This window comes from Eretmochelys imbricata, chromosome 8, assembly GCF_965152235.1.
Source record: "Eretmochelys imbricata isolate rEreImb1 chromosome 8, rEreImb1.hap1, whole genome shotgun sequence".
NCBI lineage: Eukaryota > Metazoa > Chordata > Testudines > Cheloniidae > Eretmochelys > Eretmochelys imbricata.
Window position 1 is genome coordinate 30,569,414 of NC_135579.1, and position 1,153,433 is coordinate 31,722,846.

The following is a 1,153,433-nucleotide window of genomic DNA, read 5'->3' on the forward strand; positions in this document are numbered from 1 at the left end:
TCAGTTATGGGCTTCGCACATGCGCAATGGGAAAACGTCGGCCGCTTGCTGTCTTCTGCGCCTGCGTACTGCGATCCAAAACTCACGCACCTACATGGTGGTGAGCGCACGTATTCGGGGGGAGTAGGGGTTATGTGGACGCGTGCGCGTTGACGCGCTAAGAGGAATGAGGGGTGGGGTGGAGTGAGTTATCGCGAGGTTTGTGGGGTAAGGCTAGAAGTGGAGCCGAATTTGAACGCGGCGAGAGGAGCCAGATCTGAAAGCCTCCTTGCGGGCCGGGCCGAGCCGGGCCGAGTAAGCGGGAGAGGCCTGGGGGCTGCCCGGTGTCGTCACCGCCGCCGTTGCTGCTCTCCCCTGAGGGCTGGCGCTGGCGGCTGCCGTTAGCTGTCCCGGACTGGGGGCGGTTTTGGGTTGGCCCCTTCCCCGGGCAGGCGGGGGCCGGAGCTGGGCGCGCGGAGTCCCCCCTTCTCCGGGTGGAGGTCGCTGGCGGTGCCTGGTGGGGGTCGGAGCTGGGTGGGCGAGGTCGGAGCTGACTGTCCTTTCTTTCGTTCTCCGCTCTCCCCTCTGCGGCGGCTGGTGTGGGGTAGTGGTTGAGCTTGCCAGACTCCGCAGTAGACTGAGTTTTGTGTGTAGAATCATAGAACAGCAGGGGTGGAAGGGCCCTCAGGAGCTCTCATTAGGCCTCTTTGTGCTAGATTACTTATAGAATCATAGAATAACAGGGGTGGAAGGGACCTCAGTAAATCATCTATTCCAACCCCCTGCTCAAAGCAGGACCAGCCCCAACTAAATCATCCCAGCCAGGGCCTTGTCAAGCCGCGCCTTAAAAACCTCTAAGGATGGAGAGTCTACCACCTCCCTTGGTAACCCATTCCAGTGCTTCACCACCCTCCTAGTGAAAAAGTTTTTCCTAATATCCAACCTAGACCTCCCCCACTGCAACTTGAAACCATTGCTCCTTGTTCTGTCATCTGCCACCACTGAGAACAGCCAGTGTAACCAGTGACCAACCTAGAAGAACATTCAGGTTGCAAAGTGGAGCCCTCAGAAGTCAGGGAATGACACGATTCACATGTTAGTTGCAACTGTAATTTAGCCCTCTTGTGCATATTTATTTATCAGTGTTATGTGCCCACATAAATTTTGTAAGAGAGACCCTGGTCTTATTTAGCGCATGGAATGGGAGGTGTTCCCTGAATGAGTTCTTTTGGTTGTTTGATGTGTGACCTTATTTACTGCATATTTGCTATTGCTACTATGCCTGCTCAGTGCTAGTGCAAGTAAGACCTTAGGGCAGTGGTCGGCAACCTTTCACAAGCGGTGTGCCGAGTCTTCATTTATTCACTTTAATTTAAGGTTTCACGTGCCAGTAATACATTTTAACATTTTTTTAGAAGGTTTCTCTCTGTCTGTATATTATATAACTAAACTATTGTCATATATAAAGTAAACAAGGTTTTCAAAATGTTTAAGAAGCTTCGTTTAAAATTAAATTAAAATGCTGATCTTACGCCACTGGTCTGCTCAGCCCGCTGCCAGCCTGGGGTTCGGTTCACCTAGGCTGGCAGCAGGCTGAGCAGGGCCTGCGGCCAGGACCCTGGCTGGCAAAGGATTGGCAGCCAGAACCCCAGCTGGGCAGCGGGCTGAGCGGGGCCAGTGGCTGGGACCCCAGATCGGCAGTGGGCTGAGCAGCTTAGCCCTCTGCCACTCAGTCTGCTGCCGATCTGGGGTTCTGTCAGCCGGCTCCTGCCAGCTAGGGCCTCGCTCAGCCCGTTGCTGGTCTGGGATCCTGGCCCTGCCCACATAGAGTGGGTACCTATCTTCTTTCTGGCTCTAGCCCATTCTTTTCCGCTCTCTGCACTGAGCTGAGGATGGGAGTGCACTGAGCACAGGGCTGGGGGTGAAGGAATAGGCTGGGGGTTTGGGTGTAAGGTCTGGCCAGGAGCTAGAATGAGGGAGGGAGCTCAGGGTTGTGGCAGGAGGTTTGGGTGTGGAGTGCTTACCTGGGTAGCTCCTGTTTGGTGCCAGGGGTGCAGGTGGGAATGTGTGTGGGAGATGCAGGAGCTCCCGTTTGGTGCTCAGGGTGGGGGTGGGAATGTGGGGGGTGCAGGAGTCAGGGGGCTGGGTATGTGTGGGAGGTGCAGGAGTCAGGGCAGGGGCCTGGGTATGTGTGAGAGGGGTGCAGGGGTCAGGGCAGAGGGCTGGGGGTGTGGGCTAGGGTTGTGGGGGTGATCCCAGCCCCCTGCCCAGAGTGGCTCACGGCAGGGGGCTGGAGGGGATATGCCCTGATTCCACCCCCGCAGTCCCCAAGGCCCTGTCCCCACCTCTTCTGCGGCTCTGCTTCTCCCCCTCCTCGCAAGGGCCATCAGCTAATCTGGGGCAGGGAGGGAGAGGAGGAGGGGCAGGAACCCAGCATGCTGGGGGAAGAGGCAGGGGAGGGGGGACCTTGCCTGCCCTGCAGCAGCAGCCGGCAGGGCCAAGTTTCTTCACCCTGACCCTGCGGGGGGGGGGAGAGAGCGCGGAGAAGAGCGGGCTGGGGCGGGCAGGATTTTTAATGGCACACTGCTGCCTGCCGGGGTCCCGGCCGCTGGCCCCGCTCAGCCTGCTGCCAGCCTGGGTTCGGCAGCAGGCTGAGTGGGGCCGCCGCCTGGGACCTGGCAGGCAGCAGCATGCCATTAAAAATCGGCTCACGTGCCATCTTTGGCACATGTGCCATAGGTTGCTGACCCCTGCCTTAGGGTCTTAAGTTGGTTACCCAAAAAATGAACACACAATTAGTAACCATCTATGAAAAGTTTGGTTTAAGTGATTGCCTAGCAACACGGACGGTTTCAGAGTAGCAGCCGTGTTAGTCTGTAATTCGCAAAAAGAAAAGGAGTACTAGTGACACCTTAGAGACTAACCAATTTATCTGAGCATAAGCTTTCGTGAGCTACATGCATCCGATGAAGTGAGCTGTAGCTCACGAAAGCTTATGCTCAAATAAATTGGTTAGTCTCTAAGGTGCCACTAGTACTCCTTTTCTTTTAGCAACATGGAGGAACTTAGTGGCAAAAGGGAGGGATAGAAGCCAATTCTGTGCACAGCATTCAACTACTTTAACCATATGATCATCCTTTCTCTTTTAGTCCCATGCTTCATTCCCTCTGTCTTCTAGCTGTTGCAAGAAACAAAACAGACAACAGCCAGCTGTGAAGTTGAGGACTTTGCAAAGTTAATAATGTTCTTTTAATGTAATTGTTGTGTACTTTCCTAAGATATTAAAAAAGCAAACTTGAGGGGGGACAGATGCCTTCTTGCGGCATCATACTGATATCCACATTGTTAATTAGCCTCTTTGTGGACCTGCACTAGAGAGGAATGGGACACTTTGACTGTAGTTTTTACAGATGTTTGCTGACAGCAGAGGTGTAGTAAAGACTTGGAAATCTTGAGTTCTATTCCAAACTCTGGAAGGGAGCGTGCACTAGTACACATTTTTCTGTCCATTTCCCCTAAGCTTGACCACCTCTGCCCCATCCTAGTCTTATCTCTTTCGCACTACTGGCTCCTTGTCCTAGTCTCAGCTCCTTAGCCTTCTGTTCCCAGTTCCAGTCTCCTTGCTTAAAAGTCCTAGGTTCACCTCTCCATATTCCCTGTCTCATTCTTCTTCTCCAGCCATTCCCAGTTCACTCCTCTGCTTCCTAATGTTTCTTGCCTGCCCGCAGCCCTTGTCCCCACTAGCTTCCAATCTCCCTTTCCAGGCTTCTCATCTTATCTGTGTTCTTGCATGCCCCAGCTCCTTGTCCCAGTCTCTTTACCCAGCCAGTCGTAGTTCACTCCCTGCACCCTGGCTCATTGTCAGGTCTGTATCCCCTTTTCTCTTCCTCATCCTCTGCATCTATTCTCAGTTCTCTCCACCCACCAGCTCCCTGTGTTGCATCACCTTCCTTCCCTGGCTCCCAGACCTAGTTTACTGTCAGCTCCTTGTCTAACATACTCCTGCCCTGCAACCCCATACGCTTGAATCAAATGGCTTTCTCCTCCACACTGCCTGGGTGGGAGCGGTCATAGAGAGCATAGGAGAAACAGACTCTGCTGTCAGCTCTGGTGCCCAGCCAAGAGCAGCTATTGAGTAAAAATTGCTGGGCTGGAGGGAGCACAATCAGTCAGTCTGTGGGCATGCCGTCTATGCAGTTTTGTCATTTGCTGGAGCTATGAGGGAATGGAGTATGCTCAGTGGGTTTGGTGTATGTGCCATCCCGTCATGTGTAGATATTCTTGTGGGGATGGTGCATGCTCATGGAGGATGCAGTCTTCAGAAATCTTAGCTGTTAAATTCTAGCAAATGTCCATTGAGCATGTGTGAACTGCAGTTTTTTTCAAAGGCTTCCAACTTGATGAAATTTGGCTGGATTTTCATGGTAAAAGGTGCATCCCTAATACATCGGTTACCCCCTTCCTAATTTCAAGTCCCTATTCCAAAGCATGGTGAGAGAACTTTCCAAAGAAAAGATCCAAAGACATTTTTTTAACATGGGAGAAAAATTTGTTTTCATTAGCATTGTTCTCAGAAATGCTTGAATTATTTTGGCTGAAGTGTTGAAAAGAAAAAAACAAACAGCCTGAGGTAGATACATGAAGTGGAAAACTTCCGCCTAAAGAGTTAAAGTTTGTAAAGTTTAAAAGCAATTGAAAACAGGATCTTATTGTGGGGAGTGTTAAGCAAATATAGTAATAGATGGTGCTACCAGCTCTGTGTAGAATATCCCCTTCCTTAGCCTTGCGTGCTCTTCCTCCCCTCCCCCCGTGCAAATGTAGACTGGTGCAGGTGTTTCTCCATGTGGTTGACCCTTGCTTTGAGAGAGGTTAGTTACTGGGTAACTTCTGCAGTGGTTCTCAACCATGGATATGTGTACCCCTGGGGATATGCAGAGGTCTTCCAGGAAAGGGGTTCTCAACCTTTTTCTTTCTGAGGCCTCCCCAGAATGCTATAGAAACTCCTTGGTCCACCTGTGCCTATAAAAGCCAGGGCTGTCATTAGGGGTTAGCAAGCAGGGCAATTGCCTGGGGCCCCACGAAGCTAAGTTACTCAGGCTTCGGCTTCAGCCCCAGGTGGCGGGGCTTGGGGCCCCGGGCTTCAGCTTTCTGCCCTGGGCCCCAGTGAGTCTAATGCCAGCCTTGCTTAAAATCCTACTCGCAGCCCCGCAGGGGGCCCCAGACCTCTGTCTGAGAACTGCTGTTCTAGGGGGTACATCAACTCATCTAGATATTTGCCTGGTTTTACAACAGGCTACATAAATAGCACTAGCAACATCAGTACAAACTAAAATTTCATACAGACAGTGACTTGTTTATGCTGCTCTGTATACTACTATACGCTGAAATGTCAGTACAATATTTCTATTCCAGTTGATTTATTTTCTAATTACATGTACAAACGAGACAGTAAGCACTCTTTCCGTAATAGTGTGCTGTGACACCTTTGCATTTTGTCTAATTTTGTAAGCAAGTAGTTTTTAAGGGAGGTGAAACTTGGGGTATGCAAGACAAATCCTATTCCTGAAAGGAGTACAGTAGTTTTGAAAGGTTCAGAGCCATTGTTCTAAAGCAGCAATGTCCAGTGACTTTCTGTAGGGTTTTTGGCTTCCAAATCAATAAGGCATTTTTGAAAATTTTACTGGCCTTGAGAGGCTGGCAAATGATTGACGACAGCAGATTTTGTGGGAGGTAAAGCCATCCTGTGTGACTCTTCTGGAGGGAGTTTTGCCTCTTGTCAAATTGAAGGAACTGGCTGGAATATCTGGAGAGCATTGCTTATATTGTGAGTAGAGGGGATATGCAACAATTAGAAGGAAGTTCGGCTTTGCACTCTGTGCTGTTGTTGCTGTTGCCAAGAATGAAAAAAATAAGTATGTGGATCCTATCAGTCTTGCATTAACATTTTAAGATTTAGGTGTAAGAATCTTTCATTGTGTTTTCAAAGAAGCGTTACTTCAGGTAAGTAAGTTTACCAAACTTTGTGTAGCTTCTAAGAGCCTGGGAATGGGCTTGGGCTGCAGATTTCTTTCCACAGAGCTTGAAAAAGCCAGTGAAGCATTGGGGAGGTGAAGAGGTGGTGGGAGAGACCACAATGTGATGTTATACAGAAACAAAGCTTTTTTGTTTAAAAATGAGTTCAGCCCTTGTGGTTGTGAAAACAGATGCACTGCTCTCCTCCAGAAATTGCAGATAGAACTCCTGCAACTCAGCTGCTGCTCAGAGCTCTGCCAAGTAGCTGCTAAATTAAATTAATAAGAACCTGGTTGTTTTTGTTACTCTGAACCTTGGGCTTGTATTTATTAGCTAACTATAAAAGTATTTTAACATGACCTTGAGTAGTTTAGTTAACCTGAGGGGTTAAATATGAGTTAGTTTAGACAGTGATTTTTATGTGTAACATTTTGTCAGCAGATCATGGGTAAAAGCTCCTGGAACCATCGATGCTAGCTTAAGTGATAAACATGCAGGTCACTGCCCATGCTGTTCTAACCCCCCAAGTAGCAGCAAAATGTCACAATTCTCCCTCTTCCCAGCAGTGGATGTTATGGCAACTGAGCTTTTCATGACGATGTTGCCCCTGAAATATTTTACAATCTTTTCTTCCCACCCTCTTAATTTTCTTTGAGGTCTACTAGGTTTTGTTCGCTGGTCATCCTTTGAGATCCTTAGAGGTAGGGAGTTAAAGAAGGGGAAGTGTATAGTAGTCAGGTTGAAATTTGCAGATTGTTTGTGTTGGGAGTAGAGCAGAGCAAGGATGTAGCTTCTTGTTTTCTACTGACTGGTGCTAGTTACAGAGAATCTGTCCCTTGGCAGCCTAGTGTGGTTTTGCTGTTCCTGTACTAGCTGACAGCTGCCTCAAATGGGATTTGAATGGGATTTGCATTTCCATAGGGTCTCACTCTGATTTGCATTCTCAAAAGGCAGCAACAGACCTGAAAGAAGTGCGGAGAATAGTCTGATATGCCCAGCTTCAGCTATGGGCAGAAACTTTGTTCGTATAAATTAAAGTTGTACATTGAGGATAAAATCTGAATAATTTAATGGACTCGTAAAGGTGAGTTAGAAATGTTTTCTCAGCGATTTCTAAAAAACCAGACTTTTTGATTAAAGCAGGGTAAGAATGTATTTCTGGGGTAATTTCAAATTGACTTTGTATTGTCTTTGTTTCCTTTATAAATCCACACTACAAGCTGTTAGTCATAGTTCATTTACTAACATTGAACAAGGAAGTAGGAAAAATGATCCTGTGCATGAGTATAAATCTGGTCTGCTATTATTGGCACAATATCAAGGCTGTTTAATATCACTAAAGACCACCTATGTTCCTAGTTAGTCCTAGTAGCCTCCTTTTATGAGCCATGAAGAATCTAGAGTTTTAACTACCAGGGTGATATGATCTTAAAAATCTTACATTTTAGAGTTCTTCTTGTTTGTGGCCAGATGTAGAGGTTATAAATGCCAAATTTGGTGACAAACACACGTTAAGATGATATGCTGATCATAAAGGAAAAGATAAGGAGTCCTAGATTCTGTTTCCAAATCTGCTCAAACTCGCTGTGGTGATCTAATTTCTCTACCTCAATTTTTGTGCTGTAAAATGGTATTTATTTCAGAGGGGGATCTGTGGCTTAAATAGGTACTTGTATGAAGAAAATAATGCAAGAAGAAGAGGATGTAATAAAATGGAAAGGCAGCTAATTTCAACCTAATACAAGGAAACCATTTTTTAATACAAAACTTGTAGAACTTGCTGCCACCAGATTGAGACCAGCATCTTGGTAGAATGCAAAAGAAGAACGATGTGTTTATCAACAGCAATGCCATCAGTTAAATTAGGTGTTTAAAAATAATTGTTAAGAGCAGTGGTTCTGAACCAGGGGTATATGTACCCCGGAGTATGCAGAGGTCCTCTAGGGGGTAAATCAACTCATATAGATATTTGTCTAGTTTTACAACAAGCTGCATAAAAAGCACTAGTGAAGTCAGTACAAACTAAAATTTCATACAATGACTGACTTATTCTGCTCTACATACGATAACACTGAAATGTAAATACAATATTTTTATACCATTGAATTATTTTATAATTATATGGTAAAAATGAGACAGTAAGCAATTTTTCCGTAATAATGTGCTGTGACACTTGTGTTTTTATGTCTGATTTTTGTAAGCAAGTAGTTTTTTAAATGAGTTGATGGTATGCAAGACTAAACAGACTCCTGAAAGGGATACAGTAGTCTAGAAAGGTTGAGAGGCACTGGTTTAGAGGAACAAAAATCTCAGCCGAGTCTGGTTTATGGTCTGAGTACTGACATAGGGATTAGGAAGAAACTTGGGTTATGGATAGGTTATTCCATAACAGTGAACTAAAATTTTTTCACACTGCCTATACAAAGCATTTGGTACTGACCACTCTAAAGGACAGGATACTGGACTAGATGAACCCAGTGATCTGTGTTTGCAGTTGCTGTATTTCCAGGTGTTTGTGGAAAGGGCCTGACAGTGGCTGGTGTGTACTTCGGGAAGGTGGTGAGGGTTTGCTTGGGAGGAAGATTTTGATATGGTTGGGTTTTTTTGGTGTAGTGGTGAGGAGCAGCTGTAAGTCTCAGTTAGAATTTTAATGTTTTATTACAAAAGGGACTGAAGGCCAGGATACTTGTTTTTTATGATACAAGATGTATAAAAACAAATGGATTTTCATTTGTAAACTTGAGTCAACTGTTAGTAGTTAATTCTTGTTATGTCAACTTGTGATGCTCTTCCAAATGATTATGCTGTACTTAACCTGTTAACCATTTAGCCATATGTTTCTCTTATCAGGCTAGCCTATGTTTTCAAAAGCAATTAAGAATAAGCCTCAGACTCAGTAGATAAGCAGACTAAATACATTAACCCTTTTAGAAATAATTCCAATTTGTTCTCATTCACTGTACTCCAACTGTTCATATCACTCAACCATATAACTCAGTAGCTGATAACACATATGCACGTAAATAACTTCAACAGAAACAGTGGGACTATTTGCATGCATGTATTGGCAGAATTAGGGTTTAGGATTAAGGTTTTGTCTCAGATTGTTAGTTTAATGTTCAAGACTGACAAGTCTGTAGTTTTAAGTGGGATCATGCAACAGTATAAAGAATTGACAGTCTTGAATAACCACGCTGAAACATTTAGTTACAAAATTAACTGTGCCCAAAAGGCATTAATTTGGACAGTTTCTTCAAGAATGAAACGTTAGTGGTGGTCTCTCCATTATAAACATACTGGGCTAGATCCAACAACAAATATATGAGAGCTGAAGTATATATAGTCTGAACTATTTTATGTTACATCTCCTGTATGTTGAACTTAAGTTTTGACTCTCCCATGATGTACTAAATTCATAATCAGATCTCAGCTTGGAATTTCCCAAGCTTTTCTAGTTCTCTACCTGGAGAACACAATGTTTTCTTTTTGGTAGTAGAGAGGTATGAATAAGAACCTCCATAGGGTAAATAAATGCCATATGATTTGAATAAATATGAATAGAATGCCAAAATAGTAAATAAGCTAAAAATGAGTGTGTGGAAGAGCAAAGGTATACTGAAATATCTGCGACACATATCTTCATATGTAGTTGTACTCTGTCTCTTGGGGGGACTCCAGATTGCTGTGAAGGAACCAACCGCTAGATCCCATGTGCTTTAAGCTTCTAGAGTCTGAACAGAGTCCAGGCACAGACATTATTTTGGAGTCCCTGGCCGTACTTTCAGGACGCAGGTCTTCTGTCTAGCACCCATTTTTGATAGTTAAGACCCCAAGATCTAACTGCCTAGTCCCTGGTAGTAGTGCTGACCCTCCCCTCCCTGATATCTTAAACACACACTTTCAGAACTCTAGGCATGTGGGCATTCTGAGTCCACAAATAAACTCTTCGAGGACAAGTGATAGGTGTAACACAACTTATACGCAGACTTTGCACAGGATTCCTAGCCATTTTTGGCCTTTACTTAAGGGCACGAGAACTATGGCAGTCTATACAAAAATAAACTCTACACGCATTTCCCTGCCTCAGTTTCCTCCTCATTCTAAGCTTTCTTTGGGCTAGGGTCAGTTTTCTAACGTTGTCCAGGGTCTTTCTGCAGTACATTACTTGTCTTCCTAACCGTGGAGCCTCTCCTCTGCTTCCTCCTCAGCTAGCTTGCTTTGACCTTTATTGATTCTGAAGCTAAATTCAGTCCCCTGTTTTTAATAATTAAAAAAAAAAAACAACCAGAAAAAACAAGCCAAATCTCTTCTTTCCCAGAACTCCCTATGGTTATGAGTCTTCTCCGGCAATGTTTCCAGCAGGAATGGGTTCCTGGGCCGATGTTATTGAACATTTGTATCAATGACCTGGAAGAAAAAAATAATCACAGATAGATAGTTTCCAGGTGACACAGAAATTAGGGGTGTGGTAAATTGTGCTGTATCGGAGACCAGTCTCCTTTGCTGTTAGGATCTCTTGGTAAGCTTGGTGCAAGCCAACAATATGCTAAGTGCTTAATATAGCTAAATAAAAATGTTCACATCCAAGAATAAAGACGATAAGCCATAATCACAGAATGGGGGGACTATCCTGGGAAGCTGTGACTGCAAAAGATTTGCAGGTTATGATCAGCTGAATGTGAGCTCCCAGTACAATGCTGTGGCAAAAAGGGCTAATGTGATCCTTGAATGTATAAAGAGGGGAATCGCAAATTAGGAGTGGGGAGATGATTTTACCTTTGTATTTGGCACTGGTGATACCACTGCTAGAATAAAGTATCCAATTCTGGCATCCACAGTTCAAGGAGGATGTTGATAAATTGGACAGGGAGAAGAGCCATGCGAATAATGAACTAATTGGAAAACATGCCTTTAAATATAGTGACACTCAGAGAACTCAATCTATTTAGCTTAACAAAGAGAAAGTTAAAGGGGAGACTTGATCAATCTGTAAATACCTAGGTGGGGGGCTGGTATTTATAATGACCTCCCCAGTCTAGCAGACAAGGTATAGAAGAGGAAGCTTGAGAAATTCAAACTGGAAATAGGCATAAAATTTTAAGTAATCAACAGTAGGAGCAACTTACCCAAGGTTCTGGTGTACTCTCCATCTCTGGTAATTTTTTAAAATAAAGATTGGACCTTTTTCTAAAAGATTCTCTGTTACAAACAGGAATTATTTCAGGGAAGTTCTCGGGCCTGTGTTATAACAGAGATTATACTAGATGGTCATGGTGGTTGGTCCCTTCTAGTCTTGGAATCTATGAAAACCCACCTAGTGGTTTTATTTATTTATTCTTCCCCCCCCCACCACCCCACCCTCCTAAAGGCTAGCATCAGCACTTGGGGTCTTTGTTCTGCATTTGAATATCATCTCAACTCCAGACACCAGCACCATATTGAGGGGTTGGGGAAAACTTGTTCTCCCAATTTCTCTAGTAATATCTTCAATCCCTGTGTGTGTCTAATTCAGAAGTTGCTTGACTCTCTGGTATATGGAAAGTGGAAGAGGGCCAAGACTATAACAGGGTTCAAAAAAGAACTAATTAATTCATGGAGGATAGGGCCATCAGTGGTTATTAGACACGATGGGCAGGGATGGTGTCCCTAGCCTCTGTTTGCCAGAAGCTAGGAATGGGTGATAGGATGGATCACTTGATGATTACCTGTTCTGCTTATTCCCTCTGGGGACCTGGCATTGGCCACTGTCAGAAGACAGGATACTGGGCTAAATGGACTTTTGGTCTGCCTCTCTCTAGAAAACTTCTGCCTATAGCATCTGATCTGCTAAATGCAGAAATTTTTGGTTGAAGTTCTATGGCCTGTATTAGGCAGGTCAGGTGACATTATCATAATGGTCCCTTCTGGCCTTAAAATATGATTGTGGGATTTAATATTCCAGTATCATCTAAAGTTAGAACAGTTCGATCCCAGGCTGAGTTTATGTGACTGAGTTAATATTAATTTATAGAAATTGTAATTGAGAGATAATTATGGAACCTTATTGTGCCATTTTAGTTAGCTTTCAGAGGTGAAACACTTTTAACATAAAATGCCCTGAAATTAGCAGTTAATCTGGCAGCAATGCCATCCTCAATACTGTTTCTTGCCCTTTCTGTTATGACTTTGGTTTCTACACTAAATGGGTGGTATGCACAGTAGGCAACATTGTAGGTAGACTAAATGTGAAATTCGGCATGATATACAGTATCTCATTAACAGCATTTCTTGGCTCTTAGTTTGTATGCCTTTCTCTTCTATCTTACAAAACAAAGCCACTGAATAATAGACATAAGCATTAACCCAGATACTCTTCTCTGGCCTTCACAGACAGTATTTGCTTTGAGTTATGAGGTGTTCAAACCAATCTACTTGTGAAAAAAATTAAATGAACTCAAAGATTGAGTTTCTTTAGTTGGTCTTAAACAAATTACAGTATGGATGTATGAAACAGAATATTAGAAATGGTTCATACTTCAATGCTTAACTAATAACTATAATATTCAAAATGTAAACTTGCCACTTGGCACACGTTTGTCATTAACGTCAGAAAAATTAAATGTAATAAAAGCATGACAAAATTTGATGCTAGAAAACTGATTTAAGGACTCATGGAATAGAAACTGAATATATTTAGAGTAATTTTTTTTAGTTAGAAATTTTTTGTTGTAGCTAAGTCAATCAAACTTCTTATGTAGATAAAAGTTCAACACCCCCAAAGGTTAGGGGAGTTGTGTTTCTACCATACCTGTACAAGATGAAACATGGATATAACTAGGGCTGTCAAACAATTATAAAAATAATTATGATTAATCATGAGATTAAAATAATTGCAAGATTAAAAATAGAATATCATTTATGTACATATTTTTGGATGCTTTTCAAATATATTCATTTCAGTGACAACACAGAATACAAAGTGTACAGTGCTCGCTTTATTATGTAAATATGTGCACTGTAAAAAATAGTATTTTTCAATTCACCTCATACGAGTACTGTAGTGTAATCTCTTTATTGTGAAAGTACAATTTACAAATAGAATTTTTTTTTACATAACTGCACTCAAAAACAAAACGAAAGTAAAACTTTAGAGCCTACAAGTCTCTTTATCTTGGTTTTTACTTTTTTAAATGAGCAGTGTCAGTTCTTAATTTTATTTTTCAAAAATCCACTATACCAAGACCATACATCATACTGGAATGTTGAAAAGGAATTTTAGAGAGAAACTAGGTTTTTACATTGAGCTTTGTTTTTATGTTGACTCTAAATTTGTTTGCTCATCTTGTATGTGCAGACTTCCAAAAGAAGCTGGAGGGCGAAAAGAAAATGGAGACAGAGGCAGTTTCTAATCTTCGTCGCCAACTGAAGGAAGCAGAAGATGAGCGGAGAAAAGCAGCACAATATGGCTTGCATATACTGGAGCAACAAAATGAGATGCAGAATCAGTTAGATCAGCTACGGAGTGAATTGAGCACCAAAACTGAGGTGAACTTTTATGTTAGATTTGACAGAATATTTTTATTTTTTGTAACTTCAATATCATTTTTAACTTTTGTGATTTTTAAAGTACTTTAATTTTTACAGTTCTGGGAAATTAAGCAGGGGATGGTTAGGGCAGCTCTGAAAGCGGGATGAGGCTCCCAGTGTGGCAGACCCTTGGCACAAGGTGTTTTTGGGGGGGACACTGCGGCCCTGGCCTGGCAGAGCAGAGACCTATGGCCAGGGTTGTGAGGAGGAGGACAAGACCCTGGATGTGTGGGGAGGCCACCTTGCTGCTGAACACTTTGTGCCTGGGGTCAGTGCTGCACTTCTGGCTGGTGAGTGAGTCAGCGAGCTGGGCTGCGGACAACTCCCTCTGCGGCTGCTGAGCTAATGGCACTGAATCCCTGCAGGCACAAGGTGTGGGGAAGGCTGCAATCCTGGTAGAGAGGAGCAGAGGACCCCGGCTCTCCCAGCTGGTGAGAGAGTTGGGCTGTGACAGCAGGGCTGCAAAGGGCTCCTTGCACTGCTGGTGACACCTAATCTCTGCAGGTGCAGAGAAGGCTTTAGACTGTGGGGAAGAGGATGATCTTCCCCCCCCCCTCCCGCGGGGCCACAGGGGAGGTCACCCTGCTATCCATAGGCAGGCACCACGTAGCAGTGGGGTGGACTCCCCAGCTGCCAAGGGCTGCTGTTCTTTCTTGTGGCCCTGGCTGGGGTCTGGCAGGGCAGAGCAGGACTGCAGTGTTTCCTGCACCTTGTGCCTGCAAGAAACCAGCATCAACAACACTGGAGCTGTGTAGGGAGCCCTTTGTTCCCTCACTCATGTGACAGCAGGGATGCAGAGAGTTCTCTACTGGCACAGGGCAGGTGACTCATGATCACTGTAGGTGGAAGGATGGGGGAGAGGCTGTGCTTGTACCAGCTGTTACAGATGGATAATTTTGTGTTGATTTTTAGTCAGTTGAAATTGACCTTTTCCGATATCTCTAGATTTCAATCAAATTGTGCCAACCCTAATTATACTCCTCTATTCTAGAGAGGTGTTTTTGCCATTCTGTCTGTCTCATTAGATTCCATTGGTTTAGGCTTTTATACTATCCTCTCCTTGGAATAGCATCTTTTTCCAAATTTCCAGCTGAATGAAAGCATAAAATGTAGGAAACCCAAGCTCTTCTTTATAGTTAGCTAGCACACTATTTTGGAAGTCTTGTAATAAACCACTGAGATGATTCTTTGAACTGGAAGCTGGAATGATAAATGGGACTTGCATCTATGTTGTCATATGTCTGCCTGACATTCAGATCAAGTTTAACAGTGAGTAAACATTTGAATAATTCTTTTCCTTCTTAATAGCCAAAACATGTCATGTAAGCTAACATTTTAAAATGATTGTTAAATGCTAATAACACATTGAAGTATTTCATGTTGTATTCATGTTCCTCATGTCAGTTGGACACTGGTGGTGATGTCACAAGATGGTTCATGACTGACATGCCCAAACACTAACACACTGGGGACCACGCGGTGGGGGACTCTCTGCAGTCTGCCTGGAGAATTAGAGGAATATAGGAACTACTAAATAAATTACAGAAATTCTGGATGGATGGCTCTTTTCTGTAAGACAGATATGAAAATCTTCATGAAGCAATTGATGACTTTTGAAAAAGACAGATCAGCTGGAGTTAGAAGTCCTAGTAATTAGTTGGTCTTGGATCTCGAGTCTAAATGCATTAAAATAAACCAATGCCTGAGGAGCCAGTTAAAAAGAAACAAAGACTTATCAATATCACATTTCTTTTTCAGAAATTTGAACAAGACAAGTATTCACTTCAGAGAGAAGTTGAGCTCAAGAATAGAATGTTGGAAAGCTTGAGCTTTGAATGTGATGCTCTTAAGCAGCAACAAAATATGCAACTGGACAAACAGCGAGAACAATTTGAAAGAATCCATGGACAAGAAATCAGACAACTTAAAAACAAGGTTTGGGATGTAATGAACTGCTAAAATGTTGCTGACATATTAAGGAATATTTGCAAGAATACTTAACTTATTTCTTGAAGTAATAACTGCAACTATCACCCCAACAAATCAAATGAATGGTTCAGACATACAGCTATTTTTTTCCCCTTCTACTTGGTACCTACATTGAAAATTCCAGAATTCAGTTAGCCATCAATCCTTTTGATCATTTACTTATTTTTATCAAACGTTCCAGCACAGTAGCGCTTAGTAACTAATAAAATATTGTTGGAGACAAAAGGCTGCTTATGGTAGAATTTCAGAGGGAGGAAAATATCAGCAATATTTAAATGAATATTGCTGATTCTATACAAGATAATTATGTTTGTTCTGCAGTTTACTCAAGCCAGCTATTCGTTGGCAATGTGGAATTTAGGTAGAACGTAAGGAAGAATGTTGTCACAAAACAATGTGGTTGGCTTCATGGTAGCCTGTTACAAAAGCAGTATGTTCTGCCCTAGCAGAGAGTGCAGCGTGTCGATTCAGCAAACCTCAGTGTTTCTCATAAAGACCATGTGCTTAGTTCGGTGGTGAGGGCCAGGTTTATTGTTGACAAAGTGCAGTCCTAGTGCCCTGGCTTAATGGTTATAGGTACACTAAGATGTATGCCTGAGGCAGCATAGCAGCTTAATCAACATAATGTAATACTGTCCCCTAGGCCTGTACAAGATGTCCTTCCTATGCCTTCTCTCTTGATACATTGATACAAATAAGTTAGGTATTACACTCCAGATGTTGTTAGTTACCACCTTTATTCTTGTACCTGGTAGCTGGAACAAAATATCCTTCTCCAATATTCTGTCATTCCCTTTATCTTTACAAGAGGTCAGTGCGTTCCTGTACCGTTTCTTAGTAATGTGTTTATGTAGTTCCTTAAGAATGCTGTGTATCTCTGTACCATTCTCTTAGGTCAGGAATGTGCTTGCTTGGCTAGCTGATACCCAGTATTACTATTTTAGTAAGGCCTACCCTAATTCACAGCCTTCGGTTCATTCTGTTAATTGTGCCTGGGGCTCCGGCAATATTTACAATATCAGTTGCTTCACTAATGTGTTTTTAAGTTGGAGAAGCTGAAAGCAGACCTAGATGAAACCCGACTAAGTGAGAAACAACTAAAGCACAAAGTGGAACATCAAAAGGCAGTCATTAATGCCAAATCAGAAGAATTGCACATGATGTCTGAACGTGTACATGAAACGATGTCTTCAGAAGTGTTAAATCTCCAGATTGAACTAACTGAACTTGAAAGTGTGAAGGTATGTGACTAATACTTTATCAGTGTAAGTTCATGGTATGAACATTCTATTTGAAGACAAATGTCTACCTCTAGTCTCCTCCTGTACTAACACAGTTTTAGAAGGTTATGTACAGTATTCTGCATCTTGTGAATAAACTGGCATACTAATATGGTTCTTCCAAAAGCTAGTAATGATGGCTGGGGCAAAACTTTTTACGTTTGTATGATTGGCACTGGAGGGTGAGAGCCGCCTTTTTTGAGTAGGCGACACTGGAAAAAGTTGGACTGATGCCAGAGTACCTAACTGCTACGTAGAAAATACAAGTAAAATCATTTTGCTGCTACTTGTTTTTGGGACAGGCCAGCGTTGAAGAGAAGATGAATGAATTGCAATACAGCAAAGAGCAACTAGAACTTGCAAACAGCAACCTACACAACCAGTTGGAACACCTTCAGGGAGAAAAAGAAGAGAGAGAAAAAGAAATAGTTTCTTACTGCAATGCATTAGAGGTACTGTGCCTATAGTTTTAAGTGCCATAATCTCAAATATCAAAATACTACTTTTCATACATAGCTGGTAATGAGAATCAAAATGTGAGGGGTTTATTCACAATTGCTAGATTGTTAATGATGCAGCACTTCCCACAAGTACCTTTTTTGTTTATCTAGATTTAAAGACTTGAGTCTAAGGGATCTTCTGAGCAAAGCAGATATTTCCACGTATGATTGTTCTGTATAGTGTCAATCTAGGATACCAAATATTTTCAATGAAAATTAATGGCAGAGATGTCTACATCTCCTATTTACCTTTTAAAAACTTCAATCATATATTGATACTGGCTTTTTCCATAGATTATGCAATCATCTGAGGGGTTATTGAGTAGTGTCCATAAACTTTTGAGACAACAGCTGCCGGGAGGTGGCTTTTCGCTTCGTCTTTGAGCTCCAAGAGTTTGAAATTGACTTCCTATCCAAGGACACATGAGTGGCATTTCCGTTGTATTCATTTGTGGGGCTTCTGGGAGGGTATGCTGATTCCTTCTTTCACTGAGGACCATGGCCCATTGAGATGACAAAGGTAGGGGCTGGGGAAAAACAGTTAAAAGATATAGTGCAAATTGTCAGTCCTTTTGGCCATTTGTTGTTCACTTGAGTGCAAAGTTTCATAGTTTTAGGTGACCAGCCACTCCTAGATCATCTTACAACGATGTCCTTGACGATGGTTTTTTATCACTTGCATCTTGCCAGAAAGATACCTACCACTTTGTTTTAGGATATGGACCTTAAGACTGAAATCTGTGCCTTTATCATGAGGAGAAATCACTGTGCCCCTTCACCCTATTATCTACATTTTTATTTTCTCCCTACAATTACCAGGCCATATCAGTCACTTGATTTCTTTCTATATTGTCTCAGGATGTCTGTGCACAAACTCACAGCAGTTCAAAGGTGGTGTTTTAAACTGATGAAACAGCCTGTGTGGACATTTGTTTGTTTTGAGTTGCGTATATGCAAGTTGCTTAGATTCCCAATACTTTAAACAGTTACAATGGCTAATCAGCTATTGTTTAAGAGCTGCTCAGAGATTTGACAGCGGACATTGTGCTGGTAACTTGCTGAGATTGGATCTGTACTAAAACATGCAGTCAGTGAGAATAGAGGGTGTAACTACAGTATTGTGACCAGCTGAATTTGGGGACTTTTTTCAAGAAATTTTCTGTCCTTAATTGTGTAAAATAAGAATCTTTTTATCCTTTGTTCTGAATATCAAGCTACAGAGTAGAGCTATATCATCTTGTTCTAAATACCGTAGATCTAGGTCAATAACTAAGTTATACAGTGCCTGCTGAGATACCCAATTCATTGGGAAGCATGCAACTACTGCTCAATATTTTGCTTGGAACAAAAAAGATGTTTCAGCTGTAGCAATTAGAAATTTTGAATGAGTGTACTTTGCAATAAATACTTAACAGCCGTCCCTTCCCAAAAGCTTCCCTCCCAGCCCATAGAGCTAGGACTTTGGCAGTGGCTCGCCATTGGCTGGGGATGCAGGGGCTTCAGTCCCTTATCTCCTGCATGGTCCCCTGGCATGGGCAGGTTTCCAGAGCTGCAGTCCTAAAGGACAGGTTTCAGAGTAACAGCCGTGTTAGTCTGTATTCGCAAAAAGAAAAGGAGTACTTGTGGCACCTTAGAGACTAACCAATTTATTTGAGCATGAGCTTTCGTGTAGCTCACGAAAGCTCATGCTCAAATAAATTGGTTAGTCTCTAAGGTGCCACAAGTACTCCTTTTCTTTTTAGTCCTAAAGGAGGTGCTAAGATGTGCTCAGCAGCAGCCTCAGGCAGGTTTGTAAAGTTACAGGTAGAGAAGGCACATCCTAGTGCTTCCATTCCTAGCTGCAGCGTCACAAACCTTTCTGCAGCTGAGGCATGGGTGTATGGGTTACTTCCCCATTCTGTTTCCTGGAGGAAGGGAGTTAATTATTCAACCTGGCTTGGGGACCGCTCAAGTGAGGAGGGGTATTGGTGCAAACACCTTGATTGTGGGAGTAGCTTACTAGAGGTCTCCAGGAGCCTGAAAGGTTGCCTGCCTTCCTGTCTCCGGCTGGCTACTACACAAGTACTGTAGGAGTAATCTAGTACCACTTGGGGCTTCAGTCAGTCATGAGTCATTTTGAACATGGGAAGCTACTACTCACTTTTTCCCTCTGTAATCGCATGTAAGTATAGCTTAGTGGGGAGTGGAATCCCTGTGTGTTTCATATCTGGTCAGAGACAATCTGAAGTGCTCCTTGCACTTTAATATGGAGCTAACCTATGGAACAACAGAGGGGTGGAGAGACACCCCTTCCTGCCCTTCTGACTAAGCCCCATTCCCTGGAAGAGTGAAAATTCTTGGGCTGAAAGCCAGACAGGAACAGTTCCCACAACACTGCAGCCTGAAGAAGGGCTTCACATGATTATCATGCTTCTCTGCATGTTCCGATAGACTCACTGCCCTGCTTCATGTGGAAGCTTGATAGAGAGCACTGAAAGTTTGTTTCCTCTCACCCAAGCATAAGATTTTTTCAGGTCAGAGACCACCTTGGTTGTATAGTCTCCAGCAGAATGGAGCCCTGGTTTCTTGATGTTACCTTCCGGATGGTTGGTTGGAACTCTATGACTAGCTATCATAGAAAATTGGTACCAGCCCTAGCAATGTTGTTTTGGCAGGCACAGTGGACTCCTCCTGGTGTCAAGATTAACTGGAATGATGCTAAACAAGCCTGTGGCTGAATCTATATTTCCCATTATTTCAGAAAGAGGGAGGCGTTGAAATTAATTCCACTATATGAGGATCACATTGCTCTTGCAGTGAGGAAGAGGTTATAATAGCTCTAGAAACCTATAGAAAGCCAGTTTTTTTTTCTACAGTTCCAGGGAAATAACTTTCTCATCACTTTTACATTATTGTGGCCCCTTTGGAAGGTGGTAATGAATGAGCATTCCTAGAAGTCTGAAGATATAACTCAAACAGATGGAGTACGCACTCAGATTGTATCCTGCTCAACATTCCATCCAAAATGCCAGGTCTTTAGGGCTTCCAGTTGCTGTAGGGAAGGTGTTTAAAATCCTTCAGTTTGCACGCTTGGCAATTGGGCGACTATTTACAGAGAAGGAAAAGATCCCTAGTGATGTGAGGAAGGTGTATGTGGTAGATTTAGTGAGTAGGTTTCCATTCCAATGCAGAAGCATCCTCTAGTGGGAAGGTACCACACTGGTTCTTAATTTTTTAAATTACAAAGCTCAGACTTTATAGGGGGCATACCCATTTCTAGTTTTTTTCTACTATACTTTCAATTCTGCTGCTTCTTCCTGCCCCATTGCTTGTGTTTCTTACTGTATGTGCTTACTACCTCCCAGTAGTGTTTGAATGAGGAGAGAAACTGATGTAGAAGGCAAAATTAATCACCTGATACCTTTTTGCTGGCCTCTTCTCTCATCATATACACCTTGGTAGCCTGAAAAACTGGAGTACAGTTTATAACAAACTGATTGTTTGTTTTCCTCTAAAGGGAGAATTAGACATACGTGCCTTAATGACAGTTATATCAAATTAGTTGTCTTATTGCTAGTAATCAATTGCTGGAGTATTTTTACAGTTTTGGAAGAACTCTTCCAATGGTTTGAGCTGAATGGTAAAGCTCCAGCAAAAACAGTGAGGCACTTAGCTCATGTCTTGGAAACATTTCTCTATAGTTCTGACCTGTAATTTAAACAGACACTGTACTGACTGTTTTTCTGGCTTTAATCTAGAAAGCTCGTGAAGCTAACCAGGCACTCCAAGGTCAGCTGGATCATGCACTGCTTCAGGCTTTGGACCCTACCAGTAAAGGCAATTCTCTGTTTGCAGAGGTATGTTATGCCACAATTATTGCAGAATGTGTTCATTGGAAAGAGCTATAAATACTTCAATCACTATAAACTTGTACCTTCAGTTACACACTAAATGCTGATGTATTTGTGTTTCCAGAGGCATCAAATGTGACACTCTACAAAGACTAACGTAGATGTTGAGCTGTTTGTGGGGACTGAGTAGTAGACATTTGTTACTCGTCTCTAAAGTGGTGTGGGAGTTAAGTGTGGTAGCAACATTTAATAAAACTGAATTGGACCACTTTGGAAAAACTTGAGGGTTGGTGGTGTAATTTTGGCTACTATACTAAGCTAAATGAAAACCATAAGTTGGGAAGGAATATTCAGCTGGATGCTCTTATCTAATGTATTTGGGGAGTTAACCGATGGGGCTGTGTCTGACCTCCTGTAGGAGCCTGCCTGTGTTTGGCTTAGTAGTTGAGACATACAAGTACCAGATAATCCAATCGTATGAAGGGGATCATATCGTCTTACTTGGCATTTAAGGGAGTACCATGTTGTAGTTCTGTTCCAACTTCTCTCTGTAAATTAGTGTAACTGTCATGAGACCTTTTTTTAGGTATATAAAAATTTCATGACAACTTGGACTAATGTCAGTAGGCAAATCTATGTGTACAGTACTACTAAGGGATCTTAGGAGTTACTTTACTTGTGTAGCTATAGCACAAGGGGCTAAAATCTCTATTTTAATCCATTGACCTTGCTCCTGGTAGTAAGGCAATATCTGTTCATTCTGGATGCCTTAGAAGTACATGAAATGTGTTGTTGGAGAAGACACACTTCCAGAAGTGTCACTGGTGATGACTGTAACCTCATGTTCTTACCCTAACATCTTAAAAATTAGCATCCAATTGACCATCATTATGATTTCCATAGTAATAATGTGTTAACAATGTTCTATAGGTGGAGGACCGTAGGGCAGAAATGGAACGTCAGCTGATCAGTGTGAAAGTAAAATATCAATCACTACAAAAACAGCATGCATTCACTAGAGAACAATTGCAAAGAATGAAGGTATGACCATTATTGTAATACTCCAGGGTTTCCTTGGGGTCTGACAAGACACTGCTTGAGAAAACGGTTTAGGAATTTGATTCTACAGACTATAGGTAAAAAACGTACAAGTAGTCTTCATACAAAAATAACAAACAGAATATGTCTGAGGATTTTGTCCATGTTCAGTTTAGTATCACATGAAGACTTAATTTATTGTTATTATTTTATTGATAACTTAAGAAATATTATCAGTCATCCCAAGAAATCAAACGTTAGACTAAAGCTACTTCATTGTGGTAGCTATTTTGTTCTGTTGTCAGTCGTTCAATACAGATTTTGAAAGCATGCAAAATAATTATTCTATTTTTGTCCTTGTTTCACCCCCAATACTCATTTGTTGTCCTTTTGCATTAATGTTGGAATCTATTGGTACTCTAATAAGCATTTACTTCTGTGCCTTATTAGAGATTGGCAATAACGTTGGCTGCCTATGCATTGCAGGTCAGGCCAAGAACTAAGCATGTTTTTGCTTTGTTTTTCCTCTGATCCTGCTGCTTTTACTGTCTATTGCTTTCTTGTTCTGATGATCTGTGATCCCTGTCCCAATACTCAACTCAGTCATACAATTCACAAGACCTTTTCTCAAACGTTGAGTACTTTATTAATTTTAACTGACAAGCAAATTAGGATACTATCACATCTAAACATCAAATATTGTGCACCCTCCTGAGTTAGAGCATAGTTGTCCCATCTTGCAGGAAAAACTCTAGGGGAAAGTTGTCCACAAGAAACTCTGAAGACTGCCTGGAAGCCAGCATTTGTGCATTATCTTAAGGTGAAGAGGCCAATTTTGATTTGGGAAAGGGTGGGACTGGACGCACAGAAAGTACTCAACTACCATGTAGGGGGGATGATGATTATGGGTGGGATAGGGACTTCCAACCTTACACTCCCTCCACAGTATTACCTGGATGCAGAAATAAGCTTAAAACAATCCTCTTCCAAAAGATAAAAGACTAGGAAAAGAATTATTGCAGAACTTCTGCATACTTAAGATAAGCATCTGGTGCATATATGCACCCAGTTGAACAGCTGAGATGAAATTTCTTGCTCTGCATTCCCAGCAAATGTTTGAGCAACTAAAATGGCTAGCCAGCCTTCAGAAAGACTTTCTGATACTTTACCATAATAAATATTAGTTTTGATTTTTGACTGATTTTGCATTTTGGACACCTAATGTCTGAATTTTTCATTTCCCACCAAAGATGAGTAAAAAGCAAAAAATGAAATTCTAAATGTAAATATGAAAGGTAAGAATAGTGACTGTCTCAGTTCCCGTGTTTTAAAATGTGATCATTTTCCCCCAGTTGTTGTGCTACTTACCAATATTTGAAATGACTTTTCTGGCAAGCATTGCTTCTGCCAAGGTGGTTTTCTTTATTTCCTTGTCCCTTAGCCATGCTCGTTCTTCTTCCTTATCAGTTTCCTTTCTACGCCACTCTGCATTGTAATGTTCTCCAGTTCTTGCCTAACACTACTATGTCTAACAGTCCTCAGTTGGATTTTCATCGGCTAGCCCTGGAAGAGGAAATCCATATTGCCACTACATGCTTTGGGAGCATCCTTCACTGTGTGGATACCCACTGTTGCCACCCTCTTTCCCTTCCCCACATGAATTCCAAATGTATTAAGGACTAGCCTGTTCCTGTGTGTCCAGTCTCTGAGTGTAGTGGAAAGTGTTGGTTTCCATAACTTTATCACATCTGAAATATTGCTTTCCACAGCTAATTCCTTCCCTTCCTCAGACTGGCAACCAGCATGGGGAGCAGTAGTGGGGGCAATAGAATCTGACAGTGCAGACTGGCTCCACTTTAAAATGAGTGGAGTAAATGTAAAATGAGCTTTCTGCTTGCTGGGAAGAGTAAGGGTGGCATCTCTCAGGAAAGAGGAGTTGGGAGAGATGGTATTGGGTGGATTAGGAGGAGGGTGAAGGAGTAGGAAGAAGCAGAAACTTACCAGCTCCTGTCTGTTACAAATCTTAAGGATGAATATACTTGACCTCAGGGACTTCAAGGGTTAATGCACTTCATTTATCCATCTGTATTTTACTTCTGGTAATGTACATGCTTTGGATATAGTCTTCATTCCTATCACTTCTATACAGTCTCGTTCAATATTAACTGTGTATTAGGTTGTTAAAGCTGTTTTTACTTCACCAGTGAAATGCAATTCATAATGCCTTTGCCATAGCATTACTTTCAGCCTGTGCTCTTACATAGAGGATATTCACTGCTATTCTATGTTGCTTAATTGCATGTTGCTTCTCTTTTACTTCATGTACACACATTAGACATATAAATTAAACTGGAGTCTTTGGGATGTGGAGGACAGACCTTCTGACTTTATAGGTCATGTCGTCAAGATATTTTTGGATGGTGCAGATGTTAATTTAATAAAATAACACAACAAAAGACTTCAGATGAAAGCTTTGCTTGCTTTTTTTTGTGTATGATACTTTGAAAATCACTTCAAAAGCAAGTCAGTTGAATCGATGGTCTTGAATCCACATTTAAGTGTTCTCTCTGTTTGGCTACAGCTGAAATCAATCTTTTAATTATTCATGTGCTTTATAATAGAAATGGGTTTGGTGGATATTAATATTTGTTTGAACATGTGGCATGTAAATGGAATTTTATTTGACGGTTGACTGCTCTGGCTAAATGACTACAAAAAGGCATCTTCTTGGAATCATTCTAGTACACACAGATCCTTTCTTTAGAATCAAACACTTTTTTTACTGCTTTGTTTTTGTTTAGCCATACAAAACAAGCATCTTGTAGCTTTCTTGTGTATAACCAACACAGTTGTACATGAAATTTTAGCTGGGCTTACAGAGGAGTTTGTAACTAAGCTTGGAGAACGTCACTAGGTAATGCCCAATAAGGACAGCTATGACTTGAAAACCAGCCCAGGTTGAGTTGGATAGACCAGCAAGTATTAAAAATCCATCTTTATTGTATAAGAGCATATTTAATATGACAATTGAGATAACTTAATGCCATTTATGTACTTGTAGGAGTAGAAAAGTATTTAAAGTATTGCAGTGAATGTCAGCTGCTGAGTTAGGACTGCAGTCCCCTAAGTTTCCTGGGTAAGGATATGGGTTCCGAAAGGTTTTTCTTTGAGTCTTAACATTGGTATGGTTTTTGCTTGATGTTTAGCTACAAATGGCTACGCTGCTGCAGATGAAAGGTTCTCAGGCAGAACTTGAGCAGCTAGAACGCTTGCAGTCAATGTTAGAACAAAAGAATGGTGAAATAGAAGATCTTCTAATGAAAGTGAGGCAACTGGAGAAATTTAAGGTACGTATTTTACAAACTAAATCTGTAAAGTTGAACTCTTGTAATGTGGGACAAATAAGTTCTTCAGAATATGAGAGGAGACTTTTAGCATAAACTCTTTATTTGTAATTCCATATAATCTCAACAGTGCTCACAACTCTTATTTAGGTTGGTAACAGTCTCCGTTTTACAACTATTGTGTGCATCTTTTAAGTCCTAAAGAGTGCCACAACTCTAATCTTTATTCGTGTATTTTAAGGCCAGAGGGACCATTCTATCACTTAGTCTGACCACTTACATATCACAGACTACCATTAAATTTCACCCGGTTTCTTATGTATTGAGCACAATAATATGTATGGCTAAAGGATATCTTCCAGAAAGGCTTCTAGTCTTGACTTGAAGAAATAGAGTATCTGCTACTACTTATTAGCTTTTTCAAATAGCTAATTACTCTCGTTGTTTAAAAATGTCTGTCTTCTAATTTGAATATGTCTGATTTTAGCTTCCAATTATTTGGTTCTTGTTATCCCTTTTTCACTAAATTGGAGCCTTTTGGTACCCTATATCTTTCTCCCCATGAAGGTATTTGTACACTGTAATCAAGTCATTCTCAATCTTTTTTGATAAGCTAAACAGAGCTTTATAAGTCATTGACTGTGAAGCATTTTCTCTGGCCCTCAAGTAACTTTTGTAGTTCTTCTCAGCACCCTCTCTAATTTAAAAAAATAAAAAATTTGGATACCAGAACTGGATGCAATATTCCATTGTCTCAGCAGTGCTGTATACAGAGGTAAAATCTCCTCTTCTCCCCTTCACTTGCCACTTTAAAATAAATGTATTTTGCTTTGTAAAGGCTAGCTGGTCACTGGTATTCAGTGGTGCATGTGCATGTGAGAGAGAGAACTTCAAGGGCTAGACCAGGGGTAGGCAACCTATGGCACGCGTGTCAAAGGCGGCACATGAGCTCATATTCAGTGGCATTCACACTGCCCAGGTCCTGGCCACCGGTCTGGGCAGCTCTGCATTTTAATTTAATTTTAAATAAAGCTTCTTAAACATTTTAAAAACCTTGTTTACTTTACATACAACAATAGTTTAGTTATATATTACAGAATTATAAAAAGAGACCTTCTAAAACTTTAAAATGTATTACTGGCATGCAAAACCTTAAATTAGAGTGAATAAATGAAGACACTGCACACCACTCCTGAAAGGCTGACCCCTGGGCTAGACTAAGGTCAGACCTGCTGGGATAAATGCACTGGTTTACAGGACAGCTGGAAGCCTAAATACCCAATCTGGAGGGGCAGGGATGCAGGTCCCTGCTTTGAGAAAGGTGAGGCCTAAGAAGCTTGAGACATTGCAAGCCCTCACAGAGTTCAAGAAGGAGATCCAAGGGACAATTGATACCATGACTGTCTCAGTTCTGGTATCAACAAGGAGACTTTTTAATTCTGTTTTTTACTAATAATCTACAGAATGTTTGGGTAGCTTATGCTATGCTGGAAAAGGAGGGGTAACTTTTTAATCAAGGCTTTTTGTGTACCTTTGAGACAGGAGGATCTTTTTCAGTTCTGGCTGCTTCTCTAAGACAAAATTTTGGATGAAAACACTCAAATGAAATGAGGCTCTTTCTACCTCAAGTTTAAATCCCTTTATAAAGACTACCTAGCAAGTAGCTTTTTCTGTAACAGTTGTATTAAAATTTTGATGGAATAGTGAAAACTGTAAGAATAGAACTAATGCACTTCTGAAAAAGCCACTAGTTGACAATTTTTTAAACTCTTTCCTTGCATCAGAATTTATATGAGAACATGGAAGAATCAAAACCTTCTAGTAGCAGTTCAAGAGGTGGAGAATTTGGAGATGGCTATTATACAGATCTGCTTCAAATGAAACTTGAGAACTCCAAGTAAGAGTGTGGGGGTTTAGAGCCTAGAAATAGAATTTAGGAATTGTTTTAATGTTTAAAAAAATACTTGTAATCTACATCAACTTAGAGCTGTCTTGCACTCTGCCATTTCTTGGTTTGTCCACATATATTCTGTTCTCGGTGCACATGGACCCTAGGTGCTCAAGACTGGAATCTTTAGGTCATCAGTATCCTGCGTGTACCAGTAGCACAAAAGACAGAGTGGCCCCAGCTGCCCCTCAGTTATTTCTCACCACCTGTGACTGAGATGGAGCTCCTTGGTGCCCATGATTTTTACACATGCTTTTTTTAAATTACAGTTAGCTGTGTGCATATTAGTTTTGAGTACAGTCAGTTCGGGTACCAGCCTGTTTGGTAAATTCTGATAATTTTATTATTTGGAAGTTTTAACTTGCTTATTTTGTTTTGATTTGTTAATTCTCCTCCCCAGTACCAGGACTTGGGAATGATCTATCTTAAGTCTTCTGGCTTTAAGTATTGCCCCTTTTGCCAGGCAGCAGTTCCAAAAAATGATGGATACATGAGATGTCTGTTCTGTCTGGGGCATCCCATATCCCCGACAAATGTGCTCTGGTGCAGTCTTGAGATTTGGAGTTAACTGCTGCTAGTACAAGGCCAGAGCATTGGATCAACTCAGCATAGTGCTTCAACATTGGTCATTATGGAACTAGTCCCATTGGTACCACTCCCTTTAATGCTACCTAGTCTGTATTAAATGCACCAGTGCCAGGCATGCTGGCACCGTCAACCCACCCAGATGCTTTACTGTCTGACACAGAGGCTTATGTCCCTGTCCCTTGGTATTGAGAGAGGATATAATAATGAGTTATCTTAAAGTCTGCTCTGCTCTCCACAGGGCTACAGATCCCTTCCATGTTACTGAAGAGCTTTTGTCTCATTGGCATAGAGTGCCTCCGCAAGACGATGCCCTCTAGGATCCCTTTGAAGCCTAACACCCTGGCTTCAGCATGCCCCTTCTTTAACACCTAGAATGCTCATTTTCATCTTTTCATCATTTGTTTTTTTAACCTTTTATGTTAGTCTCTCTGTCCAGGAAACTGAAATCTACATTATTGATGTGATTGTGAAAGACATCATGTGGCTTTTACTACTACTGTCAAGGTTCCTTCCCCGCTCTGAACTTTAGGGTACAGATCTGGGGACCTGCATGAAAGACCCCCTAAGCTTATTCTTACCAGCTTAGGTTAAAACTTCCCCGAGGTACAAACTTTTTAACTTTTGTCCTTGAACCTTTATGCTGCCACCACCAAAGTGTCTAACAAAAATAAGGGGGAAGTGCCCACTTGGAAACGTCTCCCTCCTCCCTCAAAATATCCCCCCAAGCACTACACCCCATTTCCTGGGGAAGGCTTGATTAAAAATCCTCACCAATTTGCATAGGTGACCCAAACCCTTGGATCTTAAGAACAATGAAAAAACAATCAGGTTCTTAGAAGAAGAATTTTAATGAAAGAAAAAGTAAAAGAATCACCTCTGTAAAATCAGGATGGTAAATACCTTACAGGGTAATCAGACTCAAAACATATGGAATCCCTCTAGGCAAAACCTTAAGTTACAAAAAGACACAAAAACAGGAATATACATTCCATTCAGCACAACTTATTTTATCAGTCATTTAAAGAAAACAGAATCTAACGCATATCTAACTAGATTGCTTACTAACTCTTTACAGGAGTTCTGACCTGCATTCTTGCTCTGGTCCCGGCAAAAACATCACACAGACAGAGAGATCCCTTTGTTTCTCCCCCGCCCTTCTCCCTCCAGCTTTGAAAGTATTTTGTTTCACTGGTCATTTTGGTCAGGTGCCAGCGAGGTTATCTTAGTATCTTAACCCTTTACAGGTGAAAGGGTTTTTCCTCTGGCCAGGAGGGACTTAAAGGTGTTTACCCTTCCCTTTATATTTATGACAACTACTCTAGGGTTTCTTAGTTTTTATTGTCTTGGATTTTAGTTCTAGAGGTCCTTGGATTTACTTTCATCCTTAGCTGTATATAAATTAATGCCATTGCCACCCCCAGGCTAAGGTTACATGTTACTCTTATTTCAAATTGAAGAGAAAATTGTGTATCTAAAATATTATTGGGAACTTCCTTCTGGTTTGAAGTCCAGGTTTCATCATACAGAATAACAGTAGTGTGCTCTTCTCCTAAAATGACCCAATTTGGTACTGTATGCAGAGGAGCAAAGCCTCGGCTTCAGTGGAGCCATGATAATTTAGATCAGCAAGAGATCTGTCCCCCGGTCTTCAGCATTTAGCTCAAATGGACTACTCCCCCTCCAAACACTGAAAGTACAGGCTGTGAAGTTGAAAACAAAACCAAATCTTATTTGTCCATGCACAGGTTGTGATTTGGGAGGGAGGGTTCTCTGATTAAATTTGTATTGTATAATTTTCACTGCGGTGTTAGATAACTGCTTGTTTAAGTAGCTTGTGTTCTCCATTAATTAAACTATTACTCCTATTCTAGAAATGAAGAGACTTCAAAATTTCAACTTTGGGTTGGGATTTTTCAAAGCTCCCTAGAGGAGCTTCCAATTGCAGTTAATTGTTCTAAGAGGATCTGAGCAACCAAATACTTTAGCTTTGAAAGCTCACTGTAAATTGTTACCTAATTTGACTCATGTGAATTTTAAACTGGTCAATTCCTTTTCCTTCCCAGTAAGGAGACCGAAACTTTGAGAAACGAACTATCCTTACAGAGGATGAAAGCTTTGTATGAGAGCCAGAGGGTTCTGGAGGTAGAAAGGAAGCTTTTTGCCAATGAGAGGCACCTGCAGGTTTGCCAAAGTGAGAACATGAACTTGCGAGTTATGCTGGATGAGCTGAAAATGAAGTATGAACCTGAAGGTAACTTTTTCTGATCACTAATACAGTTGAACAAAATAAATACTTGAGCCTCTTTTGCTATAACTAGGTTTTTGTTGAGGCACTAGTTTTCAACCAACTAAAAAGATGTCTTCAACCTGACCATAAACACTCTACTTAAACAAGTGACTGTAAAACATCCTGCTGTCTTGTAAGTTGCTGAACAGCAGTGATTTTTAAAACATTGCTTTATTGAAATGAATATACTGAACTAGTATACTGACTTTTAATTTCACAAGTCTGAAATCCGTGTGCGTGTATATATAGTTATACATGTGCTATAGAATTCTGAAACTAAAACATGGAAATTCACAGCAAATCGTGAATGGAACTTTTGAAGCAGGATGGAAACTCTGGATGCTAACGTTTTTTTACCAAAGACACTTGGCCTGCACATTACTTTGTGGAGATCTCTGAAGAAGTTCAGAGTTGAGAAAGTGAGAGTTGACCATGTAACTTTCTCCTTCGTTAGAGAGAATCTGCCACAGCCATGGGTGCAAAGCAGTGACTTAGCACTCTAACCTTGCCCATTATTGTCCTAGCTTTTAAAGGCAAATTTTGTGTTGGAGTCCACCCCTTCCTACCCTTTAGAGCCCAAGCTCCAGCCTGAGCCACAGTTTCAAAGGGCTGTCTATGCAGCTATTTTTAGAGTGCTAGCCTGAGCCAGAGTCTGCTGACCCAGAATGGGAGGCTCACTGCCATGGACTGTATAGACATCCACTGAGTACGAAATCTTTTGTGGTGCTGTTTACTGAATGGGTTTACCTGTTGAACTCCTTCCTTTCTATATGTCCCTCCTCTTCTACTCAATATGGCATAGTTGGCAAACAAAACATTTCTCCTCCACTAGAAAATGGTGGTCAGGTTGAATCTCTCTTGAATTCACAAAATCTTGCCAGAAAGGAGCACATGCTGGTTCAGTCTGACAAGGCTGCCATGTCAGTGCTTGTTCATACTCTAAGCCTTGACTTTTTTCCCATCATAGCTCAAACTGGGGAGAAGTCAGAATGCCACAGTAGTTCCTTTATTATGAGTGAATTCTTCCAGAGTCTGCCTCCCTGAGAAACCTGTTGGGTGCTACTGTGTGGCCACTACAAAGCTTGTGGATGCAGCTAATTGTTTAGCTGACATTTAATCCTACAATGGAGATTTGAAGGAGTCCCGGAGTCCACGAAGAGGTCAGCTATCTCAGGTACTGGCAGAAAGAGAAGTGCAAGCTCAGATCTCTGCCAGTCCGAGACATTATCTCTAAAAAGGAAGCATTGGTAACATTTTTTAGTTTCTGTTGCCTGCAAGAATGTTTTACAGCCAAAATGGCTTTTTAGATGTAACTGTTGTCTTGTTTCAGCAGTGGAGCAAAGCCTAGTTTGGTGTCAATGAAAACTGTTGTGATTATTTCTAAATTTTCCATTAGCTTCGAGCTGCCGGGTATGCTGATCACTGTATAATCCTCATTTTTTTTCTTTTAGTTGTCTTGGGACAATTGCAATCTTCCTTTGAATTTCTTGGAGCAGATGAGATGTGTACACTGAAAGATTAGATTAGAGGGCAGGGTGGGAGTGCTGCACCATTGTGACCATGTGGGGAGGATCAAAAATTGTTTTGAAAAGAACAGAACAATTTTTCTGCTGAAGCATTTCAACGGTGTGAATCCTGAGATTGCATCTCCAGAAAGTTTACTAGAATCTGAGTTGCGATTAAAAATATTTGAAGCATTTTTCATACCAGCTGTAACCAAGTGCCTTGTAAAATTACAGCTCACTGACTGAAAACAGATATAATGCAAGTTCTTTCCTTATATGGCTAATGTATTAAAGCTTTCAATCAGTCTTTCAGGCAGTGAGAAACTGAGGCATATGCAAGAAAGATGCTTTCAGGTGACACAGTAGTTCAGTAAATGTGGAAAACACAACAAGTCTGGGAACTACTGAGAATCTTCACACCAATAGTGGTAAAAGGATGCAAGGGGGCATAAGAACAAATTGCTAGATGAGTTAAGCAGGTGGCAGCGAATCCTTGACCATCTTAAAAATTCCCTGGCTTCCAGGTCCCTTCAAAGTAGAAAAGTTTTTAAGATAGAGTGATGTGGTCACGCTTCTTCATACCGATTGGAAAAAAAAAAATAAAAATCAGCATTTTTGGAAGTTAAGTGTCGGAAAACCCTAGGGTAGGGGAGGTTATACTTGCCCTCCTAGAGATGAAACTATGGCCCACATGAAGAGTACTGCAAAAATAATAGGCAGATATGTAGTGAAACAAATGTGGAAGAAGTCCATGGTCGTGAAGAAAGGAAACTAAAGTTAGGAAATGGAGTACTGTGTGAGGTAGCTCCTTCTGCCTAAAAGAAGCACTTGCCTTTCATTTGAGCAATATGTCATCAGTAAGTTTTAGCTACCAGGATAGCAGCCCAAAATGTCAGAAAAATCAGAACACACAAAAGGAGGTGTGTGCAGTTAGGTATATCTGCTTAAAAGGGGTTGGTGAAAATTTTAAAATAGAGGTGAGAGAAGGAAATCGGAGCTCCCAGTTAAGTTTTTGAATTTAAGTCTTTTGGGACACTTAAATGTATGTTACTAAAAAGTCACTGTCTGATAGCTCCATCAGCATGGAGGCAGTTAAACATCTTGGGATGGTCTGTATTAAACAAATTGTCACCTAAATAGGTTCAATGCTATCTTGCTGGTTTCAGTAATTGTATGAACACGTACGTTTATTTCAATTACCAACATGTATGTTTGTATACAAACATAACTATCATTCTTCTCTAGAATTAATTAAAATCCCTAAAAGCATAAAAAGGAGGGAGAAGATTCCAGTGCACATGACTGCTGAACCTGTAGATAGCAAAAATGCTACAGTAGAGGAAACGACTCACTTTTCATCTCAAAATAAGGAAGAAAGAAAGATATGTTCCAAGAACTTGGAGCCAAGTGATGCCCTTCAAAGAAAATATGTACTTGTGCCAGCGCCAACGAACTTCACGCCTCTTCCAGCAACACAGCTAAAGGCTGAACCTGAGAAGGACAGGAAAAGAGTTAAAATCAAAGAAGATAACACCAAAGGTTCAAGTGAAAGAAATGGAAATAACTCTCTATCTCCAGTTGCCTCCAGGTCAGTGTCATCTTGTGTGTATGCTTATGGCAATCAGCGCAGACCTGCATCTGTTTTTTTTCGCTGCATGAACTATGCTATCCACTTCTTTATCTATTTTCTCAGTGTTGCATGCAGTGTAATTCCTCAGTTCCGGTTGCCTACACTCAACTTTTCAAAATCCTTTAAAAAGGCTAAAATGATTGCTAATGAAAGTGACTCTTAGAATCATGAACCTGGATCTTGGGAAAAACTGATATTTAAGATTTACTGTTGTTCAAAATATCAGTGTTTTGATTTGTATATCTTTAACTTAACCATGATAAATCAAACTTCATTTGCAGAGGCTTCAATATGAGGCTTCTTTTCGTGGTCTGTTTGAGGCTGCCATACAAAACTGACCTTGGCAGGGTTTAGGGATTGCATTCCAGGAGTCGTTTGAAAACTCAAGACTTAAAATAATACATAACCTAAAATTTGCACTTCACTAAAAAATGATTACCAGTAGCTTTCAAATGACTTTTTATTATTCAAGATCATGTTTTAATGGATTATGTAATAACTTTTTGTTTTGAAAACTAATATTTGTCAAAGTTACTAAAACTTTCACCGTTTTATTCAAAATTTAAGTAATAATTGATAGAGACCTAGCACTGTGTACAGAGGTCCAACGATTTTGTCTTTGTAAAAGGAATGCTACTTTCTGTTTTCTGTTCAAGTTAATATTCTCATGTGGGAGCATATGTGGGTACACAGAAATCATGTGAAAGCTAATATTACTCCTTTGAGCTCTAATGACAGGACAGAAAGTTTATGTAAGTAAAACTAGAGAGAGCCAGCATTTTCTGATATTTCAGGTCAGGCTCTGCACACAATAGAGTGTAGCTATGTTGAGAAGATTGCTGAGTGAAACCATTCTGGAAGGAGGGTGGAATAGAATGTTGAGTGGGGGAAAAAAGCTAAATTTCCTTTAAAAAGTGTTCATTTTCCATGAGGTGTCCAGCTGCCTTACTGCTTTTCTCTTTACCATGTTCTTGCCTCAGTCTTTCAACTTAGTATTGCATATAGCTCCTCGTGGGGCAAGCTAGTTTGCCAGAAAATAATTGCTGCAGGAATGTGAGCCACTCCCTTTAATGCTGACTCTGTCTCCTTTATAGTCCCCCTCAGAAACTTCCCTTTTTTCCCCTCCTCTCTTGTTTCTGAAATATTTTTTTCTTAGGCTTCTATTTAGCATTGTTCATGGTATAGCATAATGCTTTATATTGGAACCATATATACTACAATCAAACATAATACAGACTGTTTCCAAAGCATATGGAAATTAGATACAGAACTATGCTGAATGAATGTTAACGGTTGTGAGGTCAAAGTTAGGAAATGCTAGAAGTAAACATTCCTGTGCAACCTCTTTATTGCTTCCTTGTATGGATATAATTAGAGACAATTAAAATGGTGCGATCACAATATTTTTTTGCAAAACTCAAGTCTCATTCACTGCACTTCATAACTACCCTGTTTTATATTTACACTATTTAGAGAAGCTTTAAAATATAAATTCAGAGAAGATCTGATGAATAATAGGAGGATACACTGAGAAAGCACAATGGGTTGTAAGACTGCAACATCACTGGGTTGGAAGAACTTGCTGGTTCCATTTTAATTAGTAGGTTACATGGACTGGGGGTAGTAAGGCTTTGCATGATGAAGAGGCTGTAGCTTGGGAAGTGGGATTACTGGAGGTATTACATATATGCAGAAGCATGGAAAAGGGCTTGGGTGAGAAGAAAATCAAGGCAGCCTCAAGTCTGTCATGAGAAAAACAGAGGGGAATATGGCAAGACAAAATCAGATATTGGTCAGGGAAGAGAAGAGGGACTTAAATGCTAGAAGATGATGCTTAGTATTGGCATTAGTTACTAGAGTACCTTTTTAATGGGTGACAGTGGGCTTATTAACAAACTAAATTATGACAAGTGTCTGTTTCAACGCATGTGGAAAAGGTCGCAAAGGTTCAGTTAAGTGCACGTACAACTTGTAAGAAATATAAGGAACGCAAAGGTAATTATTGGATTCTCCTTCTGGCGTGTGTCGTATAATTCAGATATTGAATGTTTTGGTTTGGGGGGCACAATTTGTGAGCTTCCAATGTAGTTAGAGTAGAATCTCTCCCCTCCCAAACAGTCTTATGAGCTTATTGTCCAACTGATTTTAAGTAATTTAGTCACAAATACTGACTCCCACATCCCTTATCTAGGAGAAAGGTGAGGAGGAATGAGCAGGAATCTCAAAAATTGGGAAGGCCTGAGAGGGCCAAATTGGTTATAATGGTTTTTGGAGTTTCGGGCCTCCGTTGGGGCCATCTTGCCTTATCTAGAAGGGAAGGAAGCACTTAAAGCTGGATGTGAAAGAGGTGCCCAGGTATGACTAACTGATGAAGCAACATCAGCAGGCTTTGGAGAAAGTAACATTAATAGTTCATGGGTTAATGGAAGGCTGTTAAAATGTGTAGCATTTCTGAGAGTGAAAAGGTGGATTAGAGAAGTCAGCTGTGGGTTTGAAGGGAGGAGGAAGCCAAGGAGGAAACTGTGTCTGACAAATGGAGGGTTTGGGGAGTAAAGGAGGGTGGTGGGTGAATGAAGACTAAATAAAATCAAGCAAAATTTTTAATTTATGGGAATAATTTTTATTTCTCCTGCACCACTTTATGTTGGCCTAGATAGCACATAGATATAGAAAAGAAAAATCAAAACTCTAAGGGCTTTTGGTCTCTATAGAAATGTTGGTTTGTTCTCCTTGGTTTTCTTTTCCCAGGAAGAGGAAAGTATTCTGACTCAACTATTCTAATTTCATTTAACTCTTCCTTTTGGATTATCCTGATTGTGCCCCCTGCACTCCTAGTGCAGACTCATTAGAGAACAGCAAGGCTTTCATTCCTGTTTGGCAAAGTTCTATAAGCCTGTTTAGCTCCATTGAAGCCTGTTTAGATCATGATCCCCAGAGGGAAGAGCAACTGCTTTACTCAGTGTCCATTCTTTGAAATTTGTGATGTTCCATCTTGAAGTTTAAATTAACTCTTTTCCTGAAATATCTTTCTGTGTAGGAACCAGATTGCATGCTATTTGGCAATACACAGTCCTTCATTCTCTGATTAGTTATCACTCCTCAGCTCTCTTCCATAAACTTGTTGTTTGTTTCACGATATACTATAATGGAGATTGGCAGAAGAAATAATGTGAAGGAGAAAGGAAGTTTACTTAGCAATAACCAGAGTTGAGTTCACTTAATGTACCCAATAGATACTTGCTGTACCATCCTCCTTTTACTTCATTAGGGTGGAGAAGCACAGATGATGGTTAGGTAGAGAGGGTTTGTATATCTGACTTGACAGTTGCCCTTCTGTCAGTTGGCTTAATATATTTTGGTTTAGGTGAAAAGCTTAATTACCTGATAAGGTAGGTAGGGGTGTGTGTGTGTGTGTGTGTGTGTAAGTAATACCTCAGTCAGACAAAATGCAAGATGATGTTTGCTTCAAGGTAGAAATAGTCTTAACAGAACTCTTGATTTGGGTAATTGGTACAGTAACATATTGCAGCTTGAAACTTGCAGACATACGTGGTGATTTATTATTAGGGCTCTACCAAATTCACAGCCATGAAAAAGTGTCAAGGACCGTGAAATCTGGTCTTCCCCTACCATAAAGTCTGGTCTCTTTTTTGTGCTTTTACTCTGTGCAGATTTCACAGGGGAGACCAGTGTTTCTCAAATTGGGGGTCCTGACCCATAAGGGAGTTGCATGAGGGTCACAAGGTTATTTTAGGGGGGTCGCAGTATTGCCACCCTTACTTCTGTGCTACATTCAGATCTGGGCAACTGGAGAGCAGCAGCTGTTAGCCAGGCACCCAGCTCTGAAGTACCAGGCCATCCTTACTTCTGCACTGCTGCCTTCAGAGCTGGGCAACCAAGAGGGTGGCGGCTGCTGAGTGAGGGCCCAGCTCTGCAGGCAGCAGTGCAGAAGTAGGGGTAGCAATGCCATACCATGCCATGCTTACTTCTTCGCCGCTACTGGTGGCGGCTCTGCCTTCAGGGCTGGGCTCCTGGCCAGCAGCTGCTGCTCTCCAGCTGCCCGGCTCTGAAGCCAGCGCCACCAGCTGCAGCAGCACAGAAGTAAGAGTAGCAGTACTACAACCTCCCCTACAATAACCTTGTGACACCCTTCCCCGGCCCCCATTCTTTATGGCTCAGGACCCCTAAAATTACAACACTGTGAAATTTCAGATTTCAATAGCTAAAATCACAAAATTTACAATTTTTAAAATCCTATGACTGTGAAATTGATAGGGCCCTATTTATTATTTGTGAACGCAGTTATCCAATACTGGGCCTATCTTGTAAAAGTTTCTGGTAATGTTTCACCAGAATTTGTAATGTAAGCGTACTGGATTTTAATTGGCTTTCTGTGTGTTTTAGCCTTCAACCAATTTTTTGTCAGAAAACTCAGCCATTTTGTGTGTGTGTGTGTGTGTGTGTGTAAAAAAGCTTGGATTATGTGTGGAGTCAAACAAAAGCTCAGGCATAGGTTAACTGCTTATTTTTAATCAATTACTGTTCATCTGTTTGTTTACACTGTAGAAACCACTGGCTAAATATCATTATCAAGAGATAATGAGCAGAGTAGCACACTTTCAAATCTCTGTCAGAGGGGCTCTTTTCTTGTACACTTTAAACTGCCTAAGGGACTTACAGGTAGTGGTCCAGAGGGCATCAAGGGAAGGACAGGTGGGGGAGCCATCAAGCAGAGGGAGCACTAGCAAGAAGATACTTGGCAAACAAAGCTCCAAGTGCTACAGGAACATAATTGCTTTTTTAGAGGAAGCTCATCAATCTCGCTGGACAACAGACTCCTTACCAAACATGAAGTTTGCAAGATGGTTCTTAGAGTATATGTTGCTATGAGTGCATCCACCTCGGTACCATAGTACGTGCATACGCCTGTGCGCTCTTGATTGGAGACTGGAAAGTAGTGTTTATGGGCCTGTGCCTGCACAGAACAACATCTTGTGGTCCAAATAAGAAGATATCGGCAGGCACAAGCCAGCCACCACTCAGTTCCTGCTCAGCCGCCTACAGTTTGAGAGAAAGTCTTTGCTGTTAGCTGTTTCAGCTTCTTGCCTTTTTCACCTTTTGGAAGTCTTTATTCATTATTGTTTGTTTCCCAGTTATTTACTTAGTTCTTTTTTTGTGTGCTTCTGAAGAGGGATTTTTCCTCTCATACTTCTGGACCTTTGTGCCAGAGCATAATTTATGCCTAACACACCTGTGTTTAAGTCCTACCACAGGTCTTTCCCCTGCAGTGATGGACATTTAAAGTAGCCTGTGGTGTTTGAGGGACTCCCATATCCCCTCAAAATTCCAGGTCTGTCTGGGATGTAAGGGTAGGTCCAAAAAAGACGGGGAGGCTAGACTAAAAGTCCTCCTAATGGAATGTTCCCCAGATCCAGAGAGAATCCTCTCCTTCCCCGTTACATTGACCTAAAAATTGCAGGCTGCTTTTGTCACTGGTCCAGCTTTGTCTGTGACCATGGACCTGAAGACCTCATAGAAGAAGCAGCACATATCTCTAATCTTGGTGCTGCAGGTCAGCCCACAAATAACTGTGAACACTTGCCTTCAGCTCTTTGTCACGTCTGCCTCTAAGTTCATGACTCCCTACGTGAGATTACACCTCAGATGTCCCTAGACATGGTTAAGAACAGTATATACCCCAAACAGATACAACTGCTCCAGATCGGTCACAGTGCCTCTAAAATGTGTTGGATTACTTTACATGGAGGAAGAACCCACAAAGGGTCTGTGGGAATCCCATTCTCGCATCCTAAGCTACCAAATTTTCTCACAACAGACACCTGTCTGTTAGGATAGGGAGCTCAGTTGCAGGGAAATACAGTTCAGGGCAAATGATCTCTGCAAGAATTGACACTTGACATCAACAGTTCGATATGCTTGCCAAAACTTTCTCCACAACCTACAAGGCCACTTGGTCAGAGTAGTGCTTGACAACAGGGAAGTGATGTATTACATCGTCCACCAAGGCAGAGCAAGATCCCAGTCCTTATGTGCAGAGTTGCTATGATTCTAGAACTGGTGTATTTCTTGTCGAGTAGACTTATAAGTGGTCTATCTATCTGTCCTTCAGATTACGATCACTGACTCCCTGAGCAGACACTACTGGCAAGACCACAAATGACAGCTCAAAGATGGTCATTTGCAGCATCTGCCAGACCTGAGGTCTACCACAAATAGATCTCTTTGCCACCCTGAATGACTCCAAAAGTCACCTGTTTTGCTCTGGGGGAGATGCGCTGATAACTCCATAGCCTCATGCCCTGCTTTTATACTTAACTGCCGAGACAGTCCTCAAGACTGTTCTCAAACTATGCATGGAAAGAGAGAGCTATTCTCATAGCACCAGCCTGGCCAAGATAGATGTGGCACTTAAACCTCATCCATTTTTAGGAGGTGGCACCCTTATGACTTCCTACCACAAAGGACCTATTGACACAGAACTCGGGGTCCTTTATCCACTCCAGCCCTTTCTCTCTGATTCTCAATGCATGGCTCATGAATGACTCTTGACCATGGAATTGACCTGTTTGGAGGCAGTTCAGTCAGTTCTTTTGGCCAGTAGAAAACTTTGCACCTGCAAGAAGTGGAAAGGCTTTCATTCTTGGTACTGTTCCATTTTTCCAAGACTTAGAAGTTCTGCTTACCAAGATACTGGAATTAAATGTGAGAGGTCTGTCAATAAGCTCTATATCTCTATATTAGGCTTCTGCACAGCTTCCCACTCCTCTGTCTAGGGGTTCTTTGTTTTTGCCCACCTTGCCACAGCTAAATTTTTGAAAAGTCTATACAATTGTATCCTCCTATCTGTGACCCAGCCCCCAGTAGGACCACAACCTGGTTCTTAATGCTTTAAGGAGAGTCTTCTTCGAGCTGATTGACCGTGCTCTCCTCCACTTCTCCTTTTAAAACTTCACTTCTGGTCACCAGTACTTGAGCAAGAAGAATGGGAGAGCTGAGGGAACTTATGGCCAAACCACCATATACCACCTTTTATAAGGGCATGGCTGTATTAGGCCCCCATCCCCCCCAAAGATCTCATTAGCATATCACATTAACCAAGGGATTACCTTCCTGTATTCAAGCCAAAATCTGATACCTCAGAGAGGAATCGAGCCTTCGTTCACCGGATGTTAGACAGTCCCTTGTCTTCTATTTAGACAGGACTACATTTTAAGCTATTTGTATCTTCTTCTTCTTTGAGGAGTGTCCCTGTGGGTGCTCCACTTTGGGAGTCTTGATGCTTGTAATCAGAGATTTGTGGTACGAGTGCCCGGTTGGGCCGTGCACGTGCCATTGCCGTCTTGCGCTGCTCCGAGTGGGTACATAGCGGTGTGCAGCCCCAACCATCGCTCAGTTCCTTCTCTACCACCTTTGGCTTGAGTTGGAGCAATCAGCAGCGCCTTCTCTTTCTTGTAGATAAGATTAGCATTAGATAGTTTTATAGTTTTAGTGGTAGGATAAGTAATAGTTAGATATCCCTTACCTCATTTATTTTACCAAAAAAATTTTTCCCTTCTTTTCTCTGTATTTAGCCTCAGCAGGAAGATAGGTTTAGGCTCCCATACACTGTCTGTCCCTTACTGCATTTTGGAGACAGACTTATCTGGCATGCCTGGATCACTAGCTTTCAAACTGTCTGACTTGCAGACTTTCTATCCCGGTATCTGACGAACATGCACAGTGCATCCAGTGTCTTGGCAAAACCCAAATTTCTCAAAAGCATCCACATTGCTGAAACCTCACAGCCAGAACCAGGAAGGCAAGGGATCTCCAACTGAAATTGCTCATGATGGAGACCTCGGACCTTGAGTCTCAGACACCTCTGGGCCAACAGTCTCCATCAGCAGCATCTGACAGAGGACCTGCTCCTACCTTCCCTCACCAGGAGCATTTACCTAAAAAGGCCACAAAAAGAGGGCTCAGACTTCTACTCAGAGGGAATCTGCTAAGAAGCAGCGATCCCCACCTGCCAAGTCCATCTCGAACCAATTGCATCAAGTGCATCGGACTCAGAGACCCTGGGTCCTTCCGGCAGTTGGAGTTCTCATAGATCAAAGGACCCAAAGTGGGCAAGCTCTAACAGCGCCTCAGAGGGCACAACAAAGCCCTCCATGTCACCACTCACGGAACCTGTGGTGCCTGCACAGCTCAGCCTAAAACCTTCAGCACCGGTGCCTGTAATGCGTATGGCTGCACTGCCAGCAACGCTGACATCAACACTGATGCTGTTGGTACCGCACCAGTTCTTATGACATGCGGATCTGCGGGAATCCTCAACCCCTGAATTGCCGCTCCTCAGTACTGACAGCACTCCAGCCTGGTCGGTACCAAGTCCACTGACGACTTCACCTTGCTTAGCTCCGCCTCTTTAAAGCGACGAGGATGAGGAAGACAGAAAAGTGTTTACACGCCTCATCACTCCTCACACAAACTGGGGCCATCCCACCAATCAAATTACCCTTAAGCTGCATGCTCTTGGTCTGGGCACACATGGACTCTGCCTCCCAACATCGCAGACGTCCTATCCCATCAAGACCCACAGCTCCGCAGTCGTCACCACCATCTCTCCCACCACCTTCGGACACACATGAGAGAAGGGCAGAGGAAACAGAGGAATTCTCAGATCAGGAAGTCCTACCACTGGCTAACCTGTCATCTTTGTCACCTGATGAAACAATAATGCTCCTACCACAGGGACAACTTCAAGCTGTTCCAGGACCTTTTTAAGAGGGTAGCAGAATCCCTGGACATATCTCAGGAGGAGCTACCAGAGTCACAGTACAATCTGTTGGATATATTCCAGATATCCACTTCCAAGATTGTATTGCCAATCAATGATGCTATTATGTAGCTTGCCAAACTATCTGGCAGATGCCCAAAATAGCACCACCTTCTTGCAAAAGATCTGATAAGAAATACTATGTTCCATCCAAAGATGTTGAATTCATTTTTACACACCCCACACCAAATTCCTTGGTAGTGAAATCTGTTTATGTAAGGCAGAAACAGCACCAAGCCAGAACAACTCCTTACGACAAGAACTGAAAGAGGCTAGACCTCTTCGGTCGCAAAGCATATTCGTCTGGCATACAACAGTTCTGCATAGCGAACTATGCATCTTTACTACCCAAGTACACTCTCTGTCTTTTCAAAGATATCTGAACCTATTGACCATTTGCCAGATGAAAGAACAGTTCAAAGTCAACATTGCAGAAGGCCACCTCATCGCCAGGCCTCCCTGGACTCGGCAGACATGGCTGCACAATCCATAGCAACGTGTGTGGTCATGCGCCATGCATCTTGGTTACATCTTTCCAGCTTTCCAAGGGAATTCCATTCGACAGTGGAGGATCTGTCCTTTTAAGGCCCAAAGTTGTTTGCGACCAAAACAGATGAGTCCCTTCACACTCTCAAGGCTCAAGGGCAACCTTAAAATCTCTGGGCATCTATACAACTGCAAAAAAAAAAAAAGAAATAGGGCAGGTATTATACACAGAGATTCTGCTTAACGCTGTATTAGCAATGCCACAGGCAGTATGACTAACTGCATAGACAAAGATGTCAGCAAAACCAAGATCAACCCTCGACGTCTCAGCAGTCCACTCCAGACAGCAGTTTTCAAGGTGTGATCCAGGGCATGAGACCACCATGCTCTCTAACTCTGGAAACAGAAACGGTCTCCTATCAGTTCGGAGATTGCTTGTCACCATTTTACCAAGTGTGAAAACTGTCACAACAGACAGATGGGTTTTAGAAATTTATCCAAAAGGGTTACTCCATCTCCTTTACTTCTATTCCACCTACCTCTCCCCCCACCCACCTTCCCTATCCCTCTTCAGAAACTCATCTCACGAGCACCTGCTGCAACAGGAAATAAATCCCCTCATACAACTCGGTGTCGAGGAACCGTACCAATGCAACACAGGGTGGGAGAGGGGGGTGGTTGCGTTTATTTTCTAACACAGAAAAAAATCTGGTGGGTGGAGACCCATCCTGGATCTACAGAAACTCAACAAATTTGTAAGAACACAATGTTTCAAAATAGTGTCATTATCTACAATAATTCCAGTATTAGAGAAGGGAGATTGGCTCTCAACCTGCAGGACTCATATTACCATCAACCCGTCACACAGAAGATTCCTGAGGTTCACCCTAGGGAAACATTTCCAATACAAAGTACAACCCTTCGGCCTGTCCACCACTCCGAGGGTTTTCTCCAAAGTTCTAGCTGTCGTGGCGGCATACCTCCTCAGATACTGAGTAATGATATTTTCATATTTGGACGACTGCCTCATAAGGGCACCAACGCAGCAAGAAGTAATAAACGCCATGCACAGTACGATAACCCTTTTCACGAGCCTAGGATTACAAATAAACGCACAAAAGTCCACACTCATTCCTGTCCAGAATCTGGAATTTGTAGGAGCCTGTCTCGACTGTTTAACAGCAACACTACCTCAACAATGCTTCCTCACAGCAGTCAGTTTAATTTTGGTGGTGATGGACAACCCACAAACATCCGCCAGAATGTCTTTACAGCTCTTGGGGCATATGTCAGCAACGACATCTGTTGTCAAACACGCCAGACTTCACATGAGATGCCTGCAGGCCTGGCTTCGAACAATGGACATACTGCAGAGGCACTCTCTAAACAGACGCCACACTGGGTAAGAGACTCCCCAAAATGGTGAACATAACCAAAGAACGTCTGTACGGGAGATCCATCTGAAATCTATGCAATCACTTTCTACCTCTAAATACACAGCCATCAGGATCCTCACGGACAATATAGCATGCATGTTTTACATAAACCGCCAAGGGGGAGCACAGAGACAATACAACTTCGGAATTGATGCATCAGCAACCACATCAATATATCAGCATCCTACCATCCGGGATTTCAGAACACAACAGCGGATGCCCTAAGCAGAGTTCTCACAAACCCATGAATGGGAGATGGATCCTGGAATTCTATGTGCCATATTCAAACTATGGGGATTTCCCACCATAGAGCTCTTTGCAACAGCACAGAATACCACACACTATTGCTCCAGAGCAGGATTGGGACACCACTCCCTAGCTGATTCTCTCCTTATCTAATGGGATGCGCCGCTGATGTATGCATTCCCTCCGACCCCACTCCTAAACCGGGTCACTCACAAGACCAAGAAGGACAAATCCAGAGTCATTCTGATAGCTCCTACATGACCCAGACAAATGTGGTTTCCATATCTCCTTCAGATGGCAGTTTGACCCCACCTCAAACCCTTCCCCTAGTACCTCATCTTCTATCACAATATGCAGGACATGTCCGCCACTACACCTCACGGCCTGGTTACTCCATAGCTGACTGTGGTCGAGGAGGCCTGTTCAGATTAAGTAAAAGATATACTACTGAACAGTTGGAGAGCAAGTACAAGAAAGACCAATATCCATAAGTGGAAATGATTCAGCGTTTGGTGTCAAGATAAACAGATCTTACCAACATCTTCCCCTTTACCAAGGGTCCTGGACTACATATTATAATTAAAAAAATCAGGGCTTTCCACAAGCTTCATCAAGGTACATTTGGCAGCTATTTCCTCTTTCTGTGACAAAGTGGATGGAGCCATGATATTTGCCCACCCGATGACTAAATGCTTTCTTAAGGACATTGAAAGTGCCTATCCCACAATAAGGAACCCTTTGCCCATGTGGGACCTCAAACTGGTCCTACATGGGCTTATGGAAAAACTATTTTTGAGCCACTTGCCACATACTCACTCCTCCACTTATCCATGAAGGTGGCCTTACTTATCGTCATTTCATCTGCCAGAAGGCTGGGAGAACTGGGGCATTAATGGCACACATCCCGTACACAACTTTCTTTAGAGACAAAGTTGCCTTAAGACCACACCCCAAATTCCTACCCAACATCGCCTCCCCCTTTCTTCTGAATCAGCCTATCTACCTACCTGAGTTTTTTCCAAAACCACATGCAGATGGAAAGGAGGCATCACTCCCACACACTGGTCGTTCATCGAGCTCTAGCTTTCTACATTGAAAGAACAAAACCATTTAGAAAATCTCAAGACTATTCGTTGCTATATCTGCTTCTCCTATTGATCGTTCTATCTCGAAATAGATACTATCTAAGTAGATATCAGGATGCATCCACCTCTGTTATCAAAACTCTCATCTACCAGTTCCAATGAACTCTACCAGAGTACTTTGGACATCAGTAGCCATCGTCAATAATGTCCCTATTGTTAACATTTGCGGAGCAGCAACTTAGGCATCAGCCCATACATTCACAAAACACTATGCCTTAGAGCAACAGTCTGCTTTGGACACTTGCTTTGGACTCAAGGTGTTATCCGCCATGCATACTGCAACTCTGAAGCCACCCCTCCCCCCCTTAAGGGGCACTGCTCAACAGTCACCTAAAGTGGAGCACCCACAGGGACACTCCTCAAAGAAGAAAAGGTTACTCACCTTGTGCAATAACTGAAGTTCTTAAAGATGGCTATTCCTGTGGGTGCTGCCCAAGCCCTCCCTCCTCCCCTCTCCTTTGGAGTTTCATGCAGTTTCCCCTGGGTAGGGCAGGAACAGAGGGACAGTTGGCTGTGCACCACTATGTAACCACTCGGAGCAGCACAAGATGGCAATGGTGCATGCACGGCCCAATCCGGGCGCTGCAACCACAAATATCCGATTACAAGTGCAGGGCCTGAAGATACCTAAAGTAGAGCACCCGCAGGGACAACCATCTCAGAAAACCTCAATTACTGCACAAGGTGAGTAATCTTCTCTTTACAGAAAGAATGAAGGGCCAATCTGTTTCTCTGCAGTAGCTGTCAAAATGATTTTCAGGTTGTATTTTGACCTGTTAGGAAATAACTGGGATGTAGTCCCCCATATGACAGTACATTCCACTTGAGCTCAGTCCATGTCTACTAAAAGATGTTCCCATAGCAGAACTGCAACTTGTTCTTCTCTTCAGACCTTTGCCAAGCCTGATGCCACCTTACCTGCTTCCAGAGAGGACCCTGCCTTTGGTGATGCAGTTCTCTGAACAGTTCTTGACTTACCTTCCCAGTACCCACCACCTCTTTGAATTACTTCTTGGGAGTCTCCTATGGGGGAGTGCCCATAGAGACATGTACTCTAAGAAGGAGAGGTTACTTACCTTACAGTAGCTTGTCCTTGTGGAAGCTCCACCTCCCTCCCTCCTTCTCCTCTGCTGTGGAGTCTCTGGCTTTGTTGCTGTGAAGGAACTGAGTGGTGGTGGGCTTGCCCCTGCTTATTATCCCCTTGTTTGCATCACAAAGTGTTCAGTGCAGGTGTGGCCTGCAAGCACTACTTTGCATTCTCCTTTCAAGAGCGCGTGGGCACTCGCATCCTATGGGGGGACGAAAACCATCTAAAAGAATTCAAATTGCTGTAAGGTAAGAAACTTCTCCTTTCTTAACTTGTAAAGATTACATAGGGAGTCTAGCTCTTGGCCTGCAGTTTTGAGGCTTATTGAAGTGAGAAATGAGTGCTTTCAGGGACTTCTGTGCAACATACCACAACTGGTGAGAATTTTATGCCATTATATTTGGTGTAAAAACTAAGTGGGATGTTTTGCAGATAGATGGGGTCAGGTGAGGACTCTAGAAGTCAGGTTCATGTTCCAACAAAGCTTTTCAAGTCCCCAGAATTAGATTTCCTTACCCAGATGTGTGGATCTTATGCTGTTCCTCTCTTTCTATGGCAGATGATCTCTGACAACTGCAGCACTTGTTTGCATGGAAAAATAATAGGAAAACCATTTGCATTGAAAATGGTTATATAGCAGCAGTAAATAAGGGGCCAGCGCCATATGATGGGCAAGACCTATTAGAAAATAACTGAATAATTCCTTATATATGTTGGAAATAGATTACAAGGAGTATGACTCAACATGACATGTCTGATGTACTGAAAGTTGACAGACTTGTAAAAATCACTTATAATCATTAGCTTAATTAGTTAATATTATGCAATTTGAAAACTTGTGTAGTTGTAGCTTGAAGTCTGAGAACCTGTGTCTTAACGGAGGTCTTACACCACAGTGTGGAAGCCAACATTCCCCCTCCCCCCCACACACCTGTTTAGACTACAGGCAGATTAAAATCATAGCTTTGGCAAATTATGATAACCTTTGAGCCCAAGTAAGTCAATAAAAACTGATTGAGCTTCTAAGGTGTTCATGACCATCAGGACAGAGGCTACTGTAGCAGAGAGCCTGGATGGAAATTGTTTGCACTGAATTTGGCCCTATATTTTTGTCTGTTACAATACAAAAGTTGAATTATGACTTTGCCACTTCATGGTCATATGTAATGTGTTAATCAGGAACTGATAGGTAGCTTTCTTCTGGAACTTGTGCTTTTGTATGTGACTTCTGTTCATCTTTTGTTCCACGCATGGGATGATATTGTTTCAAGGAGGATAACAACTAATTACCATCTTTGATCATCAGTTTCAAACTGGTTCAGTAGATCAAACAAATTGGAAACCAAAAGCTCTTTAAAGTGGTGAAGTAAAGAAGGGGAGCATTGCTATGTGAATTCAAAACAGTTTTGATGTTTTTATATTTTCAAATCTTGTAGTAAAAATACTAGCTGACTCTACTTTCTCTTGTGGATAGAGCAATTGGTATTCCATTTTGGTGCTTGATCTAAGTTAAAATGAGACCCGCAGCCTTGATTTTTCTTTAATAAAATATGTATTTAGAATGGATGCTTTGCCTGTAGGTTAACAGCTGGATCCAGACTTGAAACTGTGGAAAATGAAGACCTGCGTGAAAAAACAATCAAGCCTGAGAAGAAAACACGAAAGAAAACATACAATACATTGTATGTGTCTTCTAAGCCAACTCCTGAAATACAATGTCCTCAGCAATAAAACTCAGTTTTTCCAGAGCAAATCTGGAAACTTAGTCTTGCCTTAAAGATTCTGTTGTGCAGCAATGAATACGTAGTGTACCATTTAAAGTTCAGAATGACTAGAGTTGACTATGGACGTACTGTGAAGCTATATAATAAATACAGATATAAACTGAGTAGGACTGCATGTTTATCTAGTGAATAAAATATTGTGACACTGGACTGATGGAAGGGAAGATAGAGAGAGAACAATAAATACCAATGTGGTTAAATATCCTAAAGGTTGTTTTATTTGTTTTAAATAGGCATCTTTCAAAGCTACATTTTCCCGAATGTGTAGCAATTTCTGATTTTCAGTGCTCCCTGTATACTTAAATCCCATATTTAACACCTTCTTTAAAAGTTATATGAAGGTTCTGTGCATTTGAAATGCTAGGAAGTATCTTGTAAATGTACCAGCAGTTAAAATAAATCTTGCTTTACTCCTTTCTAAGGTGCCGATAAACATTGCATTGTATGACAAAGTGCTTAGTTTTCTAAATGTAAAATTCTAAAAAAAAAAAAAATTCAGGAAATCTTTTTGTAATATTCTGTGTGTAAAAACTGTTACTGCTCTTAATGTAATTACTTTATTAATTTTGTTTGTAGAATACAAAACATGTAAGCTTTCTGTAACAATAAATAGCTTATTGCAACTTGCACACTGTACTTCGAATAAATATGCAGCTAATGTGCAGGTTAATTCTAATGGATGTTTGTTCCCAATTAAGACTTCTAAACTACTTAATTAAATTTGAAATATGATAATTGCTACAGTTGCTCTGGTTTCCCTTAGCGGCTAATTCAGCCCTTTCAAGTGCTTGCCAATAGACTTCGTAGCTAAGTTTTCTGAAAGTCTTAGTTGGAAAATTTATTCCAGTAGTTTTTACCCAGTGATAACCTGGTTGAGTAAGTCTTTATGCACTTGTGCCCTGATCTCTTCCCACCACTCCACCCCCCAAGGCATTAATCCCCTAAAACTTCCATTGAAAACTCTGTGCACCAAACAGGAAATGTAAACACTCCCAAATGTGGGTGGCTGAAGATAGGCTCCTAAATGTATTCAGCACTTAAACCAAAGTGGATCCAAGTTTTTGTTAGTTGCAGGTAATCAACTCTTTAGAAAACTGAGGTGACTAAAATCAAAGTTAAATTTATTACAAAGCATGAGTCTTAGCTGGCAGTAGAACATGACCATTGTACAATCCTGTTGTACTTTCAGCAGTTCAATTAACTTTTTTCTTAGCTTGTGTTGTACTGATGCCCTTACACACAAGGCAAGTGATTTTAAAAACAAAAAACCCCCTCAGCCCTGGTAGAGCTGCCCCTGCCTGGACACTGACCAGGTTATTTGTGTCCCTCCACACTGGGCCTTGTTGAGTTCTTAACCTTCCTTTGAACTGAGGAGGCTGCATCCCTGTCTTTTTCCTTGGTCTCCTGGTGCACTTCTTGGGCACAGACTGTTACCCTTTCACAGAAATGGGATCACATTGCCCAGCTGCCCAAGGACCAGTGCTGATTCCCTATTGGCTTCACTATATGTTCTCCCAGACTTCCAAAATGGTGGGTGCTCTGGGTTTACAGTTCACCTCTTTGGTGATTTGTAATAGGTATAGCACATAAAACACAGGTTTGGCAATGATTTAAATACAATTACATTAGATTGAGACAAAAATAAAATCTTACATTCATTTCCCTGCCTCAGTTTCCTCATCCTTTGGGAGTTTGCTCTGGTGATAAGTCCAAGTCCTTTTCAGTGTCCAGGATCCTTCTGTGGCTCGTAACTTTTTTGAATAATGGAGTCTGTCTTCTACAGGTCAGCATGCTTTTCCCTTGGCTGGTTCCACAGTTAAAAACACTTCCCTATGTCAGAACTATATGCCCCTTTTGTTTCTCTCACCTGCCCTATGAATTTCTTAAGTTTATAAATCCTAACACAAATGTCTGGTTCCGATGTTCTGCCTCTGAGAGAAAATTCCAGGCCCCAAACCCAATCACCCTACAGAAAAGTTAGAGAAATTTTCTTCCCCAAGGCTACAACCTTCCTATTGTTCCCAGGTGGTCAAATTCAAATGGAATTTCTTCAGGTTCACTCCATTATCATACTTGAATTTCAGTCCAAAATGGAGGTAAAACAGCAGAAGGCGGCAAGCCCCACGTTTAGAATGGACTTCACTACCTTGCACAAACAGTCTAATATCAAACAGAATTCATAAGCTATATATAAATTCCTCAAACTATCATTATGGGCACTTGAACAGTGGCTCAGAGTAGCTTCTTAAAAATAAACTCTTACCATGGGCTAGATCATCTTTCCATGGGAGATGAGGATGAAAACCTATGGAAGAGGAGACCTGCCTTTCAGATATAGAACTGCAGAGTATATTGCACATAAGGACTGAGATGTATTGTCAAAGCTGTGCTGGTAAGTTTGCATTCACATCTCTTGTATGAATACTAAATCCACAGAATCATGAGTTTTCTTTTTAAATCTTAAATTGACTTAAAGTTTATAATTAACTTGAAGTGGCTCTAAGTACTTAGTCACTACAGCCCCTTCCCACCCTTGTATCCTACTTTAGTGCTGCTATTCTATTTTTAAATTCTTGAGCCACTGTCATTTGAGGACCCTTAAAACTTAGCAGGTAAGTGATAGCAAAGAAGCAGAGTGTATCTCTGTTTTTTGATAGCAGTAAATCAGGGACTTTAGCTCATATCAGCCTGCTTTTCTTGGTCTTGTACATGAAAACTGTGTCCATGATTTTCACCAAAGGAAATATTGATGACTTTTGGTTTTATTTGACTCTCAAAAGTTCATCCATGTAAAAGATTAGATGTTTTTTCCTAAGGCTTTTCTTTCTAAAAGAATCCAAAATTCAGTTCAGGAATGTTAAAATATTGTGTTAAATAAGCAAGTATAAAATCAAAAATAGATGTGCTAAAGAGCCAGCTTCCCTTTGCTTTCCTGTAGGGTGGCCGGGTACATGGGCCAAGATCCTTAGCCGGGACCCCAGCTGCAGGCTCTACCGAGGGCAGGCTCATTGTAATCTGCTGAGCCAAGAGGAACCAGTTGGGTTGCTGACTGGGAAGAAATATAAACCCAGGGAAGAGCTCAAGGGGTGAGGCTAGCCAGGCAGGAGGACAGGAGGGTTGTGGCTCTGTCTCTGCTGGCTGATACAAGCCTCAAAGGCCAGGGGACTCAGTGAAGGGTCAGAGCGGGGACCGGTGTTGGGGGAATTGGGACTGTACAGCCACTGTAAATAAAAGAACACGGGTGAAGCACCTGTAAGAGGCATCTGAGACCCTTTCTTTTGCCAGCCTAAGCACAGGGACAAAGGGAAGGAAACTTGTGCCACCCTGCGACACTTGGGGGCTTGTCCGGTGTGCCCACAAGGGCTGGGGGGGAAGATACCAGCGAAAGGAGGACACTCAGGCCTAAGAATAGTAAGCTATGCTTTATTGAAGGAAGGAAGAACTTATGCTCCAATCTGCGCGGGGAGCCCCTAGGACGCTTGGAGGACTCTGGCCATTTGGGACAGCTGACCAGGCAGGACTCCGCCGGGGGGGAGTCCTCTGCAGCACTATATTCTCCACGCTTATCTCGGGGTTACATGGGATCAACAGCTGGCTACATTCTTATATGTACAATTTATGCTTATTGCATAAACTGACTAGTTTACAGGCAAAAATATGCTGAGCTATGCTACAATGTCTTTTGGCAGGGTCTGTCGAACAAAGTTAATTGAAACTGCCTGCATCCTCCGCTTACATCCAGTCACATACTCAGTCCACCGCTTAGCTCCTCGCCAATCTTCCGCAACCTTACCCCTACACTCCCGCCCTTGGCGGACTGAGGTGTTTTAGTTACTGCCACCAGCGCACTTTGAGCGTGCGCACTGGTTTGGGCGTTTCCAGTCGGGCCAGGAGGGCAGAGGAGCAATTCACGCAGCATTGAAGAATGACAAACACACATACAAAACCCAGTAATCCAATCAAGAGCAGGAGCCCAATGCGTCTCCCCCAGGTGCCAAGATCCGGAAGCCAGGAGGTTAGCCACTGCCAAGGGTCATCCCATACAGAAGCCTCAGAGCCCACGTCATGTAACACCTTCAAGTGGTCCATCCTATTATGAATGTCAGTCTTGATGCGCTTATCCTGATTTGAGTAAAAACAACAACTTTCATTAATCAAGGCACAAATTCCACCTTGAGCGGCTAATAAGTAGTCCAACGCCATACGATTCTGTAATTCAACTTGCGACAAAGAAACTACTTCTAATTGCAGGGCTTGGATTGCATCTATGATATTATTCTCTATAATCTCTAATGTGGCTGAAATATTTACAATAGCCCGCTCCAGTTTGGCCACCCCTAGCCAGGGGAAGAAAGTGCGGACAAAGTGATGGAAGCCTGTGGGTCTCTGCACAATGGGATGTGGGCGCAGTCGTGGACGTGCCGCCAATATGTAATTATGCACTGCATGAGCATGCATGGTTTGCATTCCATACGTATAGGGGAGGAGCTGTCCCAGTGTGCACCATCCACAGCATTGGTTGGGTAGGGTTTTATATGCCCAACGGCCACATAGCCAGTACAGTCCTGCCACATAGCCAGTACAATCCTGCCATGGGGAGACGTGCTATCTGAGGCACTGCGACCCCAACTATCGGAGCTTTGGCCACACCGAGACCAGTAATGTGCACGCGGGGTTTGCCCGTGCCTAATTGTGCTGAGGGGCGTTCTCCATACGGGGGGCACTGGCATTGTAGGAATACAGAAAACCATGGGTATGTAGTCCCCACTCGCCCCAACACCACCACCGGTGGCAGGGGCTGGTGCCGTTGGTATTAGTCAAATTGGTTTCGGAGGAACTGGAGCAATTGTCACTCGAGACCCACGTCTCTCTGGCCATCCACTCACTGGGCATTTCCTGTGGGCCACCAGTAACTTTAAACTGCCCGGTGTCTGGCAGGTATTCTGCTATCACTGTGCACGAGGAACGGGGAAGTTTTCCGATGGGTCAAGCGGCATCTGTTGCCGAAGGCCGCTGAACACACCAATACGCGTCCCCCAGTATCACTACTGGTGTCCCTTGGCGCCGGAAAGGGGGTGTTTCATTGTACTTATTGAGAAAAGTGGTGGTGTTAAGGGCTCAGGATTCATTCCACAGCACTGCGGCCCATGGAATGCCAGCACTTGCCAATTAGGGGGCATGTGCGCAGTACCAACAGTCTGACTTGTTACCTGCTAGTGCCACCGATTGCATCGACTGGACGGCCGAGTTGTGGTGCCATGTGGCTTGGGCACCTATTGCAGCTAAAATTAGGTAGTGTTTCCACTTTCATAGGGTCTGAGTCTGGGCTACCCCAGTCCGTGTGAGCGGGCTTTTGGCCTGGAAGCGGGGTACGCACCTTTACAGGCTCCGCGCCCGTTATGGGCTCAGTTTGCTGAGGGCCCACATTACTGCAAGCAGCTGCTGTTCAAGGGGTGTATAACGCTCAGCCGAGCCTCACAGGGATCACGACCAATACCCTATGGGCTCTTTTCGAGACGAAGCTTGCTGCCACAGCCCCCACGAGGCCACGTGGTCAACTACCGTTACCTCGAGTTCGAAGGGGGTGCCTTGTCTGCCTGGGCTCAGCACTGCGTGTTGGCTGAGCGCCTCTTTAGCCTGCTGGAATGCAGCATGCTGCTTGGGCCCCCAACTAAATGTGGCTTTCTTCCAGACTCCTGCTTGTATGGGCTGCAAGATGTACCCTAGATGGGGAATAAATGTGTGCCAATACCCAAGGAGGCCCAGGAAAGTTTGGGCTTGGCTTTCGCTAGTGGGTTCTGGGAAGTGGGTAATTGTTTCGATGGCTTTTTGTGGGATCTTACTTTGAGGCCCCGACCAAAGTATTCCCGAGAAGATCACTTCCTGGCTGGGCCCCTGGATTTTACTAGGGTTGACAGCCCATCCCCTGGCTGCCAGAGCCTGCAACACATTGTTCTTGGCCTCGGAGAGTGCCGTCTCATGGGGCCCGCTCAGCAGGACATCATCAATATAATGCTCTAGTACCACTCCCTCCGGAAGAGTCACCTGCTCCAGGTCTCAACTAACCAACTGGTGGCAGATGGTAGAGCTATGCTTGTAGCCCTGAGGCAGCACAGTGAACGTGTACTGCCGATCCTCCCATGTAAAGGCAAATTGATCCTGGCTCTGTGGGGCAATGGCAATGGAGAAGAAGGCATTTGCCAAGTCTACCACGACATGCCACTGTCCTACCTGCGTCATGAGGCGCTCCATGATGGAGATCATGTCGGGAACTGCTGCTGTCAGGATTGGGGTGATCCTATTCAGGTAGCGGTAGTCGACTGTCATGTGCCAGGTTCCGTCCTTTTTACGGACTGGCCAGATTGGGCTGTTAAATGTGCTCATGGCGGGGTGAATGATGTCCACCTGGAGCAGACCTTTAACGGTAGTGGTTATTTCCTCGTGCCCACCAGGTATCCGATACTGTTTGGTGTTGACCACTGTGGTGGGAGTTGGAAGCACCATGGAGTCCCATGCGGATGCCCCCGCAGCATGGTTACAACCGCTCGGACATAGAGCGGGCGCCCAAAGGAAAAGGATCCCCATTGGGTATCTATGGTCTTCCCTTGAAGGAGGTCTATACCCAATATATATTTATGAATGGGGGTGATTAAAATGGTGACTCGTATGGGGGGGTCCTTCCCAATGGCCAGCTGTAACTGCATCAGCACAGCCCGAATGTCCGCCTCTCCGAGGCCGCTCACCCTTACCGACCGGCCCCAACAGGGCGGGGTGCCATGCAATATAGTCACCTCCACTCCTGTGTCCACAAGGGCCATTACTCATTGTCACCCCCCCGCTAGGCCAGTAGATCTCTACTGGGACATAAGGGCGGTGGTCCCCCACTACATAACGCCTTACCTCCAGGGGGAGGGGTGGGGGGGACCCACCACCCCGTCAATACTGGGCAGGCAGCTTCCATCCAACATAGTCTCCTGGCAAGGCTGACAGTTGGGGCCACTGGGGGGGTGCCATCAAGCTTGTTTTGGGGCCCCCCTGTTATCGAGGCCCCTACCCTCTCCTTGGTATGCTGTTCCGGCTTAAGCTGCAACCAGCGTTTTAACAGCTCAGCATTGGTTTTCCCATCCACTTCCCCCAGGGGAATCCCTGCTTTCAGTAGGTCTTTAAACATAGTATTGCAGCTAACCCTCTCCTTTTCCTTCACATTCACCTGCCGCGGCTTTGTGGTTTTCGTCATACTGTCAATTTCCGTTAATTGCATCATGAGCTGCGCCACATCCCCCACTGACCCTACGGCCCCCCCAACCATCGGCAGGATCATCGCCTTGAGGTTGGGGGGAGGGCGTTCCGCAGAAGCCAGGCACGGATGGTATGGGTCAGCTCCACGATATCAGGCCCTTCAAAATGCTCAGCAAAGATGCCGGTGAGCATGCCCAGCTGCCGGAGCTGGCTAACCCCCTCTGGGATGGAGATCCACTGTTCCAACCCATCATCCGTGTCTGCTGAGGAGCTCCAGATGGTTTTGACAGCCATGGTCAAACATGCCATGAGGGAGGGATATGGATAATTTGCCTCTGAGTTGGCCCCTATCTTGAGACTCCTACAAGGAGGGGATCTGTGGTGAGCAAGCCCATCCTGTTTATCTCAGCGGGGATAAGGGTAATCGCATCCGCTCTATCGTCTTCCTATCCTCTGGCACTGAACCAGCAGCGCTTTGTCCACCGCGCGGAGCACGGTGAGGAAGACCCATCCCAGGTCCCCTGCTGCTTTTCGCTCCGTGGGTCCTACTTTGTCCAGCCGAAGCTTGAATATTAGTTCCTCCAGCCTAACTTGAGTAATCCCCGGCTCCTGCTCTAGCTCCGGCCATGCAGCGGGGGCAACCAACCCCACCAGCTTGCGAGCCAGAAGTGCCCACCGTCCCGTGCAGGGCCACCCGGGGATGCGGCTCTCTCCCTCCCCCTTATCCTTCCTTCCCCAAAGAGGCATCCCTCCGCTGGTATCCTGTGCATGACGCCAATTGTGCAAGGGCTGGGGGGGGGGGGAAGATACCAGTGAAAGGAGGACACTCAGGCCTAAGAATAGTAAACTATGCTTTATTGAAGGAAGGAAGAACTTACGCTCCAATCTGCGCGGGGAGCCCCTAGGACGCGCGGAGGGGCTGCAGGGGACTGTGGCCATTTGGGACAGCTGATCAGACAGGATTCCACTGCGGGGGAGTCCTCTGCAGCGCTATATTCTCCGCACTTACCTCGGGGTTACATGGGGTCAACAGCTGGCTACATTCTTATATGTACGATTTATGCTTATTACATAAACTGACTAGTTTACAGGCAAAAATATGCTGAGCTATGCTACAATGTCTTTTGGCAGGATCTGTCGGACAAAGTTCATTGAAACTGCCTGCATCCTCCGCTTACATCCAGTCACACCGCTTAGCTCCTCGCCAATCTTCCGCAACCTTGCCCCCTACATCCGGGATTCCTCCTAGCCACCAATACCAGTGGCTGCCCATATGGAGGAGACCCTGAAATGGCTGGTTACTACAATGCAGGAGCTGCAGCAGTCCCAGCAGATGGAAAGGCAGGCCCTGATGACGTGGCAGGGGGACCAACAATGGGCTCTCCAAGAGTTCATCAAGGAGCAGTCGGTGGCCCAACAGCAGATCCTCCAGCAGGTGATGAGTCCATTGAGCGGGGACGGAACCAAGACAGCAGGGTGGGGGCTCTGTAAGATGGGCCCCACAGATGACCCAGACGTCTTTCTGGGGACCTTTGAATGGGTGGCTACAGCAGCAGGCTGGGAGAGTTCGACATGGGCCTCGCGGCTAGCCCCGTACCTGGGAGGTGAGGCCCAAGTGGTGTTTATGGCTTTGGGAGAGACCCAAGCCAGAGATTATGAGACTGTAAAGGCCGCTATCTTGGACTGGGTCGGGGTCTCAACTGAGAGTTACTGTCAGTGGTTTTGGGCAGCCCGCTGGACGGAGAGCCTGAGGCCCAGGGCATTTGCTCAGAAGTTGACTGACTGGGCCACTAGGTGGCTGAGGCCCACAGCCCAGACAGTAGAGATAATGGACCAGGTGATCCTGGAGCAATTTCTCCAGGGGCTTCCAGACCCATTATGCGTTTGGGTCCAACTACATCAGCCGGCCCACGTAGTGGATGCAGTCCAGCTGACAGAGGAGTACATTGACGCGGAGGCACCCAGAAGGCAGTTAAACTCGTTCGGGGAGCAGGACCTGGAAGGAGTCCACTGGAACCTGCACCCAAGAGGGGGGTGGACCCCTGGCCCGCCCGCAGCCGCGAACTGACCTGTTGGTAGTGCAGACGCCCTGGCCATAAAAAACAGGACTGCCCTCAAATGGAGTGTGGGCTGGCGGACTTTTGCAGGTGAACCAGGGGGTGGGAGGGACCAGGAAAATGGCCCTTAAACACCATACCCGTGTTGGTGGGGATGAAGCCCCGAAAGGGTTTGGCGGACTCCATCTCCACCCGCTCCCTGGTCCGTAAAGGTCTGGTGAAGACATGCTGGATGGTTCTGGAGAAAAAGGTAGCCCATCGGACACCCGGAGCTACTGGATAGCCCAAGTTCCCCTGGAGGTCCAGGGGTGTTTCCGGTGGCAGCAGGTAGGGGTAGTGGAGAGGTTACCCTACCCAGTCCTACTGGGAAGCGATAGGGGACCCCCTTCTTGTGAGACAGGAAGTCGGCAGGGAGATCCTGAGGAAGGGGGTGGGAAGAATCCAATTAGGGAGGTGAAGGGAGATGGGGGAGCTGGTAGAACCCCCAAAAGTAGCAAGAACTCCTGGATAGCAGTGGGAAGAAACCAACAAATGTTGGTTTTGTGGTTACAAAGGACCCTCCGGCCAGAAGTGCAGTCCTCATGAGCCCAAGGAAGGCAAGGGACTTGGGGCCTTGGAGCCAACCCCGGAGTCGGGGTATCTAGGCACCCAGCCATGTCAGAGAGAGGGCCGGGGAAGGCAAGGGAACAGTCAGCCATGGCCTGAACAGGAGTGTGGACTCTGTCGGGCCGAGGGACACATGTGGGAGACTTGCCTCTACTGGGGAGGCACGGGGGGTGGGGCTAAAAACCCCAGGGAGGACCCACAGGAACTCACAGCAGGGGTAAACGAACCCCCGCTGAAGGGCCAATATGTCTGGCTGAGAAGAGGCTGGGGCTGGTTGAGCCTGGTGGCTCATTAAAGGGGGGAGGTGTGTCGCAGTGCAGAGGTATAAAACCTTTGAATGCCCTGCTAAAGACCCAGCTTCCCTCTGCTTCCCTGTAGGGTGGCTAGGTACACGGGCCAAGACCCTTAGCTGGGAGCCCAGCTGCAGGCCCTAACGAGGGCAGGCTCAGTGTAATCTGCTGAGCCAAGTGGAACCAGCTGGGTTGCTGACTGGGAAGAAATATAAACCCAGGGAAGAGCTCAAGGGGTGAGGCTAGTGGTTTTGTCTCTGCTGGCTGACACAAGCCTCAAAGGCCAGGGGACCCAGTGAAGGGTCAGAGTGGGGACCGGTGTTGGGGGAATTGGGACTGCACAGCCACTGTAAATAAAAGAACACGGGTGAAGCACCTGCAAGAGGCATCTGAGACTCTTTCTTTGGCTAGCCCAAGGGCAGGGACAAGGGGAAGGAAACTTGTGCCGCCCTATGACAGGTGGCTTCTTTAACAAGTAGAGGATAGATACAGTATCTTTCATTGGGTACTTTCTTAACCGTTCCTCCCCCGGAAGACTGAGTTTTGCCAGCAAAAAAAAAAAAAAAAGACTTAACGGAAGATACTTCAGGAGGAAACGTAATTACCATCCACTCATCATTTTCTCCTATCTTTCTTACTACTTGTTCATTTATTGGTGATGGGAGCTGTACAATGAGTAGCCAAAGAGAACAGAAAGAAGGGTTTGTATTAAAAGTACTACATCTAAAAAGAGACTACCTTAGTCTCATTGTGGACTTGAGGAAATTGAACAGTTATGTCAGAAAAAGCAAGATGCATGTGTTGGTTCTGGCTCCTACCGACCTTATCCTTCACCAGAGAGTGGTTCAGCGCTGTAAGTATTATACTGTGTTATAGCAAGGTTGCACTTTCCAAACATTCTTCATAAGTTGAAGCTGCCTTCCCTGTAAATAATAATATATTTTTTTAAAATAGAGACGTATCCAAATTGTTACTGACTTTAAACTTAGTGCCTAAGAAGACCAATCCTCTCCAGAGTCTCCTGTAACACCGTAGAAAGCCTTAAGAATACCTGGGCATACAGGTCCAACAAAATAGGGTAGGGGGTGGCTGAATAACAACAAATCCAGTGAGACACATCAAGAAAACGTTTATCGCTGGTGTAATTTGAGCTAATGTGAGTTAGCTAATGGATTAATTTGCTCCATTAGTCTAAATTGGGGATGGTGAGTTGCACACTAGAAATGCCTACATTTAAAAGGAGGGCTAAAGATTTCACTACAGAGGTGGGAATAACAGACTGGCAGTTGTGAGGGGAGAATTTCAGTGGTTCAGAATCCCCTTTAGTGTAAATTCCCATTTCTGTACATCAAATGCTATCTTTACTGCTAAAATGTAAGGTACCTTTCTCAAGTCGACTTAAAATAATCAAATGGTTGCTTGGGAACTTCCATCACCCTTCTGAAAATACCCTTTTTCATAAGCCTGCAACACACAGGGCTTGAATTAACAACAAAACAAACAGAACTGAAACACTCAAGTTTGCAGACAGGACTGACGTTCGCAAGCTAACACTCAAGATTTGTTGTTGCTCCACACTGTCTTCAGTAAACTGAAGCTTGGATTGGCAGTGTCTGTGCTTGCGTATGTGGTCTGTGGATGAAATGAAGATTGAAATCGCAGGATTGTCAGTGCAGAACATCATACCAGCATCAGAGCTACTGAATTTTTCAGAAATGTTTAAAGGTAAAAAGCAGGTGCAAAGAAATCTTGTACCAAGTGAATTTATCCCACTGAAAAAACTTGGGAACATAACTCCATCTAAAGGATTTTTTTAAGCCTCTGTCCTTGTAAGACAAGCTGAGAGAGAGAGAAGTGAAGGTGAGGCTTCATGTCATTGGTCATCTGTATCTTGCTCTCCAACTCAACTTTGAACACCTAGATTATGTGATCTTTACATGCACAAAACTTAGTTTGTGACATTACGATGGAATATTAAAGTTCTTCACTGTTTTGAACTAGAGCACTTTAAGCAACTAGCATTACTGTTTACTACTTATTGCTCTAAATCTTCCATGAAAGATTTTAAACCTCATCCATCCTTGTTTGCAGCCACATTTTTGCCCTTGCTATGTTTATGCTATGAAACTATTCTGCAGGACAGGGCTAAAACATGGCAGTTCCTACACAGTTAAGTCACATCTTGGGGAACCAATTGGAAAAATCCAAGGTTGTAGCACAGTATGGGAATGGAGACTTGAACTACACGATTCAAGTGTTCGGTGTTGAGAACTGCAATATTATAATCAGGTTATACAGCACAGTAGCCTTCTACTGTAGACGGGACCACGTCCAGAGCCGAAAGATGTGTGGTAGAAGGCAGTGTTTGGCATGACTCCCTTTCCATCTTGTCTGTTCACATATTACTGTCATTGTCCTGTTGCTAAGACACCCACTTCAGGTCACCCTTCCCCCACAATAGGCGTGACTTTTTGGCAATGACTGATTCAGTTAGGAGAGAGTTAGAAAAGAGGAAGGAAGCAGGAGCCTCTGCGAACAGCAGCAGAGCGCACATAGCAGTAGCAGCCACGTTAGTCAGCCCCAGTTTCCTCCCAGGTCATCAGTGACTAAAACTGGGTAACAGATTTGACTTCCAAGAGCCTCACTCACACCATTGCTGCAGTACCCTGCTCACATTCAGTGGCTTTTCTGGGGGCTGGCATCCTCTGGGACCTGGAGGAGACTCATGCAATGGCACCCTGGCGCAAGACTGGCAAGGAGAGGAGCGGCGTGGGTATGTAACGTACACAGACTGCCATTTGGGTTTTGCCCCCTCTCAGTTTTCAAGCAGGATGTGGGCAGGTATTTGGTGCAGTGCAATGAACTCCCTTCCCTATCATTTTCCTGCAGTGTCTTGTGAAAAAAACAGAAATTCTGTCTTAACACAAACCCAAAGGGGAGCTTGCAGGGAAAACTTTGTGTTGCCTACTTGAGATTTTTCATCTCATTCTTTGACACTGCTGGGAGAATCAGGCTACCACTCTAGAAATAGGAGGGAAATGCAACATCTTCAAAATGACTAAGGCCAGGGTTTTCAGGGTGTCAGCATGCAGTAAGATGAACTATTTAGGGTGCTGCTTGAGGAATGACAGGGAGTTGAAAGGGGAAAACAGATTTGCATGTCAGGAAAAGTAATGCATGTGTTTATTGGGGAAGGACGTGAACCCCTCACTTGTTCTGAGAGTGGTACTAGAAAAGGGGCTAATAAATAAGAATGTAAGTTCTTATATTAGCTGGAGGGATGACCTCTTCCATCTGTGGTTTCTCTGATTAAATAGAGACTGGCGTGCTTCCTGGAGTTAACAGAATTTTGTAATTGTGCTAAATTACTCTCAAGAAAGCCACAATAATCAAAGTTGGAACAGAAGCACTCAAAATTTGCCCCTTGAGCACCTTCCACTAATTGGTAACAAAATATTTCTCTCGCTCCCTTGGGAAGACCTCTATTGATAACAGTGACGTAAGGTTCCTTGCTAAAATACACACTGATGCATACGTATATACCCAGCACCATAAGGAATTTTTAAAATAAAAAAAGACAAACCCAGGAGAGAATAGAGTACTTCACAGTACACATCATAGGAGCTGATAGTTACATGGAGTAAAATTTCCTGGAGGAAATAATAAAAGCAAAATAATTTCTCCATGTTTAATTTCCATGCACAGAAGTGGTAAAATTGTGAAATCTAAGTATTCTGTACTGGTGGTAATTTCCATTGCAAAACCGAGGGGCTAAGATACTTGATTTTCTGTTTCAGTGGTAAGGGGGTGGGGACAGAAAGCAGAAACATGTAACTTTAATTTTGAACTTCTGTGTTCTGGCAAGCTGAACATCTGCTCTGTAACAGCTGGATTTGTGTAGGATATTGTCTGAATGTCCATATGTTTGGTAATCAGAGTGTACTGCTTGGGTTAGCTAGAATATAGAATTTAAATCACTTGTGTATGAGAAAACAATTTAAGTGCTCAGTCTTTGTTGAGCTTTTTTTGTAGACAACACTCTGATTCTGGGCATGCTCAGTTTTTTTCTGTGTAATGCTAGTCAGAGTAAATAAAGGCTAATAATTAATAGATTCTTATAAGGATGGAAGAGACCACTAGATCATCTAGTTTAACTGCCTGTGGCCATTGCATTTCACACACATACCCTTACATTGACACCAACAACTTGTGTTTGACTGAAGCATATCTTTCAGAAAGGCACCCAGTCTTGATCTAAAGAAATCAAGAGATGGAAAATCCACTACTTACCTTGGTGGCTTGTTCCAAAGGTTAATCACACTCACTAAAAATGATGACAGGTTTCAGAGTGGTAGCTGTGTTAGTCTGTATCAGCAAAAACAATGAGGAGTCCTTGTGGCACCTTAGAGACTAACAAATGTATTTGGGCATAAGCTTTCCTGGGCTAGAACCCACTTAAAAGTGGCAATTCTTCAACAAAAAAACTTCAGAAACAGGCTCCAACGTGAAACTGCAGAACTGGAATTAATTTGCAAACTGGACACCATCACATTAGGCCTGAATAAAGATTGGGAGGGGTTGGGTCATTACAAAACCTAAACCTAATTTCCCCCTACTGTTACTCACACCTTCTTGTCAACTGTCTGGAATGGGCCACTCTCATTACCACTTGAAAAGTTATTTTTCCTCCCTTGGTATCCTGCTGTCAATTGAATTGTCTCGTTAGACTGACCTCACACTTGGTAAGGCAATTCACATCTTTTCATGTATTTATACCTGTTCCTGTATTTTCCACTCCATGCATCTGATGATGTGGGTTCTAGCCCACGAAAGCGTATGCCCAAATAAATTTGTTAGTCTCTAAGGTGCCACAAAGACTCCTCATTGTTTTGACAATTAAAAATGTGTCCCTTGTTTCTAATTTGAATTTGTCTGGCTTCAGCTTCCAATCATGTGGTCACTGAACACGCATTATGGTTTTAAGTGTTGCATGTGACTGCAAGAGTATTTATAATATTGGTTAGTTGTACCATAGCAGCGATTTGAATGCCACAAGCACTGTTCACTATCTGAAATAACACATCCTTTTTAGTACATAAAATGAACAACACTTTCTTCAGCAAAGGTTTCTGGTTCAATTAATATATTAGTCTGTGTATAAAAGCTGTATCTTTACTGAACTGATTTATCCACAAATATAACTGCACAGAAAAATCAAATTTTATTTAGGTATTATCAGTAGGAAGGGTTTCTAAAGTTAGTCAGTCTACAGTTGCTCCAAGACGGTTGCTCGGGTTTGTGGCTATCATCACATTTCTCTGTTAGGCTTGCCAACAAAGGCTTCCGAATATTTAGCTGTGTAACTTTTTGCATAATGAATTAGAATCCCTAGCAACTTACCATCATGAACACTTTATATTGTTTTAGCACCCTAAATGCATTAGCTGAAGTTTCCTTTAGAAAATAAACAAGGCAAGTGACATTTTAAAGAAAAGTACTTTGATAAGGCTAAAAAATATGTAGTTAGTTATTATAGTTGAAAATGTTCAGTTGAAATTTTTCTACTTTTAGTACAAGAATAAAATTTTAAGTGTCAGTTTGACAAAATGAATGTCTAGGCAATTAAATTACAGGTGATACAACAATAGTGTGTTAGCTTTCCTTTAGTTCTGTCTTATATCAACCCAAATAACTAGGGTTGTCTCTGAAAATGACAGAAAATCCTTCATTGCCTAAAATGAAACTTAACACCTGTTAAGTATCACCTTTTCCAGATAAAGTTGTTGGCTCTCCTTAAATCTGTTATCTGGGTTCATGACAGGGCTTGGAATTGAAGAAGCACATGAGAGAGGTGAATGATGGAGTTATGGCTGCTTATACTGCTAATCATGTTTGCAATACTCGTGAGTCACCTAATTAAAGTCAATAGGATTATTTGCATTGCATGCAAGGTATTCCACAACTTGGCCTACTATAGGAACCAAATGAGTAAACTGCACTCTTCAGAGTTGGGTGGTGGAGGATGAGTGAGGGGCAACACATCAGTACAGCTGAGAGAAAATTAGTTGATTACTGTTACATACAGTGCACATCAGGGCAGTAACACACAACTTCAGTAGAGTAGGGTGAAGATAATGGAAAATTTTTTTGAGAAGATGTAGCTATTTCATACTTGAAAGTTTATCTCCAATTCATTTCCTGCTGCAAATTAAGGATACAGTGAGCTAGTTATCATTCGACCTACACCCCAGATTAGTTCAAAGAAACAAATTGTTGCAGTTTGACTAAGACAACTTGCGAGTGAGTGTGAATAACGGAAAGGAAATACTAGCAACATAAGGTATGGGAAGGTGAGAATGGCACAGATCACTACCTGCTTATTTAAAGTATGTGAAGGTACTTCACTGGCATTTGGGAGCAGAGGATAAGTGTACTGTACATATATTTGTTTAAATAAGGCAGACAAGTGCTTTATACAGTAGTGAAACAGCTGTTGTATTGTTGCTTTTCCCTAATGACAATTTGCAAAGACTTGGTTTGTTTATTTATGCACCCGTAGGCATAAATAACCTTATCAGGAATAGCATAATAGATCATTGCATAAACACTATGCAACATTGGCTATGCATGATTTCCTGTGGGTCAAACTGCATTAAACCCATTGTTATAGAAATGCTTCATCAAGCTTTATGGCCCTGGTTTTAATCCAATTTGACCTACCAGGCAATCAACTAGCAGAATGCGATAGAGCAGTATTATGTCCAACTTTAAAAAAAAGATGAAAATGTCTGCTCTGAAACATGGTGTGTGTATATTTGGTATGACTAAGGGGAGGTAGTGTAATACTTGCTAACTAACTTATTCAGTAATTGGGTATAATGTTGGAATACTGGAATGTCATGCAATTGCATTAATTGTATTCTGGTTACCATCTTAATAAGTGACCATTGCACTACCATGATAATGAGTTGGACTTAGGCTTCTCATCTGTACATCTCAGAGTACCCTGCAAAGCATGGCAAGTGTGAATAACCTAGTTTTACAGATGGGTAAATTGAGGCACAGAAATGAAGTGACTAGTCTTAACACAACAGGTGAATGGGAGATCTGGGAATGTAATCCAGGTGGTCTCACAGTCTAGAGCCCCCTGCCACTTTGTGCTCTTGAGAAGACAGTATGTTTTTTTCATCAAAATGCTTTATCAATGAAAGAGTTTTTTATAATGTTGATGGAAAGTAACCTGCTATAATAAGATATAATCCAAATACACAGTTTTATTTCATAAGCTGGACAGGGAAAGAGAGGATCAACATTCAGATAAGATGTCCCAAGAATACTAAAATACCATCAGTATAAGCACTCAAAAGTATGCCCCTTCTTTTTGGATAAGATGTCTATCATCTATGTGAAGCAGGTAGAATTCACTTCCCTCTAAAGATGCTACTAGGTGGTGGGTTTCCATAAATGCTTTCCTGGTTAATGGACAACTGAAGGCCCATAGAAGTTCTGCAAAGCTAGACTTTATGGTAGCTTTAGTGAAAGTAGCAGCACCTTTTACCCTCCTCCATAGCTAAGACTTATGAAGGCTTTTAAGAATTCTCTGCATCCATCTCTTTTAGCTCACAACTTGCCTAAGCTCACATGGTTCATCCCTGCTGCTAACCTGCTTTCTTCCCCTTCCCTCCTCCTTGATCTGTCACATGCTGTTAAACCAAAGAGACATGATAGAAACCAAAGTAGCAGGGTCTTTCAAACGACTACTACTCCTCACAAGTGGAGAACCAGTGCTGACAGGGCCAATTTGATCGGGGTGGATGTAGTCCACTCCCAATAATTGAACACATTGTTCTCATTGAACCTACTGAACACTGGTTCTCCACTTGTGAGGTAACTCCCTTCTCTTCATGTGTCAGTATATAATGCCTGCATCTGTAATTTTCACTCCATGCATTTGAAGAAGTGGGTTTTTTACCCACGAAAGCTTATGCCCAAATAAATCTGTTAGTCTTCAGGTGCCACCAGACTCCTTGTTTTTGTGGCTACAGACTAACACAGCTACGCCTTGATATTAGATAAGACTGTTAGATAAGACTAGGATAGCAAAGAAAATGTGGCAGACTGTTCCTTTTTTTCTTGGTGGCAGTTGGCTAGAAGTGCACCAGATGACCAGGGAGCTGCATGTCTGCTCAGGTTTCCAGGGAACCAAGTTGCTGCTGTGATATCAGAAGTGGGAAAACAGGCAAAATTGTATTCCAGAGCACTGTAAAGTGAGGAGGCATAAATCCATACTCAGGTTGCTGAATCTGTCACATTGGCTAATGTAGGATATAAGATGATCCACTCCAGATATGTAACATGAATTTGTGGAAACTGAGATAAAGGCAAACATTCTTCAAGTCTGGACCCAAAGGGTTAGGATTGGTAATTGTGCCTCTGTTTCTAGAGTCCTCACCTGCTGACATACCAATTTTTTTCCCCTCATCTGTATGCAACTGAAGGGTTGGTTTTTGAAGTGAGAGGGAGATGGACATCAGCCATGTGTGAATGAAGCTTAACCCTCAGTTAAATACAAACAGAGCATCCTCCCAGCAGTCCTAGTGCATGTGGGGTATTCACCCCACACTTGCCCTGAGAGGGTTAATGCAGACTGAGAAGAGAGCTCATTAACCCAACAGCCCACAGCTGAGGGGAATCAGATGGCTGAGCAATCCCCTGATTGAGTGAGGAAGCCCAGCTGAGAAGGAAGGAGCTGGTTTGAGACTATAAAGGTAGGGAATTCCCAACACAAGGGGCTGGTGGGGAAAGTCTGCAGTGACACCCTGGAAGAAGGGAGGAGTGTTTGGAGCCTACAGGGATAGCTAGCCCACAGGCCCCTTCTAGGAGTGGGGAGTTAGGAGGCTGGTAAATCCCTGAGAGTGGGCAGTAGCAGATGGCAGGAAAGGGCTTAGGTGAAGTCAGTAAGGTCTAGAAGGGAACAGACCTTGACTGCTGACTACAGGGTCCCTGAGCTGGAACCTGAGGGCAGGTCTGGGTTCCCCTGCCAGTCACTGAGTGGCACTCTGAGGCAGTAAATGGGAAGATTGGCTAGGACTGCTAGTAAGGAAAGGCTTTCCAATCCCAGAAGGGGAAAATGTGTAGAGTGACCTGGACAAAAGTCTGAGTCACAAAGAGGCAGTAGTAGCTTGTGGAGTGAGAGAGGGGCTGCAGACACAGAAAGAGGAAGGTAGAAGACAAGGTGCAACCCTGGGAAGGGGGGTTGATCTTGTGAGCTATTCCCCAGAATGATCGGGAGAAGGTGCCACCTTTACGGTGAGTGGAGTACCCTGTCTCACAGTGCTTGAGAGACATCAGCACCTAGGTGAAGAGTAGCTGGCTGAAGGTATAAATTCAGGTAAGATGAAGATAACGGTACGAAGGGAAGTGCTTTATTGCCATATGATTGGCTTCCAGTTAGTGCATTTGCCTTGAGTCAATGTGGTTGGCAGCTTTGGAGTCATTCTGGACTGGGGTGATACCAAAGAAGCTAGGAAACTGCACCCCCATCATGCTAAATTTGGACATGAGCACAGTGAGTCATGACTGTCCTCTCCAGGGATCGTTACTGCAAATTCAAATGAAAATGCCACCTGTGTGCTCCTTTGAAAAGTGACAACATAAAAACTTCACTTTCTTACTCAGCAGAGCTGATCCTGATGAGCAGTCAGTCACATCAGCTGATATCCATGACGATTGCAAAGTTGCTGCAAACCACAGTCAGTCCTTGGTGAGAACTATACATTAATTTGGTTTGTGCATCATCAGCAGAATTGCTAAGTAAATCCATCCTGCAGGACCCACTATGATACCTTCATATTCTGCCCCTCACTGCACCGAGTAAGATTGCCCAAGGGACAGTGAAAACACGATTGCGAACCATAGGATTGTGTGAGCATAGCTGTCAGCAGCTGGCCTGCACAACTTTTGGTGTGTGGTCCTGCATGAGCTGAAATGACTCTTGAAATCCTGTTCTGAGATGGCACACGATATACACGTGGGAAAGGCATATTGTTTTTACTTATGTTTCTATATCTAAGGTACTTGTATGGCCCCCATCACCATAGCAACTGAATGCCTCACAATCTTTAATGTATTTATCCTCCAAGCATTCCTGCGAGGCAAGGAAGTACTATTTCCATGTTACCAGGAGGGAACTGAGAGATTTAAGGGAATTGCCCAACATCAACCAGGAAACCTGTAGCACAGCAGAGAATGGTATCCATGTCCCCTCAGTCCTATGCTGGCAACAACTGCACCATCCTATCTCAATGAGGTACAATAGGAAAAACTATGATGCCGCTTCTACCAAATCACAGTAGAATCCTGCTTGTGAGGAGCTCCAGTTGATTCAGCGTGAAGCAGCTGTTACATGAGCAATAGAACTTAAAACCTCAGTAGATGGGACAGACATGGGGCGGGAGGAGGATTAGAACACGCAAGTGGAGTGAACAATGGGATGGTAGGAGAGGTCATTTTGGATTCTCATTTTTTTTATATGGTTTTGGTAGGTTTAGTTAGAGGGGATAAGCTAAAGGGAGAGGGGTGTCTATGGGGTGAGGTTATGTGGGCCAGGAAAGGGGTGAAGAAGGTAAAAGGAGTAATGCTGAGGTGAAGAGATGGAGGAAGAGGGAGGGGAGAACTGGAGCAAACAGCCAATCAGCACAGGGCAGAGACAGTCCAGTGAAAACTGGAAAGGTCTCCAAAGGACCAGAGGTGGCTGCTTTGGCTGTTTCTCCCCTAGCTGCCGGAGTCCCTGGCTGGCTCATCTGCTAATTTCTCCCAAGGCCATGCAGTGGGGGAAGAGGGGATGCTATCTGGGTCCTAGTGCCCCCAGAGTGTGTGTGTGTGTGTGGGGGGGGGGATCCTTCCTTCTACAATTCTGGGTCCAGATAGTGCTGTGGGGAGGGGTGGGCCTATCTGAGACCCATTCCCTTTGTCCCACCCCCACACAACATTCTGTGCTGTTGTTGCTTCTGCCCCTTCCCCCCTGGAATCTCCACCTGGCTCCTCTCTATAGAGTTGCACCCTCTGCAGCTGGGAAAGGGGAGAAGAGACACCACCTAGTCCTAGTGCCCCTACAGTGCATGCGCCTTCCCTGCACAGTTGTGGGTATGTGACTGACAGTTTGTACACATGGATCAGTGCAACAAGAACAAAACTTGTGGGTGCAGGAGATGGAGCTGTACTGATGTCAGGACCATGCCTGTGAAAGTAGCCTCTCTAAAATGAGAACAACAATGACTCTGACCGTCTTTAAGTGAAAATTAAAACTCATGACTTCTAACATATCCTTTCCATGATAGTGGCTAGTAATAAAATTTAACAAACCACCAGCATAGGGGTACAGAAAGAGGGATCTTTTTGACATTTTATAGTATGTTGGTTTCTTTAAAATGACTCATGTAGTCACCAGAGGGAGTCCCAGAATGAGGCGGTTTCCAGCATGATGCAGGCACTCAGGGTCTGCATGCTCAATCTGCAAGAATCATGTAACTGATAGAGTTGTGATTTAAATCTTAATCTCTGGTCTCACTCTGGGTTCTTGAAGTACAGAGGCTGCAGTGTACTCACAGGGAAGGTCCTCTCAGCTGCCTGACTGGATTAGACAGCATGACACTTGTACAATTGCTAAAAGGCAAAGGCCATGCTGTGGGATAAGTAGCAGCTGTAGGAAGTGATCTTGGAACACTAATTAACTATATTGGAATGTCACAGGATAGCTAGGCCTGATGAGTAGAACTGGGCCCATGGTCCCTGTGTCAGAGCTGGTGAGCCCAATCCAGCGAATTAAAAGTATGGGACACAGCTGGGTCTACAAAGGTCTGCTAGGGGCCATGCACAGGAAGAGAGTGTTTGGGAGAGGTTGTGCTAGGAGAAGGAAAGCTACAATGAAGTGTATTAATGGGCTAGGTGCTCAGGGAGGCAGCCCTGACATCACTGCCCCAAGAGAGAAGCCAAACTAGCTAGAACTGGGACACTGACTGGAGCAGGGTGCCAGAGACTCCTGGAAGGGTGGATCCTGAGAGCAAAGAGTAAGTGTGAAAAATAACTGCATTCTTTCTACTTGACCTTCTGTAGCATGTTAACCTTATTATAGTATGACTATGCTCAGCTGTTGTGTACCGTTGCTCTGTATTATTTAACAGAAGTTGTATTGTGTCCCAGATAGAAGTGCCTTTATAGCTTTAGTTTCTAATTTATGAAATTTTAGAATGAAAGAAGGTACAGAATGATTAGAAGGTGTATAATATGTACTCCATTATGATGAGAGTAATGATACAAGTCACATGAGAATTTTCCAGACTATATTTGGGTTAAGCCAATAATCATAGGGGAATCATTTGTTATAGAAACTAATTTTTTCTTTTTTTGGAAGTTGAGTATCTAGACCAGAGAGATAGAAAAAGCATTCATATGTCAAAGCAATTCTGTGCCTTTTATCATATGTCTTATTGACTGCTACGGTTCTTTGCTACAATTCCTTAGATGGAACATTTCTGGAGAAATTTGATTAACTTCACTGTGTATCTTCAAGTATAATGCAGCACAGCTCTGGGAATAGGGATTAATTGTTCCCTGAGATGGCTTGGTGGCTGCTATTTCAAACAAAAAAACATTGTAGCATCATTACACAAGGCACATATAAAGTCTTTCTCATTTTTGAGAGTGTGGTGATAAATAATTTAAACTTAAAAATAGGCAGTTTTCTAAAGGGAGCTATAGATGTATTTTCCTCGTTCGTCAAATGAAAAGTTCTATTCCAGAAATCAAGAGGCAAAATATGCCACTAAAATACAATTGATATTTTTCCATCCAAGTATTATTTCATGGTAGATCAATTTTTCAGTTTAGCCTTACAATTTCACTTCATATCCTTTTAATAAAGGGACTGATGTTCTTTTAAACTATATAGTGGCATTGCACAGCTGTTGAACTTGTACACCAAAAAGTTGTCAACGCTTGTATGGAATTAAAGCATTTTGAGATACTAAGTGCTGTATATAACATTTGTTTTATTGTACTGAGGCTTGTTCTATGATCAGTTGATTGCTCAGTTCCATGCAGTGTCTGGAATCGAGACTGTCATGACAAGACAGGATTGAAGATTTTTGTAGGAAATAACGTTTTTATAGGGAACCTACTTCATTCTGATTGCCAATATGCAGCCATGGAAAACCTTACCGTTGTAATCTAGTTAGAGAAAAAGCAAGCTTTTCACTGTTGAGGTGTTGGGAAGAGGCTCATTGACCTTGGGAAAGGTGGAATTTTTTCCTTAACTTCTGTTGCTCCCTCTTTCCTCCCACTGCTTTCCCTGAGCCTTTCTCAGCCACCACTCCTGCTTTAAAGAGTCTAATACTGAAGCCCTTGGATAGTAGTGAGCAATCAAGTAAGGGTCTAGGCATAGTAACCCCAAGGAAAACTTGGCTTAAGAACTTCCATTCTGTTTCCACTCTGGACTTCAAGCTCTTAATGTATTGTGGATAGGAAAATAATTAGAGTAATAATTATTAGGAACTTTACAGTCACTTTTATCAAGAAGCCCAAAATATTAGTTTTTGTTTAAGAATGAGAGAAAATCAGTGTGAGTCTGTTCAGCTGAACGCCCAAGAGTTGTTTATGGTTCTAGGACCCAATGTTGTACATAGGGTGTCTTGCAAGAAAGACACCTTGACACCGAGCCTGGTTCTTGAGGAAAGGACAGACTTGATAGATCCTAGATTTCTTAAATAATATTAAAGCCACCTCCTTTTACTCCAAATAACTCCTTCTCTGCAATGATGCCTACAAAATATTCAACACTGGTTAAGCAGCTGGTTTGCTATAACTATGGTATTTCATGCCAACCAATGTCATTTCATTGTTTATTTGTACTTCCACCATCTGCGCCTCCTGCTGACTATAATCTTGCACTGAGGTAGTAAGCTCTTGTAGCGAGGGCCACTGTCTATTTGCTTTTATACACAATGGGTCCTTGGCCTCTAGCTACTACTAGGGTTTCCGGTTTTGTGCGAGTAGATAGTTGAACACCCTTCCCCTGCCTCTTCTATGAGGCCTTGCCCCAGCTCACCCTCCCCCAGTTGCTCGCTCTCCCCACCCTCACTCACTTGTTAATATTCACTGGGTTGGCTTCAGGGGGCTGAGGTGAGGGAGGGGGTGAGGCTCTGGCTGGGGGGTGGGTGGCCTCCAGGTGAGGGCTCCAGGGTGGGGCCAGAAATGAGGAGTTCAGAGTGCGGGAGGGGGCTCTAGGCTGAGGCAGTGGGTTGGGATGTGAAAGGGGGTGAGGGCTCCGGCTGGGGGTGCAGGCTTTAGGGTGGGGCCAGGGATGAGAAGTTCAGGGTACAGGAGGGGGCTCTAGGCTGAGGCAGGGGGTTAAAGTGTGGGAGGAGATACGGGTTCTGAGGTGAGGCCAGGGATGAGAGATTTGGGGTACAGGAGGGGGGCTCCAGGCTAGGGCAGGAGGGTGGGGTGCAGAGGGGGGCTCTGGGCTGGGGCATGGGGTTCGGCTGCAGGGGTTTCGGCTGCAGGAGGGTGTGCAGACTCTGGGGTGGGGCTGGGGATGAGGGGTTTGGGATACAGAAGGGAGCTCCGGGCTGGGACTGAGGGTTTCGGAGGGCGGGAGAGGGGTTGGGGTATGACGGGGAAGGTGAGGGCTCCGGTGGGGGTTGCAGGCTCTGGGGTGGGGCTGGGGATGAGGGGTTTGGGTGCAGGAGGGGGATCAGGGTTGGGGCCAGGGAGAGGGTCAGGGGTGCAGGCTCCGGGCAGCGCTTACATCAAGCAGCTCCTGGAAGCAGCTGGCATGTGCCTCCTCTGGATCCTACGTGGAGGCACAGCCAGGTGGCTCTGCAGGCTGCCCCTACCACAGGCACCGCCCCTACAACTCCCAGCTAATGGGAGCTGCGGGGGTGGTGCTTGGGATGGGGGCAGTCTGGGGAGCCTGGGGGGGGACATGCCAGCTGCTTCCTGGGAGGCATGTGACAGAGGCTAGGAGGGAGCCTGCCAGCCCCACTGCGCAGCACCACCAACCAGACAGTCAACGGCCCAGTCAGCAGTGCTGACCAACGCCACCAGGATCCCTTTTCAACTGGGTGTTCTGGTCGAAAATCGCACACCTTGTCACCCTAGACGCTACTGCAATCAAAATATAATTGATTCAATGCACTGAAGCAATCTTTGTTTTAATGTAAGCGTCTTTAACTTTTGGAAGCTGTCAGCCTGTTAGTAAAAAAAACTGTAGCTCCTTGGAGGGAGTGTTGGGGGTGGGGAGGAAATCCATTCATCAATGACAAGAAGGTCAAGCCTGAAGATTTTACTGGTGTGGGGAGAAAAATGTGCCCTTCATTAATTATTTCCAGGGACTGTGCAGTTTAAAGGAGCCTCCTACCCATCTGACTGTAGATCAGACTTCATTAGTGAACGACATCTGTCTTTTAGCTTAGAGTTGATTAACTGGTTTTGTGTTTTTTGTTTTTAGCATTAATATTCAGTCAAAATAAAAAGTAGGAAAACCCCCACAAACTATGATGTTCCTTGTGGGGATGGAGAGCTAGGTCTTTGAAAACTATGCTGAAATATGTGTATTATCACAACCAGCTCTTAGAGCTTGAGTAACATGAAAAGGTCATGTCGTTCTAACGAAATCAATGTTTGTTCCTTTAGAGAGGTTCCTGAACTGAAAACTCTAAAGAATCCCTATTAACCTCCACTGGAGGGCCAACAATCCAGCTTCCAATTTGGGTAGGGCAAATATATACAAGCATAAATCAGAATTTGAAATACAGTTAAATAACCTCTATTAAACCAACTATGTCCATCTTAAAGAAATGCACACTAGTCTTTGGCCTTCTTGTAATAAATCTGTTGTTTACCCAAAAATGAAGTTCTGGAAGAATAAACCAGCTTTGCCCAGCTCTTAAAAGTTATTATGGTAAAAATCAATATATAAAAAGGAGATACTGACTCCTCCGTACATTTGCATATTGCAACTCTAGTTAAAATGTAGAACTGCTCTGGGACAATTTCAGTTCAGGCGGCTAGGTCACCTGAGAACCAACCTACTTTGAACAAGATTTGATCATTTCATGTTCCAGAAGATAGTGTTTCCTTGATACAGAATGCACAGTGTGGCAGGAAATGAATTCTCTCTGCAGGAACTTCTGCTTAAAAGTAGTTAACTCCTTTCTGAGTACTTACCTGTTCTTTTCTGACTTAAACATAACTTGACTTCATACTATGCAGCATCTTTACTATTAGGGCCGGGCTTGTGTTGCATGTACAAATTAGTGTCATAAGCATAAACACAATCTCTGTTTCACGCTTAAATTTCATGCGTGGTTGCACATACACTTATGTAAATCTGAGGTTATCTTTTCATTTGGACTTTGTAAATTGATCTTGGAGATATGCAGATGAAAAGCACAAAAGAGTAGTAGAACCATATTTTGAAAGAGGCTGTAAAATGCATTTACAATATTTGCTCACACAACCTAAATTAATTTGTCAAAAAACAGTCCACCATTAAATTACATTGTGCATACAAATGTTTGATGTGATTTGTAGAAATTTGCTTGAAAATATTGCAAGTTGATTTGTGGAAGCACCCTGAAAAATTAGCCCAAAGAGTGCCTGAAGAAATGTTTAACAGCCAGTTATCAGCACAGATAAAAAAATATTTTAAACTTGAATTTTTGTTCTATTCCTAAAACATCTGCTGTGTTCACTAGAATAAATGTAATAGAATTTAAGTGGTACTGGTTTCCATAGTTATGTCATAAAAGCAGTACTAGTTTAACTAGTGGGTCAGTCTGATAAGAACTAAAATTGAAGAATGCAGTAGATGGAAAATTCAATAAAGTGTGAGGTTGATTTGGCTGACTTGCTTTCTTCTGATTATTTCTGTAGAAAAAAATTGGAAGTAGGTAACAGATTGCTGGATCCATAAAGGATTACATTTTCCAAATGCTTTATCATTGCTTTTGCTAAACTGAGCCCAAGCATATACCCAGGTTGTGTTTAGTGAAATTATTTTTGGTAATTTAAGTCAAAGTTCATGAACAACTATTTTGTATTGCATGTTGGACTTGAGAGTCTGTTTCTGTACAGCTGCATCACAAAACCTCAAAGTTTTAAGGTCTATCAAACAAAAGGAGAAAAGATACTTAAGGCTTTTAGTTGACAAAAGAACCTCCTTAGTGAGTAATAGCTTTAAACAAACCGTGAACAGAATTGTGAAGTTTTTGGACTGTGGAAATGTGCATGTAAGGAAGCTGAGTTCAATAATATTAACTACTGCACCCAGGGAGGATCTCAAAGCAATTTATGAACAGTAGTTAATTAAGCTTCACTACGCCTATATGGTAGACTCATTAATAGACTCATTTTACAGATGCGTAAATCAAGACTCAACTGAGTTAAGTGCTCAAAGTTGCCTACTGTGTGGGTCCTGGCTTTTAAAAACGAACCACTACTCCTTCCTCTCAGACGAGGCTACGGTTTAATTTGTGTTGCTTGTATTAGGTTTCTAGGTCTGGGCCATGTGATTGGGCGAGGGCGCTAACAAGTCTATATTAGTAGAGATGTTAATCTAGAAGGCACTGGTAAATTTGGAGTACAGCATAATGTTTGTAATCTCTAAATACCCAATTAGAGATCTGCATGGGTAGGTGACACTGTAGTCCCATGGCTAAAGATGTTGCTTAGTAGTTAGCCACCACAGCTTATTTCTGTAATTGTTCACTTTTGTGGAGTTAGCAAATATAACTCAGTTCTACTGATCAAATGGCAGCAAGGGGTAATAACTGTTTGTTTAAAGTTTTGTTTTTACTGACTGCCTTTTTATTCTTTTGACCCCATTTTCAGTTAACTTTTATTTTTGTTCATAAGAAAAGAAGCAGGGGAAAGGGAGAAGTAGCCCCACTTTTTCTCTGACTCTGGGAATGAGGAGACAGCATATGCAGGGAGATTATAGACAAATGGCATTGCAGATTGTACAGAATCGGTGTTTGAGGAGTATTCTATCTGTGTATATGTAATTCCTGAATAAGGCAGCAGTGGATTATGCTCAAGAATATGTAGACTAGTTGTTCTGCAGAACCAGTAAAACGGGGGTTGGAGTGTAAATGGACTCTTGTGTCCAGCTCTGAATGATGAGCTCTTCACTTTCATGTCATGGTCATCCTGGCATTGACTTAATATGTGCTGACACAAACTTTGCAATGCATTATCAGCTTGTTCCCTTGCAATCATACTGATGATCTCTGTAGCTCCATTTGGCAGATGGCTTTCTAGTTCTTAGTGTGAGAGCCACTATAATAAAAATTGCCTAAACACTGAAGTGGCTTTACGTCTAAAAATGACTCAGCAATGGGATTGTGTATTAACATGCATCTCCAAAAGGTTCTCGGTTAACTGTGAAAACTTTCCTTAATGGCAAGCCCTCAAACTCAGCCTGAGATACAAAAATCAAGCTGGATTCATTCCTTGCTACACATCACTAACAGAGTCTGCGGGCCAAATTGGTCTCTGACGTGTAGAACGTCAGCAGTTTTGCTGGAGCTACACAAGTGTAACTGAGGATGAGCTAATAAATGTAACATCCGTTCTTATAGCCGTGACTCAGAAGGGATTCTTAATTCAGGGTACTGGCATGCACTCTCTAGCTCAAGAAACCCTGTTTGTGCAGCACCGAGTGTTTTCCTGTGTCTAGGTCCTTATTAACTAATTATGGAATAAATTGTTAAATAGACCTAGTAAACAAGGGAAATAGAATGCAGCTCTTGCTCTTCATGTGCTGGCTTTACATGACCACTGAGAATAAAAAACAATCCAAACTTATTTTGGCCATAAGTGATGATTGGACTCATGTAGCTTTGCATGGAGCAGTTCTGTTGAGTTAGAGGGTAGAATTTTTACGTTCTTTCTCTTAAGAGTAAAACTGCATTTTAAGGAACTTGGATTGGGAGTATAGAAAAAGGCAAAATGTACAGTTAATAATTTGTCAGGATCAGATTAGACTTCCTAATGGTAGCCTATTGGGCCACTGAGAACCCTTTTAAATGCCAAACTATTGAGATGATTTCTAAATGCAGCTTATTTTTCCAACACTACAATTGAGTTTTGCAAGACAGAACCAATATTTGTAGACCAATCAGTGTTTGAAGTTCTTCATTCAACGTGTTGGCAAATACAACGGACTTAAGATGAGGTACTGAGCCAGAATCATTCCTGTTAATTCACTTTATTGCAATGAAACAAAATGGAAACCTGGTTTAACACAACTGTGCTTCTGAAGAAAAGTTTGAAAGAAACATTAGTACAGCTTCTCTGTGGGGGGAAGGGCACAGGGAAGAGAGACAGCAAAGTGGAAGACTGATGATTGATCTAAGTAACTAGACAGAGGGACAAGGCACTAGTAGGGACAAGGCCTTTTAAATGCTATAAAAGGCTGGGGTAGGCACTTGGAATGAAGGAAAAAAACATGCAGAAGGAAAGATTCAGGTAGTGAGAAAAAGTTAGTAAATTAACTTTGTGCTTGAGGATTGTGACTGCAGCCTTTCCATAGGTCAGCATTCCTGTCAAGATGCATTATTGGTTTGCAGCCTGATTCTAGCTTGCCTTTAGTTCCCTTTAAAATGAATGAAACTTTAGGGCAATCAACACCCTGTAGGATTGTGCCCTTAAGTTTTTCCTTAGAATTGGTTTCTATGGAGATCCTAGAGCTTGAGCCTCACATTTGTCCTTCTCTGCTTAGGGACAGGACCTTATAACCAAATTTAGCCAAGTCTTTGACCTTTAGATTCTGTTGCTTCAAACCTTTCTTAATCCAGTGGGTTTCAAATCTTAAAACATTGGTTTCCTGTCTGAATCCCCAAATGACCTTCATTCAAATTTTAGCAGGAGTAAATTATGACTACATTTTCTGCACCCAGTGTCAGTGAGAACCAAGACAATGGCTGTTGACCGGTATAGTAGTATTGCCACAGCGTGCAAAAGAATATAGACAGAGCCTAGAGGAGTAGTCGAGTGGGGTTTTTTTTGTTTTGTTTGTTTATCCATGAATTTACCCAGCTGTAACAGTTTCCCAAATAAGACTGAAAATATAATTGACAGTTCAGCGGGTTATTTAGTCTCCAAACCCAATGCAGTCTTTGGTTATTTGGTTAAGATAGCCAAGAATGCCCACACCATATCGCTGGAGTTGGATTTAGGAGGCGCTGGACAGCAACAGAGAACCTGCAGATCCTCCTTGTCGTTAATGTATGGCCATTGGTTGGGTAAAAAGTCACTCTTGTCTCAGGGCATCTCCCATTGGTCACTTCAGATGCCACCTGAGGAGGTTTTCATAGGTCTCATCTCCATCTACTTGAAGAGGAATTCCCAACAGCACTGGGGCTTGAAAAGAGAATGTTCCTGTCATTTCACCTGTCAGATCTGGTGGTGTGCTCTAGGCTTGACTAGAAGCTAATATCGAGTTTATGGTAAATGGGATGTAGCACTTTAGCTCTCAGTTGATGGTCTCTTGAGTGAGAAAGGAATTTCCCAGATGGTGGATTGGCATGGCAATTGGAAGTTGCTAATCTTCTTCAAAAAGTCTGGGAGGGGCTGTAACAAGGTTATGTTAATCAAGTTAGTCTTGACCTTCCATAGGTGTTCATGGCAGGAGTCATTGGCTAACAGGTGCCTTTTGTTGTTCCTAAACTCTCTCACAGGGTCAATTGAGTAGACTCTCTGGGATTGGAAAGGGCTTCACTTCTATATTTCTTACAGATTAAAGCACCCCTTTCCTTGATTGCTCTCACAAAGAAAGAGTGGTAGGCTGCAGGGGGCTTTTCTACTGAGCCAAATCTGAGAAGCAGCTGAGATGAGAGGTAAACTAAGGATTTGGGGAGGGGCTTAGAAGACTAACTTTTGCATATGCCACTGCATTGGGAAATGGGTGGTAGCTGTACTCCCAGGTCAAAGAAGGACTTGTTGGTTAAGGTGTGGCCTATGGTTAGACTATACTGACTGTCGATGTCTCATTCACCTAGAGCAGTGGTTCTCAACCCATGACGCAATCAGTACGTAGGTGTGGCCCATGTGACCTCATCAGGGCCATAAAGATGGCATAAATATAGTGTGTATGTGGCCCACATAGCACACAGAGAGTTGCATATGGGCCCACAGTGGCAAATAGGTTAAGAACCACTGACCTAGAATGTCCATGCCAATAATGCTAATACTAGTGCCTGGTTAGGCCAATACTGGCCATTAGGAAGCGGACTCAAAATGACATCTAACTTCTGAGAGGACCTGAACACAACACATTGTTTTTAAAATTTAATCTATTCTTTGGGTTCAGCAACTGTATAATACCTACCATAACAGAGTCCCTGATTTGGGTGCTTACATGCCACCACGATACAATTCATTAATATACCTTTGATATTTTTAGTTAATTTGAAAAGTGGGAGCAGGGTGCATTAACAACTGTCATGATGTCCTTCCACACTAAGGATACCTCTCGGGGGGTTGGGGAATCCCAGTTATTAGGAGGAGACAGGTAATGGTAATGGAGGATTCACTCATTAGAAATATAGATAGCTGGGTTTGTGATGACTGGGAGAACTGCCTGGTGAATTGCCTGACTGGGGCAAAGGTTGCAGATCTTATGTGCAGTGTAGGGAGTAGTTAGTGGTTGTGGTACACGTAGATACCAGTGACATAGGGAAAGGTAGGAAAGAAGTCCCGGGGACAAATTTAGGCTGCTAGGTGAGAGATTGAAGTCCCGGACCTCTATGGCAGCATTCTCTAAACTCTTCCAATTCCATGAGCAGGGTCAGACAGACAGGCAGAACTGCAGGGTCTCAATGGATGAGACATGTAGGCAGGAGGGGTTTAGGTTTTATTAGGAACTAGTGCAACTTTTGGGGAAGGATGGGTTCCACCTAACTCAAAATGCAGCCAGATTGCTGGCGTGTAAAATGAAAAAGTTTGTAAAGGAATTTTTAAACTAAGGGCTGTGGGGAAAGTTGACAACTGACATTCCTCAGGGGAGGATCTATTGATCAGGATTCTCCATGTCCTAGTAAGGCGGAGAGGATAAAAGTTGATAAAGTTCAGGTAGGAACTGAAGACAATCAAATGAAAAAGTCCTATTCAGTTACATCACATAATGGTAGACAGCTAATCAGTGACAAATTTTTAGAAGAGGTTGTATATGAATGTAAGAAGTTGAAATACTAAGATGGATGAACTTGAGTGCCTGGTATTAAATGAGGATACACAGAAACTTGGTGGAATGACGATAATCAATGGACATGGTAATAGGGTACAATATGACAGAGTAGGTCGTGCTGGTGGGGGAATGGGATTATATGTGCAAGAAACCAGTTCATTACAGTAAAAATCTTAAATGAATTGAACTGTACCATAGGCTCTCTATGGATAGAAATTCTTATTATTAAAGCAGTAGAATATATTACCGACCACCTGATCAGGATGTTGATACTGATTGTGAAATGCTCTGGGAGACTAGAGAGGCTATAAAAATAGTTGAAATTCCCCATTATTGAGTTTTCTATCCCCATATTGAGTGGATACATATCATCTCAGGACAGGATGCAGAGAGAGAGAGTTTCTAGACATAAACGACTGCTTGTTGGAGCAGCTAATTGTGGAAATCACAAGGGGAGAGGTAATTTTTGATTTAGTCCAGAGGATCTGCTCCAAGAGGTGCCTATAGCTGAACTGCTTGGCAATAGTGATCATAATAGAATTAAATCTAACATTCATGTGTATGTGGTGGTCATGGTGGTGAAGATACACCAATGGAGACCATCACAGTAGCATTTAACTTCAGAAAAGGGAACTACGCAAAAATGAGAGAGCTAGCTAAACGGAAATTAAAAGCAAAAATAGTCACAAAAATGAAATGCCTGCAAGCTGCATGGAAAGTTAAAAAAACACCATAATAGAAGCTCAGATGTATTCCCCAAATTAAAAAACAGAGAGAACCCAAAAAAAGCCACCATGGCTAAACAAGGTAAAAGACAGTTAGTGGCAAAAAGGCACCCCTTAAAAATGGGACGTTAAATACTATTGAGGAAAATAGGAGCATAAACTCTGGCAAATCAAGTATAATTAGGGAGGCCAAAAAAAAAAGGGGATTTGAAGAGCACCTAGCAAAAGACTCTATATTTTTGCTGTTAGTTTTTAAGTAGAGCGGAAGCAGGAAGCCTGCCAATCCATCAGTGGGACCACTGGATGATGGAGGTGTTAAAGGAGCATTCAAGGAAGATGAGACCATCACGGCGCAGCTAAATGCGTTCTTTGTGTTGGTCTTCGCTGCAGAGGATGTGAGGGAGATTCCTACCCTTGCGCCATTCTTTTTAGGTGACACATCTGAGGAACTGCCCCAGAATTGAGGTATCAATAGAGGAGGTTTTGGAACAAATTGATAAATTAAACAGTAATAAGTCACTAGGAGCATATGATAGTCATCTGAGTTCCTTCAGAACTCTTAGGTGAAATTGCAGAACTACTAACTCTGGTATGTAACCTGTAATTTAAATCAGCCTTAGTACCATATGACTGGAGGATAGCTAATGTGATACCAATTTTTAAAAAAGGCTCCAGAGGGGATCCTGGCAATTATAGGCCGGTGAACCTAACTTCAGTACCAGGGAAATTGGTTGAAACTATAGTAAAGAGCAGAATTATCAGACACATAGATGAATATAATTTGTTGGGGAAGAATCAACATGGCTTCTGTGAAGGGAAATCTAGCCTTACCAATCAGAGTTTTTTGAGCGGGTCAACAAACATGTGGACAAGGGTGATTGCTTTTCACAAGGCTCTTAAGCAAAGTAAGCAGTCATGGAATAAGAGGAAAGGTCCTCTCATGGATCAGAGACTCGTTAAAGGACAGGAAACAAAGGGTAGGAATAAATGGTCAGTTTCCACAGTGGGGAGAGGTGAATAGCAGGGTTTCCCAGGAATCTGTATTGGTTCCAGTGCTGTTCAACATATTCATAATTGATCTGGAAAAAGGGGTAAACAGTGAGGTGGCAAAATTTGCTGATGTTGCAAAATTAGTCAAGATAGTTAAGTCTAAAGCAGACTATGAAGAGTTACAAAGGGATCTCACAAATGTGGGTGAATGGGTAAGAAAATATCAGATGAAATTCAATGTTGTTAAATGCAAATTTAATGCACATTGGAAAACATAAAATCCCAACTATACATACAAAATGATGGAGTCTAAATTAGATGTTTATCACTCAAGAAAAATCTTGGCGTAATCATGGGTTGTTCTCTGAAAGAATCTGTTCAATGTGCTATGGCAGTCAAAAAAGCTAATGGAATGTTAGGAAAGGAATAGATGATAAGACAGATAATATCACAATGCCACTGTGTAAATTCATGGTATGCCCACACCTTGAATACTGCATGCAGATCTGGCCATCCCATCTCAAAAAATGATTCCTTAGAATTGGAAAAGGTACAGAGAAGAGCAACAAAAATTATTAGAGGAATGGAACTGCTTCCATATGAGGTGAGATTACAGACTGGGACTACCCAGCTTGGAAAAGAGACTAAGAGGGATGTGATAGATGTCTATAAAATCATGAATGGTGTGGAGAAATTGGATAAGGAAGTGTTATTCTTTCACATAACACAAGAACCATTTTCACTCAATTAAATTAATAGGCAGCAAGTTTAAAACAAACGTAAGAAAGTACTACTTCACAGAACACACGGTCAATCTGTGGAACTCATTGGCAGAGGATGTTGTGAAGGTCAAAACTTTAATGGCACTGGAAAAAGAACTAGATAAGTTCATGAAGGATAGGTCCCTCAATGGTTATAAGTCATGATGATCAGGGATGCAGTCAGTGGTTTTGCTGGTATTTTTTTCAAATATATGTGGTCTGCAGATAATTTATGCTATGTAATAGATTATATATTTATGTGTATTTGGGCTTTAAACAGCCCTATATTAAGAATACAAAGTCTTTATAAACTCATCCAACTAAGCAATCAAAATTCAACCAAGAATTCTGTTTTGTCTGTAAGTTTCCACTTACTCATTTAGAAAATGTTTAGCCTGCAAACTAAGCCACTTCCTCTGTCAGTTATTGTGCTTTTTCAACATAACTGGTGTTAAAGGAAGCAATTAACAGAAGGCAACACTAGTTCACAACATGAATTGATGATTGTTGGTATCTATAATGTTTTGGCTTTCTTTTAATACAAGGCAACCAGTAGTGGAGGAATGCATATTTCAAGTGAAAGGTGAAAGCTAAATTAATCTTGGCTAGGGCTCTGTGTTTGTCATGCAGGTAGTGGAAGTCACGGATTCTGTGACTTTCCGGGACCTCGGTGACTTCTGCGCGGGGAGGCGGAGAGACAGTATGGCTGACCCCAGGGCTGCCCAAGCAGCTGGCTCTGGGGCAAGCTGCTCAGGTGGCCCCAGGGACAGCCACACCGGCAGCTGCTGGAGCAGCTCTGCAGATGGCCGCTCCAGCAGCCCCGCAGCGAGCCACGCTGACTGCTGCTGGAGTGGCCCAAGGGCCAGCTGCACTGGCCACTGCTCGGCCGATTCCCGGGGGCTGGTGTGACTGCTGGCCCTGCTGCCCCATCAGCAGCCCTTTAGGGCGACTGCCCCCACCCCCGAAGTGGCCCCTCCAGATCCGCCCCAGCAGCAACCCCGTTAAGATTTAGTCATGGGTGTTTATAGCATAAGTCTTGGACAGGTGACGGGCCCCTGAATTTTTGTGTGTGTTGCCCGTCACCTGTCCAAGACTTATGCTATAAATACCCATGACTAAATCATATCTTTAATCTTGGCCCATAGGGACACTGTGGGGGTGGGAAAAATCCTCAAATTTGATCAAGTGTGTGATTATTTTAAGTGTTATGATGTTTTTGTCATAATATAGTATTTTCTAAAAACTGGTTTGAAGTTTCTATAGAAAATCACTCCTAATAGGAACATAACTTTAGTAACCCATTATTTAAAATTAAACCTTGGTTAGAGTGAGACCAGTTTCCTGCCCTGAAGAGTTTATAGGCATTTGTGCCCAGTATTAAAAATTGTTTTCAGGGGTCCATTTGGAAGTGCACAGCTTCTGTCGTCATGTGAGTTTCCTTCCACTTTTGGACTGGGTGGGTTTTAAGCATATAATTTGATTTTTTTTCTTATTTTTTTAATCCGCTCTAGGCAGTGGAATACATTGTCAGCTCAGGGGCCTTCCATCAACATGATAGTAGTTACAGAAAGTTTTCATCTGGTTTACTATCAAGTTGTACTCCTAGTTCTTTCATCTACACCTTAACTCTGCTCCTGCTGTCTGCCTTCTATCTTCACTTCTCATGGCTTTATATGGTATACAGTGGATGTGATGGATGAACAACACATCCCATATCAGAGCAGGATCACGATCCTAGATATATATAATCAACTTTCTGGGGCACTTACAGCAAGCAAAGTTCTATAGGCTTTTGAATTGCTACATAATGGAGCTGACATGATAAATGGAACTGAATGTTGACAAGCAAAAGAAATTTCCCTTTGATCAGAAGAAATAACAAAGGGAGAGAATAATGACAATTGAGACACAAGATTTATAAGGAAGGTGGAAGTGATTGAATGACAATTTCTAAGTATTTAGATAGAAGCAATTAATCTGAACAGTCAGTGATGTTTTTCACTTGATGTAATATGGTTTAATTTTCTTGTTTGACCCATACAATATGAAATTGTTTGTTCTTTATGTTGATATTTTAATACCTGAAAGACACAGGGAAGTGGATGAGATTTATATCCGAGTAACAGTGAGTTATGAGGGTAACAAAAGGACCCTGATCCATGCAAATCCATGAAATGTGTGTGACTGAAGTGTATGAAGTCTTAAATTTCAAGTTAAAGTTATTTCAGGTTCAACATGTACAATTTGTATTCTGATGGAAACAGGGCAATCATAAGAGACATGACATGTCTTTAGCAGCAGCTATATAAAAGCCTAATAAAAGGAAGGCAGCTTGGGTGAAAGTGATCATGAAATAGAGTTCATGATTCTAAGGAATGGTAGGAGGGAGAACAGCAAAATAAAGACAATAGATTTCAAGAAGGCAGACGTTAGCAAACTCAGGGAGTTGATAGGTAAGATCCCATTGGAAGCAGGTCTAAGGGGACAAACAATTGAAGACAATTGGCAGTTTTTCAAAGAGACATTATTAAGGAAACAAGAGCAAACTATCCCACTGCATAAGAGAAATAGGAAGTAGGGCAAGAGACCACCCTGGCTTAACCAGGAGATCTTCAATGATCTAAAAATGGGAAAAAAAGTCCTACAAGAAGTGGAAAATAGACCAAATTACAAACTGTGAATATAAACAAATAACACAAGTATGTAGGGACAAAATTAGAAAGGCCAAGGCACAAAACACGATCAAAATAGCTGGATATATAAAGGGTAACAAGAAAACATTCTACAAATACATTAGGAGCAAGAGGAAGACCAAGGACAGGGTAGGCCTGTTACTTAATGAGGGGAGGGAAAAAATAACAGAAAATGTGGAAATGGCAGAGATGCTTAATGACTTCTTTGTTTCGGTTTTCACCAAGAAGGTTGGTGGTGATTGGACGTCTAACATGGTGAATGCCAGTGAAAATGAGCTAGGATCAGAGGCTAAACTAGAGAAAAAACAAGTTAAAAATTACTTAGACAAGTTAGATGTCTTCAGGTCACCAGGGCCTGATGAAATGTATCCTAGAATACTCAAGGAGCTGACTGAGGAGATATCTGAGCCATTAGCGATTATTTTCGAAAAGTCATGGAAGATGGGAGAGATTCCAGAAGACTGGACCATCTATATAAAGGGAAATAAGGACAACCTGGGGAATTACAGACCAGTCAGCTTAACTTCTGTACCTGGAGAGACAATGGAGCAAATAATTAAGCAATCAGTTTGCAAACATCTAGAAGATAATAAGGTGATAAGTAACAGTCAGCATGGATTTGTCAAGAACAAATCTTGTCAAACCAACCTGATAACTTTCTTTGACAGGGTAACAAGCCTTGTGGATAGGGGGAAGTGGTAGATGTGGTATACATTGACTTTGGTAAAGCTTTTGATACTATCTTTCATGACCTTCTCATAAACAAATTAGGGAGATACAACCTAGATGGAGCTACTATAAGGTGGGTGCAAAACTGGTCGGAAAACCATTCCGAGAGAGTTATCAGTGGTTCAGCCTTGCTGGAAGGGCATAATGAGTGGGGTCCCGCAGGGATCAGTTCTGGGTCCAGTTCTGTTCAATATCTTCATCAATGATTTAGATAATGGTATAGAGAGTAAACTTATAAAGTTTGCAGATGATACCAAGCTGGGAGGGGTTGCAAGTGCTTTGGAGGATAGGATTATAATTCATAATGATCTGGACAAACTGGAGAAACGGTCTGAAGTAAATAGGATGAAATTTAATAAGGACAAATGCAAAGTATTCCATTTAGGAAGGAACACTCAGTTGCACACAGACAAAATGGGAAATGGATGCCTAGGAAGGAGCACTGCAGAAAGGGGTCATAGTGGACCACAAGCTAAACATGAGTCAACAGTGTAACACTATTGCAAAAAAAAGCGAACATCCCTTCTGGGATGTATTAGCAGGTGTGTTGTAAGCAAGACACGAGAAGTAACTCTTCCGCTCTACTCTGTGCTGATTAGGCCTCAACTGGAGTATTGTCTCCAGTTCTGAGTGCCACATTTCAGGAAAGATGTGGACAAATTAGAGGAAGTCCAGAGAAGAGCAACAAAAATGATTAAAGGTCTAGAAAATATGACCTATGAAGGAAGATTGAAAAAATTCGGTTTGTTTTTTCTGGAAAAGAGAAGACTGAGAGGAGACACAAGAGTTTTCAAGTAAGTAAAAGGTTGTTACGAGGAGGAGGGAGGATAGGACAAGCAGCAATGGGCTTAAATTGCAGCAAGTGAGGTTTAGGTTGGATATTGGGAAAAACTTCCTAACTGTCGGGGTGGTTAAGCATTAGAAAAAAATTGCCTAGAGAGATTGTGGAATCTCCATCACTGGAGATTTTTAAGAGCAGGTTAGACAAACACTTGCCAGGGATGGTTTAGATAATACTTGATCCTGCCATGAGTGCAGGGGACTGGACTAGATGACCTCTCGAGGTCCCTTCCAGTCCTGATTCTAATTGCTTTCTAGTTTTATGTTTAATTACAGACATGCAGAAAATCCATGTGAGAGACAGTAGTTCTCCTTGAACGACAAATTGCCTCATCACCACCATAAAATGGTTACAGTAAAGTAAAACATAAGACAAAATGACATGCATCGTCACAGGCCACCTCAGTGCACATTGAATTATGTTGCTTTGCGCAGATACTCCTCACGAAAACTTGCATGGTGGCGGTAGTGGGACTCTAACAGTCGTAACACATTTTTGAGTAGCTCTTAGTTTTGGAGTTGTTACTAAGCTGTGACAGCTTGGTATAGTCACTTAAGTTGTATTGCTTGTGTAAGGTGTGCATGATCCAGGTGAAAGCCTTGCACAGATAGATTTTTATCCTCCTGTACTATTTTTTTTTCTTGGCATGATATAATTAGTGTGTTTACAGAATGGCTAGTGAAAATGGCTTATAAACTTCCCACCACCGCCCCCCAAAATGTATGTGCAACACTTACAGGTAGTAAGGTCTAGTGGTCAGGTGGCACCTGTTCCATGGTGTGTCCCTTTAACCCCTGGGACTTTTTAGGGTGGGTGAAGACCTAGAAGAAGGGAGAGCTAGGAGTTGGGAGAAGGAAGATGGCTCTGGGGAGCAATGAAAACTGAGTGAAAACCCAGCCTATTTCTTTAGGGCCTGGGGCCAGGGGCCTTGTAGGGCTGATGAGGCAAGGCTGCCCCCTCTCCCAGCCAACTGGAAAAAGCACTGGGAAGAAGGCGAGATATATTCTGTGCCTTCCATCAGGATGGAGGGAGAAGGGCAGGGGAAAGGATTATCTGTGGACCTCTCTCAGCCTAGGAAAGTGAGGGAAAGAACTACATGGAGAGCTGCAGGAAGGGTTCCTGAGGGAAGCTGCTGGAACTACTGAGAGCCCAGAAGGAGGTCGGTAAAAGCCCTGAACCTGACAGGAGAGACTACAGGCCAGGGAGACTTTATATCAAGTTCATTTGGATTTAATAGAGTACAACACCAACAGGAGAATTGTATCTTTACCTTTGCAGTGTATGGAGTTCTTAAGGGGCCCTGAGAGAAGGAAACTCTGGCAGGACGTTGCAGTTGGCCAGGAGGGGGTGCTACCGGACAAGTACACCCTTTTATAGTATGATGAACTCTGTCTACTTAAAGCTTAGAAGTATAACGAACACACGTTTTGCTTACACAATATTGTATCACTTCAAACGTTAAATAACAGTATTAAATACACAGTACTATAAATCATTCTAAGAGAAAGTAGTCGGTCTTAAGCCATTTGGGGAAGGAAATTCAGTTTCATTTTTAGGCTGGAAATATAGGGGAATACCATCTACAAATCAATGACACTAGATAAATCAAAAGTCAGTAAAAATGCCTTTAACTTTAAGAGTAAGTTAATGTGGCAAGTCACAGATCTTGAAAGAATACGGGTAGGACTATGGGATAAGCTTTTAGGGAGAGAAGTGTTTCAGGTGATGGAAGGGGACACTGAGGGGAATGGAAAGTTTTCAAAGAGTAATTATTCGGTGCACCATACTGAAAGCAACACATTAGCACTATCCCAGGGGTTATCACACTTCATTGCACTGCAACCCCCTTCTGACAACAAAAATTACTACATGACCCCGGGCGGGCGAGGGGGGGAGTGGGGACTAAAGCCTGAGTTCCATTGGCCTGGGCAGGGGGGCTGAAGTCCTAGCCCAAGGGCTTCAGTCCCGGGGGGGGACCTGCAACCTGAGCCCTGCCACCCAGGGCTGGAACCCTCAGGCTTTGGGTTCATCCCCAAGTGGTGGGCTTGGGCTTTGGCCCTGGGCCAAAGCAAGTCTAATGCCAGCCCTGGCAACCCCATTAAAACAGGGTCATGACCCACTTTGGGGTCCTGACCCACAGTTTGAGGACTGCTGCACTAGGCGATGAAGACATGAGCAAGGAAGTCAAGAAAATATTAGAACAGAAGGCCAAATGAAAGGAAGAATTTGGACTACAGGAAATAAGAACTTTAAAAGAATAAAATGGACTTTCTTTTTCAAAGGAATATGATAGACTGTATTCTGCTGTGAGCTACACCATTGAAACTTGATAACCTTATCAGAGGCAAAGTTGATCTCAGCAATATATATTAAAGATGCAGCTTATTTGAACTGATGATTCCGTAACAGTAGGCCACAGGTGCCTTTCTGCTGCATGAGTGCAAAGGGGAGCAAAATGGGACAGAAAGGCAGTTACATGTGCTGAAGAAAAGCTGTGCCTCTGGACCATGCTCATTTCAACCAAAGACACTGCAAATTTGTGGGTTTGATGCACTCTGTGGGTTTTTTGGGGGAGAGGGAGGAGGAGAATAGGGATGTTCTGGGAGGAGAAGAGAATGGAACTAAAAAAAATGACCACTGAGTAATGTGTACTTCAGTGTAGATCAGAGAGACTGCAATAGATATCTGCATTGAAGTTACTTTTGATACAACAAAGATTTCAGCCCTATAAACATTTAACATAGGATCTCTGTGGGATGTTTATTAATTAGCCACATTCTCGGTATCTAGCATGTGCCTCTATCGTCCAGCCCCAGGAGTCTGCACACACAAAAAGCCAAACACTTACCCTGCCAGCCCACATCCTGTAGGCCTCACAGATAATGAACAACTGTTTGAAAAAGCCTATTACAATGTTCTTGAAACCTGTTCCACTTCTCATCTTCTTTTCTGTGCTTTGAAACCACATTTGAATTACTTGCTTTTGGTTAGCAAGATTGTTAGTATCTAGTATTTTTGTGGCAATTTGAATGTCCTAAAAACAGTACAACTAGACTTTTTCTGCTTTCTCTGTATTAACAATGATTTTGCTTTAAGATTAAACTCTTTACCTTAGGAACATTTTTAGTTGGCAGAGTTAATAAAATCAAAGTCTGCGGGCAGTTTTTTCCATTATTGGACATGAACTTCTATTGTGCATATATGTGTTCAATGTGCGCATATATTTAGAGTGAATGTTTGGATCATAGTAGGAACCCTAATGCATGTGCAAAGTAAACTCTGGATAAAATCCTGACCTAAACCTCTCAATACATTGCATGTTTTGCTTTGACAGCTACATGTAAGGGAAAAATACAAGCCCTGATTCAGGAAACACTAAAGCACGTAATTAAAGTTAAGCATGTTCTTAAATGCTTGGCTGAATTTGGGCAGTAACCACCAAAGTATTACTCACAACATTATCTTTAAATTCCTATTGATGATGATCTTTTGAAAATGTATGCACAATCCTCTTTTGACTACTAGCAATGCATGGCTTCTTTTTGCCTTTTTTTCAGGTAGTGTTTACATTAGATAAGAAAAGAAGAAACTTGTTTGCTGAAATCATAGCCCATCATAAAATTTATAATTTGTTGTGTTCTCCCTAATCTGTTCATCGTGGAGTCAAAACCTTAACATCACACATAGCTTACTTTTCTATTTAATTTGAAAGTATGATTTGCTCTATTTGAATAATTGAATACTTTGTCCTTTAACTTTGCAGCCATATACAACTTTAAAGGTGCAGGAGAATCTCAGTTACCCCTGCAGATTGGTGATGTGGTCCATATATTGGAGTCCTGTGAGGGTAAGTCACTTGCATTCAAAATATAGAAATTGCCTTACATCTGGATCTACCTGTTCTACCAAGAAGCACATAATGTACTACAACTATAAAAACACAGTTTAATATTGTAAGAGTTTCAAAACCAGGATAGGCCATGCTGCACTTGGTTAGTCTAAATTTGCCTTCTTTGAGTCAGAGTATATTCATCCTTGGACATCTGTAGTCAGAAATGTTAAAGTGCATGTGGTTTCCATGCAAAACATTAAGGATGAAGGAATCCAGGTGGATAAAGACTTGAGGTTGTTGTCAGCCCCTCTTATGTGCACTATGCTTATCTGATGGAAGAATGAAGTCTTGAAGATAATACATGGGTTGTATGTGTTTGAGGTTAGTCTTACTAGGTAAATATATGCAATATTTAAGATGCTGAATCTTTTAAAACTCCCACTTAACACAAAGAACTTCTTTAATATGTAATATTTCACTCTTCTTGTATGTCAGAGCTGCCTCACAAGAAACACTGTAGAAATCAATACATGTCACTCCATTTACCTCAAGTGCCAAACACTGATTATTAGCATGTGTTAAATAATGCTGGCCAAAATCTAAAACTAATGGCACATCATTAACATTGAATATGCTGCTCCAAATTATTGGTGATTGTGGAGCCTACCTGATAAAGGGGTGGAAGTAAGACAGAACTAAGATGGGAAAATGCAAAAAGGGAATAAAATAAGACTGGAACTTGCAGCAAACTTGTGATAAATCCATTGCTTATGCTAGAGCTGTCTAAGGTTCCTGTTCAGGCTATGCTGGAGTCAAACCAAATATTTTTGTTTTGACCCACACATTCACAGCCTTCCTGAGTTCTGCTCCATGAAACTGTCAAAGCCATTTAAATGTCCTATTTTCACTATGCAAAACTGAGAGTTACTTGGTTTGGCCCTGAAGCTAAGCAAATCCACCTCACTTTAGCTTAAAGCTAAGTTCAGACTTGCCTGAAAGGTGTATTTATCTTATGTGATACAGGAGGGCCAGGGAGCAGTTTGAGAGTGCTAGATATATAAGCTCAAGGCTAATTAAGGCATGGTTCCCTGTAAACTAGGGAAGGTGGCTGCAGGGTAATTGGAGCACCTGCAGTCAATTAAGGCCCTGTTAGGAACCTAATAAAACCCCCTGCATCAGGCAGGCAGACAGGAGGAGGAGGAAGGATTGGAGCTTGGAGGTGTGTTGAGAGATTTGGAAGACCTGAGAATTGGAGAAAGGGAGACCTTTCCCAGCAGGCCAGGGAGACTCCCCTCCCCCCAGTATCTGAGGACTGAGGGTAACCCCACCTAAGGGGGATGAGGGTAAGAAACCCACAGGGGTTGAGAGGGGCTGGGACTCAGAGCGAGGAGCAAACCCAGATCCCGTCTACCACCTTCCCGGGCTAGTAGTGGGGGATAAAGAGCAGGGGTAAAGGATGGCATCTTAGCTCCCCGCCAAGAAAAGCGCAGGAAACACCAGACAAAAATCGGCCATCTTGTCACACTTAGTAAAACATTTTGATGAATGTGGTCTGAGTGGAATTTTGGTGACGATCCCAAAGACTGCAAGGTTGTTTAAGATGAATATTTCATGACTGTACCCTATTAGATATTTAAAACCTTTTAATGCCTTTGGCTTCTATTGGGTAAAGTAAGTGTTAACTCTAAAACATTTCTTGATACTTTAGACTGGATATGCTCTGTCCTAGAGTCCACTGAGAGAAGGGGCTCTATCTGCTTACTTTGTGCCACTTAGGCTACATCTACACTGAACGCTTCTTTCAGTGGCATGTTGAGTATGCACTCAGGGTAGCTCCCCTAGTACTGGTTTAAAGTAGCAGGGCAGATGGTGAGGCATGAGCTAAGCAAGTAGAGTTGAGAGATGCTACAAGGGTGTGGGTATGTAACTGAGTCAATACCCCACACAGCTCTCTGCTTTCCCAAGCTGCGACTTCCATCTACACTGCTATTTTTAGCTGTGCAATGTCCTGGGACTGGAGCCCTTCCCTGCCTGCCATGAGGGTGGAGGGGAGAGTTTAGCTGTACGAGTGGAGAAGATCAGGTGGTAGTCTGTAAGAAGTCTCCTGAAACTCTCAGAAGAGGAGTGAGTGGCCATTTGCTGTGGTTCTCCTTTTGAGTGTATGCATACATTCCATTGCAGGTGTGTGTGTGCCCAATGCACTTGAGTTGAAGACTTTTGTGGTAATACCACTAGGTGGCGTATGTACCCCAGCTCTCCTTGTCTGCCATCTCCTCTCAGTGAAAGTTGGAGTTCTCTGTGGCTGTTTGCTTTGGTTAGCCAGCGTATTCTGAAAATCTTTGCATGTATAGAACAAAAATGCAGAGGGACTTCTGTCTAGAAGTTCACCTGATGAAAGAGGAATGTGTCCTTCATTGAAACCAGATCCCAAACATGAGGTGACGAATTCTAAATCCATGAGGAATGTTCCTCCAGCCACCAGCAACTCAAAGCACAAGTCAGGTGAAAAACAATGCTTTTCATCTTCACCACTGGCCTCCTTGAAGCTTTCTGATGCTGACAAGTGCTCAAAATCTCAGTCTTCACAGAAGAAGCCTTCCAGTAAGTCCTCTAATACTGGTTTGAGGTATCATAAACGTAAGTACTCACCAGCTCTGTCAGAGAATGCACCATGGACTCTGGCTCCTTCAGGCCCATCAAGTCTGGTGCCTTTAGTTAGTCAGTCTGTAAACCTGAAGTCCAACCCAGTGACGACGGTGCTTTCCTGTCCACAACCACTGGATCACATGGCCTCATGCACATATGTGACTCAGCATACCAGGCTTCACCTTCACCATTAACAGGCTTGGTTCCATTTTGTTTTTTCATTTGACCAGGCATCCTTTGGTCATTTGTGTACCTGAACGAGAATTTCAGTCTCTGAACTGGTGGCTGGACACTTGTAATATGTGCAAAGGGGTCCCATTTCTATCTCCAGAACCAACTAGAACTCTGGTTACAGATGTATCTACCAAAGGCTGGGGTTCTGCCTCAGGTGACTTCATGCACAGGCTCTGGTCACCCAGGAGGTCTCTCTGCATATAGACATGTGATGTTCCATGCTATCTGTTGGGCTTGTGAAACATTCATGTCCTTCATCAGGAACTAGTTGGTGCAAGTCCTTATAGACAACACCACTGCCATGTTTGATCTCCGCAGCTGTGCGGGAGGGTGTGGATATGTGCAAGAATGACTCCTCTATATCAGGAGGCTGTCCACTTTAGGAACCTCTGCATAAGAACCAAAGTTTCCTTGAGATAGTTCCATCTTCTGGGAGTGAGGAATGCCACTGCAGATTCCCTTGGCTGGGATTTTGTGGACCACCACAAGCAGTCAATCAGAAAGGACATCCTCCTCCAGATCTTCCGTCAGCGAGGATACCTGAATTTGTTGTTCAAGTTGGTAGTGAACAAGTCTATTTTCAAGAACTTTTGCTCCAGCCTGATTTTCAGTCTGTGTTCCTTAACCAATGTCTTTCTTCTCACATTGACCAATCATCTGCTATATGCATTTCCTCCAGTCCCTCTCATCCTAAGGGTACTCAGGAAGCTGAAAACAGACAAAGCAACATTAATCTTAGTGGCACCGGTCTGGCCAAGATAGTACTGGTTCACAGGCCTACACCAGCTTTCAATCAGGCCAGCTAACTTCACTTGGAGTCAGAGATCTGCTATCTCAGAACCAGGGCTGGTCTCCACACTGCAACCTCCAATCTCTCCATCTCACTGCATGGATAAGCTCTGGTTAAATGCTTGTGAAAAACTGCTCTAGAGATGTCCAAGATGTCTTTGTGAGCAAGAGGAAGGATTCTGCAAGAGCCATATCCACTATTAAATGGAAGTGTGTCCCCATCTGGACAATCTCAGCATTTATCACTCCCTGTGACAGGACACTAGTCATTTTCTGGGTTACTTATTGCATTTGAAGGCATCTGGCCTTTCGGTTCTGAGAGTTCACCTGGCTTACATATCTGCAGTCCATCCGCCAGTTAGAGGGGTTTTCTGTTCTCTCTCACCCTCTGGTATCTAGATTTCTGAAAAAAACAGTCCATGTCTATTGTCCAGTATCTGATCAGCTACCATCATGGGATCTTAATCTAGTCTTTAAAGGCAAATGGAGGGCCCTCTTTGAACCCCTAGTGACATCACCATTGTATCTCTGGAGGCAATAACTTCTGCAAGAAGAGTGTATCAGCTACGAGTTCTGCTAACTGACAGTTCTTAAATTCCCCCCCCTATGAATGAGGACAAGGTTCTTTTCAGATGACACCCCAAGTTAATTGAAAATGGGGTGTCATCTTTTCATCAGAACCAATCTATTCATCATCCAGTGTTTTTCCCCAAAACCTCATGCTTCCAAATGAAGAAAAGACTTCACACCTTGGATGTTCACAGAACTTTGCTGTTGCATCTTGATCGCATGGTGGTTTAGTGTGTATCCCAGGCTCTTTATAGCCCATGCAGAGAGAGTCGAAGGACCAATTATAGAATCATAGAATATCAGGATTGGAAGGGACCTCAGGAGGTGATCTAGTCCAACCCCTGCTCAAAGCAGGACCAGTCCACAACTAAATCATCCCAGCCAGGGCTTTGTCAAGCCTTAAAAACCTCAAAGGAAGAAGATTCCACCACCTCCCTAGGTAATGCATTCCAGTGCTTCACCACCCTCCTAGTGGAAAAAGTTTCTCCTAATATCCAACCTAAACCTCTCCCACTGCAACTTGAGACCATTACTCCTTCTTCTGTTATCTGGTACCACTGAGAACAGTTTAGATCCATCCTCTTTGGAACCCCCTTTCAGGTAGTTGAAAGCAGCTATCAAACCCCCCGCCCCCCATTCTTCTCTTCCGCAGACTAAACAATGCCAGTTCCCGCAGCCTCTCCTCATAAGTCATGTGCTCCAGCCCCCTAATCATTTTTGTTGCTCTCCACTGGATGCTTTCCAATTTTTTCACATCCTTCTTGTAGTGTGGAGCCCAAAACTAGACACAGTACTCCAGATGAGGCCTCACCAATGTCGAATAGAGGGGAACGATTACGTCCATCGATCTGCGGGCAATTCCCCTATGTATACAGCCCAAAATGCTGTTTGCCGCCTTGGCAATAAGGGCACACTGTTGACTTATCCAGCTTCTCGTCCACTGTAACCCCAGGTCCTTTTCTGCAGAACTGCTGCCTAGCTGCTCAGTCCCTGATCTGTAGCAGTGCATGGGATTCTTCTGTCCTAAGTGCAGGACTCTGCACTTGTCCTTGCTGAACCTCCTCAGGTTTCTTTTGGCCCAATCCTCTAATTTGTCTAGGTCCCTCTGTATCCTATCCCTATCCTCCAGCATATCTACCACTCCTCCCAGTTTAGTGTCATCTGCAAACTTGCTGAGGGTGCAGTCCACGCCATCTTCCAGATCACTAATGAAAATATTGAACAAAAATATCGGCCCCAGGACCGACCCTTGGGGCACTCCGCTTGATACCGGCTGCCAACTAGACATGGAGCCTTTGATCACTACCCGTTGAGTCCGACGATCCAGCCAGCTTTCTATCCACCTTATAGTCCATTCATCCAGCCCATACTACTTCAACTTACTGGCAAGAATACTTCAGGAGACCATGTCAAAAGCTTTGCTAAAGTCAAGGAATAGCATGTCCACTGCTTTCCCCTCATCCACAGAACCAGTTATCTCATCATAGAAGGCAATTAGATTAGTCAGGCACGACTAGCCCTTGGTGAATCCATGCTGACTGTTCCTGATCACTTTCCTCTCCTCTAAGGGCTTCAGAATTGATTCCTTGAGGACCTGCTCCATGATTTTTCCAGGGACTGAGGCGAGGCTGACTGGCCTGTAGTTCCCCAGATCTTCCTCCTCCCCTTTTGTAAAGATGGGCACTATCGCTACTCAGTATTAGCTCAGCATATCTCACTGGATCTCTGACAGTATCAAATTTTATTATAATCTTGCAAAAATCTCTCCACCACCAAAAAAAACCCAACTCTCACCCCCCAGAGCTCAGTCCCACTTCCTCTGTGTTTAGAAATGTTCTGATAACAGATATCTGTAAAGCAGCAATATGGTCATTTGTACATAACCATAGACTTCTCGAACAGCCGAGCTTCGGCAAGTCAGCATTGCAGTCTCGGTTCAGATAATTAAAAATCCTACGATCTGTAATGGAACTGTTACAGAGTCACCAGCCGCAGAATGTATATGTGCACAATCACTTGAAGGAGAGAAATGGGTTACTTACTTACAGTAACTGTTCTCAGATATGTTGTGTACTCATACATTCCACAACCCTCCCACCTGCCCCAGTACTTTTGGATAATAACTTCACTGGAAGAAGATGAAACTGAAGTGGGGGACATGCCCATTTAATGGCTTAAACTCAGTGTATGAGAAGAGTAAGGGTGCACACGTCACCTAATGATACTGCTGGCAAGAATCTGACTTAAGTGCTTTGGGGGCACGCAACTGCAGTGAAATTATACATGTGCACAGCACACCATTAAGAACAACAGTTACTGTAGATGTTTTTTTCTCCCCTCATTTTTTTATCATGCAGCTGGTAAGAGACCGGCTCCCACCCAAAACCACAGCTGTGATGGTTACACTTGCATACAGACCGTTAAGGAAGAGAAGTATTAGGCATTTTATAGTGCAAAGATTTAATAAACAAAACTGCTCCAGAGCATGAATTACAACATGGCTTGTGCAAAAGTGAACTCTTTATGGTTCTAGGACTCAGAATTCCCAGTCTATCCTGATTATAGCAGGTAGCATTGGGCCTAGTTCTGCTCTCATTGAAACTAGTGGAAGCTGTAAATACACAAGGTCCACAGGACCAAGCTACTAATGCATCCATAGTGACAGGTTTCTGCCCCTTTTCCTAAAGCTGGCCTTAAATAGGAACTAGAAAGCATTGCTATTATAGTTCAGTGGTTTTTAATTTTTTTTCTTTTCTTTGTTTAGAATGCCATCTTAGGACACAGAAAATACAATTGAGGGGGAAGGCTTTGTTTGGCTGCTGTTCAGTTATGTAAGGAGTGTGCCTTATTACCAGAAGCCATAAATGCGAACACTGCTTCACAAACCCATGAAGCACACGGTTGCAGCCTCTACAGCTGGAGTATAATGCAGACAAAACACAAATGAAATATGTTGAGGAATGAAAATGACATCAGACAGTGCTGGGGAGAAGATCAATCTTGGAAAGCTAAAATAAACAGGTGGATTTTAATGAGGAATTTGAAGGAAATTGGTGGGGCCATGGAGGAAGATTTAAGGTCATCTTGAAGTATGGCATGAAAACAAGGGGGAGGCAAAAGGAGTGCATGATGAGCAGCTGAGGCACAAATATTTTCACTAGCAGAATGGAGGGTGGCTCTTTTAAAAAAGCACAGAAGTACTGACCCACAACCCCCCTAGAACCTGCAAAGTTTAAGTATAGAGCTGGTTGGAAATTGGAGAATGTGTGAACCTGATGGTTATTGTACTAACCTGGGATGTGTGAGACCCAGGTTCAAGTCTGGCAGGGTAGGAACTACAGCCTGCATCTCCCACATCCTAAGTGAGTGCCCTAAACTCTGGTCTATTGGCAGTCCTGGGGCTGGAGGTCTCTATTTTGCACACAAAAATTCCAAGGTCTCAGTTTTCTCTCAGTGCAGAATAGGAAGCTTCTTGCAACGAAACATTTTCTCAGGATGGGAAAACCATTTTCAGCACAGCTCTACTTGATTGTCCTTTTCCTGCCTGCTTAATTTGAACCAGGCACTGTAACTGTGGATTGTTGGGGCGGGGGGGTGAGGCATTTGTGATGGATAAAGCTGAGTGAATAATGTTGTTGTTTTTTAAAATATAGTGAAACAAACAAAACCCCAATAGCCTTGGTTTATTTTGAACTGAAAGTGATTTCTTTGGTTTTTCTCATTTGAAATAAAAAACCAAACACGTTCCAAAAATGTGTAAACAAACCAATTTGACATCGCCTTCCCTGACCCCAAAACACTTTTTTTCAGATGAAACTAGTGACTGTATTAGGCCCAAATTAACATACAGTTTTGGTGCACCAAAAAAATATATTTTGCAGCAAATTTACTAATTGACCCAAAAAACCAAACCCCCAAAACCACTAGCTCTAATGGTAGATCCACAAGCCTGCTCCAGTCTATGCCTCCTTACATGCCTCCTTGGAATGGATGTTTGATGCTATCCAAGCCCATCTAATTCTAATGGGCAGCTGAACTCTGTTCTGGTTGTACAGGACAACAGGGTCTTGGGGAAGGATGTTGGTGTATGCACTACTGGTGCTCGGTATGGGCCCCATGTCTTGATTTGAGGGCAGGAACGTCATTCCTTCCCATCTTAAAAAGAGATCTCATGGCTCTAAAATGGAGTTGAGCAAGGGTTAGTCATGGGCCCATTGGGCAAGAAATGCATTCCTCAGAAGTGACTGGGTACATGACAGGTTTGCCAGAGCCAGTGGAGCATTTCCCCCAAAGCAAGATCCTTTTAACTTTACAACAGTCAGTTGATGTCCTACACAAGATGGCCACTTTGGGCTTTAAATTCTACCATGTAAAACAAAATTTTCAAAAAATGCAGTCAGAATTAGGGCCCTGACCTGGCTGAACTTCTGGATTAAGATGGGACGGGAGATTTTTCCTTTTGTTGCTGCTTCACCCAGAATTACTGCTGGAGGAAGTAGCCAGCCCTTCTTACCTTGCCTTCCTTGCCAAGATTTGCTTCTGCCCACTCCCAGGCCTTCTAGCTGCTGAAGAACAGCTTTGCATTGTTTCCACTAGCCACTGATCCTGGATGGCCTCTCTAGGCAGACTTTTTGGAGGTCTAAACATGCTTCTCTTTTTCCCCAAAAGGGCATCAAAGCACTAGGGCATCAGACGTCTGATAGGCCTTGTCTCAGGGGAAGTTGGGGTAGCCTCCTAAACATCCGTGAGAATCGGGCCTCCTGCAAGAGATGCTTCCCTCAGCCTCCTCTCATTAGTTAAGACTAGAATGGACCCTTTCAAAAAATTGTGTGGGGGGGTGTTTCTGAAAAATCTTCAGACACATCTGTTTTCTCACCCCCCCCCCCCACCCCATTTCCTTTCAATTAACCCTCTGCAGAGAGGTAGAAGGTTTCTTTGGGCTGTGCCAACCTCTTTTAGTATTGTGGTGACTGAGATATGATAAGGAATTAGTTTACTTGAGGTTTCTCCTCCCTCTTTCCTGGCTTCTATTTATGAGTGTACAGCAAGGCTTTTTTTTTTTTTTTTTTAAAAAACAAAACAACACACCCCAAACACATCTTTTTTTACAGTGACTTGCCTCCTGAATACTTTAGTCTAGGGTATGTTAATATTTGGGTCTTGTTCTGTCTCCTATACAAGGCCCTTTAGCAGAACCCGGGAAGCAGTGCAGTGCTATTATGCTGAACAACAAAATAAAACAAAATTTCACAAAGGGTGGTTATCTGTCTGAATAAATTTTAAAACACTCAGCCCTCGAGTTGCTGTGAAATTTGTGGTCTTCTCAAAACAGTTGCTCAATGAGGGAAGTGGAGTCTTCCGTATTGTGTAAGTGAGGAAGTTAGTCTTATTCCAGAGATTTTTGAAAGGTATATCCTACTGCAAATTGTAGTTGATAAGCAATAAATAGTGTATGTGTATGGAGAAACAGATTTGTTTACTCTTATATACATGCATTTGTAATGCAGACTTTGCCTAAATCGCATATACAAAAAAGCTCATGTAGAACCTGCATAGGATGGTGTGCAGTCATGGCGACTGTGCACAACAGTGATGAATAATGCATGAAATGGTGTTTTCTTGCGTACTGTTGTAAACGGGCATGTAGATTATGTACAATTACTTTACTCAGTTTTAGATTTAGGGTGGGATATTCAGAACTGCTCAGTGTTGGTCTAATTCTGTTGCACTCAGTGGTAAAATGGTCATTGTGTACTATCAGAGCAGAGTTACATCGGCACTAAGCGCTTACAAAAATCCCTCTCTTGAACCTTTGTTTTAAAGATGGCAACTAAATTGAGCACTAGAATATTGCTGCTTCTAATTTTTTTTTATTTAGTAGCTTAGTTACAAGAGTAGGAGTGTTGCTGTTGACAACAGGAGCGCTTTGTATGGAGATCTGCAAACCTTTCCGTAGTGGAGCATGTGAACTAGCAGCTAATAGGGCCAGCGCATGACGTCTTCTGTGCTAGAAGCCAATAGCACCCCTTTGTGACCCCTACTTTTATGTTCACAGGGTTGTAGGTTAATACGTCTTAATGCAATTCAAAACAAGAAATGAAGTATTTGTGGGGAATTTTTCATAGTGAGACCAATTTCTTCTACATCTACTAAGAAAAGAGGGCCAGGGAAATCATTTTGGCTTCATATCCTGGCTATTCACAGCTCTATGAAATAGTTAAGACAGACAATTAGTAACCAGCTGTGGCCTGCTGTCTGATGTGCATCATAACCAGACAGAATCCCATGCATATTAGAGGGGCTCCATATGAGGGTATGGGCCTGTTTGTGCCAATGAGACAGCAGAATTGGGGCATATTTGGACAAAGCCACTTTCAAAGCTCAGAGGGCCCAGTTTATCTCTGCCAGATATACCATGACTTGTAATATGCTTTTCGTTGAGGGTGGTGGCATAGATCTCTTTTTGTTGTATACATTTCAAATTGTATTACAGCATAACATTTAAGTTTCAAATGACTTGCAAAGTCCCATCCCAACTTTATTTTGGTGGAAATGGGACACGCCCTTTTTTATTACAAGTGCAAGATGAAATTCTGCTTTTATTTATTTTGATGAAAAGAGAATGAGTCTCATGTTGACGAATTGAGTAAAACCTCCATGATAGTCCTGCATTTCTCAAAGTCCTCACTCTAGCTCTGTGTATTTGATGCTTCCTGTCAAATATCAGGCCTCAGAAGACTTTTTTTTTTTAAGCAATGAGTGCACAGAAGACTTGCTTTTTGTACTTTGTTGGGAGTGATTGAATGTTTGAGAGCTGTGTGATTAATAGTCGGTTTAGAATGTGAAGATGTTACTATGCCTTGTATTGCCTCAGTACCTGTTTCTATTGATTTCTGCTATATTGCTCTTGTAGTATGTTTGGCCATCCTGTTTTGCTTATTTCATTCAGCTGCATATCGGAAGTCTTCACGGTTAGTTCTTCTTATAATAGCTACACAATTTTGATGTTTAGCAGTGGGTGGGGCATACTTGTCAGTATCCAGTAACCAGTACCTGTCAGTATCCAGTAACCAGAAATTCATAGGTCACATCTTCATCTGAGTAATGACAGAGGTGAAGTAAATCAAATCTTGGGAACTGTGGTGACCTAGATTACCTGGTTCACTGGGAACATACTAGACTAGACCCAAAAGTCTGAAGACTTAATGGGTTGCTTTAAAAATAATTTGTTAGATGAGAGCAGAACGTCTCTCTGTACATAATACAAGCTGCTTTGAGTAAATGCAGATTAAAATAGTTATAAATAGCATTGCTATATGCATCAATACATGTAAAAGTTTAATAGATCAGAAATGAGTGAAGAAGGGATTTACAAGAAGGAAGATAGCAGAGAAGAACAGAACAGAAACTACCAATCAAGAGAAACGATGCCAGTAGGAAGTAAGCTTAAGGTCAAGTAGGGAGAAGGCATTAAAACCATGGTATGAGGGGAAAAATCTGACTAGTGTTACAGACCAAATAAATCCAGCTAGAGAAGCAGACTTGGAATGGAGGTAGAAGTAAATGCATGTTGTTTTGACTCCTTTTGGTTTAATTTTACTGGCTTGCATTAGATATATTTAGCACTTCATAGCTTTGTGTTGAGCTCAGAGTTGTGGTTTTTCTATTATATATGCCTACATGTAAAGCCACTCTTGAAAAAAGAACAGCTTTTATTCTTCTTGCTCAAAAGAAACTAAAACTCACTACAACTTTTTTTGTGTGTCTTTTGCAGATATTTTTCTTAGGTCATAATTTTCAGTGCTTACATGAAGGGATCATGGGTGGAAATGGTATCATTAATGAAAGATTAAGATCCACAAAGGGATCAGATTTGCAAGTTTTACGTTTAATTCCTGCATACGGCGTAAATGGGCCTTGATATGCTACACTTGGATATTTACACTCATAGAAAGGAATAAATGGGTTGGGAGTACAGGATATGTCCTATCCTGTAAACACAGGGTGAACAAATATTGATTCAAATTCATACAAAGGGAGTTACTCTAATAGGTGCTTTCTGCCCCACGCTTTTGGTTTTGTCTAAACACAAGAAATGGAGAGACTTACATTTTTAGTTGTACTATATTTAATCTTTGAACATGCTTTGCTGTTACTTTCCAGTATTTATTATCATTGCATGTAAAATAATAAACACATCATATGAATTTATTTTTGTGCAATTTATGCAAGTATTCTATTGTACTGAGTTCTGTTCTCTTCTTGATTTTTCAGATTGGTACAAGGGATACCTAGTAAGACACAAAGGGTTCGAGGTAAGGTTGTACTTTACATGCTTTGTAAGATTTTATGCTAAAAAGAAACAATTTTGCTTCTTGGTGTTAGTTTATTTCAGAGCTCTCAAAGAATCAAATCCTGATCAGTTAGCTCAACCATCTCATTCTGTTTTAGTTCAGTGGGACTCTACAAGGTTGGTAAGGTGAAAAGGATTTGACCTGAAACTTGTTCTTAAATATGAAGAGAAGAGAGGATTGTGCAAAACAGATCAAAGAGAAAAGAACTGCTGTGCTTCCAGGTCAAAAGCGCTGATGAAAATATGACCTGAAATACTTGATTAAAGTAAATTTATTGCAAAATTATAAAATATTGTAAGTGCTTTATCATTTGTTCCAAACATTCCAAAACCCAGATTCAATATAAACTCCTATCAAGCTTCAAGTTATTGGTTAGGTATGACAGTGCAAGCCTTAAACTGTGATTGTTTTGGTGGCTTGCACATGTTTCTCAATGTGGATGCTTCAGAGTTAATCTGAGCTCCTCTGGGAGGTACTGTATTATAAACAGTTGGCTTGTAGTTACTGTGTTAACTTCAACTTTCATTGTGTTGTGAATTCAAACATAACCTTGCAGGAAGTCATAACTGAAACGTGTTAACTTGTCATTTGACCTACTCAAGAACCTGAGTTCAGTAAAAGATACCTAGAGGTTTACTTGATTGTATTGAATTTGTCAAAGAGATGGACAAGTTTATTTGGGGGTTTGAGTGGAGGATAACACAGATTTTTTTTTTAATAAGTCCTCTATTCAGATAAAACACCGTGCAGACTACTAGGGAGCAGTAGTCAATATTGCAAGAGAGATACAATATTTGTAAATGTGATCAGCACTGCCTGCAGATGTACAAAAGTTTTAGAACAGAGCTATCACAGAAAATGAATATATCCAAGAAGGACATTCCTAGTGTCAGTAAAGAGATGTTTGGGTCATTTAATATAAATGCCTAACCAAAATCCATGGAGGACCTTCTTAACAGGGTCTAATTCTTGTCCTATTTTCACTGCTCTGAATAGCCTGATCATCATGTTCTTAACAAGTTTCAAAACTACAGTCCCTAGGAGGGGCATGTTTCAGACACTGAAAACTAATTATGCTGTTAATACTTTCTGTGGATCCAAGTGCACACTAAAATGGCAAAAGCTATTATAAAGGAAATGCATAATCTTGTTAGTCTGGGGAAAGGGGATAAAAATCCTGTATAGCCACTTGCAGGAGGATGCTTGAGGATCAGGGGATACTTTTAAAAAGTATGGAAGACACCTTAGCCCACCTCCCCTGAACAGATTGATCCATGGATATAAGATTCAGCATTGAGCCTGCAGTTTCAGTCAATAGGCCATCTTGATTGGGTGTTACTATGAAGTAAGTGTTTAGTTTATCATCTGTTACTCTCCTTCATCTACTAGTTAAGTTTTTTAGTATTTGTCTTTGCTTCCCAATGCACCCACTTTTGGTCTAAATCTCACTTCATGTATCCTGAGTATGCAGCTGGTTTAGCACACTTCCTTGTGACTTCTGGTCAAGGTAGTCTGTGGGCAATAATTTTAGCTATTCTCAGGCAGGGGGATCCATCACCTACAATGAAATCAAACTTGAGCAGCATATATCTCTACCCTTGTTTCTTCAAATTTGCTGAGAACATTTTGCCCTGTGTGCAGATTAGTATATGTGAATGACTTAAACATGTCTGCTGCTTGGCTCCACCAGAACTGGAACAGATTTGCATCTTTACCATCTATTTACTTACGGCTCTGTGATCTGTTTACATGGACATAATTACAACTTTAATGTTCTTAGATTAAGCATCTTTTAAATTGTTTTACAAATACCTAAAGAAAGAATCTTAAGCTGAGAAATGAATTACTCAGTTGGCGGGTGAGATCCAAGTTAAAGGTATTATATAAAACTTACCAGAGTCCTATAGGTTTGATTTTCTTTTATTAAAGTTCTTGTGGTGTCATGTTTTAAGCAAGTGAGTTTCATAGACTCTAAGGTCAGCAGGGACCATTGTGATCATCTCGTCTGACCTCCTGCACATCGCAGGCCACAGAACCTCACCCACTCACTCCTGTAATAGACTCCCTACCCTCTGGCTGAGTCACTGAAGTTCTGTGTCAGTTATGGTATCAGTGCAAATGCTGTTTTTCTTTATAAATATGTAGGATCTATTTATTCACATTCCTCGTGGTACTAAGCACTAAAAATAATGATGCTAATAGATGTGTAGGGCACCTGACTCCCCTGGTTCCATTACTAGCTGTTGCAGGTACCATGGCAGGCCCTCCAATGCTCAGGTATTGTATCAAGAGCAGGAGGTGATGCCTGCTGGGGCAATAGCAGCACCTCAGCAGAATCTTCATGAAGAGAATAGGCTGCTATCTGCATCTGTGTTGTCTGGATCAAGGTGAGGAAGCAGAGTTACTCTTCTTTCTTCCCATCCCCACACCCCCCTGACGTTTGAGCTGCTCCCTTTTTGAAGCTTCCCCTGCCCCAGGAGTTGCTGTTGCCATTAGTCCTTCACTCTGATAATGATTTAACAGATTAAAGTGAACCTGAAAATCCTGCTTTTAAAACATAGACCAGAACTAGCCACTTACTCATCCTTACCCTTTTTGAAATTCGGGTCAGTGAAAATTTTCATCCAGCCGCACTTGGACTATTTGCCTAAAATATTCTGAATTCAGCAAGGAATGTTTCTTAAACAGTTTGCGAGGTTTGTTTGCTCTCTCCATTCTTTGTACCCAAACAGACTCTCTTGTGTTGAGCATTAAACCCCAAAGGAATTGTATATGGCTGTCTTTTTCTTCCAAATGTTGTATAACTAATTCACCAAAATGTGCATATTAAAATGAATATACATTAAGTTGGGGGGATATTGAACAGTATATTACACACTGCCACAGACTTGCTATCTGACGTGGGGGCAGTTTGTCATAAGATATGTGTAGAGGTGCCTAACTGAGCTTGCATGAGCAAACTTAATGCTAGCACTTCCTTATATTTGAAACTGAGACCTCAACTTTCTTTAATGTAGATTTTTGTATGTAACCTGCTTTGTAAATTCAGAAACCTGCACAGTTAAGTGCGCTGGAGACTCCTCTATGTAGTATCATGAGAGCTTCCCAATGAAACAAAAGGACCAAGAAACACTGATGAATGTATTCATCCTCCACCACCTTCAAAAAAGAGGTTAACTATCAGGACATATCCTGCAGAAAAGGCACCAGATGAGGTTCCATTACTTGATGTGTGTAGTACGAAAATCAGGCAGGTAACAACTTCAATTTCCAGCTTGAGCCAATCACTGGGCAAGAGAGCTGTGATATAGAAAGCCAGCACATCGTCTGTGACTGACACCTCAAATATAGCCAAATATGTTCCAGAGGTTTAAAACATTTTTAGTACATCTCCAAGATGAAATCTAGAGTGAGAGCCATTTGAAATTAAAGGGTGTTCCCAGGAAAGTCTGAAAGGCTTAACCTCTGGAATATATTAGGCTACATTTGATGTCAGTCACAGATGTTGTGCTGGTTGTAATCCCTTAAAGTCCAAAGAAATCCTAGCTCTGTTACCATATCTGGGCATATCAGCAGCTTTGCTTCCTCAAAAGACCAAACTGAGAGAGTCAAAGGTTCCTTGAGGATATGTATCACATGAACTAACCTTGCCTGCTCAGCAGTTGTCTGCAGAGGTCAATTAGCGATAAGAAAATCAAATCTGTTATTTGAGGAAAAATCCCTTGCTACAGCATGTGCCTGGCATCTTGCTAGGCATTGCTGATATCTCGGTTGTTTGTGGGCACATCTGGTTGTGGGTGTAGAAGACATATGGTCAGATTAAATGGCTTCCTTTATCCACAAAGTGTAAGGAAGGGAAGCTCTTTCGGTTTCGTTCAAGAAACCCTTCACACCCCTCACAGCCTTAGCCCCACGCTGTGAGCTCGACATTTTGTAGGGTGGTAGGATGGGCTACTTGTCACAAAAGCCATTTATTGGGCAGAGGTGATTGGGTCCACTAGGTCATTGTCTTCCCTTCAGACTGTTGCTCCTTCACTTAAATGGAAGTGCCAATTATATACTCTACCAGTTCTTTCGGCTGTTTTCCTCAGCCCACTAACATTATTGATCTTGTCCAGATTATGTTTATAGATGAATTTTAAATACTGAAGGGATCATTGTGGTGGTCTAGTTTGACTGCTTGTATAACGTGAGCTACAGGACTTGACTGAACTAGAGCATATTTTATAGAATAAATCCAATCCTGATGTTCATAGGAATGGAGAACCCTCTCCTATTTATCAACATCCTTCCAGAATTGTGGACTCTAGATCTGAACATGTGATTCCAGTAGCAGTTGCACCAGTGCCAAATACAGAGATAATATAGCCTTCCTACTCAAGATGTCTGTGTTCATACATCCAAGGATCACATTAGCTCTTCTGTGGCCACAGCATTGCTCCGGGAGCTTGTGTTGAGCTGATTATCCACCATGACAGCCAAGACTTTTTCAAAATCCAGTGTGTCCCAGGATAAAGAGTCTTGTGAGGATGGCCTATTTTCTTTGTTCCTAGGGTATGACTTTTTACATCTGTCGGTCTTAAAATGCATGTTGCTGGACCCTTGCTTACCAAGCAATTCAGATTACTCTGTGTCAGTGACTGGTCATTATTTACCACTCTGTCAATCTTTGTCACCTGCAACCTTTATCAATAATTTGCTTTTTCTTCCAGATCACTGATGAAAAGGTTAAATAGTATAGGACCAAAAGCAACCCCTTCAGGATCCCTCCCCAAAACACACCAGCTTGATAATGATTCCCCTTTTAAGAAAGGCTATGCTGGGTAAGACCAATGGTCCATCTAGCCCAGTATCCAGTCTCTCATAGTGGCCGGTACCAGATCCTCCAGAGGGAATGAACAGAAGAGTGGAATTCTGAGTGATCCATCTCTTGTCATCTAGTCCCAACTTCCAGTAGCTGGAAGTTTAGGTACACCCGGAGTATGGTATTGTGTCCCTGACCACCTTGGTTTACAATTAGAAAAATGAACATAACACACAGAGTGGATTGAACACTGGCTAACTGACCGGTCTCAAAATGTATCATTCTAGTTGAATCAAAATTTTGTACAGTACCAAGTCAATTGACTTCTGTAAATCTAAGTGTTCACTTCAGCACTATTACCTTATCAACCAAACTTGTAATCTCTTAAAAATATCTGGTTGTAACCAAACAATATTTATCAAAGTTCACAGTTCACATAAATAATTACTTGTTTACTTCCCGAAAGCCTTGTGAGCCTCTTGGGCAGGAGGGGTGACTACAGATACTTACTTAGTGTCTTGCAGTAGGAAGTCTTTGTGGCACAGTACGAATTGCACACAACTGCCTTAAGGAGAAGCAGTATTGATGTGTAAAGGGAAAATGTCCATTTATAGTACATCACCATAGTTGGAGGACTTCAAGACACATTTATGGTCTGATTTCTATGGTTAATAAACAAGGGAAATCACTATGTTAATAGCATGGTTTAGTGTTTTGGAATAACTTGAATTTATTATTTTAAGAAACATTGGAGTAGAATGACAAATGTGTGTTGTTTTTGGTTTTGTTTCCAATAGGGAATATTTCCTAAGTCTTTTATCCACATCAAAGAAGTTACTGTTGAAAAGAAAAGGTATTTCATTGTCATTGTTGCGTATGGTTAACTGACGTTAATGAATTTTAGACTGCACCTATTTAAAATTAAAGTAGATATCTACTTGTAACATGACTCTTCAGTTTATACTGGGCTTTTATTAGTTGGGAAGTGGGAATGGAATAACTGAATTGTGAACACACTTGCAATCCCATTAAAAAGGAATAAAAATGTCTGGTTTGTTTTAACTATACAAGCTAAGGAGACCGAGAACGTAGGTATTAATAGTCACTTTGTCTTCCTAATGGAAGGATCATCACTGTCTAAGAAATAAGTTCTAGGACATTAAGTGACAAATACTTCACAGTTGGTTTGTTAGGTTTTAGTCATGTTAATTTGTCACTTTTCCCCTTCTGCTTAGAAATACAGAGAACATCGTACCTGCTGAAATTCCATTGGTGCAAGAAGTTACCACTACACTATGGGAATGGGGCAGCATTTGGAAACAACTCTATGTGGTGAGGGGAAGTTTTTGCCTGACTAAAATTAGATGGCAGATTGGCAAGAAAAATGCTTGGGATCCAGGGATGCTACATTTGCATGTTAAATAGGTTTATTTATATGTATCAAGCTGTCATTGTAATTCCCTTTGTTTTATTTCTGGAGTACAAGGCGGGATTTGAGAGAAGATTTAATTAAGAAGTGATTTCTTCATCTGAGAATTTGGATCAATACAGTGTTCTCCAGTAGTATTAAAATAAAAGATATGGCTTATAATTGTTTAGAAGTAGTCAAACTTCATACTATTAGCTAATTAGTCTCCTGTGTCTGGCTCATTTTGCATAACATATTTGGCCTATGCAGTATTTGGCCTGCGCTTCAAGGAGGAGGAAGCAAGGAGAACTGATCAGGAAACTTGCAATAGACTTTTTTTGTCTGAAAATGGTAAATTCTCAAAACTGACGTTTGTTTGTTTGTTGGGAAGGTTTCTCTGAGCCAGGATAGAGCTTTTTGCAGACATGGGGGGGATCAGATGGGTAAAGACCAGAATAGGCAATTTGTTAGGACACTCACTTTCGATGTGTGAGACCTTGATTCAAGACCCTCTTCTGAATATCATCCAGATATTGGTCTGACCAGTGCAGGATACAGATGTAATATCACCTTCCTTATTCCAGTTCTCTAGCTGGGGCTTTCTTCTCCTGCACAATGAGTACCCTTTAAATAACACTGTAAAATGCACAAAACAAAACTACTCCTAACGGCCACCAAATCATACAATTACCATCCCTGGGCTTTGAACCCTTAGCAATGTAGAGGTTAAACTATTTTGAATTGAATGCCTAGTACACAAAATGAAGGACGATGTAGGAAGCTGAAATGAAACCAAGCTCTCAACGGTGAACATTTTGTGTTTCAGACAAACAAAAAAGAGCGGTTCCAGCAGATGCAATCTATGATGTATGACCTAATGGAGTGGAGGTCACAGCTTCTATCAGGAACACTGCCTAAAGATGAACTGAAAGAACTCAAACAGAAAGTCACGTCCAAAATTGACTATGGCAACAAGTAAGTGTTTTCCTTGCGCTAAACTAGTACTGGGAACGACGACTTTATTTGCAGACATGTCACTGCTATAGAGTTGGGGGCAAATTTTCCCCGCTTCTATGTTCCTACCTGGTGAATATTGGGTGCCTACCCATCCTTTTTATCAGACCACTCCCCAACGATCCCTGCTGCAGCAGCAGACTCCATGGTCCCTTGCAGTCATGGTCATCCTTTCTTGAACAGGGCCATCCAGAATTTTCAGCTGCTCCCCTGTTTGGAATCAAACTTTTCAGGATGCATGATCTCTGTTGCTTACGCAGACACATAGGCATATTGGAAGGATCAGTTCTAGGTTGGGCAGTTGTCACTCATATTCATATCCACTTAATATATTCAATCTGAACATCTTCACACATACCTCACAAACAAAGGCAAGCTCCAGTCCCATACAAGATACCTGGTGGTTGTAATACCATGCTGCCCCCTGAACAAGGTTGCTGAAATATGATGGTCATGGGTAAAGTATAAGAACCTGAAGTGAACAAAATCCTGACGAAGGTGATGAGAGGGAAAAAATGAATTTTGAAGTTTCCAGGCCAAGCACGTTGAGATTGAGTCCGTTTGGGAACCTGGTAACACAAATGAAACACCTGTGGGTTTGATGGTAGCTTCACTAATACTTTGCTTCTCATTGATTCAGAGTCACCACAGCATAGCTCAATTGGCAAGCCCAGAGCAATACAGGGCAGAGCTGAGTGGTGTTGCCTTGCCTGAGATGCGAGTGAGCTTTGCAAACCAGTTTCCACTATTGGGTGACAGACTTTTTTTGCCTCTGCCGATTACTTGTACCTTTGAACTGTTGCAAATGGCTCTGGTAGTGGCAGTTCCAGGGTCTGTGTGTGACTGAACATTATGGGCTCTCTGTGGCCTGCATTTACTGTAACTTATGCAGCTGACATTAGGTGCCAGGGAAATGTGTACCTAGCCTACAGTGATTGTACCCACAGAATCAGGGATTAAATTGCCCTCTGGTTCAGATGGGGGAAAGCTATTTTTTGTAGGGAAAGAGGTGGTTTTGCTCAAGGTAGCTTGTTTTCATTTACGGAGTGAGACCCCGTTCTGATTCAGACACTGCTGGTTACCACTGGACCATGTTTCTCCTGAGTCTACCCAGGAGCTTACACAGGTGTCGCTTTTAATATAAACATATTCAGCCGTTTTCCACTAAGGTCTGAACATGTTAGTTTGGGGATAGTACATGGAGCTGGATCATCTGAGATACAATGTAGCATAACAAAGGTTTCAAATTGATGAATAATGGACTTAATGATCCCTTAAGACAAATTGTGCATTCACAAGGCTTGAGTAAACAACACAAAAGTACAAAGCATGAGTAATTAATGTCTGAATCAGACATTTTCACAAATGTATCTCACGAGCTCTGATTTAATTCAGAGGAAATGTTTTTTTTCAATTGACATTTCAGTTGCTTTTGTCAAAGTAGATGGTGGTGTTTTATGTTGACATTAACAGAATTATTAACTGGAGCTCTTAAAACCCTGCCCCCACTCCAGCTTCAAATCCTCTACTATCTGTAGACTCAACGGAAACATGATGCAGGTGCAGAGAGAATATTTTCTTCTTTTCATTCTGTTTAGCTGGTTCAATTCAATGACTTGTTGATTCAAAGTTAAGAAACCAACTGGAAGTTGAAAAAGCAGGAAAGCTTGTTTTCTTCTTACAATATATGAATAAATACTAGGTGTGAGAGGATGACATCTAACACTTCTAAAATATTGAAGGACATGGTGACCAGACACTGAGTTCAATTCATTAACTAAAGATAATAATTCCTTTGTATAATCATTTTTAAATGAGAAACATGTTTAAGAAAAAAAATACTAATCTATCTAGCACTCTTATGATAGTTTTACTTAACATTTTAAAATGTTTTTTACATTTTAATTGAATTTGCATTTCCATCCAAATAAGCTTAACATAAATCACAGGGAAGAAATTAAATCATGTAGTAAATAAGAAATACACCATTCACCATTGTTTAACATAATCAAAACGTAAAAAAAAAGCATCTGAATAAAATAAGGTAAGCTATACAATTGCCTAAATAAATGTGTATCGATATAGTGCGTTGTCCTGGTTAGCAAAAAGAAGCATCAAATGTAGTGTAAAGACTGTCATTGGTCACAAATAATGTTTCAATGATTCCCAACTAATGAGAATCAACGTTTCCTTTGGAAAATAACTAAAAAGTACAAGTGCAGAAGCTGATTAAAATCAATAATTTAAATCAAGGTTCCCTGCTTGCTGATTGAAATCAGAATGACAATTGTAGGTTTCAGAGTAACAGCTGTGTTAGTCTGTATTCGCAAAAAGAAAAGGAGTACTTGTGGCACCTTAGAGACTAACCAATTTGTTTGAGCATAAGCTTTCATCTCACAAAAGCTTATGCTCAAACAAATTGGTTAGTCTCTAAGGTGCCACAAGTACTCCTTTTCTTTTTGCGAATGACAATTGGTAATTAACATTTTGAATTTAAATCTGTCAGCCCTGGGGGAGGCTCAGGTGTTGGGGGTTGAGGGTGCCCGTCTGAGAGGGGGGAGTGATGAATTGCTGTGGGCACAAAAGAGGAGTGAGGAGGTGCTAGGGGCAGAATGGGTCACTGGGGGTTGCTGGGGTGCGAGAAAAATAGTGCTGGGGCACAGACTGTGTTTGTTCCAAAGAAAGCAGGGCTCTAAGAACAAGATAGAACCTGGAAGGGGGCAGATTTCTATATATGGAAGACACACCCTATGGTGAGAGTGTGGAGTCTTGAGGAGTGCCTCCCCTTTTCTCTACTCAGGGTCTCAATTTTGGTGGAGGGGAGAATCAGTGGGTAAGGGATCTGGAGAGGAGGAGAGTTCCAAGACAATGGTGAAAGAACCAAGGAGAATGGAGAGGGTGGGAAATGTTTGGCAGAGGAATCGAATTTGGCAGAAAGGGTTGAAGCCAAATGGAGCACACTGAGAGGGTAGAACAGACTGACATGAAATAGGAGGGGACAGACAGAGATACTTCATCACTCTACTGGGGAAGGCTTATACCCTAATAAGGAAGAAGAGGCAAAGTCTTCATGAAGTCAACTCGTGGTCTGGCTATTGCTCAATTTTATTTTACACGATAGGCATTTGGATACTGTAAGCATAGGTGGCAGTATAAAACCCTAATATGGGTATGTAAAGGGAAAACCAAAGCTTGAAAAAAACTGTGAGGAAAGATGTTTCGGTTTTTTTTCCTTACTTTTGTTGAAGATACTGAGCATCATCAGATGTATTACTTAAATTATGTATGTTCTCCTTGTTTTATTAAACTGAACTGACTGCTTCAACATTCCAAGCAGCTTATTATGAATCCCATTTCAAAAACTGTCAGTTGAATGTAATTTGTTCGAGAAGAGAATAATCCCATTTTATGGAGTGATTTTTTTTTCAATCTCCACAGGATACTTGAGCTAGATTTAATAGTTAGAGATGAAGATGGAAATATCTTGGATCCAGATAAAACCAGCGTCATTAGCCTATTTCATGCACATGAAGAAGCTACTAATAAAATTACAGAGCGAATTAAAGAAGAAATGGTATGAACAATTTGCCAAAATTGGCCTTTCCTTTCAGAAAATGTTAATTCAGTTTACAGGGTGTTACCTGTTTGTTTAAACTTGATTTTTCTCCCAGTAAAACCAATGGAAGTTTTGCCACCAATTTAAAGGAGCAGTTTCTGATCCCTAGTTGATAAATTATGGAACATGTCATCTCAGCTGTAAATATTTACTTTGTTTTACCAGACTTTGTCAAAATTTGCCTAACAGTGACTTCAGCAAGTTTCTCTGTGCATTGAATAAGATGAAAAAGGGCAACTGTTGATCTAACCCAACAACTGAAGAATAGACATGAGTGTTAATGACTGGCACTGGATTAAATACCTGGGCAAAGATGTCAAATCTCAATGTCTAAAATAAGATTCTTAAATGAATGGCTAGCCTCTGATGTGGTTTGAGTTCCACAACTGCTAGTTTGTAGAATTAGAGCAGAAGAACATAAGAATGGCCTACTGGGTCAGACCAAAGGTCCATCTAGCCCTGTATCCCACCTTCTGACAGTGGCCAGTGCCAGCTGCCCCAGAGGGAATGAACAGAACAGGTAATCATCAAGTAATCCATCCCCTGTCACCCATTCCCAGCTTCTGGCAAACAGAGGCTAGGGACACCATCCCTGCCCATCCTGGCTAATAGCCATTGATCGACCTATCCTCTATGAATTTATCTCATTCTTTTTTGAAGCCTGTTATAGTCTTGGCCTTCACAACATCCTCTGGCAAGGAGTTCTACAGGTTGACTGTGTGTTGTGTGGAAAAAATATTTCCTTCTGTTTGTTTTAAACCTGCTGCCTATTAATTTCATTTGGTGGGCCCGAGTTCTTGTGTTAGGAGGAGGAGTAAATAACACTTCCTTATTTACTTTCTCCACACCAGTCATGATTTTATAGACCTCTATCATATTCCTCCTTTGTCCCTTTTCCAAGGTGAAAAGTTCCACTCGTCTTCATACGGCAGTCATTCCAAACCCCTAATACTTTGTTGCCCTTTTCTGAACCTTTTCCAATTCAAATATATCTTTTTTGAGATGGGGTGATCACATCTGCTTACAGTATTCAAGATGTGGGCATACCATGGATTTATATAGAGGCAATATGATATTTTCTGTCTTATTATCTATCCCTTTTTAAATTATTTTCAACATTCTGTTCGCTTTTTTGACTGCCATGCACGTTGAGTGGATGTTTTCAGAGAACTATCCACAATGACTCTAAGATATCTTTCTTGAGTGGTAACTGCTAATTTAGACTTCGTCATTTTATATGTATAGTTTGGAATGTGTTTTCCAGTTGCTGCTCCTATTGAATTTTGGCCACTTACCTGGGACTTAGGAGCTTTATTTAGATACCAAGTCTTGAAAATACTGGCCATGGGATATAAGCTGCTGCCAGTTAGTTGGTCTGACTCTGCCAAAAGGTTGAATGCGTATGAGAGAGGAAGTGGGTAAACTTAACAACTCTTGGCATGCTTGCTGATGATGTCAAGGTCTACATGATCAGAGCACACACATAATCTGCAGTCACATTTTAAAACATGGCTCACATGATTACACTTCATTGTCTTTATAAATATTAAATTTATCCCAAGAACTATCAAGTGACATAAGATTTGGTCTTTTTTTTTCTTATTGATCACAATGTAAATCAAATGAGGCATATGTTAAAGAACAAAATGTTTGAGTGAATTATGAAATCTCCAAATCATGACTACCATGAATAATGCATCGTAAATCAATATTTAACACCACATTCCTTGTTGTCAGTCAGAAGCTCAGTTGAATAAACAGTGCTTCCCAAATGTGGAAAGGTCATCACTAAGCAATACAAGACAGATTAAAGCCCTGCTAACCTGAGTCACTTCTAGAGAATTGTATTGTATTCTTTCTTTAAACATGTAGTGCAAGGTGCAATCACTGATTAAAACATCAGAGGGTCTCATATATACTTTCTTTAAGGACAGTCCAGGAACAGATTCACCGCTCATCACCTTGTTCATACAGGCTGTGTATGTGAGTGAACATCTTATGCACTGTCCAGCATTTTAGGAATGTATGGAGCAGTGGTTAGGTGCTAGGAAAGACTGTAAAGTGTGATACATGTTTTAGGCTAAATTCTACCCCACTATGTTCCTTAAATTGAGAGCAGAACTGGGCCATTTTCAGACAAACCTTGAGTATAGAGCAGTAAGTGCAGGTCTTGCTGGCATTCAAATTAGTTTGGTCGAATTAATAATTTTCCTCTTTCTGTGTGTAGTCAAAGGATCAACCGGACTATGGAACATACTCCCGAATCTCCTCATCCCCCACGTACAGCCTTTACGTCTTTGTAAGAAATTTTGTATGCCGAATAGGAGAAGATGCAGAACTCTTCATGTCATTATATGATCCCCAGAAACACACAGTTATAAGGTAGGCTATATTATTTTCCCCGGGAGAATGAATAGTAAAGTGAGTTGCTCAAACTGGAGAGGGAGTGTAATGTCCAATGTATACACAAAGGGGAAAACTGTAAAAGAAAGTTTTAGAAGGAAAAACCACATGCACTGCTGGAATCTAGTGATGCTAGGCTGGAGTATTGTGTAATAGCAAACAACTAAACTATATTGAGAGCAAATGGACCAGATGGTCTTGGCTTGAGTGTGCTCTGAAATCTTAAGTGACTGCTGATATTGCTTCAGAGCTGACTGATTTCCACATTGTGTAGGATTTCTTGAGCAAAGATTAATGAAATGTTAAGTCAGTTTTAGAGTTTGTTCAGTCTTCGTTTGGAATAACTACTTGCAGTCGATGTAGCAAGTGAGGCATCAAATGTTGTGAGTTCAGTATGATTGGTCTAAGTCCAGCCTTAACCACTCAATCAAAACAGTAACGCATTTGGGCAGAAGCTGAGCTGTTTGTTCAAATGTGTACAAAAATAAAAGTCAAGGTCACTGTTATCGCTGGTAGGCAGACAACCTTGAGGCAGCTACAGACATTCAGTAGATGGACAGTTTGCTGCTGTGAAAAATGTTTCTTTGCCTCATTGCCAAAACAGAAGCTTTTGCAACAGGCAATGGAGAATACAAACATCTGACCATCAACAGCTAAAATGTGTTTAATTATGAGAGTTTCCATCACCTTGACTACCAATGCCTAGGTGATTAGTATGGAAGAAATTCTATTGATGGGAAAAGCAGGGGATTATGTTTATATGTAGGACCATATAGGAGAATCAAATAATACTGGATTTTAGGATCAGGACTGGAGCGACAGAACACTTACATAAGACATACACACATGCTCCCTTTCTATTGAGCAATTCTTATATTTGGGTTATAAATTAATCTGACAAGTTCTCAGATTTGAAGATTGCTGTACTGGATTCATTCTTTGACGAATTGTGTGTTTTTTGGGAAGAAGTTTGACAAAACTAGCAATGTGCTGTAAACTTGCATAAGGAGACTTTTTTGTTCTCTTTTCCAAATGGGAAGACAGCAAACAATGGGTAAAATTTAAAAGGGGCAAATCCCTAAATGCTGGGTGCAGGGCAACCCAGTAGAGTTCCAGCTCTTTGCCCTTGAGATCTTGGCCTTTTGTGGCTTTGTAGCTGTGCATATCCTACTACCCTCTTCAATCAGTTACTCTGGGCAAGGCCTTCTGCTGCTACAAAGAAGGTGGGAGAGTGGTGGTTGTTGGTAATGGGATAGCACCTATAGGCCCTACTGTGCTAGGTGCTGTACACACATGTAATAAAGAAGACAGCCTCTAATGCCAAGGAGCTCACTGACCAGGCACGTGAAGGCAACAGGAGGTGAAAAACAAACAAATGGGGCCCAAGAGGAGAAAAAAGAAGTACTGAAACTATTATTTTAAGTATAATAAACTGCGCTAATAGGGGACACACTCTCTAGTCACTGTTCAGAAATTAGTAGGTATTGAAACCAGGTAAATTCAAGGATGTACAGAAGGAGAACAATGTAGTAGCATTGCCATTTTTTCATTTGGGAGTTGTTCACATGCATAGGGATGGGGGTTCCACGACCGCCACTCCCAAAAGGAGGAGGAAGGTGGTGGTGGTTGGACTCCCTCCAAAGGGGGACTTAGTCATGTGTCTGCTGTCCTGACTGGGAAAGCCAAGAAGTGTGCTGCTTGCCAGGAGCTAGGATTCACGATGTGACAGAGAGAGTACCAAGACTCATCCAGCCCTCGGATCGCTACCCCTTCCTGCCTGTCCATGTGGGCACCAATGATATTGCCAAGAATGACTTTGAGCGGATCACTGCAGACTACGTAGCTCTGGAAAGAAGGATAAAGGAGCTTGAGGTGCAAGTGGTGGTCTTGTCTATCCTCTCTGTAGAAGGAAAAGGCCTGGGTAGAGACTGTCGAATCATGGAAGTCAATGATAGTTACGCAGGTGGTGGTGAAGAGAAGGCTTTGGATTCTTTGATCATGGACTGGTTTCCAAGAAGGAGGATTGCTAGGCATAGACGGGCTCCACCTAACAAAGGCAGTGAAGAGCAACTTCGCAAGTAGGCTGGCTAAACTAGTGAGGAGGGCTTTAAACTAGATTCACTGGGGAAAGGAGACCAAAGCCCTGAGGTAAGTGGGGAAGGTGGGATACCAGGAGGAAGCATGAGCAGGAGAGCACAAGAGGGGAGGACTCCTGCCTCATACTAAGAAAACTCGCTGATCATCCTGCAAAAAGCCTGGGAAACCAGCAGGGAGAACTGGAAGTCCTGACACAGTCAAGGAATTACGATGTGGTTGGAATAACAGAGACTTGGTGGGATAACTCGCATGACTGGAGTACTGTCATGAATGGATATGAACTGTTCAGGAAGGACAGGCAGGGCAGAAAAGGTGGGGGAGTTGCATTGTATGTAAGAGAGTAGTGTGACTGCTCAGAGCTCCGGTATGAAACTGCAGAAAAACCTGAGTCTCTGGATTAAGTTTAGAAGCATGAGCAACAAGGGTGATGTCGTGGTGGGAATCTGCTATAGACCACCAGACCAGGGTGATGAGGTGGACGAGGCTTTCTTCCGGCAACTCGCAGGAGTTACTAGATCACAGGCCGTGGTTCTTGCAGCCTCCCAATATCTGCTGGGAGAGCAATACAGCAGTGCATAGACAATCCAGGAAGTTTTTGGAAAGTGTAGGGGACATTTTCATGGTGCAAGTGCTGGAAGAACCAACTAGAGGCAGAGCTCTTAACCTGCTGCTCACAAACTGGGAAGAATTAGTAGGGGAAGCAAAAGTGGATAAGAACCTGGGAGGCAGTGACCATGAGATGGTTGAGTTCAGGATCCTGACACAAGGAAGAAAGGAGAGCAGCAGAATATGGACCCTGGACATCAGAAAAGCAGCTTTTGACTCCCTCATGGAACTGATGGGCAGGATCCCCTGGGAGAATAACATGAAGGGGAAAGAAGTCCAGGAGAGCTGGCTGTATTTTAAAGAATCCTTATTGAGGTTGCAGGAACAAACCTTCCTGATGTGTAGAAAGAATAGTAAATATGGCAGGTGACTAGCTTGGCTTAACAGTGAAATCCTTGCTGATCTTAAACACAAAAAAGAAGCTTACAAGAAGTGGAAGATTGGACAAATGACCAAATCACATACAAGGTCAGCTCCCAGACTATGGCAGTGGGCAGCACAGTATGAGGAGGAGGTGACCAGCTCTCTGTGGAGAAAGAAGTGGTTTAGGACTAAAGTAACTCACTTAGTCATCCTGGTTAATGTTGTTTCGTCGTTGCTGATCAATTAGGGAACATGCTCATTTAAAGTTGTGCAACGCTCCCTTATAATGGTTGCTTGACGGCTGCCTGCTTTGTCCACTACTTGCAGGAAGAGCAGCTAGTTGGTGGGGGCTAGGAACCAGGGTGGACTGGCAGCCCCTAATCAGTTCCACGCTCCCCTAAGTTCCCTGTGCAGCAGCCACCCAGCAGGCTACCAATTACCAGCAGTTCAGCTGTCCCTCCCCGCACTGCCATGTGCTGCTCCTGCCCTCTGCCTTAGAGCTGCTCCTGGGAGCCTCCTGCTTGCTGTATGGGGGTGGGAAGGGGGCTAATGTCAGGGTGTCCCCCTCCCCACTGCCCCTGCCCCAGCTTACCCCTTCTCCATACAGAGCAGGGTGGGGACAGGGCAGGGCTCAGGATGGAGCCCACAGCTGCTGTTTCAACTTCCTGATCTTTTTAAAGACAATGTACTTAGTTGGGTCAGCATACTTAAAGGGGCAATGCACATCTCTCTCTCCTCCCCCCCACCCCCGAACACACACATGGTGTGTGTCTCTGTCTGCCATGCTGTCTCCCCTCCCTCCATTCGTGCTGCCTTGTCATGTGTGAGGCTACATTAACAACAATGTGTTAACCCTTGAGGCTCAGCCGAGTGCTAGTTCATCATTTAGCAGTAAGGCATTCCCTGGGAAATATCCCACCCTCTTCCACACACTAACTTCAACACCTCAACTTCACAATCATCATTGCTGTGTATAGTATTCAACTGTATGTTTAAAACTTCTACTGTGTGTGTATATATGTGTGTGTATGTATATAATTTTTTGTGTGGTGACCTTTTTTTTCCCTGGAACCTATTCCCCCTTATTTACATTAATTCTTATGGGAAAGTAACATCGTTTTGCTTAAAGTTGCATTTTTCAGGAATATAACTACAACATTAATCGAGAAGTTACTGTATTTAGAAAAGCTGGATAAGGACAAGTCCATGGGGCTGGATGCACTGCATCTGAGGGTGCTAAAGGAGTTGGCTGATGTGATTGCAGAGCCATTGGCCATTATCTTTGAAAACCTATGGCGATCAGGGGAGGTCCCGGACAACTGGAAAAAGGCTAATGTAGTGCCCATCTTTAAAAAAGGGAAGAAGGAGGATCAGGGGAACTACAGGCCAGTCAGCCTCACCTCAGTCCCTGGAAAAATCATGGAGCAGGTCCTCAAGGAATCAATTCTGAAGCCCTTAGAGGAGAAGAAAGTGATCAGGAACAGTCAGCATGGATTCACCAAGGGCAAGTCATGCCTGACTAATCCAATTGCCTTCTATGATGAGATAACTAGTTCTGTGGATGAGGGGAAATCAGTGGACATGTTATTCCTTGACTTTAGCAAAGCTTTTGACACTGTCTCCCACAGTATTCTTGCCAGCAAGTTAAAGAAGTATGGGCTGGATGAATGGACTATAAGGTGGATAGAAAGCTGGCTAGATTGTCGGGCTCAACGGGTAGTGATCAATGGCTCCATGTCTAGTTGGCAGCCGGTATCAAGCGGAGTGTTCCAAGGGTCAGTCATGCGGCCGATTTTGTTGAATATCTTCTTTAATGATCTGGAGGATGGTGTGGATTGCACCCTCAGCAAGTTTGCAGATGACACTAAACTGGGAGGAGTGGTAGATACACTGGATGATAGGGATAGGATACAGAGGGACCTAGACAAATTAGAGGATTGGGCCAAAAGAAACCTGATAAGGTTCAACAAGGATAAGTGCAGAGTCCTGCACTTAGGATGGAAGAATCCCATGCACTGCTACAGACTAGGGACCGAGCGGCTAGGCAGCAGTTCTGCAGAAAAGGACCTGGGGATTACAGTGGATGAGAAGCTGGATACGAGTCAACCTTGTGCTCTTGTTGCCAAGAAGGCTACCCACATTTTGGGCTGTATAAGTAGGGGATTGCCAGCAGGGACATGATCATTCTCCTCTATTCGGCATTGGTGAGGCCTCATCTGGAGTACTGTGTCCAGTTTTGGGCCCCACACTACAAGAAGGATGTGGATAAATTGGAAAGCATCCAGCGGAGGGCAACAAAAAGGATTAGGGGGCTGGAGCACATGACTTATGAGGAGAAGCTGATGGAACTGAGATTATTTAGTCTGCGGAAGAGAAGAATGGGGGGGGGGGGTTTAATAACTGCTTTCAACTACCTGAAAGGGGGTTCAAAAGAGGATAGATCTAGTCTGTTCTCAGTGGTACCAGATGACAGAATGAGGAGTAATAGTCTCAAGTTGCAGAGGGGGAGGTTTAGGTTGGATATTAGGAAAAACTTTTTCACTAGGAGGGTGGTGAAGCACTGGAATGGGTTACCTAGGGAGGTGGTGGAATCTCCTCCTTTAGAGGTTTTTACAGTCAGGCTTGACCACTTCTCTTGGTAGTTCATTCCGAGGGGTAATTTGAGGTGGTTAAAAAAAAAAAAGTAATCATAATTACATAAATACTTTGTTGAGGTGGACTTACTCCATGGAAGATGAAGTTCATTTCTTTGTTTTGGCTTTCAAATGAGAGGTGCTTTCCCTTGGATATTTCCATCTGCGCTTATGCAATCTTGTGACGTTGGTGGATGTACTGTGATGGATTGGGCTTCTAATTGTTTTTCATTCATGCATTGTTGCAAGAAGTGAGAGATACTGGTTACTTTTCGGCACATGTGCAGGAGCCGGACTTGTAAACATAAAACTACAACATATTTTGACAAATGATTAAGTCGTCTGTGTTTTAAGCCTATACATTCAAATAGTCAAAAACAAAATATTAAAAATTGATGATAATGGGGCTGATGATGTTTCATATTTACTCAGATACAATAGAAATGGAATTTTTTTTGCTTAGTGTTTTAAAATGACTTTGGATCCCTGTTTTTGGGCACAAAAATGGCAACACAATATTTTCTTTGGGATGTGTACTTAGGAAAAAACGTTCAGTGACTGGAACAATGCGAAGAGTGAGGGAAATGGTCAAATCATGCATAATGAATCTAAAGATGTGGTACTGTATGGTATTCTCTTATGTGTTTTGTATTAAGCAGTACTACAGTACTTAATGACACATGGTGAAGAATTTTGTTAAATGACATTAACAAATTATTTCTTTCTCTCTTTAAACAGTGAGAATTACTTGGTGAGATGGGGGAGTAAAGGTTTTCCAAAGGAGATTGATATGCTCAACAATCTGAAAGTGGTGTTCACTGTGAGTAAACATTTTTCATATTTGACTAGATTTTGAATTTGCAAATAGGATTCTCATTTCTGATGATCACTCCCAGAATTTTTTGTGTTTTGGGGGAAGGCTTGAATGACCTCAGAAAGGAAGTTAGTCTGAGTAATTAAATGGAGAGGAGCATTGGCAAACTAACTCTGTTTGGATCTGAGTTTGCCTCCTACTATGTCATGTTTGATTAACCGGTCTTACTACTTAAATGATTTTCACTTCAAGTCCAATTAAGTTGGCTCATTACAAGTAATAATTTTAAGATGGAGGATGTTTGTGCACTCTGCTTATGGTTATATGAGCAAAAGGGTATATTAATGACCTAGTAGGACAGACAGAAATTATTTAGATGAAGCTGTTCGACATTTATTCATGTCTCTGATTTGTCAAATTATTTGGCAAAAGTTAATGTTCATACCATTACTGATGCAAATATCAAAATCTAGTAGAATTTCAGTACTAAACCTGTAGACAGATGTTGTATAATAAGCAGGGGGATGTAGATATCAATCAGGCATTCATATTGCAGAACAGTAACCAGTGATTCATGACATAAATATATAGAGATGAAGACATCACTAAATCAGTGTCACTGAATATTAATGAAAAAATTATCTAACCAACATAGTGACTTAGTTTCCCCAATCAAATGAACCTGAGGAACCTTGGAAGAGCCTTCATATTTGGAAATTCTCCTTACACGGTTAATGGGAACTTACTAAAAATGATAAACAACCATGCATATATTCGTAAATTATTTTCAGTGTAATGTTAAGGGTGTAAACTACATAATGTCCATAAATACTCAGAAGTGAAAAAAAGTGGTGGATGATATAGTTGTGGTAGGAGAGAATTTCTGAAAATTTTTTTCTTTTAGAACCAGATAATTTTGAGGCTCTATGATGTCTCTTCCAAGTGTGTCTCTAGTCTACTGAAAGAGCTGCTACTCAAACCCTAATTCTCAGCATCATAACTTGAAGCTGGACTTAAATGTTTTGCTGAGTTAAACTGGGGTTAAGTACACATGATTAACTTTAGTGGGGCTTAATGTGCTTAAAGTGATGTTGAAAGTCATATTGAAGCCACAAGCGGAGAATATTATCGCTGAAGAACAAGCTGGCTTTCATGCTGAAGAAGCACCACAGAACAGATTTTCAACTTTCATGTTCTATGTGAGAAGTACTTACAACACCAGCAAGACATCTACCATGTCTTTATTAACTTCAAGATGGCGTTTGACAGAGTATGGCATGAAGCTCTCTGGGCAGCCATGAAGTACAGTGTTGGTTGTAAGCTTATTCCAACCATTAAACAACTGTATTCCAAGGCCAGCAGTGCAGTTCTCATCAATGGCACAACAGGAAAGTGGTTTTGCATCTGATTAACTGGGTTTTAGCCCACGAAATCTTATGCCCAAATAAATTTCTTCGTCTCTAAGGTGCCACAAGGACTCCTCGTTGTTTTTGCTGATACAGACTAACATGGCTACCACTCTGAAACATATCACTGTCAGTCGACAAGAGCTGGAGACAGTGAAACAGTTCAAGTATTTCACTGATGAAAGATCAAAGGCAGAAATTCTGGCAAGAACTGCGCAAACAGCAGCAGCAGTGGCAAAGCTAAAGCCATTTTGGAGAAATAAGAACTTCCAAACTGAAACTTCTGTATGCACGCAAGATGTGGACCCTTAAGGCAAAACTTGAATGGAAAATACAGATAGGAGAGAAGATACTTCCGTAAAATCCTGGGCATCTCCTACTTAAACCACATCACTAATGAAGAGGTCCGCAACATCATCACCCAATGTACTGGGTCATATGAAGACCTCCTGATGACAGTGAACAAGCGCAAGCTGAAGTGGTATAGTCATGTAACAAGATTATCTGGCCTATCCAAGATCATCCTCCAAGGGACAGTACAGGAAAAAAGAGGTGGACAGAAGAAGAGATGGATTGACAACATAAAAGAATGGACACGAATGGACGTTGCAGAGACTCAAGCACTGACACACAATTGTCAGGGGTGGAGACAATTGGTTGCTCATCAATGATGGTACCCCAACAACCAATGCGGTTATGGGAGTGATGATGAATGTGCTTAAAAGCTCAGTTGAACCAGAGCAAAATCTTCCTTCTCATATACATTTAAATCTTTGTACTACACCCCTACTTAATCTATGATAGCCTCTCTGACTGATGCCTTTAGCCCTGTCTACAATAAAGAGTATCTTTTAGATTCAGGAGCTTTTGCAGCACTAGCTCTTGGGTGAGTAGATTGCCAATGCCCTCACCATTTTATTTAGAATCACTGGTGTTAGCAATGCTGGACATTGCTGAAAAAATATATGGATATCTTTTGTCTCGTCTCATTCTCAGGTCTGTGCATTATTTGGAAAAGTCTCCAATTTCATGTATAACAGGGGCCTGATCCAAAGCTCACTGAAGTTGAGGGAAACCTGAATACCCTTTTTGTCCTTTCTTTGAAACTCATTTTAACATACCGTTTCCCACAGAATGTGAAATATCTCCTCCTCTTTCCTCACATGCACTGTTGCCCTGTGCAGCGTTTTCCTGAGAATGAGATGGTATCACCATGTATAAGAGCTTTGTGTTGGAAGTGTGTTGGGCACAGTGATGGTGCGATATAAATAAATGCCTGAATGCCCTATTTGTGAGATGAAGTTGCATAAGCAAATCAAGTACAAGTATTGAGATAGTTAAGCTAAATTAAGCAGAAATATTTATCTTGAGTTAATTTGAAAGTGTACCATGAAATATAAATAAATAAATATGGTGCACAACATGGATGAGTATATGTTGCTGTACTTCAGCATTTTGTGACTTACTTTAATTACACAGCCTTAACATTACATACATTGGTGTTTTTTAATTTCAAGAAGAAGAGGGAAGGGGAAGAAAAGAAATTTGCCCTTTTCTGATATTTTAAATGTTCCCTGTTAGATTTCGAATTTGGCTTCTCATGAAGGTTAGTTGACTGGGAGAAGGGTCAGAGTTCAGACTTAATTAACTGATCACAGATGGGGGCATGGTGAGTTCTGACTTGAGCTTCTGCTAATGTAAGCTAGAGGGCAGCCTTCTGCAGGCTGGGTTAAAAAGGCAGCAGCACATCAGTTTACTTGAAGGCTGATGTATTATTTCCACTGAATACATCCGATGAAGTGAGCTGTAGCTCACGAAAGCTTATGCTCAACTAAATTTGTTAGTCTCTAAGGTGCCACAAGTACTCCTTTTCTTTTTGCGAATACAGACTAACACGGCTGCTACTCTGAAACCTATTGCTAAGGCTGCGAGTTTGTCACAGAAGTCACGGATGCCGTGACTTTCTGGGACTTCCGCAGCTGGCTCTGAGCAGTCAGCCTCAGCCGCTGGAGCAGGGGCCAGCTATTGGCACCCTGGGGTCCCCCAGAGCAGCAGCACCTCAGGACCCCAGGAGCAGCTAAGTTTTAGTAGGGGTATTTATAATAAAAGCCATTGATGGGTCACAGGATGTGAATTTTTGTTTACTAAAAATACCCTGCTAAAACTTAGCCTTACTAGTTGACAACAGAAAAAGTTAGACACAGAATTAAACTATTTCAATACAAGAAATTTCTAGGGAGCAGAAAGAATGGCCAAGATCTCCTAAAATTATGGGACCTGTAGCTTTTCCATTCTTGTAGTGTTCTCCTTGTTTCTGATGCTAAGGCCATGATTTGACTGCATTAAAATGACATATTATTGCTCATGCAAATAATCCCTGATTTATGGAAGCCCAGTCCACCCCTGAGCTTTCTAGACTAGAAAGTTCTGACGATTAGTGTGATGTCATAAAGGGAGCTGGCCTTTTTGGGAAGGCGGAAAACTTTGCAGACAACACTGACTGTGCTTAATGATTTTATTTTCAGTTGGGCATACATTTCCCAACTCCCGTCCCAATTTTTTTCTCCAAACTTGCCTTGGATGTACTTCTAAATTGAAACTGGTTACGTGTGGAGTTTCCATCCAGTGATTGGTAAATTGGGGTGTCACATTTGGAGAAGGAAAAAGAAAGTGGATATTTTTTTCCACTTTTTTGAACTGAAAAATGGCTGAAGAGATTTTGCTTCAAAATGTTAGCTATGGACCAAAAACATGAGACTTTCAAACTAAAAATGACTTCATGAAAACTTGCTGTGTGTGAGAGACAGGGGAACAAGGATATAAATTCAAGTCTTGTGCAATCCTAATGATATTAGTTGCTACCAGGCAACCACTAAACAATAACTGTATCCTCTCCTTTCCTGTTGTAAGTGGAAGTGAAAGAAATCTTATGACTGAGTCTGTCCTCACAATCTATCCCCAGTCTTGAAGATTCAGGATATTTGTATGAGCTTTCAAGCTCTTAGATGCTTATCCTACACAGATTCTGAAACTTTTCTGACTTGCAGTTCTTTGTTGTGCTGTGAGGATAATTTTTTAGTTTTCAGTAACATTAGAATAAATTACAAAGATTGCGAATCTCATCAGAAGCAATGAAACTCTACGTTCCATTTCTGACTGAACTCCCAAATTGCAGTCAGGCTGTTTCTCTGGATGTGGGCCAAAATACCATGATAAATACTTCTTTACAACATTGTGAGTTGACTACTTAAATGCATGTAGTAAATTAAGCCATACATTAGCTTTATCATAATCGTAAATTAAATCTACTCAAACTGATGATGGTGCAACTATTTGACTGGTGGTTACGCATTGTGAGCATATAACACCAATGCTCCAGGAATAGTGTGGTTTGCCTGCTGTTTCTGGCAGAGTTTGAGTTGCTATTGACCTATAAAACCTTAAATGTTTTGGGGACTGTCTGCTGGGGACTGCCTCTCCCCCATGTAATATTGCCACAACTGGGATCAGTGGAGATGCTCAGTCCTGAGTCTTGTTAGATGAAAGGAGAGAGACTTGAGATCACTCTCCCCGTGCTTCTGGGTCTGAAATTAGCCCATATTCACTCACCTTCAGGGAATGCTGCAGAGACCATCTATTTGCTCAGACATTTGAGGAGGCTTGAGTTGTCTGGGCTTTTGGGGTGGAGGTCTTGAGGAAGACAGTTATTAGCTTAACTTTAGGCTGGCAGGGATGTTATATTATTCAGGGTGCTGGGTTAGCAGCTGCATTTGATGGGTTGTACAACTGCCAGCCTCTTTGAATTAATGGAGGCGCTTAGTGGTTTTCAAACTGGGATGCGTGAGAGAAATCCTGTAATGGCAAACAAAGCAATTTATTTCGTAAGACTTGGCAATCTAATCATAGGTATATTATGACCCTATTTCAGACGGGTGTATACGGTAGACCACATTATTTGGAGAGGAGTATACAGCCTAGAAAGTTTGAAAACCACTGCAGTAGCAATTAGGATGGGTGATTTCCTGTTTGTACTAATGATAATGAACACTTCTAGATGGTTCTCTCCTTTATCCTTCCTCTATCTCCTTCCAGTTCTCTAGCACTGGCCTCTTCTGTTTCCCCATACTCACAACTTTTTTATAATATCAGGATACTCTGTCCTGTAGCTCTTGCTGTGTGGAAATGCTTTTCTCCCTCTTTCCTTACCTTTTTGTATCATTTAAAATGTCAACTTTGTTTGGACAATGTTAAATCATAGCTTTCCTTCCCTGAGTATATCTTAGTTTCTTTTTCTGTTTCTTGTCAATTGGTATTGTAACTAGGGGCCCTGTTGAAATTTCATTTGCTGTAGAATGTCAGTGGTCCACATTTTAATAATCCTCTTGTCATCTATTTTTAGGATCTTGGAAACAAAGATCTTAACCGAGACAAAGTTTATTTGATTTGTCAAATAGTCCGGGTTGGAAGAATGGATCTAAAAGATAGCAATATGAAAAAATGCACTCAAGGATTGCGACGGCCGTTTGGTGTGGCAGGTAACAATCATTTCATTTAAAATTATTTGCAGAATTTCCTTCTAATCACAGCCCACTTACATTTATTGTTTTTTTTTGTAATGAAAAATTTAAAAACTTGATTATTTAAAGGCAGAGACAAAAAGCATTAAGATGAACCTTAAAATGGAAGAATGCCTTTGATTAAACACATGAATAAAATATGTAGTAAATGAAAGCATGTTTAAATATTTGTAGTAATTACTGATGGAAAAAAATTCTCCAGGAATCTAGTGTGTGTGGTTTATTGAGCTGTGCAGCTTCAGCATCTCACGCAATATAGGAGCCTGATCCTGTCTACACTTAATAGGAGCAGAGTACTATATCCTCTAAGAACATAAGAATGGCCATACTGGGTCAGATTAATGGTCCATCTAGCCTAGTATCCTCCTTCCAACAGTGGCTGGTGTCAGATGCTTCAGAGGGAATGAACAGAACAGGGCAATTTATCGAGTGATCTATCCCATGTCATCCACGTTAACAGATAGCAGGTTTTTAAAACAAACAAAAGGAAGTATTTCACACAATGCACAGTCAATCTGTGAAACTCCTTGCCAGGGGATTCCGTGAAGGCCAAAAGTATCACTGGGTTAAAAAAAGAATTAGATAAATTCATGGAGCAGAAGTCCATCAATGGCTATTAACCAAGGTGACCTGGAACACAACCCCGTGCTCTGCAGCAACTATGGTTCTTTAAGGATGTTGTCAGTATGGATCCTGCAACTCGCTCTCCATCCCTGCTTTTTGGAACATGGACTTTGAGTCACAAGGGGACTGAGGAAGTATTGCCCTTTATGCCTTCATATGGGAGCACAAGGAGGTAGAGAGCGCATACTGATGCTCTGTCATAAATATAAAGGGAAGGGTAACAACCTTCCTGTATACAGTACTTAAAATCCCTCCTGGCCAGAGGCACAATATCCTCTTACCAGTAAAGGGTTAAGAAGCTCAGGTAACCTGGCTGGCACCTGACCAAAAGGACCAATAAGGGGACAAGATACTTTCAAATCTAGGTGGGGTGGCGGGGAAGGCTTTTGTCTGTCTGTCCTGTGTGCCTGCCGGAGAGAGATCAAGAAAGCAAGCAATCCAACTCCATTAGAATTAGTAAGTACTAGCAAGGAAATGCATCCGTTTACTTTTGTTTTGGCTTGTGATTTTCTCTGTGCTGAGAGGAAGATGTATTCCTGGTTTTCTTTTTGTAACTTTAAAGTTTTTGCCCAGAGGGAAATCCTCTGTGTTTTAAATCTGATTGCCCTGTGAGATAAGCTTCCCTTCTAATTTTACAGAGGTGCTTCTTTTACCTTTTTTCTTTCTAATAAAGTTCTGTTTCTTTTAAGAGCCTGACTGATTTCTCTATTGTCCTAAGACACAGGGGCTTGAGTCTGTGATCACTTTGTAAGCAATTGGTTAGGATATTATTCTCAAGCCTCCCCAGGAAAGGGGGTGTAAGGGCTTGGGGGGATATTTAGGGGGAATAGGAACTCCAAGTGGTCCTTTCCCTGAATCTTTGTTAAATCACTTGGTGGTGGCAGCGTACCCTCCAAGGGCAAAGAGTTTGTGCTTTGAGGAAGTTTTACCCTACACTGGTAAAAATAAGCTTAGGGGGTCTTTCATGTGGGTCCCCACATCTGTACCCTACAGATCAGAGTGGGGAGGGAACCCTGACAGCTCATTGATTTTTTTTTTTTTTAAATGAAGTCTTTTGGCCTTGTGTAAATGAGGCTCGTGCACAAGTACAGTGGTATCAACGCTGACTAAAACAACTCAAAGAACAGCAAATATTATAGGGTAAGTGTCCATTCTTTCTGGGTGCTACTGCATCAGGTTTCAAAACTACAATTAGAAATTTTTGTTGGCCCCCCAATATTACAATGAAGAATGAAATAGAAAACTGTACATCTGACAACTTACATATTGGAAAACTAAGCTTCAGTGCCATTGGGTATTTGGAAACAGTTAATGGGAGGATAGGAATTAAAATAAACCATTTCTACATGGAAATTATATCATAGCACCTGGAAAAGGTTTTTTTTCTTTTTCTTTCTCTCTCTCTAAACTTGTACACACACAGAGTTCAGCTTATTAGGTTTTAACAAAGGCTTTAGCCTCAAGTCTATTCATGTTGAATTTCATCTCCTTGGGGAAGGTACAACGTATGGCACCCCAATTGAGTGTAAATAACTTTTTTGGTAAAGATTAACCATATATTGTACTTTACATTGCTAGCAATAACTGATGAAATACCATTGTATAATATCTTTCCATCTAATAACCTTGAAAATCATATCTTAAAATGCATACCTGTCCTGAAGCATAATGTTAGTGAGAGAGAGGAATAATTTTTCATGTTCTTATATATTAATGAATTTTATTTCTACTTTTCTAGTTATGGATATTACAGATACCATAAAAGGTAAAGCGGAAAGTGATGAAGAGAAGCAGCATTTCATTCCTTTTCACCCGTAAGAGTCAAATTTATTTTTTACAATACAACAATTCATTTTACATGCAAAAATTTCTGGCTATGTGAATGTGCTTGTCATGGATCTTTTCTTTATTACAGATAAAGTGATTTTAATTGCATTATATGAATATCAATGTTAGTACAGTCTGAAGTACTAAAAAGAAAACAAGTAATTTTATGGGAATATGAGTGAAAAATATTAATAAGATTAACGTGAAATGTGACAAAGACATGGAAGTTTTTCATAGGGCATCAGCTAAGTATAAATGAATTCAAACTGATGTCTTCACTCCACACTACTGAACAAGTTGAAAGGTGACTGAATTTTGAAAAAGGAAGTTCAAATTTCAATTGCAATGCAAAGCAATCTTTGACTCTCAAATTGGTACTCACACATAAATGGAGATATAGGCTGAAGTATAGGCACACATTGGAAACCGTTATTGAATGGCATTCTGCATAATACTGCAAGTGTTTGTATGTTCTGTGGAGAATATACCAGTTTGCCAACCACTTCCCTTTTTTACAATTCCATCTGAGTCATTTGAGCTGGGTGTCAAGAAGCATTCCTGAACTGGATAGTAGAGGAAAGGGGAAGGGGGTTCTAATGCACCTCTGGCTTCTGATGAGGAAAACTGTATTGGAAAAAAGAAAAGGAGTACTTGTGGCACCTTAGAGACTAACGTGCCACAAGTACTCCTTTTCTTTTTGCGAATACAGACTAACACGGCTGTTACTCTGAAACCTGTATTGGAAAAGGCACTAATTGAACCCATTAGGATTACCACACATATAGGGCCTAATCACATCAGCCACACTATCAGAGGCTCGTTCACCTGCACATCTACCTATGTGATATATGACATCATGTGACAGCAATGCCCCTCTGCCGTGTACATTGGGCAAACTGGACAGTCTCTACGTAAAAGAATAAATTGACACAAATCAGATGTCAAGAATTATAACATTCATAAACCAGTCGGAGAACACTTCAATCTCTCTGGTCACTTGATTTCTGATCTCAAAGTGACTATCCTTCAACAAAAAACTTGGAAAACAGACTCCAAGGAGAGACTGCTGAATTGGAATTAATTTGCAAATTGGATACAATTAACTTAGGCTTGAATAGAGACTGGGAGTGGTTGAGTCATTATACTAAGTAAAACTATTTTCCCTTGTTTATTCCCCTCTCCCCCCCACTGTTCCTCAGATGTTCTTGTTAACTCCTGGAAATGTGCTGGAAATGGCCCACCTTGATTATCACTTCAAAAGGTTTTCTCTCCCGCCACCCCACTCTCCTGCTGATAATAGCTCATCTTAAATGATCACTCTCCTTACAATGTGTATTTTGTCATGGTTTGTGTGTATATAAATCTCCTCACTGTATTTTCCACTTCATGCATCCGATGAAGTGAGCTGTAGCTCACGAAAGCTTATGCTCAAATAAATGGGTTAGTCTCTAAGATGCCACAAGTACTCCTTTTCTTTTTGCGAATACAGACTAAGACGGCTGCTACTCTGAAACCACACATATCAAAAACCTTTGATTTTGCAAGAAGGCATGATCTGTTGTTGACCTGAATTTGATGGGTTAGTTGTTATGGCTCACCACTGATTGCATCCTACCAGAAGATTTATAGGTTCTTATCCAATTCAGACTACAGAGTTCAAGAACTCAGAGAGTTCTATATTGGGAGAGGATTCTTGGAGTGCTTGGCAAGAACATGTACACTTAGGACAATACCAAATTGATAAAACCTTTATTGAAATTAACATTAAAAATAAGAAATGCAATGAAACTTAAAACTGCAAAAAAGTAAAAGAATTCCAAAACTCCTGGTTGTACAATTTCTATTATAAGTACTTAACCTAACATACTCACACCTTTCCTTGAGGACCCGGTAATACGAGGTGAAGGACCAGCCTCACTCCTGGCATGCCCAATTACGCAATGGTGCTGGCTTCCCCAATGGTTAGGAATGTTGAGTAGTTATACTATACTGCACAAGCTGAGCTGATAGAATGATAAAATAGATAGATAGAGCTTAGAACTTAGAAGAGCTGAACTTCAAAGAACCGAACTGAACTCTCCTACAAGGTATTTTATAGGATCCTGACCTATGTAATTCAGGCCCAACCTACTATACCCAAATTTTATTTCCATACTCTAAGAAATTTATAGGTACCCTTCTCCTATAGGCAGTGATGAGTTGTAGCCGGTTCGCGTGAACCGGTTGTTACATTTTGAAGCCGGTTTAGAACTGGTTGCTAAAGGGGTGGTACAAAGACACTGAGTGTGGTATAATTGCCTGGATAGGGTCACTGGGCTTTAACATCCAGAAAGGACATGGATCCAACACTATCTTAGGCCTGGTCTACTCTTGGGGGGGGGGGAGGGGGAGAAGGGGAGGGAGGGGAAGATCACTAAGTGCGTAGTGGTGGGGATTGGTAAATAATTAAGTTGTAAAGAACAATGACTGAGGGCATTGGCTTTATTGCTTCCTTAATTATTTGGTATGTTCAGTGCTTACTAGGGAATTTTTTCTATTTTCCTTTAGAGTGGTTGCAGAGAATGATTCTTTGCACAGTCTCTTAGGAAAAGTCACAGCATCAAAAGGAGACAGTGGCGGGCAAGGTAAAGTAGTCTTTGTATGTAAGCAAAACAATACATTGTATTTATAAATCTTGGTTTCATATTTTTTTAGTCTGGATTTCAAATCAGTCCCTGTACTTCAGTCATTGGGCTAGATATACTGTGACGCTGACAATGATGAATGTAAATCTTTGTGGGGGAGTTAGAGGCTATTTAGATAATAAGCACCTGTCTCACTGAGCAAAGTGGCTTTAGTTACGGTTTAAGTGGTAGCTGTTTTTTGGCTGAGGAGGTGGGAAAGGTGACATTTGTAAGCAGTTCTCTAGAGGAGAGAAAAATGGTAACTTAATTCAAACTCCAAAGTTTGTTAATTACATAATCTCTCGCTTTTTCTATAGGTCTGTGGGTAACTATGAAAATGCTTGTTGGAGACATGACTCAGATTAGGAAGGACTACCCCCATCTCGTTGACAGGACAACAGTTGTTGCAAGGAAGCTGGGATTCCCTGAAATAATCATGCCAGGTAGGAGGTGATTTGTTCTTCACTGAAAATAGACTTTCACCTTTTCACTGTAAAGCCTAGTATAAATACCTGTAATATTTAGCTTGGAGCTTGCTTCAATGTACACTTCAGGGTGATTTCTAATTTAAATATTAGAAGCTTACATCAATCAGTGAAATATAATTACTTAGAAAAAATGTAAGGATAAATCATTTAAAACAAAAATGCTTAAATGAAGACAAAGATCAGGGATGGTGTTGGCCCACTGCTCAGTGGAGAAGGTGAGCTGGTGATAGATGATGATAGGAAGGCAGAGCTGTTCAATGCATACTTTGCTTCAGTCTTCTCACAAAAAATAACACGTGACTGGACGACTTGTGAAATTACCATAGACGACAAAGAGGAAGGGATGCAGATCGGAATAAGTAAAGAACATTTCAGATCTTCTGACTAATTTGAATGAATTCAAGTTAGTGGGGCCTGATGCTATTCATCCCAGAGTGCTAAAGGAATTAGTTGAAGAAATCTTTGAGCCACTGGCAATAAGATTTGTAAATTCATGGATGATAGGGGAAGTCCTAGAAGACAGGAGGAGGGCTAATGTAGTGCCCATATTCAAAAAGGGGGGAAAAGGAGGAGCCAGGAAACTATAGACTAGTCAGCCTGACCTCGATACCTGGGAAGCTATTACAGAAATGTATAAAACGTTCAATTGGTGAATACCTGAAGGATGAAGGGGTGATCATTAGCAGCCAGCATGGATATACGAAGAACAAATCCATGCCAAACCAGCTTGATTTGCTGCTTTGATAGGGTGACTGGTTTGGTGGATAGGGGGAAATGTGGACATCATATACCTGGACTTGAGCAAAGCTTTTGAGACAGCTCCACATGACATTCTGATAAGAAAGCTGGAGTAATGCAGCTCGGTGGAACTATAGTTAAGTAGATACATAACTGGTTAAACAACCACAAACAACAAGTAACTGTTAATGGAATGATGTCTGACTGGAAGGAGATCTTGAGTGGGGCTCCACAGGGATCTGTTCTGGGTCCAGTATTATTTTACATTTATATTAATGACCTGGATGTAGGAATAGAGAGCATACTGACCAAATTTTCACAGAAGGCTAGAGGGGTTGCCAACACTGTGGAGAATAGTGCTAAAATCCAAAGGGATATGGATCGATTGGAGAACTGGGCTATAGATGACTAAATGAAATTCAAAAAAGGCTACACTTAAGGAAGAAAAACCAAATGCACCAATACAGAATGGGTGATAACTGGCTTGGCAGCAGCACTGCTGAGAAGGATCTGGGAGTTGTCATGGATCACAACTTCAACATGAGTCAACATTGTGATGCTGTTGCAAAAAAGCAATGCGATTTTAGGTTGCATTAACTGGGGTATAGCAAGCAAGTCATGGGAGGTGATAGTACCACTCTATTCGACTCTGGTTAGGCCTGAGCTAGAGTACTGTGTCCAACTTTGGTCACCAAAGGAAAGGATCCCAAGGCGAACAACAAACATGATCAAAGGGATCGAATGTAAGCCACAGGAGCAAAGGCTGAAGGGAAAGAGGAGATTAAGGGGGGATATGATCACAGTCTTCAAATACTTGAAAGGCTGCCCTGAAAAGATGGAGAAAAGTTGTTCTCTCTTGCCACAGAGGGCAGGTCAAGAGGCAATGGGTTCAAACTATACAATGTAAAGATTTAGATTAGATCTCAGGAAAAATTTCATAATTGTAAGAACAACAGGACAACAGAACAGACTGCCTAGGAACGTTGTGGAAGCTCCTTCACTGGAGGCTTTCAAAAGGAGCTAGATGGCCATCTATGTTGGATGGTTTAGACACAACAAATCCTGTATCTTGGCAGGGGAGCCGACTAGATGACTCTTGCGGTCCCTTCTAACCCTATGATTCTGATTCTAAAAGTACCATGTTTCTCATAAATTGCTTTCATGATCACTGCGTAGATAAGGAATTATTTACAGCTTTTATTAGTTGTTTGACTTTCATACTATGCTTTTGTTCCAGTTAAAATACCAATATGTATGAAGTCAGGCTACTAAATGTTTGTTTAAAGCCAATTTCTTGGTTCAGATTATCCAGACTGGCATGTATGTGGCATTATGGTTTTGATGACATCTCAATTTGTTCACAGGAGGAAAACAAATAAAGCTGTTTTATAAAGCTCCCATTTGGGGGGGAAAACAGAATTTCATATCTTATTAGTCAAATTGAGCAACAGCATCTTAACTTCACCTCACCAGAAGGTGTCACTGCAGTCTGAGAGTTAGATGAGTTCCCTTTTAGGAAACGCATTTTCTCGTTTCAGACCATACTATAAAATTTGATCAAATGAAAATATCAAAGCAGAACACTTTAAACTTTTCTTTAGAATGAACTTAACTTCATTTAATATAGTTCAGCATAGTGAGATCAGTATGTAAGTAATCATTATTACTTATAAAAACCCTCTTGGGTTTCCCTTTGATTTTGTAATATATTTTTATTCTTTTGCATTTCTGTCATAGGGGATATAAGAAATGATATTTATGTTACACTGACTATGGGTGATTTTGATAAGTACAATAAAACAACCCAAAGAAATGTGGAAGTGATCATGTGTGTCTGTGACGAAGAAGGAAAAGTGATACCAGTAAGTTTTTGTCTCTTGCCATTAGCATTAAACATGAAAATGTAAAACACATCTTAGAAGTAAGCCTTGCACTTCACATGAATTTTGAATAACATTGTAATGTAATATCCTGCAGTACATTTGTGTTCTATTTCTAGTGAGTTGTTTTGTCATGCTGGAATTGTTATATTTAATAAAAGCCTTACGTAGTGTGCATAAACCTGGAAAAGACACTTGCTGACCTGTTATCTCTGACTAGAGAGCAAACAGATGATCTGCTCTTATTGACTGTGACTCTGGAGATTTCCTCCATGGGGATTCCTGGAAGAGTAATGTAATTACTATGTTAAACTAAATGTTCCATCTCCATTATACAACTAGCCAATGCAGGAATGGGACACACAGACTGTATTCCTGTCTCTTGGGTGGGGGTAGCCTGCTTGAGTTAGGTAAGGTAGCAATGTGGATCAGTGTCTGTCTGTACGTATGCAATGTAAATATTTACTAGTTTTTTCATGGTGTCTCTTTTCCTTTTTTGTATAACTTTTTATTTGTCTCAAGACCTTAATAGCTGTCCAGTGTTTAGGAAGATTTTCTTCCACTTTGTTTTGAGCTTCATGCTATTCTTTTTGGAACTGTGCTGTATTCAGAAGAGTGAAAGCAGTGACATTTCTTAAGACCATGTAAATCTGGAGCAACTCACTGTGGTAAAAAGTCTTACGCTGTCAGAATTGAGAATTCTCGTTAATGCATGTATGATGCAACAAATCTTCATTATGGGGCCAAACATCGAAATGTGGCCTCCAGCAGTGTGTGTGCACATCTGTCATGTGAAAATGAAGGAGAAAGACACTGCAAAGAGCTTTGGATCTCTAAGTTCTGTTGCCCGCATCTGCAAGTAATGATTTTAACCCATAAGTGCAAGTTTGGGGATGTTCAAGTGGAAGCTCAGTAAAAGTCCTTTTGGAAACCTGGCACTATTTTATGTCTTCACTTAATTTTCTTTAACGGTGCTTATCCCAAAGTTTAGGCACCTCTTAATTAATTCAGTACTTAATAAAATGACCATATTTAAATGTCCAGAAATAAAATAACTTCATAACTTACATTTTCTATCTTACTCTATTCATGCACCTTCTCCCTAACTGAATGAGAAACAAAGCACATCACTGTCTATATTTATAGCTTAAGTCAATCAGTTCAAGCTCTTTTTTAGACAGCACTCTTTTTAAACCTCTTTCATTACACAAAAATGCTCATCTGTTCATTTAAGATAATCTTGAGAGCACATAAATATTGGGAAGATAACTGGACTTCTGCTTTATCTAGATATAACAAAAGCAAAGCTGAATTAGAAATAGTACACAATAGAGAACACTAATGTGTTTTAAATTGAAAAACTGGCACTCAATTTATTTCTGCAAACAAGAGAGAAGGCCACTTTCTATAAGTAAATGTCACAGAATAAATTTAAACAACTCATGTGAGAATGGTGCATTATAAAACACCCTTTGGGGATATGTATTTCTACGAATTTAGATGACTATATTTCCTCAGTAGAACCCAGAAATAAAGCCTCATTACTCCTCTTGATGTATCAATATTACTACCTTCTTGTCTCATGTTTAAAAGAATGACTTCATAAGGTAGGAAGTGGTTAAGATAGAGGGTTCACTTCTATCTGATATTTATAAATGTCTGGCGGCCAATACAATGTACAAACTTAGTTTTAGTTGCACCTACAGTCGAGAACAAGTACTATGCATGTGTAATTTAGTGTGTATCTAGTGTGCATGTGTGAGGGATGCTCCATGAGTGAGGGATGCTACATTTTTGATGGGTGATGAAACCCATCCCAAGTAGAAATAGAGGCAGAAGTGAGAGCTTGGCCTATTTTCCCCTCAGCACAGGGAACTAGCTACCCTGTGTGTGGGATCCCTGGCTGTACTGTGAGAGTCTTTTCAGTCCATTAAATGGCCTTAGCCTAGAATTTACAAACCCTTGTGATAAAATGAGTGGAGATGAGCGCTGATCAAACTTGGGGTGATTTAAAAAAAAAAAGGCAGATTGGGGTCTGAACTCTTCAGCTTGTGCCAGTCTGTAGAAATAGCATATAGTGTGAGTGTTTTGGAGGGGAGGAAATGAGGGACAAAATCAATGAGAAATTTTGGAAAAGGTAAGGTTTAGAAAAATTGGAGAATGCGAATTAAAATGTTGAAAGGGGAGGTTTTATAATGTTAAATAAGTAGAACTAGAAGAAGCAATTGTTAGACATGGGGTGGGAAAGGAAGGTGAGACTAAAAATAGAAATGGAGACTTAGAGAGAAATAGAGAAACTGGGAAGAAAATGTTAAAATAGGGTTAAATATTGATATATTAAAAATAGCATCAAAACAACAAAACACAGTAGAGTAATTAATAAAAATGAACCAGGAAAAAAAAACAAGGCAGCAAGAGCTTGATGTATAGCAGGTGGCAAAAAATTGGACATAGAATTGGATCTTTTTTTGGGGTGTCACATTTTCTTCCCCTCTCTAAATCATAAATGGGGTATGAATTCAAGGAGAACAGTGACTGCCTTTCTGTGGTTGCTGTGTACTAGGGTGGCAGATACTGCTTGAAAACTACACCCAATTAGCTGGAGCTGAACCTGTTGGAAAGGGGTAAAGCAGACTTGCTGGTGCAAGTGGCATAATGACACCCTCAGGCAGACAGTGCTAAAGTTTGGAGCAGACAGATCCTGAGAGAAGGAGCCCAAACTACAGCCAACCAAGTGTAGAAGACTTAAATTGGGGCAAAGTTACTGTAGAGGCAGTAAAGCGTGCTGAGGCTTAATCCTGGGGTTTTATATAGGTTTATTTGGGAACACCTTTTTGTTAATAAAGCAAATGCCAAGAGAAGTGGCTCTATTTTTGGACCGAATGAACACTCCCCTTTGGAGTGGGGTTGGGATGCTATTGGTGTGGGGTAGGGCCTATCCAGACCACAATGCACTGTGGGGCATAACTTTGAGTGTAGAAATGAAACACGACAAATGTAAAAATATGCCCTGAAATGAGATGTACTGGGGGTAGAAGGGAGTCCCCAGGAGGGGGCCTTATTGCCAGCATGCCCCCTGCTCCTAGTACTGCCCCTAGAGGGAAGTCTCACTGAGCAAGACAATGGCCTGGGAATTCTGAGTTAATTCATAGGAGAGATTTTGGAATCTAAATTGGGAGTGCCTTCCTGAACTGAAGTAATCGTGTCCAGTTGAGCCTACTTTAGGTTCAGAACCTTAAAAGGGGATGGACTACTTTTAGGAAAGAGAGGAGTGTTACTTTCTAAAAGCCAAGGAAGCGAGTTCTAGAGACAGAAATCCTCCCTAGTTGTATTTGTAGTTTTCTGGCCATTTAGAGATTAAATAAAATAAGCTGCCTAAAGGAAGCGTTCCCAGGCATTTCTCTAGGATTTTGTTGCTTGTTTTCTTGGAAAAGAGCCCTGTGAAATTTGAAACCCCAGAAAAGAGAGGGCTTTGGTATCTTTGCTTTGCTTGGTCCTCCTGGGAAGTTTTTCTCTAGCTGCATAGATGTCCAGCTAAACCTCCCAGAAAACTGAAAAAAGCAAACACAACTTATAAACTTCCCTTTCCGATACACAAACACCTACATCTTAGACCCTTTATGGAGCAAGTTATTTGCTGGGCACTGGCTGCATGCTAAAGGAATTAAAATCTCCTGAGGTTGCCCAAGCCTTCTCTATTCTGGCACTTCCCACTGTTGGAAGTTTTTTGTGATTCAGGGTTGTTCAAGCGATTGTGTTTATGTGGATATGTCATAAATATAAAGGGAAGGGTAACAACCTTTATGTATGCAGTAATATAAAATCCCTCTTGGCCAGAGGTACAGAATCCCCTTATCTGTAAGGGATTAATCAGTTCAATTAACCTAGTTAGTACCTGACCAGAAGGACCAATGTGGAAAGAAGATACTTTCAAATCTGGGGAGGGAGAAGCTTTTGTTTTTGTGCTTTGTGTGTGTTCTCTCGGGAGATAGAGACCAAGCAAATAATCCAGCTTCTACTGAATGATACATCTAAAATTACAGGAATAGTAAGTAATAGCAAGGAAATGCGTTAGAGTATCTTTTGTTTTAGCTTGTGAATTTTCCCTATGCTTAGGAGATTTATCCCTGGTTTTTGTAACCTTAAAGTTTTGCCTACAGGGGAATCCTCTGTGTTTTGAATCTGATTACCCTGTAAAAATTATCTTCCATCCTGATTTTACAGAGGTGGTACTTTTACTTCTTTTTCTTTATTATAAAGTTCTGTTTGTTTTTTTTTAAGAATCTGATTGGTTTTAGTGTCCTAAAAACCCAGGGATTTCGCTGTGCTCACCTGTACCAATTGGTGAGGATATTATTCTCAAGCCTCCCCAGGAAAGGGGGTGAAGGGATTGGGAGAAATATTTTGGGGAGCAGAAACTCCAAGTGGTTCTTTTTCTTGAATCTTTGTCTAACTCACTTGGTGGTAGCAGTGAATACTGTCCAAGGACAAAAAGGATTTGTGCCTTGGGAAAGTTTTTTAACCTAAGATGGTAGAAATAAGCTTAGGGGGTCTTTCATGTGGGTCCCCACATCTATACCCCAGAGTTCAGAGTGAGGAGGGAACCCTGACAGGATGTGTGACCCTGACCTACTTTCTCCTGTGAAACTTTTAAAATAAATGCCCTCCTGAGGCACAACACGACTGTGTAGTGGTACTACACACTATTTGTACTCCAGTTTGTCAATATATAGTCTTCTCTTGCAGTCTTTGCGTGTACAAAACTTGCATGGATTTCAATGGGAGCCACGTAAGGGGTGATAGAGCTGCATGCACTAGGCTGAAGGCTACTTTTATTGTTCAACTTGGTTGCAGTACAAAAAACAAAACAAAGAAGAAACACGCTGGAAAGCATTAAAATACCTCTTGGTGGGAATAGAAGACATTTGATCATATTTTACACGTAGGATGGTTGACGTTTCTATACTTGAAGTAGATTATAATCTCCTTGAGCCAGAGACTTCCTTATGTATTTCTATCACAGTGGGTTGCTGGTCTGACTGAGGTCTCTAGGTGCTATCGCAGTACAAATAATACAACCTTTTTTTTATTATTTGTGCAATAAACAGAATATCCTGTACTCCTTTTTATATGTGTCTTTAAATGTAGCACTGTAGCCTCTAGCTGTAAACAATTCTTGTGTTGCATTTAAATTGGATGATGCTTTTCCATTTAAATTTGGTTGATGGTGTTCTTGGTTCTGTACAATGGGCCAAATTCACCTCTGGAATAAACAAGGTGAATTGCATTGATTGAGTATAGTGAACCCATACTCATGCCAATAATCAAGTTGGCCTCTGAATACTGTTGTCAGTGTTGCACCCTCTTAAGATTTGTAGAAAGATTGGCACTAGCATGTATTTAGAGCTAAAAACCCCACAAAATGCATTGTGGATGTCTGAAGGTTTAGAAATAATTCAAGTAAAATACAGCCTGATCAATGCAAGCCCATCAGGGAACTTATTTTGTATGGGATTTTTTTAAAAAAAATCCGATAAATACATCAGTGTTACAAACAAGTGACCAGACTGGTTACCATTAGGGTCAGAAATTTTCAGAATGTTTTATATTGATGGAGTGCTGCTAATATTAGATAATTGTATTCATTTCCTTGTAGTGTTTTGACTTCTTTAGCAATCAGAATGTGAGGTGTGAGAGACAGGATGGGAAATGTGATCTGATGATCTGGTCATGACTTCCTGCTTCTCCTCATGGCTCTGATTTCTAGAATGCTAGTATTTATTATAGTTAAACAGCTTTTACTTCTAGTTCTTTGGATGAATTTTGTAAATCTGTTATGCAGAAAATATGTACCTTGTTGGAGTGTTCTTAAGTAGGAGAGTTTTGCCTTTTACCCACATCCCATGAATTATTTACACAAAATAACTAAGTTTGTATTTTTTTTTCTCTTTTTGTGTAAGAATGCAATTTGTTTGGGAGCAGGGGACAAACCTGTAAGTGAATACAGATCAGTTCTCTACTATCAGGTCAAACAGCCACGCTGGATGGAAACATTAAAGGTATGACACAAACATTTTTCATTTATATTTTCCCCTTCAGTTGTCAGGTCCTATCTTTTCTCCTAAAAAACAAACAAACAAACCAAAACAACAACAACCTATTACAGTACAACTCACATTTTTTGTAACAAATACCTTGAGGTCTTGAAATATAGTTGCATGTATGTCTTACATCAACTATCAGTTTGGGATACATGATAAGTGATGCTTAAAGTTTCAGTCCAGAAAGCTGTGTTAGGATTTCTTGTTGTTGTAGCAGCAAAACCCATGAGATCATCTTAGTTTACCTTATGTCCTGAATATGCCATATTGAAAATGAAGTACACCATTAGCTGTATTGGTGTAAAATAGAGAAAGTGAGAAGCTTGAGTGATTAAACGAGTATGGTAAATAACCTCCTGTAAATTTTAGATTGTTATGGTCTTGGATGTCTGTTGGAGAAGAACTAATAGACACCTATGTAATGAGTGTTTAATTGTAATAGTCTGGAAGGTTCTGAAGGCAATAATTACAAAACATGGCTCAAGGTTACTTGACAAGTCTACAGTCAATGCTTTTTTGGAAAAGTGCTATGGAAGATGGGCTGAATTATGTTAGTAATCTGTGTAATAAGTCTGCGACTGCACCAATGTATGTAGTGACAGTGGATAGAGGAAGGTAAGTCATCTGCAGCTGTAAAACATGTTTAGTTTTGAAAGCACTGACAAATGCATTTTGACATCTTGTTGCCATTTTAAATTTTGGCAGTAACTTGAATAGATTTTGTATTGAAAGCCATTAGAAATAGTTGTGCTTTCAATTATTTGAAAATTGGGGTTTGAAGTCAGATTAAGGTAGTGTAAAATGCTGTGTTGTAGCTAGTGATGTTCAAGATAGTCTCATGTGACTTCAGGAGCTACCACTGTCTAAGCAATAAAGAGAGACAAGGTAGGTAAAGTAATACTTTTTACTGGATCAACTTCTGTGGGTGAGATAAGATTGCCTGTCTGTCTTTCATCCACAGAAGTTGGTCCAATGAAAGATATTACCTCACCCACCTTGTCCTGCTAATATCCTGGGACCAACACAGCTACTACTATACTGAAAATAGGAATAACCACAAGATGGACATCAGAATTATATAATTTAAAAATCTGATATGTGACCCGTCAGATCATGAGCATGTTTTATACTAATGGAGTGCTGCTAATATTGGATAAATTATTCATTTCCTTGTAGCATCTGTGACTTTTAGCAATCAGAATGAGAGGTGTGAGAGTGGGTGGGAATGTGATCTGATGATCTGGTCATGACTCCCTTGTTGTCTTCATGGCTTTGATACTGACTTGCTCTGCAGCTTTGGGAAAGTCATTTAATATTTCTCTACTCCAGCTCATCCATTACTGAAGAGGTATAATTACCTCCATGGGGCTTTATGATTGATGTTAAAGGGTTTTGAGAGGTATTCTATAAATCCATATAATTAACAGTACAATTTCACTTTCCTTTTTAGTTTTTGTTTTCTAGTACATGAAATTTTGTCCGCCCTATAACTGATGGCTTTATCCATACTCGCACGCAAATTGGAATTGGTCCTGATGAACATTTTCATTCTGGACTGTATAATAGAAACCCAGGCACCCAGAGCTCAGTCTACTTCCTCCTGCTGCAGTCCTTTCTTACACCCTCCTCTATTCTGCTTCACTGTGGTGCCTAATGACTGTGGAATTCATTAGGAATTCCAAGCAGATGATTTCAGGACTAGGATCTCTTCTGCTTCCCGAGGCCAGGCCTAGGCAAATGTGTTTTGTGTATGCAAGGCTTTATAGGGCCAGCATACAGGTGGGAAACAGTAGCACTGATTTTTGCATGTGGTTATATTTGTCTCAAGTTTCGTCAGGTGCCCCCTCTTGCCCACTCACCAGATGGCTGTGAGTAGGGTTGCCAACTTCCTAACAGCACAAAACCGAGCACCCTGGCCCCACCCCTTCCCCCCCAAAGGCCCCCACCCCCACTACATTCCCACTCCCTCGGAGGCTCTCTCCCCCCCACCCTTACTCGCTTTCACTGGGTTGGGGCAGGGGGTTGTGGTGTGGGAGGCGTGGTGCCAGAAATGAGGGGTTCAGGGTATGTGTGTGGGGGTCCAGCCTGGGGCAGGGAGTTGGGGTGAGGAAGGGGATGTGGGCTCTGGGGTGGGGCTGGGGATGAGGGGTTCAGGGTGTGGGAGGGGGCTCTGAGTTTCGGGGTGGGGGGGTTGGGTTTGGGTGCAGCTTACCTCGGGCGGCTCCCAGTCAGTGGCACAGCAGGGCTAAGGTGTCCTGGCAGTGTGCTGTGCTCCGGAAGGGACCAGCAGGTCCAGCTCCTAAGCAGGGGGGCCATGGTCCTCTGAGCGCTGCTCTCGCCCACCGGCCCTGCTCCCCAACTCCCATTAGACGTGGTTCCTGGCCGATGGGAGTGTGGAGCTGGTGCTCGAGTTGGGGACAGCACGCAGAGCTCTGTGGCCCCTCTGCCTAGGAGCTGGACCTGCTGGCTGCTTCCGGGATGCAGCACATTGCCAGGACAGGTAAGAACTAGCCTGCCTTAGACCCACAGCACTGCTGACCAGACTTTTGATGGCTTGGTCGGCAGTGCTGACTGGAGCCGCCAGGGTCCTTTTTTGACTGAGTGTTCCGGTTGAAAACAGGACACCTGGCAACTCTAGCTGTGAGGAGCCCACTGGACCCCATGTGTTTTAAGCCTCCAGAGTTGAACAGAATCCAGGCACTGCCTCTGGTTGGGATCCCTCAACATACTCACAGGGCGATGATCCTCCATTTAGCACACTCTTCTGAAAGCTGAAATTTTATGATCCAGCTGCCTACCCCCTGTTACCAGTGCCAACTGCTCTCTCTCTCCTAAAGCTTAAACACTCTCTCTTCGAGAACTTCCACCATCTGGTTGCTCTGTGTCCGCAGGTTAACTCTTGAAGGGCATGTGTGTAAGACATAATGCACAGACTGACTTTCAGAGGATTCTAAACCACTATTGCTCTTAATCACAAGAAATACACAGGTCTAGACAAAAATAAGTCTCTATACATTTCTCTGCCTTCGTTTCCTCACCAGTCCAGAGCATATGTTTCAAACTCCCTCAAGTTGATACTTCCCATCATCAACACCTGGCTCCTTTGTCCTGCTTCTAGTAATTTTCCGCTCTTCAAACCCGAGCCTACTTACACGCAGGCTGGAGGAAGTGGCTTCTCCCAGCTCTAGACACCCTCCTCCTTAGCATATATACTGAGCAATCAGAGTACAGTCATTAAAGGTAACTCTTCTTCATTGTCCCTCATCTGGAAGAGATGTGCTTACAAGCTTGTCAGCAATAATTGATATACAGAGGCATTCCTTGATGCAGCACTTTTCAGTAAGAACAACTTCACAATGTCAACCAGAATTTGTAAATTGCCCAGATTGCATGAGTGGCTAAACCCAGCCATTCAAGGAATGGTGGATATTCATTTCAAAGTAGACAAGTTTCATTATGTGCTATAACTTCTGATTTATAAAAGGTGGCAGTCCCCATTGAAGACATGCAAAGAATACATCTGCGTTTCATGTTCAGACATAGGTCATCTCAAGAGTGTAAGTACAGAATTTTTATTCTTTTTGTTTGCAATCAAGGTTGCCAGTCCTTCGAAAAAAAATAACACATGATTTTGTACTTTGTAGCTAAAGACAAGGGAGAAAAGAATTTTGCAATGGCTTATGTAAAGCTCATGAAAGAAGATGGTACAACTCTGCAAGATGGCTCCCATGAGTTGGTAGTCTTAAAGGTATAGTAATGAAGGTTGTTGCATAGAAGCAATTATTTTTTTCACTGACTTTTTTACTATTCAGTCTTCTATGATATTCCCAATTTTCCATGGTCTTCCTCTCATTATCCTACTAAAGACTTAAATTATGTGGTCCTTCCTCTGAATGGACAAGACTGGATTCATCTTTTTCTAGAGTTGGTCAAGATGACCCCAAACATCCGCTATAGGTAGGAATCATTGTAGAATGACACAGGACAGTTGCTGTTCCCACATTTTAACCTTTGTTGCCCTGCTTAAAGTCTACTTTGTCCCTACTTCTAGAAGCTTGGGACAAAACTCAAGACCTGGACTGAAACCATCATTAGAGCTTGGAATATGATTCAGTTAATTTTACCATGATCTCTCCTGCCTTGTGAATAATCTGTGAACAGCTTGTGACTTTCTAGTATTTGTGAGGGGTTGGTTGCTTTATAATTACAATGAATACTAAGATGTGGATTGTATATGGTCAGTTGCAGGGATTTGGATACTGGACATTTGAACAGTGCTGGTTTGTTCTGATTGGCCACAAATAACATTGTTGACTTTCCCCCCGCCCCGTCCGCAGTTGGATGCATGATATTAAACTTGGGTTTCTCAGGCAGATACTGAAGACTGGGAATTGGAAATGAATTTCCTGAAAATATAATCAATCCTGTACTTAATTAGTTGTTTCCAAATGTGTTCTGTCCAGTAAACTAGTTTTTCTGTAATATTCATGGAAAGTTATAACAGAGGCCTGCACACAACTAAAGCAAATTGTTTATAAATTCCAGTGGAGATTAATGTGTTTTTTTTAGATATTTGCCCACCTCTTGTTGGTGTTAAAACTGATAAATATTGAGGCCAGAAGGGACCATTATGATCATCCAGTCTTGACTGATTGTATAATGCAACCCATAAAATTTCAGCAAGTGATTCCTGCATCAAGCCCATAACTTCTGGTTAAGCGAGAGCATATATATTAGAAATGCTAAACTGAGTTCGCACATTATATTTGTGGTAGAAAATAGATCATTTCTGACAGAGAAATGCTACTTCTAGAATTCAAATACAGAAACACCAGTGCTAAGCATTTAAAAACATGAGTCAGGATCCCAGAAATGGAAGGGCTTTAAACTCAAGAGGTTTTAAATACCTTTTAAAGTTTTTAGGGGTGGTGGCTTTTTTCCCTTTTTTTTTTTTTTTTGCCTTCTGATGTTCAGTCCTTTGGTGTGCACTTGAATCATGTTTTCAAGCTTTTCTCTGAAAGTTAGAAACTTTCTATTCAAAATGAAAGCTGTGACTCTCATGTATCTTTTTCTTTTAAAAAAATCCTAATTGTGAGACTGATAAAATTGAGGAAGCAGGCAACACTTGCCAATGTTCTAGTACATCTTCAACTTCAAAAGTGACCTTTGTGTCCTCAATATATCTCTTGATAATTTTCAGGGTTTTCCTGTGCTTTGCTTGGCTGCAGCTAGAGAATGGACATCTCCTCATGGGACGGAAACCTTTTTTTTTTTTTTTTTTTTTTTTTTTTTAATGCTTTTGAGTGAGAACCTGATCTGAGTTAGGCACCAAGCCCTTTTTTACATCTTGTCAGTCTGGGAAGCATCTCTGACTTCTCTTAGGGATGCATTAGCATGAATTATCTCAAGCACTATTTAAACCATAAAAACTGACACCATAGGTCTGTTGGCACACAGCCCTTCTTTCACAGGCCAAACCTTTTGGAGCTATGGTAAATATCAAAGAATAAGTCTCCTGAATCTAGAAATCCTGTGCCGAGTAAATTTCAGGTCAGCGCACTCTCCTCCACATCTGCTACACTTGGTCTGCAGGCTGGCAGTTGCACCTTCTGATATGGTCTGGAAATTCAGCTTCAAACCTGAACAGTCATGATATTTGAATAGTTGCAACAATATTGGGTACAAACTGTGAACTGACGGATGTACTATATGGTGCAAGTAGCTATTCCAAGAGCTGTAGTTAGGTATATTCTATTTTCCTTCCCTAGTACCTACCATTTCATAATCTGACTAAAGTGGTTGTTTGTTTGTTTTTTTCATTTTAATAGGCTTCTTTTGCTAGAAGCTTGTGTTGGGGAGACTGTTTTCAGTTGTAGTCTTAATTGTCAACTGAGTATAGTTTTCCCTAATTTCTCATTTCTGAATCGTTCCAATGTAATCAAGTTGGATTTTATGACAAACTGAATGCAGTCTGTTGTAGTATCTGTCCTCCCTAATCAATATCCAAGTGCATAAAATTATTGAGAGGACCTCTAAAATAATTTTACAGAATACAGATTAACTTCGCCTGATACAAAATTATGCTGTCATTTTCTTTGGCTCATCACTATTCACAGCCTCTCTTAGAAGGCCAAACACCACAATTCTGTTTTGATTGACTCTCTATGGAATGTCTTCAAATCAGAAGAAATAATCTCCTGTTTTACAACTTGCCGATTATTCCTGAATAACATCTCTAAGATATCACCTTCCCCTCCATCCAGACAGTCCAGGTCACCCTCCTGTTAGATCTCAATTACTGCAAGATCATCTTCTGTGACCTTGAATTATGCAGTCTCGACCCCCTCCCCCCCACCCTTGTAGCCATTCAAAATGGTGCTTCAAAGAAAAATTTCCAGGATTCTTGCTTTGATCACATCATCCTCTTTGCATCCCTTCACTGTCCTCTTCTCTCCTCCATTTCATCAAACACAAACTACTTTGCCACTTTCAAGGCCCTTCATGTCCCATCCCCACTTTACTTGTCTGTCATGTGCTATTGAGAGGTCAACTCCAGCCTGCATTCTGCCACTGGTACCAGCCAGCATTGTCCACTTATTACATTTTCAAACAATCACCTTTCCAATTTCTTCTGGGCTTCCCTTTGCATATGGGAAGGAGCACCCTTAAAGTCACCCCTCCTTAAACTTTTCCTGTGGTGCCTAGAAAAAAAATCTTGACGGTGGTGAGGTTGCTGGTGTGTCGCGACTGCAACTTTCTTGCTGACCAGCATTGTTTGTATTTACTTGTGCTCCCCCGTCTGTGTGCAGTCACCTGTTTTCTCTTACCTATGCTTACTTTGTAAACTATTTTGGGGGCAGGGACCCTCTTTTTGTTATGTTTGAGCAGTGCCCAATGCTTGTCCAGGACTGTGATTCCTATGCATTCCTGCAATACAAATAATACATAACTAATATCTTTTCAGGGTGATAGTAAGAAAATGGAGGATGCCAGTGCTTATTTGACTCTACCTTCCTCTCGTCAACATGTGGAGAATAAAGGATTGACCTTAAGCCGAAGTGCTAGCAGTGTGGGAGGACTCTCAGTAAGCACACGGGATGCCTTTTCTATTTCAACTCTGGTTTGTTCAACAAAGCTAACTCAAAATGGTATGCAGTTCATATTCTTGTGTAAGCATTTGAAAAAGGCTATTACACATTCTTAAAACTCACACGGACATTAAAAAGCTATCTTCTCTGCCATTTATTTCAGTGGGTTTACTGGGTCTTTTGAAGTGGCGCATGAAACCAGAACTGCTACAGGAAAATTTAGAAAAATTGAAGATTGTGGATGGCGAGGAAGTTGTGAAGGTACCTCCTTTCCAATGTTACATTCAGTTACACAACTGCTGTTCTGTTGTTGTTGGCGCTCTGTAAATAGCAGACTGCTGGGTTCCTCTCCCCTTTACAGATGATTTTGTGAGCCTTCTGCTTCTCTTTTGACAGAGGATAGAACATTTAGGCTTCTATCAGGCTGTTGTTCATGGCATTCAACAATCATCTGATAGAGGGGATTAGATCGTGATATGGTTGGTTATTCATGACCTCTATTATTTTTTTCCATTTAGTAGAGTACGTATGCCATTGTTATTCCAGAACCTAGTCTTCCTCCACACAATGGAAAGAATACACCATTCCAGTCATTTAGGAAGAGGTGATGCTGCAGAGTGCAGCTGCACATCACTCTTCCCTGAGATCAGAGATAATTTTCTCTGATCACATAAAATCATTACAGTGACAAAGTTTTGTCATTAATGGTACAAGATGCTCAGAGGAAACAATTTTCAATATATCTTAGTACCAATTTTGGTGAAAGCAAAATACAGTTTGCACACTTATAAGGATTCATCTGGTGGGACAGTAAGAATAATTTTAAAATAGATATTAGGTACAATATGGATGGAGAAAATCATGTAGCCACTATAGGATGGTAATTTAGGATTTCATTAGTATTATGAGGAAGTGTCCTCATATTAGACAGTTTAATGTCAGAAATTCCTATGCTGACATCACACATTGTTGCTTGCTGGGCCATGTTTGAACAAGTGTGCAAGAGTACAATAAAATTTTGATGTTAGGTTAATTTCATTTGACTCACTAGCAGATATGAACATATAGCCCATGGTATTTGACTTCTTTCAGCTATACATATAAAATTTATTTGACCATATATCCCTTTGCAAATTTGAAATGCATGTGCAGAAGAAAATCTAAGTGACAACATAACAAATGTTTAGCCTAGATGAGAGTAGATTAGAGGTTGTAATACTGAAAGAGCTATTGGATAAATCTGAATCCCTCTACGTTAACAAATGCAAGTGATGTGCATTTACTTTAAATATCGGTTGTTTATTGCTCCATGTAAAGACTATTTGCAAGGTTGCAGAAGTAGCTAAAACTGGCAGATACAAATCCTCAAGGGAAATAACTTCTGTAACTTCCCATTCATAAAGGCGCGTGCCTCCAATTTTTATTAGTGTTTTTCCAGAAGGTAGAAAGATGGCTTAATCTTGGTCTTTCTCCTTGTCAAATTGTATTCCCCATATGTGTGTCTACATCTATCTAGCTATATATCACTAGCACAGGCAGTAATACTGTCCTGTATCCAACAAGTATAGCTTATTTTCTGTGTACTTGAAGCTTCACATAGTTGTCTTCTGGGACACCCACCTTGATTAAGGGAATATTGCTCAGCTAACTCATAGTCCCATGAATATTCCAGACATAGTATTAATCCAACACTTAGAGATCCTTAATTCAACATCTGACTGCTTCCACATGCCTTAGCCAATGTGAACATGTTATTGTTGTTAGTTTGTGGTGCCGTGTCTCTTCCCGCTGCACTTTGTATGTGTTCAAATCATTGGGAAAATAGCTAAAACAACCATTTTCCCCCCTGGCATCGGAACTTTACTTTGCATCTGTAGTTTACTCTTCAGGAAACTAGAAAACTGACTTACTATGCAAAACAGGTGACGAAGGCTAGCACACCTTATACCTGGGTCCCATAAATATATCTCTGGCTGTGTGATCCAGGCAACTGCAGACTCATTAGTCTGATCAATATATGCAAGGCTTTAGAACAAATTGTGAAGGAAAGAATAATTAGACAGACATAAATAGGAGATAATGCAACATGGTTTTACCAAAGGTAGGCTGTGTCAGACTAACCTGACATCTTTCTTTGATAACTGATTCTATAGACAAGAGAAATGTGGTAGATCTAATTTATATGGACTTCAGTAAAGCACTTGATAAATGACAATGAAAGCCCATTTAACAGATTCCGGACTGCATCTTCAACACAACACAGAATTCTTGAATCTTACAGTAACTGTTGAATATACATGTAGTTTTTATCCAAGAAATAACAAACATTTGCTTTCAGCTAAGCTTTTTTTAAAAACTTTTTTCTTTCTGCCCTCTCTAAAATGACACTAATGAAAACCTTCCCTGATCCTTAAAGTTTTGAAAGAAAGATAATCTTAAGTGCATAAACCAGCCTCTAATTAGGGTTAATAAGGTACTTCCTGGTGGGCAAGAAACTCCATAATTGTCTACTAAAGAGTTTCTGCCCCTTCCTCCAAAGCATCTAGTGTCAGCCACTGTTGGAGATGATGATGAATACAGATGGGTTCCTGGCCTGATCCGTTATGCTTTCTTATTCTCAAGTGGGGTTAAAGATTTATCTATCTGGGGACTAATTTTGCTACCTACCCCCTTTTTTTTGGCGCTTCACCTTCGTGGGTATTTTCTTTGTGCAGAGAAGACAGGATTGGGACATTACTTGTGAAAAGCACCACTTTGTTGCTATTCTGACACTCTCAACTATACATCAGAGCTAAATTTTAATTTTGGACTTGTCATAGACAGGTGATTAAAAAAAAATTAGGGAAGAGGATAATAGTAAACATTGCCCACAAACCTAGTTGGTAAAGGAATATTTGCCTTCTGCTGCTGTCAACAGATATACAATAAGCATTGTTTTTATTGCTGGGTTATGTATGCTGCATTTTTTAAAAATAGGAATATATTATTAATGCCCTGCCGCCTTATAACAAATGCAAGATGGGTAAGAATTTGTGGAAAACTGAGCAATGTTAATCTGTATAATAGTTAATTAAGACATAAAGGGAAGGCACCCAAATTAGGAGTCATGTAATTTAAATCAACCTTACCCTTTAAGTCTAAAATCAACTAATGTTATAATAGCTACCTCTGTTCTATGGGGCTGGGGAGAAAAGTGCGGTACCCACTAGGGACTGGGGGTGGTGCCAAAGTCGATTCAAATCAACAGGGGTCTTATTATTGACTATAATGGGTTTTGGCTCAGGCTCTGGAGGGATAAACATCTTTTGTGCTGTTACTTTTTCAGGATAAAAAGAGCAAATATTGATCTATATCACTCAAAAAGACAGGAATTGTTTTAATTATGTACAAACTACAGATAGTGATAGTTTTTTTTATCAATGCTGTGACTCTGTGAACTAAGTGTATGATATGGACTAACCAATCGGAACCTTCAGGGGCATGGGCAGATTTCAGGAACTAAAAGCTATATTTTCTGAGGTGCATCATAAAAACACAATTTTCCCAGGGGCCTCCAAAAATCCATCCAGAGGAAACCAAGTTCTATTACCTGCAAAATGAATTCTCATCATGTGATTTTCCAAGTTATTTTAATTATTTTGTCTTGTTTCATTTTCCATCATATAGTTTCTCCAAGACACTTTGGATGCCCTGTTTAACATCATGATGGAACATTCCCATAGTGATGAGTATGACATTCTAGTCTTTGATGCACTGGTAAGAATCATCATAGGAAAAAAAAGACTACACTGCAAATAGAAAAAATGAGCAAATGGACTCAAAATGCACTGAAGACACTGCACTACTAAAATGTCATAAGAGACTCCATAGTGTGTATATATACCGCAGGGAATTAGTGTTAAAATAACATAAAATGAGTTGATGAAATGTTGCCTTTGAGTGTGTCACACTGTGTGGAGTGGCTTATGACCATAAGTGCTCGCTTCAGAGCAGACACCCCAAACTGGTGATATGTTCTAGAACCCTGTAACAAATCTGATCTCCAAAAGCACTATAACAGTCTTACCATGAAGGCACAGGCAGTCCCCTTGAGCATTCTAGCCTATCTTGCCACTTAGGCAAACTAGACTAAGTGATAAATGGTCACTTACACCAAAAGTCACAAAATATTCAGGTTGTTCCTAGTCTTAATAGACCAGTCACTTACCCCAGATGAATTTGTACCTCAGATCTCTCACCAAAGACCACACTGGTAGTCAGACCTATAGTAAACTAAGAATTTATTGACTAGGAAAAAGAAATCAGAGTTATTTACAGGTTAAAGCAGGCAGTCTGTGGTTCCAAAAGGTGACAGATGTAGACATCTGTCGATTCAAAATGTCTTTCAGGGCAAACCCAGAGTAACTATGGGGATCTCTGCTTCAGTTTAGTGTGTTTGGCCCTGTCTGAGTCCAAACATCAAAAAAGAGATGAAAATTTTTCTTTGTTCTCCTATTTTATTTCCTACCACCAGCATTCAAACTGATGATATGGGCTTTCTTGCATGTAAACACTTTTGTGGGTCTGAGAGAGCCATTAACTAAGTCTTTGTATTGTGATGTTCCACAATGGCCTATTTAGTTCTGATAGTCCTCCTTGATAGGCAGTGGACCATTTTCTTCTGATTGGGTTCACAGGGTCATAGCAAGCACTTGTACAGTTACAAAATAAAACTTACATATCACGTTATAGCTTGGGATACAGACATGAAGAGTGAAATTAATACATGAAGCAACTTAAAAGCATTTAATAAAATCTAAAAATATTGTTATAAATCTGGTGCCCATCTTAACAACGCTAACACAGGTGAGCTGTACTGGTTTCCAGCAATGAATGTCAGTGCTCAGCTGAAGCCTAAAGTCTTGGCAAAAGCTGGCACCTGGTCTGCCAGCATCAGAGTGAATAGCTAAATTTGCTGAAACTGTTCATCAAAGTGTGCACAAATGTTTCAGAATGATAAATACTTCAGGAACCTGATATTTCCATTTTAATGTTGTGTGTATTTCAAACACTGATTAATCTCTCTTTAGATTTATATAATAGGACTTATTGCAGACAGGAAATTTCAACATTTCAATACTGTTCTGGAGGCTTATATCCAACAGCACTTCAGTGCAACTTTGGCTTACAAGTAAGTTTTATTCTTTTATTTTTTTCTCTCTTTAAAAATCCGCCAGTCATTTTTTTGAAAGGTAACAAGTAACTTTAATCTCATTAGATGTCTTTACTTGATAAAGTACTACAGTCGGTTGGCCAAATTGAGATCCTTTTCAGTTTTAGTCCTCCTGCAGGTCAAACTCCTATGGATTTCAAAGAGGACTAAACCTGCGTAAGGACTGAAGGACTTAAGGGATTCAGGGTTTTGTCCAATATGAAACAGACTGATTACACCAGTTTTGTGCAAACTCTGGCAGAAAGCCTCTAGCTGTAGAAAGCCTCAAAAGGAAGTGGTTAGCACACAGCAATGCATAAACCTCCCCTGGGCTGCGGAGTCTGCAGCCAGATAATGACTGCTTCAAAATTCAGCAGAGCTTGCTTGGGAAGGTTGAGGTTATGACAGTAATGAATTCAGGACATTCCTTTGGTAGCCTCCATTTGCAGGGATCCCATACAGTCCCAATAAACATTTCCTCCCTATGTGGAATCCCAGGTACCACTACGTCAACTCACTAGTATGTAATCGATTGGAGTAGGATAGGCAGGTGCAGTTGACCAACAAGGGTCAATTCAGTTGTGATGCAGGAAGATAAAACTATGTGTTTCATAAACTGGCTCATAGGAAGTTCCCAGCATTTTGATACTGTAAGGAAAGAACCTATTATAACTGGAGTTGTCACAAATTTTGTCACTCAATGTTTTTTGCCAAAAAACGCCAATTTGTCAAAACCAAAACTGTTTGCAAAACGGGAGTGAGTTTACAACTTGAAAAAATGTAGAGAAAATTTCAAAATAGTCTGTTTTGGTTTGGCATTCTTGAAATGGAAAAACTCCGGCTTTTCAATGTGAAACAACTTTACATTTTGAAAGGTAAGCTTAATTGGACTGAGAATGGTTAAAAAGAAAAGCTGGGGGGAGAGAGAAAAAGGTCAAGATCAAAACAAAATGTTTCAATTTCCCCAAAATGTGGGGAGGAGGCTAACGGGAGAGTTTTTTTGGTTTAGGAATATTTTTGAGATTTTGACTTTGTCCCAGTTTAAGATGGGGGTGAGGTCAAACTAACATTTCTGGAAATGGGAAACTGTTTCCCACCCATCTCTAATAATGAGTCAGTGGGGGTGCCATCAAGGTTGACATGACATGCTTCTGAAACTGTAATGACCAAAACTGAGAAACTCAGGGTATGTCTATAGCTGGGAGACTGTTGGCATAATCCCATAGTGTAAACATAGCCTACACTGACAGAAGGGGTTTCTCTGGCATAGGAGCCACCTCCCTGAATGATGTTACTGATGTCAATGGAAGCTCTGTTCTGTTGATATAGCTGTGTCTATACTGGGGGTTATATAAGCATATCTGTCTATTGAGGATCTTTTCCCCCCACACCTGTGACAGACGTAACTCTACCAATAAACTTTCTGGCATAGACCAGGCCTCAATCTTAAGGGCCTGATTTTGCTCCCATTTAAATAAATAGCAAGAATCAATGTGACTGCAGAGATAACAGGAGAAAATTGCACTTGCCTGACATTTTTGTTAGCATGTAATGTGCCAGTGCAGCAGAGATTCCCCTCAGGGCATGCAATGAGGAAACAGGTAAATACTGTACATACCTTATATGAGATATCTTATTTGAGCAGTCATGCCACTAGTGTTTAATAGTGTTAGAGCACATGCATACGTTTAGTGCTTCCTAATTTATTATGTACATGGCAGGCAAAGTCACCTAGAGTTTAATCCTTTATATGTATTGTACTTCCTTGTACAAGGAGCACTGGCACTAAAATGAATGCCACTGAATCATAGTTTCCAGAATTGTCAGCTCGGGTGCAGACAGTTTCTATACTCAAAGAAATTTATACCATTTCAGAATCAGTTATTTGCTATTCATTCTCATCACATTTACAGGGATTCTTACAATTGGCATGTATGGTAGTAAAAATTTGAATCTGGTTTATTTTTATATCTGCCATTTAAGTCTTGATGTACTATACAACTGCAGATTCAGAAGGTTGAATAATTTATTGAGACAACGCTAGTTACTGAAGTGCATTTTTTTAAAAAGTGTGTTTTTGAAATTATCCCTAATTCAGGAAACTAATGACTGTTCTGAAGACATATTTGGATACCTCCAGTAGAGGGGAACAATGCGAGCCTATACTAAGAACTTTGAAAGCACTGGAATATGTGTTCAAATTCATTGTTCGGTCAAGAACATTATTTGCACAGTAAGTACTTGTTCTGCAAGCACTTGATTGATTTTGTGCTGCAATGATACAAACGTGTAATATTTGTGTTGGTGGGGGAGAGGAAGAATTGGGCACACGCCTGTAGGAATTTTCTGATCATCTTTTTATTTCAAATTGAGCACAAGAGTTATCAGATACTGGATGGTGTGCTTGGCCTAAAGTTTTATGGATTAATACTTTATTCAGGTGGTAAATTTTTTCATAATCAAAATTGTCACAAAAAGTAAACATCCACTTTTCATTTCATTCAGCGCACAAATTCCCAGTTCCTACTAAGATAATGACCTCTCTTGAAAGGTGATTACCAATGACATCAGATTGTTTTGCCAGCTGTTTGGCTTGGGCCAAAGAGCATGACAGATGGCCTAAAGTTTTAGATGCTTGTGTTTAGCAGATCAAAGATTGTGCATAGCACAATGTAATAATTTTGGACTAACATAATTGAATTGAGTGTAGAGCTCCAGTTATCCAATTAAGAAGCTGGAGAATTAATTTTAGAGGGAAAGACTAAAAGGAACTAGGTATGCATAGCTCAGTAATGTGACAACTAACAGATGGGGCAAGTCTACAAGCTTTCATAAAGTATAGCAAGGAGGGAGGAATTTTTAGAGCGGTAGAAGAGGTTATAAATGTGAGCAATGGAATAAAATGAGAGAAAATTTAGGCTTAATATTGTGAAACACTTCACAGTACTAAAATCTATTAAAGTAAAGAATACTCTTCCAAGGGACGAAAGCCCTGTTGCTTGAGACATTAAGAATGTAATGTGTGTGGGGGGGAGGGAATCTTTAAACCTTTGTAGGAAGGAATTCTGCACTCCCAAGGGAGGAGGGAGGTCTGACTGGGTGAGTTAATGAAACTTTTCCATCCCTAACCTCTTTGACATGATTCTATGACTTTTATCTTTGTTGGTTTTATAAAGGAGCATATTTTTACTCAGGAAAGATGAACTATTGATTTATATTCCAAACATAAGGAAAGTGTCTCACATGGAGGTAGAATCACCAGGAGAAAAATGCACATTTCACACCTGAAATTAAGACCATTGTCCATCCCTTTGGTGTTTAGCCCTTTAATGTTTAAAGAACAACAAAGCTCTCTTTCCTGAGCACAAGTATATGCAAAAACAGTTCTCTTAAGTTAGGTGGTCCTTAAAGAAAAATACTAGTAATTTTTCGATGTTCAAAGGCTCTTTCACTTGATGAATCCACTACTACATCATATCAAAGAGAGAAAGAATGAAGCAATGAAAAAACTTGACTTGGAAAGCCAAATTTTGCCCTTAGGTTTGTACATGGGATTGACTGAAGTCCAATGAAAGCTCTGTTATGTGTCCTGAGGGAAAACATTTCCCTCAGTACGAATACCTTTCCATAATAACCTGATGAAAGAGGGGTTGCGTATAACTGTCATATAAGGCTCTTCATTTCCAGAGACTCCCATTTCTAATCAACTTAGTCCATAAAGTAGGAATTCAAGGTTACTCATTAACCTATCATTTCTGTCCATTACTGTAGCATCTAGGAGCCACAGTACAAAATACTGGTCTCTGCCCCAAAGAGCTTACAGTCTAAGTAGATGACAAGAGACAGATGAAATAGATGTGGGGTAGATAGAATCATAGAATATCAGGGTTGGAAGGGACCCCTGAAGGTCATCTAGTCCAACCCCCTGCTCGAAGCAGGACCAATTCCCAGTTAAATCATCCCAGCCAGGGCTTTGTCAAGCCTGACCTTAAAAACTTCCAAGGAAGGAGATTCCACCACCTCCCTAGGCAACGCATTCCAGTGTTTCACCACCCTCTTAGTGAAAAAGTTTTTCCTAATATCCAATCTAAACCTCCCCCACTGCAACTTGAGGCCATTACTCCTCGTTCTGTCATCTGCTACCATTGAGAACAGTCTAGAGCCATCCTCTTTGGAACCCCCTTTCAGGTAGTTGAAAGCAGCTATCAAATCCCCCCTCATTCTTCTCTTCTGCAGGCTAAACAATCCCAGCTCCCTCAGCCTCTCCTCATAAGTCATGTGTTCTAGACCCCTAATCATTTTTGTTGCCCTTCGCTGGACTCTCTCCAATTTATCCACATCCTTCTTGTAGTGTGGGGCCCAAAACTGGACACAGTACTCCAGATGAGGCCTCACCAATGTCGAATAGAGGGGGACGATCACGTCCCTCGATCTGCTCGCTATGCCCCTACTTATACATCCCAAAATGCCATTGGCCTTCTTGGCAACAAGGGCACACTGCTGACTCATATCCAGCTTCTCGTCCACTGTCACCCCTAGGTCCTTTTCCGCAGAACTGCTGCCTAGCCATTCGGTCCCTAGTCTGTAGCGGTGCATTGGATTCTTCCGTCCTAAGTGCAGGACCCTGCACTTATCCTTATTGAACCTCATCAGATTTCTTTTGGCCCAATCCTCCAATTTGTCTAGGTCCTTCTGTATCCTATCCCTCCCCTCCAGCGTATCTACCACTCCTCCCAGTTTAGTGTCGTCCGCAAATTTGCTGAGAGTGCAATCCACACCATCCTCCAGATCATTTATGAAGATATTGAACAAAACCGGCCCCAGGACTGACCCCTAGATAGATGCATTGGCAGTTGTTATAGGTAATGAGTAAGTTTTGCCATCAGTGAAAACAACAAATTGATAGCATTATTTGGTAAGATCATAAATTGTTGCAAAGGCATTTGTGATTGTGAATTACATTTCTAGGAGCAAATTAGCTAATGTTTGAGAGATTATCATTTTATTTGGGTTTTTATGCTGCTGCTTTTTTTTTTTTACACACACAAACTTTTACTCTTGGGAATCTGTTTAGTTTTTTATATCTTTAATCACTCACTCTGTCAGATTATAGCTAATTATTTCACAATAGCATTAGCTTAATGGGGACCAATGCAGAATATAATATAATATCCTTACTAAAATGTTCTTGACAATATCACTTTAGGACTCAAAATATTACCTCCTTAATTGTTGCTATTCTGATGATGAAAATCACCACTATATTGCCAAGAAAATTTAACAGTGCCCCCTCTCCCTGCAAAACTTATATCCTTAAAGCCACATTTTTCACACATCACTTCTGCTATTGACTCACTAATTGTGTGAGTTTGGTCTCACCACTAAATCTGTTTCCCCCCTCCCCATTAATATTGCAATAGCTGTTGGCATTTATATAGTGCTTCTCATCTCAGGATCCCAAAGCTTTCTACTAAACATTGCTATGCTCTTTCTACAAAGAGACAATAGACGTTAACGCTGCCAGTTTGGGATTGATTGTACATAGCCATCATTCAGGCACAATCCAGGAACCTTGTATTACTAGCACACAAATACACTTGTACTGAGAGTGCCATTAAACTCAACCAAAGAGGGAGAGGGTGAGGAGAACGGGGCTATGTCTGCCCACTCTCCCATCTCCTGGGCAATGGACTGGCACAGTGAGAGCACATGATGCATCCTGGAAAACGGCACAGCAGTGAAAACTGCTGTGTATGATTTCCCAGTGTTGCTGGCGCAATGGTTCTGGGAACTGCTCCTCTTCACCCATTCTAGTGTGACCATTGGCTGAATTCACTGTTTTGTCTATTTAAGATAGAATGAAGGGACAAGATACATCACCCATAAACACAAATAGGATCAGCATAATATTATTTACATACAGTTACATATTGTGCAGCATCTTTAAGTTTGACATCCGTTTTTATTTCTGTCCCATATCACTTCTTACCACCTACATACAGATGTCACCCTCCCGTAGCTTTCCAGTAGCAGCTACAAAATCTAGAATAGACACTGAAATTGTACACACTGACCTACACACTTTGAAAGAAAGATACACAAGATGCTGATGTAAAGCTATCTCAGTTCAACATACTTTAAAAGGCGTGTACTATTCACTTTACGTTTCATAACGTTCCTGACTTGCACCATCAGTGTAGACCAAATACCTAACTGCACCCTTGTACCATTTTCCTTGCCGCTGTAGGATTGTAATGAGATGGCACTCATCTCTCTCAAGCGCCCCCCTTGGCAGAGTGTGCATGCCTACACTCGCGCTCTCTGCCTTGTGGTGTGTCTTCAGGAACTCACCCTCTGGCTGAGTCCCACAGTCTGTATGTGAAATAAAAGCAAACCCCTTCTGGGGGTTCAAGTCCAATGCGGGGGGTCGGGTCTACATATCTAGGCACCCTCTGTAAGGTCCCTTTATCTGCAGCTCTATCTCTGGGCTCGCTCCTCAATCCGTCCAGCAGGGCCTATTGCATTACACTGGTTTGAACGGTCTCCCTGTCCCTTCTGGAATCTCTTAAATTGTCCCTGCTCTGATATAGAGCAGTGCCCCCAGAGCTCCCTCCCTGGTGGCAATGTCTTTGCCTTCTTTGGGCTTGTCAGGGCCCAGCTTTCTGGGGTGCATCAAAAGTCCAGGCCACTTCCCCAATGACTAATGGGGGAGGGAGGCACCAGGCCCATCCACTGCTCTGGATCCTAGCCCCAGGACCCTGTAGATAGTATCATCCACATTGTCTCTTAAATAAACTGTCTCCCTTCTACAATTTCCTGGGCCACTTCCCTAGTACATTCTTCACCCTTATTTCAAGGCCTTTTCTTGGTTGAGTCCCAGCAGCCAGCGCAGAGCTCCTTGCTCCCCACAGTCTCTGCCAGTTCTGCTCGATCTGATGTCCTGTAGCTCCCTCAGCCACCTGGCTCCTCCAGCATGGAACTGAACTCACTTTGGCTCTTCAGCTCGTTTTATACCAGCCTGCTAGGCCCTGACTGGCTGCTGCTTGCAGCCCCTTCTGATTGGCTGCATCCCACGCAGCCACTCTCGGCAGCTTGGAGGACCCTCTCTACTGCCCTTTTCTGGGGTGGAGTGCGGCAGGGCTGTGAGGCCTCCAGCAGGGGCCTCAGGACCTAGTCCATCCCATCACAAGGATAACCAGCCACTTTCTGTTTACCCAAGCAATACAGCTGAGACACCTTCTGCATATCGAACATATATTCTCTTCTGCTTAGCTACTACAAAAACGGAGCCTCAGAAAACAGCACCATATGTAATGTCCCACAAACTTTATAGTACATTTGTTCACATTGAATGCCCTGTAAGATTTATTTTGGACACCCACAGAAAATGCTCTTCTGGCATCAAATAGGAATTGTGTATATGTAAACAGCCCTACAATGGAAATACTTTCTGACCTTGACTATGAAGTTGATTCCATGGCTCCAAAAGTTTGGTCAGAGAGTAGCTGACAACAGTACATTTACAAGGCTGTCTTGCACTACTTTTGTTAACAGTGAAATTTTAATAATAGAGAAAGGGACATTAGTTTAAGTTTTTAAATACCGGTACATTATTTAAAATGAAGGATAAAGTCAAAATAAAAAAACTGATAGGTCTCCTAAACACTTGCAAGATTTTAAGTGTTCTAGGGACAAACTCAGTTGTGGTGATATTTCATCAATAAAGAACTGAGGATGAAATGATCTATTCATTACTCTATGCTGATAGGGGAGGAGAGGAAACTTCCTCCCATTTGAAACTAAATATTTCTAGAGGTCTGTACTCTTACATTAAAATGGCTTTTTTTGTATAGCAGTTACAGCACTGTGTGCTTCTAACTAATGCTGCCACTGACAAGACCACAGAAGATGACATTGTTGGGGGTGAACTTTGAAGATCAAATTATAGAATACATATGTAGGTTATGGAAATGCATATTTTTAAAATTCAGATAACTGAATCAGAGCAAATAAAGGTATAGACTTGGGAGGGGATATATAACTCCTGCAGCTTATGTAATAGTTATGAATAAACCACAAAGCTGTTTGACATGATTACTATACTTTGTGATACACGTCAAATGTACCTGAAGTAAGCACTGACTTCTAAGTATGCTAGTTCTAAAAGAACTGAATTTTTTCAGGTATGTTACCTTTTCCTTTTATCCTTAAGAAAACACAGGTTAACTTGTATATCAGAAAGAACTGTTGGTATCTGTTAGGTTAATTTATAAGTTGTAACTGCTTCCATATCTGACCTCTTTAGAACAGGTATTTCTCATTGTGCTGAAAGGTTTGACTAGAATTTCAGTGTACATGCCATTGTATTGTGATGATGGAGCCATAACCAACAACTTAATGGTGCAGTCGGTGTTCACAAAAACAATTTTCACTCATCAGTATTTCCATTGGAAGGTAGTCCCAGTAAAATTAATGATGGAATCCATAAAACCCTTCCCCCACAACCTTTAATATCAGCATTCAAGAGTTACAGTACTGCTACTGCAGTACTGAACAGTTTTACCCTGTTCCTGTCATTGATCTATTAGCTATGCGATTAGAGCTGGGTGAAAATTTCTGGTGGAACCTTTTTTGTCAAATGCAGATTTGGGTTGACCTAAACAAATTTTAAATTCGTGTCGATCACACTGAATTGTTTCAGTCAAAAATAAATTTCTGAAAAAATCTGTTGCATTTTGGCATTTTTAAAACGAAATTTAGATTTGTTATTTTTTACTCGAAATTACTTCAGTTTAGGAATTTACTTGTGTCAAGGTTCCTCCCCCACTCTGAACTCTAGGGTACAGATGTGGGGACCTGCATGAAAAACCTCCTAAGCTTATCTTTATCAGCTTAGGTCAAAAACTTCCCCAAGGTACAAAATATTCCCCCCGTTGTCCTTGGACTGGCTGCTACCACCACCAAACTAATACTGGTTACTGGGGAAGAGCTGTTTGGACGCGTCCTTCCCCCCAAAATACTTCCCAAAACCTTGCACTCCACTTCCTGGACAAGGTTTGGTAAAAGGCCTCACCAATTTGCCTAGGTGACTACAGACCCAGACCCTTGGATCTTAAGAACAATGAACAATCCTCCCAACACTTGCACCCCCCCTTTCCTGGGAAATGTTGGATAAAAAGCCTCACCAATTTGCATAGGTGACCACAGACCCAAACCCTTGGATCTGAGAACAATGAAAAAGCATTCAGTTTTTTACAAGAAGACTTTTAATAAAAATAGAAGTAAATAGAAATAAAGAAATCCCCCCTGTAAAATCAGGATGGTAGATATCTTACAGGGTAATTAGATTCAAAAACATAGAGAACCCCTCTAGGCAAAACCTTAAGTTACAAAAAAGATACACAGACAGAAATAGTTATTCTATTCAGCACAATTCTTTTCTCAGCCATTTAAGAAATCATAATCTAACACATACCTAGCTAGATTACTTACTAAAAGTTCTAAGACTCCATTCCTGGTCTATCCCTGGCCAAGACGACTACAGACAGACACAGACCCTTTGTTTCTCTCCCTCCTCCCAGCTTTTGAAAGTATCTTGTCTCCTCATTGGTCATTTTGGTCAGGTGCCAGCGAGGTTACCTTTAGCTTCTTAACCCTTTACAGGTGAGAGGAGCTTTCCCCTGGCCAGGAGGGATTTCAAAGGGGTTTACCCTTCCCTTTATATTTATGACAACTTGACTATAAAAAAAAATATGTAATTCCCCCCCATCCCCTGATTTAAATGAAATGTTTCATTTCAGTTCAAAGAATATATTATGTTCAGCCCAAAACAGACACACCCATTGGGTTGATCTGAAATAAGTTACTCAATTTTTGGGGGTGGAGGGTACTGCAAGCAAACTGACAACAATTATTTGCAGAGCTCTATGATTGAATAGAGGTGGGCAAAAAAAAATTGCTGAATAGTAAATTCACTGAAAAATGCGTTTTTTTTATGCTGAAACTATTCATAAATTTGGGTCAATTGCTGAAAAATACTCATAAACAACTTGAAATGAAAAACGGGATAATTTTTGTTTGGGTCAAGTGAAACATTTTGTTACACCAAAAAACTAAACAAAAAGTGGTGGTGGTGGGGGGGGGGTGGCAGGAAGAGGAAGCGCTTTTGTTTGAGGTGGAACAAACCATTTTTTTCATGGGGGGGGGAGGGGAGTAAAAATAGTTTCCTATTGAACTGAACTGAGTTTTTATTTTTCAGTTTAGCCCCCAAACTGAAAAATAGATGGTCCATTCAGCTCCATACCTGATACTTGTTCTGCTCCCTGGATCAGATGTTAGAATTTAATGATGCTGAATACAGCATGGTATGTTTTTCATTGAGCAAGATTTTTTCCTGCAAAAATGAATGAGTTACATCTCCAGACTCTCAAATAGGTCCTGGTAATATTACTGTCATATATATTAGCATGCAGTGAAAGGAGTGAGTGAGTGATGTATCAGTAACAGTCAACATGACTGATGTTAGACTAAAACATGGTCACCTCTTGAAGTGAGACCTTGCATTAAAGCATTCAACTGACTGCAGAAACAAGTACATTTAGTTGATAGTTACTCTCCACAGCCTAGCCTGCTAATTGTACTGGAAACACCAAATCTTTTAGAATAATGGAGAAAATATTAACATTTTCTCCCACGCAGCCCATCTTACATTGCTCCCATATATTGTTTGTGTGTGGTGGGTGGAGCGGGGTTGGTTGTATATTTTGGAAATCTATTTTTCCTGGATAAATATAGATTGACCTAAAGCTGTTGGAGGAGGAAGTGGTAGGAGCGTTTTTATTGTGGATACACTTATCTCCCCAAGCAATCATACAATAAAAATACATTTAAAAGGAATGCATATAAGAGAACACTCAGAGACTTATCACAAATCTAGTAAAATTACCTTCCCAGTGACAAAAGCCTCAACCTTGAACTCCTGGCAGTCTAGAAGAGTCAACTGTTGATATATAATAATATATGGCTTTGAATTAGAATTTCAGTATTTTATTTTGAAACTTCTGTTTTGCCCAGCTCTAGTGTTAATGAATGCGTCTGTGCCTCATCAACACAGGATTTAAGTCTGTTACAGCTATCAGTTATAGGTATTTAGTTTGGGTTGTGGAGACTCCAGCATTAAGCTTTGGAGGTTTCTGGTTCAATCCCCAGTGCTGGCCCAAAAAGACACGGAGTATTTTGCCATTAATGCTAATGTAAGGGGACTGTTGCCCCCTTACTAACATTCACTGGGGGTTTTTGGTTGCTAGCTCCCAGTACTAAAAGGGGAAGGATCTATGGGAAATCAGGACCCTGAGACTGTTAGTCCCCAGGAACAATGGGGAGAGGCCAATGCTCCAGGTCAGCCTGAATGACAGGGCGAGCAGGCTAATCAGGGGGTCAGGAGGCCGGAGAAGTCCCGTCCTTGGTTTGAGCTGGAATTGCCTGGGTCAGACAGAGTGGGGTCAAGCCAAGGAGAAAGCAGGGTCCTGAGCTGAGCTGGGGAGCAGAGCTGTGCCAGATCCAGAGGGACCAGAAAAGCAGCCCAGAGAGAGCAGACCCTGTCCTGGGAGCAGAGCTGCAGCCCCAAAACCAGAGGCACAGCCCAGAGAGAGCAGACTTGCCCTGGGAAGAAAGCTGCAGCAACCAGAGCCAGAGGGGCCAGAAAAGCAGCCCAGGGAGCTGGAGGCAGAGCAGCAGTGCTGAGACAGTGGTGGAGCTGGGGCTGGAGCAGTCCGGAGCTGGGTGTGGTGAGCAGCTGGGAAGAGCGAGGGGGACCCTGGGCAGCAGGCCCAGCACAGGGAGACGCCTCAGCCAAGAGGCTCTGCAGTGCAGGCTTGGATTGTAACCCCGACAGGGCGTGGGCGACACTGGGAAGAAGGGTCCTACAACTTAGAGCCTGAGAGCATGTGGCCACCACCAGAGCAAGTGTCCAACCCACAGCATCCCTGCAGCAAAGCCAGGGCCTGAGAAGGCGGCCTGGGACTTACAAGGAACAGACTGTGAACTGCCCTGACGTTCCAGAGACACTGTTTGTGATGTTCCCTGCCACAGAGCGGGTTGATATTTCCTTTAACCTTTCCCATTTTTCCTTATTCTTTTTAAAATTAATTGTTGATTAAATAACTTGCATTTGCTTTAACTTGTATGTAATGGCCAGAGAAGTGCCCAGTGCAGAGAGAGTACCCCGGAGTGGGGACACCCTAGCCCCTGTCCTAGGTGACCACAGTAGGGTTGGGGGTCGAGCCCCCAAAGAATCCTGGGCCCAGCCTTGTTGGGATTACGAGGACTCTGCCAGACAGGAGAGTGGAAGGGGAGCCCTCAAGGGCAGGGAGGCCACTGGGTAAAGGAAGTGAGAGCGAGGACTCAGATCCTTTCGCTAGCCCACTTCACCGGGGTAGTGCAGAAGCCAGGAAAGTTCCCTATGAGAGCGGGACTATTCCCCCGCTTACACTAACCCAAGATGGTGCAATGTGTTGTGCACCAAAGTGAGTTTTGCTTATATGGCCAATAAGCATAAATTGTTTGGTTTTTTTTGTTTAATAGGCTGCAGTTTTACAAGAGCAAACTGCACAAACACCCTTTAGCAGTCATCTGCTGCTGGTTTAATTGCCAAACTGACCCATGAAGGAGAAGGAAGTGTGTTGGGGATGTGAGGGAGGTGTTTCTTTTCAGGAAGAGCATGATTATTTGGGCTTAAAAGGATCACATCTCCCTTAAGTAAAGTAATCTACTTTATCGTGTTAAAATAATTTTTTTCTGAGCTGATGTTGAAGTTGAGACCAATTTATTTACCCCCCCCCCATTTATTCTTATCACTATAATAATTTATTGCCTCTCCTCGGAGACTACAGATGTTTGATTGCAAATTAAAATGTTAATATATAGTGAAAATGGTGTGGGAAAGAGACAGATGTAAACATGATTTCTAGAGTTGGCTGCTTAGTCATCCTGGGGGAGAGCTTTATCCCTTTGGCAGGCAAACGACTCACAGAGAGAGGGCCAAGTTTTGATTTCAGTTACATTGGTGCCACCTTATTGAAATCTCAGAGGGTTAGCAGAAAACCCAATCAGCTGTTTGCTAAATTTACAGGAAGGGCATCCATATCGATTTGCTTAAAGCACTGAGTTTTTGCATAGCAGCCAGTGCTGAAAATCTTGAGTCCTTAGTTGACCTTGTTGTGTGGGCACAAAACAAATGTCGGTGTTTTTAATTTGTACCTTTTGGTGGCTGTTCCATTCACTCTCAGACCCAGTACTTCCTATGGTTGGGGAGTAGGATCCAAAACAAACCAATTCTATCTGATTCGTTAAATTTGCTCTGTTAACCATGTGGGTGAGGTAATAACTTTTATTGGACCAACTTCTGTAGCTTGTCTCTTCCACCAACAGAAGTTGGTCCAATAAAAGATATTACCTCACCCGCCTTCTCTCTCTCAGCTTGGGACCAGCACAGCTACAACAACCTTGCTAACAAATCACCTTCTTCTTTGATCTTTTAAAATTTAAACTTTAGGTAGTGCTTCAACATTGAATTATGACTTCCCTGTGGTTTGAACTTAGACACTGGAAATGCCAAATAACAAAACAAGGTATACTAGGTATCCTAGTAACCACTCAGCTTTTTCTTTCATTAAGATTTTGGGAGCCCCTTTCCTTTAGTTGGCTTAAACCTCACAGTCAAACACTGCTCTGACTGTTCAAAGGCTGCTGCCCTTAACAGTTTATGTTTCAGTGCTTCACTTCTATCACACTTCTCAGCTAGACTAACATTTTTGCATATTTCTCTGCCAATCAGTGTTTGCTTAGCTTTGATGTCCCTTGAAGTATCTAAAAGCTTTTTGCCTGCCTCTAGCTTTGCAAAAGCCTTTAGTTTAATATTGAAAAGCATATGACATTGTCAGTATATAAGCCTGGGTTCTGTGTCTTCTGACAGAAAAGGGCAGCACATCTGAGATGTAATATTTATTTCACTAGAACATTCTGTTTTTTGACTTCTGTGGTGGTGGTTGGTTTCCTTGTAGATTATTTTTCCTCCACTTGATTTTTGACAGCTGCTGCATATCACAAATGCAGTGAGTGCGGCTAATAGTTTGTACTGCTAGCACTATTCTAAACCATTCTGGTAAACATGAATCTAACCTCCACCTACAAGTTCAACTAATCACAGACCTAAAAACTACTGATAGCTAGGTGCAAGTGATCATGACTAGATAATATTTGTGTGCAAGCAGAATGAACTCCAAACACAAATATGTATTGTGCTTTAAAAGCAGTTGAGATAAATTAGCTGGGAGAAATAATCTGAATAAAAAAATGTAAAAAATTGGAAATTAAGAATATTTACTAGATACCCAAAAAGCCAGAGGCCCCCAAATGAGAGAGAAGACTACACTGGGTAAAAACAAACAAACAAAAAACCCCCAACATGGTTTAGACAGGAAATGAAAGCTGCTGTAAAGAAATGGAAGAAAGGGAAGGTAATTGTAATGAATATAGTTTGGTTCAATGGCTCTCAGCACCACCACTATACAAATTATTCCAGCACCCGTACTTGTACTTGTACATGGTTCTCATCCAAGGACAAGCAAGACCCAACATGAACATCTTACTACTTTGTGGCGGTTCAGTGATGAGACAGAGCACAGCTTTATGCAAGCAAGCAGGCTGGTCAGCGGAGATGGGCTGTTCTGCCCCCCGCCTTCCACCTTCTCCTTTTATTATATTTCTCCCCCTAAGCATTACACACTGCTACACAAAGGAATGTATGACGTTGATTCATATACTTAGTTACCATCCTTTAACTACTACAATCCTGGTTCTCAGGCCTTGAGCCCAGGCTAAGAAAGCCTCCCACAGTTGCTGTCCAAACAATCAAGTTCTCATGGTTCATATCTAGCCCTTGTCCTTGGATAGAGCAATGTGTGCATTGCTTCTACAAAACAGTCAGGGTGTGCCCCGCCTGCTTCCAGGTGGAATAGCTAGACATTAACCCTTCACTACTTCTCCTGCACCCAGAGCAGGAACTGCTCTGTGTGACCTGTAACTCCATTTAATAGGGAGGGCATTTGAATGTTGGTCAAGTTGGTACCAAGTTGCTGTCATTAGTTGGAGACTTCAGGTTTATGTAGATCTAATTGCTAGGGCTTTGCAAAATTTTCCTGTTGAAACCTGAATCAAGATGAAATGAAGGTCGTGCTGTACAAAGTTTGCAAATACTTTGGCAAATCTGAGCAAAGTTCCAGGAAGCCTGTGCTTGCCTTATATTTTTGGTAGAGTATTACCATGTTTTGAAGCCTAAACTTAAAGAAGAAGAAATGTGAGCCCATTGAGGAAGCCAGGTCTTGGGAGCTGAAATAAGTTATATACAGAAATATTAGTACAGCTATCATATTAACAGTGTTATCCATTAGGCTCAGCACCAGGGTCTTGTCTCTTAATCATTCATCCAGCCAACCCTCCTCTGAATCCATGCTATTGGAGTACAATTTCTGGCTGTGTGGTTTAGTTGAAACCCTTGTGAAGGCATCTTTTTTTTTAAAGCACATTTGGCATCTTACCGTCTTCTACCAAATTGTTCCTAGCATTTTGTCAGATACAATACCAGAGTCTTGGTCCTGAATTCTACAATCTCTGTGCAATCAGAGCAATTTTTGCCACTTTGCCTGTATTACTGGAGTGATGCTAGAGAAGAGGGAAAGTCTTTGTTCTGTGTTAAGATGTTCTTTGTCCTTGAAAGGTCAATAATAACTCCAGTCTCTGATATTTGAGATTTAAAAATGATCTCCACAACTTGGGCATTTTTAGAGCTTGGCTTTCTTCAAGGAATTCAGAAACTATTGTGTAAAATGAATGACTAATTATGAAGTTTAATTGCAAGGGTTTATGGATGCTCTGTTTAGTGAATTCAATTAGGTTAGGATCTTCGGCACTATCAGGGTTTTTTTGTTTTTTTTTAAGCATAACTTTCTGGAGTGATGGGATTGTGCCACCCAATCAGCGTGATACATTTTTGCAGCAACGTCACCACTTGATGCTCCATATTTAGAGATGTTGTGCCTGCAAAATTTGCAGTCACAGAAAAAGTACCTTGATCATGATCACAGACCTCTGCCCCCTTTCTCCAAAGGCTGATTCTGTCTTGCTCCTCTTCAGAGACTAGACTTTAACCCCTGGGAAGCAGATTCTGATGCACTTGTGATTCTGCTGGCCCTCTTTCATTCACTGAGTGCAGACTTCAGACACTCAGTAGTCAGTTAAATCTAAAGAGTATGAAATGATCATCACAGTAACAGGAAGACTTAATTAAGTGCAGAATTATGCAATTTGATCATCTTGGTAAAATTGCATAAATCGTTTTTCCTGGAGGGAGTAAATGTTAGAATCAGATGTATTATAATAGATTGATAAATTAGGGTTCCACTTGAGTTTTTTGCCTGTTTCTTGTCACCTAATTTATATTCATATATTATCTAAACTTGGATATTTTTAAAAAGTACATGGAATGTTTTCGATGTGTCTTCTTCATATTTTGTGTACTGTCATCTTTTATTTTATGCACACACCACTGAATAGCTTTGTTTTCAGATTCTACTGTAGAACTCTTATTTTCAGTGTATTTATGAGCCTGTTTCACAACTACATTCCTTTTCTTTTGGTTTTTCCTTTCTTGGGTAACATACAGGAAATAGAATAATTACTGAAACATATGAGCAGATTGTCCTAATAGCTATCCCCTTCCTAAGGGTTCATGCTTTCAAAAAGGTAGATCCCAGTTTGTTAAATGCCTTGAAAGCCTACAACTGAATTGCAGTCATAAATCTGAGGAGTTGATAGTACCTGTTCGTTCGTTGAAAAAGTTGTGGTGGCGTGTTCTTAGGCACAAATTGCATCCATAAAGGTCAGACTGGGCTTGGCTGCAAATATACCTCTAAATGTCAGGTCTTTGGGAAGTAACGCCTTGACTTTGAGTAGACTTACTGACAAATTTATTGGCATTCTGGGTTTAGCAGAGAGCTATTGGCCTCAAATATGATACTTTTCCATTAACTAAAGATACTTTTGGTTTTCTCTTCAGTCATGATTACTGCTTGATAACTCATCGCAGAAATAGCTATCATAATTTCTAATTCCATTTTCTGTAGTTTGACTTTCAATGAGTGCACTTTTCCTATCTGTTTGAGATTTGATCATCCCTCTATATTCCAGGGCTTGGAAGGTCTACTCACTTGTTATATTTCGGTTTTCAGAGGTTCAGCACCTGTACACCTAAATATTTCCTCCTATCAGACTACAAAGTAAACTGTGATCTTACATGCAGAAATTGTATGGCAGTTTTCACCCTACTGTTAGGTTTGTTTGAGATACTTAGATATCTAAGTTATTATATTATCAGGGGGTAGCCTTGTTAGTCTGTATCCACGAAAACACCAAGGAGTCTGGTGAAGAAGTGGTTTTTACCCACGAAAGCTTGTGCCCAAATAAATGTTAGTCTTTAAGGTGCTACCGGACTCCTTGTTGTTTCCTTGGATATATAAGTAACATTCTCCTACTCTCATTTTTCAGCTCATGTCCCTAATTCAGGTGTCTGTGACAGTCACTTCGTAGTTCAGTAGAGATTAAATAAAGAACTCCTCCACATAAAGCAAACAAAAACTTCGATTTATTTTTGTGGGGCCTGAAATAGCTGGCTGCCCTGGATCTCTCCACACAGTGCAGTATAGAACTTCACATAGTCTGTACAGTCTGTCTTGTGCTACTTTCTAGCTGTCTACCTTGGCTTCTTTCTTTGCTGCCAGCATCAGTTCTGGTGCAGGGAAATTCCACAGCCTCACTCTACTTAAAGTCACAGTATTTTATTCACCCTTCATAAAATGACTTGAACCATTTTGCTTAACTGTTGAATAGTAACTGCAATAATTTTTATGTCTAGCACCTGGGAATCTTAAAATGTTTTCCAAAAACTAAACGTTGCAAGAAGCCTGTGGAGTAGGTGAGGGATGGATGTATATGGATCACTTCACCTGTCGCTGAATTACAGCCCCTGGGGGAAAAGAGGGGAGCAGATGTGCTCTTCACATTAATTTGTTATAAAAACTGAAAACATTCACTGGTAGCCACCTGAAACTGAAAAATGTTCGTTAGACTGCAATTGAGTGAGTGTGAATCTAGCAGCAATATCAGGTTTAATATCCTTTATTTCTACAGAGAATTTCACAAGATCTTCAATAGCCATCAGTGCTCAGTCTTGCATTCAGATCTGCATTAATTTTTCAGATGTGACAAAACCCAAGTTTTTGGTCTGGTTGAGTGCATCATTTACTAGTACTACTTCAGCACCAAATTATCTTTTAAAAACTAGCATTAGTGCAGGGATGGAAACTGGTTTGCTGTCCTTTATATTGATTTCTCAGTTGGTACAGACTTTTTTTTTCCCATTGGGATTTCCCAGTAAAGAACAAAGATTAAAATACTAGTGTGTATGTGTATATATATTGCAATACATATGTATTCCTCCTCATGAGAAACTTCCATTATCCTTAACTCTGTTATCTGAAGGAGTTTAATATCTCAGCTAATGCTGGACATGGGTGTTTTGAGAAGAGAGATGTTTGGATAATAGGGAGAGTAGGAAGCTGGGGGACATGGTTAGGAATTACATTTGGGAGTATCCAATGAAAGTGAGAGGGGTTTGGAGCAGTGCAGGTAAACTCACCTAGCTAAAGCTATTAAATGCAGAGGCTCAGTGCTGGAGCATTTCAACTAGATTGGTTAATTCCTTTCACGCTTCCAAGCTTGCCTTTCCACAGCTCTGCCATTCTCCTTTGTAAAAACAGAACATGCTTTGAGGTATGGAGGGCTGCATCCTACCTGAACCATCAGTTATTGATGGCTTTGGATATTGACCAAGACATCTGGATAATTTGCATTGTACAGGGTTTTTTTGTTGTTGTTTTTTTAGTAGAAAATATAAATACCTAAAATTTGGGGATGTGATGTGTTGGGCTAGGTAACAGACATATAGTTATAATAAAATATTTTCAATCATACACTCAAAGTTAAGAATATTTAAGCTGCAAAGTCAAGCATTCAAAAAGTCAGAAAATGCCAGAATTAAGGTAGTCTGCGCAAACCTCTGCCATTAGAGCTAATAGCAATCATAGATCAGCACCAGAGGGGGATGGGACTCCTTGCCACTGGGTTTCACAATATTTGCTCACAATAGGGGAATGGTGGGACTCTGGTATCTTGGGTTCTATTCCAGCTCCCGGGGATGGAGGGCGGGGGGAGAGTATGAGTTGGTGGGCACAGAATCTGCCTGCTCCCTGTCCCCTCTTGCTTTGGCTCCTGATCTGACCTATCTTCACGCCTTCCTCCACCCTCACTGCAAATGCAGTTTACCTATTCAGCAGACTTTGAAGTTATTCATAAAGACCATAGGCTCAGTTCAGAGGTAAGGCACTCCGCCAGGTTTATTGTTGACAAGCACAGTACTAGCACCCTGGCTTAGTGGTTATGGGTACACTAACATATGTATGCCTACAACAATGGTATCAGCTCACTCGTACACCAGTATGTTGTCCCCTCTGCGAGTGCAAAGATGCCCCTCAAGGAATTCTCCTTCTATACATTGATACAAACATGTTATGTATTACACTCCAGATGTTGTTAGTGACCATCCTCATCCTTGTGCCTGCTGGTTAGAACAAAACATCCTCATCCATTATCCCATCCTTATTTTATGAGGGGTTGATGTGCTCTTGTACCATCTCTCAACAATGTATTTACATAGTTAGTGACTTGACAGATCTGTGTGTTTTGGTACTGTCCTCTCCAGTCAGGAACATGCTTACTTGGTTAGCTATTCTGCCAAAGCCAGGTCTACTCTGGTTCACAAACTTTGGTTCCTACTATTACTTATGCTTAGGGCTCCAGCAACCAGTTCTGAGTGTGTCTGTCTAACTGGTGCCCCTTACTTAGGCTTTATCTACAATACAGGGGTAAGTCGACCTAAGTTACTCAACTCCAGCTACATGAGTAATGTAGCTGGAGTCAGTGTAGCTTAGATTGTCTTACTGCAGTGTCTACACCACGCTGGGTCGATGGGAGACACTCTCCTGTTGACTTACCTTATGCTTCTTGTTCTGGTGGAGTACCGGAGTCGACGGGAGAGCGAACTGCAGTCAATTTAGCGGGTCTTCCCTACACTCGCTAAATTGACCCCTGGTGCATCGATTGCTGCAGTGTTGATCCCTGGTAAGTGTAAACATATGTTTAGTATTTGACAGCTGTCAGCCTGCAGTGTAACATCACCATTGGCATGCTGGACATGACCTCAGACTTCAGTTTAGGCATCAAAGCAGTTACATTTTATATTTGTTATAACATATTTGGTTCAGTGAAGTTTTAAGTTCTCTATGAACATAAATCATATGCGACATGAAAGCACTCACTTTCACGGGTGCTGGTTTCTGATCAAAAATTCCATCACCGTTCAACCTTAAATCAAACTACTTTTCACAGAAAAACTCAAGTGCCAAATGTGAATGTTAGAGGGCTTATTCCTTCACCCACTTACTTCCCTGGTCCTTCTCGCATGAACAAAGAGCAACAATACCCGAAGTCCAAAGGTGCAAACAATTCGATGTTTATTGGGGTGAACTTCCAGCAAGCATGATTACAGTTTCCTTCCTTAGTATCCTCCTTCCCAGCTCTGACACCACAGAGCCTTACACCTGTGTCCCTGTTCCCATTCCTACCCTTAGCCAAACATGATTCCAACTTCCTTACTCCCATTCCCTGTTCCCATTTCCCCCTTCAGCAAAACATGATTCCAATTTTCTTACCCCCATTCCCTGCTCCCATTTCCCACACCCACATGCCCATGCCCACCCCCACCCACACCCCATCACTTCCTCATTGACTACAGATTATATAGTAAAACTTGAGTTCTGCTTAGCTATACCTTAACCAATCATTTTCCTGAAATTTAACTAACCAATCCTAACATATTGTAACATGATTATGTAACCAATTATATCCCACCACCTTAATTAGTTTACACCCAGCAAAATTAATTATACAGCAGACAGGAACAATCACAGAACCAGACAGAGATTATACAGACAAACAGCAAAGTGGGAACTATAATGACAAGACAATACAGAAGTGAGGATTTCATATCCCAGCTATTAATAAGTGAGTTCTTGCCAGACAGGATGCTACCAAACTAAGTTTCCTTTTACATTTTCTAGGCACTTCCCTTTTTCTGGAGGTGATAGGAACTATCAGGACAGGATTGTATTCCTAACAGCCGAATAGCACCTTATTTCAGTGTGACTAGTTTGGAATGTGAGGATGTGACTGTTTGCTTCCCAGCTTATGGCTGCCTCTGCTGCTTAGCCAAAGGCCTTAGCCTAAGAACAGGGCCTCAGACTGTCACAGTAAGAGAAGGCCCTTACACCAGCAGACAGTGATTTTGATTCTTTCTTTTATACCTCTATCACTAGCCAAGTGATAAGAATATACCTAAATTCTTAGAGTATAGGCCTTTACAGACAGGCCTGAATATCTATATCCTAACAGTGAACATAAGCAACTGCCAAATTTAAGACAACAGGTTCTCAGTAATATTTCCAAAAGGCAAAAAAAAAGTTTAGTAATTTAACAAAGTGTTAGGAAATTTTTATAATTAAGGATCATTTAGCATCTGACTTCCATGTACAGATTCTATCTGCTACCCAAGATCCATAAACCTGGAAATCCTGGATGCCCCATCATCCCACGCATTGGCACCCTGACAGCAGGATTGTCTGGCTATGTAGACTCCCTCCTCAGGCCCTACGCTACCAGCACTCCTAGCTATCTTCAAGACACCATTATGCTACTCAGCCCTTCTCTTTGAGGGCTGGGAAGGAATTTTCCCCTCACAGCCAGATTGGCTAAGCAGGATGGGGTGTTTTTTGCCTTTTGCATAGCAGATCTGGGAGCCAGTGGGGTGAGGGCAGGAGGGCAGGTTATAATGTTTCAATTTAGTGTGAAAAAAATCTTGACAATTGTCCAATGCAAATGGGTCCAGTCTCAGTGGAGAATCTGGCACTCAGACTCCCAATTTATTGTCTGAGGATTGTGATGCCAAAACATCTCTTAGCTTTATCTTGTCTTTAAGTACTATTTCTCCCCCTTCAAAGGTTTTTCTGCTTTATTTATGGCTCACATTTACTAGTCACAATTAGGTTTTCGCCAAGTTGTTTTAAGAAGGCACATGGCCGTAAATCTGTTCTTCCTCCATTAGGCTCATCCCTTTTTTTCCCCTCATCTAGTTAACCATGGGCCATGGTGTACTCTTGCAATCTAGCCCACAAAGGAAAAGAACAACTTCCAAGAGTTGAAATAAATTCAGTCAATTTAGTTTAAAAATATTTGTAATTGTGGCTTTATCTAAATATAGGAGAGGCAGGCATCATTTTAAGTTCCTTAAATAATTTCTCCAATTCATGCACCTCCAGTTCTGCTCTGCTATTCAAGTTCTAATCCTAGAACATGGCTGCCAGTCACAGCAAACTGCGTTGACTTTATGATGTGCCCATTTTACCTTCACTCTAAGAATCCAGCATTGGTGTAGTCAAATGTTTTGATCCGTAGGCAGAGCAGTGGTCTATTTAGTACTTCTGTCAAAAAAAAAGTTTTCAGAAAGGTTCCCAGGCCATTCTTGTATCTAGAGTTAGTAATACATGGGGTGGATGTTATGTAGATGTCTACATTTGCCAAGCTTATGTTCCATTTGCAGATGAATGATTGAAACTGAAAGGGAAGCACAATATTTTTGGATTCTGTGTAATTAAAATAGGGAATCCTGGAAGGGCTGTGATTAGGACCGGCTCTAGGCACCAGCAAAGCAAGCACGTGCTTGGGGTGGCACAATTCCAGCCATTCTTTCCGGGTTTTTTTTTGTTTTTTTTGCTTGGACAGTTGTACTCTCGGAGCTTGGGCGGCAAATTTTTTGCTTGGGGCAGCAAAAAACCTAGAGCCGGCCCTGGCTGTGATGATGTCTCCTTTGGATGGTAAATATTAAGATTTTAATCGCATTTCCTGCATTTGCTTTTTTAATCAATTGTGCTCTGAACCTTACTTCACGTATATTTGTAAAGTGCCTTGAGAGAGCTTAACTGGCTTAGTGACCTCTCTGAATACAGGACTATTCAGAAAGCTAGCTGATGGGCAGTTTATTTAGTAGCATTATAGATAATTTTACAGTGATTGAAATTTGAGACTTAACCTTGGCTCATCATTGCCAGGATGACTGCATTAGGGCAAATCATGGGGGTGATGGTCAAACCTCCTGGGTTAAAGAGAGAACAAGGTAGAATAAACTATCTTGAATGCACGAATAAAAATGTTCTGAACAGCCTAAAAAACAGCAGCTGTTAAGTGGTCTAGCTTAGCTTATTGGTCATTCTTGTGATTTCATTGAATGTTGTTCAATGAAGACAGCTGCATAGAGAGAAGCTTGTTTCCAGAAACAAATGGGTTAAACTAGTCTGGTGCCAATAACTAAATCAAACTATTCTCTTGTTTTCTAGCAAAATCTCTCCCTTTGCTATACAATATGGCTAACACTTAAATGAACATAAGTGGAAGTTGCTGCAGGCTTTCCTAGCAATTAATTTTCTGCACATAGATGTTCATATTGCTGCTCAGTCTCTGTTGATATGGCTATGCTGCCCATGCTGTGATTATTGCAAATATTTGTTACCTTGAAGAATCCATTTTTGCTACCAGTGTGAATTGTTGTAAGACTGAACTTCTTTCCATTAGATTTCCTGCAGATAGCTTAGCAGAATTCTCTTTCGATCTTGAACTCTATACTTTAATTTTAAATATTTGTTGCTCATACATAAAAGGCTGCAGTATGTTATTAAATAAACCATATGGGGGCTATTAAAACTGTGTGCTGTTTTACTACCAGTGCTTTTAATATAATACATGTAAGCAACATCATTATTTGCATGGATAGCAGAATGTTAACTGCAAAAATAAAAGCGTCACAATTATGATCTGCTGATTATTTCACCTTCCTAAAGATGTAATGCTTTAAATCATGAGGCACTTCAAGACTGCTAGTAGCAACCTCAATTATGTTTTGGGACTTGTTCATATACACACAGCTTTGGTAATGTTGTCTGGATTTCCTGATTGACTCCACTGTGTCTGAAGGAAAGTCATGTAGGCTAGCATTTTTAAAGAACTCTAATGGTTAAACACCTAAAACTCAAAGAACTTCATTGGGGGTTGGGTGCCTAGTTTCTTCCTATGTCCTTGAAAATCCTGGCCTAACTATCCCTCAATTTTTCTCAATGTATGGCATATAGATACTTCAATAACTACCTCATAAGACCTCATACATACGGCCAAATTAGTGCATTAGGGCTGAATGGGCAGTAGTCTAGTCCAGAAGAATAAACCGTTGTGAAGATGGGATTAGAGTTGAATGAATAACAGATTCTTAAAAGCAAAATAATAATGAACATCCTTTTGGGCTAAACTGAATGATTAGATTTTTGGTTGATCGAAAAGGTAAAAAATAACTTGTCCAGTGAAATGGTCTGTTAGCCATTAAACTAAATGTTTCATTTAGATGAAAATTTTTTAATGTTTTTAATTTTTTTAAAAATAAAAAAAACTTCAAAACAGTCCATTTTGAATCAAAAATAGAAACTTTTGAAAATATCAAAATGAAACATTTTGATTTTTTTCAAATTGTTTTTTACTGAAAACTTGGTGACATTAACAAGACGTGAAATGTTTTGGTGTCACTGTATTTTTTTATTTTTATTATTTTTTTTGCTGAAGAAAAGTTTTATTATAAAATGTTTATCCAGTTCTAGATGAGCTGTTGTCTTCTACTTGCTAGCCCACAGAGTAAGTGACCCAGAACTACTGTCAACTATGTGAGAATTCTTGTAGAAAAAGTAATAGAAGTCTGTGGGTTTGGATCAGAGTAACATGGTTCCAATCCAGTTTCCCTAGACATGAGATTTAATATAATTGTTGGTTTCAGAGTAACAGCCGTGTTAGTCTGTATTCGCAAAAAGAAAAGGAGTACTTGTGGCACCTTAGAGACTAACCAATTTATTTGAGCATGAGCTTTCGTGAGCTACAGCTCACTTCATCGGATGCATACCGTGGAAACTGCAGCAGACTTTATATATACACAGAGAATATGAAACAATACCTCCTCCGACCCCACTGTCCTGCTGGTAATAGCTTATCTAAAGTGATCATCAGGTTAGGCCATTTCCAGCACAAATCCAGGTTTTCTCACCCTCCACCCCCCCCCACAAATTCACTCTCCTGCTGGTGATAGCCCATCCAAAGTGACAACTCTTTACACAATTGTCACTAGAACATGGATTTGTGAAAAGTGGAAGTACACTTCATATGCATGTTGTCTTATGACATGGTTGAACAAATATATTTAGATTTATTACAGCATAATTTGATTAAACATTATTTAAAAATGGAAGATTTCTATGGATATGAAAGTTAGTGGGAGTTGGGCTGTTGATTTGAATGGCATCAGCACTAGTGAAACATGATTTCTTCCACTGATGATGGGCAGCAGCTAAATCCTGATTATCTTCTTATAAATGTAAGGGAAAGTAAGCTATTCAGCACACAGCTGTTTTTACGGGAGGGGTATTGGCTAGATTTTTTTTATACTCACGTTTCTTCCATAAAATTTAAATGACCAAATACCTCTCAAGAAATTTCATTTAAAAAAAGATACTGCTTGCACTGCTATCTGTTGATTTCATTTCCTGATGATCTTATTTGTGTAAATTTGCTTGTTTTATCTTTTTGAGGCTGTGTGCTGTTTAGGCTAGGGACTTAATCCCTTAATTTGTTGTTTTTCAATTAATCTATTTGTGAAGAGAAAGTTTAGCTTTTATACAAAATAGTTGCTGATTGGCTTTTGACCAAATTTCACAAAAAAGCCAGTTTTGGACAGAACTCAAACCTGGAAAATTTCAGTTCCCCAGTTGAATTTTTTTGGATGGTAGTTATGAGTGACTGAAAACAGTCGTATGCCGCTTTACCTAGTGGTTGCTGTATTGTCCCAATACTACTGCTAGTTCGGTTTTTTTTAGATAGCGAGTTGGGTTACTGTGAAGATTGGATTTACTGGTTTTATTAGAAATTTAGCTGAAACTACAGTACCTTCTAGACAGGCCTTTCAGTCATGTTTAATCCCCATGATTTAGATTTGGTTGGGACAAAAGAGGTTCTAAAATGCCCTTGTAGGCCAGCATGGACATGACCAAACTATGTTACATCCATGTTCTAAATCTGTGTTCTAGTGTTATATCTATCTTGAGTGAGAACATCATATCGCTAACGCATTTTTGGCCCTGTGTCCCAGTTTACTGGGTAAAATGTCAGAAATAGATTGAAAAACCTGCTTGACCATTTGTGGAGGCTCAAAGAGTTCAGTTGCCTTTTTTAAATGATTTTGTACATCATCATGTTCCCTGGGTTTGAGCGGAGCTGAAAACAGAAGCATCATTATGCATGGGAAAGAACATTTTGGGCAGAATTTTCAGCCCATGCCAAAATTAGTATTTATTGATCATCAAAGTGGATTCAAGATTGCTATCTGTAAGAAGTCTGAATAAATATAATTAGCTCTGGGAAAATATCTGGGCATTTGGACAATTTAAAACTCACATCTTTGGTTATTACTACCAAACAGGCTGTACTGAGGCCTTTGTGGAATGAAGCTGTCATGCTGTTTGGTCAGAGAGAAACTTAGCCTAGAAAAACAACTTCAAAAGAAAAGCACACTACACTTTCACACACATTTTCTAGCAAGTTGTGGTCTTCAAAATGTATGACAATGGCTAACAAATAATGGTCTTGAATTCTGATTAGTGGGCACTGTTTGATTACATTTCTATTTGGTGGTATAGGTGGGTCTTATAAGGTACCAAATTATGTATTTTAATTTTCAATTAACATTGGACTGGGAACAGTTATGGGTATGGCAGTTTCTGCTGCTAAAGCTATAACATGGATTTATCTTTATACAGGTTATATGAAGGAAAAGAACAGACAGAATTTGAGGAATCTATGAGGAGACTCTTTGAATCCATCAACAACCTTATGAAAAGCCAGTATAAAACTACCATTTTGTTGCAGGTTGGTACTTCAGAAACAACAATATGTTTTGTTTATTGACAGTGTAGTAGTGGTGATACATTTAGATTATTTATTCTTTACCCATTACATATCTATTCCTTAACTGGCAGAGCATAGATGGACAGTTTGTTTAATTACTTTGAAGCCCAAGGTTGACAAGTTTAGAGGAAGATGCATGGTTTGTACACCTTTTAAAAAGGTAGCTGGTTAAATAGCTAAAACCCAGATGCTGCAATTTTCCAAGGAGCCTATAGGAGGTAGGCCCATAGGTGCTGACTTTTTGGTTTTGCTGGTGGGTGCCCCATCCTGGTTCCACCCCCCTTCCCCAAGGCCCCACCCCCACTCTGCCCCACTCCACCTCTTCCTGCCCCTGCTCTGCCCGCTCCCCTTAGGTCTACTCCCCTGAGCATCTCCTGCCCACTGCTCACTCCTTTCTTCCCCCCCCACCTTGAAGGTGAGGTGTGTGTGTTGGGGGGGGCTCAGTCTCCCCCCAAAACTGGCAATTTTCAGCATATTTACACACTTCTTTCTTATTCTGTTATCGAATATGTGTCTATCATTGGCATCTAAACAATGTAATCATTATTAAAATAGTAATGAAATATATCATTACATTTTCATGAATTACAGTATATTAAAATTGTTACACTCAGCTACAAGCTGTCTTCACTAACATCCAAGTTTAAAGACATTATGTTCGCTCTGGGCTTCACACCTGCTTAGGGCCTGTTTGGGAGCTGAGGCCACTGATGGCTGTGGGAAGAAGGTCAATGAGAGGGACAAGCAGTGTAGAGTCTTTCCCCTTTCCCTGTTCCTTTCTCCTCTCCCTGCCCCTTTCCCTTTCTCTTGTTTATTCTCTAAGTCCTTGCTCCCTTTCCTGATGTTTTTCCCCCTTCTTGTTTCCCACTCATGTCCCTTTTTCCATCTCTCTCTATTCTCCATCTCCTGGTGGCTCTGTCTAGTGCCTGCTCCCACCCACCCGCTCAAAGTGGCAGAGGAGGTTCCCCCTCCTTGAGTGGGAAGGTTGCCTAGTGGTTAATGCACAGGCCTCGGGCTCAGGTGTTCTGGGTTTGATTCTCTGCTCTGCCACAGGCTCCCTGCTTAGCCTTGGGAAAGTCACTTCACCTCTGTGTGCCCTAGATCCCACCTGTCAAATGGGGCTAATGCTGACCCTGTCTCCTAGGCTAAATCCATTCATGGCTGTGTGATGATGGGGGAAATGGAGATACCAATGCGGGTAGATTTGGGCTGAATTTCTCCACAGCCAGAGAATGAGAGCCAGCTCTGCAGGGTGGATGGGAGAGAGAGGGGCTCAGGCCAGCTCCACACAGAGTGGGGTTGGGGCTTCAGCCCTCCAGCTTCTGCCACTAGGGGTGGCTGGGGCTCCGAGCCGGGGACTTCAGCCCCACATGTTCTGCCAGAGTCCAGGGCTTCTTCCCGCCCTCCACCCCCAGTGCGGCTCCTGCCGGGGCTTCTCCTCCCTCCCCCCACAGTGCAACTCCTGATGGGGTCCAAGGCTTTTCCTCCCCCTAATCCACCACTGCACCCAGCCCTAGCCTAGCTGGGCTCCCTTGAGTCATCTGATGCCTTCTGTGGCCAGAGTGGAGCCTGGCTGGCAGGGAGCAACCATACTCTTGGAGGACATGGCCATCAGCCCAAGAGGTGTGGGGCGGCCCTTGGTGGCTGTGCTGCCGCTAATAGCCCAGCACTCCTGCCCACGCCTAACTCTAAGGCTTTTTTTTTTTTTTTGTGAGACTCACTCAGCCCCTGCTGGAGTGGGGAGGTGGGAAACAGCTGATCGCAGCCTGCCCGCCAAACAGCTCATCACAGCTGCACACAGGCTACCCATAGGAAACAGCGCAGCTACTGAGGCACCTGCAAAACAGTTGATCCCTGGCTGCCAACAGCGGGTCAGCCCAGTGGGTGCTGAGCACCCCCTATTTTTTTTCTGTGGGTGCTCCAGCCCCGGAGCACCCACCAAGCCAGCGCCTATGGATAGGCCCTCAATTCCTCTTGAATTTCAATGGGAATAGAATACCTAACACTTAAGAAAATGCAACCCAGAGATCCTTGAGGTGGTGACTCTAGCATATTAATTAAACAATCTGTCCCAACTCATAGTTGGCTCAGACACTCTGATTTCCTTCCCCAGACCTGAGAAAGGGCTCTCTAACACAAAAGCTTGTACCATCCAACAGACATTGGTCCAATAAGATACTGCCTTACCTACCTTGTGTATCTCAATTGAAAAATAGACGTTTTGGTGTCTGAGCTTTTACAGTGAGTTATCTAGACAGCAGAAACTACTGACTATAGGTTGAAGGCTTTGCAGTCATGTAAATGTCAGTCACTTTTATCATCCACAGAGACTCACATCTGTGAATAAACATAAGATACTTGCACAAAAATCAGGAAGAGAAGGGTTTACTAAGATATATCCAACTCTGCATAAATTATAAATTAATATGCCCCTAATAGCAATAAAAATCTGAAGTTTGCGTGTGGCCTTATAGCAGGATATAGTTTGTTTTCAGGCAGGATGGTAACATTAGCATTTTATGAACCCTTTAATGCCCCATTTTTCATACTGTTGGATATGATTTTTTGTTTTGCTTAGTTCTCTGTTTTGGTATCTTTGATTTAAAATGCAGTGGAAATGGAAGACTAAGCAGAGCAAATTTGCGGCTGTATTTGATTCATTTCAACAATCCTTTTTGGAGTTACATTTCCCGTGACGCTTTCCTTAGAATGATGCACAGAGCTGTAAAGGAACTAAAAACATAAATCTATTTTCACCTGAATAATAACATGCTTCCAATAATGTTCCCAATGTGTTGAAAAGGAATTCAGGATGTTCTGTACCCTATATGACAAATGTATAGATGATTTGCCAGGAGCAGGCTAAGTATTTGGAACAAATTGCATCAGGAGCAGGATACTTTTTGGATTTTAAAAATATTTTGCAACTGTCATAACTATAAAGGGACGGGTAACCAACTTTCTGTATACAGTGCTGTAAAATCCCTCCTGGCCAGAGGCAAAACCCTTTCACCTGTAAAGGGTTAAGAAGCTGAGGTAACCTCGCTGGCACCTGACCCAAAAGGACCAAGGAGGGGACAAAATACTTTCAGATCTGGAAGGGGTGGGGGACAAAGGGTTCTGTCTGTCTGTGTGATGCTTTTGCCGGGAACAGATCAGATATGCAAGCCTTACAACTCCTGTAAAGTGAGTAAGTAATCTAGCTAGAAAATGCGTTAGATTTTCTTTTGTTTAATGGCTGGTAAAATAAGCTGTGCTGGAGGAAATGTGTATTCCTGTTTTTGTCTTTTTTTTTGTAACTTAAGGTTTTGCCTAGAGGGATTCTCTCTGTTTTCAATCTGATTACCCTGTAAGGTATTTACCATCCTGATTTTCTTTAATTTAAAATTCTTCCTTTAAGAACCTAATTGATTTTTCACTGTTCTTAAGATCCAAGGGTTTGGGTTTGTGTTCACCTGTACCAATTGGTGAGGATTATTATCAAGCCTTCTCCAGGAAAGGGGATGTAGGGCTTGGGGGGATATTTTGGGGGAAGACGTCTCCATGTGGTCTCTTTCCCTGTTCTTTGTTTAAAACGCTTGGTGGTGGCAGCATACTGTTCAAGGACAGGGCAAAGTTTGTGCCTTGGGGAAGTTTTTAACCTAAGCTGGTAAGAATAAGCTTAGGGGGTCTTTCATGCAGGTCCCCAAATCTGTACCCTAGAGTTCAGAGTGGGAAAGGATCCTTGACAGCAACAAAGCAGTATCCAGAAGTATTCAGTAGAATCGTACTTCAGCACTACATAGTGTAATGGGTTGTACTCTACATTGCTTATAACACACTGTTAATGTTAGAATATCTTAATACCTGTATTGCATAGGAGGCACGTGCAAAAATTTCAATGTCTCCTGCATTAGTTTCCGAGTATTCAAGCTTGTTAGTGAGATCTCTGGAGTAACGTAATTAAATATGTTCGAGGCATTCATATGGCACAGTGGCTGTGTCTTGTAAGTACTTAAACCCATTGCTTGCTTAGTGAAAATGATCAAAATATATATGCAGGATTTCCCATAGGATGAATGGAAGGAAATCTTCAACAAAAGGTGTACTCCTGTTAATTAATCTGGTTCTTTTACTTTGAGATGTTGTTAATCACATCTTTTAAATCTTTTGATACCTTCTAACACCACTTAGCCTGTTTCAATGAAGTTTCTAATAGAAACAAAATTTTACAGATGTAATGACTGACAATGTTTGGGGGTATTTTTAGTTCCGCTTGATTGCAAACATTTTGCTTAAAATGTTCTTTGTTTTTCATTCTTGTGAAAGCAGTCTTTATGATCAGAAAGAACAACTCAAATGAACTTCACTAGCCATGGGAAACTTGTCTAGTTAGCAATTTGTGTCATCCCCGAGATAAGCAGAATATCTGTTCTTCCATATGAAAAATGGATTACCAATGGGAATAAGGGACTGCTATCCCACATTGGATTAATGTTGGGTTATGTGGGATGGGAGTGGAAGTTAAGACAGAATTTGGTTCTGCAGCCAACAGAGTTACTCATAAAAAAAAAATAAATTAGCCACACTGCAACAGTCATTTAAAAGATGTACATACTAGCAGTAAGATTGCCATACGTATTTATGGCTACATTGCTCATGTTTAGGGTGGTGGTTTCTATATACTGTACTGGAATTTTAAAATTGCACCTGTCTGGCAGAAGAGTTCCTGTCATGCAGGGTGAACACCATTGAGTATGTTTTTGAAAATATAAAAATATTTAAAAGCTCCTTTCCTTCAGGGCATGAGGAATTTTAAGGCTGTACAGGTGTGCATGTACTGGAATAAGTAGGTAGTGATATGGTAAACTGATGGAATGGCTATATCTGTGTTTTTATGCTTTTGTTAATTATAACTATTTTAAACATGCATTTTGTCTTTTCTAATGAGCTATATAAAATATGAAAAAGGTATTGTTTTGTGATAACAAAACAATTTCCACAAATAAACATGTTTTGTTATGTTTAATTATCCTCTTCAACTACTGTATGATTCAGAATAAAAATAAATGCTTTTGTTTTAAGCCCAGACAGAGAAGGCAGATCTGGTTTGGCTGAGCCCCTGATTTTATCAGAAAATCATAGTTTCAGCACAAAATGGATACTTCATGCACAGATTATTTTAAAAGATATAGCTGTCTGGAAGGTAGGAGTGCCTTAAACATGCCCAAATCCAATAAATAATGATCAATGAATGAATATTTAAAGAACTCAGTGGGAGAGGTTGAGACCTCAAGGAAGAGAAATGCCTTTTAACTCAGGTTTCTGCAGCAAGAAATTAAGTACTAACTGTATATTAGAAAAGCTAGATTCTAGAATGGAAATCCACAGCAAATGCATACGTGAACTGACTCAAAATTAGATCAGCTGACCACTTGAATGGTAAAACTAGAATGTATAATAGAGGGTGTGGGAATACTACTTTAAATCTCAGGGATCAAGGTTGTTAACTTCTGCTTAGATTTTCCCTGCTTTTGAGAGAGGTAGAAGTGTCAGATTTAGCACTGGAAAAGCCAGTGTCTAGGAGAAAATCTATTTTGAGAATACGGTGAAAAAGAATCATTGGCCTTAAGATCACTCTGGTTGGTGGATCAGCTCCAAGAGGAACATTGCTCAGGAATCCTTGTAGATCCTGACTTGCAAACACTTCCTGTGAAGCAGCAAAAAATAATCTAGTTTTCCCATAATTAAAACCAGCTGCTCACAGTGGGATGATTCCTACCAAGGGAGAGTAACAAATAGGTGGCAGAGGAGTAGATAATGGAACAAGACTTCCAAATACCTGCTGCAGTGTTAGCCAAAGCCCTGGAAACAACGATCCCAAGAATGGCCATTTTTCCCCAGGGCATCTGCTGTCCACAAAAGATAGGCAGTACTCTCAGAAATTATGCTAAGCTGGTTCCTGCAAGACTCCACGTTGTCTATATGCTTGGCAAGAGCTTCTGTGGCCTGATGCATGTAACTCAAGGGCTGTCTTTCTCAAAATCAGGTGGTTGCAAGTGCTTCTAAATCTCTGTAGACTTGTCAGTCATGGCAGTCATCACAATGGAGAACATGTGCTTCTCTGCCAGTGTAAAGGAGACTCGTAGCTCCACTCATGAAAGCTTTGGCACCTTTCTGCGGCAAGTGTCTGTTTGGAGTGATTGTAAAATGGTTGACCAAAATGCAAGGATGGTCACGCACTCGCTTCCATTACTGACAAAATGCATCAGGAAGGAGTGCAAGTCAAACAACAAGTCAGCTTTATTTATTCCCCTATAGCCAAAACAGATTTACCTGTAGAGAGGTGGGAAGGTGAAAGTTCTGGAACAGGCTTTGGGAGAACAATGATGGAACCTTGAGCATGCCAGTTTTAGGACACAAGTATTCTGCCAAACTGTCTCCGAATGCAAAAGGACCACTGTGGGATAGAGGTATATCTCATTACATACCCACATAGAAAAATCAACAAAGTCCACTCGTTCATGAAACAAGGATTATGCCATCAAACCAGAGGGGGAGTGAGGTAACCTCAAATATGGCTAAAAATCTTTTAAAGTAATTATCAATGGACATAAACAGCTGTAGAACACCAATTTCTGATGTCCAGGGTAACTGGGGGAATGTTTTAGATCTCAGAGCATGCAACTGGTTTGTCAGTCAAAGACTCAAGATGCACACTCAAATCGGTCCTATCCAGCATGCACTATCCAAAGCAATCCTTGGGTCTTTCCCAGTTTGTTGAGATAAACGTTTCTTAGAAATGTCAAGGATCCACTGATCTGTTGTAGCATTGCCCAGAGAAGAAATCAAGGACTTAATTGAGCTGGAATTCCTTATGCAACTTTACATACACCACATATGCACACAGTACATACAATCCTCAACTTGGTCTGGATTTTAATACTTCTAAGAAAAGATGGTATTCTTTGTGATCCTTCCTGTGCCATGTATAAGTGGAATGGCCTGTTCCCACAAGCTCTCCACAGCTCACATGGCAATGGCCTCTACATCATAGCGTCATCTGTAGATGTTAAATCTACTGTAGTGTGTAGGGTATCCATTGCCTCACCAAAAATATTTACAAACCGGTAAACAGAATAGTTCTAATTTAAAGAAAGATACTTGTGATGTATAAAAAGATCCAACTTTTAAACGTCTGTTTTCTCTGTCTGATGTATATCACCTATTTCACGAGCACTGAAGAGGGCAAAATAATATGCTCTTACAGTTGTGTTAAGTTCTCTTTGAATAGCTGAAGACTGAGAACTGTCATTTTCATTACTCACCTGGGCCATCCATGCAAATCCAAAACAAGGTTGTCTCATTTCTCCTCGAAGCAAGTTCTTGGCTTCCTCTGAAGACTTGAAGATATAAGATTTTCCTCTCAACCCCAAGAGTGTCCAATAGGATTATGGCCATCACTACAATATCCTGGTTTCTTTGCTGACATAAGACCTTTCCTACATTATGAAAGCAAGCATGTGGGCTGGACTTGATCCATCTTCGGAATCTGGGAAACCACTACATCAGATACTCAGGAACTTTAAATACAATGCTCTGGAATGAGGCAGATTCACTAAGATAGTATGTAGTGAAGATACAGCTGAGGGATGACTTTTAGGGAGTCTCTCTCATTTCTGTAGTACTCTTCTAGATGAATCATTTAGAAACTGTGCTAAATTGGTGCTTGTTGCACTTGTCAAAGTTATAGCTTTTTAAAGCAAACTGAAACTCAGCATCTGTGATCAAGACCCAGATAATGTTACAGTATTGACTTCTCTGTACCACTTTATCAATTTCCCCTGTCAGTTTCATTGTCTCCATTGTGCCATGTCATCCATCTAAATGCTTGTGCATAAAATCCAGATTCTTGGAGGTGGATTTATTTTTTCAGATATACAGTAATGGTCCTAACTCAATGGTAGGAGTGCTCTTGTTTGTGTTTGGGAATGCATAGCTGTCAAATTTCCTTTCTATTTGGTTGCCAGTACAAAAAATGACCTTCAGGAGATGGATTTATGCCTTTCTGACAAGTAGTAAATATTCAATGATTTGCCCAGGCTTCTTGGAGCTGGTTTATTGGTATCTATTTTATACTATGTGCATGTTTTCCCTCCATTATTTACCCCCACCCTACTAACCTCTAATTAAAATTAAGGACTCTGTTCTTTCCCAAAAGCTGTGGATTACTCCATGGTACATCCACATCTTGAATACTGTGTACAGATGTGGTCCCCTCATCTCAAAAAAGATATACTGGCATTAGAAAAGGTTCAGAAAAGGGCAACTAAAATTATTAGGGGTTTGGAACAGGTCTCATCTGAGGAGCAATAAACGAGGGTAGGACTTTTCAGCTTGGAAAAGAGGAGAGACTGAGGGGGGGATATGATAGAGGTATATAAAATCATGAGTGGTGTGAAGAAAGTGAATAAGGAAAAGTTATTGTTCCCATAATATAAGAACTGGGCACCACTAAATGAAATTAATGGGTAGCAGGTTTAAAACAAATAAAAGGAAGTTCTTCTTTACTCAGCACACAGTCAACCTGTGGAACTCCTTGCCTGAGGAGGTTGTGAAGGCTAGGACTATAACAGGGTTTAAAAGACAACTGGATAAATTCATGGAGGTTAAGTCCATTAATGGCTATTAGCCAGGATGGGTAAGGAATGGTGTCCCTATCCTCTGTCAGAGGGTGGAGATTGATGGCAGGAGAGAGATCACTAGATCATTACCTGTTAGGTTCACTCCCTCTGGGGAACCTGGTATTGGCCACTGTCAGTAGACAGGATACTGGGCTGGATGGACCTTTGGTCTGACCCAGTATGGCCATTCTTATGTTCTTATATACTCCTTTGACCAGCAGATCCCAAGTGACCTGCACAGGTCTCAAGGGATCTGTGGAAAACAAGTGACATCCAAGTGGATGCCTCTTTTTGGTTTTTTTCCTGCTGCTGAGCCCTGCCTGCTGCAGCTGGCTTCTAGATATCATGATTCTTCCAGCATCTAAGAGCCAGGTGCAGCATTGGAAAGTGTCACTTGATGCAGGCTTCCCACCAGTAGAGCAGCTGGCTATAGTGGGAGGAGAGGTTTCCATGGGTTTGAGGGGGAAGAGAGGAGCGTACACACAATGAGGTGGCTCTCCATTTTTGTCAGGATGTGGAGTGGCGCATTGGAGCCAAACAATTTAAAAGTGTCCGGAGGCAGCTTGATTATTTGTTTAGGTGCAAATAAGGTTGGAAAAGTGCCGACAGTGATGCCTGATTTGTGACGTACAACAGATGATTGCATGGTAATTTTGTTAAACTTGCCTTGACAACAAATAAAATCAGCCTAATAAACAGGGCCCTGGTGACTCTTTACAGTGGTCTTTTAATCTTCTGGGTACTTAGGTTTCGTGAATACGTATAAAGAATTGTTGGAGATGAGGGTTACTATGAAGCTAAGCTTGTTAGGGAATAAAGATTGTAAGATAAATGTACCGGTAAGATGGAGGAGTATAACATACATTTCTGTAATACTGTGAGGTTTTTATAGCCTGCTGAAAAATTAACCTCTTAGTTCTAAAAGGGCCAAGTCTGTCTTTCGTACTCAGCAGAAGATGTCAGTGACTTGACTGAGGACTTGAGGGTTCCATTGTGTGTACACCACATCATTTTGAAGCCACACTACTGCAACAGAAACATGGAGGTGCCAGAGATAGTCAGGTGCTCACTTCTGCACACTGTCTGATTTTCTGTACTCAGAGTTAATGACAGCTATATCCTCCCCACTAGCAAATTGTGCAGATGCTGAAGGAAAGAACGTGGAAGCAGGTCTTCTGGAGAGTCACAAGAGGCCAATATCTGTAGCAAGGCAGAGCTGCACACTCTATGTAATGTATAGGAATTGGTTAGTATAATTTTAAATAGTATGTGAGCCTTCTAGTGGCCTCACTATCTCCTGTGTTTTAGGAAACACCCAATTCTTGCCATAGTAGCAGTGTAGATATGTAGGTAGATGTTGCATGTTCTAGACACTTACTTGGATCCATGCGTTACCATGTGGTTCCTTCATATTGTTGTGTAAAGAGCAAAAAGGACAACAGCCTGCTGGGCTGAAACCCAGTCTGGGGCTTGTTTTTTGGTTGCATATGCTCATGGCTATTTTTGTGGGATAGATTTGACCTGATGATGGCTGCCAGTGCATTTGTGCAGAGTCATGCTGTTAATTTAGATGGCATATATGGCCCAAAGAGTCAAAGGTGTTAACATAACCCAGTGACTTACTAACACTAAAGAGTTTTAAACAAGGTTCAGGGTTTGGTATACAGAGACCAAGGCAAACACCCATTAAAAAACTTGTAAATCTTGAATTAAAGATACAAAAAAGAAAGGCAGAAATCATTTGAAATGTAAATAAAATAAAAGGCTACATACTTTAAAGTGAATTTAGTAATGTTGTATTACACCACAGTGGGTTCGGCCCTGGTGGTTACAGTTTGAAGCTCAACAGAGTGAAAGTCACCTCTGCTACTTGCTTCAAATTTAGACCAAGGATAGTGACCGCACACCCATTTACAAGTACAAGGTCAAGTCTGTTTTAAAACTTTAATGAAAGGTTATGATTACCCAAGCATGTAGAAATCCTATGAAGACCTATGCAGGGTTCCCTCTCCACCCTGAACTCTAGGGTACAGATGTGGGGACCCAAATGAAAGACCCTCTAAGCTTATATTCCACCAGCTTAGGTTAAAAACTTCCCCAAGGCACACATTCCTTTCCTTGTGCTTGGATGGTATTGCTGCCACCACCAAGTGATTTAAACAAAAATTCAGGGAGGGGGCACTTGGACCCCTACCCCTCCCAAAATATACCCTTAGCCCCTTCACCCGCTTTCCTGGGGTGGCTTGAGAATAATATACCAACCAATTGCCTTTAATGTAAGTACAAACCAGACCCTTTATCTTTAGGACACTAAAATCAATCAGGTTCTTAAAAGAAGAGCTTTATTATAAAGAAAAAAGTAAGAGAATCATAGCTGCAAAATCAGGATGGAAGGTAACTTTACAGGGTAATAAGATTTAAAACACAGAGGATTCCCCTCTGACTCTGTTTCCCAGTTACAAAACAGGAATGAAATGACCTCTTAGCATAGGGAAAATTCACAAGCTAAAACAAAAGATAAACTAACGCATTTCCTTGCTTTACTTACAATTTTTGTAATTTTAGATTAATCATTTCAGGTATGTTTTCAGGAGATGTTTTACCTGCCTGGTCCCTCTCTCTCTCTGTCCAGAGAGGGAACAAACAAAGAGAGCACAAACCACTTCCCCCCACTGCAGATTTGAAAGTATCTTCTTTCCTTAATGGTCCTTTTGGTCAGGTGCCGAGCAGGTTATTTGAGCTTCTTAACCCTTTACAGGTAAAGATTCAGTACAGCTGCTCAGGAGGGATTTTATGCTACCCTTAGCTGTATGTTTATGACAACAAGTTACAAATACAGCCATAGTCATATGCTTAGTGATATCTGTAGAGTCTGATGGATGCTTTGCCAATTGATCATCAGTAGAGGGACGGTTCCTGCTATGGTTTTTCAAAAGAGAACTCATTGTACCCAATCTGGGAGCCTTCTTTTATCTTGTGATTCTGACTCCACCTAACACTCTGCGCTGGTACATGAAGGTGTCCACCTTCTTTTTTCCTTATTTGTATTGTGTCCCCCAATAATATGGGGGTACCGAGTTTTTCATAGGTGGTTTGTAGTTCCTTTTATTCTCATTAGCATTTATCCACATATGTGCCTTAACCACAGGGTGCACTGTTAGAAAAAAATGCACCTCTAAGGCATTTTGTGATCCAAAATTAATCTCGTAGCTAATTTGGCCAGGGTGTGTCTCAGGATTAGGACAAAGAAGACCCAGGAGACTGTGGGACTGGAAGCCATGATGGTGAAGCTCACTCTAATAGCCAGTTTATCTCCGAAAGTCTGTTTCTTTAAGAACCCTAAAAGAAGTGATGGGCTATTCCACTCCCATTATTTTGTCCACCAATTAGGCCTGATATCTGACACGCCAATTTTAGTTGTCTGATTTCTGGTTCCACGCTTCTTGTTGATCAGTTCAAAAACTGTATTAAGATTATGCTTATGTCACCAGGCTTTTTGGGCCATTTCAGTCTTTGTCTCATATTTGCATCTTTTCCTGTCAACATTTGTTTTTGTAGGTTACTGTGAAATGTTTTTAACCTAAACTCAGTTTTTACTGAGCTCCCAATTAGGGTAAATTTGTAGACCCAATGATCACAACAGTTATCCCACCATTTTATAGCCCTGTAAGGAAGTGTGTGTTCCGCTCCCAACCCCATTTGGAGGTTGCTAGCATTGCTAGTGTCACTATCAGGAAGAATCTTCATGTGAGGGTCTAAAATGTAGTTGATCCCTGCTTGGCAGACAAGGCTCCTTTTACCCTGCCAAGTCTTGTGTGCATAGTTGAGAGCTGCAATTTGGTACAGCCATGAGTGAACAATTTATCTTTAGGTGTACTGTGATGGCTTGATGTACTGTGCAGTCTTAGCTGTGGAAGAAGTATTTCCTGTTGAATCAATACCATCCTTATTCTTCCAGTTGGCTTTTTTAAAAAGAAGGTTGGTCACCATATTAAACTCACATCTCAAATGTAAATGAAATCTTTGTCTTTGTGACTTTTAAAAATCTAGATGAGAGCTCAAAGGAATTTCTGCTCTTAGTTCCTAAAATTAAATTTTTAACAAGCAAGTTGGTGTTGGGTATTGGCATACTCTGAACTTAGAAGGGTTGTGTTGGGTCTTGCACTTGAGTGGCAATATCTCTGCAAAACTGGGAAAGTATTTGACATAAATATTTCAGCTTTGAAGCTCAGTGATGCTGGTAGTTACCCAGGGGATAGTAATCTACCACAGAGTCCTAACAAACTATGAATGCTTGTCAAATGACGAGCACAAAGAAACTTCAAAAGCCCCTGTGCTCCAGGACATTTCTTCTTCTTGGGTCTTTGTAGAGGACGGAATTCATAGATTCATAGATATTTAGGTCAGAAGGGACCATTATGATCATCTAGTCTGACCTCCTGCACAACGCAGGCCACAGAATTTCACCCACCACTCCTGCAAAAAACCTCACACCTATATCTGTGCTATTGAAGTCTTCAAATCGTAGTTTAAAGACTTCAAGGAGCAGAGAATACTCCAGCAAGTGACCCGTGCCCCATGCTACAGAGGAAGGCGAAAAACCTCCAGGGCCTCTTCCAATCTGCTCTGGAGGACAATGCCTTCCCGACCCCAAATATGGCGATCAGCTAAACCCTGAGCATATGGGCAAGATTCATCAGCCAGATACTACAGAAAATTCTTTCTTGGGTAACTCAGATCCCACCCCATCTAATATCCCATCACAGGCCATTGGGCCTATTTACCATGAATATTTAATTACCAAAACCATATTATCCCATCATACCATCTCCTCCATAAACTTATCGAGTTTAATCTTAAAGCCAGATAGATCTTTTGCCCCAACTGCTTCCCTTGGAAGGCTATTCCAAAACTTCACTCCTCTGATGGTTAGAAACCTTCGTCTAATTTCTAGTCTAAATTTCCTAGTGGCCAGTTTATATCCATTGTTCTTGTGTCCACATTGGTACTGAGCTTAAATAATTCCTCTCCGTCTCTGGTATTTATCCCTCTGATATATTTACAGAGAGCAATCATATCTCCCCTCAACCTTCTTTTAGTTAGGCTAAACAAGCCAAGCTCCTTGAGTCTCCTTTCATAAGACAAGTTTTCCATTCCTCGGATCATCCTAGTAGCCCTTCTCTGTACCTGTTCCAGTTTGAATTCATCCTTCTTAAACATGGGAGACCAGAACTGCACACAGTATTCCAGGTGAGGTCTCACCAGTGCCTTGTATAACGGTACTAAAACCTCCTTATCCCTACTGGAAATACCTCTCCTGATGCATCCCAAGACCGCATTAGCTTTTTTCACGGCCACATCACATTGGTGGCTCATAGTCATCCTATGATCAACCAATACCCCAAGGTCCTTTTCCTCCTCCATTACTTCTAATTGATGCGTCCCTAGCTTATAACTAAAATTCTTGTTATTAATCTCTAAATGCATGACCTTACACTTCTCACTATTAAATTTCATCCTATTACTATTACTCCAGTTTACAAGGTCATCCAGATCCTCCTGTAGGATATCCCTGTCCTTCTCTAAATTGGCAATACCTCCCAGCTTTGTATCATCCGCAAACTTTATTAGCACACTCCCACTTTTTGTGCTGAGGTAATAAAAAGATTAAATAAGATTGGTCCCAAAACCGATCCTTGAGGAACTCCACTAGTAACCTCCCTCCAGCCTGACAGTTCACCTTTCAGTAGGACCCGTTGTAGTCTCCCCTTTAACCAGTTCCTTATTCACCTTTCAATTTTCCTATTGATCCCCATCTTATCCAATTTAACTAATAATTCCCCATGTGGCACGGTATCAAATGCCTTACTGAAATCTAGGTAAATTAGATCCACTGCGTTTCCTTTGTCTAAAAAATCTGTTACTTTCTCAAAGAAGGAGATCAGGTTGGTTTGGCACGATCTACCTTTTGTAAAACCATGTTGTATTTTGTCCCATTTACCACTGACTTCAATGTCCTTAACTACCTTCCCCTTCAAATTTTTTTCCAAGACCTTGCATACTACAGATGTCAAACTAACAGGCCTATAATTACCCGGATCACCTTTTTTCCCTTTCTTAAAAATAGGAACTATGTTAGCAATTCTCCAATCATACGGTACAACCCCTGAGTTTGCAGATTCGTTAAAAATTTTTGCTAATGGGCTTGCAATTTCATGTGCCAATTTCTTTAATATTCTTGGATGAAGATTATCTGGACCCCCCGATTTAGTCCCATTAAGCTGTTTGAGTTTCGCTTCTACCTCAAATACGGTAATATCTACCTCCATATCCTCATTCCCATTTGTCATGCTACCATTATCCCTAAGATCCTCTTTAGTCTTATTAAAGACTGAGGCAAAGTATTTGTTTAGATATTGGGCCATGCCTAGATTATCCTTGACTTCCACTCCATCCTCAGTGTTTAGCGGTCCCACTTCTTCTTTCTTTATTTTCTTCTTATTTATATGGCTTTAGAACCTTTTACTATTGGTTTTAATTCCCTTTGCAAGGTCCAACTCTACTTGACTTTTAGCCTGTCTCACTTTATCCCTACATGTTCTGACCTCAATAAGGTAGCTTTCATTGCTGATCCCTCCCTTCTTCCACTCCCTGTATGCTTTCTGCTTTTTCTTAATCACCTCTCTGAGATGCTTGCTCATCTAGCTTGGTCTACAACTCCTGCCTATGAATTTTTTCCCCTTTCTTGGGATGCAGGCTTCCGATAGCTGCTGCAGCTTTGATTTAAAATAATCCCAGGCCTCCTCTACCTTTAGATCCATAAATTCTTCAGTCCAATCCACTTCCCTAACTAATTTCCTTAATTTTTGAAAGTCAGCCCTTTTGAAATCAAAAACCCTAGTTGCAGATTTATTTTTGTTAATCCTTCCGTTCAGTTTGAACTGAATTAGCTCATGATCACTTGAGCCAAGATTATCCCCTACAACCATTTCTTCTATGAGATCCTCACTACTCACCAAAACCAAATCTAAAATGGCATCCCCTCTAGTCGGTTCAGCAACTACTTGATGAAGGAATCTATCAGCTATCACATCTAGGAAAATCTGAGCCCTATTATTATTACTAACACTCATCTTCCAGTCTATATCTGGGAAGTTAAAGTCTCCCATGATCACACAGTTTCCATTAGTATTTACTTTATTAAAACATTAAAAAGAGCTCTATCCATATCCAAATTAGATCCCGGTGGTCTATAGCACACCCCAAGCACTATCCCAGGGGAGACTCTAATAGTTTTCTTCCCCAATGTGATTTTTGCCCAGACGGACTCAGTCTTATCCATTTCATCGCTTCTTATTTCTTTACATTCTACCTCATTATTGATATACAATGCTACTCCACCACCTTTACCTTTATTTCTGTCTTTCCTAAACAGCACATACCCTTCAGTACCTGTAGTCCAGTCATGACTACTATTCCACCGTGTTTCTGTTATCCCTAGAATATCTGGTTTCACTTCCTGCACCTGTAGCTCTAGTTCCTCCATTTTGTTACCTAGGCTCCTCGCATTGGTGTACAAACATCTTAATTTTTGCTGTTTGGCCTCACTCACATTCTGTACCCTATTAGGCATGGTCATTCTACAGCCAGTATAACCTATTAGACTGGTATCTACACTGCCCTTCCTCCTACCCACTGCTGTATCCTCTCTTACTTCGTTTTCTTTCCTCTCAATGCTAAAATCCGGCGTGGAGATTACCTGGACATCTCCCAACCATCTCCCCCAAATTCCTAGTTTAAAGCTCTCTTAATCAGTTGTGCCAGCCTCCATCCTAGAAGTCTATTTCCTTCCCTACTCAGATGAAGTCCATCCCGAGAGAACTGTCCTCTGTCCATGAATGCCTCCCAGTGGCCATACATCCCAAAGCCCTCCCAACGAATTCCTATTAGTGACCATAACTTCATTGTGCTTTTTAGTCCATGATGGTCTTGCCTATATCTTTTTTTCTACAGTGAAAATATTCGAGGGTTGGCTCCCCTCTTACATTGTACATCCATCTTAGTATACATAGTGAATCCATCTTAACTGTCTCCCAGCATCATTCTCATACCTACATTTGTTGTGAAAAAGCTGAAATATTGATGCTGTGGTGGGAATAGTGTATATTTCACATGCTAATCTCATACATTTTGCAATGTCCATGCATAAGGATATTGTGTCTAGACTCTAATTATGTGTGGGGTAGTTAGAATGACTTTTTTCCTCAGTTTGAAATCAGGTTATAGAAGTCCAACAAATGCAAATTCCAATAGCTGATGTTAGTAGATGCTTTATCATGTTTGTTTACTAAGGTTCATTGATTTGTTGACTGCAGGCTTTCTGTTTGTTTTAAGGAAATGCATTATGGATGCTTATCTGAATAAAAAGCTGTAGCCCAAAATTCTCTGAACAGTGTTCTAAAATTACACATAATGTTGATAATTTCTTACCCAATATCAACTGTGAGATGCTCTTTAAAAAGTTCTCTCTCGCTTCTTTTTAGGCATTAAGGGACCGAAATTAGCATGACCACTTGATGTGTTTAAACCCATGGAACCTCTGGGAATTGTAGTTGGAGTCAATGCTGACAGTTTCAGCATTATTTTCCACTCTATGCCTTGGAGGTGCATTGGAGTCCAAATGTAGGTAGTCAGCCCATGGCAGAATTACACTTACAACAGATCTCTCATGAACATGTTCCTAAATTCATAGGATTTACTGTGGATTACTGGGTATCTAGAGGCCTGTTTTAATCTCCCCGCTCCTCCCCACAAACGTGTAAACGTCTCCAGTTTCCATCTTAGAAATGATGAGTAGGGAATTCTGTGGGGAGTTTATTTATGAAACTTGCATCCAAGTGCTCTCGTGTTAGAGAGAATCATTTATTTTGGAGCATTTAATTAAAATTAGAGTTCAAGGTACACATCCTGGGTCTTATTCAAATGACATGTGGGTCTATGGTGGGAGATTGTCAGTGGTGGACCGCCTGCTGAGGAAGACCATGTGAGCCCAATCCTGCATCAGATAAAGTAACTGAGTTTTACTGCTGAGCTCAAGGAATGAATAATTGGACCTATGTAACATGACAGAAAATTTATTGGCACCCAATGTTAGAAATTGCAATTCAGTTGTCATATTGTTCACATCGAGATATATCAGAACAACTTCACCAAAATCTCAAATGTTTTGTTTAAATATAAAAAGGTTCTGATTTGTGTTAAAGCAGCGTGCAAATTGGATTGTGCTCTTGTACCTTTGGGTTAAATAGTGTTTGTTACAAACTGTCACTATTTAGCAAGAGGACTGCAGGCAGCAAAAAAGACAGAGAAGCTAATTTTAATGAAAAAGTTCCTTACTAAACACTTTGACAGTAGGTTCTCCCCCTCCCCCCCCATTCAAATGCTTAGTTTTCTGGGTTTACCAAAGTCATTCCAGCTTTCCTTTAAGCTTTTAAATATGAAGTGCATGTTTTATAAGAAAACAGCACCTTAAAACTTTTGTTGTGGCATGCTCATGGATTAAGAATTATTTTGGATTTGATGTTTGTTAAAATGCAATCTATATATAACTGTACATTCCACTACTTGGGGAGCAGTGGCAAGGACACTGGACTGGGAGTTGAGACACATGGCTCTCTTCCTGGCTCTGCAGGTTGACTCCCTGCATGACCTTGAGGAAGTTAAGCTCTGTGGCCTTGTCAATGCACAAACTTGCATAGGTTAACCAATCCAGTGCAAAACCCTTTGTGGATAATTTTATTTATTTAGTGGCTTATTTCAGTTTAGTTTAAACCTGTTCCTAATCAATTTAAATTAAACCAGAACAAGACTGGCTTAAGATGAAATGAGTGTCCACACAACCTTTTTCCACTGGTTTAACTAATCATTTTAAAATCACACTTTTAAGTTTGACTGATACAACTCTAGATGTAGAGTTAACACTGATATCCCATTGGTTCCCTACCTATAAAATGAGGCAATGTTTCTTGCCTTTTTAAAGGTAAGATAAAAAGTTCTACATGAGTTCAAAATTCTCATTATAAAAAAACATTTGCTTTTAATTAGGTTTTTTTATTTGAGTTTAAATATCCACAGGCTGTATGGCTTTCCTAAAAAAGTTATGCTTTTCAGTTTATTTCAGATTCTGTGCTTTGTCAGTGTGGAAAGTAAGAGTCAGGATGATGTATGGTCAGTCACTGCTTTTATCAAGGTCTGTGCAGACAATGGAAGTCAGACAGGAATGATTGCTGTTGGCAATGTAAAGAGCAGATTCCGCATGCTTGTGTGTGAAGGCAATAGCAAATGTTCAGTAGTACCCTGTTGAGCTGATGATACACTCCATGTGCAGGTTAGGCCTTGTTTAGTATGTGTCTCGCTACACAGCAGAGTTGACAATATGTACCTATGAAATCCATGGCTTTAAGCATCTGTTCTGACTCCCTTTCCTATAGCCCAGGGTCTACCTACAGCTGGAGCAATTTAGTATGTAAAATAGATCTGCATGAGGTGTTAAGACTGCCTTTTGCTGAAACTTACTTCTCACCTAAATGATACTAGTAATAGCAACACTTCGGCTATGTCTACGCTGGCAATTGAATGACACAACTTTGGTCTTTCAGAGTTGTTAACGCACCACCCCACCCCACCAAAGACACAACTTTTACCACAGGAAGTGTCAGTGTGAACAGTGTGTTGTTGGCAGAAGCGCTCTCCTGCTGACAACACAAATGCCACTCGTTGGGGGTGGAAGATTTTTGTCGGCAGGAGAGCTGACAAACAGCAGCGACACAGCTCAAGTTTTAGCAGCATGGCTGTAGCAACACAGCCATGTTGCTAAAAGCTGTGTAGTATAGACAAGCTTTTAGTGTTTCAAAATGAAATAATGCCAGTATTGCCTTTGTAGTTCTAATGTTTTGTTCAGGAAGCAATTAGCCAAAGTACCACTTAATATACACTAAATCCAAAGTAAGGGAACTAAGTGTATTACACAACACAAATTACAGTTTGCAGAATTATTACACAAAACACTGCCCTAAATTTATGATGGTGGCAGAGTTTGTGAATAACCAGTGTCCATAACTAGTGAACATAGTAAAATTAACGAGATTTTAAGTAGGTATGAATGCACTTAAGAAATGAAATGCAGCAGCATTCATACCATGTTCTTTGCTAGAGATAGTGTATGTCAGAGATAGCTATCTTTTGGATTATTCTTTTTTTAATGGAGGTAGCTATCTTTGGATGCATTCCCTCAATAATAAATGGTGTCACAAACACAAAAGCAGAATTTAACCTCTCATAAACCTTTATAGTATATGATAGCTGACAACTTTGGTGGGGTGAAGAGGAGGAGATGAGAGACCAGAGTGGATGTGCTGGTGCATTGTACTGTACCTGCAGCAATTTGGTCGAGTTCTCCTTTTTTGACTATTTTAAAGCGCATTTTAAAATACTCTCTTTTCTTAAACTTAAAACCGTGCTTTTATTTTGAATTTGTTAAAACTACAAAAGGATCTCTCCACCTTCCCTCCAGCAAGAGGGCTAGTGCATCCTTTGGGTATGTACGATAAGTGAGAAATGTATCTCTATCACTAGAAACTACAGATTGCAGAATAGGATAGTTTCCATATCTGAAAGATGCACTAATCCTAGGAGGCAGTTCTTAGTATCTATTAGGTTAAGAGGATGAAAAGTAAAGATTAATGTCTTTATGAAGCTTTCACTTTTGAATTGTCATGCATGGTTGTCTGTTTGAATGTTTCTGCACTTTATCATGGGCTTATGAACTATGTGTAGCTTTAAAAATATTTTATTCGAGAGGCTGAGTATATCAAATCCCTCTTGCAGGATTCTTAGGAGAGCTGAATGATGTAGTGTTGATGTTAGATGCTGGTGATGACATCAGACATAGACTATTGCCCACCAATGTGTGCTATTGCCCACTCAGTAGGGTAGTGTAGCAAGTGTAATTTGGCTCATGACTAACCTTTACCAAGTAATTGCTTGACAGACAGAATAGAATAGAAATCATACAAGATGAAATTCACCTCTTAAATAAAAAGTCTGAGTCCTTGAGCTCCATGTCAGTAAAGTCTTGAAAGGTCAGTAGGGAGGAGACACAAAAGATCATCCCTTCTGCAGGGCCTGGTGCTTTCATGCAACATCACAATGACTATTACTACAGCTTGTGGCCTGGCCAAACAACTGCAGCCCATCTGTGCAACCTGTCTGGTACACTTGTGGGGGCTGGATTGGTGTAACTGAGGATCCTGTGGCCTCTGGCTTGTGCCTGCTTACACACTTGCATTGCTGTAAAGCCACCTTCTGCTGTGGCAGCATTAGAAACACTGTCAGTGGTGTGCATAGTGTGTGCAATCTACCTCATGGCTATTGTGCTTCCAGCCCCCTTGCATTATATCACCATAAGGCATATGTGTTACAGAAGGCTTTACTCTGGCCCTCTGCATCATGGAGAAATTCAGAGTATAAAGCATTGACATTTCAGAGCAAGGTAGAAGAAAAGTCCTAGTTCACTTCAGTTCATTGAAACATGCGCACTTCTTTAGTTCTAATAGTGAGCCATTCCTGGGGAGAGGGTGGAATGACTTCATTATTGGCCAAAACCTTTGTGTCTCTGAGAGCTATGTATTGCTATTGTATTGTATTAAGTGGACATTGAGGGTATTAGATGGAATTGAGCTGTATACAAGGACATATACGTACATGTACTTAAACAATTAACACGGTATGTTTGTCAATTCAGGTTGCTGCCTTGAAGTATATACCATCGGTCCTCCAAGATGTTGAAACAGTCTTTGACGCCAAGTTACTTAGGTGAGCTGCTATTCAACAGCATTTTGTTAGATCTGCCCGATGTCGTCTGCATGCAACGGTGTCAGTTCTGTCCAATACAGATACCAAGCCAGATTCTTAGCCTCTATAAAATGGCATAGCGCCGTTTAAATCAATATAGCTATGTCAGTATACACCGGTTAAGGATCTAGCTCATTTTGTTCAATTTGAAGCATCTGTCATGGGTTGTTTACAATGAATATGGAATTAACATAGTCTCGGCATGACAACCAAGTTCAGGATTTATTCAGGCTGTATCCTCTCTGTACTGTTGTACAGTTGCAAAACATGGACATCGTGCCACTCACTGGGCAAAACTGGAGGCTTTCCACACACAATGTCAATATCCTATATTGGGCATAAAATGGAATCACTTAATTTGTAAAACAGGTGTTTATGATCGCTCCAGTCCACAGAGTACTGGGACTGTTGTCTGAAAAGCGTAAGATGCTATCTGCATACATGTAGCAAGAATGCCACAAGATGTTCGGGTGAATGTCATTCTCTGGGTGGCTAGTAACATCCAGGAAAATTCCACCAACTGAGGGGTGGAAGTGGCCCAAAGGCAGAGCCCCTATTACATGGGTTCATCAAGTCTGTTCTGATGTTGGACTGTCGGGCCATCAAGCCCTTGCTGTCATGCAGGAACGGACCAGATGGCAAGCCATCACTATGGCCGACTGTTTGGCAAAGCATTGAAGAAGAAGAATATTCTAGATAGTGAGTTGTATTTTTCCTTAAGAGTGTATTATAATACAGTTTAACATCTAGGCCTACTTTTCAAAAATTTGTTCAGTGAATGGAATTAGCAAGTAAAGCAATGCACTTCTGGAGAATAAGTGGCACTACCAAAAAGGCCACAACTCTGGCTGGCTGACAATAGATGTCTTCCTGATAGATGACAGAAGATTTGTTGGCCAAACACTGCATTGTATTGTACGTGCGCAATGGGAAAAAATGGCAACTGTTAATCTTTGGGCAAAACTGCCCCAACACTTAGTTTTTCTCTCTTAACAGTTGGTCTTTCTCCCCTGATAGTCTTAATACACAACAAAATACAAGGAAATGTATTGAATACATTTGTTAAGCATTAGAGGTATTTTAGTAATTACTGCTCTTGCTATCTATTAGCATAAGGAATTAATCTAAATTGTATTTCTGATTTCCCACTTATCTGCAGCCAACTACTGTATGAGTTTTACACTTGCATCCCACCAGTAAAACTACAGAAGCAAAAAGTGCAGTCCATGAATGAAATAGTACGCAGCAACCTCTTTAAAAAACAAGGTAAATCCAAATTGTCTTCAGGTTTTAAACTAAATGTGTATAAGATTGACAGAGTGGCTTTAATCTCTCCATAATTTTATTTGATATACGGTAGATAGAAGATTTACATAATTCTTATAATTCAATCTGTAAAAGCAGATTGAGGTGGCTTCTGGTTGATCCTTTTGGCCAAGACAATTAGTTTGCAAAGGCACGATCATTAGAACAGAACAAAGACTAGACAGGCCTGGGAAGGGTTATTTGTGAGTGCTTATTTTAGTGGTAAAATGTGAAGATTGAGAAACCTGTTGTGGCCACCTTCAAATCCATTTTTTTAAGATGTACAGAAATATAAGAACATTTAGAAGTAACATTTAAAAAATTCTGAAATCATTTCTGCATATGGGACTTAAGTTCCGAAGTCAGTTAGATGCTTTTGAAAAACTTGCCACAAATGTTTGTCCAATACTGGGATATATAGGTCTATTTTGGGAGTGGGAGGCCAAGGGCAGGTGAGGGAAGAGGAAATGAGAGCAAAACCTAGGGTTGCCTGGTGTCGGATTTTTAACCAGTCAGCTTTGCTGACCGGGCCATTAAAAGTCCAATTGGTGGCGCAGCGGGGCTACGGCAGGCTCCTTGCCTGCCCTGGGTCTGCGTGGCTTCTGGAACCGGCTGGCATGTCTGGCTCCTAGGAAGAGGGCTGGCTGGGGGCTCCATATGCTCCCTCGTCCCATGTGCCAGCTCTTCAGTTCCCATTTGATGGGGCCGGCATGCACCACGGGGAGCCGCCTGGCTGCGTCTCGACCTAGGAGCCAGAGGGACATGCTGGCCACTTGTAGGAGGCACCTGAGGTAAGCGCCACCCGCATCCCTCACTCCAACTCCCTTCTCCAGCCCTGAGCCCCTCCTGCACCCCAACTCCCTCCCAGAGCCTGCATCCCTCCCATACTCCGAACCCTTTGGCCCCAGACCAGAGCCCTCTCCTGAACACCAAACCTCTCATCCCCAGCCCCATATCACAGCCCTCACCCCCAGCTGGAGCCCTCCCTCCTGTGCCCTGAACCCTACCCCAGCCTGGAGATGACCCCCCCCATACCCTGAATCCCCTCACTTGTGGCCCCACCCCAGAGCCCACACTCACAGCCCAGAGCCCTCATCTCCTTCCAACCCCCTGCCCATCCCAGTGAAAATGAGTGAGTGATCAAGAGTGGGGGAAGTGAACAACAGAGGAAGGGGGGGATGGAGTGAGGGAGGCTGAGCCTTGGAGAAGGGGCAAGGTGGGGGGGGCAGGGCAAGGGTGTTCAGTTTTCTGCAATTGGAAAGTTGGCAACCCTAGCAAGACCAATAATCACATGAATGGAGAAACCAGGTCATGTCCCTTTTAAAAGGATAACAGTGTTATGACAGCATTGATAACACTGTGGGGTTGGGAAAAAGGTGGGGAGGACACTTCTAATAGACTGTGCTTCTAACATGTGGGCCTGCCACATGTGAGGGGAGAGGGGAAAAATAACCAGAAATGTAAAATATCACTTTCATTACCTGCAGCAACTCAGCTGAATTTTTTCCTGAGTATAAAATTATTGATGGGTTGTCCCAGGTGTTTTTATTTGGGTTTTTCTCTCTCTCTCTCTCTCTCTCTCTCTCTCTCTCATGAATAAATCTTTTAATTAGTCTATTTGAGTCTTCGGAGAAATTGAGGTTAAGTCACTGCTGTACGTTCTTTTTGCCTTCGTTAAAGGGGAAGATATTTTTTGACTTTGCTATACTAGCAAATTTAATCTCTTTAGTTCACCCGCCGTGTAGCTCCTCCACAAGAAGCTATAATGGAAGCTACCGAGCAGGAAGGGCTCAGTGGCTTTTAACACTGTCACTTACCTCTGTGTTAAAAATGCCAGTGCTCACAACAGCCTTGTCAGTGCTAGTACTCCCACTGTTGCTACCACAGGTGGGAACTTTTTGCCAAAGGAAGTATTGTACATCAGGCCTAATTGACTGATTGGCTTCATTAACCTCAGTTCCAAGAACTTTGCCTCTCTGTACAAGTAACAAATAAGGTTCTATTCCATACTTTGTAGGAATAGCTAAGCTTGTTGCTCTCTCGGCTTCATATTGGAGCTGAACAAGCCTCAGTAACTTGGAAAGGGCACCTAGTCTGCTCCAATGAGCTGCTAGTTGCTCAGTGTTCCCACTTCTGACAATTTATAAAACAAATCTGTCATGCTCCTGGGAACTTGACAACAACAACAGTGACTCTGTATGGCGTTGTAGAGGAATATGCCAAGAGTGGAATGCTTTTGCTCATCACATTGTACAAGGTTCCCAGAATAGTCATAGGCACAGATTTAAGCACTATGGACAGATGGAAATGCAGCACTGTCATAGAGCTTCTATAGGGTGCATGCTGTTGAGGGCAAGACTTGGATTGTTAGCTAAAATAGTAACAAGATACTTCATCTAAAGTCCATTGTGTTTTCAGGACATTGGGGACTGTTTAACCAATTTAGCAATCATGAAGTGTTGCATAACATGAAAAATTTTCAAGTTTTCTATGCAATATTATGCAGTCTTTAATCAGTACTCTTGTTATTGTTTTCATGCACTTAGCCTTTGATTTTTGACTACTAGCTTATCATTAAAACCTTGCAGATTAACCAAATCAGCACCTTGTTCCAGGCTATTAAATCTAAGTGAAACAGCATCTAATCTACAATCAAAGGTTTGTGTACATAATTGAACTGCAGTAAATATATCCAGAGTGATTTAAGAAGTAGCAGTAGTTGCAGACAATTTGCCAGAAACAAAAACTCTTTTGGCTAGAGATGTTGTACAGAGGAGTGCTTGTAGGAGGCTGCAATGAATATGAAAGTCTCTTTATCATATTTCTAGTTGGTTGTATTATAGCTGGTAAGTCACAAGTTACAAAGCCAAAAGGAAAGTGTTAGGATAAAAATGCTTGTATGGGAAGGAACAGGTAATGTTACTGACGAGCAGTATAGGGAATATGCTGGGTTAACTCCAAGAAATTACTCAGTGTAAGTATATTCAGTATCTGTGTGCAACTGAACTGAGCATATAGGTGTGGGGTCTACAGAGATACCAGCAAGTGGTACACAGCACATCAGGCTGTGAAGATTTGAACTCCTCCTCATCTCCAGGCAACACCAGGTGTTGCCAACTGTAACAACATCCAGAGATTTCAAGCAGCAGCACCCTAAATCTAATTCTGATCTTACTGAGGGTATTACTTGGTTCAATCTGTTTTCTGCCTAATGCTTTTAGCTAAGATCTATTAGAGTCTCCAGCCAAATATTTCCTTTGCTGATAAACAGAGCTCTCCATCATTCTATTCCAGCATATTCAGAGCCAGAGAATCAATCCAAGTATTTCGAACCTACCGTGGAAGGAGAGTAGCTAACTGACTCTTAAAATAATCTTTTAAAGGGATATGAGACCTTTAACTCCTCTGTATTGGGAGGATTCCTCTGGGGCTAGGCATGTCAACCTTCTTTTGGGTCTGTTATAGCAACCCCTCATACTGATTCAAAGAAGGGCACTTGATTGAGTATGCTCCAGGAGTAAAAGGGTTAAGGGAGCATCCAGCATTGTACATCATTCTAGACAGGATGTGACCTAGGTGTAGCCAGGGCCTTAATCTCTATACTCCTGTTCTGTGGGTTTTGGGATGGGAGAGTGGACTGCTGCTTTTAAGCACATGAGGTAAGGGCTGCCAATCAGTGCATCTTCGCTCCCTGGTGTGTTACTGGCAATTTGCTTGGGGCACAGGAACCTCAGAGAACCTCCTTTCCTTACCCTGCCAACACAGTTATCCCTGTAGTAACATTAATGTGTCTCTTGGTAGTTTTGTGTAGGATCTACATGTTGTTAAAAACAAACTAACTGTGTCATCTGCAATGCTTAATTTAAAAAGACGACGACAACAACAAAAAAACAAAAAAACTTTTAAACTCAATGTGAGCTTCACCCAGAATGGTGAAATCAAAGTCAGCCATTATAACCACCCATCAAGTGTATTTAGTCAATTCACTCAGTTATCTTGAGCACAGAGTCCTCTTCCTCAGTGCTATTTGAGGTGCTGTTTATATGAGAGACAGTGTTTTGACAATGCTAAAATGAGCTCTGACGCAGCGTTCAAGCAGAAGCTTCGATGCTTGAGGCTGGTGAAATGAGTAAATAAAGTTTAACCATGGAGAGGATGTTTGTTGTTTATAACCTCAGTTGCCATCTCTTTCCTAAATTAATATCGTTGGCATCTCTCAAACAGCTTTCATATAATAATGCTATGGCAAAAGTAGTAATGAACTACTAGTTACAAATTATTTATCCGAACACTTTTATATAAAATTCTATATAAAAAGCATTAAACATAAAGATTCTTGTCTGAATAATTCCATATGGGCTGGTGTGGTGGTGATGCATCTGGATGGTCATTAAGGGCATATCTACGCAGGAACACTCAGGAAAGTTAAGGTGAGTGAAACAAAGCTGGGAATTAAAAGTGCACTAGTGGATAGGTAACAAGGGCTCTTTAATTCTTCAAAAGGCCTTCTGAAAACTGCTGTCAGTGAACAAACTTCTATGCAAGGCATAGGTTTTTGCCTTTTGATTGTCAAAACAGATTTTCTAGATAGAACTCTTTTTTAACTCTTTATTTACTCTCTCTTACATGCTTTCTAATAGTTTGGAGAGATGCTCATTATGTATAACGAAAATCCCTTATCTGGCATATGTTTGAACTGCATTAAGTGTTTTGGGCCCTTTGCATGTCACATCAGGTTATAATCACTTTTTTTACAAGACCTGTACAACTACTAACGAAAACGGCTTTTAGGCTTCAGTTCATTTGTTTCTTCAACCTTGGGGAATAATTTTCTTTTTTGTCAGGGAAAAACTACTGTGACTACTTTTACCACCATTCTTCATTTTGGTGTCCTTGCAGTGCATTGGTAGCTTTCCGTTATTTTATTTTTGTGAGTCCTATAATCCCAATCAGTGCAGTCCTTGAAAAATCACTTAGGATATCTTGATCCTTGGAATTCTCCAGGTCATGCAAATCTTCAAACAGTTACCTTTCCCACACCATAATCTGCACTACACCCGTACCTAAAATTACATTTTCCTCACGGACAAGACAGCTCCTCTGAGCGCATTAAAATGAAGACTCTTCTTAAAGCAGTAGTACTGCTTTTGTTGCACAGCTGACGCAAACACATTTTCCAGCGTATTATTTTTGTCCATGCTGGACAGCATGATGCAGAAGCGATAGTGGTGCTTTTGGGAACATCAGTGTTGGAGGTAATCTAGTTTCCCATCTGATACTGTATTAAAGTGGCTACCCGTAGATTTTTATTTTTTTTTAAAATGGAGGGAATAATTTACATAACTATTCACTTTCTGTGCAGGAAAATTGCTATGAACTAAAAGCACAGATTAACTTGAGTTTTATAAATGAAAATGCGTTTGTAATTATGGTAATAAATTATATTACTTAAATAGTTATATCCTCAAAGCAAAGCACAGGTTCTTTGAGTGGAGCACCCCACAAATGTAGCAAACTTTAGTGCTCAAAATATTCTTTCCCTAGGTAAGAAGAAAATAGATTTCACCTTACAAAGAAAATAAAAGAAAAATCTTACTGTGGGGAAGTACTTGTGCTGTTTTTTGGCTAAAAGATTGTGTGTACAGTTGCCACAATATAAACATTAGCTGAGCTTTTGTGGTGGTTAGAGGTTGCTTGTAATTATTAGAATTGGGAGCACTGGCTGTTGGGAATCTGAAAGGACAGGAAACAGGAAGGAGGGGGGAGGAGTTGAAGAGGCTGAGGGAGAGCTACTGAGAGTGCAGCAGCAGCTTGGAAAAGAGGTTTCCACTTTAAAAAATAAAGTCCTGTTGAAATTTGTTAGTACCTTGCCTGGCTACTACAACAGCTCTCTCCCGTGCTGGTCCAAACAGATAGTCCCGCTGAAGGTGAGCAGTGAGCCTGTGCTGTCAGAGCCCATGCTAAGTATAACACAGGCAAGAGAATTCTGCAGCTCGGCAAGGCAAGTCAGTACTTTGTTTGGAAAAATCTAAACTTCACTGTTTCCCCATTTTCCGGTGTTACTGATAAAGGTGTTTTTGTTGACCACACACTGGTATTTCTATTTACCATTTTAACTGTTTGAATACATTTTTTGCTGGTTAATATCTAATTTTGTTTGTAAAATAGCAAAGGATTCTTTTGATTCACCTGATAAGATGTATGGCTTTTTGGGGTCTTAACCCAAGAAGCTGACTTGATTTTGTTTCTTCCTTGTGGCTCAAAAAAGCCTTCTAAATCTTTTTTACTGATGGAAAATCTTTAGTAAGTAAGGCTGCAGACAAGGAAACTGAACTATGGAAACAGGCAACACAGCAGAAGTTGCACAATTATTGGCTGTTGATCCCTTTTAAAAAAGACAAATAACTGCCCCTCTTGGGTGGGGGGGGGGGGGCAGACAATCTCCATCTTTTCAGAGTGCTAGATAAAATCACCAGCTTTATATTTGTATTAAAATTTATAGGCCACAAAAACTCTTTATATTTGCCCTTCAGACAAGTATTGAGTGGCTCACAGTCTTGTTAGCATTTGATTCCTGCTAACACTGTTTGTCTAACAGAAAAAATACACATTCATAAACATTTCCTCTTGCTTCAACTTGTCAGTGGTGTTGTGCGTGATAAACTAGACAAAAAGATATCAATAACAGGTCCATTGTATCACAGCTGTGAGAAGAACAAAAAGCTTCTACCTATTTTTAAAAGAAAAGTTGAGTTGAAAAACTAATAACTTATGTAGGGGCGGCTTACTTCATGTTGCACCCTGCCATCCTGAATTGTTGGAGAGGTTGGGCAGTCTGTGGTGGGTTGAGGTTGCATCCCTGATCCTCTTTGGTAATAGCCATTGATGCACCTCTCCTCTGTGAACTTCTCTCATTCTTTTTTGAGCCTAGTTATACTTCTGGACTTCATAACAGCCCCGGCAACAAGTTCCACAAGTTGAATGCCTCGTGTGAAGCACTTCCTCATGTTTGTTTTAAACCTATTGCTTATTAATTTCATTGGGTGATCCCTGGTTCTTACGTTATGTGAAGGGGGAAATAACATTTCCCTATTTGCTTTCTCCATATCATTGATTTTTATAGACCTCTATCACATTCCCCCTTAGTCATGCCTTTTCCAAGCTGAACAATCCCAGTCTTTTTAATCTTTCCATATATGGAAGTTGTTCCATACCCCTGATCATTTTGCTTGCCTTTCTATATACTTTTTACAACACTGTCTTTTTTTTTAGATCAGAACTGCACTCAGTATTCATGATGTGAGTGTACCATGGATTTATATAGTGGCATCGTATTCTCTATCTTATCTATCCCTTTCCTAATGGTTCCTAATATTGTTAGCTTTTTTGATGACTGCTGCATATGGAGCAGATGTTTTCAGAGAACTATCCACAATGGCTCTTACATTTTAGACCACCTTCCACACGTAGAATTAGGAAAAGCTGACAGAGCATCATTCCTTTGTTTCCCAAAGCCCCCTTGAGCCAATATTGCAGGCCAAATCCTTTCTGTAGGCATGTCCCTCTTGATATTTGAATGGACAATTACTTTTAGAAGTATATACAGGAGGCATGATATACCGATAAGATAGTTATAAGAGTCATATTAACTATATACTTATGCCTGAACTGTAACTCCGTGTTTTAACTGTCTAATGGTAGTTTTTGGACTTGATTCTCCTGGGTTTTGGATACCATCTTATATGGAAAACTTTTACACAGCAGTCTTGTTACCTGAGTATCTTGCATTACTTTCACACAGTACCATATTATGCCACAGACTCTTGGAGAAAATTGTTCAGAACTGCAGTTAAAAAAACAACCTAGTGCCTGGAGTGAACAGCTGTGTGTTTTGAGGAACAGCACACAGCAAAGATACTGATAAAATGGGCAATATAGAGAGGAGACCTGGGAGAGAGGTTGTGGTGAAGTTTTCTTTCCCTGGGAAGGGAACTACAGAGGAGCCAGCTGGAAGGAGCTTGCACCCTGGGACAGTTCCTGAAAGGAGCAGGCAGCTGGTGATAGGGAGACCCCCTAAAGCAGATCTGGGAGAAGGGACCCCAGGGAAGAAGTCCTGAGGGTCAGAAGCTCGGGAGGAGCCAGACCTCCAGGGAGAAAGCTCTTTAACAGAGTGAGAGAGAATTCTGCAGAGTCTGGAAGAGGAGTGAAGAGTCTGCAGAGGATTGATCCCAGGAAAGAGGGAAGAGTTTTTGTTCCTTTTGAGCTTTGAATGTGGCCATTGTTATTCCAGAACGTACAGGACTCTTCCTGTACCAGAGGGGCATGTCACTGCACAGATCTCTGAAGTCTGTAGGCGGTAAAGGAGGCAGAGGGGATGTGTCTTAGCATAAGGAGGTTCTCCAGGATGGTGAGTTAGTCCTACTTCAGATTCAGCTAAGCCTGTTGGCTCCAAATGTGCATTGTTCATCTGTTCTGTGGGCAGTGCCTTTGTATGTCCTAGGGAAGGCTACAGGGTTTTTTAGATTTATTTTGCTATGTATCTTTGATTTTTGTCTGCTGAAATGTTCTGGTAGAAAGACTTTGACAGGTCCTCAGGAGCAGAGCTGAGTTTGACTAGGTAAGCAAGTGGACAGTAGCATTGCACTCATTTTGTTAAGTTTTCAAATGGGTTAAACTGAACTGCCCAGTGTCTCTCTTATTTCTGTCCTTCCTTCCTTCTGGTCTTACACCTAAGCTTATTCTGCTGCTCTAAAATATGTATTGCAACAGGCACACGTAGCTCTGAAGAAATGCTAGAGCGATTTGTAATGAGGGGAGATTAGAAATAGAACTAAACCATCACACTGGATCTCAATCCTCTTGACTGTAGGACTCTTCATGGAGATTGTCAAGTGTGGTTAAAATGTAAAACAAATTTCGAAGTCTATGAATGCTTTCAGGTTCCACAAATCCATCTTAACCGAGACCACGTATCAGTGTCCACCCTTTGATTTTCCACTAACAATCCCTTTATACAGTGCCACCTTGTGGTTATGCCATAATGCCTTTCATTGTCAATACGCATTTGCTACCATTCTTTTCACTGACCTCTTGAAGAGTTCATTCTTTTCTTTACCACAATGTACAGTTGGAATTTTCTTTACATAAAGAAGTAGTGATGGACTTAAAAAAAAAACTGGACTATTCTGATACACCAGGGTTAGGTGCTTCGCACCATCCACCATGCCTGATGATGGATTCTGATCTTTCAGGATTTAAATCCTGTCTGTCCTGCAATGACCTCATCCCCCTAAGCAGAAGCCATGGCCCCTGCCCATTTGGCTTAGCAGAAAGCTACATACTAGACCTATATTCAATTTGCTTTTCCTTCTCCTCCTTCTGAACCTGTAAGTCCTGAGTCGCTCATATTAAACTCCATCTAATTATTGTTTGTAGTGTTGTAGCCATCCTGGTCCCAGGGTATTAGACAAGGTAGGTGAGTTCATATCTTTTATTGGACCAAAATCTGTTGTAGAAAGACACAAGCTTTTGAGCTTACACAGAAGAAGAGCTCTGTGTAAGTGCAGAAGCTTCTCTCTTTCAACAACATAAGTTTCGTCCAATAAAAAAAATTTACCTCACTCATATTGCCCATGAGTTTACCACAAATCTTGAGAACACAGTGGCTGCCAAACCAGATTTACTGCTGAACTCAATCTTGACTAGCATTACCCCCTCAAGCAGGAACCTCACACCTAAATCTGGCAGTGGGGAAAAAGGCAGCATTGAAAAGGAAATTGGTGCCAAAGACCCCAGCACTGAAGACTGGTGTGGAGAGGGAGGGCTGCATGAAATATGAACAGAAGCACAGCTCCAGACACAACTCACCTCACAAGGAGGATCTAAAATACCCATCCTCTAACGACAAACCTTGCAACCCCTTGATTACCTGAGGGGCTCAGAACCAAGGCTGGCTGCTAGTGCAGTGCAGGAATGCTGTGGTGCAGTAATGACCTAGATGCTGGCCCTGGCCCCACAGACTTGAGCATCATGGTCTCAAGGTCCATTCTGGCAGAGGTGTCTATATCTCTTCCTTGAGACGTCCTCAGTCCTGAGACTGTTTGTTTCAGCACCCCCATGCTAAGGTCATGCCATTCAAGGAAATACTATCACCTTCACCAAGCCATTCATTATCACCAGTGTTGAGCAGAGATTAATCTCCCCTGTGAGGGTGAATTCGGAGGAGGTCCCACAGAAAGCCTGTCTGTTTAGAGTACCGACACAGCCTAAATACATATGCACTGGCAGACCAACCTCAACCAAGCTCATACCTGTACAATGTTCCACCTTGGCCATCCCGGGGACCACCTTCACACACCTGAAAGCTGATCCCTTTCCCACCTGTTGAAGGAGATCTCCTTCCCCCTCGACATCACTAGCCAGACCTCCCATGCAAGAGCCAAATAATGGTCACCACAAACTGAGTGAGGTGGCACTAGAAGAAAACTAACAGCCTCATTCAACACCTGAGGAATAATCATTGTCACTAGATGAAGCAGTAACACCGCACCAGATGATTTTGAAATATTCCAGGACCTATTGGCTTGAATCACAGAAACCATAGATATCAAGACCTGGATAATCCAGGAAAACTCCCACAAGCTCTTTGACATCCTGACCCCTTTAAGTCCAGCCAAGACTGGACTCCCCATTAATGAGCCAGTGAGGGGACTCTGTGAGACTCCAGATACTCTTCTTCCAATATCTAAGAGGACTGAGAACAGCTACGAAGTACCAGACAGAGGTTTTGAACAATTTTATGTCCATTCTAACCTATGACCTCTGGTGGTATCTGTGATACAAGAAAAATCCAAATCCATAAAGGAAGATCCTAAAACCACAATCAAGCTCTGTTGGTGAAATATAAATTTCTTATGAGATAGTGGCCCTGTCTTATCCAAGGTCCCAAAGGATACAGGGTTGAACAGCCTTACAAGTGGCAATGGATGAGTCGGACATGGTTGCCAGGTCAATGGCCACCATGCTTGTGACACTGTGAAGAGTCTTCTGGCTGCAAGCATCAGGTGTTCCTAAGGAGGTGCTAGGTATCATAGAAGACTTGTCATTTGATGGGATGGAGCTTTTCAGTTTCTGAGTGGATGGAGCACTCCACTCAAGGATTCTAGGGCCACGCTGCAATCCCAAGTAACCCAAGTTAAGGTAGCTAGCTCTTTGAGATGTTGTCAATGTGGATCCCACAACCCCCACTCCATCCCTGCATTTTGGGGTCCTTGGTAAACACTGGTTTTGGACTGTGAAGGTATTGAGGGAAGGTTGCTGCTTTTCACCCTTAGTGCTCTCTCTCAGAATTGTGAGGAATCACAAAGTATATGTGGCCCCAAAAGGTAGTGCTATTGAAAAGACTACAGTTTTGCATGCATGAGGTGCATGTGTCCTCCTGTGGGATCAACATCTTGAAGCCCATCAGTTTACCCTAAGATAAGTAACCACTTCTTCTCAACAAAGGTCACCCAGAATCTGCTCAAGGCCATAATTCACAGGGACTATTGTAATTTCAAAACTGTTTTAGACTAACATGAAAAGTTGTAAAATTAGATATTGGACACTTGGGATTATGATGTAGTCGCTCTTAAGTTTTAAAATCAGCAGCTTGTTAAAAAGAAAGTAAAAAATCTTGCCACTCTATCTTCAGAGTGTGTTAAGAGCACATTGTACTAGTTGACTTTGGTAGTTCTGCAGCCAGAAAGGATAATTGGATTTGTAAACTAAAGACCTGAGTCTAGAGCATCTTGTGGAGAAACCTTCACCAATTTTCAGATATTCTGTACCAGAGGAGTCCTACTGCCCCTATCACCTTTTAATAATGAATTAAACATAGTTTATTCCCTTTACTTGGTTTTGAACTCAATCTCCGAGAAGCACTAGATAAGTTTCAGTGACTTCAAGGGGACTGAATGTATGGCTTTCAGCTTAATGGGAAAAGAGACTGGAAAGTCAATTTTGCTTTGTCCTAAGCAAGATAAATTTATTTTTCTTGCATTTGTTCATTTCTATACTTATTTGTAGATTGCACTTTTGTAATTTCATTCTAAGCATTGCTTCAAAATAATATGAAGTCTTCAGAAAATGTTGCTACTTGATACCTGACCACAGTGTGAGTTTATTGCTTAAGGCCTTTCTAAGCTACTTGATTTTCAAGCATTACAGACTACAATGAAACTGCTAAAGTGTCTATTAATACATAACATACTGCAAAGCTTTTACTGTTGACAAGTAAATAGAAGTTCAGAATGGGTTGCAGTTAGTTTGTAAATGCAATTGGAACACTGCTTCTTCTGAAGTCTTCAAATACAGGTTTCTGTAAAATTTACCAAGAAAAGTATCAGGAGTTCCAAAAGGAATATTCATGCTTTGTTTGAAAGTTCTTAGGGTATTAATGATGGGAAAAAATTACTGAAAGAATGTCCACATATGAGAGGCTATTTCAACACAGTGTGGGCTCTTTGAACGCTGCTAAGATAGGCAATCCTCCTGGGCAATCTAAATGTGCCCAGACGTATAGGGAATGGGCTCATGCTTTTATGAATTTACGCATAAACAAATAAATATATAAAAACTCCTTAGTGTGGGCTTTTCTTTTCTCTAATCTCAAAACCAAATAGCTAAAAAAGAAAACATAAACACAGCTTAAATCCAATTTTCCCCTTTGTTATATAAAGAGTATTTTTTTAATGTGGAGTTTGTTCCAAATGACCACACAGCTTCTTGACAGATTTGTCCAATGGACGTTGTCAGAGGGCAAAACATGGTTTTCTTACCTGCTGAAAGTTCTATAAATTTCAACTTACTAGGTCATAAATAAGTTTCTAGTGATGGTGAACCCAAAAAGAATCCAATTATATGTCCAATTGTAACAAAATATCAAGAATGTCTTCCAGCGTTATTCAACTGGGTAAGTTTTTTGCAGAAAATCCTCATTTTATCTTAATATTGTACAAAAATAAATATGATTAGGATAGGCTGTTTTAAAATACTAGTTTTTTTGACATATGCATATTCTGATGAGACTTTCTTAGCTTGTATAGAATGCTTGATTTTATTCCATGAAATGCAAAATGTTTGCTGTAGGGAAAATATTTTTAGTTGAAGTGCACCATTTTATTTCTATTGGACCAAAATACAGTATAAAAATCAGATGGCACTGCGCCAAAAACCGTGATCCAAGCATGGCCAAACCTTGGGGAATCTCCGATCTGGGTCCAAACGTCACATCTGACTGTTTTGTAATGTCCAAAATGCTAATGCAAAAAGGAGCATTTAATTGGTTTTTAGGAAAGCAAAGCATTTTTTTGGTTTCAAACCACATGAAAATGAAAAGGAGTACTTGTGACACCTTAGAGACTAACCAATTTATTTGATCATAAGCTTTCGTGAGCTACAGCTCACTTCATCGGATGCATAAAGTGGAAAATACAGTGAGGAGATTTATATCTATCAACTTCATGAAAAAAACTTGTACAGATACAGACAGACATCTTCCTTTCCAAATGCAAACAGATGGACATCATACCAAAAGGACTGAAGGTAAAAAATCAATTACAATCTACATACCACACAGACTATGCTGACAGCTTGTGCCACACGCTCTCAAAGAAACTGCGGAACCACCTGATCAACATCCTCTACAGCAAATAGGGAAAGATTAAGAATGAGCTCTCAAAACTGGATACTCTCATAAAAAAACAACCTTTGACACAAACTTCCTCGTGGCTGGACTTTACAAAAACTAGACAAGCCATTTACAACACACACTTTGCTTCTCTACAAAAGAAAAAGGACACTAAATTATCTAAACTACTACATGCCACAAGGGGCCACAGCAATGGTTCCCTTAACCCACCCAGCAATATTGTTAATCTATCCAACTATACTCTTAACCCAGCAGAAGAATCTGTCCCATCTCGGGGCCTCTCCTTCTGCCCTTCCACCCCCACAAACTTGATACAGTTCTGTGGTGACCTAGAATCCTATTTTCGACGTCTCCGACTCAAGGAATATTTCCAACACACCTCTGAACAACATACTAATCCACAGAGACCTTCCTACCAACACTACAAAAAGAAGGATTCTAGGTGGACTCCTCCTGAAGGTCGAAACAGCAGACTGGACTTCTACATAGAGTGCTTCCGCCGACGTGCACGGGCTGAAATTGTGGAAAAGCAGCATCACTTGCCCCATAACCTAGCTGTGCAGAACACAATGCCATCCACAGCCTCAGAAACAACTCTGACATCATAATCAAAAAGGCTGACAAAGGAGGTGCTGTTGTCATCATGAATAGGTCGGAATATGAACAAGAGGCTGCTAGGCAGCTCTCCAACACCACTTTCTACAAGCCATTACCCTCTGATCCCACTGAGGGTTACCAAAAGAAACTACAGCATTTGCTCACAGACACACCCCTGGAACCCCGACCTGGGGTATTCTATCTGCTACCCAAGACCCATAAACCTGGAAATCCTGGGCACCCCATCATCTCAGGCATTGGCACCCTGACAGCAGGATTGTCTGGCTATGTAGACTCCCTCCTCAGGTCCTACGCTACCAGCACTCTTAGCTATCTTTGAGACACCACTGACTTCCTGAGGAAACTACAGTCCATCGGTGATCTTCCTGAAAACACCATCCTGGCCACTATGGATGTAGAAACCCTCTACACCAACATTCCACACAAAGATGGACTACAAGCTGTCAGGAACACTATCCTCGATAATGTCATGGCAAACCTGGTGGCTGAACTTTGTGACTTTGTCCTTACCCATAACTATTTTACATTTGGGGACAATGTATACCTTCAAATCAGTGGCACTGCTATGGATACCCGCATGGCTCCACAGTATGCCAACATTTCTTATGGCTGACTTAGAACAACGCTTCCTCAGCTCTCGTCTCCTAATGCCCCTACTCTACTTGCGCTATATAGATGCCATCTTCATCATCTGGACCCATGGATAAGAAGCCCTTGAGGAATTCTACCATGATTTCAACAATTTCCATCCCATCATCAACCTCAGCCTGGTCCAGTCCGCAAAAGAGAGACACTTCCTGGACACTACAGTGCTAATAAGCGATGGTCACATAAACACCACCTTATACAAGAAACCTACTGACTGCTATTCCTACCTACATGCCTCCAGCTTTCACCCTGACCATACCACACGATCCATTGTCTACAGCCAAGCTCTACAATACAACTGCATTTGCTCCAACCCCTCAGACAGAGACAAACACCTACAAGATCTCTATCAAGCATTCTTACAACTACAATACCCACCTGCCGAAGTGAAGAAACAGACTGACAGAGACAGAAGAGTACCCAGAAGTCACCTACTACAGGACAGGTCCAACAAAGAAAATAATAGAACGCCACTAGCCGTCACCTTCAGCCCCCAACTAAATCCTCTCCAACGCATTATCAAGGATCTACAACCTATCCTGATGGACGACAAACCTTGGGAGACAGGCAAGTCCTTGCCTATGGACAGCCCCCCAACCTGAAGCAAATACTCACCAGCAACCACACAAGAGAACCACTAACCCAGGAACCTATCCTTGCAACAAAGCCCGTTGCCAACTGTGCCCACATATCTATTCAGGGGACACCATCATAGGGCCTAATCACATCAGCCACACTATCAGAGGCTCATTCACCTGCACATCTACCAATGTGATATATGCCATCATGTGCCAGCAATGCCCCTCTGCCATGTACATTGGTCAAACTGGACAGTCTCTACGTAAAAGAATAAATGGACACAAATCAGATGTCAAGAATTATAACATTCATAAACCAGTCTGAGAACACTTCAATCTCTCTGGTCACTCGATTTCTGATCTAAAAGTGACTATTCTTCCACAAAAAAACTTCGAAAACAGACTCCAACGAGAGACTGCTGAATTGGAATTAATTTGCAAATTGGATACAATGAATTTAGGCTTGAATAGAGACTAGGAGTGGTTGAGTCATTATACAAAGTAAAACTATTTCCCCTTGTTTATCCCCCCTCCCTCCGTTCCTCAGACGTTCTTGTTAACTCCTGGAAATGTGCTGGAAATGGCCTACATTGATTATCACTTCAAAAGGTTTTCTCTCCCCCCACCCCCGCTCTCCTGCTGGTAATAGCTCATCTTAAGTGGTCACTCTCCTTACAATGTGTATGGTAAACATCCATTTTTGCATGGTCTGTGTGTATATAAATCTCCTCACTGTATTTTCCGCTTTATGCATTCGATGAAGTGAGCTGTAGCTCATGAAAGCTTATGCTCAAATAAATTGGTTAGTCTCTAAGCTGCCACAAGTACTCCTTTTCTTTTTGCAAATACAGACTAAGACGGCTGCTACTCTGAAACATGAAAATTTAAAGCTGATTTTTCAAGACAGCCACCCCCCACCCTGCATTTGGGGGAGGGGAACTATTTATGGAAAGGGTGTATTGTCATGGGTGAATAGTGTGAAGATTTTGCAATTGGTTACAAATGTATACTACCAAAGGAAGTAAATTATTTTCTCATGGAAGAGATCACAGTTTACCCATCTCATTAAAAATTCCTGGCAACACTGAAGTGAGAATTTCATTTGAGTGCTTTGCCCTTGATGGTAACTGATTCTGGCCCCATCCTGCAATGAACTCCATGTATAAGCAGTCTCCTTTGCCAGCACAGACTTCTGTTGACTCTAGTAGAACTCCACCTGGGCATAAGAGGCTGCCTGAATGGAGCTCATTGAAGTATTGGGACATTTGGAGGTAACAAGCACAATCCAACCTCTTCTGAGGTCAGTGGAGAGATTTCATTTGTTTTCAGTGGGCGCTAGATGGAGCACAAAAAGAGGCTTAGGTTCTGAGAACAATAGAGAGGTTTTTTAAAAGGACATTTGATGGATTTCTACCTTCCTTTTTTCTGTTTTTGGTATCTATGCCTATAGTCAAATAGACAGGACTGACCCAGATAGACCAGGGACTGTGAGGTGTAGGTGTTGAGTTGCTCTCTTTTCTTGTATCAAATCTTAGATTACTTCCAAAAATAGAGCTTGTATTTTCTGGGAAATGACTGTGATTTCTCTGAAAGCTGGATAAGTCTGTAGGAGATTCAGACGTGATTGAATTCAAACTGGAACCAGTACAGAGAAGGGCTACTAGGATGATCAGAGAAACAGAGACTCTACCTTAGGAGAGGAGACTTAAGGAACTTGGCTTGTTTAGCCTAACAAAATGAAAGATGAGGGGAGATATGATTGCTCTCTGTCAATACATCAGAGGAATAAATGTCAGGCAGCGAGAGGAATTATTTAAGTTAAGTGGCAGTGTTGCCACAAGAAGAAATGGATATAAACTGGCCTCTGATGGTTAGACCAAGGTTTCTAACCATCAGAGAAGTGAAGTTCTGGAACAGCCTTTCAAGGGAAGTAGTGGAGGCAAAAAAACCTAGCTTGTTTTAAGACTCTGCTTGATAAGTTTATGGAAGGGATGGAATGATGCAACTGTCTCTGGTGGCATGTGATCCACCCATGCCTGCTATTAGCAAATATTTCCAGTGCTTGGATATGAGACACTAGATGGCAAGGGCTCTGAATTACTACAGAGAATTCTTTCCCAAGTGTCTATTTAGTGGGTCTTTCCCACATCCTCATGGTCTAATGGTTGGTAGTCATTGAAAGTTACCTTATGAGGTTCTAAGAGGCTCTGTCCTTGGTGGTACACAGGGGAACCGAAAAATGATAGGGAAAGCTATAAAATCAGGCAGGTATGTTGTGTGAGAACAAAGCAAAGATAGCTTCCACATCCTCCTGAGACTGAGTACCCTATATTTGAAAGTCAGCGGGGTCCGGGGCAGAACCAGTGACCAACTGGTGTATGCAGCATATTTCCTCTGAAATCTCTTGGATTTCCAAGACAAAATTGTTCCTAGCAGCTTCAGTAATAGTTCCCTGTTTGTTGTCTTTGCCACTAGTGTTAGTATGCAGCTGTGAATGGAGCCCATGGCATCCTGTCTCCTGTGTAAGCCGTCCTGTCAGGTAAGAAAGCTTCAATAGGGCAGCGTGGAGGAGCTCGAGCTACATGTAGAGGCTCTGAGTTTATGGTAATACATAGAGCTGGTTGAAAATTTCAAACAGTTTTAAAAAGAAGTTTGACATGATATGTTTTAAACGCTTTTTTCTATTATTTTTTTAAGTTAGTGACTTTCAACAATTTTTAAAAGAATATTTGCCCTTTTGGTGGTCTTGTGAAATGTTACTTTAGTTATGGTTTTTCATTTATTGTAAGTGCTAGTGTTGATTGCCCAGCCTACTCATGTGTGGGATGTTTTTATTTTTGTTTGTTTTAAATAAACCCCCTTTGTGATGATAAAGTTCTGATTTCAGAGAAAAAATGGTTGAGGGAATACATCTCAGTGGAAAATTCAGAAAATGAAGTACTTGAAAACTGATAGATTGCCTGTATTCCATCTAGCTTGAAGTCTGTACCATTCTTCTCTATATGGAGTACTGAGGGAAGACAGCTTCTGAAACATCTTGAGTTATATATAACTTGAGCATTTTTCTTTTTCACTCTATTTTTTCCCACATTAGCATAAAGTTTGTGCATGAACATGATGTCTAGAATATATATATTATATATATAATATAAAAAAAAATATTCATTCAACAAGCAGGTCAGCAACAACAAAAAATACAGATGAAAAATAATTAGCTGTCATAAATCATAGTCCCTAACAGTAGTGTTAAAATGCACAGGAAAGCTGTACCATGACTAAGGCATGCTCCCTTTGATGAATAATATATGTCCTTTCACAACAACCAGCAGATTTGCACCAATCAGATAACCCAAACTTGTTTCCCTCCATCTGTAATCATGAATAATCAGTCACCAGAACTCCATTGTGCTGCATGCCATGCAGTAAATGCTGAGGGTTGTTGCCACAGTGAATTTAAATTTTTGTGCTTAGAGCTAATAATAAATATATAAATGTAATAAATGTTATGCAATATTACAATTACAGAGCTGCTTTAGTAACCTCCATAGGTCACACAAACTTGCTTATGCAAAGTTTGTGCAATTTATCCAGACATCACTAACACAAGTTTTTTTAACATTTTGCCACAGTAGCTGTTTTACACATTGATCATAAACCAATGGGATTTTTGAGACAAGTCAGGGACACAACTAAGCACCTAATTACTGGCTGTGTTTGTGTGCAATTGCATAATAGCATAAGTAAATGGTCAAAAATGCAGGCAGCTGTCCAATTTGAGTACGATTTCATGGCAATTGCGTGGGCAGACATGCTGCAGAATCTGGTCCTTAATCCTTTCATTGCCTATATTCCATTTTACTGATCTGTATTTTTTAATGGACTCATTACTTTTATATTGAGGCACTACATGCTATTTAGAAATGGCAGTGGAGATTTTTTTTAAAGCAGCCTATGGGATTTAGATTAATCTTTTGTTAATTTAAACACAAGACTTATATTTAAGTCCCTTCCTCTCTTCTGAAAATCTCAGCCAGTATTTCTGTGATTAATATGATAGAAGAGGTGGAGTATTAAAGAAGCAGCCAGACAACAAACTGTCCTAAGCATACAGGCTTCAAGGACATATGCTCCCTGTCTATCATTTTTTTCTGTTTATTGATGTCAAGAGTTTTAATATTAGAAATATTCATGTAGATAATGATTATAACAGAAGTAGTTTTGTTTATGCCAAAACCAAAAGAGATTTCTAATTGTGTAATTTTATATTCAGATTGGAAATACTGCTACATAATCATGACACGTGCTTAAACCTGCAACCTTGCAAAAATATTGTCGCTGTCAGTTTTTTTTTAAAGGCAGATTTTCTTAAGTGGGCTGAAGAATTGAAGCTTATTTGCCTTTATATGGCATGGGCAAGTGACCTTATAACTGGGTTTTCATTATACATCTTTCATAAGTCGGGTTTCTTTTTAGTAGATTCCTATGCACCAAAATATATACATACAATGAAATATGTAATTCAAGGTATTTGTGTAAATTTTCAGTGCAAGTATTATTTTGTCCTGATCTGGTGTGTATTGCCTGTTGATGCTTGTGATGCTGAAAGCATCTGTCTGTTACCTTTGACTTAACAAGGGTAAAAAAAAGATTCAGTGCGCAAAGTATTTTAAAAGCCTGAATTAGTACCCCTGTACCTTACCCACAAAGGAGACATGCTTTTACACTAATAATATTAGGTCTAATCATCTTTATTTTGTTGGATGAATGGGGAGCTTTTGGGATTCTGAATGGTACCTAGAAGTGAATGATACCCTAACTCATCAGGAAAGTAGTAATTAGTTAATCTATACTTTTTGTTCTAATTTTACCGCCCTTACTTTGTCATACTGTGCTCCGAGTAGACCAATTGACTCTGATGGATCAACTTATAGTAAGGTATTAATCAGTGAAAAGGTGTTAGAATTGGTCAGTATCTTTTTAAAAACTTAGAAAAACACACACAAGACAAACACCGAGCAGAAAAGTTGATATTGTGTAAGATGCAACCATCTTTGTCCTTTCCATTGCTAGTTGAAACAGCTCCCACTTAATTTCTCAAATACTCCGAGAAGTATCTTGGTAGAAACAAGGAAGACCAAGGTTCAGTATGGTTGATGCTTTGTAGAAAGTCAAGCAGAAATATTCCCTCCATCTTTGCTCTCTAAAAGAGACACATCTATGAAGGGAAGCTGTAGTCTGGCTCTGATTCCTGTCCATGTTGGTACAGCATCTAGATGGCTCCTAAGCACTACAGTTTTACAAATAATAATAAATAATAATAATATGCACTTAGAGAATGGAGTGAGCTAGAAAATAGGCTCTTTGAATGAACTATGCTACTTCATAGAAAAGTACAATTGTTTTCTTTGATCACTCCAATATATTCTACTACAGAAATAGGACTTCAACAGTACTTTTTGGTTTGGATTATTTGAATTTTTTGTTTTATAAACAAGAAGTGGTAGCTATTTAAAAGTGTAAAAAAGGTCAAATTAAAAAAGAAATGTCCATTAGATAAGTTTCAAGTAACAGAAAATCCGCCTTGAAATAGATACATGAATCAAAATGCTATTAGTGCAACTTTGCTCCTGTCTTTAAATTCCCTAATTGGGGCAAACGGACAAACTGCAGGGAGGGAACTGAGCTCATCGTGTTTAACTTGGCATTGGGTATGTTTAACACTTCTGTCTTTTATTTAAAAACCATCTTAGCAAACCTCTTTTTTAAAATTAGAACAAAGAAAACCCAATATTCTAAATGATTAATTTATTTTTATTTTAAGAAAAAAGGTGTCAGTCTGGAAAAAAAATTAATTGGACCCTTGTGAAGCAACCAGTTCATGTAATTGAAAGAGTTACTAGGGACCAAATACAGTGCAATGCATTTGTTAGTCAATACCACGAATTAATGGCACTTTTGGTGCTACCTCAAAGGCTGTTCACAGTAAATGGGTCTGAAGTGGTGTTTGATAATATAGATTTTCTGCTGTAGAGTCCAGACTCTTATCCCCATGATTTCCCCTGCTTTTAAAGAACTAGCACTACTCTTTGGGATGTTCCTTTAGGCTTTGTCTTCACTACAGACTTTGATCATCATAGAAGAGGACTGTGACCATATGAGTTGGCTAACATGGGGGTAACCAAGACTTCATTGTAATTAAGCCATGTGTTAGCTAGTCATGGCTAAACCCCGATGCAGAAGGAAAGTCTCTAACCATTTCCAGTGCTCAGTTAAAGAAATTCACTTTAAGTGAAGGTCACCTGTATTTGTGATGGGGGGAGGGGAAGGAAGCATGGTAGATGGCAATCCCTGATTAACTATACTAAACAATGGTAATGGGAATTATTCTCAAGGCACAAACCTGTGATACATACAACATTCATCCTTTTATGTATAATATAATAAAGGTCTTTGTTGGATAGCATCAGATGAAGTTGAAGTTTATCTAAAACAAGTAAGCATTGGCATGAACTAGGAATACGTAATGAAGTTAGACAAATTTGGTCAATTAGAATATATTAATGTGCATTTAAGAATTTATTTTTGCCTTCAAGCATTAGTCTTGCACTGTATTGTCACTGAGTTCATCAAAGCTGAGGTTCAATTCATTGACTTCCATTTCTGACTGTATTATTTGTCATTTATAATTTAATTAGACTTCATATATTGGAACTTTCAGTGTTACCAATGATCTTGTACTTCCCTTTTTTAAAATTTATGGACTTCAGTGACATTTTCAAAGAAAATAATTCTGCAGGGGAGGGAAGGAAGCATCTGAAAATGCTGAGAAAGTCGATGAAAATCTACACTGTAAACAGTTGTTAAATATTAATCTGAAGCACACACAACTGGGAATGTGATGTAAAGCTCTGGGCTCAGGTTTCTGATGGCTAGCTTGTGGTCCAACAAGCTTCACTGCAGACTGGAATAGAAAGTTTCCTTTAAATAGGATGCACAGTGCTGTCCATGGTGCTAAAGGCAGAGAAAATGGGATCCATTGACACAACAGTCAGTCTTCAAAATCCAAATGGTACTACAGTAGTTCCACAAGCTTATAGACCCCATTGACAGATTTCTTGTGGAGGCATCATTCTGCTGTACCCATAATATGACTACTAAACCTGTTTTTGTGATTCCAGTATTTCATAGGTTGAGTCCAGCATCACTTTGAACATATGTGCCCTAATGGAGATCAAAGCTTTAAAATGTACTTTGTATTGTTTATGCAGATTTTACATCCTAATGTCTGAGAATGTTTGTTCTTAATTTTTATCTCTCATACACATATGCCCTCCTCTCTATGTGGGCATGAGTTAAGGAAAACTTAGTCTTTCTTTGCCATTTATCATGACAGATCACCAAATTCAGACGCAACATCAAACATGGTTTCCATATTGTACAAAAAGTTGAGCTGAGGTCAGAGTATTTCTGATCTGTCAGCGGTTGGCACTTTGATTTGTTTTTCTAACTCTCTGTGGAGTCTTGATTTGGGATGACTTAGTTGGGATCTATAAGCATTCTAGATAGAGGTTAATCTCTCAAGGCTTTCTTGCCAGTGGTGAGTAGAAAGTACTCAGATTCTACAGTCTAGTGTGGTATAAGTATGCATCATTATTTTGTAATATAGTACAGCTGACAGGCCCCAATTAATTTGGGGCCACAGTGTGTTAAAAACATTGTGTAAAGCATACAGGGAGAGGTAGTCTCTACCCCAGAAAGCTTAATCGGTCACATATATGGTCAGTGGAAAGGCTAGGGAAGATCCCAGGTCCTCTTTGCCCTATTCACTGTAGATACAGATGCTGTGAGCATGTGCATATAGCTTTGGCTCATTTTTGGAAGGGCATTTTCCCTTTGCTATGGGTCTGCTGCCAAAGCGCCAAGATACTTTTCTGTAGGGAAAAATACCTGCATGTTCTGTGAAAAATGGTGATTTTACCGTTAATTGTTAATGGTAAAATTCCTTCTATTATCATAATGCTTTTTATATATATAGATTAGTTAGAGATAGCTAAGTCTGTTAATATTCATATATGTGAAAATAAGACACGTGTATGCTGAAGGGGAGAGTAATAGTCTTAAAATTGAAAACCTTCAAAATTACTCAGAATCCTGGCCAAAATTACAGTTTGGGTTATTACATTTGGTTTATATGAATTTCCCTGGCAGTGTCATTTAGATACCTCAGTAGTCTTCTCTTCTTTTCTTTCTCTCTGTTGATTCTTTGGTGGTGAAATACATTTATTAAGTACAGCTTCAATAAATGTGTAAACAAGTAGCTAATTCTTTCAATGTCTGTAAACTAGGACATTTCCCTGACATCAAAAAGGAAGTTGGAGGATAGTAGCAAGTAATGCTTACTCTCTACTGCCTTGTCTCTGCTGTATGTCCTTATCTTATATATTTGATATCCTCCTTTACTGTATTGATGATAGATTATCTGCTTATTGTGCACATTAGTGATATTGTTAAAAGCTCCCACATTCTGTTCCATTGCTAAGTGAATTGATTCCTTTTTATGTAAAGCTCAAGTCTGTGATCCTTAACTAGGAAAAACTCCCAGTAACTTCAGTGGGAGTTTTCTAGGGGAAAAATGCTGTATCTGGTCCATTTAAAAAAGTGCTTAATTAATGAATAATGAAAGCGACCGTATAGTGGTAAAAATAGATGATATTTGCTCAACAGGAGAAGTGGTAAGTGGGGAATCTGCATTATATTTCTAATTGGCTGTCCTTTCAACAGTCAGATTTATTGGTGTTGGTGCCTACAGCGTGATTACATAGGCTTAGCAAAATCATCATTTGATGTCATTTAGTTGTTACTGCAACCAACGGCAGCCTGTAGGGGGTAAAGTGAAGCTTTTGTCTTAAACATCAACCCTTACTCCTAAATAGGTATATTTTCAACCTCCTACTAAGACAGCAATTTTTTGAGTAGTGAAATGGAATTAAGTAATTCCACCATAATTTAATACAGGAAAATTTTATACAGGTAGGTTATCTTGATAGTCAAAGAGAGCATGGTTACCTTATTCCTTTTAATAAGTTGGACAGTCCTAGATTGGTTGTCTATACTGTGCCACAGTGTGAATGCTGGAGGTGTGAATTGCAAAGCACAACAAAGTGTCGCAATATAACTGTCCTGTGTTGACACTGCTGACATGAACTAAAAAAATTAGTTTGAATTAAAAACACCTTGTTCCAACATAAAAGCAGCCAGAACAAGTGTACAGTCTTAGACATCAGTATGGAATACTGAAAGAAATTTCTTTAATCACCTAATCAGATCTATTTATGGACACTTGTTTGGCTAAAATCCAGTAAATAGAACTGTAGACCTCAGATTATTTTAACCTTCTGCAAACTACAGACCTCATACACAACATGACCAGGTAATCAAGGAAATTTAATATAATTTAAATAAATGGTTAATCATTAATACCTAAGGAGTATTGGTCAAGTAGCATTGAAGTAGTCTAAACAAAATGGTGAAAGTTGATACTTTGGAGTTCTCAGAAAGGAAAGGTAAAATTTAAAGTCTGGGATTTGTTCTGTACTCAGTACCCATTAAATAGTGTCCTAAATTTTCAAGATGTAGCTAAATGGGAATCTAGAAATTGTCAGTTACATAGATTCTCTGCTTATTATGTCCTGGTGCCTTGTAAATATCTACATTGTATTGTTTTATATGTAGTAACATTTATTCTAGTAAGGTGGATATTTCAATGCTGTTAATGCACATTATTGAGGCTGCTCAGGGGTAAAACAGCCAAACCGTGAGATTTGTAGCAGGTATATAATTCTTCTGGTTTCCTAATTTTATTCTACAACTTGCACTGTAAATTATGCATTTATACAGCATAAAGATGTACATTTTGATGCCATCTCCAAGAAAAAACAGAAAAGTGAAATCTGTTTCAAGAGTTTTTAGTTAAAAATTTTGAAAAATAGCTATCTTTGTATTTCAGTTGAGATTAAAAAACTGAAGTGTGGGACTGAATACAGATAGCCAGAGCTGAGAGAGATCTGAATAATATGGCTTCTGTTACTGCTAATAAAAAGCCTGCATAGCTAAATTAAGGGCTAGGAAGGTTAATTATATATTCTTTTTAGTACAAAAGATTATCAGAAATTGTGCATTAGCTAATTCACACACAGTACTAATGGAAGAGGCATACAAAATTAATTTCTACAGTATCATGTAGATTATAGGCACTTAATCTTTTATAGCTAACAACCATTCTCTCCCTTATGGTCCACATAGTGTGTGTTTTTGTGTGTGTATATATATGTGTATGCTGGAATTGGAAATCACAGAACCATGGAAATATGGGGCTGGAAGGGATCTCAAGGGGTTGTCTACTCTAGCCACCTGCCCTGAGGCAGGACTAAGCATACTTAGACCATCTCGGAAAGTTGTTTGTCTAACCTATTCACAAAAAGATCCTCTGATGTGAATTCCACAACCTCCCTTGGAAGCCTATTCCAGAATTTAACTACCCTTATGGTTAGCTTAGATATTAGGAAAACTTTCTATGTTTCCTTTACTGTAGATTAAGCCCCATTACTACTTGTCCTACCTTCAGTGGACACTGAGAACAATTGATCTCTGTCCTCTTTGTAACAGCCTGCAGCATATTGGAAGACTGTTATTAGTCCCCCCAGTCCTCAGTTTCCTTTTCGCAAAACTACATATACCTCATTTTTAAACATTTGCTCATAGGTCCAGTTTTCTAAACCATTCCTAATTTGCTTGCTCTTCTCTGGAGTTTCTCCAATTTGTCAACATCTTTCCTAAAAGTGTGATACTTCAAAGTGGACACTGTACTCCAGCTGAGGTCTCACCAGTGCCGAATAGAGTGGGACTATTAACTCAGTGTCTTACATACAACACTCCTGTTCATACACCCAAGAATATTAGTCTTTTTTGCCACTGCAATGTGCATCAAATTGTTGTCATGTTCAATTTATGGTCCACTATAACCCCCAGATCCTTTTCTGCATTACTACCACCTAGCCAGTTATTCCCCTTTTTGTAGCGGTATATTTGATATTTTCTTCCTAAGTGTAGGACTCTGCACTTGTGTTTATTGAATTGAATTTTGTTCACTTCAGACCAATTCTCCAATTTTTCAAGGTTATTTTGAATTCTAATCTTGTATTCCAAAGTGCTTGCAACCTGTCCCAGCTTGGTGTCCTACACAAACTTTATAAGCATACTCTCCACTCGATTATCCAAGTTATTAATCATAGAATCATAGAAAAAGAGAAGATTAGGGTTGAAAGAGACCTCAGGAGGTCATCTAGTCCAACCCTCTGCTCAAAGCAGGACCAACCTCAATTAAATCAACCCAGCCAGGGCTTTGTCAAGATGGGCCTTAAAAACCTCTAAGGATGGAGATTCCACCACCTCCCTAGGTAATCCATTCCAGTGCTTCACCACCCTTCTAGTGAAATAGTTTTTTTTTCTAATATCCAACCTAAACCTCCACCGCTGCAACTTGAGACCATTGCTCCTTGTTAATGAAAACATTGAATAGTATGAGACCCCAAAAGATACATTTGAAAATGTGAAAGCAAACCATTGAACACTACTCTTTGAGTATGGTTTTTCAACCATTTGTGTACCACCTTATAGTAATTTCATCTAGACCACATTTCCCCAGTTGCCTTGTGAAAATGTTGTGTGATTGCCAAAAGCCTTACTAAAGTCAAGATATATCATGTCTACTGCTTCCCTCCTATCCAATAGGATGGTAACCCTGTCAAAGAAATAGACATAGTTTGTCCCTATGTAGTGCGGGTTATATTAAGGTTACCAGCGTAATCAACAGTTTATAATATACCATAAATAGCAACAGGTAAAGGAAATTGATTCTTTGCCACATATATGTATTCCACTACTTCATAATTATAACAAAGGTTTTTCAGCTATAATAAAGTAGAAGAATGTACTTGTTGCAAAGATGAACTATTTATTTCTGAATAATGAACAAATTTTGCATGTAATTTTAACAAACAAACTGGTTAACAGAAAGATGCTTGAGTGATAGAAAACCTAGAGGGAGGAAGCATGGGATTATGCAGTACCACATAAATGACAGAAGCAAATGCAGCCCAGGTTCTGGTAATTTAATTAGTGTGTTTTTCAACAGAGGCAGAATGGTCTCATTGTATGTCCGTCTTTCCAGGGCCCTAAAGCAGGGGGTTCTGCTCTGAAAAGTGAAGGAATAAGTGGCAGTTATCTTTATGTATTCACTTCTCTGGAGTCTTCTATCTTCAGCTTGGAATATATTATTCATTACAAACGTGATATAATACACAAGGAGAGGCAGGTCTTCCTTCCATACATTTAAAAAAAAATCAGGAGTACTTGTGGCACCTTAGAGACTATTTATTTGGGCATAAGCTTTCGTGGGCTAAAACCCACTTCATCGGATGCATGCAGAGGAAAATACAGTTGGATAAATATACGTGTGTGTGTGTGTATATATATATATATATATATATGTATATATATCTTCCTACTGTATTTTCCACTTAATGCATCTGATGAAGTGGGTTTTAGCCCACGAAAGCTTATACCCAAATAAATAGTCTCTAAGGTGCCCCAAGTACTCCTCGGTTTTTTTGCTGATGCAGACTAACACGGCTGCCACTCTGAAACCTGCCTCCATAAATAGTACATTACTAGTGTGTCACAAGAGATATGAGTGGCTTTTGATACTTTGATTTTTGCAATGCATACTTACTGGGTGGATCCTGGTCTCAGATGAGTGCAAGCTGGGATCAACTTGGTTGAAAACAGTGGAGTTACTGTGGTGTAAATGTGATTTCAATCAGGCCTGTATTCTTTTTTCTCATCTGTAGACGGCTATTAACGGTCTTGATAATGATATAATTTTGCTGCCTCTTCTTAACCATTTGTACATGCAACTTTTAAAATGAGATCAGATGTTTCTGGTTTACCCTCCTGGAGTGCAATATGATATTGATATGCCTGCTGTTTTATTTCCTCTCTGTCCACATAGCACACCAAGTCTCAGTTCAACTAAATTTTTTACTTATCCATATTTTATATGTGCCTTTTAGCAATGGATGGGACATACCTTACAGGACCTGAAAGGGGCTGTCATGATTATGGTTTCCCCTTCTCAGGTTCTCTAACAAAATAAGGCTGTGTCTGCTCTGAGGTGGGAAGCTATGACCTAGAGGAGTTGCCTGAGAAGCTCAAAGGAATAAGCCAGTTTTCTTCTGCTGTAGGGTGGAAACTCCTCACTCCTTGGAAGGGTAGTTAAAAGCATCTACTTTTTGTTTTGTGAATCGTTCTTAGAAATAACCAGCTCAAGATGCTGAGGGCCTTTTGCACTGGCTCCCGAAAATAATCGGGCATATTTTCCAAAAGAGGCTTTTCCTTCTAAAGCATCTCCTGTTGCTTATAAAAGTTACCTAACTGGTCTCTGCTACACTAAAATTCAGGTATGTCAGCAACTTTGTTTACTACTAAGTCACTTCAGATGTTCTTTATCCCTTTGTCTTGGCCTTTTTGGATAAACAGCTAACACATCCACAGTCAGGGACTAATCCCTGCATTTGCAGGATGTTAGATTATTTGAGTTGTAGGTCATCTTCATCACTAACTTCTGTAATATTAAGCAATTTTTATTTTACTACTTTGAGGTGGCATTCAAACTTTCAACTTGATTCCCTCCTAATTCATGCTTGCATAAAAATAAAAATATTCTTGGAAACTTTATTTTCCTGTACTGTAGAAATTGTTTGAGTTGACCCAGCAATAAAAGTTGCAAATGACCATCTTTGTTCTTAACCCCTAGTTGCAGAGAGATACCACATTGGATATGGTACTTCTGCATTGCTCACCTGGTCAAACTGATTCACTGATTATATCCAAAGACTTTCATGAACATACTCATAGCTAGCTACATTTTAACTTTCCTTGATCTTGGCTCCATCTTCCATTCTGGAACCAGCATTCTGTTAATGCTGGTAAATAACTAGGCAAAACTATGTATTTTATTGACTCCTCCAGACATATGCAGACTAAACGAAATAACTAAAATGTGTTTGTTATACCCAGTTTGAATTTGGCCCAACATACACTAGCAAATCTAGTCAAAATGGAATAGGGGGTGGTGGCAGTGCCAAATTTTAGCCACTTTTTTTCCTTCAGGATTCGGTTGCAATAGTTTTGTAGGAAACAAAACTTGGAAATTTCCAACCACCTCTTCAGCTGTGGAAAAACCAGTTGTCATTTTGCTCTGTTTAGAAATTATGGCAAAACTGAGCTTTAAATGTTCATTTTAAAATGTCGTCTTTTACTTTTCCATTGAGTCCCATGCTTGTTTCTGTATTAGGGATAACATTGCTATGACTATATATTTTGTCCGCCACAGTAATCAATAAAACTGCCTCCAGCATTTTTTAAAGCTACAGTTTTTGGATTTAGGAGTTTCCTTCTCCATTCCACTTGCTCTGCTTTTAGCTATTGGGAGACTAAATGTGTGTATTGTTCATAAAGTTACTAAAAGGCGGAAGCTTGAAATCATCTCTATTGAAATACAAGTTGATTTCTCTTTCCTGTTGGGAGCAACCCAGAGTGGATGAATTCTCCCCTTTTTTATTTTGCTTTTTTAAAGTATTTAAAAGATGTAACTTGCTGTGACCTGACTTTTTTTTCCTTTTTGGAATTTGCATAAGAATTAAGGCTACATTATATTCAAGGTAGCCAGTTTCAAATTATGTAGTTGTATGGCTTTTTCTGTAATAGCTTGGTACAGATATAGACTGTATGCACATGTACATAGATATTTGTATAATTTTGTGGTGACAAATGATAAAGGTATCTTATTCTGCTTATTGGGGAAGAATACAATTAGGTGAACAATGAAATCCTTAAATTTTGGGGGGAAAATCAGGACAAAGTACTATCCAAATTACTTGATAACCACATTTCTTTCCTAGTTTATATGAAGATCAGACAATATTAATTTGCAGTTACTATAAATAGAAAACAGATCATAAGCAAAAACTATAGAACTTACAATGAATCAGATACTTAGGGCATAAAATTTGGTTTTGCACATGAATTCAAGGGAAACTGAGAACATACGGAGCTATATTCTTCCTCACTGCATTGTCTGTGTTCTTACATAAGGGAGTTCTTTTGGTCTGTTTTGAGAACTTGCAAGACTGACACAGAAGCTATCCATTCGATCAGGCTCACAAAGACCACCAAGATTGCAGAACTATAAGTCATCTAAAGAGAGACTACAGCACTGAAATCTCATGGTGGCACCTTGGCTGCAACAGTTTCACAGAACATTGGATTTTGATGTGACTAGCTTTGTCCCAAGGTGTGTGTTTAGTTCCAGTGAGGAGTGGGGAGACCCAATGGCTTCCATGCAGGCATTTCTGGTGATGCATTCCACTGTATGTGACCCAGGGTGCCTGAGGTAGCCCTCACTGAAAATGCCAAGGGCAGGGCAGGCTGCAAAAGGGAGAGCAGATACTCCCAAAGCTGTTGGTTAACACTGAAGTTACTCTCACCAGCCAGTCACAAACTCTGCTTCTGATCCCCCACATTGGTTATCAAGAAGCTGAAAAAAGAAATCACACAACTTCCTTTACTGCATTCCAGTTCTCTGGCTCCCAATCAGCGCATAGGTGCAGTACAGTGAAAAGTTATTTAAAAACTCTGCTCACTATACAAAGTGTTCTTTTGACACCAAAGGGTCAGCCACGTTACCAAGTCAATATCAGTTTGGAGCTTACCCAAAATACCACGCTGCCAGCCAATCCTTTAGTGCTAAAACTAAAGGCTTATTATAAAGAAAAAAGAACAGGAGGAGAGTTGTTAAATGGTAAAGCAGTCAGATACATACAAAGACTTCAAAGTCCATATATCAGATTCTTAGTAATATTGGTAAGCTTGCTGGCTTGAAAGTCCCTCTGGAACACGTTCACAGCTTGGATGCATCTTTCAGTCCCTTGTTCAGAGCTTTGTTTGTAGAAAAGTTACTCCAGAGATAAGCAAGAAACAAAATGGAGAATGATGCAGCTGCCCTTCATATTCCTTTTGCCATGTGGCTTGTACAGTAAAAGCTGTGTTATCCAGCCCTGTACCAACCGGAAAGCTCTATAAACTGGCATTTTCTAATCTCCCTAAAAAGTTAAGTTTATAGTTCCAGTTGGTGCGGAGCTGGCAGGCTCCCTACCTGGCTCTGCGTGGCTCCCCGGAAGCAGCGTCATGTCCCTGTTGCTCCTAGGTGGAGGAATGGCCATGAGGGGCTCGGAGTGTGGGAGGGGGTTGGGGCACAGGAGGAGGTGTGGGGCATGGGCTCTGGGAGGAGTTCGGGGGTGGGGGGGGGCTTGGGGTGCCGGATCCCGGGGTGGGGGGGGGCGGGCGCTCACCCCGGCAGTTACTAGGCAGAGGCATGGCAGATGGCTATGTGCACTGCACCTGCCCCGAGGGCTAGCTTGGCAGCTCCCATTGGCCAGGAACTGCGGTCAATGGGAGATGGAGGGGTGGCGTCTGTAAGCATAGGCTTCCTGCAGAGTCGGCTGCCGCACCTCCGCCTAGGAGCAGGAAGGAATACAATTGATGGTTTAAGTTGTAATGGCCACAGTTGTGAACATGTCTCCTTTTGTCAAGAAACATGGGTTGTCTCAGAAGTCTCTCACTGCCTGTCATAAATATAAAGGGAAGGGTAAACCCCTTTGAAATCCCTCCTGGCCAGGGGAAAGCTCCTCTCACCTGTAAAGGGTTAAGAAGCTAAAGGTAACCTCGCTGGCACCTGACCAAAATGACCAATGAGGAGACAAGATACTTTCAAAAGCTGGGAGGAGGGAGAGAAACAAAGGGTCTGTGTCTGTCTGTATGCTGGTCTTTGCCAGGGATAGACCAGGAATGGAGTCTTAGAACTTCTAGTAAGTAATCTAGCTAGGTATGTGTTAGATTATGATTTCTTTAAATGGCTGAGAAAAGAATTGTGCTGAATAGAATAACTATTTCTGTCTGTGTATCTTTTTTGTAACTTAAGGGGTTCTCTATGTTTTTGAATCTAATTACCCTGTAAGATATCTACCATCCTGATTTTACAGGGGGGATTTATTTATTTCTATTTACTTCTATTTTTTATTAAAAGTCTTCTTGTAAAAAACTGAATGCTTTTTCATTGTTCTCAGATCCAAGGGTTTGGGTCTGTGGTCACCTATGCAAATTGGTGAGGCTTTTTATCCAACATTTCCCAGGAAAGGGGGGTGTAAGTGTTGGGAGGATTGTTCATTGTTCTTAAGATCCAAGGGTCTGGGTCTGTAGTCACCTAGGCAAATTGGTGAGGCTTTTTACCAAACCTTGTCCAGGAAGTGGGGTGCAGGGTTTTGGGAAGTATTTTGGGGGGAAGGACGCGTCCAAACAGCTCTTCCCCAGTAACCAGTATTAGTTTGGTGGTGGTAGCGGCCAGTCCAAGGACAACGGGGGGGAATATTTTGTACCTTGGGGAAGTTTTTGACCTAAGCTGGTAAAGATAAGCTTAGGAGGTTTTTTCATGCAGGTCCCCACATCTGTACTCTAGAGTTCAGAGTGGGGGAGGAACCTTGACACTGCCAAAAGGATTTTATTTACTGATTTTATTTTCAAAGTTGTGCTTTAAATCTATATTCAGGTGACACCTATGTCCCGATTTGTGAGTGGGCATGAAGCCATCCTAACAGATGGGTATGAGTACAGGCCTGCCAAGGATTCAGGATTAGTGTTCCATGGAGGGACAAAGTGGCTTCAAATTTTTATCATCAGTTTGGTTCTATGTATAAAGCATTCTGAAGTGAAGCCTGAAGTGTGATTTCTGCTGAAGGAGGCCCAAATGCTAATGATGATGATATTTAAATAACTTTTAACATCCAAACTTCAGTTACTGGACATATCTGAAATCATTGGATAATTGTTAAAAATCTAAGTCATCTGGAGAAGGGATGAGGTGGAGGGAATAAATAAAAGAGAAGAAAATGATTTGCAGTGGCTGTGCTAGGTCATGTATTAGTGGAATGTAGAATTTCTGTTCTACTGGACCTCAGCTAGGAAGATGACATCAAGGAACTTCTCTTTAGGAAGCGAGTTACTTGCAGTCTGGTTAAATGTAAGGGAATATGCCTTTCCTGTGGTGGAGCTTTCTGAATAATTAGGTGTAAGCTGCTGCAGTGATATGATTTAAGTCTTGTGTATTTGAATACAATTTGGCCCAAGGCGGGGTTTAGAACAGTAGACTTCCAGCTATCTTTTTTTAAAGAGCCATGCTTGAAATATTGTTACTTTTTCATGGAGTTTAATTGAGGCTTGGAAAGAATATACATCTGTACTGCAAATATTCCACAGTCGTTGCATTGTATATCCAGCATAAAAGTAGTTCAGTGGTGCATGTTTTCTTTCCATCTGTAAATTTTCTTTGAGGGGTTGGGGGGATTGGTGAATGCGTTCTAGATAAATGAGTCTGAGTCAAAAAAAAAATTGAACTACCTATGCACTGTCTACAGTGAGAGGGTTATTTTTTTAAACTTCATTTATTCTGAAGTTGTCTGGCTTAACTTTTGGATCTGAGGAGTTTCTGCCTAGCTTGGCATTGTTTTTACTCACAACTGAATCCTTATGATGCTGATAACTGAAAATGTGGCAGAAATAGACAATCAGTTGCATATTTCGTTTTCATTAAGTCTGTTTGATCGGGATTTGTATAACAAATTATGTAACCTTAGTAGAGAATGGGAGGCATGACCTAGTGATTAAAGCACAGGGCTGGGCATTGGGAGGTTGGCAGTTTGCCACTGCCATAGACTTGCTGTGTGATCTTAACCAAAATTAATCAGCTTCTCTGCTTCAGTTACCTTATGAGTAAAATAGGAAATCATGCTTGTTTACATCAGAGCCTTGTTTCACTAATGTTTGTAAAACACCTGGAGTGGCTTTATAATAGGAAAGTAAAACAAAACCAAGTTGTAAGGGTTTATTTTTTTTACCACAAGGGGGTGAGGGGGGAAGTAATTAATAAGAGATAATGATCGGGATTTGCTCCTCTGTGATTGTGGGAGGGCAACAAAGTAACAGTTATCAACTTTCATATACATTGGGCACATGGATAAATAATTACTATATAATCTATATGAGTGTATCATGCTAACTAAAATCTCACTATTTGCATGCACAATTTAGGAGATACCTTGAAGGTTTTTAAGGTCAGGCTTGACAAAGCCCTGGCTGGGATGATTTAGTTGCGGACTGGTCCCGCTTTGATCAGGGGGTTGGACTAGATGACCTTCTGAGGTCCCTTCCAACCCTGTGATTCTATGATTCTATGAAGTCCTGAATTTTCTTTGACTCATAATTTAAAGTACACTTTAGCTCAATTATAAAATATCCTGAGCATAAAGCCTTTGTTTTGATGTCTCAATATAGTTTTGAGACAAGGTTCTGTAGGTATATAATTTTGGGGGATTTACTACTCAATTGCATCCTCTCTCTTGCAAGATACTAGAAGGAAATTTTAATAGTTGCTAAGTTTCAGGCACCTCTGGGGAGACTGTATTTGTTGAAGTGGTGAAGCTGAATTTAATTTTTTTGGGCCAATCAATGTAGATGTTTTTCCTGGAAGGTATGAAATTTGTTCCTGCGTGTAATGTTCAGGACTCATTTCCTGGAAGTTAAGGGAAGTTGAGATGGGTGAGGTAACTGAAGAAAAGAATTTGTAAACTTCTGTAATTGTATGGACTGAGCTGTCATAGCAGCTGCATAGCAATCACCATTGATTTTGTAACCGACAAAAGTGGTTTAACTCACTGATGTGATATTTTTGAAAGCTACGATCATATATTTTTCAGAACTAATGAATAACTGCCCGTTCAGTTCCTTATACAAGCAAACATCAATAAAAATGTTGACAAGTGTCTTGCATATGCAATTGGCTCAATATTTAAAAACAATGTGTGTAATCCCTGAAATATTTATGAATGCACGTTAGTTAAAAGTTAGCATTTTGAAGTGCTTAAATATGTAAACTTGAGTAGATTTACAATAAGCTTTAAAGAGTAGTTACTGGTGCATCTACTGCAAAAAGATAGGTAACATATAAGACTGACCTAAAAGGTGAGAACTGAGTTAAGGTACAGCTTGTTTGCTTGAAAGTGTATTTATGGTTACAAACGGTACTATGTAAAAATGGCACTTTCTTACCTGCTGCCAGCAATCATATTGTGTATACAGTGATGATTGCATCCTGAGTACAGTACTTTTTAGTCTCAGTCATTCATGTTTGCATATTGGCTCTGCAGTGCTATAAGCAGGTGATCTGGATTCTTCTCTAGCTGGTGCATTATAAAAGAAAAGCATTGCCATTACTTAGCTAGGGTTCTTTAGAAGGACTTGCAAGGGGGCAAATCTAAATAATTTCATGGTACCGATTGCTTGGTGGAGTAGCGATGGAGACCAGTGTCCTATTAGCCAGCAAATGGGCTTTTGCCTGTCCCTCTTTATAGGGGGTATGTGAGGGCTGCCAGATGCAGGGTGGGGCATTGGCTTCCACCTACCCATCCTTGGGGTTGGGATTTTGGTCTGGGTTACTGATGGTATCAGTGGGGGTTGTTTCTGGATTAGCAAATATATCTAACAGCGGTGATGTTTCCCAGTGTGGTCTGCACTTTGCTGATTGCCTGTCAGGGTCAGGTAGGAATTTTTCTCTGGATCGCTTTTCTTCCATGTTGTTGAGGCCTCTCACGGTCACTGAGTTCTGAAATAACCCATTTGGACTATCAGGTATAACTGTCTGGGTAACAGGTGGAAATCGCCTGTGTTCTATTCCCAAATAAACTTGCAACCAGTTCACTGAAGGTGAAATTCATACTTTTTTTTTTTTTTTGCAGAGGGCCAGCATAAGGGCTGTTAACTACCAAAGGGCTGAGCAATTAATGGTCAGTGCTTTGCATTCATATATTTCGATTTTCCCCACATATGCTGGGTTTAGGAAAGCTAAGAAAAAGCAAAACTTACCTAAAAGTATATCATACAGATATTGTTGTGAAGTGGTTGAGAATTCAAACTTCATAATGCTGGAGGAAGAGTACTGTTTTTTGAGAAACCCGGCCCAGAAGTTGTTCTGTATTATGGAGGTCCCGCTGCAAACATCTTTTGAAAAGGAAACTATTTCCCAGCAATTTAAAAAGGGAGACAAATATTTTTGTTTCGTTTGAAGTAGCTATACAGTATTCTTAATCACAATTTGGATTTGTCATTTGACTGAACTTTTCTTTAATGTTTTGTCTGTAACCAAGTGCATTAGTCAAAGGATTACAACTGGGTTTAAAGATGCTTCTGGCTATTGTTTACCTTGCCACACACGTTACCCTGCTTAGTTTTATGGTCAAAAAACCAAGCTAAAACACCACTTCCTGAAGCAATATTAATATATTATTGGGACTTTGCTATCTTGTTGAATTTAACATCTGTTGATCTCAAGGCACCTTACAAAGGGGCATGTGAGTGGTAAGAATCGGTATCACCAGTTTACAGATGGGGGAATGGAGGCAAAGGCGGTTAAGTGACTTACATAAGGTCCCATTGTGAGTTGGTGGCAGAGCCGGGAATAGAAGCTGGATCTTCTGTCTCCTAGTCCCATGACCTGTCCAAAGGCCCATGCTGTCTCTGCTTACAAGATTTGAAAGTTAAATTGTTTGTCAGGATTTTCCCCTATTAGGCAGACCATCTATACATTTTCTTAGACTTGTTATGAAATATTGAGGCTTCCCGGGGGGCACCATGGTTATGAGGCACCTTGCTATCACCCGCCCATAGCATGAGGATGTCTTGTCTGTGCCTGCTTGGGGGTCAGCTCCCCAACCCCATGTGCCATGAGCAACACAAGCACTCCGCTCTGGGCCTCGTTGGCCCTGCAGTCACTCTACAGGTTAGCGATAGGCACAGTCCAACCCTTGAGCCCTCTGAGCGTCGTCCTGGAGTGTCCTGCCCCTGTTCCACTGGACATGCTCAGATTTACAGACTCACTGCTCCCAAAGGAACACCACCCCCCAGCTTACCAGATAGCCACAGCACTTAAATAAGTTAAAAGTGAAAACAAGTAAAAACTTATTTAACACAGTGATACCAAGTAGATATGTTCATGTCTTACAGAGAAAAGCTCACCCAAAGTCCTGCCAGCATTTTACAGCCTGGCTTGGCTGTGTCTTCTGTTCCTGAGACAAGTCATGCTGTCAGCTTGCCTACTAGGTGAAAGATGCTGGGTATCTCTTGGTACTTTTAGAGGTATCAGGACAGTTCTTTATTCTTTTTCAAGAACAGGATGACTCCTGTTCTTTTACTTGTTTTCACTATCAACTTATTTTAAGTGCTGTTGTGATCTGGTAAGCTCATGTTCCTTTGAGAGCAGCGAGTCTGTAAATCTGAGAATGTGTATTCCCTCTCATTGATTTTGTAAGCTTTTAATCGGCATCTGGCTCTGTATGCAAATAGGCTTATGTTGTGAGAGACAAAATGCAGAATGCTCAGACAGGTTGATAAATGTCTATCTCCTCTTAGAAAGGAACTAGTTTGACATGTCACCTCTTTGAGAAGATAATTTCCAGTATAGGTACATAACTTGCTAAATATTATCCGTACATTTTGCATGAGTATGACCACCATTGGGTTACTGGCTCTTAATAAAGACTTTTCATACCACCTTTTGGTGAAGTTAATATGCTTTTATCTGACCCAGGGGATCCATGTCAAATCCTGTGTTTCCTCTGGGCCCTCTGCCAGTTGGCACCAAGAGGATTTTGCATCACAAACACATTGTTCAGTTTAATATAAAAAGTTATGTATGTTAATGACACACTCAGCTGAGTAGATGATGACTAAACTGTGTAAAACTGCTCTATTCAACTTGGATAGTAACAGCTACATGGCACGGATCTGTCTTTTTGTTTTGTTGGAGTACCATGTACTCTAACTGCACTATGATGCTGACCCAGCAAAACACTTAAGTAGGTGCTTAATTTTAAGCACATGACCAGTCCCCATTGACATCAGTGAGACTACTCATGCTTAATTCTCTTGCTGGATCAAGGTGCATAGTAAAAGTAATAATCCATGATGAAAATGTCAACTGATTTGATGTATGCAGTGTAGCTGTAGCCGTGTTGGTCCCTGGACATTAGAGAGGCCAGGTGGGTGAGGTAATACCTTTTAATGGACCGACTTCTGTTAGTGAGAGAGACAAGTTTTCAAGCCACACAGAGCTTGTCTCTCACCAACAGAAGTTGGTCCAATAAAAGATATTACCTTGCCCACCTGGTCTCACTGCTTTGACGTGTACTGTCTTTACTGAATATTAATTTTCAGCAATTTAAAGTATACGGGGGGTCATGAATATAATGAAGTTATATTGTTACATTGAAGTTACTTGGTGTTGAGTTAAAAAACCCCAGCGAAAAGCAAAGCTTTTAAAAATGAGGTTTTTTTTATGCACATTTGTGTGGAAAAAAAAAATAGAGGCTTCATGGTTTGTTTTGTTTGCTCATTCAAAAGTTCTCACTTTCTGGAGAAAATAAACTCATTTGCAAGTAGAAATTAGACCTATTCTGAGTGAAAAGTGAAAGCGTGATGAAGAGTTTTTGATGTGGGAAAAAAAAATCTGTGTTTACAAAAACAATTTTAAGGTACAAGGTGTCACCAGAAACAAATTGGTCAAAATTTCAGCTCAGTGCCTCACTGAAAAGTTTTCAACAGGTCTGCACATTTATTGTAATTCTTTTGTTCTAAGGTTTGTTGAAACCTCTAAAGCTACATTCAGCTTTGATCTCTTGCTGGATGGTTTTTATAGACATGAGAGGAAAGTGCAGTTAAAGTGACGTCTCCTCAGCCTCATTCACTGTTTTACTATATTCTGTTTGCTCACTTTAGACTCAACTTTGTAATGAAAATAATACTCAGCGTTCTTGATTAATAATTATTTGGTAGTATGTAACATCAAGTCTTTCGGAAATATCCTTGTTCTTTACCTGTAGCCACTCAGCTTTTCTTAAAGTTGTTTATTTCTAGTTCATGTAGTGCTTTCTCCCAAACTTTCCCAGAAACAGTACTCATAAATAAAATATCAATTTGTTTGAGCTGGAGATACAGCAGACTTTTCATTTCATTGGGGTTGTTCAGTTGAAAATGAGGACAGAAATTGGCTCAGCTCTTAATATCTGGAACTTCTGTTGCAGATAGGAGTCTTCTCGTTAGATCCATTCTTAAAAGTTTTTCCATGTCTGTTGAGTGGGTCTCTCTGAAGGGTTCACATTTACTTAACTTTTGCTATCAAATAATAAATGTTTCTTACCCGTATTTTACTTTCTGGACATGTGTGAATCCTTTCATGTCTCAAACAATTATGAGATAATTATGGTAGAAAAGCAGAACAATTATGGTAGAAAAGCAATCTTACTCCTGTCAAACAAACAAAAATGAAACACACCACAAAAACAAAAGCAACCCAACATCTCAACAGAAAATAAACCTAGCTTGATTTAATACAGCATTTCACTTTGTAAAGAAATATAGGAGTTCTTTGCAGTCTTTCATACATGGAGTCAACAAGTATTCACAGACCAGTGTCCCTGGCATTGAACAACACTCCAAACTTAGCTGAAGGCAGGTTAGCATTTTATCTAAACTGGTTTGTCATTTATGTGTGAAGTATATTGGTAAGCAGAGAAGGCATCAAAGACGTTGAGGAGTCCTTGGGGCATGAGAGAGAAATCAAGAATACTAAGGTGATGGAGACTTCTGCTATTAAATCTGAGAAAGGAAGAGCTTATTGTGCTTCACTGTTTCAAAGAGGATTTATTTCAAAATAACATTGACTTATTTTTTCCCTTTCATAAGAGAATATTTTATCTTTCAGAATGCAGGGACATTCTGCTTCCAGTGATTACAAAAGAACTGAAAGAACTACTAGAACAAAGGGAAGAGCAACAACTTCAGCTTCAAGAGAAGAAATACTGTGTAGAATTACTCAATAGCATCCTGGAGGTCCTCAGCTATCAAGACACAGTAAGTATTGATGAAGATGTAGATGGCTCAAGCCTACAGAGGCTGAGCTGATTAAGTTGTAAAATATTGATGCTGAAGAATCTCATTTAAATGCTAAATATAAGTTGATGGCAAGTTAAACTCATCAATATTTCAGGGGTAAAATTCTATAGCAGTGAGGGTATGAAAGGTGAGATACTAAAATCTAGGGCTTTTTTTCTTCTCAACTTCTGTTTAATATTCCTTGAGTAGTCAGATGTTGTAAATCAGTAAATCAATCTCCATTTATTCCAGCTGAGGCTTGGGCCTGTCTAAATTAATTTGTTGGAGTTAATTTTAGACTAAGGTGGTGAAGTATACTAGAATGTTACCTAAATATTTATTCTAAAGTTCATTTTACCCATTTATAAAACATCTTCCTCTTTTCTAAAATTATTTTTTAAAATATTTACTAAATATAGAAAAAGTGGTACTTACATTACATATATTGAACAAAGCTTTCAAAGAAAGGTTCAACTTCATTTACTGTCAGTCAGCTTCCTTGTATACTTGGGTGTTACTGGAGACGATGGTTCTGCTTGGTGTATAATGGGACGTTGCTTTGGCATAGGATCTATTTTTTGAAGTTGCTGCTTTTCTGTAATCATTGAACTCTTGTTCTCTAGCTGACTATTAACTCTGCAAAGTGTTGTTTTCTGATTCACTGTGTGAAGAATGTACAACAGCGAGTCCAGGTCAGAAAGTAAGTGGAGGACTGTACCTTACTTTAGCTGTACGTGTATTCCTTAATTAAGAGCACACTTTGATGGGCTCCTTTGTGTTCTGCAGTGGCTGGCTGGATATACAGAGAGGATTTGCTGTTGCTTTGGATGCTTCTTATGGAATGAGCACATAAGTACCTGAGTTGGGAGCGCTGGAGCCTCCCTCAGGCATAGATGCTTTATCTTGAAGAGATGTGATTTCTGTTAGATTAATCTCTGTAAGGCTACATCTTACACTACATACCACTGGCAGCGGTGTGTGGGATATGCGTAGCTACACATTGCAGTAGAAAGCGGGCTGTATCCACGCTGTGGTGGGTAACTACATGTGTCTGTGAAAGGTTCTGGCAGAGGGGATGCAGCAGGGAAAGGCTTCAGCAGCTCCCAGATGCCTACCCCCTGTCAGAGCCTTCCCCCACTTTCGGAGCCTTGCTCCCTGGTGGGGAAGGGCTTTAGCAGCGTAAAGCTGCTGGAGTCTTTCCGAGATGCCACAGCCTTTCCCTGTATCAGGGAAGGGTTCCAGCAGTGGGAAGGCAGCCAGATGCTCCTCTGCTAAAGGTACCAGTGTGGACGTGGTGCCTTGGGCGAGTAGAGAACTGTGTAGGATAGTTCCCAAGTTCTTACCTACAGCTTTCAGCCATGCTTTAGCTCTACTTATCTAAGCTGTGCCTGGCTCTCCACACTGATATTTATACCCAGGCTAGGGGGCCTTCGTGAGGATGTACGCTACATGTCACTGAAAGAAGCGTGCACTGTAGACATGCCCTCAATGGTACAGGGATGTTTCCTGGGGGCATTCAGGGTCATTAGGTACCTTGCTATCACCTTTCCATAGTGTGAGGAAGCCTTGTCTGTGCCTACGGTGGGTCAGTTCACCAACTCCACCAGCCTCTGGCAACACAAGCACTACCTTCTAGGCTTACACAGGCCCTGCACGTTCCCTTTACAGGTTAACGATATATGCACACGCCCACTCGTAAGTTCTCCAAGAGTCCCCCTGGAGTGCCCAGCCCCCTATTCACTGGACACTTCCAGAATTCCCAGATCCTCTGCTTCCAGAGGAACCATACACCCAGCTCACCAGTTACACATTAGATCACAATTACACAGCACTTTGTTACGTTTACAGTAACAAGAAGTTTATTTAACAAAGAACATAGATTTGAAAAGAAGCAAGTAGAATGAATGGAATCAAAAGGTTACATATAAAATAAAATCATAAAACACTGTCTAGAGGGTGAGCGTAACTAACATGATATTCCCCCGTCGCATAAAGCTCTCTCAAAGTTTCTCTCCCAGCGTCTAAGAGCCAGACTGATGTGATGCTCTGTTCATAAGACAAGACAGCTGCCAGCTTTTCCCCTTGGTGAAGGATAACTGGGTGCAAATTTGCACCCCCACATATAGTGCCAACGATCCATTGTCTTCCATTTGTAAAATGGGTTAATCTCCAGCTGCTTCCCCACCCCACCCACAGCCTCCCATGGAGACTTGATTTGCATTTTGCTTAGGCTGTAAGTAGGTGTTCATTGCGAAGTATACACTACTTTATCTACCTGTCTCTGTACGTTAGCATGTCTTGCCTGAAAGAAACTTGTTCATCACCTTCTGATGACCAGCCCCAAGTCACAAACCTTGAGAACATAATTGTCTGTATATATTCACAACTCCATACATGTTGTCTGTACAAACGTTTCATAATGATTATGAGGACCAGCATGACACATGCTTACAGATGAGACCTAACATGATATTCTTTAGTGGACTTGTATTGTACATATCAAACCCAGGGCATCCCTGTAACCCTTATGAACTCCTGTACTCTCTGCCAGTTGGCACCGAGAGATCCCTGGGTCTCAGACTCTGGGGATAAAGACAAATTTATTTTACTCTGATTTTACCTTATCTCATTTAAGTGGGGCCATATCCCAATGACACAGTCACCACTGTACATTGGTTGTATAGTTCTGTAGTTCTCAAAGTATGATAGGCACTTTAGGCCTATTTGTAAGGGTGAAAAGTTTCAGGTATTTTCAGGGGTTTCTTATTCTCTCATTCTCGTTTATTTCATGGAGGAGCTAAATGATAGTTAATTGGGCTTGTGGAAAAACATGAAATGTAAAGAGGGAGTTATCAAAGGAGATGGTGAAACTTAATCTACCAAAGTTTCTCCAAAGCAGGGGATTACAGGTTTATGAAACTCTATGGTGAGCAGAACACGAGAATGAAAAAGGATGGGTACGTGTTCTGCACAAACTTATTACATACCTCAAGTAATATATTTTAAATAGGTTCATTTTTTTTCAAATTAAATCACTCCATTTCAGTTCTAGGATGCTGCCATGTTAAAGGTGAAAAGTATTACTTTCATAATTTCTAACATTTACTAATATACCCGTTGTCAAAGAGTTTAGGAATGAGAAGTCTAGGGTCACTGGTTAATCCTTTTGAAGTATATGTAGATAATGAAAAAGCAATTTTCCTCTCTAAGCCTTTTATTTCCTTTTGAAGTAGAGAGGTGTTGAAGTATTAACAAAGAAAGGTGAAGCTTTAGAACATCTGACTTGTTAACATTTCATTCTGATTCTGATAATAGAGCTAAAATTTTAAAATGGTTTTCAGATTCCTTTCTTGAAACAGAGTTCATTTCAGTATACTTTGCCAGAAGCTGGGAATGGGCGACAGGATGGATCACTTGATGATTACCTGTTCTGTTCATTCCCTCTGGGACATCTGGCATTGGCCACTGTCAGAAGACAGGATATTGCGCTAGATGGACCTTTGGTCTGACCCAGTGTGGCTATTCTTATATTGTTATGTTCACGTGCTGAGTAAAAAGTGGCTTTGAAAATTTGCATCTTGAAAAGATCTTGTTTTTGATGTGAAATGAATGTTTTTAACTTCATGAAAATGCAAAATTTGAAAACACTCAAATTTAAACTGATATCTCTGCAGCTGTCCCTAAAACTCAGCAGGTAGATAAACTGCAAAACTGATTAAACAAACATGTTCTTGTTTCAGTGGAATGTAATATTTTATTCTCTTCGGTTTTCCATGTTTACTGAAACTCTGGCAACTGCGGGCTCAGCAATTTTGAAAACCCTTGAAAACTGCTTATTTTAGATTTTACTTCAGAATACTTCAGTTCTAAAACCATTTGAATACTAGTGTGCTGCTGAAAGTTTAAAGAGCAGCTAGACTTTTAAATCTTGCCTTATAGAAAATTGATGATAATGGCAAATTGGTGGCTACTCTTGGCCAGTTTTAACAAGTAAAATATCCTAGGATTGATCACCTTGCATAAGTAGTACCTTGTACAATGTGCACAGTGTTCTGCTCCTTAGATGGGTGGATTTGACCTGTTCAGATCCTGGCCTTGTCTACACTGGCAATGGTGCTTAGGGTATGTATATCTACAGTGAAATGCAGGTTGTGTCCACACTGAAATATGTAGCTAAGTATGGTAATGAAAGGCTCTGGCAGGGGGAAGTAGTGAGGAAAGTCTCCAGCAGAAGGATGCTGCCATAACATTTCACTGCTGTCTCCTCCCTGCCAGGGCCTTTTCCTGCTTCGGGGGCCTTTCCCTGTGGCAAGGAAAGACAGGGGCAGTGGGATGCTCTACTGCTAAAAATAGTGTAGACGGGGAAGCATTGTTTGGGCGAGTATAGAGCGTCATGTAGGGTACATGATGTTATGGTTCTGGCATGTCTTTACTCACCTAAACTGTGCCTGACTGTCTGCACAGCTATTCACACCTGTGCTAGAAGGTGTACAGTGTATGTACTCTACACACCACTGTAAGTGTGTTAGAGAACCCCGAGACACAAGTGGGAGCAAAGGTTTTTGAAGGCTGGTTCTGTTCATTGGTTCTTGACTTCTCTGGCTCTTGAGAAGCCTCCCAGTTAGCTGTTGCCTTTTAATTTTTCTTGGGAGATAAGTGGGATGCCTTTAGCAATAAGATTATGTTGATCCAGTTCTCGTTTTGACTGTGAATCCCTGCAGAGTTGAGGTTAGGACCATATAATTTGGAGCAGATATACCCCAAGCTCTACCTTCTGCAGACATGTGGAATGTTGTTTCCCACTGTATAGCCACTGAGTGTCTTCTCCGTGAATTATTCTGCAATGCTGAGAGGTGGGTGGGTTAAATACACTGTGTAATCCTGGGATAATCTTTAAAGAAAAATGAAATGAATGCCTGTACTCAGCAAAAAAAGTCTCTACTCACCCATTTTTTAGTCATTGAAATATGACCTTGAAATAGAAACACCCTTTATAAAGATCAACAATCGATATGTCCTGGAGGCAAACTTAGATATTTGAGAATTTGAGTAGCTATTCCATTTCAGACTTCTGATAGGAACAAAGATTAGGTAACAGCGATGTTCTGTTTCTCAAAATTGAAAAGTGAAAACATTGATTCTGTATTTTTGAAAATATTAATGATAGTTTTAGCAATAGGTTTTAAAACTTATTTTAATCTTTAGATACTATTCTAAGGGGTTTTTGCTATTTAAGCACTGTCAGTGTGCTTCGACCAAAACAAATTAGATGTCCAATGACATAACAGTCCAGACAAAAGAGAAGATGTGTCTGCACAGTGTAGGAGACAATACACTCAGTGCTCACGACAATACACTCAGTGTATATTTTAATAGTAGATTTGTGATAGAAAATATTTTTTCTTTTCAAACATGGTTAAAATAATAAAGTATGATTTTAATATTACTTAACTGTAATTTATCACCTCTGAGAACTGGCTTAGCCTTCAGATGAGATCATGCCAGTGGGAGACATTTAATTCTCTAAAAATGGAAACAAAAACCACCAAAAGTGCCATTCTTTACATGGATGAGCAGGATCCATGTAATAATTATCCAAAATAAAATATTATTGAGGAAATACCTGAAAGCGAGCAAAGGGAGGACAGCCTTTCTTTTAAACACTGCACACAAGATTTACAGATCAGGAATATCTATTTTTTTAAAAATATGCTTGATATCAATAAAAATTTCAAATTTACCTTACAAAGGATCAGATCCTGAAGCCATTGCTCCTCTCTCTCTTTTTACTCAAACAAGTAGTCCCGTTGATTTAGATGGGACAGTGTCAGTTTCAGGGATGCAATACAGACCAGTGAGGGGTTGTCACCTCCTACCCTGCTACTTTGGGTGCCTCACAATGCTTTGCTTTTGTGGCTCCGAAGCTGGGCTGCTCATAAACAGCCTACCAGCAGGCAGGTCACACCCTGAGTGTCTGTGTATAGCTACAGCCCTGGTCCAGCAACCCTGACCCTAGCAGCCTGTCAGCAACACAACAGCCACATTCTGGCTTCCAGCAGCCTTGGTTACTACATACTCCCAGCCCTGGATTTTCCCAAAAATGTGTTCTGCACTGTCCAGCCCTCTCTGGAGCAGTTTGGATATTAGACGTCCAATCCCCCTGTAAGGGGTCAATATTCAACAGTTGCCTACTTCAGCTGGAGTTACCAAACAATTCAGTTTAAACACAGCACTGGATTAGTTTGGATTTTAAAAAAATCAAACAAGCTTATTTAACTACAAAGAGACATTATGTGAGTACAAGTATAAGGTATTAAAGTCAGAAATAAATAAAGATGAAAACACGATCTAGTCGCTAAAATTTAACAACCCCGGCTTGATTCAAGATAAAGTCCTTACAACATGTTTCCAGCAGCATTGCTAATCAATTTTTCTTGTCAGGATCCCTCCCAAAAGTCAAAAGGCTGGTTCCTTTGTCATCTTAGTTGAGAAAGAGAGAGTGGAAGATAGGGAAAGATAACCTGGGGTATTTTTGCCGCTCATTTTTATGGTCCAGTCACCTTTTAAAATGCCTTTTCCTGAGCGTCCTAGATAAAGTTCCTTCCGTCTATGACGATGGAGACATGGAGTCTTGTGGTGATAGAGGTTCCATGTTGTTGTTTGCTAAAATGCAGATCAATCTGTTCTTACACCCACTTCCTTGCCGAAGAATGGCTCCTTGACCAGTAATTGCCAGTCAACTGTGACACCTGGCTAGAGGCATCAGCTTGTCCTTTGCGTTTAGGAAATGAGTTTACTCCTCTTGCTGTCCCAAGGACCCTGTTTACTACTTGAGGTAAACCCACATATCTTTGTTTAGCTTAGTCAGGGCTACATGAGTTTGAATGTATGCTAACCTCGCCATACAGGGGAAATTAATAGCTTTACATATAATGTTGCTGCATATGTTTCACCATGATGCTATTGACCAGTGAGGAGTTAGTTTTCAAATGATTTCCCACAAGGCATATTGTGTTCAAAGAATATTACAATAGTATGTAGGGTGTGTGTATATATGGGTGCGTTCTGTTACGGACAGTTGACGTGGGGAAGATCAATCACATAAGTAAGAAAATTTTCATTTTAATCCAAAAGCCATTTTTGTCAAAAGTTTAGATGGGAAAAAATTGACCAGCTCTAAAACTAGGCATGAATTTGGCTTGATCATTGAAGTGTGAGGTTCTGCCAGAATCAAAACACTGCCACTGCTGTCCATCTAAACTTTCACATAGTAATAGGTGAGGTATCCTGTCCTGTTAGTTTGGTGCTTTGATGTCTGGGGCCCAATTTAAGGTGGTTAGGTATGAATTTCCTTTCTTAGATGTTTGTTTTTACATAGCTACAGTGTCCTATTGTTCTTTTAAATTAATGGATGCTTATGTATGACCTGAACATCTATACTCCTATTTTTAGTCCCACAACATGAGCCCAAATCAGTTGATCCAGGCTCTGAGACTTAGTGCCATGGATCTTTTTTTTTCGCTGTGTTAAATGTACCCCAAGTGACACAAGAGCAGCAGTTCCGTTTACTTGGAAAATGGTTTTCAATTGAACTTCTGCTCTTAAGTCACTTAGGCATTGCTGAATCAGTAACACAGTCACTTAGGCTGAGAACAGCCACTGTTCCACTGAGAACAGCTCCATTCATTAAGAAAATTTTGCAGCTGGCTTCAGTTTCTCTGTTTAAAAATTGATCCACTAAAATAGGATTACGCCTAAAAATCTAAACTTTATTTGAATTGCGTGGATATTTAGAGAATGAAAAATAATTCCCTTGACATCTAAAGTGAAGTTGTTTCAGATACTTAAAGAGTAAACAAGGTATTGATATTATAATCTGGTCGCATGTTTCAGCTGCTCTTCCTTTATTACAGCCTCTGCAGCATATGGCTCATAGAGATGCTTTTCCTTACTCTGTTTGACAATACTTTTCATATAACGCCAAATTCAAGTTACATTTTGCCTATGAAAGACGCATTGAATCTGAAAGATGAAATAAATTGATTGTATTCCCTGACTGCCCTTAAAGGAGCAAGCTTTGTTGTTTTCCTCGGCTGTCTTGAAAAGTTGTTGTCTTTTTCCTGCTCAACTGCTTGCAATTGTATATAATTTATAACATTTAATTTGTTCAGTCACTAGGGGTTTTATAACTGGGCTTCATTTTGTTTTCTTTCTTTCTTTCCTCCTTTCTTCATACATTTATTCCATTTAAACACACACACACACACACTCTCAAAACTGGACTTTGCAGACTTTTAAAAAAAAAAGCCAGTGTTGATTGTACTAACAGAGTTATAATTCCCTCCCAGCACACACACACCGATACATATGTATAATCTCTTTCACACACTCACATGCAGGTTATCTCATGATCATTTCCCCCATTGTGCTATTTTAGCAAATCCATGCACACACTTAAGTAAAAGTGTGTGTGTGTGTGTGTGTGTATGCATTCTTGCTATGGGGTGGGAAGGGTAAGTACCCTAGAAATATACACTAGCCTTGAAAAATTCTAGGTACTCAGATGGAGTATGATTTTCACTATTACTTGGGTGTGTCAGGGGCACTAGTATCTGTAGCATATCTGCAAATATATGTCCTATATGCTGGCATCTCAGCGACACCATGGGGGGAGGGGGAGAACTCTAGCAAAGAATGTAGATATAGGAAGGAGTCACAGAAGAGGTTAATACCTAAAATGCTCCTTATCAGTCTATTGTGAAGTCTCTACTCTAAGAAAACTAACAGCAGTTTTGATGGGGGCCTGAGGAAAGAGTGCAGATGCAGGCCCAAAATAAACTGAACTTATAAAAAAAATAAAGGAAGAATTGCATGTTCACTTGTCCTGTGTCATTTAACTTTGGGACGTTGAGTTGAAACAGAATTCAGGAAGGCTAGTCTTCCTCTTAGGATCCAATGACCAAACAAGAAGTGGCAAATGAAGACATCTGTTCTGGTGGTTGAACAATTTTTTTTCAATGAAAAATTAAATTGAAAAATGAGTTTTCCAAAACAATTCTTATGGGAAAAAATCATTGTCAAATTAGTAATTTTTCAGAGAAATTTCAAATGCAATTGTTAAGAGGAAAAACATGAAATAATTCAAAATTTTAGGAATTTTCTTTCCAAATAATGGGGAAAACACATTTTCTCTCACTTTAACTCTTCCTCCCACCTTTTCCCCGTGGAAAAAAAGGAAGGGGGAAAAGTGAGAAAAAAACCCAAAACATGAAAAGCAAAATTTTCATTTAAGAGTTGAAAAAAAAAAAAGTGTTTTAACAAAATGAAAACTGGTAATTTTTTTTTACACTTTAAATGGGGAAGAAAAGATTCAGTCTAGTCTTTAACCTGGAAACCATTTGAGGTCACTTAAGATTAGTCACTTCATACTATAAATTGTAAAGCCTGAAAGTAATGGGTGTTGCGCACTTCCCTAAAATAACTAGCCATGAGTAATACTATCACGTTTTCCCATATTTCATTTTTAGAGATGTCCATGTTTATTTGGACTGTGCTGGGAGGGTAAATGTATTTCTTGGGAAAGACTGGATCAATGGCACATCTGCCTTGAGGGGGGTGGGAGGGACTTCGAAGATCACTTCAGGTTAACTTTTTTTTTAAAAAAAAAATCTCTCCTTTGGTTCAGTTTATCATGCGTAAAACACATCTGGCATTCAGGCTACAAATCCTCACCTCTCTCTAATTCTGTCTTCCCCATTCAGCCGTGATAGACCTGCTTCCCCTAGACCCCAGTGAACAATTGCTGTACTCCAGCAGCAATTTCAAAGCTCCTACCCTGGGAGCAATGTCCTCTTATCTTCATGATAGAAGTGGGCATATAATAAAATCGGATGCACTATTGTACATAAGTAATTGTATGTATCTGTACTGTATTGCATCTGGGAGACCTATATCCTATATTTAGCTTTTCCCCCCAATTCAGGTGAACTGTGGCAGCTTACAGTCAGCTCAGCTTCCCCCTTTACACAGATTACTAAAAAATAATTTAAATGATAAAATGTAGGTCCAGAAAGACTTAATAGATGAAATCCCTCAACTTCTAGGTGCAGGGTTTAATCCCCAGAAAAAGGATGTCCCATATAATATAAAATATTAATCTTCTACTACCCTAGAATTTAGATAAAAGGCAAATAAATTCAAATTTAAGCCATTAAGTCTAAATTTAAATAAAATATTGACTTACATTAAATAAAAAATTTTAAAAAGCTGAAACTTGAAAAAAAAATCAATTCAACCCATTCAGTTTAGAAATTGAAAATAGTTGAGTGTTCTATTCCATCCTCCTGGCAGTCAGAATTGTTGCCTTTTGCATGCTGTTCTTATGCTCTGTTCAGTCTAGTTTTAAATGTCTCAAACAATGGCCCTTTCTACAACATGGAAACAACGATAACCTAATTAACATAGATATATAGGTAGGTGTGTGTTAATTTTCTGTTAAGAGTAAAGTGTCTAATTAGATATTTCCTATGAGGCATTTGGGAAGGACGTATCCGCAGATAGATCTAACTCCGCACACACTTAGTGGCTATGGAAAAAGGCTCTTTGGAAGACTCTGAAGGAATTCAGTAGCAACATTAGCATATGACGTGCCCTCTGGAAACTTCATATGTGCCAGCCTAACTGGGAAGTCTGCCAAACAACCAGATGCTAGTGTTGGAAAGATACCTACCCCAGCATGGAATCTGGCACTTTAATTGCTCATCATAGAGACTGGATGAGTGTTGCAATGTGTTTAGGTAAGTGACATTAAGTACAAAGATATTGTTTGTAATTTAATAAAATGTGAATATATTAAATAGTTTTAACTTCTTTAAGCCCTAAGTGGGTTATGATATTGTTTTAGTGTTGGTTTGTTGTTTTATTACTAAACATCACATTTGAGATAAAAAGAAAAGGAGTACTTGTGGCACCTTAGAGACTAACCAATTTATTTGCATAACACCATCCTGGCCACTATGGATGTAGAAGCCCTCTACACCAACATTCCACACAAAGATGGACTACAAGCTGTCAAGAACACTATCCCCGATAATGTCACGGCTAACCTGGTGGCTGAACTTTGTGACTTTGTCCTTACCCATAACTATTTTACATTTGGGGACAATGTATACCTTCAAATCAGCAGCACTGCTATGCGTACCCGCATGGCCCCACAGTATGCCAACGTTTTTATGGCTGATTTAGAACAACGCTTCCTCAGCTCTCGTCCCCTAACACCCCTACTCTACTTGCGCTATATTGATGACATTTTCATCATCTGGACCCATGGAAAAGAAGCTCTTGAGGAATTCCACCATGATTTCAACAATTTCCATCCCACCATCAATCTCAGCCTGGTCCAGTCCACACAAAAGATCCACTTCCTGGACACTACAGTGCTAATAAACGATGGTCACATAAACACCACCCTGTACCGGAAACTCACTGATCGCTATTCCTACCTACATGCCTCCAGCTTTCACCCTGACCACACCACACGATCCATTGTCTACAGCCATGCTCTACGATACAACCGCATTCGCTCCAACCCCTCAAACAGAGACAAACACCTACAAGATCTTTATCAAGCATTCTTACAACTACAGTACCCACTTTGCGGAAGTGAAGAAACAGATTGATAGAGCAGAAGAGTTCCCAGAAGTCACCTACTACAGGACAGGCCTAACAAAGAAAATAACAGAACGCCACTAGCCATCTCCTTCAGCCCCTAACTAAAACCCCTCCAACGCATTATCAAGGATCTACAACCTATCCTGAAGGATGACCCAACACAAATCTTGGGAGACAGGCCAGTCCTTGCCTACAGACAGCCCCCCAACCTGAAGCAAATACTCACCAGCAACCACATACCACACAAGAGAACCACTAACCCAGAAACCTATCCTTGCAACAAAGCCCGTTGCCAACTGTGCCTACATCTATTCAGGGGACACCATCACAGAGCCTAATCACATCAGCCACACTATCAGAGGCTCATTCACCTGCACATCTACCAATGTGATATATGCCATCATGTGCCAGCAATGCCCCTCTGCCATGTACATTGGTCAAACTGGACAGTCTCTACGTAAAAGAATAAATGGACACAAATCAGATGTCAAGAATTATAACATTCATAAACCAGTCGGAGAACACTTCAGTCTCTCTGGTCATGCGATTACAGACGTGAAAGTTGCGATATTACAACAGAAAAACTTCAAATCCAGACTCCAGTGAGAGACTGCTGAATTGGAATTAATTTGCAAATTGGATACAATTAATTTAGGCTTGAATAGAGACTGGGAGTGGCTAAGTCATTATGCAAGGTAACCAATTTCCCCTTGTTTTTTCCTACCCCCCCCCCCCGACGTTATTGTTAAACCCTAGATTTGTGCTGGAAATGTCCCACCTTGATTATCATACACATTGTAAGGAGAGTGATCACTTTAGATAAGCTATTACCAACAGGAGAATGGGTTTGTTCGGGGGAGAAAACCTGGATTTGTGCTGGAAATGGCCCACCTTGATTATCATACACATTGTAAGGAGAGTGATCACTTTACATAAGCTACTACCAGCAGGAGAGTGGGGTGGGCGGAGAGAAAACCTTTTGTAGTGATAAACACCCATTTTTTCATGATTTGTGTGTATAAAAACAAACATCTTCTGTATTTTCCACAGTATGCATCCGATGAAGTGAGCTGTAGCTCACGAAAGCTTATGCTCAAATAAATTGGTTAGTCTCTAAGGTGCCACAAGTACTCCTTTTCTTTTTGCGAATACAGACTAACACGGCTGTTACTCTGAAACCTGACATTTGAGATAAGTAATTTAAAGAAAAATAGCAAAGTGCAACAAAGGAAAAATGTAAGGATCGAAGGAAAGGAATGTGCATGAACGTACATCATCCATGAGGCAGCAGCTATAGAATGTTTTAGCAAGATGAGAACTGTTTGGTTACATTGTTAACCTCTAATAATATGTACATAAATACACAAAAACACAATCATTAACTACTAATATGTCTCTAAATTTTGAATGTGGGTCAATTAGCCTGAAAGTTCTTAACCCTTTTTGGCCTCGTATCACACCTTGAAACCCTAAGTATAGAATATTCAGATATCCTTTGCATTGGCTTAACTCTGCTCTCTATTGAGGTTGGTGTTCTAAAAGTTCTATTGACTTAACTGGGAGCAGTTAGGCCAAGGTGTCATGCTTTTGGAAATCCTAGCCCTGGATTCCTGAAACGACAGAATCAGGATTGCGCAAATAATTTTTAGAATCTTCTCTTTAATTTAAAAATGGTACTTCATGTGTATTGTAAGTGAAAATAGCAAAAAGACAGGAATGGCACTATTTTAATTAAATCTCACATTGAATGAGTTTTGTGGTATGAGGCCTTTGATAATCTGTGAACTTCAGTTGTAGGACAAAGTCGTACGCCATGTGTTCATGGCTATGATAAAGATTCACAGAATTGTGTTATACAATTATTTTAAAAATCACTGACAAGTTGTATGACACTCTTTCAAAAGATGACTTGCTTCTACTCTAGTCTGTAGTGTTCCATTATTCAATATAATCTATAAGAAGTCTGTTGACCCAAGACTCTGTGGCCTATTTAAACAACAATTAGATGTAACAATCATAATTTATTATGAACGATCATCTTCAACTATAATCTATGCATAAGATTTCCAGGCATTTTAACTCCATGTTAATTTTGAAGCATTTGCATTGTTCCTCTAAGATCATTAGAGATGAAAGAAATTGTCAAGGCTGATTCCTCACTCTGGCACTTTGAGTGCAGAAGGTGGGAGTCTGCAAGGATTCTAAAAATTATTACTGGCTACTCCAGGCTGGTATTAAATTCCAAAGGTTACAGCTTTTCTCTGACCTTGGATGGATAGATGCTGCCACAACCCAAGTGCGAAAAAACCCCAACCTCTTTGAGAACCCAGGAAGAAGCAGTTGGGAATTCCTTCCTGTGGGGTACCTTCAAGCCCCTTCACCCCCTCCCCACCCCCCCCACCCCGCCCGGGAAGAGCTGAGGAAGAAAACAAAGGAAATCAGCTGCTGCCACCAGCTAATTAAACAACGCGCACAAACCTCTTAGGACACAAAAAACCCCAATCCTGTTATTAAAAAAGGTAAATTTTATTAAAACAAAAATAAAGAAGATGCATCTGGAACATAGGCTATTGCTAGATTTAAAAAGAGCAACTATAAGAATTAAGCGTCAAGAATGGTTTTCTTGAGGTCCAGCTTAATGGTTGCAAGCAAAACAAAAGCATTTGGGGGTTAGTCCAGAGTTGTCCACAAGCTTTACAGAAATAAGAGGTAAACCTAATCGCGTCTTTCTAGACCATTTCTGACCAACTTACATATCTGGTGTTTCAAATTGAGTAGTTTTAGGTATGATCTGGTGATTTTCATACCTGGTTCACAGCTTTTTACAGCATAGCTTCAGCCCTGTTTTGCTCTGTCCCCTCTCTCCGGAGAACAGACAGACAGGGAAAGATTTTTTTCCCAATTTTGAAAAGTTATAGCCCTCCCATTGTCTTTTTTGATCAGGTGCCCACTCTGTTCCCTTTACTTATGCATACGTCAGACTTTTCAATTTATAGAAAAAGCAAGTAAAGAACAGCTACCAAGAGGGATTCTTTAGCTGACTGGGTGCCCACAAAAGGGAGCTACTCCCCCTCTCATTTATCACAGAAATAGTTAAGTAATCCTACATTTTTTTACAAAACCCAGTTGTTCAACTCAAACACTAATAGATTTGTTTGCAAACACTCAGAAAATTCATTCAGTACTCAGAATAAGTATTGCAAATTCATGAAGGATATGCTGTATTTTCATAGACAACAAACATGGTTTAAGTGCAAAATGGAACTCCTTAACTATGGAGTCATAACCAGCCCCTCCTTAATAAGCAATCTCTTATTGTGTGTTATAGATCGTATCAATGATGCTGCAGACCATACTGAAATGTAATAATGGGAGGAGACTGGATTGTGAGGACATTTTGTTCAGCTCCCTTCTTTAGGAAAGGAAGCATGAGGGAGAAACAAGGAACGCATTGATAGTGTCAATTAGTGGCTAGCTCTTTTGGCCAGTGATTGATTTTTTTTCAAGGAGTAGAATATACTCCAAGTCTTCTCTTATAGTTTTTATAAAATCATTAAGTGTCAGTTCACTATTAGTATATCTACAACTATGATAAAATGTCTCACTATTTCTTCTTTCTGGGTCTCAGCTCTACTTAATTCAGTTTAAAATGTCCTTTTTCAATACATGCCTTGTTGTGGCTGGCCAATTCCTCTGTTTTCAAGTGCTTCCAAACACATTGTTTGAAAATAAACAAAATCAAACCACATTCCCAAAACTAATTGTAAATCCTACTAGTTAGAGAGAAACAAAATCCTTTGATGAAGTATTTGCCTCACATGGTTCTAAGGAAAGAGAGCTAGTAATTGTAAAGTCCTGTAATTTAATGGACTGAAGGTAAGAGTCTTTCAAGGAAAGCATTTCCAAGTGCAGTAAAATAAAGTATGCCTTTCCACAAAAAAAAAAAAAAGCAGCTGCCCTAAGGTTTCAGCATGCAAAGATCTAGAGAAAGTTTAGGTTTTTTTCAAAGATATTATAGGAAGTTTCTATGCATATCACATCGTGATCATCAGTTTTATAGTATTTCAGTTTTTTCAGACTTCCACCAGAAAGTAAATTTATGAAGCATTATAAAAATTCACCCAAGAAGAAATGAAGATGTAAAAACGTGGATGGCACAGTAAATACAATAGCAAGCTAAAAATAAAATATTTCATAGATAGAAAATCCTTTTGAGAACTGACAAAATAATTCCTTACATTTTTCTGGAATAAGCACGAGACAAATTACTACAAAGCAATTTCAGCCTATAAATATGGATGAACAGGGAGGCATGTTACTGACACGTAAGTCAATAATACTGCTGCTTTTGGAACAACTGTGGTTTTGTTAAAGAGAAGTGTGATGGTGGCATTTTTCGATTAGGATTAGTGCCCCATGATAGATAAATAATTAAAATAATGCAATAGATGAAATCAGATTATTAAAATGTAGAGTTAGGAGGTGTCTGAAAAAGTGTGGTATAACATCCTCACCTACGAAGGAGACCTACGCCTAGAAAGACTATCAAAGGAATACAAAAAGTGTAAGACATTAAAGAAGAAACTGCAGTAGAAATGTTGGTAATACTATTATTAAAAAAAAAAAAAAGTCTGCTACTGAGTATCAGAGGCAATGACAGCAGTGAAATTGATTACAGGAGGGGGGAGCTCATGCACCGTAGACCTAAATGTTCCCATATTTCCTTGGCCATTTGAAGCAGTGTGAATACATCAGTATTCTAGAGCTCTCAATATTTAATGCTGCAATTTTTCCACATAAAAGTAGTGAAGTTCAAGAGTGAAGTTTTTCAAGCCTAAAAAAGCCTGCCTTTTTTTTTCAAAATTATAGTGGTAATCAATACATTGGAGAGAACTATGATTAATATAAACATCTTGAATTCTAACAGGGGACAAAGCATAAAACACCTCGTACAGCACGGCACATAAAAATTCCATTTGAATTGTCAGTTTTGAACTCCACACTCTGTAATTTCATGACAAGAATTCTAACCAGGAGACTACTTAGAAGTGCTGCAATTCCAGCAGCAACACAGGGTGTGTCTTCTCTGGGTGAAAACAAAACAGTCTCTGCATATTGTATGAAGTAACATTGAACACTCTAAGAAATTAACAGATATTATCCAGGTCTGATATGGGTGCTTATGCGGCCAATGCTCTTAAAAGGTAGTAATTTTGCACACCTTCACTGGAATGTAAAAAAAGCTGCTCAGCAATCAAAGATCTCGGAGATGACCTTTCCAGCTGCTGGGTGTGAGGTGTTGTTCCATAATCAAGTAATAACACACACTGGTGGATAGGCAAAGAGTGTTGATGAAAACTAGAGTTTGGAAGATCCTTAAGATTCTGTATTGTGAGTTATTTATTTTATTTAATTTAACTTATGCTCTGGGTGAATGTTAGATGCCTTAGTTCTATGGTCATTTTACTTTTCAGCTGATATAAATGAGAATTGCAAGGAATAGGGGATTTTTCAGTTTACTTCCATTTTTTTTAACTCCAAGTTGCCTCCACGATCCTTTACTAATGCACACTTTAGAATCTTGACATAGCAGTACATCTTACCATGGAAAATTATATGTCACAGTGTACTAAGTCACAGTGTACAAGGATAACTACTTTTTTTCTTCGAGTAGATACACACTACTATTAAAACAAAAAACAGTGCTAAATCTTCACACTCTCCCCTTGTACAGCAATATCAAATGTTGTGTGCTTCAAAGCAAGACCTATGCGGCTAAGGGTGAATAATTGAATTTGGGCATCAATGAGCAGGCAGAAGATGTTGGAGTACATTCAGAGAAGGAAAATACCTACAGCAGGGGTATTCTCAAACTTCATTGCACCGTGATCCCCTTCTGACAACAAAAATTACAATACGACCCCAGGAAGGGGGACCGGAGTCTGAGCCTGCTGGAGCCCTGTTGCCCCAGGTGGGGAGGCCAAAGCTGAAGCCTGAGCCCCACCACCCTAGGCAGGGGCCAAAGCCCACGGGCTTCAGCCCCCTGCCCAGGACTGATGCCCTCGGGCTTTGGCCCTGGGTGGTGGGGTTTGGGCTTTGGTCTCGGGCCCCAGCAAGTTTAATGCCAGCCCTGGCGACCCCATTAAAACGGGTTGCGACCCAGATTTTGAGAACCGCTGATCTACAGAAAGGATTGAAAAAGATGATCACACTTGGCTATAAATACAACAGTGTACATCAGGAGCATGATCTGGAGGTATATGAAAAATTTGCCATGAAGATAGATTATCAAAAGCTAATGATCTCCTGGAATGTAGATATGACATTAAAATAGTGCTAGTAATTATGAAAAGTGTTGAAGTAAAAGAAATAAATAGGATTCTTTCCATTGAAACAAAGGAGCGGCTGAAAACAGTAGCATCTGTAGCTGGCAGATGTTTTCATTACAATGCTGAAAAACAGATCTCTGCATATATTCTCAGTACTATTGTAATCTCCATGTATGTTGCTTAGAGCTAGCCACATTTATCAAGAGCAGAACAGCACCGGCTACATTCTGTGTGTGACAATAAGAGCAACTCTTTTAAATTTTCTAATAAATGTATGTATTGAGTTTTTGATTTATAATATAAAAAGCTTATAACAATTATTTAAATAATTGTACTTCAGGTCTGGAGCAAAACCATTATTCTCACTTTAGTACAATTTACTTTTGTCATTTAGACATATTTAGCACAATTTCAATATTATGTAATAAGTTTTCTTTCAGATATGCATACAGTGTATACATTTTCTGCTGTACTTCCATATCACAGGAAGTGTCATGCTATGAAGTCGTCATCAGTCATTGTAGAACATGTGATGCACTTAAATAGTAGTTCCACATCAAAAAAACCCACATTAAGAGAACATTATTAAAGTTTCAGAGGCAAGCCCCAAAAGTTAGTAAATGCCAAAATTAAGGTTGCCTGTACAACCTTAATTTAGCCCCCTTGTGCATATCTATTATGATAGTATTTAGTAGGATTGCCAATGGTACCTTATTTCTTCATCTCTGTACAACGAGATTGGGAGTTGCTGAGTGCTGCAAAAAAGCAGCAAGAAATATCCTGGCGAATGTAGGCTTAGTATTATTTTATTATTTTTATTTTATTGTATTTATTATTGATGATATCAGGAGGAGTAGTGGAGTGGGGTGCTAAGAAAACTGTCCCTTATTTTTGGCACCCCTAGTCTTTGTTTCCAGGATTGCATACTGTTTTTCCAACAGGACCTCTGCCTCCTTTAGTGTACAGGATAGAGCTGCTCTGGGATGAATCCGGGTCTGTAGTGAAGGAAGCTGTTGTCTCTATTACCCCTGACTCATTTGTTGCTGAAATTGGATGGTGTGTATTTGGCAGGGGATTGCAGGATGAAAAAGAATGGTCTCATGATTAAGGCAGTTGAATGCTGGCCTGGAGTACTGGATTCTATTCCTGCTTCTGCCACAGAGTTTGTATGTGATGCTAGGTTAGTTAGTGAAACCAGACTTAACAGGAGTCGCCAGTTGTATGTTCCACAGTTTCTGGGTGCCTGTGTTGAGACCCTGGGGTCTGGTTTTCAGAAGTGCTAAGCACAGTTGAAGCTGAAGTCCATGTGTGCTGTGCTTTGACCATATAAAGTGCTATATATTGCTAAATATCTGAAAAATCGGTACCAGGCATCTCAAATTGGGCACTTAATCTTAGTGGCTACCTATGAACTTATTCTCTCTGTGCATCAGTTCCTCACCTATAAAATGGGGATAATAATACCATCTCATCTCACAGGGGTGTTATGAAAATATATTCATTCATGTTTGGAAGCGCTCACTATTGTATCTGATGAGAGCCATAGAACAGCCCATGAGGAAGTTGTTTGTTCCTTCTGCAGAGCAGGGTTTGAATACTGTGGCCACACAGGGAACAATGAGAATAAAACAATATTGAATAGCTGCTCATTTGGTGAGCACCATCTGGAGGCCGGGGGCCCTGTGGAAGAAATAGTATGTAGCCAAGCAATTACAGACTGTATCATACTGCATATGCATAAGGGGGGAGGGGTGATTAAGGTTCCACAGGCAACCTAAGTTCTGACATTTCCTAACTTGTAAGGGTTTGACTTTGCAAACTTTTCCACCATATATGAGTGTATGCTGACTGAATACAGGCCATTGCAAAATTCTACACTCCACTCTGCTGCTGTGTTTCAAATTTGATTTCCAGCATTTCTGGTTTTGGATGTTATTGAAGTGGAGATACATAACCATACTGTAACAAATGGATGGATAGTGGGTCGTGGTAGTGGATAATGGTAGGTGAAATTTGTCAGATGAATAGTTGATTCACCCAAAAATGCCGTTTTGGTCGACCTGAATCTGTTCATGGATTTGTCATGAATTTGTTGAATAGTTTTGGGAGTTAGAGGAGGACTCCCATATAATTTTTAGCCCAGTGATTGAGAGGGACTTGTGCCAGACTATCCCATAGCCTCCCACCTCCAGGATCAGTGCTCTACCTGACATTTTAAAAGTTAGAAGAGAGTCTGCCACCGCCCAGAAAAGACCATTTTGAGTCTGTTTGTTAAAACCAAAATGGATGTCTTTTTGTTCACTGAAATTTTTTGCAATTTTCAGATTCACTTTGGGTTGAACTGATTCTCTCTCCCTGTTCCCCAAACTGCCAGAGGACTGAAAAATCAGTCGTTTGTCCAGCTCATGTAGTGGATAAACATCTACCACTACTAAATTGAGACCACTAATCCCATTGTATTCATCATGAGGATTGACACATACTCAAACTAGAAGAGAGCTTGTCTTCCAAAGTGCAAAATCCCATGGTAGTCAAAGCAAATACTTCTTGAATAGCTCACTTACTCAGAAATGGTTGTCCACGCTGTTCAGCAACTACTTACAACAATTATATTTATAGATGTCAAGATCAATTTGTGAACAGACGGGTAAATTTGCATTAATTTTATACCCAATGAATAACTTATCCAGGCCTAATAAAATAAGTGGGAATATAAGTAATTAATTATATTCTAATAGTAACTCGATAATGGGGGAACTGTGTGCATGGATGTTGGAGGCCTAGCAGCATGTTCGATAATTTGAACTCTTAGAGGGATAGACTGAGTCCATAAATCATGTTTAGTTGCATATAGAAACTAGAGGTATTGATTTAATAAATATAATGAAATATTTGGGAGGATAACTTCCATTCTAGCAATATGCCTCAGGTGCTGAAAGAATGGGCAAATTCAGTAACTGGAAGGGCATGACCATCAGACGATAGTTAAGAATCTGTGATGCATCCTAAGGTTCTGAAATTTATTAACATAGGGAAGAAGAGTACTTGGTGTATTAATCTTGGGGTAGTAAAAACAACTCAGTGCATCCTATTAATCCAATAAAAAAAAACTATTCCATTTTATTAGAGTTGTGTTTCAAACAGTTCATTACTTTTTAGGCTTCTAAAACAAGCCAAAATGGTAACAGTAGAAAAAAACAAAGACAGCTATTTATAGTTTGTGTTTTGTGATGGGGGCAAGGGCAGATGGCTATAGTAAAGTAGTGAGGAACAGGTATGTTAGCCCCAGGCTAAACAAATCCCTGGTACCATGGTAACCAAATGGCAGTTGCTCCAGGTTAATCAAGACAGCTGGGGCCAATTAAGATCCTTCTAGAAAGCAGTGGAGATAGGTTGATTGGGACACCTGAAGCCAATCGAGGGCTGGCTGGAACTAGTTAAAAGCCTCCCAGTTAGTCAGTGAGGCACGTGTGTCAGGAGCTGTAGGAGGAAGCTGTGCTGTTGGCTTTTTATAAATGAAGAGCATTATAAATATTGGAGTTGATAAGCCAACAATTGGAGTACACGTCCGGGAACTCTGCTTTTGTAGAGGTGGCGGGGATATTGAACAAGGGACATGTAGTTAAGAACATAAGAATGTCCGTTCTGGATCAGACCAATGGTCCAGCTAGTCCAGTATCCTCTCTTCAGACAGTGGCCAATGCCAGATGCTTCAGAGGGAATGAACAGAACAGGGCAATTTCTTGACTGATTTATCCCTTGCAATCCACTCCCAGCTTCTGGCAGTCAGAGGCTAGGGGCAGTCAGAGCATGGGGTTGCATCCATGACCATCTTAGCTAATACCCATTGATGGACCTATCCCACATGAATTCATCTAATTCTTTTTTGAACCCTGTTATAGTTTTGGCCTTCACAACATCCCCTGGCCACAAAATGCACAGTTGATCTATGAAATTTGTTAAGAATTTCTTCTTTATGTTTATGTTAAACCTGCAGCCCATTAATGTCATTGGGTAACCTCTGGTTCCTGTGTTATGTGATGGGATAAATAACACTTCCTTATTCACTTTCTCTACACCATTCATGATTTTATAGACTTTTATCATATCTTCCATCAGTGGTCTTTTTCCAAGTTGAAAAGTCCCAATCATTTTAGTCTCTCCTTGTATGGAAGCTGTTCCATACCCCTAATCATTTTTATTGCCCTCCTCTGTACCTTTTCCATTTCTAATATAACTTTATTGAGATGGGCAACCAGAACTGCACGCAGCATTCAAGATGTGGGCATGCCATGGATTTATATACTGGCAGTCGGATATTTTCTCTTATTTTTATCCCTTCCCTAGTAGTTCCTAACATTCTGTTCCATTTTTGACTGCTGCTGCACACTGAGCAGATGTTTTCAGAGAACTATCTATGATGACTCCAAGATCTCAAATGGTGACACCTAATTTGGATCCCATCATTTTGTATGTATAGTTAATTTAGTATCATCTGCAAATTTTCCACTTCACTGTTTACCCCATTTTCCAGGTAACTTTTGAATTTGTTGAACAGTACTGGTCCCAGTACAGATCCCTGTGGAGAGGGGAGCAGAGCTGCTATTTACCTCTCTTCACTGTGAAAACTGACCCTTTATTCCTACCCCTTTTTTCCTGTCTTTTAACCAGTTAGTGGTCCATGAGAGGATCTTCCCTCTTATCTCATTATTGCTTACTTTGCTTAAGAGTCTTTGGTAATGGATCTTGTCAAAGGCTTTCTGAAAGTCCAAGTAAACTATATCCACTGGATCACCCTTGTCCACATGTTTCAGAGTAGCAGCCATGTTAGTTTGTATTCACAAAAAGAAAAGGAGTACTTGTGGCACCTTAGAGACTAACAAATCCACATGTTTGTTGACCTTCTCAAAGAATTCTAATAGACTGGTGAGGCATGATTTCCCTTTACAAAAGCCATATTGACTCTTTTCCAGCATATCCTGTTAATCTATAAAAAGAAAAGGAGTACTTGTGGCACCTTAGAGACTAACCAATTTATTTGAGCATGAGCTTTCGTGAGCTACAGCTCACTTCATCAGATGCATACCGTGGAAACTGCAGCAGACTTTATATATACACAGAGAATATGAAACAATACCTCCTCCCACCCCACTGTCCTGCTGGTAATAGCTTATCTAAAGTAATCTTCAGGTTAGGCCATTTCCAGAATGGCCTAACCTGAAGATTACTTTAGATAAGCTTTTTTACTTTAAATTAAGCTATTACTTTTTTACTTTAGATTAAGCTATTACCAGCAGGACAGTGGGGTGGGAGGAGGTATTGTTTTATATTCTCTGTGTATATATAAAGTCTGCTGCAGTTTCCACGGTATGCATCTGATGAAGTGAGCTGTAGCTCACGAAAGCTCATGCTCAAATAAATTGGTTAGTCTCTAAGGTGCCACAAGTACTCCTTTTCTTTTTGCGAATACAGACTAACACGGCTGTTACTCTGAAACCTGTTAATCTATGTGTCTGATAATTCTGTTCTTTACTATAGTTTCAACCAATTTTCATGATACTCAAGTTAGGATTACTGGCCTGTAGTTGCCAGGATTGCCTCTGGCAGCTTTTAAAGAATAGTTGTCACATTAGCTATCCTCCAGTCATCTGGTACAGAATCTAATGTATGTGATAGGTTACATACCACAGTCAGTAGTTCTGCAATTTCATATTTGAGTTCTTTTGGAATTCTTGGGTGAATAAGCATCTGGTCCTGGTGACTTATTACTGTTTAATATATCAATTTGTTCCAAAACCTCCTCTATTGACCCCTCAATCTGGGGCAGTCCTTCAGATGTATCAGCTATAAAGAATGGATCAGGGGTGGGAATCTTTCTCATCCTCTGCAGTGAGTATCAATGCAAATAATTCATTTAGATTCTCTGCACTGGCCTTATCTTCCTTGAATGCTCCTTTGGCACTTTGATCGTCTAATGACCCCGCTGATGGTTTGGCAGGCTTCCTGCTTCTGAGATAGCAAAAAAAAATTAATTTAAGTCTTAGTTTGAGTCTTTTACTAGTTACTCTTCAAATTATTTTTTGGCCCGACTAATTATACTTTTACACTTGACTTGCCAGATTTGATGCTCCTTTCTATTTTCTTCAATAGGATTTGACTTCCAGTTTTGAAAGGATGCCCCTTGCCTCTAACCACTTCTTTTACTTTGTTGTTTAGCCGTCATGACACTTTTTTGGTCATTATACCCCAAATGAAAAAAAAATAGTCAACTTTTAATTTGAGCCTCTATCATGGTGTTCCTAAAAAGTTGCTGTGCAGCTTGCAGACATTTCTCTTTTGTGACTGTTTCTTTTAATTTTCATTTAGCTAGCTTCCTCATTTTTGTGTACTCAGCAATATTCACCTCTTGGACCAGATCCTGTGCTCCACTCAGGACTAAATGAAGAATTGCCTCTTCTCTTGGCTGTGTTCCAGGACAAGCTGTTCCAAGAAGCAGTCATTAATAGTGTCTAGAAACTTTATCTTTGCATCCCGTTCTGAGGTGACATGTACCAAGTTTGTATGGGGATAGTTGAAATCCCCCATTATTTGAGTTTTCTATTTTTCTAGCTTCTCTAATCTCCCAGAGCATTTCATAGTCACCATCATCATCCTGGTCAGGCAGTGTAATTCCTATTGTTATATCCTTATTATTCAAGCATGAAATTTATATCCATAACAATTCTATGGTACAGTTTGATTCATTTCAAATTTTTACTCTGTTTGACTCTGATTTCTTTCACATATCTTTCCCCTGCCAGCATGACCTACTTTATCATTCCAATATATTTAGTACCCTGAAATTACTATGTCCCATTGATTGTTATTATTCGACCAAGTTTCTGTGATGCTTATTATATTAATATCTTCATTTAATACCAGGCACTCAAGTTCACCCATCTTAGTGTTTAGACTTCTGGCATTAGTATACACTTCAAAAATTTTTTTAGCTGTCTGCCTTGTGCGATGTAATTGAATAGGACTCTTTTTCATTGGACTGTTTCTCTTCAGTTCCTACCTGTACTTTATTAACTTCTATCCTGTCCTATTTACTAGGATATAGAGAATCCCCTTTAATAGATTCTCCACTAAGGGAAGTCCAAGCCATATGCTCCTCTGTACCTGTTGGCTTTCCTCTAGCCCTTAGTTTAAAAACTCCTCTGACATTTTTAATTTTACATGCCAGCAGTCTTGTTCCATTTTGATTTAGATGGAGCCCATCCTTCCCGGATAGGCTCCTCCTTTCCCAAGAAATTCCCCACTTCTTAATAAATCTAAACCCCTTCTGCCTACAGCATTGTCTAATGCACTCAGTGAGACCCTGCAGTTCTGCCGGTCTAACTGACCCTGCTTGTGGAACTGGAAGTATTTCAGAGAATGCTACCATCGAGGTACTGGACTTCAATTTCTTACTAGCAGCCTAAATTTGGCCTCTAGGACCTTTCTCCTAACTTTCTATAGTTCATTGGTACCTATATGTATCACGAACACCGGCTCTTCCACAGCACTGTATATAAGCTTGTCTAGATGTCTCGAGATCCGCAACCTTCGCACCCAGTAGGCAATTCACCATGTCGTTCTTCTGGTCATCACAAACCCAATTATCTATATTTCTAATGATCGAATCTCACAGGGATTCCCTCCCCTGGAGAGAGAGCCTCAGCATGAGGTGATACCATTACGTCATCTAGAAGGAGGGTCCTAATTATGGCATTGTTTCCCTCCACTCCACTTGGTTGTTCTCCTTCCCCAAGATTTTCATCCTCCTCGATAGCACAGAGACTGTCAGACTGGGGGTGGACCACTCTACTGTGTGTGGGAAAGTCTCATCTATGTACCCCTCCATCTCCCTTATCTCCTCTAGTTCAGCCATTCTGGTCTCCAGAGCGCATATTCTCTCTGAGGGCCATGAACTCCTTGCTGTGAATGCACACACATGCCACCTGCCCACAAGGCAGGTAATCCTCATGTTGCATCCAGTGCAATAAACTGGATAGCCCCCACTCTGCTGCTGGACTTCTGCCTGCATTCTTTTTATTCCTGCAGCTTTTTTTCTTGGGTGTTCTTTGTTCTGGGGGTTTTTTTGGGGGCGGGGGGCGGGGGAGGTTGTTTATTGGCCTATCTGGCTCTCAGATTCCCCCTCTAAAGTCCTGTGCAAAACAGCACTGTTAGCTGCTCCTGTTCATGAGCTCCTCTGGTAGCTTAGGAGTTAGCTGTTTAAACCCTTGTTTTCCCTGAATAGCCTCATTAAGAAGCTCTCAGCCTTGCCTAAAAGGCTGCTAGGCTCAGCATATTTCGTTCCCTGCCCCCCCAGACAAACAGACCCCACTATATACTTTAGTAAAGCAGCAAGCACACAACCAACCAACCAACTCACCCCAAGGTCACATAGTCATTCCTCCTTCACCTGGAGAAATTATCTTGCAAAACTCCCGTTATCTGCTCCTGTGCACAGTCATTCAATAGTTTGGTGACTGGCTTAAAAATACTTAAGGTTTGTTTTTCCTGTAGTAAATATTGCCACAGAGTCACAGGGTCTAGTTTATTCCCCAGCCTGTAACTGATCTCCTGGGAGTGACCCTTTTAGTATGCTGCATCCCAAGGACCCACACAGTTCTAAAGGGGCAGGCCCGTGGCCTCTACAACTCTGAGACTGGGCCTTCGGCACCAGCAATCCTTGTCTGTCTGAGTGACTCCTTGCAGTGAATTCTGCCAAGCCAGAGTCCTGTAGGAGGCTTGTATTGTGCCCTGTCAGGGTGCAATATTCTGAGTGAATATTTACAGAAACACAAGCAGGCTTTTCAAAACAATATAGCCATTTATTAGTCACCTGGAGTACCGAGGTTAGGTTCGCATAGAGAGGCAGAAGTTAAGACATGGGCCACCCTGGTGAAATCAGTGCCATGATGAGCCAGCCCAGCTTTGATGGTGGACTCCACCTTTGGCTCCCTCTCTTGTCCCTTTATTCATCCAGTCAGAGTTCCTGAGTCCCTCCAAAAGGGCTTCCTTTCTTTTCAATCACCTTTACACCTGGTTCTCCAGCTCAAGTCACAAGTCCCATCTACTGGGGTTTCCTGCTGTTAGGTATGGATTGTTCAGTCAGTGGGGCATCTTTGTCATGCTGTTGATTCAGACTGTTTTTTTAACAACTCTTCATTTCACAAGACTGCAAGGTGACTCAAAGGCAAACACCTCCTGTCTCCTGTACTGTTCCAGTAACAGTGTTAATCCTTTTGCACCCACTGGGTGGCAATGCAATGTACGGCAGGAAACTGAGGCATGCTAGGTTCCATAAAATATATTAAAAAAAATTCCCATTGTGTCAAAAAATGAACTGAGGAATAACACTGTAGCAGCAAAATAATTATAGTACAGCAGGATATTATGAGTTTGTAAAGTATAAAATGGCACAACATATATATTCAGTTAGTATTCAGGGACTAATAACTCATAAAAATCAGTGAAATTAACATCAGAATCATATTGCCCTAAACTTTGTGATGAAAAGATGTTGAATTGTTTGGAAAGGAAAATGTTTTAAAGTTTTGGAAAACGTTTGTTTGAGAACTTGCTCAATTGTATTACATGCTGACTTATTTTATTACAGGGTTATAAATCCTATACAAATAGGTTTTGTGATAACAATTCAGACAAACTTATTAGCTGTTGCTTTGATTTGACATGCATTTCAGAAACAAAAACTTGTAAATGTCACTTGAGACTACTGCCAACCATCTTCAGTTTGTAAAATTCCAATGATTATCATAACAGATGTGAAGCTATGGAACACCGTATACAGTATGACCGAAGAACTGCAGACTGACAACTCTGTTAAATGAAAAATAGGTCTGGATAATGTACTTGGGAACTTCTTTACAAAAATCTGAAAAATCTGCTTATGTGGTCTGCTGGCAGGTGAAGCCAGTTGTACTGTGTTGAGTGAAACACTTTAAGATTTCATCCCTGATTTATGAGAGAGTTATGTTAAAACTCAAAGCTTTGCTAGAGACATGACAAAAAGTCTCTTGGTTAACTAGCAGAGTAGGCTTAGTGAGGGATACGTGCAATAGCTTCCATATTATAGTTTTTATAAAACTGTGTTTGTCAGCATAATGCCTAAGTGTCTTATGAAGAAGGATTACCACCACAGCGTGTGGTGGTCAGGTTGTGAGATGCAAATCTGGAAACAAAGGTATTTTCCTTCACTGTACAATTATTCCTTAATCCTAAAACTTTTTTTAAAAAGTTTTTGAGCTGCAGGCAAACTTGGTGGCTATTAGCATTTGTAGCTTCTTGTGCCACAGTTCAGTTTTCTCCTGTATGGTCTCTGTCGCTTGGACATTATGATTGTCTGATAACCAACCACGTTGACTGGAACTAATGTGAGAATAGGGATAGGTGATGGCAAGAGAAGGATCATACTCTGCTTGCCTTACTGAAATGAGCATTCCTATTGAAATGAGTGGGATTGCTGACTAGGGCAAGCAAGACTGGTCCATTACTTCACTCAAGGATGTCATTCAACTATTGAAAGTATTAGTAGTTTACTAACCTAATTCTTTCTTCTGCTTTAAAAATATTGAGTTCATGTCAATATTGGCTTCATATTATTTTACAGGAGTCCACTTATCATCACATTCAAGAACTAATGGTACAACTACTACGCACCGTGAACAGGACTGTTATTTCAATGGGGCGAGATGACACCTTGATAGTGAGTAGTATTTTTAAAAGATTTGTTTTAAAATGTCTTCAGCATGCCTTAAAGATGGATTTTCATGCCAACCCATTTTATTCCATTTTTTCTACTAATGCTGTATCTGCAATATTCTTTCTTGGTGGTCTTTTGGCAAACTGGTTTTCAGGTTTCAAATACAGTGGCTAAATCATGTTCACCCTCTTAACACAAATGGGCCTGTTAAAGATGGGGTGAGCACAACCCTGAATATTGCTAGCAGGATTTGGGCCTTAGCCACTCTCCTGTTTATATGTTAATCCCTTCTGTGTTGAAGTGAGTTATTGAATACTTGTGTTTTAAGGGGAGAGTCTACCTCACAGAAAGCAGTGTTTCTGTTGATTTAAAATGAAAGTACCTGCTTAAAGTTGGTTGTCTGAATAGCTTATAAAATGATTTTACCTGCAGCCCCTTCAACGTTTCTTCTGATGAGTTTCAGAGATCTCTTGCTTTGCAGAGCATTAGAACATTATCCTTCTTATCAGAAAGGAGACTGAGAGGTGACTTGGCTACAAAGTATAAATACCTTCACAGGAAGGAAACACTGGGTACTAAAGGGCTCTTTAGTCTAGTGGAGAAGGGCGAAGAAAAACCAGTGGTTGGAAACTGAACCCAGGCAAATTCAAATTAGTAACTAGGCACAATTCTTTAACAGTGAGGGTGATTAATCATAGAACCTAGGAAGGGAAGTGATGGATTCTTTGACTCTTGATGTCTTCAAATCAAGACTGGGTGCTTTCTGGAAAATACACTTCAGTCAAACACAAGTTATTAGGCTTAATACAGGGTTAACTGAGTACAATGTAATGGTCTGTGATATACAGAAAGTCAGACTTGATGATCTAAAAGTTTCTTTTGATCTTAAACTCTGTGAATCTATGGAACTAGCTGCTTTTTCTGGCTCCGTGTCTGGAAGGAAGATGAAAAATCCATCTTTCGTCAATGGCTCTTTACAGTGGGGGAACATCAATCTCTTGTCCCAGTCTTGTGAACGCTGCATGCAAGAGGCCATAGTCACTGGGGATGCTAACCCCAAAGCAGGAGATGGACAGCTCCATGGCCTGGGAATGCTGTGGGGGCAGAGCCAATGGTTTTAGGGTTACTTCTGCTGATCTATGATTTAATTTAGGGGCAGATTCGGCGGTGCTTTCTGCGTTTACTCTTGTGAATAGTCCCATTGAGTTGAAGTACTACTTGAAGGGACTAAAAGTTGCAGAATCTGGCCCTGCATTTGTATGTTTTTTGTTAGGCTGGGAAAGTGGCTGGATGGGTCACAAACTTTGTTGAGACTGATGGGTGTGAATGCACCCTTCATTAATTTAGCTGTAAAGATGAATTAATCACAAGCCTCCACCTAAGACAAAAGGGGTATTAGACTAGGTTTAGACTAGGGTTGCCAGTGTAAGTGGGGGGATGGTCGTGCTATTGTGGGGAACTTTCCTGGCTTATACGCTACCCTGGTGAAATGGGCTACCAAAAGGATCTGAGTCCTTGCTCCCACTTCCTTTACCCAGAGGCCTGCCTGACCTCAAGGGCTCCCCTTTCATATCCTGTGTGGCAGAGTCCTCGTAACCATGACAAGGCTGGGGGTCGAGCCCCCAGAAATCCTGCGTCCAGCTCTGTGGCTCCCATTGGCCGGGAACTGTTGCCAGTGTGCGGAGCCCCCTGGTCCCTCCACCTAGGAGTCAGAGGGACAAGTCGCCACTTCCTGGGAGCTGCCTGAGGTAAGTGCTGCCTGGAGCCTGCACTTCTCACCCCCTTCTGCACCCCAATCCTCTGCCCCAGCCCAGAACCCCTCCCGCACCCTGAACCCCTCATTTCTGGCCCCATCCCGGAGCCCGCACTCCCAGCCCAGAGCTTGTACCTTCTCTCACACCCCAACCCCCTGCCTCAACCTGGAGCCCCCCTCCCACATGCTGAACCCTTTGGCCCCACCCTCCAGCCCAGAGCCTCCTCCTGCACCCCAAATCCCTTATCCCCAGCTGGAGCCCTTCGCCCTCCCAAACCCCTGCCCTAGCTAGGGTTGCCAAACCCTCCAGGATTGGCCTGGAGTCTCCAGGAATTAAAGATTGTCATGTGATGAAATCTCCAGGAATACAAAATTGGCAACCCTAGCCCCAGCCTGGTGAAAATGAGTGAATGAGATGGGGGAGAGCAAGTGACTGAGGGGGGTGGGGATGGAGTGAACAGGGAGTGGGGCCTCAGGACAGGGGTGGGGAAGAGGGTGGGGCAAGGGTGTTCAATTTTTTTTTTTTTGTGATTAGAAAGTTGGCAACCCTGTTTTGGAGGCGGTGCTTTTGCTGAGTATTGTATGGGTAAGAGTGTGTGTGAGGGAAGGCAGAACACACAGAACCAGAGAGCAAGACAGCTTGAAGGAACAACTGAACGCATGGTGTATGGCTCTGGAAGAAGCCTGGGGAGAGGTTTTTGGGTGGGATGCAGGCTGAAATAGTGTTCTTGGTGTTGTAAGCAAATGAAGCTACTTTGAGACACAGGACATTGTGTGTTCTTTGTTGATAAACAAAACTGCATCAAAGAAATACCTGATTACCACCTGTTTCTCCCCCTAACTAGAACAACCTGCTAACCCTGAAGTTTTGGGTAGCTGCTAGGGTCAAAAGGGGTAACACTATATCATGTATCTTAGATTAATCGCCAGCATTATAAATTCTTACGCTCTTCTGTAAAGTATCTGCATACCACTTACGTAAAGGTGTCCCAAACATAAAAACATATGACGCTTGTCCTCCCAAGGCAGCAGTGGGTCCTTTTTGTTTCCAGGTGAAATTCAAGGTGTTGCTTTTGATTTGTAAAGCTGAATGGTTTGGATCCAAGCTTTAAGAGAGAGTTATTAGCACTACAGGCAGTGTAGGTACAGTGGGAGTCCCTTAGTCCCAGAAATCATTTCTCCATTTATCCATCAGAGTCCAAATCTTTTACTTTTCAGCACACTATGTAAGTCAAATCTGTGCAGTCAGTTCTTTGTGTGTATGAGAGTGAGAGAGAGATACAGTAAGGAAGAAGTCAGAAGTGGTTTTAGATGGAGATCTAATGAATCTGAAAGTCAATTTCGGTTGCACATTGTTGGAAGGTTACTTGTACATGCATGCAGAGGCCCTGGTTTTGAGCACGGTATATATATGTGTGTGTGTATATATATATTTATGTATATAATCTGTAGATGAATATTGCTGAATTGGTTTTGAGTGTGGTGAATAATCAAAAACTAAATCTAAATCACAAAGACAAGCTAAATTGCAGCAGACCTATTAGGATGAGTACTACATCATGAATACAGGGTTTGTTGCAGTCAGTTGAAAAGGCATGTGGATAAGCAAATACTTTTATTGTGATTTATGAGTAAGCCTAGCATCCCATTGTATTCAGCAGGTACATGCCTTTCAGATGCACATGAATATTTTGCTTTAATATAGCCTCTATCGAAACAACATCCCACATATGAAATGTGGAGCCTCTTAACAGAACTGACCTCTGTGACCACTAAAGAAGAATCTCTGTTTTCATTTAAACCAAAATAAAAACACCTTCCTCCCACCAAATCCCCAAAGTAAAAACAAACAAACCACCTAGACTTTGTCCTTGAAAAGATAGCATAGAAAATGTGAAGTGGTGCAAACTGCTCACTAGAGTCGACAGGGATGGAACCACACTGCTTCCGCAATCCATCTAACTGCTATTAACCTAAATTAACTTGAAAGATTAGAACTGGCAAAAGAAACCAGGGCTTACAATGTAGAGATCACAGCTACTGTTTCTCTGGGCCGATGCATCAGAATTGTTTCAACGATTCTTGATGGAGCTAAACAATTTCTGAAACTTCTGGCTACTATAACTTTTAGAAGTGATCTGCATAAGTATACAGTGTGACTTTCTACAGAATGCGTAGATAATCTGAGGTCTACTGTAAACACTATGGTGCTTGGGACTCTAGAAATGTAGGATGCTGTGGGATGGCTGAAGCCATTTTTAGTTAGTGTTTTCTGTAAAAAAAAAAAAAAAAAAAATTAGCTTTGATGTTGCATTGCAGCTGTCATTTGGATAGTTGTAAGTTTCTGATTTATTTAAAGCTTCCTTCCTTTTGGGGAAAGCAGAAAAAAAGTAACCTCAAATAACTTACGAAATTCTTTAACAAGGGATAAAATCCACCATCTCATCTAAATTACTGCTGTTCTATGTAATGTGCTACAACTATGGTACTTGAAATGATGCCTGATACGAACTGCTATGACAGTTACTATAACAATGTCAATTTAGCCTAAATCTAGTAAACCTAAACTAAAAAAATAATTAGAAGTACATTTGACTCAGTTTCCCTCTGCTGCTTTTTGGATTTAATATAGTTAACTTTTTTTAAAGAGTTTGTTTACAGTGTGAAAGAATGTTACAAATAAGAGAAATTGACTATACAGGGGAAACATGCAGTGATTCTAGCGAGGAACGCCATTGCACAGAGGGAGCAAATGGGAAAAGCCATTTTCTTTTTCACTAATCTCTTTCAATTACACTAATTAAGCACTACTTGTAAACACAGCAAGTTAAAACATTTCAGACAGAAGCCTGAGTAAGCCAAAGGTATCCCTTTAGATTTTGATCTCAACTGAAACTTTGGAGGGAAAAAAAGACGAGTAGACAAGTTTACACATTTTATTTAAAAATTTAATGAATGCAATAAAAAATCTGATGAAAGTAAATGCTTCCCTGCAGTGTTTGAAACAGCTACATTGCAGCACAAAGAAACCAACTGTGAAACAAACTATAAATGAACTGAAAGTGACTTTATTCTCTTATGTGCATTTTTCTCAGCTTGGTCACTGAAAATCAAAGGGTGTGGGGAAAGGGTGATGAGAAAATTAGATCTGAATTTTGTTTTGGTATAACAAAGCTGTCACTAGTATCATTACTAAGAACATTAGTTTACTTGCATGATATAATTTTAGGTGAACAGCGTCTCTTTAATTTTGTTGTCATGGAGGGCCGCTCCAATGCCCTAATACCAAATGTAGTGTGGATACTTCCACCTGGGGAGGCCCTGTGTAACAAGTGTTGTGCCTAAGTGTGTGCTGAGTTATTGTGACACTAATATTGCTAGTATTATGGAACTAGGAAGACACCATTTTAATTGACTAATTTTACCCAGATAATCCTAGTGTCGTGATGAACCAAATGAAAGTTAGTCATCACAGCAATAATTGATGAGAATATAAAAAGTTTAAATGCCTCCCTTGTCCTTGTGTTCAGAGAATGTAAATTCTTAAAAAAAGTCAGAACAAGTAAAAAGCTTGTCAGAAACTACTTGACAAGAAATTGTCACATGAAATTCAATGGGAGATTTTAAAAGGGAACATATTTTTTTAAAAGAAAATATTCAATGCTGTTAATTAAAAGAAGAGATTTAGTTATATCACATGTTGGGGGATGCTGTCAGTTATGTCCAAATGTCTTTGTTCTGTGAAAGAGAGACAATTACTAAAGTCTAACGCTAAAGAAGATGAGTAAATCTTTAACACCCAGAGTTTAAAAAGTATTTAGGCATCACTGCATGAAGCATTGCAATACTTCACTGTGTTGGGGTCTAAATTCCATCCACTGTCAATGGGATTAAGAGCCTAAATCTTTTTTGAATATGAGGTTTTTGACTCCTAAATCAGTGTGAGTGCAACAATTCCTAAATACCTTTTAAAAATCAGGGCCTACATCCTTCTTCTTTTTAAGGCAAAATTGTCAATGAGAGTGAGGGCCTCAGTCAGGAGTGTAGGATTTTGCCTAGAAATGTTTTGATGTAATTTAAATGAAAAAAAGTTTGATTTAAACATTGTCTACCTCTATGTGAACCGAAGTGTGGCAGCATCAGGCTGGTGTCCCTCCAACAATAAAACATGGACCTAGAAATGGATCCAGGCTACTTTCACTATCCATGTTCAGATAAATTGAAAAAGTAAACCCCACAAATGTGGAAAATACAGATTTTTTAAAATGCCCTTTGGGTCAGTTCTATCCTAGGTTCAACTTGATTGGATGTAAATGGAGTTACAGCTAGGACTAATGTGTCCCTTTTGCTTTTAATGTAATGAGGGTGATAACTCGCTTCTAAGTGATTTTTTTCCTTGCAAAAATGAAATCTGCTTTCAAAGCATCTTCAGAGATCAAATAGCCTGCAGTATAAATGCATGGAGTATGAATAAAAAGGGTCACTATTTAGATCAGGCATAGACTTCTTAAAATGATGTCTGGTTGCTTTTGTAGTCTGGCAGCTAGAATAAGGTGAGTCAGACATCACTTGCTGCAGATTTTGTCTTTTTTATTCCCGGTTGGTTGCTAGTCAATCTGTGTGACACTTCCATCCCTGCTGCCACCTGTAGTATTAGATATACATAGAGCCACATACCATGAACAGTATCTGTGGGGGGACATGCAGGTGAGAAGCTCCTTCTATCAGGTTGTCTGCTGCCCTCCAACAGGTTCAGACCATGAACAGAGAATGCTTGCTCCTTGGCGCACATCATTCGTTGTACTGTTCCTGAGAACACACAATGGAATAATTTTAGAAAGCATCTTTTAATTTCATGTCTGAGCCTTAAATAAGGTTAGCTGGAAAATTGGAGAGAGACAAAAGAGAAATTGGAATATACTTAAAACCTTAAGATGAAAACCTATCCAGAGATCTGACACCTTCCATTCAATAAGTCTTTTCATGAAAAAGTTCACAGATGATGTTAATAATACACCTTGTGCGCTCCATGAAATCTAATACTCAGTGAAAAGCTGGCATTAACTCAGTTTGACTCATCAAACTGACATCATTATGGTACCAGCAAACAAAAGCAGTAGGCTGGTAGCCATGGACACAATGGATAGACAAAAATAAACCCATGAAATCTGTAAATGTTATTGTGCTAGGAGCAAACTTGAAAACAAACAACTACTAATGTGAAAAAACAATGCTCTGGATTTCTCATTGTTATTGTAACATACCAATGTTTTTTTAAAAAGTTTTTATTGGAAGTGGGAGATAGAAAACTAAGCTACTCTATAGTTTAAATAAAGAGTGAGATTGATCAGTTTCTATGTGTTTTTGACATTAGACCAGTGGTTCTCAAACTTTCAGGAGTCTAATTTGTCTTGCATACCCCAAGGTTCACCTTACTTTAAAGTATAGAATATCAAGGGACCGCAGGAGCTCATGTAGTCCAACCCCCTGCTCAAAGTAGGACCAATCCCCAGTTTTTGCCCCAGATCCCTAAATGGCCCCCTCAAGGATTGAACTCACAACCCTGGATTTAGCAGGTCAATGCTCAGACCCCCAGCGGTATAATGCTTATAAAAGCTTTTTTCCTTTTAAGCTGGCAAGTCTGGTACTCAAAGCTTTCTTTGAAAAAAAATTCTGCTGCCCGCATGCATAGGGTGTTTTAGTGTTATTGATAAATGTGTACATCAGACAAGAATTGAAAATGTATTGAAACAAGACCTTTTAACCTCCCTAATCTTAACATGAAACAATAAAGTAGTTAGCGAAGTTCATAGAGCAGTTCACTATGCACATCTGATTTACTTGAGAAATACTTAAACTACAATCAGGGATGTTAATGCAGACTCCGAAGAGTATACAGGACGAGATGAACTTCAGTCACCTTTTAGCCACTTTTGCTTGGCAAGAGTTTTTAAATGCTTCAAATTCTGAAATCGGAAAGGTTTTAACCAACTCCAATTTTGAAGCAGTACCAAGTTGATTGCTTCTTATATAATCTCTGCTCTTCTAATATTTCCTTGATTAGAAGTACTCCATTTCCTTGATGTCATCACTGTTCTTCTTACTTCTGAACAATTATGATCACATGATAAAAATTACTACCATCAGACAGAAACATTTACTAAACTATTTCATTTTTAGAGAAAATTTTGGGCATGAATTACAATACATAACATTACAGAGCTCAAACACTTCACAGGATGTGTGGATATGGTTTAGTTACTCCCTGACTGACTGTATTCTCTTCATGGCCTGGGGCTGGGGCTATTCACTCCTGCATTTGAATCCTGACTCTGACCCTGACCCACTTTGTTGCCCTGGACATTTCTCCTAACCAGCCTGTTTTATTTTTCCCATATTGAAAATGGGAATAATACTTATGTCACTAGGGCCTGTTTGCAAAACATGTTAAAACGTTATAAAAATCAGCAATTTTATTTCCAGCATTTGACCTAAAATTGTCGGAATTTGACAGATTATATTCCTCAAATGAATACCGAGAAATAAAAACACAGCGCAATTACTACCATTTTTATTTAGTTACTATAAGAAATGGAAATAACTGCTGTAAGTAATCAGCGGTGGTCTTCCAGATATGGCCATATTTTTGTTTGTGATGCTGGCCCACTGGAAAAAGTCAGTCATAGTGATTAGGGTTCATTTGACGCTGAACGAAACACTAAGCAACACACTTCTCTTACTGACCACACACAAGACAATGCCTTGTATTACACATGTTAATAGTTCACAAAGAAAGCCAGAGACGTTTTCGAAATAGAGAACAAAAACGAAAAATATATTTTACTTACAATCAAAAAACAGTTTGCAAACCTTTGCCTTGATCCTATAACTCTAGTGCACAGAATTCTCTTTGACTCTAATGCAGAATTAGGCGGTGTTTTTAACTGACTCTGTGGATCCAGGACTAAACAGTTAAAACAATAACTATGATTTATATAAGTGGAAAGCAACTAAAAATTATACCTTAGTCAATTTACTGGCTCTCAGTGCATCTGAGAGTCGCATCTGTTTACTGACAGACAAATTCTTGCTTCTGCAGAGTTAATAGTCATATGAAAGCCTAAGCTAGAATTTTATTCTATGTCATCCACAAAATTGTCACCTAAATTCTGGTATAGATGCAAAGGACAGAAAACACACCTTGGTTTTCATATTCCTGGTTAGATTTGGAGACCAAGCAGTTAAAAATCTTCTGACCTATTCTGTAAACTGAAAGAATTTCACGTGAACACAATTAATAAGGAACAAAAATAATTTGGCAAGGGAGGATTAATAGGGAACCCTACTGTGTCAGTTTTTCTGAGTCACTTTTTCTTCGAATAATTGCACCTTAAATGTAGCAGTTAAACTCTATGCTGAACTCTGTGCTGATTCTAAGGTCATTCTGTATATTTATTTGCCATGAAAAAGAGAGACTTTTTCAAAGTTGCAGAGTACTTGAAAAATATAGGAAAATGCTTTGCCCTCTGCTTCTGTTTATTTGGATATAAGTGATTTTTGGATTTTAATATTACCCTTTCTACTTCATAATGTACTGTATATAGTTAAAATATATCATTCATGATATGATAAACATAATGCAAACAATAAAACATTCAAAGCCAAGCATAACCCTGTAAAATACATGGTGGCTAGAATTCTGCAGGGGTATGGAATTCCTACATCCCACAAACATTTTTGGCAGGGATGAAAGGGTTAATGTTCTGATGGTGTGGCCCTTTTGCGGGGAGGAGCATGACAGCTTTAGGCTGATGTTTTTCTTCTTGTTCCTTGCCAGACTGTTATACAAAGAATAGGGGAAGACATTGCCTTGAGCATAAGACTAGCTAATCGCATTCTGTGAGGTCCACTCAAGCGATTGCGAGAAAAGGTCGGTTTAGATGGAGGCAAACACTCTACTCAAGGGAAGATGATGATGAGGGAAATTTGGTTTGGCACTCCGCAGCTGCTGCAGAGAATTATTATTTAAATATACAAGACAGCTTCATTGTGAAGTTATGGTGGTGGTGATCCTTGTCAACTGCTTGATAATGCCACCTGTAAACACTGAAACATGCATGAAAAGTGGTTCGAAACTTTTCATGATAGGGAAACACGATGTGTGATTTACTCTCTATGCTCTAAGTCTCTACATAAAATGCAGACTGCTTTCTGCTTGGAGGTATATAATGGTGCATTGAAAGTTCACGAGGGAAATATTGAAAGACCACACATTGCTGTCTGCATTGACCTTGTTCAAGAGAACCCCAGAAGGGTAGCTTTGAATACCCCCATGTAAATTTTAAATATTTCATGTAGTAGTTCTACAGAACTACTTTTTTTTCTTCACATTAAGTAATAAAGGCCAGGTTAAAGTGGGTATGTTTTGTAGCAGGGTCCACAAACTTCCGCTCTGCCCCAAACAGAACATTGGCAGTAATATTAATTAAAATGCCATCTTTACATATCATGCTACTGCTAGCACAGTCCCCGATCTTTCTCATTTTATATTAATTCGGTATTACGTCTGTACTAAACTGCTGAAAACCACTACTTTGACATACAATTCCGAGCACTACAAACATTAGCATTGCAACGAATAATGTGACAGACTTCAATATTGCTTTCTATGGCAAATTTCACTGAGTTAACATTCTTCACAGACCCAGTGAGAGTGTACCAAGTAGTCCTGCTTGCATGTAACAGAGGAAATGACTTAATCAAGGCAGAGATCCAACATCAGTTGAGGAGTTGCAGGTGTTCCAGCCCTGGTTTGGAAGAAGAGTTACTACCTCTACAGTCCAGTCCTCACTTACAGACAGCCCCCCAACCTGAAGCAAATACTCACCAGCAACTACACACCACACCACAGAAACACTAACCCAGGAACCAATCCCTGCAACAAACCCCATTGCCAACTCTGTCAGTGTATCTATTCAAGGGATACCATCATAGGATGCAACTACATCAACCACACCATCAAGGTCTCGTTCGCTTGCATATCTGCCATCAAGTGCCAGCAATGCCCTTCTGCCATGTACATTGGCCAAACCGGACAGTCTCTACACAAAAGAATAAATGGACACAAATCAGACATCAAGAATTGTAACATTCAAAAACCAGTAGGAGAGCACTTCAGTCTCCCTGAATGCTCAATAACAGACTTAAGTCACCATTCTTCGACAAAAAAAAGTCAAAACCAGACTTCAACGAGAAACTGCAGAACTGGAATTAATTTGCAAACTTGAGACCATCAAATTAGTCCTGAATAAAGACTGGGAGTGGCTGGGTCACTACAAAAAATAATTTTCCCTCTGTTGATACTCACACCTTCTTGTCAACTGTTGGAAATGGGCCACTTCCACTCTAATTAAATAGGCCTCGTTAGCACTGACCCCCACCCCCCACTTGGTAAGGCAACTTCCATCTTTTCACGTGCTGTATATTCATACCTGCTTAGTGTATTTTCCACTCCGTGCGTCTGATGAAGTGGGTTATATCCCACAAAGTCTTATGCCCAAATAAATTTGTTAGTCTCTAAGGTGCCACAGGGACTCTTTGTTGTTTTTACCTCTGTTATGTTTTCTATCCAGGAACTTGTGATGTGCTTATCATTTAAGCATCTAGGTATGTTTGCAGTCTATCCAGGTTTAAAACCCCAGTTCTGAATGTGAAGTGGTTATTATTGTTTCTTTTCCAAATAACACTTCATCTGAAGTGCATAAGACCAGGGAAAACATTCATTATGGGTTAACTGTTGATGGGTCCCAACCACCAAATGATCAGCAAGTCTTTATTGGACATGTCTCTATCCACATAATAGCTGTTGCCAGTCCAGCAATCAAGGTTTTGATTTTTATTACTAATTTCAGGTTAGTGAAAAGTTATTTCAAACACTTCAGTTTCATAAATCATTCATTTTCATATCTCTGGTGGTAACCTCCCTGAAAACCTCATGAAGTTAGTCAGTGAGCATCTGAAGAGGTGGGGTTTTTTACCCATGAAAGCTTATACCCAAATAAATCCGTTAGTCTTTAAGGTGCCACTGGACTCCTCGTTGTTTTTGAGGATATAGACTAACATGGCTACTCCTCTGATACTCAGTGAGCATATTTCTCTTATGGTCTTCCCAGATCTTACTGAATAGTGGAACTCCAGAGGAGGAAAAAAAGAGTAAGAAAATAGTTATCCAAATAAAACAGGTTATCTGACTATTATACATTACCTATCACCTCTGAGTTACCTGAAGACATGAATTTCTACAACAAACAGCTCTTTATGAAGATGCTCAGCTGCCTTTGGTTAGTGACATTACAGAGAACACACCTATGTAAGAATCTGATGCTAACTGTCCAAGTTGCATTTGGAGAGAAGACAACTTTTTATGGGTAATAACCTACCTGGACAGTCCCCTTTCTATGTGGGTTTCAGCCATTAACATGTCTGGAAGTAAGTATCCTGAACAAAGTGAGGCATTGGCATGTTGTTTGTTAAGGAGTTCTCCCTTTTTTCTTGGGTGGAGCGGGAAGGAGAGGACATGAGAGAGGATCATGGTCCATTAAGCAAAACTTTCCAGATCTTTTATTCTGAACTCTGTTGACCCATACTTCCTTCTAAAATTTGGTGGCCTTTTGCACTTCACCTAGTTCTTCTGGTGCAGCTGTAACCCACACACCTTCTTGGTATGGTGTTCTGTTCCCACTCTTGGCATTGAGACCACATAGAGATTAGCTAGGGGCCTATGTGGCTTTTAGCTCATGCAGTAGAGGCTCATACGCTAAGCTCCAAAGGTTCCAGGTTCGATCCTGTCTTCCGACAACTGGGCAGTGTTACACAGTCTCTATGATCCCATTATTTTACATCTTTGCTTCCTACTGGGAGATCAAAAAGGTGCATGCTTTAGAACCATAATGTGGTTGGCATAGTACACATAGTACACAGGTTATAACCAGAGCAACAATTTGCAAAGCTAAAATGGTTGATAATACAGTGTGATATATTTTGAAGTGTGAAAGTCCAGTCCAATAAACCACTGATAGCTGAAATTCTCCTTCTCTACCTAGAGCAGCGGTTCTCAACCTTTCCAGACTATACACCTTTCAGGAGTCTGATTTGTCTTGTGTACCCCAAGTTTCACCTCACTTAAAAACTACTTGCTTACAAAATCAGACCTAAAAATACAAATGTGTCACAGCACACTATTACTGAAAAAATGCTGACTTGCTCAGTTTTACATTATAATTATAAAATAAATCAGTTGGAATATAAATATTGTACTTACATTTCAGTGTATAGTAGATAGAGCAGTATAAACAAGTCATTGTCTATGTGAAATTTTAGTTCGTACTGACTCCGCTGGTGCTTTTTATGTAGCCTGTTGTAAAACTAGGCAAATATCTAGATGAGTTGATGTACCCCCAGAAGACCACTGTGCACTTCCAGGGGTACAGATACCCCTGGTTGAGAACCACTGACCTAGAGAATCTAATGAATATGAATCCATAAATATACTGTGCATGACCCCATCCTTCCTCTTTTCCCAAGAGCAATCTTTCATTTCCTCTATATTTCCCCTAAATGTTTATTAATTGAATCTTGAAACCAAAGAAAAATAAGTCAGTTTATTGCAAAAGATAATATCCCATTAAAACAGTCTAGAAATTTACAAAACATTACATTTGATTATTACATTTTATTAGGAAGGTGCTCTGTATTTGCAGTAGCATAATTCCCAAGTCTTGTGACTGTTGATAGGACAATTATATTTGTTATAGAACTACAGGAAAAAAATAGCTTTGTAACCTTTGTAACCTATGTCATACCAGATTCAGGACTCTATTCATTTTGTTTTGTTCTTTTAAAAAAGAAATTGAAAGAGTAACTTCAAGTACAGTAATTTTGGTATATATAATGCCATATGCTGTACAGTATTTTACAAAGAGCTTGGTGTATTTCTCACATAAATGTCAAATTTTTCATAACAGCCTACTTTATTTTTGTATACCAATGTTATCAAATGGGATCATTCTCTGTGTGTGTGTGTGTATTTTACTCCTCTTATTGGAGCTACTTTGGAACACTACACAGTAGACTGTTATGGTATAGAATCTTTTCTGTCCAACATTAATAGTTTTGTTATCTACAAATCTATAGATTTGTAGTCTAATGCTGATGTTACACAACTGAGCAGTGTGTCTCTGGAGCCATCTGTTCTCCCTTTTCCTATTTGATGCATTGTAATGGAATGTCACGCACCACTTTTTGTTGTGGTTGTGTCACGTATGCCCACTGCAGGATCTAAATATAATAGATCCTCTATTTATACCTGGTGATATGTTTGCTTTATGTTGTCAATTTCTACGTTCAGGCTAAATAAAACAGAGAAAATAGCAAAGGAGCAATTTGAGTGACTTTATATCTCATTAGCTTTCTCTGTAACATCAGACGTCGCTGATATATCTCTGTCTGACATACGTTTCCAGCGTGTTCTCTTTAATAGAAATCACCCTTTTGAGTGTAATGCTATGTAATACTATTGCAATGTAGGAGCTGAATAAATAATTTTCCAAAGAAATTGCATGAAGCATGGACTATGTAGAAGTTTGTGAACAGTAGCTGTACACATGCAGTATTGTGCAATTTCATGCACAAGTAGGATGCCTGCTAAATTCTTGAGTGCAAGAGAAGCTTAGTTCTGCAGCTATAATTTTTTCTGTGTGATATGTACAATTACATGATTTCTTCCTTCTTTTACTGTGAATTGTAGTCAAGCTGTGCTTGAGACAGGTGTGGAATTAAAGGGGTTAACTTCATATACTTAACCTTAACTACTTCTGTACACCCAGAGTGAGTGCAGAAAACACTAATCAAGTCTAGAAGGATGACAGAGAGAACCCCACCACAGGCTGGCAGTGCTAGCAACCCCTGTAAACGGGTTTTGATACTGCTAGGAAAGGGTGAAGTGGCTGCTGTTCACTCACCGAGGCAATTGGTGCTTTATCCCATCCTCATATAATGGAGATGGGAGTGATTGTTTAGAAAGAGAGTATCTATGGGATGAGAGATCATTAGGTAGGGAACCCTAGGAGCAACCAAGCCTGAGGAGAAGGTGTGAGCTGAACTTCGTCGCTTTTATGTTAAGTTCTGTGATGATCACACCATACCTCTTAAATGGGCAAGTGTGGACTGTGCTTGAATGAAACTGGGAAGGAAATTGGTGCATTCTCTCCCTCAGCAGCAGGCTGCAATAGGAACTGCTGCAGGTGCAAAGAGCCCCCTGGCCAAGGTAAGAAGCAGATCATTCACCATGGTACTGTGTGTTTATTTTTTAAAAATGCACATTTTAAAGAAAAAATTAACGAAGATTGAAACACATCCTGAAGGGATGACAAGTGAATAGTTAATTCCCTAGTAGAAGGGCTGCTTTCTCATTTTATGCTGGTAAAGAAAAAAAAGAAACTTTGGGAGTGGAATATAGGACTGGTGATAGCTAAAAGCTAATGACCTTCCACCAAAGGTGCTAAGAGCCATGAAAACGGTAGAGTGGGAGAGCAATTTTTAGCCTGCAGAGTTGTTATAGCTTTTGATACAGCTCATGGATGTCCCTTTACCATGAGACACTCATCGTTCAAAACTAGTTGGATAGAAGGAATGCTATTGTACATAAATAGACCCTTCTGTATCTCTGTTATAGAGACACACTGATACACAGTCAGTATGGAAGAATACTGTAGGCATGCCAGTATATAAAATGTGTATTGATATGGGTGCCATAGTGGTGTGCTCTAACAAGGGCTAAATTCTGACCCTACTTATTGAAGGGGGCTTATGGGTATAACTAGGTCACAGTTTTGCTACAAGTATTTAAAGGGAGGTTTTCCTCTGAAAAAGGTTACCATGAATGGCATTGTAGGTTCACTGGCCCTCAGTGACTTTCATATCTAATGTGTTTAATTCTTTCTAATTCCCAGTCCTGAAAACTCTCACTCAGATGAGTCATGCTAATTTCTTTACTTTCCATGCCTCCTCATGTCTAAACAAAGACCAGTTACGCCTAAGCAAGCCCTGTTGTGCTATGGTTCTGCCTTAATGACTTCTGTGCAATTTTATTACCTTCAGTGGGTTTGTACAGTTATAATTGATTGTCCTTAATACCTGGAACTTATTAAACGGTTTTGCTGATGTACAACAATGAACAAAAGCTAACTTGTCCTCTTTCTTAGCATTACACACTAATGTAAAAGTAGTGACAAAAGTGCTCATGTTTGTTTTACTCAAATAATAAGACTATATCCCCCGGGAATAAATCTGATGAATAAGAATGTTAGTATATTAAAGTCTCTTTCAGAGTGGGACTGCCTTATGCTTTGTCACCTATAGTACTGTCAAGGCTTTAATGCTTGGCTATTAAATTTACTCTGCTGAAACTTTCCCCCTTTTTCTAAACATTTTTGCATGGAAAACAGTGCAGAATTCTATTTTTCTTGGGGGAAAAAGAGGTTTAATTTTTATATCTCATTTTGACCAAATGTGACCGCTATTTTTCTGAATTTTCAAAAATAGCTAAGTTGAAATCTGCTCTACATTAATTTCTCTTAACATTTAATGCACTAATCTGTATTGACATCAGAACATCAAAATGTATTACTGGTTTGACACCCTCTGAGTTGCTGTGAGTATGTTCTGTTGGATCAAAGAGGCATGTGTTGGGGCATTTTGATGTAGTGTGAAGGATCTTAGATGCACAATGATACAAACAGAGATAGAGATGTTTTTTAAAGCTATTGCTTTTTAGGAAAGGGTGTTAATAAATATGACTCTCCCCACCCCCAGCTACAGCAAAATAATAGGTTTCAGAGTAACAGCCGTGTTAGTCTGTATTCGCAAAAAGAAAAGGAGTACTTGTCGCACCTTAGAGACTAACTAATTTATTTGAGCATAAGCTTTCGTGAGCTACAGCTCAATTCATGAAGTGAGCTGTAGCTCATGAAAGCTTATGCTCAAATAAATTGGTTAGTCTCTAAGGTGCCACAAGTACTCCTTTTCTGTTAGCAAAATAATAGTTTCTGAATAACACCAACAAAAAAAAGGAATAGTTTCCAGTCTTGGGTCCTATAATTTTTTAACTCTAACTTTAATGGATTGTCTCTCTTGGAGAGGAAGTTTTCTGAAAATCTGTGTTCCACCCCACAGTTTTTGGTTGCACCATTGGGGACAAGATCAGGGAATGACTTTTAGGCCATTTTGTTTGAAACTAAGCATGATGTGGGAAAGCATATGGGAGCAGCTTCCTTTACTTTGAGTACCCTTGTTTTTATCAATTTAAATCACAACCTCCATATTATTTGAAAGTAAAAATTTTGCCTTTACAAAGCATATGAGACGTCTTTTTGAAACAAAAAGATAGATTGCATCCCGTTTCAAAATACTCGTGTCTTTATTCACTGAGCTTGTTAAATGAGCAAATTCCATTCCAAGCTTCTGAGTTTTCAAATAACTTCTTTTTTTAATTTTTTAATTTCCTGTTGATTTCATAGTTGTACATATTAAAGCCTCTGGATATATGTTTCAGTGTCTTCTGAAATATTGCCCTTCAATTCTGTAGTCAGCTAAAAGACATTCACATCCACCAGAAGCATTTCTTTTTCACCTTTTTTGTTTTTCGTCTTAATTCCTGTTTCTCAGGAATTGGATGGTCAGGTGGTAATTTGGGGGCTGGAGCCATGGCAGGAGTTTTCTCCACTTGATCCAGTGTTTTCAAAACCTGATGAAATCTGCCTTCTTGTTGTCTGAAGTCATATTCCACACTATAGAATACATGAGAAAAATAAGTTAGTAAGTTGTTAGTTACCAATTACAAGGAGAGAAATATGGAAAATATTTTTAGACTTTGCTGCAAATAATGTTTCCTCTTTCAGAGTTGACATAATAGAGGCTGACTCAAATGCAAACAGTTGTAGGCTGTGCTGTTATGAGGAGGTCCTGTGTGACAATTATTACTACAGGGAGTCATCTTTACTCACAGGAGGTGAAGGTTGTGGGATTGTGCCCAAAGTCATTCATTCAGAAATTAAGTAAATGCACAAATAGGAATGTCTCTAAAAACCAAACCAGGATCAAGCAATCACAGCTGGGAGGTCTAATGCAATACGATTAGGCAACATTTTACTTAATTCCAATAACCGTTCATGCATACGCTGCTTCATTCACCCATTTTTGTTTTCCTTCTCAGATTATATGAACAAAAAAGAAAGCAAATTTGCCTACCATAGGTAGATACATTTATCTATGTGTTTGTGAATCCGTGTGTATGTGTGTGTGTGTGTGTGTGTGTGTGTGTATATATATATATATATATATATATATATATATATGTGTGTATATATATATATATATATATATATATATATATATAAACATTTTCCTAGAACAATTTAAAAATGACCATAATAATGAAATTGACCCATACAATTAATTTTAAGTATGCTATTTGTGGTAGCCCACATGTTCCATAGTATGGAAAGGTTGCTAATGCTGATTACTTTTTTATTACCGTGTAAAATGAATTGTCACATAAAAGCCTGTTTAAACTGTCAGCGAGTTAAGTTTTCTAATGATGTTTTTTTCTTTAATAGAAAATGTGTTCTTGCTCCTGTGAGTGGTGTCACTTGTCTTCAGTGATTCTGCCTCATTGGGCTGCATTATTATTGATGAAGATGTCAAGGGTCACCTACGTGCATTAATAGTAAACAGCTTAACCATAATACAGAATTGCTTCAAGTTTACTATACTTTTCTAAATAAGTCATTTCCTGACTGACGTTTTTTCTTCCCCTATTCATTGGTAAATAAGAGTAACCATTAGTGCTGGTTGTCTTGAACACAAATGCCATACGTTAAAATTAATGAGCAGCATACTAAATATTCATGAAAAGACTCAAAATAACCTGTTTTATCCTCAGTTGGTTGAGTTAATACAACAGTACCTCCAAAAGGCCTCAGTCATGATCAAGGTTCTATCATGCTAAGTGTTATTAAAAAATAAATAAATTACATGACGTGGTTTCTGCCATGAAGTGTTTACATTAAAATCTAAAGACCAAACACAACAAATGAATGTTCCTAAAATCAGAGGGGAAGGAGAATGAGGATGAGGTTTCTGTAGTCAGTGTGAGTTAGTTTGTGGTTCAAAACCAGTTAAAATCTATTTGTGGGTGTATGTCTCGGCTATTCCTGACTGGGAATTACCTGTAAATGTCAAGTTAGCAGAGGGTCTTGAGGAAGAATTTGAATGAGTACAGTGTAGTGGCCTTGCAGACTAGTTCAGGAAAGATGTTTGTTTCACATAGGGAGTACAAAAGAAAACACAGGCATCCTGGTAGGGAGTACTAGATGTAGAGTCAATGCTGGTATCATTGGTAGCGTTGAGGGAGTGGGGCATGAGGATATGCAAAAAGGCACAAGAGTGAGTAAGAGAGTGGCATAGCAGTGGATGCATTAAAACTGAGGACAAGAAGACTGCACTTGCTGCAGGAGAAGAGGAGGAGCTAGTGGAAGGATTAAAATGGGCATTTTGGAAAATCTAATGGTCCAAACCACAAGAGACAGATTATGTCATTAGTTCCTCTTTGAATGGTCAGGAGTGGGAACAATATGGATGTTGGGGAAGTCAGAGAAGATGACTTACAATCTTTTGCGAAATTGCCCTGTAATCATGGGTGCCTTACAATGCCTTGCTACTGAAGCTCCCGGGGATGTTCACAATCAGCCCACAAGCATGCAGGTCACATTCTCAAGTGTCTGTGTGCTAGACAGCCCTGGTTCAGCAGCTCTGACCCCAGCAGCTTGTCTACAGCCCCACCCTGGCTTCCATCAGCCTTGGTTACAACCAGCAAGGAGATCCCAACATATTCCCATTCCCAAATTTTCCAAGAACCACGTGCTTTGCAATGTCCAGCCCTCTCCTGGAGAGTTCAGGGAAATAATAAGGTTCTTTTGTTCCTCTAAAGACACACAAAGAACACCACATCTTATTAACTGGGGTAAATACATCCTTATATTTACGTGAGTTGGTTTAAAATAAAAAAACAAAAACAAATTAATTGATAATAGGACACAGGTTAAGTGATGTCAAGTAAAAGGAATAAAGTTAGGGTTACAAGCAATTAAAAGTGAAAACATCAAAAAGTCTAAAACTTAATCTAGCAAGGTGTACAGGCTTTGTTCAAGATGGTTTCTCACCTATACTCAGTTTCCAAAGACTTCAAACCCCCCTGCTTGGTTGAAGGACCCATCTTTCTCGGTTTGCAAGAGCTGTCTTCACTTTTGACTGTGTAGTGATGAGTGCCAAAGATAGCTTCTGTCTTTGCTTATATTTTTCCACCATTAATGGCTGTTTAAAGAGGCAGGATTATCTCTTGCTGTTTTTCCCTTCCTATGGGCTTGCCATTCACCTGCTGATTTCTTTGTAAATAGAGCTTCCATTGTTACTGGTCACACTTGGCTTAATTTCTTTGTAGACAGGCAGATAGCTGCCTTCCCTCCTGTTTGGGGGAAAGCCTGTTTCTCCCTTGTTTGGTCACAGACTGGAAGCATAATGCCATTAAGTATCATATTTCCTCATATAGCAGGGGTAGGCAGCCTATGGCATGCAAGATGATTTTCAGTGGCACTCATACTGCCTGGCCACTGGTCCAGGGGGCTCTGCATTTTAATTTAATTTTAAATGAAGCTTCTTAAATATTTTAAAAACCTTATTTACTTTACATACAACAATAGTTTAGTTATATATTATAGACTTTTAGAAAGAGACCTTCTAAAAATGTTAAAATGTATCACTGGCACGTGAAACCTTAAATTAGAGTGAATAAATGAAGGCTCGGCACACCACTTCTGAAAGGTTGCCGACCCGTCATATAGTGTTAATACTACATTTCAAAATACTAGTGAAAAGACCTCACTCTATACACCTTTATAATACAGTAATATTGATTCAATTGCCTATTGCTTAAGGTTCAAGCCCCTTATCTATCTTGACCAGTAAACCTTTAAAATGGATTCTTTTGAGGGTTAGCCGTCAAAGGAAAGTTTATTCAAGCTGTGAGGAAGGTGACATGGAGCCTAGTGATGAAGGAAGCTCCATGATCTTTCTTTCCCTGAGTGTTAGATTAATTTGTTCCCCCTCCCCTCCTAATAAGTAAAAATGGACCTTCATTGTCTTTGCCTGGAGATAGGGCTGGTCAGAGAATCAAATACACATTCCTTTGTCTAAGGCAGACCTGTTTACCAACTTCCAAGATTTACCAACTTTATAAGGTCGATAGACAGCTGGCTAGATCATTGGGCTCAATAGGTAGTGATCAATGGCTCCATGTCTAGTTGGCAGCTGGTATCAAGTGGAGTGCCCCGAGGGTCGGTCCTCGAGCTGGTTTTGATCAATATCTTCATTAAGCTGGAGGATGGAGTGGATTGTACCCTCAACAAGTTTGCAGATGACACTAAACTGGGAGATACACTGGAGAGTAGAGATAGGATACAGAGGGACCTAGACAAATTAGAGGATTGGGCCAAAAGAAATCTGATGAGGTTCAACAAGGACAAGTGCAGAGTCCTGCACTTAGGATGGAAGAATCCCATGCACCGCTACAGACTAGGGACCGAATGGCTCGGCAGCAGTTCTGCAGAAAAGGACCTAGGGGTTACAGTGGACGAGAAGCTGGATATGAGTCAACAGTGTGCCCTTGTTGCCAAGAAGGCTAACAGCATTTTGGCTGTATAATTAGGAGCATTGCCAGCAGATCGAGGGACGTGATCATTCCCCTCTATTCGACACGGGTGAGGCCTCATCTGGAGTACTGTGTCCAGTTTTGGGCCCCACACTACAAGAAGGATGTGGAAAAATTGGAAAGAGTCCAGCAGAGGGCAACAAAAATGATTAGAGGGCTGGAGCACATGACTTATGAGGAGAGGCTGAGGGAACTGGGATTATTTAGTCTGCAGAAGAGAAGAATGAGGGGGGATTTGATAGCTGCTTTCAACTACCTGAAAGGGAGTTCCAAAGAGGATGGCTCTAGACTGTTCTCAGTGGTACTAGATGACAGAACAAGGAGTAATGGTCTCAATTTGCAGTGCGGGAGGGTTAGGTTGGATATTAGGAAAAACTTTTTCACTTGGAGGGTGGTGAAGCAGTGGAATGGGTTACCTAGGAAGGTGGTGAAATTTCCTTCCTCAGAGGTTTTTAAGGTCAGGCTTGACAAAGCCCTGGCTAGGATGATTTAGTTGGGGATTGGTCCTGCTTTGAGCAGGGGATTGGACTAGATGACCCTTCTGAGCTCCCTTCCAACCCTGATATTCTATTATTCTGATTCCCCTGATATGCCTGGTTTAAACACACTTTAGTTAAAATTCCAGCATATATTATAACTTTTTATACACAGCCTGTGCATACATCATACACAAATATTAATGATCAGTGAGTGGTTTTTAAATGATACCTCACAAGGCATATTTTGTACCAAGAGTATTACTATAGTGTGCATGATGTGAATACAGGGGTGCTTAGTGTCTCAGTGGTTGGCTATAGTGAAGACAGAGTCTCTGTTTAGTCCTCCTATGATGAAATCTTTGTAGTTAGTCCTGGAGGATTCCTGTAACTATATATATAGAGAGAGACAACTTTGAGTGAATGTCTAGCAGCTGCTTCGGAGCCCTGCAGAGGGGTGCCCAAAACTGTAGTCCACCCGGCTAATATAAGAAATGTACCAGATCTGGAGAAGGAAGAGTTTAACATAGTTTCCAGATTTTGGGTCTAGGCGCTGGAGAAGATGGTTGTGATGTCAGCAGTGACAGAGAGAGTGCGGCGTGGAGGTTTCATGAAGAAGGTGTGGGTGGTGGAAGTAGTAGCAACGAGTCAGAAATGGTGAATAGATGAATGAGATTGTGGTCACATGGGTCACTGAGGTGGGAAAAATAGAGCTGCTTGATTAGGAATATGGTAGAAATGTTGGAGGAGAGAATAAATTTGTGGTGGAGGAAGCCAGTGTTCTCATGGGACTTGATCCCTCTAGGGCCACTCTGTATCATGGGCACAGACATGGATATTGGTGGTGGGCCAAGGATAGGGTTTTGATGGGATGGTCCTGGAAGATGTAGAAAAGAGTGAAAGTCAAAGGTGATGGATAGTGCAGAGTTGAAACACTCAGTGGCTGATTCAGTAGAGGAGGTGAGTGGGAAGAACAGCACTGTGGGAACTAAATATTTCATAATGTACATTTTGACATGTACTGGAGAGATCTGTGGTGGGGGGGGAAATGTTGCATAGTATGACACAAGCAAACCTACTGAAGAACATCTAGTGCCTGACCCCTTCCCCCCACGAAAAAAACAACACTTGATATAAAATATGCTCTGTAGCTAAGTCTAATTCTGCAACCTTTATTCACATGAATAACCTTTATTTATGCTAGTAGGCCAATTGACTTCAACATGTCTGTTTATATGGGTTCAGGCTACATTAATGGGATTATTCATGTGTGTACAGTGTGTAGGAGCAGGCCCTCAGTTATCTTTCACAGGAAAAAAATGAAAGAAAAAGCTATCTTAATTAGAAAGGACCACAGAAGTTCCAGAGGAGTTGTTAGTCATGCTTTTGTAAGCCACACTATCACTGTTGATGTAATTTGGTACACTTCTCCTGGAAGAACATGAAATCATCAAACCACTTACATATATTGTTTTTAGAGCAATCATTAACAAATTTCCTTCTGTGACCAATCTGGACTGTAATTTGAAAACCAAGAAGATTAGTAGGTGTACCTTAAATTCTTGAGTTAATCTCAAGGCATTGTGTACCACAGGCTATCGTGTAATGATATGGTGAATTTCACAATAATCTCAACTTGTTTGGAGTTACCACAGAACTTATCACAAAATCAGATCAATCTCTAGGAGGGAACATACCAAGCCAAGAGGAATGAGCAAGAGGTAAATTCTGCCATCTTATCAGAGTTTGCATAAAATAGAGTTTCCGTAGGAGCAACTGTCTCACTGATGTCATTTCTGTTGCCCAGCACCACAGCATCTCCCGGCATTCAGGCTGACCAATTGCAGGTCAAGTCTTGATCAGCCCCTTGCAACTCTGGGCTGTTACATGCTCAGTGCAGAGGGAATCTCTGAAGAATTTAGTTGCCTAATTCTAAGAATTCTATTGAGCATGTGTGAATTAAGAATTTTCCAGACTTGTAATTTAGGTGAATTTTCAGAAAACAGCAAAAGGCCCATTTGCGCAAGCCGGGTTGACCCCCCCTGGCAAATTTCAATTCCCTAATCTAAAGCAGGGAGGTGCTAGAGTTCCTTGATGAAATAGTTGTAAGAATTGTTTTAACATGGGCAAAACAACATTTCCCCCTAATCTAGTTCTTGAAAATGGCTGAACCATTTTAGCTGAACCTTTCCACAAACACCTGAGGCAGATATCTGGCATGGAAAATTTCCACCCAAACAATTAAACTTTGCCAGAATTTTATAAGCAGTCTTCTCATGGAATTGTCGGGCAACCTTAACCATAGACAGAACTACCAGCTCCTCTCATAATAATAAATACTAAGTCTGCAGAGTATGTAGATTATAAAGATTTGCATTCCCTCTTTCCTGAACAGACAGAAACAAGTTGCAAGTGCAATCTGGCTACATCTTAACTAGAAATTTTACACTGTATTGCAGGTCTCAGAAAGGATGCACATTTCTTAATAAGATATTATGATCCACTGGTCACTTGGGAATTAAGCATAAACATAAGCAAAATACCTAGACTTCTTCCCACTGTCATGCATGATTAATAACCATAAAAATGAGTCCTCAAACAGCTTGTTTGTCACATAAAGTATTCTCATTCTGAGTATATCCAGTATAAAGAGACAAAAATGACAATTTCTATATTGGAATTTAAATGGATCCCTTAAACAAATACTTTTATATATAAATTGATACATAAACTACGTGAAGTCTTCTGCATGTTCTTTATTCATAGTCATCCACCATCCTTCATTTCTGGTCATTCTATCTCACCTGCTGCTGATACTTTTCCCTATTTTAACTTCCCGCTCTACGTGATCAAACACAGGATCATAAACACTTCATTTTCTAAGAATGTCTGAGAGTGTCGCTGGCAACAATAGCATGCTTTGGCAGCAGTGGTCCATAGTGCCAAATGTCCATGGCCACACTGTACAGCTTTATTTCAGGCATCTAAAAGCTCCACAGGACTATTACTGATCTGGGGCAGCCAGATTAATTGCAGACGACCGCATGGCTGCCGCCAGTCCATGGGTGGGCAATGTCCCTTCCAGACCTCAAGTCTAATCTCCAGGGCTCGATGGGTAGGGACATTATCTTCAAAGTAGGCTATACGTGCCAGGAAATGGTGACTGATGATGACTTAAAGCCTCTCAAGGTTAGTTCTCAATAATACATCCGTATTACTGATAAATCAAACTATCTTATGTCCAGTAGTCACTGCTGGCAATGCCTATAAAATGCCTCCTGGAGTCTTGCTCAAGCAATATCCATGTGATCACCGATCGTGCAGTGGCTTTTCTCTGTAAACATGCTTCAGAATTTGTTGGTTGTCCATTCTAATAATGCAAGTAAGCTACCGAAACTACTATTGCTGATGGAGGCAATTGCTGGGGGTCACCTATGAATATCCAGAGTTCTGATTTCAAGTGTCCTTCAAGTATCATAAAATGCAGGGTGTCTCAGCCACTTTCTGTGGGTGAAATTTAATCTAGAAAAAGAAAATCCTGATTCCTTTTCAGTTTAGATATTTGGCAGTGAAGCTGAAAACTAAAAGGCCTCACAGTGAGGAACTGTAGATTCTGTAAGATTCTGCAGTGGAAAACTTTCTTTGAAAACATTTGTACCTGGAGTACCTATAAACTGTATCCAAATGTCATATATGTTCAGCTGGGTCTAAAACGTACAAAATGTATAGCTTTCTGTGTGAGAGAATAAACCAAAACCAACCTGTCAGCTTTTTTCAGACCTTCAGTTTGCGCATCTTGATCAATCCACTATCAATATCCTTCTTTAATTTGGAAACTTAGTATAGACGGGAGAATTTGCTATTTAAGTGTTGTTACAAGTTTTAAGGTGTAGTCTCCCTTCTCACTAATAGAACCAAGAGAAAAATAGACGTTGTTTTTGTTTCTATGGAAACTTTTGACCCTTGCAATTTTCGAATGCTATGCAGCAAATTCAGCTGGATGAATCATATTAAAGTCCACAGGAGTTATACAATTTAGAATATGTAATGTGACTTGACTTAGCTTTGGATGCCAAGTGAATAGCCTATTACAGAAGAACATAAATATGACAAAAAGAAAAGGAGTAATTGTGGCACCTTAGAGACTAAATAAATTTGTTAGTCTCTAAGGTGCCTTTTCTTTTTGCGAATACAGACTAACACGGCAGCTACTCTGAAACCCATAAATATGACAATGAAACAGATTATTTTTTAGTTCAAAGTAATGTATTAATCCAAATAAAACATGTCAGTCAATTCTGACACATTTGACAAAGTACTGTATTTAGTTGAGCATAGGTGTAAAGAAACTGTATTCCCTTCAGCTATTGTCACTCTGCAAATGTGAGTTAGTGTATTATTCTGTTTCAGTGATTTCCACACAACTCCTATAAATGCTGACAGGAGTTCTGTACCTTGGAATACCTTTCCCAGACCTGAAGAAGAGTTCACAGACTTGAGGATCGTGATGGTCCCTTCTGATCTTATAGTCTGACCACCTGCACATTGCAAGACACAGAACCTCACCCACCCACTCCTGTAATAGACCCCTAACCTCTGACTGAGTTACTGGAGTCCTCAAATAATGATTTAAAGACTTCAAATTACTGAAAATCCACCATTTACACTAGTTTAAACCTGCAAGAGGAAGGTGAAAAACACCCAGGGTCTTTGCCAATCTGACCCAGGGGACAATTCTTTCCTGACCCTGAGCATGTGGGCAAGACCCACCAGACAGATACCTGGGAGAGAATTCTCTGTAGTAACTCTTGGCTCTCCCCATCTAGTGTCCCATCACCAGCCATTGGAGACATTTGTTGCTAGCAGTTGCAGATCAGCTACATGCAGTAAGGAAGGAGTAGGCAGTCTCATCATACTATCACCTCCATAAACTTATCAAACTCAGTCTTGAAGCCAGTTAGGTTTTTTTGCCCCAATGCTCTTCTTGGAAGGCTGTTCCAGAACTTCACTTCTCCGATGGTTAGAAACCTTCATCTAATTTGAAGCCTAAACTTGTTGATGGCCAGTTTGTATCTATTTGTTCTTGTGTCCACATTGGTGCTTAACTTAAGTAACTCCTCTCCCTCCCTGGTATTTATCCCTCTGATGTATTTATAGAGAGCAATCATATCTCCAAGCTCTTTGAATCTCCTCTCATAAGGTAGGTTTTCCCTTCCTAGTAGCTCTTCTCTGCACCAGTTCTAGTTTAAATTCATCTGCACACAGTATTTCAGATGAGATCTCACCAGTGCTTTGTCTAATAGTACTAACGCTTCCCTATCTCTATTAGAAATACCTTGTCTGATGCATGCTAGGACTCAGTTAGCCTTTCTCATGGCCGAATCACATTGGCAGCTCTTAGTTATCCTGTGATCAAGCAATGCACCCAGGTCTTTCTCTTCCTCTGTCACTTCCAACTGATACGTCCCCAGCTTACAGCAAAAAGTCTTGTTATTAGCCCTAAATGCATAACCTTGCACACTGCACTATTAAATTTCATCCTATTTCTATTACTCTAGCTTACAAGGTTATCCAGATCATCTTGTATTATATTCTGGTCCTCCTCTGTATTGGCAATACCTCCTAGCTTTGTGTCATCCGCAAATGTTATTAGCGCACTCCCACTGTTTGTGCCAAGATCAGTAATAAAAATGTTAAATAAGATTGGTCCCAAGACTGATCTCTGAGGAACTCCACTAGTAACCTCCCTCCAGCCTGACAGTTCACCTTTCAGTATGACCTATTGTAGTTTCCTGTTTAACCATTTCCTTATCTACCTTTCAATTCTCATATTAATCCCCATCCTTCTCCGATTTAACTAATAATTCCCCATGTGGAACTGTATCAAATGCCTTACTGAAATCTCTGTATCAGCTCGAAATCTTGTCTCTTTCACCCACAAAAGTTGGTCCAATTCATTTTCTCTCTCTAATATCCTGGAACCAATGCAACCACATGGCAATTACCAGTGCATTACCAGTGGTATATACTGACTGTTTTTGTAATGCATAATCTGCTGAGTTAGTGCTTTAATAATTGAAAGGATGCTGGTGTCTGTTAGTTCATGATCATATCTCTGAGACAATTCAAACTATCATTAAGTACAAGGATTTTACAATGTAAGTCAACACTGTATGAGTTGCTCTTTAATTAAAAAGACTGGGATTCCTATACTTAATCTGGCCATTAGTCAGTCTAGCCTGATGAATGTGCAAATCCTGAAATGTGAAGAACTCGGGTGTGATGGAGCAGAAATGACATGAAACCCTTGAATAAACAGTGTGTGACTGATATCGAGCTGCTCTGTAAAATAACTTTATGAATACTCTGTGTTCAGCAGGCTATTGGGATGTTTACTGCATGTTGATGTAGTTTAATAGTGAGCTATTAGGAAACAAATGTAGGAAGATTATAATGGCTCAAGATAAGACGCCTCTCGGCAAATGCTTGAAGATTGTGAGACAATGGGAGGGCCACTGGCTTTGGGGAGTGGGGCTTGACCCACTGCACAGGCCACTGAACAGGTTTTTAACAAGCACAGCCAAAGCCTGAGAACTAAAAAGACAGAGAACCTCTGGCTGGATAAGAAGTGACCCTTTCCCTTTCTAGAGGCATGTTCAGACCCATATAGACCTCTGCCCGGGTATCTGAAGAAGCTAGGCCTCCCCAGGCTATCATTGGGCGATGATAAGCCTATAGATAAGATAAAAGAAAAGGAGTACTTGTGGCACCTTAGAGACTAACCAATTTATTTGTGCACCTTAGATACTAACCAATTTATTTGTGCTACAGCTCACTTCATCGGATGCATCAAAAAAATTGGTTAGTCTCTAAGGTGCCACAAGTACTCCTTTTCTTTTTGCGAATACAGACTAACACGGCTGTTACTCTGAAACCTGTCATAGATAAGATAGATATGCAGGTAGACTGTTGTTTGAAATCCTCCCTCTCCCCCTCACCCCCCATGCTACTGTAAAAAGCCTATCAGCTGCTAGGTGGTAAACATCTTAATCCGCTCGTTTCTTATTCACTCCTGAGCAGGAGGTGGTTATCATGAGCACAACCTGTTCCACGGTGCTGGCTGGCTGTGGGGAAGCTAGTAAACTTGTCTTTGCCCACTCCAGGTTTGGAGAGCCCAGAGAGTGCTGAACACGGCAGTACAACCTCTGGCGAGCATTGATTAAACAGGATTTTACTGTAGTCACCCAACACTCCCAAAGTATCTTTTTATTATTAACAACGAAAGCGGGGAAAGGTGGCTGTGTAGGTGGCTGGTTGGCTGAGTTCCTGTTGAAATGATTACTTAGTGTTGCTGGGATTTTACTGTGGTGTCAATTATGTTAAAGTGCCTCGAGCTTTGAATAGGCATCGTTTTATTATTTTATATCTCAATAAACAAAATGAATATTGTATTAGAGATTTTATTAACTTTCTCTGGAATTAGTGAAACATATAATTAATGTGCGTCCTAGAAGATCTAGAGTCTCATATCTGATAGTGTCATTCTCAAGCTGCTTTGGTGACCTGTAAGCTAATGAGGGGAAACAGCTGGTGTAAGTATAAATAGTTAAGTGTGATAGGGAAAATAATTAAATCTCTCACAAGGAGTCTCATGTGGGAAGGAGCCAGTCTAATGAGAAGCAGTTTGTGTCCTGGAAATGTTGCATGCAATGCTGGAACGTAAATTCAACCTAGAAAGCTGAATAGTTAACTTCAAAAAAAAAAAAAAAAAATGATATTAAGTTAGAGTTCCAGGAAGCTTGGAGATGCTGGGAGGAAAAAGCTGTCACAATTTGCAGTCCATAGAGTGTTAATTTATCATCTATTTAAAAACATAACAAATGTACAATATTTTGTTTTACTTTGGAAGACAGAAGCAAAGACTCTAAAGTATGAATGTATAATTTTGGGGGTACTGCAAGAAACCAAACTAGTCTCACTGTGGCATTTTGGTATGTCTCTGAACCATTTAAAGCAACCTTATAAAGGGCTTACGGTCAATGTCATGTATATGCTGATCTTCTGAGTTTGTTGCTTACCTTACATGAAGGAGATATGTTCAGTTACAGAATCAGTTATTCTCCCATTTGTAAAATCTGGACTGTCAAGCTGCATTGAGGACAAGTTGGGGAAGAAGTTGCATAAGGTTTAATTTAAGTTGAATTGGTAAAATAGATGTAACTTTCCCTGTTTAAAACGCTTCTCCTGTACAAAAAAAATCTTTTTTTTTTTTAAACTTACTGGTAAACTCAGTGGTATTTCATCATGTAAGCAGAAATGACAATATATCAGCACCAAAGATGGTGGTTATTAAAATGCAAGAGTTAAAATCCAGAGGGTTAGGGTTAAATGTAATAAATAGAATGCCAGGGTTAATTAAAGGAAATGCTAGTGTTAATTATCAGCAGAAACAGAAGAAGGTTCTGGTTTTGAAAGATGCTGAGTCTCTTAACTCTCACTTGAGGTTAGATAGGAGCCTGATTGCTTAATCGCTTTGGAAAATCAGGTGAAAAATATACATAGAAATAGACATAGGGTTCAAATGAATCATGATGAAAATATGGTTAGGTAGGGGTTAAACATAAATAAAAAAAAAAAAACTAGAGAAAAATTTGGAACTAACCATGTGGCCTATCCTCGCCCTGACTACTTTGCGTGGCTACTTGCACCCCTTTCATATTTCTGTCTGTTTTTTGTCTTTTCAGGAATGATCTTAAATTAAAAACATAGAGTAGGTGAGAAGAAACAGCATTGGGCTATCTAAAACCATAGAGGACACAGGGAAGGTTCTCAGGGAAAGGTGGTGATATGCAGTTAGTTAAATGAGGATAGGAAGGTAAAATGATGTAAAAGGGACAAGGAACTAGTCAACAGAGCAGTTAATTTTAAAAAACTGAGCTTAGTGCTGTTCGTAGGTGACATTGATTGTCCTGAGACTGAAGATTTCTATTTACAGAACAGTTACAGTAAGGGCAGCAGCTGTTCATGTTCCTGCCCTCTGCTCACTGCCAAAGTGTCTGAGTGTCTTCCTGAAGAAACTCTCTCTGGGAGTAAGAGGGTGATTCAGTCTCTATCTAATACTTGACCTCAGTACTCTGAGAGTGCCCACTGGTGTCAGTTGTGAAGTTATTTGTAACGTTGACACCTGTCCCCTGGGATCTAGATTGAAAGCCTCGGATCATTTAACATGGGCTGTTTAGTATTTATCACAGGTTAACAACTGCTGGTCACTGTGGAGATGGGCTGACATTGAACTGGCAATGTAGGGGTGAAAGGTTCTTTATCCCAGTACCAGTCAACATAATCACCGACATAATCATGACTTGGATGGACTTGAGAAGAGCTACACAGATGGATTCAGGGGACCACTCAAACATATGTAATGGAAGCCATTCCACTGGCAGTAACTCATTGTATTGCTTTGGGAAGACCCAGGATAGGTGAGGTTCACCAAGGGAAAAGTAGACTAATATGTGAAGCAAGTTTTACTGAGCAGAGGCTCAATATGTCAGCAACTGAAAAGGGTAAAACATGCATATTGTACCTACAGATTGCATATAGTGTGCATAGTTTGTACTGCAGAAAGAGATAGGGGTGTTGGTCTTTCAGATTTTCGAAAAGGCAAGTTATCCCAGGAGAGTATAATAGTTTTGGACTGCTTTGATTGCTTTTCTCTAACGCCCCCCTCTCCTCCCCTTCCCCCCCCCCATGAGATATCTCCTTGAGAAGGATATTGGACAGAGATGCCCACCTTCCATCTGTTTTGTCTCTCTATATTGGAAGCTGTTCAGGGCAGGAACTCTCTCTTACTGTATGTATAGTTGGGGTACGTAGTCACTACTCTAATACAAAGAAGGAAAAACAAGATCCGGCATTCTGCTACTGCCCTCCCTTCCTCACTGCAAGCATCTGTAACATAATTACTAAGAGCTGCTTTGTTGCGTAAGATGATCAGGTGGGGATGAGCCTCATAGTTGGCCCTTAGGAAGGAGCTGTACTGCATAATGCCCAATTTTGCATTCTCATGGCTACAGGTGAAGGATTACTCTTATTTCAGCATAGGGAACAGCCTCCAGTGCTATAGAGCCCAGGAGCCCTGCATAAATTCTTGGAGCTCAGCAACGTCTGAGACTTTTTTCCCTTTGCTATAAGAGAGGCATGATAATAGGATTGGGAACCAAATAGACTCTTCTTAGTGTGACAAGGTGGGTGAGATAATATCTTAGTGTGACGGAAATGGCAATTTTCTGCAATATCTTTGGGAGATCTTACTATATTCAGTTTATGTATCATTGTGGGCCAGGGATTGTATGGAATTCTGTGGGGGCAGGGTGATCAGGCAAATTCACTCAAGACCAGTACCACCACGTGGAGACTCTCACATATACTGGATTCTCCAGAAACCATCAGACAAAGAAAAGACTTTTGAATAAATAGCCTGAGTTTAAACTGACTCAGGACCTTCTTTCTGATCCAGCAAACAGATAGGATCTTCTGCCCAAGAGGGGGTGGGACCCAGTCCTTTCTGGGAAGGTTTGGAAGGACTTTGGCTTACTGAGGCACCATGAGACTGATGGGTTATATATATGGTAAGCTTTTTAGTGTGCATGTAGGTTCTTGTATTATTTTTAATTTGTAGGTTCTTGTATCGTTTTTAATATGTTTTCTTTGTTATGCTTGTTGTACTTGCTTGGAATGGATGTGTAGTAAATTATGCCTGCAGGCGATCGTGCTTTTTACAGCTTCTGAAGAGAAAGCAAAGCACATACACTTGCCTTCTAGGTAGTCTGGCTTGCTGGGAATATCACTGTGTAAGCAGGGAACTGTGCAACCTGGAGAAACCCCAGTTGGGAGGAGGAGAGATGCAGGTCTCCACCCAAGGGAGGTGACAGTTGAGAAGCCAGGAGCTTGGCGTGGGTACACTTGGGGGACCACGGAGGGGGAAAACAAGTGCAGTTGCCCTGAACTATGGTGCTTAGACTTCCTCTGTGGCCTTGGGCAAGTTGCATGACTTCTCTGTGCAACTCTTTCCCATGTGCACAGGGGGATAATGTGTTCCTGCCTTGCAGGAGAGTTGTTGAAGATTAATGAGTTGTCTGTAAAGCATTTTGAAGCTGATAAATATCAATTTGGTAATCAGGAGTCCTAGTACTTTGCAATTGAATAAGCAATGAATTTAGCAGTGTGCTTGGTACACTAAAGAATGAGTTACTCGCTGCATACAATACTGAATTTGTGTGTGGAATTTATAAACTGTTGTGTAATAGAAATGCTTTTCAGAAAACATTATCAAGAGAATTTGGGGAGTTTATGGATATGCAGTACACTTAAATTATAAACAATTCTAGAAAGTGAAAGATGTTAAAAGGGCATGAAATTAGTGTTCTATCAGATTTCTTGAACTAAAGGCAACCTTTTTACAATTCCGTGAAGATACTGGTTGAGCCTGCTGCAATGTGTTAATCAATAGGCCTCATGTATCAACGTGCATAGATGGCGCAAAACAGTGGAATTTTTTAGATCCAATTCATAACCAATAAATCAAAGGTATTATTGAAAGGATTGTTTTAAATAGCTAATGTAAATGTTTCTGGAGCAGTTACAGCCCCTGAAATATGCTAGATTTTTTTGAACTGATGGGAAAGGTTTCCCTGAAATATGCTTCTAATTAAGTTTTGTTCATTATTTATGCAGTGTAATTTCCATCGGCACCACTCTTCACATATCTGACTGGCAAGTTCATCACTTTCCAGAGCGCATCTGCATTTTGATTAGCCCTTAGAGAATTGCAGATTTGCTATGGCTATAAATAAACATGACATAACTTCAAAACCATCATGCCTGTCTTTGCAATACAGCAAGGTTTAAATTCTGCTACAGTGGACTGGAGAAGCTTACATGATGATCAGTCCTGAAAACAATGAATAGTTTAAAAATACATCCAATGACAAAAGACGTATTGAAAGGAATGTAGTCCGAGAAGCTAATGTTCAATGCAATATTTTTTGTTGGGTGTCCTACGTGTTTGGAGAGGGATGAAGCTATAGCAGGAATATACCATAGGTAGAATGGGGGGTTCATTCATTGAGCTGCTCTGATGGTATGGTTGCATTTAGTTCAGGAGCTGAGCTCATTGGACTGGGTTTGTTTTTCTATATAATGTTTTAATTCATGTATGAGCACCTAATGGCTATTGGATTAGCCCTTTGGGTCTTGGTGGCAATGGAAATAAATGAATTAAAGAAAAAAGACAGAACTTTCATTTTCCTTGTAGTACAATTTGGCATAGAAAACATTAGTATTCTTGAAGACATGCTGATTATGTAAGCTGACCATCACGATAATGCTGATATTTTAATATGCTAATAACTGTAATTAACTGTACTACTTTCAGCCCTCAGCAGGCAAATATTTTGTGCTGTAATGAGTTTTTAACTTCAGGGAAGAGTTGGCTCTTACAAAAAAAAAACCAAACAGACAAACAAAAAGCAAAACTAAAACCCTGCACTTTGTGCTGGTTTTAACAAATTTGCTTTCCTTAAATTTATGGATTAGTAGTCATGCAAAATTTTTAAACTTTGGAATATTTGTAAGTACTTAATTTAATTGATTTGCTCTTTTTCTATATTGTATCTATAGCTGTTTCCAAATATTTATTCCTTTCAAACTTAATTCTCTGATTAATGACTAGATCCTCTAGTGGTCTAATCAATGAGCAGCAAGCTAAACAAAAATAACTCTACAATATATTTCTTAGCTTTAAGGGATGCTTACTCCTGTGAATCAAGAGTTTTGCACAGAAGAAACATGTGAAAGTTAATTTTTTCCTACTAGGATAGGCATTTCATTTGGAGAATTGTTAATCTGCTGTTAACTCAGTTCCTAGATAAAAATAGATTTTGAAAAATGCTACAATAAAACATGGAGGATTGATATAAAAATTGCCTGACTTATGAATGTTAGAGCCAGGCTGCTACTACATATGGTTGAACTGAGCAAAAATAACTGGCTTATTCTGTGCTGCTTGATATGTGATAGTAGTAGACACATAAAACAAACAAAAAGCCAAAGCTCACGTGCACATTTTCAGGAAAATTCATTTTACATTTTCATATCTTACTTTGAAATCCTATGGCAGCCCAGCCTATTTGTTTGTTTTCATTTCATATTTAAAATAATAGACAGAATACAAATTGTGTTCGGTAAGGGAGAGCGATATTAAATCTCTTATTTGAAGGTTGTGTCTATATCTTTTAGATAATTGAAGTTATTTTATGTTTATAGGTTATATTTATCTATACATATGGAGTAAGTTCTACACATCGCAGACAAAATACTTAGTGAAGATTCTTGCAGTAAGCAACATTCACATTAGAAAAAATACATGGCAATAATTTTATTTTTAATGCTTAGATTTTACTAATCAGTGTAATAATTTAAAGTACTGTAGATAATCTTACAGGATACACATTCTCTTCATAACTACCTTTTTAAAGAAATTCACATTCTGTAATAACTTTGAGCCATCAGACAGTTTTGAAGCATAACACTGTACTTCACTGGTATGTATAGACAGTTTTGTTGTTGTTGTTTGTTTTTAAGTCTTAAAGTATTTTCAAAATACATCAGAAATGTATTTTCAGAGGGTCAAATTCACAGCTCAGGTTTTGCCTCATTTTGAGCAGAGAAAAGAGAGTAAATTGGTAGGTGGATGGAGTAAATTAGTGTTATCCTTGCTAGCCACAAAGTCCCTGTAGTGAAGGTTTCATGTCCTTTCAAAAAAGAGCAGTGCAAAAGGCAAGCATGAAAACACCAATCTTAAAAGCCAGGTCTCCACTGGGCGGGGAGGATCAATCTAAGATATGCAACTTCAGCTACGTGAATAACGTAACGTAGCTGAAGTCGACATACTTAGATTTACTCACTGCGGTGTCTTCACTGCTGACGCTCCCCCGTCGACTCCTCCTGCACCTCTTGCCAAGGTGGAGTACCGGAGTTGATGGGAGAGTATTCGGGGGTCGATTTATTGTGTCTAGACTAGACACGATACATCGACCCTCGCTGGATCGATAGCTGCCTGCCGATCCGGCAGGTAGTATAGACATACCCATAGTCTCCTTAGTCTAAATTTACCCTGTACTCACTTCTCTAATTAATGCCCATATCAATACCTTATTTTTCAGATGTTTAAAACTAAATCTTCCACCCATAATTTCTTACATTTTGTGTACATTGCAATTAGATACCCACAGCTGGCCCGTGCCAGCTGACTCAGGCCAGTGGGACTCATACTGGGGGACAGTTGGCTGTAGATGTTTCAGAGCTCAGGCTGCAGGCCAAGCTGGGACTCTCCCACCGTGCTGGATCCTAGAGCCCAGGCACCAGCCTGAGCCCAGAAATCTACACTGCAATTAAACAGCGCTGCAGTTCGATTCCAGTGTGGACATACCCACAGTACACATCAGCATTGCTGAAGATGAACCAACATGGGCCAAGTCAAAATTATTATAGTGAGGGGGTGTGCAAGAGTTACGTATTACTGATTTATTTAATATTCTGAAGCTGGAATTTAATAAGACACATTATCCATTAGAGAGATTTCAAAAAGCGTGTGTTGTCATGTTTTAATTTGTTGTTCAGTGGCTTAATTAGTTGCAACTAATAATGGAAACTGCGATATAAAATATAAACTAGCGAAATGAAGTTTTTGTTTTTAAGGCTTTTCTGGCATCTCCAAGACCTACTCTAAATTGCCAGCTGTCAGATAGCTTTTTCTATTTTTGCTTAGTGTGGGTTCTGTTATTACCCGGTAATTTAATTCTGCTTAGCACTTAGTTTGACTACATTAATCAATTGATCCTGGGAATGCCCTTGCAAAATAACTAAGTATGATCATTCCCATTTTGCAGATGGGAAAACTGAGGCATAGATAATTTAAATGATTTTGCCTGAGGTCACAGAGTAAGGCAGTAGAACAACTAAAATTTAGGAGCCACCCACTAGGACATGTTATAGCTGGCACATGGATAAGAAGGGGCTGTTTCATTTGTCCTCTGCAGTACAAATGGCATTGGGTGTACAAATAGTTCTTATCCACGTGGAAATGGAAGGCTGCTGCCAAGATACACTTGTTTCCTTTCATTTTTATATTTGACGTTTGGTAAGAAGATCGCTGGTGGCCCGATGGTCTCAAACTTCTTTATAATCTTTTCAAGTTGTTAGTTGGACTAGTTATGCTACGTTTTCTCTTTGCTTCTTTAATTTCAGATTTCTGTGTCTCCCTTTTGTGGACACCCATCTAGCCTGTTGGCTGTGGAATCCCTCTTGGTGGTGGTTCTCTACTTGTTTTACCTATAAAGGGTTAACAAGCCCACAGGTAAAAAGAAAGGAGTGGGCACCTGACCAAAAGAGCCATTGGTAGGGTTAGAAATTTTTAAAATTGGGGGAAAACTTCCCTTTGTCTGTGTTGTGGTGTTCTCTGGAAAAGAGGAGAACCGGGAATAGTTATGCTGTGAGAAAGCTTTAAGCCAGGTATGAAAAATCATCAGATCATACCTAAAAATTGCTTATCTGAAACCCCAGAAATGTAAGTAAATTAGGGATTGTCTAAAAAGACGCAATTAGGGTTATTTCTTTTATTTTTTATTGGCTTGTGGACTCCTCTGTGCTAACCCAAGATGCTTTTGTTTTGTTTGTAACCTTTAAGGTGAACCTCAAGAGAGCTATCTTGATGCTTAATTTTTGTAATTGTTTCTTTAAGATCTAGCAAAAAGCCTAAGTTCCAAATGTATTTCCTTTCCTTTTGGGTTTATTAAAGTTTACCTTTTTAAAGAACAGGATTGAATTTTTGTGTCCTTAAGAGGTTTGTGCATATGTTGTTTAATTAGCTGGTGGCAATAGCTAATGTCCTTTGTTTTTTTCTCAGCTCTTCCCAGAAAGGGGGGTGAAAGGGCTTGAGGGTACCCCACAGGAAGGAATTCCCAAGTGTTCCTTCCTGGGTTCACAAAAGGGGAGCGGGGGGTGGGTTGCACTTCGGTGGTGGCAGCATCTACCCATCCAAGGTCAGAGAGAAGATGTGACCTTCCGAGTTTAATACCAGCCTGGAGTGGCCAGTATTAATTTTTAAAATCTTTGCGGGCCCCCACATTCTGCACTCAAAGTGCCAGAGTGGGGAATCAACCTTGACAGGGTCTCTGTGAACTTGCATGTTTCCCTGAATCTGCAAGATCCAGGGATTTGAGAGTGCTTGACACCTTGCAGAATTAGACCATCGGGGGAGGGAGTGTGAGCAAGGTCAGAGAATGCGCTGCAATTTCAGTAGGAGTTGAGGCTCTGAGTACCTCTCAAGAGTGGCTCTGTATGAGCTATTTTCTCTTTAAAACCAAAGATTTATTATGATGGCCTTTCAACATATGTCACCTCTAGAAGGGTTGATTGTGATGGTACAAATGAAGGCAATCATACTGAGTGGTGGAGATACCTAAGACATCTTACTGCCTGAAGGTAATGCAGTCCTAAGGTATCTCTTGTAGAAAACAATTTTGCTGGCGGAAGTTGGTAAGGTGCTTTTTTCATTCAGTATGTTAATTTCTCAGTGGAATACAATGGGACTTTAGCAAGAAGGTGATTGAACAAGATAAGTTTGATCTTGGCTGTTTCATGTCAGAGAACACTTTCTGTTAAGATTTGATAAGCAAATTATAAAACTTTCTATCTATTTTGGATTAATGAAAGGCATTTATTTGTTCAGGTAGTTTGTTGGCTTCCTTATTAGCATTTGATGTCACTGAAGTCATAATTTAATTAAAAATACGGTGATTAAGGAAGGCTTAGCTATGTAAGAACTATGGGAGGAAAACAGCAGGTTTCAAATATGCATATTTTCCTAGTCGTTTGTTTAATTTCAGATTATAAAGTGCACCCAATGCAACAGTCACTGAGTGTACCTACAAAATGAGAAAATGCTTCATAGCATGTTAACAAATATGGGGGGAGAGAACCCTGTCCACAAAATAAATGCTCATCCCCTCACCTCGCTTACTTAGGGAGAGGACTGGGGAAAGAGAGAGAGCTGGTATCTGAAATAGACTTGTATAGGGCTTTGATTTTGGTTATTAGACTGTTGGGTCCAGTGTCTTAAACATGTGCACATCATCCTGCTTTGACTAAGTGCGGGTGAACCTCTCTAATACTTGGGGTAAACAGGACCCTCTCCCTTTTCGTCAAGTTATTTCCCTGTAATTATTCACATCACTTTGTTCTTGCCTGATTTCAGCTATAGCCACCCCAGACTGTTCCAGTATCTTGACCAGGACCTGGAAAAGTAGAGTCTGCGCCATTGGGTCCAGCAAAAGTCATAGATGTGATAGTCACCTGCATATTGAGATTTTAACTTTATCCCCCAGTGGCCTTACCTCCTTTTTAAGCAAAAGTGACAGAATAGAGCCCCTTTCCCAAGGTACCACCCATGAGAGAGCCCTTGGGAAAATGAGCAAGAGCTCAACATCATCCACGGACATCTCTCAGAAAAGGAAGAAAAAAGCCACTCAGGCAGCTTACCCTAGGCAGGATGTGCAGGCAAGGTGTGGTCTGTGGTATCAAGCTTGTACTCCGATAAGAATAAAGGACATTTACCAGACATATTGAAAGGTCAATAGAAGATCTACATGGGGGAGGAACGGAGCTGAGGGTCTTACTGGAAGTGGGTACTTACCTGTAGCCTAGCCTGTGTGTGTAATATATCTACTCTTAAAGATATTTTTGATACTTTCTAGGACATGGAATTCTTACAAAAATATTATGTTTACCTTACCTTGTATAGCCTCCTGAGAATAACTGAGTAATAAGCTTGTAATGTTGGTTTAGTGATTGCAACACATGAATACAGAGACATATATTCAGTCATATTTCTGCACACTATGTTCAGTGTGAAATTCACCATAGCGATTTATCACAGTGCAGCTGATTGCTTAACTAAAAGCGCAAGGAAGTGTCTTCTCTTGTTCATTAGCTTATTAGACATGCTTACAAGTATATCATATAAGCCTTATTATAATTTGAAATGTAAAATGACAGTTCTCATCAGTACCATTGCTGTTATGTAATGTTTTTTAATCTTTATTTTCTTTCATCAAATTAATTGTCTTCCTCTCCTAATTATTTGAGCATTGGAATGTAGGTAGCAGGCAGTAGTGTAGTTTTGAATAATAATGAGGAAAAATATGAATAAAACCTCAGTTTCACATGGAGGATTTCAAAGACCAATGTTAATAAATAATCAGCACGTCAAGGTTATAGATCACTGAAAGTTTTGTTAATTATTCTCAAAATATGAGAAGAAATGTGTATAGTGACATTGTATTTTATGCTGAAAGAAGACAAAAAAATGAACAGGATGAATAAGTTTTCTTGTTTAGAACCAGAAAGCATGGAGTTTGGTGGGAAATGTATGTGTCAGCTTTCTTTTTTAAAAGGTATATTGTAGATAATGTGGCAAACACATCCCACATGGAACTCTAACGTAGGTTTTGTCTACGCTGTGAAGCCTGTGCTGGCATAGGTATGTTGGCATAGACCTCCTAATTTATACGCAGCCTACTATGATAGAAGGAGTTTTTCTGTCAGAGTATGAACACGACCTCTCCGAACAACATGAGCTACATCGACAGAAGCCTACTTCAGTCAATGTAGCTGCATCTATGCTGGCTGGCTGTTTTTTTCACACCCCTGACACAACTATGTTGACATGACTTAAGTGTAGACAAAAGGAAACCAGGATAAATTGAAACAAGGAGATGAAATGCTTATAACTGACTTTAGGTAGGCTGGCTCACTGATTTTACAGAGTATCATCTTCTCAAAGTTTTGTTTCCCTAGAGACCTTTAGATAATTCAGGTTTTATACTGTGTACCATGTGACTAATAATTCTTTTGCCTATTGGTGCACAGAGGGATCACATATGTAGCTCCACGTGTATGCCAGTGAGAGAACTTACTCCATGCCTTAGAGTTACCACCTCAGAGCACAGAACTGTATGAACACATGACTAACCAGGGAGCCAGATAACCTTTTTGAGTTGGGAGGTAAGGTGTGTGAACAAGTCCCATGAGCTCTACATTTCACACAACTGGGGTATAAATACCTTGTTCCCTCAGTTTCTTTCTGTCTGAGTGCTTATGGGCGCAACCTGCCTTTTTCTCCAATAAGTTACTTTTACATGAAGAGTTATGAATAGCTCAAAAGTAGCTTTCAATAGTTAGACAGTAGAGACGCAAATCTTAGTTTGCTTTCTTTTGCGGTGTTTGGCTGATTTGTTGACATTTTACAGTTTTGGGAATCTATTTGAGCTTTATACAAGATGAGAGATCTGTCTAGAAAAACATTATTGAATCCCATTGATGGGTTGCTCATTGAATGGGCATGACAGGTATTTTTTGTGACTTAGCAAATGGGAGAGTGTGCTTTGGGCCCATTGCTCTATGAGGATTATGAGATATGAGTGAAGCTTAGAGTAAGGCCACTGTGGTCTGTAAAGAAATGGAGATAATAAAAACATCCCAAAATTTTGGGGAGACAGGAAAAATATCATCCATTATTGACAAATTATTTGAATCTTTCCTGACATCTTCCAACACCCAGTCCTCAGTTGGTGAACCCTTTTTCTGTCATCTCAAATGCTGAAACCCATTGCCAAAATTCCACTTCACAACAAACCCACACCCCAGGAGCAGCCTGCCCTTGTGAATGACAAAAGTCTCTATCTTTAGAACTGCCAGATAATTCCAGGACTAAATCTTGCAGCATTACGTTTCTGAAACAGTAGAAAATAACTGGAAAAACAAACAAAACCAAAATTTTATTCAATTAAATATACAAATAGTAACACAAACTATACCAGACTGACTTTCATTTCAATTCCTATTGAAGTTAAAAACAAACAAACAAACAAAAACCAAACAACACCCTCCCCACACATCCCAAACCTCTGATTTTGAACAAACATGCTCTCTCCAATTCCACCCTCACCAGCAATTTCACACAATCCCTTGTCAGATTCTTTACTGATATACCATAGAGATCACAACATCTGGTGCATTATTTAAGTTCCACCTATCACTTTAGAACTAGGAGCCTAGTTATTGGCTATATATTGTAATAACACTATCAGAGTTTAAAGTAGGCATGTTTAATGCTAATCTTGCTGTACTAAGGGAGTTAATTTTGCATTCCACCCTGGCAGTTCTAGCTGCTTTTTTGCAATCGTTGACTTGCTCCTCCAATCCTCCCCTTCTCCTGGCTCAACTCCTCTCTCTGCACAGAATCTCACCAATTTCTTCCAAGAGAAAATAAACAAAATATATCGTGACCTTCCCCCCACTTCCTAGCCAGAGGTCAGAACCAATACTATATTCTCATCTTTCTTGACCTGTCAACTGCGTTCAACACCATAGATTGTTCCTTTGCTTGAAAACTTGTCTTCCCTTTGCTTCTGTGACTGACCTCTCCTGGTTCTCCTTTTATCTCTCTAATTGCTCCTTCAGCCTGTCCCTTAGAAGATCCTCCTCATCCCCCACAACTTTTTTTTGTCTCTGTCCTCCTTCCCCTTTCTCCCTCTACACCTTCTCTGTGGATAATCTCATCTGTAAATGCAAATTCAACCACCATCTTTGTGCTGAGTGACAGATCTACTTCTCTGTTCCAGACCGACCTTTCTGATCGAACTAAAAACTTGGTCTGCCTCCTTGCCATCTCCTCATGGATTTCTAGCTGTCAGCTCAAGCTTAACAGAGCTAAAACAAAGCTCTTCTGCCCCCCACCCCGCTCCACTTCCTTTCTCAGTCACTGTGGACACCACCATCCTGCCTGTCACTCAAGCCCATAATCTGGGTGTCATCTTTGATTTGGACCTCTCTGTAGGTCCTCACATCCAAGCTATGTCTAAATCTTGTCAACTCTTTCTGCATAACATCTCTAAGACCACGCCTTTCCTATCCATCCGCACCGCTAAAACGGTCATGCAGGCTCTCATCTCTATTATTGCAATACCTTTTTGTATGGCCTAGACAAATGCAATCTTTCCCCAGTCATATCCACTAATGATGGTGCTGAAAAGATAATTCTCTTAAATTGTCATTTTGACCATGTCACCCCTTTCTTTGAATCCCTCTGTTGGTTCCCCCTTCTCTATTGCATCAAACGTAAGCTGCTTGCCTTTTGTTTCAAGGGGCTTCATGACCTGTCTTCTCTCATTCACTGTTGAGATGACTACTCCCATCTCGATCAGCCAATGATGGCAGCCTCCATATTCCGCTTGCTAATTTTTCAAACAAGTGACTTTTTGATTTCTCCCAAGCTGCACCTGATGTTTGGGAGGAGCTCCTCATATACATCTGAAAAAGTACCCAGTTATTTTCCTTTGGATTCCTTCTTAAAACTCTTCTTTGCTGTGATGCCTACAAAAAAACCAACTTGACAGTGGTTAGGCAGCTGCTGTGCTAATCGCACTGTCTATCGTGATGATCAATATTGTCTCATTGTTTCTCTGTACTCTGCCACCATCTGTCTGTATTCATCCGCTGTTTCTTGTCGTAGTCTTAGATTACAAGCTCTTTGGGTCAGGAGGTATCTTTTTTTCCTGTGTTCATACAATACCTTACGCAATGGGGTCCTGGCCCATGACCCTGTCTCCTAAGTGCTGTGGTAATGCACACAAATAAATAACGTGTCTTCAGTTCCCAGGCACCCAGAGAGAGGTTCCCACTCTGCTGGTGGGATACTCTTTATGACCCTGCACATTTTAATGATGCACATGTACAGCTTCCAGAACACACTGAAAAGTTACTTGGCTATACCAATTTTAGCTAAATAAAATGGCTGTCTCACTAAGAAAATTGTTCCTTGAATTGAAATGTGAGCTCACTTGTGTTCTGTACTTGTCTACTTTTTACGTGAATTGCAGCTATAACTAACTTGAGTCTGGAGGAGGATTGATTCTTCACCTTTTCTGAGGTTTAACTTAATTACAGGAATACCCAAAGGAAATACCAATCAGCAGAGACTGCTTCAAAGAATTGCAAAGCATACTAGTGAAAATGAGGCAATATGTCCATGGCTGCTTCTAATTTAATTTTCTTAAAAGCACCAAACCTTTCGAAATACTGCCAGCCTTGAGAACTTTCTTTCTGTGCCTTAAAACAACACACAATAACTTTCCGCTCTTTTATTAATGATTAACAATAGTAGAATTATAGGTGCAAGGGAAATATTGTATTGTACCCTGATGACATCTATGCATACTATACCAAGTAGCAGGAGGTACCTGTAAATGATACATGCGGTGTTCTGGCAAGTGCTGCAGTTGTTGAGGTCTTGGCCAGTGCGATAGAAGTTGCGCCTGCAATAGACAATAGCTGCTGTAATTTATATAAAAAAGCTGTGAACTGAAAAGCTAGAACTCTTATAATAGACCTAACCCCTCTTTACAGGCATTTTAAGTATCCTAATCACAAATGTAACACTAAAATTTGTTGCTAAGAATCTGGTTTAAAACCAACCAAAGCACATAAATTTATCATCTTGAACCTCTGCCCTTAAACTCATTTAAACTGTGGTGCTGATATTGTGTTCAGGGGATTCGCTGGAAAGCAGGTGATTTTGTACAACTGTTATCTCTTATATGAATACCTTTACAAGAACACTTCAATTATAAGAACACTTTTTGACTGGAACACATTTGAACTGTTTGCTATGCTTTCTGTACATCAAAATATCCTTTTTTTTTTTGCTTTCTACTTTTCCATTCCTTTTCTTTTTTCTTTTGTCCCCTTCCTTTGAACAGAAAAGCAAGGCAGCTAAACATTCTCATTGAATAGTGCCACAAAAGCAAATTGACATAAATGGCTGTATCAAAAAACAAGTTCTTTTCTGGTTTGTCCTTTTTCAGCCTGTACCGGTTGGACAATTCTTTGTGTATTTGAAAAATAATTTAAGAAAACAAACAGTTCTCTTTGTAGCTACTAAGAAAGTTGATAAAACGAACAAGCTGGCAGGTTGCAGAATTGTTGTCACTGGAGATATTCAAGGCTAGGCTTGAAAGTCATCTGTCAAGAATGAGTTGGGGACAACTGCAGTAATTTAGTCATGCTGTAGAGGTACGTCCTGGGTGGTTCCTTCCATCCCAGGTGTACAATCCATTGAAGTCAATGGCAGCTTTATCTGCATAAAAAGGCTGTGATTATAGGATTCCCAAAATGATTCTCTAATGGCTTTTCTGAGAACTAATCTCAATCTGTTCTTTTCAACAGCAGTAGTGGTGCTACTCACAAAAGCAATGGGAATAATTATGACACAGCTTTACTACCATAGTCAACACAGTCACCAAATGATTCTAGAAAGACAGATTGAAGCCTGTCACTGATGCTGAAACAGAGGCAGCTGAGGAGCTTTGCAGTAATTCAGTTTCCAACAATGTGGTAACAGAATAAAAAGGAAGAACAAATGTTGTAGAATGGTCTGCATTTCACTTTACAAGGTTGCACCCTTCTGGAATACTCAGATACATAATCATCAACAAGGCTTTTGTCAAATGAGGGCAGACTCTATTTTTGTTGTGTGTGTAGGGGAAGATATCTTCCTCCTCAGAGGTTCTGGAAAATTAGCAGAACTACTTGATGGAGGTTTCACCACTACATGCCCTGAGCTATCTCCACAGCCCTAGAAGGATCTCTTTGGTAGTAGGTCATCCAGCTACAATGTACGCCTCTCTTGTTCACTCCCTGCATCTTTCTGTAAAGACTCAGGCCCCAAATCATGAACCCAGGTCCTGCCCATCTTCTTTTGCACTAGAGCCATGCTGTTCCTGCTGCCTGGGGGCCTTCTGCAAATGTGGAAGGAAGTGCAGGGATTCCTCTGTAGTGTAACTAGTGATAAGGATTAAATACTGCTAATGTACATGGCATGAGTTTAAAAATGTGCAATTATCTTATTTGCCTTTTGTTATTGGTAATTATGAAAGCAAATTAGGTGTGCAGTTAAATATGTTTTGCAAGTGCTAACGCATGTAGCTTTTTTTAAAAAAGAGATCCTTAATCATCTTTGTGCATTTAAAAGGGTTGACTAATTATGTGCAACATATTTTTAAAAGCTAGAAACGATCTCTAACTGTTGTTAGTTTCATAAAGAGTTCTGAAATGTATTCTCAGCAAACATGCTCTAAGTCTGAGCCGGTGGTTTAAACTTGGTGACATTCTGAACCCTGTAAAATGGTATATAAATGTCTCGCAACATGTTAGTTTGACATTTTTAATAGTAAGGTGCCTGATCCTGTCACTGTTACTGATGTGTTGCAGACTTGTCCCATTGAAGTCTGAAATCTAATGCACAATTTGCATTCCTAAATCAGATGAGTAATGGTTGCAAGACAGAGCCAGTGATTGCACTGATAAAAGTCCATGATCCACATTTACGCTTTATATGTTACTTTCTATATTGGTAATAACAGAAGGGAAAGCAATAATTCAAAAACTTCTGCTGCCATTTCTTCAAACATGTTCTAGTTAATGATTTTAATGTGGTGTGTATATAGTATGTACGTGGGTTGGAATTTGTAGCCAGAGAGAATGAAGGTCTCAGCGAACCTGCAGAATGTTTATGGCACAAGTGGTGCCCTTATTTCTGTTCTTAAGACACCACCTTAAGGAGTGAGAGGGGCTTTCAGGTTCCGCGTTCTTTCATAGGTCCTGTCAATTAGCGCTATCTGTAACCATGCTTTTTTTTGTCACAGTGTCTTGCCCCCTTTTAATCAAAATATGATGGATGGACAACATAGATAAGCCCTAACTGATCTGATGTTTTGTAAGTTTAGTGCTAATTAATGCCAAAATGTAAAGACATTTGCTTTCTCTGGAGTGGCTCAAATCTATAAAACAGTAGAGAGAATATGATTTTGCAAACATTTTTTTAAATATTTCAAAGGAAGATTTTCAGTAGCAAAGATTAAAAGAAAGCAAACAGCCACTTCTGACTTTTTGATAAATTACTTAACAAAATAGTTTTTTAATATTAAAGTAAACCATACCCTTCACTGAGGGCTCTGGCTTTTTCCAGGTCTTGAATTACATTCAAAAGGACTTTAATCTTCTCCTGGTTTGAGTGTAAAGATTCCTCTATGGACTGCAGCTTGCCTTGTAGGGCACATAGTTCACTATGTGCCAAGTGAATTTGATTAATGTCTCTAATCTCCTTGTTGGTTTCTGGTTTAATTTCATTCCCTGGAAGATGGGACTTTATGTGAAAGTCTTCTAAATAATTGCAATACTCTGGAACATATGACCATGTAGAAGTTTTATCCATTTCAGTGTGACACAAGGGAATAGATTTTGACTCATTACTGCTGGTCAATGATGTTATTCCATGATTATCATTAGTCAGCACCATGCAATCAGAGTCTGTTTCAGGCTCTGTTGGCTGTTGATGATCTCTGAGAAAGCAGTGGGATGAACTCTGGTTCGACAGAGGTGATAATGGAGTGATTTCATTAGTGCTAGTGTCTTTAGTGGATACAGGTAACTCCAAAACACTTTTTTCTTCACAAGAGTCATAATGTGGATTAATTTCATTACAGTTCCTGGTATTGTTTAAGTAGGAGGGAGATTTTCCTGATTCGGATGGCAGTGTACAGTTTTCATTGGATTGGCTCATAGGAGAACGTACTGAATCATTTAAATCCATGGACATGTCTGAAGCATAAACGGAAGTGCTATTGTCCTGTGGAGAAGTCAGATGTATGTATTCAGGCACCTGTGTATAAACAGTTGCCTTTTCCAGTATTGTGGAAGTATCTGACGCTGAGTGGATAGGCCCATTGCTTTGTGCTTTACACTCTCTTTGAAATAACTGATTGGATGTCTTGGCTCTTCTAGATCCATCTTCCGAATGTTTAGTTATTCTTAAGTAAGAGAGGTCCAAAGACATGTCTTGCTCAGAAAGATTGCCGTTGACTTGGATAGAGCATTCCGGCTCAGTTGGCATTTCCATTAAAGACTTACTTGTTGTCAGTTTTTTCTTTTTAAAAACTGGAAAATGCTTCCTGAGGCTGGGAGAAGTTTGAATAGCAATATTCCGATGCCCCTTCTGAGCCCTTGGGAAAGAGAGAGAATAGTTTGGCAGGTTATGGTGCCTAGATATTTGTGCCTTTCCAATCATGAGCGTTGTGTCTTTGGCAGGTTTAGCGTCCATTTCAGTGACACCAATTGGCTTCTTGTTTGTACTATCCTCTTTGAATCGGACTTGCTGAGATTTGCTCCTGCGGTGGTGTGGCTGCCTCATAAAATCAACTGAATCCAGGCTATTCCGTTTGAGTAATACAGGGCGCATTTTCTTGTTTTGTTGGGCCATTGAATCACGGTTTGACGCCTGCAAGTAATAAGTTTCTCTGCGACCCATTTCATTAGGCCATTCGAACAGCATCTGGCGGTTATGCCCCAGATGCAAATGAAGACTTTAACTAATGATTAGGAAACTAATTCTTTTCATTCTGTTGGTTTTTATTTATATTTCTAGGTAATCTATTCTATTTTGAGATATTCATTCAATTTCTCCCCACATTTACCAATATTTTGTTAGAGAAAATTATTAGTTAGACCAATCACCAAGATAAACTAAATTTAAAAGCGGCAAAGAGTCCTGTGGCATCTTATAGACTAACAGACATATTGGAGCATAAGCTTTCGTGGGTGAATACCCACTTCGCCAGATGCATGTAGTGGAAATTTTCAGAGGCAGGTATAAATATGCAAGCAAGAATCAGGCTAGGGATAATGAGGTTAGTTCAATCAGGGAGGCTGAGGCCCTCTTCTAACCCTAAATAATTTAAATATCCAATCAAAGGAGAGCATTAATGGAGAGAGAATTTGGAATTCTTAACGTTTACATTCTGAAACTAATCTTGGTTTCCCTTACAACAAAAGTATAAATTACAGTAGTCAAGGTATGTTAACTGTTAACTACTGCAAAGATAAATTAGTCAACCACCTTTTCTAATGCCTACTTAGCTAACAGTTAACCTTTCGCAAGAGATTCAAGTTTTGAACTGTGGACCACTTAAATATTTCTTATTTTCATAGAATGTAAATAACATGCATAATAACTGTTTTGGGCAATTGCTTTCCTGATGCATAGCTTTGCTGTAGAAATATACCCATTAATATCAAACAGAAATTCGTCTTGCAGTGTTGTTGTTGTTTTTTTCTTCTTGTCCCATCTTTTTACTTTAGCAGCTGAAACTAATCTTCTCAAATAGCCAAACAAAGCCAGTGGCTTGTGACCAAGCAAATATATAGCATCAAACAGGATTCAATAATTGATGTATAGTCCTTGCTCTAATTCATGCAAGTACAAGACTGAGCATGTCTGAGGGACTGTATCATTCAGATGAGATCTGTAAACACTTTGGCCCCAGGAGAGTGGTCCAGACCAGATAGTCAGCATTTGCAGAATAGCAGACAAGTGTTTTCTGAAAATAAAAAGACAATAGTTGCAATTGAACACTGTTGAATACCATTGAAAAGTCTGTTGAATACTATTATTTCTTCCTGCTGTCTCTAAATATTTTTCATCTGCAGTACTCATGTGAACTTTGTAGTGGGATGTCTTAAATGGGAAACTGAAAGATGATGATTCAACATTGTGAAGCACATAGATATTTATCTACTGTGAAATATCGGAACACAACCAAATATATTTTCAGAATATATATTCAATAAAACAGTTTTATTTCCTTTGGCAGTGTGATCAGGATTGCACATTTATGCTAGTTATGGAACTGAACCTGAAATCGCAGATATGGACCTCCAAAGACTTTGGAGAAATCTAGTTCCAGATCTGAAATTGGCTGCTTGAGCTCATTATGTTTGCAGTGGTCAGAAAGCTGGAAAATGCACATGAAAGCTCTTCAACTTAGAGCAAGTTAGGGTTCAAATCTAATTCTGAATCTCTATTTTGCAGCTCAGGTGCATCTAAAATATAGTTGTGTGAATATGTGTGTAGCCTGGGATCCACCAGAGAAAGTGATGGTGGATCAAGTTAAATGTTGCAAGGGAAACCTTTTGTAGGCTTGTGAAATTTATCTCCTGTGAAGTATAAAATGATTGGTATTTATGAATAAAGTCTCTCTTGCAAGAAATTTGCCTACATCTGTCTGTTCTATTAAGCTACATTTTATCACTTCTCTTTTCAATCTCATAAAATATCTATAAACATTTTGGTTATACGGTAAGCCTTACCTTGCTGAAAAATTGTTAGGACAATAGTGTAATCATAAGCAGAAAACAATGTTTCTGTTATAAATAGAGATCAGTTTAGTATGCACAAAAGTGTTATAACCTTGGGAAAAACCCTTTTTCTGCAGCCATAAAATAAATTGCCAGCTATAATCAAAAATGTTTACTTCATACCATTAACTCTTTCTTAACTACACTATGTCCACTGAGCTATGGTATCTACCTGAAATCCACAACATTCCAAGCTTGGCAGAAAATTTACCACAGCCACTATATTAGTAGTGACAAAAATTTATCACAAAAATAACATTTTCCTTTTCTTTCCCCCACAGTATTCAGATTCAGATGAAACAAGTAATGAACGTTACAAAACTGAAGTCCAGACTTGGCTTTTGTCAGTTCTAGACCAATGACTGTTTTAAAATTTGCTTTCACTCAAGCTGCCAGGGCTGAAATTGTATGTTGTGATATACCAGGTTCACGTCAAGAACATCATACTTTACTTTGGCAGCATGTGTACACGCATACTGTACACTCTATTTACCCACATATTGAGCAGATTTCAAACATCAGGAAGGCTGAAGTGAGATCATTTTATTGTACCTCCTGCTTTTAGATAATAGTTTCTTTCCTCATCTCTCCACGTCAGGACACAAATATCAGGAATCCTTTGCTTTGCAGATTGTTCATGATAAAGCTACTGGAAAAAACACGTTAAGGGAGAACTGTTCTGAAACTTTATTTTGGTATTTAATATCTTAAACCACATTGGGATAGTACTTTCTGTTCAAATTGTCAAAATACCCATGTTTGTTGTAGAAAAGCCATTTGAAAACCATTAAAATAGAATGCTACTGTTAATGTTTTGGTAACGGAAATTTAAACTCTGTTAAAATGGATTCCATTTTAAAACTTCACCTTTATAACCCCTTACTAGGCTAAACTTATTTCAATGTGAGCCATGATTCCTTGGTTCTGTTAGCAAGCCAGTAGAAGATCTAATAAATTAATTCCTCAGGATCTCTCAAGGGCTAATTTTTAAAAGGGCTGGAGCTCAGTCTCCCTTTTGTGGACACAGTCTTCACTCTCAGACTGAGGGCAAAGATCAGAATACTTTAGCTATCTGATTTATGCCTGTAATCATGTGGTTTGACAAGAAAATGTCTGGAATCCAGGTACAAATTCTGCCACTGTGAATTATTCTTGAAAACAGGAGAGCTCTCCATCTTCACCCTTTATATTCTGTGTCTGAGCTTCCCCATCTATTCAATGGGGATAATATTTATATAGAATTGTGAGGTCAAGTGTTTGTGAAATAAGAAAAGAACATAAGACCGGCCAGATGGGGTCAGACCAATCGTCCATTTAGCCCAGGGTCCTGTCTTCCAAGAGAGGCCAGTGCCAGATGCTTCAGAGGGAGTGAACAGAACAGGGCAATTTATCTAGTGATATATCCCCTGTCATCCAGTCCCTGCTTTCAGCAGTCAAATATTTAGGGACACCCAGAGCGTGTGGCTGTGTCCCTGATTATTGGCTAATAGCAATTGATGGGCCTATTCTCCATTCACTTAACTAATTCTTTTTTGAACCCAGTTTACTCCTGGAGGAATTCTGCACTATTACATGCAAAATTAATGAGTCTTGCATATTTTTAATTTTTTGTGCAGAAAAAAGCTTCTGCTGAAAAGTTGCTGCAGTTCCGCCTTTTGCTCTCTAGAGGGTGCTGTGCCGATAGAACACAGCAGCTGCTGCCAGCCAGCTAGGGAAGAGAAAGAGCCTGGCTTCTTCACAGCACCTGTAGGGCCAGGTCAGGAGACAGGGGCTATGGGGAGATAGATAGCGTGGGGCTGTTGGGAGGTCACAGGCTCATAAGGGCTAGTAGGGGGGACAGACTGGGGCAGGAGCTGAATGGGAGTGGAGGTACAGGACCACAGGGGGAGGGAGGTGCAGGCCACATGGTGATGAGGGAGGGGGTGCAGGGCCATATAGGTATAGGGGTGTGGCTGAGTCGGGGCACAGAGACACATGGGGATTGGGAGGAGGTGAAGGGCAACATAGGGACGGGATGGCTGAGTGGGAGCACAAAGACATGGGGATGGAGGAGGGGGTGCAGGGCCACATGGGGATGGGGAGAGTGGATGTCTGAGTGGAGGTGGAGGAACACATATGCCCGACTGAATGGGAGAAGCTGGGGGTCAGCCAGGGTCTGCATGGGGGAAGCTCCCTAACAGTCCCTTCCCACCCCGCAAAAAAATCCTGTTCTGTACTTTTCCCACCCATACCCAAGAACCCTCAGTTCACACGCAGGCTCCTTCCCAGCAATTATTTCCCTCTTCCCCAGCCTTTGCACTGCTTCTGGGGGTGTGTGGGAAATATGGTTCTGTATTGTAGTTTAAATGAATTATTACTCAGAGTTCTGTATTATTATGCCTAGTAAAGAATCTGTTTGTCAAAAAACATTTTCTGAATCTGATTTATCTGTATTGATACAGACATACTTGCTGAGCGGTATTTTGAAATGACCAAAAATAATTGAAACTGGTATGATTATATTGTGTTATTTTGACAAATTAAAAATGCAGAATTTTGCAGAATATGAAAGTATTGTGAGCAGAATTTTTAATTTTTTGTTGCAGAATTTTTATTTTTTTGGCACAGAATTCCCCTAGGAGTGCCAGTTATACTGTTGTTTCCATAAGATGTTGTGAAGACTAAGTTCCTCAGGCTGACTGTGCGTTGTATTTTTTTCTGTTGGTTTTAAACCTGCTGCCTATTAATTTTATTGGGTGACCCCTGGTTCAAATTCTTTGAGATCAGTAGAGAAAAGTACTATAGAAAGGAAGGATATTCTTAGTCAGTTGCTGTTTTAAAATGGTGTTCCTTCTATTTGAGCTATGTGTGTGTTCATCTTGTAGAATAATATCCCAGATTACAGAAATAGAATACGATACATTTGCTAGTTTTATGACACTATGACAGAAGATAATGTATGATCTAATATTAAAAGGGAGATGTGGCAACCTTACTCCAATTATCTTGCAGCTGTAGAGATTGTCTCAACCTTAACTATTTTGACATTATATTTAACAGTTATTATGATGTGCTTGCATAAATATAATGGCTTCTTGACATCTGGGTCAGTTCTCTCTCTCTCAAAAGTAAGCTTGTATAGAGAACGTGTGTGAATACTCATGTCATGTGATAAAATAATTTTATCACACACCTTTGGTCACATCTTTACCTCCACCCTCTCTCTCCTGAATTTTCCAATCTTTGTGGCTTTTGATAGCTACCCCCACCCTCCAAAAATGACCTTCCAGAGCAATATTTCCTTCTTGCTCCTAAATGTAAATCCCTACCAAAAAAACCCAACCAAATGAAGAAAAATACATTAGCCCAAGGTCTGAGATGTGCAGTATACAATCCTGAACCAGTGACCAGTTTAAAATCCAAAACAACCTAAACTTTAAACTGAGCTTAAAATTTTTATTCTGTTAAAATATGGCATATGCAGACTACATGATGGTGCGTTGTGATAGAGTCTGCAAAAGCCAGAAGTAATCTATTACTTCAGGGTAAGGAATAAAGACTTACACAATGTAAACTATAGAACCAAGGGCTAGACAGCCTTACTCATGTGAAAAATTTAAATGAGATATTTAATGATCCTTAATGTTAAAGGGCTTGTTCTTACGTTTCATGTGAGATGAGACCTTTAGCTGTGTCTCCTAAGAACATGATGGAGGTAGTGTTAACTTGGGTTGGAGTTGGGTTGGATTTCTGCTGACTCAGCATGACTTCCTGTGTCACCTAAGTACTGCCTATGCTTAATGTTTAGCTTATGAGAACTGATGAGAGAGTGCAATAAGGTGTGTCACAGGATGCAAGGGGCGCTATTTGGTCCTGGTGATCAAAAGGTTAACCTGAGTGCAACTTGTCTCTCCTAGGAGAGAGGCTATAACAGTAGCTGCTCAAGAGACGGGGGAAGGAATACATTTGGGAAAGTCATTCCCCCCATAGCTCATAAAGGTAGGTTTAACCTTTGAGAGCAAAATACCTTGCTGACTGTCCTTTTTATTCCCTGCTGACTCTCTACACCAATTCAGTATATTTCTCGGCTATTGTGTGTTGTCGTATGATAGATACACGAAAGCCTGCTGCCTGATGTGCCCCGGTAGTGCAGAGATGTACACTCTGGTGTTAATTTTTGCTAATATAATTTTAGTTTTTCATTCTGTATAGATCATTACAAAAATGAAAACATATTTTTAGGACGAGTTCTATATAATATTACTTCACTGCAGGGAAAAAAAGAAAAACTTTGTTCCATAGGGCCAATATCAGAGGGGGAAAAATGTTGCATTAGTTCTAAATTTCTTTCTGTTATGGTAGCAGCTAGAAGCTTGCATCATGGCCCATTTGTGCACTACAGCCACACTCTCTCAGCATGCATACACACTCTTGTGTACATGTGCACATGTATGTACACACACCCACCAAATCTCTGCTGCAATAAAGGTAAAACTATAATGTCCAGCTTTGAAATCTCCCATCTTCCACCATTTAATGATTTTATTTATTTCAGTTCTTGTGCATAAATAATCTTTAGTTGCACATACACACCAAATCTTGCAGTAGCATTACTCACTTCCTGTACCCAGCTGCTATGCTTGTAGGCAGTTGGGCTAGTTTAAAGTTATTCTTTTACAAAGAAATTGAAATGGGAGCAGTAAAGGTAAGTTGTCAGCACAGCACTTGTGCTAGAGGAGAAAGCTGTGTCAGATGGCAGTTATTCACACTGATTAGTGCCTGAATCTATGAGAAGCCACATGACATGGGTACTGTTTAATCTAGCTCTGAATGATCTACTGCAGGGGTGGCCAACCTGTGGCTCCGGAGCCACATGCAGCTCTTCAGAAGTTAATATGCGGCTCCTTGCATAGGCACCGACTCTGGGGCTGGAGCTACAGGTGCCAACTTTCCAATGTGCTGGGGGGTGCCACTGCTCAACCCCTGGCTCTGCCACAGGCCCTGCCCCCACTCCACCCCTTCCCGCACTCTCCCCTGAACCTGCTATGCCCTTGCTCATTCCTCTCCCCCTCCAAGCTTCCTGCACACCACGAAACAGCTGACCAGGAGGTGTGGGGACGGAGGGGGAGGCGCTGAGTGGGGGGGGAGCTGGTGTGTGTGTGGGGGGGGGGGGGGCTGCTGAAGTATTACTAAAAAAGGAGTACTTGTGGCACCTTAGAGACTAACCAATTTATTTGAACATAAGCTTTCGTGAGCTACAGCTCACTTCATCGGATGTTCGTCTCTAAGGTGCCACAAGTACTCCTTTTCTTTCTGTGGATACAGACTAACACGGCTGCTACTCTGAAACCTGAAGTATTACTGTGGCTCTTTGACAATGTACATTGGTAAATTCTGGCTCCTTCTCAGGTTCAGGTTGGCCACCCCGGATCTACTGACTTTGTAATATTTGGGCTTTGTTACATTGTTTATAATAATCAGAGTTATGAAGGCAATGAGAGTGTTGCTTATGTAAAGATCACAGATTTGGGTCCTAACCTGTAGTAGAAAACCATTTATTTTAAAAATCTTTTTCTCAGTGTTTTATTTTCTCTGTACTGTCTTTCCTTTTCTCCCACCTCCATAATGGATGGAGTTGCCATCTATTATGTACAGGAATGGTATGGTGATAAAGCTGTGGCAATGTCATACATTCCTTATTCTGGCTTTATATACAGAGAGGCTCAAGACACGCATGAGATCCTTTTCTGGATTTTGACCTCCCTAAATTCGGGAGGTGTTTGAATCTAAATCTAAAAACTAGTTTAACACTGCCAGAAGTGGTCCATCAAAACATGTTCTGGACAAGCAAGGTCCAAACCGAAGTGTATAATATCTCCTCTTCTTCCCAGTAATAAAGCAATATTTTGATGGTTTTGCACTATATATCATGTGCTGAATGGAACATAAATCATTCTGATTGGCTATTGGTGCTCTTTGTACCAAATTAAACCAGATCATGCATAACAAAATCCATACAGCCACTTTTAAATTTTAATCTTTTAATAACAATAATGACTTTGGTGTAAGGCATTTTCTGGGGATTAATGACTGCCAAGGGTTTAATGACCTTCTAACTTGCCTCAGGCCATCAGCTCTCCTCTTCTCCCTCATTTCCTGGCCAGCCATTCATTAATCCTCAGGAAGTGCCTTGTGCTTCAATCGTAATTACTTAATTAGCACAGTGGCTCTGTTCCAGTGTCTTCATGCAGTAGCCACTGAAGCAAATGGCTAGTTTGGTGGCTAATGGTTATTATTAATCCCTGTATTAATAACAGCTGTTTATTTCAGACTCTCCTTGTCACTGAATATAGAAATCTCATTTCCATATTTTATTTTTAATCAGCGTATTTTACAGTTGTTTGTGTTCATAACCTACGTTCTATCTTGTTGGAGTGCTGGAGCAAGTTAAATGCTCAGTAATTCACAAGAATTCCCTATTTGCTATGTGCAGAGATTTGTCTTGTGTTTGATTCTGTTTTAAAGGAACATGTACTGGTTATTGGATGCAGTTATAGGGAATAGGAGTCCTTTTTGTTTCTATACTTATCAGTATTGAACTTTGTGTCCTGTATATTTATGTGAAACTGAGTTTGTAGGTAGTGCAGTTTATTTTTGTTTAATTCACCAATGCACATAGTTTTTGTGTATCTAAGATCACATTTTATAATGCATGTTGTCATGACTAAAGGGCTTGTTGTATCTCTGATCCTTCCTCTGGTCTCTGAGGTCTTTCTGAGGGTGGAATCACAACATTCACCCACTCTTAGACTGGGTCACAGCCAATATTCCCTCTAATTTTTGACAGGCCGTGTGCGCAAAAAATTGCTTCTGTGCAAATTTTTGACAGGCTGTGTTCACAAAAAAATTCTTCTGTGCAAATTGTGCTTCTGTGCAAATTTTTGTGCATGCGGTGTTACGTCATGTGCACGGGGTTTAGTATCTGTGCGCACGCGCACATCTGAGAGGGAACAGTGGTCACAGCCTATATAGCGCCTTGCACTGTGATTTCTCTGCAGTTAGGCTGAATTTGGCCCTGGAAGTTCTTGGCTTGGAGAGTCTGTGATGAACAGTATATACAGTGATCAGACAGCCTCCTCCAAGCAAAGCATTGTTTTAATACCACAGGAGGAGCAGAGCAGAACATGTGAGAGAGGGGAAAAATAAAAAAAAAAAGATTTTTAAAACCACAGTAGGTCTACATATATGCCTCTTACTTTGAGACTTGCCATGCCCTGGCATAGACCCTAGACAGGTCCCTCTTTAGTCCAGAGCAGAAGTTCCCAAACTGTGGTATGTGAGCTTCTTGGAAGTGGTTTGTTCTGTCCCTTTAAGGGCAGTGTGGCCTGAGACCAGTGAACTTCTGTTCAAGTACATGGCCTTTTAAGGCAGTGGTTCTCAACCTTTCCAGACTCCAGTACCCCTAATGCTCTGCTTGCCACCCCCTAATGCCAGCCCGGCACTTGCAAGCCCCTTAAACCTGTCCTGTAACCCCCAGGTTGGGAGGCATTGATCTAAATCAGTTGACATAAAAGTAAATGGCTCGAGCATCAGTCCCTTAAGTGGTGGTGGATGAGCCTCAATCTGAAGCCATTGTTCTCTTTTGTACCTGGCTCTAGATAGACAAGGTGGGGGAGGTATTATCTTTTAATGGACAAACTTCTGTTGGTGAGAGAGACAAGCTTTTGCGTTTACACAGAGCTGTTCTTCAGGTTTGGGAAGGAGAGTCCGAGCTAAATACAAGACCGAACAGATAGTTTAGCACAAGTAGTTAGCACACATTCTAAGAGACAACTCAAGATGAACTGACTATAGGAAGATAGTTGATTTACCCCAGAGGCAACATGGGTGAGGTAATATCTTTTATTGGACCAACTTCGGTTGATGAAAGAGACAAGCTTTTGATCTTACACAGAGCTCTTTGGTAGTTCTGTGTAAGCTCAAAACTTGTCTTTGTTGGTGAAAGTTGCTCCAATACAAGATATTACCTCAACCAACTTATCTCTCTAGTATCCTGGGGCCAACATGGCTACAGCAATGGAAGATATTAATTTACTCCATACAGACACTCAGCAACCACATAATTAATCAATAATAAAAATATATTGGCAAAGCGTTTCCTTTTCTTTGTATAATGTGTGTTTTTGTGATGTTATAGTAGACATTAATCTAAGTAATGTGCACAGGTGCTGACTTTCCAATGTGCTGGGGGGGGAAGAAGTACTCAACCTTATCTCTGCCCTAAGCCCTGCCACCACTCCACCCCTTCCTCGAAGACCCCACCTTGCCCCGCCTCTTCCTGCTCCCTCCCCCGAATGCACCACATCCTGCTCCCCCCCCCCCCGAGCATCCTGCATGCCTCAAAAGAATTGATTGCGGTGGGTGGGAGGCACAGGGAAGGAGGGGGAGGCCCTGATTGCTGGGGCCTGCTGGCAGGTAGGAGACACTGGCGGGAGTGGGAGGTTCTGGTAGAGGAGCTGCCAGTGGGTGCTCAGAACCCACTGATTTTCCCTGTGGGTGCTCCAGCCCCTGAGCACCCATGGAGTCTGTGCCTATGCTAATCTGTCTTTTGGTTATTATGTGGAAACACCAAAACTTAGAATTGTTACTATAGTACATATTCAATGATTCCAAGTGCGGCTCTTGATTAAAGTTGTAACTTCCTTTGGTTCGAGAGGTATTATACAGATGTAACTTTGAGTGATTTTGGCCTCTAGACACTCTTTGATACGCAAATGTAATTTCTAGTTGTGTTAATATCAGTGACGTTCAAAGCAGAGTGGAGAAGATACCTATCTATACATAATTAAAAAAAGAATTTTAGAAAGTAGAGCATATTTATTTAGACAATCATGTTGTAATACATAGTGTATATATTACGTCTATTTAAATTATTATGAAAAAGGACATGATTTTAAATGTGGACTCAAAGATCATGATAGCTATTTGATGCACTTTTTTTTTGCATACCTTACCTTCACTCAAGTTTTCTGTACATGCATGTTTTGATTACACTGAGGGCATTTATACTTATAATTCTGATATTCTCAAAACTGGGTTGAGATGTATGTTTGGCCATTTATTCATATTTCTGAAAGAGCAATAGATTTCTATATAAATCAAAACCTTGGTTTTATTTATGCTCATTAAAATATATTCTTTTAAAATGGGTATTTTTGTCCTTACTATGCTACAACTTTAATTGGCCTCTGTTAGATTTTCTCTAGTCATTCAGCATCACATGACCCTCTCAGCCAACAATACTGGTCACGCTAATAGTGGCAGTTATCAAAGATAAATACAAGGAGATGTTTTGCACTGTTTTTGTAATTCCTTCCCTCTCCATCGTTTGTTTGCTTAGTATATTACTGGGCCTTCCTCTTGGTGCAATTGAGAATGCATTTTTATTTACTGTTAGCATGAAATGTATTTTTGAATAAGAAAGAGTTACTGCTACTTTTCTCAACAGTGTTATATGAGCCAGGAAGTGTGGCCCAAATACGGCAATATAGAAAAAATTTAATTGTCTTACGTAATCCTGCTCCCCCACTTGCCCCAGCAAGAATAAACAAATTAATTAAATACATTCCTCCATTTCTAAACAGAGTATTTTGTGCTACGGCTAATAGGGTCATCATGTCTTGGGATAGTTTTGTATTTTTTGATGTCACAAACTATAGCTAGTTGGACAATGATGTAAAAGTATGTTCGCTAACATGGCTCTTGAGCTAACTGAACAGGATAAAACGGTACCATAAAGCACGGTAGATACCTATCAATCCTTAAATATTTATGTAGATATCAGCAATTGCTTAAAATGCCAGTCATTTACCTGTGTTTCACTGAATTTGTAAGGTAGTGAAGTGCAGCCTCTTAAGAGGTATGTTATTCCTAGTTTAGAATTTATCAAAATACTCCTATCCCTTTACTGAATTATCATTTCAGAGAAGCACTGCCCATTGACTACACACTGACTATTGATTAATCCCCTGTGTAAATGGGGATAGTGATAGAATCATAGAATATCAGGGTTGGAAGGGACCTCAGGAGGTCATGTAGTCCAACCCCCTCCTCAAAGCAGGACCGATCCCCAATTAAATCATCCCAGTCAGGCTTTGTCAAGCCTGACCTTAAAAACTTCTAAGGAAGGAGATTCCACCACCTCCCTAGGTAACGCATTTCAGTGTTTCACCACCCTCCGAGTGAAAAAGTTTTTCCTAATATCCAACCTAAATCTCCCCCACTGCAACTTGAGACCATTACTCCTTGTTCTGTCATCTGCTACTACTGAGAACAGTCTAGAGCCATCCTCTTGGGAACCCCCTTTCAGGTAGCTGAAAGCAGCTATCAAATCCCCCCTCAGTCTTCTCTTCCATAGACTAAACATCCCCAGTTCCCTCAGCCTCTCTTCATAACTCATGTGTTCCAGTCCCCTAATCATTTTTGTTGCCCTCTGCTGGACTCTTTCCAATTTTTCCACATCCTTCTCATAGTGTGGGGCCCAAAACTGGACACAGTACTCCAGATGAGGCCTCACCAGTGTCGAATAGAGGGGAATGATCACGTCCCTCGATCTGCTGGCAATGCCCCTACTTATACATCCCAAAATGCCATTGGCCTTCTTGGCAACAAGGGCACACTGTTGACTCATATCCAGCTTCTCGTCCACTGTAACCCCTAGGTCCTTTTCTGCAGAACTGCTGGCGAGCCATTCGGTCCCTAGTCTGTAACGGTGCATTGGATTCTTCCGTCCTAAGTGCTGGACTCTGCACTTGTCCTTGTTGAACCTCATCAGATTTCTTTTGGCCCAATCCTCCAATTTGTCTAGGTCCCTCTGTATCCTATCCCTACCCTCCAGCATATCTACCTATCCTCCCAGTTTAGTGTCATCTGCAAACTTGCTGAGGGTGCAATCCACACCATCCTCCAGATCATTTATGAAGATATTGAACAAAACCGGCCCCAGGACCGACCCTTGGGGCACTCCACTTGATACTGGCTGCCAACTAGACATGGAGCCATTGATCACTACCCGTTGAGCCCGACAATCTAGCCAGCTTTCTATCCACCTTATAGTCCATTCATCCAGCCCATACTTCTTTAACTTGCTGGCAAGAATACTGTGGGAGACAGTGTCAAAAGCTTTGCTAAAGTCAAGGAACAACACGTCCACTGCTTTCCCTTCATCCACAGAACCAGTTATCTCGTCATAGAAGGCAATTAGATTAGTCAGGCACGACTTGCCCTTGGTGAATCCATGCTGACTGTTCCTGATCACTTTCCTCTCCTCTAAGGGCTTCAGAATTGATTCCTTGAGGACCTGCTCCATGATTTTTCCAGGGACTGAGGTGGGGCTGACTGGCCTGTAGTTCCCAGGATCCTCCTCCTTCCTTTTTTTAAAGATGGGCACTAAATTAGCCTTTTTCCAGTCGTCCGGGACTTCCCCCGATCGCCATGAGTTTTCAAAGATAATGGCCAATGGTTCTGCAATCACATCCGCCAACTCCTTTAGCACTCTCGGATGCAATGCATCCGGCCCCATGGACTTGTGCACGTCCAGCTTTTCTAAATAGTCCCAAACCACTTCTTTCTCCACAGAGGGCTGGTCACCTCCTCCCCATGCTGTGCTGCCCACTGCCATAGTCTGGGAGCTGACCTTGTATGTGAAGACAGAGGCAAAAAAAGCATTGAGTACATTAGCTTTTTCCACATCCTCTGTCACTAGGTTGCCTCCCTCATTCAGTAAGGGGCCCACACTTTCCTTGACTTTCTTCTTGTTGCTAACATACCTGAAGAAACCCTTCTTGTTGCTCTTAACATCTCTTGCTAGCTGCAACTCCAGGTGTGATTCGGCCTTCCTGATTTCACTCCTGCATGCCCGAGCAATATTTTTATACTCATCCCTGGTCATCTGTCCAATCTTCCACTTCTTGTAAGCTTCTTTTTTATATTTAAGATCAGCAAGGATTCCACTGTTAAGCCAAGCTGGTCGCCTGCCATATTTACTATTCTTTCTTCACATCGGGATGGTTTGTCCCTGTAACCTCAATAAGGATTCTTTTAAAATACAGCCAGCTGTCCCGGACTCCTTTCCCGCTCATGTTATTCTTCCAGGGGATCTTGCCCATCAGTTCCCTGAGGGCGTCAAAGTCTGCTTTTCTGAAGTCCAGGGTCTGTATTCTGCTGCTTTCCTTTCTTCCTTGTGTCAGGATCCTGAACTCGACCATCTCATGGTCACTGCCTCCCAGGTTCCCATCCACTTTAGCTTCCCCTACTAATTCTTCCCGGTTTGTGAACAGCAGGTCAAGAAGAGCTCTGCCCCTAGTCGGTTCCTCCAGCACTTGCACCAAGAAATTGTCCCATACGTTTTCCAAAAACTTCCTGGATTGCCTGTGCACCGCTGTATTGCTCTCCCAGCGGATATCAGGGTGATTGAAGTCTCCCATGAGAACCAGGGTGTGCGATCTAGTAACTCCTGCGAGTTGCCGGAAGAAAGCCTTGTCCACCTCATCCCCCTGGTCCGGTGGTCTATAGTAGACTCCCATCACGACATCACGCTTGTTGCTCACACTTCTAAACTTAATCCAGAGACTCTCAGGTTTTTCTGCAGTTTCATACTTGAGCTCTGAGCAGTCATACTGATCTCTTACATATAGTGCAACTCTCCCACCTTTTCTGCCCTGCCTGTCCTTCCTGAACAGCTTATATCCATCCATGACAGTATTCCAGTCATCTGACTTATCCCACCAAGTCTCTGTTATTCCAATCACATCAAAATTCCTTGACTGTGCCAGGACTTCCAGTTCTCTCTGCTTGTTTCCCAGGCTTCGTGCATTTGTGTATAGGCACTTGAGATAATGCGCTGATCGCCCCTCTTTCTTAGTATGAGGCAGGAGCCCTCCCCTCTCACGCGCTCCTGCTCGTGCTTCCTCTTGGTATCCCATTTCCCCACTTACCTCAGGGTTTTGGTCTCCTTCCCCCGGTGAACCTAGTTTAAAGCCCTCCTCACTAGGTTAGCCAGCCTGCTTGCGAAGATGCTCTTCACATACTGACTGTGTAACTTTGTAAAGCACTTTGAAATCTATGGATGAAAAGTGCTATATAGAAGCTAGGTATTGCTATTAATAGTAGTATGATGCTTCAGCCAATATTTCTTATAAATAAGTTCTTGGCTGACAGTAGCATTTTGACTCATGTAAAATGGCATCTCTGGTAATAACTTTTGTAGTTTAATATCATCATCCCCATAAGGACCTCAGAGTTCATTTAAAAGCATTGATGAAATGCATGTTTACTATTTATATCTTTAGGAAGTATTAATAGGTTTACAAATCCTTGTCATGTAAATGTCAGAAACAAAACAATAATCATTACAACAGGGAGCTTTTGTTTAGGGAGATATTATACAGTAATACAATCACAGATCTTTATGCCCATTTTACAGCTGAAGAAATTTATACATGGCTGGCCAGATTTTAAAAGATATTTAAGTGCCCTAAAGATGCAGATAAGCACTTAGTGTGGTTTTCAAAAGCTAGGCACTTGGGCAATTTTGGAAATCCTAGTACAGCCCTAGCTGCACCTTTAGGAACCTAAATACCTTTTAAAATCTGGCCTAGAGAGATTAGGTGAGTTAGCAAAGGTTGATGGCAGGGCTGTGAATAGAACACATTTCCTGGATTGCATTGCTGTGCGTCAGTCATCAAACTATCCTTTTAGGTATGGTTCCTTGTTGACAGTCTAAGAGAGGACAACATGTGAAGTCTGAACTATCCTCTCGCTCTTTGACATTATCTTCCAGGACAGGGTTGAGGCATTTTGATAGGAGGATGTAGGAAGCTTATGTATTCAGTAATACAGTCTCCAAGGCTAGTCATTTAGAAATCCTTCATGTGCGATTAATTCACTTGGGGGGGAAAAATCAAACAGTATAATATTGGCTGTTTCCTGACAGTGCAGGGAGCTTAATATGTCTGCAAACTCCTTTGATTTAGTGCCTGATGTTAGCTGGCAACACCCAAAGCACTAAAGGTGTTTTTAACAGACAGCATTAATTACAAATTGGTTGGTATCCTTAAAATGTCTTTATGGAAATGATAATAGTAGTTACTAATAGCACATTAAATAGTTAGTGTGTTTGCAATAGGAAATTACTAACAGATACTAATGCACCCATTATAAAAATAGTAAGAGAACAATGTCTCCTAAACCCAGACAAATATGATATGATTAATGTTTGGTTGTAGCCATATAATCCATTCCTTGCATCATAGTAGGACTGCTCCCTGGGATTTGCTGTTGCTGGTAACTGGATATGGCAGTTGTTTCTATTTCAGATATGTCACCTTGCTTCCCCTTGTTAAAAAGACTCATGGGTATGCCAGATATTTAGTCAGTCTGTATAATAACATGCAAAGGAAAGCTTTTACAGCTCTGTTTTGAATCTGTTCAGACAGCTTATTTAGGAGGTCGATATACTGGAATTCAGAAATGTAATCATCTCTATCCATGTGAATTAGGAGAAGTGGAAGACCTACCTTAATGCTGGTATTTGTGTATATTTTAATTATCAAAAGTAAAATTTTATATTGGTGTTGAGATATAAATGAACTATGTGGCAAACAAAATTTCAGATGTTTTTACAGTTTATTTTCACATTCACTAGGAAGTTGAAGTAAAAGTATTATACTGAAAAATTCTGTCCTCTATTGAATGCAGTGTCACCTCTGCAAATGTCTATTTGATTGTCTTAAACACTAAGATGACTAAAGCTGACTGAGGTTCTACTTTAGCTGAAATGGTTGAATGCTTAACATTTTGGTATCGAGGTCCGGTTAGAATTTTCTGCCTCATGAATCATAAAGTTGGTGGCCTTTTGCTGTGGAAATGATGACCCTGAATTTAGAGTTGTAATAATATGTGCATTACAGTTTACATGTTGATGGCACCTCTTCAAATAAAAGAAGTTTTACTGTTTGTTTTACAACTTCTTGCAGACTTTTCAGCCTAGAATAACATAAAAACCGTAGAGCCATAATTACTCCCCACCTAACGGTCATCGGCCTCTAGCAACTATGTTGTACTATATCTCCAGAGCAAAACGCAATTGTTCATGTCAAGTTTGATGCACATTAGCTACAATCACAGAACAGTTCAATATAGGAGACTGGAAAGAGCATGGGTGGGGGAGCATGAACTGTTGAGAGAAACTCTTTTAACACATGCTGATAGTATATTGTATGCCCTCATGGACTGATCCTCAAGAGGTCTGTCAGCAAACTTCCATTAAAGTCAGTGGAACTACGCCAACTTTGGGTGGGGGCCAGGTGCTACGTGTGGGGCAGCTGAGAATCTAGTCGATAGTCTTCAACTGCCCACACCCAAAGTTGCATTTCTGTCTCTTTCTAGACAATGCAAAAATGTGAATCTTATTACTCTTCACAAAGACCAGTTGGTGTTTGCCCCTTACTTACTCAAAGCAAGCATAATAACTCTGTGTATATATGCATTGGATGAAGTGTTCACGTTTGACTGATTATCTAATTCCAGTAACATTACTTCCCTGCCTTCATTGCTGCCTGAAATTTCATTTAATCATTTAACTTGTTTCCTTTACAATGTGTGTGTTAGGGCTAAGCGATTAAATAACTGATCATTTATTATTTCATTTTAATCTGTGTGCTTGTTACGCTGAAATATCGTCATAACTAAAATTATGCTTGGTGCTGTACAAAACATAAAACAGATGTTCTCTGCCCCAATGGAGTTACCTTCCAGAGGATAGCTGCAGAAGAATAGGACACATGCGGAAACGCAGCGGTTTTGTTGTTTTGTTTGTTTGTCTTGTTAATTTATTTGAAAAAAACTTGTTCAGTGAGCTTCTGGTAACAGTTTTAAGGAGTACAAACTTGGGGTCTGATTCTGAGAGATGCTGAGCACCTGTAGCTGTAATCTTTGGCCTTTTAAAACGTATTCATTTAAATTTCTCAAATTTAGTACTATATATATAATATAGATCCTTTTTTGCTAGTAAGCTTAACTATCAAACATAAAATAGTTATTTAAGAATAATTATGTTCCAGATATCTGGGCATTTAACAATTTCACATTAGTAGGGTATTTTGTATGCTTCATTCTGCCAGACTTCTACCACTGAAGGCAGAATGCAGCCCCAAGGTTACTATTTGTGGACATTTGAATTTTTATTGTTTTTTATATATATTTTTCTGTATTATTTTAATTTAAGAATAAATGTGGTTGCTTAGAAAGAGCTGTGCAGTAACTTGTAATTACTGGCAATATCCTCTTCATAGCCCTTGAAGTGAAAGTAAACTACAGGCAGGGGCTTCCAGGAAGACTGGCTTGTTGAGGGTATACTAGTGTAAGGCAGGGAGCCCTGCAGCACTAAAACCCAGGAGGGAGCGGGGGAGAGAGAAGTGAGTCTTTGACCAAGAGAGGTGAAGCTGGGAGCTGGAAGACTTCAGTGGATGCCCTTGAAAGACCACAGAGTGGGAATACAGGTGCAGTTAGGCTGAGACTCTGGCCCCTGTTTCACCCTATAACCCTATGTGATGGAAAGTGGAGTTACTCTGCAATGAGTCCTGTATGTTGGCCTGATTATTGAGATATTTACTGTATGAATACATTGGTGTAGTTTAGTAGAGGGCAGCAAAAAAATAAACAAAGCAAAGAAGAAAGAAGAATGGTTCAAGATGAGCCATTTCTCAGGAAGCTCTTGAGGGATAAGAGATAATGCCAAGACAGGAAAAGGACTGGAAAGCAGAAAATAAAAAAAAACAAAACTCAATGCACTTTAAAAGGGTGGGGAGGGAGTTGTTTCAGTGGCTGTTCAGGGAGTTGTTCAAGGGGAGCCAGACTGACACAGACACCCACTAGGGATGTCTAAAGAAGTTAGGCCTGCCCAGCTTACCATCAGGGGAGGTAAGACTTTGGGTAAGATAGACGTGTATTTATACTGGGGGTTTTCAAATGTTTTTTTCCTCCTATGCTTTATCATTAAACTAAAGACTACTTTGGTTGCAAGAGGGCTGTTGGGTCACTATATATTCTGGTCATAGACTCCTGAAGGGAAGAACCACAGGTGGCTGCTCTCTGTCAGACCTTCAGGGTAAGCCCAGGGCCCTGGACTACAGTACACTACAGTGTAAGAGTGGGAGAATCACCTGATTCTACATGAGGAGACGTAATGGTATGAAGCCTGACATGTGGGTGCACTTGGCGAGACCATGAAGGGCACGGAGATGCAGCTAGCTCTGTAATCCTGACACTCTGTAGTTGCATGTTCAAAACTGCAGACACAATTAATGTGGCCAGTCTTGAAAAAATTAGACCTAGCATTCATGCCTGCCTTTGATATCAGTTTGGGGAGATAGTTGCTTAAATACTGTAAGTTAGGTTATTTATCTTGGAAATTACTGTCTTTTGAAATTCTGGGTTTTGTGTTTGGACCACGGTAGAATATTCTATCTGAAGCAGCTTTAAAATGTCTTACTACTTTTATTAACAAAAATGCAAGCTTTTCAACTATTAAACAGTTCAAAAATAAAACCATTATGAAACATAATCTCTGTCTGTGTGTGTATTTTTCTTTATGGAGGAAGTGATTTTTAAAATAAAGGATACTAAGCCACAGACATAATGGTGTGGTGACATATGGCAAAAAATGACATTTGTATGTGCTAATCTGTATGAAATAAGGAAAGAGGGACAGGAGTGGAGTGTAGCGAACAGAGCATAGCGCTGAGTGATACCTCACTATCACAGCACAATTGAGGCTTATATAATGTAAGATCCTTAGATGAGAGAAGCCATTGAGGTACAATGTATTTCTGTTACTATATATGAAACCATAATTTAATATTTGTGCAATTATACCATCTGATTGACAGTTACATCTATTGCTTCCTTTTCTGAATTAAAATCAAATCTAATTCTCTGGTTTACTAATTTGTAGATAGGTAATGAATCCCGTTTGCTTATGCTGCTTTATGAACAGAGTGATGCATATTTATAGGTATTTTATGCTATTCGTATAAACATAGAAGCCAGTAGTTCTTGGATGAAGCATTTAAATTGACTCTCTAAATGACCACACCACACCTGAAGCAGGGGCGACATTGTCTGGGCTTTCCAGAGGAAAGTAGAAATGCTTTATGGCTGGGCGGGGGGAGGTAGGGGCAAGAAGGAGGCTGGAAACTGCTGCAAAAAGGTGGTGGCGGTGAGCTTTGTGGCACTGACTCACCCCCTGGGAATCTAAGGGTTGAAGGCTTTAAAAGAGTGACCCTGGGTGTTGGAAGCCCTTTCTCCATGCGGCAGGCAAGGCAGCACCCACTCTCCTTCCTGTTGAGGTGCAAATATCAGGTTGGGTTAGGACCTGCTGTGGGCACTGCACTAATCACTCCTTTGTAGGGGGCTGGGAAGGAATTTTTCCTTCACCACCGGTGGAGTGGGGTTTTTTCGCCTTCTCCGCAGTGGGGGTCAGAGAGGACCTATTGTGGTGAGGAGAAAAGTAGTTAGGCTATATGTCACAACTTATTTTGTAAGTGTCAGGCAGATGTCCGGCGGAGGCACTCCAGAGGGAAGGCATCCAATGACCAGATAAATGGCCTGGTAAGGGACTTGAAAAGGAGATGATGGTTAATGGAATGGGGCGGGGGGGTTTAGGGCTCCTATGATTGGTATGGTAGGGAGCCAATTCCTCCTTTCTTATAGCCCACCTAAACCCACCTATGGGGGCGGGGGAGGAAGGGGCTCTTATGATTGGTACAGCAGGAAGCAAGGGCCCCCCATCCTTCTGATGGCACACCTTAACTTTCTTATGAGGGAGTGTGGATGATAAGGTCCAAGCTGCGGGCTGGCTGGGGGACCTGGATGGAAAATGAATACCTGGATAGTTATTTGAATGAACATGTACCGTGCACTTTATCTGCCAGGTAGTCCCTGACATCTAATAATAAAGTTGCAGCCTGATTAAATCCATATCAAGTGTCTTCTGCCCTTCGTTTCGTATAACTGGACAATAGGATTAGGCAGCTGGACACTGAACATATTTTGAGGTGTTTTGCAGCATGTTGGTGAAATGTGTAAGCCATGTTCCTATGCTTATATAACAGATTACAACCTGTAGTACTTTTGAGCAACAGCATTCTTTTAACTTTGGGATTCATTCCAAACAGTTGGTGGATTTCTAGATCACATTTCACATATCCACAAAAGATAAATGATCGGATGAATGCATAAGTGAGAACAGCAGAAGATAGACAGAGATTTACTGGAAAGTTTTAGTATGCCTTTTTATGATTTGTAGTCTCTTCCATATCATATAGATGTCCTAATAATCGGCATTTATATTGGCACAAGAAAAAAAATGTAGGCTTCACAGTTGGTGAAGGTCTTTAATATTGAAATATTAAAATCCAGGAATGGCTGGTGCTCATGAAAGCGAACATATCAAGTAGCTTGATTAATAAAGAAAAGCAGACTTTTGAAATGGAAGTGTTGCCACTGGAAGAAAAAGGTTCAAGTTAATAAATAGAAAGGAAGGATGGGCATGTAGTTAGTGCACTATATGGGGTCTCAATTGACTTGGGGTTCAGTTCCCCTCTCTGTTATGGACTCCCTTTGTGACCTTGGACAAGTCAATTAATCTGTCTATGCCTCGTTCCCTATGTATAAAATTGGGATAATATTTCCTAAATTTTCAGCATAAATTTGCATTTGTGGATAAATTTGATAAAACTTTTCAGGCGCTCAGATACTACAGTGATGGGCACCATATAAATACCTAGATAAATTAAGGAGACAAAATAGGATTTTACATCGGTAGGCCAATGATACTAAAACTGTCTGTCTTTCCCCTTTTTGATAGTATGTTCCAAATAACAACTGAACTGTTATTTTTTCCTTAAGCGTAAATGTAAGCAGTTGTTTGAAGTTGACTGCTTACTGTCTTCCCAAAGAATTGTCTGGCACTTGTTCAATGTGCTCTTTTTTTTTGTAATGTACCTTTTTTCCCCATGCAATGCAAGTTTTAAAACATTCATGCCTGCAAAATGCTAATGCAACATAGAATGCCACACATTACGCCAGTGAGACAAAAAGCTTTTATAAATGGGGTGAAAACTGCTGTATCCCAAGTGGGAGTAATTTTTTAAAATATAAAAAGCATTATATAGTAATTTAACAATTTCATGGTTATGTAACATAGCCAAAAGTCTTAATTTCAATATGCTGTACCATGCAACTAGCACAAGAATAAAATGTCATTATAAAACAGTTCTTTTGTTCAGCATTCTCTTGAAGGTAACCTACAAAGAGACAATCTCAGTAAGTCATTCTAGGGTGGATTTTAATGAACAACTTAAACTTTCGTAACATAAGAAACCCTGAAGGAGTTCAGTCCTATTTTCTGCAAAGGTTTAAGTTCAGTAAGGCCAGAAATGAACTCATTACAGTTTGGTGGGCTGCAGAACAAGAGTTAATAACTTCAACTTTAATTTGTCAGCCTTTATTTTTATAGCAGTCCCCCTTTTTTTTTGCAGGTTCAATGTATTAGACAATGTACTAGGACTGCGGGGAGTCCTCTCTCCCCTCTGCAGCCCTGGGACAGCCTGCATTCCAAACACTGCAACCCTGGCCCCACCCCAGAGCCCATACCCCCAGCCAGAGCCCTCACCCCCCCACCACCCGAACCTTCTGCTCCAGCCCTGAGCCCCCTCCCTCACTCTGAAACCCACAACTCCACCCCCTCCACACATCCCCTCCGCTGCACATGGATCTAAACTATTAGAGGAAACATTGGTGGCACTGTGGCCATATGAGCCAAGTTGCAATGCCTGGAGTGGGGAACTGAGACCAGCCCCATGGGACAGGAGCCACCACTGTGGGACACAGACTTTTTATTCAAATTCACGATTACCATGAATACCCTGACCTCCATGCCAAAATTGTAGCTTTTCTTATGAGGCTCGAGATTGGTCTCTGTGGCCCCATTCCTGTGGTGTTTTTCTGTTCTGCTCATTCAACATTTTTTTTATTCAAAAGATACCATGTGACGACTACTGCTGTGTCAGAACCCATTGCCCACAGGCCTGGCTCCTCCCACTGCATGTAATAATGCTCTGCCTCATTAAAGTTACTTCTGAGTACCTGTGTTCAGGGAAATTACTCACAGTAGGAAATATTTTCATCCTGGAAGGAATGCTTTACATTTGTAGGGTGAGGTACATGAAGGCTGTATTACATTTATTATGACGATTAAACGTAAATGTTTGATCTCTTCAGTGTAAGAAGGATCTCTTCAGGGTGTTACTAATTGTTTGTACTGCACATAGTACGCTGGGGTCCAAACTCACTGGGATATCCAGGCATTGTTGAATTAGAAACAACACAATCATAATTTAATTATAACAATTTACATTAAACTTGTTGGTATTTGTTTTGAAAATGGGGAAGATCTGTGCTCAAAGGCCAGATATATTTGTGTACTGGAATGCACAAAACTGCCCCAATACTCCTATTAAAATACAATCAAATGTTAACATTGTATATAAATACTGTATGTATTGAGGATTGTAATAGATTGAGGAAGAAGGAAAAGAAAACAATGTTTGAATTTTTGTTTCTATAATTTATTTTCCACATTTCCTTCCACTCAACCTACCACAACTAGTTCTAGATTGTTATGCTCTTGAAATCAAATATCATCAAACAGCCTAACAGAATTTTGAACATATTCACACTGGCAATATGACTAGAATGGGATTCTCATCCACTGCCTCTTATATATATGCTGTATTTATTTGGGACCAACCACCTCTGGAACCATTAATATTTTTGTAAAAGTCACATTTGTCGCACTGTGTTCAGATCCTAATACAGGGGCATAAATACACAGTTACCAACTTTCACATGGTAAATAAGCACCCCAACTTTCACATTAAGCCAAAAATCAAGCTAATCCCATTTCAAAAAAAGGCCCAAACAAGCCAATCCCTAAAAACCCCAACACTCTGTGACTAGATCCCCCCGGTGTACAGTATGGGACTGTGGTGGGCCCGCTGTGCACCCCTGACTCTCTCCCGGCCCTTGCCCCTGCTTGCCAGGAGCCAATCAAAAAAAAAAAAGAAGCAACAAGCTACAAGTCAAAAACTAGCCAACACGCAACTCACAAGCCAATTAAGCCAAAAACAAGCCTAATTTCTGTATTTTTTCATGGGTTTGGCATGTCTGCATAAATATCTAGTATAGACAGGCTGGGGGTTTTTGTTTGTTTTTAACTATTTTGTTTGGATGATTTACTTTCTTTTATAAAGTAAGTTCCTCAGTTTTCATTTTTTGTTGAAAGTATAATAGGAAGAAATGAGAGATACTGGTGGTAAGTGATGTAAAAATATTGATCAGAGAATTGAAGAGAGAAGAAGAAAAATTTTGGCTTACAAATGCATGGACAAGGTCAGCACAAAGTCATTTAAGAATCAGGATCAAGACATGTTCATAGGACAGCAAATTTTTTTTTTTGCCATTGATTTATTGCCTGTTCTTTTAACTTTTTTAGAAGATCAGCAGATTGGCTGTGCAACTTGCAGTTGGAGACATGATTACTTGTTCAGAGATTTGCTTTAGAAAACATCTATGACCTATTTTTGTCTTTATTTCTTTTCTATGTAAAGTAATCTTTGCTGAAGTTCATAAAACCACTTTCTTAGCATGTTTTAATGCATTCTTCTTAGGCAGATACTGAAATAGGGCCTGAAGCTACTACAGACAAAACATTCTGAGCTTCAGGATAGAGATAGAGAAGCCACACAATCCACCTCTTTTTATGGAACTGGGATTTTTTAAAGTCCTTATATAGGTCCTTGGAAGCTGAAATTTGATGGCAAATTACATTGTTTCATTGTATATCAAGGATCTCAAAGCACTTTGCCAAAAGGAATGAATGAAACTCACAAGACGCGCATAAGGTAGGTGTTGCAGCTGGGCAAGAAATAATAAAAATTTTCCGTAAATATTCTCTTGAAATTTTTAAGAAGTTTTTACTGGTTCTAGTAAGTCCTATATACCCTCTATTTACACCTGGGGAAACTGTGACAGAGAATGTGTGTCTTTCTGAAGGTCACAGAAGAACTCTGGCCAACATGGATAAACGTCTGAATCCAAAACTCCAGACTCCTCAGTCCTATGCCTTAAATACATGACCATTTTTTCCTCTGAGGATAATATAACCAGAATAGTACTTCGCAAGTGGGAAGTGCATTCTATCCAAGAATCTCAAAGCAACTTACCTAATCAAGCCTTTCTACTTCCCTGTGCAGTTGATAGGGAATACATATGAAACACTTCACTTTACACTGAAATATAGCTACTTCAGGGTTTAAAAAGGACATGGCAACTGTTTCAGGGCTAACAACAACACTATAAAATACTTGGAAATATGAAGCCAAGGATTTTATATCCTATTGTAACTGAGGGGATAATTTTAGGAGGTGGAAGATATTTACTCAGGTTGGAATTAGGCCAGGACATCAGGGTTAACATCCCCCTGAAAAGTGGCACTGGATTGTTAATGGTGGTCCAGCGATCAAGGTCTCTGTTTTATGTCTCATTCAGAAGATGATATCTCCAGCAGCTAAAACACCTACTATTGCCTTGCTATAATTTTGACTCAATACTGATTCAGAAAGAACAGTGATACTTACTGAATCACAGCTTACTGAATAGTGGGTAGTGTCTTGTGGGCTTGTGCACCGCAATAATAAATTCCCAAAGTATGTTAGTGGTGATTCATGTGTACATTTATTACTTTGGATCCTGTGAATTTTTGAACAAAGAAACACAGCTGCCCCTCTGCACTAATAAAGAACTATACCTATGCAAGGTTGAAGCCTCACTGAATCAGTCTCAAAATATATCTGAGATACAATGGTCCTGCTCATTCGAGAGAAAATTAAGTTTATTCACATTCTCTCAAGATACTGCCTGGGCTTTTTCTTTCTCTCTCCCCTACTCTAAAATTAATCCTAGGAAGACAGGAGCATTAGATTAATTAAAAAGTAGCACTTTTGGGTTCAGGTGGAAGAAAGATTCTTTTGGATAAGGGGACTCTGTGTGGGAATAACGTTGAGGTTTCCAGTACAGAAACTTATCGTGCATCTGGTTCTCAGTAATTCTTAATTAGAGTTGGGGAATTTTTTCAGATGTAACTTTTTTTTTTAACAAAAAAATATAGATTTGGGACAACTGAAACATTTTATGAATTTGTATCAAATTTTCCAATGATTCTGGTTCAGAACTAAAACAACCAAAAATTCCAAAAAACTCAATGATTTGTTTCAACATTTTTGAAACAAAACATTTTGACTTTTTGATTCAAACTGACTTTTTGTTTAGAATTTTATTTGTTTTGTTTTGTAAAGGTAGGAGAACACTAATAAAATGAAACATTTAGTTCCCAGTTGAACAGAATATTTACTTTTGCCAAAAAACAAATATTTTTCAACTTGGATTTAAAATTTGGAAATTTTTCAATTTGGATTGACTGAAATTAATCCCTCAGATTAATTTTTGGTTGGCCACTGTACAAAAATCCCCAAACAATTATTTGCACAGTTCTACTCCAATATGCTTCTGCTCTTAGGGTGCAGTTCTTTATACACTTAAAATTCCATGAGCTTTAGCAGGAATTGGGGGGTTGTGCAAAAACAGTAGGTTTGGGCCTGTTATTTTAGAATAATTTTCTGTCGTTTCTTTAGAATTAAATATTATTTGCATATTTGAAGCGTGTTTACAGGCTTTACTCAATGGTTTTAATGGGAGCCTGGTACATACTTGAGCACTTTACTGCACAAGGGCTTGAATGTTCAAAGGTGCCCAAGGGAGTTAGATGTCTAAATTACAATGAAACTCAATAGGACTTGCGTGCGTAGCTCATTTAGGCTTTTTTAAAAGTCTATACTTTTTTTGTACTTTACGTAGAGCAGGTCTATTGGGACTCCAAAAGTTTTAAAACCCCTCATTGTTTTAAACAGTTGGGACAATTTAATTGATAGCTGTTCATTCAGAAACCTGACAAGGCTGAGATACAATTATTCCACTTCGAGTTGCTTGACCTCTTTAAACGTTCTGTCTGTGAGGTACAGATTTAATTAATCCACATGTGAGATATTCAGTCTCTGAGGGTGGGCGAAGTTGTTGTGAACTAAAATGAGTCAGTCTAAAATGATAGTGTTATGTAAATGGGGCATAGAAAACCATTTAATACTTTTATCAAAACAAAAATGGAGAGCATTGGGGTATAGTGAATACATGTTAAATGAATATATTTGAACAGCAATTTCATTCTTTCAGTAGGTTAATGCCTTCATTAGATTTTCATTTGGATTTAGTGTTGCAATAATTTATTGCATAGTCAATTCATTAACTGAACAGGTCAGATATTTAACTATCTGGAATACATTTTTTTAATATTAGTGTAATAGTTTTTATTTCTTTATCAAGTATTCATTTTAATTGACTTTATATTATTTACAGACACTGTCATAATAGAAATTGCCGCTCCTAAAATGTGCTCTCTAACCAGCCTTTTTCTAATGACAGATGTTTGTTTTAAAGCATAATTTGGTCCCATTAATTTCTTGAATTGTATTATACAGTGTGTAAAAAAAAAAAGTATAGTACATGGTCTCTTGCAAATACCTATCGTTTGCCAAAGAATTTTTCTTTTTATTGCTTAGCAATAAGATGTCCTGTGAGACAAATTAAGGTGAAACTTCAGGAATAATTAGATTTCATCAGCATTTTAAAAAAATGCCCTATAGGACTAATTTCATGAGAAGTTAAATAAATGCTAATATTAAACCGTTTTAGTTGAGCTTTAAATATTCAAAGGGTTCTGAAAATGGGAGAAACTGTAACACCAAATTAATTAGTTTGTATAGTGTATTCTCTACATACCTTGTGCAATACTGCTTCAGAGTATACAGAATAATTAGCATAACTGAATATTATAATCAACATTGTGGAGCGTATTAGTTTTGTACTAATAATTCCTGGTTCAAACTATACTTATTAGCAGGTAGAAATGTATCTATCAGTAATAGTGTTAAGAAAATGTATTTGAATAGTAAAATCTCTCTCCCTTTAGTTACAGTGATTGCCATTATCAAAGAGCCTGCATTTATCAACAGCTACCTCACTATAGTCAATGAAAGGCTGTAGTATTTCCATATGTTTAGATAAGGCTGTACTTATGGTATCTCATGTACTATGGTGTGGTGCATGTATGTAAATGTTGACTTTTTAAATGACAGCCCCTTTATGTGTGAGGAGACTATTAAAATCTTTAATGTAACTGAGACCTAATCACATAAAATGAGAAATCCAATTCACTGCAAGACAAAAATAAAATAAAATAATATACGTAAATATAATTGTGTGAATAAAAGAATGCACTGTGATAGACCCTAATTAAGCATATACTTAAATGCTTACTAACTTGGGACATTAGTGAATATGCGTTTTCATTCTACTCCTGGCTGTAATAGACATATGTACTGTTTGCACATGGTGTATACTGTTTGTATACTGTTTGTGGAAAAGATCTATATGAAATATTACCTTCGATTGGCTTTGGTGTTTTGAATAATGGGTATATATAGATTATCAAAAATATTTGACTAGATTACATAATTGAAATGTATTTTCAAAAGTTGTTTTTTAAACTTGACAATTTAATTAGTGACACGTTGGTATAGAAGTTGTTTAAGATTTTTGGTGATATTTAGCTAATATGCTAATAAATTGTCCTTTAATCCTAAGGCTTTTCCTGGTATTACTACTGGCAAAATCTATTCCTTCAACCTATTTGGAATTGTTGCTGAAATCTGTATTTCTGGACTAAACATTGGTATAATTAAAGATAACAGAGTTGCACAAGTGTAAATAAGGGTCATGGCCATTTGGATCAAAATGGAGGCCTCTCTGTCAGTTCAAGCTGGCCCTTTAACCTCATCTCTTTCTTTGTCTCTTGATGCTTCTGAACCTGATGCAATACACCCGAGGGTCTGGTGCTGCTGATGGTCCCAGGGACTGCAATAATTATCTCCATTGATTCTAGTTCCTGGATGGAGTTTGGTAATCCTCCCCAACCAGCCAGCATACAGCTTCTGGCTCACGAGATATAAATAAACATTTACAGACAGCATTCATAAAGTTAATACCATATTCACCAAAGATACTCTGTGATTTCAATATTTGGCACATACACAACCATTCTACAAGGGCTGAAGCCCAAAATCTTGGCCCAGTAATGCACTATTGGCAAATGCCAAACACTTTAATTGCCAAATTACGAAGGAAAGATCCTTATTCGGCTGGCAGGGAAAAACTGGTTAATAGTCCTTTGAAGACAGGCCTGTTTTTATCATCTTACCATGCATTTGCTTTGCCAATCTTCCTGACTGGCTTTTAAGCTAGAACAATTGTGGTCTGGCCCAATCACACATCAGTGTGTACTAATGAAGGTTTTATTTGAAGCTGCCACAAGATAGAGAATATAGAATAGAATAATCTTATTTTCAGAGTGACTCATTCTCAGGCTATAATCAATAAAGTTCCTTGAAGATTGCTAATGATTAGCGTTACAATATAATATAGAGTGTTAAAGGTATTTGTTATTTTGCCTTAGGAACACAATGATGGATATTGAACTGTACGGTACATCAGTGACATGTTGACATCAGAATGCAATGAACACTTTGTGACTTTTTCCATTCTGAGTAAGACTCATTACTGCAGTATAGTCAAATCAAACTTCATCTGAAAGGGAACACTTGCAGATTTTCAGTTAGATTTAACATATTGTTTCCTATGCAATAAAATGCAAATCTGATCTACGTTTCTGTTGTTCGGATGAAACTCAAAGAAATAGATTGGAAGAGTCTTTTCAAATGTAGATGTGTTTCCTAACGTTTTCATCAGTAGTAGTCTCATAAAGATGAATTTAAATCTTTAGTTTTTTATAATACAGTCTCTCTCTCTCACACACACAAAATGTGTGAGGGGGCTAACATAGATAAGAAGGCTCTGAGGCATATTTCTCTCTAGTTTTTCATAGAGTAAGACAGTTTTATATTGTGAATCTGCATTTTCCTTACCCTTAGATGCATCTGTGCCTGTTACAGCAACGAATTGACCTCAAAACAGAGAATTACAAACATGGCTACCAAATCTTTCAAATATTGTCTTTTGTTCTGAGAGACTTCTTCTTGCCTTGTCCTCACATCTACCAAACTGGTCAATTACGATTGATTAAATATTTTTGTTTAATGGAAAATTGTTTATTTTTTTTAATTAGAGAGAATATCTTGTTTAGGTTTTCTTTACTACTAGCCTCTTTGTAATAGGAAGCTGACTAATACCCCATTAATTAAATTATCACCAGAATTCCTGACTGTTAAAATAAATGCGAAGTAAATTAAGTGAATATGACTAGCTGACCGGTCAATTAGCCAACCTGCCACCCTTAATTATACTGCCGATTAGTGTTCTGGATTTAATTTGGTATGTAGAGGAATATCCACTTTTCAGAAGCATCTTTGTGGAGTGTCACGGTATTTTAAGGCTCTTAATCAAAACACATTGTACCCACCTTTTGCTGATGTTAACATTACTTAATTTTTGCATTTTTTCTGCATAGCACCAATAACTTAGTTGCAAAATAGAAAATCATTTTTCTTCACAACATTTTAGAAAACACTGGCAAGTACCAGCAGTTGGAAAGGATTTTTCTTCCTCTGTGAGCACTGAAGGAGGAATAAATCTCTTTCACTCATAAATAAGAAAGTGGTGGTCTCAACATTCAATCACATGGAATTCTAAATATACACAGAAAAATACTTTTTAATATCTAGGAACAAACTCCTGTTTACGTGGAAACAGACTGATTTCCCAGTGAGAAACAGCAGAATTGCTTCAAAGTCCAGATGTTCATGCAACTGTAGATGTACAAAAAGAAATTCTTGACACTAGTGAAACTGGTGAAAAATTGTGGCTTTGCAGTTTAGCCAACATACTAATTATAAGTACTACAGCACTTGAACTGGCAGGCCTTTTGGAGGTATGGCCTAATATGTGTTCCACATTTGTTACGGAGTGCAGATGATTGACTGTGGAATGTGTTCATGCAATAACTGATCCTCTTGTGTTAGAAATCTAAGGTCTTGTCTTCACTACCAAAAAAGGTGTGTTCTTAAGTCAAGATCTGAGGTGATTTGAGTTAACTAACTTGAGGTAAAATCCTCATGGAGACAAGACAGCTTGCAGTTTTCACATGAGTTAGCAGGTCAGGATAAAGCCTGTGGGAGAGCCTAGTCTTCAGCTGAGCCTGCTAACTCAGGTGAAAACTACAAACTGTCTTCACTAGGATTTTAACTGGAGTAGCTAATTCAATCCAACACACAAGATAATACCCAAAAGGGCACGATTGGATGGGCTTGCAGAATGAGCTGCCCTTTTGCCTTTAGAATATTCCCTCAAGGTTGAAGTGCATTGACTGGACATTTTGGGGAAGCTTGCTTTGATACTGTCTGTGCTAGGACCGCTCTATGGCTCAGTAGAGGTCCTGAGTCTCCAAGACCGTCACAAATGTTTTTTCACAAACTTTAAATTATCTATTAAATGACTGAACATTTTTTGCATGCTCTTGGAGTTCCAGGACTCAGCTATGGCTTTTAAGAGCCTGAGCAACCCTGGTGGGGGGGGTGGGGGAGTTACAAATTTCTAGAGAAAGTACAGTAGACCTTAGTGTTACACAGTCTCTCATGCCAGTATAGCTTTTCTGGTGGGTTGGGGGGAGAGGAGCAGAGGGAGGCCCTGGCCAAATATACCTTTTGGGCTGCTAGTGCCAGGATCGTTAGCCAGTCAACTCTTCCCAGGCCTCCCACCCCTTCTCCCCCAGTGTTAGGAACCAGGGTATGCTTGACTGTTATATAGGAGGAAGCGGGGAGAAGTGTCTGTGTCAACCCTACCCTCATTCAGGGTCAGTGCATAATTTAACCTGTATAATATGATTCAGACACATCCTGACTGCTCCTAATAGATTCTGGGTGCCATCTGTGCTTTTGTGACACAATTTGAAGAGTTTTTGCATAGATAGAGAGGTATTTGAATGACTATATGTAGATGAAGTAAAAATGATGACTATTTATATAATGAATGCAATATAGGTTATCTCTTATACATCCTACAGTAAATACAGTTGCTATTTTTGTATGAACAGAAAGTAATGTACAGGCATAAAAGGAAATCAGTTACACACCATTCAAGCTCTGCTGTTTATAAGAAAACAATATTCTATGATGACATAAGTGAGCAAGTAGAAAATTACAAAATAATTTCATTTAGATAGATCAGCATTATAAACAACTTAAGGAACATATTTAATTCTTTCTTGCATAAATGGTTTTCTTGGTAACTCACAAGCAGCTACCCTAATATTCCTTACAGAATACTATTGGCAGATACTTTCTTGTAATGGAGGGCAGTGTTTCTGTACATCAATAAATGTACCATAGCCTCTATGTGTGGATCTGAATGTTTTCTGCAGCTATGAATTGGAAGTTATTGAAGAGTTCTTTATGGCTCTGTGCATTACAGCAGTATCAAACATCATAGAATACTAAACCTGAGTCCTACAGGACATGTACACTGCATTCCAAGGGGATTTTTTTTCACTTCAGGAGTAAGTCTGCATTCTACCTAGACCCAAAGCTCCAACTGGAGGCAAGTTAGGAATGCAATCAGGCTCTCTGTCTTTTCCAAACATAATCTCATTTTATATTCTTTTTTTGCCTATGACTGCAGGGGTGTTAATGGGCCACTTTACCCTGAATGAATATGTGTTAACTACTTATGATAAACTATCTGTTTCACCTTGTATTTAGTTGTGACACTAAGTACCTTTCTCAGACCTTAAGAAGTGCTCTGTGTAGCTTGTCTGTTTTGCCAACAGAAGTTGGTCCAATAAAAGATATTGCCTCACCCACTTTGTCTCTCTAATATCCTGGGACCAACATGACTACAACAACATGGCAAATAATCTTATATCCAAATTATATCCAAACCACTGTTAAGATTGCCAAGTCAAGCACTCAGTTAGGAAGTGCAAGAATTAAAGGTCCCTTGTGCAACCTTAATTCAACCCACTTGTGTATAAATTATGATACAGTCTTTAATTAAATGATCCCATACTTCTTTCCACAGGACCCCGACCTCATTCAGTGCACAGAATGGATAGCACTCACTCAACTGACAACTATTCAATCTTTCTCTAACTCCACTGTTCAAAGTGTGGCCCCATATCTTATTCGCTGCACACTATTCAAGTCATGTTCTGAATACAGAATTATTAATTTCCTTATGTGCATTTCTGTGGTGCTTCTCATACAGAGTCTGAGTGCTTCACAAGCATTATTGAATTGATTTTCACAACCTCTAGGTGAAGTGAGGTGACATTATTATCCCCATTTTACATTTTCCACTTACAGAAAAAGTTTTAGTTTATTAATAGTCTTCTTTCTTGCAGATGCAAGTTTCATTTCTTTGTCAGTGCCCCAGTCATATGACCATTCTAAAACTCAGTTAAAAACAACACTCATTATATCCAGTATCCCAGATTTTTATACTCCGCCGAGCAGCAGAAGATTTTTAGGGCCTCATAGGTCAGTTTCCCTTTTGGAGTAGAAATTGGTGACTCGGTCAGTGCATTTTTTCTGTGTAATTAGTTTATTTACAAAATGTACAGGAGCCCTGTTCCATGAAGCCAGAATGGTCACAGATGGCGTTCAGGCTATGCCTGTGACTTCTGGCCCTACCTCTCTGCCTTGTCAGGAAATAGCTCTGTTCCTGTGTCTCTCCAAAGGGACCCGCAAGCTCAAACTGACTGCTTCGACTTCTCTCAAGCTTCTGTTGACTCATTTCCACTGTTTAAACACACATAGAAATAGCCCAGGCTCTCTTGAACAATCCTTGTGGCCAAAGCAGTGAATGAGGCTATTAGCTTCACAAATCCCCTTATGAACCCTTTGATCAGTTACCTGTTGTTTCTCCGCTTTCTACAGCCTTTCTCCTATCTCCATAGCAGATTGTTAAAGTACAGTTACTTTATATAGCGTGTGTTGAAGTCAGCATATTGCTTATTTGAGCAGCACATGTTTTTCCCCTCTAGAAGGCTCCATCTGTACAACTTGAGGCAAATTGAAAAATATGCTACTTCGCCATGAGTAATCAAGATAATTTTTTATGAAAATGCACTATTTTATTATTTCTGATGCATTACCACTATTCCCCCAAGTTCATTGGAAAAACTGTTACAAATTATCATGTCTCATTATTGACTGGTGCCTTAAGATTGCTTAGTTTGCTTTCTTCTAAAATGATGTTGGATGTATTTAAAGATTTGCTTTCTCCATCATGCACAAAACCTTGACTAGGGCTTTCCACTTTGACAGTGTGATGGATATTGCAATCATATGCAATTTCTTTGGGGGAACACACTGTATAACATTTGTGTCTCATTATGGGCCCGGGATTGTATGTATGATTGTTTTCTATTTCATGGGGGACGGTTATCACAGCTACTCCAGGAACCAAAAACAGTGTGCAGGGGGGTAGGGTGGGGTGGGGTGGAAGTGGTGATTAAAGTGAATCAGTTAAAGTTTTAAACACCTCCAGAGAGGTATGTCCTTCTGGGGAGGCTTGCGTATATTGATTCAAACTGTTTTTTTCCAGAAACCAATAGACAAAGAAAGAGCTTTTGATATTAAAAGGTGAGGTTTAAACTCACTCAGGACCTTCTTTCTGATCTATGACATGAACTTTTGTCCAAGGGGGCCGCAATCTTGCTGACATGTTGGAAACACTTGGCCTAGTAGGGCCCCATAAGACTGATGGGTAACCATGCATGCATATAGGAACTTCTGTTGTGTTTGTTAATGTTTTCTCTGTAACGTCTTTACCCTAAGAATAAATGTATTTGGCTTTTTGAAGTGCAGTTGGTAACTGGTATATGCTGTTGTAGCCCCTGGAGAAAGGTTAACCACAGGTGCTGGATCCCGGTCAGACTGGCTGGGGAAATCACAGTGAAGTGCAGAGGAACTGCAAGCCCGAAACCCTGGTAGGGAGGAGGCCTCCACCTGAGAGAGGTGACAGCTAAGAACCTAAAATCTTAAGTGGAGTGCCCTTGAAGAAGACCAGGAGAGCAGTGTTAGAGGTGCAGTTAACCCTGAAACTGTGGCAAGCAGATCACATGCACATTGGAAAGTATATTTTAAGGATTGAGTCGGAAAAGATGATTCTCTGAAGTATAGTCTCCAACACTTGATTTGTTTTAAAATATTTGCTTTGTTGCATACTTTCATTCAATTTTTCTGTAATTTCTCTGTCTGAACTTAAGGAACATAGTTTAAAAAAATCTTTTATAGCCTTTCAGTAAAATAGGTGTAACGTAGTGGATGAATAAGTGGAAACAAACCAGAGATACAATCTGAAATTTTTTTTAAAGTATAATTGTGGACAGAAGTCCAAAACATCTAACATTAGCAAATAAGTAAATAAAATCATCCTAGCCTGGAGTTAAACACTGTGTTTGAAGCCCTGTCTTCTTCTTGATAGTCTTTTTGTCCTTTGTCTCCTAAGTAGCAAAATCAAAGAGAGGGAAAAGCTGAGTTACATTAATCATTAGTGACATGATAGTACCCTTGCACCCCATCTGATGATTACATCACAATTAATTCTTTCTACTGATGGGTGGCCAAATGTTGAAAAATTTGGGTCCTTCTATTGAATATAAAAGTCAGCAGACCGGAATATGAACTAGGATAAATTCCTGATATTCTGTGTTTACGTCCAGATACTTCCCCATATGGCTTCTCTTCCTGATACTGTTTCCTGGAGCACAGGCCTTTTCTGGGCTTTTATGATGGATAGCATCATGACAAAAAGATCTAAAATAGGTAATCTGAACTCAAACTTGAAATGCTGAGATTAGGTTCAGCACATGTAAATGCTGCTGAGTTGGATGGACCGGGATTTCTGATTAAAGCTTTTGCTAGGCCTATTTATTTTACTTTGTGCTTTCATAATATATGTATTACTTTTTGTTGATGCATCTTTACATTTTAGAAGTACTATTCAGTAATATAGTCACCTGACTTCATTAGATTCCCCGCAATAGTTATTGTTAGGTTGCTTATTCATCTGATGTATTTATAGAGAGCAGTCATATCTTTTCTCATTAGAATGGCCATAATAGGTCACACTTAACCAGTATCCTGTCTTCTGAATAAAACAGGGCACTTTATCAAGTAACCCATCCCCTGTCATCCAGTCCCAGCTACGGGTAGTCAGAGGTTTAGGGACATCCAGAGCATTGGGTTGCATCCCTGACCATCTTGGCTAATAGTAATCGATGGACCTACCCTTCATGAATCTATCCAATTATTTTTTTAATCTAGTTATACTTTTGGCCTTAACAACATCCATGAGTTTCACAGGTTGACTGTGCACTGTGTGAAGTACTACTTTTTGTTTGTGTTAAACCTGCTACCTATTAATTTCATTGGGTGACCCCTGGTTCTTGTGTTACGTGAAGGAGTAAATAACACTTCACTTTCTCCACACCATTCATGATTGTATAGACCGCTATCATATCCCCCATTAACTGACTCTTTTCTAAATTGAACAGTCCCTGTCTTTTTAATCTGTCCTCCTATGGAAGCTCTTCCATACACCTAATCATTTTTGATACCCTTCTATGCACCTTTTCCAGTCCTAATATATCTTTTTGAGATGGTTGACGAGAACTGCACAAACTATTCCAGGTATGGGCATCCCGTGGATTTATATAGAGGTATCATCATATTTATTTTATTATCTATTCCTACAATTCTGTTAGCTTGTTTAGACTGCTGCTACGCATGGAGTGGATGGTTTCAGAGAACTATCGACATTGACTACAAGATCTATCTTGAGTAGTAACAGCTAATTTAGACCCTATCATCTTGTATGTATAGTTGGGATTATGATTTCCAATATGCACTACTTTGCACCTATAAACATTGAATTTCATCTGCCATGTTGTTGCCCAGTCAACCAGTTTTGTGACTTCTTTGTAACCCTTAACTGTCAGCTTTGGACTTAATTTAGTAATTACTAATTTAGTATCATTTGCAGACTTTGCCGCCTCACTGTTTACTGCCTTTTCCAGATCATTTATGAATATTTTGAATAGCAGAAGTCTCAGTACAGATCCTTGGGGGACCCCGCTATTTACCTCTCTCCACGGTGAAAACTGATCATGTATTCCTATCCTTTGTTTCCTATCTTTTAACTAGTTACTGATCCACGAGAGGACCTTCCCTCTTATCCCATGACTGCTAACTTTGCTTAAGAGGGACCTTGTCGAAGGCTTTCTGAAAATCCAAGTACACTACATCCTGTGTGTCCCCCTTGTCCACAGGTTTGTTGACAGCCTCAGAGAATTCTTCTAAATTGGCGAGGCATGATTTCCCTTTAAAAAAGCCACGTTGACTCTTCCCCAACATACTGTGTTTATCTTATCTATTGTGTCTGATAATTCTGTTCTTTACTATAGTTTCCATCAGTTTGCTTGGTAATGAATTTAGGCTTACTGGCCTGTAATTGTGAGGTTTGCCTCTGGAGTCTTTCTAAAAAAAATTGGAAGATAACTAATGTGACACCAATACTCTAGTACAGAGGCTGATTTAAGCAATAGGTTATATACCAGACATGTTAGTTCTGCAATTTCATATCTAAGTTCCTTCAGAACTCTTGGGTGAATACCATCTGGTCCTGGTGATATTACTCTTTAACTTATCCTATTGACACCTCAATCTTGGACAGTTCCTCATATTTGTCACTGAAAAAGAATGGCTCAGGCAATATGTCTCATATCCTTTGCAGTGAAGACCAATGCAAAAAATTCATTCAGCTTCCCCACAACGGCCTTTCCTTCCTCCAGTGCTCCTTCAGAACCTTGATCATTCAGGAGCCCCTCTGTGTTTGCCAGACTTCCTGCTTCTGAGATAATTAATTTTTATTGCTGTTAGTTTTTTGTCTTTTGCTAGTTGCTCTTCAAATTTTCTTTTTTTGGCCTGACTAATTATGCTTTAAACTTTAAACTCTTTAAAGTTTAAAGAGACGAGATCAGTGAGGTAATATCTTTTATTAGACCATCTTCTGTCGTTGAGAAAGACGAGCATTCAAGCTAACTCAGAGCTCTTCTTCAGGTCTGAGAACCTTACTCAGATTCTCACAGCTAAATACAAGGTGGAACAAATTGTTTAGAATAAGTAATTAACTTAGATTTCAAGGGATCATTCAAGGTGAAGTGGCCCATTAACACCCCTCCAGTCATAGGGAAGAAAGGAAGTGGGAGAAGAAGCAGCTGGAGTGGGGGGATTGTTAGTGGGTTATAGATTGTCATAATAAACGATAAATCCAGTGTCTCTATTCAGTCCATGATTTTTAGTACTAGCAAAGTTATGAATTTAAGCTCCCAGGCTTGTCTTTTGAAAGTATTGTGCAGATTTCCTTTGAGGATGAGGATTGATAGATCATGTATGGAGTGATCACTTTGTGCATACAATTATACTTCTACATTTGACTGCCAGAGTGTGTATGTGCTTCTGTTTTCCTCCGTCGGATTTTACTTCCAATTTTTAAAGGATGTGTTTTTGTCTCTAAATGCCTCTTTTGTGGACCATAGTCCTCATTCCGGAGCTTTAGGCAATCTTTAGATAGTCTGGACCCGGATCACTAAGTGCCTGAAGTCTCCACATCTGCAAATTTAGTATTGTCCACTGCTAATGACAGTTTACTGGAATAAACACACCATTGATCTGATCCACTACAGCAATTCCTATGTGGATCTCCACTCATAAATCTGCTGGTAGCAGAGGGGATATATATTATTGTCCAGTAGAATTAAGTTTGCACTCATCCTGCAGGAGGGAATGGTCTTTTTTACAGAAACACTGCTAGTTACTAGAATTTACCCTGTATAGTGGTGGTTTCCCTTAAATTCCCTTAAAATCCATAGTAAGGAGGCATCTGTTGGTGCACCGAGGAAGGAAAATATCCTGAAGCCACTGCTTCCAGTCTCCGTACTTCCTGACTCAAAGATTCATAGATATCAAGGTCAGAAGGGACCATCATGATCATCTAGTCCGACCTCCTGCGCAACACAGGCCACAGAATCTCACCCACCAACTCCTACGATAAACCTCTCTCATATGTCTGAGCTATTGAAGTCCTCAAATCATGGTTTAAAGACTTCAAGGTGCAGAGAATCCTCCAGCAAGTGACCCATGCTACAGAGGAAGGCAAAAAACCCGCAGGGCCTCTTTCAATCTGCCTTGGAGGAAAATTCCTTCCCGACCCCAAATATGGCGATCAGCTGAACCTTGAGCATGTGGGCAAGACTCACCAGCCAGATACCCAGGAAAGAATTCTCTGTAGTAACTCAGATCCCACCCCATCTAACATCCTATCACGGGCCATTGGGCCTATTTACCATGAATATTTAAAGATCAATTAATTGTCATTTCCTCATGGTTCTTTCTCCTCTACCTACATAAGGGGAGCGGAACATTGGCCCTTAATTTGTTTAGAACAGTATTTGGAGTAAGAGTATTTAAAATAGCTTTTTTTGCAAGGTTCAGGTTAATGTTTTCGGTTTACTCGTATTATAGAAAAAAACACTAATCTCTCATAATCAGTTTCTTCCTCTCCCGTTACTGTAGCTGTCAGCACCTTCTTTCCAGTTAGAAAGGAATGTGAGTAGCTGCTTTCAAACAGATGCTAATGCCATTCTTGGTTGATTGGCAGGTTCTGCTGATGCGGTATATTATTACATACTATACTTTCCTTTCTTTTGAAATAAATTGAGTACTGTAGATGATCTCCATAATATAGCCTTCCCAGACAACTCAGAACTATTAATGAACTTTGCTCTGTGGTGCAACCTCATGTCTTTTTCACATGGGTAATATACTGTGTTTTCCAGATTTTAGATAAATACATTTTTCCTCAAATAAGTTTGATTTTAAATTGAATCACCATTTCCTTTTTATTTTCCCTCTGTCAAAACATAGGATTTCCTCTGGAAGGAAGCTAAATTAAATTGGCAGATAATATTATTTTATGCTGTCTCCAAATATTTGTGGGTTGTGAAAATGTTGTTTCCTGTCTGACTCACTAGGAATACACACCTGGAGGCAAAGGGAGTAGTGTGAGCCATATGCATGCAGTGGGCATTGCGTAGAGGAAACCACTGTGCAAAGGGCATGTGGAGGTTTCAGTTCCTACTGGCCACCCCTGGATAAACTAGAACCTTTCCTAATGGAACTACATATGGTCTATAGTGTTCAGGCAGAGCCGGCGCTAGGCATAAGCAGTCTAAGCAATTGCTTAGGGCCCAAAGCAGATCAAAGGGGCCCCCTATTCACTTTTTACGTGTTGGGGGAAATATTCCAGGTTAGGGCCTCAATGGCCTAGCACTTCCTCTTTTTTGGTACTGGGTGTGCTTTTCTGAGTGAGCTTTTCTCCATGGCATTCTCCCTTCTTCAGGTGGTGGACAACTGCTTGGATAAACTGACATTTCCTGAAGCAGAATTAAATGAGGCTTTGTGCCTGCAACTCCCTCCCATGTCAGGAAGGTTGAGCGGGGTTTTGCTCAGTGTGTTTAATCAATGGCAGAATGAAGCTATGATGCCAAGTATTGGGCACAGACATACAGCACAGAGGATTTGCTTTTCCACAGGATTGTCTCTTTTTCCAGAAAACTCAGCTGCCCTCTGCTTTTCCCAGGAGAGAAGATTTACAGAAACTTAGGAAGGTTAATGGTGTGGAGTGCACTAGGTCTGGTATGTTTCTCCAACAGGAGAGTGAGACTTGATTTATATCTTTAACTGAGAATTATTATTGTACTTTTTAGTAGCCACACTTGTGTTTTTATAAGTTTTTCAGATATGCAGACTTTACTTCACACAGACCCTTCTTGTGACAAAATGGGTCTAATTAATTCTTATGTCTCTTGGCTCTTTTCATTCTCATCCTCATCTAGAATTACAGCAGGAGGACAGAAATCGGTCTTCTGGTGAACAACAGCAACACAGTTTCTTATGCTTAGGGCCTTCTCTTGTTTATTTCAAAATATCAGCTTTGTTTATGGGACTAGAAGCCAAGAAATTTACTTATTCAACTACATTTGAATTTGTCTAGCTCTGCCAGAGCTACTCAGTGTACTGAATAAAAAGGTCAGTCTGAAAAGCCCAACCTTTTTGATAAGAAGCAATATGATGAAGCTATGTAAGTAGCAAACATTTGTAACATGGTGGTCATCTTCCCTGTATCATCTGCACTTGTGTCCATATAGATCTCGAGAGGTCTTTGCAAAAAAAACCAAACAAACAAATCTACAAAAGGGTTTGGTAAGCCCTGGCAGGGATGAATAGAAAGCACATTTCTGGAGGAACTACTTCCTAAATTTAATCTTGGCATATCAAAAGTCTCCATAAAGCTAGTCATTTATCTTAAACCTTTCTTTTCAGACTCTTCTTACTAAGGCAGCTTCTCTCTAGGTATACATGAATCTGCTATAGGTCTATATAAAGTTACTGTCTTGTAATGTTGTCCCTCACTGGAGTTTCAATAAAGTTAAATATAAACTGTGGAGTTCATATTCAGAACTGGATCAGAAAATTAGATTTGTGTAAGTTTGGAGGAAGTGTTGGTCATATCCTGGTTTCTGGTTTGGACCTCTACCCAAATTTCCTCAGAGAATGGCAACACCATGCAAAGTTCATTGTTCGCTTACAATTACCCATCAGAACGGTCTTGGACTATGTCTTAATCAAGGTTGATCTCTAAGGCTATGTCTATACTATGGACCTTGCAGCAGCACAGCTGTGCGCTATAAGATCTCCTGTGTAGCCGCTCTTTGCCAGTGGAAGAGAGCTCTCCTGCTGGCATAATTAAACCACCCCCAATGAGAGGCATTAGCTGTGTCAGCAGGAGAGCACCTCCTGTCAACATAGTGCGGTCCACACCAGCACTTTTGTCGGGTGAAACTTAGTTGATCAGGGTGGAGGTGATCTTCTGTCCTTTTCACCCCCACCCCCCACGAACAACAAAAGTGCTAGTGTAGACAAAGCCTAAACAAGCCTTTAAAAGTAAGTGGAATGTTTTAGGAAAGTATTGGTAAGAGTCAACAAGGTGAAGTGGTCCATTAGCACCCTAGTAGTCAGAGGGGAAAGTGTGGGGGTGTTAGACATTAAAAATCATGCTCTTAATAAAAACAACCGATTTATGGCTTATTACAACAATCTGTAACCCTCTAATACCCCCATCCCCTTTTCCTATGACTACAGGAGTGTTAATGGTCCACTTCACCTTGAATGGTGCCTTAGAATATGAGCTAACTAGTTTCTGCTAAACTATCTGTCTTGTATTTAGCTGCGATGCTCTTAGGCCAGTTCTGTGTTAGAAAATTAGGTTCACACCCCTGAGTAACGCAGTTAAACCAGCCTAACCCCTGTATAGACAGTGCTATTTCAATGAGAGGACATAGCTACCAGCTCTTGTGGAGGTGGAGTACCTATGCGGGCAGTAGAAGTCCTTCTGTTGGCATAGGTAATGTCTTCACTGAAGCGCTATAGCGGTGCAGCTTTTTAAGCATAAGCCTACCCTTGGTACCTTGCCCAGACCTGAAGAGCAGCTCTTTGTCGCTCGAAAGCTCTCTTTCAGCAATAGAAGTTGTTCCAATAAAAGAATACTACCTTGTTTGAAATGTACCTTGTTTCCCTAATATCCTGGGCCTGACATGGCTACAACAACACTGCGTGCTACTAAAGTATATAATACGCTACAGAAAATAAGCAACACACGGTTCAGAAAAAGAATTCGTAAGAAGGTGACATTTGTTTTCAAACTTAATGACTATTAGTTTGGTGGTTTAAGATTTTTGTCACAAATTTACCAAAAAGAGGATTTAGGCTCAGATTTTAAAGAGTTTGTGCTCTTTTACATCCACTTCAGTTTTCTGTGAAAAAGGCCTTAGGCATGCAAAGGTGTAGTCTGTGTGCATATGCATATCTCCAACATACAGACACTTCAAGGCACTTCAGGTGAGATTTTCAAAGCAGTTTAGGGGTTTTGGAAGCCTAACACAGCCTTGCACAAACATGCATTCATGTTGTGCATATGCTTTTACAAGTTTGGACCTCCCAGTCCATTCCAGATCAGTAATCATACTGATTCAAGGAATTGCACAGCAACTTTCATTCAGTATTTTCAGTTCGTTGTAGGTAAGCAGTGTTCTTTTAGAGTTCTCTGTCAGAAAAGTGAATCTCTAAACAGTTTATTTAACAGATATAATTATTAAATGAGTCATTTCTTACTATGCATTCTGTTTTTAAAAACTTATGTCATCCATGCAGAATCAACACTGCTATGGAGAGAAGGATTATTTTCTGACTCGTGCAATAGCCACAAAATTACGTTTATTTTGCAGATTTTTTACTACTGGTGGCGATATGAGTCATAAAAACAGATCTTGACTTTCAGATGCCAGGGTCAATTTGCAGGGTTGGTAACTACTTAAAAAACCCCACAAAAATACAAAAAAACCCCCTCAACCAACCAATCCCCCACCTTCTTTAAATTTAACAGAATATATTTGATCCGGAAAAAACTGAGGTAGTAAACATACCATTTTTAAGAGTCCCTTTTCATAGCATAACAGAACTACCTCCTTTTAAATAAGAGGAGCACTGTTTCTTTTGGTTAGGCCCTCCATCTTAGTAACACATACTGTGTTGGATAGATTTTTTTTTCCCCCCAGGAAGTAATGCACCTCTTTTGATAAAACATTCTACTAGCAATTCAGGTCTCTCCTATGAGCAATCCAGTGGGGATTTTACCTTTATTTTCTTCTACTGTGGCTTGTCTTTTCTAGAGAAAACAAGGAGGTGCTGGTATGTTTGATATATATCAGAAACATGTAAAGAGATATATGAATATGTCATAAGAGGGTGCCAGAGCTTTTCTGTTGACCGTCTGTTATCAGGTGTTGAAACTCCAAATAAAGCTGCTGAAGTCTGCTGACTCATTGTGGCATGTCTGACTTGTTTTAATACATCTGGGTTATGAGGGAGATTGTAGTGGCTCTCTAGGGTGAGTGAGCTGGGGTCTGGGATATAGAGATTTCTGAGGCGATTTGAGAAAGCTGAGGTTCATGTTGTACTATTGTTTTCACTGGCAAGTTTGGACACTGACTCAAGACATGAATTTTCTGTTGAGCATAGCGTAAGGATTCAGCCTGTTCACAATATGGTCCCCAAAAAAGATTATAATGAGGGGGAAACAAACTCTGGATGCTTAGTGTGAGGAAAATATTATATACTAAATAAAACTGTCCTGAGACAATGTTATGACTGACAAGAACAGAGAACATCTGCTTTAGAAACATTGATGGCTTTTATGCAGCCATAAATGCTAGGCCTAAAAATATCCGCTTCAGACAATTTCACCTTCCTTACAGTAATTAGATTGTGCCACCAAAGTGTCCTGTTTCCCATCACAAATTGATGCTAACTCCTGCTGGTTTTTCCCCTATAACACCTCCAGAATGAATCATTTCCTCTCAATCCTTACTGTTGCCAAAGCTTTGGTCCATGCCTTGATCATCTCTCGCATAGCTTGCTGCAGCCTCCTTGTTCTAAACCTCTTGATTCTCCCCTTGTATTTCTCTCAGCTGCTGCTGAAATCCTATTCCTCATCCCTATGTGATTTGGCCATGCCACTGCTGTTCTTGAGAACATGCATTAACTTGTATGTCCATCTGTATTACATTAGAAAAGTAGTACTTGTGGCACCTTAGAGACTAACAAATTTACTTGAGCATAAGCTTTCGTGAGCTACAGCTCACTCTACGTGAAAGAATATTACATTGAAACTCCTCCTCCTTCCTCGCCTCTCCACTGATTTCCTATTCCCTCCCTCCTGACATAAACTGTAAACCCAGCTCATTCTTTTCTTGCTTTTCTCCCTCAAGTGGCTCTACATCTTCTCTCCTGCTTCCTTTGTGCCTGGAACATCCTCCCATTGTGCACCCTTTCCCCTTTCAAAACATTTCCTAGGACTCTTAATTTCAGTCAGCCTTTCATAGCTAAATTCCATCCAGGACAGTACACAGAAACCCTAATTATTATATTGCTATAAATAAATTATAATTGCACATACAAAAACTACATTAAAAGAACATTACAAAGGTTGCAAAGTCAAACCCTCAGAATTTCAGAAATTAAAGTTGTCCATGCAGTTACCTTTTTGTTTTTGTAACCTTTGTCACCTTCACCTCTTCTACCCTCTTCACCTCCCCTTGCCATGACCCCTTGCAATGATTTGTGACTAATAGACTGTAATAGCCTCAAGGCAGGGCCCTGTCAGTTTTATTCATTTGCAAGGAGCTATGCAAACCTTTGACACTGTATAAAGAAAATAATCTAATCCTAGCCCTCTGCCTTGAACAAAGTCTTCCAGCCTCATAAGTCCTGTCACACCTAGCAGATTTTCCCAGCCCTGCCCCACTGCTGCTGCCTCTAGGGCCCTCTCTCACACTCCCTACTTTGCAAAAAGAAAAGGAGTACTTGTGGCACCTTAGAGACTAACCAATTTATTTGAGCATAAGCTTTCGTGAGGTACAGCCTACTTTGTTGCCTTGAGCAACATCTTCCTTTGTGCTATTCCGATTAGATTTTGTCTGACTTATTTTTGAACACTTTAAATGATGGGAACTTGGCTACCTCACTCCATCTCTTATTCTGTTGCCTAATTTCCATAACTGTTAAGAAATGTCTGCTTAGATATAACCCAATTTTATCTAATTTTTAATGTTAGACCATTAATTCTTGCTCTCAGCTGCATAAAACTGCCCCTCTCCCTCTCCCTTCTATTAAAACCTCTCTGGTATTTTTTTTTCATATATCCTGTAATCACTTACCTAGACTGCATTTTTAAAAAGATTCCATCAGTCTCCATAACATCATGTTTTCTGGGTCCTGCTGCTGTTTTAACTGTATCTAATTTTTCATTCCATCAGTGCTTTCAGATGAAGTTCACTGTACATTAATATTGCTCTATTTGATAACAACCCAGTTGCTTGTCCTAATTTGTGGAATATGGTAATGAAAAGCCCTTGGTTTACTTACACCTTGATATTTCAGGCTGCAGAAGTGAATATTCTGAATAATTTTAATTGCAAATTGAATGCAGTACACATTTATTTGTTATGAGAGTATTTGTCAAACCCAGGTTTATGGCAAAATTCTGACCGGCCCTGGTCAGGTGCACAGAGAGAGAGAAGAGAGAGCAGAATGCCCCTTCCCCATTTTCAGTTCAGCATTTGCTCATGAGCAGAGCAGGGTATGGATTTAGGACTGCCTTATTTTGAGCATCAGGTAGGAGAGCCCACCTAATGCACATATGAATGTTCCATGAGTCAGACATGGCATTGATGGCATGGTAAGGTTCCCAGCATCTGTCAGTATTTTGCCTACAGCAGCAAATGCTAAAATGGAGTGCATACCTCTCTTTTTTTGGAGGAAGACTAAGAAATGTGACTGAGTGTATTGTACCCTGTCATAAATATAAAGGGAAGGATAAACACCTTTAAAATCCCTCCTGGCCAGAAGAAAAATCCTTTCACCTGTAAAGGGTTAAGAAGCTAGGATAACCTCGCTGGCACCTGACCAAAATGACCAGTGAGGAGACCAGATACTTTCAAAAGCTGGGAGGAGGGAGAAAAACAAAGGGTCTGTGTCTGTCTGGGTGATGCTTTTGCAGGGGACAGAAAAGGAATGGAGTCTTAGAATTTAGTAAGAAATCTAGCTAGATACGCGTTAGATTATGATTTCTTTAAATGGCTGAGAAATTAAGTTGTGCTGAATAGAATGAATATTCCTGTCTGTGTGTCTTTTTATAACTTAAGGTTTTGCCTAGAGGGATTCTCTATGTTTTGAATCTAATTACCCTGTAAGGTATTTACTATCCTGATTTTACAGAGGTGATTCTTTTTACTGTTTCTTCTATTAAAATGTTTCTTTTCAAGAACTGAATGCTTTTTTCATTGTTCTAAGATCCAAGGGTTTGGGTCTGTGGTCATCGATGCAAATTGGTGAGGATTTTTACCAAACCTTCCCCAGGAAGTGGGGTGCAAGGGTTGGGAGGATTTTGGGGGGAAAGACTTTTCCAAACAACGTTTTCCCAATAAACCCAGATAAATGTTTGGTGGTGGCAGTGGAAGTCCAAGGGCAAAGGGTAAAATAGTTTGTACCTTGCGGAAGTTTTAACCTAAGCTGGTAAAAGTAAGCTTAGGAAGTTTTCATGCAGGTCCCCACATCTGTACCCTAGAGTTCAGAGTGGGGAAGGAACCTTGACATACCCCAAGACTCATTAAGCTCTTCTGGCTGAAGCAGGCAGGATGACTTCAATGATTCTCTACTTTTCTGCTACCCATCTTACTTCTTCCTGCAGGTCCCTGCTGCTCAAGTTGAGGATGCCTACTAATTTTTATTCCCTAGTGATCATGCCCTTATCATGGTGGTACACTTACAAAAATATGTCGTCCTGTCCTCTGTTCAGATGAAAATCACAACAGATATGTTCACTCTACTTTTCCACATCCGAGCATTTGTAACTGGTTCCACAGATCTGGTGGTGTGAACTGGGACCACTCTATTTATTTGGCACTTGTAAATGTGTTTTTGCAGTCTCATGTTTCTTTAATTGGGCTCCCTGTCTCTGGAAGTCTCTTTAGGAGACATTGAGGGTGCAGTTATTCTGTCTGAGATCTCAGCAGGATATTTTTTATCTGTCAGGCCAAATAATTGCTATTTTTGCTGTAGCATAATATATAATTTACCTCCTTACTTTAATCCCCCCTCCCTCAATCTGCATGTCTGTAAATTTAATTCCTTTTGTACTGAAATTTAGGCATGACACTTTAATGTGTTTTCAGTCTTTCCCCTTCATTTTCCTTCTTGTTCTCTGAAGAATTGCTGTTCATTCAAAGGACAAGGAGTAAGCCTAGACATATTGACAGGTTTCAGAGTAGCAGCCATGTTAGCCTGTAGTCGCGAAAAGGAAAGGAGTACTTGTGGCATCTTAGAGACTAACCAATTTATTTGAGCGTAAGCTTTCGTGAGCTACAGCTCACTTCATCATAAGTAGCACATGAAAGTTTATGCTCAGATAAATTGGTTAGTCTATAAGGTGCCACAAGTACTCCTAGGCATATTGGCATTCTTGTGCCATCATCTCCTCTCCTTGTGAGAGGATTACATTGTCTGTCAGGCAGGTGGAATTAATCAAGCCTTTGATTTCATGTCACAACATCCAGTTTAGGTAATTAGCAGGGTTTGAATCTGGGACTTTAGCTCACATAGTAGAGGTCTGTGATCTGATGCTAAAGGAATAACTCTAATGTGCTCTCTTTATCTTGGTATTTAGACTGCATCCATCACTAAGGTGCCTAAGAGCCTTAAGAAAGTGCTAGTGACTATACAATGGTGAATACACAAAGATCTCCAGCTCAGTGGAGCTGAGTGAATAATATGATTTTTTGGTTTTCTGCCAAAATGAAAGAAAAATCTTTAAAAAAATCTTTAAAAAAAAAAAAAAAGTTTTGTTTGTTGCCAAAATGGAAAATCGAAAACATTCCATTTGGGTTGAAGAGAACAGCATTTCAAAATTAAATGTTGATTCAAATCAACATTTGCAAAACAAAACATTCATTTGAATCAAAGCAAAATGTTAAAATGGTTCTTTCTGACTTTTTCCAAAAAAGCCTTTATTTTTATTTGCCCTAAGCTATTTGCCATATTCAACTCAAATTCATTAATAGTTTTATGTGCACCCTGAAACTGCATTCTTTGGTGAATTTACTATCTGTCCAGGAAGGAAAAAAGTTCACCAGCTCTATCACTCAGTAGAAGGTTGGGTGTTTTTTTTTAAAGGTCAGGAACCTAGTTTGAAGTGATTTCTGAACAATTTTACTCTTTTTCATCAGTTTAATTGGAAATATGTTTTAATGGTATTAGTGTTAACTTTATAAATCCTTCTTTAGGCTTAAGGTTCTATTGCATGTTCAAACGTCTTATTTATTATTCTTGCTTAACATTTTTCCTTTTGTAAGAAAGCACAACTTGCTTATTATTAGCACTTCAGGAACACCACTCATACAGCCCATTTTGCTCTGCAAGCAAACTCTAAGCTAGTCTGTTGGGGGCCTAATATGTTGCAGAACTGGTGAGTTAAGCACATGGGATTTCTCATCTTTACATTAGAGGAGAGTATTTCGATTTTTAGACTAAGAGACTGTAAAGATGGAACCGTGTCATTTAAAATGCAAAATATTAGCAAGTGTCAGACAATGTGAGAGTTCTTTAAAAATTAATGTGGTTTTCTGTTAAAAGCTAGTGAATCCATTTGTGCTAAATAACTGCAGCTATGGATGAGTTATTTCTGACAGACAGCAACTTTGTTTTGGCATTATGCCCTGATTATTTACTACAAGTCGTTTTTCCCCCCATTGTCTGTTAAATACTACCCTTAACCTTTTTGGTTGTGCCATACTAAAGGCTGGACATTTGCTAAATTACAATGTTTCCTCCTACTATAACATATATTGACAACATATGTATTCTTGCGTTCCTCATGCTCCATAAACATTGAGCACTAATGCAACATTATAGTTGTGAAATTAAGCACTTTAAAGTAAGGAAATACAAATATTATGGTTGCTTTGGCAGTGTTCTGTATCCCTTGTGGTGTATGATCTACATCAGTAACAAAGAGTGGAATGTTAAGGTTTACATTCAACAAGGGAAAGAACGGAATACTTCCTTTGAGTAATGTGGCTGTTAATGTTGCCAGAGCAACATTTTGAATATCTGACTTTCCTGAATGATCGATATCAAAGCCATTATATTGCATTAAAATATTTTCAGGTAGTTAATTTCCTAATTTCTTTTAAAAGGAAAACATGGATGGAAAAAGGACTACCATGTCAGCTGCTGTATATACCTAAAATAGCTCTCGGAGTCCCTAGCTCAACTACTTAAGAGCTTCTTTATAATAAACCATCCATTTTCTTGTTTATTGTACTGTAATCAATATTATGGGTGTAACACACAATACTTTAGCATTCAGAATTTGGCTAAATAGTGAACGTAATCCTCCTATCATATTAATTTTGTGAGTAAGCCAGCCCAAGGTGAAGTGTTTTCTAAAATTGTGTTCGTTCTTTTTATATTTAGTCTATGAAAAGACTAATTTCTGATTAAACTAAAGAGATTGGATGGTGTGGTAAACTTATCACTGGGAAATTCTTCATATATTTTCATATATTTTCTTATGTGAAATCTCATTGCTTTGGAATAAATAGCAATGAGATTTCCTGTTTTCCTGATGCCCCCTGATTGATTGATTTATTTATTTTTGAGGGTTCAAGTCAGTAAGAGTTTTCACCGGGGTAAGGGCTGCAAGCTGTCTTATGAAACTTGTCTGTTTCACAGAGCACTACATTTTTCATTTGAAAATGAAGCTTGTTTTTTCCCTAAGTTTCATTGGGTTTGCTCCTATTAAAGTCAATTAAAAGTTTGCACAAAAATCAAATCAAGGGTACTCTATATACCCTTAGTCTACATGGGGCAAAGAATCTATTGTGTCACAGGAGGAATAAAGTTTGCATAGAAAATACACGTACATGTGTAGATCAAAGTTCTTCCACCTTATTTGAATACGTTCTGCAGACTAACCATAGAAACCATGTGTGCAAAGATTTTGAATCATGACTCAGATCCTGTCTCCAGTGCGAAGATGTCAGTGAATGGAAAATACTCAATAATTGATTATTATGAAGGAATTCTAAGTTAATACTGCTTCCAGTTTGGTTGCTACGCCTGGCATACTGTCTTCCTGTTTGGAAGGTACCATTTTAATTAGGTGCTCATTAGGTAATATAAAACTGCTCCTTTGATTAAAGAATTACTATTAAAATAGTGATTAGAACACTGGAACACACATGACTAATGGCGTGTTGCTGCAAGTTGTGTCTATTCTACTTAGTTTCTACCCATTCCATTCCACTTTTTGTGAAGTAATTTTTTAAATGTTACTGCCTTTTCAACTCACGAACACTTCCTATGTGCATGCTAAGTAGTAATATGTTACTTTTTTTCTGTGACTAGCTTTGCACAGTGGATCTACATTGAGAACTAAAATATAGGACTTAAGCAGTGGATGGAAACTGGAGAATAGCATATTAATTTTAACTTTAGAACTTCACCACAGGGCATGTTCCCATTTACATCTCTATTTTTCCATTCCTTAGTTTATTTTTCTAAGATTTAAAAAAGCATCTTGCAGTGCCACACAGAATTTGCTTTTCCTGGAAAATTATCCTCTCCCATCAGGATTGCTGTTTCTGGAAGTACTAATGAAACCAAGAAAGATGTTTAATGGCTAAGGTACTGTAGATCTTTCAGAATGTGAAGTTAAGCAGCATGACTATGAGTTTATCCTGGCAGACCTCACCTGACAGTCCAGAATCTGGGTAGTTTGACAGTACTGCTTTCTGTCCACAATTTCAGGGATACAGCTGCACTCTGTCTAGATGCTTAGGGATGCATAAATATGGGGGGGAGAACGGTGTTCAAGGGTTGAATCCGTACCCTGTCCTCAGAGCATACAGACCCTGAGTTAATGTCCAAACTAGTTCACTTCCTTGTGTTTGGTTTAATTGGTTACAGAACATGCACAAGCTTTTGCCTTGAGTTTGGCTGTCCATGGAACTCTGCTCCGGGGCATCTTCTGCCATCTTAGAAGTAAAAATTAAAGTCTTCAAAATATGTGTAATAATGAAAATTAAAACTACTGGTTAAAATGATTTTTCATTTCATTTTTTATTTGCATGAGTTCCTAGCCCGAATATTAGAGCTTCTTAGAGCTTCTCAAATCATGCAAAAAGCACTGATTTCACAGGAGAAATATGGGTTTTCTAAAAAGTCAGATATGTTCACTTAAAACTGTTCATTATAATTCAAAAGAGGGGTAGACAAATAGTAATTAGGCATGCCATTTACTCAACTAAAAAACTGCAAATTGTCTGCCATTTATCCCTTTCATGGAGTCAGTTCTCTGATTCTAAACATGACTAATGAGTGGTCAAAAGGTGACAAGATACTGCTACCTCAGAATATTAACAGGTGTGCGGCACAATGTAATAAAGCCCCTTTTCTGTCAGAACTTGCTGCCAAGTATTTTGATGGATATAGGTTTACCCACACTTGGGGTACTTTAAAGTTTTTCACAGCACCATCTTTCGTGGTGTGTGTGTGTGTGTGTGTGTTTTCTTTCTTTTTTCTTATTTGTCGTTACTAGGTACTGTTGACTCAACAGTGGATATTTATCTATTGTAGGTGGGCACTTACAATAGCAGGCTAGCTTTGGGTAGCAAAAGTGAGCTCACTATGTAATTCTGCTACACTGATTTTGGTGGGCCCAATTCTGGAATGGTGATGCACTCAAACCATCTACTCAAGTCAGTGAGAGGGGTTTGGGTACTCAAGGAGTTCCGGAATCAGACTTAAAGGGTATGTCTACCTGGGCTGGGAAGCACACTCCCAGCTGTAGTGTAGTCTGGCTCATGCTAGCATGCTAAAAGTAGAAGTGTAGACATTGTGGCATGGACAGTGGCTCAGGCTTTAATGTTTTAAGTAGAATGAGATTCTAGGAGCTATGATTTCTTTTATGCTATACATATGATACTTATCGGTGGAGTTGATCTTCTACTGAGTAAGTGGATTATACATCAAACCTGATGTTATCGGTGAATTTCAGTTTTGGGTGCAACAAAATGGCACCCTTTTTGATATCTGTTTTCAACTTCATAAATTCCAAGTGTAGCAAATTGCTGGCACTACTTTGACGGGTCTTGCGCTTTCTCTTCTTGGGGAGGGTTCAGGGCACCATTTCTCGCCCCTGAACTGGGGTATTAACTGCCCCACTAGTGTCCTAGAGGAGGGGCGTGGAGAGGGAGGGACCTGGGCCCGCCCTCTATACCGGGTCCTAGCCCAGGGGCCCTAGGGATAGCGGTAAACCGCTTGAACTAGCGGTTCCTTCCCATGGGCTACTTCCCTCTCCTGCCCTTCAGCTTGTGGGGCTTCTACCCTCTCTCTGCGCAAACCAGGTGTCCCTTTATCTAGGGTCTTGGTCTTCGTAGCCCACCACAGCACTTCTCCAAACTCTAGTCTGCTTCCCTCCAAACTGCTCCCTGCTCCAACACCAATCCACTCTGCTTCAACTTCTCCAAACTGCTCTTTGCTTCAACTCCTTCCCTTCTCTGATTGAAGCAGGGGCATTTTATCAGGTGACTGGCTTCAGGTGCTCTCATTGGCTTCAGGTGCTTTAATTAATTTATAGCAAACTTTCTTCCCTCTACAGGGAATAAGGCTCCCTTCTAACACTCTCCAGCTGCCCTCTGGCCATGCTGTATCACACAAGTCATAAAGTACTTCATGATTCTAATTTTATGATTTACAAGATTGAAAATAGAAGTTTATAATATTTTTGTGTCACACCTCTTCCTAACTGTGAAATAAAAATTAAGTTACTAATTTTCAATTTAGAGGAAAATAGATCAGTAGTTTGTGTATCCCTACATTTTATTGACATTTTCTTTGATGTCAAAAGAGTACAATTTATTAGCAAAATGTCCACAACTGAAAAAGTCATTTGTCTAGTAAATTTACTTTAGAGCTGAGTGGTACAAAATAAAATGTCATTCTATTAAAAAAAATCTTTGTCTTCACTCTGTTTTTATGACTTATTGAAGTAAATAGAGTTTTAAATAAAGCACCAAACAACCTACCAAATTAAAAAAAAACAAAAAAAAAGCCAAATATTCATGACCTTTCAATTAAGATAATTAATTTACAAGAAGTTCATAAATATTAGCCAAGTCTAAAGATGAATGATAATGTGGATGCTTGGATTTTAGGATGATTTATTACCTGTTCATAGCAGTTCATGCACACAGTTATGAACTGCACAGATGTTGAAGTGGAATGATTTTAGGTATTTGGAAAATTACTATCAATATGAACTAGTTTGCAAGAATATATTTACATATTTTAGCAAAGCCAATCATTTCTGTGTTTTCTTTGTAGAAGTATAGGAGTTCCCCAGTGATTCTCAGATTTTAAAAAAAGGAGTACTTGTGGCACCTTAGAGACTAACAAAATGTATTTATTTGGGAGTCTCTAACGTGCCACAAGGACTCCTCATTGTTTTTGCTGATACAGACTAACATGGCTACCATTCTGAAACTTTGAGAATAGTTACAGACAGGGTAAATTTCATAGACCTCCTTGAAAACTTGGGGCCCAAAACTAAAAGTAGTATGAAAAGGAATATCAACTGCTGACAGAACTTCTTTTGGCATCTTTTTATGTTGCTCTGCATGAATGCCTCACTTCATCTTTTGAAATCATGCATAATAAATAGAATCTCAGCTTTTTCAGAGAAAAACAATTCATGGTAAATGAAAAATTCCAACCAACAAAAGTCTTCTTTTTCTTGAAGTGGATCCTTTGTAGTATGCGCAGAGCTCTAAATTTAATATCTTCATGTTGTTGTAGTGTCTTCATTCACAATTAATTCGTTAGTCTAATCTTTTAAAAAGGTTTGCATGTTTATTCAGTTAAGGGCTTCCAGCTTAATTAGAAAATAGCAAATTTCAAAAGTGACAAGATTTTAATATTTAGTAGTCATGCACTGCCTTTCTGACAGTAGGGGGTAGACAGTGGCCTCCAAACCACAGTGCTTTATTTCTAACTTTTTTTCCAAGGTACAGTATAAATCCCACTTATTAAAAAGTTGCTTTGTCAGCAGTTTAAGCTGAGCGAGACACCGACTGTACACACAGGCAGAGGCATGAAATACCCTATTTCCATATTTCTCTATCTGCATTGTTGCTTTATTTTTTGTGTGCCCAGAAATTGTCTTGGAGCATCACGGAACAAGTAGAGACAGAGTCCTATTACTCCCCTCCCCCCCCCCCCGCCCCAAAAAGTTAACATTCTAAGGTCTGATGCAACAACAGATGAGTGAGCACAGGCAAAGTGACCGGGGAGAGGTAGGGCAAGGGCTGTATGTTCATTGTGCTGTTAATCAAGGCACAGACAAATGCTGATGCTTCAACTAAATTATTTTTTTCTCACTTCTCATAGAAAGCATAGCAGAAATGAGCTTTTTAAGGACGACTTGCATGAACACAAGGGAAGCTGTTTGGAAAACAGCTTTTGGGAGGGTGTTCGTTGACTGGGGGCAGCATATATAAACAGCAAGGCAATTGTGTTGAAAGGAAACTTCAGTGCGGCTGAGGGGTGGTATTGTTGGCAGACTAAGAAGAAGGAATGCAAGGATGATGATTGAGATGCAGGTGTGGTTGATGGTTATAGTACCTTAAAATCTAGGACAAGAGGATCCAATTAATATGTAGTACAGTGGGGAGCTAGGAAAGGGATTTGAAGAGGGGAGTGGGGACATAGTCAGGACAACAGTTGAGGGGACTGGAGGTGTGGAGCAGCTATCACCAGCCACAGCTCTAAGTCATATTGACCGGAGCCTCACCAAAGATTTGAGATACAGCTGTTTCTTTAAAAAATAGTATGTTTATTACAACAACAGACACAATAACGTACAGGTAGGCCAGTTCCCCAAAATGCTTAGAGATGACGCTGACCAAAGTTTTCACCAATATATTGGCTGGGCCCTACCTGTATATCCCCCACAGGTTCTCTCTGAAAGTCCTTTACACAGCAATTCCACAACATTGACTGAGAAGTAGAAGAGTCTGCATTATAAAGGAGCCCACACTCTTCTCAATCCTTACTTGCTTTGCAAAAAAAAGATTGATAGGCAGGTCTCCCTTCCCCATTTCTTTGAATAGCGCAAATATATTCTGCACTGTGGTCTGAAACCATTCTGAAGGGAAAGGCAAACTTCCCAAACCCTGCTTCTTGGTTGTTCTCCCTCACCCCGGCTAAAATCTGTCCGATGACACTGGAGGAGCTCTGATCCACCCTTCCCTTAGGGCCTGAACAAAGAAAAACAGGGACAGCATGATCTTCTCTTTTCTAATTCTTGGTGACAGCTTGCTCCTTGCTTGCTTGTTGGAATATGTAAGCCAGAGAGAAGAATGTGGCTTTGGTACTGTAGGAGATGATTCATGCTTAGAAAAGGGATGAACCCATCAAGGTGGAAAGGAAGGGTAGATTTATGTCATGTATGGAAGAAGAGCTGATAGGATTTTGTTACCACCTGGATGTGAGAGGTAGGATTAGAAGATGACATGTAGGTTGTGGGCCAAGGGCACAGAGAAGATGTTGGCATTATTAACAATAATGGAGAGCTGACCTGATAAGAGTGTGTTTGGGAAGGAAATATAATAAATACAGTTTGGCCATGATAAGCAATCCAGGATGAAACGCTGAAGATACAGTGAAAGATGTTGAATGTAATAAAGAAACGAGGATCTAGTATTTATTTCTGACGATATTTTTTTATATGTTTTGTCAATGTATACATCCAACTGTAATAAAAGAGACAATTCCAAATATCTTACTCAATATTAATGATATATTTCATTACTGGCCATTTCAAAGTAGAAGGAATTAAGGATTATGCAAAAGTTTACTTCTGGAGATTCCTTAAGAGCATATATAAAGAGTAGTTAATAGGGGGTTCACTGGCAGGAGGTAAGACATTATCACACACACTCACTCTCACATACACACACTTTGCAGATCAATAATAAGCAAATACATTCAGTATATTCTTTATCCATAGTGTGCATGTATATTTTGCAATGTCAGTTTGTTTTTTCAAAGATAAATATACTTAACACCAAGAAATTTTAATGATCAAGTGCCTGAAGGGAAATTGAAAGTTATCCAATGTGACAGGCTGGTGAGTTGGAAAGTGTTCAAATAGCAGGTTTATAACATAGAATTTCAACACACTGGTTTTTTAGTAGTTTCCACACCATTGATCAAATAACAGGATGTATGTGATGGAATTTATATGAATCTCTATGTATAAGTATATAAAATATAAATGATGTATACTAAATAAGTAAACACCCCCCATATGTTAATATATATGTACATGTACCCATGGACATATATGTGCGTATACCCTGTTTTTTAGAAATACTGAACACCTGTATCTCCCAATGATACCAACAAGCATTTGAGGGTGCTTAAAGGATGTGAACTAAAGGCTGAGGGAAAGCTGACATGTGTGGAGCAGTACATAGTTTGGACAGAGGCATTCCAAAGGAGAGGATCAATTAACAGAGATTCTCTATGTCCTAGTAAGGAGGAGAGGATGGAAGGTAATAAAATACAGGTAGGATTTGATGAGAGAGATTCAAATGAAAAAAAGTTCCATTCAATTACAAAATGTAATGGCAGGCAGCTAAAAAGTGACAAGTTTTTGAAGTGTTTATATAGCAACACTAGAAGTCTAAATAATAAAATGGGTGAACCAGAATGCCTTGTATTAAATGAGGATATTGATATAACAGGCATCACATAAACTTGGTGGAATGAGGATAATCAATGGGACACAGTAATACCAGGGTTCAAAATACATTGGAAGGACAGAACAGGTCATACTGGTGGGGGAGTGGCACTATGTGAAAGAAAACGTAGAATCAAATGAAGTAAAAATCTTAAATGAACCAAACTACCATAGAATCTCTATGGTTAGTAGTTCATGCTCTAATAATAAGAATATAGCAGTAGGGATATATTACCAACCACCTGATGAGGATGGTGTTAGTGACTATATAATGCTTAGGAAGATTAGAGAGGCTATTAAAATAAATTAAAAAAACCCTCAATAATAATAATAATGGGGAATTTCAACTATTCCTGTATTGACTGGGTACATAACACCTCAGGACGGGATGCAGAGATAAAGTTTCTTGACACCTTAAGTGACTGCTTCTTGGAGCAGCTAGACCTGGAACCCACAAGAGGAGAGGCAATTCTTGATTTAGTCCTAAGTGGAGCACAGGGTCTGATCCAAGAGGTGAATATAGCTGGACCCCTTGGTAATAGTGACCATAATATAATTAAATTTAACATTCCTGTGGTGGGAAAACACCACACCTGCCCAACACTGTAGCATTTAATTTCAGAAAGGGGAACTACACAAAAATGAAGAGGTTAGTGAAACAGAAATTAAAAGGTACAGTGCCAAAAGTGAAATCCCTGCAAACTGCATGGAAACTTTTTAAAGACACCATAATAGAGGCTCAAATTAAATGTGTACCCCAAATTAAAAAAAATAGTAAGAGAACCAAAGAAGTGCCACTGTGGCTAAACAACAAAGTAAAAGAAGCAGTGAGAGACAAAAAGGCATCCTTTAAAAAGTGGAAGTTAAATCCTAGTGAGGAGAATAGAAAGGAGCATAAACTCTAGCAAATGAAGTGTAAAAATATAATTAGGAAGGCCAAAAAAGAATTTGAAGAACAGCTAGCCAAAGACTCAAGAAGTAATAGCAAAAAAAATATTTAAGTATATCAGAAGCAGGAAGCCTGCTGAACAACCAGTGCGGCCACGGGTTGATCGAGATGCTAAAGGAGCACTCAAGGATGATAAGGCCATTGCAGAGAAACTAAATGAATTCTTTGCATTGGTCTTCATGGCTGAGGATATGAGGGAGATTCCCAATCCCGAGCCATTCTTTTTAGGTGACAAATCTGAGAAACTCCCCCAGATTTAGGTGTCATTAGAAGTAGTTTTGGAATAAATTGATAAACTAAGTAGTAATAAGTCATCAGGATCAGATGGTATTCACCCAAGAGTCCTGAAGAAACTCAAATGTGAAATTGCAGAATTAGTAGGTGTGGTCTGTAAACTATCATTTTAAATCAGTTTCCGTACCAAATGATTGGAGGATAGCTAATGATGCCAATTTTTAAAACAGACTCCAGAGGTGATAACGACGATTACAGGCTGGTAAGCCTGACTTCAGTACTGGGCAAACTGGTTGAAACTATAGTCAGGAATAAAACTGTCATACACATTAACATAATTTGTTGGGGAAGAATCAACATGGTTTTTGTAAATGGAAATCATGCCTCACCAATCTGCTAGAATTGCTAGAATTCTTTGAGGGGGTCAACAAGCATGTAGACAAGGGGGATCCAGTGGATACAGTGTACTTAGATTTTCAGAAAGCCTTTGACAAGGCCCGTCACCAAAGGCTCTTAAGCAAAGTTAGCTGTCATGGGATAAGAGGGAAGGTCCTCTCATGGATTGGTAACTGGTTAAAAGATGGGAAATGAAGAGTAGAAATAAATGGTCAGTTTTCAGAATGGAGAGAGGTAAATAGTGGTGTCCCCCAGGGGTCTGTACTGGGACCAGTCCTATTCAACATATTCCTGAATGATCTGGAAAAAGGGGTAAACAGTGAGGTGGCAAAATTTGCAGATGATACAAAACTATTCAGGGTAGTTAAGTCCCAGATAGACTGCAAAGAGCTACAAAAGGATCTCTCAAAACTGGGTGACTGGGCAACAAAATGGCAGATGAAATTCAGTGTTGATAAATGCAAAGTAATGCACATTGGAAAACATAATCCCAACTATACCTATAAAATGATGGGGACTAATTTAGCTGTTACCACTCAAGAAAGAGATCTTGGAGTCATTTTGGATAGTTCTCTGAAAACATCCACTCAATGTGCAGCGGCAGTCAAAAAAGCAAACCAAATGTTGGGACTCATTAAGAAAGGGATAGATAATAAGACAGAAATATCATATTGTCTCTCTATAAATCCGTGGTATGCCCGCATTTTGAATACTGCATGCAGATGTGATCACCTCATCTCAAAAAAGATATATTGGAATTGGAAAAGATTCAGAAAAGGACAACAAAAATTATTAGGGATATAAAATGGCTGTCATATGAGGAGAGATTAATAAGACTGGGACTTTGCAGCTTGGAAAAGAGATGACTGTGGGGGCATATGATAAAGGTCTATAAAATCATGATTGGTGTGGAGAAATCAAACAAGGAAGTGTTATTTAGTCCTCATAAGACAAGATCTAGGGGTCACCAAATGAAATTAATAGGCAGCAGGTTTAAAACAAACAAAATGAAGTATTTCTTCACACAATGCAGTCAACCTGTGGAATTGTTTGCCAGAGGATGTTGTGAAGGCCAAGATTATATCACGTTTCAAAAAAGAACTAGATAAATTCATGGAGGATAGGTCGATCAATGGCTACTAGCCAGGATGGGCAGAGATGGTGTCCCTAGCCTCTTTTTGCCAGAAGCTGGGAATGAGCGACAGGGAATGGATCACTTGATTACCTGTTCATTCCCTCTGGGGCACCTGGCATTGGCCACTGTCCGAAGACAGAATACTGGGGTAGATGGACCTTTGGTCTGACCCAGTATGGCCATTCTTATGTTCCTGTGTGATTAATAAAAATGAAAGAGGGGTAATATAATTAATGCCAGTCAACATCAGATTATGGACAATAGAGCCAGTCAAACTAACTTAATATCTTTTTTTTTAGTAAGATTCAGATTCGTCTGATAATGTAAATGTAGTATACTTAAACTTCTGTAAGGTGTTTGACATGGTATCACACAACATTTTGATTAAAAATAGAATATAAAATTAACATTACACATTAAAAGAATTAAAAACTAGCTAACCGATCTCAAAATCTAATTGTAAATGGGGGATCATAATCGAGCCAGCGTGTTTCTAGTGGGGACCCTCACGGATTGGTTCTTGGCCCTATGGTGTTTAACATTTTTATCAATGACCTGGAAGAGAAGATAAAATTATCACTAATAAAGTTTGCAGAAGACACAAAAATTGGTTGGAGTGGTAAATAATGAAGAGGACCGTTCACTAATATGGAATAATCTGGATCTCTTGGTTGGCTGGACATGTTTTATATGATTTATATGTATATGTTTTAATAGGGTTAACTATAAATGTTTACATCCAGGAACAAAAAAATTGTCAGCCATACTTACAGGATGGGGGACTCTAAACTGGGAAGAAGTAACTCTTAAAGAGACTTTGGTGTCATAGTGGATAATCAGCTAAACATGAACTCTCAGTATGATGGTGTGGCCAAAAGGGCTAATGCAATCTTTGTATGAATAAAGAGGGGAATCTTGACCAGAAGTAGACCGATTGTTTTACTTCTGTATTTGGTACTGATGAGAGTGCTGCTGGAGTACTGCGTCCAGTTCTGATGTCCACAATTGAATAAAGATGTTGATAAATTGGAGAGAGTCTGAGAAGATCCATGAGAATAATTAAAGGATTAGAAAACCTGCCTTATAGTGATAGATTCAAGGAACTCCATTTGTTTAGCTGAACAAAGAGAAGGTTAAGGGGTGACAACCACAGTGGGCTCTTCAGTCTAGCAGAGAAAGATGTAACATGATCTAATGGCTGGAAGTTAAAACTAGACCAATTCAGACTGGCATTAAGGTGTATACAAGTGAGAGGAGTTTACCACTGGAAGAACTTAGCAAGGGTCATGGTGGTTTCTCCATCACTGGCAATTTTGAAATCAAGATTGGATGTTTTTTTTTCTAAACTATATGCTATACGAATTAGTTTGAGGAAGCTATATGACCTGTGTTGTACAGCAGCGCTCCTCAACCTTTCCAAACTACTGTACCCCTTTCAGGAGTAAGATTTGTCTTGCATACCCTAAGTTTCACCTCACTTAAAATCTACTTGCTTACAAAATCAGACCTAAATATACAAAAAAGTGTCACAGCACACTATTACTGATAAATTGTGGAATATCTCCATTTTACAATATAATTATAAAATAAATCAATGGAATATAAATATTGTACTTACATTTCAGGGTATGGTGTGTAGAGCAGTATAAACAAGTCATTGTGTGCAATTTTAGTTTGTAACTTCACTAGTGCTTTTTATGTAGCCTGCTGCAAAACTAGGCAAATATCTAGATGAGTTAAGTACCCGCGGAAGACCTCTACATACCCCCAGGGGTACATCTACCCCTGGTTGAGAAACACTGTTATACAGGAAGTCAGACAGCATGATCACAGTGGTCCCGTCTGACTTCAGAATATCTGAAAAACACCACTGAAAAACAGGCTTGTACTATGTAATTTGAGAGAATAAACAATGTGTTTTTCTGACTTCGGTAGACAAGACATTAAAAGTGAAGGCTGAGCCTGTTTTTCAGTTGCCTGACCATTTAAGAAATGCTGGTGCTAAGGCTGGGTATTCAGCCGTTATTTACACATCTTGGTTTTTGTAGGTTTCAGTGTGAATATTAAAAGGACCCTGCCCAGAAATATTAGATATTTAAAAATGTTTTTTTTCCTCCTGCTGTTGAGACACGTTACAGCTTGAAATGCCTTATCAGAAGTGTGGTTTCCATTCAGTGCCCATATGTGCTGGTTTGCTAATGTAAGGTTGTTCATTTTTATTGCATTTGAATTTTTTAAATGTGCTTTTTTTAAACCTGAAGGGACATTTTTACAATATTTGTATGAAAAATGAAGTTATCAATAACTTAAAAAAAATACTCAAAACAAATTAAATACTGTCCCATCAGTTTCCCCACTCAAGAAAACGCTTCACCTGGTCTTTTGCCCAGCCGCATGCAATTAGCTGTTTTCCTCATGTGACCCAGCAAATGATCCTAGTTCTACTTCTTTGGTTTATTGCCGAGCCCCTTAACATTTCCAACACTGCTGTTTAAATAGCAGAAAATGTAAATTCATAATCAAATTATAGGGATGTTTATATGGTGAATTCCTGGTTTCTATGGGAATCTTAGCTGTTCACAAAAGCAAATTAAACCCTGGAGGGGGAGTGAACACCCACTGTATGATGTACTGGATTTTACAGTGAAACTTCTTAATGAGTCAGTGGTCTCTTGTGATATCACTAACTTCATTATTCTTAGACTCTGGTTTTTGTGGTGAATATTTTCCCTTTCCGCAGGTCTCTCTACTGGGAAAAGGACTAAAGAAAATGTAATGTATAATATTGAATACATATTTTCTAATGCCCCTTCCTATGCAGCCACAGTATGTCCTAGATTATACCTCCGTCCCATATCCCCTCCTGATCTAACAATCTTCTGCACCTCCTAATTCTCTTCATTTCTTAGTAACTCCTGCTCTCTTTATTTTGCCTCCCCAATTACTTCCTGACACCCCACCTGCCACTCTTGAGCTGCAGCCATTCCTCCTTTCATTTACAAATTTCAGCCCGTCATATATATCCAGACTCTTCCCACACCTCCTAGCCCTGTTCTCTCCTGAAAGCCTCTTCCCCCCTCCCCCCGCCCAATATTTCTATCCTGTTCGCTCACAGAAGATCCACTGCTTCCTCCACTTGGATATGGGTCTGAACCAAAACCCCAGATATCACCAATCCTAAATGTTGGGAGTTTAGATCTTTCTTCAGATATGAACTTCAAGGTGAGCCCTTATCATTGTGAGGGGCTGAGGCAAATTCCTGAATTGGTGTGGAGGCAAAGAAACCTGAATTTTGGGGAACTCTGGACTAAGATCTAAACTCTGTACCTTTAGTCCATTTCTATTTCTCATGGTCTCTGGTAACACAGGATCTCTCTTCGTAACTTTTATCCTGGGCTCTTACCCCAATTCCAACCTTACTTGAAAGCCCTCTGTGTAGCAGTCTTTGAGGGAGGAGATGTACATCTTTCACAAACAGGAAGTGAAGAGACCAGGGCTAAATCAGGATGTCTCTTGCCATCTAATTCCATCTCACCATTGTGCAAGACCTCTCCTGCTGATGAAAAAATCAGTAATCCCCACTGTCTGTGGTTTTACAGCATGGTAGCAATTTTATTCCAGAATTTCATATTTATTTAAATGTTTGGCCTATACCACCATTTTTGTGGGCTGTTATGTGTGTATACACATGCTGAATAGCAATGCTATGTTGTGTAGAGATTTACAGTCTTTTCACTGATTTGCAACTTCAGCCACAAAGGTGACAAATGGATAGACTATAACAGAATGTCAGCACCAGTTTACTGAACAGACAAACAACAAAGGGAACCTAGGCTGGGTCTGTTTCATTCACTTTCCCCTAACCAATGCACAATACTAATTTAACTTATGTTTCATAGGCTAATGAGGAAAATTTATTTTTGATTTCATTTAAACCAACGTAAGCAATTAGAAACTATTATTTCTTATTTGGAATTATAGTATGTTCCTGTAAAGGACTCTTTCCTTGTAAAGGAAATGTAATCTCTGTTTACATTTATGTAGGGATGGTTATGCCTGATGCTGCAGAAATCTGCTACATTTCAATTTGTAATACAATTAAATGGCTTTTTTAAAACTGAAGATTCAGATGACACCAAAAGAGTTTTACATGCGTTGTTAAGTTTCAACATGGATCATTAATGATATGTTATGATGATGGGACAAATGCCCTTGAAGAGGGCATTCAAGCAGTGTGCTGGAGGGTTTCCAGTGTATTATGTAGCTTGCTGCTATAAATATTTCTATTGACTGGAGAATTTTGTTTTGTTTTCATTTGCTGTATTTTTGGTTCGGTTTTGTGAATACCATATCATGCTCGGTGATATTTTTTAGAGATCTTTCATAGTGCTTATTTATTTGTAATGTAGTTTTCTGTAACATATTGCTTGATATGTAAGTTTATAATTTGGGCTCCATGTAAATAGGCTGTGTAACAGAGGGGTGCTTTCTAGGATTCTATATAGAAACGCAGGGATCTTCTGCTGAGTTCCCCTAATGTCAGGTGCTAAGACCTTGAAAAAAAATGCAGTCAAAGATGGAGGTTCTGCAGTGGAAACCCTAGGGACAGTCAAGTTTGGGAGAAGCTGTAGGCTAAGGTTTCTTTTGTTGCTGTTCTGCATTAATAACAAAGAAAATGACAGGGAAGTGGAAGTTGGGACTATTACCAGCATCAGTGTATGTGGTTCAGGGCAGGAAGAAACTCCACCTGCTTGCAGGTGGAGACTTGTTTTTCCAGACTGGTTGATGTGCATTTAGAACACATGAACAGCTTTTAAAAACGTAACTACATTTAGCATCCAAGCATTAGCATTGGTGTTAGCTCTCTGGAGAAACTTTTCTTCATCTCTCTTGCCTTTTGGATTGTGTACAGCCCTTTCACATACTAAAACAATGGCTTGATAAACTAACAAAGCCTGTCTTTTGGGGAAAGTATTAGTTTTGTAAAATGTAAGAGAATCATTTTACACTGCATTTGTTTAAACCACTCGTAAGTTGGAATGATGTGAGAAATTTTGAATTCTAGAAAAATCAGGCCCTTGCTTTTTTATATTTACTAAAAAAGGAATCTGTCACTGGAGAGTGCAATAACTTTCAGACTTATTTAGAGATGTCTTCACAATGACTGTACGAGAATTGTTTAAAAATAATAGTCTCTATGTTCTACACTATATTGTACAGCATATTGGCTTTCAGTTACAGTGTTCTGAATTATTGTAGTCTGTGTTCCCTTGAATTCTTTGGCCCTGCAGAGCAAAGAGAGTGATGAATCAAAGTTCAGTAAATTCCCAGACACTGATAATATACAGGCATTTGCTATTCTGCACCAATGGCTATCACAGTGTAAGCTGCAGATTTGCAGTTCTGATTCTTCATGGTCTCCATGACAATAGAAGTTACTTGGCAATTTTGGTACAAGTAGGTGAGCAGTGTATGTGGGAGGAAATAGACAGATACTCTTGTTTATATTCCTAACACTGCCAGAGATATTGGGGCAGGGGAGTGGGGGAGAGAGCACGGCTAGTTGCTGCTGAAGTACATTGTGCCACAACTTGTATTTTGCCCACTGAAATGCTAAAGGTTATGTGGAAAAATAGTGCTAGCCAGATGCACTGTAAATGGAGCCAGTTTTTTAAAAAATCGGGATCCTTGATTCTCTCGGCTGTGCTTATTCAGATGAGTGCATGACAACAGTAGTAGAGGTGATAATATATGCTGCCGTTGGGAGTATTTTAATATATATATTCAGTGACTTGAGTTTACCATTGCTATGCTGACTAAGCCCAGATCTATCTCCTCCGATCTGCTGACTCTGAAAGACATGTAGAGTAGGAGAAATTGTGTTGTGCTGGTTTTGGGATTGGATTACAAGAAAATGGCTGAGACAAACTTCTGGAAAATCTGAAATTATACTAAGTGGCTAGGCACAGATATGTAGATAATGACATTTCCTATGGCTCCCTATTTTTGCTGAGGAGATGATACAGCAGGTAGAGAACGTGAGCTGGCTGGGCTCTGATGATTATCAGTAAGGCTATGATTTTGGTGAAGACATTTTGAGTAAATTTTATGGTGGAGGGGAAAAACAATAAGACATGAATAGGTCAGCAAATGATGTAGTTTTCTGTACATCAGCATATACAAAATATAGTGGTGGTTCTAAAAGGTGAGGCTGGGGGAGAATGGGTTTGGAGAGCAAGCCCAACCCACAAGGGCAGCTCCTGTCCCATGGGGTTTGGTCATCCTCCTCACTCCAAGCTTGTGATTTGGCACATGGGGTTGCAATGCCAGGTTTGGCACTGGTGCCCTTCCTTAGATGGAAACAGAGGGAGGATGGGCTAAACCTCATGTGCCCACTCGCATCCCCACTCTGGATTTGGGGCTTAAACAAATATGTTTCTACAACCATTTCAAAGATTTCATAGAATATATTCAGAATTAATTATTTTTGTAACCTCCATGGCAAAAACATCGCCCTACTCATCAGCAGAAATTAGGTACCAGTAGAGAGGAAGTTTTTCAGTGGAAATGTTTTCCAGTGAGTAATGCAGATTCAGCAGCACTGAAATGTTTAGTAAATTCATGTCAGTTTCACAAATTTGTTTCATTAAAAAAAAACCTAAAAAAATTCAGAAAAAATTGATATTTCATTTTGATATTTTTAAATTAAACATTTTGATTTTTTGTCTCAAAATGAGTTTTTATGGAAAATCATCTTTAAATTTACTTTTAAAATATTTTTAAAAGTCTTGATACTGAGCCAAAAATTGTTTCATTTCGGTTGAGTGGAGTGTTACTCTTGACCTGAAATGAATATTTTTAAACTCTTTGAGTTGCTGAAAATATCTAAAAGAATTTGGTTTTGATTCAAACCAAAATGTTTTGGGTTTTTTTGGAATTGCCATTGAATTGAAAAATCTATTATTCTCACAGCTCTAGGTATCACTCATTATCACAGCTGCTTTTCATTATATCAGGAATATTATCAGGCTCTGCCCTTGCAGCTTGAGCGCTGGTCTGTTAATATATAGTACCATAATAAGATAAAATGTAATCTGTAGCTGTTTCAGAATGTGGTAGCAATGTGCCCATTGAGGGTGGGCAGTAAGGATTCTTCCTACTCAGTGTTTCATGTTGTCCATGGGCTGGCAAGAATCACTTTTTTGGGGGTGGGAGGGAGGACTGGTTCTGCAGACTTGGGGGCAGGATCAGCAAGATGAGTCTTTGGGATACAATCAAACACAACATAAAAACAGCCATAGTGGGTCAGACCAATGGTCCATCTAGCCCAGTATCCTGTCTTCTGAGAGTAGCCAGGGCCAGATGCTTGAGAGGGAATGAACAGAACATGCAATCATAGAGTATACATCCCCTGTTGTCCATTCCCAGCTTCTGACAAACAGGTTAGGGACACAGAGTATGGCGTTGCATTCCTGCCCATCCTGGTTTCTAATAGCCACTGATGGACCTATCCTCCAAGAATTTATCTAGCTCTTTTTTGAACACTCTGATAGTTTTAGCCCTTACAACATCCCCTGGCAATGAGTTCCACAGCTTGACCATGCATTCTGTGAAGAAGTACTTCCTTCAGTTTGTTTTAAACGTGCTGCCTATTAAGAAGAAATATGATAAATAATGTGTTTGAGGCAGAAATCTTTGGGTCCTCTGCCTCCTACTGCAGAAGCTTGTTCTCTTGAATCTTAGCAATCAGTTTGTGTTGGTTTACATTTCTGAATCTATCTTCCTCTTTGTTTAAAAGAGTAGCTCAGCTTCTCATTTACATTTCTAGCTGTCCCATATCACAGGACCTGTAACTGCAGGCTTTGTGAGACCCAAATGCAGGCTTGCAGGATGGGGTATCTTTTGGCATGTAAATTGTATTTAAACTATTAGGGTTTTTTTTTTAATTTAGGGTTCTTAACAGACTGGCATTAAGTATTTTGCCAGGCATTTGACACCTCAAGGGCTTGCCTGCCCTCAGCAGTCCTCTGGCCTGTCCAATGGCTTCCCCTCCATAGCTGAGAAGTACCATGCATTTAGTTTGTTTCATGTAAATTCTGAAGACATTTTTATTCGCAAATATTTTCAATCTGGTGCACTGATTTATTTTTAACTTTTAGTGATTTTATCTTGTCATGTTTTAGCTCTTTTATCTGCTGTACATTTTAATATTTTATGGTTCTGGTGTTTGTGAGGTGTCTAGATTGCTACGGCAGACAGGTATCTTAAAAATAAATTGTAGTGTCATTATTGCCTGGCCTAGCTTAAGTCATCATACAACTTCTGAAGCTAAAGAGGAGCTTGTTTTTCAAAAAGACTGTTGCTTTGCTAAGAGCGGATTTTTCAAAAATGTTTCAATCAATTATTATAGAAAAGTGCTATACCTGGAAGTTGGTACCCACCTGCCCTTAGCGATGGTTTCTGCATGTAAGGATTGACACATGTTAACAGGCTGGTATAGGAGGAGCTTGCACTGCTGCTGTCTATAGTGTACCTGCTCTTGTGAATAAACAGAGGATATCAGTATCTTGGACTGTTGATCTGACACTTTTCTCCAGCTCTTAAATTCAGTTTTAAAATATTCATACAAATAAAATGAAATCCTAAAGATCTGACAAGCTATCATTCAAGAGTCAGTTCTAAAGGCAAGGGGCAAAGTAAGTACAAGGTCTTGTAGCTAACTCTACATGTCAGGACTATCAGGCCAGCAGCATCTGAACAGAGGATGTAGTGAGGAATGTGTGATACCTTAAGCTTAGTTGAGTAAGGCACAGTGAGTTCAGGGAGTGCTTTAAATATATGCAACAAGATTATAAAATCAATGTGATATTTAAGTGGAAGCCAACGTAATGTCAGTGAAATATGAGAAGGCCTTTTAGTCTGTGTAAAAATTCTGGCAAAGGCATTTAGAATCAATTGTAGCCTGTTCTTAAGTCCCTGCTGGATGATTTCCAAGGGGGAGAGCCGCAATAATCCTGTCAAGATATCAGAAAAGCATAGATAAGCATTTCAGTGTCCTCTTGGGAAAGGCAGCACCATAACCTTTGCAGTGTTTCTAAGATGACAGAACACTAGTCTTATGATGTGATTATTAAAGGAAAGATTAAAACCCATGCTCTGTACCAGCTGAAGGAATTAACAATGTCTTGCAATAGAAGGCAAAGGCATGTCCCAGTGACGTTGAGAGTGAACCAAAAGCTAGTCTTTTTTCCTGGTTCTGAGACTCAAACAATCCCAAGGCAATTTTTGTAGGTGCTATTATGATTTATAGGACAGTTAGGCTTAGCTGTAAAGTTACTAGATAATCATACCAATTGATAGAGCAAAATATGTGTGTAACATGTCTGCATTATGTAGCTGTTGATTTTCATTAAGTGTATTTTGTTGTCTTTCAGTATCTACTTAGGCTGGTATTTTTGAAGGAGCCCAAGGAAGTTAGTTGCCCAAATCCCATTGAAGTGGGGAGTCTATGGCCCTCAGGTCCTTTGAAAATCCCACGCTGTCTTATGTGTTGGATCCTGGCTCCTGTGGGTAAGGGTAGTAAACCTCAAGGACAAAAGAACACAGTATATATCTGTCAGGCTGTACATGTGAAAAGAAAGTCCTGATTATCAGGTGTCCCTAGCACAGTGATGTAATTAAAGTGAGAATGTTTGTTAGTTGGATACATAGTAATATAATTTTTCACTGTGCTTTTTAGCATCCCTTTGTAAGTGCAAAATGGACGTATTGTTTATGGACTTGCTCATGGAGTAATTGTGCATACACAGGTTTCAGAGTAACAGCCGTGTTAGTCTGTATTCGCAAAAAGAAAAGGAGTACTTGTGGCACCTTAGAGTCTAACCAATTTATTTGAGCATAAGCTTTCGTGAGCTACAGCTCACTTACTCCTTTTCTTTTTGTGCATACACAGTTATTTAATACAATTTTTTAATTGTGCATACACAGTTATTTGCTGTTGAATAGCTTCTCATGAGTGCAACAATCTGGTATTGATATTTTAATTCTTGATTAAAACATTCTACAGGGTATACAAAACAGATTGGGAGGTCAAATTTTGGTCCTTTTATTGTATTAAAGCTAAATTAAATGCATATTTCACAGACACATATTACAGTTTGGGGTTGGTTTCTTGTGTAACTTTAAGCTGTAATGTGGCATCTGGCACCATTTGTAATGAAAGCACTGGGTACTTGCTTTGTACAGGTGTAAACTAGTATTCTAGTGGAAATTGCTACCTTAATTTTGCAAGTAGTGAACAGTATATATAATTCACCTTTTTGGTTTGGTTTTGCTTGTATGGTCAGCCAAACCGAAGATGTATTTCTAAAGGATATGCTCAGTCAACCAAAAACTGTTGCACCTGATGTAGGAGTTACTGGGTGAATTGCAATAGCTGCTTTATGCAGATCAGAATGATCACAGTAGTTCCTTCTTGCCTTAAAATCTATTAATTTTTTAAATTCCCCAGCAACCAAGTGATTCTTCTGTTTTTCATAGCTTAGATTAGTAGGAAGCCTGGGATGCAGACTGTTCAATACAGCAAATTAAATGTACCACACTCTATTGCTTAAACCAAAATCTGGCCTCTTCCATGCATGAGCAAACCCACTGCAGGCAATTTTCATACCTATTACACGTCACCAAAAAAGACAAATATTGTGACCTTATGTGGTTTTCCTACTGGGGGCTTTGTGAGATCATGAGTTCATATTTGCACATTTTCTTACTGCTTTTAAAGAGGGTGAGAGAATTTGTCTTTTCTACACACTAAATCCGTGGATTTCAATAGGAATAGATCTTCCACTTCAGAGCTCTGCACAGCTTTCTAAATTGTCCCCATATCTGAGAGGCAGCACAGCTTTCACAGGATGCTTGTTTTGTGTGACCCTACCAGTGACACCACCCCCCCCCCCCTCCCAGCACACACACAGATGCTTGGAGCGTGCAGACAGTCATGGGATTATTGAAGATTAAACATACAATAACTCTGGGGCAGGTTTTTGCTTGGGAATCTCCCCTCACCCTGATTTGACTGGAGCATAGAGTAGAGAACAGCTGCTCCTTGTCTCCTTGCTCGGGTTGCCAACTTCATAATTGCGCAAAACTTGAATACCCCTGTCCTGCCCCATCATGCCCCTTCCCAGAGTCCCTTCCCCTTCTTTGAGATCCCGCCCCCACTCGCCCCATGCCCCCTCCTTCCAATGCTTGCTCTCTCCCACCCTCACTCACTTTCAACGGGATGGGGCAGGGGGTTGGGGTGCAGGTTCTGGGTGGGGCCAAGGATGAGGGGTTTGGGGTGTGGAGAGGACTCCAGGCTGGGGAAAGGGGTTGGGGTGCAGGGGGAGGGTATGGGCTCTGGGCTGGGGATGCGGGCTCTGGGTGGGGCCAGAAATGCAGGGTTAAGGGTGCAGGAGAGAGCTCCGGGTTGGGGCAGGGGGTTGGGGTGCTAGAGAGGGTGTGGGCTCTGGCTGTGGAGTGTGGGGTCTGGGGTGGGGCTGGGGTTAAGGGGTTTGGGGTGTAGGAAGGGGCACCATGCTGGGGCAGGGGATTGGGGGTGAGGGCTTTGGCTGGGGGTGTGGGCTCTGGGGTGGGACCTGGGATGAGGGGTTTGGGGTACAGGAGAGGGCTCAGGGCTGGGGCAGTGTGTTGGGAGAGTGTGGGGTGCAGGCTCCGGGTGGGAGTTTGGGTGCAGGAGGGGACTCTGGGCTGGGGCAGGGGGTTGGGGTGTGAGAGGGGGTTTGGGGTGTGGGTTCACGACTGCTTTTTCTGCGATTCACAGGAAGCAACCGCCAGGTTCCTGCATCCCCTAGATGCATGGGCAGCCAGGGAGGCTCTGCGCACTGCCCTTGCACCTGCAGGTGTCAGCCCCGCAGCTCCCATTGGTCGCTGTTCCCAGCCAATGGGAGCTGCGAAGCAGGCCCATGGGGTTGGGGCGGCACGCACAGCCTCCCTGGCCTCCCGTGCATCTAGGGGCTGCAGGGACCTGGCGGCTGCTTCCTGGAGCCACGCGGAGCTGGGGCAGGCAGGGAGCCTGCCTTAGCCCTGAGCCCCTGCTGCACCGCGGACCTGACTTTTAATGGCCCAGGTGGCCCTTTTAATGGCCCGTAGCTGCCAGGGTCCTTTTTCGACCAGGTATTCTGGTCCAAAACCAGATGCCTGGCAACATACTTCTTGCTCACCTCCTCAGAACCTCCTGGTTTGGCGTGTTACTCTGACCTCACTAATCTCCTACAGCTTGCTCCCTTCTGCACTCTGAAATAGGAAGTTTCATGTTGCTTCGTTACTTCTCAAAGGGGTTTTCTTCTCAAAATTTTGCTGATGTTTGTTATTCATGTGTTCATTGGCGATAACTTAAGGGAGAACTTGTGTTCAGACATACCGGATCAGTAACAACTTAGGTAAGCGAAAACCTGAAATTTCTCTCTACACAATGACCATGCAAATAAAATACGTAATTATAGACTTTTGTCAGGATACTCCATAAAACTTCAGATCCTTAACCAGGCAATTACCTTTTCACCTATTCTGCTAATAAGGTACAAGCAAAAAAACATTCCCCTGTAAATTGTAGCAAAATTGGGAAAGACAAGCTTACCTTAGAACTTCTTAAGGTAAGTTTAGGACAGGGATTGGCAACCTTTGGACCACGGGCCCACCAGGGTAAGCCCCCTGGCAGGCTAGGCCGGTTTGTTTACCTGCCGTGTCCACAGGTTCAGCCGATCGCAGTTCCCACTGGCCATAGTTTGCCGCTCCAGGCCAATGGGTGCTGTGGGAAGCAATGGCCAGAACATCGCTCAGCCCGCACTGCTTCCCGCAGCCCTCATTGGCCTGGAGCGGCAAACCGTGGCCAGTGGGAGCCGCGATCGGCCGAACCTGCGGATGTGGCAGGTAAACAAACCGGCCCGGCCCACCAGAGGGCTTACCCTGGGGGGCCATGTGCCAAAGGTTGCCGATCCCTGGTTTAGGACATACTGTATTGTATCAGTCATGATTGATTGGGGGAGTTGTTCCCCATTTTGTTTGGTTTTATATAAACTATGAATATAATTTATGAAATTTAAGAAAAAATATCTTTTAAATGTGCTTATGGCCAAATTTGCAGAGTATTACAGATCATAACATTAAGCGTGTTATTGTTTTATTGTTCCTGTTGTCAATATAGACTATGTCAGACTACCTAGTTCATGTTAACATGGTCCTCTTTCAAACAGGACTATGTTGATGCAAACTTTTAGGAGCTTTTCGTTTGAGCCAGCAGTTAGAGCACATACTTTGGTGTGCTCTAAATCACACCCTTGTAGTCCATACTGTGGCACAGTATAGACAAGCCTAAAAAAAAAGCCAGCTTATGAGTAAAGATATAGGAAACTTGTACTGCAGTATAACATCCTTAATATCTACTCAGTGTTGACAGTACTTTGTTCTTCTGGGGCTGTATCCAAAAGATTCCAAATGATATAGGACTCAGTTTATCTACTCAGAACCAAATCTGGCTACCATTAAACCTATTGGCAAGATTGGCCACCCTTACAAAGGGTGAAAAGCTGAGGAAAGCCTTACTGGGATTCAAAGATCTAGTTCCAGGAAAACTACACTTTTCAAATCATGTGCATACACCAACATTGCACTCCCCACAGTGATCTCTATCCCTCTTTTTAAAGATCTTTTTGCAGTTTGTTTTTTCAACATATATTCTCACTTGTCAGCTCATCTCCGTTACAAGGTACTGTGCATCAGTCATTTCAGAGTCAAATTTATCTCTGATCATCACATTTGAGTAGGTCTTCCATTCAGTGTAAATTACTAACATCAGAAATTAGATGATCAAATGGCACAGACAGAAGAACCTGAATAAAACAGAATAGCAAAACTTGAAAAATAAAATGGCAGGAAGTTGCTTTTTCCACTGTGTTGTCTATCTGAGTCTTGGCCCATGGTGTAAACTTGCCCTACCAAGCTGACTGTGCCGTCAGGGGAAAATATGTACGAGATACATGTGGATGATACAAAGTGCTGGGGCAATCTCTGTTTTCATAATATGCCACTGTAAATCAGTCCTCCGCTCACTCACATTTTCGCTGTCCCATGTGCAGATGATGTGTTGGGCTTTCCTTGGAGTCAAGCATTCGAACATGTTGTAACAACTTTCCCTTACCGCATGCCCTTTCACAGAAAAGCCATCTTTTCATATGTACTGTGTGTGTCTGTGATACCCTTCTGGGACTGTACATTGTGATATTTCCCAATTGCTGGTAATGAGATCTGCTGTTGCCCTGCCTTGTTCACACTAGGAACAAATAATCTCATTCCTTTGAACAATCTCATCTAGTTTTCAAGGGACTGTCCATGTTTTTTTCATTACATCTCTCTTGACAGACAGGCTAGCAGGGTCTGTCATCAAATACTATCTATTGAAAAACTGATGGGCCGTACACTGCCTCGGGAGTGACAGTTAAAATAGCAGGGGATGCAGCAGCAGAGAAATCCACTTGAAAAAAGGCTCCTTGCCAGGGCCCTCACTTTATTTCCATTATAAACAAAAGAGGTCATAAAGTACATGTGGTTTGACATTTTTGCATTGCTTCTAGTCAAGGAGGTTTTGCTCTAAAACATGTAAAAAAAATACAGGCAGAAAACTTAGTTTTGTAGGCAGATGTACCTGGAGAGATTGCCTGCCAAAATTATTGTTCAGTAATAGAATAAAGGAACATGAAAATTGCCGTTCTAAATCAGACCCCTGGTCTAGCTCATCCACTATGACAGTGGCCAGTGCCAGATGTTAGAGTGAGTTGTAAGAAACTTTGAAATACGATAATGTGCTCTCCATTAATGTTTCATCCAAATCCATAACAGAGATTTGTTTAAAACTTGAAGCATAAGACTTTTATAACTCTTCCAAAACCCTTTTAAAAGCATTAGTTAATATCACTCTGGATATGCTTAGAAACAACGAGGAGTCCAGTAAACCTTAAAAACTAAGATTTATTTGGGCATAAGCTTTTGTGGGTAAAAAACCCACTTCTTCAGATGCATCACTTCTGGATATGCTTGTTATACATATAAATGCCTAATTCCTATTTGAATCTTGCTAAATTCTTGGGCCCAGCAACATCTATGGCAGTGAGCTCCACAGTCCAATTGCACATTGTGTGGGAGAAAAACATTCTCTTTTATCAGTCTGGAATTTGCCACTTTTCAATTTCATTGAAGGTGCTCGTGTTCTCTTGTTATGAAACAGAGAGAACAGGAGCTCACAATCTACCTCTAGACCATTCATTATTTTGTATAATTTTACCATATCCCCTCTTATTCATAAGATAAACAATACAAATCTTTCAATCTCTCTTCGTATGAATGTTTCCATGCCCTTGTCTATTCTCCTCCTCATTCACTGAACACACTCCATTTCTCCAGTGTCTTTTTATTGAGATGGGGTGACCAATACTGTATGTAATATTCCAGATAAGGGTGAACCATTGATTTATATAATGCCGTTATAGTATTTTCCATTTTATTTTCCATCCCATTCCTTGTGCATCTTAACTATGAACACACTGTTACTAAGGATATAATGCTCTGAAATTGATGTTATAATGGCTGAGTGTATCATCATTTATCCTCAAATTTTCATTTTAACTTGTATGCTCTCTACAAAGACATGATGTATACCATTTCTTCCAATGCACTCAAATAAAACATGCTTTGGTAAAACACAATTATTCTGGTTAATAAATGGGTAGCTGGGTGAGTTCTATGGCCGGTGTAAAACAGGAGGTCAGGCTAGATGATCGAATGGTCCCTCTGACTTTAAAATCTATCAGTCTCACATATGACTTGAGTTTGAGCTTACTTGCAACATGTAACCCCAACTCATGCCTGTCATTCCGGAGCACGGTGCCTAAGTTAAGTGCTCACAAAGTATATAATTGCCGTCTGAGACAAAATGTCCTAATTCTTGGCATAGTGAGTACAGAAATATCTAATATGAAGATGCAGTCGTTCACATAGCATATCTGGATGATATTGGTACAAACCTCCCTACTTGTTTGTTTGGGGCAGGTCAGAGGTTGTTTGGTTTTTTATGTGTTTGAATAGCAGAAGACGACACTGATTAATTAGATGACTAGAGCTAATTTGGTTTCAGTTTTTCTTTAGGTGTAACAAGCTGTGCAGTTGTAGTAAATAGTTGTGCTAGGGTAATAACGTCATTATACATTTGTACTGATATGTGCAATAGGATATTAAAGGCCTAATCTATCAAGTGCCCCAGAGCCTTAACTTCTACTCCTCTTCCCCACTGGATATGAGTAACTCCCATTGACTTGAGTGGAAGTTACTTGCATCTTGAGTGGGAGTCCAGTGGGTTCTTTGGCAATTCTTGGTGCATAGCATGTGCTGGAACCATGTGCCTACCGCTTAGCATCATAAATGAAGTCAAAAACCTTTTATTTGGTATTAAAATTGAATTCTGGCCCTTCCACAAAATTATTAATATGGTAAGAGCATTCTGCTACATCAGAGTAGTGCTGTAAAGCATCCCAGCTCATTGCTTTTAATTGAAACGCCTGCATAATGCTCTTGCAAAATCCAGACAGTTTTCAGAAGGATAAGAGCAAAGTGTGTCCTGCCAAATGTTGTGTTTAATACATATTGTTAAATAGAATCTAGTTCTTTATTTCAAACAATAATATTTATTTCTGTTAATTTTCTTGGATAAAATATTGATTTTCTGCAGTCAAATGCAGTTGTATTACTTAAAATCAATTTCCTTGCCCCAAAAAGATAGTGATAATTCGTTTATTCTCTCTGGAGGCTATCAAATTAGAGCTGGGAATCATCTGTAAAATACATTAGTAGCTAAGGAGAGCTGGTGGCATTGTAGGTTATAAATGTGATAGACCTAAGAAAAAGGTAAGTTGTTGCTCAGTGACATATACAAGACAAGAGGCAAGACTTGGTCTTAAAACCCATCAGTCAGCACTGAAAAGGAAGGACAGCACTGGCTTAGCAACTAATTAAAATAAAACAATTTTAATTTAATCAAGCCTGTATATTTGCTGTTACTGATATGTATAAGGAAAATTACCTTTCATGGTTAGAGACAAATGCAAGGATAATTCTTTTTAAGGGACATTGAGAGATTAAGGTTAAATATTATTCCATTGATACTTTAGTCCCTGGCACTGTTAAATCTTAATGTGAACACTAGTCCAATAGGGGTTATACTAGTTTAACTCAAAAGAGACTCAGAATGTGTCTGTAAAGCATATGATAAAAGTATGGTGATTTGTATGCATTGAAGTTAAGCTGGTTATAATTTTGTAATAAGAGGTTGCTAATTTTTCAGAATATGTGATGAAACCGCATCTATCCAATGTACATCTTAGTCTTCATAGTTCTATAGAGCAGATTGTATTGCATATGTTACTAAAATAAAATAACATAAAAATTACTTGACATAAATATTTCATGTTTCCTTCGAGGCTGAGTTAATAATTGTTTTGCAGAATAGAGTGAATCGTGTAGTTTTAAAAGTTTCTGCAATTAAAAATCTAATCACATTACTGCATAAATGAAATTAGTGGTTTTATCCTCTACAAAAAGTATATTTACTGTCTTAATCATAAACTAATGTCTCAGCTGAATGATGTGAAATAGAAATATATTGATATGCTCATATACAGTGCAGTATTACTTGGTATAATAAAGATAAATAAAAGAACCCTATAAAGCTGTATTAGCAGATACTTACACAAAATACCAGTGAAATAACATTTTTACTGTAGTTTTTTACCATGCCATCTCTGGCCATTCTAGCTCATTCCTCAATAGCTCCTATAAAATCGGAGAGCGACATCTTTGTTTCTTTCTTTCTTCTGGGAGTACAGTTTCCCCCAGTTCCATCAGCAAACATTATGCAAAAGGTATCTGTCCTCGCTCATTCGTTATTGGCCTGTTCCAGGAGAAGATTATAGTGACCAGTAGTGGAAAGTCACAACTACTGGCTTCTCAGCAAGGCAGTCTAGTCAGGCAAAATCCTAGCCCAGTGACAAGGACAAAAACAAACAACCCTGCATATTCTGACATTATGAAACACCACAGAAGGAGGACAGCTTTCTACTCTTATGCATGGATCTTTCCCTTCCTGGCAGGGTTTCCTACAGTCTGATGGCTTGAGCAACCCCACAGTTTTATGTAGCTCCAAGACCTCAAGAAGGATGAATGGCTGGTTTTACCCGTCCTATTAGAAACTAAAAATAAAATGTCATAGTGTGAGGTTTCTGGGGCATCCTTCACCTTTCATTTGGGTGCTAAGAAGATTTGAGGGACACCAGTCACAGTTGTGGGAGGTGTATGTTACCCTGTTTGAAGTGGTGTGTAATCACCATTTAGTGTTTGGGGGAATTGTGTGTAGATTTTTGGCCCCTGTGACATTTTTTTTTCTTGATAAGTCCCAGAATTGGAAGTTCTAAGGCATAACAGGCGCTCACTCTCAGAAGGAATTATTTCCAACACCGCAAAAGCATCTGCTTTGAGTGGACTGGTTAGCATTGTAAAAAGAGCATTTGTAAAGACAGCGTATATGACCGTGTTTAAATAGGCTATGTTTTTTCTGGGAGGAAATTAACACTGCTAATTAGTCCAACTGGAACAGGGAATGTGCTATAGGATTGGAGCTAGTGTGTGGCAGAGGTCACGGAGGCTCCCCTAATTCAGGCTAGTACAGAGGTAGAGCAAATGGCCAAAGCACATCATGATAAAGTTCCTAATATGGAAGGGGAATATAATGACTCTTGCACTAATAATTTTACATCCTTTGTCACATGGAAAGAGAAGAGAGGAACTCAGTATAGAGAACATTCAATACTCAGTTTGGGTTTATCAGATCATCCCAGACATTAAAGGAAATGGGAATTTTTCATGAAGTGCATTGCACGTTCAGCATTTTCCTGAATAACTTTAAATTTCTTATTGTTCAGGTTGGTTCAGTGAACTTAGATGAACTAAAATGAAAACTTTATAGTACCTTAAAAATATTGTATGGTCTGTGCCTTAATTGGATAGATTTGTGTCCCTTCCTCTTAGAAAACAACCCCCCACCTCCACACACACACACACCTGTCACAAAGAACCCAAATTAAACCAAGCAACCAAATCCCAATACAGGACCCAAAACAGGACCCAAACTGAAAAAGGCTTTGTAAATAATAATATTAAATAATAGCAAGTTCTTACCATAGTGCTTATCCATAGATCTCAAAGCACTTTACAAAGGAGTTCAATATCAATATTGTAAAGCATTGTCAGGTTTTTTCCCTGTGAAATAAATGCCCCACACTACCCCAGGGTGGCACATCAGTGTCTGAACATCTGTTCAGTTCTGAACTGTTACAATGCATCTGCACTGGGAAAATTGGTACACGTTCTTCAGCAACAATGCAGCTGTGCTAGTGCTCTCGTAAATGAGGCTTAGGCATTTTGTCAGGAAAACCTACAGGCTGAGTGAGTTACGCAGGTTTTCATGGCAGGTCGGTAAAAAAAAAAATTCTGGGCCCTTGGTATTATAAGTGCAGTTGAACCTTTGCTGCCAAATTTTGTCTATTGCTCTTAGTGTAGAGAAGGTCTTGGTGGAATTCTTTGAGGTCACCATAGAACTAATTCAAAAATTTTGCTAAATGTGGTTGAAGTTTTGTGCTATTGATTCCAGAATTTTCAGAAATATAATGTATATTGATTCACATTTTCTTTGCAAAAAAATTAAAGGTGGGGGAAAAATTTTCAGAGTTGTTCAATTTCCACTGAGTGTATTGGGAGATATTTTGATGAAGCCCTATGTACTGCTTTGAGAATTCAGGGGTAGATTTATATTAAGCCTATCTATGTGTGTGCACTTCAGTTTTTAATTTGATTTTTCCTGCTGTTGTGTGCAGTCAGTTTAGCTGAAAGAGAATAAAACTGATTAAAGGGTGATTGACTTCTTGGAATGCAGAAGTTAGTTTTGTTTTAAATAAATGAAGCTGCTGTTTAAGACATTCACAATATCTGGAAAGCTACTGTAGAGGACTACACAAAGATAAAAGATGCCACCTCAAGCTTGTTTATGTAATCACATCTTTGTTCCTGTGTATTTCAGAAGGAAAACAAAAACTAAATTGCTGCTCTATAGATGATTACACTTGGCTTTGCTGCAGACTTCTCTTATCTCTACTGGTGTTTCTTTCTGTAGCAAATTTTCAGTGTGCTGTTTCCTTTCAGCTCTTTTTACTGTTGTATATTACCCTTCATTCCAGATCACTCCCACTGCTACTTCCCTCCCTTTCTAATTCCCAGACCAGCTTCCAACCCCTTTTTCTGCAAAAAAGTGGCTGTACTTCACTACAGGAAAATGACTTAATTTGCACTAAAATAAACTCGAATTAGGAGCATTTAAAATAGTTTCTTTGTATAGTTGTATTTTGTGCTTTTATAGTTTCCGCAGAATATTAACCTGCTAGTTATCTTTAATTTGGAGGTGAGTGTAGTAGAATGGCAGCCCTGGATAAAAGAGTAAGGAACTTATAATGTGTTTATTATTAAGTTAGCCATGTCCCTGCTAGCCCACTGGTCCTTAACTGGTCAGGCCTGGCCCAAGGTGGAATGAGTACAAAGAATCACAGCTCCAAAGATGAAGCTAATGGACATAAGCTCCCTGCCTCCTCAGGTAAACTTGGAGATTTTGAAAGGATGGTTGCCTGTTGCACTAGATAGGAAGTTCATGTCAGATATCTAAAGCAGCCTGGAAGAAGGCATGAAAGCAGGTATGGGAGAAGAAGGTGATTGTAGTAGAGTGATTAGGGAGGTGTGGTAAGAAATGAGAGCAGCTATGTAAGGAAGAGTAGAATTGCACAGATACTTGAAGGTGAGGAGGAAAGCTTTAATTTGATATAGCAGATGAGAGGAAGCCAATGGAGGGTTTTGTGTACAAGGCAGATGTGGTGCAGGCAGTAGGTTACAGGTGATTTTAGCTGCTGTGCTTTGGACAGAATAAAGCGGAAACCATGCAGTGAATCTTCCGGTGCAATGACTGTTCATTGTAGATGATTGCTCTGCCATTAGAAAGTAGATAAAGAATATATACTATACTTTATGTGCATGCAGATGTATCACCTAAGGAGGTCACTATGTAAATCTGTTCTGTACAATGTAATGGGACAGATTCTATCCACTGGTTCTTCACTGTTTTGCACTAGTGTAAATGAGGACAAAATCTGGCCCAATAAATATACTTACGCGATAAATCATTTACAATGCAGTCATGCTCCTTGTTAGATTTTACCCTGGAAAATGCTGGGCAGGGAGAATGGAGGGTGATTCTAGTGCTGAACATGCGCACAAAAAATTAGACTGTAGAGAAAAAATACCACTTTTGTGGGATGGGAGGTGCTTGAAATGTTGTTTAGACCCCCCACAGATAATTGTAAGATCAAGGCTTGTAGCACTGCATAATACTTCTGTATTCTGGAGAAATACTATGCTATCATTATATCTGCATTAGCCTTAAAGGAACAATTTTGAGAGAGCCTTAATTGTATAACCTTTAATAGACTTTTAAATCTGAGAGGCTGCTTTTATTCCCATATAATTTCTGTTGTAAAATTACTCACATTTTTCCGTTAATTAATCCAGTATTTAGGTAATTGTCCTCTTATGTTCAACTAAACTCTAGGCTGTACTAAATTTTAGCTACTATGGAATGTAAACAGTGAAACAAGAATACAGCAGACTGGGATGTTTTTAATCAGAAACGAAAAGCTGTCAGTAAGATGTGCAAATAGAGTACCAAGGCTTTGGTTTAGTCATCTATAAAATACAAGAAGACAGGTCCAATGAACTATAAGACATCAAACATAAATGTAAAAATAGAACCTCAAACTTAGTACAGCAGAGGATGGATCTACTTTATTGTAAACAAAAAATAACTACCCCTTCACCCCCCAAATATTCAATGACAAGCTGTGAGAAATGTAAGTTTCCAAATTTCAGACACTGGGTACACATTTGATCAGCACAATAGGCTCAGCCTATTACAATTTTTATATTTTTGGTCTAGGCCTTTATACCTGGGCACATGGCTTGGAGGAGTACAGGAGAGCATGTGGCTTGGAGGTGAATTATATTCCTTTGAGAAGACACAAAACTACTACCTAAGGAATATCTGATTCACCACTTGAAATTCAGTTTATACCTTTTTGAGCACAAAATGCTGCTGTTCAAGGTTTTTCATAATATGATAAAGTGTTGTGTTACCATCTGTATCAATATAGACATGCACTAGAGGTCTGAGGGTACATTTTTTTCCTGAAGCACTGTAAGTGTTACTATGTGTGCAAAAAAGCTTTGAACTACTGTCACTCTAAAGGGCATCACAGTGCATTCCTTAGCTTTTATTTACAGTAATTGTCATGTTGTGCATATGCTCATGACCCTACGCAGGTGAGATTATTCACTCGTTTCATGAATGTCCAGAAGGTCTTTCTGTATTACATTTTTACAAAACAGGAATTGCTAATATGGTGGTGATTTTTAATATTGTGAGCCATATTCAGATTACAAGAAATGCTCTTATGTATATTAATGATCTGACTTATGTTTGTATAATACCTGTTACCCAGAAAGTTCCCAAAGCACTTTCCAGACTTCACAAACTATGGGTCATACTTATACCAGTTTTGCACTCCACTCCATTGATTTCAGCTGAGTTAATGTATGTCTGATTTGCACTGTGAAAATTAGCTCAGACTCAATATATGTAGTGTGAGCACATCACCCACTACTGAGAAGTAAATTGTTTATATATTATTTATATATATTATAAACACATAAATATTATTCCAATTATGCCTTTTGAGACATCAGGTAGACCCGTTGACTTACTGTTAACTGTTTGTACTCTTTTTAGATAAAAGTAATAGTTTAAAGCTTTAAATATTCTGCTCATGGTATGTCTTTAACTACTGCCTTTCAAAAGCGTTAGAGCATTAGTATTTAAATTTTATTTTCGTTGCTTTTTGTTGACATGTATGTGGGTTTCACACATTTAAACTATGGACATATATTGTGACACATGAGGATAACTGTTTAATTGGCCACATGAACCTTCCACCCTCACTCCATGTGCACACATCCCAGCATGTAAAAAATACCCACAAAATAATTAAGTAAATGTTTAACTTACACTAGATTAATATTGAAGGATAGTTTCATTCTACACTATTTGCTATTTTTTCTCTAGTGTTTTTGTTTTATTATTGCTTGGGGTTCTTGTACATTATTTGAAGTTACTACAGCAATCTGTCACCATTTGGTATGATAAAGTATGCTGGGATTAGGGTTGCTAGGGCTGAAGTTTGTCATCTTTCTCCTATGATCCTAACACTTAATGCTGCTTTTTCTATCAGTGCTACACATGCAGCCCATGGGCATTGACTTTAGTGGAAATGGGGCAAATAGACACCTCCCCTCTCCAAGGCTTACAAAGCCACATTTGATTTCTTGATTGAATATCTTATCATTGATGATGTGGTTTGTTTATACTAAATCTGTAAATAGGGTAGTTTCTTTTTAGCTTACACTTTGCAGTATTTGTACTAAGGCTGCAAGACACACTCTACAGTTCTTTAAAGTTTGATGGATCATGGTGTTTACTGTTCAGGAGTTTTGCGTGTTTACTGGAAGAGTGGGTTTCCTCATCTGTATCTCATTGCCCTTTGACAACCTAGTGATGCTTTTGTTCCTGCTAATGATATAATATTGTTAATTATTTGGTTAATGGACACTGCTTTGTTAAGAAGTTATATTGTCAGTCTGGTGTGAAGATGTTTCTGTGCATGAAGGTGGTAAATTAATATATGTGATTTATTGCATCTCTTCATAATAATGTATTCTAAGCAAAAAATCTTCCTGTTAACATCATTTTAAGTATTCCTTCATCAGTCAAGTGTTCACTGTGATTACACTTATTTTTACACATGTTTGACCTAGTTTCAATCATACATCTCTGCTGGGATTCATTAGATATATCTTAACAAGGCTAAGCACAGCTGAAATGGCTTGTCAACTTTATTTGAATAACTTCATCTTCTCTGAAACTTTTGTATTTGTATTTAAATATTCAGTTCCCTACATACAGTGCTGCTTTAAAAAAGAAACTTATCATCACAGTCAACTAGCATGTTTGCAGGAGGTTCCTGATTCCAAAGGTCTTATGCCCAAGTTATAAACATACTAAGTGAATTTAAAAACTGATTGGTTGACTTGTGGAGTTTACTTTATTATGAAGCAGTTAATGGCTCTTAAATATTATAAGATTCTTAGACAATGTAGGATAATTTAGATGAATACACATAGAGTTGTTGACAGAATTGTGAAGTATACTTAAGTTCTAACAGTGTGAGAATGGTGATGTTGAGAATGCCTGAGCACTTGTGAAATGAGAGGCTATACCTGTTTCCTGCTGGCTTTTGGAGCGGGGTGAGAGCAAGTTTTCAACATAAGAAATCAAGTGGTTAATTATAATACTCAAGGTTGCTACATGTAAATGATTAAAGGTCATACACAAAGTTAGTATCCAGTACCAATATACATTTAATATACCGTTCAGTCTTAACATGATATTGGGAAGTGAAGGGGGGGTCGGATTTTTGACAGCAAACCTGCTGTGCTGGCACCTTCCATTTTGTATATCAGTCAGTCACACTGCCATGAAAGTTGACAGGTTTGCTGCCAGAAACTGTCTAACAAAACTGTGATATTTATTGGTAGCAGAACTGCTTTCATTAACCAACATATGTCCTCTGTTAATTTCCACAATTCCCATTTACAAGTTACTAAGCTCATGCACTCATGCTAGACTGTAATACTAGATACTGCTAGACAGATTTTAAAAGTTGCCACAAATAAATTAACATTCTTAAAGTCATTTTGGCTGAACAGCAAGATAGTACATCGACTAGAGTCTAGTACAGAGAGTGCTTATCTCAGCAAATGGTTACTTCAAATTCGTGGGAGAAAACACATCCTGTAGCATCTCTTGAAGCTTCTTAAAGAGAAAAATACAACACATGCTTTTGTGTGTGTAATTATTCTGTAATTTGTGTTGGCAGTTATTTCTTTCAAAATTAAAATCAAGACAGTGGAAAAAATTAACAGTCTCACCACTGCACCCACTGCAGCTTGCTATTCCTGGCAGTTGTGGATTTTAGTTCACAAAAGAGTCTAATTTGAGCAATACCTGTAAAAGTAAACTACTGTAGGACATAAAATCAGCATTTTCTTTTTGAAGAGCATCAGTAACCAAAACCATACAAATCCTTACCTGAAAGCTTTGGGATTACCCGCAGAAAATGTATCTTCTTAGTCTTACATAGTAGGCAAGGTTCTGGCTAGCACTAACGTTACTCCAAAATAAGATATAATAACTCCTTTATATTGAAATTTTCACTGTTTATATGCAAGAACTGTACTGGATCTGCTCACGTAGGAATAAATAAAAAAGCAGTACAAACTGAGCAGCAGCTATCATATGAAAGTAAAAGACCTCTAGTGGCCATAACCTGAAGTTAAGAAAGGCTTCCTTTTTTTGCAATAAGTAGTAGCCAAAATGGTTGGGTGGGATAAACTGCAGCTGATACTTTACAGTAATGTGTGATCTTGTTGAATTTATGATGGTAACAAAATATAAAGTCAATCAGAATTAAGAGAGGAATCTGATTTCCCAAAATCAGTACAAATTAGAAATGAACTTCTGGTTGGAAACATCAGGGACTCACTTGTAAACTTATCAAATACAAAGTTTTGAGTAAATCTGTCAGAAAACAGTTATTTTCTAAGCTTGCCTCTGCTTCATATTGTTTTTCTTTTAGAGAAATCCAGAGATTATTTTGAGTTGGCTCATTATCAAAATAATTGTTGTAATTTTTTCAAGATAAAAAGCATCAATAGGAAGAGATACTTTGTTCCTCAAAGGGAAACTTTAGTCATTTAGCCTTACCCCTGTATCCTGAAGATTTGCCAAATAAGAAGCACTTCTGTAAACGGAAATGGAAACCTAAGATTATAAGTCACTTTCCATTTTATTTCAATTCTGTTTTAAAATTCAGAAGAATATAGTTTTACAGAATTTAATAGGGATGAAAACAGTTGGATCCTATATACATTTTACAGGGTTCAACAGAAGGTACTTGAAAAGTCTAAAAAATTTAAGCAAATATCCTCTCTTTTTTTAGATTTTCATATCCTTCCTGAAGAATTCTGTAGCAGGGATATAATTATTTTTTATGAATATTCAAAAGGATCTTATACAAAGTTTTCATTTTCTATTAATCTGTTATGCACAAGTCCTATGGAATATAACATTATTTTTAGGAATTTTAAACCACATACGAAGTCATGTCCTGTAGGAGTTCTCTTAAGAGTGATACCACTTTTTCAACGAAGAAAGTTGCTTAGAGTAGTATTCTCAGTATTGCCAGTTGTAAGTTATTGTTAAGCATATTTCACAATGTATACACAGTGAGAAGCACTTCTTACCTTTTGAAAATTCACATTTTGGCTGGCACAGGTTTTGTTCGTTTTTAGTGATCTAGTGATTTGGCATTGCAGGATATAATCCATTATTTTAATTTCCTTCTAAATCTACAGTTTAGAAGTGCAGTTCCTTACAGTTTTTTTCTTTTTCTATTTTAGAGTCATTTTGTGGCATGCATGACAGCAATCTTAAACCAAATGGACAACCAACATTACTCCTTTTACATTGAAACCTTTCAGACAAGTTCAGAGCTAGTGGTAAGTACAAAGTATCCACATTTAAAGCTGGCAAATAGACAAATGGCTCTCAAATACTTCATATTCTGCACTGAACTACTCATACACTTGATTCTAGTAGCCACAATTGTTTAAGAAGAACAGATGGTTTTACCAAATACTAGACATTATTTCTAAATATGGAGTATCATCAAAAGGCTGATACACATTTGTTGTATATATCTCTTGCCCCATAGTCCCTGCAAGTTTACTTCTGACCTGAAGAGTGCTTGAATGATACCAGGAGTTGGATACTACCTCAGTCAGAAGCGTGAAAGATATAGGTGTTGCTGGTGTAGGTAGATGATTGTTTTGCCTTTTTTGTCTTCCCTACGTGTTGGGGAGGTTTGTTAGATAGTTTGCTAAGAGATGACTCTGCTAAATGGTAAACAGCTCTTCAACAATTTTTCTCCAAAGTGTCTAAATTAATATGCTTTTGACTGTGACTTTTTTCTATCCGTTCATCTATGACTTATTTTTTGCTCAACAGCTCAGTGTAATGGGCCTTTAACTTTTATTTCCAGCTTACAACTGTTATTTTATAGGACTTTGGTCCCAATTCTCTCTCCTCTTTATCTCCATTAAAAACTCCATTGTTGATCCAGATTGTGTTTTTGTGCTGAGTAGCTACAATTGTCTGATTCTCATGGTGCACCTGGGTTTGCTCCAGTTTAGGTTAGAAGTGCCTAGGAGCTGCTCTAACATGCACCAGCTGATACCATTCCATAAATGATTACAGCAGTTCTGTGACCACACCCCTTTCCTTTTCCTCCCTGCTGTTGAAACACTCCTTGCACCCATGGACAGATGTAGGCAGTGGTGCAGGTGCTGGATAAGACCAGTTTTTTGCCAGCTGAAAACTCCTCTTGGAAAATTCTCAGATTGCCAGATCCAGCTGCTTTTCAGACCCATGTATTGTCAGAGAGTTCAAATGGTGCAGATCATGGCAGATCCAAGCCCAGCTAGTCTTACTTTTTGCAATGTTCCAAATGAGTCAGACTGCCTAGTAACATGGGGATATTTTGGTGTATTGTCATCTTCCAGGCACTTCGGGTGCTCAGAAGCAGCCTACATTTAGCAATTTTACCAAAGTCTATGTAGTGCGGTAATCCCTAATCTACTTGAGCAAGTCAACAGGAAAGAATTGTAAAAAATTATGTCATTATGCTTATTTTTTCTGCTTTTTAAATATATTGATTTGTTAACACTTCATTTTTCCTCAATAGCATAAAAGTAATGTCCTGACAATCATGGTGATAAAAAAATTGTTTCCGTATTATGCTGTTCAGAGACATTGTTCATTTGGTTACCCTTAACCAATTTGACTGTTAAGAAAGAGCCAAATCTTCTGCTGAGTGCCACTTATGTGGTACCAGTGGGAGTTGTTGGCACTTTGAGTGATCGGCCTCAGAATTCAGTAGCTGCCTCTTAAAGCTCATTACAGAAACCTTGGGGGTAAACCTCCATATATGCAAACACTTAATGATCGAATAATTGTGTTAATGATTATATTGCAATAACCTCTGTCTCTTTGGTAAGTGTTCTTTAGAAAAGAGAAGTGGTTTGGTTTTGTTGTTTTTTGTATGAATGGTTGTGTGTATTTATAAGTGTATATGAATAATTTCTGAATATAACTTGCACTCTATCTTTAGAAATGTGTATTTTGAAAAATTGCTAAATTAAAAAACAAGTTTTCTAAGCGATGACTCTTCTAAATGGTGAACAACTCTTCAACAATTCTACTCCCAAGTGCCTAAATTTAATGCTGTTTACTGTGAATTGTTTTTCTGTCCATTCATCTATGGCTTATCATTGCTCAAGAGCTCAGTGTAATATGCCTTTAACTTTTATTTCTAGCCCACAGCTGCTATTTTTACAGGATTTTGGTCCCAATTCCACTGCCATTGATGTCATTGATAGCTTTGCGATTGACTTCAGTGGGAACAGGATGGAGCCCTCTCCTTTGATGCTTTCCACAGAGCAGAGAGTCGGCTTTGGAATATGAAGTCTGCAGGATATAAAATCATAGTTGTATTGTGTTTTGTTGTTCTAGGACTTTTTGATGGAAACATTCATCATGTTTAAAGATCTCATAGGAAAGAATGTTTACCCTTCGGACTGGATGGCAATGAGCATGGTGCAGAACAGGTAAATAGAGCCCTCCGAACAATTTCAAGGTTTCAGCAGTCTGAAAGGGAGCCTGGTGCTAGTGAAGTGAACGTCTTATTCCATGTTTTAACACAAAAAATAGGCAGGGTTCCCTGTTCCAGATGCCTTTTCAGTTTTACTTCGTATCAAAAATGTTTACACTATCTGAGATAATCGACTTACATAATGCATGGAAAAAACTGCCTGTGCCTTTGGTCCACTTTTCAAAGACTGACAAGCAAGAGGAAATGGGTTTCTAATAGATTGGTGTCAACGTCACAAAGAAGAGTCAGAGTTGGTCTCCATGTCGACAAACTCAGTAAAGAGGCCAAGGAGTGAATAGAGACCGTCTAGGCCCCATCTATAGAGTGCCTTCCAAAACTGTGTCTGTCATGTGTGGTTTGTTCTCTCTCTCGTTATCTCTCTAGAGGGAGAATAGTGTGTACTTGCCCCCCAAGAAAGCTCTGTCTCCTATATAATTGAACTTTACCCTCATGGTGGAAAGTTCCTTTGTTCTAGAGGAGCAGAATTGTCAGCCATGGCCTCCATCCTAGACCTTTAGGCAATATTTTAGACATGTTGGACCCAGGCCATTGTGGGCCCTGAAGATAAGGACTCAGACTTTGAACTTGACTTCATGTTCTATGAGACGCCAGTGTAGAGAGAAGAGGACAGATCTGATGTGCTCACTGTAGCCCATGTCACTGAAGAGATGTGCTGCAGCTTTCTGTATGAGTTGGTGATTCTTAACGGTTGATGGCTTCATGCCCATATATATTACAGGTATAATCCAGGTGGGAGGTAATAAAGGCTCATATAACTAAGGCCTACTGCGGATCCATAAGACTGCTGGCTGACCGCTGGTAACCTTCTGTTTTTTATGTTTTCTCTGCAATGCTTGCACCTTAAGAGTAAATGTGCTTGCTCAGAGAGAGCTGTGTGGTAACTCTACTGATAATTATAGTTGTTCATAGCCTTTGAAGAGAGAGCAAAGAGCAGACATTGGCCTGTTGAGACATTCTGGCTTGCTTGCAGTATCACAGTATAGGCAGAGAACTGTGCAGCCTGGAAAAATCCCAGTCAGGAGGGAGGGAAATGTAGGTCTCTCCCTAGGTGAGGGGACAGCTGGGAGCAGAGGCCTAAAAGTGAGTGCCCTTGGTGAACCACAGAGGGGCAATGCAGGTGCAGTTGCCCTGAATTTTGACAAAAGGGAAGATTCCTTCTGTGAATGAGGCATTAGCTATTTTGGTTATAGGTGGGTATCGTGACACTTTTTATCAGGCAGGAAAGGACTGAGGCTCAGGAGACTTGGCGGGGGGGGTCCTATCCCCAGCTCTGTCACTGACTGACTTTGTGACCTTGGGTAAGTCACTTAACCCTTCTGTGCCTCTTTTTCCCTCTCAGCCTTTCTCTGTCTTGTCTATTTAGATTGTAAGCTCTGCAGGGCAAGCAGTTTTTCATACTACATGTATATACAGCACTTAACATGATAGGATCTAATTTGGGGTCTCCAGGAACTACTGTAGGACAAACAGCAATGGTAGTGAATAGGTGAGTAAACTGAAGTGCCTCCTCACAGTTATACTAAATCATGGTGCTCCAGGATTGAGTTACATTGGGAGGGCAATATGGGAAGACTCAAGGTAGGTGTATCATTGTTTCTAGACACTTTGGGATATTCAGACTGATGTGTGGAGGGAGGGAGAGGGGGGTTAGTATTTGTAGTCCATGACTGAGAGACTAGGGGAAGGGATGAGGTAAAGGGAAATACAGCACTGCTCTGAGCAGCTGTTAATTAATCCCTTTCACTTGTCCAGTTGTTTGATCCATATAGGAATTGGAAGATTCTTCTTTGTCTTATGTGGCAGACATTATCATTAATTTTTGGCATCATCACATTGAGGTCACCCCCTTATGGGACTATATCATTAATAATGTAAGATGTAAACTTTACAATGTGGGTTTTAAGTAGCTGTATGTTGTCGGAACCATATCTCTTGTTTATAAGTGTCTCTAAACTTAGCCAGCTGGGCACCCACTAACTGCCAAATCCTTACATCATCTGAATAGATTTGCCTCCGACAAAGTGTTTGGGGCAGATCCTTGAGTGCTGATGTGCTTAGTAGAATATTTACAGAATTCATACTCCAAAGCAGTGGTGCTCCAAGACATGACAAACCTAATTCCTATTTTAACTTCTAAAACCTTCTTTACTGAATTCAGTTGCAGGAAGGTACCCATTCCCTCATCAAAGATCAATAGTCACTAGGGAGATGGCTGGAAACCTGAATTTTAAAGATCTCACTGGTTATAGACAGGTTCCTTTCAAACTTCCTCATTCAAGAACATCAGGACATCTGTTCCTTAAGTGTAATATCAACATATTGGCATTTGGCACAGCTGTAATCCTGCTTATTTGTGCTTCATGTTATTTAAGGGATTGACACATTTTCTTGAGATGAGTACTCAGGATTTTACCTGATGTCTGTCATCATTCTTAGAATGTCTCCAGGTGCTTTTAGTGTGGTTTAAAAAAAGAAGGCAAGAAAATACAATATCTCCATTCTTTAGACATGTAATGTGGTGATCCTGATTCCACTTGCCATTCAAATCAATGGAAACAGGACTGAACATTCACAGTGACTGAAATTTCTGTAAATGACTACGCCAGTTGTGTTAGAACAGTACACTCTTAAATGTCAAATTAATCACATTGTTAATTTTTTTCAGACTTATGTCCAGTATAGAAATATTTTAGTTGTGGGGTCATTTTCATGAACAAATCAGAGTTTAATAAGCTACTTTTAAAACTTATTGTAGTTATCTGAAATATTTCATATTGCTGGAATGGAAATAGTATGTTTGTGTATCATACATCCAAAGATACACACATTGTATACTCATATCTTCACAATTGTTGTATTACAATTTGTGTGCACAATTGCCATTCATGCTCGACCATGACCAATACTGACTATTTTTTAATACAAATTGCTGTTAAGTGTGGGTGAGTCAGCACTGCAGAATTAGCCAGGGTGATCAGCACCCAAGGACGCCTAGTCCAGGTATAAGTATCCCGCCAGCAAACCTCTACCTGTGTCACTGTGTCCTCACTGTTTCTGCACTCACCTGTGTGTCTGAGGGCAAAGCCCATGGTTATTTGTGCTGGGACATACTGATTCTTTCCCAGTCAATTTTGGGACAATTTGTCTGTCTTTCAGGGGGCAATATGAAAAGGCACTGGATAACTATCAGTACTCCAATGATTTAGTCTGAATCACTCACTGCAACACGTGGATTACAGTCCAAGTTAAAGCAGAGACTGGGCTCTATATATCTTCCCCTTCTCCTTCCCACAACAACTGAATAAGGTAGCCCAGGCTTAAAGCACCTCCAAAACCGGGAAAATGTTTGTATGTAGATGGGGCGGGACAGGGGGTTGGGCTAAAACTTGGGTAAGAGTCTGGCATTACCTCTGCAGTGACAATGCACCCAAAAAAGTGTTTTGAGAAAGTCTAGAATGAACCAGGCAATACAAATTATTTATTATTTATTTTTTACCTGCTTCAGTTGTTTGTCACAAATTGGCAGTCTTGGCCTTTCCCAAGCCCACTCTGTTAACCTAGCTAATCACTTGAGTACTCCTCCTTGTCAGGCATGAGCTCCTTCAACTGAGCCTGAGGACCAGCTAGCTCAGCCTCCAGCCAGATTAAAGAAGTCAGCTGGGTTAGGGTATTATCACCTGATTGACCAGACTGCCTGACTGGTTGAAGGAAGCTCCTAGGCCTGCTTTTAAGGTCATTGAGCAACAGCAGGTCGTTGGCTGTTCAGTGTGTGTGCCTGCAGCAGCAATCACTCTTGTGCTTTCCTGGTTCCCAGCTAGGGTGACCAGACAGCAAGTATGAAAAATCAGAACAAGGGGTGGGGGGTAATAGGCACCTATATAAGACAAAGTCCTGAATATCAGGACTGTCCCTATAAAATGGGGACATCTGGTCACCCTATTCCCAGCCATGACACTGCCTTGTTCCTGTCCAACTCCAGTCTGCTCCAGTCTTGCTTTCCTGCTTGCTTCTGACTCTGGCTCCAACCCATCGCTCTGGTTCCTGACTCCCAACTCCTGCTCTAACCACTAAGCCTGATTCTTGCTCCAGCCATTAGGCCTGACCACCCACACCCCAGTCATGACACTACTGCACTCCTGCTATATGTAGACTTCTCAGAACTGCACAGATCCAGGAAATGAAAATGGAAATCACTTACTGTAATGTGTTTGAGAGGAGAGGCTTGTATAAACAATGTATCTGATATTTCAAAAGTATATCTTAAGGCAAGAAAAAATAATTGACAATGTACAAGATGACAATGGGTACCTTAGGAAAGCCTTGCTAGGTAGAAAACATGACTAGAAAGCATGCTAATTTTTTTCTTAGTTGTTCTAGATATCAGACACATTAATACTTCCAGGTCTGTCTACTCTACTGACCACACACACACACAACATTCAAAACATCATTTGAAAGATACAATGTTAGAAAATAGAAAAGGAGTACTTGTGGCACCTTAGAGACTAACCAATTTATTTGAGCATGAGCTTTCGTGAGCTACAGCTCACTTCATCAGATGCATACCGTGGAAACTGCAGCAGACTTTATATATACACAGAGAATATGAAACAATACCTCCTCCCACCCCACTGTCCTGCTGGTAATAGCTTATCTAAAGTAATCTTCAGGTTAGGCCATTTCCAGCACAAATCCAGGTTTTCTCACCCTCCACCCCCCCACACAAATTCACTCTCCTGCTGGTGATAGCCCATCCAAAGTGACAACTCTTTACACAATGTGCATGATAATGAAGTTAGGCCATTTCCTGCACAAATCCAGGTTCTCTCACTCCCTCACCCCCCTCCAAAAACCCACCCCCATACACACACAAACTCACTGTCCTGCTGGTAATAGCTTATCCAAAACTGACCACTCTCCAAGTTTAAATCCAAGTTAAACCAGAACATCGGGGGGGGGGGTAGGAAAAAACAAGAGGAAATAGGCTACCTTGCATAATGACTTAGCCACTCCCAGTCTCTATTTAAGCCTAAATTAATAGTATCCAATTTGTAAATGAATTCCAATTCAGCAGTTTCTCGCTGGAGTCTGGATTTGAAGTTTTTTTGTTTTAAGATAGCGACCTTCATGTCTGTGATTGCGTGACCAGAGAGATTGAAGTGTTCTCCGACTGGTTTATGAATGTTATAATTCTTGACATCTGATTTGTGTCCATTTATTCTTTTACGTAGAGACTGTCCAGTTTGACCAATGTACATGGCAGAGGGGCATTGCTGGCACATGATGGCATAAATCACATTGGTGGATGTGCAGGTGAACGAGCCTCTGATAGTGTGGCTGATGTTATTAGGCCCTGTGATGGTGTCCCCTGAATAGATATGTGGGCACAATTGGCAACGGGCTTTGTTGCAAGGATAAGTTCCTGGGTTAGTGGTTCTGTTGTGTGGTATGTGGTTGTTGGTGAGTATTTGCTTCAGGTTGCGGGGCTGTCTGTAGGCAAGGACTGGCCTGTCTCCCAAGATTTGTGAGAGTGTTGGGTCATCCTTTAGGATAGGTTGTAGATCCTTAATAATGCGTTGGAGGGGTTTTAGTTGGGGGCTGAAGGTGGCGGCTAGTGGCGTTCTGTTATTTTCTTTGTTAGGCCTGTCCTGTAGTAGGTAACTTCTGGGAACTCTTCTGGCTCTATCAATCTGTTTCTTCACTTCTGCAGGTGGGTATTGTAGTTGTAAGAAAGCTTGACAGAGATCTTGTAGGTGTTTGTCTCTGTCTGAGGGGTTGGAGCAAATGCGGGTGTATCGCAGAGCTTGGCTGTAGACGATGGATCGTGTGGTGTGGTCAGGGTGAAAGCTGGAGGCATGCGGGTAGGAATAGCGGTCAGTAGGTTTCCGGTATAGGGTGGTGTTTATGTGACCATTGTTTATTAGCACTGTAGTGTCCAGGAAGTGGATCTCTTGTGTGGACTGGACCAGGCTGAGGTTGGTGGTGGGATGGAAATTGTTGAAATCATGGTGGAATTCCTCAAGGGCTTCTTTTCCATGGGTCCAGATGATGAAGATGTCATCAATATAGCGCAAGTAGAGTAGGGGCTTTAGGGGACGAGAGCTGAGGAAGCGTTGTTCTAAATCAGCCATAAAAATGTTGGCATACTGTGGGGCCATGCGGGTACCCATAGCAGTGCCGCTGATCTGAAGGTATACATTGTCCCCAAAATGTTAGAAAATGTGTTTACGATAAAGCAAAAAAGGAAAGAAGGGGGAGAATGTATGAGAAACAGATGGCATTTGTGTTGTAATGTGTGGTTTGCCTAATATCATCTTGTTTTTCTCAGGTTTGAAACTCCTCTTGTCCCATTGGGAGAGTTTCATTTTGGGTTGCCAACCCTCCAGGATTGCCCTGGGGTCTCCAGGAATTAAAGATTAATCTTTAATTAAAGATTATGTCATGTGATGAAATCTCCAGGAATCCATCCAACCAAAATTGGAAACCCTAGTTTCATACCTTCCATTGATAGGAGGTTGGTTAGCTCTTCCATCTGGTATTGGATAATAAAATGTCCTTCTGCCATTATTTAGCAGTAATTTGTTTGACTAGGGTAAGGATAATCAGAGCATGTTTCCAGAGCCAGGAGGGGATTAGATTGCCTTTGTTTAACCCAATGGTTCTCAACCTATTTACCGTTGTGAGCTCTGGGGGAGGAGGGTGTGAGTGTGTCCCCTTCCCATACCCCAGCTGTCCTCAGGGGCAGAGAAACAGGAACTGGGTTGCCACAAGCGTTTCTTTAACTCTCTATTCCTGGGGGAATTGGTGTGTGTTGGGGGGGGTGTTAGAGGCATACTTGCTGACAGGTATTTTGAAATAAATTACCAAAATAATTGAAACTGTTATTTTGACAAATAAAATTTGCAGAATTTTAAAATATTGTATGCACAATTTTTATTTTTTTTGGTGCAGAATCCCTCCCAGGAGTAATTATTGTGAAATGGAGAGAGGAGAGGGTAACTGATATAGTTGGTATTTGTCGGCCTCCTGGAAGAAGTGAGTGTTTAGGAAAAGACTTGGTTAAGCTGAATTGAACTATTAAGCTACCAAATTCAGTTTTGATTATGTTGATTGGGCTTTTACCTAGAATTTCAATGGAATCATCTTTCCAGAAGAGATCTGCTGTTTTTGTGTTTTGTGACTCAGATGTGTCTTGGTTTATGCTGACAGCAATTAGGAGTCAGAGATGTCTGGACCTTGTTTAACATGTTCTTTGAATCATGGCTATATAGTTACCCCTGGCTGTCCTTTTACTCCTTTTCCTGGCAGGACTGGGGGAGGAGTTGTCTAGGCACATTCTTGCTGATCATTCATAGTTGCTCTCCAAGTAAGATTCTATGGACAGCAATTACTACCAGGTTGTTTCACTGTCTGAGGCAGGTTTAGGTTCATAATGAGCAAATTTAATTGAGTAAAAATTTCTTCTACCCTCTTGTGCTTCTCCTATTAGCAATTACTTTATATGTACAGGAGATTAATCTGAAAAAGCAGCATTTTAGTACTTTGGTAAATAACCAATCCCTTGTTTATTTGCAGGCATATAAAACTTTTCTTGTCTAAATTGTTCTGTACATCTAGGAAAAAAAATATCAGCTTCTGCATCATTCACGAATACAGTATTTTTAATTCTACAGAGCAATAACATGTCTATCATTGCTCAGATCGTATTCCTTTGGGGATCATCCAATATCTACATTGCATCAATTGACATTAGAAATTCACTTGTGATATTACACTTTGTCTGTAATGCCCCCTTATGACTAATAATTCTGTGGGACAATTTGATCCAGGCAGGCTTAGGGTTTATATTTATATTGCTATAAAGCTTCCATGTTCCAGCCAAATGAAAATGTTTAAAGTGACGGTCAGATTAAAAATCATAGATTGTAAAGAAATGTATTCATCAGTGCTGCTAACAACACCTTACATTATTTAATTATGTACATTTTGCAGCTCTCTGCGCGTGGCTGGTGGAAATTATTTAAGTCTGTTTTACTTTCAGGCTCTTAATGCTGTAATGTTGGGGCATCCACTGCTGCAAGGAAAGGTTGTTGTCATTGGTGGTGGTTTTGTTTTGTTTTTATTGTAAAACCATTTCTGTTGTTCTTATATCTTAAAAAAGTTAAAATTGAAGCTAAATTTGATTTCTCAGAGTGCCTTTTTAAACAGTTAAATTACTCCAGACCAAAGTGGTGATAGGAAAACCTTGGGGAGTGCCGGTTGTTTTTTTAAGATAAGTATGGGTTGATGGGCCCAACATTGCCTTCATAAGCATTCAGCACACTTAGAACCCATATTTACTGTGCAGTGGATTATTTAGAGGGCTTTTTAAACCTGTTAGGGTACATTTTACCAAGAAAGCCTCCCATTTCTGAATTTGGAAAAATGAAAATGACAGATTGTAAGGCAGCTCTATTGAGAAATCTAGCCAATGGCAGAGTGTAGTTGGTGCTGGCTCTCTATAGGCATTCACAAAGCCCGACAGCCCTCCCAAATGCTCCTATTCATTTTTCTGTTGTTTTGCATCCAGCAGGACAAGTGCTGGCTGTAAAAGTGGACTGATTTTGCTAGTGCAGTATGATATACTGCAATATGCAGACCTAAAAACAGAATGCATGTAGTTGGAGGCAAAAGGAAGCAAAGTGTAGATAAGTTTGCACACGCTAAAAGTGGTTCATTATACTGCACGTGGTGTGTGGGACTCCTTCACCAGTCTCTCTCTCGTATCCTAGACAGGTACAGAAAGATAAGGGGAGTGTGAGTGGTATCACAGCTATTTAAACTAATTAGGGATGACCTCATAAGTGAAGACTGGACTGGAGCCATGAGTGGGTTGCATAATGTTCCACTTAGCAAACTGAATTTTGTTTGCGTTATATATTGGCTTAAATTTTACCTCTGAATTTGCTGTGCTATCTGTATAGAGTTCAGCTTTGCCTAACTTGGATTTGTTTTGAACTGCCCATGAATAGAGCTTTACTGACTATCCAACAGTTAATGCAATAAAGGGGAAAAGTTCCCTAGTCTAATTGAAGGGTCTGGTTGTCACCCTGCATCTCTAGTGACACTCCCTTTATTTCCTTCTCATGTCAGTTTTTCCTGCCTTACCCACCATCCTACTTCTGAGAGTTGCTACTGGTCTGTGACAATGAACAACTCCTCTTACTGATCTAATAGGGAGCTATACTCCCCACTGTAACTTTCCTTTCATATACAACACTCCATTTAACAATTTTTAAACTGACTTCTCATATGATTACCATTGTACTCTCCATGAACAAAAACCAATACCAAAAATACGGCTTCATTCTTCTGTGGCCTTAAGCATGCTTTTAAGTTGAATAGTACTAATGGCTTCTTGGGTCTCCCCTGCCACTTAAAAATGCTACAGGGAAATGTTGTATGCAGTGTTGTTGTAGCCATTGGTCCCAGGATATTAGAGAGAGAAGATGGGTCAGGAAATATTTTTATTGAACTAAACACGGTTGGCTAGAGAGATGACCTTACACAGAGCTCTTCTTTAGGTCTGGGAAAGTAACCCAGAGACTCACTGCTAAATACAGTGTAGAACAGATTGTTTCGCAGAAGTAGTTAACACATATATCAAGGGACTGTTCAAGGTGAAATGTTGTCAAACATGCATATATCCTAATACATATATTAGATCTAGTGAATAAAAGGCAACAAATGATAAAGTGGGTTACAGATAATAACTTTAGTTTTAGTGTCTTCGTCACTGTATCCCCAAATGCTTTACAGAGATAAATAATCCAAAGCAATCCAGTGGTATACATTACACAATGCACTGGCGTAAAAGATTTTTGCAAACTTGTCATGAAAATGTGCTATCTGGGGCACAAAATCTGCTTTCCCATTTCTATGATGATGGCATGAAAAAAAATATTTTATTGTTCTATCCAAAAGGATTATTTGCTACAAGTAGAATATCTTAAGTCTGTGGTAATGAAATTGTACAGATATTTGAATACATAAAAGCATTTGGCCACGGGGATAATAATAGAAGAAAAGAATGTATTTTAAGGTAAAGTTTGAGAAGAGACGTTAACTTTGAGACTGAGACACACTTGGCAATGCTGTTCCAAGTGGCAAGAGTTGAAGAGAAGACTAATATACAACAGTAGGTGACCTTCTGAAAAGGGAGGGGGGAGAAAGAAGATGAATATTAGATAAGGAAAGGGGAGAGAATCAGAGAGCAACATGCAAGATCGTGGAGAGTTTTAACCATAAGGAAGGGATTTTAGAACCGTCATTCAATATTTGGGAGGCCAGTAGATTCATTTGAAGATGGGAGTGAAAGTGTTACCCAGGAGTTTCAGAACCCAACGCAGTGGTAACTTAACTGTTTCTCTTCAGGTAGTGTCAGGAATAAATCCATGGGGATACAGCTCATCATCTGATAAATGATTGATACAAGCAAGAGTGCTTTTACCTAAAACTACTTTCTTATTAAATCTCAAGCATGCACACACAAATATGGTGTTGCAGTAAGGTTAGAGCATTTCAAAATATGTATATTTACCTAAAAAGTCTGAAATGACTTCAAGGAATCAACAGCCAGGCTTCCAGGGGGCTGCTGGGGAACTTAGCTATGAAATCCTTGCCCAAAGGAAAGCTTCCTCAGACTTCTCCAAAGCACACTTTATAACTAAACTTTTTATAAATTTTCTCTGGACAAAGCATATAACTCATAAATAGCCTCTGTTAGGCTAACAAATTTCCCTTTTTAACAGCCAATAACAATTCATTATTCTCCTTACCAGCAAAGCGTTTCTAGTCATAACAACAATGACAACATGTAAGTTAGAGGCACCTAAAACCAAGGCTGTCCAAACATTCCTTCTATTTTCATGGAACCTTAACTCTCTGTTCCAACCTCCCATTCTGATAGCAAAACTGTAAATATGCAGATATATGGCCGTGTCTCTCAGGTTCCTAAAAGCATCTCTAGCTATGTGATGTTTGGGTTTCAGGGGTTGAACATACAAAATTGCTGGCTGCAGTACTGTCAAGTTCTGGTTATTCGTATGTGAGAGTTGGGGTGGAATTGGGGAAAAAACCATAGTGGTCCTGTCTCAAGTTCTGCCCTCAGACAAAGTGCTATCTGCTTGAAAGCAGAAGCAGCAATGTGTGGGGGCAATGTTGCAGAGATAGTGGGGGGGCAGGTTAACGGTCACTGGAGAATTGTAAGATTGAGCAAGACAGATGATAAAGAAGAGGAAAATGGGAGGTGTAAAATGAAGAAGGAGAAAATGGCTTTGAAGTACCATTTCAAGATGTTCCTTTTCTGGTTTGAAAACAAATTAGTTAAAATACGCTGAGTCAAAGCCATACGCTTATTTGGTAAAGACAGTATGTGAAAATGGAGGAGTCCTTTGTTTCTGAGTGAAAATAAACCCTGCATTCAAATTTCACCCATTTGTGGGGTTTTTTTCCTCCTTTAACGGAGATGGAAGGGGGCATCAAAATGTACCAGGAGGATAGGAAAACAGCATTATGAAGAGCTAAACATACTAAAACTAGCAAGGAGCTTGGCTGGCAATGTAGAAATCATCAGGATAAATAGTCCATGTCACAGAGAGTGGTCCATCCTCCAAAGAGTTTTGGTTGTTTACATGATGTTGACTCTCCTCTTTATTTCCAGTTGCTGAAGTGCATTAAAAGAAGCTAAAAGTAAATTACTTTACACTACATTTGATGGGAAGGGAGGCGTCTCCCATCAATTTCTCCATTTAATTGTGGTTCATTCTTTGAAAACTTTGAGAACTTCATTTTAGGCTGAAATTCCAATCAGTTATGTCTTTATGTCTATGGTCTTGGTCCTTTCATGTCATGAACTTATCTGACATGAATGAAATATTTATCAGGTTGCTCAAAGGAAGTTTAACAACACTGATATTATATGTTATGGACTGTGTGTGTGTGTGTGTATGTATATATATATATATATATATTTATACACACACAAACATTAAAAACCTAATTATCTTGGACATTTATTATTTTTAGTATTTGCTGTTCTTTATATAATAAATATAAGAAATAATGGTCACCTCATGTTAGGGTGACCAGATGTCCCAATTTTATAGGGACAGTCCCGATTTTTGGGTCTTTTTCTTATACAGGCTCCTATTACCCCCACTCCCTACCCATCCCGATTTTTCACATTTGCTGTCTGGTCCCCCTACCTCATGTCTAGTTAGCTTAGGTGAAACATTGTAAGGGTGCCACGTGCACATGTGCATTCACACACACTTCTTTAAAACAATACTGTTATAATGCATAACTAGGGATGTCATTTACGTTCTACGCTATTGCCTGTCATACAATGTACTCCATCCCACACCAATCAGAATTCCTCATTCAGTGATGTCCCCCAGCACTTTTATTGCTATCATTTGTGGAAGGTCTTGATTATTCTTGTACTGTACAAAAGCTCTGGTGATTTATTTACATAGTTCATCTGAAAATGAAAGTTGTGTCATCTGCAAGATAGCTGATTTTTTTGATATATATATTTTTTAATTCAGAGAAAAATTCACAATGAAAAACTAATATTTACAGCACAGGTTAGTTTCTATGTCAAGCTGTTATGCAAAATATTTGGTCTTATGGGCAAAGGGAATGCTTGGGTAAAATTAAAATTGCTAATGAACAAGACTAGTTGTTGACAATATTCATAAAGTATCAGAGTATAATATTTATGGGTTTCTTTAATTTAGTAATACCAACATGGTTTTAACAGCCAAGGGAAAATTGTATTTTGTTGCCTTAAAGCTTATATTAGAATTTATGTCCCAATTAGAAGTGTTCTAGTGTGTTTTTATTTATTGATTCATTTAAAATACCCCAAGAACATAAACCTCCATACTTTTATATTCAGTTGGTTTAATTTCCCAAATCTGTTTTGCATTGGGTAACTGAGGGATGAGCAGCCCAGGTATAAAATGTTAAAACAATGCTAGTTCTTAAAAATCCTAAACATTATTTTTCCAAAAATCCCGGTGTGCAGGTTAGACCTGCTGAGAAAATGGAAGGGTAACAATGAGCAACCACTTGACAAATAGGCTATTTCTCATGTAAGTAAATGAGCCATTTTAAATTGTTTGGGCCTGGTTTTCCACTGCTTTATAATTTGTGCAGTCGTTTTTGTGTACTTTGTAAGTTTATAGCAGACTACAAAATGTTCAAGGTGTGGAGAATAGGATCATAGAATCACAGGCCATGTCTTCACTACGGAGACTATCGAGGCATAGCAACGGTTCTGTAGCCCTGCCGGCATAACCCTGTTGTGAAGACACAGCCTATAGTGTGATGGGGAAGGGGTTTTTCCATCCCTGTAGGAACTCCACCTTCCTGAGTGGCGGTAGCGACCTAGCTGTGTCTGTACTGGGAATTAGGTTAGCATAGCTATGTTGCTCAGAGGTATAGATTTTTCACACCCCTGAAAGCCATACCTATGTCAGCCTAAATTTTAAGTATAGACCAGGCCATAGAGTTCAAATCTAGTCTGGCCTCCTGTATATCAAAGGACACCAACAGAAACCTGCACTTGCACGCTAAATCCAACAACTGAAATTAGATCAAGTATTACAGTCCACAAGACATTAGATTATTATGTTGCATAGGCTCTTGATCTTCAGATAATTTTTCTGCAACAGATTATATTTTATAATTTTGGTAAGACATTTAGTTCTGTGAATCAATCACATTTCCTTTCTAGCATTTTAAACATAGCCATTGACCATGTGCATTGTATTAGAGGTGGGCAAAATATTTGTAGGATGTACTGTTCAAAATGGGCCTGAGTTCAAGAAACATTCTCAGAACTAGAGCGGTTTCATAAATTATTGCAGTAGTAATGTTTCACACATGCTTTTGCTATTAGGCTGACAAGCAAACTCTTCTGTTACTCTTAGAACTTTGAGTTGAGTCGGTTGGCTGCGATAGGTCACATAAGATGCAAAGTATTCATACACATTTCATAACTGGCAGGAATACTTGATATGGTCAACAAGCTTGTAGAAACTATTCTGACTCCATTTTCTCAGAATGGCTGCACTTTACGTGCTGTCTGATCCAGTTCAGAAGAAAGAAAGCTGTCAGCAGTAATCTTTAGTTCGATTGTAAGTCTGGCACAGGAACTGTCTTTTTGTTCTGTTTGTACAGCGCCTAGCACAGCAGGGTACTGGTTTGTGATTAGGGCTCATAGGCACTAGTACAATACAAATAATAATATTTGTGCTGCTCACTGCTGTAATGTGCTCCCACTTCCAAGACATCTCAGGATTTGAGAGGGGCAGTGGCCTGGGCTGGTGTCTCCACTAAAGACACCAGTAGGGTTGCCAAATTTCTAATCGCACAAAACTGAACACCCTTGCCCTGCCCCATCCTCCCTCCCTCACCCTCATTCATTTTCACTGGGCTGGGGCAGGGGGTTGGGGTATGGGAGAGGGTAAGGGCTCCAGCTGGGAGTGCAGGCTCTGGGGTGGGGCTGGGGGCTTGGGGTGCAGGTGGGGGCTTAGGACTGCAGCAGGGTGCAGGAAGGTGTGAGGGCTGCAGGCTCCAGGTGACTCAGGTGGCTGGCACGTCCCTTTGTCTCCTATGGGTGTGTTTGGGGGGTGCTCTATATACTGCCCATGCCCGCAGGTACCACCCCTGCAGTTCCCATTGGCCATGGTTCTTGGCCAATGGAAACTGTGGGGGCAGTGCTCAGGGCAGGGGCAACACACGGAGAGCCTCTGGCTACCCCTCTGCCTAGGAGCCAGACATGCCAGCAGCTTCCGGGAGCCGCGCGGAGCCAGGCAGGCACGAAGCCTGCCTTATCCCCACTGCACTGCTGACGGGACTTTTAATGGCCCAGTCAGTGGTGCTGACCAGAGCTTCCAGGGTCCCTTTTCAACCAGGTGTTCCGGTCAAAAAACGGATGTCTGGCAAGGCTAGACACCAAGGTCACAAATGTTCCATCTGCCATTCAGAATGGAAAAGAGAATCAGGTCACTGGTTTTCTTCTCAAGAAGATGACACAGGAGTGCCCTGCTGCAGGGTCTGCTGGGTGGTGGACAAATTTGTGGAATTAGATTGTGGAGTTCTCAGCAGAACTGAATAAGCATCTAAACTGAATTTTTGGGAGTTTTTCTTCCATGCTAGATTTAATTAGTTAATTAGTTTTTGTTTTAGCGAAGCTGGTTTAATGCATGATTTTTACAAGTCATTAGAGTTTGCATGAGCATTTTATTCCCCTTGATTGGCACACAGCGGTGAAATGAGGACAAAGCATGTGGATGGATTTTAAGCGGCAGGCTGCAACTTTCATTAAACTTAACCACAGGGGAGGGGTGCTACCTACCAATGACCCATACTCTCCAATACCAGGCATTTAAATGGTTTCAGTGCAGGGGTTACAGGCCTCTTACCTATAACCCGTAACTCAGAGTAGGCTCTTCTCAGCCTGTCCCTTAGGACTCAGCTTGCTTTGAGTCCCACCACCCTCTTGAGGGGGACAGAGGGCACAGAAGGGTGGGGACTTCAGCCCCTGAGGGCCCCAATGTCTCACCCTATACTATGATCCCAAGGCTTATCGCCAAAATCCCAGCTCTTTTAGTTCTGGTGTCTGTTCATTTCCTGCTCTAAATCTTACTGGGAACTGGCTGCAAATGGTAACAACTCACCCAAGTACCTCAGTTAGGTACTAAGTACATTCCTGCTTAGCCCACTATGGCTTGAAGGTGCTCCAAGGAAAGTGAAAAATCTCTCCTGTCCTCTGCCAATTGGCGAATGGGAGAAAACTTCCCTCCTGGCCTCCAAATGGGTAATCAGTTAGACATGCAGCATCTGTCAGGCCGGATTCCCATTACTAGCACGGAGGGAGCTGCTGGAATGGAGCTGAAAGAGCCTCCACATGGCCTCTACTCCAGCTTAAATCCTGGGAGCTGGGAAATGCTGGCTAACAAGAACCCCACTCCCGCATCAACTGGCCTATGGGTGCCAGAGAGTTGAGGTGGAGGAGGAGCTACCTGGTGTTCTTCACTGAGTGTCTCCCTCCCTCATTGCTGGGGCTTTCCTCTTTCACTCCCAGCCCCTTCAAGTTCCCCAATCCATTGAGATGGGAGAATGGCATTTGTAGTAATAGGATATAAGTTATTAGAAACAGTAATTTTTAGGTACATGGTATGAGTATAGAGAGAAATAGGCTGGCTTAAGTACAGCCACCTCATACTGATATCATCTTATATTGTACCTCTCAGTCATATACCTCTCAGCTGCTCAGAAGGCCACTTTAAAGGTACACATGTCCTCTTGGCAGCCTCCCAAATCCATACAGATAGTCTGGAGTAGAGAGGAACAGGAGGTGGAGGACTGGGGGTGCAGCAGAAGAGGTGCTTGTGTTTCCTCTTTCTGCTCACAAGGGCTTGAAATGGAAACTGTCAGAGAGATGGACTTTAATTGACTTTATCCACAACAGTACAGAAATCAGCCTTGGTTCAAGTCCTTGCCGTGATTAATCAGTATGTTTTTTTTGTGTTCATGAACTATCAATTGAACCTTATTTGAACTTTCTTGGCACTACCTAGAGATCTAAAAATACTGTGGAGCTGAAATTCAAGTTAAATTTCAAGCTGGGTCCACATTTGCTGAAAAAAACTCATGATGTGAGACAAATCATAAGGTATTTTCTAAAATAGCCAGCTATCCTTACTTCCAGTTAAACACCATGCATGCATGCATGAATCATCAAGCTCGTTCAGTTTGCAGTTAGATTTAGCCATTGAATAAAACAGGTTATCCATAACCGTACAATTTCAAGGTTTGCAAAGAGGTCTTGAGTAAAATGTTCCCCAGCGTTTTTACAGATCAAACTTGGAAGGCTTGGCTCAGTTCTAACTACAAGTGTTTTCAAAAAACAGATTGGGAAGTTGCTGAGTTTATTCATTATAGCTTCTGTATATAGCTGCTTCTCTACTAAGATGCAGTTTTGTAATGGTTTGAAGACCTCCAGCTCCCACATCTCACATGCATTGCAGCTTTATTACAAAAGCTGAGACAAATAAAACTTCAGATTAGTATAATCCATCACCATCCTAGGAGTGCAATATCAAGCTGGTTAAAAGAATGTCATAGACATGGGTGCTCTATCAGTATCGCTACTGCATTGGTCGGTCAACTAAACAAGTGTAAATGACTTTCTCTCATCAGCTAACAATAGAAGAGTAGTCTTTTTTTAATTTTAAGGAAGCAAATATTGAGACTCAAAATAGGCAAAACCTCCCTCGTTGGTCCAAAGAAGAGTTACCCCTCCTAGCTCCTGTCAATGGCTGAGCCTCCATGGGGCCTGGGTACCCAGGTACAGGCAATATAGCAAGAGGGATTTACACATGCTTGCCATAGAGGTTGCAACAATGGAGCTACTCCATCAGTTGGCTGTAACTTAGAACTGGTTGAAAAACAGAATAGATTTTTCATCAAAATTGTGATGAATATTTTTAACCAGCTCAGGTGTTGGATAGAAAATATATCCTCTCTACGGTAACTGTCTTCTTCCACTATTACACCTTGAATCACAACAGTAATTGTTATAGGTGCTATAACAAGGGTGGATTAAGCAGTTATGGGCGGATCCTTTAGCAACACTCCACATGGCAATGCCACTGAGTGCTGGGACCTATTTTTATCCTTCTCCAGCATTGTTGCAGCTCAGTAAGTGAGAGCACTAACCCTTTCTACACCGACGCCAATAAGTCATGCTTAAAGTATGTGCCCCAGGCTGCCTTGGGGAAATATTAGTTTGGGAAGAAAGGGTTATATTTTGAAGAAAGGAGTATTGGACAAAGTGGCCAGGGAAAGTGGGAAAAAATTGTTCTCTCAAACACAAAGTTAAACCCCAATTGTAGTGGGAGAAGTGAAACGAAAGGGATGTATTTTTAAAAGGGTACTGTCAACTTGAAAGCTAGGAAGTTTTTTAAAAGTGTTGAGTAGTTTCATGTACCCCACTTGCCCCTAAGCCCTCCTGTCTCTCTCTGAGGTTTTTTTAAGGTGGTCTTACTACCTTTTCTATTCTTTTAAAAATAATATCTTCTCTTCTGTGTGAAGGATGCACAGGAATACTGTGAAGTGAGTATACAGAGGAAATAGTGAATCTGACTGCATAAAGTGCATGAAGAGAACACAATGGGGAACGAGTATACTTTGTTTTCTAAATTTAGCAGTACTGAAATCTTAGGTTTCACCTGTAACAGGAGAGGGATTTTTAAAGTGACATTATCCCTTTATTTACAATAATTGTGACAGGGTCGGGCCAGATGGCTACAGGAGAGTGATAGAAGGCAGGTATATTAGCCCCACGTTAAGTAGGTACCTTTTCCCTGGATAAGGTAACAGGGAAGGTTCCAGAACAATCAGGAACTTTCTGGAAACAAGACAGGCTGATTAGAACACCTGCAGCCAGTCAAGAAGCTGCTAGAATCAGTTAAGGCAGGCTAATCAGGGCACATGGGTTTAAAAAGCAGCTCACTTCAGTGGGTGTGTGCATGCGAGGAGCTGGGAGCAAGAGGCACAAGAAGCGGAGAGTGAGAAGGCGTACTGCTGGAAGACTGAGAAGTACAAGCATTATCAGACACCAGGAGGCAGGTCCTGTGGTGAGAATAAAGAAGGTGTTGGGAGGAGGCCATAGGGAAGTAGCCTAGGGAGTTGTAGCTGTCGCACAGCTGTTCCAGGAGCCACTGTAGACAGCTGCAATCCACAGGGCCCTGGGCTGGAACCTGGAGTAGAGGGCAGGCCCGGGTTCCCTCCATCCCCCCCAGCTCCCTACTTGATACCGGAGGAGTTGAACTGGACTGTGGGTTCTCGCAGAGGGGAAGGTCTCTGGCCTGTTCCCCGATCCACTAGGTGGATCAGCAGAGACTGCGGGGATTGCTCTTCTTCCTTTCCCCATGCTGGCCAGCGATGAGGCTAACTGAGTGAATGGCAGATTTCAGCCACAAAAGTGGCCAAACTGAGGGCTGCCATGAACCTCTGAGGTGAGAAAATCCGCCAATAAGCGCAGGACCCACCAAGGCAGAGGAGGAACTTTGTCACATAATATAAAAAGATCTCCGAAAAGATAGATATTCAGGTCAATTACATGCAACAATTCCTCTTCTGTACTAAAGTATGGAAGTAACTTTGATTTATTCAAACAAGCTTGTGTGTCAATACTTGGCTGAATTACACTCTGTTTTACTTACTTTCCGCAGTAAATGATTTTATATGTCCCTTTATTAATCCTAAAGTGTGGGTTAAAATGAAAAAAAAAAAGTTGCTGTAAGTTGTAAATATTTCCTTTTTTATTGCTTTAAAAGAAAAGTTAAAGAGCTTAAGATGTATTGAGTTGATAGAAAATTGTGGAAATATGGTTTGGTGATAAAGATGTAGGTGAAGGAGTTTTCTTAGCTGTGGACAGAATTTAGAAGACCGACCCTTCCCATAGAATAATGTCAAGCTAATGTTCAATATTTTTTCATTCCATTGATCTGATTTTCCTCCAAAAGCTTTTGACTGCCCTAATGAGAGATGACAGAAAGAAATGCAATTGTTTTTCTGTAAGTGTTTGAACTTTCTAAAGAGTGAAAAGGTCATCTTCATATAATGGCTTATGGCATATTGCAGAACTTTGCATATTTAAAATATAAGAATTATCTTAAACAACAGGTACAGATGATCATAAAAACACAAAGCTCCAGAAATAAGGAATTGGAGATGTTCTATTAAGTTCAGTCACTTTCCACTGGATTTATGTAGTTCTAATGTCGCTATTATGTGACAAAAAACACAGCAAAACAAAAACAACTTTCTTGATTAAATGCCATTATTTCCCTATTATTGCAAATGCTCTTTCAATGCCAAAGAATATATATTCCACAATGGCTCTTCCTTGTCATTTTCCTGAAGGAAGTCTCATAGGCAACAGTGTGTCTGGCAGTGGTTGTGTTGAAAGCTTTGATTGTAGTGCTCAAGCACTTCCATGTGGGCAGAATTTGCACTTGAGCATCTGCTTTGTGAAAATGGTGAGATTCTTTAATTCAGGCCTTATCAGACACCTTAGAACTGGAGAACTAAACTGCTTAGCTCAGAAGCAGTCAAAGGTGGGTAGGACCTTGGTGAAAAGCCCAGACCCACTGTGTCTCCAGCAGTTGGGAAGTGGGAGCGTGCTGGCATTTCTATAATGGTGCTACCCCTGGACCATGCTTGAGGACTCCATGTATCATATAACTGTCTGGTTACTCTTCTCCTTCCACCCACTCCAACTCTTTTCCAGTTGTTGCAAGGGAGGAAAGAGGTGGTGTCTGACACTTGACCCGTTTCCTAAGCCCTTCTAGTTGACAAAAGGAGGGGATGGTCTACAGAGCCATACTCTTACCGCCTCTTCCCCTTTTTTTGCAGTGCCTGCTTTTCAGATCCTTCCCTGGTAGGAAGATCAGGAAACTAATTAATATGCTGCTTGACAGTATGCCAGAAAGCACTAAAGGCCAGGAAACTGACCTGAACTTTGTCTCTCTGCTGCAGAGGCAGTCAGCTTTCAGACTCAGGAAGACAGCTCTGCATCAATTTATATGTGGAAATTTCTTTTTAACCATCTTTATCAGTGAAAGCTACTGCCCCCTTCCCCCCGCCCCCCCACACCCTTATCATAAGCCTCAGTTTTTACTGGAAAAAGCTTCCAGTGTGTTATGGATGAATAGATTTTATATATCCTGATTTCGTTTATTAATGAAATATGCTTTAACTTTCATGTTACATAAAGCAATTAGCCTATAAACTGGGACCTAATAGAAAACACTCATGCTGGCAGGATGCCCACAGATATATTGAGATTAATGAGCATACTGTTATGCACAAACACAGTGAGTCTTCCAGTCTGTTATGTTCCAAGAAATGCAATCCTGGAAGCATGGTGCTGCTAGGTATGATATCACACATGCACTACCAGTCAAGTTTGAGTGTAATGTATTTTGAGAAGTAACAATATTCATGGTGGCAGTACTCATCATTTTGGAAGAGGGACAAAGAAGCTAAACATTCAGCCAGATCCGTCTCTTTTCTGGTTTGCACCTCCATGCAAATATGCTTTAAACTGTTAAATAGACTTGTTGAAATATCCATTTTCAAATGCGTAAAGACAGTTTCATTATCCCCTTTGAATTTTGCATGAAGCCCCAGTTAACAGGTTTCTAGCTGCTAGATTTTTGCATTTCTGTTTTTATTTTTTTTAAAGAAGGTGAGTCGCATGTTAAAAAATGCTTTCATTGCTGTGACCTTGGTAAGCGAGGTTACACGCACGCACACGTGTGCACGCGCACACACAAACACACACTCTGCATAACCCAAGGAGGCTTTATGATGACTGTCATAAATATAAAGGGAAGGGTAAACCCCTTTGAAATTCCTCCTGGCCAGGGGAAAGCTCCTCTCACCTGTAAAGGGTTAAGAAGCTAAAGGTAACCTCGCTGGCACCTGACCAAAATGACCAATGAGGAGACAAGATACTTTCAAAAGCTGGGAGGAGGGAGAGAAACAAAGGGTCTGTGTCTGTCTGTATGCTGCTTTTGCCAGGGACTGAACAGGAATGGAGTCTTAGAACTTTTAGTAAGTAATCTAGCTAGGTATGTGTTAGATTATGATTTCTTTAAATGGCTGGGAAAAGAATTGTGCTGAATAGAATAACTATTTCTGTCTGTGTATCTTTTTTGTAACTTAAGGTTTTGCCTAGAGGGGTTCTCTATGTTTTTGAATCTAATTACCCTGTAAGATATCTACCATCCTGATTTTACAGGGCGGATTTCTTTATTTCTGTTTACTTCTATTTTTTATTAAAAGTCTTCTTGTAAAAAACTGAATGCTTTTTCATTGTTCTCAGATCCAAGGGTTTGGGTCTGTGGTCACCTATGCAAATTGGTGAGGCTTTTTATCCAACATTTCCCAGGAAAGGGGGGGTGCAAGTGTTGGGAGGATTATTCATTGTTCTTAAGATCCAAGGGTCTGGGTCTGTAGTCACCTAGGCAAATTGGTGAGGCTTTTTACCAAACCTTGTCCAGGAAGTGGGGTGCAAGGTTTTGGGAAGTATTTTGGGGGGAAGGACGCGTCCAAACAGCTCTTCCCCAGTAACCAGTATTAGTTTGGTGGTGGTAGCGGCCAGTCCAAGGACAACGGGGGGAATATTTTGTACCTTGGGGAAGTTTTGACCTAAGCTGGTAAAGATAAGCTTAGGAGGTTTTTCATGCAGGTCCCCACATCTGTACCCTAGAGTTCAGAGTGGGGGAGGAACCTTGACATGGTGGCATAGTGGTGGGATTAACCTGAAATCATTTTGAGATCCAGTTGAGATTTTTTGAACTAGAAATACAGATTTTAAAAAGAAATTATTTTTTCCTTTGGAAAGGAAGTCCAGAAAGCAGTTGAAACTGAAAGCAGATTGTTTTTTCTCTGCTTTGTGGCCAAGCAGAGACAAAAGGGGATTATCTTGTGAATTGCAGGTTTTCTTTGCCTGGAGGCAGGGTACTTAACTCCTGCAGGAAATTCACAGTCTTTCAACCCAGAGTTTTTTTTTCTTTTCTTCCTAAAAGTAAATAGGGGGGGTGTGCTCTACCCATTTGCCTGGAGACAAAAGTGGCAGGGTTTTTTTTTTAGGATTTTGATTTTTTTGTTTTACAAGGAGCACAGGTTTGAAAAGGAATTTTTTTTTCTTTGGGCTGGGTAAGCAGGTTTCCAAGTAGTTGGAGGTTTTTGCTTTAATTTGGGCCCAGAGCAGAGACAAGGGAATTGTCTTCTTCTGTAGGCTGACAATCACTATCAGAGCATAGGTATTCTATTGCAGCACAGCAAAATTTTACAGCCAAGTTTTGTTTGTTTATTTCTAAACCTCGGGTGTAAAGTTAGTTAAAAACAGAGAGGTTAGAATGAACAAATCCGCAGCTCGACTACAGCTGGAATTAGCCAAATTTCAGGCTGAGGAAAGACAAAGGGAACATGAAAGACAGATAGAACTCATGCGGCTGAAGCAGGAACAAGAAAGGGAGGCAGAACAACACCAAGCGGCTGCTCACAGGAGAGCTATGGAAGCGAGGGACAAAGAACTGGAGGAGAAGGAAAAGAGGAAGTATGTGGAGGAGATGGAGAAGATAAAGGCTCAGCAGAATATCCCAACAAACCCTAGTAATCCTTCTCCAAGTACCACTTCCCATCCCAGAAAGTTCCCCACCTACAAGGCAGGCGATGATACTGAGGCCTTCCTAGAAAACTTCGAAAGGGCCTGCCTTGGGTACAACATCTCTACTGACCAATACATGGTAGAGCTGAGGCCGCAGCTCAGTGGACCCTTAGCTGAGGTGGCAGCTGAAATGCCTAAAGAACACATGAACAAGTATGAACTGTTTAAATCCAAGGCGAGAGTCAGAATGGGGATAACACCCGAGCAGTCTCGTCGGAGGTTCAGAGCCCTAAGGTGGAAACCAGACATGTCATTTACCCGACATGCCTACCACATTGTGAAACATTGGGATGCCTGGATATCAGGAGCAAGTGTTGAATCTCCAGTAAATTTGCCCTTCCTAATGCAAATGGAACAATTCTTAGAGGGTGTTCCTGAGGAAATAGAAAGATACATCCTAGATGGGAAACCCAAAACTGTAATTGAGGCAGGAGAGATTGGAGCCAGATGGGTGGAGGTGGCAGAGAAGAAAACTGGTCGCAGTTGGAGCGGAGACCAGAAGGGACCACCCCAGACCACACCCTATTACCGGGGGCCGCCCAAAGCCCCACCTACCTCCCAAAGAACCCTCCAGACCCCTTATCGTCCCACCACCCCGTTCTCCAGCAACCCTCCTCGCCCCAGTGACCCGTCAGCTGGACGATGTTTTAAATGTAACGAGCTGGGGCAAGTAAAGGCCAACTGCCCCAAGAACCCCAACAGATTACAGTTCATTGCACCGGAATCACACCAGAGGTCCACAGGCCCAGATACCTCCCAGATACCCTTGGAGCGGAGGGAAACTGTGAGTCTGGGCGGGAAGAAGGTCACTGCGTGGAGGGACACCGGAGCACAAGTGTCAGCTATCCATGCTTCCTTAGTGGACCCCAATTTAATCAACCCAGAGATCCAAGTGACGATTCAACCCTTCAAGTCCAACTCTTTCAATTTGCCTACAGCCAAGTTGCCTGTCCAGTACAAGGGCTGGTCAGGAACATGGACTTTTGCAGTCTATGATGATTATCCCATCCCCATGCTGTTGGGGGAAGACTTGGCCAATCATGTGAAGCAGGCCAAGAGGGTGGGAACGGTCACCCGCAGCCAGGCTAAACAAGCCGTGAGGCCTAGCTCTGTTCCGGAAACTTCTATCAGGACCCGGTCAGAGGTGATGGACCCGGACCCCAGGCCAATGTCTGCAACAGCAGTAGTGGATCCAGTCCCAGAGACCCAGACGGAACCAGTCCCAGAACCGGAACCAGCCGAACAACCAACACCAGACCCCGTGTCAGCACTGAATCCAGTACTTGCAACCTCAACACCAGAGGGCCCCACCGACCCTGAACTGGCAGCAGCCGATAACCCAACACAAGAGGCTCAGCCGGAGCCTGAATCCCAACATAGCGCACCAGCGGAGAGCGGTGCACAGTCAACAGAAACAGCTCCATCCCCTATATCGCTTCCAGAGGGACCAAGCCTAGGTCCACAATCCAATGAGGGACTGATGTCTCCCGCATCAAGGGAACAGTTCCAGACCGAACAGGAAGCAGATGAAAGCCTCCAGAGAGCTTGGACGGTGGCACGGAGCAACCCACCGCCTCTCAGCTCTTCTAATCGATCCAGGTTTGTTGTAGAAAGAGGACTTTTATACAAGGAAACTCTTTCTGGTGGACACCAGGAAGACTGGCATCCTCAGAGACAGTTGGTAGTTCCAACTAAATACCGGGCCAAGCTCTTGAGCTTAGCCCACGATCACCCTAGTGGCCATGCTGGGGTGAACAGGACCAAAGACCGTTTGGGGGGATCATTCCACTGGGAGGGAATGGGCAAGGATGTTTCTACCTATGTCCAGTCTTGTGAGGTGTGCCAAAGAGTGGGAAAACCCCAAGACCAGGTCAAAGCCCCTCTCCAGCCACTCCCCATCATTGAAGTTTCATTTCAGCGAGTAGCTGTGGATATTCTGGGTCCTTTTCTGAAAAAGACACCCAGAGGAAAGCAGTACATACTGACTTTCATGGATTTTGCCACCCGATGGCCGGAAGCAGTAGCTCTAAGCAACACCAGGGCTAAAAGTGTGTGCCAGGCACTAGCAGACATTTTTGCCAGGGTAGGTTGGCCCTCCGACATCCTCACAGATGCAGGGACTAATTTCCTGGCAGGAACTATGAAAAACCTTTGGGAAGCTCATGGGGTAAATCACTTGGTTGCCACTCCTTACCACCATCAAACAAATGGCATGGTGGAGAAGTTTAATGGGACTTTGGGGGCCATGATACGTAAATTCGTAAATGAGCACTCCAATGATTGGGACCTAGTGTTGCAGCAGTTGCTCTTTGCCTACAGAGCTGTACCACATCCCAGTTTAGGGTTTTCCCCATTTGAACTTATATATGGCCGTGAGGTTAAGGGGCCATTGCAGTTGGTGAAGCAGCAATGGGAGGGATTTACACCTTCTCCAGGAACTAACATTCTGGACTTTGTAACCAACCTACAAAACACCCTCCGAACCTCTTTAGCCCTTGCTAGAGAAAACTTACAGGATGCTCAAAAAGAGCAAAAAGCCTGGTATGATAAACATGCCAGAGAGCATTCCTTCAAAGTAGGAGACCAGGTCATGGTCTTAAGGGCGCTCCAGGCCCATAAAATGGAAGCATCGTGGGAAGGGCCATTCACGGTCCAGGAGCGCCTGGGAGCTGTTAATTATCTCATAGCATTCCCCACCTCCAACCGAAAGCCTAAGGTGTACCATATTAATTCTCTAAAGCCCTTTTATTCCAGAGAATTAAAGGTTTGTCAGTTTACAGCCCAGGGAGGAGATGACACTGAGTGGCCTGAAGGTGTCTACTACGAAGGGAAATGTGCTGGTGGTGTGGAAGAGGTGAACCTCTCCATGACCCTTGGGCGTATGCAGCGACAGCAGATCCAGGAGCTGTGCACTAGCTACGCGCCAATGTTCTCAGCCACCCCAGGACTGACTGAATGGGCATACCACTCCATTGACACAGGTAATGCACACCCAATTAGGGTCCACCCTTACCGGGTGTCTCCTCAAGCTAAAACTGCTATAGAACGGGAGATCCAGGATATGTTACAGATGGGTGTAATCCGCCCCTCTGAAAGTGCATGGGCATCTCCAGTGGTTCTAGTTCCCAAACCAGATGGGGAAATACGTTTTTGCGTGGACTACCATAAGCTAAATGCTGTAACTCGCCCAGACAACTATCCAATGCCCCGCACAGATGAACTATTAGAGAAACTGGGACGGGCCCAGTTCATCTCTACCTTGGACTTAACCAAGGGGTACTGGCAGGTACCGCTAGATGAATCTGCCAAGGAAAAGTCAGCCTTCATCACACATCTCGGGCTGTATGAATTTAATGTACTCCCTTTCGGGCTGCGAAATGCACCCGCCACTTTCCAAAGACTTGTAGATGGTCTCCTAGCGGGATTAGGAGAATATGCAGTCGCCTACCTTGACGATGTGGCCATATTTTCGGATTCCTGGGCAGACCACCTGGAACATCTACACAAAGTCCTTGAGCGCATAAGGGAGGCAGGACTAACTGTTAAGGCTAAGAAGTGTCAAATAGGCCTAAACAGAGTGACTTACCTTGGACACCAGGTGGGTCAAGGAACTATCAGCCCCCTACAGGCCAAAGTGGATGCTATCCAAAAGTGGCCTGTCCCAAAGTCAAAGAAACAGGTTCAATCCTTCTTAGGCTTGGCCGGTTATTACAGACGATTTGTACCGCACTACAGCCAGATCGCTGCCCCACTGACAGACCTAACCAAAAAGAAACAGCCAAATGCTGTTCAGTGGACCGAAAAGTGTCAGAAGGCCTTTAACAAGCTTAAAGCGACACTCATGTCTGACCCTGTACTAAGGGCCCCAGACTTTGACAAACCGTTCCTAGTAACCACAGATGCATCCGAGCGTGGTGTGGGAGCAGTTTTAATGCAGAAAGGACCTGATCAAGAATTCCACCCTGTAGTGTTTCTCAGCAAAAAACTGTCTGAGAGGGAAAGCAACTGGTCAGTCACTGAAAAAGAATGTTACGCCATTGTCTATGCTCTGGAAAAGCTACGCCCATATGTTTGGGGACGGCGTTTCCACCTGCAAACCGACCATGCTGTACTGAAGTGGCTTCACACCGTCAAGGAAACTAACAAAAAACTTCTTCGGTGGAGTTCAGCTCTCCAAGATTTTGATTTCGACATCCAACACATCTCAGGAGCTTCTAACAAAGTGGCTGATGCACTCTCCCGTGAAAGTTTCCCAGAATCAACTGGTTAAAATCGTCCTTGAGATGTGGAAAATATTGTTAGTCTTTATGTACTTGGTAGTATATTTAGAGATGCATGTGTCTTATTAACTCTGTTTTTCCTAGAGCTCCAGGAAGAAATCCCAGCCAGTGTTTCACCCTAGCTGAGATTTGGGGGGCGTGTCATAAATATAAAGGGAAGGGTAAACCCCTTTGAAATTCCTCCGGGCCAGGGGAAAGCTCCTCTCACCTGTAAAGGGTTAAGAAGCTAAAGGTAACCTCGCTGGCACCTGACCAAAATGATCAATGTGGAGACAAGATACTTTCAAAAGCTGGGAGGAGGGAGAGAAACAAAGGGTCTGTGTCTGTCTGTATGCTGCTTTTGCCAGGGACAGAACAGGAATGGAGTCTTAGAACTTTTAGTAAGTAATCTAGCTAGGTATGTGTTAGATTATGATTTCTTTAAATGGCTGGGAAAAGAATTGTGCTGAATAGAATAACTATTTCTGTCTGTGTATCTTTTTTGTAACTTAAGGTTTTGCCTAGAGGGGTTCTCTATGTTTTTGAATCTAATTACCCTGTAAGATATCTACCATCCTGATTTTACAGGGGGGATTTCTTTATTTCTGTTTACTTCTATTTTTTATTAAAAGTCTTCTTGTAAAAAACTGAATGCTTTTTCATTGTTCTCAGATCCAAGGGTTTGGGTCTGTGGTCACCTATGCAAATTGGTGAGGCTTTTTATCCAACATTTCCCAGGAAAGGGGGGTGCAAGTGTTGGGAGGATTATTCATTGTTCTTAAGATCCAAGGGTCTGGGTCTGTAGTCACCTAGGCAAATTGGTGAGGCTTTTTACCAAACCTTGTCCAGGAAGTGGGGTGCAAGGTTTTGGGAAGTATTTTGGGGGGAAGGACGCGTCCAAACAGCTCTTCCCCAGTAACCAGTATTAGTTTGGTGGTGGTAGCGGCCAGTCCAAGGACAACAGGGGGAATATTTTGTACCTTGGGGAAGTTTTGACCTAAGCTGGTAAAGATAAGCTTAGGAGGTTTTTCATGCAGGTCCCTACATCTGTACCCTAGAGTTCAGAGTGGGGGAGGAACCTTGACAATGACATTCATAACCTGGGATTCTGGTTGAATACCAGACTGGGACTTTCCTTATGTTAAAATGCAGGAAAAGGAAATAGGCGTTGATTGGGATGTAGAATGTTTGGCTTGATTTTGTTCTTGCACCATTTTTACATCAGTGTACATTCATCGACTTTTCAGAGACCCCTCTCATCACTGTTATTCAAGGTGTGGACGTACAACACTTGGGGAGATACTTTGGTCCATGGTGTCACCAATAGTAGATAACTCAGTTCTGTATCCCTTTTTCATCAAACCCGGATGAAAGGTTTCATCAAAGGGAAGTGTTGCATTAATGTAGATGAAAGAAATGCCCCCAGAGGGTCAAAGGTGTTGACATGATCCTGTCCATGTCCAACATTAAACAGTGTTCAACAAGTTTGAGGTTTGGTATATGGAGACTGTGGTTTTCTTAGTTCCATGGCAAACATACTATTAAACATCCTTTTAGCTCTTTATTTAACGTACAAAAACAGAAGGCAAAATAGCTAAAGAATTTGAAATAGAAAGTAAGGTTTTCATTTCAACAATTTCTCTTATTCCCTTTTCCTTTAGCTGTGGAGAATTTTTAAAAGGAAACCCTCTCCCCATAAGACATTCTTTTATGTGGTATTGAAGATGGTAATAACTGTCCTTTTGGGAAAGAAAGGAGTGAGTGAGTGAGTTAGAGCTGTTATGATTGTTGTTCAAGTCCAGTTCCATTTCCTAGAAGACAAGACAAGACAGACACAAATGGGGAAAGAAGAGACAAGCAAAGACTGTCTTTGGCATTGACTTTTATTTGATACCTCATGGCTGGAAATCACAAACAATGCACATGGATTTGTCAGCCATTTTGAGACCTGGCAAATGTGTAGTACATTGGGCTGTGTGGGACATTGCTTTTTATCTACGTCTTTGATCACAGGCTGACACAGTGATGCCAAATATGCAGTCTTTGCTGGCTGAGCCAGACTCTTTCACTGGTCTGTCTCAAGCTGAGCAGTGCGGGATGGGCCCTCTGTCCCATTGTGCTGGCACAGTTGACCACAGGATCAAATGGAATGCTGAGATAGAAAGACAGGACAGGAAGAATAGTGGAGGCAGAAAGGAACACACAAGGAAAGAGGAGCCAGAAGTCTCTGGCTGAAGTTTCCATTGGCGCAGCGTCAATGGCTGGGTCTGGGCTTCATGATGATACAATGATTTTCAAAATCCACAAGTGAAAGATGAAGTTCCTGGAGTGGAACAGAGACCTCCCCACTCTTCCAGAAAGTCCTAAATTGGAGGGCCCCACTTAAAGTCTTTATTTAGAGGTCTTCTTTATTTTAAGACCTCTAAATAACTCATCCTCTCATTATTTTATCCACAAATCAGGCTAATTTGTGATGCATCAATTTTGGTTCATTTATTTCCAGTCCCACATTTTTCTTGTGTTACCAGACAAAAGCTTCACACAGTCCTTGAGTTATATCAGTAGGCCTTTTTATTTGGACTAATTCAGTCTTTTTCCCTTGTGCAACTATTCCCGTCAGCATTTATTTTTATATGTTATTGTGACACCTTTTATAAATTTGTATCCACTTTCCTACAGTTAGGATCACATGTGGGGTAGGCCTACTAGGCTCCAATTATCATTACAGGAGGTACTTGGAAAAGACAAAATTGGCTAAATTTTAGCCTGGAAAAGAGTATGCTGATGAATAGGAGGAAGCAACTAGAGGAATAAGTGTGGTCTGTAAGTCCATCTTAATGCTTTGCTGCTCTTGAGTCACAGGTGAGAGCTGTGGCATATGATGGTTCTTTCATCTATTGGTGGTGTAAGTCTCCAATTATTTCTCCATGATATGAGCCTGGCTACAATAATTTGCCTCTTTGTAGCATCAAATACTGCAGGGTTCTTTATCTCAGCTTCTTTCCTATCATATACAGCACTCATCCCCTGCCATGTTATCTGAGCACCTGCTTACAAAGAACCCAAATCCATCACCTTGCAGCAGTTCACCTCTTGAATGGGGTGAGCTGTTATATATTACATAGCCAGTGCAGAACATTAACAGTATTAACATTAGCAGTATTAACTTCTGGCTGCAATCCAAGATATTGGGTTTTATCTAAAGCTCTCAGAGCAATTTCCCAGAGACATCACCTTTTCCCTGACAAACATCCTGTCTTTGTAGATGACATTTGTACCTGTGCCTGCAAAATGTCTCACCACAATAAATGACTCAAAAGCTAAGTGATTAGCAACTTCGCTATCCATAACTTTTCATATAAATCTTGTAGAGCAAGCCTTATGTAATTTAAACTAATTAATTACTAACCAGATCATTCCTCCCTGAAGTTTTGGTGCAATGTTTTGGATCAATGCTGCAAACACAGCATCTTAAAGTCTCCAAGAAATGAAATGATCTATAAATAGCTTCTTTAGACCCATATAGTGTTCACAGTCCTTTGGAAGCTAAAGGATGCTGGTCATATTTCCATATAGGATTCTCATTTACAAAGAAAGCAGCATCCTGAGGACAGTTGTTACACCTATTATGCATTTGACACTTGTATTTTAGTGAGCCATAATCTGCTGATTCACTATAACCTCTTTTGTGCTACCACAATATCTGCTGTGAAGGAGTAAGCTTGTAGCTTCCCTAAGCACAGTTCTCTCTGTGCCTCAAGGTGAAAAATGAAAGCTAACTGTTTGCAAGCTCAACACTCTCTTTTTATCTCTTCCTCTTTTTTTTTGTTTGTTTTGTTTTGACTAGCAAAGTCAAGTAGATCAAGCACCTTCTTGCATGAACCATATGTGAACAAACATACAAATGGGGAGAAGAGAGAAACATATCTGTATGTGCTTTGTAATCATTTATATTCATATCAGAGAGGATACCTTCCTGAAGGGAAACAAATATGTGACACTCTGATATATTTCAGGATAAAATTAAATAAAAATAATAGAATAGTACAAAAAAGTATTTCCCTTATGCTTTTTGTATTTAATCTATATTTTAAAAAAAAGCTCTAGCAGTGAGATATTGAATTACCAGGACTGAGTCAAACTGATTTAAAAATACATTCTCAGATATGTGCAATTTTCTGACCAACTGGTTTCACATGTTTTCAGTCTCCCTGAAATTTCAATGCCAGTGAAATTTCAAGTGACATTAAAATGACTTCTAGGAAAGCCACTGACTGGCTTTTTGCTTATATTTACAGTGTGTTTACAAACGTTAAGTCAATACCTCTACTTTGCACTGGGAACACTGAGACTCAGTGATGCTGAGTGACTCAGCCCAGTCATGCATCAGGGGAGCATCAGAATCAGAACTCCGATCTCTTGGCCCACAGGCTGATGCCTAGTCCCCTGGAATACAGTGACCCCATTAATGTGGGAGCAAGGGCTGCAGCAGGTGCTGAAACCAGTGGCACAAAGCTCTGCGTGGATGGCTGTGGGTGAATCCACAGGGTATAGGGGCATAGTATGCTGCTTTTTCCCAAAAGGCTAGCCCTGCTCCTTCCCATTCAAGAGTTCAGAGGAAACACCACAAGGGGAGCTCCATAGAGTGTCTTACTCCCCCTCCCCGGCTCCATTTCTCTGGGTATTTCTATCAGAAGGAGCAGTCCAAGCCTTTGTCAGGGTTGAAAAGTATGGGCCAGGTCTCTGGCTGGCATATATTGGCCTAACTCAATTGAATTAAATGAATCTACATACATTTATACTATCTCAGGTTCCGGCCCTATGTCCCTTATTTTCTAATTTTATCTGGCAACAGCAAAAGGCACTGTTTGATTTCTAGGAAGGTATTCACGCGAGATATCCCTAAAACATAAACGGTTACTAGGAGCATAGAAAAGAGAGGAGCACAGGGTGTGGGAAGGGACACAGTATAATCAAACCACATGAGTTGCTCCACAGCTCATTATGATAGCTTCCTTAGGCATTTATATTTTTAAGTAATCAAGTTTCTTAATGCACAGATTTTCAAAAGAGTTCAGCACCTGTGTAAGGAGCAGTTTTGCCACCTTATTTTGGTGTCTATAAGGGAGATAAGCTGTCTTGAAAATATCACTCTCTTGGTAAATATTAAAGGAGATTCCACAACCTGAGGTGATGATGGTAAAGCAAATACATAGTTAATAGAAGCCTCCACCTTTTGGTTTTTTCAGTTTTGCGTCAAAGCAGTCACTCATCTTGTCTTTCTTTAGGCACACTTTGTTGTACTGCTGTCAGATTACCTCTGGTTCATTGTAGAGTATATATTAGTTTTGTTGTTCAAAGGTGAATTTGCAAATAATAAGTGCTCTAGTAATAATCTAAAATGAATTGTACATAACAAGCAATTTATAGCAGAAACAAATCACAGAAGTAAGGTAGATCATATTCTGAAGCTATTCTTTTCAGACTAAGCTATTCAGACAGAATGTCTTAGGCCAGGTAGAGCAGATGTGAATTTAGGAAACTGATAGTTTGCAGTATTTAGAAAATTACTACACTTCTGTCTATTGAAATACTGAAGTGAGACAAAGGGATCAATACTATTAAGTGATAACATTTTCTTTTCATCAAAAGATGTGTCTTTAGCAGATAGCAGAGGAGTGGTTTACCACACCAGGAAAACAGACCATTCAAATCCTGTAACTTTATTCCTAAGACAAGTGTTGCCAAAGTTGATAAGTCAGTCATCTGTGTCTATGGTAGGTTTCACATTTGTAGCAATGTGCCCATCTTGTTTTGCTATTTCTGATTCGATGGCAGGCTGTTGTCAGGTGGTTGCTGCCATTATCTCCCAAAGTTTCACCGTTTGGGGGGCGGGGGGTTGTTATCTCGCCTTTCTCTGAGTTTCTCAGGCTCTTTCGTACTGCTTTGTATTTTGTCCACTGAGGTAATAAATGTCTGTTTTAATCTCCCCTCTGTCACACTGACTGCTTATTCATTCTGTATCCACTGTACCTTCTATGTTCCCGATTCAATTTGCTTGATGTTTGTGATTACTGTTTCAATCACTGACCATGATAAGCAGCTGGGATTGGGGCTGGGTCAAGTTTTTTTTTTAAGCTCCTGGAAATGCCACACATACTTTACTCTGGCTTTGTAAAAGAACACACAAGAAGGCAGTGGAGGTATGAAACCGGCAAGTGAGACGAGAGTATAAATTAATCTTGTAAGATGTTTTCTCTTTCACTGACCATGGGTGGAGAATATAAACCACTTATGCACATGTGATGTGTGATAGGAAGAGGAGTTGCTAGCCTCAGTGCAACAGTTTCTAACTGGCTTTAAGACCTAACTTGATATGTTTATGGAGGGGATGGTATGATGAGACGTATATATATAGGCATACAATGGCATGTAGCCAATCTATGACTGCTAGCAGTAAATATCCCCAATGACTGGTGATGGGACATTAGATAGGGAGGGCTCAGAGAATTCTTTCCCAGGTGTCTGGCTAGTGGGTCTTGCCCACATGCTCAGGGTCCATCTGATCATCAAATTTGGGGTCGGGAAGGAATTTTCCCCCAGGTGAGACTGGCGGAGACCCTGGGGGTTTTCATCTTCCTCTGCAGCATGGAGCATGGGTCACTTGTAGGTTTAAACTAGTGTAAATGGTGGATTCCCTGTAACCTGAAGTCTTTAAATCATAGTTTGAGGGCTTCAGTAACGCAGCCAGAGGTTAGGGATCTATTACAGGGGTGGGTGGGTGGGTGAGGTTCTGTGGCCTGCAATGTGCAGGAGGCCAGAGTAGATCATGATGGTCCCTTCTAATCTAAAAGTCTGAGTCTGAGATTACTTTTTTGAACCCTGCTTGTCTCTGACCTATGTGCATAGTCATAATGGTAAGGCCTCACCAGCCAAAGCTCAAAAGAGATCCTAAAAATAGCAACCTCGTTGAACTGAGTGAGCTTGAGCATGACAACTCTCTCCGTAGCCGCTTTGGCTGCTAGAGCTGAGATTTGTTTGTTTGATGAAAGTGCTGATTGGACAACTTTCTGCATTTGCTGTCAGACAAATTAAAGCTACCAAGACTCCTTTAAAAAAAAATATATATATATATATATATATTTTTTAAGCTTGATGTATACTCAGACTTAACATAACAAAACTGATCTTGATTTGCTAGGCCACACGAGTCATCGGGATGAAAACATCATGGTGTATGCCATGCACAAAGCCAATAGCGCTTTATGATGTTAGTTTAAGCAGACCTGTCTGGAGCTAATATGGGTCTCTTGCAGAGGAACATGATTAAGGTCTTCAGAAATGAGCCCTGTGTTTTCAAAGTCGGTTGTTTTTTTTTTTAAAGTCTTCAGTGTGTTTTCAAACTCAGTGATAACAAAAGTCTTTCAGCTTCTTTATATGTCTTTTTAGTGAACAGTACAAAAGAACATTGTTTCCCCTAGCTCTGATTATCCAGTATGTATTGCACCCAATTAGTTCTTTGCCACGGCCAATACATCTACAAATATCTTTGTATCATTATCGATTACACAGTTTGGCAAGATATAGCAAAGTTTTGATACTAATAAATACTGAACTGAATGAATTCAGCCTATGTCTGGGCATTGAGGTTGCTTATGCCAGAATACAAACAATGACCTGAAGAAGAGCTCTGTGTAAGCTCTAAAGCTTGTCTCTCTCACCAACACAAGTTGGTCCAATAAGAGATATTACCTCACCCACCATGTCTCTCTAATATCCTGGGACTGACACTGCATAGAACAATAAACCCTCCAGTTCTGATATAGGCCTGCTAACTTAAAAACACTTGAAATATTAACTGTAGCATGGAAGCGGACCCCACTAGGAATGGAATAATGTTTGCAAAGGCTTGATGAGTGACAGGCAGAAATCCCTTCCCAGTCTTTAGTAAAAGTATAAAATCATGTCTCAAGTTTGGGGATGTTCTTAAAGGAAATATTTAGATGTGGGCCAAGTACTTAAAAGTACTGTGCCCTAACTTTCAGCTTTTAAATCCATATATAAGCATATAAATAAGTGACTTGATTTTAAGTAGTGTTAACCATGGGAGCTGGTGGGTGCTCAGAAGTTTGAAAAACCAGTCCCTTATCTAGTTGCCTATATATGGCCTTCAAGCTGAACTTTAGGACCTCATTTTTTTAAAATCTTGGCCATGGTTTTGTATCCCAGAAGCAAGTTCCAGAAGTGGAAGTTAAGAGGCTGACCCTGCCAAGCTGCCTAGAGGTGAATGATAACCATTGGAATAATTGGATTCTCGTATGCAAGATGTTTTTCAGGATCAGTCTTAAAACTAGTTACTAATTCTTATAGGCTTATTTGCCTATGAAAAATATATGAGTATTTACTTTAACCAGTGTCAATCCTACTGTAATCACCCTTTCAGTTTAAGTCACAGCCAAGTACAGAGTATCAGTGGATTAGTTTAACTTTTTCTTTGCTAATAACAGTCCAGAATTAGAGAGCTATAGTTTGTTTATATTCATATATTTCCACTTCTAAAGATGGGGTTATATTCAGATTTTCAGAGTAAATGGACATTCTTCATTTTCTAGTAATAGCTTTAGAGTATGTTGCATTTTTTATTTAGTTGATAAAAAAAAGTGGTACCTATAAGTAGGGAAATATTCCTTTGTTCCTCTCAGCTCCTGTGTTCCAGTTTCTGTCAAAGACAGTCTGAAATCAACCTTTCACCATAGGAGAATTATAGTGTTTCAGGCTAGTCCCTGGTGTTGCACGCAGTTATTTGCAGATCCAGTTTTGGCCATTTAGGATAGACATCTCAGTATCTGATGTGAAGACTCAATCATGTGCTTAAATATCTATACATTATTCTTTATAATAAAGAAACCACTTGTTAACTTCACAGGTCAAATGTTGGAAGGAAGGAGCAAAAGGTGCATTGTTACAGAGGTCTCAACATATGACTATCATTTGATTATGTGGTTGAGAATATTTATGTCTTGCTTAGAGAGGGCTACTAACATTTAGAGCCTAAATCTTGCAGTTGGAGAGGTCCCCAGACACAGTTCCATTTCTGCAGTGGGAAGAAAAGGGCCATTGTGTGGTAGATGTGAATCCCCTTCCTGTTCTACAATATTTTGCCACTCAGAGTTCAGGAGGAACATAGATGAGACCAATAGATACAATGATGTGTGTATCTATCAGACATAGCCATTACAAATTGGGGATGCAGGAGCAGCTCGAGCTACTGAAGCTTCAGAGTTGCAGAAGTAGCTGAGGAATGACTTCATTGTCACTTTACAAACTGAGGGGCATGTATGATGCTCTGTACCTCAGGGGAACACACAGCACCACTGTGTTCGTCCTTGTAAAATGATTATGTGGTATCCAATACAAAGTTTGTCATGTCAGGTGTCTTCGGAAGACTCATGATGCACTGAGCATTGTTGTTATAGTAATGTTATAGGTTATAATTTCATGTATATAGTTATGAGGCTGAAAATGTGTCTTAATGGCTTGAAATAAGGCCAGGCAAAAACTCTCCAAGAGCAGAGAGGCAGTTCACACCTCATCATGTATGGGACAAACCCAGCCCAGCTTCACAGGAACAAAGGATGCTGGCCTAGGCAGCAACAAAAGGATCTCTCGAGTGAGTTACCCCCCTTCCTTTGGTCAGTTTGGGACTGCAATGAGGTAATGCTCACCTGACTCTGAAGGTGCGGGGGAAGCCAAGAGGGAAGAAAGGACATGATAAAAGGGAGAGACTTTGCCATGCTCTTCCTTTCTCTTCCACCTACATCTACAGACACCACACAAGGCAACTCAAGGGCAACCAGCCAGCCACTGGTGAGAAGCATCTAAGTTTCTAAGGGCACTGAAAGTGTTAAAATCAGCTTAGAATGTGTTTTGCTTTTATTTCATTTGACCAAATCCAACTTGTTGTGCTTTGATTTATAATCAATTAAAATTTATCTTTGTAGTTAATAAATCTGATTGTTTATTCTACCGGAAGCAGTGCATTTGATTTGAAGTGTGTCAGAGACTCACCTTGGGATAACAAGCCTGGTACATATCCATTTCTTTTGTTAAATTGACAGACTCATATAAGCTTGCAGTGTCCAGTGGGCATAACTGGGCACTGCAAGACGAAGGTTCCTAGGGTTGTGTCTGGGACCGGAGATATTGGCTGGTGTCATTTGGTTGCACAATCCAAGGAGCAGCTTACATGCCAGAGGCTGTGCGTGAACAGCCTAGGAGTGGGGGTTCTCACAGCAGAGCAGGGTAAGTCTGGCTCCCGGAGTTGAGGATTGGAGTGACCTAGCAGATCACCGGTCCAGATAACACCAGATGGGAATGTCAGAGGATGATTCATCCCTTCTTATCCCCTGAGTTAAACACAGCTATTTGGCTTGGTGCACAGGGAAAATCTGGGCCTTGATGAAGGTCACCCACAGGCCTGTAGACCTACGTTTTTGATATGAATGGCAATGTAGAAGTTGTGTCTTCCAGGGCATGGGAGAAACATTCTGGAAATATACGTTGTCAGGGAGTAGAGTCTTAATTAGCCATCTTACACCAAAATCATTGAATACAGTCAGGATCATGTTTTGTAGCTCTCAGATATTTATGGAGAAGTTATTGTACATAAACACCTCAGAGAACAATTTTTTGTGGATCTGAGTGATGAAAATCAGTAGAATCGCCAAAGAATTTAAGAGTCTTAGGGGGAAGTTAATAAGGAAAAGTTATTTCAATTAAATGAGAATCCTGCTTTGGAAGTTGAGATGCTACCCTTTGAGCATTCTCAATCTTGAAAGCAGACTTGGCTACTACTGATCCAGATTCTGAGAAGAGAAGAGGTGCAGGGAGCTGTCAGGGAGGGAGAGTAACATGAGTTATGATAGGGTATGTCTTTCTTTTGCAATTATTTCTGAATTCAGCTAGTATGAAGTCCCTCAGCCCACACTGCTTCCAGCAGCTCCCATTGGCCTGGAGCAGTGAACTGCAGCCACTGGGAGCCGCGATCAGCCGAACCTGCAGATGCGGCAGGTAAACAAACCGGCCCGCCAGGGGTTTTCCCTGCACAAGCGGCGGAACAAGTTTGGGAACCATTGCTCTAATTCTCTGTATCTTCTCTTTGCTGTCAGTTAAAATAATGCTATTTTTTTTCTTCTGTCTGGATTGAATTTGACTTTCTCTTCACTTAGACTTAAGGGCAGTCCATTAGTCCACACTACACTGTAATGCAATATACTTATAACAATAATTAAAATGATACTTGCCTCTACTATCAGATTTGAGGACTTCCAAAGCACTCTACAAGCATCACTGTAGCTTCAAATGAACCCCATTGGGGTAGTTAAGTAATATCTTTTCTACAAAAGGAGAAACTGAGGCATTAGACATTTTTAGTTGCCAAAATTCACACAACACCACAGTGACAGAGCCAGACATAGAAGTCAAGTCTCCTCACTGAATGCCAATAACAGATGAAGTGAGCTGTAGCTCACGAAAGCTTATGCTCAAATAAATTTGTTAGTCTCTACGGTGCCACAAGTACTCCTTTTCTTTTTAATAACAGAGAGAGATACCCTCAAGGCAAAATACAAATGTATGAGAAGTATTTCAAACTTGACAGCATGAAGATATTGCATATTTCCTGAAAATGTGTTACTCCAATGTACCAGATGAAAATGGCCTGAGTGTGAAAGGGGTGCCCTTTCAAAAGGAGACTGATAAAGAATACTCAGAATATACAGTATAAGGCATTGTAACCATGTTAATATAATCAGGTAGTCTTAATTGGTTAATAAGTACACTAGGAATGGTTTGTGAGGTAACTTTCAGACACTTTCCTTGCATTTTCCTTTACATCCCTAGCCCTTCTTAGGCATTGTTAAACATGATTGATAAAAAGAAAACTAGCATCAGCCAACAGTCTTGTCAAGCATTTTTAACTAGGTTAGTTTGATGGCTGTCTTCGTTAGTTAATTAAGTTAGACAGCATGACAATTTTAGCAATCTGCCTATATGCAATTTATTAATTTTGAGATTATGAACTCTCTGAATGTTTCATCCCTTATTTTCTTTACTGCATTCTTGCCTCCTACTCCTTATGCTCAGGAGACAGGGCGGGGCTCTTGAGCACTGTCTCTGAATAGGATGGTCCTTAAAGACCATCAACATCTGAATAGATCTTGCCCAAACTGAACAATGTGTCGGCTACAACCTAGGTGAAACAAGATTTCTTCAATTTGGCAGCAGAAAACTAGGGTTTTTAAGGAGTGAAAAAATACCCCTGTCAAGGTTCCTCCCCCACTCTGAACTCTAGGGTACAGATGTGGGGACCTGCATGAAAAACCTCCTAAGCTTATCTTTACCAGCTTAGGTCAAAACTTCCCCAAGGTACAAAGTATTCCACCCGTGGTCCTTGGAATGGCCGCTACCACCACCAAACTAATACTGGTTACTGGGGAAGAGCTGTTTGGACGCGTCTTTCCCCCCAAAATACTTCCCAAAACCCTGCACCCCACTTCCTGGACAAGGTTTGGTAAAAAGCCTCACCAATTTGCCTCGGTGACTACAGACCCAGACCCTTGGATCTTAAGAACAATGAACAATCCTCCCAACACTTGCACCCCCCCCTTTCCTGGGAAATGTTGGATAAAAAGCCTCACCAATTTGCATAGGTGACCACAGACCCAAACCCTTGGATCTGAGAACAATGAAAAAACATTCAGTTTTTTACAAGAAGACTTTTAATAGAAAATAGAAGTAAATAGAAATGAAGAAATCCCCCCTGTAAAATCAGGATGGTAGATATCTTACAGGGTAATTAGATTCAAAAACATAGAGAACCCCTCTAGGCAAAACCTTAAGTTACAAAAAGATACACAGACAGAAATAGTTATTCTATTCAGCACAATTCTTTTCTCAGCCATTTAAAGAAATCATAATCTAACACATACCTAGCTAGATTACTTACTAAAAGTTCTAAGACTCCATTCCTGGTCTATCCCTGGCCAAGCACAGCATACAGACAGACACAGACCCTTTGTTTCTCTCCCTCCTCCCAGCTTTTGAAAGTATCTTGTCCCCTCATTGGTCATTTTGGTCAGGTGCCAGCGAGGTTACCTTTAGCTTCTTAACCCTTTACAGGTGAGAGGAGCTTTCCCCTGGCCAGGAGGGATTTCAAAGGGGTTTACCCTTCCCTTTATATTTATGACAACCCCAAAGGGAACAAAGATTTGGAGGTATCAGAGCAGTTGTTTAAAAACACGAAAGTTAAGAAGTTGGGGAGGGACTCAAAAGGGCAAATTTTCTGACTGGAAGGAAACCTTTTTGACTGCTGGAGTTGAAGGGTACTGACCGCAGGGACACTCTTTATTCCAAGAAGCCCTGAGCTGGAAGAGAGGGGACGCAAAACCCTGAAAGAACACTGATCCATATCTCAAAGAATGCTCCACAGTGGTGAGGAAACTGGGGCAGGGAATGATGTAGCTGGTATTCATTGTTTTACCTAGATCTGTATATCTCTGTTTAAAATAAACAGTGGTGTTTCAGAAATCCTTGTGCAAAGGCTGTTTGATTGCTTCACAAGTCATGTTGAGGTAAACTATAAACTAGAGTGCCCCACAAAGTTGGCAGTCTGGGGCAGGTGTGCTTGAGCTACTGTGAAGGCATGAAGGGGTTCAGCACTGGTGTTGAGTCCTAAGGCAGCTGAGTGCAGAGTCCCACTTCCAGAAAAGGTACTAAACAGAGAATCTGTGCCCAGAAAGTGTACCAGACAGGCTGCCAATGGAAGCTTAAAGGCACATGGGCCCAGCATGCAGATCCACACACTGTTGAGTGTTCTGAAGGAAGTTCTTGACCAGGATGCCTTTGACAACTAGGTTAGCTGAGCTGATGTGAAAGGGACAGTGTCAAGTAAAATTTGGCCAACTGGATTCATTTTGAGTTGAAGAAACTCAGCCTTTCTCAGGACCAGACCCTTAACTGGGTTACCAAGATTAGCTTCAACTGGCATTGAAGGGACACGGACAGATCAAATTGTACCCCAGAGTTTTCTGTATAAATGTGCTTTGCTGATTCTGCTAGGAATGATATAGAAAAGAAACAAAGCAACTGTAAATGGATTAAATTGCAAGGCACAACTGCTATAGTAATAATTCAACCTGCAAATCCTAAAGAATCATAATGCATTGGACTCCAGTAGGATGCCCAGAATGCCACCTGCAAATTGCATGTACAAACCCCCACCAATATTAGGGATGGGAGAGTGAGAGGGCTATATTTGTGCATGACAGTAAGGGTCCACCTACGCCCTATATTCCTCCCCAAGAGGTCTGTAGCATTCCTACTCTCAAGCCCTTTGCCTCGGGAAATGATGCAATGGCCATCAACTCCTAGAGAGAGGGATTCTGGCCAGTCAAGTTCAACCCTAATAACAAAGACCAGTCTTTGCACAATAAATGCACCTTGAAAATGCATTTCTGTTGTTCTGAGCAAATTGTCTGCCTACAACTCTAAGCTAGGGCTGCCAACAGCCCATCTTGGAGTGATCTGGTGCCTATCCCGAGTCTTGGGCACCTGCCCTTCAGCCCTATATCCTGCAAGATGTTTTCTGCAGGTTGCTCCACAGCAAAACCATCAGAATAGCTTGGGCGGTGGTCTGGGGAGTGGGAAATCTTTTCTGACCTCAAACATAGTGATTATAATTCCATTTCTGTGTGCAAGAGAAATCTGGTTTGTGTCATCACGAGGTCCTGAAACAATAGCTACATAAAACTGGAAGAACAACACTGCTTTTAACACAAATGACTAGCTATCTCTTCCCCCATCAAGCCCCAATGTCAGGCAGTGAACCCTGTAGACTGTCAGCAAACGAGTAAGAATCACCCCTGCTCCCACTGGGAGCCCTTGGAATCCATCCCAGTGCAGGAGACTGTGCAAGTCCTTGCCTGGATGGGCCTGTCTGTGCCCTTTTGTGATTCCTATTGGCAAACTGCAAGGTTTGTCAGGTCATCAAGAGATCAGTATCCTCACCCTTATAGAGAAACAAAGTAAAGTGAGAAGAAGAGAGGTTTAAGGTGAGACCCCTAAGTCTGTCCTTGCGTCATACTGAGGGGCATATTAAATTCATTCCTTGATGAGGAGGGATTCATGTCTACCAGAACTAAGTAGTAAATGTTACCTGCAACCCAAATATTGCTGTATAACATTACTAAACTGACCAAACTAGGTGTAAACTAAAGTCAAATACATGACTTTATTTTCAAATTCCAAGCTAAATGAAGTGCATAAAATTAACAAACATCATAAATAATGAGAGGTACAGTTGACTGACTTTTTAATTTGAAGGTTTTATTAGTACAGAGATAGGCAGGGAAGTTTGTTTTCCAAATATGACTTTTAACCTGGCATTTCCTTTTAAGAAAGCACTGTACTAGGAAAAGATGCTACATTCCTAGCTCTTAGAGTTATGACCTGGTGTGCAATAATAGATTCTGACCTTTGTGTTGCTTGCAAAAAATAAAATGTATTAAGTCAATTTAGAGTGTGTATTACAATCTACCTGCAGAAGAAACTGTGAGAAAACATGAGATTCTGTTTGAAAATCAACAAGCTATACACTGTATCTTTTAATTAGGAAAATATACCTTACATTCCTAATGAGCAAACAACCTTTATAATCACAAAAGGATTGAGTATTTCTGGCTGACAGATCAGTGAAAGGAAAGCAATAACATTTCTGTAAACAAAGCATAGCTGTCACATAGAAGGTAAATTGTGTATGAAAGATTTATTATACTGTGTGTTTCCTACAGTTCACTGTAATGTTCAGCGGAACAAAGAAATAACATTGTCCAATTTTTTATATTGAAAACATAATTGAAGAACCTTCCGACAGTCAAATAATGAATGAAATACTTTCACAAAGTATAATGTATTTTAAATGACGTGCTGTTCCAAGGAATGAAGTTTGTGGTATTTTGTGGATGTGTGACTTTCGCTACTTCTAGTTTTGTCAGCCCTGGTCTACACTAGGACTTTAGGTCGAATTTAGCAGCATTAAATCGATGTAAACCTGCACCCGTCCACACGATGAAGCCCTTTATTTCGACTTAAAGGGCTCTTAAAATCGATTTCCTTACTCCACCCCTGACAAGTGGATTAGCGCTTAAATCAGCCTTGCCGGCTCGAATTTGGGGTACTGTGGACACAATTCGACGGTATTGGCCTCTGGGAGCTATCCCAGAGTGCTCCATTGTGACCGCTCTTGACAGCACTCTCAACTCCGATGCACTGGCCAGGTAGACAGGAAAAGAACTGCAAACTTTTGAATCTCATTTCCTGTTTGGCCAGCGTGGCAAGCTGCAGGTGACCATGCAGAGCTCATCAGCAGAGGTGACCATGATGGAGTCCCAGAATTGCAAAAGAGCTCCAGCATGGACCGAACGGGAGGTACGGGATCTGATTGCTGTATGGGGAGAGGAATCCGTGCTATCAGAACTCCGTTCCAGTTTTTGAAATGCCAAAACCTTTGTCAAAATCTCCCAGGGCATGAAGGACAGAGGCCATAACAGGGACCTGAAGCAGTGCCGCGTGAAACTGAAGGAGCTGAGGCAAGCCTACCAGAAAAGCAGAGAGGCGAACGGCCGCTCCGGGTCAGAGCCCCAAACATGCCGCTTCTGTGATGGGCTGCATGCCATTTTAGGGGGTTCAGCCACCACTACCCCAGCCGTGTTGTTTGACTCCTTCAATGGAGATGGAGGCAATACGGAAGCAGGTTTTGGGGACGAAGAAGATGATGATGAGGTTGTAGATAGCTCACAGCAAGCAAGCGGAGAAACCGGTTTTCCCGACAGCCAGGAACTGTTTCTCACCCTGGACCTGGAGCCAGCACCCCCCGAACCCACCCAAGGCTGCCTCCTGGACCCAGCAGGCGGAGAAGGGACCTCCGGTGAGTGTACCTTTTAAAATACTATACATGGTTTAAAAGCAACCATGTGAAAGGATTACTTTGCCCTGGCATTCGCGGCTCTCCTGGATGTACTCCCAAAGCCTTTGCAAAAGGTTTCTGGGGAGGGCAGCCTTATTGCGTCCTTCATGGTAGGACACTTTACCACTCCAGGCCAGTAACACGTACTCGGGAATCATTGTACAACAAAGCATTGCAGTGTATGTTTGCTGGCGTTCAAACAACATCCGTTCTTTATCTCTCTGTGTTATCCTCAGGAGAGTGAGATATCATTCATGGTCACCTGGTTGAAATAGAGTGCTTTTCTTCAGGGGACACTCAGAGGAGCCCATTCCTGCTGGGCTGTTTGCCTGTGGCTAAACAGAAATGTTCCCCGCTGTTAGCCACAGGGAGGGGGTAGCCACGCGGTGGGGGGAGGCAAAATGCGACCTTGTAATGAAAGCACATGTGCTATGTATGTAATGTTAACAGCAAGGTTTACCCTGAAAGAGTGTAGCCACTGTTTTATAAAATGTGTCTTTTTAAATACCGCTGTCCCTTTTTTTTTTCTCCACCAGCTGCATGTGTTTCAATGATCACAGGATCTTTTCCTTCCCAGAGGCTAGTGAAGCTTAGAAAGAAAAAAAAACGCACTCGAGATGAAATGCTCTCCGAGCTCATGCTGTCCTCCCACACTGACAGAGCACAGACGAATGCATGGAGACAAATAATGTCAGAGTGCAGGAAAGCACAAAATGACCGGGAGGAGAGGTGGCGGGCTGAAGAGAGTAAGTGGCGGGCTGAAGAGAGTAAGTAGTGCGCTGATGACAGGGCTGAAGCTCAAATGTGGCGGCAGCGTGATGAGAGGAGGCAGGATTCAATGCTGAGGCTGCTGGAGGACCAAACCAGTATGCTCCAGTGTATGGTTGAGCTGCAGCAAAGGCAGCTGAAGCACAGACTGCCACTACAGCCCCTGTGTAACCAACCGTCCTCCTCCCCAAGTTCCATAGCCTCCACACCCAGACGCCCAAGAACGCGGTGGAGGGGGGCACCGGCCAACCAGCCACTCCGCCACAGAGGATTGCCCCCCCAAAAAAGGCTGGCATTCAATAAATTTTAAAGTTGTAAACTTTTAAAGTGCTGTGTGGCATTTTCCTACCCTCCTCCACCACCCCTCCTGGGCTACCTTGGTAGTCATCCCCCTATTTGTGTGATGAATGAATAAAGAATGCATGAATGTGAAGCAACAATGACTTTATTGCCTCTGCAAGCGGTGATTGAAGGGAGGAGGGGAGGGTGGTTATCTTACAGGGAAGTAGAGTGAACCAAGGGGCGGGGGGTTTCATCAAGGAGAAACAAAGAGAACTTTCACACCGTAGCCTGGCCAGTCATGAAACTGGTTTTCAAAGCTTCTCTGATGCGTACCGCGCCCTCCTGTGCTCTTCTAACCACCCTGGTGTCTGGCTGCGCATAACCAGCAGCCAGGCGATTTGCCTCAACCTCCCACCCCGCCATAAACGTCTCAACCTCCCACCCTGCCATAAACGTCTCCCCCTTACTCTCTCAGATATTGTGGAGCACAGAGCAAGCAGTAATAACAGTGGGAATATTGGTTTCACTGAGGTCTAAGCGAGTCAGTAAACTGCACCAGCATGCCTTTAAACGTCCAAATGCACATTCTACCACCATTCTGCACTTGCTCAGCCTGTAGTTGAACAGCTCCTGACTACTGTCCAGGCTGCCTGTGTATGGCTTCATGAGCCATGGCATTAAGGGGTAGGCTGGGTCCCCAAGGATACATATAGGCATTTCAACATCCCCAACAGTTATTTTCTGGTCTGGGAATAAAGTCCCTTCCTGCAGCTTTTGAAACAGACCAGAGTTCCTGAAGATGCGAGCATCATGTACCTTTCCCGGCCATCCCACATTGATGTTGGTGAAACGTCCCTTGTGAACCACCAGAGCTTGCAGCACTATTGAAAAGTACCCCTTGCGGTTTATGTACTCGCCGGCTTGGTGCTCCAGTGCCAAGATAGGGATTGGGTTCCGTCTATGGCCCCATCACAGTTAGGGAATCCCATTGCAGCAAAGCCATCCACTATGACCTGCACATTTCCCAGGGTCACTACCCTTGATATCAGCAGATCTTTGATTGCGTGGGCTACTTGCATCACAGCAGCCCCAACAGTAGATTTGCCCATTCCAAATTGATTCCCAACTGACTGGTAGCTGTCTGGCGTTGCAAGCTTCAACAGGGCTATTGCCACTTGCTTCTCAACTGTGAGGGCTGCTCTCATCTTGGTATTCATGCACCTCAGGGCAGGGGAAAGCAAGTCACAAAGTTCCATGAAAGTGCCCTTACGCATGCGAAAGTTTTGCAGCCACTGGGAATCGTCCCAGACCCGCAACACTATGCGGTCCCACCAGTCTGTGCTTGTTTCCCGAGCCCAGAATCGGCGTTCCACAGCATGAACCTGCCCCATTAGCACCATGATGCATGCATTGGCAGGGCCCATGCTTTCAGAGAAATCTGTGTCCATGTCCTGATCACTCACGTGACCGCGCTGACGTCGCCTCCTCGCCCGGTATTGCTTTGCCAGGTTCTGGTGCTGCATATACTGCTGGATAATGCGTGTGGTGTTTAATGTGCTCCTAATTGCCAAAGTGAGCTGAGCGGCCTCCATGCTTGCCTTGGCATGGCGTCCGCACAGAAAAAAGGCGCGGAACGATTGTCTGCCGTTGCTCTGATGGAGGGAGGGGCGACTGACGACACGGCTTACAGGGTTGGCTTCAGGGAGCTAAAATCAACAAAGGGGGTGTCTTTACATCAAGGAGTATTTCAGGCAGGACTTCACAGAGGGTTCCAATAAGAAATGGTGCACCTAAGTTATTGTTCTTATTGGAACAAGGAGGTTAGCCTGGCCTCTGATTGATACATGACTAGATTTACCTCGCTGCACCTTCTCTGTGAGTGACTGCAGTGTGACCTAGAGGAATGAGTCCCCTAGACGGGGGAGGAGGCAAATGAGTACAAAACAGATCTGGTCTATTTCTTGTTTTGATCCACTCCATCTACCTTTTACATCTTTGGCTGGCAGCAGACGGTGCAGAAGGACTGCATGCCATCCACATCTCATGGCTGCTCAGCAGAAAATGGTGCAGTAGGACTGCTAGCCATCCTCATCTCTTGCCTGCCCGGCAGAAGATGATGCAATAGGACTGCTAGCAATCCGTATTGCCTGCCTGCTCACCATAAGACGGTTCAATAGGACTGACTGCAGGACTAAAGAGAATGACCTGGTCAAGTCACTCCAAATTTAGTCCCTGTGCCCATGTCTGCCCAGGCGCTCCCCGCCGATGTGGCCAGGAGCACCTTGGACACGACGAGGACAGCTACCAGTCGTACTGTACCATCTGCTGCCAGAAGGCAATGGGTTGCTGCTACTGTGTAGCAATGCCGTACCACGTCTGCCAGCACCTAGGAGACATACGGTGACGGTTACCTGAGCGGGCTCCATGCTTGCTGTGGTACGGTGTCTGCACAGGTAACTCAGGAAAAAAGGCGTGAAACGATTGTCTGCCCTTGCTTTCACGGAGGGAGGGAGGGAAGGGGGGCCTGACGATATGTACCCAGAACCACCCGCGACAATGTTTTAGCCCCATCAGACATTGGGATCTCAACCCAGAATTCCAATGGGCAGCGGAGACTGTGGGAACTGTGGGATAGCTATCTTCAGTGCAACGCTCCGGAAGTTGACTCTAGCCTCGGTACCGTGGAAGCACTCCGCCGAGTTAATGCACTTAATGCACTTAGAGCATTTTCTGTGGGGACACACACACTGGAATATATAAAACCGATTTCTAAAAAAACGACTTCTATAATTTCGACCTTATTCCGTAGTGTAGACATACCCTTAGTCTTTAAATAAATGAGCTTTTAATTGCTATCAGACCTGATTAAGATATCATTCCAAAGATCACATCCATAAACTTATTCCATTGTTTTTTCTTTTTTTAGAGTGTTTTTGCGAGCTATCAACAAATTTGCTGAAACCATGAACCAAAAATTTCTGGAGAATATGGATTTTGAAGTACAGGTATGTACTTAACTACCCTTTTGTGGAGCAAGATTTCCTTAAATGGTAGTTTTCCTGTGAGGAGTGATTATGTACAAATAGCACCTTCTTACCCAACAGATGTGCTCTCTGTATGTAGTCATTGTCACATATGTTTGATTTAGTAACTAAATACCCATTCGTTATATTTTACTTGTGTTACCTGTGCTGAACTGTCACAGTTATGAAAGAGCTGACTGGATTCTGTTCCTTCTTGTGCAATGTCAATGGAATTGGTTAATACATTGTGGAAACCTGTAAAAGGAAAGAGGACTTCACATGTGCGTACTTAGGGACATAGTTCTTAAGGAGATGCAATTACACAGAGGTAACTAAGGGCATAATTTGAAGTGATGCTGCACAGGTATAAGGGCTGGATCCTGCGCTCATTCATATCAACAGCAAAATACCTATTGACTACAATGGTGCAGGCTCAGTCCTCCAGTGAGGAAGTAACTTAACCTGAAAATTGTATTCATGATGATGCATGGGAAGTAAATATAATTCCCAGCATGACTCTCAGATCCCAAACTGAATTTTCAAGAGTGTTAGTTAGAACATATTTGTCCATGAGCACTGAACACAACAGGTTTATGGGGTTCAAAACTAACATTATTAAAGTATAATTAAGTCAGCACCATATGCAAATGAATGCTGGATAATAAAATTTGATTCTTTACATAGACAGAAAATCCCTTAAATGTGGAATTGACTACAGCTTTTAAAATGTATTACACTTGCACCTTCTTTGTATTAACTGGAGTAGTAAGTAAATGCCTAGGTACCGAAGTTGAACATAGTTATAATGCTGCAGCATGCTCACTGACTGATTGTCAGCATAATATGGTTTCAGAGAAACCTCTATGCTCTTTCCTCACTGTTTACAGAGACGTGCATTTGAAACTTGCTATTAATGTTGCAAGGTTATGCTTCTTGGTGATCCTGATTTCTAATACTATATATATATGTGCCAGTTCATGTTTGCCAATTTTAGGATTTCAGAGGAGTGTTCTTCCCTGCTGGAGGAGAAGCCCTCTCAATCACAATTAAGTACTAAGAGGAGGGCTATAAGGGTATAAAAGTGCATGAGAGGGATATAAAAGAGCAAGGGTGAAGGAACCTGATTCAGGGTCAGTGTCTTGGCATGAAGGTTCCATGTCTGGATACAATAGACAAGGGCCAGCCCTAGGGCAACTCAAAACAAAGTAAATAGAGCACCAAAGTGGAAGGGACACATCACAGGTTCAGGTCTGGTAAGCCCCTTTGAAATGTCCTAGATAATATAATAAAGAATCAATTATAATAAAATGTTTAAAATAACTCATACAAATATTTGCTTATTACAGTAATGGCTTCTATGAGCAACTTTAGAGAGATGGAATTCTATAGCAGGATTACAATTCTCTCTTAAATTCTATCACCCTGGTTGTTTTATTCCTATTAAATTTAATAGGTCTTTTTCAGGTGGGAATATCTTTCTCTCATTACTTATTGTGTATCTTTGAAAAGCTCTAGCTTACTTCATGTACACATCTGTGACATTAATACAGTTCCTGACCACCGATATAACAAGAAAAGTGTGTTCTTTCCACTACCCTAAATGTTTCATTTGTTAGTGAAAATTCCTCTCATTTTGACCCAATATGAAACCTATGATCTAATCTTCCTTGTGGCACATCAAGCTACTACAGTAATTTCAGTTTGCAATTGATCATTGCCACGTCATCTGATTAATCTGAGACATATATTTGTTGCTTACTTTGTCAGTTCTTCCTAAAAGCAAATTAAATATTTGTGACAGACTGCAGAATGAATCGGGGGTAGGAGAATTCCCAAAATAAACAGTATATGAAAACTAGAGTACAGATCATCCATCAACATTCTGCTTAACTACACAGCTGCATCTGTCAAATGTGAGAGCACTAAAGTCAAGCCAGTAAAAACCTAGTAATCTCATTTCAGATAAATCCCTTGTGGTAATATTGTACATTCCTGGATGCTTTGAATAGCATTCTGACTACATACTTCAGGGACCATATTACTCCTGGGGGAATTCTGTGCCACTGCACAATGCAGAATTTCATAGAACTCCCTGTTCCCTCCCTCAGAATTGGGGCTGCAGATCTGCTGGCCGCCACTAAGGGCCGCTGGACTCTGCAGAGCCCAGCTCTCAATGAGCAGAGCGCACTGCCTGGCTAGGCTAGGGGCTGCATGCTCTGCCTGATCCTCATTCTCCCAGGGACAGGAGAGGGCCCAAGAGACCCAGCTCTGGCAAAGGGTGAGGAAGGGCTGCACTACACCATGTCCTCTGGCAGGACAGTAAAGAAGCTGGGGGGAGTCTTGTGGCTGGGACCTGTGGGGAGGGGAGTGGTGGTGTCTGGGCCAGGGGGTGCCCTGTGGCTGTGCTCTGGGAGCCCCACACAGCCGCCTCCAACATCCCCCAACTGGAACTGGGTTGTCCTAGAGGTTTCTTTAGCTCTGTACTCCTGGAGGATATTTTTTGCTCTTGTCTGTATTGTTGTTGAAGAAAATACTTGTTGAAATGTATTTTGAAATAAATGACCCAAATAATTGAAACTGGAGTGATTATATTGTGTTACTTTGACCAATAAAATATGCAGAATTTTTTAAAAATTATGCACAGAATTTTTAATTTTTTGGCTCAGAATCCCCCCAGGAGTACCATATTAGGGCTTGTTTCTTCTCTGATTACTTATCAGATACCTGGAGGCTTTGTATAGATTGAACAGAATTATGGTAAATGTGCAGGATATTCAAAAGAGCCGAAGTACTATCAGTGCTGGCACAAGTGGCTTAGAAGTGGAAACCTGAAAATTACACAATTGATTTCTGATGACAAAGAATATAAGTCTTACAGCAGATTTAATAGCACTCCACTATATACTGTGTGTAAAAACTGTTTTTACTGGAGCTGACTGAATAATGGGGGGGGGAGGGGGAATCTCTAATATATTCATAATTCACTGCTATTCATGGGATCTTCTGTTAATTATGTCTGAATATTGAAATGATTTCTTAGCATCCATGAAAATGTTCAGGGGTCCTGGAAGTTTCACTACTTTCTCCAGTTTTCATCATTCGTCGTTCAGATCTGAAATTTTAACATTTTGTTATGCAATCAGGGATCATAATCAATATTTTGTGACCAATCACATGCCAAAAATAATTAATTGTAAATACCTGAAGTGAACAATTCTTGACCAACAACTAGCGTGAACTGTTCCCTGAATTACTGCAAATGCTGTTTATATTTTCATCATTGGGACTGGTTTATATACAATGTACAAACCTTTAAAAAAGGTAACATTGTTGAGTATTTTGTGAATGGCATTTTTTAGCATTTCCATTCTATTATTTTTCCAGAATAAGTCATTAAAGTGGGGAAAATATTTTATCCAATTATTAATTAAACTATTGGAGTTTTTTTCTTTGCTTTCTTCCCATTTTGAGAGTTATCAAGATACCTGTAAACAGAAGAACTTTCTACTTAAGTTTTTCTGAAATGAATTTAAAGCTTATGCAAATGTGCCAATATGACATTTGAGCTCCAGAAGTTCACTGCTTACACACACACAGCAGGCATAATACGGGTACTCAAACTCTCCTGCTCTGCCTCGCCCAATGTGCCTAAGCTCTGATCTAGAGAAGCCATCTTAAATGGGGGTTAGAGGTTATGTCTGTTTCCGTTCAATCTTTGATCTCTCTAATGAAACAACTACTAAGGAGATTAATTGTGGTGGTGCTTTTGTGGGGGGAGGGTTTTTTGAGCCCATTCTACCTACTTGAATTGTCCATGAACAGAACTGGTGTGATAGTTTGGATATGGTTTGTTAAAGTAGGTCTGAGCATCACTAGAGGAATCTGACAACACACATGAAAAAGAAGCAAGCTTCTCTATTTTGACCATCAGCACAGATGGGGAATGGTGTACTCACAAAACTGTGACACTTTCATATCTTGGTATAACATATTGTAGAAGATCCCTCTGCAGCTGTCATTGAAAATTGTTTTTAGATTTAATCTTTGGGTTATTTCCTAGATTTTTTTTTTTGTTTATTCAGCTAATAGTTTGTTCATTGTGCTCTGGTTTCAGTGCTGCATGTTTTTGTTTTAGCATTTAATTAATCAAGTAACATCAGCAGGCCAATTAATCATAACACAGCATCTGTTTTACAATGAAAAAACTCTGATTTTTACTTTAAAACCTTCCTGTCAGTAGTCATTCATTACTTGTGCTTTGTACTGTTTTAAAACACAACACTGACAAAAAAACCCCTAAAGATAGAAATTATTCCCTCCCCACCGTCTAGCATCTTTTATCTGAACGTAGCAGTGTTTTACAACTGTAACAGTGTTTTTTTTGTAACAGTGTTTTACAAAAAGTTAAGCCATTGTTGTTGTAATTTAGGTAAATATTGTATTAATTTTACTGATGAATAAACTGATGCAAAAAGGTATTAGGTGACTTGAGCAAAATCACACAGTAAGATCAGTTGTGAAACTGGGAATAGAACAGCTGGATTCCTGGTTCACAATCCTCAGCTATAACGATATGCTATCACCACCTTAATGCAATAGATACACCAAATTAGTGTAAAATCAGATAGAGAGTTGGGCAGTTGACCGAAGCCTGACATCAATCGGGTTGGTTTTCCCCAAGATTTCAAACAAGCTTTAGCCATATAGCTTTCATTAGCATCAATGGGAATTGTTATTACTCCTGGGGGAACTCTGCACCAAAAAAATTAAAATTCTGCGCACAGTATTTTCAAATGCTGCAAAATTCTGCATATTTTCTGTCAAAATAACACAATATAATCACACCAGCTTCAATTATTTTGGTAATTTATTTAAAAATACCTGTCAGCAAGTATGTCTGTAATAATACAGACAAAAATAGATTCAGAAAATGAATTTTGACAAATAGATTCCTTACTAAGCATATTAATACAGAACTCTGAGTAATAATTCATTTAAACTACAATACAGAACCATAATATTATGATATTATAATAAACTACAATACAGAACCAATCCTGCACCCCACAGAAGCAGTGCAAAGGCTGGGGGAGATTCAGGGGTAATGGAGGAGCTGAGGGAGAGGGAAATAGTTACTGGGAAGGATCCTGGGTGTGAACTTGGAGGGTTGTTGGGTATGGGTGGGAAAAATATGGAACAGAGTTTTTTGGGGGGTAGGAAGGGACTGTTAGGGAGCTTCCCCCATGCAGACCCTGGCTGACCCTTGGCCTCTCCCATTCAGTCTGGTACATGTGTTCCTCCATCCCACTCAGATACCCACTCCCCCCATCTCCATGTGTCTCTGTGCCCCCACTCAAACGCCTCTGTCCCTGTGTAGCTCTGCACTCCCCCCGCCACCATCGCCAGGTGGTCCTGCACCTCCCTCCCCCCGTCGACCTGTGCCTCCACTCCCATTCAGACCCTGCCCCAGTCTGTCCTCCCCCACTAGCCCTTAAGAGCCCCTGTGTGACACTCCCCAACCCAGCAGCCCATGCTGTCTGTCTCTTCACAGCCTCTGTCTCCTGACCTGGCCTGCTCCAAAGAAGATTCTGCAGACTCTTTCTCTTCCCTAGGTGGCTGGGAGCTGCTGCAGTGTTCTATCTCCACAGCACCCGCTGGTGGGTAAAAGGCAGAACTGCAGCAACTTTTCAGCAGAAGCTATTTCTGTGCAAAAAAATTAAAACTATACACTGCTCATTAATTATTCATGCATGTAGTGGCGCAGAATTCCCTTAGGAGTATGTCATTTAGACTCCCCAGTTTCTCTATGAAACACAAGCAGGAGGGGAATGTTTTGCAGTAAATAGGGAATTAAAACTCAAAACGGGAAATACATAGATATTACTTTGAAAACGTACTTGTCCATTTTTCTGGCTTTTTAAACAAAGGGAGTTTAAGTAAAACAAAGTTTGGGTGTTACTAAATTAGGGGTGGGTGATACTATACTATAGCCTATATACACTAAATGTGAATGCATTTAATGTATATATAAAAGGAAGTCGTAAGGTCCGCTAAAAATGTTGCTGATAGATAAAGTTCCTTGTGTGGTATTTTGGGATGGGAATGAATAGGTGGAAGAGGTTTGTAAATAGCATAACTTTTGGTATTTATAAGCCAGTTAACCACACATTGGTGGCATTATGAGTAATTTTGGATAGTACTGTCATAGTTTCAGGGTTAACTGCACCTTTGACCCCACCCCCAACACCACCCAGCTCTTTAGGCACCCACTTAAAGTTTCAGGCTTCATAGCCATCACCTCTCTCAGGTGGAGACCTGTGTCTCCCTCCCTCCAGACCAGGAGTTTAGGCTTTCAGTCATTCTGCTCCTCAGTCTGATTTTTCTAGCAGGTCTGACCAAGGTCCAGCACCTGTGGTTAACCTTCTGCCAGGAGCTGCAATAGTGTATACCAGTTTCCAACCAGCCTTCATAAAGCCAAATCTATTTATTCTTAGGGCAAAAGCATCAGAGGGAAAACATATATTTAATAAAGTTCCGACATATTTACTAAATAGCTTACCAGGGATCACTGCCAACTGCAGCATAGGAGGTAGATGTCAATCTTTCAAACCTCTCAACTGGGTTTAATCTCCTGGTTACCAGTTCATATTGGGTTTCAGATCAAGAACCAGAGCCACCTTGGGACAGTTCAGCCATTTTCTTTACACGGGTTAGGGCCTTTGACCTCTGCCTTCCTGTAACAGATAGATGGCTGTCATAAATATAAAGGGAAAGGTAAACACCTTTAAATCCCTCTTGGCCAGAGGAAAAACCCTTTCACCTGTAAAGGGTTAAGAAGCTAAGACAACCTTGCTGGCACCTGACCAAAATGACCAATGAGGAGACAAGATACTTTCAAAGCTGGAATGGGGGGAACAAAGGGTTCTCTCCGTCTGTGTGTTGCTTTTGCCGGGACCAAAGCAGGAATGCAGGTCAGAACTCCTGTAAAAAGTCAGTAAGCAATCTAGTTAGATATGCGTTAGATTCTGTTTTGTTTAAATGGCTGATAAAATAAGTTGTGCTGAATGGAATGTATATTCCTGTTTTTGTGTCTTTTTGTAACTTAAGGTTTGGCCTAGAGGGATTCTCTGTGTTTTGAATCTGATTACCCTGTAAGGTATTTACCATCCTGATTTTACAGAGGTGATTCTTTCACTTTTTCTTTAATTAAAATTCTTCTTTTAAGAACCTGATTGCTTTTTCATTGTCCTTAAGATCCAAGGGTTTGCATCTGTGTTCACCTATGCAAATTGGTGAGGATTTTTATCAAGCATTCCCCAGGAAAGGGGGTGTAGGGCTTTGGAGAATTTTGCGGGGGAAAGACGTCTCCAAGTGGACTCTTTCCCTGTTATATTTGTTAGATGCTTGGTGGTGGCAGCAAAAAAGTCCAGGGACAAAAGATAAAATAGTTTGTACCTTAGGGAAGTTTTAACCTAAGCTGGTAAAAATAAGCTTAGGGGGGTTTTCATGCAGGTCCCCACATCTGTACCTTGAAGTTCAGAGTGGGGAAGGAACCTTGACAATGGCCCTCTCAGAAAGGCGTGTGAGTGTATAACCAGTGTTATGGGATTTGCATTAATTACACAGGAAACCCATCCCTAGTGAGCCAGGAACACACAAATACACATCACCTGTATTGATACAAAAGGCCATTCTATAACTCATACTGTCTGGCCCATCTCAACATAATGTCTTTCAGAGGTTTTCATGCTTTGAGCATAATATAGAATATGGTCCCGAAAGATGCTGCATGTTATTGCAATATGTCACAAGTACATTTTAGTTAGCAGTTCAAATTATGGCATGATCTTCAGAGATACAGAAAATATTCTGATCTTTAAACTCTGTTGTTGACATAACATGTTTGATACAATTTTTTTAGCGAGTTGTATTGTGGTGTATTTTATAAATGAAGCCCAGCTGTTGCAATGAGTTATGAATCAGTAATAGGATTTGTGCTTCAAGCTCTGTCTAAGCGACTCCCTTTGAGAGTTTCAGAGTTGAGTTGAGTTACACAATGGAAAATAAAAGTTAAACTTTTGTGTTTTTGAGAAACAAAATGTATTCCTATTCTGAAAAAAAACCTATCCCTGTTTGTTCAAGGGTCAGAGATTTAGTACTCAGTAGCTCCCCTGCAAAGCAGTCTCTTGTATCAGATGTGTGTGTTTTGGCAATTTCTGGTTTCAAAGAGAAAGGGATGAATGAAGTTCCAGTTGAAGTATACAGGATTGAACATGTGCAGTGTGAACGATCTCCAAATTAGATTCAGGAATACTGGGAGCCAGTGTAACAGCAGCTAATGTAATATCCTTAACAGAGCATTATTAAAATTACCCAGATGGAATAAGTTCAGTAGAGAAACTAGAAGATTGCATGTGTGTGTGTGAAGACAAAAATATGGTACTCTATTATTTATAGATGCATCTACAAGCTATTTGCAAATAACATAAGGAGTATCTTACTAAATGCAGTGGCCTGTTCAGAAGGCAGTGAAGGAAGAAGATATCTCTGTATGGAGAAAATAGGATTTGTTAGTCCTTCTAAAAAAAGAAGAAAATTGGGAGAAAGTCCTTGTCGTTTAAAAGCACTGTGCAGTTGAGAATTTTTCATAGACATGACTGTGGTAGACCATCTAACCAAACAGAACAACTGGACTGTGAAATGATTGAGAAAACAAAAAAAGGCTGTTAAGTCAAGAGTAAAAGCATCGGGGAAAATTCCACTACTGAGATATAGTCCATTAAATGGAGGAAATAAGGTTGCTGGTCTTTTTGTGAGATTCAAAGACAGGATTGCATTTTAACTGAAAGTATGCATCCACCTGCAAGACAGGAAATGATACCAAAATTGATAACAATGTATATAATGAAAGATACAAAGGGAGTGATGTATCTAGGGAACAATGAATAGACTTTTTAAAGTTTAAGATTAAAATGAAAAGCCATGCAGTCAAAACCAAAAATATTACAGTCTGCAAAGATAAACTACAATAGGATGCACAATACAGCAGTGATGTGCTGCTTTATATTCTATCAAGGGGTTCCCAATTAAATTTCCTTCCTTGGGCTGTAATAAGCTCAGTGCCACGGGTACATATTCTTACAGAGTAGAAGGATGAGGGATTATGAATCAATTGTTTTTCCATTTAAATAAACACTCATTTGTAACCAAGGAGGGAGGCAGCACCACCTCACAAACTTATAACATGTAGTACTTTTCTGGATATATTATCCTTGTGATCTTTAAACAACAACAACGTTGGAACACAATCAGCATTGAGTGTAAGAATGGGCAACCCTACTGAGTTTTAGGAACTTTGGCCTCTAATTTCAATGCTGTTGCAATCACATCATGCCTGAATTTTGTCCACTGAGTATATTTATGATAGGCCATATCAATGAAATCTTGTGAATTGAAAGGGATTGGTAGAGATTGAGGGCCCCTTCTCTGCAACTTCTATGCAAATACCTTCAACTTAATACCATTTTTCTATTCCAGACAGAAAAATAAATTAATACAAATAAATAAATGTTCTGAAGACGCATTTATGTTTGAGTCCTAGGGATAAATCATCTGTTACATCAGAGGATCTGTTTAGATTGTCTGCCCTTAAAGGCTTTTAAAACTTGTTGAGTTACAGATGGTTTGGAGGAATAAGATATTGTGGACAGACCACTTTATCACTTGTCTATTGGATCTTTACAATCTATTGTCCTCGACTCTGAATACAGTGGCCCCTAAACAGTCAGATGACCTGAAATTGATGAACAGGAGTGAACCTGACCAGATCCCTGTTCTGAATGTAACCAGTTATGACTGAGGTTTTGAAATCTTACACCATAGCTGTGCAGGAGGCACCTATCTTGTTGGTTGATCCATATGATGTGTTAAAAAGGAATCCTGCCTTGGAACTGCACAATTCTGTGTGTGTGATGAGCTATCTTCTTGCTTATCACAGGTTGTTTATGTTTGGTATTTTCCAATTATTTTGTGAATAAGGTAAGCAAGAATTAGATAATTGTCGGTATAGAAGAGATCAATAGACACCTCTGCTTTAGGTTCTAGCATTGTTGGGGAATGGTGTAGTCCATGGCTTATAAGTTATATTCAAGAGTATCTTGTCTGGTGAAAGTCAGTGAGAAGGTGTTGGCTCCATTATTTGAGTTGAGGGGCAAGATGACAGCATTTTGGAAAGACACAAATATTGAGCCCTGGTCCTTCATATAACACCAATCAAAGTTCTTGGAGTTTTGCATGAACAAGCACTGCAGAATTGAGCCTGGAACCAAATTTGATTTACACGCTATGTATTTGGGATCACTCAGTTGCCATGGAAATATAGGACAGATTTCAATGGGGAGGCATGCAATGTGCATTCCGCAAGAGAAGTAACAACACAACAGAGTTAGAAGAGGAGGGAAAGAATAATTGCAAATGGAAAGATGGAGTATATATCTTTATAGTGGCCAAGTTTGCTGATAACACAACATTGTCAGCCCCACAGCAAGCACACTATAGAGAAAACAAATTCAGTGTGATTAGGATTGATTAGGTGTATGAGAGGATCGCAAAGTGCAGAGTGGGAGAGAGTGGGTACCAAAAATATTCATCAGACCTTAAGTCTAGAAACCAAACCTAGACAACATGACAAAGATTGTGAATATACATTAATTCTCTTTGTTCAGTATTGCAGTTAAAAGTAGAAAGCAATGTCTTTATGCACAGAAATATGAGTTTCTGATAGAAGTCGTGGCATTATATAAATCACTACCCCTCTGAGTTTAGGAAAATGTATTCATTTTTGGCCTGTGTATTATTTGAGGTACACTAATGAGATGGGGGGGGGGAGAATCAACAAAGAACAAATCAAATGATTTGTTTTGAACATGGGGGAGGTATAACAGTTGAGGAAAGGTTACGTGGAATTGGCACTTACAAAGGGAGGCTAAAAGCAGAATCTTAGAGAATGGTATGGTATGATATGAAAGTAACTTGTCGGTTAGATGCAGAGATTGATAAACATATGACAATATGTTTCATAACAGTGTTTTAATATTTTAACTTCTTGCTTGACTCTCCTGCATTTTGAATGTATGCATGAAATTCGTAGTAGAGCAGCTGTAAGCTGCACTGTATTCAGTGTCTATAATTTCTTCTTTTACATTGTTTTTTTTTGGCCTTGGCATTCAGTTCTCCTTTTCTGTGATATGTAACTCCTGTGAATGAACTATTAAATCATTTTTAAATGCCTGAAAAGGTACTTTAGTATCTTAAAAGAAAAGATGGATTTCATCTAACCAGTCTGAAAACAAAGTCATGGGCCAGATGGATATTAAAGAAACACATTTCAGGAAGAAATACAAATCATCAAAGAAATTAGAGCTGGAAAACAGCCATTAGCTCAACCAGCTTGTTCTCATTTTCTTCACAAACAGTTGTTGAAATATAGAAGTAGACTGGGTCTTGGGAGATGTGAATTCAATTCAGAGCTCTGCCACAGACTTTCCTTGTGACCTTGGGCAGATCATTTTGATTCTTCCATTCATCCAGTTCACGAGTGTTTGTTTTTATAGTGGGCGGATACAATCCACCTTTTCTTAAGATCTTAAATGCTATGTGGTCCACACTGTATGTTTGTTTGAACATGTCGTGTCCACAAAAAAGCGACAGCGTTACTTTCTTCAGGGTGACTTGCAGTTTAGCCTGAACCAGTTTAGTGCCAATGTATATGGCACTAACAGATCAGGGGTTAATATCTTTTTCCTCAGCTCCATTTGTTCCATTTCCTCAGTTCCAAATTTGGATAGCAGTATTTCCCTACCATTGATGGCTTGGTCTGGACAGGACATCTTTCAGGATCAGAATGAAAACCCAGTGGTGGTACGGTAGATCCTGAGATCCCAGGAGATAGTTGGGGTGGCAGCCACCATGGTAAAGCTTGCTGCAGCAGTGGTTGACAGACAACACCTTTGTCTCTTTGATTTCCCCCCCCAAAGTCTTTTTAAGGACCCCAAAAGGTAGTGATGGATAGATTAGTGTATCCCTCATTATTTTTTTCACCAGTTAGATCTAATTTCTGGCACACCAATTTTGATTTCCATTTTCACACGTCTCCTGTTTACCAGGCATGATCTTAACACAGCCCTTGAGTTATACCAGGGGGCCTTTTTGTTTGGACTAATTCCGTTTTTCTTTCTCCCTTTTGCACCTTTTCTCATCAACATTTATTGTTATAGATTATTGTGACATTTTATAAACTGTCACTCGCTTCTCACAGTCGAGCTCACAATTAGGGTAAATACGTAGACCCAATTAATACAACTGTCCCCAAATTCAAGAGGCAGCTGCTCAGGTCTAAGAATGTAATGGGTTTGCTGCCTGGGTTCAGAGAGATCATTATAAACTTCCTGCTTCTGGTGTTTGGGTATGATGTAATGTGCTAATGTCATTCCCAGAGCAACACCATTAACTGTGGAGTTCTTTGGACATAGTTGGGAAAAATACAAGGAGGTATCTGACTCCATATTCAAAACTAGTAACAGAAGAGTCCAAAACTGGATTGGAGATTAAATAATGTCTTGCAGAGCACAGTATTTGCTATTCATTTTCTTGATACACACAGCCTACAATACTCTGTGCACTGCTTCCCTTTTAAAGCCTGAATTTCGCATCATATTTTGGTTGGAAGAGACAGAGGCTATGCACATCTTAGAAACTTCAGTAAAGACAAATGACTGACAGGCAGGACTGAGTGGAAGCTGAAATATATAAAGCCTTGTGTTTCCATTTCCCAACTGATTCCACAGGTAGATCTTCCAGTATTTTCAGAGGTTGCAGGTCTAGCTCTTCTCGCAGTGTAATTCTCAAATATTTTCTTTGAATCTTCCCTATTGTCTCTTTCAAATACATGTTATAACTCTTTTATCATATCCCTTCATCTTCAAACTGAATATCAGCTAAACAAAAAAATATAATGCAAAGTTATGTTTGCAAATGTATTCCCTCTCTAGATATGTCACTACTACAAAGTTTAACTGCCTCCATCCCCTTTTATCCTTTCACTGGCTTCCTCTTGCCTTCCACATCAGAATTAAGCTCCTTGTCTTCAAGGTCCATTGTACCTGCTCATTCCTCTACTCTCATCTTTTCACTTACCCATTGACCCACTCCAGCCACATGATCTTAACTTTTCTCTGGCTTTCATGCCTTTCCCCTTATTCCTCTTTTTACATGCAACCTCCTTTTTTTGGCTGGTTTGCAATGGCCCAACTTTCTCTTTCAAATTCATCCTTACTAAACTTCCACAAGGCCTATTAAACCTTGCCCTTCCCACCTCCCATTGAAGACTTTTTTTCAAACAGCCTCTGAAATATAATTCATAAAACATTAAAGCAAAGCATCAAGGTTGCACAGTTAGTCAAAGTCAAGGGATATAAATATAAGGTCCAGCATTAATAATCATGCATCCATGTTGCATAGACTGATTTGTATTCCTGCTTTTGTGGTTAAATGTGAAGCTTACTGTATTGCCCTCTATGTTGTAAAATGTTAACCCTGAAATACACAAAGTAGCTGAGTTGATGCTTGTATATGAAGGTTAACTGTTGTTTTACCTGAGCTGGTGAATGTGCAATTGTAAAACTTCAGCTACACTGTTCTCCAAAAACGATTGGAGAAGAACCCCTGTGGTGGGGTAGCGGGTTGAGAGTGAGGTAGAACTGACCCTCCACATGCAGAAGTTTTGTATTTTTAAAAATATTTATTATAAGAAACCTCCTGGCAGAGGCAATAGAAATAAAGGATGAAGCTACACATACAGAACCATCACAGGCACTTACAGGCCAGCTGTGACTGTTAATGAAATGTCTAATCTGGGCTAATTTTCAGATTTGAAATCTCCTTAGCCTTTTACCTCTCAGTCTAGATTGCATAGCCAGGACAGGTTTACTGCATCTGGATCTTTTGCTTTTCAGTTTAATCTTTTCTTGCCACAGTGGCCCACTAGCAGCATTAGTTCTAGCCGAGGAGGGTAGAGTTTAGAACCCCCTGCCTTTCTTCACATTTCCAAGTTTATTTTTAAAATTCACATTTGTGTCATACCTTGGTACTATATGGTAATGAGAGGACTTTTGTCATTTAATATACACATTACCACAATGCACTAAACTCTTTCTACATATGATAACCCCGACAATATTTTCTTTTTCTGATCTTCAATTGTTAAGCATGGGATGAGAAGCCATTTATTAACCTGTGGAATCCACCTAACTTGGCAATAACTGCAAACTGTCTTCGAAACGTAAACTTGTAGGTATGTTCTTGTTCTGTTTCTCCTGACAAAGAGTTTCCTAAAGTTGTAGCTCAGAGATGAGATTGTTATTTACTAGGTTTACACCAAACATAAAACCCATGGCCAAATATGGTACATGTGGTAGCCTTTGCTCAGCAGTAATACAGAATAGCAGTTTAACTGCAAGTCAAGATGACAGTCTTATTGGCAGTTCTACGTAGGGGGATTCATACATTTGCCCTCATTTTGCTATAATCAATGCTGTCTTTCTTTCACTTCTTAAAGTAAATGGCAGTGAAACTTTATTTTGGTTTGCTGTCCTGATATAGTTGTATTTAAAAATATTTTGATTATTCTAAAATCTTTTCCTCTTCTGAACTGGTAAAGGTAAAAATGGGTTGAATCGGTATCTTGGGTTTAAAATAGTGTCTTTCGTACTGGAGGATCTCAAAAGTGGTTCACAGCACCACAACAGCACAGTACCACTGACATGAAGACAGCTCTAGGAGGGGAGAGTGGCACACAGCTGGCACAACGGCACTGCACAACAGTGGAGGGGAGGAGAAATGACTAAAGACACCGGGACAAATTTGTACCCTTGAGATAAGTGCCATGGAAACTGTCATTTCCCTGCAGGTCTAAGAGGATACAGCTTAAGAACTCCTTCACGTTCATAAGGGTTTCATTAATAGAAAACAGACTCAGAACTATCTCATCAACTAGGTATTTCTAATGTAGCCATCACTGTGATATATGAACACCAGCTGAGCTGCCAAACACCACTTTATTAAGGGAAGATTTTCCCTCTTTCTTGATGCTTTTAAAATGATCTCCCTTTCCTGAGGTAAAATTGTACAGTTTGTTTCAATTAGAAGCTTAAATCTCATTTTTAAAACAAATTCTTCTTCATTCTGACTATTAAGGCTTGAGGGTCCTGCAAACTCATTTATTTAATAAAGAATAATAATTTGCCATGGCAAGTGATCTCAGATGTGTTCAACACACCATATTTTGCTGCTGGGTATCAAGAGTTAATTTTGTAAGATTTTGTCCATTTGAGATTTAGTGGATGGAAACTCATTGCTTAGTGTGTTCAGAAAGGGGCAAATCCCATCCATAGCAGCAGAGATTCCTAAATGCAGCAGAACCAATACGGTTCCTCTCCATGGTGGTAGAGGGATTTGGGAGTTAGGGCAGTTGCTGTTCACTCCAGCTCTGTAGAGGATCCTTGTGCATTTACATGCAACATGACTGTAGAAGAGGGGTAAGTAGTAAATGAGGTGAGCGCTTGACAGTGTCTTGAGTTCCACCAGCCTTAAATCTGAAATAGCAACTTCAGAGCACATAATCTGCAGTTGCACACCCAACCTAGTGTTTTAGGTTCTCAACCTATTTACCATTGTGGGCTGCATATGCAGCTCTTTATGTATTATGTGGGCTGCATCCACACATTATATATACTACCTGTATGACCCTAAGAATGTCACATGTGCTGCCAGCTGTGTGCTGATTGGGCTGCAGGTTGAGAACCACTAGCCGAGAACAGGATTTGATACATTGTTCTGTATTTCTGCAATATAAGTATCTATGGATATCTCTAAAATATTTTGCTATATTTACAGTAAATCTGACAGTCCCAAACTGCCTAATTTTGGACAGTTCAGGGACTGTTTGTTTAGTATTTCAGGTTTAGCTTCCAAACAATTCCAAAGGCAGTTGTAAAGTTGTATCGTAACTGTACAATCTTCTTTGATCAAACTCAAAATTGATTGAATTTTCTCCAATGGAATGGTCACTTATGTTGCTGTATCCACCAACAGGCAGTCTAAATATATTTAGCACAGCAAATATTTGTGTGTTCAAATATTTTACTGCCTTTATTTTACTCTAAAGAATGTTACAGCTAATTTATAACTGCTCAGCTGTTAGTGCTATGAGTGAAGATTTCTAAGACAAGCAAATGTTTGATGGTAATAGAATTCTAGGAATGAGAAACATACACCCATGATAACATACATGAAAAGATATGGTAAAATGTTTTTTGTAGAAAAGAAGCAGAAACATGTTAAATACATTTAAATGTAAATCACCATTTCAATAATTCATGACAAAATGTTTTTACAGGACTACACAGTTAACAAAATATGTCTTAATAATAATCCTCAGTTTTACTATCTCATCTTTCTATATGTCTCAAGATCTAGGAGAGAGAGTTATTTTATTTTATTTAGGACCTGCTTCTTTCAGTCTCAGAAGTCATTTACTTTTTTTCTTTCTTCGTTTTTTAGAAGAACACAGTGTTTGGTTTTCCAGCTAAGTATTAATATGAAGAGAAAAATGAATACAGGAGTTTTAACTTCTATCATCTTCCCTTTTATTTCTATTTATTTTTATGTATCCCCTGCTAATGCACTGTTACATTTTACTTTTATAAACAATGGGCATTTAGAAATTGACATTTGCTTTTTTCTCCTGCTAGTCACTTATGTCAGCAGTCAGACATTATCTTGGGATAGGAGCACTGTCTCTGTCTGGATTTGATGTCACTGTCAATGCATGGCTCCATCACCTCAAGGTCTGGAAGGAGCCCTGTTATATGTAGTCATTACTTCTATTCAGTGACTGAACTCATCAACATTATAATGCAGTCAACTTCCACACCACCCCAATGCCACTTCATTTCTTGAAATGACTTTATATTTGCAGCATTCTTTCTGTAGTCTTTCTGACTGAGGGTGACAGCTTCTGACATTTTAGGGACAGGAGAGATGGTGCTAATAGAAACCGTTTTGTTGTGTTATTTGTAGTGAAATATAAAGAAAAGCATCACCTACAAAACTGTCATGCAGGGTTCATCCCTGTTGACTCCTGTTTTGCCACTTAACAGCCCTTCTTATAGGACTTTGGGAAGGAAGTGACATGTATACTATTAGTAATTCTGTGCTCACTAGCTATAACCCTACTACAGGATTTTGTTAGAAAATATGCACCCAACCCCCACCCCTTAATGCCAGAATAGGTTCTCACTTCAAGGGAGATAAATACTGCATGTTTTTATATCTTTCTCTCATTTACTATTCACAGGTTTCAGAGTAGCAGCCGTGTTAGTCTGTATCCGCAAAAAGAAAAGGAGTACTTGTGGCACCTTAGAGACTAATAAATTTATTTGAGCATAAGCTTTTGTGAGCTACAGCTCACTTCATCGGATGCATTCAGTGGCTTAGTTATTAATTCTTGGAAGCTGAGTATTACTAACTCTTGGAACTAACTCGCTGAACCTCATGTTTTAGCATCAGCATAGCACAATGGCACAGCTTAAGATAAATGTCTATCTTAAAGATTCTGCTAAAATAACCCTCAACATATTATAGATATACTTAGTAACCAGGGTGTTTATGTACTGTAGTGAGTCTCTCTAACTGCATGTGGTATGCTGTTATCATTTAGTAGTATTTGTATTTCTGTAGGATCTGGTCATAGACCAGGATCGCTGCATTGCCAGTCCTCCTTTGTGAGTCTTCTGTGGCCAGAGTGGAAGGAAGTAGTCTCAGTTTGTTGTTCTACATTACTCTGGAACTCACATGTCCCTTATCATTCCTAAGGCCTTTGTCACATATGGATGGACATATATTTGTGTACCACTTTCACCTCATGTGGAAAAGTCTTATAAAGCTATATATGTAGGACACCAATGGCATTATATAGAAATGTAATAAAGTTCTAAGAAATTGCAATACCCTTTTAAAGGAAAGAACATTGCGTAGCTTTTATTTAATTATATTGCACATCTACAACTATTAAAACTTTGGGATGGTTAAAAAAAATCTATAGAAACAGTATTATATTATGATTTTTCATGAGGGAATCATAACATTACCAGTCCTGTGCTTGCTGCTTCTTATGTGCCCTTCAGCCTGCTGTTGTAGTATTTTTGCATTTGCATTGCAATTTTGCAAATTGTGTAGATGTTAATGGCATCATTAGACATGAAGCAGACAGCAATGCAAAGGACTGGAAGAAGTCTACTTCATTGAATCTTTGAAGGCTTAAAAATTAACCAAACTGTTGTTGACCTACAATATGTGCTATGCTTCTTTAATAACCTTCTGTTTTCATTAACCATGAAACATTTCGGCTTAAGTACTATCTGCACAGATTCAGAAAAGCAAAGAAAATAACTTGGTCGAAATCCTGCAAGGTTTTGCTAATTGTTTCCTTTGAAAAGATGCTGAGTTCTGTCTACTATCAGTGACTTCAGTGAAACTTGGAAGTACTCAACAAGTCATAGGATTGAGCCCCAAAAGATTAACTTCTAACCTCTAGACTTTCTGAATGAGTTATGACTGGAAGGCAAAGTGAGTTTCTTTATCTCTGCCTATTTAAACTTTGCTTAACTAATAACAGAAGGCATATTATTTATAAAGCTAGAATTTCTATTACATGAAATGAAGTACTCAGGGTCGTATGATAAAATGCTGACTGGATGCATGTTATAACCAAAATGAATCAGGATGGCTAATTAGGTGTATATGTATGCATGTCCTACGGCTGATTTGTATTGCAATTTGGTTACCCTTCCGCACTATCTATCCCCTTTCTAGCCAGACTCTGGTGTCTTAGCCTATGTATGCATAATCAACAATTTAAGAATGCAGAGAATATTGTCATCATTAAAACTCCTCCTATATGTTTTTGCTGTTCTAGGACAGGTAATAACGTTAGTGTAATGTAGGTTGGTGACATTACTTTAGAGATTATAAAAATCTGCTCAAAGATATCAGAAAAATATTTTGAGACGCAACTGAAACTACATCTTTACAAGCCAACATTAATTACATTGTTAGCTTGTTTGCGAACAGATATTACTGTTTATAATATTGTACACAATGACTTTATCAACAATATTACCATATTTTAAATATATTATGGCCATCAAATATTGTTTGTATTAATTCATTGCTGTGGCTCAGGTATTAACTTGAAATGAATGTCATGGAGTTTTACACAGTCTAATTTAATGGAATTAAATTAATTATATCCATATCTTTTGTCAAGCAAGGCATAGAGGATAACCAGTGAATGGCAATGATATTGGCCTGTGGATATAAACAAAGTATCAAGATTCATTGTTTACATGATTGATCATGGCCTTATGTGAACTACTTACATAAAAGAAAAGGAGTACTTGTGACACTTTAGAGACTAACAAATCTATTTGAGCATAAGCTTTTGTGAGCTACAGCTTATGCTCAAATAAATTGGTTAGTCTCTAAGGTGCCACAGGTACTCCTTTTCTTTTTGTGAATACAGACAAACACGGCTGCTACTCTGATACTTACATAAAGTAGGTATGGCATTTGTATGACTTACGCAGTCAGTAGAGACATCAAAACAAAACCAACATGACTTTCCTCCGTCTGTAGCTTTGGCAGGGGCGGCGGGCACCAAGGATGAAAACCCACTCAGGTATCACAAGAGAAATGAGTCTCTAGATAGTATTTTAAGAAATTAAATTAATCAAGACAAACAGTTGTAGGTTATTTTTATGAGGTACTAAGTACAATATTCAATTTAATGATATTTATACAGTCACTTTGTAAGTGACAAATCTGTGAGGATTGGCAATGGAGCATAATCTTTCACTTCATGTTATGGCCTATCTGTTCCATGAAATATTTAAGCTAGCATGAGCTCAAGAATGGCATTCCTGGCAGAGTGGAGGGGCAGCCAAGTAATGTAATAGGAGACAAGTGGATAAACTGAGAGAACAGAACTGTGAAGGGCCTGGAAGAAGAGGACAACAATCTTGAATGTGATATGGTAGAAAGCAGGAGCCAGTGGAGGAATTCAAAAATGGAGGAGGATACCAGGCTGGAAAGATTACTTTAGCATCTGCTGTTGAATGGATGTAGGGGGTGCTGTGTATGTCAAGGACATTGGAGAGGAGGAAGTTGCAGTATTGAGGATGGCAGGTGGTAAGAGCTCAACAACAACAAAAGCTGTGTGAATAATAACAAAAGGTTTGATTTTGAACATGTTCTAGAGGAAGAAGAATTTGGATACTGGCTGAATGGGTGAGGCAAAGGAGAGGAAGGGGTCAAACATGAAGCTCAGATGTTGTGCCTGCATGAAGAAATGGATGGTAGTGGTGTCAACAGTGTCCAGGATAGGAGGGGGGATGTCTGAGAGGACATCGAAGGTGTTCATTTTTGGCATTGCTACATTTAAATTGAAGATGAGACTTTACGGATGAGGATTCAGAGATTGAGCTGAGACACGACAAGCGTGGAAATAACGATTTGTGACTCATTGGCATAAAGATGGTAGCAGCATCCTAGTGAGCAGATGAAGTAATAGTGCCTATTGCAGCTAACTCGGTTTGGTCTCTTTCCCAGCGGACAAGTGTGCTTATCACCAAATCACCACTCTACTTGGCCCAAACAAGCAGCTGTAGTTTAGAGAACTTGATGTGAAACCAAAAATAAAAATACCTGGGTTCTCTTTCCAAGCCAACTCTTACCATTTACCACCTGTGAGACCCTGAGCAAGTCATGAGCTCCATTACCTCATGTTCAAAAATAAATAAATAAATAAAGGTTATCAAGTTTACTAGCCTTTTGTAACACACTTTGGGATGTCTGGGTGAAAAACAGCTGCTTTAAGTGCACAGAGGTTGAAAGTCTCAGGGGAGAGACTAAGGATTGAACGTGCCAAAGAGTCAGGCCCCCTAACTCAGGATTGAGGCCTTTTGGCAAGGCAGCAAGTGGGAAGCTATTGCTGCTACTGTCCATCCTCTACCTGTTCAGTGAAAATATAGTGGACGTGAGTTTCAAGAGTGCAACCTGGAACTTCTTATGAGCACTGTGTTCACACACAATTAATTAAAGCTGTCTGCAATTTGTGCTTTCCTGCTTTTCAGTTCAAAATCAGAAATCCCATTAGATCATTTTGTCCCTTTCACTTGTCACTTCTAACCTGTTGCATTGTCTGTAGGTTTGAACTTTTCGCTCATATTTATTAAGTCCCATTTCTATGCTTATACCTCTGTTAGCCACTTGTATTTTTCTAGTGCAACATGTACAAGAGGTGGTGAAAAATGTAAATTATTTCTGTGAATATTGATTCAACTCTTTACATTAAGTTATTGGGGCCATGTTTTTGCACTCCTTTTGCATTTGGTTTCTATCAGGAGTCTGACAATTGATTGGCATATTCTTTGTATGAATATTTGTCCCAGTAATCTCCAAGTTAGAGGTTCAGTCTTTGCATAAACTGAATTTTAAATTTGCTCTCACTGACATTCACAATGAAAGTTCTTGCATGCTCATCCAATCAGAAAATGGAAATACTATATAATATATCTTACCAAAAACAGCTAAGCAATGCTGCTTGAACATCAATATTTGTGATAAATCCATAGAGTAAAAAAAATTGAAAAAATATTTAAAAAAAAATCCTGGCATTCACAATATTGCTTATTGCTAAAATCAAAGAATAAAATATTAATTGTAAATTATTCAGCTGTAACGGGTAAAAAGACAAATATATGTGAACATGGACAAAATTATTAGGAGCTAAAAATATATTGTGAATTAAACCAAAACCACTCCCTAAAATCGATCATAATCATAGAATGATTATTTAATGTGATCCTTTTCAGTTTTCTGTGACATCTAGACCTCTTTTGTTGTTATGGCTCATGATTACATGAAACATTTTATTTAAAAGATATGGCCCATTTCTCTACAAAATGTGTTCAAGAGTCCAATACACATTTGAAATTTGTTACATATTGATTCAGGTGCCACTGTCCTATGCTCAATCCATAATGCACGAAGGAGCAAAGACAACTAAAAATGTCCATGTGAAATGGTGTAGTAGATTGAACACCTATAATTATTTCTGTTCTAAACTTTGATGTTCAGAGTTAATGTTTATTTTTGACTATATTAGTCAGAAACTTGGTAATCAAGTTTTCAATCCAAATGCTATTTTTCATGCAGAAAAAAAGCTAACCAGACCCTTTTCTATCCAATTTAAAATACGCTGGACATCTGCCATCATATTTAACCTTTCTTTCACTTATAAGTGAAAATCATAAATCAGTCAACATAAATCAATTTGCCATTCCCAATGTAATGTCAAAAAGAATCGGACTATTGGTCAGTGAGTCTAAGCAAGTAATTATGTAGCTACAAGGGAAAATGTGTGAACGGTGCAGGTAGGCATTAGAGAATGTGTAAGGCATTCATCAGTTTCAAAAGTTTGCGGGGAAAAAGAGGAGCACCGTAACACCTTGCTGCTGTGTTTTCTCTTGCTGGCTAGCCTGATAGAATCAGAGAAGTCAAAACCAGCCAGATTTTCTACTCCTCATGAGATTGTTGGAAGCCTGTTGTGGTACCCTCTAGTTTCCAACTTGGCAATTGATGTGTGTATATATATATATTCATTCAAGTGTGGGTATAAATTCTGTGAATGCCTCTGTGTTCTACATAAATATGCTATGTGAACTTGCTCTCCAGTAAGTCCATTTAGTTTTTTTTACCCATGCAGTTGTATTTCTAGGTTAGAGAAGTTCTGAGGAAGCATGGAACATAGCACTGGAAGTCATGCAGTGTGGGTTCTCTTCTTACCAGTGGGGTGTTTGACTTTTCCTTGCCTGCATTTCCCCATCTATAATATGGGGCCAATGCTATACCTTGCACAGTGTTGTGGGGCTTAATTCAGTGATTAAGAGCTTAAAGGTCCTTGACTAGCATATACTTTAGAAATGCAAAATACTGTGTTTCCTACACAGTGAATCACTTCAGGGGAGGATGGGATTGCATTTTACAAGTAGAGAAATTGAGGGAGAGACATTAGGAACTTATCCTAGGGGCTCAGTGTCAATCCTGGCATTAGAGATCATGCATCTCCAGACCTATTGGTGGGCAGGATTTCGTATGAGCAATTTCCACTTTCACCAATGTAATGTACCTGTTTATGGTATGTTTCACATTCATCAATAGATATAGAACCCCAAAGTCTTCAAAAGCAACAAAATGGTTCAAATTAATCAGTCAAATATTTTTAATAAGGCAAAAACTGGAGTTATTGAACCTGAATAATATTTATCTTGGGGGGAAATGTCGTCAAGTATTCTGCATTGCTATATACTGTCAGAAATTAGATTAAGGTGTGATTTAAATACTGGTAACAGACAAGATGCTGTCCTGTGTTGTGTTCATATCCAAATGTAGGTTCCAATAAGATTCTGATTTGTCAGGATCAGTTTAGGACATCATTGAATTGTATAATGTGATCCAGGCCAAATGAAACCCTGGTGTAATTTGACTGAATTCTGTGGAGTTACACCAAGGATGAATATGATTTATGGATTGTAGATAGTTAAAACAGGACAGGAACAAAACCATTACTGTAGAGTCCTTCCATAAGGTTTTTTTAATAAGCAAAATCTGGAAAGGAAAACTGTAGAGAAGCTGTGGGGCACTAAGAAAGGAATATATTAATCTTAATGCAGCAGCTTTTTGACGCTGTAGAAAGGATTTGAAGATTTTGTTTACTACAGGAAATGTTCCCATTTTACTCTCTCTATATATATATTTTGCTGGATGTTCCCATTTTACTCTCTCTCTATATATATTTTGCTGGATGTTGGTATCTGTTCCAAATAATTTTAGGTTGTGCACAAAGAGCTCTTCAGATCTCAAAGGGTGAAACCCACTATGCTTTTAATGCTTACACGGTATGTAGGGTTTTTTTTCAAGCCCTTTGCACCGCGGTGAGTTTTTCTCTATCTAACTGGTGGGGAATAGTTTGTAACAGTCACGTGCATTTTGTTTAATACTTCTAAATAAGTGCTGAATGCATTTACTATAGCATATACTAATCATCATCTTAAGCCATTTAGATATATTTAAACAACTTTTTTTTAAAAAAGAAACCAATTAGAAGCATTTCTTACTATTTACAAGCCTTTTAAATTAGCATTTGCTTTAGCTTCTCCTGGGCTGGCCAGCCATTCTTCCAGTAGGAAAACTCTCATACCGCTGCAATATATAATTCTTTATCATTAAAGCACGTGGCAGAATTTCCCAGTATTTCATTTTGGTTAGCAAGAGAACAAACCAATCTGCTATTAGCAATAAGGAAGGATTTCACACTTAAAATATAGGGGTTATTCTCCTCTCAGTGCGTGTTAATGACTCATCATTAATGGGAGGTACACAGGACCGTATTTTGCCCTTGTTTCATGTGCAGAATTCCCTTCAGAATAAATGGGAGTTTTGCACAAAAACTGCAGTTGGAGTTATGGCACAAAGAGGCCAGGCCTTTGTTAAGGAGACAATCAAATATGGCATAAATGCATTGGATGCCTTAGGATCTGGTGAGTAGTGGGATGTACTGTATTTTAACCAGCCCTGCTGTGGTTTGTGTTTTATTGTTATTACCTAATGATCCCCACATGAATCTCCATTAGCACTATTTATTCAAATTCTGTTAAGAGCAAATGCAGACCAGTAGTTATAAAACCCCATCTCTCTTGCCTTTATGCTAATTGTGTAGTAGTAATGACAGACAACTCTGCATAATATTAAAACCTCATGCTGCTTTCATCATTTTCCTTCATCAATCAAGGTTTATTTCATCAAGGTTTACACATGTTTTTCATATTACTTCTCATGTTAGTTCAAAACCATTATAACTTCCTAATATTCAATTTACAGCTGTGGAACAACTATTTTCATCTGGCAGTGGCTTTTATTACCCAGGATTCTCTGCAACTAGAACATTTCTCCCATGCAAAGTACAATAAGATCCTGAATAAGTAAGTATAATTTCAATATCTTAGATGATATTTTCTTTACTTTCATAATAAAATGTCAGTAAAACCAGTGGTTTTTCCCTTTTCTCTTCTAGATATGGGGATATGAGATGTTTAATTGGCTTTGCTATCCGTGACATGTGGTACAAACTTGGTGAGTAACTATACAGTCTCAAGCACATCTGTACCTATAGTGCTCCTCCCCTCCCCCCCTCCCCCCCCCGCCCTTCTTCTTGGAAAGGGTCTGTGACATGATTCAGGAATTTTAAATAGATCTGATTTTCAGACTGTCAGATGTTCTTCCTTTGGCAGCCCAAGGAATTATCCAAAAGCTTATCCAGTGATTTTAATATTTTAGAGGACATTGACACATGAGTAAGATTTCTCTGCTAGTTGAACTTTGTTCACAAATCCCTAGACAGATCTGATAATTTTTTACTTTTTTAAGGTTGATAAAACCAAACCACGTCTGTTCAATTTAGCATTTTCCTCTATTAGAGTTTCACTGTAATACAATGTCACTGAATTATGACTAAGTGCCAGTGGAAAAAATGCATTTCATTTCAGCAAAATAAACATATGTTCAGAATGGAAATAACCTGGGATTAAGGCAGTAGCGTAATTAAAGTGGAGGTAACAGACACCAGACACACCACTAAATTTAAACTAGCTATTACAAACATATACCAACGCTCACAAATCTAGCCAGTGGAGGATAAATATAATATTTATATTTTAAACATACCCATCTCTTACAGAGCTCCACAAAATATTTCCATGAAATAAACCTAAAAAATGTGCTTATTTTTGAGTCCATGGAATTTCTCCTCCCTTGGATAGCTGTGAAAATTTCAAGATACCTCTTAATTGTATATTTCTGGCTAAAAGTTTCAAGATGTGGTTGGACAAATTATATAAGACTCATTGCATTCCTGCCAGGCCCCTAGTTTATTCAGCCTAGCCCCAGATATTCAGGTGAATCAGCAGAAGTCATATTTGTTGGTTTTCCTTGGTGAAGTGACTGCCTTTTTAAGATCACAATTATCCTGCTGTATTTGCCCTTCAGTTGAGGATAGGCGTTCTCTTTGGCAAGTGTCAGATAACTTCAGCAGTTAACAGGGAATGGCTACCTGCTTCGTAGGTCTAGATGAGAGAGGTTGTTTATCCCTCCCCTGAAGACAATCCAGGATTTTGGAATGAGGTGGGAGTGGACCAAAATGTGTTTCAATGACTAGAAAAAAGCCTTACAGTGAGAGACTTGAAGAACTTAGTCTGTTTAACTTATCAAAAAGAAGATAATGAGGTGATTTGATTATGGTGTACAAGTATAACGGAAGAAAATATGGGATATTTAAAGTCTCTCTAATCTAGTGGAGAAAGGCATAAGAAAAATCAATGGCTGAAAGTAAAACCAAATTAGAAATAAGGCACACATTTTTAACAATGCGCATGATTAGCCATTGGAACAAACTATCGAGAGATGTAATGGATTCTCCATCGCTTGATGCCTTCAAACCAAGATGCCTTTCTGGAAGATATGCTTTAGTGAAATGCAGATGACTGGACTCAATACAGGGTTAACTGGATGGAACATGTTATGCAGGAGGCTAGACTAGATGATCTAACGATCCCTTCTGACCTTAAAATCTATGATGGAGTTTGTAAGAGGACAGAGGGTTTGACCTTTACAGGTTCAGATAGCAGGACCGACATCTAGTCTTCTGGGTGATTAGCGGAAATAAATCCTAGACTTTTCCAGGTCTCTGTATCACCATATAGTCACAGGTATTGATCGCATATATAGTCTTCTACTCACATCCCTAAAAGCAGGGTGAGAATAATTTAAGGAGGATAAGATCATCATCATCATCGTCATTTCAGTTTGGGACTCACAAAAGAGCAGTGGCAGAAGTAACATTAAGTGGCTGTATGCAGGGTGTAATAATAGTGATGGGCCCAAAACTAACATGTGGTTCCGAACAGCCCCTAACCTTCAGACTTTCTGGAATCCTAGATCCAGTTTGAATACAAAACCACAGCAGGGGAAAAGGTAACTAATTCTGGTGTGGATTTTAGACAATATTGCTGAAATCTTCTGAGAATCCTTGCTTAAATTTTAAGAGAGAAGCTTGTGAGTTTTCAGAGGTATAACAGACACCATGCAGATGAAGTTATTTTGCTGGTGGCAGTGATAATGGAATGTGCTTACACTTCATTTATATGTACACCAGTCATAGAGACTAAGGCTGATTAAAAGGCACTAGTGGATTTGGACGCTGATTTCCCATTAAAATTAATATGATTTGGATGGCCAAATACATCAGGCAGCTTTGAAAATCTCAGCCTAAGAGTCTTGCTTCTGTTGAAGTTATCCTATTGTCCGATCCAATTGTTCTAATTACTTGAATGTGAGCAGACCCTAAATATTTTGTACTGTACGTATAGCTACCTTTTTCATACTCCTCTAAATGATTACATGAAAGAGAAAAGCATTGTGATGTAGAACCCAATCTTAAATCACGTTCCTTTGTTTCCCAAATGGTACCCCTTCCTTTTCTGTGTACTAACCAGTGAAAATTGAATGTAGGGTCCCATATTAAGGAAATGGAGAGGAAAATATGTCTGGTTACTTTAAAATCATGGTGGCCTCTGAAAAGAGAGCATAAAGCTACACTATGAAAGATGTCAGCTCACATTATGTTTGTGCATCTTAGAGGTAGAGTTCAGAAATGACAAATGTCCTTTTTGGTTGCTGAACATGTAGCAACTCCAACCTATCAAACAATCATAGCTTCTGTTACAGCCCCAGGAGTCACTTTCTTTTATGTAAGGGGAGATCTAAAAGTCTAAATGGATTGGGGAGGAAGATAATTTGTTCCAAACAAAAAATCAACAAGTCATCAACAAGTAGAAAATATAGGGTATCATTAAAGGCTGCTGCATAATAAGCTTTCCTGCCATTTTGTTGGTCTAAGGGTATTCTAGGCAAATTTAATTATCTACAAATGAGCCATTTTCAGCTGTTTGCTCTACGCTAAGCAATGACGGACTTCTGTTGAGTATCAAACATGAGTACTGCCTATCCCATCACTTTTTCCCCCCTTTAACATGTAGGATTACTGTGGAAAATGCAGTGTCTGTTTCCTTCGCACATGTAGGATCCCATTGTATTGATAGGTACAAGATTCTGTAATATATTCACCTTTCTACCCAAGACTTCATTGTGACAAGGATTCCTTACATCAAAACATTGTTGTAGTGTGTCTTTTTCCCTGAATTTGTGCACCAATACATCTTATTTGAGGGGCATGAAATTTTCCCCTTACAGTGTGTCCAGATCTTCTTAGGTCTGTATCTCCATCACCAAAGTTAGGCTAGACACCAGAAGGGAGAGAGTATGTAGAAGCAGGAGCTATCTGAGCATTAGAAAGCAAAAACTAAAGCAGACAGTTGCTGAGGCTGTTATAACACCCTGTACTATGAAATCAATTAGACTTTTCAAATATGTACTGAAAGGGGCTGTGTTAGTTGCATAAAGACATGGAAAATATTCTTTTCGGCTAAAAGGCTTGTTTGAGTCTCCTTCATGAAGAGCAATGAGATTTCTTTGATATCTATATTTAACTGTGCAGTTGCCCAACTGGATGCAGATGTCCGTGCTTGCCTGTGCATTTTGAATGTTTGTTCTCAATACCTTGCATCAAACACACTCGTCCTAATGATCAGGTACTCTGTGGTAATGTTTTTTTAAACGCTGCAAATTCTTAATTGAAGACTAGAGCATTTCTTTGCTTTTAGACAGAGATTTTAATACAACAAATATTATTCAGGCAGGTCTGGTTAAGTCTTACTATTTTAGCATATTGATTGTTTAGCTTTCAAAGCAATCATTTAAAAAAAAAAAGAAGAATCTGCCCAAGTGAGAGCAAAAGAAAAAGAAAGCCTTTGAAACCACTGTTGTCATTCTCATTCTTTAGAGTCTGGTAGCAGTAGGTGTGCCTTTTAAGTTAATCTCTTTTCCCAAATCAACCCTTGCTTTGTGAACCAAAAACATCTCCGCTGCTATTTTTCTAAAATCCAGTAACATTGCAGAACATCTCTGGAGTCATTCCATTCACTCTGTATTAAACTGCCTGTATGAGGATCATTCTCTGCTTCTACTGCCCCTCCCCAAATCTAACAATCTATGCCATTGCAGCAGCCAGACAACAGGGCATCTTAGAAAATTCACACCACAAAACCATGCTGTGTTATCTGTGTCATAACCATCATTTGATATTAATTCTCCTTGGATTTATTTGATCTAATTTCCAAACTGCTACTGTCTATTTAAAGACAAGAAACTTCATAACAAATGTAAATACCGTAAATCATACACAGACCAAATTGTTTATTTAGACTGTGCTGCCTGGAGTAGGGAACAAAAAGGTAACATAGGCAGGGTGGATTGAATTTGAGACTAGAAGGAAGGAACATTTTAATCCTGGCTCTGAACTAACTATCCTGTGTCCTTTGGCAAGTTCCTTAACTTCTTTGTGTCTCAGTTTCCTATCTTTAAAGTAAAGAAACATAGCAGACCTACTGCAAAAAGGTGAGAGACTTAAGGGACTTGCTTCTGCAAAAGTTAACGACCAAATGTAGTGCTTACTATCATCAACATTTCAATTGATTGCAATGGGACTATTCATGATGGTAAGCCATACATCTGATAGAACCTTATGTGTTTTCAGGATCAGTCTTTTAAAGACTTTGAAGTGATAAAACCCTATAAGTGGTAAGTATTGCTCCAATGAAAGGGTGACCATTGTTTAGTAACAGTAAAATTTATTTTCTTTAGTTTCCAGTAATTGTTTTTAAAAAGTATATTTCTTTATCAGGTATATGCAATCTATACCTCAGAGTCAGGGAGTCAGAATCTCTGTAGCCTGTTGCAACTTCCCCTTTGGAGAAGTTCTCCTTGTGTTCATCTTCATTGTACTATGGACGGGGAAGCTCTTTTCCTAGATTCTCTCCATCTCCTAGAGTGATTCCTGAAAGAGACTTCTGCACCACATCTCATCACACCAGTAAGAAACTGATGTGAGAGGCAAATCAGACTAGTGTGGTACTGATGCCCAGATGCTACAGTGATGGGCACCTTATATAATTTTTTAATAAATAAAATAAGGCAAAGGAATTGTAAAGTTGGTCACATTTGTTGATGGGGATTCTTCTCTTTGCATGGAAGCACCAGATATTACACACTGCCAGAGGCAGGACACTGGATTTCATGGACAAGTGTGGTCAGATTCATATAGAAAATCCTTTTTTCTATGAAACGATCAGCTTTTGGAGAATATTTAGTACCTGGTTTCTTTTCAGATACGACAATTGCTACAACACTTCTATCATCTGTCATAATTGCAGATGTCTCCTAAAGCACAATCTGGGGGTTCTCTGACAACTGATGTAACTGCTGTGCTACAGGATTATTTCAGGTGGCTTTTCAGTAGTTGTGCACATGATCTAGAATACCTACCAGGATACAATTTCCGTTCTGGATTTTTAATGGTTGATATTATTCATTAAGAATAAAGGCTGATTTTTCTCCCCTTTATAACTTAGATAAGAGAATATGTCATATAGCTATTGTAATATTCTCTCCAATTGATTGGTTTTTTTTGGGGGGGGGAGCGGGGTGTCTTAGAGCCTGATTACTTTCTACAGCAAGCATGTACAGTACAGTATTCAGTAAGATGTGAAAAGCTGAAAAATTGAAAGGATGCCAAAGTGTGAATTCATTCAGCTGGCATGAATGCTCATTTCAAGCAGGAAATGACCCAGTACCTTGAAATGAGAATATATCCCTCAATATGCCTTCTGCTTCTGAAAAAGAATTGAGAAGGATGTGTAACTAACTGTGAGACCATTACTGAAACAGATAGTTATAACGGTATTTTAATGGCTAAAAATCTGAGATTGTTTCTTACCAAAGTGGTAGTTTTCTTCTCTTTTCCAATACTCCTTTCACCATTGTTTTTCTAGGCCAGAATAAAATCTGCTTTATTCCGGGGATGGTTGGACCGATCTTGGAAATGACTCTGATTCCAGAAATTGAGCTACGAAAAGCCACAATCCCAATCTTCTTTGATATGATGCTGTGTGAATATCATAAGACAGGAGAATTCAAAAAGGTAATAGAAAGATGCACAGGATTTGTTTTAATAGCTACATTATTCTTAAAGATTTTGAATAGAGCTGGACATCTGCTGCAAAAAGGTATTAAGCATTTCTTAAAATTTAACTGTGAACTCTGTGCAGTGAGTTTTCTGTTTGCAGAAAGTGAAAAAAACAGGAAATATTGTGTGACTATGTTGATGTGCAAGTGCAAAAGAAGTGACTTAATGTAGCCCTATTTCTGCTTGTAAACAAACCAGTCATTCAAACATGAAATAGACACACTATCACGAGATGTAAGAGATGAATGATCATACTGCAGAAATAATAAGTGTTGAATGCAGAATACCTGAAGTAATAGTTCTAGTGAATAGTTTGCAAGACGTGAAATATTATTACAGTTGGTTATAAAACCCAAACTTTTCCCACAGAAAACGTCAAAGGAAAAATCCCATTTCTAAACTTTTCAACCAAAACGTTAAGGTTTTCTATGACAATTTTGTAAATGAAACAAAAATGTTCATTTAATCTTAAAATGTCCATTCAATTTTGTTTTTCAGAAACTGATTTTTTTTTATTTGTTCTTTTATTCCCCCTTTCTCTCCCTTCTAAAATCCCTTCCCCCTTTCTTTCACTGGAAAAGGCGGTGGGGGGAGTGGAGAGGTAAAAAAGGTAAAAGTGATTAAGCACCCACTTTTCAAAGATCTCTACTGTTTTCTAACTGGAAAAACTTTGAAAATAAAGTTTGTGAAAGTCAGGTTTTATTAAGGAAAATGCTTTTCCTCCCCATGAAATTTTTCATCTGGAATATAGAAAAATTTTGTCAACATACATTTGATAAAAACAGGAAAAAAATAGTAAAAAATGTTGACCAGCTCTAATGTTCATGCAATATTTGTCAAAAAAATTCACATAACAAACAAGTATGGTCCAGTGAGTAGGGTCCTGTACTAAGACTCAGGAGACCTGGATTCTAGTGCCAACTCTGTGACTGACCTACTGTGTGTCCTTAGACAAATTGCTTTACCTCTTTGTCCTTTTGTTTCCCTTCCTGTTTATCAGATGGTAAGCTCTTTGTGGTATGGATTGTCTTAAGCTGTGTTTGTACAGCACCTAGCACAATGGCACCTCTAGGCACTGCTGCATGCAAATTATAAATGATATCGATCAGCCTGCCTACATATTGATAAATGACAAACAAGACATTAAATTAGTACAAAAAATCGGTTACATTTCACTATCTACAATGTTAGTTGAAAAAACTGAGTACATTACTGGTGTGTGCACATGTATATCTGTGCTTTAGTTTATATGGGACAAGATTTTTCTATTAGCTGAACCCGGAACAAAGTGGCAGATGAAATTTCCAGTTTGTTTAGTATTTTAGCACAAGTCTTTTGGTTTAAGGCCAAGATTAAAAACCACTTTGCTTCTGTGCATCTGTTCTTTCCATGTCCTAATAGTCCTATATTTTGCCTTCTTAAAAATGTTTTCCTCTTCTTGGCATATACTTCATCTGTTAGGATAGATGCATAGACCTACATACAGCAAAAAACCCTGGAAACACATCAGTCAAACTGACTGATTTTCAAGGACAAAAGCTTAAGGACCTAGAAGATGCCAGACACTCACATGGCCCTTACATTATGCAGATATAAATATGTTTCAGGTGATATTTTTCTTCAGTGTGGAGGAACAAAGATGTTCACTTTAGTACACTTTAAGAATAATTGCCTAATAGTTTTCATTGGGTAGTCACTCATGCTGCATTATTATTTTATGCTGTTTGTTATACTTCATTGGACTCCATAGTGTTACTTCTGAAATAAAAATCACTTTTATGAGTTGAAAAGCATGTCTCCTTTTTGCCTGCTATTGCATTGGCATGATTAAGATAAACTTTTTTAAAATTCACAGTTGAAGTTTGGACTTCGAGAAAAATACACATTGGAAAGGAATTGGGTTGTAGTAATTTAGCAATTTTCATTGATTAGTATGAAACTTATGGATTAGTAAAGTTAAAGAAGAGACACTAATGGAAAATAAAGTATATTTATGCATAATATGCAAGCATTGAAGCTCTAGTATTTGTTAATGGATAGTTTCAAAGTGGACAGTAATATTGTTTCTGAAGTAAGATTTTTTCTTTAAAAAGATCAAGTGTAAAATTTTCAAAAATGAGTTGGGCACTTAGGAACCATTCAATTAAACTTTAGTCTTCTGTGTGCCTAAGTCACTTTTGAAAATGGGATGTGCTCTTCTACATCTCCCAGGTGATTTTGAAATTTCCACCCAATTCAGTTAAGGATATGAGGATTAGCTAAATTTATCAAATACTACTGTACTTCAGCCATTCTTAGAAAATATCTTTATAATTATTTGGTGCTGTATTTTAGGAAACAACCTGGGGTGGGGAGGAGAGACGCCACCATAGCACCCTATTACCACCATAGGAGTGCTTGTTGATGTATTGTAGGTCTAAGTCCACAACATACAAATATATTTCTTTTGGGAACTATTGCCTCCAGTATACACATGTAACTCCCATTGACACAAAATAGAAATTATACCCAGGCATGGAGGTGATTTGAATTGTAACAAAAAAGTATAGTGATTAAGAGTATGTGTAAACCATCCTTGCTGGAATGTCCCAACAAGACCTCCAAATGAAAGAACATGATCAGAGTGGTAAGCCACTAGTATTTGCTATAATTGAGCTGATAAAACATCAACCAAAAAGAGAGATGCAACAAAACTTGCTTTTGAAAACCTTTTTTCTAAGAACAGTAAACAGTGTACCTCTTTGCAGAGTAAATGAAAACATTATTAAAATAAACATGGATTTAAATTAATCTTTACAAAGATTTAACTTTCGCTTATGAAAGATTAATTCATATGTAATAATATTTCCATTCAAGTAAGCCATGTCTATTCATGTTTCCGTGTCGTCATTTAAATCCTTCACTTATTGCAGCCATCTGTGGACATATTCTAAAACTACTTTTCTTTCCTGACAGTTATCAAAAAAGAAAAACTAACAGTGCTACTAATGACAACACAATAATGTTATACCAATAAAATAAAAACCAGCAGGATCTTATTAAAGGGGAAAAGGCAAAATGCCACATTTATTGTGAATACAGAAAGAATCATAGTAAGCAGTTATAGCCATAACATTCCATTCAATTTCATATTTATTCACACATTCATTCATACACACACACACACACACACACACACACACACACACAAACACAGGTTCTGCAAGGTTGTTATCATAGTTACCAGCCTCAGAGTTGCTCATGCCAAGCCACTGGCTAGGTGGCGTGGACAAGAGGAGGGAGCAGAGCCTTGTCAGATGCTCATCTGATGCTCCTGGAAGTTGGTTTGCAGAATCAGACCCCAAAGTTCTCACTTTCTAGAGTCCATTTTTATAGGAATTTCTTCCTATGCCAGTCTATGAGAATTGCTTCATCATGCTGTTGCTGAATCAATCAGCAGATGGCACATTCCTGACGGCTCCGTGCTGCCAGATGTTATCTTGTTCTTTGGTTCTCCCATTCTTGAGACGGTTGGGTGGATTCCAGTTTGCCATCCGGGGGTCCTCTGGTTATTTCCACTTTACGCCTTCTTCAGTCGATGGACACTGGATTCTTAGGCTGGCAGTTCCCTGATCAGTTATTATCCACACCAAGCATCCATCCACATACATCCTCTCTCTCTGTTTTAATCACAATTGTTAACAAAGCGAGATGAATACAACAAAAGGGCGGGGAGTCTCTGGGTGCTGTTTCTGTTGTTACAGAGTATTGCTTTGGGTCTCTCTCTGTGTGAGGAGTTGTTGTTACAAAGAATTGCTTTGAGAACAGTCTCTGTCTTAGAATGTACTAACAAATAGCAGCTTGCAAGTTTCACGCATAAAGGGAGAGAAACAGTACCAAAAACCAAGAGACCTCTTAATTAGTAATACCCTGGAATTTAAACTATGGGGAATCAAACTCATTTGTGATTTTAATACAGAACTTCTTTAATATGATCCAACATAATAGCTCTCACTAATGAAGTGTACTTGCAAGACTAGAAGGTGGATATTTACTCATAGCCAGGCTATAGAAGTCATGTATCTTTCCTAGCGAATAGCTGTAGAAGGTCACTAAGTAAACGAATGGAAGTGGTTTCAGCAAGCTCCACATGCTCAGGACTCAGTTCCTGAAATCTTAATAGGCCCAAGGATTTAAAGGAAATAGAACTGCCTCATTATCAATACTAAAGAGCATTTCAATTTATAACCCATCCAAAAGTAGCATGACACTTCATACTCAAATCCACCTAACCAAAGCACAGACTGCAGACTCTGTGTGGCTGGTATTAAAGTCTGCTCAAGTCTTTGAGGCTTTTTATTTCACTAGAAAAATACAGCAAGAAGTTTTAAAGCCAAATTGGATCCTGTTACAAGAAGGCATCACTCCACTGAAGTCGGTGGAGATACGTCATGATGTACTAGGGCTGAATTTGGCACTTAAACTTTAGGATTCAAAGGCTTCTCCTATGAATGTTGGCCAGCATCTTTTATTTATTTCAGTTCAAGCAACCAACTGCTTTTGCAGCTGGTGACAAGCTGCCAGTGCATGCAGTTAGTGTTGTTACAGAGGAAAGAAAAAGACTAAGACTCATGAGGGCTGAAGAAATCATTTTTAGTAGTTTCTTTTTCCCAATTCTTGGTTTTCTTTCTGGATCAAGCAACTGTGGAATTATCACCTCCTCTTTAGAAAAGAAATCCATTTCTTATCAACTGCTCGGTACATACAAGGGAGGATTTTATTGGTTGATGATTTGTCCTAGATAGTGGCTGAGCTTATGCTGCCCTCACACTTCTGCACATTACTGCGGCAAACAGTCAAAAGGGGAAATTTTGATAGTCTACAGGTCACAGCTCTACCTAGTGGCTCAGAATGCCACCCACCCACCTCAAGAGGTGGGAAACTTGATGGGGCTGACAGTGATTGGGACAGATACAGCTGAACGAAAGAGGAGAACGCTCTGAGAGAATGAAGGGGTGCCCCTCCCCTGCTGAGTTTCTCGCCACTCATTGGCTAGCTTGCGGAGGATAGGAGCTGATTGGTCCATCACACACCCTAGCCCAAACCATGTGGAGCCGCTCTTTGCTCCATTCCAGCAGCCCCACCCTCCCCAACCTGTACTGGTAGCTTTGGAGCTGTGTTTTGTGGAGGCTGCGAGTCTGACCAATCACCTGTTCTGGGGTTAACTAGGAATTATTTCTTCCCATTGAGGCTAAATTAACAGAGGCCTGGGCAGTTTTTTGCCTTCCCTGCAGCATCCTGGAGGCATTAAGTTAAATAGGAATAGGATTTAATAATTAACAATAGTCAGCAGGTTAGTTTGTCACAGTTTGCTGCCAGTCTCCAGTGCAGTTAAAGGGAACAATCCCTGGAAGAAAAAGACCCAGAATTTTACTGAAGGGACTTTTATTCCTGGGATAGGTGAAGACTATATGGCCTTCAAAGGCTAAGGTCCCCTCTTTTAGTACCTCCATCCCTCTTGTGGGAGGGTGGGTGCTTTGACTCAGATGAGCGAGTGGAGTCTGCAGGGTAAGCTGAGGAGAGTCTGTCCTGAGTTATATGGTAGAAGCCCTGTAACCCCCTTCCCCTGGAATCACTTACTGTCCTGAAAGGTGAGAGTATGGGTATCAGGGTGGGTATCCCCCTGCCTCTATGTTAAGTAAAGTTGTGGCCTGCCACTTCAAACCCAGTGATGGATTTCTCCTCATTCGATGCTGTTTTCACATCAGATGCAACCCACATCTATTTAACCTTGTCTCGTGTTCTGTGCATCTCTTGCACACACAGCAATCCTGTACTTTGGTTATCCTCCAATTTGCCTGTGCCTGAAACGATGGAACTTTGCTACTTCCCACTTCTCAATATCTCTGTCATATACAATGCAGAAGGAAGTTCTTTTTATCAGAATGAATTATTTAAAATTGCCTTATGCTCTGACATAAGGTGAATATTTATTACTCCACTGACCCAGTTTGGAGCTGCTGGTACTCTGATTACAATAAATGGTGAATGGAAACAGGAGCACCAAAATGTATGGCGGTTCTAGCATTAGGTACTAAACTATTACTGGGGCGCACAGCACACAGTTCATCACCTCCAACCTGCCAAAACTGTTTATGGTCTCTTCAGCAAGAAATGCTCCTATTTCAGTTAGGACTGATGCACAAGAAATTAAAAAAGAAAGCAGAGGTAAGGATCCTCCTTTTCCTTCAGCCCAAAACAGGAAATAGATTTTCAGTCCATTTTGTCCGACATTGACCTAATTCTTACAGTTGCCTTAACTCATAAGAATGCTTTATGTGTGAGCCCCTTCTGAAATTTTCATTATAGCTCTGTCACATATATTAGCTGCATCAGTTTAGAAGCCTTTCACAATCCTCTAAGTATGCCACAGTGTTAAAAATAATAACAACAAAATACGTACTGCAAAGTTGAGTTGGAATGATGGGTTGTTATAATGAAGTCTTATGTACAATTCTGCAGCAGTTGCTAAATGCTATGTTACGGTTTTCCATAAATGTAGATGTACACATGCTGGCAAAGTGGCATTCAGAAAAGAGACCTTGAGGGCTGTTAACCCTGCAGACATATCCCATAGTTATCTCATTGAGCACCTAGTCAAAAATAGAAAAACACCTTTCCCTTTCCCCCTCCTTCCCCTGCTCTTTTTTATGTAGTTTGAACAGTTCTAATTTCTCATTCCCTCATCTTTAGAGCTCCATAATATTTTCTAACACCATGGCATACTTAGATGATTCTGAAGTGTTTCCCGAAATGATCAATACCGTATTGAGCTGATGGAAATGTTAGTAATTTTCTCCTTAATGAGTGCATCTTTATCAACATAGATCCATTCTTTACTTCTTAAACTCAGACCCGAAGTAGAAAACTTGAATCACAAAATTTCCTTTTTATATGCCTCGGAAAGGGATGTAGTAGCCCACACCTATTGTTCTAGATCAGTGGTTCTCAAACTTCATTGCACCACAACCCCCTTCTGACAACAAAAATTATTACACAACACCAGGAGCGGGGACTGAAGCCTGAGCCTGCCTGAGTCCCAGTGCCACAAGTGTGGCGGGGACAAAGCCCACTGGTTTCAGCCGCAGGCACGGGCCTCTCCCCAGAACCCTGCCACCCAGGGCTGAAGCCTTCAGGCTTCAGCTTCAGCCCCGGGTGGGGGCGGGGACTTGGGCTTTGGCCCCAGGCCCCAGCAAGTTTAAGCCAGCCCTGGTGACCCCATTAAAATGGGATCACAACCCACTTTGGGGTCCCAACCCACAGCTTGAGAACAATTGTTCTAGATCAAAATTATTATTCCAGTACTACTTAGGAGTCACATATGGGTATTGAGCGAGTTCTGCTCAGGAAAGGAAATCTGAGAAACTCTACAGTAAGTAGCTCAACCCTAAAAGCAGCCAGTTCAACATTTGTCTGTTAAATTAAAGCTGTGAATCTCAATACCACATGGATTTTTCTCCCACAGCTTTGAAGGACACATCTCAGTATGTTATATGGGGACTTCCTACAAATTATATAGCTTATAAGTGTGTTCCTCTTCTGAGGAACACCTAATTGGAACTATTGTACTAATTGCGGTATTTTGGCTATAGGTGGCAAAGCAGTTTGATTGGCATAATTATCATTTCATACTCTGAAAGAATTCTGTTGGTCTTTGACGTCAGTTGGCCCTATTTAGCCGAGTCCCAAGAGAGAAGCAACGGCTGTCTTGTTTTCAGGAGGAGCATGATGAATGTGTGAACCTTAATTGTTAATTAAATAGCAGACTGATATCAGAATCTTCTGACTGGAGAATTTTTAACCTGACACACTGAAAGACAAAATGTACAATGAAATGTCTCCATATAGGATGTGGATTTGCCTGGAACTGAAGGAATTGTCATATATATAAAATCTCTCTCCGAAGTAGCAACATGGGATTCCCGATCCTTCCCAGTGCTGTAATGGCTGAATCTGTGGTAGATCTCAGGCTAGCTCCATCACCCAAGACTGGCAGTGTTGGAGAGGATTACACTTAGTACCTAGGGAGCAGGGATACATTGTGTTGCAATTTACTGACCACCTCAGATCAACATGGTATGGATTGTCTCTAGACTGGGCAGCCTCAAGTTTTCTTCGGCTAAAGGGAGAGCCCTAGACCCAGATCCAGCAAAGCACTTAAGCACATGCTTAACTCTGAAGTAAGTAGGACTATTCATGTGCTTAAATTGTTTGCTGCATTGTGGCCAGTGTGTATAAAGCAGCACTATATAGTTGGAGCATATCATATGCATATCTATACAGAATACCACATATTTATTTCCATTATTTTTGTCTCAGCTGTCTAATATTTCTTTTTTAGACCCAAGCAACCTAATACAAAGAACTTGATGGCTCACCAAGCTAAATGCTTTTTAATACAATGAATAACTAATCTGTGGAACTCATTGCCACAAGGTATTATTGAGGCAAAAATGTTGATCTGCATAATGAGAACATCCACAGTTAAATTAGATAGGATTAAAAATTTACCATAAACCTCTAATCTTCTGACAAAGCAAAGAGACTTCTTATACAACGATACCACCTTCAAAGTTTGTTTGTTTGTTTTCTGGTTAGATTTTATAATTACTTGGATGAAAAATAACAAACAAAACCAAGGAGTTGCAAGATGAATTTGAGATTCAACCAGTGACGCTTCCCCTCCAAAGTCTGTATGAATATGGAGGCATAGTGAAAGGAGACACAGAAACAAGTTTTGGATGATATATAAAACTGCGGCCCTCAGTACTTATCTTTAAAGAGGCCCCATTATGTGTTGCACACAAGTATATCTGGGGCCTCCATTATCTGGCTGAATGTAGCAGTATAGTATAGTATATGTATAATGTATAGTATGTTCTTCTGTCTTAATTCTCCCTTATAGTTTCAACTGGATACGTATTTTCTATATACTCTGGGGAAAACAAATAGTGCTCTGTTTGGTTTCAGAGTAACAGCCCTGTTAGTCTCTATTCGCAAAAAGAAAAGGAGGACTTGTGGCACCTTAGAGACTAACCAATTTATTTGAGCATAAGCTTTCGTGAGCTACAGCTCACTTCATTGGATGCTGTAGCTCACAGAAGCTTATGCTCAAATAAATTGGTTAGTCTCTAAGGTGCCACAAGTACTCCTTTCCTTAGTGCTCTGTTTGTGTGTGTATTGCAGAAAGACTGCTGCTTTTATACGCCTCAGAGATCTTTTGTATATGTTGAGTGAGGTGATCCTTGTACAGAGCAGGCACCTTTTAAACAGTTGCCATTTACCTTTTTACCATTTTAAGGAAAGGGCATGCCAGGCATACCATAAACACCTTGCGTAATGGTAGGAGAAAATGTCAGCCCATTAAACATCCAGACAGTAATGGGACTTTGGGGTCCTTTGAGACAAAAGGAGTGATACTCATGTATTTAATATTTCCAAATAGTCCACTTTGCAAAAGAGATTTGAACTCTTTATAAGTAAGGGCCCGATCCTGCAAAGTGCTGAGCTCAAATATCATGGAAGAAAATACTTCCATTTCCTTAGTGGGTAATTGCCAAAGATATTCCTGACCTTGAAATATTCCAGAGATTTAGAGAAAAGCAAATAGCAGGTAGGTGGTGTTCAGTTTTGGGATCACTGGGCTTGATGAATGTTTCCAGCCTGACAGTTTTATGTATAGCATGCATTATATTTCACCGGTAACTGCTTAGGTTACTTAATTAAATCTTTTGGCTGATTCCTTTCTAAGATTGCAAAGAGAGAAAATGTGTCTAACTACAACAAATTTTAATTCCATTGCGCGCGCGCTCTCTCTCTCTCTCTCTCTCTCTCTATATATATATTGATTATTTTTGCTATTTTATATTTTACTCATTCCTAGTAAAAATGTACAGTGGCCTGAGAGTAACCAATTGTATGAAGGCATTATATTCTATAAATTTGTTCATTCAGAGTAATCTGGAATAAAATAGCTCTGTTTCACTTTGAAGTCCTGTATCTCAAGCTAGGAAGCGGTTTGGAAACCTATAATGCAAATACTTCAAAGGTATCCTTCAGGCACTATAATAATTTGTGCTAGGGAAAAGTTATTTAAAGAGTGTTATTTCAAGAGTGTTATTTAACTGGAAATGATTCTTCCATTTAAGCCTGAAAAATGTGATGTGTTTGTCATGTCAGTTTAGGCTTTATTTGACCTGTGGATATCTTGATTTCTCTTACATGAATTTTCTCTTTACACATGTATTGTGCATTATTCCATGTTTTGTCTTTTTCCCTCCCTCAAGTTTGAAAATGAAATAATTTTAAATTTGGACCATGAAGTGGAAGGAGGACGTGGAGATGAGCAGTACATGCAGCTGTTTGAGTCAATGTAAGTTCATGAGAAAAATACCTAATGACCCATTTCCTTATCTCTTTCTACCCCCAAAACAAGTAATTTCATTGAGAAATAAATCCATTACACAGAATCCAAGTAACGGCTATATAAGATGAGACTACGAATAAAGCACAGAGTGCATCTGTTTTAGTAAAACTTAAATGGTTTTGCCCATTGAAATGTCAGTGGGTTAATTTTTGGTGTATTTTCCAACAGCTTAATTTCTAAGAAAATATAGGTAGTTGATCACTAAAAGAGATAATTGTTCCTGTTTAACTCAAACGGATCAGCATACCCTGGATCAAGGATATTCAGGAATCTCATGGGTGGTGTTTTTTTTTTCTTTTTTAGTTCTTTTGCATTCCCTTTCCTGTATTTATTTCACATTGTATATTTTATCTTTGACAAGGCATTCATGCCCGGTAAGAATATGGCATCTCAGGCTATCTTCTTACAGTTCTCAGTACTCATAAGGGCACTGAAGGAGAGTATGCTTAGTATTTCCAACATTATGCTGTGATTGAGAATGGCAGTGACCATAATTTCCTGCAATTTAATAGGTATAGTTCCAGTAACTCTTTATGCTTGGAAGTACCTGGCCTTTTTCTTTTGGCCATCCATATAGAAATACTATCTCAAGCTTGGGACATTTGCGGTTTCTCATTTGAGCTGTTCAAATTCTGTTTCAAACTTGCATAGAATTTGAGTCATAATTACTTTGAACTGCTCTTCCTGCAGTGCCTTGCTTTCACTACTTGAAAGATGTTCTTGAAAGTACGTCTACTGCAAGAAGCTTCTTCCATGCATGTATTTTATATTTAATATGTGATTGTGGACTTTGTGAACTTTTTCTGAAGTCTATGTTTTGTACAATGGTTTCCTTAGAAGCAGGAGCTCATTTCGCAAGTCAGCTTCCAATCCATGTGAGTTTATACCATCTGAGAACTTGGCCTCTGTTAATCTCAAAATGTTCCAGTACTGGTTCTCCATTGACAACCTTTTTCCCCCAAACACTTCTCATTTAGTGATCAACCCAGTACATCCTATATTATCTCCAAGCAGCATTCTGAATAAAACACTTAATTCTGATGAATTTGCTAGGATATTGTAACGTGCCCCTAGATCTCTGTGAGGCTTTCTTGTCTGGGGATTTTTCCATTACTATGCAGGGGTCCCACAGAACTCCATTGTATCTTCTATGTAACTAAGCACGTTCATCATTTGTTTATGTTCAATTTAAGGCTCTCATTTTGCATAGCTTTTCTCGTGGTGTTGATTTTTTCTCTATATATCCGATCATCAACAGTTACTGCCACCACATGCAGATTAACAAAGATCTGAGGCAATATTAAAATGAAGTAGTTTAAACTTGTATATATCACAGCAGGCTTTGAGAAAGAAGAGGTTTTGCTTTTTCTCTATAGAGCTGGACTTCCCAACATTAAAAATACTTATGCATTTTGAAGTGTGCTGAAACTGACAACTTCAGTATGTAGGTCTGTTACCTAATGGTCAATAGTCTCACCTGGAAGGTGAGGTTTGTTGTAAAGAAAAGAAGCATTTCCCAAGTGACTTTCTTGTGAACGCCCCAGAGTTTTCTTGACATGTGGAATGACTTTGTCTAGCAGGTTGCAATCCCCTTTGTGACACCACTGTAGAACTATGCCCCTGGATTCACTGCAAGACTGATTTTCCTCCATTATTACTTTTTCCAGAAAAATTTGTAAGGGTTTCAATGACCTCACTGTTATGGACCCTTCCAGTCTGAGCAATTCACGTGGCTTCCTTTGTGCTGTTTAGACAAAGGTTTGGCTTTATTCTGACAGCAGGTGTGATATGTAATACTGTTAGCAAGAGACTGATTTTTATTTCCTGGCCCCAATGTCATGAGATGGGTCAGAGTTACAAAAAGGTTTTATTCTTACATATGGTAGGGGTCAGTATCCACAGCTGGTATGTCGGTGTGACTTGGCTGTCCATCATGATTCCTTATATCCAAAAAAGACAAGAGGAGAGAATTAGTAATGGAGGTTTGATGTCCACTCTGACGCCACATTCCAAACTCAGCAATGTAATGTGCTTAATAATTAGAGATGAATTGTTCATAGGGCAGCATCAGGTGAGGAAGGGAAAAGATGGCTATGAAAAACTCACAAATTAAAAAAAAGAAAAGGAGTATTTGTGGCACCTTAGAGACTAACCAATTTATTTGAGCATAAGCTTTCGTGAGCTACAGCTCACTTCATCAGATGCATTCCTGTGCATCCGATGAAGACTAACACGGCTGCTACTCTGAAACCTGTCACAAATTAAAGATAGTAAAATCTGTGTGTTTACATAGAATTTTTAATCTGGGGATTTCAACACAGTTTACCCATCTGAAAAAGAGGAAGGAGAACAATGTGATATCCACGGTAAGTGACTTGCCCAAGTAAGATGAGTTCATAGTAGCAAAGGATAGTATTGGAGAATCCTGACTTTTAGTTGCCTCATTCAATCACTAGCTGACACTCTCTCCCATATTTTGGAAAACTCCAGGAAAGGAACTCGTTATTGAAATAACTAATTTCAATGATTAAGAGCAATCATTTTTCTTTTAAATTAAAAGAATTACTTTACTTTTTTTTTGTTTAAGTACACCTATAAAATACTTCTGAAAAGCTTTTGAAAGTCCTCTTTAGAAAGAATTCCATATTCTACAAAGGTTGTTAAATAATAACACTTGGAAAAATATTTAATAAAAATATAAATTTCAAAGGAGCTTTCTTAGTTCCAGTATATAACTCATACATTTATGCTTTATACCACATTCAGAGCTTGGAAACCCTCACTGTAATTACTACAGTAGACTACAGAGTAGCAGCCGTGTTAATCTGTATTCGCAAAAAGAAAAGGAGGACTTGTGGCACCTTAGAGACTAACACATTTATTTGAGCATAAGATTTCGTGAGCTACAGCTCACTTCATCGGATGCATTCAGTGGAAAATACAGTGGGGAAATTTATATACATAGAGAACATGAAAAAATGGGTGTTACCATACACACTGTAATGAGATTGATCACTTAAGATGAGCTATTACCAGCGGGGGGGGGGGAACCTTTTGTAGTGATAATCAAGGTGAGCCATTTCCAGCAGTTGACAAGAATGTCTGAGGAACAGTGGGGGGTGGGGGGGGAAATAAACATGGGGAAATAGTTTTACTTTGTGTCATGACCCATTAGGTGCCACAAGTACTCCTTTTCTTTTTGCGAATACAGACTAACATGGCTGCTACTCTGAGACCTAAAAGTTGCAATTCTTCAACAAAAAAACTTCAAAAACAGACTCCAACGAGAGACTGCTGAATTGGAATTAATTTGCAAACTGGATACAATTAACTTAGGCTTGAATAAAGACGGGGAGTGGATGGGTCATTACACAAAGTAAAATTATTTCCCCATGTTTATTCCCCCCGCACCCTCCACTGTTCCTGAGACGTTCTTGTCAACTGCTCGAAATGACCCACCTTGATTATCACTACAAAAGGTCCCCCCCGTCTTCCCGCTCTCCTGCTGGTAATAGCTCACCTTAAGTGATCACTCTCCTTACAGTGTGTATGGTAATACCCATTGTTTCATGTTCTCTATGTATATAAATCTCCCCACTGTATTTTCCACTGAATGCATCCGATGAAGTGAGCTGTAGCTCACGAAAGCTTATGCTCAAATAAATTTGTTAGTCTCTAAGGTGCCACAAGTACTCCTTTTCTTTTTACAATAGACTAGTTATTCTCAAGGGCAAAAATTTTTAGAAAGAGATGAATGTTTCTGTGGAGATATAATAGATAGAAGTGACTAGATTAACTGATATTTTGGGCTTTGATAATATATAGATTCTTAGAAAATGATAGAGCATTAAAATATTTCAGCAGGACATTTTTCAAAGTGCTGCAAGTATTCTATGATCTGGCTGAATTTCAGGATTAAACTCACCAGGTTACAGAGTTTTGTCCAAGTCTCTTGCTTGAGATTTGGGATAGGCCAAGATAATTTGGAGGAGAGGAAAGTGATCAGGAACAGTCAACACGGATTCACCAAAGGCAAGTGATGCCTGACCAATCTGATTGCCTTCTATGATGAGATAACTGGCTCTGTGAATATGAGGGAAGCGGTAGATGTGGTATATCTTGACTTTAGCAAAGTTTTTGATATGGTCTCTCAAAGTATTCTTGCCAGCAAGTTAAAAAGTATGGACTATATGGTGGATAGAAAGCTGGCTAGATTGTCAGGCTCAACGGTGATCAACAGCTTGATGTCTAGTTGGCAGCCTTATCAAGCGGAGTGCCCCAGGGGTCGGACCTGGGGCCGGTTTTGTTCAACATCTTATTTAATGATCTGGATGATGGGATGGATTGCACCCCCAGCAAGTCCGTGAATGACACTAAGCTGCCGGGAGAGGTAGTTATGCTGGAGGGTAGGGATAGGGTCCAGAGTGACCTAGACAGATTGGAGGATTGGGCCAGAAGAAATTTGATGAGGTTCAACAAGGACAAGTGTAGAGTCCTGCACTTAGAATGGAAGAATCTCATGCACTGCTACAGGCTGAGGACCGACTAGCTAAGCAGCAGTTCTGCAGAAAAGGACCTGGGGATTACAGTGAATTAGAAGCTGGATATGAGTTAGCAGTGTGCCCTTGTTGACAAGAAGGCTAATGGCATATTGGGCTGTATTAGTAGGAGCATTGCCAGCAGATCTAGGGAAGTGATTATACCCCTCTATTCGGCACTGGTGAGGCCACATCTGGAGTATTGCGTCCAGTTTTGGGACCCCCACTACAGAAGGGATGTGGACAAATAGGAGAGCGGAGGGCATTGAAAATGATCAGGGGGCTGGGGCACATGACTTACGAGGAGAGGCTGAGGGAACTGGCTTGTTTAGTCTGTAAAAGAGAAGCGTGAGGGGGACTTTGATAGCAGCCTTCAACTACCTGAAGGGGGGTTCCAAAGAGGATGGAGCTCAGCTATTCTCAGTGGTGGCAGATGACAGAACAAGAAGCAATGGTTTCAAGTTGCAGTGCGGGAGGTCTAGGTTGGATATTAGGAAACACTATTTACTAGGAGGGTGGTGAAGCACTGGAATGGGTTACCTAGGGAGGTGGTGGAATCTCCTTCCTTAGAGGTTTTTAAGGCCTGGCTTGACAAAGCCCTGACTGGGATGATTTAGTTGGGGATTGGTCCTGCTTTGAGCAGGGGGTTGGACTAGATGACCTTCTGAGGTCTCTTCCAACCCTAATCTTCTATGATTCTATGAATTTGGGAATGTGAACCAAAGTTTGCCATAAAGATTCCTTGGAACTTTGTGCAATCTAAAGGCAGAGGGTTTCACACGGATCTAGTGGTATTAGTTTTCCCAGAACTCAATGCAGCCAGCCAGGTGCATTTATTACCTAACCAATAAGACAATGACGTTCCAATAAGACCATGTTGTTTCAAACTTCAGTATTTTTTTGCCTCTGGGATGGCAAACAGTAGAAACATACTGATTCATCACATGATTTTTCCAGCATTTATCATCTAGGAGTAACATCCATAACCCATATTTATTACACTGTGGATTATGTGATAAAATCAGTTCATGCTTTGAGAGTAAGATTTAGTGAGCATAATTTTGCTTTCTGTTTCATGAGTGTAAATCCAGGGTCACTTGAAGGAGTAAATGCTGGCTAAGTGCAGAATTTGGACAATTATCAAAATCCTCTATTTAGGAAGCTTCCGAGCATATTTTTATCAAATCTAGAATTTAAAAGCTGAACTATACTCATCCCTTCATCTGAGTAAGAGCCCACTTCTTCCATCACTCACACAGCATGCAATTTACTTTTTCTTAGACGTGAAAAAATTGAGCTGAGTTTTGATCTTGAAATGGCAATCAGTTGTGAGATGCACACTTTAGATGGAAAGTACCATTCTGTTGTTCAAACAGTGGTGCCCTGTAGTGTTTGCTTTCCATTGACATAAAGCATTGTAGAAGAGAGAATGCAGGGCATGCTGTGTTCTGTCCATTTTTGAACTTAAGAAAATATCAGAAATAAACATTTTAAAACAAAATAGCTGAAAATCCCTACTCTCTCACCTATCAGGAAGTGACTTCAGGATTGTCTTTTTTTAGTGATGACCACTGTACATAGTGTCCTTTGGTAATGAAATAAAGTGCATAAACCCCACAGCCTTCTGACAGTGAAGTAAGTATTTAGATTGGAGAAAAAAAGACTTGAGCTCTTCGGCCCTCTCTTAAAACACATTTTTTAAAATTTGAACTGCAAAATGAACCCCCAACTTGCCAAAGACAAAACTAAAATCAGAACACAGTGTGAATTATCCAACTTGTATTTCTCTCTTTCTTATATACAGACATATCCTCATGAGAGCATTAAGCAGGAACTGTCTCAGGTTACGTCTACACTGCAATAAAAACTTGTGGCACGGAGGCTCTCACGATTCCGGGCTAAAAATTGTGGTATACATGTTCAGACATGGGCTGGCGCCTGGCCTTGGATGCCTTCCACCCTAGTAGGGTTTCAGATTCCAGGCTCCAGCCTGAGTCCAAACAGGTACACTGCAATTTTTAGTCCCCTAGCCTGAACCACACGAGACAGAGCATGCTGTGGCCATACTGCAGGTCTTTTATTGCAGTGTAGAAGTACCCTCAGAATGCAGTATATAAACATTTTGTGTGTGTGCACCTGTGCACCACTCCTTTATAAGGGTTTGGTCTCATGTTACCTCCTATCACGTATGCTTGTTGAAAAGAAATGTTTTGTTTTACTTCATCCCAAAAAGTTTGTGTATTTCTGAAATCCAAAATGAGGTGTACTTCTATAGTCCTCATGGATTATGTTACATGCCTGTAAAATGTCCTCGTGGAGTACAGGATAGAGCTGGAATTCTGTTTTGGTGTCTAAACTCACCCAACCAGCTGGTGGTGGTGTGGGTGACACTATTCTCGACTGCCACAACATCCCACAGCAATCCTCTCTGGCTGATGTCAGGACTCACGTAGAGGGAGGGTTTCTGTAATGCATTGACTTTGCAAATAGTAAAGGGGAATGGAAATAATCGGACCCTGGCAAAGAACATATGTACACACCCTCGAAATTGTATTTGTAGACAAGTGAATATTCCATACTTTGTTTGTTTGGACTTGCTCCCCAGCCAACTTTTAGATGTGTAGATTATCAAATCACAAAGGAAATCTCAAATACACTCTATGCCTGTTTTATGATCAATACTGTAATATAGTTATCATCATTGTAATATAGTGTTTGCCCCAAAGCATCTCAGCTCAGGGTGCACCTGTTATAACATCACCATAAAGCAGTTTTCTCTCTTTGTTTGCAGACTCGTGGAATGTTCTTCAGAGTATCGGGACATTTCCAAGACAGTTGAAAATTTTGTAAACCTAGTAAAAGGCCTTTTGGAAAAGCTGCTGGATTACCGAACAGTGATGAATGATGAGAGCAAGGACAACCGCATGAGCTGCACTGTCAACTTATTGGTATGTGCCTCCTTTCAAAATAAATTATAAAAATGGAGAAGGGGTTCAAAAATCTCCTCACCACTGGTGAGTGTAAAGCTTGCCCAGGGAAATGAGTGACTTAAGACATCAATTTATGCAAAGTGGAAGATTTCAATTTTAAAAATATGTTCTACCTTTATGTTGTGGGAAGAGCCTTCCAAATCTGAACTGATGCAGTGTTGTTTTTCTGAGTCTGCAGACAGCTCAGTGCCACTGCTGCTGCTCATAACTTTGCCAGGCAGCAGCAGAATGAAATTCATGCTACTCTGGCCTGTCTAGAAATATTAGTGAAACTCATACAATGCTACTCTTGCTGCTGCATGGCAAAACTCTGAGCAGCAGCAAGAGGAGGCACTGGAATTATTCACATGAAGGAAAAATCCATATACACACTCAACCCTCCCACTCTCTCCCATCCCAGCTAGGGAACAGATCAAATATCAGAGAACACTTTCTTCTGACCTCCTCAAAGCAGCCAAGGACTGGTGGGATAGAGCTGTGAAGACCCACCCCTATTTGTAGCCAGCCAAGAGGCTCTCCTTTCTCAGCATCTAACATTAACTGGCTCAAGGAGAGGAGCAGGCTTGAAAGTACAGTGGCCTGTCAATTGGAGCTAATAGCTGTGCTACAGAGGAATTTTCTCCATATGCAATCCTCTTGTAAGTCTGTGGCTACACTGTGAGGCTTTTAGTGACACAGCCGTGCTGCTACAGCCATGCCGCTGAAAGGTACACAAGGTAGCTGCTGTTTCTCGGCAGGAGTGAGTTCTCCTGCTGACAAAAAACTTCTATCCCCCAGGAGCAGCAGTGGCTTTGTTGCAGGAGAGCATTCCTGCCAACAAAGTGCTCTTCACACTGGCACTTCTTGTCGGTAAAACTTTTGTTCATGTGTGCATTTTATTAACGCCCCTGAACGACAAAAGTTTTGCTGACAAAGTGCCAGTGTAGACATAGCTTAAGCCACCAAATGAGTTCTCTCAGTCCTATTTCTCTGACCACACCCCTCCTGCTGGCCTCCCTGGCACACTCTCCTCTACAGCACACAACACATTGCCCTACTTTCTTAAAAAACAAAGAAATCACTCTACAAAATACGATCAACCTTAACTGAGTTAAACAAGTAAGAAATGCTGCGTTTAAATCATCAAGAGAGGAGAGAAGCCAGTAAATTGCACTGGTAGCAAGGGGCCAAGTGTCTGAGCTTGATGAAGCTTACTCGTGAAAACAGTCCCACTGAAGCCTGTGACCTTGGTTCTAGGCTACATTCACCACTCAGTCTTTTCTTTGGTATAAAGGGGTTGGATAGTAGCTGGATTCCAGGGAATTTCTCCAAAAGCCATAGGGCTGATATAATGACCTATGCCGTCCCCGCTCACCCTCCCCCCCTTTCCATTGGCAGTCCCCAGTGAAGGGCATAGGCAGCGAGGAAGATGCTGTGGTTGGAGTGTACAATATTCCAGCTATTCTCTAACTAGTCCCTTGGGAATCATTTCTAACATGGGCATATGTTAGAATAGTCCTAAAGGCTGCTTTAACTTACACAGGAAACCAAAGTGGCCCGCAACAGTCTGCCCCCATTCCTGAACTCTGCCTCCTTAGAGACATAGTTCAGAAGTATTTGTTAGATCTATCATTATCAGAAATCCCAAACCCTTTTTAGTAGCTAACTGGTGGAGCATGTAACATCAATGTTTGCCTTTGGATAACCCTTTTTTCCCTTTACAAAGAAAAGGGCCATCACTAATAATTGTGATAGTGAACTGGAAGATGCTATGTATGGTTGTGCTATAAAGGAACTAAAATGTTGATTGAAGCAGCCATATTATCAGGTTTTAATTGAGAATGTTTTGTAAATAATGCATACCACAAACTGTGATATTCATAATTTAAGTTTTAAAATGATAATGATAAAATGTGCCAAAATACAGAATTATGGTCTTCTTTCTGCAGTGTTTATACTATTAAAAAGAAAAGAATACTTAGCATGAGGAATTTTGTCCTGAAAAGTATTTTAATAACAGATATTGGAAACTAACACTGTAATCATTTCCCTCCTCTAGAATTTCTACAAAGATATTAACCGTGAAGGGATGTATATAAGGTATGGTAATTGCTCTATTGATTTTTATTTAAAGAGTGCAGTAATATTCCTTTTATGCACACTGTCTTCAGCATACTACATGGATTTGTGTTATGCCCTTGGTAGCTCATCATGCACAATGAGTCCATAATATTCTTAGGCTCATTTATACTTTTTAATCTATTTTTTACTTAGCTTTCAGAAAGTTGGAATCTATTGTAAATATTCATCAACAGCACTTTATTTTCCAGAATAAAGTTTATTTGAATGAATGATTGCATTCTCTTTAATAAAGAAAATATAGTTGGATGTGAAGTTGGAGGGAAATCATCATACATTTACAGAGAGACAGAGAAACCCTTTCCAGTTTTGTAGTATGTGCTCAGACTACAGCGTGTGCTAAATAAGCAGCACTACATACAATTACAAGTTGAATAATTTTCTGCTGGAGATATACACACACCAGCAAAACTTTTCTAGCATTACCTGACTTTATGTTGTCTCTAAGCTTACTTAGGTCCTTAATTTGTCCCCCTGTGCAGGGAAAATCACTACCTAGGCCACACTTCCCCTCCCTGTAGGTGGAGGAGATGTGGCTGGGCCATGGTTATACCCACCTATTGTAACAATAGACCCTTGGGGCCACTGGCAGTTGGTATATAATTTAGAGCAGCCTGAAGGCTGCTCTGACTTATGCTAGGGACCCGTCTTGGTGATAGCCAGGTTAGGATTGGAGCAAGCCACCTGCACACCATCTCTATGCTCTTCTGTGTTGTACTGTGTTGTGTACTCCTTAACCATAGCGGAGGAACTGGATCAAATTTTTTTTGCTTACTTTAGTCTTACCTGTGGCATTTACATGTGTAAAATGAAACAGCCACATAAAATTAGGGCAAAATAGCACAGCAGAAAACAATTAACAATTTACATAACAATGGCAGGTAGTTGGCAGCAGTCAAAAGGCAAACTATTTTTGATAATACTCCAGAGTGCACCCGGGTTTGGAAATGCTGGAAAATGTGGATCAAATGTGTTTGTTACACATCTCAGTTTTACCCGCACAGGTGCAGGCATGGCAGTTACTCTGGTAAAGGTGGCCTGATCGTTAGCCCTACGTTTTTGCAGATGCTCCACAGCACAAAGGAAGCTCAGACAAATCTAATGGCCCAGACAAATGTTAGTTAATTAATAGCTTCCCCCCAAATAACCTTGAGATCTCAAAGGGTGGTTACTCCATAGCATCTTTCATTCTTTCTCTGGAGAGTTTCACTGTGGGTGCAAGCCATTCATGCATTTTGCCAGAACACTACGTATATTTTTAAACTCTGATTTTCTTCCCCTTTGTAACAGATACTTGTATAAATTGCGAGATCTTCATTTAGATTGTGAGAATTACACAGAAGCTGCATACGCCCTTCTGCTCCACACCTCTCTTTTGAAGGTTAGACTACTGAATTCACATTTGAATGTATACAACGAGCTGTCACAATTTTCAGATTTAGAAATGTGTGTATGTGTGTATAATCTGTTTTAAACAATAAATCAAAGACTTGTATTAATTATTTCATTAGTAGCAGTCTAATTTCCTGGTAGTTGCAAATACTGAGACATTTAATGACAATTAGAGCATACTTCCTGAGAAGAAATACTAGATGTTCTCAGCTGATGATTTAAAATTATGTATCGGTAATTAAAAATTGTGACAAAAATAGTTTCACCAAATAATATAAAGACAGGATGTGTGACTTTTGGAGCAATTTAAGCCTCCATAATTACTGCATTTTTTTCTGACCTTACTGTACTCACAATTTCCGAATTAGGGCTCGATTGGAAACCTACATATAATATTGGGCCATAATTAAATTTGCCCCTGGCAGCTACTGCAATATGGACATATTAAAATGTTCATTTTAAATGACAGGGGTCATCTTTTCAAATTTTTCCCTCTGCCTGTTTTCTTAACTAATGCTTAGTTTCACTACAATCCAGTTAAGAACCTGATGTGACCAATAGAGCTGGTTGGAAACTGTAATTCTGTTCTATGGGATATTCTTTTTTTTTTTTTTTTAAGTTCTAAATTGGCACAAAACCCTCAAATTTCCAGAGAAATGAAAATTCTGAAAAATTTAAATTCAGGACCATCAAAACGTTTTGTTTAAATAGTGACATTTCAATTCATTTTGTTTTACTTTTATATTATATTAATCTATATTACATATACATACTACATTAATATTTTAATATGATAGAAAATCCGAAAAAAGAATTGAAATACTCTCAGAACAAAATATTTTGACTTTTCCGCAGAGCATTTCATCAGAATAGACATGAATCTGTATTACCTGCATTTTTCAACAGAAAACTATTCCATCCAAAAAATATTGACCTACCCTAGTTACCAACATGAAATAGTTATTCAGATGCATGTTGAAAAATTTGCATCCTTGCTGTGGCATTTCCCTGCTCTCTGGATGTTAGGGAACTACAGAAGAAACTTAACATTTTTTTACTTTGCCTCCAAAAGTATGTTTTCTCTAATGTTTTTCTCACAGTGGTCAGATGAACAGTGTGCACCTCAAGTTATGCAGACAGAATTCCAGTATTCACAGACCCATCGACAGTTGAAAGAAAACTTGTATGAAAAAATTATAGAATACTTTGACAAGGGAAAGGTAACTGCTTTAACATTCTGACTGTGTTACTTCATGCAACAGTGGCCTTAAGCAATCATTTTATTATACCAAAAAACATCTCTTTGGCTACTGGGTAAAATCATTTTGGAAATGTGGTTCATAAGTAAAAATTTCATCTAAAAGGAGATTCAGTATAGACAGCTTCTTTTTAATAAATATGTCTTATAAATAAATATAGAAAGGAAGAAGGCTAATGTTTGTAACTGACATCCAGTCTAGAAAGTCTATTTCTTTCTTAGCTCAGGCAAAACAATGGAATAGTGTATGTTGCCCAACATAAATAAAATAATTACAGACATGCAATGCATTTTCCATTAACAAGAAACTGATATGGTTCTTATTTTTCCAACACACTGTCCTCTTCCTAAAAAAACACAGGATCTCAGAAAGACAGATGTGGTTTTAGACAAGTGGTCAACACACAAGTCATATATAGGCCACTAAATACCTTTTTAAGGTCCTGATCCTGCACCTTTTGATGTCCAATAGTAAAGGTCCTTTTGACTCCATGATTGAACCTGTCCTGGGTGCTCCACTCACTGCTAGTCTGGCACCTCCTCTTGGTCACTCTGGGGATTAGCTCTTGGGGCAGATGCCCCCTTCCCCAGTTTACACACCATCCCTCTCTCTGTCTCGCTCCAGGACCCATAGCGACCTCTTTGTGACTTAGCCCTCCAGCTAGGTCACTCAGCCTTCGCCCTTCCCAGTTACCAAAGTCTTTCAACATCTCTCTCTGCACTAGCAGTCTCCCCATTCACTGCCATGCCCTCAGTGGCTCTTAAGGGAACCCAGGACTGTCCTCTACTCTGGGTACTAGTCCAAGGGCCTTCAGCTGAGCAGTTCTGGGCTTTCCTCTCTCAGCCCTCTCTACTCCTTCCCTGGACTGCTTCCTACACTACTGGGTTCCTATCCTTCCTCTGGGTGAACAAGCTCCAAACCCTCTTCCCAGGGAGTGACTGCCCTTACCCAGAAGCAGCTATCTTGCTTATAGGCCCCACCTGTTCCTGACCAGCTGTGCCTGCTTACAGTTAGTTCCCTGCTCCCTGCCTCCTTCTCCAGGTTCACCCTGTGGAGATAATAGGTCTACCTGGCCAACTCAACCCCTGTCAATCCTGGGTGGGGTCGACACCCCATCACAGAACCTTTGAAAACGAGAATGAGCAAAGCACTGGACAACATAAAGTAGGGAATAATTCTGCAGTGGAAAACACTGAACACGGTGACCCTGTAAGTCCTTTCTTACTCTGTCTGGTTGAAGGTCAGCTGATATATAGCAAATACCATTTCTGACCTTCAAAAGAATGGCTTCAATCCCACTTGTTGAATGATGCAGTTCACCTACAATGACCAACCGTTGCTCCTTTACTTTTTCTTGTTCCACTGTTTGTCCTGAGCTGATACCAACTTGTTTCCCCAATGTTAGCCTTTCAGACAGGAAACTTCTAGTGTTTCTGCACTATCCAACTACTATACTGTGGCACAGACTGTGCAGTGCTATTTAACCGTTACTAGCAGTCTGTCTATATGCATTTGAAATAGTGGCTGTGTAACAATACCTCTCCATGCACCATAACCCTAGATACACAATAGCTTTAATTTTCCACTTCAGCCAAGCTATGCTTGGACAGATTGCTGCAGGCAACTGGTTGTACCTCTCTGATTCAGGGCTGCCCAATCCAAGTGTAGGTTACAGATGTGCAGGACTGGCCCCAATTCATGAGACTGGCAGTGACTTTATATCAGTGGAGGATCAAATAGAGCAGCGCTCTCCCTGCCATCCCATCCTGAGCATGTTCCCTCCTTTCCCTTATCTGGGCTGGGGTGAGGGGTGTATGGCGCAGAAAGTAGTGGAAAATCTTTCTGCAGAGCGGGAGTTATCCACCTGCTGTCTCCAGCTGCTTTAAAATCACTTTGTGAGGCTTACAGCAAAATGCCCTTAGCAGACTAGAAAATCTGGCTCTCTATGTCCATTGAAGCATGCCTGCCTTCCTTCCAGTGTTTCTTCTTGAGACAGAAATTATGTTGTGAGGAATGAAATAAATGGCTGTCTCATAGGCAGGCAGTGGTTTGGTCTCAAGATCATTTAGTGGAATAGGACATTTCAACTGAGCAAGGACTACTTTGGAAGCATAGATTACAGGATTGAGCCCCTACGAAGCACAGTATAATAAGCATGGAGTTTGTGTCTGAGCCCTTGGAGATGCTGTACCTATGTTTGGAGGATACTGAAAGGTCAGGTGATTTTTGGCGGTGTTCTCGTAACTGTACCGGAGACTCACTTGTTCCTATCTATAATGAACCATAAAATATTTTTACTCTGCACATTAAGCTGCTGTCCTGGAATTATGGGTGCCTTGAATCTTCCATTCCATACTTGCGGTTAATAAATATCTGCAGCTTAGAGATAGCCTAATCAATAAGGATACATAGTTAAACAGTGGTTCCTTAAAACCTTATTTGTTGGTGTTCAATTTTACCTGTGTAATTTTACTTTAGAATATGTGGTTACTTTGCAGATGTGGGAAGAATCAATATCCTTATGCAAAGAGCTAGCAGAACAGTACGAAATGGAAGTTTTTGACTATGAACTTCTAAGCCAGAACCTGGTAAGAACATACATGGCCCTCCAAAACATTTCAGGAACATAAATGAATATTTTTGAACTCTCAAATGGTAGATAGGTAGACAAGTTTTTGAAGAGTCCATAGGAATTTGTTATCCATATTGATTTTTAGATCATTTCACGTACTTTACTTTGTCACCGATCATACCTTGATACCAAATTAAATAATAAAATTTCTGTGCTAAAGAGCCTTACAAAAGTGGTTAATTATTATATATGTATGTATGCATATTTAATAATTTGACACTATTCTAGAGATAAGATGAGATGAGACCAAGCAAATCCCAGGAGTCATTACCCTGCATTAATTGACTTGCAAGGTTTAAAAATTACCTAAAGGATACAGAATAGCCTTGTGCCCTTTTTTTGTTCTTCTTTATGATGTAGAAAGAAAGGTTTAAAGTATTCCCTCTCCCCGCATATGCTTTTGACATTAGAATTTCAGATCCTGTCAAGCCTGGAAGAGTCTGTGGTGAATGGAGAACTAGTGAAGTAGTGCAATCACAAGAGCCAATAGAATGAAAGCTGAGAAAATGAAAGAAGACAGGATTTTTAGGCCGGCTGTTTAAACACTGAGTGTTTTGTTTTTTACTCACACATATAAAGAAGCCTTTTTTGAAGATTTGACACTATTGCCATTTCAGTGAAGGTGTTAGACACCTTCCTGAAGCTTCCAGGGGAGTAAAAACTTGATATTCCTGAAATGTTTAAGGTGAAAAACAAATCTGGAGGAACCCCGACCACTCTTCAGACATGCACTTTTTCAAACTTCCTCCATATGTGATAAATCAAAAGATTACAACCCTTATTTTAAAAAAATCTCTTGCAGACCACATTTACATAGCCTAGACTCAATGCAATGTTATACTTGAGGACACAGTAAATAAAATGAAGCACTGTTCTCAACTCAGAATAGCATACACATGTCTGCCCCTTATGCATGACTTCTAGCATTATGCTGAACAGCTGGCCCAGTCCTCACCAAGCTACAGTAAGGACATGAAACATTTTCAAGTTCATTATCTCATTAACCTTATCAGTGAAGTTCAGCTAGCTATGATGGATCCTACCTAGTATAATTCTGAGGTGTCTGACAGCTTGTTTCCACGCTTGCTCATTAGGGATATATGTGACTTTGCATACAGTTCATTTTAAATTGTTTAACCCCATTTAATTTAGCTGTGTATTATACTTACATAAACAATTTATAAAACAATTAATGTGGCACAAGAAAACTGTGTAAAGAGTGACTGAATGCTAATTTTTTTAAAAGATATCCCAGTAATGAGTTAAAATAGAAACCATTTTCCTTGAAGTATTATGATTCTGAAACAATAAGACTGAGATATCATTTTTGATTTCAGATTCAACAAGCTAAATTTTATGAAAACATCATGAAAATTCTGAGGCCTAAACCAGACTACTTTGCCGTCGGATATTATGGCCAAGGATTTCCCACATTCCTCAGGGTAAGTCTCTCTATGTATATTTCTCCTTCAACTTTTTTTTATATACTCATATAAACACCACTGCACTGTACTAGTAAAAATGTAGTTGGTCTCTGGGGAAAACTGATCTTCATTTAATCCTGCATTGACACTAGATTTCACAATTATCTGAAGTATTATTTGTTATAATAGCACATTAAAGCCTTCCCAGATGGAAATGCTTCTAAATTGATTTATTCTGATTTCCCTTGTAGACTAGAATACCCTCGTAGTAGTAGTGATGGAGTAAAAAGGCAGCATGCTGTATCCTTACAAGATATTATAAGTAGGCAGAGGCTGCCCAAATTTTACATATTTCACAGACAGACTAATGAAGGCACGGGTACCAGGAAGTAATGGAATGATGTTTGGAGTTCATATCAAAACTTAAAATCTAGTTCATTTTCACACATACTTGTAATTTTTTGTAGCTCTCATTATGAGTGAACAAAAGATGACACCTGAACTGCTCCTTAGCTATACCTGAAGCGTGCATGTCCACACTTCTGGGGGCTTGTCAGAGAAATAAGAGATAGTGCATGGATGATATAGTTGGTGGTGGTCCTGCTTTGAGTAGGGGATTGGACTAGATGACCTCCAGAGGTCTCTTCCAACCCTAATATTCTATGGCACGCTTAAGTTAAGTCTACAGTGCTCTAGCTTGCTGCACCTAACTGGTCGTGTCGACCCTGAAGTTGCGCACTAAGGGTATATCTACACTGCAGTTGCTAACAAGCCTCCCAGCCCACACAGACAGACTGGTGCTAGCTCCACTCAGGCTAGTGCGCTAATAGTACCACGGATATTGTAGCTCCAGCAAAGACTTGGGCTAGCCCCCCGAGCTCAGAGGCAGGAGGTTGGGTGAGCCTGAGAATAGGAGTTGCCTGTTCTGTCTGTACCTGGTGAACCTCACTGCCTGACTAGTTCAGATAGGTTTACAGCCGCATATCCTGGGCTGTTTGTCTTAGACCATTTATTTCCCTCTTACATGGTAATACTGTGCAATACAGGCTTACAGCAAAGATAGACTCCCCTGCCCAGGCTCACCCTCTGAGCTTCCTTCTGAGTTCCTCCTGAGCTGCCCCTTGTATTCTCCCCAATTACTTTGTTAGCCCTGTGATTGTCACCTGGGTACTCACAATCCCCCACCAGAAAATGTGTAACTGCCCTCACCTGGGCCTGCAGCCTTCCCCAGGTAGCACCCTGTCACACTGCCATATGGCCTGTAACATCCACACTTCTATTTTTAGTGTGCTAACTTGAATCTGTCAACCTGCGCTGGATGTATTGCTCCCAGCTGCAGTGTAGACATACCCTAAAAGTTCCACAGTACACTTTGATGTATTGCCTATAGCTTTGGTACTGCCCACAGCAATAGGTCAAAGCGTATTATGGAGCTTTTGGTGTGAGGTAGCAGGATCTGCATGGCAAGCTAGAATGCTGTAGATTTACACCTCAACTTGCCACACACTAACTCTCTGTATAGATGGGCACTGAATCAGCACTACTGCCTATCTAAATGCACATACACTCATTGACCCACCCCATGCTTGTTCACCTATTGTTTGCCTTTTTTCATTTTACAACCACCATCTTAGAACCTCAGTCGAGAACCCAAATAAAAATAGGGATGTCAAAAGAGCTCAAGATACTTAGGCTCCTAAGTCCAATTGAACTTCACTGGCATTTGGCAGCCTAATTCTCTTAGGTTTCTTTGAAAATCCCAACCAACATTTCTAAATTTTCAGTATCACGGGACTTGTCTTGACTCTGAGATGCTACCAGGACAGGTCTTTCTGCCCATGTTCAGTATTATTGTGTTTGTCAAAGCATTAGTGCATTGAAATATTCACCACTGTCCAGAGTCCCTGTCTCAGTAAGTATACCCCTCACATAGGTACATTTGGTGTACTTTAAGGTACTATGGTAGTTCCAACATAGCTTGAAATACACCCTCATGCTTGAGTAGCAAATGGAATGCCTCCCTTCACCAGTTCAGCCTTACAGACTGGTTTTTTGTGGAGGACATTCAGTGGAACCCCTGCAGAGGAGAGAATTTCACCTTATTTTTAGGTTTTAGGTGTTGGGTATTTAGGCTAAAGATTTGACTACTCGCCTTTATTTAATTTAATATTAATGACATTTCCCCCTGCTTCAAAAATTAACACTGAATGGGTGTGTTTCATATAACTGTAAGGACACCTGCCTCTTTCCTTCCCGATCTCGTCACACCAAGTACACTGAACAACAGATGAGAACTCCTTGGAATTCACTGTGCTGTAAATTAGAAGTTTATAATACTGGGGAGAGGAACAGGGAGAAGAGAGGTTATATGTATATTATAAAGCAAGTTTCTTTCATAAAGGGGAAAGAAGAAAAGGAATTTTAACAGTTTACCCACCTCCCCATTTCCTGTTTAGTTACTACTGTAAAGGCACATTCTGAATTCAGTCTTTTTTTCCTCTTTCTGTCTCGCAGCATGAAGTATTTTCTTTGGGGGAATCAGTGACAATTTCCTGGAGCTAGTGGTAGTGGGTTAGAATCAATTATTTATATTTCTGAAACAATTAGAGGCCCCTATCAGGTTCAGAGACCCCACAGTGCTAGGCCCTGTACAAACACACACACAGCCCCTGCCCCAAAGACCTTCCAGTCTAAGAAATCTAGTATTCGTCTCTTGCAGAACAAAGTGTTCATCTACCGTGGGAAGGAGTATGAGCGGAGAGAAGATTTCCAAGCACAGTTGATGAGCCAGTTCCCAAATGCAGAGAAGATGAATACCACCTCAGCCCCTGGAGAGGACATGAAGAACTCTCCTGGTCAATGTATCCTTAAATATAGGAATTTACAGAATAAGGAAAAACTTGTTTTGTCAAGGGAGTCTGATAGCAACACTGTTGAAGTTCATGGTTCCTGTGGATCATGGTATGCAGCGATGGCAGTCACTGTTACTGAGGTTGGCTCTAGGGGACTTGATCATTCAAAGTTGTGAGTGTCTCTTGAGGTGCTGAGCATCCTCAAATCCTCTTAACAATGAAAAAACAGAATCAAGCTGCTTTGCTTGCCTGTAGATGTACTTGGTTCAGAGAAAAGGGATTTTGCCAGTATTAGTAAGCTGATGTGGCTTCAAGACATACAAGGCTGGATGGAGAAAAGTTGTTCACCCTTGCCACAGAGGGCAGGACAAAAGACAATGGATTCAAACTGCAGCATAGCAGATTTAGATTGAATCTCAGGAAAAACTTCCTAACTGCAAGACCAGTAGGACCACAGAACAGACTGCCTTGGGAGGTCGTGGTAGCTCCTTTACTGAAGGTTTATGAAAGGAAGCTGGATAGTGTTGGGTATTTTAGACACAACAAATCCTGTGTCTTGGCAGGGGGTTAGACTAGATGAATCTTGCAGTCCCTTCTAACCGTGTGATTCTAAGGTGGAGCTATGTTAAGAAGGAAGGTGCCTACAGGCAAGGGGCTCCTGTACAGTAGTACGGTGTAAATCTGTTGACTGAGGCAGTGCAGCACTGTGAACTAAATCACTATAAAATGATTTTATGGAAAGGCATGTGTTCAGCATGCGTGTGCAGTAGCATGTACACAACTCCCATTAATGCGAACAGCAATTGTATGTCTAATTCCCTTCACACCACACTCAAAACAGATTATGTACACTTTTTGTGGGTAGGACTATCTCTTAGTCTGTGTTTCTACAACACCTAGTACAATGGGTGTCTTGTGCTGTTGTGGAACGTCACACGGCAATCAATGGTAAAACTCCCATTGGTTTCAATAGGAGTGGAGTTATGCCAACATTGGTGGGTCTTAAAAATCCCACCCTAGAACTTCAAAAGTTTTGGTCCGCAAATATTTGCGGGTACATATGACCAGTTGGTTTGGTTTTGTTTAAACTGGCTAACTTGCCTAAGTACACTGGTCTGAACTGGAAAAGGGAAAGGAAGAACAGTGAGGGATTAACTAGAGGATGCAAATGGAAGAAAAATATATTATGTTCTGAACTGGTAATAGATAGAAACTGCACTGAACTTGAAAAGAGGGTGAGGCTAGCAGACGTAACCTGTGTGGAACAGACAAAATAAGATAAGCATGATGTTCCACTGACCATTAGTTCAGTCAAAATCTGTAACCTGCATTGCTCAAATATTCCTATATTCTTCATGGGACTGAACACCAGCAAACGTTTTTTTTTTTTCCTGGATGTGCAACAGATGCACTGTATGACCTTGAGCAAGTTGCTTCTCCACTTTGTCCCTCAGTTGTAAAAAAGGACAGTAAGGATTTTTACCTCACAGGAAAACTGTGAGGATGGATTCCTATTGTTTGGCAAGCACTTTGAGAGGCTCAGTTGGAGGGCTGTCGGTGCAAAGTGGTGCTGTTAAATACAATTCATGCATTTGTTCTGTCTGTAACATCAAATGTTATGAACAGCTAAATTTAGCTAATTCATGTGCTTTCACACCATATCAGTATTATTTACATCTTTCCAGTATTTCTTGGTTCCTTTCATTTCCATGATATTTCTGAATTATAGGAAAAGACAATATTTTGTTGAAATATCATAAATATAAGTGTTTATTTTGTACTATGCTTTTTAATGACCTGACTCAGTGTACTTAGGCAAGTTACTGAACAGGATCCTAAAGTCTTGTAACCATTATGCATATCTTTTAAGAATACTTCATAACTGCTTGTCGAGATATCATCTGTTCCTTTCTCAGTCCCCAACACTCAAGGGGGGGGAGCACTTAAAGAGAAGCTCTTATTGTACTTAATGTACCCTCCACCCTCCCTTCAAAAAACATACTTTAGCATACAGACATGTGATAGCTTTTGAAATCCACCCCGCCTGTGGCTACCTGCTGGGCATCGTTTCAGTAGTCTATTGTAATAACCAAACACACTTCATTTTTATTTGAACAGTATATTGCAATTGTCCTCCAAAGCTGCACGGAACATCGGCTGGCTTCCTAGAACTGCTTGTAAATAAATCATGCACATGCTTTTCTAACATTTGAAATCTAAGTTTAAATCTACTTAGTCACTGACATGTCTTGTCTCACCAGCTTGGGTCTTTCCTCTCCTTCTCAAGAATCCTTTGCTTATGTTAGAAACACCCTGGTGGCACAGTGACATAATTCTGAACAATACTCCCCCTTCATCCCCAAAATGCACCTGTACTACTGCACTTAGGGTTTGTCTACATAATTAGTTGTGCACTAACTAGCCTAAGTGGATTCTGGTGCATACTAAAAGTTTCCTAGCTTGTGCTGATGTTGTCCTGTGGTACTACGTTAACACACGCTAGGAAACTTGTGCTGCACACCAGCAGGGTCCACACAGGCCAGTTAATGCACAACATGCTGGTGTGCAGTGCACTAGAATTTCTACCCTAGCTGGTGCTGCACTAACACAACTTGTACACAAGCCCTTAATGTTTGAAATGCCTTTGTTGGACTTGAGGGGGGGGGGTTGTTTTGTTTTGTTTTTTGTTTGTTTGTTTGTTTTTTGATGAAAAGTGAAACTAATGAGCAAACATGAGTACATTTGAAAACTCTGGAGGAGGCTGTTCACCGGAGTTCAGCTCTCCAGAGCTGACGGGGAGCTGCGGCACCAGCCATACCTAAAGGAATTTGGCTTCAGAGAGTGATCATTTCATAAAAGTGACAAGCACCTATTCACGTGACACCTCAGTTTCCAGTTTCACATATATAGGCTGTTTCTCTTCTAAGGCTTGTGTGCCCATCCTCTCTCTCCCCCAGTTCTGGGGCACTCTGTTTTAGTCTTCTTTCGAGTTCACACACAGTTTACCTTTACCAACTTGGCGTGTAACAACTGTAGTGAGCAATAGCATTGGCTACCTTTAAAGTGGCAGGTCGTGTATCAGGTGGCATTCCTGTCTTTTACAGGCTTTTCATTCAAGACCTTCAATAAAGGCCACATGCATGACCTCCCTGAACAAGGCCTTCATTAAAGGCCACGTGCATGACCTCCATGTTCTGATTGAAACTGCCCTTGTACACCACCTGCCCTTTACAGATCCCACTGTCATTCCTTATGTCACCAGGCAGTGGCGCCATGGCTGTGGGCGTTCCTAGCCTTTGGAATGTGCTACATCATCAAATCCATCTCAAATAATCATTCTCCGCTTTATTTTAAAAAGAGTTTAAAGGTATTTTCTTGTTTGGAATGTTCCTGGTAGATTGCTCACTTCTTGTCTCCTTTTCCTCGTGTTCTGATCTGGACCATTAGAGAGCCACTGGTTTGGATCTGGATTCAAATGTCCCCAGCATTTGGGTGAGCAAAGGGTAACCAAAGGATCAGATATTACAGTTTAAACCCAGGATTATTTTTATCTCCTTTTACAACTGTGTGTTTATTATTTGTAGGCTTCCCTATGGCACTGATCATTATAGTATCTGAGCACCTCACATGGAAGGAATATGGGAGTAATAAATGGAGCGAACATTGGAGAATAAATGGAGGAAAGTAATATTACCTCCATTTTACAAATGGGGAACTGAAGCCCAAAGAGACAGACAGACTTGCCCAAGATAACACTGGAACCCAGATCTCATGAGTTCCAGTCCAGTGCCTTAATCACTAGACTATATTTCCTCTCTAAAGGTCAGAGTCTGACATCCTTGCTCAGAATAAAGAGCAATTTACACCTAGGTAGTCCCACTGAAGTGAATGGGACTAGTCATAGAGCAAGGCACTTCCACACGTAAGGAAAGATGGCAGAATCTGACTGTAAGTGCTTGAGTGAAATGTGTAAGAATATGATTTATGCCCACACAATATTCTATTGAGACTAAGCACCCACTTATAAAATGGAAATCTAAGACACAAGTGACACTGTGGCAGGGTGGACTAGGTCTGGAGGCCTCTTGGCCTTGCATCACCTTGCCCCAGAATAGAGTGGCGAGAAGTCCTCCTAGAGGGGGGCAGCCTAGAGGGGGCTGCTGGAGCGACTAAGAAGGGGCCAGAAGGGCCCGATAAAAGGCAAGCAGCAGAGCAGAGCCTTCAATTGCTGTGTGGAGCTTGATGAGAGAGAACCAGGTGCCTGGCTGGCTAGACGAACATCAGAACTGTGGATAGCTGACTGCAGAGAGTTCACCAGACAGAACTGGGCCCAGCAGAGGCTGCCAAAGACCGGGTGCCTGGCTGGATGGATAGAGTAGCAGCAGGACCATGAAAAGGTCACTGCAGGCAGGCTGAGCCCAGGGGACTGATCCCAGGACCTGGCCAGACCAGGTGAGAGTACTGAGATGGGCCCTGCTGGTCTGGTTGCAGACTGAACCCTGAGAGGGCTGCTGAAAGAGACACCAGTTGAGGGTACCGAAATGGGCTCTGGCTGGGTGGTTGAAGAAGTCAGTACCTCAGGGAAGAACCCTAAGAACTATGGCACCGTACCAGGGCCATGATAAAAACGCAGAACTGTATACCCCGGAAAGGGGGGACAGCGTGTGCAGCTCAGCCAGAGGTCTGAGCTGCCAAAGACCAGCTGAGAGAACCAGCAGCTGGGGTGGGGTGCTTCCAAGAGGCAGGCGCCACCCTGATGTAAGACCAAAAAAGAAAAGCAGGCTCACACCTAACCAAGAGAAAGGAGGCCATCCACGAGAGGTAGGGGCTGCCCCCCATGAAAGAACTGCGTTTGCAGGCACTATCAGCCAGAGAATAGGGGGCATGCACAAGAGGTGGGTGCCGACCCTGTTACAGACACACAGTAATTTGGACAAAGATCTAAATCTTTAAACATCATGACATTTTGCCAATCGATGCCATACGCTATGCCTATGTCAAAGTTAAGTAATGAAAATATTTGTATCAAATAGGCTTTGTTTTGTAGTACAATAAACTATTCAGTGTGATAAATTAACTCACAGGCCTACTAACCTAACAGTAAACCTACTCAGATAACTGATACTGTATTGTATCTATCTCAAAATTAGTCTGTTTTTTCAGTGTTTACGCCAAATATTTCCTCTCTAGAATAAAAATCTTAGGAAGATTGCTCTTGGACAATATGTTGTTTGTTTTCCAGGCTACATACTATCTTTCATATGTCCTTAACCTGTGTGATTTTAGACATTCAGTGTTTTACTGTGCAACCAGTTTTGGAGGAGCATACCAGATTCAAAAATAAGCCAGTACCCGATCAAATCATAAAGTAAGTTTATTTTTGTTGGATAAATGATACCATAAAAGGTGTGAGAGTCTGGGTTAATAGTCTATGGAGAAAGAATTTTTTTATAAACACAGCCAATTTATTGGTGAGCCAGGGTGCATGCACTTATCTCAGTTACTAAATGTATTTTTCCTGACATTTCAGAGAATCTCATCAGCCATTTAAACACTACCATATGCTTACAGAAAAAAGCCCAAATTACTCTGAATATGCGGCCAGAATCTGTTCTAATATATACCCACTGCAGCTTCATTGATATCAGTGGGACTGAACGGTTGTGTGCGTGGGTAGTGTTTTGCCACAGTCTGCTTTTCTTCTCCCAAAAACACAGTTCCCAGCCTCTTATTCCAGTTCCCTGGGGAAATTGCAAGGGGATGGAGGATGTGGGTTTTTTTTTCTAGAACACAACATGAGTTTGTATACTTGTCTGACCTCCAAACCAATGCCACTGTTTGTTGCTAATACACTTCCTCACAGCCTACGGAGTAAGGTCAATGGGAATCAGAAGGAAGCAAATGTTAGTTCCTTCAAATTCCCTCCTGAAACTACTCATTTAAAGCATGGGCTAAGAGCAGCAGCAATAGGTAACTGGGGATAGGTTTAGATTAAAAGAAGATCTACCTGGCTAGTAGCAAGAACCACCTAAACAAACGCACACAGGTGAGCGCTGGGGGCAGCAGAACCAATATTAGTAGAGGACCAGAGACAGGTCCAGTTTAAAAACTACTCTATATGCTGTTGTAGCCTCAGGGGCAATGCTCGGCTCCTCTCCCTCTCTTCCCAGTGATGTCGCCTCTGGTGGTTTCAGCAACACCAAGACAGCATCTCTACAACTGCTGCTTTTCTGTTCTTCCACCATGCCGAATTCAGAGAGCCCTGACGCTCCAGGAACAGTGACACCACTCATCCTGCTTGCCCTCCCTGCCTGAGACAGCTGCTGTCACCTCTGAACATTAAAACTCACGAGTGTTTGCATGGCACTCTCTTGCTTTCTCTAATTTTCCCAACATATCTACTCATAATTATTTTTTTGCTCCTTCCTGGAACCTTCCTTCCCTGCTTATCCTCTCCTGAGCTCTACTCTCATCTCGCTCTGCCCTCAGAAGACTGCTCCCTGAGTTCATAAGCTGGGGAGGGAGAATCCTGGTGCCCTAGGGTGGGTGGATCTTCCTCCTAAGTCCAAGTCTGGATTGGATTCACACACCTCACCTCCCTCCCTACCCAGTTGCCGGGGGCTCACCATGCTCCTGGGAAGTCTTTTGTTCCTGGGGACTGGCTCTATCCCCCAAAAACCCTTCCCAGAAACTAGGATGACCAGATGTCCCTATTCTATAGGGACAGTGCCAATTTGGGGGGCTTTGTCTTATATAGGCTCCTATTACCCTCCATCCCCTGTACCGATTTTTTCACAGTTGCTAGCTGGTCACTTTACCAGAAACATACCTGGGTCCTGATGTCCCACATATTAATAATAATCTAGCTGATCCAGTTTCAGATCTTATTGCTACTAGTAGTCCTAGGAAAAAGTGGTCAAAACTGAATTCCCTTTTCAGTGTGCCCTTACTATTGAAGTAAGGCAGACATTGCAGAGGTGAATTGCTGGCGTTCCATGTATTGGTTTAGAAGGCTTTAATTCAATGGGAAGAAAAATGTACATCTTTAATGGAGTGGAAATGTGCTAGCTTAGTTCAAATCTGCTCTGTCACCACTTGCACCCAACCTATTCAGCTGTCATATATGTCAAGGATATTAGCACTATACATGCTGTCCTTGGAACTGATCACTGCTAGGTAATATCTTTCTTTTCAGGAACACACAGATAACAGCAAATTATCCTTATCTTTTTAGTCTAATCCTGTTCAGGCAGCTTTGCAGAAATAGAAGACTCAGTGATATCTTCTTAGCTGAATAAAAGGGTCTTGATTCTTAGCGAAGAGAATTTTCTGAAAGCAATGTGAGGCAGCTGAATTTTGCTTGGGAAGGATGGTGTCATGTAGTTCCACATTTGAAGGAATCTCAGGGTTACCTTTAACAATATTGGCATTAAGTCTCTTCAAAAAGAAGGCTGAAAGTTCAACAGCTTTTTATTGCCTTATTAAATACAGTTAGAATCCACTGCGCTGGCTCCTTCTGATTTATAAGCTGTTCCACAGGCTTTTGTTACATTCAGAATGGATTTCTGCAATTCTTTGTCTGCAGGTTTGTCAGTAGCATCTTTACAGATATTGCAACTAATCCAGAATGCAAAAGCATGAATGATCCACCTAAAACTAAAAGGATGGGAACAAGCACATTTCTCTTATTTTGAAATGAAATGTAATTTGGTGCTCCCAGTTTCAACTTGAATGTATTTTATAATTGGTGACTGACAAGCACCTCAGTGAAACTGGCCTCTTTGACTGGACTTTAAAGTCACTGCAACGCCAGTGACAGTTTGAACTTGGTGCTGTAAGACTCTTGAAATCCCCTGCATAAAGGAAAATCTTTTGCCTTATGTAAGATTTTGTAATCACATCTCAGACGCAGAACTCAGCCAGACTGCACTAAATTTCTTCCACCAAAAATAGGGAGGATTTATTTTTGAGAAGAGTACTTGTTTGTAAGTATAATTCTTATTTGTAAGAGGTGATTTTAGTGTATTCATTCTAGTAAAGTGGTTGAAAATTTCTGTCGTAAAAGTGGTTATATAAAATTATTTGAATTGATATGCCTCTTTAATCAGTGTGATTTACCAAAGAGGTAATTTCAGTGGTTGTCACCTAGTTCAGGAATCATACGCTTACAATAATGAGCAAAATGAGAGTGCTCTTTGGCCAGACTCGGCCCTATGTTTTCTAAGCCTACTCAGCCAAAATACCAGGTCATTTCTGAAATTCTTTCTGGAAATATTTATGTAAGTTGCACCTAGTCCTAAAACATTGTTTTTGCCCTGCAAAGTCCATCTCTGCTTGGCTTTGCTTTAAATTGAATTCCTATAAATAAATAAAGTCTCCTGGGCAGTAAAATATTTAAAGTATGTTTTGTGTTATTTTCAAGTTACCTCTCAATCCTCCCTAATTGTATGATAAAGTGGGCCGGGGGGGGGGCGAGGACGGGGACGGGGCGAGGGCGAGGTGGATGTTCCTCTTGCTGTGCAACAGTAGTTGAAGATTATTTTTTAGCTAAGGAGATCATAGTATGAAAATTCATTGGATGCTACTGGTGTATTCGACCTTGATATTCCATTTCTATTAGATTTTTTTTCAAAATCCACCGAGATGTGATAAGAAATAGTTGTTTATGGCTTCATATGTTTAATAAACAGCTATTTTGCTGTGTTGTAGGCAGAATTATCCAGAGATCTGATCAACTGATTTGGCATCGGAAGTGTTTGAACAAGCACACATTTAAGTCCAAAACAAAATATCATCTACTCCACTTGGTCACTTACTGTTCTTAACAATATACAGTGCTTTTTGGGTCAATCCATAAAACATAATTCAGAGGTGCATGTCAATAAAAGCAAAACCCTCCACTACAGCTTCCCCTAAGTATTTCAGCCATATTTTGAAAGGCTCACATCCTCCAGGTCACAGTCACATCTGTGATGAAACTTAGTGCTACTGTCCCTGTTCGGTGAATAAATGATTTCAGTCTTCCTTGCTGTTGTTGCTGCACTTTTCACAAACACTAAATCACACTTAATTTAAAAAATAAAATCAGACAAAAAGGAAGCCATTTACTTTGATGGTGGGATCCAGCTGTACTTGAATTATGCTTTTTACATCTTCTTTAAATCTTTCAGCTTTTATAAATCCAACTACGTTCAACGATTCCACTACTCAAGACCAGTCAGGAAAGGATCTGTTGACCCTGAAAATGAATTTGCTGTAAGTAATTTTTTGACATGGCAGCATCTTTGTAAAATATGTTGGCGTTGCTGTGCTTGTGAATTCAGAGATTAATCCTTTAATAGTCACGCCCAGCTGCCCCACTATGGAAGGCCTACTTTCAAGATCTGAAACAAGACCTATTTTCATTTCAACTACAGTACAATTTAAATCTAGGGCTTCTCTATTTTTACATTACTCTAAGTACTTTTCAACATAGTCTCGTTTTACATTTCCTGATTTGTACCCTAATTTCCCATTTTCTGATCTTAATACTTCGTTGTTTGAATTTTAGGTAAAACCTCTCTGTTAAGTAAGTGAAATACAATTTGGTTGTGCAGGAAAGTTGTCTAGTAAAATTTTCTATTGTTAAGCAAGACAAAATATAAATACATATCAATAAAATGCATCGCCACTAGTACTTAACAACTGCTCCACTCATAAGCTACCGGTATGGGCTAAGGAGTGTAAATTGTCTGTTTTCATCACTCATGTGAAGTGATGACTACTGTATATACCATACTGACTCACATCAGCTGTTCAGTAATGCAATAGCTACAAATAATGTTCATGGTTTTAATATACTTTGAGATCTACAAGTGCTGTAAATTATATGATTTTTATAATGTCATGTACAACAGTGTGGTAAGTTTTCTTACTTTAGAGGAATAAATATATAAAGTTCCATTATATCATAAAATTGTGTAGTTGAATATATTTTTCTAGTCACGTTTTATGGTAAACCAGTGCTGTCAGGATATTGGTGGGGAAAACAACTTAAGTTTTCAGATTTGTAAGAGCACCTTATTTCAGAATGGTACGAAGCACTTAAATTATGTGTATTTTTCTGATCAGTGACTAATAGCACTAACTAGTGATTCCACTAGTTGTGTGGTCTTGTGTGGGCAGGGACTGTACACACTGTCCCACACCCAGAGCAAGTGACACTAGCTGTATCCTGTGCTTCCAGTTCTAGAACTTTAACATCCTGGCATGGTGATGTGTAATGCGTCTGTCTAAGAATCAGACACTGTAGTAACACATTGTACCTTTTGAGGAAGTTAAATATTAGTATTTCTGTTTTACATATGGGACACTTGACAGTGAGGCTGTGTCTGCATTAGACCTGTTGTTAAAATTTCCCACTGTTGCTACCACCAACTCGGCTCCCCATGGTAACAATAATAGGAGGAGCATTAGGGAAGGCAGAATGCTAGCAGTTTAATCTGCCATGTTGTCTAACCTGCTTACAGCAACAAAGTGGTTACAATTCTGGCACTGTAATATAGAACTCCTCCTGCTGCTAGGACCAGTTGTTTTCCTTAAAGTTTCTTAATTCAGAGTAAAGAAGGCCAGAGTAAGTGTTTTACCAGAGATCACACAGTCAATAGTGGCAGAGTTGGGAATAGAAATTTGGGGGTTCCTTACCTGGTAGAGACTGAGAGCATAATGATGACCTAGTTTTGAAACAATAAACCACAAATTGCTGTGCTGGATTCCCTTTGCTGCATCTTTCTATGCACAAATTATCCTATGTCATTTTTCTACCTTATCTTTTATTTTGCAATGTAATGTCTATCAACTTCTATCCTGAAAAGACTAAAGTTTCAATCCTGTCTCTTTTTTTAAAAAAACAACAACAGTCTATGTGGATTGAGAGAACATCATTTGTTACAGCTTACAAACTTCCTGGAATTCTGCGTTGGTTTGAGGTTGTCTCCATGTCACAGGTGGGTATTTACATGCTAAGTATCCTGATATACAAATTAATGTATATAAATGCAGTGTAGCGGTTCTAACACAGACTTATTTTGAGATTAAATGGTTCAAATTTTTGTTTGTTTATTTATTTATTTATTTTCTACATCTACTCACAAGACTGCTACTCTGTACATTTTAGGTTTTTTTGTGAAATCCCTGAAAGCTACATGGAAACTATTTTAAAACATCATAATAGAAGCTCAAACTAATGTATATCCGAAATAAAAAAAATGACATCATGGCTAAGCAGCAGAGTGAAAGAGGCAGTTAGAGGCAAAAAGGCAATCTTTAAAAACCGGCAGTCAAACCCTACAGAGGAAAAACAGAAAGGAGCATAAACTCTGGCAAGTCAAATGCAAAAGTATAATTAGGCAGGCCAAAAAAGAATTTGCAGAGCAACTAGCAAAAGACACAAAAACTAAGAGCCAAAAAAAATTAAGTACATCAGAAGTAGGAAGCCTGCCAACAACCAGGGAGGCCACTGGGGGTACATCTACATGGGATTAAAAGACCTGCAGCATGGCTGTGGCTGGCCTGGGCAGCTGGCTCAAGCTGCTGGGACTCGAGCTTCAGGGCTCATTTGGGCTCAGGCTGGAGACTGAGTTCTCACAGCATCCCAGAGCTCTGGCTCCAGCCCAAGTATGAGCATATACATAGCAATTTTTGAGCACTGGAGCTCAAGCCCCACTGGCTTGAGACAGCTGACCTGGGCCAGCCGCAGGTTTTGTATCCCTGTGTAGACAAACCCTGGATGATCAAGGTGCTAAAGGATCACACAAGGAAGACGGACCTGTTGCACAGAAGCTAAATGAATTATTTGCATTGGTCTCCTCTGCAGAGAATGTGAGGAAGATTCCCAGACCTGAGCCATTCTTTTAAGGTGACAAATCTAGGGTGACAGTTTGAGATGTCAATAAAGGTAGTTTTTGAATAAATAGGTAAATTAAACATTAAGAAGTTACTAGGACCAGATGGTATTCACCCAAGGAATCTGAAGCAACTCAATTATGAAACTGTAGAATTAACAACTCTGGTATGTAACTTATCATTTAAATCAGTGTCTGGCCCAGATGACTTCAGAGTAGCTAATATAGTGCCAATTTTTTAAAAAAGGCTCTAGAGGAAATTCTGGCAATTACAATGTGATTAAACCTAATTTCAGTACCAGGCAAACTGGTTGAAACTGTAGTAAAAAACAGAATTATCAGACACATAGTTGAACATGATATGTTGGGGAAGAGTCAACACAACATGCTTCCCCAATCTTTTAGAACTCTTTGACTGGAGTCAACAAATGTGTGGACAAGGGTGATCCAGTAGATATAGTGTACATGGATTTTCAGAAAGCCTTTCACAAGGTCCCTCACCAACAGCTCTTCAGCAAAGTAAGCAGTCCTGGGATAAGAGGGAAGGTCCTCTTGAGGAGCAGTAACTGGTTAAAAGATAGGAAACAAATGGTAGGAATAAATGGTCACTGTCATTAGATAGGATACTGGGCTACATGGACTCTTCCCATTATTATGTTCTTATATTGCTAGGGTAGGTGGTTGGTAGTTTTTTACCAGTGGCTGGTAAAGTATTGACCAATATTTGTGGAGTACAAAAGTTGTCTCTTTCACCAACAGAAGATGGTCTAATAAAAAAATATTACCTCAACCATCTTGTATGTGTCATGGAAAACATAGCATTTTGACATTTTATTGCAAATGAGTAAAACATCTATGTAAAAGGTAGAAGATAACCATATATCTTGCCTTACAATTTTTCTGCTAGATTTTGACAGAATCTCTACTTTAGTGCAATACATTGAAATGACTGACACCTCAGCCCTGCTGTGGTTAAAGATTACAACTCATATATCCTTTGTAAGGTACTGTCCTGAGAATCCCTGACAAAAGGGATAGTCAGTCTTAAAAAAAATACATACAAGTGGTCATGGGCAAGCCTCTTGGCTTTTGGAGTGAGGGCTTATCGACACAGACACTTTATGTGCAGCAAGCCAGAGTGTAAATCTACAGCACACTAGCTTTCTGTTTGGACCCTGTTACCAAACGCTAATAGTTCTGTAGTGTTAGCACAAGGTAGCAGGCTCCTCCGGGCCAGCTAGTGCATAGCAAGCTAATGCACTGCAGATTTACACCCGGGCTTGTTGCACATGAAGTGTCTGTATAGACAAGTTCTGAGGTATTGTTGGTACATGGTGGGCCAAAGAGGTGTTGGCAATTACTAGTACAAAAATAATTTAAGATTCCTTCAGTTTTACTCATTCTGACCTTCCTTGTTTTGAGGAATTTGTCAACATTATTTATACTTGGGGAAAAAAAGCTTCTCTTTACATTATTTCAGTTTTTATCTGCTGTAATTGCACAAAAGTAGTTCTCAGCATCATATTTATTACAGTTCCCTTGAATTGACACTGGCGATCTGAAATCATCTGAAGGAAATCCCTTTGGTGATGACTTATCATAAAACATGATAATAGTATCCCCTTTGGTAATGTGAACATTATAAGTTCTCAGAGGTATCACTCTGATTTCCTCATAAAATGCACATAAAACTTACAATTTATGGCCACTAAAAGAATTTGGACAATTTTTAAAATTATTGGTTTTGCCTTTACTCTACATGTGATCACTTCCTTTCTTCAGGAGCCACTTCTATCAAAAAAATTAAAAAGGATAGAAGGAACAATAGGCACCTCTTACTCAATAGACTCCTTGTCTTCTCGTTGCTTGCAGTAAATCAGTATGGGAAATTGGGAATTAGTTCAGTGTAGCAAAGGGAACTCCGCCAATCCCCACAAAATGAATACACCAGTGATAGTCAGGCTGAGGCTTGGGAGCCACAAGTGGCTCTTTAATGTGTCTCCTGTGGCTCCTTGCAGCACGTGGTATTAAACCACTGTGTACTTTAATTATTAACCAGTCTAAGTCATTAACCATTCAGGATGCTTTGAATAATATATATAAAATAGTAAATGAAATAATGAATTCACACAATTGTGGCTCTTTTAGGTGACACTGATCGTTACTTTGGCTCCTGAGCATCACTTGAAATACACACATGTAGATGCACTAAAAGAGACAGGACCGTTAGGAAATATCTGACATGAAGCCCAAAAAAGCAATTGGAGGGGAAGAGGGTTGCCCCTCTTCCTAACCTGCTGCCTTAACAGGGTTTTTTTGGGGGGGGGTTGTTTGTTTGTTTGTTTGTTTGTTTGTTTTTAATTTGATCCACTAAAAATCCCATTGACCATAAAACTGGACATCACTTCAGATCCAGGATCTCAAATGTCCTGCTAAAAGAAACCTGGCTTATGAAGGATATAAGAGCTTGATTCAGGGGAAAAGAACATGAGTCCCTTCCACAGAAGGCCTGCTCAAAGCCAAATGGAAGCCCTGATTAATACAGCTAGTAGCACAGAAATGGAATATGAGATTTTTATTTCTGCTTCAGACCCATATTAGAACTATCACAGCAAGTTAAAATCTTTACATCTTCAGTGTTCTATAAATTTTATAAAGTACAACTCAGGTGGTTAACAACAATCAGGAATTGGAATTCCATTGTTTAGCCACGCATAGCTTTTATAGCCTAAAAGAACACAGGAGATTTAATACTTACAAAACCTGTGGACCCCAAAGTCTGGGCAGCTTCATTGAAAAGTTTTAACTGTGGCTCAACTCTAGACAAACTCCCTCATTTTTCAGTAGTGCAAAGGAATGGTTATTTATTTTGAGATGGAAACATGCAGAAAACTTAATGATTTTGTTTGAGTTGAAGCCCTGTGAACTGTAAATAATTTGACTAAAACAATTTGAATTTAAATGGCTAAATTTCACATAACTCTGAATGTACATTCCAGAATATTATATTTAAATACTATATACTGTATATAGGCCAATTATAAATATTACCTGATTTCCTTCTTATGTGTCACATTCATCAACATATTAGGATCATATTGTAAAATCCACACAAAGGTTTTGCCTTCAGGAAAAACTGCATTTTAAAAATATTTCCTTGGCAACTTAAATTTATAACCAAGTATAGAAATGTAAGTATGAGACTGTCAAATTAAAGTTCAGTCTTAAAAGAAAAACGTGCTTATGTATGTTACTAGCAGCATCCTAAATTATTACAAAAGAAAATAAAATCAAATTTCCTTTACCATTTATAGAGGGCTTTTTAAAAAAAAATTTGTCATTCATTTTTGAGAAAGAGAAACTCGTAAGCTTGTTTTTATTCATTAACTGCAGTATTAACATACCTCCCAGTATTTAATGTGGCTAAAGCAGGACACAGCACCACTCAGGTTTGGCCTGTCTGCCCCTCTGTAGATGGAGATGGAGAAGCTGATGGGCCAGACATGAGTGGCACTGTGACCCCGTGCTCCAGGTGGCAATGCCACTCAATTTGAGGGCCCTCTCAAATGGAGGGCCTGGGGCAAACAAATGGCTTCTTCCCCTGGTCAGACTTGAATGTGGGAAATGTTCACTTCAACGGGCACAGGGGGTTCTGAGGCTGAAAATGGGACAATGCCATGAAAACTAGGACTGTTGGGAGATCTGATGTTAGGGGTTCAAACCTGTATCTAATTAATTTTTCCCTAAAATTATTTCTATTCAGAGATTTTATTAAAAAAAAAAAAAAGGAAATATATTTTGGCACATATTTCCTGATTCTAATCTCCATTTTCCTGCTGTTCCAGACCCAGATAGCTCAGGCTCTGTGTGCTACCTCCACCCAAGTCCATCTTTTTTCACAATCCCTCCTGTCCCCTGGCACAGCCTCCCTTTCTTCCTCAGATCCTTTATCAAAACTCCCTTGTTAGCTTTCCATCAGTATCATCTATTCAGGTGCCACGTGGTCTTGAACCCCATCATTGTTTAACAACCTAAAGAGCACTGAACAAAGCCATAGAAATGACCTGAGTTCTGTGAATACTGATGCTCTCCCCAAGAGCAATTTTGCTTTTCTCTTTCTTTTCTGTGGTCTCTTCTCCTTCCCCTTCCTCTTGTCATCTCCCATGACATCATTTGTCTACTGGAGACTGCAAGCTCCTTGGGGAAGGGACCTTCTCTTTTATCTGCCTGTGAAGTGTCACACATGCCTATGTCATTATATATGCAACATGACCCTCTTGAAATTTTAAGGCTTATGTCAAGGTTCCTCCCCCACTCTGAACTCTAGGGTACAGATGTGGGGACCTGCATGAAAACCTCCCAAGCTTACTTTCACCAGCTTAAGTTAAAACTTCCCCAAGGTACAAATTAATTTTATTCTTTGCCCCTGAATTTCCACTGCCACCACCAAACTTTAACTGGGTTTACTGAGAAACGTAGTTTGGACACGTCTTTTCCCCTCCAAATCCTCCTAACGCTTGCACCCCACTTCCTGGACAAGGTTTGGTAAAAAGCCTCACCAAGTTGCCTAGGTGACTACAGACCCAGACCCTTGGATCTTAAGAACAATGAACAATCCTCCCAACACTTGCACCCCCCCTTTCCTGGGAAATGTTGGATAAAAAGCCTCACCAGTTTGCATAGGTGACCACAGACCCAAACCCTTGGATCTGAGAACAATGAAAAAGCATTCAGTTTTCTTACAAGAAGACTTTTAATAGAAATAGAAGTAAAGAAATCACCTCTGTAAAATCAGGATGGTAGCTACCTTACAGGGTAATTAGATTCAAAACATAGAGAATCCCTCTAGGCAAAAACTTAAGTTACAAAAAAGATACACAGACAGAAATAGTTATTCTATTCAGCACAATTCTTTTCTCAGCCATTTAAAGAAATCATAATCTAACACGTACGTAGCTAGATTACTTACTAAAAGTTCTAAGACTCCACTCCTGGTCTATCCCCGGCAGAAACAGCATATAGACAGACAGAGACCCTTTGTTTCTCTCCCTCCTCCCAGCTTTTGAAAGTATCTTGTCTCCTCATTGGTCATTTTGGTCAGGTGCCAGCGTGGTTACCTTTAGCTTCTTAACCCTTTTCCTCCGGCCAGGAGGGATTTTAAAGGGGTTTACCCTTCCCTTTATATTTATGACAGCTTAAATCAGCATTAAGTTAACTAAGGGCTTGTCTACACGATAAAGCAATGAGCACTAGAGGGGTGTGAATTCTAAAGCACACTGCTGTGTTGCATATTAATTAGCTCTTGTAGACCCTTCTGGCATGCACTAAAAATTACCTAATGCACATTAACTTAGTACTGTTGAACAATTTGGCATTTATCTAACAATCTGATCTCAGTGAGATAGTACACTAATGCACACTGGGGAGCTTTTAGTCTATGCCAACATGGTCTACACAGACCAGCAAGCATGCCAAAATGTTTGGTACACTTGAGAATTTACATCCCTCTAGTGAGCTTAGCCACACCATGTAGACAAGCCCTAAGAAGCAACTATTTAATTTGCAACTCTTACAGTACATCTGAATCATCAGCAGGAGAATACTGTGGGAGCCGGACAGAGACCCAAGAAGTTCCTAAACAGGGATTTGTCTTAAGCATTAGCCTTTTGTCTCCCATATACTCAAGGTTAGATAGTTATTTATACCTTCTATATAACCACCAAGTGGCTAAAGGAGCAAAGCATATCTTGGTGGATTTTTACTGTCATGATAACAGATAACCCCATCTACATTCTGGTCTTACATTGGCGCACAATGCTGTACCATATTTAGAAGGGGAACATGGTTCTGTGTGATCACCTATTTCCCTCCTTTCTTCTCAGGCAACGTGACTGTGGGTGCATCTCTCCACCTCCTGTCCCACTTTGAGCATTGGCACAATGTCCATCTTTTTCTGATGGTAGCCAGCTCTCCCTGCAACAAGAGAGAGAACAGACATGCTGCTGGCTATAAATAAGATATAGGAAAATATCAGCTTTTCCCTTAATTGTCCCTGTTTTGACAGAACCCAATTCATTGCCACATGAATGCAGACAAGGAAAGATCTTGTTCTGAGAGACGTGATGCTGTTACATTAGTTCTAGCTCAGACATCAAACCCGTTATGTTTTTATCTAAGAAATGAAAATGACCAAGGAGGGGGAATGTCAACAGCTGTTAGAGAAATTCATCATCTATGATACAATATGATGTTTGTGTTACTCCTTTGAATATTTCATTCCTTAGTGGTGGGAGCGTGCATTTCAAAAAATATGTCCTCCTAGAGCAAGAAATCACTAACGAGTTCTACTTTATTTTTTCCTTTTCTTATATTTTCTTGTCCCTTGTTCTTGATTACAAAGGACAACTGCATGGAAGCAACATCTTGGTTTCCTAGGAGTTCATCTGCTCCTGCTGCTATTCTTCACCTGAAGTCATAATCTTCTATTTGTGAGATTTCAGTGGGTTACTTTGCTATTGATTATAATTTCAGAGGCATATACAAGGGGATTATGAATTCAGAGGTGGAATATGCAACAGTAGTGTCCTGAGAAGAGAGGATTGCATAAAAATACACAAAAGATATAGAAGGTTTGTTTTTTCAATGATTTTTTTCTCAGCGCTCTGCTGTGATAGGTCCGTTCTTCACTCCACTCCACACACATACATATTATTAAAACTGTTCACTTTGAAAAATATTTGCACTTCCTCAGTGCTCTCAGAACAAGAAAAGAAAGCACAGGATATATTCTACAATGGATCTATTTCTGTGCAGCATACTTGAGAGCTGGCTGAAAAGCACATCTGAGCTCTATATTGAGTTATCTAATCCAGTTGGACACTGGTTTAGCAGGAGGCCAGGAAGGTTTTAGGGGTCAGCATGAGTGGTTATGATTTTTATTTGGCTTTTTACACTTCATTAGACAAAGACAATGCCTGTGCCATAGGGATGGATTAATTTATTGTATCCACCTGGCATGAAAGTCCCAGTGTACAATGATTGTGGAAAATCCAGTCCTGTAGAGGCCAACTTACTCTCTTCCAGACTTTCTACCCAGATTTACCAAATCACAGAGACTCCGTGATCCAGGTCATTTTCATGACTGGGCAGAGTATTTCTCAGGCAACATGGGTACTTAAACCGTAGGTACACTCTGAAGCTTTTCATAATAGGTATTAAAAATGCACCATCAATGTGGGCAAGCTATCCTCTCCTTTGCTCCAAGATTAGGGCCTTTCCTTCTATTAATCAGGGTTGTGGGACTGTTCATATGGATTGTCCTCCGATACTGCTTGAACCTCTGAGGTTCCAGAATGGTCAGGGTGACTTAGTGTTCATGCCCAGTAACATAATGGTACCTGCCCTCCACCTCTACAAATCACCTTAGACATCGCAAAGTATATGGATTAATCAGCTCTTTATGACACAGACCATATCTTCCTTTATGTCTACAATGGAGCCCTGACCCTCAGAGAGTCAAAATCCCCTTTCCCTTTCCCTTTTTAAAATGCAGTAGTGCTTATACCATAGGAAAGAGAAACAACATCACATGACTAAGATGACCAATCACACAGCAACAATCATGAATAGCAAACGCAGTTGGTGAGCAATCCACAAACCAACGTTTGTTCATTCCTCAACAATGGAAACTTTGTAGGGGGTCTAGAGAGAGCCTCCTCTCTATTTTTTAAGATAACTGCCATTTTTGTGAGGTTTGATCCATTCCAAATTGAATACATTTCCTGCTGCAGAGTACTTTTTTATTTTGAGATGTCACTGCAGGGACTGGTTAGCAGTGTCCGGAGAGGGGTGGGTGAAACACCACCAGACTCTGAGAAATCACCTGACAACCTCCATACAGTCTGAGGGCAGAGCTTTAACAGTAGGCCACAGAGATATCCCATTCAACAAACAGGTAAAAATCAAACTCTGCCTGTGAACCAGTAGTGAACAGAAACTAGGGTTTAATTTGTTGAATGAATTGTTGCCCGTGAGTAGTTTCCCAAATGCACATATGAATATTCACCAAAAATGGGGGGAAATGCTTTTGCTGAGCAGATGGTTTTCTTTGGGCTTGCTATTGTATCAATGAAAACCAAGAAAAAATGGAATCAAATAGACACATTAAACATTCCTCCTCTTATTTCATAGGCAACTATCAGTCCACTGGAGAATGCCATTGAGACAATGTCCATGACAAATGAGAAAATTTTGATGATGATTAACCAGTACCAGAGTGATGAAAACCTTCCCATTAACCCTCTCTCCATGCTTCTGAATGGAATTGTTGATCCAGCAGTCATGGGAGGCTTTGCTAAATATGAAAAGGTAATGATTTTAATAGCTTTAAGATCATCTTCACAGATTTTCTATTCTAAATAATGATGATAGCTCTGTTTCTGCTTGCTTAGTGATTGTCAAAAATGGCGGTGGGAGATAGTGGGATGGGGACAAAGAAAGGCTGAACCTCATTAATTTGAAGATCCTCAGACTCTGGTCACGTCTGACTTAGTCTCCTTTAAAAGTTGACTCTAACATGGATGTAGGACTGATGCTCAAAATGAATTGCAAGCTTGGGGGTTTCCGTGTAAGTGTGATATGGCAGGATATGATTACACATGTTCTAATGAAATAGCCTTCCATGCCTCAACTGGTTTGGTCTGGAGTAAATCACTGCAAATTCTCCTTCTAGCAGTCTAGCAGACTCAGAGTTAGTAAATCTCTTACCTTGTTAACTGCTTTTTCCAGTAACTGCAGCCTTTTGAAAGGCAGTTTTTGTTGTGAAGAAATGTATTTTGTTAGAACAACAGAGTACATGGAGATGCAGCCCCTTAAGGAACTCAGTTATTGAAGACAATAATTCCAAGACAGCCTCATAACAAAAATTTTGGAAGGGATATTAAGTATCACGCATCAAGGCTTAAGACAATCTCTGTTAGAGATAATGATGAGACTTAATTATCACACATCTGTGGAGCTCTTGCACCTTCATGTGAACATCAAGTGCTGGCTTCTATCAGGCCATCTAGTCCGGTATCCGGTCTTTATCTTCATATGTTCCCAAGCAATCCAAATCTTTCTGTCCAAACCTATAAATGTCCTGGAAGGTGTCTAAATCATTTAAAAAAAGACATTCATCTGCATGATATTCACCAGACGTGCAGTGAGGCAATCTGTCGTAATACAGTTGCTTGTTGACTTACTACCTTTACTTTGGGCTGAGAAAGAGGTGCTGTGATACATAAAGGGTGTGTGTGTGGTCGGGGGGGAGTAGCTCCCTTTGAACAGACCAAGAGGGATTTTACAGCTAGCTGGCTGCCTGGCTGTCCATCAAAGGGAATTTTCCCCCTCCCCCATGTATCACAGGTGCTGTGAGTAATGGCTCAAGTTATGAATTGCATTGGTATTGGTTTGTGTCCTATAGCAGCAGGTGGAAAAGTTTAACTCTTATCTAACTGATCATCCAGGAGGTGCACTTATGTTAGCTAAACAACAACAAAAAGGCACTATTCATTGATGGATAAATTATAGCACTCCAAATACTTCGTACCCCTAACTAAAGTAAATGTTAGTTAAAAAACTTGAAAACAAGAGGTTGGCTTTTCAGGATGGTGGTCCTGAGCTCCAATGCGTTAAATGGACACTGAAAATATTTGAACAAATAAAAATGCCCTTTCATCCTCAATTCATTTATTAATAAAGCATCACCACAAGTGGCTGCTCTCAAGGAAAACAGATGTCTTATCATTCGATTAGAGATAGAGTTCTGTCGTGATCAGTGACTCACACTGGAGAAAGCATTGATCCCTTTTCATGTTAAAAGGGACTGAATGATTTATATGCCCCTCACAGGCTTTCTTCACCGATGAGTATTCCAAAGACCATCCAGAGGATCAAGAAAAGCTGAACAGACTCAAAGACCTGATTGCTTGGCAGGTAATGCCATACTGGCTGCAATTTTCTGAGGTTTACCTAGTTATTCCTTTTTTCCATTTATCGGTTTTCTTTCCATTGGGATAGTGTAATGTGACTTAAATGGTTCTGTCATTTAAGTCACGTTTGTATTTATGTGTTTCCCTCTCCTGCTTTTTTAAAAGGGGGGAAAAATCAACATTATAGCTAGAAACGAACAGATCGGCTCGGTGCTACATTACCAAAGATTTTAAAAATGGGTTCCTACTAAAATGTTCCCTTTACCCTGTGATAAATCTCCTGTCTTGGGGACATGTGGGATTGCAGAGAGGAGGGAAGAGAGGCATTAATTTGAATCTATTCAGGCAAAAATTGTCTCTCAAACACAAAAGGAGGCTTATACCACTTGGCAAATGTTCACATATATAACTGGAAATCTACTTTATTGACAAACTTACTGAGATGCTGGATCAAATTATACAGCCAAGAGTTGTTATCTTCTGGAATGGAGTGGTGCAGATAAAACTTTGTAGGGGGTCTAGAGAGAGCCCCCCTCTCTATTTTGTAAGATAACTGACATTTTTGTGAGGTTTGATCCATTCCAAATTGAATACATTTCCTGCTGCAGAGTACTTTTTTTATTTTGAGACGTCACTGCAGGGACTGGTTAGCAGTGTCCGGAGAGGGGTGGGTGAAACACCACCAGACTCTGAGAAATCACCTGACAACCTCCATACAGTTTGAGGGCAGAGCTTTAACAATAGGTCACAGAGATATCCACTCCAGCACATCTCTGGAATTGTTTGCCCAAAATTCACACAAAAGGAGCTACCCTTATTGCTACTGAGTAAGATCTTAAGCTCTAGCAAACATCCCTGGAGACAAAACTCAGAGTGTAAGAAGACCATAGGGGGCTTCACAGGTTGATGAGAGAAGGGGAACCTATAAATGTTAGAAAACAGTTCATCTTCATTTTTAGCTTCCTCACACATTTTAAACGTTCATTGTTTGTCACTTTTTTTTTTTTTTTTTGGAGTCAAAAACGTCAGTGGAATTTTTTGTTGCTTCGGGGCCATGTAGTACATACCCCATATCACGTGCATGACTGCTGCTGCACATCCTTGTGCAACACTCAGCTCCACAAACAGAATAGAGGAGTGGTAGTCAATACTTTATAAGGTTGATCTCTCTAGAGAAAAGCCAGAATATTTTACCTGCGCCAGCTACATTCCAGCTCTTTCTTTCTTATTTTTAAAGTGTGCTTTGATAAGCTACCCAACCTGCGGCTTCCCCTTGTTCTCAAAGAATAAAACACATCTACTGTAGATAGTGTCACAAAGGCAACATCAGTTTTGATGAGATTCAAGGGAAAATAGCTCTCTTTATTGTCCTAAACTATTTGGTGCTACAGTAGAGGAGAAAAAAAGCAACCATGACTTCAGGAAATATCAGAGCTATTTTTATGATCTTGTCAAAACAGTTAATGCCGCTACAACACTGTATCTGATACACAGAGTGACTGTGGGATGGAAAAGTTTCATTTTAAATTTCTCTGCCAATCTATAACCACCGCTATTTGTGAACACCTCCCCTCCCTGCTCTGAAATGTTAACAACTTGAATGAAAAGAAATATACTATATTTGCTATGAACAGAATAGGCATAAAATTAATTACATTAAGTTCATGCACAATATTAAAATATGCTAGTGATTCTTAAATGTCTCAAACCCTACCACTGTGTCCTTTTTCCCCCTCAAGTGGATGGCTGGGAAATATTATTCATTAGACTGGAATCCTCTCACCAGTAATGTGTGACTCTAGATTTCTTTTGATATGTCCTGTATATCCCTCTTTCTGCTATAGAGCCTGCCATATATTTCCCATCACTGTAGTATCAGAACAGCTCACATGTATTCGTGAAATGTGATTCACAACACCCCTGTGAGGAAGGGAAGCATTATCTTCATTGGACAGATAAGGAGGCAGCAAGCCTTGACTATCTGTTCCTGTCTTTAACCACAAATGAAGCTTCCAAATAAGTTTCCTCCACTGCATCTTGTTGAATTTTATTTGCTCTGGTTTTCGGGCTTGCCGTAACTGATGGTCACCAAATTTCACAGTTTTGTCTCCTGGATACCCCACACCCTTATCTGCACAGTGTTCTCCCTTATTGACGGTCTGAAACACTTAATGGATGCCCCAGATTGCACTACAACATTGCAGCTTTTGTGGTTTGTCTTGAATTTAATACAATGTCCTTAGGCCCCAGAACTGTGATTCAGACACTTCCCATTAGTCCCCCAGGAGAGGATCAGCAGATTGGCTATAACAGAGGTACTTCTAAGAGCAGGCTGAGAATGAACTTCCATAAAATATGAGATCAATAAGGATTTTATATATATATGTTAATGCTATTTACAGGGTCATAACACAATACATGAAACTAGAAAATATAAGTGGATAATGCAAAAAAAAAAAAAAAGCATTATTTAGAACTAGCTATAAGGTTTTTGCTGCATTACCAAAAGATTATTTGCACTAGGATATTTAAAAGTATAGTAAATAAATCTCACAAATAGCCTTCTTAAAGAACTTAGGAGCAAGTAGGTGCCCTCACAGTTGGGGAGAAGAGTGGGCTAGTTTACTATTGTTTATACATAGGGGCCTACCAAGTTCATGATCCATTTTGGTCAATTTCATGGTTAAAGGATAACCATAATAAATGTCATGATTTCAGCTATTTAAATCTGAAATTTCACGGAGTTGTAATTGTAGGGGTCTGGCCCAAAAGGGAGTTGTGGGGAGGTCACAAGGTTATTGTAGAGGGGGGTTGCGGTACTGCTATCTTTACTTCTGCGCTGCTGCTGGCCGCGGTGCTGCCTTCAGAACTGAGCAGCTGGAGAACGGCAGCTACTGGGCGGAACCCAGCTTCGAAGGCAGAACCGCCCCCAGCAGCAGCACAGAAGTAAGGGATGACATGGTATAGTACTTCCACCCTTACTTATGCACTGCTGCTGGCAGGGTGCTTCTTTCAGAACTGGGCGCCCGGCCAAGAGCCGCTGCTCTCTGGCCGCCCAGCTCTGAAGGCAGCACAGAAGTAAGGTTAGAAATACCGCAATCCCCTTAAAATAACCTTGCAACCTCTCCTGCAACTCCCTTTTGGGTCAGGACCCCTAACTTGAGAAATGCTGGTCTCCCCCATGAAATCTGTATAGTATTGGGTAAAAGCACAGAAAAGACGAGATTTTACAGTGGGAGAGACCAGATTTCATGGTCTATGACGCGTTTTTCATGGCCGTAAATTTGGTAGGGCCCTATTTATACAGTACCCAAAAGTGTGCCAGGCACTTTACAAAACAACTAGAGATAAGAGATACAGTCCCTACCCTGGAGATCATATAGTCTAATGTAAGAGTGTAACAAAGGCAGTGGGGAGGCAGAGGAGAAGGATCATAGTAATAATATGATTGCTTCATTCTGAGCACATTTAGATAGTATATTTATGTATTTATTTTCTGGTAAAGTAACTTGCTATGTGTTGCGACACAGAATTTAAGGGATTTCATGTGGGATTTAAATGAAGAGAGGATGTTGTCTTGGTGAACTGGGATGGAGAGACCCCCTTGCTAACCTGTTTATCTCTGAGAGAATGGCTGCCTGCACCTCTCTTCGTCTAACTGAATAGGTAGACTTAAGATCCCCTGGCCTAAATCACTGGCAGTCCCAAAGACAGAGAATGATGGATTTCCAAGAAAAGTCAGGACTTGGAAGCTGGGAGTGTGGCAGCCATTTGGATCTTTGTCCTCCCAACCTTTCTGTCTACACTCAGCCATCAAGAAATGGCAAGTGCCTTTGTTAGCAGATGGATTAGTATTTGAGATAACCAAATCTCTCTTTGACAAGTCATAGGAGTGCAGAGAATTGAACTCTCAATGCTGTTTCTGTGAGCAGAACCAGGGATTTTCTCAGATTCTTTCACAGGGTGTATCCAAATCTCAGAATATGAAAAAGAACAAAACCCTCCATCACCATGAAGAAGCCCACTCAGGCAGCCTGCTCCAACAGTTTACACAGCAAGCTGGCTTTTCAGAAGCCTTCTCCAATTTGCAGCAAGCTGCCTATCTGCTTCTCCCAGTTCCTAGGGCTGACAAATCTATTACAAGTCTCAGTAATGGTTTTGCAGCTGACTTGGAAAATTCTGTAAATGGAGGGAGGGGGGCTTGGCAGATCCAGTTTAATGTTCTTTCTTTTCATTTTATTCAAGATACCTTTCCTCGGGGCTGGAATTAAGATTCATGAAAAGAGGGTTTCTGATAACCTTCGTCCTTTCCACGACCGTATGGAGGAGTGTTTCAAGCACTTAAAGATCAAAGTAGAAAAACAATATGGAGTCAGAGAATTGGTAAGGCTCTCTATTTCTTTCTTTCCTCTCTGCTGCACTTTCCCTTTATTTAGTGTATGCCCTGTACTTTTCCTGTAAGCAAAAGTGCCTCCTGCATATTGGTTACTTAGGGTGGTCCTGTGATCTGAAGGCACCATGATCTGAATCTTACAGTCACAGTAGTTTGTTAGTTCCCTGATGCATCAAACATCCCCCATTCTGAGATTTGGAACCCTTCCCTATCTCTGTTAAACTTGCATTTCTTTTTCACATTATAAAGAAACAAGCCATGACACATTTTTTTCTCTTTGGAATATTTTTTAGTAGCTCTGAGCTTTGATCCACACTTGATGTCCATAGATAGCTCCCTGCACTTGTCTGATTCCAACCACGTGACTCTACTTCTATTCCCAGATAATCCTGGGAGCAAAACAAGTCTAAATATCTGAACATTAGTTCAGTTGTTTGTTGGTGTCAGAAATTAGACCCCTATCATTTGGGGATTGAAATTTTGCTGCTCCTGCTATACATTTATTTTTTAATTTTTACATGTTGATTCAGTTGTTATACTGGAAAAAAACATAGTGAGGCAAACTTCTCCCCTACAACCTAGGTATCATCCTATGGTATAATCCTGAATAACGCCAATTCCAGCCATTTATGTCAATATTGTTCCTATAATTCAGTCCACTGGAGACAGACTCACAATGTGGAAAGAGATGCAACCCAATGTCCACAATCTAGCCAAATGTTGAAGCCTTCAACAGCCATTTGGATCAACTTTTGTAAAAGTAAAAAGCAACCTATGTATGATTTTTATTTGACAAGAGCAAGAATAGAATGTACTGTTCTTGTGATTAACCCTCTTCTTCTCCACACTAAGATTTCCTTTCCAAGCCTTCCATGGTTTGACAGAATTCCCATGGCCTACACAGTATACAGTTATGACAGTTCTCGGGATGCCCAGCACTGAGAGTCAGTTATTTCCCCCTGCCTCCATTGAGAGAGATACTTGGTTGTGCTTGGGGGTGTCAGCTCCCTGGCCCATCCAGTCTGTTAGTCCACAGGAGATTGTTAGGGTGGCTATGCCAGCTTTACTTTGCCTTACAGGTTAACAATAGGTGCACCCCTGTCCCTAAGCCCCTTTGAAACATCTCCCTGTAATGTTCAGCCCCTTATCCACTGAATACTCACAATGATACCAGGTATGTGGTCTGCAAGGGAACAGTATACCCACCAACTTGAACGTATCAGCCCAGGGTCAGCTCCTTAAATAATACCACAGCACTGAGATATGTTTATAGTGAAAACAATCATAAGTTCAGTATCAAGACTTAAGAGATAGTGAGTAATGATAATGCAGACAGAAAGGTTACATAGAAAACAAAATCACAACACGCTTTCTAGAGACTAAACTTTCAGTCTAAGTTCAGCTCAACCAAAATGTCCTTTTCCAGCCAAGACTGGTTGGGATCCCATTTTCATGAATGTAAACGCACTACCCATTTACTTTCTAGGTGCAGGATAAAGGGATGTCTTTTTACCTTCCCCTTAAATCCCCCAAAGATCATTGTCTGTCCCCAGAGACAGGACTACCCTGTCATTCATTCTCTAGTGGCTTGTCTCTGTTGATTTTGTATGTAAATAGAGATTCCATTTTGTTGGCTTACAATGCTTAATCTACATATGAACTGAGATAGGTGAAAATACATAGTTTGTCAATCCTGCCTTGATCCAGACTTTTAGGAACATATTTTCATTATACATACATAAGTTTTTACATAGTATCTGTACATACATTTCATAGCCATATTAATGATCAGCTGAACATGGCTTTCATTTAAGATCGTACATGATGCTCAGGTGGACCAGAATGTACATGTCAGGATCAGAATATTCTTGTAATCCCCTTTATCCAGTTGGCATTGAGAGGTTCTTGGGGTCACAACAGTGTAATATGAAATGTGATGATTGATAAACCAATTTATTTATCTAATTTAATCTCTGAGATTTATGATCAGTGTCCAAGGGGGCCTGAAATAGCTCCTTAGATGCACATCTCCCCCTTACTCATTCTGGGCTCCCTTCCTGAGCTGAGGTTCAGCATGTTTCAAAACAATGCGATGTGCTGTTACAAAATACAGTTCTATTCAAAGTTGCGCAATGCAGCAAAGCACATTATTTTATTACTGCTCAGGAAGTTTCTCATAAATTAAAAAAGTTGGTGGATAGCAGTATTTCATCCATTTTATCCCATACAGAAAAGCCAGTTAATTTGAAATGGAGCACCATTTCAGTTTTTTCATCACTAATTCTCTTTCAGGTTGCTAATGCGAGCTTTTTCTATTTAAAAGGTGGCTTCACCCATTGTGTGTTATCACAGTTCTCTGGGAGCTCACAGGATGAGAGGCAATTCTCACTGCACATAAACTGTGAAAAGTGTTTGAAAATAAACTTTGGAACTATAAATGGATTTTCTGATCCTCTGGCTAGAGGAAGCTGTCTTAGTGAAAAGCAACAGCATCAGAAGCCAACAGTCGGGGAGTCTAGCATATGAGATTATACGCCAGTTTCCAAACAGATTTAACATTATCTGAACAATCAGAAGAAGAACTTTATTATGTAATTAGCAAACATGGTGGGTCCTCGGATTTATTTTTAAAGTTATTATTGTGTTATTAAAGCAGGATGGAAAGTAGTTCACAATGGGTATGTGCTGGGAAATGCTTCTCAACCTGTGCCATTACAATGATGAGCTAAATGGGAAATGTTCACACTTACGAAACTCACTTGAGGCAATATTTCAGCTGAGAAAGAGGAGGGCACGTCTGAACACACAGTTTAATTGTGAATCCTTGGACCCAACCCTCAAGAATGGGAGCAGACACTGCTGTTTAGATCTATGTTGGGAATTGGCCAAGAAACATGGACCTTGCTGCTGCTTACCAGCATGAGGGACCAGAAAGGAGGAAGTCAAAGTCACTGCCATGGAAATAATCCCCACATGAACTGATAGCTTGCTGCAGCATGAGCACAAAGAAGAATGATGAGCGGCCAATAGCCAGTTCAATTTCCCCATTGCATTGACCAATCTTGTCTAATAAGAGAGACTTGGAGTCATGCCCCCCCTTGTCATCTCAGGCTCTGTCATTTACATGATTTAAATAATGGAAATGGATGGAGCAACCACTATGACCACAGCAAATCAAGGTGACCAGATCTGATCTCATCTGGCCAGCCTGTCATGCTGCACCTGTTTTCAACCTGCAGGTTACAAGGAGAGGAATCTCAGCCAGTCAACATGAAAACATCGGGGCGGGGGGGAAGAGAAGCTTAAACGTAGAGAGGAGGCAGCATCCAGCCTTGGGACTAGAGAAATAGTTTGGAGTGAGGATTGGTCAGAATTAGTTGATGAAACAATACAAATGCTTCCCTGCATCATGTCTGACTCTAGCCAGAGCCAAAACCCCTTTTTTCATTGTGTGTGTGTGTCTCAAATATAAAACAGTTTCAATTCTCCTGACCACTTATTCTCACTCTACCACTTAGTCTGAGAGTTCTAAGACTGGGATCATACCCAGGGAGAGTAAACAAAATCAAGGTAATGAGGTTACTCTTCTTAGTTAATGAACTGTTTCATAGAATCATAGAATATCAGGGTTGGAAGGGACCTCAGGAGGTCATCTAGTCCAACCCCCTGCTCAAAGCAGGACCAATCCCCAATTAAATCATCCCAGCCAGGGCTTTGTCAAGCCTGACCTTAAAAACTTCTAAGGAAGGAGATTCTACCACCTCCCTAGGTAATGCATTCCAGTGTTTCACCACCCTCCTAGTGAAGAAGTTTTTCCTAAACCTAAACCTCGCCCACTGCAACTTGAGACCATTACTCCTTGTCCTGTCCTCTTCTACCACTGAGAATAGTCTAGAACCATCCTCTCTGGAACCACCTCTCAGGTAGTTGAAAGCAGCTATCAAATCCCCCCTCATTCTTCTCTTCTGCAGACTAAACAATCCCAGTTCCCTCAGCCTCTCCTCATAAGTCATGTGTTCCAGACCCCTAATCATTTTTGTTGCCCTTCGCTGGACTCTCTCCAATTTATCCACATCCTTCTTGTAGTATGGGGCCCAAAACTGGACACAGTACTCCAGATGAGGCCTCACCAATGTCGAATAGAGGGGAACGATCACGTCCCTTGATCTGCTCTCTATGCCCCTACTTATACATCCCAAAATGCCATTGGCCTTCTTGGCAACAGGGGCACACTTTGCTGACTCATATCCAGCTTCTCGTCCACTGTCACCCCTAGGTCCTTTTCCGCAAAACTGCTGCCTAGCCATTCGGTCCCTAGTCTGTAGCTGTGCATTGGGTTCTTTCGTCCTAAGTGCAGGACCCTGCACTTATCCTTATTGAACCTCATCAGATTTCTTTTGGCCCAATCCTCCAATTTGTCTAGGTCCCTCTGTATCCTATCCCTGCCCTCCAGCGTATCAACCACTCCTCCCAGTTTAGTATCATCCGCAAATTTGCTGAGAGTGCAATCCACACCATCCTCCAGATCATTTATGAAGACATTGAACAAAACCGGCCCCAGGACCGACCCCTGGGGCACTCCACTTGACACCGGCTGCCAACTAGACATGGAGCCATTGATCACTACCCATTGAGCCCGACAATCTAGCCAACTTTCTACCCACCTTATAGTGCATTCATCCAGCCCGTGCTTCTTTAACTTGCTGACAAGAATACTGTGGGAGACCATGTCAAAAGCTTTGCTAAAGTCAAGAAACAATACATCCACTGCTTTCCCTTCATCCACAGAACCAGTAATCTCATCATAGAAGGTGATTAGATTAGTCAGGCATGACCTTCCCTTGGTGAATCCATGCTGACTGTTCCTGATCACTTTCCTCTCATGTAAGTGCTTCAGGATTGATTCCTTGAGGACCTGCAAGGTTGGTTTCCTCCAAATCCACTCCAAGAACATCTGTGCCATCCTCCAAACCTGGTGAGGAGACATAAAGTGTGCATCACAAAGACTGTTCATGGTATATTTTTCTCTTTTCTGTCCTATAGCCGGATTTCGATGACAAGAGAGTAGGTCGGCCGAGGTCAATGCTGAGATCTTATCGCCAGATGTCAGTTATTTCACTGGCTTCCATGAATTCAGACTGTAGCACTCCAGTCAAAATGGCCTCAGAAAGGTAAGTCGTTAATATCACACTAAATGCTGCCACCATCACATCTTGTTTTCATCCAGTTACATATGATCAAGCATAAGACTGCAGCCAAACCATTCAAGGAGTCAGATCAAGAGCAACTACTTAATATATGTCAGCATCATCTTTGCATTGAAGCCAGGGCTACTCCAGATGCTGAGCTGTACTATTTCACATAATGTGCCGTCTGTTAGGGGGAAAGACATAATATATTCTAGAAAGCCCATCTGAGATGAAGATGAGAATGAGAATTTTATATGCACTTACATGGTTTTTGAATATCATTACACAAATATTTAACAGTTGAAGGTGTTATTTTATTCGTAAATTCTGTTTGAAAAATGTTTGTAAGCTTGATTTACATTTTTGTTTGTAGCGCCTCCCCTGAGTTGTGGCCCCCTCCATTTACTTTCCCCCTCTTCTCACATGGGTTGGGCACTGAGTTCTTTTTCTGGTGCCTAATGTCTCCTCACTGTGCCAGGCACAGAAGTTCTCTCTCTTGAGGAAATCAATACAGCTAGCTGGCAAAGTTAAATACTTAACTAATAAGTATTAGACATTAATAAATAAACAAGTCTCCCACCTCACAACACTGATCACTTATCCTAGCCACCAGTTCCATCCCTGGCATATGGCACGCTGTGTTTGAGTCCTAAAACAGAGCGTTGTATCACTGTAATTGTTAGCCAGCATAAACAAAGGGTCCTCTTACTATCTCTTCATTCCTGGGTGGAGCAGAGTTATCTTCTGGCTTTCATCAGGCTCCCTGGTCTGAAATACTGTGAGGGTCTTGGTTGGCTCTCGATAGCCAGTGCCAGGTTGGATCTCTCTCTCTGCTGGATGCTGGTCACTGCAGTGCTGGAACTCCCTGACCCATACCGCTAGATCTCACAGCAGTGCAAAGAACCCCTTTTGTGGGGAGTGGGAATTTAGCAAGGTACTCCCTGTCTCTGATCTGTCTGATTCATTTTCCAAAACAGAAACTGAACTGTCTCCCTGAGTCAGGCTGTCCCCTGGGGGTTCTGCGATCCAGCCAGTGGATTGCTTGTCCAGATCACCCTATGCAAAAGCTTCCCTATTGGCCTCAACAGGAGTTTCTACTTCCTCCTTTCCCAATCCGTGACTCTACACATGCTGGGAAATGGTGTCAGAGGGCTCTGGTGACTATTATAGTTGTTGTCCTTTTGGGCGGGACCCAGTCCCGGTTGACAAATTTGGGGATGCTCTAAAAACAGCTGTTTGGACAGTGGAGTTGCTCCAGTCCAAGCTGCAACTTCAAAGTGCTCTCTACATGGCTATTTCTAGAGTGCTAGCTAGCTAGTGCTTGCTAGCCCAAGTCTATCAACCCAGACTGAGACGCTTGTGTCCACACACTTTGCAGACATACTCTTGGAGGCAGAGTGTAGAGCTCCAGAAGCTGCCCAACTCCAAGTTGTAGGTACATGTGGGAAGGGAAGGTTTTACAAATGGTCAGATAGGAGATGAGGCTTCTTTAGTAAAACCTCTCATCTTACGAGAAAAACTCTTACCCCATCATGCTTCCTTAAGTGTAGTTCTTGTCTAGTTTCTCTCTCAGACTTTGAGTTGAGCCTAAGATGAGAACTAGTCCATACCTGCTGCCAGTTTCAGATCTCTTTGTATATTATTCTAACCTTTGAGCTTTGAATAGGTTATTGGTTACACGTTGTCACTATTATTACATTGTTTGATTTTTAAAAAAAACTAAGCGACCAAACAAAAAAACACAACCACCCGGAGAATATTGTCAGAACTCAAAAATGCATCTGTTTAAAAGACACCTTTGCTTCTTGCATGCACATTTCCCAATTTAGAGTTTAACCCTAAAAGACTTAATTAAAAATAACCATAATATTATTTCCTGTAATAATAAAAGAAAGTAATAATACCTGTTAGCAACTGTGTGTCAGCCAGTTCAATAGCACTTTACCTTGCTTTCTCTGTTTGCAAACACTGATTCAGAAGTCACACACTTAATCTAAGGAAGGTACATTTTTGTACCAGAGTTCAAGAGGGAACGTTTAAGTCCACCTATTATTTCACATGCTGTTTCTTTAAATGAAATGTGGCCAATATTTCAACTGTAAACATGTCTTGGTTGTGACTGTTGCCACCGCATTCACCCTCCTAAAATTGTTCAGCTCATCACCACGTACCTGGTCACTCTGCACTGGACTGAAGAAATTTATCCCAGAAGCTAGAGGGGATGTGTTTACATCTTGAGGCATGAGAAGGGATGGCAATACTCCTGTCCTAAAGTGCCCAGCCACCAGAGCAACATATTTAAACATCTAAAATACACCATGTGATGTTAGCTCTGTCCCTATATAATTTAGGTGCCCTAGAGCTAATTCTGCAATAAAAATTATGAAGTGCTCATTTTAGATTAATATTTAACAATCTCTCTGACATTAAGACATTTTGATGCCTACTGTAAGGCACATGTTAGTAGACAGTTGCCAGCTAGAACACAGTGCTGTGCTTCTCATTTGACAGTGATCAGCAGTACAGTTCAGAAAGTCAGAACAAAGGATGAGCATGACTGCATTTGTGTCTCACAGGAAACCACCTGAGACCTTCGGTGGCCTTTATAATGTAATGGAGCATGTTTTGTTTCTATTTCTATTTTCTACAGCTTTGAACTGGAAGTAGCACCACGAAAACCAACCAAATCAGAGTCAGAAGAAAATGTCCTGCAGATAAGCACTCAACCTGAGGTTAAGTTGAGAAGATCCAGGAAGAGAACAAAAAGAAGCAGCGTGGTATTTGCAGATGAAAAAACAGCACCCGAGCTTTCCGATATGAAATGTGTAGGTTACCAGCCTAGAATGCTTTCTAATAATCCCCAAATCGTGGATGACATTTTCAGCATATGTCTTTAAGACATTGTGCGCCTCCTGGAAGTTAAAATAAACAACAAGTTTTATTAAAGGCCACTCAGAGCCAGTGTTGTGAAATACTCATCACTTTGCCAGAAAAGAAAACCTGCGAGAGACTGAGGGCCAGATCCTCAGCTAGTGTAAATCAGTGTCTCCCTACTGATTTCACACCAGCTAAGGATCTGTCTGTGAAATTCCAGACTTTTGATGCCTGGCCAGCTGAAGATCGTATGCTTGGTGTGGGGGGTTAAAATAGCATTCCTGGGGAGAAGCGAGTGGTTGTATGGCCCTGATGGTACCACTCTTCCAGAGGGGATTATGTCAGAAGTGATGAACCCTGCACATTTTGTACCTTGTGCCAGAACATGCAGCTGCTGGGAAATGGCAAGTTTGCAAACTGTTCCTTAAATGGTGCCAAATTTGAGCATATAGGCATTGGTTTTTCTCTTGTCCTATATATCATCTGAGTGCCTTTTTCAGACTAATAGATCATCAGAATGACTTATATGACTTACGCAGTTTTTATAAGATCATCTTCAGGAGCCAAATGTTTTTGAGTGTAAAAAGAGGCAATTTAAAAGCAAAAAACTCTCGAAGGTTTAGCTACAGAAGCCCTGACTAAATACAAGTGGTAGGCAACCACTGAGCTGAACAAGGAGGTCAGAGCATATGTCATTTGATCAAAAATCTTTTGGAAGAATCGTTAAAGACAAGTGGAATTATTTGCCCTTATGGATAAAGCTGTTTAAGATCCCTTTCAGAGACCATAGCCTAATTCATTGCTGCTGTCACGGCTCTGACTAATGGAGCCCAACTAGGGATGAATTTGTTTTACATGTGCACTTAATGATGAACACCTAAGTTTTAAAATCAATTAATTAGGAATTGTTTCCTCCTTTATTCATTTGCTGGAAGCCAAGTTCTGTGTTTTGGCACACTGATGATATCACTAGCAGCACACACTGTGCACTGCGGACGAGGACGTGCCACACTATAAAGGTGTAAACTGGGCATTTTGGCTTCAGCTTCATTAACTGGAGAGACATAAATAATACAGAGATAACCACAAATAGCCACCCATCTGACCACAAGCCACACCTTGAATCTTATCACATGTAGCATTATAGGCCTCCCTGATGGCTGAGTTTGGCTCTCATGCATATACAATCCTGGTGGACAGCGATACAGAAGTCAGGATATGACCTAGCCTCACACAAAGAGGTCTGGTCTAGACTATACAGCTAGGTGCACGTAAGGCAGCTTGTGTTGACCTAATTATGTCAGCATACATACTACAGCCTTGTCACGCTGATGTAAGTGTGCTACTACACCAACACGATAACTCCACGAGAGACATAGTGCTTATGTCGGTCTAGTTAGCGCAACAGGGTGTCTGTGTAGACACTGCATTACTTACATCATTTCTGGAGCTGTGAAATTGACAAGAAAGCTGGGCAGCTAGAGCTCCCCACTGCCAGCTGGGCTGCTGACTGGAGGCTTCCCGCTCAGGGAGCTGAGAAGCCTAGGGGGCAGCTCCCAGCTCCTGGTGGGAAGCTGAGAACCCCGGCTCTCAGCCCCCGTGGCTGCCCCTCTTCAGTCGGTGGAAGAGCTGTTGGTGAGGATGTGCACCAAGTAATTACAGAAGTAATTACTGTGGTGGCTGAAATTTGACCTAACATAGGTTCTCTTAGGGCTGTAGTATAGACATGGCCAGAGAGAAGCCTTTGTCCATAGTATTCAAGTGTTTTCAATCCCACTTTGAATGGCACTGCTTTGCTGAAAACTGTTTTTAGTAATGGTTCGGTGTCCCAATGTACCTGATGCTCTGGAGCCAGCTCTAGGCCCACTGTGAACAGCCTTTACCATGGGTTTCGCTGTCCTTTGGCATTAGCATGCCTCTATTTCCCAGCCACTTAGCTTGAGTCTCAATAACAGTTTCCGCCCCCCCCCCCACACACACACACACATAAAATATGTCAAATTTGGCCATACAAAATTAGTATTTCTGTTCACACAAAGAATGCACAGCTGTGAACTTGAAGAAAATCAGGTATAAGCAAAATCTGTACAAAAAGATGACAGCATGTAAATTTTTATTTTTTACGGAAAGAATTAAAAACTCAATTGCTTAGTGCCAAAAACAAAAGCTGGAAGCACTGTTTCTTGCACCAAAGTTAACAATCCCTGGTAATGCTTCCTCCAAAACTGGCTAAGTAGGCAATGTTTCCGACTAGGAGCAACAAGGGAGCGCTTTAAAACAGCAGCAGCTGTTAAAAATAGGACAAAAATATTCTGGTTTTGTTGCATGGGAAATAGCAAAAGTATTTGCAGCAGAAACAGAGAACCTTTATAATTGTAGTCTTGGTAGATGCAAAGCTTTTCAGTGCACCATCAGTTTTGGTAATATAAACAGACTGTTTATTTGGCAGGCAAAAGGAAATTGCCTTTTTTCTATTTTCTTTAAGGACTGGTCTGGGTGAGGGATGCATTTCCATTTTTAGACCTAACATTTTAATGCTCTTTCACTTAAGAATTATGATCTTGAGAAGAGAGAACTTTATAGCAGGACAGCAAGTTTTAAAAGAAAAAAAAAATATCTACAGCAAATTGCCTTTTTTCTATTTTCTTTAAGGACTGGTCTGGGTGAGGGATGCATTTCCATTTTTAGACCTAACATTTTAATGCTCTTTCACTTCAGAATTATGATCTTGAGAAGAGAGAACTTTATAGCAGGACAGCAAGTTTTAAAAGAAAAAAAAAATATCTACAGCTACAGTGTCTTCCCCTCAATAAACTGCAAACTGTAAAGAAGTGGTCACTGCTCATCGGTGAAGGAATAATTCATCCAGTGAAAAAAGTCTGTTTTTTGTGTGAAAAAGTGGACCTTTTGTAAAATACATATGTTTTTGACTCAAGTTATAAAAGCGGCATGTCTCTTCTAGCACCTAAACTGACAGCATTAACGCTGTAGGGAAACCAGTTCTTCACAGTCTCATTTTACTTTCCGATCCACAGTCTGGGTTGATGACAATATTACTCTATATGTGGTAGGAACACTATCACACAATCCTAGATAGCCTACAAAGTATTGTCTTGTCAGTTTTAGGGGTTTAGGGGTCTTCTCAGTCTGTGGAATAAGCAGATTCTCTTACTATAAATCAGCTCCAGAACATTTGCTTAGGAAGTTGTACCTTTCAAGTCTCCGAGGGCCAAATTCTGTTACTTTTGATCACTTTGAATAGTATCTTACTTCACGAATAATCCCACTGAAATCACTGTAATAAGGCATTTATTCACTGTGAGTAAAGGTAACAGAACCAGGCCATGGTTGTCTCTCTCATATAAATTGTTAATTTTGCTTAGCTCACTACTATTCATTATATCTGCGTTAAACACTGATGGTAAAAATTTTGCATTTGTTAATATATAGCTGTCAAGGAAATACGAGTTTATGAGCGACACCAACCTCTCTGAACATCTGGTAGCACCTCAGAAAACATCTGTTCTCAAGCAAATGAGCTTTGCCAGTCGTTCTATGCCAACTATACCAGGTAAGATAATTATAGTAAGAGAATTAGAGTGCTGCACTCTTTGCCTGCTTTTCATTTAGATTTAAAAAAAAAAAAAATGTGAGTTTTTTGTTCTTCATGCTGTGGAAGAATTTGGATTTTAGGAAGCGTTTAGGGTTGAAATAGAGTTGACGAGGACAACACTTAAATGCTATGCCATGGTGATACAGGCCTTAAAACAGGATAACTCACGCATTATGCTGATGAGGTATTATGTAAATTCTGGGAAATTTAACAACTACAATGTAAAGTATTGCTTTGAAAAATCCTCAGGGGCCCAGCTTCCCCTCAGATAAGGAAAATGCCTCCTCATATTCAATACTAATCTAACTCGCCCAGATTATTCCTGTTGTTGTATTTAAATGGTGTAACAGAAAAAGTCTCGGAGGCCATAACTCCATCTATGGCATCACAGGGGAATTACCTCAGGCTGAATCTGGAATAAGTCCATTGGCTAAAAAAAATTCAGTGCAGAACCACAGATGTCTTATTAAATTACCATCTGACTGCACCATAAAGGGCTGCAGGCTGAACACTGACTAGCATTAGTTCCTCTTTCCCTGCACAGCAGCACAATAAGGAACCAAACCTCCAAGAAACCTTGTCTTCCAGGGCTCCCATGGAGCCAAGGTCCATTGACTTTCCCAGCCGTGTATGCCCTTATTTATGGAAAGGAGACATTTCCACAGTGTGTCCAAGAGCAGAATGCGGCAGGAATCAAAAAGGCATGAAAGGGTTGCTCTGTCCCCTGCTTTTGAGGCAAAAAAGGCAAATGGTTGAGATCAGTAATTGTGCCCAATGCAGATGCAGCATCTCACAGATGGGGAAAGATGTGTGTGTCTGTGCAGGGGCCCCAAAGTGAATATTGCCCAGCCCCCTGCTATTGACATCTGATGTGAGATTCCCTGAGGGAAACAGCCAGTGCCAGCCTGGCCGTGGAAGTGTGTCTTTCTGGTAGTTGTGTGGCAGGTGAGACCGACAGCCAGCAGTTTTATGAGCAGGGTACCATCGCAGTACTGTGAAGTCCTATAGTAATGGAGAGCCAGAGCAGGCCCTGCTAAAGTTGCCACCTCTGAGGGAGTCAGCAGGAAGGGAGGGAACAGACACCCATATCTATTCTTTGAAATAGGTAGGCAGAAGATGCAAAGAAAAGCCCCTTCAGCCAAAATTTGCCTGTAAGGAGGGGAAAATAAATGTATCCGTCACACAGGGGAATTAGAAGGGCTGGGAGAACAGCAGAGCTTCACTGTCTGTGAAAACTAACCATGGGCCTTTGCTCTCCTGCTGCAGGGGAGGACTGTTGCTAGACATGCTCTTCCCTGCAAGGGGTGGCCCTTTGGACCATCACTGTGGTGAGGAGAGGGGCAAGGGGGGCTGTGCTCCCAGCAGCATTGATTTACTTATTAATCCTGGCCATTAGGGCTGGGCCACTACCAACGCCAACCGTCACATGCAATGCGAGGGAGAACAACAGAGAGAACAAGTGCAGTCACGCACAGCGCATAATTCTGGCTGCCTAGTGAAGAATATCCCCTTCTGGTAAAGCTGGGTGAAAACTTGAATGAAATAGGTCCTAATGCTATTTTAAAAAACAATCTGCAATGCTCACTTCCTTTGGACTGTCTTCCCCATTGTTTATTTTTCATGTTGATCAGATTTGTTCACAGCAGAGGTGAACACTGCTCCCACCAGCGTCTGGCTGTACCTTCCACTTCACACATGTTTGTGTGGCTGGCTACATAGAGGTGACAGGACCCTCTGGATGGCTAAGCCCTTATCCTGACAGGTGCCCAGGAGAGCTGGTTGGAAAAAAGCCAGTTATTTTGGGGGAAAATGTCTTTAAAAAAAAAATCAGGCTGTTTCCTTCCAAATTTCCTGCAAACGTTTTTTTCAACAAAAGGCCAAAACTAAAAACAGGTTTTTGTTTTTCAAAAATAGTTTCTAGTTAATGCTGGCATTTCTACCCCCCGTTTTCAAATCCTGTACAGAACTCGTCTAAATAACACAGTGGTCGAACAGACTCGCTCTCCCATTGCTGCTGCCTCCGGTGGAGCTCAACCAGTGGTAGCAATGGTGGGAAGTTTCTCTGGTGTAAAGATGAGTGTAAACAAGCTCTTCTTACTCAGCAGTTTACAGTGTACACTCTGCCCCCTCATCTCTTTGCTTGAAGAGGTAGATGTGCTGGGTATGATTAATGCAGATGTGTTAGTTTATTTAGCCCATGAGCAGACCTTGGGCTATTGATAGATGCAATATTTTCCTAAAATAAAGCCTAGCCTTTTCCCAGTAATACTAATGCCTATTTAAAATATACCCACAGGAGGAACTTGCCTTCTGCCTGGGTAAGTAATTTAGAATAGCGACTCTCAGTCTTCTTCCATTTGTACCAGGGCAAATCAGGCAGGACTCAGCCGCAAGCAATGGAGTTACAAAAATCAATAGAGAATCAGTTTTAGTGAAAGCAGATTCAGGCCCAGTGACTGTTCTGTATACAGTTTAAATGTAACTGTAACCAAACCCAGCCCCAGGCAAGCTAGTTTCTCCCTATGTTGCATTGCAAGAGTCATGATTAGACTAAAACATCTTACCTTTCCTTTGGAATTGTAAGAATTCATGATTGTAAGCTCTGCCTTGTGTCGCACTTTGTATAACTCTTTCTTAACAACCAATCATTTGTTTCTCTTTCAAGGGTTAACTCTGTCAGTAGTCTGCACCCCAGCTCCTGACGAAACAAATGCATCACAAAGGCTAAGCCAGCAAATTTTTCCCTCTACCTCAGAGGGAGATAAGAAGACCATTAAAAAAAAGAGAGTGAACCAGTTCTTTAAAACAAAAGTAAGTGTTGTGTATGTACGCGTGTAAAAAGGAGGACGGATCGCTTTCCTAAAAAAACCCCAAAAATGCATTGGTATAAAAAAAAAGCCCAAATAAACTCCAAGTGTGAAAGTAAAATGTAACACAGGGTTTTAAAAGCAAGAGGCCTCTGTGGAACAGAAACTTACCCGAAGTTTTATTTTCTCTTACTTAATTTTCTGATATCCATACATTTTCCAGGCTAAAGGGGGAGTGAGAGATGCAGTTCTCTAGCCATACCACAAGAGGTCTCATTTGATCTACAGCTTTTTCTAGTCTGATTTATGCAACATCCTAATGGCAAAACAATTACCTGTTGAATTTTTAAACTTAAATTGGGCAGCTGGCTCTTAGCATCACAATAGTTGCTAATAGCCTGTAGTGCAAAGTATGTTACCGTACACAGGATGGGTCAAAATCTGTCCTCAGATACATGCCCATCTGAAGGTAGAATTTGTCTCAGTAAAATCAGCTGAGCTCCCTGAAGCAATTTGTGCTCAAACCCCTATTGATTTGGAGAGTTTTGAACAATTAAAAAAAAAATAAACCTCACAGAATTTGGCCCAATGTCAGTTAACAACAAATAGTTTATATCTTATATACTAAGATCGAAAGTGTCTAAATTTGCCTTGAAAATGCAATGTGCCCTGTAAAGGAGTCCTACAGGTGTCAGAAGGTTGTATTTGATAGAGGTGCCAGAAGTCAGTGATATTCTTAGTGGAGGAGCATTCTGTGACATCCATAATATTTTACACCCATCAGCTCTCTGCTGATACTTTACAAAGAGTGTGTGTGTTGCACTGATTTCATTTCCATCCTTTTGTCCCTACCGTGCTTTAAAAAGGAAAAGCTTTTACTTTAAAAAGCTTGCTGTTTTCTGGGAAAGTAGTACAGCATTGGAGAAACCTGTGTTTAAATGTTTTCTAGCTTATTTCTTCCTGATAGGAGGGAGAGTAAAATAACTTAATTTGGAGTCTCTGGGGTTTTGTTGATATTACATTTGTCTCACAAAGGCAGTGAACTGTACATGTGAATCAGCTTTACATTGTGGTTTCACCCAGAGTGAGAAGGACAACAAACAAACGAACCCTGTTTACAAGCCCAGGCAGGACTTAATAAAAGTTTAGAGCTCCATCCTACAATGACTTAGTCATGTCTGTAACTCGGGGATCACTCACATGAGTAAGGTTATGCATAAGGCTTTGCACTATTAGGGCCTTATTAAAAAGAAAAACCTTCAGGATTTGGCCCATGATTTTTCTTCTAACTTTAATGTGACATTGTGCCACTGCTGAAGCAGGCAATGATGAAAACCAGATTAAAGAGACAAGCTAGTTACTGTACATGCATACAATGGGGTCCAAGCAAAACTGCCTTTTAACATATGGCATTCTCTTCCTCTTTTATGCAGCGTATGTCCAAACCACCTGAAGATGGAAAGCACTCCGGAGAGCGCCATTCTGAATCCTTATCCACCGAGCTGTGAATTCTTTCACTTACAAAACAAATCAAAAAACCCAAAGGGAGAGACTGTTTTTGAGCATTCGCTATTGAAGAGAATGGCATTGACATAGTATTTGGATGATAGAGAATACATTCAAGTGTAGTTCACACCAAAGGCTCTGTATAATTAATTCATTTGTAATATGTATGTTAGGAGAAACTGAAAACACATGTGATCATTGAACCTGCTGCAGTATATTAAAAGATGTGCATTAAAAATACTACAGTGATCCTCTTTATTACAGAAGTAAAAGACAAGGTGTGCTCAGTCGGGGTGAAATTCACTCCAGTGGAGAGAGCTGCTTGTGGGTCCTCTACATGGGTGAATCATAGGGCTTGTCTACGCTACAGGATATGTTGGTATAACTTATGTCGCTTAGGGGTGGGAATAAGCCACTCTCCTGAGCAACGTAAGTTACACTAACCTAAGTGCTGCTGTGGACAGCTCTATGTTGGTGGGAGAAGTTCTCCCACCGACATAGCTGCTGCCTCTCATGGTAGGTACAGCTGTGCCTCTGTAGCCCTTCTAGTGTAGACAAGCCTTTACTTTTTTTTAATAGAAGGCCTCAAAGATTCAGTCCAATCCTACTCAAAGCACATGGAAGTTGCACCATTTATGTCCATGGGAGCAGGATCTGACCCTTCCTGCAACACCATATGCTTGAGGGTTTTTTCCAGAATGACCTATCTGTTTTGTATTGAAAACATTCCCCGAAGTTTATACACACACGTGAGTTTACGTCAGATCTGACTGTATGGTATAAGCAAAGCTGTATTTTCTGCTGTTCAGCAATAAAATGTTAAAGGTTTATTTTATTTGCCTTGAATGTTTCTGACGGGAATCTCTCCAAATGGCCTAGTATAATATGTGTTAATAGTTTCTTACTGACAACAGCAGGAACTCTGCAACTCCGAGTCCCATTCTTTCCAAATGTAATTGATTTTCTGCCTCTGACACTCATGCGATAGAGTTCAAAGATGATTCTTTGTTGCAATGAAACTAGCCTGCAGTGCAGTTCAGCATCGCACTATCTTATTATTACCTGTTTTTTAAAGGGAAATGCAGTTGTCTCAAACACAGAATAAATTAGGCTGCTTAAAAGTTTTTTCCATAAACTTCTCTTATGAAATTTTCATTTTCCTCTATTATTGTTCCTATTTGTTCCACACAACTATCTAGGAAGGTGTGTGCTGATTAAATAAAATGTGTTATGTGGGATGGGGTAGGGGGAACCCACCCTTGCCATGGTTTTGGTTTGTTATAGGTAAGGGGGAAAATCACTCAATCACTCCTTGCTTACTGCAAAACTCAGTGGAAGGACTCCCTTATTTTTTAAAACCACTTTATTATGTAAACAAACACTTACATGCAGCATGAATAAATTATCTAATGAATATAGCCTCTTTCTGACACAAGTCAGTGAGAAACTGTTTTCTCAAATATATTCATTATTGAAATAATGAACATTTGGATTATGTGAGAATTCTCCAATATTTGCTGTTTGTGCTAACAGTCCTGCAAGTAAAACCATCACAGACAGCAAAACCAAAAGGCTGCCAGCCGTAGCCAATTCATTCTTTATCAGCAAGAGTATTTGCACTATAGTTTAGCTGTGTTTGCCTAGCTCTACTGTACAGAGCTACCGTGCAGCACTGTATCTGAGTGAGGGACAAAGAGAGGGAACAGAATGTTCCCAAAAAGAACCAATTCACTCTAATAGGCTGCTCTGTGTATGTGTGTGAAAGAGAGGGAAGAACGAATAGGAAGGTGAAAAGAGTAGGGTACGTATTTGAACATCGTCCTAGCTTAAGGCATTACTTGTTTTATGCTCTGTGAAGATGAATTAAATAAACACTGATGGGATAAATGCAGCTTTAGGCACACAGGTATTCATTTTAGTGTCCATTGCCACAACGTAAATAACATCTTTAAAAGCAAAATTCTGGGTTTTTTTGGGGTGGCGGGGAGGGGTTATTGAGCATCCGTAGATACCAGTTAACAGGACACTGCCTTTGCTCATTGTCTTGCAGTGTATGTTAGTGTTTGTTCTCAAAGGGCCTCCTGAGGTAAGGCTGCAGCTCTTTCACCTAAGAAAAGCTGGGTATGAGAGCTTTAATTAAATCAATAACTAGGTAGGCTATCACAAAACCACTGTGATTTAAAAGGAAAAAAATCAGAAATTTGCAGAAGAGCTGAGGGGAATGGAAGAGACTAGAAACAAATAGCCTAGGCAGGTTTGGAGCCGGATGGAGTTTGGGGTTCCACTGAGTGTTTAGTGAGAAGTGCAAGATTCTGGTTAGGCTTTGGTTTAGGGTTAGTGTATTCACCTACATTTGGGTTATTGAGGATTACGTACTCTGTGTATCATATGACTTTTAAAAACAAACTCTGTATTTATCTAAGCACTATACCCAGATGTACAGACACTCTTCTCTCAACCTATGTATTACATAAGTTTTTTAACATTAGCTTTAATAAAAATTTTAATTTGGTTTAGGGGTGTGGCATTCATCTTGAACTTCAGTAGGGTTGGGAATGGGTTTAGGCCAGGATTCAGTTGTAGTTCAAGGCTGCTAAGCATTTGGTTTAATTTTAGATGGATTGTAGTATTATGCAGTTTTGACACAGAAGAGCATAAATGTCCCAATTGTCCAGTTTCACAGATTTTTGCCATCTTTGCCAAACAGGCCTTGGATTTTGGCTCTGTCTCAGGCCTAAAATCATTGGGGTTCAGCTCTGAGTGCTGGTTGAAGGACACTAACCAACGTGAACTAAGTCACAGCTAACTGGAATTGTAAAGGTATGCTGCATTTGGAAATGACGTTTCAGCCATACATAAGTATACAGACATAACAGAGACACCTAACATTTAGTACAAGTAAATGACATGGTGCGAACAATAGGGGACATCCTGGGATAAGTGTGGCCATCTGGCAACTGCTATTTTAAAATGTAAATCAGTACTGATTAGTGCCATTCCCGTCACAGGCAAAATGAGCCTCTAGCATATTGTGCTGGGGAAAATTCACTCAAAGTCCAAGTCACTGGGCTTTATGAGGTAAAGTGCAGAGAGTTTGCGGAGCAGAAATCCACCCCTGACTTGGGCCAGACTGCAAAGCTGTTATTCTAGTGGAATAGCATGGCAGCTACCTTCTCTTTTCCTCACTCCTTAGAACAATGGAGCCCGTAGCCTCTTCCCCAGTCCCTCACCCCAAATACAACCCCACCATGAGTCTTAAATGGAGTACATTGGCCATCTGCACTTGGTGGATTTTCACCCCAGTAGACATTTAAATTTTTTCTTTTTCTAAACAGTACCAATTTGGCATTCATAGAGTTTAGGGCCAGAAGGGCCTACCAGGTCATCCAGTCCGACCATACAACATCACCCAGCACGCCCACACTAAACCCAACAACAGAAATTAGACCAAAGTATTTCAGCCTCTCAAGAGGCTAGACTGTGGTGTCATGGGGCTGAGAAAGTAGGAAGGATCGAGGTCCCTGCAACAGCAGGGAAATGTTTGAGATATACACACAGATGATCTCGGAAAGTGACCATACCCTCTCACTGCAGAGGAAGACAAAAAAACCACCCAAAGGTCACTGCCACATGGAGGTGGGGGGAAGTGCCTTCCTGGCCCCCATATATGGCAATCAGACTCTGAGCATGTGAGCAAAAACCAGCAAACCAAGCACCTGAGGGAGACTGCTCAGTGCCACCTCTGAGCACTGGCCCTCCACGTCCAACATCCTATCTCCAGCTGTAGCCATCCCTGATGCTTCAGAGGAAGCATATAAAAAAAAATCCCTCCAGAATACATGGGGGAGCGGAATAGATTCCTTCCTGCCCTGTGCTGATGGGGAGCTGAAATCCTAAAGCATGAGTTTTAGGAAAATAAGATGTAAACCACATAATCCTCAGGGCTATTGAGCCCTGCCCCACCACCACCACATGCAACCCTGACATACAGCTGCACTCATAAATCTGCCAGCTCTCTCTCAAAGTTGTTTGCCCCCACAACTCCTATTGGGAGACAGTTCCAGAACTTTACCCCTCTGATCATTAAAGCCATTCTTCGAATTTCCAGTCTGAATTTCTTCATGGCCAGTTTACATCGGGTTTTTTGTGCCAGCATTGTTGTCTATCTTAAATAGCTCTTCACCCTCCCTAGTAGTTACCTTCTCCCACTAATGTAGCTACAGAGAGCAATAATATCCCCTCTCAGCCTTCTTTTTCTAGGCTAAACAAGCCAAGCTCGCCAGTCTGCCAGTAACTTTGGTGACAAAATAAAGCAGCTCTGTATACAGTGTTAGCAGATTTTCCTGCACCCATTGCTAATACAATTCATGAACTGTAATTAAAGCAGGGTATAAGGCTTGAAGTGCCTGCAATATGGTCTAGCAGGGCTCTTGCGTGTTTACTCTTATTGGCCAAGTAATCTGGCTGCATATTGGGTATTATGTAGAGAACAGACCCTCCCCCGCCCCCCTAGACTCAACAGAAGGGAATAGTCCTCTGCCTTTCCAGTGTTGTACTTTGAAACACAGAGGCAAGTACATGCCCACAAGTGCCAATACAAGCAGGTTGACAGTGAAGAAGCTGGGCAACCTGCTTTAATCCAAATGTCAGCAATGAGAAAAAACAGTGAGGTGGAGGTTTTGTCACCAATTGCTGCAGCCAGGACCCCTCTTTAGTGCTCGTAGGCATCACTGTTAAAATTGGCTGGTGAGCAGGTTCCAAGCTGAGCCGGCAAGAGCCAATGAGCCCGCCTGGACTCTGGGTCTAGTTTTTGGGAAAACAAGGAACGAATAGACAGTTGAATGCTTTTGTGTCATATTACAAAAACGCTTGAAATGCTACCAATGGAATCAACACGCTGTACTGGGATTCAAAGGCTGTGCCCCTTTCCTCTACTTGAGTTTGCATTTGCAGGTTTTCCTGTGCTGCCTGAATTGGCTCTTGCTGGAGATAAGGGACCAAATCCTGCCATTTGAAATCAGTCAAAGCTGCATGTGTGCCCCCAAAGGTCAGGTGTAACCTCATCTCTCCTCTTAGGGGCTGATGAAAAGAACTGCTAGTAGCAGGACAGATTCTCTCCTGTCTGTGCCTCTGACCTTTGTTGCCCGCTTAGTTCAGGTGTGCTGGCCCTTTCCCCTCTCCAACCTTTCTCTGTTAAGCTGCCTTTTCTCTTTCCTGCTGGTTTGCTTATTTAACCCCATGGTCTTTTCCCTGTTTTCTCAGTCCCTCTTTTTTCTTTTTAATTCGTAGTAAATTTATGATAGAAAAAAAGGGCAGAAAACAGGGAAAAGACGCTGGGGGAGGTGGGGTGCAATTTAGGTTGTCAGCTGTTTGGGGCAGGAAGTGTTTCTTTGCTGTGTGTTTGCACCATGCTGAACACACTGTGGCCCTGATCTCGGTTGTGCCCAGCACTGTGCAAACACAAAGCTCTCCCCTCCCAAATATCCAACCACTTTACTGGACAGGACAAGGGAGGAGATGTGGGGAGGAGGAGCATTATTACTCTTCTTTGACAGATGTGGAACTGAGGCAAAAATGATTGTGAGTTGCCCAAGATCATGCAGGGAGCAGTCTGTAGCAGATCCAGCAACTGAACCCTAAACTCTGAGTCCCAGCTCAAAGCTTCAGCCACAGGACCTTCTCTTCTTCTATCTGAGAACCTTCCGCTCCCCACGCCGTGAATAACTCTGGACAGCACTGAAGAAAGCTCTTGAGCATCCTCAATCATGTGGACAATACAGAGCATACTTGATCTACCTTAATCTGTTTCAGAGTAACAGCCGTGTTAGTCTGTATTCGCAAAAAGAAAAGGAGTACTTGTGGCACCTTAGAGACTAACCAATTTATTTGAGCATGAGCTTTCGTGAGCTACAGCTCACTTCATCAGATGCATACCGTGGAAACTGCAGCAGACTTTATATATACACAGAGAATATGAAACAATACCTCCTCCCACCCCACTGTCCTGCTGGTAATAGCTTATCTAAAGTAATTGTCAGGTTAGGCCATTTCCAGCACAAATCCAGGTTTTCTCACCCTCCACCCCCCCACACAGTCTCTACGTAAAAGAATAAATGGACACAAATCAGATGTCAAGAATTATAACATTCATAAACCAGTCGGAGAACACTTCAATCTCTCTGGTCACGCAATCACAGACATGAAGGTCGCTATCTTAAAACAAAAAAACTTCAAATCCAGACTCCAGCGAGAAACTGCTGAATTGGAATTCATTTACAAATTGGATACTATTAATTTAGGCTTAAATAGAGACTGGGAGTGGCTAAGTCATTATGCAAGGTAGCCTATTTCCTCTTGTTTTTTCCTACCCCCCCCCCCCCAGATGTTCTGGTTTAACTTGGATTTAAACTTGGAGAGTGGTCAGTTTGGACGAGCTATTACCAGCAGGAGAGTGAGTCTGTGTGTGTATGGGGGTGGTTTTTGGAGGGGGGTGAGGGAGTGAGAGAACCTGGATTTGTGCAGGAAATGGCCTAACTTCATTATCATGCACATTGTGTAAAGAGTTGTCACTTTGGATGGGCAATCACCAGCAGGAGAGTGAATTTGTGTGGGGGGGTGGAGGGTGAGAAAACCTGGATTTGTGCTGGAAATGGCCTAACCTGACGATTACTTTAGATAAGCTATTACCAGCAGGACAGTGGGGTGGGAGGAGGTATTGTTTCATATTCTCTGTGTATATATAAAGTCTGCTGCAGTTTCCACGGTATGCATCTGATGAAGTGAGCTGTAGCTCACGAAAGTTCATGCTCAAATAAATTGGTTAGTCTCTAAGGTGCCACAAGTACTCCTTTTCTTTTTGCTTAATCTGTTTGTGCACGTTTGTTCAACAGCAAAAACTACAGAAGCTGAGTACGGCTTGCTTCCACCTTGCCCCACTGGTAAAATGCCTCAGGGAATGTCTAACAACAGCTGGGTCATGCAACAGCAGGTGGTGGTGAAAGACAGACAAGTCAGCCCCTATCCCTGCCACGCCCTACTGGACCTTGATCCTGCCATGGCTTCCTGTGAGATGGCAAGATTAGGGTGATGGTGGGAAGTCCAAGGGTCCCAGGTGGATATGCATATGCTGATTTGAACAGGACTTTCTTACTCAGATCAACACTAAAGGTTAGTGTACACTTGGGAAAAGCCCCAGTACAGCAAGTGGTGGCTGGTAACTGGGGTAGTGCCTGGAGGTGACCCCTTTGTCACAGGGGGGGGTCTACATCCACTGCACCAAACAAGGTAAATCTGTGCTTCCAACTATGATAAGCTCAGATAATTACAGTATGCAGATGTCCGGAGGAGGGCTGCTCCCCAGTGGAGACACCAGGTCTTGTGTTGCACCAGCAGGGGGTCAGTGTTGGAGGAGGAACTATTTGCTGGATGCTTAGAAGAAATCCAAAGTAACATTTCACTGTTTGGAATCAGTCTGTCAAAAGGGATGGCAACAGCTTTAAAAAAATAACCTTGACTGTCTTGCTAATTCACCAGTGTTTAAGTACAGACTCCTGCATGGAGGCTGCCCCCTCCTCTCCCCGAGAAGACAGGAAGTTAGCTTCAGTGAAGATAGAGGGAGTGTTTCTCCCATTCATTTAAATGAGAGAGGTAGTTGAAGGGGTAGGTAAAATAACGTGGTGGGGCTGGGGAACGAGGCTTTGTTTGAAATTTGATTGTTTATTTACAATGGTCTGAGGTCCAAGATTTGTACGGAAGCCACCCCATCAGCACTCCTTGGAGAGATGTCCTCACATGCCCTTCCCATTTAGTTGCAGATCTTTTCCCTCCAGGGGCTTGAGGTAGTTTCATGACAGCTAAATCCCTCTCTCTTTATTCCAACTCCAGCCACGCTGGAATCAACAAGGGACGTTTCTTCCTTAGAAACTGATCCAAAGTTCATTGAACTCAATGGGTGTCTTTCCATTGATTTCAGTGGCCCTTAAGGAAGGAGAACTGAAAACAAACTTCTGAGATTAATGCAAAACAGGACTGGGATATTCAATTTAAAACACAAACATATTCTTCAGGAAATGGGAATGGAGGCATCAGGGCAGCTAATTTATCTCCCTTACAAACACATGACCTTTTCTACTTAGACCAAGTTAATTTCAAGCAAAATATAATTTTCTCCTCCCTAAACTTGTTTGAACAAATCATTCAAGGGCTCCTTTTCAAATTGGATGAAATGGGGTGGTGGTGGGGAATCTCTTTCCAACAAACTTCCTTCCCCTTCCCAGAAACCTGTCAGCCTTCATAAAGTAAGCACAAAGCCAGCCGCTGCCACAGGTATTTATTTATTTATTCTTTGCCTTTCAAAACTGAGTTGTCTCTTGAGAGGCCCTGGACTACTTTAGCAAGCATTTCTAAAATGAAAATTGCACAACGTCACCTGACCTGGAAGTCTAACCTTGCCTCCCATCATCCCAGAGCTCTACAGGATAGCAGTGTTACAGTATTTGCTCCTCTATAATAAAAAGAGAGGCTGTTCTGTTCTCTATTGACTCAGGCTGTTACAATATTGTACTCTGATTTACTAACGTGACACCGAATGTGCTAAAGATTAACACTTTAAAAGAATAACTGCTCAGCAAACAGAGCTGGAATAAGTCACGGCTTTTATATTCTTGATAATTCTGGGCGAAAGCTAGCCTGAATTCTTGACTGGAGCAAATAGAATGGTTTAATCCAGTTGCTCTTTGGACAGAATCATCACTAATGTCCCTTGCAGTTTAATCTTTTTCCAGGAGGCAGCCAGCACTGAGCCACAGTGTGCCATGAATTGTCTTTCACACACAAGGAAGGGGGGTTGTTTTCTACTAAGCTGGGGCTGTACTGTATGTATAGTATCTTTGCAAAAGATTTCCTGAGCTTTAAGGTCAGAATCTAGAGTTAGGTACATGCTGTCACATACATAAAGTTGTGCACACCTCACTTATAAACACAGATATCCAAAATCTACATGCTAATCAGGTATCTCCATATTTGGTACATAGCTGGGTATGTACAATCAAAAGCACCTCATTTGCTTGCATGTTAACATGAACAACATAGGGTGTAGGAGCTTACCAGTTTGGCTGCTGGTAGGTTGTTATTGGGGTTGATGCCCTGTGGTGAAGTGACAGCATGTGGTGGGGAGGGCACGGGGAAGAGAATGGGACAAAGGAATATATGTGTCCGTAAGGCCCATAGCCAGCCAAATTAACGAGTATGTGGGAGTGCAAAGTGAGGAGCAGTGCAAGGGAAGGGGCTTTGGGCTCTCCCCTGGCTAGTGACTATGGAGCTTAAGACAGGGAGGGAGAGCTGACAAGGACCTTCTCTTTCCTCTAGGTTCTGGCTACCGGAGAAGTTTCCCTTCACCTGTGGAGGGGAGAGAAGCAGCAGGCTTCTCCTTTCCCCTCAGGCCCCTGGAAGGAGGGGAGGCAGCAGGACCAGCAAGGGCACATCTTCCTGTAGTAGAAAGAAGGCAGATAAGAGGCTTCCAGCATGAAGAACTGTTCTCGCAGGGCTGCTTTGCCTACTGGTGGGAAGAATGAGAGCCCCCCCAAACTCCCAAGCTTCACCCCCCTATAGATTCTCTCATCTGTTGCATTCTATATCCCCAGGCAGTTAATAGGCAGGAAGGAGGGTAGAGCTGAGCTCCCTCAGGCCCATCAGGACAAAGGTGAGTTAGTCTCTGTGAAACAGTATTAATAGGATGGTCTATCCCAAAGTGGGGGGTTTTACCTTCTCTGGCCAGACAACATTTAGAAAGCAAGGAGGTATCTGTTCTCCCAGTCAAACCATTACCTCTGCTTAAAACCAAAAACAGAAGGGACTATCCCAAGGCCACTGAGGGAATGTGACTCAGTGCTGGATTCGCAAAAAGAAAAGGAGGACTTGTGGCAACTTAGACACTAACAAATTTATTTGAGCTTAAGCTTTCGTGAGCTACAGCTCACTTCATTGGATGCATCATGCTGGATTATAACTCAAATCTCCTAGCCCATGCTAGTCTGTTTAATTTCTGTGGCCTGCAACTTGTAAATAAGCCTTTAGGGAAGGTTATTCTCAGAATGTCTGGTAGAGCAAGTGACTGTTTATTTCCATAATATTTGTAGTTCAGAAGGTAGCAGGTGGTAGAGAAAAGAGATCACTTTTCTGACTGATGGAGTTGCATTTTATATACAATTCAATGATACAATTATGTCCTGATTCTATAAGTCCTTAGGTAGGGGAGTACCTTTATGCACATGACTTCAATTGCACTAGGCATGTGCATCAGCACTGGCTGAGCCGAGCTTGTGTAGAATCTTTTATACAAGCTGTAACTTAAAACTCCTTATGGAGTTAAGTAAATACTCGTAGAAATGAACAACAGCTAAGGCAGAGAGAAGTTAAGTGACACAGGCAAGGAAGAAAAAAGGTTGTAGTCTCCAAACACACACACAGACACACACACACACAGCTCTGCCCAGAATTTTAAAACAAATACTGGACTTATGACCTGGCATCAAGAACAGCTGGAAAAGTTTACTAACACCGGATTGCTGGTTATAAAGGGCTCAGTCCTACAATGATGCACATGCACAATACTACTCAGGTTGGACGACTTGCCTGAGTAAAGTCTGACTGAAGTGCAATTTACTTCAATACATTTTCAGACATTGCCACTAGAGGGTAATATTTAGCTGCAATATTAGCCACCCCTTGTATTAAAGCAAGCAATTAAAGTTCTACTTTTCTTACGTTCTGTCTGCAGCGCCACAGCATTTGGCAAATAATTTGCTTGTATTTGTTCTAAGTGCATGCAACTATTTTGCGGCATTTTAGAATGAGAGTTCCATTTACGTTTTTGGGGGGTTTTGTTTTATTTTAAATTTACATGCATGGCAAATGCCCTGACAATACAAACCTGTAATTATTACAGTTAGCGTAAGAGAGTTGCTTGTGGTGGCAATAAAATTACCACTGGATTTTTCTTCTCTCTCTAAACCTTGCTATATAAAACTAATAAAAAAAACATAAGGCAGTTTAAACCACCTTGAAGGATTTCTGGCTAAGAATGAAGATGTGTACAGATTAATTTACTCAGGCAACACAGTTAATATTCACACAAATGCACTGCTCGTCTGGGTAGTCAACAAATATTGAGAGTGGCAGGAGTACAAGCGTGATCAAATATTCTGAAACAGGCAATCGTTTCCCCTTTTTGGAGGTGACAGTCACATTAAGGCTGTCAAAGTATGATGGAGTAGAATATTCGATATGCACATTAATTCCTTCTAATTAAGAGATCTTAGATTATACCCATCAGAAAGAGGAAAATCCTCATGGGACCTCCTTGTAGAATCTCGTGTACCTGGAAAACGAGTTTTCTCTTCCCCATGGAACTGAGTACAGTTCCATTCCTAAATCCAACTGATCTAATGGGATCAAGAAGCAACCAGCATGAGGCCCTGAGCCGCTAGCTTTGCAGCATTAATAGCACAGACCCAGGGATTACTGCATGCGCCATGAATTTCATTTTTCAACACATGCATTTCTCGGAATAATGTTTTCAGGGTTCTTCATCTGTGGTATTTTATTTTACATTCACCAAGTCTTTGATGATTTGCAATGACCTTGAGGTGCAAGTGTTTTCTTTGGTGATCTCTTGCTAGTTTTCCTTTGATGGTCTAATATGTTTCCCTCGTGTAGATACTTGTTGGACGATTAGTGGAATGCTATTCCCAAACAAAGGAAAAAGTATGCAGCTGTATATCAGGGAGTTGTCTTTAGATGATGACACAGTATGGAGGGATATTATATTCTAGGTAAGTGCCTTCTAGAGTGAAAGGAGTCCCTAAATGCATCTGGAAAATGCTGGATGGCATGGTACACTGAATTGCAAGTTGTTTTGTTCTTTCTTTTCACACATCTTTCTTCAGTGGTCGTATTTTGTAGCCTTTGCAATTTCATTCTTTAACAGAGCACTGAGAGGTGATGATAAACCATGCTTGGGGTTAGCTGCAATATATTTCTTTATGTGGAAACTGAGACAGCCTGAATATGCATTCCTTCAACTTTGGCATATTTCCATCACTATATTTAATCATTTTTAAAAGACGCATTGGCCTAAACTGCTCAATTCCAAGTTGGGTTAACTAAGCTCCTGTTACATGCAATCACTTAAGCTAGTATTGAGATATGAATATTAGCTAAGGGTATGTCTACACAGCAAAAAAATTACCGATGGCAGTGAGTCTCAGAGCCAGCGTTGACTGACTCATGTTGCAGGGTTTGTGCTGCGGAGCTAACAATAGTAGTGCACATGTTCATGCTTCAGATTGCCTCAGACTGCAGGCACGTTATCCACCCCAGCAGTGGCTGCATTTCAGTGGTACTGAATGTAGAGCTTCAGGCTGAAATGCCCTGTATATAAGAATCCCAGTTTTAAGGCAGCTTGGGGAAATATGCCATTTCTTAGCACCATCAGGAGTTCAGATAATCAGGGGTGTTAGTTACAGGCCAGCCTAGTCAGCAAAAGGGGGGTGTTGGGAAGCTTTGGACTGGCAGAGCACTAAAGTTTGGCAGGATGAGAGGAGCGTGGCAGGAGCTGAGCTGCAGTCCTGGGGAATGTAGCTGCTCTACAGGAGCTTAGCTTTAGCCCAGCAGAAGTTAAGAGTGTCATTTAAGATAGCAGAAGAGTGAAGCTTCCAAGCACAACCCCTCCAGAGCACAACCGTTGGTTGGCCAGGACTTTCAGTTAAATAGGGTTTAGACAATCAAGTATATCCTACTAGTAAGAAAACACTAGTTATGCGAAACACGACATGTTAACCTGAGACTCTGCATTAAAGCTTAGCGCACTGTGATTTTTAGAATCAACACCAACAATGCTGTAACTCTAAGGCCATGTGTACATGAGGAGCTCTTGATGGGTGTTGGTATGCTATACCAGCAAAGCACTTCTGGTCTAGCTTATAGCACATACCCACAAATGAAAGAAGCCTTACCAATAAAGGCACAACTTTGCCAGGATAATTGCATCTATGCTAGAAGCGCTTTGCCGCCACAGCTATTTTAGTCAGAGATCACCTCTCATCACACATGATATAGTTATGCCAGCAGAAGTCTGCTGTATAGGCATTGCCTTAGTGTTACAGGACAGCCAGGAGAGTCTTTCGCCTCTCATCAGGCTTTTACTGTATTTGCTTTGGACACTGTGATACTTCACTTGCTTGCTCACACGTCATATCAGGTTAAGCTCACGGGCAAGATACATTCTCAGCCAGCTGCAGCCCGCTGGGGTTCTGACCGTGCAACAGTGCACTGCCTTGCAACTTCATACAGCTTGGTTCACTGAAAGTTTTACAACCTCCTTGAGTCTCTGGTTGCACAAGTGACTTTTTTCTTTTCTTGCAAAGCCTGGCATCCTTTCAAAGCATGTATATGCCAAAGCCTCATTTCCGTGTATTTTAACTGTTAATAAGCACACAACACTCCAGGGAATAAGCAATTAGAAACTGCTCATCACAGCCCAAAGTGCAGCAGGCTGAACTTTTACTACCTGAAATGAAAAACCCAAAACGTTTCAAGTCCTGCATGCAGGCACAGTAATAAAGAATTAGCAAATTCTTCACATATTTTGTGGCCATAGGGTAATTAGTTTGTAGGGTCTAACATTTTCCATCTATTTCACACTAGATCTTAAGCATTGATTAGTTTTTAAAGTGGCACTCGTACAAGCAGACCTTTTTCCAGCGTTCATTTGTGTGAGTAAGGATTGTTTGTAGGATAAAATTTGTGGGATTGCAGAAGGACTTCTAATATATATACACATACACATTACTGGTTTCACCAGGAAACTTGCAAGCAATTTTTCTCAGGGTTTTACCAGGGGTATATTAGGATTCTCACAAACTGAAGATTTGTTGCTAGTTAACTTTAGGAACATATAATTCATGAGGGTAAGCGTTCACTTTTTTCCCCCTCACTGAAAATGGCTGGCTGTTTGTTTTTAAATTCAGCCAACTCCTCTTGTGTACTGCCAGCCATATAGGAAAGTCTGAGGACTACCTCATATCTGCGGTGAAAGTTTGCCTGTTTTGTGTGGCCTGTCCCATGTTTTTATGACTTTTTATCCCCCTGGCAAGTGTCAATGCAACTGTTCAAATCACAATATGGACTTGTGTGTCAACGCTTGCTCCTATTGGAAATGGCTTAAAAATAAAGGCCAACAGTGTAAGCAAGTAAAATAATAGGCCCATTCAAAAATAAGTGATGCTGCTGGACTGGAAGTTTGGTTTGCCCTGCATTATTGTGTATTCCTGTATTCTTCAGCTCGCACTCTGAGCTTCTCTATTCACTGCCATCCAAGCATTTCAAAGCACATTACAAGCATTACACTCGTGAAACTTCCCAACACCCTTATGAGGAAACGGAGGCACAGTAACTTAAGTAACTTGGCCAGAGTCACACAACGTACCTGTGGCAGAGCCAGGAATTAGAAACCAAATGTGAAAAGGCCAGATTTGTCATTAATCACATGAGCACTGTGCCATCTAAAAGTCATCTTAACACAGCATGCTTTAAATATGTTCTTTCATTAATAAGGACTTTCACATGTCTTGGAATCAATCAAGTAATACATGCATTACTCAGGAGGACTATATTTCCAAAGAATGTGGGCAGGTTTCTGCCAGGTATTGATGAATACATTTAGAGATAAGAAAAAAAAATCAAAATCTTATTTATTGCTTAGTCCCTGGAGAGAAAGTACACTTGGGGTTTTAACCCCTAAGCAAACGATTTAACAATCTAAGGGCTAGCTGCAAGCTGGCAAAAGAGTTTGGGGGTTGCACCTCTGTTCTTCCTCCTTTGCACATACAAGCTGCCAATTTAGTTTTTTTTTTTTTTAAACAATTTCTGATTTTAAGGGACCAGTTCTATTTATAGAGTTCTAAATAAAGCTCTTTAAATGTATGATGTAATGGGAGCTTTGTTGAAAAGTCTCTCTCTCCTTCCTGGAATTTCTGTTAAGGGGGTTCTAAAGGCAGATGATCTCCAGATCGGACAACCCCTGATCCACACAGGGCAGATCCTTGACCCCATGCAGTTCAGCTTGCAGAATCAGGCCAGAGAAGGTAGTGTTATGGAGGAAGCAGCAAATATTACTTCCAACCACTGTTCACCTCGGGGCAGCTATAGCACAAGGTTTGAGTAGTTTTTACTTAAGTGAGTACTCCCACTGAACTGAGTGAGACTACTCACATGAGCAAGCATTTGAAGAATCTGGTAGTAGTTTTCTGAGTGCCTGTAAATCTAGAGGGAATTGTATAGTAGTGTGCAGTTAAAACTTAAAATTACAAAGGCAAAGAAAGAAAAGGAGGACTTGTGGCACCTTAGAGACTAACAAATTTATTTGAGCATAAGCTTACAGACTAACACGGCTGCTACTCTGAAACCTGTCAAAAGGCAAAGAGCACCTTGTATGCTGTAGCTAGTGTTTACTGCACAGTGAAAATGCCTTTTGCATTTTAGAGTTCTACTCGCCACTGGACATAATGGTTGCCCTTTAAAAGAGAGACACTACAAGCTAATATTGTATTGTAAAAGGTTAGTAGAAGGTGGGCTCTTACTTTGGGTTATGAGCTTTAACTTCAAAGCACCTTAAACTTTTGTGTGTCAGTCATATTAGTGGAAAATTCCTCCATTCATTTACAAAAATAAACAGGTGTAACTTTCAAATTTGGTTGATGTGACATAAATTACTGGCCTGGATTGCCAACATTCCAAAAAGGATCTCTCTCTAATCTCCAGCCAGTCAGGGCAGACTGGGCGGAGCAAGGAACACAAACCTAAACATTTACAGGTGCATAAGTACTTGAGGAAGGGCACAGGTGATGCACCTGTCTCGGGCAAGGACTAACACAGGTGCCTTGTAACTGGGTAGACTGCTAGTGCTAGATTATGAGCTCATTTGATCTGCAGACACATTCTCCACCACGCTGCAGCCCACAATTTCCAAGTATTGGCCAGGAGCCTCCCGAGATGAACATCTATTATGAAAACTTTTTCCATCCACAAAACGTTCCTAGCCCACAACGACCAACAAACTTTGAATCTGGGGACTACAACACCACTCCCAACCCTTACCTCTGGCTAAATGGACCCTCCATTACCCCACCATCATACCTGCCAGGATCCAACACCAGTCCTTTCATCCCTCAGTCCTATGGGATGCAACGGCAGCTCTTGCCTAACATGCATGGTTTGGGGGGTACTGATTTGGGCTGGCTTCCACTCCCTTCCCAAGAGGAGCTGATGAAGCTGGTGAGACCACCCTACTCCTACTCTGCGCTTATCGCCATGGCCATCCATGGAGCACCGGAGAAGAGGCTAACACTCAGCCAGATCTACCAGTACGTGGCTGACAACTTCCCCTTCTACAACAAAAGCAAGGCAGGTTGGCAGAACTCCATACGGCACAACTTGTCTCTCAACGATTGCTTTAAGAAAGTGCCCAGAGACGAAGATGACCCAGGTACATTTTTGAAGTATTTTCCCTCTCATGGGTGACCAGACATCCCAATTTTATAGGGACAGTCCCAATATTTGGGGCTTACTTTTATATAGGCACCTATTACTCCCCCACTCCCTGTCCTGGGTTTTTTTTTCCCCACTTGCTATCTGGTCACCCTATCCCTCTCCCTCACTCCCCCGGCTCCCCACAAGCTTGTATATATTTTGCAAAGAGACACAATAGGCCAGATTCTGGTCTCACCGCAGTGTAAATCCAGAGTAATTCTGCTGACTTTGGCAGAGTTGCTCTGGAATTCACACCCATGTAACTGAGATCTGACTCTGACCCACAGTGTAGCTAATGAAGCATGCCCGGCACAGAAGCCAATTCTTCTCTGCTGTAGTTTTTCCTGAATATTGATCAGTGTGCTGAGCACACATGGCTTAACAAGCACACAAGCAGTCTAGCTGAGCAAGAGACATTCAAAAGCCATTTGGCACATTGTATGTGAATCAGTAATTAAATGACAATGCATTGAGACAAAAGGAAATTGTCAAGGAAAATTCATTTGCTTTATGGAGTCAACAACAATTCTCAAAAATGGGGAAGGGTTGTGTTTGCTTTGCTTTGCTTGGTTTAAACAGTCAGCTTTTGGTCTAGAAATAGTATCAGTGCTTGCCTGTCCTCAGACTCTCAGCTGATTTTTTGACAATACTGTTCCTTTATTTATTGTTAGCCAGAAACATCTATTGGGACATATTTGAAGCCAGCTGAATGACTGTGTGTGTCACTGTGAGGCAAACCCTGCTCTGTCTAGCAATCCATGCTATGCCACTGACACTACGGGGCTGCAAGAATTTGGTCCCTGTGCTGTCAACACAAAGGGTGAAGTCCTGAAGTTTTTACTCAAGTAAAATTCCCATCAACTTCATTAAAAGTTTTACCTTGGCAAGAACTGAGGAGGATCTGGCCCAAAGCTTCAGCCTTTGCTGGGCTTGAAGACCAGGGACTTCTTTGCAGGGTATCAAACAATTGCTGTTTTTTATTATTATTTTTTGTGAAGCAGAAAGATTGAGATTAAACCCAGGGAATCTGCTCTTTGCTGCCTTTGTCTATGTCTTTATATTTATAATCTGCTGGTCTCTTAACAGGAAAAGGGAATTACTGGACTCTGGACCCAAACTGTGAGAAGATGTTTGACAATGGAAATTTTCGTCGGAAGAGGAAAAGGAAGTCTGACATTGGGTCCAGCACAGCACCTCTTGCGTCTGAGAAATCAGAGGACAGTGCCTTAAGTGGCAGTCCCAAGGCTGCTGAACACCAGGATCTCTTGGAAAGCTCCTCACCTGGAACTGACAGTTCACCTGACAAGAGATCTTCTCCGCCATCTTCCAGCAGTCCTTGCCTCAACAACTTCCTCTCCAGTATGGCCGCGTACGTTAATGGCTCTAACTCAGTGAGCCGATCAGTGCCTCTGGGACTCAGCACTGAGCCTACTGACAAAATGGGACAGAATATGGTAGGCTTCAATTCATATGCTACACTTTCTAATATCCCCAGCCATAGTGGGGCAGAGTGGTCCAATTCAATGCCTTCCAGCCATCTTGGCTACAGCAATTCAGTTCTCAATCAATTTAATACCCATTTCTACAGCAGTATCGGTGCAAATAACACCCTGTATCCTAGAGAGGGAACTGAGGTTTAAACAACAAAGGAGGAAAAGATGAATGTGTAAGAGAGGAAACGGTCAGTTAGCCAGTCATCTCTGAGACCTACATTACAACCTGCCTTAGCGGCTAAAAGTGAGAACCCCAAAACTTTTACCTAGGAGACTTCCTCATATCACAAACCACCACACCTTTAGCAGCTCCACTCATGACAGGCCAGGGACTGGAACAGGAAGGTGTTTCAGGTGAGCTCTGTGGGGCTTTGTCACTCACAGCTCCTACCCTGCACTATTCAATCACCATCCTTAAAGAACTGCCAGTTGTCTTAGGCCTGGTCTACAGTAGTAACTTTTACCTGTATAGGAATATCACTTAGGGGTGTGATTTTCTTAGTGACATTTTAATATCTGCAAAAGTCCTAGTGCAGATGCAGTTATATAAACACAAAAGTCCTTTTCTTAGTACAGCTTATTTCATTTGGGGAACTGGTATAAGCTATACCAACGCAAAAGTGCTTTTGCAGGTGTGAGCAAAAGTTTGACAAGACCATCGTTACCTCAGTATTTGTGATATTCCCTAAGTAAATATATGGAAGTACTACATATGCTGAGGTACTTTTTTAAGGACAACCACTATTCCTGTCTTCACCTGTAACTAAAACTATTGGCCAAATTCTGCCATCCTTTCATGCCCCAATGGGGTATACAGCCAGGTATGAAGACAGAATTTGGCCTTTACGTCCATGGGCAGAAAATTCATCCAGAAACAGAGGGGGAAATAACAAAATTTAGGGATGTTTACAGTCAGATTTCATGTTTTCAGTTTTAAATACATGGGTAGGGACAAATGCTGCTTGTCTTATGGGCTCGCTTGCAACCTAATGTCCATGGGCCTACTTATGTAAGAAAAACAGGATTTGTGTCATGCCATATATTTTGCATACCTGAGTTTTCCGGAGAAGAAAACATGTTTGTTCCAGTGTAACACAAACGCTTCTACTGAACAAACATCTGAACCTTGAGTGCTTTTGTATAGAAAGTCTAACATTTCACTGAGCTTCATTTCAAAGACTGCATCTTCCACATGAATTGATGGCAGTCATTGGGGGGGAGGCGGGGGGGACGACAACTGTTTACTATACATTTGTGTTTTGTAAAAGTCAAACAAACAATTGTTATGTCCAAGTGTAAATATTATTGAATAATGCTTTTTTCTCCTGATCTCCTAAAATATTCTGTCTACTGTAGTCAAACAGAAAAATCCAAAGATTAAAAAAAAAAAAAAGGTTTTGCACCAAAAGATGTTCATTAAGTTCAACAACTGTATATTGTAATATACAAAACTGAGTATTCTACAACACAGACATCTTCAGCTATTTACAGTTATGCTCTAGCAAACATTTCAAGATGGCTGAGGAGAGATTAATTTTTAAATTAATATATTGTGACAAACACCCTACTGTACCTTGATTTTTTAATATGTTCTTCAGTTGCAGTTTCATTATGGAACAGCCATGGAGGTATTTTCAATAATAAAGCATTTGTATGTAAGAAAGTGTGCGTGCAATGTACTTAACGAATTTCAAATGCTAGACTAGTAACAATCAACAGCCAATAAGGGGAAAGTGAATTATTCTGATACTTTAAAAATTCAGCTTTATGGTATTTTAACTTGCCCGGTTTAGCTTGAGAAACACACAACAGCCCCAGTAGGTCAAACGGTTAAACAATTTTATGTCTAAGCAACCAAAATTTGCATGCCTGAAGTATTATGCAAAGAAAGGCCACACAGAGCCATTACCAAACAAGAATTGCTCTTTTAGCTTCTGAACTGGAGCTAAGAGATGCCAATCATTTCTAATTATATAAATTGCACTTATTTTCCCCACATACTAATTGTCCAAAAAGTTACCCAAATTATTTTTTTTAACATTTTTAGTTTTATTTTCTGTGGCATTATTTGCATTTTTGTATGTTTTTTTAATAATAGGTTCAATTTTGCAACCACCATGGTGAGATTTCACTTGGAATGAGCCACAGTCAAATGCAACATTAACACACTGAAATCCAGTGCAAATAATGTGTCCCGAAACACAGCTGTGGGCAACATTTCCTACAGAAATCATTGCTCTCAGTTTTGCAGTTTTCTGCAGAGTCATTCAGCACATGTGAAATGTGTTGGTGTGAGCACTGGGTTTCGGGGAGATATTGCATCACACAAACAGTCATCCAGAAACAGTCTGCACTAAGCTCTTCAGAAAAATGAGAGGAAAATTATTCCCAGGGAGTGTAAGATGGGAAATATAGGGCCTAAAAATTGAATGTACGATAGAAGTACCAAAATATGTAGCGGCAACATGATGATGCTAGGCAGAAACAAAAAGGAAGATTCCAAGCCACAGAGAGCCATTCATTTTTATCAATCTGCTTTGTCTAAATAAATGATACGTTTATGGAGGAGATGGTATGATGGGATAACATAATTTTGGCAATTAATTGATCTTTAACTATTCATGGTAAATAGACGCAGTGGCCTGCGATGGGAGGTTAGATGGGGTGGGATATGAGTTACTACAGAGAATACTTTCTTGGGTATCTGGCTGGTGAGTCTTGCCCACATTCTCAGGGTTCAGCTGATCACCATATTTGGGATCAGGAAGGAATTTTCCTCCAGGGCAGATCGGAAGAGGCCCTGAGGTGTTTTCGCCTTCCTCTGAAGCATGGGGCACGGGTCACTTGCTGGAGGATTCTCTGCACCTTGAAGTCTTTAAACAATGATTTGAGGATTTCAATAGCTCAGACATAGGTGAGAGGTTTATTGCAGGAGTGGGTGGGTGAGATTCGGTGGCCTGCGTTGTGCAGGAGGTCAGACTAGATGATCATAATGGTCCCTTCTGACCTTAATATCTATGAGTCTATATAGAGCCATTAGCCTCCAAATCATCACTGCCTCAAATCTGGCCCAGACTGGTATTAACCAAACGTCAGTTACCAGCTGGTGGCTATTTGGCCTATTTCTAGTGAGGTGGTGGTGTGAGCAGTACAGTTCCTTATGGACAGGAGCCTGTCTGAATCACCATTGAAACCCTTGTTTGTATTAGCAGAGTGTGCTCAAATCTGAACACCTTCCCTGTTGTAGAAATCTCAGGTCAGATGTTGAGGTATGAGGAGGAGACGGAGGCTATGCAAGGGAAGTTTGAACCACTGCTGCCCTAAATGTACCCACTTTATGAAGGAATAAATTAAATAAAAGAGCATTTTACTCACTGTAGATTTTTTTTTTAAGAGAGGTATAAGAATATTTGCACTGACATTGTCAACCTGAAGTACCGAGATGCTCACAGGTCTATTGAATTCTTAAACAACAGCTGAAACATAGAGGGATGTGTTAATAGTACCTGGAGGGTCTCATCTCACAATGATAACAGAACTATTAATGCATTTCACTGCTACAAATAAATATACATTGACTGCCAAGGTAAAAGCTGTTATTTTACTAAGTGGTGGTATTAAAAATACCAGGTTTTTCCAACTACATTATTACTGAAACCGCTCCCACCTTCCCCACTCAGAACTCAGATTCCCCATCTCCTCAGATTTGGACCCTATTTTCTGCTGTAGGAACACATGCAGGCATTGGTATGACTCTGGGCAAGGGGGAGCGTGCGAGAGAGGTTTGTGGTGGTTTTGGTTTCTCTGGGATATTCTGATGTATTTGTCATGTTTGATCCTGCTTTAAAGTGTGTTTTCTGCTGTGAAAAGTGAGTGTGCATACACAGCATTGTGGGCATTCTGGTTTGTATGGCCCCTGCAACGGTTTCTTCTTTGTTTACATGTAAAAAGGAGAGTTTTCCTATTTACTATCTGTCCTGAATACCTGGGCTTCAGCAATCAAGTTTCCAGTGTCAATGTCTCATCATTCTCCCTCCCACTGGCCACTGCTGCATTGCTAATATTCATGCAGGTCTGGTTATTCACTCCGTCCTTTCTGTGGGCTGAAAGCAGTGCAGAGTTTTCCAACACCTTCAGAACTAACTCTACAAACCAGTTATTTCATCATTCAGAGAGTCAGTGCAAATCCTCCTTGCATCAAGTCAATATGTTTTTTGAGGAATCATTTCTGGGGTCTAGGGCTGGAAGGAAAAGGGACAGAAGAGGCTGTTGAAGCTAAGTAAGAAAATGCATCTATGGGGATGAAATGGGCAATAATCATGGACAAAAAAAATATTAGAATGGTTGTCATATCAGGAGTCATGTGTCCTGATGGATGTCTCTTCACCCTATTGTGCTACCACCACAAATGTTGCAAATCAGCTTGGTATCAGCTGTTCTACTCCTGGCTCAGTGTCTGTTCCATCAAAAGATTGGGTGGGAGGGAAGGGGGAAAACACTCTGCAATGCCTCTCCAGCATGTACAATACTGTACCAGTTACACACTGCTCCTTTGAAATCCTCAGGGATGCTTAAAGTCCAGTATTATGTTTAGGAATTCAAGGATTTCTTTCCTTCCTGCCCGCAATCCTCCCTATTAGAGCGAGAGAGAGATTCAACACTTGCCAGAGTTAAGCAGCAAAAGTCACTGTGAATGTGCACTTCTCTAGCCAGCTAAACTTGGCTCATCAGCCAGATGATGGAAGATAGATGATGATTGGAGGCTCCAGAGGATAGAGAAGTGACATTCTTTACTAACAAGGACTCCTTAAATTGCCTATGCCAAAATCAAGTAGTAGTAATAGTCAAGCCATCCAAAGTTACTGCTGATCTCAATATGGGGAAAATGTATTCCAACTGGCAATTTATTGTGTGTTGCTTATTTATTATTTAAAGTACCAAGTTTGTTGTGGAGCTTTTAGCTGGAGTTGGCAAGGCAGCTAAGGATAATTTTATACTGATATTTGCTTTATTGGAGGTAATGTTTTGCATAATCATGAGGGTAACTTTTAATGCTAATGAGAGAAGAATCCTGCTATTTGGTTTTATGATTTGGGACACATCAGTTCTTTGTAGGTCAGATCGTCCCATGACGGTTTTGAGTAAAGACTATAAAATCTGGCATAAATGTACAGATTAGGACCCTAGCGGGTTTTTTGCTCAGCAAATGCTTGTGTGAATTGTTGCCTATCCCCTGTAATGATTGGAAGTGATCAGAGCTTGAAGATGTTGGCTACACACTCTCTGTAGGGAAGTGGAGAGACAAATGAGGTTGTGAACTTCCAGTGTAAGGACTATTTGGAAATTGGCATTTATAGTTGATTTCCAGAAACAAGGAGAGACTTTTGAATTTGTGTTGACATCCTCTTGACTACATCTAGAATGCCTAAAAAAAATGGCAAGCCAGCATGAAACATGGCAGAAAAATCCTCAGCAGAGGGCATGGGTTCTGTCCATATCTGTCCTTCAACGCAAGGCTCAAGTGTCCGAGAACGTAATATCCCTAACAACGCCAAGGAAGGTCAAAGATAGGCCAATTGAAGTAAACTTCTGCTGAATGAGGGCTCTCCAGTGTAGGTTTAAAAGATGTATATTTACCTGTAGGACATGCTGCAGAATGCATTGCTTTTCATTACACACAAAATGGTTAGGAGCTTAAGATCTACTCTGTTTAAAGAAAAGGAGTACTTGTGGCACCTTAGAGACTAACCAATTTATTTGAGCATAAGCTTTCGTGAGCCACAGCTCACTGCATCCGATGAAGTGAGCTGTAGCTCACGAAAGCTTATGCTCAAATAAATTGGTTAGTCTCTAAGGTGCCACAAGTACTCCTTTTCTTTTTTAGAATACAGACTAACACGGTTGCTACTCTGAAATCTGTTTAAAGAAGAATTTATACCTTATTTCCAGCCTGAATTTGTCTATCTTAAACTTCCAGCCATTGGATTGCATTATACCTTTCACTACATTCACAACTGCAGACATAATTTTGTGCCTGCAATTGATGTAAAACATTCAGTATTCTTACTGTGCCCACATAATCAGGCAGAGATTTAACTCAAACGAACATTGCAGGGGGAAAAAAAAAAAAAAAGGAAAAACCCATGGTTTAAAAATCTGGCTTTCATAGTTATTATTACTTTTAACATCAAAGCCAATTGGCTATCAATATTGTTTAAAATGTTCTCATTGCTGCAGCTGAGCAGTATGATCCAAGCTGATTTTTAAATGTAACAGTCAAGGTTATTTATGTTGCAGCACTGTTGTCATGGAAAGCAGAAGTAAAGTGCACCAGAGTCCGTTTCCCTCATTTGATTTATTCCAGGATTCCTACATTCTTCCAAATTACAATGTCCTGAAATTGTTTCCCAGTTTCCTTTCAGAGCCTCTGCTTGGTCTCATTTATCTCCTAATGTTAGATCTAAGTATGGAAGTTGGATCTATGGAAGTTCCCTGTTGCTAAAGCGTTCTGTTATGAGCCATTCAAAGCAAATTCTTATGAAAACAGGCAAGTGTAAGGAAGTATAAGGAAGCAGGGCTATGCAGACGCAAAACTGTAGCCTTATTATTAGAGCTAGCATATCAAAATTTACTTGCAGTCTGGTCAAATCACCCATTACTGTTGGACCTGTCTCTTTAAAGCCTTAATTGGTTCTTTTAGCTGCTCACCAGATTGTACCTCCAGAGCAGGCTATTGTTTAATAAATTATTATTCATGTATTACTTTCCAAACCATAACGGGCCATACCCATCTACACTTCCTTCAGGGTTACTACATCATATGTTATAATCACAAGAGATTTCACTGGTTAAGGTTTGGTCTATACCACTACATCAGTCATAGAATCATAGAATATCAGGGTTGGAAGGGACCTCAGGAGATCATCTAGTCCAACCCCCTGCTCAAAAGCAGGACCCATCCCCAATTAAATCATCCCAGCCAGGGCTTTGTCAAGCCTGACCTTAAAAACTTGTAAGGAAGGAGATTCCACCACCTCCCTAGGCAACGCATTCCAGTGTTTCACCACCCTCCTAGTGAAAAAGTTTTTCCTAATATCCAACCTAAACCTCCCCCACTGCAACTTGAAAAACCACACTCCTGATTGACATAGCCATGCCAATACTAAGGTCAGAAGGGACCATTATGATCATCTAGTCTGACCTCCTGCACAACGCAGGCCACAGAATTTCACCCACCCACTCTTGCGAAAAACCTCTCACCAATGTAAGTATCTATGAATCTATGAACTTAGCTGTGGCTGTCCTGGGGGTAAGTTGACAGACGAGTGTTTCCATCACTGTAGCTATTGTTGTTCAGAGAGGTGGTATTCCTGTACTGAGAGATAAGTGGGTAGGCTGCATCTACACTATGGGGTTATGCCAGCATAGCTGAGGCAACATAACTATGCTGGTACAGTCTCCATAGTGTAGACATGCCCAAGTAGGGGTGGATCTGTGCTTGTAGTACAGACTTGAAAAAAAATGCCATAGAAGGGACAATGGGGAGTCAGCAGATGATATTTTTGACTTGGAGAGAAAAGTGACACAGTGTGAGAGTGTTGGAGGATGATATTTTAGACTGCTGAAGGTGACCTCTGTTAGAAGAGACGTAAAACTACACTCCTGACCACTCTTGGTCAATTAAAAATCCTGTGGCACTTAGAGTGGAGTTATTAACCAGAAGATCCTGGCCCAATTCCAACTCACTGAGCTGCATCCTAGCTACCTACATTCAGCCTGCACATTCAAATGGATACCATATTCTTCTTAACTTTCTGTTCTAAAATGGCAGGCAGCATTGCTTTATGCTGTTTAATGGCTGATGAGGTGGCAAGTGAGGTGAGGAATGTGAATTACTTGAATGTATTAGAAATATAGGAATTGCCAGACAGGATCAGAACAATGATAGTGTCAGTCTGGTATCCTGTCTCTGACTGTGGCTAATGCCAAATGCTTCAGAGGATGGGGCAAAAAACTCTGCAGTACCATTTGTGGAATCATTACTGTCAGCTTGCACAGTAATATTTTTGGGATACTTGGAGATAAATAATTCTCTATAAATCCATTTTATTCATAGCCAAATAGTTTTCACAAACTACATAAACAAAACTACTTGGTGCGTGTTCTAAATACAAATTGTTTTGCAATAAGAAGAAATATAGACCGGTATTAATGCCCATTTCCCAACCTGACCAAGGCTCTGAAAGGCTGGGAAGTGGTCCTCAATTCCTGTTCCTGCACCTGCAGGTCACTTGTGAAGAGTCCAAAAGGTATTTTGAAGGGAGCTGTCTGGCTGCAGGACAGCGGAGTTCCTTCTGCTAGGGAAGTTGCCTGAATTTCGTGTTTTATTATTTTTATTTTACAGAGCACACAACTCACAGGGCAGATAATGAAGACTGTGTCAAGCCATCCAAATCCCTCAATGGCCAATATGCTTTCAAGCAACACAATGAAAAAGACGGAGTAGTCTCTCTCTCCTTAATCTACAGTTAGGTCACCGCCCTGAACCATAATCAGATTGTCTCATTCAATTCTTCCCAGCCAAAAAAATCTCTCCTACCTTCTTGCAGGAACCATCTCCAGACAGGGATCTCTGTTCCTCCAGTGCAGCTATGGCAGCTTCCAAAAGACTCACCTTGTATTTTGCTTTGACAATGGAAGTACCTTTCCCAGACCTGAAAAAAACCAAACTTTGTGCGGCTTGAAAGCTTGTCTCTCTCACTAACACAAGTTGTTCCAATAGAGGATATTGCCTCACCCACCTTGTCTCTCTAATAGCATGGGACCAACATGGCTCCAATCACATTGCAGATAGGCTGAGCAGGCAATAAGCAGATGTTGAGGTCAAATTCTCAAAGAATTGTTCTAAGGGTAGCAGAGCTAACGTTTGGGGTTGCTGGTAGTTTTGGTCTATAGTAGTCAGCAGAGCTGCTGTAACTGCATGCCAAACTATGGGGGTGGTTCTTTGCACCTGAGAACCTGGTTGGGTGACTCTCAGTGTCAGCAAGACCAGCAGTTTCTCTTCTTCATGGGATGTCAAGACAGTAGCTAACCCACCAGCAGCAGAAGAAATCTGCTCCTTGCTGTAATGACATAAGCTTTCTGGCAACTTCACACTGACAGCAATAAGCTAAAGATATTCAGGAGCTGAAATTGTGCCATAAGGGAAACCCTTTCTTTGACTCAACAAATGTCTGCCGGACATTACTTCCTGTTAACCTGGTGCACAGCTTCAATATATGGCTAGATCCATCCCTCTCACCAGTGTATGGCCACAGATATAGCAATCCACCCAAACCATGGCATTCTGAATGCAGAACAATAAGAGATACAAAATGTTACATTCATTTCTCGCCAAAGGCTTTGGAGAGATTTGGGTTTTCTGCTGCAAAATGTTGCACACTCTCTGAAGGCACATGAGGGAGCCACCTGATTAACCATCTGTGCAGACTCTGGTAAGATAATACCTTACATATCAATAGCTTTTTTATGCTATTCTTTGAATCAAGTGTTCTGACATAAACAGCTTATTGTTTCCTAGCTCATGCCAAGATCTATATGCATGCAGACTTGCATGCAAACTGGGCTAATTTACTATGTTTTCCTCTAATTAAATGGGGAATATTAGTCTATGATTTAGCTGTACATTTTTCCCATGACTAGGGCAGCTATAAAATGATTTATGGAAGCAATGCTAAGAATGCAAACATGATAAAAAAAAGTTCAAAAAGGTGGAGCAATATCCCAGGTTCCCCATCAAGTTGGGGCCTGCTGGTACAGAAATGTTAGTGGTCATCTTCTAAAAGGACTCAACCCATTATTCTGGCTGTTAAACCCCTTTGGCTGGCTGTATTACACTGCAAAGGAGAAGAGCTTCAATTGTAGATATAGTCGTAGGATCCAAAGCTGAAGTCTCTGTGCTGTCAACCACCAAAAAGCACAGTCCAGAACTCACTGCTGAAGAGAGGGGAGGGTCAAGATGGGTTTAAGTCACCTCTCTGCCATCCACTTCTGGGCTGCTCCAGGGGTCAGAGCAGCCCCCAGTAGTAAATTAGGCTGCTCTGAGAGCTGCTGTAATTGGTGCTGTTCCTTTCCTCAAATACCCTCCTCCCTTAGTCTGGACATGCTGCAAGGTCCATCTTAACAGATCTGGGTTCTGAAAGAGCAAATTCCAAATGCAAGGCTTCCTGGAGGATGCTCTGACAGCAGCCCATTATTATCCAGCTTTTGCACTGAACTCACTTGTGTCCAGTATGGCATGGGGAGAGAGGCAGACTCTCAGGACACCAGCTTCTAAACCATTTGGGGGTTTAATAGTCAAAACGAGCACCGAGTTCACTCAGAGATCCAGTGCAGCTCTTGCAGTGTTAGTGTTATGGTTGGTTGGTGGGAAACTGTGTTTAATACAGGCACAGATGCATACTAAGCCAGGGCCCAGATTCAGCACAGCACCTCAGCATGTGCTTTGCTAGAAGTACATTCCTAAATCCCATTGACTTCAGTGGGACTTAAGCAATTACTTAATTGCTTTGCTTGGTAAGTGCCCTACTTGTTTCCAAGTGGTAGCCCCCGGGTGGAGATTCTACTGTAGTTAATAATCTAGAAGAGCAGAAGGCCTGGGCAAACCTCAGCTCACCAAACACACATGCCAAAGTGTCATTTGTGTCTACAGGGACAAGAAAACACCCAGCTCTAACCTCAGGTTTAACTGTACCCCCGACCTATGTAGATCCTGCTGTTACCCATGCCAAATTCCCCACACAGACAGGCGGGCTGATATGGTACTTACCACCTTTCCTGGTTCTTTCCCCCGTACTACTGGTATCATGTGCATCTTATCTAGATTGCACTTCCCCCTGCAGCTAGCCCTCAGCCCAACCCAAATGTCCAGCATGCAGTGCATCATCTATTCCACTGCACTGGCAAAGTCAGGTGCGATAAAGGCACTATTTCTTCCAGAGTGTTTTTCATCAGTAGATCTATACACACTTTATAAAGGAGGTGTCATTATCCCATTTTACAGATGGGGAAACTGAGGTACAGAGAGGGCGCCTGAGGTCACCTGACAGGCCAGTGGTAGGGCCAGGAATAGAATCCAGGTCTCATAAGGCCTACTCCAGTGCTCCGTTTAACATGCTGGATACACCTTACCCCACATTTCCCTGTTACTCTCTTAGCATATATTCACTGACCAAGAGATTGCAGCCTGGTCTGCATACAAAATGGAGCTAGTTTAGCCAATGGTAAAGCAGCCAGTGTTCTGGGCCCACTGCTTTTCATGCTGACTAGCATCACCTCATTATTACCTTGTGCTCTCCCTGTTTGCTGTCTCCACCTGCTGTTTCATGTTCTTAGATTGTGAACACATCAGGACGGGGTTGTCTGTTGCTGTCTGTTTGTACAGCACCTAGCACAATGGGATTCTGGTTTATGACAAGAATCTGTGGGGGCTACTATACTAATCACACCTGTGGTGAAACCAGTGCAGCTTGGATGTAAACAAGCCTGAAGAGATACAGCCTTTTCGCCCCTCACATGAGGTCATGGACATACGCAGATGCACACACAGCCATGTCTTTTGAAATCTGATCACTAGTACATGACTAATTACAAGTAATAACTTTCCTCCAGTCCAAACTGACCAGTTAAATGAATTCAAGGTTAAATTCACTTTTACTAATAAGCCTGCTCCTTAACCACTGCACTGACTGTGCCATCATCCCAGACTGCCCTATTTCCAAGGGCTAGCAGCCAGCTGTTCGGAATCTGTTTAACACAGAACTTAGTCACACGCTGTCCATCATCAAGAAAATGTTGTCATATTAAGATGCAGATTTCTCATAGAAACAAACAAGGGCTGCGCTGGACCCAAACTGGAGCCAGAGAGACACTTAACAGATGGCCCTTTTCCAATTACTGCTGCCAGTTGTCTCTGAGCTTTGGTTCTATCATAAACTCTACGGTGGAGGGGGTGGGGGTGAGCAAGGGACACCTCACCCATGCACCTCCCAAGATCTGCTCCATGCGACTGCGCTGTAGGCTCTGCTATCACACTATCATTACATATTATCTGAGAACAAAGCAGGTGTGACATTCCTATCTGCCAGAGGAAACGGGGCATTGTGGCTCAGAGGTATGCTGTTCAAACCTCCACCCAAAAGTCCTGGGCCCATTGCAATCAGGCATTTGCTATGAGCTTCAGGAGGCACTTGATTGGTGCCAAATGCACTGTAAGAGCTAGATGGTGCTGAATACGAGCAGCTCCCATTCATTCAGTGGGACCGAGGGACGCTCAGAACCTCTGATAATCTAGGGCCATATAAATCAAATAGTGGTTTATCTAGGGCCATAAAGATGGATTCATACGTTTTGGGCATCCCTGTCTGAAAAAGTTGGACACCATCAATTCCCTCATCCCCTCTTCCTCCAGTACATTACAGTTAGATTACCTGGCAAAATCCAGAGGAAAACAACGTGGTTATGAGGTAGGTATCTAGCAACAACATAGGTGCAGTGTTACTACTGAGGTACACCTTGAGAGCATCTGGGATCTGCATATGCCCTCAGGCTAGACCTTTCTGTGCCCTGTGACATCCAGCTGATTTGCCCAGTTTATATCCTGATGCCTAGTGAGAGATACAATAAGACGACCAGGCTCTGCAGTTACATTTTGTGTCCTCTTAGTGGCTCTGAGGGGTTTCAGTACACAATGGATGAGTGGAGCTTATACAGCAAGGGGATGAACAAGCTTATAAGTGGAGCTTATACAGCAAGGGGATGTTCAGTTGGAGAGCATGAAAATCCATCTCCCTCTACAAGTTACATGAGGCCAAAACAGATCAACTGCAGGTCTTTATTGCAATAAGCCATTTCTATTTATCTATCCTGTAAGAGATGAGTGAATGCAAATATTGTAACTGTGTGCATTTTTGGATGATGGTATTTATGCAAATACGGATGCAAATTAAGCACGGCCTTTTGGCCCCTGGCAAGTTACTAATACAGCCCTGAAGAGTTGGAATCCCTCAATCTACAGTAGATCTGGACTTTTTTTTTTTTTTTGCATCCAAAAGTCTATTTAACATTCCTTACCCTGTACAGGATGAAAATAAACAGGTTGTAGCTGTGGCAAACCTCTTGATGATAAGTGATAATATGAAAATGAGGCAGTTATGAAGGTTGCAGAAAGTGCAGGTCAGGCCATCTAAACAAAGGCAATGAGAGGTCCAGTATGCAAGCTCAGGGAAATTCTGGAGCACGAGGGAAAGAGAAGATCTTGGTTGTGTACAGATTAATCCTTTAATGCCTGCTATTATTTCCTTGTTGCCATGTGGGACAGGTGAAGCTGATCCTCTTAGTACCAGTGGACTGTTAACCTAAATAGTAACTACTCAGGTGGAAACAACAAAAACAAAAGTGGGCATGAACCAAAACCAGGGATCAAATTCAGAGCTCTAACTTCTCTCTCCTCCAAAAAAACCAACAAAAATGCCCCACTCTGGAGTTTCCCAGGTTTGTTATATGTTTTTTTTTTCCCCTTTTGTTTAAGTCAGGGTCCCACAAATGAATGACACTAAGTGAATTCAGCTACCTCTTGGATGGTTCATCAAATTGGGGCAGTGTGAACGTTCATTTTAAACTTAAAGTGCCTTCTACTGACTGGGATAGCAAACCCTGAGGGGGAGAGAAGAGGTCACTTTCCATACTGACTATCACATTTTTCTCTCTGATGTTATTGCACAGTTAAGTGATGTGTTTTTAAATGTCTTGTTATGATTTGTACTGAGGCCACCAGTACACAGAACCAACAGCTGAGCAACTTTATCATTAACCTCATAGCTGGGAGTTTGGAGCTTCAGACCACACATAGGAATGACATTTCCTGCTTTTTGTGCTTGGGGGCCAAATTTCAATGGGCTTGTGTTTTGCCCCTATAAAATACCTGCATCTATTTTGCGTGCACAAAACCTTGCATGTGATTGGGGGGTACATTTTGCAAGCAGTCTCACCCACAGTCAGTGAAGCACTCAAGCAAGTGATTACCTTTAAGCAATCATGATGTTCCATTGACTTCAGAGGGTCTAATCACGTGATCAAGATAAAGAGAGTGTTAGAGCCTTGCAGGATCCGGCCCTATTTACACAAGCAGTTCAACATTTATGCCTACTAGTCTATCCAAACGTACAAAATACCATTACTGTTCCTCAGAAAACCTTCTGGAAATGTGATTTGATTCTTTGAGCTGCAGGTTAAATTCTTTGACTGAGGATTTGGAGCATAAAGATTTAGAGTGTATAGTGTCAGTGACTGGGGTCTCACCAGCAACAGGATCACACCACTATGTTTTCCTCTCTTTTGGCTCGAGTCAGTTACAGTGCTTCTCTCCAGCCCCTTGATCTTCCAGAAAACACCATCCTGGCCACTATGGATGTAGAAGCCCTCTACACCAATATTCCACACAAAGATGGACTACAAGCCGTCAGGAACAGTATCCCCGATAATATCACGGCAAACCTGGTGGCTGAACTTTGTGACTTTGTCCTCACCCATAACTATTTCACATTTAGGGACAATGTATACCTTCAAATCAGCGGCACTGCTATGGGTACCCACATGGACCCACAGTATGCCAACATTTTTATGGCTGACTTAGAACAAGCTTCGAGCAGGGGGTTGGACTAGATGACCTTCAGGGGTCCCTTCCAACCCTGATATTCTATGAATACTTCCTCAGCTCTCGTCCCCTAACACCCCTACTCTACTTGAGCTACACTGATGACATCTTCATCATCTGGACCCATGGAAAAGAAGCCTTTGAGGAATTCCACCATGATTCAACAATTTCCATCCCACCACCAACCTCAGCTTGGACCAGTCCACACAAGAGATCCACTTCCTGGACACTACAGTACTAAGAAGCGATGGTCACATAGACACCACCCTATACCAGAAACTTACTGACTGCTATACTTACCTACATGCCTCCAGCTTTCATCCAGACCACACCATATGATCCATTGTCTAGAGCCAAGCTCTACGATACAACCACATTTGCTCCAACCCCTCAGACAGAGACAAACACCTACAAGATCTCTATCAAGTGTTCTTAAAACTACAATACCCACCTGCTGAAGTGAAGAAACAGATTGACACAACCAGAAGAATACCCAGAAGTCACCTACTACAGGACAGGCCCAACAAAGAAAACAAACAGAATGCCACTAACCGTCAACTTCAGCCCCCAACTAAAACCTCTCCAGCACATCATCAAAGATCTACAACCTATCCTGAAGGATGACCCATCACTCTCACAGATCTTGGGAGACTGACCAGTCCTTGCTCACAGACAGCACCTAAAGCAAATACTCACCAGCAACCACACAAACAAAAAACACTAACCCAGGAACCTATCCTTGCAACAAAGCCCATTGCCAACTCTGTCCACATATCTATTCAATGGACACCATCATAGGACCTAATCACATCAGCCATACCATCAAAGGCTTGTACACCTGCATATCTACCAATGTGATAGGTGCCATCATGTGCCAGCAATGCCCCTCTGCCATGTACATTGGTGAAACTGGACAGTCTCTACGTAAAAGAATAAATGGACACAGCTCAGATATCAAGAATTATAACACTCATAAACCAGTCATAGAACACTTCAATCTCTCTGGTCACGTGATTACAGACATGAAAGTTCCGATATTACAACAGAAAAACTTCAAATCCAGACTCCAGCGAGAGACTGCTGAATTGGAATTCGTTTGCAAATTGGATGCAATTAACTTAGGCTTGAATAGATATTGGGAGTGGCTAAGTCATTATGCAAGGTAACCTATTTCCCCTTGTTTTTTACTACCCCCACCCCAGACGTTCTTGTTAAACCCTGGATTTGTGCTGGAAATGGCCCACCTTGATTATCATACACATTGTAAGAAGAGTGGTCACTTTAGATAAGCTATTACCAACAGGAGAGTGGGTTTGTGTGTGGGGGGGTGGGGGTGGGGGAGAGAAAACCTGGATTTGTGCTGGAAATGTCCCAACTTGATTATCATACACATTGTAAGGAGAGTGATCACTTTAGATAAGCTATTACCAGCAGGAGAGTGGGGTGGAGGGGGGAGGTATTTTTTCATGCTTTGTGTGTATAAAAAGATTTTCTACACTTTCCACAGTATGCATCCGATGAAGTGAGCTGTAGCTCACGAAAGCTTATGCTCAAATAAATTGATTAGTCTCTAAGGTGTCACAAGTACTCCTTTTCTTTTTGCATAAACTTGGAGAAACAGAAGGAATTAGTTTGAAAAATGGGGTAAACAAATTCAAATAACTGCCTGACAAGTGGCAAACTCAAGCAGTAAAGGGGGTTGGCGTTCCCTCCCGCTTGGCACCATTGCTGAGCACATTCTCTTCCCAGCCCCATGAGTTCTTAGAAGCTTTTTGTATGGACTCCAACACAAACAGGCGGTTCTTGAACATTGTCAAGCTTGTTAACTTCTTCTCCCCTTCAATTCTATCTTTCAGACTCTAATACCAAGAGAGGAAAGAAAAGGTGGATGATTTTGAGAAATCATGCTTAACAATACAGCTTAAAAAAAAAAAAAAAAAAAAAATCAATCAATAGGACTTCACCTGACTGGCAAAACCAGGATGAGAGCAATTAGGGTTTCACCTTTGCAACTAGTTAACTACCTGGAACCATTCTTGCAAAGTTCAGTGCTGTTTAATTTTCTGCTGTGTGCTTTGTTCTTACATTTTAAGGGGATTCTTGTGCATTGATTATGGAGAACAGCAAATGATCTTTGGTATGTTATAAATGCAGTCTGATATATTGTACTTTACATAGCTTGCTTTAAGCTTCCCTGCCAAGCCCCCTCCCTTGTAAATTATGCATTTACCTGCATTTTACTGATGTGAAGATTGAGGCATAGTGATAGTGAGATGCCTAAAGTCACAGAGTAGGTCAGTGCTGCTTCTTATGACACAAGTTGTTCAAAATACAGATTAATGTGAGACTTTGGACAATATACGATCAGATGTTCAATTAGTTAAAAATAAATTAGGTCACAACCATGCATTCTTTAGTCCTACCCAAATTCTCCCTGGTTATCAATATGGAAACATTGGATCGTGGTGTGATACCAAGAAAAAAACCAAGACCTCTCTTATATGCTCTGCTATTACTGATCAAAATCAAATCAACCTACAATTAGACTTTCCCTATATGATGTTAACCTTCAAAGCAGCAGAACATTCTTGTGATTTTAAGCTTTGGCCATGTCTACACTAAAGAGTTTACAGTGGCACAACTGTACCAAATATAACTGGCCTCTACAAGATCTCCCGTGTAGCCACTCTGTGCCAGTGGGAGCATAATTAAACTTCCCCCAATAAGTGATAGTAGCTATGGTGGCAGGGGAGGGTCTCCCACTGACATAGTGCTGTCCACTCTGGCACTTATGTCGCTCAGGGGTGTTATACCGACAAAAGTGATAGTGTAGACGTAGTCTCTCTTGGTAGAGATCTCTTGCAGGATGGAGCAAAAATATTGTACAATTAGATCAATTAAAAAGTTTGCCTCTTAGGTCATTATTTGGTATACAACTTGGGTCAAGACTCATTGTTTTTTAGTGGGACACTGTAAATAATGCTAATTTTCAATTATTCCCCACTAAGCATTTAAAAATCCAACCAATGTGTTTCTGGAGATTTAAAACAAACATGTTGGCACCAAATGAGGAAGAGACAGTAGACAAAAATCTATACTAATGACTATGTAATAATATACACACACATGTATGTAATATATACTCACAATAGAAGTGAGACTGGTGTCTCTAGCTGTACACATGAACACTTCTTATAATTGGGACATTGCCATTATAGTATAAATTGGTAGATCTTCATTCAGGATCACTGCAAGTGAACTGAGTTGGAAGACGCTTAGTCTCGGAGACATCTTTAAAAAGAATTCACATTCTGACTCTTTTGCCAAATCACTTAATCAGCTAATATAAGAGGGAGTGATTGTGCACTGTGGTCAGTCTGTCATGAGCCTATGATCTCCACCTATGTAACAGTGGTTAATGAAGTAAGGAGAAAAGAAATCTGGGAAAAACACCCCTTCTCCTTCTGTTTTTACATTTTAATGGCATTGCTAAGAAAGGGCTCAGGTGGATCATTGCATGCTTGGCATTATTCAGCAGGACATATCTCCGTATTAAGAATAAGAACAGCTGGGGTCATCTTGTATAATTCCATAAACCACATTTGGCCCATGGTCTGAGCTCGGTTAACCTCTGCTTTATAAACTAAAAGGCTGAAAAACTCCACTTTCCTCATCAAGTAAGCATTACATCTTTGCCTTCCAACTCCTGCATCCCTCCCTACTTAGTCCCCATTCTGATCCCCTCCTTCTGCCACCCATCCCAGTGCTCCTTCCTATTCTTTTCCTGTGCTCATCTCTGTGTTTTCTCCTATGCTTCCCCTTAGTCCCAGGCTCATCTTTCGAAGGTGTTGTGCAGGTTTCCTTTGAGGATGGGGACTGATAAAACACATACAGAATGATTCCTTTATGTAAAGCGTTCACCCACAGGTGATGTAGTTTCTTCTCTTTTATCATTTTCCTATGCAAGTTCATTCGAGAGAGTAGTGATTGTCTGGTTTCACCCACACAGTGGCTATTGGGCATTTAGTGTGCTGGACGAGGTACACCACATGTTGTGATAGGCATGTGCAGGACTCATTTATCTTGGAAGGTGTGTTGGGGGGGGAGAGGGTAGAGGGGAGGAGAGGTACCGACCATTGTAGAAGTGGAGGTATGTCTTCAGGATTTGCATCTGTTCTGGTAGGGTCTAGTGCCGCTTTGAAGGGTGTGTTCCGGTCTATGGGGAGCTTGTTTCTGATGAAAACAATGAGGAGTCTTTGTGGCAACTTAGAGACTAACAAATTTATTTGGGCATAAGCTTTCATGGGCTACAACCCACTTCATCAGATGCATGGAGTGAAAATATAGGAGCAGGTATAAATACATGAAAGGATGGGGGGGGTGGCTTTACCAAGTGTGAAGTCAGTCTAATGAGTTTAATTAATTAATAAATGAGGATACCAAGGGAGCAAAAATAACTTTTGAAGAAGTGGTGAGAGAGTGGCCCATTACAGACAGTTGACAAGAAGGTGTGAGTAACAGTATTGGGGAAGTTAAGTTTAGGTTTTGTAATGACCCAACCACTCCCAGTCTCTATTCAGGCCTAATCTGATGGTATCCAGTTTGCAAATTAATTCCAGTTCTGTAGCTTCACGTTGGAGTCTGTTTTTGAAGTTTTTTTTTTTTGAAGAATTGCCACTTTTAGGTCTATTATTGAGTGACCAGAGAGACTGAAGTGTTCACCTACTGGTTTTTGAATGTTATGATTCCTGATGAAGTGGGTTCTAGCCCACGAAAGCTTATGCCCAAATACATTTGTTAGTCTCTAAGGTGCCACAAGGACTCCTCATTGTTTTTTCTGATACAGACTAACACTGCTACCACTCTGAAACCTGCTTCTGATGATGAGCTTGGAGAAATCGTTGAGGGGAGGGGAGGTTGAAGACTAGAAAAGGGCTTCAGGAAAAATTTCCCTCAGGATGGGGTCCCCATCGGATATGGGTTATAGTTGTTTGGTTTTTTGATACCCTTTATGAGTTCCAGTGTGGCGTGGTAAGGGATAACTATGGGCTGTGTGATCAGAGAGGAGGGGGTTTTAGTTCTGTACTGAAGCAGCTTATGACCTGAATGTAACCATGGATGCTGATAATCTAATTGAACAAAGGGGTACTAAATATAGTAAGAGCTCTAGTGAGAGAGAGATTGTAGAATAATTTATGAATGTTATTTAGCAATGACATTATTCACTTAATATATTATTTCATTAACAATATTGAGCTAGAGCTAATAGACCGATCATCTGGACAGAAAGTCTGTCTAAGATACTTCCTATTGTGGCTATTAGGTTCTGCAATGTGTTTGGCCAGAAAACCAAACCCCTTTTTCTAAATGTCTCAGAATCATCCTCTAAATAGGATTCAAAAGAGGAGATTTCTAGGTTTGATGCTTTTTAATACCAGAGGATAAAGAGTAAGTAGGCTGTATAGTTTGTGCTAGGAACATCCGTGGTTTAGTATGACTTTACTGGTTACAGTGCATCTGAAACCTTCTCCAAGATTTATTTTCTAAAACTAAAATTTCATTCCTGTTTTATCCATGAAGAATCTAATCAAACTGATCAAAACTTTGGCTCCATTCAAAGTGTAGGTTGGGTCAAGAATCAAAAATCTATAGCTGAGATGTTTTCATTTGACATGTAAGATAAGCAATTAGTCTTTGTGACAACTCTTCCCTCTGGGAAAGGCAAAATTATAGAGGGATTGGATATGTGCCATGATCTGGCACTCTGAGGGGCTCTCTTGAATTCAAAAATGTTATAAGAAACAGCCCATTATCACTGTAAATTCTGTTTAACATGGTATCTGCGCACTCACATAATCCCATTCTCCTGGAAATCCAAATACTTTAAATACATCAATTGCTCGGGTCTAACACCCCACAATGAAGATGGTTCATAAACCTTTAACAGTCTGATGTACTGATACACACCCACAAAGCAAGTCAATGGCAGAGCCCTGAATAGAACTCAGGATTTTCTGGTCATGGGACCACACTCCGCTGAGACACTCCATTGTGGTCCCCACCTCCGTGGGCCCCATCCTTGTACTCCCACAGAAAGAAAATAGAGTTCTTACACTCATGGGGCTTTTGAACAGGTTGCAGTATCCTTTGAAATATCACTTGATGAAAAAAAAAAAACAGAACTATATTCAGCACAAAGACATGTTCATTTGACACACTCTTCTCGGGTAAGTATATTGGGCCTGTGCAAGACCAGTTTCTTAATGAAAACAGCTGACAGCGAGAGAGGACAAAAGAAGTGGGAGTAAAACGAAGACACTAACACATTTTGTTCAGTTAGTTACTGGGCACTCGGTTTAGAATCACAACATAATGCAGTCCCACCTAGGCTAATAAAATTCACATCTTTCAGCCATGGGAAATAGTAATACATACAAGGAAAGATTCACATTCTTCTACACCTTCTACTGGGCAGGCCTGATTTCATCTTACAACATGTAATCATTTCCATTGCTATGGTCCCCTTTCTACTCTCTACTTCCCAGGAACCAGCACCCACACTTAGCATACAAACCTGCCAACATTTACTTGTTAGTGAGAACATTCTCATTCCAGGGAATGTGGCTAGTTTCTTAAAGTTTTACAGGATTGGGCCCTTAGTTATGATGAGTGAGTTTCAAGGATTACAATGAAGATTTTTAAGCTGCTATGGAGTCCATCCTACTGAGGTGGTTTCCCCCCAACTCCTTCCTCTAGTTCAACTCATGGATACAAACAGCTATGACCATAATGGGCCAGATTCTAAGAGATGCTGAGCATTCTGCAAATCCTGTTGGCTTTGATGTGGGATGTACAGTACCCTGGCAGCTAGGTTATTTCTTCTCATTATTCTAATTACTGCTACCCGTAGCTTTCAAGGTCTACAGCACTTTAGAGAAAATATAGACTCTGAATCAATGTGTTTTGCATAATTGTAAAAATAGGGACCAAAAAGAATGAATGTACTAACACAGTGTTAGGAATGTCCACCCATGTCTGTGATTCATGTCTGAGACTCTATAAGTGACATCAGTTATTAGGGCAGGTGATATTAACATATTGGCCTCATCCACTGTCAGATTCAGTTTTCCTATTCCTATTTCCTGTTCTGTTGGCATATTTTCATAGGTAGATAGTGAATGGTGCATACCGTAAATATATTACGTTGCAGTTTTCTTTTTGTTCAAATGGAAGATAGCTTTTTTCATTAGGCTTTAAGGTTTATATTGAGATGAAAATGCTCTTTTTTTACTGTCTCATGCATAAAACTGTACTGAATGAATGTATCATATGTGAACAGCATCACTGAAACCTAGAACACTAATGAATGTAAGTATGACCCACAGGAGAATGCCAATAGAAGAGTATATTAATGATCTTAAATGTGGAAAATTACAGTGACGCAATTAAAAATCAACATTTCCTTTCTTAGTTATGCAAAATCTTCACAATAAAGATTCCTTTATAAACCTGTACACCTATTTTCTACAAGACTTTACTTTTCTTCAAAGTAATTTTTCATCTTTTTAATAATAAACAAACAAAAATAATCACTCTTTTACTATTAAGTTAACACTTGCAATGGCCTGTTACAGTTCCTTTTCTTTCGTGTTATGTTTAGAAGACATTTTAGTTCAAGTTATCAGAGTATTCAAGTCAATCTCTGAGCTTCTGTCTGCAATCTTATATATTTAATTTTTTCTCCTAAATTTTGTGTGTGCACAGATGCCATTTTATCTATGTGCAGAAATATAAATGTGAGAGCAAAAACTTGCCCCCCTCTGATTTCAGGTGCAAGTTTGGAGGCTGCTTTTCTAAGATTATCCCTTGAAATTAAATTGAAAGCACATTATGAAAAGGACTCGAGAACGTGAGTTTAGTATAGTACATCCAGCAGTGCAATGATGATTGGGGTTGCTGTGCTGGTTTTAGTTTTGAATTAAACTGCAGATAAATCTCATCAGCTTGAGTCTCCCATTTATTGTCCCACCTGCAGCCTTTCTGTAATGGGACCGCAAAGGTAATCACCTTCAAGTCCTCTCCAATGTTTCCGAAGCTCTAAATTAATGTATTTTAAAACATGGAAGTACTTTTTTCTATGAAAGTAGGTAGTTCTGGGGGAAAAAAAAAACCACACCTAGTTTCAGATATTGTTTGCAAGTCCTATGGTGGATAATATTTCAGTTCATGAGAACTCAAAAAACAAACATAAGCACTAAAATGGGTTGGTGCAAGGACTGGCAAGAACAATTACTCAGCTAACTTTTGTGGCTACTCTTTCTACCTTCAAACTTAAATATGATGGTATTGAAATGACATCCCCAAAAGCTGTTTAACGTACCAGACCGATCCAGCAGAACGCAGCTCCAGTGCTCGGTTATGTGGCAGCTCAGCAGTTAGCATGGAGAAAGCTATGCAACAATGAAGACCAGATGGATCATTCAGGTGGCAACAGATGATCCTGCAGAGAAAATGGAGATGGAGAGAAGATGCCACGTTAATAATAGATAAAGATAAAGAAATTGTTCACAAAAAAGAAACGAAATGGTTGTTATTCAGAAATGCAAACAGGGATGTTTCCGTAGAACTGGCTGCAGGAGGACAATTTCATTTTGTAACAACCTATAAGCTTTAGAAATTGGTTGTTGTTCTTCATGGGAGAAGAACCAGAACCTTTGGTCATTTTAATTAAACAGAAATGTGTTGAAATGTCTGGTTATAGAAACAAAAAGGTCAAATTTTCTATTAGTCTGTCTCTCTCTGCAGTCAGAAGGGAGAGCCCTGGAATTCAGAAAATTTCTCATTGAAAACTGCATCCGAACTGATAGTCTCAATGAAACGGCCCATTTCACCAAAAATACATTTTGCTGAAAACGTTCTCGCCAGCTTTACTTTGTGGCCTTCTCTCATCTGCTATCACTGGAGAGCCCTTATAACATAGGCTAGTTCGCTATACAGTATTAATTTATAACGAAACAAATACGTTGGCCCAACTTAATTCCTGGTGGAACAGCACAGAAGTAAATGGAGTAGCACCACTCATGAATTTAACCCTTTGTGTTTTGTCCTATGATATATTATTCTTGGGGAAGTGACTCTTTGTTTGAAGTTCTATTTGTAAAACTTCATTGTAAAACAAGAAAAAAAACCCGTATTTAGAAAAATAACCTTCAAGGGTCCGTTACTGGTTTTGTGCTTGTCTGATAAGTCAGGGAGAACTCTGTCACATGAATGTAAAACTGGATAAGTGAGGTCAGAATCAGGCCCTAAATAGAAGAAACATGATGTACCTGTTTTTTATAATATTTAGCAATAAAATTTACAACCCTGTTATCTGCTAGTGATGCAAAAACAAACTCCTACAGGTGGAGCGTGCCACTTGTTTATACATAAACAAATAGCCTACTCCTGCCTGAAGGCATTGTAATGTTACAGTGCACAAAGCTCAGAAGGGGACAGAGGGGGGTGCGGTTGGTTGGTTCTAGGGAAAGCAGTCAGCCCAGGAGAAACTTAATTTGTCTAAGCCATCTGTAGGCAATGGAAGGTGAAGTTCCAGTCAAAGCTAAAGTTCACATATCTAAACAGACTGTCTGTTGAGTTGGCATAGACTAAGGCTGAGTGAACAATTAAAGCAGAAATCTGAGCCTGCCCAAACCAACCGCAGGAGAGTTCAGTTTGGGCAGAGCTTTTTGTTATGGTATCATAATATTTTGTCACCATTTCTTGACACAAAACAAAGGCAGCTTGCTATCCCTGGAATAGAAGGAGGTCAGGTCACTTCCCTATGCCAACACCTTGTAGTTCCCTGAATTATGTGGCTTTGACTCTGCTCTGGAGTGTGGAGAGGAGAGGGCTGGCGGCTTACACATTATACCACTGGCCCAGAAGAGACCTTCGCTCTGGGACCTATTACCAGAGCATGGAGTTCCAGATTGTGAAGAGCCCATTGCCTCTTGATGTGGCCAGCCCACAGAAGCTCCGTGATCTGGTAGCCTATTCCTCAGGTGTCTTGAGAAACTCAGATTCTTAGAACTTTGTAGACTTCAGAAAAATGAAAAGTTTTCCTAGCCATGGACCTAAGTCGTTCATAAAATAATGACCCATTTAGAAGGTACTGTGAGCAAACATCAGACACTACATTTTTAACTCCATAAGATTTCATATTAAGTATAATAAAAGTGCATTTCAAAGGTAATTGGTACACTACACAAGGTTCTTTGAACATCTGCACAGGTGGATGTGCATGTATTAGACTGATTGAAGTAGAAAAGCTGCAGGAATTGTTACCTGGCCCTTATCAAACAAGCTTTAATAAGGGGCATTATCAATATTGACAATCCATGCTACACAACCAGTGGATTTGACAATGAACTTAACAAAAAGGCTTACTGGTACTTTGGCTACCTTTGTTGGTGGTGTTCATGTTGTACAATAGAACGAACTCAGGTCAACTGGACCTCATTTATCAGCTCCCTCAAGGCTAGTCCAGGAGGCTTTGCAAATTCTGATCAGTTTTCACTGCTGAGTTAGCTTCAGTGATGGGCATCTGGGTCTGAACTCCTGGGTAAGCCTAGCCTGAGTAGCCGTACTGCAAGGCCATACTTGAGTGTCCACTCAACTGCATCCACACTGGCTCTGCGCTCCTGTGAGACATTAGGTCTTTTGGGGACACATACCACCATTAATAGTCCAGAAAAGCTGAGCTGCTCTATCGTTCTTTCCTAATGAATTGTGGGAGAACTCTGTGGCCTTCTGGGCACAGAAGGGGAATTGTGGAAAGGCACTGGAAAACTATGAGCACTCAAGTGGTTTAGACAACGTTGACAGGTTACCAGCCAAAGAGCAAACAACACTTGGTCTTTAGTCTTCACTCCAGAGTGGGAGAACTGGTTGATTGTAAAGTTTTTAAATGAGAGGTTTGTTGTGTGTGGGTGGGAGTCAGGTTGGAGCAACACCTGAGTACAAGTCAGAATTAATTCTGCAGTGACGACAAGCCCTTCGAAAGCCATCAGACTCAGATTTTCCAATCTATTCAATTATAAACTGAAAAGCAGATGACCTTGATCAAACAGAAGTTGACACTCTTGCCCAATAACAAGACTGCCAAGTTTTTTGCTAATTGCCCTAATATTATAAAGAGGGAGTGAATGAAGACTGAAGAGGAGATGCAGTAGTGAGAATTTCAGTGGTTCAGTTAGTGATTGTTTTGGTTGACCAGTGATATGCTGGCTCTCCAGTCATCTGCAAGTGTAACAGAAACTTGCAGATTTCATAGTATTCTGCACAATCATGCCTTTATTTTTTCAAGAAAAATACACGCCGTTTCTAAACTCGTCTGGTGGCAGAGGTAGTGTACTCTCCTGTTTTAAAACCTGTGGCATTTTATGAGCAGTAAGATGACTCCACTAGAAGGAGTGATGCAAGTATCTTGGTCTGGGAAAGTAAGCCTCAAAGTCCAGTTCTGACTACTTACACCTACATTTCGAGGGCCACATCCTCCATCCAGTTACATCAGTGTAGTGGAGTTACACTGGTGTAACAGAATACAGAATGCTTTAGATCAGGCTCATAGTCTATATTAGAATGTGATATGTGATGTGTCTCACCTGAAGCCAATTAAATATATTGAAGGCCTGTGTGCCCTATTTATTATTCCCAACAAGAAGCTTGGGTGATGTTTGGAAAACCTTTGTGATGCCTAGTTAAATGAACACTGAAGAAATCTGTCTGAATTAATAAATAATGCTGATAATTTATATTTCTTTAAAGGGAGATGAAAATAAATGTATTTTCCTCACTTTCATTAATCAGAAATGTAATAATATTTGTGTACAACTACGTTTCCCTCTCTCAGCGACCGCAAACTACTTGGTGATAAACTTCTTGAATTTGTCAGGAAAAGATATGATTTTTTTTTCCAGCCAAATCTCTCTTCTACATAGCTAAAAATGAGTTTACCGACAGCTATAGCTATGTATTTAGAAAGTTTTCATAGGCTATTGATTTGTGCAGCATAGAGATGAATATGGAACTGCCTTTGTTAATAAAATTAAACAAAACAAAACAGCTAAAAGATACCATATTAATTATTTTTATTTTGTTTAGCAAGAGAGGAATAAGTCTGTCAATTTGTGAAACACACGTAATATTATACGTGTGTATTTGTATCTATGCTTATCTATTGGAGGGAACCAGCACTGCTCAACTGTGTGTCAGAGCCCCCAGAGTATTTTACAGCTTAAAGGAGATGCTTCTTTAGTTACAGTAGCAGAGGCCCGTGGTTTTGGAGTAAATAGTTCTCTGCCATCACTTACAACAGTGACAAGCATGAAGTCCTATAGGTAGAGATGGATTTGGTACAATACGAAGATTATTTGGTACATTAAAAGAACATGTTCTTTATAAAAATTAGTGTTGCCCATTTTAGATACAATACTACAGTTTGGTTGAAAAATGTCGTGCTTCCTGTGGGCGGGAGTGATAAACATTCCTATGCGAAAGAAATGTTGGAACAATATGCCTTGGCTCCTCATAACTGTTTAAAGCCTAAACACAGCAGGGGAGGTTGTGCAACACATGCATTTCCAAAACCTTTCTGACTATATGCATGACCAGGTGGGTTACTTCTCCCCTGTTTCTTTACCCTAATGAGTTATATTTATGTGTTTCATAAATAGTTCTTTTTACTATCATCCTACTATTCTTCAAAGGCTGCAAAACAGAGTGCAAGTTCCTTGTTTATATTTCTACCTCTAGTAGAGTCTTCAGGACTCTATCAGTATATCTTGATTGTCTTGTTAAGAGATTTTTTCAATCCACTGAAGGCTTAAAAAAATTACTGCAGTATTACACTGTGACTAGCAAAAATAATCAAAAGGCAAAACATATGCATAAAACCTTAGCTAGAAGCAATGGCCCAAGGCCCCTTATGAAGCTTGCAGATCGTGGCTGTTGTACATGTGTCTCTAAGCCATGTGGAAGAGAGACATGTGCACATCCAAAAAGTTAAGAGCTACTACATTATCATTTGAAAACTGCTGACAAACTTTTGTCTTGTTTGTTGTTGCCTGATTCTGAGAAGCTTAAACATGTTTTTATTAGAGGTAGTTGGGAGTTTTTCAACAAAACAAATTTTTAGTTGGAAAAACATTGAAACTGATTTTTTTTTTTTTGCACAAACCTATCAGTTTCTATGAACATTTAATCAGGAATGTTTCTCAGACCCAGGGTAGAATTTTGGGTATAAACCAGTGAGAGAGAGAACACCCAGAATAGCAAGTAGCCTGAATCAGGCACAGCAGGGACTTGAACCTGGGACTCCTACATCCCAGATGAGTGCTTCACTATTCTGGTGTCTCTTTTTTCTTTAATTTTTTTCACATTTCAGGATTTAGAGCACTCATAGAGAGTAACCAAATGCTACATTAAATCCTACACATTATGTTGCCTATGATATAGAATGTGCATATTTTCTTCAGCGCCCCCAAACCCAGACAGCTGTAAAAAAACGTGTATACATTGTCATCTAAGACTGCATAAGAGCTTGCCCTAAGTTGTACAGTTTTAAGTGATCAGCAAATTGTACTTGTGTGCATGTATTATGAAACATATTATTAAAAGGACATGTTGCCCAAATAGCTGGGAGATGAAAGACAGAATTCTATTAAGGCGAGTGAAACACAGAGTGAGTCTGATATGTTTGCTTCTGTAAGACAGTCCTGGACACTACAAGATAGAAAAGTGCCAATGATTGTCCTACAACTAGTCTTTATTTCTCATGTAACATACTGTACATATTAAAAACCAGGAGCTCCAGTCTTGCAAGCCTGGCACACACTTGGAAATACATGGTGTGAAAAGCTGTGAAAGACTGGACCTTAACTGAACTTGTTTTTATATACACGGAAACACTTGCAAAGAGAGTACTGAAGCATATCTTAGTTCTGATGTGATAAGGAGTAAGTAGTAATTATTCCAGAAGCAATATTTCTCATACTTCCAGGTACAAACCAACTGCTTTTTCTTGACATGCTATAAGTATGTAGTTAAACTGGTAAAACATCTTTGTGACTCTGTTTGTAGAACCTGAACAATATGTACATATCACTGAGTGAAATCCTTTGAAAGTTAATCACTTCATTCATGTCCTTTGTTTATTAATATATTTGTTAAAACTCCATCAAAACTAGTACATAGAAGCCATTGTATATAACCACTATAAACACCACAAACACTATTTGCTTTAAATTAAGATTGCTACTTTACATTAAAGATGGACTGTATAGCAAGTAATATTATGTGTTTGGGGTTTTTAAACAATAAATAGAGATGTATAGTGAAAGGAAGCTCTATAAATATACACAATAGTTCAAACTCATCATCTCTTCCCCCTCAATCACCACCCAACCTATATAGACAAGGAACTCACATCTCCCACCCACCCTCCATCACACACATTGCCAACATGGCCCACAAACACTACCCACAGATCATCCTCAATATCACCCACCTGCTATGTGTCAGAAACCAAGATTTCACTCTCCATGAACACACATAAAAGACTCACCCTCTACATCCCTAGTATAGCCAAGAGATGGAAACACGTCACACCTTAAGTCTCCACGTACAGTTCAGAAACAGCATCTTTCTGCATTCACCATTCCACTGTGAAGCAGAAAGTCCAGTATACCACCCCATACATACTAGAAATCACCCTACATAGACACTTGGGATGATGGTGTAGGACCTTACTTTCCAGATATAATCTATCTACTCATCTTTACCCACTCCACTCTACGCACACATAGATAACAGACCTCGGAAAGCCACATTCAGAAAACGAAGCTACATCTGTGGAATGTGTTACTTATTCATTTGCAGGCAATGAACTCGGGAAGAGGCTCTGAGGATTAGTAGTTATAATGGATAGTGGGGTGGGATGGCAGAGTTACTGGTCAGTGTGGGTTTTTCTTTGTTATGCAATGCAGTGCAGTACAAGTAGTTATGATTTTGCACCCTCACCCTCCCCACCACACACTTGACAGCATCCTCTTTAAAATAAAATGAGAGGTTTATTGTAAACCTACAAACTTAAATAGATTCAGAAAATGCAGTTGCCATGAACAGTACACCAGCAATGGACTTTTCATCTCAAGCAGTCGCAGGTAATTTAACTGTCTCCTTCCTTTGCAAGCCATCAGGCCAGCTCATCACATGTACCATAGCTCTAACACAGGCTGCGCCTAATCCTTCCTTGAATGATGGGCCACATCTTTAATACTTGCTTTAATTTTATCCTCTGTAATTTTACATTAAGATTGGGGTAACAGATGGCTGCATTTATTTGTATTCACAAGTTCCTTTCAGGAGCAAATCTCTCCTGATAAAAGCAATAACTCTTTTTAAGCTACAGTTTTCTAGAATCCTTCTGAATTTCTGGCTCATGAATTACTCTGTAGTATGTCATGTCTGGGCATATCAGTCAAGACATGATGAAACAAAGAGCAATGTCATAGTTACAACAAAATCCAGTGTGAAGGGACCAATCTGACTGAAATGCTATGACTTTCAGTTGGAGATAAAGTGATACAGACAGAAGAAAAACGTAAGCTATCGCTCTATCCTTAAATATGGTTGTGTTAACAGGGTTTCTTCCTTTTTTTTTTTTTGCGTTTTGACTTGCCATTGTATTTCCAGGGACAAAATGGTATTGTACTATAAACCAGTTGAGCCATCTAGCCCACTTGTAATGAGACAGAAACCAATAATTTTTCTTTAAAATGCGGTAGACCTGCTGCCATCATCTTTTGTTTTGAAGTTTACTGTAGATCAGCATCTTCCATTCAGGCAGCGTATTTTATTTCAATATAGCAGTAAGGTGGAAATAGTTCAATTCACTTAATGAAGCAGCTTGCATCTGGAGTGCTGGTAAAGAATATATTGCTTTAAAGTATTTTTGTGCTTCTTTTTAAACAGGTGTTCTGTATAATTCAGGGCAGAAAAGGGTGTCATTGGTGCATTCAGTTCAGACATCTATGACTTCAGCTGTCTCCACAGTAGGTCCAAAAGAATGTATATTACATAGATTGAAAGTGTATCATATTTTGGTGTGTTTACATATAGAGTAAGGCTTTCAAGGCCTCATAATAGTAATAGCATTTAAGGCCAGAAGGAGCCACTAGATCTAGTCAGACCTCCTGTATATCACAGGCCACCAAAGCAGCCAGCACCTGCATAATAAACTCAACAACAGAAATGAGACCCAAGTAAATGAGACCTACAGAAGACTAGACTATTGTGTGCCACAGGCAGCGAATATGAAGGACTGAGGTGCACTGGTGCTTGAGGCTTCTGCAGTGTCAGGGAAATGATTGAGATATACCCAGATAATCCTGGCAAGACATTTGGATGCCTTAGTCTCAATAGGAATTAGTGGGAATTGAACATTCAAATGGAACCCAGAACATATTGTAAATCTGTGCCTTGAGCCTGTAATTAGAATGTCAGTGTGGACCTTGGCACACATATGGAGTCCTATTGAAGTCAATGGGTCTGTCCACTGTGGTTGATGCAAGACAGATCCAGACAGCTGATGCAATGCAGATGCTGGCCACACCTCTGAAATATTTCATCTATAAAGAGAGAATCCAGAACAGTGCGTGTTTGATATATCAGACACATGGCGGGCACAATGCACCTTGCCAATACCTCAACATCCCTGTGCTCCATGTATAAATGTCACAAAGTGGGAGAGAAGACACCTAATAGTGACACCCTGGGCACCACAATTACATCTCTACAAATCAGTGGGGCAGAGGCCTGGTCTATGCTAATCAAGGCATAGCATTATAACTGTCAGTTAGTGGCATGATATTTTTAAAACTGCTACTTTATACTGGTATAAGTCCTAATGTGGATGCAGTTACAATGATACTGAAGGTATCTTACATGGATATCATTTATTTCATGTCCCTACCAGAATAAGCTATCCTAATATAAGCATTTTTATACTGATATAAAAGGTCTCAGAATTTGTTGGGCAGGTTGTTTCTTAAACAGTTATTGCTTTTATCAGGAGAGATTTGCTCCTGAAACGAACTTATGAACAACAACTATACTGATATAAAGTGGCAAAACTTTGTAGTGTAGACAAGCCCTTAGTCAGGATGGATTTGGCCATTAGACAGTTTCACATCATTTGCTATCCCAGTGTCATGCTGTGGAATCATATTTGTTACACTAATGTTAGACATTTCCCACACGATGTGCCAATTATCCTATATTGTAATGAAAATCCTTTAATATAGTGCAATGCCAAATGCTTGAGGCAGTGCTTGATCTAACTCCAAAATCGTTTTAGGAGTAACTAAGAGCCACATCCTGCAGCTTGTACTTATGAAAGACTCCTATTGATGGCAGCCAAAGTTTTTCCTGAGAAAGGACTTGTGCGCTCTCCTCCCATATGTAACATGGAGAGGAACATGAGGATTCTGAGGGCAGAATTGGGTTAGGGTGAAGATTTGGCCCTAATTTAGAAGTGAAATACCAATCCCAAATTAAATAAATTTTAATTTTCTGGTTACCTGCAGTTCCAGAGCGGAAATTTTTTTGCACTCCATAGAGTGTCCATCTGCAATAGGCCGGTTCCCAGCAACCCATTTACCCAAGAGTATGTATTTTCTTTAATCGATTCTGCCTTAAAGAAACCCTGTCCTTAAGAACAATGAATCTCTCTTTGTGCCATCTATTCTCTGGATAAACATCTACCACCTCCGTAGCCTGAGGACATTTTTCTATTAAGATGTTTGTTAACATTTCTGAGGTTGTCACATTTCAGGAAGTGAAACTGATGTGACAGTCAACATGAAATTATAATATCATTTTACGGGATATTCTGAACCACCAAACCTGCATGCCCCCAAAATAATACTCAACTTCTCAGGCTGTACATGGTCAGCATCATTTAAACACAAAAGCAAATGTAACGTTTTATTGATTTAATGCTCACCAAGCATTAAACTTTAAAAGTAGTTCCACACATTCAAGAGACCTTTACTCTGGTTTTTAGAAGTTATGTAAAACAGTACTTGAAGTTCCTTAGCTACAAACTCCAATTCTTACCCTAAACTGTTAAATGCTCTTGCTGGTGACTGACACACACTGCATCACAGTGGCTAATTTCAACCACCAGTGAAGTTATCACTATGTATCTTGTTCAAGTTGAAGTTGGCCAACTGCAATCCTTTAGGATAAGAGGTGCTTTACAATTGCACAATACAGTTGTCTATATCTAGTCTGTCTGCAAACATGTTTCTGAGATTTTTTCTGTCTGGTCTACCCACCATTTTAAAGAGAGTGATAAACAGCAAAAGTCAAAAAACACCAACTCCTCAGTTGCTCTGCCACCACAGAGCTGCTTAGACATGTTTGGGCAGGAGAAGTTATGTTGTCAGAGCGATGCTGTAGGTGGCTTTAAACCTGTAGCTATTTCTGGGACAAAACTAAACAGAATCCAGGTCAATGGAGATTTTTTTGTTGAATGGGAGGCAGCAGGAGTTTTCCAGGAAGTCTGACAACGATGTGACAGTGCTACAGAATCTCAAAATACCAAGCTGGATGTCCTTTAGTCTTTGCTGGCCTCATGAAGAAAATTTCAATTTGTTTAGAATCAAGACAGCAGTCTGGTTTAGCCGTACTGGTCATACTAATCCTTCTCAAGCAGCAATTCTGCTCTGCTCTTTCTAAACAGCTACAAGCCTGGACATTAATTGCAGCTTCCTTTCTAGGCAGTAAAATGTATCGACTTGTTGGGACTCCAGTGTAGTCCAAGAGCATATACACAACTATGAAATCTAGCAATAAATAATTCATTGTGCATGATACGTATGGAGCAGGAGGCAAAAGGGCAGATGAACTCTTTCCATTGTGTGTTGCAAATTGTGCCATGTCTCTTTGTTCATGATATTAGTCCCTGATAATTAACGTTGGGCATCTGTTACAGATGCCATGAGTCATATAAGGCTGGTTCTCATATTATTGAATCCAGGTTTCCTGTTCCTTTTGCGGGGCCTTCAAGATATTTATGTAAAAGGAATGAAAATTCTGAGCCCAGGAAGAGAACTACTAGAGCAAAAGAGACAGCAGTGTCTGCAGGTGAGGGCCAATTTTGAAAAGTGCTCAGAGCCAGATTCAGTTGCTCCACATCCTTTTAGCCACCTAACTAAGGGCGAGATTTGCAAAAGCGCTCCGCCCCAGCAGCCTCCACGGGGGACAACTAGGACCAGACTGTCACAAAAGTTAAGCACTCGACGTGCTGAGCCCTTGTGAAAATTGAGCCCTGAGAACCTGAGGGGAGACACGTTGTTTTCACAACTTAAGAGAGACTTGTAAAGGGCCCCAATCCCGTAAACGCTTACGAATGTACATAACTTTACCAACATTAGTAGCCCCAGTGACTACAGTGGGACTGCTGATGTAGGCACAGCACTGCTTGTGCTCAGTGGTTGTAAGACAGGAGTCCCTGAGGAGATTTCAGATACTACAAGGCCATCTCTGATCTTTCATAGTTTCCCTCATGATTTCTCTGAATTGCAACATTGTTTCCATGATTCCTCCACCTCCCTCCCCACAAAATTCCCCATGACAAATTTACAGCTTGAATGATGCCCAAGTCATATTTATTTGGGCAATGCCAACAGCTCAAACAATAGCATGGTTATTTAAAATTAGAGAGCTGGGCTGCAGAGAAAAGTTCTTGTCTTAAAAAAAAAAAAATCTTATTTCTGCGAGCGGCTGCCTGGTAAATGGTTGGGACACTGAATGGTTTGTTCTGAAAGGTCCTGGAGCTGCCTCCCAATTGTGACAGTGTGTGTGGGAGAAATTTCCCTGCAGGTGAAGAGGAGCTTTCCCAAGGTGTAACCTTCCTCTCCTTCAAAAAACCTTTCAGTCTGGGCAATTGAAAGAACTAGTCCACCCAAAATCAATATAAGGGGAGGGGGAGAAGAGAAGATAAACCCCTTGATTCTCCCCCAAGACCAATCAGTACTGCCCTTAAACCAGACACTGTAACCACTAAACATATGTTGTTTTAAAGCAATGTTGTTGTTAAATTAACAAAAACAGTTTTATCTGCCTCTGGATTATTCCTTACTGGTGAAAGACTCACCCCTGCCTGGTTTCCGCAAAAGTTTTGTCAAAATAGGCACATTACCAAGGGAATGTGTCAACTTTTATAAATTGTCATTTTCCAACAGCAAACCACTCCAGTGTTAACGAAGCTTCGGGTCAGATGCCTGTATGCTAGGAGCATGTCTGGAACCAATTCATTTCACCCAGCTCACCAAGCAGTTGTCAGTTTTCAATGACTTTGGGTAGCTGGTGACTTGGACACAAAAGGATTCATAACCATCACCGATTCCTGAGCTATGCAGCCTCGCCAATGCTGACTTCTGTGTCAAATCACCACTGCCACGTCAACCACACTGTACTGCATTTTGATGCATGCAGCAGAATATAGCTCCTGTGTGGTGATGAAGTGAATAAAGGTAACAGCAGCTATAATTAAGGCTAAGATTTTGTTATGGTTCTTTTTAGTAAAAATCATGGACAGGTCACGGGCAATAAACAAAAATTCACAGAAGCCGTGACCTGTCTGTGACTTTTGCTGCTGCGGCTCAATGGTTTCTCCTGCCACCATGGTGGCTGGGAGCAGTGGGGTTCCTCCTTGGTCCACGGTGACCACATTTTCTAAAAAGAAAATGGGACATCCCCCCCCGCAACTGCTCACTTGAGGCATCCCCCTCCCCATTCTGAGGCTGTCACCTGTCGCTGGAACCTTGCAGGGGCCCCCCGTCGCTGGAGCCCTGCCAGGGCCCTGCTGGCTGCCAGCTCTAGAGTCCCACAGCCCCGGGGGCTCAAGCAGAGAACGTGACTTCCATGACCTTGGTCACATAAATGTAGCCTTAGCTACAATGCATTGGTAGAACAGTTAGGAAACCATGCCAGCATTCTCTAGTGTTGCACTGGCAGGGAGATGGCCTAGATGACTGGCTCTTTACCCTTCCTTTCTTAATGACTAGATGAAAGGGCCTGTCCTGAGACTTAGGTATTTCAACATGCAGTCACTGTCTGGAAAATCTTGGGAAGGAGTGACCTAGATAACCAGCTAGGTCTTTTCCTTCTCCAACATCTAAGGTTCAAATCAGCCTGGTTAAGTCCCAAGGGCCAGAACTTCAGCTGGGTTGTGCAGTAGAGTCTTGTATCAGAATCTTCATTCTGGGGACATGGGGGAGTCTATTAATTTGCTGCAGAGGACTCCCTAAACCCTTTTGCTATCCAGCACCATGTTTGTGCTTTGTTCCAGGCATTGAGTCAAAGACCTTGCCTAAGCAGTATCACATATTGCTACAGTGCCACAGTACTCCTGTTCTTTTTGCAGGACAAAGGCTGTCTCTCTGTTCTCTTTGTTCGGCACCCAGCACAACGGGGTCCTGGTCCATGGCTGTCTCCCCTAGGTGATATGAGAATACAAATAATAGTAATTTGTTTTGTGTAAATGGACATCAATTAATCATCATGTTGGGAAATTCGTCATAGTTGAGGGGGAAAAAAAGATCAGAGTGCTCAGGCTAGACAGAAAACCCGCTGCATGCCCAGTCTTGTTGCATTCAGAAGACATGGATATAGTGGATTTGCTGTGGTTCTGTTCAGGGTTACATTTCGGGTTGGCCTGGAAGGTGTTAATGATTGCCATGAACCGGGTCTTTGGTTTATGGACAATTATAAACTTGGTTAAAGCTGATGGTTGCTGTTAGGCACCCTTTATTCAGGCTAAATGGAAGAAGCAGTTAAATGTGTTTCATAGATGTAGCTGAAACAATAGGAGGCTACCTCCCAAGGCACCAGGTTGCATGGCAAAGCCTGAGTAGAATAAGCTGTGTGGTCTGAGGGGTTTCCCTGGGACTAATTGCACATACAAGGGGGAGGGGACTGCTTAGTTGCTACCATGTGAGTTAGAGGAAAGAGCCATCAGGCAGCGAGAGCACAGTGGTGGTAAGCATGGCCCTGGGAAAAGCAGAGACACAGAGCTCCTTTGGGGCACAGCACATGCTGGAAAGGCAGACTTGGAAATGCTAATAAGCAATGGTCACATAAACACCACCTTTACCGGAAACCTGCTGACCACTATACTTACCTACATGATTCTAGCTTTCATCCAGAGCACACCACATGATCCATTCGCTACAGCCAAGCTCTAGGATACAACCGCATTTGCTCCAACCCCTCAGACAGAGACAAACAAACACCTACAAGATCTCTATCAAGCGTTCTTACAACTACAATACCCACCTGCTGAAGTGAAGAAACAGATTGACAGAGCCAGAAGAGTACCCAGAAGTCACCTACTACAGGACAGGCCCAACAAAGAAAATAACAGAACGCCACTAGCAATCACCTTCAGCCCCCAACTAAAACCTCTCTAATGTATCATCAGGGATCTACAACCTATCTTGAAGGGAGACCCATTGCTCTCACAGATCTTGGGAGAAAGGCCAGTCCTTGCTTACAGACAGCCCCCCCAACCTGAAGCAAATACTCACCAGCAACCACACACCACACAACAAAAACACTAACCCAGGAACCTATCCTTGCAACAAAGCCCGTTGCCAATTATGTCCACATATCTATTCAGGGTACACCATCATAGGGCCTAATAACATCAGCCCCACTATCAGAGGCTCGTTCACCTGCGCATCTACCAATGTGACATATGCCAGCATGTGCCAGGAATGCCCCTCTGCCATGTACATTGGCCAAACTGGACAGTCTCTACGTAAAAGAATAAATGGACACAAATCAGACGTCAAGAATTAGAACATTCAAAAACCAGTCGGAGAACACTTCAATCTCTCTGGTCACTCGATTACAGACCTAAAAGTGGCAATTCTTCAACAAAAAACCTTCAAAAACAGACTCCAAGGAGAGACTGCTGAATTGGAATTAATTTGCAAACTGGATACAATTAATTTAGGCTTGAATAAGCACAAAGTAAAACTATTTCCCCTTGTTTATTTCCCCTCCTACTGTTCTTGTAAAGTGCTGGAAATGGCCCACCTTGGTCATCACTACAAAAGGTCTCCCCGCCCCTGCTCTCCTGCTGGTAATAGCTCACCTTTCCTGATCATTCTCCTTACAGTGTGTATGGTAACACCCATTGTTTCATGTTCTCTGTGTATATAAAATCTCCCTACTATATTTTCCACTGTAGGCATCCGATGAAGTGAGCTGTAGCTCACGAAAGCTTATGCTGTAATAAATTTGTTAGTCTCTAAGGTGCCACAAGTACTCCTTTTCTTTTTACGGATACAGGCTAACAGGGCTGCTACTCTGAAACCTGCCACTGTTGTTTGTATCTACTGTGTTCCTGGAAAGAGCACTTTGTGTACATTGTGTGTAAACAAACACTGCATTAAACAAAGATCTGATTTGTATAATCCCTGTCTTCTCCTAACACAATCAACCCATCAAGGCCCTGAAGAGCAGCTAACTGCTCAGGCCAAAGGGGGCAATAGGTAGGATTCATAGAGTCCACAAGTGTGGATTTCCTGATCCTTCCTGATCTTGGAAGGGACAATCAGCATGTCCTCTGTCACCTGATTGGAGGAGTCTTTGGGCCCCTAGCAAATCCTGGAGCTGAAAGGATCTCCCCAGCTCAGTCAGGTTATGTCACAAAATGCAGAATTTTAATTTAAATAACAATTTCTGGACCTCTGAGATTCAAGTCTTTCCTTTCCCAGATTACGTGCTTATTTTCAAGATTCAATATAAAAGTAAAAGGAATATTGGGGAATATCATCATTTTTCTTCTCTTTTCAAATCCATCCATGTCTTAATGTTTTCCACCCTTAAAAAAGGTTTCAATGTTTTTTCCCTCCCCCCCCCCCCACCAAGTCAAAAGAGTGATAAAGTAGCCCTTCAAAAATAAACTGGTGAGCAGAACCCAGCTCTGCTGAAACATGAAAGTAACAAATTGGCACATACAAACTATGGAAGAAAATGTCAATAGAAAGAAGCTTTGTTTCAGGATTCTGACAGGATAATTATTGGACAAATAACAGGAGGAGGTAAAATGATTGAGAAGTCATCAAGAAAACCCTGACTGTGTCCTTTTAAGAAGTTTGTTTCTGCTTAAGTTTTAGGAGTGGAATTCTTACAGAATGAGACTCCAGTTGTAATTAGCAGCGTGGGCATCTTGGTTAATGACATTCCTGGAGTAATTCTTCAGTGGCTGTGAAATGCCAAAATCCTATTAAAAAAGAACTCAAAGGAAAATGGCCATTTGAGACTCAATGCACCCCCACCCACGGTCCAGTTACCTAAATTGAATGTTCTAAGGATTCATTTTCATAGTTCTGAGCTTTAAAAGATGCTGTCAATTTAAAGAGCACAATGAATGTTTATGAAAATGCAGTGGTCCATTCAGGGGTGTACCCAGCTCACCGGTTCATGTACAGAGTGCAGCAGGTATTACTGATTACTTAGTTATTTTGGTGCAAGCCCCTTGGTGTGGACACTTTCAAACTGCCTTGAGAGTGCCATGTATTGATTTAGCTTAAGCACAACTTATTTAGATGCTGTGAACAATTTAATAGGGTAAATCAATATGAGGCGCTCTTAAATCAGCTTAAAAGTGTCCATGCATAGGGGATGCATCAGTTAAGTAAATCTGTTTCTAAACCTTCTTCGCTAAACTGGCACAACTTGTAGGTAGACAAGAACTTAGTGTTCCTGAGGAAGAGACGAGAGATTTCCTGAGCTACTATGAAATATACTAAATAATCCCTTTATAAATAACATACAGTAAGTGCAATTTTTATTTATTTATTTATTTTTTACAGGTTCTAAAGCAGTTCAGATTCCACATGCACAAAGAATAATCCTTATCTGGTAGAGATCAAGCCTCCATGGATTGGGCTGACTACCACTTTCTTGAAATGCAAATATAATGTATTTCAAAGATATTTCCAGAAGAAAGTAACAGATTAATCTGATTAAATGAATAAGAAAGCATCTCTTGCAGCCCTAACAATATACATTTAGTATTTGCATATAATCTGAATGAAAGTTGTCAAAATCATGCAAACTAGGAGGTGAGCAATAATGTTTCCTTTTAGATAGGTTTCAGAGTAGCAGCCGTGTTAGTCTGTATCCGCAAAAAGAAAAGGAGTACTTGTGGCACCTTAGAGACTAACAAATTTATTAGAGCATAAGCTTTCGTGAGCTACAGCTCACTTCATCGGATGCCTACAGTGGAAAATATAGTAGGGAGATTTTATATACACAGAGAACATGAAACAATGGGTGTTACCATACACACTGTAAGGAGAATGATCAGGAAAGGTGAGCTATTACCAGCAGGAGAGGAAAACAACAACCTTTTGTAGTGATAATCAAGGTGGGCCATTTCCAGCAGTTGACAAGAATGTGTGAAAAATGGGGTGTGGGGGGGGGAAATAGTTTTACTTTGTGTAATGACACATCCACTCCCAGTCTTTATTCAAGCCTAATTTAATGGTCTCCAGTTTGCAAATTAATTCCAATTCAGCAGTCTCTCCTTGGAGTCTGTTTTTGAAGGGTTTTTTGTTGAAGAATTGCCACTTTTAGGTCTGTAATCGAGTGACCAGAGAGATTGAAGTGTTCTCTGACTGGTTTTTGAATGTTCTAATTCTTGACGTCTGATTTGTGTCCATTTATTCTTTTACGTAGAGACTGTCCAGTTTGGCCAATGTACATGGCAGAGGGGCATTCCTGGCACATGCTGGCATATGTCATATTGGTAGATGCGCAGGTGAACGAGCCTCTGATAGTGGGGCTGATGTTATTAGGCCCTATGATGGTGTCCTCTGAATAGATATGTGGACATAGTTGGCAACGGGCTTTGTTGCAAGGATAGGTTCCTGGGTTAGTGTTTTTGTTGTGTGATGTGTAGTTGCTGGTGAGTATTTGCTTCAGGTTGGGGGGGCTGTCTGTAAGCAAGGACTGGCCTTTCTCCCAAGATCTGTGAGAGCAATGGGTCGCCCTTCAAGATAGGTTGTAGATCCTTGATGATGCGTTGGAGAGGTTTTAGTTGGGGGCTGAAGGTGATTGCTAGTGGCGTTCTCTGTTATTTTCTTTGTTGGGCCTGTCCTGTAGTAGGTAACTTCTGGGTACTCTACAAAAAGTTTGGGTTTTTTTTGTTTTTTTTCCCCTTTCTTCTCTCCTGCTGGTAATAGCTCACCTTACCTGATCACTCTCATTACAGTGCGTATGGTAACACCCATTGTTTCATGTTCTCTCTGTATATAAAATCTCCCCACTGTATTTTTCACTGCATGTATCCAATGAAGTGAGCGGTGTCTCTTAGAGATCTTGAAATATAAGATAAAAGGTAACAGATATAAACTGAGACAGTCTTACTTTGGCCTGATCTGCATGACAAAGTTAAATCAATCAAAGTCTGCTTTTTCTGACATAGTTTTGCATGCATCTACACCTAAATCTGATGGCTACCAATAAACACAATAACACAACCACCTCCTTGAATGTTGGAGAGCCACAGCAAACGTACTTGTCAATGTAGTGCAAAGGTAGACACCGCATTACCTGTGTCAACCCTAACAGTTCTCTAATAGCTCCACCATTATGCCCCAGGCCCCACAACAGTGGTTGTTTCAGACACAACTTTGAACTCCACTGCCCAGGGGTCACAGATACTGGCAGCCCATCCCCACACCATGGTGTTTTTTAAATGCCTTTTCATGATTGTCTACCCTGGCAAGCACACCTACTAACCCATCCACCCATGCTGGCTCCATGCACGTGCCAGGCAACTACTACATGCCCTCCTGCCTGGAGCAGGAAAGTAGTCATGGGTCTCCTTGGCCTGTGGGGAGAAGAGGCTGTGTAAGTGGTGCTAAGGAGCGACTGAAGAAACAGACATCTAGGTGTAGACTGCACAAGGGATACTAAAACTGGGGCACAACAGGAATGAGCAGCCATGCCAGGTGGAGGCGAAGGTACTTTAGCAAGCATACAAGAAGTGAAGGAAGCAACAACAAACCTGGCCCCGCCCTGCAGGCCTGTCACGTCTATAACGAACTGCATGCAACACTTGGCAGTGAGCCAACCAGCACCCAGAATGTGACTGCAGATGCTTCGCTAGAACCTGGCACAGAGACCCCTGCAGTGTATAGACAGGACAACATCGAACAGAGACAAAAACCATGCGGTGACCCAGGAGCCGTTTGAAACGCCGCTGGAGTCAAGCCAGTCTTTCCAGGCAAGCATAGATGAGCCTTTGATCAAGAGAAAGGGAGCTCTGGTAAGTGTAAATGCGCATTATTCATTATAAGCATTTTTTAAAATCTTTTTGTTGCCCAAAACTGCCTCTCCTTTCCCCACTCACCCTTCTTCCCTTGTTTAAAAATGGTGCCCATCACATCTGCATATTTACAGAACAAAGGCATTGACTTTGGATTTCTCACTTTAAATTTATTTTCTAACATTTCAAAAGTAAAAAATAATCAGGCAGTGCAAATTACACAGTTCACAGCAAGTCACTGCCCTGTGCTCAGATAGAGATGATGAGAAAGAGGTAGAGGAAGCATTTACTTTTCCTTTACTACGGTTTACTGGGCAAGGTGGGGGCACAATTCTCCCCATGCAGAGTACTTTGTTTTTCTGAACAGGTATGTCCCTTTTATCCTCTTGAGCCATCTCAGTGGAATTCTCATGGAGATACTCTGCACTTCTCTCCTGAACATTTCTAGGGATGGCAGCTTTGTTTCTGTCCCTGTAATATATGAGGCATCCCTACACCACTCTGTGACGAGTTCTGCTGACACCACTGCAGTAAACAGGCGAGCAGCATACAGGGCTCTGAGCAGTTTCAGGATGCCAGTTTCAGCTGGGGTCTTTGTCACCTGCAGGAGTGAGATATTAGCCAAAATGACCACTGCCTGTAAAAAAACTTGGCAATATTCACTGCACTTTCCATCTCAGCATCAACACTTTCCATGCAACATAGTACCCCTTTTCCACACACGCACACACCCCAAACTAGTCTGGTACACACCATCACTTGAACTGCAGAGTGGTGTTTCAACAAGGTGCTCCAAAGCTAAAGTGATAATTAACATTTCTTATTAAAGGCCTTTATGAGAATAAAGCAAGTGAATTTTGAGACTTTTCCTTTCCATTGCGAGTTTTGCATCTAGTGCTGTTTTTTGTTTGTTTTAATCAGCAGCCTCTGCCATGGTAGCCTTAAGAGGTTCCCGCTCTGTGCCTGCTGAACATCTGTTCCTGATCAGTAGAAGAAAGAAGCAGACATAGGAGGATATGTTCTGCAAGATCCTCTACTGCAACTGACCATGAACACAGGGACTGGAGGGGCAGAATGGCCGAGAGCAGGATGAAAGGCCAGGAATGGAGTGAGCAGATGCTGCAGAAGAGGCAAAAGTGACAGAGAGGTGCAGTGGGAAGTGCCGCAGGACATTATGGCTTTGCTCAGGCAGCAAATGGAGATGCTGCAGAACATTATTGGGCTACATTCCCAAAGACCCCAGACACAGCAGCTCTTCCAATTCATGGAAAAGTCCATGCTTGCTGCTCCCTGTATTTGCCAACGGGCTGCAGCGTGGCATGAATCCTTACCTCAAATCCTTACTCCACAGCATGGGAAAACAAGGAGAACCATGATTATACTTAAGACGACCTGTATTAACTACAGGATCAGCCACCAGATACCATGCACTGCATGTTTTTTTAACATGAATTAAACCTTGTAATACGTTATTAGTATGTATGCCTGTTTAATGTTGTCCTTTAAAAATATGGGCCACCATCTTACAGTGGTGCTACCATGTTTAATTTTAACTTTGTTTCCTGTTTCTATGCACCCAATAAAGTTATTTTATATATATGGCTGACTGTTAAAATGTTCCTGTAAGGCCTCCCTCAGCTGTATAACTCCATAATTGGCTCTTCTAATAGCCCTTTTGTCTGGCTGCTCAAATTTAGCAGCCGGCCAGTCCACTTCACCCTTCCAGTAGCGTTTCCCACTTTGTCTTACAGACATGTAGTGGTACACAGCATGCAGCTATAATAGGAATGTTTGTGTTGCTGAGATCCAGTCTAGTCATTAAACATTACCAGTGAGCTTTTAAATTGACCAAAAGCACATTCAGCATTCATCCTGCACCTCCTCAGCTGGTAGTTGAATCTTTCAGTGGTGCTGTCGAGGTAGCCAGTGTACGGTTTTATGAGCCAGGGAAGCAAAGGATAGGTTGGGTCCCTCAGAATCACTACTGGCATTTCAACATTGGCAATGGGAATACACCAGTCAGAGACGAATTTCCGTGCTTACAGCTTTTGGAAAAGTCCTAGTCAGCCCACACTAATATTTAATGACGCATCCCTGTTGATCCACCGTTGCCTGCATAACCATGGAAAAGTATATCTTTCTGTTTATGTACTCACTGGCAAGGTGGTGTGGTGCTACATAGATACATGTATCCGGTCTGTTGTCACACCACAGTTCTGGAAACCCCGTTGCTTCAAATTCATCTACCGTTTCCTGCACATTGCTGAAAGTCACAGCCCTGTGCAGCAGGAGATGCTTAATGGCTTTGCACACTTAGATGACAATGGCCCCACTGTGGATTTTCCAACTCCAAACTAATTGCCTGCTGACTGATAATCTGGTGTTGCAAGCTTCTAGAGTGCAATTGCCACTTTCTTCTCCACTGTCAATGCAGTGCTCATTCCAGTGTCCCTGTGCTGGATGGCTGGGGCAAGCTGGACACACACACATCTAGGGAAGTGGCTTTTTGCATCTGAAAGTTCTGCAATCAGTGCTCATCATCACAAACCTGTATTACGAGGTACTGATTAGTGGGATCACCAGTTTCTTAGGCCCAGCAGCCACGATCCACCATGAATGCCAGCAGCAACCTGAAATTTTCATTTACTGTGTCCATCAGCAACCAGATTGTCGTCAAATGTCTCTTCCTCCTTACATACCCAGTTGTAGTAATACTCACTGATGGTCCATAAATACAGTACAGTAAAACTCAGAGTTACAAATCCCACTGTTACGGACTGACCGGACAACCACACACCTCATTTGGAACTGGAAGTACTCAATCAGGCAGCAGAGACCAAAAAAAACCAACAACCACCAGACACTGTCTAGGTTAGTACAGTACTATGCTAAACATAAACTATTAAAAAATATATAGGGAACGTTTAAAAAAAGATTTGACAACTAAGGTAAGGAAACTTTTAATGTGCTAAAAGAAAAGGAGGACTTGTGGCACCTTGGAGACTAACCAATTTATTTGAGCATAAGCTTTTGTGATGCATCCAATGAAGTGAGCTGTAGCTCACGAAAGCTTATGCTCAAATAAATTGGTTAGTCTCTAAGGTGCCACAAGTCCTCCTTTCCTTTTTGCGAATACAGACTAACATGGCTGCTACTCTGAAACCTGTTTTAATGTGCTGTTTCATTTAAATTAAGATAGTTAAAAGCAGCATTTTTCTTCTGCACAGTGAAGTTTCAGAGCTGTATTAAGTCAATGTTCAGTTGTAAACTTTTGAAAGAACAATGCTAACGTTTTGTTCAGAATTAGGAACAAGCTCTATTCCTGGGCTGTTCGTAACTCTGAGGTTCTACTGCAGAATTATGTGTCCTGTATTAACAATGGCCATGAGAATTATGTTGAGCTCTGCAGAGTCCATGCTTCTGCCAGAGAGATGGTAGAGACTGAAAAGTATCACACATGACTGTGAAAGTTTATACGAGCGTGAAAATTATGGGATGGAGAAAGTGGCATTGTGGGAACTTGATGTCTAGTTCCCAGAAATTCCTGAGGAAATTGCTTATATTCCACAAAACGCTGCAAAAATGTACCACAAGGCATTGTGCTGGACAGTGGCATGCCACACGCTGGCCTGCCTACCCATGGTACGCCATATTTTCAATCGACGCAAACGCTTGTGGTGAGAATGCACAGTGCTGATGCAAGCAGCTAAGTTTGCGTGCATCTGAACAATATATAAAAGTGAGTGGCTGTATGCTGACATAACTTATGTTGACCAAACTTTGTTGTGTAGCCACAGGCTTCTAGTGTATGATGCAGAGTCTGCATTTACACATACCTGTGTTTATGTACACATATCTACTTTCCTCACAGTGTATTTAATCCCATCAGAAAACCTCCTCTGCTTTAATAGCCGTTATTCTGCTATCATGTAGGGTAGGTAACTCTATAGTACCACATTCCCTTAGTGTTTAAAAATAGAGAGGAACATCTCTTGCTCATTATCTAGCACTTCTGTTGTGTATTCACTCAATATACACACAGTAAACTGAATAGACAAATCTATAACAAATGATAAATGATTACAGATGGCACTGAGTTCTTGATAATGATTGTGCATATTTCCTTTAGATTGTGCATCAGATAAACAGCATGACTTGTATTTTCAAACAGGTCCCAAAGGAATTAGATTCCCCTGAATTTCAGTGGAAGTTGAATATCTGATTTGCATAGGCTCATATGAAACTCGCAGCATATACAGTTTATATATACTTTCCAGCATTAACATATTTCTAGCAGTAACTTGCAATTTTTAGAGCATAAATCCTGGACCAGTGTCATCATAGCTTTCTAGGAATACTAATAAATAGATGCTATTTTTTTTTAAATTAAAATTCAGATATAGAATTAGGTCTGACCTATTTAAAAAAGCAGCCTTCATTTTTGATGACACAATTAACTATGACTGGAAAAAAACTATCAGTTAGACCCATGAGGACCTCATTGTGCCTGTTAAAATGGAAGCCAGGCTGAGGACTTCAAAGGCACCAGGTCCTTTATTTATTTTAGCCAAATATGAAGACATCTAAGCAACATACAAAATCCACAGTTCAAAACCTTGAATAAAAACATGTTTGAATCAAACCCAGCCAACCTAACAGCCCAGGCAACTGACATTACATTTTTGAAATCATTTTATCATCTGATAGGCAACCACTTGTATTCTGAAATGTTTGCTTTATACGCAGGGACTAATACGTTCTGTTTTTCCATTCACAACTCCCATTGTTATACACTAAGTTCTGGCTCCAACTGAAGAATTTACCCCTGATTTTTAAAGGTATTTAGACTTCTAAAGATGCATATAGGTGCCTAATGTTTTTTCAAAAGTGCCTAGGTTCCTGACTCTCATTGATTTCAATGGAAGTTTGGCACTTAGATGCTTTTGAAAACCACACTAGAGGCATATCTGCATCTTTAGGTGCATAAATACCTTTCAAAATGTGGCCCTTGGTCTTTAGTTGTTAAACAGAAAATTTTCAGCAATACACTTGATTAATGTAACACTATAATTATGAATGTGAACAGAGCTGAAACATATACAACAAAATCCAATACCACCACCCACTCTCCAAAAATAAAGCAAAGCCTCAGCCTTAACACCAAGAACAGAATACATTCATTCACTGGTAGGCAGGAGCCAGGGATACTTCAGATCTTCTAGAATATTTTACAAAATAATTTTAATTAAAAAAAAAAGAGTCTATTCTATGTTCCCATCCCTGTGGTATATGAGCGTGTCACATACATAACACAAATGAACACTCTCACAACAGCCCTAGGAGGTGGGCATTCTTCTATTGCAGCTGTGAAACGTGTCCTCTAATTCTGGTACTGTATAGCAACACAAAAAACTACAGTGCTCGGCCTTTTTATAGGTTATACTCAGTTCCTTAGATGGATGTTTAGGAGAGTTGCAGCCTTCATTTGGAGACAAATTGTGTTTTTCAAGATAAGGGGGCTTATAATAATAATACTTAATAAAAAATACCTAGTTCTCATATTAGAGAGACAAGGTGGATGAGATAATATCTTTTATTGAACCAACAAGATATTACTTCACCCACCTTGTCTCCCTAATATGCTGAGACCAACAAGGTTACAACTATACTGCATAACGCTCATATAGCATTTTCCATCCATACATTGCGAAACACTTTATTAGGGTCAGTATCATTATCTTCATTTTACAGACAGGGAAACTGAGGCTCAGGGAAGCGAGGCGACTTGTCCCGTCATCAGCAAATGAGTGGCAGAACCAGGAATGGAGCCCAGGGTTTTGGGTCCCAGTCCAATGCTCTATACCCTAGCAATACTGCTACTTGATTGGCTTTTCAAAAAACAACAAAGCTGTATGTGTATCTTTACATTATTCTGTGCCTCTATAATGCCAGCTCAGCAGGGTAAGGGAGCAGTTATTGTACTAGCACAGTCTTCTGTAGATAAAGCACCATGTTACTCCCATAGCTTTACATATATAAAACCTACCTTAAACCAAATAGAAAACAGCCTATCCAGGCTACAACAAATGACTCTTTCTAGCTTGGTGTGTACATTTCCCTTTACTGACCCTTGCATGGGAGCTGGTTAACTACTAACCTCTGTTCTCCACATCCTCCTTTATCTCTCTCGAGGCTGTTTTACAGAACTCCTTGCTTTGCACATCTGCTTTGGGAAAGAACCCTCTGAGCATCTAATGACCCCTTCAGCCAGCACTTGCAGCCTTGCTTCATTAGCCCCAATCCACTCCACCTGTGAGAGTATGGGAGCATTAGGAAAGGAATTAACTCCTTGCTTGTTGGTACTAAGGTAGGATTGTTTCTCTCATTCACAGCTATGCTATCTGTTTGTAGATATTTAAAAACACTCTATTTTAAAAACTGGTTGACACCAGGACACATTCACAAACACAGTAAAGTTCAGTACAAACTCAGTAATGGTAGTATCAGGGGGACATTGTTAATAACACTGATTTGCAGTTTCTCAGACATTGTGGGTTTGACCCCATTTCTGGTCTCAGGAAACTTCAGATAACTGAGGCTTCAAGATGGTCTGTAATTATAATACTAGTAACTAGAGGTGAATGGTGTTGTGCCTTCCAGATACAGAGAGCAAAGTATATGCTTCCTGTCTAGATCTCTTTAATTTCAGATAAGGAAAACAGCCAAGGGAGAACAAATACAAGGGCTCCCTATGAGAGAGAAAGAAGAACCTGGATTTGTGCAGGAAATGGCCCACCTTGATTATCATACACATTGTGAAGAGAGTGGTCACTTTGGATGGGCTATTACCAGCAGGAGAGTGAGTTTGTGTGGGGGGGGTGGAGGGTGAGAAAACCTGGATTTGTGCTGGAAATGGCCCAACTTGATGATCACTTTATCTAAGCTATTACCAGCAGGACAGTGGGGTGGGAGGGGGTATTGTTTCATGGTCTCTGTGTGTATATAATGTCTACTGCAATTTCCATGGTATGCATCCGATGAAGTGAGCTGTAGCTCACGAAAGCTCATGCTCAAATAAATTGGTTAGTCTCTAAGGTGCCACAAGTACTCCTTTTCTTTTTGCAAAGACAGACTAACACGGCTGTTACTCTGAAAGATGACTGTATGTCTCTGTGTAAAATCTCCTCCATCTTGAATTCCCTCACACCCCAGCCCAGAGCAGACAAGCAGGCAGCCTTCTTGCATTTAAAATTACAGAACACAGAATCATGGCTATAAACAGCAAAGGCCACAAAAAATTTTGAGTTAATTCCTGATTGATGTGCTGAATGCTCCCACTAACAAAGGCAGAAGAGATTGGGTTGTAGGGAGGGAATCCAGCCAGAGGTGACCTGGGCAGGGTCAGGTCGCCTCTGAATCAAGCACAGAAATAAGAAAAGGAGTACTTGTGGCACCTTAGAGACTAACCAATTTATTTGAGCATAAGCTTTCGTGAGCTACAGCTCACTTCATCGTAACACGGCTGTTACTCTGAAACCAAGCACAGAAATGTGTTTATACTAACTTTTTGAAAATGTGTTGCTTTCTGTGAAATCCTCTGGCATTTGATTCACTGAAGATACCACGGAATGAATTGTTCTGACACATTGCTAATGTCCTGGGGATGCCACACATGGGATGGCACAGGATGTCCCATTCTGAGACAGTATCACAGAGGGAGAATTGGTAGGAAGTGCATGGATGGGGGGGAAATATATTATTCAAACAAACTTTTGTAAAGTATGGAATGCTGCCAGGACCTTGCTTAGTGGGATAGAATCAGCTTTCTTTCCGCCTTTGCAATTCACCTCTGAACACAATTAAAACCTCAGGGATTTTACAGAAGAAGTGTATATGTGGGGGGAGAGGCGGGTTTGTTTGTTTTGTTTTATGAGAAAAGCAGGGAATCTGCCAAGCTTCATGACACCAGCAGAGCAAGCAAGATGGCTGTGGTAAAGCAGCCAGAGGCTAAGCACATTCTACTGAGTTTTGAGCTCCTTTTTATTCATTTTTAATGGCCTTTTTCAAAAGCTGCTCTTTGCACCTTTCCCAGTGAAATCCAAGTTAGTGTGGTTGTATTCTCATGTACCTACCAAGCGTATCCAGGAGACTTCACTTCTTTCTCTCTCTCTAATTTCCCTCTGGATTTCAAGAGTAACACTTACTGTTCACCCAGATTAAGGATTCATTGCATAGTGAGAAAGTCCATTTCATTTCAACATGGCTTGTAGCTGCCAACTTACCCACTAGCACTTGAATCACAATTCCCTTGTCACAATTCCCTTGTCTGAGATCCAAAGCCATAATTAAGATGCTCAAATGTTTCTCTAATATAACATCCCTGCTCCAGGACTGAAGTAGTAGTAATAATACAGTGCAGTTCTACTGGGCCTCTTATTCACGGCTCTCAACATGGGTTTTTTTTCCAAATATTTAATAAAAACCTCATAACATCAGTGATTTTGCATATATAGGTAAACTGAGGCACAGGGAATTTATGACTAAGATCCTGTTGCTACTGAAATCAATAGGAAATCACTTATAAAACTCATTGAGAGCAGGACTGGTGTGTATGCAACTTGCTCGACATATCTCAGTGAGTTGGTAGCAGAGTCGTAAAGCAGGAGCACGAGTCCCAGTCCCTTGCTCTGATCAAACAAAAATTTCTACAATCTCTTGCATGCCACATCTCAAGGCGCTTGATGTAATATAATATAAATGAGATCTAGAAAGTCCTAATAAAACTTTCCTATTCCAATTACACAAAATTAGTCTTCAGTCTTCTGAAATAAATTTTCTCATTTGCATTACAACAATGGGCAACTTTTGTTTAATCCTACAGCTCAGTAGAGTCAGGGGTTTCTACAATTGCATTATGTATGTCTTAGCACAGAGCAAAATCTGAATCTGCTTTGTTGTATGTAAAACAAGCCTGGATGAATAACTTTGGGATTCCATACTGGCCAGGCTCTAGCCACATGCCAAATTAACATGTTTCAAATAGTCTTTTCCTGAATATGATGCAGACAACACACTTGTTTCTGCTAAGCAAAACTTTAGGAGCTGGGAGGGGCAGAAAAATAAATAGAATGTGGTGGATACTGTAGATACATAAAATAAGCCAGAATGTAGCCAGGGGGTGTATTATGCAGTACTAAGAGATGCTGCAGAAGCTACTTCTCTTTACCGATAAATCCGTCCTTGTATGTATTTCTTTTAAACAGCTAAAGGCCGAGTTTTTATTTTTACAGATTGGTATGCATAACCTAAATGAGACTTTAAAGGCCCAGTCCTGCAGCCCTTACTCAGTTGAACAAATCCACTCAAGAAAGAAATTGTCTCACTGACTTCATTGGGATTCTCAAGTCAGTACAGGCATCAAGATCTGGCCCCAATTCATCCGAGTCACAATGATCTATTGAAAGCAAAATCAGCCCCAGAAAGATATGATCATTTCCCTAAGTGCATTTCCCTAAGTGAGGAAGGAAAGAAAGAACAAGAAAACTCCCTGCTTCCTCCTATTTGATATATGTGTTATAGATTTTTTATTCTCTTTCTTCATTAACTGTGAAATGGCTATTATAGCATTTTAATTGTTGCCTGAGGGTGGATAAAAATAGGAATACAAGGCACACATTATTATATACTCTGTCCATAGCCTTAACATGCAATTGTATTTTATGACATTATACATCATGTTGTAAAATGTGATCAGGAGCAGATTCCAAGCAAATCAAAAAGAAAAGGAGTACTTGGATGCATCTGATGAAGTGAGCCGTAGCTCACGAAAGCTTATGCTCAAATAAATATGTTAGTCTTTAAGGTGGCACAAGTACTCCTTGTCTTTTTGCGAATACAGACTAATGCGGCTGCTACTCTGAAACCAAGCAAATCAAGATTGCTACTTGCTTGTCTTGCAGAGTTGGTGCTAATTGTTTTATAACTGCATGATCTGCACAACACCCTTTGATTCATGTAACTGATAAGCCACAACATTTGAAACACAGCTAACAACTCTGCAGTGCTGTACGTGGAAACAGATATTCTGGACAGTAGTAGTGGGTATGGATGCTGATGGCATAACTCAGAGTTATAAATGGGTTACATCATGCCCTCGGGGGGGGGGGGGATCAGGGGAGGGGGCAGGAAAGCTAAAGATACTTGGAAATTTCTTCCAGTTGTTACTTAAACTTTCTGAGGTATACACTCATCAGGGATGGGATGGAAGGAGAAGGCAGAGTTCCCCTAACCAGGGAGCAGGTAGGGAGGTGGACACAAAAGGTCAGTGAACTGATCAGAAAAACACTCCCAGGAATATAGCAGAGGCCCAGTAAACTCATGTATCAGTGCAAGAGAGGAAGAAAATGGGTGTCACTATCTCACCTTGCAGTAGTGATAGGGAGGCTATTCTAGTCTCGCTCTGCTGGGCAGCAGCTGATGAGGTGAGGAGTCAGAGGTGCCAGGAAACAGGTTGTGTGACTCCTTCAGTATTAATGTCTAGGTATTAACATTGTACACAGTTCCTGACCCTTTGTCAGGGATAACAACCCAGGGAGAAGGTCTCCCTGAACCGATGCTGCCCCAAAAGCAGTGTGTGTGGAAGGATTTCTGCACAGCTGAAGCAATAGCCTGATGCCTCTCACAGAACTCCCTGATCTCAGACAGATTTGAGGGCTTTGGAGTGGGGTTGCCAGCTGATTTAATCACCCGTCTGGCAAATTTCACAAACGGCAATATGGCCCTGCAGCTCTACAGTGTAGGCACACAAGTAGGCATCTGCAGGCTAAGAAATATGGACTAATTTCTTGACTGATTACAAGTTCTTCCCTTCCTATAGGAAGTGGAGCAAAGAAAAGAAGCTTTTACTTAACGGCAGCTTACTAATTAGACCAACATTTTCAAGTTTGGTGGCCTGATTTCCAAATGTGCTCAGTACTTGCTATCTCCATAAAATCATACCACTTTCTTGGAGATGCAGTGTGGTCCAGTGAGTAGGGTATTAGGCTAGTAGAGAGGAGATTGCAGTCTACTCCGGCTTCGGCCACTAAGCTGCTATTGGCCATTTGTGTCTGTTTCTCCTCCCATACTTGTCTATTTCGACTGTAAATTCTTTGGTGCAGAGAGTGTCTCTCAATCTTTTTTTGTACAGTGCTTATCTCAATGAGGTCCTGACATTCATTGACACTTGTGGGTTCTACTGTAATTAATAATAAATGCGTAAACATGGATTTAGGTATATGTCTTTGAGTACTCAAGGGTAGGGCCAATATTTTCAGTAATTTTGTGTGGAAATAGGTTTCAAGGTGAATGAAATTATGCAGATCACTTAGGAGATATTTTTGCATGGAACAACATTCCAGCATCCTCTGGGATTTGCAGGATGATGTCATGAGCTAAGGCAAAACATTTTTTTGTGAATACATCTGCATGTGGCATCTGTTTTTTAGTGTATGTTAAATATTGTTATGGTTAAGGTTAACTGAGGAAGAGGCAAGCGGTGCTATGTTGTTATTTGCTGTGAAGCGATGTGAAGCCCTGGCTGGGATGATTTAATTGGGGATTGGTCCTGCTTTGAGCAGGGGGTTGGACTAGATGACCTCCTGAGGTCCCTTCTTACCCTGATATTCTATGATTCTAACAAATGTTTGAACAGCTGTTGCCGAATAGACAGTATTGATATAAGTGCTGTAATCATTACTGTAGGAGTTTTGGTTGTTTATGGTAAAATAGGATGAATCAAATAAACTTTGTAGGAGAGCTCATGGCCGAGGGTTATGTGGAGAGTTGTTGTAATTTACGATGTCAAATCCAGCGTGGCCACTTCAGTGAGCTTTGTAGAGGCGTATGGTTTGTGAGGCTCAAAATATGGGTATATGTCTACACAACAGCTGGAAGCATGCCTCTAGATATGACATACGCGAGCTCCTCTTGAGCTACTGAGCTAAAAATAGCAGTGTGAACTTTGTGGCATTCATGGCAGCAAGGACTTGCCACCTAAGCTCAGACTCAGGGGATCGCGTGGGTAGCACGTGCTGCAGCCCAGGCAGCAGTAACTACACTGTTATTTTTAGCACACTAGCTCAAGAGGCATTAGCATGTGTCTGTGGACACAGGCTGGGAGGCATGGCCCCAGCTGCAGTATAGACACCCCCTACATAGTTTAGCCTGATTGAGTAGGGACTAGCAGCTCTGGGACTGTTCAGGATGGTTGCTAATTTTACACAGGTTCCTTCATTTATGCTTTAGTTTACTGAGATTCATTCACCTGCACAAAGTTACTGCCCCAGCACCATCTTCTACATCTTGATCAGCGGCAGAAAACTAGAAATCAGCTGTGCTCATAGTATATCATTAATAGCTTGTCATGGAAAGCAAGTGCAATTTTGTACTAAAAACAGATGGTTGCTGTCATTTTATTAACAACCAGGTAGCTCAAAGAAATCAGTAGATACAGTGATTATTGTCAAGAGCAAGAGTCAGCACTTCAAGGCTATCCAGTGTGCTGAACAGACGGCAGTGGAAAATTAGGCTGAGGGATTTGGACACTCAGTTCTCATTAAAATTAAAGGGAATTGTGCATCCAAATCCCAAAGCAACTTTGAAACTTTCAGTCTGGGGAGAGATTGTAAAAGAACACTGGGACAGATTGGGACAGATTTTTAAGTGATCAGCACCCACAAAATGGGGCAAGATTTCCAGTTTATATTCTGGCACCTACATAGAAGCTAGATTTTTCCCAATGTCGCAGCACCTAGCAGCAGCCCAGTGTTTTGCTGAGCCTTTGGAAAATCCAGTCATCAGTTGTGGTGCCTAAATGGGCTAAGCCCTTCTAAACATCTGGCCCTTAGGCTCACTTTTACCTCCAGAGAAAGAAACCCATGCTGGGATGGGGAGGAGATACACTATTTGCAAATGGCCCACCTTGATTATCACTTCAAAAGGTTTTCTCTCCCCCCACCCCACTCTCCTGCTGGTATTAGCTCATCTTAAGTGATCACTCTCCTTACAATGTATATTTTTTCATGGTCTGTGTGTATGTATAAAATCTTCTCACTGTACTTTCCACTTTATGCATCCGATGAAGTGAGCTGTAGCTCACGAAAGCTTATGCTCAAATAAATTGGTTAGTCTCTAAGGTGCCACAAGTCCTCCTTTTCTTTTTGCGAATACAGACTAACACGGCTGCTACTCTGAAACCTGTCATTATGCAAGGAACTGCATTTACTCGTATGGAGTGGAAATCTATCAACTTCATGAAAAAACTTGTACAGATAGACAGACATCATCTTCCTTTCCAAATGCAAACAGATGGACATCATACCAAAAGGACTGAAGGTAAAAAGTCCATTACAAACTACATACCACACAGACTATGCTGACAGCTTGTGTCACACGCTCTTAAAGAAGCTGCGGAACCACCTGATCAACATCCTCTACAGCAAACAGAGAAAGATTAAGAATGAGCTCTCAAAACTGGATACTCTCATAAAAAAACATCCTTCAACACAAACTTCCTTGTGGCTGGACTTTACAAAAACTAGACAAGCCATTTACAACACACTTTTTTTGCTTCTCTACAAAAGAAAATGGACACTAAATTATCTAAACTACTACATGCCACAAGGGGCCACAGCAATGGTTCCCTTAACCCACCCAGCAATATTGTTAATCTATCCAACTATACTCTTAACCCAGCAGAAGAATCTGTCCTATCTCGGGGCCTCTCCTTCTGACCTCCACCCCCACAAACATGATACAGTTCTGTGGTGACCTAGAATTCTATTTTCGACATCTCCGACTTAAGGAATATTTCCAACACACCTCTGAACAACATACTAATCCACAGAGACCTTCCTACCAACACTACAAAAAGAAGGATTCTAGGTGGACTCCTCCTGAAGGTCGAAACAGCAGACTGGACTTCTACATAGAGTGCTTCCGCCGACGTGCATGGGCTGAAATTGTAGAAAAGCAGCATCACTTGCCCCATAACCTCAGCCGTGCAGAACACAATGCCATCCACAGTCTCAGAAACAACTCTGACATCATAATCAAAAAGGCTGACAAAGGAGGTGCTGTTGTCATCATGAATAGGTCGGAATATGAACAAGAGGCTCCTAGGCAGCTCTCCAACACCACTTTCTACAAGCCATTACCCTCTGATCCCACTGAGGGTTACCAAAAGAAACTACAGCATTTGCTCAAGAAACTCCCTGAAAAAGCACAAGAACAAATCCGCACAGACACACTCCTGAAACCCCGACCTGGGGTGTTCTATCTGCTACCCAAGATCCATAAACCTGGAAATCCTGGGCGCCCCATCATCTCAGGCATTGGCACCCTGACAGCAGGATTGTCTGGCTATATAGACTCCCTCCTCAGGCCCTATGCTACCAGCACTCCTAGCTATCTTCGAGACACCACTGACTTCCTGAGGAAACTACAGTCCATTGGTGATCTTCCTGAAAACACCATCCTGGCCACTATGGATGTAGAAGCCCTCTACACCAATATTCCACACAAAGATGCACTACAAGCCACCAGGAACACTATCCCCGATAATGTCACGGCAAACCCGGTGGCTGAACTTTGTGACTTTGTCCTCACCCATAACTATTTCACATTTGGCGACAATGTATACCTTCAAATCAGCGGCACTGCTATGGGTACCCACATGGACCTACAGTATGCCAACATTTTTATGGCTGACTTAGAACAACGCTTCCTCAGCTCTTGTCCCCTAATGCCCCTACTCTACTTGCGCTATATTGATGACATCTTCATCATCTGGACCCATGGAAAAAAAGCCCTTGAGGAATTCCACCACGATTTCAACAATTTCCATCCCACCATCAACCTCAGCCTGGACCAGTCCACACAAGAGATCCACTTCCTGGACACTACTGTGCTAATAAGTGATGGTCACATAAACACCAGCCTATACTGGAAACCTACTGACTGCTATTCCTACCTACATGCCTCCAGCTTTCACCCAGACCACACCACACGATCCATTGTCTACAGCCAAGCTCTGCGATACAACCGCATTTGCTCCAACCCCTCAGACAGAGACAAACACCTACAAGATCTCTATCAAGCATTCTTACAACTACAATACCCACCTGCTGAAGTGAAGAAACAGATTGACAGAGCCAGAAGAGTACCCAGAAGTCACCTACTACAGGACAGGCCCAACAAAGAAAATAACAGAACGCGACTAGCTGTCACCTTCAGCCCCCAACTAAAACCTCTCCACCGTATTATCAAGGATCTACAACCTACCCTGAAGTACGACCCATCACTCTCACAGATCTTGGGAGACAGGCCAGTCCTTGCCTACAGACAGCCCCCCAACCTGAAGCAAATACTCACCAGCAACCACACACCACACAACAGAACCACTAACCCAGGAACCTATCCTTGCAACAAAGCCCGTTGCCAACTATGCCCACATATCTATTCAGGGTACACCATCATAGGGCCTAATCACATCAGCCACACTTTCAGAGGCTCCTTCACCTGCACATCTACCTATGTGATATATGCCATCATGTGCCAGCAATGCCCCTCTGCCATGTACATTGGTCAAACTGGACAGTCTCTACGTAAAAGAATAAATGGACACAAATCAGACATCAAGAATTATAACATTCATAAACCAATCGGAGAACACTTCAATCTCTCTGGACACTCGATTTCTTATCTCAAAGTGACTATCCTTCAACAAAAAAACTTCGAAAACAGACTCCAATTGGTGAATTGGAATTAATTTGCAAATTGGATACAATTAACTTAGGCTTGAATAGAGACTGGGAGTGGTTGAGTCATTATACTAAGTGAAATTATTTCCCCTTGTTTATTCCTTCTTCCCGCACCCCCCCCCACTGTTCCTCAGACGTTCTTGTTAACTCCTGGAAATGGTCCACCTTGATTATCACTTCAAAAGGTTTTCTCTCCCCCCACCCCACTGTCCTGCTGGTAAATGCTCATCTTAAGTGATCACTCTCCTTACAATGTATATTTTTTCATGGTCTGTGTGTATGTATAAAATCTTCTCACTGTACTTTCCACTTTATGCATCCGATGAAGTGAGCTATAGCTCACGAAAGCTTATGCTCAAATAAATTGGTTAGTCTCTAAGGTGCCACAAGTACTCCTTTTCTTTTTGCGAATACAGACTAACATGGCTGCTACTCTGAAAAATATTTGCAAAGACGGGAAAGTGGGGAAGTAGCCCTTTGGTGGGCTTTGCCATACCAGTAGAACAGTGTAATTACCCTGAGCATACTTGCAGTTGTGCTGGAGGGATAGCAGGGCTGGGAATCCCCCTGGATATGCTCCGTTGGGTTGCTAAGCTCTGCAGAAAGATCAAGGATGGATTAGTCACAGGAGCTGAATGGCTGTCCTATGTATTTCCTGTAGGAGACAGCTGAGGCACAATGGCAAAGAACTGCCAGTGTACCTGATCTGTGGACAAAGTAATTAACATATATGGAACAAAGCACCCCTTGTTGCATTCCTACACATTCTGAAAAATCCCTATGGAAACCATCTGCAGGGGCCAAATAGTTCTCTAGGCATAGTACATGGAAGAAATATGTTGCAGCACATAAAAATATTTTTTCTTAAAGTAATTGTGTGTAGTCCGTTGGTTCGACAATGACGTTTTCATGCTCTCTCTTTTTGTGGATTCTGGAGTGACTCTGAAGTCCAAAGCATGACGCGCATGCTTGTGGGCCGATTGGGCAGACAAAGTCATTGGTGAGAGTCTCGGCAGTGGTATGACGCTTTTCTCTTGCAGCTAACAATCGATTATTTCTGTCCTCTTAAAAGGCTTGGAAAGCTCTGAGTGTTGTGCATTGATCTATTTAATGCAGCCTTCTCAAAATCATCCCATTTTATTGCCCCAAAATGTATGCTATCCTTGATGCTGTCCTTGTAGCGCTTTCTGGGGCAGCCTTGATTCTGGTGTCCTTGTGAAAATTCTCCATAGAATTTTTTTCTGGGGAGTCGATATTCAGGCATCCTAATGATGTGTCCAACCCAGAGTAGTTGGACTTTTATCAGCATGGCCCCAATGCTTGTGGTATTTGACTTTTGGAGAACCTCCAGGTTGGTAATTTTGTCCTGCCAGCGGATCCCCATAGTGGTGTGCACAGACCACATATGGAAGGCCTCTAGCTGTTTGATATGCCATTTGTATGGTGTCCAGGTCTCACAGCCATAGAGGAGAGATGTGAGCACAAAAGCATTATAAAGTTTTATTTTTGTTGAGAGGGTTATTGTTGTGGGATTTCAGGACTTTGTTACATAACTTTCCTAATGACTGAGAAGCTGTCTGTATCCTGTTCATGATCTCTTTGTCAAGAGATCCATCATGAGAGATGTTGCTGCCGAGACAGGTAAAACTGTCAACTTACTTTAGCTGGTTGCCACTAATGGAGATGCGAGGGGACAGGGCACAGAGCAGTGAAAATGAGTGGTGCACCACCACAATTTTCTCCAGGTTGATTGTGAGACCAAACAATGTTGATGCTTCAGCAAAGTGATCTGCGAAGCACTGGAGATCTCCCTCTGTGCGTGCTAGGAGGGCACAATCATCTGCAAAGAGTGCCTCTCTTCTTAGTAGACCTGTTACTTCTGTTTTTGCTTTAAGCCTTGTAAGATTGAAGACTGAGCCGTCGTGTCTGTATCTGATGCATATGCCTCTGTTCAGTCCATCTGTAGCATAGTTGAGAACTTGGGTGAAGAAGAGGTTGAACAGTACAGGGGCAAAGACTCAGCCTTGTTTGACTCCATTTGGAAAGGAGTCAGTGAGATCTTCATTAAAAAGTACCTGACCTTGCATCCCCTCATGAAATAAACGAATGATCTTTATCAGTTTTGGTGGGCAACCACATTTGCTGAGGATTATCCATAAACCACCTCTATTGACTGTATCAAATGCTTTTGACAGATTGATGAAAACACTGAACAGATTCATATTTTGTTCAATACATTTTTCTTGTATTTGCCTGATATTGAAAATCATGTCAATGGTGCTACAACCAGGTCTGAATCTGCACTAAGTCTCAGGTAGGTTGGCTTCTGAGATAGATTAAATCAGTTTTCTGCTACCTTCTCCCACTATTTATCTTGTATCAAGCGTAGTTGTCTTTGTGCCTTGCTTTGCAGGTGTTTAAATCTGTCTCTCTTTGAGGAAGACCGAATATCATTTTGCCAGATTTGGAAAGTCTTGTTTTTTTTCTTTCAAGAGTACTGTGCTTTCCTCACCATTTTCATCAAACCAATTACGGTGAGCCCTTTTCTTCCATCCAAGGATGTCAGTTGCAGTTTTTTGTACTGTCTCTCTAAATTCCTCCCATGAGACAGGGTTATCACCAAGGCTGGTTTCTAGTGCACTTTGTAGCTTGTCTTGATAGAAGGCATAATTTAGTTTAACAATATCAGAGGATGTCCTGATTGTTTTGGGGCATTTTGGGCATGTGGGTACAATGTGTAGATTCAGTATTGACCTAATCATTCTATAATCCGTCCAACATTCTTCTCCATGCATGGCTCTGGTGATCCTGACATCACTTATGTCACATTGTCGGACAATGATGTAATCTATTAGAAGCCATTGTTTGGATCTGGGGTGCATCCATGTAGTTTTATATTTGTTTTCCTGTCTGAATATGGTATTTGTAATTGTCAAGCTATGTTCTGCACACTTGCTTAGGAGTAGGAGACCATTTCTGTTCATTTTTCCAATGCCATTTTCCCCAATGACACGTTCCTGTTATCTTTACCTACTCTTGCATTAAAATCTCCTAGGATGATTAGTTTGTCACTTTGTGGTGTTGACTTGATGAGAGAGTCGAGATCAGAGTAGAACCGTTCCTTAGCATCATCAGGGCTTGTTAAGGTGGGTGCATATGCACTGATGATCGTGACTTATTTAGTGGTAACCAGAGTTTCATGAGTCTTTTGTTAATGCCTATTGGAAAGTCTTCAAGACACTGCAAGAGTTTGGCCTTAATGGCAATTCCCACTTCATGGATTCTATCATCGTGTGGTTCTTTTCCCTTCCAAAATAAGGTATAGCCCCCAGCCAGTTCTGTAATAATGCCCTCGTCTGCCAATCTAGTTTCACTGAGTGCTGCAATGTCAATGTTACACCGGGCTAGCTCTTTTCAAAGGAGAGCTGTTCTTCTTTCAATCCGAGAGCTATTGTCTTTGTCTATCATAGTCCTGATGTTCCAAGCAGCAATCTTTAGTGCTTTTTTAGTTATCTTTGGTTTTCAACTGTTTTGAGGATGATCCACCAGCCGCAGTAAACTGACCAGATTTCATTTGGGGAGGCAATGTTTGAGGCCTCTCTTGTAGCCCCTTCCCTTACAAAGGGAGAGCAGTGCAATCCTAAAAAGGGCTGCTCTGTCACCTGAGGTGCTGTCGAGCTTCCTTTCTGCCCTTGGGTTAGGGATGGGCGACCAATGTCCCAGGCTGCCTGCATGCAGGCTTGTGGCTACACTGCCAGTAATCATCTTCACCTGTTGCTTTGCCACTCCCCCATCGCCACAGGACTTTTGAAGAGAGATGTGCATGAATGACATCTGCGTGAAGTTGATTCAAATGGGAGAGTCATTGCACTGGGACAATCCCATTCTCTCAGCTGCTGAAGCTTGGCCCAGTGGTACAAAGACTGTTACAACTGGAGGCTTTTTTAGCTGCAGTGGATAGCCATGACTTCTATAGTGCCCCATCATGCCTTTCGCCTTCCACAATATGTTGCTGCACCGTTTTTCAAGCCATTGGACTAATATATAGTCTCTTTCGCCTTGGCTACCAGAACAGTCTTCATAAGCTTGGGAGGGCAATCCCTAAATCACAGTCAGTTTCCACACTTCTGGTTACCCTCACCTGGTTTAACCCGCCTGCCAAGACGGTTTGCCACCATGTGGCTGCTGTTGCTTACTGACAGCTACTTGGAGCCACAGGTGAGAGCTGGGTATACAGCGAGGACCACAGAGGAAAAGAACCACTCAAGGAGTGCGGCAGTTTGGATCACTCAAAGGTACTACCTCTCCCATACGCCCCATACACTTTAATCTTAAAGTAATTAAAATGCCCTAATAAGGTATGCACATTGCTGAACTGATTTTAAATGAAAAACAATTGGTTGCTGCAGAGCAAAGTAACAATGACACTGAAATTTTTACTGCTGGGTAGGCTCTATAATAATAAAATATACATCCAAGTTAATATTGCCACTGTAATAGTTGATATTCGTTGATTAGTGCTATATACATGAGTATACACTGTGTTCTGAGTTACCAATCAGAAACAAGAGTTTAACTGTGTTTGATTTGAAAACTGTCAGAATCCTTTATTGGTGCCTTCTAGGTTATTCCATAGAGCTCGGTTTTTTGAGGGTGAATACAGAAAAAGCAGCATTGGTGGGTGTATAGGTCTTGTGCTGTTGTTCATATAGTGACTTGCAGTATGATTTCATAATTGTTCTGCGGTGGATGGCAAACTACCAGTGCCATATACTTTGTGCTTGTCTAATTTATACAAAAAATACCTAGTACTGGTGATTATTCATCTAGAAATCACCCTGAAAGCCTAAATTAGAAATAAAACAAAGCGCAATCTAGAAACGGCCTGGGCACTTGGTGTTTTGAATAAGCAATGTCTATTTCTAAAATATTCTTTATTTCATTTTGAGGTATTCCTGGTGCAGCTTGGTTAACTTTACTTTTTACTTCATGACTGTGTTTTAGATTACCATTTGTTCTAATTAACATTTGGCCTTTCCACTGAGCCACAAAAACTAGTTAGCTAGAGGAGCAACAGGGGAATCACTGATATTAAGAGAAGTAATGTCACGCAAACCTCATGAAACTCTAATGGTTTTGTAATCATTTCAATAATTCTTTCACTAACAATTAAAAGCTAGCATCCGGGCAATGAATCTCGCTTCAGGCAGGCATGAGAATTAAAAGGTTGAAGAGTGCAATTGTCTGCCTTATGCTAATTTAGACCTTAACAGATTTAAAACAAACAAAACCAAAGCGGAAAAGGGACCTGTGATCTAATTTTTAATTTAATTTAAATAAAATTAATTTCTAAAAATTATTTCATTCAACCGTGGGCAGCAAGGACTTCAGAAAGCTCATGCACTCAAGCAGACCTAATGGTCAGCGCTTCATATGAGAAACAGCCAAAGCTGACAGGGACAATTTATTTATCTAAAATGTTGGGTGTATAAAGGAATATCTCTCCATTACCCCTGTGGTTAAACCTAGTCCCGCCTTTAAATTAACACAGTTTTTAAAACTGGGTCCAGAGTAATGGTGGGCAACCTGCAGGCCATATGCGGCCCATCAGGGCAAGCCACTGGCAGGCTGCCTAACCATTTGTTTACTTTTGCATGGCCGCACGCAGCTCCCAGTGGTTGTGGTTTGCTGTTCCTGGCCAATGGGAGCAGCGGGAAGCAGTGCAGGCCTGGACATAGTTTCCCGCAGCTCCCATTGGCCGGGAACAGCGAACCATGGCCACTGGGAGCGGCGGGCAGCCATGCAAATGTAAACAAATGGTTTGGCAGCCCGCCGGCAGCTTACCCTGATGAGCTGCATGCAGCTCACGTGCTGCAGGTTGCTCACCGCTGGTCCAGAGTCTCAACTAAAGTCAGTGGACCTCATCGATTTCCACCAGCTTTCCATATGAAGTATTTGACCATGGGGTATTATACTTCCTCTCCAACCTCACTGTCAGGGTGTTAGGTCTCTTATGTGACATGCTATGAACTTTTGTGCATTTGGGGTTTGTTGCGTGAATCTCTCTTGCAGGTTCAGGACAAACTCAAGGCCACTGCCTTTAAAATGAAATGACTGAAGAGACCTCACATTGAAGTGAAATGTTAAAGCCTTTATGGTTATGGAGGGAAGCAAAATGTGACTCCGTGTGAGTCTGTTGAATTCTAACGTATCTATATGGGTTGGAAATTATTGTGATTTTGTGCTCTATAAAATAGTAACAGTATTTGTTCAAATATTTATGCGATTTCCAAGGCTTCTTTCAAACCTGAGTGAAAGGATCTTCACATTAACATGTCACTTTCTTGCACAAAACTAAAAGAACATTATTTTGGCTGATCTCTAAACATTCAGGATACCTGACTGATAATAAGTAATAGCTACCATACCAGAAAACATGTTTTTCCACAGTTAGAACACAGACTTATTCTGTAATTAAGAACTGGCCTTTAGATAGTTAATAACACCCTTGTGTAGTGTAGCCATAATCCCTTAAAAATAAAAACAGCTGTTAATGTCTGTAATGACTGGTTTGTAAGAGTGATAGCTGACCTTGGGTTTCACTCCTGTCACTGTCTGACAAATCAATTATTGCTTACAGATAGCCACTGGTTTCTTTAGGATTTGCGTTTAATTAAATTTTACTTGGAGAAACTGACTCATTCCCAATAAGTTATTTCAAAATATAAGATACAGTCCCTTACCACATATGACTTGTCCCTTACATTACTGCCCAAGTCACCATAGGCATATGTTGCTTGTAACACCCAAGAGGGTAGCAGTCAGCTGCAAAACTACCAGTTCCATCCAATCATTACATGGGTTGAAGTGCAGAATTTGACCAATTTTCAGATGACAATTTTCTTTGGGAGCAAAACTTTACAAGAGGCATTTGATCCAATGAGCAAACCTAACTGCATAGTTGTATACAGGCTAACAAAAAACCCTTTTGTCAATCAAACATGAAGTTTGGGAAAGTGAAATCTAACTACCAGCTGCCCAACCAAGAAGCTTCTGATCTAGCTTCACTAAAGACTTTGGATGCATTGACTGACCAGCATTTTTGACCTGAGGCTGAATATGAAATGGGCTTTTTATCTCTGTTTGCCTTTGCTTTTCCAGGCTAAAGTGAAGATTGTGTTGTCTGTTACCTCACTATAAATCCAGAGTGACTCCACTGATTTGAAAAGTGTTATCTCACAGAGCCATTCACATAACTGAGATCAAAACTTGAACCTAATTACCTACACTGGCCAAGCATGCCTCCATGTGCACTTTGGGAAGAGTGCACATGTCTCATTGTATATGCTGGGCCTCCCACTTCAGGAATGATGTGGACAAATTGGAGAAAGCCCAGAGGAAAGCAACAAAGATTATTAAAGTTCTAGAAAACATGATCATGAAATGACCACAAATAACAAATACTTTCCTACCTTCTGAAGTTGTTAAAGAATCCAATAGTAATGCTATTCAGAAGGATAGAAGCACATTGAATTTGTGGCTGAATTAAACAGGCCTCTTATTCTCTACATCTTGGTATTTAATGTACATTAGCCCAGAAACAGCAGATGATGAAAGAGAAGATGAGAAGTGAGATTCTCAGAATTTGCTAGCTTCTGTCTCTGAAAGCCTGTCTAACCTTTTTGAGGTTTCATAACAGCCATTGTTGAAGGCAGGAATTAGGATACACTGCAAAAGTGCCACTTTACACAATTCCTCTCATATGGCCATCGTAATCATCATCTCATCATAGTACCTGAATGCCTCACAGTCATCAAGAGATTTTATTCTCTCAACATTCCTTTGAGGTATGGAAGTATCCCCATTTTACAGATGGGGAACTAAAGCACCAGGTAGATTAACGGTTAGGGCCCAGATCCACTGAGGTATTTAGGCTCCTAACTTCCACTGAAATTAATGCACCTCCCTCTGGACCCAAGTCAGGTACCTGTCACACCCCTCTAGTCAGCATTTCCTATTGGTTAGCGTAGGTTACGCCCTGTTCAGCTTGCTGGCTTTTGTAGATCCTATTTTTAGGTACCTAACTCTCCCCATGCATTGTATGGGGAGCCTGGGAATCTAACTTGGTGCTGAGGATTCACTAGGTGGCAGGGCTCCTAAACATTAGACATTTCAATATTGAGTCCAAGACCCCTTTGTGGTAGAACCTTGTGAACCGACGGGACCTAACTGCAAGTGTCAGGTGCGAGTCAGCTCCTCTCTGATTGACTCCTCCTGCCTGTGGGGTCCGCGCATCGATGGCTGCATGCCCTGCTCCTGCTGGCCACTGCCACCACCTCGCTGTGCTACATGTGCTGGACCGTGAGCATGCTGAGGACCCCAGGCTATCACACAGCCCAGTGAAGCAGTGGCAGCTGGCAGGAGCCGGGCACGCAGGCAGTAGCGTGCTGCCCCACAGGCCGGAGATGGGTTGTGGGCATGGGACATGGGAAGCCCGGACCTGGCCGTGCCCATGGACGAGGTGGAGACCTCGTGACACAGGTTTATGGGGAGGCAGTAGGTTTGAGTTGAGTCTGAAAATGACTTGACACTCTCAGCATGGGGCTTTAAAATTAGACGCCACCAAGCCTCGACTTTGTGTTTCTAGCACCAAGTGAGTTGCCCAGGGTACATGAAGCCTGTGGCTGAGGCACTAAACCCATGGGCCCTGAGTGCTACCCAGTGCCTCACACACTAGATCATTCCTCCCACTCTAGGCATGCACTCTAACAGAACTCCAAGCTTCCCCTTGTGCTGGGTCTTCATTTCAGCATACAGGCAGCTGGGTCAGTGTCCAGCTTTCTCTTCATTGGAAACACAAGCTGCTCCCAACCCCCCTCATGCATTTCACATTGCCCTTCTTTAGGAGACACACCTGGTCAAGCCACGCTGTCTGTTTCCTTAAGGGACAGAGTCCTGTCTAGCTGGGAGCAGGGCCTGCGAAGCATGAGGCTGAGATGCCTCATTTACTGTGCAGGTAGGACCAGCTCTGGGCACCAGCAAAGCAAGCACATGCTTGGGGCAGCACAATTCCAGGGGTGGCATTCCGGCCACCCTTCTTTTTGTTTGTTTGTTTGCTTGGGCAGTTGTGCGTTCGGAGCTTGCGGTGGCAAATTTTTTGCTTGGGGTGACAAAAAACCTAGAGCCGGCCCTGCGTGCAGGGAAGGGGGAGGAGGAGGAAGGATGAGGCATCTGGTGTGTATAGTGCGTGCAGCAGTGGTGGATTATGCAGTTAGCCGTGGTCCCTTCCCTCCCCACACCCTTCAGAAGTCCCACACCTGCTCAGCTGCCCTACCTCTCTCTGTCCCATTTCCCTTGGGCAGGCCTCGTCTTGCACCCACCGCTGTTTCCCCTCCTCCCCTCACACTGACTCCACTGCACTGCTTGCTGCCACAGAGATCTGGCTCCAGGAGGCAGGGCCACCTTCTGCCCAGTGTTTCGTACAAACAAAGGAGCGTGTCTGGCGCCTGCAGCAGCACCTCCACCTTCCCTCCCATCCACAGAGGTCAGGCTGCAGTGCTCCCCTCCTCTCTTTGAGAGGGCAGGGAGGAGGATCTGCTGCCCATAACAACCTTGGCATGCTCGCAGCTGTTCCAGGTGGGGTTTAAAGAGCTTACAGCTGTTCATAGGACTGGGGCGGGGGAAGAAGTAAATGCCAGCAAGGCTGAAGTTGTGGTTGGAAAGTAAATGAATGGGGCTGGGCAGGGGCTGGGAAGAACAGAGCTGAGGGTAGAGCCAGAGTTTTGTTGAGAGTGGTAATTTTTAAGGTCATTTCTAGAAATAGCAGAGAAAGGTAGAAGGGAAGCCATAAAAAGGGTCTGAAACATGCAGCTGGAGGAGACTAGATCATTGTCATGAATATATGACAGTGGAGATCATAATACTAAGCAGAAGGGGAGAAACTAATTCACTGGCTGGAGACTTTCCTATGTTTAAACAGGAAACATAATTTAGAGGAGGGTGGTAACTTCCCTGTCTTTGTTCCTACGAATAAATCATTGACTAACACCTGTAGGCTCTTGGACAGCTGTGCCATCAGCTATACCCAGTGCACCCTTGAACTGCTGGGGTGCTGTGCTGGGTATACAAAAGTCAGTATTGGGTCTGGTGTTTCCTCAAGATCGGCAGTTCACATGAATATTTTTTGCCTCCATCTCCTTTCTCTGGGATTGTGACAAAGCTGAAAGCAACATTTAAAAGGGACAATTGAGCTTTTCTTGCTTTAAACTTCCTGAACTGAAACTTTAAAGTTTGCTCTGAAAATTACACTTTATAGGCCTGTCCTGCACCATGAAAAAACTTTGACTGCAGGGGGAGCAGGTCTGGGTTGTAACATCAGTTCCTGTGGATCTTAAGGTTCTGATTATTTGAATTATTTGTATTACAGTGCCCCCTGCAGTTGGGCCCCATCGTGCTAGATACTGTACAGAAACTTAGTAAGAGAGTCCTTGCTCCAAGCAGACTTCTCCTTAAATAGACAAGACAAAGGCTGAGAAGGAAAATGATTTGCCCAAGGTTACACAGCAGGTCAGTGGCAGCTCTGGGGACACTGTCTATTGCCATTTCTAACATGTATCTAAATGCTGTGTCTATTTTGATGGCTGCAGTGTAAGCACAGATTAGTCTATGAGCTGATTTCAGACTTGCTGAGTGCCTATGGTTCTCATTGGTTCCAACCAGTGGGTTTCTGGTGCTGAGAGAAGAGGAAAGTAGCACTCTTAGTGCACTGCTATTGAAGGAGGCTTCTGGGTTTTAACTTACTATAGAAGTTAAACATTTTCATTTTTGTGGATGATACAAAAATCCTTATGAAAGCAACAGTGAAAGCAGATAACTTCTTCAAAGCACTTGCAGTTCCTATTTGAAGGCAAGTGGAACTATACGAAATGTTGATCAAACAAAATTACTCTGTATCATAAAGCATTCTAGTTAGAAATTCGGAATCAGTTTAAATGGCACAGGAGGGTTAATCCAGTTACTTGTCATGACAAAAGGCCTGGATTCACAAACTAATCCCTTTGCCAAAACTCATTGGTCATACACATTTAGAAGGGGCATAAATCAAATGTGTCAGTGTAAAATGCTATTGCCTACTAAACATGATCACTGATTTGGAAATAAATTACTTGTATTTAACTAAAAAGCACTTGCCAGTTATTTTCTTCCATGAATTTATTTTTATGCATGCTTTATTGGAAATGTGGGCAATACTGTTACAGTTAGTTCCTGTCTTAATGGATGTTCTGATAATAAACGTCATGAGTTCTCTATTCTTTAGAGAGTCTTTCAGAGTAAAGATCTTTTGGCAGCTATTCTATCCAATCTGTTTGAAGCTTCTTTAGAAGGATGAAATGGTATTATTTCACCTAAAGAACAAAATGTCTAGACTTTATTTCACTCAGGTTACTAAGCTGATTAGATTTTGGACAGGATGTTGAGAGAAAATGTATTTAACATTGTTGTCAACCCTGATAACCTTTACTCCCACTCTGGCTAATCTCTTCTGTTTACTCTCTTTCTGGTCTACACCATAATGGATTGATATAGAGTCAGATGAGCACTTTGACATCCACATCCTGATGGACAGAGCATATTACAACAGAGAGAACACATCTGAAATAATCCTGCCCATTCCACAAAGTCTCTTTGCAAATTGGAATGACCATATGCTGTGGTTTAAGTGAGTAACATGACTGAACAAATTTAAAAATATTATTCAGTTGCTACCTTGAATTATCACAAATGAAGATACTACCTGAAATCTAAGTGAAGATTACTTAGCTGATGGCCAGTGTTTCTCAAGCTGCACACTGAGTTTTCTGTGGGATGGTATTGGTAGGGTCTCCAGAGCAATGGGTTTTGGAATTAAGAGCCATTTGAAATGTCTGGACCAATTCACACCTCTTAGAGCTATTGTGTCAGGCTGTCTGCAGACTCAGGCAGATATTGCTGATCAGGTTATGCTCCATTCATATTATCACTTTTTTTTCACAATCATGAGAACTAGAAACTTACTTTTTGGAATGAAAGTTGAGATTTGGGTGTAATCACAGGACTCCAAGACCTGCCTATGCCTGTACTTAAGTGTGGCTGTGCTGCACATCTGGGCCCAATGAATGGGTAATTTGCAAAGGACTGTGTGTGAATGGGGGTACTTCTTCCCTCTTACCCCCTTCTGCAGGTGCACAGTGCAAGTCACAATGTAACCCTGTACATGTATTGCATAATTTTGTTCATATGTCTGAGGCTTTTATAAACACTTTGTGAACCAACTTACAATGCAAAGCACATTTAATTATGGCAATAACTCAGTATTGTGAAAAAAATGACAGTTTCATCTAGGAATGCCTCATTTCAAAACTCTTAAGTGCTGGTGCCAGTTTACAAATGATATCAGCATTACTAGTATAACCTGTTTAACGGTCAAATGTAAATGACTACAAACAACCTATTTTCAGGTGCTCACACTTGGGCTGGATTTCAAGTTCGTTTTCAGAATAAATCCCATTATGTATATTTTTCTGGCAGACAGTACAGTTCGCTGGATTACAGTACAGGAGAGCTGGGTTCATTGGTCATCTTCAGGCTGCTGGAGGCTACAAGCTTTACATTTTTTTCTCCAGCATATATCCAGAGATGGGGGTGAACACTGCAGAGCAGATGTTTTGTCTTGTTCTCTGGAAAAAGCTAACTGCTTAAAAACAGGATCATAGCAGTTTGTGAATCTCTGTGGCCCTACAGTTAGAGCTGATCATGAATTTTTTTGACAAAATGTTTTTGGCTGAAAAATGTTGATTTGGCAAAAACAATTTTTTTTTAATGAAATGGGAACAGTTTTGATAAATTTCCTGACTTGAAAATGTTTTGAGAAAAAAAATTAAAATTGTCCAAAAGTTTTGTTTTGACATTTTCTAAATGAGATTCCAGTTTCCAGTTCAAAATGATTTTCATTTAGAAATTTAGGACTAATTTCAAAAAAGTTTTAAACAAAAAAGAAATCAAAATGAAATGAAATGTTTCAATTGCCCCAAATCAAATGCAGGGGAAGGGTCAGTTTTCAAAAAAAATATTTTGACTTTTGCATCCTGAGTTGGGATGGGGAAAAAATGTTTAAGTCTTGAAAATTTTCACAGGATGGGGAAAACCATTTCCTGCCCTGCCCAGTTCTACCTATAGTACATATTCTTCCATAACTCGCCAATAACTTGGACTGTATATGCCATAGGGATAAATTCTTTAGTTTTTACTGGAGCAAAACTCCCACTGACATTATTGGGAGGTACTGGGTGCTCAGTGTTTTTGAAAATCAAGCCACCTCTTTAAAAGCTTGATCCTGCTGCTGTTCAAGTTAATGGTAAAACTCCCATTGATTTCAATGGAGCAGGATCAATACCTAAATTCCTAAATATAAACTCAGGCACACACTTCCGAAAATCTTGTTCACTGTGTATCAAAAGTTATAACTATAATAGAGTTACTATATTTTAGCATTTTCTAGGTACATTAGCAGTTTCTGTGAATAAATCAGCAACAATACTAGTAAAATCTTTCTCTATCTGAAACTATTTCCTATCTACCAATAATTTTATCTTATTTTTAATTTGATTAAACTACATAAACAAAAGTATTTGCATCAGAATTAACATAAACTGCCTATTTTTAAAATGAGTTTCGTAGATATTTCTAATGGGTATTATGGGTTAAATCCAGTTGCCATTTAACTAATAAGGAAGGCACCAAAGTTTTGAATGAGAGAGAAGAAAAAAGAGCAGAAGTAAACCTATGAAAATAGATGACTATTATTAAAAGCTATTAACTGAAAGTTGTTTTGACATTATTAACTATGAGAATGAGATTGGTCCCCTAATATGATAATGGAGAAATAATTTTGTTCTTCAACCAGAATTAAACTGAAGTGTTTAATCAATCATGCATCTAATTAGATAATTAGTTAATATTGTTATTCTGACCAAAAATTTCAAACTTGGCAAAAGTTTGGCAATTTTTCAAAAGTTAAGAAATTTTAGGCATGGGAATACATATTCAGGAACCTAAATAAATCTGGACTGGCTTATAGAGTACCTGCAGTTTTTTTCCACTGAACTGAGGAATTCATCATGTCTGAAAATCGGTCTGCTAGTTTGGTGCCCAAATATGGATTTGGATGCCTAGATTTTGGCACTGGAGTTTGGAACTTTTGACCTTAATATTTATGATATACATAGTAGATCAAAAGGACTCTGTTTGCTGTCAGTGATACCGTTAGTATTTTGGAAACCCCACGGAGTCTTGTTTAGCTTTCTAGAGCACTGAGATACCCACTCTAGGACCTGGATTATCATCTTCAATCTTTGTAGTAGGCATCTTGGAATTTTTCCCACAGCACTATATTTATCTTCCAGATTTTTTTTTTTTAAATTCAAACAGGAAAGTCCACAGTACAAGAAAATTTACGACCATTTAATTCTCAATTTATTTCATTCAACTCATGCATGAATTATAAGGTTTCCATCTGTGACTTGTAGTAGTCTTGTTGCTGCATGATATAAATATTGCAAAACGTCTAATGGGACTGAAAACAATTTGTAAACCTGGTGTGAAATTTTATGAGGCACTGGAAAGATTATCTATTTCGTTAATTGTTTTGCCCACTGGACAGTGATCACATGATCTGAAACTTTTTGGAAAATCTAAAAGGTTAATGGAGGAATTTATTGTTCTGTAAAATCATTTTAAGCCCACCACTTTATTAGCTTCAAGGCTCAGCAGGCCTGGTAGTGATAGAGGTGGCATGGTCTAGCAAAATGAGCACAGAACTGGGAATCCAAAGACTCTCAGTTCTAATTCCAGTCCTACCACTGACTTGCTGTATGGCCCAGGCTTCCCACTGACTTCAGTGGGAGTAGGGTTGGATATTTACTCTCTTTGATCCCAATTCTGCACTGCTTACGAAGAGTGGTGTTTCTTCACATTAGTAATCTCATTGAAGGTGCATACAGCTGCCTAGTTACACTGAAGCCAACACATAAGTACTTCTCAACATGAGTAAGGGATGCAGAATCACGATTTTCATGGTAGCTTTCCCTTCTGTAGAATGATACTTACTCACCTAACAGTTATAGTGAGGAGAAATTAGTTAATGGGGGTACAGTGCTTTGAAAAATGGTACATAGTAGATGGTAAGCATTATTGAAGGACATAAAGTGGTCTGCAGTGATGCCCAGGTCTTTCTTCTGAGATAATAGAGTTAACTAAGGGCCAAATAAGGTATGAATAGTTCATTTCCTCACCCCCCACCCCCGCCTAAGTGAATGTCCTTGTCAAATATAATCCTTCAAGAAGATAGTGCAGAAGGGAGAGTATCAAAAGGCTCAGGATGAAAAAACACAGAAGAATTATCATTTGCTTTCTAAAAAGGCTTTTTTGTGGGGGTGGGGGAAAGGGGAATCAAACTCTGAAAAATGCCCCACCTGGGTGCCCACACGGTATTCAAAAGTAAAAATTCATGCTGCCAATGAAAAGCCATTTCAAAAAGCTTCTGATGTGTGTCACAGACAATTCCCTGGAGCCCTCATAAAAGCCCTGATAATGATCAGTTGGTATTGAACTGATCTGCAACCCGGAAAATACTGGTTGAACCTGTTGTGCTACTGGCTACAGTGTGTATCAGTGTGCACGTGTGTTCATCTGTGTTTGTATGTGAGTGAAGGGAGGAAGCATCTATAGTTAAAGAATTTCATTGTAAAAAGGTATGTATCATTCTTCAACCTTTCCCAACAGTTCTCCAAATGTAACTATTTTTTACATTCTCAGCCTGTGAAGATAAACTAACTTTACACAACTACATTTCACTCTCATAGCAATATGGCTATTCAAATGAACAGTGATCAGGAGTCGTATTCTGAATGAACAGGCTCTGTCACTTCTAGGGTTAGGGAACAAAATTTATGAAGATTAGTGTATAAAAGCTTCATCCACAATGAAAAGTCAGAAATAGGACCACAAATTTGCAATACTGAACGCAGGTTCCTTTTTCATTACCAACATGCTGTTCTCTAATCTCTACATTTTACTATGAGCAGCTACTCAACAGCTCTCCTGTTCCTTGTAAGGTCAGCAAACAGGGACCATTTCTAATTCTAGTAACAGCATCTGGCCACATCACTGAAGATAATAATGCATAAGGGGGACAAACTTTTTCTCCCTCTGCGTGACAGTTCTGCAGGAAACTACTAATGACCAAAGAACTAAGCCATAGGCCACAGGAGATATATCAGCAATCTAGACTTCACATGTAATCATATCTCTTACATTTAAAATACATGACTATTAGGCTTAGACCCTCACAGGTATTTAGGTGCCCAACTCCCAACTCAATGGGAGTGCAACAGCTCAATACCTCTGGGGATCTGGGTCTTAGCAGACTCAGAAAGTGATGATCTTTCACTGTTGTCTTAATAGTACTCATTTTAGAAGTAAATCCTGCCTCAAAACATCATGAATGTAGATATCCCTCGACGTGACAGCATTGCCGTTTGTGGAAAGGGGGCCAGATGCTGCAGGGAATCTTGAGGGCTGGCCCCTTGACCAACTCTGAGGCAGCTTTAGTGACTATGGAGTGGCTATACAGCCTGTGGAAGGAAGATTCTTTGCCCCTCCCCTCCATCCTGTTACCTTCCACAGGTCCCCAGTACCATGCCAGTGTACTTCGGCTCACACAGGGTTCAAGATGAACCCTTGTGTTTTCATGAAGGTTCAGCTGGCACTGAAGTCACCAGGCCCTCTTTAAATAAACATTTGTTGGTCTGGTTGCACTGATGATAGACAAGCATTTTTGCTGCAGTTATACCTAAGATATTATATATGTTGGGCTGATTTTTCCCAGAAGAATGTGAACCTACAGCAAATACAATGATGCAAGCTAAAATATTGTTCCTTAATGCACCAGTGCAGGTCAGGCTGAGCCTAGCTGGCAGCAATAGATAAATCTGATTTATGATAGAAATAGCACGATAGAGGCAGACTATCACAGACACATTTTCCTCATCTTCCCAGTAGCATAAATCAAGGAGGTGTTATGTGGGATAAGGAGTAAAATGTCTTTACACTCACTTCTATGCTCACTATAATAGGTAAGAGGAGAGAGGGGATTGTATGGTATTAACCTGGTATTATTCTTTGACCTGATATTAGTATAACATATTCTTTCTAGCATCAGCTACAATGATTCTGTAAACATAGGTTGCAAGAATGGGAGTCAGATGCAGTTCATTACTAGCAGGTTCTGTAATATAATTTAGGGCCAAATCCTGTAATCCTTACTCGCATGAGATAATTCCATTGGCTGCAATGTAACTATTCACATGGGTGAGAATGATTCAAGCGAGTAACTGTTTGCAAGATCAGAATCTTGGCAGGTAGGCACAGTAAATAAAAATGGCTGTTTGTGATCTGCCATGATCATGGCAAATTTTTATTAAAAATAGTTATGTTATGTCTTAACACATTGCCTGTTCAAGCAAGGATTTTTATCTCTGATGCCTGGATGGACACCTGTAACCAGAGTTACTGACAAAGGAGTATCAGATGTTTGTATGGCTGGACTTGGTTTGTAAAAGAAAGAACTGAGAAACAATTAACTTGTAGATCTCAATACAGTGTTTACGCTGAGTGAGTGTCATCTCTCACTTCCCTTACTTGTCTAGCGAAACCCCATCCTTCCATCACATCCTCAAGGCTGATCTGAAAAAATCCTCAGTCCCTACAGTAGCAGAGATGCCAGGCAGTTCCATAGCCATGTGTCCCAACATAATTAAATTACCCATAGTAATTACCCTTACTAATCTGTTTAGTTTTGTTGGCATAAGCCATAACTTGAAATCATTACACTGATATGAATGCTCTGATAATCTACCTCATCAAAATACATCCAGTCTTTCAAACTAGGAATTTATTGCTATTCACAAGGTCCCCACAAGACAGCCCAGTTGATAGCTATTTTTTCAGTTTGGAGAAGGAGGCTAGGAGTGTGTTTGCAATAAAAAACCAGAGACCGGGTTTATTGATGCAGCATCCAGTGGGGCAAAGAAGGAGATACCGGCACAGTTATCTGCTGTTTTTGAGACAACAGCTATTCCAGGAGGAACTGATGAGCCATAAGAAAGTTTTATTTTACAGCCTCTCAGACTCTAGATTTTATAATTACAAATGTATGTAGAATGAGCCCTATTTTCACTGTTTACTGAAACTGAAACTTTTGGGAGGCAGAACATAATTAAAGCAGTGTTGACCCATGATCTTTCAAAAAGTATCATGGGATTCTCCATAAAAAACTCATGGTTATATTTTATCCAAAGGTCTTTCAGCAGGACCATCTTTTTGTTCTGTTTGTACAGCATCTACCACTGGAATCCTGCTCCATGACTGGGGTTTCTAGATGCTACTGCAATACAAGTAAATTATACTAATACTTCCAGCAGCATGGAGCCCCATAGACAGATACCAGGACAATGGTTCATTCCTGAGAAAGTTGTCCCATAGCAGAGGGGTAGCTGTGTTAGTCTGTATCCACAAAAACAACGAGGAGTCTGGTGACACCTTAAAGACTAAGGTGACACCAGACTCCTTGTTGTTTTTGTCCCGTAGAAAATCACTAACTCAACTACCTATAGCATCCTAGGTAAAGTACTTTGAAATCCTCATATGAAAAGCTCATATTTAATAACAATTCAGCATTTCTCTAAAAATAGTAATTTTACAATACTGTGAAGATGGATTTAGTAAAGCAGGCTTAATGATTGGTTCCTAAATGGCGAGTCATACCTACAACTGCTCTTTCCCATACAGAGTTTAATTATGGAACAAAGAGAGTCTCACTTAAGAAACCTTTTATTTGACCTTTAATAATAGAACTTTCAATAATCTACTGGAATAAAATTGGTCTTCACAGGTGTGGTGTTTAGATGTTGCTTGTAATTATTAGAATTGGGAGCACTGGCTGTTGGGAATCTGAAAGGACAGGAAACAGGAAGGAGTGGGGAGGAGTTGAGAGGCTGGGAGAAAGCTACAGAGGGTGCAGCAGCAGCTTGGTAAAGAGGTTTCCACTTTGAAAATAAAGTCCTGTTGAAGCTTGTTAGTACCTTGCCTGGTTGATACAACATTTTGGCAACAAGGATGGATCTTCTGCCTCTGAACCTACCTGCATCCTTTCTACAAAGCCCAGATGAGCCTCCAATTGCTTTTACTGCCTGGATACATATCTTTGAGACTTATCCGCTTGCAATCAGTGCTACAGAGATTTCTGAAGTAAGAAAGCGTGCTCTGCTAATCCACTGCGTTGGAGCAGAAGGGCAGCGTATATTTTACATTTTTCCCCTTCCAGACGATAAATATGAGACTGCACTCACTGCAATAAAGAATTTTAGTGTGCCAAAACTGAATGTAGTAGCTAATCGGTACAGATTTTGCCAGCATGAGCAGAAACCAGGGGAAACTATAATGCAGTATATTGCTTCCCTGAAGAGTCTGATTGTAATTTGTGACTTTGGGAATATGGCAGATGAGATTATTATAGACCAGCTCATTGAGAAAACAACCATCCTTCATGTAAGAGAACACTTACTTCTAGAACACAACTGACACTAGAAAAAGCAATAACCATTGCTACTCAGATTGAGTCAGCTACAGCTGAAGCCAAAGTAATGAGCATGGATACAGGAGGCACAGTCCAGGCTCTGACTCCTTTGCAGAAAAGTTCACTATCACTGCAGACACACAATTGCAAGAGGAAAACTCATGAAAAACCACCAAATCAGCAAATTCAAAATACAGTAAAAGCATGTTTTCTCTGTGGATCCCCACAACACCTTGCAAGCTACACAGGATGTGTGGCAAAAGTAGCTCAGTGCAATCATTGCAAAAAGTTTGGACATTTTGCTAAAGTATGTCGCAGTAGTCGGTTCAATCAACAGGTGCATGCAGTTACAATACCAGATGTTTCTGTGCTGAGCATGGACAAAATCACTACTGCACATATTCCAGAACAGATAAAGTACACTGTAAATGTTTCTGCCATACCCTCAGGCAAACCACTCTCTATTCAGCTAATGTTGGATACTGGCTCAGCAGTATCTATACTACCTGATTCCATTTATCTGCATTACTTTAAAGATGTGCCTCTTACTAAACCCAGACATCACTTGGTGTGCTATTTGAAAAACCATATTCCAGTACATGGCTGCCTGCCAGCAATAGTTACTTTTGGTGATTGCTGTGTAAACTGCAGAGTTCTACATTGTCCACAATGGCACTCCTATCCTTGGCAGAGATTTATTGGCTGCTTTAAATCTCACGTGTAGGGGCAAGATTGCGGAAGATTGGCAAGGAGCTAAGTGGTGGACTGAGTACGTGACTGGATGTAAGTGGAGGATGCAGGCAGTTTCAATTAACTTTGTCCGACAGACCCTGCCAAAATATATTTTAGCATAACTCAGCATATTTTTTTGCCTTTAAACAAGTCAGTTTATATAACAAGCATAAATTATACATGTAAGAATGTAATCAGCTGTTGACCCTATTAAGCCTGAGATAAGGGTGGAGAATATAACAAAGCAGAGGACTCCCCCCTGGCGGAGTCCTGCGTGGGCAGCTGTCCCGAATGGTCAGAGTCCCCTGCAGCCCCTGGTGTCATTGATTCTGAGGAATCAACATGGAGTTTAGTGCTATCTGGATGATATTATCGTGTTTGGAAATACTTCTGAGGAGCATGACATTAACCTGCAGTCTGTGCTAAACTGCATCAGCACAGCAGGCCTCCAGCTCAATAGGTCCAAATGCAAATTTAGACAAACTGAACTCTCCTTTCTGGGGCATACAATTTCACAGGCTGGACTAAAACCTGATCCAGATCATATCCTGGCAATTTCAAATGCTCCTCTCCAACAGATTTGCAAACCTTACGTTCATTCTTGGGCCTTACCTCCTGGTATGCAAAATTCATTCCCAATTATGCTTCTGTCATTGAACCATTACGGGAATTATGAGAAGTTCAACCTTACTGTGGACAACTGATGCACAAGCTAGTTTTGAAGCGGTGAAAGACTTGGTTGTACATAGTCCAGTACTTGCACTATTCAGTCCTGCATTGCCCACAATTGTAAATACTGATGCTTCTGATTATGGACTTGGGGCTGTTCTCACACAACTGCATGAGGACAGCACAGAGAGGACTGTTGCATTTGCTTCAAGGACACTATGTAATGCTGACAGAAAATATTCTACAGTCAAAAAAGAAGCACTTGCCTGTGTCTGGGCTACTGAAAAATGGAGAACTTACCTGTGGGGCTGCACGTTCAAGTTGCACACCGACCACAGCCCTTTGACGACATTGCTCACCACAAAAGGACTGGGAAGAGCAGGATACCATATTGCTTGATGGTCTGCAAGACTACTCTCTTTCAATTATGAACTGGAATATAAGCCTGGAAACCAAAATGTGGTAGCTGATTGCCTTTCTCGCCTGCCTTTGCCTTCACCAGATGGTCCATCGGAGGATGAGGATGTAGTGGTTGCGCTTATTACAAGCACTCTCATTGCAGTTACAAGAGAACAATTTCAAGCTGCTTGTTCAGCATGTCCAATTCAACAAAAACTATGGGAATTTCTGACAAAGAGATGGCCCAGTCACCCTAAAAACCTTGACCCAGTTTTGCTGCCTTATTTTAGAGTTCGGGATGAACTTTCTTTTTTTTGATGGCTGTGTGCTAAGAGGTACACATCGGATACTTGTGCCAGAAGAATTACAGTCAAAACTCATACACCTGGCACATGATACTCATCAAGGAATTGTGTGAACCAAACAACGACTACGGGATCTGTATTGGTGGCCAGGAATGGACTCTCAAACTGAAGCACTCATAAAATCCTCAAAAAGAAAAGGAGTACTTGTGGCACCTTAGAGACTAACCAATTTATTTGAGCATAAGCTTTCATGAGCTACAGTTCACTTCATCGGATGCATACTGTGGAAAGTGTAGAAGATCTTTTATACACACAAAGTATAACAGATCTTCTACACTTTCCACAGTATGCATCCGATGAAGTGAGCTGTAGCTCACAAAAGCTTATGCTCAAATAAATTGGTTAGTCTCTAAGGTGCCACAAGTACTCCTTTTTCTTTTTGCGAATACAGACTAACACGGTTGTTACTCTGAAACCTGTCATAAAATCCTGTGACACTTGCCAAATGCATGATAAGACAGGAGTGACATGTACCCCTCCATTACAGCCTGTTCCTCTTCCTGAATCTGTATGGGAAAAAGTGGTGATTGACCTTGTAGGACCCTTTGATACTGCTCCAACTGACTGCCGTTATGCCATCACTTTAATAGACTATTTCAGTAAATGGCCTGAGGTAGTGTTTACATCACAAATCTCTTCTGCTATAGTAATTAAGTTCCTCTCTTCAGTTTTTAGCAGGGAAGGTAACCCCAAAGAACTAGTTTCAGATAATGGTAGTCAATTAACTTCCCTGGAGTTTGAAACTTTTCTAGCACAGAGGAACATTTTACACAGAAGGTCATCCCTATATTACTCTCAAGCCAATGGGGAAATTGAACGGTTTAACAGAAGTTTGAAAGAGAGTTTGCAAATGGCTAAACTGGAACAGCAATTGTGGATAGCCTTCACTACTGATTTCTTGTACCAGGCTACACGACATTCCACAATGCAAAGATCACCCACAGAGTTACTGCATGGGAAACAGATGAATACTAAACTGATCATTGCTGGATTGTTAAAGGCACAACCTGATGCCCCAAATGAGGATGATGTGAGAAAAACAGTTGAACAGAACCAAGCAAAGTCTAAGGCTTTCACAGACAAGCAGTGGGGTGCTAAGGAACCAAAGTTTGAGTGTGGTTTCTTCGTTAGAATACGAAAACCTGGAATTTTATGCAAAGGGGACCATAAATTCACAGCTCCTCTTAAAATCATAGAGAAGAAGGGAACTTACACCTATCTACTTTCTGATGGGCGGGTATGGAATGCTTCTTATCTTGCACCCACCTATGCACCAAGAGGAGATTATGCCAACACCCAGTCTGCATTGGATGACTTCACCGTAGTACCAACACAACAGACATTGCACTGGAACCGGGGCTTGAGAGACGGCCTGTCAGACCCAGATGACCATCTGTCTGGACTAGAGACTATGTTATGTAGTATCTACAGCGTTTTCAGTGTCATATTTCTGCCAACAGTATAGTGTCTTGTTTCATATTTGTTCCTGTGCTAAGAACAATAATGTTTATTTTAATTGGAAGAGTTTCTGAAGAGAGGAGGGAATGTGGTATGTAGATGTTGCTTGTAATTATTAGAATTGGGAGCACTGGCTGTCGGGAGTCTGAAAGGACAGGAAACAGGAAGGAGGGGGGAGGAGTTGAGAGGCTGGGAGAAAGCTACAGAGGGTGTAGCAGCAGCTTGGTAAAGAGGTTTCCACTTTGAAAATAAAGTCCTGTTGAAGCTTGTTAGTGCCTTGCCTGGTTGATATAACAACAGTGCAGGCGAAATATCCTCAGTTAAATATTCCTGCTGTGCTATTTCTATGAAAGTCCAAGTTATGGTACTTCTTTATACCCTCACTCTTATCTCTTTCCCTCTTAATAAAAGAACATTCTGTAAACATTGATAACACAGGCTCATTAGATAAAGTGAGTGTTAAAGAAAAGCAACAATGAGATTTTCAGGGCTGATTGGCTGCAGCTTTCAGCTGGTTCCAGACGTGATGGGAGATTTATTTTGTTTAAAATAAAAAAGGCCCGGAAATTCAAGATGAGAATTTCATAAATATTGAATTGATATTAAGCACTGGTGAAATGATTGGATCTGCTTTATCCTAGGAGGAATTAGAAATTTAGGGTTTCCTCTGAAAAATAGCAATAATGCCTTGTCCCTTTAAGAAAACTATAGGAAATCACTGGAACAGAATCAATGACAGCTAATCAGTTTGACCAGCATTCTTCTTTCATGTTAGAGCAAAAATATGTAAAGAGCCAAGAGTATAATAAATTGCTACTTAATAAACCAAAAGTAAGTCTTCCTTTCTCAGCTGATTCTCATTCAGCTTCCCCAGCTATAAAACTCCTATTAAAGAAAGTTTAGCAGCTGTACTGCTCTCTGAGGCATTAAAAATCTAGATATGGGTCTCTTTATCCCTGAGTCAATGAAGCACAAACCATGATATGCTGAGGCCTGGGGAAGAGAGGAACTAGATTCCTACTCTACAATGTTTTCTGCTGACCAATCCACAGAAAGACATTTGTTTTGTGCTCCAAAAGGCAGCTTGCTAGACCTCCTGCCTGTAAGATAAGCAGCGAGTTATTTGTGGCCATCTACAAAGGAGGGAGGTGAAGAGATGCAAGGAAAAAGGGGTGGCCAAAAAAGAAAAGGGGTGGAGTGTTTGCAGTAGCCTCTTTTTAGGCTGGGTTTTTGTCAAAGCCAGGCACACCAATGGAAGTGTGTTTCTGAAGCAAAAGCTCTCTGAAACCTTGAATAGTATTTTTGTGACTATTCTTTCTAGTCTTCAAATGTTGGTTTTGAGACCTGCATATCAGTTGCCTGTTATCTAGCCTGGTTCTTATTTCTGTGGGTCTATGGTGTGCCCTGCTTAAGACCTGTTGGCATGGAAGGCAGGAGAGTGTTATTGTTAAAATTTACCAAGTTAACTATAACTGAATAGTTATCCTCCCTGCTCCTTTCCCCTCCTTCCTTCCTTCCTTCCTTCCTTCCTTCACTTAAAGGGTTAGAGTCCATTAATATAAGAATCTAAATACTAGCCATCACTTGGCAAAATTAAAAAAAAAGAATTTTAATAAATCAACAAACTATGCCCTACATCTGTGAGTCAAATAATCTGCCAAAAGCCTACTGCTTTTTCAGAGTGTAGGGCAAGAAATGACCATTTGGGTATCTTGGATTTTAATTATTGATGATCTATTGCCACTAAAATTGTTTTCTGTATATGATCAGGAACTGCTTTTTTCGTTCTTGTCTTTCACCTCCTGATTTGTCTGTACTAATTGTTAGGAAAATTGACCAGTAGTTGCGTGAATTGACTAGCTTACCTTGTGGAAACCAGGATAATTCACACTTTAGGTGACACTGAAAACATCGTTCTAGATACTTTTTTTTTTCATGAGCAGAAAAATGTAATTTCAAATAAAATTAAAAATACACAAATGTAAATATATTTGAATTTATTATTAAAGCAAACTATTCAGCAAGCAAATATAAGAATCTTAATGTAATTTAAATTAAAGGACCAACTTTTGCTCCAAGTCACACAGGCAAAAATCCTAAGTACATTCGTTGAGATAAATAGAAATGTATTCAGTTTACATCTGTATAACTTGGAGCAAAGTTCATACAAAGCCATCACTTTTTATGACTATTCTGTAACTTAATGTTAATCTCAGTTTGCAGGCAGGTTGCTCACCCAGACACAAATAAAATTATAGAATTTTTAGTATTCGTATCTTAAGGCCTGCTCCAAAGCCTTTTAAAGTCAGTGCAAGTTTTTCTGTTTACTTCAATAGGCTTTGAATCTTAGATATTATCTGAAGCATTTGTATGCAGCTAGATATATTTCTTGGATTTAATTCTGTTCTTAATTACACAAGTGTAATCACACAGAGCTTGGTAGTTTTAAACCAGTAGAGATGAGCAGAAAAGGCACAGTGACTTCAGTGGAATCATGTACATGTATGCAGGGATGAATTTGGCCTTTTGTTGTTACCATGTTGAGTGGTGGTGGGTGATTTGCAGGCCTGTCTACTTTCTCTGCTCTCAAGGAGATTGGTAAGCTTTGCTTCAGGGTTGGCCAGTCATGCCATCTCAACTTGCTTCCAACTCAGGTGTCAACTCAAGAATCAAGAAATTTCACCCTCCCTGGCCCCCACCCCGAGGTTCTCTTGAGATGCTATTAGCTGCTGAAATTCAGGCACTGAAGGGTGAGGCTAACTCTGCAGAGGCCCCTGTGAACTCTGGAACTCCTTCCACTCTTTTAGGGAGTATTCCTGGGGGAGCCACAGGTGGGAGAGTCCTGGAAATGCCCTGCCAGGGAGCTGGAAGGAAGTTGGGACAGATGCAGGAAGATTCTGAGTCAATTGTCTTCAGCAGAACAGAGATCCACTCATTCTTGGAACCTCACCCCTGTTCTATGGCCTGAGAGCAAGGGGACAGGATCACCCTCATGAAACGATCTGGAGAATAATCATAGCATTATCTTCATCACTTGACACTTTTGCTTAGTTGTTTCAGCAGGGAGGTAGCCATGTGGCCCCATTAACCACCTTCCTTATCCTTATTTAATGTATTTATATCTAGAATTTAAAAAGAAAATCAAAGCTAGTCTGAAAACAACAACCTTTTTTCATGCTGGTCTATTAGAAATTACCTGTCACCTCATGTGCTATAATTTCTCCTCCCTAATCATTAAGCAATTATTATTTTCAATGAGGGGCTACAATTTCTGGATTTCAAACTTATCACCCTGCATGGCATATAGACCAGAGGGGGGCAACCTGCAGCCCGCGGGCCACATGCAGCCCGTCAGGGTAATCTGCTGGCAGGCCACTAGACAGTTTGCTTACATTTGCATGGCCACCCGCAGCTCCCGTTGGCCAGGATCGTCAAACGGTAGCCACTGAGAGCTGCAGGCAGCAGTGCAAATATAAACAAACTGTCTGGCGGCCCGCCAGCGGATTACCCAGACGGGCTGCATGCGGCCCATGGGCTGCAGGTTGCCCGCCACTGATATAGACAGAGGAAACATGGCACAAAGAACATGTGTGCTGAAAAGATTCTGTTATTTGCACACATTGTTAATATTTGCACACTTCTGTCCTGGATTTGTTTTCATTACTCTGTTAGCATAGACTGTTCAATTTATTTTGTCTACCCTCTTCTTGTATTGTGTTATTGATGCCTGTGAAGTTTGAGGTTTGTACAATCCTCTGTGATTCAAAGGCATAAGACATAGTGTGATGTTGGTCTGCAAGTCATTTTGGGTACAAAAGTATTTGACAGGCAACTTTGGTAATGAGAGTTACATGCATCTGTATTCAACTCCTTCGTACTTGAATTTTAATATATTAATTATTGTGTTAGTTATGGAACCTTTAATTGGAGTTGGTCAGAAAATTGACGTGGCAGGGGAAATACTTCATAGCATCATAGAACTGGAAGGGACCTCCAGAGGCCATCTAGTCCAGTCCCCTGCACTCATGGCAGGACTAATTATCTAGGATTAATTCATGAAAGCTTTCATTTCTGCTTTTCATCAACATTTTGTTTGTCATTCTTTTCCAAAAATGGAGTATACTGCACTGGTTTTTAGTCTGTTGTCATTTTGTACTGACAGTGGAAGGATTTTAAAATAGCCTCCCAAACGTAATTAACTGCTATGCATGTTCTGATGACTATTCAGTAAGTTCTCCTGCCATTTCTTCTCTAGCAAATGCAAGCTTCCCTCCCTCTGATTGTAATATGTAAGGTTGTTTTTTTTAACCTGAAAAATCCAGATTAAACAAGAACTTTTAACTGTTGTACAAGTTTTGTTCCCCTTTTTCAGTAACTTTCAGTCATTAGCTGCAGTTGCCAAAAATCTAGCAGCTGAAATGGGCAAACAGATAGAGAGGTGGAGCAAAGCCATTTGACCAAAAATTGATTGAGAGGTAGTAGTGTATAAAATAGGGAATCATGGGAACAAGCATTCTGTATGATTAATGGCAGATTTGTTAATGAGTAACTGACAAAGAACAGTTCACACCTCTTCATTATGGTTATTTAGGAAGTAAATTGGTTTACTGAAATCATAAGACTATTGTCTTTTATTTGCATAGCCTTGTCTGATTTACTAAAAATCACTTAGGTGTTTTGCAAGTTTTTTCTTTCCTTTTTTTTTTAAGCAGAGCAATTGACTCATGCTTCTTAATCCATATGTGCACACAAGCACAGGCTGTTATGTGCACACAAGAATACATATTTGGGTGAAGGTTCAGAAAAAGTGGAGTAGTTTCAGATTCACACCCATGTAAATGAGAGCAAAATACAGCCTTTTGTATCTTACTAACTTTAGTACAGTTTTCTGGAACCTTGTCTTTTAATTACTAACCTGACTGTCACCTCAACATGTCCCTTGGGGGTGTGCGCGGAAATTTAACAAGCATTAATTGGCGTTTTCCCATGCCTTTTTGGTATTGCATTATTGCTATTTTTTAATTAGGACTTGTTATTCCACGGATAGTGCAGGCACACATTACCGTTTTCTCCCATGGTGTCAGTCCACAGTTTTAATATGTGCCAGGTGGTCTAGTGTGCTGGCTACGAGCCATTCTGTTGGGTCATGTGGACCACCAATTTCCATGTCATATTGACTGATCAATCCATTGGCATGGTGTCTGTCAAGATGTTAGCTTTTGCGGCTCCACTGTAAGTCTAACTAATGGAGGTCCCATTAGCTCACCAGTAGAGAGGCTGGTACTTCTGCAACCAATAATCAATAGAATCTTTTCTCCAGGTTGCATTTAGGCTATTCTCTAGGTGGCTGGCTGATGACCACCTGGTGTGGGTATGTATTTGCATAGGCATGTACACTTATATTGCTACAATTAACCGTCTGGAAAAATTGAGTTGATTCCAACTGAATTACACTAGGGATGGATAAAAGAAAGGAAACATAGAACAACAATATAAATTAGTGATCCTGTTCCCTGCCTTATCTTGTGGGGCTCTCTGGCAGCTTACTAGCTAGGACTTTCCGCAGCCTGAGAGGTGGGGGGGTCCAGCAGCCCTACTTGCCCCTTTAGACCTCTACTGCAGCTACAGGAGAGCTGTAGTAAGTATGCATGTAAACATGCCCTTAACATTAATTGATTTGGGTTCCTCAATATTTTGGGTGTGCAACTTGACACACCTTAAAGGTGTGATTCTCAGCAGGCAGGTGCTCAAACTTTCTGAAAACCAGGCCCCTGTTAGGTGTCCTAAGTTAAGCACCCAAAATCACAAGTCACTTTAATGATTTTAGCCCATGCCTCTTAATACTGAAAGTCCTGGGTTCAGATGCTGCAGATAAAACCATGATGGTTATTATATAAGTGCTACAGGCTTTCTGAGAGACTTAAATATCAAATTCAATGGGACTACTTACATGAGTAAAGTTAAGTATGGGCAGGTTTGCAGGATTGGGGCCTTAGTTAGTTTTGTTTGTTTTAGACAGCAATGGTTCACTCTGAGCTGGGTTAATCTAGTGTGTGAAATGAAGAAACAATCCACCTATATCCACTTGTTTAAAAAAACACTTTGAATATGTTATCATAAAAGGAGATGTGGACATGCAATGAGTCATATTTCAAAATAAACTCACTTATTCTTTTACAAAAGTTTCTTTCAAAAAAATATCCTTAAGTCCTATAAGATTTCTCTACAGGGTAAAAAAAAAATCACCATAATCTTTTTTTTTTTTTTTTTTTTACAATAAAGCATTGACCAGTCCACCAAAATTTACTGACATTCTAATATCTTGTTCCTGTACTCCTGAATTGCAACATACACACATTTTTAAAAGAAATATTTGTTCCTGAGTTACCTCATGTGCCAAATTTTAGACCAGAGTAGTCCATTTATCAACCCCTGAAAATTCAGATTCAAAACAGTCCCCCTGGCAGCACAAACATCACCTCTATAATTACATCTGTAGTAATTTCCATTCCACAGAAAGGGTCCTATTGACCTGAAATGATGAACAGTACTTCATGTTGAAAAATGCCAGTCATGACAGTGTAACAAATACTGGTAGTTTATTCTCAAACTAATGCAAACTCAAGTGAAAAAAACTAAGTCTCCCTCTAACTGTAACATACACATAAAAAGCAAAGTCTGTTTGTCATAGGCATTTGTAATATGCTGTTCTTCACTATGGGCTTAATCCTGGAGAGTTCTGGTCCAAACAGAAAAGCACTGAAACATTTGCTTAAATATAAGCATTTGAAGAGTCCCATTGATGTCAGTGAGATAGTTTAAGTCTGATCCAAATGGGCAATGGGTCACGGGCTGCATCCTTAAAGTTAAGAAGACATGCAACAGGGCAGTCTTTCCCATTAAAGGCAAATGGAGAGTAGCCAGGGAGTAATCAGCCCTGTCCTGGAGAGGACCCCAGCAAGCAGGTTCTTGGAATCATCCCACCCAGGTGGACAACATTGAAGGAATGAGTCTGATGATTGTCAGCTAGAGGATATTAATGAGGTACCCAGCTCCCTGAAGGATTCTGGGACCAGGAAAGGGAAGGGATTCTAGGTAAACACTAGGGAACTTAAAATGCACAGCAGCAGGATCCCCACAGACAGTTAGTGCATGGCATAGTAGAGCGCTGTAGATTTACTCCCCAGCTTGTAGACATGCCGTAAGCCTGTACTATCTGAGCTAAACTAGTAACTCTGTTATCTCGTATCAGCAATAGGCTCTTATCCTCTATGGACTAGCCAATAGTGGACACAACATACTTAGCTCTATAGTTGTATTGGAACTTTGAAATATTTCCCTTAGATTGAGAACTAATTGCACTCAACCCTTTCCACAAATGACTGTGAAATTTGTTTAGTTTGACGTTTTCCATGTGGAAAAGGATACACTTACAAAATGTTCAAGAACAATTAATAGCTTTAAGGCCAGAAAGGACCATTGTGATCATCCTCTGTGTTCTCCTATATGACTCAGGCACAGAGCTTCCCTGAATGAATTCCTGTTTGAACAAGATCATAGTTTTTAGAAAAGCATCCAATCTTGATTTAAAAAATTTCCAGTCACAAAGAATCCACCACAACCTTTAGTAAATTATTCCAAGCATTAATTACTCTGTGTGTTAAAATTTTTCACCTTGTTTCCAGTCTGAACCCATCTTGCTTCAACGTCCAGCTCTTGGATCTTGTTATACTTTTATCTGCTAGACTGAAGAGCCCATTATCAATTTTTTGTTCCCCATGTAGATAATTATAAACTGTGATCAAGTCACCCCTGACTTTCTGTTTGTTAAGCATGTTTTCCAAGCCTTTAATCATTCTCATAGCTCTTCTCTGAACCCTCTCCAATTTATCAACATTCTTCTTGAATTATAGACAATAGAACTGAAAACAGGATTCTAGGAGTGGTCACATCAGTGCCAAATACAGAGGTAATATAACCTCCACACATCTATTCAATATTCCCCTGTTCATGCATGCAAGGATTGCACTAGCCCTTTTCGCCACAGTTATCACACTAGGATATCATGTTCAGATGATCATCCACCATGACCCCTGAGTCTACTTCCCATGATCGAGTCCTCCATTTTATAAGTATGGCATAAATTATTTGTTCCTAGATGTATACCTTTATATTTGGCCATGTTGAAATGCATATGCTTGCACCCTACTTACCACGCAATCTAGATTGCTCTGTTTCAGTGACCTGTCCTCTTCATTATTTACCAATCCCCCAATCCTTGTGTCATCTGAAAACTTTATCAGTGATGATTTTCTGTTTTCTTCAATGTGATTGATAAAAATGCTAAATTGTGTAGTGCCAAGAACCAGTCCCTGTGAGACCCCATTAGAAACACATTTGCTTGATAATTTGCAATTACATTTTGAGACGTGTCAGGTTTTAATTCATTTAATGTGTGCCATATTAATTTTGTGACATTCTAGTTTTTAAATGTTGTACAATACAAAGTCAAATGCCTCACAGAAGTATAATACATCAACACTACTAAATTTGTGATCTCGTCCAAAAAGGATTTGAAGTTAGTTTGACAGGATCTATTTTTCTAAACCCATGGGTGGCACATAATGGAGGCTTGGGGAGGCTAAGCCCCCTCCCTCCTCAACCTCACTCTGCCAGGGGGGCGGGCAATGGCAGTTTACCATATGCCCAGGGACCCTCGCCAATTTGGTGTCCCCTGAAAAATCACCCCCTGCCATGGCAATGGAGTGGCTGCAACAGTAGCACAGAGCTTTTCTGGTCTTGGGTCCACAGCCGGGGAGGGGGAGGCAGAAAGGAGCAAACATGAGGCAGGGCCTTGGGGGGAAGAGGTGGATGGGGAGGAGCTCCAGGCTCAGCGCTCCAGACAGGGCTGAGAACTCCACTGTGGTACTGGTCAGGGCCTCCTCTGTGGCCCCAATCAAGCTCCCAGTCCCCACCCCCAGCTGGGGCCACGGGGTGGGCTGAGAAAAGCAAGCGGGGGCATGGCATTGGCTGGAAGAGGTGGGAACTTGGCTGGAAGAGGTGGGGTAAGGGTAAGCTTCCCCAAGGGGAAGCTTCACCCACCATCCATGCATAAACCCATATTGATTGGCAATAATTATATTACTCGCCTTTAATTCTTTATTGACTGATCCCATATCAGCTGTTCCATTATTTTGTCCAGAACTAACATTGGCTGATAGGCCTATAATTACCTGGGGTGAGTGGTTTACCCTTTTAAAATACTGGAACAACATTAGCTTTCTTTGAGTCTTCTCTAACTTCCCCAGTGTTATTGAACATTCATAGTAATGGTCTAGCAAGCTTCTCAGCCAGCTCTTTTGAACTCTTGAATGCAAGTTATACAGACCTGCTAATTTAGAAATGTCTAACTTTACAACGTCTAATAATAAAGGCAGACTTTTGAAAATCTGGCTTTTAAAATTAGTTAATCTTACATTTTGGTGACTCAACATTCACTTAATAATGTGTCAATTGAGTAGTGGAACTATTATAATTTAATTTTATTTATAACAAATAATATGGTAATTGTCATCCTCTCACCTTGTGAACGGAAATTCTGTATCAGAGTAGACTACAAGGCAAAGTTGTAAATAACTACTCAGTTTTTCTAGGGCAACTTTTTTTAATCAGATGTGAAATATACAAGATTTTCAGCTTAGTCAGAAGGTAAATCATTTAATCAGTAACAAGTAGTACAGAATTTATGTCATCACTATGAAGGAATTTATTTACTACACTGACAGCCACTAACCACAAAACAATTCATTTCCAGTGAAAAATGAAGCAAAATTAGTTTTAGACTTGGCAAGGAATTGTTTTATTATAACCCATTCTCCCTTTTCTGGTTTTAAAGATTATGAAATGTGAAAAGAGAGGCCCAATATTTCAGCATTTGTATTCGTCCGATGGACTGCATGTGTAATCATATGGGATTTGCAAACCATTCATGTAGAAAGAGAATGAAATGAAATCATGCCAGTTTGCTAGCAGGTGCAGCTGTCACTGTCTTATAACTTAATAAATAACATACACAATAAACATACTCTTAGGCTGAAACCACAGGACAGAGGAAAGCCAAAATATAAAGTGGAGAACAAATGAATAATGTATATACTGAAAGCAAACTCATGTTTACACCAGTCAGAACTGACTCCTTGCTAGAAAAAAACCTGATTTATGCAAGAGAACCCAATACCCAGATTGGACAGATTTTAACTTAACTGCCAAGTAAGCACAGTTAATAAATGTCTGATTTTCTATAAACTAAGAAATATGTTGTACCATGCCTCTTAATGTGGCCAAATTGTCTGGAATAAGACTTTTAAGCCTGTGATCAATCATTTCAGATGCAGTGGAAACAACTTTATACAGAAAATAGTATAAATTTGCAACAGTTGCCTAAAAAGAAATCAAATATGGTCTGTCAACCCAAACCATCATGCACAATTGCATTTAAGAGGTGAGCAAGTAGAGACAAACTTTGAATAAAAATGGGGTGCGCAGGTAAAAATTTTTATTCTAAAAGTAATATGGAAAAGTTAATTAGCATAGTAAGTTTTTAATTTATACTTAGTTTGTTACAGAAATTAATGAAGACATGAGCGTAAATGTGACTTCTCTTAGGGATGTTTTGAGAAAGGAATTCAGAAGCATTGCTCCAAAGGGAAAAATGCCATACATAATCAGGCGCAATTAAGTATCTAGTTTTATAGTAGCATCCTTGGTTATTCTTTCTTTGTGCACACACCCAAAATGCTTGTGGTCTTCTCAGTTATTCTAACCTGGTAGAATCCTTGACAGTATTTGCACAAACTCAACACTCTGGTCCTCAGCCAGCCGCATACTTATCTGCAACCTGGAGAATAGAATTTTTGATTGCAGAAATATGAAGGAGGGCTACATTTATCTTGGTATAATTCCAATGAAATCAAGAGCATTACACCAGGGTCGGCTATGTTCCATTTAAAGAGATGAAGAAATTATGTCATGCATAATTTTATGTGACCAGCAAAAGACATTAGAAAATAGCTTAAGTTTTATGGATCCCAATTTTCAGGCAGGGGCTTCCACAAACACATGGATTGCCCTTTGACAACTTTCTGTGGTTTACCCTCAAGAGCGGCTTCTTGATGGAAAATAGGATTCAAGGGCTAAAATGTGGGAATATGAAAGTCCATACTGCCAGCTAGAGCAGTGTAGCTCTACTGAAGACATTAGAACCACACTGATTTACACCAGTTGAAAATCTGGGCAGAAGCATTCATGTATTCTTTATGTAATATAAGAAGGCATCCTCTTGAGCCTTCACCGCTCTTCCCTAGCTACAAGTACTCACTACTATGTGGCCGCCTATTTGGTGATATGACACACTAAGGTCCCCTTCAGAATTCTTGCTGACCTGGCTCCTTTGTAGCAGACCAAGAGAAAGCTTGGGAAATTATGAAGATTGCTTCCCCAACAAGCCCAGTCTCTGTTGTTCCAGCCAAATAAATGACTCTGGTGACTTGAGCTTGTCTCTCCTATTTGGCGTCACAGAACTTGACCACCATACAGTTGGTCAGCCCAGAAAATACCTTACTGCTAAAATAGAGAGAGCCGCATGGTCTGAGCACAGGGCTGGGTAGCTGGAACTCTTGAGTTCTGATTCCGGCATAGATATTTGAGGCTTTATTTGTTCATATTTAAAACACGTATTGAGGATAAATTCTCTGGCTCAGAACTTGCAACTGGATCCACATGAGCAGACCTGTGTCCATGCAACATCCTGCTGAAGTCTCTGTGTACAGGATCATGGCCAATGTCAATTAGTTTTTTAGTCCCTTCCATTAGGGATGATCCAAAGCTCACTGAAGACTGTGGAAAGATGACCCCTTGCTTCAGCGAGGTTTGGATCAATCTGTCTGGAATGTACAACAATATAGGGAGACTGCCAGCCTATTTAGAACTCAAAATATACCCACAAACTCTTCCAAAAATGCTACTGTGACCAAACACTGCAGGAACAATGTTATAAACTGTAGAAATTTTAGTTTACTATGGGAGAAGGTAAAGATAAATTGATAGAGATGGAATTCCTGGAGGATCCCAAACACAGTGTCTTTAAACTATTAAAATAATGTCTCTCTCATTCTCGTTAATGTATGTCCTTCAGGACTGATACATGATTATTTCCCTTTAAGAAAGGCAGTGTGGCCTGCTGGATAGAGCATGGGACTGAGACTCAGAAGACCTAGTTTCTAATCCTACTTCTTTTACTAGTCTATTAGGTGACCATGGGCAAACCACTTCACCTCACTGTGCTCAGTATTTCCACTTATAACATGAGGAAGATGATACTGGCCCCCTTTGTAAATTGCTTTCAGATCTACTGATGCAATTTTCTATGTACAAACTAGTGTTGTTATTATTAAGGTACCTGTGGTAGCCTAAATCCCCTAACATTGATATTTAATTCTCTTTAGGGCAAAGAATTCTACTGCCTTTATGTGAAAGCTCATGTGGCATGATAGTAACCATGGAATCTTGCTGGTAAATATTTTTATACAAATGCTACAATACTCTATAATAATTTTTCAAAGTACTGCTGTATCCTACTGTAGTAAGAATCCTAGTGATTGGGGGATGTTCGATGGAAAGTTGGAAAATACAGAAAGTAAATACCCATGAGCAATGAGGCCATGATTTAAAAAAACCAAAACAAACAAACAAACAAACAAAAACTATAAAAAGGGGCCAGAGGCCATTGTGCATTTCCACGAGCCCACCACAGCATCTTGTGCAGAAACACTTTCTACACATGAGTGTATAGGAGTATGAATGTCTGAAAGTGGGTTTAAAGACAGTCAGATCTTTAGTCTCCCCCCCCCACCTTTTTTCCTAGGTTCTTCTTACTAGGCCCCAATGTAGCAAAGCACACTGCAAGTACAGTGCTTTGTGGATTTAATTGGTTTCAGCCTAGCAGCCGTGTTAGTCTGTATCTGCAAAAAGAAAAGGAGTACTTGTGGTACCTTAGAGACTAACAAATTTATTTCAGCATAAGCTTTCATGCGCTACAGCTCACTTCATTGGATGCATACAGTGGAAGATACAGTGGGGAGATTTTATATACACAGAGAACATGAAACAATGGGTGTTACCATACAGACTGTAACAAGAGTGATCAGGAAAGGTGAGCTATTACCAGCAGGAGAGCGGGGCTGGGGGGGAACCTTTTGTAGTGATAATCAAGGTGGGCCATTTTGAGCAGTTAACAACAGTGGGGGGGGGAATAAACAAGGGGAAATAGTTTTACTTTGTGTAATGACACATCCACTCCCTGTCTTTATTCAAGCCTAAGTTAATTGTATCCAGTTTGCAAATTAAAATTCCAATTCAGCAGTCTCTCCTTGGAGTCTGTTTTCGAAGTTTTTTTTGTTGAAGAATTGCCACTTTTAGGTCTGTAATTGAGTGACCAAAGAGACTGAAGTGTTCTCCGACTGGTTTTTGAATGTTCTAATTCTTGACGTCTGATTTGTGTCCATTTATTCTTTTATGTAGAGACTGTCCAGTTTGCCCAATGTACATGGCAGAGGGGCGTTGCTGGCATATGATGGCATATATCACATTGGTAGATGCGCAGGTGAACGAGCCTCTGATAGTGTGGCTGATGTGATTAGGCCCTATGATGGCGTCCCCTGAATAGATATATGGACACAGTTGGCAACGGCTTTGTTGCAAGGATAGGTTCCTGGGTTAGTGTTTTTGTTGTGTGGTGTGTGGTTTCTGGTGAGTATTTGCTTCAGGTTGGGGGGCTGTCTGTGGGCAAGGACTGGCCTGTCTCCCAAGATCTGTGAGAGTGATGGGTCATCCTTCAGGATAGGTTGTAGGTCCTTGATGATGCATTAGAGAGGTTTTAGTTGGGGGCTGAAGGTGATGGCTAGTGGCGTTCTGTTATTTTCTTTGTTGGGCCTGTCCTGTAGTAGGTGACTTCTGGGTACTCTTCTGGCTCTGTCAATCTGTTTCTTCACTTCAGCACGTGGGTATTGTAGTTGTAAGAATGCTTGATAGAGATCTTGTAGGTGTTTGTCTCTGTCTGAGGGGTTGGCACAAATGCAGTTGTATCACAGAGCTTGGCTGTAGACAATGGATTGTGTGGTGTGGTCTGGATGAAAGCTGGAGGCATGTAGGTAAGTATAGTGGTCAGTAGGTTTCCGGTGTAGGGTGGTGTTTGTGTGACCATCACTTATTAGCACCGTAGTGTCCAGGAAGTGGATCTCTTGTGTGGACTGGTCCAGGCTGAGATTGATGGTGGGATGGAAATTGTTGAAATCGTGGTGGAATTCCTCAAGAGCTTCTTTTCCATGGGTCCAGATGATGAAGATGTCATCAATGTAGCACAAGTAGAGTAGGGGCATTAGGGGACGAGAGCTGAGGAAGCATTGTTCTAAGTCAGCCATAAAAATGTTGGTATACTGTGGGGCCATGCGGTACCCATAGCAGTGCTGCTGATTTGAAGGTATACATTGTCCCCAAATGTGAAATAGTTATGGGTGAGGACAAAGTCACAAAGTTCAGCCACCAGGTTGGCCGTGACATTATCGGGGATACTTTTCCTGATGACTTGTAGTCCATCTTTGTGTGGAATGTTGGTGCAGAGGGCTTCTACATCCATAGTGGCTAGGATTTAAGTACCTGCATGGGGAACAAAAATGTGATGATGAGGAAAGCCTCAAAATATATCATATTTAAAATGTTAACTTCAAGCAATGAACAGCCAATTCATACACTGATCTGCAATGCTTCTGAAGTTGTTCTAATGCACATGAATAGCAGTCATGTGCTTTCGACATGCTATTAGCAATGGTAGGGACACATGGTTCCATTAACTGTGCTCTATTGCAATAGGAGTTTGAGGTTCGCTAAAAGCAGCAGGTGTTCACTGATGTCTTTATTTTTTAACATGAAAATAGTTCCCAAATGAAGTTTGTTGCTTGCAAGGCATTCTCTGGATATTAGGAAGTTTGAACGTGAATTTAGAGCTTTCCAATGATGACAGATTGGCAGTTCTTGTGCCTAAAGTTCTCTAATCATCTGTAGAACATGTACACCCAACAGATTTGCCAGTGTGGCTAACTCTGGCCAAGGAAAGCCATATCTAGGGTTATGAGACGATCATTAAGTTTTCATGTTCAATCAGCCTTTAGCTTCTTTGCTAAGACTGCTTCCAAGGGCATTAGCTGATGTGGTGGGTTGGGTTTGGTGTTTTTTTTTAATGGTGAGGGCACTAGGAGTTGGACCAAAGACTGCAAGCTCATTTGACAAAGCAACCATCACATGTGAGTGCCTTTGGGTGTTTATTGTCCTAACTGGACTCTGAACCACAAGCAAAATAAGGGGCTCCATATCTCACTGTGAATCCTCAGAAGCATGGGCAGCGTGTGACTCCTGCATTTGGGGAGGCTGGGCGTGCGCACCAGAAGCTCCCTAGAAGTGGGAGTACCACTAATGCCTGGATCATGGCCCTGCCTGCTGCTCCATCCTGAGGCCTGCCCACACTTGGCTTCCTCCCCCTGAGACCGCACCCACATTCCACTCACACTCTACCCCAGGCCTGCCCCCCCCATCCCACCCGCCACTTGTGACTCTTTGCCCCTCTCCCCTGATGCCCCCTCTGCCATATCTCGGGGATGGGGGAGAAGTGGAGTGGGTGAGGGAAGAGGAGCAGTATGGGCAGGGCCATAGGGGAAGAAGACAAGCAGGAGGAGGGCCTTGGGGTAGAGGGCAGGCAGGGCTACGGCCCAGATGCCCTTTTGGTGGTGGCGCTCCAAAGGCAGCAGGCCAGTACACTTTCAGAGGGAGATGTGCTGCATCCTGTTTGGGGAGGCTTAGCCTCTCTGGGCCTCTTACACCCGCCGTCCATGCTCAGAAAGCATTCAATCTCCTATCAGGGCTTTAACATGGGACTGGGATCATGTGCCATGGAACAAGGTCAGTAAGGAAAGCAGCAGGTTGTACTTAGGTGAAGTACAGAAGTTGCCAGAGAAGCAGAAATATTTTTTTCCCTCTGTGCTGAATGTGCTCAATAAAGGTGTAGCATCAGCTGCCAGTTTTCATTAACAAGTAAATGAAAAACAAACACGTGTGGTAGGCAGCATGCCTAGGGATGGCTTAAACAGGACTGATCTGCTTTAGATTTCAGCTATTTTTTTCAGGACAACAATGTGGAGCACTTTCTTGTTTATAGGATAAACACAAGGGATGAAGGCAATCTGTGTAGCACACAGGAATGGCTGCCAACCCATAACATTGTGCAGAATGCAAAAACTCCATGGCTCACTCCCTTTGGAGCTCTACCCTGCAATCTTCCTGCATATTTGTTTCAGTGTAAATAACAGTTAAATCTTCAGAGCAGACAAGCTGCCAGTAAAATGCTGAACAAAGTATTAGTTCATTTTCCTGCCTTTGCAACAAATATTAAGCAAACTAGAAGACCAGTTTCAATGTCATTCCTTCTGTAGGATGTAAATTACTTAGGCATTATTATTTACAAGAACTGAAAATGTATTGGCTGTTATGGAAAGGCACTGGTCCCTGCATGGTTAAACTAGGGCTGTCAAGCGATTAAAGTGATTAATCACACTGATAAACAACAATAGAATACTCTTTATTTTAAATATTTTTGGATGTTTACTACATTTTCAAATATATTAATTTCAATTACAACACAGAATACAAAGTGTACAGTGCTCACTTTATATTTATTTTATTACAAATATTTGCTCTGTAAAAACAAAAAAATATATTTTTCAATTCACCTCATACAAGTACTGTACTGCAGTCTCTTTAGCATGAAAGTTGAACTTACAAATGTAGAATTATGTACAGAAAAAACTGCATTCAAAAATAAAACAATGTAAAACTTTGGAGTCCACTCAGTCCTACTTCTTGGTCATCCAATTGCCCAGACAATTTGCAAGAGATACTGCTGCCTGCTGCTTGTTTACAATGTCACCTGAAAGAGAGAACAGGCGTTCACATGGCACTGTTGTAGCCGGCATTGTAATATATTTATGTGCCAGATGCGCTAAAGGTTCATATGTCCCTTCATGCTTCAACCAACATTCCAGAGGACATACTTCCATGCTGATGATGGGTTTTGCTTGATAATGATCCAAAGCAGTGTGGACTGACGCATGTTCTTTTTCATCATCTGAGTCAGATGCCATCAGCAGAAGGTTCATTTTCTTTTTTGGTGATTTGGGTTTTGTAGTTTCCGTATCAGAGTGTTGCTCTTTTAAGACTTCTAAAATCATGCTCCACACCTCATCCCTCTCAGATTTTGGACAGCACTTCATATTCTTAAACCTTGGGTCAAGTGCTGTAGCTATTTTTAGAAATCTCACATTGGTACTGTCATAAATATAAAGGGAAGGGTAACTGCCTTTCTGTATACAGTGCTATAAAATCCTTCCTGGCCAGAGGCAAAATCCTTTCACCCTTAAAGGGTTAAGAAGCTAAGGTAACCTCACTGGCACCTGACCCAAAATGACCAATAAGGGAACAAGATACTTTCAAATCTGGAGGGGGGAAAAGTTTTTGTCTATCTGTGTGATACCTTTGCCAGGAACAGATCAAGGATGCAAGCCTTCCAACTCCTGTAAAGTTAGTAAGTAATCTAGGTAGAAAATGCGTTAGATTTTCTTTTGGTTTTTTTTTTGGCTTGTAAAATTCGCTGTGCTTGAGGGAATGTATATTCTTGTTTTTTGTGTCTTTTTGTAACTTAAGGTTTTGCCTAGAGGAATGCTCTGTATTTTGAATCTGATAAGATCCAAAGGTTTGGGTCTGTGTTCACCTGTACCAATTGGTGAGGATGTTATTATCAAGCCTTCCCCAGGAAAAGGGATGTAGGGCTTGGGAGGATATTTGGGGGGGAAGATGTCTCCAAGTGGTCTCTTTCCCTGTTCTTTGTTTAAATCTCTTGATGGTGGCAGCATACTGTTCAAAGACAAGGCAAAGTTTGTACGTTGGGGAAGTTTTTAACTTAAGCTGGTAGGAATATTCTTAGGGGGTCTTTCATGCAGGTCCCCACATCTGTACCCTAGAGTTCAGAGTGGGGAAGGAACCTTGACAGGTACCTTCTTTGCGTTTTGTCAAATCTGCTGTGAAAGTGGTCTTAGAACAGGTGCCGGATCTTCATCCAAGACTGCTATAACATGAAATATATGCAGAATGCGGGTAAAACAGAGCAGGAGAGGTACAGTTTCACCCCCCAAGGAGAGTCACAAATGTAATTAACCTTTATTAATGAGCATCTTTAGCATGGAAGCATGTGCTCTGAAATGGTGGCTGAAGCATGAAGGGGCATACGAATGTTTAGCATATCTGGCATGTAAATACCTTGCAATGCCAGCTACAAAAGTGCCATGTGAATGCCTGTTCTCACTTTCAGGTGACATTATAAATAAGAAGCAGACAGCAGTATCTCCTGTCAATTTGTCTTAGCAATTGGCAGAATAAGAAGTAGGACTGAGTGGACTTATAGGTTCTAAAGTTTTATACTGTTTTGTTTCTGAATGCAGTTATGTAAATAAAAAAAGTTCTGCATTTGTAAGTTACACTTTCATGATAAATAGATTGCACTTCAGTACTTGTAAGAGATGAATTGAAAAATACTATTTCTTTTGTTTATCATTTTTACAGTGCATATATTTGTAATAAAAATAATAATATAAAGTGAGCACTGTGCACATTGCATTCTGTGTTGTAATTGAAATCAATAATGAAAATGTAGAAAAACATCCAAAAATATTTAATAAATTTCAATTGATATTTCATTGTTATAAGTGCGATTAATCGCGATTAATTTTTTAAAATTGCAATTAATTTTTTTGAGTTAACTGTGATTAATTGACAGCCCTACTTGAAACTGCTCCCCATAAGTATGATTTTTTTCAGCTTCACCAAACCAAACCTATCCTTCTGAAATGTCATGTGCCACATCTCATCCCAGGTTAGAATTTTTTTTTTTTCTGGACAAGTCTGGAAAAAGCCTTACAGGAGTTTTAAGGACATGAGGCTAGATACTTAGTTGGTGTTGATCGCTGCAGCTCCATTGAAGTCCATTGAGCTGTACCAATTGGTAGTAGCTGACAATGTGGCTGATGTTGTTTCCCAGATTTCAATGTTCATTGTTTTAAGTATTCTCTGACTGTTTCTTGGGATCCTTGTATTACAAATTCTGTTCTTTAAAACAGATATACTAGGGAGGTTTTTTTTAAAAAAAAGTACAGACAAGGATGCTTCAGAAACAAGGAAGCTCTAAAAAGATGTGTATGTAAAAATCCCCAGAGTCCTCCACATTGAAAAAGTCCAGGGCTTAGCATTGCAACATACAAAACATTAAGCTGATAAGTTAGAATGGTAATTCACTGCAATGCTAATAAATGAAAGGCACAAGCCTTGAATACCATAGAGTGAGGGAAGCAGTGGAACGGTAACAGCCAGCCAGAGAATCCATAAGTCGTCCTAGGTCACAGGGCAGAATGGTTTTTGGGAAGTGGGGAAAATGTATTTAGCATAAATACTACTGCTACTCTCAAGTACTCCCGTCCTGCCCGATAGTGATGGCAGCATATACCTAGCGCAGTGCACATTTGGGTATCCCATTAGCTTCACTGGCACTGATTTTACATTTGCCACTAACATGCTAGAATGGAAGACCAACGAGCATGTGCCGAGGAATGCTGCTACACAGCTAACAATCATGTGGGTGTCAAAAGCTTTGGTGGTGCAATAAGATTGTCAGTGATAGTCATAAAGTGAATATTCAGCCAGGCCACCTTAAGCCACTTGCCAGAGACTGATCAGAGTGGTGCTCGATCTGCAAGAAGTTTATATAGCCCTTTGGGATTTGCCATAAGGACAAGGATGAGCTTCACTGGCTCTATGAGCCTCCCCCCTACCTTCAATACAGCAAAGCTGGAATCCAGACAGTGGCGGTGCTGTTCCTACAGCCTCATACTTCCATCTGAAAGCATAGAATTTTCCCCAAAAGGGAGAGAATAAAGGCTCACATGTCACACAGGATAAACTAAGTAGTATCAGACATGTTAACATATATGTACATGCCTGATACACGTGGACAGTTTTCATTGTCCATATGTACAAACTTTGCTCTCTCATTTAAATCTGTGTAACCACACATGGCACAGAGCTCCCTGGTTACTGAGAGCAGAATTTGGCCTTCAGTCTTAAAGTACTATAGCATTGGCACACAAATATGATTATTTGCTGCTGGGCAGATTGCCCAGTATCGGGGCGGCTCCAGCGTTGGGCGGCAAAAAAACCCACAAAAAACCTTGCTGCCGAACATGGAGGTGGAGTGATGGTGCGGCCGCCGAAGATGAGTCGCGTCCCCACCACTGAACTGCCACTGAGCGTGAAACTTGCTGTGATGGAGTGGCTGCCGAATTCCCTTTACACTGTGCAAGCAGGGCACTGCTGAGATATATTGTGATTAAAATGCCATTGTGCTAAGAACCTACATTTTAGGTGCATAGCTCAAACTTTGGACCACATGATCCTGGGATCAAGGGGGTGCAGTGCATCAGTATACATTGTTCACCTTAAAACCATGGTTCGGTCAAAGAGTGAAGGTAAGTTTTTGGTGCTTTCATTTTTTGTGTCTCTGTTTACAAAGCCACCACAAACTTTGGTACAGCTGGCAGCCCCAGCTTGGGTCTGTAAAAGCTGTTGTGTTCCAGCTCATAAATCAGGGTAAGATGGTAGCGCTGTGTGATGAGGCTTGCAAAATGCCTGCCTGGACTATGCCTGGCTCAAAGCATTCATCCCTCACTTTTATGAACACTAAATGCACCACCTGCCCCCTTCCCAACCTTTATTATGCAAAGAAAACCACTGATTTCATGGTGCAGAGTCAGAAATGTGTGGCCAGATAATCTCTGTTCCTGAAGATGTATTACAGTGAAGCAAAATCATCTCTGAGCTGAGGGTCACATTTCCCCATTACAGGATTCCTCACACCATTGAAAACCAAATGAGTTTCTGCTCCATGCATTCCTGCTGTATCTCACTCTTACTACAGTTCATGTAAATTATTAACATCAGTAATGATAGAAATCTTTTCACATGTTAAATAAGAGAACTTCCACATCATTTCAATTACTCTGTATGATTTTGTCCCATGACCCTCATTTTGGAACATGCACACTTCAAAAGCAACCCCTCCCCAATCCCACCTTCAGACTCCTTCCAGGGCTGGCATATACTGGATTGGCATGGTGCCACCTCTTTGGTGAGCAGAAAGTGCAGAAGGCCTCTTGCCCCATGGCTCTATTCCTGCTTTCCCTGCTCCAGGCAGGAGTATTGTCGATCAAACTGCAGCATAGCAGATTTAGATTAAATTTCAGAAAAAACTAGGAAGCAAGAACACAAGGACAATGGAACAGGCTGCCTCTGGAGTTTGTGGAAGCTCCTTCACTGGAGGTTTTCAAAATGAGGCTGGATGGCCATCTGTCTTGGATGATTTAGGCACAACAAATCCTGCATCTCGTCTGGGGGTTAGACTAGATGACCCTTGCAGTCCCTTCTATCCCTATGGTTCTATGATTCTGCAATGCAGACAATCTTGCCCAGAGCCTCTGCCAATGGGTCAATTTTACCCTACAAGAATATTAAGGCTGAGAGAGGAGGCAGTAGGAACCTGGAAGCTGATAAGCTGACACCTCCTCTACCCTACCAGGTTAGGCCTCATTTGGGCACATTAAGGAACTAGCCAAGGGTCCACCAACACATCAACCTGACATGTGAATTTCTTTGTTATGCTTGGCTTGCTCACTGACTTAATGTTCTTCAACGAATTTTGGGGCTGGTGACGCTCTTTTGCCATTTGTCAAGGTAATGGACAATACATAAAAAATTGCTAACAAACTAAATTTTGTAGTTCTATAGATCTCTGGGGACTGGAGCCTGCGCTATAATAAAAATATTGCTCGGACATGCAGGAGTGAAATCAGGAAGGTCATATCACACCTGGAGTTGCAGCTAGCAAGAGGTGTCAAAAGTAACAAGAAGGGTTTCTTCAGGTGTATTAGCAACAAGAAGAAAGTCAAGGAAAGTGTGGGCCCCTTACTGAATGAGGGAGGCAACCTAGTGACAGAGGATGTGGAAAAAGCTAATGTACTCAATGCTTTTTTTGCCTCTGTCTTCATGAACAAGGTCAGCCCCCAGACTACTGCACTGGGCAGCACAGCATGGGGAGGAGGTGACCAGCCCTCTGTGGAGAAAGAAGTGGTTCGGGACTATTTAGAAAAGCTGGACGTGCACAAGTCCATGGGGCCAGAGGCGTTGCATCCGAGAGTGCTGAAGGAGTTGGCGGATGTGATTGCAGAGCCATTGGCCATTATCTTTGAAAACTCATGGCGATCAGGGGAAGTCCCGGACGACTGGAAAAAGGCTAATGTAGTGCCCATCTTTAAAAAAGGGAAGAAGGAGGATCCTGGGAACTACAGGCCAGTCAGCCTCAGTCCCTGGAAAAATCATGGAGCAGGTCCTCAAGGAATCAATTCTGAAGCCCTTAGAGGAGAGGAAAGTGATCAGGAACAGTCAGCATGGATTCACGAAGAGCAAGTCATGCCTGACTAATCTAATTGCCTTCTATGACGAGATAACTGGTTCTGTGGATGAAGGGAAAGCAGTGGACGTGTTGTTCCTTGGCTTTAGCAAAGCTTTTGACACTGTCTCCCACAGTATTCTTGCCAGCAAGTTAAAGAAGTATGGGCTGGATGAATGGACTATAAGGTGGATAAAAAGCTGGTTAGATTGTCGGGCTCAATGGGTAGTGATCAATGGCTCCATGTCTAGTTGGCAGTCGGTATCAAGTAGAGTGCCCCAAGGGTCGGTCCTGGGGCCGGTTTTGTTCAATATTTTCATAAATGATCTGGAGGATGGTGTGGATTGCACCCTCAGCAAGTTTGCAGATGACACTAAACTGGGAGGAGAGGTAGATACGCTGGAGGGTAGGGATAGGATACAGAGAGACCTAGACAAATTGGAGGATTGGGCCAAAAGAAATCTGATGAGGTTCAACAAGGACAAGTGCAGAGTCCTGCACTTAGGACGAAAGAATCCAATGCACCACTACAGACTAGGGACCAAATGGCTAGGCAGCCGTTCTGCAGAAAAGGACAAGGGGGTTACAGTGGATGAGAAGCTGGATATGAGTCAACAGTGTGCCCTTGTTGCCAAGAAGGCCAATGGCATTTTGGGATGTATAAGTAGGGGCATTGCCAGCAGATCGAGGGACGTGATCGTTCCCCTCTATTCGACACTGGTGAGACTTCATCTGGAGTACTGTGTCCAGTTTTGGGCCTCACACTGCAAGAAGGATGTGGAAAAATTGGAAAGAGTCCAGCAGAGGGCAACAAAAATGATTAGGGGACTGGAACACACGAGTTATGAGGAGAGGCTGAGGGAACTGGGGATGTTTAGTCTACGGAAGAGAAGAATGAGGGGGGATTTGATAGCTGGTTTCAACTACCTGAAAGGGCGTTCCAAAGAGGATGGCTCTAGACTGTTCTCAGTGGTAGCAGATGACAGAACAAGGAGTAATGGTCTCAAGTTGCAGTGGGGGAGATTTAGGTTGGATATTAGGAAAAACTTTTTCACTAGGAGGGTGGTGAAACACTGTAATGCGTTACCTAGGGAGGTGGAGGAATCTCCTTCCTTAGAAGTTTTTAAGGTCAGGCTTGACAAAGCCCTGGCTGGGATGATTTAGTTGGGGATCGGTCCTGCTTTGAGCAGGGGGTTGGACTAGATGACCTCCTGAGGTCCCTTCCAACCCTGATATTCTATGATTCCTTCTTCACTCTGAGCTGGGAGCGAAAACAAGGGGCCTGATTCTCTGGCATGCTGTACTCCCATTGATGTGTGTCAGGCAGCACAAAGTGGTCAGTGACTTTTCATAACTCTCCATCTGGGGATGACCCACAGCATGGACGAGTCCCCAGCAAACACACAGGTAATGTAGACAGCCCTCCTGCAGATCTTGGCATAGTGGCTGAGAAGAGAAATATCTGGAGCTCAGTGTGCTCCAGTTAGCGCCATTAAAAGGATGCTCTCTTAAATTGTGTCCACCAGCTAGCAAAAGTCAAAGCAGCCCTCAATCTGCTTTCACCTCTATTGGGGGCCAGCACCAGGGCAGAAAATCAGAGAGTCCTAACCAGTTACTTGACAGCCTCTGCTTGAGCTATGCTCAACAGAAACTTGGTGCAGCAGTGAACCTGTCCCAAAGCAGGTCTGAAATGTGCCAGGAGTGTAAAACTGGACCCATAGTTTGTAGGGTTTTCAACATGCAAACAATTGAAATGACCCAGTATTGGCTAATTATGCATGGTGTGCTTTGCTGGTGTAACGTTATTGCACATGTTTGTTAATAGGTCACCATATCTGTTTTCACTTTGTATAACTAACCAACACAGGCCATCTAGACTATGGGAATCTGCTGGAATAAAACATAATAAAAACCTCAGAAACAGCTTCTGTAGCTAAAATATCTCAGCCATTTCACAGTTTATTTTTTATTTCTAACATTTCAAATATGATGACCATTTATTTTGGAAACTCAGTGCCTGTTAGGTCAAGGATATTTTCTCCTCCCCTGCTCGCTTCCCCCTTTCCTTCTCAAATTGAAGGGGAAAAAAGATTTAGGGAGCCAATCTTTTGAGGTGAGTGTGAGCATACTTCAACTTGCTTTGCAAGAAAAGCCTATAGGAGCATGCTCTAAATCAACTCTGAACTGGCCTTCCCAGAGGAGATGAGCTTTTAGATGTCACTGACTGGCTTTAGACTGCATTTCTACAAGCTGTATATTACAAGAAAGACCAGCAGAGCTGAAATACTGGAGCAAACTAATGACCCATTGTATCTGCTGTCTTCAGTCTCACAGGAAATAAACTGGGGGTGGACTTCAGCAGGAAAAAAGAACAATGTGGATCACTTGTAAAATCTACCTGTCTCAAGCACTGCTATGCATCTAATACTCCTTTTATTCTTTTGTAAGGTTGCTTAACACAAAACCTTTCTGAATTTCTTTGGTACCACATCCAAAGATTAAACCACCTAATAAGAGAGATCCTCTGACAGCAATAAAGTCTGGCCAGGATCACTATTTTAAATGTGGAAATATTGGAATGGAATCCGAAACAAACTAAAAAAAAAGGGGGGGGACTAATTGTAAGCAAACCAATAAACAAGGAAGCAGCAGCAACAGGCGTGTTCTGAAAGACAAAAGGTGGTTGCAGCCCAGCTGAATAGGGCTTAAACAATTCAAGAAAGATCACTGTGGGCATTTTGCCCTTTTATTTATTTGTTTTTGTGTTAATTGGTATGCTCTCAGGAAAGAATGTGATAAAGCCACTAGTTTTATATTCTATGCCTTGAGGAACTCTCTACAATGAAGTATAATAGGTATTGTTATCCCAATGCACTGAGCCAGTGGGCCATATACTGCATCAATTCTATTATTTCAGTATGCACTTCATTTTCGGTAACATTCGTTGTTAAGCCACAGTGGGTTCATGACTACACTGCAATAAAACACCAGTGGCTGGCCCATGTCAGCTGACTCAGGCTGTGAGGCTATAAAATTACACTGTAGACATTCAGTCTTGAGCTGGAGCCCAGGTTCTGGAAACCTACCCCACATTCAGGGTCCCAGAGCCCAAGCTCCAGCCAAAGCTTGAACATCTACGTTGTAATTTTATAGCTTTGCAGATCGAGCCCCGTGACCACAAGTCAGCTGACATGGGCCACCTGTGGGTGTTTTTATTGCAGTGAGATGTACCCAGTGTGGTTGGTGTTCCCTGCTCACATGCAGAAAGATTCATCAATTGCCAGATTTGGGTCAGGAAATAATTTCAACCATGGTACATTGGCAGGGACTATGGGAGTTTTTTTCTCCTTCCTCTGGATATTGAGTGAGAGATATTGTACCCACACATAGTTCCCTGCTCCAAGATAAAATTCAGGTCTATAGGGCTTAGTACGATACTGGTGTCAGTAGCCATTGGTCCTGGATCTGAATTTCTAAAGATTTGTTTTACTGTCCCTCTTTGGATTGGGACAGTTCAACCACCAGAGCAGCGTCTCTCCAACCCCATATTAGGAGGTTGGTACTAACACAGAAGAAAGACAGTCACCTACTGAATCATCAGTGCAAATTCCAGCAGCTCTCTGATGTTACCGGAATGTCTCGCATTCAAATATTTACACAATCTGACCCTAATGAACTTCTATGGCAGCACAAGGTAGAAAGCAGTACAAGTTCTGATAGAGTGGATATGGTTGCAGATTTACACCAAGTAAATCTAAGGGCTTGTCTTAGGAAATTTTACCAGTTATACAGGTATAGTTATGCAGGCCTAACCCAACATTTGGACATTATTATAATATGAATATTGCTTTTTTTTTTTCAGTTGAGATTAAACCCCTTCCCAAGTGACATAAACTAAACTGACAAAAAACACTGTTATACCAGAATGAGTGTCTCTATATAGGAGGGGGAAAACATTGTACTGGTATAACTAAATGGTTTTAAATTCATGCCTTAGGTTGTATTGAAATAATATATACAAAGAGAATATATACGGAGAACATATAATGACAGTGTGGAATCTGGAAGCAGAACAAGGAGCTGGGATATATTGGCTAATATCTTTACTAATAATGACATCTGACATTCTTCATGCCACCATCTAGTGATGGAACAACATGGTGATTAACATAGTGAATTTAGCTTATTACTCTTGGGGATTGTCCACACAGGGAAGTTAATTTGGATTAAAGTAGAATATGGATTTAAAGCAGAATAGCTATTCCTGTTTAAGAAACTGTGTGGACACTTGAATGTCAGAAGAAGGCATTAATATGCCAGAAAGAGCATCCACACAGGAAGTTAATCAGAAATAGTTAATCGGGAATAAATTCCCATGGAGACAAACTTGAAGAAAAACACTGAGGGAAACTCAAGAAACATACGTATCTTTATGAGACCAGAATTGTTCCTGGCTCACTGCACAGTGTGAAACAAGGATAGTGATTTGCAAGAGTGGTTTTTGTTACATTATTATGGGCAGAATTATTTTGTATGTATTGAAATATTTAAAAGTAACTCCAAACTCATAAATCCCACTGACCTCTTTGCTATTATATAGTCCCAACTAATCATTTAGCCAAATAATAAAACAAATAAAAGGAAGTTCTTCTTCACACAGTGCACCGTCAACCTGTGTAACTGCTTGCCTGAGGAGGTTGTGAAGGCTAGGACTATAACAGGGTTTAAAAAAGAACTGGATAAATTCATGGAGACTAAGTCCATTAATGGCTGTTAGCCAGGATGGGTAAGGAATGGTGTGCCTAGCCTCTGTTTGTCAGAGGGTGGAGATGGATGGCCGGAGAGAGATCACTTGATCATTACCTGTTAGGTTCATTCCCCCTAGGGCACCTGGCATTGGCCACTGTTGGTAGACAGGATACTGGGCTGGATGGACCTTTGGTCTGATCCGGTATGGCCATGCTTATGTTCTTATGTTAATATTCAACTACAGGTATTGCTTGTATGAAGGGCAGATAATGGAGATACACAAAAAACATAAATAAGAAGTCTAAACACAGTTCATTTCAGAGCTCTCTGCATTTGATCTTTAGCAGATTCTTCTTGTTTTGCCACAATAAAGTTATTTGCCTCATGAGATGTTCTAAATATATACACATTTCTAGCATAATATGCTCAAGTGTGTCTGGATAAGGCAGAATTGCAGATTCCAAGTTCATAAAGTTGCTTTTTGACTGAAGGGAAACTTTTTTTTCAGATTAGACAGTGCAGAACTATAATTGGCAAAAGTCCCAATAAGTTACCCATTAGATTCCCATTTCCCGATCTCTTGCTACTGTCAGTAAAACGTTTTCAACAGACCCTGTCTTACACTTGTAGAATTAGGAGAAGAAACACGGGAATCTTCCTGACAAATTTAAACTGGATAAATCAATCAGACAGCTGAAGTCCAAGACTATCTGAAAGCCATGTACACAGTGGTGCTGGAACAATTTTTATAGTGGGGGAGCTGAAAGCGGAAACCATGTATTTGGATTGTTATTTGGGGGTGCTGCAGCACATCTAGTTCTATCACCTATGTATGTAGATAAACAATTTAAGAGATTCTGCAGGCCGTTTTGGATTCCATCAGTGGAGTGTCATCAATGTTGTGCACATTATGGTGGCTTGCTGTGCTGCTCACAATCTTTGTGAAGCCAGAGGTGAGCCATTTTCCCCTGAATAGAACGATGACAGTGATGTACTAACCAGTGCACTTAGCCAGGAAATGCACCTATCACAGTCGGAGCTCAATGCTCCCAGGCAGCGCTCCCAGGGATGCTTTTTGTGCTACCATGTTATGGAAGAGGGAGAATAGTACCTTTATGAGTGTGTGTGTGTGTATGTGTTAGTTAATGCTTGTGTAATGCAATTCTTGGGGGTGCGGGTTTGATAGCTATGCAGTGTTCTTATGGCATAACCGTCAGTCCCGTGCTGGATGCTGGGGCCAGCAGGTCACCATTCCAGCTGACCAGGTCATCATGTGCCATTGTTGTCTCTGTGTTAGGTGAAGTACTCAGCACCTGGTCAAGGTCCTCATGAAATGGGCATGATGTTGGCGAATTGCCCACAGTGCAGTTCTGGTGCCTGGTTTTCCGGTACTCAGTCTTGAGCCACTTAAACTGTTGCCTGCACTGGTCATCATTCTGCTAAATTTCCAACACTGCCACCTTCTTCGCTCGTCGATGTTGTGGTCATTCCTGGTTCTGTTACTAAAGTCCTTTGTTTTGCTGGCTGGCCTTGCCTCAGTGATCTACCAAAATCTGTATGTCTTCCCACCACAAAGAAGCAGCATGCTTTGCAAGGGGCTTCTTTTGGTCAGTCTCCATTGCAAACACAGAAATTTCTCTGAAGGTGTGTTTGCAACTTTGTGGTCAGAAAACAATGGAAGGGTTAAATGCTGACTTGCCAAGCTGCTGAATTATCAGGAGGGTTGTTTCCCTTTCTCTGGAGTTTATTGGTGATTTTTGGGATAGAGAGGACAAAGAAATTGGCTATGGGATTGTTGGGATACTTTTGGCTGACTCCCAAGACTCAAATCAGGGGTGCCTGCATCTGCATTGTAAATCAATAAGGCTTGAACCCTAGGTTCTGGCTTGATTCAGGCTAAAACCCTCCACCCCCTGTAAGGTCCTAGGACCCTGATTCTAAGACTGAGAAATTTGTGTGTAGACAGAAGAAGGGTTTGGGCTGAAGCCTGAGTCTGAGTCAAGGTTTACACTGCAGTGTAGACATACCATCTGTGTCTCCTGAGCCTGCATGTGGCATCTTATGTCAAGGAAGATGTATCTATATTTTGCCCAAATTGCCTCTTGTACCTGTTATGAGCACATTGTTGGTGTATTATGTATGCTAGAGGATTTGACTGTCAGTTTCCAGTTTGGCCAGTCCCCTACACCTCTACAAATATAGCACATCAGAAATGATATCAAGATACAGCTGAGCATGAAAAAGGTACTTTTGTTTGAAAAGAACATTGGAGCTAGGGATTAGTGTTTACATCACAACATACTAGGCTCCTGTGAGATGGAGGAGGCCAGCAGGCTGAATTTTGGGTTGATGAGCCGGTCTGTGTGGGAGGATTGGTTGCTGTTATTGACAGTGCATTGGGTATGCAGCATATTTTGGTGAAGTGTCATGTGCATGCTCCTAACAGTGTTTACTGAATGGATCCCAAACACCATAAAGCTGAATACAAACAAAAATAACAAAAGAATTAGGCCAGGAGTGATGTAATATTTTAAATGTTATTGGCTAAACACTATAGCTGGAGCACTTAGTCCTAGAACATAATGTTATTTGGCTAAACATTATAGCAGGAGCTATCCTTTCCAAATCCCAACCTACAAAGCTAACATTTCTGTTTTGGTACAGCTGTTTCTTGAGTCTCAAGCACTCTAGCAGAATGCTGTTACTCAACTGCTCCTGTCAATCAGCTTCTGTCCTAAGCAAGCTCCAACTTGCAGTATTTATAAAGAAACCTATCCTGTTCCCTTTAAACTTTTTGGGAACTTTGCCATTGGCTTAAGTGAGGGCATGATTGGGACCAAGGCATGAGACTCTAGGATGAATTGTCATGTGTCGTAAGTAGCTCATGGAAAGAAACTGAGAGCAGGGAAAAATAGATTTTTAACTTCCAGATTACTTTTTGCTATCCCCATACGTGAATATGTATAGGTTTGATTTTCAAAATATTTAAGTTTTTCTATTTAGAATCATAAGAAGAACATAATGCCCAGACACTACACTCACATCTGTGAACAAATAATATAATATTGACATAAGAATGACCATACTGGGTCTGATGAATGGTCCTTCTAGCCCAGTATTCAGTCTTCTGACACGTAACAGCTAATTTAGACCCTGTCATTTTCCATGTATAGTTGGGATTATATTTTCCAATGTGCGTTACTTTGCATTTATCAACATTGAATTTCATCTGCTATTTTCTTGCCGTCACCCTGTTTTGTGAGATCCCTTTGTAACTTTTTTGCAGTCAGCTTTTAACTTAACTATCTAGAATAATTGTGTATCCTGTGCAAACTTTGCCACCTCACTGTTTACCCCCTTTTCCAGACAATTTATGAATATGTTGAATAGCATTGGTCCCAGTAGAGATCTTTGTGGGACTCTGCTATTTACTTCTCTCCAGTGTGAAAACTGACCATATATTCCTACCCTTTGTTTTCTATCTTTTAACCAGTTTCTGATTCATGAAAGGACCTTTCCTCTTATCCCAAAGCTTACTTTGCTTAAGAGCCTTTGGTGAGTGACTGTGTCAAATGCTTACTGAAAGTCCAGTTACACTAAATGCACCGGATTCATAGATTCATACGTATTTAGGCCAGAAGGACCATTATGATCATCTAGTCTGACCTCCTGCACAACGCAGGCCACAGAATTTCACCCACCACTCCTGCAAAAAAACTCTCACCTATGTCTGAGCTATTGAAGTCCTCAAATCGTGGTTTAAAGACTTCAAGGAGCAGAGAATCCTCCAGCAAGTGACCTGTGCCCCATGCTACAGAGGAAGGCGTAAAACCTCCAGGGCCTCTTCCAATCTGTCCTGGAGGAAAATTCCTTCCCGACCCAAATATGGCGATCAGCTAAACCCTGAGCATATGGGCAATATTCATCAGCCAGATACTACAGAAAATTCTTTCCTGGGTAACTCAGATCCCACCCCATGTAATATCCCATCACAGGCCATTGGGCCTATTTACCATGAATATTTAATTACCAAAACTATGTTATCCCATCATACCATCTCCTCCATAAACTTATCGAGTTTAATCTTAAAGCCAGATAGATCTTTTGCCCCCACTGCTTCCCTTGGAAGGCTATTCCAAAACTTCACTCCTCTGGTGATTAGAAACCTTTGTCTAATTTCAAGTCTAAACTTCCTGGTGGCCAGTTTATATCCATTTGTTCTTGTGTCCACATTGGTACTGAGCTTAAATAATTCCTCTCCCTCTCTGGTATTTATCCCTCTGATATATTTATAGAGAGCAATCATATCTCCCCTCAACCTCCTTTTAGTTAGGCTAAACAAGCCAAGCTCCTTGAGTCTCCTTTCATAAGACAAGTTTCACTAGATGTGAAAGAAAGCGTAGAGTCAAATACAGTAACGATCTTAAATGAATCAAACAGTTCCATAGAATTTCTATTGATTAAAAATCCATGTTTGAATAATAAGAGGATAGCAGCAGAAATATACTATTGACCACCTGACCAGGATGGTGGTTGTGAAATGCTCAGGGAGATTAGAAAGGCTAAAAAAACCAGACAAACCAAAAATAATGAGGGATTTCAGCTACCCCTTTATTGAATAGGGACATGTCACCTCAAGACAGGATGCAGAGATAAAGTCTCTACACACACTTAATGACTGCTTCTTGGAGCACCTAGTCCTGGAACCCATAAGGGGAGAGGCAATTCTTTATTTAGTCTTAAGTGGTACATAGGATCTGGTCCAAGAGGTGAATACAGCTGAACCGCTAGATAATAGCAAATTTTATATCCTTGTAGAGGGGAAATACCAAAGAAACCCACCACAGTAGCATTTAACATCAAAAAGTGAAACTACACAAAAATGAGGAGGCTAGTTATATGAAAATTAACAGGAACAGTCAAAAGAGCTAAGTGCCTTCAAGCTGCATGGAAACTTTTTAAAAACACCAGGCTCAAACTATAGGTATACCCTACATTATAAAATAAAAACAAGTAAGAGGACCAAAATCTGCCACCATGGCTAAACAACAAAGTAAAGGAGGCTGTTAGAGACAGGAAAGACGTCTTTCTTTCAAGAAAAACTCCTCCAACCAGTATGACCTACTCTGTCATTCCTATGTATTTTGTACACTGATACTACCGTGTCCCATTGATTATCACTGTTCCACCAAGTTACTATGAGGACTATTATATGAATATTCTCATTTAATACTAGGCACTCTAGTTCACCCATCTTAGTATTTAGACATATAGCATTTGTATACAAGAACTTGGTCTGTCCAACCTGTGTGCTCCTTTGCACCTGTTGGCTTTCCCAAAGCCCTTAGTTGACCTTAGGAGCCCTCTATGAGCTTTTTATTTTACATGCAAGTTATTGGGTTCCATTTGGGTTAGGTGGAGACCATCCGTCCTGCATAGGCTCTTCCTTTCCCCAAAGATTCCCCAGTTACTAATAAACCTAAACACCTTCTTTGAATACCATCATCTCATCCACTCATTGAGACCCTGCAGTTCTGCCTGTCTAATTGGCCCAGCGTGTGGATCTGGAAGCATTTCAAATAATACTACCATGGAAGTCCTGGACTTTTAATCTCTTACCTTGTAGCCTAAATTTAGCTTCCAGGACCTTTCTTCTACCTTTCCCTATGTCACTGTTACCTACATGTACCACGACCACCTGCTTCTCCCCAGTACTGCACATGAGTCTGTCCAGATGTCTTGAGAGGTCTGCAACCTTTGCACCTGGCAGGCAATTCACTTGGCAGTTTTCCCAGTCATCACAAACCCAACTATCTGTATTTCTAATAATTGAATCCCCCATTACTATTACCTGTCTCTTCCTAATAATTGGAGTCCCCTCCACCAGTGAGGTATCATCTGGAAGAAGGGTCCAAACTATGGGATTATTTCCCTCCACTCCAGCTTGATGTTCTCCTTCCCCAAGATTTTCATCCTTCTTGAAAGCGCAGGCTATCAGACTGGAACCACTCTACTGTGTCCCGCAAAGTCTTGTCAATGTACCTCTCCATCTCCCTTAGCTCCTCCAGTTCAGCCACTCTGGTCTCAAGATACCATTCTCGGTCTCTGAGGACCATGAACTGCTTGCACCAAAAACACATATGCTACCTGCCCACAAGGCAAATGCTGCTTTCAGTGTAATAAACTGGTTAGCTCCTATTCTGCTGCTGGATTTCTGCATGTGTTATTTGTACTCTTGCACAGCCATTTGTTTGTTCTTTGGTGGTGGGGGGGGGGGGGATGTCGGGCAGGTGGTGGTTATTAGCGAATATTTATTAGGTATATCAGGCTCTCATGTCCCATCTCTAAACTCCCTCACAAAACTCCCCTATTTAGTGCTTCTGTTCATTAGCTACTCTGGTTGCTCTGGATCAGACATTTTAAACCACTTTTTACCCTGAGTAGCCCCACCCCCACCCCCCGGGAGCTGCGGGGGGCTGTGCCTGTGGATGGTCAACGTCAGCAAAATGTCTCGTGGCCCGCAATCAGATTACTCTGATGGGCCACAGGTTGCCCACCAATGGTCTACACTACATTATGCAGGCCCAAATCCAGCTACCCACATCCCAGACTTCCTAGCATCCTCCCAAAATGTGGCTGCTGTAGCCCTTTGTTCATGGTGCAGTATGGGAAAACTTGACTGTCCAGAGGACAAAGAAAGTCCGCCCATGGGACCGTGGAAAACTTTTGGTGGACTCCCAGAGCACAAGTCCAGAGGTGCTCCGTCTACGGTGCAAAGCAATAGTACTTGAATCCTAAGTTCTGGCTTGACTCAGGCTCAGACCCTCCACCCCTGTGGGGTCCTGAAAACCTGGGTCCGAGCCCTGGATAAGTGCTATTTGTGTGTAGATGGAAGGGGAGTCAGGCTTGGACCTGAGGTCAGACCCTGGGCTTGCATTACAGTGTAGATATACCCTCAGAATCCTTAAAATATTTACTGATCTTGCCAGCACTAAATCTATCATTTGACATCATTAGCAAAGCTATGATGGCTTGCGTGTGAGAGTTTCATTATCATACAACTGGTTGTCCTTGCATTAGAAATAGTACCTTGAAAATTATTAACTGCTTGGTTCCAAAATGCATTGGACTGCAGGATAAATGATTCCTTTGAGCACCATGCTAGCGTACACACTGCAGCATACAGGAACAAATTGCCCCAAAATTGTAACCCTGCACTCATCTTCTGCTGAGTATCAGATGTGCTAACGTGCATTGCAACAAAACAGCTGAGCTAAGAACACTCTGATAGATGGCTCACAAATGTCTTCCTTCTACTTGTTTTATATCTTAGTCTCAATGTTATGTTGCCACTAAGATCAACTGTTAGCTTATGGTACAGTATTAACTTTTGTCTAGGTTGTTTCCTAAAATACTATGCTGCCCTCTAGAGTTTGAATAATATAGTAGTTCCCTTTAAAAACAAAGGCGGGTGGGGCGGGGGGAAGCGGGTGTCACTGAGGAGATTCATATTTGAATGATGTGAGCAGTTTAAGGGTGAGATTTTCAAAGCTGCCTATGGAATTTGGATAGCCAGAAAAAGGGGTATTATGGTTTTGTGCTTCCATATAAAAAAACTTTACAATGGAAATGGGAGCAGAGTGTTCCATATCTCTGCTATTGTGGGTTAACACACAACACGGATAAGGGCCCAATCCTGCCCTGGCTAATGCTGAGATGCATCCTCTGCTGCAGGGATGTTGCTAGCAAACAGTTTCTTCCAACAATGGTGTCTCCAGGGGTAGGAAGAATTGATTTACAAGGAGAAGTTAAAAGAATTAAACACATCCAGTTAGGCTAAACGATGACTAAATGGGATAAAATAACTCACTGCAACTGTTTGAAGAGGATAAACACAGAAGAAAGAGAGAAATTGCTTTTGGTACTACTGAGAATACCAGAGTAATATTAAAAAGAGAGATGATTATCAGAATCCTAATGTTTAACTCAGTGCAATAGTTTCTCCTACATGAATTGTTTAAGTTGAGACTGGACAAACAATGGTGGTGATGCTGTATGAAACAAGTCCTGCACTAGTAGAGAGATGGTCTAGGAAGTCACCTAATAATTCTTTCCACCTGTAGCTTCTATAAGTCAGTAATTTAGTCTTCAAGTTACAGTGTGATGCTGTCACATCTGCAGACAAACATATCGCAGAAGCGGAGTCCAAGCTGGCAAAAATGGTCACCATCTTTGAGTGTCACCCTTTTTGAATGTCCAACTTGATAAACCTAGGGCCTGACTGTGCACAGGTTCTGAAGACCTGCAACTCCTGCCAACTTCAAATTGAGTTGCGAGTGTATAACACCTCCAGAAAAGCAGGCCCTCGGGTCCTGATTTTCCTCTGAGACCTGTTTTATATTTCTGGTAGCTTTACTAACTTCACTGGAGGAATTCTTGACTCTCACTGGCGTAATTAGAATCAGGATTAAAGTGTCTCAGAACTGGGGACATGCCAAATTTAAGGTGAAATTTGGATCTTAGTCTCTGTCCAGGATGGGGAAAGCTTTTTCTGCAGCAAATTCTCACTAGCTGGTCCTTCAGTCAGCATTAATGGAGCCTTCATGGCAAATGCAGACAAGAAATTAAACAAAACAACTCTTACTACAAAATCAAGTCTTCATTATCTATCCTGCATCACTTTATGCCTTTGGATTTGAAAGGGTATGTGTGGAAGCTTCTGGAAGCCCCTCTCCTACTCCTGAATATTGTCCATGGCATTCCAAAGGGACCCTAAAGATGGAGATTGACAACAGCTGAAGGGAAATGTAAAATACGTTAACTGTGATTTCCTGTTGAAAACAGCTTGTCAGAGCTCCTACTGGCTTGACTAAAGATAAGGCTCTCTTTTAGTTCATCTGGTATTTTTGCTGCCTGTGGGCCACAAGAATTCATTTCAAGCTTCAGCTATGTTAATAATAAGTAGGATCCACAGTTAGTCAAGTGATCGGTTGAACCTGCTGTAGTCTGGCCAGCATATTTGGCAGACACCACTTAGTTGGGCAATGGGGGCGGGATTGATTGGTAGTTGCAGTAGCAGGGCCAAAAGACTCCTGAATGCCAGCCTTTGAACTAAGCCCCTTCATTTCCAGCTACTGAAACAAGGATCACAATCTCCAAAACTCCATCTCTCCCCACCATGCCTGGAGTCTGATTATTGTATCTCTGCTAGGTCTGTGACCAGAGAATGACTAACCTGGACACCCTCCTAAAGGACATAGGGATACCATTTGGCTTATTGCTCATAAGGCAAGGAGTGTCCTGTCTTATTCTTAAAATCATATAAACCTCTGTTTTGGCTCTTTGGCACACTTTAAATCTAATCTTCTTCCCAGCACCTTATAGCCTTGCCTGAAAACACTGTTGAATAGGTAGTGAGCTATGCATGTGAGAGGAAGGCTGGTGTAATGATTAGGGCAGTGGTTCTCAACCAAGGGTATGTGTACCCCTGGGGATACTCAGAGGTCTTCCAGGGAGTACATCAACTCATCATGATATTTGCCTAGTTTTAAAACAGGCTACCTAAAAGCACAAGCAAAATCAGTAAAATCTAAAATTTCATAGACAATGATTTGTTTATACACTGAAATGTAAGTTGTAAATGAGAAAGAAGGCATTTTCAGTAATAGTGTGCTGTTAGTGTGCTGTGACACCTTTGTATTTTTATGTTTGATTTTGTAAATTTTTAAGTGAGGTGAAACTTGGGAGTACACAAGACAAACCAGACTCTTGAAAGGGGTATAGTAGTCTGGAAAGGTTGAGAGCCACTGGGTTAGGGCACAAGCCTAGAACTTAAAAGAGCTGGGTTTAATTCTCTGCTCTGCTACAGACTTTCTGGGTGACCTTGGATAAGTTACTTAGCTTCTCTGTGCCTCAGCTCCCCACCCATACAAATAATGCTTCTCTTCATCACAGGGGTGTTGTGAGATGAAATATACAAAAGACTATTAAGTGTTCTGAGATCTACTGATGAAAAGTGCTATATAAGAGCTTGGTATTACTAATTTTCCCAGGATAAATATAGATGATCCTTCACTGGCCTTTGTTTAGTCTATATTTGCAAATTTCCAGATATACAGTATTATAATTCTTGACATTTATAGCCTAATATGTAGTCATGCTGTGTATAACACTTGTCACATATAAAGAGTAAAACAACAAAGCAGGCAGCATAAACTGGATGGGAGTGAATTAAAAGTGTATGTAGATGGATGTGAAAAAGAACTTCCAAATGAACGGCTTGCCTGTTTGATATCTGAACAGTTACACTGAATACATGAAATATCAAATGACTAAATGGATATTTTCAGCTAAGGGGTGCATGTGAGGGCGAGCAACCCTGGATGGAAACTAGAAGAGCCTGAAAGACTTTTATTTCAAATAGAGAATAATGGTTTTGGAAATAATTTAAGAGGCATGACTGTTGATGCAGACACACAAGGTTGTTCATGGAAACTGGATCCAACTTGTACTCTCTACAAAATAGAATTTGCATGACAAGTAAATGTAATTGACTGAAATTGCATCACTTTCCCTACTGTATAATAATAGTCAAAGCTCCTTTCTCTTCTTCAAGGAGGCCTCTAATTTTACTATCCCAAAATGCTAATGCACTAACCAATAATGAATAGGACAACAAGACATGTCTTTAACCTCTCCTGTATTGCCTTTTCCCTAACCCCCACGTCAACTATATGTTGACTATTTAGATTGCAAGCTTTTTGGGATGAGGTTTGACTTTTCTATCTGTCACCAAACTATTAAGCACACTTGGTGCCCTATAAATAATCAGTAAAATCAACCAGTCTTGCTACATTGTAGGTAAAAACAAACAAACAAACAGCTGGCATGCATAGAAGCCCGAGAGTGCACATCAGCAGGGAGATGCTGCTTCCATACACTGCAGGGAATCAGGCATTCAGTATGTAGTACATCAGAATCAGCAAGCTAAAATATGTACATAGCAGCTATTCCATTAATGCTGGAAAATCTCTATTTCTCCCACACAACACTTCTCCCTGGTCGTGCCCCCAGGTTGGCCATTGCATCCAGTAGGTCCTATGGCTAGCCATAATTCTTCTTCCCTGATGTTTTCATGAATAGAGTAAGCAGTGAAGCACTCCAAGGTATTGTTTTTATGGGCCCATTACTATGCACATATGGCGATAGAAGGATACCAGCTTGGTTCCTCACAATGCACCCCAGGCACCTATTAACAATCCCATTAAATGTGCCTCAATAAACCATATTTAAGAATAAGATTTTGAAGACTTACAAAAGTGTGCTGGTGCCACACATCTTCCTACGAATTAAAAATAATTGTATTAGACTATTCAAACACTCGCAGACAGGAACACATAATAGTATAAAAATTCAATACACATCTAGAAGATAGAATACTGGACTGGGCTTCCAGGAGAGCTGGGTTCTATAACCATCTTTTCCACTGGCATATTGGGTGAGCTTTGGCAAAGCTCTGAACCTACCCGGTTTCTGCAAAATATCAAGTGCTATGTAAGAGGCAGCTGGTATTATTATCTCTTTGTAATGTCTGCGGTTCTAGTCCCTGACACTGGTTCTAACCAGTATCTGAACATAGCGGGATACTTTTTTGGGGAACGGTCTTGCATATTTTGCTTCCAAAAGCTTCTTTAAAAGTTAATTGAATAGATAACTGCGTGCTGTGGAACAGCATACAAACTGTACTGGTGGAATGCCGAAGCTGCCCCACAGAGGATAAATAATGAAAGAAACACTGTGCTAGAGAGAGCAAGCAAGCATCAGAATACTATACCTTGGTAGTTAAAGCACTCATGCAGGAGACCAAGGTTCCAGTCCCCCCCTATTCCAATGATTTTTTAAATTATCCACAGGGGTACAGCTTCAACCAAAGAGACTGAGGGAGCCTCACCTCAGAATAGCTTATAGCCCAGAGGCTGACATTAAGCAGATCCCTGTGCAAATCCTCTCTCCCTCAGGTGGAGCAGGGAGTTGAACCAGGGGTTTCCCACATCCTAAGTGAATAACCTAGCTATTGGGCTAAACATTATAAAGGAACGGCTCCTCTTCCTCACCTGCCTTGCCATGTTGTGAAAGCTTGCCTACAGGGACCCAATCCAGAAGGTGAGGTCTGAGCACATTCACTGGATCAGGCTCCTTAGGTGACTTAGTTGGAGGGGCTCCTCTCCTGGTTTGTGCATCGCTCTCGGGCTTAGGCGTCCAGACGGCTGGCGTGGGGCTGCACTGTGCATGTTCAGAGGCAAAATCACACATGCTTAAGATACTTTTATTGCAAAAAAGAAAAAAAAATTGCGCACCAAGCAAGTTTAGACACCTGCAGGGTTTGAGGGCAGCTGAGTGGGGGCTTGTGAATCCCAGTGGGGCCTGATTCTGGGATCTAGGCGTCGAAAGTGGCAATTAGCCTTCTTAGCTCTTTTGTGAATCCAGGCCCCAAATATGTAACTTTTCCTGTGCTGTATCCTTTGGTGTGTCATGGGCATGCTGAACATCATTCTTGCCTGGAATCTGATTGTTCTAAACTTTCCATTTTTCCTGTAGTTAATGCAACACTTGTATCAGTCAGCATTGCCCCTTCCTGTACTTTTACCTTGACGAATTTGCCCAGTGAAAAGCATCTGCACTGATGAGAAGGGTTTAAAAACACGTGTGTGTGTGTGTGGGGCGGGGGGGGGGAGATCTTGATCTTTATAAAATATTTTATTACCATTTTATTACCTATATCCTACCCCTGCATGGTAACTTCCTGATTAAAAAAAGAGTACTGGCTTATTAGATTTTACAGAAAAGCTCAGGCTTTTTTATTCAGTAGAAACATACATCAGTAAACAATGGGCACAGATGTAAATTAAGTGTTTATGAACTGTACTGTGTTATACACATCTTAATTTTTAAATTAAAAATACGCATAAAATGTGACTTCACCATTGTGTTCAGTTAATTTTGTCTGCAGCCACATCTCTTTGGGCTACAACCCAGTCAGATCTCAGGCTAAACAGGATAGCTCTGGATCTGTACTCAGATGGGAGATGACAAGGAAAAAACCCTGAGCTGCTACAGGAAGTGACCTTGGTAATTCAATAAGGGACAGTCACCCCTGAATCAATACGGAACATGATGGGAATAAGAAGAAAGCTACTAGAGGCACTGTCCAAAATGTGATTTTATCGTATGCTACCTTATTGTGAATAGCAAATCAAATGTCTCTTCCTTGGCATTTTTTTCATATCAAAAATTCAGAAATGTATCAGGATTGAAAATAAATGAAATCTAAAGCAAGATTAGGTGCTCAAATTATTTGGGAGTTGAGTCTTTTCAGAATAGTGTTATTCTATACAGTTGAAGTTCCTACTAGTACAAGGAGAGCAGATAAGAGTGATAACAGTGGCAGATATAACATACAGAAAACAACATCACCACTACAAATTTACCCCTTCTTCTTCCTCCCAGCCTGGGGTCCACTAGTGAAGAAATGAAAAAATTTCTCTGGGACTCTCCACTCCTTGATATGGGTACCACTCAGAGGGTAGGATGAATGGACAATCTGAAAGCATCCATTTTTGAAAGAAACTTCTGCATAGGGAGACAGAGAGAGAGAAAGAGAAGCTTCTAAGGACAGCCTGGGTCCAGCCTGCACAACTGGGCCTCGCCCGTCCCTGACTTGACTGCTGATGCGACCATGTCATGGCATTGAAGGAAGATTCATGGGAAAGATCTTGCCCAGACTGCAGACGCACAGCAGCATGCAGAAGGGAAGCACTGCTGCTAGGCACTTGCCGCATGCGTCCGGGTCTTGTACTGCACCAATGGAAGTTATGTTGCTGTAAAATGGTTTAAGATTATTCGTTCTTTATTTAATTTGCCATATATTATTTAACTTCTCAAATTCCAAGTCCTTTCTCCTTTCCCACTATTTTATAATAAATGTATCACCTGGCACACCAGTCCTGAGTAATCCAACAAATCAAAACCCACTCTGCCTTCTGACTGTTAGTAGATTCATAATTGCTTTTTTTAGGTGGGAATCATTTATGTCTTGAAGGTTTCCAGTGAGAGGTACCTGGCGTTTAAAATCTAAACCAGTGATAACTTTAAATCTAGGCCACATTCATCACAGAGACACTTTTCAGAATAGATAACAAGAAGTGATTAACCCTACAGTAATAAACCCATTTGCTTACCCAATGTATGGACCAAATAAACCACATTTAATTGAAGAATTAGATTAGATAATGAGTAAGGAAGCCCTTTTCAATTTAAAATTCTAAGCATCATTATGAATAAAAGTTAAAGGAAGAGAAAAGGCTTTAAAATTTAAAATGTCTAGACTTGATGTCAGGACTTTCTCTTTAAATGTTAAAATTAATCTTTATTTTCCAGTTGAAGCATCATCTTGGGGTAATCTTTTGAAGGTCACAGTGGGGAGGAACAGGCTTTAATGGAGTGTTTTGGTAACAATCATATCACTAACAACTGAAAAACAGAACAGACTGAACTTTTATACAGATTACATCAAGCCTATTCCAGAGATAACACGTTTGCTAAACTTCTCAGAATCAGCTGAGCCCACAAGTCATCTCCTTCTGACGGAATTGTTTCCTGCTGGGACTGGATAGTGGAGCACTATATTATGTTGCCCAAAATACTAAAAGTATGAAGTGAGGCTCTCTTTATTTTGTGTAAATAAGCACATAAGAGTTCTCCACTTGAAGGGCAAAAAGGTTGTTTGCATATGCAGACAGTGGAAAGTACCTGTTGACTAGTCCTAGAGACATTTGAAATTACTTCACTGAAAAATAAATGTCTTGTATTTTTTCGAGATACGTGCACGTATTGTGTTGGTAAATGCAAAAAACAAACCCTTCCAGTGTTTCCAGCCAGCTACTGTACCCAGACTGAATGCACTGTAGTTGGGCTTTGATATTTAAATAAGCTCCTTCCCTAACTGTAAAAGAAAACACAAAGTTTCTAAATCTAAAACAATGAATTTCACAAATTCTGGAAACTTAAAGTCAGTGTTAGCCTGGCAGCTGGTGCTGTCCAGTCCCAATAAACCTGGTGCTTCATAGCTTAGGATAAGGGAACTTAGTATGGTGCAGGAAAATGGGTTTATTTGGTTTTTTCACGTTTCACATTTTCAAAAATAACTTTACTTGATTCTCCAACATCATCTCTTGCTACAGAGCCTGTGAGCAGCTTTAGAGAAAACGGTAGAATGTTAGAACACCTAACAATAAGAGGATGTGAAGAAAGTTAGATAAATTAATGAACAATGAGTTACAGCTCTTGATTGGGCCTCAACTAGCAGGATAATTTAGATCAGTGACACCTTGTTGTGCAATATTTAAAAATAATGTTTTAACCCTCCAGAAATTTTTTATGTAAAATCAGATATAAATAGATTATAAAGGCAGAAGGAACTATTATGGTCATCTAGTCTGACATCATATTAATCATCATAGACACTGAGAAGTTAATAATAATTCTAATAGTGAAAGTTCTTAACAATTCTACCACCACTCCAAACAACAAAACACAACACAACAAAAGCCAAACAAACCCAAGGGGCAAGGACATTTCTTACAAAGAGAAATGTAACTTATTCTATGTCTTCAACATGCACAATGGAACACATTAAAATGAGACTATTCTCTGCTTAATAAACATGCTTGGCATCCTTTGCTGTGAAAAGGAGTTGAACATATGTAACGAAGGGAAACTCTCCAAAGTGCAGCACCTGTTTGTGGATAATTGTGGAAGTCATCTGGCATATTTCACGCATAACTAAAATTTCCTTTTCTTAAATTGGTTTTGTGGCGCAACTTGAACTTTATCTTGGGAAAGCTAAATATAGTTTGTTGTCTAAAATATGGCCAGATGGACAAAACTACAATTGACAGATATAACTTAGCCTGCTGCTGTTGAAATCAATGGCTGTTCTCTGTGTGTGATGATGGCAGGCATGGGCCCTTATGCAATGGAGCAGTTTAGTAATGAGCACATGGACTCAAATATAAGTGGCTTGTGGATCACTGAATTTGGGAGCTACAAATGCTCTCAGTCGTGTGAGCAGTCAACACATAATGGAAACCTGTTTTTTAAAAAAACAAAAATATATTCTAAGAAGAGCTGAGCTTGTCACACTAAATTATATTGCAGAAAAACAAGAACAAGCAAAAGGTATATATTTAATGTAGCTCTATATTTATCATTATATATTGCAAATGCTTTCCTCTATTTATGGAAATAATAATAATTCATAATAATAATTCATAAAAATCAGCTCTGTATACCATCTGGATGTGCTAGAATAGCAGGTATCAGTTTGGCAAACAAACTAACAGACTGACCTGAAATGTAAGAGATTATTGGCAAAGAAATTTCCAAATGAACTTGAGTAGTCTCTAAATAAAAATCTGCTTTTCTTGGGATCTCAAATCAATGCATCAGTTTGGGCTATTGTAGTTAACTGTGGTTACTAGAAGGAACTAAGGAAGACACCATGAAATACATGAAAGAAATAAGTCTGAATCAGAAGGGTAAATGCACACACAGCCAAATTTGCACTTGGACATCGGTATATGGGGCTCTCATTGATCTAAGTGAGAGATGCGTACTTACCTGTGGGGTAGATTTCAGCCCATCATCTGTTAATTATTTTCTTTTTGTGTGTGTGTCTTATTGTCATGAGGCTATGCTGAGAAGTACAAAAGGGAAGTGTGTTCTGTGTCAGGACAACCACAGCAGGATAAATTCAGTGATCTGTTACATTTGGCCAGCATCACTGAAATGAATGGTTTTACAGAGGGTTAACAGGCAGAACATCGTGAATTCATGTTAGGGTCTAAGGCAATGTACATTGAAATCAATGGGAGTCTTTCTACCAAAGATGGATCAAGCTCTTAAAACTGAAAACAGGAAGTGAAATTGATTGTATTCTTTTCTGAAACTATAGAGCTTCTGAAACCTTTATAATCTTTTCAGAAAGCTTCTGAGAGATTGCACTCTTTTCATATGCTAAAGAGCTTCTATGTTCTTCTGAAGCAAACAAATTACTAACTGCCACCTTCTTCTCCAAACAGAGGGAACAGAATGATAAACTATTAAATCCTTTGCCCTGTGTTCTTTTATTTTAGTCCTTCCAACATGTATTGTTTTCCCTAAACAAACTTAGGACTGGATCCAACTTCCTTTATTTTCAATGGAAGTTGGATCAGGCTCTTACTGTTTTCTATTGGAATTGTAAGGAATGGAGGAGGAGGTTTGTTTTAAATTATATTACTTTCCAATTGCTAGAGACATTTTAAAAAAGTTAAGAAAAAATATCTATATTTATTTTACCATTTTGATTTAAGACAATTATACAGTCTCATTACATTGTCAAAATCGTAGCAAAACAAAATTTAATAGGCATAACTTCCTGGACAAACAGGATTTTTCTATCCTCAGTGCAAAAATCACAAATGTATGGAATTTTATTACACTTACCTTCCTTGTCACTAATCAATCACTAATTACTTAAATTCCTCTTTCTAGTTACAAAGTAAGATTTCCTCAATTGCTTTAAAAAGTCTTATTTTTGGACAAAAATTTTGTGCACTTTATAGTGCAACCATTTCCTTTTATTCAAGAGTGATTATTAAACTGGTATCTAAGTGTACTCTCCAGGATCTGTGGCAAAAATTCCCTTTCACATTATGAGGAGCTGCATGTGTAAAACCAAAGAACTATATGGCCATAAATTTTTAAAGTCATCCAAAAACTGTGTCACATATACAAGAAAAATAACTAAAGGTAATCTTGATGCATAGATGCATCTCAATATTTTCAGCTGAGAATTTCAAAGCATTTTACAAACACCAGGGCAGGAAGCCATTCAATGCCCCTATTAGATAGGTAGGTATCACCGTAATTTGTGGCACAGAGAAATTATGTGACTTTCCAAACATCTCATAGGAAGCCATTGTTGAAGCTGGCAGCAGAGTATTAATCTCCTAACTCCTGATTCTGTTCTTTTACTTCAAGGCAATTCTTCCACAGGTACCATTAATGAGTACAGCTAGAAGTTGTGTATGCATCCAGAGAAGGTCAGACCCTATGTTATCAAATTAACGCCTGTGCAGACTGTGGATGCATTCCATCAGACTCCCTCAACATGCTTCACACATATAGCTCAATATGCTAACCAGAATTAATACCCATAATTAGCCAATTTTTATAAATATATCTGATTTATTTAGTTAAGTTTTTTGAAAACATTTTTAAATTGTTAATTATGGACATGAAATATTAATTTTAAAAAGACAAAGCAAGCATGTGGGTTAAAATGTTCCTTAATGCATTTTTCTTCTGCAGAATATGCATTTAAGTATTTATTTTTTTAAACATCATTGTTCCACACAACTCAGTTGGCTAGTATAGACAACCACAGTACTGCACATAATGAAAATGTGTTATAGGGAAGGAAACTTCCAAGGCCAAGAGTTTCAAATGAGACTACTGATTCTGGGTGTTCAATTTGAGATACATTAAAGAGGTTTGATTTTCAAAGAGTGATGAGCATCTGTCTTCTGAAAATAGGCTACCTTTACGTGTCTCAAACTCATTGAAAATCTTGGACAAAAGCAAATAGTCAACTTTGTTTACTAACTTAAGATTGGTCTGAGAGTCCTCATGCTTTTTACATCTGTGAACATGGCACAAACCTCCTTCTCGTAAACTGAAAAGAAAACCAAGACCAAGATTTTTTTTCCTTTTTTTACAGAAATTTCCTGCTTTTTCTTATTCCGCTTCCTTCATTGTGACATTGGAACTAAACAAATTCTCCTAAAATAGATATTCAAGATCACCAATAAAACCTCCAGCAACTAAATATTTAACTCTAATATTGTATGAACAAGTCCTTTTTTATTATTCAGATATATGAAAGGGTTTGTTTCTAAAGTTTATATATATTTTTAAAAAATCCATTAAAAACTCATCCAGAAATAATTTTTGTCCTTCAGACAATGTGATTAAATGGGCTGACAGAAATAAATTAATGCCACTGGTTTCAACATTCTTAAGTGAGAGGAGATCTTTATAAGAGCAACATTAAATAACTTAAAAAGAAAAGGAGTACTTGTGGCACCTTAGAGACTAACCAATTTATTTGAGCATGAGCTTTCGTGAGCTATAGCTCACTTCATCAGATGAAGTGAGCTATAGCTCACGAAAGCTCATGCTCAAATAAATTGGTTAGTCTCTAAGGTGCCACAAGTACTCCTTTTCTTTTAGCGAATACAGACTAACACGGCTGTTACTCTGAAACCCATTAAATAACTTAAAGTTACTAGCCAAGTTGCATTAACTGGGATCAATATTTCCATAAATACCGAATTAACAACACCTCATTTCTTGATAACTGGCTCAACGTGGATGCAAATTGCTAGCTGACCTGTCCTCTGTATAAATAAAACTTAAAACAAATAGTTGAGGTAGATCCTATTCATTACAACACATGCCTTCATCCTTTAGGAAACATCTATTTGCATTATCCTGACTGATAGTAAAGACAAATACCCAGAAGACTTAGTTTTTTAAGTTAGCAACAGGGTTGTTTTTTTTCTTGCCAGTTTTGCTGCTAGTGTCGTAACAGAGGCTCCTCACAAAAAAAAAAAAAAAAAAAAAAAGGAAAAACGGAACAAAAAAGAAAACAAAGATTTGAAGCACCAATGCTACTAAAATATGTTGAGATCATTCTGCAAAATGAACATTCAGCCTAGAAAATTACTTATGTGAAAAAATTCAACAAGAAATCAATTAAAAAAATCTTCTTGACTGGTACACCATGTACATATCCACAATATTTGTTGAAAATAGCTTTTTTCGATATTTTCACCCGATAATCCATCAGCTTAATGTAGTATAATCAGCAGGGAGTGTGTCCAGTGCCATCCTGAAAAATTTGGCTCTTTTTCAAAGTGAAACTTAGTGAGTCCTTGCTCTGGGATTTATATAAAGCAATAAAAACCAACAAAACACAGAGATGCAAATATATTTTAAAATATAATATTAGCATTGTCAACACCAAAGATTTTATTTACTGCACAGAAAAGAAAATATTCTGAATAGTGTAATTTGTTTCGGGGAATGCACAAAAAAGTTTCAACAGCTAACACACATTGTTTCTTTGCAAAATAGCCCATTGCATGATTCCCAAGCTGAAATTGTTTGTCCCTATTTGTACTTGTATTCTTGCAAACAAACCTGTACAATGCTAGGGAAGGTCATTAGCTACAATTGTGCCTGCTTTTTTTTTTTTTTTTTTTTTTGCATTACCTATCTTTGTCTTTATACAAACCAAAACAAAAACAATGATAGGCCTGTTAAATTAGACTAGAGGTGACCTGTCATTGATCTTCACATTTTAAGGAGAGATTCTGAAATGACTGTTACTAAGTCTCTCTCTGTATTATTTTCTCCATCTGTAAAATAGTAAAGACCTTTATTTATTTGTTTAGCACCAACACTGTGTTTGACATTTTACCAAGTACAAAAATAAAGACTGAATCTGCTTTGAAGAGGTTACAGTCTAACAGGCACACACACACAGAAAACGGGATGCAATGAAAGATCATGAGCTGGGGACAACTTATTGTGGGTTAAACTGAGAAAAAGACTCTCTTCTTACGAGCCCCATGGAATCGAGCACATTGGGTCTGGAAATTACTGCGACACAATAAAAATGGAGCCCGGACTGCCATTTTCAGTCTTTTTGGAGCAGAAACACAGTCCGCAGTGTGGGTAGCCATAGTATGTGGAAGCTGTTAGCGAGCTTAAGAATCACAAGCAGGCAACTCTGATTCTTTTTGTGCATATGAGTAACCAATGCTTGTATAAATAATCAACAAATTAATGTTCTTTTCCCCTACTTTGTTCACTGTGATTAAAAGACCTGGAATAAAATTCATTAATTTCGATGCATCATAACCTCACAACCAGCATCTCCTAACATTAGTTTAAGCCAACATTATCTGTCAAAAATAACCCAGCGCCTGAGAAATATGCCATCTGAGCAGCTTAATAGGGATGTCTTTATGGGACTGACATAGGCTTACAAGCAGGGAAATTTCCCAGAACCATATATTATGAATGCTTCCTGATCTGAGCTGAAACAAAGCCCCAGATCTGAACATCCTGAATGTTGAGCTGGTTTAACAGCTAATTTGGGGTCCTTTGTGACACTGGAAATGAGAGGGAAGGAGGGAGCATTTAACAATATGTCGCCAGGCGTCAGGCAGATATGAAAACCTCTACCCCACCATCACATCTGTCGCCTTCCAGGGCCAGGCATAAGCACTTGGGTCTTATCTTCCAGCTTACAGGACTCAACCCCCTATCCCTCTCTCTTCCAATCCCAGCCTGGCCATTCAGTACTCAATCAGCCCTTAGGCCTAACCACACCATCCTTTCTTTGTCCATAAAGATGTCAGACACACCCCATGAAAGAGAAACCAGTGCCTATTGAAACTCCTTCCTTCATACCTTCCTCGATGCTTCTGCACTTGGACACAATTTCATCTCCTTTCTACAACCATCCCCAAAACAGCAAGAAAGGCACTACAGACCTTGGCAACCCTCAGAGGCTGCTGCCCTACAACATATGAGAAAAAGCCTATGCTCATGCTTATGCTCAAATAAATTGGTTAGTCTCTAAGGTGCCACTAGTACTCCTTTTCTCTTTTCTCCTCAGTGATTTTAGAAAAGTTTCTCAGGAGGTGGGGGAGTTCAGTGGTGGAGAAGAAGCATTTTTCTGTTGCAGGTGAGTTCTCTGCCTTGCCAAGGGGCACATGAGGTCCAGTCCCACTCTCATTAAAGACAATAACCAAGATCCTCAAAGGTATTTAGGCATCTAACTCAGTTTGCTTTCACTGGAATCTTGGAGCCTAAATACTTTTGAGGATCTGGGCAAAGGGGCCCTGTGTCATGGATTTCAGAGGGAGTGGGAGCAGGCCCAATGTGGTGTTTTAAGTGATGGTGGCCTAGAGCTTTCATCCATCTAAAGCTGTAACAATATGAGTGATGCTTGAAAGAGGGAGCAGATTACATTCTTCAATATCTCGTGTTAAGCACTTGGATCTCACTTATGTCACAGTAACTCCACTGACTTCAGCGGAGTAGCCCCCTGCTTCAAAAGTCAAGCCCATGCATTCTGTTAAAAGGAAGGATAGTTCCTGTTAATGTCATCATGAGTTTCTGGTTTATTCTGTGGTTTGTTATGCTAGGGGGTCAGGCAAGCACACCAGCTCACTGCACCTGTGGGGGTGTGACAGTCCCCTTCCATTTGGGCTCAATGAGGGAGCAATTAACTGTCACTTTGTTTAATGATAGCTGAAACAATGGTAAACCACTGTTCAATTACTAGACTTCATGAAAACCTGGGCAATGACTGGGCTGTACAGCCCAAGGGATTTCCTAGGTGTCTGATAACCGATGCAAGGGCAGAGGATTGATTTGTTTACAGTTGTGTATCTTTGTGTGAAAGAGAATCAAAAGAAACACCTCAGTAGTAGACAAGGAAGGCAGCAAGGAAGCCTCAGAGGCAGCCAAAGAAGCACCTGTAGTGTGACTGAAAAAAAGCTAAGAGGGCGAGAGCTTTTGGGTAGAGTGCTGGCTTGAAAAAAAACCTTGAAACTGTAAGGAAACAAACTGTCTTCTGCTATTTGATCCTACTGTGTTCAGGGAAACAAAACATTATGTACATTCTTTGTAAATAAACAGAAATGCTTCAATGAAATACTTACCTCCATCATCAATTTCTTGTCCTGACAGAAACAACCTGCAAGACCCCAAATTTTGGCTGACTGCTCAGGTTAAAAGAGATAATGGCTATTATTTTCCTTATTGTACTTTTCTTATCTTCAAGTACAAAAATCAATACATATTTTATTTAAATATATTTGAAGTACATATATTTATGAACAAAGATTGAATTAATAAATTCTGGATTAATTTTCTAAATGCTTTCTGGGCAAACATCTCTAATTTCTAGTGAAACTAGCCACTGAAGGTGCAATCTAAGGGCTTGGCTACACTTGCGAGTTACAGTGCAATAAAGCAGCCCCAGGCATCTTAGCTCACTCCCCGTCCACACTGGCAAGGTATGTAGAGTGCTGTGACTCTGCGGCTACAGCGCTGCTGGTACTCCACCTCGGCAAGTGGAATAACTTTTGCTGCACCCCCGCTGGAGTGCCGCAGCGCCAGTGTGGACGAGGTGTTGCATTACTGTGCTCTGATTGACCTCTGGAAACGTCCCTTAAGTCAAGTGGCCACTCTTGTCATTGTTGTGAAATCGGCAGCAGGAATGCGGAAATGCCATTGAAAGCTCCGTTTGGGAGAAGCTGGCTGCTTATCAGCTCCGAGAAAAAGCAAACATTTACTCTTTGTTTTGAGTGAGTGGGGGGGGGAGGGTCTGAACTTACAAGACAGCATGCTGACACATTCTCAGCACCCCAACAAGCTACTCTCTCTCCCCACACATACACACCACACACTCCCTGTCACACTCCCCCCACCCCGCGATTTGAAAAGCATGTTGTAGTACCTTGCATGCTGGGATAGCTGCCCATAATGCACCGCTCCCAATGCCGCTGAAAGTGCCGCAAATGTGGCCATGCCAGTGCTCTGTCAGTGTGGACAGACTGCAGCGCTTTCCCTACTATGCTCTGCGAAGGCGGGTTTAACTCACAGCACTCTACATCTGCAAGTGTAGCCATGCCCTAAGTCTTTAAAGGTACTTTTTACTCCTGTTCAAAATGAAATAGAAATTGGCAAATTCCTAGACTAATCCATCTAGGGAAATATAGTGTTTGGAATAAGCCTTCCTTCATCCCTTTATTTCACTCTAAATATCAGCACAGAATGAACTACATCCGAAACAGCAAAGATACCTTACAAGCATAAAACAATACCAGTGACAAACTCTCCAAGAACTTCACAAGTGGTAAAGTCACGTATATGTTAGTGGGAAAACTTTGCTGCAAACTATGCATGGCAGACCTGACTTTGCTGTCAGCCACAGTGCAAATTGGGAGTAATTCCCATTAAAAGTAATGAAATTACAGTGGGGCAAAAAGGGTGTAATCAAAATCAGAATTGGGCCCATTGATTTCAGCTGTTCAAGCACCGTTTCCCAGAATCCCTCTGTAAATGAGCTTCTATCATGTTGAGCCAGTAGAGTTCAGCTCTCTTGAACTCTCTACAACATTCACTCTCATTTGAAAAAGAATCAGAACAGATTCAAGCTCAATAGTTATGTATCTTATTTAACCAAAGATCATGGCAAATCCAAGAGCTTATAATATTTTATATGAAAATGAGTTGTTTACTAAATAATTTATGAAGAATGGGTTTTACTTTCTTAATTTTTGCAGTGGCAAGCTTCAGCTGAAAATTCATCACTCAAAGTGTCTTTGCCTCTTAAACATAACTTCTTAACCCCCCACGGCTCGCTCTCCCCAACCCTCACTCACTTTCACTGGGCTGGAGCAGGGGATTGGAGTGTGGGAGGGGATGAGAGCTGTAGGCTTCAGGGTGGGGCCGTAAATGAGGGGTTCAGGATGTGGGAGAGGCCTCCAGGCTGGGGCAGGGAGTTGGGGTATAGGAGGGGGTACGGGTTCTGCACTGGGGGTGTGGACTCTGCGGTGGGGCCGGGGATGAGGGTTTTGGCGTGCAGGAGGGTGCTCGAGATTTGGGGGGTCTGAGGATGGGGGCAGGGGGTTGAGGCTTGGGGCTGAGGCACGGGCTTACCTTGGGCGGCTCCTGGTCAGCAGCACAGCAGGGCTAAGGCAGGCTCCCTGCCACTCCTGTCCCCCGCTTTGCGACCCGGAAGCAGCCGGCAGGTCCGACTCCTATGCGGCGGGTGGAGGGAGGAGACTGTGCGCTGCTCTCGCACGCAGGCCGCCGCCCCCCCAGTTCCCACTGGCTGCAGTTCCCGGCCAATGGGAGTGTGGAGCCGGTTCTCGGGGCGGGGACAGTGCACAGAGCCCCGTGGTCCCCCCACCTAGGAGCTGGACCTGCTGGCCGCTTCCAGGGCACAGCGCGGTTCCAGGGCAGGTCGGGACTAGCCTGCCTTAGTCCTGCAGCACTGCCGACCACACTTTTAACAGCCTGGTCGGCAGTGCTGAGCGGAGCCACCAGGATCTCTTTTCAACCAGATGTTCTGGTCGAAAACAGGACACCTGGCAACCCTACTCCTAACCCCTCAACGTCCCTCCCACCCCATTTTATTTTCCATGCACAATTTACTTTTCAAATATTCTATTCCTCACTGAAGTAGCAAAGTATTTGTGAGTAAACAGTTCCTTCTGCATTTCTTGCATCACATTTTATGTTAGTCAAACCAGGGTTCTTACACCTCCTGAGATCAAAAGCTATACAGAAGATTGAGGAGGAAGAAAGAGAGAGAATCTGATGAAATTGCCTGCCATAGCTGGAAGGGGAGAAAGGGGCAACTCCACTTTCCTGAGGTATTCATGTTTCTATATTTCTTTTTTTAAATAGAAAAGTTGTATAATATAGACTTGTCCTTTTAGCCAGGGCCTTATGTAAAAGACAATCTAAGGGAAGTTCAGCAAAACGGCTCCCCCTTCTGGCATCATTGTGCAATTATTACTATTAAAATAATTTGATTTTGAGTTTAATGTGGGGATATTACAGCACCTTCTCTTCTGCCCCACACCAGATGACACGTTGAATATGTCATTATTACCCAGAATCTAGATGAAGCAGATCTGCTAGGTAAAGCAGAACCTTGTCCAAGCCACTGTAGCATGCCATTTAATTGCATTACTATTTTTCTCCTAAGCAAACTGATTCTTGGATGTTGTAGATAATTTATCATTAGAAATAAAATAAAATCAACAAGACTTTTTATTATCGAACATGAATGCTTCTTTACTCACTGTGCAATGTCAGCTCATATTGCTTTATACAGTACTTGATTTCTCAAACCCTTTACCATATTATCTGAGTATTTTATGTTTGTAACCATCAGCAATATTAATAAATCAATGAGCTGCTTGTGTGTGTACCCCTGTATATTTTAGTTTGGGTCATTTACATTAATGTACAAAAGACATCTGGATAAAATGATCTATACTGCATTTCCTGAGGCTTGTTACAGGAGGTGTGTAGGAACCCATGGGCCTAAAACTGGGGAGTGTGACAGACACTGCCTCCTCATTACCACCCATAGGCCCAGGTAAGGTTGCCACCAAAAAATACTTACCCTGAGGAACATGAGTGGCAGCCCTCCATGATTCCCTGATTGGCTGGCACTCTGCATGTAAACCAGGAAGCCATTTCTGGGAGTTGGCTGAGAAGTAAAAAGCTTCAGTGTGCTTTTGAGATGGACCTTGTCTTGTTTCTCCTCACTACAACTCACCTGGATCCCAGTCTCTTGGCTCTCTATCTTGCATGGCTCCTGACTGTGATCTTGATTTACTCTCTTTGGTTTAGGACCATTGCTAACCTGAGGGCAAGACCTTGGCTTGGCCTGACCCTGATTCTTGCCTCACACTCCCAATTTGACATCAGACTCTGACTTGTGATTTTTAACTGGCCTGGGCCCGGGCTCATCTTTGACCCCAACACTGAGCAGCTTGTTCTGTTCCCTCAGGCAACCCATGACCTGGCTTTGACAAAGAGCCTGTGGAAACCTTTCTTTCAATGTTGATTGTCTTTCTAAATGATACTCTATTTGAACAGCACATTATTGGGTTCAACACCTAAATAGCTGGGTGAGATTCAGTGGCCTGCACTATGCAGCAAACAGATGATCATAATGTTGATTTCTGGCCTAAAACCTATGGTTGGGGCTCTGTTCTGTACCACTTAGAGGTGTAGCCAAGAACTCAGTCCAAAGTGATGATGGGCTAACCTTCCACCCTCCTGATCCTGGGCTTCTATGGGTGTTGGAGAGATGAGGGGAGAACTGGGCCTGCTGTTGGCCACTGCTTAAATTACAGCAACCTGGGCTGCCCTACGGTCTGCTGCACTGCCCAGATTTTCCTCAGAGCTACATACTGCAGTCTCATTCCTAACACACCCTTTCTACCCCAGACCTACCTTTAGTAAATCTCCCACATCAGAGCGTACAAGTGAGTCCTCTGAAGATAGCCTTACAGATATCTCTTTGCAGTGCCTGTGCCAAGGGAATATGGCTTTTAGGACCATTTACACCATTTTGGTCTTTCTACCTGGTGTAAAGGGGCTGTAGCAAGGGATAGGGTCTCACCTCCTGAGTCTAACATCTCTTAGTGCATCCATGATTTTCCAGAAACTGAAAAGTTAAAATGTGGGCATGGGGGTGAGAGGAGGGGGAGTCACTATGCAGAAGGCTCCAACATTTAAGTAGAATCTATCAAGCGGTTACCAGCCTCAACCAGAAGTGTATGTTACTCTTACCTCTTATCTCCAGAACAACACACTGCTTTGTACAGCACATCCTGCTTGCTTTAGGAAACAGATGAGCAAAACTGCTTCCCAGATCTGGTTCATAAAGCAACAGTGACATATGCTGTTTATTTAAATCCATTCCCAAGAGCACATATGTGGCCTGCACATTTCTATTCAGGACTCCTGAAGTGTAGAGCATCAGAACCCAAATCTTAAACTATCACATTTTTATCCTCCTCCCTACTCTCTGAGGTCATAAATCAAGGGCAATAATTGTTGGTTTGCATTGTGCCACCATTATGAGGCAAGTCTGCCACTCTTCTCACATTCTACTCTAATGGTTGGGATTGGTTGGGGTGTGTAAACTGGGAGCCTCAGATTATACATGACAGGTGTTAGTTGCATGGCTTTTCATTGAGAGTCTTGGATTCTGGAGCTCACATTCCCCCTTGCACCTCATTCCAACATAGTCAGAGTTTGTTGATCTTAAGGCCTATAAATAAACCTATTTGTTTAGGTCTGAGGTTCTTTTTTCTTGGAGTGCATGTTAAAGTCCTTTGAGTGGCATCAAGTTACCTAATCAATTATTAATGTTGTTTAATTAGCATGTGTCTTGTATCATTATGTATGTGCTGAATGATGTAGTCCATTAAAAAAACAACTTAAAATGAATCTCAGAATAACTAAATGAAGAGGTTGTTAAAGTTGTGATGCAAACCTAAACAAGAAATTGCACAGTTGAGAAGGAAACAAAGCACATTCTCTTCAGTAGCCCCTTAGAAACTTGATAGGCCACATGTTTCCAAGATAGCGAGAATATGGATTGACTGGTTCTATTTCTTCTATACTTAAGGGGAAAATATGTTATGTCAGTTACGGCAGTGTGGCAATGGGGGCATAGGGTGATGTATTGATAGTGGCCACTTTAAAAGTATTGTGATGTCTCAAATAAGGGGTTTGATGAGTGTGTTGTACTCCTAACTCTTACTGATGCCTATTGAGGCAAGAGGGATAAAGCTGGGCATGAAAGGGAGTACATTCCCACTGACATTTTCCCCACTCTAAGCATTGGACTAGTGTGTTATACCCTCCCTTCACAGTGTATAGTTCATAGCGTTCAAAATTCAGTTTTCTTCCCTAAAGTGACTCTGAAATATGGAGTTCCACATTTATTATGTCTCAGGGACTTTACATCGAATATGTTAATCAGCTTGCAAGTAAAAACATTGTTTTCTGCCCACCAGCCCTGGAAATGCTGTCTGGAAAATGAGAGTCAATGTGGGTTCTTTTTAGCTTGCACATCACCAGCAATAAAGACTCTACCATTACCACCAGAATTTAATTAATAATTCTGTTGGTGATGCACAAATAAATCCAGCTCCTGTGCTGACCCTGCAGAGAAAAAAAATGTAATAAAATGTATTTTAATGACTGAAATGAGCAGATATGACACTGAGTAACTACAGGGAGAACATCTATTGAATAATAAGGTGTAATCTTTGCAGAATAGAACCACACTTTAGGGGAGTTTTTGTTTGTGAATAGTCATTTTGGATGCCTTGCTGTAAAAGGGTTTTAAAAAGTATAATTAACTTCTCACGGTGCCACTAAACATAATGCAGATCCTTTTCATCCTTCCTTGCTCTCTCCCTTGAAGAGACAGGCTGAGTGATCACTATTATGCATGTTCTTTCAAATATCAATATGGTAAAATAAATAAGTAGTCTGTTACCATAACCTTCTCTTTCACGAGTGCGTAATTAATAGTCTCTCAGAATGATTTAAGTCCACAATTCAAACCAATACCTTATCTCAGACTTCAACAAGGGTCATAATTTGCCCAAGCTATTAATTTTCATTATTTCTTGTGTTCTATTTAATCTACTTTCTGATCAAAATATTGGCGCTTGTGTAGATATGCAGACAGAAATGCAAAGGAGACCGGTTCTAGTTGCAGTTAAATGAATTCTTGAGTTGTCCAGTAACAGTGCTTCCATTTGCTCACATTTGAGACCTGAAACAAAAATTAGCAATTTAAAAAATATATTATGGGGTCATTTATGCATTAAAGAATATGTATGATTGGGTAATGCACAACATGTTGATTTATTATATATATAAAAAAACCCATGCCAAGATTTTGTACAATTCCAACTTCAGGCAAATAAGTTGAAATATCTATACTTCATCTTTATTTATGGCTTCCTCCCTCAGGAGCCCAGGACTATCACAAACCTTACCACCTTCTGTTCCAAGCGCAAGGTGCATTTCTTTGACCTTGCCTTCTCTGACATAAACAACATAACATGACAACATGTATATTTTTTTAAAAAGCCTACCAACACAAAATGGTCCACTACACACGCATCTCCCCGTGGGGAGAGGGGGAGAGAACAAACAGCACATGATAGATATTAGCCATAATGCATGACTGGAAGGTGATCAGATACTATGGAGATGAGCTCTAATGTCTTTTCATTCTACTCAATTAGTACATTAATTCCATCATTTCATTTTCTTTCACCTAATAAACTGGTATTCTTTAATTCCTTCTGATATGTCTTTGGCTTCTGAAAATCAGAGCTGCATCATACTGGCTAGCTACAAGTATTCTAGTAATCAGAGCCGTCCCTAGGGTAAGGCGAATCAGGGTGACCGCTTCAGGCCCTGTGCTTTGGTGGCCCCCGTGGGCTGGTGCGATTGGCTGGCGTGATTGGTCCCAGAAGAGACAAATCTGTCACTTCCGCACCGGGCCCTGCACTATCCTAGGGACAGCCCTGCTAGTAATTAAGTGATAATCCCTCTGGATACAGTAAAATGATTTATTATTAGTAATATTAACCTCCAGGTTGCTGCTCAAATCTTGACCTCATTGGTAGTATCCAAAATTACCACAGCTGTACAGAGGTCTATGTGAAATGAATGTGTGTTATCTGTCTAGTTTCTATTTTATATGATTGTCCATTTAACACTGGGAACCCAAGATATGATGGCAAGATCAGCATAGAGGCCAAAGATGGAATGCTCTCAGGGACTGAACTACATATCCACAAATGGTCACTTTGGATGAGCTATTACCAGCAGGATAGTGAGTTTGTGTGTGTGGTTTTTGGAGGGGGGTGAGGGGGTGAGAGAACCTGGATTTGTGCAGGAAATGGCCCACCTTGATTATCATGCACATTGTGAAGAGAGTTGTCACTTTGGATGGGCTATTACCAGCAGGAGATTGAGTTTGTGTGTGGGGGGGTGGAGGGTGAGAAAACCTGGATTTGTGCTGGAAATAGCCCAAATTGATGATCACTTTAGATAAGCTATTACCAGCAGGACAGTGGGGTGGGAGGAGGTATTGTTTCATGATCTCTGTGTGTATATAATGTCTGCTGCAGTTTCCACGGTATGCATCCGATGAAGTGAGCTGTAGCTCACGAAAGCTCATGCTCAAATAAATTGGTTAGTCTCTAAGGTGCCACAAGTACTCCTTTTCTTTTTGTGAATACAGACTAACACGGCTGTTACTCTGAAACCCATCATAATAAAGGCTTCATGGCAAAAGGGAGGACTTGGGATTTTATACTTTTAGCTTCTGGTTTTTATTTGTATATGTTAAAGCATTGACACTGAAAATGGTCCTGACAGGAAATCTGGGCACCTTTAACATTAATTCCCTCAGAAAATATGTTTCAGACATCAAATCCTGAATATCTTACTTAGAAAATTAGCTACAAAAAGTACCCATTGAAACAAGGGAGATGGATTGGAAACAGCTGAAGACATTTATCTTCATATACTAGACAATACAGAGGCCTTAAAAGGTTAAAATATGATAATTTTTCTTCAGAAGTGTTTTCAGGCCTTTTCAGGTTAGAACCCTCACTCCTATTTGATAGACTAAGTGCATTGAGACAATAAAAAAAGGCGGGAAAATGATAAGCAGAAAGCTGGGATATTTAAATTGCTGAAATTCAGTGATAAGCTCTTAATACTGAATGTGCTTAGGAAACTGGGAGGAATAAGATAAAATGGGCTCCATTTTCCCAGCCTTTTCAGCGGGACTTCATCCAAAGAGACTGAACTTTGTAATTACACTTGAGAAAGTGGATATTTCCGTACTGAGAGATGTGTAATGGGACAAATATCAATCCGAGGATATCAGAGTCTGTTTCTTAGCCAGAGGATATGTGTAGCAAGATGCAGTCTTTGTGCCAACCCCCCGTGATATGGGATAATACTGCAGATACCCGACCTCTGTTTTCTCTCGTAGGTCTTTAGTGATCCACACAGCTTTCATCACTGTTCAGTTGCTTGAGGGATTTAACTCTCCAGACAGTCGTGTAGGAGTCCACCCCTCTGGGGTGTTAGAATCCAAACAAACACAAAATGAAAAGACTCTCCCTTGATACTGGGCTCTACTTTGGTTCTCCCACCCTTGTACAGAGTGCTGACTCTGAGGCCATTTGTCAGGAATCATGCCCTGCAGCCGAGGTAATCTCCAGGCAGCCTCACCAGTACTCCTGGCCTGCCTGACTTGCCATGCCACCTGACATGCTGGAGGGGCCAGAAGGCTGGCCCTTGGGCCAGCAGTAGCAGCTGCTTGCTGGCTTCTCAATCCTCATACCCACCTCTGTGCCTGCTCCTGCATTACCTTGTTCCTGCTGCTCCTGACTTGCCCCCAGCCTTGCCTCTGGCCTGCCCCTGCCTTGGACCCCTCCTTGCCTGCTACCCTGCTTGCTACAGTCCCTCTCCTCCAATTTGACCCTTGGCTCCAGCTTCTGACTACAGGCTCCAGCTCTGACCCTAGTCCTTGGGTCCTGACGCCCGCTCCAACCACTATGATAGAGCACCCTTGTCCTGGTCAGCTGACACAACTCTCCCTGAAGTTCTTCCCCAATTCTCCCAGTCACCTGGGCTCTGAATTCTTCATTTTTTTAAGAGCAAGAGCTTCTCCTCACGTTATTACCTAATTTAGTCACCATTCGTATCTCCTCCACCTGGAAGCAGGGGGCACAATGTCTGTTATAGATGCAGTTGGGTCTGGACTTCTCTTAAGAGACCAGTTCACTCTTTGACAGTATGTGAGAGTGGTTGCATTTTGATGGGCCTGGTGACATTGCATTGATTCTTTTAACACCATGTTAGGCCAGGGGATGGGCAGTTGGTGCGATATATGACTACTTACACTTTAATGTTGAGCATACTGTGCAGGGAATTCTGTCTGGCAAGCGTTAGGTGGAGGGGTCACTTTATGTCTGCCAAAGCTTGTTAGGAGGGAGGAACCAGATCTGTGTGCTTGGTTGACACACAAAAATGGATGGGACTTAGAAGGATAAGATCTTTCTTTCTGGAAGTCATATTTAATCACAGTATGCATTGTGTGTGTGATTTCATTTAAGAAGGAATCCAGTATGTATAGTGTCCCTAAAGGGCAAAAAAAACCCGATTACCTGATATTGGCGGGGGGATGGGGGGGAAAGAGGGGCGCAGTATTTTCACAGCTGTTGTTGCTGACTTCCAGAAGTCATAGAATCATAGACTTTAAGGTCATAGACTTTATGATCATCTAGTCTGACTTCCTGCACAACGCAGGCCACAGAATCTCACCCATCCACTCCTGTAACAAACCTCTAACCTATGTCTGAGCTATTGAAGTCCTCAAATAATGGTTTAAAGACTTCAAGGTGCAGAGAATCCTCCAGCAAGTGACCCGTGCCCCACGCTGCAGAGGAAGGCGAAAACCGTCCAGGGCCTCTGCCAATCTGCCCTTGAGGAAAATTCCTTCCCGACCCCAAATATGCAGATCAGCTAAACCCTAAGCATGTGGGTAAGACTCACCAGCCAGACACCCAGGAAACAATTCTCTGTAGTAACTCAGATCCCACACCATCTAACATCCCATCACAGGCCATTGGGCATATCTACCGCTAATAGTCGAAGATCAATTAATTGCCAAAATTAGGCTATTCCATCATATCATCCCTTCCATAAACTTATCAAGCTTAGTCTTGAAGCCAGATATGTCTTTTGTCCCCACTGCTTCCCTTGGAAGGCTGTTCCAGTACTTCACTCCTCTGATGATTAGAAACCTTCATCTAATTTCAAGTCTAAACTTCCTTGATGGCCAGTTTATATCCATTTTTCTTGTGTCCACATTGGTACTGAGCTTAAATGATTCTTCTCCCTCCATGGTATTTATCCCTCCGATATATTTATAGAGAGCAATAATATCTCCTCTCAGCCTTCTTTTGGTTAGGCTAACAAGCCAAGCTCTTTGAGTCTCCTTTCATAAGACAGGTTTTCCATTCCTCGGATCATCCTAGTAGCCCTTCTCTGTACCTGTTCCAGTTTGAATTCATCTTTCTTAAATATGGGAGACCAGAACTGCACACAATATTCCAGATGAGGTGTCACCAGTGCCTTGTGTAACGGTACTAACATCTCCTTATCTCTATGGGAAATACCTCTCCTGATGCATCCCACGACCACATTAGCTTTTTTCATGGCCATATCATATTGGCGGCTCATAGTCATCCTATGATCAACCAATACTTCAAGGTCCTTCTCCTCCTCTTTTACTTCCAAGTGATGTGCCCCCAGTTTATAACAAAAATTCTTGTTATTAATCCCTAAATGCATGACCTTGCACTTTTCACTATTAAATTTCATCCTATTACTATTACTCCAATTTACAAGGTCACCCAGATCTTCCTGTATGATATCCTGGTCCTTCTCTGTATTGGCAATACCTCCCAGCTTTGTGTCATCCGCAAACTTTATTTGCACATTCCCGCTTTTTGTGCCAAGGTTAGTAATAAAAAGATTAAATAAGATTGGTCCCAAAACCGATCCCTGAGAAAATCCGCTATTAAGCTCCTTCCAGCCTGACAGTTCACCTTTCAGTGTGACCCGTGGTAGTCTCCCCTTTAACCAATTCCTTATGCACCTTTCAATGTTCATATTGATCCCCATCTTTTCCAATTTAGCTAATAATTCCCCATGTGGAACCATAACAAATGCCTTACTGAAATTGAGGTAAATTAGATCCATTGCATTTCCTTTGTCTAAAAAATCTTTTACCTTCTCAAAGAAGGAGATCAGGTTGGTTTGACACGATCTACCTTTTGTAAAACCATGTTGTATTTTGTCCCAATTACCGTTGACCTTAATGTCCTTAACTACTTTCTCCTTCAAAAATTTTTTCAAGACCTTGCATACTACAGATGTCAAACTAACAGGCCTGTAGTTACCTGGATCACCTTTTTTCCCTTTCTTAAAAATAGGAACTATGTTAGCAATTCTCCAGGCATACGGTACAACCCCTGAGTTTACAGATTCATTAAAAATTTTTGCTAATGGGCTTGCAATTTCATGTGCCAATTCCTTTAATATTCTTGGATGAAGATTATCTGGGCCCCCTGATTTAGTCCCATTAAGCTGTTCAAGTTTGGCTTCTACCTCAGATGTGGTAATATCTACCTCCATATCCTCCTTCCCATTTGTCATCCTACCATTATCCCTAAGCTCCTCATTAAAGACTGAGGCAAAGTATTTGTTTAGATATTGGGCCATGCCTAGATTATCCTTAACCACCACTCCATCCTCAGTGTTTAGCGGTCCCACTTCTTCTTTCTTTGTTTTCTTCTTATTTATATAGCTATAGAACCTTTTAATATTGGTTTTAATTCCCTTTGCAAGGTCCAACTCTACTTGACTTTTGGCCTTTTTCACTTTATCATTACATGTTCTGACCTCAATAAGGTAGCTTTCCTTGCTGATCCCTTGCATCTTCCACTCCTTGTAGGCTTTCTGCTTTTTCTTAATCACCTCTCTAAGATGCTTGCTCATCCAGCTTGGTCTACAACTCCTGCCTATGATTTTTTCCACTTTCTTGGGATGCAGGCTTCTGATAGTTTCTGCAACTTTGACTTGAAGTAATTCCAGGTCTCCTCTGCCTTTAGATCCGCAAGTTCTTCAGTCCAATCCACTTCCCTAACTAATTTTCTTAATTTTTTAAAGTTAGCTCTTTTGAAATCAAAAACCCTAGGCACAGATCTATTTTTGTTTATCCTTCCATTTAGTTTGAACTGAATTAGCTCATGATCACTCAAACCAAGGTTGTCCTCTACAACCATTTCTTCTATGAGGTCTTCACTACTTACCAAAACCAAATCTAAAATGGCATCCCCTCTTGTTGTTTAAGCAACTACTTGGCGAAGGAATCCATCAGCTATCGCATCCAGGAAAAGCTGAGCCCTATTATTATTACTAGCACTTGTCCTCCAATCTATATCTGGGAAGTTAAAGTCTCCCATGATCACACAATTCTCATTAGTATGTACTTCATTAAAAACATTGAAGAGATCTCTATCCATATCCAGATCAGATCTCGGTGGTCAATAGCACACCCCAAGCACTATCCCAGGGGAGGGACTAGTAGCTTTCTTCCCCAATACAATTTTTGCCCAGACAGACTCTGTCTTATCCATTCCATCACTTATTATTTCTTTACAGTCTACCTCATTATTGATATACAATGCTACTCCACCATCTTTGCCTTTATTTCTGTCTTTCCTAAACAGCACATACCCTTCAATACCTGTAGTCCAGTCATGACTAGTATTCCACCAGGCTACTAGCTCATTTTACTTTTGCCATCACCAATTCAGTTGTTCCTGCTTCAATCCATTGCTCATCATATGAGGACTAAGTGGCAGGAAAAGGGAACAAAGTATCACAAAAGTATATGAAAAAGTATTGAGATGAAATTAAGAAAGATAAAACTTTTGATTAATATCAGAAAAGCTTCTGAGGAGTGAGATGTATTATTTAGTGAAATAGTCCTTAAAGTAATCACTTGGGAAGTCTAAAAGTAGATTGGACCAAAAACTGGTAAAATGTACAGTGAAAATGGATTCAGCACTGTCAGGGAGCTGGATTATACAAACTAATGGAGATGCAATAAAGTCTATAATTCTTTATCCTATGGTCCTCAACATGTACCGTAATAACAATCAGCAGGTTCAATATAAACAGGAAAATGGGAATCATTGGCCAAAAGTGAACAGTTAGAATCCCTTAAGCTGATTATATGTTGTATGATATCTACAGTACAAGGGTCTACAAGGAAAAAAAACATTGAGTATCTCAAACCAAGATTAACTAAAATCATAACAAAACCCGCAGTAATCTCCCTCTTTAGAGGAAATATAAATAAAAATATTCAGTAATAGATTAGCCAAAAAAAGTAAATATTTGACATGTAAAGAATTTGAATCTCATAGGTCACTGTTTATATAGACTTAGCTCTTACAGTTATCAAGTACAAAAAGCTACTACATTAGTCACAAATTGACAATTAACTTAAACAAATATTCTTACTATTTGATTTAATTTAAATACTTTCATTTAGCTTTAGGAGGAAATGAACAGAGATTTACATGTCCCAATATGCCAAGAGATATTAACGGCAGCACATGTTGTCATACCTGAACCAGCGCTGATCTAGCTAGCTCAGACCATAGCACGGGAGTTGCAACAGCAGAGGCTGTATAAGCCCATGGGCCCCTTGGTGTATCCTCAGGCAGCTCACCTCTGCTGTTGCACCTTCTCTTCTATTGTTATTTGAGCTAGATGGATCAAAACTCGCTTAAGAACATCTACACATGTTGCTGTCACATCTCTGGATGCAGTGTAGGCATATCTTCACTCTCAATCAGACCAGCTTCGGACATCGTGTAGTTTACACACCGTCTTCCGCTCTTTTTGCCAAGCATATAATTTATCATGCTTTTGGAATTTATATATGCTTTAAGATCACCTGTCAATTTGTCATTTTCCAGATACCCAGACCTAAGAGGAGAAACTCTAAATACATTAAGCATGACAGATGTGTGGGTGTTCCAATGAGTGACACAAATTCCCATTTATCTGCTGCTAGTGTGGTAACCTGAAGCACACCTTTCTGGGCAAGCAAGCTTCATATTAAGTGGAAGATCAGCAATGAGAATATTCATAGCGTAACCCACCAACCACATCCATCAGTTGTGGTTTGATTTTGGTGGCTTTCTTGGTACAGACATATTATTAGGATCTAAGAGCAATGAATGAGGGGGGATTTGATAGCTGCTTTCAACTACCTGAAAGGGGGTTCCAAAGAGGATGGATCTAGACTGTTCTCAGTGGTAGCTGATGACAGAACAAGGAGTAATGGTCTCAAGTTGCAGTGGGGGAGGTTTAGGTTGGATATTAGGAAAAACCTTTTTCACTAGGAAGGTGGTGAAACACTGGAATGCGTTACCTAGGGAGGTGGTGGAATCTCCTTCCTTAGATATTTTTAAGTTCAGGCTTGACAAAGCCCTGGCTGGAATGATTTAGTTGGGGATTGGTCCTGCTTTGAGAAGGGGATTGACCTCCCGAGGTCCCTTCCAACCCTGATATTCTATGATTCTATGATTCCATGAATTATTAAGTGCTTTTACCAAGAACCACTGCTGCATGGCTGGTGAGATTGGTTGGGAGCAATGGCTAACATACTGGTGTGGCCAGAATTACTGTAGGGCAAAGTTTCTTGCCCTTCTGAAATCTCAAATGGCTCTGGTACCATGAATGTCCAGGGAATGGACCAGAGGAGAACGCTCCATGGATTCTTAGGACAACATCATTGCAGTCCATTCAGATTTGTTTAAGGCTCCCTCCACCTTCACTAAATGTAAAAAAATCAGGAAGGGAAGGAAAACCAGACATGGGCCTACCAAGGGTTTGACCCCCCAGGAGGAAAAACCCAACCTCCTATTTCCTGGAAAAATTGAGACGAAACTAATTACTGACTCAGATTCTGACCCAAAGCAACCAGATCTTGTGGACCAAACCCCTACTCCAAAACCAGGGACTCATATGACTTGGCTTGGAATGACAGAAAGATGAGATGTTCCAGGAAGTATATTGTTAATCAGCCAAAAGTGGAGGGGAATGTAATTATGACTCTGGAATGACTGGGTCATTGATTTACCCATTTTCAGTTATGGAGTAGACTGGCTCCCTCAGACAGAGTAGTGGGCCAGATTATTAGTACTTAAACTGGTGCATAATGCACTCTTAAACTGGTCTATTCAGTACCCTCAGTGGCTCACCTGAAGACCAGGGAATGTCTCAATAAGAGGCTTTAAGACAATAGCCAATTAATTTAGCTCTAGTTATCATCTATGCCACTCCCCAAATTCTTAATAAGCATAATGATAAAGGATCTTGAGACCTTTCTCTACGTAAATGTCAGAACAGCCTAACACATCCATGTGAATGGAAGAGGATACTGCACATAGTCAGAGATAATTACAGTGTGCTGCATATATGTCTGCTTTGTCTGCTCTGTTTTGGTGTGGCTTTAAGGAGATCTAGAAATGTCATGAAGCATTGTTGTAGACAGCTTAACAAGATATTCCAGCTGTTTAGATTTTAGAAGAGGAACCCTCAAACTGAGTCCAGGAACATTCTGTCACATTCTCCTTTGTGCCTTTTTTGTTTTGTCCTTCTATTGCATAGTTCACAAAGCTGCAATAGACAAGAAAATACCATTTGACCACGAGAAAAATATTTCCAACAATTTTGTTGGAGGGAAAAAAATGAAAGCAACATGATTTGCATAAACTGCATCTGACCAAGATAACCAAATTTTGAAGATGAGCACAACCTTCATATTAATTTGTACTTTATTTAATTTAATGGCCATAGATTAATTGTTTTAGGGGATTGCATTAGCATATTGAAAATATTATAAAATGTTGCTAATAAGTACTTTAATTACTGTCTTGACATCTTAGGTTGTGACGAGACCTCAAGGGGAGCTTAATTGTGACACATTCAAGAATATATTGCATGCTTATCTCTACAATGGTGCTCATCAGTAAAGTTTAGAATATTGGAAAATGTTATTAATACCATTAAGTTAACTTGTGTATCAGCTATATTTCTGAGTAGTTAATGAGCTTGTCTATCCTTCTTTGCGAAGGAGTTAAGACTTGATTAGATTTTTCAGTATTTGAGAGGTCTCGTGTGTGTTATTATGCTGAGCTTTCCATTCTCATGTTGAAATCCCTGCATAACTAAACAGTTTTGCAGACTGCATCGCTCAACATACAGTTATCAAACAAAACTAAGTTTTTCACAAGTGACTGAAGTATGTCTGTACAAAGCATACTGTATCACCTTTTTGCTACTCATTACCTAACTTCCTCTGTCGCTCACTGAAGATGTGTTTCTGACAAAGATTGACTGTCATGTTTCTACTAATGTTATAACTTGTACTTTCATATACTGTATTGGCTACATGTTAACAAGTGAACTATTTATATTTTCCCTTCAGTACGCCTGGCTTTCTTGAGTTGACCTGACTACAACATTACTGCAGCAGTGATAAATTCAGAATTTAAAAGGATCTATTGAAATACAGCCTAAGTGGGGCTCCATAGTGCTTGGTACTATAGAAACAAAGAGTAATAGATAGTCCCTGCCCCAAGGAGATTGCAATCTACATAATCCAGACACACACAGGATGGAGAAGGGGTAGAACACAGCAGCAGAGTGAACTGTATGAAGGCAACAAATGATAGTTCAAGGATTTCTTTGTGGGCTGGATTTAGTTAGGAGGGAATCAAGTACATGGAAAAAAAAGGGAAGGGTGAGAAGATATTGAAGGGAAGATGAAAGAGTAAGAGGAGCAGATATGGAGTGATGCTGAGGTGAAGAGATGGTGGGGGAGAGTTGGACCAAACAGCCAATCAGCACAGAGGAAGTTCAATCAAAACTACAAACTGAAATGCCTTTGCCAGTGTAAAGCTTCATTGTGTTTAAGAGGAAAGGGTTAAAATTAGTGGGAACCGATCACATTTGAGAGCCTAAATGATTTAACTATGTCTATGGTGTCAAGGTTCCTCCCCCACTCTGAACTCTAGGGTACAGATGTGGGGACCTGCATGAAAAACCTCCTAAGCTTATCTTTACCAGCTTAGGTCAAAACTTCCCCAAGGTACAAAATATTCCACCCGTCGTCCTTGGATTGGCCGCTACCACCACCAAACTAATACTGGTTACTGGGGAAGAGCTGTTTGGACGCGTCTTTCCCCCCAAAATACTTCCCAAAACCTTGCACCCCACTTCCTGGACAAGGTTTGGTAAAAAGCCTCACCAATTTGCCTAGGTGACTACAGACCCAGACCCTTGGATCTTAAGAACAATGAACAATCCTCCCAACACTTGCACCCCCCCTTTCCTGGGAAATGTTGGATAAAAAGCCTCACCAATTTGCATAGGTGACCACAGACCCAAACCCTTGGATCTGAGAACAATGAAAAAGCATTCAGTTTCTTACAAGAAGACTTTTAATAAAAATAGAAGTAAATAGAAATAAAGAAATCCCCCTGTAAAATCAGGATGGTAGATATCTTACAGGGTAATTAGATTCAAAAACATAGAGAACCCCTCTAGGTAAAACCTTAAGTTACAAAAAAGATACACAGACAGAAATAGTTATTCTATTCAGCACAATTCTTTTCTCAGCCATTTAAAGAAATCATAACCTAACACATACCTAGCTAGATTACTTACTAAAAGTTCTAAGACTCCATTCCTGGTCTATCCCCGGCAGAAAACCAGCATATAGACAGACACACAGACCCTTTGTTTCTCTCCCTCCTCCCAGCTTTTGAAAGTATCTTGTCTCCTCATTGGTCATTTTGGTCAGGTGCCAGCAAGGTTACCTTTAGCTTCTTAACCCTTTACAGGTGAGAGGAGCTTTCCCCTGGCCAGGAGGGATTTCAAAGGGGTTTACCCTTCCCTTTATATTTATGACATATGGGTTCAGTGGAAAAATAATGTATAATCTCCCTTGATATGGAAGTGCTTGAAGAGGATTAGAAGGGACTAGTGTAGCGAACTCCAAAATTGATTCCTTTCACAAATATTCTTTAAACGGAAAAGGATGGAGTGGGAATTGTGCATCTATTCAGGGATTAAATATAAATGTAGTACATGAGGGTTTCTTAAAGCTATTTTATCCTTTCAATATCTTCTGCTAAATTTAGTGACTTGTTAGAAATCATTAATCTTGTTCAAAGTCAAGTAAAAAACACTAAGTGAGATTTTTATTTGTTTTTTACTGAGATTATAGTGTAGACATAATTTCTCTGGTGCTGCACAAGTGGAATTCATCTGACTGGTGGCGAGGTATGAAACGTAACACAACATACCTGTCTATGGAGTTAATTTCAGAGGAGTGAAGTGCTCCTATCGCCAAGGAAACAAAGCTTACAGTGGCTTAATACTAAGACGGTTTCCTGTGCAGAATATACTATACTTCCTACTAATCATGGTGAGCCATAGTTGCTTGCCTGAATTAGTACAAGGTAAAAATGAAGCTACAGCTAGCAATGCTACTGCAGAGTAAGTGAAATTATTTCTGTTCTACATAATTTTGTGCAGTAAGCAGGGAAAATATTAGTAGGTATTTTCAACTGAAGAATACACCTATAGTTAAATATTGCATCTTTCTGTCTTAAGGTGCATTAAATAATTTACACATTTAGTGCCAGATATTTTTGAGCCTAAATTACAATATACCTAAACTGAAAAGTACCATTTAAAATATAAAAGCAACTTCAGAACAGCTTTATATGCAAATGTTGAGGAATCCACAGACTACACAAAATAAGCCTATGGTATTGATACTGTTTAAAAATATTTTCATATAAATGAAAACAGTCAACTGTAATGCAGACACAGGATGTTTCTAATGTAACTTGTTTAGGTGGCGGTGCAGAAGTAAATGAAATTGCTACTGAGATTGTAAAGCTTGATGTTGCTGTGGGCTTAGAAACCAGACAGACGGCATTAGCCAGACAGTATTTGTCTAGCAGTGGGTGAGTAAAGGCTTTGGACAATCATTTACATGTTTTTTCACTCACTGGGCACAGCATATTTTACTAGTGGTTTGTTTGGTCATATCATTCAGATATCAAAATGGAGTCTCAATATTCTTCTTCATATACTTCGCTATTATTGTTCACGGTCTCCTCAAAAAGGAGTTAATGTTCAATCTGGCTGGCAATTCTCAGTCTGAGGCTGAGAATTAGAACTTTTAATTGCCAATTAGCAGTCTAATTATGAAGATAAGCACCAGATGCTTGATTTCATTGATCTCAAAGTGAGTGGGGCACTTAAGTTACTTTGTAAAAAGAAAAGGAGTACTTGTGGCACCTTAGAGACTAACAAATTTATTTGAACATAAGCTTTCCTGAGCTTCAGCTCACTTCATTGGATGCTGTAGCTCACGAAAGCTTATGCTCAAATAAATTTGTTAGTTTCTAAGGTGCCACAAGTACTCCTTTTCTTTTTGCGAATACAGACTAACACGGCTGCTACTCTGAAATAAGTTACTTTGTGAATTCCATCCTTCATGAATAAATGGAAAATCCAGCAAGATCTAAACAATTTGTTTTCTAAAAGGGAGCACTTCATGTCAGGTATTCATAATAGGAACATGGGCATTAATGTACCTTCATTTTAATTATGTTGCTGCATTGAACCTACCTGTAATGCATTTTACTCTGGAAGTGGAGTGTTTTCAAGTTTTTAAATGATTTCTGAATGGATTATTATTAGAATGAACATTTTCAGCTTTGTGCTATATGTCTTGTTAAAGAAAATATTATAGCTGTAAACTATTAAAGGAAATTTCAGAATCCCACATCACAAATTTGTATTGTATTTGAGGTTTTGCTCACTGAAATCCTCACATTCCATTTGCACCTATATTTTCTTTGCACACACTAGATTGCCACACTCATGGACTCTTCCAGAAAAATCACCAACTTCTATAAAGATTGAGATAAGGAGCTGTCTTTTTCCTTACAGATCCACAGAAAGGACAAGACTAATTCACTTGCACGGGTGTTTCTGTGGGACCTTAAGCTGCAAGATTGTAGTATGGGAACTAGTGTATGTGTGAAGTGTTTCCTCTTTTACATTTCTCAGCTTCAAAGAAACCTCAGGCTGAGCAGTATAGGGTATTGTCTCTCTCTGTTACAGTAACAGTTAACAGTTAACTTGCTCCTCAACACAAAGAAGTGGGGTTCTAACATGTACTGTATTTTAGCTTTCACTGTTGTCATGCTAGAGCACTTTCATTCCAAGTTAAAACTTTGTGAAAACATACAGCAGAAAGAGGAAGAGAGAGAATATAAAGTAAATAAACCACAAACTGCCTTTTCCTCTCATCATATGTCTATTTAGTATACACACAAGAAATTCCACATGCTCAATCTCCTCTGAGGCACCAATGATCCCTTTTCCCACTAATGCCCAAGCAGGAAGCCTGAAGTGAAGACGAACAGTGATCAGCCTGACTAGTGCCTGACATATGTTGAGCAATGCTCCTAGCAATCATTCCTCTTCAGAGTGATTGTGCACTGTCACTGGCCACAAGTACTACACAACCAGTGTTTAACCGTTCCTCAGAGAACAGCAGCCATGAAAAGATGAATCCCTCTATACTTAACGTTTGAACACCAGTTGCAATGCAATAGTGATTGAACCCTCCTTGCTCTGTACCTTCTGCCATTGTGTGTCTGTGTTAGCAATTCTTGCTGTTTTCGGTGGAAGCCAGGTATTTGCTATAACAGTGTGGATAATGAAATGTAGCAAAGTGCCTTCCTTGTCTTACTCCAAGCCAGGTTCTTGACAAGGTCTGAAATCAGTATAAATGAAATCTACACACATCTGTGCGAGTGTAAAGAGATGAAAATAATTGGTTATCGCTAAGGAGTCAGCTGCTGTACTATGCAACAACTTCCAAATCTCCAGAGGCCAGTCTGGTTTTCTGTATAAATAATCAAGTATCAAGGGGTAACTGTGTTAGTCTGAATCCACAAAAACAACAAGGAGTCTGGTGGCACCTTAAAGACTAACAGATTTATTTGGGCATAAGCTTTCGTGGGTAAAAAAACACTTCTTCAGATGCATCTGAAGGATCATTTACTCACGAAAACTTATGCCCAAATAAATCTGTTAGTCTTTAAAGTGCCACCGGAATCCTTGTTGTTTCAATATAAATAATGTCTCAATACGATGAGATGAAACTTTTTCTGTAGACGTCCAGTCTTAACATAGTTCTTTAGTTGCCTCCTCTATCCCTTTTACCTTTCCTCCTCCCTCTTTAATCCTCCTGCAAAATTTATTATTCCCCTCCTCCCCAGCCCCTGTAAAACCCCATCTCTTGAAGTTGTCTGATTTAAGTGAAAATATCAGTTTTTATTTACTTAAAAATAAATGTCTGGCCTTCATGTTCTCAAAAGGGGACATGTCCTCTAAAAAGGGACACCTTTTATAGAACAGCTTGAAAAGGTGTCCCCTAAAGGCTGTGTATATAGGGCTATGTCTGGACCCAGCTCAAGGTACAAACAGGGTCTTGTGCAGTTTGGGGGAGGGGCAGCTGCTTGGCACCTAGAGGTCACCAAAGCTGCTGAATCAGCAGCCCAGAGCTGTCAGCTGAACTACAGTTCCCAGCATGCCTTGCTTTGGGCTCACAGGAAGCCATGGCACTTCCTATTTCCGGTGGCAGCAGGTTTATCTTGTTTTGTGGAGAAAGGCGAGTCTCCCACTGGGTTTTGGGGGAGGCTCAGGCCTGCTGGGGAGCTACCGGGCTCCAGCAGGGTGGACAAAGGAGTGCAAGTCCCGGGGTGGAGTGCTGAGGGGTCCAGCACTGCCACTCCCGGCATTTACTTGGTCCAAACAGGGCTCTCCTCAGGGGCAGGACGTTCAGGCCAGAGGGCTCCTGCTTTTGGGGAGCCAGCACTCAGGGCGCTGTGCTGCACCTTAGCTTGTGCGTGTGTGAGGTGGGGCTGTGTCTGAGTTCCCTGCAGCTACACCTCGCTGATTTTATATATATCCCAGAGTCTTGACTAGGAGATCCCCAAACCAAGACCATACAGGGGGGCTCCCTTCAGGCAAACACTGGCTTTGGGTTTTTCGTGTTCATATTGAGCCCTTCTGCAAACACTCTACAGGGCTCTCATCTCATTGTTGCCTGCTTCTTGTGATCATCAAAACAGGGCTGTATGCATTTTGGCTGCCCTGCACAGATCAAATCCGTGTCCTTTCACTATGTATAGCCTTTGTGAATCATATAGGTACCTCATGAACATCAAAACAGGCCTGTTTTCCCCCCACAAGTTCATGAAATTTTCTGTTTCCAGTGATGACACACAACACAAACTTAAATGTCAAAGTGAGGGAGTGTTGTTTAGTGGTTAGACCAGGAGGCTGGATCTGAGGAGATCTGGTGGTTATTCCCAACTTTGCCACTGACTTGCTCTGTGACATTGGGTAAATTACATATTCTCTCTGTGCTTTAGTTTACCCATCTGTAAATTGGTGATAATTACCCATTTGGGTAAAATGTTTTTAGATTCTTAGATAAAAGGTGTCATATAAACACAGATTATTAGTGTTTTATGATTTTGTAGGAGGAATTGAAGACCAACCTTCAGAATGTTCATAATTTTGATCTCAGGATCATGGCTGAAACTACTGCAAAGGTACCTTTTCAGTAGTTTATGGTCAGTCCTTAACTCGTAGCAGTTTAAAGGAAGGCCAAATCAGTTAATAGAAACATTTAGATTTAGAAAAGTAAAAGATTTCTTATTTAAAAAAGGTACCCACTCATTTGAAATGACACTAATGAAAATAAAAATGTAATCAGTGTTACCCAGTCCTACATTTTAATTTGTCTCTGCAATGCAAGGATATTTTACTTTACTGCAAAAATATGAGGCACACTTTCCCCCTTCTCTTTAGTACTCCTTTGTCTCTGGTTAATGATGTTTACATGATAACAAGGTCCCCAGCTTGCGGGAATAAGAAACTGGACAAAACATCTATGTTAAAGGTAAGTTTGTTTTTATTGTTGCAACTTATCACCTAAGAACGCTTGGAGGCATAAACATATTGCTCATTTAGGAAACTTCCCAGAGCTTTTCCAAATAAATTATTACACTTTGTTATACTTCCAAGGTGATTCTCACAAACTATATATAAACTTAGAATGACAAGAAAAAATCAATGCATCTGAAATTTCTTTTTGTGTATGTTTTTCTGGAAGCAGCTCTGTTTAAAAAAAAGCACAGGCAGTTAAAAATTGGAACAGTCTTAAAATTTGCTACTTGCTTTCAAATGGTTTAATGCTCTTATTTCTCAAAAAATGTCTTTCCCCCCTAGAAACTAAAAAAAGAAAAAAAAAAGTTTGGTCAGGAGATAAAAAATGAGTAGTAGGATCTTAGCTATAAAATTGTCAGGATAGTTATATGTATTAATAAGCATCTGTCATATGGTATAAGTTTTCATCTATATATTTAATTTCTCTTGTCTATATTAACTTTGTAATGGCTCCATCTTGTGGCTAATACGTATAATTTAGGATTAACTTTCATTACAAGTTTCAGAGTAACAGCCGTGTTAGTCTGTATTCGCAAAAAGAAAAGGAGTACTTGTGGCACCTTAGAGACTAACCAATTTATTTGAGCATGAGCTTTCGTGAGCTACAGCTCACTTCATCGGATGCATACCGTGGAAACTGCAGCAGATTGTGAAGAGAGTTGTCACTTTGGATGGGCTATTACCAGCAGGAGAGTGAGTTTGTGTGTAGGGGGGTGGAGGGTGAGAAAACCTGGATTTGTGCTGGAAATGGCCCAACTTGATGATCACTTTAGATAAGCTATTACCAGCAGGACAGTGGGGTGGGAGGAGGTATTGTTTCATGATCTCTGTGTGTATATAATATCTGCTGCAGTTTCCACGGTATGCATCCGATGAAGTGAGCTGTAGCTTACGAAAGCTCATGCTCAAATAAATTGGTTAGTCTCTAAGGTGCCACAAGTACTCCTTTTCATTACAAGTTTCAGAGTGGTAGCCGGCTAGTCTACACTGGCAATGCTAAAGCGGCAACTCTTTAACATGCCTTGTGTGGTCATGGCGCAGCGCTCTCTCCCAGCACTCTAAAAAAACCACCTCAACCAGGGGCATAGCTCCCAGTTCTGTGGCACTGTTTACACTGGTGCTTTACAGCGCTGCAACTTGCTGCGCTCAGGAGGGTGTTTTTTCACATCCCTGATGGAGAAAGTTGCAGCGCTGTTAATTGCCAGTGTAGATAAGCTGAGGCCCAAATAAATTTGTTAGTCTCTAAGGTGCCACAAGGATTCCTTGTTGTTTTTTCATTACAAGTTTTGCTTTCAGTGTATTAAGTATCTTTTGGCACTACATTTTCTCATTCTTCTTTTATAAGCTCACAATGGGGTATTTTTAAACCAGACAAGTGAAAGAGAAAACCTCATAAGAATCTTGCTGATTTTTACGTGTTTTTGCTACTAAGTTGTTTTAATTAAAATAATAAAAAGAGGTATTTTTTTTCTGAACATTTAAGTTAACCCCATTTAGGGGGAGGAGAGAGAACCCTGGGCAATTTTCATTCTATTGCATCCAGTTGTAAAAAGGAATAACAGAAAAAGTGGTCATGCCTGATGGGAAACATAAAACATAAAACCAACATTTTTGGTTTTGATGAAAACTGGAACACTTAAAAATTTTTTTTGCATGTCTCTCGTTTTCAAAAATGCACTTTTTAAAAAAAAATTGAATGAAAAATTCAAAACTACTAATGCTCAAAGATTGCACATATATAATACCAATTCTGATGTTATTTGTGTTTCCTATAGATGTTTAAGAGTGATGTTGCTGACCAGCAGTTCAGCCTGGAAACTGCAATTAGAAATATTGATAAAATGTCCAGTGAGTTGAAGAAGCTAAATGGTAATTCTGAGTGTATCTATCATCAAACTAATGGGGAAATGACTGAATTGTTTGATGCAATGTTGTTGTAGCCATGTCGGTCGCAGGATATTAGAGACACAAGGCGGGTGAGATAATACGGGATCAACTTCTGGTGGTGAGAGATTAGATTTCAAGCTTACACAGAGCCCTTCTTCGGATCTGGGAAATGTACTCAGAATGTCAGCTAAATACAAGGATTGTTTAGTAGTACTTAACACATATTTCAAGCAACCATTCAAGATGAAGTGGTCTGTTAACACCTCTCCAGTCATGGGAGAGGGAAAGGAAGCAGGGCCTGGGGCGGGTGGCGGGGGACTAAGGCGAGGGCAGGGGATGGGGTTATGGATTGTTATATCCAGTGTCTCTATTCAGTTTTTGTACTGGAATTATGGCTTTCTATAACAATCTGTAACCCACTAACAATGCCCCCCTCACTACCCCCAGTTGCCTCCCCCTCTTTCTTTCCCTCCCGTGACTGGTGGATTGTTAGTGAGCCACTTCACCTTGAGTGGTCCTTTGAAATATATCTATCTACTTATGCTAAATAATCTGTTCTATCTTTTATTTACCTCTGAGTACATTTCACAGCTGCTAATGAACTCATGCAGATTTTGTGACTATGTTGTTCCTTCTATTTTAAGAAACAAGAATTTGTCCCCTTATAGTGAAAAATTAATAAAATCATATTTACTGTACAAAAATAGGCTAATATTAACCAAACATGGAAAAGTCCTGCTAGATAACAGTTAATTCTTTAGCAAATGCATACCATAGCTTCCTAACAAAAGATATATAGTAACACACTAATAACAAATTGTATTTAAATGCCTTGGAGAAATGCTATTATCCTTTTAATTTACAGAAGAGTTGAATGATGAATACTCTACAGTAAAAAAAAAAACAAACCTCTACAGTAAATTTTGACCCATATGATACCTATTATACAGTAAATGTTCATGACTGTATACTGTACTTTTTCTAACAGTGCAAAGCCAACTGCTTCTCTGTGACCTTACTTTGAACTTCAGTCATCCTGTGAAGACCAAAGTTTCAAGGGAGGTAGAAGAAAAGAAAAGAAATTTTGAGGAATTACCTAATTCCATCAAGTTCCATGCTGATGCTTCCATTACCAATTCTTTAAGCCATTAAAATTTCAGCATGGTTTTCTGCTCTGGTTGAAGCTTTTATAATATGACATTCTGTGTTATCAGAGTATGAAAAGTAGTATCTGAAGAATGTTTCAATATGTGAAAAACAAATATTTGAATAACTCAGAAACAACTAAAATAATAAAAAGGCAAATAATTGGTCCATAGCCTATACATTTTCCAAAATCCCCCTTTTTATTAAACAGCTGAGGTTGCTGAGAACAGTGACATGGGAAACTAGATGGCTCAGGAAATTGTTTATAGGATATGATGTATTTCATGTCAAGTTAACTGATCTGAATCGAGACCAACTGGTAACAAAATTAGAACTATTTACTACCAGCTAGATCATTGTTTCCCAACTTGGAAAGGTAGTGCTAAGCCCAGATGAGCTCAAGGGCAAGAAAACAGCACAGGGAGGGAAAAAAATGGCATGACGCTTTATTTGCCCAACTGTCGTCCTCACTACAAACCTATAGCTATGAGTAAAATAGCAGGTGACTTCCTGAAAGCCATTCCTCTGCCTGTAGTGACCCCCTAATGCAGCCAGCTACAAGATACTAAGGGAGGAGTAAGGTTGACAAACTTAGAAGCAAGACTCAAACCATGCACATGCCAGAAAATGGAATTAAATATAAGATCTTAGACAAATAATGGGACCCGTCCTGTTCCTTATTAAGTCAGTGGGAAAAACTATGGGGCCTAATATTTATAACTGATTCTGAATTACAGTTTATATTTTAAGACAGAAAATGTCAGTTTCATAAAGAATGTGGAATAGGCACTTATCCCAGGCCTATCAGCCCCACCCTGCTTGGTTGTCTACTCCCTGGGTAATGAGTTTGGGTGTAAGCCTGTGGCTTGGTCAGGTGACTAAACATCACATGATGGTAGTCAGGGGTTGTGCTTTATATAAAAGTGAGTCTTCTCAGGATGGAAGGAGATAGACCTCCAGGAAGGAAGGAGGTTCTTGAAGGGTACCTAGCAGCAGAGGGACCTGGGTCTGGGTTTGCCACACCAGCTAAAGGTAAAAGCCTGACTGGAGTTTACCAGCTAAAGGTAAAGGCCTGAAGGAAAGGAGCAAAATTCCTGAAGAGGGAATTAGGAGGTTCTGAGGAAGGGTCATTCTAGAAGAAAGTAGTCTGGACAGGCCAGTACAGGTAGGTATTTGAAGGGAGATGCCATTTGTTTAGGGGTCCAGCCTGTGGCTCCTACTGATAGTCAGAAGAAGTTAATTTTCTCTTGACCCGCATCAAGAGAGTACAATTGGTGACTGAGCCATGTGATCTCACTCCCTGAGTAAGACCTGATGCTAGGCGTTGGATGTCTGTCTTTGTTTGTTGAGCTGTTTTCATGTACTGGATCCTGGGAGAGGTGTTTATTTGATATGCACAAAAGTCAGGAATAGTTTTTGAGAACCCTGAGAGTAAAGAAACTCAGATAGAGACAGGGTCTATCACCAGATGCGGTGAGACCCAGTTACATTGCCGTTTTCAGAGCCTGTTCTTTGCAGAAAGGAGTGGGTGCAAGGTTATGCATTCTTGGGACCCAATCTATGCAGGGACGGATTTGGGAATGAAAGTTGTCTCTAGATCATGTAGAAGCAGGAACATATACCATATAGACCATTAAACTAACAAGTCACATAGTTCCTACCATTATAATAAATGTAGCCCTAAAGTGCAGGTCTCTACTGAAAAGTGGACTGTGACATATGGCATTTTTATTGACTTAATTTACACACGTTTTTTTAAATTTTATATCAACTTACATAAAATATATCAAAGTAAACAATACAATCTTTCAATACAGGTAACAGTCACTAGCAGTTACTCTGTACTGTACAAGCATTATACAGACATTAATTGATTTCAGTTTGCAGCTTAATGTAATTGGTACCATAAACTCGACATGAACAATAGTTTGCATAGCTTTGCTTTGTAAGAAAGCAATGTAATTCTCTGCTATGTAAACCACATGTGATCCTGCAATATGGAATGGAGAACACTTCACATGTGAGATGAAGGTTGGAAAATGACATCACTCTCATGTAGAGTTTTCATGCAGTGTATGAACAATGGAGAGTAATAAATACATTGTAGAAAGTATTTTGCAAATCTGTTTTTTTAAAAACACACTTTAAAATGAGATAATTATATTTTTTCATTAAAATCAAAAGGAATTTTAATCCATAATTTCAGTTAGCTGAATACAAATGGAAATATCATGAGGTTTGTATGTTCTTGTAGACCGTTGATCACAGACATTAAGCTTTCTTCTAAGTAGATCCTGCAGCGTATGTTAACTTGCATTGGTTTCTTGAACCGCGGTCTTTTCCATCAATCAGCAGAAGGGGTGTTCTTTGAAAGTAATCAATAATATCTGCCACTGAAGAAAAATCCTGTGGATTAAAAACAAAGGCGGTTGGGGGGTGTCGTCAGGATTCTCACTACTTCTCAGGCTAAAGCAGTACTATTTATTTAGACTGTGACTATTTGATGCTCTCTTGTGACTAAGTTTTGGATAAATTGCTGTACTGGAATAGACCATGAGGTCATCTACCACTGCATCAGCATTTGCTTCCAGTACTGGTCTTCCCATCTTGGATATCTCCATGGAACATTCTTGTCCAAAATTTCACTCACCCAATGAAGTTGTGAGGTATTATAAGGCAATCAGTTTTTCTTGAATTTAAGTCACTGGGCCCAATTCTGCTCTTCACTGCACCAGTTTGTATGTGGAATACCTTCAGTGAACTAAGTGACATTCTTCTTGGTAAAACTGCTGGACACTGGTTGAGGGGGAGGGATGATGCAAAGAAAGAAACATACTGTACCTCTTTTCCTTTCAGGCCAGTTCCTAACAAGTAAACTTGATTTTGCTCCTGATAACGAATCTGAATATTATATACTTTATCTTTGTATAATACCATCAGTACGTATGGATGTGTATAAGTTTTTCTTGAGCTGTCTCTCACCAAGAAAGTCCCATCCTAAAAGAATGCACATGAAAATCAAATCAATTTTTGACCAACATAGCAACCACGTAAGTAGAATGCAGAGTTTATTTCTAAATGCACATTCATTCTGGATTCTAATTTTTCAGAAAGAGAACAATTGCAACTACAGCTTTGAGGAAGTTAGACTAATTTCTTAAAGAAAGAAGCAAAACAGAAACAAAGCCTTGCAATCTGTTATCTAAAATGTCCCATTTCAAAGGCTAGTTCAGATGCAGTAATAGTAATTTTAGAGAGAAAAATTACTCTGATTTTGGGACACTTAGCAAAATGTTATGTGTGAAATTCTGGCCTTAGTGAAGTTGTTGGCAAAACTTCCACTGACTTCAGAGAAGCCAGGATTTCAGCCCAAAAGGTGAAACCCATTGGTGTTTTGGGGACTTTTGTACAAAGCTGAAAGGGATGCAGTCTACTACACTTAGAGGTTTAGACAATCTTGGAATGTTCTAACCTGCTGCATAAGGGGAACTGGAGCCTTTTCTATCAGAGTGAATGGGAGGGAAATGGGGAAATGAAATATGCTCCTCCCAGTGAGTGCTGGTTTAAAATATCTTTAGGAAAAGTGGATTAGCTAGAGGGATGCAGGTTTCTTCCATAGATGATCTTACCTCCTGGAGACAAAAGTTTCTATTGAGCTCCCTACCATGTGAAGCTCTCCCCACTCATTATTCCATCTTACATATAAAAATGATACTACCATTATGGTCCTCGTGGCCCGTGCCGCTTCCCGTAGCTCCCATTGGCCAGGAACGGCAAACCGCGGCCACTGGGAGCTGCGGGCAGCCGTGCCTGCAGACAGTCAATGTAAACAAATTATCTTGCGGCCCGCTAGCGGATTACCTTGACGGGCCGCATGCATCCTGCAGGTTGTCCACCACTGATCTAGAGTATGGGCTTAATAATCCTTAGACATCAGCTGAGCCTGGATCTGAGCTGACCTGTGTTGTTTTTTGTTGTATTCTTTGTAATAAACCCCACCCCCAAGAAGGGGGTGAGTTCAGTCTTTATGGTATGTGTGAACTGTGGTTTTAGAAAGACCAGGAGTACTTGTGGCACCTTAGAGACTAACAAATTTATTTGAGCATAAGCTTTCGTGGAGTACAGCCCACTTCATCAGATGCATAGAATGGAATATATAGTAAGAAGATATATATATATATATAAATATATATATACAGACACACACATACAGAGAACATGAAAAGGTGGAAGTTGCTATACCAACTCTAAGAGGTTAATTAATTAAGATGAGCTATTATCAGCAGGAGGAAAAAAAAACTTTTGTGGTGATAATCAAGATGGCCCACTTCAGACAGTTGACAAGAAGGTGTGAGGATACTTAACATGGCGAAATTAATTCCAGTTCAGCAGTTTCTCGTTGGAGTCTGGTTTTGAAGCTTTTCTATTGCAAAATTGCCACCTTTAAGTCTGTTACTTCCTCCTACTGGTTTTTGAATGTTATGATTCCTGATGTAAGATTTGTGTCCACTTAATCTTTTTGCATAGAGACTGTCTGGTTTGGCCAATGTACATGGCAGAGGGGCATTGCTAGCACATGATGGCATATTTCCTATTGGTAGATGTGCAGGTGAAAGAGCCCCTGATGGCATGGCTAATGTGATTAGGTTCTATGATGGTGCCACTTTTAATAGATATGTGGACAGAGCTGGCATCGGGCTATGTTGCAAGGATAGGTTCCTGGGTTAGTGTTTTTGTTGTGTGGTTACTGGTGAGTATTTGCTTCATGTTGGTGGGCTGTCTGTAAACGAGGACTATTTTTAGAATAGTTTAAGAAAGGTGCCCATGTATAGTTAGTTTCTTCCTTACTGATCCAAGTTTTTAATAGCCCTCTGGTAATGCTCTGCCAATCTGAACACTGTATGCTTAATCAGTCTGTGTAAGTACCTTTTTGTTTGGGTAAATGCAGGTGTGTGTGTGTGTGTGTGTGTACACCACCACTACCTCTCCCCCTCCACACACACATATAGGATGTGCCATGACATTTTGCGGGTACATTGATAGTGGCCTGGAGAAAATCTGGACTAGAATCTCTTTATGTAAAAGTTGTGTTCATTCACTTTTTCTATATGAATGCAAAGACATATATCAGGACACAAACCATTTAAACAATGTGCCAAGTATATCTATATCCATTTAAGGGTAACTGCTAAAACTGTACCTTATTTATATTCCTAAGAGCTGCTTCTGCTTCCTGCCGGCTGATGTCTGCAACATACCACTCTGCATTCAGTGAGTCCTGAAACTTTTGTTTTGTTTTTTTTTTTGGGAGGGAAAGAGGAGAAAGTTGGGTGTCAGTGAATTAATTTATGCGATGTTATAAACGTACATGCACAGAAATAGAGAAGAATTTAAATGGAGGAGGGGAAGGGGAAGTAGTGTATTTCCAGATACAGGGATGAGCATTTTTAGTTTTGACCTTGTTAAGTTGATTTAATCATTCCAATACCCTTTGAAGGTGTTTGCACATGCTGCCACCTTGCTACCATGGAAACCAGAGAAGTGAGGACCTTAGGTTTTTGGTAAACATCCTATTTCCTGTAACATTTCTTTTGTTATGTCCAGATGAGTCAGACATCTTAGGTCTCTCCTATTTTTACCATCAGCTGAGTTTAGAACTGTGGCTTGCTGTGGGCTCCCAAGCACCAAACCCATGCACACACAAACCTGTCTTACATGACTATTCAACGCATTAGCAAAAATCAGGTGCTAAGTGGAGGTGGTCTTCAAAGAAATATAGAGTAGGACTGTACTCGGAGAGACCGAATTTTCTTCCCTCACCCATTTTAGGTTGGTTTATTTGAGAGGAGAATTGAGTCCAAACCATCTGCGGGTATTTCAGCACATCTTTGCAAGACAGGAAGTGGTCTAGTAAACTTCACTATAGCTTCTGACTGTTTCACTGTACGTGTTTGCTGTATCTTCACTCCTCTTTTGTTTGGTGAAGACCAAGTAAGGAACAAAGGTTGGACATCGCAAGGCAAACCAGCAGCAAATGCAACAGTGTTTACCAAAGAATAACTGCTGACTAGAAAACCAATTTAGGAAAAACATAATCTCACATTTAATTGATTTGCTGTGCAAAGTGATTAGGATTAATGTCTGTCACATCATAGATGATTCATGCCTCCCCATTCTCGGGGCCACAATCTAAAAGGGATGACATGTGACTGCCCCACACATCTCCTCTGGCCAGTGAGCCCCCCAGCCCTGCTACCCCTGCTTCACCAGAGTTACCTGAACAGGAGGTGGGGACGGCGCTCTGTCCTTCTCCCGATGTGCCTTCCCCCCAGCATGTCGGCTGCTCTCCCTGGCAGCCAGGCCCGGGCAAGGAGCAGGATGGAGCTGCTTCTCATGTGGCTGAAGACAGTCACTACGGGTTGCTGCTGTGTGCAGCACGGCAGCTGCCTGAGAGACAGCCCATCTGGGAGGAGGTGGCAGTGGTGGGCTGCCCCCTGCCTGGGCTCAGTGCTGGGGGATGGACTGAGTGAGCCAAAAATGGGCTGTGGAGAGAGGGGCTTTCTCTCAGGCAGCCATGCTGCACAGAGCAATGAGACCCTGAGTGGCCAGTGTGAGAAGTGGCTGGTCCTGCCCCTTCTGCTCCTGGCCTGGACCAGCTCTGAGGGACGGGCTGAGCATGTCACGGGGCAGGTACAACAGGAGAAGGGAGCCCCTCTTCCTCCCCCTCCTCCAGGCCAAGCAAAATCGGGGGGGGGGGGCACTTGATCCTCTATACCCCCCTACCTCTGAGTCACATTATTATACCTCATCTTCATCCATGCTTGGTGGCTGCACAATCTGCCTGTTAGGAATTGGTAATGGAGGTCTGCCATCTGCTGGGCCTTTTGAAGGAGCTCTATTGATGTTACCTTTAAAGTTCCAGAATACATTTAAATTAAAAACAGAAAGATAAAACTTACTCTATGGAGCAGATATTAGAGTGTAGTTTAGGTCTTTGATTCTCAGTAATACCAAGGCCTCTTTACACCACTCAGGCAGCATAAGGGGCCTTAAAGTGGGTGAAAAATATACTCACACTTAGTGCAATTGAGAATCTGACCTAGATTTCTTTATGTAATGGGACAAATTCATCTTCGGTATACATGAGGGTTACTCCCATGGACTTTAATGGAACTTCAGGAGCTATGGATGCCTCAAAGGCAACTGTATTTGAAATAGGAATTACAGACGATGAACTCTATCTCAATTATTTAACTATGACAGTATCTTCAGTTACCTTAGCTACAGCTAACCTGAACTTCTACAGGTTTCAGAGTAGCAGCCGTGTTAGTCTGTATCCGCAAAAAGAAAAGGAGGACTTGTGGCACCTTAGAGACTAACAAATCTACTTATGCGCAAATAAATTTGTCAGTCTCTAAGGTGCCACAAGTCCTCCTTTTCTTTAAACTTCTACAGTTACAAACCACAAGGTCGCTCTGCTACAAGTTTATAAAATTGTATTGGAGAGAGAAAAAATTTGCTGCTTTTTTTTCCTTTGTGGAAACCTTGGACATTTAAATTAATGGTAACAGCTACCAGTGTTGAACATTCTTGAATGTTATGCCAAGAGATCATGATTTTCAATGTTGCTTATTTTTAATTACAGTATTTTTTGCGAATTAAATATGTAGCTGAGACAAACTTAATTTCACCTTGGAAATGTCTTTCATACCAGCCCAGGTATTGGTGTAGCATTATACAGATCTGAAACATTCATTGCTTTTCCCTACCATCACACAAATCATTATTGGAATGATATAATCACATGGGACTTTCAGCATGAATGTAGTCAATAGATAGTAATCTGAGACTAGTGCTTTTAAATTATAGCTCTAGTGAAGCAAACATTTATATCAAATTTTGTCAGTGCCTTAACTATATAGACAGCATTGCCAAAATTTAACAAGAAAAAAAAAACACCTTAAACATAGACTAAATGAACTAAAGAAGTTAAGTAACCAATGTTTAAAGTGGTCTGAAAAATTTAGGGGTCTATCATAATTTGGGAGTAGCAGTTCTGGTAAAACAATACTTAAAGTGTGCTCCTCAGAGACCTTTTTGGTGCTGCTGCTGCAGGAGTAAAGAGATGGACCAGAGCATCTAATATGAAAATAAAATGCATTCTTTACTCCTGGTGGGGTGGGAATGTGCCTTCCCCCACCCACCCACTTTAAGCACTGTATTTGATAGGTTTTTATTGCTTTTAAATCCAAAAGCTGAGCATCCATGACAGATATCATGCGCTGCAACCATAAGACTTCATTACATTTGGAGTGGAAATCCAGGTGCACAGAATACAAACCTAGCTGAAAGCGTGGTGGTAGTGATCCGCTTGAAGAAAGGCTGTTAGTACTGTTAAAGAAATCAATGAAATGGAAGTTTAACACACATAGGATATGTTGCTATAACTATATTATTTAATATTTGATACTGTGGCAGCTCCCAGAGGCACAGATCCACACCTGAGCCCCTTTGTGCTACATGCGATACAAAGATGGAAGCATACATAGTGCATGTCCCCAAAGGGTTCCATCCTTCTTCCTTTTTAGCACCCATGACAGATAAAGACATCCTGGTCTGCCCTGTATGAAAATTCACATGGTAATTATCGCCACTATTAACTCTCCTTGAGGTCTGGCACTCGGAGATAAGGTGCAGAGGGGCAGGGAACAGTCCATGGCACTACTACTCCTATAGGGACCATTTCAAGATCAGTACAATTGGAACCTAATTTCCCTCTAGAACCTATGTCTCTGTTGGGTTTCCAACTCATGACCCCTTCCCAAGCTCTTTCCTCATAAAGGGAGTATATGAAGCAAAACTACAAATTGTTACTCATTCTGGAATTTCCCCAAAACTTCCCCCCTTCTGTGTCGTCGTTCCCCCCCCCCAGCCCCCGCCTTGGCTGAAGAACAAGCATCACTCAAACATTCAAGTTCCAGGAGGTGCAAAAACTTGACAAGAGCTGGGCCAGTGACTGAGTTCACACTTCTAGCCTCATCTATGCTTAGTTTGTTTGTTCTGCTCTTGCTGAACTATTCAGCCCCACTTTATAAGCTCTACAAAGGCCTTTTCAGCTTCTTGTTAGAAATTTCTATAATTGAAACCAGCTCTCTTGGCAGTCCCAAAATGACAGCAGCCAAAGGCAACAATGAGTTTATCAGATCTTATCTCTTTTTCCCAGAAAAGTTTCACCTAAGAACCCACTACCAAGGGCTCCTCTTTTCCAGTGTCCAAATGAACCTCTCTTTGGATGTTCTGCAAAAAAGGCTCTGACTAAAATGTATATTATCATAGTGTCTCAAGCTCTTCTTTTAAGAAGAGGCATCTAATTTTGGATGTCCAGCTGTAGACACCTAAGGCCTGACTTTTTTTTTTTTTTTTTTAAACAGGGACTGAGTACCCACAATTCCAGTTGAAGTCAATGGGAACTGCAAGTGCTACAGTAATGCCTAGAATCCTCCTTCTGGGATCAGAACCCCATTGAGATAGGCACTACACAGATGTATAATAAGACAGTCTCTGCCCCCAAGAGAGTTTACAATCTCAATAGACAAGGTAGAGAAAGAATGGGAGAAACAGATAAATGCCTTTAGCGGGGCACTCAAAAATTGAAGGACCCAAAATTAGTGTCTAATTGTAGCTCTTACCAAAGAGGTCCTAATAGACTCCTCTCTTAATGAAGAACTAAGAGAGCATCCTAGTGTACCTGATATATATTGTCTGTATCTTTGGATTATATAGAGACTTAAGGTCTTGGGTATCATGGTTTTACAGCACTGGGGGATTCCCCTAAGATGGTGGAAACAGCCCAAAGCAAACAGAGGGGAGCTAAGGATCTGGCCTGTAGATATTAAACTCGTTGGGTAGTAATCATGTGTTCTTTTGGGTCTTGTACAGCATTATATACACTCTCATTCCTTAACAAGTAATAGCTCAAAATAAGTGAGACAATAACTAGTGCAACAAACCTTTCTGCATATGATCCAGGCATACTGTTGGATCCTGAAGGACTGTGTTTAGGGGGTGGCTTGACAGTCCTTGAAGGGAATGTGTTGGAGCTGAAGGGGGGCAAAGATAGCTGTTGTGCTGGTCTCTGGGGGATTGCTGTGAAGAGGAAAAGAGAGCTAGCTAAAAATATTAGCGTGAGGTTACCATGGGTACTCGTAAAAGCAGCTTGTAAAAAGGGGTGAAGTGAACGAATACTATCACACTGCAGACGGCAGTCTATCTAATCAGATACAAGCAATGGAGCAGTCTGTCATTAAAAAGCCCTTCAGAACAATATACTGGGTCTTGGAATATTAATTTATTGATGGTAGATGGTTTATTCTTGTGTATTCATTTTAGAGGTGGAAAATTCAGTAGAAAATGTCAAGTTTTTTTTTATCGTGTTTGTTTCTGAAACATTAGATAAGCTACAGTCCAGCTTTAGAAACCCCTTAACTAAAATATTACACTAAAATTAAAGACAAAGTCCCCTAGTCAGTTTTCTCTGCCATGACATTGCTGACCCTTGGATTTGAGACTTCTTTATTGTGCATCCTCCGCCTCAAGGATTTGTGTTCTGATGCCATCTTCATTGTATGGGTCAGCAGACAATTGGGCTACCACGCCAAAGATCTATAGCATGATAAACTTGCTCTCCTTTGGCACTACTCTCAGCCCAAGTTGGATTGGCAATAGGGGTGGAGGTTCAGAATGTGAATTCAGATCAGAATTGTGTAAATGGCCTCAATTTTTAATGGGATGAACCAAAACTCTGATATAGTCAACCTTAGACGTTGACATGTTGGAAAGCAAAAAGTGAATTTTACAACTTTGGTCCATATACATTATTTTTGTTATAAAGCATTACACAGCATCTCAGGAACTGTGAGGGGGGATAACTTATAAATGCTATTATTATTATTATTACTATTTGAGCCAAATATTACTCTTTGCTCACATGAGTCATTAGGACTATCCTCACATGAAGTTGATAGCACTATATGTTGGAAGAATGCAAGCAGGGTCTGGCCAATTATCTTATAGTAGATCAAGAGGTCACTAGGTTTTCATTCCTGCTTTTTAGGTGCTCCATGGAAATATTTGTACAGATATATACTAAGTTAATGGTTATAAAATTGTAATACATTTAGATAAGCGTAGAAAATACTGGTGTCTTGTAACTGGCTGACTGGAAGAAATTGTTGATATGCTCCAACTTCCTGTTTTTTGTGGCTTCATTACTTAAATTTGTGTGACATTTTTGAAGATTCCTACAGTCTGTCAAGTTATGCTGTGCTACCTTTTTTATTTTACAGTAGTAACTATAAATAGATCTGTGCAGTCTTTCATTTGAGCTTTTTAACAGAGAGAGAGAATGTAAAATAATTTAAGCACTTACACTCGTCTTCTTCCTGGGGAGAGAGGGGAAAAAAACAACAACAATGAACATTAAGAGGTTTATAATATCATAACTCTTAAAAATATTATCTCTTGACAAAAGCTACAAAAGAAAAGTAGGTGATTTTTTGAGTATGCAGGTAATTCACGATGGGCTGCCTACATTTACCTAATACATTGATATCATTGTCTTTGTGAAACACCAAATTCATTTTTTTTAATTGTGGTACTGAGGCAAGGAAATCACAGGTTTAGATTTTCAAAAGTGAGTAGTGATTTAGGTGCATCAATTTTTGGGTGCATAACTTGAAACAGCTTAAAGAGGTCGGAGGACAGAACTTCGGCTGAGGTAAATTGTCATAGTTTCCAGAGCAGGAGTTCAGCACTCTGAAGTTCCTTTAAGATCTATCAAGTCGGGGGAGCCTCAAACTGGGGTATACAAAATCACTAGTACCTTTAGAAAAAAAAAAATCTGGGCCTTGACACTCTGCCTTTTCTTTATAATGCCTCTAATATCTAAAATAACATATCCGGGATTAAACTGTCCTGGAGCAAATTTGTATGGAGGAAACTGACTGAAAGTGAAGCTGTGTGCTAAGTAGGAAGTACAGGAGAAAGTCAGTTATGAACAGCTCGGGAATGGAGGTTGTTTGTAACTCTGAACATTTTGTAACTCTGAACAAAAACATTATGGTTGTTGTTTCAAAAGTTAACAACAGAACATCGACTTAATACAGCTTTGAAACTTTACTATGCAGAAGAAAAATGCTGCTTTTAACCAACTTTGTTTAAATAAAACAAGCATACTTACCTTGTCAAATCTTTTTTTAAACTTTCCCTTTATTTTTTAGTAGTTTACATTTAACACAGTAATAAACTGTACAATATTTGCTTTTTTTAATCTCTGCTACCTGATTGCGTACTTCTGATTCCAAAAGAGATGTGTGTGGTTGATCGATCAGTTTGTAACTCTGGTGTTCGTAACTTGGAGGTTCTATTGCATAAGTATGTAAAGGAACTAGTCCATGTTAAACAGAACTACCAGCTTATGCAAGTTTTTTAATTCTATTGTAACACATACTTTAAAATCTTCTAATTGTAAAATAGTGTTTGCTCTGAAATATACTTACATCATATCTTCTTTCTGGTGCCCAGCCTTGCCTAAAATGAAGTAGGTGAAGAAACCAAATGTGAATTTTAGATGTAGAAAGTGTGAAAGAATGATACTCTACCCATATATACAGTGGGCCATGTTTTCAGCTGAGACTTAAGCTGATGTCAGTTTTTGCAGACACAAATGAATATGGGTATCAGTTTTAATCAGCAATTTCTTTTGCTCATTTAGATATAAGTTCTTGATTTGCAGCCACAAGAAGGTACTTGGATGTCTAAGCCCTGATCCTTTAATGAGCTTTGCAGAGATTCAGGGGTCCATCTGTGTGGAATTTATTGCATGGTTGGGGCTTAATTGATCTACATTTCAAGTGAAATAGTGCACCTGCTGTTTTCCTCACACAGAAATGGAGTTTGAGTATCTGGCCTTAAACTTCAACTGAATAATGAAAATATTAATTGTTCCCATGGAGCCCTTAGCCACACTGTCGTAGCTGAGGGCAGGCTTGTATGAAGATATCTGGCCTCCTTCCTAGCATTTTGGCTGCTGGTTGGTTAGCAGACCTCATAGTATGTTTCTTTTATATGGTATACAACCCTATCCAGAAGCTGTGTAAGAAAGGCCAGCTCTTGCTAAAGGAAGTTTTTTGTCAAGAATTCAGGGATTTGCAGGGTGACAGAGCTGGCCAAGTTGTGCGGAATAAATGAAAGCCTTCTCCCTCCAACATATCATAAAAGGGATATGGAGGTGGGGGTTGAGTTTGGTAGTCAGGATAATGAGGAAAAAGAAGTCTTTCTAGGAAGAAGACTAGAGCTGATGGGAGAATCATGGATACCATCCTCTTCTCTTCTGGAACTTGGCTGAAGTGAGCCGTACTTTGGGCCTTAACTGTGGCCTTTCAGACAGGGTTTTGGAGCTGTGCTCTGTCTCCACTCCAGCTCCAGGCAAAAACCTGCAGCTCCTCTGCTCCAAGTTCCGCTCCAAAGCCCTGCTTTCGGATGAGGCAAGCCCTGCTGTATTTGTGTTTGGCCCTTAAAAAGGCAGGGCTTTTTCACATTACAATAAGTGGGCAACACTCTTAGGCAGTGGTGTCTCTACCGACATTGACTAATTGTGTTTTCCAGATTGTTGTTGAAAATAGTTAAATATAGTTGTATTAACATTTAAAAATAAATGTTTACTTTACGGGTGGTGGCTTCCTTCCAGGGACTGGATTGCCTCTTTCATGTTTATCGGCTGGTGGTATGGGAGGCTTTTGTATCTTTGCTAACTGTTCTCCCAGAGATCTAAAATACAAGAGAGAGATGGTGTAGCAAAGGTCAAATGCTCTTTACTGCAATATAATTTGGTAACACTGATAGTGTATGTCACCCAGAGGCTAATGTCTTACCTTAGTTGTGGTGCCATGGGCTGTAAAACAGTAAGGAAAAGTTACAAGAACATATAAATATATTTTAAAATAGATCCAGGTACAATAAGAACCAACCAAATGGCCTCTTACCTTGTCAGGAAACACTGCCCTCTTCCCTGAAAAGAATAAAAAACAACACTTAAAAAAAAACTTAAAAAATTCATTATAAGTTCTGTGAAATAGTGGAGGCTCGCCAGGCCTGGTTTTGATACCTTTTCTGGTGCAAGATGAACTTAGCATGAACAGATACTGACCTGCTGCTGGGCTGTCTCTTTCAAACGTCGGCCCAGGACGATCCAGTGGGGGTTTTGTACGTCTGTCTATAGAAGGAGCTGGGGCTAAACATAAATACTGTGTAAAATATTATGCTAATATAATGTATCTGTCACAATCTGGTGTCCCTTCTTAGAGTTGCAAGCAATACAATTAGGGGTCATAATTAATAGTTAAGGTTGGCTGAATTTTGTGTTAGCTTCTTTATAAGGTTGATGGACAATTTCAATGTTTTAAAGCATTTTAAAATATTTTATTGATTTTAAATTTTCATTTGCCCAAAATTATGGGGGATGTCAGACAATGGCGGGGGTCAAACTAATTATTTAATGATGGTAGACACTGACATTCAAAAAGTTAAAGCTTTATAACCATTAAAAGACAAATTGTCAAATATACAAAGTAAATATCCTTAAATCAAACTTTAAGTTCTTAGACAATGTAAGAAATTCTGCTTATCTGTAAATTTTGATTATTATCAATGGAAATATTTTTTCATTGCTTTCGGGGAGTCAGCAAGGGGTGTGTCCACCCCACACAAGGCCTGAAGGGGTTAAGGTGACCAGGTAGGCCAATTAAGTGCTTAGGCTGCATCTGGAGTAGGAGCCAGGAAGCAGGGATTAATTAGAGACAAGACTCAGCTAGGCAGGAGCAGGAGGACCCTGTATAAAGCCCAGAAGAGTGGGGGGACTTTGCAGGGAAATAGTTTGCAGTTACTCCCTGTAAGGAGGGAATCTGGGCTGGCAAACCTGGTGGGGAGAGCCAGAAAGATAAGAGAGGCTTGGGGGAAAGCAGCCAGGTGTGGGATAGGGCATACCTTGGCTGCTGATGAGATGACCCCTGGGCCGGAACCTGGAGTACAGGATGGGATTGGTTTCCCCTCCCAGCCACTGGGGAAGTGGCACAGACCAGGCAGTGAAGAGCGATCTGCCTGGGACAATTCGTGCTGGAAGGCTTTGATACCCCAGAAGAAGAAGCAGGAGCTTCTGGAGCCAGAGAGGGGCTGCAGGCTAAGAGACATGGAGTGCAACCGCATAAGGGGTGTCGGTCTGGCAGAACAAATTCCCAGTACTGCCAGGAGGCAGTGCCATCCAGCGGTGAGTAGAGCACCCCATCACAGGGGTATAGAGCCACTAAAACAGCTCTAGCTGGAGACCATAAAAATATGCATTGTACCATAGTTTAAAAAAACCCAGACAAATATTTTCACTTACGTTTTAAAGGCTTGGCACTTTTATCTCTATTCACATCATTATTGCTTGATGGAGGAGGGTAGGGTGACATCTAAAACAAATGGTTTTTCAAATGATTAAAGTCTTTTCTGCATGTCCAGAGTTCAAGGATTTTTGTCTTATCCTCTGTGGCTATTGAACACATCTCTAAAATCAGCTGTCAACCTGTGCATCTGTTAGAGCCCAAAGGGCCATTAGGGTCCCCACCTCCACCGCCACACCCATTGCAGAATACTATCCAGGTAAAAGGCCTTTTCTGGCAACTGCAGCATTGTCCCTGTCATCTCTCTGCCCCTTTGCAGGAAACCCTTAGTGCAGAGTTCATTCCAGGGCAGGTTGGGAGCATGTCAGGAGCAGGAGGGAGGAGTAGCTAGAATAGTCTTGCTTAACTCCTGATGAAGAGTTTTGTGCACATAAATTCAAGGTCAAAAGTTATGAGCAGATCAAGGAGAGCATGGGAGCCTAGTCTTGCATTAAGGAGAGAGCTGCTGTGTCAGGGGCTGTCAAGTTCCTAGTGGCAGGACTGAGACCAAAGAGAGGAATGTGTTGCTGCGTATCTCATGAAAACGATTAAGGTGATTGCACTTAAGCCTGTATTGCCTCAGACACACCTATTCTTGCCAGAGTTTCATTGTATGGCCTTCCAAGTAATGGAGGGGAGAGGTACAGCAGACTTCATACCACTCAGTAGGGAGTTCAGTGCTTACTGATTAGTTTTACTTGTATCCATATATAGCTTTCATGCACATTTGTGCTGGAATACAGAAAATTTGTATAGCCAGCTCAAGGGCTTGCAAGATCAAAGCCCTAATCTGCCAAATTAGGAAAAGGGTAGTTCTGTTAACCCAGTGGGTGTTGACAAATTCTGAGTGTATCTAAGAAAACTGTCCAGCCTTCAGCAGGGGAGGGCAATGACATTTCTTTATCCTTAACTTTGCTTGTTGCCTTTGGCGAGTCAGTTCAGTGCTCTTACCTTTCCATCTCATTCAGCGCCAGATCCTGTAAACCCTTCCCCCTCCATGGAGTGCTGCCAAATTCAATGGGACTGCCATGGAAGTGACAGTTTTCAAGATCAAGCCCTCTGGGGAAAGCCAGAGTAGTGCTAAACAAGGTGTTCAAAGGCTACCATTTTCTTGAGAATTGGCAAATGGTCACTAATTACCAGTGTATATGGCAACATTGCAGTATAAAACAATTTCCATATATTTGTTCCACAAAAAAGAAGTAATCATTTTAGCAAAAAATAATTTTTCTTACAGCCAAAATAATTTCCCTCCTCTTTGTACACACACAATCATTATGTTGGACATGGAGTTATACTTGGACCTTCTAGGACATAATGCCAACAGAAACAAATGACATATTCTTTAAGAAAAGAAACATACAGGAGTGCCTCTACCCGCATATGATGCTGGTACAGGGGATGGGCCAGGTCGCTGTGGTGGAATAGGAGGCTGGGGAGACGGTCTAGCCGTTGTGGGTCTATCTAAAAAAATAAATAAATAAAAATTACAGACTGAACAGTTAAACACAAAAAAGGTTATTTTTCTTTCTCTCTGATTAGATCTTCATTCTTAAGTTTAGTTTATGGTTATGTAATTTTACATTACATGAAGAATCCAATTTTGCTGTGTTATATCTCTATAAATCCATAGTGACTCTGTCAATGGTTGTTTTACTTTCCCAGTCCTTTTTACACCTGACGACTAGAATGTCACTCTGGTATTACGTGCACACACACACCCCAGGCTCAGTTGTCTGTTGGCCTACACTTTATGTATTCATTCACACCACTGCAAAGTAAGTATAAAATACACCAATCCAGATGGTAGTGTTTTGCACCGAAGTAAATGACCTCACAGGTGTAGGCCAATGGAGAATCAGGACTAGAAAATGATGAAAGTATGCACGATACGCTCTGGGATCAAGTCAACTCCACATAGAAGCGATATAAAATTACAATGAAAATAGGTGTAAGTATTGTATCTTGCACTAGTTACATAGTGTAACACCAAACTAAATGGGGAGAAGTGTGTGTTTATCTTGATGCAGATCCCAAACGAAAGTCTCAGCCTTCATCCTACTGAAGACCAGGGCAAAATTCAGTGACCTGTTTGTTTTTTTGTTTTTGTTTTAGAGAAACAAACCTTCTGGCATCTTTCTTTCTATGACTAATTTTTTAGCATGTGCTTAACTTAACATGTATATTCACTAAGACTGCTTTGCCTACAACTAATGAGGCCTCTATCCAGCAAAGTGAACTCCTAAGTTGTCCCTTCAATATGCCTAAACCTCAATGTGATAAGACCAGAAGTTTAATGCTTTCACTCTCTTAGTTGCCAGTCTCAGAAAACATCCCAGAGTTTCCACAAATTTGCATCTTTCCATGAAAAGACATTTAGAAAATCCACAAACAGGTCTAGTAAAAGGCTCTATATTCTATTACCAATTCCCTAAAATATCCCATCCCTTCCAAAATTACATTTTGCACCAGTTACCTATGTACTCAGTGTTGCTTGGAATTGACTTGGCAGGAAATATGACATTATGGGGTGCTACATCATTGTTGGATGGAGGAGGTTCATAATCATCACTGTCATGTCCTGGTTCATCAGTTGGTGATTCATAATCAGCGTCTTGTTCCTGTTCCTCATCTGGGCTTTCATAATCATCTTCTTCTTCCTGCCATATGCAAGTGAAACACAGACAATGATTAGATACTACATAACTTAATGCAATAAGTTATGTAGTAAGCTTGTGTTTTTTACATGGTCTTGTCTTTCATCTTGCAGGATACCAAATTTTATCACCAGCACTCAGGGATTGTTTCATCTCTTCATCAAATGAAGTGATGGAGTGTATCAACATTTACACAGAGCATAACACTGCACAGCAGTTTAGCATAGGAAATGAATATCCTTTTACAATAGGAAACCCTGAGGAAGCTTAACAAGAGAGAGAGTTACTCAGTTGAATTTTTTTTCTCTCTAGGCTCTCATACCCGACCTATCTCCCAAGCCTCTAAGATTTAAAAAAGTTGCAGGGGATGTACAGGACCTCAGTTTTATTTCTCATGCAACCGATGTCAGAAGCCAAACTGGAGAATCATCCAGTGGTGCACTCTTCCTTAATGATGCTTCCTGCAAAAGCAGGTCTTTGTTAGGGGCTTTGTAGTCATGTGGTTCTGACCCAGCTCAAATAGGTATATTGTGAGATCTGATAGGACAGTGATGGGCAACCTCCAGCCCGTGGGCCACATGTGGCCCATCAGGGTAATCTGATTGTGGGCCCCAAGACATTTTGCTGACATTGACCGTCCACAAGCACCACCCCCTGCAGCTCCCAGTAGCCAGGGTTCTCAGTTCCCAGCCAATGGGAGCTGTGGGGAGTGGCACCTGCAGACAGAGGGGCCACAGGGACCTGCTGTCTCTGATGTGGAGCTTCTCACTGATCTGTAAATGGTGTAATATTCAGTGTAATTTCTCACTAACCTAGAGGGTGGAAGTTTCAGAAATGCTGGGAACTGGGCTAACTCTGCTCCCCCTGAAGTCCATGATAAAGCTCCTATTGACTTCAAGGGTATAGAATTAGGCCAGCACTGAGTGCTTTTGAAACTCCCAGCACATCCTCTTCTTTCCCCTTCTGCTGGGAGTGGGTAGCACAGCAATTGATGGAGCTTAAGGGAACAGAGAAGCTGCTTTGAGTATTAAGTGATCTAAAACATGATTCTTACAAATGAAGACCAGCCTTCTTCCTCTTCTTGACAGTATCCTGTGAAAGGAAACATAACCATGGACCTGTTAGCACATGTTGGCTTCAGAGTACCAAAGCCTCATCAGGTAAAAAAGGCACTGAGCATCACAAATAGTGACCACTAGAGCATCAAAATAACAGACCAGTTTGTCCAAGAAGAGGGATGTGTCTAACTCCCATGGCAGCCAACAGGAATTAGGTTCACATATTTGCAATTACCTTCTGGTTGAAGGTTATTAGTTGAACATCCCATGATTTCTGCTGTGACCAAGGCTATGTCTACACTGCCAAGTTTTTTTTGCCAAAAGCTATACCTTTTTTATTAAATCGCTTTAATTAAACCACTGTTGCATGTCCATACTGTGCTCCTTGTGCCACTGGAGTGCATCCACACTAGCAGCTCTTGCAACAACACAGACAGCAATACACTGTGGTAGCTATCCCACTGGGCATCTGGTCGTACGGTGCTTTGGGAAGGGTTTGCAATGCCTCATGGGGCAGGTACAGCATCAGATGATGCAGGTTTCTCAATTCCATTGTTCCATGGGCATCCTACTACATTGCTAGCTGCTTTTCAACTGAAGTGTGTGGGGGAGAGTGTGTGACAGGGAGTGTGTGAGTATGGGGGAGACAGGGAAGGAGACACAGTGTATGTTGGGGGAGAGTGAGTGTGTCGGCATGCTGTCTCCTAAGTTCAGACAGTCGTGAAAGTAACTTGTTCTGAGGCAGGGGGAGGGGAAAACCCCAACATCAGCCCTCGCCTCCCTCCCTGGCTCTGCACAGCACACAGTATATGTGTGTCTCACACACACACACACACACATTCACCCCGGCCTGCCTGCCACTGTGTTCTTAGTGTGGGAGACGACAGAAGCGTTCCATGTTAATGATTTGCTTTGTGTCCCAGAGCAGAGAGCACCACAGTACTCCAGCTGTCTGAATGGAGCTTTGAAAGGGGAGGGGCACATGGCTGCTGAGTTCAAAACAATGGACAGAGCGGTCACTGCAGGCATTGTGGGACATCTCCAGAGGCCAATTACAGCGATAAAAGCAAGCAAGGTGTTTACACTGACACTTTGGGGATAAAACCTTTCCGCACTCTTGTCGAGGGGGTTTCATTATAGCGCTGCAACTGAGGAGTTTCCTTGCAAAAAGTGTACACCTCTGCTGTGTCATCGCCAAACGCTGCCTTTTGGCCAAAAAAACTTGGCAGTGTAGACCAGGCCTCAGATGTGTCCTACCTTTTCAGATTTAAATGCTAGTTGAAGAATAAAGCATTCAGAACTGACTCAGCGGTTAACCTCTCATCTCATGCTTTATCTTGTTGCTAATATTGAAAGTTTGTGTGCAGAGCTGGGCAATTTTTTTTTTTCAAATAATAGTTCTTTTTCAACTGAAAAGCATTTTGGGGGTCTCTGTACATATTTGTGTATTCAGGTCCAATCTGCAAATAGTTTTGGCTGAAGGGGAAAAAAAAACTTCAAGAAAATTGTTTTGTGTCAACAAAATGAATTTTGACTTTTTTATTCACCAAAATTTTGAAGAAAAATTTGGTTTCAGTTCAAATCTGAATGGAGTTTTTTCCAGATTTTTCAGTTTGGTCCCTGAACCAAACAATCCATTATTGGCTCAGCTCTAGTTATGTATCCTTTTTAACCCATTTTCAATAGGACCAATGAGGGAGTAGTAACCTGTGGAAGTACGGGTGCTCTTGGCCCAGCTAGTAAAATGTTTAAAATGGAAGCTCAGTGCAGGGAAGCCAGGTGGAAGCTGCTTAGCCCCTAATGAAGTCTAATTGCAAAGGGGAGAGGACATTGTGCCTTAGAGGTTCAATAGTCACATGACTGCTCCCAGATTGCATCTATTTCTCCACTTTTCTTCCCCCCATTGTTCCTCCATCCCCACTATTAAAACATCTTTTGTTAGATCTCCAACTTGATGTTTCTCCTTTCATTCCTTCTCTCACCCCTTGTGCTCTCTTGACTTCCTGTCTTTCTCCTCTTGCTCTTGGCCCACTCATCTTCCCTTCTCCTCACCTTCTGCTCTTCTACTTCCCTCCTTTTTCTCTGCCTTTCACACCTTCCTCTCCTTCTCTCCTCACTGCCTGCTTTATCTCCCCCCTTTGTTGTCATTCTCTCCTCCTTTCCCTAATGAGCACTGCAGGTATGGCGGTGGGGGGCAAACATGAAGAGCGCTCTCAGCATCCTCGGTAGGCAAGGGGAAATTTGGAGCATCCCCCTGTCAAGAAAACATATGCAAGGACTTTTCTGGCCCAACTGTACCTGTTTACAGAACCTTGTTTCACTTACTCAAAAAACCTTATTGAATTAAGGTATCAACTAGTGTAACATTCCTTATTTGGTAACAGACACAACCCAAGCAGTTCTAACAAGAGATTGCATCACTCTGCACACACCCCACCCACATCCTCCTGGCATGTGCTACTCCCAGGTCTATTAAAGGCACTAGCTACGATAGCCCCCAGCATTTGGGTGTGTTTGGATCTGAGGTTTTCCTTCGTGCTCATCTCTAATATCAACCATAATTTAGCTCATTAAATTGCAATTAATCCTGGAAGTTCTTGGACAGATGTATTATCCAAACTGAATTACTTCTATCTACTCAAGGTTAAACTCAAGGTAGATGAGAAAAGCTTGAAGATCTATGAGCATAAATATTTATCAGAGAATTTTTGAGTGAAGACAGTTGGATGGCAATGACTGTAAATAAACTGTGCAAGCAGCTAATTAATATTTTAATCTTTTTAAATACGCTGTGTATTTAGATAGACAGCAAGTACATATTTACCTGTATTGTCAGGAAACTTCTGCGGCTGGGTCCTGTGATGACATTAAAATTTTTTTTCACATTTTAATGATTATGAACTAAATATGTTTAAGTTTAGTAAAAGCTATAGCATAATTAGAGTTGAAGATAGTCTTCCAATATACAAGTGAACTTTATTTTGACCCCTTTCCCTACTAACTTTGCCAAAAAGCTAAAAATAAACTGCCTGAAGTTTCATAAACCTGATTCTAATCCAGGCTAGATTATTTTGGAAATGTTTAAGGCAAATTAGACCGTGTGTGTGTGTGTGTGTGTGTGTGTGTGAGAGAGAGAGAGAGAGAGAGAGAGAGATGTTTGAGAAGTTTGGTCATCTCATCTCATTTTCGGAGCTCTCTTCTATGTAGCCCCACTCCTGCACACATATGCACATATTTTTAACTGAGTAATTCCATTAAAGTCAGTGGGAACTATTCACTGTCATACAGTTAAGTACATAAGTGCTTGCAGGAGTGGGGCCTATTCTGTTTGTACTTAATTTTGATCCAGTTTGGCCTAAAAATCCCACAGTCTTCCACATTTGGTCAATTTCATGGGTTGTTAATTACACATGTGCAAAGTGGGTATAAAACCATGCTACCCAGATCATGATGGTGATGTTCTATAGTCATTTTGCACCAGTGGCAATGACTACAAAAGGTGTAGGGCAGTGGGAAGCCAGGGACTCCAAATGTGTGTTAATCTGTGGGCTTTGGCAAGGACTAGTGCTTTTCGCTAATTTCAACCAAGGTTTATAGGATAAATAATTTAGTTATTAATAGTGGTTTATGTTTATATTGTGGTGCCTACTGCATTTATGAAATCTGCATTGTTTAAGAGGGCTCAATGTCAGAAGCTACTCTCATCAACTGGGGAGCAGGAGGGAGACACCCACATGCAGAAGTGAATGTAAGCTGGTACGCCCCGGTATGGCGTACCGGCAAGAGCTGGTGCACCATACCGGGACCGGCTTTCCCAGACAGCAATTTAAAGCCCTGGGGTAGCGGCGGTGGGGCTCCGGCGGGTATTTAAAGTGCCCTGGAGCTCCAGCCGCCACTACCACCCCGGCCCTTTAAATCCCCGCCGGAGCCCTGCAGCCGAAGCCCTAGGGTAGCGGCGGCGGGGCTCCGGAGGGGATTTAAAGGGCTGGGGCGGTACCAGCTTCCGGAGCCCCGAGCCCTTTAAATCCCCGCCTGAGCCCTGCTGCCCAAGCCCTGGGGTAGCAGCGGTGGGGCTCTGGATGGGATTTATAGGGCCTGGGGCTCTGCTGCGGTAGCGGCAGCTGGAGCCCTGGGCTCTTTAGGTGGCCCCTGAGCCCCTGGGCTCCCAGCCACCTCTGCAGCTAGTAGGTCGGGAATGATTTAAAGGGCCTGGGGCTCCCAGCCGCCACTACCGTAGCTGGAGCCCCGAGCCCTTTAAATCAAAATTTTTAAGGCCCTGCCTCTTCTGGTTGAAGCTACGCCCCCTGCACAGGACTCTGGCGTTCCAGTAAGTCCTTTAACTTACTTTCACCCCTGCCTACATGTAGGGCTGAAGGGGTTAGTTTGGGGATGAAAGGGTCCACTGTGAAGTCTGGAGCTACTATTTTAGCTATTGTAGCATGGCAGTTGTGTTTTCATAATGCTCCTTTCTTTATGATGACAGCAGTAAAAAAGGCTCCCCAGATGACCCATTAAGAACGTTTTCCTGAACTCTCCATCCCAAGAATCCCATCATGGATGTTTAGGGACTGGTGACATGAAAAATAGAATTCAGAGAAATTCAGCCAATTTATCCTAGTGGCTGAGATTTTTTTCAGAGCTCCACAGAATATTTTGACAAATTATCTATTAAAAGTAATTAGCAATGTCTAAATCACCTGAACAGCTTAGAAAATCTCAAGCAATAATGAACGAGAGATCCCATATTTTATTAAAATATAACACAGAACCCCACTATATTAATAATTTTGCTAATTTGTGAACCTGCTGATACTCATTCAAAATATTCAAAATAAATCTAAAGCAGTCTCGTGTCTTTTCTCCCCAAAGATTTAATATCAACATCCTCTAGAGACATCTCCTATTAAGGTTTTCTTAATTTTATAATATAATATACTGATATAGTCATATATTACAAAGTATTGTAATTTTTATTCTGTTTTATTCATTACAATTTGTCTTTAAAGCACACCTCCAATAGTATATTAATATTAGTACCATAAACAGTAATAAATAATTGTAATTAGCTTAACTTCCCAAAATATGGCCCAGTGTTAAAACACTCATGCACATGAGTAAATTTGCTCACATGAGTAGTGTGACTGAGCTCAATTGGGTTTCTCAATCTGAAAGTCATGGTAGGTTTGGGATCTTAGTGAGGTTGTACTGCACTAACATGAATAACCGTAGAAAGAATAAATTGAAATTCCTTTTTATCATGTTTTCTGAGACTAATTTTGCTATTCAGTAACACTGGAGATCTTCTGTTAGCTCAAATGGAAAATTATTCTGAAAAGTTTTGTCTTAATAGTTTGCAAAAGAAAGAGGACTGAAAGGTTTACTTACCGTTTTGGGAAGAAACTTATTCTTCCTTCATTCCTATTGATTTCTTGACTTAACTTACTTATGATTCTGTTTAAAATAAACAAACAAAAAAACCTGTTATACAAAAATGATTTCCTTAATACCTATCTCCTCTTCTTTTAGTTCAATGCTGCTTTAATTGGTTATTCCACTTATTTGATTTTTCTTTTCTTTTTTAAAATTTTATTTTCCTTCCCCTTCCTTTTGGGTAAATAAAATCTGTGAATGCAGGGTATCATACTCTACTGCATCACTAGGGTGGTTGATATGCATTCTTATCTCTATGCCCAATGCACTATAGTATTTTTATTGTCAAAAACAAAATGGCCAAAAAAATTGAAAAGTTGGGAGGGAGCACACATCAGAATGTGATACCATGTAACAGAATGCTGATTGGTTAAGCATTATCTCACTTGGGTGATCCACGAAGAGGTGACAGCAAATGCTTCTACAGAGAAGCTTGTGGAGGGGCCCCTGTGGCAGAGTGGTGGAGTCCTGGAGGGGCTTTCAATGGACCAGAGGAAATAGGGGCTGAATGTGAATGTGAAGGAACTGCTGAGGCTGATGACCTCACAAGAGGTAGGGGAGCCTCTGGCAGGGGTGTTTGGTCCAGGTGAGAGTTAGAGAGTGAATCTCGAAAGAGGGAGATCTGGGAATGGTGATGGGGCATCATAGGGAATAGGGAGCCAGAGGGTCAGAAAGAAGGTCTGGCTGGACTTGCCTGGGGATAGAGGCTACCTGAGAAAGGGTTAGTAGAGCTCCAAGGAGGGAACCCGAAAAGTCTGAAGAATGCTCAGCTTGCAGTTCACCCCAGAAGCTTCCCACATCATACATCGAGGTGGGCTTTGGAGGGGGAGAGATTCCTTCAAGAAAGTGAGCACTCCCAAAAACATTCCAGTGACCCAGCAGCAGAGGTTGCGGCTGAGAGATGACACTGGACATGCACAGGTCACGGCACAATATGTATGTATATTTGTAAATAATTAAGATGCTCCAAGCCAGACTTACAAAGTCAGGGTAAGATCAGCAATTTCTGTGCATACAACTATTTCTCTAAGGCTCCAGTTCCATTCTAGATTACATTTGTTCTTATTGTAATAAGTTACTTTTATTTTCACTAACTCTGATTAAATCAGAAAAGGTATTCAGTCACCAAACTGACTACCACTTTTTGAAGGGATGCTACCTAATAATTACCACATGCAAGAGAGTATCTCTGCGTTTCCAATTCCTGGGGAGAAAGGGTTAAAATCTTGAACCTTGAAATCTAAGAGAAATAAGAAGTGAATACTTGATGGTGGCAGCAAAGGTACCTGACAGACCAGGGGTTCTCAACCTATATGCTATAAAAACTCCATGGCCCACCTGTGCCACAACTGTTTTTCTGCCTATAAAAGCCAGGGCCGGCCTTAGGGGGTAGCAAGTAGGGCAATTCATTGGGGCCCCACAAAGCTAAGCTGCTCAGGTTTAGACTTAAGCCCTGGGTGGCGGGGCTAAGGGTCCCAGGCTTCAGCCCTGGGTTGTGGGGCTTCAGCTTTCTGCCCTGGGCCCCAGTGAGTCTAATGCCAGCCTCGCTTTGTGGACCCCCTGAAACCTGTTTGTGGCCCCCGGGGGCTCCTGATCTCTGGTTGAGAACTGCTGACCGAGACTACATGGAGATTCCTTGAGCTCTGCCCCCTTCCCTGCTCACAGTGCATAGTTGCCAAGTACCTATGCGGCAGCAGTTCACCAGAGGGGGAGCAGGTCGTCACAGTGTAGAATAAGCACTCCTGACTCTTCTTATCCTCTGCCTTTTCAGCCAGAGTCACCTAATCGGGATCCCTTCCATAAGCAGAAGCAGACAGGATAATCTGACCTATGTCACATCCAGCATTTGCAGGCTGTGCCAAAAATATTCATATATATTCAATATTTTGGGGCTGAGACACTATGACTTATGTAATTTTTCAGTAGTGCATGTTTGCAGTATTAGCGATGGGTCACATGAGTGATATTTTACCTTGGAGCAGATATGCAACTATTGCTCGTGATGTAAAGTAAACAACTCTAGAGGTTTCAAAGTAACAGCTGTGTTAGTCTGTATCCGCAAAAAGAAAAGGAGTACTTGTGGCACCTTAGAGACTAAAATTTATTTGAGAGTAAGCTTTTGTGAGCTACAGCTCTAGAATCCATGGAAGCCAAGAGAGTAATCTGTACTCGCTGCCTTTGTGAGAGGTACCCTGAGACTCAGGGCCAAATTCACCACCAAGGTAAGCGGATGCAACTCTGTTAAAGTCAACAGAGCTGTGCTAGCTAATGGCAGTAGTAAACCTGCCCTTGAATATTTTATTTTGTTTTAAAGACAGTTGTACAGTTGTGATGAGTCATGGTCTTATTTTTAATTCCCCTTGTGCCTTTGGTCAGGAAATAACCTTAGGAAAGTCCCACGAATGCTGAAAACGCTTTTTGAGATTTGCATTTCGACATAGTTAAAAACATCCAAACTACTTCTAGTTCTTTTTTTTTTCATGTAGGTGTGTCAGATATAACAATTATGGAAATAAAATATTTGACGGTAAAAAGTCAAGAAATTAAAGACCCTGTTTGGTTGGTGCCTGACAAAAACAACAACCCTTCTGACTTCTCTAATATGATACCATCTTTTCTTACTATACAATTACACCACAGGCCTTAAACAGATCAGTCAGACTTTGGCATCTGTTCATACGCCAAATTCATTGATTATGGCTTCAGTGTAAAATTAAGGTGACTATTTTTATGTTCCTCTTTCTCTGTTTTTCCACAAATCAGGACCCTCTAATTTCTTCTGAAATAAGCAATAACATGAAACATGTGAGCTCTTTGGGGCAGGAAATATATCCATCTCTATGGGCCTGATTCTCTAAAGACTTCTGCACAGGTCTCATTTTATGCACTGGGACTAGTTACACTGAAATCAAGCACATGTTTAAGTGTGTTGTTTGGTTAGGGCTTAACTGAAATAAATGCAAGAAATCCAGCACTGTCCTATTAAAAAAAATTGAACTAACATATTGCATCCAGTACCACCCAAGCAACGTTAATCTTATTCTCAGTATTCCTTTCTCTATCCTCCTTGCCTCTTCCCCCCGCCCTCCCCCCTTGGCCCCAGAACATAGTGTCTTGAGGCACTCAGTGAAATTGGAAATAATTCAGGGAAAGGATTGTGTCCTTACTCACCATGCAAAGTTCCCCAGTGACCTATCATTTTGTAAGCAAGTATCAAATAGTAACTTAAAGTTATAATTATCCTATCTGAAAAATTAGAAAACGGAGTCATTTGAAGTCATGGACACCCAGCCAACCACCCTGCTATAGTGGGGAAATGGGGAGGAGGCTGCAGGAAAGCATTAATATTTTCAACTTTTCTTTTCTGCACCAGAACTTGGAGTTCTCTGATTTGTATGCAGATTTGACATTTGCCCTTTTTAGAATCCCAGAAACAATATCCTTGTTTAAAAGGGATTCAGGTTGGATACATCTGAGATCTTCCCTAACACAAGCTCTAAAAAGCAAGGAAGTACCAAGTTACGGAACACCTCTTAATTGTGTCACACACCCTGTCTCCTCAGAGTGACAGATTCTACATCTTCACAAGCTACTTCCTTCTGCTGCAACTGATAAGTAAACTGACTGCACCCAGCCTTCTCCTCTCCCTTAGCATATAACACATACAACTTTACCTACAACCTCAGCAACTATTCTGGGGTAATGTATGTAGACAGGGTAGATATGTTGTGTGTTTGCAGGGAACAGGGTTTGAAAACTCATTGATATGTCAAACTTTTTTTTTTATGAGCAGTTCTCTTTTTTTATAGTCTCTTTGGGAGTAGTTTACATTTTCCATTTCTTTTCCATTTAAGTAGGAAAACAAAGCATCCAGTCTAGCTCCAATAATCTCTATCCAGTCAGAACATCAAAGATACTGGGATTTCTGGCCATGGAGAACTTGCAGCACTGACCCCCACATTGGCTGCAGAGGGAATTTTCACTGAGCAAAGATTGCAGGACTTGGTGAGCAGTTTGCTCATCTCATCTTGCTGAAATAAATTCATTACTTGCTGCTTCAAACACTTCCTACTATATCATTCTTCTCAGATGAAAAATGTTTTTCCCTACATATAATATCCACAAATGATCTTTGCTCCTTTCCTTGTTTCTTTGTAGTTCTCCGTCTGTCTGTATCCATCTTTTGTTGCTTGTATACTCTTTGAGGCAAGGAGAGTCTTTGTTCTGCATTTTGTACAGTGCCTCCTGGTCCATGACTAGAACTCCTAGGCATCGTAATAATAGAAATAATTCATCTATCACAAGCCTTCAGCCAAGGCTTAGCGATGACATGAGCAAACCATTTCTTGCTTGCTTTTTCTGAGAACTGTGTGCCCTTAGCAACAAATGTTTTTATAGAACATTCAGGCACGGAAACAGCTGGGTCTGCAGCTAGGTAAGGGAGGAAGTATCAAAACCACACTGCTTTTTGAGATGGGAGTAGTGGGTGATAGGACAGGATAAGGCCATGCAGCAACACTTGCAAAAAATGTTGCTCTTGGACCCTTCTCTCTGCCTTCTCCACCAGCCGCTCATCTTAGAATTGGAAGGAAGTTGAAACAAAATCCTCTCAAACCAGCTTGTTTGCCTAATTATCTTCAAACGTTGTGGGTACAAGCAGAGTCCACCCCAATAATATTGGGGCCAGAGATAGCAAGATACATGAGGGAGCTGGGGGCAATGTCCTACACTCTGGAAATCCCATTCCTTGGGCATAGTGAAGAGAATATCTGATTGTCTTGTGCCACCTGTGCTCTGCCCCTGGAAAACCAGTTCTGCAGGGCAGACACAATAGCATCATGTTGGGTTCAGAGTTCACTGAAACTCCCAGCTAAATCTCTTCTGTTTCTCCTGCTTCTAGTGAGCTTGCACGCACATTCATCCCAGAACATCTATTTTAAAAAGAGATTGGTCTTTTTGGTCCCTCAGTTTTTGGTGCTCAACTTGAGACCCCATTCAGGGGCCTGCTTTGATGGACACTCAGCAGTTTCTGAAAATTAGGCCACTTTAAAGTTTCTCAAGTTGAGCACCCAAAAATAGAGGCATCCAAAATTACTAGTCACATTTGACATGTAGGGTATATTTATACAAATATAAATTCACATAGGTGGAGTCCTTCTCAAGAATTCTGAAGGTTCCATTGGATTCTGTTTGCATTAATTGAGAAGAGACCAAGCTGCAGACTTCAAATCTGGGTTTTGATTCAGCCTGATATAGGGACAGACAGAGTGATCAATTCTCCTCCCCCCCCAAAATGCAGCTGCTTCTGAACCTCCTCAAACTTCCAGAGTGTTCATATCTGTGGTGATGGTTTAGCCCATTATAGAGAGGAAGGCCAAGCATAAAGCTTGGATCTCAGTTTATATTTTGACTACCTGCCAATGCTTGGGGCTGTTCTGATCAGTTTCTTATTCTGACCACGTTGTATTAACCAAGACATATTTGCTGAAAGTTTGCCTCAAAATATTATGCAGTGTTTACTCACACTTGACACAGAAACAAGAGCCTTAATTATCATTTATAAGCTCAAACAGAGATACTGAGTAGCAAAAATAAAGCAAATGATAGTGCTGCTTTTGTGACTGAAGCTTTATGATGTGAGCACCTTGTCCATATGTTCCTTGCTATTTACGCTGCAGGCACCAATTGCAGTTCCACGATTAATGCTGAGTCCTGTTTTGCACGAAAGGAGAGATTCAGCCTCTTTGTTCTGTATAAAATGCAGCATCTCCTCCCCAAGTATGCATTTTCTGAGAGTTTACAAGTAAATCTGCCAGTTTGTGTTTGAAATTAATATAAAATTGGTCTATTCAAAAATTTACTATCTGACAGAATAATGTGAATTATCTTAATAAGAAAATACCACTTCAAATGTCCATATAATTAAAATTAATTGAAGGGTTTATGCATAGGGTATATCTGTAGACATTACTTTACAACTGAGCAAAGTTATTAATGATTGTTTTATTTAATTGTTAGGATTTTACAGGCTACAGACAGAGGTAAGTCAACAGCTTGGACAACTCTTAAGTAGGACCATTGTGACATAATTGGCAATTGTGTGGGTTACCTCTTTTCTTCTGCTGCTGATTTGCATGCAACAGTTTTATTCCTTGTAATGAGTCATGAAGCAGACAGAATATGTAGCAAGAGTTCTCACAAGCACATGACTTGTGGCTGACAGTTACTTCTCCTAGCATGGCTGCATGCTAGTTTAGGCCATCTCCCAGTGGCACTGATGCCTCAGCTTCACTGCCCATTGAGGCACTTCTGCAAGGTAAACTGAGGCAGGACAATATGGAAGTCCTTGATGTGCTGCGACTGTTTAGCCTAAGGACTGGTCTCCTTCTACATCTCCTTTCACTTAATACGGGCCTTTACAACATAGTCTTTTATAACAAAGCAATTTGTCAATTACAAATTAAGGGCTGGATTCACCAGTATACCACTTGGTTGTCTTCCACTACTCTGATGTACCAGAGAATCTGCCCTTAAAAGTTAATATTTTGAAAAGTGATGTAAGTTGATACTCCATAACTTCAAATCATTAAAAATATCACATGCAACATTCTCTTGGGTATCTTGTTTAGGGTTCAGGTACGATATTTTTCAAAATTATTTAAAAGCCAAAGAAATTCTTAGACCGCAAATTACATTAACGTGACTATACAAAGGTAACAAAATTATAATTTTATGTATACATTGTAATATCCCCAAATTAAACATAAACTGGAAATTGAGCATCAAGGTCACATATAAAAGACATCCAAGTATAGTACAGTATAGAAATGCACAGTGAAGGCACTCAAACCACTTTTGCTCTGCCATGTACTAAAGGGAGAGGGGAAGATGTGACAATAGCTAATCTTTTTAAAAATTAGTTTAATCAAATCTGGGACCGCAAATAGTAAAATGCCTTAATCATAATCATATAGTTATTGCATGACATCACTGCAGGGCAGAGTTAAGGTTATTTGGGTGCCTCGGCTGTACATTTTCTTGTTTTAAAATGTTTTGGATATCTTTTATATGTAATCTGAACCTCAATTTCCTGTTTGTAATACTTGATTTAGGGATGATTACAACATCCCTGTAATGTTTTTTTTAACTGTTATGTTACTGATATGCACTCTCAACTGTAACTTTCTTTACATAGTTTTGATGTTTTTGTTTTAATTTGTATGTGGGAATACAATTACAATTAAAAATTTAAAAAAAAGGACTCCTTCTTATGACACCAGTTAAAGTTAAGCATGTATTTAAGTGCTTTGCTGAATGAAGGCTTCAAGTCAGTCAAAGATTCTCAGCAGAGAATTTCCCCACATTGTAAAGAGACTCAGCACTGCCATAGAATTGGCAGAGGCAGCTTAGCCTTCTCCACCTGCCCAGCATGAGGTTGGCAGGCCTGGCAGAAGTTACCAGGATTGGAGACCTCCTGGATTACAACCAGGGGACTGGTTGGATCCCTATGCGCTCAGCAAACGCATAGGGCTCTTTGCCCTTGGCACCCCCCCCCCCCGGCGTGTACTTCAGGAGGTGGAGGCAGCCTTATTGCCCACTTATTGGTTTTTCCTCGAGCGGGTCCTGCGAGAAGGTATCCCCCATCCTCCCCCCACCTCAGGCCCTTTGGACGTCTTCATCAGGCCCGTGAGCCCTCTTGGCCCCCACCCCTTTGTACCCCGAGCCAGCTGCACGATTTGCAGCTGGTTCACATCCGAACCACACCACAGGACCATTTCTACATGCTCGTGCTCCACACTCTTCATTTCCCCACCTTCATGTCCCATCCTGACACCAAGTGGTGGGACATTCTACCAGCTGCAGAGGGTGGGGGATCCCGATGGGCCAGCCTGTATTCCACCTTGGTTCCACGGCCCACCAGGGACATTAGCTGGTGGCTCCCTCATGGATCCGTGAGCACAGGCGCGTACCTGGAGTGGTTCACCCTCTTCCCAACACCTGCCCTCTTTGTGGTGTGAAGGAGACCCTGGCGCATGTCTAGCTGCAGTGTGCCAGGTTGCGGCCCCTTTTCCGGCTCCTCCAGAACCTCTTGTTGAGGTTCTGGCTGACTTTTCCCTGCACCTTTTTATATATGCACACCCAATACGTGGCCCCACGAAGTTGCAGGACCACCTCGTCAACCTCCTCCTAGCCATGGCCAAAGGGGCCATGTATAACAACAGGGAGAGGAGGCTGGCTGGGAAGGTGGGGGAAGGAGGATTGTGACTGTGGGGCCTGTTTTTGTTCTTTCATCCATTCAAACATCTGGGCAGAGTTCTTCTGGGTGGCATCCACTGGCTCCTTGGACACTTTTGAGGAGCAGTAGGTGCTGTCCAGGGTTCTCTGCTCGGTGTCCCCTTCTGGTTCCCTAGTTTGGCCCTCTGACCCCCTCACCTGTTCCTGTTTTTTTCTTCGTTGTCCCACTTACTCAGTTGAGCACTGGGTTCAGTAGCTCCTCCCCAGGCTGGGGGAGAGGACTTTAGCAGTTCACGGGCTTGTGCCCGCCCACTTCCTGGCACTTAATATAAGGTTGGCAGGAAGGGATGTTGTGGATGTGAGCACAGCTATACCCAATCCTCTGACAGCATGCAGAACCTCACCCTAGCAGCCTAAATTAGAGTTTTGATTCGAGGAGCACGTTAGACAGATCAAAGAACTAAGGCGTATGTGTCTATGACGAGGAGACAAAGGGCTTTTAACAAAGCTAGCTTTTCTAAATCTGCTCTCCAAGTTAGGTTTTACAGTAACAAATACAACAGGCTTCAGGATGTTGCAGGGTCCTAAAGTCACTTGATTTTACAATGACTCAAACTAAATATTACATTATTAGAAATGTAAGTACTTTGAAAGCCAATATATATTGGTCTAAAATACAGAAAATATGTAAAGTTTGAAGTTATCAGCCCAGCAATTCTTCCACTGTATCACTCAGTATTTGCGTTCATAGAGTGTAATTTGCTTTATATAGTGCCTTTCATACTTATGGTGTCTCACTTCATTTTACAAAGCATGGAGTAAGATACTGGCAGAGGGGCAGCCATAGGTTTGACAATACTTTACAGCTGACCTTGGGTGTTAGAACTGTCTTTGCAAAGAGCTACAGTTTTAGCTTGGTTATCTCTTGCCAGGAGTATCTTTAATTTTTCCCTGAAGAGCCACCAGGGACAGGAAGAAGGACTTTGCTTGAATAGTTCTCCTCTATCACTGCATCCGCCAATAGTATGGCTTGGTAATCAGGAGCTCAAAAATCTATTTTTAAAAAGAGCCTAGATACAGCAGGAAATAACAAATATTAAATACCACTTAAGAAGCCTTCAGGGCTTTCAAATGAATAATGCTCTTGTGTTTTGCTTTGTTATTTTAAGTCTGTCTAGAAAAGAAACTTTATGGGAAGAAAACCAGAATTTTTTACACAACCTTACACATAATGGGCCAAAAAATTATCTTTGCTCCTTTCAGGGACTAAGGGAGGAATGAAAACTTTATTGCTCAGGTACTCCGAGTCATTCTTCTACCCAAGGTAAGATCCCTCAGCAAGCATGCTGCATAGTGCTCCTTATACCTGCCAGTGAAAGGTACTTTGCTAAGCCATTGCTGTCAGGCATACAAGGGGGTTGGGTTATGGTCTGGGGAACATCCCTTCAGGGAGGTGGACTAGCCCACCCATTTAGAGCTCACACAGTAAGTGTTAGAGGTCTGCCGCAGGTGCAAGGGGAGAAAGCCTGCCTTCACCATCTTCCCCATAATGCTCCAGCCAGAATTGAACTCACACAGTGACCTACTGGTACCAATCACTTATTTCTGGCTGAATATTTTAACAAATCCTTGACCAGCTAAGGCTATAAACTTGTCAGTACACTGCATACTATGGCCATTAGGAATGTAACATGATAGGGGGACAAAACCCTGCTTCTGTTCCAGAAGTACAGGCTCTTAGCACTCAAACTAAAGAAGATCTCTGTTAACGCTGTTTGCTGAATAGGGGACTAGGGAAGTTGAACAATTTCAATTCCATCCAGTAGAGCATAGTGATACGCATACACACTAGCCAATAGGGTGCATAAGAGTTAATATATATTTTTACTAAATAGTTTGTTTCATAAAACTATTTTAACAAGGTTTATTTTATGTTTGACGATGGGCCCCTTGCAGACACATGAAGATATGCCAGGGTGACACAGGAGGTAGATGTTGTTCCCCAAAATAAGAGATCGCCTTGTAACCACTTTCAGTAAATTGCCTGTCATATTCTGTAAGGGCAGTTGTGACCTAGTTAGCCATTGCTAAAGTTGCAGAAATATCCCAGACTAATGAACTTGTAATTTTCAAACTTTGAGCATGTAGGTTTCCTCAGATGGGTATATTTAGAAAAACCACATGCTCAGCCCATTGGTTTCTATGGCTGTGGCCTGTGGGTGACAAATGTAGCACAGTTACAAGTGTTGGACCACATTTGCAGCTAGTGTAATTTATTGTAGCTCTGTTGAAGTTAATGGAGCTACCTCAATTTTCACCAGCTCAGGATCTGGCCCAGTACATGTAACTTTAGTAGTATGCTTACAAGGCTGTAGACTTGCAAAAATGCATGCTTCATTTAGTGATAAGGCAGGTCAGATTTACATTTTTTAGTTCATTAATGTGCATTTCTGCTTACAGAAAAAGAACTTATCTTAAGGTTTAAAAAATAATAATAATTAAAAAAAAACCTCACAACTTCATCCCAGTTTTTAAAATGGTAATTATTTCTGCTTCCACTGCTAAACACCAATGTCCAGTAGTAAATTGTTGGCTCCAACTATTCTGGATTGGTCTGAAATCAACAAGGTGAAATTCAAATACAAATAAGTGAAAAGTTACCCATACTTATTAAGGGCACAATCAAATGCACAAATACCAAATGGGAAATAACTGGGTAAGCAGCAATACTGCAGAAAAGGATCTGGGGGTTGTAGTGGATCACAAATTGAATATGAGTCAAGTGTGATGCAGTTTCAAATAAGGCTACTATCATGTGGGGATGTATTACCAGGGGTATTATATGTAGGACATGAGAAGTAAGCCTTCCACTCTACTCAGCATTGGTGAAGCCTCAGCTGGAGTATTGTGTCCAGTTTTGGGTACCACACTTTAAGAAAGACTTGAACAAATTTGAGAGAGTCCAGAGGAGAGCAATAAAAATGATAAAGGGTTTAGAAAACATGACCTACGAGGAAAGGGTGAAAAGATTGGGCATGTTTAGTCTTGAGGAAAAAAGGTTTGGGGGGGCATAATAATAATAACAACATAATAATAAAAGAAAATTGTGGAAATCACAGAGGTGCTTAATGACTTCTTTGTTCTGGTTTTCACCAAGAAGTTTGGTGGTGATTGGATAGTGAATGCCATTGAAAATGAGGTAGGATCAGAAGAAGCTAAAATAGGGAAAGAACAAGTTAAAAATTACTGGACAAATTAGATGTTTTCAAGGGCCTGATGAAATGCATTCTAGAATACTCAAGGAGCTGACTGAGGAGATGTCTGAGCCATCTTTGAGAAGTCGTGGAAGATATAGTGCCCATCTCTAAAAAGAGAAATAGGGACAACCCAGGAAATTACAGATCAGTCATCTTAAACTTCTGTACCCAGAAAGATAATGGAGCAAATAATTAAGCAATCAATTTGCAAACATCTAGAAGATAATAAGGTGATAAGTAACAGTCACCATGGATTTGTCAAAAACAAATCATGTCAGACCAACCTGATAGCTCTCTTTGATAGAGTAAGAAGCCTTGTGGAGGGGGGGAAGCGGTAGACATGGTATATCTTGACTTTAGTAAAGCTTTTGATACTGTTTTGCATGACCTTCTCATAAACAAACTAGGGAAATGCAACCTAGATGGAGCTACTATAAGGTGGATGCCAAACTGTTTGGAAAATCGTTCCCAGAGAGTAGTTATCCATGGTTCACAGTCAGGCTGGAAGGGCATAACAAGAGGAGGCCCGCAGGGATCAGTTCTGTGTCTGGTTCTGTTCAATATCTTCATCAATGATTTAGGTAATGGCATAGAGAGTACACTTATACAGTTTGTGGACAATACCAAGCTGGGAGAGGTTGCAAGTACTTTGAAGGATAGGATTAAAATTCAAAATGATCTGGACAAACTGGAGAAATGGTATGAAGTAAATAGGATGAAATTCAATAAGGACAAATGCAAAGTATTTCATTTAGGAAGGAACAATCAGTTGCACACAGACAAAATGGGAAATGACTGCCTAGAAAGGAGCACTGCAGAAAGGGATCTGGGAGTCATAGTGGACCACAAGCTAAATATGAGACAACAGTGTAATGCTGTTGCAAAAAAAGCAAACATTATTCTGGCATGTATTAGCAGGAGTGTTGTAAGCAAGAACACGAGAAGTAATTCTTCCACTCTATTCTGCGCTGATTAGGCCTGAGCTGGAGTATTGTGTCCAGTTCTGGGCACCACATTTCACAAAGGACAAATTGGAGAGAGTCCAGAGAAGGATGAAAAAAATGATTAAAGGTCTAGAAAACATGACCTGTGAGGGAAGATTGAAAACACTGGTTTTGTTTAGTCTGGAAAAGAGAAGACTGAGAGGGGACATGATAACAGTTTTCAAGTATGTAAAAGGTTGTTACAAGGAGGAGGAAGAAAATTTGTTTTTCTTAACCTCTGAGGATAGGACAAGAAGGAATGGGCTTAAATTGCAGCAAGAGAGGTTTAGGTTGGAAAAAATTCCTGTCAGGGTGGTTAAGCCCTGGAATAAATTGACTAGGGAGGTTGCGGAATCTCCATCATTGGAGATTTTTAAGAGCAGGTTAGACAAACACCTGTCAGGGATTATCTAGATAATTAGTCATGCCACGAGTACAGGGGACTGGACTAGTTGACCTCTTGAGGTCCCTTCCAGTTCTATGATTCTATGATATAACACATGAGAACAGTCTTCAAATATGTATAAACAGGATGAGGATGATTGTTCTCCATGTTTGAGCCAATTACTTCCTGCCCTACCCTCGATCTGCAACAAGGAAGATGGTTTTAATATTAGGAAAACCTTTATAATTTTAAGAATAGGTAAGTACTGGAATATGTTGCCATGGGAAGCCTGTCACTGGAGGATTTTAAGAACAGGTTGGTCAAACATCTGTCTAGGTGAACCTAGTCTCGTCTCAGTGCAGAGGGTTGGACTAGATGACCTCTTGAGATCTTATTTAGCCCTAAATTTCTCTGATTGTATGAGGCTTTCTGTGTAGCCCATCATCCCATTCCTCTGGTCATGTGGATATACAGTATATAGGGCACTGCTTCCCCTGGGGGGAACTGATGAGAAAGCAGAGGACATGTACAGTAAGGGATCTATGAGTAGGATGAGAGGTGAATCTGAATAATCCAGAGGAGAGTTAGGCCCCTGCTGCCCTGCAGTCTCTTATTTTGTCTCTCTTGAGGTCAAACTGCTGCGTTATAAATGGCAGCATTTGTAATATGTAAAAAAGTCCTCTCTCAGACTCTAAATACATGGTGGATTACATAGGTCACCTGCATAACACTGTATTTGATACAGAAATCTTAGTCTGATACTTACATTTCATTGTGGTCTTACTCCCCTTGCTCCTTGAGATGAGGACTGAAGAAATAGGAAATACTAAATCATACCTTCCTCTAGAATGGGAGTAACTGCCTAATTTCTTAGGGTCAAAACATTCTTAGAATGGAATTAATTTCTACCTGTCTTTCCTTGGCTGAATGGATCACATGCTGCTTTGAGCCATCTCCCATTGGTGCTAATGTGTCCTTTCACTGACACTGATCAGTGGGGCATTTGCTTTTAAATAGCAGGTCAGAGTGGGGGGAGGTTGCTCTGCTGGTTAGGGCACTGGCCTGGAACTAGGAAGACACATGTTCAGTTCCCTACTCTGCCCTGTACTTCCTGTGTGACCTTGGGCAAGTGCCTTAGACTCTCTGTGCTTCAGTTCCCTGTCTGTAAAATGGGGACAATAGCACTGCCCTACATCAGAGGCATGCTGTTAGAATACAAACATCAAAGATTGTGAGGCAATCAGATATCCCATTAATGAGGGGCATATAAGTAACAATGGTAGAGAGGCATAGATAGACCAGAAGTAATTGCATTTGATCTCCTTTGTTTTAAAAGCCAGAAAAGATTTCACACCATTTGAGATGCTACTCAGGCCAGCCTATGGGATTGGAATCAGAGTTGATTATAACCTACAAGATCCGCTTTGGTATTAAAATGACTAGAGCATATTGTGTCGTTGCAAGATGGAGATTTAGAGTGTGTGGCAGGGAGGGGAAAGAGGAACTATGGGATTATTTTTAATTTTTATTGTTTGCATAGTCTACTAGGCATTTTTACAAACCGGTAAGAAGGGATTTGTAATCTAAACAGACAACAAAGCAATGAAGTTAGAGTGAAAGAAAGCAATGGAGAGCATTATGGCTGAATAATAGAAATGTAGGTCTGGAAGGGACCTTGAGAGGTCATCCAGTCCATCCTCCCATTCTGAGGCAGGGATTCCATAACTTCCCTTAGTTAGATATTCTGGTATTTACCTATCCTTCCAGTTAGAACAATTTTCTTAATATCTAACCTAAATCTCCTTTTTTGCTGTAGATTGAGCTGATTACTTCTTATCCTACTTTCAGGGATATAGAGAACAATTGATCACTGTCCTCTTTATAACAGCCCTTAACATATTTGAAGATTATCAGGTCACCGCTATCTTCTTTACTGAAGACTGAACATGCCCAGCTTATTTAAATAAATAAATAAGATTTAAATAAATAAATCTGATCTCTGCAGAGATCAGATTTTCTAAACCTTTTATCATTTTTTGTTGCTCTTTTCTAAACTCTCTCCAATTTGTCCACATCTTTCTTAAAATGGGGTACCCAAAATTGGACACAATACCCCCCAGATGGGGCCTCCCAAGTGCCAAGTACATCAGAACAATCGCCTTCCATGTTTTACATACAACACTCCTGTTAATACATCCCAAATGATATTTGCCTTTTTTTGCAACTGTATCACATTTTTAGCTCATATTCAATTTTGCTCCACTATATTCCCTTAGATACTTTCTGCAGTATTTCTACCTAGGCAGTTATTTCCCATTTTTGTATCTGTGCATTTGATTTTTTTCCTTTCTAAGTGTAGTACTTTGCACTTCTATGTTAAATTTCATCTTGTTGGCTTTTACCAATTCTCCAATCTATCAAGGTCCTTTCAATTTCTAATCTTGTCCTCCGACATGCTTGCAATCCTTCCCAGCTTGGAGTCATCAGCAAATTGTATAAGTATACTCCATTATCTGTGGAGTAAAGCTCCATTATCCAACTCATAATGAAAGCATTGAATAGTACTGGATACAGGACTGACCCCTGTGGGAATCTCTAGATAGGACCTCTCAGTCTGACAGTGAATCATTGATAACAACAGTGTGAATATGGTTTTTTGGCTAGTTGTGCACACACTTTATAGCAGTTTCATCTAAACCACATTTCCCTAGTTTGAGAATGTTAGTAAGGATTTTGACACAGTCCCACCTAAAATCAAGATATATCTAATCAACTGCATCCCCCTCTCCTCTAGACCAGTAATTCTGTCAAAGAAAGAAATTAGGTTTGTTCGGCATGATTTTTTCTTGACAAATTCACATTGGCTATTGCTTATCACCCAGTTATCCTCTAAGTGCTTACAGATTGATTATTTAATAATTTTTTCCAGTATCTTTCCAGGTATCAGGCTGACTGGTGTATAATTCTGTGGGTCTTCTTTGTTCCCATTTTTAAAGATAGCTACTATGTTTGCTCTTCTCCAGTCCTCTGGACATCTGTCCTCTAGGAGTTCTCAAAGATAATGACTAATGATTCCGAAATTGCTTCAGCTAGTTCCTTAAGTACTCAAAGGAGCTTTTCATCAGGCCCTGCTGACTTGAAACATCTATCTCATCTAAATATTCTTTAATTTGTTTTCTACCCCGTTAATATTAATTGTGTTATGCTTTTGGTCACAATTTAACTTTTTAGTGAAGACTGAAGCAAAATAGGTATTAAACACGTAAGCCTTCTTGGTATGGTCCATTATTAGCTCTCTTTCCATGCTAAGTAGCGGACTTGCACTTTCCTTCATCCTTCTCTTGCTCCTAATCTATTGAAAGAATCTCTACTTATTGCCTTTTATGTCTCTTGCCAGATGTAATTTATTTTGTGCCTTAGCTTGAGTTTGTGCCTACCTGCTTTGTGCTATTTTTTTCTACTCATTCTTAGTAATTTTTTCAAGTTTCCACTTTTTGGATTCCTTTTTGATTTGTAGATCACTAAAGAGCTCTTGATGCAGCCATATTGGCCTTTTACTGTTCTTCCTTTTTTTTCCTTCGCATCAGGCTCATTTGCTGTTGTGCCTTTAATGTTGTTTCTTTGAGAAACTCCTAGCTTTCCCAACCTCCTTCCATCCTGAGATTTTCTTCCAATAGGACCTCAACTGTCATTTCCCCAAGTTTTAGTCTGCTTTTTTTGAAGTCTGTTGTCCTTATTCCGTTGCTTTCACTCCTTCTAATATGAATCTTGTTAATTCTACAGTTTTTGTTGGGATTTATTATTTTCAAGCATTTTTATCATCTACTTTACTCACTTCTCTGAGCTTGAGCTCTGGTGTTCACAACTCTTTTTCCATGCTTGCCAGATTCAAGTCCTTAATGAAAAGCAGCAAGTGATCATACTAGACAAGTTTGCTCACTTTCTACCACAGGTAAAGTGGACAAAGAAAATGCAATGGACATAATTTATCTTTTCAAAATCAATAAAGTTTAGGGGGATCTGGCAATAACTCCTATATTTAGGTTATCTATGTATATTACTCACATAAGACACTAATATATCTGTTTGTATATATCTCCATTATTTTTTCAAGTCACTCTTAGACCAATATTATGATAATGCATTTGAAACAGAATAATCCCAAAGCCCTAAAATATAAAACATTAGTAATTTAAAAAAAAAACCAAGAAGAATGCAAGCCTAGGGGATCAGCAGAGCACAAGAAAGGGAGAGATCATCAAATAACTGAAAACTTTATTTCACAAGACCAAAATAAGGAGGGGTATGTTACAGAGCAGGCAAAGAAACTTTTATCTTTCATGGTGAAGTCTTGCAAACAGCAGATCTCAGTGCTATTCAGTGTTAATTTAATGCAAATATAATTTTAATCAATAACTTGCAATGATGGATGGAAAATATTGGTTCAAATGCCTTCCAATCATCTGCCCACAGCTGCACAGGAAAGTTATTCCAGTCTTAAGTCCCATACTTCAGTCTGATTTATCTTTAATAGGTATCTAGACATGATGGGGCATGATGAAAAACATTTAAAAAGAAACTAGATTAGATGTAGTGTTCAATTTGACATATTTCATATGTTTTCCTTCAGGATGAAAGTCCTCTATTCAACTGAGCAATGAAATCATACTCAGCAGGTGGTACTGTCAAAAGCACTCAGCATTGGCCTGACTGCTTCCATTGAAGTCAATAATGAGTTCTGTCATTAACTTGAATGGGAGCAAGGTGAGGCCAATTACAAAGATTTCTGAATATTTCCCCAGTGGGTTTTTTAATCTGTATCTGGTTATTTTCCACACAATAATGACACACACCATGTTTTCCTCACTTGTTTTTTTTCTGGGAATGTGTCCTTTCCTTTCCTGAGACAACACAAACAGCAGGTCTCTAGATCAATGTTTTAGAGGCCTCGCCATCCACTTGCCCTGTGCTTGTCCAGCAGTTATATCTCCAACCCATTCACTGTATCATCCATTTTGAAATATGAGATTTGGTTTGCATTTACTTACGGCACACTCAGTTTGGGAAATTTCTGAATATCGTTTTCAGACATGTTCTGCAACAGAAACACACATGATATATGTTACAAAATTGTCCATGTAACAGCTTGGGAGATAAGGAAGCTTTAATATTATTTATGTGTCAAAACATTATAATTAACAGGACTGCAAGATAAGTAGAAAGCTAACGAAGAACAGGTACAAACCTAAACCACTGTTCAGCATTTAGGATTTGATTCAACAAAATATTAAGCATGTGCCTAATTTTAAGCACTAATGTGAAGTCAATGGCACTACAGATATGCTTAAACTTAGGTTTGTGCTTAGGTGCCATGCCGTATTGTGCTGTAATTGGGTCTCTGCTTGTGCTGTGCTGCTTGGTTGACCCTCTGTGTTACTGTGGGCTGAGATTTAAAATGTTGACCTGCGGCACCTAGGGGCAATGTATAAAAACCTTTTCTTCAACAGCCTTTTCCCTGTAGCTTGTCATAGTTACTGGAATTATACTGAGCAAACAGGCAAAATTTCAAGCATATACAAGATTGCATTTCAAACTATAACCAAGTGACTCAAAAGCTCATCCCATGGTCCCTAGGGAAATGTACAACCAGCTTAAATCAGAACAAAGATGGACACACATTTTAATGAAAAAATTCTGTTTATTAGTTCTTCTGCCTTCCCCTCTCCCTTTCTCTCTCTCTCTCTCTCTCTCTGCTTTGCTAGATCTTGATCCTCACTCAGTGTTGCCCTAGGGCTGGATGCATCTAGCCCACTGGTTAATAAATCTCTGGTGTCCATGGTACCAGACAAGTGAAATATCCTTTGAGATAATACATCCCATCTCTATGTACCAATTCAAATAGAAAGTGGGGATCCGCCTCCCCTTGAGTTATAACCCTGATGACAGACATGAATTCCAAACACAGTTCATAGAGTCTACTGATGTCTCCACCCATAGCCATAACACTTCTGCTGGCAATACATGAACTCTCTGCTTCTCACGGAGAGCCCTACAGAAAAAGGTGGGTTATTTTTCCCAATTTTTTTTTTTTTAAACAATTGCCATTTCAAAAGCAGTGTGTGTATGTTAAAATGAAAAGAGCTGTTCATGGTTGTGGGAGGCAGAAGCGGGCAATGCTCTGTCATTTTGGCTCTCAAGAGTTCTCTGATTTACATTACGTTCACATTTACATTATGTTCTGCAATGAGCCTGAGTTGGAATCAACTCAAAAACTCCAAACTGCACTCCTTTGAAATCACCCGCTTTCTCCAAGCTGCACTGCAAAATCATGTGAAACTGTGAACTTCACACAGTGTCAATATGAAGCCATGAAATGCGGGCTAGGTTTTATTGACTGGGTCAGGAGTCTTATGCTGGCAACACACTCTGAAACCAGGCAAGTTTTGCACTATGGTTTTTCAATGACGGTTTTACACAGATATATTTGTTACCTGACATGACAACATGCTTAGCACAGTCCTAAGGGCGCCATTGAACATAATGTAATAAAGACAAGGGACAGCGTAGTGTGGGTTACACAAGGAAACTTTAACATATGCAGGGGCTTAAGGTAAAAACTCATAATGTTTTGCACAAAACTAGCTGATTTTTAATTTTTTTAAGGGAAATGGGCTGGTGGATTTTGTTCATATACTTACAGTTAAAGGGCTAGCTTGTCCCTGGCCTAGCTCAAATGTGTGTGCTCCTTTGCACATCTTGTGCAAGGACCAGCGACTGTCATAGAAACAGCTCCCCCTAAATTGTGCCAAAGGGGGTAGTGTGGGGGGCAGTGTCTTCCTGTCCCCCAAGAAGCTGCCCTCCTGCACCAAGAGAAGCAGTTGCATCTTCCCGAAGTGCCCATCCCACTCATCAGGTGCAGTTCCACATTACCTCCAACAGGGCCCAGTGTCTCAATGGCATAATCTGGCTCAATATGAGGGAAGTGAAAGATCTGCATGTTATATGTGCTTTTAAAAGGACATGGTAAACAACTTTAAAATGGCATTGGGGGATTCCATATATGGGTGTCAGCTTCAGACCATATCTGATCAGTTTTGAAAGTAAAAATGTGTTTGGTTTTTCTAACTGCCAGCTTTCCAAACTCCTCTTGGAACCTGAAAGTCAGTCTGGGATCTTCCTGGCTCACATATCGCAATAAGTGGTCGTCTCTAATTAAACTTGGTGAACAACTCTATTGAAGAATGTTCAGCCTAGAGCAGAATCAAGCTGCTCTCCCCAGAGGTGTCCTTGGCTCTGGAGAACTAACATTAGTGAAATGTGGTAAAATATATATTTCTCTAAGGGAAACATCCTATAGAATCATAAAATTTAATAATACATTTAAACCAACCCTTAGAACTCTATTATAGGAATGTGATTGTCTCTTAAATTCAGTAGCTTGGTTTAAAAATTCTGTAGGAAGAACATGTCTCTCCATTAAAGTCTACAGAGTTTTCATTTCTAAAGAATCCTATTGATTTAATCCCTAATATATTCTGTAAGACTTTTCCATGCAGGTAGTCAGAGTAGCAATCCTTACTCAAACTAGGGAGTGGATTTGTTGAGTGGGATGGTGCCATTTTTCATTGTCAGGTTGCTTGTATGCCTTTGTGAGTGAACATGAAACCCACAAACATTCATTCTGAACAGTATCTGGCTATCCAAACGTAATCTGGCAGTTTCTAATGACTTTTGTAAAATGTAGAAAGACAATTACCCTAAAGAGAAGCAATTGATTTCTTACACTTTGCCCTGCAGGCTGGAGTTTTCCTTGTCACATCTTCCCCATAGTTACACTTATGCTTTGAATCTGTAGTAAGCAGAATGTTTTCTAGTATGCAATGACCAAGTAGGCAAGAAGTTAAAAACAAACAAAAATTATATTGGGAGAAATGAGGAAGCAGCAGCTACTAGCCTGCCTAGTAGAGATCAACCACTGAATCTGCTAGGCCATTTCTGCAGAAAAACACTCTAAACTGGTTATGCATTATAAGCACTTGGTACACAATGCAAGAGTCAAAGTTCCCTGGCCACATGGGTACTTCACAAATGGCACTATGCTGCACACCATGATCACTGAGGACTTCGCAGTGACAGCAGAGCTAGAACTCAGATCCTCCTTTTCTTAAACACAGGTGTCTACTAGAGCTGGTTGGGACTTTTACAAGGAAAAGGTTTTTCATTCATCGCAAATCTTCTCCGGGTCAGTACGGGATGACTAGTTCTGATTCAGAGCAGGGGCTTGAACATGTGTCTCCCAAAGCCCAAGTGAGTGCCTGGCATTCCAGATTCTCTTTATAGCAGCTGTCTTTCCGTATCAAACCAGTCACTAGAAGCTGCCAAATTATGTTCGGAGGAACAGACAATACTAACAGTGCATGTCTATAGGTTTCACGTTCACTCACGTAGCCACACAAAGAACCCGGCGATGGAAAAATGATACCATGTTACTCGACAGATCCAGAGTCATGTTTCTTAATTTACAGACTTATCCTTATCTGACATTATAAAACATTTGGATTCTATATAAATTACTCTAACCACTAGATTATGGAGTTATATATACAAAATGCAATAGCTTCAGCAGGAGAGACTGAGAGACATCCACCCCCGAACAGACAATAGCCTGGTGGTTAGGGCTCATACCTGGGAAATGATTCAGAGCAGGAATTTAAGCCTAGGGGCTCATCTACATGGTGTGTTAGTGCACACCAGCTGGGGTGTAAATTCTAGAGTGCACCAGTGTGTTCTGCACTAAAAGTTCCCTCATATGCATTGACATAGTCCCAGACTACATCAGTGTGCACTAGTGAATGCCAGCAGGCTCCACATTGACAGTTAGTGCACAACATGCTGGTATGCATTAGAATTTACACTGAAGCCGGTGTGCACTAATGCATCGTGTAGACAATCCCTGGGTCTTCCACATTGCAGGTAAATGCCCTAACCATCAGGCTATTGCCTATTCTGGGTGGGTGTTTTTCATTATACAAAAAAAAAGAGTTTGAAAGGTCTCAGCTTTGTTTTGATGAAGCACACGAAACATTTTTGAAATCTTGAAAATTTTCACAGGATGAGAAAAATGTTTCCTGCTTAAATCTAATCCTAGTACTTGAGCTGGAAAAGAATCTGTTAGTTGTTGGCAATATAAGACCTATAATGTACAGTACAGCAGTTTTCATTCTATCCAGCAGAAGGTGGTACCCTGTTGAGCACTCTTTCATTTTTAGCAGAAATGTTTTGAAATGCAAAAATTTGATGGATTTTCAAAACTTGACATTTCAAACAAACAAGCAACAACAACAAAACCGAGAAGCTGGAAAGAACTGTAATGAAATTTGTGTGAAATTTCCCCCTTCTTGACTAATTACAGAGCTTCCATAATTAGAATTTTGAAAAATTTTAATTATGGAAGGGGGGAAAAGGAAAAATTTTCAGAGTGAAAAATTGTGAAATTACTTCCCTTGTTTTTCAACTAGCTCTAACTGTAGTCAGTTTATTACTTTGTGTACATGTATATACATCCTCACACTGATTTACAGGGCTCTGTAATTCCAGTTAATGACAGCGCGTAATTATTAGACTAATAAATCTCTGTGTGGTACAATGTATAAGGCACTGAGTGAGTTTCAGGAGACAGAAGTTCTATTCCTGGCTCTATCACTGACCTACTTTGGGTAAGTCACTTCCCTTCTCTGTGCCTTAGTTTCCTTTCCCATCCTTTGTCTGTCTTGTCTGCCTAGATTATAAACTCCTTGTTGCGGGGCTGTCATTAAGTCTTTGTGTGACAATTATCACGCTGGGGCCTCTAATATACATAATTTAAGGTACGTTTCCCTAGAACACCAGTCTTGTACTAATGTTCAATACCCCACATAGAGCGTAATTTTTTTTTCTCCAACAAGGTTTTTAATAAGAGACAGATCCTACCACCAGATCTGGACTGTCTATCTCTGAAATTTGAAATAATATATGCACTTAAGAGATTGAGAACAGCCCCCTTGTTTAATGACTGATCCATTAGGATTCTGCCATTTCTAGAGAGGTTCAGATCTCATCCAGATAATTCTTATGTTTATGATGGTATCAGATTTTCAAAAGTGGAGAGATCTACATAGATTATGTTGCTTGAGGAAAAGGCATAACTCTCTAATGCCACTCTCTTTTACATGAGGGCAGTCACAGTACATGGATAAAACTCTGTTTCTCTTGGCTAAAAACTGGGAACTGAATCCTGATTACTAGCAAGATCTGTGCATGTGAATATGCAAACATTCAAAGGACAAAATTAGGCTGTGCTTCAAAGTTCACTTGCAAAGACCCACTGAAATTTGTGAGTCCTGTGCTCTTTTCCGTCAAAGACAAGGGCAGATTGTGTTTTAGGATTATTTCCAAGCTGAGTTTTAAAGATAATTATGATGTTTTTATCCAAATAAAAATGTCAACGTACATGCTGTCAACTGATGTGAAATTAAGACCAGATAATGGCAGCTGTACAAATGAGAAATATGGGTTCGTTGGGCCAGATGAACTGCAGGGGTAAATCAAAGAATGTCCATTAATTTCAGTGCAGCCACACTGAATTACACTGGTGAATCTGGCCTGTTAGTTGTGGTGATTTTAAATACCATTGATTCTACATACAGTTTCAGAAAACAATAATTTTTTATCCATAGGGGCTTAAAATGGCAACCCTTGGCATAAATAGTCTCCAGCAGAGAGTTAGCTTTTATAGGCAAGTGGGTTGCACTGCTCTTCAAAGGTAGGTGGGGAAATCTGACAAGCTGTAGGTTATTGCTAATGCATGAAAAACAAGCATTTCCTAAAAATGACCAAAAAGAAACGTAAGCAAATATTGCTGTTGTGAACCTTCACTTTCCATTTAAAAAATCATGTAAAATGTATTCAAGCTAAATGCAGCCATGGGGGTCCTGGTGTTCACTGTCCATGTTTTAAAACCAGGATCTTTGGTGTAAAACCAGGATGTGGATCTGAAGCGCAGATCCTTGAGCGTATGTAGTCATCTTACTCCCATTGATTCCCATAAGAGTTAAGTGCCTAAATGCCTTTTTGAATATCTGGGCCTTAATACGTAAGCAACTGTGTAGAGGAACAAAGAACACAAGGAACGTCCTTAATTACAAATGCAAGGGGAAGCCAAATAACATTTATATTGTGACTATAGAACTTTATTGTTGCACTTACCAAAAACCTTTGTCCACTTATGCTGTGTTTTCTGACGACTTTTTCACAGTCCTTATACTTTAACTGTGAATGGAGAGAAAAAGATTGTTACACACTTGGTTAAATCTAAGAGTGGTTTAAGGATTAAATTCGGCAAAGCACTTATGCACAAGCTTAGCTTTAAGCCCATGCTTCCGTCCCAAAGCAACTTAGCATATGTTGAAGTCTGCACGGCCTTGTCTAGAGATTTTAGCTAGAATGTATTAGCTGTATTTGTGTCCTAATCAAGACAAAGCCATCAGGGCCAGGCAGAATTGCAGCCTCTGTCCTCAGCTGCTCCACCTTGCATGGTACAGATCTAGGCTGCCCCTTACTATGGCCAGCACACTTGGCCCCTTATTTATATGCTGATTTATTCTTCTTGAGAAATTTATGAAAAGGCCCCATCATACGATCTCTGCACACATTGTAAAAAAAAAAAAAGTACACCACTCCTGCCCTTCCTTGAAAAAGAAGCTGAACAAGTTCCCCGCAATCACCTTGTCCAACAAAAGCTTTGGAAAACAGATGAGCTTGAGACTGCGCTTTCAAACTGCAGGTATCTTGGACTAGTATGGTGCAATATGTTCAAAGCCAAGGAGTATGGAACAAGGGTGTCCTGCTTCCAGCTACTAGACATTCAGCATTGTTATAGCTAACACATCTCCTCTAGGCTGAAATGGCACATCTGTAACTTTGTACATGATCTGTTAACTTTCTTCTCTTCATTATTAACATTATTGGCAATAAATGGTCGTCTCAGGGCTCACCTGGAATGGGACGCCATTGTGGCAGTTGCCTCCATGCTACAATGAAAACGCTGCCCTTGTCTCAAAAAGCATGTAAATTAAATACAAGACAGGAGACTCCAGGTTAACCCAACAAACAGACTGGGGCACAAGGTCACAGAGGATTAAGATCATAATCAGCAGCGGTTGCAGCTGCCTAGCCATTGTTGAGTGTTTTATAGGCATCATGGCAGAGGAGCGTTTGAGGCAAGATTTGAAAGAGGAGAATGTAGTGGTTTTGTGGATGTTTACAGAGAGCTCCTTAAACTTTGTGTTTGAACATACCTGGAATAACATGAGAGAACAGCATTAGATTTTACATGTCCAAAGAGTTAATGCTCAGTCTTAGTTACAGAAGATAGGAGGCTTTCCATTGACTTCAGTGGACTCTGGATCAGGTCCAGAGTTGGTAAAGCTCAGGTTAGGGGAGCACAAAGGTGGCTTTTTGCTGCCTTTGCGCATTCCAAATCATGGTTTGGTGAGGGGCTTGTCTGGAATGCAGAAACACTGCTGAAGTTGTCTGCTTTCCATAGCCACTTATTCTGCCCCATGCCGGTTGGAGAACACTCCTGCACTGGGGTAATTCCCCAGGGAGCATTCTATCTCCTTTATACTGCTCCAGAACAGGGAATGTGATCTAAGCTTGTAACTGTGTATTGTTTTAAGGGCTAATCTTGAAAACACTTATGCATATGAGAAACTTTACTTCAGTGAGCAGGCTCCAGTTACTCCTGTATTTGCAGGAATGGACCCTAATTCTGGAAAGCATTTTGGGATTCAGGTTGTATTAAAGACTTTGTTTCAAATGAAGGACCCAATTCTACAAATTATTCCTCCCAGGCATAGTACTTACTACCATGACACTGGCTGCAATGGGACTGCTCATGGCAGTAAGTGCTACACCTGGGAGGAAGCATTTTGTATGACTGGGACGTAAATTGGTTTTCCTTCTGATTTTGACGATGCCTGAAAATCCTATTTTCTGGTTTTAAGTGAATTCAGAAATTTACAATTGTGAACTTTCTTCCTTTTTCTCAAAGTCTGAGAAATGAGTTGTGAATGGTGGCCCTTTATCGCTTCCTTCTGAACACAGGATGTTTTGGGGAAAGGCTTTTAGTTTAATAGACCTATCGATCAAAAGCTTTAAATGTGGTAGAGAGTTATGGAGTCAGGGGACCTGAATCTCTGTTGACCTACACTCTGTGTGGTCATTTACACTGGAGGAAGTGATTTTATCTGGATTTGGGGTTGCTCAGATTCTTTGAAAATCCTCCCCATGGTATCTCAGTTTTGGCAGAGAAAATTAGTGGCTCCTTTTGAAAATGTGGATCTCAACCTTTGGAACTCATTGCTGCAGGATATGTTGAGGTAAATATATGAGTAAGATTCAAAAGAAGATTCACACATTCCTAAGTATAACAAATGACATCCCGAATTACACTCAGAATGATACAAATTGTGAGGGCTAATGAAAGAGAGGAACATTCAGTGGTGAGGGCATAGGATTTGAGATACTTGGATTCAGATCCATGTTCAGACTTTCTGTGTGACTTTGTGCAAGATCCTCTGCCTCAGTTCTCCATCTGAAGAAGGAAATGTCATAACTCCCTAGCTTCCAGGGGTGTTGAGGATTAATAGGTTAAAGAGAGTGAGGTTCTTTAATATTACAGTCATGGGTGGCCATATAAGTATAAAAGATATATATCATATCATTCCTTGCCTGGCAGAGCATAAACTGATCAGTAACTCGTACAAGGAACCCATTTCACCCCACTTGGTAGTTTCCAGTTAATGGTGACATAAAACCCTGTGAACCAGTTAAGAAGTGTGTTTTCCTTATTAATCTGCTGAACTTGGATTTAAATAATGTAGTTCTCAATAATGATAAGATCTGCCTCATTTAAGATATCTCAAGATCTTGGTTTCATTCTACTGCACAGCTAAGCAGGAGCAAAACAGTTGGAAGTAGAGTACTGCAAAGTTGGCGGTTTCACTTCTCAGGCAATTCGGCAGACGTTTGCTTTGGTTTTGATCTGTGCACATTTGCTACCCATGAACTTCACTTTGCATTTTGGTTTTGAACTTGTCCCAACTCCCCCAAACGAAACCCAGTGAAAGCTGTTGAAACCATTAATTTTGCATGATTTCAATACCAAACAATAAACTGGCCTAGGTGTCTTTGACATTAGTCCCATATCCACTTGAAATTGTTTTGCTGGAATGGTTTGAAAGCCGTAGCAGACCTTTTGGGTTTAAATTTTCCAGACTGTAATGAAAGTTTGGGAATTTGTTGTGAACAAGCACTATAACCAGAGTGGAAACATAGGGAGGTATCACTGATTATTTAAAAATGGGGAAATTATGGAAAATATATATATGAAGTGAATAGATTTAAGATTCAGTAAAAATGGACCAAACTCAACATTGACATACACCCTTTGCAGTTTTCCTAGCATCCGTGAGGTTGCAGGGGGTAAATCAGCACTGAGTTTTGCTTATTCTTTTCAATTTACCTCCCCCCTGCCAGTGTGTAAAATCTTCCGTTCTGCAAAATGAAAGTTAAGAGCTCATCGGGGTGAAGAGGTATCAAAATGTGTGAAAGCCCCAGCAATATCCAGGCTAGGGCATTAGGGGAAAAGCTACAGCAGGTGAAAGGGGGATGTGTAGAAAGCCTGATGAAACATCGACCTCCAAAGCAGGGGAGAAGAGATGAGGAAATGAGATGGGGAGGGTGGGGAAGAAGGTCAGTTGGGATCCTGAGGCAGGGGGAGGCAGTGGGTAGCAGGATCTCTTTTTATTTAAATCTGCCCCTCCAAAGAATTATTATTATCACTATTTATATTACTATTGGCAAATGCTTTTAATTTCAAAGACAAGGTATCAACATGGGCATTCTACAAATAGGAGCAGCTGCTATGAGCTGGGGGAGGGATAATATTCTATATATTGTATTTATTTTGGAGGAAAGAATGTCTATCATTTCTCTCCCTCCATCTAGCCCTCTGCTATACCCTGGAGTAATTTTCCTTAGGCACAGATGCTGCACTCACCCCTGTGGAACGTCCCAAGGAAGTCTTTGACACACTTTGTGTGAGCTCAGACAAAAAATCATTCAGGCCTCATTTTCAAGCTAGCATGGGAGCTCAGTTCATCACCTCACTTCAAAAGGCCTGGTGTGGGGGTCCAAGGCTCAGATTTAAGCACCCAAAGCTCACTGAATCTGAGCACCTACCTCACTTTTGAAAACCCCAGCCCAGATGCTGAAGAACTCTTTTGTGTGTCAACCTAAGCAAGTTTCCTTAGCCCTTTTGCTTGGACATCCTTGTTCAAAAGATTGGCGCTTATGAGGTGATCTGTAGATTGAGAATCTGTTTTTCCCTTCTACTAAAGACAAAGTACTGTGGATTCTAAACCAAGCCCTGACATATAACAAGCCTTTGTAACACTAATTAGGAAAGCAATTCAGTCCACATCGGAGAACATGTGTGCATCTTGATTAGTAAGGATCTTTAATTTTGAAAGTCACAAGAATGATCTCGCTGGAGAGCCTTACGAGGCCTGCATATAATGATTTTCTACCTTAAAAAATAGATTTAGCATCCTCAACTTTTACAGATCAAAACCGAATGTTACATCAGCAAGACATTGGTACCAAAGATTATATGATTTTTCTGAGAAGCCATCACTTTCTCTTGCTATTGATTTAGAATACATTTTTCAGGATTCGTTAAGGGCTTCAGGGTAGGTATAATCCCTTTCTGAAGTGGCATCTGCTGTGATTATTTTAAAAGATAATTTGATATTATTTATGCAACCAATTCTGCTCTTAGTATAAAAGAATATTCTTTTTTTTTTTTTTTTTCCAGCACAGAAGTGTTAGTGACTTACTACTCCACCGTACAAGGACAAAACACAGTGAAACTTACTTTCTTGAAGTAGTCTGCCAGGTCGTCTGGGCTCCAAGCGACCACCACTGAGCGATAGGGAATGTTTTGTAAATCCATTTCAGCTCTTTTTTCCTAAGCAGTTACAGGATTTTCATGCCAGTAGTATTAATGAAACAGGCAGCCATAGATTTCCTGCCTGTGGCTACCTGCAGCAAATTCAATAATCCACTTGCCTAAGAAATACCCAGAGCTTTTGTTAAACCGTTTTGCTTTTACTTCTGAGTTATGGTGCAAGAATATCCAAGAGAGCAACTGCTTCCTCTGAGTACAAAATGGTCTCTTCTCAGAAAACTTGTCAGCTATTCAGCCTCACCACTTCCTTTATCTGAATCTAAATAAGTAAACAAGGAAGCACAGCAACACAATTAAAGTATTCTGCCTGCTGCATGTAACTGTAATCCTTATGAGCCCTAATTACCAGTATGTAAACTGCGGCGAGTGTTTGTTTATTTACATGATATCTTCATGTAGATAGATTGGTACATTGGCTGCATAGAATTTTGCGCGTGTGCACGCGTGCATGTGCATCTATATTCCCACCACCAAAAAAGGTTGCTGGTTTTGAATTAAGTTTGATTACTTGCAAATCTAGCTTATGCAATTCCTGAAAACCAAGAAAATGTGTAGTTAAGAAAACCCTCTTTAACATACCTCAGGGTCCCATATGTGATATTGATTCCTGACATTGAAACTCTCCCTTACACTGCTAACATATAAAAATAATACAATTCACACAACAGATTCCTCTGGCTGCCACCCTTATGCAAACTTTTAGCAATGTCTATGCAACATTCCCATGTATTTGCTGCAGTTATTTGTCATAAGGTATGTGCAGGATGGGGAAAGTATGAGGTTAGTGCTAAGGATTTGCATTAGAGTATATGCAGGAACTCAATTTTAACTATGGAGCTGCAGCCAGCACCTGCACAATACCCCGTATATAGCTTGGGGATTTCGGCTAGGTGAAACTTCAAAATTCTAAATTTAGGTTTAAAAAACCACATACACCCCACACTCCACCCCAAAAAAACCTTTGATTGCATTTTCACTATTTCACCTCCCCATTTTTCATTGGCTCTAGTGGTGATAAATTCTAAACTATGGACCTATGAGATAAATGAAAAAACCAAGTGAAAAAACAGAGAACATAAATTGAATCTATTATGCACTTTTGACTAGTTTACCTGTAATCCGCCCATTAATTCGCCTCTGCCAAGACTACTTTCAAATTTCTAGCAGCTTCAAACATTTAACATTAAAAAAGAGAACTTGACAAATATTTCCTTTATCATCCCTCCCCCAAAACCTAACATGGAATTGACCTTCTGCCCCCAAAATTATATTCAGTTCTGGTTCAGAGACAGGGATAAAGTTTAATAGTTTGTCGACTTTCTAAGTTAGAAATAGTAGCTCCAAACCCTAGAAAGGGGAGTTTCCCATGTTTCCAATGTGATATACAGTTCATGTAGCTTTTAGCCCTGTTACAGAGGTCATTAATATAGATACTGTATGGCACCGATTATTAATTATTCTTTATTTGTTTGACGGATCCTGTGATCATGAGAAAATATGGATCATGATGACTTCCCACACTAGAGCAAGGTGATACTATCACTCCATAGTATGCAGAGACAAGGTGGGTGAGGTAATATCTTTTGTTGGACCAACTTCTTTTGGGGAGAGAGACATGTTTCAAGCTTACACAGAGCTCTTCTTCAGGTCTGGGAAAGAAAGAGCAGGAGACAGCTGCAGGGAGCATTGTTAGTGAATTAAAGCTTGTTTAATAAACCATAAATCCAGTGTCTTTATTCAGTCTCTGGTTTTTAGGCTATGTCTACACTACCAATTTGTGTCGACAAAAGTGGTGTCAACACCCAAAAGTTGCCATAACAATAATAATAGCAATTTTGTGTTCACACTTGCTCCCTCTGTTAGCAGATCGCACCCTCAGTGCAGGCACTGACAGTGTGATCAATGCAGTGTGGGTACTTGTCCCACAGTCTTTCTCTCACTAGGTGTTGTGGGAAGGCAGAGCGGATAGCAGCACATCTTGGGAACGGGATCAATGTCCCATAATTCATTGCTTTCTGTCCCGGCACTCGATGGGCTTCTGGCTTTCTTTTGCAGCTATTTTTCAATGGCCCTTCTTTGCTGTGCACCCCAGCATCTTTGTGAGAAAGGATGGATCCCGCACTGCTCTCCTATGCTCTGTTAACTGTCATGAAGACATCATCATCTTCATCATCATCATGAAGTTCCTAACTGAGGAAGACTCTCAGGCACCCAATATTCTGCGTCATATGAATAGAAACAATTTTAGATTGGTATTCACGGAGCAGCTGCATAGGGTAGACCATCAATTTTGGACTCGGGAAACAAGCACTGAATGGTGGGATCGTATTGTTATGCAGCTGTGGGATGACAAACAATGGCTCCAGAACTTTTGGATGCGGACAACCATCTTCCTGGAACTGTGTGCGGTGCTCACCCCAGACCTGCAGCACAAGGACACTAGAATGAGAGCTGCCTTCTTGGTAGAGAATCATGTAGCAATTGCTGTGCGGAGGCTGGCAACTCCAGACTGCTACTAGTTGGTCGCGAATCAATTTGGAGTGTGGAAGTCGACCATTGGGGCTATATTAATTCAAGTGTGAAGGGCAATAAATCACATCCTGCTATGAAGTACTGTGACTCTGGGAAATGTGTGTGAAATAGTGGACAACTTTGCAGAAATGGGTTTCCCTTACTGTGGAGGGGTGATAGATGGCACTCATATTCCAATTTTGGTACCAGACCACCTTGCAACAGAATACATCAATAGGAAGGGATACTTCTCCATGCTGTTGCAGATTCTTATGGATCACCATGGGTGTTTCACTGACATAAGCTCAGGGTGGTCTGGGAAGGTGCATGACACATGCATCTTCAGGAACTCTGGCCTGTACAGAAAGCTGCAAGTGGGGACTTTCTTTCCTAACCAGAAGATTACAGTGGGGGATGTTGAGATGCCCATAGTGATCCTGGGGGACCCTGTGTACCCCTTACAGCCGTGGCTCATGAAACCTTACATGGGACACCTGGACAGCAGTAAGGAGCAGTTCAACAACAGGCTCAGTAGGTGCCAGATGACAGTTGAATGTGCCTTTGGCAGATTAAAGGTGCACTGGCGATGCCTTTAATGGCTGGTTGGACCTAACTGAAGATAATATTCCTATGGTCATAGCCATGTGCTGTACATTTCATAATCTCTGTGAAGCTAAGGGTGGAAGGCTTGCTCAGGGGTGGAGTGCTGAGGCAGACCGCTTGGCCACCGATTTTGAGCAGCCAGATATCAGGGCTGTCAGGGGAGCTGAGGGGGAGCTATTCAAATCAGGGAGGCTTTGAGGCAGCACTTTGACAATGAGCACCAGTAACATATATCTCTGCCAAGACTCTTGCAAAGAGTGTGTGCTCTTTTCCCCATGTGGAGTGCCTTTCCCTCTCCCCACCCCCGCCAACACTCACCATGCTTTGCGTGTTCACAGAGATGTGTGTTGGCGGGGGTGGGGAGAGGGAAGGGCACTCCACATGGGGAAAATAGCACACACTCTTTGCAAAGGTCATGGTGCAGCATTCTAGGGAACAAATACTAAAATTCTCCCATACTTTTCCACAGGCCGGGGTAATTCTAGCAGACATCTCACTGCTAAGGGTAAGCAGGGAAACGAGGGTACATCTTCTCCATGCTACTTCTACTCCTCCCTGCTACCTATGCTGCTCGCCTATGTGTCGCTTTGGTCCCTGCACAAGTGATTGCCGAATGGCATGGGAAAATTTCCTACAATGGGGGAAGGAACAAAGCTGCTCTGCCACAGAAACTTTGGCAGAGCATTACCAAGTACCTCCAGGAAACTTTCCTGGAGATCTCTCTGGAGGATTCCCATGAGATCTTGGTGTGCATCAACACCCTGTTCTACCATACTGATTAGCTACACAGGGAAATGTCCAACTCACAGAAACACAGCCAGCCTCCCACATTTCTATGCCCTGAACCCACCTCTGCACTACACTAGCCACAGCCACTTACCAGGTGTCTATTCTCCTGCTTCTTGCTCACTGGAGAGCAATTGCTGAGACTGGCTAGACACCTCTGGAGTGGGGAACAGTTCCTGGCTATCTGCCCCACCGGGCGACCCTACCAAGAGCTGTACATCCTCGTCTAACTCCACCTCTTCATCAATAACTTAGTCCTCTGAGTTAGGTCCTCTTTCCGCCGCCTCTGTGCCCCTGAAGTATCCACGGGGCTCTTGGCAATGGAGGTGGGGTTGCCACCAAGGATAGCATGCAGCTTCTTATAGAATTGGTAGGTCTTAGGTGAAGCACCTGAAAAATGGTTTGCCTCCCTAGCCTTATAGTACACCTGCCTCAGCTCCTTTATCTTCACTCTGCACTGTAGTGTGTCCCAATCATAGCCCTTTTCGTACAAGCCTCGAGAAATCTGCCCGTAGGTATCTCAATTCCTACAGCTCAAGCACAGCTTGGACTGCACAGCCTCCTCTCCCCATATACTGGTCAGATCCAACAGCTCTGCAGTGGTCCAAGTGGGAGAGCGTTTGGTGCGATAACCTGCCATGGTCACCTGGGAAGATGCGATGAGACTGCTCCATGCCAAGCCATCAGGAAATGGAATTTCAAAAATTCCCTGGCTTCTAAGGGGGAGGGGCGGATGGTTGTTTACCTGACTGCAGGGCAGTGGAGTTCAAATTGCTGACTAGAAAGGTCAGGATGGGCATTGTGGGACACCTCCTGGAGGCCAATTAAAGCGATGAAATCAAGCATTGAGTCTACATTGGCACTTTGTCCACAAAAATGAAGAGGAAAAAGACTTAAATCTCTCATGAGAGTAGATGTGTTTTGTTGCCAAAACCAGACATTTTCCCCAACAAAAGTCGTCTCACAGTGTGTACAAACTCACTGTTTGGGTCACCAAAAGGCAGTTTTGACAACAAAACTTGGGAGTGTAGACAAGGCCTTCGGGTCTAGCAAAGTTATGGATTTAAGCACCCAAGCTCGCCTTTTGAAAGTGCTGAAAGGATTCCTTTGATGATGAGGACCCACATTGCCTCCACCCTATTCTTGTCCCCCTATGACCAGAGGGTTGTTAACAGGCCACTTCACCTTGAATGGTCCCTTGAAATATGTGTTAAGTGCTTAAACTAATCAATCTGCTCCCCCTTGTATTTAGCTGTGAGTACATTTCCCAGACCTGAAGAAGAGCTCTGTGTAAGCTGAAAAACATGCCTCTCTCACCTACAGAAGTTGGTTCAATAAAAGATATTACCTCACCTGCCTTCTCTCTCTCTAATATCCTGGGCCAAACACAGCTACAACAACACTGCAAACAGCTATAGCATGCTTTCATGTGCACTTCATGCTTTTTGCAGTATCCCTGCTGTGTTTAAAGACCGCTGGAGTTTTCCTGTGATTGGAGTGTTTGTGTAATTTGATAGGTGCAGCCAAGTACATTGTAGCCAAGTAAAGGCAGCTGGACTGGAGAAACATAACTCCTTCATTTGAATGTTCATCTATATTTTTGTGTCAATGCAATTGATTTGCATTTAATTTTCTCTGTGTGTGTGTGTGTTTGGGTTTTTTAACAATCAGTGGAAAATGTTGATCATGCACTCCAATAGGCATTGAGAATACTGTCATCTGAAAGCTGGTCATGTACACCTATCTCTCGTCTGTAATGTGGGAGAGAGCCCACGCTCCACAAGCCAAGGCCCTGACATAAAGGAACATTATTTTTCCTTTATTACCACCCCTAGAATTCAACCACATTCTCCTCCAATTCTCCATCATTTTCCAGTCACCTCATTGCTTAATCTGTTCCCCTTTCTCTTTAGTCACTGTTGTTACCTACAGTCAGTGGCAGAATAAACACTGGGCCAATGGGGCCCATGCCCAGGGGCCCTGGCCAATTGCGGAGGCCCTGGAGAAATGGCACACCCACACCCCAACCTGCTCCCCAGCACGAGCACCAGGTGGGTGGAGTGGGGCAAGCCCCTGCATCCTGATCCCTTTTCTCTGGCAGGAGTGCCAGAGGGTGGGGGAGGGGTGGGAGGGAGAGACTGCAGGTAGAAGGTGTGGGGAGGGGCCCCCACTTGCTCTGGCCCAGGGCCCCACAAAACCGTAATCCACCTCTGCCTACAGTAGTGACCCTTCTCTTCCAATCACTCCTCTTCTTCCCAACCAGCCCCATATCTCCCAGCATCCTCAGTAGAGAAGGGAGCAGACCAAGTCCAGTCCCAGTTAGCAGGAGCAGAGAATAGAGAGGAGCTCTGAAGACTTGGTCAGGGGCTGGCAGGGAAGGAAAGGCCGGAGGATTTAAGCAGACTCAGAGGTGTCAATATAGCTAGAAGTCTCGGTGGCTAAGGAAGCTTGACAAACCTAAAGGGGGAAGCCAGTTAGTGGGAAGTAGCAGAGTGTGGCCCTTGCAGGGGGAGGCAGAGCTTCTGGACTGTGAGTAGTGGAGGATAGGGGAATAAGGAAGAACAAATGCAGACCTTTGGAAGGGGGAACTGAGTTGGTAAGACATGACCTCAAATCCCATCCAAATTGCAGGTGTCCCACAAAATGCAGTACACAGCATACGCCTATTGCATTGGATCATGATGCTGAAGATACAGTCCGTGAAATCAGTGCAGCTATGTTTATCTGAATGCGTGGTGCTTGGTGCTCCCTTTGTATATGCAGTGTTGTGCCTATTTTATGTAACAAAGATTAAAGGAACATTCTGCACGGACCATGGTCAGAGTGAGTCTGCGAATTAGGTAGAATTTAGTTACGTCTCACTAGATTTCTTCAAAAAAAGGTTGTGATGGGCTGGACAAGAAGTGTGCACTGAGATGCACCAGAAAAGGGTTCATTGTCCATCCTGGAGACAGAGACTTAAATCAGCCCTTCCCCACAACACCAGACAGCCACGTCAAACCCGAAGGGAGGCATCTTCATGTGGTGTTTTGTAATCAGGAGGGAACAGGTTATAAAAGGATGGAGGCAGGACTGACTATAGGAGCATCTATTCCTCTTTCCAGGGCCCTGGTTCCCCAGGCTTGATGACTAGAGCTAGTAGGTAAGAGGAGGGCCTTACCTTCGGAACGAAAGGCTCAATCACTGTGTGAATGTGAGAGAAGTCCAGATCTCCATGAGCAAAGAGAAGGCCTAGAAATGAACTAGATTTTGTTTTTTATTCTTTCTGGAGCTGACCCCAGCCTATGCCCAGTTTGGGCAAGGATATTCTATTGATTGATTGTCTCTTTTCAATAAAGGCAAAGCGACTTTTCAATACCAGCTGGAAGTGCATCTATTTTGGCTTGTCTGTGCCCAGTGGACACTTTATGAGGGGATAACTGCATACATGTCAAAGGTGCTAGGTCCTACTTAAGGCTGAGCATCTGGTATTATACTTTTCTATATTTGGGAGGAGCCATTGGACACTTTCATATCTAAATAACCTCCATCTTAGATTATGAGAGAAAACAAAACAGTCTTCATGTGAGGGCAGCACAAGATACATCTCCTCCATAACACACTGTGTTGCCTTATGTCTGCCTCACAAAATGGCGACTGAAGACCAGCAGACCCTAGAAACGTGGTACACAGAAAATGGAATCATAACCATTCTCAGATGTACATGGGCCATGCTTTGTAACTTTTTTGTAAAGAACAGAGTCTGGTGCATCTGGTATCTCTACTTCACATTAAAACATGATTCTTTAAGCTCTTGAAAATAAGGGCCAACAATAAAACTGTCTTCTCATTTTGTAACTTCAGTGTGGTTGATATTACTCGAGACTTACAGTTTAGGAGCTGACAGTTTAGAAAGGAAGCTCATGCTGCCCACACACTCCAGGGTTAAAGGAGCAGTAACACCTTCCACCCTCTCTTCGCAGCAGACAATTCCATCCACGGTGCCACCTTCTATGTGGGAGGAAGGAGTCATTTCTAACTGCTTTCAGAATGATTGATTTTTTTTCTCATAATAGCTTGCTTTTCATTTCCACTTTCCTAGGTCCATGTGACTGACTGCAGTGCAAAACAAAGTTTGTAGAATCGTGGAAATTATCTGAATTTTTTTTTGAATCCTCTCCCCTTTCCAGTGCAGATATGTTCCCTGTGCTACATTTTCTAGTTGACAATTTAGCTTTAGAAGTTCCAAGTAACAGAGCTTCCATCACTCCTTCTGTGGGACTATTTCATACTCTGATACTACATGACTAAATTCTTTCTTAATTTCATCCTTTTACTCCTAGCTATCCAGCTGCATACTGCATTAAAGGGTCCTTGGTATTTACACCTTTCAAATATCTGTACACTGTTCTGACATACGCTTGCCCATCCTTTAGTAATCACTAAGTCAAAGTCTGTGCATATGCCACTGCATTCAACTTTCCTTATTTGTGAATCCGTTCAGCATTCCTATCTCTTGTGTTGGCCCCTTCTGAACTCTGCTGTTTTATGATAACTTTCTGGTAATGTGATACCCAGAGTTGAATACAAAATATCAAGGAGCCCAATCAATCCATCAGTTAGGTCATTCAGTTCCCATTGACTTCAGTGTGCACAGGTGATAGGTACTTAAGTTCCAGGTGTGGCATAAATGGTGAAGGGAGTCTACATTTTCTTCATTGTATATGCTGACTTCTATCGAGCTTTGCTGTAATTCCTCACACAGAATGTGTGCAGCCCTCAGTAAAACAACAGAGATCTGCAGTGCAGATAGTGAGAATTTTGTTTGCTTTCCTTTTTGGGAAAAGGACTGTATCCCCCTTTTACAGATGGGGAACTGGGCAAGGAAAGACTATGTGGCTTCCCTAAAGCTACACAGGAAATCTGTGATGGAGCAAGGAACTGAAACCAGGTCTTCTGTGGCCCAAGCTACTAGACCAGGGATCGGCAACTTTTGGCATGCGGCCCACCAGGGTAAGCCCCCTGGCGGTCCAGGCTGGTTTGTTTACCTGCCACATCCGCATATTCGGCCGATCACAGCTCCCACTGGCCGTGGTTCGCTGCCCCAGGCCAATGGGGGCTGCAGTAAGTGGCAGCCAGACCATCCCTCGGCCCGTGTTGCTTCCCGCAGCCCCCATTGGCCTGGAGCGGTGAACCATGGCCAGTGGGAGCTATGATCAGCTGAGCCTGCGGACGAAGCAGGTAAACAAACCCACCTGGCCCACCAGGGGGCTTACCCTGGTGGGCCGCGGGCCAAAGGTTCCCGATCCCTGTACTAGACCATTCTTCACTTTAGCATCAAAATTCAGTTTCATCATCTGAAATGTGAAAATTCCTCCCTCCTTTCGCAAGGCTTTGAAGGTAAAGTACCCATGTAATTGAAATCACAAATCAAGCAACATTTTCAGGACCTGTAAGGTTGCACAAAATGCTAGTCTTAGAGTCCCACACAAGTTTAAAAACAGAGTTTCATAGAGCTCTAGTGGGGGGTGGGGGGCTTACACTCCACCTAGTGGCCAGGGTATGTAGCAGCCTGCCACCAAACAAAAAAAACTGTTACTATTATTTTGAAGTGCATAGCTGCCACACTGGATTTTAGTTGAACATATCTAGGTTTTAATGAGTGTAAGGCTGGTGCATCTTCACAGATAATGTCAGTGCTATGCACACCAGAAAAGGCTTAATCTCCACTGCACAAGAAGATAACTTAGAATGTATTTGATATATTAGATATTAACTTCATAGCCTACTTTGCAAAGAATTCTGCAACTTGTTTAGTGTTTAAGTGCAACAGAAACAAAGATACACACACCTCGAGAAGCAGATTTTTCCTTGCCAGTGATTTAGATTAGAACCATTAATTTTAAAACAATTTAAAATCTGCAGTTGCTAAAGAGTGATTTATCGTACACACTTCATGCTGGATGAAGACAAATTGATGAGAGGATAAAAAAAATTACTTACAATTGGTACTGTGTGTACAGATAGAAAACACCAAATACAACTGTGACAGATGGCTAGAAAGGGTTAAACATCCTGCAAAATAAATAACCCTCAAAAGACATGTGGGGAGGTAATGTTTGTGGTTTTGTGTATTTACATATGTATGAGTACGGTCGACAGTGTAATCAACGGTCCCTGTCTATGCTGTATTCTGATAATTCAGAGATCAAAGAAAATCCTAATATTTAAATGAATGGTAAACATGGGATATTTCTGTATTCCTCTCTCTTTGAGATGTATAGAAATAATCTGTGAATGGTAGAGGAACAAGCAAATTCTATAGCTAAGTACCAGTCATGGACCTCCTTCAAGGTCATGCTAGTTACCTTTTGAACTCCAACTTGTCAAAAAGGACATGAAATTGGATAAAAGATCCTTGGGTCCTGATTCTGTCATCTCAGATCTGCTTAGGCTTTATCAGGGGAAGTTTGAGTCACAAGACTGATGTCCCAGTTATGGTGATATGCCCTGAATATGATATTTGGACATTGGACTATAACCTATGAACTATTTCTAAAAGAACTCTTTGCAACTACAAAGTTCACCATCTCTGCTATGAATCTGAATCTAAAGAACTGAACTCATGTCTGTATGTATATTGATCTTTTAACTATACTCTCTCTTTTGTTTTTTAATAAATTTTAGTTTAGTTAATAAGAATGGGCTGTAGTGTGTAAGATCTGGAATATTCAATAACCTGGGAGGTAATGTGTCTGATCCTTTGGGATTGGTAGAACCTTTTCTTTTATATGATGAAATAATATTTTCAGAAATCATCATATTTGACTTAGGTACGTGGGTGGAGGCCTGAGGCTGGATCACTTTAAGGGAATTGTGTTGTTTGGACTTCTGAGTAACCAGTAAGGTAATAAAGAAGCTGTTTTATGCTGGCTTGGTAAATCTAAGTATTGGAATATCCACTAGATTTTTGGGGATTGTCTGCCCCATTCTTTTCAGTTCACCTTAATTGAGTGACCACAGCTGGCTCCCCACTAGGACCCCGGTCACAACAACTTACAGATCATATTGCTGAAAGAGTTAAAGGACTGGGTTTTCCAAATATGGGATGGGATGGTGTGGTTGTTGTTGTCGTTATTAATGCCAATTAATAATATTTATTATTTATTTTTATTATGATAGTAACTAAGAGGCCTGGTCATGGACTGGGACCCCATTGTGCTAGGCACTGTACAAACAGAACAAAAAGGTGGTCTCTGCCCCCAAAGAGTTTTTATTCTAACTATAACTAAGCTAACTTTCTGCTCTCATCCACATAATACACATTTTAGATGCAACATGGTATCTTTTCATCTTCATTGTAAAGATCTATTATCAATTGGAGCAGCTCCTTGCAAACCCACAGAGCAGTGGGACACAATAGGCACTAATACTAGTATTCTTGGACTGGGGTTGGAAGTGATTTAAGACATAGTTTTTTAACTAAAATGTTGAAAACGGATGGTTGATTTTTGGCAGGATGTGATACAGGCCATCCTCTGTAATCAAATGTTCTGTGACTGTCCAAATACAAGAAAGCCTAACTCAAATGAAAGAATTGAGGGGTAGGAATCTGGGGTCTCAAACAGCGGTACTATAAAGCAGGGGTCGGCAACCTTTCAGAAGTGGTGTGCCAAGTCTTCATTTATTCACTCTAATTTAAGGTTTTGCCTGCTGGTAATACATTTTAACATTTTTAGAAGGACTCTTTCTATAAGTCTATAATATATAACTAAGCTATTGTTGTATGTAAAGTAAATAAGGTTTTTAAAATGTTTAAGAAGCTTCATTTCAAATTAAATTAAAATGAAGAGCCCCCCAGACCAGTGGCAATGTGAGTGCCACTGAAAATCAGCTCGCATGCCACCTTTGGCATACGTGCCATAGGTTGCCTACCCCTGCTGTAAAGTCAGCAATCCTAAAATATTCAGTTTATAACCACTAGAGGGCCCCTGAACTCTATTCAATAAACAGTGGCCCAAAAACCTATTTGAAATTGCAAATATTCTCTCTCTCACAAACACACACACACACACACACACACACACACACAATCAGTTGGAATACAAACATATAAGGAAAGATGCAAAGGAGAAATAGGGGGCTCATGAATAATCCCCTAGGAATTATTTCTCTGCCCGACCGTTCTCACTGTTACTTACATTTTTTCTGTGCAAATATTTTAACTTTGAATACACTTAGGATCATAGAATACCTTGCCATTTCTTCGTATTTTATTATTAATTATTATGACGTTTATTTACAAAACTCCTATTGCCTTCAGCCTGTTTTATTCCCTCTATGATGGCAGAATATTGCATTTAGGGTTAATTTCTTTCTCCATCTGAAATTTAAGATTTACAAATAGGAAGGAAACAAACCCTCCTGTTTTTTATGTGCATTAACAAAAAAGTTTGGTGTACTCTTCCATGGACATTTTCCTCACACAATTACTGTAAGTGTAAGTAAAAATCAGCAGATCCTGCACACAAGAAACTAATGAGACACCCAACTGGCCATTAGCTCCTGCAGTTACCCAGTTCGCATGTGCAAGCACAATAAACTGCATGAACATATTAGGTCCACTTTTGCACATTAAAAGCCTACTTAATTGTTGTGAAAGTTAGACCCTATAAGCCAGATCCTCAGCTAGTGTACATTGGTGTAGCTCCATTAATTTCATATAGCTATGCAGAATTACACCAACAGAGGATCTGGCCCAGAACATTCTGTCTAGAGATTTGAAATATACATTATTTTCCTTCTCTCACGTTAAATGTAATATTTGGCATATATACAGAATTTTATCCATGTAGCTAGGTTTCATGAATCAATACAGAACAGATTTGAAGAATTTCATATATGTAGGAGATTTAGAACAGTATATTATAGCAGTTGTAAAAGTGTCCTGTTGCTAGTAAAACTCAGTAAAACACTAGCAAGTATCCCCCCTATGCTGGTAGATCTAAATCTTATAGGCCTTTGTACTCCAGGCTTACAACTTGATTCTACACAGGCTCCGCTAAAGTCAAAGCAATTGGTCACAAAAAGGGACATTTTATGTTGTCTGGACATTTCCTAGGAAAGTGAATTGCTGGAAGGGCACGAACTAAGCAAATATAGTAAAGTAAAACACTTACTTGCCTGGTATGTGTGTGTTCCAGGCAGTTTGCCCACAATCGTGAAATGTATGAGTTAGAGTAGTCCATTATTCTTCATTTGTATTTCCATGGGAGAGCCTTCGGGTTAGAGATGTGGCTGAATTCCCGAAGTGGATGGTCACCAATCTGTTGTAACTGGACCCAACCTTTGGATCACATGTGCCTCCAAGCCAGTTGGGTCTGAGCAGTGTCCAGTCACTGTTTCTAATTCTGGGTCTCTAAAGGTACGTCTACACTACAATAAAAGAATTGCAGGTGGCCAGGGTCAGCTGACTTGGGTTTTCAGGGCTTGGGCTACAGGGCAATAAAATTGCAGTGTAGACATTCGGGTTATCAAAATCAACAAGATTTTGTACAAAAACCTGGTTTTGTCAAAATGGTATTTTTCCATGGAAAACTGCTTTGATGAAAATTTTCTCACCAGCTCTAGTCTGTGTTAGGTCAGTAGGTCCCTCTGGCCTGTATCTTTCTGTTGTCTGGAGGTGATTAGATGGGGAGAGGGATCAAAACTGGCCAGATCTTGGCTTTAAAAAGGTTTCAAAGAGTTCCCTCTGTCATGCAACTCCCTGACCATCTTCGGCATCCCAGTCATGTAGCTGAAGTCCAAGCCTCCTTAGAGATAAACTGAGAGAACCAGTTTCCTTTAGGCTGTTCATTCTCTGTAGCAAACCCATTTTTCTGACACTCACCACCAATGAATCTTGTGTTAGTCGCTTCAGGGAGGTGTCTGGCATTACAATAAAATGTCTTGGTCTGCCCTTTACCTCTTTAAGGGCTTGTCTATATGTAAAGTTAATCTGGTATAAAGTAGGGTGTGAATTTAAAGCAGATTAACTATTCATTGGTTTAATGACTTCAGCAAATTTGGAATAAGGCACTCTTATTTGGAAATAACTGTCCATACACGGAGTGAGTCAGGATTCGTGATGCCAGATAAATTCCCCATATAGGCAAGCCCTAACCAGTCACAGCTGTAAACTTTAAATGCAAGTCAGTCTTCAAAATGGTGGTTACTGTGTCGAGGGAAGGTCATACTTTGTTACAGGTTTGTACAGACATTACCAATCTGTCACACATGTCTTAAATCTGTCTTAAAATGGAAGCAAACAAAAGCTTCTTCAATTGATGAGCAATTTGACCACAAAAGAAAAATCACTGAGCTGAATAAACTGGTTTATTGCTTGGATCATAAATAAAGAGAGTTTTAAAAATAATTGTCACCCTTTCCTTGGGGCTATGAAAACACCTTGTACAGTTGCATGGAGTCTACTTTCAACTATGTACAGCATTGTGCAGTGTTGGACTCTTCTCATTGTTTTCTTAAACTCCATAAATGTCTCCAGTTATCCTTCCTTGACAGGGTAATATGCATCACTATTCCTTTTTAAAGTTATTGCCATGCATCACTTGTGATCATTTGTGATGGATTGTTCTGCTTTGTCGTATAACAATTTGTGACTTTCGTCCTGGTGGAAGGAGCTAGATGGCCCTGAGGGATGCTGTGCTATACCTGTTGGGGGGGGGGGGGGGGCGGGGGCGGAGAAGCAGTGGCAGCATAAGATTCTCCACACTGAACTGGTTGGGAATCAGCTGTATGGTGGTGAGGTAGGTTAGTCTCCCCACTGACTCCATCCTTAATTTCCCTTCTGCTACTGCCAGTTAGGATGGGATTTGTGGTACGGACACACTTGTCTCCTCTGGAAATGGACGGAAGCCAATAAACTCTTTAGAACTTGTCAGAAAGCAACACATTTTTTTCATTTCTGTTTGAATGTAATTCTCCTCAAATTTCTGACCAATAGTTCCTTCGTCACAGAGCCTTTGAGACCCCCTCTCCCACTATTAGGCCACACCACCAAGATGCAGGGGCAGGCTAAACTGATGGAGGTGAGATGGGGATTTAGATTAGGAGGAAGTGTTATGAGGCAGGCCTGCATTAGGAGATTTGTGTGTTTGGGGGAAGGGAGTCACCCATAACTGCAATGTGAGGGGATGCTGAAGGTCTGGTTTGAGTTAAAACCTTCCCTCCAACTTTCCCTTTTGCCCTCCATTTCACCCCCCTACGGACAATGTCTTTTATAATAAAATTCTTACACCAGTACCAACATAACCTGCACAACTCTGCATAGAAATGCTGCATGCTGATGCCCCTCTTCCCTTTCTTCACCCAGGTTAGAGGGTGGAAAGCAGATCTCCTCACATCACAATAACAGCTCCGTCACCCTTGTCCTCATATTGTAAACACACCTGTACCAAGCAGTCCCAGCTACTGCAGTTAGTGTAGGCCCACCTAACACACTGACTGCATCTGATGTGTACCCAGAAAATTCCTGTTGGCTACTGCCAGCTCTAGGGAAACAAAAGGAAGGTGTCATGAAAAACCTTTTTTTCCCCTTTGTGTCCTTTAATTGTGTTAGATGGAATCCTGTTGGAAACGGTGAATGGGCTGTAAAGGGAGGTGAAGAGCTTGTACATGCCAGAAGCTGTGGGGTTCACGGAGTAGACATATGTGTGTTAATAGGCATAGGGGCATTGCTGAAAGAGGGCAGAGTTAAGGTTGCATGGGCAGCCTTTACTCTACATTTCCCGGTTTTCAGAACTTTGAGTTTTGCTCAACTCAGCATTCTGCAAGGGGACGACCTACCACCAAGCAACCTTAACTCTGCATTAACACCATTTTTTTGCCATTGAATACATTATAGCAACCAACAGGAGCTACTGCTCAATATTTACCTATGTGGAGCTCAGACTTCCTCCTTCCAGCTTTTTTGTCCTACCCTGTCCCCTGCTGGAATGGCTAGGGATAGCTGGTTCACTGGTGTCCTCTGTCAGGGTCTAATGGCATGTATCTAATGAGCCCCGCTCTTTGGACTCAGCATTCCCCAGTAAATATCACAGTACTCAGTCACACACCAAAATTACCCATGTCTTAGTTACTCATCTACTAGTTCCCCCACCTCCAAAATTAATGTTTCTTCCATCTCCCCTAATGGGTTGTTTGTTCTAGTTTGGGGCAAAACCAGAATGTTAATTCCAAAACCCTCTGCACTGACAGCCAGATTCTGGCTAGTGCTACTGCTACAGGTAGCTGAGGATTCCCCTGGGATGGAGGAGCCACCTCCTCTGCAACTTCTCAATGTAGCGCATGTGCTGGGCCATACTGATGGAGGGAATGGGGTCTGTCTGGAGCATATTATGCTCCAGTGATTGCCTAGGGGGTTAATGGCCATGGAGGCTATTACAATTGGCACAAATCACAACAACCCTGGGGCTGCTGTAATGTATACAGGGAACTGCCTCAGTAGCACACAAATGGCTCGCAGCCACTTTGCCCTTCCACACCACAACCTGTATTGAGCAGAACTCAGCTGGCTTTGAAGAAAGGGGCCAGGGTGGGGCGTTCCTTTGCTCTAAGGCTACATGTACAGTATGAGCTAGGGGTGTGTTTCTCCTGCTCATATACATGTATTCGCGCCATCTCTCATTGAGCTAGCATAAGTGTAAATAGCGGTGTAGCTGTGGTAGCACGGGTAACAGCAGCATCACCAGTTTCAGAAGGGTTTGTACATAACACGGCTGGGCTGTAACTCTGCTGCTGCTATCCGTATTACACTGCTCTTTATACCTGTGCTAGCTAGCACGAGCATGTGTACACAAGTAGGGGAATAACACCCTTAGCTCATAGCATAGATATCGTTTAAGCGAGGTAGATTAACATTAAACATCCAATGAACAAATTATGACCTGCCATGATAAAAAGACCTGGGACTGTCCCATTTGGGCCACAGAGCCACTCTGCATCAGAGCAATTTGTTCACTTTCTTCCATGGTCTGAGGAGAATTACTTGAGAAGGGTCTGGCTCAAAGAATTTGGAGAATTTATGCTTCTTTGCCATTCAGTTAATTCTGAAACAAACATTTAAGATTCCAGTGGGATACTTTGGAAACAAACAGGAGACTGATAGGTTCCGTTCAGTACAGGTTGCTAGAAATAATCAAGAAAGTAATTTGGAATGTAGCCATTATGAGTCGCAGCAACCTATCCCTCAGAGGTCTTGGATTTTTTCCATGTGCCAAGGTGCCTGGAAGAAAACAAGATGTAAAGATTATTTCAACAGAACAGGTTTCAGAGTAACAGCCGTGTTAGTCTGTATTCGCAAAAAGAAAAGGAGTCCTTGTGGCACCTTAGAGACTAACCAATTTATTTGAGCATGAGCTTTCGTGAGCCACAGCTCACTTCATCAGATGCATACCGTGGAAACTGCAGCAGACTTTATATATACACAGAGAATATGAAACAATACCTCCTCCCACCCCACTGTCCTGCTGGTAATAGCTTATCTAAAGTGAGCAACAGGTTAGGCCATTTCCAGCACAAATCCAGGTTTTCTCACCCTCCACCCCCCCACACAAATTCACTCTCCCCATCACCAGCAGGAGAGTGAATTTGTGTGGGGGGGTGGAGGGTGAGAAAACCTGGATTTGTGCTGGAAATGGCCTAACCTGTTGCTCACTTTAGATAAGCTATTACCAGCAGGACAGTGGGGTGGGAGGAGGTATTGTTTCATATTCTCTGTGTATATATAAAGTCTGCTGCAGTTTCCACGGTATGCATCTGATGAAGTGAGCTGTAGCTCACGAAAGCTCATGCTCAAATAAATTGGTTAGTCTCTAAGGTGCCACAAGGACTCCTTTTCTTTCAACAGAACAGAATGGGGTAGATTCCTAAAAAAGCATTCACTCTGCAGTTACTCCTGACTTACCTGGCCCAATGTAAGCAAGTCAACATTACTATGGAATTTCATTTTTATTTACTAGTATCACAGGATATCCTGAAAAGAACAACAGATACCAGCTTTACATAATATATTGGTGATTGCAGGGGTTTGGTTAAATCACACACCATGAGTGTGCTGCAAGAGGCTCTGTTTCCCAGCTATTAAATTAGATTGATTATATTGACATGTTGGAGATATGTTGCACATCAAAAATCCATTAGAGATTGCTAACTGGAGCCGTGATTCTGCAATTAGATCCATGCAGGTGGACCCATGTACCCTCATGGAACCCTGCTTCCTTGGATAGAATGGCAGGGTCAGGTTATTTGTGGAGCCAAATAACACATCTGCAAAACAACCAATAATCATGAAACTCCTGGTTTAAGAGCTGGTTATGGAGTCAAACCAGTTTTACCAACAGCGAGAAAGCTTTCAAGTAAGTGCAGTTAACAAATTTGATCAATGTATGGCTTCGGGTTAAAAACATGTAAAATTCAATTTTGCTGTGAATTTAAGATTTTTTAAAACTTCAAATGGGAAATGTGGGGTTGCAAATCCAAGTGTACAGAGAGTTAAATGTTTGCATGAACCACTGCAAAATTTCATACATCTGTAGTGCTCACTTCCATTTGTAACAAGTGAAAGGTTTTGAGTGTAATTGCTTTAAGACCACTAGATGGGGCTAAACTCCAATTAATTTTTTCTATTGGTTTTACTTATCCACGCCCCCCCTCACCCCCCTGATGTCAGTACACAAAAGAAAAGGGCAAGGAATGTTGATATTCAACTGAGCTGGCTGAATAATGAGAAACGTATTTATGAAAAAAGTATTTGGATGGAATATATTTATTTAATAAATAATATACTTAATATTATTCAGCCATCTATAGAGCTGAATGAATGCGGTCAAAACTATTTGCCAATAATTAATTTGATAAAAATGCCAAAATGTGCCTAATGAATTATTCATGCCAAAAAAATTGACCAGCTCTGGTGATCAGACTATTAGAGGAAAAAAACCAAGGCATACTTGTGGCACCTTAGAGACTGACTAATTTATTTGGTCTTAAGCTTTCATGGGCTAAAACCCACTTCATCGGATGCATGCAGTGGAAAATACAGTAGGAAGATATATATACACAGAGAACATGAAAAAATGGGTGTTGCCATACCAACTGTAATGAGATTAATATCGTTCAAAAGCTGGCTAGATCGTCAGGCTCAATGGATAGTGATCAATGGCTCCATGTCTAGTTGGCAGCCAATATCAAGTGGAGTGCCCCAAGGGTCAGTCCTGGGGCTGGTTTTGTTCAATATCTTCATTAATGATCTGGAGGATGGCGTGGACTGCACCCTCAGCAAGTTTGCAGATGACACTAAACGGGGAGGAGTGGTAAAAATGCTGGAGGGTAGAGATAGGATACAGAGGGACCTAGACAAATTAGAAGATTGGGCCAAAAGAAATCTGATGAGGTTCAACAAGGACAAGTGCAGAGTCCTGCACTTAGGATGGAAGAATCCCATGCACCGCTACAGACTAGGGACCGAATGGCTAGGCAGCAGTTCTGCAGAAAAGGACCTAGGGGTCACAGTGGACGAGAAGCTAGATATGAGTCAACAGTGTGCCCTTGTTGCCAAGAAGGCCAATGGCATTTTGGGATGTATAAGTAGGGGCATTGCCCGCAGACCCAGGGACGTGATCATTCCCCTCTATTCGACATTGGCGTGGCTTCATCTGGAGTACTATGTCCAGTTTTGGGCCCCACACTACAAGAAGGATGTGGAAAAATTGGAAAGAGTCCAGCGGAGGGCAACAAAAATTATTAGGGGACTGGAACACATGACTTATGAGGAGAGGCTAAGGGAACTGGAATTGTTTAGTCTGCAGAAGAGAAGAATGAGGGGGGATATGAAAGCTGCTTTCAACTACCTGAAAGGGGGTTCCAAAGAGGATGGATCTAGACTGTTCTCAGTGGTAGCGGATGACAGAACAGGGAATAATGGTCTCAAGTTGCAGTGGGGGAGGTTTAGGTTGGATATTAGGAGAAACTTTTTCACTAGGAGGGTGGAGAAGCACTGGAATGCGTTACCTAGGGAGGTGGTGGAATCTCCTTCCTTTGAGGTTTTTAAGGCCAGGCTTGACAAAGCCCTGGCTGGGATGATTTAGTTGGAGATTGGTCCTGCTTTGAGCAGGGGGGTGGACTAGATGACCTTCTGAGGTCCCTTCCACCCCTGATATTCCATGATTCTATGATAATCAATTAAGGTGGGCTATTATCAGCAGGAGAAAAAAAAACGTTTGTAGTGATCATCAGGATGGCCCATTTCAAGCAGTTGACAAGAAGGTGGCCTGGTCTACACTGCGGGGGGGGTGGGGGAGGGGGTAGGGGGGATTGATCTAAGTTACGCAACTTCGGCTACGTGAATAACGTAGCTTAAGTCGACGTACTTACATTGACTCACGGCAGTGTCTTCACTGCCGTGAGTCAACTGCTGCCACTCCCCCACCAACTCTGCCTGAGCCTCTCACCGAGCTGGAGTAAAGGAGTCGACGGGAGAGCACTCGGGGGTCGATTTATCGCATCTAGACTAGACGCAATAAATCAATCCCCGCTGGATCGATCGCTGCCTGCAATCCTGCAGGTAGTGTAGACATACCCGGTGTGAGTAACAGTAGGGGAAAAATTAGCCTGGGGAAATAGTTTTTACTTTGTGTAATGACCCATTCACTCCCAGTCTTTATTCAAGCCTAATTTAATGGTGTCCAGTTTGCAAATTAATTCCAATTCTGCAGTTTCTCATTGGAGGCTATTATCAGCAGGAGAAAAAAAACTTTTGTAGTGCCCATTTCAAGCAGTTGACAAGAAGGTGTGAGTAACAGTAGGGGAAAAATTAGCATGAAACCTACTGGCCAATATACTTACCTACATGCCTTCAGCTTTCATCCAGACCACATCACACAATCCATTGTCTACAGCCAAGCTCTAAGATACAATCACATTTGCTCTAATCCCTCTAACTCTTCACAGTTTTGCAGCTGTGGACAAGAAGGAAGAAAACAGTTTCAATTGCAGCCAAATTTGAAGTCTCTTCAGCTATCTCAATGCTGCAAATGCAAACTAGCCTGTCCCTGCATTAGAGGACATGGATTACTGACCTAGCATGGTTTCAATTCTCTAAATATTTAAACAGCTTGCTCAGCAATACAAAGACATTAATGATTTTGCAATGCTGCAAAAAACCAAAAATCTCAACTAGCTTACAAAAGTACTTTGTATCTGACACCTATGCATTCTGGAGTCTTATGGAAATCCCCTGTTACCAGTCTTAAAGGCTCCACAAGTGAACTGGCCATTCATCTAATTTGCAATGTGGTAACTGCAAGAGTGCTTTGAGGAGAATAGTAATGTTTCAGCATCTTAGTTACAACAGCGGAAGAGGCGGGCTTTAAGGCATCTGAAAGCAGCTAGAGTCCTCAGTGCAGCCCATTCCCGCAGCCTTCCCTATCTGGCACAGTCAGAGTTTACTCTCAGGGAGAAGAGGATAACTGGGATTAAATGACTTGTGTCTCTCTCTTCTCTCCCACACCCTGCAACAAATTAATAATTCAGAGAAGTAGGATTCCCGCATCATTTGGTGTCTTGGTTGATTGGGCTTAGGTTAAACAGGGTTGTGGTGTCTGTAGAAAACAGTAATATTGTCTGTTGCCCTGCGCTACCGTCAGACTACTTGTGGTTCTCGAGACACTCATGCACCATGACACAAATAACAGCTAGAGGAAACACAGCCCTTGGGGAAAGTTTTCAATGTTGAAAGGGGTCTAGAAAGAAACCTCGTGGGGCCCTGCGCATATGAAGCCCCCACCTCCTTGTTTTTATTTGGGGACCATTAAAGGAATAGCCCTCACAATACTTGAACCCCACTTAAGGGGAGTGTTACTGGTCCAGCAGTTTGAGAGGTGGCCTGGTAAAGCATAGCCACATCTTCCTTTTCAAGGACTACAAATTATCCTCTGCTACTTCAGAGACACTTCAGGATAGCTCAGGTCATCCAGGGCAGAAAGGTAAATATCAGATGACGTCCAGAACTTAGGTGGAGAGGCTTCTGGTGAGAAGATGGGCTCCTGGGAATGTGGTGCCACCTCCTCACTCATAGATCTCCTGATGGGCCCAAAATGCCAGAACACCAGCAATCTAGAAGTCTCTAGAGACCAGGTAATCTGGGGGCACAGATGTCCAGAAGAAACAAAGAAGTACAGCTGACAAAGGGCCCACCAGTGATGAGACATAAAGAATTAGTGGGAGCCATTCACTGTATCTACCTGCCAAAGATGAGTTCACTAGGTGGTAACTAGTCCTTGAGCTTACCAGAGTGGTGCAGGCCAACACCCTATTTAGGATGTTTTATTTTTCATGTTCTTCTCCTGTGATTAGCTAAGGCTTTCCAGAGAGGTGACTGAATAAATACTATTGCTTGTCAATATTGTCTGGTAACTTCCTTTGCTGATCTAGTGGCACCCAAATAAGAAGTAGGAGTTTCTCCTTCTTAAATAGGCTCTCTTCTCTGATTTTGGACCTGTATACATTTAATAAAATGACTGTACATGTAGAATTACTTGACTTTGGGCCTGAAGCTGCATTTTGCTGACATCAGCCGGCATTTGGGGGCAGGCAAAATGCAGGATCAGCCCCTTTAAGAGGAAAGCCTTTACAACTGGAACTTCAATTTCCTCATTGCGGTGCAGTGAAGCAATTTGGGGCTTTTTTTGCTTCCCTTTAAAAGCAGGTTCTATTGGGCCAAGCAGCTCTTCCCGTAAACATATAAATCCCTTTCATTTTAACGATGGAGGTTGCCTCATTCTTCTACTTCTAGCCCTAAACCAGTGGTTCCCAAACTCATTCCGTCGCTTGTGCAGGGAAAGCCCATGGCGGGCCAGGCCGGTTTGTTTACCTGCCGCATCCACAGGTTCGGCCCATTGCGGCTTCCAGTGGCCATGGTTCGCTTCTCCAGAGCAATGGGAGCTGCTGGAAGCAGCAGCCAATACGTCCCTTGGCCTGCGCCGCTTCCAGCAGCTCCCATTGGCGTGGAGTAGCGAATCGTGGCCACTGGGAGCTGCAATCGGCCGAACCTGTGGACGTGTCAGGTAAACAAACTTGCCCGGCCCTCCAGGGGCTTTCCCTGCACAAGCGGTGGAACAAATTTGGGAACCACTGCCCTAAACAATTCTTCAACCCTCTTATTTCAGCCAACACAGTCTATCAATATGTCTCATTCATAACTTACATTTAACATGTTTTAAACACTGGGTAAAATTTTCAAAAATGCCTGAGTGGCATAGGCACTTAGGAGCCTGAGTGTTCCTGAAAAGTCTGTTAGGTGCTTTTGAAAATTGCACTCATTCTCTTTAACTTACAAAGAGCAGAACTTAAACCTCAGTTATTTGGTAACCATTAAAGTCAATTTTATTATTAACAATGAATAAGAATGGAGGCATATGCTCAAATTACTGAGCTGTGGCTGTTCCTTCTTACCCCAGCTCTGTCATAGGTGAAAAGTTCCTACCTAATATCCATCTGATCTGCACCTTTTCCACAGAGTCTCTAGTTCTTTCACATCCCAAATATAGCCCTTTTATTCCTAAAATAACTTGGACACAAGACGTCTCCCTCCACATTCAACTCCTGGACTGCCTGCACTGGTGAGGGGCTCTTCCTCTGCCTATGTGAAGAAATAGATCTGTTCCTGTTTGTACTTCTAGCTTCCTGCTGTAGTGAGAATCCACAGTTTGTCACTGAAGTCAGATGCTGTGGATAATTGTTTCTTTTCTCACCTCATTGCCAATCTTCTCCATCCTTTCAAGTCTGTGGCTTGTTCTGTGTAAATTGGGGCTTTTCCAGTATTTATTCTGAGAGCTTTAATTATTGGTTAATTAAGAGACACAATTAAAATCCTCCTCCTCTATATCTGATAGCTCCTCTGGTGGCTGCACCATCTTATTGCATGCTCACTTTCCCTACAGTTCAGTCCTATAGATGAGAGCTCTTTGCTCTTTATTTCTCACAATAGAGTGCTCTGTGTCCTTATTTTTTCTCCCTGTTCTTTAAATTCATGTTCAGAGCACACTAGTGGCTTCTGCAATGTACCCATGCTGCTTTTTGCAGAGTGGGGAATGCCTAAACTTGTCAAAAGGACTAAAAACCTTTCCATAGATGAGAACTTACTACCTCTACATGTCTATGGGGAAACTTGCTGACTGACAATACTGAGGAGTTAACTTACCTGTTGTTTCCAGTCGGAGTGGGAGTATTTCTGTTGGTGTTAATCCATTTGGCCAGACTGAGTTCCTTAGGGTCAAGGAGCTCTTATCTTTCAAAAGCACTTAACATGCAATAAACGATATTAGCAACTTTACACCATCTCACTGGGCATCTCTGCTCTCCACAGCAGTTTGTAATGAAGCTGTCCGCGTTAGTACTAAATTCCTTGGTTGAATGTCATTAGTGACATTTGTCCTGTTCACTGTGGCATGCAGGCCTGAGTTGGCTGATGAGTCTTTCATTACTGGATTTTTATCCTTTGTTTCAGCTCTCTCTGTTTGTGATTTGGAGAAGCTGGCAGGGCCTGAAAATGTGGTTTTAGTAGTTTTAGATTGACTTAGCAGCAGCTTCTTGCCAACACTTCCTCTTCTGTTGGCTGGTTCCTTCCATTATTCTATTTTCACTCTTTAACAATGCTGTATGGCTTGGAGATTACTCCTTTTCTTGTCATATGCATCCCATCAACTCCTTTTCTAGATCATAGAAATTTAGGGCTGGAAGAGACCTCCAGGTCATTTAGTCCAGTCCCCTGTAAACCTAGGCCATCTTGGACAGGTATTTGTCTAAACTTTCCTTAAATCCTCAGTGATGGGGATTCCACAACCTCCCTGGGAAGCCTATTCCAGTGCTTAAATATCCTTAGAGTTAGAAAGTTTTATCTTAATGTCTAATCTAAATCTTCCTTGCTGCAGATTAAGCCCTTTAATTCTTGTCCTGCTTCAGTGGATATGGAGAACAACTGATCAGTCCTCTTTATAACAGCCCTTAATATATTTGAAAACTGTTATCAGTATCAGTCTTCTTTTCTCAAGACTAACTATGTCCAGTTGTTTTTTTTTAACCTTTTCTCATTGGTCAGGTTTTCTAAACCCTTTATAATTTTTCTTGCTCTCCTCTGACTCTCCAATTTGTCCACATCTTTCCATAAGTGTGGCACCCAGAACTGGACATGTAGTCCAGCTGATGTCTGCCTGGTGCCAAGTAGAGTGGGACAATTGATCTCCAGTGTCTTGCGTATGATACTCCTGTTAATTCACCCCAGAATAATATTAGCCTTTTTCACAGCTACATCACATTATTGATTCATGTTCAATTTGTAATCCAGCAATATTACCACCTACCCAGTTATTCTTCAGTTTGTAGTTGTGCATTTGATTTTTCCTTCCTAAGTGTCAAAGTCATTCTGAATTCTAATCCTGTGCCTTAGCCTGTCTGATTTTGTCCTTACATATTCTTGTAATAGAGATACTGGCTAGAATAACAAATTCCTTTGTAGACTTGAATTTAAAAATTTTGAAGATTAGAAAAAAAAAATCTGAGATTTGCTCAGGATCTCCAACTCCAGTTCAAGGGTGGGGGAGTTGCAGGTGCTCACCACATATCAGCTTTTGGCCCTAAGAAGAGAATGATTTAAGAATACCAGTAAGGTCAGAAATTGGGGTGTAAACTTAGCAAATGAACTTTCCTGTTATGAATTTCCCATCCCCACTTCAATTGTTCTGCTTTGTTTTTCTCTCACCTATGATACATATTTAGAAACTCCTCCCAAGTTGGTGGCTGTGCATTTTTGCTTCTGCTACCATGTGCGGAGAATGAAGGTATAAGACATCTTTCCTTTTTAATTTTATTTTTGCCATGTATTAAATAGTGTGCATAGAAGTATAGTCTCCATTGGATTAGCATTACAATTGGAGTAACAAATAAACATACTCGGAGGAGACTACATCTCTTCATGTTTGTTGAATTAAGTTCTTTGTTTAGTACTTCTGCCCACTTTTTGGTTGTTAAATGGGCTTCGAGAAAGGGGTATGAAATAGTGCTGGTACTGGGAGCTTTTCACTCAGAGAAACAGAATTCCCTTTCCATGGAGATGTGTGCTATTAAACTTGTGACCAAGATTGGATGCTGCTTTCTGTGCGCTTCAAGGAACTGTACTTTTTCTCTTCACTGTTGATAAAGTAATGGGACTGAACCTCAGCTGGGGTAAAGCACTGTGCTGAAGCAGATGGTGCTACATCGGGTTGCAGTAGCTGAGGACCTGGACTAATGGGTGTCATTTGCCAGTTTACGAAGTGTCACTACCTCAGTTTCTTGTGGGATGAAGGTATTTGGGGCATTGTTTGCCAGCACTTCTGTAGCATGTTTCTATTTGTTGTATAAATGAGGGCATGCAGTGTATGTACACCATCATGCATGATGCTTCTAGGGCATTTAGGAGATGACTCTTCAAGCAAATGTTTGAACATTTGTAGCCTTCTCCTGCACACAAATTAATGTGCATATATTGTCTCTTGGCTGCTTGAATGCATTCCCATCTATTAGAATGGCTGCTCATAAACTGGCTGTATTCACAGCCTAATGCATTAGGCCACGGCAATAATGGTTCTAGCTAAGCAGTTTGCATAATATTACAAATGTGCTTCCTTCTACCAGATCACTTTCCTCTGTGCCAATAGTGAAGAATTAGCATCACGTCTCACCTTAGACTTGATAATACTGTTCACATTTGCATGTCCTCAAAAGAGAGACTGAAATGTGGAAGATATGGCAGTTTACAGGTACTTTCAATGATTGGCCTAAGATTTACCTTGGGGTAGGGTTTCCGAGATGCAGGCAAGAGGCACAAAGGCAAACCCACAGCAGACAAGGCAACCCAGAAAAATCCAGCTCCTAAAGGTGCATAGCAGTAATATTTGTGGTGAGGGAGTGCCCAACAGACCCAAATCAGGATTGGGTTCCAGTTTTGTCCAAATACATAGGAAGACAGGAGCCCTTGGGCTTACAGTCTACAAAAGCAAATGGTCAAGTTGATGATCGATAAGTCTTATTACTTCCAGATTTATGCATATGCATATGCAATGTTTTGGGTATTTGTGGGAGGGCACTTTATGGCGAAAGTCACCATCTCTTAGTTGTTTTGCCTGCTTCCTCTTCCTCAAACCTTTGTATGTGATTATTTTTGGTGGTGGGATAGGGCTCCTTTCAAGTGCTAAGGGATGTCTCTTGAGGCAAGTTCCCCATTCTTTTGGCAAGCTTGGTCCTGGTGACTAATTGAGAATGCTTGTGAGTTTTTTGGGTGAAAAACCAGATAAAGCCTGACTCATGAAATGAGACAATAATCCAAAAAGAGCAACCATTCTCTGGTCTGAAAACTACAAATCCTTTGCTTTTTTTATTTTGTAAATAAGGCTTCACAGCTATAGAACTAGATGCTGCACACAGTACAGCTGTGAAGCAAAGTCACTGTTGCATAGGTGTCATTCAGAGCAGAATTTGGGTCATTGTTTTTGCCCCTTAGCGATAGTTTGAAATTGTTTCTGTCAAAGACTGCACACTTTCAGTGCAAGTGAAACAAACCCTGACTTGTCCCTGTGCCATGTATTTTAGAGTATGAATGCAGTCCCCTTGGAGTCAAATTGCTTGATGAGAATTTGGCTTCAGATGACTTGCTCTGCCCTAATCCAAGCAAGACTGCATTGATTAACACAAGGAGAGTGGTCTACAACTTTCCACTGTGACAGCGTAAACCTTTTGGAGGCTGATTTGGTTAGGAATCTTGGATTCCAGTCCCCTAAGGATCTCATTCGAAGGCAAATTGTTTCTGTTCAGGTAGGATGTGGGTACAAGAGGAAGGTCTTCCTTAGGTGCAATTCAGGTTATGAGCCATTAAACTGCACAGTTGCCTTAGCTGAGTACATATATACAGAAAAAGCAGAGAGGTGGAGACAGCACTATGCTGACTTAGCTGAGACCTTGTGTATCCTGTACATACCAGCTTTGTATAAACCCCTAAGCTCCAGGCCTGTTCTTCTCATGGATATACACCATTGAGTATTCATGATTGCTTTAGTATAGGTAACAAATTTCTCATGCTTTTGCTGTGTTTACTAGCAAATGTTTTAGGCAGGAAAATCCATTTGCTCAAATGAACTCAGGTTTCCATTCACTCACACCACCAAGCCATGCCACATCAATACATCAATCTCTTTAAAAGTGAAGATATAGCCACACTTTCCCTCCATAAGAGACTGTATTAATTATACACTATAGTGATAATGATTTCAGTCTTCCCTGGATCCTTCAGAGTTCAGGCCGCAATTTTTTAACTAGCAATCTATGGAAGCACTTCTTCACAGGAGCTGCAGATTAGTAAAATAAAAGCAATCGACTCTAATTGTTTTGTAAGCATATTGCTGTGCACACTCTGGCTTGGGTATATTAGAGCACAAATAAATGCTCCCTCTATCTATCTGTGAAAGGAACCCTCTATGTGAGACTCTCCCAACCCTGTGCAGCAGAGAGATGGGAGACAGGTATCAGCAGGCATGGGCGAGGAGTGGGTGAGCAGGCTGGGGGTGAACAACACACATCATCTTCTTGTCCAGCATTGTGGAACCTAGGAGAGAAAGGTAACACAGCGTGGACTATCCCTAAAGACAGCGATGGCCAGAGGGGGACACTAGCAGTGCAGCTTCAATTACGCTGTTTTGCCAGGGCTGGGGTGGGAGTAGACAAGCCTAGGTAGGAGTCACAGGTATTCTTCATAATGGCCTGCCAATGGTCCCTGGGCTTCCCTGGTGTTTGAAGACAGACCTATGGGCTCTTTTGTTGTGGTGGGAGACAAATCCCTCCCTAACTGAATGTGAGAGAAGGAAAATCTGGGTAGGAGTGTGGGGGGGCGGGGGGAGAAGGGGGTTGGGCTCACAATGATTTCCCTCCCTTAACCCATCAGAGGGATAAATACCAGGGAGGTAAAAGAGTTATTTAAGTGAAGTTAACCAATGTTGGCACCAGAACAAAAGGATATAAACTGTCCCTCAACAAGTTTAGGCTTGAAATTAGATGAAGGTTTCTAACCATTGGACGAGTAAAGTGCTGAAACAGCCTTCCAAGGGGAGCAGTGGGGGGCAAAAAACCTAACTTGTTTTGACAACGAGCTTGATAAGTTTATGGAGGGGATGATATGATGAGATTGCTTATGATGGCATGTAGCTGATCTGTGATTGCTTGCAGCAAATATCCCCAATGGCTGGTGATGGGACACTAGATGGGGAGGGCTCTGAGTTACTACAGAGAATTCTTTCCCAGGTGTCTGGCTGTTAGGTCTTGCCAAAATCCTCGGGATCTAACTGATCACCATATTTGAAGTAAGGGAGGAATTTTCCCCGGGTCAGCTTCCAGAGACCCTTTGTTTTTTTTGCCTTCCTCTGCAGCATGGGCCATGGGTCACTTGCAGGTTTAAACTAGTATAAATGGTGGAGTCTCTGTAACCTGAAGTCTTTAAATCGTGGTTTGAGGACTTCAGTAACTCAGCCAGAGGCTAGAGGTCTATTTCAGGAGTGGGTGTGTGAGATTCTGTGGCCTGCAATGTGAAGGCTAGATGATCATGGTGGTCCTTTCTGACCTTAAAGTCTATGTGTCTATGAATCTGTGCTGCAGGCTCTACCGCATGAGGAGATCATCCAGGGCAAAGCAGACGCTTGGATGAACTACAGGGAAATGTAATTTGCTGAAAACATTCACTAAGAAAAAGTGTTAGAAATAACAACTTTGTACGGAAAATACAATAAACTTTATGCTGTCCTCTGCCTTATAAGGTCTGCTATAAGTTATTGAGCTAGACAGGCCAAGCGACAGCTAATAGGGCCAAGAGCACTAGAGCACTCTTGAGGCAGAGAGTCAAAGGGCTGCAGGGGGTGGGGAGGACTGGTTTGCAGTGCTGTACTGCAGTACCCAACTGATTTTTCAAAGCCCAGCTCTAGGTTTCAGCTTAGTATTTTTATGATGACTCTGAAAACTACTTCTGCATTGATTTTAGCAATTATACGTTCACCTCACTTCCCTGATTCCCTCACTTGTTGGTCTTTCCATGAAAGAGACTAGGGGACAAATGTAGAGAGTAGACTAAGGACGTGATCTAGGGCCACTGGACTGAATAGAAAGAGTTCTATTGAGTTCAACGGGCTTTGGAGCAGGCGCTGAGCAACTATCGTTTTCTCAAAAGGTATTTTAAAAGCCAGATGGTCTGGAAGAAGAAGTAAATTGCCTCTCACTTTCATGTGTCCAGTGGTTAATAAACTCCCTCTGCCAAACTCGTCTGGTGGAGGGATGTTTCTGGAGAGGAGTTGCAAGGAGCTGATTGTAAGAGATAGACAGATGAACAGCAAGGTCCCCTTCACCCATGGATTTGGGAGGCATGTATTTAGTTGGAGAAGGCAAAGGGACAAAGCCACTAACGTTATTGTGCTGATGAGAGTCAGCCAGACCTACAGCGGGAATATATAGAGAGTAGAGCAGGTTGTGGGATAAAGGGAGCCTGCTAGTCTATTGGTTTCCATTTCACTGCTCTCTTCTTGGAGAGGATGAGATGGTTTTAAATGGTTCTTTAAGTTGTAAAGGCACCAGCTGATGGAAACCAGCCCTGCATTGGAGGCAGTGTAATATCCTTGGTTAGGAAGTCTGACAGGAAGCTGTGAATCCTTGTGACTTATAGAGGAGCAATTTCATCCTAACTAGTAAATTTCAAAATAAATTAAATTTGTGAAAAAAATAGCAAACAAGCTATAGATTTGTGAGGTGAACCAAGACAAAATTAAATCATAATTTCAGGAAATGCTGCTGCATACACAGTTAGTTACATTCCTGTCTTCACACCTTCCAGCTTCTGGTTTTAGAAAGAGCTCAGAGACACAAAGGGAAAAGCTGAATATTAAAGGGAGGAAAGATACCCATAATGGAGGGGAACAAATAGAGCAACTGCTGAGTTCCATTTCCCTTCCAGGCTGCCCATTGTTCTCTCAGTCCCAGTAGTTAATATTCATAAAGTACTTTTTTCAGAGTAGCAGCCGTGTTAGTCTGTATTCGCAAAAAGAAAAGGAGTACTTGTGGCACCTTAGAGACTAACAAAATTGAGCTTTCGTGAGCTACAGCTCACTTCATCGGATGCATTCAATGGAAAATAAAGTGGGGAGATTTATATACATAGAGAACATGAAACAATGGGTGTTACCATACACACTGTAAGGAGAGTGATCACTTAAGGAGAGCTATTACCAACAGGAGAGCAGGGGTGGGGTGGAACCTTCTGTAGTGATAATCAAGGTCGGCCATTTCCAGCAGTTGACAAGAACGTCTGAGGAACGGTGGGGGAGGGAGGAAATAAACATGGGGAAATCGTTTTACTTTGTGTAATGACCCATCCACTCCCAGTCTTTATTCAAGCCTAAATTAATTGTATCCAGTTTGCAAATTAATTCCAATTCAGTAGTCTTTCGTTGGAGTCTGTTTTTGAAGTTTTTTTGTTGAAGAATTGCAACTTTTAGGTCTGTAATCGAGTGACCAAAGAGACTGAAGTGTTCTCCGACTGGTTTTTGAATGTTCTAATTCTTGATGTCTGATTTGTGTCCATTTATTCTTTTACATAGAGACTGTCCAGTTTGACCAATGTACATGGCAGAGGGGCATTGCTGGCACATGATGGCAAACAATCAGAGTCTGAGAAGATTTGATCTACAATATTTTCTCTCTCTCATTTTCAGATTCCTGTTCGTTAGGCCAATATTGTGCTTGAATTAAAGCAGGTTTGACTAATGAGCTGGCTCAGTATATGTATACCTAGCTTTCATCACACATACTGTACTCACCACAGCTTCAAAAAGCAAGTTGTTGAGAACAAGGCTTATATAATACAATGTGTATATAGTCCCTGAATTAGTTAGTTCTGAAATGCAGCATGTTGCATTTTCTCCAAGGATCCTACTTGCAGAAAAAGCAAATTGCTGAGATTATTGCTAGGCAAAGGTCAGGCAACACTGAACTTTACCAGGAGAGGGAAGTGTGCAGCTCAGTGCCCTCTTCATATAAACAATGTTCTTCATTACATTCTCTTTTTCTTCCGAGCTCTGCATTATGGATGGAGGATGTACATCTAAAGATAAGAGGAGCATGTCTTGTTCCAGCTAGCACTGAAGAGGACTTCAAATTACTACTCTTGCTATTTATGTTTTAATGGTGCTTTGATGTTCCACCCAAGATCAAGGTCCGTTTGGCTAGGTGCTGCACAAACAGTAAAAGCTAGCTCTTCCGGGTGAAGACTTAGTGTCTAAAAAGATATATTCTTACTCCCATTTTACAAATGAGGGACTGAGTTCTAGTCCCGGGCTATGGATTGAGCTTTCTTAGGAATTAAGGATCATTGCAAACATCACCACCTTGCACTTTAAGTGCAAAGTGCATTTCTTTGATCTCGCCCTTCTCCAATGTAAAGGTGTAGCTGTGTGTGTGTTTATTTAAAAAAAAAAAAACCCAAACAAAACATTCTATTTTACACACTTCCCCTGCAGAGAGGAGGCCCGATCAAACACATGTGAAATATTAGTCACTTTCTTAATGCACCACTGAAAGGTGCTCAGATGCTACAATGATGAACACAGGACAAGAGCCTATATAGAACAGAACTTGCCCAAGGTCACACAGGAAGTACGTGGTGGAGGAGATTTAACCCAGTTCTCCTGAGTTGCTGTCCAGCGTATTAACCATGAGGCCATCCTTTCTCCTTGGTTGTCTTTATTGCTGTCCTCTGAGTTCTATTTATTTGTCAATAAAAGTATGGCAAACCTTTCTGTACCTTGAACAGTGGTTCTTGTGTGGGCCAGGACCGCTGCTGGTTGCCAGCAGTTATCCAGGAGTGGGAAGAGGGTGATAGCTGTCCCTGTTCTGTCTTTTGTCTCTTTCAGAAGAGAACTCTCTCAGCCCATGAAGAGTCACAAAAGGATTAGACATTCATATGGAGAATAAGACCATGCAAACCTCATTAGCAGGGATCCTAGAAATCTGTTTGCCATGGAAAAATGTGGAAAAACACTGATTTTGCAGAGAATCTTTAATTTTTATATTGTATGAAAAAATAAACATATATTAACTATTAACTAAATTTTACTGAAAGCACCAGTGTCACTTATTCCATGCACGCAACCACTCCCTCTTATGGTTGATTTTTGAATGTGTTTTACATTTACAGTGGAACCCCGTTTACCCAATCTGATTGGGACCGGGGCCAGATCGGATAATCAAAAATTTGGATAATCCAGAGTACTGGCAAAAGAGCTTTCTATCTGTTATTATAAGATGGGGTGGAGGCTTGGGCAGTGAGTCCCTGGTGGCAGGAGCTCAGGCGGTCAGATCCTGGTGGGTCTGATCGCTGAAGACCCAGTCACCTGGGACTGACCACTTGATCTCCAGACACTGTCAGCTGCAGGCGTATGCTAGTTTGGTTGATACAGCGAGTTTGATAATGGAGGCTTGGCTAAACTTGGTTCTACTGTATAGCAATAAAACATTGTGTTCAGCTGATACCTATATATATTGTGGCTAGGGAAACTGAAGTACAGCCTTTCATTTTAATCGTGGAAAAATGAAGGTTTTAAATCACAAAAAACTAGGATCCCTGCTCATTAGAAAGGATGGAAAATTACAAGTGCTATAAACACTTTGTGCTTCAGAGTATAAATCAGCCACTAGTTGGCTGGGATTAGGATGAAACCTCCCACACTAGCAGTTTATTACATAATTATCCTTTCTGGGAGTTTTACAACTTCTTATGAAAAATCCACTGCTGGTACCCATCAGACAGGACCACAGCCTACATGGGCTAAGCCATTGCATTTGCTACAGTGGCTCCTTTTGCAGCAGCACCTGAAAACTTCTTTGAAGCTCCATTTGAGCAAATGTAGAGGATTCTGGGGTGTACCCCTGGATCATCTGGAAATGACTCCGTGAGGGTGTTACAGTATTGAAGGACAAAGAACCGTGGTCTGAGAGCAAAGGACAAATTCATAGTCAAACACGCTTTAGGCACCTGTGAGAGGAAAAAATAAAGCACATTAAAGTAAAAAAGTGATCCTGAGAATGCAAAGAGATGTAATGGGAAAGGGTGAAAGTTAGAGACAGAATAAGGCTGAATAATACTAGTCTACAATAGCTATTTGTACTCTGTTATCAGAAACCATCCCTAGGAACATATAATAGTAAACATAGGAGCAGCAATTGGTCTGGTTAACTAAACAAAAACACTAGCTGTCTTCTTGTCATGAGACACTCTATGCCAGTGGTGGGCAACCTGCTACCCACAGTGCCGCACACAGCCCATCAGGGTGGGCCACGAGACAGTTTGTTTACATTGACTCTCCACAAGCACGGCTGCCCGCAGCACCCAGTGGCCACAGTTTGCCATTCCAGCCCAAAGGAAGCTGCAGGAAGCATCAGCCAGCACATCCCTGCGACCTGCACCACTTCCTGCAGCTCCCATTGGCCAGGAATGGCGAACCGTGGACATTGGGAGCTGCGGGAGGGTTTGCAGATGGTCAATGTAAACAGCTGTCTCGTGGCCTGCCAGTGGATTACCCTGATTGGTTGTTTGCAGCCCATGGGCCACAGATTGCCCACCACTGCTCTATGCCCAGCTTCCCTGGGATTGTCCTGTGTCTCAGTAGTTTCTCTGAGGTCTTGGTTAAGTCACATTTTTGTCCCAGTTTGTCCCAGAACAGGCTGCGGTTGGGCTCCTCTACTCTGTTCTGCAGTGGGCGGGTCTAACAATTGTCGAGGTTAGGTCAGTACACTGTCTGTGCATATTTTAGTCTGGTAACATTCAAATGAATTTTTAAGCTGTGGTTCAACCCAGGATGGAAATAAGGCTGCAGGGTGTATCTAATTATTCGCGTCTGAGCCGGGGAGAGGATAAGCTGAAATTAATAAGAGGTGAGGGGACTCTGTACATCCCAACATGCTGCATGATGAGGCCCCTGAGGTCCAAGGAAGTTAAGGGTGCTCAGTACTTTGCAGGACCAGACCCTTGAGCACCACCTCCTCCCCTGCTGCCCACCCCCTACCCCACTCCTCCCCCAGGCCTTATGAGTGTCCATGGTCTCCGGTTTTTGAAGAACACACTCTGCATCTAGATTGGTGGAGAAACATCAGGTCTTCAGAATGCGAATACATGCTTTATTGCCATGCTTCATTCTGGACTGCTGTTTAGTTTTCTTGTCCTTCCCACATCCCCACCGTGACGAAATGAAGGCTTCATGTGCTACAGTACATTGAATAATTTACCTCCACTAATTAAATAGCCTGATTATCGAGTTTGTCACCATTATTTATTTATTTCTCAAACACAAAGGGCCAGATCTTCATCCGGTGCACATTGGTGTAATTCCATTGACAGTACGCCAGCAGGAGATACACAATATAGTCGGATTTTGAACATGGAAGTGGTTTCCAATAGGCCAGGTTTAAAAGGAGTTCAAATGACCTATAATTCACCTACATTTAACTCTCACCTTCACAAGAGAACAATTCTGAAAAGCAAAATATGCTAAGAAATTGAATTAGGTGTCCCGTTGCTGGAAGCTTATGAACTCCCACCCTAATGTACTGTAAGCCTGCTAATGAGGATGGAGTGCAATGCTAGTGAGGCCATGACATTAAAGGGGGAAAAACAAATGATTCTGCAAGACTGCTGGTGTTGTGAACAAATGATCTGTATTCAAAAGAAAGCATAGAGCAAACATTAAACTTTAATGGAATAATCTCACAGGGGAGGTTATTTTCATGCAGCTGAACATTTTTCTTATTAACATAACACATGGCCACTTTTGCAACATGCATAATATGCTATTCATCATCCAGTTGTTTTATGTAAAGGTTAAACCGGTTTGGAAGGGTAATCAAGTCAGTCAGGTGTATTGTTCACTTTAGGGTGAAATCTGCCCATGGGCAGAGGGCTGGCTCAAGGTCTATGAATCACTTAAATCCCATTTCAGGCCACAAATGATATTTCTGAAGATTCAGAAAATAAAAACCAGCCTTAATGTTTTGCATTAGCAGCATGTGTTTGGGGATCTCAGAGTTCTCAATGTATATGAATGAATTAAGCACCAAAACCTCCTGTGAGCTAAGGAGGAATTCTTGTTGCCATTTTATACACAGGAAAAGATGAGACAGAGAGAGGTTTAGGCCCCAAATTTCAAACTTTGCTGCCTCAAGATCGGCACCTCAGTCCATAGCTAGAAGTCCAGATGTTCTGAAGTCAGGAGGTGCTGTGCATGCTCAAATCCTCTGAAAATCAGATCATTGCTAGTAGTTGCCTTGCTGTAACTTTGGAAATCTTGGCCTAAGGGATTGGCCATGTCACATGGGGATAGACTGGGACCCTACCACGAACTCTGAGCAAGGGTGTTTTGCTGTTCCAGGAGCACATGAGGACCACTGAGACTGAGTCACAACATGGCCCCTTGGTTCTTCCCTTATTCCAGGGAGGAGTAATCTGAGCCAGCCTCTTACTTAGTGCAGGTTACTGCCATCTCTGAACTGGGTTAGCCATGCTTCTGGCACAATGGGTGGCAGAGTTGAGGCTCCACCTTCCCCTTGTCTCTGCTCACCCACTCTCTGCCCATCTACATGAGAGGGCAAGTAGTGGCCCCATAAGGCTGGTTCCCTGTTACACGATGCCCTGCCATGCAGGTGGCCCATGCAGAGGAACTCAGTTGGTCACAGGTAAATAGCAAATGGAATAACAAAACAGCAGCTCTGCTGCTCTGACTACTAGGGGCTAGAAGTCAGCATAGCTCCATTATACTAGCAGAGGGTTGGTCCAAGATAACTGCCCTCTAAAAGCCAAATATTTGTGGCTGTGAATTTTTTCTAAAAATATCTTTTGCTCACCCCATTATTCTCAGCTATATCCTTCCAGATTTTAAAACATGTTTTATTAAAAGCTAGAATGTGTGAGCTGTTACTGTGCACTTGATCAACAAACCCAGCCTTTCATTTCCCTCTCAATCACTCTTATCCCAGTGAGTGACAAAGCTCCTGACTCCTGGATATTGAATCTACATGCGACCTTGTTACCCTCTGTCCTCACTTCCTCCTGCAATCATATCTGCTTTTGCTTTATTTATATTAAAATAAACCTAACCACTCACACTGGAAGTGCACTTCGAATGCTGGATTTATGCTTCTACACTCTTTCTTTCCATGAACACTTGTGGTTTTTAAACATGCATTTCAAAGTGCTGGTTTCAGTCTTTTAATTCTGATTTCATACTTCCCTTCTTACCTCCATTTCTGTCACTCATGCATGCAGCTAGGGTGACCAGACACCCCCAATAATAATGGGATTGTTCAAATATTAGGCACTTTGTCAGATTTATGCAACTATACCCTCCCGCCGCCCCAAAAAAAAAGTGTCTGGATTTTTCACACTTGCTATCTGGTCACCCTACATGCAGCACAGTTTGTCCTCAAAAGTCACGAACCACATATACACAGGATGGGCATCTGAACACAGGAGACCAGGCTGAACTCCTGAGTTCTAGTCCATAGCTTACTGTGTGACCTTGGGCAAGTCACTCAAGCTTTCCCTGCCTGGGATTAGTCATCTATAAAATGATTATAACACCATCTCTATCACTGGAGTTTGGAGTGATAGGGATGGATTCTGCAAGGAGCTGAATATCATCAGCACCTGCTCAAGTCCAGCTTGGTCTTCAGTTTTGGAAGCTACTCAACCCCTCCCTGGAGGCCTGAGAACCTGGTAGGATCTGGTTCTTAATTAATGAAATGTGCTATATGAGTACACAACACTTCGCTTTTGTTCATTATGCATATATATATATTCGTTGCTGAAACAGGCTGTCGCTAACACATTTATGGCTTTCCTGCATTATGTCTGGGAATTACAGACAGTAAGTAAATTTTTTGTCAAAACAGTTTTCTGTTAAAAATGCTATTTCAGAGAAACTGAAATTTTTCAAAAAATTGTATCAATTTGATGAAATTTTGCTTCATAAAAATGTGGGGGGATTGTTAATCTTGTTTTTATACTTTTGGTATGAAAAGTTTGAATCTTATACTTTTAGATAACTTTGTGTTTACACATTTACTTTATATTTTAATTTTTTTTAAAAAAAATATAAAAATGGTTGAGCTCAAAATGAAACATTTTGAATTTATGAAATGAAATTATTTGATTGGATTGAAGACAATTTTTTCTGAATTCCTTTTTGCAAAAATTTGAATTATTGCCTTTTACTTCCTGAGGCAAGGATGAAAATAATTTCAAAACTCCATTCTCTGATCAGCTCTACTGGTAAAGCTATAGCAAGAGTTTCATTCTGTGCAATGAAAAAGACCCACAGGGGGTGGAATTTGCAAATGTGCCTAAAGCTCCAGCTCCTGGAGTCAGGTGATTTCAGTTTCAGCTTTCCTTATTTATTCAGGGGGTTTAATTGATTTTTTCCATAAGGAAACAGGCAATGAAAAGTACAAAGCTTGTATGTTTCCAAATACCCCTCACGTCATGGTCTCAGTAATAGAATTATGGAATTATGCAATTTTACAACTTGTCAAAGCTGAAAGACCAGACAGTACAAAACCAGGCAGTACTACATAGACATAACATGTTGGGGTTAGGGTGACAGTAATAAAATAGGAGAAAATATAGTTGAATAAGGAGAGGAGAGGATCAAAGTTGTAACCCTCCAGGCTGAAGAGAAAACCACAAAGTTAGCTTAGGCTCGAATTCAGCAAATCACTTAAACACATGCTTAAAATTAAGCATCTGATTAATTACTTTGCTTAATAGTGGCCTTAAATATTATAGCTACTTTTTCACAAACCTCTCCTAGGCTGCATTGAGGACGCCTTGGTCACCGCTGAGGAACCAACTCAGTGTGTGTGAGCTGAGGTTAGCCTTTACTTAAGTGCCGAGTGATTTCTTGGTGTCTGAGACAGGGAGATGTTTTACTTCCAATCCTGTATGAGAAATGAGACTCTAAAAATTGAAAATGCCAAGTGACTGATTGTCTCCCCATAGTTAGTATGGTATCTCTTACTTTTAGCTATGTCATTAAATGAAACCATTAAAAGCTGTGGAATGTTTTATAACATCATCATTCTTCTGATGGAGGTGCACATTCAGAACACTGTGAAAACAAACTGATCAGCAGCCGTAGATCTTGCCGTATCCCAGTCCTGCAGCTATTCATTCACAGAGAAGTTACACGCACTTTGACTCGCTTTCTGTTTTAGCTGCACAGAAAAATCAATCGTGTTGGGCCAAATCCTTGGCTAGAATAAATCTAAGTAGCTCTATCAATGAAGCTTAGGCTTTTTCTATCCACAAAATGTAACAACATAGTTAAATCAGTGAAACTTTTTTGGGTAACTAACAAAACCTTAGTTGTTCCATCAATGATGCTAGGCTCATTTACACCAGATGAGAATCTGGTCTATTGTATGGCAACCTGTTTCACCTGAATGACAATGAAGTTTTTAGCACAAAATAGGAAACTCATGCTTGGAAGCATGTCACAAGGCAGGGTTCCCTCATCCTGGATTCTTACAGCAAACAGTCCTCTGCACACCAGTGGCAAGCGCAGCACTAAGTTCTTTATTTACAGTGTGCTTTATAAATGTTTCCCCCCCCCCCACAGCATATGACTTTTCCCCAAGTCTTTGCCTACTACCGAGGCACAAGACAGGTGGGAAAGTGGAGTGATCTCATCTCTCTGATCAAGGGGTTCTTTGGCCCTTCCTTCCAGCCTTTCTCCTCTCCCATCTCTTCCTATCTCTCTTTTAACCATCCTCAGCTGAGGAGTTGAAGCCATCTGTTGATTGGTCAATCACCTGGTACAGAATTAATTATCTCATCACTTTGGCTCATGTGGGGATGCTTACAAAGCACACAGAGTGGTGAGTCATATGTAGGCTACTCACGTTCTGTTACAAGGCACAATATTAAAAATGGGAGCAGAAAGGAAGCTCAGTTAGTCAGTGGTCATGAAGCAAATGTTCTTTTAAAGATGAGATGCTTCATTAATATGTAAAGGCGAATTTCATGTGAGCTTTGAAACACAGTTCAGGTTTTTATGTTCTGTTCAGGTTAAGTGAAGTTAACAGAGAAGAAGAGTTTGTAACATGTACTGGCTTTAAGAAGAGAATTAAAAATGTACCTACTGTATTTAGAACACAGTCCTGTAGAAGGGTCGGCATAGTCTTGACTTTTAAAACGTGGATTATTTGCCAGTTTTAAAATACGGTTTATTAGGGCTTGTCTACACTTGAAATGCTACTGTGGTGTAGCTGCAGTTGCAGCTGCTATAGCCCTTGAACGTAGATGCTACCTACGCCAACAGGAGGAATTCTCCCATCAGCGTAGGTAATCCACCTCCTGAGAGCTGGTAGCTAGGTTGATGGAAGACAGCTGAGCACTGTCTACACTGAGGGGTTAGGTTGGCTTAACTATGTCACTCAGGGTTGTGGATTTTTCACACTCAGTGACATAGCTGGGTTGACCTACATTTTTAGTGAAGACCAGGCCTTCATCTGTACAACAGTGGTACAAGTCATATTGCTAACATCGTATAAAACTAGATTGGACAAACCACTTATCCAGTCCTGTTCTGTCCATCCTGCACTGGCAATGTGATAAACTAGAGGATTTATTGTCTCAAATTTCTATGATACTCCAAGATACTAAAAAGGACCTGATCCTCTAGGTCACTAGGTCAAATGTGGCCTATGTCAGTGGTAGTAAAAAGTAATTACAGGAAGGTGTCTGGTTGCATGGCCTATGTAAAATTTGCTGGATGGGTCTCAGTGAACTTGCTAGTGTTTCTTACAGCTCTCTAGTATCTTGTAACAAAGATAAAAATAACACAGTGAGGAACTGGCAAGTGCAACCTGCAAAATGAAATTAGATTTGAAAAAAAAATTAAAATGGGTAAATGAGTTTCCTCATCAAATTTACTGATTCCTAATTATACTCCCAGCAAGAGTGTAACAAGTTAGATCCAGCTGGCGTTTTTTAGCTAATGAAAACTACTAGCTCAAGCTGCTCTGAAAGGAACTCAGAAAGTGAGAAAGTAAAATGACATCCTAAAATTTACTTCATACTTCAAATACAATATTGGAAGAAGAATGTTTGTAATATACACCTCTTCCTCTGAGTGACCTTACTATGACATTGATTGAAGGCAACTTGGTGTCAAGTCCTCTCCAATGTCAGCGACTGTCCGCATGTGGTCAGATTAGCATGGATTCAATTTAGTCTTCTGAATTTCTCAAGCACATTTATTTTATTTTATTGATAGCATAGGCTCTAAGTGAAAACTCTTTCTCTTTACTGTGTTCACTAACTCCACTAATAATGAAGAACTAAGGAAGAACTTAGTCACACATCTCTGTTGGTGCATCTCAAGTCTAACTTTCAACACCAGTCCTGTAACCTCTAACCTTATAGCTCCTTTCTCCCTTCAAGTAGACTCCTCCCTTTCCTTTTCCTAAACTTTAGTTGAAACCTATATTTGGGGCCTGATCTGACATACAGTGAAGTCCGTGGAAAGACTCTTCATAGACTAGAATGGGTGTTAGAGCTGACGTTGCTTTTCCTCACCTCTGTTATGCTCCATTTCATTAGTTAGCTGTTCACACTTGTCATCTTATCAATAGCACCCCTTAGTGGTGCTGAGTTGAGTTGTTTTTTGGCTTGTTGTGTATATCATGCACCGGTTCCATTTTGTATTGAAATTCCATTTGGTTTCAAATGGTTAAAACTGAAAATGCTGAATACAGTATAACCCTATGTCTTTTGACCTGTGTTTTCTGATACTGCATATTGCTGTTTTAGGGCTTGTACCAGCTTGCACATAAGTCAACAGAAAGATTCAATAAAAGTGGGAATGGGCTTTTGTAAATGTTCTTCTTTTGCAAACAAATCTAAATGAAAGATTATCAGAATAACCTAAAATTTTAATAATTTTGATACTTAGACATTTCAAGGATGTTGCTCCAAATTGTGTCACTTCTTGGACTCTGTGCTTTTGTTTGAACAAAGAAAGAGAAGAAAAGAAACTCTTACTTGTATTTAATAGCAATACCGATTGAGAGTGTTAACGGAAGTTAATTTCCAGGGAAATTTTAAATTTTCATATTTAGATGCATACTCACTTGTACAGATCATTTAAAAATATGTCAAAGAATAACATCACTAACCAGTACACCCTTTTCCTCTGCACTGAATATCCCTCCAAAAGCACATACAAATATTACTCTTGTAGCTGACCAGGGGCTTGATCATACTCCTTTTGAAGTTAATTGCAAAACTCCCTTTGACTTCTATGGTACAGGATCAAGCCCCAGATGATCCATCACAGAGATTAGATATAGAGGGCCACATATTTGGTTGCTGTAAACTGCTGATTACACCAACCCATAATGCATTGCTTTAAAAAGAAGGATAGTTATGAACCATCTGCCAAAAATCAGGAAATCATTATATTCCTTTATCATCCAGCAGTGACTACTTTATGATTGCATGGTAACAAGCTTGAAGCAACATGGAATAGTAATGTATGTCCTTAAATTACAAAGCAGTGTAGAGCTCCTACATTACCAACCACTCATTTTTCTGTTATAAATCAGTCCACGTTAAGAGCCAGAGATAAAGTGTTCCTGGAGAAGGATTTTCATTTATGGAAGAAGCTACCGGAGGAATTAGGACCAAACTAAACTGTGACTGTCTTCAGAGCATGATGCAAGACCCACCTGTTTGCCAAAGCCTTTCTATTATCACAGTAGAAAATGATACCCAACATGGAGGGTAAAAGTAGACTGCAAGAAGCTGGGTGAGGGCAAGTCTGATTTGTGGATCTAAATTACTGTATTCAGTGCTTGGGTACCACGATGATAAGCAATATCGAAAGTGGTAATGCGTATAGTCATGTAACTGAGATAGTCCTAAATTTCCTTGAGCATCATACAGATATGTGATAATTGCTATACAGTGGTATCTCTACTGCATGTTATACATCTCTTTTCCATCTTATTCAATTTTTCCTCTGTTTTAGACTTTCTCAGATATTACTTTTGAATTGTGAATATTTGTTGGTTTACCCTTTAGCTATAGCTCCAGTTCAGAAAAGCATTTAGGCATTGCTTAACTTTAAGCACATGCTTAAATCCATCCATCCAGCAAACCATTTAAGCATGTGCTCAGATCCCATTCACTGACTTTAATGTGACTGAAGCATATGGTTAAAGTTAACCTTGTGCTTAAGTTCTTTGCTGACTTAGGATAAAGCAGGGCAGACTTGTATCCCAGCAGTACTTTACACCGTGCTATCCAAGTCCTTGTAGTTCAGCTGAAGGTAACTTGGTGAGTTAAAGGCAGGATTCAATCCATTTTGCAAGGAATAAAAGATTTAGTAAATCTGTGTTTTCTTTCTTCCGTGAAAATTTTCTGTATTGCAGCTTCAGTAGCTTCTGGCTCATGACTTTTCTATTGTCTTTTAGGAGAGACATAGTGGAGTGGTTTTAATTGCCAGCACTTAGAACATTAGCCCAGATTTATTTAGATTCAGTAAATTTTTGACTGTTGGCACAGCTGTAGTCCTTCCCATATCACCTAATCCAGGAGAGAGTACACCCACTTAATACTTAACAGCTCCATTATCAAGTTGAAATTGTATGCTCTATGAAATCTTCAAATATCTCTCTAGTACTATTAACATCAGCGAAAAACAGGCCAGCATCTTCAGTGTTCGTCACTCTCCAGTTTTATGACACAGTGTGTAAAGACAGGGTCAGTAGGAAATGTACTGATTTTCAAGGCACTTCGTGTAGATCTATTAGTGGCACCATGGTCCGACAACAAGCTTACAATACAGAATGACTCCGATGACAGGTGTGTGAATGTGTGTGTTTACATGGGTACTTTTAAGTTGTGGGTGTTTCAGGAGCTGCGTATGTCAGTGGCCAATCCATCATTTTTGGAAAGGATTATGTTTTACTGAAGAACTGTGGGGTCAAATTCCTAACCCCTGTTGCATCTGCAGTAGCACAAAGCTACTGAAGAGTGCCCCTAGGAGAGGTTGTCACCATCTTTCCACACCTTCCATGTAGGGGACATTTTGGGGGTGAGTAAGGGCAGGGAAGGGAGTATGCCAGAAGCAAGGTGGAGTGCATTGCTTTCTACCACATCCTCGTGCAGCAGTTGACTAAGCTTGAGTAAGGGCTTGTCTACCTGTGCAGAGCTACAGTGGTACTTTAGTGAAGACACGACTATGCCTACAGGAAAGCATCTCCCATCGGTGTAGTTAATCCACCTTCCTGAGAAGCAGTCACTATATTGATGGAAGGAGCTCTCCCATCAACATAGCTCTGTCTACACGAGGTGTTAGGTCAGTATAATTACGTCGCTCAGGAGTGTAGATTTTTCACACCCCTGAGCGACATAGTTATACCAATTAGACCTGCCTAACGAAGTTATGCTGGGAGCTGATTCAGACCCTGGCTTGCCCAGGATTAGGACAGCAAAAAAGTATCTTTAGACTCTCCTTTCAGCCTTGCCTCCTCACTACAGCTACATGAGAGTAAACTCTATGCAGCTGGGCATTCAGCTCTGCACTTCCTACAATAAAGCAGGATTGACTGTTGTAGTGTGACAGATTTCTGTTACCGATCTGCCTGAGGCATCAGGTGATCAGGCTGAGGCCAGAGGATTGTTGGGGCAGGGGGTAGGGGAGGGTGATGGAGCACATCAAGCAACTGAGTTTTAAAGCTTTATTGATAAAATAATAAAATAACAGCGGAGCGTGATGAGTGCTCCCCACGTCACTCAGAGGAAGGAAGAGAGCATTCGTGCCCCTAGCCCTAACCCATTTTCATACTTACACATGCACTACCTGAGGCTGGCCAGGCCTGGATGTAATGTCAGAAGAAGAGGGGGAAGGGTGGAGGGGAGTTCTGTCCTGTGCGCACAAGTCGTCCAGGGTCCGCTGCCAATCTCCAATTTGCTTCAGCTCTCGGGAGGGTTTTAAACCTGAGGGTCCTTTGGGGGTGTCTTGGTCCAGGACTTCTGACCCCATGCTCTTTGTACCAGTCCGAACCGGCCTTTCGTGGCTTCTTCGGTTTTCCCAAAACATTTTGGCTTTAGGGACGCTACATCAGTTGTTTTCCCCCTCATCGGCCTTCACTGTCTCACTCGGCTTTGCAGCCGCTGCAGGTTTATGCAGTTGAATCTTCTTTTCTCGCAGCTGGTCGGAGTTGGTATCCAGGCCCCCCCGCTCATCTTTCTTGGTAGGCCACCAAGCGTCGGTTGTGTGCTGTGGCCTTGAGCTGGAGCCATCATCTTATCTTCAGACCGAGCTAGCCGAAGTGTTGAGTTAACTCGTTCCTCTGCTCTCTTTCTCCTTCCCCCTTTGGCCTCTCGCAGGCTGCAAAAGAATCTTCCACTCCCCACTCACACATTTGACCCTTCCCACATTGCCCTGCGATGACTGCAACAGTGTTAGCAATATACAATGCATATACAATGCTGATCTGCCTCCCACAGGGGACCCCCTCGAGGGGAGGGCTTTGGGGTGTGACAATCCCCCCCTTGGCCCCAAATCAACATTTCGTTGGGAGGTGTCACCACTTAGGTTTCACTTTGTTCTTGGTTTTGCTCCTAAACAAAACTTCAGTGAAATCATGATTTCAGGAAGCATTTCAATGTCAAGGGAATGCATTTTCTAATGGAAAATAGTTCTATCAAAGTTTTTCTAAACAGCTTTAAGAAAAGGAGTACTTGTGGCACCTTAGAGACTAACCAATTTATTTGAGCATAAGCTTTCGTGAGCTACAGCTCACTTCATCGGATGCATACTGTGGAAAGTGTAGAAGATCTTTTTATATACACACAAAACATGAAAAAATACCTCCTCCCACCCCACTCTCCTGCTCCTCCCATCCCACTCTCCTCCAGGAGGGTGGGTTTGTGTGTGGGGGTGTGTGTGAGAAAACCTGGATTTGTGCTGGAAATGGCCCAACTTGATTATCATACACATTGTAAGGAGAGTGATCACTTCAGATAAGCTATTAGCAGCAGGAGAGTGGGGTGGGAGGAGGTATTTTTTCATGCTTTGTGTGTATATAAAAAGATCTTTTACACTTTCCACAGTATACATCCGATGAAGTGAGCTGTAGCTCACGAAAGCTCATGCTCAAATAAATTGATTAGTCTCTAAGGTGCCACAAGTACTCCTTTTCTTTTTGCGAATACAGCCTAACACGGCTGTTACTCTGTAACCAGCTTTAGTTATAGATCATTTGCAATAACCTCTTAGAACCTTCAGATGGTTAAAACTAGCATTTCATATCCCTTCTCGTTTGTCCCCTTTCCATTTGACAAACATATCTTGACCGATGTATTTCTAACAAGCCCATGCGCTTTGACTGCCTTATTATTGTATCTATCAATCATTAGGTGCTCAGTTTTGTGAAGTTGGACTTGTTGGTTAACGTGCTTCCCCCTTTGCTAACTGGATGGCTCCTTCTGCAGCCGCAGAACTACTATTGGAGAGTAAGATATTAAGAGCCAAATGCTAGAAGTGCGGAGCACTCCTGTCCCCACGCCCCTCGGCCCTCATGGCTAATGGGAGTTGCAAGTACTCAGGAGGTGCTCAATAACTGAAATTTTGATCCTAACAATGGCTATTAGGTTTTAAATTTTCATTTCTTGGTGACATTAACATGATTCATATTTATAATGAAATAAGGTACCATTTCAGAAATCTGCTTCATAGTGTCTCCGTATTGAGACCATAGAGACAACCCATTGGGATGTATCAAATCAGTGGTCAATAATCACTAAAGCTTTTGAGCACCTCCAGTACTGTGGCACTTCCTCTCTGTGTGATCTGCAATAAGGACTGAACAATGATATCTGGGGACAAAATGGAAGGTTTGAACTTGGAGGTACTGAAATTTTCCATATCCTTAAACAAATGTTAAAGAAGCATTTGCAAGCTCTAAGAATATCTATAGTCAACTCTTAGCCAATAATGCAAAGGAAGAGCCCTCAAGAACCTTACATCTTAATTTCCAGGGGAAAAACTTGAGACACTGTTATAGTGCCTTAACTATTGTATTGTCCCTTCAATAAGAAATTTCTGGTCACAGTACACCTGATAGACATTCAGAGTTCACCCATGCGGCTCTGTCGCTCACAAGTAATGCAATCAGTTTAAACTCATGGCAAAACCAGCCTCATAATTAGAGTTGGGTGAATAACTAAATTTCAGTTAGGTGGCAGTTCTGAAAATTTGGGGGAAAAATGGTTTGGAGAGAACCAAATCCAAAAATGCCAAAAAATTACGATGAATTGAAAATGAAAATAGAATATTTCATTTGAGCATTTTTCAAGGCATTCTGGATTAACAAAATGCCTGGAGGAAGAGTGGTGGTGCCCATCGTATAAGTTATGGCCCAGTGACCTGGGATGTGGAAGACCCAGGTTCAAATCTTTCCCCTCCCTAACCACTGGCCTATGGGTTATTCAGGGTGGGATTTAGCTATTCCACTTTGAATCAGTGATTAAATATTCACTGGAGTAGAGCCTTGAACTTGGGTGTCCCCTCCTTGCAGATGAGTGCCCTAACCAAGATGCTAAAGAGTCATTCTCTTTTTCTCTGCCTGGTCCAATGACTATTTAATTCTTACCAGCAGGATGGGTTGATGATCTAGATGTGGGGATTTGATTTGGAGGGGATCGTATGGTAGTTCACTTCACACGTTAATTGTCAGAACTTTGTAGTGATTACTTTTTAAAATGTTGTCTAGTGCCAACGGTCTGAGATGAGATGGGTGCTATAACATTGAAATAAATAGACTTTTGGCTAACCCATCGACATTGGTAATCGTGGCTCCTGCTCTGCTCCCTCTCTCTCTTATACCTTCAGCTCTTTATCAGCATCAAGTATCTCATGTGATTTAATATCAGTAGCACCCATCATAATATAACATTGTATTTCCCTCTATTGCTCTGTGTCTAGAATGCTATATGCATATAAGATGCATAATTAATAAAATCTGGCTCCGCTGAAGTCAATGGGCATTGTGGAATGAGAATTCTTTGTTAATTAATCAATAGGGAAGTCTCAACAACTAAGAATCCAGAAAGCAGTGTGAGTGAATGTGTATCTGGGCTTTTTTCACTGCTGTGAATCTGGATCTAATATTACACCGACAAGATGTTGCATTTCATACTACCCAACAAGTGGAATTAAGTCGAGGTTTTACTGTATTTATAATTATAAAGCTTTTGTGCAGGATCAAGTAGTTTCCCACTGTCTTGTAATGTCTCATCAAAAGAAATCCAATTGTGTGTATTGTTGATTTGACAACTACCTGCCTTTTTAGGATATATACTGATATAGTATGTGCACACTCCAGTTTGGTGAAGGGGTTACACAAACCAGCATTTTCCCAACCCACACAATGATGTTGAAATGTATTTCTTTCTTGGGTTGCTCATAATTAATATTTTAAACTTCAAATCCTCATAAAGAATCTTGAGTTAAGATGGATTTTTTTCTCTCATCTTGTGAACTGTGATGTCTACATAGCCTTCCTTTGAAGTCCATTGTGTTAGGGCTCCCCTCCATAATAGGGATTTGTAGATGCATGTAATTAAACTCAGCCAATCACTTGTTTTATTGGCACTGGATGCAGTGAAAATATTTCAGCTACTGAGACACTGAAATTCAAGACAGAATGGAAGTGAATAATTGATGGGATGGCATGCTGTATGTTCAGCCACAGAGACTGCATATTCCTAAACCCTCTTCAGCTCTGAAGAATGCAGTGTGTTCCTGAAAGTTTATGTCAAGTGCAATTTATATGTTGAAACAACAGCATTCATCCAGAAGGACTGTAAAGTGCTTCACCAGCTAACATGCCTACTATGCACAAGCGATCACTTCCGAGCTGTAAATGGCCAAGTAAAAAGGGAGGGGATCTGGTGTTCTCCCCAGAACATTTTCAAAGAGGAAGGAAGGATGATCTTTAGAGGACTGGACTGGGACTCAGGAGAACTGGTCTTAGGTCCTGGCTTGGCCACTGACTTATTAGGTGACCCTAGACAAGACACAAATGCCTGGTCTACACTTACATTTTCCCCAATCTGCCAATTTTGGTGGGTGCTGGTGTTCTTTCAAGCCCCAGTGTGAATGCGGTTACACTGGTATAAAGATGTCTTATACCCATAGAGTTTATTCTCCTTCCTGAACAGAATAAGCTATACCCATATAAGCACCTTTTATAGTGGTATAACAGTGTCCAAATTGGGGGTAGGATTGGTGCTTTTATATCGGTATAGTTAAAGCAGCAAAACTTTCTAGTGTAGACAAGACCTTGGTCTATTTTAGGGCAAACTTCCACTTAGCTGCATGTGTGCTGCAATAGTTAAAGCAGTGCAACTTCTAATGCAGAGAGGCCCTTAAGGGTGAAATTCTTGTTCCATTGAAGTCAATGGGAATTTTACTAGTGGTTTAAATAGAGGCAGGATTTCACCCTTAATCTCAGTTTACTTCTGTTTCCCAATAATTCTTCCTTGTCTTGCCTATTTAGACTCCAGTTCTGCAAGCTTATTCACACAGGTAGAGTCCTGTGGACTTCAGTGGGACTCTGCATTGGCACAAGTATCTGCCCCACGTAGGAGCCTGCAGGATTGGAGGCCTAGATTGTAAACTCTTGGAGGCAAGGACTGTCTCTTACTGAGAATCTGTCCCACACTAGGATGGTGCTTCTAGGTGCTACCTATGGATAAACAGTGCTAATAATAATAATAAACAATTCTGAAATGGAAGATGCCTCTAAAACTATTTAAAATGGGAACAAAAAATGTTACACCAAGGAAAGGAAGACCATGCATGTTTTGGGATTCTAGGCTAAAATAACTTGCCAGCAGCAGATTATGTTCAGTAAAAATAACAGTGGATACTTCACAACACAGGCCCAAAGGTCAGTGTGCTGCTCCCATCAGAGACATCTATAAAAGCACTCAAATAGCTAGAGTCAGCAAGTAAAAAACAAAATGTCATTTACCTCGGGTGAGTTAATGCCTCCCCTTATGCAGGGGGAATCGCCGCCTATCGCTTCTCCACAACCAGATCTCCAAAGCCTTTTTAATACTGTGTCATGAAGTCATGTCGAAGATCAGTCTTAGGATTTTGGAGGACCAGTTTCAAGAAAAGAGTTTGGGGCTCCTGACAAAGGATCAACATTATAAACATGGAGAAATCATATATTATCACAATGAGCTAGCGGTGGAAAAATGCATCAAACACTCTTTACTAAGACAGGTTATTCCCTTTGTGCTCATCCACAGTGCTCATTCTGTCACAAAGCAGTACAGAATAGAGCTAGGCAAAATTTTGGACTGTGCCTTTTTTGCGGGGAAAAAAAAATGCAGAGTCGAGTCACCCAAACCATTTTGTGAAGTTGTGTAAATTTGGGCATTCTATCCAAGCTCGTGCTATAGCTCAGAGCATTCTCCTGAAGCTTTCGTGTATTGACAAAAATCAATATTTAATTCAGCATCTTGGAACATAATTGACTGTGAAAGCTCTTAGAATCATGGAATCAGCGTTAGAAGGATCCACAAAGGTCATCTAGTCTAATCCCCTGCCAAAATGCAGGATTTGCATCTCTTGCCATGAACTTTATCATACACTATAATGTTACAGTTAACTGTGTGCAAGGTGGAGTCAATAAATATCTCCCATGCAACCTGTCACACAAAAAACTTATTGTTTACATGATCAAATTAGGTTTAGCTGCAGCCAGGGTTATATAGAAGGGTGCAGTGCCCCGGAATGACCTGGCCCTGTCTCCTTCTCAGACCACACCACCCATTTTTAGGACTATTTTGATTAGCTCTAAGCTCCTCCCAACTTGTAGTGGAATGGGAGTAATAAGCGTCTTGAACCCATGAATATGTCCTCTCCACTTGCAAGGGACATGTTTCTCTGTTGCCCTTTACCCTCGATTGTTACTTACACCAGAGTGTACCACATCATTTTCACTCTGATTTAATGGTGTTTTACAGCCACTTGGCACTGGGGTAAGTGACTGTACAAGGTGCAGTGCAAAATAGAATCCATCCCACACACTTTAGACTAACTTCTTGCCACTAGGGGGAGTAGAATGCAGTCTTGGGTTATCTGAGCCAAAGCCCTTCCGTAATATCATAGGCTGAATCACACCAAGTAAAGTTCTTTTCAACAAAGTCTCATTTGAAGCAACTACAATAATAATCTATCTGAGAGCTCTCCATGTGTTTCTGATTGATTTGGACCATGCAAGCTTAACTTTGCCTATTGAGCATCAATTCACATTTACTTTTTAAAGCCCCAAACTTTCACATGTTGCAGTGCTGGAAAAGGGGTGATGTAGAAGGGAACAGCCTACGGAGACTGAAAATCCAAATGGGATGGCACAATGTCAGTACTTTCATTCGGTTTCTCTGTAGATTCTGTTAGGTTTGGGGATTTTTTTTCTTTTCAGAGTCGATGACAGCTCTCATATTTTACCCCCAACTGATTCTTCCAGCTGGTCAGAAAGTCTTGGCTCTTGGATTAGGAGTAACATGAAAAGAAATTGCCACAGTCCCTATCTAAATGGATTGTACAGCCAAAACTCTGATGTTTAGGCATTTTTCCAGACCATGTTTTACTGAGGAATAGCTGCAGTCCAGAAGACTGAACAACAGGGTAGAGGTTGGGAGACCCAATTCTATTCTTGTCTCAATGTGTGAACTTCAGCAAGTCTCTATGCCTTAGTTTTCCCACCAATAAAAAAGAACAGGGTCTATATACATGCAAAGTATTACTAGTGAGTCTGTGTGTTTAAATGAGTTGCTGAAAGTGTGATGCCCAAGTTTTAGTATATGAACTGTGAAGCAATGAGGTCAGGGAAACTACCGGACTTGGCATAGCTTTGTAGTGTACAAATGCAATGCCTTATGGCTATTGACTGGCTGTGGACATTAAGAGGTTTCAAGGCTGGTGTCTGCTAAAGGAAGGTGAAAGTCAGTGGTCAACCTGTGACTCGTGGTTTGGGCAGAATTTCATTTTTGGATTTGGTATCTCACTGCCCAAAGCGACCCACGAGCCTGAATTTCTGGTTCTTAGATTTTGTGAAGTGAGGTTGTTCTTTCCAGTGATGGCTCATAGATCCCAGCTGAGAAGGCTGAGGTTGGGCCAATTGGACAATCTTTTTCCTCTCTCATTTTATGAAGACAAGAGGAGGAAGCAGTCAGAACACTGATTTGGTTCCTGCTGCCTCCCTGTGTGGCTGGGAATGCAGCCTTGATACCCTGCTGAAGCAAACAATGGCCTCAGGGCCAGCTGTGGATACAAATTTAGAAAGCATAAAAAAGCTGGAACAGAAGATGGACTCAGATGCTCTTCATCTGAATCATCAGAAGGCCATTTTGGGAAAATGAATGTATCTGTTAGGCAGCTGTCTGACAAACTGCAGGGTTTTCAGCTAGAATTAGAAAGCACTAAAAGCCATGATGAAGCACATGTGAGAAACACTGGGAACCACCAACGGGAAAATTGGGGAAAATAATAAAAAAATAGTAAGCAAATACTACAAGTTCATGAGGATACCAAGGAACTGAGCCTACTGAAGCATGGCCAGCCATTTTTTTACATAAAGTAAATAAGAAAGTGGATTCTTCCTCCCCCCTCCCCACCTCCGTTCACTCAGCTTATATCTAAAGTTTTCTGAATCCCTCTGAAATATTGCACTAATCTAATTAGTGCAAAATAGGGTGTAGCTCCCCCAATCCCAAGCAGTTGCTAGTCTAGCAGGTGCTGGAATTTACAATTAAATCATGGCACTGGTAGGTACTTTCACTCACTGCCTGTTGACAATCTAGGTCATTTCATTGCCTCTTTGATAAATCTCAACAGCTGTAATTCATTTTAAAAATAGAAATTTCAAAAATTGGATGAAAACAAAAACACAGCACCCAGTGCTTCCTCTGTTAATCACTGACTTTTACTCAGAAAACAGCCAGTGGCAGTGATTACTATGACAATACACAGAGGAACATATATGGATTGAGTCCTATAATTTACCAAGGGAGGAGATGGATTTTCTGTTACTCAAAATTTCAAATCAAAATGGGATATCTTTACAAATTATGCTCCATCAAGTCCACAAATTATTGGACTGGATGGAGAAATCAGTGGGTGAAATTCTGTGGTCTGAGTTATATAGATGATTGTGGGGGTCCCTTTTGGCCTTAAAAATCTATGTAAGTCTTTCCAGTGACATCAATACAACTCCTCATGTGAGTAAGGGCCATAGCATTGGATCCCTGACAGGAATGTTTTACTTCTCTTTGCCCATGTGTCTGCCACCTGCATTCTTCTTCGAGGATGTTCAGAGGAGCATAGGAGTGGTTCATCTGAGCCAGAATCCTGTCTCCAATAGAGGCCAGTACTGCAGATGTGTCTGAAGAATGTGCAAGCTGCCTGCAGTAGGCATCTCTGGGTTAACCTTCCCAACAGGGAAAGATTTAATCTGCCCTCTTTAGCTAGAAGTTGGCCTAGGCCTTCTGGTTTCTATCACTCTTGAGGTCCATTGCTATCTCCTTTCCAGGTAAATGCCAGTAAAACAGTCATATGTGCTATAGATAAGGAAAGACTTTATCCAAGGAGCCTTTTTAAATGAAAAAAGAAAGCTTTCAAAATTTCAGTTGCATCTGTTGAGCTTCCCCTACACGAGGAAGGAATTCAGCATGGTGGTCATGGTCAGGTGGATCCAGATGGGATATTGCTATATGCTGTCATTTGTTTTGCAGGTCCTCCATACTTCCCAAGATGCAACTGGAGGAAGGAGATGTTGGGAAAAAAAATGGCTTCTAGTGACTTGTGGAGGAGTGCAAGGTGCTTTTAAGTTAAGGCACAGGCATGTGAATAAATTATAACATATTTAGAATAAGGGAGGTTACATATAGTGGTGTGATTCACATGTTTGCGCTAGCTCGATGAGAGGTAGCATGATTATAGATAACAGTGTGTCATAGAGTGTGGGAGAGTCCGGGGGAATCCGGGACCTGCACCCTTCTTCCTGGGATTCACCATGACTCTCAGCCAGCCAGTAAAACAGAAGGTTTATTGGACAATAGGAGCACAGTCTAAAACAGAGCTTGTGGGTACAGCCAGGACCCCTCAGTCAAATCCTTCTCGGGGACCGGGAGCTTAGACTCCAGCCTTGGGGTTCCCTGCGTTCCACCAGCCAGCACCAAACTGAAACCAACCCCCCCCCAGCAGACTCTCCACTGCAGCCTTTGTCCAGTTTCCCGGGCAGAGGTATTACCTCCCCCTCCCCCTCCTGGCTCAGGTTACAGGCTCTCAGGTATTCCATCCCCAATGAAACTCCCCTGCCACATTCCCAGGTCAACACTCCCCCCTCCCTGCTGCGTCACACACTGTAACCATGATAGCATGGGTGGGGGTCCCAGAGGCATGGCTGATTTGCACTGAGTACATATTGCAGCTACCCTGCTACTTATACTCACATTAGCTTGATGAGACCTAGTGCAAGTTTGTGTCCATGAGAAGGAGAATCACACCCCAAAGTCAATGGTTTTGTCCCTTGGAACCATTATTTAAGTCTCTAAAGTGAAATTGCAGCAAAATTCAGATCTCAGCTGCAGATCTCAGTGAGGCACGATTACTGATGGAGTTTGAGACTATGGGGGCACCATGCAATACAAGTGATCAGTTGAACAAATTGCAAAAGGCAAAACTTGTCTAGCTGGGAGGACACCTCAGTAGAGACAAAACAGACAACCTGTGTCACTTTTTAATTGTATAGGTCGGTTGCAGTGGCTACGGATAGCACCTCAAGACACAAGAGGATGTGTTTATTACTCCTCTAATAGCCGCCTGGGATGTGTTGTGAAGTAACTTGGACCATCACATCATTGCAGACATAGCCATAGGGACCTGAGGAGAAGGCTTCCTTGGTCGTGAGGCAGTGTGGTCTAATGGTCCTGGAGTGGGATTTAGGAGGCCTGGATTTCCCTTCTTGCTATGTGACCTTGGGAAAGTTGATTTGGCCCAGATCCTCAAAGGTATCTAGGTGCCTAACTCTCATTGGTTTCAATAGGAATTAGGAGCCTAAATAGCTAATGATCTGAGCCTTCATTCTCAGTGCCTCCTGCTTCTCTCCTACAATGGGGATTTCTTATCATGCATTGCGTATAACACCTAGTGTGATGGGGCCTGATCTCATTTGGAACCTTCAGTGAACAATGCATAATAAGAGACTTTAGTAGTGATGGGTGAATAGATGAGAATGATCAAATAATATTTTCTGTCAGTTAGGAGATGTAAATAATGTCCATTGATGTTCCTTTTGTTTTCCAAATCCACTTCTGGGGACTCTAAAAGAGCGAGTGACACCTGCTTAGAGGGTAAGTGCTCCCTGTTTCTCATGTCAAACCTTTCACAAACTTAAGGAGAGTTTAAATACAATCAGTGGAGAGATCTCAGAGGGACAAAGGAAGCTCTTAACAGTATTGTAATTTTGGGCTCAGAGTCTCTTTCCCTGTCTGGTTACATTCACTCTGATCTGCGTAATTCATGACAATGCTGATGAGCCTGCATGACCCACTCCATTCATACTGCATTTCAAACAGGCTTTATTTAGTCAGCCTAGTAACAAAGCAAACAAGCAAAAAACCCTTCAATTTTCTGACCTCAAACAGGGTTCCCTCAGCATACCGCCCCGACTGAGGTGTTTCTAAAACCAAACACTATCTTGCTTTGGGTTCATTTGTGTATTATATGCTAATTTTTGATTGGTGAGCAGAATTGAGCATGTTCTCACACTATGCTAATCTCATCATTCCGATGGGGATGCAGAGCGATGCATCTTTGAATTATACTGCTGCAGGAGTACCACTGAAAAGGGTAGTGTGTGGGTCTCACTCTTTGGGGACACACTGTATTTGCAGGTTTCAGAATGGTAGCCGTGTTAGTCTGTATCAGCAAAAAGAACGAGGAGTACTTGTGGCACCTTAGATACTAATAAATTTATTTGAGCATAAACTTTTGTGGGCTAAAACCCACTTCATCGGATGCATGCAGTGGAAAATACAGTAGGAAGAAATATATATACACAGAGAACATGAAAAAATGGGTGTTGCCATACCCACTATAAGGAGAATGATCAGTTAAGGTGAGCTATTATCGCAGGAGAACTAAAAAAAAACCTTTTGTAATGATAATCAGGATGGCCCATTTCCAACAGTTGACAAGGTGTGACTAACAGTAGGGGGGAAAAATAAGCATGGGGAAATAGTTTTATTTTGTGTAATGACACATCCACTCCCAGTCTTTATTCAAGCCTAATTTAATGGTGTCCAATTTGCAAATTAATTCCAATTCAGCAGTTTTTCGTTGGAGTCTGTTTTTGAAGTTTTTGCGACTTTTAGGTCTATAATCAAGTGAGATTGAAGAGTTCTCCGACTGGTATTTGCATTAGCATTAGGGCAGTGTGCAACAATCTTCCTTACTATTGCTGAGTGAGTTCACTCTGAGAGAAAGCTAGTCAAGCTCCCTCCTAAGAGAAATAGAGCCTCATTTTTCTGTCAAGAACCTCTCTGTTTCTTTCTCTGAGCATATTTATTGGCAGATCTGGGAATCCATTTGAGGTGAGATTTCCTTACTCTGAAATCACATTGGTGTTCTTGAAAATCTCACCCTTGCCCAAGGGGTGAGCCCAGAGTGTATTTAAAGTGTATGCAGGAAATTTAAATTATTACAAAACAAAATGTAAATGCACATTTATTAGAAGAAAAAAATGCATAATGCTCTGGCCCAGTGCACACACCACATTGCTGCAGCGTTTAGAAGGGGACCATCAGCTTCAGTAACCTGGAAATAGGGCATCTGTTTTTCAAAATGTATTAAATTAATTTTCTAGGGTTAATTTTAAGCAATTTAATGAAGTTTTATGTAGAATTCCAAAAAATCAGGGGAGTTTTGAGGCTTTCTCTTTGTGTATACTGTAATGAGTATCACATATTATACACATTACTCAGTAAATACTGTAATGAGACATTTCTTTGTAAATGTTCCCTAGTGCACTTTCACGTAGTATTGCTTCAAAGAGTACTACAGTAAAGTGAACTAGGGAACCTCTAGTGAGCAGCAGCAGGTTCTACATAGACCTATTAATGCATAATACCTTAGTGCGCGTTGGAAATCACACCCCTATAGGCAGCATTATTGCTCCATGGAGGTAAGCCTCTTGATACAAGTAACCATTTACAGTGTTTTTTCTGGTGTTTATTGGACAAACACTATTTTTTTTTCCTTACTGGGGGTGGTTTTCAGTTAAAACAGAAACTCAGAAGCCCTACCTGGAAATTACTAGCAAGCAATTTCCCAACACCTAATTCCCAGGAGCTGTGATTAAACTGCCTACCATTAACAGTGAGGATGGTCAAATAAACCATGAAACAAACTTCACACTAAAAAATTACGTTACTTCTGAGGCTTTGATCATATACAATGAAGGATCTCATTAACCAGCGCTTTTACTACAAAGGGAGCAGGTCCAGCAGATAAAGCACATGATTGAGAGATTCAATGACATGCCTTTTACTTCCATCTCTGTCATTCACTAGGTGCTGGAACAGGTGAATTTACTTCCTTGGGCCACAGTTTCCTCATCTATAGAATGGGAGCAAAAATACTTACCTTGGCAGGGCATTGCTCGAGGTCTAACATGTTAATGTTTGTGAAGGATGTACTTTGAGATACTTGATATAATTGGTGTATTTCCAGTGATTTCAGCAGAGAGATGTGTTGATTTACACCAGAAGAGGAACTGGCTCAAATTTTCAAAAACAATAAATAATTTTGGGAGCCCAACTTTGAAGAACCTGAAATGGGCCTGATTTTCAGAAAGTACTGAACACCCAGGGACAGATCATCAAAAATACTGTGGCATCTAACTTTTACAATTGGAGTTAGGTGCCTAAATACCTTTGAGGATCTGGGTACCATCCTCTGATACCTAAGGTGTCTCTAGTTGCCCACCAAATTCAAAAGCTGCTTTTGAAAATGCAGGTTACAATGCATAATGGATATATCATCACCCAGTCACGCTGAGCCAGATGGTCAGATAGCGGGGAGCTCTGGGGGTTTCTGAGATGCACCTATAGTAGCTTGCTTGACAGAGACTGAAAGGCTGTATCAGAGATGCATACCACAGTGCAATTGATTTGTCTCTTTGGTTTGGGGAAACAATATTGTTCTGAGGTTGGGCCTACACACAGTTTGTGCACTGATGCAAAATGGTAGGCAAGCCCCGAGACACAATATATCTGTACAGAACTGCCAGTCAAGATTCAAGCTCATTGAAAAGACTTCTCAAAATGAACCAATTTTTCATTTTTAAAAATTCTCTGTGGAAATCAAAATTGCCTAGGAGTTTCAGTATTTAGCTTGTGACTGCTCAAAAAAGAATTAATGATGGGAGGGGGGGGAATTAATCAAGAAAGATGACTCATGCTGCCATATCCTGTTTTACTGCACTTCTGCAAGTCCTCTTGTCTTGACCAGAATTTATTTTCAGAACTAGAAGTACAAGTTATTGGAGCCCATTCAGATGAGTAAGTGGATAGCTCTCTCATTGCTTTCAATGGAGCTTGATCTTTGTCTCGTAAATTAACATGCTGCCACCTCACAAATGGATGAAATGCAAAATAGAATGTGAAGATTAGTGAATATCAGCCAGAGGTGAGGAACATTCACTTAATCATAGTACAGGAGGTTCACTTAATCATAGTGCACAGGACTAATATGAAAGTAGCTCACCATAGACTAGTCATGTGCCAAATCATAATCCTGTTTTATTAGAGTAAATGGGTTCCAGGGATGCAAAAAAAACTGTAAAACAGTTACATGTTATTAACATGGATCCCCCAGATCAATTTCATTTAGATAAAAAGAGATGGAGGGAAAATATTCGACCAAGTCTATTGATAATTAGGGCAGTTTAAAAAAGAAAATACGTTGTATAATCAAGGCATATATCAGGCTCTCTAGACAGCCACATTATTGGATAATGTACAGAGCTACTGAAACACAACTGACATATTATCCATTCTCTTTTTCCTGCTTCACCCACGGGCAGCTAAAGCTACCAAGCATACATCACTGTTACTAGTTGTAAGTAAAATATATATGTGTAGATGCAGATCTATCTATAAAAATAGGCAAATACAGGAGAGAGGGGATGGTCCTGGAGAGAAGTGTGTGCTTGGAGAAAAGCTGTACTACTCTTCTTTTAAGGGCCTGGGATCTTCTGGAGAGGGCAGGGCAAGACTTCCCTCTTCCCCAGCTAAGCAGGAACAGCTGTGGGAACAGGGGCTATGTAAATTCTGCCTCTTCCCTCAGACCATGGACTAGACACCAGTAGGGGAAGTTGTTGCCTGCTGAGCTCTCCCAGCCGAGGGAGAAAAGGACTAAAGTAAAAATGGGCCAGCTGGGGAGAAGGTTGGAGGCCACAGCTGGCCTGAGTTAATGAGCACAACAAGAAGAAAAAGCCTGAAAGGAAATCCCCTGAGCCTCAGGAAGGAGAGCTGGGAAGCCCCCTTCATCTAAAGGGGAGCTCTTTTGTGGGAGAAACTGCTTAAACAAAACAAATTAGACCCCGGCCGGGGGGGGGGGGGGGGGGGAATTGTTTAAAGACATTGGTGGCAAGTGGCTTATTTCTGAATCCCAGAAGTGGGAGCTGAGTGAGTGGGCCTGCAGGGCCACATTGTGCTACAAGAGGGTGGTGCTCTGTCTCAATATGTTATACACACACAAAACATGTTAAAACATTGTTAATGTTACACAGTCAAGCCCACAAAAGTTAGGGAATGCCAGAATTCAGGTTACCTGTGCAACATTAATTCACCCATTATGATACAGTCTTTAATTACATGATCACATACAATTTTTTCCACAGACCCCTGCTTCATTCGCTGCATAGGATGGATGGTGCTCACTGAATGATCAGCTATTCAATATTTCTCTTCTCATTGTTTAATGTGTGGCCCCAGGCCTTATCTACTGCACACTATTCAGACTCTTTTATGAAGACAGAATTAATAATTTCCTCATGGGCTTCTCTCTGGTGCTCATCACTATGGCATTTGAGTGTTTCACAAAAATTAATGAACCTATCTTCACAAAACTCCTATGAGGAAAGGGGGTGTAATTATTCCAATTTTACAAATGGGGATCTGAGTCACAGAAATTAAGGTAAAAAGTCATAGAATCATATGAGTGGAAGGGACCTCAACGTAGTTCAGGCCCCTGCACTCACGACAGGACTAAGTATTATCTAGACCATCCCTGACAGGTGTTTGTCTAACCTGCTCTTAAAAATCTCCAATGATGGAGATTCCATAACCTCCTTAGGCAATTTATTCCAGTGCTTAACCACTGTGACAGGAAGTTTTTCCCAATGTCCAACCTAAACCTTCCTTGCTGCAATTTAAGCCCGTTGCTTCTTGTCCTATCCTCAGAGGTTAAGAAGAACAACTTTTCTTCCTCCTTCTTATAACAACCTTTTATGTACTTGAACACTGTTATCATGTGCCCTCTCAGTCTTCTCTTTTCCAGACTAAACAAACCCAATTTTTTCAATCTTCCCTCATAGGTCATGTCTTCTAAACCTTTAATCATTTTTGTTGCTCTTCTCTGGACTTTCTCCAGTTTGTCCACATCTTTTCTGAAATGTGGTGCCCAGAACTGGACACAATATTCCAGCTGAGGCCTAATCAGCACAGAGTAGAGTGGAAGAATTATTTCTCGTGTCTTGCTTACAACACTCCTGCTAATACATCCCAGAATGATGTTTGTTTTTTTGGCAACTGCTGACTCATATTTAGCTTGTGGTCGACCCCCAGATCCCTTTCCGCAGTACTCCTTCCTAGGCAATCATTTCCCATGTGTCTACTAATTTTGGATGGACAATTTCAGATGCGTAGGCCCTGATTTTTCAGAGTTCTTCGCCTTTGGATTAGACCAGTTTGCCTCAAATAGAAGATGTTTTTCTGGGGAAGATTCCCCCATTTCCCGCTGACTCTTATGCAAGGTCAAGATCATCACCCGCAACTCTCCATTGCCAATTTTCAGACTGTTTTTCACCAACAAAGTATCAACATTTTCAGTATGTGCAGTTTAATATATGTTTACCCACTAGTGTCTCTGTCCTTGGTTGTGGAGAGGAGAAGAGTGTTCTAGGTGGAATGAGAGAACAAATGAATAGATTCCTTAGTTCCGCTCTCTCCTCTCTGCAGCACACCCACCGCCTCAGACAAGGGCTTATCATGGGCTAAGGGGGAATATTACAGTGTGAACATGTTAAAATATCAGCAGTACCATAGTGGTGCAAGTGTGTTAGTTGGATTTGAATTTAATGTGCAGATTGCTGAGTTGCCGTCTAGTGGATATATTTGCTTCCCTCCTGACTCTGCGCTGCTCTACTTATCCTGCTACTTTTAATCTCCTGCTGACACGTGTATGTGTTTAGGACAGACATAATGGCAGTGAGGCCATACCACCAAGGCATTGCCCAGCCTCTCACAGCCAAGAGCTGTGAAGCTGAGACTGGTGTTTGTTTGTATTTATGGTCTCATTCTCCATGACAGGAGCTGAGCTATGAAATATTTAGGCATGCAGGGTACTAACCTCTGGTTTTGGACCTCAAGTAGGTTCAGTTCCATCCTCAGGACACAAGTCAGGAAGAGTCTGATGTTCTCATTTTAATCTGAATTACAAAATTGCCCGTATAGTTTGGCAAGACTTGCAAGTTTTTCTCAAGAGAAGCCCAGGACTGGAAGTGTGTCTGAACTTTGACCAAGCTGTGTGTGGGAAACTTGCATGGCAAGTACCTCCAAGTGCTATGTTTGCCTCCATTCTGCTCCATGTGGGGACACACCTTGGTGGGAAGTCAACGGGGCTCTGAACAGGCATAGGTCTACCTGGGTGGAGTGACGTCCAATGTTGGGATGTGGTCAGTCATACAGAGATTTACTGCATTTGGATGTGTGTTTTAGATCCGGAGGCTTTGCTCACAAACCCTGGCTTCTCCTGATTTATCATCTCGGGGTTAAAATTCCATTTTTGGCCATTAATATAAATATTTCTCCATGTGCTCTGTGTTCTGTACAAATAACTGCAATCATACATGACATACATGACAGGTAGGTTATTAAATAAAAAGACCATCCAATGACTGCATAAAGCTTGGAGAAAAGACTGATAAATAGCAATCCACACATGCCTCTTAGCTGAGGAGCATCGTCTGAGACCAAAGAGAACTGTTGTGCTGTCAAAAACAAATGCAAAGAAGGCTTCCCTTAATGTTCATATGACTCCGGGTGATAATGCTGAATAGAATGATAGATAGCTTGATTGAAAATGCAGCATGTCCATTATTTATCTACCTATCTAGGCTGCTTATACCATCCCCAGGACAGTATGCAGCACTGCCCTCTCCCCCGGTCCCTAGCAGCATGGCTGCAATGGAGCTGCATTAGTAGTGCTTCCCCTGCCGCAGGGACTGTCCTTAAAGGGGGCGGGAATTCCTTCACATACAAAGGGGGCTGGAGAAAAGCATGCAAGTTCACAGCCTGGTTCACCCATCCCTAACCCTGACCTTACTCAATAAGGAATCTGCTCTGTGGTTTAAATTGCAGGGATCAAATTCTGTACTGATATAAGCATGCTCAGCTACTCTAGAAATAAACAGAAATTGTAGCTGCTTAGGCCAAGGTTGAATTGAGCCTGTATTCGGTGAGTCTTTTATATACCCACAGAGCCCTTCTTTTCCTCCTGCAACCTCACCATGATCCTTATGAGCAGTTTGGGAATGTACAGTTTTCTACACATTACAATTGTTTTATGTTTCCTTGTAATTAATGTTTATCTAGGGCTCTGAGATTTTACATGCAGAAAACTAAACTAAGCATGTTTGTGTGTTAAATAGTTATATCCAGGAATGCTGTGTCACTGTACTACATTCTGTTACTAAGCATGTGGAAAAATCAATGTAAAGGAAGTTAAAGGATTTATTCTCAGTATTCCCTTGGAGGTTATTACATCAAAGCCATCAGGGAAAAATACCCTCTTTTACACTGTAAACTTGCATTTAAATGTCCTTTCATCTCATACTGACCTCCTTAAGCCTCTGATTAAATAAGGAAATGTACAGTGTCCATATTTGGCTTATCAGCAATGGAGTGCTGTAAAAAGTCCAGGAGGAAGATAAGACCTTCATTTCCTGGAGATATTAACAGCTGTTCTTTGGAAGACTCTGATCCTCCATATTTGAATGGAGCACTGTACACAAGCAGCATGAGTCACCTGGAGCTGATGAAGTGCCTGGATCTGTACTGTACCATTCCTACTGTGGTGCTTCACCAGTAAACCAGTGGAACAGCTGAGTGGGGAATTCAAGGCCCTACTCCCGCCTGCACCATACCTATCCTTTCTCAGTCACTACAATGACATTCATTCCTGCCTCCAATTGGCCACAGCTACCAGCCTTCATCGTCCACTTGATACATTTTCAAACAAGTAGCCTTTCTTCTTGCTCCCATGCTGCTCCTAGCATCTATAAGGAACTCCCTGTAAACATCTGAAAATCTACCTGAAGTCATCAGCCTCCTTCAAAATCTCCTTTGTTGTGATGCCTACAAAACCACTGGACAACAGGTAGGCAGGGCTGTTGAGAACAGTGCTTACTATGTTGACTAATACCGTCAGATACCAATACGTCAGATTGTTTCCTTGTGCTCCCCTGTCTGTCTCTGTATCCGCTATTGCCTCTTGCTTTATGCTTAGATTGTAAGTGCTTTGGGGCAGGTTCTTTTTGTTCTGAGTTTGTACAGCATCTAGGGTCCTGACCTGTGACTAGGGTTCTTAGGTGTGGCAGCAATACAAATCATACTAATTCCCTTTGCAATGGGGAATGCTCAGTGGGAACAGAGCTGGTTTAGCAGCTCTGCACCCCCTGCCTCTCAGCCCCATATGGAGGGAGTGTGCCTGGGACAAAAGGGAGCCTGACTAGAGGAGCATTTTTATGCTCTGGATATTGCTCCAGGCCATTGGCAATGGGGCATATGTTTAGAGGACATCTAGGCTGCTCTACCTTGTGCTGGGAGCCTGTTTAGTCCCCAGCTGGCCCCAGAATTCTGGAGCTGCAAAGATGAAATAAAGCCACCCCTCTCCCCTGATCCTGGGTCCTGAGACAAGGGTAGCTCTTGCATCTACAGGAGCTCACTGATCATTGGGGATCCAGTGTGAGTGTGCAATTGATTCCTTAGGATCCACTCTCCCTGCACAGTGTGGAGCATCAGATGCTCCATGCAGACGTCTCTGAGATGATACTTTTTGCCCTCTAAGGAATTGGGGCATCCCAGTGTCTGGCTTGGGGCATGCTGCAGGTTCCTTCCTGTTCAGGTTTAGCGGGAAATTTCAATGCCCTGTTCCCCCAACATCATCCCACAGCCATGCACTCCAGTTCTGGGTATGCTCCATTATCCCATCCCCTGCCTCTCAGCTGGCATGGCTTTGGAAATAGCAGTGGGATGGGGGAGCAAGTTGCACAAGAGTGTTTTGCCTGGTAGCTATAGTGGAACCCCAAATGAATAGCTTTCTAAGCAGACCCAGATTTGCTTAGCCCAGCCCTGAAGTTAACACTGGATGCACTATGACTCACTTTAATTTGTGTTAAAAGTACATTGACATGTTGGATGCACCATCAAGATATCACACTAATCTTCTCTTGATGTAAGTGAAGGAATGGTCTTTCACAGCCACTGGCTTTGGCTAGGATGCTAGCTCTGGTATCGTAATACAGCACCTTCTTTTCAAAAATAAGCCTGAGAAATTGTATCACAATCTACATAAATGCAATTAAACATGCAACACATCTGCGATACAGAAATAGGCTAATTAATGACCTGCTGATTCCTTGATTTCCCTGTTGTGGTTTTATTGCTTTATTACAGCTTTTCCCTTTTATTGTTTTTATTTTCAAAAATTACAGGTTTGCTCTTCAGCCCTTCAAGCAGATTGCTGCTATGGAGCAATCCTTGGGTTATGGCAGGGAACGGGAGCCAGGATTAGTTGGCTTGTAATCCCGACTGCACTAAAGACTCACTACGCCTCCTTCAAATAATCCCTAAGGCCTACACTTTGAAAGGCTTCCACTATTTTTTTTCTGCCTCGGTTTGTGGGTGGGGTAGAGGATGTTCTGGAAGATCGGGGTCTAGCCTGGAGCTTGGGATACTGATGTTTTAATCTTGCTTTGCATGGACTTTCTGTGTGAATTTGGGCAAGCTATTTAATCTCTGTGCCTCAGCTTCCCATCTGTAAAATGCAGATAATAGCACTTCCTTACCACACAGTAGTGTCATGAGGATAAATAAGTAATAGAGTGTGTGATAATGGGGGCAATACAAGTATTCTAGAGAGCTAGAGAGAACCTGATTTTTGTGGTTCTGAGCTGCCGCAGCTGCCACTAGAGTTGATATGTGCAGGTGTGTTAGATACCAGGAGAGGGCAAAAGGAGACCTTTACCTCACCCCAATGCACCCAAAGAGTGAAGTCTGGCTTGCACTGCCAGCAGAGTTTATCAGCCCAGGGGATATATTTGGGTAGTCTGAAGATGTTCTGTGTATTGGACAGCACTGGGCTGCTACTCAGCACATTGCCTCCTGCCAGTGCCTCTCTGCTATCAAAGAGCAATTTGCCTTTTGTGTACCTCGGGCCAGACTGCACCAGGGTTAGGGTTAGGGCTAGGGTTAGGCTCACACCAGGAACAATCCCACTGAAGTCAATGGAGCCATGTGTGGAATCAGGTACAAGTCAATGTGACTAAGAGTAGCTCAATGGGGGTTTGGTAGGATTCGCTCCGGCACAGCTGAAACACCATAGGTGCTTCTCTCACTCAAGTACTACAGGGGATCATATGTCCCTAAGCTGCCCATCACTGAAATGCAGCTGCTTCTGACATGGAATGCATCACTCACTAAACAGAACAGCATTCCAGGACCAGAAGTGAAGTGATGCAGTTGATCCTACAGATGAATTTTAAATAGACAGAATGCAATTTTCCAAGTCAGAATATGAAGGGGAGCGACATGGGACTGAATAGCCCTACACAGGGGGATAGAATAATGATGGCATTGTGACTATTTATGGTGTTATTAAACAGTAGTATGCTTGGTTGTAAGTATTTGCAAGACTGGGCACTTAAGCAATTGCAAGATTGTTGAGTCCATTGGGATCTCTGAATTAAAGACACCATATAAATGTCAGTATCAATATTCCCTTGAGGGAAAGTCCAGTCCATCTGCTAGACACTTCAGTTTAAATATATATTTTTAATATAGGTACTTATATTGAAGGGAGAGAGTTTTATGTGAGAGAGAAATTACTTTGCTGGCTTCATCTGTGTTGTGTAAAGTGTAATGGAGAAAAGAGTGGGTGCTTTGCTGACATATTGTGTGAAATTTGTCTGAAATGTTGAATGTGAATTCCTACATAGTCATAGATGTGGATTTGTTTATTATTTGCAACATCAGAGGCAATGAGCTTTAAAGAACATTCAAATGCAACTGAAATGTGTGACATTGATAGGAAAGACCATCATTGTTGGGGAAAGCAATCAGCACCTGGGAAATAGAAATAGAAAAGAGAATGGACACTTTGAGCAATAATGGAAGAGCAAGTGTTCTACATAACATTAACTCCACTATCTGAAGAAGAGACACTTTATTATTATTTTATTATCACTTATCAGATTTCCATTTTGAATGCACCTTCATTGTTTTGTATTTCCTTGAAACCTAGTTAGTGCTGGTAAAAGGAGCAAGCCTGACAGTGCTCAAGAAGTCTTATCAAACAAGTGCAGCACAAACACAATCCTCCTGTCTATATATTCTCCTTCTCCAGGAGCACCACTTCAAGAAAAGCTCAGCTTGTATTTCTACACAGAGCTTGGCCTCTCCACTGACACTGCTAGCTCAGGCCTTGAACCAGCAAGGTACTCTGTGCAGTTGTGTCCAGATCCACAAAAGGACTTAGGCACATACCTCCAAAATGTAGGTGCCACTGAGATCCTCACAACCCTCACTCAACTGCCACTTAATTCTGGAGTTGCCTAAATCCCTTGCCACCTAAATTTTCACTATAAAAGTCACATGGTTACTTAAGTTTCTGTTGCTAGGCATGCATATGACACCTAAGACTAGTCACCTGGGAGTCTAGCTTATCCATAAACCCCAGTAGGATCCTCAAACGAGGTGAAGATAGATGTTCCCATACCTATCTCACCTGCAGGGCATGAGCTGCTAGACAGACTCAAAGGATGTTTGGCTTGGCTCCACACAAATTTATGGGAGGAGCTTTTCCTTTAGCTCCAGTGGTTAAGGAACTCACCCAAGTTGGAGAAGACCCTGGTTCAATTCCCCACTCTGCTTGACAAGGAGATGGGATTTGAACAAGGTTTTTCTACTCCTCTCTGTCTCTACTGGGTTATAGAGTCATTCGCTCTTTCTCTATGGCCCAATGCATATTTAATTATATATACAAAGTAGAATGGCTTTAACAGGAGAGATTGAGAGAGACCTACATCAGACTATCACAGGGGTCAGCAGTGAGGATCTACTGAAGGAGATAAGGGATTATGATGCAGGGATTACTTGGTGGGCTTGTGCTAATATAGTAACAGCAGTTCGTAAGACCCTACCTGCTCTGTTGTCTTTCTAATTAGGGTGTTTAAAATAGTGATTATTAAAAAAAAAATTCTAAGGATTTAAAAAAAAAAACCCACCTCTAATGCAGACCACTGAATAGCCATCAAATGGTAATAATTTGTAGTCCCCAGTAGTCGGGCCTGTCTTTGAGCTAATGACCTAGAACTAAAAGTTTCTGCTCTCCACTGTGAAACTGTGGACTTATCCTCAAACCTAACAGTGAAGTATTTACTTCCTATGTCCTTAAAGATATTGCTTCCTTCTGGTGGGGTAAACCAGCCAGGCACATAGCCAGGCAACGAAGGGTTCAGTGCAATGGATAGAGAGGAGAGACTGAGCTGCCAATCCTGGAGAGGGAGGACCCTTCAACTGGACCTCATTAAGAAGCAGGGACAAAGGAACAAGTCAGAGGGAGGCTAGAATTTCAAGTGATGGCAGCACAGAATCTTGCTCTTTCCTGAAGCAGAGATGAACAAGTTGGTCATGTCCTGAATTCTGCCTGAAAGGGAATTTCTGCTACGTTGCAAAGCCATTTAATGTTTCCTGACTAAGAGGAATTATCTTTATTCCCTGTAGTGAGGAGCCATCTTTACGTTTATTTCCTGGTGAGAATGTAGGAGTATGTTGTTTAATATTCACAGGTAGATTCCCTGAAAGAAAGGGATAATTTCATTATCCCAAGTGGACGAAGCTGGGTGGGAGCAGGTGGCTAAGGCAATGCTCTGTATAACACCCACCCACCCCTGGAGATAAGAAGACACTCTTGGTTTTTTAAGCCAGCAGGAGGGCTTAAGCATTAAATAAACCACAATGATGCCTGAGACTACTTAAGTGCCCTGGTGGGTTCTGAGCGACTGAACTTTGCATCCGCTGGACACAAAGCTGGTTTATCTCTAAGTATTTCAGGCACATCAGAAATGATTGGTTGACTCAAAGGAAGCAACCAAAGGAAGTGGCTGTTGCTGGTGAATACACCTGTCATTCAGATAAGTGGGAGGCTTGCTAAGAGGGGGTGGAGTGATATGCTGGAGATCATGCATAGCTCTAAAATGCCAACATCCTATGCAGAGGTCTAGCAGGGAGCAACTTAATCTCTAGGAAGCTGACTGGCACACCGTTGCATTTTGAATAGTTGGCAAGTTGAGTAACTTTAGGTAGGCAGGTTTCAGAGTAACAGCCGTGTTAGTCTGTATTCACAAAAAGAAAAGGAGTACTTGTGGCACCTTAGAGACTAACCGATTTATTTGAGCATAAGCTTTCGTGAGCATCCGATGAAGTGAGCTGTAGCTCATGAAAGCTTATGCTCAAATAAATTGGTTAGTCTCTAAGGTGCCACAAGTACTCCTTTTCTTTTTAGGTAGGCAGAAGAAAATCTGCTTGGAGACTTTTTCTGGGTGCACTGTTGCTTTATTATTTATAGCAGGTTCAATAAGGAAATCTCCACTACCCTGAAACTCATGCACAGCAGAGTCCAAACCTCTCTGCTTTGGTGTATGGGGAGGTTATCTGAAAGGAACTGTACCCGGCTCTGACAAAACTAAAGTCAATAAACTTGAATGAGATTAGCACAAGAAAGAGAGATCAAGCAAAAAGAGTTGCACTTTAAATAGCAGCCTTTTTGTGCAGCAGTCAGTACCCTTATGACTCCAGTATTAATTGCTGCATTACCACTGCCCTGTAAGACAGTCAGCAAAGCTTGGTAAAGCAAACTCCTCCTCTCTCTTGATCTTTAGTGAGGTTTGCTGTGTGCCTGTGCTTATCAAGTTCCATCAGGGCACACACATCCACAGGGCATCATATAAAGTATATACACATGCAGGGGAGAAGCTGAAGGGAAGAGCTATACCTTCAACAAAGGCAATACACTGCTTCCTCCTGTAATCAGCCCTGAAAGCTTTATAGAAGCAAATCTCATTTCAGAGGCTGTGGTTCTGTGTCTGAGCCTAACACCAGAGTTTTGTGCATTGCACAAAGTGCCATCGAAGTTGTAAAGGATTCTGCTTTTTTGTGCTCCTGGACTTTGCAAGACATAAGATCCTTCCTCCACATTTGAACCATGAGTGGCTGTTCGAAGAGATGTAAGCATGGGATTGTTAAATTTGCCCAGACCATCTTTAAGATCATCACAGGCACTCTCAACAAAGGTAAGGAAAGCAATTTCCATTCACTTAGTTCTGCTTTGCTGTCAGCTGTGAAGGGTGATTTCTTTTGCATATTAGGAGATTTGTTGTTGAGATTATTGGGATGTTCTGCTTCATTTCTGAGAGGCAATTGCTTTTAAGGAAGTTGCTGTGTGCAGTGAGCTATGTAGTGATGCTGTTTAGCCTGTTGTAAATTGTTTCCAACTTCTAAAATGTAATTGGCTGTACCAATACAGAAACACACTACAAGACTACTGCATTCTGGTATGTTGTCAGTGTATCTTTTTCTAAAAGCAATTTTGTGCAGTTTCAAGAAGTTAATGGTAGACAGTATTTGTAAATAACAGGCTTCATGGCTAGTGTTGGGTCAGTCTCTCACATGTCTAGTCATTTTCTGCTTGGACGTTATAATATGCTTGTCCCATAAGCATTTAAAAAGTTCTGTGGTTCAAAATCTAGGTCACTGCTTATCTCACACTTTTTAGCATCTTTAGCTTAAACATCTTTGTCATCTTTACACACCTTATCAAATATAAGTGGAGCACTAATAAAGCTATATTGTCATTTTTTAAAAAATGGCCAAATTCATCCCAGCTGTAACTCCAATAACTTCTGAGGTGTTGCATTGGTCAGAGTTAACCACAGTGTATTATTTTTTATGATCTGACCCCTACAGGGATATTTCTCCCACTGCTCCCCTTCACTTATTTAAATTAAGCACAGTCATAGGTTATTCATACTTTTAAACTATTCATACAGGGTTTCCGCTCATGCTTCGCTTGCTATGTACATCTTCAGTAACTTGGACATGTACCTGAATGGCACAGTTCATGACTTCACTAAAGCTTTTTTGCATTGGGATGGAGTGTTTAGACCCATTTTAAAATGGGGTACATCTGTAATTTGGTGATTCTAGTGTTAAGAATCTGTACAATTATCTGTTTTTCTGTATAAATGTCTGAAGCTCTTTTTGATCTCTCACATAGACATGGAACGGGGACATTATAAAAGAAGCACTCATTCAGTTTTCAGATAATTTTAGAAACCTTCAGAAGTATCATGGTTTTGGTTGGAAAAATGTGCTCCTGGATGAATATTTATGTTTCAGTTGTTTATTAGGAGAAAAATGCACAGGATTAGATTTAAAAAAAAAAAAAATTAGTGGGTGCCAAATACCAGAAACTGAACTACTGCCACAGCTTTGTTTAGTAGGGGCTGGGGTATTTATTCATTCTGCTCTTTATGACAAACAGATACAAAAATCTAATAACTTTATCAAATTAAATTACTGGCTTTAGAAAGCAATCTGCACAAAACAATGCTCTATGTTTCAACCCCATAGCATGCAGTTTATTGCTATTTAAAATCAGTTCAGTTGAAGTTTACTTCTCTCCTTTTTTTTAATTGCCCTCCTGCCATTTACCTACTTTCCTAGGTCTGAAGACTGTTGAGCATCAAATTTCAGAGACAAGAGATTAAAAAAAGTAAGTCTGTCACAAATAGCTGTCAGAAGTCAGCTGTAACTCCTGATTGCTGCCAAGATGCCCTTATAGAAAAGATTCTTGAAAAGTTTGTGGAAGAAGGGACGTGGTCAGAAAAATCGCATGTTAACATTCCTAGTGCTCAGAGTAGCAGCCGTGTTAGTCTGTATTCGCAAAAAGAAAGGGAGTACTTGTGGCACCTTAGAGACTAACCAATTTATTTGAGCATAAGCTTTCGTGAGCTACAGCTCACTTCATCTGATGCATTCATCAGACATTTATACAGAAAAACGGATAATTTTTCCACTTTTATGCATCCGATGAAGTGAGCTGTAGCTCACAAAAGCTTATGCTCAAATAAATTGGTTAGTCTCTAAGGTGCCACAAGTACTCCTTTTCTTTTTCCTAGTGCTGAGAAAGAAGTGATTGTACAACACTTGAGTGAGCTTTCCCCACCCAGTGAATTAAAACCTCTGGGTTTATGGTGTACTTTCTAATCTGTATTTCTGTTGAGGTAAAGGAGGTTACCATATGGGTCTCAAAGTCTTGCAGCATAAGCCATTGACACTTGCCAGTTGTAGCCACCAGACTTTGTGTCATTCACCTTGAGCTGCCTTTCTTCAGGACAGCAAGGGTGAGAGATGATAAAACAGAAGCTTTGCTCTGACAGCACATTTCCTAGCGGCTGATCTGGTGCAGCTTATCTAATGGGAACATCTCTAACAGCCCCTGTGCTTTTACTGCCTGCACAGTTTTGGCAAATGAGTAAATCAACATTAGTGAGTTTAAGCAAAACAACATGCCCCCTAAACAAATGGGACAAATAACAATCGACAACGCAGGATTTTTTTTCTTTCTAAAAAACAGCAGCATTACTATCGCTCTGCTTTTCTCTAGTGTAAAATGATGGTAACACATGTTCTGTTTTACCCACTTCTTTCCTATGGCAGTGTCTCATTTCAAAGCTTCTCAGACTAGATAGTAATGATCCCTGAGTAGTCAAAGAATTTAAAAACTTTAATTACGTATTTTCTTTGATGCTGCTGCATGAGTTTCTGACTGGAAGAGGCAGGCTCGGGAGGGAATAAACAGCGTGAACAAGTTACTTTACAGGGATATCGAAGATCTGGTAAAATTAAAGCTGCACATTTCCATATCATAAGCTAGAAAACTCCAACTAAAAAGAAAATGATTATGAAGCTGGCTCAGAAGTTTTGATTAAGTCAATGTCAGCACCTTAAAAAAAAAAAAATCTTGGAAGAAAAACACAGTATTCCTACCAACCAAATCTGGTCATGTAAGTAGAACCTAAAATACACACACCATATTTCCTCAGCTTCCTGATTTTAGTCCTACATTTTCTCCTCTTCAAGAAAAGTGTCCTGTGGTCCTGTGCATCTCTTCCCTGCTTACCTTCACATTGTTTTAATGTTTTATTTATTCTCAACAGCTTGTACGAGGAAGCGCTCAGTGACACTGTATAATCATTCCCTCCCTCCCACACATACTTGCTCAACAGGATCATTCTATAGGCAATTGAGAGGGCAGAGGACATTACAAGGCTCATAAGCTGCATCAGTGGGATTCAGTCCCTAGCTATCTGTCAATTCTGTTGTTGGTTTTGCTAGTAAGATTCTTTTCCTGACTGTCCGTGTTGAGAAATGCTGCCTGAACAGCCGCTATACAAGCTTGTAACCCTTCCCCTGGCAATATGCCCTGATGGGATTGCAGCAACACCTGGGGTTGTGTTTTTTACATTCACAGTAAGGAAACAGGCATGTTTATTGCTGTTGTGTTCAGGTCTTGTAGGGAGGTAGTTCAGCAGTGTTGCCCAACCCAACCTGCCTTGGTTTTGGTCCATGACTATTAACTTTTAAACTTTTAGCAGTCTCCAGTCGGTTGGAGCTGATAGCTCTGAAGAGCAGGGGTAGTGGGTACCCTGTCTGTCACCCCTTGGTAGAGGGTTCTTGTAGGGAGGGGTACTACTGACACCAAGCTGTGTTGGCAGGGAGGGCCTTCTTGAACCTCAGCAGAGGGTTTTGGGTGTGGGGACTCATGGGCTCAGTAAAGGGACTGTGTGTGTGTGTGGAGGGGGGGAAGCATGCCCCATTCATCTGCTGAAAGCAGAGGGAGAATGCCGTGTTCTCTCCCTGGCGTGATACCATAGCAGCCTGCATGGAACAGGTCTCACGATGGAAGAGGCACCAGGAAGCCAGTCTGCTTGTGTGTGGCTTGAATGCCAGAGGCACTTGCAGCACTCCTTTAAATAGCTGTGTTAACAAAGATCCAATTCAGTTTTAGAAGCATGGGGTCTTCTCATGTTATCACCCAGCACACTGTTCTTGAAATAGTGTGAGATCCCTCTCCATCCGCTTCAATCCTTGATGGGGGCGAGGGGATGGTGGCATGGGGGCCCATTTCCACCAGAAACCCCTGCCTGGGTCATGATGTCAGGGTCTCTTTCCCTTCTTCCCTAGAACCATTTGCTGGAGCGATCATGAGCTCCCCTGTTGTCCCCTCTCCCAGTTCTGCCCGAGCCCCCTTTTTTTTCACAGTAGCAGTGACCATCACAAGCTGCAGAGAATCTGGAGGGAGAATCTGGGTTGCAGGAGGGAAGAGCATGAAGGAGGCACCAGGTGGTCAGTCTGTGTGCACCAGGCTACGAATGTTAAGCTCTATGCTTCTAGACACTGGAAATTGTTGTTTTAATGATCCAGTTTAGTTCAATGAGTCACCACATGTTATTTCCCAGCATGTCATATGTGAAACAGTGGCCAGGACTCACCCTGTCTTGGGTCACCTGAGGATGATGGTGTCTGGTTCTTGTAGCCCAGCTTCCCTGCTGAGAGCCAGGACTGGATCCCTGAAGGGCTTCCTGTGGAGCAGAGGGTCTCTTGCAACAAGTGTCCCGCTCCATGTCTGTTCCACTGGCCATACATGAAGACATCACTGACATCACTTGGCCCAGTTGCAGATGTGTGCTGCTGAGTGGCCTAAAATGAAGCTGAAGCCAAACTGGGGGCTCTGATATTTCTATTAGAGTACTCTAATCCTTCTCACACAGGATGTGAGATTGTTTTAATGCCTGACGCATCCAAGATTTTCCTTTGTAAAAGTAGATAAACTACTGTATGCTATCCCCACTTCAACCCTCACTCCCTGATTGCTCTTGTTTGAGTTATGCCCTTAAATAGGCTTGCTAAAGGCTCTCATTTTTGTTTTCTTTCTTTTCCTATCTCCATCCTGCAATGTAATTCATCTGGATCTGGTAATTTGTCCACTTTTCATAGTTTTAATTGCCTAATTATCTGCTCCAGTGCAATGATAAAGTCTTCAAACATCTTGCTCTCCCTGCAGACTCCCCCCACCAAGCAAATGTATTCTGGGAAATTCACTTCCACAGTGTATGCATGCATAGTCATCATTTTCATCATAGGGTGTGTTTAGTTTTCCCCCTCTCACATCCAGGTAGTGGTGGTTCTTCTGAGAGGATGTGAGGTGGCAGGCAGCGCACAAGGTGCCCACCAGTGCCCTACACACATGTACCCATGGGCTCTCCCTTCCCCCCAGGAGCCAGTTACAATCATGGTGGGGGACACAGATATTTTGCTAGGTTAGGCCTGGTGTATTGAAATTGTAAGCTGTCACTTTAAACACACGGAGGTTTCCTGGTCCTGCTTTCAGACAGGAGGCCCTGTAGGAAATATGCGATCTAGGGCTAGCAGTCAGTCTGCAGACAGACAGCCTAGAGTAAAGGGAGAAGGGCAACTTGTGCTTCTCTCTTTTAGGGAGCAGCCTGTTTTGTTCTCTCTGTTTTTGGATTCCTGTGTGTTATCATTCTGAATGCTAAGAAATAAAGTAGTATTACATGGCAACCTTCTAGCATGAATATTTTATGTTTTTATCGAACTTCTGTGTGTGTGCACCATGAAGATAACACTACTGACCTCTGAAAAGTGGGGGCTCGCTGTGGTAGAGGCTGGGGATGGCATGTGAGAAATTGCACGCTGCACCTCTTCTACGTGTGACAGAGCTCCTGTCTGCCTCAGCAGAATTCTCTGCACTGTTGTTGCTGACCCCATCTCTGCCCCTTGCTGTGGTTTAAAGCTGCAATCTGGCCCTTGAAATAAAGTTACACTATTTTAATATGTGATATCCAAAATATGTCCAAGCCCAGTTAAATGCAGCGGCTTCAGAGCTTGCTAATCTACATAGTTCTATGGAAATCCTCCTCCTCTGTTGTTCAGCATCTCTACAGAGAGGAGGAGATCTTTTGGTTTATTGTTGTTTAGCTGTTTGTGGTGGACTACCCAGTGTTTCTTTCCTGCCTTGGAGCTGGGAGGGGGTGTGAATCCCATAGGTTAAGGAACTCCTGAAATAAGTTTTGGAGAAGGATCAACAAAAACTGAGTGTGGGATAGGAAAGAAGAAGAAGAAAAAATGGATAGTGCCCCTGTCCCATAGCAGAGCCAAAACACTTAAGTAGAAGCAGCTTGTGCTTCAGAGAGCAATAGTAAACATGATATTGTGTCTTCTCACTCACATTAATGCTGCACTTTTTAACCCTCCTTTGTTCTTTGACATCCTTACAGAAGGTGAGTGGATCCAGAGATCTTACAAATAAAATGCCTTCCAGATGAATATTAATAGTCCTGAGAAATAAACAAAATTTATTTATAAAAAGAATAGTTCAGTGATTCCTGTATGTGATCTGAAGGCAATGAATGCTAATATTTGGGAAGAGCTCTCAGTGAGACAGAGAATGGCAGTCCCAGTCTGTATGTAGTACTGTATGTTAAGGAAATCAATACTTGTCCATGACTTGTACAGGCTTCATTGGAGTGCAGCTGTGACTGAACCTACGTCTACTAGATGACTCTTCATAGATAGATGAGGCTTGATTCCATCCAACCAGTTGGTAGAAAACCCTACTCAGCCTCTTTCATCTCCCAAATGTGGGGACTGGGTGGAACACTTCTCCACCGTACAGTCAGTCAACAAATCCAGTTTGAAATGTCAAAATTTGGTCATAAGCCTCACTGCAAAACAATATGAAAGGCAGTGTCTCCTTCCTGTGACTGAACAGTAGGCATGATGACCACACAACGCTCCCACTCGCTTGTTCCCCACAGTGTGACACGTATCCCAACAGTTGGTTCCATCTGTTTCCTTCTGTTTTTTTTTTTTTTTTTTTTTTAGCATTTAGGAAGCTTGTGCCTTATGTCCACTGTGCAAATAACAGTTCAGCTTCCCCCTATTTCTAATACTGACAGACCGCTGAGTCTTGGATTAAGGGTTAGAAATTAGGGCTGCAATTTAAATATGAAGCAAATTAACAGAGCAGGGTAGTCTGGTGGGAGTTTTAATTTCACCATTTGTCAATTAATTTACTTAATCTGAAAAGATGTTATTATATAAATAGTCTAGTTTAACTTGAAATTGTTTGCCAGTCAAGTAAATGTGTTGATCTTTGTGTAGCTGACAAGTTTATCCACAGATACTCTAGTAGAAAACAAAAACTTGAATAAAAACAACAAAACAGGTCTACCTGTACTACATTCTATAGTTTTGTGCCAATCTACTGTGAATATTCAATGTCCTAGAGACCTTTTTTAAGCAGTGGGCTACAGTGCAAAGCACACTGTTTAGGTGTGTGGTTAGTGTTTCTGCAAGGATTTTTTTATTTTTTCACCCAAAAGCCATCTGTATTGATGTGTTAATTTTTCTTTTAATCTATTTTACATCTGGTATGCTTAAAGTGGGACACAGATGACATTTAACGTGCTACAGTTTCAGTGGGCCTATGGTTACTAAAAGGAGGTACCCGTCTGATGAATAGCTGCAGGTACAAGTTGACGAGATTTTAAAAAATTACTTGCATTAATTGGGTAGTGTAGTGAATACACTTGAAAAATTCAAATAAACCTACCAAAAAAAAAAAATCTGAAATTTACCTGTAGAGAGTACTGTAGCGTCAGTTATAACACAGCATTTAATTGTAAAACTCTATTGCAAACTTAAGGAAAGTTACTTTTCCACTGATAGATGGCTTTTCCCAGTCGAAGGGCATGCCAAGAGAGCACCTGGGAAGAAGACTTTGCATGAAATAAGGTGACTGTAAGGTTGTGAGTCTCTAGAATTGCAATGCATTGCTACAGTGAAGCTACAGTAACATGTGCAGCAGACTCTCTCCTGTTCATAAACATTGCAGAGCAGAAAGTAAATTTCTAAAACGTTATTTGTTGTCTGAAACTGTATATGCCTTTCTTTAGTCAATTATTTTTGTGCTGCAAATTGTTCGCACTTTGTTGCAAAATACAGTAGAACTTTGATTTTATGAATACCATTCTTATGAATGAGCAATTATGCAAACCATTTTTCCTAATGGAAAAGAAATCACATTACAGAAGTGATGATGAAGAACAAAGCAACGTCCCTTCGTATTTCAATGCCTTCAGTGCATTGGAAACCACCTTTCAGCGATCCGAAGGACAGGATGCAGTGCACATGCTGCACTTATGCACTATGCCAGCTGCAATTTTGAGTTGCTCAATTTTATGAAAGTTTCACTTTTTATTAACTCAATCCCCAATTAGTTCATAAAACAGGGGTTCTACTACATTCCTAGCATGTGGTGTTAGTTGCCAAAGTCTGGTGGTGGTGGTTCTGATCCATGATTGCACGATTTACCTAACTAACCAATGTGACATGACCTGTGAATACTGTGGTCAGATATGCAACTGAAATTCTCTCTTGGTGCATATGTGAGTTTAAAATTAACATTTTGTTAACAGAGTTCACCGACCCTAATGATAGGGGAAAGTGGATGTAGAAGGGTTACAAATACTGTGGAATCCGAACTCATGATCTAATTGGAATGAATATTCTTGTACAACTTCTTCCAGTATTTGTTCAGCATTAATAGAATCCAATAGCAGGCATATATAATTGTGGATATGTCTCCAGAATTTGACTTTTAACTTCTAATTTAATTCTGTGTAATGACTGTTTCTCAACATTTCCTTTTCGGGGCATGTGGGTGGAATACCTTTAATGCTGATAACTCGGAGTTAAGTAATCTGAAGTTTTAAAATAAAGTGATTAATGGGCGTTTTCTAATGGGAGATATGGTATAATAGCCTTATTACAGAGAGAGAAGGAATCTGTACCACAGTTGTCTTGAGGTGCTAATCTTGTAAAGCCAAACCAGAGATGCAAGAGCATAAAAATAAAACTTTGTGATTCCTATAATTGCATCTAGGAGAAGTTGTTAACATTTTCATCTATTGCAATTTAAAAATTGTTGCTAACATTTTAAAATCTGTTGAGCAGTTATAGACACTTCCTGTATGTTTTAAATTCTGAAGAGCTCCTTCAGCTGCTGTGCAAAGTTATTTGGCAAAAGTGGCTCTGTGTTTTCTAATACTTTCTTCCAGTGGTCTTTGTTTTAACCTCCCCCATTCACACATAGTTATATTTATTTAGACGCTCACTTGATTCCATATATTTTCAGTAAGACTTCAGTTTAAATTAAATAATTCAACAAACAAAGAACGAATATAAGGTCTCCATGGAAAAAGTACAGTGTGTGTGACTCTTATTGTATCAGCAACCTCTTTTCAAAGAGAGCAGCCTCATTGTATGAGGGCATAACAGAAGAAAGACTGCTTAAAATTACTGTTTCCCCTTCAGTTGTGTTATATCACTATATACTCCATGACTTTTAGTTTTGGCTGGAATCATTTTACGTAGCCTTTCAGAGCTTGCTCTGCGGGGACTGGATTCTCCTGAATGGTTCAAGAAGTTACTTTGCTCTCCTAATTGGCTTCAGTAACCATGTAGTCCTGACTTTGATCTATTGGCAGCACTGGATTCTGTCTTTCTCCATTTGGTTCACTTATTTCTTGTTTTCCTGAATTTGAATTTTGCCATTGTAAGGGGTATAGAGAACAGATATGCCTTGAATGATTAATATCTATTAATTCCTCCTGACTCTCAAAAATTAGAAAAGCTATCCATCTCTGTGTATCTCCAAACAGGAAGTAAAGTCAGTACAAAAATGGTTCACATCCTGTGAAATGCTTTGTCTAAGCACAAATGTGGTCTTGTTTGAAAAGGGTTATGTTAGTGTGCACTAGGACCTTTAAGTTTGCACCTGCAGTGTCCATATAGGGGAGATACAGAGCAGCACTTTGGTGTATGCTGAAATTTACACTCCCATAGCCTGAAACAGGAGGCAGTGTAGACTTGCCCTAAGACTCAAATAGGGCAAACTCCTTGTTGTTCCAAAAAATCCACATATTTTCACAACAAATTATAAACTATACATTTGTTTGCCTTTTAAATCAAATATACCATGAATAATCTGTTGTCCCATCAATATGTCCTTCCTCCCGAATTAGAAGCTACACATTTGTGTTCCTTGTGAGGCAACTCCACATCTCTCACTATGTGGATAGTGTCTTGCATTCTGTTGCAAGCCCTAAATAACATGAAATTCTTATGTACAATCAGAAAATGTGTGAAGTATGGTCATTAGATTTGGAAGATTATCAGGGATTTTGTTGGTTTTTAATTGTACAGTAGAAGTCATATAAATTGTATAGCACTTGGAAAAAGGAATATTAAAAATATAAACCAGAGTATAATTTTAGATTATTGAAAGAAATTGCTTAAAAAGGAGTATCCCAATTAATAATGTGGGCTAATATTGAAATATAATCCTTGAAATTAATCAGACATAAAAAGCTTCCGATAAGAAAAGGACTGAAGAAATCTGTTATACACTAGTGCCATCTACTGGATACCAGCGGAAGCACCATAGAAACAGTGAACTGAAATCTGAGCACTCTGGCTCATGTCCAGTAGAAATCAGAGAGTGGCCCCCTCCAACAATCCCTGTAATCAGGGTATATAAAACTGAGGTCACCAATTTGGACCCCAAAGTTGACTGAACCCACAAGGAAGCTGCAGAATCCCCAGAGCAACAGATCCCTGGACCAGCTGTGTAGAGAGTACTCTCCTTACATCCCACGGTTAAAAGGATAAAACAAAGTGGTAAGATTTAATTTCAAATATTATTTCTCCCTCTGTTCTTTAATATACATAACTGAAGGTTATTTTGCTAAGTCTAAACTCTAGTGATGCCTTGAGTAACTACAGTAGAGATTTTAACCAATGTTATATTCATGCTGTCCTTTATATAAGTCAAAGTAAATTAGCCTAAGAGAGATTTGAACCATAACTTTAAACAGTTGCTTTTGATATTCTAAACTTGTCCCTTTTGGACCAATCCACTCCAGTAGCTGACGGACTCTTAAAAGTTCCTTAAAGAAAAGTACATCCTTACCCCTTGGAGGAATACTGGATGGGTGAACAATGTGTTAGGTACTAAAGAACTGATGAGCATAAGAAAAGGTATCAAATCTTGGTCATTTGCATTGGTCATTGGTGTAACTCAGTGGTGGACAACCTGCGGCCTGCGGGCCACACGCAGCCCATCAGGGTAATCCGTTGACGGGCCTCAAGATAGTTTGTTTACATTGGCACGGCTGCCCGCCACTCCCATTGGCCAGGAATGGCAAAATGTGGCCACTGGAAGCTGTGGGCAGCCGTGCCAATGTAAACATACTGGCAGCCCGCCAGCGGATTACTCTGATGGGCCGCAGGTTGCCCACCAGTGGTGTAACTGGTGAGGCTCAACCGTAGTCTTTCACAATTGCTGGCAAGACTATATTGGTGTGTGCTGTGCATACCTAGAACATTGGTTGTATCTACATTTGACTGGTAAACTATTGATTTTATATTGATGTGGTTCTGGGTTAATTACAAAATTGATTGGTTAAGAATAACCCAAAGTCTCCCAATTTGAGAAATACTGTTCAAGTTAAGTTACCTGAAAAGAACCTAGTGATAAATTAGTAAGCTAGTGCTCCCTGGACTAAATAAAATCGGGTAATCCTATTAGATTCCATTTTAATATTGGCTATAACAGTCATCAAATTAGCAATTCTAATTTTAGTTTTGAGCTCTAAAATCTAACTGGCACCTCAGCAACTTCACAAAATTGACCCCCTTTTATGCTTACATCACCAATGATGATCTTCTATGTTTAAAACAGATTGTTTTGATTATTTGAATGTATTCTATGTCTATCACCCGGTGTACAGTTAAAATATAAGAGTTGAAAGTAGCCTCATATACAGGATCCAAACTAAAAATAGAAATATGGACCCGATTTGCCAGGGATGCAATTTCTAGTATGCATGTGAAGACTGGAATGACCATTTGCTTGGCCTAAATTTTTTTGTTGTATGTTGTCTGCACATTAAATCAAGATGTAATGACGAAGGATGTTGTTTGGGGGTATTGCTGTTAGATGGATAATCCTTAAACAGCTCTCCTGCTTCTATTGATTCCCCTACTGCAATCCTGAAAGATGCTGTCTGCTCGTGATCTGTGTGCAACTTGTCTTGACCTCAACAGGACTTGGCCTTGACGACTGAAGGTAGCATATTGTGTCATTGCTGCTGATGAGTTAGATACTCCTGTAGCTTCATGAAATCTCTAAGCCTCATCTCTGATCAAATAATAACCCCCTGCTTTTTAATTTCAGACATAATTATCCTCTGATCATAAGAAATGGAAGGCAGCAGGAGGGCACACTCTCCTTACCTCACCAGAAAGAGATCGGGTGGTAACTTGTATGTATTTTCTGTTCTCATTTATGAAGGGCAAATAATTTACATAACTAGATGGTCCCTATATATTTAACTGAACATTGCTAGGTTTTACCCTTTTCTCTTTCAATCAAAACTCCAGGAGGTTATCCATGAAACCCCATTTTACTATCACATGGTTAGGCTACTGCGGTTTTCCATTGCTTGTCTTCCATATTCCATCTACAGTGTTCTGAGAGTTGCACTGGCTTCCAATCAAATATTACTGAATTAAAACAGCTCTTTTTGATTGATTTAGATAGTTATATAGGGCCATAGGTGTACATGAGAGAGCTTAGCCTAATACATGTAAAATATGGATCTAATTGTATAATTCTTGGTGTTGAAAGTATTCGGAATTGAGCATGAATAAGGTCCATCTGGGTTTGTCCCATACTAAGGGAAGGAAAGGTGTTAGTATATTGACAAAACTGTAAGGAAAGAATTTATATGGAGTGTTCTTTGAGTACTGCTGTGATACTCTGGGTGGCTCTTCCATGAATTGCCATGTTCTTTACAAAACAGGAGGTGTCTTTTTCATTAGGGTCCATCCAGTGCTTAATTTGTGCGAGGGCTTGCCAGAGTTGAGCCCCGGCTCCTCTAGGCTTGGCAGTTCATAGCCTTGGCACCCCTGGGTGGCTTGTGTGTCATTTATGAAAGTAAAAACATTGCTTGAGCCTGGGCACCTAATTGCTTGAGCCCCGGGAACCTCTTTCATTACAAATTAAGCACCGGGTCCATGTCTTGAAGAAACTCTTGTGTGAATGGCAGGGAACTTGGCATTTCAGTTTTGAAAACCAAGTTAGAAAGAGCCGAATCTTGCTTTTTAACTGTTGGTTTGTGTCTCGGTGTCCGTGCTCAAAAGGGGTTTTATTTGACAAAATTTATGTCAAGCACCTTGAGAATCACTGAATGAAAGGCACTATAAACATAATCCACAATGCAGATCTGGTAATTCGGGATGCTGTTCTGATTCCTATCAGCAATATGGCGAGCTTAGATAACAGAAGTCCTTTTTACATTCCAAAGGCCTGGTGCATGGAGTCATGGTGATTCTAATCACCACTGCAAAGGCGAGGGAAGAAATGCTACTTGCATCAAGAACATACTGGGTGAGCTTGAGATAGGGGCACCATAACCTCCTAGTAAACATTGTGCTTATCACACAGTTCCTGCATTCTCCTCCTGTTTTTATTTTTTACTAGTAGAAACACTTGCAAAATCAACGCTGCCTCTGCAAAAGCCTCAGCCCAAAATTGTTGTAGCTTAGGCATTAAGTGGAGGAATAAACAGCAGGATCATGTGAAGTCACAAATCTCTGCTTGTGCCATTCTAATTAGAGAGATGGGCTCCACTGTTCATCAGAATTAGTTGTTGCAGAGATAACTGATTCCACAAAAACCAGTATGTCTGATGTCAGACGAGTAATAAATGGCACGAATGGCTGAACTACAGTAACAAAGAGCTTGTTTTATTGAAATGTCCTTAGTAATGGCAATAAAAGAGCATAGAGCACAGAGAGGAAACACTTCCTCTGAACCCATCATCTCCCTCCCCCTCCACAGAGCAATCAGAAGATTGGTTTCTAAGTGTTTTTGTTTTGATTATCATTATAGCCTGTAAACACAACAGAACACAATTCACTTGTATGGATAATTGTCGATTCATGCTGTAAATATCACTGCAAGGAAACTGGCTTTAAATGTTACCATTTTCTACTTGGCTCCACAAATAGCCTTATGAGAGGGAATGCAGCAGATGGGGAGGGGGTTTAAAAAGCAAGTGAGTGGCCCCTGACATTGATCTCATGGAACACATTCTGTATGATCAGTGTGCCGTGATTAGGATGAACCAGGGGAGTAGGAGACAGGTGGAGTCACTATGGACCAGATTTTCAAACATGTTCCAGCACTCTGCTCTTGTGAAATTATGAAATATTTGGCCAGACTGTCCAAAATCCTGTGCCCCTAATGGGCACAACTCTTCTGAAAACCTGGCTCTTGTTGTAATGCTTTAATTGGAGCAGACCTCGTGAACATCAAGCCCTGTGTGTAATCTGCTCTTCTGGCGACTTCTGCATTAGATATGACTGAATTGGGCATATGATGGATGGCTCCCCTTAAGCAGTTACAGTCTCTGTCTGCCGACCTGTCTGTCTTATCCCTTAATGTGTGAATGGACAGGGAAAGATAACAGGTGTGGCTGTACAAATGTGGGGCTGTTTTGCTATATGGAGATATGGGGTGTGGAAGGAATGCAATGCCTTCTCATGTAGAAGAGTGAACGGTCCTGCAATGTTAGTAACCCCACAAAGGTGAAAAAGTTTGGGTGTCATGTTCTGCTGTTCCCGTAGGCTTATCTACAAGAAAGATGCATGGGACCCTGTTTATAAACAAGCATCCACAGTATAATATCACAAACTGAATTACCCAATGTTCTCACTTTTGCTTGTATTTGATTTACCTAACTTTTGAAACTGCCTGTTCATGCATGGAGCTGTACAGGGTATTTTAGGACAGTCATTTCAGAAGCTCTTTGTTTTGACAATGACAGTGAGACTTTACTAAATCCTATCGAATGTGACTTATTGGGGAATGAATCCTTTATGCTGAATAGAACAGATTACTCTTTCTGCCATTTTCAAATTGACAATCTTTCCAATACCCAGAGATACAGTGCACTTGTTGCTTGAGCAAGTTAAGGACAAAAATCTGACCTATAGCAAAAAGTAAGCAAAACCACATACGTAATACTAGCATAACACAAGCATTCTGCTAGATAAAACTGTCTCATAGTTGTAACCATTTCATAATCTACAGTGGTTCTCATTGCTTTGCATCTATACATTTTGTTTACATTTTTTGTTTCGTGTGCTTTATTTACAGTCCTATAAACTAAATTTCTAAGACTTTTATATTTTAGCATAGGTAAATCAGGTGTACTATTAAAAAAACAGAGCGTGTGTATTTTTTGTTGAGAACTAAAACCTATGTGACCAGTTCATCCCTAATGTAAGCCTGTTGACTTCAGAGGAGTTAAACCAGCGATGAATTTGGCTCATGGTATCTGTTTATTTCTAATACTTCTAGTATTTGCTTTAGCTTAAGATATACACTGTGCACAACCTCTTTGATATGTTTCACCTCAGTAGTAAATGGCATTAGAAGCATATCAATAGTCATAGCAACAACTAAGCATAGCACCAGGAGTTGGAACTATTTTTTTTCTTTGAGTTTCATCACAAAATGTATCAGTACCATTAAAATGGATCTGTTCCCCCACCAGAAAATATGAACCATGACCTAACATTTCTCTGTCAATGACCTAATGAGCAATTTCTCTGTATGAAACAAAATAATGTATATAAAGACTGCTTTTAAAATGTACTGAGAGCTTCTATAGCCAGAGAGCTAATTCTGCTTATTATGGCCATTATGTAGTTTACTTAACTCCACTCCACTTAAAGGTAACTATGTATCGAAACAGTAGAAGTCAAAATGTAGAACAATGGTACAATCTACGCTTCTCGTCCTCAATTCTTCAGTCTTCTTCAGATGCTCAGCCTGTTATTTTTCTTTTGTCCCTCAGACAACTGAACTTAGGGACTGGGTAACACATTACATTAGGGGGGAGGGCTAGCTCAATGGTTTGCGCATTGGCCTGCTGAACCCAGGGTTGTGAGTTCAGTCCTTGAGGGGGCCATTTAGGGATCTGGGGCAAAAAATTGGGGATTGGTCCTGCTTCAAGGAGGGGGTTGGACTAGATGACCTCCTGAGGTCCCTTCCAACCCTAAACTTCTATGATTCTATACATTAAGTATCTATTCCAACAAGGAATCAGGTTCTGAATAATTTGGCATTTTAGATCCAAGTACATTTCTCCTAGACAGTTATTGACTTTTAATTTTTCTCATGTTTTCTGGAACAAGCTGATTATTGGACCACGCTGATTATTGGACCACCAATCCATCTGAATTCTCCTCAATCTGTAGACCCTCAAACAATTTTTTGCTGCAAATGGGCTATATCCTCAGCTGGTGTAAATTGGATAGACACTGATAGACCCCCAAATGGAGAATGTGGAAATTTATTGTGGAGAATTATGGAATGTGGAAAATTATTTTTATACTCTTCTTCTTTTGATGTGACTAGCACTCTTTCTGTCAATGTAATCAGAGTTGACTTTTTACCATCTTCAGCAGCTCTTTTATGATTCCTTTAGTCTGGCACCCCAAATCACAGGTTGTCTTTGAAAACCTTGGCCTAGAGGAGACAAAATGGGTGAAAAAAAACATCTGAGACATGCCAGAGGAACTTCTGGGAGACCATGTGATTTCAAACTTTTGTCATACAAAATATAAACATGAAATGTATTAATTAAAGGTTTCATCAAATCTGTTGTGAATTTCTGGTTCAGTCCTGTGCACAAAGTTATGCAAAAGAGCTAAGTACCTTTTGTATGTTAATGTGAAAGTCATTAGAACGTGTGATGTTATATCAAGAAATTCTGTTGTTTCAGTGACTATCTCTGAAGTAAGTAAACAAAAGAAAAATCATATTCTTCTGTGTTCTGGTGCCCAAATATATTGTATAGATTTGTGTTCCATGCTGATCTCTGGAGTGTTCTGATTCCCAAGATAAATTAGACTGATGAGCTCTACTTGAAAATGATACAGCCAACTCAATTGTCCTACAAAGTTCATGACCCCCTGAATCTGTTCAAATGTTTCAAATTAAAAGCAGTTGAAAATAGTCCAGCTCATAAACACAGTGGAGATCTGCAGGGTCGGATGCTACTGAGTGATGCTCATGCTGGGCAAAACAAGGATTATAAAGAAAATAGTCAAACCTTCCCTTTCTGGTTTGAAAAAAAATGTTCTTTCCAATAAAGCTGAAATAATCCTGTGCCTCCCACCATCTGGCCCCAAGGCCTGCATGTGCTTCCCTTATTAGGGAACAGTTGATTCAAGTATAGTAAATGTCCCTTATGTAAAATAAGTCCTTTGTGCTGAGAAACAAAAATGGCAAAGGGTCTGGAAAGTAAATGTAGTTGTTAAAATCCGCACTGAATAGGGACCTTAGTCGATACATGGTCCCTCTTCCTTGGCCATCCATGTAGGAGGCATTCATAACTTGGGTGCTTTTGTTCTTAGAGTGTGAAACTGGGGAAGCCAATCAGTGTTGCTTACAACACACTACTCCAAGGGGCATGTCTGGCTGAGGAGAGGGAACAGCCAAGGCCCTGTTCTCCTGCACACCAGCCATCATCAGCTGGTTTGCATGAGGGAAGAATTGGTCATGTTCCTTTCTGAAAGTATAGCTCGCTGCTACTCTTCCTGCCCCAGTGCATAGTGTACGTTGTGTTCTCCATTATCATAATGCTTCCTTCCACAGTGCCCAGGTACTGAATGTGTACCTACTCCTCCCTTGTATTCACCCCTTCCTCCCCCAAATATTACCGCATTGCTCCAGTTGTTGAGCAGTAATTTAGCCCCTGGAATTCTAACTTTGTCCATTCTCTAAATGAAACATAAGCAGATGCATCATATGAGAGAAATGAATTTTTTTCCTCCTGCGTGTCTCATTCAAAAATGGCAGCATCAGTTCAGCTCAAATTTAAACCAAATGGTCTCTTCTGGGACCAGACTAAATGTGGAAAGCTTTAGCCTGAAAGGAAATTGAATGAAGCTATTCATAAGCAACTGGCAAAAAACAGTTAGAATCAAAGCTGGAAACCTAGGTTGACCTGCAGTGTGTTCTACCTACAGATGCTATTCTGACTCCATCTAACATTTTATTCCTAAGGTTTCTAGAGTGTGCTGCAGACTCTGTCTTTTATTCCTATTAAAAAGTTGCATTAAATTCTAAAATATTAATTTAAAATGCCAGTTAAAATGGGTCCATTCATGAAATCCTTATTTACTCAAAACACCCTTTCATGTCATACAATCTAGTATTCATATATATGAGTTTGTCATGTACAGTAGTACAAAACTGTTTGATTGCAGACCATTGATTACGAACCTCAGAGCTCTGTGTAATCAGAGAACTTGTGCAGTGTGCTGTTTGTGTGGTCTAGCTACATTGTGGCATCTGACTGTAAAGAAAAGCACAGCACCCAACATGATCTCTCTTGAAAATCTGGCTACTTGGTGCCTAAATCGAGCTGAATTTACTTGAAAATCTGGTCCACAGAACATAGCACTAGTGTAGCTAGTACCTAACTAGTGATAAAGGTCTATGTTTTTGGAAGCTCAGAGTGAAGTCCTTGTATCCTTGTATGGGCTGAAGATGCATTAAATTGATTCACAACTGTTGTATTTGAAGGCCTGGAAATCCAAGGGCTAAGGACAAGATTTGTCTAGATGTGTGTGGATTCTCTCCATAGGATTTGTTTCTCTTGGTTTTTTACCTTTTTATGCTTGGGCAGACAGTGTTCTTTATATTCCCACTGATGTCTCTGATGTTACTGTAGTGCACGAGTGTTCTCTGCACTTTCATTTAGTATCCGGGAGGGATGTCCAGATGTCTTAGTCATTTCCTGTGCATTACCATGTGGATTTTTTGTTTGGTTTTTTTGTTTGTTTTTGTTTTAAAGTTAATGTGAAAAGGCTAAGTAAATCTGCATCATCTCTCTATTTAAAAAAAACCTCTTGATAACAGCCAACGGCCAAGGAGCGGGGGGTGTCAGGATTCTTGTACATGTTTTGAGTACTGATGTATTCTATCTGATTAGCTGGTACTCAAACAAATTGATTGTTTCAGAGACACCCACAACTCAATTAATTCAATTAATTCTTCTTTCAGTATCAACACTTCTGACTGGAATTCAATACAGTAAAAAAACCAAGCACTATTTTGACATTGGTTAATGTCATCATAGGAATGCATGGTGCTGTGCAAATAGAACAGAAGAGGTCCCTTGGACAAAGAGCTTGAAAACGAGGTGAGTGTGCTACAACAGGCATGGTTCAAGGGAAGACACTGAACACAGGGGAAGGGAAAGGTATCTTCACTTCTGAAGCTTATCCAAGGCTGCTCAGGACCTCAAATCCGAGGCTATTCAGCCTTCCTGCTGAATTCAAGACCTTAGGACAGGAAAATAGGTATAGGCTTGTGACTCACCCAGCTGGCCACCAGAAGCAATAAAATTAAGACTGAAAAATTATGTGACACTAAAACATTCTCTCATAAAGATGGCTTAGCATTCACAGCCAGAGAACAGCTTGTACTAAAATCCCTTTTACCTATACAGGTATTTGGCATTAGTGCATGGTTTCATTCCCAGGGTATTAGGCTAAATTAAATTTCAACCATCATAGTAACATAATGGAGACCATGCAGAAATGGCTCTCTGTGTAAATCTCAGGTACCATTGTTCAAAAGGGGCAAAGCCTCTTAGGTGCCCAAGTCTCTCTGAAAGTCAACAGGCCTTAGGAGCCAGCAGGGCCAGTCACATCCCTCTGGTACAGACAAAATGCCATGTAAACAAGCCCTAAGTCACTTAAGGCATTTTTGAACATTGTATCCTTTATCAGAATAGTCATAAAGTGATAGTCTTGTTAGGCACAGTGTATCCAAGGTCACATGAGCTGCTCAGGCTGAGGAATCTGTCAGGATGTGAATTCAGAGCTGACTAACCTAGTCAGGGTGGCATTAGCCTGTACCCTGAGCATAGGGTGCAGAGGCTTTAGGAGGTGAGAAGTCTGTATTTGAGAAGCAGACAGCAGCATAGTTCTAGACAGACAGGAAACCATGAAGATGAGCTGTCTGACTGGTATGTATTGGTGGTGCCCCTTTTGGCCTGAGTGGTTAGCTAATATTTGAGGCTTTGTTGGGTTGCTCCTTTTAGAAAGGGAGACGGATGTTATGAGTTGGATATTTCTCTGGTGCAATCCTGTTTGTTTGCAAAGAATGTCTACTGTGTTCAGAGAAACAGAACTGTATGTAAACAAACAGCAGGTGGTTATCCTTGCCCCCAATTTCCAAGCCTCCCTTTCTAGTCAGTTCTGTGCCCAAAGCGCGCTCTCTCTCTGCTACCTCTCATGACCATACTCATGACTGCTTCTCTTGACTTGCATTGCTTTCCATTCCTGGCACACACGGGCACACAGTGACAATCAATCAATGCCCTAGCCCCTGCATTTTGCATCAGTTCCCAGGAAAAACCTTCTTATTTTTCCTCAGTTAGATGTCATTCAGGCCTTTCCATGTAGATTGTGCCTTGGGCAGTGGCTTCTGTTGTTGCAGCTATCTTACTCTATAAAGGAGCTTATTTACTTCTTCCATTTAGTCTGAAATGAAAGGTGGCTAGTAAGTCTATCTGCTTTAATGAAGGGCCTGTGATGGGTTTTAGATGGGGTAAGATCCAAGTTACCTGGGAAAGAATTTTCTGTAGTATCTGGCTGATGAATCTTGCCCATATGCTCAGGGTTTAGCTGATCGCCATATTTGGGGTCGGGAAGGAATTTTCCTCCAGGGCAGATTGGAAGAGGCCCTGGAGGTTTTTCGCCTTCCTCTGTAGCATGGGGCACGGGTCACTTGCTGGAGGATTCTCTGCTCCTTGAGGTCTTTAAACTACAATTTGAGGACTTCAATAGCACAGATATAGGTGTGAGGTTTTTTTTTTTTTGTAGGAGTGGTGGGTGAAATTCTGTGGCCTGCGTTGTGCAGGAGGTCAGACTAGATGATCATAATGGTCCCTTCTGACCTAAATATCTATGAATCTATGAATCTAAGTCTGTGATCACCTGTAGATCAGACGTGTTTGGCAGCCATTATCACTTTCTAACACAACCTTATTTAAGAGCTGTAGCTGTACCAGCAGACTGAAGGAGGCTGTGACACACAGGGTCCAGACACCCCAAAGGGATAACAGCAGGTCTGAACCCCAAAAAGCAAACAATTAAATCAACTGATAGCATACGCTATTATTGTACTATAAAACTGTATCAGTTAAGGTCTTTTATGAAAGCTTGTAATGTTCTGAACTTGAGGGTCAAGACTGAGGTGATAAATCAGTGGGTGTATGTATATAGAACAATACACTTGTGGCTGGTACTACAATTTCAAGAACAGCTCAGGGCAGCAAGGGGCTCAAAAAAACTAAGAAGAGAGCGTTTCTGCCACAATGAGTCACAATAGTCTGGGTCGGGGGAGGATGCTGCGACCCTTCAAACCCTTAAAACAGAAGTGGTTTGTTGTGAAGGACATCCAGAAACCAAGGGCCACCGCTGAGGTGGGATGCTGTTCATGAAATACTGGATCTCCGCAAAGACAGAGGGCATACTAGGAAACTGTTCAAAGGCAATAGGTAACTTTTCAATTGGAAAAAGGAATTCATCGAACATAGAATGTGAAGCCTAAAGTTGCATCTTGTTTTCTTGCATCACTTGTATGTGTTTGCTTATCCTCCCTGTTTCATCTTTGGAGCCACAGTTTTTCTATTAAACAAACTTTTGTTTATTTTTACCCCAAGCAGGTCTCTCTTGGGCAAACTGTGTGGAGTGTATCTGCCAAAGTGAACTGATAGCTGAGAGCTTTTTTCACACCTTCAGGGCTGATGAACCAGAGATGAAAATTCTGAGTGTCTGGTCACAAAGAACTCGGGGTAGATGGATTTAGGGAGACTTGGGACCAGACGCGCTGTTGGGGTCACCCTGCAAGGAGTAACTGGGCTGGTGGAAGCCAGGGTGAGACTTTTTTATGCTTGTAGGGTGGCTACTGGTATCCGAGCTTGGAGCAATGGCAGCACAGTATTAAGTCACCCAAGGTTACAGGGCAGGTGGTGACAGAAACCCTTACTGGGCTGGGTGATCCCGCAAGCCATCACAGAGACCATGCTGGCCCTTGACAATGGAGGATTGGGATGATAGCCTAGCAGGGTAGGAAAGTACATTAGGAAACCTGAGGGGGCAGAAAGAAGGAGACTGTGGGGCTTGGAAAGGAGCTGCTGAGCTAATCTAAGAACCGATTCCACACAAAGCAACAGCTGTACATGGTAGGAGTGTTGCATACCTTTGATTTCTGTGCTACACCACTCCAGTGGCACATCAGTAATACACAGTGGAGTATGGGGGTCCTGGGGGCCCTTTGTATACTCTGATCTTGGACATATTCAGATGGTTCTGCCCATTGGAAGACAGCAGTTTTGAACGTATACAGCAACAACTGGGTAGGCTTAATCCCTTGGAACTGGGAGCAGTCTCTACACGTTGAGATCCTAAGAGACCCATGTCGTTTGTGTGAGCATCTGGCCCTGAAAGCTGCTTCCAGCTGAATCAGGGCCCTAATGAAATATACAGCTGTTGAGATAATTTACCTTTACTGTTCTCACTATTTTTCTTTCTAAGTCTTTCTGCAGAAGTATTTTTCAGTGCATCAGATAATAAAATCATCTTTCCTTTCTGCATGAAAGTGCATGTACTGAAGAGTCCCTCTCCATTCCCTTTTCTGTTCAGGAATTAAAGTTGTATTCACTGTTGTTGCGACCTTGTCTGCCACAGGATATTAGAGAGACAAGGTGGGTGAGGTAATATCTTTTGTTGGAACAGCTTGTGTTGGTGAGAGAGAGATACTCATCTTCAGGTCTGGGAAATGTACTAGGTGTCACAGCTAAATGCAATGTGGAAGCCATTGTATAGCTGCTACAGCATAAGTAGTTAACACATATTTCAAGGAACCATTCCAGGTGAAGTGGCCTGTTAACACCTCTCCAGCCATAAGGAGACCCCCCCCCCCAAAAAAAAAAAAAGCTGGGAGGTGGTTAAATCAGTTATAGGCTGTTGTAATAAGATATTAATCCAGTGTCTTTATTCAGTCCATGATTTTAAATATCTAGCAAAGTTATGAATTTCTAAATTTACCTACCTTGTCTATGGAATTAAAGTTGGCATTTTCCTAATTGGAGCAGCTGTAGCCCTTCGAAAAGCAGGGGATGAAGTCTCAAAAGGGAGTGGTTTTTTTCTTAGATAAGAAACCCTCTGATTTCTGGAGAGTAGGCACAAACTATAAATAAGTGTGATCTTTGTTTGCTGCATTGAATTAGTGTATTGGAAAAAAAACCCACCAGCATATGGTGCAGTATTTCAAGCCCACACAATACAGTACTTATAGTACCAACATATTACAGTTGCCCGAGATGTATTCATGCTGCTGGAATATTAATTGGAGATATTAACTTGAAGGTATTGAAGAGGCGGAGGCAATTAAGTAATTTTGATATCACTGCATGAATTTTATTGAGTTTAAAACCTGCTATAACCAAAAGAATGGTCCTTCAATTTATTCCTCAATTTCAGACTCTTTCCAGACAAAGATAGTGATTCCCTAGCCATTTCCCTTGTAGGTGAGTGTGGGCACTGTCATTCACTTTCTCGCTACTCTCCCTCATTGGCGTTCAAATTGCAAAACCTCATCTTTTATCTAAAACGAAAGACTCATATCAGCCTATTTGCACATTTTCTTTCCTAAATTCATTAGTTAGATCTTTAATTTTGTCCTTGCTGAGTTTCCAGTAAAATAGCTTGGAGAAAGAATAAGTTATGGGCTGGAGGCATTTGTTTAAATGAATTCGTATTAGTGCCACCAGACCCATGCTTAGAATTTCCCTGGTGAGAAGCTTCTAGAGGGAAACTTGTGCCATCCCATCAGGCAAGATATAGTTGTAATGAATATGAAGGGGAGCCCTTATTGAGGCCACAGGACACAGACTTCAGAGTAACAGCCGTGTTAGTCTGTATTCGCAAAAAGAAAAGGAGTACTTGTGGCACCAATGAAGTGAGCTGTAGCTCACGAAAGCTCATGCTCAAATAAATTGGTTAGTCTCTAAGGTGCCACAAATCCTCCTTTTCTTTTTAGGACACAGACTGTAGTTCTGTCTGGCTCTCTAGGTCCCAGACTAACTGAACAGCCTGTTTTATCTCAGCTCAACACACAGGGTCTCCCTAAGTCCTGGTCTTGACTAAGCAGTCATGGAAGGACCTGCTGATTTATGCTAGACAGCCATGAGCAGAATGGCCATTGTTAGAAGTGTGCACAATTTAAGATGCCCCTAACCTATGGGCTTTCTTCTCTGCACATTCCAGAATAAAATGTCAAATGCCTATGACAACTGCTGGCCTTTGGCATTATTTTTATGTTTATGTACCCAGCAGGTGTGCTTGTGGAAGAGACATCAGTATCAAGCTAGTCGGTGTTCATTGCATATTCACTTTTTTTCAGGAAGTGGTATGTGGGTAAATGGCATCCAACTCATGACCTCCCCCTCCCCCATTCGTAACATCCCTGTGTTGTTATGCTAGCTGATGATATGATACATGAGCAGCCAGGTGATGTCAGGCTGGATACTGCTCTGTTTGTTTTGACATCATTGTTTAGGTGAAATTTACCCCAGGGCAGAAGGCCTATTTTGAGTGCTTAAGTGGGACTTTAAGTGGTGGATTGGCTGTGTGCTAGCTCTCTGTAGAGGGCGAATTTTACCCTCTGCAGAGCTGGCTGTGAGTTAGGTCTCCATTCTTGTCCTTCTGCATTAAGAATTCACTTCTGAGCTTTCTACTCCAGTTCTGACCAGATGTACCAGACCAGCTATCAAGGTTCCTTCCCCACTCTGAACTCTAGGGTACAGATGTGGGAACCTGCATGAAAACCTCCTAAGCTTACTTTCACCAGCTTAGGTTAAAACTTCCCCAAGGTACAAATTAATTTTACCCTTTGCCCCTGGATTTCCACTGCCACCACCAAACTTTATCTGGGTTTACTGGGAAACATAGTTTGGACACGTCTTTCCCCCCAAAATCCTCCCAACCCTTGCACCCCACTTCCTGGGGAAGGTTTGGTAAAAATCCTCACCAATTTGCAGAGGTGACCACAGACCCAAACCCTTGGATCTGAGAACAATGAAAAAGCATTCAGTTTTCTTACAAGAAGACTTTTAATAGAAGTAAAGGAATCACCTCTGTAAAATCAGGATGGTAGATACCTTACAGGGTAATTAGATTCAAAACATAGAGAATCCCTCTAGGCAAAACCTTAAGTTACAAAAAAGACACATAGATAGGGATAGTCATTCTATTCAGCGCAGCTCTTTTCTCAGCCATTTAAACACATACCTAGCTAGATTACCTACTAAAAGTTCTAAGACTCCATTCCTGTTCTGTCCCCCGCAAAAGCAGTATACAGACAGACACAGACCCTTTGTTTTTCTCCCTCCTTCCAGTTTTTGAAAGTATCTTGTCTCCTCATTGGTCATTTTGGTCAGGTGGCAGCGAGGTTACCTTTAGCTTCTTAACCCTTCACAGGTGAGAGGATTTTTCCTCTGGCCAGGAGGGATTTTAAAGGGGTTTACCCTTCCCTTTATATTTATGACACCAGCAGTTTGCTAGGGATTAACATTACATGAGAAACAAACCTACAGGAAGGTCTTGACCCTACATGTCGTGACTCCCTAGGCAAAGTGCAGCAACCTTCCAACTCCCTTCTCACCTATGATGACTCACCTATGATGACCAACTCTTTCCACTGACGCATACTTGTGCCTATCTGTGACCTCTCTCTCCAGCTGTGGCAATTCCCTGCTAAGTTGTTTGCAAAACTGTGTGTGTCTGGTGAGCTACAGTCCTCAAAGCTGGATCAGGAATCGAGCAGTGCAGCCTTCCCAGTGAGGGGAGGGTCATTAGTGAATTCATCTTCCTTTGGCCTTGGCCCGCTATCACAGGAATTGCAAGGAGAATAAGGGATGGCTGTCTAGCTAGAGGGTGAGGTATGTGCATATGGGGTTTCTGAGAGCATGTGATCCTAAGGCCATCACTTACTGCAGGCACAGCCAAAGCTAACACATTGTAATGGGCTAGCCTTCCCCATTAGCTGGGCTGCAGGTGGGAGTAGTCTGAGAGAGAGGCTGACAGATAAGCATTGAAAAAGAAAAGGAGTACTTGTGGCACCTTAGAGACTAACCAATTTATTTGAGCATAAGCTTTCGTGAGCTACAGCTCACATCAAGAGAGTCTCTTGTGGTGGGTGGTCCTTCCTGTCACCTGCTCTCACAGAATGTCTGATCTCTGGCTGTGTTTGGATGTTTAGACAATGTGGTCACATCTCATTCCTTTGGATATCCCTAATGTTACAATACGAAATGGGGTACCTATAATATAAATTACCTACAATTTTTCTTTTATTCTTGACTGCTCCAAGCAGAAATATACACTCCACTGATACGTTATGTTCCTCGTTATCATCATTTTGCTGCAGAGCTTGCAGTGATTTGTGGGGTTTGGCATTCCACTCGGTTTTATGGTTGTAGCATGCCTGGCTTCACTGGGGTGCATATTCAGGCACCATGGAGTGCTCAGTTTCTACTGTTATTTTGCATGAGATGTTTCTCTTTCTTTGGTGTTCTCCTGCCCATGAGATCTTGAATGAGTTAAAGTAAAACTGCTTCTTTAACCCAGCTCACTGATGGCTCAAACAACAAGAAGTGCTACCTGGCAAAAACAAATTTTTGTGCTGTATTTGAAGATTAAAGTTCAAAATGACAGGGAAGAAAAATAATGCTATCGTCAACCCTTTTATTTTCCTCCTCTGAAGCTTTATCTTCGAATGTCTTTCACAGTCTGCTCAGGCTGAGAAGTGTATCTTACCTTTTGAACTCTGACTGCTGAGCTAAGGGAAAAATCGGTTCGCTTTTTCTTTAAATAATGTGAGCAATATTGGAGCAAATTTATCCGTCACAGATGAAAATGCGATGTTCGTCTCTATTGTAATCCATAAATTGGTTTATGGATCCAAAGTCCTTCAGAGAATGTCACAAATCCAAATGATGTGCTGGAGTGTTAGATTTTGCATTTAGATTTGAGTTAGCTGAATGATGTCTTAAAAAAAATCATAGCCAGACTGTACAACACAGGCTACACATCTGAGGCAAATTAACAATTGCAGTTGTTCCATCTAGGCTAGCATGTAGAATTAAATTATACTCAGGGCATTTTGTTGACGACATGCCTGTTTCAAATAGCAGAATAGCGATTGTTGTGATGCAGCTACAGTCCACTTTACTCTGAAAAAGATTTAGGGGTTGTGGTGGATAATTAGCCAAACACGCCCGCCCAGTATAGCACTTCGGCCCAAAGAGCTAGTGTGATCCTGGGATGTATAAACAGGGGAATCGTGAGTACAAGTAGAGAGGTTATTTTACCTCTATATTTGGCACTGCTCTGACTGCTGCTGAAATAATGTGTCTAGTTCTGGTGCCCACAATTCAAAAAGGATATTGATAAATTGGAGAGGGTTCAGAGAAGAGCAATGAGAATGATTAAGGACTAGACAACATGCCTTATAGTGATAAACTCAAAGAGCTCAATCAATTTACCGTACCAAAGAGAAAGTTAAGGGATTAACTGGTTACAGTCTAAGTCTCTACATTGGGAACAATGATGTAATAATGGGCTCTTAAATGTAGCAGAGAAAGGTATAACATGATCCAATGTCTGGAAGTTGAAGCTAGACACATTCAGACCAGAAATAAGGTGTACATTTTTAATGGTGAGAGTAATAAATTGGAACAATTCCCCCAGGGTCATGGTGGATTCTCCGTCACTGACCATTGTTAAATCACAAAGGGATGCTTGTCTAAAAGATATGCCATAGGAATTATTTTGGGGAATGTTTTATGCCCTGTATTATACAGAAGGTCAGAGTAGATGATCACAATGGTCCCTTCGGGTCTTGGAATCTACAAATCTTCTTAGATCTGCAGGTCCTGATTCCTTACTACACTGCTCCAGTTTTACATTAGTGTGCCTCCATTGATTTCAGGGGAATTGTGTCAGCGTAAAACCGGAATGTCACAGCTATAGGGTGCATTCATCTGGTGATGCACTTGTTTGTGGAGGACTGCAGAACCACAGGCATTGAAGGGGCTGACAACACCTACTTGACTGAAATACCCAATCACTGTATAATTCCGGATAAACTGTCAAATTGGGATTACAGGCACTGAGAACTTTGCTATAATTACAGTAATTGTGTGAGATTCAGATATTTACTGTTGAAATAAATGTTTTTTTTACTTAGATTGTAAGTTCTTTTGGGCAGAGACTGTTCTGTTTGTACAGCACCTAGCACAACAGGGTCCTGGCACATGACTAGGGTTTCTAGGAACTACTGCATGTAAATAAATAATAATAATTACATTGAACAGCTAAGACTCTTTAGGGCAACAACCAGATAATGGTCATTCACAATTTTAGGGAATACATCTTTAAATAGTGCCACACTGACTCTGAAAGAAAATGGCATGCAAATGAGTCTTTTGGGGATGTTCTAACCTTTAAACATCAAGTCCAGCAATGCTCTCAACAGCACAGACCACTCAGGCAGCCAGCTAGGGTTTTTTTTTTTTTAATTGGCATCCAAAATCCAGCCACTCCCACTGCCCCGTATCATGGCTTTGGGGTGAGGGAAGGTTTGTTTATTTCTTCAGGCATGCCACAAACCAGCAGCCAGGTGCCGCTGCCACTGTACAGCTCTCCAGGGGCCTTCCCTTTTATAGGGCATCCCTCCCATACTACTAGCAATGGCTAAAAGCCAGTGCAACTCTGACCACCTGTCCATCTGCTCAAGCCCCATAATTGCTAGGGTAGGAAAACTTCTTGCACCAGTCCTGACTCTAACATAGGATATAGCCATGTCCGTTGGCAAGTTCTCCTTGCTATTCTAACATCATGCAGTGAGTGCAAAAAGGAGGCAATAGCATTTATATTAAAAAAAGTAAACATTTAAATTATCCAGGTCAATGCATGTATCTTAATCTGCCCATTAAGCACTATTTACTCTCTTTGGTGTTTTATACATGGCTTTATAACACATTTCCAAAACAGAACCCTTGAGATTTTTTTAAGACTTAAAACACTCTGGAAAAAAATGTGATTTTTTTCAGATCTCCGACTGCCGTTATGTTCACGTCTTGCCCACCCCCATATAAAGGCAAGTTTGCAGTCGAATGTACCTTTTTAACGTATATTGTGCAGTGGCAGTGTTTTTTACAAGGCAGGATTGTGTGTAGTTCATTGAACCTTTACAATATTGATGGTGAAATGCTTGATGTGTAGGAGGCATTGAAGTGCAATTCAGTGGTACATGTGCTGTGCAGAGCACTCTGTAAATACATGTCAGGACAGCTGATTACACACCACCTTTCCAAATAAATTAAGAAGTCAATAGAGGATGCCAGACAGCAAGAATTGTCTAGATTAATGGCTGGGCTTTTTATTGTTTGGCTTTGTAAAGAATCAATGTGCTTATCTATTAGATGACACTGGGTTGGGATGCAACTTTCAGTGAGGGAGACTGAGTACTGTCTGAGTGATATCTCTGCTCCAGACCGCAGGAAGGGCCTGATTGATCAGCTTTGTTAGCCGTTTATTCGATTTAACAATAAATGTTTTCTGCCAACTTAAGCTAATTGTTTTTTGCAATGCCTGTACGTGGATGGAGAGATCTGCAGGCCTTTAACTTTCCTAATCAATCTAACTAAGGAGAAATGAAATCCTGTCTTTGAGTGCAGAATAGATGAGACTATGACCAGAATCTCTCTCCACTGGGAGCAGTAGGGTGACCACCCGTCCCAAATTGGGCAAGATAGTCTGGAAAGGCAGAGTTCAAGTCCTGGTCCTGGGCTGAATGACTCTGCAACAGCACTTGTCTTGGATTCCCTGCTGCACAGCTCCATGCCTGCCCGAGGCTCAGTGGCGGCGCCAGCCTCTTCCTGGTGGGAGAGGGGTGAGGCAGACCTTAGCCCCCTTTGCCATGAGGCCATGGCCCCTGCTCCTCCTCCTCCTTCGCCCTGAGGACCCATCCCTGGCCAGGCCAGAAGCTGGAGCCTGGGCTGCTGTGGAAAGTACTGGACCCTGAACCTACCCTGAATAGATGGGCCAAGGGTTTTTCTTGGGCACCCCAGTCCCGTGCCCAGGGCAGGTGGAGGATCTGGGGCTCCACACAGCAGCCCGGGTTCCCTGGGTGGCTCTTACCACAGCCTGGCTCTGGCTTCTGGCCTGGCTTGAGGGCAGGGCCATAGAGGGGGGGCGGGGCGGGGCTCCTGCATGTGTCCCACTTCTGCCTTTTGAAAAGACGGTCACCTTAGGCAGCAGAACAGTTAAAATTCATATAAATAGCCAAGATTAAAATCTGGGATAAACTTGCAGGGATGCCACACTTAGATCAGACATAGCCCAAACTGAATGTAGAACCAAGACATGCTCCAGATGAAATGGAGACCAAGGAAGTGCCCAGTCTTTCACCACTTGAGTAGTCCCTTTGACTAGGGAATTATTTAGGGGCTTCAAGTTAAGCATGTTCTTAAATGCTTTGCTTGACTGGGGTTCCAATCCTTTTGGCACTCCAGGGACAGATCTGCCTTGGAAGTCAGTGGAAGCTCTGCAACTGGGCACCTGAAGCATTAGGCCTTACTGTCAAGTAGCATGCGTGCAGGGTGACCACATGTCCAGATTTTATAGGGGCAGTCCTGATATTTGGGGCTTTTTCTTACATAGGTGCCTATTACCCCCTACCCCCGTCCTGATTTTTCACATTTGCTATCTGGTCACCCTACATGTATGATAAATATGATGTGTGAAGTTTAAAAACCCTTTAACAGTGCACAAGCAGCACTGATTGCTATTGTTAAGGGTGTAGAAGATTTTCCATTCTGGACTGCAGTTCAGCAAAATGTTATAGGCCTGATGCAGGAATCACTTGGTGAAGTTCTATGGCCTGTGTTATGCAGGAGGTCAGACTAGGTGATCATAATGGTCCTATCTGGCCTTAATATCTATGAACTCCCTGTTCAGTCATGTGGTAACTTTTTGAAACTTTCAGGTTTTTGGGATGAAAATTTTTATGATGCATCTGAGTGTGAATGTTTTGTTTTTGTTTCAGCACAATGGTTCAGCAATCTTTGCCTATGAAGACTGTGTGTATGCGTGTGTGTATGTGTATCTGGAGAGGTACTTCACTACATTTTTAAATACACATACACAAAACTTCATCTCTTTTTGAATAGTCGTACAGAAGAAAAGGTCAGGGTTGGAAGTGGAATTTCAGCATGAAAATAGCCCAGACAGATAAGTGCCTATGCTTGTTCCAGTGAAAATTGGTTTTTAATTTGTCAGTTTTATGAGTCTTTGAAAGTCATGTACTAAGCAGGGACAATAATTGTTTTTTTCCCCTGAGTTTACCAAAATTTAATGATTTTGTCAGATGGTTAGGAGTTGGTATCCAGGCATTCTGGTAGCTGCTGCAACATGTATGGCTGCATAAAGAAATGAGGAATTATGGAACTGTCTGGCAGTGACTCCATTGGCTTGCATCCTAAAATGGGCTTGGAATGGGGTGGGCTTTCTTGTCTTTCCCTCTTTTAATTTGTTTTTTAAAAGGTGGCTAATGGGTGAAAAGTTTCACATGACATTTAGTTTTTATACCCTTTGAATGTACTATGTAGGTTTTTTTGTTTTTCTCTTTATAAATTTGCAATAGGAAGTATTTGAATTTGGGCTGTGGCTGAAATTTTTCAATGGCAGCTTTACTTTCCATCATTGACTGGTACCCGTCCAATCATCTAGCTACACAAAAATTGGTAAGGAGGTGAATTCTGATTTGGTGCAACAGGTATGAGTTATTAAATTGGATGTAAGTCACGTTTTGCTGTTGTTCATCATAAGTGAAAGCTTATGTGCTTTGCCCCAAAATCTGATTGATTGGGGCTGAATGTACGTGAAATCTTTTCCATCAGGAGCTTCACTTTTGTTTCAGATTTTATCCTAAAATGGGAAAAGGTGCATGTACAACTGCTGAAAGATGTAATCTTCTCTGACATCAGCTTCACTTCTAACTTCTGTTTTTGTCTAACACCCCACATCTGCTTAAACATTATTATTTTGTTGTGCAGCATTTGGGGTTGCTATGCGCACACCACGCCTAACACATATCCCCACATGCAAAAAAATAAAAGTTAAGCTATCTAACAACTTATCCCTTCTACTCCACCACCCACAAGCACACAGCTACCATTACCCCAACTACCATACAGCATGGATTTTGCACCACAACCTTAATTTAAGCCCTATAGGGATACCAGCCTTCCACATAGCCTCTGTAGCTGTTCTTCTGCACCTACCTCTTCACCAAACTACATCTTCTTACATGACCAACTAGTGTACCAAACATCCTCAAAACGACTAGTGATGCGGGTAAGATATTCTGGATGGAAGTGGGATGAAGGGGGCAGAGTTGAGCAGTCTATAGATTTCTGGCGAGTGGAAAACAGAGCAAAGAAATTCAAAAGTGTGTGTGTGTGTGTGTGTAAACAACAAACTCACAATAACTCCACAAAATAAAAAGTGAGAGAAAACAGAACAAATGGAAAGAGGAAAACGTGTACAGAAAGTGATTGTACCCCTTATGTAGGAAAAGGAGAGACTCCATGCATGATTCTGCCAGTGCTGCATTTAAACAGTGAAAATCCAAACAGGTTTATGACTATGTTGCTGTGCAGGACACGTTTTCCATTTAGAAGGAGATATCAACATTAGTTCTCGATCTCCTATACTGTGCCCAAGCCAAACAGTGATAAAAGCACTGGAAGAAAATAAACTCAAATTAAAGCCAATCAAATACACATTACTACACATCTGTGTCTTCCGCTGGGAACGTAGGGTATTTTTCCCTCCATGTCTAGTTGCTGAGCTACTTGACTCTGTTTGTATTCAATACCTGGTCTCACTTCACTATATGCCAGATATCTTCGCTATGGGAAAAGATCGGCATTCAAACAAAACCATTGACTTGTGTTATCTGCTGAATATACGCTAACAATTGCTTAACCCACTTGGCTCTAAAGCAGTACTTTCATGTGTACTGTATATTCTGTTGCAAGTGCTGATGAGAGCACCATCTTGCATATGTAGAATGTCACAATAGTTGCCTGCTGGTGTTGATAAGTGTGGGGATAACCGTTAAGAACTGATAACTAAAGGTGAATTGTCAAGTAAAAGTTAAAGTAGAAAATGCTTAAGAGGTTCTCTAATGAGTAAAAAGAAAAGGAGGACTTGTGGCACCTTAAGAGACTAACAAATTTATTTGAGCATAAGCTTTCATGAGCTACAGCTCACTTCATCGGATGCAAATACAGTGGGGAGATTTTCTATACACAGAGAACATGAAACATCACTCTCATTACAGTGTGTATGGTAACACCCACTGTTTCATGTTCTCTGTGTATATAAAATCTCCCCTCTGTATTTTCCACTGCATGCATCTGATAAAGTGAGCTGTAGCTCATGAAAGCTTATGCTCAAATAAATTTGTTAGTCTCTAAAGTGCCACAAATCCTCCTTTTCTTTTTGCGGATACAGACTAACATGGCTGCTACTCTGAAATCTAATCAGTAAGAAGTTCAGACTCAACAAGCAATTATTAAACATTTCTTTATCATGTATAAATTTGTAAAATTGCTTAATTTCTCATGGTAACCATGCCTCTTACATTCTATTTTGCTGGATTGCAGAATCTATGGAACTTTTCAATGGTCTTCATTACGTTCCCTCTAATTTATTCTTTTTGGCCATGTCTTTGAGAACATCTGCTCCATTTGGCTTCAGCAAACGAAGCAGAGTTTTGGCTTGCACATGACAGGATTTGTTTTTTAAAATGTACAGCTACTACTTACTCTTAGTGGAGTGTGCAGGGTGGAAGGTCCTTGGATGTGCTGGGTGATATTTCCAGTTATAGAGGAGTACTTTCATGTCTGTAATCGCGTGACCAGAGAGATTGAAGTGTTCTCCGACTGGTTTATTAAGGTTATAATTCTTGACATCTGATTTGTGTCCATTTATTCTTTTACATAGAGACTGTCCAGTTTGCCCAATGTACATGGCAGAGGGGCATTGCTGGCACATGATGGCATATATCACATTGGTGGATGTGCAGGTGAACGAGCCTCTGATAGTGTGGCTGATGTTATTAGGCCCTGTGATGGTGTCCCCTGAATAGATATGTGGGCACAGTTGGCAACGTGCTTTGTTGCAAGGATAGGGTCCTGGGTTAGTGTTGTGTGGTATGTGGTTGCTGGTGAGTATTTGCTTCAGTTTGGGGGGCTGTCTGTAGGCAAGGACTGGCCTGTCTCCCAAGATTTGTGAGAGTGTTGGGTCATCCTTCAGGATAGGTTGTATTAAGGATCTAATTATAAATAAATAAATATTATATATATATAATATTCATAAACCAGTTGGAGAACACTTCAATCTCTCTGGTCACGCGATTACAGACATGAAAGTTGCGATATTACAACAAAAAAACTTCAAATCCAGACTCCAGCGAGAAACTGTTGAATTGGAATTCATTTGCAAATTGGATACAATTAACTTAGGCTTGAATAGAGACTGGGAGTGGCTAAGTCATTATGCAAGGTAACCTATTTCCCCTTGTGTTTTCCTCCCCCCCCCCCCGACATTCTTGTTAAACCCTGGATTTTTGCTGGAAATGGCCCACCTTGATTATCATACACATTGTAAGGAGAGTGATCACTTTATAAGCTATTACCAGCAGGAGAGTGGGGTGAGGAGAGGTATTTTTTCATGCTTTGTGTGTTTAAAAAGATCTTCTACACTTTCCACAGTATGCATCCGATGAAGTGAGCTCTAGCTCACAAAAGCTTATGCTCAAATAAATTGGTTAGTCTCTAAGGTGCCACAAGTACTCCTTTTCTTTTTTGCGAATACAGACTAACACGGCTGTTACTCTGAAACCAGTTATAGAGGTTATGAACAGGAGTGAAATGAATATCACTAGGTATTTCCAATTTGTATAATTACAAAACAGGACCAAGACTCTTTGAACAATGTTTTATAAAGTTTCATTTAACAAACGTCAATTTCTGATGACACATACAAATGCCTGATCTATCCTGTGCTAGGGTAGAGAATATGTAATGGTAAACATAAAGCAAAACTGTGGGCAGCATTCAATTCACTGATCAGTAAAATAAATATTATGAGGGATGAATTCTTTTCACAACAAAACATGAATGAAATAATCCAGGAGAAAGCCCACCTAGGCTTTAGGTCTTTACCCTGAAATTGTATCTCAAAATGTGAGATATTGTGGAATAGCAAGTGATCACAATCAAAACTTGGTCCAGCTCTGATGATGGTGGTCATATCTAAAAGGTGGCAAAATGGCCTTCTCTCCTGCTTCCAATAGGAGGTGGAAGCTGTATTGGTGAGTTTTTTCCATTGAGGTTTTTCTCAGGACTACTCTCCCTCTTTCCTTATTGTTTGTATTCTGAAACCACCCAGAGGTGCCAGTCAGGCATCAGTGCATCATCATTATATTAGGCTCTGTGTGTGTGTGTGTGTGTGTGTGTGTGAGTGAGTGAGTGAGAGAGAGAGACACACACGCACACACACACACGGAAATTAATGTAAATTGCTTTTCCTTATCAGATTATTCCTGTTTTCTCTGCAGTCCATGGAACATGCCTTCTCAACCCCTGATTATTAGTTGTGGATACATTTGCTATATTATGCTAGTGAAATTTTTGGTGGTTGTCACAGACTGTGTGTTACCAATACTTCAGAAGGGACTGAGTGCGGTGCTCCCTATAGGTCAGCCAGGCTAGTCTGGAGTTGGTGGACATGAGGTATTTTGGAGTTGTAGCCAAAGGCTTGGTGTTCATGGCATGGAAAGTAAATTGGCAGGAGTTACCATAAGAGCACTTCATACGAGCATAATTTTTCATTTGTTCTAATATAGTTATACAAGTGTGCTTAGAGGGATTAAAGGAAGAGCTCCAACAGTACATCTGCACATTACTGACATGCCTTTGTTTCTGTTTTGGTGCTTTACAGATGCTTCTATGCTTGTTGTGAATGTAACCTGTATGGCTTTTGATCTTCCTTGTAGACTCTCTCTTCTCCATTCACAGTTTGTTGCCAGCTAGATGGAGCATGTGGTGGATTTTGTTTTAAATGGCACCATGTCAGCCAAATAAATTGTCAGGCTTTTGTTTTTAATTTTTGCTGGTTCTCTGACAATCTTCCTCCCATATGAAGCAAGAGCATGGCCCCCCTCCACGGGTGGATTCTAAAAGGAAAACACTGCTAATTTGTGGCTGTATGAGTTGTGCCTACAGTCTATCTTTGTCAGACACCACATCGTGTGCTTTCAATTGCTAGGAAGGGTCAGATCCAGCCAGATGCCACTAGCAGTCCGTATCAATACCCTGGCTTCTATCTGCAATGGTGAGAGAGGCTGACATGGTCACAAGTTGAATCTGACACGTCAGCCCTTAATTAGCCCTGTCTGTAAGGGAAAGGACGATTTAGTCCTGAAAGAGGCAGTTGGGAAACCAAGGAATGAGCAACTGGGTTTCATTGTTGTCAGCTTCACCCTTGGTAGCTGACTGGAATCTGAACTCACTAGTTCAGTACTGTGGCGGATGCTGGCAGATGCCATGTCTCTCTCTAAGGGTATGTTTACACTTACCGTGGATTGGCACTGTGGTGATCAATCCACGGGAGGTCGATTTAGTGGGTCTAGTGAAGACCCGCTAAATTGACCACAGATTGCTCTCCCTCAACCCTGGCACTCCACTGGAACGAGAAGCATAAGGTAAGTCGATGGGAGAGTTTCTCCCGTTGAACCAGCGTGGTGTAGACACTGCAATAAGTTGACCTAAGCTACGTTGACTCCAGCTACGTTATTCACATAGCTGGAGTTGCGTAACTGTAGGTCTACTTAACCCCCATAGTGTAGACCTGCCCTTGGCAGAGTGAGGTGGTGCTGGAAAGAGAGAATGATATAGACATGTAATGAAATGAAGCACACAGAGGATTGCACCTTACATCTATTTCTCTTGCCTTAAATTCATGTTGCTGCTGTCCCTGGACATTCAGTTTTATCACGGTATTCATAAGTTCATTACTGTAAATAAATACTTTGTTTTGATTTGAGATCAGGAAGTGCTATCAACTAGATGCTTTGAATTTAATTTCCTCTTGTCATGCTGCCTCCTTTTATATTCTTGACATTTTAAAGGCACATAAAATATATGCTACCGGCATTGAATGAGGAACTCAAATGTCTTGAGGGATGATTTGCTGCATTTCTATGTAGATACATTTTTCACGAGTGCAAAGATAATCAGTGCTGATTTGCAGAGTGTAAAATAACAGAAGAATCACACTGTTAATCATACCCTGGAACTGCACTTCTTGCATTTTACTTAAAATTTGGGGGGGGGGGGGAGGGAATCCTCTTCTCAGCAAAGTGAATGATCCATCCAGTGTGTTGGACTTTGCTGCTTGGCATATGCAGCAAGCTTTCCAGAACAGCTGTCTGAGAGTTTAAAGGAACACCTAACTTATCAGGCCGACATTTTCAGAAGTGACCAGTGGCTTTGAATCCCTCATTTACTGGATTCTTAGCTTTTGGGTCACCTGATTTTTAGAGCATGCTTTGTAAATATCAGACCCATTAGGTGTCTTCAACTGAGGATTCTCAAACCAAGGACAAGTGCAGAGTCCTGCACTTAGGACGGAAGAATCCAATGCACCGCTACAGACTAGGGACCGAATGGCTCGGCAGCAGTTCTGCAGAAAAGGACCTAGGGGTTACAGTGGACGAGAAGCTGGATATGAGTCAACAGTGTGCCCTTGTTGCCAAGAAGGCCAATGGCATTTTGGGATGTATAAATAGGGGCATTGCCAGCAGATCGAGGGACATGATCGTTCCCCTCTATTCGACACTGGTGAGGCCTCATCTGGAGTACTGTGTCCAGTTTTGGGCCCCACACTATAAGAAGGATGTGGAGAAATTGGAAAGAGTCCAGCGGAGGACAACAAAAATGATTAGGAGACTGGAACACATGAGTTATGAAGAGAGGCTGAGGGAACTGGGGATGTTTAGTCTGCAGAAGAGAAGAATGAGGGGGGATTTGATAGCTGCTTTCAACTACCTGAAAGGGGGTTCCAAAGAGGATGGCTCTAGACTGTTCTCAGTGGTAGCAGATGACTGAACAAGGAGTAATGGTCTCAAGTTGCAGTGGGGGAGGTTTAGGTTGGATATTAGGAAAAACTTTTTTACTTGGAGGGTGGTGAAACACTGGAATGCGTTACCTAGGGAGGTGGTGGAATCTCCTTCCTTTGAGGTTTTTAAGGTCAGGCTTGACAAAGCCCTGGCTGGGATGATTTAATTGGGGATCGGTCCTGCTTTGAGCAGGGGGTTGGACTAGATGACCTGCTGAGGTCCCTTCCAACCCTGATATTCTATGATTCTATGACTGGTCACTATTGAAAATTTAAGCCCTGATTGCCTGTGTGTTTTATGCTTTTTATCATCCTGATTTATGTGCCCAGTAAGCTTTTATACTGGGGCCAAGAGGTTGATGCTATACTGAAGTCCATCAGTGAACGTATTTCCTGGCAGAGTCACCATTCTCAGCCAGGAGGCCAAGGATCTGAGTGGGCTTTCTTTAGTGGTGGGTTTTGACTGTGTACAACACATCTTCCACTCAAGCTAAGCAAATAATTGACTTTTTTTTTTTTTTTGGTTCGGTGGCTCAACCAAAAAATAAAGACACATGCAGTTTGTCTTGAACTGAAGCTGATTGTTTTTGAGCTTTCTTGACAAAACAACAACAACAAAATATTGCTCTGGTGAAATGTTTTATTATTTCCCAGGGTTTTTTTTCAGGTTTGTTTGGATGTAATTGTTCACTGAATTCGACAGAATTTGCAAATAATTTTGGTACTCCAAAAATTTACTATTTGCTGAAAACATTTGCTCAGCACTTCCTTCAACATAGAGTTGTGTCCAAGAGGAGATGGGTACTGGTAAGTAACAAGTCTCTTCCCCAAGGAACTTAGGCACAGTTCATGTAGCAACTGAGCAAGAAAACAAAGGGCTAATTGAATAAAAGAAAGCAAAACAATTGTGCTCTCCGCTTTGCCTTTCCTTCACAACAGGCAGCACATGCAGGAGTGTTTTGAATGATGCAATTGAAATGGATAAGAGAAAGTGATTTTTTTATGTCCCATTGCCCTGATTTGATTTAATCTTCTGTCCTTCTCATGCAGAAGCTGACGTTGAGATATAAGTGGATATGGTGTCAGAGAAGGTCAGATATCACCTTCCCTGATTTGCCTAACTAACCTGTTCTGTTTTGCCTTCTCGTCCATTACATCTGTTTTGGAACATGCAATAACTTTGTGGTGTGCCTAGGATGAGACTGAACATCATACAGGAGGGCTTTAATTTTGGTAGTTTTGGCAATAATGTTCGGTTGCCCGTAGAAAAACGAAGATGGGATGTTTGGTTGGCTCTGAGGCAGAGGCTGGCCCCAGAACACTTACAATGTTGTCTTAAATTTTAGTTGAATGTTAATACAGAAGTTACTGCTATTTATTATTTGTTTTATGGTAGCACCATAGTGTGCTAAGCACTGTCCACACATCAAGGAAGACCCATGTTCCTGGCCTGAAGAGCTCAGAAGCTATTACTAGAAATTGAACGTAGAGCAGAGCAGCAGGGTGCTGTAAGCTGTCTCCTCACCATCTCCCAGCAGAAACAAGGAGTCAGGTGGCACAAAAGCTTATGCCCAAATAAATCTGTTAGTCTTTAAGGTGCCACTGGACTCCTCTTTCTTGTAGATACAGACTAACACGGCTACCCCTCTGATACTCGTCTCCCATCACTCTTCCACAACTTTGATCTGGACACAGGGGAGAGGGTGTGGTCAACCTTCTGGGTATGAGGTGAGATCAGTCCTTGTCCTCTCTGCTAAGACTTCCAACAGGGTGACCCTACCTTTTGGGATGTGTACAGCGAGAACACCAGCTCACTGCACCTTTCCTACTGAATAACTGGGAGAGCCTTCCACCAAACCTTCCTTTTTTTTTTTTTTGACATGCCCAATATCTCACACCACAAGTTAGACTAATGCTATGTTGGGTCCATCTCTAAAGGTTCTGAACTCCTCTCATTTTTTTGGAAAAAACACATACAGTATATGCATTGCTCTTCATAATCTGGGGCTTGAAATGTGTGCCCATTAACTTTAAAGTTTGACCAGCTGGGGGAATATTTCTTAACCCAGAAGTTCTTGTTAAATTTTGTCATCTTCTAAAAATTAAACAGTTTAATTGTTTTAAAGAAAGCTTCTTAGGCCCAGAGATCCCATATAATTTATCTGCTGCTCTGCAGCTTGCAAATTACAATTGCTGTTGCTTCCAAGCCCAAAGGCCACATAGACCATCATATGTAATGTCCTTATATTTATGCCAATTCTTATATCCATTCTTATTATATAAGGATCCATAGGCAAAGTCCCATATCCTGTGTGTCTCCTTATATCTGAATTATGAGAGAAGAACCAGGGAATTATCGTTGGTATTCCTCAACTCCTCCGCCCCCTGTAAAACCCCATCCCATGAGCTGTTTTCCCCCCTACCAGCTCAGTAGAATCAATGCAGTCTCTCTTGTGTTTAGCTTTCAGTGGGCTATTGATGTTTGTATTTCTAACTAGATTGTGGGTGGGTTTGGATACAGAGGAGCAGCAAGCTGGGTTCGACAGCTGGCTAGGGAACAATGGAAGTTTTGATACCTGGGAGGATGGTTTTGTGTTTTGAAGTCCAAGAAACATACGAAGCTTTTGGCTTGAGTAGGCGGATGCAGTGGCAACTCTGAATTAGTGATGGGGGAGGTTTGAATCCCTTGACTCCTACCTTGGCGACCCTTGACAGAAATGAACTGCCCGCCAGCACCCCTGCCCTGTATCTGCCACTACATCTGTCAACAGTGGGTAAACACAATAGATGATGTGATGCTGCTTCTGAAATTCAGCAATGAAACCACTGATGCTGTTAATCTTTTTTTAAATTGCTTTCGCTGGGTTTCAGCCTTCACACCATACTGAGAAAAGTGGGAGTATTGATGCCTCTCAGCACTTGTTTCAGGATGTTTGCGGAATGTGGCAGACCGCACTGCACCATTTTATATTTGGTTCACTTCAGAACCATAAGGGCAAAAAATTAATTTCCCATCTGTCTCCAGTGGCAGAGCCACTCTCTAATATGCTTTGCCACAGTAGGACTCCAGCTCTCTCTACATTGATGTTAAAATGGCCTGTAATTAAAGTGCAGGCTTGAATACACATCCTGAGCTGTATTTATGCAACAAATGCACAAGTGCCCCTTGGGTTGGCAGTTTTATGACTACAGAACCAGCATCTTCAAATTGCTGTTTTAATGCTAAGTGAGATTTTCCTGAGACTTGCAGGCAGCATGGTGCTGGGAGAGACTTCTTGGTGCAGAGTTAATCCAGCTTTGCAGGACAGATCCTGACAGGAGCAGAATGGTGTACTGGGCAATTATTACAGATAAGCTTGTACATGCACTAAAATAAGTCTTCCTCAAGCAGGAATATTGTAAAGTTCCATGGGCCAGCAATCTCAGCGAATGCAGCCAAGGGGAAGGTTCTCTGTTTTGACCGTCAGTTTTCAAATGTCTAGATCACATACTCCAATCCTGACAGGACTGATTCAGCTGTTCTGAGATCAGCTGTCATTTGCTATGTTTGTATGTTTGCACAAGAATTAAAAAATGGGAATTCTCTTTGTTCGTAAGGGTTCCCATGTCCTTTTCCAGGGACATAGAAAATTGCTCTGGCATCTGCCCTCAACTGCCCCCTTTTTTCCCCACCATGATACCCTGGCCACCAGTCTCCATCCCAACATTTCTGAAAGTACTACACAGAGGGTCCTATCCTATTTACTTCTTCGGACCTTTGGTACACATTGATGACAACAGAAGTTCAGCCCCATCCTGGAGGTGCTCAGCACCTTGCAGTACTGGGTGTATAGTTTGTGAAGCACTTTGTGGTGGAGAGGTGTCATATAAATGTGAAATTACAGTAGCATCTAGAGGCCTCTTAACCAAAATCAAGACCAACTGTGCTAGGTACTGTACAAACTCCTAGTGCAGGACAGTCCCTGCCCTGGCGAACATGAAATCTAAATAGACAAGACACGTGAAGGGTGGGAGAGGGAACAGAGACAGAGAGGGGAAGTTATTTGCCCAAGGCCACCCAGCAGGTTAGGGATTGAGTCCTGTACAGTGCCTTGTCCACTGGGCCATGTTGTCTCACAAAGGATAATGCCAGCCAGCCCTTTGCTCGGGCTGGAGTGTATTTTGCTTTGCATTGTGCATTCCACTGTTCCTGGGAGGTGAAGACAAAGGCAGAGCCCACTTCATCAATTACTTGTTCCTGAAAGCTCTGCTCAGGTTCTCCTCCTTTACTCAGTTTTTCAGCTGGGATGTCTGACTTGCCAGGAGGTCAAGTGCCTGAACTGAGGTTACAGTGGGAGGATGGATCATCTGAGATTTGAACTGAAAATCCTTCTGACCTTTCCTCTGCCTTTGTAGACAGCCTGGCTCCCTTAATCTATTTCTGTCAACGTTCGCTTTGTGTTTCCTATGCTGGGATTCTGTGACTCAGCTTTATTAACTAATTATCTTTGGTTTATTTTGCTACTTTTATTTTGAAAGAACACACATTTAATTTCATTAAACTGGCATCCACTGTCCCTCTTTGGCCTGCAAGAAATGACAGATGCTAAGGCATATCTTCATCACTTTCTTCAGCTGCTCTTTGATATTCAACTGGCATTTATATTTCATGCAGGTGAAACAGTCTACAAAAATGTATCATAATAAGCTTTAAGTGGGGTTGAAGACAGACTGGAGGTTCGAACTGCAGCAGTTATCAGCAGATGATGATTCACGAGAAAAATGGTTAAGGCACCATGTTTGCCAGGGAAGGAATTGCAAGAGAGGAGAAGGGGAGAAATTCACAGGGCAGAAACCTAGAAAGTTAGAGGAGAGTGTGTAATAGGGCTAGGGTATATTATAGCTTTATATCCACTACTATAGTTCAGATTCTGACAGCCTTTCCATTGTATGCCTCAATGCTGAGTAATTTCTAACGGCCTCATAATTGTTCTGTGCTGTAACTTTATAAACAAGTTCACAGCCTAGAAGCATACACAACAGCAACAAGGAAAAAGAACAAAATAAACCCTGGCTGATTTTCCCTTTGTAGCATTAAAATAAGTTCTGTTGATAGACTATTTAGGTGCTTCTATGGGTATAACTCTCAAACAACTTCATTCTGCAAAATTACCCTTTGGTGGCCAATAGTTTGTACAGTATACAGTGTACTTGGTCCATCTGGTATCTCTTAATTATTGATAATCTTGACAGTTTTTGTATTACACCTGTTTTAAAAAGGCCTTTGAACATGTTTTTGGATCAGCGCTCTGTATTTTTAATGGTGCCCTTCGTCCAGATTTTCTCATTGTGGTTTCAATGGAATTGTTACAATCTGTCAGGTAAAGATACATCTGCATAATATTAAAAAAATAGCTATAAAGCTAAATCCTCTCCCCTATGCCAAGCCCAAGGAATCAGGTCTGGCACAGTGGGGTGGAGTGATGCAGAGGCTGGGGGAAGGAATCTTCATTCCTAGACTTTGTGCAACTACTATCACAGTGGCCAGTGGATCCTCTTTCTTATCCTGGTTCATCTCTGCCCTACATTTTGAGCATGGCTGCCCAAGACACTCTGGAACCTCTGAAGATCTTTGCTTTGCATATATGGCACCTGCAACTTCTGCAGAAGTGTACTGGTTTTGCTACCTTTGTGGTTCACATCAGGACCAGGTAGGTTGCCAAGTTTTGTTGGATGTAGTCTTGGAGGTTTCATCACATGACATAATCTTTAATTAAAAATTAATATTTTAATTCCTGGAGACTCCAGGACAATCCAGGAGGATTGGAAACCCCAGGCCCAGGGGAAGGAGAGAGGATTTGCCTGTAGTGTATGTGGTGGGTTAGGAGGGCAGCTCTGGATACCAGGCAGCAAAATATTTCAAAATTATATAAAAGGCAAAAGTGAGAGAGGTTAATTGCTGGGTTGCAGCTCCAGGAAAGACCCGTAATTTGTTCAATGCATGCTCACTCTGTGTATCCATCAAGCCAGTATGTTTATTTAGGAAAAAAAGCATGACATCTTTATATAGTGCTACAAGCCTTCTTAAGCACTGCTGAGCGCTGAGATCTTCTCTTTCTCTGCAGACAGCCTGCAATAGCATAGCTTCTTAACCCTGTCCCACCAATGTGCTTCAGCCATGTCAGAGATGCCACCTATGGGGTAAGAGGGGAATTCAGCCTCTGTGCCTGTTCAGTCATTGGGCTTTTTTGCTAAGATTGCCATCATACATGCTAATTGTCAAGGAGCAACTGTCCACTAGGAATGGGACTGAGGCCACTGATTCACTTCATGCAGCTAGTAGATAGTAACTGCTGAACTAGGCATATTTGAACCAGTGACTAGAGAGGATATTAGTCATATCCCTACATCAATCTTCCAAGACTGGCAGGCCTCTTGACCCTATGATGTTTACACAGGTACCAGTAATATCAAAAATGGATTCCAAATTTAAAGCAAGATTTTTGCAAAAGATCCAGGTTGATATTTGACCTACATATACAGAGATCGCTCCAACAGAAGAATAAATTTTAACAATGGGATGCTTTAGCAAAACAGCAATGAAACAATGTACTCATCCAACATCTGTTTCTTTCCAAACATTTATCTTGCAACTGCTTCTGGGACATTCCTTTGGTGCCTTGTGCAGTCTCATTGGGCTTCTAAAGTACTTGTATGAAATTATTTTTTAAAGACTAAGCCACACATTCAGAGCTGCCACACAACTCTCATAAATCTGATTGTATTTAGTAGTTCTGATTATTCAATCGCAGCCTGTGTTTTAAAATTACTTGTGATATGATTCATATATAAAAGACCTGAACATTTACAAGCAAAGGTAATTTTTTTAAGGATTTCATCATAGAATCATAGAATATCAAGGTTGGAAGGGACCTCAGGAGATCATCTAGTCCAACCCCCTGCTCAAAGCAGGACCAGTCCCCAATTTTTGTCCCAGATCCCTAAATGGCCCCCTCAAGGATTGAACTCAACTCTGGGTTTAGCAGGCCAATGCTCAAACCACTGAGCTATCCCTCCCCCCCAAATACAAGATAAGCACAATTTGTTATTGTGCTTATCTTGTATTTCATTTGTTTGCTAAAATTGAGATGCTTCCAGGCCACATCTTCAAGTCCTTACTCCCCACAGTTGGCAACAGGTTTCAAAATAGTATAGCTCTCAACATGCTGAGCCCTTCTGAAAATCTGGCCTAGACTGTGGATGGTGAATGCTTGAAAGTGTGGTTTTTAATATTCAATATCACAGATACAGCCATGGAGGAAAGTAATTTGGATTAAAAGTATTCTTGTTTCTTTACTTTTGTGGCCAAGATTCTTGAACGTGCCAGTATGTTGTCACTCCTGTTGAAGGATTTATTTTTTTAAACCTCGTAAATGATATTTCTCCAGAGAGATGTAGATAAACAATGAGAAACAGAAAGAGCTGTATTTCTGGTCTTTGTTTGACAGCATAATGAATATCCTTACCCATACAGTAGCGTGGTTTCTTTGACAGTTGTCTCAAGACATTTTCACTGGAAGAAACAAACATTTGAAAAGTGGTACAGTACCTTCTGTTGTCATTTAGGGAGTCTGGTTATTTGTATTTATTCAAGAATATGTAAGACTTTTTCTTAGGAATGTGGGAAAGAGCAATTTGTCAATCACTTGACTTTCAATCCATTGTCTCAGATTAAACTTAAATTTTCTTTATTGAGGAATCTTTATGTAGAGCATAATAGGAAATGATGTGTTTTTTCCCTCTTAGTCTGTGTTTTTCTTGACTGTTCCTCTTCAGGGAAATAAATTGCAGTCACCACTTAAATCTTGTGTTCACTGCCTTTTTCCCTTGTGAACCCTTTTGTTTTTGTTTATGTTTGTTTTTAAAAAGCCTAAAAAGGACACCTTTGTATGCTGTAACTGCCCCTAACATGACTTCAATACAACAAAAGTGACCCTCAGGCATAACTTAACGACAGCCACACAATGCAAGACAACCCACTGCCAGCAACCCAAGCAACTCAAAGGCCTCACATTCTTACAGTTCATCTCTGTTTATAACTGCTTGTGGGAGAGCGCATGTGGGAGACAGATTTACACTGCAGTGAGCCCTGAAGGTCCTTGGATGTCCATCTTGTACCCTGGTCCTCAGCTTCTGGGTAACTTCCTCTGTGGCCTTCATCTTGGGTTGCTACCTGAGAACAGCTGCCTCCCTCACATCTCCCTTATAGATCAATCTGCATTCCCCTGTGTGAATTCTGTGGCTACTCTGTCTCACTCCAGCCTACTATTACCTACCCACCATATTCCCATCCTTTAATACCACATGTGGTATTTTCTGTCCATCCCCTTTATCAGAAAACATGATGGCAGCCGCTGGAAACTCTTTCTTTCTTTCCTCCCTCAGAACAGGAACTGAAACAAACCTGAGGATTTTACATCTATTATCCCGAGTGCCCAGCACTCCGTATAATATAGATTGTCTTGTGGGACCTTAGTATTTGGATATTAAATGGACTAGAACCCTAGATTGGTCCCAGCAATTTCTACTTTTCCCTTACTACTAACCCCACCCCACCACAACCCTGAAATCATCAGTTTTCAAAAACAGAGTAAAGATACTGTGTCATCATGCAAATTAGCCTTGTGCTATGCGTAATCTCCAGGTAACTGAAGTCTCCTCCAGACTGGCTGCTTTTAGTAGCTGGTAGTTAGATAACACCTACTGGTAAGATTTTTAAGTCTGTGGTCAGAGGCAGCCACTGGCAGTGTGCTGGTCCCTTCATAGCTGGCTTCCTACTAGCTGAGTATCTCCAAGATTCCCACAAAGAAGGCAGCACTGTTGCTTTTTCTATATTGCAGCATGGTATACTGAGTTAAAGTGGAGCAGAGTACTAAATCTGCTGTATCCAAAAAGCATTTGTCATGTTTACAGGATGAGCTGTGCTTTAGACCCCTTCTGAAGTGCACCTCTCAGGTGACAGCGTAGCTTCCTCCTCCTCTCAGGGGTTGAACCCTGTGATCCACCCCTTTTGGACTGGATCTCTGGGCTGCAGCCCTCCCATTTTCCAACTGTGTAACCATGACAGGCCCAACTGTCTGTGGTACATGCCGGAGAACTTCTCTTTAGGAATCTATGACCAGTGGTTGATTTAATATGACTCAAAAAGTTTAAACAAACTTACTGTTTATTTCCCCAAAGGAACATTACAAGCTGAGAAAAGGGTTAAAACAACAAAGGCCTATGCACCAGGATCTTAGCTAAACCTTATCCTTTCTTGGCAAGTCTTTGGTAGGTTCCGCTCAGTCCAGGATCCCTACTTCTGGACTGGGAGAAATAGACTGGGCAGTTTTTATCGATCAGTGTCTCTGGCAGCCTCACCCCTACTCTTCTTTACTTCCTTCCCCTCTAGGCAGGGTTTTTAGCAGTTTAGAATCCCTTTGACCCAAAACTCTGGCTTTAGGAAAATAAATGTGTTGACCTGGCTGGAGCCAGGTAAGTAGGCATTTTCTTGGTTAATGTCCTCCATTGTTCTTGGGATTTTCTCTTAGAGGTATGTTGTTTCTCTTAGTTTTGTTTCCTGCTTGTTCTCCCTAATGGTTTCCTTTGATTTAACTCCATGCAGTCAGGGACAGCAATATCACAGGTGTCAACACATGATATTCATATGAATAATAGATGCCCGTCTTATTCTCCACAGCATTAATCAAGCTCATTTGGGATTTTCTTTTAACAATGAATCTGAATCAATATGTATTATGCGATTGGTTCAGGTTGTTGCCATTATGCTCCTGCTGTTTTGCTAAGCAGCTTTTCTCGGCACTTGCAGCATCTTGGATTTCCAGTTGGCACTTCCCTCTTTGAATTCATTTTCCCAGCTGAACTGTGAATTATTCACTAGTCATTAAGAGTCAGTGAGGAGAGGTGCCCTTGTAAGCAAGCAGCACATGGAAAATATCAATGCACAGTGTCGTATTCACTGCTGGCTCTATCAGGACTAGCACACTGATTGCTAAACGAATCATTCTACGGATGAATTCTGTGGGGCTGTCTTTTGCAGAAAACCTTCAAACAGAGAGGTCCTATCTTCTCTATATGGAAAACTACAGACTATATGTTCTGTTGGTCAAAGTGTTCCCTCCCTCCACTGTTATGCACTGTCCTGTGTCAGCTATTGAACTCTCTCTCCCATTGTTGTGTGCTGTGATAGTGAAGGTGATTGGAACAATTTACAAAGGATTGTGGTGGATTCTCCATCACTGGCAATTTTCAAATCAAGATTGGATGTTTTCCTAAAAGATATGCTGCAGTTCAAAGAGGAATTAATTCAGGGGAGTTCTATGGCCTGTGCATAGAATCATAGGGTTAGAAGGGACAGCAAGGGTCATCTTGTCTAACCCTCTCCCAAGATGCAGGATTTGTTGTGTCTAACCAATCCAAGGCAGGTGGCTATCCAACCTCCTTTTGTAAACCTCCAGTGAAAGAGCTTCCACAACCACAGGAGATCAGACTAGATAATCACACTGGGCCCTTCTGACCTTGTAATTAATGATTTTTTTTAAGGAAGGATTCTACAAAATCTGTGAAATGTAGCTCTGTTTTTATTAAAGTGATTGTGGACTTTGCAGTAATAAGCCACTAATGTAAGAGGCCAAATAGCCCTAGTGCTGTTGCAGCAGGAGGCATAGAGATGGCTGTTGTGATTTACCGGAGAGTAAGAAGCTACAGCATCATAGCTGTGCAGAGGATAGAAAGATGCTTACAGAAGCTATAATGTAACTTGTCAATGTCTTAAACGCTTTCAGTTTTCATTGCAAGCTTTTTCCAATTAAATACAAGCTTTGAAAAATAACCCATGCATTTCACTTTTGCCAGAATTATTTAAAAATAAGAACAGACTTCTGTGATGCCATACACCAATTTGTTTTTCTATGGCAGAATGTCAGGTTTCTGTTTTTTAAATCTGATCTGAAATACCACACCCTAAAAAGCAAAAGCCCACTCTGAAAATGAATGAGAGGCCGAAATTGGAGAAAGCTCACCACTCGTACATGTTAGTAATTTTATAGTGAGTAGGAATGGATGAGTAAGCTGGTTCAGGTGGAATCAGAACCAACCCAAACATCCACCCTAATCTCCAGATGAGCACAGAGGAAAAGGTTCCACAAAGTTGGGCTAACTCTGTGAGGATATGGATGCTATATATGTTTTCTTGCATCTTTTGTACTTTCTAATTTCAGTTACAGCACCTCTATTGGGACCTTGCTGTGTGTGCATAGGGGGGTGTAATGAAGGAAGAGAGAATTTCTCATGTGACAGTTCTTGTTGTTTGTCTAAAACAGATTAAAGAAGCATAATTGTGATCATGAAATGAATATCCCCAAATGCCTGGCCAAAACTGATCTCTAACTCTCAACAGTTGTTCAGTGATTCAGGGTGAACAGTAGAGCCAACTCAAGTTGTTTTTGAGGTGAACATATTAAGCGTCTCATATGTTTTCCCAGAGATGAGCTGCCAGAAGCTGAAGAACCGGTTCCAGTCGCTCCGGGTCTTCGGTGGCACGTCCTTCAGTCGCTCCGAGTCTTCAGTGGCACTGAAGGACCTGCCGCCGAAGGCCCGGAGCGAGTGAAGGACGTGCTGCTGAAGTGATGCTGAAGGCCCACTGGGTGAGTAAAAATTCTCAGGGGAGCTTCCCCAGCCAAGAGCTCAGGTGGGATGAAAAGGACACAGTTTGCCCACCCCTTTAACAACCGGTTCTAAACCGGCTTCAAAATTTAACAACTGGTTCGTGTGAACCGGCTCCAGCTCACCACTGTGTATTCCCTACTAGCGTGCAGGAGGTACTGGGTGGGTGGCTGGGTAGGAGGGAGGGGGAGGAGTTGATCAGCATGGCCTGCGGACCCCAGTTTGAGAAATGCTGTCATACTTTACAAATGTTTTGGTTCATGTTAATTTAATCGTGGTGAGGAGAACATCTGGAAAATGAATTCAATACAAAGATCTTCCACATCTCCCTGACCTGGAGGGACCATCCTATTAAAAATAAGAAACAAATGCATTCTCCATGGGGATTTCATCTTGACTTCCCCTACTGAGGATGCCAGCAAGGGTGCTAATTGCAAAGGTGTCTTTTGTGAACACTTGTCCACAAGGACTTGAACTCAGATGCTGAACTCATGGTACAAACATGAATAAAGAGCTGATGGTACTAACTTGTATTCAGCTGGTCTGGTTTTGAAGCAGTGGCCTAGAGAGTAAAGGCTTGTATGTGGTCTCTGATTGCTTCCTGACAGTGTGCTCTTGTCACTGATCTACCAAGAAATTCAGAAAAGACATTGAACAAGCTATATTGTGTGGAGGGATTTTTTATTGTTTCAGCATGCATCTTGTACAGCAAACAGTAAGGAACTTTACATTTCAGTGAGAGTGGGGTTATTTTTTCCATTGGTGCTTGGTGGTCTTAAAACCTGCAGCTTAGTTCTGATTATTTTTTCTTTTGAAGCTGACACATCTGTTCACAGAACACATGATGAAAGGACCTGAGCTTAGGATTGCCAGGCATCCAGTTTTCAACCAGAATGACTGGTCAAAAAGGGACCCTGGCTGCTCTGGTTAGCACCGTTGACTGGGCCATTTAAAAGTCCAGTGCACAGCGGAGCGGGACTAAGGCAGGCTCCCTGCCTGCACTGGCTCCGCACAGCTCCCCGGAAGTGGCTGGAAAGTCTGGTCCCTAGGTGCAGGGGTGGTCAGGGAAGCTCCGTGTGCTATCCCCACCTGCAGCGCCACCTCCACAGCTCCCATTGGCAGGGAACCATGGCCAATGGGAGCTGTGGGGGCGGCGCCTGCAGGTGCGGGCAGCATGCACCGCACAGAGCCACCTGGCTGCGCCTCCACCTAGGGGCTAGCCACTTCTGGGAGCAGTGCGGAGCCAGGGCAGGCAGGGAGCCTGCCTTACCCCTGATGCATTGCAGACTGGGAGCCGCCTGAGGTAAGCACTGCCTAGCTGGAGCCCGCACCCTGAACCCCCTGCCCTATGTCAGAACTCTCCCCTGCACCCTAACTCCCTCCCAGAGCATGCACCCCAGCCCTGAGCCCCCACCCAGACCTCACACTCCAGCCCCCTGCCCCAGATCAGAACCCCCCACACACACACTAACTCCCTTCCGCACCCCTATCCCAGCTCTGAGCCCCCTCCCAGAGCTCACATCCTGCATCCTCTCCTGCACTACAACCCTCTTCCCCAGCCCTAAGCACACTCCCAACCTCATCCATTGCTCCACCCCAGAGCAAACACCACCAGCTGGAGCCTACACCGCTCCAGCCCTGAGCCCCCTCCTGCACCCTGAACCCCTTATTTCTGCTCAGAGCCTGCATCCACAGCTGGAGCCATTACTCCCTTCCGCACTCCAACCACTGCCCCAGCCAATGTAAGTGAGGGTGGGAGAGAACAAGTGACAGAGGGAGGGGACTGGAGTGAGTGAGGGGTGGGGCCTCAGAGAAGGGGCAGAGGCGGAGCCTTGTGGAAGAAACGGGGCAAGGGTCTTCAGTTTTGTGCAATTAAAAAGTTGGCAACCCTACCTATGCTATCCATGTCAAGAGTGCTAGTCAAACACAATGCACATGGAGTACTTTGGATTCACATTGTATACTGCAGTGAATTGGAAACTGAATGGAGAGCAAAAAGAAAAGGAGTCCTTGTGGCACCTTAGAGACTAACCAATTTATTTGAGCATGAGCTTTCGTGAGCTACAGCTCACTTCATCAGATGCATACCGTGGAAACTGCAGCAGACTTTATATATACACAGAGAATATGAAACAATACCTCTTCCCACCCCACTGTCCTGCTGGTAATAGCTTATGCATCTGATGAAGTGAGCTGTAGCTCACGAAAGCTCATGCTCAAATAAATTGGTTAGTCTCTAAGGTGCCACAAGGACTCCTTTTCTTTTTGCGAATACAGACTAACACGGCTGTTACTCTGAAACCTGAATGGAGAGCAACGGTCATTTTCAGGGAACAGGCCATCAGTGTAGGCATCAGAGAAGTCCCATGGTAATATATGGTATATAAACTCAGACAACATATCTCTTCTCTAGAACTCTGACCACTGAACCTGGTACATTTTAAGAATTACAAAGTACAGACTGAGAAGGCAGAGTGTGGGGGAAAAGGAACTTCAGCTTGTTTTGTTGTGGAACATTATATGTTTGTTTTGTATTGCCAAGCAGAAAGTACAGAAATATATTGACTGACTTTCACCATGATGATAATCAGAACTCCACCAGTCAACATAAGGGAAGGCCAGAGGAAAGCGAAGAAAAGGCCCTTTGGAGGATATAGCCTTATTAAAATGACACTTGTCTGTCTTTGTTCTGGGTCATAATAACAAGGGAAAGTCTGATGCTTTCGGAAATTTTCTGCGGCGCTTTCTATTAGCGTTTTAACTTCTTTGTCGTTCTTCAAGTTTTGTGGAATATAGGAGCACTAAAATGAGAAATCAAGATACTTGTTAGAGCAATTGTTCTACTGCAGGATGTGCAGTGACGTGAGACCTTTCTTAAAACATCACTTTACTAATTCAAACAAAAGGTTATGTGCACATCTGAGAGTATCTCTAAATATTGTCTTGCCGTTACCTTGTCCATCCCCTACCTATCTGTTGTTGTCTCCTGTCGTACACTGAGCCCCCAATCCTGCAAAGGGTTACGCACACATGTAACTTGATGCATGTGAATAGCAATTTGGAGTTGGGATGGAATTTTCCCCCAAGGTCAGATTGGCAGGAACCTTTTTTTGCTTTATTCTGAAGCATGGGATGTGGGTTGCCTGGTAGGATCATCTGGACATATCTCACCTAATCAATTCTCTACCATTGCAGGGGCATCAGACATTGGGAACACCTTAGTCCCTCCTGTTCTCTGTCTATGGCACACAAATAGTTCAGTATTCTGATGACTGGAATGCTTTCATCTAACTAAAGACAGTGGGTTCAAACTGAGGGGTATCTGGGTGAACTTTAGTGGCCTGTGGAGGTCAGCCCAATGATCTGATCTAATGGTCTATTCTGGCCTCAAGCGCTATGAATCTATGAAAAAGTGTTGTGGGAGCCAACGGGACAGCTCCTGCTCTTGGAGTGAAGCCCGTGCATAATTTTTTACAAAGCTCAGGGTTAGATTTTAAACAGAGACAATGGCTGTACTTTTTCTGTGAGTGGACAGCACCTAGCTCTGTGGCCCTTGATCCCTGACTGAGGCTTCTGGCACTGCCACAGGACCAATACATTAGTTGTACAGAAATTCCTAAATGGGCTTGGCTGGAAGGGAGCAGAGACAGTGGAACAAAGGTACGTCACTGCAGTCATGAGTTAGTCTACCACTGCTGCCATGGAGCACCTATCTTGGGGTGCTGGAGTAGGCTAAATTCCAATTATCCAAGAGTACCTGGCCAGTATGTGAGTTACTTCAGTGTGCGCCTCTCTCTATAATTAGTGAAAGACGATGACCTACTTTTTCACTGGGGGAGAAAGTATTTTAATTGGTTACACTATGAAACAATTTTGTAGCTTTCTAGTGCAAGAAATAGATAGTGATCAATGTTATTTTATTTGTATTAATGTAGTACCTATAGGCTCTAGCTGTGATTAGTACCCCATTATGATAGGTGCTAAATCACACACACCCAGTAAAGGATAGTCCCTGTACTGCAGAGCTTGCCGTCTAACTAGGTGAGACAGAAAAGAGCTGAGATGGGAAATGAAGTCAGGTGCATTTGCTTTCTCATTGTAATACAGGAGTTCAGTGGCAGAGCAGGTAACAGAGCCCCATTCTTCTGAGCGTCTATCCATGTTCCTATCCATTGGGCTCACACTGCCTCTCAGAGGAAAGGTGTTGCTGGATTCTTAATACAGCTGTCTGCCGAGAGCCATTCTTTGTCTCTGTAACTGCCTAACTTAATGGACAAAGGGAGAAAGCAGAGATCAGCTATCCAGTCATGCCTTCCTCATGGACAAGCAGGGGGCTTTCAAATGTAATTGGGAGTCCATTTAAAGAGGTATAAAATCCATTCATTGCTCTTAGAAGACAGTTTGGCAAAAACTGTGCCGACAGACTTAATTTATCGAAGAAATTATACTTCTGTTCAGATTCACAATGTTTATTGCACCATTCATTAGCACCCATTAAAGTGGGTTGGCTAAAATAAAAGCCCTTTCCCCAAATCCCAGCTATGAGTTTGGAATGCTGACTGACATTAAATTACTGGAAATGCTATTTATTTCAGAGCATTAACCCACAAGCCATTTTGAGGTACTTGCAGTACGACTATTTTCCATTTCTGGCATCTTTTTTCACCTCTTGAGTAGATAGTGTTTGTGGATCAGTTTAGCCTGACCTGGAAGTAATTTTAAAATTTCAGCTGTCGAAATGCAGAAGCTTTATCCCAAAACCAATAACCTAAACAAATGTAATATAAACAAAATGAGATTTTTTTCCCAAGGCAACAGTGACTACGACCTGAAAGAAAACCCTCTATGTGCAAAAATAAAATTGGCCCCATAAAACAATAATATTTATCTCACTGCAAATGTATTCCTAGATGTTTCAGGACTGCCCTCTGATAGAGCAAGGCCTGAAGAGGAATTCCAAGTTCATGTAGATAGGCTGAAACTAACCCCGATGCAGAGATTCACCTTAAAGTCTATGTACCATTAAAGGTCCATGTAAGTCTCATAATAGGGCTTAACTGGGGTTTCTCTCGTGCATAAGGACTTGTTCTGGCCTCCTACAGAGGGATGAGTATCACCCACTATGCTGAATATTGGACCCTAAGAGTCTACCACTGTCCTTGAACTTGCTCTCACAGACTGCCTTATGGAAAGGAGAGTATTCAGTGTACTGTCCCTAAATGTCTGAGATTCCCTATAGTTGGAGTTTCACAGGGGCAGAGAAATTTTCCCCCCAAAGCTAAAGGTTTTGTATGTTTACTTAATTTTTAATCTTGAGATCTTAAATCCACCTCAGATCTGTGAAAACCATTTTAATTTAAAAGCTAAACTCACTCCATTTTCAAAGAAGTGTTGACCAAGTCTCTACATTTAAACACATTTTTTTCTTCTTGCTATTACTTGTGTGCATAGCCCCTGTAATTTTGCCTGCAAGTAGCAATTCTGTACAATGAGATACTACATGCAGCTTTTCTACAGATCTTAGAATTGCCATATGTTTGAACTATAGAGGAATATAGACCTTATATTTGCAAAGCTTGCAACAGCCTTTGAAGATTGACCCTCCGCATTTCCAAATGCTCCAAACTATCTGCATGTTTAAATCCCATCGTGCTTCATAATGTTTAATATATATTCTTCAGTCTTGAAATGGACTTTGAAGTGATGATTGACCCAAGCTGCTAAAGTCAGATATGGAATTTTCTGAAGTCTTGTAAGGGTCAAGGGCACCTGGCATTTTGGTTTGGGTCCTTCTCTTATTTTGATGATGTACCAAGGAAATAAAAATCTCCTAAACTAATCCTTACTGTTTTTCTTACGTGCACTCTAGTAATTCTGTGCTTTTAGCATTCAAAACTCTCTCTACTCACAACACTCTAATCTATGTTTCTTAGTCAAAAGTAAGTACAGGACAGCATAATGGACTGAAGACATATCTACAACAATCCTACACTTTCTCCCCACATCTCACTTTAAACCATTCTGCAATGTATGAAATGTCAGTCTTTCCATGAAACTGGCAGCTCATTCACATACCATACAACCAGACACAGGCATTCTCAAACGCACACATTTTTTGCTTCCTATCTTATTTTTTCCCTTATTTATTCCCTCTTAAAGCTAGCTTGCTGAGTGAAACCATGAATTTTCACTTCACATGCAAGAAATATTTCAGTGAATGTTCAGGAACTCGCTGCAGGGTGATATTTTGCTGTTTCTAGGGTTGAAAATGTTTCCCTCCCCTTCACTGAAAAAGGTGTAATTCTGGAGGTTTGGTTCAACTTGCTATAAAGATGGGGACAAATTGTAGAATTCAGGCCTATATTCTGGTTTGGGTTGTGAACATCCTAAAGTTCAAGGGTGCTTGGATCTGAACATTTTGGTTTACACCCACCCCATGAGAGTCGAGAGCTTGTTTTTGTGAAAAAAAGTAGTCACTGAAATCTTCCCCGTGTTTAGGAACCACATTCAACCCACATCTTGTTGGATGTTCTGAAATGGTTGCTTCACTTCCAGTGGCAGGCTGGGGGACCAGACCTTGCCATTTTAAAAACGCTACAAGACAGTTGATGCCAGACAGGCGCACAAGTGGAGGTATTGGAAATGACATGAGGACATGTTTGTTTCCAGACTGCCATCCCAGGTTAGACCTGCCAAGTTATTCAAGACTTTGGACACTCCCTGGAAATGAAGCTGAATTCCCAGCTGTCAAGGTTCCCACAGCCCTTCCTGGAATGGAGCTCCACCATTATACACGGTGCAACCTCTGCCACGGTTTTGTTTTAGTAACACTCCCATCTATTCAAGGGTATTTCCAAGCTCAAGTTTCTGTTGCAACAGTGGGTAGAAACAGTTGCAGATTACACCAAGAACAAACCCAGCTGCTGGATTGGGTGCCCACATTCCCAGTTTATTGACTCCCACCTGAGGTGTACCAAACCCACTGGTGTTTCATGTTCCCAAACCTCCACCTTTTCCCCCTTCTACCTCCCACCTTATTTCCTGTATTCCCCAAATGGGAGTGAACTTTAGGGCTCTGTTTTTAATCAGGGCCACATTTAACCTCAACCTACCCCAGGGTTATTCAACAAACGCTTGCGTGAACCACACATGTTGATCTATTCCTCTGAATTGTGCTTCAGCGTGCAGAGATTTATGTATATTTTATGCTTATAAATGTTTAATAGTTATTTTTGGTTGATGTAATTGCTTCTCAAATATTACCTTAAATATGTCTGATATTGCATTTATAATACATGCCAAATTTGTCCTCACTCTGAATTTTTCAACATTTGCTTTGGTCTAAGCAGAAGCATTGGCATGAAGAAAGACTAACAAGTCTGTGCTCTATTTTCAGTTAATTCACTAGTGCTTTGCTTGGTTATAAAAATAACCTGCTGAACCACATGTGACAAATATGAACAGTGATTCTGATGAATACATTTAAATCCCAATACCTTGGGATTTCTTTCTTGTGTTTCTTCGGTATGATAGAGCATAACCTCTTGTCCTGAGAAGTTCAAATCAACCAACACCTCTAGACAAGGATACTGGAAAATGTTTTCATCGCCTTCACCATTGTTGAACGAGCACTGGACTTTGTCCTTGATGTTGGTTTTGAGCAGTTTGCACGTAGTTTCTTTGGTCCAAACACTATAAAACAAATCATACTGCTTTTAAATGCTTTGTTGACAGCTTTTTCACAGCATGATTCTGTCTAAGCGCTGTTGACAACTTTTCCACCATAGTGGTGTTTCGTGTGTCATTAAGCCGTCAGCAGTGTGGTGGGCTGGGGGTGTGGATAGAGTGTGTATGCAAGGGCTCTGAGCCAAACCCAAACAGACAGATAGGGTGGGTTAGGATTAGAGGCAGTGCACAGAAGATATGGATTTTTACTCACCCATTAGCCATTCATTGGATGGATTTAGAGGCAGATTTTATCTCCCATGCTTGGATGTGTTGGAAGTTGGCACCCCCAAAAGAACAACAGAAAAACTAGGGTTTGTTTGTGTGAATTCTAATACTGGTTGGTAAATATTTTAAATGTGGATGCACGTGTTTTTTTTTTTCTCTGTACTTGCAGAGACCTGAATGAAAATTTGACCTTGTATATGTTCTGAAATACAGTTTAGCATATTAGAGCTTTAGATCAGGGGTGGGCAAACTTTTTGGCCCGAGGGCCACATTGGGGTATGGCAATTGTACGGCAGGCCAGGAATGCTCACAAAATTTGGGGTAGGGGTGCAGGAGGGGGTGAAGGCTCTGTGGTGGGGCCAGAAATGAGGAGTTCAGGGTGTGGGAAAGGGCTCCGGACAAGGGCAGGGAGTTGGGGTGTGTTGGGGGGGGTGAGGGCTCCAGCTGGGGATGCTGGGGTTGGGGGTACAGGAGGGTGCTTTGGGCTGGGACCAAGGGGCTCAGAGAGCAGGAGGGGGATCAGGGCTAGGGCAGGGGTTTGGGGCAGGGGTGCAGGTTCTGGGTGGTGCTTACCTCAAGCAGCTCCTGGAAGCAGCGGCATGTCTCCCACCCGGCTCCTATGCAGAGGCATGGCCAGGTGGCTCCACACTCTGCCCCATCCGCAGGTGCCACCCCTGCAGCTCCCATTGTCTGCGGTTCCTGGCCAATGGTCACTTGGGGGTGGGCAGTGTGTGGAGTCCCCTGGCTGCCCCTATGCGTAGGAGCTGGAAGGGGGACATGCTGCTGCTTCCGGGAGCCACGCAGAGCCACAGCATGTGCAGAGCAGGGCAAGCCCTGGATCCTAATCCCAGGCAGGAGCTCAAGGACCAAATTAAAACATCTGAAGGGCTGAATGTGAGTTTGCCTACCCCTGCTTTGGATGTTTCAGAAAAATAAAAAACCTTTTAACTAATGTTTGGTAACTCTCAAATCCTATATTTACTGCAGGTTTTCACTTCTTTGTCTTTATTAAGAGGGTCATTTGCATGATTGAATACATAGGAACTTTGCACGAGGCTTTCAGCAGCTTTTTTCCTAAGCATATCACTGAATGTTGTTAACAGCTGTGGCAAGCTAGGAACTTCATGGCTATAGTTATGCTCCACACCATGGCTACTCAGATTTTCATGGTGACAGCAAGGATAAAACTTTATCAGCCTGATCCAGAAGCCCCAAGCCTCCTACCTTGGGTGCTAAAACAGGATCCTAGCAACAGGGGACTTGTGTGTATGTGTATCCATGTATATAAATCTATTTACACAGAAAAATCTGTCCATAAAGAAAACAAAAATATGCACGCTTACTGGTATGATATCAAATTAGAAATTGAACTGTGGACCTCTAGACCCTAGCAGGGACTGCAACCAACTTGTGTCCTTTGCAGACTGATTGGGCATTTTCCCATGGTATGTGGGGGTTGGGGGAGAAGAGAACCTGTAATTAGCTCTGATGAGTGGGTTACACTAGTTCATTACAAAATGCTTCCAGTGGTTAAAGAGTTAAAGTTTAGGACTATAGACCTGGCTTATTTGCTAGAGGTCATACATTCTTGCTAGGGCTGGTTTGAATATATTCATCAAAACTTTTTTTTTAAAGAGAATATGGCTTTTGAACATAAACTATTGTTGTTGAAGATTTGCAGTGTTTTTTGCTAAATTGAAAAATGTTTTTCAAAACCAAAAGCCAAAATGTTCTCAGTGAAAACCTGAAAAATTCTGTGAGAAACATTGAACAAAATAAAAGTTTTTCCCTTTTTTCTGAAACTTTCACAGAAAATTAGAATGCATTTCTGGATCTGCTGTGATTCTAATCCTGAAAGGATGTCTTCCTGTGTCAGATGCTTCCCCATAACTCTATTAACTATTCATGATTAACAGCTTCCCTCCCCACTTCATGCTATCTAAAATCAGCTTGTAAGCTCTTTATGGCAGCATCCTTTGATTTGTTCTGTGAAGCACCTAAGGCACTTTTGGGCTCCACAAAAATAATAACCATGATAACGACAGAAAAACACAGGCTGATGGTTATAACAAAAGAATAACTGCAGTTACCTGTTCACGTAGGATGGCATAATTGTGATCCCAACAAAAAAGTACATCATCACTGAGCATGCAACCATTCCTAGTCCCAGGCACAGTGCCCTGGTCTCCCCTCGCTTCTGTGCAGTCACCAATTTTTTCCCCAACATGATTTAGTGTTATGGATTCTGAAATTTCTTGTTCTGGAGTAAAACATAAAAACAGGGGAAAATGCAACCAGAATCATCATCAGATTTAGTATTAGATTTAATATAAACTCTTAAGAGGCTTTGATTCAAGATATTGCAAATCGTGAGGGGTTTAGGGGAATCTGATCCATTACAGCTCCTCACTCACATTAAAATTTAGAAGGCAGTCAAGTAAGTCCAGTAAAAGAAAATACTGACTCCAATTTTGTTATAAAAGGCTCTGGAGGTGATCCCGGCAATTACAAGCTACTAAGCCTAACTTCAGTACCAGGCAAATTGGTTGAGACTGGAGTAAAGTATAGAATTATCAGACACATAGATGAACACAGTTTGTTGGGGAAGAGTCAACATGGTTTTTGTACAGGGAAATCATGCCTCACAATCTACTAGAATGCTTTGGGTGGGGGTCAACAAGCATGTGGACAAGGATGATCCAGTGGATACAGTGTACTTAGATTTTGAGAAAGCCTTTGACAGGTTCCCTCACCAAAAGCTCTTATGCAAAGTAAGCTGTTCTGGGATAGGAGGGAAGGCTCTCTCATGGATCAGTAATTGGTTAAAAGACAGGAAACAAAGGGTAGGAATAAATTATCAGTTCTGAGAAAGGAGAGAGATAAATAGTGGTGTCTCCCAGGGGTCTCTATTGGGACCAGTGCTGTTCAACATATTCATAAATGATCTGAAAAAATGGGGAAACTGTGAGGTGGAAAAATTTGCAGATGATACAAAAGTACTCAAGATAGCTAAGTCCTGGGCAGACTGCGAAGAGTTACAAAGGGATCTCACAAATCTGGGTGACTGGGCAACAAAATGGCAGATGAAATTCACTGTTGATAAATGCAAAGTAATGCACATTGGAAAACACAATCCCAACTATATATACAAAATGATATGATCTAAATTAGCTGCTGCCACTCAAGAAAGATCTTGGAGTCATTGTGGATAGTTCTCTGAAAACATCCACTCAATGTGCAGCGGCAGTCAAAAAAGCAAACAATGTTGGGAATTATTAAGAAAAGGATAGATAATAAGACAGGAAATATCATATTGCTTCTATATAAATCCATGGTATCCCACATCTTGAATACTGCATGCAGATCTGGTCATCCCATCTCAAGAAAGATATATTGGAATTGGAAAAGGGACAGAAAATGGCAACAAAAATGTTTAGGGGTATGGAACAGCTTCCATATGAAAAGAGTAATGAGACTGGGACTGTTCAGCTTAGAAAAGAGATGACTAATGGGGGGGATATTATTGAGGTCTATAAAATCATGATGTGTGTGGAGAAAGCAAATAAGGAAGTGTTATTTACTCCCTCTCATATCACAAGAACTAGGGGTCAGCAAATGAAATTAATAAGCAGCAGGTTTAAAACAAACAAAATGAAGTATTTCTTCACACAACGCACAGTCAACCTGTGGAACTCTTTGCCAGAGGGTGTTGTGAAGGCCAAGACTGTAACAGGGTTAAAAAAAGTGGATAAGTTCATTGAGGAGAGAGGTCCATCAATGGCTATTAGCCAGGATGGGCAGGAATGCAAAACAATGCTCTGAAGTGTCCCTGGTCTCAGTTTGCTGGAAGCTGGGAATGGAATTGGATGGATCACTTGATTACTTGTTCTGTTCATTCCCTCTGAAGTACCTGACATTGGCCACTGTCGGAAGACAGCTTATTTGGCTAGATGGACCATTGGTTTGACCCAGTATGGCCGTTCTTATGTATTATACTGTGTGAAATACCCAGTTTGGCAAATTCAGTGCTACACAGGGTCATGAACTATGTTCCCTCTAAGCTGTGCAGTTGGATGTCTGCCCAGGAGTGATTCAAGTGCCACACACTTGATTAGCAGAGCCGTGCATATCCAGCAGCATGTGTTCAGCTGCCCCTATCCCTGCTGCTTGGCAGCCATGTTGCTCCTGCCCTCTGCCTTGGAGCCCTGCTGCTCCTGGAACCCTCCCGCTGGCTGTGCAGAGCGGTGGGAGGGTTATGCTGATGTCCGGGTGTCCCCCTCCCTCTGCCCCATACTCGGGTGAAAGTAAATTAGAGGACTTACTGGTCCTGAGCAGGGGGAGTGGCCTCAACTGGAAGAGGCGTGGCCTTAACCTGGAAGAGGCAGGGCCTTAAATCCCCGGGCCCCTTAAATCTTGATTTAAAGGGCCTGGGGCTCCAGCTGTGGTAGTGGTGGCTGGGAGCCCGGGGCATTTTAAATCACCCCCGAGCTACCAGCTGCAGAGGCGGCTGGGAGCCCTGGGGCTCGGGGACGATTTAATGGGCCCAGGGCTCCAGCTGCTGCTACTGCAGCAGAGCCCCGGACCTTTTAAATCAGTGAGGAGCCCTGGGGGCTCCTGGCTGCCACCGCTACCCTGTGGCTCGGGGCTCTGGCAGAGATTTAAATCCCTTTAAATCCCTTCTGGAGCCCCACCACCACTACCCCAGGGCTCGGACAGCAGGGCTCCAGCAGAGATTTAAAGGGCACCAGGATGGTAGTGGGGGCTGGAGCTCCAGGGCCCTTTAAATCCCCGCCAGAGCCCCGCCACCACTACCCCAGGGCTTTAAATTGCAGTCTGCGAAAGCCGGTCCCGGTAAGGCACACTGGCTCTTACCGGTACGCTGTACCGGGGCATACCCAATTACTTTCACCTCTGCCTGTACTCCATCTCTGCAGAGCAGGGGAGAGGGGACAGGGCTCAGGACTCTGAGCAGGAGAGGGTCTGAGTGAGTGCCTTAAAGAGACAGCGCAAGGTCTCTTAGAGACTTCCACCAGCAGCCAGCACACACAATCAATCTCTCTCTCTCTCTAACAGCACATGTTCTCTCAGAAACTTCCCCAGCTGGCAGCATACACACTGTTTCTGACTGTGTGTGTGTGTGTGTGTGTGTGAGACACACACACACACACACACATGTATTGTTGTTGTTATTACTTCTTGGTACTTCCTGCAATGCACATATGTTCTCTGTAATTTTATACTTTCAAAGTGCTGTTATTTTAGGTTTTTGACTGGTCTATGCATTTTATAACTTTTATTTCTCTCTTACACTTAAAGTTAATTCTTTGAGAAGTGAGTTCTAAGATGCCTAACCTGTCCTGGAGTAATTATCCCTAGGGTAACTTTTTAAAAATATATATTATATAGTGGTTTTTTTTTTAAATTTCTACTGGTGGCACACATCCTCACATTACCTCAGTGCACATAAAATTGATTCCGCACATGGATGGAAAAAAATAGAGGGAACATTGGTCATGGAGGGTGTGAATGGATATTTATTCTAGGGTTGTAAGAACAATTGGCAATAAAATGTGAAACCTCAGGAACGGTGTTCACCTAAACCTGCTGTGGTTAGGATTGGACAGTGATTTAGACATTTCTACCTAGTCAGCACCAGCATTCAATTAATTGCTATTGCTGGTGGTAGTGTGACAGTGGGGAATGTTAAGAAAAATGCTAATCTAGGTAAAGTAATAGAGTTCTTCTGTACAATGGACTGAATTTGGGGGTTTGGAGTGTTCTTATCCCCCTTTGTTAAATAGAAGTCTAAATGATAACCTCACTAATACTGATGATGATTTCTATGGAATTGCAGCAATTGAAATTAATGAGTTCTGAAAATTACTGCTATTCATCCATATTCTCTCTGCCAGTTTAGCATGATTGATGTTTAGCAAATAAGAATATATATATACACACACACACACACTCCCAGCTGTGAACTGCAGCCATACTGCTCTTTCTTGTGTGTGTGTGTGTGCACGTGTGTGTGTACACACACTCCCACCTGTGAACTTCCAAATTATACTGGTGATGCCCATCAATGACATACATATATATACAATCTATATGCATATGCGCCATTGATGGGCATCACCAGTATAATTTTTTTAATGGAAATAGGGTGTAAACCACACTTGCAGAAATCATATTTTCAGCAGACTGATAAGATTTGTTGGGGGGAGAGACAGTAGAGAAGTGGGGTGGGGGAATAATCCAGCAGGCTGAATTAAACCCACCTAGCCCCAGTTCTTCAGTTTGTTGCACATGGATTATCCTTGCATCCATACCGCCTCATGCTGATGTCACAGAGTCTCTGTGGAGGCTCAAGGGTTTGCCTAGGTGGTGTCAACTGTGAGCTTAGAGCAAACATCTTCTAGTCAGAGTTTAAAAGAGGCAGCTACTTACCACGTTCATCAGTGATGGATGGGTATAAGAAGGGTTAAGGCTCAGTTTTGGCAAGCGGAGGGACCCTGATTCAGCAAAGCACTTAATCATATGTTTAAATCTATCCCATTCAACAAATCACGAAAGCACATGCTTAAGTGCCATTGAGGTTTAACATCAAGGTGAAGTCAATGCCTAAGGCTGAACAGGTGCTCATGCATTTGGCTGATTAGGAATGGACTGGTGAACAGGAATGCAAGAATTATTCCACAGTGAAGGGCTAAACCACAGAACTGTTTTGTTGTTTCTAGCATTTTGGCCACAATCCTTTGATGAGTTACCCTTAAATAGGTGCCTGCCTCCCACCCCCGCTCCCAGAATCCACCGGACTTCAAAATGTCACTGCAGGAAGCATTGTCTGGAGAAGAATAAAAACCAAGACAATTGCTGTGGTGAAAGGAACTTTAAAGATGCCATCAGCTTTTGAGAGGAGGAGCTGAAGAAGAATGTGATGATATTAATATGTGGCTTTCTATTTTAATTATCTTTCAGTCATTCAACCATGGCATTATTGTCATTTGACTGGTTAATTTTGATAGTCAAATGACCAGATATTTGGACAGTTAAGACTTTGCTGCTGTTAGAAAAATAATTTTATAGCAGCCATTAGTATTAGCATGGTTACTAACAACAACTATATTCTCTCATGTGATTTCATTGATGCTGTTATGTTGATAGCACAGCACACCCTGAGGTTAGTGGAACTGCTGGGTGGGGGTTTAAGTGGGGGAGGGTTACAAATATTGAACAAAGAGATGATTGGTGTTCTAAGGTTTCTTTGGAAACATAATTGTTCCTCATTGAGTAATAGCATTTAGTTGCAGTATGGAAAATTTGTTCAGTTCAGTATAAAATTCCACCCTAAAAAGGTATTTAGACCCATTGTGAGCTCTGCTAGAGAGACCAGCTTTGAAGAGAATCAGTTCAATGAAGTTCAAGTACAATTTGCTGAGGTTCCCAATCAAAAAGCATCTTCTTCTTAAATTGACAATTGGACCCACAAACCATATCTGATTTCTGAGGTGTGGTATGGTGATGGCACTACATGCAGCCATATGGGATTCAGACCTTGGGACTGCTATCAGACTTGTGCTCCCTTCTCCTACAAACCCATAGCCCAGGCACACACACTTCAATGGCAGGATGCTGATGGAGATCAGTGAAAATCAGAATTTCCATCCTTTTGGAAATTCTAACATTTCAACATTTGTTTTTATCCTGAAATGGGGCAAAGTTGAACCATCAACCATTTTTTTAATGGAACAAAAGTTCCCTAAAATTTTGACTCAGACATGAAATAAAACATTTTGTTTTGAATCAACTTGACAATAAACTGCACCATGCGGCTTGGGCAGAAGGGAGACTGTGGTGCAACATGAGAGATGTAGTCTGGCCACGGAACCTGGCCCAGAGAAGAGAATGAGGATGTGGGGAACCCAAACTGCAACTCCCAGGAGGCAGTGCTGTACAAACTACTGATACAGCTTAATGATGAACCAACACTAAACAAAGTGCTTTGGTTCAGTTCAACAACTGAAATGTTTCAATTCAGGTCAAACTGACCTGCCACAAAATATTTTGATTTGATTTTTCTGATGGAAAGCCAAAAAAATTGGCAAAAGTGACATTTTTCTTGCATTTTCTACTGAAAAATCCTTTTGTTGGAAAATTCTTAACCAGCTCTATCAATCACATGGAATTCACCCATATGGTCCTAACAAAGATCCCTTTTCAATGAGTCAGGAAAAAGTTAAAGCACCCGGTGCGTCCTCCCTCCTCCCCGCCAATAGAAAATGACTTCCAGAGCCAAAATGTTGCCATTTGTGCCTGTTAGCAGAATTACAGTGGTTAAGTATCCATCCCAGTTATACTGTGAGACAATGCAGGAGACCAATCCCCTCATCATATGTAAAACAAGAAGTTATTGCCCTGGGACTATTAACCAAAGAAATAATGCAATTATGAGAACTGTTAATCAGTAGCTCTGTCTCTCTCTTGGGATGTCTGCTGCATCCATTAATTTGCACTTCTCTTGCACCTTTCATCTAATCATCCCAAAGTATTTGTCAGTTTGTTTAAGCCTCACAGCATCTCTTGAAGCTAGATAGCTAATTTACACAGTGGTAAACTGAGGTACGGGAAGGCTAAGGGGCTTGAGCAGAGTTACAGCAGCCAGTGGCAGAACAGGAAATACCAGATTTCTTGACTTCAGTTCTCCTATGCTAACTGCTGCACAATCCTGCGTCTCAAAATTCCCAAAGCAGTTCAGATACATTTCTGCTCCACCCCAAAACAAACAAATGATAAATTATGCAAGGAACGTTAACAGGAAAGACTCCTCTAAAACCATCAGACAGCACTTCTACAAGCACCATGTGATGGGCCAGATCCCCAGGCAGCGTTATCCAGAGTAGCTCCATTGACTCTTGTGTTGCTTTCACCTGTTTATACCAGCTGAGAATCTGGTCCCTAAAACTGAAAAGTTCCTTTGTCCTTTTTTTATGCGTATAAATTGAGTGAGTGGATGAAGAGATGATGTAGCAAAAATTGTAAAACCACACTTAGCGTGTATATAGAAACTCCCCTGAAGAAAAGCTGGGGATGTAAGATGGGACAGTAAAGTTCAGTGACATTGACCTGATATACTTATTTTTTTAAACCCCTTGCATATACAAATAACCATTCAGATGTTTTACTAGTTCTTGTTAATGATAAAAACCCTCCATTTTCTGGTTTGGAAGACAAATGAAGGTGCTCTCTGTGCCTGCACACGTGCGTCTGTACACACGTGTGTAGAAGGGTGATATTACGTAATATAAATTTTCCCACTGTCTCCAAAGAGTTAATTATGGCACATCATAAACTCTGATTCATATTTATGTTCCTTATTTTATTCTGAACTATTCTATCAGGAGCAACCTCAAAAAAGGCTAATTTCTAAGTGTTTCCTCTACCAAAGTTAGTAAACATTTGACAAATGAAATATGAAAAATTTAATTGGCCTGGGAAGAGTTACTGTTTTAAATCTGGAGACACTGAAGGGGAGCACATGTGGATTTAAGTCCTGCTTCAGTGTAGCCATAATTCTGAAGCTGCTAGTGTGCCTCCATAACTATTAGGAAAATATAAGCTTTTCATAATCCCCCCCCCCCGCCAATCTTTTTGTTCGGTCTAGTTAAATTATACAGTACATTCGCTGTACAATTTCAACGTATAATCACCACGGTGACAGCTGCTGGTGATAATACTAGGGATGGGTTTGGAGCTGAATACCCAAATTTGATTAGTAGACTTTTTATCTTCGATGGGGAAACTCCCCCCTCCTCCTTTTCTTCAGGGACCTTTTGTTCCTGTGACCTTCCTTGATTAAGGATGAAACTCCCTTCCTGGTTAATCCATGCTGCTCCTAGATTTGATGCAGAAATCACGAGTGATAAGAGTCCACAGCACTCACAGACACCTGTCAGAGCAAAGAAGGAGAAATTGACCTCCTCCACTGGCTCCCTTGGTGAAGCCTCTTTAGTGTGGAACTGAGGTAGGCAGTAAATACTAACAGAGTTAATCGCTAATAGAGGAACCTTGTCCTGCACCATTCATTGAATTTCCTATAAACATTTAGCTTTTAAATGAACAGCGGCTGTGGATGTTATGTTGCATTACACCAATGTGCGTAGTGGTCATTTGGATCTATGATGATTAACTAATAATACTCTAAATAGGCCCTGACCTAATAGCCTCTAATTTCCCTGAATTACACAGCTGCTCTGTGAGTCTGAATTTAATCAAGAAGCCACTTTGAGAGCTGTTTGTAAATAGCCATCTATTTATTATCTAAAATGTTAACTCTTTAACAGCCATCCGGTTTTATAGCCCTTGGAGTACTCTGTTCTGGCCTGGCCTGCATTAAAAAGAGAAGTGCCACTTTCCCTGGCCTCCTAGGAAGAAGGCTCCATTTAGTGACCTCAGAGAGATTATTGCCGGTTTATTGGTAATGCAGTTCATGGATAGAATAAATAACAAGTAAATAAGGAGAGACAATCTGTACAGAATCATAGAGCCATACATTCAGGTAGGGGTCGTTTGTTTCTGTGTGTTTGTGTGTGTGTGGGGAGGGGGAGGGGGGCTTAACTCTTGACAGCAAAGCTATTGGAGCCTGTACAGTCACCAGCATCTTGAAATGGAATTATGGACCATAATTCAAAATCTGCTCTCTTGTTTTTAGTGTATACATTTTTAAACCAGTTTGGATCCTTTCCCTTCCATGTACTGCCCTCTGGCCTACTGTGACCTCCTGGCCTGCTCCCCACCTCATGTCCTGGGCACCTTCATGTAGTGTGTCCTGGCTTGGGTATTTGGACTGATGTTCAAGATTTTGGACTGATGTTCAAATTTTCCTTTCCCTACTTTTGCATCTCCAAGCCCTCTTTTGCTTGCTAGTCTCTGTTAGATTGTTTTGCCCATAATATTGAGAGTCACAGCAGTCCCCATTCCTGAGAGACCCAATTACAACCCCTTGAAATCAAAAGTAAAACTATTACAAGAAAGCAAATTAAGTTTCCGATCCCATTCTGTGTATCTGGTATTTACAGTAAAGGGTGATGCTGAACCAAAGGAGAAAAGACACATAGTTTTACATCTCCCCACCATATAGAGACCTGGATAGCTAAACCACTACCAGTTTATACCATGTTTGACATCCATGGGGTGTAAATTTGATAATGTGATTAAAGCATTGTTCACATGACAAAACTAGACTGGAGGAAAAAGCTGGATATTTCTTATGTCAAAAACTGTAAAGTAGGAGTGAGATGTCAGGGAGTAACAATTGGTTAGCTCTGATTTCTAATGCTTTATATAATAATTTGAACAACTGCTCTTATTCAGTCTGGTATCTCTAATGTATTTCTTCTGAACGCTCCCTATTATGATTCTGCACCCTATTTGGCCATTTGAGACTGGAATTTCAAAGAAGTCTGAGATAGGTGCCCAGTTCCCTTTAAGGCACCCAACTCCCTTAAGCTCTTTGAAAAGCCCAGTCGCAGTGCTCCTGATGCTAAGGACATTTGCTAATAAGTACTGGCCCTGAAAGAGCAGCAGTTCCCCCACGTTGTGTTATTCACAAGCTATTAGCATCATGCGAATTGAAATATTGAAATAACTTTATGATGTATATCTGAAAGATGAAAACTAGATAACGGCTTTTCCCCTACCTTAAAAGTTAGCTGTGTGTCCAGAAGCGGTCCTGTATATTTATAAAAGCTGTTTCTTCTCAAAGGCTGTCCCACACATTCCTAAGGCAAAACTTTCTCAGTGGTACTTACAGTCACTGGCAGATGCTACTCTTTCAGAGTCTTTAGCTCATGACATAGTTTCTGTTGTTTAACTGATCCTGGTAGGTGAAAACCTTTCCACACCAGTGATGAAACAGCAAAACCTAGAGTTAAAAGCTTTCCCTTCCAGGACTCCTCTGGGTTTGTTTTGCTGTGGCTGAACTCTGAGCTTATTTCCCTATTATGAAGATTCCTGTTACCATAAATGGTAAGGTATGAATGGATGCAGTCCTTTTAAGATTAATTGCTGAAAAGTAGAAAGCCACAATGTTCAGAGGCTTGACTCTCGTTTCCACTAAAGCTCCTTTCCTGTGCTCTGGCCATGTAAAGGTAATTCAAAGCAGGTCTGCTTATGTTCTCTTTACACTGCCAGGGCACTAGAAATTGACTTTAGTATAAAAGAGAATCGGGCACTTTGTGTTCAATCTAAAAGTAATGACCCTGCTACCAATGACAGTTTTTTTAAAAAAATGATACATTACACCCATGGGCAAGAAAACTAAAGTAATCTGAACTTGTATTCACTATTCTGAAGTTAGCTAACTGCATTTAAGTTTTATTTTTGGAGTTAAAGGATCCTGATCTTTTCTAAAGATCAAAATGCCAGGGCTGTACGTAAAAACTGAGCATGTGATTACTGTTGCATATGCAAGCAGTGCTCTAGAGGTAGATGCCTATCTGGATCTCTACATGCACAAAATTTAGATGCAGAATTGCAGTATGTGCGTATTTAATATACCACACAGTCATGCTTCGCTTCGTGATATTTTGAAAATTAGGCCTTCAGAGAATTTAGACAAGTAATAAGAAACAGATTGATACAGAATGAAACGAGTTCTACACACAATCAGCATAGTGCAGACAGCAGTAACACCAGCCTTCCCTTCCAATGTGCCTGAGTCTTAATCTTGGAAAGTCATGCTGAGTTGACACTTTCAGGAAGAGTGCTTTAGTGGCAACAGTGTTGGAAATATTCTTTTTTATGTTGACACCTTATTGTCCAGTAGGTCTTGAGTTAAGTCTGACAATTCTTTCCACATAGGCCACAGAAAAGCCACCAGCTACTAATCATTTTTTGTTTCCATTGATTTTGGTCAGAGTTGAGCTAATAGACAATGGCATTGCAGCAGTGTAAATCAGAGCAGAGTTCAGCAAAATCAATTTTTTCTTGTAATGCTTTTATCTAACTCCCAGTGTGATGCTATAACTTAAAGGATGAATGTGAGACTTGGAAATATAAGCAGGGAGATATTAAGTAGGAGCAAGAAGGTGGTTTTACTTCTATACACAGCTTCACTGAGACTATTTCTGGATTACTGTGCCTAGTTTAGGTGTCCAAAAAGATGTTGAAAAAATTGGTTCAGAAAAAAGCTTTAAACAATGAGGTCTAGAAAACATGCCTTCTAGTGAGAGACTAAAGAAGCTCAAACTACCGGTATTTAGTTTATCCAAGGTGACTTGATTATGACTTAGAGGTGACTTGATTATGGTCTTCAAGTATCTACATGGAGAGGAGATTTCTGATGGTAAACTACTCTTTTTAATATAGCAGAAAAAGTCATAACATGCTTCATAAAGTAACTATGCAGTGTGTTGGAAGCTGAAGTTATACAATTTGGACGAGCAATAAGGTGCAAATCTTTAACAGTGAGGGTAAAACCATTAGAAGAAACTTACTTAGAAAAGTAGTTGTCAAGGTTCCTTCCCCACTCTGAACTCTAGGGTACAGATGTGGGGACCTGCACGAAAGACCCCCTAAGCTTATTCTTACCAGCTTAGGTTAAAACTTCCCCAAGGTACAAACTTTTACCTTTTGCCCTTGGACCTTATGCTGCCACCACCAAGCGTGTTAAACAAAGAACAGGGGAAGTGCCCACATGGAGACGTCTTCCCCCCCCAAATATCCCCCCAAGCCCTACACCCCCTTTCCTGGGGAAGGCTTGATAAAAATCCTCACCAATTTGCATAGGTGTACACTGACCCAAACCCTTGGATCTTAAGAACAATGAAAAAGCAATCAGGTTCTTAGAAGAAGAATTTTAATTAAAGAAAAAGTAAAAGAATCACCTCTGTAATCAGGATGGTGAATACCTTACAAGGTAATTAGATTCAAAACAGAGATTCCCTCTAGGCAAAACCTTAAGTTACAAAAAGACACAAAAACAGGAATATTCATTCCATTCAGCACAGCTATTTTACCAGCCATTTAAACAAAACAGAAATCTAACGCATATCTAGCTAGATTACTTACTAAGTTCTAAGACTCCCTTCCTTCTCTGTTCCCAACAAAGCATCACACAGACAGACAGGACCCTTTGCCCCCTCCCCCCCCAGCTTTGAAAGTATCTTGTCTCCTCATGGTCATTTTGGTCAGGTGCCAGTGAGGTTATCTTAGCTTCTTAAACCTTTACAGGTAAAAGGGTTTTTCCTCTGGCCAGGAAGGATTTAAAGGTGGTTAGCCTTCCCTTTATATTTATGACAGTAGTGGATTCTCCACTATTTACTACTTCATATTAAGACTGGATATCTTTCTTAAATACATGGTATAGCTCAAATGGAAGTTAAGGGCTTGATGCAGAAAAACACTGGGTGAGGTTTTTGGCTGGTGTTATGCAGGAGGTCAGAGTAGATAATCACAGTGGTCTCCACTAGCTTTAAAACTGACGAATCTTCATTTCTTGCTGTCCTTTCTCTTCATCGCAATCTCATCATGTCCACAGACTAATGCACTCAGGCTGATTTTAGTTTGAAGCATAGATTCCAAGGCCAGAAGGGCCCATTGTGATCATCTAGTCTGATTTCTTGTATAACACAGGCTATAGAATTCCCAAAAATTATTTCTAGGGCAGATCTTTTAGGGGGGAAAAATCAATCCATACGTGAAGGCATTTCACTGCAAAAGCAATGGCAAAACTTGTATACTTCCCAGACAAAATACTGCTAGAGTGAAAAACCAAGGTTCCACTAAGTATAGCAGGGAAGAGATACTCATAGCATTTGACTGTGTAGCATCAGACTGCTCTGGCCATGGTTAAAGTTGACACCTTAGACTTGAACCATGCTGATGCTCCAGTTCCATTTGTTAAAGGCTCCCTGTCCCCTCTTGCTCACATGTCTATGGTTGTTACACGCACATACATGTACGGACGGGCACACACACATACATTTTTCTATCTCGATAGTACTGTATCTAAGTACAAGTAGGCATGGGAGACAGTATTGGCACAAACAAAAAACAAATCAATATAGGAGAGCTGGAACATGTGACGGGATCAGAGATTCATGTCTGATAAACATTCCAAAGTTGGGATGCTCCTCTGAGACTTTATGGGGACTATGCTCATGGGCAGACTGCGGTATCTGTGTGGAGCCCCACTGACTTCAGTAGTGCTCCTGGCAGGCACAGCCAGATCAAGCTTTTGTCAAATCTGATCTGAACCTTTTTGGGTCTCAAGAATTGGACTGGAAATCTAACGAGATTTTTGTAAGCAACTGCCTCTGAGCTGGCTAGAAATACTACATGAGGTCATTCCTGAGGCTTGCTGACACTTTTACTTCTGGTCCTGGCTGTAACTTCGTTGTGTGGAGGCAGCAAAAATAACCAAATAATGGGAAGAAGAGTTGTCCAAACTTTCCTGAACTTCCAGTGTTAATTTTGGGTTCAGCTCAAGATTCTTACCAAAACTTCAGCTCAATTCTTGTTTTATCCCTGTTAATTTATCCCCTTCTCTCTGGAACAGAAAATGGGAGAAACTGGATGAGCTTTGATTGTTGTGAATGTTTCTAAAAAGATGACAACTCCAGCTGGAATGAGAAAAAACATAAGCCCTTAAGCTGTTGAGGGATCTGAATTTAGAAGTCACCAGCTCCAGAACCCTAATTAGTTAACTGTCTAGTAAAAGAGAATTAAGTTAAAGATTGTATGGGGAATTATTTTCACTACACTGCCATGCTTGGAAGTTTAAAAGCTCTTCAAAGAGAAAAGTGATGGAAGAGAGAAAGTGTGGGTGTTTAAATCAAAACTAGAGGAAGTGTAAACATTAGCATGAAGGGATTTGTGAAATATAAATAATGATATGATTGATTGGTCTATAAGACCTACCTGGCCAAAGGAGGAAGTGGCAGAGTTGGGGAAAATAGTAATGCAAAAAACTTGCTTTGCCAATATTAACAGCTTTTTCCAGAGGGCAAACACACAAAGCTTAGAGTGTACTGCCTTTCATCCAAATGCTGACTTCCCATTGTAACCAGTGGGAATTCCCTGTTCCTGTCAAAGGTGCTATGTGGCTCAGAAAACTAAGCTAAGCTAAGTTGAATGTGGCCTGATTCTGTAGGATGCTGAGTGTATGAATCTTTAACTTTCTTTAGTGCCCATATATTAGTTATAATTACATCAATAATACAGGGGAGGTGGGCATTTTAGCTAACACTTATTTGCATTTTCTTTTGATCCCTTAGCACTTAAATGAGCTGGTTGAACTATTCCTTTTGGATTTTATGCATTAGGAATGGGGCTGCTCATATAGTGTGTCAGTCTATCTGAAGCTAATCTTTACTTTTGATTTTTATTTGTGTTTGCTGAGTTGTTCTGTGGAATAACTTTCAGCTCAGTGGTTGCCTGCCAAGTATTGCTTTCATTACTTGTGGTGTGTGGTTGATCACTTGTCACATGGCATTGGTTCTGCTCACCTGCAGGATGACTGAAACTTTTTAAGCAGAAAAATAATTAATATCTGATTTGAATTTTCATGTGAACAAAACATACTTGTGGTTAAAATGACTTAAACGTTTGTGATTCATGAACGTTTTGATGTAGAAAATTATTATGACTCCATGAGTCACAGTGAACCAGAGCTGGCACTGTTATCTGCAAATATATACACACTTTGGTATTCCTATTATATGGTCAGCTTTAGCATGTCTGTTATGCCAACTCCATCTCTTAATACTTACCTCATTTTATTTTACATGCGATCATAATCTCACACTTGTTGATGTATATATTGCACCATCATATGCACGATTTACATTTCACCTGGTTTAAAAGGAAGCACAAGAAGAAGTGCTGAGTAACTAACTTCTTTTGTTTTTCTTTTGTCTATGATACTAAGGCCTTGTTCTGCTTGGATTTTTGGGGGGTGTGGGTGGGGGAGTATAAGTGATGGCAAAATTTTCCAGTGTAGTGAGTCTTAGGGAGGAGTTCATTGCTGAGTGAGATATATTGTATGCCTTGTCTTGGGCCTGATCAAGTGACCTAGTATACTATACATTATCATAAAATAGAATGGAGTGGGGGTTGTTAGTCCTGGCTGAAGTACATAACTAGTGTCTAAGAACCAACATAAATGCAATGGGTGTTCCATAGATAGCAAACTAAATCAAGTATCTCTTGCTGTATTATAAAGAGAATAGTACTCAGAAGTAAAGAAATGGCTCAAGTTGATAAGAACTGTCCATTCGTCCAAGCTGACCCTCCTAAAGAATTGTTTTTATACTGAACTGTAGGAACAGCTAATGTCTGTGTGGCAAAGCCTTTTTAGTAAGTTTCAGAGTAGCAGCCCTGTTAAATCTTAATTAACAAAAAGAAAAGGAGTACTTGTGGCACCTTAGAGACTAACAAATTTATTTGAGCATAAGCTTTCATGAGAAGTCAGCTGTAGCTCACGAAAGCTTATGCTCAAATAAATGTGTTAGTCTCTAAGGTGCCACAAGTACTCCTTTTCTTTTTAGTAAGTGTTGCAGTTTATTTACGGGAATTCTCCTAATGCCTCTGAAGAGTCAGTGAGCTGTGAAATGAGAACAGTTGTTCATGTAAAGTTATTAGCTTTCCACCTCCTAAATGAAACACATTAATAGACCGGATAAAGAAAAGGAAAATCTATGGCAGTTGTCCAAGGAACATTCAGGCAACTTGAAAATGATCACTTAGTTGCAGGAGGGGGAAAGAGAGACCTTATGCACAGGCATGTCTAGATCAACTGTAGTAGAACAACTGTAGTATTTCTAACCCAGACACGTCATGTTAATAATCTAAATAAGTGAGTTGGCTTTCAGAGTTGTTGAGCACATAATTTCCCTGGGTTCTATGCGGTGTTCTGCACTTCTGAAAATCGAGGCACATATTTATGTGCATAAATATAGATTCAGATGTTTATCACTCAGGGCCCAAGTTTGGACATTTTGGCTCCAATGTTTTGATGATCGTTCATGTAAAGGTAAGATAAAGTAACATCATCACTACAAAGTTATGTGTAGATATTGTACTTAGAAGAATGATATTCTCTCACTAAGAATTCACTTCTGTGTGACAGGGGTGCTAGAACAATTCTTATAGTCAGGGTGCTGAGAGTCACTTAACCGAACTGTAAACCCTGCATATAATGGAAACCACTTTAAGCCAGGGGGTGTGGTAGCACCCCTACTTCCAGAACCTATGCCGTGTGAGCTTCTAAAATTTTCTGTAGTGAAACAGTTGAAGGTACTCATTTTCTTTTAGGATCATACATCACACCTCAAATCACAAATGAAATGCACACTGGAACATGTACTGGGGTCTGACTCCTCTTTTTGTTTGTACATCAGCATTTTATTGCCCATGGCCTTCAGTAGCATTACTCCTCATTACACTAGTGAGAAGAGAATCAGGCCCTCTATATACTACTAGTAATACCTAGCTCTTTTAGTACTTCTCACCTGTAGATCTCAAAGCATTTTACAAAGAAAGTCAGTATCACCATATTACAAGTGGGAACCTGGGGACAGGCACAGAGGGGTGAAGTGTCTTGCCCAAGGTCACTCCTCAAGCCAGTGGCAGATCCAGAAATAGAACCCAGGTTTCCTGAGTTTCTGTACTGCTTTGTCTACTTTGTGGGGAGGCAATTGCTCTTTGAGCTCATGGGCCTGTCTGGATTGGTGCTTTGTGGCTTTCACCATGATACCTACTGGTAGCTAGGCCTGGGTATTGTCAAAACCTTGGCACAATATGTTCTTTCCCATCCCCAAATGGCACAGATTTCATATTACCAGCTGCCCTGACAGTAAAGTTTTAACACAATGACAGGAATAAAGATAATGTTGCTTTGGTTTGAAAGTAGCAGAGTATCTTAGGCATACAACATGCATTTAAATATATCAGAATGCATCAACTAAGCTGAAGGGTATATGCTGAACTTTTACTGATGTTGGTGAGAGTTTTGTACAAAGACTGAGGGCAGTGAAAGACTTCAAATAAGCAAAATGCTACAAAGAACTACAGTGTTCATATGACTTCAGCTTTTCACACACACAGCTACTGGGATATAACTTGCTGAATACAAAATTCAGCAAAGCACTCTAGGGACTTTAGTGTGCAGCTGTAAGATTCAGACACTTAGTGCATTGCAGGATAGTGCTGGGTAAATTTAGACCCCAGTTTGCCGTGAACTAAGTGTTGTGTAGACAAACCCTAAGACTGTGTTTGCTTCTATGGTTTTTGGTTTGTTTTTGTGTTGGGATTATGATCAGTTTACTCCAAAGAGGAGAAGAACTCGTTATGGACTGATTCATTACAACTCCGCCTTCGGTGCAAACAGTATGAATGTGTGGTTCTATTTTCTGCCTGCTAAAAAAATTGTTCCACCTCACCTTTCAGAAAGGAAAGGTTTAGAACTGTTTGTGTTATGAGGCAAATAGGAATCCGTGATTTACCTTGTCTATTGCTTACTATGTCACCAACAGTTGGTCTCCATGAAACGCTCCGGTGCTACAGGAATTTCCATTTGAACCCTCTGAGTTCAAATGGAATTGATGACCTTGTGTGATGTTGGAGGAGGTACTGCTGAAAGTGGTCTCTTTTGGATGAGAAATAAAACCACAGTCCTGACAATCTGTAGTCATTAAAGACTTCATGGTGGGACTTCAGCTGCCAGACTACTGCCCTGGGCAGCACAGCATGGAGTGGAGGTGACCAGCCCTCTGTGGAGAAAGAACTGGTTCGGGACTATTTAGAAAAGCTGGACAAGCACAAGTCCATGGGGCCGGATGTGCTGCATCCGAGAGTGCTAAAGGAGTTCGTGGATGTGATTGCAGAGCCATTGGCCATTAGCTTTGAAAACTCATGGCAATCGGGGGAGGTCCTGGACGACTGGAAAAAGGCTAATGTAGTGCCCATCTTTAAAAAAGGGAAGAAGGAGGATCTGGGGAACTACAGGCCAGTCAGCCTAATCTCAGTCCCTGGAAAAATCATGGAGCAGGTCCTCAAGGAATCAATTCCGAAGCACTTAGAGGAGAGCAAAGTAATCAGGAACAGTCAGCATGGATTCACCAAGGGCAAGTCATGCCTGACTAATCTAATTGCCTTCTATGACGAGATAACTGGCTCTGTGGATGAGGGGAAAGCCATGGACATGTTGTTCCTTGACTTTAGCAAAGCTTTTGACATGCTCTCCCACAGTATTCTTGCCAGCAAGTTAAAGAAGTATGGGCTGGATGAATGGACTATAAGGTGGATAGAAAGCTGGCTAGATTGTCAGGCTCAATGGGTAGTGATCAATGGCTCCATGTCTAGTTGGCAGCTGCTAACTAGTTGGCAGGGTTGGTCCTGGGGCCAGTTTTGTTCAATATCTTCATTAATGATCTGGAGGATGGTGTGGATTGCACCCTCAGCAAGTTTGCAGATGACACTAAACTGGGAGGAGAGGTAGATAAGATGGAGGGTAGGGATAAGATACAGAGGGACCTAGACAAATTGGAGGATTGGGCCAAAAGAAATCTGAGGTTCAACAAGGACAAGTGCAGAATCCTGCACTTAGGATGGAAGAATCCCATGCACCACTACAGACTAGGGACTGAATGGCTCGGCAGCAGTTCTGCAGAAAAGGACCTAGGGGTTACAGTGGACGAGAAGCTGGATATGAGTTAACAGTGTGCCCTTGTTGCCAAGAAGGCCAATGGCATTTTGGGATGTATATGTAGGGGCATTGCCAGCAGATCAAGGGATGTGATCGTTCCCCTCTATTCGACATTGGTGAGGCCTCATCTGGAGTACTGTGTCCACTTTTGGGCCCCACACTACAAGAAGGATGTGAAAAAATTGGAAAATGTCCAGCAGAAGGCAACAAAAATGATTAGGGGACTGGAGCACATGATTTATGAGGAGAGGCTGAGGGAACTGGGATTGTTTAATCTGAGGAAGAGAAGAATGAGGGGGGATTTGATAGCTGCTTTCAACTACCTGAAAGAGGGTTCCAAAGAGGATGGATCTAGACTGTTCTCAGTAGTAGCAGACGACAGAACGAGGAGTAATGGTCTCAAGTTGCAGTGGGGGAGGTTTAGGTTGGATATTAGGAAAAACTTTTTCACTAGGAGGGTGGTGAAGCACTGGAATGTGTTACCTAAGGAGGTGGTGGAATCTCCTTCTTTTTGAAGTTTTTAAGGTCAGGCTTGACAAAGCCCTGGCTGGGATGATTTAGTTGCAGATTGGTCCTGCTTTGAGCAGGGGGTTGGACTAGATGACCTTCTGAGGTCCCTCCCAACCCTGATAGTCTATGATTCTATGACTTGCAAGAGGACATAAGGTGTTATCTCCAATATTCTGTGTAAACTGTCATCATATTGACAATTCTATATTGACCCTACTGTTTCAAATCAGATGTAGCATTAATCTGCCCTTCCTTTTCTAAACTGTAGTCTATCTGGGGTTGGCCCAGCACAGCATATGCATTATTTATTTTCTTTATGAATAGCTTTAATTTTGAAATAACATTAGAAACTGGGTGGAGAGGGGCTGGGGGTGAGTAGTGTTGCTGTGTGCTGTTAAATAGCTGCTGTATTCAATTCCAGAAGTGTCATAACATTATGTTGGTGGGTGAGTTGTCGGGCTTCATTCACGTATGTATGTGTCGATTCCGTAATCCTGGACCTGATTTTTCATTTTTTATGTTTTATGGGCCTCTCACCTTGTCACCCACATTTTGAAGACACTAATAAGAAGGTGTATATTTATGCCATCTTTTTTGTTGTGTTGGTACACCGCCTAGCACAGTGGAGTTCTGATCAATGACTGGACCTTCCAGGCACTAACACAATAGAAATAATAAATAATAGTAATCGGGCTTTTACTGCAATGTTTTAGCTAGAGGGGAAGGATGGGTCTTTCAGATACAGCATTTTATCAGAAGGTCTGAGTTCTATTCCTGACTCAGTTACAAACTTCCCAGGTAATCTTGTGCTCATAACTTAATTTCTCTCTGGCTCAGTTCCTCATCTGTAAAATGGGGGTGATAATTCCCTTTCCTCATAGAGTGTTTGTGAGGACAGATCCATTAACCAAATATAATATGTTAATGTGAGTTTCTCAGATGATTTGGTGAACAGCTCCACAACACAGCCAATAAATAACGGCTTTGCTTTCACATACTGGGCAGCTAAACAGGTAAGTGCTATAAAATGTGTTTGCAAAAATGCAAGCAGAAAACAGAGGGCCAATGTGAGACTCTTTGGGAAATCATTACTTCTAGAAGTAATAGAATATGATGATAGTAATGTTATTTCTGATCAATGGAGTAGACTCACTTTCCTTTGGTTTATGTAACAGAAAAGATTAGAGCATTATAAATATAAGTTAGCTTGATGCCTCTTCGGTTAAATACAAATTGCATACCATGTTTCAAAGTTGCTACAACAAAGTGGGTTGCACACAGGGAAAAACATCATCTAATTCTTCAGGAAAATTCTAGTCTGGGGTGGCCTTTGTTCCTAATCCAGTGCCAAGTTCCTCCGAGACGAGGGCTGAAAACATTGACAAAATATAGTATAGGGCACTCTTTGTTCTGCTGGTTCAGTAGATCAAAGGCCACAATGTTTTTTATTCTCTGTCTTTCATCAGCACTTAAATTATTGAAAGAAATTAAAAGGATATCCTTTTTTCTTTTAAAAGTTCCTTTTTTCACACAAGTTAATGAAAATGTATGATTGTCATCCATAAATAATAACATTGATCTTGCATTCCCTGGAGCAATAAATTGACTTTCAATGTGAAACCTCATTGTACAGGCTTTTTAATTGCCTTATTACACACATCTCACAAAGCTAATAAGATTTCTTTGAGCTGTCTCTTCACCACTGTGAGTTGGAATCCACTATAACGATAACATTGCCCAAAAAGTTAACTGCAGAGTTCTTTTGGAGCTAATGACAGAACTTCCAATGTGACTGCAAACTGGAATGCCCTTGATGAAACAGGCAACGAAAGTAATTCATTTCACTCCTGTGTGGAAGGCCAAATAAGGCCTAAGACAACAATTATACCATGTGTTGAGGCTGCAGGTGGGGACCACCAGTAAGCAGTCATGTCTTTTACTCCCTCACTCCCACATCCCATTGAGTGGGTCCCTGTGTCAGTCCACATAGGGCAGTGATGGGTGGCAGCCCAGGAAGAAGACTTGTCCTACACATTTATGCTGATCCACTGGCTCTAAGTCACAATGAAAAGGATGCAGAGGGACAGTGGCTGCTTTTATTCAAGGCCATAAGATAGAGAACTAACCATTGTCTTAGGCTGCTGGTAATAGAAAAGAGGGCCAGTCACCTATAAGACACTGATCCAAGTCCACTCCCGGTTGGCACTGACCAAAGACGGCATTTTGGTTTAATTCCAAGGATGGTGTCTTTGTTACATGATTGTACAGTGCCTAGCATCATAAGACCCTGATCGCTAGGTGCTGCTATAGTACAAATAATAATTCCTGTTCCTAGTAGAAATCTGTTCGTATTACAAAAAAGCAGAACAATTGTTAATAGCTGGCCATCCTTGCTGGCTGCCTTGGTGAAGAGGACAAGGATCAATAGTGGCTGGGCACAGACTTGAACCATCTCACCATAGAGCTAGGTCCTCCAAGCAATTTTTCAGCACATTGGTGGAGCTTCTGTCTACTGGAAGCATCAAGACAACAGTCCATCCTCAGCACTCAAGCAAACACTATGGCAGTGTCTGCGGAGCAAATATACAGTACTGTCCAGTGGACTTTGATCATGGAGGAGGCATGGTCTGTTGTCTAGATAGCATGTCCAAATCCAACACTCTGGGACTATATTTGCTGTTGACATTAGCCCATGCTGCTCTTTCTAAGGCATGAGAAAATTGAACCCAGCAAGTTGCCCCTCCCCCACACCTGCAGCCTGCCATGAGCCATCTTGCCTTCAAACTGAAGGATGCCTGTTGTCCCAGATGTGTAAACAAAACTGCTCTGCTCATTACTCCCACCCCTGTATTTCCCCCTCAAATAAGGGCAGGATTTTGTCCTTGTGTTCCAAGGAAAGGTTTCCTGTCTTAGTTATCCATGTCAGCCTGCGCACATAAATAAATCTCCGAGGTTGGGGAAAAGACACTGTAAAAGCACTATTAAATGTTGGTGCCTACAAGGGAAACATCAGAATTCCTTCAAATTCCCTGACTTGGATATTGGATCAAATAATAATTGCTCTGAAAAATATACATAAAATGAACTTTTAGGTTTCCTTGCTTAGTTATCTCTTCTGTGAACCTTACTCCTAGTAACACTGTTGAAAATACCATTTGCTTGTTAATAGTTGGATAGTTTTAGATGTTCACCTATATTTAGTTCCTGTTGCAGAAGGAAGGATGTCAACATCCTTGTGCAGAACTCTCATGGATATCAGTAGGAGCTGGGTGCCCATGCATGGAGTGAGTGCAGAATACTCCATAGAGAGCTTCCCCGTAGAGAGGAAACATTTTGTTCTGTATTTAATTTCGTTATCCCTGTATAATAATGTAAAACAATGGTGAAGGTGAGGTTTCAGTGGTTTTGCTCAGTGTTTGCGCTCAGTGTTTAAAGGAGCCTTTTGCTGGTAAGCAGAATGAAAAGATGCTTAATTCAGGAAAAATATTTGTCATTCTCCCAATTTAAAATGTGGAAGAATGAAAGGTTGACCTGAAATGAATTTTGTTTGAAATTTTTGGTGAAACAAAATAACAAATTTCATTTCATGTCAAACAAACTGTTTTAGCTGACCAGGAACAAAATCTTTCTTTCTAGTTTTGAGGTTTTAAAGAGTTTTTTTAAAAAACAATTGAATGAAATTGAGGGAAATTCCAAAAGAAACCATTTTGATATTTCAGAACAAGAAATCAGATCTTTGGTGTACAAGATTTTAATCTTTCTGCAAAGCAGTTCCCAGTGCAAAGCTCTTTCTCAGTGAGGGTGAAAGCCATTCTGATTACAGCACGATGATTCATTTACTTACTGCTTCTTTGTATCAAATGGGGTAAAAAGGCACATTTCCCCGATTCCTGCAGACACACGTACATACAACTTTAATGGGAGAGGACTGGTGAGAAACAGAGAGGCTGGGAAAGTTCTGCAAGTCAAGCCTTTTAAAAACAAGATCTGAAAAAAATTCCAAAGTAGAGCCTGCAGGGATCTGGCCCGTTAATCTATACTCAGTTTCTTTAAACGTCAGCAGCCCTTTAAAGTAATGTCATATATTTTTATGTTCAGAAAAAGAATTTGCCTGCCAACTGTGGGTCAAAAGCCTTACTCGTGAAAAATGTATGGTTAAAATTAATCTGATTTTGTTTTCAATATTGCACTGTCTGTAGTGCATGTTGGAGCTTAAGAGAGAAATTCTGGCAGCGTTTCTGCCTTAGTTGTTTTGTTTGCTTTTCCAGCTCCCAACTTCCATGGCTTCAGCTCCATATTAGTGAAATTTATTGGCAGTAATGGATGGTCTCTACCTCCATAATGCAGCATCTCTAGAGTTCAGCACTCCCCTCCCCTCCCCCCAATGGTCTTAAAAATATATTTCTGCCTGTAACAGGGCAGGACTCACTCCTGCAGCACCTCCTGCCGGTCTCTCAGGGAATTAGCTCTTCCAGTCTCCAGAGCGCCCTCTGCAGGCCGGTGTCCCTCTTACCTCGGTGGCTACCGCCCAGTCACCATCTAGCCCCTATTCACTGGGGCAGACTGCAGGATATAAGCTACTCATCACAGGCAAGGGGGGGTTCAGACCTGTTGCCTCTGCCTACCCATGGGCTGCCCCCTGCAACCCCAGTACCCTTTTTGGCCTTCCACTAGGCCTGCAGGGTTTCCAGGCCAGAGCTCCCCAGCTCCTCTGGCCTTCCCCCAGCTCTGCTTCACTCCAGCTACCTTCTCAAGCTCCCCAGCAGCCAGAACCATCTCCCTCCACCGATGGAGGAGACTCTTTTGGCTTCTGGCCCACTGTCCTCTAATAAGGGCCAGCTGGGTCCTGATTAAGCTGACCACAGCTGTGGCTGCTTTCCTTCATCAGCCCAGCTTCTCTCATTCACAGCCCTCTCCCAGGGCTGATTTCAAGCCCTTCAGGGCACAAGTGGGTGACCACCCTGCTACACTGCCTCACTCTCAGAGATGCTGACCATCTGCAACACTCATTGACTCCCAGTGGGAGTGATAGATACCACTTACAATTGGATTGTGTCTCTCCTGTTTATTCCCTGGTTTTCCATATTAGAATATTTTCACCTTTGCATGGGCTGAATATTTTTTAACAAATTTTGGAGTTTGTGCATGGGCCTTCTCTAACTGGGTCACTCAATGTGAGGCTCATATGAGAGAATAGCTCATCCAGCTCCTCTCCTATTCACTCACCAGAGCTTGGACTTATGTGATGCTGATATTGCAGAGTAAATGAGGATGAAGAAAGTTTACACTGCTGACATGCTGGACCATATCAGGGATTAAAGAAGTATGGGCTGGATGAATGCACTATAAGGTGGGTAGAAAGTTGGCTAGATTGTCGGGCTCAACGGGTAGTGATCAATGGCTCCATGTCTAGTTGGCAGCCGGTGTCAAGTGGAGTGCCCCAGGGGTCGGTCCTGGGGCCAGTTTTGTTCAATATCTTCATAAATGATCTGGAGGATGGTGTGGATTGCACTCTCAGCAAATTTGCGGATGATACTAAACTGGGAGGAGTGGTAGATACGCTGGAGGGCAGGGATAGGATACAGAGGGACCTAGACAAATTGGAGGATTGGGCCAAAAGAAATCTGATGAGGTTCAATAAGGATAAGTGCAGGGTCCTGCACTTAGGACGGAAAAACCCAATGCACAGCTACAGACTAGGGACCGAATGGCTAGGCAGCAGTTCTGCGGAAAAGGACCTAGGGGTGACAGTGGACGAGAAGCTGGATATGAGTCAACAGTGTGCCCTTGTTGCCAAGAAGGCCAATGGCATTTTGGGATGTATAAGTAGGGGCATAGCGAGCAGATCGAGGGACGTGATCGTCCCCCTCTATTCGACATTGGTGAGGCCTCATCTGGAGTACTGTGTCCAGTTTTGGGCCCCACACTACAAGAAGGATGTGGATAAATTGGAAAGAGTCCAGCGAAGGGCAACAAAAATGATTAGGGGTCTGGAACACATGACTTATGAGGAGAGGCTGAGGGAACTGGGATTGTTTAGTCTGCAGAAGAGAAGAATGAGGGGGGATTTGATAACTGCTTTCAACTACCTGAGAGGTGGTTCCAGAGAGGATGGTTCTAGACTATTCTCAGTGGTAGAAGAGGACAGGACAAGGAGTAATGGTCTCAAGTTGCAGTGGGGGAGGTTTAGGTTGGATATTAGGAAAAAAATTTTCACTAGGAGGGTGGTGAAACACTAGAATGCATTACCTAGGGAGGTGGTAGAATCTCCTTCCTTAGAAGTTTTTAAGGTCAGGCTTGACAAAGCCCTGGCTGGCATGATTTAATTGGGGATTGGTCCTGCTTTTGAGCAGGGGGTTGGACTAGATGACCTCTTGAGGTCCCTTCCAACCCTGATATTCTATGATTCTATGATTCTATGATTAAATTGGCCCACGGATTATTGTCCTTCAAAAATCAAAGGCTCTTTCTTTTTGGCAGCAATTTAGGCTTTGGAAGTGAAATGTGGGCATCTTTATAAGGGCTATAACAAAATACTTGAAATGAGCCTATCATAAAAGGGGGAAATCCACATGCTGAGCTCATTTACTTGGAGATTGGCCTACTGATTCAAAAACTTAGGGTTTTTGAAATCTGAACCTAGTTCTGCACTTGAATTTTGTATTTTTTATAATGGGGATTACTCAAAATAACGGATTTGCAGACTGTTGAATTTGAGTGTTTCTAATCTGAAACATGTACATTTGAGCTTTATGTATAACTTTAACATGCTAATGGGAGATGAGGAAAAATACTCAAATGGTGGTGCAAAAACTCCAAATGCTCTTAATAGCTGCCACAATATTAATCTTAAAAATCTTTTTATGGAGTCAATAGGTTTATGGGAAAAATGCAAATACTGACGAGATTCTTGATAATATCACATATATTGAAACTGTACTACTAACCATGCAAATGATACCAACATTTTGAATCCCACTGCTGCATGGTATTAATAATTGCTGTTCATTTTTCTTCACCTTTGCTGGCATCTGAGAGAGACTTTCCAAGGAGATGCTATCCTATGGCTTTCAGAATTACAAAATCTAATTTGAGACACTTCCTGCTTCTAAGGAATTTTTGATGAGCAAAAAACTGGAATAAGACCATTTGGGTTTAGGTGTATTTGTCAGTGTCCTTACATTACATATTGCTAAGCTGCACCTGCTATCCTATGCTAGTGTCTTCAAGCAAGTGGAGAAGAAAGATCAACTACAATTTGTGGAGAGAGATGTGGGTGCAAAATTCAATAGTGATAACAAAGGATCAGGCAGGAACTAGAAAAATCCCAGCTGTATGGGTGAATGGAATAATCAACTGTAATACATTGCATACAATGAATTGTATTCTAGTATCTTCAGGGCAAGTGCACAGAGTGCTTAGTGATGGCCAATAGAGAGCTGGCTGGTCACATGGTGCTGGCTCTACTGCCTTGCTCCCAGCTGCTAAGTTGCATTAACTACGATTAAAAACATATTAATATTTTCCTAATATTACTTTGCCACCTGAGCAAGTGCTGTAGTGCTCGCCAAGATGCCAGGTGATTGTGAATGGATGGAGAAGTGCTAAGGGATTCTTGCACATGGGGTCACTCTGTTAAAAACATTGAGAACCTCCCACATGTGCCTATCCTATTCCTATCCCCATGCTAGTACAATGACACTTACTTCACCTGTTTTCAGATGCAGCGGTGCTTCTAATGAGAGAGACAGTTACTGTATAATTGTGGAAGAACATCTCTCAATCTTCTTATTTGGGGAATAGAGGGGAGCGTTGCATACTAAGTCTAATAAGCATGTTTACAAACTGCCTCATTTTGTTAAAGATTCAGCGAAATGCTCTTTCATAAACCCAGTTATCAACTGGAAGAATCTAAAATATGCTGACGTTTTTTAAAAAAACAATCTGAACACTGCAAGCGGTGAAGGAAGAACATGAGATTTTTGGGTGTCTATCAAAAGGAAATAATATCAAGAGGATAAGCTTTCCTTTGAGAGCTCCCCAAGACTTGTTCAAGCAAGGATAACCTTCCACTGAAATATTCTTTAAGATGCTTTACTTGTTACTTGTTTGCTCTATTGCTGATAACTAGGGTGCTTCTTCTATAGTATTGATTTCTTTTTTCAAATGTGTTCACTGTACCATTCTCAAATTCTAAGTGCACTGCAAAATTTAGCTGTCTTAATAAAATATTAAAATATGTGCTGTTAGACATGAAAAGATATTAAATAAGGCTAACACAAATTCTGTATCCAATTACCTTGAAAAGTGTGAAATGTGTGGGGAAAGAGGCCTTGGCATCATCTCTCTGATTCTTCTCATGTCACTTTTTTGAAGTGCAGATAGGACTAAACAGATATCTAAGACAACACCTTTTCTTCTTTGTTTTTCTGCCTGTCTTGTATTTCTATATATTCTCTATCCTGTTGCAATTTCTTTGCTTTGCTGATTAGGCCTGAATTGGAGTATTGTGTCCAGTTCTAGGTACTACATTTCAGGAAAGATGTGAACAAATTGGAGAAAGTCCACAGAAGAGCAACAGAAATGATTAAACGTGTAGAAAAAATGACCTCTGAGGGAAGATTGAAAAAAAAATTGGGTTTGTTTAGTCTAGAGAAGAGAAGACTGAGAGGGGACATAAGTTTTCAAGTACATAAAAGGAGGAGGGAGACAAGCAGCAATGGGCTTAAATTGTAGCAAGGGAGGTTTAGGTTGGACATTAGGAAAAGCTTTCTCACTGTCAGGATAGTTAAGCACTGGAACAAATTGCCCAGTGAGATTTTGGAATCTCCATCATAAGAACAGCCATATTGGGTCAGACCAAAGGTCCATCTAGCCTGGTATCCTGTCTTCCAACAGTGGCCAATGTCAGGTCCCCTAGAGGGAAAGAACAGAGCAGGTAATCATTAAGTGATCCATCCCATTGCCCAAACCCAGCTTCTGGCAAACAGAGGCTAGGGATACCATCCCTGTCCATCCTGGCTAATAGCCATTGATGGACCTGTCTTCCATGAACTTATCTAGTTCTTTTCTGAACCCTGTTATAGACAACCCTGTTATAGTCATTACTGGAGATTTTTAAGAGCACATTAGACAAACACCTGTCAGGGATGGTCTAGTTAATACTTAGTCCTGCCATGAGTGCAGGGAACTGGACTAGATGACCTTTTGAGGTCCTTTCCAGTCCTATGAATATCTTTGAATATCATATAGCTGCCTTAATGTAATTTGGCAAGAAAATCTTAGCAAGCTCCAAACAATATTTTAAAAATTGTTTAAGACTTGTTACTGGAATTTTCTTCACATTATTCAGTTTGAGTTCTGAGTGCTGCATATAGATTCCAAGTATCAGCTGGGAGAAAACCTCTTGCCAGGTCAAAAAGGATCCGTTGTTCCACAGAGTGTTGTGTGTATCACTGTATGTCCATCTTACTGTTGGTATCATCTTACCATGTGTACTTTATGTACACTGCTCTTTGGGGCTATTGAAGTACACTGTCCATAGAGAGAGAGAGAGTGTGTGGTGAACTCAACACTGAACAAGCAAGGCTGAAAGCCACGATTCAGGAAACTGGTTACCATGCTCTTCTATCTAATACTATTCAGTAAAACACTTAAGCGCATCTTTAAGCATGCTCTTGACTTTAAGTTCCAATGACTTTAGATCTTTTAAGCTAAGCATGTGTTTAAGTGTCTGCTGAATAGGGATTATCTGCTGCACATTGGATTGCCACTCCAGCCTTACCCATACCTGGTGAATTTCTTTCTATATTCTCTTCCCTTTTATTTGGAACAAAGATGAATTATTCAGTCTTTAATTCACCAAAATTTTCCATGAAGCTGATACTGAGTTAAGAATCATAGCATTTGGCTTACAGGCTTTAGGGAGGTAGAGGAATCACAGACTGATCATCACAGATGGCCCTTCTTGTATGTGATCTCAGCAGAGACCAGGCATCCAACGGATCAGGGAGAACGTGTTTCCTTCTTCAATCCCGTGCAGATGATCCTTTCCAAAACAGGATTGATGCACACTACAGGGACAATGTGTGGGAAGACTATTCTGCTGCCTTTGCCAGTGCTAGGGAGAAGCAGAGAATGGCAGGTTTTCCACACACAAGCAGTTGTACTAATTTCAGTCAGAGACACACACAATAAACAGTGAGCAAGTCTGGTGTGAGTGTTTTTCCTGTGTAGCAGGTGGGGTAGGGTGAAATTTTTAGTCCAGTGGTAGTTCTGAAAAACTGAAGAAAAAATTTGGTTTGGGTCAAACCGAATCTGAAAATGTTTGGAATGTTCAGTGAATTGCAAAAAGTCCATTTTGGGTTTGTGCCAGTGCGGAGATTCAAACCTGTAACTCTCACATCCCGGTTGAGTGCCCTAATCACTGGGCTAAAGTTTAAAGGCATCTGGGACGGGGGTGGGGGGCAGCAACAGCATGTCCACCATCACTTTCCTCCTCCTCTGGCCATTTTGTGACTGTCCAAAACTATTCATATCAAATTCACAGTCTCAAGTCAACCCAAAGGACATTTGTTTGTCAAATAAAATATTTCTAGTAGCAGGTTCTGTCTGATCACAAAGTGGCATCTGTCTCTGCATCCGAGACAGGAATCGTTTCCCCATGTAAGAGTGCAGTACCCAGAAAACAAGTCATAACAGATATCAGCTGTGACAATCGTAGGGTTGCTAGGTGTCCGGTTTTTGACTGGAATGCCCTGTCGAAAAGGGACCCTGGCGGCTCTGGTCAGCACCTCCGCCTCGGCTGTTAAAAGTCCGGTCAGCCGTGTCGCGGTGCTAAGGCAGGCTAGTCCCTACCTGTCCTGCTGTGCCCCGGAAGCGGCCAGTAGGTCCGGATCCTAGGTGAGGGAGGTCAGGGGGGCTCCATGTGCTGTCCCCGCCCCAAGCACCAGCTCTGCACTCCCACTGGCCGGGGACTGCAGCCATTGGGAGATGCGGGGGTGGTGCCTGTGGGCGAGAGAAGTGCATGGAGCCTCCTGGACCCCCCGCCTAGGAGCCAGACCTGCCGGCTGCTTCTGGGGCACAGCTCAGAACCAAGACAGGTAGGGATTAGCCTGCCTTAGCCCTGCTGCGCCGCTGACAGGGAGATGCCTCAAGGTAAACCTGTACCCCAACCCCGAGCCCCAACTCTATGCCCCAGCCCTGAGCCCTCCCAAACCCAGAGCCCCCTCTTGCACCCCAGAGCCCTCAGCCCCTCCTGCACCTCAACCCACAGCCCCCTCCTTTACTCCGAACCCCATGACCCCACCCCCCAGCCTGGAGCCCCCTCTTACATCCCAAACCCCTCATCCCTGGCCACACCCCAGAACCTTCACCCCTCCCACATCCAAACCCCCTGCCTCAACTCCCAGTCCCCTCCTGCAGTCTGAATCCCTTGGCCCCAGCCTTGAGCCCCCTCCTGCACCTCAAATTCCCTCATCCCCAGCCCTACATCAGACCCCACATCCCCAGACAGAGCCATCACTCCCTCTCAAACCCCCTGCCCCACTCCAGAGCCCCCTCCTGCACCCTGAACCCCTCATTTCTGGCCCCACCCTGGAGCCTGAACCCACAGTTAAAGCCCTCAGCCTCTTCTGCATCCCAACCCCCTGCCCCAGCCCAGTGAGAGTGAGTGAGGGTGGGGAAGAGCAAGCTGTTGAGGGAGGGGGAATGTAGTAAGCAGGAGGTGGGGCCTCGAGGAAGGGGCAGGGCTAGGGTGTTTGTTTTTTTTGTGAGTAGAAAGTTAGCAACCTTAGACAGTGGGATATATCTGCACTAAGTTATGAACTCCAGTTTATTTCATGCCTTTCCTAGAAACATAGATTATAGTTCAACACCACTTGGTTTTAACCAGAACTCTCAGAGTGCAGAAATATACAGTTCTTAAGCAGCCAAACTTTTATTCAGTTTTACAGCTGAACATTGCAGATACTCGGGCTCTGTCACTGGAACCAAAATAACGAACTAGAGTTATAAAGGCTCAAGGAATGACATTCTATTGAAATGAGAGTGGGAAGGGCCTTTAGAGGGTTAAGTTAGAATTCACTGAAGTGTCTCCTGCACTACACACTGTGCAATTTAAACCCATGGGTGTGCTGCACAACTGCATTGCAGCAGGAGAGAGGCGTTCTGATCCCATTTAATCACACTTTGAATATTGCCTCTGGTTCCATGTCACATAAGAAAGGCAACAAATTAAATTATACTAATTCGTTTGCTTTTATGGATCTGATTTTATATGAATTCTGACCCCCTTGTGCCAGGCACTGCCTGAACACACTGTGTTCCCACAGTCTAGGATGGACAAAGAGTGGGGGGCACCAAGGGATAAAGTCACCTCCCAAAGCTGACACAACAAGTTGAAGCAGAGCGGGGAATAGGTCCCCAGTCTTGTGGGTCTCTGTGCAGTGCCCTATCTGCTAGACCACGCCGCTGTCTGGTTATTAGGCCACCTTGTTCCATGATCCAAAATTACAACTGTATTTGACACCTTAGAGATTAACCAATTTATTTGAGCATAAGCTTTCGTGAGCTACAGCTCACTTCATCGGATGCAAATAAATTGGTTAGTCTCTAAGGTGCCACTAGTACTCCTTTTCTTTTTGCGAATACTCTGAAAACTGTACTTGAGAGGCCTCTGTTTCTCCCCACCCTCTTGCCATGTTGTTTCATTGTTAAATTTAGCCTGAAAATATAACCTCTGCCCGATGTGATTTTCTCCCTTTATACATATCTATAACTCATAATAATTGTGGTTGTGGCCCAGCTCATTAGTTAAAAAATTCCCATAATGATGCTGATTATCTAGCCATGCAGTGAACCCTTTACAAAGGCATGAGTCAGCTATAGATTCATTTACAGAAACAGAAAAAAGTCTAATAGCACAAAATCCCTTAATGATCTGGGTTTGTCATCCTGCGTCTTCACCCATCTGCTCGGGTGAGTTAATGTCTGAAATTCATTGCTTAGAAGTTGTGAACATCTCTGAAGGTTTTCTTTAATCCTCCTCTCCCCCCCCTCTTCAATCTTTAAAATTATGCTTTTAAAAGATGCTGAAATGACAGTGCTGGTTCTCAAATTGCTCTGTTTATCTGCAGAATAAATATGGCACAAGCAGTAACTGCGTTGCTAAAAGTATAGCCAATTGATTTTAACTACATTTCCCGTTCAATATTCACAATGTTCTAAAGACCGAATTACCAAGCTCTCCCATATTTATTGTCTCTGAACAAAACAGTTTGGTACAGGAAAGACATAGTTACACATCACCAATGCGTCCGGGAAGTGAGCTGTCGCAGCATGTTCAGTTCACCTTGCACCAAAGGAATGCCCCCTAAATACGACACAATACCCACTTATGTTTATAGCAGTGGTTCTCAATCTGCAAGCCGCTGGCTGCACATGTGATCCAATCAGCACACAGCTGCAGACCATGTGATATCCTCAGGGCCATACTGGTAGTATATGTGTTGTGTGGATGCGACCCACATAACACAGCGAGAGCAGCATATGAGAACTACTGATTTCTAGCATAGTTTATGTCACCTCAGATGCATATGTTTATATGTCGCCTAAGATGCAACCCACCAGTTGGACCAGTTCCTTAACTTCCTGTTCTGAACCTTTCCTTATCTCTGGTTTAGATACTATGTTTTAAACCAGTTGCCTGTGTTGATGTTAGACATTAGGACATAGAATAAATGTCTTGCTTTTGACAGGCTTTATATTCGCTAAGGCCAAAAGCTACATTTAGCTTTGCAGAACATTGAGGGATATATCTCCCTTGACATGAGTGAGCATAATTTAACTTAAAAGTTATGCTAACATAATGTATATAACAATTATGTGATGTGTAATTCAGCTTAATCTGGTGTGCAATATGACATATACATTGGCTAACAGCCATACTATCTCTAGCCTGCCAACACCCTTCAACCATCCTTGAAGGGCCATTTCTTGGCCTCTCTGCTGAGAATGACAATTTGTGTGGTGCCAACATGAGTCTGCCAGGAAATAGACTGAGACCATGAATTCACTTCACATAGTTCATCAGCTGACTGTTAGATGGATGATCAATTTTGATCACTACTGACTGAGGCCTCGATCCATGCTCGCAGATCGTTACACCCACATACACTCCCACTTAAGTTAGCAGTACTCCATGTAGGTTATGGATCTGTCTCTGCAGATTGGGGCCTGAGGCTTCATTTGAACTGGTTTATTATAGATGGAAGACACCATCAACAATAGGCAATCCTGGGAGCCAGCTCCCTACCAGAACTTTGTCAAATGTGCAACTGATAGAGCTGTGCCTTTGGCTTGACACACCATTCTGTTTAGTAAGCCAAAGTCTTTCTTTGTGTGAAGACCAGCTTTGCTTTAGCCATTAACCATCTGTGATGACATTATGCTCAATCCATCATTAGTTCACAGATTTACAAAGGTATGATGCCACAGTTTCTAAATAACACTAACTTCAGAGCTGAGTGGTAACATAGGCACTCCCATATTAGAATAGACCCAGAGTCTGTCTAGCCTGTATTCTAAGAGGAACCATCATCCACCCCACCCTGGGCAGAGAGCACTGACTAGCGAATGGGGCTCTGGAGTGGGCGTTGTTAAACTTGTTTTCTATTCCTGGCTCTACTACTGACCTCCTGTCTGAGTTGTCATCACTTCCCCTCACTGTGCCTCCATTTCCCCATTTCTTAAAAAGTGGAAATTGCTACTTGTCTTCCTTTGTAAAGGGCTTTCGGCTTGATGGGTGAAAAGGGCTATATCAGAGCTGAGTGTTACTGTTATTGCAGATTTTGGCAAAGCAAAGTGGATGTTAAGGGATATAATGGTCTCTGTACAGTTAGTGCCTTCTTACATTTCAGAATGCATTTTTTAAAAAATGTTTTGCAGTGATATTAAGAAAAAAGTAGTTCTGGTTGAACTTCTCCAAAGGTTTCCCTACATTTATAGTCTGATGCAAGGCTGAGCTTGGGATAAGAATCCAATCTCTACATTCCTTCTGGGTCTGCAAAACTGGGTCTTCCAAGAACAGACTCAACAATCTAGCGAAGGCACAGCTGATCACTGGTCAACTTGTTAGAAGTTAGTTCAGTCTCCGTGTCCTATGTACTTATTTGCCTTTATGGCAGTATGGCCTATTTAGGCAAAAAAAGAGGTGTGTTATCCAAATTTGTCCAAGCTTTTATCTGACTTTACACACCCAGGTCTAGGGCACCAATGTGCTAAGTTATTGCTTTGGGAACAGAGAGGTATTTTTTTAAAAGATGTGTAGGGAATAAAGGAAACTAGCTCCACAATTTGCTGAATCTGTTTACAAGTGTCTTTGCCATCTCTAAGTAATGCTTTTAATAGAGTTGTAAAAGAGAGAATTCCAAAGACACAGTAGTTAAGTGGTAGTTTGCAAGAACTGCAGTGGAAACTACAACCTACTGCTAAGTAAAAGTGCTAAATCAAGAAAGCCCAGGTGGTTCCCCACAGCTTCCTTAAAGCTATGTGTATACTAACCCTTGTACTCACTAATCTCCACCTCTGTGTTACACCCTCCCCCCCCACCACACACACATACACACACTGAGCAAATCTCCTGCCTACCGGCATCACCTCTTCCTCATTCAGGTTATGACTATCCACACCTTTTACATTCCCATAGTTATTTTTCTCAAGCTGTGGGACAATAATGGTGCTGCCTGAATGTGACTTGAAGTCAGACCTCAGCACGTGAAGGCTTCAGTCTGTAAAGGTTTGTGCACCAAGGTCAAACTGCTCGTGTTTCTCTCAGTTCCCCTTGGGGAGCAGCAGGCTCACTGTGTGCTTTTTAAAAATTACTCTTCCTGGGCTGCCTCTGCTGAAGTTACCTATTGATGTTCCGCAGGTTTCATGGAGCGAGAGAGAAGCACAGTGCAGCTGTGGCTATTGTCTAGTGGTCCTTCCTTCACTTTACTTTCCTTCCTTTTGTTTGGCCAGAGTCACAAACTCCTCACACCCCAAGGAAAGAGGGGAACAATAAGCAGAGAAGACTTCCACTGTGGTCTACTTCTGCTCAGTGGGTCTCTGCAGCCCATAATCTCCGATGCAATGATGCCTGACATCAGTGACCTGAACTATATGTGGCAAAACAATGAATCTAATCAGTAAGCACTTCCCAATTAATTCTGAACCCACAGAGAGTGCTTGTGAATGACTAATTCATCTGAACATTGAATGGGGTGAACCTCTGTGTTGCTGGAGCTGTTTGTTCCTAATCAGCCAGTAATACATAAAGTAATTAATAACTTCATTCATAGCACAATTAAAAATCATCCCTCCATCCATAGTTTCTCCAGCACTTCTTTGGAAGTACAACTTACCTGAGTAGTTTGAAAGCCTAACCCTAAGGTGTTTGGAAGCTAGGAAGGTATGAACAAAAGTTAGGTGCTTATTTTACACCTCAGAAACTGATTGATTTTGCCTAAGTCTAGCTGAGCTTAGGTGCAGATTCACCCTGCAGTATAAGGGCTGGTCTACAGTAGGGGGGAAATCTAAGTTACGCAACTTCAGCTACGTGAATAACGTAGCTTATGTCTACGTACTTAGATCTACTTACCGCGTTGTGACAGGTTTCAGAGTAACAGCCGTGTTAGTCTGTATTCGCAAAAAGAAAAGGAGTACTTGTGGGACCTTAGAGACTAACCAATTTACTTGAGCATAAGCTTTCGTGAGCTACAGCTCACTTCATCGGATGCATACTGTGGAAAGTATAGAAGATCTTTTTATACACACAAAGCATGAAAAAATGGTTGTTTACCACTACAAAAGGTTTTCTCTACCCCCACCCCACTCTCCTGCTGGTAATAGCTTATCTAAAGTGACCACTCTCCTTACAATGTGTATGATAATCAATAATTATCCTTTTGTAGTGGTAAACACCCATTTTTTCATGCTTTGTGTGTATAAAAAGATCTTCTATACTTTCCATAGTATGCATCTGATGAAGTGAGCTGTAGCTCACGAAAGCTTATGCTCAGATAAATTGGTTAGTCTCTAAGGTGCCACAAGTACTCCTTTTCTTTTTACCGCATTGTGTAGATGGGAGATGCTCTTCTGTTGATTCCCCTTGCTATAGTAGACGTGATAAATCGACCCCCCACTAGATCGATCACTGCCTGTCGATCCAGCCGGTAGTGTAGACAAGTTCTAATACTGCAAGTTAGGGATGTTGAGTAGTTGACCCTTAAAGTTACTAGGAAATTGCTTTACATTACAGTGAGATTGTATGCTCTGTGGGGTAGGGACCGTTGTTTTTGGTTACAAATTGATACAGCATCTAATATAATGAGGGGCTGATCCCTGACCGGGGCCTGCAATACAAATAATTAATAGTTTTGCTTTCTCTTTTTTTCTCAGGGACTGATTCTCTAGTGAATTCATGGGCCAGACTCGCTGGTGTGTCCTGACTGCTTTGCACCACTCCTCCAATCCCATTCATCTATAAAAATGGTTTTGCCAGCCAATTAAGTTAGGTTTATGGCTGCTTTCTATTGCCTTAGTGGCACACAGTTGCCAGAAGTGTACTGGTGAAACTGGTTTTACAGAAGCAGGAGACAGTAAGTCCTGCTGGGTATTACTCAACTTGATTGATGAATTATTGATCGAATATTGTTTTATTGGGTTGTGTAATATACAGCTTGTTCAGGGATATAGAGCTTAGATGAAGGCATTGAAAAATCATATAAATGACTAAAACAAGCACTGGATAAAGGTGTTAAAATGTATCCACTCTGTAGAAAGTCAAATTTAAATAGACTCAGGTACGGCTAATTTGCATCCAATGAAGAATCTTAATCTTACGACGACACTGGCTTTTCTTTGTTTTGAGCAAAATTCAACTCTGTTGCGAGGAAGATTTATAGGATTAGATTATGATATAAGGGCTGTGCCCATGTGAAGGGTGAACTAGTGGTTATATGTGTCAATATATTATCTGCAGGGTTGTTGTAGCCATGTTGGTTATAGGATATTAGAAAGACAAGATGAGTGAGGTAATATTTTATTGGGCCAACTTCAAAAACTTGTCAGTATATTATGGTGTTCATTCCATAATGGGGCTAGATCAAAAAGGGTTAAGGCTACAGATAGACAGCAAAGAATACTTCTCTGTGTACTAGATTTTATTTTAAGCAAATCATATTCCCCTCCTACCTCCACAGGTTTGGGTTCTTTTGCCCGTTTTGAAGAACTGAAAAGGAGAACAAATGGGTTAAGATGCATCATCTACTAATCCTCTGCTGAGTGATTACAAGTCTTGGTATTTAGGCTTTCATGCTTAATATAATTTTATAGCAATTGCTTTCTGTGTATGAATATTTTATATATCCAAATTGCATTCTGTATTGGTGTGTGGAAGCAGGAAGCCAAATGTCAAATAAATAGACTCTGTTCAGAGACGTTAATGCTGAGGTTCCAATTTAAAAAAAAACAACTGAGTTTGTGTTTTAAAATATTCTCTGTTGATCAATCTTGACCTGAAAAACATAACTACTGGAGTCTGTGGATGGTATGCCTTCAGTTGGTAGGCACTATTGTCAGTTTCTAGGGTCAAAATCCCCTTAAACAAAGTTTAACTGTCAGATCTAGTATGTACAGCTGATGACAAGCATGTCTTATAAATACTTTCCCATAAAGTCTACAACCATTTATATCCTAATTTTAACTGTCTGCTAAAGTCAAAATTTCATATTGGGGAACATCAGGTGAATGTCTCAGATTCGCAAGCCTTAGCTGAAATTTCATATGCACAAGCTTTTGTGCACAAAAACGGGGGGTGGGGTGGGGGATGAGCTTTCTGTAGAGCACCTATATATATATTTGCTATCTGCACAATTAAAATTGCACATAAAACTGTTGGGTAAAAACCCCACAGGTGTACAGAGGTGTGTGTGGAAAATTACAAGTACAATTTTATAGGCTGCTTTTAAAATGTCTTTTTGTATTTTGTTTTGAAAAAATAACCCAGAGATCCATCTACTGTCATGTGACCATTCTGACTACTGTACTAGAAGAGAACGAAAATGATGTTCAGCCTTGTGTGAAGAGAGTTCCATCAGCTTCTCAATTTAGCATGTATTAACACATGGGGCAGTAACTAAAATGCTGAATTTCAATTCAGTGAATCATTCTGAAGAGGACACCTGATTACTTATCTTATTGAATAAACAAAAAGATACAGTAATGCTCAAATATTCCTTTGATTCCATCTCACAGTGTGCTCTTTGCTGGTGTAATACAGGGGTTTTTGCTCATTTCATGGGCTTGTAAAACTGGCTCTTCTAAAACTTTCTTCCTGCATTTATTGTGACAGGGTCGGGCCAGATGGCTATAGGAGAGTAATTTTTTTTTTTTGAAGCAAAAAATATTTTTATTTGCACAACACACTTACAAAGTAAAAACAGCAGCATATGCAATGTGTAACACAGCAACCAATCACAATTGTTTTCTCATTAGCTTCAGGGGAGGGAAGTGTTCAAGCTTGCCCGGGCCCAGAGCAGGGGGCTTCCTCGACTTTCGTGGTCTTCCACCCTTCTGAGTTACCTGGTGGCCCAGAGCAAGGGGGCTTCATCGACTCTCGTGGTCTTCCACCCCCTTGAGTTACCTGGCGCCACACCCGAGTGTCACCAACAATTCCCTCCTCTGAAAGCACCCAACAAGAGGGGCAGGCTGTGGGGTGGACAATCCGGGGGGGGGGGAAGCACGTGTACCCATGTGTGAAAGAACCCCTCTAAGGTGGTGGTGTCCGCAGCAGCAATGGCTGGGGCTGGGGTCTCTTACTCTCTCTCCCAATCAAAGGGTCAGACAAAGGGACCCGGATGGGGACACCGAGCAGAGAACCTCGGACAGCGCCCACCGTTCCTCAAAAGCATCAAAGGAGTCGGTGGACGCCGCCCAGAGGAACTCCGCCCGGATACGGGAACGGACCGAGGATCGGAAAACAGCCCCACAGTCACAGGAAACTCCATCGGCCAACCTCCTCTCTCTGGTTTTATAGATGGCCATTTTAGCCAGGGCCAGGAGGAGGTTAACTAGGAGATCCTGCAACTTTGTGAAGCCACGGATGGGGAGTGCATAAATAAAAAGGTGAGGGGAAAAATGCAACCAAAAACATAATAGGAGATTTGTGAGGAGCTGGAACAGGGACTGCAGCCTAGCGCACTCCAAATATACGTGCACCAGGGTTTCCCCTCACACCACAAAAGGGATAAGTATCTGGGATGGGGGTGAAACGTGCCAAGTACGTACCCGTGCTCACAGCTCCGTGAAGGAGCCGCCAACCGATGTCCCCAACGGGCCTCGGAACCAAGGTGGAATGTAGGCTGGCCCACCGGGGCTGGTCACCCTCCAAAGGTGGCAGAAGGTCTCGCCACTTTGTGTCGGGGCGGGACACTAGGGTGAGGGCATGAAGGGTGTGGAGCACGAGCGTGTATAGATGTTTCCGTGGCACGGTTTGGAAGCGTACCGGCTGCAGTTCATGCAGCCGGCTTGCAGTGAAGGGGTGAGGGGGTCGATTGGATCTGCGGGGCAGGGGTCCAATTAAAAAGTCCAGTGGGCCTGGGGTAGAGGGTGGGCGGAGTGTGCCCTCGAGCAGGACCCGGTCGAGATAAGCTTGAGCAGCGGGCAGCAAAGCGGCCTTTGCCTCCTGAAGTACGCGCTGGGGGGTACGAAGTCTGGAGAGCCCCATGCACCGAGCGAGCGTCAGGGGATCTAGCCAGTCTCCCCGGTCGTAGTCCAGGAGGTCTCCGACTCTCTTGACTTCTGCCAGGATCAAGCTCTGGTACACCGAGCGGGACTCCACCACCTGCACACGGAGCTGGGGGTTGTGTAGCAGGGGCTCTGTGAGGAGATCAACCCCCTTGGTGGCCACCACGGACCTGGTCGTTAAAAACAGTTTCCAAGTCTGGAGGAGGTCCTGGTAGAAGACCGGCAGCCCGGAGAGGTCTCGCGGAAGACCTCCCGGATGGAGATGAAAGAGCTGCCGGTTGTATCGGAGCTCTCGGATGTGGCGCAGGATGGTGTGCGCCAGTGTGCTCTACGCCGAACTGCCTGCACCATAGAGGAGGCTCTGTAGGGCTTGGAGGCAGAAGACACAGACCTGAGTGTGTAGACACTTCAGGCCTTGTCCTCCTTCCCTCAGGGGTAGATGAAGAGGGGCCCAGTGCATTCCTGACCAAAAGAACCCCAGAATTGATGTCCGGAGGTTGGTCAGGAAACCCGGGGCTGGGACCAGTATGTTGAGCTGGTACCAGAGCATGGACAGGACTAGTTGATTAAGCACCAGCGCTCTCCCTCGGAGGGAGAGACATCAGAGTAGTCCCGTCCATTTCCGGAGCCGCTCTATCACCCCGCCCTGTAAAATTTCCCAGTTCTCCAGAGGAGAGGGATGCGTGGCAGAAAGGTAAACACTGAGGTAGAGCAGCAGACCCGCGCTCCACCGGATGGTCTGAAGCGCAGGTGGGAGGGAGCTCACCTGCCGCCAGTCTCCTACCACAAAGCCAGAGCTCTTGACCCAGTTGACCTGGGTGGAGAAGGCTGCTGAATAGATGGCCTGGCAAGCCTCACCCGCGCCAAGTTGCCGGGGTCCTGGATCATGAGGAGCATGTCATCAGGGTATGACAACAGGACCAGCTGCAGCTCCGGCTCCCGCAACACCAACCCTGTCAACCTCCTGCGGAGGAGACAGAGGAAGGGCTCGATCACCAGAGCATACAGCTGGCCCGAGAGGGGGCACCCCTGCTGTACTCCTCACCCAAAGCTGACCGGTTCTGTCAGGGTCCAGTTGAGCTTAACCAGACACTCTACAGAAGCGTACAGCACCCGGGGAAAACCCACAAACTGGGGTCCGAAGCCAAATGCCTGTAGAGTGCTCAAGAGGTACCCGTGGTCCACCCTATCGAACGCCTTCTCCTGATCTAGGGACAGGAGAGCGAACGACAGACTGTCTCTACGCCCGAGTTCCAAGAGGTCCTGAACCTGAAATAGGTTATCAAAGATGCTGCGGTCCAGGACAGTGTAGGTCTGGTCTGAGTGGATCACGTCAGCCAGCACAGACCCTAGCCGCAGCGAGATTGCTTTCACTACGATTTTGTAGTCCGTGCTGAGGAGCGAGACGGGACGCCAATTTCGTAAATCGCGGAGGTCTCCCTTCTTCGGCAATAAGGTGAGCACAGTTCACCTGCATGAAAGGACCCCGCTCTGCAGAGACTCGGCCCAGACGGTGACTAGGTCTGGGCCGAGGATGTCCCAAAACACACGGTAGAACTCCACAGTCAGCCCGTCCATGCCTGGAGACTTATTAGTGGGCATATGATGGAGGGCTTCCGAGAACTCGGCCAGAGTGAGAGGCAACTCTAGCCGGTCTCGGTCACTCGTGCTGACCATAGGGAGCTCCTCCCAAAGCACTCTGCAGGCGCTAGGGTCGGTCGGATCTGGGGAGAAGAGACTTGCGTAGAAGGCTCGGGCCCTCCCGCACATCTCCGCCGGTTCCGTGAGGAGGGTGCCGTCTTCTGCCAGGAGGCAGGTGACGCATTTCTTGGCCCCCCCTTGTTTTCTCCAGTTCATAGAAGAAGCGGGAGCCACGATCCATCTCCCAAAGGAGGCAGATGTGGGATCGAACAAAGGTGCCCCGGGCCCGATGGTCCTCGAGGGCCCGGAGCTCCTCCTGCTTCTCCTGGCACGCTCCGCAGAGGAGCGAGTCTTCAGGGCTGGTGGCCAGACGCCTCTCCAGCTCTAAGACGTCCCGTTCAAACTGCTCTATCGCCGCATTTCTCCGTTGGCTGGTGCCCCAGGTGTAGTCGCGGCAGAAAAGCCGGGCGCGCACCTTCCCCAGGTCCCACCATCGCTGCGCCAAGGCATGCCGCTGCCCTCGCCAGGCCAGCCAGAATTCCCGAAAGGATGTCATGAAGCCCTCATCCTCCAACAGGCTGTTGTTAAAATGCCAATAGGCTGGCCCTGGCCTCTCCGCACAGAGGGAGGCTGTCACGGTGGCTAGGTGATGGTCAGAAAATGGGGCCAGCCGAATGCTGGAGGAGTGGGCTCATGAGAGATGGAAGCGTGATAGATAAATGCGGTCCAACCGAGAGTGGCTCGACCGATGGGCTTGCACCTGGACAAAGGTGAACGTGGAAGTGTCATCCGGGTGGTGGTCACACCACATGTCCACTAGGGAGTGATGTTCAACTATCTCCCGGAGGGTGTCCGCAGCGGCCGGGCACTGCTTGGTCCCCGAGCGGTCTCACTCTTTGTGGGTGGTATTAAAATCCCCTCCCAGGACCAGGCACTCGTGAGAGTCTAAGGTGCCGAGGAAGGCGGACACCTGCTGATAGAATTGCAGCCGCCCCACGCCCGATGTCAGGGCATAGACGTTAACGAGGTTAACCACGAGCCCCTCTATACAGACCCGGAGATGAAGCAGGCGACCCTGCACGGCCTCGGCAACCCCTAGCACCTCGGGCCGTAGGTCGGGGGAGAACAGGGTCGCCACTCCAGCCTGCCGAATCGTGGAATGGCTAAAGTAGACCCTGTCCCCCCACTCCACCCGCCAACTATCTTCGGTGGTCGGATCCGTATGGGTCTCCCGAAGGAAGGAGAGCACCTGGGACCTGCGGAGAGCCATCCTACAACCCCGGGTGTTCAACGTTGCGATTGTGAGAGGTGTCATGGGGAGGGCCGGGGGGGATCCTCACTGGCAGGGATGCTTGCATCCCCCAGTGGGCCGCGCAATAGTCTTTGACCCATCCCGTAGGTGAGTAATTGGTCACGGAAGACGCGGACCCGCCAGTAGACTGCGGCATCCTGCTTCCCCGTCTCTTTACCTTCCCCCATGAGGGCCCTTGTGGCCCGGAGGATTTGAAAAAAATCCCCCCATCGCTGGAGAGCAAGCTGTACCTTGTTGCGGGAGCCACAGACATCCTCTAAAAACTTCCGCAGCTCTCCTCGCAGCTCATGGGGGGGTGGGGTTACGGTTTCCTGGTTGTTCCCTGGCAGGGCCCTTGGTGCAGCCCCGTGGCCCACTAAAATGGGCAAGCAGGGTGCGGACCCCCGATGGGGTGCCTGATGGGCTGGAGCTTCTAGGCCCGCCTCAAGCCCTGGGGTGAAAGGGGGCGGTGGAGGGAAAAGAGCAGCCCCTAATGGGTTGGGGCAGGAGAACGTAAAGGCCGCTCCTTGGGGGTCATCGGTTGGAAAAGAGAAGGAGGCGGGGGCGGCGATAACATCGCAGGAGGTAGACTGGATAGGGGTAGGGGCTGGGGCATGGGCACAGGCGAGGTTCTGGGTTTCAGGAGGCAAGCAGCTGGATGGTGGCGCCTCCCAATCAGGCTTGAGGGTTAAAGGGGTTGGGAGGGAGCTCTCAGTGATACCGGGCGCGGGCTCTATGGTGGATTTAGCGGCCACAGCATCAGGAGGTGGATTATCTTCTGTTGGGCCCCCGCCCGGAAAGGAAATTGATTGCTCCGCACCAACGGGGGGTGCCCCTGGCGGCTCGTGTCCCGGTCGCGTGCTGCCGGCTGTCACCTGAGCAGGTTTGGTGGTCGTCAGCGGGGTGCCATCAGTGGCCAGGTCGATGGAGGAGTCTAGGGGCTCCTCGGAGGTGGGAGGAGAAGCAGCAGTTAGGGGGAGGGAGCATGGGGAAAAGAGGAGTGGAGTGAAGTTGCCCAAATCGAGGTTTGCTGGCAAAAGGTTGTCCTCCCCCTGGGCGACCGGGGTCAGATCTAGGGCCTTGATCTCCTCGAACATGGAGGAGAGGACACTTTCCATCGCCCCGGGGTTCTCCCCGCTGGCACCTGCCACGACGGTTGCCTCGGGATTCATGGGGGCTTCGGGTAGTGTCAGGACAGAAGGGGCTTCCTTGAGGGTCTCGGAGGGGAGAGTCTCCCATGGAGGGGAGACACTACCCTCCAGTGCTACCATGTCTTTCCTGGCTGACATCGGTGAATGGGACGCACTCGTAGGCAAAGCGGAAGGTTCGGCATCAGTGCCCCCTTCCTGGTCTCCCAGGGGGCCTCCGCCTCGGGTAGATGAGGCAGAGCTCGAGCCTTCCGCTTGCCTCGCTTCCCCTGGACTGGGGCCCAGCCCTCCATGGCATCATCTGGGGGCTGGTTCGCGGGGGTCGTATCAGGGGGTAAAGGCGATGGCTCAGCGGCTTGGGGGGGAACAGTGGGGCAGCATAAGGGAGGGAGGATTCTCCCTGGGGCAGGCTCTCTCCCATGCCTGGTGGTATCTCTGCTACACCCTCCTCCATAGGCCCCGCCAGATTGTCAGCAGCAAGGGCGGGGCTCTCCCGCTCGTCTGGGTATTGTAGGGGAGGTGCCCCTTGGGCCTGAGTGGGAGAAGTGGTGGTCCGATGAGGAGGGGAGGCGGGTTCAGGTATCGGGCAGCCAGGGGCATCGGCAATGACGGGGCCGATGTCCTGCCGGGTCTCGGGGATCCCAGGTGCCTCTCCTTGCTGGGCTAAGGGGCAGTCCCTCCGGACATGCCCTGACGCCCGGCAGAGGTAGCACCGGGCTTCCCCCATGGAGAAATACACCTGGTAACGGGCCCCCTGGTGGGGGACTAGGAAGGACCCCTTGAGTGCCTCTCCATCACGCACCGCCGACGGCAGTAGAAGCTGCACTTGCCAGTGGAAGGAAAAGATGTGATGGAGGGTGGGGTCCTTGCAGCCCAAAGGGAGAGGGCTGATGACAGAAACAGGTTTACCCAGGGTGGAAAGGGCGGGTAACAGGGCAGCACTGGGGAGAAAAGGAGGGACAGAGGTCAGGACCAGACAGACGCCCAGGTCCTCTAGCAGCTGTAGGGGGACAAACACCCCCCCCCCACCGCCAGGCCCCTCTTCACCGCCTCCTGGGCGGCAGCCTCTGATGCTAAGAAGAAGACGACCTTCCCATACATTTTGGAGGCCGCCACAATGGCCGAGGGCCCCACCACCCTCGCCAGCGCCCGCATGTAGGTCTCCACGTGGGGCGAGGTGGGCACCAGGAGGCATCGGACACCGTGCTTCCTGTCATGGTGGGGAAGGGGCCCCGGCTGCTGTTGATGGTGGCGGAGGCAGTCGGCGGGAGAGATGACAAGGCGGCAGGCGGGGGGGCTGCCGCCGCCCGGGCACACATCCTGGGGTGTGAGGAAGGGACACCCGCAGAGCTGGTGGAGGGGGCAGTGGGGAGGGATGCCATGGTTGGTGGCGGGGCCGCAGCAGTGGGGGTGGCCCCTCCCATGGAGGGCTGGTGGTTTTAGTGGGGCCCTTCCCCTTCTTCTTGCCCTGGCCTTTCTCTCCGGCAGGGGGGGCTCCCCTAGAGTCTGGGGAGGAGGTGGGCATGGCAGCAGCGGAGGTCACCCTGTGCCCTCCATTGCTGATGCCCCAGCGGGGATGGTGGCAGGTGGTTAACAGCAGTTGGGGTCAGGTAAAAAGGGACAGGCTGAGGGTTGGGCAGTTCAGGGGCGGGGCACATGAACCACCGTACTCTTATCCAGAGAGTCCTGTTTTGTTGGCTGGTGCTTCTGGCCCACATGGTGGAATCAGGGCAAGCAGTTAAATCCAGAGGCAGATGTTAAACAGCCAGCAATGACGATGGAGGGGGCAGTGATGAGAATAGTGGTTTGGGGGTTGGGAGGACACAGATGGATCGGGGGGGTAGCTCCGTGCTACATCCCTTGTGTCCCTTCAAACACAGTCATGACACAGTCAAGGCCTCCCCCCACACGAGAACACAGTTCGAAAGTTACTCAGTCTTGGGCCCCCTCCACGGCGATTTGTAGGTTCCCTGGGCAGTGTTCCTCTGGTAGACGGCTGTTTCCCTTCCTTGTCCCGGCTTTCCTTTTTTGCAGATCCAACATTCCAGGGATGCCAGAGCAGGTGATAAGAAATTCTCTCAGCCAGAGAGGGTCGGGTCCGCAGACAAACAACAAGGCAGCCCCCCCCCTCTCGGGGGGGGGGGTTCAGCTGGAGCAGCAGCAGCGTCCGAGAGTGGCCAGGGCTAACAGCTAGCCGGCAGCCGGCCAGCACTCTAGCAACAGCAGAGAAAGAAAAAAAACAACAAAAGAAAAGAAAGGGGGGAGAGCGTCTGGCCCAGTCGGGGCGGGGAGCCGAAAGCAGGGGCAAAAAGCAAGGAAAGCCCAGGCCAGAGGGCAGCAGTAGGAGAGCAGGCTAAGTAGGTCCCTTTTCCCTGGGTAAGGTAACAGGGAAGGTTTTTTGAAACAATCAGGAACCTTCTGGAGACAATGAAGACACGCTGATTAGAACACCTGCAGCCAATCAAGAAGCTGCTAGAATCAATCAAGGCACACTAATCAGAGCACCTGGGTTTTAAAAAGGAGCTCACTTCAGTTTGTGGTGTGCGTGTGAGGAGCTGGGAGCAAGAGGCACTAGGAGCTGAGAGTGAGAATGTGGACTGTTGGAGGACTGAGGTGTACAAGCATTGTCAGACACCAGGAGGAAGGTCCTATGGTGAGGATAAAGAAGGTGTTGGGAGGAGGCCATGGGGAAATAGCCCAGGGAGTTGTAGCTGTTGCACAGCTGTTCCAGGAGGCTCTCTAGACAGCTGCATTCCACAGGGCCCTGGGCTGGAACCCGGAGTAGAGGGCAGGCCCGTTTTCCCCCCAAACCCCCAACTCCTTGTCAGACACAGGAGGAGTCGACCTGGACTGTGGGTTCAGAAAAACGGCCAAGCTGAGGGCTGCTGTGAAGCTCCAAGGTGAGCAAATCTGCCAATAAGCGCAAGACCCACCAAGGTAGAGCAGGAACTTTGTCACATTGTTTATTTACATTTCTCTGAAAATATCACTGGTGCCTGTAGTTTTGACATGGAAGCAGCACAGTAAAATTAAAACCAAACAGATCAATGTCTAGGAACAAATAGATCAAAGAGAGTCACTTTAACGATGAAATGCATAATACTGCAATAAGCCCAGATTTCAGTGCTGAATGGCCCTGCTAACCTGGCAGCAAGAGGCTTTCACTGTGGAAATAGCTCTGAGCTGTCTTTGCTTTGTTTCTGCTTCTATGAAATCCTCTTCATGCTTCCTGGTTTACAGTATGTGCTCTATATATTGAAATGAATAACCTAGTAGGTGGAGGGATGGCACAGGGATAGCTGGTGCTTTAGACTAACAAAATGTTCAGAACTGTTTCCAGATGCTAACTAACCCATATTCTGTGCTCTCAATACACCTTCCTCCATAGCACAAACCAAGCCCAGAGATGGGTAGAATTGCTGATCAGGTATCTCTCAGAAATGCTGAGGGATTACAGGCAAACATTGAGATGCATTGGAAGAGGCATGGGGGAGTGGGGCAGCTGAAGTGGAGTTTGCCAGTGAAGCTGATCATTTCATTTGCTAATAAAGCAGCCAATCAAAGCCTTCCCCTTTATTTAAAAAAAGAAGAGAGAGGGTGGGGAGTTCCAGATGGTGGCTGGCTTTTGTGAAGGGACATGGAACGCGAGATGAGCAGTGCGAGGAGCCATCACCCCATGTGAGGGCTGGTTAAAGCTGCTGTTCCAACACTCTTAAACACAGGAACTTCTCCCTGGTAGAGCCACAGCTCAGTTCCCAGAGGGAATGGGGAGGAAACTAAGCCACAGCCTTCCACTTTCCTATCTTCACTACCAGCAAATATGATTGGACACAGTGTGGGATGCCCACACATCCTCCCTGGTAGCTGCGGCATGTGACTGTGCCCAAATAGGCACATTCTGTCCTGAAACTCTCAGGTTTTGCTTTGGATGAAATTCTCCCACTGCAGTTCCACTGCGTGGGCAGAGGTAGGCTGTGGAACAGGCATGAAAGAAGCTTCATTAATTTTATATATGATGGCACCTGACGCTGCACCGATTCTGCATATAGCCCAGCATAGTGGGGCAGAGGGCTTTGGGACAGGCCCAGAGAGAGGATGGGTGAGGTCAGTAGGTCTGCAATTATAGAAATACCCAGCTCTTATATAGTGCTTTTCATCCATAGATCCCAAAGCTCTTTACAAAGGAGGTAAATGCCATTAGCACCATTTTAGAGATGAGGAAACTGAGGCACAGGGAGGTGAAATGACTTGCCAAAGGTTACCCAGCAGGCCAGTGACAGAGCTGAGAATAGAATCTGGATTTCCTAAGTCCCAGCCTTGTGCTCCTGTCTTGCTAGGCCACGCTGATTCTCCTTGTTATACACATTCAGGGCCACAAATATATGCACAGGAGGGATAGAGGAGTGGCCCGAGAGAGGCTGTGGAGCTGCCTTGTGCCTTGCTGATGAATCTGGAGCTGGCTTCTGTCCCTCTGTGATTGTGTTAAGACAAGAGCTCCTTTATTCAAGTTTTGTGTAGGTGAACATGTGTGGATTTCATTCAGAATAAAAGGGCTCATTAAAAGCCATAACAGTGAATTCCTCAATAACTTGCATCTGCATGAGGGACAGTTAGAAGGAAATAGATTTACACTGTATAAGCACTTCCTGGCTGCAACATACCAGCAGGAATATCATGATCATAAAATTAGATGCTGTAGTTAAAAAAACATCCTCAACTAAATTTACTTTCTGCTCTTCTGCCATGACCTCTCCATTATCCTTGCAAAGCTACACTAACAACAGATTGCACTTTTACAAATGTATCTCATATAGATAAACTTTGATTAAGCTATTGGGGAAACATACAGAACATTCTACATACTGAGGGAGAGAAACTAGCAGGGCAGACTAGCTGAAGTAACCTGTGTGTTTCTCACGTGGAAATTTACAGTACAGTTGGTACTGTACTTCCAGGCTTGCTCCTTCTAGAGACCTAAATTATCTCTTTAGTAAAACGTTTTTCACCTCTTCATGCTGTTTTAGGCAGGGGAAGAAAAAAACTTTTTGCTGTTGTAATTGTCTCCTCCCCAAAACGGAAAACTTAAACTCAATCAATAGACAGTTATATTGTATCTCAGGAATTGGATTTGTGTTGCCCTAGGGACAAAGGACCAAACACAACAACATGCACTCTAAACACAAAAACAGCAAGCCCCAGCCCATTGCACCAGGGATGGCTTTATTGATTTTTGCAGCACAATATGCTGGATCGTTTGCTGTCAGGCTAAGAAGAAATACATTTCCTGACTGTAGCAGACCTATCAGAGAACCCAGCGGGCCACTGACCTCTGTAATGTGGTTAGGAACTTAAGATGTATAGGACTTAGCATTACTAATGTGCTAATTCCTCACAGCCATCCTAAGGAATGTTATCCAAAGTAAGATTTTTTCTTTTTAAATTCCTTTTCTCTAAACAATAGCTGACTAATTTCAAGGTGGACGAGTTTGAAGGCCATTTCATTCCAGTGGTATCTTTGGATTGAAAGTCTTTTACTAAAAATGTCAGGGAAAAACTCACTCTGGGTTTGATCCAGCTGGAGTTTGCATCTGTTGCTGCTAGTCTGTGGGAGCTCTCTGGGCCTAGATGGGAGGGTCATCCCAATCACAAATGTGGAAACCCCTCCTCTAGAGGCTGCATTACATAGTCTGTGCTGTTCGCTTGCTAGAGGCTGAGACCTTGAGTCTAGCAAGCTCAGTTCTCCTTGAAAATGGTAGGAGATTACAATGAATATGTTCAACTAGTGCTCTGCCATTCTAACAGAAATTGGGTGCAGAAAGCTATCCTTAACTTCAGACATGGAGTGAGTCAGCCTCTAGGCTGCTATTTTCAAGCTAATAGGTGGTGGTGGTGGTGGTGATTATTTATTACTTGTTTGACATTTTAAAAACACTTAACAAATGTTCACAGCTCCTCATGAGGATGGGTAAACTAAACTGTAGCAGTTAAGTGAGCTGTCTAAGGCTGCACAGTTAGTGCCAGAGCTGGAACTCGACTTCCTCAATGCCCCATCCTGTGCTCTAATCGCTGGACTATTTTGTATCCCTACTGAAGTGAGGGCAGAAGGCATATATAAAGAGATTGCCTTTCTTCCTGATGTTACAAGGAACTGGTTTCGGTACATGTTTTGATCAAGGGTTTGTTGCTGAGGACATCAGAAATGTGTTAAATTGAACACCCAATTCAGGCAGGGTTTTTTTCTGGGTAATATTGTGCTGACCATCTAGAGTATTTGTTAGTTTCTAGTTTTCCCTTGGGGGAAGTAGTCAATATATTAATGTTGCTGTAAGGTGCAGTCGTATGAATATGTGTCATGTTCTTTCTATTTTTCCATTAGTCTTGGAAACTATAGATTATATTTATACAGGGATTTGCTATCCCCTTCAAAGAAAAATCTTTTAAAATTAATACAATGTTTAATTCTCTGAATATTCAGTTAATATGTGATTGAGTTATTTTAGGGCAAAGTTCCTCAGTCTGTATTTTATTAGAGTAATTTTAAAATATATCAGTAGAAAAAAATTGTTTTTGCTAAATTTATTTTTAAAAAAACAACCTACAAACAAAAAATACTTTCTAGTGGGATTTTCCAAAGTGCTCAGTATTTTCCAAACTCTCCCAGTGGTAGAATTCCTATTAATTTCAGTGAGAATGGAGTTAGGCTAATGCTGAATAAGTGTGAAAATCTCACACTTGGAGTATGACTTCTGTATCTGAAATATTTCTGTGAAGCCCTAAAGCTTCCAGAAATGGAGGCTGTGCAAGAAATATAAATATAAATCTGTGTCCATGAGGGTATATACAGTTGCCACAATTGCACATGTAAACCTGGTTAGTGTGCACAAAGAACTAGGTAGGCAAATGTGCAAAATGATTAGCACTTGAACCACTTACTAAAATTCCCACTAACATACCGCAGCTGTCCATGTACATAGAACTCACATGCACCACCAATTCTTATTTTATTATAGTACTATAGCACCAAGAGATTTCAACTGTGACGATGGCCTTACTGTGTTAGGCAATCTATATGCACATAATGAGACAGTAGTTCTTCAAAACACAGACCATCTTATTAGACAATAGGCAAAGGATCAGAGAATGGAAGTGCTATTATCCCTGTTTCACTCTAGGGAAGCTGAAGCACAGAGAGAGCCAGTGACTTGACCAAGATCACATGGGATATATGTGACAGGACTGCGAATGGAATCTAGATCTCTTGTGTCTCAGTGTCATGTCTTAACCTTCAGGCCATCCTTTTCCAACAATCCCTAGTCTCACATTGGCAGCTTCATTATTAATAGGAAACGAGAGCTAACTGAGAAGTCTGACTTGTTGAAGTAATAGGACCTGAGCTGAGCTTTCCTTAGCTAGATGTCAATTCAGAATGTGGAACCAAACCAATACAGGTGAGGCTCCAACTCATCCTGGTGTGGCTAAAAATATGTAGACATTTCACCTACTGTAGATGCCAAAAGATAGTTCTGACCTGCAGGAACTTGGAAACTTCTCCAAGGCTGCAGTCATTTCAATAAGGAAAGTAAATAGAGAAAGCATAATCCTCCTGGAGAGTCAAATGCTGTTGCTTGAGAATGTTTTTACTATTTGCTGACTTGTTCTACATTCACAGTTTTTAATACCATTTTTGGAAACTACTTACCAACCTGTATCTCTGAAGGACACTCATTTGCTGTATTCATCAGAGGCTTGCACTGTCTGCGTTGTTAGAGCTAAATCCTGCGAGGTGCAGAATGATGTCATCTCCAATCCTGGCGTTCCATGTCATCTCCAATCCAAAGGAGTCCCATGCACTAAGTACTGGGTCATATATGTTCTGGGAAACTTGAGAGCAGCAATACTAATTTCCAGACAGGAGACAATCCACTGAGGGTGCTCTTCAAACTAGAACAGAAACTAAACTGTGGTGGGACAAACCAAGGTTTGAAAAGTGCATTACTTTGGTCTCTGCAGAGGGTAGTAAACCAGTGGCAATCAACCTCCAAGAAAATCTCCAAAGTTCTGGTCCATTGCCAACCCCTGAGAATCAGTTCTGCAGGGTCTGGATCGTGTAGCCCACTTGAACTGGACCCTAAAGAAATTTCCCTATGTGAAGTATGTCCTTGATGTATCATATACAGTATATTCTTACTAAGCCATGATGCTTCCACCAATGTCCTTGAGAGATTATCCCATAGTCTGAGACCTTCTGTCTCTAATTTCATCCAAATTACTTCTGGTTATCCTCCAGTTACCACTGTAAAATAACCTCACCACAACCCAGAGAACGTCCTTCCCTACTCTATCAGGTAGTAGAGATCTGGGATAGAAGGGTACTTTAGAGTGATGAATGCTCTTGAAATGTTGGCTATCATACCCTTCCACAATGGTTGGTTGTACCAGCTATTTAGTTCTTTATTTTCCTTCTAGTTATGATGATTTTGATCCCAGGTAATAAAAGGCTTAAGGAAATGTAAATGTGTCATCAATTACAGGTTAAGTTGTTTTATTTTTTGGTTTGGCAATGCTTAGAAATTAACTGACAGTTCAGTAGGCAAGCACAGGGCCGGATTATGACATTCTGAGGCCCTAAACTATGTCAAACTAAGAGGCCCCACACCTTTAAAAAAAGAATTTATTATTTTCACAGAAAGGGCATTGTAAACAATACAATATCAAAAGAGAAAAAAAATAACCACAGTAAATAAGACCATTTCTTCTTCAAGTAGTGTCCCTATGGATGCTCAGTTGTAGGTATATGTGCACCCTGGTGCCTCTAATTGGAGATATTTTGGTAGCAGTGTCTGTTGAGCCTGGGCATGTGCTCTCCCTCCCCTGTGGTCTGCCTCGAGGCTATCTAGCGCTGCATGGAGCCCTGCTCACTTCCTTCTCAACCGCCTTTGGGTTGGAACAGAGCTAGCACTTTTCCCTTCCTTCTCTGTGTCATTAGCATAAATAGTAGTTGTTTTTGTTTCTTTTGTTCTCCTCAATAGCTAGTGTTTCCCTTTTATTCTTTTACTCCTTTGGGATTAAAAAAAGAAAAAACTTTAGTTTCCTGCCCTGTCTGGGGGCATTCCTCCCCCCCCCCCAGGCATTTAGTAGACTCTAAATTTTTTCAGTTTAAAAAGAAAAAAAGGGAAAAGAAGAAGAGGAGCAAAGATGATTCTCCCCCCCGCCCCCGCATTCCTCACTGCTAGAGGATACTATCCCCCCACCCTCCCCCACCCATGGGCATGCCTGGCTCTCCCTGCTCAGAGAGCTCCCTGCCTAGCTCTCCCTCACCTGCAAGGAGTGGATTCCTGTAAGGGCCAGACACTCTCACTGTGCCTGGGGGAGCCTCACAGAAGTGCTTCACCTGCCACAGCTAAAATGTCAGTCTGCAGGAACTGAGAGCTGAAGTTAAAACTCCTCCTTATGGAGAAGGCTCTTCAGTCTCCAGGGGACTCGGGTGCTGACCCCAGATCATCTCTGGAGCCTTTAACTTCAAAGGCGGTAGAGTGGTGGAAAAACCCAGCAGACTCCCCTGTAAAGGCTCATAAAAAGGGCTCCGAGTAGTTGGCTAGCCAGAGGGGTTCCCCAGTGCAGCCGTGTTGGTACCTTTTCCCAGTTTCCTCTTCTATCCAAGGCCCTGTTGAAAATTCAACGAGACAAAGCGAGAGTTATTCTGATTGCCCCTCCTGGCCATGACAAGTCTGGCTCCCTTACCTGACACAGGTGGCAATATGCCCTCCTGTTCCTCTTTGGCCCATTCTGAATGAATGACCTAGTAGAACAGTTAGAATGACATAGTATATACATATGAAATAGTAAAACTTAGTGGAACTGTATATACATATGACATAGAAGAACATATGACATAGTGGAACTGTTAGATGACATAGTATATACATTTCAGTATACTTGTCAGATTGTGAGGCATGTAGGAGTGGCGCAGTCCAAGAACAGAAATCTGGCATCCCTGTGGTGTATCCTTTATTAGAAACCAGCAGGCAGTTAACAGGAAGGGGAACAACAGATCATGGAGAGAGATTGTGAAGTATATCACCCAATAAATGGTTCAATAAAGCAATAAAACAGTTTATCTCAGCGTACACCTCAAGTGTTGTACGAATCCATTTGGTTCTGGATAGCAAGCTATTTGGATAGAATCCCATAACAATATTGGCAGCCTATATGCACCAGAAGTTTCCTGCTGTTTCTAGACTTAGAATCATCTTGGGTTTAAAACAGTCTTTTAACAAATTAGATTTAAATTGAATTTAAATCTTGACACACATCATGTAATAGTTAAAAAAACAAAGGGGCGGATCCTCTGCAAATGTGTATTGGCATGGCTTCAATGGAGCTACACTGATTTAGACTAGCTGAGGGTCTGGCCCATCATTTGTAAACAGTGGATATTAAAAGACATTTGAACTGGAGATTGGCCATTGGTGTAAAACTCTCATCTGGAACTGAATTAAGAAAATGCTACAGTCTGGGTGTATTTGGATGCAGGCTTTTAGTTTAGGTCTCTACAAAATCTCAATAATAGTGGTCAATTTCTGGAGCCTGTTGTTCCTTGGTCTATTTTTATCAATGTAGTTTCTTCTAATTTGCAAATGGAATAAAATAACTCATGATGCAGAATATTTCAGCTTTATGTGTAGTTTAATTGCATATACTAATGTTCTACCTCAGAAGTTGTTTTTTTCTTTTTCTGATCCCTTAAATGAGTGGAACTGCCTACTTCCCCTCCCCCAATGTTACCTGGTATAGGTTATGTTGGAAGTATGGCAATGTGATAACTCACTGTAAAAGTGGGATTTTCACACTAAATTTCTTAGTGGGTTTGTATTTTCTTTGGGGTCAATTCTACACGCCTGAAAAACAAAAGCTTACATGGAGTATAAAACAAATTCAGTTCAGAAGCTGTTGTTTTTTTTTACCCTTTCACCCATTTCAAACCTAGTAATCTTTGCAGAATTTGTCAGTGATTTACTGTAGGTTGAATGAAAATGTTTATAATGCTTTTAAAATGAACCTCTGTTTTATTGCTTCATCTCTCTGTAGTCATTTCCCCCCACTCCTGGATCTCTCCAAAGTCAAGGTTTTTGGTTGTTTTTTTGTTTGTTTGTTTGTTTAAAAAGCAATAATACTTTCTCTATTCCAAACAGTTCAGAGTAATTGAGAATGCTACTTGCTTTCGTTGTGTATGAATGGGAGAATATGTAACTGGACTACACTGAAATCTATAGGATTACCCATATGAGCAAAATTACATGTCTGCCAAATTATCTCCTCAACTGTACCTGTTCAATCCCACTACTTCAGATTATGCCCTACATGACATGTGAAACTCCAGCGTCTTCAGATTTCCCCCCCACTGACATCTGTGCAGAGCTAGGTAAAGCTAATTAGATTGCAGAGGCTTCAGGGAGGCAAGGAAACAAAGTTAGATTAGTATGCAGTCATGCTGCTGAGGTACTCCAGGGTGATAAGAATTCCTAGATGGCAACTACTGAACCAACCTTTGAAAGGCAATCATAGTAAAAAGCTTTGAAGGCTAAAAAACATAATGGTTTGAACCAACGATCTTTTTGCTTTCATGTTTTCAGTCTCTGAAGTAAGGGACGGAAAATGAATAGGAGCACAGATAAAAATCAAAGAACTTTTAAAGAAGTCTCTAATGAATTAAACGTTTTCATTGAATCACATGGATGACTGGAAATGGGAAACAGTTTGGAAGAGATTGCTGAAGATTATAAAGAGAAAACTCACTTTATTTGTAGAGTATTAAGTAGCTTTCCAGAAGAGAACAAATGCTAAAAATATCGCCAAAAATTAAACTATGGGAGAACTGGTTGATTTAGGAGATTGGTAAAGGGGGGGAGGGCAATTTAACAAATAAATTAAGCATGTGGTTAGATTGAAGCATGAACTTAAACAGTTCAGACGAATCAAGACCACAGTCTTTAAACTATAGGTCACCAGTTTGATTTACAGTTGCTTGGCTAGAGACTTTGTATTAGAAATTGACATGCTAGCCATTAAAGCAAGCACATAAATACATCTGAAGGTAAGTGAGGAAATAGCTTTCTGGGAGAGATGGCAGGCACTTAGAAAAATATTCATTTGTAATTTGCAGGATGGAAGAGGTGTTTTTGTAGGCAGTTGTCTGGATCTGTTCCATGAAACATTTCTGATAACACTAGTATGTGCCTTTTGGTAGCAGGGGTTTGCAGTAAAAGCCAACTCCACAAATAGATTAAATTATATACAATAGACAAATCCAAAATTGATGTTTCCGCTTTCTCTCTTTTTTTGCTATTCTTCCATTTTTTAAGCACCTTTCTCTGTCTTTGTCTCCAGCTCCCGCCATCTCGTCAATTTTTCTCCATTTCCCCCTATTTTTCCTATTATCCTCTTTCCTTTCTCTTCTTTCTCCAAAAAGCAGCATCTTTTCCCCTCTTTTTGTTTTCTATCCCCCAATTTTAATTGTCCATACCTGTTGCTCTTTTGCTATCTATTGCATCTTCTGACCTGATAACCATCTACTCTTGCATCCATAGAGCTCATGTCATTGTTGCTCGCTTTGCTCTCACCTTGTTCTCTTCAACCTCTGTTTTTCTTTGCCACTCCTGTGGGGCTCCCACCCCTCTTACCTGCTTTTTGCTGGGACTCCCAACTCCCCTTTTTTAACCTTCCTTATGTTGTTGTGATGACCTTCTCCCCTCTGGTGAACAGATGCCACATATATACTTGATGACTCTATCTATGGTACCTTTACTTCCACCATCAAGTACTTTTTATTTGTGTCTTTTAGACTTAGAATGAAAACATTTTGACTTTTTCTCCCCAGGAATTGGAGATGCACTCAAACATGTGATAATTATGAGGCAGCATCACTTGGAAAAGGAGCAGTCAGGTGTCTCAGTAACTTAGTAGCAAATATCAGGTTTAGTCTGAGAATGAAAATAAAGTAATTTATTTATTACACTAAAAACAAACATAATCAAGTATGGAACTGGAAGCATTAAAGAAAGAGTTGTGTATACACAGAAACAGCTTATTTTACCCCTATGCAAGTCTTCCTTGAGCTTCTTAGAGAGACAAGGTGGGTAAGGTAATACCTTTTATTGGACCAACTTCTGTTGGTGAGAGACAAAAGCTTTTGAGCCTACACAGAGCTCTGAGTTAGTTTCCCAGACCTGAAGAAGAGCTCCGTGTAAGCTTGAAAGCTTGTCTCTTTCACCAGCAGAAGTTGGTGAAATAAAAGATATTATCTCACCCACTTTGTTACTATAATATCCTGGGACCAATGCGGCTACAATAATGCTGCATTGAGCTTCTTAATTATTTACAAATATACATACACATTGTGCCACGACCTGTCCATGTCCGAAGTCACCAGCCCCAGTCCTTGCTGCTGGGTCACTGGGATGGCTTTGGTAATGCTCACTTTCTCTGAGGAATCTCTCTCCTCCAAAGCCCACCATGATCTATCTATGTAGGAAGCTTTTGGGGCTGGGGACACCAAACTGAGCACTTTCCAGCCTGTTCAGGTTCCCTCGTCAGAGCTCTACTAACCCTTCTTCAGTTAGCCCCCCTCTTCAGGCAAGTCGAGCCAGACCTTCTGTCTGATCCTCTGGCTCCATGTTCCCTGTAATGCCCTATCACCATTCCCAAATCTCCCTCCCTCAAGATCCATTCTCCAATTCTCACCTTGACCAAACCATCCAGAGGCTCCAATGCCTCTAGTGATGTCACTGATGGTGATGTCACCAGCCTCAGCAGTTCCTTCACATTGGTCTTTCCCTGTCTTTCTTTACTCCTCTCCCCATGGGGTCCCTACCACTAGTCCCTCTAGGCTGTGAGTTTGCATCACCAAGCACCCTGCTAGCGGTCACAATGAATAATTAACTAAGAAGAAGGTACCTTCTTTGTCCCCTGGGCCACTTTTAGTGCTGATAGTCTGGCACGAAAGTAGCTCCAGGGCTTTCTCTTTCCCCTGCACATGCAACCACTTGTGTGTGCACGTTCTCTCACTTATGCACGCTCTCTCTCTCGCTCTCTCTCTGGGAGAGATTGTATGAGGATAGTGAGAGCAAAAGAGACAGGGCAGGACACTGAAAAGGCAGAGAGGAGACCAGATGATGTGTGGAATAGCTGAGGATAGGGAATGAATGAGGTAGAGGGGAGGGAATAAGAGATACTGTTAGTAGGATATAAATTTGAGCTCAGAAGATGTTTGTCTCACACACAATGAGGTGGCCCTTTGGTCTCCACCCTTTCACTTTCCCTTCCTAGGGCCTAAGAAAAAGGAAGTCTTAGGTGTAATTAATGTAATGGTGGCCCCACTCTCCATCATTTTAACAAGTGCATTTCTTCTGCCCACAGAGCACTTTCTTTTCAGTTCAGTGCTATCTATCGACCATGGCAAGGAATGGTAATAAGATTGGAGACCAGACCTTGTGGAAAAATAAAATATCCATTTATGGCTGGTGTAAAAGATGAAAGGTTCAGTGGGGATAAGTCTCACCAGAATTTTTTCCAAGGGCGATTGGGCCATTTCAGCTCGGTCTCTCCCTTCTCCAGCTTCACAACTCCTCTCTGACAAAGGATTCATCAGGAATCTATGTATTGCCATCCAGGGACACAACAGTGGTCTATCCAGTCTAGTGTCCTTTATTAGACAGCGCTGATATCAGGATTGATGACACTAGTGACTCCTAGAAGCCACAGATGATACTCTAATTGAGAGAAATCTCTTATCGTCCCTATCAAATTCAAAAAGCTATTTTCTTGAGGTTTTTTCTGGCTCATGAGGACTGGATGGCTCAGGAAACAGAAAGAGTGGCAGTATTCTCTCTTTTCACCATCTACTTGAACTCTAAGCCTCCCATTTGAGACTTCGGTCTGACAGAGGGCTAGATATCTTGGCCATGTTCTGGGTCATGGTTGAAATTTAGAATGGAAAATAGAGATTAAGCTGCCATTAACCATCAGCTGTGTGTGTTGCTCTAGGTCAATAGACATCCTGCTACTAATTGCAGCTTGTCTTGTTGTTCAGCTCAATTGTTTCCGCAGTTCACAATAATACAAGCTTGTTGGAAAGCAAATTCCACTTTCATTATAACCAATTAATTGTTGCCTTTTCCCAAATAGATTTCTACTAGATTTTTCTCAAAGCACTAAGTGGAGCTATTGTCCAGCTGGAGACCAAATGTCAAGCTATGAAAGAGAGCCAGATGTGTAGTGCACAAATAATTCTGCAGATCTGAGCACTTTCCTTATATTTTATGCCCATCCAGATAACATGTTTTTCTCTCACTCTTATTCATACTAGCCAAACTTATTTCTAAGTCTCAGAGAGCTGCTTCTGCTCCCATTGAAGGTATGGGAGTTTTGTCTTCGACTTCAGTGAGAGCAGAAAAGCATCCTGGTTTTTAAACTGACTTATGAAGAATTTTCCAGGGATTTCTGTTCAGGATGTGTTTTATCCTAAGGTGATGTGACCCTTTGATATCACATTTATGTGGATAGTCTGCTAGAATAGATGAATGAGGTATATGAGGTAATATCTTTTATTGGATCAAAGTATGTTGGTCAGAAAGACAAGCTTTCGATCTTACACAGAGCTCTTCTTCAGGTCTGGGAAACTTTGTACATTTTTCTTGATCTTACATTTGGTAAGAATATATTTTACTAATCCCAAATTCTAGGCCACATTATATTTGCCAGTGTCACTCAGACAGATAGTGTGTTCACTGCATTGGATGAATGGTTTCATAGGTACTCATGCTGTGTATTTTTTTCTATTATTAATCATAAATAATAACATATTGACTGTGAGCTCAGCACTCTGAAAGACACAGACGGAAGACACAGTACTTGCCCCAAGGAGCTTTCAATTCATGTTGTAGTGTATGAGTTTGACCATCAGTATTGAATGACACATTTAAACAAGTGAAAAATGACTGTGATCAGCAACTTTAATCACCTTGTTCCTTTTGCATGTCACTGCTGTTCATTTTAAGGGTCTTTCTTCCACCCTTACTCAAGTTGCGTACAAACTTACTCTGTCCGTAACTCCTTTAAAATCAATTGGATTGCTGGGGATTTAGGTATTACTCCACTGTTCTCTGCTTTGTGTAGTCATTTTCACCAGTGGAAAGTGGGTGTAAAATGCCAATAGTTTACACTAGTGTAGATGACTTTACTACAGGAGAATGGAATACCAAACTCAACATAAAGGATGGCAGAAATTGGTTCTCTCCATTTTACAATGTTACTGTGTTCCATATTCTCTAAAATTCTGGGATTGTGGGTAGTATTTAGCAGATTTATAGTGCAGTATTGTGACAGATATCTAGAAGATGTAGTCCCTTTGCTTTCTGTACACAATAGTTATATGCCTGGGTTCCCCTGTAGCTCATAAAAAGTTAATTATTTGACTCAAACATACTGTAATTGATGTGGGCTCAGCACAGAACTAGATTTTTAGTTCAGAGACGGCTTCATGTTAAACTTCTAAAATGTAGTCTGTTATGGGCCTAGAGAGTAGGGTGGGCAGTAAATATGGGTTGATGCTTTGAATTCCCTGTTTGCTTCTGATGATGAGTTTTGTAAGGCTGAGGGGTTCATTAAAAGCCAGAAGAGGACTGGATTCTGGCCGCTCCAGAAACTATTCCAATAGCATACAGGGATCATAAAGGAGACAAAATGGGCTAGGGGAGAATCCCCTGGCAGAGGTGCAGCACAGGGCTGGCATCAGTAGCTCATTTTACTGCCTTGCAGTTGGCAGTATAAGGGGTATATTGGGATGGAGGGAGGTTGAGGTTTCGGAAAGAATTATTTCAGGATGTGGTCCTCATTTAGTATGGGCTGTAATATTCCGTAAGGATTCTAGCACAGGGTGGTGGGTCGGTGTGTGGTTGGAGGGTTGTGTGTTGGTGGGATTGAAGCAGGTTCTTTTGGGAGTATTTAGATGGCTTGTTCCATGATGAAATCTACTTCTATGGTGGAGCCAGGGTGCCGGAATGGGGTGTTTGTGGCGCCATCATATTAAAAGTGCTGTTCCATTTTTTACCAGCTGTAAGGGTGAGCGACGGGAGGGAGGGGGTGAAAAAAGCTGGGGGCAGGGTCTTGGGGGACAGGTGCTGAGGGAGTGGGTCCTCAGGGAGAAGGGGAAGTGCGGGAGGCGGGGCCAAGGTTCGAGTGCCAGTGCCCCCCCCACACTTTTGGGGTGCTTTTGGTGCTCCTGGGTGGAGCATCCTTGTTTGGTGAAGGTGGTTTTAAGTGCATCAAGGTGTGTATTCCAGACTTTCTTCTCAAAGCATTTTCTGTGGTATGTGAGTGTGTGGCTGTAGATAACAGATTTCTTGGTGTGTTTGGGGTAGTTACTAGATCTGTGTAGGTAGGTGTGGTGATCCATGGATTTCTTGTGTGTCTTTTTCTGTAGGGTTCCATTGTTGAAGCTCATGATGGTGTCCTGGTGCAGGAGTGTCTGAGCAAGAATTTGGTGGATGGGTGGTGGTGGCTGAAGTTGTGGTGGAAATCTCTAAGGGAGTTTAGGTCATCTATCCAGAAAATGAAAATATCATCTATATATCTTAGGTATATGATTTGTTTCATGGTGCATTTGTCCAGAATGTTTCCTCAAGGTGGCCCATTGAAAGGTTATTATTTTCTGTTTAATTCTATGGGACTTGTCTTTAACTGTTAACTTGAGATCATTGACCAGAATATCTAGTATTACAATGCATAAATTAGAGGGTAATTTAGAAGTTAGCAAAACTCCAAAGTGAATTAAGCAGGGGGGTTACTCATTTAGCTCTGCACTGCTTTTACACATTATCAAAAAGGTTCCTTGAGTTGCAATTCTTTCTTTGGTGTCGTGATAAACATCACTGCTTTGGCTCTGTCACATTTTACTGCAGTATTTTCCAAAATTAAACAGGAAAACACATAATGTAATGATTGTGGGCTGGATTCTGGCCACTCCAGAAACTATTCCAGTAGCATACAGGGATCATAAAGGAGACAAAATGGGCTAGGGGAGAATCCCCTGGCAGAGGTGCAGCACAGGGCTGGCATCAGTAGCTTATGTTACTGCCTTGCAGTTGGAAGTATAAGGTGTATATTGGAATGGAGGAAGGTTGAGGCGATGTGATGGTGTGCTTGTAGGCTAGCTCTTGGCACTCTGGGAGTTCTGGATTTCAGAGCAGACCATATCTTACACGGAGGGGTGTTTCAGCTCCGACAGCAGCCCATAATCTGGATGACATACAGGTGGCACAAATCCTATGCCCCCTCTTCCTGGACTGCACCATCCTTACTGGGTGTCTCAGGAGATGCAGCACAGGTATCTAGCCTTGGTTATAAAAATCTTCTGCCCATGAGTGAATGCTGCAAGTGCAACTGATCAAAAGGGAGTAAAAACCACCATTGAGTTAATACAGATCTAGGCTTCTTGAAATGAAGCCCAATGCTTTAATCGTATTAGGTTGTTAAATAATCTTGGGTTCAAGTAGATCACTATTAATCAGAGATTAAAATTTTACAGGGCATTTTCAGTGCTAAGTAACCTATTGATTTTCCTTAGGATGAATGATACAGTCAGAGACCACCCTCAGTGCATTCCTCCACTTGCTGCTGTATATACGCACCGTATTTATAGCCCTTCTTGCAAGCAGAGACTCTTTCAGAGGCAGATAATATAATTAAAAGGCAATATACTTAAAATCTGATGATGTGGAGGAGCTGAAAGTTAAGGTTGCTGGTCTTATTACAATTTAGGGTCAGTTTGCCCCTAAACAGAGCCTGCAATAACTTGAGATTAAAAAAATCACTACAGTGGTTTTCTGTACATCAGCAAAATGTAACTACAGTTTATTATAATGTACTTTATTTGATTGATAGCATAACTGGAGCTTGTAAGAAAGTGGTAGCAAATATATTGGTCTCCAGAATGTGGTACTCATTTCACTCCCTGTTATTTTCAGTGGGAAAACTGTGAAATAAAATGAGTAGTCATGTACAGCTTTACAGGAGAGAGGTCTGTAAAATGCACAGGATACTGAGATGAGAAGGGAGATTCACTGGTCCCATCTATGCTTTTCTTCGAACTGTTCCCTGAAGTGGTTATAAACATGGCCTAGGGTATTTAACATGATTATATATGAAATCATTGGCCCTCCCCTCCCCAGCTCATCCTTTGTATCCCCTAGAGAGGTGCCACTACACTTTGGGAAATGCTGTTCAGTAGGAATTGATCAAGATGAGTCTAGTAAAGTCCTTAGAGAGAGTTCTAAAAAGCTACTAGCTGATGTGAAGGAAAGATAGGAAGAATAGTAAGAAGCCATCATGGTTCCATCAGGAGCTCTTTAGGTACCTGACAATCAAAAAGGAATCAAAGAAAAAGTGGAAATATTGACCAATTTCTAAGGATGAATAAAAAAGAATAGCACAAGCATATAGAAGCAAAATCAGAAAGGCCACAGCACAAGATGAGTTAAATCTAGAAAGGGACATCAAAGGCAATAAGATGGCCTATAAATACATTAGGAGCAAGAGAAAGATGAAGGAAAGTGTAGATCCACTACTTAGTGAGGAAGGAGAGCTAATAACAGATGACATCAATGAGGCTGAGGTGTTTAATGTCTATTTTGTTTCAGGCTTCACTAAAAAGGAAAACTTTGCCCAGATCCTTAACGGTTGGTACTAACAACAAAGGGAAAGGTACACAAGCCAGAATAGGGAAAGCACAGGTTAAAGAATATTTAGATAAATTAGCTGTATTCAAGTAAACCAGGCCTGAGGAAATTCATCCCAGGGTACTTAAGGCAGTAGCTAAAGCAATCTTGGAACCATTAGCAGCTATCTATGAGAACTCATGGAGGATGGGTGAGGACCCAGAGGACTAGAAAAGGGAAACATAGTACCTATCTTTTAAAAGGGGAACAAAGAGGAGACGGAGATTTATATATGCCAGTCAGTCTAACTTTGATACCCAGGAAGATAATGGAACAAATCCATGTGTAAGTACCTAAAGGACAATAGGGTTCCTGTCCTGCCATGACCTCTCAGTGTGCCTTCCAGCCCTACATTTCAGTGATTATATGAGTGTCTGAAGGGAGTGGGGTTCTACAGGTTTTTTGGAACCATCACTTAGAATTCTTCTGCAACAATTTTAACAAGGGGCTCCCACAATTTTTTCTCCTTTAGCCTGTGATAAATCCAGTTCTCAAAGGGTTGGGCCAGCACTGTACAGCCAGGAGGCTGAAAGCAGAAGAGGTCTGCAGGGGAAGGAGTCTGCAGTCACGCCTTGGGAGAAGGGAGGCCTCTAGGAACAAGAAGGAAGTCCAGAGGGAGAGTATGCATTGGGATACTGCCCTGGAGTAAGGAGCCTGAGTAAGAGTTTAGGAAGAGTGAAGTAGCCATAGTGAGTGGAGTGATCTCCCGTGGCAAACACAGAAACAGGCAACAGATGATAGAAAGGCTGCATAGGAAAGAGCCCAGGGAAACAACCACAAGGGCAAGGACTCAACAGAACTGAACTGCTGGTTATAGGGTCCCTGGGCTGGAATCTGGAGTTGCAGCTAGGCCTGGGTTTCCCTGCTAACCACTGGTATAGGAGCGCAGAGCCCTGAGTGGGGGCTGAATATTGCCCGGAGAAGGCATTTGGACAATGATACTGCTGGACTTGATAAGCCTGGAAGAGGTGGACTAGCTGGTGACCTGGCCGGAGGGCCAACTTACCAAAAGGGAGGCTATCACAGAGTGAGCAGAGAGTAGAAGTGGGCACTAGATGCCACTCTTTTCCTAGATCTAAGAATGAGGAAGTGCACTAGCAGTGAGAGGAAGCCCTGTTACAGTTCCATATTTTGGAAATGTTCATATTTTGCTCTTGAAATCTATAAGGAGAATATTAACAGCAGAGCACAGTGTTCGCTGTGTCACTGGATGGGAGCTGGGTTAAGTGGGGTGAAGACCTTCCATGAGCTACAGGCATTTCCTTTTTTGAAAATACCTGCCATGTGGTGAAGACTCCTCCCCAGCAAAAGTAAATGTGCAGGACAAGGGATAAAATTTTCAAACGGGACTTAGGGAGCCTAAATCTCATTGGAAATCAATGGGTGTTAGACTGCTAAGTACCTAAGGGTCAGAGATTTCCAAAGACAGGCATATAAAGATATATATAGACATGCAGTAGGAATTTGAAAATGACCTAAGCAAGTTAGGTGCTGACTTAGGTGCCTAACCTGCTAAGATTCCTTTGGAAATCCCAGTAGGTACCTAGCAGAATCTTTAGGTGCTTAAATATATCTGAAAATCTGGCCCTACACCACTTTTGAAAATGAGATTTTAGGTTTGTAAGTCACTTAGGGCCCTTTGAAAATTTCACCCTCAATCTTCATCTGGTGTAAATTGTCATAGACCCTTTAGCATAAACAGGGTGTGATGGGTTGGATCACAGAAAACCCCTTGGGAACTGCCAACTGATGTGCTGAGACTACCCCTGAGCCTGTTTCCCCTGGCAGCTTGGGACTTCAGTGCCCTGCCTGGTTTAAGACAGACACGCTACCCTGCTGCAAACCCAGACCTAGGTCTGAACCATGTCCCACAAACTGCAGGCTTAACTGAAAACAGCTTAAGACATGTTCCTGTCTCCAACACTCAGATGCCCAACTCCCAGTGGGGTCCAAACCTCAAATAAATCCGTTTTACCCTGTATAAAGCTTATGCAGGGTAAACTCATAAATTGTTCACCCCCAAAAACACTGATAGAGAGATATGCACACCCGCTAGCGCTCTCCAGCCCCACAGGTATTAATACATACTCTGGGTTAATTAATAAGTAAAAAGTGATTTTATTAAATACAAAAAGTAGGAATTAAGTGGTTCCAAGTAATGACAGACAGAACAAAGTAAATTACCAAACAAAATAAAATAAAACATGCAAGTCTATGCCTAATATAGTAAGAAAGTGATTACAGAGGAAATCTTACCCTCAGAGATGTTCCAGTAAGCTTCTTTTACAGACTAGTCTCCTTCTAGTCTGGGTCCAGCAATCATTTCCACCCCTGTAGTTACTGTCCTTTGTTCCAGTCTCTTTCAGGTAACCTTTGGGGGTGGAGAGGCTATCTCTTGAGCCAGATGAAGACAAAATGGAGGGGATTCCAGGGGCTTAAATAGACTTTCTCTTTTGGGTGGTCCCTCTCCTCTCTCCTATCCAGAATTCAGCTTCAAGATGGAGTTTTGGAGTCACATGGGCAAGTTACATGTCCATGCATGACTGAGTTCCTTACTAGCCAGGCCACATTCCTGGAAAAGCTCAGATGTGGATTGGCGTCTCCAGGTTCATTGTTGGCTTAAGTGTTTCTTGATTGGGCACTTACTGAGAATAGTCTTTTCTCAGGAAGCTGACCAACTGGTTCACTGAGGTTACTTAAAATTAAACAAATACATAGCCAATATTCATAATTTCAAATTCAAAAATGATACATGCATACAAATAGGATGAATATATTCAGTAGATCATGACCTTTACAGAGATAAGTTACATGGCATATGTAGCTAAAAACATATTCCAGTTATGTCATATATACATTAATAAGCATATTCCCATAAAGCATTATGGGGTGCAACGTCACACAGGGGTATGCCAATTTTCTCTAGCTGAAGAGCTGACTCAGCAATAAGGAAGAGGTTATCTCTGTCAGAGATGGCTGAATTCAGAGAGGAGTAAATGCCTTCAAAGAGTGGGAAGTTTTATTCCAACCTTTTTCAATTTAGTGATGAATCTTTAACAAGGTGCTTTCAGCAATGCCATACAAATTTCTTCTTTGCATGCTTAGAGTAGCTACAACTCAAACTCCAATGGGGTTGATGCTGATCTAGTAACTAAGAGGAGGTGCATTTGCATTAATAACTAAGTCTGGGAAGAAAGGAAAGGACCTCCTTTGGGATCTGAGGCTGCTGAGAAGAATGTCTCAGAAAGTCTCTAAGGAAAATCACAGTACTGTACTTAAGAAAAGATGGGAGGGGATCTACTTCACATTCTCAGTGCTTAACAGAAACACAGATTGATATTTCTATGAACGCTTTCCTATTGCAGTCTGTTATAAGAAGGATGTGCTGTTATGACTAAGGGTTTTATGTCTAATGCAGCCGTGGGAATTTCTCCCCAACCCTGTCTGTATTTTGTAAGGCTTACAATAAGCTGAATAATATATCGGGACAGAGAAAATGGTGATTATAACCCTATTAAAATAACAAATCCCTTCAGCTTCCCAGTGGAGTTGACTAGTGAATTTAAATATTGATTTGGAAAAACTGAAAAAAGTGCTGAGGCAGCAAAGTTCCAGGCATGCTGCTTGCTCTGCTGACAGTGTCTCCCGCTCTGCCCCCAAAATAAGGAAAGTAAGTGAGACCTCTGGAAATGTGCAATCAGAATAAATAGACTGTGGCTGTATTTTCTCTGCAGCTGTTATTTTTTTAATTAACCTGCATGCTTGCTAATCACCAGACTGGAATGGAACTAGAAGGTGAAAATGTAACATCCCTTTGGATGGCAGTGTCCCTGCCTCAAGGCAGTCTTCATGTGGACACATTCAGAGTTTCACTGGTCAGGGTTTCAGTGCTCAGGTTGTCGATGATGAAACAACCTCCTCTCATGCAGCCTCTCACTGCTGGAAACTCTATCACGACAACTTCTTGAACATTTTCCTTTATCAAATAACCATTGGCCAGAGGTACAAGGAGCCATCTTGCACATTTAGGCTGAGATTTTTTCAAATACACCAATGGGATTTGGACACCCAGAGTGGAATTTTCAAAAGTTTCTAACTGATTTAGGGGATGAGTCCTAAGGTGAGATTTTTCAAAGGCACAAATCACAGTGGGATGCATAACTCTCATCGACAGTTAGCATGTGCTCTGTGTGCCTTTGAAAATCTCCCGCTGACTTTCAATGGGACTTGTGCGCCAAAGTCACGTAGATGCTTTTGAAAATCTCAACCCCTAATTCCCATTGAAATTCTTGGGACCCAAGTATCCAAATACCCTATGTGGCTTTGAAAATATCAGCCCTAAAGCCTGGTTTAGCTAAAGCTACATCCATAGAGAAATATCAGATTGATTCTGTCTCTACACTAGGCAAGACCCAAATCAGACCTCTTTAACATTTAGGCCAGATGTGTTCTTTTGTCCTTCTGCAGCACATCTTTGTGATACTGGAGGCAAGTTCACACTGTATGCTGGGCTAAGGTCCTGATCATGCTAGATCCTGAATCCCTATTCCATTCCCATTTAAAACTGTTGAGAGTTGTGGGCTTCCTGTACCTCTGAGGAGCATGGTCCATCACTTGGAACTGATGCAGGTGTCAGCAGAAAGACAATTGTCAGGGCTAGGCAGTGGGGTTTGTGCCTTTTCCCTGTTCAGCTTTGAACCAGGCTGCCTCTTGGAATTTAGAATCAGTCCTGTAATCCATGCTGCTACACACTCTACACGCATTCCATGTGCCGTGCAAGTTCTGCAGGTGGAACAATGCACAGTGTGTGATGGAGAACTTCAGTGTGGATCAGAGAAAATGCCCTTACTCTTGGCATTTTTAGCCCTTAGCAGACATAGTTCCTTAGTGTGCTCCTTCCCTTCTTATATGCTTTCTCAGGATAGAGGGATTTTTTAAAAACTACTTAGGAAGTTTTAACAAGTTTACAAATCCTTGCCATGTAAACATTAGAAACAAAACAATCATTACAACAGTGAAGTTTTCTTTAAAGAGATATTATACAGGAATATAGTCATCAGTTCTTTCTATTTAATCGGGTGTTACCAGATTACATAATGAGCATCATTGTAACACCTACTTTGTTTCTAATTATTTTATTAAGTTGAGAGAAATCTCTCTATACACATATTTAACACACCGGATATGTCTATCAAGTGTTAATATTAAAAAAAAAAATTGGACAGGTGTTATGTTTTTTTGGCAGGTGACCGTACTTTGTCTGAGTACTGAATAAAAGGTAACCAAATATCTATCTGTCCCCTGTCTGTTTTGCTGGGTACGTAATTGGGGTGTGAATTTCCCATAACCTCAACCTCCCATGTATATATAATGATTCTGCAGTGGTTGGGCTATTTTTCTTTTCCCAATGAGATGCTACCAATGGCTGAGCAGCTACTAGCAAATGAGGGATTAATTCATTTCCTTTCATGTGACTATTTCCACTAGGAAGCCCCAAGAGAATTACCAAAGGATCATGAGATTATGGATTGCATCCCAATATGGGTAATTTGTCTATCCACATCCTTTTCCTAGAGTGTCATATGTGGACACTTTTTTGTCAGGAAAGATGTCTGCGAAGATTGATATAAATAAGTTATATATATTTTTTGTTTCCTAATTGACCAGACAAAATTGCTTCTATTAAAGTTAACTTTTTATATAAAATACTTTTCCTAGAAAGCTGAGAAACAGAGTGCCTGACTGGAAAGTACTTGAACTTGGGGAAAGTGGGCCAGTAAAAGTTAGTTTCAATCTCTAAATAATTTAGAAAATTTTCTTTACTGAATACCTGACCAACCATGTGTATTCCATGGCTGTCCCAATCTTTGAAGCTCAGAGAGATTTGTTTTCAGGAGGGAGGGAATAAGATGGATTTCAGGTTCCAAGAAATCGCAGGGGGCAGAATGAATTGTGCCCATATCTTTTCTTCTGCAGTCACGTGTCTGTAGACTGCATGGGACCCAAATTACAGTTCCCAAGTGGCCACTAGGAGCTAGTTATACCCACTAGAGCAAAGAGGCTACAAAGCAGCTGTATGACCATGTACCCAAAAGACAATATTCCCAGTGCTTAGGGCCTTCACCTTCAAGCCATGGAGGCATTTTGGAGTATGACTGGAGGACAAAAGGGGCTGCATGGGGCGACTTGGATTACCAGGTGTCCAGTTTTTTACCGGAATGCCCAGTCGAAAAGGGACCCTCACAGCTCCAGACAGCACCGCTGACCATGCTGTTAAAAGTCTGGCCTCTGGCATTCCCCTGAGGGAAAGCTCTCAAGTCACAGAGGGGAGGCTATAAAAGAGAATGTGGACCATAGACTTGAGTATTTTCTCATGCTAGTGTGTGTGAGGAGTACAATGGATTTACACCACTGTAAAGTGCATGAAAAGGCATGGAGACTCAGGCTCTCTGGCTGCCCCAGCTTGTGGGAATTGTATTGGGATTATTGAAGATAAGAATTTACTATCAGCACTAACTAAGCCCTTATATATTGATGCCTTCTTTCCTTCCATGAGAGCTGAGAGGCAGTGACCAGCTACAAAAAGTTACAGTTACAAAAAGACTGGATACCACCACTACTTTCATCTTGTTGTACACTTGACCCTTGAGCAAGGCATTGAACATAAGAACGGCCATACTGGGTTAGACCAAAGGTCCGTCTAGCCCAGTATCCTGTCTTCTGACAGTGGCCAATGCCAGGTGCCGCAGAGGGAATGAACAGAACAGGTAATCATGAAGTGATCCATCCCCTGTCGCCCATTCCCAGCTTCTGGCAAACAGAGGTTAGGGATGCTATTGGTGGACCTATCCTCCATGAATTTACCTAGTTCTTTTTTGAACCCTGTTATAGTCTTGGCCTTCACAATATCCTCTGGCAAGGAGTTCCACAGGTTGACTGTGTTGTGTGAAAAATACTTCCTTTTGTTTGTTTTAAACCTACTGCCTATTAATTTCATTTGGTGGCCCCCTAGTTCTTGTGTAATGAGAAGGAGTAAATAACACTTCCTTATTTACTTTCTCCACACCAGTCATGATTTTATAGACCTCTATCATATCCCCCCTTAGTCATCTCTTTTGCAAGCTGAAAAGTCCCAGTATTTTTAATCTCTCCTCAGACGGCAGCCATTTCATACCCCTAATAATTTTTGTTGCCTTTTTCTGAACCTTTCCCAAGTCATATGTTTTTTGAGATAGGGTGACCACATCTGCATGCAGTATTCAAGATTTGGGCATACCATGGATAGAAGAAATATGATATTTTCTGTCGTTTTATCTATTCCTTTCGTAATGATTCCCAACTTTTTGTTTGCTTTTTTGACAGCCGCTGCATGTTGAGGGAATGTTTTCAGAGAACTATCCACAATGACTCCAAGATCTCTTTCTTGACAGCTAATTTAGACCCCATCATTTTATATGTATAGTTGGGATTATGTTTTCCAATGTGAATTACTTTGCATATATCAATATTGAATTTCATCTGTCATTTTGTTGCTCAGTAACCCAGTTTTGAGAGATCCTTTTGTAGCTCTTCGCAGTCTGCCTGGGAGTTAACTATCTTGAGAAGTTTTGTATGATCTGCAGATTTTGCCACCTCACTGTTTTCCCCCTTTTTCCAGAGGGATCTCTCTCCATTCTGAAAACTGACCATTTATTCCTACCCTTTGTTTCCTTTTTTAACCAGTTACCAATCCATTAGAGAACTTCCCTCTTATCCCACGACTGCTTACTTTGCTTAAGAGCCTTTGGTGAGGGACCTTGTCAAAGGCTTTCTGAAAATCTAAATACACTATATCCACTGGATCCCCCTTGTCCACGTGCTTGTTGACCCCCTAAAAAAATTCTAGTAGATTGGTGAGGCATGATTTCACTTTTCAAAAAACATGTTGCCTCTTCCCCAACAAATTATGTTTATCTATGTGTCTGACAATTTTGTTCTTTACTATAGTTTCAACCAGTTTGCCCGGTACTGAAGACAGGCTTACCAGTCTGTAATTGCTGGGGTCTCCTCTGGAGCCCTTTCAAAAAATTGGTGTCACATTAGCTATCCTCCAGTAATTTGGTACAGAAGCTGATTTAAATGATAGTTTATAGACTACACTTACTAGTTCTGCAATTTCACAATTGAGTTCCTTCAGAACTCTTAGGTGAATACTGTCTGGTCCTGCTGACTTATTACTGTTTAGTTTATCAATTTGTTCCAAAACCTCCTTTAAAGGCACCTCAATCTGGAACAGTTCCTCAGATTTGTCACCTAAAAAGAATTGCTCCTCAATTGTAAAGACAGATGCAAAGAATTCATTTAGTTTCTCTGCAATGGCCTTACCATCCTTGAGTGCTCCTTAATCATCTCGATTGTCCAGTGGCCCCACTGGTTGTTTAGCAGGCTTACTGCTTCTGATGTACTTAAAAAAATGTTTGCTATTACTTTTTGAGTCTTTGGCTAGCTGTTCTTCAGATTCTTTTTTGCTCTTCCTAATTATATTTTTACACTTCATTTGTCAGGGTTTATGCTCCTTTCTATTTTCCTTATTAGGATTTAACTTCCACTTTTAAAAGGATGCCTTTTTGCTTCTCACTGCTTCTTTTACTTTGTGTTTATGATGACTCTTTTTTGGTTCTCTTACTATGTTTTTTAATTTGGGGTATACATTTAAGTTGAGCCCCTATTATGGTGTTTTTAAAAAGTTTCCATGCAGCTTGCAGGGATTTTACTTTTCATGCTGTACCTTTTAATTTCAGTTTAACTAACCTCTTCCTCATTTTTGTGTAGTTCCCCTTTCTGAAATTAATTGCTACCGTATTGGGCCGCTGTGGTTTTTTCCTCACCACAGGGATGTTAAATTTAATTATTGTATGGTCACTATTACCAAGCGGTCCAGTTATATTCACCTCTTGGACATGATCCTGTGCTCCACTTTGGACTAAATCAAGAATTGCCTCTCCTCTTGTGGGTTCCAGGACAGCTGCTCCAAGAAGAAGTCATTTAAGATGTCAAGAAACTTTATCTCTGCATCCCGTCCTGAGGTGATATGTACCCAGTCAATATGAGGATATTTGAAATCCCCCATTATTACCGAGTTTTTTATTTTAATAGCCTCTCTAATCTCCCTGAGCATTTCACAGTCACTATCACCATCCTTGTTAGGTGGTTGGTAATATATCCCTACTGCTATATTCTTATTATCCAAGCATGGAATTACTATCCTTAGAGATTTTATGGTACAGTTTGGTTCATTTAAGATTTTTACTTCATTTGATTTCACGCTATCTTTCACACATAGTGCCATTCCCACTCCAGCACAACCTGTTCTGTCCTTCTGATATATTTTGTACCCTGGTATTACTGTGTCCCATTGATTATCCTCATTCCACCAACTTTCAGTGATGCTTATTATATCAATATCCTCATTTAATATGAGGTACTCTAGTTCACCCATCTTATTATTTAGACTTGTAGCCTTGGTATATAAGCACTTTAAAAACTTGTCACTTTTTAGCTGCCTGTCATTACATGGTGTAATTGAATGGGACTTTTTTCATTTAGAATCATAGAATCATAGAATATCAGGGTTGGAAGGGACCCCTGAAGGTCATCTAGTCCAACCCCCTGCTCGAAGCAGGACCAATTCCCAGTTAAATCATCCCAGCCAGGGCTTTGTCAAGCCTGACCTTAAAAACCTCTAACGAAGGAGATTCTACCACCTCCTAGGTACCTAGGTAACGCATTCCAGTGTTTCACCACCCTCTTAGTGAAAAAGTTTTTCCTAATATCCAATCTAAACCTCCCCCACTGCAACTTGAGACCATTACTCCTCGTTCTGTCATCTGCTACCATTGAGAACAGTCTAGAGCCATCCTCTTTGGAACCCCCTTTCAGGTAGTTGAAAGCAGCTATCAAATCCCCCCTCATTCTTCTCTTCTGCAGGCTAAACAATCCCAGCTCCCTCAGCCTCTCCTCATAAGTCATGTGTTCTAGACCCTTAATCATTTTTGTTGCCCTTCGCTGGACTCTCTCCAATTTATCCACATCCTTCTTGTAGTGTGGGGCCCAAAACTGGACACAGTACTCCAGATGAGGCCTCACCAATGTTGAATAGAGGGGAACGATCACGTCCCTCGATCTGCTTGCTATGCCCCTACTTATACAACCCAAAATGCCATTGGCCTTCTTGGCAACAAGGGCACACTGCTGACTCATATCCAGCTTCTCGTCCACTGTCACCCCTAGGTCCTTTTCCGCAGAACTGCTGCCTAGCCATTCGGTCCCTAGTCTGTAATTTGAAATTTGACTATTTCTCATCAGATCCTGCCTGTATTTTAACATCTTCCATCCTCTCCTCATTATTAGGACATAGGGAATCTCCATTTATAGATCCTTTCCTAAGGGATGTCCAAACCACATGTTCCTCTGCACCTGTCTGCTTTCCCCCAGTCTTTAGTTTAAAAACTTCTCTACAACCATTGTAATTTTAAGTGCCAGCAATCTTGTTCCATTTTGGTTTAGGTGGACACAATCCTTCATGTATAGACTCCCCTATTCCCAAACATCTCCCCAGTTCCTAATAAATCTAAACCCCTCCTCCCTACACTATTGTCTCATCCGCGCATTGAAACCCTGCAGTTCTGCCTGTCTAACTGGCCCTGCACGTGGGACTGGAAGCATTTCAGATAATTCTACTATGGAAGTCCTGGACTTCAATCTCTTACCTAGTAGCCTAATCTTGGCCTGCAGGACCTCTCTCCTCACCTTCCCTATGTCATTGGTACCTACATGTACCACGACCACCGGCTCCTCCCCAGCACTACACCTAAGCCTATCTAGATATCTCAAGAGAGCCGCAACCTTCGCACCAGACAGGCAAGTCACCATATGTTTCTCCCGGTCATTGCAAATCCCGCTATCTACGTTTCTAATGACCGAATCACCCATTACTAATACCTGTCTTTTCCTAATAACTGGAGTTCCCTCCCCTGGAGAGGTATCCACAACATCATCTGGAAGGAGGGTCCCAACTATGGGATCGTTTCTCTCTGCTCCGTTTGGATGTTCTCCTTCCCTGAGACTTTCATCCTCCTCAACAGCACAGAGGCTGTCAGACTGGGGGTGGTACCATTCTACTGTGTCCCTGAAAGTCTCATCTATGTACCTCTCTGTCTCCCTTAGCTCCTCCAGCTCAGCCACCCTGGACTCCAAAGCCCGTACATGGTCTCTGAGGGCCAGGAACTCCTTGCATTGAATGCATACGTATGCCAGCTGCCCATAGGGCAGGTAATTGTACATGCTGCATTGGGTGCAATAAAGAGATGAGCAGTCCCATTCATGTCTTTGGGATTACTTTCTTGCTTAAAGTTAGGCATATGGTTAAGTCCCTGGCTGAATGGGGTCTCTGGATGGCACCTCCCATTCGTATGTGCACTGCAGAGAGAATTAACCCTGAAAGAACCAGAATAGACAGCACTGAGCTCCCATTGACCTCAAATAGTGTTCAGCATGGGCAGCATCTCTGAATTTGGTCCTGTGAGTTAAACCCTCAGCTGGTGTTAATCAGCACCGACATGCATTGAATCTCAGTGATTTACACCTGGAGAGGGACTGGCCCTTGTTGTTTGTGGTGGAGCAGAACATTGTTAAAGTGCTTACGTCAGCACTGGCAACCACACTGATTCTTTTTTTCCTCTAAAGAAGCAAAATTGAGATATTTTGAAAATCAGCAGTCACAGCAGGTGTTGCTGTGCATTCTCTGGCTGTTAACTTAATTAATGGACAGGGTGGCTAATGAACAAAACAATAGTGAACAAGCAAGAAAAAAACAAACTTCTCTGTTTCATGCTGGGATGTCAGTATTGGCATCACAGCGGTTATCAACTTTCTTAGGCCATGGGTGCGGAGCAGAGCTTTCAGGGGCACAGCTGCACTCCTGCGGACATAGTGCTGTCCACATGGCCGCAGAGGTTGGTGTAACTTCAGTGGCTCCAGGGGATGGCTTATTCACACTCCTGAGTGACATAAGTTATACTGATATAAGTGGTAGCGTAGACACAGCCTTAGCTCCTCAAGGCTCTGTAAGTGAACGTTGTGGACATCTGCCTGGGATCAGGCCTGGGGCAGAGTTTGCTCTGAGACAAGGAGGATGGAAGAAGAAACAACGTCTGTGTTACCAAATGCAGATTTCTGCAGATAGGCTCAGGCTCAGGGTACGTCTACATTTCAGTCAGAGGTGTGACTGCAGTATCTGTAGACATACCCACCTAGCTCTGATCTAGCTAGCTCACGTACCAATAACAGTGAAGTCATTGCAGCACGGACTTTAGCATGGGCTAGCTTCTTGAGTACATACCCAGGCTCCCTGGCAGGCTTGTTTCAGGTGGCTAGCCCACCCTGCCGTGACTTCACTTGCATTGGTACCTCAGCTAGCTAGATCAAAGCTAGCTTGGGTAGGCCTACACGTGCTGTAGTCACACCTCTAGCTGCGGTATAGGCATACACCAAGTGACTGATTTTTGTAAAGCACAAATGCTGTAATGAAAGTCACCAGGAAAAGACGTTGCCATGAATTGAACTACACTTTTACACTGTATGAATACATTAGAGGGTGATTAGAGCACTATCAGCAGCTCTGGCAATCCATTAGTCCATTGAAATTCATATTGCAAATAAACAGCACACTCCAGTGGAACAAGTATGCAGTTCTTCAGAGCCACAGTACACAAACTCCCACCAGCCCTTTTTTATGAAAAGGTGTCTTAGTTTTCTTCCCCTCGGCCCCCATCCCCAGTAGCAGTTATTTGTCTGTCTTACAGAGAGATCTACTTATCTCTCTTTTTCAATATTATTTAAGTCTCAAATAAGGTTAATGGAATAAGATTCTCAGCTGTCTGTTCCCTTTGCCTTCCAATGCCATTTGGCTTTCATGTACATCTAAACCTTTTTTAGTTGTAGTTGCTGATGTTTATTCCTTTTTACTCACCTATACTGTGATTGCAGAGAGGAAGAGTTGGGCTAGAAGAGGAAATATGAGCCAAGGATCCTTTCCCATTTATTTCAAACTGGAGATGAGATCACACTGCTAAATTTCAAGCCCCATTCATTAATAATATTTTGAGCTGGTATTTTGGCTTGGTCCATTACAAAGAACTGGAGCTGCCCTGATCTACTGATCCCCAAACTCCTATGGTGTTGCTTGTGGACCTTCTTTATGTCATGGGGGAGACCTTGGTCTCAGGACAAACTCTGCCTATCTTTCAGACACAGAGGTTTGGATGAGTTCAGCTGAACTTTGAATGGACTTCTGGATGCTTATCTGAAATGCACAAAACAGGCATATTAACACTATCTTCCAGGTCAGTGGTTCCCAAACTTGTTCCGCCGCTTGTGCAGGGAAAGCCCCTGGTGGGCTGGGCTGGTTTGTTTACCTGCTACATCCGCAAGTTCGGCCGATCACAGCTCCCAGTGGCCGCGGTTCGCTGCTCCAAGCCAATGGGAGCCGCTGGAAGCAGCGCAGGCTGAGGGAGCTACTGGCTACCGCTTCCTGCAGCTCCCATTGGCCTGGAGTGAACCGCGGTCACTGGGAGCCGCGATTGGCTGAAATTGCGGACACGGCAGATAAACAAACCATCCCAGCCTGCCAGGGGCTTTCCCTGCATAAGCGGTGGAACAAGTTTGGGAACCACTGTTCCAGGTCTTCAGATCTCAAAAGCCACAGGCAGCCTTCCATTCCTGTGACCTCTGCAGTGGCCTTCCCTGTATTGCCCATATGACTTACTGGACTAGGAATATGTCTGGATTTTCTTAAAAAATTAAGTTGGCCCCTGTAAATTGATTGCCTAGCTCCTCTCTAGCCGCTCCCCTGAGCGTAATGCGGACAATGCTGAAAAGCTCTATATAACCAACCACACACTGTGAAAGTGTCACTAGTCCCTATGTTGATGTATATTATTATTATTCTTCATATTATGGTAGCCCTTATGAGCCCCAGTCATGGACCTCATCGTGCCAGGAGCTGTACACATGCAGAACAGTAAGACAGTCCCTTCCCCAAAATGCTTACAAACTAAGTACTGTGGTGATGAGATGCTTAAGTGTGGATAGGAAATGATTTGTGTTGGAGACGTCCTCAAAAACTGGCATATATGTTTAATGGTAACCACGGTTTGTGATTTTGATATGTGTGATTTCCAATGGATAAACTATTAAAGCCTGAAAATTTACACTAGAACAGAAACCTTCATCCTAAAAGAAACTGAAAGCAGCTATCATCAATATGTGAGGGAAAGCTTCTGCGTGTGGCTTCACTCCTCTCTTCTTGTCTAATGCTGAACGTGGAATTTGCATTGTTAAATAACCCTTTTAGTGTAGGGTAGGAGACTCACTACCATGGACCAAGAGTAAATGTTGTCCCTGGGTTATTTATTGGAATTTAATTAGAAAAGACTGTTTATCAAAATGGCAAGGTGCCACAGAATATCATTTCCGATAGACAACATTGATTACTTAACTCATCCATTTTTCCTCATTAAAATTGAATGTGATCTAAGGGGATAGGTTTGTAGACAAATCATCATTGGCTGAAATGTGGATGTGGAGCTGGAACCCACATTCAGCTTATTTCTGCTCTAGTGTGGAGTAGAAGCAAGCACCCTTGGAGTGGGTATTAGGTAAGTGTGCCAAACTCTTGACAAAATTGGCTAGATTCTGGAAATGAGAATATGTAACAGCCTAAGGCTTTGTCTACATTAGCACTTTTGACATAAGTTTTACCAACAAAAGCGCCGGTATGGCCAGCGTTATGTCGGCGGGAGAGCGTCTCCCAACGACATAGCTACATCCGCTCATTGGGGTGGTTTAATTATGCTGACAGGAGAGCTCTCAACTGCCGGCATAGAGTGGCTACACAGGAGACCTTACAGCAGCACAGCTGTGCCTCTGTAAGGTACATAGTGTAGATGTAGCCTAAGGCTAATGAGCAGATTTCGCATTTAAGGGGGAGGGTAAGTAAGAAACTACCAAAGAGATTTAAATTATATCTTTTTTTTAGGCCAGATTTTGAAATTTGCCCTCAGTTTTACTCAGGCTAAACTTTCTGAGACTGAAACAGTTTTGGCCATGAAATGAGTGTGATTCAGGATTCGGCTTTCTATTAATTAAGTGAATTTAGTATTGGCTTGATGAGGCTAGAGACTGAAGTGCTCTTCTTGATCCAGAACTAGCAGAGCATAGGCAGCACGAGCAACACATAAACCTCCCATGTATTTCATCTCTGTCCAGGAGTGACTGCCTCGAGATGTGAGGGGAGTTTCTCTGTCCTCATCCATTCCTTGGCCTCTGTGTGAATATTGTCAGTTAGTAACAATTGGGGTTGTGGACACCTGACGTACTAGGAACTCACTCTCAAACTCATTGCACAAAGGCCACTGAACCTAGGAGATCCCAATGGTTTTCACTCAGCAATCTGGAGGTGACAGGCTCCCTTTTCTTTGTCGGTCCTTTAAGCCATCTCCTCCTCTACATATGTAAGTTTTTAAAATAGCTGTTCTAAGTGCTCAGCCAAAATCCCATTCACAAGTGAAGAAACACACCCAATCACTGGGGCCTCAGAATTTCTGTTTGTGTGCGGTGACTGTGGGATCATTACAGCCTTGGTTTAATTGGTGCTTGGTTGCAGAGAGCTCCCCAGAATATCAACAGGAAGCGAACCAATGCTAAGGATGGACAATGCTGCCATGGCAATGGCAAAACCATTTATATATAAATCTTTTGAGATTCTTTCTTGTTGAAAAGATTTACCGTCCTAACAGACACCAGCACGTTAGTACTGACTCTAATACCTAATGTACTCATCTCTGTGAAATCCCATTCAAACTTCTCCTTGGCATGATTGTTTAAACCCCTTGGCTGCTCTTTATAGATTTATAGGTGGAAAGTTGCTTCTCATTTGAACTACAGCTGAGATCACCATCATAAACATTTCTAAAGCAACACCAGTCCACAAAGCACTTCACAAGCTGGTACATGTACCATTACATTTATCCCAATATAGGTGACTCTAGTCTACAATGAGGCTAGCACCCTAATTCAGGAAAGCAGTTACACTTTAAGCATGCTCACAAGCCCCATTGATATCAGTGGGGCTTCACCTTATATATTAAAAATTAAGCCCATGCTTGACTGCTTTCCTGAATCAGGGACGCAATTAACGGTTGGGATTTTTATCCAAACATCAGCCATAATCTTTAGTAAATTGGTCTTTGCTCCTCTGAGTCATTAGTCACCATTGCAAAGAATAATTTTAACACTTCCATTTGCCCTGTACTGCAAACCACTAATTTGATTTAAGGCAAGGTAGCCATCTGTTGCATTTGAATGTGCGTGATAATTTGCGATAAACTTGCTGCAAGCATAGGTCCATTCTCAACGGCAATTGAGCTCAACATTGTTGATTTATTAAGAGTTTACTGGGCTTGAATATTCTTGATAAATAGAAGGTAAATTAAAAAGAAAGTAATTTTATAACACTAACATCAGTCATCAGTCATGGTAAAAATAATTATTAAAGAAAAAGAAAGCACCCACTCATTTCTGGCAGCTTGGCAGTGTCATTAATTACAATAAATCAACATGAATGCTAAATCATGGATTTACTTTTTGGGCTGGAAATGGGGCTAAAATGGTATCTCTCTCTCTCTTTTTTTTTTTTTAAATATCTTTGGGAGTTACACAGAGCAAAAACATGATTTTGCCACCTGCCATGGCTTACAGAGAAAGGATTTTGCTGAACTGTGTTGATCAAATAAAAGAAATAGCAAGTGTCATTACTAAAGTAATTAAATAGTAATTAATTAAACATGTGAAATCTAAATAATTCATGTTGATTGGGAAATTCACATTCAGCTCTTAAACTGATATGGGGAGCTTCTGGACACTGATTTAGTTGCAGTTGGTCCTGATTTAGTTGGGGTTGGTCTTGCTTTGAGCAAGGGGTTGGACTAGATGACCTTCTGAGGTCTCTTCCAACTCTAATAGTCTATGACTATGATTCTGTGACTGGTGCATCCTAGAAGGGCCTTATCTTGCCCCCCACCAGTGAAATTGGGAGGGAGGGTAAAGGTATCTGGGCTCTCCTTTCCCACAAGGAAGACCATGCTTTCCATTCCAGCTTCTTTACCCTCCCAGAAGGGGAGCCAGGATCTGGTAGAGCAATTTCCCTACTATGCTTGAGGAAGTAGATTTGAATCCCAGCTGTCAGGCAGAAGGGAACAGGTGGAGACTAGTCATCAAAGGAGGTAGGGAAGGAGGAGCTGCAGAGTTTGCTTGGGGGTGCTTCCCTCTTGTACCCCCATCATAGGGATATGGCCATCAGAGAGAGGGAACACATTGAGGGAGTAGATGGGAAGTTGCCACAAAACACTGCACTCCAGCTATTCATGCCAGATGGTAGACAGTCACATGTTAGACCACCTCCAGGTGGGGTTTAACTTATACTGTCTCCAGAACTGTAACTTGAGGGGGGCGGGGGTCCTTGCCCTCCCACTATCCTCAAGGTTGCTCCAAGCTCAGGTTTGTGGTCCCTTGTTCAGTACATGATATTATGGTTCAGTGTGTGACACACATAGGGCCTTGTCTACACTGCTCTTTCCCCCCCATTGTGTTTTCCACTGGTGCTGCTCCTTTTGTAATAGTAGAGGTGGGAGCACTAGAGTAACAAGCCACCAGCAGCAGCCGCCCGTGTTTTAACCCGCTCTGAACTGAGTTTGAAGACACAGGGCTTAGGAACACTACTGAGGATCTAGACTCTGTCTCCCCTTGCAGTCTCATGGGTGGTTGCAGTCTCATGGGTGGAGGCACTGGGCGTAGAACTGATGGGCTGCATTAGGGTGAAGAAACTAGATCATTCAGTTTGTAATGTGTTCATTTCAATATGCAACATGTGTGATATATGCATTTCTGTGCAGAAGGTTTTGAATAATGTCCCCAACAGCCCCTTGTCCATTAATATCTGCTACAGTACAAGTTTCTACTGTTTTGGTAATATGGCCTATCTATTTACCCTAATTGTGAGTGTGACTATAAGAAGCGCATGTACGTTTATAAGATGTCACAATAACCTATAACAGCAGATATTGATGGGGAAAGGTGTGAAAGGGAGGCAGACTGAATTAGTCCAAACAAAAAGTCCCCGTATATAACTCAAGACTGTGCTGAGATCATGCCTGGTAAATGAGCAATGTGAGACCAAAAATTGATGAACTAAAATCGGTATGTCTATATTAGGCCTAATTGGTGGACTAAATAATGAGGGGGTCGGCTGTTCTGCACATCGCTCCCTTTTGGAACCCTTAAAGAAAGAGACTTTGGGAGAAGGCTGCAGGAATGAGTTTTACCATCACTGCGGCCACCCTCACCATCTCCTGGGACCCTGAACCTTGTGTAACACTGTTTCATGTTGGACAGTGGCTGGGTTACGTGAACACCCTTAGACCATGTATTCCATCTAACCTAATACAACCCTACTCACAAGAAGTGCCAAAATAAATTAAAATCCCTTGTCCAAATTTTCTTTTCAGTCATGCCAGTGTAAGTGCAGAGTAACTCGACTGTAGGAAATGGTTTTATTTCAATTATATACTGGTGTCATTGAACACAGTTTGGCTGGGCTCTCTATTTGTTGATACAATGTCATCTTTAATACAATTTATAAAATGCATCAAAACTACTAAGGCAGAACAATATACATATTCTACACTCTTTGGTCAGGTCTATGCTATGGACTTATATCGGTATAAGTATGTTGCTCCGGGGTGTGAAAAATCCACACCCCTGCATGATGCAGTTATACTAACCTGATATTTGGTGGAGACAGCGCTATGTCGATGGGAGAGTTTCTCCCGTTGACATAGCTACGGCCTCTCACAGAGATTGATTAAGTACCCTGACAGGAGAAGCTCTCCCATTGGCATAGGAGCATTTTCATTTCAGCACTATAGCGGCACAACTGTTTTAAGAGTAAACCTGCCCTTAGAGTGGAAACCAACAAAGGAGTGGAGTGGAGTGGAGTGGAGACCTGGGTTTGATTCCTTGCTTCCTCTGTTAACTTGTGCCTTGGTTCTCAATGTATGAAATGGAGCTTATAGCATTTTACTATCTCACAGGGATGTTGTGAGGATAAATACGTTAACGATTGTGTGTCACTCAAATACTATAATGGGGGGGGGGGCATATAAGGACCATAGATAGCATGATCCACTGTGTTCATGGGAGAGAAAGTTCAGTGTTCCAGTGTATGCTCAAAATATGCCCTTTGGGGCTAGATGATAGTCCTATATTTATTTATAAGTACTCAGTATTCTGTATTCGCTATGTAGTGATTGTAAAGGAGTTGAGAGAACTAAAAGAGGTTACCTCTGTGTCTGTCTGTGAAAGTGGAGTTACTGCTGTGATGGAATCCCCAGGGTACAACCTGGAACTGGGGTACCGCTGTGCCCCCTTAACTCTCCAGCTTGGGCCCTCTCTCACAATGCTTTGCTAGTAACAAGTGGCAAACCTCTCTGGGTGCTGTTTTCACTCAACACAACAGCAGGAGGAGCCCCACACCCAGCTAGATTGCAGGAAGGCACCCAACGTCTCTCATGAATCACCCAGAGAGAGGCACCAGGTAATTCCTCCAGCTTCCCAGCCTTGCACCCCCGAGCTGTGCCGTCCTGTCCTGCTCAGAAGCCTGACTAGTGTATGTTTATAATCCAGTCTGCCTCTCCCTCAATGTGGAGAGAACATGCACCAGTTTTTGTTTCTGAACTGAGGTTTCACAAGCACTTCAAGCAAAATCCTGTTTTAGGTTGTAGTGAGGCAGTTACCCTGCTCCTAGAAAAAAAGGTAGGCTGATTGGGGAGGCAGCCAAAGCTGTGGCCACACCTGGCCCTGCTGAAGGCCAAAGGAGGTACTGGGGCTTCAGGGAGACAGCTGGGCCAAGAAAGGCAGCAGGTCTTGCCAGTGTTGAGTGGCCATCACAGACTGCAGTTTGCCCTAGAGAACAGGGGCTAAATGACGACTGGCAATAGCCACTGAGGCAAGGTGGGCATAGAGGGTTGGGGGCTCCCCTTGGAGGTGAGACCCAGAACGTGGGGACTGCTGTAGGACAGAACCCCAGGGTAAGGGATCCGGGAGGGACACGGGACTTGAGGCAGGTGAGACACCGGTCAGCAGGGGGTGCTCCAACCGCTGGAATTGAGCTAATTCCCAGATTGTCCAGTAGGAGGCTCCGCATCAGTGATTGCTCAATCTCCTACATAGGTAAAATATAAAACAGGTTTATTAACTACAGAAAGATAGATTTAAAGTGATTATAAGTGGCAATCATAAAAGGATAGAGATGGTTACCAAAGAAAATAAAAATAAGCACACAATCTAAATGTTAAACCTTATTACACTTGGCAGTATTTGGGTCAAACAATTTTCTCACCCCAATGGATGTTGCAATCCTTAATGCACAGACTTCCTCCCTGAAGCCTGGACCAGTCTCCTTAGATGATCTATACCAACCGCTATACTTACCTACATGCCTCCAGCTTCCATCCAGGACACACCACACGATCCATTGTCTACAGCCAAGCTCTAAGATACAACTGCATTTGCTCCAACCCCTCAGACAGAGACAAACACCTACAAGAGCGCTATCAAGTATTTTTAAAATGACAATACCCACCTGCTGAAGTGAAAAAACAGATTGACATAGCCAGAAGTGTACCCGGAAGTCACCTACTACAGGACAGGCCCAACAAAGAAAATAACAGAACGCCACTAGCTGTCGCCTTCAGCCCCCAACCGAAACCTCTCCAGCGCATCATCAAAGAGCTACAACCTGTCCTGAAAAATGATCCCTCACTCTCACAGATCTTGGGAGACAGACCAGTATTCGCTTACAGACAGCCCCCCAACCTGAAGCAAATACTTTCCAGCAATCACACACGACACAACAAAAACACTAACCCAGGAACCTATCCTTGCAACAAAGCCTGATACCAACTCTGTCCACATACTTATTCAAGTGACACCATCATAGGACCTATTCACGTTAGCCACGCCATCAGGGGCTCATTCACCTGCACATCTACCAATGTGATATATGCCATCATGTGCCAGCAATACCCCTCTGCCATGTACATTGGCCAACCTGGACAGTCTCTACGCAAAAGAATAAATGGATACAAATCTGACATCAGGAATCATAACATTCAAAAACTGGTAGGAGAACACTTCAACGTCTCTGATCACTCAGTAAAGGTGGCAATTTTGCAACAGAAAAGCTTCAAAAACAGATTCCAAGGAGAAACTGCTGAGTCTGAATTCATATACAAACTAGATACCACTAACTTGGGTTTGAATAGAGACTGGGAGTGGCTGGGTCATTACACATATTGAAGCTATTTCCCCACGTTAAGTATCCTCACACCTTCTTGTCAACTGTCTAAATGGGCCATCTTGATTATCACTACAAAAGTTTTTTTTCTCCTGCTGATAATAGCTCATCTTAATTAATTAGTCTTTTTCAGTTGGAATGGCTTCTTCCACCTTTTCATGTTTTCTGTATGTATGTGTGTGTGTGTGTATATATATCTTCTTACTATATGTTCTATTCTATGCATCCGATGAAGTGGGCTGTAGCCCACGAAAGCTTATGCTCAAATAAATTTGTTAGTCTCTAAGGTGCCACAAGTCCTCCTGTTCGTTTTTGTCTTCTCGGCATCTTGGTTGTTTCCAGCGTAGGTGGGGGAGGATAAAGGCCAAGACATGCTGCAACTGCTCCTTATTTTATACTCTGGGCCCATGTGGCTGACAGACACTAGCCCAGGCAGGTACTGGTGGGCTTTGCTGAGTCAGTGAACAGGCAGCCACCAAGTCACAGTGATCAAGCAGTTTCCATTGTGCGGTGCTTACGTAGTAGTCATACAGTTGGTTAATGGGCAGTCAACACCATCTGGGCAGGGATCCTTTGCATGCCATTAGCAGACTTACAGCATATTTCAGTAACAATCATACAGCACAATCTCATAACTTTATACACACTAATGGTGTACATATTTGGACAGAACAGTAGGTTTCAGCAGATCATGACCTTTCATATGATACCTTACATGGCATGCTTTGTATGAAATATCATAACCACATATGAATGATGAATATAGGGGTTACAGGGTGCCATTCTGAGGTACAATGAGTCACAACTGCATTAGCAAGAGACCTGTTGGTATTTTCTTTTCACTCCCTTCCTTGCAGTCTCAGTAGAAAGGCCAAGGGTAACCAAAGAGGCTTCAAGGCTGGACTGCCCTCTCCCACTCTGCAGGCCAGCATCAAGGTCCAGGAGTGTGGAAAGCTTGCTCCGTGGTGCTCTGCTGTACCTATTCTTTGGATAAAAAGCAAAACAAAGAGTTTGATCTTCAGATCTGTCAGTCCATCATTTTGCAAGAGCACAACATTCTTTTCATAAAATTTTTAAGACCAATAAATATAGTGATATAAAGAAAAATGCAGAAAAATTGATTGCATGTGTCGTTTAAACTGACATTAAAAGCTGATGGTTTGGTCTAGCCTAGTCAACTTACTCCCAAGTAACTTGCACACGTGGCTACAATCCCTGGTAACAGGTGAGTGGCAGACATCTGTGCTGTCTTGAGGGAAGTAAATCTAGATGCACATGTTGAGGAGTAACATGGCATGACATGCTATATTTTGCACATTTTTCTGTGTCGTTGGGATCTGTTTAGATTTTTGATGCTTTTGTCTGCCCAGAGGTTATAGATGATGGTGTTTAGTCTGTGACTTAACTATTGCTTCCTTCAAGCATGCGTGCGGATGGATGTATCCTGCTGTGCCAAGTTATATAAATTTTTAATTGTCACAGTAAAAATATTTGCTTTGAGTGGCTTTGAGTGAGCTCCAGCCTCTGGGAAAGTGCCACTCTTCATTCTAATGAGGAGAGAAATCCTCTGATTAAATCAAGCTCCCTATAGTGTGCAACCACTTAAATAAACGTTTCATGTTGTCTGCATGATGCTTTTAAAATGTAACAGCTGCTTATGTAACCATTACATGGGACATAAATAACTGAGGTTATTTATGACCATCAGCACATAATTATTTCTTGCATTTTTATTACAAAAGATTCCACAAAAGTCACTTCTCGTTTCCCAAGTATGTGTTTGGAAAAAGCTCCAGGCCATGTAGAGCAGATGGATCCATTCAGAACTATTTTATATCCAGAGATGCGCAGGCTGCTTGTGAATTTTTTATGGAGAATTTGTGAACAGACTCCTCCATGTGAATATTCCAACTCCTTTTGGGTTTTTATCCCAGAACACAAGTTTCTTCAATGCGGGGAATGCAGTTAATTACAAAGTAAAGGGATTTTTTTATTCTTCAACCATGATGCCAGATTAAAGGAAACTGTGCTAATATTTTTGACACCTTACTGGTTTACAAATGAAAAAAAAAAGACCTTAGACGAGAGAATTATAAAGCAGTAATAATAAATATATGTCACTGTTCCATTGGTATGGACTGGGAAGTGATGTAATCTCTGGGGACTAGCAAGGAAATGATCATTCCAACAGGAAACACAAATTAGCTAATGTCTCAAGGGATTTATACTTTGCTCATTAGAGTGATATCTTAGCATGTATGCAATGAAAAAGCCATACAGTATAGGGTAAACATGGAGATCTAGGTTCTATTCCCAGTTCTGCCACAGACTTGCTTTTTGACATTGGTCACTTGTCTGGGCTGGTCACTTAACCTCTCTGTGCCTTTGATTCCCCATCTGTAAAATGGGGATAATGCTCCTTCTTCCTTTGTAAACAGCTTTGAGAGTTATAGATGCAAAGTGCTATGTAATAGTTGTGGTGTTATTAGAGCTAGTCAAAAATGCTTTTTTCGTTTCTATTTTTGCAGGAAATTTGGAAAAAGTGTATTTTTTTTTATTTTTTTTAAACCACTCTTTTTTTCTGTTGTTCACCAAAAACTTGAAACCAAACCACAATGTATTTTTAGTTTTTGAGAATCATTTTGGATCAAAGGTTTCAGTATGGATGCCCTATGCTTCGTAAAGTCCCCTAGCGGGCAAACGTTTAGGCATGTGTTCATCAGTACGACTCCTCATGGTAATGAAGTTAAGCACATGCAGGATTAGGGCCAAAGGCATATCTGATTCCCAGTCCTTGGGCCCTCAGATCCTTTCCTTCCAAAGCGATGATGACGAGGGAACCCCAGCACTGAACTCTCCTAGAAAGTTTTTCCCTTCTCTGGCTTTTTAAGGGAAGGATAGCTTTGTGCTTACACCAGACCTTTATTTCTAGTACACGACCCAAGAGCAGTCAGGCTAGTAGGGGGAGAATCTTCCAAGGCTGAGTGAGGAAGGGCTGAGCCTATGTGCTGCTTAAACAACTCCTACAATGGAGACATTGGGTGGTTGGATTGTTGTAGTGGTAGATTCACCGGTGCCCCATTCATTCCCCCCTTTCCACGTACTAACTGCATGCCATGAGTTCTGCAGCTTGCAAGAGGTGTGCTCTACCTCTGTGGGCTCACCGAACCCTGCCTCTTTGCACAGTAGAATTGCACTGCAAGAGCAATCTGGGTGGCTGCAGCTAAAGAATGGGATTTAGACCATAATACTCTTCTTGGACTTGCTGAGTGAGACTTTCAAACTGCTGCTTAAATAAGTGGTAAAACTCCTCTTGACTTCAATGGGAGCAGTTAGACCAAAGCCTAGCACTTCTAAACATTCCATTTTCTGTTTCTCCCATGGCATTGGTTAAATTCTGTCTGCAATACCCTTGGTGTTTTGTATCGTGATCAGGCTAGAAAAAGAAACTAAAATCAGTGAATACAGTCACAATCCCACTCTTTCTTCAGACATCACCATCTCTTAGTATGAATAGTACTGCTATCTCTTGAGCAAAGTAAATATTGTCCTGGAGTGATTTCAGTAGGAAAGACTTAAAGCTGTGCTAACAGCCAGTAACCATACATGGCATGGATTCACCTGACATGTTATGTTGCAGTTTTGTGAAAATCATTTGATATGCTGGACATAGAGTGCCAAAGCTATAAATGTTAACAGGCTCCACTAATAGAGTTTTTAGGATTCACCCCTTATTCTAGATAATCTGCTGCCTCTTATGAAAATTTTCAAGTACTTCTATAAAGCTGCTTATGCCAGATGATAAAAAAAAATAAACCCAGTCATAATTGCTTCTGGTTGTGCAGGGACATTTTCCTCTGCAATGTCTTTGTTAGTCACTAAGTAATATTAGCCTTTTCCCCTGAGCAAAGCCAACTGACCATCAAGGCCGGCTCTAGGATTTTTTTCAGAGTAACAGCCGTGTTAGTCTGTGGGATCCGTACCGAAAATGGCGGGTATACAAGATCTGAGCACAGTCTGTGGATAGGCCGGAGACTTTAGTCCACCAAAACAGGCTCAGGCCTTGCCCCTTTCAGTTCCACCTAGGCCAGTCGCCAGGAGGCAGGGCCAGAAGGAGGCACTGGGCTCCTTTGGGTGGGGTGGTTCACAATTGACGGATCCCCACCAGAAGCACCTGACCCTGGTCCTGGCCCTGGGGCAGGGGAAATGCCTAGTGAGGAGGTTGGGGAACCCAGGGAAGAGGCACATGAATCTGACTCCATGTTAGGGAAGGAGCAGAACTCCTGGCTTTGCTGGGATTAGGTAAAAGTGTTATTCCCTTGTTAAGCGTGGTGCTTGATCCAGGGGTTGATTCTGACTTTCTAGGAGGGATGGTTGGTGTTTGTGCAAACACACAGGGCTGGATCCAGGGACCTCATACCCCACTGTGGGAACCCCCTCCTCACAGTTTCAGGAGAGCATGGATATGGGTGGGGAAAGAAGAGAGAGGAGTCAATCCTGATACCAGGGCTGTGGTCAGGGTGTCTGAGCAGAGGGTACCATCTGGCAGGGATGGGGGAAAAAGTGGGAGTTCTGTCGTGATGATCAGTTTTAGGTGAGAACTGCAACCTTTTCATCCCACCGCTGTTCCCAGAGTGCCATTAAAGCAATGCGTCGGAAGGAAAGGGCTCATATTTCAGTAGGGAAACCTGCTTTTTCTGTTACCCCCTGAAATCTGTCTGAGCACTGTACAAAGCCTTTTCGCAAATTCTGCCTCCTTTACTTTTTAAGAGGCTTTGGATTCTAAACTAGGAAACAATCTGAAATAATGGCTTTGCTCAGGATAATGCTCAGGATGCTTGAGAAGTGTGACTGCCACCACATCCTCAGGTGCTAGTAGCACCAAGAAGTTATTGCCAGGTAATACTACTCATAGGCAATAGGGAACTCATACACATTCCTAAGAGAGATTTCAGAGTAACAGCCGTGTTAGTCTGTATTTGCAAAAAGAAAAGGAGTACTTGTGGCACCTTAGAGACTAACCAATTTATTTGAGCATAAGCTTTTGTGAGCTACAGCTCACTTCATTGGATGCATACTGTGGAAAGTACAGAAGACGTTTTTATACATACAAACCATGAAAAAATGGGTGATTATCACTACAAAAGGTTTTCTCTCCGCCCACCCCACTCTCCTGCTGGTAGTAGCTTATGTAAAGTGATCACTCTCCTTACAATGTGTATAATAATCAAGGTGGGCCATTTCCACCACAAATCCAGGTTTTCTCCCCCCCGCCCCAACACCCCCCCCCCCAAAAAAAAAAAAAACCCACTCTCCTGTTGGTAATAGCTTATCTAAAGTGATGACTCTCCTTACAATGTGTATGACAATCAAGGTGGGCCATTTCCAGCACAAATCCAGGGTTTAACAAGAACATCTGAGGAAGGGGGTAGGGGGGTAGGAAAAAACAGGGGGAAATAGGTTACCTTGCATAATGACTTAGCCACTCCCAGTCTCTATTCAAGCCTAAGTTAATTGTATCCAATTTGCAAATGAATTCCAATTCAGCAGTCTCCCGCTGGAGTCTGGATTTGAAGTTTTTCTGTTGTAATATCGCAACTTTCACACCTGTAATCGCGTGACCAGAGAGATTGAACTGTTCTCCGACTGGTTTATGAATGTTATAATTCTTGACATCTGATTTGTGTCCATTTATTCTTTTACGTAGAGACTGTCCAGTTTGACCAATGTACATGGCAGAGGGGCATTGCTGGCACATGATGGCATATATCACATTAGTAGATGTGCAGATGAACAAGCCTCTGATAGTGTGGCTGATGTGATTAGGCCCTGTGATGGTGTCCCCTGAATAGATATGTGGGCACAGTTGGCAACGGGCTTTGTTGCAAGGATAGGTTCCTGGGTTAGTGGTTCTGTTGTGTGGTATGTGGTTGCTGGTGAATATTCGCTTCAGGTTGGGGGGCTGTCTGTAAGCAAGGACTGGCCTGTCTCCCAAGATTTGTGAGAGTGTTGGGTCATCCTTCAGGATAGGTTGTAGGTCCTTGATAATGCGTTGGAGGGGTTTTAGTTGGGGGCTGAAGGTGACGGCTAGTGGCGTTCTGTTATTTAGTTTGTTAGGCCTGTCCTGTAGTAGGTGACTTCTGGGAACTCTTCTGGCTCTATCAATCTGTTTCTTCACTTCCGCGGGTGGGTATTGCAGTTGTAAGAATGCTTGATATAGATCTTGTAGGTGTTTGTCTCTGTCTGAGGGGTTGGAGCAAATGCGGTTGTATCGCAGAGCTTGGCTGTAAACAATGTATCATGTGGTGTGGTCAGGGTGAAATTCTGGAGGCATGTAGGTAGGAATAGCAGTCAGTAGGTTTCCAGTATAGGGTGGTGTTTATGTGACATTCGTTTATTAGCACTGTAGTGTCCAGGAAGTGGATCTCTTGTGTGGACTGGACCAGGCTGAGGTTGATGGTGGGATGGAAATTGTTGAAATCATGGTGGAATTCCTCAAGGGCTTCTTTTCCATGGGTCCAGATGATGAAGATGTCATCAATATAGCGCAAGTAGAGTAGGGGCATTAGGGAACAAGAGCTGAGGAAGCGTTGTTCTAAGTCAGCCATAAAAATGCTGGCATACTGTGGGGCCATGCGGGTACCCATAGCAGTGCCGCTGATTTGAAGGTATACATTGTCCCCAAATGTAAAACAGTTATGGGTAAGGACAAAGTCACAAAGTTCAGTCACCAGGTTAGCCGTGACATTATCGGGGATAGTGTTCTTGACAGCTTGTAGTCCATCTTTGTGTGGAATATTGGTGTAGAGGGCTTCTACATCCATACTGGCCAGGATGGTGTTATCAGGAAGATCACTGATGGATTGTAGTTTCCTCAGGAAGTCAGTGGTGTCTCGAAGGTAGCTGGGAGTGCTGGTAGCGTAGGGCCTGAGGAGGGAGTCTACACAGCCAGACAATCCTGCTGTCAGGGTGCCAATGCCTGAGATGATGGGGTGCCCAGGATTTCCAGGTTTATGGATCTTGGGTAGCAGATAGAATATCCCAGGTCGGGGTTCCAGGGGTGTGTCTGTGCGGATTTGATCTTGTGCTTTTTCAGGGAGTTTCTTGAGCAAATGCTGTAGTTTCTTTTGGTAACTCTCAGTGGGATCAGAGAGTAATGGCTTGTAGAAAGTGGTGTTGGAGAGCTGCCGAACAGCCTCTTGTTCATATTCCTCTTGTTCTATTCATGATGACAACAGCACCTCCTTTGTCAGCCTTTTTGATTATGATGTCAGAGTTGTTTCTGAGGCTGTGGATGGCATTGTGTTCTGCATGGCTGAGGTTATGGGGCAAGTGATGCTGCTTTTCCACAATTTCAGCCCGTGCACGTCGGCGGAAGCACTCTATGTAGAAGTCCAGTCTGCTGTCTCAACCTTCAGGAGGAGTCCTCCTAGAATCCTTTTTCAAGAGACTGCTGAATAGGAATTCATTTGCAAATTGGATACAATTAACTTAGGCTTGAATAGAGACTGGGAGTGGCTAAATCATTATGCAAGGTAACCTATTTCCCCTTGTTTTTTCCTACCCCCCTTCTCCCCCCCTTCCTCAGACGTTCTTGTTAAACCCTGGATTTGTGCTGGAAATGGCCCACCTTGATTGTCATACACATTGTAAGGAGAGTCATCACTTTAGATAAGGTATTACCAACAGGAGAGTGGGTTTGTGTGTGTGTTGGGGGGGGGGGGGGGGGACACCTGGATTTGTGGTGGAAATGACCCACCTTTTTATCATACACATTGTAAGGAGAGTGATCACTTTACATAAGCTATTACCAGCAGGAGAGTGGGGTGGGGGGAGAGAAAACCTTTTGTATTGATAATCACCCATTTTTTCATGGTTTGTGTGTATAAAAAATGTCTTCTGTACTTTCCACAGTATGCATCCGATGAAGTGAGCTGTAGTTCATGAAATCTTATGCTCAAATAAATTGGTTAGTCTCTAAGGTGCCACAAGTACTCCTTTTCTTTCTAGGATTTTTGCTGCCCCAAGCGAAAAAATTTTTGGCCACCCCCACTATTTTTTCATGGCCCCCCGCCCCGGCTCCTCCCCAACTCCGCCCCTTCCCCAAATCCCTGGGCATGCCGCATTTCCCCCCCGTCCTGCGGCTTCCCCCCCCCACAACCCCTTAGCTCACCTCCACTCTGCCTGCTCCCCTGAACATGCCACCGCTCCGCTTCTCCCCCCTCCCTCTCAGGCGAGGGAGAGGCAGCTCGTTCAGGGGAGCAGGCGGAGCGGAGGGGAGCGCAGGAAGTAACGGGGCGGGTAGAGGAACCGCTCCCCCCCCTCCCAGCTCACCTCCACTCTATCACCACCACCTCCCCCGAGCACGCAGCCTCTCAGCTTCTCCTCCCTCCCTCCCAGGCTGGTGTGCGGCAAGCCTGGGAGGGATGGGGGAGAAGTGGAGCGGCGGCGGTACACTCAGGGGGGCAGGTGGAGGCGGAGTGGAGGCGAGCCGGCGTTGGAATGCCGCACCTAGAAATGTGCCACCCGAAACACCTGCTTGTTTTGCTGGTGCCTAGAGCCAGCCCTGCTGACCAGGCTGACTCAGGTTTTTGAAGTCTCAGAGCTAGTTAGTCACTGGCTGTAACGATGCTGGTTCTGGCGGGACCCAACTGAGAGTGCCAATTCAGGACAAATTGCTTAAAGCAGGGCAGTTACAGCCTAAGGCTGGGATTTCTATGCACACCAAGGCAAACCAAGCCAAACAGAGAAGACTTTGGTTTTACTCCACTGGCTAACCACAAGTCACACAAGCAATTCCCTCAGACACTCCAGTTTCCAAGTATCACCACCAGTGCCACTCGTTATGGGGACAAATGGTTATGAAAACCAATACCCCAGTAAAAGAAAAACGGTTCTCCCGATCCCAAAGGACCAAGCCCCAGACCCAGGTGAATATACAAATCAGATCTTACCCACAAATCACGCTGTTGCCAATCCTTTAGAATCTAAAATCTAAAGGTTTATTCATAAAAGGAAAAAGATATAGATGAGAGCTAGAATTGGTTAAATGGAATCAATTACATACATTCATGGCAAAGTTCTTGGTTCAGGCTTGCAGCAGTGATGGAATAAACTGCAGGTTCAAATCAAGTCTCTGGAGTACATCCACAGCTGGGATGGGTCATCAGTCCTTTGTTCAAAGCTTCAGTGTAGCAAAGTTCCTCCAGAGGCAAGAAGCAGGATTGAAGACAAGATGGAGGAGCTGCAGCAGCTTTTTATATTCTCTTGCCATGTGGTCTTTCTTTCTTTGTTCCAAAGATAAGCTGTCCATCACATGGCCTGGAAAAACCTCAGAGTTCTGTTCCTAGGCAGGTCTGTGCATACCTTGCTGAGTCATAAGGCGAGTCTGCCTTCTCTCAATGGGTCAATTGTATAGCTAATGGTCCTTGATGGGCCATCAAGCAAGCTAGGCAGAGCTGACATCAACTTGTCTGGGGTATCACCCAGAAGCATAGCACAAGTTTGAAATACAGCCAGTATAGAGCCAATATTCATAACTTTAACTATAAAAATGATACACACATATAGACAGCATAATCATAACCAGCAAACCATAATCTTGTCTTAGACACCTCGTTTGACCCCCTTTATGCAAGATTTGGTGCCACTACAGGACTTTGGTTGCAGATCTATACGGTCCCAGCTTATGTCAATAACGTCACACTGGCTAATTAGGTCAAAGCGTCTCGTCTGAAGGCAGCTCGCAAGAGCACACTCTTATTTGTTAACAAACTATAAATATAAGAAATCTTTAATATTCCTTTAACCTTTGTAACATTTAAAGTATTTTAGGGTTGTGAAAGGTGCCAGATTTGACAGACATCTAGCTACAGGACAGTCACAGAGGCCATGCAAGCCACCCACTCGTGTTCATGGTTGGGCGCCTCTGACCTTATTGGAAGCATTTCAATCTCTATTATCCAGCACAGTAAAATAATAACAACAGTACCACCTAGCTCTTTTCATCTGTAGCTCACAAGTAGGTCAGCGTCATTTTACAGAAGGGGAAGCAAGCCCAAGGTCACACACCAGTGGCACAGTTAGAAATAGAACCCAGGTCCCATGACAGCCAGCATGTTGCCTAGTCTCCTGGGCCATACATATTGTGTCCTTAATAACAGCTAAATGACCCATGTCTGCTAGGATGATCTGAGGAATGAAATGGAAAACCTACCTTATGAGAGGAGACTCAAAGAGCTTGGCTTGTTTAGTCTAACAAAAGAAGGTTGAGGGGAGACATGATTGCTCTCTATAAATACATCAGAGGGATACATGCCAGGGAGAGAGATGGGTTATTTAAGTTAAATGCCAATGTGGAGACAAGAACAAATGGATATAAACTGGCCATCAACAAGTTTAGGCTTGAAATTAGGCAAAGGTTTCTCACCATTAGAGGAGTGAAGTTCTGGAACAGCCTTTCAAGGAGAGCAGTGGGGACAAAAATCCTAACTAGCTTCAAGACTGAGCTTGATAAGCTTATGGAAGGATGGTACTGCCTATGATGGCATGTGGCCCCTTGGTGACTGCCAGTAGCAAAAATCTCCAACTGCTCGAGGAGGGACACTAGATAGGGAGGACTCTGAGTTACTACAGAGACTTCTTTCCCAGGTATATGCCTGGTGGGGATCTTGCTCACATGCTCAGGGTCTAACTGATCACCATATTTGGGGTTGGGAAGGAATTTCTCTCTGTCAGATTGACAGAGACCCTGGGGGTTTTTGCTTTCCTCTGCAGCATGGGGTACGGGTCACTTGCAAGTTTAAACTAATGTAAATGGTGGATTCTCTGTAACTTGAAGTCTTTAAACCATGACTTCAGTAGCTCAGCCAGAAGTTAGGGGTCTATCACAGGAGGGGTGGGTGAGGTTCTTTGACCTGCAATGTGCAGGAGGTCAGACTAGAGGACAATGATGGTCCCTTCTCATGTTAAAGGCTATGAGACCTTTCTTTCACCTCTGGTTTCTAGTCAGCACCAGACACAGAAACTGCTGAAGTCCCCCATGGAAGTCTGTCTTTGAAGTATTTTCAAGGAGGACTGAGAACAGAAGTGTCAGATCTTGCCCTTAAAAAAAAAAAAAAAAAAAGTGTTTTCCCCTGGATTTCCAGCTGTACCTTTCAGACTCTGAAGGAGCAGAGAGCTCAGACAAGCTTCAGTGAAGTAGCTGATTTTTGGAAGATTATCTGAACCTTTTCAGGTTCACTCATCTCTTTGTAGAGCTTCTTTTGGGCTCTACTGTTTCACAAACAAGGGGAAAGGAGACAAGGTGGATTATTGGACCAATAACCAGAGGCAGTCTGTATATGCTACTCAAAGGTGGGGAGAATGCCTGAGGGGAATGCTCTCTGAGGTGGCTTCCACACTTCTGTTTTGGAGGTACAACCTGTATATTCCCCTCTCCTCCTTGCTCTTCCCATTCCCCATCCCTTTTGGGGTATCTGGTGCTAAGACTCCTGGGATTCTTGCAATGCAGGAGTCCTAAGTCTTGGATCAAGCCTGCCACCTGTGCAGATGGGCAAAGAAAGAAGGCTCCTAGTACCTGAGCTTTAACCCCCACATGCAGCCATGCAGGGCTAGCCAGGACCTGGTCCTTGGAGGGGATTGCAGTCATTTTTCTCAGTTCACAGTATGCTCAGTTTGATAGCTGTAAGAAACGTTTTTAAAAAATCTATAGTTATAAACCAGATAACACTGCACTCTGCTGTCCATACATTGCATTTGTAGGGTTATGATAAACATCTGACATTTATGTACAAAAAGAAAGTGGTCTCTGCAGGTGGAAAGAATCTTGTGCAAAAACTGAGGCACCCACAATTAGCAGACACATGTGAAAGGAAAGGTCATAGGATGCACATCAGCAGCTGTTACTTTATAGTCCTCTTGGGGCAAATCTTGGGCACCAGACTTTTTTTTTCAGTTTCTATTCAGTCCTCACCCAAACACACTCAATTTCTCCCTCAGAATCTTCTGAGAATTAAATACTTGGGCCAGCTCATTTTCTGAAGTGAATAGGAAGCTAAATGCAACACAGGAAAATCTTTAACAAAAGAAGGTAAACATAAAAGTGAAGCAAAATATATCTTTATAGTGTAATCAATAAATAAGCCATTTAAAATATTCAGTCAATTACTATGTAAAGAAGAACTCTAAACTTTTTTTAAAAATATAACTGCATTTCAATAATGGAAAATACCAGTGTCTCAGAATCAAATAATCACACAATGCAGTGAGTCAAAATTTCAGTAAAATGTACATAATGTATATGGCTACCCCAGAGCTACATTGTTGATACACTGCCCATGATGGCCGCTTGGAATGTCACAATAGCAGCAAAGATGGAACTCAGAACTGCTGCTCCCAAACCACAGGCTTCTGCCTCTTGAGCTAAAAGAAAATCCCGAATTATTCCTGCAGTATTGGGGCCAACAATATGAAAGCAAGCGGTTTGGAATTCATCCAGTAGAGGGTAGTAGCATTTATATCTGTAGCCCCTTCATCAGTGTGTATTACAAGGCCTGGTCTGTGCCTGATTCACAGAGGATGCGAGTCTGTTACAGCGTCCGCTAAAGAGCCTGGCTTTTTAGCTCAAGCTATAGAGATTTATAGTTTCAATTTTGGATGTTCTTGGTTTAATCCCTAGCATTTCAGCCAAGAGAGCAGCCATCACATATGTGCATTAGCTATTCATTGTAATATCTTTTCCAGGCTTCGTGTAAACCCTAAGAAGGTCTCAGAGACTTCTCACATCATCCACTGTTTTGCTAACATGTTACCAAAAGTCTCAGTTATAGCATGTCACTCACAAAAGTCAAAGTTTCGCTTACTAAAACTAACGAAGCAACTGAGCTTTCAGGGTGATTGGATTGGTGTGAAGAACTCCAATCTTTGGTAGGGTATCTGGACAAGCTTTAAGCTGAAGTATAATGGACACCGTCCTTTCTGCTCGAGAGGGTGCCTTGTTGTATACTATAGTACAATAAGAACAGCAATTCATAATGGTTTCTTTCATAACTTGTCAAACATGTTCCCCTCAAGTCACAAAGTAAACAGAAGAAAAAAATAAGCCTAATACTTCTGGCAAATCTTGTGAGTAATGACGTATTTCAAAACCAAATGTATTTGTTCTACAGTACTTGCCCACTACATTTGTATGCAGAGGAGAACCTGTGTTTGTTCATTCGTTCATTCATCTACCCCCACAGCACCTTCTTCTCCCTCACTTTGGACCCTCCACAAAAGTCTGAAATCCATACAGGGATGGTGGAGTGGAGACTGAATGAGCAGGAAGAAGGAATTAGTGGGATGGAGGTGGGGCCCTGAACACACATCATTCCCCATCTAGCCCTGTGGAAACTAGGTGAAAAAGACAATACAGCCCTAGAGTGCATGCTCTTTTCTACATAGCCCCTTCCCTTAATTCCCTCCCTCTGTATCTCCTCCCCCAGGATTTAGGTTGCAGCTGCAGCCAGGGAAAAGCTCTGGGAGTATGACTCAAATGGCAGTCATGCTGTTGCCTCGCTGTGGGCCAAGCTAGCATTGAGGCATAGTTACCCTGTGGAAGGCACTTGCTTCCCAGCAATCTGTCACATTTGGACATTTTTTAAGCTAGGTGGTAAACTCCTCCTCATCCCACCCCCAAGACAGGCTCAATAGAGAAGAAATTTGTGGGCAATTCCTTAAAGGTTTCCTCATCAGAGTTCCCTCCCACTAGCTAGCCTCTGGGACAGGGTTACCTGGACCATTCAGGAAGGAAATTCCTTACTTCAGTACAAATTTATTATCTACTTTTTTATCGAGAAGGAAAACTGTTGTTCCTATTAATGAACAAAACCAGCCTCCTTCAGTTATCAGTGATGCCCGGAGGCAACTTGAACTTCTTCAGCTTTCTCATCCCCACTAATGTCCCGGGGTCTGTCCTGCAGTATCTTAGGGCTGCAGCAACCTCCACCAGCTCAGTGCAGGGAGAGGGGACTGGGATGTGTCAAAGGCTGTGGACGGCATAGAGAGGTCCTTTGCACATGCTGAATGATTCTGCATCCTGTTCCTGTGGAGTGAAGGTAGATCCTCCCTGTTGTCAGTAAAACCTGGTTCAACCATCCTCAGCATTGAGTGTACTGCCACATTTAAGCACATTAGTGCTGCTTAAACCTGGGACAGGATATGCACCATCTTGGTCACTGTGGTCAGTTGGCACACGGGTGTCTTTTCCCCATATGTTCTACGTGGTAGGTGGTTCAGCAAATCTCAGTAAAGCTACCCAGAAACACCACAGACTCGGTTCAGTGGTGAAGGTGCTCAGCCAGGTTTATTGTGGACGAAGCATGGTTCTAACACCCCATAGATTCTCCAGGTACGCTAACACATGTATGCCCACGATAGTGGATCAGCTCAGTCAGCAGTGGGACTTTCTGCTGCCCCCTCCACTGGACAGAGGTGCCCTTCCTATGATTTCTCTTATACATTGAAACAAACAAGTTATGTATCACACTCCTGACGTGGTTAGTTGCCAAACCTGCACCTTATACCTGCTGTTTCAAACAAAGCATCCCCATTCGTTATTCTGTCCTCCCATCCTTGCCTTACTCAGGATCAGTGTGTTCCTGTACCATCTCCCAGGAATGTGTTTACATGACTATCCAGTACCTAGTACTTAAGAGTGCCTGTGTTTTAGCAACGCTTGCCGTACCTTTGCCAAGTTTATGTACTAGACAGTGAACTCGTAAGCAAGTGTCTGCCTTATGACAGGGTCTGACTTTGGCTCATAGCATGGCCCGGCTTTGCAGACTGTGGGTTAGACCTCAGGCCTTGCACCAGGCCCAGTGCTCCAGGCTGTCTGTCTCTACTGCAGTCAGCAGTACTAAAAATGATCAGTGCATTTTTCCTACATGTTTCAAACTGCCATGAAGCTGTAATTCTCGTAGCAGAAGTGTTTTACATACCTTTGCCACTTCACTGCACATACTTTTACTGTGAAACAGATTTAACATGTTATCCCTTTAAATCACTACAACAGTACTGATTTATGCCTTTCAACATTGTACAGACCACACATTCACTGATACAATCCCCGTAGCACCTAAAATGAAACAATTGCTCCCTACAATCAAATTTTGTTTTGTAAATCATTGGTTTATTCTTAGTTGAAAACATTCTACAAACAGCTTCACCTTTGAAGACACACAGTCTCCTAGATGGATAAGATAAGATATGCATGATCCATGCTGCGAAAACTAATTAAAATTAACCATGTAATCAATGTCTTCAACAATTTAGCCCTCTGGTGAGTTGCTCTGAACAATACTACAGGCACACAGCAGAGGGCAGCAGAGTTTCATGCGTACAACATGATTTCTGGCTCTTACCCAATAGAATGCAGCACGGTATTTAATCATCTGCCAAGTCTCAGGATAGAATATGCACAAAAGAAGTCAGACAGGCACCATACAAAAAATGTTGGGGCTATCCAAGGGAAGTCCTTCTGAGCCCTCAAAGCCCTGGGTTGGAGCATGCTCAGTCACTGTGTAGAAATGGGGCAAATGTAGGGAGACCAGATGGCCTGATAATATAAGGATTGTCCTGATATTAGGGGTTTTGTCTTATATGCAACTCTCCCACCCCCCCACACACACACATACAAAACTGTCCCAATGTTTCATGCTTGCTATCTGGTCACCCTAGGCATTTACAGTCTCGTCACGTGTATGAGCTGTGAGGGGATGGCACATCCTCAGTGAGGACAGAATCTTCAAACATTTTAGCTGAAACTCTAGCGTGTCTCTATTGAGTATATGCAAACAGGCCAGATTTGGGCAGATTTTCCCGGGGCTGACACAAAGCATATCCCTGACACAAAGGCCAATCCCTGCCAAATTTCATGTCCCTGCTCCAAAACACACGGGCCCTAGAGCTTTCCAGAAATATCACCAGAAATTTTTAACGTGGGCAAAACAATATATTTTCCCCTAGCCTCATTCCCGGAAATGGCTGAACAGTTTTGCTGAACGTTTGTCTAAAAATTCAGCCTGAGGCAGACCCCTGGCATGGATGATTTCAGTCCAAACGATTAAAGTGTGGCAAAGTTAGAAGCAGCAGAAAACAAAGTTTTAAAATGGGAAGAGTCAGGCAACCTTAATAATAGTGCTAATAACCTCAGTAGAGGATGATTTAGTGCTCTGTGGTAAATTTGAGCTGCTGTGTTTACATTTACTATATGTCTCGTACACTGCCCACATGGAGGTGTTGGTATTTATGTGGTAAATTGTGACTCACTGGGTAGATTGCTGGAAGGTGATACATTGTTGAACAATACCATAAATTGCAATTTTTATGTACCTTTGACTGCCCCACCCACCCTTTACTCACTCCAGCATCTCTACTGGGAGTACTTTTAACATTCCAAGCTTCTGAGCATCTTCAAACAGCTGCCAGTTGAAAAAAAAATTGACCTGTCGGAAAAATGTTTCCATCTCTTTCCTCAAAGGTGGATTCATCCACCCAAAATTTCCCTAGTTTGAACAATATTCATAGCTGGACAAATAACAGGTCTGGTAGACTGTAACTTAGCCGTGCTTCAAACAGTAGGTTTATAACATTAGAAAGTGGAGACTGACATGGGGCTCTAAATTCAGTAGCTGAAACCTGTTAAATTTCATGTTCTTGTCTTTAAAGAAACTGATTTCTTTTCTTTCAATATAAGTTAGCATTTTACTATTATTAATTATTATTTAAGAGCTTATTTATCATTTTGATTCATTAGTATGAAAGGATTTGCTCCATAGCAGAGCAAAAACTAGTACCGGTCAATGCAGCAGCATCATGCGCAACAGCCTGCACCTCTCTTACACTAACGTGTGTGTGTGTGTGTGTGTTTATATGGCCACACCATAACACAGTCAGTTTAACATCAACAGCCAAAGTTCTGTGTATGGGTCTGAAGTCAAATATCTCAAATGTATTAATGATTTGGCAATGCCATAATTTTGAGTAAAAAATTCCTCCCTGACAAAATTCCATAATCTGAAATCATCTCTAACTACCTTGTAATTTAGTAGGAAATGTAGATTGTAACAGAATGATGCTGTATTTAGTAGCATGTGTCACAGAAGATAAAAAAGCTGGGTTTTGATGTAATAAATTCATCTGTCATGAATCAAGTTCCGGAACTGAACTGGAATGAATTATCATGAATACTCCTGCAAGTATGGTTTTGCAAAAATGCTCATACTATGAACTTTGTTTCTTAACCATCATTTAGTGTCTTTGCTTATCGTCATATATTATTATTTGAAACCAATATGGAGACCATGAGACCCACCTGAGGGAGAGGAGGGACTTTGCTTAGAGGGAGCAGATTGTTTGTGTCAGCTGTACGTAAGTACTGGGATAGTCAATGTGTGAAGAACATACTATGAACTGAAAGCAGTATATAACATTTAACTTTTTAGATTTCCTATATTCTTTAAGAGAGGGTCCGTGTCTTTTTATTTGTCCATAAAGCATGTGGTATGCAGTAATCTATTTTTCATTAAAGATCCCAAGCCACTTTTTCTAAGATTTAGGATGATAGTCCAGTGTCCTGCTCAAGTTCCAACTTGGCTGATCTATTCTGCCCATTTAAATTCCTGCTGCATTTCAATTGGATATGGAATTCTTCAATTCCGGACCTTGTGTACTGTTTTGGAGAATTGCTGTGTGCTGTTAAACAATTATTGCATTACACAACAGATGTTGGGTGCATTTCAGTGGTGAGTGGAGACATTAAAATATATGAAATGCAAGAAAATGTTGCCATTTGTATTTAAGTTCCCAGATATGTGTGGTCTGATTTTTTTCAGAGAGTCACAAAGTCAACGAGAGCTGCAAATGCTCAACAAGTCTGAAAAATAAGGCCACTTTTCTTTAGATGGGCTAAATGTGAATTTTGGTGTGAACTGTAGGCACTTTCAATTGAAAGTCTTTACCTAGGTTAATGCATGCTAAACTTGTGCTTAAAATAACATCATTAGAAAATATTAAGATTTCAGCAGCAGTGTAAACTTGGGTTGACTGCGTGCACATATATTTTATGGTGTATATTTTATGCCAATTGAAGAACGCAATTCAATAAATGCCGTTGGACGAGAGGGAGAATATTATTGTATATGGGTCACCAAACCCGGCAGCGGGATTGAGACATTGTTCCTAAAACGCCGGCAAGAACAAACATATCTGTAATAATTGTGATCTGTTGGTGGGCAATATGTGAACGGAAAAAAGGGCTAAATTTGCCAGAGGATGAATGTTTAACCTCCCCCACCTGCTTAAACTCCCCCACACAGTTGGGCCTTGGAGAAAGGAGCCCGCCAGAGGGCAGGGGCAGAAGCAGCCAAAGCAGGGAATTCTGGATATTCAGAGAACTTGCTAAGTTTTGGCTGGACTTTCTATGCCCTGTGCTGATGGGCTGTTTGCTCCAATCCTCCCTCTCAATCTCTTCACTGCACATCTCTCCCTCTTACCCCCTGCTCCCGTCCCCCTGACCCACCTTCCCTTTCCTTTCTTTCACTTAGCTGATCCCTTCTTAAACAAACCCAAAAAAACATTGTGGAACTAATATGATTACTGGCTGGCCTTTAGGCACTACTGTAATAAGCATGTGGGGGAAAAAAAGAGATTAGGAGGTGCAGCATTCATTGGGCAATAGGAATGCAATTCAGTGGCGGTACTCTTTCCCCTTAAGATGCCACTTCCAATGCCACCACCTCACTCATAGAATGTGTGTAACCTTAAAGAGCTTCAATTTCACAATTATATTTTCCAAAGGGCCTGACCCAACTCTCACTGAAGTTAATGGACAGAGAGTCCCATTCACTTCAGGGGAAGCTCAACCAGGTTCTAAATCCAGAAAGTTTAGACACATCTTTTCAAAGTGTTCTTCTCTGCTCTTCTGAGATGTAAAAGCCAGAAAGATCATTTACCAAGTCAGCCGCAGCCTCCTCTGACCATGAAGCAATGTACATAGTTGTGTCTCGGGGGATTTAATATAAGTGCATGGTCTGAGCTTAAAGACGAAAGGAAAACCTGTGAGGAGGCTGCAGGTGGAAGTACAATAGAAACGTGCAAATTATGGATGACCTTATTGCATGAGATTTCGATTAATGTATTAGGTCTGCACTATTCTCAATAGGTATTTGCATAAAATAACTCTGCTGTTCTTTGAGATACAAGGTTGGGGTAGAAAATATTTCCAGTTAACTTCTTTTGACAGTTCAATTTTCTACTGTATTTACCTTTTGGTACACTGAAAATTTATTTTTTATTTGCCTTTGTCAAGTATCCTTTTAGGATTTGATTTTTAACCTATTTACATGTGCAGTTGCACCTGAGGAAGATATATGCCAGGCAGCTGTGTGCCTAATTTGCATGTGAAATATAGCACCATTATGTATAAAACTATCCTAAGCTCATGTGCAGTTGAAGTTATTGTGCACATGAATGAGGCTGACATGCATTGCTTGATAATCATTCCACTTGTTTGATAACTAAACCCTTGAAGTGGGTTTTCTTGCATGTAGTTACAGATGTAGCTCTGCATATAGTTAGATTTGTTGCACAGAATAGGCATTCTCTTAATAAGTGAACTGTTTTAACAGGTATTCAGCAGTCACAATTAAGCCTTTTATTGTTTTGGGACCATATGATGATGTTGACAAAATGCCAGCTGCATCCTATCTTGGGATGATATCTTGCAGAAAAAAACAAAAAGCTCTGTTTCAAAAGTACTTGAGTAGCTTTCCAAACCATTAAGTGCATAAAAGCATATGGACATATAAAATTAATTAATTTTAATGAGTCCCTGCTGAGCATGTACAAGATGAGATTTTTCAGAAGCTTATAACTTGGTGAAATTTCTGTGTGTTTTCATGGGAACAGCAAAAGTCACATCTCTGACACACAAGTTACTCCCTGCCAAATTTCAAAGATGCTGCTTCAAAGTATGGATGTTCTGGAGCTTCTCAATGAAATGGTTGAGAAGACTATTTTTTAACATGGCCAAAACAATGTATTTTTCTCAGCCTCATTCTCAGAAACAGCTGGACCATTTTGGCTGGAAAATTCTAAATAAATTAATAAATAAATCAGCCTGTGGCAGACACCTGGTGTGGAAAATTCCAGGCCAAATGGTTAAAGTTTGGCAAAGTTTATAAGCAACAGAAAGAAAACAGAGTCTTATAATAAGAGATGTTGGGCAAACTTAAGTACAGGTGACACTACCAGTTTTGCTTATAATGGCATACATAGAAAACAGATAATTTATTATAAGATGGTATTTGTAATATAAGGATATGTGTTGGGGGGAGGGGAAACTACCAAAAAAACCCCACCTGTCCATGTTCCTTTAATGTTTAGTTTTAGATGTTACAATGGGATTTTTCAAATAAACCTCATGCCATACCCTGAGCAAGGGAATTTTGTTACCTGTCTACACTACAATCTTAAGTCGATCTATGTTAGGTCGACTTAGAGCCATCACAGTAATTACTGCAGTGGCTGATGTCCACACTACCCTCCTTCTGTTGGTGGTGTGTGTCCTTACCCGGAGCGCTTCCACCAACTTAAGAGGGGAAGTATGGGGGGCTGCGAGTCAGGTTGCTCAGTTCCCCAATGGGAGCCCAGCTGCCCCCTTGGTTCCCGGCTCCCAGCCGGGATACCAGGGGGCAGCAGGGCTCCCAGTGAAGCGACCGGGTGGCAGCCTGGCTTTGAGCGGAGACCAAGCAGCAGCCTTGCTGGGGAGCCGGGAACCACTTTCTTATCAATTTGACAGCTCCGGGGAGCCATGAAATTGACAAGACAGCCAACAACCGATGTAAGGAACACAGCTAATATCTGTGTAGACACTGTCACCCTAAGTACACTGACATAAGCCCTATGCCTCTCGTGGAGGGGTAGTTATTATGTCTGTTTAGTAGGCCACTTACATCAGCGGGAGCAAGGCTGTAGTGTAGATGCTGGCATAGTTAGGTCGACAAACTCCATTCACCTCCACTGAACCTTCATCATTGTCCTTCTCCTAAGATATTTCCCATTCATGTACCTTTTGCCTCTGCACCATACCATCAATTACGTACAGCAGTGTCACACTGTATAATGTGATACCATGATGTAGTCAGATGTGCTCTGATACAACCAGGAAGGATTCGCTCTGAAGCGTGGTGTCATGCCAAATAATAAAATGACATCACTACTGGGTTGTATATCCTGAGGAAATCCTTCTTCCCTTTTAGTAGCTGTGTGTAAAAGGAAGACAGGGTGTTTTTGAAGAGTATTTACTATAATGGTAACTGATGCTGCCGTTAGGCAAAATCCCAGTGAAGTGGAATGCCAAAATTCCCTTATTTATGTTCCCTTCAGTAATTAAAAGTAAACGGATTTTTAAAAAAATCTGTTTACTATTTCCTTATTTGTTCTGTAAACAGCTAGTTTAGTTTTTTTCTTTTCTCTCCATTTGGACACTGAAAATAGACTACTCAGTTTCACTGAAAGAGCTAGCATGAGGCCATATTGTTGGGTTTCAAACACTGCAGAGGAATGGTTCCTGAAAATAAATTCCCACTGGAATTTTAATAGAAACAACAAGAAGACACTTCTTTTAGATTTAGGTTTTATAAAAGTTTATTTTCACACAATCTAAAATGTTCTCCTTTTTTGACCTGAGAGGTCCATTAGTGTTGTGTATATAGCTATGTAACCGCAAGGCAGCTGTTCTATATACTGTATCTTCCTCTGTCTGGTGAGCATTTTAGCCTGCTCTTAAGGGCTGTCCCTGTGAGTTCAAGAAGGCTTAAGCTGCAGAATGAGCCTCACATCTTATGCTCTCTTTTGAGTGCTGTCTACACTATGAAAAGTACTAAAAATTTCCCATTGCCTCTAATCCACTTTAAACTCAACCAGCATTAGCAACTTGAAAACTCTCATGTAGATAGACTTCCCCTGCTGTTTTTAAGACAGTATTGATTAGACCTGTTCTGCGCAGAGCTACATGCATGGTGTTCAGAACACCTGGTAGAGCTGAACGATGGGAAGGAGGTGGTGATAACAAGATTAGGAAATTTCCCCAATTCAGAGAGACAAGGTCTTGGAGACTTCATATTTGTTTTTTTTTTTCCTTGTTTCCTTTACTATAAAAGCCTTTTACTGTTGTTCCTTCTCCATAGGAAAATATAATAGTAAGTCTGTGTGGCCCTGATTCACAATGCCCTTTGTTGACTTGGTATAAGTTACTCAAATGCTGAATGTTGATGAGATTAAATGTTTTGCTGAAGCAGGGCCTGGTGGGCTTACATAAGTCTCTAAGATGCAGAGCTGTGCAAGATGGTGGAGGAAGAAGTAATGCTGTAGTGAAGGTGAATGGAGACCTATCCCTCCAGGCAACCTGGAGGAAATGCAATGAAATTTGTAACCAGTACTCTCTGGCTGCCACAAAAGGGAATTTGTGGGTGGAGGGGGACAGGGAAGTGCAGCCAAGCATGTGCTGTCTGCTTCCTGCTAAGATGAGGAGATCCTGGCAATTACAGGCCAGTGAGCCTAACTTCAGCACTGGTCAAACTGGTAGAAACTATAGTAAAGGACAGAATTATCAGGCACATAGATGAAAACAATTTGCTGGGGAAGAGTCAACATAGCTTTTGTAAAGGGAATTCTTGCTTCAACAGCTAGCTAGAATTCTCTGAGAGAGTCAACAAGCTTATAGATCAACATGATCCAGTTGATATAGTGTACTTGGCTTTTCAGAAAGACTTTGTACACTGTGGTCCCTCACCACAACATTTTAAGGAAACTAAGCAGCCATGGGATAAGAGGTAAAGTCCTCTCATGGAACAGTATCTGGTTGAAAGACAGGAAACAAAGGTAGCAATAAATGACCAGTTTTCATAATGGAGAGAGGTGAACAGCAGGGTCCCCTCAAAATCTTTACTGGGAACTTGGCTATTCAACATATTCATAAATGATCTGAAAAAGGGAGCGAACAGTGAAGTGGCAAAGTTTGCAGACAAAACAAAATTATTCAAGATAGTTAACTCCAAAGCAGACTGTGAGTAGTTAGAGAGGGATCTCACAAAACTGGGTGATTGGGCAACAAATGTGTGATGAAATTCAATGCTGATAAATTCCAAGTAAGGCACTCTGGAAAAATAATGTAGAACCCATTATTGTATATGTATAATTGGGATTATTGTTATCACCCAAGAAAGAAATCTTGGTTTCACCATGGCTAATTCTCTAAAAACTTCCCCTTGATGCAGAACAATGGTCAAAAAGGCAAACAGTATGTTAGGAACTATTAGGGAACAGATAGAAAATAAGACAGAAAGTGTCATTAAGCCACTATATAAATCCCTGGTCCACCCATATCTTGAATACTATGTCCACTTCTTGTCACTCCATCTCAGAAAGGGTGTAGTGGAACTGGAAAAGAGCAACAAGGATGATCAAGGGTATGGAACTGCTTCCATATGTTACCGAGATTGTGTGCATGACACAAGTAATGACAAAGCACAGGAATAACCCAATATTTGGAGAGACTAAAAAAAGTCAAGGCTGTTCAGCTTAGAAAAGAGACGACCAACGGGGTCGTGTAACGGGGTTGCACTCATCTCTCGCAAGCGCCCCCTGGCCAAGTTCATGTGCCTGCACTGCCTTGTCTACCTGTTGGTGGTGGGTCTTCACTGACTCAGCCCACTGGCCAAGTCAGATGCAGTCTGTCTGTGAGATAAAAGCAAAGCAAACTTCTTTCAGGGTATTATGTGACATCATGTGCCAGCAATGCCCCTCTGCCATGTACATTGGCTAAACCGGACAGTCTCTACGCAAAAGAATAAATGGACACAAATCAGACATTAGGAATGGTAACATACAAAAGCCAGTAGGAGAACACTTCAATCTCCCTGGCCATTCTGTAACAGACTTAAAAGAAGCCTACTTCAACAAAAAAGCTTCAAAAACAGACTTCAAAGAGAAACTGCAGAGCTACAATTAATTTGCAAACTTAAAACTATTAATTTGGGCTTGAATAGGGACTGGAAGTGGCTAGCTCACTAGAAAAGCAACTCTCCCTCTCATGGTATTGACACCTCCTCATCAATTATTGGGAGTGGACCGCATCCAATATGATTCAATTGGCCCTGTCAACACTGGTTCTCCACTTGTATTGTGTGTCAGTATAATAATGCCTGCATCTGTAATTTTCACTCCATGCATCTGAAGAAGTGGGGTTTTTTACCCATGAAAGCTTATGCCCAAATAAATGTGTTAGTCTTTAAGGAGCCACTGGACACTTCATCGTTCTTTCTTGCGGGAAGCGGCGTGGGCTGAGGGATGTGCTGGCCGCCACTTCCCGCAGCCCCCATTGGCCTGGAACGGCGAACTGCGGCCAGTGGGAGCTGCGATCAGCCGAAACTGCGGACACTGCAGGTAAAAAACCGTCCTGGCCCGCCAGCGGATTTCCCTGATGGGCTGCATGCCAAAGTTTGCCTATCCCTGATTTACACCATCAGGAAGGGTCTGAACCTATCACTGCAGGCCCTAATCAAGCCATAAATGGGCACATCGATTAGTGGAGTTTAACTGACACACTGCTCGTTGCAGGAGATAATAGATATATTTTAAAACTGAGAGTCGGACAGATAAAAATGGCAATACCCCTTCAAGTACTTTTCAGCATTCCAACCATATTCAAAGAGAACTCAAGGGACTAACACTTTGAGATATGGGATAGATATAGAACAATGTCAGTCTTCCTCAGCATGCCACTTAATTACAATTTAGCATGTTTTAAATGAAAGCCCAAAGTCTGCTTGGAGCAGTGAGCCAGATAACTTTTGTTTCAGGGTCTAAAGACATTGATGATAGTTATTGCCAATATTAGAAAGAAAAACCAAGTGATGGCTGATGGAGAATATATCGATAGATATTTTCCCCTGCTGGTTGGAAAGTAAAATTCTTTAATCCTGGGAATATCTCCAGCTGGAGTAATCTATCACTGTCCTATCACCCCTCAGACAGAGACAAACACCTACAAGATCTCTATCAAGCATTCTTACAACTACAATACCCACCTGCTGAAGTGAAGAAACAGATTGACAGAGCCAGAAGAGTACCCAGAAGTCACCTACTACAGAACAGGCTCAACAAAGAAAGTAACAGAACGCCACTAGCCATCACCTTCAGCCCCCAACTAAAACCTCTTCAGCACATCATCGAGGATCTACAACCTATCCTGAAGGACAACCCATCACTCTCACAGATCTGGGAGACAGGCCAGTCCTTGCTTACAGACAGCCCCTCAACCTGAAGCAAATACTCATCAGCAACCACCACACACCACACAACAAAAACACTAACCCAGGAACCTATCCTTGCAACAAAGCCCGCTGCCAACTGTGTCCACATATCTATTCAGGGGACACCATCATAGGGCCTAATCACATTAGCCATGCCATCAGGGGCTCGTTCACCTGCACTTCTACCAATGTGATATATGCCATTATGTGCCAGCAATGCCCCTCTGCCATGTACATTGGCCGGGCAGTCTCTATGTAAAAGAATAAATGGACACAAATCAGGCATCAAGAATTATAAAATTCGAAAACCAATTGGAGAACATTTTAATATCTCTTGTCACTCGGTTACAGACCTAAAAGTCGCAATATTACAACAAAAAAACTTCAAAAACAGACTCCAACGAGAGACTGCTGAACTGGAATTAATTTGCAAACTGGACACCATTAAATTAGGCTTGAATAAAGACTGGGAGTAGATGTGTCATTACACAAAGTAAAGGTTTCAGAGTAACAACTATTTCTCCATGTTTATTCCCCCCCACACACTGTTCCTCACACATTCTTGTAAACTGCTGGAAATGGCCCATCTTGATTATCACTACAAAAGGTTTTTTTTCTCTCCTGCTGGTAATAGCTCACCTTACCTGATCACTCTCCTTACAGTGTGTATGGTAACACCCATTGTTTCATGTTCTCTCTGTATATAAAATCGTCCTACTGTATTTTCCACTGCTTGCATCTGATGAAGTGGGCTGTAGCCCATGAAAGTTTATGCTCAAATAAATTTGTTAGTCTCTAAGGTGCCACAAGTACTCCTGTTCTTTTTGTGGATACAGATTAACATGGCTGCTACTCTGAAACCTGTCCTATTTCTGTTGTTCCCAGTGGATTCCCATCTTTCTTCCTTAAACTGTGGTTTGAACTTTCATGCTGGCAAATGGATTTGTTTGTATGTTCAAGGACAATAGATTTTGAACTAGTCCTGGAACACAGTAAATTTTGGGCTATGCCTGTGCTTTGTCATTACTTGTGTCATGCACACAATCTCTGTAACAAAGCTTTATCCAACTTGAGACCACAGCATTTCTTTTAGGTGTCTGGTGGTTTAGCCTAATAGACTCTGTTGCTTCTCCTAGCAGTAAAATACACCTTATCATGGAAAGTGGGTCCACAATTAGATAGTGAGAGAGAAAACTGGGGGCCCCAATCCTGAAAACACTTCCATGCCTGCTTTACTTCATTCTCATGTGTAGTTCCATGGAAACTGATGGTGTTCCCCATGTGCAGAAGTAGTTCCAATATCAGGGCCTAGGGGTGGAGCTGGATCCAAACACCTCCCAACTTTAGGTGGTGTAAGGGTTGCAGACTCTGAAGCTTATCTGGATTTGACTTAGTTTATTTTATTTTATCTTTCTCTTATAATACCGATTAAAAATAATAATTTTGACAGATATCAATGTATGCAGTGTTGTTGTAGCCATGTTGGTCCCAGGATATTAGAGACAGAAGGCAGGTGAAGTAATGTCTTTTATTGGACCAACTTCAGTTGGAAAGAGAGAGACAAGCTTTTCAATAATATTAATGTTTAATTTTAAGCATTTTTAAATTGTTATCAATTCAAATGTTTATAGTTGTGTGAAATTTTATGAAAGTCAGTTATTTAATGATGGTAAACAGTGAGATTCAAAAATTTGAAACTTTATAAACTGTTAAAACACAGATTGTCAACATCACTTCAAAATATGCAAAGTAAATATCCTTGAATCCACAAAGCGTGCCTGTTTTTACTGTTTATTACTGGTCCATTTGTAGTAGGCCTACTTCAAAAGTCTAAATCACTGGATTTTGACATTAATAAATTCTCAAGCAGCATTTTTCTTACTTTGCCTAGCTGTACATTTTTATTATCATCAATGGAAATAGTGTGTGTGTGTGTGTGTGTGTGTGTACAGTGAAATCAACATTTACCAATGTATAAAAAAACCTTAATACTTCCAAGGCTACCTATAAAGGGCCAAACCAAAGCCCAAAATTCAAACTTCACTGAATGTCTTGGATGTGGTTTTGTGTCTCTTTTTGCAAGTGGGGGATAGGGAAGGATGTAAAATTTTGAATCAAATTTTTGTGGTTCTGGCCCCTTTCTAGTTACCATGTCAGTTGCAATGTTTGATGTGCAGACTGTACCGGCACAGAGTTCAGACCCTAGAATGTAGCCAAGTATTTTGAATTGCACTTTATTACAGAGGATTAAAACGCTCCCCTTCTTCTACACCAGTCCTGGTGCTTTCCCCCTGTTTTTTCACCAGTTCATTTTGCATGATTATTGCACACAGGAGAATGTCCATGTTCATGACATTATGAGAGAATGAACATTTTTTCACAAAGGAGCATGAGAACCACTGTACAGACACTTTGGTGTAAAAATGCGCACTTAGGAAAGATTCCCTGCTTGCTCTAGTGGCCTAATTACAAGACTAGGAGCCAGGAGTTTTAAGTTCTAGTCCTACCTCTTTGACTGACTAGCTTTAAGAGTATGTTGCACTCATGCAGCACTTGTTAGAAATGTTGTCGTCAGAGTTGAGTGAAAATCCATGGGGAAATCCTAATATTTCAACAGTTTTCATCCCAAACTGGGATGGAAAATTGAAATATTACATTTTTTCCTGGATTGAAACATTAAAAAAACATTAATTAGGAAATAACACATTTATTTTTTGCCATATCTGATCAAAATAAAACATTTCAGTATTTCCACATTTAAATGTTTTGTTTTGTCTTGTTGAATAGACACAAAATGCTTCATTTTAAGTTAGAGAGTTTAACTGCATTTCCCTATGGTGGCACATTGCCTCATGTGATTTGTAGATGGGGAGCCTGAGGCCCCTGTTCTCCTCCATGGCTGCTCTCTGGCTGGGCTACATCTCCAAGGATGCACCTGCAGTCATGCGATTCCCATGATGCATCACATACCTCGGTCAGAGAGGAGTCTGAGTTGCCTCATAGGACAGAAAGGGGTACTGAGGGGTAATGAGCCATTGTAGGGAAAGGCAGATTAATGTTGAACTAACTCCAAACAAAACTTTTCTGGTAAGTTTTTAGTAAACTGAAATATTCAAATTCAAGTTGAACTGAACCAAACCAAACTATTTTGTTGCAACTTCCCCAATGGAAAATTGAAAAAAATAGGCAAAGTTGAAATTTTCTTGCAGAAAATTTTGGTTTAGGGGAAACTGCATTTCCCCTTGAAAAATCACTGTGATGGAAATTCCTGACCAGCTCTCTTTGTTATGTTGATAATTATCTTCATTCCCATTTAAAAGATGGAATGACTGAGGTCTAGAAAGTTAAATGTTGTGCCCTAACTCTCACAGCATATGAAAACAAGCATTCAAATGAAAACCTCTTGACGCCTATTCTTATGTGTCATCCACTAGACCAGCATTCTTCAAAGTGCAGATCATGACCCAGTACTGGGTCACAGCATGTAAGGCACTGGGTCACTCTGGTCAGTTAAAAGTCCCGTTGGCAGTGCTGCCCAACGACCTGTTCCGACACCGCACTGCATCCCAGAAGTGGCTAGCAGCAGGTCTGGCTTCTAGGCGGGGGGCCACAGGGCTCCACGTGCTGCCCCTGCCCTGAGCACCAGCTCCGCACAGCCAATGGGAGCTGCGGGGCGGTGCCTGCGGGTGAGAGCCGTGCGGAGCCACTTGCGTGCCTCCGCCTAGGAGCTGGACCTGCTGCTGGCTGCTTCAGGCACAGTGCAGTCCGTGGTGTCAGGACAGGAGGGAAGCTTGCCTCTGCACCCCAGCTGTGCTGCTGACCAGGAGCCGCCAGAAGTAAGTCTGCACCCCAACCCTGTGCGTCATGTGCAAAACATGTTTGTGTATACAAACAGGCGCTGAAGCTGTGGCACTCTGGGACAGACGTAACCTGAGGAGAAATAAGAGATAAGATCTGATGACTAGGTAGGTGTGGAGTCGTATAGGTCCTTATAGGTGAGGTTAAAAAGTTTAAATGGGATACAGTGAGAAACACAGAGAACAATGTAGTATTCCCGATGGAGGGATGGTAGAGCTAGGGCAAGGAAGATAGTTTTGTCAGCTGTGGTTTGGTGGACCAGGGGTGTGTGTATGTCTGTGTGGGGGATGATACAGTCATCAGTCAAACCAAAAAGGAGAGGCGGTAGTATCAAGACAGGATATGACCAGGGAATACACAAGTATTGAAGCCATTTGGGTGGGGAAGGAGGGTTGGATTTTCCAATACATTGTGGATGAAGTGTCAAGGAGAAGGAAGAATATTTATCATATTCCATTAAAAAAAATTCTCTATTTGATGTCAAGGAGGTAAGGTAATGAGTGTTCAGATTCAGTTGCGTATTCTTGGAATCCTGCAATTTGGGACATAATTTAAAATAATCTGTCTGTAACAGATAGGTGAACGCTTTATTGGTTTGGACAGATAACAGACTGAATTGTGTCTTGTGTACTTATTGCACTGTCTATCACTCACCACCCCATCCCTGCTGAGGGGTAAGCAGATGCCACCCCTGCTGTGGAGATGTAGCACTCAGATCTGTGAGTAAGTTGTTACACAGCAATACCCGCACTATTCTGGTTGATCGTCTGAGAGCAGAAGTCTGAAGAAACCAAACAAACCAGTCAGAAACAGCTGGGGTAGCCTAAGAGGGAAGAAGGGGTGAACCATGAATAGTTGTTGACAGTTCGGAGTTTTGCAAGCTTTTGTGCGTGGAAGCAGTTTTGGGAGAGTAGGAGCTGTGTGAGCAGCAGGAGAGATTGTGCTTTGCCTTGTGCTCTGATTACACACAATATGTGTGACAGAGATTCTCCCTGGGAACTTGACATACATATGGGCTGAGATTCTTGGAAGAAGAGATTGTTGTGCAGGCTGTTTGACCACCTCATTTCAGAACTGGCGCATACGTGTAAATAAAGTACATCACAATTTGAACATGCCCAGAATCTGCATCACTAATTTCTTCTCTGTTGAGAAGCCATCTTGCAAGACCCTGAATATCAGCTGCCCCATGGCAGAGTGGCAACACTGGTGTAAGAATGGAACAGAGATGCTACAGGAAGGGACATCATCATGATCTAAGGTACTTGTATGGCCCGCACTACTCTGATATCTGTGCACCTCAAGTTCTATAATATATTTACCCTCCCAACAAGCCTGTGAGGTAGGGCAATGCTATTATCCCCATTTTACAGATGAGGAACTGAGACATAGATAAATAAAGCTTATGTCTAACCTGGAGTGCTACAACAGCACAGACACGATGCTATACTGCCGTAGTGCTCTCGTATAGACACTTCCTATAACAACAAAGGGGTTTTTCTGTAGCTGCAGGAACTCCACCTTTCGAGTGACAGTAGCTAGGTCAACAAAAGCATTCTTCTGTCCACCTGGCTTGTGCCTATGCTATGTGCCTCACATCCCTGAGCTCCATAATTATGTTGACCTAACTATTAAGTATAGACCAAACCTTAGTGCCCAAGGTCGCACGGGAAGTCTGTGGCTGGACCGGGCTTTTGTCCTAACCCCTGGACCAACCTTCTCCTTTAGGATGGATGGTCTCTCTGACTATCTATTGCCCTTGTTGAACATGGTTGGTGTCAAGGCTATTTGCCATTTGGCTCGCCTTAATTACTTACTAGCATGATAATTCCATTATCATAGTAATGGATCCTTCACTTTGGGTGTGAATTGCTATTCCCATTCCTTCATCAGTACTATATTTATCTCTTACCCTTGAAAACGTTTTCCTCCTAAAGATGGTACTGTATTAAAAGTGAAAAGTTGGCACAATAATGGTGAAGAATAAGTGAGTCTTGCTCACAGGTTACTGAAGAATGTATTTACTCAGTCACATGATTATTTTGGGGGAACTGCATTTCTTCAGGATTTCCCTAAAAAGAATAAACAATAAACTAATGAAAAAAGAACCACACAGTTTACTTCCATTAAGACAGACACTACCCATGAGCTAAAAGAGTAAATGGATTAATTCTCCCCCTACCCTTCCCGGGAAAACTACTTGCTTTGCAGGTCTCTATTTGGAAAAAAAGTTACCCTACCGACAAGTATAATTTAAAATATTCTCCTCTTTCTTTGATTGGGTTCACATTCTAAACTTTTCAATGTAGGAACAATCCTCTAATGTTCCCATTCTGTGCTGTGATGCTGATTGTGTGGGTGTAAAACGTGTTATAGCAATTTAATATATAATCTGCTATTAGCAGTATTTGGGGCTTAAATGGCAAACTTGCAATTTAAATAATAACTCCTTGAAGACTAAGTGGCAATAGGGAAATCAAAGAGAATTGCCTTGAATACATTAGGTAACTATCCAGTAAAGGCACTTAATTTTTTCCTTTAGTTGTGGAATTATTTTTTTATAATTAAAATGTAGACCTTAGCCAGATATGAGACTTTACCCATGATGCATTGCACTATTGTCTTGTGGGATTGGAATTCAGTAGAGTTTTCACCTGGAATTTACTGGCTTATGCACAACGTATACACACACACACACACACATGCATCTGCGCATGGCACTTTTTGCACAATACCTAGGAAGGCTGTTGCTAGCACCTAAGACCTTCACATGCAGGAGTTGCTGCAGGAACTATACATGTTAGTACAAGTGTGTGTAGCTTATGTGGAGGTGGTGGTCTGAAAATTAGTACCTTTGGTGTAACAACTGGGCACAGAATAAACAGTCCCATCAACTTTGTAGAAGAACTGTACCAAATGTGGAAGGTGGTGCCTACTTTTGTGGTTTCTTTTATAATTAATTATATTTTGAAAACATATACACTGCAGTTTCCAACTAAGAAATTAAAAATGAGTCCTATCCACAGATGATTTTATCTTGTCCTCTATCACACAGGACCCAGGTTTGTAATGGAAGCATCTTGATAGGACGTTCATATCTCTCATGTGGCTGTTAAATTGGCATCCAGACATTTAAAATTTAAATTTAAAATTTACCTGCCTAACTCCTTGCTTCTGCAGCTGGATGTGAGGTTCGGATGCTGTATTTGAAGCCCATGTTTAAAAATGAGACTTTCAACATGTGTTACTGCAGATCTGGAGGTTCTCTGGTAAATTAAATGAGCAAGATGTTTAAATTATCACAGGCACGTAAGATAATTCCTCTCTCTCTCTCTCTCTCTCTCTCTCTCTCTCGGAGTTAAATGTGCATTATGGCTCTCTCCAGAAGAAGGCCTGTCCTTATGCTGAGTAGACTCTACCAAATATGGGCAAAGTGTGGATAAATAAAACCATTGGGAAATAGAAGGAATGTTTCTCTTCTTCACCCTTCTTGGGGGAAAAAAATATCCAGGTGCATGGCCTGCAGCTTTAATGTTCAATGCTAAATAATAAGAATGTGTCATTGCCATCTATATAATATCCCTTATCTATACAGTACTGTAAACAGTCTTATGTTTTCCGTGTCTTTTTTACTCTAGTCTAGACATTCTTAGTTCCATTAAGTTCTCATACACACACTCAATCTCATATTCCAAATCATTTTTTGCTCTCCTATGAACTCAGCTAACTTCTTGGAAAAACTGAGAACAGATCATGGCATCATCAGCCAGTCATTTTAATTCCCACCTGCTCTGTTGGAGGTTTGAGCAGCGCAAAGCTTTGGCTACAAATTCCCAGAAGCCATGCAAAGCTCACCTGGTTTGGGATTTTGTTCGACTCCAAATTTTTAAAGACTGAGAACTGTACCTATTCATGGTTTTGCATTGCATCCATGGGAATCTTGATAGAAGAATCAATTTAAAACAAAGTTTTGCTCTGACTTTTTGGAATGTATTTTCTAACCCCAACTGAATTAAAACCAGAGCAAAATTAGAGCAAACACCTTTAAATTATTAATTATTATTCAGTTGTGCTTACAATAATATGCATGCATGCATTTTAAAGACCATCAAAATCTCCAAGGAAAGCAATTAAAATCTCCTCCTCTTGATTTTAAAGATAAGTGCCCTACAGAAATTAAATGTGGGTGGCTGCTGACAGGTACAATATTCTTTTAGCCCTTCCACTGTTAAAAGCCTTGGATTTACATATAGCTCATGGTCTTCCCCATTGTCAACAAGCATAGAATGCCCTTTGATGGTGAGCCAGTGGGATTCTAGACTGCTATTCCCACGAATTTGTAGATTGTTGAATTGGTGTGATCAAGACTTGACCTATCCTGGGAATATCATTCAAAGAAAATTATTTAATTATGGGTCAAATTCAGCACTAAATTGCACTGGTGAATATGAGATATGAGACTCATGGTGTGGTGTCAGTGGATTTACTCCCTATTTACACATACATAACTGAAACCAGGATTGGACCTTATAACGTTAGATCAACTTTTCAAAATGGGCTCATGCTAGGCATTGCATTTGAGCATCCAGTTTCCAGCATGTTGGCCCCAATTCACAAAAGCACTTCATTATGTACTTAACATAAAACTTGGGTTCAAGTCCTATTGACTTTAAAGTTAAGCAGATGCTTAAATACTTTCTGAATGAATAGGAGTCCTAACAACGTGTCACCTAGTTTTCAGGTTACCAAATTTTCTGGGAATCCGAATATTTGATGTATATGCAGCAACTGCATTTGCACGCTCTGATCAAGCTGAAAGACATTGATATATACCCATTTTTTAATGCACAAATTTGACTTGGGGGCTGCTCCAGAAAGTTAGGAAACTAAGACTGGGGCCCCAAAATTACAGATTGTTTTCAAAATTGTAATGGCAGATAGCACATTCCAGACTTCTTATACTCTCAGTCAAGCAAAGCAAACAGTTTCCTACTTGGATGGAGTATGTCCTTTGCCATAGGATTAGATTTTCAGAATTCATTTTTTCAATATTTTTATGGGAGAATCTAGTGTTTTGTCCTGTTTCTCTTGTGAACACAATGCATTCATGGCCTGATACTGCAAAGTGTCAAGTAATCTCAAATTCTGCTGAAGTTAATATGGTGATATATGCATTAGAAATGCCTTGAGACTGGTACATACAAGCTTGCTGGTAGCATTCAGAAGCTCAAGAAACCTAGCCCTTGGTTTTGCTGCCCACCTTACACCTTTTATGTTGGGAGCACATGAGAACACAGAAGTAAACAAGGAGTGGGATGCATCATGAACAAAAAAAGAAGACAAGTTAGTAGCAAAAATTAAAGCGAGTACAAATGAGTCTATCAACAGAACATACAGCTTTATTTGTGCTGCATTTCTACTTCTGTGTTTTTTTTATTTCCCTCATTTTTCAGTATTTCTGGCAGCAACTGAACAAGAATACAAAAGCTGATAACAATGTTGATCCCATCTCATGATCGCTCTTGCAAAAGCATCTAGGCCTGTGTCCCAGTGGAAAGGATTTGATTTTGTAGTTATCACCACATGGCAAACACAAAACCATATGGAATAGTGTTTGCCATCTCTTCCTCCTTAATATGCTATTGAGTAAATTTGACTTCTTACAATGCATTCCATATTTTGCTGTAACTTTTTTATTATTTTGTTTCATTTTCAGAAATAGAGGGACCATTATGTTGTCAGTTATTTATATGAGTAATTTGGTGGTGAAATTGTGAATATAATTGAATTTCCTGGAAACCATGAATTCAAATGAGGGAACAATAGAAGGAGCAGAGTGATTAAGGAATTGGGATTCATTCGTTGTACATCATTACAGTAGAGGCTTTGTTGCTGGATTCCATGCAGATGGAGTCACTGAACTATGATTATATTTCAGAAAATGAAAGGGAACAAATATTAAAAAGCAATAAAACAAATTAGGAGATTTCTTGAGGGACAGGATTACTACAGACTGACTATATTTTGTATTGTATGTGTTCCAAAACTCAGGCAGTTTAAATTGCACATCCATGCAGCCACAGTTCTTACTGGTATCAAAATCTTTATTAGTTCACTATTGTTATCACATTCCCTTTGAACTTCCAAATTGGCAATTAAGAAGATGATGATTTCTCAGGTTTTTTTAGAACTCTTATTAAAATAAAATTACTGTGATAAGGCAATCCTACCTGGAGTGCTCTCCTGCGGTACGCTGGGGGACACCATGTGCACCTGCCTCAATTTCCCCTTTCAGATACCCTGGCTCCACGACAGACTCTCTTGCCTCAATAGTACCCATCCTAAGGAAGTTTATTACAAAAAACATCATAGAAATACAGATGCAAATTATGCAAATATATAATGCACAACTGACAAGATGCTAGGAATGCGGGGGGAGAACTGGGACTGACTGGGCAAAAAGACAGGGACAAGGAGCTGGGGGTGGGGGAGACTGGGGCAAGTTGCTGTGGATGGTAGGAGTGGGAAGTGAGTGGATGAGGAGCCTAGGAAGGGATACCAGTACTGGGAGCTAGTGGGTGGGCAGGGGAGAGACAGATTGAACAAAGAGCTTGGAGGAAGGACCTGGTATAGGCTGGGTAAGAGGACAGGGATCAGGAGCCAGGGAGTGGGTAGGGCAGAGACTCTGATTGGGTATTTCAGATATGATCATGGAATTAAAGACTGTATTGTAATGCATATGCAGAAGGGGGCTGAATTAAGGTTGCATGCATGGGCAACCTTAATTCTGGCATTTCCTAACGTTTGACTGCTTGACTTTGCAACCTTAATAATATTGTTCTAACAAAGTTAAACATACATCAGTGAAGGAAGGGGTGGCCTTTTCTGTTCCATAGTGGATGATTTGAAGGTCAGGTCGCCTTTTTTTGGTGAGAGGGTAGGAAACCCCATTTGCATATCTGAGGCCATTCAATTCTCAAAGGGAAGGCTGTTTTAGAATGAGTGGAGCACAGAAGTGAGGAGTGGCTGCTTTTCAACAGAGGCACATTAGTGTTAATCCACAGCAATCTGATTTAGTTTATAAAACCATCTCAAGGTACTATGGTGCTGTTGGTAAAGAGATGCTAAGCTTTGCAACCTTCTTGGAGTTACCACTCCCCTACCCTGTGACGAAGAGACTATTGGACTGCATGTTGGGGATCTCAACGTATTAACCATTCTGTCAGTGGTACGAAAACACTGGCTGAACTGTAGCAGGAAAGAAACTGGCCAGTGGAGCGCAGGCGTTCATGGAAATCCTGTTTGTTATATGTCTGAATGACTCCAGAGCACAAGAAACCTGGGTATATGTGAAGCACAGGCAAACAAAGGAGTGCCAGTCACTGAACTCTGATAACTATCTTCACTCATTTGAAGTGGTCATTTGGAAACTCATTGCTGAGAGCACATCTAAACGTAAAATTAGTTCTGCTCCTTCTCTGGTGTGAGCGCCTCCTGTCTGAATCATCGGAAAACACATTAGAAAGCAGAAAAAATGCTGGCTCAGGGTTGAAGCAAATGACACAGGAAATGAAGAACATTAAAAAAAATATTTTGTAAAAGTATGTGTGAGAGGGAGTGTGAAAGATTTTGTTAGCAGAATGCAAATGATAATGCCGTCTTTGGGCCAAATTAATCTCTGTCCTAACTATTTAAGTCAGGGGAGGTACAGCAGGATTCAGGTTAGCCCAGTGTATTACACTGGCCTATTTTGTCAGTCTATCTCAGTAAACACATTGCTGGAGTGAGACCCAGTCGTTGCATTCAAAACTAAGGCAAAATGATTGCAGCCAAACTTGGTCAAGTATATTACAGGTATTTCCTTTTTAAACTTCATGTGAATGTTGCGCTGGTGAAAGGTGCTGGCTGGCTGGTTTTAGAAATGGAGGTGGTCTCCTCTTTAGCACAACATGGTGGTAGCACGGCAAATGCAGGGAACTCTTCCTGTGGCAGATGGAGCTGGCCAATTTTTTAAAAATCTTTTTTCTTCCCCCAAAATGCCCCTTTTTTCAAAGCTGAAAAGTTTTACAGAAGAAAAAGTCTTTTGAAATTTTCCCCCAACAAAACCCAAATATTAGAAAATGGATGTCATTTTGGTTTTCTTTTCCCCCTTTTCTTCCTTTATTTCCCCTTTTCAGTGGTAAAGAGGGAAAAAAAAGAAAAAGAAGCAGGGAAGAGGGAGAAAAAGGGGAGAACATGATTTTTTAATGAAAATTGACAGAAGTGTTCAATCATGGAACACCAGCCAGGAGATGGTTAGGAGTGCTGATCAGCACCTGTCCCCACTTATCAGCATTACAATAATTGCATGAGCACAGGGTTGCCACAAAATACCTTTGAGGAAGTTATTTATTTTATTCATGTTTATAGCATTCACAACGTGCATGTTGCTTTAAGGCTACACCCAAAGATATGGTCCCTGCCCCGAAGAGCTTACTATCGAGGGTTATAAGGGTTCAAAATCCTAATTACAAAGGAGAGACCAAACGCTTTTAAAATTAACAAATAGATAAGAAAAGACTTCATTGAACAGCAAATGTTTTGCTTTGACTTCTTCAGGTACATTTCACATACTTTAAATGTAAAATTAGCTGAAAACCACGATGATTCATTATTCTTTATTTTTTAATGAACCAAGCACATTGGTAACATTTTGAGTTCATGGTTTTATTGAAGAAGGAGGCTCTAGTTGGAATAGCCTAGCAGCATCTCGATTAGCACTCTGCTGTACCCTGAAAACAACCTGGGCTCAGTTCTCAGTCATGACCTAAGAGCAGCATTTAACAGGTCTCCTGGGTGTCAGCATACAGTAGGGAGCTACTGTAGGTTTGGATGTGGTGCTCTGCTCTACGAGGGAGTTCAGTGGGGATGGGGTGATCCCATAGGACTTTTGTCCCCAACATTGTCACCTTTTGTACCCTCAAGTGAATGCTCTGATTAAAGGTATACATGGGCCAGCTCCTCAGCCAGTGTAAATTAGCGTTGCTCCATTGTCACCAAGTCAGACTTTGAAGTGGAGAGAGCTGTACTAATTTACACTAGCTGAGGAGCCTACCCAACATGTTCTGTGAAAACAGTTTCTAGGTTTGAAGCTATCAGTGGCATTATCGAGGGAACAGTCTCAAAAAAATGTTGCTCTGGAAACAATTTTTAACTCCTGCCTTCAAGCAGTGGTGTAATAAGAACGTTAATACAGCTCGGAGATCAGGTGGCACTTTCAGAGTACTGCACTGTGACAGTGCAATTACTATTTGATTGTATACAGCTCCTAGAGCCCAGAAGGGAATCATTATTTTGAAAAGTGTCAAAGTGATCACCGCCACAATTATAGCATATTAAGCCAAAAAGGGGCTCCAGAGGCTGAAGCTACCTTGCCATAAATATAAAGGGAAGGGTAAACCCCTTTAAAATCCCTCCTGGCCAGAGGAAAAATCCTCTCACCTGTAAAGGGTTAAGAAGCTAAAGGTAACCTCGCTGGCACCTGACCAAAATGATCAATGAGGAGACAAGATACTTCCAAAAGCTGGGAGGAGGGAGAGAAACAAAGGGTCTGTGTCTGTCTATATGCTGCTTTTGCCGGGGATAGACCAGGAATGGAGTCTTAGAACTTTTAGTAAGTAATCTAGCTAGGTATGTGTTAGATTATGATTTCTTTAAATGGCTGAGAAAAGAATTGTGCTGAATAGAATGACTATTTCTGTCTGTGTGTCTTTTTTGTAACTTAAGGTTTTGCCTAGAGGGATTCTCTATGTCTTGAATTTAATTACCCTGTAAGGTATCTACCATCCTGATTTTACAGGGGGGATTCCTTTACTTCTATTTACTTCTATTTCTATTAAAAGTCTTCTTGTAAGAAAACTGAATGCTTTTTCATTGTTCTCAGATCCAAGGGTTTGGGTCTGTGGTCACCTATGCAAATTGGTGAGGATTTTTACCAAACCTTTCCCAGGAAAAGGGGTGCAGGGGTTGGGAGGATTTTGGGGGGAAAGACGTGTCCAAACTACGTTTCCCAGTAAACCCAGTTAGAGTTTGCTGGTGGCAGTGGTTATTCCAAAGACAAAGGGTAAAATTAATTTGTACCTTAGGGAAGTTTTAACCTAAGCTGGTAAAAGTAAGCTTAGGAGGTTTTCATGCAGGTCCCCACATCTGTACCCTAGAGTTCAGAGTGGAGGAGGAACCTTGACATACCTAGATTCAGAAAGTTTAAAGGGAGCTTTAGGTCATATTTGGCAATTCTTGTTGGCTGGCTGACAAAAGCTAATTAAATAGGGGTTGTATGTAGCTTCTGTATATTAAGCTTGTGCTTAAACAAAACAAGCTGATTACAATTAGGGATCTGTTGTCCTTCTGCTGTCTTGTCTCTTAAACTTAATGGGATTCAGTGGTTAATTGTATTGAGGATAATGTGTTGGAACAGAGGACTTGCTGTGCAAGATCAGGCTATTGGTCTATTTAATGCTGCATCCTACAGCATGCAGTGGCCAATACCCGATGCTGTGGCGAAAGAGGAAAATGTAGCTAGTTTTGCAGAGCTTTACACAGTAGGTATAATTCTTTCCTGACCCCCCCTCCACAAGTCTCCCCCCCCTACAACTTATCCCTTGAAGCATGACATTTCATTAACCTTATTACTTCAACATAGGTAGGTAGCTATGGCAGCAGCCATACAATTATCCAGCCCTTTAAAAAATCCATGGCTGCTGATTTGACTCAGTAGACCTTACAATTAACTTTGTAATCCTTTGGGGAACAGCAAGGTTAAGAGATTAAAGCAGAATTTGCTGGTAAACTATTTTAAATAGCTAGGTAAGTTAGCTTGACAAAGAAGTAGATTAAATATCAGCTAGCTTGCTTGACTGTTTCTGTGATCGTTTTCCTGATGTCTGGACCTATACCATCCTGATGATTATTCTGTAAAGTTTCTATAGCTGCAACCTTGTTAGCTAATTAGCCCCTTTTATCTTCTAGTATTTAGATAGGCCTGATGTTTGCACAGTGTCCTTGCTACAGTTGAGAAACGAAACAAGCATGTCTTCTCTTTTTTCCCCAGGAGATATTGGCTTCATGCAGGAAGTGTGTATGCTGGAAACTGCATACAGCTCAGATTTAGACATAGATGCCATGAAAACGGGTGTCTCATCTGCAAGATAAAATATGGTGGATCCTCTAAAAGAACAAATTATACAATATAATTATCCTGTAAACTCTTATGTAAAGGTTTGAGAGAACCAAGTTTCTAATCAGGAAGACATAAAAGGGACAAAATTTATGATATCAATTGACATAGCTATTAAGGGTGATCATATAGGGAAACCACTACCATTGTCAGCTAACTACAATGTAGTGTGTAAATAAATATATATTTTGCACCCCACTGAATACTGGGGAAAAAAGCATCTGGTGCTCAAATGGCTTTTGGTGATACCAATGGGAGTTAGACAGCCATTGCTTACTGTATGTGTTCCATTTTTAAATGCATGGAATTCTGATGTCTGTGTGAAATGAATTGGGTGGTCTCTGTCCATTTCCCAACAGTGAGTTGTCCTTGTCATAAATCATCATCTTCATCATTGTCATCAGTCTTGGCCTGGAGGTCAAAAGCTCATTGTTCCATGAAGACTGAATTGCACGCTCACACATAGACCTGGTCCATCTAGATCATGGCTGAAGAACAGTACAGGGACAAGTGCAAGGCATGGTGCCTCCTCTTCTGGGTAGAAATGGTGCCCAGAAATCTCTAGGACTGTCACCAAGGAATCAGAGAGAGGATGACCTGAGGAAAAGAAGAAAAATTATGATCGGCTAAATGGTTCCAAATTGTTCCTGGTGCAAAATATCACTATTTTCAGTTCATTTTCAGGTAGAAGTGACAACATTTTGGGCAAACACAGATTTACAAGTCATAGGGACAGATTCTCAGGGGGAGTAAATTAGCATTGAAATCAATGGAGCTACGTCAATTCCCAACAGCCCAGAGACCAGGTCAGTAGAAATTCACCAAGTTAAAAATGAATGATTTCCCTAGCTTCTTTTCTAATGTCAAATCCCTAACCACTGATACGACAGCATTTCAACCTACTGTACACGCTATGCATAGAGAGCTAATATAAAAAAACCCTGAGGCAATCATCTCTAGGCAACTGATCTTCTGCATTCAAGCTAGGTGTGGTGATGTGTTCTGTACATGTGATTTCTTAATTCACATTCTTTCATTCTCTGAGGAGTCCTCTGGTCGCCAAATGGGACTAATGTACCCAGTGTGCCTCAGACATGGCAGCAGTTTTCTTTAGACATCTCCAACCTCCCCTCACCCCAGTCCCTCCCTTCAGAACCCAGATAGATGATCACCCTCTTGCAGATCCTCACGGAACACCCTCTCGACTCACCTCTCTCACTGAGGTGGGGATTAACTGGCCTGATGGACTTTGTCTTGTGCAGCTGCGATGGGTTGTTTTCTGAACAAGAACTGTATTCTAAAATGTTGTTAGAGTTTCATAGGGGAAAGTTGCACCATTTCAAATCAAGAGAATTACCATGGGGAATGCTCTCTCCTGCAGTTTTTCCTCTGTTGATGAGTCATCTTGGAGAGATCCACTGTACTGGGTGGAATTGAAGGAATAAGATAGCTGTAAATAGCATATGGATGCCCGTGTAACCTGGTGTCATCTGAGGGTGGGTCGGCAAAACTGACAAGTGAATGTGCTGTTCAGAGACACTGCGCAGCAGCAGTTAAAGATCAGACTTCATCTGACTCACAAGAGGGCCTGCAATGCTTTCACCAAGGAGCCTCCACTGATGGATGGAAAATGTCTGCATCTGTTCCATTTCACTCAGCACGACTGTGGAGGAAAGAGCACAAAACAGAACTGCTGCTTCATCACTCTTCATTGTATCTAGGCCAAGGCCCGGCGGCCCAGTTTGTTTACCTGCCGCGTCCGCAGGTTCGGCCGATTGCAGCTCTCAATGGCCATGGTTCACCGCTCCAGGCCAATGGGGGCTGCGGGAAGTGGCGTGGGCTGAGGGATGTGCTGGCTGCCCTTCCCGCAGCCCCCATTGGCCTGGAGCGGCGAACCGCGGCCAGTGGGAGCTGCGATCGGCCAAACCTGCGGATGCAGCAGGTAAACAAACCAGCCCAGCCCCCCAGGGGGCTTACCCTGGCGGGCCATGTGCCAAAGATTGCCGATCCCTGATCTACAGTGGGGGAGGGAGGTGGGGTGAGTGGGAGGAGCGGTTAAATTAACTTCTCTTCTGCTGTAAAGGAAACAGACTAAATCGGAAATATGGCAGGCATAAAATTGTTGCAAAAACACAATGAAATGTTAGCAGCCAGCTCCAGTTACTGCCAAAAGTGTCAGATTCCCCATTGCATCTGGCATAGTCATTTACACCTGTGGGTGTAAAATGCTACCAAATGAGACAGGGAGCATTTTACACCCTTTTGCATAGATATAATGGTTATACAAGATGAAAAGCAGTAGAACAGAGGTGGGCAACTGCAGCCCGTGGGCCACATCCGGCCTGCGGGACCCTCCTGCCTGGCCCCTGAGCTCCTGGCCCGGGAGGCTCGCCTCTGGCCCCACCCCTGCTGTTCCCCCTCCCCCACAGCCTCAGCTCACTGCGCCGCCGGTGCAGTGCTCTGGGCGGGGGGGCTGCGAGCTCCTGGGGCAGCGCAGCTGCAGAGCCCGGCCTGCCCCGGTGCAGTGCTCTGGGCGGGGGGGCTGCAGAGCCCGGCCTGCCCCGGTGCAGTGTGCTGCATGGCAGCGCAGCTGTAGCACCGCCAGCCACTGGTGCTCCAGGCAGCGCAGTAAGAGGGCAGGGAATGGGGGCGGGGGTTGGATAGAGGGCAGGGGAGTTCAGGGGGTGGTTAGGGGTCGGGCCTGTCAGAGGGCGGGGAACGGGGGGTGTTGAATGGGGGCAGGGGTCCTGGGGGGCAGTCAGGAATAAGAGGAGGGGTTGGATGGGGCAGCGGGGGGCAGTCAAGGATAAGGGTTCCAGGGGCGGTCATACCGTGGAAACTGCTGCAGTTTCCACGGTATGCATCTGATGAAGTGAGCTGTAGCCCACGAAAGCTCATGCTCAAATAAATTGGTTAGTCTCTAAGGTGCCACAAGTACTCCTTTTCTTTTTGCGAATACAGACTAACACGGCTGTTACTCTGAAACAGGCCCAAAGAGCCTTACTTTAGCTTGGTCCAGTCTCTTATGCTGCAGAGATCCACTGCACACAAGCAGCAAAGGGATGATGTTTGCTTGCAGATTGTGTGAAGGGCGTTGCATCCTCTAGCCTTGACACAGTGCTGTGAACTTGTCAGTGATCTCACAATGTAACTAGCCCCTGCCCTGGTCAGCACTCTGAGAGGAGATCTCTACTGAATAACTGAAGTGCTGGCGTGGGTGGCTCAATAGCTATCACGCCTTCATTTCAGTCACTACTCAGTTCCACAACCAGGTGTGAAGCAAGACCTTGCGGCTGGAAGTGCCAGCTTTTGGATGGCATGAAGCACTGAGGTCCGTGGCAATTTTGGCAAAAGTGATTGGTATGGTATTTTGTCCTAGCCATACTCTAATTTAGGCAATTCAGATCTGCTTTTCAAAATCCCCCTTCAGTTTCCGCTGGCTGCAGTATCCTTCACTTCATGCTGGGTAGTATTGCTGGGAACCACCAGCAACAGATAGACTGCTGCTCTCCAGCGTGATCTATGATGGGGTTACTCCTTTTGAGATTAGTCACTGTATAGATGTTGAGGCACAAAGGCTGAGTCATAAACAGCAGGAGATTCAGCAGGCACAGACTGTAATCATTTCCTCAATATCCAGCTACATAGTCACTTGATGTAGAAAAGACTGCCATTTGCACATCGGCATCTGTAGCCACAATCCTACTCACAAGGCATAATACTGTCATCAGGTTGATGAAGGACAACCACAGCTTTATGCACCTCAACTGCTGTGTCATGTTGCTGTGCATTGTTAAACAACCACCCCAGAGGTAGCTGCATTTCAGGACTGATGGCTGTGCGGAGTAAGTTTATTGGTTTACTAGTGGCTAGATAGTGACTAGCCTCTGGAAGAGGCAGAGGAGTAAGAAGCCAGGCTCCCAGGGGATTCAGCAGCATTAGCACCATAGTCATCACTCCTCCCTAGAGCTCCAAGGGCTCCTCTACCCTTGAGATCTTGGGTATGCTGTAATTTGAGCTCACTGACTTCTAGTTTACTCACATGCTAATACAGACACTCACCAAGTGTGAAAATGCTAATGTAGACAGTCACAAACCTTTGTTCCTGGCCCTGGTTCAACCCTAGAACTCTGCCTAGGTGAATCCATGACCAGAAACAAGCATTTCTTTCCTGAACCAAACATTTGTGGAGTGTCTATGGCCTACACTTACAGATTTTTCTGGTATATCTATGCCGGCAAAGCCAACCTAACCTAGACGCAGCTTATACCATTGTAGCTACACCAGAAAAACCCCATCTAGCATAGATGCAGCTCATACTGGTGTAGCTACACCAAGAAACCCCCTCCTAGTGTAGAAACAGCTATACCCATAAAGTGCTCCCACAGATCTACACTAGGAGTGTTTAGCTGATATAGCTGAACCAGTTTACGATACTGACAAAGTGTGGATGGAGCTTATACTGGTAAAACAGTCCTAGTGCCACTATACCTTATTCCAACCCCTCTGCTCCCGAGAGAAACTAGCTATACTGATAAAAATGAAGTTTTGCTAATATACCTGCTTCTACACTAGGGGCTTTTCCTGGCAGTTAGGGATCACACCTCTTCATAGCCCTGACCAACATAGCTATACCGGCAGAAAGTTTAGTACACATATGGTCCTAGTGTAGACATGGCATATGCCAGTACAGTAACTCCTCACTTAAAGCTGTCCCGGTTAATCTTGTTTCGTTGTTACCTCACTGATCAATTAGGGAACATGCTCGTTTAAAGTTGTGCAATGCTCCCTTGTAACATTGCTTGGCGACTGCCTGTTTTGTCCACTGCTTGCAGAAAGAGCAGCCCATTGCAGCTAGCTGGTGGGGGCTAGGAACCAGGGTGGACTGGCAGCCCTCCTATCAGCTCCCCGCTCCCTGCCCAGCAGGCTGCCAATTGCGGGAAGTTCAGCTGTCCCTCCCCCCATTGCCATGTGCTGCTCCTGCCCTCTGCTTTGGAGCTGCTCCCGGGAGCCTCCTGCTTGCTGTGCAGAGGGCGGGTGGGGGTGGGAGGGGAGAAGAAGGGGGCTAATGTCAGGCTGTCCCCCTCCCCCCTGCTCCTGCCCCCCACTTACCCCATCTCTATAGAGCACGGGAGGACACGACAGGGCTCAGGACGGAGGGAACTTGTTGGCAGCAGCTGCTGTCTCAAATTGCTGATATACTTAAAAAAGGCAATGTACTTACAGTGCGGTCAGCATACTTAAAGGGGCAATGTGCCTCTCTCTCTCACACACACACACACACACACACACACACACACACACAGTGTGTCTCTCTGTCTGTCTCTGCCATGCTGTCTCCTCTCCTTCCATTTGTGCTGCCTTGTAGAGTGTGAGGCTACATTAACAACAATGTATTAACCCTTGAGGGCTCAGCCAAGTGCTAGTTCATCATTTAGCAGTAAGGCATTCCCTGGGAAATATCCCACCCTCTTCCACCCTTTGACTTCACCACCTCAACCAAGCTTCACAATCATCATTGTTGCTGTTTGTTTAAAACTTATACTGTGTGTGTGTGTGTGTGTATAGTCTTTTGTCTGGTGAAAAACATTTCCCTAGAACCTAACCCCACCCCCATTTACCTTAATTCTAATTGGGACATTGGATTCACTTAACATCGCTTCGCTTAAAGTCTCATTTTTCAGGAACGTAACTACAATGTTAAGGGAGGAGCTACTGTATCGCTATAGCAGCAAAACCCTCCTAGTGTAGATGCAGCTTATAGTGGCAAAAGAGTACTTTGCCAGTACAGTTTATACCTAATTTGGCAAGAAATCTAAGCAATACTGGCAAAAGCACTTTTACATCAGTGTAACTGGGTTGTACACTAAGGCTTTTGCCAGCACAGAAATATTATAAAAAAACCCAACATCTAAGTGATGTTACTATACTGGCAAGAGTTTCTAGTGTAGACCTGGCGGGTGTTAGAATTCACAGTCCTGTTAGTTAGCTCAAGTTAACAGGCAATCACTGAGCTCAGGTTACAGCACAACCAGAATCTCTAAAATAGGTACACTCCACTATGCCTCTCAGAGCTCCTGCCTGACCAGCATGCCTCGACCCAGCCCCAAAGCACAGCTATAGTTACACAGTCCAGCCCCAAGTCCCTGTGACGCTTAGGCCTCTTCCACACATAACAGTGTTACTTTAACTATACCAGTGTAGTCAAAGCAGCAAAATGCCCCTAGTGTGGCTGCAGTTATATCGGTATAAAGGTGCTTTATATTGGCATATCTGTTCCCATTTGGAAATGGGAATAAGCTGCACTGGTATAAATCACACACACCCCTCCCAGAAAAAATTATAACTGTAAAACTTCTCGGTATAGGCCAGGCCTTAATGATCCTTTGGGGTGAGATGTGTTAGTAACATAATTTGCTGTAGAGCCTGTTTAAAAGTTCATATAGAAAATGAGGTGCAAATTATCAATTGCCGCTTCTGGTTCTGAGGTCTTTCTTGGTTTGTTGTCTTTCTGCTGTTGCTGTTGCTCAAAGCTCTATTTAGTCTCTCTCTTGCATCCTCCTCTCTCCCTGTCTACTCATTCTGTCCTTGTTTCATTTACCTGGCAGGTGTAGCAATTTCCAGTCCATCAGGGCATTATCTGTCAAGGATGCAATTGGGAAGGGAAACCATTTTCTTATCCTCTTACGGTCACTTTTCTGTCAGCTAGTTTTAGCTATGATTCACAGAGGACAAGCTCATGCACAAGACCTCATGAATTCAATGAAGAAGAGGATGATAAGTGTCAGAAATGATTAGTGTCAAAACATCTTGGAAGCCAGGATGCAATAAAAGTAACAGCAAACAAGGCGGCCGTGGATCTGTGCCAAAAACCAGCAGTTTTTATTGGCATGGGAATTGCCCAAACATTAGTTTTGATCTGCCTGGTTTTCAACCCCAGAGATTTGCTTTTGAATGAACCAAAACAGAGATCAGGTGAAACTACTAAATCTAACCTGATCATGTGGAACTGCAAATTCTATATAGCTTCTAAAATCATACTTGGTTTCAGGGTTGTTCAAAACTTTGCCCAGGTGTGTGAACTTTAGCAAACCTTTCAGACAATGATTATCTGAGTTTTGGGTCTGTAATGAAACCTGAGTTTCACAAGGCATTGAGTTTTACTGTGACTATTTCAGCACAACTGTACTCTCAGGGCTTCTTATGCCAGGGGAAAGATATTTTCTCCATTGTAGTTTGACGTGATATATCTCAAGAAAGATAGCTCTGGGCTGAATGTAGTTCAAATGCTTATTCACATCTAAATATAGTTGAATTTTAAAAACACGTTCATGAACAAAAACACCACAAAAGCTCAGATCACTGTTATTAGAGAGGCCAAACGATCTATTTCTCCATCTTCAGGTAACTACTTGTATAAAGTTTAATAAACTGTCAAAAGTTTCATGAATTCATATGAAAAATTTACATTAAAATACATTTGTTAATAGTTTTTAATCCCAATTTCTCCATTGTTTTTCTCTAGTTCTAAAAGTTTGGTTGTCCAATCAGGCAACAGAAAAAATATGGTCACACTGTTAAATGACCAATCACACCCCAGAAATGATGAATAATAGATATCAGTAGTTTGCCAACAGCAACCCATTGGGTGGAAATTGTTCACCCAAAGTATTCAGCAAAATTTGCAAACAAGTAGCAATCATGTTTGACTTTACAAGTAGAAAACATGCACAGTGACTATTATTCCACTGAATCAACTAACCCGCTCTCTTCACTTTACTCACACCTCCTCCGTCTGGGCAACAGATCGCATGAGAACGGTGTTTCTTGGAAGTATGTTTGTGATCAGGACAGAAGTGTGGTAGCACCCTGTAATTCAGCACTTCTGCTCCAAACTTTTAGTGGCTAGGTTTTCACGAGATTTTCTCTCTTGGACTTGACTTCTTGGGAGAAGTGTTCATCAATGGACTGTGTCACCACACAGCAATTCTTCCACAGTGGGGGTGGGGAAGTAATTGGCAAAGAGGAGTACGCTTGGTGCAGAAGCAATGGTATATTCATGGCTACTATGGCACAGGTCGGTGCCACCACTGACTGACAAATAAATTAGGACTCAGAGGCTTGGAGGTGAAATGCACTCTGAGTCACCAATGTGACTCTGACAGCAAGCTGACAGCAGTGGGGGAGCACTGAGCAGTGAGGAGACAGCTGCCTTGCTCCTACAGCAAGTTGACAGCAGTGAGTCACCCCTCATAACCTTTGACAAACCCAATGCTCCATGAGTGCTTCATACTGAAGAGCTGTCCCAGTCCGCCAGGATGGAATATTGATCTGTGTGCTGGGACTGACAGTCTCCTTCCTTGCCATTGTACACATGTCCGGGGTGGTGTGAACATATCCAACCACTTCTCTGTTTGCTTCTTTTGGATGAGAAGCAAAATTAATCTTCTGGCGCTGAGAGGCACTGACAATCTAATAAGAAAAGGAGTAGTTGTGGCACCTTAGAGACTAACCAATTTATTTGAGCATAAGCTTAAGCTGTAGCTCACAAAAGCTTATGCTCAAATAAATTGGTTAGTCTCTCAGGTGCCACAAGTACTCCTTTTCTTTTTGCAAATACAGACTAACACGGCTGTTACTCTGAAACCTAACAATCTAATGCTACTTTCACCTTATTAAAAGTAGGGAGTTAACCCTGTGTCCCGGTCAGAGTTAGACCTTGCTTATTACATTCTGCCTTTTTATTGTTTTATTGGGTATTTGGGGAAAATGGAGTTGTTAGAGGGTAGGGCGAGAGGTGGAAAATGGTATTGGTTAGCCACTGTGATTGGATTACAACTTGACTTTGTGGTTCTAAGGTTGTGTGTGATTGTTATGTAGGTATGTAATGGCAGGGCAATCTTTTGCATGGGCACCTTTTCATCATTTTATAGAGCCAAATAAAGAATTAAATTATCTATGAGTCTTTCCCTCCTTTAAAAAGGAAATAAAATCAGATATATTTCCCTCCAGAGGTGGCTGTGTTTCAGTGGTGGGTAATTCTATGTAGAATTATTATTTTAGCATTCGCCATAACATTATAGCTCAGGCTGCAGGTATACATGTCCACATAGCATCAGGAATTTCGGAATATTATCTGAATATTTCTATACCTAATTGGCACTTGCAATTATATCATGTCCATTCATTTGCATATGCAATTACCATGACTACGAAGGTAATAATGATGATTGTACTCACAAACTAATTGCACAAATGGTCATGCTGTTTTGCATGAGCATTTACACATTGAGGTCAGAAACATTTTCTCTTACTTCAGTCAGTAAAGTCACTTTACTTCAGGATTATATAAATCGGAGCTCCTATTACTACAATCTTTGGTGCACAGCTTCAGTAAAACTGTGGAATTGTCTGTTTCAAAAATAACTTGTAGGAGGAACAAAGTAATTGAGGTCAGATGCAGCCAGATAGTTGATGAATCATATGCTAGGAACTGCATTAAATGGACAATATCCATCTGGAGATGAGTTTGCAATGTTTTTATCTCAAGCCTTTGTTGCTTGGTGGTTAACTGCACACACTATTTTGGGCAGTACCTCTTGCCTTCTGAGAAGATGCAAGCAATTTTCCTCCAAAAGGAAGATTCTGGTGAGGTTCTTTTATGTTTCATAAAGATATTTTTTCACTCTCTTAGGCCGCTAGTTAGGTAGGGAGAGGGCGGCATTTTGATAAAAACTCAGACAATGCATGTCTCAGTAGGGGTCCCAGATTCTCACTAGCCTATTGTCTCTAATCAACCAATTGGTGTGGCTAACTAAGAGGATACACTACATGATTTTTCATCAACTTCTATGGAGAAAACTGGTTTGTGAGCCAAGATTAATTCACTCTTTTGAGTGCAGGCAGAAAACATCGAAGACGTAAGACACTTGCTTGAATGTGTCTTTAGATGACCTGTCGTGTGTGTGTGTGTGTGTGTGTGTTTTCTTCTGAATGGCAGCCAATTAGAAGGCTTTTTGTAACCAAATCCCATATTGTGTAGTTTTTGTCTAACAGGTATGTTTATAATTTTCTAATTGGTCCCCAGCACCTCATGATCTCATTTTAAATACATCTACCCACAGTTGTCTTTCGTACAGTGCTTGTTGGTGTCTCAAAGAAAAAGCCATCACTTTGCTCAATTCTCCTTTGGAAATGCTGGTTGTATTGCATATGTGCATAAGAAATGCCAGAAAAATGCTTGTCGTCTTTGTTGATTTATCATCAGTGTGTGGGTGGGGGGACAGGAAGAAAAGAAATGGGTTTTACTCAAGAAGAATGGGATGTGATAGGCTTTCCCTTTGCTGATGGGTACCAAAGCGTATCTGGCCAACCTGGTACATTCATATAACAAAATTTTAAATCATTGGGTACAGTAATGGGACAGGACTCACCACTATGGTGACTCCTGCTGACCGTCCTGGGAATTAGCTCTCATTTCACCAGAGTGCCCTCATCTAGTGGTGTCTCACCCGTTGACACTCTTGCTTCCTCCACTAGGACCCACGTTGCTCCCTGAACTGTGTCACCCTCTTCTGGACACAGCCCTATTGCTGTGCCCCACTCAGTTCTCTCCCCCCTTCCAGTAGACCCGGCAGTCCTCAGTCCAGCCACTTGCCTTGGTGGCAAACTGCAGTCTCTGGTCTAGCCACTCACCTCAGTGGCAAACTGCAGTCCATGCATTGGCCACTCCCCTCAGTGGCAAGTGGGGGAAGCAAAAGGTGGGAGGACCCGGACTCACCTGCTACTCTGGATCCCAACACAGGGACCCTATATCTGGAAGTCACATACTGCCCCTCCTCTGCCATTTGTTCCCCTGGGCCACTTCCCCACAGCCCTAGCACCTTCTCTGCCCTTGTATCAGGGCCTCAGTCTGGCAGCCATCAGGCTGGAGCTCCTTCTTGCTCCCCTGACCCTTCCCAGCACTGCTATGTCCATGGTACTGTCTCGCTCAACCCTCCTACAGGGTAGCCAGACCTCCTCTCTTGGCCTCCAGGGAGAGACTGCCTCTGTTCTGCTCAGCAGCCCTTCTTGTATGGGCCAGCCTGGCCCTGATTGGCTGCTCCATTAAGCCTTCTCTCTATTGGCTGGCTCAATAAGCCCTTCTCTTCTAATTGGCTGGGTTCTGCACAGCCTCCCTAAGGCTGATTTAACTCTTTTGAAAAGTTTGAAAAGCAAATAGGCAAAGGCTATGGGTTTGATTTTTTTTTCACATCACAACTAAGTTGAGGTTTAGCCTTTATTCAGTATTAATGAATTTTCTTGATTTAAATAGACATTGTGACATTACTTTGTGGGCTTGTGTAGGCATTTAACCAAAATTTTTGTTTTCATTAATGTTTGTTCTTTTATTAAAAATTCAAGTTATATTTGGTTTGTTCCATCAATTCCCTTCTGAGGCAGGGTTAAATAACTACTTTTATTTGTGTGCAAAATGCTGGCAGATCAGAGAGAAAGCATATCTCAAGGTATCAACAGGAACTCCTAAAGCACCAACTCCTCCTATGGCTGCCATCATTCTAGAACAAGGAGTGGAATTTGAGAAAGGAGCTCAGGCTTCAGGAGGGACCTAGATTTGTAAAGGCCCCAAGGCTCAGGAATGCAAGGCTGGCAGTGGCTGATGGGAGACGCAGAGCAGAGTCTCAACAAGTAACACTGGCCTTTCCACATGTTTACTGAAACTCGGTTGCTTACAGCTGTGTCTTCATTTGCAGCATGAGGAGATGGTTCTGATTCTAATTCAGATCACTGGATCTGTTCTGTAGTGTAGCCAGGGTGTATACGTGAACCTTTCATGTGTTCCAGCTTACAGTAACATACGTTTTCCTTCCTATATGCAGTACGGATCCAGAATATTTAACATCTGGATTATACAGTGATACCATGAACGCTTCAAAAGCTGTTGATGTGATGAGTCCACAGAAGTGTGCCTGGAATGCTAGTTCTTTTAGCTGTCATCATTGTACACACCGAATCCGTATGCCTTAGCTAGTTTGAGATTGTGCAGAAGACGACAATCTGCCGTCATGAATCTTTTAGAATCATTTGAAGCCAATGCATTTTTGTTATGGCAAGAACTGCATTCTGTCGCTTTGAGTTCCAAATGAAATCCCTGACATGGCTAAAAGGAAAGGAGTACTTGTGGCACCTTAGAGACTAACCAATTTATTAGTCTCTAAGGTGCCACAAGTACTCCTTTTCTTTTTGCGAATACAGACTAACACGGCTGTTACTCTGAAACATGGCTAAAAGGGGCACCTCAAAGTGACTGAGTCTTGTATGGTCAATGTAATCTTCACAACACTATAAAATATCTAATATATTTTTGAAAGGACTGACTCTCCAGGCCCAATTCTCCTCTGTTAGCCCAGGTTTCACACCAGTGTAACTCCACCGATGTCAGTGGGGTTACTCTCACTTCACAGCAGTTAAAATAGGGGATGTCAGACCTAGCGATGTTAAGGGGAAGAGTCTAACCTGTGCACAGTGAATGGCAAACCCAGCTGCAACTGAGCTCACTTTGCAGCATCTGAGCTGACCCAGTCTCCTGCCTGCATGAGTTCTACATAAGCCTTACTGGAGTTTTAGTGGACTCTTGCTCATGCTACTGTTCTTTGTCTTGAGCTGTTATATAACGCTGAACAAGACAGAGGTTCCTGTGGGCTTTAGATATTCTCTGAGATGAAAACAATTAAAGGCCTCCAGGCTGAATTCCAGGTGGCATACAAAATCAGAATCTGGCCTTTGAGACATTTCTCTTTACTCTTCTTACAGTTGTAAGACCTGCGGATGTTTTACTTTTCTTTTGTGATGGCAAACTAATTAACCAAATTAATAGTAACGATGCTTTGCTTTCCTGTCTTTTTGTATGGCAATAGCAGTCCACAGAATTATTTCTATACAACTGATTCTGCTTGTCTAGTGCTTGGTTGCAGTTCAAAGGCTGTACCCAGAACTCATTGACTGGTGGCTGGTTACACACGCAAGAACTTATACAAGCTTCTAATTTGAACCCAGATTTCTGATTGGCAGACATAACTCTCCACCACTTAGCTACTGTGGGCATGTCTACACTGCACTTAAAAGCCTGCAGCTGGCCCATGCCAGCTGACTCAGGTGCATGGGGCTGAGGCTAAGAGGCTGCTTAATTGTGGTTTAGACGTACAAGCTGGGCCTGGAGCCCGGGCCCTAAGGCCCTGTGAGGTGGGAGGGTCCCAGAGCTGGAGCCAAACCCTGAGCATCTACATTGCAATTAAACAGCCCCTTAGCCCAAACCCCATGAACCCGAGACAGCTGGCATGGGCCAGCTGCAGGCTTTTAATTGCAGCGTGGACATATGCTGTCTCTCTCAGAAATCTGTCAAATCCTAGATACTCAGCTATGCTGTGTATAAAACGGAGCTACTGAAACATATTGCACCCACTGTGATCTACTCCTCCGAGTGGTTGGTCTGCAGAGGATAACAGCCCACTTCTCATGTAGTCAGTGTTTCAGCTCAAGTGGCATTGCAGTATGCAGCAGTGCTTAAGTTTTAGGATTGAAACCCGCATAATATTGCAGGGGTGAAGTGATTTTGTTGAACTTTTTTTACTTCTATAAAAAGACTTTAGGAAATTGCACACAATAAATTTATTCAAAGAATGTGATTGAGATTGCAAAGGAAAGCACTCAAAGGCCAGAATTAAGGATGTTTGTGCAACTTTAATTGTGTCCCCTTGTGCATATACATTATGATAGTCTCCAGTTACATGATTACACACTATTATTTTCCACAGGATGCTATTTAATGCACAGGGAATGAGGCAGCTGTTCAATATGTCTGTTTATCCTCTTTATATAATGTGTGGTCCCAACCTTATTTACTGCATGTGATCCAAACTGTGCATTGAATACAGAGTTATTAGTTTCCTCATGGGTTTTTCTATGGTGTTTTGTGTGGGCATACATGGATACATGGGCACATGCAGACTTTGTGTGTCAGGTTGTTAGAAGAAGTCAGGAAGAGAATACTAGAATGAGAGAGCCAGTGATTTTCTGCTATCTACTCAATAAAATCTGGTTTACATCTTTCTCTCTGTTCAGGCGATTTGCAAACAGACTAAAAGGGCTAAATCCAAGGAATGCATTGTTTGCAGTAGCTCAAGAGAACTCTGTTCACTGTCCTGATGTAAAATGCTTCATGTGTCTAGACAAAAGTTAAAATACCTATTAGATGTAAAGGAATTGATTTGGAGCTTAGTGATCAGGAGTAGGTTCAGCAAAATATCTTAAAAAGCCTTTTTAAGGTCCTAATAACTAGTGGTGATCGGCTGAGTGCAAAAGGAAACCCTTTCTGTCCCCAATGTACTTGGCTCTCTGCCACTGGTCCTGTGTCGGGGCGGGGGCAGTCATTTCTGTGGCTTTCCTTGAATAAAGGGGACATACCCCAGTCAGGAACATAGTCCGTGTTAGATATTCCTCACCAGCTGTGATATCAGTTATGATTATGGTGGCCACTAGGATTTATGAAGTTCCAGCCAAGATTTCAGCTTGGGCAGTTAGTTATCTACACTCAGAGGCATGGGACATTAGCTAGAGAAGCTAACACCTTGAGAGATTTTGATAGTGAGGGCGTAGGATCTAAAGTTTTTATTTTTGTATATTTAAGTGGGAAGACTGAAGGTTACTTATCTTTACTTGTAACCCCCATGCCAAAATGGGGGGCAGGGTGACTCTTCCAGTTCCTCTCTATTCCTTCTGCCCCAGCAGCGATGCCAACACTGATGCCCGATTCATTCTCTCTTTCCAGTGCAACTCCACGCCTTTCTCCATGCTACCCCCACACCTGGGATCCCATCTCCTTAGTTATCCAAGCTACCAATATCTCTGAATTCAAACTCTTCCTAAAGAATCCTTCTCTCTTCCAACCCCGAGTTAGCAAAAAAATGTAACCGTTCCTTTTGGCTTCCCAGTATGTCCCATCTCCTTCTTGGGTTAGACTATACATTCTTTGGGTCACGGATTGTCTACGTTTGACAAATCATTAATAAAAAATACATGCTGGAGTTACATGCTGCTGAACCTGTAAGTTCTTCCCAGACTGTTTGGCTTAGTGTTTGACACCCCTAAAAGCACTCAGTCCCAGGCAGCTAATTGTCATGAAGGCTAACCTTGGTTTGATTATCCACCTTTATGTTTTAATTGCTAACCAAAGTGCAATGCCATGTCTCCACTTAGAAAGAAACTATAAATCAGCTTGCTGTGGGGAGGGTGGTGGTTGTTGGGTTTTTTATTTTGTTGTCTTGGCAAAGGGTTAACCAAGCAAATTGGCAAGGCGGGGAAGGCTGCAGAGTGGGGAGGTTAAGATCATTTGTACAGTCTGGATTTGCCAGGCTAATCGAAGGGAGATGCATGCTGGACGTAGCTGCATGAGTATGCACCTCCGCAAAAGTCAGCTGCTATTGCTGAGAACACTCTGCCTGCCAGCTCTGGCTTCTCAGATAGGTTGCTTTCAATGCAAGAATAAAAATTAAGACAAAATCCAATGAATCCTGCTACGTCTCATAGTTTTCTCTCTTTTCCAACTTGCTACACATTTAATTTTTCTTCTCAGGAAACGTCACAGAACTCGGATTACGTGTGGAAGTGAAAGCTTCTGCCACAGGACCTCTGGCCTTGAGGGGATCATATGTAGGGCTGAGAAAACAGTCTTGTCTATGCACACTCAGACGTGGGCTTCTCATGCTGCTTAAGAGACAGAATGCGGACAAGGGGCCAACAGAAACTGGAGAATAGCTGTGATGGTCACGGCATATACACAGAGAAAGTATGCTGGTCCCTTAATGGTTTGGAAGTTGTGCTACTGCCATTTCTGCAATCCCAGCCCTAATGCAGAGCTCTCAAATATACCAGATCATATGAGACATTCTGCAGGTCAGCTGGATAAGGTATCTTGTGGCTGCACAATCAGGCAAAGCAATCTTCCGTTGGTGAAGGGCGTGAGGTTCTCCCTCACAGAATACTCTGTAGGAAAGGGAAGAATGCATTCAGCTCTGCTGTGTATTGTTTATGTTTCTGTGCACGGCACAGCTTTTATTACTGAGTAAAGCTTCCCGTCCTGCTCTAGAGGACTGAGCACATAGTAATCCCCCATTTTACAAATCAGTTAACTACGAGGTTGCACAGTGCAACTTCTGGCAGAGCTGGGAACAGAAACCGGGTCTCTATGGATACAGCCCTAAGTCACATCTTGTGACTGCATAATATAGTTAAAGAAAAAAATGCTGCCTTGGGAGCCACTGTACAGGAAGTGAGTGCAACAGAGGCCGAGTCCTGGCTCCACCCTCCCACATGCTGGCCAGCAGAGCTTGCTGGCTATACTGGGGCGGGGGGCAGGGCGAGGTAAGGCCCTGAACCCATTAAAAGGGTAGTTCAAACCACTTCCCTCTCTCCTTCAGTGCAGGAGGGATCTCTGAGGGTATTGCATCTCTCTGAGGATGTCCCATGGGCTGCAGCTGAGTGCTGATTGGGCCACAAGCAGCCCGCAGATTGAGAACCACAGGTTGTGGAGACTCTGTGCCCCTGGAGGCTCACCCTATAGGACCCTTAAGGTGGGATCTTTACCAGAGATACGGCCTCGCTGAAAGATAATGCTTTGTCCTGTGATCTTGGTACTGCTCGGACCATGATGTGCTTCTATCAGGCCTTTCCCACCCATCTCACTCCCCATCCCCTGCTTGGGTAAAGTTCCCCAGACCCATTCAGAGTCCTCTTCAAGATCAAAAGGAATGAGAGAGATGAAGGGACACCCAAATTCCCACTCTGTATAGAAGGGGAAGGTTGCAGCCCATGGATCTCTGCACAGCTCAGGGTGCATAGCAGGTCCTATGAAACTACCGTACATCCTTACTATGGCTTATATTCTGTCCTGGGAACCACATGCTTTTCCCATTTACTTTAGTGGGGGCCAAGTGTGTTTGCATTGGAGAGGCCTGGGTTAGAGAGGGACAATGTCTGCCCTCAGATGCAGAGTTTAGAGAAAAAAGCTCCAATTATGCAGGAAAATATTGCTAAAGGTGAATGTGTTTTCCAGCATCCAGAGATGCTTCGGATGACTCAGGCAGCAAGATGGCACAAAACTCGATAGGAAACTGACTGTCAATCCCTGAGTCTCAATTTCTTAAGGTCTCAAGAACAATCACACCTGTTCTTTCTCAAGTTCTCTTGTCTGAGTCACTGTTTCTGTATACCAGTGTAGGCATGGGTACTGCATAGTTTGATCAGCAAACTTCCGAACAGGAAAGGAGAAAACAAGCCTAGAACATCGATTTATTTTCCTACCCCTCATGCATGTAACTTCCATTAGTGTGAGTGGCAGTAGCACATGAGTGGGGAGAGAATGGACCGCTTTGTTGTTTTAGTCTCTGCAGGAACCTGAGTTTCCATGGTTTCCATAGTTTCACATGATTGGCCTAGTATGCTTAGTGGAGGGCTCAAAGAAGAATTCAGAAGATGCCCACTGATTTCTTTGCTTTTTTTATTTTTTATTCTTTTTTAACCATGGTAATGCATTTCCTCTAGGGGAAAAAAAAGCACGCTTCATGAGCAAAAAGAGCTTTCGGAGCTTTTAGGTATAGGTTTGGTTTCGCGGTGGAATCTCTTTCCACCCTGACACGTGCGAGGTGGTGGTTGTCCCCTTCTGGAATCCTAAGTCTGCATAGAACTTGTGTCCACGTCCCAAGACATCTTGCTGTTTCTCACCTGATGTCATCTATGTTGAAAGTGGCATGGTGCTGATCTGACTTACAAAATGCAAATTTGGCCCATGGTGCTCTTTACTGCCCCTTATAAAGGTTAAAATTATGTATTAATAGCACAATCCTAGCACTGTTAGAGAGATTGTCATCCCAGAAACATAGTAGGTTGCAATTCTACTCCATTGAACTCCTTTCTCAGTGTTAGAGCTGGTTAAATATACTGAGTTTGACTTTAGAACTGCATTTTGTTTGCATCTTAGGTATCGTTTGACTTCAGAACTGCATTTTGTTTGCATCTTTGATCATGTGGCCACCAATTCCGAGAGCCCTTCAGCTTTTGGACACGGTGTCTGAACTGAAAAAATCAATAATATAGTTTGTCTCAGGCATCTCAAAAGGAACATGTAGTTACGGTATTGAAGTCTGGCTGACCTTTGCCCCCAAATCATGAAACTCCAGCCTCACGAAGTGTTGAAGAGTCCCCTTTGATGTTAGTGGACAGTTGCCTCACATGTTTATAGTCTTGTTGTTGGGTTTTTCACTTCACAAATAGAGAATTGTGTTCACATTAGAAACATATTCAACAACCCAGAAGGAGAAAAGAATTAACTACAAGAATACATTTGCTAGGCCCATCCTGTTAATGGGAGTTTTGAGTCCAGCAGAAACATGAGGAGACATATTATTACTGGAAGCCAGGGGGTTGGGTGAGTCATAGAAAGGTTATTTTCCTATTTCTCTCTCTTGCCCCACTTCCAAATCCCCTCATTCTCCTCTCACTCACTTTAAAAAAGAACTAGATAAATTCATAGAGGATAGGTCCATCAATGGCTATTAGCCAGGATGGGCAGGGATGGTGTCCCAAGCCTCTGTTTGCCAGAAGCTGGGAATGAGCGACAGGGGATGGATCACTTGATAATTACTGTTCATTCCCTCTGGGGCACCTGGCATTGGCCACTGTCAGAAGACAGGATACTGGGCTAGATAGACCTTTGGTCTGACCCAGTATGGTCGTTCTTATGTTCTCATTTCCCCTTGGTCTTTTCGGTACTTACTCAATACTAGCAATAAGAATAACCAAGAATAAAGACTCTGTGATAGAATGCCGTGCTTATGTCCTCTATAGCGGGTTCTAACCAGTCATTTTGATGGTTGCAGTATGTGCAGATTGTTCATAGATGTGCCAAAAAAAAAAAAAAGGGTATCTCACTTTCAAGCCATGTTCACAACCTAACATCATTTAAAATGAATTCTCCCAACTGTTGTGTAAGATAGGTATAGTAAATGTAAGAACTGGTCAAAACAATCAAGTTTAGAAGTTTTTAATTGAAAATCAGATGAATTTTTTTGCCAAAAAAGAAAAGTTTCCATTTTTCAGCTAGTTCTGGTAAGTACAGATTTTATAGCCTGTCAAACTACGAGCTAGCCAGATGAAGCAATTTATTCAAGCTCACAAAGAAACTCATTGACAGGAAAGAAGAGGACCTAACAGTCTTTAATTCTCAGGGTATAGTTCCAAGCACTGCACCGTGCTGGCGCTACACCATAAACATTTATTGTGATAAATCCAAGGAAATTCTCACTCCCTCGTGGAGCTGGTTTGTTGTGTTTCACAATATCCAAGGGAGCAGATGGCATGTCTACAGCCCCATCCTATTGCCATAGAAGTCAATGATAAAAATTCCCACTGATTCTATTGGGAACAGGATTGGAGCCTTACTATATATATTGTGACAAAGTTCCTCCTCTACCTTGGTGGGTCTTGCGCTTATTGGCAAATTTGCTCGCGTTGGAGCTTCATGGCAGCCTTTAGTTTGGCTGTTTTTGTGAACCCACAGTCCAGGTCGACTCCTCCTGTGTCTGACCAGAAGTTGGGAGGTTTGGGAGGAACCCGGGCCCACACTCTACTCTGGGTTCCAGCCCAGGGCCCTGTGGAATGCAGCTGTCTAGAGTGCCTCCTGGAACAGCTGTGTGTGACAGCTACAACTCCCTGGGCTACGTCCCCATGGCCTCCTCCCAACACCTTCTTTATCCTCACCATAGGACCTTCCTCCTGGTGTCTGATAATGCTTGTACTCCTCAGTCCTCCAACAGTCTGCGTTCTCCTTCTCAGCTCCTAGTGCCTCTTGCTCCCAGCTCCTCACATGCACACCACAAACTGAAGTGAGCTCCTCTTTAAAACCCAGGTGCCCTGATTAGCCTGTCTTAATTGATTCTAGCAACTTCTTGATTGGCTGCAGGTGTTCTAATCAGCCTGTCTGTCTTAATTGTCTCCAAAAGGTTCCTGATTGTTCTGGAACCTTCCCTGTTACCTTACCTAGGGAAAAGGGACCTACTTAGCCTGGGGCTAATATATCTGCCTTCTATTACTCTCCTGTAGCCATCTGGCCTGACCCTGCCTGTCACTATATATATATATATATAGCTACCAGTGAAGGCGAACAATGGATAATTGATGATTTCAAGGAGCAGGGTCTTTTTCCTTTTGTGATGGGAACTGATTTTTATCATCTTGGAACAGAATAGCCCAGAAGCTGCCCCATTTAGCTAGAGTGCACAAGGCAGCATACAGAGCATAACTATCACTAATTCTTCGGTGTTGCATGAGGAAGCCAAACCAGTACAGTCTAATGAAGATGGAGGCAGCTTCTCTGTTGTAGTGTATGGAGAGATTATGACAGAGAATAGGATAATAAAAGCTTCAGCAAAGTAAATGCTTGAGGCATCAGTACATTTGGTGTGTGAAATCCTTTAGCAAGACTGGCTCAGAAAATCTAGGATTTAATGACACCGGAGGAAAATATTCCGTCTCTCCTTGTGAAATTCTTTCTTGTGAGATTTCCTGATTAAAAATATCACATCTTGAACAGAGGAGTTAATAGTCACTTTTCAAAATCCTTGCAGATAAGTGGTGTGAGCTTGAAACCTGCAGGGGAAGGGTTCTTTCAACCTGTGCTTTTTTGTTGATTGTTTAATCGGAAACTCTCTTCGGTCATTGGTTACTAATCACTTATCTCTTGGGCAAAACCTGCCACAACTTCCAGGGACAAAGAAGTCTACGGGGAAAAGAAAAAGCAAGGTTTCAGGACACTTGCAGTAGAGAGAAGCACATGTAAAAGCTGCTCTGAGGAGCCCAGTTAAACATCAACCTGGAACTGGGTTTAGGAGCTGGTCAAGAGATAGGCAAGTGTATTGAGAACTATGCAGATCCATCAGCCATTCCTCTCTGCAGAGAAGGGACACAACATTCAGCTGCAATAGCAGAGCCTTCTAGACTAGGACCTTACTAAATTCATAGCCATGAGAAGCACATCACAGACCACAAAATCTGATATTCCTGTGAAATCTGGTATCCCCCATGAAATCTGGCTAATGTATGGGTAGGGCCAGGGCTGCAGAGTCTTACTGTTTGCCAGGCTCCAGATGCTATTCCCGGCTGGACTGGGGAGGGGACGGGACTTCCTCTTTCCCTGCAGGGGCCGTTCCTGGGGCCGGGTCAGACCCATCTTTGGGAGCCGCTCACAGCAGCAGGAAGCTTTGCAGCTGCTGGCTGGGAGCCCACTCTGAAGGTAGCGCTGCCAGCAGCAGGCAGCTCAGAAGTAAGGGTGGCAATACTGCGCCCCTGTACAATAGCCTTGCAAACCCCTCCCCATGGCCTCCTCTTGGGTCAGGACCCCCACTCTTACAACACCATGAAATGTCAGTTTTAAATATTTGGAACCCTGAAATTTATGATTTTTAAAATCCCATGACCATGAAATTGACCAGAATGGACCGTGAATTTGGTAGGGCCCTATTCATAACAGAGTGTCGAAAAATATCACTGCTCACTCCCAGCCCCAAATAGGAAATTCCGACTTTCTTGGCCAAAAATCAAAAACTGAAAGATCTGTCAAAAAATGAAAACTTTAATCTGAAAACTGAAAGCTTGGACTCAGAAATGCTGCTGTGATACCTGATGGGAGTTGCAGGTTGGGTGCTTCATGCCTCCATTCTCTTGTCTGGGCTTGGCTCTCAGTCCAGATGGCCCGTGAAGCACTAGAGTCTTCCCTCTGGTCAAGCTGCTGCCATGCATCATAGGAATCCTGTGGATGCCATGCATCATGGGACATGTAGTTTGGCCAAAGAGTCTGGCTTCAGATTTGAGTGTTCATTTTTTGGGCAAAAAGTCAGCATTTTCAACTAGCTCTTCTCTCTGTGATCTGCAAAGGGAAAGTTCCTCTGCCCAACACAAGGAGCTCTCCTCTGCATCTAGCCCACAAACTGAAGTGTGGCCAAGGGAACAGGATTTTCCCCAGTTTTCAGATTCTGATTTTAAATGCTGTGGAGGTTGCTAAAAAGTCTCTTCCTCATAAGTATACCCCCAACAGCAATGTGTATGTTTTAAGGAAGGGAAAATGCCATCTACATTCTGTGCATTCCAACTTCCAGACACTACTCAAAGCATCTATGAGGCATGTTTGAAATGGCTGTTCAGAAACATGCAATATTTGGTAACATTGTGTGTTATATTTGGATTCAGATGTGCTTTGGATTCCGTATCTTCATCCCTGGAGCTTTGTGAAGAGCGGGGGATCTACAGACTGTAGGCCTTGCTGGATCCGTAGGCATGGTTAAAAATATGTACTAGGGCTGCCAAGAAATTAAAAACATTAATTGTGATTAGCTGCACAATTAAAAAATTAATCATGATTAATTGCATGATTAGCTGTGCTGTTAAGCAATACTAGAATACCTTTCATTTAAATATTTTTGGACATTTTCTACATTTTCAAATATATAGATTTCAATTACGACACCGAATACAAAGTTTACTGTGCTCACTTTATATTTGCACTGTAAAAAGCAAGAGAAATAGTATTTTTTTTTCAATTCACCTAAGACAAGTACTGTAGTGCAATCTCTTTATCATGAAAGTTGAACATATAAACGTAGAATTATGAGAACAGGCGTTCGCATTGCACTGTTGCAGCCGGCATCACAAGATATTTATGTGCCAGATGCACTAAAGATTCATATGTCCCTTCATGCTTCAACCACCATTCTAGAGGACATGTGTCCATCCTGATGACAGGTATGGCTCAATAACAATCCAAAGCAGTGCAGATCGACGCATGTTCATTTTCATCATCTGAGCCATCAGCAGAAGGTTCATTTTCTTTTTTGGTGGTTTGGGTTCTGTAGTTTCCGCATCAGAGTGTTGCTCTTTTAACAATTCTGAAAGCATGCTCACACCTTGTCCCACTCAGATTGTGGAAGGCACTTCAGGTTCTTAAACCTTGGGTCGAGTGCTGTAGCTATCTTTAGAAATCTCACATTGGTACTTTGTGTTTTGTCAAATCTGCAGTGAAAGTGCAATAACGAAAAACTTACAGAATGTAATACGTAACTTGTTTGTATCAACGTATAAAAGGTGAAGTCATAGGAGGGGTATCTTTTTATCAGCCTTGGGGACAGCATCTCAGGGCACCAGAATGGGGGGCACTTTTTACCAGCCATAAGGGTGAGCGATGGGGTGGAGGGGGGCAGAGAAGAGCAAGCAGGGGGTGGGGTCTTGTGAAGAGGAGGCCGTGTGGGAGCAGGGCTTGGGGGGAAGAGGCGGCATGGGGACAGGGCCTTGGGGAAGGGGCCCTGGTTCCGTGTGATGGGATGGTGCGGGGGCGGGGCCACAGTTCGGGCGCCGCTGGCCCTCCCACTTTTAGGGAGAGTCCGCCGCTCCTGCAGCATCTTGGTACCATACGTTGGCTGAACTTTTACCTTGTCACGTGCATGCACGTGTTAGCGTCCCTGTGACCTGCTGCACAGGATGCTAGTACCCTGCTTTGCTGACAATAAACATGGCCTAGTGCCTTTACTAGTGAATCAAGACTGTGGTCTGCTCAAGTCAGCAAGCTGCACGCTCTGCTGGGGCTGAGCAGGCAGGAGCACCCAGATCCAGCAGCAATAGCAACACTCCGCAGCAGAATAGCTCAGCAATGCCTGCCTACTTCGATTTTGTGTTTCAGCTCTATTTAAACAAACTGAAAACAACAGACAGGCACAGAGGGTATCCCAGGCTCTGAGGTTAAAAAGCAGAGTTCAAATGACACACTTAAAGTGAACATTTAGGAAGCTCATGATTAAAAGAGAAAAAGTGCTTTCCAGTTAACTAGCTCTTAATCGGTTTTAGAAATAGATCTTCAAGTTCAGTGACATTGTCCATCTCTCTCTGTAAGTTACAGATAGCTTGATGTTCTAAGGCACTTGAGTCTCCTTTGGTTACTCGGGGCTAAATTAGAAGTATAATTTTCTTACACATTATATAAGAGAAAACCACACATCACAGATGCAAGTCATGTCCCTTAATGCACAGTTGAAAAGCACTCACATAACAGGATGCTGAGCACTATATAAGAACCTGAATAAAACATTCAATATGTAACCTTAATAATAATAATAATTAATAATAAACAGTCCACTGTTAGGTTCCTAGATGGTGAGCTATTGAATTACAGGGGAAGTTAATCAGATGAAATGTTCATTAGGCAAGTAGAGAGGCCTGTAAGGGTTGCACTACAAAGACAGACATGGTAGAGTTAAATTATTTCCATCTGTCTTTATTTTATTAGCCTACAGTATTCAGCAGAACACCACCAATAAGTGGATTAATGGGGAGGAGTTGGTGATGAGACTTCAAGGTTCACATCCGAAGGCTGTGAGTTTAAGCTAAAGAAGCTGGCACAGCAGTTAGACATAATTTTACCCATAATTATGTATATTATCAGTTTGATACCTAGACCAACATAAACATTTATATTCCTATCAGGTCTGTTATTTGCTGCTGGTCTTTTTTTCAAGCTAATGTAAAAATGAGTAATTGTGGTTCTTTCTTAAAATCTCTAATTGTCTCCATTAATGGCTGATTAATTTTATTTATAACATGTAATGTGAGTGTTGGAAAGAATAATTTTACTCATGGCTTTAGTTACCTGACTCAGTCTTATGAGAGAATCGCCCGAGAGTATAACTGAGCATTTAATTAGCATAGTTTGCAGTGTGGTTCTGTGCTCAGCAGATGAGGATTAGGAACCAGTAGAATCCTGGATTCTGAGCCAAACATGGCACTTTGGGCCAAATTTTCAAAAATTGCCACCTAAGCTGCATCTCTGCTTTTTTGCATAACTCTGTGTTGCACCTGCAAAATATGCATTAATGTGGGGATAACCAAACAATGGTGCTTTTGTATGTGTGAGTTTGGGATTTGCTGGTGTAATTTGAGCCCTGCATTTCACTAGAAAGTGAATTTTGTGTTGGTTATATGGGGAAGTGTTCGGTAAACCTAAAGCTATTTGTGAAACATGAGATCTTATGGCTGACCAACACAGGGGAAGGGGACAATATGGAGGAGGAAGAATTAGTGACTTGGGGGCACAAAAGGGGGAGTCATGGAGGGGCAGAAACGGTGAGACCCTTGGGGTGATAGAGGCAGCAATAGAGAGCTGGAAGAGATGACCTCTGAGTAAGTAACATTGCTTTGTGGGAAGAGAAGGTTAGAGGACCCAAGATGACAGGAACTGAGAGCCTGGATTGGGTAGGGCCGGAGTAGTCCATGCAGAAAGACATGTGAAGGAGATATGAAACCATAGAGAAGTTACTGGGAAAGCCAGGGGAGCAGAGAGGCACTATGAAGAAACTACAGACACGCCAAGGGGAGAGGGGGGACTTGGAAGAGCAATGGAGGGTCAAAGTCTGCAACATGCAGGGAGATAGAAAGAGAGAGCAGAGCTTGTCAGTTGGGGAGAGAGATATGGACAGGTGGATAAAAAGAGAGAGCAGGAGATGCCAGCAAAACTTAGAGGAGAAAACTCTGGCATTCCATGTTGACAATAGCAATATAAATGCTCATACAGAGGGTATGTGGGGATGGAAGACACCAGAGAAAGGAGGGGGTGAAAGTCTGCAGGTAAGGGAAGAACCTGGAGTGGGGAGGAAGAGGCTTGTGGAGGCAGAGAATGGGACAGAGCTGGGGCAATAGAGATAGAGAAAGCAAGGGGGAGAGGACTGGAGAGGAATGGCTAGGAGAAGAGATTTCAAAGAAGGAGGGGTAGAAAAAAGGCTATTTGGGGTAAACAAAAGGACAGAGTGGAAAATAGGCAGGCAGGGAAAGAAAGAAGAAATAGGGGGAAAAGAAAGAGAACAGAGCAAAAAGGGTGGGAGTCACAGTGAATAAGTTCTCCTTAGTGATTTTGCAGAGATGTGGGTGCCAAAGCACATGTTATAAATTAAACACCCTGTTTGATTTCATAGTTCAAGGGAAGAGGATTCTGCAGGGTGTGTAGGTTGATAGGGAGACATAGGACCTGCCACATATGGGAGAGGGCCAACACCACTTTGCTTCTGTGCATTCACACTATAGATGGTAGTGTGTGCATTCACCCATGTGTACCCCACTCCCATTTCTATATGGCACTCTGGCCCCCTCTGTTGGTGACTGGGTCATACAGAAATTGATGAGTCTGCTATTGCTCTAGCCAAAAGACCCAGGCCTGAATAAGTTACGGGGGGAGATCTGGGAAATAGGTATAAGGGGCTTGGGGGCCATTGTTGTTTGGATGTATGTTTATTGGTATGGTCAGAAAAACATAATCTGCCACACTGGGTAAAATGTACCCCACTGAAGAGGGCCCACTGAAGGACCTGTGCGCCATTTCTGCCTGCATCATGGGTTTAAGTAGCACAAATGATTCAGTGCAGCCTCTCTGCACTAGGCATGATTTTCACACATACAGAGTTCCAGGGAAATACCAGGTAGCCAAATGAGCATTTTTCAAAGCTGATTTGAAATATGTTGAAATAATTTACAGTGTAGGAAATTGCACATGGTGTCTGAAATAATCCAAGGGTTCCAATGGACATCTCCGTTTAACCTCTGCCTCTCCATAGTGCTTCACAGTCTCTGTGCTTTTGCCTGGCTGGCTCTGGGGCTGTGACTACTTAGGCCACACTGCCAAAGGTGAGACCAGCAGGGGAACTGAGCTGGAGCCCCACTCATGAGAGAAGGAACAGCTGGCAGTGAGAGGAGTCCTTTGCCTTTGGAACTTGCTCTCCCCCCGGTCTTAGAGTCCTAGTTTATCAACCTGCAGGGCACACTTTGAAGCCCATTTGCTTTCCCAAATTGCATGTGATTGGGAGGGTTCCAGGAACAGATTGTAAAGACTGGTAAAGCTTGGTTCTGATGTGTTAATTATTGGGTATTGTAGGGCTTCTGGAATAGTCTATTTCTAAAACTGCAGTTTTAAAATGTGTCCGGAAGCACCTAGAGCCAAGGGAAGAGGGGTCTTTTTATAGAATGGGTATATCCTTACAAGGTAGGTTTGTAAAGTTAAAGCTTGGACTCTGTGTTTCATCAATGTCGTTTATGCCCATGGTGATGTGAGGGGAAAACACACAGCTTTGCTTGCCTCATATAAAAACCCAGGGCCAAAGTTGTACAACTTATGTGGGAGGAAAAGGTGCCATTGCTAGCATGGCGATACAGTTGTGATGTGATCATTCTGCAGGTTCCTTGAACTCTCAGCACATTGCATAATAGATGCTTGTGCTTTTAGTTTGCATCTGGTCAGCAGGTCGTGTCTCTTGGCTAGCAGGAAGTACTGCAAAGCTCTCTGTACCAAAGCACCACACTTTAAACATAAACCCTCTTTCACATACTCATTTCTAATAATCTTTTCAGTGCTGCAAGGCATGATGTGTCAAGAAATTTCATATTCTTAATTGAAATAGAATTCTTAATTATTAGGACAGCTAATCAAGTCAAAATAGATTTAATTGCCCATTTTTAACATTCCTGTTAGAGTCCTTATGAGGCAGGTGGAACCATTAGGAAAGTGTAAAGTAAGCATATGTCAGCAGCCTGGATTGCACCCAAATCAGGTCCAAAATGATTAATACAAGAAATCTTCTGCAAGTCTCCGCTAATGTACGATGTCCGTAAGATTCTTTACATAAATATGTATCCCACCAACCATAAATATCGATGCATTTGCAAAAAGCCAGGGCCAACACTGAGTTAACAGATGCCATGGGCAGTATTTCAATATTGTCAGACAAAACCACTAGTGGCACCCAGTTGGGAACTAACATTGCTTTGGGATGTGTATTCTTTCATGGTTTATACTGAAGGCTTATATTGCTTTCATACCCTGTGGGCTCTTGGGCGAGGACAGAGCTGGGTAGGCTGATGTGAGATTTACAAATTTTATAGAATAAGTGCTGAGGTGGCAGATAAGAATGTTTATTAAGCACCCACAGCATGATAGGTTTAGAACTGAGGGGGATTCAAGGTTCCTGCCCCAAGCAGAGGACAAACTGAACACCATAGGCATATTTTGCCCTCAGTAGTGTCTTTTGTCCATGCACTTTTCAAATAAGGATTAAGACCTGCGATAGATGATTCTACCAATGGGTAAACTGAGGCCTAAGGAGGTTAACTGAGGTTCCAAAGGTCAAACAGCATCCCTGCCAGACAGTCACAAATACAGAACTTGGGAATCTTGGCTCCCAGTTCCTTGCTGTAACCACTAGAGAGGAGAAGAACATTGGACCTGAATACCTGTTAGTCTGCTTGTTGGTGCTCCAGCATCAGCCATGCTGTGTCCCTGGATTTGCTGCTTTCCTCTAGCCCTCCATGCAGTGCTGACCATTGCTCTCAGTGGTAGGATGGCACCTCTGATCCCCTCCCTTTTCTTCTCACCATATCTTCTGTGTGGTGACAGTAGTGAGACATTCAGAAACTCCTTCCTTTGGGTGGTTTCTCTGTGGTTGCAAATGGGCCCTCACCCTGAGCTTTTGCCTTTTAGAACCTGATGCAGTTCAGGAGCTTTGAAGTCACCTTTGCTTTTCCCCCATTGCTGAGGCTGTTAGTCCAGTCCCTCTGTGTAATGCAGAGCAGCCCCAAGGGATTGTTACAGCAGCTTGATGAGGCTGGGGCTGGGAAATGACCCTGCTAAACACTTGCTTCCCAGTCACTTCCCTTTTACAGAGGGTTGGGAGATGAGTGATGGAAGATCTGCTACTTGAGTATTTTAGAACCAGATAAGACAATACACTGAAATAGATGGTAGAGAATGACCCTGTGTTATCAGGATGATAAGAAAGATTATTTCGTAGGTGTTTTATATCTCTAACTACTATGACTAATAATTCCACCTGAAGATCTAAAATACCAATCAATTAACTTCATTTTCCCCACCTGTAAAATGGGGTTTATGATGCTCAGCTCAGTTTGAAGGGTGCTGTGTGAGGCTTAAATGATTTGCTCAAGACCACACAGTCTGTTGCAGAGCCAGGAATGATATCCAAATTTCCTCATTCTATCTGGTTTCTTGACCCCACCACAAGAATTGTTTGAGTAGTTTATTGCAAAGAGCATTTGCAAATGTTGGCAATTTCTTCATTAGGAAATTAATTGTGATTAAATGTTTTCCTTTCTGCTAGCCATGCACAAATATGATCCTTCATCCCAAAGGGGAAAAGGAAAATTCAATTTAATTTGTGTTAAGATCTAAATATAAACACAATAAAAACTCGGAAATTCAGTTAAGGCTGCTAAATTGTAGCACATCAGTTCTGTATCTGAGGTTTTTCATTTAGATAGCAACATATCTGATAATGCTTCTAGAAATAAGGTCTGTGCTCAGAATGGCCTTATTATGGGCATATAAACAACTCAAAGCTCTTGAGTGTAATTTCTATATTTCCTTTCCTTTTTTTTCCTAAATAGTGCCAACTTCCATTCCATTGAAAAGCATCATAATAAGTTTTAAGGCACAGGACCTGGGATCATTACACAGTAGCTAGGTTTACTAGGGCATTCATGCATTTTATTTAAATGACCAGCGGTAGAATATTTCAGATAACTACATCCTGTGAGGTAGTGAGAACTCTTAACTGCAACTGATGTCAATCTGAATCCAGACCTAAATCTGATACTACTTTTCAATGATCAATTTTGGAACCATTCTCTAATATGTTTTCTAGTCAGCACAAGGACTTAGTTCACTTAAATGCCAGTAGGGGGCCAATAGACCCAATTCTGATGTCGCACACTCTATTGCAAATTGACAGTTATTGATTAAGTTACGCTAGTGTGACATCACAGTCAGGCTACAGTGAAATATTTGTATTAAATAAACTTATTCTAGATTAGAACCCTCCAAAGCCCAACCTAATTAACCTTGATTTTTTTTTTCATATTGATAAATGGCAAGTTCTAAAGCGTGGTTGCACTTAAAATAAAACTGCCCAGCAATGAAACACACAAACACAAAACTTCCTATTCTCAGTCATAAAGAACTGACTCCGTTCCAAACTGTTACTTTCTTTGTAGGTTTATTAAAATGTTAACGATACAGATTAATGTAAAAAGCCAATGATTTAGCCTGAATGGCCTTCAGAGATTGCAGTGTTCACTCCCTTAAAGAGCTAACTAGATAAAAATCCTCTTTTTTAAAAAGTTGAAATGGTGGGAGTGTGGAACACTTCATCATAAAGTCTGAAAGAATTTTAATTTTTTTCCTGCCACTACTTATGCAATTTGTTATTTATATATGTAAGAATACATCTGGTTACAGCCCTTGACTAAGGTCATGTCTACACTATGGCTGCTTGCACAGCTGCCTAGTGCAGACACAGCATATATTGGCGGAATGAGTTGTTCTGTCAGCATAATAACACCATCTCCCCAAACTACATTAGCTATGCCGGCAGAAGCAGGGACGGAGGTTTTGTCTGCACAGCTACGTCAGGTAGGGGATGTGATTTATTTCACACTTGTAGCAGACATAGCTGTGCTGGTATAACTTTGTAGCATAGCCCAGGTCTGATTAGTGACTCTATGTGTAGCAAACTCCAAAGTCTCCCTTTTAGGGAAGGAACTTTCAAGTTCTTTGAACATGAATAGAGGTCCATGTAAAGAGCTCATGGAGGAAGCCATTTGCAGTTCACAACAAGAAGGGTTTTGGTCCTACAAAACCCAGGAACAATGCTGCATACCCTTGAGCACCATCCACTGCCACTTTATTAACTAACTATGTACAGAAACAAGTACCTTTATTTCAGTCTGGCTGCAAATTCAGTTATGGAATTATACAATTCACATGAAGTATGGTGTTGAAAACCAAAAAGTCTGGAAACTTCTCTGTTTAACCACAAAAGCTTAGACTATAGAGAATTTTGTAGAAATTATTAAGAAGGCTTTAGAAGTTAAGAATGCACTACCCCTATAGATTTATAGTGTCCAACATTGAACAGATGGTGTTGTCCCAGCACTGAAGGCACAAGGGAAAGCCTGAGGAATACAAACAAGATCAAAGCAATACGTGGTAGTACTTGCTAGGAGCTATTTTGTTGTTTTCCTGATGACCCCGGAGATGATATTTGTTGTTTCCTGCACAGACTGGGATTAAACTTTTAATCAACTAAACCATTCCTGGAAGATTTTAATTCAATGTGCTCTTTCTAGGCTATTTTGATATCAAGTGAACTTTTTAACAAGCAACAATTATCTACAGACCTGAACACGAATTGAAATTATGCCATGCAGTTTTGAGCTGACATTGTTATAATTACATACAAGAAGCTGCATGAAAATACTCTTCAAGCTGAGCCATGAAGCCCCCAGCTATGGAGATTCTCTATATTGGACCCTTTGCACTTGATATTGCTACAGAAGACCCCTGTGACAAGGCTGACCATGAGGAAGAAAAAGGGTGCTCTCCCTGTGTGGATGCCATAGTTATGGGTGCCTCTGCAAATACTATCGCTGCTGTTTATTTTTGAGAACCCTAAGATGTGCTAGGCACCTGACAAAAAACAATTAAAGGCATGGTCACCTGCCTCAAAGAACTTCCAGTATCAGTTCAACATGACCCAGTAAGTGAGGATCACAAAGAGACTGAGAATGATTCTGCTGGGAGGGGAGAACTTGACAACGCTATGATCATGTGGTTATTCAGTAAGGCAAGCACACATGTGGGTGGTTTTGTATTGCTTTCATCACCTCACATCGGTGATATGCACTACTGTATACACCATAAACATACTAGTGTTTGAGGGGCAAGTTTTGCTAATGGGCATCAGAACAATGGAAACTTGATCATTTGGCTTGTTCCTCTTCCATCAAAACCTACCTTATTTTTTGTTCATACCTTCTACTTCTCTGGTGATGTCCTCAGATCTCAAGTCGCCTGACCTTTGCCTTTGTCAGCAGTATTTGCATGTACAGGAATTAACATAGATTTTTCTCACTGACCATCTTATTAGCCAAAATAATCCTACCAAATCACTGTGCATAATGCAACAGGGTCCCATAAGTTCTGTTCTAATTGCTATTTTTAGTATCAAAATAGCCTTCATTAGAAGAGCAGAACTTATGGACAGTACTTCCAATGAAGAGTGCAACAGGTATGTCTGCAATACACCACATCTTTTGCACTCTCTCACACCAGAATTTGAACACACAAAGTGGATAACTGTGCTAGCAAACCAATAAGTGCCAAAAGTGGTATAGGAAAGTTACATTCACAGATGCCTGTCCGTGTTGACAACTGCAAATTTTCAAATTAAGGTACTACAGCCTCCTTTGAAAATTCAGTCCTTGAAATGCAGTTGTCCTCTTACAACTGAGTATGCATAAGTTGGAACCCTTTTACTCAAGATCTCTACTTCTCAGAGCTGTTGACTTGAATGACAAAGATACAGTGCTTTTTACTCTTATTTGCTTTGCAAAGATATACCTAAGACCAGAGGTGCTGGCTTTCTAACTTCCCTTGGGGGTGCTCAACCCCTGCTCCACCCCAGGCCTTGCCTCCACCCCTTCCCCCAGGGCCCCACCCCCGCCCTGCTGCTGCCCCCTCCCCCCAGTGCCTCTTGCATGCCACTGAACAGCTGATCTGCAGCAGACGGGAGGTGCTGGGATGGAGGGGGAGGAGCTGATCAGCGGGCAGCAGATGCTGGGGAGGGTGCCACGGAGTCTGCGCCTATGCCTAAGACCATAACAACTGGATTCTACTGCTGCTCATGCATCATCCACAGAATTGTTTACAGAGTTCCAGTCAGTTACACCAATACAAAACCACTGATCACAGTGGAGGTTGCATGGGTGTAACTTAGGGTAAAATTTGGGCTGCAGACACTTTATTGCTGTTGACTGGCTCTGAGAATGAATGAATCTTAGTGTTTCTGTGCTTGGGAAAACACCGCCTACCACCTGCCCTGACATTTCCACTTACCCTTGTTAGTCATCCTTGTTGATGCTGGGCAGTTTGCTCCCAATTTTTCTTCAATGAGCCCTAAGCAACTGTCATTACCACTGCAGTAATCAAAGAGAAATGCTTTCCTGTAGGTCTGATTGTTTAATTAAAAGCTGACATTGACTCGGCATGGGCATATGTGCAGTAAAGTTGGGGTTTGAGGCTGTTAAAATGCCAAACTAATACTCCACCAGTATTACCCTTGCTTAATTCTCATCCTCAGCAAAGTCAAAAATAAATATTTGTAAAAAGAATGTCACAGCTTCATATAAAAATGAAGGTTTCCAGATTTGCTGTTAAAAGAATTTCAAATAGATTTAAGGACTAGACCTCCAGCTGGTTAATGGCAGCATTATGATATGTTAATTCAAAAATGTGAGTCCAAGCTGCTATCTAATAAAGCATAATAAGATGTCACTGTGATCTAATAAAGCCCAGAGCAGCTGTGCAATGTGTTCTTAGAACATATTTGCATGCCAAACTTACATTAATAGCACAACATTTCTCTGTTTATTGCATGTATCAGCTTCCTGGGTTTTTTTTTCTTTTCTCCTTCTTTTTAGTTTCTTCCCCCTTCATATAGTTTAGTACTCCTGGTATGTCCCTGAGTGACAGGTCCAGTGAGAGACATTTTTCCATTGTCCTCAGAAGAGATAGAACGTATGCCTGCTAAAGGTAGATTTCATTATACCCAAAGTTTCCTTATCGTTATCCCACATTGGTAAGTAATTTCCAAAACTCATCTCTAAACAAAATTGGCTACGGATATGGCCCTACCAAATTCAGGGTCCATTTTGGTCAATTTCACGGTCATAGAATTTTAAAAATACTAAATGTCATGATTTCAGATATTTAAATCTGAAATTTCACAGTGTTGTAACTGTGGGGGTCCTGTGTGACCCAAAACGGGGGTATGGAGGGGTGCAAAGTTATTGTAGGGAGGTCATGGTATTGCCACCTTTATTTCTGCACCGCTGCTGGCAGGATACTGCCTTCAGAGCTGGGCACCCGGCTAGCAGCCACCGCTCTTTAGCCATGCAGCTCTGAAGGCAGTGCAGAAGTAAGGGTAGCAATACCACAACCCCCCTACAATAATCTTGTGTCCCTCTGCAACTGTCTCTTGGGTTGGGATCCCCAGTTTGAGAAATGCTGGTCTCCCCTGTGAAATCTGTATAGTATAGGGTAAAAGTACACAAAAGACCAGATTTCATGGGGAAGACCAGATTTCACAGTCTGTGACGCATTTTTCTGTGAATTTGGTAGGGCAGTAGCTATGGAGTAAATACAGCAGGGGTGGGGAATTTACGGCCCGTGGGCTGGATCTGGCCCACTGCTTCATTTCATCGGGCCTGGGGCAAGTCTCCATACCGTGGGCTGGAAGCGCCGAGCCTTGGCACCACCCCCTGCTGAATCCGCGAGCGCTGGCTCACCCACTGTGTGGGGAAGCTAGGATCAGCTCGAGTTCCCAGAAATGACCAATATGTCCCTGTGGCCCATAGGAGCAGGGCCAATCAGGGAAGCTCTGCGCGCTGCCCCAGCGATGGCTCTGCAGCTCCCATTGGCTCGGAACCACGGCCAATGGGCGCTGTGGGTGTGGTGCCAGCGGACACAGGCAACGTGCACTGCACAGAGCCCCCTGCCTAGAGGCCGGACATGGGTGTCGCTTCTGGGAGCAACAAGGAGCCAGGGCAGGCAGGGAACCTGCCTTAGCCCTGCTGCGCTGCCAACCAGGAGCCTCCTGAGGTAAGCACTGAGGTAAGGACCCCCATCGCACCCAAACTCCCTCCCAGATCCCACACCCCCACCCGCACCCCAACTCCCTGCCCGAGCCCTGAACTCCCTCCCACAACAAAACTCCCTAGCGGAACCCACGCCCCGAACTCCCTCCTGTACCCCAACCCCCTGTCCCAGCCCTCAGCCTGCTCTGTACTCCAAACCCCTTGGTCCCAGCCCAGAGCCTCTTCCTGCACCCCAAACCCCTCATCCCTAGCCCTACCCCAGAACCCACAATCCCAGCCAGAGCCCTCGCTCCCTCCCATACCTCAATCCCCTGCCTCAGCCCGGAGCCCCCTCCCACACCTTGAATCCCTCATTTTTGGCCCCACCCTAGAGTCTAGGGGAAGCCCCAAGCCTCCGCCCTCCCCCTCCCGCCTAAAGCAGGGTGGTGTGTAGCCCACGACTGATTTTTTTCTGTGGGTCAATGACGGCTGATAGAAAAAAGGTTCCCCACCTCTGAAGTACAGCGAGGTCCATGCACAGCAATTTCAGAGTTAGAGTAAACAAAGGGGCTTCAGGCCTTATTTCATAAGGGAAAAGCTGCTCATCATGTTATTTGTTAAATATTCTCATTTGTCCTTGCCCTGTCAGGAACCCTGCACCTCTGATAAAAATGTCTCAGAAGAAACTATATTGAACTATACAGATTTTTTTCTCTAATGTTGCTTGAATAAATAGGCCAGCAAGCAATGTCATCCGTTTAAAAGTTGATGTCATTAGTACAAGGGATCGGCTCACTCTGCCTTGGAAAGCCACCCTGTCTAAATTAGCAAAGCACTTTCTTATCCTCTTCAATCTCTCCTTCAAGCCTATTTTTGATGTGACACTGACAAATCACTCCTCTGGCATGGTTAGGTATTACCTTGTCCTTCCAATCTCCTGCCCCTTTTGTTTGTTTATTCACCTGTTGCATATTGGGACAATCCAAGTTCGTGAGCTCTCTGGGTCAGGGATTATCTATGTTACTTGTTTGTACAGTGGCTGGTACACTGAGACCCTGATCCCTGACTAGGATCCTCAGTTGTATTGCAAAAGTAATAATAGTATCTTGATTACATATTGAGGAAAATGAGATTAGACCCATCATCCTTCATTCCTGCTTTCAACCTGGTGTGGTTAGATGACAAAGGAATTAATCTCCGCTGTGTATGTTACATTGAAATTCAAGAGGGATAGAGAAAGAATGGAATATTTATACTCTGGAAAGCAAATTAACAAAGAATGAGCCCTCTATTTTCATATAGTTGTAAGAGTTCCCCTTTCAAATGGTTCATTCCAAACATGTCTGGGCTCAGAGTTACCTGTAATAGCTCAGAATCAATATCACTGGAGATTTTGCAATGAAATCTGAAGTTTTAAAAATATAGAACAGAAAATAATGTAGCTACATTTTGTGGGTTTGTTCTGGTAATGAAGTCATGATGCTATATGTAGGTAAAGTCTTACTGCCTCTCATGGGAAACAATTAGAAAAATGTTGTAATGCGAATAACTTTTTAATCCTTTTGAGTAACCATCAGGAAATACATCATGATATTAAATAGTTGATGATATGAGCAATCAAATGGAAATAGGACTAGTCACAGCATTAATAATAGCAAAAACAATAAATTACTGAAAATAAAGTATCCAATAAGATGGGTTTCCTCCATTAGTGACCTGGAACCCTTCGAAGAGGGATCTCTCAAGTTAAATGACAGCATGGAAATGTTTGAAGTGTGCAGTCTCTTTTCCCTAATAGCCTGCTACTAGAAAGAGAGGGTGTCCAAAGAGGTGAGATGAATATAACTGCAAAGACAGGCACCCTCAAGAGTTCTCATTTGTATGTGCAACACAAGTACCCATTTGCATAGTGTTCATTTGCATATGCTGTAAGCAATTAAAGAATAGGCTCTGTGCAAGTGCACTGACTGGTTACGTGACCTCACAGTGAACTTGTTGGTGGGTCAACGCAAGCAGGCCCCGTCCCAGGAGTTAAAACACAGGCATGAGTTCAGCATGTAGCTGCTTATTAGCAGAATGCTGCTCCCCACTTGCTACAACTGAATGTTCCCCTGTCTTCCACAAGGAAGAGCAAGATGCCTCCTTGAACTTCCTCTCAGCATTACTACCAGGGCTAAGGGGTGCTTTCCCTATAAAAGAGCCACACCCTTTCAGGGCTACAGATGCATATGCCATGGAACACTCGCTTACCCAGAAGCACAGCTTTTGCACATTTCACTTCTGGAGGCACATTCATTACTCCCTCCCTTAGGCTATGTTTTTACTCCAGAGTTAGCTTGAGTTATCTACACTGAGGTTAAAGCCTCTCATGTTAGTCTAGTTGAGAAAAAGCAGCTACACTGAGAAGTTACACTCAAACTACAGAGTGAATGGATTAGCTGTACTGTGTATGTGTTAGCAGCTGACGAGTTGTGCTAACTTGATATGTACCCTGTCTCCCCGAATAGGCCAGCCAACGTGAGTTAAAAGTTCTGCCTCACTCTCACTTGCGTGTGAACATGACTCTAATTAGGAGCAGAGTATGAGTTATAACCAAAGTTAACTCTACAGTAGGGCTGGCAATTAATCACAGTTAACTCACGCGATTAACTAAAAAATATTAATCGCGATTAAAAAAATTAATCACAATTAATTGCACCTATAACAATAGAATACCAATTGAAATTTATTAAACACTTTTGATGTTTTTCTACACTTTCAATACTGATTTCAGTTACAACACAAAATACAAAGTGCACAGTGGTCACTTTATATTATTATTTTTATTACAAATATATGAACTGTAAAAATGATAAAAAATAGTATTTTTCAATTCACCTCCTATAAGTACTGAAGTGCAATCTATTTATCATGAAAGTGCAACTTACAAATGCATATTTTAGTTGGTTACATAACTGCACTCAAAAACAAAACAGTGTAAAACTTTAGAGCCTACAAGTCCACGCAGTCCAACTTCTAATTCTGCCAATCGCTAAGACAAACACGTTTCTTTACATTGATGGGAGATACTGCTGCCTACTTCTTATTTACAATGTCACCTGAAAGTGAGAACAGGCATTCGCATGGCACTTTTGCAGCCGGCGTTGCAAGATATTTACATGCCAGATATACTAAACATTCGTATGCCCTTTCCCTGCTTCGGCCAGCATTCCAGAGGACATGCTTACATGCTGATGATTCTCGTTAAAAATAATGTATCAATTAAATTTGTGACTGTACTTCTTGGGGGGAGAATCATATGTCTCCTGCTCTGTTTTACCCGCATTCTCCATATATTTCATTTATTTTGCCATAAGCTTTTGTGGGCTAAAACCCACTTCATCAGATGCATGGAGTGGAAAATACAGTAGGAAGATAGATAGATATAGATATACAGCGAACATAAAAAGATGATGGTTGCCTTACCAAGTCTCACGAAACAAATCAATTACAGTGGGCTATTATACAGCAGGAAGAAAAAATCACTTAATCAGGATGGCCCATTTCAAACAGTTGACAAGAAGGTGTGAGTAACGGGGGGGGGGGGGGGGAATAGCATGGGGAAATAGTTTTTTGTTTATGTAATGACCCATCCACTCCCAGGCTTTATTCAGGCCTAATTTGATGGTGTCCAGTTTGCAAATTAATTCCAGTTCTGCAGTTTCTCATTGGAGTCTGTTTTTGAAGTTTTTTTGTTGAAGAATTCCCATTTTTAGGTCTGAAATTGGGTGTCCAGGGAGGCTGAAGTGTTCTCTGACTGATTTTTGAATGTTACAATTCTTGACGTCTGATTTGTTCTTTTGCGTAGAGACTGTCTGGTTTGGCCAATGTACATGGCAGAGGGACATTGCTGGCACATGATGACATATATCACATTGGTAGATGTGCAGGTGAATGAGCCCCTGATGGTGTGGCTGACCAAGAAATAGGACTGAATGGACTTATAGGCTCTGAAGTTTTACATTGTTTTATTTTTGTATGCAGCTTTTTTTTGTACATAATTCTAAATTTGTAAGTTCAACTTTCATGATAAAGAGATTGCACTACAATACTTGTGAGAGGTGAATTGAAAAATATGGGTTTTTTTTTGTTTTTACAGTGCAAATATTTGTAACCAAAAATAAATATAAAGTGAGCACAGTACACTTTGTATTCTGTGTTGTAACTGAAATGATTATATTTGAAAATGTAGTAAACATCCAAAAATATTTAAAATAAATGGCATTCTATTGCTGTTTAACAGCGCGATCAATCGCAGTTAATTTTTGTAATTGCTTGACAGCCCTACAGTGAAACCAAGCCCTGAGGCAGCTTAATCTTAAAGGTCAAAGGGACAGATTCCAAAAGCACATGTGCATTTTCATACATATCTGATACGCACGTGGATGCATTCAGATGCTCAGGAGGTATCTTAACACTGAGCAAAGCAAGCATACATTTTCCACTGTATACTGTCAAGCAGAGTTGTATTTAAAAAAAAAATCCTATATTACGAACAACCTAGATTGTTTACAAGGAATGTATTTTTAAAAAATCACATCCTTACCACCATTTATAGGGCTTGTTTATGTGTTTTGCACTTTGCTCAGCCTGGCCAAGCAGGTTAGTATCAATCACTGTTTAAAACATAGTGTTTGAAGGTTTGGTTCACATCAATTTAACTCAAATTTCTAACAGACACTTAGGAGGTCTCTGTTAAAAATTCAGCACTCTTGCCCATCAATTGACCCCAGAAAAATCAGGGAAGCCCCAATTTGATATTTCCACAAATAAAATAGTAAAGTATTCTACAAAAAAAAAGTAAAAATAAATCAGAAAAATATCTTTGTGATGGGTGCAAGAGAGAGGATGGAAAATTTGCCCCTCCAAAACAAATCAGCAAAAAGGGCCACCAAATCCAAGTTTAAAAAAAAAATCCTTTCAGGTTACTTCTAGAGGCAGTCCTTTTGATCTTCACTGGAAGCTGCTGGCATACAAGGACCGAGTTTGCCCCTTAAACTCTCCATTTAATTTCTCACCGGTTGTCACATGCTGGCATCCATTCCATTGCCTTCAAGGAACCTACTGTAATTTAAATATGAATCAGAATGGAAATGGAAGAAGTTCAATTCCCACTCCCATGGTTTAGTGTGAGCTATTAAGATTGTTGTGCCATTCCTCTCTCTTCAGCAAACTCTTTCAAACAATTCTTTACTCAAATCAACCCTGCATGCTCCATGTACCAAAGAATCTCATACATGTTAAACAGACTTAAGTGAAAGAGAACACCCTTCATTCCCTTAGTGAAAGTATCTTCTTGATATTCAACATGGATGAATAGGATCAGTGAAGTGATACTGTCAGATCATTCTCCTAAACATTCCATTATTGGCAATAAGTAGGGCTGGCCAGAAAACAAGAATTCCATTTCATGAAAAATCTCTCTCTCTCTCTCTCTCTCTCTTTCTCTTGTTTTGGCCAGAAATTCTACGTTGGACCTGAGAACGCTTCCTGATAAAAATTTAATCAAAACACTTCCACAAAAGCTTTTGGTTTTGATAAATACGCATCTTCTGATGGAAAAAGTTTAGTTCAAAAGTTCCCAGCCAGCTCTGATAAGCAGATCTTTGAAGCCTAACATTAAATTCTTCCACCTTCTGTGTATATCTTGTCATTTGACAGATTCTGATTTTTCTTTTCTTCCTTGGTTTTCTAGTATGTACCCATGTTGGCTTGGCAGCATAGGGAAATGTTCATTGCTTCTGCCATTGTGTAGTGCCTATTCTGTGGGCTTCAGATTCTGGGCACTTTTTAAAAGCACTAGTTTTATGGAAATGTAATAAAGCATGAATAGTAAAAAGCAATTGGACACAGGAAATACTAAGTGTTGAATGAGAAACTTCTGTTTGCCCAAGAGTTAGATTGCAAAAAAACACATTAAACTTTCTTAAAAGGTTGCTGAGAAATGTAAGAATGTAAAGGCAGGCTTACAGAGTGGAGGCATTAGATGTAATTATACAGGAAGGCTAGGAAGACTAAAGAATAACATTAAGCAGAGTAAAAGAAAAACTGCAAAGCAAAGCAGGAGTAATGAAAAGAAGATTGCACAAGAGGTTACAATAAATAAGTAGAAATTCTTTAAGTACAAAAGGAACTGGAGGTGAGGGAAGAATTTCAGCAGGGTTTCAGAACCAATTTATTGACAAAAGAAGCAGACAATCCTAAAAAGAATGGCTGCATTCTTAACTTCAGTGAACACCAGGGAAGGTGGAGGAGAGATGCCAGATACAGATAGAAATTTCCCATGAAGAGGAGAAGAAATGCTAAAGGAAATAAAATCACCCAGTGATAAAAGAAATGGGACTGTTTGAATCCTGGCAAAATTCTAGGAAGACCAGCTACTGTTTGGGAGGTCAAAAGAGCCCAAAGATCAAATAATTTCAAAGAAGAAATTATTTATTATTAATCCTTTCTCCCCATGCTCTTCTTTCCCTTCCTCTCTTCCTCACACTTATTCAATCCAGTCTCCATTAATGTGTTTTCAGCATTTGGGACCATCTGCTTGTATCCTCTGATCAGATAGTTTGCACACCTGTTTCAATGGTGTACATGCACCATTTTTTCGGTGTGTACACTGAGGTGCCTACAAATGTTGTGGAAGACAGAACTAGAGGAAGTGTGACTGTAACAGATCTGTTGTGGTATCTTGTGCACCCAAATCCTCAACTCAGATGCCGCAACTCAGTCCTGTTCCCGCCTCCCCCACCCCATCCATCCAGCTGCCCTTTGCTACTTCTTAGCTATTCCAGCCTATATCACTACATCTGTCCTGAGCATACAGTATGTTTGCAGCCCCATAGTAGGATAAGTACCAACTATGGGCTCAAGGCAACAGTAGACTGATCATTAACTGTCACTCTGAGCAGATGGGATTGGTCAAGAGGAAAGAATGAGAGTAGGTAGATTGATAGGATGCCAGTTAAGATAGGGGTAAGGGGTTCTAGACTGGTATGGGGAAAATCAGATGAGTCACTAATTTGGGAGCAGAATGTATCCAAGATCGTTTGCAATTGTCCACCAACTCTACTATCCTGCAAGAGTTTGTGTGCTGGAACTGATTCCATTCTTCCCCCAACCACTGTGCGGCTGCTGGGCATCTTGCAGTGATAGATGTTAACTGTTCTCTCTGTGTCACAGCTTTTGAAGGCAGCATTCCTCAGCAATATACAGTAATCTCGCCATCCATTTAAGATGCAGATTTCCTTTGTCAATGAATCTTCAGTAACCCAATGAAATGGAGAGGTGTCCACCCTCCCCCACACGCCTCCAAGCAATCCGTCCTTCCCTTCATTGACATTAATAGCATGGACTTCAGCACACTCTGCTTCTGAATCCCCTTTCTAAACAGTATTAATGTCAAACAGATTGTACCAAGGGGATCATTTCAGATGCATATACTGATCTGCTTTGCATCTTCTGTCTAGAGCAATTATTGTGCACATATGAATACTTATATAGTATGCAAATTCAAGCCTAGTTAATATTTTTGGAATATCAATGAAAGTAAACAAGAATGTTGAATGCCAAAGCCTGGATCTTGAAATGTTTTGTGCCTGTCACAGGAAGGTACCATAAATAGGGAAAATAATTTTGGCAATTAAGTGTTATCAAGGCACAACAGAGAAATTGCTTTTGAATGGCAACAGAACAAACAGAACACAAGACCTATGTTTCAGTCATGCAATATGTCTCTTCCCCAGACAGAGTGGATTTCCAGCAGGAAAGGTTTTCAGATTTACCAACATCAGAGGAAATAAATTTGTAGTGAAAAGTTTTCATTATGCTGTGGGGTTTTTCTGCCATAAGAATGTGTAATGGTTAGGTAGCATAATTTATCCTGTTTAGCTGACATACAACATAGAGTGGAAAGAATTTTTCATAATGAAATGCACCTGGGTTTGATTCTCATTTAAGATTGACAGGCTTAAACAAAAAGCACATTCATCCCTAAGGTAATGGGTGGGTGCACTCGGTTTGAATTTGGTACCATATATCACTGAAGAGTCTCCGAAGGGTAGTAAGCTGTCCTGGCAACTCTAGACCCATTAATACTTTTAGCACCAAAATCATTTGGGGCTTGTGGTTTCCAGGAGAAGGTTTTTTTGTATTTTTTGAGATATAAGAGTCATTCAAACTTGAACTGCAAACTGAAACTTGGGTGTGTGAAATACACAAGGAGTGAAACCAACATAAATATTCATATGAATCCTTGCAAAAGAAAAAGCAAAATAAGACAGAGGAGCATCCTAAGATGGCATCCAACCAGAATAGTTGGTTTATATTCCACTGCAGTCCAGGAATAGGGGGTAAAAAGAGGGTGTATGGCCAGAATCTCCATGTGCTCAAGCAATCTTCAGCTGCCAGATGGTCCCTTAGGGGCTGTGACCAGCTGATAAAGTTTACAGTACCCCTAAGGCCACTCTATTCTTTGCTACATCTGGCACAGAACCAACTAGAGAATCCAGGTGCTGTAACTAAATCATTGGCAACTCCCCTGGCCCTATGATTCACTGAGTGGAAATTAGTGTGACCAGAAAAACTGCACCCAAGTTAGCACAGGTCTAATATATGCATAATCCAAGCATCATAGCAGATAATCGAAGTATAGATAGTGCAATGATGAGATAGAAATTGTAGTTGGCATGTATGACACAGATTGCAATAAAATTCATATTTAGAAAGGTCAAAATGTCCATGATTTGGTACTATTGGTGAGCAGGTGGATGAATTTTGAGACTTGTAAGAGAACAGCCCATAGGACTGGATATTGTTAAAAAGCCAGGCTCTGAAGCATCACTGCAAGGACACACAGAGCAGACTGAGGGGAACTCAGGAAATGCCCCTTGCAAGCATGAGATCACCAGTGCCATAAAGCAAAGCTGGGAAAGGGAAACAAAGACATCAAGGCACTTTAACATTTCACTACAATCTTTGTGAAAAAAATAGAAAACAGACTGTCTATGCAGAAACAACGGCTTTCTTGTGCAGACACAAGGGACTTGAGAAACCTATGTTCAGTTCCTGATTCTGCCACCAACTTCCTCAGGCAAGCCATTTTTTGCCTCTGTTTCCCATCTGTAAAATGAAGATAATATTTCCTATGCCACCCCCTGTCTATTGGTTCTGTTTAGGGCCAGTTTATGAACCCTGGCTATCCTGCCATGCAAGGGAGTAGGGGCGGCATAAGGAGTTGAGAGCAGCTTCTGCAGGGTCGCTACTCCACTTTCTGTGCAAGGTGGGAGGACGGGGGTGATGGGAAGTAATCTGTACCTGGTGTATGGCTGACACAGAATACTTCCTCTGTCCTCCTTAGGATCAAGAGGGGAAACCATCCATCTCTTGGTCTGCTCCTGAGGTACTGAAGCTGCACTCTGCCCCTTACTCAGGGCTTGTGGCATGGCCACAACTGAGCCCTTAGATTGCAATCTGTCCAGGACAGGGACTGTCTAACTATGTACAGTGCCTTGCGCATGGGGATCCTGATCTCAGCTGGGGCCTCTAGCACTATTGTAATGCAAATAATTATGGGGAGGGAAGCAACTAAGAGGCCTATGAGTCATGTAGTACCCCTAAAATACATTAAAAATAAAAACTGAGGTTTGATTCTACTAAGCCACTATGGTTATTATAGAACTCATCTAACGTCTCCATAATTCTTGTCTTATGATCCATGTTTTGTGAAACTATCATGACTTTCCCCGAAATGTACTATGGCAGACTTACAGCCCTCATTCTAAGAGCTCAGTCCTGGGACTATATGCTTCTCTCTAGTCCATGAACCCTCTCTTTTCATGTCACTGGAAATGGCTCCTGTTTAGAACTGATGCTTCTCTGTTCACATTGTCAGCCATATCTTAGATGGATGGGAAAGATCAGTGCATCTTGCTATCTGTTTTATGGTAAGCAGTCAGGTGAGTCTCCAATTTATGTTCTATGTGTGCTGTGATACCCACAAGAGGGACAAAGAATGGCTTTCTTTAAATGTTTACTGCCATTGTAGCTTACAGCACCCATGGCAGGTGACAGTATCAAGATTTAAGGTCTGGAACACTGTATCCAGAGGCCCTAAAAGTTTACTTGATGTTCCAGTTTCTTTCTGGATGCTGTGAGGTGAATTTGAAAACCTGAGGCTTTCCAGCTGAGAGGACAGAAAATGTTAGGTTGCTGGAATTCTTTTAGCCAGACTCATCAGATAGATACGAAAGAATGTATTTTAAAATGTTTTGCTCTGAAAACTATGGGAGGGTGGTATCTTCACATGCAGCAACATTTCCCCCTGTGTTTATTCAATCAGATCTGCTTATTTCATAAAGGCCTGGTGCTGTCTCTGCCTCCCCTCCTGCCCCAGATTTAGTTACACTGTGGCATACCATACTGCATAAGCAGGCATATTCATTTCAATGGGATTACTTTGGGAGTAAGTTACTACTCTATGAGGAAGAATGGCAGAGTCTGGCAGTGCATTACTAGTGATGTTTATCCAATTATCAAGACAGAGCCAGCACAACCAAGAAAGACAGAGTTTGATTCCACTCTGGCTGATACACCAGCAATAACATTACTAACAATCCATGAAATCAGCGGGGAGTTCTGATTTTTTTAAAAAATCAGTGCCATGATAGGGCCCTTTGTTCTAAACACAGATATGCCCTGTGCTGCCCTGAGTCACACCTGTGCAATCTCAGCTCGATTGGGTTGTAACTAAGAAGATGACATATATAAGAAAGCACCGCAAAAAAAGCAAGGAATTATCCTTGACTAACAATATCCTTCATATTTAACTGCTTGTGATAGTCACAGGGCTGCGAACATTTTTGTGAACAAATGGAGTCTTGAATTCAAAGGCTGCATTTATTGTATTCATTATGTCTATTTGATAGAACCCTTTTCTGCTGGGTTAATGAAATTCTCATGGCAATGTTCATAGCTTGAAAGGGACTATTGCAAAAGCCCTGCCTCCTGTGATTTTGATAGTCTGATTTTTTATTTTCATTTCTTTAACAAGAATTAAATTTGAAATAAAAAATTACTCTTCTGCATAAGTCGTATTGAGGGAATCAGAAAGGAAAACAAAGAACAGTCTGGAGCTTTGTGATCTACATCTGCCAATGATTCACTTGTTCAGACAGAAAATTAGCAATGTCAAAGGAAGGACAAGTGTGGGTGTGGTCAGTCTTCCTAATGTGAACTTCAGATTATGACCAAAGCTTTGTCTTTCTTCCCTCCTTCTTTTCCCATAAAGACCCTACCAGATCAGTGGTGTTTAAATGTCCCTGCATTGCTGATGTATATGTTCTCCCCCTCTCCACCCCACCCCGTCCATTCCTTCCTTCCTTCTTGGTTTCACTTTTTCAATGTTGAACGTTCTGTTGTGAAGGGGACCTGTAAGAGGAGAAGGCAATCCTAAATCCACTGCCAAGTGCAGAATTAAAACATAGGCTCACGCACCTGAATGCTGAGCTTCTAAGACTATGCACTGTCTCATAATTTTTTTTTTTTGCTAAGGTGGGCACCAAAATTACATCCACAACATTAGTGTATCATGGAACTGAAGTCGGAGGGCCCTTGCAAGGAACTGTGCATGTAGTTGCAATATCCAACTTGGATGTACTTCTCAGGCTTCTTCCGACGTTTGGAAATGGCCTAGTACACACTGGACGTTGCTGGAAATAAAAATAAATAAGGACATTTCAATTTTGTGCACACCATTGCAAGAACTGCACCCCCAGCAGGACAGTGGGTATCTGTTTTAGGAATGTTAGTTTCTGAGCTAATCTCCTCACACAACTCTAGAGCAGATTAGACACTGCCTACTATACACAAATTTCTTTACCTTTAGTGGGAAGCTTTTCTTTTCTCCATGTTTGTTTGCGTAGGGGGTTAGCATTAAGTTTGAAACATTCAGATCCAGATCCTCAGCAGCTGTACAATCAACATAGCTCTGTGGACTACAATGGGACTACAAGCATGTACATCAGCAGAAGCTCCGGCCTGGGACAGCGGGATCAAATCTTGGCAAGGATGACTCTGTCCTTCTGCCTTCTAGGGCAGATAAACAATGTTGCATGCAGTGTAGGCCTCAGATTACACCTTATAAGTGAAACTGAGTCCCAACACAGCCAAACGGCAGAGATTCTTAGATTTGTGCTCCCTCTCTCTTAATGATCAGACGTAAACTCTAGTCTCAACATCCTTAAACTTTTTTTTTTTCATTTGGGCCCATCTTTTTTTTAAAAGTCAAGATTCTGCTTCTTTTTAGGAATAGTAAAGACCTGCTGGCCTTGTTCATATAGGATGGTGTGATTTGCACAGACATCTTTGCAATGATAGCCTGACTTCTCCCCCCTTTTTGGCAGTGTGCTGTTCCCCAGCTATATGCCTGCCTGTGCCTCCACCCTAGAGCTGGCTGCATTTTAAATTGTTCTTTGATTTGCTTATGAGCCCAGAGACAATCTTGATGACTACGTTTAACACAATTTGAAAATAACTGTCAGTGATGATGCACATACATGATTCATCAAGCAGTTCAGAGTCCTTCAGGATGAATTACTATACAATTGTAATAATAATTCAGTCCACCAGCCAGTGTTGTATTTACATCATATGTCCCTTTTATTGGAGTCATTCTTCATCTTCTGTGGTCCTTTTATAAACTCTGCTAAAGTTGAGTGACAGTTGAGAGTGTATATTTTTGACTTAGAGTGAAACACATTATAGGTATCTTGTAATTATTCCAAAACCAAGTAAAACTAATCCAGGAAATTAACAACTCCCTATTTGTTAAGATTGTTTGGTGTCTCAATTGTGCATTTTCCATACATAAACTCCATCCCATGAGGTAAGCAGTCCCAATTTAGATTAAACTGATTTTTAAAGACATCGGATTTTTTTTCATATTCTTTACTTTTTGATTTCTTCTTATTTTGGTTTATTTGTTCCTGTTATTTTCATAACTTGATGGTTAGCTGTCAGAAAAGTCTGGCAAGTAAAATCTCCTCCAGAGGCCGTCAGAAAAAAAAAGCCCTCTTTCAAAGTGGCTGCCATCTACTCTTCTGAATAGAACTGAGCAGAGAGCCTGTTCCCAGTTACATGCTCTCTTTCAAAATGACAACTGTCTCCCTCTTGCTGTTATAAATGGGGCTGAAGCAATAAGAAGTCCTTTCAAAATGGACACCACCTCTAATTACTCCCAACGGGAGCAAAGCCAAGCTATTCTCAAGGAGGATGTCCTCCCACTGTGCTGTCAGAAGGTGGAGAGGAAAAAATGAAGAGTGGGTGGGCATCTTTGGTAAAATCTAGATCCGCTTTCAAATGGCCACCTAATTGAGGGTCGTCTGTGGCCTCAGTACCATTGAGAATAGGAGATGGCAGCCATTTTGCAAATGAATGGTTCTGCATGAAATTATCTGACTATTATTCTTCAGCTGCTGCTGAAGAAGCTTTCAGCTAAAAGGAACAAAGGCAAAAATGACCATTAATCTCTCAAACGTTTCTTCAAATGTAGCCTATGCATACATTCTCAGTGAGTTTTAACTGTATGAGAAGAATGATAGGTCCGTGTTCTTCTATTACGATTGTTAGAGACAGATACACACATGGACAAAGGTCTGAGACAGGGTGCTAAATTTCTTAACTTGTGTGGTGGCAGGTATGGACCCCTCTGTAAGGAAATTCCAATTTAAGGATCATACGGTTCTGCCACCTTCTCAGGCCTCACTCTGAATCTCTCTTGCATTTGGAGATTTAAAATGGAATCTAGCTCCTCTCGTGTCCTTTACTTTCCATTCTTATTTGTTAGGCAGTTCAAGGGCATTAAGGCAGGAATACATGCCAGAAAGAGATCACTTGAAACTGTCCCCCTCCCTCTCTGCCTGTAACCCCACCCCGAACAAGCAAGCATAAAATAGTTACAGTATTCCCAGTTAGACAAGAAAGCAAACCATTGTCTTCTCCCTGTCCCCCTAGACTTCTTGGCCTTTAGCTTACAGTGTAGGCAAGACTGAGTTATTAACCCTGATCAACATTTAATGCTCATATTTCTTATGTAGTTTTGACATATCTTTAGAACTCCTCAGCTGCTTGTGTCTTTTGTTGGCGGCTGAACCCCCCCCCCCCCAAAAAAAAAACAAACCGTTGATTCTTGCCTGTCAGTCATGTGCACACTATGTGGAAGTTCAAATGGTGCAGAGATTCAGGTTATTCTCAGCGAGTGTGTGCTTGGATTTGTGCACGCACACACACATTTTCCCTCTCAACTCACATATGAGATGACTCAGGTGTTTGGGGATGTAATCTTGTAGCTGAAGTGCAGGACTGGGAATTGATTGATCAGAATTTTTCTGGCTTTGACATAAAAATCATGTCACTCTGGGCTATTCATTTTAATTTTCTGCCTTGGTTTCCCCAGCTGCAAAACAGCAGTATTTCTTCCCTACATTACAGCTGTGTTGTGAGGATAAATCCATAAAATACTTAGGGAAGACTCAGAGAATCAGTGAAGAGCAGCATAGAAATGCTTATAAATAAAAAAGTCACATTGTTTGTTGTGTCTGGTTTAGGGCTTTCCTGGCCAATCACTACTACTGTTTGATACCTGCTAGGTGATGTTTGGGCAGCTTCTAGCAGACAAGTGGCTACCTCACAGAAACCACCGTCACAGTTTGCAGTTTCAGCAGACACACCCAGGACTAAACAGGTAAACAGAGATGGAACTGCCATCTTTCCCATAGAGGTGGCCAGTCCTGAGGCACATTGTTTGTAGCACAGTTTACACTATTGCTGCCCCTGCTCTTTTCTTGGTAAATAAGGGTGTCATAAATATAAAGGGAAGAGTAACCACCTTTTTGTGTACAGTGCTATAAAATCCTTTCACCTGTAACGGGTTAAGAAGCTAAGGTAACCCTGCTGGCACCTGACCCAAAATGGCCAATAGGGGGACTTTCAAATCTGGAGGGGGGGAACAAAGGGTTTGCTCTGTCTGTGTGATGCTTTTGCTGGGAACAGATCAGGAATGCAGCCTTACAACTCCTGTTAAGTTAGTAAGTAATCTAGCTAGAAATGCGTTACATTTCATTTTGTTTAATGGCTGGTAAAATAAGCTGTGCTGGATGGAATGTATATTCCTGTTTTTGTGTCTTTTTGTAACTTAAGGTTTTGCCTAGAGGGATTCTCTCTGTTTTGATTCTCTATGTTTTGATTATGTTTTGATGTTATGATAGAGATTCTCTATGTACCTTACGCTGTAAGGTATTTATCATCCTGATTTTATAGAGGTGATTCTTTTACCTTTTCTTTAAATAAAATTATTCTTTTAAGAACCTGTTTGATTTTTCATTATTCTTAAGATCCAAGGGTTTGGATCTGTGTTTACCTGTATAAATTGGTGAGGATTCTTATCAAGCCTTCCCCAGGAAAGGGGGTGTAGGGCTTGGGGGGATATTTTGGGGGAAGATGTCTCCAAGGCTCTTTCCCTATTCTTTGTTTAAAACGCTTGGTGGTGGCAGAATACTGTTCAAGGACAAGGCAAAGTTGGTACCTTGGCGAAGTTTTTAACCTAAGCTGGTAAGAATAAGCTTAGGGGGTCTTTCATGCAGGTCCCCACATCTGTACTCTAGAGTTCAGAGTGGGGAAGGAACCCTGACAAAGGGGTTTTAGGATCCACTGTTGTGCGTCATTCCCACAAATCCTCTTAAACATCTCTCTGCTACTCTCTTAGGAATGTGTATGAGTTCCCTATTGCCTATGAGTAGAATTACCTGGCAATAACTTCTTGGTGCTACTAGCACCTGAGGATGTGGTGGCAGTCACACTTCTCAAGCATCCTGTGCCTTATCCTGAGCAAAGCCATTATTTCAGATTGTTTCCTAGTTTAGAATCCAAAGTCTCTTAAAAAGTAAAGGAGGCAGAATTTGTGAAAAGGCTTTGTACAGTGCTCAGATAGATTTCAGGGGGTAACAGAAAAAGCAGATTTCCGTACTGAAATGTGAGCCCTTTCCTTCCGACGCATTGCTTTAATGGCACTCTGGGAACAGCGGTGGGATGAAAAGGTTGCAATTCTCACCTAAAACTGATCATCAGGACAGAACTCCCACTTTTTCCCCATCGCTGCCAGATGGTACCCTCTGCTCAGACACCCTGACCACAGCCCTGGTATCAGGATTGACTCCTCTCTCTTCTTTCCCCATCCATATCCACGCTCTCCTGAAACTGTGAGGAGGGGGGTTCCCACAGTGGGGGATGAGGTCCCTGGATCCAGCCCTGTGTGTTTGCATGAACACCAACCATCCCTCCTAGAAAGTCAGAATCCACCCCTGGATCAAGCACCACACTTAACAAGGAATAACACTTTTACCTAACCCCAGCAAAGCCAGGAGTTCTGCTCCTTCCCTAGCACGGAGTCAGATTCATGTGCCTCTTCCCTGGGTTCCCTAACCTCCTCACTAGGCATTTCCCCTGCCCCAGGGCCAGGACCAGGGTCAGGTGCTTCTGGTGGGGACCCGTCAATTGTGAACCACCCCACCCAAAGGAGCCCAGTGCCTCCTTCTGGCCCTGCCTCCTGGCGACTGGCCTAGGTGGAACTGAAAGGGGCAAGGCCTGAGCCTGTTTTGGTGGACTAAAGTCTCCGGCCTATCCACAGACTGTGCTCAGATCTTGTATACCCGCCATTTTCGGTACGGATCCCACAGACCATGTACGTTGTCAATTTTTCCTTTACCACATCACTACAATCCATCCTTCACTTTCAGTTTCCACAGCAGAAGCCTTGTCTCAGTTGACTGCTACAGCCTGCCATCATCATCACCCTGATCCAGGGTCATCATCCTGGTGTCTCCCCCACCCAGGCATGCAGGTTGGGATACAGCTTTTATAGTGTGTTACTGTGACATTCACTGGAGTTCATATGTTTTTATGAAGGCGTTTACCTCTTCCTTATTTGAACTTCCACATCCCCACTACTTTTGGGGTGCCCCATTTTTCATAGGCTAACTCATTAGTTCCCCTTGTAGTCATTAACATTTATGACATCTTATCACCATAGTCACGGGCAGTTACCTTAAGAAAGTCTCTAACATTTCACCCTGACTATCAATGGTCATCTTGTGGTGTCTACTGACATAGATATTATTATCCAAATGCAACAGTTATTTTTGAACCATCAGCATATCATAAACATAGACACAAACTCAGCAGATTTATTATTAACTTACTCATGCAAATTTATCTTTATAATATAGCTAACTTCTCCTAAGTCCAAAGGCCTAATTTGGCTCATCTAAATAGCCCTGAGATGTGTAGGCCCTGTGTTACAAAATTAATTAATCCTTATATTTCACCTCTGCAGCCACTTGCTCTCTAGGGTCTAGGTTCCTGGATTGCGTAGAGCGGCAACACAGCACCGTTGCAGGTCAAGTCAACACATGAGGTTTGGACTTCAGGCTAGATTATGCCATTGATTTCTTATCTGCATTAAAGCAAGTAGTGGGTTCTGGTTCGATAGCAATGGAATCTACATGGTTCATAGTTCACAAGGCCTTCTGCTAGCCTCTTGGCACAGCCCTGGCTCAGATACATACATGGGGGGGGGGGGGGGAGGAACTAGCTCAGGGAGTTTAAGACAATAATCAGTTAAACACAACAAAAACTCTCATTTCCTGCTTTTAAAAAAATGCAGCAGGTTGTTTTCCTCATTCTTGATTTTTAAAGGAAGTCAATTCTCTCTGTCTATGGACTATTTTAAAATCAAAGGGGAAAGGAAGTGAGGGCAGGAGTGTAGGAGCAGTCATAGTGGCTCATGAGCAGCATCTGCATCTGTATGCCTGTCATCTCAGGCAGTGTGCGAGTAACTGTATCAGAGGATACAGAATTAATGTCTCCCCTCCCCCCAATATCTTTAGTGAAGGAAGTTGTGCCCGAATAAAACCAGAAGCAGCTACAGCCACAGCTATTCATAGCACAGTTCATACTTAGGGGCTCATGCCCCAGAACAGAGTCCTGTTTGCGAGCATCTGCCAAAGATGCAGTTCAGGGGGACACAACCAAAACCATGGCCACTGGCATCAAGATAGAAATGCTAATGGTGGCAGCTTTTGGAGCCTTTTGACAAAGCTCTGGAACACGTGAACCAATGGTAACAACCCCCAGCCAGCAAAAAGACTGCAAACCAGTTGCTAGAGCCATGACAACAAGGGCCTGGTCTCTCACTCTTTGAAACCAATAGTAAAACACCAATTGTCTTCAATGGGAGCAGGCTCTCATCCTCTGACAGGGAGTGGGCTGTAATGATCCCAATCACTCTGTTCGTGCAATTTCTGTGATGACTGAACTTTTCCCACAGTCGGAGGAGAGCATATTAACCCCATCAGTGTTCTCAGAGCAGATCAATATTAATTTAATTCTTCAACTGCTGCCACTATATTTACATGTTCTCAACAGTAATTAACTGCTGCACTGTGGCCAGACCTACTGGCTGTGTTCAATAAATGAGTATCTTCTCTGCTGTGAAATGTAGTTGCCTTGTGGTAGCACAGAAGTAGGCAGCCATGTTAAATGCAGCAAAGGGGTTAACACCATGAATACTGTTTCATAGTGTATAAGAATAATAATTTTGGTGCTATATTAGCTGATAGGATAGTGATGCAACAGGTCAGTACCAACCTCTGAAGAAATCAGCAATAGTTACTGAGGCCTGGAACAATGCTAGCCAATTAGACCGCAGTATGCAAATAAGAGTTCCCCCGTTGGCTGCAGCAAGGTTCAGCAAGGTATTTTTCTGAACCTTTCACTGCACCTGCCATGTAGGGCATTAACTAAAAAACCAGTACTGCTATGCTTCTCAAGTGCAGTGCCATGTCAGAGATTTTCACTTATCTTCGTTGGAGATGCTCTGAACGTATGCAACAATATATATGTAGACTGGCGAGGTGAACATCAGCATTTATCAAATCACAAGCAAATATTTATCTCTTGACTCTGTAAATCTCCAAACTCATCTTGGCAGAAATAAATGTTTGGCCTATTACGTCCATATGCCATACATAGAAATTCATTAGAGCTTGGCATGTCTTTGTACTTCGAGGTCTGCTTTTACGAGACTTATGCTGTGGGTTCATGTGTGTCAGAGGGTTCTTCTGCCTGCCACTCTTATACATTGCACATGACACAATCAAAGGCTGCAATTGTCACCTATGTACAGAACCTGGTTTCCCCAATTCTGTGGAATGGTTTTATTTCACAAAAAGCTGTCAGCGTCAATTTCTTAGCCAAGAGAAAAACCTTGTTCTCCTAGTCTCAAAGAATAATGAATATGGGGAGTATAGGAAACACTGTCTCCCCCATTCTGCCTAGCACCCAATTACTATTTCCCACCAGTGTACAGCAACAGGAGCTGGTCTCCTATCACCCAACATCCCCTTCTCCCACACCTTTTCTCCATATGGACAGGCTGATCTGTTATGCTTTCCTCCTGGACAGGGTCCAATATGTGTCAGGAGGAATTCTGAAGTGAGTTAATTTCCATCTGGCTTTCCTTGTGGCATTTCTTTATAATTAGTTTAGCTCTTTGTGACGATTCACTTTAGAGCACTTACATTTCTAATGTTGTTTTTCATAACGGGTGACTCACTGTGTAGACTCGTGTGTGGTTTCATGTTTGAACGATGTGACAGGAGCAATTGCTCATTGATTTTTGGAAAGCAACAACTTTATTTACTTCAAGAATTCTCCTAGTTTTTTCACTGGGTTTTTCAAAGCACACCTTGAAGAGATTGTTTCCTCTTACCCCATCACAGAGCATCGCTGTGGAAACACCAGAAGCTGCTTTTGAGGGTAATTAACATTAGTAAATTATTGGTTTATTTGTAGGGGTCTTGAATGTTGTAGTTTCACCTCTCTGAAGACCGTGATCTCTTAATCTTTTAATCTCACTCATTTTGCTCTTCATTTCTTCTCCCACTCCAATCTGTTCACTTCCTCTCTTGTGCTGCCCATATTCCTCTGCTGCTTGGTCTCCTTCTTGTCTGAATCTGTTCCTCAGCCACCTGGTTGTCATCTCTCCCTATTCATCTGAACACTCTGTGGTTTTATTTTGTGGTTTTTGGCTGGCAGCTCCAGTCCATGCTAACAGCTTTTGTTTCTTTCTCTGGTGTAGGATTAGCTCCCAGGAGCAGCAGCTAGTTTGGCTCCTCCTTGTTTCCATTGAAGAGCCTGGAAGCTTGTATAAGAAGCTGGAAATAAAGTGGAGACCCAGAACCACATGAGCAACTAGCTCTTCATAGGTACCAGCACCAGGTGCTTGGCACCAGTTACTCATGACTACAGTAATTGCCCTGTAATTATTGGTGTGCATGTTACTCCTGCCCTGGTGGATGTGGGAGCATGTTTCTGATCAGGGATGCCTGATGATGTTTGCATAGAGCAGTGCATCTCCAATGCAAGAAAAGTCAATGCAAAGACATCGACCTCCACCAGAATTAAAAATCCCGGTGTACGTAAAGCTCTGAGTAGACTGAGATTTTGTTACCTCAGAGACACCTGTGTGAAGCAGCTGTTGTTTTCCAAGGAGATGGCTACAGAGACCTACCATCATCCTCCCTGCCCTGGAGTGCTGGGAGATGCAGTGAACACCAGGTTTTGTTTGCTGTTGTGTTAGAATTAGGTAATATTTAAATAAAAATGGTTTAAATGTTTAATACAAACTCTGTGTACCTTAAGGAGAACTGTATAGCTCCCATGCTTTCCCTGGTCCTCAGACAGGTATGCTCCTCCGGGTCAATGCAGCTTGGAGAAACCCAAGACTATCAGCTGGTAGGATCTATCAGTGCCAGGATCTCAACTATGGGACAACTTGCCAGAAGAGCTCAAGTGTGAATGACAATAGGTGCAAATAAAAAACACCTTTGTGAGCTCACAAATACACTACTATATATCCCAGCCACTTGACACACCCCTATGGAAGGGGAAACAGTGCAGTAACATGATTTCTGTTGTCAGTTCAGATGTGCCTTCAGTGAGGGTTGTGCTTAGATACCAAGATCCTATTTCTAAAAAAGATGCTCCACTAAAAAGCACAAGTGCTCCTATTTTAAGTTGTCAAACAAATAAAATTCTCCATTTTCCATGAATGGATTGTGATCAAGCGCTAAATGAGAGCTGTCTACTGATGCACACAAGGGATGTAAATATATATATGCATTCAAGAAATGCAGGGTAGGAACCATTTGAATATTAACTCTCCAAATGCTTTATCCGCAATAAAAATGGCTTTTTAGTACTTCTGATTTTCAGATGCATTGAGCTTTGAATTTGATGAAATCTTCATTCAGAAGTTACAGGAAAGCAAAGGAAACCTCTTGGGACAAAATACTTTAGTCTGCAATGTAAGAATGAATTTCTTCAAACAAATGCAATATTTGCACAGATGCTGCCTTACTCTAAGACACCATCTGTGAATACCAAATGAATTCTTCTTCTGACAGGTACCTGATAAGGCATTAACTCTTTCTCTACCTCCCCTTCCCCATGTTCAGTGCAAACCTAGCAATATATGTAATTTAATGTAGCGCAATATTATGTCCTGGATCAAATTTTTGGAAAAAAAATCTCACCAAGAAAAATCTGACACTCATAGGTGTTTGCTTCAATAATATGCTGTTTTTAATATCCTAAAAGTGTGGAGTCTCTCACACACGCACACTTTATGAGTTGCACAGAATTAGGTTATCAGCAACTGCATTTCCCATGCATCTGACATGTCAGAAAGTGTATGGAGAGTGGCAGTGTTGAAATTTACTATCTGCTTCCCCCTCCCCTGCCACCTCTCCCCCACCCCCCTTGCACACTTATTTCCTTTCCCTGGGTCCCGTGCATCAGAAGAGTTTAAGAGAATGTTATTTTCTACCTTTTTATAAGACAATATTAATCAGCAGGAGAGTGCATTCCACACAGCTGCAACTTTGACAGCTAGTTCACTATCCATTTTCCACTGAGTAGATTTTCATTCATTGATGATTGGTACAGAGCCCAGATCCCTAGCATCCTCCCAAGACCCTTACTATGTCTACAGAACTGTAGTTTAGTATGCACTGGAAGAGATGCATTGATGCTTTCTCTGTAGACCTACAGGCTGCTGGTTGGAGCCATAAGGGAAAGAGAGGAAGAATTAGCCTGTGTGTTTATGTGGCTGTGCTCCAGTAAATATTTTGATGCATCTGCTGTCAGCTCTGGTCTGAGGGAATCTATCTAGCATTTAAATTTTGATGGGGAGCTGTTTTGAATAATAACAGTGCAGCCGGCTGTGAGTCAGTGCATGTGTGTTGACTGAAAAAAAAAAAACCCCTCAGCTTTCAGCAAGCGTTAAGCTTTGAGCTGCAGTGCTTTGCTTTTACCCTCCTCCTTTCTTTTTTCTTTTTTCCCCAAATAGATTTTGGTTCATTGGGGGCTGGTGGGAGGAACAAAAAAAAAAAACCCTCAAGTTGCTGTTGCAATGGGTGCAGTAATGGGTACATTCTCTTCTCTACAAACCAGACAAAGACGACCCTCAAAAGGTAAGGATTTCCTCTTTGCTTTTTCTGCCTCTTTTGTGTATTTACTAACATCGGGTTTGACAGCAGAGGGGGAAAATCATGAACATGTGCCACTTGAAACCAGCCCATCACTATTTATGTGAGGTCTAATTTACAGAGGAGGATGGGAGTGGGCTGTTAAGGGGCTTGGGGGGTTACATGGGCAAGATAGTATTTGCTCTAGGTATTTTGGGGGGGAAAGAGGGTGCCTGATACACCTTCTGAAATAAGGCAATCCTTCACACAGATGTGTACGGAGTAGAACTCAGCCGTTTCACATGCAGAGCACTTGCAGAAGAGACCTGTTTACTCCCCAATTCCATGCTTTGTAAATCTACTAGGCAGGGAATCAAATATATACATATGGCAAATTCTTCCAGCTGCCTTGTACTTTCAAAAAAAAGTTACCATCAGAGGGACTGTTGTATTTTTAATAATCCGACTATGAAACATTGCCACAGCATGTTTTATGTTAATTATCTGGAGGGAAAAGATAGAGGATTTCTTCACAAGAAGGGGAAGGAGAAGAGGCTCAGAGCAGAGAAGAAAGCAAGCAGCAATCCAGGGATTTTTAATCCTTAAATCCACATGTCCAGAATCTAAAATGCTGTTTTTTCAGGAACTCAGTAATGTTGAGAGGGTTCTTATTTGCTCAGTCTGTGCTCCATTCCTTTCATGGGGTTATTTAAAAAATTCCAGGGTTCTGCTAAACAAAAAGTTGAAAGCACGGAAGGGGGCGGGACTGAAAAATATACAATGTGTATTGTAAAAAGCCTCAAACTTTAGGGAGTCTTTTTGCTATTGGAATATAGTTCAGAGCTGAAGCACTGCAATTAATAGTCCATCAGCATTTCTAGGGTAAATCTGAACTTCCACTGGATTTGTAGCTCAGCCCTGATGTATGCTTGGAGTGGAAGTTGACATACAATTTCCTAGCTTTGATCATGAGGCAAAATAAAAAAATACTTAGAACAAATCAAATGGGTTTTATCAAGCTATCACTGTAAAGGGATATGGGGGTGAGGAGAGGTAGGGTGCAGAGGGTTTGGGAGTGGATTGGAGTGGGAGGTGATCATTTTAAGTTTGCAAACAAATGTAAAATTGTAGAACCGTTTCTTGTACAAGACAGCCAAATGGACTTTGGCGCTATTGACTAGACAGAGTCAATCATCACTTTTACTAAGTGCCTGTGGATGGATTGCATCTCCTTTGTCTTTGCTATTGATAATGAGGCCATAATTGCATAGCATCTAGGTGTTGAGTCACACATCTAAACCTTTGGAGTCAATATGTGTTTAGGCACAGCAAGATACAGATGTACCGAACGTGCTGTGTTGAGTATACCAACTTCTATGGCAACATAGCCTTCTTAGCCATTTTCCAGCTGCACCTATTTGCGTCTGAATCTGAATCTTCCGTGCAGTGTAAGATATCACTTAGGGCACAAACAAGGCTCCGCCACCCCTGTGTTTCAGGCTGTTTGCCAGAATGGTTACCTTGTTGTGTTTCTATAACTTAAATTTATCCCAAGGAAAGGTGCTTGGTGTATCGCTCAACCCCCAACCAGTGGGCTGCTTTTCGTTTGGTCCATGCCTTTTGAGCTGTCCAGCTTGGGTAGCCCTACCAGGAGTTAAAACTCCTGCTTGCATAGCTCTCTGGTCACTAGGACACAAAAGACTTCCTGCCACATCAAGGTGCAGTAGCCAGGGAAGGAATTTGTATCTAAATATAGGTAATTTGTTGCTGAATCTATATGTTCCTTATGACAGCTTGTGGTTGGCTTTTCTCTAGTGGGTGGCTAGAAATTGCTTGTTGTTTGAATTCATCATCAGTAAAAATCCAGCATCTGGTCACATACAATAACATTTACAGTGGAACTCAGTCTTACTGATAGCTGCTGGAAGTGATCCTTTAGCGATATGTACCAAAACCTACTTTCGTAGAGCCGTTTCTGATTTGGTGCCAATGTGTTCTCCTCTTGCTTTCACTAGTAAGCATGGCACCCCGCTGTAAAGAGCAGGTCAGAAGTAATTCCTTTTAATTTTCTTGACTATTTTCAAAGCCAGCATAGAATTTCACATCTTTAAGTTTCTGGGTACCACTCAGCTGCAGGTAGAGAACAATGCAGCCTGTGGGACCGCTAATTGCAGCTGATTATAATAACCTGATGGACAGAGCCAGTTCAGACAGTCCTGCCAAACTGGCAGCTGCACGATCCCCTAGCTCATTGAGGACTACATTAGGGACAAGTAGAATGGACAGTGCGATGTTTGTAATTCCCACATCTGTGCTAGATGGTGTTGTAGGCTGTCCCCACTAAGCGCATTAAGTTGTCGGAGTGTGTCGGAGCCTAGTACCGAGGCTAGCTTTGATTTTCGGAGTGTTGCACTGTGGGTAGCTATCCCACAGTTCCCGCAGTCTCTGCCGCCCACTGGAATTCTGGGCTGAGCTCCCAATGTCTGATGGGGCAAAAACATTGTCACGGGTGGTTTGGGGTACATGTCATCAGTCCCCCCCTCCCTCTGTGGAAGCAATGGCAGACAATAGTTTCATGTCTTTTTTTCTGTGCGGGCGCCATACTGCTTTCAGCAGACGGTGCAGTAGGTCTGCAAACCATCGTCGTCATCCACCGCTTCCGCTGGTGGACTCACAGGGCTGCTTCCACTGCAACTCTGCTCAGCTGCTCTTGTCTTGCCATACCACAGCAAGTGTGCAGTCCGCTCAGCTGTTGTGTCCTGGCAGCAAAATTGGTCATCCAACCACAGCTTCCCCTGGAACTCTGCTCTCCTGCAGATGCCATACCATGACAAGCATGGAGCCAGCTAAGATCATGACTGCAGTTATGAGTATTGTAAACACCTCACGCATTATCAAGCAGTATATGCAGAACCAGAACCTGCAAAAGCAGGCAAGGAGGCGATGGCAGCACGGTGATGAGAGTGATGAGGACATGGACACAGACTTCTCTCAAAGTACGGGCCCTGGCAATTTGGCCATCCCGGTGGCAATGGGGCAGGTTCATGCCGTGGAACACTGATTCTGGGCCTGGGAAACAAGCACAGACTGGTGGGAAGGCATAGTGTTGCAGGTCTAGGATGATTCCCAGTGACTGCAAAACTTTTGCATGCATAAGGGCACTTTCATGGAACTTTGACTCGCTTTCCCCTGCCCTGAAGCACAAGAATACCAAGATGAGAGCATCCCTCACAGTTCACAAGTGAGTGGCGTTAGCCCTCTGGAAGCTTGCAACGCCAGACAGCTACCAGTCCGTCGGGAATCAATTTGGAATGGGCAAATCTACTGTGGGGTCTGCTGTGATCCACGTAGCCAACACAATCACTGAGCTGCTGCTATCAAGGGTAGTAACTCTGGGAAATGTACAGGTCATAGTGGATGGCTTTGCTGCAATGGGATTCCCTAACTGTGGTGGGGCCATAGACGGAATGCAGATCCATATCTTGGGACCAGATTACCAAGGCAGCCAGTACATGAACCGCAAGGGGTACTTTTCAGTGGTGCTGCAAGCATTGGTGGATCACAAGGGACGTTTCACCAACATCAACATGGGATGGCCAGGAAAGGTACATGACGCTCGCATCTTCAGGAACTCTAGTCTGTATGAACAGCTGCAGCAAGGGACTTACTTTCCAGACCAGAAAATAACCGTTGGGGATGTTAAATGCCTATAGTTATCCTTGGGGACCCAGCCTACCCCTTAATGCCATGGCTCATGAAGCCATACACAGGCAGCCTGGACAGTAGTAAGGAGCAGTTCAACTATAGGCTGAGCAAGTGCAGAACGGTGGTAGAATGTGCATTTGGACGTTTACAAGCGCGCTGGCGCAGTTTACTGACTCGGTTAGACCTCAGCGAAACCAATATTCCCATTGTTATTACTGCTTGCTGTGTGCTCAACAATATCTGTGAGAGTAAGGGGGAGACGTTTATGGCGGGGTGGGAAGTTGAGGCAAATTGCCGGGCCACTGATTACATGCAGCCAGACACCAGGGCGGTTAGAAGAGCACAGGAGGGCGCGCTGCGCATCAGAGAAGCTTTGAAAACCAGTTTCATGGCTGACCAGGCTACTGTGTGACAGTTCTGTTTTTCTCCTTGATGAAAACTCGCCCCCTTGGTTCACTCTACTTCCCTGTAAGCCAACCGCCCTCCCCTCCCCCCTTTGATCACCACTTGCAGAGGCAATAAAGTCATTGTTGTTTCAAAATCAAGCATTCTTTATTAATTCATCACACAAATAGGGGGATAACTGCCTAGGTAGTCCAGAAGGGGTGGGGGGAGGAGTGAAGCACCAGGTGGGGTAGGGGAGGAGGGAAAGACAAGGCCACACTGCACTTCAAAACTTATTGAATGCCTGCCTTCTGTTGCTTGGGCAGTCCTCTGGGGTGGAGCGGTTGGGTGCCCGCAGCACCCACCCCCACCACGTTCTTGGGCATCTGGATGAGGAGGCTATGCAACTTAGGGACGAGGGTGGTTGGTTACATGGAGGCTGCAGTGGCGGTCTGTGCCTTTCCTGCACCTCAACCATATGCCGGAGCATATCAGTTTGATCCTCCAGTAGCCTCAGCATTGCATCCTGCCTCCTTTCATCACGCTGCTGCCACCTCTCCTGTTGCTCCAGCCATCTATCCTCTTGCGCGTCCCTCATGTCCTCGCGTTCATTTTGTGCTTTCCTGGACTCTGCCATTGTCTGCCTCCAGGCATTCTGCTGGGCTCTTTCAGTTTGGGTGGACTGCATGAGCTCAGAGAACATTTCATCGCGAGTGCGTTTTTTTTTGCCTTCTTATCTGTGCTAGCCTCTGGGATGGAGATTCTAGTTGCAGCGTTGAAACATTTGCAGCTGCGGGAGGAAAAAAAGGGATTAAAATTGAAAAAGACACATTGGCCATTTAAAAGGAGGGGCTGATGTTTTTGGGTTAATGTGCAGCACAAACCCAACTTAACCCCCCCCACACACACCCAATTCTCTGGGATGATCGCTTCACCCCTCCCCCCACTGCGTGGCTAACAGTGGGGATGATTTCTTTTCAGCCACAGGCAAACAGCCCAGCAGGAATGGCCACCTCTGATGTCCCCTTAATAAAATTCCCCTATTTCATCCAGGTGACCATGAATGATATCACTCTCCTGAGGATAACACAGAGAGATAAAGAATGGATGTTGCTTAAATGCCAGCAAACACCGGGACCACACACTGCCATGTTTTCTTATGCAATGATTCCAGACTACGTGCTACTTGCCTGCCATGGTAAAGTGTCCTACCATGGAGGACGCAATAAGGCTGCCCTATCCAGAAACCTTTTGCAAAGGCTTTGGGAATACCTCCAGGACAGCTTCATTGAGATGTCCCTGGAGGATTTCTGCCCCATCCCCAGACACGTTAACAGACTTTTCCAGTAGCTGTACTGGCCACGAATGCATCCCAAGTCTTCAGGGCAAATTAATAATTAAGCATGCTTGCTTTTAAACCATGTATTATATTTACAAAGGTACACCCACCAGAGGTCTTCTCCGCCTTCAAGGTCCGGGAGCCTGGGTTGGGAGGGTATTGGCTCCAGGGTGATAAACAGTTCCTGGCTGTCAGGGAGAATGGTTTCTCCGCTTGCCTGGTGTTATCTTCAACCTCCCCCTCCTCCTCATCTTCCTCATCCCTATTGTGTGAGACTCCCTTGCAGGAGTCCACGTACAGGTGTGGGGTAGTTGTAGTGGCACCCCCTAGAATTGCATGCAGCTCATCATAGAAGCGGCATGTCTGGGGCTCTGACCCCGAGTGAGCGTTTGCCTCTTGGGTTTTTTGGTAGGCTTGCCTGAGCTCCTTAAGTTTCACTGCGGGTCCCTGTGATAGCCCCTGTCCTTCATGCCCTTGGAGATTTTTTTTCAAATATTTTGGCATTTCGTCCTTTGGAAAGGAGTTCTGATAGCACGGATTTGTCTCCCCATACAGTGATCAGATCCAGTACCTCCCGTTCGGTCCATGCTGGAGCTCTTTTGCAATTTTTTTTTGGGCGGGGGACTCCATGGTCATCTCTGCTGATGAGCTCTGCATGGTCACACCACGGTGGCCAAATAGGAAATGAAATTCAAAAGTTTGCAGGGCTTTTCCTGTCTACCTGGCCAGTGCATCCGAGCTGAGAGTGCTGTCCAGAGCAGTCACAATGGAGCTCTGTGGGATTGCTCCTGGAGGCCAATACCGTCAAATTACGTCCACACTAACCCAAATTCGATCCCGGCAATATCGCTTTCAGTGCTAATCCCCTCGTTGTGGAGGAGTACAGAAATTGATTTTAAGAGCCCATTAAGTCGACAAAAATGGCTTCGTTGTGTGGACGGGTATAGGGTCAAATCGATCTAACACTGCTAAATTTGACCTAAAGACGTAGTGTAGACCAGGGCTAAGAGGAAGGCATAATTCTTGTTACTTTCGTTCCCCTATCTCAAACACACATGCCCTTAATGCACCATCCTCAGATGTTTCTTCCTGACCCCAGCAGGTGATCGACCATTGCCCTGAAGCATAAGGATTGATAATTCTTAGGCATGGTCTACACTTAAAAGTTAAATCAAGATAGCTACAGTGTGTGTGTGAGTGTGTGAGTGAGAGAGAGAGAGAGAGAAAACCACACCCCTGAACACCTAACAGGGTTGACCTAATGCCCAGTGTACACTCAGCTATGTCAATGGAAGAATGCTTTGGTCAGCGTAGATACTGCTGCTTGGGGAGGTGGTGTTCCAACAGAAAACACTTCTATCAGTGTAGGTTGTGTTTATGCTATCTGCTTATGCTACAGAGAGAGAGAGAGCTGTGCTAGTAGAGACTCCATGGATCATACCCTTAGATTTCTGTCCATATTAGTATAGCGGCGGAAGTTTTTTCTGTTCACATAAGCAGTGAAACTTATGGCTATTGCCTCAATAACATTGTGTGGTACTGTGTTTGTACATTTCATTAGAAATTGTTTTCTTGGATCTCCTCAATTTGCTGCCTTTTAATGTATTGGCCTTTCAGGATTCTGCGTCATGAATGTTTGCATGAAGCTTTGGAAACTGAAGTGATTTTTATGGGCCTTCCCATCACATTGCACAGGTTCTGTTGCATAGAAGCAAGCAGAAAATATTAGAGGGACAGTTTCAGATTGATTTTTGGTTATGTGATTTTTTTTTAAAATAATTCACTGATTTAAAAAATTGAGCAGATGACAACATAGTAAAAAAAAATTAAACACCCTAAAGATGAAAGGGTTTTTCTGCTGTGTGATACTTATGATCTTTTGGGGGTCTGCGAGCTGTATTACGCTTCTTCCTCCCTCATTCCTCACTTCTGTGCATCTGCCTGCTGCCTCTTTGGTTTCAGCTGAGATGCTGCTGCCATTACTGGCAAAATCTCCTGCAAAGCCCGAGGAAGTGTACAGGGGAGCTGCCCCCAAATTAGCGAGAGGATTTGGTAGTATGCAAGTGAATGAGACAGAAAGTGCAGCTGTTGACCAACTCATTATACACAAAAAGAAAAGGAGGACTTGTGGCACCTTAGAGACTAACAAATTTATTTGAGCATAAGCTTTCGTGAGCTACAGCTCACTTCATCGGATGCATTCAGTGAAGTGAGCTGTAGCTGTAGCTCACGAAAGCTTATGCTCAAATAAATGTGTTAGTCTCTAAGGTGCCACAAGTCCTCCTTTTCTTTTTGCAAATACAGACTAACATGGCTGCTACTCTGAAACCTGTCATTATACACAAAGGGGCTGAGTTTGCTGAGAGCTAGGCATGTTGCATGCTGTGCTCTTTTGAAATTCTTGCTTCAAGTGACACAGTGGGAGCTAGCATGGGAATTCTGAACCCTTCTGACACTAGAATGCCAAGAGTAAAGAATCTAAAAGAAGCGAGAAATATGTGTAATCTTCCAGTTAATTACCTGACGTGTTACTTGAAACAATAGTATCTACATTATGAAATGTACATGTGACTGTCAAATTGATGGTGTGCCTTTATATCAATCCCTAAGCAAATATAAAAAAATTGATAAGCCAGTTTAAAAAAAAAATAAGTTAAAGTACATAATACCCAACATGAATGCATTCCATGTAGAGATAGGGAGGGAATAGTTTTTTTCATCCCACAAAAATTTGAGATTTCAGAATTTTTCCTGTCCCAAATTGAGACACAAAGTCAAAATCTCAAACTTTTGCAAGTGGAAAATTAACAAAGAATCAGCTCAAGTGAATTGAAACATTTTATTTAGATATTTTTGAAGCGTTTCATTTTGATTTTGACCATTTTTATTCTAATTAGTTTCACATTTCTAAAGTAAGTTATTTCAAATCAGAAAAAACCAGATTGATTTTTCAGTTCAAAAATATCAGCCCAGGATGTTTTGACAATTTTTTGAAACCATTTTCAAGTCTAAAATTGACCTTTGCCTGCAAAAAGTTTTGGTTTTCACAAATCAACATTTTGACAAAAAAGTTTTGTCAAAAATTTTCCAACCACCTCTGTCTTCATGTGTTTTGAACAATCAGCGCGCACACAGCACACACGCATGCTAAGACTTTTCACGCTTTTGCCACATCTGGTAACGAGGGAATCAACCCTTTCATTCTTGACATGGTGCTAGTCAACCTAACAGATTGCTAAAATTTCATCTAGCATTGGGAGGGAAGGTAGTAAAATGAAAAGTTCATCCCAGTTTCACAATCAGTCATTGTGTAATGTGCAACAGAAGTGTTGACATTCCCATCTGTGGGTGAAGTCAGTTACATTACAACAGAAAGATGGGTGGAGCGCTCTCAGCCTAACAATCCGCTAAATTTCTCCCCCTGGGGTTTTCATACCAACACAGGTGAAATGCAAATTCAAATATTCTCTGCAGCTTTCTTTTTCTCAGTCCTTGAATCTTCTCATTGGCTTTATCTGGAATTATAAGCCCTGGTTCTAATATCACTTAATGTTAGACTATGTAAAGTCACCAGGAGTTGAGAATCTGAAACCAGTGAATGGGAGTAACCCAGACTTTGTACCAAAGTCATGTATTTTTCTCCAACACAAAGGTTTTATTGGCATTATTTGGGATGCTTGTATTTCTGGGTATGTCTACATTGCCATCAAACAACAGATTATGAGCTAAACAATCAGTCAAGTTTTTTCCCCACTATAAGTAGGGCTGGTAGAAATATTGCCCCCCCCCCCAAAAAAAAAATGATTTAGATATGTCACCATGGTGCTACATGGGAGCTGTAATTCAAGTGCCTTATGAACCCATTTTCCTCTATGAGCAGGGCTTCTCAACCAGACTACAGGTCCCCATGTGCACTGAGGCCATGGGATCCCTGTGATGTGCTACCTTCCTACCCTAAGAGACAAGTCCAGGGTCATTGTAGGAGAGGCAATCCAACCAGAGAGGCCAACGCATAGAAGAGAATGAGAACATGAGGCTGTTGAACTACAGTTCTCATAAGGCACTTCAGTGACAATTCTGAACTGAAATCTTGTGGGTGTTTTACCAAATTATTTCAATATTTGAGTTTTTGGGCTGAGGAGTCAAACATTTTCCTGGAGGTGGGGTGGGTGGAACATTTTCCAACCAACTCTAATTATAAGCCTGATTTTAAAATAACTGCCCAACTGCTCCAAAACCTAAACTATGCCACGTTTTCAGAGTAGAGAGATGAGCCAAAAAATCTAGAGAGGTAGATCCAGGAATTCCAAATTTGTGGTGTTCTGTTGGCACTTCTCAGAAGTTGTGTATTTGGGGTTGTGCTAACAGGTGTATTGAAAAGATCACCATATATTTATATAAAATAAATAATTAATAATACAATAATTAAACTGTTACACAAGACGTGGTGGTATGATCATTCATAATATAAATGATCAGATTATGAGTGTCTATCAGAGCTGCTGTGAAAATTTAAATGAAAACAAAATTGACAAAAGTGAAAAATTTCAAAAAATGTTGCTTTCCTTCCTGCAATTTTCTGAGCAACTTGGGGCAGATAAAAAAGGGGCAATGAATGGGGACAGGAGAATGAAGGCATGAAGGTTGGTGCAAGGATCTGAGGGAGGAATGAGGTTTTTTTGTGCCGATTAAATTGAGAGCTTCAGTTTGCTGGGTTGGCAATGAGTGAAGAAAGCTTATGTGAGAGTGGGTAAGTGTACTATTGTGTTAGTATTACAGGCTGGCAGTGTTCTTCAGTGAACCAACCTGTGTAAGGAGTTGTTGAGTCTGCTGGAAAACCTTAACTGTCTTCTGCTGCCTCAGAGACAGGTAGCTCATTACAGATGTAAGTGAGGTGGGAGTGACTCTAAACAATGAGTAGATCTAGGGTGTGGGCTGAGCAGTCCTAAGGGAAGACCCCTAGGAGCAGTCAAGCCAAGGTAGTAGGTTTGAACTAAACTTTGTTAACAAAGACATTAACAAGATAATGAGGCCAAACCCCAGGTAGTGGAGTTGTAACCGACCGCTATTTTATCTACCAGGAGTAGATATCTATTAAGTTTAGCTCTTTAGGGCTATATGTAACAGTTGTAATTCTGCTAGTTTTCATACACTCACTTTCATCAGTACTTGTTTTTGTTAATTTTTGTCGTTTTCAGATATGACTTGCTAAAGCTTCATATCCCAGTAACTAATTTGAAATTACACTGAGTTTCTATAGATGGACACATGAACAGACTGTGCTCCATAAAGGTCAAAATATAGCCACAGGACATTTTATTTTATGGTTGAAACCAGCTAATGTAGGAGATGATTATAATGATACATTTTGTACTATTAAAGATAGGTTTCCAGGAAACCTGAAAGATGTCTGCGTAACACTACTGGAAGGTACTTAGTGGAAATAAAGATAAGGTCACCTTTCATAAGAGTAGAAAAAAACAGGGGGAAAAAAAAAAAGATTGGTAGTGACAGTTAGTTGCTTTTAGTGCTCTGATAGAATACATTTTCCAGCCTATCAATTTTACGTGCACAAAAATATGGATGTGATAAACAGCATGCACAAAATTTGGGCATTTAGGGTTTGCATCTACAGTTTGAGAAGTCCTACACACTGTGGGTCACATTTTGCCTTCAATCCTGTGCACCTGCAGCATCTATTTGTATCGGTTGGAATAGCACATTACCTACAACACGGCCACATTTGGACCTATATGTTCAAAAGCATTTTTTCTCTCATTCCAATGTACAGTGTATATCACTAAGCCCTTCAGTGCCCTGAGATTTTGATTATCACCCAGAACTCTAGACAAAACTCCTGACTTACATTATTCAGCCTGTTATGCTGTAGTTAGTTCTCTTTATGATCTACACAAAGTGCTCCTAGGGACGACAGCTGTTAACTGACTGAAAAATGTAGTGAACCAAAGTGGGAATGGAAGAGGATGGCAATTTTCCCATGGGGAATCTGACAGCCTCTTTCTTGCTGCGCAGGTGAGGGTCTTGGCCCAGTAGAGAGCACTGGCCTTTGTATGCATTCTTCACCTGTTCAGTTAAAAGGACTCATACATTATCATGGGACCAAGAAGCAGCACATGAAACAGAAAAATTAAGCAAGAACCTTCAGTTTTAAGACAGAAAACAGTTGGTGTCTGCTAATCCTAAAGAATGGCTGGAACTGAATCTACACCTAATTTACATACTTCACCATTAGCTCTGACAAACCTGTGGGTACCAGAGCCCCTAGGATTTAGGGCTGTACATTTTGAGCTTAACTTTTTTAGCACTGGGTCCTTCTCTGTGTAGTATTTCCACTAGTTTATTGACTTTATTTCCAGTGTTGTGCATGTGGAATAACTGTGACTGCTTGATGGTGAACTGGCTATTTGTGAGTGCGACTACCCAGTTTGCATGCACGATTGCACAAAATTGTACACATGCATTTTTGTAAAAGAAAATCAACCATCAAATGTTCAATTACTGTTTGCACTGCAAGCAATCTAACCTGTACTCACAGCAATTCCATTGCCTGGATGAGAAGCCAAGCAGAAACGAACCTTAGAGGGATGTGCTTTTCATTTCCACAGCTTTGGGGCATTAAAGGGGCTATTTTCAGTAAGGGGTTAACCAATTTGGAGCCCTGTATTTGGAATGACTGAAGAAATTATAGCTGAACTGCTGTACTATCATTTCTAATAATTTCCACCACGGATCACTGCACTGCACATGGCTCACCACAGCCCTCCAAGAAAGGAAATTGGCAAAGAAACAGAATTTTTTCTGGTCAGGAGATCACATCTGGGAGATGCCTTCAGCTATAACACTTAACACTACTTCATTTGCGTCTTTTTTTAACTGAGGTTGTCTCTCCACTCTCTCTCTCCTGACTATAGATGTATTTAATATATCGGAAGTTCAAAAGTTCTTACACTGTAGGAAATACTGTAGGCATAGAGTCGCTTTCCTTCCCAGGCTGTTTTTTTTTAAAAAAAAATATTAATTTATTTATTTTATTTTATTCGGAGATGGGCAAAGGAAAAACCCTACAATGGTTTTAAATGTCATGCATGATTTAGTTCACATCGAGACTTTAAGTCAGCACTGCTGTAGTATCTCTTGGCCTGCCTGAGTTCTACTGCTAATGTACTAGACTTTCGTAAAAATGTGGTCACTAAACCTAAAACCCACCCACAATTTGCCTGTTTTAAGTTTACTGCAAACTTGAAACTCCACCTCCACTTCAAAGTTCATCTCAGTTTAGTACATTTGGAACAAAGAAGGTGCCAGACAGACATGATGCCTTTGGCTCTTCAGAACTATGGGGAAACACTTGAATATCTGACGTGATCCATGACTGGCTTCATTTAGAATTATGCTTGCAAACTAGTGGTGGTGAGGATTTTAATGTAAATCAAGGTCTCTCAAATAACCTCATGTTGATCAAAACTGAAGAAAAGGTTCCCAAAGCCATTGTGATTTAAAACTGCCAAATTTAACACGGCTGTGAACACCAAACCCGATGCTTGTATCTAGTGGCCCTGATCCCTTGAAATGCTCACCAGAGCATATGATCAGCCCCCCTGTGTTCAGTTTATAAGCCTGAGTTATATGTAAAAATAGCCAAGCATGCATGCAAATTGGAGTGCAGGTGCCTTTGCATATCTGATAATATTTCCTACAGGAGAACTGTACATTTCAAATCCTATTTAATTCCTATAGGAAAGAACAAAATAAACCAAGAGCAGACCTTTGACCATGTTCCTATATTTAAGTTCATCTGTGCAAAAATGCAAAAAATTGAGCTCATTTATTTAATGGCTGCACTTCTACAGTATGATGTGTGAATGCAAAGCAATCTGTTTTGAAGTCCTCAATTTTCCTCTGAATCAAACAAGAGAAGAAGGATGGGTTTACCATTAAGGCCCCGAGTGGGACTGAAGAGAACTGGATTCATTTTGTGGCTATGCCAAAGACTTCCCGTGAAAACTTGGGCAAGACACTAAATCTTTCTTCGCCTTAGTTCCCACTTCAAAAATATTTCCTTTCTTCCAGCCTTTTTCTTTTCCATTCAGATTGTAAGCTTTTCATGGCAAAGTAGTCTTGCTATTGGTTTGTACAGCACCCAGCACAAAGTGTCTCTGATATTAACTGGGGCCTCCAGGTCCTACTTGATACCAAGCATCATGCATGTGAACTTTTGTTTGGGAAATGTCAATATTTTCTAAATGACCTTTTGGCCTAAAGTTTAACATGCTTCAAAGAGCCTACCACTAGCTGTGATGCAGAACCTGCAGTGATGCAAAGTGAGAATCAGCTAACCACTGAAAAAACATAAGAACGGCCATACTGGGTCAGACCACAGGTCCATCTAGCCCCATATCCTGCCTTCCAGCAATGGCCAATGCCAAGTGCCCCAGAGGGAATGAACACAACAGGTAATCATCAAGTGATCCATTCATAAAGCAATTTAGCATAGTGTAAACTGCATCTAAAACCCAAAGTTAATAGAAAAATCTCTTTCCAGGTCTGCGAATTTCAGATTCTCTGCGAATAACACATTTGTTAACTGAATATATATGTCAGTGAGAGCGCCACACATTTGATTTGTATTTCACGGTCCATGTAAATCTGGAAAGGCTGTTAAATATGTCTCTCTCAATCCCATGATGCATGCTTTCATTCTAGACATTCCGGAAAATTGAGCAAAATGTTTTTACCTTCTGTTTTTATTTTCATGTAAATACATTTGTGTGGCACATACAGAGGGTGCCAGCATAAAGCTAGTGTTTGGATTCTTTGGCAGGATCAGGTAGTTTAAAAGGATGGGTCCTAAAAATTAATAAGGATCTATGAGGAATTAAAAGGAATTTAGAAGAACAATTACTCAGATTTTAAGTTGCTGAAAGTAAGTGTGGTCTCAGCATTATTTAAAGATAAAATTTCTCCTGCTTCTCAATTACAAAGATATTTGTTGGACTAAAAGAGAAAATGGAGCTGTTTACAAAATGCAGATACAGCTGAGGGTGTTTCATGTATTTCCATTAGATCATCTAGTCTCACCTCCTGTACTACATAGACCCTTAAATTTCACCCAGTTGCCCCTATGTTGAGCCCAGTAATGTGTGTTTGACTGAAGCATAACATCCAGAAAGACACCCAGTCTTGATCTGAAGACATGAATACATGGAGAATCCATGACTTCCCTTAGTAGTTTGTTCAAATGGTTAATTACCCTAACTGTTAAAAACATGTGCCTTATTTCCAGGTTGCATTTCTGTATGTTAATAAGTCTTAGCTATTGTTACCTATCAGCTCTGTGTTCTTGGGGAATCAGGGCACAGTATCCAGCCTGTCTGACTCATGAAAGACCTTCTCCACTCCACCCCCGCAGCCTCTGCTTGAACCAAAGCTGATCAGAAGAAAGACTTACAAAAAGCAATGAAAAGGCAGTGGAAGACATACTTAAACCCCTCAGGGCAAGGGTGACAGGATTAAGGAAACTTCCCTAGCCTCATTTGCATCAAAGATGGGACAGGAAGGCATCTCCATTAGCATACAGAATGGAGAACAGAGATTCCAAGGCAAGAACCACACTGAACTCTGGGATGAGAAAAGTAGGAAAGCACTGCATGATGGGGAATCTCTGCTCCAGATCTGAATGAACCCACACCTGCACACACCCATCTTAGTAGTTATCCGACCAATTCTAATAATAAATCCTTTATTGGTATCCAAAATAGTGAAGCTGCCTAATTGCATTGTGAGCTCCTTTGAAGGAACACTGCCTATAGCCAGGAATGATCAGTTTCTATTGTCTAACCTGAACAAAACAACTTTGGTATACTCCCTTGAGCCATCAGTTTACCCATAAACAAATTTAGTGTTCTCCCTTGAACAATTGTTTTTTTTCCCTACAAAAACCCCTACCCACGCTCAAATAAGTATTCTGATGCCTGGATCCAAATCTACATCAGTTCTATTGGGACTTCATCTTCTGTTGACTGATCATGCTAGGGGCTCTGCCTGTCTCCAGCACTCTGGACCATCAGCTACCACAACCACCTGGGAACGCTGATCGATTCAACATTCATGGAGTGGTGAGAGCCCAGCTCTCCCTCGGTATAGCCTTCTGATCCTGACTTGTGTGATTAGTTATAATTTTCTAAACCTGACTTTTGTAATCAAATTTAAGTTAGATTTAATATTATAACAGTTTTGTTTGTTTGGCTGCTCTTGTACGGATATTACTTCGCAATAAATAACTTTCATAGTTAAGCTGGTTGCCTCTCTCTCTCTCTCTCTCTCTGCAGCAACACTCCTCGTACCTAAGCTAAAGATCCCAGCAGCACCCCAAAATCCCTTGGGGTTTGCTCATCAAGTGGGTTACTACCAGAACAATTGTAATGTGAAAGTGGGGATAGGGACAAGCTGAACCTGTGGCATAGGAGAGTGGCAGCTTGGAAATGCTGCTCGACCCAGCCGGCTGAGTCCAGGGGCATATAAGGGTGACAGCTTGGAAGTGCTGATTAACTCGGTCCTCTCAGATGTGCTCTGTTAATGTGTGTGTGTGTTCGTTCGTCTGATTCTGGGGCTGGAAGAACCCAGCCCTGGGGAACCTAGGTCCTGCAGAAAATTTTCATTGGAAGGGAACTTGCAGAAAGGAGAAGTAGAGCTCCATATGAGAACACAAGTGACACAAGCAGTACACTGATAGAATTACAGAACCCGCCCCCCCCAGAAGAGTAACCCTAATAAATAACCATACCCCCAAAGTAATGGGCAACTCTGGTAATACTATGTACCGTATATTGGTGTGGGGATTGTCACATTAGAAGTGGAGAGGTATCTGTACACAGTTTTGAGTGCACAACCGGCCAAGATACTAAAGTGAGGAGACCTATATAAATAAGCACTTAGATTGGTTGCATGTGGATATTGAAGACACATGTATTTATGAACAAACATGCAGATAAAGAAATTGAACTGCAGTATTTTCAGGGGCACTGGGTGCTTACGCTGGACGTCAACATGAATTGATTGCTTTGTTTTGCAATGCTCTAGTTTATTGTCCCTCACTCAACATGGACAAAAACGCAACATTTGACAATCCAGCCCAGAAAATCTCCTTGCTTTGTAACTGAAGCACATGCAGTTTTGCCAGCTCGAGGTTCTCTCTCCAGTCGCACAAGATTTGATCTTTTCTTTAAGCCCCAGCTCCTGGAGTCATGCAAATACAGGAAAATCTGAGCTTTCATTTACATAATAATTAACTATCTAGCCTTTGTGTTTGTGGAGAAAATTTTCAAAACACAAACCGTAAAGACTCAAAACCTAATAGGAATAAGAACAGGAATAATAACAGGAACCCACATTTTAGTACAGTTTAAAGATCTCAGATTTCAGGAAGGCCCTACTCTCAATTTTTGAAGGCTAGAGGATAGCAGCACTGTCTATGCAGCTCTCTACCCTGATTGCCTTTCTGATAGTTCTATTTATTCTAATAATCTTACACTGCTATGTCCCAGTGAGAGAGAAAACAGATTAATTTACTAATTTAAGGCAATTTTCTCCCCTAGGTGGCAATAACCTACTTAGTTTCCACCCATCTAAGTGCGTTTGCACTCCTGCAGCTTCCTCCTCATCTTTCTGTTGGGGTGTGGAGAAGGTGTCATCTCCCCCTCCTCCTCCTTTCCTACATGACAAGATGTTTATCCTCAATGTCCTGCAGCTCCACCAGAGGGCAGGTGCTTCCACTTAGCAGTTACTTGCTTGGTCATTCACTTCCCTGAAGCTTTTGTCAGCATGCATCTGGATAGAGCTGCTCCACCAGACACTCCGTCCTAGAAATCCCCAAAAATGGATGGCTGTGTAAGACAGACTGGGAAAGCCGCATAAGTCGTAAACCTGGGCACAGGGGCATTTCTGGAGCAAAGCAGAATTGTCCCCCAGCAGTTTTGCATCGCTTCAATGGCTATGCAAGAGGATATGCATGTTAGAACAAGCCTCAGAGCTGTTTTAGCCTGCACTGGGGATCAAAGCAGCCCCTGGAACCCCTGAAATGAGAAGTCAGAGGCTTCCTGCCTTGTAATTTGCAAAACTGTCTCCTACATTTCGTTAGAGAAGCCGGTGTAGCGTGGCCAGCTGCTTCCCCCACAATCCTTCCCCTTTACCCACCCTGGGATTGGGAAGTTTGAAGAGCGCCAAATAAGGGGGCTCAGGGGAAAAGGGAACATGCCATGGAGGCCATGTTCCATTTGTCATCTTGGATTCGCTAGTATAGACAGCGTTCTGCTTGCATTAGTGTAAGGAAACAGTGGAACCTGCAACGGTGGCACAATGACAATCAGTGGGACACAATAATACCAGGGTACAAAATATATAGGAATGACAGAGTGGGCTGTGCAGGTGTGGGAGTGTCACTATATGTGAAAGAAAGAGTCCAATATAGTAAAAATCTTAAATGACTCAAACTGTACCACAGAATCTCTATAGATAGAAATTCCATGCTTAAATAATAAGAGTATAGCAGTAGAAATATACCCCCGACCCTCTGGGTCTGGATGGTGGTGATGATGAAATGCTCAGGGAGATTACAGAGGCTATCAAAATAGAAAGCTCAGTAATAATGGAGGATTTCAGCTATCCCCATATTGACTGGGTACATGTCAGCTCAGGATGGGTTGCAGAGAGAAAATTTCTAGACACCATCAATGACTGCTTCATGGAGCAGTTAGTCTTGGAATCCGCAAAGGGAGGGGCATTTCTTGATTTTGTCCTAAGTGGCGCACAGGATCTGGTCCAAGAGACGATTATCGCTGAAATGCTCAGTAATAGTGACCATAACGTAATTAGATTTAATATCATTGGGGGTGGGGGAATAGCATTTAACTTCAAAATGGGGAACTACACAAAAATGAGGAAGCTAATTAAACAGAAATTAAAAGGAACAGTCACAAGAGTGAAATGCCGGCAATTTCCATAGAAACTTAACCCCCCCACACCATAATAGATGCTAAAATTAAATATATAAACCAAATAAAAACAATATTAAGAGGACCAAAAATGTGTCACCAGAGCTAAACAACCTAAAAGAGTCAGTTAGAGGCAAAACGGCATCCTTTAACAATTGGAAGTCAAATCCTACTGAGGATATAAGCATAAACTCTGGCAAGTCAAGTGTAAAAGTATAATTAGGCAGGCCAAAAAAGAATTTGAAGAGCAACTAGCAAAAGTTACAAAACCTAATAGAAAAAAAAAATAAGTACATCAGAACTAGGAAGCCTGCCAAACAATCAGTTGGGCCACTGGATGATAGAGGAGCTAAAGGAGCACTCAAGGAAGACAAGGCTGTTGTGGAGAAGGTAAATGAATTCCTGTGTTTGTCTTCACTGCAGAGGATATGAAGGAGATTCCCACAACTGAGCCATTCTTTTTAGGTGACAGATCTGAGGAGGTGTCCCAGATTGAGGTGTCAGCAGAGAAATCTTTGGAGCAAATTGATAAATTAAACAGTAATAATTCACCAGGGCCAAATGGTATTCTGAAGGAACTCCGCTATGAAATTGCAGAACTACTAACTGTGGTATGTAACCTATCACATAAATCAGCTTCTGTACCAAATGACTGGAGGATAGGTAATGTGATGCCAATTTTTAAAAAAGGCTCCAGAAGTGATCGTGGAAATTACAGTGTGATAAGCCTAACTTCAATACCAAGCAAATTGATTGAAACTATAGTAAAGAAAAGAATAATCAGGCACATAGAGGAACACAATGTTTTTGGGAAGAGTCAACATGGCTTTTGTAAAGGGAAATCATGCCTCACCAATCTATTAGAATATTTTGATGGGTTCAACAAGAATGTGGACAAGGGTGATCCAGTGGATATAATGTACTTGGACTTTCAGGAAGTCTTTAACAAGGTCCCTCACCAAAGGTTTTTAAGCAAGTAAGCAGTCATGGGATAAGAGGGAAGGTTCTCCCAGGGATCAATAACTGGTTCAAAGAGGGGAGACAAAAGGTTGGAATAAGTGGTCAGTTTTCAGAATGGTGAGAGGTAAATAATAGGTTTCCCCAAGACTCTGTACTGGGACCGGTGCAGTTCAACATATTAATAAATAATCTGGAAAAATGGGAAACAGTGAGGTAGCAAAGTTTGCAGATGATAGAAAATTATTCCTAGGTAAGTCCCAGACAGCCTGTGAAGAGTTACAAAGGGATCTCACAAAACTGAGTGACGGGGCAACAAAATGATAGATGAAATTCCGGGCTGATAAACAAAAAGTAATGCACATTGAAAAACATAATCCCAACTATACATACAAAATGATGGGGTCTAAATTAGCTGTTACCACTCAAGAAAGATCTTGGAGTCATTGTAGATAGTTCTCTGAAAACATCCACTCAATGTGCAGCGGCAGTCAAAAAAGCTGACAGACTGTTAGGAACCATTAGGAAAGTGATAGATACTAAGACAGAAAATATCATAATGCCACTATATAAAGCCATGGTATGCCCACACCTTAAATATCGTGTGCAGTTCTGGTTGCCTCATCTCAAAAAAAGATACATTAGAATTGGAAAGGGTTCAGAGAAGGGCAACAAAAATAATTAGGGATATGGAACTGCTTCCATATCAGGAGACATTAAAAAGACTGGGATTATTCAGCTTGGAAAAGAGATAACAAAGGGAAGATATGACAGAGGTCTATACAGTCATGACTGCTGTGGAGAAAATGAATAGGGAAGTGTTATTTACCCTTCAGATAACACAAGAACCAGGGGTCACCCAATGAAATTAATAGACAGCAGATTTAAAACAAACAAAAGGAAGTACTTCACACAATGCACAGTCAACCAGTGGAACTCACTGCTGGGCATGTTGTGACAGCCAAAAGTATAACTGGGTTCAAAAAATAATTAGATAAGTTCATGGAAGATAGGTCCATCAATGGCTATTAGCCAGGATGGATCACTTGACAAATTGTCCTGTTCTGTTCAGTCACTTTGAAACATCTGGCACTGGCCTCTGTAGAGAGGCAGAATACTCAACTAGATGGACCATTGCTCTGACCCAGTATGGCTGTTCTTATGTTCTTAACCTTGTTTAGCAGAAAATTAGAATTAATATTGCACCTTGCTAGGAATTTTTCCATTGTCTTCTTCTTGAGTCACAGTAAGACTACCCAAGGAATGGTTGGCTGAGGGGATTGGAAGTGGGATATAAAGCAGCTCAGCCCAGGTAATTTGTTCCTTCAAGTATGTGGTTGAGCCATTGGCTGGACAGTGAGAGAGGAGCTTCTTCGGCTCCTGAGAATGCTGTCCTAGTTCTATGGCTGGAACTGTAGATATCTGGTGCCAGGGCGGCCCATCTAAGAGCCTTCACAAGCATTATTGTGCAAGAATAGCAGTCACAATCAAACTCATGGATTTAGTATTTTTAACTATTAGGGCTGGTCAAAGAATAAGAATTTTCTGGAAAAAATGGGAAATTCTGAAAGTAAAAAATTCATGGAAATTGATTTTTCATTTAAAAACAAAAATATTTTCTGATTTTGTGTAAAATCAGAAAGTAGAGATTTGGTTTCTTTCCTCCATTCCTTTCCCATTTTTCTTCCCCTTGTGTGTTCCTTGGAAAAAAGAGAAATGAAAGGTAAGGAAAGACCAAGCAAAATGTCTCATTTCAAACAGAATCCAAATATCATGCTGATGGAAAATTGCAAACAATAGAAACCTTTTCCTCAAAAGTTCCTAAGTTGTTCAAAAAGACATTCTTCATCCATAAAGACTGACACAGAACTCTGACCAGCCCTACTGAACATACTTATATGGTAAATAACATTGTGTTCTGTAGGGTTATCAGCAAGCCTATTCAGTGATCCAAAATCCCATGAGACCTAAACACAGCTGGTTGGGAGATGAATATAGTTTCATCCTTAAATATAATTTTTCTACAGCTGCAGGCATAAATCAGATCCTCTGTTGTTTTAACAGAGTTTCTGAGTCTGCAATGTACTTGTGCTGTACAGAGTCATTTCAACGACTGTAGGGACCAGCTCTCAACAGAGTTCCATATCTGCTGTGACTCTCATTTTCAGTGGGAGGTTTATGGCTAACAGCGTCTTCTCTTCTGGAAAACAACCACAAAATGTAGTATTTTAATTTAATTACTGAATATATCATAGCAGCTCTGTTGTCAGATGCAGGGTTTGGGATCTTTGCTGCAGAGTACTGTGAGGGAGCCAACCTAGCAAATAATTAATATATAATTGAAAGCCAAGCACAGGATCAAAGCTATCAAATCAACTTGGAGTCAATATTTAGGACCAGGTTACCTGATGCAGGATTAATGGGTAAAAATTCTACCTCCTCTATGAAAGGGAATTGATGATTTGGGCGTTGCTTCTCCAGGAAGATCAGAGGACTTGGTCACCAAACCCTGCAAATCCACTGGGATCCATGTAGGTCTTGTGCTGAAGGCTCATTTCAGCAAAGCCTCTGGAGTCACACTTACTAGGGCTGCTTTTCCACTGACTCGCTGCAGAGCACTTTGAAGGCAGAAGTGTTCCCCTGGGTAGGGTCACTCTTCACTTCTATGGAATACTGGGCATCCCCTCCTCAAGCTGACTCTCTCACACTCAGCTCCAGTGGTACTGTGCCTTCCCCCACCCTCCTACTCAATATGTGTCTCAGTTAGTGGGCTAATTGGCTCTCTGGCCCCCTCTGGGTCTATTCAGGTCTCAGGTCTCAAGCCATTGCTGCTTCCAGGATGGAATCATGTGATTCTCCCACTCACAGATTGTGCTGGGCTTCAGTTCCTGTGGGTCAACTTTCAGAGTAGCAGCCGTGTGGGTCAACTGCGAGTTACCCCAGCCTGATTTTTCTTCCGTGCCTGCCGGCTTGTCCCCTCCTGCAACAATGACAGTGGCAGCCACTTACCAGGCATCCTTCACGACGCACACTATTATTCATTTAGTGCAACGGCATTTCAGAGAAAACAGATCTTAAAACAATCAGCAGCCTATAGGCATGTCTAGCTTATCCAGTGTCTAACCATCCACCTAGTCCACGGGGACCCTGTAGCTCTAAATTCCTATAGAATCCACATCAGAACCTTCCTGTGCCTCTTGGAGTTTGTCCCCTTAACTCACAGGCCATTCCCAGGAATCAGTCCCTTTTTAACTCTAACTCTTTGATCTGGTAACTCCCAGCTTCAGCAGCATGAAACTTGCAAATTGTTGGAGGCAGGGGGTAGGATCCTCAGAGCTAATAGTTTTCCCCCATTGTCTTTCAAGTATGCGGCAGGATATCCTTTCTCTAGCCATTGTGTTGCTTTCCTGAACATTCCACTACCCCCACCATACACTATATCATCTATCTCAATAACTAGTTTACAGTACTACATATCAGCAATCACAGATTGTTACGTAGCCGCTCCATGACCATCACAATAGAGAAGAAGACTTAAGGATGTATGGGCACAATGTCAAAGTGTAGTGGGGATGGGAGGGGAGCTTTGAAACTCATTCCTTTGCAGATCTGAGCTCCAGGTGAACAAACGTTCAGGATCAAACCATTTCATGCACTAGGGCCTCCATTCAGCAGTGCACTTGCTTTACATTAAGCATGTGTTCATGTGTTTCCATTGTACTCAAAGGGACTCTTTCCATCTGCTTCAGTGAGCTTTGGATTAAGCCCTAACAGTTCTTTTATAAAAGAATCACTCTAAAGTTATTAACTCAGTAGCAGTGGAAAGTGATCCCTGTATGGCAGTGGTTCTCAAAGCCGGTCTGCCGCTTGTTCAGGGAAAGCCCCTGGCGGTTCGCCGCTCCAGGCCAATGGGGGCTGCGGGAAGCAGCGTGGGCCAAGAGACGTGCTGGCCACCCTACCCGCAGCCCCCATTGGCCTGGAGCGGTGAACCGCAGCCAGTGGGAGCCGCGATTGGCCAAACCTGCGGGGGCGGCAGGTAAACAAACCGGTCCGGCCTGCCAGGGGCTTTCCCTGAACAAGCGGCGGACAGGCTTTGAGAACCACTGCTGTATGGTATATTTACTTGGTCTTATCCTTACCATTCATATTTATTTCTACTTAGAAGATCCTCGTGTTATGTGTGAAGGAAAGAAATTCCATACTTTCTAAGGCTATGTCTACACTGCGCACCTGACAGCGGCATAGCCGTGCCTGTACAGCTATACCATCGTAAAGTGCACAGTGGAGAGAGCTCTCCCGCCAGCAAAAAATAAAACCACCCTCAACGAGGGGCGGTAGCTTTGTTGTAGGGAGAGCATCTCCTGCCGACGAAGCGCTGTCCACACCAGCACTTTTCATATGTAAAACTTTTGTCAGTCAGGGGTGTGTGTTTTTTACACCCCTCACTGACAAAAGTTTTCCAGACAAAAGTGCAGTGTAGACATAGCCTTAGTGAACGGAAAAGCAGCTACAGGTGTAGATTGAACTACTCTGTCTGAGCTTCCTTATGCATCCTCATTAGAACCCCTTCCCATTAATTCTTTGCATCAGAGTAATCCCTAGGGGCCCCACTCAAGGATCAAGGCCCCAGCATACTTTGCAAAGTTCACACATAATAGATAGTCTGTCCTGAAGACCTTCCAATCTGTTACATGATAAGAGCCAACAAATGGGGAAAACAAATGGTAGTAGGAAGCAGTGGGAAACTCTCAATAATGTAATAAGCAGTTGTCTTCTGCTGTAGCTTACTCCACTTTTCATGGCTTCATGATTAACTGCAGCAATTAGAGATGGAAAAGGGCCATTAAAACAGCTCACCTAGTCAATCCCCAGCCCAGCGCTGCATTATTCCCTACAGCTTAAATGCATCAGTTATGGGTCATTGGTAGTCTGTGGAGCATGGGCTAGTCACATGGTGCTGTGCCACTTATTTTTATCAGTTACGTTGACTTAAAAGGCAGCTAAATAGATGTTAATTGCTGTTGTTGCTTCTGGGCTATTTGTTCACCAGGGGGAGAGGAGGTGGTCCTGGCAAGCAGCTGTAAGAGAAAAAAAAATTCCATAGTATGAATCTCTGCCCTACCACATGAACATAACTGTTTTATGCAGTCCCATTTGAAATGACTCAAGCAATAAAGGCTTCCCTTAGGAGTTAGTTCAGCTCTCTAGTCTCCCTCCCTTGATTGGAAATGGCTCCTGATAAAATATTCCCTTGCTTGGTTACCTAACCATATTTCTACAGTCTAGTTAAGAAACACTAAACCCTATGGGTTGTTTTTTTTCAGGCTATCTAAGGGACAGTCAGTGTCTTAGATACTGCCTGCCTGGACTGGCAACCCACATTAGTTTTTTTCCTAGGGTTTCCATGAATACACCTCTAGTCCTACAGCTCAGTTCCCTCTTCCCAAATAGCCACTCCCCTCCCCTAAAATCAGGGTGGAGTTAAGGAGCCACCCTTATGTTGTGCTTCCTAAGGCTGGGTCAGGCTGCTGAGAGGATCTCCCCTTCTGAGTGTGCTCCAGCCTCTGTACTTAGAATCATAGAATCATAGAATATCAGGGTTGGAAGGGACCTCAGGAGGTCATCTAATCCAACCCCCTGTTCAAAGCAGGACCAATCCCCAATTAAGGAATCCAGAGTGAGACCAGGGATACAAAGTTTAAACTACAACTCTCTTTATTAGTTAAATGACAGGATGGCTCCTGCAGACTCTTAAGCATGCAGACCCTGAGTGCCTGCATTAGGTGGGAGACCCCTCACTAGGCAGCCATTCATCTGGTTTTAAACTGGACACTTCTGCTTTTGTAATGTTTGTCCCTGAGAGAAAACCGGACATGGTTTTGTCCAGTATCAGACAGGGGGATGTCATAATGGAGAGCTCACTGCTCCTCCCCACCAATGTGACCTCACACACACCGTGTATGCAAGCTCACACAGGCAGGGGCAGGGCAGCACTCTCTTCAAAATGGCTCCCCCCGTGCAGTATTACCTCACACCATGCTAGTGGGGGCGAGGTCACACCATTCTCGGAAGTATTGGCATGTCCGGTATTCTGGGAACATGCCAGTGGCCTCCCTAAGCCTCACTCTGTGACTCCCCATAAGGACGCCACATGACTTATTTTAAAGAATTTGTACCACAGTGTCCTGCACCTACCACAAGAAGGCAGTGAGAATCAGTTAGGGTCTCCCTGCAGGGTTCCAAAACCTGCTAACAGGGTGGAACAACACAAGAGTCCTGCCACCGCATGCCATTTCTTATTGGTTTGTTTAGTCTTTTTGCTGCATGAACGCCATTGCCCTTCTGTGCCCTGCACTCTCTGCATGGTGGTGAGTGTATTTAAACTATTCTGGTTCTCAGCTTTGTGCTCTGAAACGTTACTCACACAGCTGGACGTAAGAGCATCTGCAACCTCACTCCCTCCCCCTTGCCCCAAGCCCTGAGTGAATCAGAAACTAACACTTGTTGAGGGAGGGATGCTTCCCAACGGCTGGACCCTGGGATAATACTTGAGTCATTAACACCACATATTTCCCAATCTTGCTGCTATCTAAGGCAAAAAGAAGAGATGCACTCGGCAGGGGTCACTGACCGACAAAAGCAGCACCCCAAGTAGTTTAATCCTGCCTCTGCTTTGGTGAACGCCCAGGGCCACATCTCACAAAAGCTAGGTTTTTACGCAGCAGAGAGTAGTCCAGGGCTAATAAATGTATATTGGTTCAGGAAATTAATGAAATTCTCATAGACCAGCTCCATTCATTTCTCTTGCTTTCCGCCTGTATGGTGTGTGTTTCCTCTCTGTCTCTGCCCTTATGCCTTGCTTTTCCTTTTTCTCTTTCCCCTTTCCGTCTCTTCACTCTTTGTGCAGTAGACTTTTTTGGCCTCTTTCAGCTTCTCAGTCTCCTTGGTGCCAATGGGAGGGCAGAGATTTTCCAGGAGGTATTTGGTTGAATTCTAGAAAGGTAACAGCAAACCTCAGAATCCCTCTTCTCAGCTCCTGTCATCCTCCTACCTGTGGCCTTCCTGCTTAACAACTCACAGCAGCCCATCCAAAGTGCTCCTGCAAAACTTCTCTTCCTAGCTGTGTTTTTCTCTGTGGAAGTTTCTTCGTGGGCTAATATTCATTAGCTTGTATTCATGATGCACTTGAACCTGGGAAGTGTTGTATAAAGGCCAAGTATTATACAGTTGCCTTCCATATCAAGTGCAGGCTTCTCATCCCCAAACTAGGTTCTGTACAGCTCTGCTCCTACCTTTGTCTCAGCCCTTGTTTCTTCCTCCTCTCCCCTCCTCCCCATTTCCTATTCCCTGGGCTCTGCCCATTACTCACAGCTAAACCTCCCTGTTCTGTATCTTTCTCCTGTTCTAATTTTCATTCCACCTTCTGTGCTGCCTCTGATGCTTGGAACAGTCTCCCTTTTCTTGTGTGACAGGTACCCCCACTCCATTTAGATTTTCATTCTTCCACACAGTAGGAAGAATGCAATAAATGCATTAAATGCAATAAAGCCGGTAATAAATTCAAATCTCTCATGAAAACTAATTTCTTCCATAAAGCCTCTCTATGGCCACCATCCAAAGAAGAGGTTTGTACTTAAAATTAAAACACAAAAAACAAATCTGCACCATAGGAAGCGATTTTATACAGTTGATTGTGTGTGTCCCCACTAAGCGCATTAAGTCGGTGGAGTGCGTCCACAGTACCGTGGCTAGCGTTGACTTTGGAGCGTTGCACTACGGGTACTATCCCACAGTTCCCGCAGTCTCTGCTGCCCATTGGAATTCTGGGTTAAGCTCCCAATGCCTGATGGCGCAAAAACATTGTCGCGGGTGGTTTTGGGTATATGTCGTCAGTCCCCCCCTCCCTCCGTGAAAGCAATGGCAGACAATCGTTTCGCACCATTTTTCCATGCGGCTGACATACTGTTTTCAGCAGACGGTGCACTAGGACTGCTAACCATCGTCATCGTTGCTGTAACTCTGCTCTGCTGCTATTATCTCAATATCTCAATTTCTCCATGTTATCTGTCATGGTCTCCCGGGTACATGTGTTCTTCCTTGGGAAATGTGTGTGGTGCTTACCATCATCATCCACCACTTCCGCTGCAACTCTGCTCTCCTGCAGATGCCATACCATGGCAAGCATGGAGCCCGCTCAGATCACTGCGGCAGTTATGAGCATTGTAAACACCTCATGCATTATCCTGCAGTATGTGCTGAACCAGAACCTGCAAAAGCAGGCGAGGAGGCGACGGCAGCACAGTGACGAGAGTGATGAGGACATGGACACAGACTTCTCTCAAAGTACGGGCCCCAGCAATTTGGCCATCCTGGTGGCAATGGGGCAGGCTCATGCTTTGGAACGCCGATTCTGGGCCCGGGAAACAAGCACAGACTGGTGGGACGGCATAGTGTTGCAGGTCTGGGACGATTCCTAGTGGCTGCAAAACTTTTGCATGCGTAAGGGCACTTCCATAGAACTTTGTGACTTGCTTTCCCCTGCCCTGAAGCACAAGAATACCAAGATGAGAGCAGCCCGCACAGTTCACGAGCGAGTGGTGATAGCCCTCTGGAAGCTCGCAACGCCAGACAGCTACCGCTCAGTCGGGAATCAATTTGGAGTGGGCAAATCTACTGTGGGGGCTGCTGTGATCCAAGTAGCCAACGCAATCACTGAGCTGCTGCTATCAAGGGTAGTGACTCTGGGAAATGTGCAGGTCATAGGGCTCCTGGGGACTTAAGTGGTATATAAATATAAGCTTTGTGCTGTGACCCTCTGCTTAGGGTGAATTACACCTCCATTGTACTGTGTCTGAACTGTTTTGCCTTTTTAATTTTTTCTAAACATATCAGGGCAAGAACCACGTGTTCCTGTTTTGTACTGCACTAAAGTGTAAACTATCAGGTCACAATAAATACAATTTGATAACTTTGCTCCTTGATGCTTCCCATCCTGATGGATTTCCCCTTAAATGTACAACTCTTTGATACCCAGTGGGGCATTCTGAACACGACATTAGGCTTTGGGGTTTTTTTTATTAAATGGACTTGTGATGTTCAAAGATGAGGTTTAGATTAAGAATCATATGCTGCCTGTGTCCAATTCAAATGACATGCAGACACTGATGAGTGACAGCACACGAGAGCTTCAAGGACGCCTCAGTACACTGCACAACTTTCTGCTTTCACCCTGAAACACCAGCTGCTTCTTCAGGTGAAGATCTGCTATGAGAAAATGAAACTCCATGAACACTGCTATGTACAGGGATAGCTTTTCTGGAGAACTAGAGTTCCGTGTTTTCTATAAAAGCAGCCCTTTATGTTTGATTGTACTGGTGTGGCTTAAATATTAGTGAGGGGCAAACTTCAACCAGTTTTGGGAGCAGCTTTGGAGAAGCTCTATTGAGTTTGCAAAACTGGGCTGTATATCTTTTAAGAACAGCTAGGAATTCTGCATTTCTGGAACTATGACATGTAGAAGGGCTCTCATTTCTCCAGGGACACTTTACACTTGCTATGCAAGCCTCCTAACCCATTGCTAGTAAATGGGCAATTGTTATTTGTATTGCAGTAGCACCTAGAATCTGCAATCATGTCCCAGGATCCCATTATGCTAAGCATAGGTGATGTGTGTGTGGTGGGGAAGGGGGTACATGGGGTCACATATCCTGCCTGCCCAATTTCTGCCAGGGTTGGAGTTGTGCTGAGCACAGCTGAAGGGACATGCCTAGAAAAGGCACCAGCAGCGAGAGCTCCCGCTGAGCCCCACTAGGTGGTACCCAGAGCAGGGAAGCGAGACCAGCCTGGTGAGTCACAACCCTTCCTCACCGGCTGGCAGTTACCCAGAGCCTGGGTTTCTGATATGTACCGTATGTGTTGTGTATTGTACCGTATGAGTATGTGTTGTGCCCCCCCGCACTATCAGCACCAGTTACCATGGTGCTAGGTGCTGTACAAACATTAAAATGATTGTCCCTGCCCCAAAGAGCTTGTAATCTACTTGATAATGGGCTTGGAGCAAAATACCCAGCTGACTCATCCAAAAGGGTCCAGAATGGATCAAATTCTGTACTTCAGAATTTGCTTCACATAAGTAACTACCAGTAAGCTCATGCCCAGCAGGAAATCATGGGCAGAAGCTATGGAGAAGTTACTGCCTGGGTCATCTGCATTAGAAACTATTGAGTGATTCTGTCCAGGGCCTTGGGGTGAATGGGCTACATGTGTGGATACACATGTCAGTGTCACCTGTGTGCACAACCATATATGTATGCTTCTGTGCAGAGGGGCTGCTGGGCTGTTAAAGCCATTGCAGAGGCACAGGCTCTCCACACAGTTACCTAGTGATCTACAGAAGGCTAAGGTTATCTATTAGATTTAGGGTTCAGCTCTACAGCCTTTTCCTTGGGATGGCCAACCTGCCTCTCAGACTGACATTGTGGACATTGCTCAGAACTGGCAATGGGTGTCAGATATTGCAGGGAATTTCTTCGTTCTGACCCCTGTTCTGTGGGTTGCACAGTTGGAGAATTGGCCTGGGGTGTAGAGAGCAGCCTTGCGATATATTTAATTCTTCTCTATGCCAAGAATTTAAATCAACTGGAAACTGGGACACTGATAAAGTTTAGAGCCATCGGAACCAAGAAGAGGGCCACAGCTGCATCCCTTTAGCTGCAGGCATTTTCAAAGGCCATTTTTTATTAGTACTGTTCCTGTCATACGATGACACCAATATCGCCTACTGCCCATTTGAGGGCCCCCAGGAACAAAATAAGTGCGAATAGCATTTTTTTCAATGCTGCTTTCATAAAAGAATTGTAATTATTCTTTTTGCAAAAGAGTTAAAGGTTGGAACAAGTCCACACAACTTTAACTGCTGGGCACACAATGGAAAGTTACAATCATAATATAAATGGAAATTGGAATTTGTAGGTGGTATGGCTGAGAAAAAAATAAGCTACCTAAAATATTTTGAATATGTTCAGCAATCAGTCTATTGGCCGTGAATTCCCTTGCAATAATATTTTCAAGGCACTTTTTCAAAGTCAAAGCCTTTTGCCTTAGTAAATACGTGATCTGACATTTCTTTGGTGTAGCAACTTTGATGGCTCAAGCTTGTAGCGTTTTCCCTTAAGTGAGTTTTTTCTGCAAGATTTTAGAATTCATGGGTTACAAAAGTAACAGACCCAAAATGGCTTTACATACCCAGGCAACAGAAAACCCTTAGCCTTGGTTACAACCCAGCCCTGTAACAACTGCTAGGCCTGAGCCAAACTCCATTGGAATGACTCTCCTTGATTTCTCTGGGCTTTGGAGCTAGCCCTGGGTGTGAAGTTCTTCCAGCTGAAAGCTTTTCCCCACTTCTGGCTACTAAGCAACTATCTACATAGGATTTTCTTTATTTCTTCGTGAGCCTGACTGGGCCACAAGTCCCCAGACCTGCCTCATTTCTCTGTCCTCTACACCTGCATGGGATTTAAGCATGGATTTGACAGTGTGCTTGCTGTAAAACCATCAGGGACTCACTATCCCATCCCATGGACTTTTTGTCCCAGAGGACACTCAAAAGCATGAGAACTATGCACCAAAATTTCTACTTTTTATACTCTTCTCTTACCCAGTCTGCTGGATTTGGCCTTCCACAAACAAATTGCTTCATCCACTACTGAAGTACAGCCACCTTTGGAGGTGGAACATCACAGCTCTTCAGCCATATACTGTCAAAAGCTAGTATGTCAAGTTGAAATAGAGGAAATGTTGGTAAGAAGAATGTAATTCTGCTTATTGGAGCCTGGCCACAACACTAGAATTAATCTCTCTAGTCTGTTAAGAATTGTCATGATGAAGGATTCTATGATAAAATGGCCAGTACTTCAGATTAATATAATCTCTCAAACACCACTATCCTTCCTAGCACTATGCTGGAGTATCAGCTGTGTACAAACTTCAGAGGATGATTAGCCAATGACAAATACTGCCCTGATTCAGATCTAATGGGCATGTGAAGAAGAGACTCAGGTAGGGCCAGGTTCTGTGGGATTCTCCCTACATCAGGGAATCTGTAGGTGCATAGAAGCTTAATCAACATTGATATAATAAAGAGAGACAAGGAAGGAAGAGCCCAGGGAGGAAGGATACTCAGAGATAAGAAAGTAGAGTCACAAACAGAGAGATGCTTTGCAACTCTTTTGTATCAGATGGCACAGGCACCTGTTGTGAAATGGATGCTTCAGCTAGTGAAAAGGATTCTGAAGTGTGAGTTGGAAAAAAATGGGGGAGAGGTGCCAAATGATTCTTCACTTATGGTACTGGTGGTCATTTGAGCTGGCCCTGTTTACTCTGCTGTGTGTTTCTAGCTCTGTGTTCGCATCTCGTGTCTTTTCATCCTTGTATTTGTGCCAGTGGCCAGAGATAGCCCAGAAACTATGAGACTGATGCTAACACACTGGCAGAAAAGGCAGGCTTAATGCACTCAGCCAACCTGCTGCACTGTCTCTTACTCAAATTTCCTAAGAAACGGATATGATAGATTAAAATGATTTTTTGGCTTATTGCTGCATGCTTTTTAGCTAGTATCTGGGAAAGTGTGAAATCCTTTTTTTAAAAAAAATATAGTAAGTATACTGCACTTCTGCTATTTTGTAACAGCCTTTAATCGAGCTGACTGAAAGAGCCTGGGTTTCTGATATGTACCGTAGCCAAGAACTACTCAGTTAGGAAAAACAGAGGAGCCAGAATCCAATCAATAGCTCTTTGCTCATTGCTGGGCTCGTGGACATTGGATGGTGGAGAGAGCTGCACTAACTGTCTAGTGAGCTGTGCTCAAGAGAAATCCAGTTGTCACTTTCTTTTAGCTTCCCCCCCCCACACCTTATACTAGCTCTGTAGTCTCTATTGTATGAAGTATTTAATTTCTACAGCATGTTAAGGTTGTTTCCAGACACTAATCAATTACATGCCAGTCCCAGTGTGTTGCTTCCACTCTAAGAGGGTGGCATAGAACAAGGGATTATTTCCATCTCTAAGATGTGAACTATACACATTTGTTTAAAGCCAAATTGCTTTATGCCTTTATGACATGTTTAAACTATGAGTTGAGAATTTCTTTCAACATTTATGTTACAGAAGCCATTATAACATTAACATTCAAATTCCATTGAGAGGACATGACAGCTGTGCAGTCCTATGTGTCAATCGTGGGTTTGTTACATTAAATGGTTTAGTGCGGTTTTCTTTAAGTAAGAGCGGCACAGAGAAATTGAGAGAGACAGAGAATTTTAACCCTGTGCGAGAGGGATAAAGACATTCTTTCCTTCAGAATCTGAAAGAAAAACAAAAACTCTACATCTACAATTGACTTCTGAAAAAACATTGCGGAGGTACTGATGTGTCATCTCAAAGCCTTCAGACACTGCAATATAAAAACCTAGATTTTTTTCCCCCTATATATGCAAGTGGTTGAATATATGTAAAAGAAGGCCAAAGTTTTACAATATTTAAAGAAAATGACTGCAAAATGTTGCAAGGACGCATTTACCACTTGGCAGAACAAAGCTTCATTGGCACAAAGTGTCTAACCTGCATTGTGTACCCTCATGTTGGTTCTCTCATCTGCTGATGATACCTTTCTTGGCTTTTATGAAGCATGGCAATCTTGCTCTCTGCAAATTCTTTCCACAGGAAGCTGTGGATGGGGGAGTATTCCCCCAAGAATGAGATGGTAGAGAGTGAATGATTGGTATGAATTTTAATTGGATTCCCTGTGAAGGTTTGTTTTTAGTCATTAACTCTTATTGTACAAGCATGGTTTTCCATAACCTGGTGTAGTGCCAGATTTCAATCAGCCTATTTGTATCATAGAAATGTAGGACTGGAAGCGATCTTAATAGGTCACCTAGTCCAGTCCCGTGCATGGAGGCTGGACTAAGTATTATCTAAACCATCCCTGACAAGTGTTTCTCTAACCTCCTCTTAAAAACCTCCAATAACCGAGATTCTACAAACTCCCTAGGTAATTTGTTCCAGTGCTTAACTACCCTTACCGTTAGGTTCGACATTAGGAAAAAACTTCCTAAATCTCCCTTGTTGCAATTTAAGCCCATTATTTCTTGTCCTGTCCTCTGTGCTTGAGGAGAACAATTTATCACCCTCCTCTTTATAACAACCTATTATGTATTTGAAGATTGTATTCATGACCCCCCTCGCCCCCAGTCTTCTCTTCTCCAAATTAAACAAACCCATTTTTTTCGGTCATTCCTCACAGGTGATGTTTTCCAGACTTTTAATCATTTTTGTTAATCTCCTCAGGACTTTCTCCAATTTGTCCAAATTTCCCAAAGTGTGCTGCCCAAAAGTAGACACAGTACTCCAGCTGAGGCCCTATCAGTGCTGCGTAGAGTGTCTTGCTTACAGCATTTCTCCTAATACATCCCAGAATTAAGTTTGCTTTTTTTCTTTTTTCTTTTTTCTTTTTGCAACAGTATTACATTGTTGACTCATATTTAGTTTGTGATCCACTATAACCCTCAGATCCCTTTCTGCAGTACACCTTCTTTGGCAGTCATTTCCCATTTTGTATTCATGCAATTGATTATTCCTATTTGTGTTTTGCATTTGCCCTTACTGACTTTCATTCTATTTATTTCAGACCATTTCTCCAGTTTATCAAGATCAGTTTGATTCTAATTCTGTTTTACAAAGCACTTGCTACCATAGGTGCAGGAACTATGGGTCTGGGGGTGCTGCAGGACCCCCGGGCTCTTGGCTGCCAGCCCTGTGCCCAGGGTCTCAGCTGCCAGCCCCACGCCCGGGTCCCAGCTGCCGGTCCAGCTCCCGGGGCTCTGCTCCTGGCCTCAACTTGAGGGTGGGGAGGAGGGGTGGACGGGGTAAGGTGGCTGGCTTTCAGCACCCCCACCATTAAAAATGTTCCAGTGGCACTGCTTGCTGCCCCTCCCAGCTTGGTTTCATCCACAAACTTTATAAGTGTAGTCTCTCTATGCCATTATCCAATCATTTATGAGATATTGAATAGAATCAGACCTAGGACAGATCCCTTTGGGACTCCACTCTGTATACTCTTCCAATTTGATTGTGAACCATTGATAACTACTTTCTGAGTAGAGTTTTCCAACCATTTGTGCACCCACCATACAGTATGTTCATCTAGGCCATATTTCCCTAGTGTGTTTTTCAGAAGTTCCTGTGAGACAGTATCAAAAGCATTACTAAAGTCAAGATATATCCCATCTACTGCTTCTCCCCCTCACACATCCACAACGCTTGTTAGCCTGTCAAAGAAGGGTATTAGGTTGTTTTCACATGGTTTGCGCTTGACAAATCCATGTTGACTGTTACTTATCACCTTATTATATTCTCAGTGCTTATAAATTGATTGATTATTTGCTCCATTATCTTTTCGGGTACCAAAATTAAGCTGACTGGTCTATAATTCCCTGGGTTGCCCTTATTCCCCTTTTTGTAGATAGATACTATATTTTATAGATGGGTACTATATCATCTAAAATTATGTACTGTATTTTAAAACTTTGTCTAATATTATCAGTATTCCACATGCAGAGCACGGGGAGATTGGCATACTGTTCTGGTGCAATACTACAGTTCTGGATGTCATGAATGTACTTTATGCCCAGACCAGGGTTCTGTACTTAATCAGATATGCCTAAGCAACTCAGCTGTGTACTATTAGATGATGAGAATGGTACAGTATGCTTGGTGCTTTACAGACTTGCTGCTTGAGAGAGGGTCTCTCCCCTAAGGAGAGACTAATCCTGGAGTTGAGGGTGCTCAGCAGTTCAAAGCTAGACCTTAGGTTAGATAAATTTTGCAGTGAATATTCATAGACCATGTTTGCTGTTTAATTACTAGATCTAGTTAGAAAGAGAAAAACTAAAGTTTTTCAAATTCCTTGTTCCCCACCACCTTTATAAATTTGAAAAATTTCCACCAGCTCTCTAGAAGAAAACTGGAAATAGAGAAAATGTGAGAGTTTTTTACCCTTTCTTCTTTTTAATTTTCACATTTCATATTTTGAAATTTTTATTAATGTTTTTGAAAATTTGCAATCTGCTCCATTTCTGGTAGAGCCCACAATATTCTTGGTGACAATATGCAGACAGTAGCGGGAGGAGGAAAGACATACAATATGTGAGCAGACTGACAAAGTGATGGTTAGGTGTGTCTTGGTAATAAGGTGGAAGCACTTTTTCTTTCAGTTCTTATGGTCAGGCAGACTCCTGTGCCCATGCATAGCCACCTGACTAAATCATAGAATCTTAGAAGATTAGCGTTGGAAAAGACCCCAGAAGGTCATCTAGTCCAACCCCCGGCTCAAAGCAGGACCAATCCCCAACTAAATCATCCCAGCCAGGGCTTTGTCAAGCCGGGCCTTAAAAACCTCTAAGGATGGAGATTTCACTGCTTCCCTAGGTAACCTATTCCAGTGCTTCACCACCCCCTTATAGAAATAGTTTTTTCCTGATATCCAACCAAGACCTCCACCAACAAGTGCAGCAGCTCATTCATATGTATGTAGTTGTGGGATCCTGAGTCTAAGTTAGCACAGAGTCCCCCCTCTCCCACACTCTTTTCCATAGAGGATATATAAATGTATCCCCATCAGTGGCAGAACATGTCAGCTACTTAGTCCAGAGGTATCACCCAAGAAAGTGTAATAGACCAAGGTACAGGAATACTGATTTTGGGAAAGGGCTGAATTTTCAAGCAAATTAGAATAAATACATAGGGGCATTTTTATTTGTTTTGTTTACACTTGCAATATGTATTGTCACTTCTCTTTACTGTTTATGGACGAAACAGGGAGAAGATAGCTTTGGAGTAGAGATGGGTGGTTGGTGGCAAGGCCACTGAAGATGAACTTGAAGGGTCTTTTACTCTTAAATTCAGAGTTAAGATTTATTAAACATCTACGTTTATATTATTTTAGCAATTACGGGATCTGGAAATGCAGTAAATGAAGATTAGTGATTAATTTATGGGGCCACCTTTTCATAGAGAGTAACAACAATTGTATGTAAAGTAGGTGATTGTGAATGTTTCGGCATTTGCACCTGCGCACAGCAGAGCATTTTCTACATATTGTGCTTGCGTGTGCAGTTAGCCCATTTGTTTATATAATGCAGTTTGCTTTCCCACTCAGACCTCTCTGGTTCTATTTATTCCTTATACCAGATGGACAATGGGGGGGGGGGTAAAACTTGCCCCTTCTCAGAGCTGAAGACTCTGCCTGCAGCAAAAGCTGGTACAGTGACCAGCAAACCTGGAGCCTGTTCAGGGGGTATTCTCACTATGTGCCACGGTACACATTTCTGCAGAGGTGCATTGAGGAGACTGGGGAGATGGTGGCCATAGTCTCAGGGAGGAGTAGCATCACTCCCAGTGGATCCACAGAATCCCAGCAGTCATTGCCTTGGAGGTGCAGATCTGCAGCAGCAGCTATGGAGTGGCTTTGCTGGTGTGAAAGGCAAGATAGATTGCCTATACTCTTCACATCCCCCCCCCCCACCACCATACACACATACCCCTATGCATAGTCCAGTTAATCAGGTTGGACCCTGGAGACAGCACATGTCCCTGAGTGATCACCATGAGTCAGCAATCGCTTATGCACAGATGCTTGTCTTCTAAAGCATCTCTGATTCTAGCCAGTCTCTTCACAGGTTCTCAAATCCAGTAGTACCTAATATCCCTCACAGAATGACATGATTCAAGAAAATATTATACAATCAGGAAAATAAACGAGAATGAGAATAATAAATAAATCATTTTGGAAACTCTGAAGCTAATTCTGGTGTATTTGTTCATGCTTAATATTTTACTGATTGTAGCAGTGTGTGCTTATTTTATGCAATAGAGTGAAAATTAGTCTTCATAAAACCAATTGTTATAGCAGTAAATGCAGTTATTTATTCTGAAAATCCTACCATGTCTAAACATTGTTTCCTGAGCATCATATTAACATATTAGTCAGTTAAATCAATAGAGCAAAAGCTTATTATATGTTAAAAATATGGGCAACCTGTTTGGTTCAGTTCCTGTGTCTCACAGTTTCCTCTGAATCTTTGATAATTACATCCAAGATTTAATCTCAGGCCAGTATTCATGAATTTCTTTGTCATATTGGGCTCACATTATAGTGCAGAAAAAGACAATGTTGACAATGAAATACACAAGAGTGCTTGCTATTTGAAAGCACACAGTCTCTAGTCTCAATTTTTAACTGTGCATGTGTTGGGGTGGGGAAGGAAGGGTATTTAGTTGTATACTGTGTGTACAGAATTATAATAATTCTTCTTCCTATTTCAGTAATCTATAATGTTTTCTGCACATTAAGTCACAGGACTTGTCAAACAATCCATCTGCGGTCTCACCATTTTCCGTTAAATCAAAGTGGTCCCATCCTTTGCAGTTAGTTGCAAGGCTATAGCGCCACACTGGTCAACTGAAGATTAAAACTTTGTTCTAGCAGTTGCATTCCAATTAGTCATTAAATAATCACCATATTATTAACAGCAAACAGTGCAAGGATGTGTGTACAGTTTCTTTCCAGCTATAGGAGGAAGCCAAGCAGGAATTAAACTGGAACATGTTCGAGACAGAAGCTCTTTAACACTGATTTATTTATTCCAGCAAAAATCATTGTAAATGGAGTAACATGATGGATTCTTCACCATTATCATTTGAAATATAGTTATGTAGGAATATGTTATTTGTAAGGTAAAAATCCAGGGCATATGTAATGTACATATTTACAGCCCAAGGATAGTATAACCATTACTGCAGATACATCTTGTCTGTACTAGGGCTCACAAATGCCATAGTAAAATATGTTAGACATAGAATCATAGAAATGTTGGGCTGGAAGAGACCTCCAAAGGTCATCGAGTTCAGCCTCATGAACTGAGGCAGGACCAAGTAAACCTAGACCAGCACTAACAGGTGTTTGTTTAACCTATTCTTTAAAGCGTCCAATGAGGGGGATTCCACAACCTCCCTTGGAAGCCTATTCCACTAGTTAACTATACTTAGTGTTAGAAAGTTTTTCCTAATAGCTAACCTAAATCTCCCTTGCTGCAGATTGAGCTGTTTACTTCTTGTCCTACTTTCAGTGGACATGGAGAATTGACCTCTTTATAACATCCCTTAATGTATTTGAAGACTGTTTTTGCAGTGTTGTTTTAGCCATGTTGGTCCAAGATCTGAGACAGACAAGGTAGGTGAGGAAATATATATTTATTGTACCAACTTTTGCTGGTGAAAAGTACAAGCTTTCAAGCTACACAGGACTCATCTTCAGGTCTGGGGAAGGAAGCAGACTGTTTGAGCTAAATACAAGTTGGGACAGGTTGTTAAGCAGAAGGGATAAGGTATGTTGGAGGCAGTCACTTGAAATGAAGTGGGCAATTGGGCATTAGATTGTTATGTATCAAAGGTGCAAAGTGAGCAAGGGTAGCAGGTAGTGTGGTGTGTTACAAATTGTTGTAATGAGCCATAAAACCAGTGTCCCTGATAAGTGCATATGTTTTGGTGTCTAGCAGAGTTAGGAATTTAAAAAGTTCGCAGATTTGCCTTTTGAAGGTGTTTGTCTGGTTTCCCCCACATAGTTGTTATTGGGGCATTTGATGCAGTGGATGAGGTACACCACATGTTATAATAAGCATGTGTAGGACTCATGAATCTTGAAAGGTGCGTTGTAGGGGGTATATATCATGATAACAGTGGAAATATGACTTCAGGTTTTGCATCTGTTATTCTGGTAGGGTCTGGTCCTACTTTGAGTTGCTGTGTCCTAGTCTGTGGGGAACTTCTTCTGGTGATGAGCTTGGAGAGGTCTTGGGGTTGTTTCAGACCAGAACAGGGTCTCTAGGAAAGATTTGTTTCAGGATATGGTCACTATCAAATATGGGTTGTAATAATTTAATGGTACCCCATAGAGGTTCCAGTGTTAGGTGGTAGTTAACAATTAGTAACGTGCAGTCAGTGGGTCCCCCCCCCCATGCTCCTATTAAAGCAGGTTCTGCTAGGGCATTTGGTTGGCCCTTTCCATGGTATGATCTACTTCTATGCTGAAGTGTCCTTGTTTAGTGAAGGCAGTTTAGGTGTGTTTAGTTGCGTATCCTGGGCTTTCTCCCTCACCATGACAACATGCATTACATGCAGAGTGACACCCACAAATTCCTAGTCCCAGAAATATGCATCTTGTACTGCTCAGTTCTCTTCAGAATGGCTGCTTAAGCCGGTGATAACTCTTTAACACCTGGCTGGGGTACTTGTGTGTCTTTGTCTCTGAAAAATTGGTTTGGGCCTGGTTTTCTTAAACTTGGAGCATGTTACAGCAATGATATATAGTAGAATCTTATCACTTCACATACAACGTTGATACACATATTTTACCAGGACAGTAATGTTCAGCAGATGATGCCATTTCAAATGATACCTCACCAAGTATACCTTGTACAAAATGTATCATAGTCTTGTAAAAGTGGTGACCATAATAGTATAGACTGTAGTGGTAGAGTTTCTCTTGGAGTTGTTTGGGGTATCTTGTTGGATGGTATCTTTAAATTCCTGTATGAATTGTAGAGTGGGCTCATCTTTGAGCTCTGGATACTAGGTGGTGTTAGAGGGTTGTCTGTTGGCTTCATTGATATAGTCATCCCGAGTAAGGACTATGATAGCAGCCCCTTTCACTGCTGGTTTGATCATTATATGGTGGTTGGATTTCCTGGACTGCAATTCCTATTTGTAATTTCCTCTTTGTGGTAGAGAGAGTGTGTTTGTTAAAGATTTCACAATATTTTTAAAAAGAAAAGGAGTACTTGTGGCACCTTAGAGACTAACCAATTTATTTGAGCATGAGCTTTCGTGAGCTACAGCTCACTTCATCCGAAGTGTAGCTGTAGCTTACGAAAGCTCATGCTCAAATAAATTGGTTAGTCTCTAAGGTGCCACAAGTACTCCTTTTCTTTTTGCGAATACAGACTAACACGGCTGTTACTCTGAAACCTGTCACAATATTTTTGTTTTTCTGAAGCAATCAATATAATGACCCAGTGTGTGACTTCGTCCACTGTGGTGTGTCCAGTCAGTTGATTCTATTTTCTTATGACTATCAGTGGGGATGTGTTGGTTCTGAGTGGTATTGTCTTTGTTATGAAAAGATTCCTTGAGGTGGAGTCAGCGGAACAACTCTTCTAGTTCTCCATATGTTAATACAGTATCCGGTTCTGTGGTGGGGCAGACATTCAGTCCCTTGGAGAGTACGGATACTTCAGTTCTGGTTAGGAGTAGTCTTGACAGGTTGATGATGATGGGATGTTGTGTAGTGTCCATGTGGTGGGTCATGGTGTCTTGGTTTCTCCCAGAAACTGTTATCAGATGTAGCCACCTGGACCATTGGTAGTCTGGCTGTTACCTGGGGTTCTTTCAACCCAAAGCTCTTGGTAACTTTTACTCTGTGCAAGGTGGTGTCAGAAAATAAATCAGGGGAGACATGGCCTTCTGACCAATAGATGGCTGGCACAAACAGGACAACACAAGAGTGCTTTCACTTAAAGCTAAACTTTACTTAGTCTCAAGCACTTACACACGTCCTCAAAAGGTTAGTAAAACACCCCAACCCTTGATAATTACCAAAGCTGAGTGTGGCTCTCGAGTGACACAGCGGCAGGCTTCCAGTGGCCAAATCTTCCGTCTGCCGGTGGGGACTGCAAGATATATCCAGAGCAAGAGTCCAAAAAGACTCCAACTATCTCAAACTTTCCACCCTTATTTATATATTAGTAATAGAATGACATGTCCCTTAAAGAAAACTTGTTAAGTAAGCAGTTTCAATAGCCAAGCAAGAGGTTCCTTCTGATTATCGATTAACCAGGTGTGGGTTTTTCCAGAGTTTGCAGCCTTGAGGCCCCAATAGACATACCTGGGGCACATCCTGCTCTTCTAAAACGCATGTATCAGCCACTTCAACACAATTCTTATCAGGAAGGATGCGGGGTCAAGCTGCCCTCACTGTGGCACCCAAAGACCCCCTTTCCCTCCTGCCTTGGTTAAGCTAAGTCTGCTGACTTGGCCAATTTACAGCCTGCTGATTTGGCTGCTTTTAGCAATAAGCCATAGTGGTTTCAGGCACTTTACTGGTTTATCAAAGTCTCCCCGTACATGACCTAGTAGTCAAAAAGAGACTTCAGCCTACCGATTAGAGCAGGGTCCACTGTGGACAGAGTCCAAGAATGAGCCCCGGCTCAGTACTGGAGGGACAGAAGCTGAATGCTAGAGCCAGAGGGTAAACCCTAGTTGTAAGCCAGAGGCAGAGCCAGGTATCGAAGCTAGAAGTCGGAAGCTGTAGGGGAACAAGGACAGAAATAGGGCTGGGACAAGGGCAAGCACAGCTTCCCACATGGTACATGCTGCTGATCTTCTGTGAAGGCCAGGCTTATAAGCAGGGTTGCTAAACCAGCAGCCAATCAGGGGTTCTGACTACTCTGTCAATTCTAAGGCAGTGCAGCTAGGCTTATTGGTTGTTTCGCAGTATAGTTAATTATTGAAGAGGCCGGCAGCTGGTTCCAGCTGGTCTGGTCCCTGACATCAGGTTCCTCTTTGGTTGTCTTTTCTCAAGACTAAACATGCCTTTCTTTTTAACCTTTCCTCATAGGTCAGGTTTTCTAAAACTTTCCTTATTTCTGTTGCTCTCCTCTGGACTCTCTCCAATTTGTCCACATCTTTCATAAAGTGTGGCACCCAGAACTATACAGAGTACTCCAACTGTGGCCTGAGCCGTGCCAAATAGAACAGGACAATTACCTCATGTGTCTTACATATAACATTCCTGTTATACACCACAGAATATTACCCCTTTTCTCAACTGCATCACATTGCAGACTCATATTCAATTTGTGATCCACTATTGCCCCTAGATCCTTTTCAGCAGTATTACCACCTAGCCAGTTATTCTCCATTTTGTAGTTGAACATTTGATTTATTTTTCCTTCCTAAGCAAAGTACTTTGCACTTGTCTATTGAATTTCATATTGTTGATTTCAGACCAATTCTCTAATTTGTCATGGTTGTTTTGAATTCTATTCTAGCCCTTCAAAGTGATTGCAACCCCTCCCTGGTTGGTGTCACCCACAAATTTTATAAGCGTGCCCTTCACTTCTGTTATCCAAATCATTAATGAAAATATTGAAGAGCACCAGACACAAGACAGAGCCCTGAGGGAACCCCACTAGATACAACCTTCCAGTTTGACAGCAAACCATTGATAACTACTCTTTGAATACTGACAGGTTTCAGAGTAGCAGCCGTGTTAGTCTGCTCTAGTCTCTAAGGTGCCACAAGTACTCCTTTTCTTTGAATACTGTCTTTCAACCACTTGGGTACCCACTTTCTAGTAATTTAGTACAGTAAACACATTTTCCTAGTTTGGTTATAAGAATGTCAGGTGGGACTGTATCAAAGTCAAGATATATCATGTCTACTATCCACTAGGCCAGTACCCTCCCAAAGAACTACAAATAGGCTATTTATCAAACAGGCTTAAGAATCCTGGTAGGCTTTTCTATGGTGCTCATGACTGTAGCATCTTAGTGCTTCACAAACATTAATATGTTTCTTTTCACAACACCCTTGTGAGGAAAAGGAGTAATATTTTCTCATTGTTCAGATGGAGAACCGAGGAACAGAGAGGTTAGTGCCAAAAATATACAGTAGTTTTGGCTGCAGTTTTTTTAACATGGACAAAACAGCATATTCTTTCCCTGACCTCATTCTGAGATATTAATTAGGATTATGCGGATTTTAATTAGGAAAATGCCACCCCAAATGGTTGAAATTTGGCCAGATAACAGGTTATAAGCAACTGAGAACAGGGTCTTATAGTGGAAAATGTCAGGCGACCTTAACTGTGGGCATGAGTACCAGAGCCACCAATAAAAGAGTGCTACCTACTGAATTATCTTGTCAGTAGTTCTTCCTGCAGCACATAAGTATTTGCTCACAAAGACCCAATGTGCTTAGGGACGTGAACAGTGGAAGGAGCACAAAATGCAGTGATATAGGTGTACTTTCGAAAGGGAAAACTATTGTATGGCTGATGCTTTTGTTAAACGCAGTCACATCACTACAGGAAATACAGTGACTCATCTGAAAGCTAAAGCCTAATTCTACTCTATGATTCTTTAATAATGAAATTCACAATCTTTAATAAAAAGTGTATTTGAGGTATTGCCTTTTGATACAGTCCCACCTGACATTCTTATAACCAATCTCTATAATTCTGTGGTGTGAACACATTGTCAGTGGCGTATGAGTTATTTTAAACAGTATGCTATTTTATATTAAAACATTAATACATTAACCCCTTCCAGGCCAGGTTCTGCCAGGGTGCTTTGCCTCCTCCATAAGTCATGGAGGACACCCTGTGAAGAGATTTATGGTCCGATCTGCCACATAAAATTGTCTGGTCGCATTTTTTGCTGTCAGTTGTTCGGGATTCTAACACACCTATGCTTTGCTTCAAGGGTGAAAATGTCTTAAAGTAAGCTTGATCATATGCTAAATCACAAACTGAAAGGTCAGAGTTTGCAAGGCAAGAATAAATCCTTAGTATAACGTGAGATGTGGCCTTCCACTCAAATAACCATTTCCTCTTTACGCATCATTTTTTTAAAAAAGGCTCCTACTCTTCCCCCCTGTTTGTAGGTCACCTCTCGTGTTACGAGTGAGAAAAGTGTACAATAATACTTAGCTGTGCAACCCTGGTTGACGTCTCTAAACAAAGTAATGTATTCGGTTTAATTCCATTAAAATCAGTGCAGTTGCTTCAGTTTCATACCGGTGTATCAGAGACAACAGTTTGCACCACTGTTTTGACTTGTACTCATGATGCTTCTGTGAATTTTCATCTGTCCACAAAGTTACCATTGTAACTGGACAAGTGTTTTGCTGTTATGAAGAGTTGCTGCTGCAACGTGATGCACATCAGATAGTGATTTGTACTGGAACTGCCGTAATCAGGCAACCATTTTAATTAATTCACAATGTCTAGGAAATCTCACCTATTTGAATAGAATGCATGCTACATCACTCGCAGATGCATAAATGAGCCTCTTAGTGACTTACTGTGAAGCAGACAAAATGGACTCTTCTGGGCAGAATAGAGGTTCTGATCTCTTAGTGGGATTTATAATGGTCTATCTTCAT

At 41.3% G+C, this 1,153,433-nt stretch overlaps 7 protein-coding genes across 13 annotated transcripts; 4 read left to right on the plus strand and 3 right to left on the minus strand.

Moving 5' to 3' along the window:
• The first annotated feature begins 205 nt into the window (after window positions 1–205).
• On the plus strand, window positions 206–49,175 carry SPDL1 (spindle apparatus coiled-coil protein 1). Of its 5 annotated transcripts, none has more exons than XM_077824915.1 (11): window positions 206–294; window positions 13,325–13,515; window positions 15,316–15,492; window positions 16,593–16,787; window positions 17,129–17,278; window positions 21,064–21,162; window positions 22,087–22,197; window positions 25,401–25,541; window positions 27,323–27,435; window positions 30,138–30,325; window positions 33,112–33,659. In XM_077824915.1, exons 2-11 carry the CDS (start codon window positions 13,357–13,359, stop codon window positions 33,657–33,659), a joined length of 1,881 nt encoding a protein of 626 aa, XP_077681041.1. In that variant the 5' UTR covers window positions 206–294; window positions 13,325–13,356. The 5 variants fall into 5 exon arrangements, with proteins under 5 accessions (XP_077681041.1, XP_077681042.1, XP_077681038.1 ...); XM_077824916.1 differs by lacking the exon at window positions 206–294 and adding an exon at window positions 5,789–5,803; XM_077824917.1 differs by lacking the exon at window positions 206–294 and adding an exon at window positions 48,316–49,175 and having other exon boundaries at window positions 13,154–13,515; window positions 25,425–25,541; window positions 33,112–33,454.
• Window positions 49,176–61,268: 12,093 nt separating this feature from the next.
• DOCK2 (dedicator of cytokinesis 2) lies at window positions 61,269–566,869 on the plus strand. Its single transcript, XM_077824538.1, has 52 exons — window positions 61,269–61,484; window positions 91,463–91,546; window positions 104,045–104,085; window positions 109,726–109,781; window positions 110,164–110,260; window positions 111,163–111,311; window positions 114,789–114,924; window positions 117,194–117,348; window positions 123,807–123,888; window positions 129,688–129,823; window positions 132,228–132,303; window positions 134,864–134,940; window positions 135,297–135,422; window positions 137,943–138,067; window positions 144,046–144,144; window positions 147,671–147,743; window positions 147,831–147,934; window positions 151,151–151,334; window positions 151,438–151,535; window positions 154,941–155,030; window positions 156,344–156,444; window positions 158,564–158,698; window positions 183,591–183,699; window positions 205,204–205,274; window positions 206,473–206,579; window positions 247,135–247,283; window positions 275,961–276,056; window positions 411,717–411,815; window positions 413,887–413,981; window positions 462,604–462,682; window positions 487,757–487,857; window positions 487,950–488,008; window positions 493,879–494,027; window positions 504,398–504,483; window positions 511,867–512,023; window positions 514,104–514,144; window positions 515,474–515,564; window positions 516,676–516,795; window positions 519,333–519,422; window positions 520,804–520,908; window positions 523,610–523,751; window positions 529,029–529,110; window positions 532,913–532,997; window positions 534,641–534,727; window positions 543,815–543,991; window positions 545,516–545,599; window positions 549,841–549,978; window positions 555,032–555,159; window positions 557,828–558,002; window positions 561,502–561,622; window positions 564,330–564,475; window positions 565,905–566,869. The coding sequence occupies exons 1-52, from the start codon at window positions 61,442–61,444 to the stop codon at window positions 565,977–565,979; spliced, it is 5,511 nt and encodes a 1,836-aa protein (XP_077680664.1). The 5' UTR covers window positions 61,269–61,441; the 3' UTR covers window positions 565,980–566,869.
• Window positions 293,465–324,610, minus strand: INSYN2B (inhibitory synaptic factor family member 2B). The gene is made up of 3 exons (XM_077824539.1): window positions 323,220–324,610; window positions 320,463–320,537; window positions 293,465–293,651 (listed from the first exon to the last, which is right to left on the minus strand). Exons 1-3 carry the CDS (start codon window positions 324,608–324,610, stop codon window positions 293,465–293,467), a joined length of 1,653 nt encoding a protein of 550 aa, XP_077680665.1.
• Window positions 566,870–581,946: 15,077 nt separating the features above from the next.
• Window positions 581,947–584,204, plus strand: FOXI1 (forkhead box I1). Of its 2 annotated transcripts, none has more exons than XM_077825009.1 (2): window positions 581,947–582,533; window positions 583,925–584,204. In XM_077825009.1, the coding sequence occupies exons 1-2, from the start codon at window positions 581,947–581,949 to the stop codon at window positions 584,202–584,204; spliced, it is 867 nt and encodes a 288-aa protein (XP_077681135.1). The 2 variants fall into 2 exon arrangements, with proteins under 2 accessions (XP_077681135.1, XP_077681134.1); XM_077825008.1 differs by having other exon boundaries at window positions 581,947–582,520; window positions 583,651–584,204.
• A 154,821-nt stretch (window positions 584,205–739,025) lies between these two features.
• On the plus strand, window positions 739,026–742,342 carry C8H5orf58 (chromosome 8 C5orf58 homolog). Its single transcript, XM_077824174.1, has 3 exons — window positions 739,026–739,085; window positions 740,908–741,001; window positions 742,008–742,342. Exons 1-3 carry the CDS (start codon window positions 739,026–739,028, stop codon window positions 742,169–742,171), a joined length of 318 nt encoding a protein of 105 aa, XP_077680300.1. The 3' UTR covers window positions 742,172–742,342.
• A 1,534-nt stretch (window positions 742,343–743,876) lies between these two features.
• On the minus strand, window positions 743,877–795,920 carry LCP2 (lymphocyte cytosolic protein 2). Of its 2 annotated transcripts, XM_077824173.1 has the most exons (21): window positions 795,626–795,920; window positions 790,894–790,956; window positions 784,698–784,744; window positions 766,745–766,810; window positions 764,184–764,215; window positions 761,356–761,393; window positions 760,121–760,304; window positions 759,008–759,108; window positions 757,605–757,674; window positions 756,372–756,455; window positions 756,208–756,233; window positions 756,097–756,116; window positions 755,888–755,992; window positions 754,723–754,753; window positions 753,594–753,606; window positions 752,176–752,311; window positions 750,507–750,556; window positions 748,970–749,073; window positions 747,366–747,449; window positions 745,007–745,162; window positions 743,877–744,571 (listed from the first exon to the last, which is right to left on the minus strand). In XM_077824173.1, the coding sequence occupies exons 1-21, from the start codon at window positions 795,701–795,703 to the stop codon at window positions 744,449–744,451; spliced, it is 1,611 nt and encodes a 536-aa protein (XP_077680299.1). In that variant the 5' UTR covers window positions 795,704–795,920; the 3' UTR covers window positions 743,877–744,448. The 2 variants fall into 2 exon arrangements, with proteins under 2 accessions (XP_077680299.1, XP_077680298.1); XM_077824172.1 differs by having other exon boundaries at window positions 743,877–745,162.
• Window positions 795,921–918,196: 122,276 nt separating this feature from the next.
• Window positions 918,197–935,577, minus strand: KCNMB1 (potassium calcium-activated channel subfamily M regulatory beta subunit 1). The gene is made up of 4 exons (XM_077825178.1): window positions 935,441–935,577; window positions 925,724–925,893; window positions 923,177–923,372; window positions 918,197–918,481 (listed from the first exon to the last, which is right to left on the minus strand). The coding sequence occupies exons 2-4, from the start codon at window positions 925,858–925,860 to the stop codon at window positions 918,197–918,199; spliced, it is 618 nt and encodes a 205-aa protein (XP_077681304.1). The 5' UTR covers window positions 925,861–925,893; window positions 935,441–935,577.
• Window positions 935,578–1,153,433: the final 217,856 nt, after the last annotated feature.

Coding starts and splice junctions, on each gene's coding strand:
- SPDL1 (XM_077824912.1), top strand. CDS start 13,285: ATGTTGACTCTAAATTTGTTTGCTCATCTTGTATGTGCAGACTTCCAA. Junction 22,198..25,400: donor AACAATTGCAAAGAATGAAG/GTATGACCATTA, acceptor CTTGATGTTTAG/CTACAAATGGCTACGCTGCT. Junction 25,542..27,322: donor GGCAACTGGAGAAATTTAAG/GTACGTATTTTA, acceptor TCCTTGCATCAG/AATTTATATGAGAACATGGA.
- DOCK2 (XM_077824538.1), top strand. CDS start 61,442: ATGGCACCCTGGCGCAAGACTGGCAAGGAGAGGAGCGGCGTGG. Junction 529,111..532,912: donor GTACCCGATCAAATCATAAA/GTAAGTTTATTT, acceptor TAAATCTTTCAG/CTTTTATAAATCCAACTACG. Junction 534,728..543,814: donor AGGTTGTCTCCATGTCACAG/GTGGGTATTTAC, acceptor CTTATTTCATAG/GCAACTATCAGTCCACTGGA.
- INSYN2B (XM_077824539.1), bottom strand. CDS start 324,610: ATGCTGTTCGAATGGCCTAATGAAATGGGTCGCAGAGAAACTTATTAC. Junction 320,538..323,219: donor GCCAGAGCCCTCAGTGAAGG/GTATGGTTTACT, acceptor TGTCTATTGCAG/GCGCAACTTCTATCGCACTG. Junction 293,652..320,462: donor ACCGCATGTATCATTTACAG/GTACCTCCTGCT, acceptor TGTATTCTATAG/TGTGGAATATGACTTCAGAC.
- FOXI1 (XM_077825008.1), top strand. CDS start 581,947: ATGAGCTCATTTGATCTGCAGACACATTCTCCACCACGCTGCAGCCCA. Junction 582,521..583,650: donor CAGAGACGAAGATGACCCAG/GTACATTTTTGA, acceptor GTCTCTTAACAG/GAAAAGGGAATTACTGGACT.
- C8H5orf58 (XM_077824174.1), top strand. CDS start 739,026: ATGATAACAAGGTCCCCAGCTTGCGGGAATAAGAAACTGGACAAAACA. Junction 739,086..740,907: donor ACAAAACATCTATGTTAAAG/GTAAGTTTGTTT, acceptor TGTTTCCTATAG/ATGTTTAAGAGTGATGTTGC. Junction 741,002..742,007: donor TGAGTTGAAGAAGCTAAATG/GTAATTCTGAGT, acceptor TTTTTCTAACAG/TGCAAAGCCAACTGCTTCTC.
- LCP2 (XM_077824172.1), bottom strand. CDS start 795,703: ATGGATTTACAAAACATTCCCTATCGCTCAGTGGTGGTCGCTTGGAGC. Junction 764,216..766,744: donor ATAAGTTTCTTCCCAAAACG/GTAAGTAAACCT, acceptor ATGTCATCACAG/GACCCAGCCGCAGAAGTTTC. Junction 761,394..764,183: donor GAAGTTTCCTGACAATACAG/GTAAATATGTAC, acceptor TTCCTTTCACAG/GATACTGTCAAGAAGAGGAA.
- KCNMB1 (XM_077825178.1), bottom strand. CDS start 925,860: ATGTTGGGGAAAAAATTGGTGACTGCACAGAAGCGAGGGGAGACCAGG. Junction 923,373..925,723: donor ATGCCATCCTACGTGAACAG/GTAACTGCAGTT, acceptor TTTGTTTTATAG/TGTTTGGACCAAAGAAACTA. Junction 918,482..923,176: donor CACAAGAAAGAAATCCCAAG/GTATTGGGATTT, acceptor TTCTCATTTTAG/TGCTCCTATATTCCACAAAA.